We start from the raw sequence: 1,153,433 nt of genomic DNA, 5'->3' as shown, positions 1-1,153,433 counted from the left end.
TTTGCTGACAATAAGTTTATAAAATCTATACCACGAAACAATACAGGTAACAATACAACAAGAAGTTTGGACTTTCCCTCTCTCCAAAAATCTGCTTTCGTTATTTAAGGAATGACTGTGGCATGCTAATTGCAGCCTGAAGTTTTACTCAGTAACATCAATTCTTCGGCAAGAGTACCTTCGACAAGATGCGACATTGTCGCGAATAAAACAGGGACCCATATATACCACAAGATATCGTCTTTTTAGACCGTATTCTGCCATGGAACGATGCCACTGAAATACTGAAGAAGGTCTCCAACGGATGGATCGAAACGACGAGTACTGAAGAAGCTGGAAGAGGTGTATGACGGCCTGACAGCTCATTTCATTCTGCCATTATGCGAGCTCTGTTCGTCTTAGACATAGTTGATTGGTAACAAGCAGAAATGTCTACACTCTGCTCCTCACCATAATGAAAATTCGTGTGCTGTATCGTGAGTCAAACTGTTTGCACTCGGCATAGAAATCAGATAGGATGAGCACTAAGCTGCGGAAGCAAGCTAATTTATTTTAATACTCTACATTCAGACAACGAATTTAATGCACAAACTGAATAGGAGGTTGCCAGGATTGTATAATGAATTACCATAAGGGCCTTTTATCAGTAGTGGCATTCATAGTTAAGAGAATTTGTTGTCGTACTGCGGTTAGAGAACTGGAGTGGCGCTGTCCGTGGAATAAGGTAAATTACTCGTCTGGCCCCGCCATGTCGCTCGTCAATGATCTGCGCTGGAGCTGCTTTTGGGCGTACACAAATGCCGAAGTTTCACCACATGCCATATTTCATTAGCATAGGTACAAGGGTTCTGAATACATAAATAATGCCCGGCTGCGGCAGGCTGGCAGTAATCTATTCGCAGGTGACCGGCGGGTGCGCCGGCCGCACAAAGGACCAACTTGGGCCGCACAGTTAGTTGGGGCCAGTTAATGCGGCCCCGCGCAAACTGTTAGCCTCGAGTTTGCGCCTGCTGAATATACAACAGGGCAGCGCGCCTCGCCGCGCCGCGAGTCTGTCGCCCACGGTCGAGCGGCGCGGCGCGGCGCGGCGCTGCCGGGCCGGCCAATAGAAGGACGCACTCACACGGCGACTCGCGGCGGCGCCAGGTGCGCAGCGCTCGCGTGACCGGAAAGCACGGGCAGCTTCACGACCGTCAGTTATGTCGTATCAAGCGTTCGAGACAAACTGGAACAAACCACTAGCAAATTATCAAACAAGATAGTTTTTTAATAAGCTATACTATAAGAGCTACAGCTGTTTCAGATAGAACAGGGGCAAAAGACATCATATAAATCCCTCGGTTGGGAACCGCTGAAGTACTCTAACCCAAACCCCATTATTTACATTAATATATTATCGTCCTCCTCCTGTTTTCGTGCTCTTCTTCTTTTTATATCTGCTTCGGCTCGACTGCCCTCCCCGCCATTTTCTTTCCATCTTCACATTTCATCCACTAGTCAGAAAAATGAATACTAATGGAGCTACACTCTAGTTAGGCCACTGGTTCAGATCCCCGAAAAACAATCATAGTTTGCATTTTCTGCAAATTTCCTGCGTCACTTTGCAAGTTATTTCGTCAACAACATCATCGTGTATTTTCATCCTTAACTAGAGTCTTTAATAACAATGAAGTCGAAGGCACTACTTAAATTTTTGACCTGTGGTATTGGTCCATCTCTGAAGGATGGAGAATGTGACGAGATAACACTTTTACGATGAAGAGCCCAAACACGCCAATAATATACTCTTTTGAGATATTCATAAGCGACGAATGAAGCCATCCAATTTGTAATGTTCAACAGCTTGTCTCTGGAAACCTGACAGCTGTCTGTCAGCAAAATGGATGCGTTACTGAGCTACCTGTCGGATAAGAAGAAACAGGGAGTAATTTGTGGAGATTTTAGTGTAATTTTCTTAACAGATATGAAGAGGAGAAATGAACTAGAACTATGATTTCGGTGTTTCACTCTGATTTCAGTAGTCAATTTTCCAACTCGTGTGCAGGAAAACAGTAAGACATTGACTTATAACATTTTTGTATACAGTGTCCCACTCTAAAAACTACAGTATTGTGGAAATAAAAAGTTTGACACATTACAGACTGATGTAGGTTCGAAAGTGACAGTGAGGAATATTATTGAGCAAAGCATATATTTTTTAAAGAATAACCTAAATGGAATGGTCTAGAATGAGGTAAATTTATGAAGATATGCTAATGTAAAATTAGGTGTATTTCATAGTAAATTTGTGTCAAAGTTGGAAAATGGCTTTCCTGTTAAATTATCCAGAAGATCCATTATAAAAAGCAAGTATGACATGGATAACTAAGAGGACTAACATTACATGTAAGAGGAAGGGTGAAATTCATGTAAAGGCAAGAGTGAACCTAGATCTGACATTACTTACATACTACAAAAAAGCTGTAGTATTTTAAGAAAAGTAATTAATATCTCCAGAACTATATACGTCTTGATGGAAATAAATAACACAGATAGTAAGATTAAAACTATGGGAATTTGTCAAATAGGTGACAGGTCAGCCACTCACCGTACAAGAGTCAATAACATTTAAACTAAATAACAATGTTGTGACTGATAAGTGCGTAAGTTACAAGTAATTTTCATCTCACAAGTTACAAGTAATTTTTGCAGACAGTTTCTAAATATAGCAGCAAATATAGGACTAAATGCTTCAGTCGAAGAAGCAAGAGAATGTATTAAAAATGTCAGTCTACAAAACTTTAATGAACTAAAAGTAGCATCAACTTCCTTCACTCAAAGAAATACAACTATAAAAATTCGAAAGAACGGGAGTTCATGTGGGATTGATGGAATTTTGAACAGCTTAATAAATAATGTCTTTAGTAACATATACAGTGCATCACTGGCACAGAGAATTTTTCAAGAACAGTTAAAATACACAGTTGTTAAACTTCATAAGAAAGGTTATAACATAGACTTAAATCATTATTATTCAATTTTTCGTCCATTTTTCTTATTGGCTTTTTTTCCAAAATAATCGAGAAAGTAATATACTCAAGAGTAGTCGCACACTTAAGTGTAGAAAACTTAATTAGTATATCACAAGTCGGATTCCAGAAGAGTTGCTTGACTCAGAATACTATTTATACATCCACTCATTAAATAGTACAAGTCTTAAATAATAATATATTGCCAGGTGCTATTTTCTGTGATGCTACCAAACCATTCGTTTGTGTAGATCACGTTACTCTCATAGAAAAACTCAAGTTTTATGGAACTGATGTCTTTACACACAGCTGACTTGAATCGTTCTTAACAAGCAAAATGCAAATGGTTGTGCTTAATAATTCAGAATATGTGCAAAAGGTAGAAATCTATCGTGACTGGGAAAAGAAATTACAAAGGTTGTTCCACAGGATTAAATCCTGGGTATTCTTCTATTCTTTATAAAAGGTGAATCACTTAAAATTTCCGCCGAGAATATTGCAGAAATGGAAAGTGCTATTGATGTGAGGTTTCACTGAATGGATTGGTAACCAGGGACTGGTATTGTTAGCCAACCAACAGATTATACTAATAATTATAAAGATTATTTTCGTGCTAAGATACACTTTTTTTAAAATGAACAATGTCAATTGACATTATCAAATGAATATTACGGTAAATTAGAATGTCAACGGTTTTTGTTGGAAGATTCTAGTGCGAGTCGCTTAAGGGATATCGTATTTTGAAAAGTCTACACACCGACACGTATCCAGTACATATGGTAACATTCAATAAAGGACAATACATAATCATACAGTAGTCATGAGTACTTTGTCCGGTAGACACAACTAACCATGACAGGTGTTGTTCAAAATGACCCCCGGCAGCTGCAGTAGAAGCTTCCCGTCTGGCATGGCGTGACTGCTGCAAACGTGCTAGCATTTCAGCGGAGATATCCGAGCAGGCTGCAGGAATACGCTATTGTATATCATTGTGTGTAGTTGTCACGCCCTTGGAGACAGCGCATTTCAGATTTCCCCAAAAGGAAATGTATACAGGTGTCAAATCGGCCAAAGGACTGCCCAAGACAGAGGTGCCCTAGGTCCAATTCAACGACTTCGAAACAATTCTTGAAGACATTCTATAGTACTTCGGGCACTATGGGCTGGACAACCATTTTGTTGGTACCATAGGTTGCTCCTAATCTGCAATGCAATGTCTCTTAGTATCCGTTCAAGATGGTCTGCTAGGAAGCAGCGATAATTGTGGGTGTTCAGTGTTTCGCTTGTGAAAAGCAGGCCTAATTTCTGATGGTTCATTCCCCAACACTACACATTTACACTATATAGATCCTGACGAAGCCTAAATGGTTGTCAACAGACCAATATGTTTGTTTCGGCGGTTTAACTGATCATGTTCAGTACGTGAGGCTTTATCACTGAACAAGATGCATGATACATGTGGAGCATCCTATCTTAATGTTCATGTACACAAGCTAACACGATTCCTATAATCGTTTCCATGCAGTCCCTGATCGAGAAAGATGTGAATTTAAGTCTATTGAGAATATATAGGATAGTGGCATGACTTAGGCCACTTCCTCATGCGATTGGACGGGAACTAACGTGAGGAACATTTGTGACAGTAGTAAGAATATTAATTTCCCTTTTTTCTGTAGTCGATTTTTTACTTATGCTACGTTTTATAGGTGTTACATAACCACATTCACGTAACTGGTTGAAGACGTTGATAAATAATTGCCCAGAAGGTTAAAGTCATGCCGCTTACTCAGTGCAAGGTCGAACTGCATTATTCCTACTCTGTCCATACACCATGAGAATTTCGGTTTTTGTGCTCTGGTAAATCTCATCGTCAATTCACGACGCATACTGGGACTGTTACACAACAAAAGATTAGCAAGTCGTAACATATTCAAGAAACACACAAACATACCGTAAAAAAACATACCAACATCGTACCTATCAACTACGCAGGTTGAATGGCACAAACAAGTACCGGTGTGGAAACTTTTCACAATACGATATCTGTTAAAGACAGGCACTAGTTTCCTGCAACAGACACCACAGACTGTCTAAGTTACCCTACTTTTACTTTGTTCATGTAAAAAGGCACTGCTCAGTTTAACAAAGTGTATTTTGGTTCAAAAAATACACTTTCTAAATATTATTACAAACTGTTTATTGACTAATGATGTGAACCCCTGACTACCAAGCCATTCGGTGAAAACCGCACATCAATAGCACATTCCATTTCTACAATTTTTGCTGTCATATTTCAGCTGATTAACGCTGTATATGTTAATGATCCTCCAATCAACATTCAAAAGACAGACGAATACTGCTTTCAGTGTTATAATAAATCCATTACTGAGAAAGTAGTAGAAGAATGAATGATATTTACCAGATAATTATTAGGTGGTTCTCTGAAAACAGACCCTCCCTAAATTTTGATAAAGCACAATACATTCAGTTCTGTACAACAAATAGAGCCACTCCAACAACTGAAGTACACCATGACCACAAGTTAGTATGTACGGTAGAAGGCTCCAAATATTTTGGGTCTACATATACACTCCTGAAAATTGAAATAAGAACACCGTGAATTCATTGTCCCAGGAAGGGAAAACTTTATTGACACATTCCTGGGGTTAGATACATCACATGATCACAATGACAGAACCACAGGCACATAGACACAGGCAACAGAGCATGCACAATGTCGGCACTAGTACAGTGTATATCCACCTTTCGCAGCAATGCAGGCTGCTATTCTCCCATGGAGACGATCGTAGAGATGTTGGATGTAGTCCTGTGGAACGGCTTGCCATGCCATTTCCACCTGGCGCCTCAGTTGGACCAGCGTTCGTACTGGACGTGCAGACCGCGTGAGACGACGCTTCATCCAGTCCCAAACATGCTCAATGGGGGACAGATCCGGAGATCTTGCTGGCCAGGGTAGTTGACTTACACCTTCTAGAGCACGTTGGGTGGCACGGGATACATGCGGACGTGCATTGTCCTGTTGGAACAGCAAGTTCCCTTTCCGGTCTAGGAATGGTAGAACGATGGGTTCGATGACGGTTTGGATGTACCGTGCACTATTCAGTGTCCCCTCGACGATCACCAGAGGTGTACGGCCAGTGTAGGAGATCGCTCCCCACACCATGATGCCGGGTGTTGGCCCTGTGTGCCTCGGTCGTATGCAGTCCTGATTGTGGCGCTCACCTGCACGTTGCCAAACACGCATACGACCATCATTATCACCAAGGCAGAAGCGACTCTCATCGCTGAAGACGACGCGTCTCCATTCGTAGCCCAGCTTCATTGAGACGGTTGCGAATGGTCCTCGCCGATACCCTAGGAGCAACAGTGTCCCTAATTTGCTGGGAAGTGGCGGTGTGGTCCCCTACGGCACTGCGTAGGATCCTACGGTCTTGGCGAGCATCCGTGCGTCGCTGCGGTCCGGTCCCAGGTCGACGGGCACGTGCCCCTTCCGCCGACCACTGGCGACAACATCGATGTACTGTGGAGACCTCACGCCCCACGTGTTGAGCAATTCGGCGGTACGTCCACCCGGCCTCCCGCATGCCCACTATACGCCCTCGCTCAAAGTCCGTCAACTGCACATACGGTTCACGTCCACGCTGTCGTGGCATGCTACCAGTGTTAAAGACTGCGATGGAGCTCCGTATGCCACGGCAAACTGGCTGACACTGACGGCGGCGGTGCGCAAATGCTGCGCAGCTAGCGCCATTCGACGGCCAACACCGCGGTTCCTGGTGTGTCCACTGTGCCGTGCGTGTGATCATTGCTTGTACAGCCCTCTCGCAGTGTCCGGAGCAAGTATGGTGGGTCTGACACACCGGTGTCAATGTGTTCTTTTTTCCATTTCCAGGAGTGTATATGAAAATTTGAGGTGGTAGAGGAATATTACTAAGCTTCTCAAACAATTGAGTTAGATCACTTTGCTCTTCGTGTAACTGATTAATAGGAAACAAACATATCAGCCTTGCTCCATTTTTTGCATATTTCCACTCATTAATGTGTTACACAATAATTTTCTGGGGCAACTCACACTGACTGAAAAAAGCAACAAAATGAAAAATACGTGGTATTCACACATGTAGGTGCATCTTCCGGCAGATAGACACTTTACTGCGCTTTCACATCTCATATATTCACTTATATACTCTAGAGAAATTCGTCATAAATAATGCATTGCAATTTGAGAAGAACAGTGATATAGATACGTACAACACTAGTGGGAAAAAGACCATTAGTACCCACTGTTAAAACTGTCAGTGGTTCAGAAAGGAGCTAAGTTTGCAGCAACAACAATATTTGAACATTTACCAGAAACATAAAATGTCTCACAAGTAGCGAAGGAAGTTTTAAATCTAATTTCATATCTTTCTCCTGGTCAATTACACTGAGGAATTTCTGCTTAAAAACTGCTAGCCAGTAAAGAAAAAGTACGTAAATATAATAAAACAATAAGTGTAGCTATATGAGTATGAATAAAAATAGTGTGTTCATTAATGTTAACACTGATCATATACACATATCCTGTGAACTGACGAGTTCCACATCGTTTGGATAAAACAATCGTTGGAATGACCTGCGGAACATGTAACTAACTAACAAACTGACTATTCAAGTTCCCCTTCCTACTTTATTGATGGATTACTTAGTTGGGCCTTCTTGATATGAGCAAGAGGGAAATGTCTTGCATTGAGTCATTGTTTGGCACAAAGAGTTAAAACTGTCAAAAAATTTTGTTACTCCGCACGTCTCACAGAAGACAGGAGGATTCATCTAGGGGAGCATCATTGATCAGTTTTTATGCCAGTCACCTTTCCCTTTGCACATACATTCCCGTTTATACATAGCCAGTGTTCGGCGAAAATTGTATTGTGAACTGCTATCATTCTCTCCTTACCCCTCCATCCTTACATTTCCTCAGACCTCAAAAACCATTCCAAACTATTTGTGAATTGTGCGATGGAAAGAAATATTATATCCAACATAAGTTGATGAGGCATAAATGGGAGGAAATAGAATACCCTTTAGCTGTTGTTGGTAAGCACTTGCTTGGAATTCTGAGACTTGAATCTCTATGGTATACAGCCTCTTCGTATCTTCGGTCACTGGAATTCCTAGAACGTCTTTTTAATACTCTGGATCCAAACAAACAAATCAATCATAAAACGTATTGCTATTCTTCGAGTCTTCTTTACCAGCCATATGTGAACAAAGTTCAATATCTGTTTGCTTCATCGCTCGGAAAGAAAATATTGCCACAGGAAACGTAAGGTATGTTTAAGAATGGGACTAAGTCAGCAGCTTAATTGCACGCAAATCGCTAAATTCATATCTGGGACAAATTACCGGTAACAACAGTAAATAATAATTGTGTAATGGTTTCACAATGCTATGAAGTTTTTTATTACGTCGTCACTTTCTGTATACGAAAAGATCTTTGATAAAGAATTTCATAAAGCTACAGACGTTTGCTAGTCATCACAATGCAGAAATCGCAAAATAATTAAAGGATCACTTTTATGGAAACCCGCAGTTGTCTGTCATTGTGGCGGTTAACATCTAAATTTGGCTCAATGGTACCTACAACTTCCTACGTAATGGTGCTAAACCGTGATGTCCTGCAAAGTTATCCTCGGCTTCTGCGAAGCTTCAGGCAGCAAGGTATCGATGAAAGTGAAAAAGTGACACGTGCTCATTAGTTCATATGAGATGTAATGTGAGTTGATGACACCACCAAATTTCATCAAAATTCTGTACAAACCCATCGAGCACGCAGTACACGATGGAAATGTCGTCACACCATCTCTTACCCACATTTCAGCCCTTCTTTTGACGCTTCAATGATGAAAATAAGAACTGCGTCGCCCAGTATTGACGTCACGCGGTATTCTTGTGGCTGACCGGTAAAGACATTTCAGATACAACGCCGCTATGAGCTGATACGAAAAGTCCTTACGAGGAGGCATACAGGGCGTGAATGAAACTCCATTTTCTCGAGGAGGGGGGGGGGGGATTCCCGCACATTTGGCTCTCGAACACGGCAGTTTTCAGTGTGATGAGCCACTGGGGGACATTTTGACCACCTTTACTGACACACCTGGATGCCTCAAAAATGGTTCAAATGGCTCTGAGCACTATGGGACTTAACACCTGTGGTCATCAGTCTCCTAGAACTTAGAACTACTTAAACCTAACCAACCTAAGGACATCACACACATCCATGCCCGAGGCAGGATTCGAACCTGCGACCGTAGCGGTCACGCGGTTCCAGATTGAAGCGTCTAGAACTGCACGGCCACACCGTCCGGTCCCTGGATGCCTCAACCCTTATCTAGTCATCGTGGGCCAGCAGGCCCTTCGAGTGACATCGCAACACTTCGGAGCGCAGTGTGACCACCGTCTTTGCTCAGGTGAAATTACCGGGCACCGATCAAAGCCATCCAACGAAATTTGAACGCGATCCAAAACAGCAAAAGGTGCTCATCTTTTTCAGCCCTCCTGCTTCACGACGTCCTGTAGTGTCATTACACAGGGGTGCGCCACTGACACGTGCGTAAATAAAACAGCATGGGCTCTCTTTGGGTCAGGGCCATCCAAATGGTGGGTACTGTGCCAAAGTGCGGAAGTGTGGCACGGGTGGGCACATCTCAACCAGTGGGCGAAGCGCAACTGCGACATCTCTGACGCGACATGTATATCAAATGAGCAGCAGCTGATCCGTTTCCTTGTTTACGCGGGTCCAGTAGGACCAAAGCACACCCTGTTGTGCTTTCCTCTGGCGACTGAAGTCTTGCGTGAGAAGTACTGAGAAATGGCCAGTATGGCAAGAAAGCAGATAACGGGAGACCGTTGCTCACATTCGTTTAAACACGACTGAGAACTGCAATTATCCTTTACATCAGAAGACTAAAACTCAAAGTGTTTTCTATGCCACCGAATAATAGGCGGCCAGCGGAAGTTTACGGCTCAAAGACACTACAACTCTTTTCATAAAATCGAGTATAGCGTACTGAACAGAGAAGATCGGCGAGCCAAATTAAGAGCGCTTAAGAAAACGGAGGGACTTGCCAGCAGATTTTTAATGTAAATCGTAAAAATTGATTACTCTTGAACCGTTAGTTTCTTTTATTACGTTGGTATTAATTTTACTGTAGAACGTACTATTTCAGTTTTCCAGTCCGGCCTGCGCAGTACATCTGCACTACGAGCAAGTTTCCAAATCACATTTAGAGTAGCAAGATCCGCGAAACCGAATGGGAATTTGTGAAAGACTGTCTCACTGATGCTGCAAAACTTTTCCGTCCCAAGAACATTAGCAGCTTTCAAGTAATCGTCATTTCCAACCAAATAGCGACACATCGTATAAGTGTTATGGCCGGCGATGTTCAGAGGCAGTTAATAAATAAGACTAAGGACTTTAATGCTTCATCTGTTGCGTTGGATGAAGGAACACATCTTACAGATACGCTCAGGTAGTGAAGATACACATACGACGTGTCGATAACGCTCTACGTGTAGCAGATGACGTTTCGGACCAGTGCATCAGTGCATCAGTAAATAATGTCTACACAGAGAGGAAAAGGTAACCGACCCATACAATAAGCAGTGTGATTCAAGCAGGGCTCCTGAACATCGATGCACAAATACTGTGCAAACAGTTGCAGAGATTCAATTGAAAACTACATGCCAAAGACGTTGGAGCCCAAACAAACATTCAATTGGAATTTCTCATGATATTGATAAATTCTTCCGAAATTTTTACAGAGGCGCAAACCGTGTTCAGAAAGGATAGATTAAATAAAGTAGCTGGTGGTGTTCAAATGGTTCCAAGCACTATGGAACTTAACATACGAGGTCACCAGTCACCTAGACTTGGAACTACTTAAACCTAACTAACCTAAGGACGTCACACACATCCATGCCCGAGGCAGGATTCGAACCTGCGACCGTAGCAGCAGCGCTGTTCCGGACTGAAGTCATTAGAACCGCTTGACCACAGGGGCCGGCTGGTGGTGGTGTGTTTGTGTCTGTTGGTAGTAGTTTATCTTGTAGTGAGGTTGAAATAGATAGTTCCTGTTAACTACTATGGGTAGAGGATATACTCAAAAGCCATATCAAAATAATAAGTGGCTCTTTCTACCGACCCCCCGACTCACATGATATAATAGCTTAACGGTTCAAAGAAAACTTGAATCTCATTACAAATAAGTACCCCACTCACACAGTTACATTTGGTGGGGACTTCAATCTACCCTCGATTTGTTGGCAAAAATACATGTTCAAAGACAGAGGAAGACAGAAAACATCTTCCTAAATTGTACTAAAAGCTTTCTCTGAGAATTACTTTAAACAACTACACTTATGCGCATAAATTAATGGTAACTGCCGAATGTGACACATAACGTAGCACTACACGAAACTGGCGCTAACAGCATAGGCACATAGAAAACCCACACGACATAGATCTATAAGGCCACGGTGTCGGTGATAAGTTGAGGAACCCGTTCCGAAACACAGGTGCTACAAAACGCCACTTTTTCCTGCACATGTACTCCGACATCAATGTGGGATATTATCACCATGCACACGTACACAGGACTCCCAACGAGTTGGCATACTCTGGATCAGATGGTCGAGCAGCTGCTGGGGTATAGCCTCCCATTCTTGCACCAGAGCCTGATGTGCAGCGATACGTCGACCGAGAGCATCCCCGACGTGCTCGATGGGGTTTAAGTCTGGAGAACAGGCAGGCCACTCCATTCGCCTGATATATTCTGTTTCAAGGTACTCCTCCACCATGGCAGCTCGGTGGGGCCGGGCGTTATCATCCATCAGGAGGAAGGTGGGACTCACTGCACCCCTGAAGAGGCGGACATACTGGTGCAAAATGACGTCCCGATGCACCTACCTGTTACAGCTCTTCTGTCAAAGACATGCAGGGGTGTATGTGGACCAATTGTAATCCCACCCCACACCATCAAACCCTGACCTCCCTGCAGGTCCCTTTCTAGGACATTAAGGGGTTGTTATCTGGTTCCTGTATCACTCCACATGAAAGTCCGGTGAGTATAACTGTTCAAAGTATACCAGGACTTGTCCGTGAACATAACCTGGGACCACTGTTCCAACGACAATGTACTGTGTTCTTGACACCTGGCTTTACTGGCTCTCCTGTTTCCAGGGGTCAGTGAATTGCACCTTGCAGGTCTCCGGGCGAATAAACCATGTCTGTTCAGTCGTCTGTAGACTGTGTGTCTCGAGAAAACCGTTTCAGTGGCTGTGGTAAGGTCCCGAGCAAGGCTACTTTCAGTACTCCATGGCCGTCTGCGGGCACTGAGGGTGAGATATCGGTCTTCTTGTGGTCTTGTGCACTGTGGACGTCCCGTACTGTAGCTCCTGGACACCTTTCCTGTCCGCTGGAATCGTTGCCATAATCTTGAGATCATACTTTGTGGCACTTGAAGGGCCCATGCTAACTGGGGCTGTGTCTGACCAGCATCCAGTCGCCCAAGTATTCTTTGAGCCATTTTCAAAACACTGTCACCATTAGCACGTCTGAAAACGGCTGCACACCTACTCACTGCACCGTACTCTGTCATGCACCAACACACCTCTGCGTATGTGGACTGCTGCCATTGCCACCATACGACGACCGCAAGTCAAATGCACCGCATGGTCATATCGCGGCGTGATTTAAACCCGCAAACCACCCACCAGAGCGTTGTTTCAACATGTATCAGCATTGTTCTTAACTTTTGAATATGAGTGTAGTTCATGAGTCCACAAGAGTTGTAAGTGGTTGCGAAAACACACCTGACCTCTTAGCCACAAATAATCATAATCTAATAGGGAGCGTCATGACAGGGATTAGTGAACACAAGGTCATTGTAGCGAGGCTTAAAACCATTTCAACCAAAACCACTAAAAATAAACACAAAAGATATCTATTTAAAAAAAGCAGATATAAATTGTCTTAATGGCTTCCAGAGACTCAATTCCTTCCAAGCTAGTTATGTTAGTGTAGACCAGATGTGGCTCAAAGTCAAAGATACAATATCGATAGCAACAGATAGATTCATACCGCATATGTTAATAAGAGACGGTACTGATCTACCATGGTACACGAAACACGTCAGAACACTGTTGTAGAAGAAACGAAAAAAGCGTGCCAAATTCACTAGAACGTAAAATTCCCAAGAGTGGCTAAGTTTCATGGAAGATCAAAATTTAGTGCGGATGTCAATGTGAGATACTTTTGATAGTTTCCACAATGAAACATTGTCCCAAAATATGGTAGAAAACCCAAAGATATTCTGGTCGTATGTACACCAGGGGCAAAAAAACAGTCAATACTGCTACTGCGCCACAGCGATGGAAATGTTACCGACGATGGTGCCGCTAAAGTGGAGTTACTTAATACAGTTTTTCGTAATTCCTTCACGAAAGAAGACGAAGTAAATATTCCAAAATTTTAAACCACAACAGTTGTTAGCATGAGTGACATAAAAATATATATCTTTGGTGTTACGAAACAACTCAAATCACTTAAGAAAGGCAAGTCTTCCGGCCCAGAAGGTATACCAATCAGGTCCCTTTCAAAGTATGCAGGCACAATAGCGCTTTTCTTCGTAATCATATTCAACCGCTTACTTCACGAAAGGTCTGTTCCTAAAGACTGGAAAGTAGCATAGGTGACACCAATATTCAAGAAAGGACATAGGAGTAACCTATTGAATTACAGACCCAAATCACTGACCTCAATTTGCAGTAGGATTTTGGAGCATATACTGTACTGTAACGTTTAGAATCACCTTGAAGAAAATTCCTTATTGATACATAACCAACACGGTTTCAGAAAATATCGTTCTCGTGCAACACAGACGTCTCTTTATTGGCATGAAGTAATGAGTGCTGTCGACAAGGGATCTCAGATCGATTCCATGTTCCTAGATTTCCAGAAGGCTGTTGATACCGTTTCTCACAAGCAACTACTAATAAAATTGCATACATATTGACTATCGTCTCAGTTGTGTGACGGTATTCGTGATTTCCTCTCAGAGAGGTCACAGTTCGTAGTGATCGACGGTAAATCATCGAGTAGTAAAGAAGTGATATCTGGCGTTCCGCAAGGCAGTGTTCCTGATTTTCATAAATGATCTAGGGGATAATCTGAGCAGCCCCCTTAGATTGTTTGCACATGACGTTGTAATTTACCGTCTAGTAAAATCATCAAACGATCAATTACAATTACTAAATGATCAATAGAGAATTCCTGTGTGTGCGAAAAGTAGCATTTGGCACTGAACAAAGAAAAGTGCGAGATCATCCACATGGGTACTAAATGAAATCCGATAAATTTTAGGTATACGATAAATCGCACAAATCTAAGGGCCGTCAGTACTACTAAATACCTAGGAATTACAATTACGAGCAACTTAAACTGGAAAGAGCACATTGATAATATTGTGGGGAAGGTGAAACAAAGACTGCGTTTTGTTGGCAGAACACTTAGAAGATACGACAAACCCACTAAAGAGACAGCCAACATTACAGTTGTCCGTCCTCTGCTAGAATATTGCTGCGCGGCATGGGATCTTTACCAGGTAGGATTGACGGAGGACATCGAAAAAGTGCAAAGAAGGGCAGCTCGTTTCTTGTTATCACGCAATAGGGGTGAGTGTGTCTCTGATATGCTACGCGAGTTGGGGTGGCGGTCTCTGAACAAAGGCGGTTTTCTTTGCGGCGACATCTGTTTACGAAATTTCAATCACCAACTTTCTCTTCCGAATGCGAAAATATTTTGTTGACACCCACCTACGTAGGGAGAATTGATCATCATAATAAAATAAGAGAAATCAGAGCTCTAACGGAAAGATTTAGGTGTTACTTTTTCCCATTCGAGAGTGGAATGGTACAGAAGTAGTATAAAAATGGTTTGATGAACCCTCTGCCAGGCACTTAATTGTGAATTGCGGAGTAACCATGTAGATGTAGATGTAGTCACCTGAAGTATTTCCCGAGTTTCTGAAATGTCAATGTATTATAATGTGATCATGGGTAAGTCCTTCTACGTTTTGTCAGAGATTTAAGGTTGCGTTGTTTCCTAATAGTTTGTACGTGAAGGAATGGATTGGAATGATAGCAAATGAATTTTTCACATCCATATCAGAAGTGATCACGAGAAGTTTCCATGACATTAAGTAATACTCACACCACGTAACAAGAAAAACCGTATGATTGATCCTAAACAAAATTTGACATGTACTGACCACAAAAACGTCACATTCCTTTGCCTGATGGTACTATGATCTTGGAAACCGCTCCAAAGTAAAGCGCTTAGTTTAAGAGACGATGTTTTGGTAATCTAGCCGCTGGTGTTCATGTGGCTTGAGAGCATTGCCTGTAATTTCAGTTCAGCGTTAGCTGGAAAACAACATTAGCGGTCTTGTTCTCAAGGGAGAAGATACCGCCCACACTTGTTAGAACGACACCCAACAGAACAGAAAACACATTTCTCAGTGGGAGCGCCGGCGCTGTGCATTAAAAGTTGGCGGGGGCAAAAGCAGCTGTGGGCGCCGTTAGCAAGTTCCCTGCTGCAGAGGCGGGGCGAAACGCCTGGCGTGGGCGACCAGCCCGCGGCGCACACTGAGGCCAGCAGGAGCAAGGAGCGAAACCTGCATGGTGTCACCTGCAAGCACGTACTTTTCTCTACATGTCAGTCATCAGAACTAAAAAGATTCAAGTAAATGAAGCAGAGTAAGAAAAAGAAACGGAAAAGAAAACTTGATATTTCTAGTCTGTGTGTTGTGTATTTATGCAAATGGCATGGATGATGTTCAGAAATTCATTTCTAACTGCTAGGATAACATAATAAATTATTTTATGTTCAATTCCGTAGAGTATGTCGAAGTTATTGACACATAGAGTGTCTTTTACTCTCTTCTGTTCTTTGTCCTCTGTTTTCGTAGTCTTACATCTGAGCGCAGCTGACACGGTCATCATTTTACGCAAAAGATTTAACAAATTGACAGCAATGCACACAATGGATTCAATACCGTGCATCATAGACACAATATTAGAGTAGGATCAGAGCAGAAGTTTACCTGCTCTTTCATCAAAGAGGCATATCAAAGGCGATATATTATCGTGTTTTGTATGCATAGCAGTACAGCGATAGATGCGGCGAATAGCAACTGATGGTCTTCGAGCTGCCAAAAAATATGTGATGACATCCGTTTCTTTAAAAAATTTGCACAATGGGGACGCGACCGGGCGAATACGATATTGATGCTTACGTAAGTGACGTGGTTGATGTGAGGCGTCTTACAGTGTTCGTGAGTCTTTTTGAGCATTGATTTTTCTCTTGAGAGCAGTTAAAAATCAACACCGGGTTCACTTTGGCATAATATTGGTCCTTGGTTTTTGAGGTCTCTCTCTCTGACTGCTGATCTGATGTGTAAAAGATCTGTAGCTGGTAATTCCACGTCTGCCATTGTTCCGTCTCAGACGGTTGCTTTGACAAGTCTGTGTACCTTATCATTTCCAGGTATGCCAACGTAGTTGCTTTCCGTTGGAATTCTGTGGACCCTGTTTGGCACTGAAAACCTTCTCTTCGTACTATCCGGTACCGGATGTACTATTTTCTGTGCAGTTCTCTGTTGCGCAGTTATCGTCTCGGTCTTAGTCCTTCTTGCATCATCATTGCTTCTTTAGATATCTGATGCCTTTCATTGGTCTATGTAGCCAACATTAGTAAACGATATGGCGTCTGTTAGAGCTGCTGACTTGCAGAACAATTAGGCCTTTCGTTTACTGATTTCATGGCGTCCGCATGTATCAGGCGATTAGCTACACTTAACTCGGGGAACAGAATGCAATGATGATTCAAGTGGGACTAAGACCGAGTCGATAACGACGCAACAGAGAACTGCACAGAAAAATAGTACATCCGGTACCGGATAGTACGAAGAGAAGGTCATAGGACCGTTGCTATTCACAATATACATAAATGACCTGGTGGATGACATCGGTAGTTCACTGAGGCTTTTTGCAGATGATGCTGTGGTGTATCGAGAGGTTGTAACAATGGAAAATTGTACTGAAATGCAGGAGGATCTGCAGATTATTGACGCATGGTGCAGGGAATGGCAATTGAATCTCAACGTAGAGAAGTGTAGTGTGCTGCGAATACATAGAAAGATAGATCCCTTATCATTTAGCTACAAAATAGCAGGTCAGCAACTGGAAGCAGTTAATTCCATAAATTATCTGGAGTACGCATTAGGGGTGATTTAAAGTGGAATGATCATATAAAGTTGATCGTCAGTAAAGCAGATGCCAGACTCAGATTCATTGGAAGAATCCTAAGGAAACGCAATCCGAAAACAAAGGAAGTAGGTTACAGTACGCTTGTTCACCCACTGCTCGAATACTGCTCAGCAGTATGGGATCCGTACCAGATAGGGTTGATAGAAGAGATAGAGAAGATCCAACGGAGAGCAGCGCGCTTCGTTGCAGGATCACTTAGTAATCACGAAAGCGTTACGGAGATCCAGAATGAGATTTTCACTCTGCACCGGAGTGTGCGCTGATATGAAACTTCCTGGCAGATTAAAAACAGTTTTAATCTGCCAGGAAGTTTCATATCAGCGCACACTCCGCTGCAGAGTGAAAATCTCATTCTGGAAACATCCCCCAGGCTGTGGCTAAGCCATGTCTCCGCAATATCCTTTCTTTCAGGAGTGCTAGTTCTGCATGTTTCGCAGAAGAGCTTCTGTAAAGTTTGGAAGGTAGGAGACGGATACTGGCAGAAGTAAAGCTGTGAGTACCGGACGTGAGTCGTGCTTCGGTAGCTCAGTTGGTAGAGCACTTGCCCGCGAAAGGCAAAGGTCCCGAGTTCGAGTCTCGGTCGGGCACACAGTTTTAATCTGCCAGGAAGTTTCGTTACGGAGATGTTTAGCAAACTCAAGTGGCAGACTCCGCAAGAGAGGCGGTCTGCATTGCGGTGTAGCATACCTTCACCGAAGAGTCAAGCAGTATATATGTCCCTCCTACGAGTACCCCACGAAGAGACCATGAGAATAAAATCAGAGAGATTAGAGCCCACACAGAAGCATACCGACAATCCTTTCCAAGAACAATACGAGACTGGAATACAAGGCAGACCCGATAGAGGTACTAAGGGTACCCTCCGCCACACACCGTCAGGTGGCTTGCGGAGTATGGATGTAGATGTAGATGTAGATGCCCAGTGACGGAGTCTGAGCACGTCACGCAAGTTACTTTTCAGGCTGCTTGCCGGTGTGCATGATTTCTGTTGCCTTGCACTGATTTATTGTTCTTTGTGGGATATACTACGGACATTCGCTAGAAGAAAATGGATGCTGTTCTGAGCAGCAGACATAAAGGTAAGAGGTTTTTCACACACGTTAATGCTTCGCAGCCCAGAGTAGTCGAGATGTGGACGTAGCTTTTCATAGTTACTAGGGATACCGTACCGTAGGCATTTAAGGCAAGGCAGTACAGGTCTCGTGTACAGTTCAACGGAACAGTTCGTACAATGTATGTTTAAGAAACTTATGAAGGTTACAAGACACATTGGCCTCCGCTTTTCTCTCGCTTTCCTAATCTTTCTTAACCTTGGAATACTGGATGTTGAAACTGGATGATAGTCGGTATTCCTTTTTCTGATAATTCAGAAATTGTATATTTTATTCCTTGTTGTCTGGCAAGGGAAGCTACTAACTGCAAGACTCATGCGAAGCTTCGCGAGGTAGCCGCGCGGTCTCAGGCGTCTTGCCACGGTTCGTGCTGCTCCACTCGTCGGAGGTTCGGGTCCTTCCTCGGGCAAGGGTGTGTGTGTTGTCCTTAGCTTAAGTTAGTTAAATAGTGTGTGAGCTTAGGGACCGATGACCTTAGCAGTTTGGTCGTATAAGACCTTATAACAAATTTCAAATTTCCTCATGCGAAAAATCTTTTTGAGTCACAGAATTAGCAACTGCTGCGGGCTTTAAGTCGACAGTTACGGACTGATGTCGTAATTTTCATAACACTGTTACAGACGGGCGGACCCAGCACGTATATCGACCTATAGTCATCGGATGTAATCTATCGATGCTTCTCTCATTACGCACACTTTCAATGAACACAACGTAATGGTCAGTATCACACTTTTCAGAGAAATCTTCAGTAGCGCTTCCTACCTTCTGCTGAGGGTGTTGTTGATTTTAGAGTTAAATGTTGACGTTGCTGTGCTCGCTGCTTGTGGTGAACTGCCTCAGGACCATGTGGCACACGTGGAAGTTTATTGAGCAACTATGGATGCTCACTATATTGCTGTTTCATAGGTGGTCGGGTGACAGGCGTCTCTTTATTGTCGGCTAAGTTATCTTCACCGGTGGATTCGTCCATACGGTTTTCAGGAGGCGACGGGTAAAACAAATACCATTGGAAACACTTGGTGGTGCTACTGACAGGCTGTGCTAGTAGATCAGGACTTCCCCGCCTTTAACGACGTGGTCACCGTCCATCCAACACTCGTGAGAGGGCGAACACGCGAAAGCCATCAAGAAATGGAAAAATGTCTGAAAATTAGTTCAAACTTAAAGAGTGATCATCCCAAAACGGTCATTGCAATGCAATCCTACTTTGTATCCGATCATGTTAGCCTTCGGTTGAAGAATTATTTTCAGAATAGTTTTTTACTCTCCTGCTCTTCTATTGTCATCCGATTTGTCCTCTTGATCTTCACTTTTCGTCTCCAGCACAACATTTCAATATTTTCTGGGTATTTTTTTTTTACATTTCTCTCATTGTTCACTACTCTGCTCCGTACAGTGCAGTGCTTCAGATGTAACACTTCACCAGTTTTTTTTTTCCTTTTACAAAGAACGGATAAATGTAAAACTTAGTACTTTCTGTCAAGGAATAAAACTGTACAATAAAGTGCCCAAGGGGAGTAAAGAGTTTACTAAAACATTTATATCGGAAAATGTAGTTAGTAAACACGTGTTAAGCAGTACATTCTATACATTGAAGAATTATTTAAACATTACACATAAATAACAATTTGCAAGATGTAGCATCGGATACGGATTTTGGGAATTTTTAAGCTAAAAGGTGGCTCATTTCATCAGTCTGGCTGACATTAAGTGCGCGTACGTCTTTTCACTCAAAAAGTAGGCCTTGCTGTGGGTTAATTCATTCATTTCATATCGTTAATTTTATTAGTTCAGTATTTCAGTTGGCTGCAATATGGTATTGTAATACGAACATGATCTGGAACACCTCCCAACCAGGAAAAAGTAAATAAATATAAAACATCAAATTTTTCTTAGTAAATAGACACGGAATAGCTTCACCTCTTTTTCAAAAAGCAACATTACCCTGAGACGTTCTAATATAAAAGCAATGCTTCTAACACAAGCCTCCACGACAACTTAATCCACTCCTGATTAGTATCTATCTTTCAAAGAATGTCGGCATATAAATGTGACTTCTGCTAACGTTGGCATACAATTGCGACTTCTGCAACGCTCGTGACGTCTTTCAGCCGATAGTGCCAGAAATACTAATAACCCAACAGATATCATATGTTACGTGCTGATATCGATCATATGAGCCAAGAAAATTAGGTTTTGTTTACATTTTCTAGCTTATGAGCTCGTGAAAAAGAAGAAAATATAACTGCAGCATCCAAAACTAGTCTATTATTGTAGATAATGTACTTATAATGACTGCAGTAACTCAGCTGTTAACAGAATAAACTACACACAATACGATACAAAGTGGAAGGAAATGTTGTACAGAAATTGTTAAAACTATCTGCTCAGTGATTAATTTGGTAAGTATTTCAAAACACAACAGTGCCACTGAAAAATGTTCTTTTAAATTAAGAACCACGACGGTATCGTAGGCAAATAGATGGAGTGTAAGGATGAAAATTAGAACCTTTTTCACTTTTCAAGTTACTTCCTGATGTATTACTTACAGTCAGACTGTAGCCCAGATGTCCACTTACACTTACGACTTATCATATTGTAAACGATAATTTCCTGCCTTGTAATAATATTTCGAATTCTAACTCCGAAATTTGCTTGTACTTGTGGTAGTTCAATGCTTAGAATTACTGTTTCGCCGTTGTCACTCTTACATTCCTTGCTACTCATGATTACTAAAGGTAGGACATGGTTCTTAATAAGGTGTGTAACTGCCAAGGGCGGCAATTAATGTCTGCGATGTGCTTCCATACTGAACACGAGGTTCGTAAGAATTTCTTGTGGTGCGGCGCTCCATTCCTACTGGATGGTCATTTGTGCATGTGGATGTGCTGCTGTACGTCTTCTCAACGTATCACTTACGTGCTGGAGGAGCCGTAAGTCAGGGGGATGGGAAGGCCAGTCTATTCGCTGCATATCATCTCGTTCCAAGAACTCCTCCACCTGCACTGTTGAATGCGGTAGGGCATCGTCATCCAAAACACTGAAAATAGGTCCGATTGTTGCCCCGAAGAGATGCACATGGGTGGTGTATAGTATTACAGAAACCCCGTTCCAAAATTGTGAAGTTAGTATGGCCATGAAACGTTATGACACCCCGCCTCAAGACCTGGCCAATGTTCCAGGGTGCGTTAAATATTCCCACATCTCGTCACATTACCGTACGTCCAGCTTTGCCACAAAAACTCAGTACCAACATAGTGGCCAGAATGGGAGCATTTTGCAGATAACGCATTGCGTTTCGTGGTTATGATATACCGTAATAAAAACAAGTTGCAAGTTTAGTAATGTGTCCAAAGGATCATCATGAATCACGGTGACTACAGTATAATTATTTTCTTTGAATGAAAATGATTTTTCTGTTCGTCTCATTCCTTATTAATTTCAGTACTTTTTGTACTACTCCGTAACATCTCTTGCTAAGCATGGTCAAAGGTTGATCGAGCTAAGTTACCTGGCAGTGACATATTATGTGAATTTTACTTTCGTCATCAGATTTTGCCTCCTAGTCTATTTGTCATCCGACAAACTATCGCCTCGTGGTTTTCCTTTGTAAAATGTTTGTATTAAGACTTTAGGTCCTTTATCATTTGACATTGCTCTGCAGTTGCTTTGAAAAGCTTTCCCTTAACTGAAGAGCTATACCTGCACGTGGCTACTTCCGAGGAGAAGCATCTTCTTCTTCCTAACATTTTGAAAATTTCTAGGCTTCCTGATCTCGTCTGATGTGTGATACACATTTCTTGCTCCTAGTCCAACCCGTAGTTCATCTCCTGGCAGTGGCTGATAACTTTTTAGTGATGATAATAAAACTATCGGATCATGTTCTCTTTCTCCTTGCCAGTTCCCAACCATCCTCAATTCCCTCTGTCCTCCTTGAATCTGATCAGTTCCCTCCTTCCTTCCTCTAGCTGTGCCTGAAGTACATAGATTTTCCTTTCCTGCTGTATACTCTTCAGTTCCTAGGAAGAGCATATTCTGTTCTCTCAGTATTCTCCCCATTATATCCTTACTACATCCATCGCCAGTCAAAATATTTCCCATGATATTATAAACGCGTCCCTGTATTCACCATCCTACAACACTTTCCAAATTTCTTACTTATAATCAAATTCAAAACAAGAGTTAATTAGAAAGAATCTAAGTTCATCAAGGTTGTATATCGGGCTGCAAGTAAACAGAAAGGACACTAACGTGCTTCGCACTGTTGCTGTTGTTTTTGTACAGATTCAGCGAAATAACAACAGAAGCATGAATTAGTAGTTTCTTAATTTTGTGTGAACTATATTTTTAGTCAAGTTTTTTAAACAATTCGCGTCTATTCAATTATTATCTAACGCGAGATTTGTTGAGAAATACGATTTAAAAAAGGTTAATTGAACTTTTATGGCGAGAATGGATGTACGTGGAACTAGCAGCTGCCTTTTTTTTTAATAAATCTTATAGTATTAAAATAGAATTTTCGATGTTTATAACACGTAAAATTTCGGCCTACTTCGCGGGTATCGGCATTCCAAATAACACGAGTTGTTTTGAAGAACAATCGCTATAGGAACTCTAAATAAGCAACTGTATAACAAGAATAGAAATTACTTCAAGTATCTGAAACAAGGTAAATTAGACCTAAAGACTACTTTTAAATTACTACTTCTTGTGCACGACACATACCTTATATCTTACTCGGCAGTATTTCCGCATCAAAAATAACATTCACTTCCTAAATTCCTTACTACCCCTAGTACCATTATCGTGGGTCAAGTGTCAGAAGCACCAGAAGGAGGCGTCTATATTACCACTGCAGTGATGTTTATAAAGCAACAAATATACGTGGAGGTATGTGCAGGGACGCCCCCTAAAATTTCAATGCGCTTTAGAGTGAAACTTGCCCGTGTGCTTGGAGTAGTACGACGATACTCCCCGGTGGAGGCGCCTGTGTTCGCCGTTTACCCGGAGCAGAGGTCGCCGTCTCCTTTGGAACTCGACGTGCGGAGTTTTCTGGAACGCATCCCAGCCAAGATATATCCCTCCCCTCGTTTTGTTTTGCCACCCGAGCAAACTTTTTAAACGATATGCTGTGGGAAACGGCTGAAGTTGAGAAGCGGGTTACCCAACATCCGCCGCGGCGCACTTTTAAGGAAGATTAACTTATGCCTGGCATGCGCCGCGGCAGACAAGCCGCCAGCCGCCACGACCTGAAAAGTGGCGTGCAAACACGCACGCCAGCGCTCACGTCGCGCCAACTTTCGCGCATTTCTGCGACAGCGATACGTTTAACCGGAGGAAATGAATACGTGTCGAGTATTACAGTGACTTAGGGTCAGCCGCACAACGTATCCACTAAAGAAACTATAATACAGTCGCGCTATAAAACAATCGACCACAATGATGCACCTAACTGTAATGACACCGTAAATGTTGCCTGTACAACTAGCACTTTCACTTCCTGCTGTTACATTTTTCCTTCAGTGTATCGTGATATTTATCTTATATTTGTCATATTAACACAAATCTGCTATAATAAGTTTTGATTAATCGACATAATCACTGCGGTAACCTCTTTGAGTGCTCACTGAAGCAGTTTTATGTATTTGTTGAGTCAGTTTGTTTTCAACTAGTGGGAAACGTTCGCAGATGGCAAGCCATGAGGTCCTTCTTGTTTGAAAAGGTATTCACCAGTCTAGTCGAAGTTTTGTTTCGTATCCTACTGGATGCAAGCGCCGGAGTGGTGTTTAGAGAGAAGACTGCCTTTGTCTGCTGGATATCAATTGGGTGTGACCATTTCAATTTACTTTACCTTGGAGAAACTTAGTAAAAGCGGTGAGGTTATATTGGCATCCTTTGGTCACGATTACTTCCAGGGCAGAATTGTAACAGTGTACTAGTGCGTAGTAATACGGAAACTCACAGTTTGAATGAAAGCAAATGTGCTGAGGTTGCATCGTCATCGCTTCGTCACGCTTACTCCGTGAGCAGGAATGGCGCCGTGCACTAGTGCATAGCAATATGGAAATCCATAAGTTGCTCTCTCTTAGTTAAATGAGAGCTGCATATAACGTCGCACATCATCTATTCATTTCGTAGTGCGGTAAATTCATAGTTTTTACCCTATTTTGAAGTAAAAAATATTTGATTTTTCAAAACCGAGAGATGAAGAAATGATGTACCGATTACTTGTCGTGAATCTGAATCCATTTAGGTACGCATGGAAGCTTCTCAAATCACTTCGTTGTGTTATTTTACAATATAAATGCTTATCGCTCTGTTCTTTCCGGATTTATGTTAGCACATGCATTAACCAGTCTCTTCATTAAGGCGTTAAATCGTCCCACGATTCGTAGCAATTATTTTGTGATGTGTTATGGGTTTTCCTTACCACACGTTTATTTTCACATGCATCAACAACTACATATCTATTTACAAACATGTGAGATTACCAGTGAGGAGGGAGGTCGACCGGTGCAGTTTCACAGGCTACTGTTTACCAGATACCGGGCAAAGAGATCTCATACGCTAATATGATACATGAAAACAATATTCATAAATCAAGTTGTGGCAATGACAGTTTAAATGTCTTTTGTAATCCAAGGCAACAATTACAAATCTGTCGCACGGCTGCGTGCTATAGGTATGAATCTAACACTTGTTAAATTTTTGTTTACTTTTTAAAGAATCATTTCTCAAATAACGTTCAAATAGCAGCTATGAAACCACATTGTTTCCACATGCGGCATTCTATGATAATACCTGAGTCTGTGAGAACTTCTGTTAAGGAAATACGGAATGACTTATCCTTACAATGTTAAATTGAGCTAAAAGTTAGGAACCTTTTCTCATTTGTTATTTGGATAACACTCTTGTTTTTTCACAGAACGCAGAGATATGTTCTGCTTTTATGCTGAATTATTAATTTTGAAAAAAATAGTGTATAGTTTTTCAGATATTTTATTTTTTGTAAATGTTAAAAAAGTTATGCATTTTATCAAGTATTTTAAAATTTACATCCATTAATACAAAATAATTCCACATATCTTTTAATTCGGATATATTAGAAGGTCTTAAGGAACAACTACAGAAAATTTCATCTTTCTACTATAAATAGGCCCTAAGCAAATGTACCTTATACACAAAAAAAACTAAAGTTACGGGAAATTAGCTTCAAAGTTTTTACTTCAGTACAAGCCTGCTCCATAGCTCAGAATCGTCCAACAGCTTCCTCTTGATGGCTCTGCTATGCAGTCTAGCCATCTTCGAATATACTTTTATGGCATTATCTGAAGACCTGAGCCGTTCCTTGTCCAGACAAATCATAGCTGCGGCAGTACGTAGTCCTACACAGAGCCCCAACTTCTGCAGAACTTTGCACTTTGTTATATTGCCCTGATTGAATGATGAAACAGCATCATAAACGCCAAAGTGAAGTGTGTTTATACCCACAAACACAGTTTTAGGTAGTCTGTTCCATATCATATGGTTCACACACTCATTTGGATTTTGAGTCCGGCCATGAAGACATTTCTTTAGTAGACTAATATCTGCGAGGTCGCGGAATATTGGTTTTATTTCATCCATTATGGCAGGTGGCAGGTGATGAGGGTGATTGTATTGTTTTTAGTTACCTTGCTTCCGTTGTACTTGCACCAACTATCGTCTCCTTTTGGACATAGCCCATGTTGGGGATTCTCATTGTTTGAAGCTGTATGAAAAAACAGAGCCTAGATTGATCTTCTCATTAATTCTGCATCTGCTGTATTCTGTCTTATTGCTTGACCATAGCACTTCTGAATATGATCTATTGTAGCATCTGTCGGTCTATTTTTCTCATCTAAAGTTTTTCCATCGCTCAATTTCTTGCTTTTCATGCTAGCCTTGAGCCGTCGAAGTCCTGATCCCATCCTTTTCTGAACATGGCCAACACACTCCAGTTTGGAAATTTTCACATCGTTACCATATGATCTCAGTTCCTCAATTTCTTTGAAAGCCTTTGAGTAACCATCCCCAAGATAATTTATGTATCTAACGTTGTACCATTTTACTGAGCGTTGATAAATACTTCTTACACCAGCAACTTCCATACCACTACTTGACCCATAGTAATTTATCCATGCACTCCTCTTCATGTTTAGTTTTCATTTTCTCCTTGCATCTGCAATGCTTGGAAAGTATTGCCACATCAACTACCTTACCAGTGTCCACACTTGTAGCTGTTACTACACCATTCAGAGACGTGAGGCCTCTCTTCTGCCAGCTTCCATCAAAAGCTATGGACAAGTCTCTGCTATTATTATTTTCAACAACTGCTTCCTCAACAGCATCTTTCATGTTTTCCTGTGCCACATCTTCTACAGAAGAGCCTATTGCAATTATGTGTTTGTTAAATTTTGAAGGTGGAGGAGGGAGGTTCATCACACCATACAACATGACACCTGCAGCCCTGCCCTTTCCTATACACCGTAATCCATAAACCAGTGTAATGTTTATATCGTATAGTTTACCTTTTTCTGCAGTAACATGTCAGGAATTGAAGAAAGGAACACTGTGTTTGCAATAACTGCACATAAACTCTAATTCACAAGCAAGTCCTACATGTAAGTTTGTTTTCAATGAAACACCACATTTTCCACATAGTTTGCAGCACACATTGTTCTCCAAACCGTCTGATAATAAAGAGACGTTAATTACCTCATATTTTGTAGTCCCAGCATTTAGTTTCTTGTATTCGTCTTCAATTCCAGCTAGTTTTCTTCTTGAAGCACTTCTCGGTATAGTGGCAGCAGCATCACTCAATGTATCATTACCAGTGTTGAGTTTAGTCGCTGCTGGGACATCAGATACTGATGGAGATGAATCAGGCGAATTTTTAGTAAACTGCTTTCTTGCGCCAATGTACACGCTTTCTAAATACCTTCAGACTAGGTCTTGGCATGTTGAAGGAAAGAAAACTCAATGACTTCTCCACATACGACTTTCACAACAATGACATGAATGTACTCACAAAGGAAACAATACAAATGGTGCAGAATCTATTGTCAACTGTCTAACAGTGTAGCCAACAGAAAAGCTAACTCACTTGTGCTCAATTATATCTCTGGCAAGGCTCTCTATATCAGGTATATTTCGCGTCTCATATACAAGGTGCGGAACATCGGTGTCGAAATTATTTTAAACAATTATTTAAAATAATTCTATTCACGTCATCCAAATATTTTATACATTGTATTAAACGGAAGAGTCTAAATTTTTCGAAAATGCATTTACCCAAAAACCGATTTTTTTCATCGAAAAACTGATTCCGTATACCCTTAAACTATATGAGTCAAACAGCGCTTCCAAATTGGTTTCTGGGGCATAAGAACTGTACCTTTGCTTAGCTTGCAGGTTTCAGGACTCCATTACCATTACTTATGGTAGTAGTCATTGTTTTGTACCTAAACGCACGTCTTTAAAGTGGAAGGATGTGATTCTCAAATAGAAGGTAGTTTTCGACACAGTCCGTTTCTGGATCCGTAAATTACACGCAGAGAAAGTTCCACTCTGTAACTATGGAGTCTTTGCTATATTCCCATCTGCAACTCCTATTGTGCTCTAGGAAAAAATTGTTTCTTTTTTACGACTATGGAGAAATCAGGTGGTGCCAAGTATGGCAAAGAAAGTTAATTCGTCCATCCCGAAAAATCTAGTAGCTTATATAATATGTAAATACACCATGCTGTTGCGATTCAGATGCGGCGTCAGTTAAGTTACACACTTTAATTTTAGATGTAGCTAGATCGATGCGACGTCATGGTTGCAATTTAATAATGTGAGGGTGTATTTCGGCTCCATCACACTAGTGTAGATCGCCTTGAAACATGATCCCATTATACATTATGCTTTGCGAAAGAACAAGAATCGTAAGGAGATTATTTATGAACTAAACTGTAGCACGTATTCGATGACGTTTATGCTACTTCTGATGGTTTTTGTAGGAATATGGAAGCTAGCTTACTGGAAATGCGCAGGTTTTAACCTGATGAGTTTTAAGGGGACTAACGTTAGAAGTCTAACTGAACACGATTTACTCTCGTAAATTATTTTGCATAGTTGTTGGTAATGCTGGCAGTGTCTAGCTAACTGTAATAAACAGTAAGTAAGTGACTGAGGAAGATATACTCCAGAAGTTGCGAGCTTCAGGAGACAAAGTTCGTACTTTCTAACAAAGTTGCCTCAACAAAAAAAAAAAGGCCCTGTGAAACCAACTTCATACATCTCTACTACTCTAATCTAAACTAGCTTGTCTCGACAACAAGTAGCCGTACTGCAGGGGGAATCACTTTACAGGGATATCTGTGGATGGCTCTATGGTTCCTGAATGGGTGCAGCAACGTTTTCAGAAATAGCAGAGGAATAAGTCTGGATGACTGACTGGTATATTAAGGTTTATCGTCTTGTCGACAACTCGATCATTAGATGCGAAGAACGAGCTCTGATAGAACAGTCATGGAGAAGAACGTAACCGTCCTCGAAATGGCCTCACTGAAGCAATGAAAGAATGAAAACATGATTTAAGGATCGAGATTTGAGCTCGGCTCCACCAAAATTACCGTACGCAGAAAGTTCTGTCCACTTATCAGATATTTCGAAATCCAACTGGGAGACTTAATATTTACTTTTAAATATCACCAGATATGTGTGACAGTCATACTTAAACGTTATTCCACATACCGTTGGTTTATGATTAGTTATTCAAAAGGTTCTAATGTAATACGGAACGAGTAGTTGAAAATTGACTTTAAGATTAGAATTGAAATTTCCCGTCTTCGTTTACTTACTGAAGTTTACTTGAGTTCAATCATACAAAGAAATGTCTGCACGAAATTGTATATTACGCAGCAGTAAAGCAAAATCTCAGTGGTTGGGCTGTGATGGAAAGATCACAGGCAGTTTCCTTCCCCTCCCAGATGCAATCGTTCGCTGGAAATTGCAACTGAACAACTGTAGGAAAAGTTCCCCGTACTCTCTAAACTCTTACGGGCGTCTTTCTACACATATGTGATTTGATGGGTATCGCGCACTGTGAGTTCCACATGTGAAGTGTCTCAATTGCTAAAGAGGGATATGTACCGCAAAAGTTGAGGTGACAAGCTAGTGGGCCAGCTGATGAACATATGCTGCAGTCTATGTGTGTCACTGACAAAACTACGGCCAGATTCTTAAATAAGCGAAACGGTACGTTTACACTGAAATCGTGATGCTCTTTGTGCATAGGGATTTCCATCTTTCTGGGCTGTGTTGCTGGAACGCTTGTGAAGTTACTTCTACAGGTTTGAAATTCCTGTATGAAAAGGTATGTTTATAAAATAGAAAAAAAAGTTAGAAAAATGGAAGGTTGGAAATTCTTCATATGATTCAAACTATACTGGCGGAGAATGTGGCAAGTGAGATGTTGTTGTTCAATAAACATATTGATAAAAGTGCGTCGAAGTAAATATATTAATTAGTTCACGTGGAAGAAGTGAATTTAATAGTACAGAGAGATTAAAATGCTTTTCAACCAAATAAATTGAGTTTTGGTTCTAGTTTCAACACTCTTCTGAGGCGTCTCTTCGTGGTAGGGCAGTCTGCACTTGTATCTAATTCTACTTTTGCAACATGAACTTTTAACCCTCTTTCTTTATTCAAGCATTAGTCTTCCTGTTCTCATCTTAGCGTTAACTAATATGTTTTATTTTAGCTTTGTGACTGGCTGTCCTTCCTGTCGGTACATCATCAGTTAACCTTTTGACACCTGAATAAGTCTAACTTTAAAGAATAAAATCCAAAACATTTTTCTAACCCGTACTGAACTATTACAGAGAACAACAGATCAATCTAAGACGTTCTACATCTATTATGTGTAACTGGTTAGGTAGCACAACAGTAACAACAGGTATTTGAGAAACTGAACTCTTAGAACACTTAATTCAGTAAAGGATATTTATTTAGTATTTTAATGATACATTGATTGTATTTGCACAATGAAAAATGAAATATTGATTGGCGACTCCATGGAGTGTTCTGTGCACCACGACCAAAGAGTGGATAGAATTGGAAGGAGAATCAGCATTGGTCCTTAGTGACCATCCTCAGTGCTGTAATATACAATTAAAATTGGTAGGCACTGGTGTCAACAAGCTTAGAGCGATCACATAAACTCAGTCGCTCTAAGCTTGTTGATATCAGTGCCTACCAATTTTAATTGTATATTACAGCACTGAGGATGGTAACTAAGTGACCGAAAATCGATTTTGCGGATAATAAAAAAAAAAAAAAAATACGACCAATACTGATTCTCCATCCTAAAATGAAATAGGCATGCTGGAATTTACTATAAACGATTCTTCATCATCGTATCCGTTGGGTCTTTATCCCGCTTCAATGCAGGTTCGGCCGTGTTACTATGTATTTGGCAAAGTTAGTGGCAGACGGTGGCCCGATGCCCTTCCTGTCGCCACCATGAAACTCCCGGGATGGAATTAGTGCACCCCAGCGGTCTGCATCTAGTGTAAACCATGAAACCGTGTGAAAGTTTTCAAATGTCTGCGGGTCATGTAACTGATGTAGAACGTGGGGACCACCCTAGTATTCGCCTAGTGGGATTAGACAAACTGCCTAAAGACCACATCCAGGCTGGCTGGTATACCGGCCCTCATCGTTAATCCGCTGTGCAGATTCGATCCGGGCCGGCGCGCCTACCAGGGTCCAGGAAGCAGGGCATGTAGTGCTCTTTTTTATTTTATTTTCTTATGTAGTGTTCAGACCTCTTCCACTTCACACATTGGCCCCTATCACCCATACTACCCCCTAAAACCTATCTAACCTGAAAGCAAAAACAAAGCTAGTGCCGCGGCCACTTTCACCCTGAAGCTAACTAGGACGGTCGCGCGCCACCACTTCAGGCTCCGCCCACGAACAAAAATTAAATACGCCTCTGAACATTTTATTAAAAGATAAAAGAATAAAGGAAGGGTTACAATACTTTTTTATATTTTAATTGTTGCTCATTTTGTTCTTGTGTTTATTTGTAATTCCTTTTCTGTTCTTTCTCTTTTTCTGGGGTGTCAACAACAGCCATACGGCGGGATGTCATGGTCGTCTTCTCATTCAGCGAGGGTGAAATACCCTATAATTACCGTTGATGTCTCACATCAGACCATCATGTACAGTATCTCAGTCTCTTCTCACGCCGGCTGGAGTGGCCGTGCGGTTCTAGGCGCTACAGTCTGGAGCCGAGCGACCGGTACGATCGCAGTTTCGAATCCTGCCTGGGGCATGGATGTGAGTGATGTCCTTAGGTTAGTTAGGTTTAAGTAGTTCTAAGTTCTAGGCGACTGATGACCACAGAAGTTAAGTCGCATAGTGCTCAGAGCCATTTTCTCTTCTCACACTCGGAGCACCCCAATGGTCTGGAGGGCGCTTGAACAACGACCTCAAGTAATTCGCAAAGAGAAAACTGTACGACGCTCTGCGCCGTAAAATCGTATAGATACTCATTAAATAATGCCAGAAATCTAACAAACATGCAACTCTCTCATTAAAAAGTATGACAATGCCATATCCTTAGCCCACACTGCGGTGTTATGACGAGTAACAGGGAAGTTAGTGTCGTCGGGATGGATCAGTTCGATGGGCTCTACGGACCGAGGCGTCCGTCGCAGCAGCAATGCCAACATGCGCTGTGTGAGAAACCAGCAGTCGGCAGCCGTACCACAGACGAAGCGGTGCATGTCTGTGTCCACAGTGGCGCCTGTGAGGAAGAGAGGATTCTCAGGAAGATGTATCATGTGTAAACGTTGTCGGGTGGAGAATTTTTCAGTCGTTAAAACATACCACAGCGCCCCGACCGTGGTGGGAATGAAAGGCGAGTGTATGTTACCTCACACCCGCTTCCAGCCAACTGCCGGATGTCGGCGTTCAACCACATTAGCAGGCAGCGTCCGTTGAAGGTATTGATAGAACTCCTTGGTTCTAGGATCACATGTGATCGGCAAGACATCCAACAGACAACTCATTTCGACCAGATACGTGCGAAAGTGACACAGTGCTGGCGTGAGGGACTGAGGCACCACCTTCTGAATAAGTGAACCAGGGAGGGTGGCCTTATCCGAAATATGTAGTCGATGCATCGTCCGCAGGAAGAGAGCGTGCCCTGTTGTACACGTTTATCATTCCAATACCTCCTGCATTTGTGGGCTACGTTTGCGTCTCGTAACGGTTCTTGAGCACCCTACCCTCGCTGACGAAATGACCGAAGAGTGCCTGGAATTTTTTAGCTATATATTGTTTTCAGTGACACGACATGTAATAAACACTTATAAAAACATAAAGATAAAAATAAACTTAACATAACGTGGACAAAGGCTTGGTGATACAGCTTTTATTATTTGACAGGTCTAAGTTTTGACGGCACCTATGTGCATACATCCCTTGTCTATGTTTATTTATTATTATTGAATATACAATAATTATTAATATATATTAACAAGCTTTGCATTCTTACTACATAATTACTGAACTACATCATGCTACCTTTAAACAAATTAATCTAACATTCTGGCTACTTCACACAGTCATTGTTCCCCTCCCCGACTCATCAAATAGTGTCTGCGTCTGTTGGAAGCCATGAAATAGTGCGAACATTTTTAATGTCTTCGAATGGTGTAACTGAGGCGGAAGGTTGGAACGAGCCCAGTATTCACCTAGCAGGATGAGGTAAAACACCTAAAATCACAATCAGGCTGCCCGGCATCCCAGTCATCGTCGTTAAATCGTCGGGCGTATACATTCCGGGCCGGCGCGCCTTCTCGAGTACAGGAAGCAGCGCATTCAGCGGTCTTGGCTATCCTGGTAGGTTCTTTAAAAGATTATATATAATAAAATATAACAACATTCATAAAATTGTAAGAAAGTTTGGTCTCTAGTTTAGAGACAGATAAAAGTTACATTTACTACATATGAATACTTTGTGTACTTTACAGTTTTGTCATCTACATCTTTTCCTTTTATCTGTAACGTGAAGGCAGTGACCAGCACCATCAGTTTAGGTGGACTTACTAGGACACGTTTTGTTGAACCATGACGCCTTATTCACAGTAGCTATGCTGCCTGAAGGCCTATCTCTTTTAGCTTGTCATGTCTTTCCTCCAGCTTGCAAAAGTGCTCTGCTGTTCCGTATCTGAATTCTACTAGATAATTTTGTTTCTTACGGCCAATTTTTAAGCTGTGACACTTCTCTCAACTGCCGGTACACGAGCTTGGGACTCTTCCTTTGCATTTCGTTGACCATAAAACCTTGGAGTTCGATCGTTATAAATCAACATCTTCAGACTATTAGCATTTCTTCGGAATTTCCACTTTGCAATAAAAGGTAACTATTATGAGTGTTGATAATTGATATGAACTACTGGAAAGGTAAATAATCGATGCAGATGGTCACCGAAGTAACCTGGTGTTAGAGATCCATGGAAATATTTTCTTTCACATTACTTGGTATTAGTTCTTGGATACACAAAAGCCTTATGATGCGAATTTCACAGAAATAGTATTTTCGAATTCAATAAAACAATCAAAATGTGAAATACTTCATCTGACGGATACCGTAGAGTAAACAAGTAAGTTTAATTTGAACGTAACTCTATATTTACCTGTAATTTTCCAACAGTAACTACAATTTCTCTCTCTTTCTGTCTCCCTGTCTCGAGCGAACGCGAGCGCGTGAGTGTGTGTGTGTGTGTGTGTGTGTGTGTGTGTGTATGCCTGTGTGTGTGTGTGTGTGTGTGTGTGGTGAACAAAGGCGCCAACAGCAAATCATTCCAGAGGCATACAAAACGCAAAGGAGACTGCAGCAAATGACAGAGACATTTGTAGCTTGGTGTAATATCTGTACGAATCATTACGTGCACTCGAAGTGACTTATCTTTCTACTTATTGGCGTCGCTTTGGTATGACACGAATTCACGACATGTGGCAAAAACGAGCTGATTTTTGGGAGGAATGTTGTATGCGCCGTCCGTGAATCGTAACAACCTGTACTGTTAATTTTATCTGTTTCTGTATCGTATTGTTTGAGAAGGAAACTGTGGACTAGTCCATAATTTGCCTAAATGAGCGTGAGGTTACGCGTATGAACTCTACTGAGGCTGGTCGGCGTACTTTCTCGGTGATAAGTATTCTCCATCTGGGTTCGATCCGTGTCTAGCTCACCTCCTCTTTCCTCAACTAACGAGCTGCGCGGAGGCAAACGAGTAAGTAGCTCTAGTATACACTGCCGGAAAGAGGAAATAGTACACTCGGGAAAACGATGAAGATTTTCATCTTTGACGGCATTTGCTACCTAGGGAATAATTGATATACTGATAATGGTTTCAATGTCGTTCGCGAACAGATAGCGTAGTGGCTTAGTTACCAGAGCGTCATCTGTGTCTATCCTTTAACAGGGAATGCTCACAACCAGAACGCTCAGTTTGGTGCAAACGTGTGAAGCAAGCAGTAACCCATGCAATGGAGAAGCACTCGTCTTCCCTAGAGCCAACTGAGCGAGTTGAAAAGGCTCAACTTGTGTTTTTCCGAGTCTTGAGGAGTCTTGAGTTAGTCGTTTCGGAGAACTGCCACACAGGTTTGGCGTCCATCATAAGTTGTGCAACGATTATCATCAGTGGTAACGCGAATATTCCCACACTCACAGACAAGGTTCTGGACGACCAACCCGGCAGGGTCATCGTATTGTAAGGACAGAAGTGGCACATCTTACAGGTATCACAGCACAGACATAAGGACTTGTGAGCCCAGACGTGTCAACTCCAACTATCGCGAAACGGTTATTAGCAGTGAGACTACGATCACGCACATCTGTAGCTCGTCTGCCTCTCAGCCCGCAGAATCGAGATGCAGGACTCGACTGGTGCCATCGGTGGATCTCTTGGAAGATGGAGTAGTGCACTGTGGTCTTCCACGACAAATGTAGATTATGCCTGCATGCAAGTGCTGTCTCGATGACAGCACTCGTCCAAGACACAAGGGTCACATCCAAGGCCTTATGGTCTGGAGTGTGATGTGCTACAACTCTCCTTCATCGTTGGTGCATCTGGAGGGGAAGCTAACGAGCGCTCGGCACATCCATGTATGTTGCTAAACTCGTTGTTTTGTCGCTCTTGCAACAGGAATATGATGCATCGTTTCAACACGATAATTCTGACCCATACTATACATAACGGGCAGAAACTTTTCCGACTTGCATGGTTTCCGGCATGACTCCAAAGGAACATGTGTGGGAAAAGTGACTCCAGCGACTCGTGAGCAAACATCTGTCAGAGAACTACGTGAGTAGGTTAAGTAGGCATGGCATAATGTATCGAATAGCAGTATTTTCCATCTGTACGGTCGACTGGATGCCAGAGTCAGCATCGGCATTTTTGCCCGTGGAAGCTAAACCACGTAATAACATGTGCCAATACCTGGTACCTTAGAACCGCTTGTGCTACTAACCTGTAAGTATAATGATTTCATGTACTTCATATGCACTGTTACAGCAATGACTTTTTTTAATTGGAAAATTTTAAAAGTGTGTATTAATTTTTTCTGGCGGTTTATACGTAACGAATAGAGAGAACTAAATCCAACCAGTGCTTAACAGTATTAGTTAAAAACAGTCTTGGTTGCAATTTTTTTTTCAACGACGCGTTTCGCCTTATTTAGGCATCTTCAGGTTATCTTTTCAAAATGGACGCGAGAGACACTAGGACCTGCATACCGCGTTCGCGTTCACAGGAGTGAGTCTGCAGATCTTGGTATCTCTCGCGTCCATCTCGAACAGATAACCTGAAGATGCCTAAATAAGGCATACCGCGTCGTTGAAAAATAAAAAAAAACTAACATTGCAATCAAGACTGTTTTTAACCAATGCTGTTAAGCACTGGTTTGCTGTACGCCACATATGGATTGAGAGAATTTCCAGGAATGTACATCTACATCCATACTCCGCAAGCCACCTGACGGTGTGTGGCGGAGGGTACCCTGAGTACCTCTGTCGATCCTCCCTTCTATTCCAGTCTCGTATTGTTCGTGGAAAGAAGGATTGTCGGTATGCTTCTGTGTGGGCTCTAATCTCTCTGATTTTATCTTCATGGTCTTTTCGCGAGATATACGTAGGAGGGAGCAATATACTGCTTGACTCTTCGGTGAAGGTATGTTCTCGAAACTTTAACAAAAGCCCGTATCGAGCTACTGAGCGTCTCTCCTGCAGAATCTTCCTCTGGAGTTTATCTATCATCTCCGTAACGCTTTCGCGATTACTAAATGATCCTGTAACGAAGCACGCTGCTCTCTGTTGGATCTTCTCCATCTATTCTATCAACCCTATCTGGTACGGATCCCACACTGCTGAGCAGTATTCAAGCAGTAGGGGAACAAGCGTACTGTAACCTACTTCCTTTGTTTTCGGATTGCAGTTACATTTTCCGTGAGACACATGAGTGACAACTTTATGTTCGATAATGACAGAATATGGGTGGTGTTCCAGTACCAGAGAGCCACGGTAATAGTGACGATGTAACAAAGGGAAAATGGGTAAATGTTATAAACTGGCGTTCGTGATAGGGAGGGATTGGACTAGTGTATCCTGTGCAGCTGCGTTGACTATACTGCTGCAACAGTGTAACGTTTAGCATGTCTGTCTAGCAAGCAGGAGACCTGCGTTTGAGCTCTGGCCACAGTGAAAATTTTAATTCATTTCTTCAGCTTCTATCATTAAATGCAGAGAATGAAAGAAGTAACAATTTACCTGCAACAGTCGCAGACGTCAGTGAGCGAATAGCAGGTAGATATCCTTGACTTGCAGAAATAAAAGCTTCAAAACTTCCAAAATTAATTATTAAAACAGGCACTCTGGAAACTATTGGACTGGAAGAAATACGGGAAGAGCTCGGAGGAGTACGGGGATCGCCAGGTACATAAATTGATGAGTTAAAACGGGATATTCAGGAACAGCGCCGAGGTTAACAGAGCTGGTAGCACAGGGTGGGTTGCAGTGCAGGTTAATGCCGTTTGCTCGGCGAGCGTTAGTCCATAGAGCACAGCACGGTGCAGCGACAATGCGGTGGACCCGCTGATGGCGCGGTCGCTGGGGACGGCGGCGGCGGCGGCAGGGGGCCAAACACACTGCAATTAACGGTGCGCCGGCCCGCTAACGAGGCCTTCGAGTGCCGTTCAGCCATCAGACCGGCTGAAGAAGCACCGCCAATTGGGTGGCTGTTTGCGTTCTGTAGTTTCCATTACACGGCGCGAGAGCTGAGCCACGCGTGGCTCCCCACATGGACACTGTGCTGTGGTCACCTATCCACATATAGTGGCCCTATCCACTTCCTGGGTGTTTTCTTTACACCATAGAAAACTTACTGCTGAGAGTAATGAGTCAATACTTTTCTGTCAGAAGAATGGAAAATGAAATGGCGTAGCTACATTTAACGCGAAGAAGGACAGATGAAATTCAAACGTGTTTCTCGTTTCAACGAACCTGTTTGAATTATTCAACAACTAATAACTTGGAAAATAAAGGAAAGTGACGTGTGGACGCGGCAAAGCTTACATAGGTGAAACTGGAAGGACAGTAAGAGAAAGTATCAGAGCACGAACGACACACGTATACGCATTATAGGCTGTAGTGGAACATTAGAATTATACGTAGTTGAAATCTATATATTGGTCGCAATTGTTACCAACAAAGCAAATTTGTGGAAGGAATCTACGAGATGCTGTCGGGATTTCTACGAATAAATGCAATTTCAATAGACGGTATAAGACTGCAACTGCATTTACGTAGCTTGTACTATAAAATACCAAATCTGGTTTACGTACTATGCTCCAACAGAACAAGTAGTCCTGTCACGGAATAGCCACGTATAACACTACCGTCTGCTACTATTATACCATAACCTCAAAGCTCAAGGCAGTTCTTATAGTAAAATTATTCTTATTAAAGTAATTATAGCATGAAGAAGCAGAAAAGTGTTACCCTCTGAGAGGAATTTTGTTATATTGACGTGTTGTGCCTAACGAAGGTGGCTTATTGGAAGTGAAAGTCAGAATTACGTAAATATTCAAGCAGTAACAAATAGTATTTTACCTACCTACACTGTTTAAAGAATAAAGAAAACGGTCGCCAGCCTAATTAGGCAAGAGAATGATTAACATTCTTGTTTAAGAAAATAGTTATTAGTAACTTTAACGGACAAACACAACCTATATTTTACGATACGCGAGTGCAATGAACTCTGACACCTGCATATGTTCACCCTTAAGATTGGAAGCTGACAGAACAGGACAGACTATGTGCATAAATATGATAATGAAACACACTATTACTTTCAGGGCTTATTCAAACTGAGTGGTATAACATTACAATTAATATTCACTGCAGAATCATTAATTGGACATAGGTTCAGTATTATTGTTCAAATATTTTCCTAACTGACATAAATTTATAAATGTAGTTCACTGCAAAATTATGAGCTGATCACAGGTTAAGCCTCTCTCCAATTGAGTACTTTTCTATTTAGAATGAAAGTTAAATGGAATTCACTAACAGGTTACTTCTCACTGTCTTTTGAGTAAAGAAATTATTGTTTTCATAGATAGTGGTAAAGGATAACTTGTAGTTCTTATCACACTATTAATATTCGCTTTCAATACCCAAAAGAAACAAGTGCTTAGCAAGCATGAGTATATAACTTTCCACAACTGCAATTCACGACTTTTACTGCAGTGAGACACAATGTTGACAAATTTGCAAACAACTAACTCACATTTTAAAATTTACTACAAGAAGCACTATGATCATTAACTAAGCAAAACTTTATAAGCCTCAGTTTTAAGAACTTTCAATGTTTAAAATAAACAGCAAATTGTCTTTATTACCACAGCCATCTACTTTCAAGTAAATGATTAAATAGGTGACTCTGAGACTATAAAGAAAACTTTAAATTGGACTTTTTCGATCACTTGGACTGTTTCCATCACTGGGAGGCTTTCACAAGACTACATTTACTACCTCCCACAATTTCACTCAGTCCACAGTAAATCTGAATACTCTCTTCTCACCAAAGATCAAACAACATTATTTGATTAAGTATTAGTCTATGAGGCTTTCATTTTTTCCACAAACTAGGACACTCGGTAATCATAGTTCAAATGGAGAGGAACCTGAGAGGGGTTGTGACAGGGAAAAAATCAAGGTAGGCACATTAATTCAGTTATAAGTTACCTTATATTTGTGCACACTAAAACATCTAATGAGCTGATCTTTTACTGTACATTACTATAGCGATTCATTATAATGGTTGCGCAATGTGGGGGCAATTGCATGCTGGTGGGTGGAATATGCAGGTAGAATTGCTGGACTGTGTCATTTCTTGGTGGCGATGATAGATACCAGTTCCAGAATAGTTCCAGCTATTTATCCATCCATCCGAGGAATTGGAGAGCGGCAGGAAAAGCCTCTCTCGGAACCAGCGCAACATACAACTTTAACATGTGCAGGGCACAGTTTGGTTGCTCGTTCCAGACTGACTCTTGTTCCACCTTTTCTACCTAAGTCAACCACAACTTGTGCGTGCTACAAAGCTCTGTTCCCGAGGGGAACCACAAGACGTTTTACATACAATATAACGAAGAACCCTAAGTGAGGATCAGCAATTTACATAACAGTAATCTAACATATTAATTAAAACAGAACATTTTCACATATAGGTAGTTCTAAAAACAATTATTAAACAAATTCCAAATATATACAGTAAGTTTTGTCTCCCTCCAATTGGGACAAAGAATTTAAATGACAGATATACTACATTGCATAGAATCAAACCATGAGATCAAAGTTTTTACAGAGAAAGGAGTATACAATTTTGTGTTATCGATTCAAACAACATTTACAGAAGCTCAACGATATAACATTAAATGAAACAAAAGTGAAATAAATCAGTATAGTATTAGAGATATGGTGTCACAAGGGGACCGCTAAGGGCCTTAAACTTCGTGATTTCCCCTCATCATAGAAGTAAATACACAGCCAAGATGTGAGAGGAATACAAACAACGAGCAGAAAACCACTTCTGTAGCACGATAATAATATTTTGGCAGATATTTCCCATAGACTGCTCCGTCTGCTTCATTATCTATCCAACGCCAATGGATCGCTAATTACATGCCGAAAAATTTCAGTCAATAACCCCTGTTCTTCAGAGAAAGCATGGAAAAATAACTCTTCATAAAACATCACTACACTGATCTTTAACAGAGTTCAGCTGACAAGGAACAGGGGAAATTTCAGCAACAGTTCCTAGCAGAGGAGTCGAAATCCAGATTGTTCCAGAAAAACTTAAGGACGCTAAACACTTAGATCATTTTACTTTCAGCACTAAATTTTATCTTATCCTCACAAGAAAGTTCTCTTTCTTTCAAGAGGAGCAGAAGTAAAGTATTGGTACCACACTCTGCCATACTGAACAGTTGAGTCCGAGGACTCATAGATATCTTCTGAGGCAGCTAAAAAAGAAATAAAGATTAATTTGGTGCCTTTTAACAAGATAAATGTGTATCTTGATGCTCATAATATATCAAAACTCTTCTTGATATGGTAATTTTGTAGTGTAGCGGTAAGTGCTTAATAACTTTTAGTCTCGCGATAGAAAGAGAACTTCCTTGATCCTCTCTGGACCAATTTTAATTCCAGAGAAACTGCGCTATCAAATTAATCCTGTCACTCAATGCAGAAGCTGATATTATCGCAACTATGGACTTTGCATCCTAGATATTACAAGATCATGGTGTTAGCAATTAATAATAGCTTCTGCTAAACCGCCATTACATAGGTATGCAACAGACACGAAAGGGGAACCACACCTATAATCAAATAATTTGTTGCTTTGGATGCTACTGTATAATTTCATACTAATTTACAAATAAGGAGAAAAAAAGAAAACAAGTTTGAGAAGAGCATAGGTCCATTACTACCTCTCACTTAAACGACATAGAATATGTTATTTCATTAGTAGAATGAATATTTTACAGAGCCCCAAATTACAGTAGACACCAGTAGTGAATAGCGATAAATACGAATGCTGAAAATGGAATCAAGTACCGGAGAGAAAGCTCGTCTAGTCACAAGAATAAGAGATCTCTGCCTAAAGCTTGCGAAGACAAATTTTAAAAAAATACGAGGAATAGGGAATTGGTAACCGGTTGTCATATAACTCATGATATTTCATTGATGGTGGCAATAAATGGCCCGTACTCTCTAGAGCGTTGTGAATCAGAAACCGTTCCGATATCACTCCTACAATCTCCTGTCTTTCCAGAAAAGCATCATCTTGTGTCCAGTAGTATGCTAACATTAAATGACGTGCAAAGAACTTACATGGCCCGAGACTGAACTACCACGAACTGAATAGAAATTGCCCAAATTTGGCCAAATCAGAAGACATTAGCGACTGTCAAATCTGATAAGTTCTCCTAATATCTTTCTTCTGAAGGACAGTAGTAGGTAGGCCTCCATCGATCGTTTTTCGATGTCAACTCCAACTCCAGAATAGCTGGAGATAACACCCTGGTTTCATTGTATAGAGTGAGAGACGGTGAGTCTCATGTTAACAGGCATACAAAGATACGTCGAGCAGAAGCGGAAGTATACGCGTTAGGAGTTTCCCAGTCATTGTATTTAACGCAAATCAATCAGGTTACTCAATGCCACGGTCGTTTCGGGAGTGTCCTGCCGAGCCCAAAAATGCAAAGACATTTGACGTGAGCTGTCTGCAATCTTAGTCAACCACTTTCATATTTAAAAGTAAGTGGGTAAGTGTACAGAATCGCCGAAACCATTCTGTTAAGCTGGTGGTTCGACAACTGTCTCACGTATCGGCTCTTCCGAACTTGGGAATTGTGTGGATCATGGATTTTTTTTTTTTTTCGAAATTATGATGGTGTACTGTCAGTCTCATATGCTACACACGTAGGTGAACAGTCGATTTGTTGCCACTTCCCTCAATGATTTTGAAAATTCCGATGGAGCGTTGTATACCCCTTTTGCCTTACTTCACCTTAAGACATCCAAAGCTCTTTTAAATTCTAATACTGTGTCCCCTATCTCTCCCCTGTCGATTCCTCTTCCTTTCTATCACGTCGTCAGACAATTCCTAATCCTCATAGAATCCTTGACATACTCTTTCCTCTGCGTTTAACAGTGGAATTACAGTACATTTCACTCTCAATGTTGCCGCCCTTTCTTTGAATTTCAGCGAAAAATTGTTTTGACTTTTCAGTATGCTGAGTCAATTCTTCCTTCAACCATTTCTTTGTCGATTTCTTCACATTTTTCATGTAGCTGTTTCGAATTAGCTTTTCTTGAGTTCCTACTAATTTCATTCTTGTATTTTCCAATTTCTCTGAATGTTTTTGTGTTTCCTTCTTTCTTCGAGGAACTGAAGTATTATTCTTCTGTTACCCATGGTTTCTCCGACGTCGTCTTCCTTGTAGCTATGTTTTTGTTTCTGGTTCCAGTGATTGCCCTTATTAGAGACTTCCATTCCTCTTCAACCCAACTGCTTACTGAGCTACTTATTATAGCGGTATCCATAGCCTTAGATAACTTCAAATGTGTCCTTCACACCATAGTGCCTCTGTATCGCCTTCCTTTATGCATCGGATCTTCCCGAAACTCATCTTCAGTCGATGCCTCATCATTATTAAATTGTTATCTGAGTCTATATCTGATTCTGGATACGTCTTACAGACCAGTATCTGATCGCAATCTCTGACCGCCCATGATCGTCATCTGATAGCAATCTTCCCATATCTCCTGGCCTTGTCGAAATATACCTCCTCCTTTTGTGATTCTTGAACAGAATATTCGCTGTTACTATGTGAAATTTATTGCAGAGCTCAATTGTTCTTTCTCCTCTCTCATTCCTACCATTAAGGCAATATTTTCCCATAACCCTTAATTGGACTTCTTTGCCTAGCACCGCGTTCTAATCCCCCACGGTTGTCCCCCATGGCAGTTTGATTTTGGTTCCCCTTCACGTACTGAGTTCAATTTATTCATATTGTAAGGTTATCGTTAGATGGTTTCTTACTCTATGACTGAACACAACTGTGAAAGCGGTAATGAAATTGCTTAATATTGCAACTTTGTCACAGAAATACATGCTTTTACACAGTTTACAATGTGACAATATTAAGGGAGTTGTCAAAATGACGCATCAAGGCCTCTGAAAGTGAACTAATCCGAAACACGACCGTATTAAGTTGAACTTTCAGAAAGTTAAATAATCCTAATCGCAACAACATTAAATATTAACTAGAAGTTTCTTTACAAAATTATTCTCACGATTACGTTATGATGTTGGCCAGTGCTATGATAAATCATCCGATTCCAGTTCAAAGTTTGGTACTATTTTTAGGATGACAATCAATTCTACGGAGGATGGTTAGTATCGTGACAAGTCGAGCAAAAGATTACCCAAGGTCGCTCGAGTTTATAGTGGATGCAAACTGGTGAACCGAGAAGTTTACGTCTCTGCACACAGTATTTACTTTAGCTGTAATGCGTTGTCGTCTGCCTGACTGCTCTCGCCCACTGAAATTCCTATAAAATCTAATTACGCCTTTGCAGAATTTTCAAGCAGAAACTGTCCCTGTAGTTCTCGATACCCGAGAAAGCATGAACTCATCCCTGGTCTCAGACTATGGCGATATACACACGCATGGTGGGAGCAGCGTACATACTAGTGAAAGTGAAAGTGAAAGTATGTACAGACATATATTCAGGACCGAATTTAACCTAAACTTTCACAGGCTTCATACTGATACCTGCGTGATTTATGACAGGTTGAAAATGAAAATTGTACATGGTACGCCTGATGAAAAAGGGGTAGCTGAAGGTGAAAAAGAATTTCTTCTCTGGAAGGCAGAAGCAGGAAAAGAAACCAAAAGGAAATGCAAGGAATTAAAGGACGACAACCAAGTTGCAATATGCTCCGATCTTCAAAAAATGTTGCCGACACCACATGTTACGAACTCGATAGCCTACCATATGCAACAGTTGTCGACATATAACCTCAATATTCACAACTTAACCAGAGGTACTGTCCACATGTTTATGTAGCATGAAGGACCAGCAAGTAGGAGTTGCTGGGAGGTATCATCTTGCCTGCTGAAGTATGTCCAAAGTCTTCCTCACACTATGAAGCACATCTCAACCTTCAATGACAACTGTGGAGGCCAGATCAAGAGCCATCTAACAGTAAAATATTGGTGTTATATTGTTTCGAACACTCAAATGGAAACTGTTGACCACTGTTTCCTCGTTTCTGGACATTCATACGATGAATGTGATCAGGACTTCGGGATCATTGAACTTAAAAGAAAGAGGAACCAACGTGACATTTACATACCGGAAGACTGGATAAATCTGGCTGCCGCAGCAAGTCGAAAATTTGTTGTTACTAAAATGGCGGATGAAAAATTCATTGATCTTCAACCACTAAACTGGTACTGTAACAACACTGTTCCACGGTTACGAGGAATCCAGGTAATTCATTTTGAAAAGGCTAACCCAAATACCCTTTTTTAAAAGACAACATCAGCTGAAGGTATTCTACCTTACCAGAAACTGTCAATGAAAAAACAATGCCTGAACAACTTCCCAGTCTTCAATCCATTTCTGTGAAGCCAAAGCTAAAATGTGCAAAATATGAACACCTGATGGAACTTTAGCAATTTATGCCGCCGACACACCACCATATTTATAAACGTTTATCCCATGAAATAAAAACTGGTGAACCATTTGCATCTGCTACTCATATGGATGATGATGATGATGATGATGTCACTACGGACTTGGGCAACATCTATGGCAAAGATGATGACTTTGATACGTACATATTGATAAGTGTTAAACCCGAATATTTGTATTTTGTTAATCAATCAAAACACTAGTCATGCAATACTGCATTGTGTTGTAACAATAAATGTCTTTTATGTTGAGTATGTACTCTGAGCATTATCATTTTATTCTGTTGTAAGTGAGAGATACAGGGGTCTAAGTGTGTATTGTCCATTCTTTGTATCTATCAACTGTAATCCGGATGTTGTACTTGTTTACTTTCACTGGCAATAAAAGTTTAAGGACCCTACTATTCGTCTGAAATGTTCGAAATTGTGAAATTCTTATGTCGCCTCCTACGAAAACCGTTAAAATTTTACTTGCGTTTTCTCGAAACTATGATTTTATTATTTAACCTCTTGACCTCTGGTGTCCTCAGTTACAGACTCCTTCTGTTTTGCCAAAGTAGAAGGTTCATTGCCTCTGTCTACCAGTACACATTCGCTATGCGCATTCAAGGATCCAATTTTACGGACATCGCAATGTCCACTTCGTCGGAAGTAAAATATTTAGATTTAAACCTTGGGTCGAGTAATGTCCCAGCAGTCTGTGAAGAACGTCCTTTAACATAGTGGAAGTTCTTATTTAAACATTCATGAAGTGTATTTCTTATATTTGGTACTGTCTCACTTTCATCTCCGCATCGAACTTGTAATTTGCGGTTCAACAAAGATAACGGAGGTATTATTACAGAAGTACTCTGATGGGCCAAAACGTTGCGACCACCCACTTAAAAGCATGTTGGTCCAATTATGGAACGTATTTCAGCAGTGATTCTGCGTCGCATTGTTTCAACAAGTGCTTTATAGGTTTCCAGTGGTTTGTGACACCAAATGCCTACGCATAGGATACACGCTGCCCGTTATTTATTGGCGGTTTGTTTGTGGTAGCAGTTGGGTTTCATCGGATATACATAAGCCGAATTTGGTGGCCAAGACATCAATGCGAGTTCACTATCATGCTCCTTAAACCATTGCAGCACGATTGTGACACCTGCTGCAAGATGCCATCGCTATTGAGCAAGACATCAAGCATAAGGGGCTACAGACAGTCCCTAACAACTTTCACATAGTCCACAGATGTGACGGGCCTTCGATTACTACAGCAGGTCCCATGGAAGCCCAGGTGAATGTCCCCTTATCATAATACTGCTCCCTGCGGCCTGTGTCCGTGGCGTGCTGCATGTTTCGAGCAGCCGTCCCCCTAGATGACGGCCTATCTGAACCTGATCATTGACTTGGTTTAACAATAAACGGGATTCATCCGACCAGGAGAGATGATTCCACTTATCTGCAGCCCAATCTCAATGATCCCGCGCTCACTGTAATCATAATTGAAGATATTGTTGGGTCAGTATGGGAACATGTGGATGCCCTCTGCTGCGGAACACCATATTGAACACTGTGCGCTGACAAATGTACTCCAAAACACTTGTCCCTACGACAGCACTGTACTCTGTCGTCAATCCGCCACAGATTTCCGCCAATCCTTTTCTCGTGACAGTGGAAAAGCCTACGAACCCTAAGTTCTATGATGAGGTATGGACGTCCAGCTTCTTTTCATCTGCTCGCGGTTTCAGCATCCTTCAACTTCTTTCCATAAATGACCATGACAGTAGCATTCAAACAGCTGACCAGATTCGCCGTTTCCCAGATGCTTGCTGAAAGGCAATGGCCCCAAGCCATCTGTCACTCAAGTCGGCGGATTTCAGCATTTGTGCCGCTTATCGTAGCTACAACAGTTCCCCGCTCATCGCTGTTCATTTACTTCTGTTTATCGTGTCACGTGACCTCACTGTCACCAGGATGCATACAGTCTCGCAGTTGGCATTGGTCATAATACACTCCTGGAAATGGAAAAAAGAACACATTGACACCGGTGTGTCAGACCCACCATACTTGCTCCGGACACTGCGAGAGGGCTGTACAAACAATGATCACACGCAAGGCACAGCGGACACACCAGGAACCGCGGTGTTGGCCGTCGAATGGCGCTAGCTGCGCAGCATTTGTGCACCACCGCCGCCAGTGTCAGCCAGTTTGCCGTGGCATACGGAGCTCCATCGCAGTCTTTAACACTGGTAGCATGCCGCGACAGCGTGGACGTGAACCCTATGTGCAGTTGACGGACTTTGAGCGAGGGCGTATAGTGGGCATGCGGGAGGCCGGGTGGACGTACCGCCGAATTGCTCAACACGTGGGGCGTGAGGTCTCCACAGTACATCGATGTTGTCGCCAGTGGTCGGCGGAAGGTGCACGTGCCCGACGACCTGGGACCGGACCGCAGCGACGCACGGATGCACGCCAAGACCGTAGGATCCTCCGCAGTGCCGTAGGGGACCGCACCGCCACTTCCCAGCAAATTAGGGACACTGTTGCTCCTGGGGTATCGGCGAGGACCATTCGCAACCGTCTCCATGAAGCTGGGCTACGCTCCCGCACACCGTTAGGCCGTCTTCCGCTCACGCCCCAACATCGTGCAGCCCGCCTCCAGTGGTGTCGCGACAGGCGTGAATGGAGGGACGAATGGAGACGTGTCGTCTTCAGCGATGAGAGTCGCTTCTGCCTTGGTGCCAATGATGATCGTATGCGTGTTTGGCGCCGTGCAGGTGAGCGCCACAATCAGGACTGCTTACGACCGAGGCACACAGGGCCAACACCCGGCATCATGGTGTGGGGAGCGATCTCCTACACTGGCCGTACACCTCTGGTGATCGTCGAAGGGACACTGAATAGTGCACGGTACATCCAAACCGTCATCGAACCCATCGTTCTACCATTCCTAGACCGGCAAGGGAACTTGCTGTTCCAACAGGACAATGCACGTCCGCATGAATCCCGTGCCACCCAACGTGCTCTAGCAGGTGTAAGTCAACTACCCTGGCCAGCAAGATCTCCGGATCTGTCCCCCATTGAGCATTTTTGGGACTGGATGAAGCGTCGTCTCACGCGGTCTGCACGTTCAGCACGAACGCTGGTCCAACTGAGGCGCCAGGTGGAAATGGCATGGCAAGCCGTTCCACAGGACTACATCCAGCATCTCTACGATCGTCTCCATGGGAGAATAGCAGCCTGCATTGCTGCGAAAGGTGGATATACACTGTACTAGTGCCGACATTGTGCATGCTCTGTTGCCTGTGTCTATGTGCCTGTGGTTCTGTCAGTGTGATCATGTGATGTATCTGACCCCAGGAATGTGTCAATAAAGTTTCCCCTTCCTGAGACAATGAATTCACAGTGTTCTTATTTCAATTTCCAGGAGTGTATTTTGGTTCATCAGTGTACATGCTTCTCTGAGAAATAGGTCCAGTGTGGTTTCGTAGAATGATTTTGAGAAGTGTATGAGATGTTCCCTAATAATCTACTCATAACGAGAAAGTGTCGTAATTCAATCAGGTTCCACACTACACAAGTTTGCTGCCCTTTTTTCTTCCAAATGTCTTTGCAGCTTGAAGTATTTGTTGTTCTATCTCACATCGACGTCTTCTATGGTCAAATGGCTCTGAGCACTATGGGACTTATCGTCTGCGGTCATTAGTCCACTAGAACTTAGCACTACTTAAACCTAACTAACCTAAGAACATCACACACATCCTGCCTGAGGCAGGATTCGAACCTGTGACCGTAGCGGTCCGGCGGTTCCAGACTGTAGCGCCTAGAACCGCTCGACCACCTCAGACGTCTTCTATCAATGCATGTTTCGGCAGTCCACGTTTATTCTGCCAGTCTGTTAATTTACTGGAAGATTAGTTACTATGGTGGAAGTGGTCACGATTTTCATGCACTCTTTTATTTTTGCTTTGGTTTGTTCATTTCAGAACAGCGAATATTTTATCACAAGTGCAGCGTATGTGACACACAACGTAGAGACTCACTTACAGACTCACCGCGCAAACCATTGTTGATTCATTGTCACTTAATATCAGAAAAATCTTGCCACTTTCGCTCCATTATTTTATTCTCGTGGAACTTGCTATTTGCGTCGAATAATACGACAGGAAGTGGCAGGGCCATAATTACCAAGCATACAAAGCTTGTGTTAAATAATGTTTAATTTCTTGCACAATTTAAATAAAATAAAACAGATAAGTTTAAGAACCTCGTCGGAGCACAATAACATTTTTCACAAGCCCCTGAAGAAGTCTGCATAACAAATGCATAAAGCATTAAGAAAATTTCCGTGGGTGTAAATACCTTAACACAATCAAAACTTGGCAAACTCCAAACCCGCAAGACTATCCTGTAGGGTGACTTCTATTTTGCAATATAAATTCATACCGAGGTATAACACTAAGGCGTACCATAAGGCACACAAGTAACAATAAGTCAACTTCTAAAATTGCAACGCTCGACAATGAAGACACCATGCATACGAACTTCTTTCTAAGAAATAATACAGTTTATGCCAATATTGGTAGGCACTATTTTAATTACAACCCATTAAAAAATAGGGCCTCAGCATGTAAATACTTCCTGAGAATATACGCCCATGAAAGCCTCATTCATAAGAATTAAACTTCACAATCAGCGTAAAAGGTACAACTATGATACAAATGGCTGATAAGGGGATACATAAGTAATGAGGCGGAGCCCCCAGCAATCTGAGCGCACACTAATAACAGAGTGAACCAATTTTACAGGCTCAAATTCATATTTCGAGCTAAAGGTGCATCAACCAAAGCGGCGGAGGGACGAGCTACAAAGTTTAACGAAGTGACAGAGCCAGGAACATCGAGACAGAAGCCAGGAACATGGAGCCTGGTCTAGGGAAACACAGTTCCACTTTCAATGGCCGAGGCGTGAAGCCCCGGAGGCACGCCCTTCCGTACCGGACGAAATACACTGCGCTCCGTACAACTGTAACATAAATCAACTACAACAGCACACTTGCAAATGCACATTCCAACTACATAAAACAATAAAACATAACATTAAAACAGGAAGGATCGCCTTTTTTTTGACTCAGCACTTAACAATGCATTCCAAAACTGCAACATACGCGTAAATAAGATTGTTCCTTGAAACGTAATCGCAACAGCTGAGTATTACTTTAAACGGGCAAGAGTCCACCATAACCACACTGTCATGGAATCTGATGTAGTTGTGAGAGACTACATAATATTTCGGTACTCGTTAGTTGAGGTGCAAATTTTGGTACTTAGTCACCAAGGTTACAACTATTTTAGATTTTCCATCACTCAGTAACGAGGAGCTCACCGGGTTTCCTTACGTACAGAACTCCAGTAATATCACGCACAATGAGCGTGTGTACCAAGTAAAAGCCAGGCTCCCTAACGTGTTCTAACCGCAACCGACAAGCCACATATTAAAGCTGCTGCTTCGACGCTGCATAGCCGAACCCGAGATGAACAACTGACGCGCGGCCGGCCAAAGCGAAATCGATGGCAAAGATGACACTACCAAAAATAGGTACTGGCGCCAGCCGCTCGATGTATCATATCTGTTAACTTTTGTTCCATATGTTGACTAGTATGTTCTTGTTCTGAAACTGTTTCATCCAGTATAAGTTTCAAATTCAGGTGCTCAATGATGAGATGCCCTATAAAGCTCACGAATGAGCATGTTTTGCTTGAGCAGGTCAGTATGTCGATGGCGGCACTTAACCACTCGCATTTCGCAATCAGGTTCTTTATTTTGGCATTCACTTGGTCGTAAGTCCGCGGCATCAACAATGTAGTAAAGAATTTTTGAGATTTGAATAGATTTTTCTGAACAGCCTGTGGATAAGTAAAATTGAGTCATCTGCCAAAGATTACGGCAGCATATCAGTAAATGCTAAAACCATAATTGATTTGTCTATTCTTTTTGTGATTTTATGATCGTCTGCCCAGTGTGCACATTTAGTGGCCAAACTCAGGATGGGTGGCTGAATTAGACTGAGTTTCTTTATCCTTCTCGGTATGGGTACTCGAAAAACTATGGAATCCATCCACTTTTATTTGGTTTCATTTTTCAAATCGCCAAATTCAGACTGACGCTTTAAATCGTGTTTATATTCTGAGCCATGAAATTTTGATAAACATGCTCCTGTCCACTGATTTGGCTATTGTGTTCATGGCATCCCAACGTGCATTTCGGCCGTGGGTCCACGAAAGCTACTTTCGGCCAAGCCGAAGATTCGGCTGATTTCTCGCCGAAACAGAAACTGCGGCCGAAACCCAACTTTTTATCTGAAATCGGCTGGAGCCGAAACCAAAATTTCATTCTGTCCTTGCGTATTTTATGCTGTCCTTACTTATTTTATACATAATGGCCGTTGTTGATTGGGGGAGATTTGACAGCACTTTTCTGGGTAGCTTACTATTTAGATTCTGGGATCAGAGGCAAAGATCCGGGTTATAGTTCTTTCCCAATACAGCCGATCCGAAGGTGTGTTATGTGGTGTCACCGCCAGACACCACACTTGCTAGGTGGTAGCCTTTAAATCGGCCGCGGTCCGTTAGTATACGTCGGATCCGCGTGTCGCCACTATCAGTGATTGCAGACCGATCGCCGCCACACGGCAGGTCTAGAGATACCTCGTCCCAGTTGTACAGCCGACTTTGCTATCGATGTTTCACTGACTTCTACGCTCTCATTTTACGAGACGATAGTTAGCATAGCCTTCAGCTACGTTATTTGCTACGACCCAGCAAGGCGCCAGTATCCGTACTATTGATATTGTGAATCATGTACCATAGAGAGCGACGTTCTTCATTTAAAGATTAAAATTAAGTATTCCACCACCTACGTCCGTTTTTCTCAATTCTAATTCCCTTGCCATGTTCCAGACCTCACGCCAGCCTGAGTGAGCTAAAACGCGTGCATTTCGGCCTCCTTTAGTTATACGGGTGGGCTTTCCTGCCAACCACAACATTGGCGACGAGGCAAAACCGCGTTTTATCGATATTGCCCTGATTTACTTGTGTAATAGCTTCATCACTATCTCCAGATGTACTGTCCGAATTTTATCGCTTACAGAATCAGCAGACGCAGGCCTTACTGGATGCCCTTGGACAGCTAGCTCGTCCAGCGTCAACGTGCGATGCAAAACGATGCGGCAGCAGCCGCTTCACCGCTAACGCTACCACAACACGCTGTTGCACACACTTTTCGACCTTTTGATGCTGCACTGGAAAGCTGGACGGAGTGGTCACGCCAATTTGGCTGGCATCTCACCGCCTACAGAATTCAAGGTAACGAGCGGCATCCTTTTCTGTTATCGTTCGTAGGGGTGACCACGTACCGTGTGGTAGTCAAATTATTTCCCCGACGCGACGTAGCAACTCTGTCCTACGAAGAAATTTTGTCTACATTAGATGCATATTTCAAGGAATAAGTCAATTTAGTTGCGAGTGGGAGTGGGTTGCAACCTTGCAAGGCCTTACTAGGGATTGTGCTTTTGAGTGTCAATGTGGACTCCCTTATTCAGATACTACGGTACGTGATGCAATTGCATAGAACGTTTTTGATGTTCGTATAAGGGAACAGATTTTGAAGCTAGTAAATCCCTCCCTTCAACAAGTGATGGACATATTGGATCGGCAGGACACACTTGACTTTGCTCAGGAATCTTTTCACACTTCGCCAGCAGTGTGTCAGGTTGCACGGACCAGTAAACAGCCCTCGCGCCCGGCCGCGCCGCTGCTAGGAGGCTCTCAGCCACGTGTGCCGCGCAGGCCAGCAAATGCAGTGATTAAATCATGCCCGCGGTGTGCTACTAAACATTCGCGTGAGCATTGCCCGTCACGCCAAGCTATTTGCTTTTATTGTAATAAAAAAGGACATGTTCAGAGTGTTTGCCAGAAAAAGCTCCGAGTGGAAGATCAAAACCGTTCTAGGCCCTTTCCTTCGCGCCGGAATCGGAATCGAACCAAGGATACTCGGGCTCGCGAAACTTCGCCCATGGAAATTCATGTAGTTCATTCCACTCCGCGCAGTGCCACTCTCTCTAACAGTGACTGTGTTCGTCCCAAAAATAGTGTGCGTCGACATCGCCGGAACTCCCGTCAAGTCGGAAGTGATTATGTGCCAGTGTCAGTTCACATTGCACGAGACAGTCGCTCTTGTCGTCGGCAGGACAATAAACTTTTTGTAGACTTGGACATTAACGGCAAAGTGATACCATTCCAGCTCGATACAGGAGCTGCAGTTTCACTGATCAATCAAGATACTTACAAACTGCTGTACACACCTCCGTTGCGTGCCGCAAATTTTAAGTTAACTAGCTATTCCGGTAACGATATCCCTGTGTTAGGACAGTGTAGCCTTCTTGCAACATACAAAGGACAAACAAAACTTGTGTCATTTTACGTCCTTCGTTCTTCTTCTGCAGTGAACATGTTTGGTTTCGATTTATTTCAGTTGTTTAACTTGTGTATAGTAAATCAGGTCCTATCAGTGAAACAGACTGTGCCTTCAGACAGTGTTTCTCGTCTATGTGAAGAATTTGCAGACATTTTTGAACCGGGCCTCGGTTGCGCTAAGAACTATAAAGCACATTTGGAACTGAAAGTAAACGCGCAACCGAAATTTTTCAGAACGCGCAATGTTCCCCACGCATTGCGTGATGAGGGCGCAAAAACATTACACGATTTGGAATCACAAGGTGTAATTGAACGTGTGCAGGCTTCTCTCTGGGCATCACGCTTAGTAATTTTACCAAAACCTTCCGGAAAGTTGAGACTTTGTGTGGACTTCAAGGTAACAGTGAATCCACAACTAGTGATGGCAACTTTTCCTTTACCCCGCCCGGGTAAATATTTTTCGAAGTTGGACCTAGCAAACGCGTACTTGCAAATACCGGTGGACGAAGAATCCCAGCGCGTTTTGGTGGTTAACACGCATCTTGGTTTGTATCGAATCAAACGACTGCCATTCGGGTGCGCATCCGCCCCTGCATTGTTTCAGCAATGTCTACAAACTGTTTGTGCGTCGGTCTCTACTGCAGCAAATTACCTGGACGATATTGTGATCTCCGGAAAGACGGAAGAGGAACATCTGACCAATCTCAGAACATTATTTCAGGTCTTGCGACAAAATGGTCTTCGCTTGCGGAAGGACAAATGTGTGTTTTTTGCTCGGGACTTGCCATATTTACGACGTACTCAAGACCCAAGGCATACATCCCAGTCCAACGCACCTCCGTGCCATACAAGACTTGCCGTCGCCGCAAATTTGAAGCAGCTACAGAGTGTGCTGGGAAAAATCTACTACTATCATAAATATATTCCGCATGCCTCTTCCATTGCAGCTCCGCTTCATCGCTTACGCCATAAGGGTGTTCCGTTCGTCAGGACGACGGAATGCGAACGCGCCTTTCGCCAGTTGAAAGCCGGCCGCGGTGGTCTCGCTGTTATAGGCGCTCAGTCCGGAACCGCGCGACTGCTACGGTCGCAGGTTCGAAACCTGCCTCGGGCTTGGATGTGTGTGATCTCCTTAGGTTAGTTAGGTTTAATTAGTTCTAAGTTCTAGGCGACTATTGACCACAGATGTTAAGTCACATAGTGCTCAGAGCCATTTGAACTATTTGAGCCGGTTGAAATCGACGTTGCTTTCCGATACTTGCCTTACGCCATTCGATCCCCAGAAGCCTCTTTTGTTGATGGTGGATGCATCGGATTTCGTGATCGGTGCTGTGCTTGCGCACAAAGATGGATCGCACGATCGCCCTATTGCCTTTCCGTCCACATTGCTCTCGTCTGCGCAAAGAAATCATTCACAGGTCGAGAAAGAAGCATTGGCTCTCGTATTTGGTGTTACAAAGTTTCATGATTTCGTGTATGTTCGTCACTTTACCATAATCACAGACCACAAACCTTTGACATCGCTATTTCATCCGACCAAGCCGGACCTCCACGTACAGCGCAGAAATTCATTCGCTGGTCTATTTTCCTCTCGCAGTACCGCTACAATATCTTGTATCGATCCACTGCTAAGCACGGAAACGCCTATGCGTTGTCCCGCTTGCCTGTTGCTGAGGGTAGGGCATTCGATTCCTGCGAACTTGCTTGCATGTTCATTGATGCGGAAACCGATGACGTGGTCGAATCGTTTCCGATTTGATTTTCGTCGTGTAGCTGCAGCCACAGCTGCCGACCCTGTCCTTGCTCCCGTTCGGCGTTTTGTTGCTACACAATGGCCCTTGTCAAAGTCACGAATCGGGGACCTACTGGTTCGCAAATTTTTTGCTCACAAGGGGAGACTGTTTGTACGATGTGGTGTTTTGCTGTTGCGTTCTGATAATGATCAGTCCAGTGTCGTGGTACCACGTTCGTTATAGTCCTCTGTCTGTTAGCTTCTCCACCAAGGACATTGGGGTATAGTGAGAACGAAACAACTTGCTCGTCAGCACTGTACTTGGTTCGGAATCGATGCCGCGAGTACGAATATGTGCTCTTCTTGCATGGTGTGTGCCGAACAACAATCAGCGCCACCGCGGAAATTCTTTGCATGGCCAAAATCCACTTCCCCTTGGCAACGCTTACACATCGATTGTGCTGGTCCATTCTGGAATGCTCGGTGGTTGGTTGTGGTAGATTCATTCAGTAATTTTCCTTTAGTTGTCCGGATGCCTTCCACGACGTCCGTTTTTCTCAATTCTAATTCCCTTGCCATGTTTTAGACCTCACGCCAGCCTGCGTGAGCTAAAACGCGTGCATTTCGGCCTCCATTAGTTATACGGGTTGGCCCGCCTGCCAACCACAACATGTTACGTTTTCCGTCAAGTATGAAACAGGCTGTTTTCCACCACCCAGACTGTAAATGCGAGGACATTCTTGTAATTAATCTTGTGTTTCCACATTATATAACTACGGGTGCAATCTCCGATATAGAAAGCTAGACGGGGAAGCTAAGATTGTACCTCGGGACACCATGGGGCCAATGGGGGCTTCTAAATACTAGCCATTGAAGTATCTTGGAGTGTTATAGTAAACCGGTGAATTCCATTATCACCGTCGAAGGATAGTATTTGGGAAGATTCTATGCCACTGCGATTATAAGTAGCACAGCCGTATGCATGATGGTTTTCGTTACTTGGTATCTCATGAATTAAATTTCTGCCTCTGCATTAAAATCAGCCCCACTGTCTATGTAGGCCTGTATGCAGCAAGCATGTTGATGTTCCTCTCATGCAAAGTTCGAGACACAGTTTCGCATCTTGATCTGCTTAGTCCTTCAATGTTTAAGATGACAAATTCGAAGGCTAGGTGCTGTCAGGTTATGCTGACCTCTTTAGTATGGACTCTTCGTCTTGTGATAAAGAAATGTGTACATTTGACATGACATACTTCTGAATTGTGGTGAGATTGTTGTTTGCTTGTGCTGCCTATGCGTTATTGTGCTCCGAGGCACATCAGCTTTCTTTACGCGAGATACGTTTCAGTCTTATACATTACGGGCAATATTCGTTGTTTTTTGGAATTTATGCTTTTGTTAGAGGACGTGGGAATCAATAAGTAATCTCTGTTCAGTCATCCATGGTTGCAAGTTGCTTATGCCATTCCTTTTTTTTTATTGAATAATATTAGGAACGTTGCCTTTATGTCTTGAATGTTAGTATTCTGGTTGCTATGGCTTCATTTATTTATTGCCATTTTTTATTTGTAGTTCGTGGTTGCTGTTTCACTTTACATACTGTCATTTTGTCACTTACAGATAGTGAATGGAACTGTGGACGCTAGAAAAAGGAATGCCAAGTGAAGAAATGGGAACATTTTCGACATATTCTTCTGTATGAGTTCGTTAGAGGGCTGACAGGAACGGAGGAATACAGAAACATTTGCGGCATATATGGGGATAGTGCAAATGGACAGACACGGCAACGAAATGGTTTTCTCGTTTTAAGACATTAGTGGCTCTCCATGTTCAGGAAGACTTTCAGAGTTTGATCAAGATCGTTATCAATGGAGAGACGTCTAGAGACGTTAAAGTAACCTCTAGCGTGCCACAGGGGAGTGTTGTGGGACCATTGCTTTTCACAATATACATAAATGACCTAGTAGATAATGTCGAAAGTTCCATGCGGATTTTCACGGATGATGCTGTAGTATACAGAGAAGTTGCAGCATTAGAAAATTGTAGCGAAATGCAGGAAGATCTGCAGCGGATAGGCACTTGGTGCAGCGAGTGGCAACTGACCGTTAACATAGACTAATGTAATGTATTGCGAATACATAGAACGAAGGAGCCTTTATTGTATCATTATATGATAGCGGAAAAAAACACTGGTAGCAGTTACTTCTGTAAAATATCTGGGAGTTCGCTTGCGGAACGATATGAAGTGGAATGATCATATAAAACTAATTGTTGGTAAGGCGGGTACCAGGTTGAGATTCATTGTGAGAGTCCTTAGAAAATGTAGTCCATGAACAAAGGAGGTGGCTTACAAAACTCTCGTTCGACCTATGCTTGAGATCGGGTTGACAGAGGAGATAGAGGAGATCCAAAGAAGAACGGCGCGTTTCGTCACAGGGTTATTTGGTAACCGTGATAACGTTACGGAGATGTTTAACAAACTCAAGTGGCAGACTCTGCAAGAGAGGCGCTCTGCATCGCGGTGTAGCTTGCTCGCCAGGTTTCGAGAGGGTGCGTTTCTGGACGAGGTATCGAATATATTGCTTCCCCCTACTTATACCTCCCGTGGAGATCAAGAATGTAAAATTAGAGAGACTAGAGCGCCCACGGAGGCTTTCAGACAGTCGTTCTTCCCGCTAACCATACGCGACTGGAACAGAAAAGGGAGGTAATGACAGTGGCACGTAAAGTGCCCTCCGCCACACTTTCGTTCGGTGGCTTGCGGAGTATAAATGTAGGTGTAGATGTAAAACGCAATACCATACAACGGACGAAGTCACTGTACTCGAGAACTGACAAATATAACGCTATATGCAAATATGACCTGAAGATGTATGAAGGGTATGAAACCTGTTGTCATAGAGTGAAATCAGAATCAACAGCAATTGCGGATTTGGACTGTCACTCAGTTTAACACAGACTATTTCACCATCTCTGATTTCAAACTGTTCTATTGTCCTTCACATTATGGCATTATGTTCAAGTTTCTTAGCTGTTGTTGCGCGACCAATAAGGCTATTTGTACCTGCCAATATACTGCAAACTGATTCACTGATTCACGGAGTACGCACTCAATAGATGCTGTTCTCTGACAGTTCTCTAATGTTGCAGCATCACTGAAAAAAAATACTCTCAGGATTACTCATAAATCATTAAATTACTACCCATCGTTGCCTTATCTGAGGTGTATCTACGTTGTATTCGATCCCCAAACGACAAGCAGCGTAGAACTAAAAACGTTGCTAAAGATCGCTTTGAAACGGAAAATAACGTGGATTTTAATACACTCCATTCCTCTTTCACAGATTTGGTACCTTTAGTGTCTTACAAGTATTCGCGTGTGGCGTACTGGTAACTATCTCTTCCTTTTTACTCAGTTACCTGTTCGTAATACAGTCGAGTTGATCTGAAGTATTCCTGCAGTGAGTAATTGTAACTGATATGGAGAAAAGCCTTGCTTTTGCAAATCTGCAGTTTGTCGCTAATACACTTCAACTCGGATGGAAGCTTGCCGAAAAGGTGCGCTACCTGATCAAAAGTATCTGTACACTAATAGGGGATAATAATGCGGGTTGTGTCTACGCTTCACCTTTATAACGGTTTGAACTTTGCTGGGGACACTACCAGTGGGGTGTCTGACACTCTGTGGAGGACTGACAGCCCATTCTTTCTCAGGAGCCGAAGCTACAGGACGTAGATATGTTAGTCGCTGGAGTCTAGAGCGAAGTCGACGTTGTAACTCATTCCAAGGGCGTTACATTGGGCTTAGGTCAGGACTCTGGGCAGTCCAGTCCACTTAAGGAATGTTACTTTCCGCAAACCATTGCCTTACAGATTCTGCTCTATGTCAGCGAGCGCTGTCATGCTGATACTGTTCCGCTACTGTACGCAGTAAGTACACCATGCTGAGAAATCATATCCTCCCGCATTTAGCGTTTTATTAATTGCAGTAAATGGACCACACCCTAACCACTAAAAACTCCGCCATACTGTAACACCACGTCCTCCATACTACACTGCTGCCACCACATATAACAGAAGCTAACTTCTCCAGGTATTCGCCAAACCCAAACGTTCAAAGTCACTGAGCTCTCTCCACCTAGTCACTATGCTGTTAAAGCTTCTCTGCTAATACTTTCAACTTCACAACATGTGTTGTTAACAACAGTGGCGTCTTGCTGACACAGACCAACAACAACGACCAGGGAGACTGCTTAAGGCGATGCCACTCCACGGTAGCGCCCGCTCCCAATTCTGATAGACAGACAAAAAACATTATACAGAAATTGGACTGGAAAGTCATTCTTCACCCACCTTATTCATATGATTTTGCGCCTTCATATTTTCACTTTTACCGCTCTCTGTCGAGCAACCTTCAAGTAACTTTCTTCCCGGATGAAAATGTGCTCCGAACGTGGCTGGATGAGTTCTACACCTGAAAACCACGTGATTTCTATAGTCGCGGAATCGACAAGTTACCGCAGCCTTGGCAGACTGTTGTAAATAGTAAAGAAGAATAAAATATTATTGATGACTAACGTGTGTGTTTATTAGGTTTATGAAAAAACTCTACCAACTTATGCAACAACCAAATATTGTGGCAGTTGCGCAACAACCTAATATTATGGAAGTTAATGCGAAAATAAGCTGATTTTCCTTGTCTTTTGTAAATTACGTGGTCATGTAAGAGCAGCCGATCTCTTCAAGGGCACTCAAAAGTCTAGTATGAGATACTTTATTTATTTTTTGAATATAATAATATATATTCAGTATTCTCATAATATGGGATTCTTTCGAATTATAGGTATAGTTGAATGCTCTTATCTCCATTCAAATCTTAATTTGTTTTCAGTTGACAATGAACTAAATTTCACTTTTACTACCTTTGAAGTGAAGAGACAACTCATTGCCTTAGACAGTAACACCACTTCCTTACTTTAAAATGAAATTCTCTTCTCTCCAGGTAGGTTTCGTCGCAGTGGGACTTCAAGCCACGTAGTTTGAATAATGGAGGCCTCGATATCCTGCTATCAAACAAGTTCAGAACTACTCAGTTTATCAGGTCTTGTAGGACGCAGAGTGAAAAGACATTTGGAATCCATGAATTGCACCTATCAACTTATAAGATGCAGTTTACACACATATATACACTACCAAGAAAAAAATGCAGAACCGTCAAGGACTGTGTTCAGTGATGCTACGGTAGAACATGTGTGTACTGAGGAGCTCTACTGTTAGGAATTTATTTCTCAATTTCATTGGAAAACAAATGGTGCTCAGAAGGCCTATCTGTGCATTGTCTGTTTTGACTCTGCAGGCAGTAACTGTGCTGAATTTACAGGTGGACAGTGTTTGCTGCTGTCATTCTTTCGCACAACCACGCTCCATCGACCAGTACATACTTCCTTTGGACAGCTTCAGCCATTTAAATGGGGTCACTCTTTGGTCCTGCGGGAGGTTGATGGACGTATGCATGGATTTCGGCACATGTTGGGCATAATATATTTGTGGTGTGCGCTGCTTTCAATCGTAAACATTTCCATGCTTGTAGAATACGTTCTGGGCGTCAGAGTAGCGCAAAGACACAATGTGTGTGTGTGTTAAACTAATGTTCTGTCCTTTGTCAGCACTTAACCAAGTGTTCTGTTAAGTGGCTTTCCATGTCACATTCACACTATTATACCGCCTTTGATACCAAATTAAGTTATTAGTTATGTTCTCCTGCCATTCATTGGTAAGCTTCTCGAATTCCACATGCTTTTGAACACCATTTCTGGCGCACTCTCCCTTATCACCAACCCCCACTCTCTTAAACAATATCAACTGTATAAAAATTATGCAAATTTACCAGCTTTTCTGCACTTAACCTACTGCTCTGCTCCGTCACCCATCCACCCACACCATTCTCCTTAACTACTTTACTTCTAACACCACATTGATACAAAAATTTATGCAAATTAATTTTATCGATATCCTTCACATGTATGGGGTAGTTTTTTAATTCCCAGCATCGTATTGCTAAGGGAAATCGATGGAACATAGCTTAAACAAAAGATCGCTAGTAAAAAATCATATCGCCACCTGACGCCCGACGCCAACAACGCCAACTCCGCATACACTGACAGGAGTCGGAAAGCACCAGCATCCCCCGCAATTTGACGAACATTGGGGTGCGAGACACGGCTCTCACGCCAATGCTGCCAGCGATCAGCAGGTGAAAGCCTCGTTTATTTTAAGGTATACAGTTACAATCCTTTGGGTGTCATACTGACGTCACAGGTCTATGTAAGTAAGCCGCAAGTCTTGACGCGCTATAGAGATCCTTTGCAATGCTTCCCAGAATAGCACAGGATGCACTGCTCCTAGCGATCCGAACAGGACATGAGAGATGTATCTAGACCCACACGTGTTCACCCAGCCACCGTGCATACCTGCCAGTCCAGTGCTGGTCTAATTCCCGAGCGAGAGATGTCTCACTAGCTTCTCGCCATCTCGGGCGCAGCTAAAAGGTTCTCAGTGTTATACTGTTGCCAAAAGGCTATGTAAATAAGAGCCAAGTCTACCTCTTGGGAGTCGTAAAGCAGCGCAGAAATAGTTAACGGTCGCTATTTTAGGAGCTTTCGTGATGTCTCAGCTTGTCTGCACGAAAATTCTTGCCATAAAGAACCTATATATGAAAGTAGCCCAGAATAACGAGGAATGCCGTCCTCCTGATGGTGGTAACGAGGCACCCGTCCACCACATGTAACGCTTCCTGCTTACAACAAGCAATCCAAACGGTAACGTTCTCACTGCTATGTACAGATTCATATGTCCCAGGACAGAAAATGTATTGCGAATGAATGAAGCACTCTGATCGGCTGTTAATGAATTTACACGCGAAATTACTGACGCGTCCAGTGTGGAGGCTCTGTCCATCTTTTCCTTTCTTCATACGAGACTTTCAGCGGCAAAACTGTTTTGTGCAGATCGTCATATTGCACTGACAGTTAGGCCCTGCACAGGGTATGACTAGCACCAAAACAGTGATCACATACATGACTGCAATATGAGGAGTCAGTCGATATTTAATGCAGGGCCATCAGCTATTCTGCCACGTGACAGATGAGTTTAAATGTAGAGGTTGTCAATCACATTCGGACTGCAGTTTGGAAATGCTCCACAACGCCGCCAAACTCTTCCAATTTCCTTACGTTGTAACTATATTTCATGTAAAGTCATACAGTGTGTGTGGTGTGTTACGTAGCAACAGTTTCAACAAGATTTACACTGTACAACGTCTAGTTTTCTGCGAGAGGCAATGGGTTAGGACACGTTAATGTGAGTTTAGAACCTGACACAGACCTCGAAGTTGTGGTGGAAAAACAAAATGTATGGCAGTGTACAAAGTGTGATACAGTAAAAAAAAAAAAAAAAAAAAATCAATGTTTCAGGCAACGACACAGTGTCACAGGGAGCGTCTCTTGCGACTTACAGTATAGTATGTGGAATATGGTCATTCTCCTACAATACAGATGATGAAACTTTAAACTGATCTGCGCAGTGGATCAATACCTATGTATTTAATAGGATCGCCACATGTGCTCGGTGCTTGCATGCGTACGGTGTGTGTTTTCGGTATATGGGAGGAGAGAGATGCCGTAAAAATCTTATCGAGTTCTCTATAGGATGAAGTAGGGTGAGAGCTGATTTCTCAGGATGGGGTAGGATAAGGTTAGGATTGTGGATGGCGCCATAACAGTTACTCTCGGTTGCACAACGAATACGTAAACTTTGTTTAAAGGAGAGAAAATTCTAAAACAATCTCTTAAAGAAAACACAATTGACTGCACGACAGATGGAGGCCTTGTTATAAAAGAAGTGACATTACTCGGCTGAAGGCCACAAACAATTTCAAATAACAAACGACTGAAGGCCTGATTTAGGAGTAAGGATAACAATTCCACATAGCATACATATCAACAAATACCTTGCTTTTAAAACAATTTTGCTTTCCTTAAAAAACTTATTGTAACTTGACAGAAGGCATTATTATGAAAGAACTGAAATTATTGCTCGGCCGAAGGCCACACACAACTTCAACCAACAAATGGCTGAAGGACTGAAATAGAAGTCAGAAGAACAATTCCAAATAATACACATTTCAACAAATACTTTGCTTTTAAAACATATGTTTGCTTTAATAGAAACTTATTGTAACATCTCTGAAAGCCTTATTATAAGAGAAGTGAAATTATTACTCGAATGAAGGCCACGAAATATTTCAAATTACGAGCGGCTCAATTAGAAGTCAGGCCAGCCGATGTGGCTAAGTGGTTCTAGGCGCTTCAGTCCGGAACCGTGCTGCTGTTACGGTCGCAGGTTAGAATCCTGCCTCGGGCATGGATGTGTGTGACGTTCTTAGGTTACACTCCTGGAAATGGAAAAAAGAACACATTGACACCGGTGTGTCAGACCCACCATACTTGCTCCGGACACTGCGAGAGAGCTGTACAAGCAATGATCACACGCACGGCACAGCGGACACACCAGGAACCGCGGTGTTGGCCGTCGAATGGCGCTAGCTGCACAGCATTTGTGCACCGCCGCCGTCAGTGTCAGCCAGTTTGCCGTAGCATACGGAGCTCCATCCCAGTCTTTAACACTGGTAGCATGCCGCGACAGCGTGGACGTGAACCGTATGTGCAGTTGACGGACTTTGAGCGAGGGCGTATAGCGGGCATGCGGGAGGCCGGGTGGACGTACCGCCGAATTGCTCAACACGTGGGGCGTGAGGTCTCCACAGTACATCGATGTTGTCGCCAGTGGTCGGCGGAAGGTGCACGTGCCCGTCGACCTGGTACCGGACCGCAGCGACGCACGGATGCACGCCAAGACCGTAGGATCCTACGCAGTGCCATAGGGGACCGCATCGCCACTTCCCAGCAAATTAGGGACACTGTTGCTCCTGGGGTATCGGCGAGGACCATTCGCAACCGTCTCCATGAAGCTGGGCTACGGTCCCGCACACCGTTAGGCCGTCTTCCGCTCACGTCCCAACATCGTGCAGCCCGCCTCCAGTGGTGTCGCGACAGGCGTGACGTGTCGTCTTCAGCGATGAGAGTCGCTTCTGCCTTGGTGCCATTGATGGTCGTATGCCTGTTTGGCGCCGTGCAGGTGAGCGCCACAATCAGGACTGCATACGACCGAGGCACACAGGGCCAACACCCGGCATCATGGTGTGTGGAGCGATCTCCTACACTGGCCGTACACCTCTGGTGATCGTCGAGGGGACACTGAATAGTACACGGTACATCCAAACCGTCATCGAACCCATCGTTCTACCATTCCTAGACCGGCAAGGGAACTTGCTGTTCCAACAGTACAATGCACGTCCGCATGTATCCCGTGCCACCCAACGTGCTCTAGAAGGTGTAAGTCAACTACCCTGGCCAGCAAGATCTCCGGATCTGTCCCCCATTGAGCATGTTTGGGACTGGATGAAGCGTCGTCTCAAGCGGTCTGCACGTCCAGCACGAACGCTGGTCCAACTGAGGCGCCAGGTGGAAATGGCATGGCAAGCCGTTCCACAGGACTACATCCAGCATCTCTACGATCGTCTCCATGGGAGAATAGCAGCCTGCATTGCTGTGAAAGGTGGATATACACTGTACTAGTACCGACATTGTGCATGCTCTGTTGCCTGTGTCTATGAGCCTGTGGTTCTGTCAGTGTGATAATGTGATGTATCTGACCCAGGAATGTGCCAATAAAGTTTCCCCTTCCTGGGACAATGAATTCACGGTGTTCTTATTTCAATTTCCACGAGTGTATTTAGGTTTAAGTAGTTCTAAGTCTAGAGGACTGACGACCTCAGATGTTAAGTCCTATAGTTCTCAGAGCCATTTCAAGAATTTTTTTTAGAAGTCAGGAAAACAATTCCAAGTAGCACTTTCAAAATAAATACCTTGCTTTTAAAACAAACTTACTGTAACACGGCTGTAGGTCTTAAGACAAAAGTGAAATTATATCTCGGCTGAAGGCCACACCAACGATAACTAGAAAATTACAACATCACAATCCAAGGAATTAGGCCAAGCGGTTCTCAGCAAGTCTCCCAAGGGTCAGGCCGGGAAGGCAGCCAAGAGTTGTACTCACCAACAGGATAGAAACTGTAACTAGGTGCAGCTTAGGCGACGACCGACCGACTAACCAATCCACCTAACGTAAGATCACCGGTATAACGATGTAATATTTTTAGGCAAGGGTTACATCTTCAGAAAACACCCAAGGAAACACTAGAACCAAGCTAGACCACCAGAAAAAAATGTGCACGGTACAATAGAACAGGCTGTCGAACTACACGCCGTGTAGCACAGAATCAACACGACGAGGAAAGGTATGCTGCTGCTGGGCAGGTAACTTGGGCTTAGCAGCCACAAGGCAGAAAATACCGCTGATTGCACTGCACTTATAATAAAAATACTAAATTCGATAATGAATAACAAATAGAGAAAGACGGCTGCAATATTTCACCGCCTCGAAAAACTTCACTCGTTGCCGCCAGGCTCAGCGGCCCTGGGAGCAACAGCCCACCGACCAAAGGCGAGATCTCAGAATAGTCGAGGTTGCATTAATAGTTAACTCTTCACTCAACTTAAACGTCCAGTGTTCGGTGTGCAACGAAATCGTCGCTCTTGCAGCTACCCCTCCTCTATCCGGCAGTGGCAGCCCGCTGTGAGTGGCCCTGGCTTGCCTCGCGCCGCACGGACCTGCTCGCTGCTGCACCCCCAACCGATCTGAAGTCCGTTCGCAACTCCCCTCAAATCCAGTATGGAGACAGCATTAAAGTAACTGCTCTTTCAAAACCACAAGATACACACGGATCCGGGAAAACAATTCCACCAACCACTCACAATACTAAAACCAGTCGGCACAAACACAGAGAAGCCAGAAGCGGTCGGAACAACAAATGCACGTCGTCCGTTGCTACCACCGACCGAATGACTAACCAACGTTCGTCCCCACTCAAGTCAGGCACGGGGGAGATCCCAGTACAAATCGTCGACTCACAACTATTACCATGATGACACTTCCATTGGCGGACGGACACACACACACACACACACACACACACACGCACACACACGCGCGCGCGCGAGTGCGCGCAAGTGGAAGTTGCACTACTCGAATATCATGGTGCACTCAACTACAGCTCGCTGAATCCGGTCCTTGACGTAGTCGTTCACTCCTGCGACCACATTCTTCCATCGGACAGTACATGTGTGTCGCCAGCTGTCGGGTGAGTACTGGCTGTACGGACCTCACTGCTGCTCGGTCCGAACTCCACTCGCTCGACACATGACGACCCCGGAAATACTAGAGGCCGCTCCAAAGATGGTACCACAGCATGCGCTATCGATAAGCGCTGATGCTCCCACTCACGGAGCAAACGCAGTGGCTCCAGTGAACACACTAAGAAAATGAGACACCACTATCGCTATTACAAGGTGCCAAGCTATGAACGCCATCAACGCGAGCCGCGCACGGCTCATTAGTGTAGCTTCCATAGTTCGTAATTTTGGGTGCTGGGTGGTACTGGATAACGATGACAGAATGTTGGGGTGATAGACGTGAATGGGCCCTGAGACACGCGAACCTGCAGCAGACGTATGTAGTTTGGAGAAGCTGTACCATATAGTAGCAAAATCTTCGTTGTTCTCCCAGTTCCTATATCGTGTTTTTATACTACCTCGTGTTGTAGGAGCTGGCTTGGTTTCTCGCTGACCTTACAGATCATTAACCGCTGTCGGAGCTACGACTACATACTCCAGATCTTATCGAATGGTCAAAACACAGTCCTGCCACACTAACTCAACTTAGCCTGTTTCTACACCGGTTGAAGAATGTGGTAGATATTGCTTTCTCTGACTTCTACTCATTTCCGACTTAAATTGGAATTATCGCATGTTGCAGCGATGATAGTGCAGTGTATAAGTGTTAGTTGCAAGAAGCATAGGGACTACCTAAAACCACTTTGGAATTTTACTGTAGCAGGTAGTTTCGAGAAAGGTGACTCGTTTCAAGATTGAGGGTGCCAGAAATATGCCTCGCTTTTGGCTGTAATCATTAAAGGACTTCTCCATAGGATCCAACGCAGGTATGTGGTTCAATGAAAAGACCTGATTTCAAATCCCAGACAACATCTGTACCAGATAGTGTAACACTAGAGATTTGAAAAGCCTGTGTACATTTCTTACGACCTCAATCAGCACACCGTCTACTGTTTATGATCCTTCTCAATCAATCATCGCCTTTAACCCAGTTAATATATAACCAAAACTCTAACATGTCATTGAGACAGAATGCCTTAGAAAATCTGGAGAAATGTCTAGTGGCGGCATGAGCAAGCTACAAATACCGGTTTCATACCATGTTTCTTAGCCGAATCACTTTCTAAATTAAGTGATTTTATCATTAAAGTGCATCATAAGTGACTTGTAACTGCACTATATATCTGATAATATACACTACGGTGATCGCCGTCTATATTCAGTGTCACGGTGTTTGTCTGGAAAAACCACTTCATTCAGAGGTAATGCTGTACCTCGATTTATAAAGCCGCTATAGCGTTTAACAAGGATACTTCTGTACATCTGTAGAAGCAAGACCACTTGTCACACTAACATACAGTAGATATCATGATCACGTTTTTTAACCTCTGGTCGTTTGTAAGACAATTACTTCTCTCTTTCTAAGACAAAGTGGTACTACTCACAACAAAAACTCATGAGACATGTCCAGCCATTACTGATTTTGGGTCAGTATTATTTGGTCTCTCCAGCAGTCAGTTATTGGTGGAGTCTTATACTTAGTAGTAGGAGGTGCCTGAAAGGTTCATCTGGAGCATTAGGCTTATAAAGTATGTGTGTGTGTTCCAACATCTGCAAAGCAAATGACTATGTCCAGTCATAAGGATGGTATGAATTTGACATGGAGTACTGTGACAGCGACGGGAAGAATATGTCAAGTCATAAGAATAGTACAGTTATTTCTATTTCCAGAGCCACACCCGTCATCCGACACTTGATCATTGTATATTTAACAGTAAGCACAGTGATACGATATTTATGTTGCCTATTTCCTAACATGATTCTGTCTGGGAGTGCATGGAGCGCAGCCTGTGGCATGAATGATTCACGCAGGAGCAGTCCAAATGGGGAGGCCTGTTGGCGAGCTGGTTCATCCTCTAGAAAGCTGAATAGCAAACTGTTACTTAGTTTATGTTGGACGGTCTTTGTGATCATGTGGAAATTGGAGAAGATTCAATATGGACATGTTTCTGCGCTGGACCATTATTCCCTCCCATGTAAATTGTCTGGTTTACTGCTACCGCATATTTCCCTTATTTATTTGGTCGAAAGAACATCGACTGTGGTGTGCGCATCTAGCAGGTGAGAGATGGGCTGAAGTCATATTTGCTGGTTCTATAGAAATGAGAAACAGCTTAGTTGACTATGTGAATTGTAAGGTTATTTTGGGATCTGTTATATCGGTTACATCGGTATTCGTGAGTGGAAATATCAGTTTCCACCAGCTTTTTCGAGGTTTCATGTAAAGGTCTTCGTAGAGGAGAACAGTTTCTAGTTACTTAGTGGTTTTCAGCAAGCTCCACCTCCTTCGAAATTACACTGTGCAATCGATACTACTAAGCTAATGATATTCCTGTGTACCTGATATCGAGAATTGTAGAGAAAATGGTATAATATTCTGGCAAACAATGTGAAATTACATATGTTCTTCTAATCCCAGAGTCTGGAGGTGGGTGTAGAAAGGAAGCAGGTCGGAGCGAGAAACAGTAATGCCTTTATGACGTGGGGAAACGATCCCGACTTTGTACGACAGTTCAGAGACTGACTTTGGTCCATTGAGGGCGCTCTGCTCATGCATCGGGAACAGATGACTTGTGACTGGCCGACCTAATGGGAAATATCTACTGCTCCGAGGAGTATTTACTGTGCATGTGCTTACGCTGGGTGTCTTCGCGGTAGATGTACGAGTGTCTGATGGTTGATAGCTACATACATGATGCAAAACGGGTGAATTTTTGTGTCGCAGGGCATCAATTACGTGTTTATTACCTTGATATGGCAAGTGGAGATCGGTTTTGTGCTGAAATATTAGAACTTCCATACTCAGAGGCAGGGCAGTGTAATTGTGTATGATTCTTTCATATTTGACGATCTGTAGGCCACTTTTGCAAGGTTTAAGTGTCAGTCCAATAAGGTGATCTGTACAAAATAGTTTTCCCTGTGAATGTCTCATCTGCAGAAAGAAAAAGGTGGATAGTGCTTCCACACTGGCACCATCAGTAATTTGGAGGGGAAAAATCGGTAAGATCCGATCAGAATGCTCCATTCATTCGCAGACATCCTTTTTGCTGGGACATAGGAGCCTCAACACAGTGGAGAGATGGTTTGTATTTCAGAGATTTTTGTTGAAAGCTGGACTTAACGATTAACATGTGATGGATGGAGTGCCACGTTAGGACCATCAGGAGGAATTCATTCGGTGTTATTCTGGGCTATTTTCGTAAATAGGTTCTGTTAGGACAAGAATTTCCATGCAGACATGCTGAGACATCACGAAATCTCCTATAAAAGCTACCATTAATTATTTCTACAACACTTAACGATTTCCAGGAGGCTCTTATTTACGTAGCCATTTAATGTCAGTATAACATTGGGAACCTTTTAGCTGCGCCTTTGATGGTAAGTAGCTAGTCAGGCATCTATTGCTCGGTAATCTGACCTGCGCTGGACCAGCAGGTACGAGTGGTGGCTGGGTAGACATGTGCGTAGCTAGATGCATCTCCCGTGTCCCGTTAGCATCATTGAAACAAGGTATCCTGTCCAGTTCTGGGAAGCATTTCAAAAGATTTCTGTAGCACGTCCAGACTGGGCTCTTATTTACATAGACCTGTGACATCAGTTTATCACTTGAAGAATTCTAACTGTATACCTGAAAACAGATGCTAGTATCACCTGCTGGCTGCCAGCTGCAGTGGCATGAGTGCAGTATCGCCAATGTCGGTTGTCAGGATGTTTTTTTTTTTTTAGTAGCGATCTTTTGTTTAAACTATATCCCATCGATTTTCCCTACCAATAGGATGCCGGAAACTGTAAAAAAACTCCCCATAAATTTGAAGGATATCGATTTAATTAATTTGCATGATTTTTTTTTTACATAAACATAGTGTTAGTGGTACAATAGTTAAGGGGAAGTTTGGATGTGTAGCTAACATGGAGCAGCGCAGAAGGTTAAGTGTTGAACATTATGTAAATGTGCAATATTAATTTGCATAATATTCGTGTCAAATGCAGTACAATATTTTAAGGGGCTAGGGGTGGGTGACAAAGAAGAGTGCCCCAGAAATGACGTCCAAACCGTGTGAAATTAGAGAAGTGTACCAAAAATGGTGGGAGAACATAATTAATAACTTAATTTGGTATCAAATATTGTACAATACTTTGAAGGTAATATGGAAAGCCACTTAACAGAGCAAGTGCCAACAAAGGGCCAAACACAAGGTTAAGACACCCAGAGTGCATTGTCAAACATTAGATTATGCAACATATTTGCCTCATGTAATTTATTCTTACAAGACCTACATCTCACCAAACTGCTGAGAAGGATAAGCAAGAGATCTCCAACCTCTGATAACTCAATTGTTTATATAAAAAAAATATGCCCTTGAATTTCCTGTTAAGAGATCCTTCCTTTCCACAACAGAACCACCAGTTTCCATATATTCCATACATTGCCTCGAGTCCCATAAATTGTTTAAATAAACTATATTCCACACATTGTCTGAATTGTTTAAATAACATTGCCTCGAGTCCCATAAATTGTTTAAATAAACTATATTCCACACATTGTCTGAATTGTTTAAATAATATTCCATACACTGCAATGGAATTCTCTGAAAATGACCATTCAACTGACTCTTTTGCCCGAAAATTTCTAGGAACATGGGGCTTTATCAGAGAGGGATAGGTTAATTAATTGATCAGTTTAATTAAGTCGTCAAACTAATTGAAAAGCGTGAGAGTGTATATTCCAATAAGTCAGACCAAAACGTGTGCCTGTAGCAGCAAGGGAGAGAAGGGGGTGGTGGCTTTCTCTGAGAGGGGGGGGCAGAGGGGGGGGAGAACAATAGGTTTAGCAGAACAAAAGATTAATGCAGGAACCGTCTACAGAGCAGCTAGTGGTGGCTAGCATGAGCTATTTGCTGGCACTTTGGCATTATCTTGAATATACAACTTGAGACAAGATATCTATTCAATGCTCGAGGGTGCAATGATCCGCCATGGCAATATAATGGCTTGTATTGCGGCGCCACTGTCATCAATGAATGCACTGCTGGCGACAATGCTGGCCTCACTCATTGCGTGTGCTACATACTGGTAATGCCACAGTACCTGTGGTCTTTATTTGGGGTAGTTATAGAACTGCCCGGCATGTGTCGTGTCTCGAGTGGAAGATACCGGTGGTACAGGTGGATGTGGCAGCGGTAGATATAACAGCAAAAAAATTGCCAGCATATGATAGGAAATCATTTGGAGATTCCGAATTGACTGTGTTGATGAGCAGGTGCATGGGACATATCTCTGAATGGTATGATGACATGCCCTGTTTTCAGTTACCAGGTGGATCCCCTATTATTATGTTGTGCTAAGCAGCCAATGCAATGGTCATGTGACATGTCGTTTTCCATATTCCTAGTTATACAGGGTGGAGAGAAAGTAGTGGGGCAAAGCCGCCACAAGCGCGTTTTGTTAGTGCAGGTTGTCTACATCAGGGGCCAGTATGCCCTCAGGGACAAACCTATGGTTCTTCTTTGATTTACAGGTCATTGACCTATGGTTCTGCTAAGAGGATTCTTCCTTTCTCCACCCTGTATAAGAAGGAACATGGCAAACAACATTTCACATGGCCTACACAAATACCTTGTGTTCTTCTTAACCGTTTCTTAACTGGTCAGTCAAAACTAACTGATCAAATAAAACTGTAACAAAAGAAAACCAATAATGCAAAACATTGTCTTTACACTTCTGTTGCATTGGCTGCTTAACACAATGTAACGATATGGGATCCATCTCATAAATGAAAACAAGGCACATCATCATACCATTGAGAGATATGTCCCATGTGCCTGTTTATCAACACAGTCAAATATGAATCTCCATATGATTTCCTATATATCCCTATCTGACTGCCACTACATATATCGCTGCAACACCCATGATTAGCAACTATTCATCTACCTGTACCACTGATATCTTCCACTCACAACAGTACACATGTACTGTGGTATTACCAAACTCTAGCATGTGCAGTGAACGAGGCCAGACTCGTTGCTAAAAATGTGCTTATTGATGACAGCGACGCCACAATAGGAGGCATTATATTGCAGCCATGAGTCATGTGCCCTCCAGCATTGGATGGATATCCTGTTGCTAGCTGTATATTTAAGATACTGCTTGACTGCTAGCAAGCAGCCCACATTAGCCACATCTAACCGCTCTCTGAGCTGGCTGCATCCTGCCCAGCTAAGCCTCTGTATCTGCACTGCGCGAAGATCCTGCTGATCCAGTAGCCATTATGGAAGATGCACAAAAGAAGCCACACCAAGCTGTCAGATATCAACTTTGAAGCATTAACCTCACCTGGTGCTGGCGTTCCCAAGACTCTTTGTCCCAGGACAGTTATTCTTCTTAGACGAAGAGCACACACCGAGCGAGGTAGCGCAGTGGTTAGCACACTGGACTCGCATTCGGGAGGACGACGGTTCAATCCCGTCTCCGGCCATCCTGATTTAGGTTTTCCGTGATTTCCCTAAATCGTTTCAGGCAAATGCTGGGATGGTTCCTTTGAAAGGGCACGGCCGATTTCCTTCCCAATCCTTCCCTACACCGAGCTTGCGCTCCGTCTCTAATGACCTCGTTGTCGACGGGACGTTAAATACTAACCACTACCACGAAGAGCACTTGCTGTCATGACATGTGTGATGGTGGACCATGACTTTGTTATATTCTGGCCGGATCAGTAGCTTCTCTTTAGAATCAATCTTATGTTTGCTCCTTTTGTGCTGTGCTAATAAGGTATTTATTAAAGATTACCTGGAAATCATTAACATTTGCTTGTGCGCCTATCACTACAGCACATAAATCGTCCTGAAATATTTCTTTGCCCAATTCCCATTTAGTGTACTCTCTTCACCTTCTTCCTCTGACTCTTCACAGCCCCTCCTCATTCGCACTCCTCGTCCACTGTCCGTTTGTTCTTATTCCTTCTCATCGCCTGTCACAAAACTGCCTGCTGTGCATGTGCCTTGCTGGCATACAGTAATTAAGCAACAACTATCTTCATAGTTGAGCGCCATCGGTGGCTAATGTAATATTTCTTTGAAATCACTATTGTTCGTTGTAGGGAACAATTACCTGCATAGAGAATATCTTCCCTCTGATATACTCCTTGTGCGAACTTTCAAATATTCATATAAGGAAAGTATGTAAAGCCAGTCTCGAAACTGTTAAAGCACCTTAGTGGCTATACCAGAGTTACTTCCACCTTCTTATTTAGTATGTAACTTACCTGTATCCCATATTCTTGTTAAACAGCCGTAGATATCATATTAATACTCATATTTGTCTTTAGACACTGTACAAAACTGAACCAGAGACAGACGATTACATACAAGATACAGTAGCCCTTTGGCTACCTTTTAGATGAGATATTTCTCACTGATGGCTGGCCAGTTTTGTTTTACCAACGCCAGTGATGACCGAAGTGCGCTTGACCGTAAAGGTTGCCGTTACGGCTCCCAAACTAACCTTTCCGTGTCCTGTCGCATTCAGACTGCCGATATATGCACAACAAGTAGACGGGCTGCTTTTCCCGCTAAAATGTCGACCTGTACCGTACGGCCATCGCACAGGAGCTGGAGGGAGTTTAGCCTTCAAAAACGCTCGAGGTTGGACAACGGGTTGGGGGCTGGGGGCTGTCTCCGCCGCCGACTGAGAGGCTGCAATTAATGGCTTCTTGTTTCAGTCAGCGAATCCCTTTCTGGAGCGCAAATGAACGCACTTCTTACAAGGAGCATTATTCCAGTAATTACGGAATTCCGTAATCCGGTACCAAGGGAGAGGGCCTCCTTTAAACCCCAGGACGCCTCATGTGAAGAAGGTTTGAGGGGGAGAGAGGGGTTGGGGAGGGGTGGTACATTCAGGGAGGTGGAGGGGTGGCTCGTTACGGCGGCTGCACCGGAGCCCTGCCGTGATTATAGCGGATTTTCGCGCACAGGCAGCGGCCGTCCGCTCTTTGTGCGAAACGAGCCTTTGTCCCGCAGAGTACGGCGAATCACAGCCGTATTCTTGACCATTGTCGACGTCCAGGGATACATGCTTCGAAGCACATGTACAATGGCACTCCTTTGGGGACGGCTGTCGGCACATGTACCTGGAACGGCTGCAGCGCGTGAAAAGGGGTCACGGCTTTCTCTGTTAAGAGAATTTTCATTTTCCCTCAGGCGTTACTAACAAGGCTCAGGATGAAAATTTACGATATACTTCAAATAAAGTATTCCTCTCAGGTTTCTATAACTTATCTCAAGGTGCATCAGAGATTTATATTTCTATAAAAGTGTGAGTAGTTAATAAGTTTACCTAAAACTGTCGATAAAGGTAAAAAAGATATTTATTCACTTAACAGAAACTCGACGTATCCAAATTCTAAAGTCACTGGGAGGGAAACTGAAGTTTAATCCAACGAAAAACCGGGAAACAGGACTAAACCACAAAGGAAAAGAATACAAAGAAGATAATTTACGTTAATCCAAGGGTGCAGACTGTGAAAGAGCTAGACGTAGCAAATACTGGAGTCAAGATTTCCAATTTGAAATGGGTTAAAGAATAGCTCATAACGTCATGAACTATGATCTCAAGGTTCAGAAACATCCTCCAGTTTTTAAGTGCGTTTAGCAATGTACTAAATAAAAACAATGGAAAGACAAAGAAGTATTAGAAATTTTACTAATCTCATGTAGGAGACTGTGTTTTAATGGAACTTGTTAGATGTTTGCAACTTTTTGTCTTACGAGCAGTTACACGAGAGGTATAAGTGTAAAGTTCGTTCATCGGATGCTCTTAAGAAATTATGGCTACAGATAAAAGCACCAAAAAGCTATAACAATTCGTCAGACAGCAATACACAGTATGAATTAGATACTGAAATTTTCTTCGATAATCAACTACATGAGACACTTGTCTACGAAATGTTCATCATCAGATTATCTACAGCAGTGAAAGACGGACTTGTATGTTTCAACTGATGCAATACACAACAAGAGTCACAATTTCTATCGCAACAAGATTATTTACAAGCATGAAAACAGCACGCATCCTTTAGAGGCAAAAGGCTAGTCATACCATGACCAAGAATAGTGATAGTTCGATTCCAGTGCTTGTAGCACAAAAGTCATTACATAGTAAATGTAAGTTGAAGGCTAAAGAGTGAAACTGTGGCGAAATTCACAGCCTAATACGCTGATTTTTCTGTTGTCGATCTATTCGTTCTATAAACCATCCATACAATTTCGATTGCCGGCGTCGTCCGCACCCAAGAACGCAAACGTTATAAAATTAGAAAGTAAGCATGAATAGGTCTTTGCTGATTCTCTCTCAAAAGCAGGAATTTGTGGGGTGAAAACTTCGGGACCGTATGTAAAGTACATGAACTTGTTGCAGTGATAATAGCCATCTGAAACCAGTTTTAAATTAGAACAGTGTTCATATAAATTTTGTACACTCCCAGGAGCACTAAGACATCTGTTCCTGTGGCATATACTGCACTTTTATCCTGTCTAGTAACAATAGTGCTTCTATATTATTCATCACACACAAGTCTACTGTGTGTCAGACTATTGTCGAAATTTAAATTTAATTACGATAAATATGTATTCCTTTCCACTGCATCCATGTGGTTAAGCTTTTTCACTATTCTGTCTCCAACACTGTTTGCCAGCACTATTCACGAACACTACGGTTTACATTGTACAACCGCGCTCTAACAACGTCTGCTAACGACGACCTTCACATACCGACTGACTCATAAACTGTACGTAGCTTAAACGTAGCCAACAACGTATCTGTAAACGTGTGTCAGTGAGGGCGACATACTCTTCCACAGGCTTGATGGTCGATACCAATAACTCATGACGTGAAAGGATGAGTAAACACATATTTGAAAAGTACATCTTCCGTGAGGATGCTATCATTACAGCTGTGATTATTCACATTTCATGTTATAAAGAAAACGACCATGGACGATGTTGGGTTCTAACATTAGTTTTTGATGGTTCCTATGTACAAACTGTTGTTAACAGTTTCTTCAAACTACACTTCATATCAAGAAGAAATCGTTATGGGATTTAAATCTTTCGGTGGGTATTGAGCCGTGGCTGACTCGTGTTATGCTTTGCATTAAACCTTGGTCGCTATTCTGTGATTAGTCTCCCGCGGATATAGCGATTATGCTGCAATCCTCCCTCTCCGCGAGTGACAGCAGCAGCGTGTATCGATATTCACACCCTTGTGCTGTCTTTGGCCTCGCGCATTTAATTCTAGGCTGTGCCGTGTGGTCGATTGGCGTGGAGCAGCGAGGAAGTCTCCGTGGCGCGTGTCTGGCCGGGGGCGTCCACGCACGGTCGGATTGTGAGGGGCTGTTCCCATTGCTACGAGGTCCGTGGGTCACCGATCCTGGACACGAAAGTTGAGTCTTTACTTACTCTCATAGCCAGCTCCAACTTTTCACATTGTGTCGTTTGAATGTCGTTGTTGGCAGTTCGGACATTCCCGGGAGCAACAACGTGTGTTTTTAGGCGAAATTATAGCCACCCTCCTGTTGAGTTTAACTTAACTTGATTATTTCTGAATTGAAGTGCACCAGCGGAATCGTCTGCCTTGTGGCCGTTAACGTTCCTGTTAACTGTCCTAGCCGTTGACGTAAATTCAGACAGTGTATTTTCCTCGTCGTGTTGTGGACGTCCAGCACACCGTGAAGTTTGAGGGCTGAATGTGTAATTCATTGTAGGCGCCGATACCTTCTGCGTTGTTCCATTGAACTCCCTCTTGTGTGCTGGTCGGGTGGAGCGGAAGTTATCCTGTCGCCTGGCCCTTTGACTGTCTGTCGGTTGGGTTGCCGTTAGATTGAGAATTTTTGGGACGACTGCCTGTCTCACCTAAGCGAACGTTAGGGTTTGAATTCCAGGCCGACCTTCGGAAATGTCTGAGCGCCGTTTGATGTGCTGCCTTTTCTTACTCGTCCTTGTTGTTTCTTTATGTATGGCTTCTAGCCGATTTTAAATTAAAGTTGTTTTGCTCTTTAGGAGTGAAATTGTTTGTGCCTTCATACTGATTTAAAGAAATTTTAGGATAAGGCCTTCTGCCTGTTGAAATTCCTGTTTTGGTCCCTAAGATATCTGCCTTCAGCCGATTGTAAGTTAAGGTTGTTTAGCCCTTCAGGCGTGAGATTGAATGGCGCATTTAGTCTGGAATTAAGTTCTAAAATTATGTTTTCTGTACTCTTGTAACGTTTGTCAAATTAATAAACTAGTATGTTCGAGTGCAAGTTACAGCCACACATTTTGGCCCCTCTCCACAAGTTAAACTATCTGTCCTCTCCTGCGGGTATAGCAGGGGATCTCAGGTATGCATTTTTAAACATTACTGCTGTTTACCGACCAGACACTAACCCGAAAACATACCTGCAGAGTGCAACGTTCTTAGCGACAAAAATGCTACGGGCGTAAGTTCAGTCTTTTTCTTGCAGTACAAAAATAATAATCTTGAAGGTTTTAAATGTGATCCATTTATCGAAAAGAAACGAGAGGTGTAGAATGTGCTTCCACAAGCCGACCGTTAAGAGCTCTCCTCTTTCAAAACTAAATGGAAGAAATAAGTCACTAATTCACTTGAAAATCTGATGATATCGTGACTAATGACATTTTTCAGTGTGAATGTTCATTCATTATTTTTCTCCTAGAATAGCTCATCAATGATCTAAATAATACGAAATTGTTGGAGAAGTGACTGTGAAAGGAAAAGGTTCTCGGAGTGCTACTTACAACAGAAAGTTCCCTCTAAAGCTGTAACTCAGAGTGGTACAACTGAAATTGCACTGTTATGTGGAGCTTGTGTCGCAAATCATAAACTAGAATCTTCTCAGCTTGAAATAATAAGAAACACTCGGATGGGGTGGACGGCTAGAGACCGCACAAAACTGTGAGATTTCAAGCTGAAGTATATTTACAAGGAATAAAACGTTTAAGTGTTCTAACCCCGCAGCAAGACGGCGTATCATAGATTCCTAAGATTTTAGCATTTAATTCATCAATTCATCCTTCCATAAACGTTTGTACAATCCACTGGATTTGTATGTGGGAAAACATTGTTACCGACATCTTGCCTTTTTTCACAATTCACTTTACAAAAGTTTAGCAAAATCTCTTTTTTGCAGGTATAGAACTCGTTTTCTGGAAAGTGGAAAGAAAGCCTACCGATTCTATATTTGTACTCTAATTTTTCGGACTGGACTGACTTGCGTCTAGAAGTAACAAATACACAATATGGAAAATCACTTAAAATGAAAAATAAGATATTGTGATCACAACTACTTTGAGTTAAATAATTACAAACTCAATAAAATATGATTAAGTCTAGGGTATTGAATGCCCTAGTTGTCTTATGCCCATCGTGGTCAACACTTATCATTGTCGGCGTGGGAGGGACACCAACTTCATTTCAGTCAGATCACCGTGTTCTATGATACTTTGGTGTTTAAAGAAATTACATTTTACATTCACATTGATCTCAAGCAGTGTCTAAATTGTGTTATTAAAACTATCTCTTTTCTTTCTTCAGACTGTTGTCTCACTGTGGAATTTCATGGCTTGGTGTTACTTCACTAGAAATAGTCAACTAAAACAACTGAAAGACCTTCTTCTATCTTCAAGTTCGTTTCGTTCCAATTGCGGTGTGACTCGTCGGTGTGAAACGACGAGAAGATGAGCGTGTTTTGTCAGCAGATGACCCACCTGAAGAATGTAAGAACAAGTGGAGCGATCAAGTCGTAGTAAAGTGGAGAATGAGAAAGGTTTCATTAGGGAGAAACAGGATACATGATGTCTGTCATAATTTGGATGTCGGGAAGATATCATGTTGTATTTCTTGAGCCTTCCTCTTACAAAATTTACAAAGAGTGAAATTTGTATCTCACAAAACAATGTCGTCCGTTTCCGTCAACTATTAACGAGCTAACGAACGTTTCATTTTCTTCATCATGTGGGTATCAAAAGACCATTAACACAAATGATCCCGATGTGTCTGATTAATTTTTCTCTGGCAGCAGAAAGAGGAAATATATTGGCGTAGTATAGATCTGACTTTGGAATAGCTGTCGTTTTATATTTTTCAAGTAATGTAGCCAAAATTAATACTGACAGATCGAAAAAAGATTGAGACTTACTGTTAATTATCATCAAGTAATGCCTGAGTCATTTATTTCGGAACATACGTGAGTAATACGAACTTTCCAGTGAAAACTTCACATTGAATAAGAAAGTCGTAGAGTTAATTATCATGAAGTAGTAACTGAATCATTCACTGAGGAGCGTATGTAACACAGGTATGAAAACTTTTCGAACTAGTCATTTATGCAAAGACGAAGATGGAAACCATTCACTGAAATCGCTTTGTCAAATGAGGGGAAAATAGGGCACTGAATCTCTGTATTGGTTCTCTACTGTTCTGCGCATAGCAGTAACGGTGTCCCGTGCATGGCCGCGGTACACCATTGGTCACTACGATGGACAGCTTCGGATCACCAAGTGCCGCTTCCGCATTAACTACGGACTGCCTCAACTGCACCTCTGCCGTCTACAACAGTTTCACTCACGCCTACATCATTGTGGCGTGCTGGGTGATGTTGACAACATCATTTTCGGCCATCATTGCGACACGACCAGCATAAAGGCAACACTTACAACAAATGAAAAGTTACTGTGAAAACATACACATAACGCATTTGTGACTGAACATATTATGATTTAATCAATATGTTTACAGTTTTGAGGTATGTCACTGGGCTGAGTATGACTTTTATTTCCTAAAATGTTTCACTGCCTACAATTTTAAACATGACACGTATCGTTAACGATGTGAGCGAAGGCCATGATTTAAGGAAAAACAAAAGGAAATCGTTCACAGGTGAAATCATCATTTCTCTAAGCTACCAAGCCAGACGTCTTCGTTAACATGCCTCGTCATCTATCTCTTCTGATACTCAAGTTCAGATATGGAGTGAATGGGGGGTAATTCCTTACATGGGTGGCTCGTTAGATTTCGGATTATGAAGACCACTCGACTGAACATGCAGTTTTAACATTTCGCTCTATTTACAATCTCACGTTCCTGTGTCTCTCATTACTAGGTAATCGAAAAGGCCGTTTGCCTTTACCCGCGCTATACTTCATAAGGATTACAAAAACTTTCATTTCCCACTAACGTTCGTTGTCATTTACATCTAAAGTGCTGACATATACTGCCTGAGGACCCAAATTGCTTCCCGTTCACATAACCTCTAAATTACGACTGTACATACACTAGCAGTTGTGGTAATATTCGGAACCACGCCTTACTTAGGAATGCGAAATCTAGTAATGTTTGAATGGTGACGGTTCAATCCCGCGTCTGGCCATCCTGATTTGGGTTTTCTGTCATATCCCTGAACGCCCCAGACAAATGGCGGGATGGTTCCTTTGAAAGGGCACGGCCGACTTCCTTCCCCGTCCTCCCCTAATCCGACGAACTGATGAACTCGCTGTCTGGTCTCCTTCCGCAGACAACCGATCTAGTAATGTTTACCACCTTTTCACTGGAACGATCTATCCACTGGAATTTAAGGGTGGGAGTCGCGAGACGGTATTTCGTAATTATGTGTTTCGTAGTTCTATGAAATCTGTGATGCGCTTTTGGCTTGTAAAATGGGTGCAATAGGAATTGCACAGTTAAACGCAGAAGACCGAGTGGATACATTTCGATGTCTTCGAGAGGGATGAACAAGAAGACGTAGAAGTCGATTGGCAGATATATGGGATTCAGTGTTAGAGTTTAACAAGTCTTTGTAAGACTTGAAATCAGATCTGAATGAATTTGGAATATTATTTTGGGAAGTGGCAACCAATTGACTATTCAAGTTGGCGTGCAGAATCCATTAGACTAGAGACATATCTTCAGACTTTGAGAAGAGTACACACTATGGAAACCGGAAAGTATCAAGGGTAGATAAATGCGGACACTACACTACAGTCAGTTTCACAAGTCATCAATCAAAGCTTCTGACAGGAACAATATATAGAAGAATGGGAAAGGGAGCTGAGGATTTGCTACAGACGATGAGTATGGCTGAATGGAAGTTAAAGGCACCATAAAGACATTTCCGACTGTGTGTTCAATAAAGGGAGCAAGGCATAAGAAAACTTATAATTTGTCGACATCGAGAAAACGATCGCAACGTAAATGGTGTAAACGTTCAAACATCCTAGAACAATTGGAGTAAAATACAGGGAAGTTAGGTAATAGATCTTATGTACAAAAGACAAGAGGAAACTCAGAGAATGGAAGACCAACTACTACGTACTCGCATTGAAAAGGGTATAAGACAGGGATATAGTCTTTCGCCAGTACAATCTATACATCGAAGAAATAATGATCGAAATAAATTCAAGGCTCCACGGTAGAGTTAAAATTGAATGCATATGAGTGTCAACGATAAGATATGCTGAAAGTGTTACTGTCCACACTGAACGTGAAGAACAATTACCAGGACCTATTTCATCCAATGGCCAGTTTTACATTGATCAGCCAGAGAATTGTAACCACTGACCTGCTATCGATAAAAACCCGTCCGGTCCGGGCGGTAGCCGCGTCACCTGCTGAGGAATGGCTACTGGTGAGACACACGCACGGTGCATGAAGTATCGGTGAGCGTGCTGTCCGCGTGTGGTGTCTGGAAGGCGCGCGATCTATCTGAGTTAGACCGAGGGCAGATTGTGATGACTCGGCACGAGAATTTCGGAAACTGCGCTACTTGTCGGGTGTTTGAGGAGTGTACTGGTGAGAGTCTTCAACACGTGGCGAAATCAAAGTGAAACCACGTCCAGACGTCTTGGCATTGGGCAGCCATCCCTTATTACAGAAGTCGGATGTCGTAGGCTGGGCAGACTGGTAAAACGAGACGTTCGACGTTCTGTGGCGGAACTAACATCGTCCTTTAACGCTGGCGAGAGTACCAGTGCTTCTGAACACACAGTGCACCGAATACTCCTAACGATGGGCCTCCTGAGTCGATGACCCATGGGCGTGCCAATGTTAACACCACAACATCGGCAACTACGACTGAAATTGGAACGTGACCATCAGCACTGGACGCTAGCGCAATTGCAGGCGTGTGACGATTCCCGATACCTATTTCATCATGGCGATAGGAGGGCGCTAATCTGCCGTCTTCCAGGGGGGAACACACTTGACATCCATACTGCGGGACGGCGACCAGCTGGTGGCTGCTTCATTATGCATTGGGGAACATTCACATGGGCGGCCAGGGGTTCAGTGGAGCTCGTGCAGGGCACTATGACGGCCAAGAAGTATCGTATAGCAGCAGACCATGTAAATATCTTCATGACGATCATGCTTTCCACCTGCCACGGACGCCGAGCGGTTCTAGGCGCTTCAGTCTGGAACTGCGCGACTGCTACGGTCGCAGGTCCGAATCCTGCCTCGGGAATGGATGTGTGAGATGTCCTTAGGTTAGTCAGGTTTATGTAGTTCTAAGTTCTAGGGGCCTGATGACCTCACATGTTAAGTCCCGTAGTTCTCAGAGCAATTTGAACCATCATGTTTTCTGAGAGCAGTGACATTTTTCAACAAGATATTGCACCTCCTTTCTTGTCACATGGGTAGGTGTGTGATGCCGTCGTTCGAGGAAAACAGTTGCGAGATCCAATTGATGTGTTGACCCTTCAACTCGTCAGATCCCTACCCGATCGTTGACATCTGGCATGTAATTGCACGTGGCGTCAGAACTCATCGCCACTCTCCCAGGATTTTACGGGAATTAGGTGACTTGTGTGTGCGAATGTGGTGACAGCTCCATTCAGCGACCTACCAAAACCTCGTTGCTTCCATGTCATGATGCGTCGTTGTTTTTATCCGTGCCACTATGTGACCATACCGGCTATTATGTAGTTGGTCATGAAGTTCTGGCTCATCAGTGTATCATTAGAGAACACTGAGTGAGAATAAGAAAGACAAAAATAATGCGGTGTAGCTGAAAAGATATTGTCGGTATCATTTTCAAAATAGATGACCAAGAAGTCAAGCAATTATCCCATGTTTGATACAAAATGATATGATGGAGGAAGCAAAGAGGGAGAATTGTTGGCCGAAGGCAACCTACTAATTCATAGAAGAGGACAAATTTCTGTGAATGTACATCCGCGCAAAGCATTGTCTAAAAGTGAGTCACATACTTTGGAGAAGCTGAGGAGAGCAGAGTCATAGCGTTTGAGATGTGGTACTACAGATGGATGCTGAAAACAAAGTGGATTAATAAGAACTGAGGAGGTTCCCTGTAGGCGAAGAGAGAAATATGTGGAAGAACTGACAAGAAGAAGGCACATGTGTTAAGACATCAGGAACAAACATCCGTGATACTTGAGGCAGGATAAGAACTGTAGGAACCGAAAGACTACAATATATATCCAACAAATAAACTGTAGTGTCACTACCCAGTCTTTTAGAAAGTAATAAGTAGTAGTGAGAAAGCCACAGGCTGGTGGCAGCATGGTGGCAACTTGAGGATCATAATAATATGCACATTAGGGAATTGCGTGATGAGGCCAGCCGCAATCAGTGGGAAACTGCACCACGCATTGGTAATAACCTTAGCAGGAGGCTCGATGTCGCTGCACAGCGCCGCGTCTGTTGTCACTAGATGTCTGGTTTTAGTGAAACAGCTGGGCCTCGGAGCGACATAAATAAGTCTGCATTTTGAGGCAGAAGCGCTTCATTTTGGCGAAGACCACAAGCACCACCGATATTCCAGGGCCAAGGTGGACAGTGAGACGACTGAGCATTTGCAGCAGCTACTATTAGATCGAGACATAGCAGCAAGTGTCGCCGCCAACACTGAATTTCCCGCGGTGAGGGTGCCACAGCACTGCCAACTAGCCGTCTGCATCTGCTACTGCCAGCACTGAGTTCGTCGAAGAATTTAATGTCTCAGCACCAGCTACCGTCTGGCTTCTGCCAGAGGGCAGTGGGCAGAATCCCACGAAAGAGGTCTACACACACCACCTTGGTGAACACTTGCAAGGAGGAGGCTTGGTAGAAGTCTGATGACCCAGACCAAAAAAGAACGGATAACAGTTTTACGTGGTGCATGTGGGACATTTTTGACTGTCAGTAATCGATTATACCAGTTCTATGTTTGTCTGTATTCCACTGCATGTATGCTGCTCAACATACTGCTATATTGGGTCGTGATCGACAAACAGGAAGGGGTGACTTAATGGCAGTGCTGTGGACAGTTGCACAATCGGTTTTAACTAGGACGTGGTAGCGCTCTGTATGGCTGAACGTGAATGAAGAGTGGAGGCGTTGGCTCCATGACCACCGCTGGATTTTTTCAACTGCTCTGCCGTTCGCAGACGTGAGCCTGCTTGGGGAACTGTTCTGTGCTATGTAGTGGATTACTAAGTGGGACTTTCGTTAATGGGCAGCAGCTTTTCTCATAACTGATTTGTGAGCTACGAGACCCTGGTTGCTTTTGAGTCTAGCTGGTATTTGTGGTAGTTCCTCTAATTTGTTGTTGTCAGCCACTATATTGGGTTACATCTGACTTTGGCACAGGAAGGGGTGAATTATGCTTTCATTTACAAAATAGCAGTAAACGTCTGACAGCCAGCCAAATAGCATTTAAAACAAATTAAAAGAAATTCATAATTACGACTTCTTTTACTCAATAGATGAATTTCTAGGTACGAAGTAGTAACTGTTAAAAAAAAAGAAATTGTATCATGTAAACGAAATTTTAACTGACATTTTCCTCATCATTACGAAATGTCGTATTCATGATCTATAGAACAAGTATTAATGTAATGTAAAGTAATGCCAGTTTGTACTTTTCTACCAATCTGTGTCCTGCCAATGCTCTGGACACGTACTTTAAATTATTTTGGCATCACCATAGCAAGCTTTTATCATTGGGCTTTAGGCTCTTCGTGCAGCTATTAAGTATAGTTACTGATTTCATAAATTGATGTTCTTGACCTGTAATTGTCTGTTAACACTATCACAACCACAGCTTAGTACTTTTCGCTTCGCCGTGATAGGCATTTGTCATTGGGCATTAAGCGGCTTGTGCAGTTCCTCAGTGTAATGATTTCCTTGATGAGTTGGGTTCTTAACCTGCATTTGAAGTTAACGAGCAACGGCAATACAAAAATTAATAAATGTACTGTAACTGCCTTGTACTCTAAATTATTTTGATATTTTTTTTTTTTTTTGATTCACCAACATGGTGCAACCTTAATTTCTTTTTCCATTTTTTTTTAATTTTTATCTTGCACCAATTCATTTCAAGGACTGTATTTGCGGTTGTGGTGAGCTTTGGCCTTCCCGCCTTATTCATTAGTTATAAGTGTTTCTCTATTAAGTAGTGTATTTTATCTTTGTAGAGTTTGTAACTGTAAACCACACACAATCAGTTTTCTATCGCTTCAAGTTTGTTACGGACGTACGGGCTCCGTGGATTAATTTGCATTTAATTACGTAACAGAAGTTCTACAGGCTCGTAACACTTTTTATTTAGCTCCATTCGACAGAAAGCATAACCGAATGAAATCTCTGTTTTATGTTTGGCTACGTATGTTATCGTTTACTATGTTCGCTTACTTTCTCAGTTACTGGGTGGTTTATGTGAGCATTATTAAAATGCGTCCATATCAAGACAACGCTTACTCAGATGAATTCCAGAAATTCATCACACTGTTCTGAGCATAGCATTATATTATTTCTTCCTTCACCTGCTTTCCTGTCAGCCATCTTGCCGTCTGAGTACATGTGGTTTGCATCAACAATAGATACTGAAAAGTGTAACACAACCTAATATATCAAACGTCAATCGTTAATTATGATGTACCGAAAACAAGTAACTTCTTGTATTTTATTTCAAACTAATAATCGTTATCCCTTTACGTTAAAGTAATTTGTGCTACACTTGTTTCCAAATATATTCAGCAATAAACATTGGTTGGTCATTCATAGATCGAATGTTTAACACTATTAATGGTTCAGCTGCAATTTTACTTTTACGCGTTGTAAATAAGCAAGTTACGGAAGTATGTAGTTCTCAGTTTATGCTTCAATAAACTACTCTCGAAAGAGGATGAGAAAATCACTAGATGAAGCTTTGGAGATGACTGTATGAATGAAACCGCATCCAAAATCGTACAACAATGGCACAGTAGTCAGAACGTAAGTGTAAGGCTGAAACACATGCTGGTGAGATAAAGTGCATAGAGGTATTTACGACTGTTTTTTATCAAGGAACTAAATCCACAGTCTTCTTCAAGAAGGTTAGTGCAACCATGCAAAGTAAAAAACCCTGGATAATATCTTGCTGCCTTTACAAAGCATTGGACATATGAATGACTTAAGTCGTCATTAGTTACACCTGTCATAATTTGATTCCCGAAGAGTTCCTGTACGGTGTTCGATTTTAATTGTCCAGCAGTAGTTACTACAGAATATTTCCACTGTGCGGTATTTTGACGAAAACTTTAATTCATAGCAGTAAAACGACGGCACGCATATCCTATAGCAGCCAAGACTCGTGTTTGTGAGTCGTTACAGATTTCTCTGCACCTCTTCTGCCTCATGAGAGGTTAGTGCGGTCGTTTTTCAGTTAGGGGCTCTCGTCTGACACTGGGTACTGAGCTCTGCTGGTAAGACAGCCAAATTTTTCAGCCGGTAGCCTTCCGGAGTCCATTATTCCCGAGATTTCTCACGCAATTGCGTTTCACCCTTGAGTGAACTTGAAGAAGTTGAGGCATAACGACGACTTCTCTGTTAAAAATCTCCCATCGCCGCCTGCCTACACACCGCCCTCTGAAGATAATTAAAACTTCGCTAAAAATTTTCTGTTATTTTTGACGATGAAGAGTAAGGAGGGTATCTGAAGGGAAATGAAAAACACTGAAAGTAGCGAAGTAGCCCTCTGAGGGCACCAGCGCCGGTCAAAGTAAAAGTGAAAGAAACGTAATTAAACCCGTACCCTTATAAGCAGGCAGTTCTGCTACTGAGTAGCATTGTTTACAGCATCCAACCTTGGTTACAAGGTATCTTGAGTGTAAAAATAGAAAAATTCTGTCCCTTCTTGAAATTAATCTAAATTTATTTGAAGGCAATGATACTTTCTGATATCTATCTTTGTAACCGATACTCGAATTTTTTGCCACTAGAATACGCTTAAGCTAAATTATTGCGTCAGTGTACAGATTTATTTAACAACGGGAGCTGTTAATAAGTTATTGTATTTACCACCTTTATGCTTCGCTATCCAGTCGAAACTGAACCGTCGGAACCGTTCCAGCATTACATATTGTTAAACAGAAGTTTCAAGAATCGCTATCGCAAATTTTATATTCCGGCACTTGTGGTGCAAAACTATACACATTATGAAACATAGTTTATTATTGGTGTTTAAAAATATTTGTTTTACTCTTTTTTCTATAGAATTTGACTTCCGTGAATGTCAGCTGCTACCTGGCACAGGAGTTTTCCTATATTTCCTAGCGAAACTCAATGACCAGTGGCATAAGATATAACGAGTACGTACACTATTATTTGTGTATGAACATAATGTGTTGGAAACAAATACGAGCTGGAAGCGTGGATGACTTCAATTTGCGTGACAGTTTATAACTTCACCGTGAACAATAATCTACTTCTGTTTCGACAACTTGTATCGTTGATTGTTATTTCCAAATCCAATTAAAATTTTTATACCTATCAAGGTAGACGACTCCCTGGCCTTTCTCGCGTTCTCTTATATGGTTCATATGATCCTACATACAGCTCTGTAAAGTTGAGCGATTAATACATAAATTTTAGAGAAAAAATAATTGTAACTTCAAATCCACATTAATTTATACGACCACACAGGCGAACAGTTAGGATAACAAAGAGTCAAAAAATGAAGCAAAGGCACTCTCCTTCACCCATTCTTACTAACGTTTATTTTGACGGTGTATTTCAAAAATGAGAACCATTTGCCAACGCTACAGTAGTAATGCAGCAAAGTGGACTTACAGCTAGCAGTGCGCGCAGGGGTCGCACAAAAATAGGGAAACTCACGGAGAAATGCGAGCTTGGACACACACATACACACACACACACACACACATATATATATATATATATATATATATATATATATATATATATATATATATATATATATATATATATGCAGATGCAAGCAAACCATGCTGGTTACGCAGTTGTATTTGATCACGAATGACAACTCCGCAATGTCCTCAATAAGTTGCCGGTGTAAGTCGTGATCAGATTAGTGTTCTGTGTAGTTGTGAGAGCATTATGTCGAAGCTAAGTGAACTAGAATGTGATCAGATTGTTGGTGCTCTAATCATGGGTGCATCGTAACCTAGGCAGCCGAAGTGATTGATGTTTCAAGGGGAACCGGATCGAAAATGGTACCGAATACACGGAAAGCGGAAAAGACAACATCCGATAGGTTGAAACGCTGGCGAAAATGTCTTTTGAGTGATCGTGACAGACGGGAATTGATGAGGATTGTAAACAGTAATAAGGGGACAACAACTGCAAAAGCCACTACAGAGTTAATTGACGCACCATAAACAATGTCAGTACCAGAGCAGCACAAATGAAGAGTCATAAGCAGGGAATTTGAGTGCGATCTGGGATTCCAAAATCACTCATCAGTGATGAAAATGCCCGTAACGGGATAGCGTGATGGACTATATAGCTATGGACGAAAGTCTTTTCGCCGGATGAGCCTTATTCCATACTGTTTCCAACATCTGGCCGTGTTTACGTCCGAAGAATGAAACATGGTTGTGGTTCGGTGACAACCTGGGCTCCCACATCGTGGTATTCCATGGGGTCCTTGGTTATTGTGTAAGATCGCTTTCCTGCCAAGGTTTTCGTTACCATACTGATTCATCCGGTCAATCGGATTGGTACAATGTTCGGTCCACATTGGTCGTGCTGTGTTCCTACACGACAGAGTCCCTGTTCACACAGCTCATGAAGCTAAAGATTGGTTTCGGGAGATCCAATAGGAACTGTTTCATCTCTCATGGCCACCAAAGTCATAAAATTTTCCAATGTTATTGAGCTTTTGTGCTCTATTTTTTAGAGAAGGATGCGTCGTCGCTACCCTCACCCATTATGGCTACTCGAATTTGCCAATATTTTGCAGGAAGAAAGGCATATGATTCCTTTGGAAACTCCATAGGACCTCTATTTATTCTTTTCGATATGGCTGGAAGCTGAATTCCAACGGCTCTCCCTAGACTGTATTGGGCACCGTAAAGTGTTGTGTTTATAGAGTTCCCATATTTTTGTCCACTTCCTATATATCAGCTATAGAAAGTGCCAAATACACACATCGATAAACGTTTAGCATCACCCTTGTTCCCTGAAATCCTGAAGATAGACTATGACAGAGGATATTGTATCACAGACACAGTCACTTTGACTGTTCAGAATGACACTAAGCCCACCAACAGATGCAAACAAGCATGCATGAGCAGCGCATATTAGGCGGAGGGGGCCCGACAGCCGATCAGTTCCAGTCATTCCACCAGGAAGGAGATACACGGCTCGTGTTGTCTGTAGTTCACCCATGCCTAGACGGTCAATACCGCGGTTCTGCTAGGAAGGGCTCTCAGTAAGGGAAGTGTCCAGGCGCCTTGGACTGAACCAAAGCGATGTTGTTCAGACATAGAAGAGATACAGAGAGACAGGAACTCGTGATGACATGCATCGCTCAGGCCGTCCTAGTGGTACTACTGCAGTGGATGAGCGCTGCCTACGGTTTATGGCTCGGAGGAACCCCGACATCAACGCCACCATGTTAATAATATTTTTCGTCCATCCACAGGATGTCGTGTTACGACACAAACTGTGTGCAGAAGGCTGCATGATGCGCAACTCCATTCCCGGCTTCCATGTCAAGATCCGTCTTTGCAGCCACGACACAATGCAGCTCGGTACAGATTGACCCAACAACATGTCGGATGGACCGGTCACGACTGGCATCACGTTCTCTTCTCCGATGAGTGTCACATATGCCTTCAACCAGACAGTAGTCGAGAGACGTGTCTGGAGACAACCCGGTCATGGTGGACGCCTTAGACACACTGTCCAAGGTGGAGATGTCCAGCTGTTTTGGGGTGGCATTATGTGGAGCTGACGTACGCCGCTGGTGGTCATGTAAGGTGCTGTAACGACTGTACGATTCGTCAGTGCCATCATCCGATCGATAGTGCCATTATATCGGCAGCATATTGGCGAGGCATTCGTCTTCATGGACGACAATTCGATCCCCGGTTGTGCACATAGTGTGAATGACTTCTTTCAGGATAAAGACATCGCCCGAGTAGAGTGGCCATCATGTTCTCCAGACATGAACCCTATCGCACGTGCCTGGAGCAGATTCAAAAGTAGTGTTTATGGACGACGTCTGCCATCCCCGTGACGTTATTGTGAAAATTTACGTAATTAGTGCGACGATATAAAAACAATCCTAATAACGAAAATATTGACAAAAGCCATAAAGACGATGTGTTGTGATTATTGCAGTGAAATATTGTAAAATGATATAGAAAAAGAACAATGAAAATTACTATTAACACGAAAACCATGTATTTCAAGGATAGTATGTGAACAAATATAAAAATGAATATACAGTCCTCTAACGAGGAAGAAAGAGAGAAAGCTAACTACTCTTCATTTTGTTCTTGATTGTAGAAGGATGTCATTGACGATACGTGAAGAGAATTGTATGTGTTTGTTACTAATACTGTAAGAAAAAGCTTTCTTATGATAATAATTATTAATTCCATAAATGACTAAACTTGTGTTTTCCTTTTACTAGAGATAGAATCTCATACCACACTGCAAAGACAGGCAGAGCACTGGGCCCTTTAAGATTGTTGACATACCACACCATGAAAGTTATCTGTTGGGGACAACAGACCAAAAAAAAGGTCTGTCCCCACGATAATTTAAAACCATTTATAATAAATGTAGAGAAAGTGCTTGACATTCGGGGTGGGGGGGTGGGGGGCGGGGCTACTTGGCCAAAGTAATTAAGGGTGAAACTTTCATTGGTGTCTATACGATTATAGTGTATTTCATTTGTGTTTTCTACAGTTACTGTGTATCTCATTTGTGTTTTTACAATTACTGTGTATATGTGAAAATGTATGCAAGCGATAGCATAAGATGTACATATATCATTGACTACAGAGACAAAGCATTGTTTCTGGAAGAAATAATTTCATGGTGTAAGAGTTAACTGATAATGAAAAGAAGAAAGTCATCAGGACTAGAAGCTTTTTCTGGTAAATATAGTTAAGATACTTAATGAAAAAAAGACCTAAGAACAAATGAAGGTCAAATTTATTTCCTTAAATTTTGAAATTTCGGTTAAAGCGATTTTTTTTGGCAATTACTACTTTATGTTATTCGTAAATGTATCTTGAATATAAGTGTGAATAAGTGCACCTTGGGTGAATAAATATGTCATGCACCACAGGGGGGAACTTGTTACTAATCTGGATTACGTGATACTATTCCAAGATTGCACAGAATGCCATCTTGGGAACTTGTAAGAATTTGAAATAATGTTTCGTAACCGCGACCGTTCGGTTAGGGACTGGTAGCTGGTTGTACTGGGACTAATGCCCTTTTCACCATGAATAAATGACAAAACAAAAAATGAACAAGGGCTAAATCAGTAAATAATCTTGGCAGCAACATTGTAACCGATGGCTCGTCCGGATGGCTATTTAGCTGATACTTTTCCGAGACACTACGAAGGATGTTTATTATGTGTAACGTTGTGTTGACAATAAACAAGCTTCACTTGATTATTGTCTTTATTAAATATTACAGTTTTATTTTGTGAAAGACTCTTGTCTGTGGAATAGTGTATTTTGTAAAAGGATTGTTGCTATTTCAAACGACGCAGTAGCGATCTGAAAAACGAACAGTGTTATATAACCGTATTAAATGTTGTGGTTACCGTATATGACAATTTTCGGAAAAAGAAGTGCATCATCTGATGTGGTGGATCTGGATCAGTGATACAAATTAGTGCACGTTGCCATAGACGTCAGTGACGGTGTAGCCAACCACATCCTTTGTGTGTCAACACGGACTGGTGAAACAGATACAGGAAACATACATGGACACCCACCACAGTGCGTCTGTGCGAAATGTAACCACTTTCTTAAATTGTGCTGTGTGCAATATGGCGCAAGATTGCTGCACTTTTAAATAATTAACTTACGTGTAGACGAATAGAACTGTACGAACTAAATAAGTTCACAAACATACACGAACATTAAGTACACAATATAAAATGTGCTAGTAAAACTTCTTTCCAGATGTAGCGTGTATAAGTGTGGATTCTAATGTATGTATTCTAATGTATGTATTCTAATGTGTGTATGACAGTACTGCTGCGGACGAGTCGCGTCGTGAAAAGGGGGAGGGGGGGCTAACGCACAAACAACAGTGCAGCAGAGCGCGTGGGCGACTGCAGTGTCAACGCCACAGCAGCACGCTGTCTTCATCTCGCAGCGGACCAACGCAACAAATCGTCACCAACGAAAGAGACAGCCTTTTCGTCATGAAAAATAAATAATTACTTTATTGTTTCTACAATTTCAATTTCTATGATTGCAACTTAACAATTTTTTACATGTATTGTAAATGTAAAACGTTTCTGTGATAGGATTTTCACATACGGTATGTTACTTGTTAAAACAACTAAATTCATGGGAAATTAGAATATTTATCTTTGTATTAAAGCGAATTAGACGCTTGTTTCGTGCGTAGTCTGAGGCCCTGGGTAGTTTTTTTCCCGGGTTTTCGCACTCCCGGCTAATCCTGAATGGGGGTCTACATTTTTTTTCCTTTTTTTTTTTAACCCGTGGACTTTGTTATCTTCGTAACAGACTACACGCAAGTCAAGCAGGGGAGTAGGGAAGATAATTAAAGTAACTAGAGGGATTATACTTGTTACTTTGTACAACATATCCCTGTAAGATACTAATGCCTGATTAAGAGAGAAATGTAATAACACTAATTTTAAAATGAACTCTAGATCTAACAATGTGGGTAATCTTTGTAGTTTGCTAAGGGACAATTCACTACGTATAAAATAATTGTAATTCATACGTAATATAGAAAACAGCCTTCAAAGAATTTCAAATAGTTCTATGACATTATTTCAATGCGAACCTCAAAGAAATCTCAGAGTCTCTTCTCATTACCGGAACAATGAAGCTTGTCGGAGTTTAATGTGCGCGACATTTAACTTTACTGCATTTCATTACTAATACATTAAACACAAGCATGCCAGACTGTTTGAACTTGCAGTTGAAAAGAAATTAACATTACTCGCACAATAATGAAAACTTTCATGTAACTGTCAAGATTTTGGTACACTGTAACATAGCATTTCAGCTTCATGTTGCAGAGCGGCACGTCGCATCTGCAAACGACGAAAAGTACCTGTAACATAATATTGTCGCAGAAGAAACCGAGAAGAACAGTCGTCATAGTATAGTAGTTATAACACTAGATCGTTGCATGGAGGGCCGTGAGCTTAAAACTCACCTGAACTGAAACATTTTAATTTCTACCATAGGTTCGAGTGAGTACATTCTAGAAGAGTCCACAAATGGCAAGAATCATTTTACTGCAAAGTTCTGTACCTGTATATGCACTGTATGTGTTCTGGCTGGAGGCAGTTCGCTCCGCTCTCTCGTATGTGCAAATGCTGAATAAACCTTCGTTAAGTGAAGTTAGGGTTCGTCGTTCATCTACTTAAACCTTCGTCTACGTGACATTGTTGTGGTGGAACTTGTGATACTGAACATTGTCGACGACACAGTGGCTCCCGTCAGGCCACGACAGAGCCGCCATTTACGTGGCGAGAAACCCGAGTTCGTCATTCATCTACTTACACCTTCCTCTATGTGACATTGTTGTGGTGGAACTTGTGATACCGAACATTGTCGACGACACAGTGGCTCCCATCAGGCCACGACAGAGCCGCCGTTTACGTGGCGAGTAACCCGAGTTCGTCATTCATCTACTTACACCTTCCTCTATGTAACATTGTTGTGGTGGAACTTGTGATACCGAACATTGTCGGCGACACAATGGCTCCTGTCAGGCCACGACACAGCCGCCGTTTACGTCGCGAGAAACTCGAGTTCGAACCATATTAGATCGCAAGAGGACATTACAATGACAGTAACTGCTTGCCACCACATGAGATATTCTTTCGGGTTCTCTGGTGATGATGGTCAAGATCCAAACAAGGGGCTGAACATATATGAGCGTAGAACCAAATTTAACAACCTGGATGAACCGTGTGTTTGGCTATCGTATTTTTCTACTTCTAGGGCACTGCCAAGCAATGGTATGAGAACAAGGAGGAGATGTTTACAAGCTGGGAAGTATTCCAGGCGGAACGGCGCAAGTATTTCGGCGATACACGACGAGAGAAGTGCAAGGCTGAAGATAAATTGAAGTGCAGGGCACAGCGTCCAGGAGAAGCTACAGCATCCTACATTCAAGACGTCTTGGAGCCTTGTAAAAAAGTGGAATGGAGGAGGAATATAAGGTTGCACATCTAATGAAGGGTGTTGCTGAGGACATGTATCAAGCCCTACTGCTGAAGGAGGTTTCGAGAGCAGACGACTTCATAAAATGGTGCCAGTATATCCTGATAATGCATAAAAAAGAATTACACGCAAGAAATTTGAACCGCTTCCAAACGTCGTATCGATGTCTGTGATGGATGAAGAAACTGATTTCACAAGTGCTCTTCGTCAGATAGCGAGAGAGGAAGTTCAGAAGGCACTTGGATTGCACGGCGAGAAAAAAAAACCGAGACGCTTCATTAGGCCATAAGGGAGGAAGTGGAATAGACATTGAACCCAATCTCTCGTCCTTCATTTCCCTTTAAAACGGTGAAAAAGTCGAGATCCAGCAGAAGTTACGTTCCTACAACGCCGCATGAGGATCCTGTTCAGGCACCAAGGAAGAGTGATGTCAGGAAGACCCGGGTTAACCAACCAGTATGTTTCCATTGCGGACGACCGAGACATGTGGTCGGCTATTGTCGAGAAAGGCGGCGGATATTGGATGAAGCTCTCGCCGGAAGACAGCAGACCGATCTTAGCCCACACCAACTCCGGGATGACGAAAATGAACAAGAAGAGGTGGGTGCAGGACGACGTAGGTCACCAGTGCCGCAAGCTAGCCGCTGGAGAGGACGCTCCCCAACAAGCCAATCAAGGTCTCCATCGCCGTTTAGAAGCTCCAGCCGATCACCTAGCCCGCACAACCTGGTAAACTAAAGGGTGCGATCTTCCTTGGAGGTGAGGCCGTCGAAAAGAAAAATCCTCCGCTGTCGATCACTACAAAAATGATAGGAAACTACGTCGATATCCTCATGGATGGCTGAACACCCCAAGCTCTTGTGGGCTCCGCAGCATCATATTCAGCCATTTCGGAGAAGTACCGCAACCAGTTGCAGAAAACCGTATTCGTCAACAGCAAAACATGTCTGCTGAAGGTGGCTAATGGGAAATATGTAAAAATTGCAGGAAGGTGTGTCAGTCGTGTGGGTATAAGTGGCCATATACTGCCCTTGTATTTCATCGTCATGCAACATTGTAGACACGTCATTCTCAGATGGGCCTCTTCGAAAGATTCTGAAGCAATCATAGGTTGTGGTCTTTAAGATTAGGTTGGACGAGCTGAGATACTGTGGACGGGAAGACGCGCATCCGATTGTGTGGAGACGATGTGTGCTGGATGAAGTGATCATTCCTGCAGTCAGCGCTGAAAAGGTAGCTGTAATGTTTCATGCCATGCATCAACCCATGGATCTCGTAGTGGAATGGAAGAGAAGCATACCACTGAAGAATAACTTGGTCATCCCAGCCTCTGTCGTCTCGTTTAAGAACGGATTCGGTGAATTGTGGATAGTCAACTGTCTCCGAGAACCGCAGATCCTTCCAAGACGCATGTGCGTAGCAAACGCTGAGCCGTTAATTGCAGAACAGTTTAGCGTCATAGAAGCCTCCCATGCTGTGTGTGCGAAATTAGCACTACCACAACGAGACAAGATCTTCTAGCTTCACTATCACCAGATCTCACAAAGGAACAACACAAAAAGCTACTTGCCATTCTTCAAGAGTGCTCTGAATGCACAAATTAGATAAATCGACGGTGAAGCACTGGATTAACAATGGAGACCATCAACCAATAAGCCAGAGAGCGTACCGTGTATCAGCAAGGGAACGTCGAATAATTCGAGACGAGGTAGAGAAAATTATGAAGAATGACATCATTCAGCATTCGCAGAGCCCATGGTCATTACTAGTGGTTCTCATCAGGAAAAAGGATGGCTGTTGCCGCTTTTGTGTTGATTACAGGAAGCTTAATAAGTTAATTAAAAAGGACATTTATCCTCTTCCACGAATTGACGATACACTAGATTCTGTGAAGGGGGCTAAATTTTTCTCGACTATGTACATGTACTTGGGATACTGGCATATCGAAGTAGATGAGGCTGATCGTGAGAAAACTGCATTCATCACCCATGAGGGCCTGTATGATTTTAAGGTTAGGCCGTTTGTTTCGTGTAATGCACCAGCAACTTTTGAATGAATGATGGATAATATTCTAAGGCACCTCAAGTGGACGATGTGTCTTTCTTATTTATATGACATTATAGTGTTCTCAGAGACATTTGATAAACACTTTAAAAGACTGAGGGTCGTTCTTATATGTCTCCAACAAGCCGCACTGAAACTTAATCCAAGAAAGTGTCTCTTTGGAACAAATGAAATCAAAATACTTGGATACCTAGTGTCAAACGAAGGTGTGCCTTCACACCCAGAAAAGGTGAAAGCTATAACGGAATTTCGTATTTCCAACAGAATTAGAGATGTGAGAAGTTTCCACCGGTTTTGTTCTTATTACCGTCGCTTTATTAAAGGCTTTTGTATCAAAACCAGATCAACCCAAGAGTTGTTAAAGGCCAATGCTAAATTCATCTGGGGTGCTGCTCAACCAGATTCCTTCAGTGTGCTGCGAAAACTCTAATGACTGAACCTGCACTTGGTGTGTATGATAAGAGAGCACCTACAGAACTACACACAGATGCCAGTGGTGAATGGATCGGTGCTATTCTGGTGCAGATTTGGGATGGAAAAGAGAAGGTTATAGTCTATGCTTCTAGGACACTTACAAAAGCCAGGCCAGACTAAAGAGAGACAATGTCTCGCTGTGATCTGGGCCATGTGTAAATTTAGACAGTCTCTCTATGGAAGGCCATTTATTGTTGTTACAGACCATCATTCACTTTGCTGGTTGACAGGTCTTAAGGATCCAACAGGACGACTCGCCAGGTGGTCACTACGTCTTCAAGAGTATGACATTACCATAGTGTACAAAAGCGGAAGAAAACACGAAGATGCCGACTGTCTCTCAAGGAACCCTACGCAAAACCATCAAGACTGTGAAGAAGATAGTGACTCTCTCGCTGCACTCCAGGATCTCTCTGCTCAGCCGAAGAAGGACGCCAAGATATCTCAAATTATGTTTGCCTTAAATCGGTCAGAGGGTGTGAAAGGACAATTTAATGTGGTTAATCGATTACTTTGCAAGAAAATCTTTGATCCGTATGGAAAGAGGTGGCTACCAGTGATTCCTAAACACATGCGCTTAGATGTTCTACAGAAATTCCATGACACACCTGAGGCCGCACATCTAGTATTTATTAAGACATACGATAGGATCCGCAAGAGCTTTTTCTGGCCAGTTTTATTCAGAAGTGTCCATCACTATGTGTCACACTGTCGAGAGTGCCAGAGGAGAAAGGTAGTTCCTCAGAAACCACCTGGCCCACTCATATCAGTTCCACCAGCCGAAACGCCTTTCCAGCGTGTTGGGATTGACCTCCTCGGACGATTTCCAGTGGCAATAGATAGATTATTGTTTGCACTGATGATCTGATGCGTTAATCCATTACAAAAGCCGTGAAAACAGCCGAAGCATTTTCGGTAGCCAAATTCATCGTAGAAGGCATTGTATGACAACAGGGTGCCACAAGGTCGTTATTTATGGATCAGGAGGAAGTTTTTCAATCGAAAGTTGTGACAGAGATAAGCCGTCGTTGCAACATTACTCATCGTATGATAACTGCCTGCCATCTGCAAACTAACGGACTTACTGAACGCCTTAATAAGACCTTGGCCGACATGCAATCAGTGTTCGTCAATGTTGAGCAGAGCAACTATGATGAGGAGCTACCTCTCGTGACGTTTGCCTACAACACCGCCAAACAAGACACCACAGGATTTACGCCATTTTTCCTGGTGCATGGGCGTGAGGCGACGACGACAATGGACACTGTGTTTCCGTTACATCCTGATGACATGGGCGACGACGACATCGGCCAGATGTTAACCAGAGCTGAGGAAGTTCGGCAGTTAGCTCTGCTTCGCACGCTGCAGGCTCAAGATAACGATCACCAAATGTATGGTCAAATTTGTTTGAAATCTTATGGGACTTAACTGCTAAGGTCATCAGTCCCTAAACATACACACTACTTAACCTAAATTATCCTGAGGACAAACAAACAAGTAACATCAGACAACAGTCTTACAGCCTTATAAGGTCCACAGTAGCGCCTGAGGAGCTTCTCGGAGAGACCAACCTTCCAAACGGAGTGAAGATCCACTGATGTTACTTCTGAAGTTGAAGATTTCGATCCCGACAGAAGACGACGAAAGATCAGAGATACGCTCCACGTCCTTCGAAGGAGGCCCTATAAGGATCCTGCAACCCAGGGTAAATTCGAAGCTCCAGCTTCTGAATATTTTCTTGTTCCACAGTTTCTTGAATGAAATTCAACACGAACAAATTAACAGCTCTTTCCCGTGGAAGATGAGAGTGATGTCTGTCTCCCGCTACTACAACAGTTAATGTATAGAAAATACAGCATTCTAGGACATAGGGAGAACGCAGAAAGCGCGCTTACACAAACAGGACTCATACGTAGCACCATCGCCCAGCGCGGAAATAAGAAGTGCTCGACGCTCTCTCATCATGTGCCTTCCAAATCCACGAGTGCAACAGCATGGAATCAGAGCGACATTTCTTAAAGAGGACGTTAAAGGCCAATGACTATGATAGTTTGTCCACAGAAAGGGCTTCTGAATGGAATATCGATGATGCTAATACGGATCACGAGGAACCGCCTTTACACTCTATCCAGTTAATGCTGGTTTCTGAGGTCACTGACCGCAGAAGCACAATTCCTGGGAGAGATGTTATACAAACTACTTCAGTCGAAACAAAATAAAAGACGACTATGAAGCCCAAAATCTTTGGACAACAATATTTTTAATAAACAGTGCCCCTCTCTTACGGTGGCCGTTTCGCTTCTGTCTAGTGAAGGTGACCCACCAGTGGCAGCAGGAAGAGTTTTAACCAATAGCTCTTCTCCAACACAAAAAAAATCTCTTTTTATCGATCAATTTTTATGTCCCACCAGTAGCAGCTACAGACGTTTTACCCAATAATTCCACTTCTACAACATATACGCAGGAAATATCTCCCTTTATGAGGATGCGACCTTGATCTTGACAGTGTGCAGTCACTCATGGACATCACAAGATAATGAAGAAGATCCCAGAAAAAGGGTCGATCGTATGAAAGAAATTTCATGTGACCTTAACAACAGAGAACATTTTACCTTGTGCTTTTGCTAGAAGCCTCTTTCTATGAAAGTCTGATATCAGACGGCAGAGGTACATCGTTGTGGTCTCTTGGTTTTAAGATTATGGTTTACGAAGTGTTAACTTATTCGACGAACAGTGGAAGACAAAGTCACAATATTTCATTCCATGGTTTTCTAAATTCCCCGAATTCGAAATTAGCTCTTGGGTCTGAGGCACGCCAGACCAAGAGAAACGAAGTAATACACGTTAAAGTTGAACAGAGGGGGAATCTGCTACCCTTATAATCCGGAATATAAAGTTATTTCCGCGCAGGGAACTTTTTAACGCAGCACCAATTACGGAATCTTAATTAACGGCTCCAGCTGGTATAAAATATCAGCCGCCGCAATAACGATTCCGCGAGGTTGTAATTAACGGACATCTGAATAATAGAAGAAATAACTTAATTTGGTAGCGGCTGGAAATGAGATATTACGCCGCAGCCGTCTGTAGCACGGCAGCACTGGAGCAGGTCGCGCTTCAGTATCGCCATCAGTCATGGGTAACGGCGTGAGCGGGGCAGCGGGACGCGCCCTTGCAGCCTGCTGTGCTTGCAGTGCGCTGGACACAGATGTGGCCGCCTAGCGTGCTGTGCAGGGCAACACTGGTCACCACCGTCTGCGGCAGCGCCTGCCCCTGCCGCAGTCCAGCACGACCTGTTCCTCTCACTCAGGACACTGCTTCTTCGGTTAAGCCGCGATAAGACCCATTTCTCAAAACACTTGTATATTTGAAACACTCTTTCCTGTAAGGATATTGAAAGCACACGAATCGGACACGCAAACTAGTTTGAAAATTAAGAGAACCCAAACCACACGTTGTACGACAACTGTACATAACGGGTCATGACTTGAAAATAAATCGTTGAAATTAGAAAATACAGTACCTGATCGAAGCAATACCGAATGAACCATTACATGTCACTAGTGGTATACCTGGAAGTCTAAGACGAAGCTCATAGTGCTGTGTTGTAAGTAGAGAAGCAGCCACGACAGAATCGGTGGGTCCCGAGAGATCAGTGAATAAAAACGTGGGTTACGCACTGGATGACACGTGAGTACCACGTCTCATAGCCCTTCTACAGAGGCTTAGTCGACTATTGGTAATATGACCGGGATGTGGGAGCAACTGCAGCAAATCGAAAACCAGATCGACTCAGGTACTCACTAGGGTTGTTGATAAAATGTCAATATATCGATATTTCTCCATAACTAAATGGCTCTGAGCACTATGGGACTTTACGTCGGAGGTCATCAGTCCCATAGAACTTAGAACTAAACCTAACAACCTGCGACCGTAGCAGTCGCGCGGTTCCAGACTGTAGCGCCTAGAACCGCTCGGCCACCGCGACCGGCGACAACAAAATGGCAATATGGACTGGCGATACTTTCATTTTATGTTGTATTTTTTCTCAGTTTTCTATAAATATTTGAAGTCGTTCTTTTGAAATTGTAGTAGAACATAACTTCACTTTCATTGTGTTAAGAAGACTTACTATTTTTGAGCTTTCACCGCTTACTACTTTTTTCACTTTGACTGTGTGAAGCACGTATGTGTGGTGCAAACGAAAATGTAAGATCGCACTGGGGGATAGGGGCTGGGGTGGGATGGCTGTGGGCTGTGTGAATGAAATAAGATTTCCGATGTGAAGAAATAGCACACCAGTGGCGTTAAGAAAACAATTTTTAACGCACCTAATGCGCTATTTATTGACATCAGTGTTCTTCAAAAACAGTTGCTGAAAATGAACAACAATGTAAATGATAAGATTTGGCTTGATGGTGGGCGGAGACGTATGAGGGGAAATGCTGACCTAATAGGCGCTCGGTGCTACCAGTAAAAACTAAAACGCTTAGCTTCAAAATGTGAGTTTCACACTACAACTGCTAGGTCACTGGCGTTGGCAGAAATGGAAAAAAATATGTAAACAGACATAAAGTTTTCGAGCAAATATTATATGTGACGAAGACGAACGACGCACCTATCGGACACTTTTGATTACGCCACTTACATGCAGTTACAGTTGTTAACAACGTGGTTATCGTCAAGCTTGAACGTGCATCGTTTTTGTTTCAATTCTTGCTCTAAGGGTGATAGGCAGGTGTTAGCCTGTTGAACTACAGAATACCTAATAATAAATCAATACTTAAATATACAGCACTAAAACTGGGCGTATATTTACAATGTGCAGCCGATATTTCTGTAGGTCGGTACATTGATTGCTTTTCTTCGAAATATCGGTATGTAATATTTTTTGTCGATGTATCGAGTGCCAATGGTAATAGACTCTTAAATATCGATTAATCGGACGCCCGATAATTTGAAAAAATATCAATAGTCCTAGTACTAAAAGCAGGGTGCTGTCGAGCATTGCAGAAGGTGCTTGTGAAATATCGCATGAAATCAGCTGAAAGATTCTCTCCTGAGTTCGAAAGTCCCACCAGCATTCCATGTACAATAATGCATGTGCTGGGGAGTGAATAAAGCAGGGTACAGTGGCAGAGGAGGTCCTCATTAGTCGAACATTTCTGTAGTCACTGCTAAACGATCTCGGCGACGGTTTAGCTGAAAGAAGAGCGACGCCACTGGAGAGTGGATGACTCAAAGCAGCTTAAGTGAGGCAATGAAATGTTGGTAATAACGTTCCTGAAACGGACTGGCCTGGACCCAATGGAGCACCTTTGGGATGAGCTAGAGCGTAGACTTCGCTTCAGATTGCACCGACCAGCATCACTAACTTTTATTGTTGTGACACTTAACGAAGAATGATCTGCCATCCCGACACTTCTCTGAAAGTTTCCCAAACTGATTTCAAGCCGTCGTAAGGGCGAGGGTTGGTCTCAATCCATATTGAAGACCACTGTATACTTTTCATCACATAGTATATAATTTAACCAAAGATATTATATCTTTTATACTATCTCACGCTGATAGTCTTGATAAAATCAATGGTTACTCCAATATGTGGTGATAGTTAAGTCCAGAGAGCTTCGAGAGCTATGCGTAAGTACCATTGTTGTTGTTGTTGTTGTGGTCTTCAATTCTGAGATCGGTTTGATGCAGCTCTCCATGCTACTCTATCCTGTGCAAGCTTCTTCATCTCCCAGTACCTACTGCAACCTACATCCTTCTGAATCTGCTTGGTGTATTCATCTCTTGGTCTCCCTCTACGATTTATACCCTCCACGCTGCCCTCCAATACTAAATTGGTGATCCCTTGATGCCTCAGAACATGTCCTACCAACCGATCCCTTCTTCTGGTCAAGTTGTGCCACAAACTTCTCTTCTCCCCAATCCCATTCAATACTTCCTCATTAGTTATGTGATATACCCATCTAATTTTCAGCATTCTTCTGTAGCACCACATTTCGAAAGCTTCTATTCTCTTCTTGTCTAAACTATTTATCGTCCATGTTTCACTTCCATACATGGCTACACTCCATGCAAGTACTTTCAGAAACGACTTCCTGACACTTAAATCTATATTCGATGTTAATAAATTTCTTCAGAAACGCTTTCCTTCCCATTTTCAGTCTACATTTTATATCCTCTCTACTTCGACCATCATCAGTTACTTTTCGCCCCAAATAGCAAAACTCCTTTACTACTTTAAGTGTCTCATTTCCTAATCTAATACCCTCAAAATCAACCGACTTAATTCGACTGCACTCCATTATCCTCGTTTTTCTTTTGTTGATGTTCACCTTATATTCTCCTTTCAAGACACTATCCATTCCGTTTAACTGCTCTTCCAAGTCCTTTGCCGTCTCTGACAGAATTACAATGTCATTGGCGAACCTAAAAGTTTTTATTTCTTCTCCATGGATAGTCGCCAATAAACAATTTTGAGACGCTATTGGAAACTAATGTTTAATACACACACACAAACACACACACACACACACACACACACACACACACATAGTTTTAGAAGTCAGCGCAACTGAAAAAAATGGGGCTAGCATAGCCGTTCCCTCAATACTAAAGAGTGAGCAATGATCTATCTTGGCAGTAATCCAAAACTGAACAAGTATTAGCGTTCTGCGCATATCATCGAGCTTTCGTTGAGATTATCTCTCAAGTTTTGCAATCATTGACGTTAAATACATACAGTGACTAAAGCCTCACTACCAATACATAACCCTTGAATATTTTTCGTGTTACGTTATACAGCTGTACGCACACTATTTACAGTGGTTGGGTAAAAACATGGAAAAACTTGTGGAAATGCAGGCTTGAATATAAATGGAGACGACAGTAAACCCTGCAGCTCGAGCTGTAGTATTTGACCACGGGCGACACCTCTGCAATGTTTTCAATATGTTTCAAGTGTCAGTTATGGTAAGAACAGTGCTGTATGTAGTTATGAGTGCTTTATGTCGGAGCAAATATAATTTAAATGTGAGCGACTTGTTAGTGTTCGTATGGTGGCTATTTCCGAAACCAATGTAGTAGGAGCACTTGCTCTCTAAAGACACCATATCAAAGATTTATACAACAACGAAAGTTCAAAAATGGTTCAAATGGCTCTGAACACTATGGGACCCAACTGCTGTGGTCATCAGTCCCCTAGAACTTAGAACTACTTAAACCTTACTAACCTAAGGACATCACACACATCCATTCCCGATGCAGGATTCGAACCTGCGACCGTAGCAGTTGCACGGTTCCGGACTGCGCGCCTAGAACCGCGAGACCACCGCGCCCGGCAACAACAACGGAAGTTGAAAAACATCTTTCACCAATGATCGTGAGCGACAATCACTGAAAACTATGTGTCCACAGACGTAAATGTCGCACTCAGCGCCAAAAGAACACGACGAAAATTTCAGAATGAGCTGGACTTCAAAACTCTCGCACATTTTGGTTGATTAGGTACCCCTCTCCATACGGCTCGCATCTTCCAGCAGGAGGACAAATTGTCGCATCTCTCCTTGCCAACAGTCACCAGATTTCAGCACTACTGAGTCTTAGTGGTCTTCGTTGGAGAGAAGCGTGCGTGGTGCTATTCTCCTCCACCATCTTTACCTGAACTTGCCACTATTTTCCACGAACAGTGAGAGAAGATTTTCTTGGAAACCACAGAGAATCTGTTTTTATCCATTCCGAGACGACTAACTTCTGTTTCCAACGTTAACGTTTTCCCTACATTACATTAGGCATGTTGTGTTATTAGTGGTTCCACAGTTTTGTCCACCTCCTACAGCAAACAACGGCGAACTTTGTTGTCATCTGAAACCCGATAGTACCTAAGAAAGAACTTGATTTACGCTTTACCATAAAAATAAATGGAATGGCCTCACCCAGTTCTTTCATTACTGAAAATTCTCCACACCAGCACAGATCAATACCAGACAAAGGTAGTCTTCTTTCGAAGGTGGAACACAGAACATGACCGATCCAAATTCGGCACCATAAACTAGAAGAATGGCGAATACGCTAGCCCAGACTCTTGGCTTCTAACTCGCGGAGGCTTCCCATCATGCAAAGAAGCTGCTTACAGTGCTTATATCGATTAGTCGAAATAAGAATAGGAGATATGCGCAAATTACGGTATACATAAACATCAAAATCTAATCTACATCTACATTTATACTCCGCAAGCCACCCAACGGTGTGTGGCGGAGGGCACTTTACGTGCCACTGTCATTAACTCCCTTTTCTGTTCCAGTCGCGTATGGTTAGCGAGAAGAACGACTGTCTGAAGCCTCCGTGCGCGCTCGAATCTCTCTACATTCGTGATCTCCTAGGGAGGTATAAGTAGGGGGAAGCAATATATTCGATACCTCATCCAGAAATGCACCCTCTCGAAACCTGGTGAGCAAGCTACACCGCGATGCAGAGCGCCTCTCTTGCAGAGTCTGCCACTTGAATTTGTTAAACATCTCCGTAACGGTATCACGGTTACCAAATAACCCTGTGACTAAACGCGACGCTCTTCTTTGGATCTTCTCTATCTCTTCCGTCAACCCGATCTGGTACGGATCCCACACTGATGAGCAATACTCAAGTATAGGTCGAACGAGTGCTTTGTAAGCCACCTCCTTTGTTGATGGACTACATTTTCTAAGGACTCTCCCAATGAATCTCAACCTGGTACCCGTCTTACCAACAATTAATTTTATATGATCATTACACTTCAAATCGTTCCGCACGCATACTCCCAGATGTTTTACAGAAGTAACTGCTACCTGTGTTTGTTCCGCTATCATATAATCATACAATAAAGGATCCTTCTTTCTATGTATTTGCAATACATTACATTTGTCTACGTTAAGGGTCAGTTGTCACTCCCTGCACCAAGTGCCTATCCGCTGCAGATCTTCCTGCATTTCGCTACAATTTTCTAATGCCGCAACTGCTCTGTATACTACAGCATCATCCGCGAAAAGCCTCATGGAACTTCTGACACTATCTATTAGGTCACTTATATATATTGTGAAAAGTAATGGTCCCATAACACTCCCCTGTGGCACACCAGAAGTTACTTTAACGTCTGTAGACGTTTCTCCATTGATAACACCATGTTGTGTTCTGTTTGCTAAAAATTCTTCAATCCAGCCACACAGCTGGTCTGATATTCCGTAGGCTCTTACTTTGTTTATCAGGCGACAGTGCGGAACTGTATCGAACGCCTTTCGGAAGTCAAGGAAAATAGCACCTACCTGGGAGCTTGTATCTAATGTTTTCTGGGTCTCATGAATAAATAAAGCGAGTTGGGTCTCACACGATCGCTGTTTCCGTAATCCATGTTGATTCCTACAGTAGATTCCGGGTTTCCAAAAACGACATGATACTCGAGCAAAAAACATGTTCTAAAATTCTACAACAGATCGACGTTAGAGATATAGGTCTATAGTTTTGTTCATCTGCTCCACGACCCTTCTTGAAGACTGGGACTACCTGTTCTTCCTTGACGTAACGTTGCTCAATGGCGAGCGAATAAAAGTAAGAAAATCTGAGAGTTAGAGGACTTCGTTACGAGGCAGGATAACAGGAGGACATGTAGGAAGCGTGTGCAATGTCATTGTTAGTCGCCATATTGTATAATTTGTGTTTTTTGAGATTTGCAAGCGATATGTAATGGTAAATACGGCCATAGGCTATGTCGATCTGGAAATAGCGTTTGACATATCGAAGTGCTACAAGAGGTTGAAACTCTGTGAAAAACGGGAATAAGCTACGAAAAAGTCAGCTGACAGACTGGAAGACCAAGAACGAAGTGCTTGGATTAAAAACGGTGTAAAATATGCCTCCCATGACTTCCTGTGATGTTCTGGGCAGAATAGCTTCTCTGTTGAAGTTACGCGCTTAGCGGTGTCCTGGTCCGCTAGCGCCCTCTACTTAGGACGGAAGCGGCTCGCGAGGAAGTACTCGGTCGGCGGCAGCAACAGAGGGAAGACAGCGCACGGAGCACCACGAGTAGTCAGAGGGCGCTGTGTGTACTGCGAGGACGCACGGTGTCGACGTTCCGGCGCCTGGGTCTGGCGGCGAGCGAAACTGGAGTGCGGAAGCAATCTCCGGTCAATATAGGCTCTATTTTAAGAGTCGTGTCTATCTCGAATCCTGAGGAGAGCGCGGGAGTTTACCCTGGCGTGCATGTCAACAACGAGCTCGTGGACAAACTTGTATAGTGAGCCCTTTTGTGGTGGAACTTCTGGATATAACAGCTCCGTGCAGCCACATTGATTGTCGCTAGTAATTCCTTAAACCACTTGGGCGTGGGTCCAGAATACTTGGTACATGCAAGTCCATCTAACTGTGCTGTGCCCCTGGTTCCGTTGCAATGATATCGAATTAGAAGTGGCAGAAGTGAATCTGTCAGGACCGGGCGTCAGTCGTGCTTCGGTAGCTCAGATGGTAGAGCACTAGCCCGCGGAAGGCAAAGGTCCCGAGTTCGAGTCTCGGTCGGGCACAGAGTTTTAATTTGCCAGGAAGTTTGAAGTGTTGCCGATATTCAGTGATTCCCTTTTTTCATTATTAATATCAATATTATGAATTGAAGTTTATTCTCTGTATAAAACTTCATCCGTTGACTGAAATTGGATTCGCAAACTTCTTCCTTGTTGGCAACTATAATAGCTAATAATTTTGCGCCGTCAAACGGTGCTTTGGTATTTAAGGTTGTTTGCGGATTGGCTGAAATTCAAGTTTGTGTATAACTATTTAGATGATGTGGTGAACTATAGTGCGAATTTTCAGGAACACTGCGAACATCTTTGTCAAGTTTTCCGTCATCTCAGGGGAGCAGGTTTCGCCAGAAAACCTACTAAGGTGACACTAGCCCTTGGGCAGGATTACTCTTTGGGGCAAATTGTCTCTCAAAGGGGAGTCGAGGTGGACCAGAGCCGCACTAAAGCCATCAATCAGTTCCCTGTACCACGAGATAAGGAGGACATTGCCCAGTTAATCGGCATAGTAAATTTTCTCGTAAATTATTCGCAATATCGCTTAGTTGGCCGCACCACTTCATTACATAAGAAGGGCGAAAAATTAACCTGGGGAGAATCGCAGCAAGCCGCCCTTGAAGGGTTTTAACAGGCGTTAAGCACGGCACCTGTGTTACTGTAGGCACACCTAACTTCAATTTGCCCTTTCTGGTACACATGGACACATCCAACGTCGGGGGTGGCAGCAGTTCAGTTGCAAGAACAGAACGAGGCGAGACCGTCGGTAGGCTACGCGTATCGTGCATTTTCAGCAACTGAAGCTAAGTATTTAGTGTATGAGCTAGAAGCATTAGGCGTCTTGTTTTGATTCAGAGAGATTGAAATTTTATCTTGAGCATCGCAAATTCAGGCTTGAGACTGATAACCGAGCACTAAGCTGGGTTTTGGCTCCACCCCGCAAAGCTGGACGGATAGCCCGAAGGGCGGTTACGATGTCAGGCTTTCAGTTTGACGTTTGCCATATAAGAGGGGGACAGAATCAAATTGCTAATGCTTTCAGTCAGATGTTCCATGAGGCTGAGAGGGAACGCAGCGTGGAGTGCCAGGTGGACGTGGGTCATGAAATTCCTTCAGTACGTACCAATATCAAGGCAGAACAATGGCTGGACCCTGAATTAGAATCTGTTTGGGTCAAATTAGAGGCTGGTGAACAGATGCTCGGATATTCCTTGCACAAAGACTTCTTGTGTCATCAGGTGCGTAGAGATATGCGGCCTAACTTGTGCGTACCTAAGAGTTTAAAATCAGGATTGTTTAGTTATTTTTACCAGTCCTTGTGCGTGGTCATCTGGGATTTAATAATACCCGACACAAGGACGGACAATAATTGACCTGGAGAGGCATCGATAGGGATTTCCGCAGGATGGTTGCCCAGTGAGAGATGTGTGACCTAGGCGAGGGTTCCTTCAATCTAATATGGAGTTTGAACCGAAGGTCAAATTATACATCAATTACCTGGGACCCTAACCTTGCCCTCAAAGGGGGAACCGATTTGTGTTAGTAATTGTAGACGCTTTCACCAGGTTTGTCTGGCTCATTGCTAGTAATAGTACCATAGCAGCAACAAGTATCCACACTTTGGAGAAGACATTCGTTAGTTTTGGACCGCCCGAGGCATTGTTAAGAGATAATGCTTCCAAAGAGTTTCGAAATTTTTATTTTGATAGGGCATAAAACATGTCACCACAACGCCCTATTACTCACAACCCTGTTACGCCGAGAGGATCTTAAGGTGGCCCCGATTGCCTATCATATCAGGTGGCAGAGAAGATGGGATTTATCGCTTAAATGAGTGTCCTTCGCGTTCAAAATCGCAAATCACGAGGTGCGTAGGACGACTCCCACCATATAAATGTATTATTCCAGCCTGAACTCACCATTGGCCAGTTTGTGGACTCTCAATGAGTTGTTGCCAGAATAGTAGTCCTGAGGACATTAAGTGATCGTGGGAAACAGCCAAAAGGAGCATTAGAATAGCGCATCGCCGAGAAGGAGAAAGATGTAACAAAGGCAAGCGGGTGGAAAGAATGGAAGTTTGGGGACAGAATATTTTTGAAAAACTTCCAAAGCCAAGCTTAAGACAGCCTGTGGCTTGCAAAGAAGTTGTTACCCAGATTTGTGGGATCATATCTGATTTTGAAGAAGCCACCACCGGTGATCTTCCTACTAAGGAACGTAACATCAGGTAAATAAACCAACGCTCATCTCTTCCGGATTAAGGCAGCCGAGATGCTGTCACACAAGGGTTCCAGTCACGAGAATGGAAATTGCTCCCCTCCAGTTCCTCATTAAGGCAGTAGGTTGAGCCGTGACTTCCTGTGATGATCTAGGCAGTATGGTTTCTATGTCGAAGTTACGCGCTTAGCAGCGTCCTGGTTGGCTAGCGCCCTCTATTTAGGACGGACGGAACTTCAGCCGCTGATTTAAATTGGAATTGCAAACTTCTTCCTTGCTGGCAACAATAATAGTAATAATTTTGCGCCGTCAAACGGTGCTTTGGTATTTAAGGTTGTGTGCGGATTGTCTGGTCATTATCACCATGAGCTAGATGTCGTTTATAAATTTATAAAGTTTAATTTGACGTATCTGATAATTGTTTAATGAACTATTGCTTTAATAGTAACTGCGGTTGTCACACTGTAACGTTTGACATCTCTTCCTGCATTTGACGCTACCCAGTGCTTGGCTTTTGGTTTAGTATTACAGTGAACTGTGTATTAGTACAGGGTTTGTGTGTTCTGGAAGTCGTTACTAGTGTGTGCAGGCCAACCTGCCTGTTGTTGTCACTGGAGCTCCAGAGCACGGAATTCAGACGCCGGACCGTTGTAAACGCTAAACGTCGAGACTGTGCTGATTGCTGTGTAGCTCTTTCGTGCTACCATAACATCATATTGTCGAATGTTTTCTACAATACTTAATTCATGTATTTATGAGATATTGCTATTTGAGCATTTTTTGATATCCAATAGCTTTTACAAGTAGTTATTTTTTATATTCACAGCGCCTGGTGTTTCATTTAATGGCTCAACTAGTGAGCTGAGATCTGCAGTTATGTTAAAGTTATATTTGTGTAATTTTTTTATTAATTTAAAGTTGGGGCCGTAGGGTTGATTTTTAAAATATTTTTCAATTATTCTCGATGCTTTTATACAATTGAATAAATGCTAATTAATCATTGTGGTGTTACCACGCTGTTTTAATTAGCATGGTGAAAATAAATGTTTGTATCTTCAAATGGAGTCTACACTCTACTCCAGCAGCCCATGTGCCCTGCTTACCAGTCCTATACCTTGCCAATAGTCCTTCGCTTCTACTGTACAATCTATACACCGAAGAAGCAATGACGAAAATAATAGAAAGGTTTAAGAGTGGAATAAATATCCAGGGAGGAAGGTTATCGAGGATTCGCTGGTGGCATTGCTTTCAAAGTGAATGTGAAGGATTACAAGCCTTGGTGGAGAAAATGAACAGACTAATGAGTACAAAATGCGGATTGAGAGTGAACCGAATTAAGACACAGCTAATGACTTGTAGCAGACATGAGAACAGCGTCAAACGTTACATCCAAATTGGTGATCACGATGTACACACTGTCAAGGAATCCTGTTCCGTTGGACGCAAAATAACCCATTAAGGACTGAACAAGGACGACCTAAAAAACAGATTAGCACAGCAAAGAAGGCTCTCCTGGCCAAGAGAAGTCTGCAGATGACAGACGTAGACATTTTGTTGAGAAAGAAGTTTCTGAGAATGTCCATGGGGCACAGCACTCACAGAAGCATGATCATCTGGAAAACCGGTACTGAAAAAATAGAGAATTTGAGATATCGTGCTACAGATCACTGTTGAAAATCATGGGGAATTACTGGCAGAAGAATGAAACGGCAAAGAAAGGAACATGTGGGAAACAATGACAAGAAAGGACAGGGTGATAGGACATGAGTTACGTCAGGGAACTTCAGAGTGTTGAAATTCTAGGGGAAGGCAGAGATTTAAATACATCCAAAGAATAATTGAGGCTGCAGGGTGCAAGTGCTGCTCTGAGATTAAGAGGTTACTGCAGGAGGGATGTTAGTGACGGGCCGCATTAAATCAGAAGACTGATGGTAAAAAGAAAAAAGTTTGTGCTGGAGATCGGACAGGTATATCGCACAACTAATGGGGAGGAACTGAATCTCAATGCTGACGAAATAAATTGAAGGCATAATTTGAATAAAAGGCGGAATCGTTTGATAGGAAGGGTCAGTTTTAGAGAAGGGCCAGGGATTAATAAAATAAGCAAGTTTAATTGGTTCTGGATAGCAGCATGTTTTGAAAGATGAAGAGATAGACTTGTGTTGTGAGCTGCAACCAAGCAGCAGTCAGACTGACAACCACAACAAAAATACGTCACCAATAGAAGACGGTTTTCTATGCCACTATGGAGCGAGAAATTATAGCTCACACATTACTTCCCACCACTAATACTATCGCATTTGGAAATGATTAAAATGCGTGAACATTGAAGTCTTATACGTATTGTTCACCTATAATCATAATTCTTTAGAGTCATAAAGACTGAATACATTTCTAGTCAGAAATGTCTCATATGTAGAGATATTACGAGCGTTCAGTCAACCGAAGAAACAGAAATATAGGGGGGAAAAAGAATAATCGAATTCCGTTGACCTGTGTTGAGCATTCAAAACCGTGTACTGCGGTACCCAGCAGCCAGTCAGTCAAAATGATTTAAACTATTAATGGAATTGAGGTAAGAACGAATTCTTGGCTGTAGCAGGGGTTTTAGTGTAAATAGAATAACTATTAGTATCATTAGTATTAAAACAAATAAGTCATAAATGTAGAAGTAGATAGGTGTGTGCTCAACATTGTATTGGGAAGAAATATAGGTCGTGGGAATTCGGAAGAGGAACGATGTTGAGGGCAATGAATAGAAAATAGTTGACACAGGAGAGAAAGTAAGGTGTGTGTGTGTGTGTGTGTGTGTGTGTGTGTGTGTGTGTGTGTTTGTGTTTATAGCCTCTACCAGAACAAGGGACAAGGTAAAACGCAATTTCTTGGCCCTGAATGTGGGAACAGAGGGAAAAATTGTGATGGCTCTGAAAATATTACCGCTGCCTCATACACAGAACAAAACGCTCTATACTTCACCAACACATAATTATTATGCTGAATGATAAAAATGTTCTATTTCTATTCGATAGTATGATAATTTGGATTTTGTTCAAAAATTTCGATGGCTACAAACCATAAATCAAGCCATGATGAAAGTAACTTCATTATTCGAGCGCGGTAGATAATCGTAACACTGCTAAATAGCGATCTGGTGCACTCGTTATATTGTGGTACTAGCATCCGGGAAAAGCAGTATACAACGTCATTAGACTTTCGTGTCGGATGGATCTCCCAATACAACACATGTATTTTGAATCTAATGGAAAAGTACGTTACTGATTTGATTCGCATATCGTAAGACGAAATATTTCAACACTCCAAAATCAATGGCTTCCAACATGTGTGACCTGTGGGGGTTCGCAAAGCCTTGCTCAGGAGTTCGCGTTCGCAGGAGAAAGGAATTGCAGCATGGCTGCTATGGTGTAAATGTCACACGGAAGTGAGAAGGTTTTGTGAAAGTACCTTGCAAGTTCGCTCACGTTCAGATCTCGTACTTACTTGTAATTACGAATACCAATTTAATTTATACCTGTTGATGAGTTCAAATACGCAAATACTTAGAGCAGTGAAAAGCAACACGGTGTCTACCAATCTCTTGCCACTTCTGCGGAATGGAACTAGGGCTGCGAGAGTCACTACGTATTTGCCTAGGAGAGTTTATTAAAAGAACTTGTACATTTTATGCTCGCTCAGAGCGAAGCGTGAAGACAATAGTCACGTCCGTACTTGCTGACGTACTCGGATTACTAATTGTAGTGACCGAAAACGCGTGACTATGTCTCCGCTGACTCACTCCCACGCCATTACCACAGCAAAGAATATAATTCTAACCCTGCCCGCGGACCACTGTAACGTCTTTTCATATAGTATTTGATTTCACGATCAGTGTAGTATCAATACAAAGAAATTTAAATACGTTGCCTTTGAAATCGCTGACGTACATTTGTTATGGTTCTGGGGGTCGGCAGAATTTTTTACTTGGAAAGGGGTTGCGTGTTCAGAAAGGTTGAAAAACACTGCTCTAAATGACTAGAGATGATACAGAGACAGTGTAACAAAACTGCACATCTTATGACCTGTTTATCTTCACCGAACCTCTCAGATACAAACATTAAATGCATAAGACTGTAATCGCAGGCGTGTAAGGGTGGAAGAGACAGATATTAAATAACGACAGCGGAGTTTTTATCTTGCATTGTTTGATTCTAGCTAGTATCGGTCATGTTTCAAAGAATTGCCGTTATTATATGTACTTTAAAAGATATATAGTGCTGATAAATTCCCTACGACGCTGGTGCCTCGTTTAGCAGTTTATTATGAAACAAATAAATTGAAACACTTCCATCACTTATATACTGCACAACACGTGGGTTGCAATTCACTAGAGTGAACTGCAACGCAACGTTGATCTAGCAGTCCTCAGTTTCAACACATAACTTCGCTACGTAGTTTCACTCTTCTGGAGAACACGACAGGAGTAATCCAGTAATGTAATGGACTGTGTATATAACTTCAGGGATTTTCTGGAGATAAACGTGCGAGCGAGGCGGAATTCTTGTTCGGCCTTGTTTAGGGGTTTGCGTCCTGATTTATAGGACGCGGGCTAGTGGGAATGCGCTTGTCTACCAGAAAGATATGGCCCACTGCAAAAATGCCACCGACCTGCGATTAATCACTGGTGAAATTTGCGTAAAATGCGGATAACTGCTTCATTGTGAATTAGCGAACTAAAAGGATGCCTCATTTCTATTTGCACACGGGGAAATATATTACTGACACAAAGATAAATTAAACGCTAAATTATTTAAATTTATTACATACTGATGTTGGCGCTATTATATTTATTCAGTGCCGATTATATCCTTAATTGAAGTGTCGAAATAAGAGCACTTGACTGGCAGTTAATATCTCTGGGACGAACTACCTGCGAAGAGCACAGCGTAATATCCTGCATCAATTTACGTCTGTGTACTGGTTATTGATTAACGTGACGGTGAGGGAACACGTTATAAACTAGAAGTGTCGAAGAATTTCTGTTTTTCATTCTATTGCTGAGGGAATGATAACAGTTACCAAAGTTGAACAAAAATCTGCCGTTGCCATTCCCCCGGCAGGTATTTAAACATTGTTGATTGAGATAACTGTAAGAAACTAAGGCGAAAGCGCACATAGTGTATGAAAGATTTTCTTGTGAGTAAACAACAGTTTAGCACAAGCACGAAATTGTTGAATCTCAGAACAGCCAGTTATTTTTTAAAAGGCAGCGGTGTAGTGCTGTCGCGTTGATTTTGCTTTGTATCATAGTCACATAGTATCCTAAAACGGCAACCAATTGTCGTTTTATGTTGTATCACAAATATCGATTAGAAATAGGTTTATACTATGCTACTATGTGTCTGTGATTATGAACTACACTCCTGGAAATGGAAAAAAGAACACATTGACACCGGTGTGTCAGACCTACCATACTTGCTCCGGACACTGCGAGAGGGCTGTACAAGCAATGATCACACGCACGGCACAGCGGACACACCAGGAATCGCGGTGTTGACCGTAAGACCGTAGGATCCTACGCAGTGCCGTAAGGGACCGCACCGCCACTTCCCAGCAAATTAGGGACACTGTTGCTCCTGGGGTATCGGCGAGGACCATTCGCAACCGTCTCCATGAAGCTTGGCTACGGTCCCGCACACCGTTAGCCCGTCTTCCGCTCACGCCCCAACATCGTGCAGCCCGCCTCCAGTGGTGTCGCGACAGGCGTGAATGGAGGGACGAATGGAGACGTGTCGTCTTCAGCGATGAGAGTCGCTTCTGCCTTGGTGCCAATGATGGTCGTATGCGTGTTTGGCGCCGTGCAGGTGAGCGCCACAATCAGGACTGCATACGACCCAGGCACACAGGGCCAACACCCGGCATCATGGTGTGGGGAGGGATCTCCTACACTGGCCGTACACCTCTGGTGATCGTCGAGGGGACACTGAATAGTGCACGGCACATCCAAACCGTCATCGAACCCATCGTTCTACCATTCCTAGACCGGCAAGGGAACTTGCTGTTCCAACAGTACAATGCACGTCCGCATGTATCCCGTGCCACCCAACGTGGTCTAGAAGGTGTAAGTCAACTACCCTGGCCAGCAAGTTCTCCGGATCTATCCCCCATTGAGAATGTTTGGGACTGGATGAAGCGTCGTCTCACGTGGTCTGCACGTCCAGCACGAACGCTGGTCCAACTGAGGCGCCAGTGGAAATGGCATGGCAAGCCGTTCCACAGGACTACATCCAGCATCTGTACGATCGTCTCCATGGGAGAATAGCAGCCTGCATTGCTGCGAAAGGTGGATATACACTGTACTAGTGCCGACATTGTGCATGCTCTGTTGCGGTGTCTATGTGCCTGTGGTTCTGTCAGTGTGATCATGAGATGTATCTGACCCCAGGAATGTGTCAATAAAGTTTCCCCTTCCTGGGACAATGAATTCACGGTGTTCTTATTTCAATTTACAGGAGTGTATTTGTTTTTTGCTAGTTAAGGTGATTGATTTGTGAGTTTGATTTAAAATTTGCAATGTATATATATATATATATATATATATATATATATATATATATATATGATAAGTAAATGATATTTAAAAATGATGAAATTTTATGATATATGTATGTCCATATAGAAAAATTTGTATACTGGAAGCTGGCTCATGCTTAGGGAACTTGTATTGTGAAATATAAAAGCTATAGGGAAGCCCCTCTTCAACGGAAGTGGCTTGGCGCAATGTAAATGTGGTTTTGGCAGTCGAACATGGCGGTTCCTTGGTAGGAACGGTACGCAGTCAACGGTTAGCTGTTGCACGGTAAAAATCGATGGTGTCAAGTGAGGTATCTGGAAGTCGTTATGTATGGAAAGTAGCCTCGGATGTGGATTTGGCTGTTGCACAGTACTCTCGGTAATACGCTGTAACTCGATAAAATTCCGTCGACAAGAAGAAATTTTAAAGAGCATTTAACATCAAGAACTGTGAGTACAGTTAGCCGCCACGACGCTTGCGACAACTACACCGCCGCTGGTCCACCAACGTCAGGCACACAGATACGTATTATAGCATAGACCACTATGTGTGTGTGAGTGTTTTCAATAATAACCTAAGCGCTATAAAGGCGTGTTTTGAACCGTAACTTCATACTAATCATGAACCGAAGCAAGATCCCCTCCTAAGTGTGCAGAAAACAGTGTATCCTGTTTCTAACTAACTAGTGATTTATTTCTGTGTGTTAAATGTGCAAACATTTAGTCCCAGAGCGTGTATATTTTACTGTCTACAATACCTATTTCACAGGTGATGAAAAGGGTATATAAATTAAACTTACATGAAACGTTGATTGCTATCAAGAAGAATTAATTCTCGAGGTTAATGGAGCTCAGGTACGTGTTGGGTAATTTTCTTTAAAGGATGAAAGCATAAATTATTCCAAATCGGGCTTAGCACTAATTTTGGTTGAACTGAGCTTTTCTTCTGAAAGAATCATACAATTTGACTAGTGAGACAGTGTCAGTTTATGGGTCCCCAATTCATTCCTGTCATATTACAAAGATATTTAAAATATTATCACTACTAAACAATCTAAATTCATTTCCATAAATGAGAATATGAACAGTGTAATTGTAGTATTATTTAACTTTATTTTTGGTATTTGTGTGTGAGTTAAGTCAGAAATCTTTTCATGCCCAACCTAAGTTCAGTGTTCCCTGCAGTAACATATCAGTACTGAATCAAGTGATGATAGTAATCGTAACTGTTAATAATATAAGTGGAGTACTATTTGGCTTGCTATAATTACTGGTTTGTGCATTAATTGTTACTACTGCAAACCACAAATTAGGTCGTCCTGTATTCGTGTGTATCCAGTGTGCTATTCATAGGGAGTTTTAAAGAAAGTCACTACTACGAGCAATATTCAATTTCCTTGAACATAATGTTTCAAATTGATGATGATGAGTCCCATTCTTCTTTACAGAGCGCAGGGGAGCGACGGGGGAGACCCGCGCCGCCTTACTAGGCAAGGTCCTAGTGGAGGTGGTTTGTCATTGCCTTCCTCCTAGCGTAATTGGGATGAATGTTGATGATGAAGACGACACAATGACACCCAGTCATCCTGCATCCACGCAGGAAAAATCCATAACCCCGTGCTTGGGAAGCGAGAACGCTAACGCGAGACCACGAGCTGCGGGACCAAAGTTTCAAATTAATATGCCTAATTAGGCTGGCGGCCATTTTTTGTTTCATTCGTATGAACTTTTCTACTTTCATTACCCCCAGAGTAAAACCTGGTTTACTTTTTCTATTAATTGCATTGTATATCGAATTTATTATGCGATACTTTTATCCGTTAGACACACATACGATCAAAACATAAAAATCCTCCCAGAGGGTAACACTAGTTTGTGTTAGTGTTATGTCTTTCACCTTACGCACTCGCTGGTCCTAGGTTTACCCACTCTCCTGTCATCGATTCCGCCTTTCATGTTAGTAACTGCTAGGTTCTGGAGAGGTGAATACCATATACATAACATCTGAAGTTTAATCTTTTCGCTTACTGCAGTTATTTTACACTGATGTCGCAAACGTTATTGTGAATTATCAGTGGTATGTATTTGTAAAACTTGATAGTTCGTTCTGAATTACCAACAGAAAAACCGTATTAAAGCCAGCGATGTAATGATAGACAAAATGAGTATCTTAGTTAATCAACCTACTTTATGTACACTGTGGCACACTATCATTGCACAAAATTTCTACCTCTGCTGTGAATAACATGCGGAACTAATGCCTTGAAGACACTCCGATTATTACCTCTTGCCTGTAGCATAGTACCATTGCATAGAAATCTTTATTTTCTACGGACTTCAATGAGCATGGTGTGCACCTGTGTATATATATAACTATTCTGTCATATGAAAAGAATTCTTAGGTCCCGTGCAGAGTACACCATAAACTGGCATGTTGATAATATTCATAATTGTGTAAGACATTCAATCAATGGCTCTGAGCACTATGGGAGTTAACATCTGAGGTCATCAGCCCCATAGAACTTAGAACTACTTAAACCTATATAGCCTAAGGACTTCACACACATCCGTGCCCTAGGCAGGAATCAAACCTGCGACCGTAGCGGTCGCGTGGTTCCAGACTGAAGCGCCTAGAACCGCTCGGCCACTGCGGGTGGCGTTTAAGACTTTCCCGACGTAGTAAATGCTTCATCAGTTCATGGGCGTCAGGTCGGATAATTTTATGGAAGCTGCACACTATTTCGACGAGAAAACTGCTCGGCATCACGACGTACTTACTGACGTGTTGCTATTGCTTCTTCAGATGCTTACTGACATTTTGCACCACTGTCTTCCCCAATATATACGCTGACTCGCTAGACAAGCGCAGACGCCGAGGGTTGAGTGTATAACATCATCGTAGACGAATCATAGAGCACGGCGATATCCAGTGTTCCCTGCTGTACAAGCGGGTCACGGGGTTCTGATGCTCGAAGCGGGAAAAGTGCGGCCGCAAGCGGCAGCACAGTGCGCGCGTGGGCAGAGTGTGGGCGCCCAGTTTAGGTGTGCGGGCTTCGCTTCTCTCTCTATACTGAGTCGGATTCCTTCGTCTGCGGCCGAAGATGCCAGTGCTGGTTCTCATGCCTGTCTAAGTCGAAGTCCCTAGCCTCCATTGATCAATTCGTCATTTATATGAATTTCGACTCCTTCTTCAATGATGGAGTCGCTGCACTTGGAAGCGGACAAAAGGATCTTTGCCTCTCCGTAGTTCTTTCTGTGTCACTTGTCAAGACGGTCTTCAGCCACAGCAGACCTTTCTGGCTGACCAAGTCAGGTGTGAGTCTACGATCAGTACATCTATCCTTAACAGTGTGAGACGCTAGGCCAATGTATGATTTCCCACACTGGCACGGCTTTTTACATATCCCTGCCTCCTTAGACCTATGTTTAACAGAATCCAGCATAGTTTGCACTCGCTCTGGAGGACGGAAGACCCATTTTCATTGATGTTTCTCGGACAGCCTACCAATCGTACAAGATAACAATATATGGTAGAAAAACCATAAAACCTACCTTGTCATCTGTTTCTTCTAGCTGCTCTTGACTTTTGTGCGTGCAGGTTTAAATGCATTATGGATCTGTTTATCAGAGTACCCGTTACGTACAAACACAGAACGAAGATGGCTAAGCTCGGCTCAGGAGCTCCCTGCATTTCAGATAACTATAGCCGTATGGACGAGAGTCCGCAACACGCCACTGCGTTGAGTGAAGTTATGGCAGCTCGCACATCGCGGAAATGTGTCGGTTTGCGAAGGAACTGTTCCCTTTTGTGCCGACGACGACATCAAGAAATGGGAGGTATCAATTTTACACCACTTCTGTGTTTAGAATGTGATGTTAACATTTTACTACCCGTGGGCTTAGAAGAGAAGCCTGATGTTTTGCCAGATAATATGTTGGGGCTCCTACGTTGCTCACAATGGGGCGAAGAGGAACCCCTTGCTCATGGATCTTAGGCAGCCCATAAGATATTCAGGAAACTGTCTTGATGAAAGGGGCGCGGATGTTTTACGTTGTACTGCATCAGTTGGATTTTTCTGGAGACGACGATACGTTGAGACCTGTAGTATATCCGTCATCTTCCCGAAATAAAATAATGAAGGCAAAAGAACGGTAGTGATTTCCATGGTAGCAGGTAAAATAACGGTACTTTACAGACCTTTTTCTCCTTTAATTTAGTCATAGGGAACATTGTCGCTGTAAGGCTTATCCACCTTCCACGAAAGTTTTTCAAGCTCGGTGAGAAAACTAACTGCAGGTGATGCCATAACGGATGCAGAACAGAGTATGAGCATGCTGCAAATATCTGGTCAGAATTCATCATCACCACTTCAGCAGACTATGCATGGTTTTTCATGGATACAGATGTGGGTTTGCTTGTGGCACTTTTCGAGAAATTCCGAAGTCTGTGTATGGTCACATATTCTCTGGATCTCACGATTTATTACAAAGTACTTCGATTGTCTTGGGACGCTATGCTAAAAAAACGATACGCAGCATCGAATTATTGACCTATCGAGAAATGTTTCTTGTCTTTGAGCTAGGAATCCGAGGGGGACTTAAGCAATATGTCAATAGACACACCAAGGAAAATAACCCATGGATGGGTGACAGGTTCAGCACAACACTTGTTTCAAGTTACATCATGTACCAGAATGTAAATTATTTATACAGGCACGTCATGCTACAATCACTGCCAATTGCTGACTTTTGATCGAAGCTTGGAGACGAAAGAGTTTTCACCTTGTAATAGGTGGAAAAATCAAGGGGGTATGTCAACAAATTCTCATGTAGGGTATGTGGAGGAGGCAGAACGCCTATACACTATTAGTTTGCATGATACACACCCTGATTTGCTATGTGCGTATGGAGCATCTAGTTATGCAAGAAGGCTCCACCCCAACACTGATGAAGGACTGGGGATTACCGTAATCGGCAGCAGTATCTCAGTTTGGGGATGGTATGGGTTAGGATCACCAGGGCCATCTTTCAAGCAGTCCCCCTTGGGCGAAGGAGTGTATTAATTAGAATATGAGACAGAGCTCCATTATGTGTAACCTTGAGAAATATTTTCATGAAACAATGAATAATTCGATTTTTTTTTAAAAAAAAGTAGAATTTGAGAGAAAAACCCTTAATTTTCATTAGATCCGAATGGGATATGAGCTGGTTTGTAAGAAAATGAATCGCTAGACCAAATTTTAAATGGGTCACCATTTTCAGTGAGAACTTTTTTGCAGTGGAGATGGCGAAGACTGCACTGGAATTTTGATGCCTATTTATGTGGGGATGTGCACACTACACAAATACAAACTCCGCATGTACTGTTTTCATTATGAGTTTGGGAACACTCAATTTACAGATCCTAAGTTCCTTAAAATGTGTACAGATAATTTCTTCTATTGGGTGATGAACTGCAGTCTAAATGAAGTAATGAGGTACCATAGTAATGAATTCAACAAGTCATCATACACAGTCGATAATCCTTGTGGTATTGTTATGGCCTTGTGAAAGGCGAGGTGAATGAATTGTAGACTGTGGAGTTTGTAGGTCTGTGATCAAAAATATATGTGCATTTCTCAATGGAACGTGCCACCCAGAGGAGAGCTGAAGTTGTGGATTGTATTGCATTTGAGAGCCCTCTTTATCAAACAGTTTTTACAGTGCCTGTATGGCAGTGTTTACAGTGCTCCACTGAAGCTGCTGCATTATAGTACAGCAAACTATGACTGACAGGACACTAACTGTATATTGTACTGAGAGAAGGGGCATAGGGCATTGAAAGGACGATAAAATGTGTGTGTGTCTGTATGTGTTTGTGCGCTTTTTTACTGTAGAAGAAAGTTAAAAAACTTTAAAAAATTACTAAGCAAATGTTACTTACTCATACACAGTGCATATGTACTGTAAACAGACATGTGGATATATCTACATACCATGTGCATACGTAGATGGAATAGTTTTCTAAGTTCCACTTGCGACTCTCCATCCAAGACTGATTAGTTTTTAAGTGTACTTAGTTCACAGCCCACCAGAAATATTGCAAAATCTATGCTACACTGAATGTGGAATCTAACTGTAACAATACTCTTAGTGTAGGTTTATAAAAACTGTGAATATTCTAATCCAGTGCTACTGACAAAAAATGTAAAATGATAGTCAGCCATTGTTATTCTAGGATCTCATTTTCCCCTAGTTATTAGTAATAGCTTGTAAGTCAAAAGTATCTCTGCATTGAAACATCTTGATCAAATTTCATCTCAAGAAGTGGACTGTACCTCTGTAGCTGATCTGTATCTCAATAATTGTATTGTATTGCTAGGAGTGGAAAAAAAAGTGTCTGTGTGAACTGAATAAATGAAATAAAATAGTTGTCATAGGTATCTCTTTTGTTATTTCCAGAGAAGTACTATCTGTTATTGCACTGCACATACAGGGTGTTTCTGCAAGAGCATACAAAAATTGAATAGAATGTAGAGAACGTTCCACTGAGTGAGGTAGGGAACCTCAGGTCAGAGAAGCCAGAGTTAATAGAAAATGTGAATAAAACCACATTACTGTGTACCTTTTATTAACATTAGTTACGTTTAACTGAAATTGCCATCACTGACACAATGAATGTACCATTTGTACTCTAAATTACAAAATATGCTGAAACTGATGGTCATACCCCTCAGTGCAAGCATGACATAGGTGAACAGGATGTCGTCTGTCTGACCATTGCATCTCTGCAGTGAGTGTACTAATGTGTGCAACTTAGCTTACCACTTAGTAAGCAAATGGACCAAATTCAGAACTGTCTTCTCAAGCCCAAGGTTTCAGACAGACATTTTAAATAGTTATCACACTGGCCTCATAAGGCAGCGGATCGGATTAATAATCATTAGAAATGCCCATGTCAAGTACCTAGAATGGATGAATTAATAAAAGGAAAAGTTTGGGGTTTGATCTAGAAAGACAAAACACCTATTACCTTTTTTATTCTACATATAATTTATAAACTGATGCTTTCAGAGGTGAAGTGATAAACAACACTCATGCTCAATTACTTTTGATAATCAATAACCAAGTATTTAATTCTTAGACATATTGAAATTATTAAAATGGTTATCTCTACAAATGAAAGTTTTTTATCACAGGAAAGAATGAATACTAAAAATCCTCATCGGCTCATTTAAATATATGTTATCGTAGTTGGTCGACGCACCAAGTTGGTGGGAAGTAAATTTAATTTTTCAACCAATGGAAAAACTCATGTACTCAATGCAAGGGAAGGTTAGTATCCTACCTTTTGATATTCAATGGTCAGCACATACACAAGTAGGAGTGAGCAAAATATAGACTCAACGTTTACTGTGGCCTAACATGTGATGGTACCTTACCAAGCAGCATCTGCAACAATGTTGTCTCCATGCTGGATCTGAAACAGTAATTCCCTACTCTGGCCTTGAGAGAATTCACTCAGTCACAACTTTCCAGCGTTCCTTAGAACGTTAATTCTTCCCCAGTCGAAATAATGGCTATTGCACACTCGCTTTAGGTAGGAGCGACATGCACCATTTCTTTTGACCCCACTAAAATTCACACAGAATTCGCTTTGCAGAAAGCAAACTCTTAATGTCTTTGTGCGGTCTGCAGTGAGTTGAGAGAGAGCAGAGAGAGAGAGAGAGAGAGAGAGAGAGAGAGAGAGAGAGAGAGATAGATAGAGACAGTGAGAGAGGGAGCTTCTTAATTTTAGGTCTCAAATGCTTTTATATAATGAGGATCTCCCCACCAAGTCACGTCTGCGTCACCAAGTACGGCTTCAGCCAATCACTGTCTCGCCACGGTGAATAAACAATTTTATTTTTCTTTCTGCGTCACGGCCTATCCCTGTTAATGACATGCAGCCACTTACCCTCAGTCGCAGCCTTATTTACGCTAAAAGGAATATTGTATTGTTTGGGCCTTATCCCTTTCTGCACTGCCGCTAGCCATTCTCTTGCTAATGGAAGTGTGATGATATCATTAGCCACCTGCTCGTTTCATCTCCAAAATTCAATGTTTCATTCAACTGACAACATATTGGTACAGATTGTTTTGTTAGTTTTCGGGTATATGGGATTAACTGTAATTTCCTTTGTTGATGTAATATAATTATAATTTTCTGAGGATTCATACTGTATCATACTGTTGTTATGGTTAAATTTCATGTAAGGTTCGTTAAATCCAGATGCTTTACACATGTCGTCCCTTATCATTTGAAATAATTTATTCATTGTCCAGCTACTTGCCTACATTATGCTAGGCGAAGCCATTTTAAAATTCTATATTTTTTTAAACTAATTAATTGGAAATGTATTGCTTTATAAGGCATATTCTATTTAAATGATTTATATGTGGCTTTACAGGTAGTTATATGACTAACCTTAATTATTTGACTAATCTTACATAATTTTTCTCTAGTACTTGTGGTTAAATTCTATTAAAATGGTTCATCAACCCTTTAGGTTCTCTCATTACAATAACTTCACACATTGCACAATTCTCAGACATTCATGATAATGATGATTGTGAAAGATGAGTGAAGTTAAGAAAGCGTTCATTTCTCTTATATCTACTCTCAGCAATTAAATGCTACATCAGTATTGAAAATTATCGTCACAAACAGACAAGTGTGTACTTAAGTGAACATTACATATGTAAAATAGTCAATATTTTGTATATTTCTATACAAATCAACACAAAATTTATATTCATTGACATTACTTATTATTACAAACACATGTTTATAAAATATCTACAATACACAAATTCTTATTAACATTCATTTAGATTGGATGGACAATTACAAATTACCCATTAAATACAAAATATAAAATATGCTACATTTATGAACAGACTTTAACAATTTACAAATCAAATTATAAAATACAAATGAAACACACAAATTACCTTTTCTCAGTGGTACAGGTGTGACTGAATATTTACAGGTATATCCTCTCCTGGCTGAAGTGATTTTCTTTTGCTCTCTTTAAAATATGCCAATCAATTGGTCACATATATCAATTTCTTTCGTAACGCACTTTACATTTTGAAATTTGGACTGGGTTTGCTTCCCGATGTTGCTGTCTATCAGTGGTGGTTGAGGCTGCTAGTCAGTTATGTTGATTCTACCAAATCTCGCACTGGTTTAAGGTATAGAATTTATAAGGCGTGTTTTTTTAAGGAAGGTCCGTTTTGTTGTAGACGCTCGTAGATGGCATGCATCTACATCTAGATCTACATTTATACTCCACAAGCCACCCAACCGTTATTGGGGGGGGGGGGGGGGGGGCACTTTACATGCCACTGTCATTACCTCCCTTTCCTGTTCCAGTCACGTATGGTTTGCGGGAAGAACAACTGCTGGAAAGCCTTCGTGCACACTCGAATTTCTCTAATTTTGCATTCGTGATCTCCTCAGGAGGTATAAGTAGGGGGAAGCAATATATTCAATGCCTCATCCAGAAACGCACCTTTTCCAAACCTGTACAGCAAGTTACACTGCGATGCAGAGCGCCTCTCTTGCAGAGTCTGCCACTTGAGTTTGCTAAACATCTCCACAATGCCATCACACTTACCAAATAACCCTTTGACGCAACGCGCCGCTCTTCTATCGATCTTCTCTATCTCCTCTGTCAACCCGTCCTCGTACGGATCCTACACTGACGATCAATACTCAAGAACAGATTGAACGACTGTTTCGTAAGCCACGTCCTTTGTTGATGGTCTACATTTTTCTAAGGACTCTCCCAATGAAACTCAACCTTTAACCCCCTTACCAACTATTAATTTTATATGATCATTTCACTTCAAATCGTTCCATACGCATACTCCCAGATATTTTACATAAGTAACTGCTACCAGTGTTTGTTCCGCTATCATAAAATCATACAATAAAGGATCCTTCTTTCTATATACAGGTATTCGCAATACATTACATTTGTCACTCCCTGCACCAAGTGCCTATCCGCTGTAAATCTTCCTGAACTTCGCTGCAATTTTCTAATGCTGCAACTTCTAGTATACTGCAGCATCATCGGCGAAAAGCCACATGGAACTTCCGACAGTATCTACTAGGTCATTTATACATATTGTGAAAAGCAATGGTCGCATAACACTCCCCTGTGACACGCCAGAGGTTACTTTAACGTCTGTAGACATCTCTCCATTGAGAACAACATGCTGTGTTCTGTTTGCTAAAACCTCTTCATTCCAGCCACACAGCTGGTCTCATACCCCGTAGGCTCTTACTTTGTTATAAGGCGACAGTGCGGAACTGTATCGAACGCCTTCCGGAAGTCAAAAAAATGGCATCTACCTGGGAGCCTGTATCTAACATTTTCTGGGTCTCGTGAACAAATAAAACGAGTTGGGCTCGCACGATCGCTGTTTCCGGAATTCATTTTGATTCCTACAGAGTAGATTCTGGGTTTCCAGAAATGACATGATACCGCAACGAGCTTGTGCGTCGTGTACTGGCATGCCTCAGGAAAAGTTTTGATGAGTTTCAGCTCCTTAGCTAACCTGTGCGTTTCTGTTCCGTGGATTCAAAATGTTAAGACTATCAACTCGTCCGCCGCGTGTGATGTCCGCTCTTTAATACTCTTTTTGTCAGCAAGGATCCTGTCTCCAGGAGAAATTCATCGACAGGTGTGCGAAGTGTATGGTGATTCTGTTATCAGTGAAAGCAAAGTGCTTAAGTGGGTACGTGAATTCAAAGATGACTGTGACAACGTCCATGATGGAGACCGTTAAAGCAAGCATTCGTGAGAACAGGTGCTTCACAATAATAGGTGCCTCAAACGTATTTCCTGACATGTCGTGATCAGTGCCGTTCAACATTGTTTCTGAACACCTAAAGTTTAGGAAACTATGCTCCCTTTGGGTCTCGAAACTCCTAACAGAGGACCAAAAAAAAAGAAAGATTTGAGTGTGTGGTAGAGTTCTCGAATTGTTATCACGAAGAAGGTGACTGCTTCTTGAGTCAGATCGTAACTGGAGACGAAACATGGGTTTCACATATCACGCCCTAATCGAAGCAGCACAGCATGCAATGGAGACACACACACTCGCCTGTAAAGGAGAAGGAAAAACAGACCCTGTCTCAGCGCAAAATCATGTCATCGGTATTTGGGAAAGGCATGGGATCAACTTCATGCAACGATGAACCACTACCAATGCAGTAGCATAATGCCAAACCCTGAGAAAGCTATGCAGAACGATTCAAAACAAAAGACATGGTATGTTGACAATGAGAATTGTCCTTCTCCATGAAGCTGCAAGATTTAACACAGCAGATCAGACCCGCGATTTATTAGACAGTTTTGTCTGGGAAGGTGTACACCACCCACCCTACAGTCCTGGTGTTGGCCGAGCGATTACCATCTATTCCCCCACCTCAAACAACACCTCAGAGCAGCCAATTAAATTATATAACTGACACATTAAGTTACTTTTTTTGATAACGGTTCCTTTACTTCTTGAAAGGATTGATGATGTATTTGTTAGTTAATTAGTACATCATGAAAGTAATGTTTCCCTTATTTTTTTATTTCCTAACCTACTTTGATGATTTAAATGATTACTGTTATTGTATCTACGTATATTTGAATATTTACATGTGTCTAGCTTGTAATATCTGCCTCTTGAGATGTGCTGCTACCTGGAACATATCTGCATTCAATTTCTGTATTATCTGTGAGCCATTTGTATTTTAGTTTTCGTGGCTAATTGCCATATTACCGCTGCAAAAATTACCGTTCATTATAAGCCTTTAGGTGGCTTACGTGTTGTAGCCCTATATTATTTCTTGTACTTCAGTTCAACTTGTACTTGGGTCTCATCTGTAGAACAGCACGTCATTCTTCAGCAAATAATGCTGATGAATATCAACCGAGTTCTTGTCTTTCCACTCTTGTTTTACCCTTAACAAATATGGGTTTTTTTCTGTTTGTTTGAAATGTTTGAGAAGGCTGTTGTTATGTAGTTTTCAAAAAGATCTCCTCTTATATAATATATATCAAGTTGGTCTTCATCTGCACCGAACTTCATGTTACTTGGGGTTGCACCTAGTGGACACCAGGAAAGAAAACCTGCAAAGGTATTTTCCGGTCCTGGGACATGTTTTACACTGAAATCGTACTGTTGCAAGATTAAATCGTCCTTGCTAGCTTACCATATGTCAATTTCGCTGTGAGTAAAACCTGAAGAGCTTTATGATCCGTGTTTACAATAGTTTTCCTTCTAATGGAAAATATCTAAATTTTCGGATACCCCAGACTACCGCTAAAGCTTCCAGCACTGTAATGGACGGGTTACTCCTGTAACTGAAATATCAGATCTAAAGATGGTTCTGAATGAACCGAAACCGGTCATATAAATAAAAAAAATTGCAATCAAGACGGTTTTTAAGTAACATTATAAATGGAATAATTCCTCTCACTTTTTGATGAAACACGACTCGCAAACGCAATGGTCTTACGCGTTATCTGTCCATCTTGTTCGAATTGTTGAAATAATACTACACATAACACAGTCTTTGTACTGTCTGTTGCCATACAAATATCTGGCATAACATCTGGGTGTGACAGCATCGGTGCATCCGCTGACGCCTTTTTCAACATCTGAAATACTTGTTCTGCAGTATCATCCTATATGCATAGAGTATTTTCACCAGTTAAACTTCATTATCGGGGTGTAGCTAGAGTGTATATACAGATGAACCTTTTAAAAAACCTTACTAGTCGCAGAAAGCATGCCGGCGGCAGTGCCCGAGCGGTTCTAGGCGCTTCAGTCCGGAACCGCGGGACTGTTACAGCCGCAGGTTCGAATCCTGCGTCGAGTATGGATGTGTGTGGTGTCCTTAGGTTAGTTAGGTTTAAGTAGTTCTAAGTTCTAGAGGACTGATAACCTCAAATGTTAAGTCCCATAGTGCTCAGAGCCATTTGAACCATTTGAACCAGAAAGCATCTGAACGTCTTCCTATAATATGGTGTTACAAAATTTCTTATTGCCTCTAGTTTTTGTTGGTTTGGTTTTGTTCCCTGTGCACATAGGGCATGTCCTAGGAAGTCTATGTGCTCTGTTCAAAATTTTGATTTTTCCAAGTTTATCGTAACATCATGTTGTTTAAGTGTTTTCAGTAAGGTATCCAGAATTTCATTGTTTTCCCCACTATGACTCTGTTATGAGGATGTTATCCACATAACATGTCAATCGCTCCTGTAACTCCTTTGGTAGATTACTTCCTAGACCTCTAATATTAGCCGTGGATGAAATGATCAATCGGAGGAGATTCTTTTAAACCTGAAACACCTTCCAAAAGCAATAAATGCAGTATATCTCCGGCTTTCAGGAGGTAACACAATTTGCCAAAAGATATGTCATAAATATAGTGACGAGAATACTTTTACACTATGAAATTTTTTGAGCAAGTCTTCTAGTCTCTCTGGATGATCTCTTTCTGGAACTGTGATTGTGTTAACTTGTCTGGAATCTAACACCAAACGTATCATTCCATCCTTTGTTTCCACAACATGTAACGGGCTGTTATATGTTGATAGCACCTGTTCAATGATACAGTCTTGTAAACCTTATTTAATTCCAACAATACGGCATGTTCGTAACTCAGTGGGATGTTATATGGAGCTACTCTAGAAGGCTTAAGGACCTTAACCTGGAATCTGTACTGTAGACCTTTAATTGCTCCAGGTTTCAGTTAAAATACAATCGCATGCTTGCGTAATATTTCACCTAATTCCCACCTTTCCTGATCTTTTAACTACTCTAGACTTCATTTTTTTGATCTCTCTGTAAATGTCTTCAAGTATTCCCAAATCCATAGGAACTGGTTCTATCATCTATATATAATGCGGACTATTCTGACAAGCAATATTTCCATCTACTTGCATTTGTAACTGTGTATAATTTCCACACATTTCTTCATGTCTCAGGTTTTCCACGAATTTTAAGCTGCTTTCTTCTAATGTGACACTTCCTCTGCCCATATCCAACACAGCTTTATGCTGATTGAGGAAGTCAGCTCCGATAATCACATCCACTGACATCTTTGGTACTTCGACGAAATTCGTTTCTATTGCTTGACCCTAGAAGTCAAATGCAAGTCTTGTCTGCCTTGTGACTTTCGACGAACGTCCTATAATTGGTCCGTGTACTTTGAAATTTCGTTTTTTTAACACTAATAAGTCATTGTCACAACTGCAACGATTGAATAACGGCTCTGATATAGCCGTTAACTCACACCCACTGCCACGAGGGATAGCCGAGCGGTGTGAGGCGCTGCAGTCATAGACTGTGCGGCTGATCCCAGTGCAGGTTCGAGTCCTCCCTCGGACATGGGTGTGTGTGTTTGTCCTTAGGATAATTTACGTTAGGTAGAGTGTAAGCTTAGGATCTGATGACCTTAGCATTTAAGTCTCATAAGATTTCACACACAATGGAACATTTTTTTTCACTCCCACTATCATCTGTTGCGGTAATGACAGTATCCTTTACTGTTATACGAAGTATCGATCTTATGTCTGAAGTACTCTAGTCTTCGACTTCTTCCATTAATATCTCCCCAGTTACTTCGTAGTTTAACCGATGTACATGTGTTTGTTCTGTCACAACTAAATGTTTATGGGCATCCATAGTTGCATCATTTTTCATTAACATTCGATAGTCTTTATTGAGTGGAGAGTTTGGGGAGAGGTACTTACCTTTTTTAAATGGTCCAACATTAGTCTTGCTGCCTCAAGATCAGCTTCTAAAGTAACTAATCTGGATTCTAAATCCTCATTTTCCCACCTTGCTGCTTCCTTTATGTTTGTCTTCCCGTCACACATTTGTGTAATCGTGCTTAGTTTGGATTTCAGAACAGGGCAAGTATTGTTTAAGTGTGACAATACTTCCCTCTTAGATTCTGTGGAATCAGATTCCACGTTTAGTGTATCTGTACTCGTACCCTGATTCTACTTGTTATCATATTCATCTGCCACTGATATTCGAAGATTCAACTTTTCAGCTGTGCCGTCATTTATTACTACGCTCTTTCCTGTGTCTGGTGTGATGATTACATAGTCTCAGTAATACTGCCGTACTACGTCCTCGTATGTGCTAAAATTTCATACATTTGAATCTGATTTATCAGACTGTTTACGTACTTCATTATGTGGTTCGTTTTCGGATCCAGATGGGATATTTTCCCTGTCATTTTCCTCTTCATTAGCGACTTGTTCTTCCCGAGTTTGTTAGATTCCTGCAATCCACAATGCCTCAGACTCTTTCTGCCTTTCTCCAAAAGTTTTGTGGGAGGGTTTTAGTAGATCCTGTAGGGTGTCGAACTTTTGATCAAGTGTACTTAACCGCACCCCCTTTTTTTTGTATGACCTGTATTAGCCGTATTTTGTCGGTTAATATTATCGTCTTGATCAATCTCAGCGTCACAGGTTACAGTAGGATATGTATGATCCTACTGAAAATCACTTTTCGTCTGTGCAGAATCAAACATCTGCAACGTATACATTAATGCTTCGTCATAACCACTAATGGTTTATTACTAAGTAGTGCTGGGAGAAATCTATCTCGACAAAACACTTCAGTTGTGACTTTCTCCCTATTTGCAGTATCTGTGCGGAAAGCTTTGATGATCTTTCCGTCGTTCCTGTTCACAATTCCGACTCTTGTGCGACACACCGTAAGCTATTTATTTCTGCTGACTGCAGAAAGTATGTTATCTGCTTGAATTCCTGCAGTACCTAACGCCAGTCAATTTTCAGGCTTCCCAGGATTTGGTGGTCTTAGTTCAGCCACCATCTGTGGTTCGCTTCTCCAATAATTACCTGAAGTGTATTTGCCTGTGGCTGCGTTCTCGTACCCCCCCCCCCCCCCCTCCCCGCCCGAATCTGCTTACTCTCTGTGGAACTGGAGATCGGTGGTTAAAGTGAGTTCTCCAGTTTCCATTCCTGTTTTCGTCTATATTCAGCCTGTTCGAACCACTATTAAAGCCGTATTCATTACACCGTGTTCTAGTGTTTCCACACTTCTTCCTTTCCGTAATTATTCCCATTTAGTCCTAAATACAACCCAAGTACTGGCGTACCATCACTACCATTATTGTTATTCTCCTTACTATTACGTGTTCCTTCACAATTACTCCGTCCTAAATCACGACGTCTTTGAGCGTCGTTTTCGTACATGATTTCTACTTCTCTCAAAACACCTTTGAAAGCTTCTACATTGTCACCCCCTCGTCCTGTAAAGGCTTGTTGATATTTCACTAGTAGTTTTGTCTTGCGTATTTGAAAATTCTCCGTCGCTATATGAGTTATCTAACTAATGTTTCCTTTTAGCCATATTCTCAAAGAATTTGACTGCTGTTCCCTCACGCGAATTTTCGAATGAGAAATTTTTTATAATAGATTTTTTATTCGCATTTGAGCCTCAGAAGACCAATACCTTGTTATAAAGGCAGCCCTAAATGCACCATACGAATCTCAAGTTTCTGCTATCTTCTGCATAGGTTCAGCCACACTTCCCTCCCTATGTACGCAAATAAAATCTAACTTACGTTTAAGAGGCCAGTGTGGACAGTATTCCTACTTTAAATTGGTCAATAAATGTTTGTGGATGGAAAATATTTGCATTTTTCTTATAGTGCTGGTATTTCCGCACTGTAATAAAGTGGTTATCTTCAAAACCTCTGGCTTCCCTCTGTGATGCACCTGCTGCGTTTTGAAGAATGGAATTCTGTCCTTGGTTTGCTTCAAATCTACGCAAACGTGTCTAACTTGGTTCATTCTGTGACATTTGTGCCGTAGAATCACTTGCATTGCGCAATATGCGTGCATAACGCCCGCTGCCGGCTCTGTATCTTGACGTGTGAGCAATCCTGACTCGCTTGACGCCGTACTGTGATCCGCCGGTATTAGTCCTACAGGTTGTAGCGTTGCGTAATACGTCACTATGGTTTGATCAGCGTATGTCACGCTTTGTGCTTGACGTATTGAACCTTGATGCAAACAACGCTCTTGTATTCCATATTTATCTATTATTCTTTCTTCAACAAGTGGTCGCAATCCAAACTGTTACCTCCTGCCATACGCTGGCTTGGACTAATTTCCCGTTAGCGGTTTGCGGTTTCGGACTGACATCCACATGTGCCTTTTCGTCTAACGTCACACGTAATTTCGCGTACAATTTTGTCGTATTAACGAGAGTTGTTTGTTTTAAAGTACTGACAGCAATATATAGCGGCACTAAAGTGGATTCTGTCGTCGTCTGCGACTCCCCACTAACGCTTTCAACGTCACCACGACTTTCAATCGCACTCAAAACATCCGATCTCAGCCGTTGAAACTGGTGTTCGTTTTTCTCTTGTATTTTTAAAATACGAGCATCAAGTTTCTTTAATGATGCTTTTGTCGTTCTTTTATGAGACCTCGTGTAAGCAGTAACATGTTTCGCCTTCGTCGTCGCTTTGATGGAAAAAACTTCGACCTGTTGTTTAACCTTTTTGACACTTTGTTGCGTATCTTCACGCAACGTAACCATGTCTTTTTGGACAGTGTCAATGTCTGTTCTCAGTTCATTGTGCTCTGTAACGTGCGTTTGAAGCGTGATTTGCCGTACCTTAACTTCAGTCCGCATTTGATATACACTCCTGGAAATGGAAAAAAGAACACATTGACACCGGTGTGTCAGACCCACCATACTTGCTCCGGACACTGCGAGAGGGCTGTACAAGCAATGATCACACGCACGGCACAGCGGACACACCAGGAAACGCGGTGTTGGCCGTCGAATGGCGCTAGCTGCGCAGCATTTGTGCACCGCCGCCGTCAGTGTCAGCCAGTTTGCCGTGGCATACGGAGCTCCATCGTAGTCTTTAACACTGGTAGCATGTCGCGACAGCGTGGACGTGAACCGTATGTGCAGTTGACGGACTTCGAGCAAGGGCGTATAGTGGGCATGCGGGAGGCCGGGTGGACGTACCGCCGAATTGCTCAACACGTGGGGCGTGAGGTCTCCACAGTACATCGATGTTGTCGCCAGTGGTCGGCGGAAGGTGCACGTGCCCGTCGACCTGGGACCGGACCGCAGCGACGCACGGATGCACGCCAAGACCGTAGGATCCTACGCAGTGCCGTAGGGGACCGCACCGCCACTTCCCAGCAAATTAGAGACACTGTTGCTCCTGGGGTATCGGCGAGGACCATTCGCAACCGTCTCCATGAAGCTGGGCTACGGTCCCGCACACCGTTAGGCCGTCTTCCGCTCACGCCCCAACATCGTGCAGCCCGCCTCCAGTGGTGTCGCGACAGGCGTGAATGGAGGGACGAATGGAGACGTGTCGTCTTCAGCGATGAGAGTCGCTTCTGCCTTGGTGCCAATGATGGTCGTATGCGTGTTTGGCGCCGTGCAGGTGAGCGCCACAATCAGGACTGCATACGACCAAGGCACACAGGGCCAACACCCGGCATCATGGTGTGGGGAGCGATCTCCTACACTGGCCGTACACCTCTGGTGATCGTCGAGGGGACACTGAATAGTGCGCGGTACATCCAAACCGTCATCGAACCCATCGTTCTACCATTCCTAGACCGGCAAGGGAACTTGCTGTTCCAACAGTACAATGCACGTCCGCATGTATCCCGTGCCACCCAACGTGCTCTAGAAGGTGTAAGTCAACTACCCTGACCAGCAAGATCTCCGGATCTGTCCCCCATTGAGCATGTTTTGGACTGGATGAAGCGTCGTCTCACGCGGTCTGCACGTCCAGCACAAACGCTGGTCCAACTGAGGCGCCAGGTGGAAATGGCATGGCAAGCCGTTCCACAGGACTACATCCAGCATCTCTACAATCGTCTCCATGGGAGAATAGAAGCCTGCATTGCTGCGAAAGGTGGATATACACTGTACTAGTGCCGACATTGTGCATGCTGTGTTGCCTGTGTCTATGTGCCTGTGGTTCTGTCAGTGTGATCATGTGATGTATCTGACCCCAGGAATGTGTCAATAAAGTTTCCCCTTCCTGGGCCAATGAATTCACGGTGTTCTTATTTCAATTTCCAGGAGTGTAGTTGGCTTTGAATATTATCACGCGTTTTTTTGTATTTCTTTGTTAGTTTCTTTCAGCCCGTATGTTATGCGCCCTGCTAATTCAGTTTGCCCTTGTGTTATGCACCCTTCTATACGCTTTTTTGCTTCTTGAAACTATGTCATTTGATGTGTTATGCTCCCCTCTATACGATTTTCTGATTGCTAAGATTGTTGTAATAAGCGCTGCAACATTCCAAATATGTTCAATTGTCATCCACACTGGCGAATGCCAGTTACCATCTGATGAAACCGTTTCCTATCTCGTTTTTCGTTAACGGTTTCATTCACTTGCGAACATAGTGTCGGAGCACTACAAGCCTCACTGATTCAATATGATTACGTTTGGTTCAATATACTGTAAATCGCTGTCTACAGACTCAGTGTCTGATTCAGCAGCGCCGTTCTCATGTCCATTCTCTAGACCACGTTGAACACCATGTGTTGCATTTTCGGTCTCACTCAGTATTTCTACGTGTTCTGTCTCGTGTTGTTCACGCTGATTTACCTATTGCATGTCCTACTCGAACCTATCACGATTTTTCATAACTTCTCTTTGTCTTAATCGATTATCTTCTATCATTTCTGAGCGTTCCACTAAGCGCTGCTGCTGGTGAAGATTCCGAACCTGACTAAACGTTAACATCTGACCATAGGACATGATTCTGCCCAAACATACCATCCACTGCCCTATTATCAATATCTGAACCCGTTCCTAGTCTTTTATATACTCTTTTGTTTGATGGAGTTGAGTCAAAACTCAACATAATTCAATTCAGTGATGCGCCAGCAAATGAGAAATACATGAATTCAATTCTATCCTATACTTACTACACAGCTGAGTCACATTTACGTTTACATTGTTTTCTCCAATTTGCGTCAGATTATTGTTTAAGAGGATTATGTATTTTGTACCTATCCAAAACAATTGCTCAATCCATCAGAATGCTGTAATATCGCATCCTGGCAGTGTCGCCATTTTGTCATCCGTCCGACCTTTCTATCTGCAAAGTGAGTGTACTACTGTGTGCAAACCTACCTTACCACTTACCGCGCAAATGGAGAAACCTCTGAACTGCCCTCTAAAGCCCAGCATGTCAAAGGGACCTTCTAAATAAATATGACCCTGGCCCTGTAAGGCAGCTAATATTAGGTGCAGATCATAACAAATATCATTAGAAATGCTGCTATCAAGTACCTAGAATTCATAAATTAATAAAAGTGAAAATTTGGGGTCTATTTTAGAAAGACTAAAAAGCTATTCCCTTTTTTATTCTACATATAATTTATCAAATGTTGCTTTCAGGTGTCAAGTGATAAACAACAATCGTGTTCAATTACTTCTGATAATCAATAACAAAATATTTAATTCATAGACGTAGGGTGCAATTATGATTATTAAAATCGTTATCTCTACACACGAAAATTTTTTATCATAGGAAACAATGAATATTGAAAATCCTCTTCAGCTGATTTAAATCTACATTGTCGTAGCTGGTCAATGCACTGAGTTGGTGGTGAGTAAATTTACTCTTTGAACCAATGAAAAAACTCTCATGTACTCAGTGCAAGAGTAGGGGAGAATCCTAGTTTTTGATATTCAATGGTCAAAGCATACTCATGTTGGCATGAGCAAAATCTATACTCAACAATTATTGTTGGTTAATGCGCGATGGTACTTTACGTGGTGGCATTTTCAACCTCGTTGTATCCATGCTGGATCTGAAACGCTAATTGACTGAATTCACTCAGAAGCAGCTTTCCTGCGTTCTGTAGAACGATAATCTTTCCTTCGTTGAAATAATGGCTATTGCTCGCTTGCTATGGGTTGGATCGACGTGCACAGTTTCTTTGCCCGCAAAAATTCAACAGGAATATTTAACTACCACTTTTCTATCTGTCACCACGATATATGAAGCGTACTGTCTTCACTTCGTAGAAAGCAAACTCTCAATGCCTTTGCTTATTTGCACACACTTGGGGGAGGGAGGGAGAGAGAGAGAGAGAGAGAGAGAGAGAGAGAGAGAGAGGGCCTTAATCTTAGGTTTCAGAATGTTTTCATAAAATCAGAATCTCCCACCGTGTCGCATTTGTGTCGAAAAGTATGGTTTCAGCCAATCGCCGTCTAGCTAGGGCAAATAAACATTTTCATTGATCTTTTCTGTGTCATGAGGTACCCCTGTTAATGACGTGCAACCGCTTACCCTCGCTCCTGGCATTATGTACGCTATAAGGACTAATATATTGTTCTAGCCGTATCCTTTTATGGGCTGAAGCTCGCCATTCTCTTGCTAATGGGAGTTTTAAGATATCATTAGCCACCTGCTTGGTTCGTATCCAAAATGCGTTTCACTCTAACGTGTTTATTTAACGAAACCGTCCACATATTGATAGAGATCGTTTTGTCACATTTTGGTTACATGGAATGAAATGGAATTGCCTTTTGTTGATGTAGTGTAAGTATTTTTTTCTGAGGGTCTCATACTGTATCACACTGTAGTTATGGATAAAGTTCATGTAAGGTCTGTTAAATCTGGTTGCCTTACAAAGATTTTGGTACACCTGACAAATATCTCTGATGTGATCCTCATGCTGCCAGAACCCTCGTTTCTTCTTTACAATGTACATGTCTCCCGCATTTGTAGATGGAGGGAAATTGACAGTCGTTTTGGCAGATGATGTCTGTCCATAAATCGTTCCCTGTTCAGCCTTTCAGCTACGAGAGCCTAGCAAAGTATTTCCCCATAAACAAGGTTGACGCCACATTTCTACAAAACCATGCTGGTACTCTTCCATTGTTTTGTACTTTACATCTCCAAATGGCACTGAGTAATGAACAGGTCTCTCATTGATTAATATCACGTTCTGTCATGTGACAATGTAAATACAATACAACAGAGCCATCCTATGGACAAGTAAAATAAACATAATCTGTGTCTTGACTTGCTAGTAAACGGGCTCGTCCTCCTTGTTTCTCAGCAGAAAATATTTTAAGTGTAAATAAACAGTACATCATGTTTAAACATGTATGCATGTTGGTTGTAAATGAGTTGAGAAACAGTAATGCCAGACAAAGTGGTGGAAGACTTTGTTCTAATCACCTTAAGCTAGATTCTTCAATCCCAGGTTCCCTACCTCAAACTGTTCAGTGGAGCAATTTGCATGTCCAGCATGAAGGATGTACGTGACCCAAATGACATTAGTTTTTCTGAAGATGAATGCCATTAAGGACATAAATTTTAAGATAGAAGACAACAAAATACATAGAATGGTGGCTTGTGATTACACCTATGATGCAACATGAATTGGTTCAAATGGCTCTGAGCACTATGGGACTTAATTTCTGAGGTCATCAGTCCCCTAGAATTTAGGACTACTTAAACCTAACTAACCTAAGGACATCATACACAAGATGAATTGTTTTATGGGAGCAGGAGGCACAAGGCTATGTCTGCTTCCTAAAACTTGTTGCAAAATGTCTAAAATTATATCTCATGTTCTTTAAGGATAGCACAGACAAAGAATCTGGACGAAACTGTTTACTGTCAAAATGCGAACACCATTAAGAGAAATCAGACACGCATTGTGAAGTAAAAATTAATTTATTTTCGCATCCAACATAAATGTAACTCTACATTTTTATAAGCAGACACAGCAACGCTATTTTAACTTATCTTCTTACCCTATGGAGAACAGGTCGCTCAAAGAATTCCAGGCTTTGAATAGCAGAAAACTTGAGGACTCAATACATCCATGCCTTCTTCTTCTCCTTCACGTAGATGATGGAGTTTGTGTGGTCCAATAATCGAAGAGACGTAACCATGTTTTTATTGGATAGGTCAGAATCATTCCAGTTATTTTCATGGTAGAAACGTGTCAACTACTTTGCACTCTTCTATGTTTAGCACACTTCACATCTTGGAAAGCCCTTGGTGATGAAATTTTTGCTGAGAATGTCAATATTATTCTGGCATTTTCTGTGTACGCTATGTATACAACATCTTGAAGTATGAATTGTCTACGCTCCTCACCGTAGTAACCGAGAGCGTCTCCAATGGTGATTACACCCTGAGATACCATTGAGATGTGAAATGGTCTGGGTATAGCACAGCAGCTATTCATTTAAACAGCATATTGCACAACACTGATGAGTGGGTAATAGTTAATGAAATGGTCATGTCAGAACTGTAGGTTCAATTTCAATTCATACATCTATAGGCACAGATTAAATTATCTCATCCCTTTTTTAAGCAGTCTATTATGATGATTAGCGAAAGTTCCTTCAATTTTAGGCTCTGGCATTAGATGGACTTATTTGCTATATTCACTCTTCTACTGGTCTGAAATGCTAGTATGATGACCCTGGGCATTTCCACTTCAGCGGAGGTTTTAATGGATGATGTTTGTCTGTTATCAGTCGACAGCAAGAAATACTGGGGAACCTGTCATGAATGGAAAAATAACAGTATAAATACATCGACATTCAGAACTTCAAGGAGCTTCAAACGCTACTCACTAACTACTGTGATTGTGAGACATTTACCAAATTATTTTATTGATAGTCCCTAGAATAATTCAGTTTCTGTTGTTATCTGTTGCACTCCATACACAGATAGTTTAGCATTCATAACAATTCACTGCATGTCTCAAGTTAACCCATAACCAGTTTTAAAGGTATAAATGCAGTAAATATCGCGTACTTTTCGACTGTTCTTTCACCTGACTCGTCAATGAATCATCTGGTATTTTCTAAATAGTTCGGATCCGAGAAAGAAGTAGAGAATTTAATGAGTTCGTGTTATGCCTATATTGTGTGTATAGTTAATTTCGACCCCATTAAGTCCATATCGTCTCTCATGCACCAGGAACACCAAAGCATTATGTGTAAGGCTCCATCCCTATGTATCACTACTATCAACATTCGTAAATGCACCATCAAGATATATGAAACTCTTACACGGGAGGGTTGAAGCATCTTGTAGCAGGATGACAATCCTAATTTCATCGTTCATGTGGTTAATGCATAAAGTTTATGCGAGAAGTATTCCTGGCAAATAATGCGCTCATCGTTTTCCAGCGGGACAGTTATTTCACATGGCACCACTGCATGTCTTCACACCAACTGAAATGATAATTAAATGAAGACCATAAGCTGCTGACAAGTGTTGATATACATCTATGGGGCAGTTGAAAATGTGTGCCCTGACCGGGACTCGAACCTCGGATTTCCGGCTTTCATGGCAGACGCTCTATCCATCTGAGCCACTGAGGGCACATAGGATAGTGTGACTGCAGGGATTTATCTCTTGTACGCTCCCCGTGAGATGCACATTCCCAACTTAATGTCCACACACTACATTCGTAGTGTCCTGGCCAATTATACCCATTAGATGTCCGAAAGAACAGATACCTTCTTCATATAGCTGAGGCTAACTGGCCATTGACCTTCTTCTGTGCTGGGTGCACACACATTGCCCGAACTCTTAGGGGACTCTGTAAGATGGGCTGCCGCAAGTAATGATTGTAATGGGCAGGGACACTACGAAGGTAGTGTGTGGACATTAAGTTGGGACTGTGGGTCTCAGAGGGAGCCTGCAAGGGGTAAATCCCTGCAGTCACACTATCCTCTGTGCCCTTGGCGGCTCAGATGGATAGTGTGTCTACCATGTAAACAGCAGATTCCAGGTTCGAGTCCCGGTCAGGGCACAAAGTTTAAACTGTCCCCGTTGACGTATATCAACGCCTGTAGACAGCTTAGGGTCTTGATTTAATTATCATTTCATTCTAAGAGAGCTGCATGGTCACCGATGGTATCTGTTCTTTCCGACATGCCCGAAAGAACAGATATCTTCACATCAGACCTACTGATTTAAGATACTCATATTTCGCATGTGTTATCACCTTCCTGCTCTGTCATGAAGTGCCACTCTGTGCATTGTGCTCGGTGGTACCCTACCTTATGCCCATACTGTCCTCACTGATAACACATTTCGGCCCCTAATTGTTGAAGCTTGCAGCCAACACTTCTGGTTCGTCAAGTTATATGTTACTGATTCTGCTTCCAACATGTCCCAGCTGGTTTATGGCCAGCTGGTTGATCGCTTATGAGTCTCTGCAGGGACAGGGTCATTGATGGCTCCACTTTAGATGTAGCTGTACAATGACTTCCTCTCTGAAAAAATTTACACGTTGATTAACCTGGCCCACAACACACAGCTCCAGATAGTTCAGAGCTTGAACTGTTACAAGGAGGTAAACAGCAATATTAGCGGTTCTCTTTTAGCGTTATGACTCCTAGCAGTGATTAATTTTCTGTCTGCCGTACTTACATGTACTTGGCCACATTTCCGCAAACCCCTATTCCCGCGCGTATGCCCTGGTGAACAGGACCACAGTAAGGGGCGACACGCCTGACAATTGCAGCTGCCTTGAGGCACCCGCTGGGGCCTGGGGACTGGCTCTGGCTGGTTAAGTGAAGTGCTGGCAGCCGCAGGTGGCGCGCGTCTTCCGGTGAGCCACCCCACCACACCCCACCCCTGCGGCAGGCGCTAATTGTGCCCTCAATTATTAACGCACGCCTCCCCCTTGGGAGGCGATTGTGGCCGTCGCCACTCTGCGGGTACACGCACTTGCGGCACGCGGCCCCTGTGAGATTTAAAACGCCTCTCTCATGAATACTGTAACGTCGCAAACGGTGGGAATCGGAAATCACTTACTCATACGCGAAGCACAGTTTAGCTACAGCATGCGGCTCATGCAACTCAAGGTTCATAGAATGAGGACGCAAGTTCTCTCCTTGAATGTTAGTCAGAGGCTAGTAAGACACGCTCTCAGATTCCTTTACTGAAGGGATGGGTGGTGGCACCCGACATCATAGTCATCAGACAGATCCCTGTAACACACATGAGACGCATGACAGTAACTAGAAAAGATGGTCTCAATATAAATCATTGCTTTCAAGATGCAAACGGTTCACAGATATCAGCTGCGAGTGAGCATTGATTGTAATCAATGGAGAAAGTTAAAAAAAAAATCCCAGAGCAGGATTCGAACGCCAGTCTCCTGCTTATCACGCAGGTGCTCTCACAAATCAGCCATACGGACCTGGCGGTCATTGCAATTGCATGAAATAACCTAACAGACTTCTCATCACAACCAAATTCTTAGCCTGTCTACATAATACGAATATACCGCCCCTTGCCCATTGTCACATTTTGCCAATTTCCATAAGAGCTATAGCCTGGTGTACATCGGCACTGAAGAGATCACTATGGGTGTCGCCTTCATTATAAACATATGTGGCACCTGTTCTTCTGAACATGACACACACACACACACACACACACACACACACACACATACAAACACACACACAGACACAGAAGTCCGAAATTCCCATTACAAACTTCTGGAGCATCGAGAGGATAGTGAGTACATAACATTTTGAATATGAACCTATGTCTGGAAACGTATCATTTCCGTTCTACAACAATTTCAATGCAGATGATTATGTCATCCACACTCACGTGAGGAATATAACACTGCCTGCTTCCGTTATTACTTACGCATTTTCTTTATAACTTACACATTACGGTTTACATTAGTCGACAACAAAGGAACCCAGCATCTGCGTCACCAGCCGCAAAGTACTGATGCATTACAACAGCGGCTCGATGTGGAGACCACCAACGTTGTTACACACATTGTACCACCAAAGCATGTTCTGGTACTCTCTGTTCATAGCACCTGGTGTCTCTTCAATGTCTTGTGCAGTGGCCATAACTCATGTCAGCACATCTTCCACTATGTCTACAGGTGTCTCATACATTGGGCTCTTTCTGTGACCCAACAAGTAGTAGTCTACAGGGGTTAAATCCGGGGATCGTGGTGGCCATGCGGTTGGACCACCATGGCCAATCCATCTTTCACCATACCCTCTGTTGAGATGTCTCCAGACAGCCAGTGAAAAGTGAGGTGGTGCTGCATCATGCTGAAATCAAACATCCTGGTGGACATTCAATGACACAGCTTCGAAGAATGGGTCCAGTACCTGCCGTAGGAAGGCTAAGTATGTGGGAAACGTCGGCATTGGTGGAAGGAGGTTTGGTCTAATCACGTGACAGTCCAGAATACCTGCCCTAAAGTTAATTCCAAACCTGTCTTGAAATCCCTCTACATGTGTGGCATGAGAGTTTTCGTCCGGCCAGACATGGCTATTTCGAGCTTTCAGAGCACAATCTCTTCTGAACCTACATTCATCCGTGAAGAGAACTTGACGTGTAAACAGGGGTGCGTCGATGCAATGGTGCAGAAACCACGTCCAGAAGGCGACTTGTTATGGAAAGTGTGCTGGACCCAAGTGTTACGAATGTAATTGTTGCTTATGTACGATTTCCAAGAAGGTACTGTGACTAAAAGCCACTGCACGCGCAATTCTTCGCAAACTCGTCAACTTGCTATCTTCAATGCAACGCAGTACACTTTTTCAAATTCGGGAGTGTGGCGTCGCCGTGAAGCACCATAGTCCTGCCTCCTCACGGTGAAGGTACCTGTACCTCATAGCCGTTGTGTAACTGGGGCAAACAATTTGTGCGATGGAGTGTGATGGTGTGGAAAACGTTCGTGATACAGCCGACTAGCAGCTCTTCTTTTACCTCCAGCTTCACTACACACAAGAAGCATGTATGTGTATTCCGCAAAATTGTACTGCACCATGTTTCCTCTATCGGTGATGCACAGGTATTTTCTCGGTCTCACAGCAAAGCGGACAATAAGTGACATCTGGAGATCGTTTGATGTAGTACACGTCATCGTGTCTACTCTGTAGCATACAGGACAGGGAAATCTGAGAGGACCTAAGCAAACGTTGACGAGGTACAGATCTGCACTGAAACTGTCGTAGATCGGAAACATATACAGAAAATTACAGTAGAGATCAACATAAACATCATTTCATCATCTCTGCCCTTTTAACTGCTCATAAAAAACCACACATTTCATGTTGTACCACCAAGCTGCAAGACCTTCAGAGGTGGTGGTCCAGATTGCTGTACACACCAGTACGTCTAATACCTAGTACCACGTCCTCTTGCATTGATGCATGCCTCGGTTCATCGTGGCATACAATACACAAGTTCATCAAGGCACCGTTGGTTTAGATTGTCCCACTCCTCAATGACGATTCTGTGTAGATTCCTCAGAATGGTTCGTAGGTCATTTCATCCATAAAGACCCCTTTTCAATCATCCCAGGCATGCTCGACAGGGTTCATGTCTGGGAACATGCTGGCCACTCTAGTCAAGCAATGTCGTTATCCTGAAGAAAGTCATTCACAAGATGTGCACGATCGGGGCGTAAAACGTCGTCCATGAAGACGAATGCCTCGTCAGTATCCTTCCAATACACACTCCTGGAAATGGAAACAAGAACACATTGACACCGGTGTGTCAGACCCACCATACTTGCTCCGGACACTGCGAGAGGGCTGTACAAGCAATGATCACACGCACGGCACAGCGGACACACCAGGAACCGCGGTGTTGATCGTCTAATGGCGCTAGCTGCGCAGCATTTGTGCACCGCCGCCGTCAGTGTCAGCCAGTTTGCCGTGGCATACGGAGCTCCATCGCAGTCTTTAACACTGGTAGCATGCCGCGACAGCGTGGACGTGAACCGTATGTGCAGTTGACGGACTTTGAGCGAGGGCGTATAGTGGGCATGCGGGAGGCCGGGTGGACGTACCGCCGAATTGCTCAACACGTGGGGCGTGAGGTCTCCACAGTACATCGATGTTGTCGCCAGTGGTTGGCGGAAGGTGCACGTGCCCGTCGACCTGGGACCGGACCGCAGCGACGCACGGATCCACGCCAAGACCGTAGGATCCTACGCAGTGCCGTAGGGGACCGTACCGCCACTTCCCAGCAAATTAGGGACACTGTTGCTCCTGGGGTATCGGCGAGGACCATTCGCAACCGTCTCCATGAAGCTGGGCTACGGTCCCGTACACCGTTAGGCAGTCTTCCGCTCACGCCCCAACATCGTGCAGCCCGCCTCCAGTGGTGTCGCGACAGGCGTGAATGGAGGGACGAACGGAGACGTGTCGTCTTCAGCGATGAGAGTCGCTTCTGCCTTCATGCCAAAGATGGTCGTATGCGTGTTTGGCGCCGGGCAGGTGAGCGCCACAATCAGGACTGCATACGACCGAGGCACACAGGGCCAACCCCCAGGCATCATGGTGTGGGGAGCGATCTCCTACACTGGCCGTACACCTCTGGTGATCGTCAAGGGGACACTGAATAGTGCACGGTACATCCAAACCGTCATCGAACCCATCGTTCTACCATTCCTAGACCGGCAAGGGAACTTGCTGTTCCAACAGGACAATGCACGTCCGCATGTATCCCATGCCACCTAACGTGCTCTAGAAGGTGTAAGTCAACTACCCTGGCCAGCAAGATCTCCGGATCTGTCCCCCATTGAGCATGTTTGGGACTGGATGAAGCGTCGTCTCACGCGGTCTGCACGTCCAGCACGAACGCTGGTCCAACTGAGGCGCCATGGGAGAATAGCAGCCTGCATTGCTGCGAAAGGTGGATATACACTGTACTAGTGCCGACATTGTGCATGCTCTGTTGCGTGTGTCTATGTGCCTGTGGTTCTGTCAGTGTGATCATGTGATGTATCTGACCCCAGGAATGTGTCAATATAGTTCCCCTTCCTGGGCCAATGAATTCACGGTGTTCTTATTTCAATTTCCATGAGTGTAGTTGCACTATCGGTTGTGTGGATGGCATTCACGTATCGTACTGCTGTTACAGCGAATTTCATGCACACCAGTGTCGTGCGTCGGTCTCGCATAATGCCACCCCAAAGCACCACGGAACCTCCACCTTGCTGCACTCACTGGACAGTGACGATTGTCTCGTTGAAGTCATATGTGACACTCATCGGTGAAGAGAACTTGATGCCAATCCAGAGCGATCCAGTCCGCATGTTGTTGGGACCGTCTATACTGCATGGTGTCGTGACTGCACAGATGGACCTCGCCATGGACATCAGGAGTGAAGTTGAGCATCACGCAGCCTACAGCACACGGTTTGAGTCGTAACATAACGTCCTGTTTGGAACACAAAAAGCATTATTCAACATGAAGGCGGTCATCCACTGCACTAGTAGCCCTTGGGCGGCTTGAGCGAGGCACGTCATCGAGAGTGCTTCTCTGTATCTTCTCTACGTCCGAACATCATCACTTTGGTTCAGTCAGAGTCTCCTCGAGACTTCCCTTGTTTAGAGCCCTTCTTGGCACAAAGTAACATTGCGGATACGATTTAAACGCGTTATTGGCTATCTAGGCATGGTTGAAATGCAGACAACACGAGCTGTGTATCTCCTTCCTGGTAGAATGACTGGAACTGAACGGGTGTCGCACCCCCTCAATCTAATAGGCGCTGCTCATGCATGATTGTTTACGTCTCTGGGCGGGTATAGTGACATCCTTGTACAACAAAGTAATTGTGTCTGTGATACAATACCCACAGTCAAAGCCTGTGTTAAAGACTTCTGGGATCCACGGTGATGCAAAGCTTTTTTGGTGTGTATATATGTATATTGAGATGTGCCACATGTTTGCCTTCAGCCTGATAGCAGTAACGACGCCTTTTTTGCGTCCCATCCGCAGAGTACGCCACTTAGCGCTATGACACACCATGGTTCACGTGTGTCGAAGATCCACAGTTAGGTATAGATTTTTCAGACTCTGCACAACCCATTGCTTTCCCTCATGATGAAGTACACCTTGACTGCAAGGACACAGCAGGAATCAACCTTTTCATCACCAGTAACGTCGTATATAACAAAACGACATGCGATGTAGTGTATCACGATGTAGTGTCGAAATATGTCAGCGATCTCAAGTTCAAGCACCACTACAGATGCATTGGATTTTGCCCTCAGCCTGTTTCCGAACTTTCCTCTGAGGTGCCACCTCACGTTGCTGCTGCCTTACAACCATATGGAAAAGTGCTCTACCGTGTAGACGAAAAATGGAGAACCTAAAAAAAAAATTTCCAGTCCTTAACTGAGTGAGGAAAGTTGAGGCGGAATTAACTAAATATGTGCCATGTTTTATAGACTAGCAATAATGACGTATGATGGACAGTCAGGCTCGTCTTCCAGATGTATTCAAGACGGTCATGCGAGTTTGGCGTGTCTTCAACAATGCCTTATGCATCTCCCACTGGGTGATCAGTCACAGAATCTTGCGACAAAGACCTTCCCCTTCGCCTGACGAAGGGTGTATACTCTTTCCCGAGATGAAACACCAGGCACAAATATGATCAATGACGTGAGGGAGTCGGAGCGAAATCCATGCATCATTCGATAGCAGTAATTGCTGACCCAGCTTTGCATGCTACAAATGGCGAAGCTAAGATTGTATCGACCTCTGCTTTCTTTTTGGAGGGTGGTGCAACGACAAATTCCCATCAGGATCCCAGTTCTGAATCACATGTCCGTGAACAACACGTACTGCAGAAGCATAAAATGCAATGTTAGGCACCTTATGCCTGTCTCTTATGAACATCATCCATGGAAGATGGACCTCTGGCAGCCGCTGAGAGCAATGTGCGAGACAAGGCTATGCAACACGCTGTGGACCTAGACTACACTGCACCTACTCCTACTGACGTTTCCATCCCATGAGCTGACCTATGCAGCTGACCTCGTGCCAGAGTTACCTTAGACTCTGCAATATGCCATCACAGATGATACTTCCCCTCAACCATTGCCCTCAAATACATCATAGACCGATGAAACCAAATAGGCTGAATTGTCGATGGCTAATGATGACCGAGATGAGGGCGGACCCCTTGCTAAATGGCACAACTGCATCGTAGGAAGAGGTGGTTGCGCCACAGCCAATGGGTCACATTCATACCCGACTATATGCTGGCGACCTTTCACGGAGGAGATTGAATTCAGGTACAAACAGGGTGATTTTTTCCACTGTGTGTGAACTCTAGGGATTGATCGATGAGAGCACACAAAACAAAAGAGGTCTAATAAACTTATGTCCAAAAATATATGTTCTCTATGCTAGATACCATTTATTCAGTCATACATTGTTACAGGGACAGGAATCTAATATGTACTGTACCATGCAGCCACAATTCCAGTATGTCTTGAAAATGGTTTCCATGTGTCTCAACACATGCATGTATGCACTGTAGCATGGTCTGTCTCACATGTTCACATCGGTCTGGTGCATTCGAATAGTGTCAAAGGCAACATAAATACGCTACTCCAGTGTCTTCACATCTGGAATAGGCTCTGCATGCACATTAAGATGGGCCCACAAACACAAATTGCATGGTTTGAGAGCAGGTGAATGAGTGTGTCATGCAACTGGACCCCATCGTCTGATCCATTGTCCCAGGAAGACATGAATGAGATGTGTCTGGACGTTAATGGCGAAGTGGTCTGCAGCACCATGTGTAGCAGCCACACAATCCTTCGAATCTACAGTGGCACTTCTTCCAACAGGGGAAGTAAAGTCACCCTGAAGAAATGCCAATAGCTCACGTTTCTTGCGCAACATGGCCAGAAGACTGGTCCTAAAATATGGTCGCCAATTATTCCTATACGTATGTCCCGTCAATTTTTTCGTAATTTTATGTCAGCTACGCCAGCGCCATCATGACATCACTTCGAGTGATGTATTCTGAAACTAACAGCAAATATGGCAGTATAGTAGCCAACACCTAATGCAAATGCATTATTTTCCTCGTTGGACGGTATAGTACAGCACTGTAATCGAATACAGTTGCAGTGCATTGTTCTGTTTTCTGTATGTCTGTGTATCACGGATGGTTCAGGGAGGAACGCAAATTGGCTTAGTGTCTGCTGTCGACTTCACATGGTCACAAAGAAGGAAGGATGAGGTATTTCCCGAGAGACAGAAAGAGTGAATAGGATTACAGCTCGTCCGAGTGCGCGCCCTGACCGATGTCGTGCAGCCCGGCAAAACGCGCGTGTTATTTCTCCGATGTTCTGTCAGGTTTCATCAGTTGTGTGGTATTACATGCGCTCGACCATTAGCAGCAAGCCTCTGTCATCAGAGGACTTCCATCTCATGAGTGGTGATGATGATAATGATGATGATGATGATGATGATCAAATATGTGCATCCTGTTCCGGCACTTTCCTTTAAGCAAAGGAAGCTTTATGCGACATATTCCATTCTCCTTCTGCATCGTGAGCATAAAATTGAGCATTCAGTTTCATAGCTGGTGATTTTACATTAGCGACAGGCGTTTGTGAGGTACTGCAATCCACATGTATACTCGATTGACAGATGTCATATTTACGGAGATAGTGATGGTATGATGTGTTCTTTCACATGTCAAACACCACTGACATGCGTTTGTCTTTCCTTATAAGAGGCATTCACTGTTACTAAAGATCATTTTATAGGAATGATGCGAGCATAGTATAATTTCTGAACCGTGCTCGGATGTGAACAGTACGTGCTACATACCCTTGCAAAACTGCAATGTGCATGTATTACAAGGAACCGAAGATTTAAGGAAGTAGTATTTTCGTTTTACAGTTTGTCACTGTAGTTTATCGTAGAGAAACCTGCAAGGAGAATGTATGTCATGTGCTGGGAACATACTCCTTTCATTACAATATTAACAACGTTGCATTCCACACGACTAATAGGTCATAAACTGTTATAAATACAGAACCGTGTAGGAGTGCATTGTTTATGTTCTCTCTTACCAGTACCTTCTTGGTACTGATCGCAGACAGTAGAACAATACTTTAGAATTGATGGCGCAGCTGATTTACATAAAGTGCTTCAAACTCAATTCATCTGCAGCACCATCATACATAAAAACCTCTCAATTCTTGTTCTTAACTCCCTGCTTCTAAGTCACAACACTTTCATATCATACACCGATAAGGGTTGCTAATCTCGTCGACATGCGCGTATCTGGAGAAATCTTATGCACTACAGTACAGGGGATGACACTTTACACTGGTCTGTGCGGGCGACTGAGTATACTTAATGGTTGTTAGGACAAAGTTAGCGGAGCTTTTATAGTTTGTAGTTCTTTATTCTCTGTTGGAAGGTGCATGATAGAGGGTCATAAGAATTTATATTTCCAGAGCCACAGCCATCAAAAGGGGTACTTCCGATACTTCGCTCATTGTCGAATATCGTCAGATTGAGACTGAAATCGTAATATTTAATTGTACGCACAGTGACGAAATGTATGTGGCTCATTTATTAGTACGATCGTGCCTGGAGGGTGGGGCAAATAGTGGCAGTGGCCTGTAGCCAGAGATATTGACGTTTCCGCCTTAGGGTGGGAGCTGTCTGGCGTGGATGGCCCAGCTGGGATATAGGAATGTTGCTGGCATAACCTTGTCGCCCTTAGGTGGGTTAGTAACGAACTAATATTTAGTATGTGTTGGGCAGCGTTTTTCCTGGAAAATGCTAGGAAATTTGTTTGCTGTGGAAATTTGAGAAGATTCAAAATGGGAGTATGTTGCGCTGGATAGTTATTGCCATCCATGTAAATTGTCCAATTGACTGCTTCTACATATTTACCATGATTATTTGATTGGCAAAATATCGATTGTGTGTTGTGTGCATGTATATGGTGAAAGACAGCTGGCAGAGACGTTTGCTGGTGTTATAGACATGAGAAACACATAAGTTGGCATTGTAATTTCGATGGATGAGTTTGAATCTATTATATCGCTGACATCTGTATTCGCAAGTGGAACTATCTGTTTCCCAATGCTTTAGCGTATTCATATAAAGATCTTTATGGGCAAGTTTCTAGTTACTAGGTGGTTTGCAGCACATATCACCATGCTGCATCTACCTAGAGTTCCGGGTTTCTAGAGAAATAATTTCCACTCTTTATCTTCGGAATTATACTGTGCACGCGATCGGTAACATTTTGCGATGTGCTTGGTATCGTGAAATATCTCGTAAATGGTACGATGTTTTGATAAACCACGTGAAAATACATGTGTTGTTGTAATCCCATAATATAGAGATAGGTGTAGAAAGAAATCAAGCAAGTAAGTCAGGGTGAGAAACAGTAACGCCTTTGTGCTGATGCGAACCAGCGCAGACTTTGTACAACAGTTCAGAGAGTGATCACTGTCCGCTGAGGGTGATCTAGTCGTACATCGAGCCAGCATGTGTGCGGGGCAGTTGAGTCATGACCACTGGTCCTGCAAGATGACCGAGCGACCTCGTGGGAAATACCTAGAGATGCGAGGACTATATGTGGTGCATGAGTTTACGCTGTATGTCTTTGTGGTCCAGCGGTCCATAGCTACATCGAGGATGCAGAAGTGATGATTTCGTGTGGTGCAGGATAGGAATTATGTTTGCTACTACACCGATATGGTTTGTGGTGATATAGCCTGGGTGGAGATCGGCTTCACACTGAAAAATTCAAACTTTGCTCTACAGTAGCAATGCAGAGTAATTTAGGAAGTGTCTTTCCGTACTTCATGATCTGTAGACCACTTGTGCAGGGTTTAACTATCGGTGCAATATGATTGCTGTAGGTTTTTTTTCGATCTGTACAAAATAGTTTTGCGGCTGAAGGTCTCTTAATTTGTCTGCCTGCAGAAAAAAATGGCGGTGCTCCGATACTGACATCAGCAGCAGTTTAACAGGTAAATTCAGTAAGAACCAGTCAGAATACTCCATTATCAAGACATTCTTTATGTGGGATACAGGAGACTCTGCAGACTGGTTCGAACAAAATGGGGTAAGGTGTCTACTAAAAGTTCCATGACGTCTGAGAGTAACGTGATTTGTTTGTGCAAGTGCTCAGACACACATCCAAGCAGACCATCCTTCTCAGGCGTGACGCTGTCCCTCATCAGAAATTGTGGCTTTGGAGCATCTGCAGACCAGCAGCTGTATGACGCCGAGAATTCACCGAAAATTCCAGCCTTTTTCTCGTCTATCGGACAGTGCTTCGAATTCTGTTTGTGTAAGTGCTCTGATTACCCGTCTATACTTCGACGCCAGTGTGTGCTTGGAGAAGTGGGGAAAATAATCGTAATATATTCGGAGGAAAGGACAAAAAGGTTTTTGCTTGTGTAGCGTGTGTATTTCAAGACTGTGTACGTGTGGGCGATGTATAAGAAAGATTAAAAAAGTAAAATAATACCACCAATAATCACAAACAGCGATATGATATATATAAAACAAGAACATTCCTTTTATCTGTGTAATGAAAATGAACATGACCAGAGACTATTGTTTTATTGAAAGCTCTCCTGTTTTTGTTTCGTCTAAAGGTACGCCGACACTGTAGCGCTGGATAATATTTAATTTAAGTTTGGTCGTAATTTAGAAAAATATACTTATAATTGTTAGAATGTGAGTATTATTGACTTCGTTTTCACTTCACATGTGCGCAAACGTTAATTATAATTTACCATGTTTTTACAGAACTTTGTATTGCAGGGAGCTCATTTCCCCCTAGTAGGATTTAGTTGCCCATTACGCTGACTGTCTTGTTTAATTACAATTTCATGTCATAATATTAAATGTAAATCCGAGAGACTTCTAAATTTTGATCTTCCATTAATTTCCAAATTAAAAAGAGTAGTGATAGATTTCATTTACCAAAATTCATAACACTGAATGAGTTCAGTACGTTTCGTGTCGGTCGCTTAACGGTGAAGCAAAGCAAGCGCTGTATCATGTATAAGATACAGAGGCGAGCGAGTGCACGGGACTTACCCTAGTTCACTGCTAGTAGCGTCACGTCATCGTAACGCGCCTGCATATAGTATTGCACCACATTTAACATAAAAGTAAAAATTAAGATTTGTGTGTAAAACTTTGTTAAAGTATAGTTCTATGTAATAATGTTTCAGGTAACAAATCTTAATGTTATAAAATTAGTAGTTTACGTAAAATTCACGTTTTGAAAGAAAAATAGGAGGCGCTAAATAATGACGCTAGGAAGCCAAAATTTGGTGAGAAGGTGCAGTAAGAAGTCATTAATGAGTGGTGCTGGTTTCCAAAACCATAAAACTAAAATTGACTCCAGAATCCGCGTTTTTCGGAAAAATCAGAGGCGCGAAATAATAGAGCTACAATATTGAAAATTGGTAGGATGCTTCAGTTCACCCTAATAATAATAATGGAAATACCACAATCAGTTACCTCTTCTAGTTTTTTAGTAATTTAGTAAAAACTACTTTTGTGAGTAAAATGTACATAAGCATTATAGATTAAGTACTTTAAATTTTAATGATAAAACAAATTCTTTAAGACCAATGATCAGATAGGACAATTAACAAAGCTACACCAAGTTTTAGTCTTGTAGCATAATTAACAGCTGATACAAGTCTTGATAAAGCTATGGTTCAGAGGTAACAATCTACCGTTAGTTCCATTGTAAAAATTCTAGAGAGTAAAGTTTTAATTTTAGCGGGCTGAGATTTTCTACGTGCTTCTGTACTGCTCAGATGTATGTATACAAAAATTGAGAAGTTTGTAAAGCTATTATTAAATGTGATATTTAAGATTATGTGCCTGAGATAGCGATCATTTGGAGGCTGCAGGCATCTGCATAGGAACGGAAAGAACAGATGCTCTCTTGGCGGTACGCGCCGGAGCTATATAAAAAGAGCGGCAGAGGCAGTAGTAAGCTCACTCCGCATTAGACCAACGCCTAGTCCACGCGAGCTTAACGTCCGATCGGGCCTCGCCTCGGGTGACGTCATAGCGGGCTGTGACATGCGCGTACTTAGCAATGTAAATGGACATTGAAAATCGCGAGGACTGTACACCGTCCTGGATCGTTTAGACTTCGGTAACAAACTGTTATTGTGCCGTCCGTGTGAAGCATAATTCCGCGTGGCAAGTGGTGACTAACTCCACTTTTAAGGCGAGCATTAATCTTTTTTTTTAACATTATTGCGAACTATTAATAGAGCACCGTTAGTTAGAGTAATGAACTATTCGGGAGGAACTTGCTGTAGAAGTAGCCTCTGAACTATTAAACGATTGGCTGAATTAACAATATTTAATGTCTTTAGCATTTTCAGAAGTTTCGAGTAATTTGTGTGAGCCTTTAAGATAATAAAATCTTGTTTGGAACTTTAAATTTTATTGAAGCAGCCCTAATCCCGTGAAGAACTATGGATATTTTTCGTTTAGCTGGGCTGTACAGGAATGTGGCCGTGCAGACTGGGAACTAAGGTCAGTAAGTTTCCCTTCGCTTTCTGACTGGCCACCAAATTAGTTGCCAGGCTCGCGTGATTTAAGGTGGCAATGTTCAACTTTCATTCAACATTAAACAACGACTTCTTCGCCGTCCCACATATGTTGCATCGGCAATAGTCTGTTACGTGAAATGAACATTCAAACAACTCATTCGACAACTTCTTCGCCGCCCCACATATGGTGCTTATCGGCCGGGAAAACTGAATTAAAAGCAAATAAAAGTGCTCGATGTGTGAAAGCGATTGGTATAAATTAACGAACTCGGTAGGCAATAACAGGACACTGAATTGAACTAGTGTGGGAACAGTGTTACCAGTAAAGGCGGGTGTAGTGTATAAACAATAAGTGTCTACCGCTGTACGTTGGTTAGTGACGATGGTGAGGAAGGCGACGATGCTGGATCGCGGCTGCCGACGGCGCTGAGACTAAAGGAAGACGGTGCGTCATCGCGGAGCTGCGCTGATCTGCGAGACAGCTGCCGGCTGCGCCGAGCGGTCAACGGTGCCTTGCTGCCCCCCCCCCCCCCCCCCCTGGAGCTATTGCAGTAGGCGATTCCTGTGGCGGTACTCGACGCTACAGCTGCTGCTGCTGCCTTCAATACGTCGCGACGCGTCGCATCACGATTGCTGGTACACCGCAACGACATCATTCGTCGAAATCAAGCATTTAAGTTAAGTCAAAGACTTTTAAAATATTTATTAACTGCTGCTAACAAACTAAAAGATATGGAAAGTAGTGTACATTTCAGAAGAGAACCGGTCTCTGACCAAGAATCCTCAGGATCAGGAATTGAGTTTAATGAGGATGGTTCCATTAATCCCTCAAATATTGAACTAGAACGTAATTTGTCACCAGTAAATTATGACTTTAATTTAAATGAGAGTGCAGGGATGCAATCAATAAGTGAAATAGAAGTCAAAAGGGAGCCAGTAGAGTTGCTAACTTTGTCAGGTAGTGAAACTGAGCTCAATATATCTCCAGCTCAGTCAAGTCAAGAGATACAAAGTATCAAGGTAGAAGCTCCGGATTGGATGCAAATACTGTTTGCCAAACTCGAATCAAACCAAAATAAAATTGAGGCTAAAATTGAAAATAGTAATAAAGAACTAAAAGAAGAACTGCAATCAAAATGGAATAGTTTGAATTATAAGATAGATGCTATTCATCATGACATTCAAGTAAAAGTAGGGCAACAGTTAACTAAAATGCATAGTACTTTCAAATGTGAAATAGATCAAATTCAAAAAAATTATCAAGAGGCAGATGAACTTTTGGAAGTGAGGTTGTCCGAAAGATTGAGCAACGAGTCCAAACTTTGCTCTGACAAAGTTAAAGAGGTACAAATTAAAGTAGATACTTGTCAGAAAAACATTGAGAAAGTAAAAGAAACCTGTACCGAAATTCGTGATGCAGTGGAACAAAGATGTTCTGCCAGGATAGAAGCAGTAGAGTCACAAGTAGAGGAATTAAATACTAACATTGCTAACCTAGAAAATAGAGTAACCTCTGTTAATTCTGGTCATTCTACTGTACAGCATGTGACTTCAGTTAACACCGCTTTTATAGGGTGTCGACAGTTTTTGCGCTTTGATCCTGATAAGTACATTCACCCTCTTGAATTTTGGAATGACTTTGAGGATGTTCTCCCCAACACTTGGTCAGAAAGAGAAAAAATTTCATTTATAAGAAGTCATTTGTCAGGTGATGCTTTGCGATGGTCAGCGGATGTAATGATCAAATGTAAAACTTTATCTGAATTTAAGTCTGCATTTCTCAACGAATACTGGTCACATAACAAACAAAATGATGTGTTAAGGGAATTCTGGAGTGGTAAGAAGTTTTTCCCAGGGCGTGAATCAGTAAAGGATTTCGCTAGGAAGTGGGTTTCAAGACTGTCACATTTGACAGAAAAGATGAAGCCAGATATGATCATTATGGGTTTAGAAGGTAAGCTGCCGTGGTACTGGCAGAAGAGGATCATTTCCGCCCCTAGAGATAATATAGACAAATTTATTGAATATCTGGAAAGAGTGGAAAGAGTAGCTGCTGCTGAGGAGCAGGTGCAGCAGAATAACAAATCTTCTAACAATCACGTACAAAATAATGGAAACGTGAACGTTAGAAATATGGAAGTTAGGCACACCAAAACAAACTATCGAAACCAAAGCCGTGGCAGAGGAAGAGGGGGTAGATACTCACCACGCTTTCGTAACAACTACTATGACGAAAGTGGAGAAGTAAATACTATGCCATTAAGACAAGAAGGGAGTCATGATGCTACTATATCTAGTGGTGTCACAGATGAACACAACAGGCCGCGTGTGGGAAACTAAATCCCGTCTATGAGGAAACTGGCGCTCACCAGGCGGTAACAGTAACACAGCCAGTAACGGAAACACAGACAATCAGCCAACATACACTGACAGACAACATGGATGACGAAATAAATACAGATAATACCAGTGATGTGTTAAGCCACTCTCACAAAATAGTGGATAGTATTTTGGATACACTAGAAAAATGGGTCAAGGAAGAACAGGAACTCAAGGTAGATAATGGGGAAGAAATAGATAATGGGTTTGAGTCTGATGGGAATAATGATGAAGTAAAAGCTTACATCTTCGATGAAAATGGCAATCTAAAAGCTGAAGTAGAAGTAGCAGAAGTAGAATCAGTACTGCAAAACTTTAGAGAGGAGGAAATGATGAATGAAGGGGGTAGAAATAGTAACGAGGTGAAAGAATCTAGTAGCTGTGTAAACGTGCCACAAATGGTTGAAGGTGACGACATTCTTATGAACAGCAATATTGCGCAGGGACGCAGTTGCTCAGAGGTAGAGGATAGTTTGGCTGATGTGCAGCAAACAAAAGTAGAAAAAGTCGTCAGATGCTTCGATTTAAAGTTAGTGGACAGATTAGAGAAAGCAGCTAAGATTATAGAGCATGATGAGCCCCAGGATGTAAATGTAAATGTAATTGCAACTGATCAGAATTACTTTAGCTGGAAGAACATAGAACGAGATTTATTAGACGAGGTGTGTGAGCTGATGTTCAATCAGGAACCACATAATATCATTCCGAGTATGATTGACTTTCCAGTTCTAAGTCAGAGTACATTGGATGAGAAGAAAGCACAGGCCAGGGCAAATATACGCAAAAGAGCTTTAGATAGGAAAAAGAGTCATGATGCAAGGGCTTCCCCCACTAGTTTTAAAATTGGTGAGCTAGTGCTGGTCAAAACAAAAGAAAAATCAAAGAAAATTTCTGCAGAAACTAAAAAGTTTATGCATGTATATCATGGACCATTTAGAATAGTAAGTAAACCTCATGCAAATGCCTATCGTTTGGAATATCCAAAGAGTAAGAGAGAACTAGGTCTAAGAAATATTGTGGATCTAAAGGAATTTAAAATTAACAGTAATTAATTACTGTAGGGAGTCTGCCACTCTTTGGCGGATACACGGTTTGGCGTACCGTGCAGTCCCAGCTGGGTGAAACTTTATTTCCTTTTCAAGTTTCATTCCCTTCTTCTGGTCTATCATAACAGGTAAGAATCACATATGTCTTCATGTTGTATATATGCTATTAGGTTTTAAGTATTCTTAGTAAGGATCTACCTAGTGAATGGCAAAACAAAAGTCTGAGTACCAATAAGAGGCAAACATGGCTAAAATAAATAAATTAAAATATTTCATGTAATTGTAAAGGGTTAGAAACTATAACTAAGAGAGACACTTTGCAGTATACGAAGTACGGTATGAATATGAATAATCCATGAGATTATGCAGAAGGTAGTATGTTGCTAGAAATAAGGTTGTCTGAAGGAAAACAGCGTAAGAAGGTAATGCTCATAGAGGCAAGCAATGGCGTTTTAGAATTAAATAAATGGAGATGTGTGGAAGTGGTGTGAGGATCGCACCAAATATATAGAAACAGGACGTCAATAGGCTGACAAAAAGAAAAGGGAGAAAATGAATAAGGTGAAGAAGTGAAGTAAGTAAATTGAAGTAAATGATGTAGGATTAAAGAATAATTCCCTCACGTCTCGTGAAATGGTGAAAAACGCTAAATCTTGCTTGAGGCAAATAAATAGTTAAACAGACAACAGAAACACACAAATATTGGAAAATGCAGAAATTTGGAATCGGTATACTGAAAATAACTAATTTCTTTAGTAATTCATACAATAAAGCAAAGTGCTGGTCAGCAAATGACTTCTTTGATGAACTAATCCATACGATAATTAAGCCAGAGTACATTAAAACTAAAAGGTTACTCAATTTTCTAAGTTGAAGCAAGATCTTAATATATTAATTTGCTAAAAGAATTTTCACTATTTAGGAACCTAAAAGATTATTTATGAAAGAAGAAAGTAGGAGCTATTGTATCAGATACGACTTAGTGCTAAATGTCTTTCTGACAACTTCACAATTAGTAAAATAGTGCCAGAATATAAACTATAAAATGTACTTTGTCCTACCTTAGATATAAGTTGAAAACAGAAACTTAGACTGTATTGTCTGTTTCTCAGGGACATGCAGGCTGCATGAATGACTGACAACAAGCGGTAGGGAGATTGAAAGTAGAGACGCAAACCACAGTGAATACAATTTCCTCCCACAATTTTGTCAATCAGTGAAATTAAATGAGTGTTACAATAGGACACCCACCACAGTGCCGAGTATTATAGTAAAAGAAAAATGTGAGTGCGTTGCAGTGATAAAAGTCGTGTGTATTTTCTTTTTCAGGAAGAGACTGATTTTAAAGAAAAAAAAAATAACTATTTTGTAACCATTGAAAAATTTATATTTCCATGTAAATGTATGTAAATAATTTGTGAATGTCTTCTGTACTAGGTTTTCTATGTGTATATGAGTATGGTTATTTTGTGTATGTAGTAATAAGGAATTTCCTAAGAAGAAGCAACTTAAGTTGAAAGAGGTATACTAAAGTAATCCATCGCTTGTTTGTTCTTTTAGAAATTTAATTTTGTTCAAAAATAGATTTTCACGAAAATTAAAAAGGGGGTGATGAAGCAAAGCAAGCGCTGTATCATGTATAAGATACAGAGGCGAGCGAGTGCACGGGACTTACCCTAGTTCACTGCTAGTAGCGTCACGTCATCGTAACGCGCCTGCATATAGTATTGCACCACATTTAACATAAAAGTAAAAATTAAGATTTGTGTGTAAAACTTTGTTAAAGTATAGTTCTATGTAATAATGTTTCAGGTAACAAATCTTAATGTTATAAAATTAGTAGTTTACGTAAAATTCACGTTTTGAAAGAAAAATAGGAGGCGCTAAATAATGACGCTAGGAAGCCAAAATTTGGTGAGAAGGTGCAGTAAGAAGTCATTAATGAGTGGTGCTGGTTTCCAAAACCATAAAACTAAAATTGACTCCAGAATCCGCGTTTTTCGGAAAAATCAGAGGCGCGAAATAATAGAGCTACAATATTGAAAATTGGTAGGATGCTTCAGTTCACCCTAATAATAATAATGGAAATACCACAATCAGTTACCTCTTCTAGTTTTTTAGTAATTTAGTAAAAACTACTTTTGTGAGTAAAATGTACATAAGCATTATAGATTAAGTACTTTAAATTTTAATGATAAAACAAATTCTTTAAGACCAATGATCAGATAGGACAATTAACAAAGCTACACCAAGTTTTAGTCTTGTAGCATAATTAACAGCTGATACAAGTCTTGATAAAGCTATGGTTCAGAGGTAACAATCTACCGTTAGTTCCATTGTAAAAATTCTAGAGAGTAAAGTTTTAATTTTAGCGGGCTGAGATTTTCTACGTGCTTCTGTACTGCTCAGATGTATGTATACAAAAATTGAGAAGTTTGTAAAGCTATTATTAAATGTGATATTTAAGATTATGTGCCTGAGATAGCGATCATTTGGAGGCTGCAGGCATCTGCATAGGAACGGAAAGAACAGATGCTCTCTTGGCGGTACGCGCCGGAGCTATATAAAAAGAGCGGCAGAGGCAGTAGTAAGCTCACTCCGCATTAGACCAACGCCTAGTCCACGCGAGCTTAACGTCCGATCGCGCCTCGCCTCGGGTGACGTCATAGCGGGCTGTGACATGCGCGTACTTAGCAATGTAAACGGACATTGAAAATCGCGAGGACTGTACACCGTCCTGGATCGTTTAGACTTCGGTAACAAACTGTTATTGTGCCGTCCGTGTGAAGCATAATTCCGCGTGGCAAGTGGTGACTAACTCCACTTTTAAGGCGAGCATTAATCTTTTTTTTTAACATTATTGCGAACTATTAATAGAGCACCGTTAGTTAGAGTAATGAACTATTCGGGAGGAACTTGCTGTAGAAGTAGCCTCTGAACTATTAAACGATTGGCTGAATTAACAATATTTAATGTCTTTAGCATTTTCAGAAGTTTCGAGTAATTTGTGTGAGCCTTTAAGATAATAAAATCTTGTTTGGAACTTTAAATTTTATTGAAGCAGCCCTAATCCCGTGAAGAACTATGGATATTTTTCGTTTAGCTGGGCTGTACAGGAATGTGGCCGTGCAGACTGGGAACTAAGGTCAGTAAGTTTCCCTTCGCTTTCTGACTGGCCACCAAATTAGTTGCCAGGCTCGCGTGATTTAAGGTGGCAATGTTCAACTTTCATTCAACATTAAACAACGACTTCTTCGCCGTCCCACATATGTTGCATCGGCAATAGTCTGTTACGTGAAATGAACATTCAAACAACTCATTCGACAACTTCTTCGCCGCCCCACAACGGCCGATGAGATTCTCTCCAGTTTTACCCTCCAAATAATGAACAAGAAATATTGAAAATCATTCCATCCAATAAGCTCCGCAATATCTCCGTTAACCTCTGTGACATTTGGTACATGAATAACCAGTAGCCCCTGAGACCCTTATTAATAATTACAGTTTGCGTAAGACTACGCTAATTTTCTTTTCGAAATAGCAGCGCTCACACCAACCTATTGTTAGACGGTGGTGAGTCGCGTGTTGTGTTTAAAAAGTACGTACTTCGGGGCAGCCAATGTCCATACGAGTGTTTTCGGGGTATAAGTTGAAACTTAACGTTAAAAAGTAAGAGATCCTCGCTATGTCGTACACAGTGAAAAGCTACCTGTTAACGTTGTATGCAATGAAAATTATCACTTGGGGTTACTATATTAAAGTGATGATTTAATTAAGATGGCAAACAAGATTTAGTTCACTCACACAAAAAACAAAATAAACAAAGAGATATCTAATTAAACCTAAACAGATTATTTTCGAATATCGTAAACAGCTAACAGGTGGTTTAAGACCACAATGGACAAGGATCCTCGGTGGCAAAGGTGAGTGAAATACACTGGCCCTAAAAATGTGAATAACGCTCTCGGTGTTAATCTGATGATGAGCTGCCTCGGGCATGGATGTGTGTGATATCCTAAGGTTAGTTAGGTTTAAGTAGACCTAGGGGACTGGCAAACCTCAGCAGCTAAGTTCCATAGTGCTCAGAGCCAATCTGATGCTGAGCAGATTTCAGTCTACCTTAGGCTTTGTGGGCGCAGCTGAAAGCAAATGGCAATTGGGGTTTGTAACATAGGCAAGGCCGGAGCAGCAGTATTTTACCCTGTTTACTTCGCACAGCGATGTAATTTGCTGCTGGCGAGTCGTGTGTGGCAGTGGCGAGACGAAATGCGGCACCTGTGAGTCGATGGCGCCCACGAAAGAAATGAAAAATCCCTTGATCTAGCGATGAGGCAGACGGATCGCAGTTTACTCCCTACTAGAGCCCTAAAATCACGGAAGATTTCGCTGGTCGTACCAAAGACCAATTCAATTCACTTACGTGGCAGAGCGCACAAGGATGCTAAACGTCGAGACTGGTAAACCAAATCTAATAAGTGTGTCCTCGGCAAACGAGTAGTCCGAGACGTTTGAAGTCACAGTGTCTGTACAGTGAAAACTTCAACACAGGCTCTCCAGTCTAACTCCTCGCAATTTGAATCAGTCTTAGGACGGGTCACAAGTACCAACCACACCTGGCAGAGTTTCGACCAGAAATAGCTTCCAGACCGAAGTCCCCAGCCAGAGAGCCTCGCACACCGAAGACCCCAGCCAGAGTTCCTCGCATCTCTCGAGATAGAAACAATTATCGCTTTTCGGCACAGTATACAAACAACAACGCCTTCCATTTCGGCTTGAGCCAGCCACCACTCCTACACGCCAGCACAAACTCACGACGAACCGGCGCAAGAGTAAAGAGACCTGCGTCTCTGGAAAAATATATAAATAAATAAATAAACCACTAATTACTGCCCTTTTAAAATTCGCGGTGGGTGCAGATGTTTTTCCACGAAATCGCATCGCTTCCAACGGCAGCAAGCGAACAGATACAATTTTACAGATCTTTATCTTCATTGCCTGTGCCTTGGAGCAAGCTAGTCCTAGCTGTGTACTGTAATAAAGATTCTATCTCTAAACCTTTCCCAGACGCCAGCGTTTCCTTTACGACCAAGGCGACCGATGGAAGTAGGTCACCGGCCCATTTTCAGTTTTCTGCGAACACGAAAACTTCTAAATTTTTATTAGACGTAGCGCAGTCCACAATGCCCTGTTTACTACCCCAGTGTGTAGGTGCGTCCTTTCAGTCCGTCGCCCCCAGCCCAGCTTTCCGATGGCGCCGATGCAGGTAAAGCGAACATTGTCCTGCTGGAAACCTGTATCGACTAGGGGGTGATCTGTCGGCACCTTTGTGACTGTGGGACAGTCCGGGAAGGTCAACTAAGGGATTCCTCGCCGCCACTTGCACTCAACTTCAAACGTGCCATTTCTAAGAACCAATAACCATAAACATTCCTCATGCTTATACCTCCATCGACATCCGCTCAGGCTGTTAACCTCTGGGGTCTCGCACCAGTTGAGAAACGTTCAGAGAAAGTTAGAGTCTCGTAACAAATAAATACCCCACTCATACGGTTATAGTTGGTGGGGACTTCAACCTACCCTCGGTATGTTGGCATAAATACTTGTTCAAAACCGGTGGTAGGCAGAAAACGTCTTCCGAGATTGTCCTAAATGTTTTCTCCGAAAATTATTTCGAGCAGTTAGTCCACGAACCCACGCGAATTGTAAATGGTTGCGAAAACACACTTGACCTCTTAGCCACAAACAATCCAGAGCTGATAGAGAGCATCATGACTGATACAGGGATTAGTGATCACAAGGTCATTGTAGCTGGCTCAATACCATTTCTTCCAAATCCATCAGAAACAAACGCAAAATAATATTATTTAAAAAAGCGGATAAAGTGTCACTAGAAGCCTTCCTAAAAGACAGTTTCAATTCCTTCCGAACTGACTATGCGAATGTAGACGAGATGTGGCTCAAATTCAAAGATATAGTAGCAACAGCAATTGAGATATTCATACCTCATAAATTGGTAAGAGATGGAAAGGATCCCCCGTGGTACACAAAAAAGGTCCGAACGCTGTTGTAGAGGCAACGGAAAAAGCATGCGAAGTTCAGAAGAACGCGAAATCCCGAAGATGGGCTAAAATTTACAGACGAACGAAATTTGGCACGTACTTCGATGCAAGAAGCCTTTAATAGATTCCACAACGAAACATTATCTCGAAATTTGGTAGAAAATCCGAAGAAATTCTGGTCGTATGTAAAGTACACAAGCGGCAAGACGCAGTCAATACCTTCGCTGCGCAGTGCCGATGCTACTGTTACCGACGACTGTGCCGCTAAAGCGGAGTTATTGGACGCAGTTTTCCGAAATTCCTTTACCAGGGAAGACGAATGGAATATTCCAGAATTTGAAACCCGAACATCTGCTAGCATGAGTTTCTTAGAAGTAGATACCTTAGGGGTTGCGAAGCAACTCAAATCGCTTGATACGGGCAAGTCTTCAGGTCCAGATTGTATACCAATTAGGTTCCTTTCAGATTACGCTGATACTATAGCTCCCTACTTAGCACTCATATACCACCGATAGATCTGTACCTACAGACTGGAAAATTGCGCAGGTCGCACCAGTGTTCAAAAAGGGTAGTAGGAGTAATCCATTGAACTACAGACCTATATCTTTGACGTCGGGTTGCAGAAGGGTTTTGGAGCATATACTGTATTCAAACATTATGAATCACCTCGAAGGGAACGATCTATTGACACGTAATCAGCATGGCTTCAGAAAACATCGCTCTTGTGCAACGCAGCTAGCTCTTTAATCGCACGAAGTGATGGCCGCTATCGACAGGGGATCTCAAGTTGATTCCGTATTTCTAGATTTCCGGAAAGCTTTTGACACCGTTCCTCACAAGCGACTTCTAATCAGGCTGCGGAGCTATGGGGTATCGTCTCAGTTGTGCGACTGGATTCGTGATTTCCTGTCAGGAAGGTCGCAGTTCGTAGTAATAGACGGCAAATCATCGAGTAAAACTGAAGTGATATCAGGTGTTCCCCAGGGAAGCGTCCTGGGACCTCTGCTGTTCCTGATCTATATAAACCTGGGTGACAATCTGAGCAGTTCTCTTAGATTGTTCGCAGATGATGCTGATATTTTCCGTCTAGTAAGGTCATCCGAAGACCAGTATCAGTTGCAAAGCGATTTAGAAAAGATTGCTGTATGGTGTGGCAGGTGGCAGTTGACGCTAAATAACGAAAAGTGTGAGATGATCCACATGAGTTCCAAAAGAAATCCGTTGGAATTCAATTACTCGATAAATAGTACAATTCTCAAGGCTGCCAATTCAACTAAGTACCTGGGTGTTAAAATTACGAACAACTTCAGTTGGAAGTACCACATAGATAATATTGTCGGGAAGGCGAGCCAAAGGTTGCGTTTCATTGGCAGGACACTTAGAAGATGCAACAAGTCCACTAAAGAGACAGCTTACACTACACTCGTTCGTCCTCTGTTAGAATATTGCTGCGCGGTGTGGGATCCTTACCAGGTGGGATTGACGGAGGACATCGAAAGGGTGCAAAAAAGGGCAGCTCGTTTTGTATTATCACGTTATAGGGGAGAGAGTGTGGCAGATGTGATACACGAGTTGGGATGGAAGTCATTACAGCATAGACGTTTTTCGTCGCGGCGAGACCTTTTTACGAAATTTCAGTCACTAACTTTCTCTTCCGAATGCGAAAATATTTTGTTGAGCCCAACCTACATAGATAGGAATGATCATCAAAATAAAATAAGAGAAATCAGAGCTCGAACAGAAAGGTTTAGGTGTTCGTTTTTCCCGCTTTCTGTTCGGGAGTGGAATAGTAGAGAGATAGTATGATTGTGGTTCGATGAACCCTCTGCCAAGCACTTAAATGTGAATTGCAGAGTAGTCATGTAGATGTAGATGTAGATGTAGATGAACGACAATATTCATTTCAAATAAAATATTTAGGAAAAAGAGGTGAGAGATTAGCTTGTCCTTCAAACATTTATGAAAAATCGGTGAGAGAGAAACTTGTCCTCTCTGAAATTTAATTAAAAGTCTCATGATAGCCCACAATATTTAAAGCCATCCTAACCTAAATTATAAAATATAATTATAAAAATAATAATGTAGAATAATCCCATGATAAGTGCACACATCCACATAGAGTTATACCGTGATAACTCCAACAGCCGCAAACACCACAGGTGAGGTACGACTTCGAAATATTTTTTGCTCTCTCTCTGGTAGCACCCTCAAGCAAGCAAAAAATTCTAAATGTGATGAGCGTCCTGCTCAGAGATGCAGAGATATTTATTTCGACTTCCAAATATCATCATTTTTATGTGTAAAATCAGATATTGCCGCTGATATTGGGTTTTGGGATCTGTTTCCCACAAAATCATGTGAAGTGTCTCAGGGAGGTTTCACAAGTGTACAACGATCTTTCTTAGAGTCTATTTCGTGTGTGGCTACATACATCGCAAAATTGAGAGACGCTACTGCACAGCTACCTTTTTTTAGAATTGTATTTACAGACATAGTCAGATGGATTTAGTAACTCTTGAAGCTCCTGAAGCAGCTCGTACTGAAAGATAAGTGTATTTTTCCACAAAAGTGCGCGAAGCGTCTCGGTGACAGTTTCACAAGTGTGCGGCGATATTTTTAGAGTGAGTGTTTAAGTGTGGGGGCGTTGGTATTCCTCGGAATAAAATGAGTAACTGTTTATACTCTCACGTCATCTTCAAGTTATATATGTGAAAATATTCCACAACTCCAGGTGTAGTAACTGCTGAAGGAGTTCATTTTCAATGACAAAGGGTATCTGGGTGCCAAGGATGGGAAGAAGGAAGGCCACAGGAATTTCCAATGTAACAGGAAGTGGTTAGCAGCTACTGTGTGACCGTGCCACACGCTCGTGCGGTCCCTAGCTGTGCCATAAGCCAGCGCATTGCGAAGGTGCAGTTAAAACGCCTAGCTCCCGGAAGAGGTGTCAACATGATGTCCGTGAGTGAACACCACAACTTATTCATACTGCTGTCTTTTGGGCAATTAATACTTCCTTTGTAAGTATTGAGTTATCCCAGAAATTTTTCCGTAAGGCATTACTGAGTGTAAATATGCAATATATGTCAGCAGGAGGATCCGTTTCTTTCCAGTATCAGAGATTATACAAAGAGAAAAAGTAGCTGAACGTAAATGCTTCAGAAGATGAGTAATGTAGTTCTTTCAGCTCAAGTTTTTACCAATATACAAAAAAATTGGAGAACTCTAGTGTACTTACTGACTCTTGTCTATGTGCTACATCAATTGTTGATATTCATCTGTTGTACAGAACTAAATGTGTGTTTTCTTTTCCCAAATTTAGGGAGAATCCGTTCTCCGAAAATCAATTAATAATTATTCGCAAAATATCATTTAGTAACTCTTGCGTTGCTATTTCTCTAATGGAATTGTTAATAACACAAGTATCGTCGGCAAATAGTACCAATTTTGTTCATTGAATGTTAAGTGGAAGGTCATACTCATATGTAAGGAATATTAGTAGACCCAAAGAATACTCATTAACATAACGCTACCACTTGCCCAAAAATTAACATTTACGTTTGAAACATATAAAATGTCAATTGAAAATTATCACGAAAAGCCATTAAATTAACTTCCTGAATTAAATTTATTACATTTTCTCTGTAAACGCACAACGTACTTTTTTACTGACCCTCAGCTTTAAATATTTGCCGATCTCAGCACCAGCGTTGCCGCAAATTCGAAATTTTCCGAAGACCACGCCCATTTTGCTTTTGTATCATCGCGGCGATCATGATATCAGCAGCACCTTCTCTAACACTCATGTCTACGTCTCAGGCATATTGCGTGTTCATAGATCGTTAATACGGAGCGCGCTTTAGTGAGTTAGGTGTATTTCACAGTTTTAGTGTGTAGTAAATGGCATGGGCGACGTGTTGTTTCTATGGCTGTATGCGATATACAGCCGGTAGTTACATCTGCGAACGTCCGGTGTGTCGTAGCTAGTGGGGCCCTGGGCCGTTGCCACGCAAGAGCAGAGCGGGCTATAGCATTGTGAGGAGTGGGAGGAGAGGAGAGGAGAGGAGGGGAGAAGGCCCTGCGCCTCCTAATAACTGGCGGGCCGGCGGCTCGTAAACAGCGCGGCGCCCCCACCACTCTGCCACTGTGCACCTAATGGCAGCCTCCGGCACACCTGGGGCCTGCTGATCCCGCCACCTCCCTCCCCCGTTACCCACTCCCACCACCCCTCGCCCCCCACCAAGCCAGTACTAGAACACACCCACTGTCTCACCTATCTGCCGGCACACTTTTTCATTTCTTCCTCACTGGTTAATGGTGATAATGGATCGCTTCTGAGGTAATGTAAAGTGCAGAGTGAGCCCGATTTCTAACGTCGCCATTGCGTGAAATTATTGTTACTCCAACTGTGTTCTTGCTAAATTACATTACATTATAATTTTTAGAGTGGTTTTTGGGAGAACAACAGCAGTTATGCGTGTATAACTTTGCGCGAAGACAATGGCACTTTTGTGATTCTGTTTGTCCTTCATGATAACCATAAAGGAAACACGTTGCGCATTTGTGCTCCGTTAGTGGCAGCATTTGACATTCGTACAGCTTCAGCATTTGTAGAGTCATTAGTCTACTTAACGGTCATCGATTGGAATATCGTCTCCCACAACCAAAGATAGAAACAGAGTAGTTGGTAGGTAGACACTTGCAAGGACATTCTGTTCGATATAAATTTCAAACTTCAAACTGCCTCTGTTAATTTCTCTTCATAGAACGAACAGGCTGACTAGCTTAGTGGGACATGTTTCAAGAAGAGAAAACGAAGTGAGTAAAAAGAAAATGAAGGTTGTACAGCTTATTCGTGAATGTATTGTCAGGAACAGCTTCATTCTAAACGGCGTGCTGTTTTAATGTAGCTCAGTGTAATTGAGTGCAAAGTAATGTTCACCAAGTAACATCATATCACCTATTTTCTAATACAGCAATGGTATCTATAATCCAAAATATAGCTACAAAGATTCAATTAAATTGTCTTATAGCATGGTAGCATAATTTCAAAAGATTTCAGATCAGTCATGAAGAGAGTCATCTAGTATTTCCAAGATTTTGTATGTAAAATTAGATACTCATTAGTTAATTGCTCGCACTGTTCACAAATGCCATACACAAATTAGATGTGAATTCGAAGAGAGTCACAGTTATCTCAGCTGACGAGACTTGTCTTATTTTTGCAAACAACCTAATTATTTCATCATCCATCAACATTATATACTGTAAATAGCAGCGCGTTTGAACCTATAAGGTGTGAGGCAATTAAGAAAAGTCTCCCTAACGTGAACAGAACCAGTAAATACACACATCAAAAAAGCTTTGCATCACCTCAGGTCCGAGAGCTCCAGAACCTGTACAAAAAATTGAAATAGAGATCAACATAAACATCATTTCTGCCCTTTATATTGCTCATGAAAATCACACATTGCATGTTGTACCATCATACAGCGAGACCTTCCGAGGCGGTGGTCCAGATTTCTGTACACACCGGTATCTCTAATACCCAGTAGCACGTCCTCTTGCACTGACGTGTGCCCGTATTCGTTGTCACACACTATAAACAAGTTCATCAAGGCGCTATTGATCCAAATTGTCCCACTCCTCTACGGCGATTCGGCGTCGATCCCTCAGAGCGGTTGGTCGTCACGTCGTCCATAAACGGCCCCTTTCAACCCATGCCAGGCATGTTCAATAGGATTCATTTCTGGAGAACATGCTAGCCACTCTGGTCGAGCAACCCTGAAGGAAGTCATTCACAAGATGTGCACGATGGGGGCGGGAATTGTCGTTCATGAAGACCACTGCATCGCCAACATGCTGCCGATGTGGTTGCACTATCACTCGGAGGGTGGTGTTCAGATATCGTGCAGCCATTACGGCAAATTCCATGTCCTGCAGCAGTAAACATCGGCCACACATAAGGCCACCAGAAAACAGTGGGGAACCTCCATCTTTCCAGAATGAGATTTTCACTCTGCAGCGTAGTGTGTGCTGATATGAAACTACCTGGCAGATTAAAACTGTGTGCCCAACCGAGACTCGAACTCGGGACCTTTGCATTTCGCGGGCAAGTGCTCTACCAACTGAGCTACCGAAGCACGACTCACGCCCGGTAATCACAGCTTTACTTCTGCCAGTACCTCGTCTCCTACCTTCCAGCCTTTACAGAAGCTCTCCTGCGAACCTTGCAGAACTAGCACTCCTGAAAGAAAGGATATTGCGGAGACAAGGCTTAGCCCCAGCCTGGGAAATGTTTCCAGAATGAGATTTTCACTCTGCAGCGGAGTGTGCGCTGATATGAAACTTCCTGGCAGATTAAAACTGTGTGCCCGACCGAGACTCGAACTCGGGACGTTTGCCTTTCGTGGGCAACTGCTCTACCAACTGAGCCACCGAAGCACGACTCACGCCATGTCTCCGCAATATCCTTTCTTTCAGGAGTGCTAGTTCTGCAAGGATTGCAGGAGAGCTTCTGTAAAGTCTGGAAGGTAGGAGATGAGGTACTGGCAGAAGTAAAGCTGTGAGTACCAGGTGTGAGTCGTGCTTCGGTAGCTCAGTTGGTAGAGCACCTGCCCGCGAAAGGCAAAGGTCCCGAGTTCGAGTCTCGGTCGGGCACACAGTTTTAATCTGCCAGGAAGTTTCAACCTCCATCTTGCTGCACTCGCTGAACTGTGTTTCACATATTCAACGATTGTCCCGTTTAAGGTTAATGCGACATCGGTGAACAGAACGTGATGGCAATCCTGAGCGGTACATTCGGCATGTTGTTGGGCTCATCCATAACACGCTGCATGGTGTGGTTGCAAAGATGGACCTCGCCATGCACGTCAGGATTTAAGTTGCGCATCATGCAGCCTATTCCACACAGATTCAGCCGTAACATGACGTCCTGTGGCTGCACAAAAAGCATTATTCAACATGGTGGCGTTGCTGTCAGGGTTTCTCCGAGCCATAATCCTTTAGGTAGCTGTCATCCATTGCAGTAGTAGCCCTTGGGCGGCCTGAGCGAGGCCGTTCCTCTCACCCTGCACCTCCTCCATGTACGAACAACATAGCTTTGGTTCACTCCGAGACGTCTGGACACTTCACTTGTTGAGAGCCCTTCCTAGCACAAAGCAACAATGAGGACGCGATCGAATCGCGGTATTGACCGTCTAGGTATGGTTGAACTTCAGACAACTCGAGCCGTGTACCTCCTTTCTGGTGGAATGACTAACTGATCGGCTGTCGGACCCCCTCCGTCTAATATGCGCTGATCATGCATAGTTGTTTACGTCTTTGGGCGGGTTTAGTGACATCTCTGAACAATAAAGGGGACTGTGTCTGTGATACAATATCCACAGTTAACGTCTATCTTCAGGAGTTCTGGGAACCGGGGTGGTGCAAAACTTTTTTTCATGTGTGTACTAGCAAGACGCGGTTTTCGTCACGTTATAGGGGAAGACGTCAGAAATATTCAGACGTACAAAAAACATTTTTAAATTCATACTTGTTGAGTGGTCTTTTTAATAGGTAAATGTACTTCTTATGACACTTTAACATGCTTTCAAATATGATCTTAGCGGCATAGCATTTATGGATCTAGAGCGAACAGTAACATGGTCCAAGCTGCAAGTCTCTATCCTGATGTCAGGAATATATCGCTTGCACTACTGTACAAAATAGAATAAAAGAAAACCCATTTTATGCTTTCAGAAATCGTCGGTGTTTTCTGGCAGGTCACTCCTATTAATTTCCCTGCCATTTCGCAGCCCAGAGGTGTCAAGTCTAGTGAGCACGCAGGCCATTTTGTTTATCCCGAACTACCGAACCGACTATCTGCAAACGATCTAAGATGTGTAAATATCTGCGTGGAACTGGCAATATAGACGTGATGATGATACGGCATGGGTTACCTTAATTCAAGTGTAACCCTCTTTTAATTACCTCGGCAGGGTATCAGTTAGGAACTCTCGAGACTTGTAGCTCTGTAGAGACCCATCTGTAAAATATGGAGGAGTGATGTGACTCTTCAAAAGCCAGCACCACACGTGGACAGACCGAGGGTGTTGAGTGTCTCCTTCTCTCAGCTAGTGAGGAGTTTCGACTGACCAGTAGCCAAAAAACAAATATTGAGTTGCTCATAGATTGCATAGTTCATCAGTAACTAAAATCTTGAAAAGGACCGACGATATGAAGTGTCAATGCCAGGGAGCGGTACATGGAACAGCGTATGAAAATCACGAAGGGCTTTACAGTCTAGTACTCCTAAATGACTCTTATGACTGGTTTCACTCCCACAATCAAGTTGTCTCGAAGTGGCAAATGGACTTTGTGTCTATCAACGAAAAAGATTAGTTACATTTCCGTTCCGTTCCGTTCTTGTCCATTGGAAAATTTCTTAGCGTCTCCAGTTGCTTAACTGTGCTGCAGTATTTGCAATACTTTGTAATATTGCGGAGTTGGCACGATCAGGACATATTTCAACATATATCTTAACAGCTTGGTGACAGTTCTTTTTTCGTATGCCGTATAGCATGTGAAAGGCTTAATAGCTGTATTACAGTTTTGTCTGATCGCTACAACAGCGAAGTACAGACCGATGGGCTTCACGCTCACAGGTCAACAAGCCTATTGTACGTGACTTCTTTGTTTACTTACGATTGTCAAAGAAGAGAAGATATTCGTAAGGCCTGTTGTGATGGTGGGACAGTGTTTCCTAGCGCTTGTAATACTCTGGAAAGCCAAAGGAACTGGTACACTTGCCTAATATCGTGTAGGGCCCGCCACGAGCATGCTGAATTTCCACAACACGACTCGGCATGGACTCAACTAATGGCAGAAATAGTGCTGGAGGGATCTGCCACCATGAATTCTGCAGGGCTGTCCATGAGTCCGTAAGAGTACGAGGGGGTGGAGACCTCTTCTGAACAGTACGTCGGAAGGCATCCCAGATGTGCTCAATAATGTTCATGGGCGGGGCGTTTGGTGGCCAGAGGAATGTTTAAAGTCAGAAGAGTGTTCCTGGAGGCACTCTGTTGCAATTCTCGATGTGTGAAGTGTCGCATTGTCTTGCTGGAGTTTCCCAAGTCAGTCGGTCTTCACTATGGACATGAATGGATGCAGATCAGACACGATACTTACGTACGCGTCACCTATCAGAGTCGCACCTAGACGTATCAGGGGTCCCAAATAACTCTAACTGCACACGCCCCACACTCTTACAGAGCCTCCAACAGCTTGCACAGTATCTGCTGACATGCAGGGTCCTTCAATTCATGAGGTTGGCTCCACACCCGTACACGTCCATCCGCTCGATACAATTTGAAACGAGATTCGTCCGATCAGGTAACATGTTTCCAGTCAACAGTCCATTGTCGATGTTGACGGGCTCAAGTGGGGCGTAAAGCTTTCTATCGTGCAGTTGTCAAGGGTACACGAGTGGGTTTGCGGCTCAGAAAGCTCATATCGATGATGTTTCGTTGAATGTCTCGCACTCTGAGACTTGTTGATGACCCAGTACTGAGATCTGCAGCAATTAGCTGCAGGGTTGCATTTCTGTCACTTCGAAGGATTCTCTTCAATCGTTGTTAGTCCTGTTCTTGCAGGATATTTTCCCGGCCACAGCGATGACGGAGATTTGACGTTTTGCCGGATTCATGATATTCACGGTACACTATTGAAATGGTCGTACGGGAAAATCGTCATTTCACCGCTATCTCGAAGATGCTCTTCCCATCGCTCTTGCGCCGATTATAACACCACGTTCAAACTCACTTAAACCTTGATAACTCGCCATTGTAGCAGCGGAAACCGATTTAACAACTGCGCCAGACACATGTTGCCTTATATAGGCATTGCCGACCGCACCATACTCATGCCTATACCAGTGTCTTGGAAACTTCAGTTTTTATCGGCATGAGACCCTCAATTTGATGAATAGAACAGTCGACAGTCGATAAACGTGTAAACAATTTTGCTATATCAAGTCCCGTAGGATCCGAAGGTCTCACCCCAGCCTGTATTATGTGCCAGAACAAGCAACCGACTGGTTGTCGACCTACTTCCATACTGTTATATTAAAGTCAGACGTCTCCATTTATAAAGATGATTTTGGAAGACTGGAGGTGATAGGACATCGGTAGTTAACGCAAAGGACACAACTTGCAAAGTAATGGAATGCATCCCAGGAATAGCTTTTTTGGCGGTTGTGTATTGCCTTTCTGCCATGTAAACTGCGGCTGGTACGTCAAAGTTCAGAACTTTGTTAAAAACTTATTTTATTGGACAGATAAACATCATGAAGTGGCCAATGGTTCATAGTCACACCCACACACACACACACACACACACACACACACACACACACACACACACACACTCAGACAGAGAGAGAGAGACGTTTGCAGAACGCTCTGATAGTGTGGCACCTGTGGGAAAATTGATTTAGAAACAGCCAAGGAGTCACTGGACTGTGACACTCGTCAGTGGGTTCTTCACTTGAAGTTGCCAGTGTAGGGACATTGACGACGCAATTGATGAAACTTGGTTTCTGAGTGTCGTAACTGCTCTCGCCGGGAATCCAGCCCTGGCAGCCGGGCAAAAAGACGCACCAACGCCTCAACAAAGCCACCTGGAGATACTGTTAGCCGACTCCCGTCACGCTTTCGGCACAGCGACGCCGCCAGCGCCTGGACCACACGCAGGAGAATGAACTGCGCTGTAACACTGTAAGTTACGTCTGTGTCTGAGTAACCAAAAACCCTTGGTGGCTTTACTGAGAGTTTTATTAATAATTTGAATACTATTATTTTATTTCTTTGATGATGGTGATTTGTAAAATAGCTATAGCCATGTGTAGGGTGTGACACAGATGTGCACTATTTCGCCCCAACTGTTGAATCAATACAGCAAAGCAGCAATAAAGGAAAAAACAAAAAGTTCAATAATGCGGTTAAGAGTCACAGTGATGACATTGATATCCTCAACGGAAGTGATGGAGAACTGCGGGGCTGTTCAGTGCAGTTACCAACATAATGAGCAAAGAATGCGGATCGAGAGTAAACCGAAGAAAGTAATGGAGAGTAGAAGAAATGAGGTTACCCATAGACTTAAAATCAAAATTCGAGACCACCAAAATCGGCGAAGAAAGGAAGATATGGAGAACAATAGCAAGAAAACGGAAGAAGATCATAGGGCATGTGTTAAGGTAACTAGGTAAAGTATCCATGGTACTGGAGAGCGCTGTAGAGGATACGAGAAACTGCAAAGGAAGACTGACATTGGAATGTATCCAACAATGTGGGTGAATACAAGGGGTGCAGGTGCTACTCCGAGAGGAAGAGGTAGGCATAAGAGACGAAGACGGGCGATGTGAAGCTAGCGAACGAAAAGTAAAATAATTTTTTTTAAAGGAATAAATAAATATGTGAAATAGAATTCAATGTGTCAACTTGTCGTCATAAGAATAAAGCCTCCCGGCCATCAATAACAGACGGTCTATTCATTTCGTTTTTACTGGGCGCAAATCGTATTTCGTTATTGAATCCCATTGCTACACTGTCCAATACGGCTATCATCTCGTTGTTTGGACCTGGTTTCAGGCCGGAAGTATGCTGATCGTTTTGTTATGTACGAAGGAATATTGAAAAGTAAGGCCTCTGATTTTCTAATATGAAAACTTCTCAACCTGTGTATATGAAACAGACATATTGAAATAAACCCAAAGGCCCTTGACACAGACAACCATCAAATTTCAAGATATCTCAAGGAAAGCATCATAGTCTTACCTAAAAGGATACATAAGCAAATGCTTTATTTATTTTAAGTCATTCAGGAATGTGGTGTGCTATGATGTAATTCCGATGAAGTATTTTACAGGTGCTTGGTACCTGTGAGGAAGCCATTATAGCCAATGAATCACGGAGGCAATATGCAACAAACCTAGGAGCGTAGATTGTCTACGTAAAGGATTTAAACAATAATCTAATTGCTAAACGAATATCACGCAGCGAAACTGGGGCATTTCGCCTCAATGGTCACTCAGGTTCAGGTGCTGGCGAACATCAGCACATCCTTAAAAGTAAACTCGCTATCCGACGACTTTGCTGACTTTGCTAATTTACGTAAACCGACCTGCAACTACCATGTACCTCATCGGTACGGACTGTATGATGTGTGCTTACAGGAGGTCTCACTACGTTGAGGAAATTCATCAAGAGGATGACCCACACATTCCAAGGTTAATTGGAATTCGGGTCAAAGCTACTGCGCTTCCTTCGTTGATGTTCCTCCGATTTGTTCTTAACAATCATTTGATCGATGTTATGTCACTAACACACATTAATTCTACTAGAACTGTGAATTTTCTCAGGAATACGGTTACTGAATAAAGGGCAACAAGAAGTAGCGAGTGCTTACATATCAGTTCGAAACAAAATACTTAATGTCACATATATACCTGTAACACAGGTCAGTTTAGAATTTTCAGCAAAAGCACAAGTGCTCAGCAAGGTACAGTTTCATATATTGCAAATCTCATTTCGAAATGAGTGAAATGTAATGATTTATCACACTTTTCTAGGGAAATTCCGAGATGTTTCTTGATCTCGGATTTAGTCAAAAGTCTGCTGACTGTTTCGATGTGGCCACTAAGAATTCCTCTCCTGTGCCAACCTCTTCATCTCAGAGCAGAATTTGCAGCCTACGATCTCAATTATCTGCTGGATATAATACAGTCTCTAACTCTACGATTTTTGGCCTCTACGGCTCGCTCTAGTACCATGGAAGACATTCCATGAGGTCTTAACAAATGTCCTATGACCCAGGCCCTTTTCTGTGTCAATATTTTCCTCATATTTCTTTCCTGTCCGATTCTGCGCAGAACCTCCCCATCCCTTACCTTATCTGTTCACCTAATTTTCAACATTCGTCTGCAGCATTACATTTCAAAAGCTTCGATTCTCTTCTGCTCCGTTTCCACCACAGCCCATGTTTCACTAACATACAATGCTGTGATCCAAACGTACATTCTTAGAAATTTATTCATAAAATTCAGGCCTATGTATGATACCAGTGGTCATTTATTGAAAAGGTTTCCCCTTTTTCCAGTGCTTGTCTGCTTTTGATGTCCTTTTTCCTCCGTCCGTTATCGGTTATTTTGCTGCCCAGGTAGCAGAATTCCTTAACTTCATCTACTTGGCGATCGTTAATCATGGTTTCAAGCTACTTGCTGGTCTCATGCCTGCTACATTACCATACTTTCGTCTTCTTCCTATTTAATCTCAGTTCTTGTTACATACTCATCAGACTGTTCATTCCATTAGTTACAACGTATAACTCTTCTTCACTTTCACTCAGGATAGTTATGTCATCAGCGAATCGTATCATTCATATCCTTTTACCGTGAGTTTTAATCCCGTTCCGGAACCTTTCTATAATTTCGATCATTGCTTCTTCGATGTTTCTGAGAGAAATGGAATTTGTACTTGTGAAGCTTTAGTTCTTGATTTCTTCACAACGAGTCTAGTTTAGCCTGTCGGCATATGTGAACTCACAGAACGTTCCCACCTTATCGGACAATCCCCGTCAGTACCCTAACATAACACTGTCCACTGCCCAATGCCACGATCTGTGTGTGCATAGGAATACCGTTAACGTAGATCTAGCGCTTCTGCTCCATTCATCAAACAGGGAGACAAATGTAAGAGCTCTGCGTCAGCGGTAGTAGCAATAGTCTTTACAAGGCTCTGCTGTTGCTCTTCTAGATTTTAGGGATTAATATGAGTATACCTTAGTCTCCAATTGGCCCCTCAGGTAGAAATCGCAGGGAGACATATCAGAGAGTTGTAATGACAGGAGACCAGCTGTCTCTACTGATTGTCTCTCCCCACTGAATACTTCATGTACTCATGCGAACACATCGTTCATTCATGATAAGGTTGTCTTTCACGAAACTGTGAATGCCAACCATTCTGTCTGGAATGGGTTAAATCCATATGTGGAGCAACTCACAGAACAACTACCATGCGAATGTTTCCAGCATGAGAGAACTACAGTGCACACCACATTGACAAAATTGTAACGATTTCACGAGTTTTCCGCATAACTGCATGAAGTATTAGATGTGGAGAGACAATCGGTGCAGTCTCCTGTCCGTCTCGACTGCCTCATCTCTCTACAAGTGATTTTTACCTGAGAGGTTAATTAAAGACTCAGGTACACTCGCCGCTCGGGATTAGCCTAGTGGTCTGGGGCGCTGCAGTCATGAACTGTGCGGCTGATCCCGGCTGAGGTTCGAGTACTCTCTCGGGCATGGGGGCGTGTGTTCGTCCTTAGGTTAATTTAGGTTAAGTAGTGTGTAAGCTTAGGGACTGAAGACCTTAGCAGTTCAGTCCCATAATATTTCACACACATCTGAACATTCAGGTACACTCAAATGATCCTCATACACTGGAAGAGCAAAAGCAGAGCACTGTAAACACTTTTGCTACAATCCCTAAAATAGAGAGCTACTCGCTGTTTGATTAATCGAGCGCAGCGCTACTTCCACGTTAACTGTGGCCATTTCCACCAACTGCTTTCGTGGTCATTAACGAGGACTAATCCTGCTCAGTCATTATCCAGCCCACTTCCATACTGCTCATCCCGTAGGAAATATACGGTGATCTGATGCCACTTTCATATTTTAACTGATTGTATGTTTTCCCTCATCCCTGGGGCCTAGGAGTAGCGTCCTTGATTAGTATTCTAAATGCCCTCGGTGCCGGGTTCGAAACACGCCACCTCTTAAATTTCGATTAATGATCAATATTGGCAGCCAAAGACATCAGGCATAAGAGACATCAACAGCCATACCAAAGAGGGCCGCGTTGCGGACAGAGATTCAGGGCACTCTCTTGCTCTTGGGATGGAAAACTCTCCCTACAGGCGGAATAAACAGCCAAGATCAACGACAAAAATGCAGAGGGCAGTGAAAATCACACGACACTGTGGCCAGGATTCAGGTTACGACCATTGCTCACTCTGCCCTCCCACCCTACCCTCCATTCCTCCCCTCCATATAAAAAATTAAAGGAGGGTACCGCACCCCTCCCCAAATAAAAAGGGGTAGCATCTTTGATTAGTAGTCAATACATCCTAAGCCCTTAGTTCGAATCCAGTAATTGCTTAAATTTTGATTAATAATCAGCATTGATGGCTGAAGATTCCATCTCAAGAAGAGTTACCCTAATTCTCCCAATGGCTTTATAGAAAGAAAAGAGGAGCGCACAGAGGTTATCTGCACTCTTTTGTCCTTGTGCTGGGCTACTGTCGCTAAAGGCACAAGAATGACGTGAGGATGCAGAAGGCAAAAGGAGTCTCTCCCTTAAAGACACATATCTTGTCTCCACAGGACATATGGAATGTAAATGAAGAAGTGTCATGATGATCTCTCATTGGCAAAAGACTCTGCATTCAGATATCCAGGAGGGGACAACCAAGGGGCAGGTTACCGCGAGAAAAAGGTTGAATATCCAAAGAAAGGATTACTTTTTACAAGTTTGGCGTGGAATGTCCGAAGTTTGAACGTGGTATAGAGGCAAGAAAATTTGAAAAGGGAAATGCCAAGGCTGAGTCTAGATAGAGCATGGATCACAGGCGAATATGGGCTTGGGACAAAGAATAAGAGAGGAAAAAGACTCAGTTCTGACTGAGTTCTGAAATTTCAGCTAGTAAAGATTTCAGTTACATTACGTCATGGTCAGACAGACATACCGAAATCAGGTACTGAACTGTAAGGCTTACACAGGAGTATACACCGATTCAAATCACAAAGAAGTAGTCACGAAGAGTAGGCTGAAGTTTATGACGTTAATCAGGAAGAATCAATACACAAGGAAGTGGGACACGCTTAAAGTTCTCTAAGGCTATACACGCATATTAAAGAAATAGCTCAGTAGGCAGTTTAGCTGAAGAGGAATGCTCATCTCTAAAAAAGGCCATCACAGAAGTAGGAAACAATAAAATAGGTGCAAAGAAAGTAGCTGTGAGAAATCCATATACTTCAGTTGATCGATGAAAGAAAGTAGAATTTTTTTTTGAGAACTTGAGGAATGCAGAATTACAAGCCGCTAATGAATGAAATAAATAGCAAGTGCACGGAAGCTAAGACGAAATGGCTGCTTGAAAATGTGAATAAATCGAAAAAGAAAGGATTGTTTAAAGGACTGATTGAGTGTACAGGAAATTTAACACCACCTTCGCTGAAATTAAAAGCAATGGCGTCAACATTAATGCTGCAATGGGAATTCTGTTGTTAAATGCAGAGGATTGAGTGATAAATGGAAAGAGTGCGTCGAAGATCTCCATGAGAGGAACGATTTCTCTGATGTGATAGAAGATGAAATTGGAGTAGATTTAGAAGTGATAGGAGATCTATTCCCCCACCCCCATGAACCATGGACCTTGCCGTTGGTGGGGAGGGTTGCGTGCCTCAGCGATACAGATAGCCGTACCGTAGGTGCAACCACAACGGAGGGGTGTCTGTTGAGAGGCCAGACAAACACGTGGTTCCTGAAGAGGGGCAGCAGCCTTTTCAGTAGATGCAAGAGCAACAGTCTGGATGATTGACTGATCTGGCCTTGTAACAATAACCAAAACGGCCTGGCTGTGCTGGTACTGCGAACGGCTGAAGGCAAGGGGAAACTACGGCCGTAATTTTTCCCGAGGGCATGCAGCTTTACTGTATGATTAAATGATGATGGATTCCTCTTGGGTAAAATATTCCGGAGGTAAAATTGTCCCCCATTCGGATCTCCGGGCGGGGGCTACTCAAGAGGATGTCGTTATCAAGAGAAAGAAAACTGGTGTTCTACGGATCGGAGCGTGGAATGTCAAATCCCTGTATCGGCCAGGTAGGTTAGAAAATTTAAAAAGGGAAATGGATAGGTTAAAGTTAGATATAGTGGGAATCAGTGAAGTTCGGTGGCAGGAGGATCAAGACTTCTGGCCAGGTGACTACAGGGTTATAAACACAAAATCAAATACGGGTAATGCAGGAATAGGTTTAATAATGAGTAGGAAAATAGGAATGCGGGTAAGCTACTACAAGCGGCATAGTGAACGCATTATTATGACCAAGATAGATACGAAGCCCACACCTACTACAGTAGTATAAGTTTATATGCCAACTAGCTCTGCAGATGACAAAGAATTTGAAGAAATGTATATTAAAATGAAAGAAATTATTCAGATAGTGAAGGGAGACGAAAATTTAATAGTCATTGATGACTGGAATTCGGTAGTTGGAAAACGGAGAGAAGGAAACGTAGTAGGTGAATGAAAGAGGAAGTCGCCTGGTAGAATTTTTCACAGAGCACCACTTAATAATAGCTAACACTTGGTTCAAGAATCATAAAAGAAGGCTGTATACATGGAAGAACCTTTGAGATACTAAAAGGTATTAGATAGATTATATAATGGTAAGATAGAGATTTAGGAAGCAGGTTTTAAATTGTAAAACATTTCCAGGGTCTCTGACCACAATCTATTGGTTATGACCTGTAGATCAAAACTGAAGAAACTGCAAAAAGGTGGGAATTTAAGAAGATGGGACCTAGATAAACTGAAAGAACCAGAGGTTGTACAGAGTTTCAGGGAGAGAATAAGGGAACAATTGACAGGAATTGGAGAAAGAAATACAGTAGAAGAAGAATGGGTATCTTTGAGGGATGAAGTAGTGAAGGCAGCAGAGGATCAAGTAGGTAAAACGACGAGGGCTAGTAGAATCCTAGGGTAAAAGAAGAAATATTGAATTTAATTGATGAAACGAGAAAATATAAAAATGCAGTAAACGAAGCAGGCAAAAAGGAATACAAACGTCTCAAAAATGATATCGACAGGAAGTGCAAAATGGCTAAGCAGGGATGTCTAGAGGACAAATGTAAGGATGTAGAGGTTTATCTCACTAGGGGTAAGATAGATACTGCCTACAGGAAAATTAAAGAGACCTTTGGTGATAAAAGAACTACTTGTATGAACATCAAGAGCTCAGATGGGAACCCAGTTCTAAGCAAAGAAGGAAAAGCAGAAAGGTGGTAGGAGTATATAGAGGGTCTATACAAGGCGATGTACTTGAGGACAATATTATGTAAATAGAAGAGGATCTAGATGAAGATGAAATGGGAGATACGATACTGAGTGAAGAGTTTGACAGACCACTGAAAGACCTGAGTCAAAAGAAGGCCCCCGGAGTAGACAACATTCCATTGGAACTACTGACGGCCTTGGGAGAGCCAGTCCTGACAAAACTCTACCATCTGGTGAGCAAGATGTATGAAACAGGCGAAATAACCTCAGACTTCAAGAAGAATAAAATAATTCCGATCCCAAAGAAAGCAGGTGTTGACAGATGTGGAAATTTCCGAACTATCAGTTTAATAAGTCACAGCTGCAAAATACTAACGCGAATTCTTTACAGGCGAATGGAAAAACTAGTAGAAGCCGACCACGGGGAAGATCAGTTTGGATTCCGTAGAAATATTGGAACACGTGAGGCAATACTGACCCTTCGACTTATCTTAGAAGCTAGATTAAGGAAAGGCAAACCTACGGTTCTAGCATTTGTAGACTTAGAGAAAGCTTTTGACAATGTTGACTGGAATACTCTATTTGAAAATCTGAAGGTGGCAGGGGTAAAATACAGGGAGCGAAAAGCTATTTGCAATTTGTACAGAAACCAGATGGGAGTTATAAGAGTCGAGGGACATGAAAGGGAAGCAATTGTTGGGAAGGGAGTGAGACAGAGTTGGAGTCTGTCCCCGATGTTATTCAATCTGTATATTGAGCAAGCAGTGAAGGAAACAAAAGAAAAGTTCGGAGTAGGTATTAAAAATCCATGGAGAAGAAATAAAAACTTTGAGGTTCGAAAATGACATTGTAATTATGTCAGAGACAGCAAAGGACTTGGAAGAGCAGTTAAAGGGAATGGATATTGTCTTGAAAGGAGGATATAAGATGAACATCAACCAAATCAAAACGAGGATAATGCAATGTAGTCGAATTAAGTCGGGTGATGCTGAGGGAATTAGATTAGGAAATGAGACACTTAAGGTAGGAAAGGAGTTTTGCTATTTGGGGAGCAAAATAACTGATGATGGTCGAAGTAGCGAGGATATAAAATGTAGACTCGCAATGGCAAGGAAAGCGTTTCTGAAGAAGAGAAATTTGTTAACATCGAGTATAGATTTAAGTGTCAGGAAGTCATTTCTGAAAGTATTTGTATGGAGTGTAGCCATGTATGGAAGTGAAACGTGGGCGATAAATAGTTTGGACAAGAAGAGAATAGAAGCTTTCGAAATGTGGTGCTACAGAAGAATGCTGAAAATTAGATGGGTCGATCACATAACTAATGAGGAAGTGTTGAATAGGATTGGGGAGGAGAGAAGTTTGTGGCACAACTTGACAAGAAGAAGGGATCGGTTGGTAGGACATGTTCTGAGGCATCAAGGGATCACCAATTTAGTATTGGAGGGCAGCGTGGAGGGTAAAAATCGTAGAGGGAGACCAAGAGATGAATACACTAAGCAGATTCAGAAGGACATAGGTTGCAGTAGGTACTGGGAGATGAATGAGCTTGCATTGGATAGATTAGCATGGAGGGCTGTATCAAACCAGTCTCAGGACTGAAGACCACAACAACAAGGAGATCTAGTATTAGAATCAAAATGTAAGAGAGGCTAGGAGGTCTTAAGATCATATAAGGTATATGGGATGGATAATAATCCATCAGACTTTCTAAAATCATTGGAGGGAAGTGGTGGCGAAACAGCTATTCACGTTGGTGTGTAGAATGGCAACATACCATCTGACTTTCGAAAAAATATCATTCACACAATACCGAAAACTGCACTCGCTGACAAGTGTGACAATTGTATCACAAAAAGCCTAACAGCTCATCCATTAAAGTTACTTACAATAATAATATACAGAAGTATGGAAAAGAAAGTGGAGAATGTGTGAGATGACGATTAGTTTGGCTTTGGGAAAGGTAAAGGCACAAGGGAGATAATTCTGATGTTGCGCTTGATAATGGAAGCAAGACTAACGAAAAATGAAGACACGTTCATTGGATCAGTCGACCTGGAAAAAGTGTTTGTCAATTTGAAATGGTTCATGATGCTGGAATTTCTGGGAAAAATAGGAGTAAGCTGTAGGGAGAGACTGGTAATGTACAGCATGTACAAAGGCCAAGAGGGGATAATACGAATGGATGTACAAGAACGAAGTTCTCAGACTAAAAACAAGGTAAGACCAGGATATAATCTCTCGCACCTACTGTTCAGTCTGTATATCGAAGAAGTAACGATGAAAATAAAACTTGGGTTCAGGAGTAGAATTAAAATTCAATGATATGATCCGCTGATGACATTGCTATCCTGAGTATTGAATGTTTCTGTGGTATGTTCCTATGGGACCTAACTGGTGACGTCATAGGTTTCTAGGCTTACACACTACTTACTCTAACTTTAACTTACGCTAAGGACAACACACATACTCATGCTCGAGGGAGGAGTCGAGGCCGGCCGCTGTGGCCGAGTGGTTTTAGGCGCTTCAGCTGGAACCCCGTGACAGCTACGGTCGCAGGTTCGAATCCTACCTCGGGTATGGATGTTTGTGATTTCCTTAGGTTAGTTAATTTAGGTTTATGTTGTTCTAAGTCTAGGGGACTGATGACCTAAGATTTTAATACCTATAGTGCTCAGAGCCATCTGAACCATTTGTTGGAATCGAACCTCCGGTGGGGGAAGCTGCGTGAACCGTGGCAAGACGCTCCAGCCCGCTCGGGTACCCCGCACAGCAAAATGAAGAAGAATCATATGATGTGCTGAATGGATTGAACAGTCTGATGAGTACATAACATGAATTAAGAGTAAATTGAAGAAAGACGAAAGTAAAAACGAGTAGCATAAATGAGAACTAACATCAGGACTGATGGTCATGAAGCAGATGAAGGTAACGAATTCTAATACCTAGGCAGCAAAATAAACATTGATGGACACAGCAAGTAGGATATCAAAAGCAGACTAGCAGTGGCGATAAGAGGATTCTTGGCCAAGAGAAGTCTACTAGTATCAAATATGGATCTTAATTACAGGAAGAAACTTTTGAGAATGTATGTTTCGAACACAGCATTCTATGGTACTGAAACACGGACTGTGGAAAAAAAGAAGATAATCGAAGCATTTGAGATGTGGTGCCACAGAAGAATGTTGAAAATTAAGTAGACTGAACAGGTAACGTATGAGGAGGTACTGCGCAGAGTCAGAGAGGAAAGAAATACACGGAACACACTGACAAAGAGAAGGGACAGGATGATAAAACATTAGTTGCGACATCAGGGAACGACTTACACGATACTAAAGGCAGTCTCAGATGGCAAAAACTGCAAAGAAAGACAGAGATCGGAACACATTCAGCAAATAATTGAGGTAGTAGGTTGCAAGTGCCATTCCGAGATGAAGTGGTTGTCATAGGAGAGGAATTCGTGACAGGCCACATGAAATCAGTCATAAGACTGATGACAAAAAAAAATTAAAATAAGCGATTACTACACTTTTAACTATCTAGTTTCAACTGTTTCTCAAGGTCACCTGACTACCCACTCTCCCCATCATAATTACGTACACATGTATCATTGCACATAGGAAATATATTAGGATATTTTGTTGGTTAGTGAGTAGAACAAGCAAATATTCTAGTATAAAATCTTAATTAACTTCTGCATATAGATATGAAAACAGAAAATAGCTCTCTCCTTATTTTTCTTGGATGTAGTTTTAATAATGTCCAATTTAATTTTTTTCTTATAACTTAAATAGACTTCTGAATCAGCTGTTTCTTTATGCAGCCATTAATTTGACAAATACAGAGAAAGAATGTGTAAACTACCTCTTTTACTGTTTTAACAATTATCTTTGTTCCTTCCATCAGTTCTTCTAGATACGAGCCTACAGGCATTTCAATTTTTCGTCATACTTCCTCCATAACACTGTTGTTATAACACTCCACACCTTCCTGCGTGTAGGAAATTCGGAAGTGGTGGTCTTATGGTGTGGTCATGTTTTTCGTGGAGGGGGCTTGGACCCCTTGCTGTATTGTTTGGCACTATCGGACAGCAGGCCTACATTGATGTTTTTAGCACCTTCTTGCTTCCCACTGTTGAAGAGAAATTCCGAGATGGCGATTGTATCTTTCAACACGATCGAGCACTGTTCATGATGCACGCTATTTGGCGGTGTGGTTACATGACAATAACATCCCTGTAATGGAGTGGCCTGCACAGAATCCTGAGCTAAATCCTACAGAACACCTTCGGGATGTTTTGGATCACCGACTTCGTGGCAGGCCTCACCGACCGACATCCATACCTCTCCTCAGTGCAGCACTCCTTGAAGAATGGGTTGCCTTTCCCCAAGAAACCTTCCAGCACCTGACTGAACGTATGCATGCGAGAGTGGAAGCTGTAATCAAGGCTAAATGTGGGCCAACACCTCACTGAATTTTAGCATTACCGATGGAGGGCGTCGCGAACTTGTAAGTCATTTTCATCCAGGTGTCCGGATACTTTTGATCACATAGTTCAAGACGAAAAATTGGTAATACCCAAGTGCTTTTACATAGAAGAACTGCTGGAAGGAACAAAAATTTAGTTTACAGTGAAAAAATTAGATAAAAAATGGAATTCAAGAACATACGTTCTCTATCTTTGTCCAATTACTGGCAGGAGAAAAAAATAGCTCATTCAGATGTAGATTTAAGTTATAAGTTAAAAATTGGACATTATTAAACTACAATTGAAAAATATAAGGGAAGAGTTGTTTTATGTTTTTTGTTGTGTCTGTAAAAGTTATTAAAGATTTTGCACTAGAATATTTACTTGCCTTATTCGCTAATGTACCAAAAATCCTAATATACTTCTTAAATTTAATTGATATACAAACAAATTTGTAAAACATATAGGAGAAACGTTACTACTAAAAGTCTCAAAACGTTCTTGAACGATTTACCTGAATTTTTTACACATTTATTATGTGAAGTGACTCGTGTGCATGTATTTCGGATGGGTAAAGTGGGTAGTCAGGTGACCCTGAAAGGTTCTTGAAAGTACAGTAGCCCCTGACAAGCAAAAAAAAAAAAAGGGTCAGTTGCCTATGAGCACTATGGGACTTAACTTCTGAGGTCATCAGTTCCCTAGAACTTAGAATTACTCAAACATAACTAACCTAAGGATTACACACATCTATGCCCGAGGCAGGATTCGAACCTGCGTTAGTATCGCTCGCGCGGTTCCAGACTGTAGCGCCTAGAACTGCTCGGCCACTCCGGGCGGCCCTGACAACAGATAGAAGGTACTAACGAAAACTTCCTTAGTTCGCTGGCAGGTGGCTGTATTTGGTTGGAAAAGTGAAGGCATCGGCTAGCTTTAGAAAAATGCTCTTTGTTTATTCTGGAACAATCAGATAGCCTGATGCTTCTGACATCAGCTACATTCCTTGCATTACCTATTGTTGTTAGTTAGGGCACAGCTTTGGGAAGAAAATGCTAATCATGGAAACAAATGTACTGCTCGTGGTACATGCACACCGCCACCTGACTAGGGAATAATGTCTCACTTTACAATCATCTTCAGAATTATTTGTTACCGCCGGACGCTTGCCGCACTCACACCCTATGGCGCTGCTTGGAAGCAGAGGATGGGCCCAGTAATGGCACACGGCTGTTCGAGCGAGTTCCGTCACCGGCTAAGTACCGACCTACGACCGTGCTGCACGCCACCTGCAGCCCCTCTGATGTTTTTAATCTATTTCTTCCATGTATCCCCAATTGATAGTGTCTATCAAAATTCCTATTAATATTACATCTTCTAAATTGACAATTTGATTTTACAGTGAAAGTTAGAAATTCCTTTTAAAAATTCCTGCTAATAACGGAGGTGGGTTGGGAGAAGATGTAAAAATGGGGGAGGGGGCGGGGATCAAAGTGCCAGTTCAGGAAAACACATGATGTCATCTGAGAGTGGGGGCAATTAATTGATAAATATAATTAATTTGCACATCGGTTTGATATCAAACTAGCATGGAGCCACAGTAACCTACTGCTGCGGTAACAATGAATTGAATCTATTGACTGGAAAATTAAGTGCAGGTTATTCTCATTTTTAAAATGGACCGCCATGGCTGTTGTACATAATTACAGGACTATACCGTTGATGCCCACCTGTTGTAGAATTATGCAACACGTTTTATGCTCAATAATTGTGAGTTAGTGCAGAAAGAAAATTTTCATATAAATCAAGATGGAGTCCAAAACCAGAGTTCTTGAGAAAATCAGGTCTCTCCGTTCCTCTATGAGATCTATAGCGCTGTTAACAACGTTGCTCAGCTTTATGCCATGTTCCTCGACCGCGGAAAGGCATTTGACACCGTCCCGCACCGCCGTGTAGCGGAAAAGATACGAGTTTACCAAGTGCCGAACCAGATTTGCAACTGACTTCAAGACTTCCTAGCAGACTGAAGTGAACCTGTCCGTCTTAACAGAACAAAATCGACTCATGTAAAAGGTAGTTTCCGGAGTACCCCAAAGAATTATAATAGGACTTTTGACGTTTACGATGTGTACACATAATCTATTAGAACACGTGGGAAGCACTTTAAGAGCTTCGTCAGATGATGTGTTTGTCTATAACAAAATAGCATCCCAGAAGGCAGTATAGACCTACTGAGAACAGACGAACGGTGCAATCTATGGCAGTTCACCCTGAGTGTAAATAAATGTGACATATGCAGCATACATAGAAAAAGAAATCCACTACTGTGAAACTATCGTTGACAGATGGCTAGAAACAGTATCTACCGTAAAATATCTCAGAGAAACTATGTAGAGCAAGATCGAGTTTCATGACCACATAAAAGAAATAGTAGTAAAAGCAGATTCCAGAGTGAGATTTGTAGGGAGACTGTTAATGGAACAGGGAAGGAGAGATCAGCTAGCGGTGCCAGACGTATCCTCTATCATGCGCCGTCAAGTGGTTTGTGGAGTATTGATGTAGACATAGATACTATTAGTAGACCACAGCTTAACGAAAAAAAGAGTGCAGAAGAACGTGATGAGTAAATATACTCAGGTTCAAACGTGTAATCGAATATAAACTTAGCAAAGGTAAGCGAAAGACGGAATTCAAAATAAGAAAGAAGGCCATGACATCTAGGGTGAACTCAGCAACAAGTGCAATAAAATAATGATGAAAGCAATTCAAAATCAGACATCGCCTCTGCCTGATGTGAACAACAAAACTCAAAATCAAGATAAAAAACCTACCAAGGAGAAGTGGCGTGGTCGACTGGGCAAATTTACATACAAATGATCCTTTTTCATTACGCATTTATTTCTGAATACACGTATGACTCATAAGACAGATTTGTTTGAAAAAGTTTTGCTCTATTAACATCATGATAGATTCTTTTAACTGGTAAAAAACAGGCAGAAGATTTAACGTGCACAGTTGAAGTCAACCATCAGTCAAGAGGTATTAAAAAGTTAAGCATATTTAAACCTAAATTCAGTTAATATATAATAAGCTGAATATTTAGCACAATAATCAACACTTCCGTAAAATACCTTCTTAAATACAATTAATTTAATCTTTAAAAGGTCAAACTCTTAGAGGATATCAAATAATTTCAAAAATACCCGAAATGCATCCACATCTACACTGTGTCCTCCAGATAAACAAATATGACCCAATTCTGAGCACTCGTAAATATGGTGTACTGCGAAAGAGGATGATCAGAACTTCAATAAGCATTCAGTTTACTTATCCTAGTATTCGGTCAGTAATCAATCTCTAATATATCACAAAGAAGTTACTATTTAGACGGAAATCTAAAATTAAACTACTGTTGATATCATAAAGGGAAACCTTAATTTGTACTTATTATTGAGTTACACACGAGACGACCTGTAGGCTACAAAACTGTTGTCTCCTGTATGCGTTAACATTTAAGCTAGTAAGAATTTACTAGCTAAACTTCATTTAATGTGTTACCTTAAAGATTATTGTACAAAACATCTCTACTTAGAAGAATCAAGTTCCTTAAATAACCACTGCGCTCAAACGCCGTTAGTAAAACACAACAGCACGGCACTCGCAAACTCGTCAAGCACAAATGCACACGGGACTGTATGGGAGTATATGGTGGACTCGTGGGCCAGCTTCACTGTTGCCCTTTTCATTCTGACAGACATTTACTTTCCATTTCCGAGGTTGGTTCTCGGTTGTTATAATCCGTTCCGTAATTTATTGGGCAACCGTCAAATCCCCTTTATGTAACCAAGAACAAGTCGCACAACATCTTGCTGTAATGTCTACTAGGTTGACGTTGAGGAGCACCAGTAAATCATCGCTTGGAGCTACACCACAGGCAACTTCGATTCTCAGAATAATACCCCTCCGTTCACGTCTCTGAATGTGGTAGTTCTCATGTTACATAAATGACGGATTACGTTGTTTGGCGAATTTCTTTTCCTTACAAGGTGGGAAAATATCTATTTAACTCAATCGTGGCCATCGAGACATAAAATTTTTATGTTGAGGAGGCAAAACAACACTGAATGTGGTCTTGTCTTATCACATACCACAAAACAAGAAACTGTAGAGCCTTGTACCGTCGGAAGCAAGGATAAGGTGCTTTTCAGTGGCCAATATCCGCTTTCTATAGCGCAACAGGGATCTTTATTCATAAGGACAGAAAACTACTTATCTTTAAGCTAGTCCATGTGTTATGGTACAAGCTCGTCCGTAATAGACCGCGTTAGCCTCACTGCTGGTGAAGTGCAAGTCCTGCTATAAATACTACGTAGGCTGCAATGTATTGACATATGGCAACTAGAATAGTGACTGAGCCAGTAGCAGAGCTAGTAACTGAGCTAATGACAGACTGCGGCTCTGACTCTGTCTGCGACTGGGATGACTGAATGACTGGGCCCTCCCATATGCGGCGGCGATCTAAACTGCTTGCGGTCGAGAGAGCTTTGGTGGCTCTTTGCCTGTGAGTCTGTCGTTGGCCTCTCTCCTGATGCGCGCTTGATTCGAAACCTGTTATCGATCTTCTAGCAACCTCTTCGTCGACCTGTGTGTTGGCTATAGCTTACATCAGCCCATTATCAATCACTATCATGGCTACCGTTTATTGATGTGGACAAGGATAATGTTTAATTTAACTTGGACGTTAATCATGATGCCTAGTGTGGGACAACAGGTACAGTGCGAAGAGTCACTGAAAAGCAGTGATGTGTTATTGTAAGTACATCTTTATAGTTTTGCAGGTCAATGTCCGTGCAAATTATGCCAGGCAAATCCAAGAATTTAAGCTTAAGTTCGGATGAGATATCTTCGAATATGCGCCCTACAAGCCCGAATTGGCTCCAAGTAATTTCATTCTCTTCACGTAAACGGCATGACTCCCAAAGTCTTGAGATCAACAGCGGCTTTCATGTTACTGTCACGGGCTGGTCGCTAACCTGGGGGGCAGAAATTTATTCAGATGGAATTAAAGACTGGACAAGAAATAGTGAGGAAGACGCATGAAAAAGGCAGTATTGGACTCATCGAGGCCAGAGGATGTGGCCGCTACATGGCTCAAGCAAAGAATACACTATAATTTTCCGGGTATGAGTAAAAATGGCGTTGCTATAGTGATTTCGAAGAACCTCTGTAAAGCTGTGAAGGGCTATGAGCTCGTTTACGACAGAATAATCTCTATTAAAATGAAAGTTACTCCATGCAATACCGACATCATTCAGGTTTGTGCTCCCACAGCAGCTTCATCAGATATAGAAATAGATGAATTCTATGAGCTGCTAGAAAATACTATCAGAAAGATACCCAAAAAGTGAATACTAGTCATCCAACGTGACTTTAATGAAAATATGGGTGAGACTGTAGATGATGGACACATGGGATATGTGGTTGGGCTTCACGGTTTGGGAGTGAGAAATGAACGTGGGGAGCGGCAACAGAATTTTAAGTGAATAACCACTTACCTGTCTGTTATACCCTCTTTCAACATCATACAAGCCTCGATACAAATTGATTTCTTCAGGGGATAGGGTTAGCAATCAGGCTGATTTCATTCTGGTGAGACAACACTGGCGTACTTCAATTCTAGATTGCAATACCTATCCTGAATCAGACTGTGGCAGTGACCGTATCATGCTGTAAACGAAAATGAAGATGAAAGTGAAAGTGACCAAACAGATGTAAGGCAGATTCGTTTGACAAAGAAAATTAGTCTCAAAGATTTTCGACAAGGAATAAGACCCAAACTCCAAAACTTAACAGAGGAAAGAGTAGCTCCTAAAATGTGGAAAAAAATGAAAGAAATGATCAGTTCATCTCTCCCTGAGCAGGTTACTAAGACCCCTCAAGTGAAGAATCCCTGGATTTCGAACAATTCTCTACTACTCATCGAAGAAAGGAGCACACTAAAGAAAGCTAGCACACAAACCGTTCAAGATGAAGAAGCATACAAAGAACTTTGACGCAAAATACAGGGCAGCTGCCGAATTGACAAGACACAGTATCTCACCAGTATTTGTGATGACACAGAACAACATCAAACACAAGATGAAAAGTATGACCTACTCAAGAAGATAAACAGCTTCACGTGAGACTTCAAACCGCACACGTGGATGGTAGAAGATATAGATGTCACTATTATTAGTGACAAGCAATTATCAGTGGCTAGATGGAAACAACACAGTGAAACACTGTACTGCAAAGGAAGCAACATCTGAGAAGAGAACATACGTATGGAATAAAAAAAAAAGAACCTCATATTCTGTACAGCAAAATCGAAAATGGCATCAAGAATCTGAAAAACAGCAACTCCCCAGGTATAGATGGTGTTTCCAGAGAAATGCTGACTGCAATGAGAGAGGAATGCATGCATGCCCTACGTTTAATATGCAATAATGTGTGGAAAACGGGTGAATGGCCTGAAGACTGGACTACATCTATTCTAATTCCTTTGCACGAAAGAGAATCAGTTAGGGACTGCTCCAAATATAGGACCATATCATTAATAACACATGCTAGTAATGTCCTCCTGCATATAATAAATCAACGCCTAATAAATATTCTGCAGTATCATATTTTTGCAGAACAAGCGGGTTTCGTGTCGGGTATAGTTTCTCTAGAGGCAGTCTTGAGTTTAAAAGAGATCATTGAAAAATCGCCTCCCCCCCCCCCCCCCCATGAACCATAGACCTGGCCTTTGGAGGGGAGGCTTGTGTGCCTCAACGATACAGATAGCCTTACCGTAGGTGCAACCACAGCGGAGGGGTATCTGTTGAGAGGCCAGACAAGCGTGTGGTTCCTGAAGAGGGGCAGCAGCCTTTTCAGTAGTTGCGGGGCAACAGTCAGGATGATTGACTGATCTGGCCTTGTAACATTAAACAAAATGGCCTTGCTGTGCTGGTACTGCGAACGGCTGAAAGCAAGGGGAAACTACAGCCGTAATTTTTCTCGAGGGAATGCAGCTTTACTGTATGATTAAATGATGATGGATTCCTCTTGGGTAAAATATTCCGGAGGTAAAATAATCCCCCATTCGTATCTCCAGGCGGGGACTACTCAAGATGAAGTTGTTGTCAGGAGAAAGAAAACTGGCGTTCTACGAATCGCAGCGAGGAATGTCAGATCACTCAAACGGGCAGGTAGGTTAGAAAATTTCAACAGGGAAACGAATAGCTTAAAGTTAGATGTAGTGGGAGTGAGTGCGGTTCGCTGGCAGGAGGAGCAAGACTTTTGCTCCCGTGAATAGGAGTACGGGGAAGCTACTCCAAAAAGCATAGTGAACTCATTATTATGGCCAAGATAGACACTAAGCCTACTCCTACTACAGTAGTACAAGTTAATATGCCAATTAGCTCTGCAGATGACGAAGAAATTGATGAAATTTATAATGAGATAAAAGAAATTATTCAGGTAGTGAAGGGAGACGAAAATTTAAAAGTCATGGGTGACTGGAATACAGTAGTAGGAAAAGGGGTAGAAGGTAACATAGTAGTTGAATATGGATTCGGGCTAAGAAATGATAGCGGAAGCCGCCTGGTAGAATTTTGCTCAGAGCGTAACTTAATCATAGCTAACACTTGGTTTAAAAATCATGAAAGTAGTTTGTATACATGGAAGAACCCTGGAGATACTAAAAGGTATCATTTAGATAATATAACGATAAGACAGAGATTTAGGGACCAGGTTTTAAATTGTAAGACATTTCCAGGGGCAGATGTGGACTCTGACCACAATCTATTAGTTATGAACTGTAGATTAATACTGAAGAAACAGCAAAAAGGAGCGAATTTAAGGAGATAGGACCTGGATAAACTGAAAGAACCAAAGATTATACAGAGTTTCAGGAAGAGCATAAGGGAACAGTTGACAGGAATGAGGGAAAGAGATACAATAGAAGAAGAATGTGTAGCTTTGAGGGATAAATAGTGAAGGCAGCAGAGAATCAAATAGATAAAAAGGTGAGGGCTAGTAGAAACCCTTGGGTAACAGAAGAAATATTGAATTTAATTGATGAAAGGAGAGAATATAAAAATGCAGTAAATGAAGACTCAAAAATGATATCGACAGGAAGTGCAAAATGGCTAAGCAGGGATGGCTAGAGGACAATTGTAAGGATGTAGAGGCTTATCTCACTAGCGGTAAGATATATACTGCCTACAGGAAAACTAAAGAGAGCGTTGGAGAAAGGAGAACCACTTGCATGAATATCAAGGGCTTTGATGGAAACCCAGTTCTAAGCAAAGAAGGGAAAGAAGAAATGTGGAAGGAGTATATTGAGGGTCTATACAAGGCGATGTACTTAAGGACAATATTATGGAAATGGAAGAGGATGTACATGAAGATGAAATAGGAGATATGATACTATGTGAAGAGTTTGACAGAGCACTGAAAGACCTGAGTCGAAACAAGGCCCCCTGAGTAGACAACATTCCATTGGAACTAGTGACAGCCTTGGGAGGGCCAGTCCTGACAAAACTCTACCATCTGGTGAGCAAGATGTATTTGACAGGCTAAATACACTCAGAGTTCAAGAAGAATATAATAATTCCGATCACAAAGAAAGCAGGTATAGGCAGATGTGAAAATTACCGAACTATCAGTTTAATAAGTCACAGCTGCAAAATACTAACGCGAATTCTTTACATACAAATGGAAAAACTTATAGAATCCGATTTCGGGGAAGATCAGTTTTGATTCCGTAGAAATGTTGGAACACATGAGGCAATACTGACCCTACGACTTATCTTAGAAGAAAGATTAAGGAAAGGCAAACCTACGTTTCTAGCATTTGTAGACTTAGAGAAAGCTTTTGACAATGTTGATTGGAATACTCTCTTTCAAATTCTGGATGTGTCAGGAGTAAAAAACAGGGAGCGAAAGGCTATTTACAAGTTGTATAGAAACCAGATGGCAGTTATAAGAGTCGAGTGGTATGAAAGGGAAGCAATGGTAGGGAAGGGAGTGAGACAGGGTTGTAGCCTATCCCCGATGTTATTTAATCTGTATATTGAGCAAGCAATAAAGGAAACAAAAGAAAAATTCGGAGTAGGTATTAAAATCCATGGAGAAGAAATAATAACTTTGAGCTTCGTCGAAGATATTGTAATTCTGTCAGAGGCAGCAAAGGACTTGGAAGAGCAGATTAACGGAATGGACAGTGTCTTGAAAGGAGTGTATAAGATAAACTTCAACGAATGCAAAACGAGGATAATGGAATGTAGTCGAATTAAGTCGGGTGATGCGGAGGGAATTAGATTAGGAAATGAGACAGTTAAAGTAGTAAAGGAGTTTTGCTATTTGGGGAGCAAAATAACTGATGATGTTCGAAGTAGAGAGTAGAGACTGGCAATGGCAAAGAAAGCGTTTCTGGAGAAGAAAAATTTGTTAACATCGAGTATAGATTTAAATGTTTTAAGTCGTTTCTGAAAGTATTTGTATGGAGTGTGGCCATGTCTGGAATTGAAACGTGGAAGATAAATAGTTTAGAGAAGAAGAGAATAGAAGCTTTCGAAATGTGGTACTACAGAAGAATGCTGAAGATTAGATGGGTTTATAACATAACTAATGAGGAGGTATTGAATAGAATTGGGGAGAAGAGGAGCTTGTTGCACAACTTGATTAGAAGAAGGGGTCGGTTGGTAGGACATGGGCTGAGACATCGAGGGATCACCAATTTAGTATTGCATTGCAGCGTGGAGGGTAAAAATAGTAGAGGGAGACCAAGAGTTGAATACACTAAGCAGATTCAGAAGTATGTAGGCTGCAGTAGGTAATGGGAGATGAAGAAGCTTGCACAGGATATAGTAGCATGGAGAGCTGCATCAAACCAGTCTCAGGGCTGAAGATCACATCAACAACAATTGAAAAATGTATGAGATCTGTGACCCTGCCTACATCTGCTTCCTAGTTTAAAAAAAGGTCTTTCATTGTGTCATATTGGACTAGTTGTGGCATGTTCTCAACGAGTCTGGGGTTCCTAAGCACCTGGTATCGTTACTAAAACATCTTTATAATAGCCATACCGCAGCCATAAATGTAGATGGTGTATACTCAGAATTTTTCTATGTGGCAAATAGCGTCAGACAAGGTTGCATACTGTCACCTGAGCTGTACAGTCTATGCGGAGCGTGTAATCAGGAAAGCTCTGGATGGCTGGGACGGGGGATGGTGGGATTACAAATGGCGGCAGAAAATCAACAATTTACGCTTCGCAGATGATACTACACTAATATGAGGAAGTGAGGAAGAACTTAGTAATCTGTTCTCAAAATTGAAAGATATTAGTCTAAACCTTGGCCTAGAGATAAACAGGAAAAAAAAAGGTAGTGGTTATAAACCGCCAAGGCATCGATCGATACCAACTTACAGGACGCATAATGAATCTGGAGATAGTGAGTGATTATGTATATCTAGGCTCTCTGATCGATTGCACAGGAAAGTGTGATAAAGAGATATGACGATGAATCATTCTTGATCAAGATATAGCAGAATCGGGCAATATCAAAGACCACGAAAATGCGCGTGATGGAAGCATTGGTTTTTCCTGTGTTCCTATACGGATGCCAGACCTGGACCGTGAAAGGTGGCGATAAGAGTCGCTTTGATGCCTTCGAGATGTGGTGTTGGCGGAAGATGCTATGTGTACCGTGGACACAAAAACAAACGTATTTTTCAATAATAGAGGAACTTAAAATCACTAGAAGGTTATCCTCTTGTGTCAGCCGAAGATACCTTTAGTTCCTTGGGCACGTATTGAGAAGGAAAGGGATAATTTAGAGAAGACTATCATACAGGGAAAAATTGAGGGTAGAAGTTCACGTGGGAGAACAGCAAACACATAGTTGCATCAAGCGAAGAAGATTGCCTGCCTGCGTCTTCACATCATACTAAACAAGGCCGAAAATTGCTGTAGATGGAGACATCTGTCTTAAGTATCAAGTACGTAAGAATGAATGAGGAAATAGCCTCACGACATACAGCAATGAGTTAATAACTTGCTAATATGTGCGTGATGCTTTTCTTGCTTTAAACTAATGATCTTACGTATCATAATACACGTATTGACAAACGTATGTACTTTCAACATTCCTCATATACCACTGGACTGCTTTTAGTCAAACGTGATACACATGTTACCCACTGTCAACAAAGAATCGCTGTGGGAGTATGAACCACATGCATATCAAAGCGAGGGGGTGGAAGTGAAAAATCAGCGTACCCCACGACGCCTGGATACTCTTAATTAATTCATCCAATACTTGACAGTGATAGGATTTAGTGGCTTGTAACAAGCTTTACATATAATTCCGCACCATTACGACAACCACAGAATGGTAGAAGGAAAAACGTTTATCGCTTACGAAGTTCTTAATGTTCAATAAAACTCGTGCATGAAGCACGATGCTTTTAATTTATAATTTCTTTACCATTAACTGTTTCGTGACAAATATCGCAGATGGTATTGACATATACCACTGAATGTACTAGAAAATTTGTGTCATTGTATGACAAATAGTTCAGGAGATACGTCGCAAATATTGAATTGCGTGAAAATGAAATTGCCGGGTGGAATTCTCTGGACATATGGGTGAAATATGTGTATAGATACGTGTGAAACGTGTTAAATATATTTCACACGTGCATATGTGAGAAAATCTACCGGTAAAAAACTCGTCCTAGGCCCTTGGAACAACTTCAGCAAAATTTGGTACACATTCTAGTTGCTGTGAAGGCAGGAATCACCTCATATTAGTTACTTTGGTGGTTGGAACCACGTGTATCATGATGTGGTGGGTGTGCTAATGTGAAGGTTGAAAGGAAGAGGAGATGGACAGACAAAAGGGTGAAAGGAGAAGATGAACACCAAACGGATGGTGGACAGAGAGGAGGGAAATGGATAGAGGGCGGAATGAGAGAAAGGAAAGAAGAGGAGAAGGACACAGACTGGGAGTAGGAGGAAGAGACGGGCAGATGGCTGGGAAGGCGAAGATAGAGGTCGGAGAAGGCGACGGAGAGACGGGAGCGGAAGAGATGGATAGCGAGAGGGATCGAGGACATGGACTAACAGAAAATTCCAATGACAACATACCTAGGTAACAATTAGTATTAAGCTAGCAATGTTAATAATAATAATAATAATAAATGTTTACTTAGTGACGTAATTATTCGTAATTATATTAATATTCATAAGAGACGGAGAGAGTTTTGGAGTGTCGTGTTGAGTCTAGGCCCGTCTTTGCCCACCGTGAGCTAAAAAAGATACAGAACTCTGATTGATGACCATCAAATTTGTTGCTATGACATTGGATCGAAAAAAGAGATTTGCTGTAACTCTCTTATTGACGATAGTGTAACTATTATCCCTTGTAAATACTTGTTTTGGAAATAAAACTGCCTTTTCCTGCTACTAGTTACTTTATTTATCCCATATGCGTTTCGCCTTCTCATGATCGAGTGGGATCTATAACGATACGCTTTTATTAGATATAGAATATCAAACAGTTCACTTAGCGATTTTTTGTAAAAAAAAATAGTTACTTCCAATTTGCTGATCAGCATTACCTCACATCTGGTCTGGATGTCGCACTACCACTTTCATCACTGCCATATAATCACGTCTTTGTGTTCTCGCCTTCCACACACTTTTCTCCATGTTTCTCACTCCTTTTGTTGTGGACTATTGTTCTTTTGTCACTAGATACAACTATTTCGTGGTACACTTCTTTTCACAGCGTAAATATTGCTACTCCGTTACGTGTTTTATCTTCTTTGGTATGTTTACCTATTTTTTGCCAACCTAATGAAGTATATGTTCGTTACTAACTTCTATTTATGATATTTACACCGTATGTGTGTGTGTGTGTGAGCCGTTTTGGTTTTTCGTTTCAGTATTCTGTGGAGGGGTTTATGGATGAGTGAGTGTAAAGATGTTCGGTTCTATTATTAGTACATTGGACAGTATTATTAGATTAATTCTTTTGGCGAACGTTATTCTTATATTTTATATATTAGTGCAAATAATGAATTGCTTGACATGTGTACGTGGTCATTCAACAGGAGTTTCCCCTCAAACAAACTTTTTATCCCTTGCATTTATCTTTAGTTAAAGCTCTCGCACGCTACGAAGGTGGCAGTGCTCTCGCAGCCCGTTACAAAGCAGGGAAATTCAGAGCTCCGGATCGGTCCTGGAGGCAAAATGATCGCGTAATTTCCGAATGCTCAGCAAGGAGAACGCAGTGGGTTATAGAGCGAGGAGGCTTTAGGCAGCTCGGCCACGCAGCTGGAGCAAACAGCACAGTAGCTTCCAGCAGGCCGGTGCGCGCGGCACTTGTCGCTCCTTGTAAAGAACGGCGCGCGCTACGCGGCAGCGGACGCGGCGCGGCGTGTCTGAATGCGCCGACTGCCGCCGCCGCCGCCGCCGCCGGCGCCCATTAACACGTTAATTGAATCCCCGCGGCGCACCGCGCTCTGTGCGGGCCGCACTTTACGCGCCTGACGGAGGCGGGGCGGCCTTCCGCCCCCGACGCCCCCTTCTCGGTCTGCCCCCGGATTTCCGTCGGCGCGACGTATGGCCTGTAATTGCCCCAGCCAGCCGCTGTTCTGGCCGACCCAGACGCTCTATAGTTCCCGCGAGGCATCTGCAATCTCCGCCGTCCGTGTAAGCTGCTGTTTGTAATTGCTTTCAGCGCTCTGCCGTCTTGTTATTACGATTTGAATTTCACATACGGAACGAAACACAGGCTGCTGTAGGACACAGAATAAGCGCCCTATTATGTCTTGTGTTAGCAGTGAAGATGATGAAGAAATAGAGCAGGAAATCTACGTTTTTGAAGCTTGACAGCAAAAATTGCTGTCATATTTAGTAATTCGATGCAAGCAAATCTTGGGGACCAACAATAGTGAACAAGTTAATCTTGAGCAATTAAAGTGTGTCGAGGTACAGGGCTGAACTCAAGAAATGCAATACGTACTTACATCCTCAATATAATTAGTTGTATTATACAACATACGGAACAAAACACAGGCTGCTGGAGGACACATAATAAGCGCCCTATTATTTCTTGTGTTGGCAGTGAAGGTGATGAAGAAATAGAGCAGGCAACCTACGTTTTTGAAGCTTGACAGCAAAAATTGCTGTCATATTTAGAAATTCGATGCAAGCAAATCTTGGTGACCACCAATAGTGAACAAGTTAATCTTGAGCAGTTAAATTGTGTCGAGGTACAGGGCCGAACTCAAGAAATGCAATAGGTACTTACATTCTTAATATAATAAGTGGGCATGAGACTAGATACTTTTGTACACGCTACCTTATCCCTAGCAGTAACAACGCATTTTTCATTATGCGCATTACCAAGTGGGAAGGAGTACTTTATGATCAGCATAAAAAGTTGAAAGAAAAAATTGGGTTTCTGTTTGGTAATTTTTCACTGAAGCTGTTATTGTTTGAGATCTGCCTGTTTTCTATTTGGCAATACTACTTAACTGAAGCAGTTATCACGGAAGTCCTGGCAGTTCCCATTTAATTAAATTAAGGGCTATTTCATAATTTGGGTTAGCTGAAACTCTTATTAATTAAGGTCTACCTATTTTTATTGCCCTATCATTGAAATATGGTATCTTCAGTGAGACTGTATTGTAATTAACTGAATTACCAAAGGCCAACCTGTTTCAGAAGTATGTATGTCAATAATGTAGGTTCACGAGATGACATATGATCGCACACGGGTCTAACGTTTCGCCTTACATCCGATTATCCATAATTGTAGGTTTCAGATGGTAGTAGAGTGTGGTTGTGCTGTGTTGGTCGGAAGGGGACGGGGAGGGCGGAAGTGGACGACGGGGTGTTAGAATTGTCTTCCGTTTCTCTGGTCTTCTGTCACTTCCTGTGATCATTTTCTTAGTGCGAAGGATCCCTTACTGTCGGTCTTGCACTGTATTAATTTTCTCCGTTGTTCACAGCTACGGATCCAAGCGCTGTCCCAGAATCGGGCATCTAAACAAGGAGCACGTGCAGTATGAACTCAGAATTCGGAAGTTACGCACTAAGGGTAGTGTTCCAGAGCCGGCGGCCAGGTTGCGCACGGCTTTGCATTTCGGTGAGCACCAATGTTTCTCTCGGTAACACTGGTGCGGCGTTGGATGAGGTGTAACGAAACCTGTTAAACAGATACTAATGTCTAAGTAAGGTCCAATACCTGCAAATGACACTTACCAACATCAACGAACTGTCAGTAACGTGTACTATCGATGGCGAGGGGGGGGGGGGGGGGGGCGCTGAGGGGGCGGCGAGGGGAGGGGGATACTTCATGTTCACTGTAAGACGGAAATTAATGCTGCAAAACTCTTTTTATTAAGTTTTATTCACAGCAAACATTTAAAAGCAAGTTGAACCTGAAAATATCGAATGTGAGAGTCAGTTGAGAAACTGACGTCTAGCACTAAGACTTGAAACTTAAGTCCGTTGCTGGTAGCCGAGTGGTCAGCGCGACAGAATGTCGCCGGCGGGTTCGGAAATTTTCTCCACTAAGGGATTGGGTGTTGTGTTGTCCTAATCATTATAATTTCATCTCAATCGACGCGCAAGTCGCCGAAGTGGCGTCAAATCGGAAGACCCGGTGAACGGTCTACACGATGGGAGGCCCTAGTCACATCATATTTGCATTTGTTTTTACTTCAAACTATGACTAAAAGCATCTTGCATTAAAATGGTGCATGATGTTCGAAATACTTAGAAAAATAGGGTCATGCCATTGGGAGAGGCGGGTAATATACAACGTGTGCAAGAGCGTGCAGGGAATAACAAGAGTGGGCGACCAAGAACCAAGGGCTCGGATTAAAAATGGTGTAACACAGGTATGAACTCTTCCGCCACCACTGTTCAATCCGTACATCGAAGAAGCAATGATGGAAATAAAAAGTAGATCAAGGAGAGGAACTATTTTTCGAGGGTCACAGATCCTGTGAACGTGTCTTGATTTCTCTTCACCCATTTCGTCTATTATCAACTGCTACGTCAGGACTGCCCCTCTCGTACCTTTTATCTTTCCTAAAGCGAAACGAATCGTTTTCTAACACGTCCTCATCCTTCTTTTCCATTGTTCCGTATTTTATTGTTTTTGGCAACATGGATGCATGAGCTGTTGATTGTTTGATAATTGTGTCACTTGTCAGCGTTTGCAATCTTCGGAATTGTGTGGATGATATTATTCCTAGAGTCAGATGGTGTGTCGCCATACTTACACATTCTACACATTAACATGAAGAGTCTTATTGTTTCTACTTTTCACAGTGATTTTATAAATTCCCATGGAATGTCACTGTCCCTTCTCCCTTATTTCATCTTCAATCCTCAACACCTCTCTTAAATTCTGATTCTAATACTGGGTCCCGTCACTTTAGACGAACCTTCCCTCACAGATGCCTTCAGTGTACTCTTCCCACCGATTCGCTCTCTCTTCTGCATTCATGAGTGGAATTCCCGTAGCATTTTTAATGTTATCAGCCTTGTCCTTAATTTCACCGATTGTTAATCTGACTTCTATATGCTGATTCAGTCCTTCTGACAATCATTTCTTATCAGATTAACTCAAAGTTTTTGTGCAGCCAACGTCTTAGCTTCCTTGCACTTGCTATTCATTTCATTCCTCAGTGACTTGTATTTTCGTGTTCCTGAATTTCCCCTAAACGTTTTTTTACTTCCTTCTTTCATCGATCAACTGAAGTACTTCTGTTACCCATGATTTCTTCGATGCTACATTCTTTGAAACGGTGTTATTCTTTCTAACTTCTGTGACTGGCTTTCATAAAGATGTCCATGACTCTTAAACTGTACTGCCTACTGAGCTATTCCTTATTACCTTATCTATAGCATTAGAGAACTTCAATTGTATCTTGTCATTCCTTATTACTTCCGTATCACACTCCTTTGCGTATTGATCCTTCCTGAACAATCTCTTAAACTTTAGCCTACTCTTAGTCACTACTTCATTGTGATCTGAGTCTACATCTGATTCTTGGTACACCTTAGAATCGAGTGTCTGATTTCAGAATCTCTGTCAGATGATGATGAAATCCAACTGAAATCTTCCCGTATCTTTGCATTTTCCAAGTGACGGGGTTAAAGCCGAAGTGGTGTAAGTCACGTTTCTAAAATTGTTGACTTAAGTATTGCAATACGATTTTGAAATATAGATCTGTTAAATGGAAGAATGACGTAACTCACAGTTTTGCTCTTACCCCCATAGATGGCGTTAACAGTTTCACTTGTGAATGAAACGGCCGCTTTATTTACAGGCATTGCGGTGCAAGTCTGACTTACGCCATTATTCCTCTAATTGCTTCTAAGTTGTGCTTTCGTACTGTGTAGTTTACGTGTTTTGGTGCAGATGGATCCTCAGTTTGATGAAGACACAAGTAGTGAACCCAGTATATTGCAAAGTGCAGGATCTAGCGATTATGATCCTTCAGAGAATAAAATGTTTGGTTCTTCAGGTAAGTTTAACTCACGTAGTCTGTCGTTTAGCCAATTACGTTAGTAAAACAATATCATGTCTTTGAAGTTTAACAATGACTGGCCTATAAACGTAATTTCACTGAAAATAAAAGCAAACGTGGTGCTCGAGCTAAGCGATGTAGCATAATTTCAGCAAAATAATTCGTAAAAATAATATTAGTCTTGATACACAACCTCAAAACGTTGTAGCGTACGGAGCAGGAAAGAAAGAAAAAAAGAAATTTGTGTCAGGCATATGAAACTAAGGCTGGGAGAAAGATTCCTGAAAAGACATTCTCAAACATAAATTGTAACTCTGGATTAAAATGTATAGGTAAGGTATCAGAAGTGGCACACAGAAATTCATTTGAAATATTTTGGAATTTAGGTTCTTTTACCTGTCAGAATGCTTTTCTATGTGGGTTAATTAAGCAAATAAGTCCTCAACACCGGCGTCCTAGAGATGGGTCAAGATTGCCAAAGTCTACCAGCAATCAATTTTATATTCAAGTTGATGGAACTAAAGTACATTCCAAATATCAGATGGGTGGATGACCAGAGCTGTACAAAAGTAGAAAATGGGAGAGCAACCAGGATCGGACAAACGAGGAAGTGGGAACCCGGGAACAAAATCTCTGATGAAAGAATGGATATTGTCTAGAAGCATATTTCATCATTCCCCTCATACCAATCTTATTATACAAGAGCTCAAAATGCGAAGAGAAAACATTTATCCCCTGACCTTAATGTACGTCTTATGTATAACTTATACAGGGAATACTGCAAAGAGAAAAAAATCTTACCTATTCAAGAGCCCATTTATCGCAGGTGTTTCAGTCTTGACTTCAATTTGCACTTTCATGCTCCACGTAAAGATACCTATGTGAAGTGTGACAAGTTCAAAATGCAGATGTCCACTTTAGAAGACGCAAAAGAAAGAAAATACGTGGAAGTACAACACGATCTTCGAGAGGTGGAGGCTGCTAGAACATCCATGAAATTAGATAAAGAAAAGTCACAGAAAGATAAATTGTATTATGCCTTCACTTTTGACTTGCAGAAAGCTCTACCATTCCCGAACTGACTACTTCTGTGGCCTATTATAAAAGAAACATGTACCTATACAATCTTGGCTGTCATGAGCTGTCAACTGATATTAGCTTTATGTGCACATGGGATGAGACAATGGCCTGACGTGGGTTACGAGAAATAGGTTCTTGTGTTACAAAACATATTACTACAAGAGCTTCAAAACATGTTCTCAAGTATAGTGACACTTGCAAGGGGCAAAATAAGAATTTGAAATTTGCATTGTGTCTCATGAAAATTCTTCACACCAGTATTAACATCGACATTATGGACCATAAATTTATGGTTAGAGGCCACTCCTATCTCCCTAATGATTCAGATTTTGGATCTATAGAATCCTATGCAAGAGGTAAAACAGTTTATGTTCCTGCTGAATGGTACTCCATAATAGGAAAATCAAGAAGAAAGAAAGCTTTTGTTGTTACGCAAATGTCACGTGAGGACTTCAAGTCTACGAAGAATCTTGAAAAAGCTATTACAAGTAGAAAACAAAATGTCGCTAAAAAACCAGTGTCTTGGCTTAATATGCCGTGTATTCGTTTACTCAAGAACGAACCTTTTATGCTCCATTACAAGGACACTCTTAATGAGGGTTTTCCATTCTCCGCTCTATGTCTAAAGCCAGCCAAACCAGGAAGGCCAGTTTCACTTAGACGTATTGCTATGGAAAACCTATACCATGGACCAAGACCTGTAACCAAGGAAAAGAAAAGGGACATGCTAGATCTTCTACCACACATTCCACCCATCAACCATGCTTACTTCAAGGGACTTACAACAGCCGAAGCAACAGTAGATTATGCAGGCTCACTGGATGTTGTTGATACTGAACATGACTGAACATTGTCATAGCAAAGAAAGGATATTTCGTTGTACTGTTCTTAGTTATTTCTGAAATATATCATTTGTCATTAAATATTCGTTTTGGTTTTATTTAAATTTACTGCAAATACAAGATTGGTTAAAGGCAAAAAGGTGTAAGTCCTTCAGGCTCTTCAAAAGACAGATAATTTTATATTAAACCGTTTTTAATTATGAACACATTGAAATAATGACACCTTCCTGTGATGTAAAACACAAAAAGTGGTATTGATTTCTTGTGGATTTTATTATAAATCTTCTCACAAAACCTTCTGTTTCTCAAAATGCACGAAACATGATTTACACCACTTTGGCTTTAACCCCCTTAGTATACCTCTCCCTTTCTGGATTCTTGGAAAGAGATTTCACTATTACGAGCTGAAATATTTTACAGAACTCAATTAGTCTTCCTCCTCTCTGATTCCTTGTCCCAAGCCCATATTCTTCTGTAACCTTTACTTCTACTACCTCCCCTGGAACCATATTCTAGTACCCCAAGTCTGTCAGATATTCAACTAGCTTTATGTGCTCATAATCCTTATAATATCATTATATACTTTTTATATCGCTTTGTCTTCTGCTTACGACATCGGCATGTATACTTGCACTATCGCTGTCAGTGTTGGTTTGCTGTTGATTCTGATAAGAACAACCTTATCACTGAACGGTTCACAGTAACACATACTCTGCTCTACCTTCCAATTCATAACGAATCCCACTAACGCTGTACCATTTTCTGCTATTATTGATATTACCATATATTCGTCTGACCAGAAACCTTTGTCGTCTTTCCATTTCACTTCACTTACATCTACTGTATCGCAATTGAGGCTTAGCTTGACCTTTTCAGATCTCATAGCTTCCTTACCACGTTCAGGCTTTTTCAGTTACGGGCCACATTTCTTGGGGATACACGTAATGTCTCTTTAATGCGGTGGTTGCCATTGCCATCTGCATCCTCATACTGTTTATCATTGCTGATTCTTCCGCCTTTACAGGCAGTTTTCCTCCCCAAGGACGAATGACTCTCCTCCGCCCTCTTTGAAAGGGGCATTGGCAGTATAAGGGTGACTTCTTGTGCCAAAGTCTTTGATGCCAGCTACTGAGAAGCACATCTAAATTTTAAACAGGAAGAAACATTATCTAAAACTCTAGACAGGACTATGGCGCCGGTGGAAAGCCTAAACGGCAGACAGTTGTGCTCTTGAAGATCCCAGTTCGTAATAAAAGCTATCAGGGGTTTTGATTCTTCGGCTAATGGAATCTGCTAGTAGGAATTGTGGAGGTCGAGAGTTGTGAATGTCTTGGCATTCTTAAACCTGCCAAAACACGTACGCAGATCAGGGAATGGTATTGATTGCAGAACTACTGGGCTTACGCCATCCTGTCCCTTGAGTACTACAAATATGGAGAATGCATAGGCTGATGCAGAAGTTCCAATAACTCCCTCTCTCAGCATTTTGTCTATGCACAGCTTGAGCTGTTGGAAAGAGATGATACGATGAGTGTCGTACAGATATGTTATCAGTAAGCTCAATCTAGCCGTCCTCCCCTTTCACTGCATCCAAACGATCGGTCAGTACATCGCCAACCTCATTAAACAACTGGCGTAACTCCTGTACCTCTTCAGGTGATAGGTGATTAAAATCCTAACCATCCTTAACTCACTCCATCGTAAGCACTGTAGACTGATTCTAACCAGTGCTCACAAAACTTATAATGATGCAACCTTTCAAAGCCAAAAGAGAACTTGCTTCTCCTCCAATCGGGAATCAGACCACCATATCCGATAAAGTCCACGACCAAAATAACAGAAACTGACAAATTCCGAACAGCCTTCACCCAAATTTGCCATCTGAAATTTTCAGTCCGGACCTGAACCGTAACTTACCCCAACAACAGCATCTCCCTCAGATTAAGCTACTCTACACAACTCCCAGGCCAGCAAGCTGATGAAACGTACATAAAACAGCGTGCACCAAATGTAAATGCTCGTTAGTAAAGCTATAAGAACTGCCCGAATCAAAAAGTGCACGAACTGGTTCATCATTAAACCTCGCAAACACAGTCGGAACACTTGGAGTGGCTACTATCTTTCTACAAAACCTCGGAAGTCCATACCAGGCTTCCTTCCCATTTTGTCATTACTGGAGATAGTCTTCAGCAGTGGACAGCGAGGAGGTTTTCGCCAAGTGCCCTTTAGTCTGGCACCTGTAACACTGCAGATCAGAACATGATTTACTCACTGCCGCCACGCACTCGGGTTGCCTCCAAATTTTTGTCTCGCTCATAATTCGAGTGGCATCAGCTTGGCCAGAAGTTCCTCGATATTTCGCTAAAAGGGACTCTAGACCTATCACCGGCCACATCCCACCCAAGATTTCACCGACTATTTCGAGTTCCTGAAAATCTGAACACAAGACGGCATCCCCCCCCCCCCCCCCCTCGTCATAGTCCTGCACCTTAAGGTAATTTTTCTCCATCAACTGATGACGGGAATGGCACCGTTCATCTCAGCCCTTAACCATAGGACACAGTACCTGATATATTCCAATAACTCATCGTGATCCTGCACCCAAGGTAATTTTTCTCTATCAACTAATGTCTGGTTTGGCACCATTCGTCTCGTCCTTCAAGGTTTACTACAAGTGGCCCCTTAACCATAGGACACAGTATCTGATATACATAAAGTAAAAAAAAGGTTTTGCATTACCTTAGTTCTCAGAACTCCTAAATATAGACGTTGACTGTGAGTATTGTATCACAGACCTAGTCCATTTGACAGTTCAGAGATGTCTCTAAGCCCGTCCAAAGATGGAAACAACCATGCATGAACAGCAACTATTAGATGGGCGGGGGCCCGACAGCCGATCAGTTATAGTCATTCCACCACGAAGGAAGTACACAGTTCGTGTTGTCTGCCCAGACGGTCAATACCGCGGTTCGATCGTGTCCACATTGTTACTTTGTGCGAGGAAGAGCTCTCAACAAGGGAAGTGTCCAGGCGTTTCTGACTGCACCAAAGTGATGTTGTTCGGACATGTAGGAGATGCAGAGATACAGAAACTGTCGAGAACATGCCTCGCTCAGACCGCCCAAGGGCTACTAACACAGGGGATGACTGGTGCCTAAAGGATTATGGCTTTGGGAAATGCTGACAGCAACGCCACCATGCTGAATAATGCTTTTCGTGCAGCCATAGAAAGTCGTCTAGACTCAAACTGTGCACAGTAGGCTACATGATGCGCAACTTCACGTCCGATCTCCATGGCGAGGTCCATCTTTGCAACCACGACAACATGCAGCACAGTACAGATGGGCCAATAACATGCCGAATGGACCGCTCAGAATGGGCATCACGTTCTCTTCACCGATGAGAGTCGCATTTGCCTTCAACCAGACAATCGTCGGAGACTTGTTTGGAGGCAACCCAGTCAGGCTGTACACCTTAGACACACTGTCCAGAGAATGCAGCAAGGTGGAGGTTCCCTGCTGCTTTGGGGTGGCATTATGTGGGGCCGATGTTCGCCACTGGTGGTCGTGAAGGGCACTGTAATGGCTGTATGATACGTGAATGCCATTCTCCGACCGATAGTGCAACCATATTGACAATATATTGTCGATGTATTCGTCTTCATGGACGACAATTCGCGGCCCCATCGTTCACATCTTGTGAATGACCGCCTTCAGGATAACGACATTGCTCGAATAAAGTGGCGAGCATGTTCTCCAGACATGCCTGTGATAAATTAAAAACCGCTGTTGATGGACGACGTGGACCACAATTGAGGAGTGGGACAAAGTGGACCAACAGTGCCGCGATGAACTTGTGGATAGTATGCCCTGACGAATACAGGCACGCGTCAATGTAAGAGGACCTCTGAAGGTCTCGCTGTATGGTGGGAAAACAGCAATAAACGGCGGAAATGATATTTATGTTGATCTTTATACCAATTTTCTGTACAGCTTCCGGAACTCGCCGGAACTGAGGTGATGCAAGACTTTTTGATGTGTGTAGCTGCCCATCACTTAAGCCAAACATCTCCCCATGATCCTGGTATTCTAACAAAATGTACAGACACCCCTCCAATACTGACGAAATACTGCTCATGATACTCCCACTTGTCGCATCATTCCCTCTAGTGAGTTGATTAGTTCAGCCAACAATTGACAAAAGGGAACACAGAATTCCTCGCTAATATGGTAACTACCCCTCCCTCCCCCCCCCCCCCCTCTGTTAGCACAGCTACCCTGGCCTGGCTGTCACAGTATCACTATCACAATCACTTAGCCCCTGCATACTCGCAACTATTATCTTAACTGAGTCCTTCAACTGTTCGCAGAAAACATCAGCGGGCATGATACTGCGTAGATACTGAACTCTGTTAGCATAGTGCACCACATGTTCTCTGATTCTACTAACCTGCGAGCGTGTAGGCCCTCCAGGTTTAAGGAAGGACACTAACGCACGCTGAATGCTGGCAATGGCGCCACTCACCTGGGCCAGCTATTAAGTCCGGTGGGGTGAGAGGCCAATCGACTGCCTCTCTCAGTCACCGCGCTAACTAGGCCGCGGTCCCAGCAGCGTCAACACCCCTAGTAAACAACTCATAGGCAAGTTCCTCTCTCCGCATTCCATTGACACTGAGCACCTCCCTTGCAGACATGCTGAAACACAATGGCAACAGTAATGTCCGAAAGGGATTTCGACCAGCAAAATATCAGTCCAAAACTGGGAAGTACGATCTTTTAGCCATACTGAATGCAATTACCGTCGCCACCCACAATCCACCACAACCAAGCTCTGCTACCAATGATGCCACAATAGAGTTGTGCTACTAGGATTTACAGGCATACATAATGACATCCCAGTGCAACTTCATTGTTTGATAAAGTGTATTCGTATTCTTCATACATTCACCAAGCAGCATTACTTTCCAAGCATCGTGCAGATGGCTGTGCACAGTGTCCTCAACTGCATGATTACAGTTATGATACCTGTTAAACTCCTCCTTCTCCGGCACAGGCGTCTCATCCATTGAACTCATAGTATACGGTAAACAATTACATCTATCGTCTTGGGAAGCTCAGCACAGACTCAGCCATTTTTTCCTGGACTGCCTTCTTGGATTACGTTACAGGAAGGGAGTGAGAGGGGAGAGGTAACAGATCCCTCTGGTGGTGGTGTGAATTAGGTCAGTTGGACTCAGGGCTTCAAGGTGAACACACTGAATGGAGCTTGTGACGTAGTCATGGAGTGCTGGTGCTGGAATTTACAGGCAAACGTAGTGATATTCCAATGAACAAAGTTTTTATTACATACAGATATTTAAGCAGTAAACTCAATAGGTGAACCCCTCCCCCCCCCCCCCCCCCCAAGTTAACTTTACAAGAGAATCAATAAAACTAATCCATCACACTATGTTTTTCATTTCATTTTTTATCACAGCTTTTAAGAGCAATGAGCAGGGAAAATTTGAATTTAAACTTACATTCCCCTTTTACTCTTAGGAAACAACTAATATTAAAACAGCACACAATGAGCCAGTATGACGTAAACATACTTATAAATAGTCTAAACGACTGCCCAATTATACATAGAGTTCACCTTCCTGCATTGAGAATAAACAGTTTTAACAGGGCCAACAGATGATCTTTACATAGGGAACAAATCCTATTAACTAACATGGCAGATGGAAATCGCACACATCTCACTGGCAGTTTACAGGAAATCAGCATGACATAAGCGTACTCGAAATCAACCAAAAGAACTTTCAAATTATGTACTAGGTTCACCTTCCTGCATTTAATATAAACAATTTCAAAGCACACACAAATAATTTTTACATAAGGAACAAATCCCATTATCTAACATGGCAGACAGAATTTGCAGAGGTGTCGTTAGAAATCAACAAGAAATATTTAAATTTACGCATTGAGTTCAGTGTCCTGCATCCAGAATAAATAATATTAAAATGAGCACAAGTAAGTCTTACACAACAGGCAAGTCAATTACTATTTTGAATTGATACCTCACACATTAACATTACCCATATACAGCCCTCTTTCCAAAATGTGAACAACACCTTTCCAAAAACAATCAAACGAATATCAGGATACACAGCACTCCACATAATGTAATAAATACGGTGCTTGTCAAGGTAAAGACGCGCATCCTAAACCACTTTGCCACAATACAACTATCGCAATGTGCGCAAGAAATGAACCTCACTACAACCCAGTCACCGAATCGTGTGAGCTGCAAATGCTCTTCTACGAAGTGTATGGCCACACGAATCCACATTGCCTAATTATTGGAAACAGCCATCTTGACCAACATCACCTTTTTTTATGTGGTTGTTTAACGTCACTCAGAGTCCATAGTTTGGAGAATGGCGGACCCCTTCATAAAATTAATCATGTCCACTAGAATCAACAACAGCTTGGAGTCTACGTTCGGCCCTTACACTGCCTGTGGCACGGGCACCACCGATCCCGGAGTGCCCTCTCAGTCATTGCAGTCGCCGGAGGCTCCATCGGCAGGAATTCAAAGTGGCGGCCGCTGGCGCCGGAATAGAACCCTCACACAACTACTGTCTAGTGCTCGATCAATGACAACTCAAATTGTTCAGGAGAATTATATACCACAATGCATACCAAATAAAGACCTACATCTGTCCTGCAGAGACTGAGTCCTTTTCCCCATGACTGCCAGATTGGAAGGGGAGTGGGAGGGGGGAGGCTGGGAGTGGCAAGAAAAGGGGAGGGATGATGGGGAGAGAGTGGGGGAGGCGTGAGGGTAGGGGAGGAGGTTGCTGCTAGGTTAGTGTATTTAGCCCAATTGACCTATTTACCCGCCAAAATGTGAGCTTCCTGTCATGATGTCAGTGCGAAGTTGCCACGTCTATGCCGACATATGGGATCCGCTATCTTAAATAAAACTGGAAATAGTGCGGAGTGAGGCCGCACCAAATTTGTTCCTCTACTCATGAGCAGTTCTAGAGTGGAATGGTACAGGAACAGTGTGGATCTAGTTTGATGAATCCTCTGTCAGGCATTTAAGTCGGAAATGTTTAGGAGTCAAGGACTCATAGGTGTAGATCTAACACAAATATGCTCAAGAGTGTAAGTCACTGTGCATAAAAAGTTGTTTAATTTTTTCTGGTTTTCTGGTATTTATAACAAAAAAGGCAGAGATTTCACGACATGGGAAAGAAGGGTAGCTGACATAAATGACGCTTATGTATGATGCAGGTCAGACTCCCAACATAAAGGTCGAACCGGGCTCTCAGTAATGCATATGCCATCCTCGGACACTAATCAAGATGTAGCAAAAAAAAAAAAAAAAAAAAAAAAAAAAAAAAAAAAAAAAAAGGGATCTGAGCACTATGGGACTTAACATCTTATGTCATCAGTCCCCTAGAACTTAGAACTACTTAAACCTAACTAACCTAAGGACATCACACACATCCATGCCCGAGGCAGGACTCGAACCTGCGACCGTAGCAGTCCCGCAGTTACAAGATTTTGCACCTATTATTCATGCTGGTGACGAAACTGTTGATGATTCCTTGGAGGATATTGCCCCATTCTCAATTCAAGGCATTTTTCAATTCTTGCACGTTACGGGGATGGGGTGTTCGCTGAGACAAACGTCTGTGAAGAGCATTAGAGTCTAGCTCGAAATGGTTTAGGTTCCGGAATGTGTAGGACATACCGTACGTTCAATATCTCCATTTTCCATAAAGCTCGACACAACAGCGGTCCTTTGTGAGCGGGAGTCGTTGTACATAAACAGGAAGTCATGACCTCAGAAAATGTTCAAATGTGTGTGAATTCCATGTGACAAAACTGCTGAGGTTATCGGTCCCTAGACTTACACACTACTTAAACTAACGTATGGTAACAACAACATATACACACCCATTACCGAGGGAGGATTCGAACCTCCGGCGGCAGGGGCCGCACAATCCGTCATTGTAGGTCATGACCTAACACACCCCTAACCCGATGCACAATATCCAGAATAATCTACAACCAATAGCAATACCTCTCGCAACGATATGCAACAGTGTTCGTCCACTGTGGCAAAGCCTGCAGACACCATAACGCCTAGGCCTACGCCATAACGATGACATTCATCCACATTATGAAGCAGGTAGTGTGTTCCCCTCCTTCTCCACACTAACTGGTGTCGAGAGTCGCTTGCTACAGTGAAGGCGGTTCGTCGGAGAACATCACTGTGAGCAACTGTTGCTAATCCCAACCAACGTGTTCCCAACGCCAAAGAAAACTTCCTCGTCGATGGCTTGGCGGAAGCGGGTGCATTTCACAGGCTTCCGAGCATACAAAACAGCCTGGTTTATTCCCTGAGATATGGTTGTGTAGCCGTGTGGTTAGGAGTAAAATGTCGGTTCCTTTTCGCCACTGAGTCTGCGTGTGGATCGTCTTGCCGTTTGGTGGTCCATCTATGATAACCGACATAGCATTTCCAGCTTGAGCGCTCCTTTTCAATAATGAGATGACACTTTTGGACACATCCAATACTGCAGGAACTTTAGTGACACTTTGACCGGCTTTGAGGTTACCAACTACTCGTCCACGAATGTAAGTGCTCTCAGACATGTTTCCGTACCACACGGAATGTCGCACTGATCGGCTCCACAACCACCTTCGTCGTACACGGCTTTGCATGAACTGTCCGGAATGCATACACAGAGTTCATGCACAGGCTTAACTGCAGTCTTGTCCTCTACATTTCCTGTGACTATCATTTGTCGGATGTTCCGCAGTAGTTGTCGATAGTTCAGTAGCAATTGACAAGTGTTTCTTGGGAAATGTTAGTTCTATGTTCGCATTTGTCAAGCAGTGAGGTCAGTCTGTGAGAGACTGGTTAGAGCGGTAGAGGAATCACATACCTATTGGGTCGTTGGACGGCAGGGTGCGGAAAACGACGGCAACATCAGAACTGAGCGGGCAAGTTTGGCGCTTCCAAGCACGCCAAAGTTTTTATGACGGAACTTGATGGAATGGCTCTATATTTCGGCTCGAAAGAAGCGCGATGGTTGGAATAACGTTGCGCTAAAAGTCTCGATGATGTCGCCAACTACTTATACATCTATGTCTCAGCGAGAGGCAAATGCTACTAATACACCTCAGCGTCGGAAAAATATCATGACTGATTGTTACTCATCATTGCAGCCAACGGTCTCATGTGTGACTTCATTAGTTTGTAAGAGAACAGGACCAGTTAATGTTAATCTATATTAACATTATACTTAACTTTTGAGAATCATTTCCTAACCTAAATCGTATTCCAAAGCGAATTTTCACATATGATCTTTAAATGAACTGAGGATCAGTGACATGTTTCGAGGAACGATAAATATTTCAATAAATTTGGTAATAGTAATAATTGTTATTATGTAACTGAGTCCAGTGGTAAACGAAATACTGAATCTCTAACAATTTCTTCTGATGTTTTGGTAGATATTAGAAATTTTTTCTGCAATCCGGAAGCGGATATACTCTAAACAGATACTGCTCACTACGTGTTTCAAGAAACACCAAACTTTGACAAAAAACACCGGTTTACCCCTCGTTGCAAACAAAATGATTTTTGAAGAGCAATTTTACATGTCATTTCAATAGAACTGTTCTGGTTTTTACTTATACAATGTTCGGCTTCATTCATATATTAACGAGGACGACAAAACACGAAGAACAACAAGTACACCAGCAGCGACTCAGTGAAGTTTCCACATGGCTGTAGCAAATTTGTTGTTATAGAGTGATCTCGAGAAAATCTAAGAAGATGACTAACATAATGTTAGATTAGATTACATTAGTTTTTCGTTCCATAGATCCGTGCTGAGGAGATCCTCGTGGATGTGGAACATGTCAATTTTTTTAAATATAAAACCTGAAGTAACAAAGTCTAATCTAATCTAATCTCAACTCATCTAAATCTAATCAGGGAAAGCGGACATTGCCCTGCTGGAAACCTGTTTCGACTAGGGGGTGCCCTGTCAGCACCTTTGTGACCGTGGGTTAATCCAGGAAAGCCAACTAAGGGATGGCTCGCCGCCACTTGCATTCAAATTCAAACATGCTGTTTCTAAGAACCAATAACCGTAAACATTCCACATTTTTCTACCCCCATCAACGTCCCCTCAGGCTGTGAGACCTGAGTTTCTCACAGAGTGTACGGTGTTTCAATAACTTACGAGAACTCAGTCGGATGAAGTCGTCGACGACTGCCGATATTTCGGCAGGAGCAAATTCTACCATTTTCAATGTGTAACTGCAGCAAACACTGTGTGTGCAAGAAAATCAGGAAAAATAATACACACACACACGAAACCTGGTAGTCAAGGGAGGGCAGGATTCGGTTACGATTGAGGACTTGGCCGTAATCAGTTACTATTGGTTGCCTTTTACAGTTGCCCACAATTTATTTTAAACCAGTAATTCCAAACTCAACCATAAATAATAATACCATACGTTATTAATGAAGGAATAAACAACTGTGTAAATAATAGTGTTTTCTGTGAGTTACAATTCAGCCAATTTAGCCCATCACCATTAAATCAAGCCACTGTGATCTGTCCAGAAGGCCTTACAAGCCAGCAATGGTAATAAAATTAAGACTTTTTTAATAACACGTTGCGATTTACAACTTACAGTTATTAAAATATTAAAGGTAAGTGGCCACAGACACAGCAGAAGGCACCAGAGGCCAGGAATGGCAGTAAATGAGATTTTAAGGCTTACTGTTAAAATATAAATACCAAATTAGAATTTTAAGGCAAATCACCACAATCACGGCTGAAGGCCTTACACGCCAGGAAGGGAAAATATATAAAAAATTTAACAACCTGATGTAGAATAGAAAATAATATAGCAAAGGTTAATTAAAAAAACAAGCAACTGATAACCAAATGGGTGAAATAAGATGATGGTAAACTTTGTAGACACAACCCTTAACATCCACTGAACACTACACCGCTAGATGTATTCCAGATGGCGACCAGATCTATGATCTAGACATATATAACCTCTAATATTGGCATTACAAGATCTTGTAATAAATAATACAAAAATACAACACAAGGGCCAGTACATAAGTCACTTAAAGGGCACTGAGGCAGATTATACCCGCAGAAGGTGTGGAGTGGAGGAGCGTTACATTGAACTACTGACCATCAGACCTCCTTTTAGAACACACGTATCTTACAAGAATCAAGCGGCCAAAGCCGGTGCTCCAGGAATCGACCTCTGAGAAAGTCCGGCAACAAACACTCTCGCAAGCGATGTCATAGACAGCCAAGAGTTGCATTCACTTCACAAGGTGGTGACTCAGTCTAGTAGCAGTCTAACGAATGACTAATGATAATCTTGCTGAAGGTGCCTGACGTCCAATAAACCAAACGCAACGATGGAACAATACGCCAAAGTCGGAACCGACGGTCTGTACTAAGTTCCCAGAATACTGTGCTTAGAGTGCCTGGAAAGAGAAACGAATCACTACCACCAGAGTAGAAAAATCACCAACCGGCCTACAGTCAAGAAAGCTGTCAAAACCACACGCCTCACCGGACAGCAGAGGCAAGCGAGGGAACGTACACTGCTGTTACATACACTAACCCCCAGGGAAGGTAACTGGGGTGTTAGCGACCACGAGGCAAGAAAAATTACCGCTGGTTGAACTTAAAAAATTGTAACAAGTTGAACGCAGTAAACAGTAATAAGAAGTCGAGGAAAGCTGGTCAGATCCGCCTCCCCCAAGCACTCCACTCGCTGCTCTTCGGCTCAGTGACACTACAAGGAGAATCGCGAGAAATCACAATGGTGGATGTTTCTCTACTTGGATTGAAATGGCCTCTTCTTAAAGCTTGCTGGATCTGGTTTACGACGAGGTCGTGCACCCTCTTGACCACAGCCCTTCCGTCCGGCAGTCCGTGTGTGCCGCCAGCGGTCCTGGCGTGTTGTGGTGTTGTGGCACTGCGTGGACCTGGCTCCTCCTGAGACCCCAATCAAACTCGCCCACCCCCACGACCCGGAAAAACAACGACGCCGCCCCAGAGATAGGGCAACAGTTACTACCTATCGATAACCACCGCTGCTGTCACTAGCGGACAGTCAACGCTTGCGAAACTGAGTGGCGCCAGTCAACTCGAGAAGAAGACACATAACCGCAACCATGCCAACTAAACAATACCGTCTGGCCTCCAACAGAGGGCGGAAACCTACAAACAGCACGACCGCGAGCCGCAGCACGGCTCTCTCTCTCTCTCTCTCTCTCTCTCTCTCTCTCTCTCTCTCACACACACACACACACACACACACACACACACACACAAAGCACCATCTGTACTCATTAGATTAGTTACTAAGTTAATTTCAATTGCTTCCTTAGTAACACTATCCCAACGGCTGGAAGTGCTTACCACAATTTCTGTGTTGTTATATTCCATAGGACGACCGGTGCCAAAACGACGTTCATCAATGGCGGTCTTGCTTGGCTGTTACAAGCTTGTCTAATGCTTCTGCTCAGCTCATCATTCCTCCACAGTGCTGATAGTGTGACCAATATATGACATGCCACAACAGCAAGGAATACGGCAGACAACCGCCTGACGCAGACCAAGATCATTCCTTACGGAAGCTCAGACTATCAGCTGAGTTAATCTATCACCTTGCGCGAGAATGGTTATAGTGAAATACTGAAGAGACGTGCGTTGGGCTATCGACCAACGGTGCACCACATGGCACCAAAGTGTACGGCGTTTTTGCCTTAAGCAGGGAGCATTCGAACAGGCTCGGTAGAATTTTGCGCTAATTTTAGATGTGTTTTTCGACTAAGATCTAAGATATAAGACTAGGATCGTCTTTCATTCCGTAAGGCATAATCTTAGTCCGCTTAAGTACGTGTCTACCGTATTACCTACAGTTGCGACATGTCATATATTAGTCAAACCAGCAGGACTCTTGGGGACTGATGTACTGGGTGTAATAGTCACACCCATTTCCAACAACCGAGCAAATTCGTGCGGAGTTTCTGGGAAGCACTTCCAGCTATTGGGTTAGTGTTTTTTAGGAAGCAGTTGAAATTAAATTAGCAAATGGCTTTGTAAACAGAGATGGTGTTTTTCACTTAAATTCTGCAAGGAATCCTGTTTTCGCCGGCGGTTCTAAGCGCTTCAGTTTGGATACACGTGACCGCTACGGTCGAAGGTTCGAATCCTGCCTCGGGCATGGATGTGTGTGATGTCCTTAGGTTGGTTAGGTTTAAGTAGTTCTAAGTTCTAGGGGACTGATAACCTCAGCAGTTAAGTCCCATAGTGCTCAGAGCCATTTGAACCATTTTTTTTTAATCCTGCTTTCTCACTTGTCAAAAAAGCAATCACCCTCGAAAAGTTCTGACATTGGTTATCTTTGGTTTCTGATGGCGCTCTTGATTGTAGTATGTGTGTGTGTGTGTGTGTGTGTGTGTGTGTGTGTGTGTGTGTGTGTGTGTGATCGATCCGGGTTTCTCTTTCTAGCGCTATGCAGGGTCGCTGCTCGTGTACCGATTATAGCATGAGTTTTGCTGCCCCAAACGATACATATCATTGAACCGAATCTAGTAGTACAGATAGTTGTGAACGCTCTGAGAAGTGCATTTTGTTGGTGATGAGAAAAAGTTCGACGTTTTCTGTCATTGAACGCCACACAAACTGTGTACTCAGAACAGCTTACAAAATTGAAGAGCTAAATTGTAAATATTAGACGGAAAGCGATAGAAAATACTACTGGAGAGACGAGATACATGAGGCCTTTAGAATAATACTCAGCCGGAAGGACAAGAGGATATGCTTATGAAATCATACAAAGTAATGGATGCAGCGAGCACTGTGTAGTACATTGAAGGTTGAAATTACATGAGAAGACGAAAATATGAATCCAGACTTTGGTAACGACATTCCTGTGCCAAATTGCAGGTGTTGAGTGACAAACAAACATTCCGAAAAGGGACTCTTAGTGGCAAACGAACATTTACACTGCAGTGACAAAAGTTATGGGCCACTTCCGAGAACGGTTCCGGACCACCTTATTCCCAGTGCAGTGCTGCAACACAACCTGGCATAGACTCAACAAGTCGCTGGAAGTCCGCTGCTGCCTCTGTAGCCGCTCACAGTTTCGAAAGCGTTGCCAGTGGAAGATTCTGTGCAGGAAATGAACTCTCGATTATGTCCCATAGATGTTCGATGGGATTCATGTCGGGCGATCTGCGTTTCCAAGTCATTCCCTCGAATTTTCCAGAATGTTCTTCAAACAAGTGGTGAACAATGGTGGCCCGCTATGACATCATTGTTCGGGAACATAAAGTCGATGAATGGCTGCAAATGGTCTCGTCAGCCAGTCCCCATCATTATGGATCCACCACCAGCTTGCACAATGCCTTATTGACAATCTAGGTCCATGGCCTCGTGGGGTCTACCCCACACTCGAAACCTAACATTAGTTCTTACCAACTGAAGTTTTGGTTAATCTTATCAGGTCACGGTTTTCTAGTCACGTAGGGTCCAATCTAAATGGTCACCAGCCCAGGAGAGGCGCCGCAATTGATATCATGTTGTTACTAAAGGCACTTGCGTCGTTCGTCTGCTTGCTGTAGCCCATTACTGCCAAATTTCACAGTACTGTCCCAATGGATAAATCTGTCGTAGGTTCCACAGTGATCTGTGTGGTTATCTGAAGTAGTGTTGCTCTTCGCAAATGCCGCTGCTCTCGGTCGTTAAGTGAAGACCCCTGGCTGCTGCGTTGTCTCTCGTGAGAGGTAATACGTAAAATTTGGCATTCTCGGCACATTTTTGGCACTGTACATCTCGAAATGCAGAATTCCGCTAAGATTTCCGAAATCTAGCTCCACCTAACATTCCGTGCTCGAAGTCTGTTAATTCCCTCGTGCAGCCGTAATCACGTCGGAATCTTTTCGCATGAATCACCAAAGTATAAATGACAACTCCGCCAATGCAGCGCCCTCTTATACTTTGTGTACTACTGCCTTCTGTGTATGTACATATCGCTATGCCATTACTTTTGTCACCACAGTATAAAGCTGAGGTGAAAATACCGTCGATTACTGAAACATTAGACAGAACCCTGATTGTAGGATCAAATACATAAAATACTTCCGATAGTGATGGTTGTGTACACAAGGATGCGTTAGTATTAACAGACCAGAAAGATCACTGGTCCAACTGATTTGGAAAGGATCGATGCTTAAGTTCCCAAAAGGAACTATTTAAGAAAAGTAGTGTCCAATTAAGTACAATGGATTCAACGAAATTTTAAACGCAGAAAACGTGGTAGCGGATCATGCCAATGTACAAGTACAGCAGTGCCGATACTATTTCACTTACTTTCGCAAGGATTAACAACCCTTATTCGAAGGTCCAGGTACTGGTTTCGCAACGTTTCTTAAGTAAGGCTCATGCCGGACTAAGTCGTAGCACAGGCTTCTTCATTCTTGAACTGAAACAGCTTCCACCTGCTGGTTATCATTAAGCCATTACACGTGGAAATGTGTGACAGTAATGGGAAGGTTTGACTCCCTGTATGGCACACAGTTTTCATCTGCCAAGAATCACCAAACTTTTTAAGACCTATTCACCTTAATTATTTTCCGATTAATATCTTAAATCTCTCCAAGCCCATGAGAGTCTACTGGTAGGGATTCGTTCGTTGGGTGTGATGTTAATCTTGGCAACACTGTCGTTGCTTTTAGAGACGATTAGGCTTCAGTTCGTAGTCAGCCATAGCACGCACACACACACACCACACACACACACACACACACACACACACACACACACAGGCCTTAAAAATTATCTCACGAAGAAGATATTGTGCAACATATTTTTAGTGTCGAAGGTATGGTACAGGTATGTTAGCAAGAAAGCGTTGACAAAGATATATTTTCCTTCGTATCAGATACGTACTCACTTAAAGTTCTGAGCAAAGTGGATAGGGAAGAGGCTACTTTTTGGCACTTGGGGAGATAGGGACACATATGGAGGCAACGTAGGAGAACAACCCGAGGAGTTTTCTACTGAAGTTCTCCTGACCCAACGAATCGATGACAAGCAATTTATGGCCGTATGCAAAAGTCTAAGACGGTGATGAAGTGGTATACTTTCGTTGCGAGGTAACATATATCTCTTACGTCACAGGGTACGGCTCCTATGCCTTCAATTTGCTGAGCAGCAGACTGCAGTTATAGGGAGAGAACGTATGAAGTAATGTCTAAAGTGCATTATACTGAAATGCGTTGTGCAGTATATAGTGGTGACAGGTACTTTTCCAAGGAAAGATCTTGTTTAGGCATAAAGATTCTTGAGAAGAATATTATTGATGCACAAGCAGCTCGTTTTGAAAACTCGAGTGCCAGTAACAAACATATCAAACACTAACCTACACAAACTTAATGGTTTAAATTTTGTTACTACAAGTGCCTAAATTCACTGAATGACACCACATATATATATTGTGTAATGACATATACATATATATTATTACATTTGGTGTCATTCAGTGAATTTAGGCACTTTTAGTTAGAAAATTTACAAAAATTGATTGGTGTAGCCGAGTGATCGAGACAATGTATACATTCATGACGATCGTGGAAGATTCAATTTTCGTATGATTTGCATTAAATCTTTGCCAGCGTATGTCACTCATGATGAATGAGACTGACTGTATGTACGACGCGGTTGACAAGGAAGCTTTGTTGTATGTCGTGATGACCAAGGTCCAGTCATCTTAGCGTTCAACGTTATCAAGCCCTTAAAGAAACGTAAGTCAAGACGTTATTTGATTCACAATAGTTCAAATGAATGCACGATAATGGAAGACTCTCACTTTTTCATGATTGTCTGGGATTTTATACATTCCCGGGAAATTGTTCTCATCCCAAAGAAATCAATGCTTTTCGTGTTATATAACGTTTATTATAACACTAAATGTATTATTAAACTTGGTCTGTATTACCTGCATGATTATCTTGTTACGTCTTCTAATGAGCTCTTAGCGAAATCGATTTTAATATTTAGTAATTGAATTTAAATAAACTTAAAATTTAAATCGAATATTGCGATGTGCATTGTTGCAGTAAGGCATCTGATGTACTTAAATATTTTCAGTGCAAAGTTTGTTTAAAAATTTCCAAGGTGAATTTCCGCCCCACAGCTGAGTCTGCTCTAATCTGAAGCTCCCCGGCAGACTGAAACTGTATGACTTGTCCGAGAAAGGCAAAGGTCCTTCGATCGAGTCCCAGTCCCGTACAAAATGTTAAGCTTCCACGGCCTTCAGTTCCCGAAAATGTTTTCATCTCATTTATTTACTTACGACAATAATGCTGTCAACTACTCATCATTTTTGCTTTGTCATATCACAATTATTTGAAAAGTGCTTCATTTCTCATTGGCTGTCTTCCCGTGCATTATTGCACGCAGTTTAAACGGGATTAAATAATTCACTGACGTACTGAAAAGTAACAGAAACATCTAATCGGGCAATAAACCCATATCACATATTTTTGTAAGGAAGTACGTGGCAACGTTTGAGATAAGTGCTTTCCTGCCTCCCATATCACGACTACTTTTTTACAGAGCACTTATTTTGGTGTAATTAAAACTTACACAAACGTTATGCTATTCATTCGTCATCGGAAATGTGTTGGTGCGCATGATATCTGACGTCCATACTTTCAAGTTCTGAGTATTTGCAACACGACAGGTTACGTAAAACAAAGGAGAAATAATCTGCGTAATAGACAGACAGCAATAACGAAACTGATTAAGAAGTATACATCCTCTCAATTTTTATGGGAATTTTTAATTCTAAATCACCGTGCCTCCTTAGGTAAATCATTCTGTTATATCATAAACCTGTCTCCGAAGAAACTGTCCTATTTTCTCCCTTATGTGATATTTCACGGGTAAGTTTGTGATGGCTTGAGAAGCGTTAAATTGAATCAAGCTATATTCGGCAATAAGGGTCACAAATCGTTCAGGTGGAGGTAGTCTCTATAAATCGTAAAGTTTTAGGTGCATAACAGAGCACTCTTTTCCACTTTCTCTAATGTCTGACACAGGCGGATTCTTGAAATACGTTAACGGGTGATCTACGTCTCAACAAGAAATTACAGCCATTGGAACACTATTAATAATACGTACATGAAATTAGGCCGTGGGGGATGAATATGTGACTCACATCTTTTATACATGGAATCTGCCACTGATTCCCACAACTCCAGAACTAAAGGGCAAAGAAGTATCCTCGGTGCTTCAAGGGAATATACTGCTTTGATTGTAGAGTTTCACATAGATTTTTGCTTTAAGATTTCACTAGTAATCTGTTGTTGTCAGGGACATTTGCATATTAAGAGCACCTAAAGAATAGCACTTTGATTAATGACGGCTCAGAAGTTGTCATGCAAAGCATTGGTTTAATTCAGACATCAAATAAACTTTAGGCAGTCTTGTCAAATAAAGATACCTTCCGAAACTGTGTGTTTTGTGTGAAAGTAATTCTTGATGGTGTGTGGGAACCAGCCACAAACTAGTTTCTGAATGAAGTAACTTATATGAATTTGTAGCCGTTTGTTATACACCATCAACAAAACTTTTAACAGTTGTGTTCCAGTTTAGTATACCTGTTTTAGATGTATTTCAGAGATGACTTCATACACTTTGGTTTACACAGCGTATGACTGTCACTCTTTGTCCGGGAAGAAGAGTTACGTTGGTAAAGGAAATGATTTGAAAGGGAAGATCTGTAAACTCATACATCGCTGCCGGGCTAATAGGCTTGCAATTTCTAACTCATCATTGTGTGAATACTAATTATTACAGGCGCACCAATGTTATTCGCGCTTTAATCTCGGACTACGTAGTAATATAATAACTGCAGGCTGTAAATTTTTTTCTGTTAGTAGCGATCTGCATGAGATGTAAAAATTGATAATTATTCGCCAGAAAGCTGTTATTGTGCAAATCGTTACAAGTACTTAGAGCGTTCGTCAGCTGTGAAAATGTCATTATTACTCTTAAAGTAATCAAACACCACCTTTCCAAGTAATGCAGTTATCATTAACTAAGAATCACCAGTGATTACATAAGCAGTGCTCAAGGCAGGAGAGAATAGGCTAGACGAAGAAAACGAAAAACTCTCGAATCAAGTGATGAAAAACTTATAAAAATTCAGAAATATCATTTTACCGACTTTTTAATGGTGTTCACATGAAAAGGAGTCGATGTGTCGTTACACCGTCTCTTTTGAATGAAGCGAAGAATTTTCTATATAATTTACTTGGTGAAATAAAATGTTCCTTGCGCTGGTTGTAGTATCCATGCAGGATATGTCTTTCATATTTAAAGTCACTTTTATACTAGTAACACATTAGCTGCCCTCATTTCACTCAACGTTAAACTGTTCACCTAACATACAACAGAAAGCTAAAAAAATTATTTCGAATATTTATCTAGAAACGCAAAAAACAACGCATTTATTTGAGGTAAAATGTATTTCATTGATGGTGGATCGTGATGATGCTTATTGCAGGAGCGACGAATGACGGAAAGACCAAGGACCTGTCGTCAGAAGCAGGAAACTCCAGGAAAATTTTTCAGGACAGTAAGGTTAATACTTCCGTAACGATTTGCATAGATACCCAGTAAGTCATATTGACGCCCGGGATGTGTGATTTGCATAGAAAGGAGAGAGAAATGGACTGTTGTGGCTTGTGAGTAAATATACTGGATTTTTTGATTGAGGTAGATGTGAGAGTGTGAAACTAATAGCATCTGCCATAAACATTTGCGATCATCAACATATTTATATGCTACAGCTACTGCCAGTAACAATAGTAACAGTAGTAATAACAATGATAATAACAATGGCGTGCATAGCTTGTCTGGGATAGAATTGTTTTTGTCGAATTTTGTTATTTTGTACATAACTAAGTACAGTTTAAGAAGAGGATGAAATAATGTTTAAGCTTGCAGTACTCTCCATTTCGCATTTTTGTGTAATTGGGAATATTGGTGCCGTTTGTTCAGACAAATATACAAGAAGGTATTAGTTACAAAAATTTACTTCCGAAATGGAAATCAGACACTCTTAATTTGCATCTGTACAAAAACTTAACGCATGTAATACACTTTTCTTGTAAAAGGTTCGCGTGTACTCATATTTGTTTGATTTCGTCACTTTCTCAGTCAACAGATCTGCTTTGGGAGTCCCTAGTTCCTCTGCTGTTAACTTTTCAGGTAATTTTCTTTTCCGCTAGCACTTAAAACAGATTCAACAGATTTCATGTTGACGTTTCACAAGGAAGTCGATTCTTGCACAGCAAACAACCGATTCCCAACACAAACTGCCGTTTGTGGAAATGACTAAATTCAAGTAGTACTGCCTACCAACATGGTCACTTGACTAGAAAACAAATGAGGCGCTGAGAGTCATAAGGGCCAAAAGACATCATCGTCGATCTCACATTTTAGTCAATATCAGAGAAATCAGTGAGACAGCTTATCGCGAATGCTCATATATACAATGTAGGTCTGCAGCACTGACAGACGTGACCCAGCATAAGATCAACAGATGTTAGAAGCATGAATAAATAATACAGTCTCACAATCGACGATTGTGAGCTTTACGATTCCCAGCACCGCAAATGGATTATTGTACGATAAAATGTACAACTCAATATACTATACGCCACTCAGAATCCCACTAAGTAGTTTTTTTGTCGGTATAGCATACACTTACCTTTGATCTTATTTTAGTATATAGAGTGTGAATCAGCACAGCTACAGAGAAAATAGCAAATCACATGCTGTATAAAGTCGTAGATGACAAAGGTATCTTTATTCATCCATATAAAATTCTAGAACGTGGTCTCCATATCCAAGGCATCACCCACAGTTGCAATTAAATCGCCTCAACGGCCTGTTCATTGTTCACGACACTATGCTTCTAGTCACTAGTAACGCCTGGACTGCCTGAAACACTTGTGGATTTTTTTGTATGCACTTTTTAGCTGCGGCTTTTACTATAACATCAATTATTGACTCTTGGATGGAACAACATTCCGAGTGGACGACAAGAACTCACTTCAAGTTCACCTCACCACATTCCAGGTACGCCAGTGTACATTACTAACATTTACTGCAGTCTACTCCCGTTCTGGTTACACTGTTTGCTCTGCAAGTCCATTTTAGTGTTGGTCGCTTAAAAATCATTACTATTGTAATTTCCTCGAGCGCTTGCTCTATGACATTACATTCGTCTCTTTATTTGCTTTCGTTATATGACATAGCTCACTGCTATTATACGTGACAAAAGTCTCTGCTACTAATCTACAAATATACGCATACAAACACATACAAACATATTAATTCATAAGACAAACAAAATGATATTCTCTGCCATCGCTACATACATATTTACTTATTCCAACATTGCAGTGATATTCTGCATTCTAACCTCATTGGGAGCACAGTAATTATATTCACTTGTTCATTCATCAGCAGGTGGTTAACAAATTTTACGTAATTTCCGACTCAGTGGACAATTAGTTAAATCATTTAGGTAAATACTACTTCGATGACACATATTCCGTTATTACAAATCTTCACTATCTACTGTCATTTGAGGGTCTTTACTGGTCACGTCCTATACTTATGCTCCAGATATCATAGAATGCATATCACTATTTGCTCGTCAGACTTAAAATCACATGACACAAAACTTATTCTACAATGCAGACACAGCTCCCATTGACCCACATTCAGGTACACGACAGCAACATAAAATTCTTACATTATAGGTTAACGCATTTACATACTGTGTTAGCTGCATATGGCACATAGGTTTATAATATAATTTTTAATTTATAATTTCTCGTTACTAACACATAATACTTTCACATACGATATTCTAAGAATATACCACTTGGCCGGCTATCTGTGTTGCGTGAAAGTTCGTACGTATACTCGTTCACATATTATACAAAACACTTGCACACCTGGCAGATGGTCGTTAATTTTCGCCCCCTCTTAACCAAAAGATTTATGAGCAAACTGATTTTACTTACATTATAAACGTGTCGTGTCCATTAACACCGACGCCGTAATCAATACTTAACCTAACGTCGCCGTGGTCGTACTACGTAAGCGATCTCCTGTGACAAATAACGTGAACGTTTTCACGTAAGTGGGAGACTAGTCGTCTATATCCTAACTCCCCCTGCTACATCAATAACACTTGCGTATGGACTAAATATGCATTTTGATATTCTTGCAGCCAAGGCATTTCCTCTACAAAATCTGAAACTTAATGGGTCGTGGTAGTTTATGTTCCCAGTTTCTTAATATTAATAACTGTAACTTCAGCAGTCTCAGTACAAGAGCTTTCCTCATTTTACAGGTTCTGTCAAATATATGTGTTCAGTTGTTGGAAATACTTAAACTCATGACGAGGGTACAGACATTTTATTTTCCTCGTAGTCGGTAGCCAGTAGGTAATATAAACTAACAACATATTTAACGCTCTCACTCCATCCTATGGTCAACATCGGAGAGTTAAATGTAGCCGACACTGTTGTGTTGAACTAGGCACTACAGGACGACTCTCTTTTGTGACTTCGATAATATTCGTTGTGGCATCTTGACATTACGCCACGAGTGTCAACTTCACGATTTACTTCAGGATTCTGTTTTGGCTAAGGTTTATTGTTTCCATTAAAGCGTTTCTGCTTCTTCTGAGCGGAATACGCGTTTGAATTATATTGTACTGAACTGTGGTATCTTTTGAGCATTTTTAAACCACTAATTACACTAACTACGATTATTGCGAATACTCCACGGGCGTACGACACTACTTCGATAACCCGGATGGTGCCTATTTTGGGTCTTCCTCTTTCTCTTATAATACAGAGAGATAACATTTCATACCCACCAGCACCTGACATCTCAAAAGCCAGCGGCGAGCAACAAATCCTGAGATAACGTCAGCTGATTGGTCTTACTGTTGACGTGTCAGTGTTACCTGATTCATTCTATTTCCATTCCTATGATTATTTCCATTATTACTAGCCTTTGTGTCTTCATTTATTAAGTTAATAGAGTCTGCGTCAACAAAGCGAACTATACTACTGGTCACTATCTCCATCCAGTTGTGCTATCTGTGATATGTCATATCATCAGTTTCCCCTTTTAGAACGTTTAATTCCTTTCGCACTCAGTCAAGTTGACCACTGAATTTATCTTGAACGTGTTGTTGCGTTTCGACAGATGACGAGTCAACGTTTTCCTAACGAAACTAAGTTCGCACTGGACAGCTGGCATTGTGGTGCCTGTTCAGCTCATACCTCAGTGACAGCCTGCTCTATAACTATCGCACGCTCTGCTTCAAAATTTTTAGTATTTTGATTATCGATTTCTTTTTGAAACTTCATTTTTTACTTTCGGGTTCAACAGATAGATTTCCTACGCACGATATCACTTTTTTTCACGGTGACCTTCAGATTATTTTGCTTAGCTGAAAAGTGTCAAAACTTTCAGATAATTTTTTTATGTTTTCGAGAAAGAATTTAATGGTATACTCTAAACGTGATATTTCGGATTCCAGATAGAATCTTAACACCTCTGATATGTGGTTAGGCATTTCTGCTTTCAATTGTTTGGTCTGATTCTTAACTTTTTGACTTCGTCTACTCGTCGTTTCAAGGTAGAGTGAGTGGCAGCAGTAGCGCTTATCGATAGCTGTGGTACCATCTACATCTACATCTACATAATTATTCTGCAATCACATTTAAGTGCTTGGCAAAGGGTTCATCGAACCACAATCATATCATCTCCCTACCATTCCACTCCCGAACAGCGCACGGGAAAAACGAGCACCTAAATCTTTCTGTTCGAGCTCTGATTTCTCTTATTTTATTTTGATGATCATTCCTACCTATGTAGGTTGGGCTCAACAAAATATTTTCGCATTCGGAAGAGAAAGTTGGCTACTGAAATTTCGTAAATAGATCTCGCCGCGAAGAAAAACGTCTTTGCTTTAATGACTTCTATCCCAACTCGCGTATCATATCAGCCACACTCTGTCCCCTATTACGTGATAATACAAAAAGAGCTGCCCATTTTTGCACTCTTTCGATGTCCTCCGTCAATCACACCTGGTAAGGATCTCATACCGCGCATCAATATTCTAACAGAGGACGAACGAGTGTAGTGTAAGCTATCTCTTTAGTGGACTTGTTGCATCTTCTAAGTGTCCTGCCAATGAAACGCAACTTTTGGCTCGCCTTCCCCTCAATATTATCTATGTGGTCTTTCAAAATGAAATTGTTAGTAATTTTTACACCCAGGAATTTAGTTGAATGGACAGCCTTGAGAATTGTACTATTTATCGAATAATCGAATTCCAACGGATTTCTTTTGGAACTCATGTGGATCACCTCACACTCTTCGTTATTTAGCGTCAACTGCCACCTGCCACACCATACAGCAATCGTTTCTAAATCGCTTTGCAACTGATACTGGTCTTCGGATGACCTTACTAGACGGTAAATTACAGCATCATCTGCGAACAACCTAAGAGAACTGTTCAGATTGTCACCCAGGTCAAAAAAAAAAAGAATGGTTCAAATGGCTCTGAGCACTGTAGAACTTAACAGCTGTGGTCATCACTCCCCTAGAACTTAGAACTACTTAAACCTAACTAACCTAAAGACATCACACACATGCATGCCCGAGGCAGGATCCGAACCTGCGACAGTAGCAGTCGCACGGTTCCGGACTGCGCGCCTAGAACGCGAGACCACCGCGGCCGGCACACCCAGGTCATTTAAATAGATCAGGAACAGCAGAGGTCCCAGGACGCTTCCCTGGGGAACACCTGATATCACTTCAGTTTTACTCGATGATTTGCCGTCTACTACTACGAACTGCGACTTTCCTGATAGGAATTCACGAATCCAGTCGTACAACTGAGACGATACCCCATAGGCCCGCAGCTTGATTAGAAGTCGCTTTTGAGGAACGGTGTCAAAAGCTTTCCGGAAATCTAGAAATACGAAACCAACTTGAGATCCCCTGTCGATAGCGGCCATTACTTCGTGTGAATAAAGAGCTGGCTGCGTTGCCTAAGAACGATGTTTTCTGAAGCCATGCTGATTACGTATCAATAGATCGTTCCCTTCGAGGTGATTCATAATGTCTGAATTCAGTATATGCTCCAAAACCCCTTGTGCAAACCGACGTCAATGATAGGGGTCTGTAGTTCGATGGATTACTCCTACTACCTTTCTGAAACACTGGTGCGACCTGCGCATCTATACTACTGGGTATAGTTTGGAGCGGCCGCTAGTACTTCCGGATCGTCGCTTGTCGAGCGAGCGAGTTGAGATGGGACTGAGTATCAGTGAGGTCCGGACAGCCAGTACTCGCTCGACCGCTGGCGTCACACATACACTCTCCGACCCAAGGACGTGGTCGCGAGAGTGCACGACCACGTCCAGGACCGGATTCAGCGGGTTTTAGTTGAATGGCCCGTGATACTGGAGTGGTGTAACTTTCACTTATGTGTGTGTGTCCGCCTTTCAAAGTGACCTCATGGCAATAAGTTGTCAGTCGACGAATTATACTAGGATCTTTCCCGTGCGTGCCATTCGTGTGGACGACCGTTAGTTGGTCGTTCAGTCGTTCGTCGCAGCGGACAACGTGCATTTGGTCTTCCGACCGCTTCTGGTTTCTCAGTGTTTGTGCCGACTTATTCATCCGTGTTGTTTCACAGTGATTGCTTTTAGTATTGTAAGTTGTTGGTGGAATTGTTTTCAGGGATTCGTGTGTATCTTGTGGTTTTGAATGAGCAGGTATTTTAATGGTGTCTGCGTACTGGATTTAGTGGAAAGTTGCGAACGGACATCAGCTGGGTTGGGGTGCAGCAGCGAGCTGATCCGTGCAGCGAGAGGGCAAGCCGGGACCACTGGCGGCGTGCTGCCACTGCTAGATCGAGGAGGGGTAGCTGCGAGAGCGACGACTTTGTTGCACACCGAGCCCTGGACGTTTAAGTTGATAGAAGAGATAACTGCTAAAGCAACCTCGACTACTCTGACATCTCGCCTTTGGTCGGTGGGTTGTTACTCACAGGGCCGCTGAGCCTGGAGGCAACGAATGCAGTGTTTCGAGGCGTGAAATATTGCAGCCGTCTTTCTGTATTTGTTATTCATCATTGTATTTAGTATTAATCTTATTAGCGTAGTGCAACCAGTGGTATTTTCTGCTTTGTGGCCTCTAATGCCCCAGTTACCTGCCCAGGAGGCTAACCTACTTTTCCAGCAGTGTACCTTTCCTAGTCGTGTTGATGCTGTGTGATACGGCGTGTAGTTCGACGGCCTCTTGTTTTTACTGTGCGTATTTTTTGGGAGGTCTACCTTGGTTCTAGTGTTTCCTTCGTCCTTGTGTATTTTCTGAAGACGAAGTGCTGTCTACGTGACTATTACTCTCGACTGCCTGTCTCACCTTGTCTTATGTTTGAGTTACTTTCCCCGGCCTACCCTTGGAACCCTTGCTGAGAACGGCTTGTCCTGATTCCTTACATGGTGATGTTTGTATTAAGGATATTTGTAATTTTCTAATTATTGTTGGTATGGCCTTCAGCCGAGCAATAATTTCACTTCTTTGATGATAGGGCCTTTAGCCATGTTACAGTAAGTCTTTTTTTAAAAGCAAACTTGTTTCAAAAGCAAGGTAATTGTTGAGAGTTTTGCTATTTAGAATTGTTTTCCTGACTTATAAATCAGACCTTCGGCGGTTTGTTATTTGAAATTCTTTGTGGCCTTCAGCAGAGTAATAATTTCACTTCTTTTATAATAAGGCCTTCAGATGTGTTAGTTTGTTTCAAAACGAAGTATTTATCTTAATATGTGCTATTTGGAATTACTCTTCTGACTTCTAATTGAGGCATTCAGGCTCTTCTTGTCTGAGGTTATTGTTGGTGGCCGTCGACCCCAAAGTTGTGAAATTTTTTTTCCGGTGATAAGGTCTTCAGTCGCCATACAGTCATGGGTTTATTTGTTTTAAAAATTTAATTACTTCAAATAAAGTTTACGTATTTGTTGTGCAACCGAGAGTTGCTGATTACGGCGCCGTCCACAATCGTAGCCTCATCCTGCCGCATCCAGAGAAACCAGCTCTGAGTTACCCCCGCCGCTCGTTTACGTAGATGGCAAAATATGTCTTTCATAACAGATGCCGATCACACTGATAAAGGCACGGGATTATTTATGGGGCTACGCCATACTGTCGAATTTCTACACTATGTAGTTCTGATCATGAAAAATTCCAAGAACTTGTATCTAATTGTAAAAAAAAAGGAAATTGAGCTTAAAACAAAGGAAAGTTTTTTCTACTGAAGAGGATGTACTGAATTTAAAGGCACTGAGTGATTGTGTTGTGACAGTAAATATGCAACTCTTGTTGATCTCCTCCGAATGTTTAGTGCTCGCATGTGGCACAAAGAAGAAACAAAATTGTTGCAACGTTAACAACTCAAATATCAGGTCCTGCTTGCGATTTCACCAATAAACTCTCCCTCTCAGATCAAGACGAAGAGTTGCATTGGTAAAGGAAATTATCAGAGAATAAAGCGATGTATACTCATACTTCCCTGCCGGAATAATAGACTCGCCATTTCTAATTAGCTAATGCGTGAATATAAATTATTACAGGCGCACCAGTGTTATTACCGCTTGGGCATAGGAATTCGTAGTGAAGTAATAGCTGCTGACTCTGGAAAGTTTGCTGCCGTTATTAGCGATCTGCATGAGATGTAGAAGATGGCTGATAATCATTCGTCGGCTAGCCGGTATTCTGGGAAGTGTTACAAGCACTTACACGGTTCGTCAGCTTTGAAAAGAAGATTATGCATCTTAAAGAAACCAAACGAACACCATTTCCATTTAATGAAATTGTTATTAATTAACAACTACGAGTGCTTGAATAAGCAATGGCCAAGGCAGGAGAGTGTAGGCTAGCTGAAGTAGATGAAATAAGAACCTCTCAAAACAAGTGACAAACAACACAGAAAATTTCAGAAATAATAATTTGTTGATTTTTATTGCAGTTACTGATGGACATAGGAAAAGAAATCTATGTATCATTAGAAGTAATATTTCTCATCTCCATCGTAATTTATAAGCTAGCTCCTCGTGACCCCTAACAATACACATGCCTCTCATGATGTGGAACATCTCGGATAATAGGGTCTCCGGAGTGCATAAGATTCCTGGTTTGTACAGGTGCATATTACATTTGTGGAAACCTATACTGATGACTGCATCATAAAGGATCACGACCGACATTTAGTTAGTGATGACAGTATCGTATGCCACTTGAAGTAGATGGAAAAAGTTCATCGTCACTTGCTCTGGTTGGTACACCAAACAAAAGTGAATCGTTCCTATAAGCCCGCAATATTGAGTTCATGGAGTGACTGAAGCGTTAACGAGTTCGGGATTTAGAGAAGTCGGCTTAGCAGTAACACAGTTTGAAATCAGTAACCAGTCGACATCGGATCGCTGTCGGATACTTAAAATTTACAGCAATAGAATACAAAAAGCATATAAAAATTCTACGCTATCTTATCAAAAGTGTCTGGGCACTTACCATTGGTGAACATTCTTATAGGACGCGCCCACCCTTCGGCTTTACGACTGCTTGAATTCTGCTGGGAACGCTTTTAGTGAGGTGTGTGAATGACTATTGAGGAGTGGCAGCCCATTCTTCCTCGAGAGCCTAAACCAGTCAAGGTAGTGATGTTGGACGCTGAGGCTGCACCAAAGGTGTTCCACTTGTTTCAGGACCAGCCCATTTCTGAAATGATACTCTCCACAAAACAGTGTGTCACAAATGCTGCTACATGTAAGGCGCATTGATATGCTGCGACAAGCATTGTGATGCAACTATTCCTCGGTCGTATGCAGTGGACGGTGCCGTAAAACCCACCCAGAGTGGCCGAGCGGTGCTAGGCGCTACAGTCTGGAACCGCGCGACCGCTACGGTCGCAGGTTCGAATCCTGCCTAGGGCATGGATGTGTGTGACGTCCTTAGGTTAGTTAGGTTTAAGTAGTTCTAAGTTCTCGGGGACCGATGACCACAGCAGTTAAGTCCCATAGTGTTCAGAGCCATTTGAACTCCCCTTAGAAAAAACTTCCTCTTAGAAAAATTTCTAAATTACTGTGCTGGAAAACATCTTACGTTACTTGATTATTAAACAGCTGAGCAGAACTAAACGTACTCAGACATTTCTCTCTTTACTTATTCTGATCAACACTAAACTGACACACAATATTTTTAGCGCAACGCAATGTGACTTTCAATAATCCCTACAAAAGAAAGGCCCTGACTAACAATAACCTGTATCTTTCATGAATCACTTACCTCACAAAATCTTCATTATTCGAACTACTGCAATAAAGCGAGCGCCAATAATGCCAGCGAAAGAGGAGATTATAACTACTGAAGGCACTAACTACTGATAGGCATAGTTAGCAAATGAAAGATTTGGTTAGAGAACAATCAATATATTTACCTTAATAATATTCATATCAGTTCATGATAACCAGTATTGCAAATTTACTCTTTCTGATGGACACACGTCCAGATCGTCCGCTCTCAAAGTTCTGCCATCTCTCTCCCCTCATCCACCATTGCTGGCGGCTCACCTCCAGCTGCGCAACGCTACGCGCTGTTCACATCCAACTTCCCAACACTACAATAGCAAACATTCCAACAACGCAAACTCGCCACAAACTGCACACAGCACAGTCAGTGATTTTCATACAGAGCATTACGTGGCTTTACCAATACAAAAACCTAAACAGCCAATGTGTTCATATCTTTCCATCTTTCCACATTTAGCGTTGTCTTTTCGTGCATAACGGGACCACATACTAGCTGCGGAAAACACATCCATATGGTAACCTCATCTTCATGCTCCTTGCTGGTACTACATGTGAGGCAGGTGCCATCCTCTAGGCATTCGCCAAAACCGAACGCATCCGTCGGATTTCAAATCACTCGAGTTATCCACTGTCAAGTGACCACCTGAAGCGTCGCTTAGGAGTGATTATAAAAGTGTGTGTCTTGGGTAAAGGTGTGGCATGAGAGGAGCTGCACGATCTTTGTACCCCTATTCTGTTTAACTCTCTACGACAGTCACTGTGGTAGATGTGCAGCTGTTAGCACTTTGGAAGTCACGAGTGTTTCCTCACGGATTTATGCTATTTCTTTTTTGCAACTAGTCTCCCCAGAGCTCGACGGTCCCTGTCCTTCAATTCGTGGGGTCAGCCTTGTTTTAGTTTAGCTCTAGTTGCTCCGACGCGTTTCCACTTCACAATGACGTCACCAACAGTCGACTTATGCACCTTTAGAATCGTTGAAATTTCTCTTATTGATTTTTTACTCGGGGATGTCACAGAGTTCTTCTGGTGGCCCCATTTTGCTGTTACTGTTCTGTACTGACAGTAAATCCCCGTCTTATTTTATCCCTGCGGGCTCCCCTTCCCTGCCATCTCCTTGTCACATCCGCACTACATACGTGTGTGTGCGGATCTTTTCATCAAAGAGACTACAGTTTGTTGGAATAACACTAGATCCATCTGAGATGAATTTGAAACTGACGAGTCCACTTCAGTTAATCTGACATGTCATTAGCCCACGTGCGGCAGTTAGTGGTTAAAAATTCGATGACGTCGATTTGATCGACGCTTTGCGGATAAGGGGATAATGTCTGATTGCTTTAAAGAGGCGAAAGTTGTAAGGTAATTCTCAACATTATGTCCATTTTGTTTCTTTGTGTCCTTCTCTTTTGTTTTAGAATTTCTTATGGTATGACGTTGCCGTCTGTGTAATAGACATTCTGCTGGGACCCCAATGTTTGTACAGGTCGATTCTGTTCGGATGATTCGCTGGAAATTTTAGACATCGAAAAGAAGAACAGCACTTAATATTAAAATTCTCAGTATCTGACTGTTTGTTTTCTTTGTGCTAGTTTCTGAGCCTTACCTGTTATATTCTTCAAACTGATTCTTCAGCCTGTAGCTAGAGGCTTCACTATCTTTGGCAGTTATCACGTCGTCATCATTGAATAGTGTAGTTCTTCATCTTCTACTGATGTCCACATAAGGCTGCATTTATTTATTCATGTTGTCCATGCATTTTCCAGTTAAATTATAAGAATAGAAACGTCAGAGCGCAAACCCTTCCGTACCACTTTGCTAATTAATTCTGAATTCCTCTGACAGCACTTTACCCATTATCCTCGAACTCAATAAAAGTTATAACAGCATTAACGAAGGTTATCAAGACACCATTATTCTAGCGTTTGTTACTTTTCATTCATTCCGCTGTAATTAGGCGATTGTTTCGCTTGATTAGTTGTTGGACACTATGTGATTAGGTAGTGTAACGCCCCTACAGTTGAACCGGTGCGTCTGATGATTGTATAAAATTACAGACTTGCTGCCGTTTACGACTATTCGTAAAGGTAAATCTTTTTCTTATTTACCCACGCACCTTGCATGCCATTATAAACACTGAAGGACTTGTTTTTGGACCTCCCCCTGCTTGTCTACCGAAAACGTGCTGGAGCCGCTGCGTAACGTCATGCCAGGCGCACAATTAATTCCAGGTGACTCAGGATACCACAGAGCAGCAATGCGGTAAGGGTGCGCATTGGGTAACAGCTTCATAGCCCGTCGGCACAAGACTGTGCATTCGTAGGTTGAGCGTCCCGTGTTTCTCACGTCATAGCGTAGAAAAAGCACGCTGCGTAGTCATCCGAACGTGAAGGGCAACATGTAGCACGTCAGATATTCTGAACGTACGTTTGCACGCAGACCAGTCACGTGGAAGAACACTACCTACGTCAAATGACATCATCTCTCTTTATTAAACTGTCGTGAGACGCCATTTTGCCTTTTAATGGAAGTCCATATATGTATATGGCACCTGTAAATACTAGCAAATTGCGAATCTCTCGAAATACCGTCGTTTATTGTATGATTTGTTGCAATATTAGTGGTTAAAGAATTATTGTAACTTACACACTATGAAATATGCCGTTTCAAGGCAACGTAATATTGAGAGTTCATCAAAAACGCTTTGTTCTTGATACAATTTATTATAATTAATTGTTTATTAATAGCATATCTACGACTAAAGCTTTCAGGAAATAGTAAGATGCAAAGTGTGATAATTAACTATATATGATCTCTGTAACTTAATGAGTAGAGACTTAGACTGGTAATATAACGCATGAAGTTGTTGGCCCGTGTTACGCTGAATCCAAATAATTTTTTTTTATCCTTCACTTTTTCAAACGGGTTCTGATATTTACTTACCAGTTTACTAAATAAATGTTCTATAATTTTCGCTGTTTTCTAAATACAAGCGGCTCTTTCCGACAGTAAGACATTTTGCACTCTCTTTTTGTATTTAATGTGTTGCATAGATGATGCTACTGTATCGAAACAGTGGTCATTAAGGACCTTAGGTCTTTGCTAAAATGTGTGAAAAATTAAATAAATATTTTTCTTACGTATAGCACTATTGTAAATTTGTATCGCACTGGTTGTAATGGTCTTGACATTTTTGTACCATGTCCATCGATATTAAAGCTTTCATGTATGTACACTAACCAGTGGTCTTGCCGCGGTGGTAACACCTGTTCCCGTCAGATCACCGAAGTTAAGCGCTGTCGGAGTGGGCTAATACTTGGATGGGTGACCATCCTGTCTGCCTAGCTCCGTTGGCAACCGGACTGCACTCAGCACCTGTGAGTCAATTTGAGGAGCTACTTGACTGAGAAGCAGCGTCTCCGGTGTCGATAAGCTGACATGCGTCCGGGAGAGCGGTGTGCTGACCACGTGCCCCTTGATATTGGTATCCAGCGTCGTCTGTGGGCTGAGGATGACACTGCGGCTGGTCGGCAACGTTGGGCCTTCATGGTCTGTTCGGGAGGAGATTAGTTTAGTTTCTTTTATTTACGTATGCTGCAGACTGAACAGCAGGACCAGCATATGAGCAAGGGAGCAAATTTTCGTTTTGCTAGAGCCGTCGTATGAATTTTATAACGGTAGATTTCTAAAAACAGTGTGATATGCCAGTCACTTGCAGCCAACAACTGCCGCTGGAGCGCGCTGCAATCGCCTATGTCACGTTGGAAAAAAAAAAAAAGGCCACAGCTTGCTTGAGGGTTCATCACCATGTAGAACTCGGCACGCTGAGTGTTGATGTTTGGTTGCACGAAACGGGTGCCGACAGCTTCACAACGTATCATGCTGTATCATTTTGCGAAGCAAAGGCCAGAATCATGGATTTTAGTTCATATTCGAATTCTAATGAGAAAAGGGACATCCTGATCAGGTCGCCTAGCCAGTCTGATCGCTGTTTGAAATATTATATTTTATTTATAAATTTTCTTTCTTTTAATGGTCAAGTACAATTCATTGTGGTCTGCGTACCGAGCACTATTGTCTCTTCAGCAAACGTTGTTTGTTCCTATGCAATGTGATCTGTTCACAACATGTATATTATGCACCAGTTCTCGATACCAATAGTAAGCATGAGAGAGACATGTGTAGCCGCTTTCAGCTAACTCCTACCCGTTTTCGTGACCGCTATGACTGGCTGAGACTTTACAGACCAACATGTCCTAGGTCATTTGTATTATGAACAAGGAACAAACTGTCTTCTTGTTCACGAAAATGTATGCCACGTAATTCAGCAGCTACTAGAAGGTGCCAGTCCCCACCGGGTTCCTTCTGAACACCATCAGTACCGTTGTTCTTTTATCACACTTCAAAGCGGAAGTAACCATAAAAGAAAATCGGATATATGAGCATAAGATAAACTTTCGATGGACTTGGCTGGGCGTGAAGCAACCTTCCGCTAGTGTTTCCCTTTAGATTGCAATCAACAACCACAAGATCAATGAACGTGTGACAAGATCGATGAACGTGTGCGGAAATCTTTATGAAGGTTGTATTTGCCAAATACCAATATGAAGTGGAGGAAAACTAGTTCTGTTCGTGACGTAAGTCTTGGTTCAAACGCTTACAAAAGTAGCGTACGTCTACCAAAATTCCTCGGCAGCTAGAAAAAAGAAACAAACAAGAATTACGTCAGTAATTCTAGAAAATTTGTTATGGAATTTGCTGACGGTGTTCTTGAGTTGATCGTGAGGCCCAGTTTTTGTAGCTAGGTCAATGGAAGCATTGAGACGAAAAGCTGTCTTCTGAAGATTAATAACGAATTTTACACGGTCGAGTCATATTCACCTGACCACCGTCTATGTTCGACATCAAAAGCGACACGTGACAGTCCCAGCAGTTGAGGGTATATAAAGCGTGTCAAGGGGGACACGGAAAATCGTGTAGTCGGCGTAATGCGGACACAGCGATTTGTCTGACATTTAAAAGGGCATGACCATTGGGTTTTGGGCCAAGTGTAGAAGCATCTTCGAGACGGTTAAGTTTGTAAAGTGTTCGCGTGTCGTCGTAATTAAAATATACCGCACACTGCAAAATGGGGCTATCCAAAACCGGCGCCGAGGCAAATGTGATGCACCACTGGCCACAAATAATAAAGACGAACTACGGCTGCGGAGATGTGTAAGGGCGAAGAGACCTGCAACAGCTGACTCCCCTTATGAATCACGAGGCTGCGGGTAGGGCCTCCTCAGCGAACTTTACGACTTATTGGCTTCCACAGCAAGCTGTTGACTGCTGCTCATCGGCACGAAGGCTGGAATTTTCACGATAGTACTACAACTGGACTTCTACTGCACGGAGATAAATGGCCCTTTCAAATCCCCTAGCCACCAAACACCGCGGATGTTAACCCAATCGAGAATCTGTGGGACCATCTCGATCGTGCTGAATGCGCCGTAGGCCTTCAACTGAGAAACATGTCGCAGCTGGTCAGGACAGTTGGTGTCGGCGTGTCTGCACATCCCTGTCGTACCTTCCAGAACCTCACTGACTATCTGCACGACTCGCAGCGATCAGCGATGCAAAGGTGGTTATTCAGTCTTTTGACAGGTGATAACATTAATGTGATTGGACAATATAACTTCGTAAGAGTGAGTATTTTATGGCTTCAGTACTCTAGTACTCTAAAAGGCTATCACAGACGCTTCATTGGCAGGAACTATGTGAGTCACGCTTAGTATTTCGTGTCTCGAACACTGAGTAACACTGCTCTGTGCTGTTCTACCATACGCCTCAACTCGCGCTGTAGCTCAGAAACCTGCGCCTCGCCTACAGCGGTCATACGGACGGTCAGTGCCTCCCTGAACGTGCTACGTTACGAGTTTCTGATGTCGGAATGTGAAACACGTTCGTGACATTCTTTCGAAACGTGCACGGCTATGTCAAGCTTATCAGACAATCTGAACTTGGAAAAATTTCATATACGTTACATATACGGCTCTTCTCGTTTCAGTGCACTGAGAGTATCATGGTTGCCTTGGACACGATAAAAATTATCAATGTTGATAAAATCATTTACAGAAGGACAGTGGCTGTACAAAGACATTCCATTCGGATTACAAAAATGGATATATATTTCGAAAAGATAGAAATTACAGCACCAAGAACGAATTGTGCGACATACACGAAAGTTTGTAAGTGTGTTTCTACATTTGAAAGATGATGTCTATTAAAGTTTCGCGCCAGTCGCATTAGAACGGCGCTAGTGTAAAACACAGGTTTGCGTTTAATACACGTTTTAACGTCCATGGGTGTAAGTTACCTTTGAGGTTGATGCTGTGAGTTAATATTAGTCAAGTATGTATTTAAGATGACAAAGACATCATTGTCATCACCTATCTGAGTTGTTACTAGCTAGTGTAACAGGACTACGAGAAGCTGGATGTTCCTTCTGCGATACTGCAGAAATACTGGGCACGAATGCCCCCACTGTACAATGCTGGCTGTGATTGTCACGAAATTGTACGTTAGCAAGAAGATCGGGCTCCGAACGGGCATGTGGCACTACCGGGAGAGAAGACCATCGTGTTCGGTGTATGGCTTTGGCAACAGCAGCAGTTTGAGCGGCAGCTGGAACCACAGTGACACAACAAACTGTTACAAATCAATTACATCAAGAAGAGTTCCTAACTAGACGTCCTGTAGCGTGTATTTCACTGACTCCTAACCACCGCCATTTGCAAATTTAGTGGTGTCTAGCGAGAGCTGATTGGTGGGGATGGTGGATTGGTGTTGTATTTTTTGATGAAAGCTGATTCTGCCTCTGTGCCAGTGATGACCATATGTTGGTTAAGAGGAAGCAAGTTGAGGTTATGGTCTAGGGTGCGATTTCGTATGACAGCAGGAGCACTCTTGCGAATTATCCCATGCAGTTTGACTGCAATTTTGTACGTAAATCTGGTGATCTGAACTGTTGTGCTGATATTCATTGACAGTATTGTAGGGAATGTTTCCCAACAGGATAATGCTCGCTCACACAACGTTGTTGTAACCGAATATGCTCTACAGACGTCAACATGTTTCCTTGGCCTGCCCGATCACCATGTCTGTCACCAATCGGGCACATATGGGATATTATCGGACGACAACTCCAGTGTCATCTTTAAAGGGCATTAACTGACCCTGAACGGAGCAGCCAAGTGCTATAGGCGTGGAACTCCATCCCACAAACTTACATCCGGCACCTACACAACATAATGCATGCACGTTTGCATTCAGCATTCTGGGGGTTACATCGGTTATTAATATAACTGAAATTCACATTTGCGGTGGCTTACAGTACCGTAAGATCTTGTAATGTGGATCACTTACATATGATACGTAGACAAATGTTTTCCCGAAATTTCATATCTCTACATTAATTAGTTTTTGGTGCGGTGTTTTTGTTCCTTCAGTGTATATGTATGTTCCACATCTCCTCCTAAACCACTCGACCGATTTGAGCCAAACGTGGTACGTATATCACTTACTGTCTGGAATGAATTTCTGTATGAGAGAGAATTATAGTAACATTTTTGATTTCTAAATAGGGTCAACAAGTACACGAAATATTGAAATCAGATTTTTTTGCCTCTGGGTAGCAGTGAGAGAGTGACACTGCGACCGGTACTGGGTCCCGGGTTCCGAAGCTGACGCTAAAATGACGGGTTTTTCCTTGGCCAGAGTCGTAGGAGGTTAAGCTGTGCGAAGCTGTTCCTCCTCAACTCCTGGCTGGTTGGGTTGTTTTTCTTCTGGCTCTGGTTGGGCCTCTAGGTTATCTGGAACAAAGAATTAATGGACCTATGTCTCTGGCGGCTTCTTATTCTCCTTCTTCTTCTTCTTCTTCTTTTTCTTCTTGTTGTTTCCTGGCTGTACGAACTCTATTTTGGTCAGACGGGTGTAGCCCACTGGCGGCGAGTTCTGTTTGGTGTACAGAATGGCTTGTTCCGTGAGGTACATGCAGTCCGCATCGGTGAAGATCGGGTAGCAGTTTATTAGCTCTAGATCCGCACGCTAGTCGAGTTGCCTCCCATTGATCTTCTGGTTTAGGGGTTCACACCCCCAGTGGAATGAATAGGGTTTTTGTGGGAGGGGAGGTATATCGGTTGCCTTGAAGGGGCACGGATTTCCATGGTGGGGATAGCTGCCGTTGCGTAGGGAGTCTGCAATATTGGTGAGCACCTCCATCACACAATTCTTGTTTGAGAGGGGCAGGTACTCGAACGGCTCGTCTTCTTCTCCCTCGGTGTCCATGGGCGTCTCTTTCGCCGTCTGTGTATCTGCAGACGCATAAGGGGCGGCTGTGTCCAAGAGAGCCGTCTTCTTGCTGCCGGCGGGTGCCCCCGACTCCATGAACACCTCCGTAGCAACCTGTGTTGCCGCGACGGCCAGGCAGACGATCGTTTGCGTTTCCTCGTCTACCCCCATATTGGTGGCGATCGGCGCCTATTTAGGTGTGGTGCGAGATACGAGGTACAGGGCTACCCTCAGTTGTGTCACCTCGCGACGCATCCCGTCGAGTTCCCTCAGGGCCGCCGTCTCCTCCGCCACGTCGGATTTGAGCGCGGTGACGGCGTCATCGCTGGCTTCCCGCAACGTTTCACCGAACACGCCCTCGTCGTCTTTGTTGTGGTGCTGCCCGCTTCCCCTGCTAGAGTAGGAGGGCGGGCTGTCAACCTTGTCTTCTTGGGCCACCTCTTCATGTGTGGTGACCCCTTTCTGGCGGTTCCATGACTACAGATAGCCGCAGCTGAGCGAATTTTCTGCGTGAGCGCCGCCGCAATTTATGCACGCGCCCGCGGTGCCCCTTGGTTGTCGCAGCTGCATCTATCGTACTGTTTCCCGCACTTCACACACGCTACCGCGCTGTCGCAGCTCCTCGCTATGCGTCCCATCTTCTGACACTTATAGCACTGCACTTGTGCCACGGGCTTCCACTTCTTCTTCTTGTTGCCGCAACCGTTGCTCCCGACTGCCTTTAGCAGGAGCTCGACAGCGGTTGCAGTGTTGCCTTTCCTCCTTTCCTACGTCCGGACAACGCGATGGGCTAGTGGCGTAGGCGAGCGACGTAACGAAGTGGGCCGCAGCCAGTTCCGAGTTCTGGGATAGTCGCTTATAGAGTAACGCAATAAACACAGTGCTTGTATGTCGTATCTTTGACAGAATTTGCAACTTGTTTGTGGTTGTTTACTTAATTACAAGTCCGTGCGCATCGCCTTCAAATTCCAATTACAGAGAGCTGTGGCCACTTGTGCTTACATCATGGTACACTTACCGCATGAACTTGTGTTCATCAGCAAGCAGTAGACCACGTCAACAGATTGTGATTCCAGTCTCCATTGAGAAGATTTAAGTATTATTACACCGACATTGTACGGCAACTCCACACACCAGGTTTATCTAGTTGTCGCAAGTGAACGCACCCATAATGCCCCGTGTACATTAACAGCGACGCAAGGATATGCTTGGGTAGTGAACTGGAGCGTGGCTGGTGGGGGCAGTTATAACCAAGGAGTGTTCCGAAAGACAGTGCAGTGACTTTACCAACGTGCCAGTCCACACTACTGTAGTAACAGTGCAGGATGACATTTCTTAAGGCAGTGCAAGTGGGTGTTACTCCGGAACATATGAGGGTTATTCAATAAGTACTGCAATACATTTTCTATCGGCCAAAGCTTGAAAAAAAAAGGCCGAATTTTAACATAATCTTCAGATACGCGTCTAGGACGGAGGTGCGTTCCAAGAAGAGAGCTGTGATTGAGTTTCTTTAGGGAGAAACCAGAGCATCGCACATATTCATAGTCATTTACAGGATGTTTGCGGAGACCTGTCAGCGAACAAAAGCACTGTGATTTGTTAATCGAGGCGTTTGTCACCGTCGCAACAACGTCCCGCAAACCTGTCGAATCTCGAGCGTGCCGGCCGGCTGCACACAGCTCTGACTCCTGCAATGCCGGAACGTGCGTACACTCTCGATCGAGGTGATAGGCGGTTCAAAAAATCGTTCAAATGGCTCTGAGCGCTATGGGACTTAAGTGCTGAGGTCATCAGTTTCCTAGAACTGCTTCAACCTAACTGACCTAAGGACATCACACACATCCATCCCCGAGTTCGGATTCGAACCGGCGACCGTAGCGGTCGCGCGGTTCCAGACTGTAGCTCCTAGAACCGCTCAGCCACACCGGCCGGCGGTGATAGGTTGATCACAGCCGGTAAAGTCATGGCTGACGATCTTCTAGAACTCTAAGGGGATTCTCCTGTTTGATATCCTCCCTCAAGATGCTACGATCAACGATGGATTGTATTGTGTTACTGTCAGGATACTGAAGAAACCACTTCAATGTGTTCATCGCCACAAAAACTCCAACAAATTCTCCTTCTTTATGACAACGCAAGGCCTCACACAAGTCTGCGCACCCGAGATGAGCTCACAAATCTTTTTTCGATAATTCTTTCTCATCTTCCCTACAGCCCAGATCTCTCCATTTGTTTGGCCCAGTGAAGGATGCACTGCATGGGAAGCAGTACTTGGGTGACGGGGAGATTATTAATGCAGCAAGACGTTGATACTCCGACATCGACCAATAGAGTGCTAACATAAGGGCATAAGGCCCTCGTAACAAGCCAGCATAGAACTGTCACAATGAACTGAGATTATGTTCAAAAATAAGATATTTTAGCCAAGAGAGTGTGAGGTAATATGGTGTATAGGGGAATTCAGAATTAAAATCAACATTCGTTCAGAAAATCATTATTTCCCCAACACCCCTCGTAATTTTCAATGCATTACGATCTTACAGATGAACAGTAGCAGCTCCTGTAGTTTACCGCTAGGGTAAAAGTTGGCTGCGTTTTGTGTGTCGTAGAGTGAAAAAACTCTGCAGTCACGTCGCGTCGCAGTGATAATATTTGTTGGTTTGAGCTGCGCGAATAAATCCGGCGCTGCGAATGCAAAGCGCGTGCGCGTTTAAGTGAGGCGCGCGCCATAAAGCGCCCCCCGCGATGAACTAATTTACGGGTGCGCCGCCCCTGGCCGCTGTGCTGCCGGCGCTGCTGCTGCCTCCTGGCGGCGGGTTGCGGCGCCGCTGATTCACGGCGCGCCGCTGCGCCTGGCCTCCGGGCCGCAGCAACACCAGCCCCGAGTCGTAAAGCGTGAGCCCGTCACCTCACGCCACACTGAATCAGTTTTAATTTCGCTAATCCGGCGCCGGGCGGAGGCGAAAATACCGCCTGCAAAGGAAGCGGAACACATGTAGTAAGAGTTAATGCAGCACATGGTTGTGAGAACCGCATGCTCCATTACTCGTTCGCTGTAAGAACCTTTATATACCCCAACTGGTGCACGTATTTGCAGAAACAACTTTACCATATACAATAGTGAATTTTTGCGATAATCCTCTGGATCCTTCTCGCCTCCATATTCCAGTTACATATCATATTTGTTCTTAATATACTATTCAAAGATTTAATTTTTTATTTAGGGTAAGGTGGGGTAAATCCGACCGGGTGGGTAAAGTCGACCTCCTCCTATTTGTGAGAAACGGCAAAGCGAAGCGATTTCGCATTAGTGATACAATATAGAGCTTTCTAAATAGCGAGAATGCCACCTTGACAGCTTTGCCGTATTTCACATTTAGACACTCAAAAACCAACAAGAGTGTTTTCGATTGTTTAAATTTAATTTTTGTGCAAATGGCATCAATAGATTTAGCTTATTAAATAAAACGATCGCAAAAACACGGTTAGTGATCTTGTAGCGCATTTAGTAATCTATTCACTGAATGTATCGTTTTCTTTGGAAATTTCGTGTAAATTGTTTCTATGTGCGTTAAATGAAAAATGGCATGGTGGGGTAAAACCGACCGCATATTTTTTATGTTTTATTTGAATGGAATTATTTATTTATGGAAACAAAGTGAATATTTTTATTTTTAAGAAAATGGTACGAAATTACGAACGAAAAACGACAAAACGCAGTCAAAACTTTATTCGTCGAGCAGTTGCTGCAGTGCAAATGGCAATGTCTTTACGAGCTGTCATTCGTGATTTAAACATTCAGAGATCGACATTGCTGTTGCACCGCCGTCCAATGATATCATCTTTTTTTCAGATAAAATGTACATTTAGGTAACTTTCAGTACATTTAGTACTCTAAACATACATTTTGTTCATTTATGTAAAAACTATAATTGCGTATAATTATTTCCCAAGAAAACGTTCATTTAGAACTATTTCAGTGCAGAATCAGCCTACAAATAGCGGGTCGGATTTACCCCACCTTTTTTGCAAATGGAAAAAAATTGACGTTTCCTAAAATACGGACATCTCAAAAGCTATTGATGTTATAGCAAAAATATTTTACAAACAATTGCTCCTTTATATTACCTATAATTTAACGAATATAACGTTAAGATCCGACCTCGTTTTATAGCCACAATAAATTACTAGGTCGGATTTACCCCACCTTACACTATATATATAAAGTACAGTTAGTAGTTAACTTCCACTGCTGGTCATACCGTCCTTCAAGCAACGTTACAGTCAAATATACAGTTCCTGTATGTTCCCAACACTCTCTGTCGACCCCTATTGTGCCGAGCAAGGTGATGCAGTAGTTATCACAGTGGACTCGCTTTTGGGAGGATAAACAGTTCAAAACTGCATCCAGCCATAGTGAATTAGGCTTTCCGTGACTTCCCTAAATCGCTTCAGACAAATGCGTTGATTGTTCTTTTGAAAGGACAAGGCCGACTTCTCTAATCCAATGGGACCGTTAACCTCGCTGTTTGGTCCCCACCCCCGAATCAACGAACCAGCCTCTATTGTGTTTTCTTGGTACTGTCTTATCTCTTGAACTAGAAAAATTTACATCATGTACACCAAGTACTCACCTGCCTATGTATCTCGCTCTTATCATTTCGTTTCCATTGCACTCATAATTGTGTATTTCACAACTGTCTATTCTCTAACTCAAATATCTCTTACCACTCCTAGAACTTCCCAAGCAGAATGTCATGACCGTACAAAAGATAAATAATTTTATTTACGTATCGGATTAAAAAATGTTAATAATTTTCATTACATGTTAGATCATAGCTGAATGTGCACACAAATCTTCAGGCGCATACAACAGATATAGGATGAGATAATGAGTCCCGAGACAACTAAAAGCTGTTTGCTTCTCAGCACTGAGGATCATTCTTAATAGCTCGCCAAGGATACGAGGGTCTTGATCAGAAGCGCCTGTAGTAACCTCCGATGCGTGTAGCGGAGGAATTTCTAGTGGAAGTTAGAATGATAGCCAGACATCAAGACTATCGCACGTCTAAGGCAGATATCAAGGCCACTTTCCTAACAGGTGTTGTAGAGGGTCAAGTGTACCCAGAAGGAATGTAGAGAGGAATTGATGCTCAGAGGCGGGCAGTATAAAATATAGTTTCATTGAGTAATCCAAGCTGCTGGAGTGGCGTGACGGTCTGCGGCAGCACACACAAGGCAGCAGCCCCTTCAACCACAAGAAGGCGGTGACACACTCTGGTGACAACTCGACAACTGCGACCAAAGTGACAACTTTCAATGGAATAGCATTGAACAGAGACTGCCTGTCCCAATTTCAAAGAATTAAGGTCAGAGGAATTTCAATGGGTAGTAGGAACAGGTTACTGATTTGTACTTGTCTCTTGTGCTATATCGCAAGTGGACCTTGACTAATAATGAATTATTTCAAATTGTTGATGAGTTATGTTTAAACCCAAGAGGCCAATTGTTAGCACACCGTGTGACAGTGAAAGCACTCTGATAAAGTTCCCCGTAGTGATTATTGAAAGCACCTCACATTGTGTTAAAGAGTTTTAGTCTGATACTTAAATAAACAAATGTGCTGGTTAGAGCAATAAACGAATTGAATGAAAGTATAACGTGCTACTTTAGCAGATAAATCCCGCCATCTGCCGGCCGCGGTGGTCTAGCGGTTCTAGGCGCTCAGTCCGGAACCGCGCGATTGCTACGGTCGCAGGTTCGAATCCAGCCTGGGGCATGGATGTGTGTGATGTCCTTAGGTTAGTTAGGTTTAAGTAGTTCTAAGTCCTAGCGGACTGATGACCACTGATGTTGAGTCCCATAGTACTCAGAGCCAGTCCGCCATCTCCGCGAGAATTACTAACCTGTTGTAACCGAACACCCGTCCCAGTAAGGTAAGGACGGTTACTCCGTCTCCTCTACGCTTTGAAAGTGGACAAAGAACTAACTCATATTGTCGTTAACGTCCTTATTGGGCACCACAGACAGCGCTAAAGCCTAAAGGAAAACAAACCTCGTCTAGGTAAACTGTGACGCAACGCGACAGTGGTCTCTCCATATTTCGTTCAGAAATATATATTTAATCGTTTTCAGATTGTCGTGGGTCAAATCTGCCATTACACACTGTAAAAATTAAGTTTCTGATGATTTCAAAACTTCACTTGCAAAATTCCATTTGGTGGTAGTATGCTTACCCGTATCTTCTCTTTTTTCCTAAATCCTATTCCCATCTACACAGTCACTGTGTTCACCTCCAACAAATCCTAAGACTATCACCTGGTTCTTAGACTCGGTTGGTTCTCAGCTTCATTATTAGCTCGTAATTCATAGACTTTTATTTTTCCTGTGTTCACCACACAATACGGTAGCCGTATTGTAACCGATTTTCCAGCATTCTTTCAACCACTCTCTTAAGTTCTCTGTTTACTGCTGAATTTTATCCGTGCTACGGACAAATTACTGAATGCGATCCTCAAAACGCAGATGATACAGTTACGTTCCATTAACGAGTATAACTTATGTAATTTTCCAATTCAGGAATCTGAAAACGTTCCAGGTTTGCCAAGAAATTTGTTGATGGTATAGAAACTCCTTCTAAAATTTTTGTATCAGTTGCAAACTTCAAACGATCCTAATGAAAACAACAAAAGCAACAGCACTGACAGATGCGCGGGATTAGCCGAGCGGTCTAGGGCGCTGCCGCCATGGACTGGGCGGCTGGTCCCCGTGGAGGTTCGAGTCCTCCCTCGGGCATGAGTGTGTGTGTTTGTCGTTAGGATAATTTAGGTTAAGTAGTGTGTAAACTTAGGGACTGGTGACCTTAGCAGTTAAGTTGAACATTTTGAACAGCACTGACATACTTGTTTTTAGACACACCAACAACGTTATCGACGTTTGTACGTATTTTTATTTCAGATTCTGGTCTATAGGCATCTGAAGTTTGAAATCACATCTCATTCTGTATAATGTAATGAATGATTAATTATGACAAAAATTTATAACCTCAGAGGAACCAAGACATCTGCTTTCAATAGTACGCATGTACAAAGAGAAACAAGTGTTGAATCTCTGCCACATCTGCTATGCCTATGTTATTATTTAACTAAGAATGAGCTGTACATCTGCTTCCTTTCGGCAGTGTGGCGCCAGCGCTTCAGAAAATGAAGAGGGAAGCGATAAACATTGTGCCACAGATCGTACTACACCTTTAAGTAACCAGAGCGTATAATCTTTTTCTCAAAATACATAATGTGGAAACCACTCCTTATCTTGAGAGCAGCAGGTCTGCAGAGTAAACGCAGGCGAGGTTACGCGATCGTATGCCAAGTGACCTTCCTCAATTAAACTAGCAACACTTTATTTTGCAATCAGTTCGGCACACGAACGAGAGGTTCGATAGACGACAGTGACCTTAAAAACCATTCAATCGGGACTCTCTGCAACCTCTGTCAGCCGGTATAGTTCGCGCACGTAGGTGCAAGAATAGGATACTGGTCACGGAAGCTATTATGTCCTTCTTCGGGCGCAGTTCTGTAAAGTAGCTATCATAGACCACAAGGAAGCTGGGCGGCTGGAGAGGTTGAGGGGGTGGGGGAAGGGAGGTAATCTCCCAGCCAATACTTCAGCGGCGGTGGTCATCGCCGGAGAGACTCGGCAGGGATTTGCTGATATAAGTCCAGACGCGATCCCTCCTGAGCTCCGACTGCGCCGAACCGGCTGGCATTATTCCGCGCTACCGTACGCAAGTCATTTTTCTTTAATACCTTCATTTATATTCCGTTTATTCGTAGAAGTTATATCCGCGACCCCCTCCGTTCCCTCATCGCCTGCAGGCGATAAGCTGAAGGTCGAGAGGGAAACGGGGATGAGCGCAGAATATTTTGGTCCTCTGCTGCGGTGGCGCATCGTCCTGTTTAGCGAAAGCTGCCTGCTGTATTGAATTCCTCTATTCGCAGTTTGCGGATTTTAGTATTCTGCTCGAAAGCCCAATATCTAGTTTTCATTTGCCTGTTGCGTGAGCGGTAAGTGATATCCAACGGTAAATGGTTTCCACTTGAGGTCTTGGTTAAAATTCAGTATTGACAAATGACTGCAATAAGAACAACTGCAATAAATGTTTCCGACGATAACCACGTGCATGCGTACAGAAACGAATGCGTATGGTGAAAACAAATTATGATCATGTTTTCTACCTCCGTCTAATTAAATTTATTGTGTGCGTAATGACTGGTCAAGAGTATAGGTCTAGGTATTATTATTTCAAGTTTGTGCTTGTGTCGTATGAACTGAATAGCTGCAGCTGTTCGGTAACGTACTGCTCTAATATCCTATCTGGCAGAAATCCTCTCCCACAGGCCTTCTCCAGGTTTGAAAATTAGCTTAATGAGTATATTTCAAAACCTTTCTCATGTCGCAATAACATAAGCCGCTATTGGTCATATAACTGAATGTCCTCGGCAGCAATAAGAGTAAACCGGGAAACTCGAGACTCGAAGTGTGTGGTTATAAACATTCAGTTACTTTTATACAAATAGCTTCACAGCCAATAACTTTGTATAGACAGAGAATAGAACGGATTATATTAACCCCAAAAGCTGCACAGAATCTAAAAAATACATCTTGTACAGCCTTCAAAATATCACCATTGGACACAATAACCCAATACATGTAGTATGTTGTTAACTACAGCAGGCCGGGCAAACAAAAGTGCCCAGGACCGGTGGATACGATTGGACGTGAATGTATGCACATAAGCACACCCCGTGATGCGTCCGCCATCGGTCAGAGTACAATTCAGTGTGGGTGGGGCAATGCAAAGGGGACGATGGTACTCACAGTGGAACAGCGGGTCTTCGTTGTTGAAAGTTACGTGACAACAAAGTTCAGGAAAAGCTAGGTGCAGTTGTTTTCTGAGACGTTTAATGGTGTCAAAGAGCCAGCAAAAAGTGCCCTGCAAGGCTTAGCCCGAAAGTGGCATCAGACAGGATGTGTTCTGTTTAGAACAAGTGGAAAAACATTCCTAAGCATGCCCACAAACCAGAAAATGTGGCTGCAGTTCACCAGAAAATACTTCGGAGTCCTACCAAATCAGTTGAACGCCTGTCGCAAGAGACCAGCATATCACGTGGATCATGCACCTGTATCCCTACCGAGTGTCTGCTGTTCATGCATTAAAACCAGCAGATGCTTCTCAGCGCCCCCAGTTTTGTGAGCGGCTGTTCACTGATATAACAATGAATGGCTTCCAAACGGATTTGTTCTTTGTGTTACGAAGCCTGGTTTCACCTGAATGGTTATGTCAACTCACGGAACCACAAGTTCTGGGCAGAGGAGAATCCGCATAACTTCCACGAAACACCATTGCATGATCAGAAGGTTGGGGTTTGATGTGCAGTGTCTGCATGCCGCATTACTACGAGGGTTGCGCAGAAAGTAATGCACCCCATTTTTTCTTCAACAATTGTTTATTGAATATAATAAGAATTACAGACACGAAGGAATGGTGTTTTATCTATAAACCGTATTTTTCCGCGTAATCTCCATCGCGTTCTATGGCCATCCTCCAGTGGCGAAACAAGGGCGTGTATACCCTGTCGATACCAATCCAGCTGGCCGGAGTGGCCGAGCGGTTCTAAGCGTTACAGTCTGGAACCGCTAAGTTCGCAGGTTCGAATCCTGCCTCGGGCATGGATGTGTGTGATCGCCTTAGGTTAGTTAGGTTTAAGTAGGTCTATGTTCTAGGGCACTGATGACCTCAGGAGTTAAGTTCCATAGTGCTCAGAGCCATTTGAACCATTTGATTTGATGCCAACCCTTGACCTTATGCGGAGCCAGTGCTTCACTGTGTGAAATCACCTCCTCATTGCCCTCAAAATGTCTTCCACGAATGGCATCATTTCGTGGCCCAAACATGTGGAAGTCCTAGGGGGCTAGGTCACGTGTGTCAGCTGTGACAGCCGTGTATGGTCTCCCCGCCCGCTGCAATTCTGGAGCTCCGCCGAACCACCTTCTGATTACCTCAACCTCCGTACCCAGCGGCTAGCTACTTCTGTCGACGGCTGATGATCCATAGATTTGCACAAGGGTTTGCGAATATCACCCACACTTTCTTTCTCTAGTGAGAAATTCAATGTCGGCACGTTTCGTGTAACGTACATCACCTACTGACGCCATTTGAAACTGTTCTGTAGCTAAGCTATCCGACGGAAGTGACGGAAACCTGGCGCGCTCACTCAGAATACTTCAAATAACACATACGTAACATTTCACATTCGTAGCATGTTTCCCGATAAAAAATGCGGTACATTACTTTCTGGGCAACCCTCGTATTTCCATCTTCTATTATCAGACGCTGACTCCGGCAAGTTACGTTGCCATCATTTTGAAACCATTTGTGGCAGCATTTACGGACGAGGAAGAGAATTACGGTTACTTGCAACAGCGTGTAGCAATTGCCCGTACAGCCTGCCGAACCTTGGAGTTCATTTACACAATCTTCACGCCTGACGGCAGAGATCAGTCTGGTTGCGGCCCTAGTTGGCTAAACAGGTCACGTGTTCTGTCAATGTGCGATTACTTTGTGTGGGGACTACTCAAGTCTAAGGTGTATCGCAACAAACCTCGTATTCTTCACGAACTCAGAGGAACATTTCGGATGAGACTGCAACAATGCCAGCAGTCAAGCATCAATCCGCCTGCATCGAAGGACTGACCTGGACGAAAGTGCTAATAGATGAATCGTGGTCATTTTCAACACCTGCTGTAGTTACATGGGTACTGTATATCTTTCCTCTGCTCTGTTTCATTATACCTCAAACTCTGTTCTCTGGGCCACTTTTATTTGTCGCACACTGCACCTTCTCAAGGAGAACATTTCCTGACAGCATCAAAAAGGAAACAATTTCATAGTAATTTTTTAAATAATATTTGATAACGAAATAGCTTTCGTTTTCAAAGGCCATCGTGAGGTGACGGAAGCCGGTTACAGACCACATTATTGAGAAATACGGACAAACACCGACGGAATCTATAGCAACCATTGTTGTCAAACATCGCAAAACACCAACGGAATCTAGCCTCAACATCATTACGTGCTCATTATGTTCAGTGATTACCAAGTTATTCATCTCTCAACAACTGTTGTTAAATATCGCCCAACACCAACAGAACCTGCAACAACCATTGGTGTCAAACCCGCCAAACACCGACGGAAGTTAAAGTCAACATTATTTTGGACTCATCGCGTACATTGCACACATATATCCTTGCCTTGTGTTGGAAGTTTTAGTTTTTAAAACAACTGCGAGAACTTACATTGCAATGCAAACTTGATAGATAATAATCAAAATATCCACGGGTGTACTGCCGGTCTATAGTGTCCAACGGGCACAATATTTCGGCGATCAAACATGTCGCCATCATCAGGTGAACTGACGGACTGAGCTCCTGTGAACGTGCCGGCACGGAGATCCGTACGCTATGGCTGCTCAGGGGGAACTGGGTTCGGTCGAGCGAGCGACTCTTAACCTAAGGGACATCCTAAGTGCCCTGTGGTTTCACAGGCTAAACCCAATTGTTATTCCTGTTTATCCAAATTGTATTTGTGTCTCTGATGGCCTAACGTGTTGTGTGTGTCCTATGTGTCACATGAGTGTTGTGTGCGTGTGTAGTGTGTCTGAATTTGCTCCAACAGTGGTCGTGAGTGTTTCCACTGGCGATTACTGCCGAAGCATGTCGGGCCATCGTGTGGTCCCCCTCCTGTGCTCCTGGGTACCCAGGTTTGCTATTAACCTGTTGTCTGACTGGGACGACAGTTCATAGAACTGCCGCGCCAGCAGTTTGAAGCGATCCCTAATCATGGGGATCCCTGTGACGTCATGCAGGTCCCTGGTGGGGAAGTCCCGCGGGAGGTGCATGGCAAGGCGCAGGACCTTACCTTGTAGGCCTTGTAACCGCTTGATATGGCAGTCGGCGGCATTTCCCCACACTACGGCCGCGTATTCCAGCACTGGCCTGATCAGTGCTAGATATAGCGTAATGCCGCAGTGTGTGGGAAGCGTGGACTGTGGATTTAGTACAGGGTAGAGTTCGCGTAAGCGTCCTAAGACTCTGCCCCTAACCTCTGTGACATGTGGTCCCCATGTGAGGTGCCGGTCTAAAGTCACGCCCAGATACTTAACAGTGCGAGACCATGGGATGGGGCCTCCCATGATCTGCACTGGTTGAAGATCCCTTGGTATCCGGCGACGTGTAATAATAATTGCCTGGCTTTTTGTGGCGTTAAATTTCAGGCGCCATTTTGTTGCCCAAGCTCCCAATACGTCGCACGCCTCTTGTAGGCGACGACGAAGGATATTAACCTTGAGGCATCGTGCGTAGAGGGCGGTGTCGTCCGCATATAGTGCTAGCGACACTCTCTGCGTCCTAGGTACATCTGACGTGTACAGGGTGTACAACAGGGGGCCAAGGACGGATCCCTGTGGTACTCCCGCACGAACAGGCCTATTAGTGGATACTCCGTCACCGGCGCGGACACTAAAAGTGCGATTTTGCAGGTAGGATGCAATGAGTTTCACATGTGGCGTCGGTACCCCCAGTTCAAAAAGTTTGAATAGGAGGCCCTCATGCCACACGCTGTCAAAGGCCCTGGAGACGTCAAGGAGTATCGCCCCTGAATACTCCCGGCGCTCCAGGGCACCCATCGCATCTTCTACTAACCTCAAGAGCTGTTGCTGTGTACTATGCCCCTGCCGAAAACCGAACTGTTCGGGAGGCATGAGCAACTCGCGGTTTACATGAGCTAGAAGTCGTTGGGCATAAATCCTCTCAAAGACCTTTGACATTACTGGGAGGAGGCTAATAGGTTGGTAGTTTTGCGGCAGCCTTGCATCCTTCCCTGACTTTGGGATGGCTACCACCTCTGCATGTTTCCATACAGAGGGGTAGTCCCCAGTTCGCAGCACATGGTTGAATAGCTCGGTGAGCGGCTGGATAGCAGGAGGGGGGAGCTGCCGTAGCATAACTGCCTCCACTCTGTCACTGCCACCGGCTTTCCTGGTGTTTAGGGTTCGCAGTTGGTATTCAACCTCCTCCTCAGTGATAGCAGCTATCTCGTCCTCTGGAGCTGCCTCTGCTGCCAGGAATACAGGCAGACGCTCGTGCACGAGTTGTACATGTGCTGCGTCTATGATGTCCGCTACAGGCGTGAAGTTGGCTGCAAACGTGTCAGCCAGGGCGCTAGCCTTGGCGTCTGGTTCGCAGACCACCTCCCCACCAACTTGTAGCGGAGGTATACGCTGCCCTTTCCTGAGAAGCCTTTTTGTCGTCTGCCAGGCAGAGCCATCATCAAGGCGGAGCATGGCCACCCTCCCTGCCCACTCTCTATTGCGATGGTTTTCAACCGCCACTTTAATCTCGCGTCTGAGTTGGTTGAGGCGACGTTTAGTGGCGGCTTGCCTCGTGATTTGCCATTCTCTGAAAACCCTATTTTTGTGGCGTATGGCTTCCAGAATATCAGGAGGGAGCTGGCGCGAACATTCAGGCGGCCTGCGTGGTCCCCTCGGTGTTGCTGCGTCTACAGCTTGTAGCGCAACCTCAGCGAGCCGTCGTATCATCTCATCAGCTCCTACATCACGTGGGTGAGGAACGGTATCGAGATCGTCAAGTATACTTTCCCGATATCGCTCCCAATCCACCCTGCGAAGCTGTCTACGCCATTGTGGTGGCTCTGTTCCCTGGAGATCAATGTCAAAGATCACGGGGACATGATCCGACGATAGTGCGCACCGCGTAGTGGCAGTAATGAGGTGTCCGATACCCCTCACCACCGCCACATCGAGTACGTCAGCTAGGCCTCTGTTGTGGGGATAGATGGTTGGGTCGTAGGGGCCCACCACGATCCCATTGTGCTGCCGTACTACACGTAGTAGGCGTCGTCCACTGGTATTAGTGACTCTTGAATGCCACTCCGCGTGTTTCGCGTTTAAGTCTCCGGCGACAAAGAGTTTCCCACGAAGGTTCATCAGTGTCGCGAAGTCAGCGGGATTCAGGAGTCCCCTAGGCGGTCGGTAGGCTGCCACAAAAGTGATCTGACCCTCTGAGGTTTGTACTGCTACAGCAGTGGCCTCAATCGTAGCAAGCTGAGGCACTTGTACTAAATGGTGCTTGAGAGAGGTTTTGATATATACTGCAGTACCTCCCCCTGCCGTTAACCTATCTGTTCGGTAGCAAGTGTAGTTTGCTGCACGAACGTTGACTCCTGGCTTTAGGTGTGTTTCGCAGACGAGACAGATGTCTACTGCCTCGTCATACAGAAATTGGCGGAACTCACCAGCCTGTGTTCTTATGCCGTTTGCATTCCATGCGCAAACTGTCAAGCCATGAAGTGGTGTATTATTCATGGTTTTGCATGGAAACCTGTTGGTGGCCGGCTGCTAGAGCCGTCTGCACTGCAGCAATCAAGAGCTGCGGTAATTGCACGAGCATCTCCTTAACAGTTCTGAGAAGCGAGCAAAGCTCAGCTTGCAAATCTGCAGGAGTCTCCTGGCTTGCTGAGGTTGCAGATGCGATCGGCTGCTCTATCTGCCGTCCGCTCCCGTGGGCGGCTACAGCTGCCGGCTCCGTTTCGCTCTGCTGTGCTGCGTTCTGATTGGCTGGCGCGAGCCGCTCTCTCTCTGTTCTCTGCCGTCCGCGCCCGGAAACGACTTCCTTTTGCGACGGGGCGAGCGTCACTCACATCAGCCCGCTGGCCGACGTTTTCAACCTCGGCACGCGGGCGTGTTCTGATAGCCTCGCTAACCTGACGCGGTCGTGCCGATTTAGCCTGAGTGGCAGGTGCGGCAGCCTTTCCCCTCGCGATTTGGCTAAAACTGAGGCCAGGGGTCACCCGTTTGGCCGGAGCATTGTTGGCACGCTGTTTAGCGTCCGCCTTCTTAAACGTTGCACAGCCACGATAGCTGGCAACATGCTCCTGTTCACAGTTACAGCACTTAGGTTTCACGTCCTGTGTCTGTTTACAGTCACGGCTCTGATGCGGGCCTGCACATTTTACACACTTGGCCGGCATACTGCACCATCTCGCGACATGGTTTAGTCCTTGGCACTGGTAGCACTGTGCCCTTCTACCCCTGCCGCGAAATCGTTCCACAAGCACATTACGAATATTTGCAACTGTTGTCAGTTGAAATATTTTCCTATTTTCAGCATTATCCACTAGTATTACCTGGAATAGTGGCATCTGCTCGTTTGTTCCGGGCGTCTTCATGCGAGAGACAGCCCTGACACCATAACCTAATTCCTCTAACTCCTCTTTTAGGTGGTCCGGGTCCATTTTAAATGGGAGTCTGCGGAAAACCACCTTGAGCAGTTTCAGTGGCTCTGTAGAGTGAGTGTAGTTGGGCACGCCCATTTCCCCAAACACTTTCATGAGAGTCACATAGTCCTCTGTATCTTTGACAGTGACCTTATATGTGTCCCTGCCCGCAGTTTTAAGAATAAAGTTGCCCTGCACCCTACTTTTCAAGAGCTGTTGAAAGCTTTTGAAATCAGCCGTCCATCTGACGACGATGGGAGGAGGAGCACGGGTCTTTGGCCTAGCCGGTTGTTCGATACTCGCGTCTTCCGGTACATCCGTGACAGTGGCATACCTATTGGTTGTCTCTAACGGGGGAGCTCGTGTGAGCTCTGCTGCCCTGGCAGTGTGCTTCCTGCTCGGTACCTGGAAGCCGTCGTCGGTGGAGCAGCGGTCGCCAGTGGCGGCCTTGGTGCCCACCTGTGACGCCTTCTTCTTAGTGCGCGTCCTAGGCGCCTTGCCCTTCGAGGCGGCCGGTTTCTTTGCTGATGCCTCAGCTCTATCAGCAGCGGGGCGCTTCCTTGCGGTCGCGTCCGCATCCCGGCGGTGCGTGTGCGTGACTTCCTCCCGACCACTCGAGGTCACGTCCACGTCTACGTCCATGCTCGCTTGCCCACTGTCTGGTATGAGACCTTTCAGTAAGGCCAAGCTCTTCTCAGCCGCAGCCGCAGCAGCCTCGGTAGCACCGGTGCAGCTAGTAACCGCGTCATTTGCGTGCGAGACAGGTGTCTCGTCCGCGACGCAGCGTTCGCTCGCACCGGTGGTGCAGGGGGTGGGTACCACCGGAAAACAGCCAGGGTACGTCAGTGGCCCTCCCCTTACATCAAGAACTCGTGCCACTGTGTGCGGGAGCAAACCCCCGTCCACATCACACGTAGAGCTACGATGATCGCCTTCGGCGTGCGGAGCCGAGGCCCCGTCCGCCGACGATAACCTCCTAACATTCGGCATCGTAGCCACACTGGGTTCGGTCGCGGCGGCGGCCGATTTAAATACCCTCCGATCGCGGTGCGCTCCCTCCGCCGTCCGCGCCCCGCGCCACGGTCTCGCGGTGGAACAGATTGCGACGGCGTCTGACGGTGGCGTGTCAACGGCGCGCCACATCCGAGCAGGAGTACCGCAGGGGTCCGTGCTTGGCCCACTGCTGTACTCTCTGTACACCGCCGACGTGCCAAAGACGACGCCGAGGGTGCACCTGGCGCTCTACGCGGACGACACCGCCATCTACACTCGCAGCAAGGACGCGCAGCTAATGCGCCGCCGGCTGCAGCTCTCCTGCAACGAGATTGGAGCCTGGGCCACCAAATGGCGGCTCAAGTTCAACGCCGGGAAAAGCCAGGCGGTGATATTCACGCGCCGCCGCATTCCCGACGCGCTGCTGCAAGTGCGGATCATGGGAGGCCCCATCCCGTGGTCGCGCACAGGAAAATACCTCGGCGTCACCCTCGATCGACGCCTGACGTGGGGTCCACACATCCGGGAGCTGAGGGGCCGAGCGCTCGGCAGGTTGCGCCTGCTGTACCCGCTCCTCAACCCAACGACGACACTGCCCCCCCACTGCGGCCTCTCGCTGTACCTAGCACTCATCAGGCCAGTGCTGGAGTACGCGGCCGTGGTGTGGGGAAACGCGGCAGAAATGCACATCCAGACGCTGCAGCGTGTGCAGAATAAAGCCCTTCGGCTGGCTCTACACCTGCCGAGGGACTACGGCACACGCAGGCTGCACGACGCCGCTGGAGTCCAGATGTTGGAGCGCCGTTTCCGCGCGCTCGCTACACCATTTTATGAGTTGACGAGGACCTCCGAAAACCCGCTGGTCAGGGGGCTGGGAAACCAACCCCACTGGCGCCCAGCGACCAGATGGCCAGACCTGCTGCTGGAGTAATCCAAGCAGCAAGAGAAGAAAAATTACGAAGCGTGAAGACGTGAAGACGAACAAAACGTGAGGACCACAACGACAAATTGCGATCTCTGACGCAGGAACAGCAGGCCCTACTTAACCTGCCCAAAACGTGCAGTGAATGCACGAGATGTCACGCACGACGACGATTGCGACGGCGTCTGAGATGACGTCGGACACTATGGACCGGCAGTACACCCGTGGATATTTTGATTATCAAATACGCCTGGAGAAACTCAAGAATCACTTGATAGATAATGTTCAGTTACACTGCGAAGTTGTTCGGTCATTTCATACACCAGTAGTATTTTAATTTCATTTTGAATATTTACCACGAACTTTTCTCCTCATTTAGTGATTGACAATCAACATCTATCTACATATCTACGTGACTAACCTGCAACAATATACACCTAAGTGTCTCAATGGCACCCGCCCGGTAGTTTGTAAAATGAGGGAGGGTGGGGGGGGGTGGGGGGTTGGGGGTTAGTCGCAATAAAAAAGTTTCAAAACACGCGAATACATTATAATTTTTTCGTTTGCGTGAAAGCTAAAGGGGACTGCGCCGCTCTCTTGCCTGCGGGTATGGGTGCCCACGAAGTATCCGGCATAGGTTCCTTAGGACCACTTGCAGACTATTTCTCTACAGTTCCATTCTCCAACACCGTTTGGGAAAAATGAACATTTGAATCTTTGTCTACGAGCTCAGCTTTTTTTTTACGATGATCACTTCTCCCCATGCAGGTTCCCGGCAATGAAGCGTTTTCGTATTCAAAGGAGAAGGTTGTTGACTGAAATTTCATGAAACGATCTTGCCGCAACCCTGAATTGCTTATCATTGCCCTATTTTGCCATAATATTGAACGAGCTGCTTGGGACTTTCTCGATAACTTTCTTAAATTCTATCTCGTGAAGATCCGGTAGCGCTTTTGATTATTCCTTCTGTCAATAAAACGGAGACGTTGGTTTGCCATCCCCACAACATCTTCTCTATGATCGTTCGAATTGATGTTGTTGGTAATTGTAACTGTGACATATTTAGTTGAACTGACAGCCTTTAGATTTGTGTGGTTTATCGTGTAACCGAAATTGAACGGATTTCTTTTAGTGCTCATGCGGATGACCTCACGCGTTTCCTTACTTAGGGACAATTGCCACGTTTTGCACCCCACACATGTCGTGTTTAAATCATTTTGCAGTTGCTGTTGATCTTCTGCTGCCTTAACTAGACGGCAAATGACAACACCATCTGTAAGCAATACAAAAGTACTGCTGAGACTCTCTTCTAAATTGTTTATATGAATTAGCGGCAGTAGGGGGCTCCTATAATATTTCCTTGGGGAACGGCAAATACCACTTCACTTCTTTTTCCGCTAGTGGTTTTCCGTCGATTACGACGTACTGATGGGAAATAACGAATCCGGTCGCACAACTGAAGGGTTAGATACTCATTGGACACGCAATTTGGTTTCTACTTTCTTGTGAGGAACGATTTTAAAAGTCTTCTTGAAATCTAGAAGTATGGAATGAATTTGAGAGCCCCTGTCGATAGCACTCATTAAGTTACATCCGTTATGGTCACGAGCGCAGGAGAGGCGCGGCATGTGATGTCGTTTGCTGCCATAGCCCATTAACGCCTAATTTCGCCGAGTTGCCCTAACGGATACGTTCATCGTATGTCCTACTTTCATTCTACAGTTATTTGACGCAGTGTTACTTATCTGTTAGCCCTGGACGACGCCACTGCACTCCGTCGTTAAATGAAAGTCATCAGCCACACAGTTGTAAATGGTGAGAGGTAATAACTAAAATTTGATATTCTCGGGACACTCTTGAGATGTGTATTTCAGAATATTGAACTCCTTAACGATTTCCGAAATGTAATGTACCATGTGCGTAGTTCCAACTACCGCTTCGCTTTCAAAGAACCTTAATTCCCTCCGTGCGGCGATTATCACATCGGAAAACTTTTCACACAAATCACCTGAGTACAAATGACTGTTTCGTCAATGCACCGCCCTTTCATATTTTATGTAGGCGATACTACCGCTATCTGAATATGTACTTATCGTTATCCAATGACTTTCGTCACTTCATTATTCACGCATCAAAAAACGTTTTGCATCACCCCGGGTCTCAGAAATCCTGGAGATAGACGTTGCCTGTGGATACTGTATCACAGACATAGTCCCTTTGATATTTCAGAAGTGTCACTAAACCTGCCCAAAACTGTCAAGAATCATGCATGAGCAGCGTCTATTAGACGGAGGGGGTCCGAGAGCCGATCAGTTCCAGTCATTACACCAGGAAGGAGGTACACTGCTCGCTCTGTCTGTAGTTGAACCATGCCTAGACGGTCAATACCGAGGTTCAATCACGTCCGCAATGTTTCTTTGTGCCAGGAAGGGCTCTAAACAAGGGTAGTGTCCAGACGTCTCGGAGTGAACCAAAGGGACACGGGGGAGATACAGAGAGACAGAAACTGTCGATAACATACCTCGCTCAGGCCGCGGAGGGCTACTATTGCATTGGATATCCGCTACCTACGGATTATGGCTCGGAGGAACCCTGACAGCAACGCCACCATGTTGAATAATGCTTTTTGAGCAGCCACAGAACTTCGTGTTACGGCTCATACTGTGCTCAATAGGCTGCATGATGCGCAACTTCACTTCCGACGCCCTAGGCGAGGTCCATCTTTGCAACCACGACATCATGCAGCGCGATATACACGGGCCGAACAACATACCTAATGGACCGCTCAGGGTTGGCATCACGTTCTCTTCACCGATAAGTGCAGCATATGCGCTCAACCTGACAATCGTCGAGACGTGTTAGGAGGCAACTCGGTCAGGCTGAACGCCTTAGAGACACTGTCCAGCGAGTGCAGCAATGTGGAGGTTCCCTGATGTTCTGGGGTGGCATTATGTGTGGCCGACGTACGGCACGAGAAGTCATGGAAGGCAAAGTTAAGGCTGTGTGATACATGAATGCCATCTTCCGACCGATAGTGCAACCACATCAGCAGCATATTGCCGAGACAATCGTCTGCATGGACGCCACTTCGCTCCCCAATCGTACTCATCTTGTGAATGACTTCCTTGAGAATAATGACATCGCTGGACTAGAGTGGCCAGCATGTTCTCCAGACATGAACTCTATCGAACATGCCTGGAATAGATTGAAAAGGGCTGTTTTTGGACGACGTGACCCACCAAACACTCTCTGGGATCTACGCCGAATCACCCTATTGACGAATTTCTTGGACAGAAAGCCACGACGTTTACAGACATGCATCAATGCAAGAGGACGTGCTATTGGGTATTAGAGGTACCGATGTGTACAGCAGTCTGGACCACCGCCTGTGAAGGTCTCGCTGTATGGTGGTACAAACTGCAACGTGTGGTTTTCATGAGCAATAAAAAGGGCGGAAATGATGGTTATGTTGACCTCTATTCCAATTTTCTGTACAGGTTCAGGAACTCTCGGAACTGAGGTGATGCAGAACTTTTTGTTATGTTTGTAAATATGAAGTGTGACTAGAACATAAGCAAACTGCTTTATAGGCAGGTAGCAAGATCCTCAAAGTCAAAAGCCACGCTGCCGAGTCACGCCGCTGCCCGTTGAATAAATGCTTGTGTTTTCAAAGAACAATGGGTTAATGTGAAATTTTCAGTGGAACCTAGTCCGCCACTGAGGCCCATTCTGCCGGCCGTTGTGGCCGTGCGGTTCTTGGCGCAACAGTCTGGAACAGTGCGACCGCTACGGTCGCCGGTTCGAATTCTCTCTCGGGCATGGATGTGTGTGATGTCCTTAGGTTAGTTAGGTTTAAGTAGTTCTAAGTTCTGGGGGACTAATGATCTCAGATGTTAGGTCCCATAGTGCTTAGAGGCATTTCAACCATTTTTTGAGGCCCATTATTTGTTGAAATTACTGTGCTGAATGTCATGTGTTTACTCAAGTTTTTGAGTAGTTTAATCGGCTAAAAGCGATAAGAGATGGAATATAAGTCATACCGAGGGTGGAATTCAACCTCAACAACGTACGAAAATGTGATTTGCGTGCCTGAATGTCGAACTGTAAATACGTAATATTATCTTTAATTCCTATCTGTGCTCCGTGAACGAGTAAGTAGAAAGCGACCTGAGTTGTGAAAAAAGAAAGTTACAGATTCAGCATCAGGACAACGCCCCGGCGCATGCTGCATTCATTGTCAAGTAATTCTGGATAATCATGCGATCCCTGTATTGAGACATCTACTCTCCTCAATAGATCTTGAACCGTGTGACATTTTTTCTGTTCGTGGAACTGAATGCGTACTGAAAGATACGAGATTTGAGATAACTGAAGCAGTGAAGAAAAAGCGACAGAGACTTCAGAAACTGCTTCTAACAGTGGCAAATATGCATGGTGGGGTGTAAGAACAGAGGAGGGGATTATTTTGAAGAGGTTAGTATAAAACATGTGAAGCAATAGAAACAAAGAATGTTATTTCCCCAACACACCTAACCTTCTTATTTTCTAGCCAGCTGCAGTGATGTTAATAAAGTGCATCAAAAATGTTTTTAAACCCACGACATATATCCGTTTGGCACAACAGCTGTATTGAAAGTAACTATCCTTCACAAAGCACGTCCAAGTGGAACACAATAACATTTTGATTATATAGATAATTATCTCAGGGCCATTTGCCTAAGTAGCTACTGGTTACTATGCGCTCGAGTCTCCGTCAGGCAAACAGTTTTAATCTGCAAGGAAGTTTCATATCAGTGCAGACTCCGCGTGCCGAGTGAAAATTCCTTCTGGATACTAATTATCACATTGACACAGATGAAACACTGGAAGGCGTGCTTTAGTGTATTTGACAGCTTGTATCCTGGCTCCGAGTTACACGCAACGTAAGATCGCAGATCGTAATTGTTGCGTGTTCTTGGCTCCTGACCATAACGATGACGACGACGACGACGAGTACCCTTCTTGTGGAGGAGGAGGAGGAGGAGGAGGAGGAGGAGGACAACGTTATCGAGAAGGGTAGATGTCTCTTGTGGTTGGCCAACACCGTGTTACTAGAGGAGGGCGAAAGGCACGCGTTTTAGCTCACGCAGGCTGGCGTGAGGTCTGGAACAGGACAAGGAAATTAGAACTTAGAAAAACGGACGTAGCTGGTGGAATAGTTAACTTTAATCCAGTAATGATGAACGTCAGTCTTGACGGTACATGATTCACAATCTCAATAATAACTGATAATGGCGCCTTGCTAGGTCGTACCAAATGACGTAGCTGAAGGCTATGCTAAACTATCGTCTCGGCAAGTGAGAGCGTATTTTGTCAGTGAGCCATCGCCAGCAAAGTCGGTTGTACAACTGGGGCGAGTGCTAGGAAGTCTCTCTAGACCTGCCGTGTGGCGGCGCTCAGTCTGCAGTCACTGATAGTGGCGACACGCGGGTCCGACGTATACTACCGGACCGCGGCCGATTTATAAAGGTTACCACCTAGCAAGTGTGGTGTCTAGCTGTGACACCACAATGTACTTGTTGTAAAACAGCCTAATGTTCTGTGTAATAACTTAAATTAACGCAAGCGGTAAAAAATAACATGTAGCCAACATCAGAGTAATGTATAACAGCTCTAAGACTTATTATTTATGAAAGGTGATGCAGAAAAAGAGACAGAATTGACAGTTGTAACAGGAAGTACTTAAACTAAATTACACACAGTGAGATGACATAAGTCACGGGATAGCGATATGCAAATGTAGAGATGACATTAGTATCGCGTACACAAGGTATAAAAGGCCACGGCATTGGCCCAGATGTCATTTGTATTCAAGTTATCGATGCCGACGTGATTATGGCCGAACTACGTGAGTTAACAGACGTTGAAAGCGGAATGGTAGTTGGAGGTAGACACACGAGGCACTCCATTTCGGAAATCGTTAGAGAATTCAATATTCCGACACACACAGCGACAAGAGTGTGCCGAGAATACCAGATTTCAGGCTTTACCTATAACCACGGACAACGCAGGAACCGACGGTCTTCCCTTAACGACCGAGAGCAGCGATGTCGAAGTCGAGTTGTCAGTGCTAACAGACGAGCAACCCGGCCTGAAATAGGGGCGGAAAATTTGCGTGGTACGCACGACGAAAGTATTCGTTAGGACAGTGAGGCACATTTGGCGTTAATGAGATATGGCAGCAGACGGCGTACACGAGTGTCATTGCTAACAGCACGACGTTTCCTCTCCTGGGCTCGTGATCACATCGGTTGGACCTTGGACAACTGAAAAACCGTAGAGACGATTCCATATTTCCGTTAATAAGAGCTGTTCAACATTTTTGCAATTACGGACGGCTTTAGACACACCATGGCTCAATATTTTTGCAAGAGACTTAAAGCGACTTCTTGAGTCCATGCCACGTCGAGTTGTTGCACTACTCCTGGAAAAAGGAGATCCAACACGATGTTAGGAGGTATCCTATGACGATGGTCACCTTAGTATATGTCACCGATTTGAAGAGATTCTCTTATTTTAGGGAAAACATACACGTAATGAAACGGAAGAATATTTGGAGTACTTAGAGAACCACAATAAAATAAGTAAATAAAGGAAGACAAGGCAAAAGTGTCGGAAGAACTGAAAATATATGAGGACCGAATAAAGTTTAGTTAAGGGGAAGTACTGACCTGTGCTCGATCACTCAGTATTAGATCAGAACTGTGTGCGAAATGTTTACTGATTTCTCGTGCTTCCAAAACATTAATAGGCATTTGTTTGTAAGTGAAGGACAAGACAATGTGGCAAATATGGCGTTACAGTTCTGCAACCTTCAGCTGTGTCCATGTTCAGCCAATCTAGATGCAACGTCTCTCTCTAGAGACCATTATAAAACTTATCGCAGTTAGAAGGCCGGCCGCGGTGGTCTCGCGGTTCTAGGCGCTCAGTCCGGAACATGCGACTGCTACGGTCGCAGGTTCGAATCCTGCCTCGGGCATGGATGTGTGTGATGTCCTTAGGTTAGTTAGGTTTAAGTAGTTCTAAGTTCTAGGGGACTAATGACCACAGCAGTTGAGTCCCATAGTGCTCAGAGCCATTTGCGCAGTTAGAAGAAGTAATTTTACATATTTTTGATTAAATACTTATTTATTTAAGACATGTCTGCTGGCTGGTTTGATGCAGATAGGCTAGAATTCAACTGCTGAGTCATTCTCTTCGTCTCAGAGTATCATTTGCATTCAGCGATGTCAATGGATATTTGTACCACACTGTGGCTAGTAACTGGGTCTTGCCTTTGTTACTGAGAATGTACTGGGTTGTGGTGTCCATCACAGCTTACGGTTGGAATGTTTCAGCGTTTCACATATGTTTCAGTGTTTCAGATACGTTCTGTGACATTTGAATTACTTTAACAACGATTACATGTGCCCTGTGATTCCACCACAATCTCCATCTGCAATATATTTCGCCCATTGTTGTTCACCAATACTGTATGGTAGTTAACGTCAATAGTCTGATGATGGTCTTGTAGGATATCAACACCGCAGGACATACACAATTTTGACCTTTTGGTTCAAATGGCTCTGAGCACTATGGGACTTGAACATCAGAGGTCATCAGTTCCCTAGAACTTAGAGCTACTTCAACCTAACTGACCTAAGGACATCACAAACATCCATGCCCGAGGCAGGATTCAAACCTGCGACTGTAGCAATCGCGCGGTTCCAGACTAAAGCACCTAGAACCGTTCGGACACAGCGGCCTGACAACAATGAAAAATTCCCAGAACGCTTGCGCGGATGTCAATATAACTTTGTGTACGTACACACGATTGGTAAGTAAGTAAATGATTAGAGTTGCAATTTTCTGTGACAGGTAAACGATCATCAGGAAGCATCTGAGTGATTAGTGCTGTTACGAGAGCCGGCCACGAGCTCTTCTGCGGAAGGTTTTCTTTTTTATAGTGGGTTAGAAAGTGATGCATGTGGTTTCTGAAGTCCCATCAGACCTATAGCTGACAGCCGAAGTGCGTTTAAAATCAGAGGATTGAATGGACTCGAAATTATCCTTTACATCTACATTTCGCGGTGTTCACCACTAGACTGCGATGTGGCAGCAGTTGTTGGCCAAGGTTGGCATAATTGTTGCTGTGGATAAGTAATGGAGGGAATTACTGATGGCAACATTGACAGGACAAGCAGGGCCGGAGCCGAAGTCTGATAAAAATTTTTGTAGTAGGTCGGTTTTAAAGCACGTCACATATATGTACAGAATTTATAAAGGACGGATAGACTTTATACTATTTTTTTCTGAGAATCAATAACAGCTCAAGCGGAAGATAACTTTTCCAGAAATCCGCATCCTACAGCATTGTGTTGTTGTGTAGAAGGCTGAGTGGCGGCCAATTTTTGTGCTGCCTCGTGCACATATAAATAATAAAGAAACTACACTTTTGAAGAAAGCTATAAACGCCTAGATATCTTACGTAGAAATCGACAATTTTGCCCATTCTATGGGCTATGAGCTAGATAAAATTATGTGTATTAATGCTTAATAAAAAATATTGTCTTTCAGACGATTGACGCTTACGCACAATGTCCTGTAAAGTTACTCGACCGCTTTACTCGGAGGCTGGTGGGGGGGGGGGGGGGGGGGGGAAGGGCAGTAGAACATATCCTTCCTTGGAAAACCGAGATGCCTCTACCCACTGGGTTTGTATCCAGCAGTAACGGAGACGGGCTGTAGACGGAGGAATGAGTGGGGTCTGGGGTCTCAAGTTTCAGCACTGTACTACAAACGCTCACAGCTACCTTCAGTTTAGGTCGAAAAAAAAAAAAAAAAAAAACCGCCACAGGGCCCGAGGCAGTGTAATTTGCAGCGAACAGCGTGCTGGCCAAAGAAACGAAGAAAATCTGTGCTGCCTTATCTCAACTGCGGTCGCCCACACTGCGCTAGAACCGCCCATGGCGGCATCACAGACAATCATTTGTAAAACTCAGTAGGCTATTGAAAGAAAGATATTGATGTTTAATGCTCATTCTTTTTACTTAACAGAAAACAATGACTATATAAAAAAAAAACTTTTCTACGGACGTAGAACATTTACAAATCAAAATTGTTACTTGTTTTAATCCGTGTCCAACTTAAGAGTAAGTTCGTATACTGCGGTAGATGGCTTTGCGACCATATGCGTACTGTACCCGTGCTGCGATATAAACAAGAATATAAAAGTTAATTCATTGGTAATACTGATACATGCTCACCGAAGAGAAACTAGAGGCTCCTGTACGTAAATGGTTGCTTTTAACATGTACGAGTATATCCTTGATGAAAAGATTTCGGGTTTCCAGTCGGGTGGCAGTGTTAAAATACGGCGACATTTCTGAGTGTGTTGTTGATCACTCTAATCATCCTCATCTCCTTCCCCAGAAGTTGATGTTGAGTATGGCGCTCTTCTCGTGAAGAAGAGGGCTATGAAAAACACCTTCTTATAAACGTCTCTGTATTTTAACACTGACACCAGACTGAAAATTCGAGAGCGTTTTGTCTGTAGTATAAGACTGGAGAGTCTGCATTCGCACCGATATTTCCCGTTGAGAAACACATAATTTTTTTTCTAATTTCTTCTGTGAACCATAATCAAAAAATTTACCAGGACCATGGTTTGCTGACCTCTGAACTCCATGTGGGAAACAAGAAAAAGAGTACTGTACTTTTTGGTCTAATCTAGAAATCAGTGTATGAGAAATACACAGCACGAGAAAGGACAGAATAGTGGGGATGTGCTGAGGTATCCGGGAAAGATTATTCCTTACTGGAAGAGTCTGGTTAGGAGATATGTGGACAAGGTTAAGAATGTGTAAGCAGGAGGAGAGGGAAAGCAACAGTAATTCTGTTGAAGAACTTAAAACTTTAAGTAAATCAAATTCCTTAATAATACTTAACAAGCAGAGGTGGTTTCCCCCCTGAAGAGCACGTAGCATACGGTAAAGGATCTGCGCTTTCACGGTCCTCGAAACTACCTTCGGGAGTCTTAAGGGGAACAATTAACGGTTAATTATTTTCAGCCGGAAACAGTGACGCCGTTTATAACATTACTCGTGCATCGTTGAGGTGTTTTTAAAGTGATGGAAATAAGATAGCACAATTTCAGTACAAGGTGTCAGTGACTTTATACCCAGCATCGTCACGTTTCTTGCCGTAGTTACTAACGGAGGGAAATTAGCATCGTTAATGGCAGTGGCGGACGAGCAAAGCTGAACCAAACTATAAAAGAAGAATTTATTTGTAGTTACCAAGTCACAATAGCACAGCGCACATTTATCGAATTTATAAACGATAGGTCTATCACAATATTAGTCACTCTGATACGTGTATCGTTTATAAATTTGTATCATGAATGATTGTATCTCAAAAGTCCACTATACTTGATATTGCATTTCAGTGAAGGGACGGTAACTTACTCTGACTAGCATTGTTGAAATTATCTGAAAGATAAACTGTTAGCTGAGAGGTGTGTCAGCATACATTATTAAGTTTCGTAGTTCGATTCACGCTCCTTTAACGTAATTTAACGTAATCTTATCATTACCCTTTCCTTTACCCGTTTTGAGCTGCTGTGCTGGCTGCTGGTAATTTGATTAGACTCATAATACCACTGAATGTTAGGTGATACTTGAAATAATGCGCGCATTACAAAGACTTTATCATTCGCTGTTTAATATAAAAAAATATTTATGAAATGCGAGCTCGCTTGTCATTCTGCGTCTACTCGATACGACTACGCTTAAAAAGAGGGAGAGTAAAGTCTGACATTAGATCGAGTACAGCATGCCGAACGTGAGTGGACTCCAACAGATAGCATTTAAACGTAAAATGCGGCTGATGAAATGAAGATCTGATTCCTCTTAAGAAGACAAATAAATCCAAGGAGAGTTTCGGCCAGTATTGTTAAAGATAAAGTCAAATTCCAAATATGAGGAACTTGAACTTCTGTAGTGAAGATGATTAGAAGCTATTCTCAGTTTTCTCAGTTCCACATTTGTACTGAGACACTTCTTACAGCGGCACGGGTAGTGAAATAAATGAAAAATATTCATTTAGGTTTAAAAAAGTTGAGCTGTAGCCACATCAGATACAGGTATGCAGGTACATTTGGTGTTTGCATAGTTATTGCTAGGAATCTAATGTTTGTCTCTTCGTTTACAGTTTAGTTCCACATCTGGTATTGCCTATTCGAAAACGGTACATTGACTTATTTATCACATGAATGAGGATATATAAAACTACTCACATGCTTGACGGAAAACCATGAGTCGTGTTTACGTCAGCTGTCATTTTCTCCATTGTTACGTGTTACAGTGTAGTTCTTCCAATAATCCTGCGAGCTTATTGCCACAAGCAATGTCCTACAAATATGCACCCATTTCCCAGGAAAAATCTGAGTTGTATTTCTGAAATATAACATTACTTAAGGACAATTTCCTGTTAGTGGCAGTCATCGTTGTACCGTTATGTACTTGTGGAATAACTTTTTGGGAGGTGTAGGGAGGAGGGAGTGGTTGGGTCACTGCTGCTAGACGTAGTTGGTGATACACGAAGAGCTGAGACTTTCGCCGAAAGTTAAAAAATTGTTTAAGCTGCTTATGTTAGAAAGATAGTGTAATGAATTGCATTCGGTAATTTTGCTGTTGTGAATCTTATGGACGTAAAAATATACGCAACTGAGCAAACATTTTCAGCTTTCATAGCTCAACGAGAAATCATCGGTGACAACATCCGCATATGATGTTAAAGAAACGTTACGTACCGAACTTAATGACTGTTGTCAGTGACCTTATATCACTGTCCCGTGAACGATGTAATGGGCGTGTAATCAAGATAGATGTGTGCCAGAGACATGATTTGTTTTCTGCAAAGATTCTCTGCGTGCTGAAAGACATCTATTGAGAGGGGGAGGAGATTAGTGTTTAACGTCCCATCGACATCAAGGTCATTAGAGACGGAGAGTAAGCTTGTATTAGGGAAAGGTGGAGAATAAAATCAGTTGTGTCAAGGAACCATCCCGGCATTTGCCTAAAGCAGTTAAGGGAAATCACGGAAAACGTAAATCAGGATAGCCGGGCGCGGGTTTCTACCATCGTCCTTCCGAATGCGAGTCCAGTGTGCTAGCCACTGCGCCACCTCGCTCGGTATCTACTGAGAAGTCGTCTGTCTCTAGAGCAGGATTTCCGAAAAAGTTTTAGTTAATGGGCAAAGGCCATCGATGTACCCTGTGGGCAGCGAGCTCATCTGCTAACGGTAATTGTGGAACGAGTGATTTATCGTCTGGCATAAGTGGAGAGTAGCTAAAACGTTAACCACGACATACGGAATTTGCTCTGTGGTCCATTCATCCGTTAGAGTACAACCAATGGAAACCAGAATCACATGAAATTTCTTGGCAGTCATAAGAGAAGTGCCTAATACTGCCATGAAACTGTCCACCAGCAAAAGGGGGAGGAGTAGTTGAATATAGTTAATTACACTTGTCAGGAAATTAAAATATTTTTTATTTTTTTTCCATCTAGTTCCTAAGTGGGTAGGTTCACCTCGGAGAAGGAACAGAACTTTCTCTAGCACATAGTATTTCTGAGATACAAAATAGTACTGATTATGGGATGAAAGTTAGTAGAACCGTGGTCTGTTACACATAGCATAAAAATAATCCACACTTAAAAATTCAAAACAGTTACCAAACTATACAAAAAATTACATAAAACAGTAACCAAAATTATAAATACTAATGTATTACTAAGTTTAACATCAATTTATATGAAGAAATTGAATGGAGATGTTTTTCTTTGTAATATGTCTTTATGCTCTAGAGTGACTCCAACAGTTATAATAACTTCGGAAGACTCCAGCATCCTGATAACGGTTTTCCATGGTATGAATGTCTTGTTGCTAGCTTTCACACTCTTTATCGCTAACAGACTCAAGTTTTTGGAGAGACAAATCAAGATACGATTGTAAAAAGTGTGCTTTTAGTGACATTCCACATCTAATTTTTTCTATTTATCTAACGTTTCTGTCACTATAAATAAAAAGTCACTACATATAATAAGTTTATTTTTAGTGGCATTCCACATCTCGTTTTTTGTAGTTATCCAACATTTCTGTCGCTATAAAAATATAATTCTTTTCTTTCCTGCCGCCCTAAAGACCATGTACAATGGATACAAAAGAAGTCGATGCTTAACAGGGACCTCTACGCCGATAAACAGCTTGATTTCAGTGATCTTTGTATATCTTCCTTTCAGTGATGAACATCCCGTTCATCAACAGCCTTACCAAAATTCTCCAATTGGCCTAATGCAAGAGCGGACCATCCACTAATGAGCTTGATATTTCGTGTCTTCCAGGAGAAGGGAAGTGGATTCACATGTTTCCTTCTTGTCCACTGAAGGAGCTACAATAACAGATTTTTATTTCCAGACTGTGTTGGTAAAAAGTATAAAGAAAGAATCTAACAATATTTTGTGAAAATGAAAAATAAAAGAATTTATTAAATTTCCTGAGAACCTTAAGCGATAATACATTTCTAAGGGTTCTTTGAACCTGCATTCAAATGTACATGGGAACTGGTACACAATATACCAAACGAAAATTGTTGCTGACCAGTGCAGTTCATTCTATAGACAATGATTTCGTACAGGACAGCACAAAATATGAAACATGCAAAAATCATTTAAACATTTGTCGTCAATTCTCGACCGATATACTAAAGAGGTATATAAATTGCATCGTAATGAACACAATAGTTTCGCAATATAACGTGTAATATTTTTCTGTCTGTTAAGAACTGAAAGAAGACTGTGGGAATTTAGTTCTCCCTATTTTACAAACAACCGTATTTTTCACAAATGCACAAACTTGTTTCAGCATCTTCGTTGCATCATTAGTGGGTACTTTTATAGAACTAAGTTCTAGTAGATTGTCACCCTGTCACCCATACACGTTAGCGTAAGGAGGGTCCTATAGATCCCATCAGTTAAGAAAAATAAGGTAACAACGACAACAGACATATGTTTATGGGTCTAATTTCGTTGAAATAGTTGTTAATTAATACATTATTTGATTCTACATAACTGACTAAGAAGGTGTTGGAACATGCCTGGCTGTTTATAAAACTCTAGTGTTTCCATAGCAGACGGACATGAATTGTTGCAATGTAGCCAGCAGACACTGCTGTGCTAGAGCTGCAAAACTACGTGAATATGTTAAATATGAATGCAATTCTGTAACTGATAAATTTGAACAGACTGAATAAATCAGCCAATCCGTTGCAAACAAAATATTTATTTAGCTTATGTCTCAGTTATCTATACTTCTAAAAATATCTTCTTCAGAAGGATGTAACAAGGCCTATTCCTTCTGAAGAAGACATTATTAGAAATATGGAAACCTAGATCAAGGGCTAAATAAACCATTGTTTTACAAATTATTGGCTGATTTTTTCGACCTATTCAAAACCAAGTGATTAATTTTAACCGCTTTTTTAGTTGCGGTTGAGATTATTCAATATACAGGAAGTACATATGAGTAATAACACCACCAATCACAATTTTTTCTTGTTTATGAAGCACAAAATTCATTTCGGCCCATAAGGGTCCATCGTCAGAAGTAATTGTAATTAATGTAATAAAACCATTTGCACCTGATAAAGTGGACCCAAAATACGTAATGTGATTAAATAAAACATGATTAAATTGCAAGTGAATTTATTATTATTTATACTTCCTGCATATATATATATATATATATATATATATATATATATATATATATATATATATATATATATATATATGAAATAATGCGAATGTACATGACGCTATATGCAATAGAATTAGAACCATCAGTGGAATAAGTGATAACGATTGTTCAATATCACATGTAAATGTAGCCTGTTTCTTTTTTTTCCTCTCCTCTGACTTATATTTGAGTCGAGAGTGGAGATTCGTCCCAGAAAATTGTTGAGACCTCTGTGGACAGTCTAAAATGGTTGACAAGTCTCAAGGATCTAAGATACAAGTTCTGTGTTTATCCATCCATTATTCAGTCTTCCAAGATTCTGCACGAAACATGTAAGTAGTTGCTGAAACTTGACGAGAATTTGTTGATGCCTTTTGAAGATTCTAAACCAACAAGAAAATGAGTGAATGCGCCCCTAACAATATCTGGCATAGCTATACACATTACAGAAAGTTATTGTCCTTCTTTCATTCTAGATGAGAATTACTTCGGATACACTAATGTTCATGTTTCTTCCAGCAAGATAAAGACTGTAAATATACTTCCGAAAGTGAGCTCCTGTTCGTAATAAAAACATCATGATTTCTAAAACACTACTGTAGTACCAAGATACAGTGTTAGTACAAAGGTGTTGTACTTGAACAGAGAATACCCTATCTTGTTTTCAGGTTCTTATCATAAAATGATTGTTGTTTTTTAAGGAATTTATACCAGGAACAGACTATTGTCGATAAGTGATCGCGTATAATTAGTATTTGTTTTCTTTTCAACTTCGTCACCAATTTTACATCACACTATGAAGAGATTCGTGCGTGATAAGTCGCTAGCACAGTTTCCAGACAACATGAGGAATCATGTTCCTACGCTATTTGAAGAATAATTGAGGTCGCTGCAAGCGCAGATCGTGGTGGAGCCTTTCATGAGTACACGAGTGCTTGGGGTACCAGAAAACCCCCAAAACACAGACACTCTACAGTGTCTACAGTTCCTTCGAAATCGTGGAAGACGGGTTCGTAAAAAACATGCTTAACTAATTAAACTGTAGGCAGTATTTCGAGCTTCTGCTGCAGTTTCGGCTTCTTCAATATATTCTGAATCATAAAAACAGTAACTGCTATAGTTCCTTATTTTTTAAATCGTGACGGTAGTTAAGTGAAGAGGGCAATAGCAAACAGAGTATGACATACAATTATTTTGATGAGGCTTTAAAAGTTACAATAGCGTCGCCATGCTGAGTTTGGTTGATCTACGAGCCGAACATCCATTTGGTTTCAATAAATTATTTTCGGATCCAATCAGCTTCACGGAGACTTTGTGTAGTAATATTGCGAGAATCATTTTCACACGCTTAATAGCTTAAATTAAAGAGATGACGGACTGAACAGTGTAGTAACCGCAGTAAGCTAACCCATTTCAGGTTAGTGGAAAAAGCTGGCAGCCACGGACAAAACGATAATGTATTTCTGCGGTGGCTTCCTTTGAAAGGAAGCAATGAGACTCCACGCTTAATGACATCCGTTCAACTGACAGAACTGCAAACTACGCTACCACACAGTTCGGCTCTGATCTGGTGTTTGTGAATGTTTGTGTGCGTACATGTTTGGGGCAGTTGGCCACAGCTGCAATTATACGTTTAGTAAACAAACAGGACTGACAGTTTAATTAATTGGGACGTCAAAATACTCATCCTATTTCTGACCGCAAACTAACGTGAAGGACTCCTAATTATCACGTTAATCTCATACATTAATGTCAGGCAATGTGAGTGGCATCGTCTAAATTTTCATGAGGTTGTTCAAACGCTTGACCTAATATAGCTGACTTGTTTGGGCCAGACTGACTTGATGAGTGACGATGAAACCGCTAGTGAATTGCTGTGTCTACCGACGGGGAAACGTACGTTTCCGACTGATGTACTCATCATCAACGCCTCTACTTATTAATGCCCACCGGCATTCATCATCTGCCTTTGTTGCTGTTCTAATTGTCTGATGCGGTGGTGGATGCGAATGTCGTTCACTGTGCTGCAGTACTCATTTCAAACCATCGATACATTGTTGAGAAATCGTTTTTTAACGTTGATTTTTCTTTGCATTTAATACACACGGCATCCATCGATCTTCCCAAGTCCGTTTACTCAGGTTTTCTCTCATTTAAAACGTAATATGATCGTTTTTATGATACGTCTACGGCGTAAGCTGCATGACATTTTATCGCAGCTATGTGCCTATGTAGGATTCTTTATGAATAGGAAGGTAGGGCAGAGGGTGTGTTACTGTGATCAGTTTAGTGAGCGGGTTGTTCTAATCAGAATCGACAGCAGACCAACACCGACAACGATAGTTCAGGTATACATGCCGACGTCGCAAGCTGAAGATAAAGATAAAGTGTATGAGGATATTGCAAGGGTAATGCAGTATGTAAAGGGGGACGAAAATCTAATAGTGATGGGCGACTGGAATGCAGTTGTAGGGGAAGGAGTAGAAGAAAAGGTTACAGGAGGATATGGGCTTGGGACAAGGAATGAAAGAGGAGAAAGACTAATTGAGTTCTGTAACAAGTTCCAGCTAGTAGTAGCGAATACCCTATTCAAGAATCACAAAAGAAGGAGGTATACTTGGAAAAGGCCGGGAGATACGGCAAGATTTCAATTAGATTACATCATGGTTAGACAGAGATTCCGAAATCAGATATTGGATTTTAAGGCGTACCCAGGAGCAGATATAGACTCAGATAACAATATAGTAGTGATGAAGAGTAGGCCGAAGTTCAAGACATTAGTCAGGAAGAATCAATACGCTAAGAAGTGGGATACGGAAGTTCTAAGGAATGACGGGATACGTTTGAAGTTCTCTAACGCTATAGATACAGCAATAAGGAATAGCGCAGTAGGCAACACAGTTGAAGAGGAATGGACGTCTCTAAAAAGGGCCATCACAGAAGTTGGGAAGGAAAACATAGGTACAAAGAAGGTAGCTGCAAAGAAACCATGTGTAACAGTAGAAATACTTCAGTTGATTGACGAAAGGAGGAAGTACAAACATGTTCCGGGAATATCAGGAATACAGAAATACAAGTCGCTGAGGAATGAAATAAATAGGAAGTACAGGGAAGCTAAGACAAAATGGCTGCAGGAAAAATGTGAAGACATCGAAAAAGATATGATTGTCGGAAGGACAGACTCAGCATACAGGAAAGTCAAAACAACCATTGGTGACATTAAAAGCAACGGTGGTAACATTAAGAGTGCAACAGGAATTCCACTGTTGAATGCAGAGGAAAGAGCAGATAAGTGGAAAGAATACATTGAAAGCCTCTATGAGGGTGAAGATTTGTCAGATGTGATAGAAGAAGAAACAGGAGTCGATTTAGAAGAGATAGGGGATCCAGTATTAGAATCGCAATTTAAAAGAGCTTTGGAGGACTTACGGTCAAATAAGGCAGAAGTGATAGATAACATTCCATCAGAACTTCTAATATCATTAGGGGAAGTGGCAACAAAATGACTATTCACGTTGGTGTGTAGAATATATGAGTCTGGCGACACACCATCTGACTTTCGGAAAAGCATCATCCACACAATTCCGAAAACGGCAAGAGCTGACAAGTGCGAGAATTATCGCACAATCAGCTTCACAGCTCATGCATCGAAGGTGCTTACAAGAATAATATACAGAAGAATGGAAAAGAAAATTGAGAATGCGCTAGCTGACGATCAGTTTGGCTTTAGGAAAAGTAAAGGCACGAGAGAGGCAATTCTGACGTTACGGCTAATAATGGAAGCAAGGCTAAAGAAAAATCAAGACACGTTCATAGAATTTGTCGACCTGGAAAAAGCGTTCGACAATATAAAATGGTGCAAGCTGTACAAGATTCCGAAAAAAGTAGGGGTAAGCTTTAGGGATAGACGGGTCATATACAATATGTACAACAACCAAGAGGGAATAATAAGTGTGGACTATCAAGAACGAAGTGCTCGTATTAAGAAGGGAGTAAGACAATGCTGTAGCTTTTCGCCCCTACTCTTCAATTTGTACATCGAGGAAGCAATGATGGAAATAAAAGAAAGGTTCATGAGTGGAATTATAATATAAGGTGAAAGGATATCAATGATACGATTCGCTGATGACATTGCTATCCTGAGTGAAAGTGAAGAAGAATTAAATGATCTGCTGAACGGAATGAACAGTCTACTGAGTACACAGTATGGTTTGAGAGTAAACCGGAGAAAGACGAAGGTAATGAGAAGTAGTAGAAATGAGAAAAGCGAGAAACTTAACATCAGGATTGATGGTCACGAAGTCAATGAAGTTAAGGAATTCTGCTACCTAGGCAATAAAATAACCAATGACGGACGGAGCAAGGAGGACATCAAAAGCAGACTCGCTATGGCAAAAAAGGCATTTCTGGCCAAGAGAAGTCTACTAATATCAAATACCGGCCTTAATTTGAGGAAGAAATTTCTGAGGATGTACGTCTGGAGTACAGCATTGTATGGTAGTGAAACATGGACTGTGGGAATACCGGAGCAGAAGAGAATCGAAGCATTTGAGATGTGGTGCTATAGACGAATGTTGAAAATTAGGTGGACTGATAAGGTAAGGGATGAGGAGGTTCTACGCAGAATCGGAGAGGAAAGGAATATGTGGAAAACACTGATAAGGAGAAGGGACAGGATGATAGGACATCTGCTAAGGCATGAGGGAATGACTTCCATGGTACTAGAGAGAGCTGTAGAGGGCAAAAACTGTAGAGGAAGACAGAGATGGGAATACGTCAAGCAAATAATTGAGGACGTAGGTTGCAAGTGCTACTCTGCGATGAAGAGATTAGCACAGGAAAGGAATTCGTGGCGGGCCGCTTTAAACCAGTCAGTAGACTAATGACCAAAAACAAAAAAAAGTACCTCCTCTACGTTCCCACTTGTAGTTTTGAAACATCGTTCCCAAAAACCATCTTCCAGAAAAGTAACGTCATAGTTGAATCCTGATAATCATTCCTTAACACTGAAATTTAAGGCATTTACTGCGGTTGGGAAAATATTGTGTCAAATGAACCGCACCAACACTTCTGTCCATCAATGTGAACGCATCGCATATAACACAAGAAAAAAATTAGGTACACCCTCTTAGAAATTTCTAATTTACTCGAAATTTGTTGTTGCAATAGTACATATTGAGTTCATGAAATGATTACACGAATGCCGCAGTATCCATATTAGTACATACCTCCACGGGCGGCCATGCAGATGCCAACTCTGGCATCCAGTTGGCCGTACAGGTAGCGAATGCTGTCCTGGGATACGTTACGCCACGCGTGCTGCACCTCTAAACTTAGTTCTGTAAACTTAGTTATGTCTTGGACGAATATACTCTACAGACAGCGCTCACCGTGTCTACGTCGTACATGCAAATAATCATCAGTTGTATGCATGCAGAATCTTCTTTTACATTTGCAAGCCACGGCACGCCGTTCCATCTCCAAAATGGCGTCAGTGCTGTGGCATGAGTAGCAGACGGGCAAGAGGTGCGTGCCCGTAGTCGCACTTCTAATATAAGGTTCGTAACAGTTCGTGTTGACACGTCTGGGCTCACAAGACCTCTTATCTGTGCTGCAGCAGCTGAACAATCTGCCAGTGCTGCCCTTACAAAACTACGATCCTGGCGGGTATCTGTGCTGTGTGGAGGTCCAGAATGTCGTCTATAGATGTGAGAATGTTCTCTTGACTCTGCTACTAGCATCGTTATACAACTGACGCAGCACGTCCGAAAGGATAACCCAGCTTAAATTTGACCACTTTCATTTTCGCTCATTTGTCTGTAGGAAGCACGAGCGTGTCTCCTCGACATGATTTCCTGCTTGTTTCACGTGAACATTCTCTATTAAAGGGATAGATGGAGATCGCGCTGTGGTAGCTATGCGACTACGCTGCTGGCGGGCAACGTTGGAAGCCTTATCAGTACACCTACTATCCCGTAGGTGGCAGATCACCATATTGGATCAAAAAGCCGTCGTCTTTCTAGATGTTGTATTTTTCCAGCAGTGTTTTTGAAATAGTTCGGTAAGAAGTATGTGTCATTTCCGCAACAGATGTATTGATTGTTATGTTCCCACTGTGTTGATCTGTGTTTTTCTTTTTTTTTTTCACGCAAATCTGTTTTACTAGTCTTCTGCGTAACCTGAGCGCTAAGATACTCCTACTGAAAATCTGCTCTCCCAGTTGGGGCGTCACTGTCGTGGCTAGGGAAAAAAAATGCATGCCGAAAAGGATACTGAATATGTCTTGCGTCTTCTGCAGAGGGAACAACACGACTAGTATTTGAACGATGTGGAAAATGTGCATTTTAATTGATTTTCTTACATCTGGTTGAAGTGAGACGTAACATAGCCTCTCGTTTTGTTTCCTAGAATTTCTAATACTGTTCTTTACAAATTGTAGATCCTTTACTGCAATAAATTGGAACCAGACTGCAATATCGTCCAGGCTACAATCTATTTCGCCGAGTTGAGATGTTTATGGAGTAGTTTTAGACATTTACTAATGAGTAAATCCTGGTAGCGCATCCTACAGCATTTTCTGGCACCCGTTTGAAACTATGGGGTCATGCAATTAGTGTTGTCAATGATACGTGGATACTTTGCTATTAAAGGTACTATGTAACTATGGTACGCCCAGCAGTCAGAATAAGATACTGGCACGTTAATACTGAAATGATGTCTGCGACGCAGTTGACGTAATGAACGGACGACGTGTCACATTGCAACATGTACGCCAGAGCTCTATTTCGAGTCATGTTGCTCTCGAAATATTTTTCGCACCATATTTCCTTCGGTATAGAGTCCGTTATGCGCAATTACATCAGAGAGGTACGGGCCGTCGGTCCGGTAACTGCTGTTACGTAATACGAAACGGTTAATCACAGCAGGGCGTCACACAGTATTGGCTCACGGCGTCAGTCCCTGTGAAGCCTTCGTAATCCACTCTCCGGGAACCAAATTAGCGTAATTCTTTCATGAAGAGCGCTAAGCACTAACCCGACGCTGACGCTGCTAATTTCTGCCAGGCCTTAATTACATATAGGCAGCTATTTTGCGACTTTATAGAAGCGTTAAAAAGGCATTTCATTATTAAAATAATTGTGTTTCACATGCATGTGTCGGTATAAAATGCAGTGGAAGTCTTTTCAAATATCAGGAAGCTAAAATCGACGCGAAAATATTGTGAGTACGTGTTCAGCGAGCATTGGCGCTGTAATGTTCGGCCTCTTCCACGTACCTGTCCGTTCTCCAATTACAGGAGGAAGAACACTGTGGTACCTTCGCCTTTTTTCTAGCAGTAAAGGAATATTTATACTAAATATGAGTATAAAAACGTTCAATGCCAAAGAAAGCAACAGCGTGACGAATCTACTGTGGCGACAGGCATCAATAAATTTTGATAAATGGAAAATAATAGCCGAGAAGCTACAGTATGACTTTATGCAAAGACTACCTTAAATAGCCTTATTATCATCTGGCCAGCCTAGAAGAAAATCCTCTAGATTTAGAGACTCTACAACGCTGAGTAACTGAAGTTCTCCAAAGACATATGTCATAAGTTTTATTAAAAAAATTGCAGAATTCAGTCGTACTGGCTAGCTACAGCGAGCCATTCTCAGCACGTACTATCAATCAATCACTTTATAAAGCCAGTTATCTAAGTACCTACATGCAGAAATATAAGGTTTAAAAATTTAGCATATACAAGCGTACACTATGTGATCAAAACTATCCAGACATCCCAAAAACATAAGTTTTTCGTATTAGGTGCATTGTGGCCACCTACTGAAAGGTACTCCATATCAGCGATCTCAGTAGTCATTAGACATCAAGAGAGAGCAGAACGGGGGTTCGGCGGAAGTCACGGACTTCGAACGTGGTTAGGTGATTGGGTATCACTTGTCTCATACGTCTGTATGCGAGATTCTCACACTAATAAACATACCTAGGTCCACTGTTTACGATTTCATAGTGAAGTGGAAACGTGAAGGGACAAATACAGCACAAAAGCGTACACTCCGACTTCGTCTGTTGACTGTCAGAGAACGCCGACAGTCGAAGAGGGACGTAATGTGTAATAGGCAGACATTTATCCAGACCATCACATAGGAATTCCCAACTGCATCAGGATCCACTGAAAGTACTATGTCAGATAGGTGAGAGATGAGAAAACTTGGATCTCATGGTCGAGCGGCAAGTCATAAGTCGCACATCATGCCCATAAATGCCAAGCGACGCCTCGCTTGGTGTAAGGAGCGTAAACATTTGACGATTGAACAGTGTAGAAACATTGTGTGAAGTGATGAATCAGTGTAAACGATGTGGCGGTCCGATGGTAGGGTGTGGGTATGGCGAATTCCCGGTGTACACCTCCCAGCGTGTGTAACGTCAACAGTAAAATTCGGAGGCGGTGGTGGTATGGTGTGGTAGGGTTTTCCATGAAGAGGGCTCTCACCCTTTGTTGTTTTCCGTGGCAGTATCACCACACAGGCCTACATTGATGTTTTAAGCACCTTCTTGCTTCCCACTGTTCAAGAGCAATTCGGGGATGGCGATTGCATCGTTCAACACGATCGAGCACCTGTTCATAACGCACAGCCTGAGGCGGAGTGGTTACACGACAATAAGATCCCTGTAATAGAGAGTCCTGCACAGAGTCCTAACCTGAATCCTATAGAAGGCCTTTAGGATGTTTTGGAACGCCGACTTAGTGCCAACCCTCACCGACCGACATCCGTACCTCTCCTCAGTGCAGCACTCCATGTATAATGGGCTGCTATTCCCCGAGAGACCATCCAGCAACTGATTGAACGTGTGCCTGCGGGAGTGGAAGCTGTCATCAAGTTTAAGGGTGCGCCAAAACCATATTTATTTCCAGCATTACCGATGGAGGGCGCCACAAACTTAGTCATTTACAGCCAGGTGTCCGGATACTTTTGATCACATATTGTATTTAAAATTTCTGAAATCAGACTATTTGCAGATTTGTATTAATTCACAGACAATACAATTATCTTGTACAGTTTGTACAATCAATGGAGTCTGTAAACCTTATAGTAACCAGGTGCCCCCCTCTCCTTGACGACGGATGTATAGTGAGACAACCCTCACTGCGCGCAATCTTGTCTGGTAATTTGCCTCTCCTTCGATTTCCTGCCCTCTCCTCTGCGTTCTTAGCTTATGACGGGATATTACAAGGACCTGCTTCTGCAACATTTCTGTCAATATCACTACACATAAAATTTCCCTACCTCTAAACCTTTTGACTACTCAGCAGGAAGGTTTATTTATATTCTCATAATCTGACCTCGTACCTAGGAACTAAAATCCAAAAGTTGACGCACGCCATTAACGATCCGTTATAACTCTATTGTATTTCGAAAGGTAACGTGTGAAAGGCACTGCTAAATGCTGTAAGTAGCTTATTTGAAAGGGCGTCGATACAAACAATGTTTCGAAAGGAGAAATGCATCGTTAGGTTATTTTACGTCGAATTGAGAGTGATTCGTAATAATTGAAGGAGGGATCATTTGCGCAAACTAAAGTTTAGTAAGGGATCAACACAAATGCAACGAGGCCCGCGTTTCTGTGATCTGATTCTCGATGTTTTCTAATTTTGAATTTTGTACAGAAACAGAGGAACAGTTATTCGTCTACTTAGAATGCAAGTACCACTGCTGGAAGCCTTAAAACCTGTTAAGTTATTTGTTGGTTTAATCAAACTGATTCACTTCGTTAACCTCTTCGTGGTTAGTTAAATGTAATGCGGGTGTTTGGCTTATCATTAAAGTGATGGTTCAAATGGCTCTGAGCACTATGGGACTCAACATCTTAGGTCATCAGTCCCCTAGAACTTAGAACTACTTAAACCTAACTAACCTAAGGACATCACACAACACCCAGCCATCACGAGGCAGAGAAAATCCCTGACCCCGCCGGGAATCGAACCCGGGAACCCGGGCGTGGGAAACGAGAACGCTACCGCACGACCACGAGATGCGGGCCATTAATGTGAGTTCCTTCAAATTTCGCTAAGAGAAGTTGTAATTACGGCTCATTTTTCATTGGCGCTTCATGTCATCACTATCAGTCATTCGAGCTGCCTGCCCGGTTACCTTCCACCTTTGCATTGCGGTAGCTAAAAGCAAACAAGTGCCTTTCAACGTATTTTCATTCTTTTTGTGTAACTGCCGTTAAGAAATATTTCATTATGAATGAAGTTCAAGTTTTTAAGCTTTTGGATAGACATGCGCCATTAATCCGATAACTACTACCGGTGATATTTTCTCTCTCGTTTGCCTGTTTATCAATCCGTAATGTAGACTTTACCAAAGACATCATACTCTTCTTCAAAGTAAACACTGAAGAGCTGTAGCGGCCTTTGTCGAACATATTTATTTTAATAGTGTATTTTTTTAGTATTGTTGTTTCATTATAGTGATAAATAAGGCAATAAGAGTATCTGCGTTCTTTAAGTTTCAGTTGACAATGTACGTGTTTATTCATTAGTGTGTACCTACATCCATTAGTGTGTACCCACATAACCAGTCCTTCTCGAAGTACAAATCCATTTTCAATGCATTCTATAGTGTAACGATGCATATTTATGCTACATTAATAATGTTGTCTGGCTAGAAGTTTGTATTTCTTTTCTGTATACCGATAGCTCATACCTGATATCATAACACTCTGCTGTAACACTATCAGAGAATTCCCAGTCAACTGTCATCAGATATAACGTCAAATAAACGGTAATAATTATTGACATTTATATAGTTTTCTTGCCAAAAAAAACTTCATTCAAACTCCTGTAATCCAAGTAATCTGCTTCTTCAGTACCAGTTCAGAAGTCAGTCAGATGTGGAGGAAATGTATCAGGTTCCCTACACACAGAAAACTATGTAAACCTAAAACACATAGAACATACGATTTTATGTCTTGGGCAGCCACAACTTAGATACATAACAGCCGTTTTTTTAACAATTTTTATGTATCATTCTGTAATCTTTTTATATTACTAACGTCTTGTCATAGAAAGTTTTTGTGTGCTAATTTAATTTTATCTTAGCCGCTCTTACCGTCGACCCTATAATTCCACTCTACCTATTTGCTATGTTACTGACGGTATTTCTCCTGTTTAATTTATTTCGTAACGGCTCCAAAACGCCGTCTGGCCATTGGGAGAGCGTATATCTTTAATGCCTCAATGTCAAATTAGCTATGCGAAAATTTGTTCCCTTATCATTCCGGTTTAACTGCTTTACTTGATACAACTGTTATACTTGCTAATTCTCATACATTTCCTAAAATGTCATAGAAAGTTTGTAGAATACAATTAAATCATTTCGAAACCGATCGTGTATGATCCTGCAATGAAGGCACTATGAACAGCTAATGCGGCGACCAGAAGTTGTTTAAAAGATTATAATATATTTTTAATTCTTTATAATGTTTCCAAAATGCGTGGAATAACTATCCTGCTTTTTGTATGCACGCATGCTTACGTTAAGAAATACCAAACACTGGACAAATCGGTCATGAAAAATCGACTTTTGGTGTAGGTATATCGTAAGCTATGGGAAAGTCACATCAAATTCTCCGTTATACAGGGTAGTCAGAAATAGTCTGAAAAGCTTGTAAGGTTGGTCCAGGGGAGTTTTGCAGAGAACTCTTTCAGGAAAGAATTCAATACGTTGGACCATTTCAGAGATATTTAGCAATGAAACTGGCGCAAATTCAAACACCTCCAACCGCTAAAATGCTGTAACGCATAGACATCTGTGGGTACGTGAGTTACCACTCGTTCAGATGCTCATTACCAGTTAAATGTGGATGTTTCGGAAGTGATAAATTTAATAGGTGAGAGAGAGCTACGTTTTTTTTGGTTTGAGGAAACTAAACGAAAAACAAGTGTGTGGAAGACTGATTGAATTTCCGAGCTCGGCAAAGTGATTGACTAACCACATTGGTAAGCAACTCGTACACAGTGCGACCCATCGAATTTTTGGTAAACAGTTATTTGTCTCCTGAATTATACTTACATGCTTTACAGACGGCTTCTGACCACCCTGCGTATCTCGTCCATGAGTTGCAAATGCAAGTACCATTCGGTAGAGTTACTGGAATTCCATTTTCTCAAATGCATTTACAAATGGATTCGATGAATATGTTGCAGATTATGGAATGAAGGATAAGGCTGCAGAGCCTAGTTCTTTATTTCTTGTGCGCCTCCTTTCTTCTGGACTAGAACAAAGCATCTTTCCAGTTAAGAGGGATTGTCTCCCTCTTCTCATAATTTATATTTAATTTTTCTTGTCTCTCCTACATTACTTTTTGTCCAGCTTTATAGACTGATATTGGGACACCGTGATCTTATGATGACATTCGTTTCCTCGTACCTGCAATGATTCTGTTCAGTTCATCTGGCATTACATTAGGTGTGGAATTGTTTTCATTATTAACTAGCTGCGTTTGAGATTCTTCACATGAACTATAAAAACATCTAAAATATGTTTTAGTGAAGTTATTTATGATAGTTATCCTCATAACCTTCTCAAATCATGAACGATGATTCTGGACCATACCGCTGAGTTTACAATCCATACCAATCTTGTGGATACGAACCGGCCATGAATGTTTACTAGCTAACATGTACTTCTAATATTTGCACTATTTCCTCTTTTAAGTTACTGTGTCACATACCACATTATCTAATTAAACACGAATTCTACCCGACTAGAGTGTGATTTCCTTTTTACATTCTTACTGATTAAATTAGTTTTTCTCATAAAATACGCAGTCCTTCGTTTCACATGCTCTCGAGAATTTTGAGAATATTTTGGTTATTTCCGCATAATTCTACTATATTTCTACTATCGTTTACTCAAGCCTTCTGTTTAATAACTGTTTTGCCTCACATAGAACTCCATTATTTTGACTTCATCGTACCATTAATAGATTTTCCTGCTTGTTTCCTTACCTTTAAGTATTAGCTTTTTTCCGTGTAGGTCGTTGTCTTTCATAATTTCCGAGATTCTGAAATTTTTGCTTAATTTTGTCTGATGAAACCTATCTGTTAACAAACAAATTATAATTATTCACGTCTATAAAATGAAACTTCAAAGTTTATTAATCACTAGCTTTGTATCTATTTACACTGCAAAACTTATGGTGGTCGTAGATGAGCAAGATTCGATGTAGATTAACAGCGTCACCTCCAGTGTAATGAACATAACCTTCGATTAAATGCGGCCAATCGATGATTTATTTCTATATGATTTTGCTCCATCTAAATAAAATCTCCGCAAGCCATCATAAGTTGCATGGACGAATGTAACATGAATAATTACAAGTTATTCGCTTTCCTGTTCTTCCTGAAAATGGAACGAGGGAGAAACGAGTACCTATATGCGTCCATACGAGAGCTAATTCCTCTTATCACGTCTTCGCAGTCCTTACGTGTTATGTTCGTTGACTACAGTAGAATAGTTCTGCAATCAGCTCCAAATGTTAGTCCTCAAAATTTTCCCAGTAGTATTCTGAGAAAAGAACGTCGTCTTCCCTCCAGAGATTCGCATTTTATTTCACGAACCATCTCCGTAACATTCAAGTGTTGATCGAACTTACCGGTAACAGATCTAGCAACACACCTTTGAATTGCATCCCTATCTTTCTCTAATCCGACATGCCAGGTATGATTAACACTCGACTAGTACTCAAGAATGGGTCATACTGCCGTTCTACATGCAGCGAGGCTTATAGGTGAGTCACCCTTCCCTAAAGGTCTCTCAGAAAAACAAAACTCGAACATTCCTGCAACCGTTACTGCGTGCACATTCCAGGTCATTTCACTGATATGCCTTTCGTGACTGAATCGAGTAGCACAATACAATGCCGTATCCCAAAGTTCTGTTTTAACTTAATTTTCTATTTTTATGGCAAGCTCCTATTTATCGTACCAAATACAAGTTCTGCTATCCTGTACCCTCCTACAACCACTCAGATACAATAGTGTCCCGTATACTACAGTGCGACAGTGATACCACAGATGGCGACCCACCCTGTCAGATCATTTACGTATATAGAGAACAATAGCGGCCGAATCACGTCGCTGGAGCACTCATGGCGATATCTTTATCTCTGCTGAGCATTCGCCTTGGTTCTATTACTTAGCGAGTCTTCGAGACACTCGCATATCTGGGAATCTATTCCGTATTATCGGACGTACGTTAAGTTTGCAATGGGGCGCCGTGTCAAACGCTTTCCAGATGCCTATGAAAATGGGATCCGCCATTTTCCCTTTATGATTCGCAGAATATCACGTGAGGCAATGGCAAACTCAGTTTCGTAAAAGCGATCCTTTCTAAATTAGTGCTGTTTACCGGGAAGAAGCTTTTCTCTCTCAAGAATGTTGATTTATTCGAATCCGCACAGTTAGGTTTCTAAATGTTATGTTACGGTTAAATACTCATGCTAAAATTACATAGATGCCCGTTTTACTTATAAATTCCATACACTTGCAAAAAATTACTGTCCTAGACGAATGGCGATTTCCGAATAAGTATTATGAGCCCATTCTCATAGCATTGTATTACGTACGGAAGCTACAATAAGTGCCCATTTAGCAGTTATAATGAACATCGGAACTGTCAGATATTTTGGATATAACATTAGGTACTGCGAAAAGCTGTTCAGGCGTATCGTCTTTTTGGAAAAAAAATTCCTTGTAGTTGTATGAGTGGTAACAGATTGGGCTGGATGTTCGAAGATTACATTTAAGAGTGCATTCGGTGCATTTAAGTGTGCACACGAACGAAAAATTACGATTCATGTTAGTGTTTGATTTGACTGTCACCGACTGACAGTCATACTGCTTCCAGTTGCTGACCTGCTATTTTGTAGCTAAATGATAAGGGATCTATCTTTCTATGTATTCGTAGCACATTACACTTGTCTACATTGAGATTCAATTGCCACTCCCTGCACCATGCGTCAAATCGTTGCAGATCCTCCTGCATTTCAGTACAATTTTCTATTGTTACAACCTCGCTATATACTGCAGCATCATCCGTAAAAAGCCTCAGTGAGCTTCCGATGTTATCCACAAGGTCATTTATGTATATTGTGCATAGCAACGGTTCCATGACGCTCCCCTGCGGCACACCTGAAATCACTCTTACTTCGGATGACTTCTCTCCATTAAGAATGGCATGCTGCGTTCTGTTATCTAGAAACTCTTCAATCCAATCACACAGTTGGTCTGATAGTCCATATGCTCTTACTTCGTTCATTAAATGACTGTGGGGAACTGTATCGAACGCCTTGCGGAAGTCAAGAAACACGGCATCCACATGTGAACCCGTGTCTATGGCCCTCTGAGTCTCGTGGACGAATAGTGCGAGTGGGTTTCACACGATCGTCTTTTTCGAAACCCATGCTGATTCCTAGAGAGTAGATTTCTAGTCTCCAGAAAAGTCATTATACTCGAACATAATACGTGTTCCAAAATTGTACAACTGATCGACGTTATAGATATAGGTCTATAGTTCTGCACTCTGTCCGACATCCGTTCTTGAAAACAGGGATGACCTGTGCCCTTTTCCAATCCTTTGGAACGCTACGCTCTTCTAGCCCTTTCAGACCCGATACGCACAATTGTGTAGGTGCGGTTTATTTGCGTTGCAGCATCACATTATTCCGCTATGTAGTTGAGTCTCAAGTCACAGGAGTGTACAGGAATCGCTGTTTCGTATACAACTCGATTTATATCGATATCTCGTTACAGACGCGAGATATTGTGTCTTAATCTTTAGTAATTTTCAAGATGTCGGGTAAGAAGCATGTCTGTCGAGGTAAATGTTTATTGTACTATATTTACTGTGTTTTGACATTTGGAAAAATGTGTTTGAGATTTCGAAAGGCGTAAAGAAGTAAATAAAAATATGTCCGGCACAATTATTTGAATACTTTCATAAGTACAATGACTGTAACATCCACACAACAATTGTACATGCTGGGACTCTTTTCCCGGCATATGGTCGGCTTCGGTAAATGTTTGTGGTTACGATTCGGAACAGATTACGGAAAAGATAAGTCATTTTACTATTGTATTTAAGCATTATTTTACCAGTTCGTTTGTTTGTTTCGTTTTAGGGCTTACTGACTAGGAAATTCTAGCCATATTAGATGACTCTGAAGTGGAAGTCTTCAGTAGTGATGACGAATTCTTAGATACGACTTGGACACTTCCAACAATCAAACCTAGACTTGGAGAAAGCTCTGAATCTTCTGACGAGGAAAATTGTAACAATGTTTCTACAACAATACTACCAATTGCTCCAGAAGTTCAAGACAATTTTCCCAGTCAACACAGTAGAACGAATTCTAAAAAAAAAAAAAAAAAAACAATGGAAACACATCGTCGTTTGTCCACTTGGAGAAAAAGACCATCACCTCCAAAATTTTTTCGCACTCAGACGGTGAGGTAGGATAGGAAATTAAAACTCCAATGAGCTATTTCAGCGAGTACTACCCAGAAGATTTTTTTCAGTTAGCGTCTGACTGTACTAACAGTTATTACTTTTCGAAGAAAGGGAATTTGCTTCATACAAATCCTCAAGAGATAAAAAAGCTGTATGGCATGTATGTACTTATGGGATGCATTAGATATCCTTGTAGACGTATGTACTGGCAGAAGTCATTTCGTATGCCAGCTATTGCAGCTTGTATGCCTAGAGACAGGTTCTTCACTCTCAGAACAGCACTGCATGTTGTGACACTAACAACATTCCTCGTGAATCAGAAACTAATTGATTGTGGAAAGTACAACCTGGAATTAACGTTGTACGCAGTGCTTGTTTGAGACTTCCACGCCCCTCTGAAAATGATTATTCCATTAATGAGCAAATTGTACTATTTACTGGACGTTGCACATTGTCTCAGTATGTTCCAAACAAACTGCGCCCTTTGGGAATTAAAAACTTTGTTTTGGCAACAACGAAAGGTTTAGTACTTGATTTTGAATTTTATCAACGTAAATCAACTCCTCTGCCATCTGTAATACTTCGCCTTGCTCAGACATTATCTCAAGATATTTTCCAGCTGTACCATTATTGGAATAGTTACTTGAACTATGGCTGGAAGGAACAGGATTGTTTGTTAGTACACTTGTCATTCACTTTTATGGCACTAAAGTCTTCCTGTGCTCTTGGTTGCCCTGTTTCCCTTTCAGTAATATTCCAAATTGCTTTAATTTTATTATCAGAATTACTGATCTCAGACATGATACACATGCTTCTGGACTTTTAATAACTTTTCTTAGTACCGAACAATAGTGTTTATAATATTGAACAATATCGGGGTCAGTACTCCCTCTTGCTGTTAGATACAGTTCTCTTTTACGGTTGCAAGATTTTCTTATTCCTTTAGTTAGCCAGGGTTTTTTATATGTTTTCTTGGAATTACGTTTAACTATTTTCTTGGGAAAACAATTTTCAAAAACCCTTAAAAATGTATCGTGAAATAAGTTATATTTCAAGTTTGCATCGGGTTTCATACACACTTCATCCCAGTCTAGCTGCTTTAGGCTTTCCCTAAAGTTTGCAGTATTTATATTGCTTTGAAATTCTGATTTAATATACTGCATGGAGTTATGTCATGTATTGTAACTAGCTGTGCACAATGATCTGAAAGACCATTCTCAACAGGATAAGCATTTACATCCTTAAACTTATATTGGTCTATAAAAAAGTTATCTATCAATGTCTTGCTGTTCTTTGTTATCCGAGTAGGAAAATCAATGACGGAGCTCAAATTGAAAGAACTGAGTAATACTACAAGGTCATTCCTCCTATTACACTCTTTCAGGGTGAAATCATCACAAATGATAATTAGCTTTCCCCTGTGTGACAGATAGCACAACAAAGCATCCAAGTTTTCTAGAAATAGCTGGAAATTCCCTGAGAGGGACATACACTGTTAGAATTATGAAAGGTCCATCATTTAGTTTTAGTTCAGTGGCACATGCTTCCATATGCTGCTCTACACAAAATTTTGTAGTTTCTAAATTTGTTGCACTGTGGAAGCTTTTGACATATATGGCAACTCTTCCTCTCATCCTATTATCTCTACTTCCATGTGCAGCTAATTTGTACCCATTGATGCTAACCTTTTGCATATCAGTGACAATGTGATGCTCAGACAGGCATAGTATATCTATTATATTCTCAGTTTCTATATCTTCTAAACAAAGCAGAAGCTCATCAATTTTATTCTTCAATCGCGAAATATTATGATGAAATATACTAACATTATTTTTCATTTTACTTTTGTAAGTATCCTGAACTTTTTAAACATGTTTAGTACTCGCCTGGCTGAGTTTCCCACTGGACACTGATCTTACACTAAAAAATAGTTACCACCATGAGATGTAGTTCCTCCCCCCTTTAAATTTCCTGCTATCAGCCCAGCAAGTTTACCCTTCCTGTTCTTGTTGCGGTGTAGGCCATGTCTAGTATAGTCACACCTACAGAGAGTATCAACAGGAACCACACGAATGTGTGATCCTGCATCAGATCCAAGTAGCCGTTCCAACTCCAAATTAACTCTCCTGACAGAAGAGCTCAAATGAGGCCGGCCGTGGCGCTCCAGAACCCACACAAACCCAACACTGGTATGACTCGATGCTGATGCAATATTTGCCAGGTCACACTCTATGCTTTACCCCGGATCTCTGTCAATACTGTTGCCTGGCCCACCCACAGTAACCACGGTATCTTCCTTAGCAAAGCCTCTACATAGTGAACCTAAATCCTCTGTAACCTGCCCCAGGTTTGAAAAAACTTGTGACCTGGTATTCTGACACTAATTCATCCTGCAGAAGTTGGCCCACACCCCTAGCATGCGAACTACCTAGCAACAAGACTTTCTTTCTCTTTGCAGACTTCCCTACCTACTTATTCAATTAGCTGCTGAAAGCTTGTTGAGCCCTGTCTACATGTACTTCTGTAAGAGGCTCATCAGTTTCTGACTGAGGCAACAGGTCAAACCTATTTTGTACATTAATAACAAAGCTGTCAGAAGAATTTCTTGGCCTGTTCCTTATGCCTGTGGCCACTTCCCACCCCTGTTTACCCTTCTCCCCCCTTAACCTGCCCAGTTCTCGCCTAGCCTCATCTAACTCAGTCTGAAGGGCAGCAATTTTCCACTCCTGTTTCACAATCTTTCTATCTCTATTGCATAGCCTACAGAACCACTGATGAGTCTCGCTCATTTTCCCAATTCTACGCCACTGCAATCGCCACAATGAAAAAAGTTACTACATCCATCACACCAGACCCCGGAGCTAACGATTCTACGGCACGTCAGGCACATTACACTCATGGTACAAATCGATTTTAGTGACAGAACGACAATTAAGTTACCGGAAAACAATGAAAATACGTGTTCGAAAAATTAGGTCTACTCGCGACAATGTAAACAATGGTTCAGAAGTTTATTACTGGAAATTACTCTACAGATATAAAGGGGCAGAAAACGTATTTAGCACAGTAAACTGTCTGTAAATGCACTAAAAATTGCGGTATGAAGTTTAATCTCAAAGCTCAAAGGTTCGGCCTGGCCGCGATATGTAAACAAAACGAACTTTGCGTGATTACTGTGAAAATACGCGAGTAAGACTAAATCTTAAGGGTACAGTTGAAGAGCACTGCAATTAAAGTAATAAATTAGTTTAAAGTGTTAGAAACAGCTTATTACTACTTAAAAATTACTGATGTTGTACGGGAGCTGTGACTCAAACGTCCGTATAGCAGGCGCAGGGCTACCAACAACTGAGCGATTTTAATTGTTTTTCTATCCCTCTGTCATCTATTTCGATATCTACCATTTTTTCATCTGTGCGACAATCTAGAGAATGAACTACAGTGCGGTCTTCTTCTGTGAAACAGCTTTGGAAAAATATATTTACTATTTCATCCTTTAGTCGGTCATCCTCTGTTTCAGTACCCTTTTGTTCACAAAGTGTCTGGACATTTTGTTTTGATCCACCTATCGTTTTGACGTAAGATCAAAAATTTCTTAGCCTTTTCTGCCAAGGCAGTACAAAGAACTTTACTTTCGAATTCGTAGAACGCCTCTCGTATAATTTTATTCTTCGTGTATTTTTTGTTTGTCTGCAAGGCTTTTGCTATGTCTACGTTTTGCTGTGAAGTTCAGTTTGCTTCCGTAGCAGTTTTCTAAGTCAGTTGTTGTACCACAGTGGATCTTTTCCATCTCTTACGATGTTGTGTGGCACGTATTATACTAATGCATATTGTACGATGGTTCTGAAATATGTCCATGGACCCTCAACACTATCTGTATATAAGATAAAACTTTTGTGTTGAGTAACCAAGAGCTCTGAAATCTGCTTTTTGTCACTTTTGCTAAACAGAAAAATCTTCCTACTTTTTTTTTAATATTTCTACTTATAGCTGAAATCATCGATGCTGTTACCGCTTTATGATCGGTGATTCCCTGTTCTACCTCAACTGTTTCAAATAGTTCGGGTCTGTTTGTCACCAGAAGGTCTAATAGGCTATCTCCACGACTCGGTTCTCTGTTTAACTGCTCAAGATAGTTTTCAGATAACGTACTTAAAAAAATTTCGTTGGATTCTTTGTCCCTGCCACCCGTTATAAACGATTGAGTCTCCCAGCCTACATCTGATAAATTAAAACCTCCACCCAAAACTATAACCTGGTCGGAAAACCTATTCGAAATAATTTCCAAATTTTCCTTCACGTGTTCTGCCACAACAGCTGCTGAGCAAGGGGGCCTATAGAGAGATGAAAATTATCATGTTTGAGCCTGTTTAACCGTAACCTTCATCCAAATTATTTCACATTTCGGATCTCCGTAAATTTCCTTCTATACTATACAAAGCAAACCTTTAGAAGAATAAAGCTTCTTAAAATGACAGTAACACTCGTGAACAGAATGAGAAGAGCACTTTTGAATCCTATTTTATCACTGAAAATTTCTGTCACAGGCTCTTTCATACACAAGTGGCCATTAAACGTGCTACACCATGAAGAAATTCAGATGATAAACGGGTATTCATTGGACAGATATATTATACTATAACTGACATGTGATTACATTTTCAGCCAATTTGGGTGCATAGATCCTGAGAAAACAGTAACCAGGACAACCACTTCTCGTCGTAAGAACGGCCCTGATACGCCTGGGCATTGATTCAAACAGAGGTTGGAGGGCGTGTGCAGGTACAGCGGCCCATGCAGCTTCAATACGATACCACAGATCATCAAGAGTAGTGACTGGCGTATTGCGATTAGCCAGTTGCTCGGCCACTATTGACCAGACGTTTTCAATTGGTGAGTGATCTGGAGAATGTGCTGGCCAGGGCAGCAGTCGAACATTTTCTGTATGTAGAAAGGCCCGTACAGGACCTGCAATATGCGGTCGTGCATTATCCTGCTGAAATGTAAGGTTTTGCAGGGTTCGAATGAAGCGTAAGACCACGGGTCGTAACACATCTGAAATGTAACGTCCACTGTTCAAATTGCCGTCAATGCAAACAAAAGGTGACCGAGACGTGTAACCAGTGGGAACCCTTACCATCACGTCGGGTGATACGGCAGTATGGCGATGACGATTACACGCTTCCAATGTGCGTTCTCCGCGATGTCGCCAAACAAGGATGTGACCATCATGATGCTGTAAACAGAACCTGGATTCATCCGAAAAAATGACGTTTTGCCATTCGTGCACCCAGGTTCATTGTTGAGTAGATCATCGCAGGCGCTCCTGTCTGCGATGCAGCGTCAAGGGTAACCGCAGCCATGGTCTCCGAGCTGATAGTCCATTCTGTTGCAAACGTCGTCGAACTGTTCCAGATTGTTGTTGTCTTGCAAACGTCCCCATCTGTTGGTTCATGGATCGAGACGTGGCTGCATGATCCTTTACAGCCATAGGGATAAGATGCCTGTCATCTCAACTACTAGTGATACGAGGCCGATGGGATAGAGCACGGTGTTCCGTATTACCCTTCTGAACCCACTGATTCCATATTCTGATATTAGGCATTGGATCTCGACCAACACGAGCAGCAATGTCGCGATACGGTAAACCGTAATCGCGATAGACTTCATTCCGACCTTTATCAAAGTCGGAAACGTGATGGTACGCATTTCTCCTCCTTACACGAAGCATCACAACAAAGTTCCACCAGGCAACGCCGGTCAACTGCTGTTTGTGTATGTGAAATCGATTGGATACTTTCCTCATATTAGCTCGTTATAGGTGTCGCCACCTGCGTCAACCTTGTGAGAATACTCTGAAAAGATTATCATTTGCATGTCACAGCATCTTGTTCCTGTCGGTTAAATTTCGCGTCTGTAGCACGTTATCTTCGTGTTGTCCTAATTTTAATGGCCAGTAGTGTATTATTGAACGGTAACCTTTTTGAAGATTAGTTTTTTAAACCTGCAGGAAATATTATCAAGATATGTGCAATGCGATTACTTGGATAAACATCAGTGTTGTGCTGCTCCTTTCACATACATAAAGTTATTTATAAGTCGTACCGTTATGTGAAAGCTACATTACCTGCCTTTTACATATGTGCGTATTCTCTTCCAATCCTTCATGCTTAACATATTTCCATTTCGTCAAAGATGAACATGAAATTATTTATGTTTCTCATTCTGCGCAACAGATATGTATCTAAATGCATTTTTTATAACTCTGTTTTACCATCATATCGTTTTTCCGTTGTAAATATTATGAGCGCCGGAGCGGAAAATGTAATGTAAAGCACAAACGACTCAATTATTTTTCGAGCTGCATCTGTACTTTGTACGCCTCTCGCAGTCCGATTGCCCGTTATGCGCAGCAAAGTCTACATCAGCGTTGAATACAAGTTATTAGCTGAATTCAAGGTGAATAGTCGATATGCGAGCAACCATAATGAAATTCCCCGCCTACAGGTAGGTTTTCAGATTGCGCAGATTCGGTGTTTACTCTGGTTATTTAAAAGTGAGCATTCAGAAGCCAGAGTGCAAAGCTAGTTTATTGTAGTAAGGAGAGCGACTTACAACGCTGCGTTAGTAATAGCTGCTTTGTACTGTTATTTACTTTGGAGGATCTGACATAGCTGTGTCGCGATGTTTCTTTTCGTTTCCTTTTGTAAGCACATGGCTTAGACGTGTATACGTGAACTACTTTGACGCGCGTTTCGGGGCCAAGTTGTGGATGCTGCAGCTCTTGCGTGCAGCTGTGCTTCTCCGGCGGTAATATAGAGGCGGTCCGTAACGAGGCCGTTATTCCAGGCTCTTGCAGCAAGCGCGATGTGTATATAAAGCCAATTAGGCTGTTATCCCTGTGAAAATGTAAAACTTGCCTGTTACGGAATCCAATTACGCGAGCCAAGTTTCCCGAATGTTAGTGCGTGAGGGGCTTATTAAATTCGAGCACTTGGTCCATCAGGCGCAGCAGGACGCGCCTTTGGCTTACGGCGATGCTGAAGATGCTCGCGGAGCGGGGACCGCCTACGCGCATGTTGGGAGCCCATTGTCTGAGCGGCGTGTCGCTAAGCGTGCCGGGACCTGCCGACATCCCCACGACATCGGAACGCTGACAGCCGGGCAGAGGAAGTGGTCCGGGAGCGAGCTCGGTCACTCTGTTTCTTGATTTACTATACCAAAGAACACAGATCGACGCCGAACAAGTTCCAATTCTACGATGAGGCATTCTTGCTTAGTTTATCCAGTATATTATTAGTCTTTAGGCGTCACCGCATCACGGACCTACGTGAAAATGAACGACAAGCATGTATATAATTGCAGTAGCTTCACAAATAGCAGGAAGATGTAGGAGACTTTTTAACAATGAAATTTGAATGTTAAATTCATTTACGGAAAGACGTAACCGTCATTCGACTATATATGCTTTATTACACGATCCAGATTTCATCCTTAGGCCATTTTCAAGCATTACAACTTCAATAAACGTATACATAATTAAAGTGAGAGTAACAGAAAAGTTGGTAAACTATAATTAATGCATAGATTACATGATTTGTTTTCTCATTTGCAAGTCAAAAATCACTTGAGTTATATGGAACGCAAATCATAGTTAAAAAATATATATTCGTTTGTATGAGAACCACTTATGTTGTGCAGAGAGGATAGTAACCTTTAACGATGTTCAATTACCTGTATTATATTATGGCCGTCTATCGAACATGCTCTTGTGTAAGATGATTGTAATTCATAACCATGTTTGTAGATACTCATTTTTATTTCGGACCATGTATCAAATATTTAACGAACTCACCAATTTGTACATCTATGTCTCTTAAATACGTCCTGATCCTTAAATTCTCACAGTAAAGTTCGATCTCCATGTCATACAATGCAATCACTGGCATCTTGCACCTATTGCAAAAATAATATAACCAGCTTGTTAAATAAATAATTCCACTCCTGGATGCTTGAGATACCATCGATTAGATGTTGCAGACTGATATCTCTGTGACGATCTTTGACGTGCGTTTCACTTATGTTCGTTGGTCGCTCCTTAGACACATAAAAATGAACTGTAGGCGTATGATTTGGTCGTTCCACATTTTTCACATTCTTATCCTGTTAATATGCTATTAAGTCACCAACCAATTAACATATCATAAAAATGTTTTCACCTCTACTTACCCAACACCATTATTATTTAACCGACGATACACAGAGTGGTCCATTGATCGTGACCGGGCCAATTATCTCACGAAATAAGCATCAAAAGAAAAACCTAAAGGAGGAGCTTAAAGGAGGAAACCAGAGGGCGCTAAGGGTGACCGCTAGATGGCGCTGCTATAGATCAAACGGATATGAACTGCGATTTTTAAAATAGGAACCCCCATTTTTTATTACATTTTCGTGCAGTACGTAAAGAAATATGAATGTTTTAGCTGCACCACATTTTTCGTTTTCTGCTAGATGGCGTTGTAATAGTCACAAACATATGGCTCACAATTTTAGACGAACATTTGGTAACAGGTACGTTTTCTAAATTAAAATACAGAACGTAGGTGCAATTGAACATTTTATTTCGGTTGTTCAAGTTTGATACATGTACCTTTGTGAACTTATCATTTCTGAGAACGCATGCTGTTACAGCGTGATTACCTGTAACTACCACATTAATGAAATAAATGCTCAATATGATATCCGTCAACCTCAAAGCATGTGGCAATACCTGTAACGACATTCCTCTCAACAGCGAGTATTTCGCTTTCCGTAATGTTCGCGCATACATTGACAATGCGCTGACGCATGTTGTCAGGCGTGGTCGGTGGATCACGATAGCAAATATCCTTCAAGTTTCCCCACGGAGAGAAATCCGGGACGCCAGATCCGATGAAACCTGTCATGAAACATGCTATTCAATACCGCATCAACCACGCGCTCGCTACGTGCCTGACATCCATCATGTTGTAAGTAAATCGCCATTCTGTCATTCAGTGAAACATCTTGTAGTAACATCGGTAGAACAAACGTAAGAAATCAGCAACATTGCACCATTTAGATGGCCAACGATAAAATGGGGGCCAATTATCCTTCCTCCCATAATGCCGCACCATACATAAACCCACCAAGGTCGCAGATGTTCCACTTTTCGCAGCCATCGTGGATTTTCCGTTGCCCAATAGTGCATATTATGCCGGTTTACGTTACCGCTGTTGGTGAATGACGCTTCGTCGCTAAATAGAACGCGTGTAAAAAATCTGTCATCGTCCCGTAATTTCTCTTGTGCCCAGTGTCAGAACTGTACACACCGTTCAAACTCGTCGCCATGCAATTCCTCGTGCATAGAAATATGGTACGGGTGCAATCGATGTTGATGTAGCATTCTCAACACCGACGTTTTTTAGATTCCCGATTCTCGCGCAATTTGTCCGCTACTGATGTGCGGATTAGCCGCGAAGCAGCTAAGACACCTACTTGGGCATCATTATTTATTGCATGTCATGGTTGATGTTTCACATGAGGCTGAACACTTCCTGTTTCCTTAAATAACGTAACTATCCGGTGAACGGTCCGGACACTTGGATGATGTCGTCCAGGATACCGAGCAGCATACATAGCACACTCCCGTTGGGCATTTTGATCACAATAGCCATACATCAACACGATATCAACCTTTTCCCGCAATGGGTAAACGGTCCATTTTAACACGGGTAATGTATCACGAAGCAAATACCCTCCGCACTGGCGGAATGTTACGTGACACCACGTACTTATACGTTTTTGACTATTACAGCGCCATCTGTCTCAGAGGGAAAAAAGTGGTCTAACTAAAACATTCATATTTCTTTACGTACTACACGAATATGTAATAGAAATGGGGGTTCCTATTTTAAAAAAACGCAGTTGATATCCGTTTGATCTAAGGCAGCGCCATATAGCGGGTCAACCATAGCGCCATGTGGTTTCGCCCTTCAAGCTAGACAAGTTTCGTTCTTTGTAGTTTTTTCGTTTGATTCTTATTTCGTGAGATATTTGGCCCGTTCACGATCAATGGACCACCCTGTATATTTAACGGATGTGTCAGACGATTTTTGTCCAGGAACTTGTACATTAATTATGCTTTTACCCTACTTGCCTTATTGGTATTTTTATTGCGTATTCCTTTACTCACTAATGCCTGAAATTGGCCTAAGGTTGAAATCTAGATCATTTAATAAAGCACATCCTACAGCAAAATGCCTGTTATATATTTCTTTAAGTTATATATGAGTATGGCTATGACTATAACTATGGCTAAGAAAAAAATCATCAATAAAATTTACACTTTGTACTTCGTAATTGTCTCTTAGACAGTTTGTTTTGCTTCGACTATGTTGGTATCTAGTATTCCATACAGAGTGAAACCGAATATATTGACAAAATTTTAGAAATTCTTTACTGGTACTTTTTGCTGTTTTGGTACAAGGATCCTGTGGTCGCCGGTGGTTCGGTACAGAATTACTGCGTTACGTTTATTATCCAACTTGCTTTGTATTTATATTTTACAGAAAATATCTACGGCGCAAATATCGACAGCATGCGGTGTGCGTCATGTTAAGAAGCAAACATATTCTTTCAGTCACATTACTTGTCCGCTGAAGTCGTCCGAGTATCTGGCTCTCTGGCTGTTGTACGGTTCTCACTGAGCCGCAGCGAAGACGAACAACAGCTTTGGTTTTGCCGCAGTACCTTTGCAATCCCGGAGTCGGGTGGCTGGGTTGAATGAGCTGAGCAGGGTGGCAAAAATGGACTCATTATGGAGACACTCGAATAGTAGATTGTCAGTTTTCTGATAGTTCGTCTCAGAGAAAGTTGCCGTTAGTTTTTATGCCTAGTTTTTCACGATCTGTTGACCGAGTTTTAAGGGGGTGTGGAGAGTGGAGAAGGCAAGCTCTGCTTATTGAAGCACAACACGCTGACAGATGCGAAGAAATACCTGCGCTTTCCTAACGCATTTGTGACAGTACATATCCTATGTCATTTTTGTTGTGAGAAAATAAAACACCTACAGCAGTCCTTATGATTTTATTTTATTTTGTTGCAACCAGTGTCAACGCTTCAATGCGCCATCTTTAGGCTGATGTTGATATGAGCCCTATATATATATATATATATATATATATATATATATATATATATATATATATATATATATATATATATATATCAGTTGCCAGCATTACTGGATACGCAGCACTTCAACCATCAACTACCAACTGTTTTTGAATGTTTCTTTCAAGATTCGCACTGAATCCCACAAGGCTGACATCCAAACTTCCAGATGTCAGACACTCATATCGATATCTAACGATGTATACAGATAGAGTACCAACTAAAATACCGATTTTTTCTTTCTGTGTGTCAACGTCCAGTAGAACATGAACGGTAATTAAGAGTAACATCAGAGCGGAGGAGCACACAAAAGGCGTGTCGCTGAGCGATGGTTTTGTAGATCTTGCGTGGGTGATGTGGTAGTGCGTGAGGTCTTCTTTCGATAGGTACCACGTGAAACCTCACTGATGACAATCTTTTTTTAACTATCTGCGCGTGAAAATGACAATTGGGAGAACATTTTCATGACGTGTAGAAGGATTTTGGGCATTTTTTAGCAATGTTCTTGTGGCAGGCTGCTTTCGCTTCATTAGCTCAAAGCAGCAAACCTATTGAGTAATTTGTACAGATGGATGTGGTGTTATGTCGCATATGTGCGTCAGAACAGACACCACTCGTAATGAAGCAATTAGTCCATTTACGTTCACAGAACAAACATAACCAATCGGTTCGGTAGAATAAAGAAACAATTGCGTCACACGTGCAGAAGTATTAATAGTCCCACACAACACTTTCACGTGCAATACAGTAAAAAAATGTAAACAGCGTCAGAGCTTGAACCCTGGACCATTGGTACGACGTTATAGCAATTTATCAGTTTCCTCACCGAAGCTACACGTACTGATTATTCGCAGTTACGGTTTTTCTGTGCTCCGCAGTCCTGGTGTTACTTTAAATTAACGTTCAGCTGGAGGACAGCACACAGTATGAACTACGAAGGCTATCCACAAAGTACATTACGTTTTCGTTTGTGTCCGTTAGGGTCGGTGCTAGCGCGGCCATCTTGGTGTTATGGCGTTCCGCCGCTCAGTCGTCATCCTGCGGTGCTAGTCAGAGGTTCGTGCTGTACTCCGTTGAATTACTGTGACAGTTTGAAATATCAGCGTTAATTGAAAATGCCGGGAGGTGTGAAGTGCGTGCTGTAATAAGGTTCCTGACTGCAAAAAACTGTACACCGATAGAAATCTATCGGCAGCTTTGTGAAGTGTATGGGGACAACATAATCACTCAAGGTGGAGTGCATCAATGGGTCATAAGATTTAAAAATGGCTGAACTAACGTTCATGACGAAGAGCGAAGTGGAAGACCCAGCATACTGACTGCCGAAGTTATCGAAAAAGTCGATGCCGCAGTCCGTGAAAACAGTATTTTCACAATAACAGAACTCTCTGAGTTTTCCACAAATTTGACGACGTTTGTTGCACGAAATCATTACCGAAAAGCTTGGTTACACAAAGTTTGTGCAACATTGATACCAAAAATCTTGACAGTGATTCACAAAAATCAGCGAATGGCTGCAGCGTTAACGTTTTTGGTCACTTACGAGAAAGATGGCGACTCATTACTCGAGTTACTGGTGACGAAACATGGGTTAAGCATGTGAACTGCGAGACAAAATTGCAGTCAGTGCAGTGGGGGCACACAAATTCCCCCAAAAAACCCAAGAAATGCATGCAGACAATGTCGGCAAGGAAGGTGGTGATGATTGTCTTTTGGGACAGAAAAGGTGTGATTTTTGTGGATTTCCTGGAAACAGGCACTACAATAAACTCTCAAAGATATTGCCAAACTCTGCACAATCTCAGAACAGCAATACAAAACAAGCGCAGGGAAAACTTGGGCTCAAAGATCTTGCTGATTCACGACAACGCCCGGGCCCACACGGCAATTGCCACTCGTGAAGTTATAGTATCTTTTAAGTGGGAGTTGTTTCCTCATCGGCTGTACAGTCCCGATCTGGCACCGAGAGACTTCCACTTATTCCCAGCAATGAAGAAGTGGTTGGCTATGCAGCGTTTTGATGACGACGCACAGCTTCAAGAAGGAATTTTCAAGCTCGTCCATCTCTACGATAAGTGCCTTAATTTAAATGGAAACTATGTAGAAACGTAGTATTTAAGTGTGGCTTTCATCTGTATATAATAAAAAAATTCCAATACTTTATTTATTTTTAATTCCAAAACGTAATGTACTTTGGGGATAGCCCTCGTTAATCGGAATTTTGGTTGGTACTCTATCGCCATGCAATGTTTGGTACCGATCTGAGTGTCTGACATCTGGAGGTTTGGTTGTGAGCTTTTGTATTAACATCAAAAATATGCCTCATGAAGTAACGTTTTTTCAAACACATTTCTTAATATAAAAAGAAAATAGGTTGGTTTGTGGGGGTTAAAGGGACCAGACTGCCACGGTCATCGGTCCCTTTTTCCAAATACTAAAAACACCCACAGAGAATAAAAACGAGCAACAGACGATAAGACAGACGACACAGAACAAGAGAAACGTAGACAAAGACCAGACAAGACGAACTAAAATCACACAGTGTGACGGTTGTTGGCCGACCATACAAACAAAAAGGGAGAAGCCTACCACCGAGAAACACATGAAAAATCAGACAAATCGTAGGCCAGAGGCCAGAATCAACACAAAAACTCAAACATTTACATTAAGCGACAAAATTCCCCTGCCCGAATAAAACGCAGAACTATGTCCGCTATGGAAAAGTCGTCAGATAAAAGTGCAGAGAACGTATCAGGCAGCGCAAAAGTCTGCCTGAGCACAGTTAAAAGGGCGCACTCCAACAGAATATGGACCACCGTCAAGGACGCCCCACAACGACAAAGCGGGGGATCCTCACGACACAGTAAATAACTGTGCGTGAGTCGGGTGTGGCCAATGCGGAGCCGACAAAGGACGGTTGGCTCGCATGGATGACCGCCACACAGTATTCGTCTCCTTGATACGGCTGAGTTTGTTTGGCACGGGCAGGTTGCGCCAATCAGTGTCCCATAAATCGAAAACTTTGCGGCGTAATAGTGCCCGCAAATCAGTCGCCGGGAGGCCAATCTCCAGAGATGGTGCACTAGTGGCCTCTTTCGCCAGGCGGTCAACAGTTTCATTTCCGGGTATCCCAACATGGCCCGGGGTCCAAACGAAGACCACAGATCTGCCGCAACGGGCAAGAGTATGCAGGGACTCCTGGATAGCCATCACCAGACGAGAACGAGGGAAACACTGGTCGAGAGCTCGTAAACCGCTCAGGGAATCGCTACAGATAACGAAGGACTCACCTGAGCAGGAGCGGATATACTCTAGGGCACGAAAGATGGCGACCAGCTCAGCAGTGTAAACACTGCAGCCATCTGGCAAGGAGAGTTGTTCGGAATGGTCCCCTAGAGTTAGTGCATAACCGACAGGACCAGCAACCATCGAACCGTCGGTATAGACAACGCCAGAGCCCTGATATGTGGTCAGGATGGAGTAAAAGCGGCGTCGGAAGTCCACCGGAGGGACTGAGTCCATCGGGCCCTGTGCCAAGTCGAGCCGAAGGCAAGGGCGAGGCACACACCATGGGGGTGTATGCAAAGGGGCCCGGAAAGGAGGTGGTACAGGGAAACACCCAAGCCCGTAGAGAAGCTGTCTGACGCGTATGGCGATCGGACAACCTGACCGGGGCCGACGTTCTGGCAGACGGACGACTGACTGCGGGAACAGGACACGATAATTTGGATGCCCGGGCGAGCTAAAAACATGGGTAGAATAAGCAGCCAGTAATTGTTAGAGTCGTAACCGCAGAGGAGGGACACCTGCCTCCACAAGTATGCTGTCCACAGGGCTGGTCTGGAAGGCATCAGTGGCAAGGCGTATCCCGCTGTGGAGGATTGGGTCCAGCAGCCGCAACGCAGATGGGGATGCTGAGCCATAAGCCAGACTCCCATAGTCCAGACGAGACTGGATCAACGCCTGGTGTGGCTCAGGCATCGCAGAGCATTTAGATGCCGCCAACACGCCTGTTTCAGTGGACGAATATGAGGCAGCCAAGTCAACCGGGCATCAAAAACCACCCCCAAAAACCTATGTGATTCCACCACTGAAAGAAGCTCGCCGTCAAGATAAAGCCGCGGCTCCGGGTGAACAGTGCGTTGCCGGCAGAAATGCATAACGCAGGTCTTGGCTGCCGAAAACTGAAAACCATGCGCTACAGCCCAAGACTGCGCCTTGCGGATTGCGCCCTGTAGCTGACGTTCAGCATCTGCAATGCCAATAGAGCTGTAGTAAAGGCAGAAGTCGTCAGCATACAGAGAAGCGGAGACAGAATGTCCCACAGCCGCAGCGAGCCCGTTAATGGCTATTAAAAACAGACACTTAGAACAGAATCCTGTGGCACACCGTTCTCCTGGACTTGGGAGGAACTATATGAGGCCGCGACGTGCACGCGGAAGGTACGATACGACAGAAAATTGAGGATATAGATCGGCAGAGGGCCCCGAAGGCCCCATCTATGAAGCGTAGAAAGGATGTGATGACGCCATGTCGTATCATATGCCCTCCGCATATCGAAAAAGACAGCGACCAGATGCTGAGGGCGGGCAAAGGCAGTACGGATGGCCGACTCAAGGCTCACCAGATTGTCGGCGGCGGAGCCAGAAGGCCCCGAGACTCCAGTACCCAATTCAAGCGCCGGCTCACCATCCGTTCAAGCAACTTGCAAAGAACGTTGGTGAGGCTAATGGGACGGTAGCTGTCCACCTCCAAAGGGTTCTTCCCTGGTTTCAGAATGGGGACAACAAGACTTTCCCGCCATTGCGACGGAAACTCGCCCTCGACCCAAATGCGATTGTAAAGGTCGCGGAGGCCTCGCTGGCAGTCCACTGAAAGGTGTTTCAGCATCTGAGAGTTGATGCTATCTGGCCCAGGAGCGGTATCAGGACAAGCGGCGAGGTTACTTCGAAATTCCCACTCACTGAATGGAACATTGTACAATTCAGGATGGTGAGTGCGAAAAGAAAGACTCCGACGTTCTACCCGCTCCTTAATGGAGCGGAAGCCCAAGGGGTAGTTGGCAGAAGCGGAAGTCATAGCAAAGTGCTCTGCCAAGCGGTTTGCAATGACGTCGGAGTCAGTACAAACTGCTCCATTCAGTGAGAGCGCAGGGACACTGACAGGGGTCCGATAGCCATAGAGGCGGCGAATCTTGGCCCAGACCTGCGATGGGGTGACATGGATGCCAATGGTGGACACATACCGCTCCCAGCACTCCTGCTTGCGTTGGCGGATAATGCAGCGGGCTCGCGCACGCAGCTGTTTGAAGGCGATAAGGTGGTCGATTGAGGGATGTCGCTTGTGACGCTGGAGCGCCCGCCGGCGAGCTTTAATCGCTTCAGCGATCTCAGGCGACCACCAAGGCACAGTCCGCCGCCGAGGTGACCCAGAAGAACGGGGAATGGCAGATTCGGCGGCAGTAACGATGCCGGTGGTGACCGATTGAACCACTGCATCAATGGCGTCGTCAGAGAGAGGCTCAATCGCGGCAGTGGAGGAGAACAAGTCCCAGTCAGCCTGATTCAAAGCCCATCTGCCTGGGCGCCCAGAAGACTGACGCTGTGCCAGTGACAGAAAGATCGGAAAGCGGTCACTACCACACAGGTCGTCATGCACTCTCCATTGGCCAGACGGCAAGAGGCTAGGGCTACAGATGGAAAGGTCAATGGCGGAGTATGTGCCATGCGCCACACTGAAGTGTGTGAAGGCACCATCATTTAAGATCGAGAGATCGAGCTGCACCAATAAATGCTCAACGATGGCGCCTCGACCTGTTGCCACTGACCCACCCCACAGATGGTTATGGGCGTTAAAGTCGCCCAGTAACAGGAAAGTGGAGGCAATTGGGCTATCAGAGCAGCCAGGACATGCTGCGTGACATCACCATCCGGTGGAAGGTAAAGACTGCAGACGGTAACAGGCTGTGGCGTCCACACCTGAACAGCGACATCCTCTAAAGGTGTGTGGAGAGGTACAGACTCGCTGTGAAGAGAGTTCAGGACATAGATGCAGACGCCACCAGACACCCTTGCATAAGCCGCCCGGTTCTTATAATAACCCCGATAGCCACGGAGGGCGGGGGTTCGCATTGCTGGACACCAAGTTTCCTGCAAAGCAATGCAGAGGAAAGGGTGAAGGCTGATAAGTTGGCGGAGCTCAGCTAGATGGTGGAAGAAACCGCTGCAGTTCCACTGGAGGATGGTGTTGTCCATGGCTGAGAAAGGCTTGACGGGACTGGGAAGGGAGTTTACGCCACTGGGTCACCTGCTGCCTCCGATTTAGCACCTGTGATAGTGCTTTCCATGGCGTCTTATGGACCGGCGACATCGAGGTCCTCAGCGGACGCCAGAATCTCCACCGCATCCTCAGACGCAGAGCTGGAAGGTTGCGGTGGGATGGCTGCCACCGCGAGTTCCTTGGGCAGAGAGTTCTTGGGTTTCTCACGCCATCCCTTGGGTCGCACCGGCTGGGAGGGCTTCACCGATTCAGTCTACGGAACGGAGGAGGATCGTGAAGCCCTACGACCAGCTGATTGCGGGCACTTACGCCATTGTCGGTCGTCAGGCTTCTCGCTGGCGGAAACCTGGGAAGAGAGGGACCCAAGGGACCCCTTGCGAGCGTGAGAAGCCGAAGAATTTGGACACTTCTCCGGCTTAGAAGTGGGGTAGGACGTCCCCGACAGGTGAGATGCTGTTGCTCCTGAGGTAGGTGGCGCAGGAGCAACCTGGTGGGTAGAGCCCCCCAATGGCGAGGGGGCAGGAGGAGTTGTACTACTCGTCGATCCGGACACAATTGGAGAAACAGACGGGGCTAGCACAGGTGTTGTAGCAGTAGCGTAGGAAGATGTCATTCTCACAGGATGGAGTCGGTCGTATTTCCTCTTGGCCTCAGTATAGGTTAGTCGGTCCAGGATCTTGTATTCCATGATTTTACGCTCTTTCTGGAAAAATCGGCAGTCTGGCGAGCAAGGTGAATGGTGCTCCCCACAGTTGACACAGATGGGAGGCGGGGCACATGGAGTATTGGGATGTGATGGGCGTCCGCAATCTCGACATGTGAGGCTGGAAGTGCAGCGAGAAGACATATGGCCGAACTTCCAGCACTTAGAGCACCGCATCGGGGGAGGGATATAGGGCTTAACGTCACATCGGTAGACCATCACCTTGACTTTTTCCGGTAATGTATCCCCTTCGAAGGCCAAGATGAAGGCACCGGTAGCAATCTGATTTTCCTTCGGACCCCGATGAACGCGCCGGACGAAATGTACACCTCGGCGCTCTAAATTGGCGCGCAGCTCTTCATCAGACTGCAAAAGAAGATCCCTATGGTAAATAACTCCCTGGGCCATATTTAAACTCTTATGGGGTGTGATCGTAACGGCAACATCCCCCAACTTGTCACAAGCGAGTAACCGTCGTGACTGGGCAGAGAATGCCGTTTGTATCAGGACTGACCCAGAGCGCATTTTTGACAAGCCCTCCACCTCCCCAAACTTGTCCTCTAAATGCTCGACGAATAACTGAGGATTTGTGGAGAGAAGACTCCCCATCAACCCTTGTACAAAGTAAGAAGCGGGGCGAATAACTGCTACTGCCATCCTGAGTCGTACGTTCATCCCACGGTGTGGCCAGGGAGGGGAACGTTTTCGGATCGTATTTCTGAGCGTTAAAGTGAGCCCGAGAACGCTTAGAGACTGCTGGCGGCTGGCCACCAGCGAGAGACGATGTACCACACTTCATTGCGGGTCATCCGCCCTGATGCCACCTACTCCGACCAAGGGCCCTCACGACGGGCGCCTTCCAGCCACAGCAAGAGCCACCTGGCAGGATGGCTGTTGCCGGGAGTCCCGATACCCCAGGAGGATAGGCATCTACTCCTTGGCATACGTGGGGAGTTAAAGGCGCAGACATCAGTAGAGCGATCCCTGTGTTGTCAGGGGGCTACAACCAACAGTGTACATGGCGGCCCCACCACAACGGACTGGCTACCGTGCTGGATGTTAGGTAACATGTGGTCCATGGTCGCCGTCGGTGCAGAAAGAGACACTGCACAGTGCAAGGTGTTATCTGCACGCAGAAAAAGAGTCATGCCCAAGAGATGGAGAGCGGACAGGACTGCAGTTCAACGGTGTATAAGCTGGCGAAAGGTCTGATCGCAAGATCGACACAATGCACCAAGTAAGGCGCCCTTCCCCAATTGGCTCGCTCTTCGGAAAATTTTGAGAGATGGAGGTCAACCCCAACAGGGGACCATCATATAAGGACGAAAAGTTTGAGACTCCTTTTAGTCGCCTCTTACGACAGGCATGAATACCGTGGGCCTATTCTAACCCCCGAACCCGCAGGGGGCTAAAAAGAAAATAAGTTAAGTTTCAGACTCCTGCGACTTTGATTCAGTGGGGGAGATTCCGTTCTGCTTATGAACAGCATTCAATTTGTGATTGCCTTTAGTAGGTCGGTATTTTATTCACCCAATAGGATTTTCATTTTCTGTGCTTTTCAAACATTAAAGACCTATTATTTTGTGATTATGTGTAAGGCATCAAGTGTATATAATCGAATTGGCCTTTTTTAAAACTTGTTTTCATGAAGTACAGTAATAATTGTATTTCAAATGCAGATCTCATATCTTTATTTCGAATCCACACCTTTCATAAATTTAATTAAATGATGTATGGATTTCGTGAGATAGCAGAAGTGTGCGACCCTGAAGCGTAACACAGATGCTTTATGCAGAAACAATGAGACTAAGTAGTCTAGTAACTAATTCTCTCAGCCTTCTCAATCCAAAGCACTTGTTTTGTGCAGGTTTTCGTAAACAGAACCCCTCCTTCTATCAATAAATTAATGACAGGTCATAGAACGTAAGTCGCTTCGAGACCTTCGAGAGAGCAACTGCTAGTCATTCTGCTCACACGTTTAGCGATGCTGGGGCGTTAAAGATCGCCGGAAAATGTGTAGTAACGTCATATATGAAAGCTAACTTTTGAGTCGATGTCTTGCTAATCATACAAAAACTAAATGTTGTTAAGGACGATTCAATTAGGAATCAGCCAAGGAAAAATTAACCGTTATGTAGTACTAGAGCATTTCAGGTGTTTAACAAAATTTTCCATTGCGTTATTTAAGTATGAGTATCTAAAGAACAGTACCTGAGAATAATCAATTAGAACTATACTATGTTAGTTGCACCTTATGTATTTCTGAAGGAAGAGCAACCTTTTTGTAGGACTAACTATTAATTGTAGCGGTTGAGCAGACAAGTAACATCAGTTCATATATATAGACACGAAAAAACTGGCCAACTGTGCCCAGACCAAATAAAATAATGGGGATATTGCCTGCCTGCCTGGTTTACCTACTTTATCTTTTTTAAAACTTGATTTGTGTCATCTAAAAGTGAAGAATGGAATCAGCTGGATCATACGCTACTCCTGAATACTTGAATTATGGGATGCCAAGGATGTAAATTTACAGGTAATTTCCTTTTGTTCTCTTGTAAGGAAGTGCCATGCTTAATGACTGTGTAAAATTTGTTATAATAAGTGGCATGTTGGTACATTAATCTGTAAGGAAGATATTCTGGGTAATGTAACTTCAAGTAATCAGGCATGCTGTGAGCAATGATGATTAATTTGAATAATAAACTTTCTGTGAAACAGTGAGATATGTGTTGTGAAAATTAATCGGAGATAATTGTGAAAAGGAAGGATGTACTGAAGAAAAATAATTCTTTTTGTGCGAATGTACTGTTTGTTCTCTTAAGTGGGTAACACTTTTATAAAATTTTAATTTGCTATTCACATTCTAAAAGTGATTCACTGTGTATGTGATTATTTATTACAGGTATTGTGGAGTTAAATTAGAAAGGTGTGGAATAATGTGACGATAATTTTAAAGTTGTGGCACAGTGAAACGTTTTTCTTCTTAATGTAAATGTACAGTAACAGTTCTGTTTTCTTCGAAAAACCATGAGTAAGGATGAAAAGCGATTGCTACAGAAGTTCTTATTTTGCATAGAATAGTGTGCTGCTTTGTGAAAATTTGTTTAAATCCCACAAAACTTTATAGACGTAATATCAGTATTGTTGTGTGTTTTTGGGGAGTGATTTACGTGGCTTTGATTTGTTTTTTTATTCATGTACGTGAATGTGAAAGACGCAATTTTCAAAACTATTGTGTCAACTCATCGGCTATCAACCCAATGCGTAGAAATTTTCTGTGGCTTATGATATATGTGGTCAAGATTAGAAATTCTCCTGCTGAATAACAAAGCTATGCTTACAGCTTATATGAAATTTTCCTGCAGTTGTCTGCGTGACAGAATAGACCGCTGTACCGTTAATTGATTGATTCAGTTTTGTTGACTTGTGAAACAGATTTGAGAACTTCACCAGGGAATTCAGGGAATTTGTTTTAGAGTCTGGATGAGGGGGCCTGCGGACTGATGAACATCATGGTTATACTAAATTTTATCTCATTCATTTGTTTCTGTTTGAAATATTTTTTCTGGAACTTAGGTTTTGGTTCCTTGCATAGTGAATGCAGTAATAGATATGTATTGTAAGGAATTTGTGAGGCAACTGAGGTTATCAAGCCTGAGTGGACAACGCTTCTGATGAAGATTTAGCAGAGAATCCTTCCCTACTACCTTTTATGATGATGCTTTAGCCACATTTAAGGTTTTTATGTGTGACATGATTTCTACTGAAATCTCAGTTTCCATATTCTTGATAATGATGGGCTGGATTTTTGTGATTCTTATTTATTGGTTTTATACTTAAGTGGTCAGTGAATGATTGGTTAATGAATCCGAAGTCAATTTTTCATTTTACGCTATTATAGGCTTGGAGAATTTGTGTCTTTCTGTCTAAAGAGATCATCCCTTTTTTTTTAAAGTTGGTTTGTTCTTGGTAGCAGACTAAGACTAAAATCACAGCCAGGCAGAGAGGCAATAGGAAAATGGAGCAGAGAAGAGAAATGGGTCCCGAATTGTGGAACTTGCTGATTCTGATGTCTTAACAATAGCTACCACTCAGAGAAGGGATAATACAGAATGTAGTGATTCGGTCACTATGAGTACGAGAGAGTGCATCCCAAAAGGTGTAGTAAATGTAGGAGTGCAGGACATAAGTAATGTGGTTATGAATGAGAATGGAGCAAGTGTTTCTGACGGTGGTGGTGGTGGTGGTGGTGGTGCTCGTGATCTTTCAATGCATATTTCCTCAGTTCCTGTTGCAACTGACTATTGTGGGTCAGGTGATATTTCTACCACTTTCACAGGCAGCTCTATCAAACCAAACAGCTGGGTAGTACTTCAGCTGCTCCACTCATTGCACACCAACAATTCTTTAATTGGTTATTGTGATACTTAGCACTGTTACAGGCTGATACAAAATGAATTAATGATAGATTAGACGATAGAACAAGGGAGCTTGTAAATGTTGCGAAGGACAGAATGATAATGTAGGAACTAATGTTAAAGAACTGAAAGAGAATACAGATTGAACGAGGAAATAGATTGAAAGCATCGCATGAGAACAGCAAACAAGTGGCAATGCAGTACAGTTTCAGATAAATAGCCTAGAACAAAAATGCAACTCCTTTACGGAGATGAGACGGGAAAGTTTACTGACTTCGGTACGGAAAGAGGTATAAGTTATTACTTTGGCATTTCATTTCGGATGAATAGCCTAGAACAAAAATGCAACTGCGTTATGGAGATGAGACAGGAAAGTTTACTGACTTGCGTTCGTGAAAGAGGGAACAATTATTACTTTGGCATTTCTTCGATTTACTCTCAATCCATATTATATACTCTTTAGACTGTTCATTCCGATCAGCAGATCATCTAATTCTTCTTAACTTTCACTCAGGATAGCAAAGTCCTCAAAGAATCGTATCTTTGATATCCTTTCACCTTGAATTTTAATTCCACTCCTGATCCTTTCTTTTTTTCGTCATTGTTTCTTCTATTTATAGAATAAGCTGTAGGGGTATTATATCCTTGTTATTCCGAGCACATCGTTCTTGGTCTTCCACTCTTATTATCCCCTTTTTTACTCTAATACATATTATATATTACTCATTTCTCTCCGTATATCTTACCCTTATTTTTCTCAGAACTTCGAATATCTTGCTCCATTTAACATTGTCGAACGCTTTTTCCAGGTCGACAGATCCCATGAACTTTTTCAGTTTTGCTTCCACGTAACAGTTGCGTCTCTGGTGCCTTTACCTTTCTTGAAGGCAAACTGATTGTCATCATACACATCCTCATATTTCTCTTTCACTCTTCTGTGTATTATCCTAGTGAGCAACTTGGATACATGAGTGGTTAGGTTAATTGTGCGATATTTTTTGCACTTGTCAGCTCTTGCAGTCTTCGGAATTGTGTGGGTGATAGTTTTTCGAATGTCACATGATATATCGCCAACTCTACACACCAGCGTGAATAGTCGTTTTGTTTCCACTTCCTCCCAATGATTTTAGAAATTCTGATGGAATGACACATATCCCTTCCACTTTACTCCATCTTTAGTCTTTAGGCCCTATGTCAATCATCAATCAAATGAAGTATTTCTTCTGTTACCCATTTTTCTTTCCAACTGAGATTGTCCTTCTTAAAGATGTCCATTCCTATTAAACTTTACTGCCTATTGCGTTATTGTTTATAGCTGTATCTACAGCTTTAGAGAATTTCAAGCGTATGTTCTCATTCCTTGGTACTTCCATATCCCGCTTCTTTGCGTTTTAATTTTTCCTCACTAATCTTATAAGACTAGAAATTGTGTTATTACATCTTATATTTAATAACCAGATTACTAGTCTTATGAGATTAGTCACGAAGAATCAGTACGCAATGAACTGGGGTACAGATACTCCCTCTCAGGACACGAGAGGGGCAGAAGAAAATTTGTGCCGGGTGTGGGGTTTATTAAGGTGCTCCTCTATAGGAACAGAGCCACTAAGGGTGCAGAAATAGTTACAAAGGAAAGAAGTAACAAAGTGTGAGAGTGTTGGGGCAGAGAGCGGTTAAAGACGTGGGCCCAGAGGTCCACAGTATGAGATGTAACAGCAGCAGCAGCCATGGGCAGACGCCAACCGTTCCAGAGGCAACATGCGACAGCAACTGTGGGCAGAGGCTCATCGTTCCAGGGACAATCAGGGGCAGCAACCGTGGACAAAGGGCCACTGTTCTCAAGGAACAAGCGGCAGCGACAGTGGGCAGATGACCGCCATTCCTGAGGCATCAGTGGGAGCAACCGTGGACAGAGGCCCACCCTTCCCAAGGTACTAGCGGCAGCAACAGTGGGCAGAGACCTACTGTTCCCGATGCATCAGTGGCAGCGACCGTGGGAAGAGGCCCACTGTTCCCGAGAAACAAGTGGCAGCAATGGTGGGTAGAGGCCCACCGTTACCAAGGCATCAGCGGCAGCTACTGTGGGCACAGGCCCACTGTTCCCGAGGCATCAGCAGCAGTGGCCCAATGTTCCCGATGCATCAGCTGCAGCGACCGTGGGTAGAGGCCCACTGTTCCTGAGGAAACATGCTGCAGCGACTGTGGGCAGAGGCCCACCATTGCAGGGACTAGTGGCAGCAACCGTGGGCTAAGGCCCACTATCCTCAACGAACAAGTGGCAGCGACAGTGGGCAGAGGACCGCCATTCCTGAGGCATCAGCGGCAGCGACCGTGGACAGAGGCCCACCCTTCCCAAAGAAACAAAGAACAAGTGGCAGGAATGGTGGGTAGAGGCCCACCGTTCCCAAGGCATCAGTGGCAGCACTGTGGGCACAGGCCCACTGTATCTGAGGCAACAAGCGGCAGCAACGCTGGGGTTTACCTAGGTGCTCCTCTAAAGGAACAGAGCCACTCAGGGTAAGGAAGTAGATGTAAAGGAAAGAAGTAACAAAGAGTGAGAGGGTTGGGACAGAGAGCAGTTACAGACGTGGGCCCAGAGGTCCATGGTATGAGACGTAACAGCAGCAGCAGCCATGGGCAGAGGCCCACCGTTCGAGAGGCAACAAGTGACAGCAACTGTGGGCAGAGGCTCACCATTCCAGAGACACCAAGTGGCAGCAACCGTGGGCAAAGGCCCACTGTTCTCAAGGAACAAGTGGCAGCTACAGTGGGCAGAGGACCGCCATTCCTGAGGCATCAGCGGCAGCGACCGTCGTCAGAAGGCCAGTGTTCTCGAGGGAACAAGTGTCATCAACCGCGGGCAGAGTCCAACCGTTCCCGATGTAAAAACGGCAGCAAACGTGGGTGAGCGGGGCCCGCCACGAATTCCTTTCTTGTGCTAACCTCTTCATCTCAGAGTAGCACTTGCAACCTACGTCCTCAATTATTTTATGGATCTATTCCAATCTCTGTCTTCTTCTACATATTTTACCCTCTACAGCTCCCTCTAATACCATGGAAGTCATTCCCTCATGTCTTAGCAGATGTCCTATCATCCTGTACCTTATCCTTATCAGTGTTTTCCACATATTCCTTTCCTCTCCGATTCTGCATAGAACCTCCTCATTCCTTACCTTATCAGTCCACCTAATTTAAAACATTCGTCTATAGCACCACATCTCAAATGCTTCGATTCTCTTCTGTTCCGGTTTTCCTACAGTCCATGTTTCACTACCATACAATGCTGTACTCCAAACGTACAACCTCAGAAATTTCTTCCTCAAATTAAGGCCGGTATTTGATATTAGTAGACTTCTCTTGGCCAGAAATGCCTTTTTTGCCATAGCGAGTCTGCTTTTGATGTCCTCCTTGCTCCATCCGTCATTGTTTATTTTACTGCCTAGGTAGCAGAATTCCTTAACTTCACTGACTTCGTGACCATCAATCCTGATGTTAAGTTTCTCGCTTTTCTCATTTCTACTACTTCACATTACTTTCGTCTTTCTCCGAATTACTCTCAAACCATACTGTGTACTCATTAGACTGTTCATTTCGTTCAGCAGATCATTTAATAATTCTTTACTTTCATTCAGGATAGCAATGTCATCAGCGAATCGTATCATTGATATCCTTTCACCTTGTATTTTAATTCCACTCCTAAACCTTTCTTTTATTTGTATCATTGCTTGCTCGATGTACAGATTGACGAGAAGGGGCGAAAGGCTACAGCCTTGTCTTACACCCTTGTTAATACGAGCACTTCGTTGTTGATCGTCCACTCTTATTATTCCTTCTTGGTTGTTGTACATATTGTATAAGACCCGTCTCTCCCTATAGCTTACCCCTACTTTTTTCAGAATCTTGAACAGCTTGCACCATTTTATATTGTCGAACGCTTTTTCCAGGTCGACCAATCCTATGAACGTGTCTTGATTTTTCATTAGCCTTGCTTCCATTATTAGCCGTAACGTCAGAATTGCCTCTCGTGCCTTTACTTTTCCTAGAGCCAAAATAATCGTCACCTATCACATTCTCAATTTTCTTTTCCATTCTTCTGTATATTATTCTTGTAAGCAGCTTCGATGCATGAGCTGTTAAGCTGATTGTGCGATATTTCTCGCACTTGTCAGCTCTTGCCGTTTTCGGAATTGTGTGGATGATGCTATTCCGAAAGGCAGATGGTATGTCGCCAGACTCATATTCTACACACCAACGTGAATAGTCGTTTTGTTGCCACTTCCCCTAATGATTTTAGAAATTCTGATGGAATGTTATCTATCCCTTCTGCCTTACTTGACCGTAATTCCTCCAAAGCTCTTTCAAATTCCGATTCTAATACTGGATCCCCTATCTCTTCTAAATCGACTCCTGTCTTCTTCTATCACATCAGACAAATCATCACCCTCTCAGAGGCTTTCAATGTATTCTTTCTACCTATCTGCTCTCTCCTCTGCATTTAACAGTTTAATTCCCGTTGCACTCTTAATGTTACCACCGTTGCTTTTAATGTCACCAAAGCTTGTTTTGACTTTCCTGTATGCTGAGTCTGTCCTTCCGACAAGCATATCTTTTTCGATGTTTTCTCATTTTTCCTGCAGCCATTTTGTCTTAGCTTCCCTGCACTTCCTATTTATTTCATTCCTCAGCGACTTGTATTTCTGTATTCCTGATTTTCCCAGAACATGTTTGTACTTCCTCTTTTCATCAGTCAACTGAAGTATTTCTTCTGTTACCCATGTTTTCTTCGCAGCTACCTTCTTTGTACCTATGTTTTCCTTCCCAACTTCTGTGATGGCCCTTTTTAGAGACGTCCATTCCTCTTCAACTGTGCTGCCTACTGCGCTATTCCTTATTACTGTATCTATAACGTTAGAGAACTTCAAACGTATCTCGTCATTCCTTAGAATTTCCATATCCCACGTCTTTGCGTATTTATTCTTAATGACTAATGTCTTGAACTTCGGCCTACTCTTCATCACTACTATATTGTGATCTGAGTCTATATCTGCTCCTGGGTACGCCTTACAATCCAGTATCTGATTTCGGAATCTCTGTCTGACCATGATGTAATCTAATTGAAATCTTCCCGTATCTCCTGGCCTTTTCCAAGTATACCTCCTCCTCTTGTGATTTTTGAACAGGGTATTCGCTATTACTAGCTGAAACTTGTTACAGAACTCAATTAGTCTTTCCCCTCTTTCATACCTTGTCCCAAGCCCATATTGTCCTGTAACCTTTTCTTCTACTCCTTCCCCTACAACTGCACTCCAGTCGCCCATGACTATTAGATTTTCGTGCCCCTTTACATACTGCATAACCCTTTCAATATCCTCATACACTTTATCTGTTCATCTTCAGCTTGCGACGTCGGCATGTGTACCTGAACTATCGTTGTTGTTGTTGGTCTGCTGTCGATTCTGATTAGAACAACCCGGTCACTGAACTGTTCACAGTAACACACCCTCTGACCTACCTTCCTATTCATAACGAATCCTACACCTGTTATACCATTTTCTGCTGCTGTTGATATTACCCGATACTCATCTGATCAGAAATCCTTGTCTTCCTTCCACTTCACTTCACTGCACTGACCCCTACTATATCTAGATTGAGCCTTTGCATTTCCCTTTTCAGATTTTCTAGTTTCCCTACCACGTTCAAGCTTCTGACATTCCACGCCCCTAGTCGTAGAACATTATCCTTCCGTTGATTGTTGAATCTTTTTCTCATGGTAACCTCCCCCTTGGCAGTGCGCTCCTGGAGATCCGAATAGGGGACTATTCCGGAGTCTTTTGCCGATGGAGAGATCATCATGACACTTCTTCAACTACAGGCCACATGTCCTGTGGATACACGTTACGTGTCTTTAGTGTAGTGGTTTCCATTGCCTTCTGCATCCTCATGTCGTTGATCATTGCTTATTCTTCCGCCTTTAGGGGCAATTTTCCACCCCTAGGACAAGAGAGTGCCCTGTACCTCTATCCGCTCCTCCGCCCTCTTTGACAAGGCCGTTGGCAGAATGAGGCTGACTTCTTATGCCAGAAGTCTTTCGGCCGCCAATGCTAATTATTTATCAAAATTTAACCAGTGGCCGGAATCGAACCCGGAACCGAAAACGTTTTGATTAGGAATCTAAGACGCTACCCCTAGACCCCAGGTGCACACAGTTCGTAGCATAATAAAATAGTGGAAATGACTGCTTCCGCCGAAACAACCAATAACTGGGATAGTGATTGATTTTACTTGAGCAATAGTGAAGCATCTAAGTTAATACCGCGAAAGTCTGACGGAGATCGATAACAACTCTCCGAATTTTTAGACGGTTGTGATAACGCCTATGAACTGGTAGAACCTAATTCTAAGAGACAATTTCTTAAGTATATTATAGGACAAATAACGGGATCTGCCCATAGTAAGCTTATTGTAGCGGACCATACTGAAATCTGGTCGAAGTGAAAGAGATCCTCACCGAAAATTATGCTAACAAACGGTCGCTAGACTATTGCGCGTGCAAAACGTTTAATAGCCGCCACTGTAAGGATGAGAGTGTGGCTCAATGGGGAGCCCGGGTAGACTCCATGTAATTCCATTTTAGGGAGGCCATGCCACGATTGATGACTGGCGCAGAGACTCCAGGCAGTTGTGCCTTAATCGGAAAATTGGGTAGAGCAGTCTTTATATAAGGTTTATTTAGCGATGGGATAAAAACACTAGTATGGGCTCAGGGAGATAAAATAACACTGTCTGAAGTCATATCTTTGGCGTCAACTGAGGGAAGCGCCATTCAATCCGAGAAGGAAAAATAGCGGCATATAGGGTATACGAATCAGACAAGGAATAAAGGACATTACAATTGTGAAAAATTGGGACACGTAGCGGGAGAATGCCAGAGCCGTGTACAAGTACGTAAATTTAGTCAAACGAAACATGATCAATCATTACCAATGAGAGCTATGTTACCAGTGGAACGAATAGATGCTAGCAAATTCCACGGGAATGGGTCACGCGGAGAATGTCCACCGCCTGTACGGTGCTCGAATTGTCACCTGTCTAGACATCCCCCTCCGGCAATAGACCGAAACCGTTAACTTGCTTCACAAAAATATGGTTCAAATGGCTCTGAGCACTATGGTGCTTAACTTCTGAGGTCACCCGTCCCCTAGAACTTACTACTTAAACCTAACTAACCTAAGGACATCACATACATCCATGCCCAAGACAGAATTCGAGCCTGCGATCGTAGCGGACACGCGGTTCCAGACTGTAGCGCCTATAACCGCCCAGCCACCCCGGCTGGCTTGATTCACATGCCATCGTACAGGGCATTACGCCAACGATTGTAACGAACATCGTTGGGCAAATATACGGCAACAAAGGAAGGCGGGAAACGAACCGCGAACGTAATGCAGCAGTCCCATTACTTTGGGACAAGCAGGGCATGTACAGTAGACTTTATTGGAAAGAATGACTACATACTAATGATTAGCTGCGACAGAACAGAAAGAGGATAGTGCTATTAGTGGACAGCGGTGCTCACTTAACTTTAATTAAAGAGGAAGCATTAAAACAGAAGAGAATATACACCAGAAAAGCCGTCACGATAAGAACTATCACTCATGAAGAAATCACAACCGAATGAGAGATTAGGATAAGACTACAGACGGAAAAAGTTACGTAGTATTACCACAATCTCCATTTGGTAGGGACGCAAATGGATTTGCCATTCGAAGATTTTGCTAGGAAGGTATTTCCTAGAGAAATACCGAGCACTGCTAGATTACGCACTGAGGCGCTTTAAAGCGCGCGGTTAATGGCTTGCGTTAAAGGAGGCCACCGAAGAGACAGGGTTACTGAAGCCAACTCGTATAATAAACAGCCAGCGGACAAGTTATTCACAGTTACATCACAAGGCCAAACGGGAACAGCCCCGTTGGCGACCAAACAGGCACGGTAAAGGGAGGACGCCCGACGTAAACTTATCAAGGAACCGAGATGGAATCTCACAGCTAACGAAAGAATGTCACACGTTGAATGTAAAATTAGATACGGAACGCAAGAAATAGGAAGATACAAAACGGGAAAATGCTAGAATAAAAGAGGTAGACGGTTACTTGAAAACGTAAGTGTATCGCGTAGAGAATGAATTAAAATCTGCCAACAAGCAGATGGAAGAATTACAACGGAAGGTAGTTCGTCAGCAGAAACCAAGCGGATATAGTGCCACTAGAAGCCTTCCTAAAAGGCAACTTCCATTCCTTCCGAACTGACTATGCGAATGTAGACGAGATGTGGCTCAAATTCAAAGATATAGTAGCAACAGCAATTGAGATGTTCATACCTCATAAATTGGTAAGAGATGGAACGGATCCCCCGTGGTACACAAAAAAGGTCCGAACGCTGCTGCAGAGGCAACGGAAAAAGCATGCGAAGTTCAGAAGAACGCGAAATCCCGAAGATGGGCTAAAATTTACAGACGCGCGAAATTTGGCACGTACTTCGATGCGAGATGCCTTTAATAGGTTCCACAACGAAACATTGTCTCGAAATTTGGTAGAAAATCTGAAGAAATTCTGGTCGTATGTAAAGTACACAAGCGGCAAGACTCAGTCAATACCTTCGCTGCGCAGTGCCGATGATACTGTTATCGACGACTGTGCCGCTAAAGCGGAGTTATTGAACGCAGTTTTCCGAAATTCCTTCACCAGGGAAGACGAATGGAATATTCCAGAATTTGAAACACGAACATCTGCTAGCATGAGTTTCTTAGAAGTAGATACCTTAGGGGTTGCGAAGCAACTCAAATCGCTTGATACGAGCAAGTCTTCAGGTCCAGATTGTATACCTATTAGGTTCCTTTCAGATTACGCTGATACTATAACTCCCTACTTAGCACTCATATACAACCGCTCGCTCACCGATAGATCTGTACCTACAGATTGGAAAATTGCGCAGGTCGCACAAGTGTTCGAGAAGGGTAGTAGGAGTAATCCATTTAACTACAGACCTATATCATTGACGTCGGTTTGCAGTAGGGTTTTGGAGCATATACTGTATTCAAACATTATGAATCACCTCGAAGGGAACGATCTATTGACACGTAATCAGCATGGCTTCAGAAAACATCGCTCTTGTGCAACGCAGCTAGCTCTTTATTCGCACGAAGTAATGGCCGCTATCGACAGGGGATCTCAAGTTGATTCCGTATTTCTAGATTTCCGGAAAGCTTTTGACACCGTTCCTCACAAGCGACTTCTAATCAAGCTGCGGAGCTATGGGGTATCGTCTCAGTTGTGCGACTGGATTCGTGATTTCCTGTCAGGAAGGTCGCAGTTCGTAGTAATAGACGGCAAATCATCGAGTAAAACTGAAGTGATATCAGGTGTTCCCCAGGGAAGCGTCCTGGGACCTCTGCTGTTCCTGATCTATATAAATGACCTGGGTGACAATCTGAGCAGTTCTCTTAGATTGTTCGCAGATGATGCTGTAATTTACCGTCTAGTAAGGTCATCCGAAGACCAGTATCAGTTGCAAAGCGATTTAGAAAAGATTGCTGTATGGTGTGTCAGGTGGCAGTTGACGCTAAATAACGAAAAGTGTGACATGATCCACATGAGTTCAAAAAGAAATCCGTTGGAATTCGATTACTCGATAAATAGTACAATTCTCAAGGCTGTCAATTCAACTAAGTACCTGGGTGTTAAAATTACGAACAACTTCAGTTGGAAGTACCACATAGATAATATTGTCGGGAAGGCGAGCCAAAGGTTGCGTTTCATTGGCAGGACACTTAGAAGATGCAACAAGTCCACGAAAGAGACAGCTTACACTACACTCGTTCGTCCTCTGTTAGAATATTGCTGCGCGGTGTGGGATCCTTACCAGGTGGGATTGACGGAGGACATCGAAAGGGTGCAAAAAAGGGCAGCTCGTTTTGTATTATCACGTTATAGGGGAGAGAGTGTGGCAGATATGATACACGAGTTGGGATGGAAGTCATTACAGCATAGACGTTTTTCGTCGTGGCGAGACCTTTTTACGATATTTCAGTCACCAACTTTCTCTTCCGAATGCGAAAATATTTTGTTGAGCCCAACTGACATAGGTAGGAATGATCATCAAAATAAAATAAGAGAAATCAGAGCTCGAACAGAAAGGTTTAGGTGTTCGTTTTTCCCGCTCGCTGTTCGGGAGTGGAATAGTAGAGAGATAGTATGATTGTGGTTCGATGAACCCTCTGCCAAGCACTTAAATGTGAATTGCAGAGTAGTCATGTAGATGTAGAATTGAAGATTTAGGAATCAAAAGCCAAAAGGCCTTAGCCGAGAGAAATGGGTACTAACGGCTAGAAAAGGGCAACCAGTGTCACGTTAGAAATACGAGGAACAAGGCCAGCAGGGGCTAGCAGCAAATAAAATCACGATCATTGCCAGAGAAGAAAAAATCGTAAAAGTGCGAGTATCAAAAATAAGTGGTAAGGAATCAATAATTCGGAAACAGGGTGTAAGGCAGGTCGTGATTATCCTCGAAGCCATAGTAACGATCCGCGAGAGAACTTGTATTACCAGTATGGTAAACACTCGCGAAGAAGAGATAAACTTCGAGATACCGGATGTGTTTCCAGAGGAAATGCCACCTCCGTGTAGTTGCAGAATTAGACAAGCATCCACAAGAACAAAAAACGTAACTAAGTCAAGGCTCAGCATGTTAAGGAAAAATATGCGAACAACACATTTAGACAGCGGGGAAGAGCAGGCTCTCGAACGGATATGTGTTGCTTATAACCATTTACTTTACTTTCCGAGAGATGTGTTAAGTCATACGACAGTAGTAAAACATAGGATACCATTAACAGTGGAAGCAAAAGAAATAGTAATAAACCAAACACCGTATAAAATACCGCAGGTACAGCAAGAAGCATTACAAAAAGAAATAAATGAAATATTAGCTGATGGAATAATATTCCCCTCATTCCAGGCCCTGAAATTTTCCAATACTAGTATTGCCCAAGAAGCCAAATGCCAGTGGTCGGCAGAAATGGCGAATCGTAACAGATCATAGGAAATTGAATGACATTTCCTTAAATATGGTCTATCCCGTTCCCAGAATTGCCGAAATAAAAGACAGCTTGGGAAAAGCAAAGTATTTTTCCACGCTAGATCTAGCGATAGGATACTATGAAGTATCGATAGTTGAGGGAGATCGAGAAAAAACCGCCTTTAGCATGCCCACAGGCCATTATGAATACAATAAAATGGCCATGGGACCAAAAAACTGCGCCATAAACATTCAAGAGATTAATGAATACGGTATTCAGTGGAGTACAAGGCAACCGAGTTTTCATCTATCTTGATGATATAGTAGTGAGGGTGCATTGTTAGAAGAACATAATGCACACCTAGAAAAATATTTGAGCAGCTAAGACAAGGAAATTTGAAGTTACAAGTCAACAAATGTGAATTCCTAGGAAAGGAGGTAACTTTTCTGGAGCACATCCTAACAGATTCCGGACTACAACCAGATCCTACAAAGATAAAAGCCAGAAAGAATTACCCGGAACCCAAAACAAAAAAACAGTTAAAATCTTTTTTGGGACTCATTGGATATTACAAACGTTTTATAAAAATTTTTAGTAAGATTAAAGTGATCTATTAAAGAAGGATATTCCATACGAGTGTGGATACAGCCAAGAGGAGGCATTCCAGCAGTTAAAAGGAAAATTGCTTCGTCCACCGATATTACAGTACCCGGATATTGATAAAGAATTTATAATCACTACTGCTGTCGGAGCCTATCTAAGTCAAGGTCAAACAGGGAAGGATCTACCAGTAGCTTTCATCTAACGAGCGCTAAGTAGAGCAGAACGGAATTACAGCACAATAGAAAGAGAATTACTCGCGATTGTATGGGCTGTAAACTATTTGAGGCCATATGTATTTGGTAAACAATTTAAAATCGTGACTGACCAAAGCCTCTTGTATGGCTAGGCAGTATATCAGATCCATCAATCAGATTAATGAAGTTCCGGTTAAAACTAGAAGAATATGATTACCAAATATTATACAAAGAGGGAAAACACAATAAGGTGGCAGAGCGTTATCACGAATTAGGAGTGTAGGAGAAGGAAACACAGAGATAAAAGACGAAACCCCGCAAGAAGAGCAGATTACGACCAGAGACACATTAGAGGACAGCAAAGGCATTGAGGAAACAGTGCAAGTTGCACGGCCACCGAGTGACACGGAGATCACGGAGATCACTTTAAGCCAAGAAGAAAAATTGGATATCTTAAAACAAATGCAGGAGTTACCAATAGGGGAACATTAAGAAATGGGTCGAACACATGAACGAGTAAAACAATACCACAGTTGGCCTGGAATGAAGGCGAATACTGAAAAATTCATACGTTCTTCCTAAAGTGTGCAAAAAGAAAAGAAAATTACACAAGCAAAGACTAAACAGCCGTGGGCAATAACTCCGTCACCAGAGTTTAATTTCGATAATTTTGCCATTGCATAGTAGGGCCGATTACACAATCAAATTCAAGAAACCGATACATTCTGACATTTCAAGATTCCCAAATGAAGTCTGTCTTAGCAGAACCAATAGAACGACAAGACGCATATACAGTGGCACACAAATTAGTGGAAAGTTTAATTTTGATATTCGGTATACCAACATCCTTAATAAGCGACATAGGAAGTAACATTTTAGGTGAGGCAGTGAAAAGGTTATGCCAACTGTTAAAGACTCAGAGATTACAAACAACATGCTACCACCCTCGAACGAATGGGGCTCTAGAACGTACACAACGTATGCTAACAGAAATGCTATGAAATTTCATAGCTAAGATTCACACAGATTGGTATACTTGGCTACTATTTGCGACCTTCGTATTCAACACAACACTACATAGTACAACGGGATACTCACCGTTCGGATTATTTTTCGGAAGAAAATGCAACATTCCGGGAATACTGCAGAAAAAACTAGAAAGTGGTAAATGTTGAAATGTGTGTGAAATCTTATGGGACCTACTCCTAAGGTCATCAGTCCCTAAGCTCACACACTACTTAACCTAAATTATCCTAAGGACAAACACACACACCCATCCCCGATGGAGGACTCGAACCTCCACCGGGACCAGCCTCACAGTCCATGACTGCAGCGTCGAAATTGTTGTACAATGACTATGCAACAGAAGTGCGGCAAAGGATGCAGGCATTGTATGAAGAGGCCAGGGTTAACAGGCAGCGACGAAAAGAACAAAGCAAAGATCAATACGATAAGACACGAAAGCCAAAAGTGTTTAGAAAGCACGATCAAGTACTCTCATTTGACGAAAGTGTAACAAGAGGGAGGTCAAAGAAACCAGCATCATTTTTGAAACCCAAGATAGATGTTCAACAGGAACAACAGAGCGAATTGTTAAGGCTATCCAAAGTACAAGTTACCATAATAAGGACATCAATTATGAGGTGTAATCAAACCGTAAAGGCAATAACTATAAACGAAGAGACTATCGAGGATGGAATACGTCAAATGAACAAACATATAGAAGAGTTAGAGAATAACACGGATAAGAAAATACAGTTAGCGTTGATTTTGGTAACAATTACGGAACAATTGGTGAAGTTGACAACCAGGTTCAATGAATTAGAAAGGGAATACGATCTGTTTATATCGGCAATTGTGAACGCCCAGAAAGGTTTGTTGGAACCACACTTGATAAATTCCATTCTAGGAGTAAAATGTTTAGGGCTAATTAAAACTGAATTCAGAGACAAAAAGTTTCCGATCACACTCACTGAAAACCATGCGTTTCAGCTGTTACGCGTAATAGACCTAGATGTATTCTCAGCCGGCAATAGTTTAAGTTATGTCTCAAATGTTCCACTAGTGGATAGCAATGAGTTCCCTCTATATAAAATATGGTCTTTACCTGCAGTATATGATAATAGTAAGAGGTTATTTACTCATATCGCCCCGGAGAAAGAGTTTCTCATGATCGACAAAGCAGAAAGACAGTATGCACAAATGGTAGAAGAACAACTAAAACGTAAGACAATAGCCGAAAAGCACCAGATATGTAAGCAGAACTTTGTATTAATGTTAACGCAAGACCAGGAAAGGTGTGAAGCCAGGCTGCTTCAACCCGTTACAAAGATACCGAAAGATTGTAATCCAAAATATATCACATTGAGCTAAAGTATCTGGACGCAGATACGGGGAAACGAATGGCTATTAGTAGTCCCAAAAGAAGAAGGGTTGACGATCCTATGTAACGCCACTCTCAGATCTTATAATCAAAGGAACTGGAAAGTTAAGTTTTAAGAGTGAATGTAAGGACTATGGTGCATAGATAATGCTACAGTCCGAAAGAATAATTCGTACTAACACTGGTGAAAGGGATATAGTCCCACCTTCAAGTATGTTGATTGTGGTATCGTACACGATGAGAAGCGGAAAGTATCAGACTTATCAGTAATGTTGCGATTAGAGCATATGGTACGTCACTCGGACGAGTTAAAAGAAGCCGGACATAAGATAGAGGAGCTGCAGGATGAAATCGAGTATCAACAGCGAACCACCTGTTGAGGATGGTCAATGAGTACGTATTCCCTGTGTGGGTATACAGGCTCTGTAACACTATTTATAATCAGAATGAGATTTTTCACTCTGCAGCGAAGTGTGTGCTGATATGAAACTTCCTTGCAGATCAAAACTGTGTGCCCCACCGAGACTCGAACTCGGGACCTTTGCCTTTCGCGGGCAAATATTCTATCAACTGAGCTACCGAAGCACAACTCACGTCCGGTACTCACAGCTTTATTTCAGCTAGTTCCTCGACTCCTACCTTCCAAACTTTACAGAAGCTCTCCTGCAAACCTTGCAGAACTAGCACTCCTGAAAGAAAGGATATTGCGGAGACATGGCTAGCCACAGCCTGGGGGATGTTTCCAGAATGAGATTTTTCACTCTGCAGCAGAGTGTGCGCTGATATGAAACTGGCAGAAACTGGCAGATGTAAAGCTATGAATAGAGAGCGTGAGTCGTGCTTCGGTAGCTCAGTTGGTAGAGCACTTGCCTACGAAACGCAAAGGTCCCGAGTTCGAATCTCGGTCGGGCACACAGTTTTAATCTGCCAGGAAGTTACTATTTATAATTATTATTAGTTGTTGTTTATGTATATACTGTAAGTGCTATCGTAAGTGTGGGCAACAGCTGAGCACGCTGAGTGCAAGGTGTTGTGCAAAATTTGCATAACGAACACTGTTAATAGTAGGACACCAAAACACGTGCATCCGGAACTGAACCGGATGCAAAAGACGAATTAACCACTATGAGTTTCATAGACTCACCTAAAGCAAGGAGAGAGACACAGTAACCTAACCTGTCCATAATGTCAAGGGCTCACACCCACAAGGTGGAATCCCCAAGATGCGAACAGATAAAAGATAATGTTAACTGTAAAAATAAAAGGCAATATGTAAATGGAAAGAGTATGAAGGAAAAGGTGTGAAAGAAAAATTTAATGCTAATTGTGGTCTTATGTAAAAGTGATGAATCTAAAATTATATGAGTTTTATGTGTCTTATCAAGGTTAATGTATTAATATGTATTTCGATGAATATATATATTTTATATGAAGAAAGAGCTTATAAAATTTCACCTGGGGGAGGGAGGTGTTGCGAATCTCAAACAGCGACGAGTACAAATTAAATGTATTAGGAGTTATTCAGCGGAAGAGGCAGCTAGCCGTACATTCCGGTACCGAAGCATTCCGACAGTATTTGTCGGTGATAAGGGCCAGCGCCGACGAAGCGGTGCCAGGTGACAAATAATGTAACGTGACTAGATGGACGCTGTAGCCGAATGCATAACAGGGATCAACTTAGCTTTCTCATACCACATGATGAAAATATACCAAATACGTGGTCAGCTTCCAGGGAGGAGGTATCGAACATTCTAGGAGCTTTCTATGACTCCCGAAGATAGTATGAATAGGGGTTCAGCCGGGGGACCCTATAGATAGTCGATATCTGCTGAGTATAACGACGCAAGATCCGTGTCGTTCTACGGCAGAAGTGGGAACTTAGTACGATTCACTAGTCTTGGCTCCGCTAGAACCAGGGAGATTCCAGAGTAAGAGATTCAACTCACAGAACGTAGTGCAAGATAGTGCAAGTAGGGATTCTCAGTTATCGAACTATAAGGGCTCTCATGCATTCTACCCCGTAACCGTAATCACTCCTCACCGAGTTCCGTATCCTGCACCTTAGCATTAGCTTGCTCCTTCTAGCTGTCCCCGGTCAGAGTGGCAAAGCGGTTCTAGGTGCTACAGTCTGGAACCGCGCGACCGCTACGGTCACAGGTTCGAATCCTGCCTCGGGCATGGATGTGTGTGATGCCCTTAGGCTAGTTAGATTTAAGTAGTTCTAAGTTCTAGGGGATTGATGACCAAGGAAGTCCCATAGTGCTCAGAGCCATTTTTTCTAGCTGTCGGAGTTCCAGAAGCTGCCCGCACCTACTTCTACTCTTCGAGAAGATCCATTGAGGTAAGTCCCCTGAATCCAATTTGTGTCAATCTCCCTCTCGAGACCCGACAGTATTGCTCATACATAGGAAAAGTAATCCACTAGTGTACAGCTACGCTATTGATGACAAATAGCTGGAGACAGCGTCTGACTTAAAATATCTAGGCGTAACTATCCAAAGCGACCTAAAGTGGTATTATCATAATTATCCGGAGACATGGCTGAAAGCGACTTACAAGTTCGTGGTGCCTTCCATCGGTAACACTGGAATATGGTGTTGGCCAACTCTTAGCCTTGTTTACAGCTTCCACTGCCACAGGCATACGTTCAATCAGATGCTGGAAGGAAATGCAAGATTTCTCACCTTCTGCCTAACTGTCATAGTACTTGCAGAGGATGCTGATACAGTTAGGAATTCCTGTGTGATAATGTGGATAAATGTCTGCCTATTACACATTACGACCCTCTTCAACTGTCGGTGTTCTGTCAGTCAACAGACGAAGTCGGCCTGTGCGCTTTTGTGCTGTACGTGTCCCTTCACGTTTCCACATCACTATCACATCTGAAACAGTGGACCTAGGTCTGTTTAGGAGAGTGGCAATCTCCCGTACAAATGAATGACACAACTGATACCCAATCACCTGCACGTTGGAAGTCCGTGAGTTCTGCGGAGCACCCCATTCTGCTCTCTCACGATGTCTAATGTTTACTGAGGTCGCTGATACGGAGTACCGGGTAGTAGGTGGGAGTACAATGAGCCCGATATGAAAAACGTATATTTTTGGAACTGTTCAGATACTTTTGATCACATAGTGTAAGAGAGATAGAGGAAAGGAGACACCAGACTCAGATTCATTGGAAGAATCTTCAGGAAATGTAACTCATCCACGAAAGAAGTGACTTATAACGCGCTTGTTCGTCCGATTCTTGAGGATTGTTTATCTATCTGGGATCCCTGTCAGGTAGGACTCATAGCGGAGACAGAAGATCCAACGAAGAGCGGCTGTTTTCTTCACGGGATCGTTTAGCTGGCGAGAGTGCGTTACAATTGTGTTAAACAAACTCCACTGTTAAACGTTACAAGAGAGGGTTGTGTATCATGGAGAGATTTACTATTGAAATTTCTGAAAAGCACTTTTCAGAGGGAGTCAGACAACAAATTACTGCCCCCCCCCCCCCACACACACACACACAAACACACATACATTTCGCGTATTGACCACGAGGAAAAATTCGGGAAATTAGAGACGATACAGAAGCTTAATGACAATCATTCTTCCCACGCACTCGTCGCGAGTGGAACGGGGTTGGAGGGATCAGACAGTGGTACCGAAAGTATCCTCCGCCACATCCCATTAGGTGGCTTGCGGAGTATTATGTAGATGTAGATTTACACTTCCATCACATTCGGTATCAAAGTCACGTTCGTGATCACTCGCTGCCAGAACTTCAGCAAGCAAATTTCTGATTCTTTCAGGCTCTCTCTCTCTCTCTCTCTGAACCTAACAAAACAGTTTAACTAACAGAAGGTAACACTGCAATAGTATAGAAGTCCTTGAGAATTAACAATAACAAGACAACAATGGCTTACCATTCCATGGGATGAGGGTTGAGTAATATTTCTCACGTAGTTCTTGATATTGACAGTTTACTACAGGATGTCTCTTGTGTGGTCTATTTACGGGTACGTTTCTGATGCAATTAATCCGGATGATATGAATACTGTATGATGTAATGAAATGATGCTGCAAGATGATTTTGATTGCTTGTGGTTCTGATGATATAACATGTGGCCATGAGTGAATGCGTATAAATGTACGGAAATTCATTACTTGGTGCGAATGAAATGTGGGGAATGGAGTTATAGTATAGAAATGTTTGCTATTTTGTTACTCTGAATGGATGTTTGTTCAGCTGTTGAGTTGAAATTGTGGACAGACCTAAGAAAACTAAAGAATACAATCAAAGAAAGCAGGAAAAGAAAGAAAATGCTACATAAGAAAGTAAAACCTAAGCAAAGGGGAGACATAGCGACAAGAATGTCACAGGAAATTATTACTGGCTGGCCACTTACATAAAATATGGGCGAGCTTGTCACACAGTGAGCAAATTAAAACCCTCTCCCTAAAATCATTGTAAAAACATTTGACATGGCACAGAACTTTAAAACTTTAGCCACATTCGTCCGAGTGTTGCCTAAAAGGGATGGCAGGTCCGCTGGCAAGTCATCTGCGGCCCACTGGTCAGAAAATAAAACGCAATCCAATAAAACGTGGCGCACAGTGACCTGGACGTCGCAAGCACCACACATTGGAGGGTCCTCTCGCCGGAGCAGGTAGCCATGCGTCACAGGGCTGTGGCCTATTCGAAGCCGAGTGAGGAGAACCTCGTCCCGTCGATAGGGCTGAAAGGAAGTACACCACACACGCGTTGTGGGCTTTACTATACGGAGCTTATTGCCAGTCACTTCCAGCCACTCATCCTCCCACCGACGCATAACCCGTGAGCTCAACAGTGAGGTGAGTGCGTGCAAGGGGATAGCACACTGAGATACTTGTGGGGCGAGACGCGCCTCCTTGGCTGCGAGATCTGCCCTTTTATTCTCAGCAATGCCGACATGCCCCGGAACCGAGCAGAAAGCTACAACCTTCCCCAGTCGCTGTAGTCGGAGGAGGTCATCCTGGATGGTCTGGACAATTTTGTCTGCCGGATACAAACGCTGCAGTAAGTGAAGGGCACTGAGTGAATCGGAACAGACAAGAAATTTAGGAGAGGAAGAATGTCTCATGTGCTCCAGTGCCCGCAAGATCGCAGACAATTCTGCATCAATGACAGCGAAAGTCTGAGGCAGGCGGACCTTGAAGACACGACCTGGAAAAACAACTGAGCAACCAACAGAATCCCCTTGTTTCGACCCATCCATAAAAGCAGCTACATAGTCGTGGTGCTCAGATAAAATGGCAGAAAATGCTGCATAAAAAACGGTGGCAGGAGTGCAATCCCTCTTGTACTGCAATAAATCTAAAATCACTCCTGGCCTCTTCAGTAACCAGGGTGGCAGGCGGTTAAAACCCTGGATTTCGGGTTGTACCGACTCCACACCGAGGGACTCTAGTACACGTTGCACACGGATCCCAAACGGCAACGTATCCCGGGAACGGCGGGAAAAATGGCGGTCCAGAGGTGGATGGGCAACGAGATGGTGAGCAGGCGAGCTGGGAGCTGCAAGAAACTTACAAGCCTGGCGCACCAGCAGGAGCTGCCGCCGGATGGTAAGTGGCGATTCCCCAGCCTCAGCACAGAGGCTGTGTATGGGACTGGTCCGATAAGTACCCGTGGCCAGTCGAATCCCAGCATGGTGAACAGCGTCAAGGATCTGAAAATAAGAAGGCCTCACTGACCCATATACTGTGCACCCATAGTCCAACCGTGCACGCACGAAAGCTCGGTAAAACTGAAGGAGACACGCCCTGTCTGCTCCCCAAGACCTGTGGCTTAGGCGCTTGAGGATGTTCAGTGCCTTCAGGGTTCTGGCTTTCAAGTCACGTAAGTGTGGCAGCCATGACTACCTGGAGTCAAAAATGAGGCCCAGAAACCGCAATGTGTCTCTAAAATGTAGGAAAGTATCCCCCATATGCAAGGCAGGCAAAGTAAAAAGACGACGAGAACGATTAAAATGAACACAAAGACACTTATCGACAGAAAACCAAAAACCCGTCTTTGCAGCCCACTCCTCTAACCGCCGCACTGTTAGCTGCAACTGACGGCTCACGGTTGCAACACTGGAGGAGGATCAGAAAACAGCAAAGTCATCTACAAATAAGTAGCACTGTACTGGACTCCTCACTGTAGATGTTATACTGTTGATGGCTATGGCAAAGAGTGTAACGCTGAAAACACTGCCCTGGGGGACACCGTTCTCTTGCTCAAAGCGATCAGACAGTGTGTTACCAACGCGGGTTCGAAAAAACCGCTGAGACAGGAAAGACCGAATGAAAATCGGGGGGCGGCCACGAAAACCCCATTGATGCAGTTGTGCAAGAATACAGTGTCTCCAAGTAGTATTATATGCCTTACTAATATCAAAGAAGATACCAATACAGTGATGCTGACGGAGAAAAGCCTGCTGAATAGCCGTCTCTAGGAGGGTCAGGTTGTCGACCGTGGACCGAAATTTTCGGAATCCACACTGAAAGCGGCTAAGGAGCTGTCTGGTCTCTAACAGCCGGACCAGACGCCGGTTAACCATCCGTTCCAGGGTCTTTCCGACACAGCTTGTCAAGGAGATACTACGATAACTACTGAGACATGTGCGGTCCTTTCCTGGTTTGAGGAGAGGGATGAGGATTGCCTCCCGCCACGTGGTGGGGAACACTCCTGTCTGCCATATGAGATTAAAACATTGGAGGAGGATTTCCTTTGACGCGGCTGACAGATGTCGAAGCATGGAGTAGCGGATGCGGTCGTAACCTGGTGCACTGTCAGAAGTCTCACTAAGAGCCGATTCAAGTTCCCACATGGAGAAAGGGGAGTTGTACGCCTCAGAACTGTTCCTCCGAAAGTCCAAGTTCGCTCTTTCGACAGTCGCCCGGTAGCGACGAAACGCTGGATCCTGATTTGCAGTGGCAGTACTTTGTGCAAAATACTCTGCCAGCGTCTGAGCAATGGCTCTGGGTGACGTTTGGAGGCTGGTTCAGGACAGCAGCTATTGGTAAACGGCTATGTTTACCGGAAATCCTCCGGATGGCTTCCCATACTTTTGTGGAACAAGTGGAACGGTTGATGGAGTCCAGGAACGCCTGCCATGACCTTTTCTTGCTCTCTTTAATGACACGGCGTGCACTGGCTCTCGCGATTCGAAAGGCGGTAAGACTGACCGCTATTGGACGGCATTTAAATCGCGAAAAGCTGCACGCCTGTCCCTGATGGCTGAACGGCACTCTTCTGTCCACCAAGGCACAAGGCGCCGCTTAAGAGTGCCAGAAGACTGTGGTATGGACAGGTCAGCAGCATGATGGATCACAAGCGTGATCTGATCCACCCGTTCTTGGATGCTATTGTGGCGGTCAAAGACAGCCAACAGAGTGAACAGTGGCCAGTTAACCCTGCCAATTATCCACGATGGTGGCCGCTGCTACAGCAATACACCATCCAGGAGATGAATGCGGACAGGGAAGTGATCGCTGGGATGAAGATCGTCAATGACCTCCCAGTGAACAAAGTCGGTGAGGGTTGGAGAGCAGATAGGTCAATGGCTGAGAATGACCCTGTAGCAGGAGAGAAATGAGTCGGAGTACCTGTGTTGAGGATGCACAACACTTGAGATGTTAGGAGGCTCTCCAAAATTCGACCTCGAGCGCAAAGAGAAGTGGAGCCCCACAGGACATGATGGGCATTGAAGTCTCCCAGGAGGAGAAATGGGTGAGGGAGTTGGTCGATAAGATCTGTGAGAGCGTCTAAGGTCATTGCATCCAGAGGGGGTAAATAAAGGGAGCAAACGGTAAGCCTCTGAGGTGAATGAATTTCAACTGCAACTGCATGCAGGTCAGTATCCAGGGGGAGAGCAGAGCAGTGGTGGTCATTATTGACAAACACAGCGACTCCGCCTTTGGCCCTTTCTCCAGTCAGGTCATCTTTGCGATATGAAGTATAGTCCCTTAGTACAGGGGCATCAGATGGTTTTAAATGCGTTTCTTGTAAACACAAGCACAGGGGGCGTTGCCGTGCTAGGAGGAGCAGTTCCTCCACATGTGCACGAAATCCATTTATGTTCCACAGTATAATGGGAGCCATCTATCATGGTGGGAGTACCTTCATTCTCACTTTCTGTCGGGGAGGAGAGCCCACAACAGACGGAATCTCAGTTTTGGGGCGAGATGAGTGCCCCAGTCTGACATCAACCTCCATCGCCTCTGAAGAGGAGTCGAGAGAGAATGACATCCACATCAGCAGACTGTAGGATGTCGGTCTCCTTTAGCGGGCGAGTCTTCACCTTTGTCGATTTTCTGGCCTGAGGCGCCATTGGAGCCAAAACCTCAGAAGCAGTAGGGGGTGTAGCAGCGCTGGGCAGTGCACAAGACTGGACCCGGGAAGGGGCAGGAAGTTCCATGACGTCAGCTACCACGGCCTGGTCAGAAGGCCGGGGGGGGGGGGGGGGGGGGGGGGGGGGAAGCAGCAGGCGTCACAGGAACGGCAGCAGCACACGTACATTGACAAACGCAGGTGCTAGTGCTGACAGTAGCAACCTCCGTTTCTGTAGCGACATCGGTTTTCAACACTGGCTGTTTGAGAACGGAAGAAAAGGAAGCAGCGAACGTGGGCGGCTGCATGGACTTGTAAATTTTCTTCGCCTCACCTTACGAGAGGCGTTTGGAGTTTAAAGTTCCTGGATCTTCCGTTCCTCAAGGAAAACTCAGCAGTCCCTACTCCACACAGGGTGATCCCCAGAGCAGTCGACACACTTGGGAGGAGAGGAGCAACCAACTCTCTCATGGGCGGCTTTACCACAATTCGCGCAAGTGGCTTCCCCTCTACAGCCGAGAGTAGTGTGTCGAAAGTGTTGGCATTTAAAACACCGCATGGGGTTGTGGTAATAAGGCCGTACACTGAGACGGAGGAAACCGGCCTTCACATGCTCTGGCAATTTGGTGCTGTTAAATGTAAGGATAAACGAGTCAGTCTTTACGAGAGTACCATCCACCCTTTTCATAACGTGTTGCACGTCGACAATTCCTTCCCGGAACCATTCATCCTTCAGTTCGTCTTGGGGAATGTCAACGAGATCTCTGCAAGTCACAACACCCTTGCTGTAGTTCAAGGTGTTGTGAAATTCAGTCTCTATCGCAAACTCCCCAAGAAATTGTGCCTTCTGAAGGTTCTGGGCTTGCTGGAAGGTAGATGTTTCAACCAACAAAGTGCCATTTCGCAAGCGCTTTACAGATTTTAGAGTGCCAGCAATAACTTCTAAGCCCTTCTGGATATAAAATGCTGAAAGTTTTGCGAAACTCCAATCTTTTATTTTGATTACAAGAAACACATTCGGCGAAGCAGCAAGCGTTCTGTTACGACTACCTGAATCAGGAGTACTGGCTACACGAGTCCTCTTGTTAGATTGGGTGTTAAAACCTACCAGCGGCCCACCCTTTCCACTGGGAGGAGAAGAAGAAGAAAAGTTCGAGGGTTCCATCTCGGTCCCACGAGCAGCTAGGGAACTAAGAGTCCACCTAGACAGAGCCCCGCATGCCTAGGTAAGCCTTATACAACTGAAGTGCGGCAGGTTCCCCAGCCAGCTAACGACTGTTCCACCTCAACAGCCATGCATTTCATCGGCGCGCAGCACACCTTGAGATTGAGGGGTTGTTTATAGGGGATTATTCCATCCTCGCTATCCGGGCGGCCAAGCCAAGATCCCCACTCCCTGAGACACACAACATTCCACCGCTGCGCCGCACGGTGGTCGCTGAAGTATACCCAGAGCTTACGGTGACAGGGGACTGGCGGCGCTTACCAGTCCCCAGCTCAAGAACCCCGCGGTCGCCAAGCCCGTACCCAGCAAATGAATGCTGAGCCCCTGGGGGCATAAGGCACTCGTGAAGACAGACTATATTTTGCGGAATATCTTTCAAAAAATGAATGAATTAATGGATTTGGTGTATCCAGGGTTGATGAAATTAAATTTGTGTGCTCCAGGTTGTGAACCATTAGAAGTTATCAGGGAATGAACATTACTGAATCAGATTATGAGTTCACTTCTGCCCAGTAAAGGTTGATTATGTTTAATGATTGATGTCTCCAGACTGTGGTGATGAATGTGAATAGTGTGTGAAGTAGATGAGATGATCACTTTATTTGTGCCTGTTAGGAATACTGTGGATTTCAGATTATTCGAGATGAACTTTTGTAGTTAGTTTGCTTATGGAGTGGGCGCTGATAGTAGTTTTTTTGTGTTCTGAGTTTTGGATTTCTTCGGAGAATAATAGGGTTGTTAGATTTCTAAAGTGGTCATGTGATGTGTTTCATTGTGAGTCTTGGTTTACATTGGGTGAGTAGTCTGAAACATCGTGTAGTACTTTGTTCTGTTATTGTACTGTGTAGGAATTAACATAAAATATTTGGCTGGTGTCTAGAACACTTTAGCTTCTTTGTCAGTTGAGGATGGTTCTGATTATACTGGTACCTGAAACAGAGTGGGACCTTGCCACGATGTGTTAGAGTATTTTGCTAGTGTCAGAATAAAGGCAGCAGTGTGATTATGTAAGGAGGTGATTCCCAGGTGAGTGCTATTATTACCATGAGGATGAAGTAACCATTTCTCTTATGAACTGCTATAGGACTCAAAGCTTCTGGGCAACGAAGCTAAATGAGGTTTACATTTCATACTGAAGCCACAATACGTTGACTATGAGTAGATGTAGAAGAATGAAGAATGAAGAAGGATGAACTGTAGCAACTGCATAATTAGTGAACAATATTATGGATAGGTATAACAATAAGTTATTGAAACCAGGACCTGAGAACAACGACATTAGTAGTGCTGTTAACGCTTATGATTATATTCTCATCCCTGTGTTCGTGAGTGACCGTAATGTTTGGCCCAAGGTATGGAAGTCGTGGCAAACATGTGGTGAGCGCTAAATTAAATAACTTTGGACGATCATTTTTCTCCTAACTATTATTTATCAATTTGGTGCAGCTGAAGTTAGTGATCCAGCATGACAGTCTGTGTGTACGTATAATATTTGGGAAAGATTTGATGGCGAATATGTGTATGTGCTTCATGTTTAGATGGTAGTGTAGCATATTTTAAGTTATGAACAGCTCGGTTATCTCCGTGTTACACGTGTTTCCTGTTTATGATATGGAGTTTGAAGTTTTTCTTCCTCAGTGCGTGCTGTAGTTAGTGTATTCGGATACAGAATGATGACATTAATATTAATGGTCATATTAAGCAGGTTGTAAATCCTGGTCTGGAGACATGTGCCTCGTATGTAGATAAATATGGAAAAGACTCACCATGCATTAATAACGAAATACGGTTAATGCTGAGGACGCAGAGGCTGTTGCAACCTAGGTTTAAAACGGGAACAAACAAATGACGAGAAGCGAAGGTTAGCAGATATCAGTGAGCCTGTGGAAAGATCTTTGCACGAAGGCACAAAAACTACCACCGTCACACCATAGCAAAGATCTGGCAGATAACTCGAGAAAATTCTGGTCTTATGTAAAATCGATAAGCGGATCTAAGGCTTCCTTTCAGTCCCTTGTTGTCAAGCCTGGCGTGGCAGTTGAAGACAGCAAAACGAAAGCCGAAGTTTTAAATTTCACCTTCAAGAAATCGTTCACATAGGAGAAACGTGCAAACATACCGTCATTTGATCACCGGACAAACTCCCGTATTGACGACACATTAACAACTATTCCTGGCGAAAAGAAACAACTGAAAGATTTGAAATCAAATAAATCACTAGGGCGAGAAGGAGTCCCAATTAGACTTTACAGAGAGTACCCTGCGGCATTGGCTGCCATAAGGCAGCTAGATTGCATTTATCGTTAATATTTCGCCCAGAAAAAAAGTCCAAAGTGACTGGGAAAAATCGCAGGTGACTCCAATGTATAAGAGGGACAAAGCAACAGACCCACAAAACTACATACCAATATCCTTTGGTTTGCTGCAGAATCCTTGAACAAATTCTCAGTTCGAATATAATAAACTTCCTTGAGACTCAAAAGCGAATGTCCACGAATCAGCATGGTTTTAGAAAGCATCGTTCATGCGAAACTCACCTGGCGCTTTTCTCATTGCGAATTTGATACGGTACCCATTGCAGCCTGTTAACGAAGGAACGAGCATATGGAATAAGATATCTGAGTGGGTCGAAGACTTCAGAAGTGGTAAAACCCAGTATGCTGTCTTCGACGGTGACTGTTCACCATAGACAAGGGTATCGTCTAGAGTTCCTCAGTGAAATGTGATACGGCTGCTGCTGTTCTCTCTATACAAAAGGGATTTGGTGGCTGGCTGTTGGGCAGTTGTTTGCTGATGATGCTACGATACGGCAAAGCTTCGAAGTTGAGTGACTTAGGAAGATACAAGACGACTTAGACAATACTACCAATTGGTATGGTGAATGGCAGCTAGGTCTAAATAAAGAAAACTGTATGTTAGTGAGGACGTAGCAAAATGAAACCTATAGTGTTCGGATAGTGTATTACTAGTGCCCTGCTTGACACAGTGAGATCGTTTAAATATCAAGGTGTAACATTATGGTACGATATGAAAGGAAAGGGCAAGAACTGTTGTAGCGAAGGCGAAAGATCGACCTAAGTTTATTGGGACAATTTCACGAAAGAGTAGTTTACCCGTAAAAGATGCGACCGCATATAGAACGCTGGTGCGACCTATTCTTGAATACTGCTCGAGCTCGTGATCGTGCGGTAGCGTTCTCGCTTCCCGCGACCGGTTCCCGGGTTCGGTTCCCGGTGGGGTCAGGTATTTTCTCAGCCTCGTGATGACTGGGTGTTGTGTGATGTTAGGTTAGTTAGGTTTAAGTAGTTCTAAGTTCTAGGGGACTGATGACCTTAGATGTTAAGTTCCATAGTACTCAGAGCCATTTGAACAATTTGAACAAGTACTGCTCGAGTGTTTGGAAGCCTTACCAGGTGGGACTGAAGGAAGACCTCAAAGCAATTCAGAGACGGGGTGATAGGTTTGTTACCAGAAGGTTCGAACAACACGTAAATGTTACGGTACGGAGATGTTTCGGGAACAAAAATGGGAATCCCGGGAGGGAAGGCGACGTTCATTTCGAGAACCACTATAAAGAAACTTTAGAGAATAGGCACCTCAAGCTGACTGCTTGGCGAATCTGTTGCCGCCATCATACACTGCGCATAAGGACCACGAAGATAAGATATGAGAAATTAGGGCTCGTACGGAGGCATATGTCAGTCTATTTGCGAGTGTAACAGGAGAGGTAATGATTAGTAGTGGTACATGTACCCTCCAACATGCACCGTACGGTGGCTTACGGAGTATATGCGTAGGTGTAGATCTCTTCTGGATACGCATGGTCAATAAGAAGTAATTTCACGGCAATTTCTCTTAATACTATATATTTCTCTTAATATAGTTGTCTGTTATATTTCCATATTGGCCAACTTCTATAGATTCAGTTTATTGTACGGTGATTATACATGAACTATCTCTGCACGCACTGATAGACTTTCTCTGCAGCGTTTGCTACTGTAGTTCGTCTCTGCTGAAGTTCTTTGAGGTGTCAGCAGCCTACGGCAATGAGGGTTGAGTGTCCGTAAACGTAAGGCACCCTTTTGCAAGTTTCAGAGAACAAAGCCTGTGTCTTCTTCCTACTCTGTGAGGCTGTGGCGGAGTAAAGCTGTACTTCTTTACGTTTAGAAATGGTGTGCTGTTGAGAGTCGATGCTTATGTTCCATAATGAGAGAGACACACAGAAAGAGAGAGAGAGAGAGAGAGAGAGAGAGAGAGAGAGAGAGAGAAATATGGCAAGAGGTATGGGTTTGCAAGTGTGTGAAGCGCTTTATAAAATACGAATATCCTCGCATGTGGCTATTTGCATCAGAAGGTAACATTTTTCCACTACCTGGTTTATGGCGAGTCAAGTTGGCTTGTAGAGCTTTTCTTGGTCCGTCGCTGAATGCTGTGGCACAATGGCTTCTCTGATTACCTTCCAGTGGTGCAGATTCCGTTGCATTTAATACGGACTGCAGTTTAACAAATCGGTGTATCATATACCAAATAGGCTTTTCATCTTCCATGTTTTTTAAACATATGTTAAGGAACTAGTCTTGATGTTACTGTATCGAGAGCTTCATGTATATTACGTAACCATAACTGAATTGGTCGTTGTAAAATTTTCGTATTCTTGGCGTACAATAATAGTTATACAGTCATGCACTTCTCAAATACTTTTTTGATACTTGCATCTTTCATGAACGTAAATGAAGTACCAACTCCGCGGCCTCAGCTAGCGAGGCGAGCACACCTCTGTCGTTGCTCACTGCACTTACTGGGCCGTCGAGAGCTTGTGACGAGGTTTCCGTGCTGTGGGCGCCGCAGGAAGCAAATTATCGTGTGTTGTTTTCACAACGCCTGCAGATTGTCGTGTTCTGCGCCCCGCAGCATGCGAAAGAAGTACGCGTAGAGGAAACCTGCAGCTATGAATTGTCCTTCGGCTGTGCAACTCACTAAGTCTGCCGACCAAGCAATGAAGTCCCGAGAAGACGAGTCCGGCCTGTCTCCCCTTTGTACGTAAAGTGCAAAGGCGGGTGGACAGCGCTGTTCGACACCATTACGAATTGCGCTCGGAACTACATGGTCTACGAATCTGTCGATACAGACTCGCTGATCTGCGTCCGAGCTGCAAACGTGGCCGGCCACAGGGCGATCAAGGTCGCAGTGGCCGACCACATCGTCGACGCGCCGCCGGCGCGTGAGAAGGCACCTTCCGTAGGAAGGATGAAGACGACCAAGGCACTCCTCAGGGGGCTACCTTGGTGCTGTGACGAGGTAGCGGTCCGGGAAGGGCTGCTGAGAGCTGGCTTTGGTAATGCAACCGCAAGTTTGCACAACCGGGCCAACAAGAAGGGGGCGCCGCTCTATGCCGTGACCGTGCAAACGACCGACGGTGGGAGCGATATCTTCGGCTTGTGGAAGTTGCTGTGCTTCCCGGATACGACGTAGGCTCTCCCGACCGCCATGGACCCCCAGTCCCAGTGCTTAAGGTGCCAGGGGGAGGGCCGCGTTGCGAAGTATTGCCGCAACGCGGGGCGATGCGTCAAGTGCTTAGGCAAGCATGACAGCCACGCCTGCGACCGCGGCAGTAACGTTATGCCGACTTGTGCCCGGTGTGGCGGCCCGCAAGTCGCCAGCTTTCTCGAGCAGCAACCGTGCCGAAGCCGGCGAGGCGGCCGCACCGACGCAGCGAAAGAAGAGACGACGTCGGAATTGACGTAGGCCGCAGACAAGCCCGGCGCAACTGAGGGACAGCGCAGAAGCAGCTCCACCTGCCAGGAGTGGAGACGACCGCCGGAGACAGGCAGTCGGGATGCACCTTGCGCCCCCGAGAAGAACTGTGGCCTCGAACTCGGCGCCGCCGTGAAGGAGGCCATTGCAGTCCTCAAAGCCGCCATGGTGGCACAGAGGGCTGCCTTCGCAGCCGCCGTGGCTGCAGAGAAGAAAGAGGCCTTGAGGCAACTCTGTGCAGTCTTCGCCCAAGGCCTCAGTGCAGCAAAACCCGTGAACACTCCTGCGACCTCGCAGGAGGACGTTCGCGTGCCTGTCCCAGCGGCTGCCCCAGCAGCACCGCAGATGAAAGGTGCAAAGGCGACAGCCGCCGCCCCAGCGGCACCTGCGGCGACTCCAGGCGCCGCGGGGGTGGCCCCCGCAAAGGGCCGAGAAGACAAAAAGGCAGCCCTCATCGTAGAAGCGCACGCGAACGGCTTGCACATTCCGACGCTGACGGGTGCAGTTCACTGACCAAATGCAGCTGCTCGAGGCTCGTTTGCAGAAGGGCTGCGCCGTACAGTAGATGAGAACGCCGAACGGCGGCCGGCCGCCGTCTGTCTGCACCAGCCTGATGAAGGTGTGCCAAGTCACTGACGATAAGGCACAGCGGAAGGCGTAATAGCAACGCATGCGTTGCCGCGATGAATTCCTTGTTACAGGGACGAAGCCACTGCAGCGATTCAGGAGAATCCACACGAGCCCAGCCACAGCACCCGGACTGACACAGCAACATAGGCAACGATGCACTATACCTCACACTAACCTTACCTCACCTTGCATGCTCTGTCGCAGCTAGCAAGCCATCTCTGCCCTTACTACCCGTCCTACTCTCGCAGAGGTTTTTTTTCCTGGCGCTTGCCTTGGCACTTTTTTTCCTCTGGCCTTACAACCTCTACTCTTCGATCGTTTTCGACCACATCTATCTCCCGATGGACCATGTAAATGAGTAATCTTACCCAGATGCTTGGGTAACATCACAGCCCACACCCTGTGACTCCTGATTCAAAAACTAACATGTGACAGTAGAATTTTTGGTTTGCTCACCATGTTGGTGGGGGCGTGGGGGGCCCCATCCTTAAATATCCGTAAGGTAGCAGCTGTTCTTTAACGCATCATGTTAAGAACTGTCCCTGAAACGTCACGTTCAGTAACGGACGCGTGAGGGGCCGCGTAGTGCTAGAAACAAAGGCTGAGTCGCACGGTAATTAAACAATAAGAAATCGGGTGACACACTACTGCTACCCACATAATTTCCATATTAGTCTTATTTAGAACTATCTAAAGATTCATTCTTGACTTAAAGCATCTGAATAATTACAAAAACGAAAGAAACCTTGAAATGTCCATCGCCTGGTAATAGACAAACGGAAATCTGTAAATAGATTTCGGGACCGTCATTTTGAGAGAAATTACTAAATGGGTCAACGTGACGGCGACCATTAAAATGATTCTAGTTCAAGCCGAGCATCTTCTTGGTCTTGGGGTGCACACGAACAGGGAAAGGCCCACCCTCCGAACGGCCACGGCTGTGCCAGGTCACGAAAGCTCTGGTGAGAAAAGAAAACAGCCTGTTCTGTGTCCCAGCAGGTGGCACCTAGTCACTTGAAAACCCAGCCGGTTGTCACCGGAGCTACTCTTTTCAGCCGTAGACACACTGGTGGGAGATGCCTACCAGGTAGCAAAACTCTGAGTACCGCCGCTTCGGCCCACTCCTTGGAAGGTCCACCGGCTGCTGTCTCGCTTGTGACCGCGCTTTATCCACAGGTAAGCTGCACCATGCGACGGTGAAGTTTACCGGTACGTGACTTTGGCCACAGTTTCATAATGACGCCCAGATTCCATCGCCACTTACGTCGTATTGCACCTGCAAGTATTTCGCGATCCTACGGGAGAGCAACTGCGCCAACGGTAAGGTAAGCTTCACTAAATTCTGCCACCGCCTTCCCTTTTGTTGACGAAATATAGTTCTCATGATTCAGTATTCTCATTCCGAAGCGTTCTCAGTTAAACTTGTGTAGCTATAAGTGAATCGTATTTCTGTATATCATTCTGTAATTGTTTCTATATTAGTGGAGGCTGCATTCATTTACGTGTACATAGTTCTGTGCTAATTTCAGAAATATCTGTTTGTGCTATTTTCCAAATCTTTTATCTGTGTTGCGATTTCCATCACCTTCCCCCAAATAGGTAGTACAGCATGGGACTTCTTGGGCATTCCCTGGGTAATAAATCTTAAAAGTCTCCTCGGGTTAGCCGCAGGATCCTATAATTATTGAAGATGGTTTTAGGATACGGCAAACCCGAGCAGACTTTCAGGCAGGACAATACTATCTCACGTGTAAATCAAGACGTGCCTTTGTGCTAGTAAAATGTGGGAGCCTGAAGAACCATAATCGAGAGCAGTCAGATGACATTGCATTATTTTAGATGGGACTTATTCATTTTTATGGGAAGGACAATATTTATGTGGTACTTAAAGAGCACTAAATATTGAAGTTTAGAAGAAAATTAACGTTCGGCCATAAGCAGACGTCGTACCGTCTGTGCGAAACCATCAATTAAAATACCTGTCTTAAGGGTTAATAATTTTCCTAGAAAAGTGATAATTGTATAACAAGTCGACTAACTAAGTCATGTTATTAGTCAATAATGGGTAACTGGAGACTACAGTCTGTTGGAGTTCACATTCACCCCCATACATTAAAATGCTCTCGTTATAGAAGTATAGGGATGGAGGACGATGAGAGGGGTTTAAGCACCCTAATGTTTATTTTTAACTCTTTTCAGGTCTTCATCAGCCCAGTCCCATGGTCTACACACAAAAAATAAAATCTTCTGATATGATGGGAAATGATTTTCATAATGTCTTTTTTTTCGCTAAAATGATACGTTCATTCCGTTGGAAACTTCTTGAGAAGCGCCATAAGTGACGTGCGTTGAAAGGGAAATGATTTAAAGAACAACATCTCATTTTCGCGGGATTATTAAAGTTATCATAGTCATAATATACTAGTTATAACATTATTAATAACGTGTGCACACATCGTGAGAGAAGGTGCTGTCACTGGATTCACATTTGGGAGCAGCTAGTTTCTAATGTCCATGGTTAAATGGTGCGCCATCACAACGTTAATCGAGGGTGAAGAACTTTCTCAGTTTACCAAGGACGGGACAGTAAGTCGTCAAAGGATATTTTGGGAATTTAGTGTCAATCAGGAGGTACCATGTTATGGAAGAAGTTGAAATAAATACAGAGTTTCAAAAAAGGCTAAAGAATTCACAGAAAATCAAGGTTGGCTAATTTCATCCGAATGTTAGAAAACTGAGTAATAAGGCAGAAGAGCTTCTTGACTGATTTCAAAAATTAGGAACCTCTGGAACCTCCTGTGATAGCTGTGCTTCACATAACTACAGTGTTACAGCAGTTTAAGTATCTTATAATGTAGAACTAAGGTAAAAGGAATTGTTACGTACAATATGACTGAACAAAAAGTTCAAAAAGATTGAGGCAATGATAATTTATAGTGATGCAGGGGAAGGGTCTTTGATTGATAATCAACACTTCCTCGGTCCCAGTATCCAATCCCGCGATTGCTACAATTTGGAATAAAAATCATCCGGCCGATGGATTCCAGCATAAGAAGTCACCGTCATTCAGCCAACTGCATTGTCAAACAGACAGAAGGAGGAGCGGACAGAGGTTCAGGGTACACTCTGGCCCTTTCGAAGAATCAGCAATGATTAATAGCATGAAGATACAGAAAGCAGTAGAAACCATTGCATCTAAGACAAACGTATATCGACAATACATGCGCCCCGTAATTGAAAAAGGGTCATGATGGCAAAAGATTCCGGCCTAGTCCCTCATTCAGTTCTCCGGGAGGGAAATGCAGATGGGATGATTATCAAGAGAAAAAGACTGATTAACCAACGAATGAATAACGTTCTACGAGTGGGGAAGTATAATGTCAAAAGTTTTAACGTAGTAGTGAAGGTAGGAGATCTGAAAACGGAAATGATAAGGCTCAATATTCATGCACTGGGAGCCATCAAAGTGAAATAGAAACAAGAACAGCAAACAAACATCGAAAAAACTAATTCAGGTAAACACGCTGACGTCGCAAGCCTCCAATGAAGAGATAAAGAGAGTAGATGAGAATATTAAACAGAGAATTTCTTACGTACAGGGAGATGAACATCTAATAGTCAGGAGAAATTGGAATGCAGTTCTAAAGGAAGGAATGGAATAAAGGGTTAAGGGAGAATATTGACTTGCTACAAGAAATGAGAGAGGTGAACGATTAATTGAGCTCTGCAACAAATTTAAGCTGTAATAGCGAATACTCTGTTCAATAATCGCAAGAGGAACAGTTATACTTCGAAAAGGCCGGGAGGTACGAGAAGATTTCAGTTGCATTACATCATTTCCAGACAGAAATTCCGAAATATGAGGCTGAATTGTAAGGCGTACCAAGGATCAGACAGACAATCAGATCACAATTTGGTAGTGACGAAGAGTAGACTTAAATTTAAGAGACTAGACACGAAGAATCAATGCGTAAAGAATTGGGACATGAAAGTACTAAGGAATGAGGAGGTAAGCTTGAGGTTCTCTATGGCTATAGATACCGCGATAAGGAGTAGCTCAGTAAGCAGCTCAGTTGAAGAGGAATGGATGTGTCTAAAAATGTCAATCACGGAAGTTGTAAAGGAAAACAAAGAATGTAACGGTGAAGAAACCATGTACAAGAAAAGATATACATTAGTTGATCCATACGAGAGGTAAGTGCAGAAATTTTCAGGGAAAGTGCAGAAATTTTCAGGTAAACTGAAGAATATAGAAATGAAGGTCATTCAGGAGTTCAATAAATATGCTATCTTTACTGCTGAAGCACGAAACGCTCCCACCAACCACAAGGCCAATGATACATGTGGAGTGGGGGGGGGGGCAATGAAATAAATAGAAGCTGCCGAGAAAATAAGACGAAAAGGCACAATGAACATTCTGAAGATATCGAAAAAGATCTGACTGTAGGAAGAACAATCTGATCATATAGAGCAGTCAAATCATCATATAGAGCATTAAAAACAACCCTTGGTGGAATGAAAGATACTACATGAAAAGTGGAATGGAAATTCCATGTTAAATGCAGAGGTGAGAGTGAATAGATGGAAATAGTACATTGAAGGCCTTTGTAAGGGTGAAGACTTGTCTCACAACGTGATAGAAAAAGCAACAAAAGTCGATACCGAGGAGATAGGGGATCCAGTGTTACAATCAGAAATTAAAAGAAGACAACATAAAATGACGCAATTTCAGAGGTTTTACTGGTCTCATACAGATTTTATGCACACAGATGAAACGGCGCGTGGAAAATTTGTACTAGGTTTGGGAATCGAAAATTGGTGACCTGCTTACTAAGCAGGTGTGTTAGCCACTACGCTATCTTGGCACAGCAGTTCACACAACTGCACGAATTACCCTGGCACGCCTCCCACCTCAACCCAAATTTTCACAGTCACCGTTGTATAGTTTATATTCCCCCTTACACTCGATACTGATGTTCTGTTCCACAACTCCGCAAGTCTGTTTTTCTCTAATGGGTAATTTAAAGCAAACTGGGGCGTCAGTAAGAATTTAAATCGAGGAGGGAGAGATGCCAGGGTAATTGTGCGAACTTCTGAGCTAAGTTAGCTTGGTGGTTAGTGAACTTGCCCAGTATTCAGGAGACCTGGTTTTCATTCCCGGCCTTGGTCTCACTTTTCACTCCTCGTTTCAATTTATAGTCATGGGGCCTAAGGACTAAAGATTAAATATGGCGGAAGGGATAGATAACATTCCATCAGATTTTCTAGAATCATTGTGCAAAGTAGAAACGACGTGACTACTCACGTTGGTGTGTAGAATGTATGAGTCTGGCGATATACTATTTGGCTTTCGGAAAAACATCATCCACACAGTTCCGAAGACTGTAAGCCGACAAGTGTTAGAATTACTGCGCAATCTACATCTACATCTACATGACTACTCTGCAATTCACATTTAAGTGCTTGGCAGAGGGTTCATCGAACCACAATCATACTATCTCTCTACTATTCCACTCCCGAACAGCGTGCGGGAAAAACGAACACCTAAACCTTTCTGTTCGAGCTCTGATTTCTCTTATTTTATTTTGATGATCATTCCTACCTATGTAGGTTGGGCTCAACAAAATATTTTCACATTCGGAAGAGAAAGTTGGTGACTGAAATTACGTAAAAAGGTCTCGCCGCGACGAAAAACGTCTATGCTGTAATGACTTCCATCCCAACTCGTGTATCATATCTGCCACACTCTCTCCCCTATAACGCGATAATACAAAACGAGCTGCCCTTCTTTGCACCCTCTCGATGTCCTCCGTCAATCCCACCTGGTAAGGATCCCACACCGCGCAGCAATATTCTAACAGAGGACGAACGAGTGTAGTGTAAGCTGTCTCTTTAGTGGACTTGTTGCATCTTCTAAGTGTCCTGCCAATGAAACGCAACCTTTGGCTCGCCTTCCCGACAATATTATCTATGTGGTCCTTCCAACTGAAGTTGTTTGTAATTTTAACACCCAGGTACTTAGTTGAATTGACAGCCTTGAGAATTGTACTATTTATCGAGTAATCGAATTTCAACGGATTTCTTCTGGAACTCATGTGGATCATCTCACTTTTCGTTATTTAGCGTCAACTGCCACCTGACACACCATACAGCAATCTTTTCTAAATCGCTTTGCAGCTGATACTGGTCTTCGGATGACCTTACTAGACGGTAAATTACAGCATCATCTGCGAACCACCTAAGAGAACTGCTCAGATTGTCACCCAGGTCATTTATATAGATCAAGAACAGTAGAGGTCCCAGGACGCTTCCCTGGGGAACACCTGATATCACTTCAGTTTTACTCGATGATTTGCCGTCGAACTGCGACCTTCCTGACAGGAAATCACGAATCCAGTCGCACAACTGAGACGATACCCCATAGCTCCGCAGCTTGATTAGAAGTCGCTTGTGAGGAACGGTGTCAAAAGCTTTCCGGAAATCTAGAAATACGGAATCAACTTGAGATCCCCTGTCGATAGCGGCCATTACTTCGTGCGAATAAAGAGCTAGCTGCGTTGCACAAGAGCGATGTTTTCTGAAGCCATGCTGATTACGTGTCAATAGATCGTTCCCTTCGAGGTGATTCATAATGTTTGAATACAGTATATGCTCCAAAACCCTACTGCAAACCGACGTCAATGATATAGGTCTGTAGTTAAATGGATTACTCCTACTACCCTTCTTGAACACTGGTGCGACCTGCGCAATTTTCCAATCTGTAGGTACAGATCTATCGGTGAGCGAGCGGTTGTATATGAGTGCTAAGTAGGGAGCTATAGTATCAGCGTAATCTGAAAGGAACCTAATCGGTATACAATCTGGACCTGAAGACTTGCCCGTATCAAGCGATTTGAGTTGCTTCGCAACCCCTAAGGTATCTACTTCTAAGAAACTCATGCTAGCAGATGTTCGTGTTTCAAATTCTGGAATATTCCATTCGTCTTCCCTGGTGAAGGAATTTCGGAAAACTGCGTTCAATAACTCCGCTTTAGCGGCACAGTCGTCGATAACAGTACCATCGGCACTGCGCAGCGAAAGGTATTGACTGCGTCTTGCCGCTTATGTACTTTACATACGACCAGAATTTCTTCGGATTTTCTACCAAATTTCGAGACAATGTTTCGTCGTGGAACCTATTAAAGGCATCTCGCATCGAAGTACGTGCCAAATTTCGCGCGTCTGTAAATTTTAGCCCATCTTCGGGATTTCGCGTTCTTCTAAACTTCGCATGCTTTTTCCGTTGCCTCTGCAACAGCGTTCGGACCTTTTTTGTGTACCACGGGGGATCCGTTCCATCTCTTACCAATTTATGAGGTATGAATATCTCAATTGCTGTTGCTACTATATCTTTGAATTTGAGCCACATCTCGTCTACATTCGCATAGTCAGTTCGGAAGGAATGGAAATTGTCTTTTAGGAAGGCTTCTAGTGGCACTTTATCCGCTTTTTTAAATAAAATTATTTTGCGTTTGTTTCTGATGGATTTGGAAGAAATGGTATTGACCCTAGCTACAATGACCTTGTGATCACTAATCCCTGTATCAGTCATGATGCTCTCTTTCAGCTCTGGATTGTTTGTGGCCAAGAGGTCAAGTGTGTTTTCGCAACCATTTACAATTCGCGTGGGTTCGTGGACTAACTGCTCTAAATAATTTTCGGAGAATGCATTTAGGACAATCTCGGAAGACGTTTTGTGCTTACCACCGGTTTTGAACAAGTATTTTTGCCAACATACCGAGGGTAGGTTGAAGTCACCACCAACTATAACCATATGAGTGGGGTATTTATTTGTTACGAGACTCAAACTTTCTCTGAACTGTTCCGCAACTGTATCATCGGAGTCTGGGGGTCGGTAGAAGGAGCCAATTATTAACTTAATTCGGCTGTTAAGTATAGCCTCCACCCACACCAATTCGCACAGAGTATCTACTTCGACTTCACTACAAGATAAACCACTACTGACAGACACCAACACTCCACCACCAATTCTGCCTAATCTATCTTTCCTGAACACCGTCTGAGACTTCGTAAAAATTTCTGCAGAACTTATTTCAGGCTTTAGCCAGCTTTCTGTACCTATAACGATATCAGCTTCTGTGCTTTCTATTAGCGCTTGAAGCTCAGGGACTTTTCCAGCGCAACTACAACAGTTTACAACTATAATTCCGACTGTTCCTTGATCCAAGCACGTCCTGTAATTGCCAAGCACCCTTTGACATTGCAGCCCATCCCGCACTTTCCCGAGGCCTTCTAACCTAAAAAACCGCCCAGTCCACGCCACACAGCCTCCGCTACCCGTGTAGCCGCCAGCTGAGTGTAGTGAACTCCTGACCTATTCAGCGGAACCCGAAACCCCACCACCCTATGGCGCAAGTCAAGGAATCTGCAGCCAATACGGTCGCAAAACCGTCTGAGCCTCTGATTCAGACCCTCCACCCGGCTCTGCACCAAAGGTCCGCAGTCGGTTCTGTCAACGATGCTGCAGATGGTGAGCTCTGCCTTCATCTCGTAAGCAAGACCGGCAGCCTTCACCAAATCAGATAGCCGCTGGAATCCAGAGAGAATTTCCTCAACATAACTGATCAGGCATCCAAGTTGCTGACAAAAAATATACAAGAGAATCGAAAGGAGTATTGAGAATGTGTCAGATGACTATCACTTTGGCTTTAGGAAAGCTAAAGACAGCAAAGATGTAGTTTTGACGTTGCAGGTGATAATGAAAGCAAGACTTCAGCCAAATCAAGATACATTCATAGGGTTAGTCGAGCTGAAAAATTCATTCGACGACGGAGAATGGGGCAAGATGTTCGAAATTCTGAACAAATAAGAGTGAGCTGTAGAGAAAGACGGTTTATATAAGCCCACAATATATATGAAAGCCATGTGGGACCTGTAAGAGCGAAAGACCAAGAACAATTTTGTCGGACGAAATATAATGTACGACAGGGATGTAGTCTGCCGCCCTACTGTTCTGTTTATTAAGCGAAAAAGCAATGACGAAAATGTATACAAGGTTCAAGAATGGAATCAAAATTAAAGATCCAAGGATATCTATGACACGATTCGCTGATTACTTTGCGGCACTCAGTGAGGTGAAGAAGAATTACAGGTTCTGCTTAATGAAATGACAGTCTAATGAGTAGAAAATGTGGACTAGGAGTAAGTCAAAGAACTACAAAAGTAACGAGAAGTAGCAGAAATGAAAACAGCAACAGTGTTAAAATCAGGATTCGTGATCACGAAATAGAAGAATTTAATGAGTTTTGTTACATAGGTAGCAAAATAACCCCTGACGGATGAAGAAAGGAGGAGATAAAGTGTTATGGTTGGCAGGAGAGCCAACCGTATTGTTAAAGGAGGCCGATATGCACGCGTTTTAGCTCACGCAGGCTGGCGTGAGGTCTGGAACATGATAATGGAATTAGAAGTGAGAAAAATGGACGTATCTGGTTGAATACTTCCTTTTAATCCATTAATGACGAACGTCGCTCTTTATGGTACATGATTCACAATATCAATAGTACGGATACTGGTGCCTTGCTAGGTCGTAGCAAATAACGTAGCTGAAGGCTATGCTAACTATCGTCTCGGCAAATGAGAGCGTAATTTGTCAGTGAACCATCGCTAGCAAAGTCGGCTGTACAACTGGGGCGAGTGCTAGGAAGTCTCTCTAGACCTGCCGTGTGGCGGCGCTCGGTCTGCAGTCACTGATAGTGGCGACACGCGGGTCCGACGTATACTACCGGACCGCGGCCGATTTAAAGGCTACCACCTAGCAAGTGTGGTGTCTGGCGGTGACACCACATTCCTCCCCCGCAAATCGGCGTACGGTTGTGGAATAAGGCTTCCGCCCGCCGTGGGGAGTACCGCATGTTGACGTATGCGACGAGGTGGGGAGCCTAACAACAGGCGAGGCTGTCCCACCCGCACCCTGCCATTCGGACTGCTGGGAGCGAGCAAAAGCCTGAAAACCTCCTCCAGGGTGAACGCCAACATGCGGTGTATGCGCCCGTAGAGAGACAGGAGGGGCTGAAGGGTCGACCTCCATCGAGCCGGGGCACCCGACGGGCGAAGACGACACATGGTCCGGAGCGGGCAAGAGTTCCATGTCGGAGGACAACTGGTCACGGGAAGCGACCGGCGGCGCGTGAGCCAGGGAGGCGCCCGGCGGTTGCAGCGACGCGTCCACTGCGGGTGTCGCCGGCGGAAGAACAGGCGGCGGCGGCGGCGGCGGCGGCGGCGGCGGCGGCGCGTCGCCACGGGGCAGAATGGAAGGCTGCGTAGGTAACACCTGGGGCTGAGGAGAGCCAGTAGATGGGTCCCCGGGGCGCTGACCGGACGGCACCGTCGCTGAAAGCAGACGGCGAGCGGCAGATCCCGTGCGACGACAGAGGCGCAGCTGATTGAGATGCCGACGCACCTCACCAGAGGCCCCCAAAACCAGATACATAGCGCTTCCGCGGCAGCGAAGAATGCGCCCTTCGAGCAAACGCCGCGAACCTCGATAGTGCCGATAGTAGACAACGTCGCCTGGAGCGAAAGCAGGTTTCTGCCGCTACACAGGAACCTGATGCGGCGGATGTAGCAAAGACATCAATGTTGGATGAGGACGACCGTGGAGCAACTCAGCCGGCGAGCGACCATCTCGGGGCTGAGAGCGATACGAGGATAAAAAGAGCAATAACGCGTTCTCCCGAGAATGCGACTCTTTCAACTTCTACATATGTGACTTGAAAGTCCTGACCAATCGTTCAGCGGCACCGTTTGATTGTGGCGAAAACGGCGCGGACGTTAGATGTTGAATACCATTGGCCTTGCAGAATGACTGAAATTCTGCGGACATGAATTGTGGGCCATTGTCGGAAACAATAGTCTGTGGAAGACCTTCAATGCAAAAGATAACAAATAACGCTTGGATGGTGGCAGATGACCTCGTGGAAGACATCCGGACAACAAAAGGAAAATTACTGAATGAATCTACCACAACCAATCATCGAGCATTCCAGAATGGACCAGCAAAATCGACGTGTAGGCGTTGCCAAATGGAAGTGGCTTTTGGCCATGCAAAGAATTTCTGCGATGGTGCTGATTGTTGTTCGGCACACACCATGCAAGAAGAGCACATATTCGTAATCGCGGCATCGATTCCGAACCTAGTACAGTGCTGACGAGCAAGTTGTTTCGTTCTCACTATACCCCAATGTCCTTGGTGGAGAAGCTGTAAGACAGAGGACTGTAACGAACGTGATACCACGACCCTGGACTGATCATTATCAGAACGCAACAGCAAAACACCACGTCGGACAAGAATTCTCTACTTGTGAGCAAAAAATCGGCAACGGGTCACCGATCCGTGACTTTGACAAGGGCCATTGCGTAGCAACAAAACGCCGAACGGGAGCAAGGACAGGGTCGATAGCTGTGGCTGTAGCTACACGACGAAAATCAGTCGGAAACGATTCGACCACGTCATCGGTTTCCGCATCAATGAACATGCAAGCAAGCTCGGAGGAATCGAATGCCCTATCCTCAGCAACAGGCAAGCGGGACAACGCATCGGCGTTTCCGTGCTTAGCAGTGGACCGATACAAGATATCGTAGCGGTACTGCGAGAGGAAAATAGACCAGCGAATGAATTTCTGCGCTGTACGTGGATGTACAGGTTTGTTCGGATGAAACAGCGATGTCAATGGTTTGTGGTCTGTGATTATGGTAAATTGACGACCATATAAGAGATCATGAAATTTTGTAACACCAAATACGAGAGCCAATGCTTCTTTCTCGATCTGTGAATAATTTCTTTGAGCAGACGAGAGCAATTTGGACTCACAGGTAATAGGGCGATCGTACGATCCATCTTCGTGAGCAAGCACAGCACCGATCCCGAAATCAGAAGCATCCACCATCAACAAAAGGGGCTTCCGGGGATCGAATGGCGTAAGGCAAGTATTGGAAAGCAAAGCTGAGTTCAACTGCTGAAAGGCGCATTCGCATTCCGTCGTCCAGACGAACGGAACACCCTTACGTCGTAAGCGATGAAGCGGAGCTGAAATGGAAGAGGCATGCGGCACATATTTATTGTAATACGTAATTTTTCCCAGCACACTCTGCAGTTGCTTCAAATTCCGCGACGAAGGCAAGTCTTGTATCTCACGAAGGTGCGTTGGACTGGGATGTATGCCTTGGGCATAGAGTACATGTCCTAAGTATGGTAAGTCCCGAGCAAAAAACACACATTTGTCCTTCCGCAAGCGGAGACCATTTTGTCGCAATACCTGGAATAATGTTCTGAGACTGGCCAAATGTTCTTCTTCCGTCTTTCCAGAGATCACAATAACGTTGAGATAATTTGCTGCTGTAGGGACCGACGCACAAACAGTTTGCAGATATTGCTGAAACAATGCAGGGGCGGATGCACACCCGAATGGCAGTCGTTTGAATTGATACAACCCAAGATGCGTGTTAACCACCAAAACGCGCTGGGATTCCTTCGTCCACTGATATTTGCAAGTACGCATCTGCGAGGTCCAACTTTGAAAAATATTTACCCGGGCACAGTTTGTCAAAACGATCTTCCGGACGGGGTAAAGGAAAAGTTGCATTCATTAGTTGTGGAATCACTGTTGCCTTGAAGTCCACACAAAGTCTCAACTTTCCGGAAGGTTTTGGCAAAATGACTAAGGGTGATGCCCAGAGAGAAGCCTGCACACGTTCAATTACACCTTGTGATTCGAAATCGTGTAATGTTTTTACGACCTCATCACGCAATGCGTGGGGAACATTGCGTGCTCTGAAAAATTTCGGTTGCGCGTTTACTTTCAGTTCGAAATGTGCTTTATAGTTCTTAGCGCAACCGAGGCTCGGTGCAAAAATGACTGCAAATTCTTCACATAGACGAGAAACAGTGTCTGAAGCACTGTCTGGTTCACTGATAGGACCTGATTTACTATAGACAAGTTAAACAACTGAAATAAATCGAAACCAAACAAGTTGACTGCAGAAGAAGAACGAAGGACGTAAAATGACACAAGTTTTGTTTGTACTTTGTATGTTGCAAGAAGGCTGCACTGTCCTAACACAGGGATATCTTGACCGGAGTAGCTATTTAAAGTAACATTTGCGGCACGCTACGGAGGTGTGCCCAGCAGTTTGTAAGTGTCTCGACTGATCAGTGAAACTGCAGCTCCGGTATCGAGCTGGAATGGTATCACTTTGCCGTTAATGTACAAGTCTACAAAAAGTTTATTGTCCTGCTGACGACAAGAGCGACTGTCTCGTGCAACGTGAACTGACATTGGTACATAATCACGTGCAACCTGACGGGATTTCTTGCGATGTCGACGCACACTATTTTTGGGACGAACACAGTCTCTGTTAGAGAGAGTGGCACTGGGCGGAGTGGAATGAACTGCATGAATTTTCATGGACGAAGTTTCGCGAGCCTGAGTATCCTTGGTTCGATTCCGATTCCGGCGCGAAGCAAAGGGCCTGGAATGGTTTTGAGCTTCTGATCTGAGCTTCTTCTGGCAAACACTCTGAACTTGTCCTTTTTTATTACAATAAAAGCAAATAGCTTGGCGTGACGGGCAATTCTCACGCGAATGTTTAGTAGCACACCGCGGGCATGATTTGATCACTGAAATTGCGTGCCTGCGTGGCACACGTGGCTGAGGGCCTGGCACCAGCTGCGCGGCCGGGCGCGAGGACTGTTTACTGTTCCGTGCAGCTCGCCCGGCGGGCCGCTTAACCTGACACACTGCTGGCGAAGTTTCAAATGATTCCTGAGCAAAGTCAAGCGTGTCCTGCCGATCCAATATGTCCATCACTTGTTGAAGGGAGGGATGCACAGTTTCAAAATCTGTTCCCTTATACGAACATCAGAAACGTTCTGTGCAATTGCATCACGTACCACAGTATCTGAATAAGGGAGTCCACATTGACACTCAAAAGCAAAATCCCTCGTAAGGCCTTGCAAGGTTGCAACCCACTCCCGATTAGTCTGACCTGCCGTACGTTTTGTACGAAAGAAGGTATACCGTTTGGCAACTACATTGACTGATTCTTTGAAATATGCATCTAATGCAGACAAAATTTCTTCGTAGGACAGAGTTGCTACGTCGCGTCGGGGAAATAATTTGACTATCACACGGTATGTATTCACGCCGACCGATGACAACAAAAATGGCTGTTGCTCGTTACCTTGAATTTTGTAGGCGGCGAGATGGATATTGGGGTGACTACTCCGTCCAGCTTTCCAGTGCAGCATCAAAAGGTCGAAAAGCGTGTGCAACAGCGTGTTGTGGTTGCGTTAGCGGTGAAGCGGCTGCTGCCGCATCGTTTTGCATCGCTCGTTGACCCTGGACGAGCTGTCCAAGGGCGTCCAGTAAGGCCTGTGTCTGCTGATTCTGTAAGCGATAAAATTCGGACAGTACATCTGGAGATTGTGGAGAACACACTACACAAGTAAATCAGGGCAATATCGATACGAACGCGGTTTTGCCTCGTCGCCAATGCTGTGGTTGGCAGGAGAGCCAACCGTATGGTTAAAGGAGGCCGATATGCATGCGTTTTAGCTCACGCAGGCTGGCGTGAGGTCTGGAACATGACAAAGGAATTAGAATTGAGAAAAACGGACGTAGCTGGTGGAATACTTAACTTTAATCCATTAATGACGAACGTCGCTCTTTATGGTACATGATTCACAATATCAATAGTACGGATACTGGCGCCTTGCTAGGTCGTAGCAAATAACGTAGCTGAAGGCTATGCTAACTATCATATCGGCAAATGAGAGCGTATTTTGTCAGTGAACCATCGCTATCAAAGTCGGCTGTACAACTGGGGTGAGTGTTAGGAAGTCTCTCTAGACCTGCCGTGTGGCGGCGCTCGGTCTGCAATCACTGATAGTGGCGACACGCGGGTCCGACGTATACTACCGGACCGTGGCCGATTTAAAGGCTACCACCTAGCAAGTGTGGTGTCTGGCGGTGACACCACATAAAGTGCAACCTAGCACTGGAAAAAATAACATTGCTGACCAACAATAGTCTGCTAGTATCAAACGCAGGACCTAATTTGAGGAATAAATGTCTGAGAATGTACGGTTGGAGCCCAGCACTGTGTGGTAGTGTAAGACGCACTGTGGGATAAACGGAAAAGAAGAGGATCTAAGCATTTGAGTTACAGAAGAATGTTGAAAATTAGATGGACTGACGAGGTATGGAATTAGGAGGTGTTGTGCTTGATCTACTAGGGTAGAGGGAACTGTAGAGGCTAAAAACTATAGTCGAAAACAGAGACTGAAATACATCCAACAAATAACTTAGGAGATAGGTTCCAAGTGGTGCTGTAGCAGAGGAGAGAAGTTCGTGATGGCCCGCATCGAACCAGTCAGAAGAGTTCTCCCTCAAAAGAAAAGAAAAATGGTGATCCGAATACAGATGTGAGAGCTTGCAAATTAATTCCGAAAACTATTGATTTTTTATTGTTCTTGTAGCCTCTTGGAGAAATTTTGAACTGTTTACGAGGAAATAAGATTCCATGCTGTGCTGCGTGTCAGAAAGAGACAAGAGGTTGGTAATCTAAGGTGAGCTGAGTGTAGATTTCCTATAGGATGCTAGTATAAAAACGGTAAAGAAAACTTGTTTCAATCCTGCAATTCGATTTTATACGGACTGCGATCCTTTCAGCGACCCAAATGTAGACGATTAACGCAAGGAAGGTAGATTCAGGCAAGCAAGTGCATTAACAAATAGGATGGAAGGCAGTCCTAGGATACAAAAACTTATCAGTAGAGATGCAAGAAGGAAAAAAGAGCGTTAACTGCAAAGAAGTGCAGGCAAAATTTTAACTGCGGCATGGTTATTAAACGTTCCTTAGCAAGACGTTGTACCTGAGCACTACGATTGGGTCTGACACAGATTTAAGCAGCCGCCCGAAATACCCGGATGTAACTACTTTGATACATTAGTTACACGAGCAAGCTTACAAACACGATGAAATACAATTAGTATGGTGACTACGCTGCACAATACATTTAAAATTTATGAGTGACAATAAAATATTAGTTAGGTCACAAATTTACAAGACCAAGTCCTGGAACGCAGGGCGACATATTAGATGTAAATACTGCAGAACTTGAAACGAGGCAAATTACGCTTCTATAGCTTACAGTTTACCACAGTTCGAGCAGAGCTCACGAGTAAGTAATTGGTCATATACACCCAGCGGAACAACTGTCCAGTGACGTAACTATAGTCTAAGCTTAGAAGTCCATATAGGCAATACCAGAACAGACCAAGATTTCCACTGATTTGCAACAGACATAAATGCATGAATTTAAAACAAATCGCTCTCATGGAAACTTACATTCAAATGGCTCTAGGCACTATGGGACGTAACATCGGAGGTCATCAGTCTCCTACTACTTTGAACTACTTAAACCTAACTAACCTAAGGACATCACACACATCAATGCCCGAGGCAGGATTCGAACCTGCGACCCTAGCGGTCGCGTGGTTCCAGACTACCTGCGCTCCCAGAGGATCGGCTTCGGATTCCGCAAATACGACTTTAATGGACAGTCGGAAGGATCGAAAAACCAGTTTTGCCCGTCGGCCATCTTCCAACCAAGATACGCCACAATCACCGCGATAGTGACCAGTGCAAATCGCTGCCAGTGCCCACAGCCCGCAGAGCCATCTTCGGCGAGCAGCACTCCCAGTAGCTCACACTTCCTCGATAAAGCGGTCTTGCCTAGCTCGAAGCAGTCGCCACGTCGTGGCTAGAGTCGCGCACCGAGGCTCCGCGCCCCGCCCGCGACCATGGCCTTCACCGCCGCGCAAGCCGGTCAGCTGATCGACCCGCAGCAGGGCCCAGTGCGGCTTAGCTGCTCTTCAACTCGCTCGCTCGCCCGCCAACCATCACAATAGTGCGGGCGCGAAACGAAATCTCTGTGGTCCGTTTATAAGAAGTTTTTTGCTTCGCACGTTATTTACCAACAAAGTACTTCACCTCCGTTCTTATACTCTACTGGCCATTAAAATCGCTACACCACGAAAATGACGTGCTACAGACGCGAAATTTTACCAACAGGAAGAAGATGCTGTGATATGCAAATTATTAGATTTTCGGAGCATTCACACAAGATTGGCGCCGGTGGCCACACCTATAACGTGCTAACATGAGGAAAGTTTCCAACCGATTTCTCATACACAAACAGCAGTAGACCGGCGTTGCCTGGTGAAACGTTGTTGTGATGCCTCTTGTAAGGAGGAGAAATGCGTACCATCACGTTTCTCACTTTTATAAAGGTCGGATTGCAGCCTATCGCGATTGCGGTTTATCGTATCACGACATTGCTGCTCGCGTTTGTCGTGATCCAATGACTGTTAGCAGAATATGGAGTCGGTGGGTTCAGGAAGGTAATACGGTACACCATGCTGGATCCCAACGGCCACGTATCACTAGCAGTCGAGATGACAGGCATCTTATCCGCATGGCTGTAACGGATCGTGCACCCACGTCTCGATACCTGAGTCAACAGATGGGGACGTTTGTAAGACAACAACCATTTGCACGAACAGTTCAACGACGTTTGCAGCAGGATGGACTATCAGCTCGGAGACCATGCTGCGGTTACCCTTGACACTGCATCATAGACAGGAGCGCCTGCGATGGTGTACTCAACGACGAACCTGGGTGAACGAATGGCATAACGTCATTTTTTCGGATGAATCCAGGTTATGTTTACAGCATCGTGATGTTTGGCGACATCGCGTTGAACGCCCATTGAAAACGTGTATTCGTCATCGCCATACTGTCGTATCAGCCGGCGTGATGGTATGGGGTGCCATTAGTTACACATCTAGGTCACCTCTTGTTCGCACTGACGGCACATCGAACAGTGGACGTTACATTTCAGATGTGTTACGACCCGTGGCTCTACCCTTCATTCGATCCCTGCGAAACCCTACATTTCAGCAGGATACTGCACGACCGCATGTTGCAGGTCCTGTACGGGCTTTTCTGGATACAGAAAATGTTCGGCTGCTGAGCTGGCCAGCAAATTCTTCAGCTCTCTCACCAATTAAAATCGCCTAGTCAATCGTGGTCGAGCAACTGGCTCGTCACAATCCGCCAGTCACTACTCGTGATTAACTGTGGTATCGTGTTGAAGCTGCATGGGCTCCTGTACCTATACACTACATCCAAGCTCTGTTTGACTCAATGCCCAGACGTATCTAGGCCGATATTACGGCCAGAGGTTGTTGTTCTGGGTACTGATTTCTCAGGATCTATGCACCCAAATTGCGTGAAAATGTAATTGCATGCCAGTTCTAGTATAACATATTTATCCAATGAATACCCGTTTATCATCTGAATTTCTTCTTGGTGTAGCTATTTTAATGACCAGTAGTGTATTAAGATAACTTATAGCTGTAACACAACGGTCACACTACTAATTAGCGAAGTTTTTTAACACTAACCTATGAGTTTAAAAGTCTTTGTAGAGTAACACGGATGTAAGATGGTTATATCACAACAGAACTGTTGTCATATCGTATAACGATTGTCTTTCTGTCCATGTACACCCTTCACTAGGAAAATACTGGCTTCCGACTGTACCTTATTTGACAGATTTTTTTAAAACAAAATAACAGTTAAAATGTTTTACTTCACGGACCAAACACAAACCTGTGTAATGTGTAAGAGCGTATAAATTGTTCAGAAAAAGCCTTACAGTTTGGGATATCTGTCTAAATTCTAGTAAAATTGAATTCTTAACTACGTTTCACCATTTCATAGCAGAAACTCATCTTACCTCTGACGAAAATGTCGACAATAAAATTAAGGAACATTTGAAATGATTTGGGAAAATTTACAACTCTGTTTGCCTGCTGTATCTAGTAATAACAACTGAATTCGCAATCGGTTGGAAAATACAACAACATGAAGTGTAAACCAAAACGAGCAGCTACTCGAAACTTCCAGTGACTACATAACAGAAAATTAATCTTTGTCACTGATAATTTTCTGGTTACGCTTAAGGACGGCATTTCGAATGCTATCTAACACAGTGGTAACAAATTTACTATCTGACTGGTCCATATGCCTGAGCGAAAAGACTTTTTCTTCTTACACGTATATAAAAAGTAGATCCAGAAAGATACTTCACATGAAAAGTAATCTGAAACTTTCTTTACCTTCTGTGTTTCTCGATTACAAAGTTATGTCGCATGCAAAGCAGGCGTATCCTCCTCTATGAATTCCGAGGGAGGGTTGAGCCAATCAAGTCCGTAATGAAATAGACTGACAGAAAAGTGTAAAATACTTTAATATTGCATACCAGATCTGTGTTTTGTACAAAAGTTTCGTAAGTCATTTTGATGTGGTACACATGAAATCTAAAGTAGTTTCAGATCATTACGGTTATCAAATCATTTTCTCTGAATTCAATTACTTTCATGTTACAGTAAGTACAAAATGCTCAGATGGATGTCAATTCCTAAGGGACCAAACTGCTGAGGTCATCGGTCCCTAGACTTACGCACTACTTAAACTAACTTATGCTAAGAACAACAAACACACACACACACACAGACACACACACACACACACACACACACACACACACACATATGCTCGAGGGAGGAGCCGCGCAACCCGTGAAAAGGCGCCTCAAACCAAGTGCCCATTCCTCGCGGCCAGACTAAGTACATTTTTTGTGCTGCATCCTACCTTTTACGTTACACGTTATTTTTATTTGTAAAGGATCTTGAACACTCTGTTCCTAGTACATCAGACCTTCTTGATTCGTATTGGAGTTCAAACGATTCAGAAATTAATTCAGCCTGTGTGTGGCCAGTCAGTCCGCCTTCCCAGTGCTGCCTGTGTCCCGGTTGCACCGAGCCTTGTTGACACCGTGGCCCGGAGGGGTACCCCAACGTCCTGCGGGCCTCGACGTCGCATCGCGGCCCTAGCACTCCGTTGCTGGTGGTACACTTGAGCTCGGCTACCCGCGGTGCAGGCAACAGGACGGAACGGTCGGCCGCAGCCGGCATCGGGCGCGTAAACGCGGTGAGATGAATGGCTCTGCTCATAGCCGCCAGGCCAACTCCCCCTCGCTTAGCTTACTTTGCGTCCTTGGACCACCACCTAGTCGCATGGCGCGGCAACGAACCAAAGATATGCAGGACGACAAGAAACGAACCACCACGGCTAAGGTCTCAGTAATGACTTTCAAACATGACTCAATAGGACAGTGGGAATTTAATTCAGGATGTTATCTTGATTTGATCGATGGAAGAAGGAAGCACAAAAATCTTCTGGAAAACTCGGGAATACAGAAATACTAGTTGCTGAGGAATGAAACAAAACACGAAGTGTAGGGAAGCTAAGAAGAAATGGCGTAATAATAAATATAAAATAACTAGCGGAAAGACAGACTCAGCATACAGAAAAGTCAAAACAACCTTCGGTGACAATAAAAGCAGCGGTGGTAACATTAAGACTGCAAAGGGAATTCCACTGCAAAATGCAGAGGAGTGAGCGGAAAGGTGGAAAGAATACATACTAAGAATGATACTTCGCCACATTCTGCCAAACGCACGGCCAAAACAATAAAGGACTTTGGATTATAATTGCTGGAACAGCCGCTGTAAAGTCCACACCTGGTTCCAACTGATTTCCATGTGCCTGAAGGAAGTGCTCTGGTGAAGAAATTTTGCAACCGACGCAGATATCATTGATGGCGAGCAAAATTCGTTACTGATGTAACCAAAAGTCTTTTTTTCTGACGGAATCAAAGAACTTGTGAAATGTTGGATTAAGTGCGTTGAAGTGCAGGGATATTATGTAGAACAACAATATATGTTTCAGTTTTCTGTCATTAGAAAAAATCCCTTTGCTTTTTGACCGCCCACCGTATGTAATGCATCACTAACTCGACGCATTTTTCCGGAGACACTGAAATGTGCTATTATTAATCCAACCTTAAGAAAAATTGTAACAGACATGTCATATCGACCTCTCTCACTGCTGATATCATGTTCCAAAACTGTGTAAAGGTGATGCGCTTTGCACTAGTGTCGTACGTGAGCATCAATAATATCCCCAACAAATCGCATTTGGTTTTTAGAAGAGTTATCCTTCTGAGAATTCAGCGTACATGTTGACTGACCAAATTTTATAGGAATTAAATAATGAAATAGCACTGGTTGGTATTTTCTGCGACCTATGTACGGTGTTTCACTACGCGAATAACAATATTCGCATGGATGAACTGGGCTTTTATGTTACTGATGGTATAGTCGGTTAATGGATGTCATGTGTAACCAATAGGTACCGAAGCTGTACTGAGTAATTTAACTAGTGTAATAAGGGGACAATACTCTGAGTGGGGGAGAAATCACGTGTGAGGTTTCCCGAGGCTCCTTCTTAGGGTCACTGTTGTAGTCGTCTTCGGTCCAGTATACAGAAGCGGAATTAAATCTTTTCTTGGGTGACACTAGTAGTGTAATCAAGCTAAGCATAAATATAACAACAAAAGAAATGACAGAAAATGTCGCTAAAAGTATGTTTGTCTGGTCTTCTCTGAAAAATCTTGCTGTCAGTTTCAAATGACACCAATATTCGGTTCTGAACATGTAGGTGTACCATGCAAACGTTAAGTGTAGCACACGCTAAAGAACCAATACATAGAGAGGAAACATTTCAATTTAAAGAAAAAAAAAAGAAAACAACTTCTTAAACCCCCAAAACAACTTTGTTCAGGCTTATTTTCACTTACAAGCGAAGCAAATTTTGGGAGAGATGACCAGTAACTTGACGTATATTGCGTGTTTTCACTCATTAATGCCATATGGGATAATGTTTTGGGATAACTCATCTTTACGAAAGAAAGTCTCCAGTGTTCAAAAATGTGCTTTAAGAGTAATATGTGGTAGTTAACCACGACCCTCGCGTAGACATTTGTTTAAGGATTAGAAACGATTACTGGTTCACAATACATTTATTCCCTCATGAAGCTTGCAGTAAATAACCTAATGCAAGTAAAAAGGTACAAAGATGTACAGAATTACAACACTGAAAGAAAACATTTATATTCAGTACTCCACATGAAGGCTGTCTTTAGCACCGAAAGGGGTGTACAAGCTGCTACCAATATCTTTAATCACTTGCCCACTGACATAAAACGACTCATAAGGAGCTAATTAAAATTTGAGTGTAAATTGAAAAAGTGTCTCCTTGATAATCCATTCTATTTCATACAAAAATTCCTGTTACTGCAGTGTGTAAAAGGTGGTGGGCAGGAATTACTAACACGTATCTGTACACTAGCAAACAATTAAAAAAAAAGAAAAATAAGAAATGCTAAAATAGATACAAACTACGTGAAAATGGTCAATAGTAAATAATTTGTGGTGCGAATATAAAAGGACTCTTTCTACATCATTGCAGTTTATTTTGCAAATAATACTTGCAACATGAAGTTAAGCAAACTAATTATCTCACTGTCCATACAGGAATGACTATACAGGTAAATCACCTCTGATTTTCCTTTGTACAAGACCAACGAGCCAGGACTCGGATTTCAAAGCAAACTGTTCCCATCAAGCCTCTACTCACAAGATATCTCCTTGTTTGATGCAACGTTTTGTCTCATATCTTCAGCAAACGTTGTATATAATTGCAAAATTTCGTAGTCTTCAATACACTCACTTACAATTATCTCAATTGGGCAACAAGACGACGTAACCTCTCAATCATATTAGGTATATCATTTCGTATTATTTGTTGGACTAATGTGCACTGAAGAGCCAATGAAACTGGTACACATGCCTGATATCGTGTAAGGCCTCGCGAGCACGCAGAAGGGCCGCAACACGGCGTGGCGTGGACACTACTAATTCTGGAAGGAATCGACACAATGGATTCTGCAGGGCTGTCCATAAACCCGTAAGAGTACAAGGGGTGGTGATGTCTTCTGAACAGCACGTTGCAAGGCATCCCAAATATGCTCCATGATGTTCATGTCTAGGGAGTTTGTTGGCCAGCGGAAGTATTTAATCTCAGAAGGATGTTCCAGGAGCAATTGTGGACTTGTGGGGTGTTGCCTTGTCCTGCAGGAATTTCACAAGTCTGTCGGAATGCACAATGGACGTGAATGGATGCAGGTAGTCATACAGGATGCTTGCGTATCACCTATCAGACTCGAATATAGACGTATCAGAGGTCTTCTATCACTCCTACCGCTCACGCCCACACCGTTACAGAGCCTCCATAATATTGAACAGTCCCATGCTGACATGCCGGTCGAATGCTGTTTGTGTAGGAGAAATCGATAGGAAACTTTCCTCATGTCAGTACGTTGTGTGATTGCTCTTAAAAGATAATCATTTGCATATCACAACACCTTCTTCCTGTCGGTTAAATTTCGTTTTTTTTAAACGTGTTATCACATCACATCTACCTTTTTCCGATCGATTCAAATAATTATTTTGTAGTGCGTCGTCTTCTTGCCTTATGGTGTACATAGAGCACAAGATGTGAAGTCTTGCCTGTAAAGTTACAGAACTTGCATTTATGTTGGAATAGGTGTTATGCTGGTAGATGTAGATGTGATGCTGTAGCCAAGCGGTTCTACGCGCTTCAGTCCGAAACAGCGCTGCTGCTACAGTCACGGGTTCGAGTCCTGCCTCGGGCATGGATATGTGTGATGTCCTTGCACTACTGGCCATTAAAATTGTTAAACCACGAAGATGCCTGTTGAAACGTTGCTGTGATGCCTCGTGTAAGGAGGAGAAATGCGTACCACCACGTTTCCGACATTGATAAAGGTCGGATTGTAGCCTATCGTGATTGCGGTTTCTCTTATCGCCACATTTCTGCTCGCGTTGGTCGAGATCCAATGACTGTTAGCAGAATATGGAATCGGTGGGTTCAGGAGGGTAATACGAAACGCCGTGCTGGATTCCAACGGCCTCGTATTACTAGCAGTCGAGATGACAGGCATCTTACCCGCATGACTGTAACGGATTGTGCAGCCACGTCTCGATCCCTGAGTTAACAGATGGGGACGTTTGCAAGATAACAACCACTGCACGAACAGTTCGGCGACGTCTGCAGCAGCATGGACTAACAGCTCGGAGACCATGACTCCGGTTACCCTTGACGCAGCATCATAGGCAGGAACGCTTGCGATGGTGTACTCAACGACGAACCTGGGTGCTCGAATGGCAAAACGTCAGTTTTTCGGATGAACCTAGGTTCTGTTTACAGCATCATGACGGTCGCATCCGTGTTTGGTGACATCGCGGTGAACACACATAGGAAGCGTGTATTCGTCATCGCCTTACTGGCGTATCCTCCGGCGTGATGGTATGGGGTGCTACTGGTTACACATCTCGGTCACCTCTTGTTCGCATTGACGGCACTTTGAATATGTGTTACGACCCGTGGCTCTACCTTTCATTCTGTCCCTGCGAAACCCTATGTTTCAGCAGGATAATGCACGACCGCATGTTTCAGGTCCTGTACGGAGCTTTCTGGATACAGAAAATGTTCGACTGCTGCCCTGGCCAGCACATTCTCCAGATCTCTCACCAATTGAAAACGTCTGGGCAATGATGGCCGAGCAACGGGCTCGTTGCAATACGCCAGTCACTACTCTTAATGACCTGTGGCATGGTGTTGAAGCTGCATGGGCAGCTGTACCTGTACACGCCATCCAAGCTCTGTTTGACTCAATGCCCAGGCGTATCAAGGCCGTTATTACGGCTAGAGTTGGTTGTTCTGGGTACTGATTTCTCAAGATCTGTGCTCCCAAATTGCGTGAAAATTTAATAACATGTCAGTTCTTCTATAATATATTTGTCCGATGATTACTCGTTAATCATCTGCATTTCTTCTTGGTATAGCAATTTTAATGGCCAGTAGTGTAAAACGACACACCATGAAGGAAATTTTCGAATGAGAAGGAATTCGGTCGCTGGTCATCGGAGTGGAGTTCGAAGCAAGACTCATCACTGAAAATAGTTCCACTCCAGTCAACGATATTCCAGGCTAAAGATGTGTCTAGAGATGCCACGGGCAGTGGTAAGGTCCCAAATTGAATGTCGCCCCATCGTATGGTCCGAGAACTATGAGTGCTGCTCAGGTGTGCCATTTATTTTCACGGCAGACCACCTTCAGTAGTCAACCGCAGCACACTTACAGCACAGCTGTACATCAATGATATCCTAAACTCTGTTTTGTTGCCCTTCATGGCAAACGATCTTGGCCTATAACTGCAGAAAGATAATGCCCATCCGCACAGGCGAGAGACTCTACAGCTCCTCGGCTTGCTAGCCGAAACCTACTTTGGCCAGCAAGGTCGCGAGATCTCTTTCCAATCAAGAGCCTATGTATAATTAAGTGCAGGGGCCTCCACCCATCTTTGGATTCTGACGATGTAACTCGACAACTGGACAGAATTTGGCGCGATATGCCTCAGGGTGACATCCAGCAACTGAATGAAATACAAGAGGAAGAGTGGCTTGCATAAGAGTCAGAGATATAGCACCACGCTTTTGACTTGCTGAATTTGTGAAGCTCTTTCTGTTGAAGAAACCATCCACTATTTTTTTAAACGTGTTATCACATCACATCTACCTTCTTCCGATCGATTCAAATAATTATTTTGTAGTGCGTCGTCTTCTTGCCTTATGGTGTACATAGAGCACAAGATGTGAAGTCTTACCTGTAAAGTTACGGAACTTGCATTTATGTTGGAATAGGTGTCATGCTGGTAGATGTAGATGTCATGCTGTAGCCGAACGGTTCTAGGCGCTTCAGTCCGAAACAGTGCTGTTGCTACAGTCACGGGTTCGAGTCCTGCCTCGGGCATGGATGTGTGTGATGTCCTTAGGTTATTTAGGTTTAAGTAGTTCTGAGTCTAGAGGACTGAAGACCTCAGATGTTACGTCCCATAGTGCTTAGAGCCAATTGAATCAAATTTTATTAGATGTAATTGCACATTACTAAAAACGCGAAGCGTATGATGTCATGAAACATTTAATGAAATAATTACGTAGAACTGCATGATTTCTTCTGCTGTAACCGCAAGGACTAACGTTTCACAGCACAAGTCTGCACTTCTAGAAATGTAAATGTTCACGTGAATGATGACAGTAAGAACTAATGATGACAGTAAGGCTGTCAAATAAGGAAAATCTCCTGTGCACACTTTATGACTGGTAATAGCTTGACGTTGGTGAAATGCTGTGGAACAATTGCGGGACGGTACTTCATTTTACACACGAGTTCCTCGACGTAATCCCCTGAAGAATGCGGGCGCAGTGGAGGACGCTCTTCGTTGCGGAACTTCGCGGTCTGCCACCACAGGTCGCAGCGTGTCGTCGGGTCCGCCCTCTGCATATTCCGCCACGACGGTAAAAACTGTAGTTATGGCAGCAGAAACTTTCGCGTGGATTAATTCTTCAGTTACGTCGCGCAGCGGGAGGGAGAAGGAAGGAAAAAAGAAAAAGGAGTTACACACGCAGACTGGCTGGAGGTTTTTGGGTTGGGTCTAGGGTTGGGGTTGGGATCCCCCAGACGGGCGTGTCTCCAGGCCGAGGGGAAATTAAGGCGCCGGTGGCGACGCGAGGTGAGGCGAGGCAGAGCTACCGCAGAATTAATTAAGCTGACCCTGCCTGGCAGGACTTGGTGGGGGGGGGGGGGGGGGCAGGAGCCTGCCCGGCAACGCGGGGTGGCGGGCGCAGCCAGAGGTGTGCTAATGCCGGGGAAATTCATGGCGGCGCACAATAAACTCTCATCACGTCGCCGAATTCCCTACACGACAAACGGAGGGTTTTCTTCAAAGGAGCCGCGCTAGGAAATTCTATTCGCTTCGCCTCGAGTCGGTCCTCGGTGTCCTTCGCCCGCTCTACCTGATAGTCTGAGAACTGCTTTCTTCGCGAACAAAGCAGCGTTTCTATTATTTTACCATCACATCAGTGTAGCATAAAAGCAGGGTTATTACTTGACAAAACGAACCTTAAATGGCAAGATACAGTACTATCCTTATATGAACTCAACTCTTTGTTAAGAAGAATTGTATATCCAGAACAACGTACTGTTCTCAGGTATTACTGCCGTCAAATTAACTTGAAAAAAAAAAAATACTTAAAAATTTTTGCGTGTTTTAACGCAAATAATATTAGGTATGACTCCGAAAGCATTAATTTCAATTTATTGTAAGAAATTTTTTACACAAGCTTCTGATATACTTCATATTATATGCGTCTACTACACGGTAAGAAAATTTAACAATAATAAAGACATGAACCATCTTGGTGAATGAACTGGCTTCCGTACAAAGGTTCGGGATAGCGTCGAGCTGCTTGCAGGTTACACTCATGTCCAGCTGTTAAAGACACCGAACTTAACATAGGCAAAGGATGATGTGACACTATATATACTGCAACACAGAAGAAAAGACAAGTTATCAAACGGCTGTAATAGCTCCCAAAAGATACTGCACCATTGTGGAAGCAAAACAGATTAAAAAAATTTTACGACTAGTTTGTAAGATTGAAATTAAAAGGTAGCTGAAGCAGAACACAAATTCATGAACTGGCAGCTGGGGGTACTTCCGTAAGGTAGTCAAAGTTAAAAACTAATTACTTTCTAGCCTTGAAATTTATGCACTATTTCTCTGTGTAATAAGACTAGCGTGGAGAAAATGAACGTTAGAACACGACCAGGGTCATTAAAAGACCATGCAGGTCTGGACAAAGCCACAAGATTTTCCCAAAGACATGCTCACCAGTTTCAATTACACTGGCACAAACCCAACATGCAATGGACCATAGCATCCTCTTGGCAGCCACCGTGGATGAGCAGCCACATAACGTACGGCGCACCCAGCAGTGACTTGTGCAGAGAACTTCCATCTACTCGTCCCAACAATAGCTCCTCCCATATCCGGCAAGTGATACTGCTAGCCCGAAGTTGCTGTCCAGCACTGTCTCTATCCACCAACTGTCCCCCCCCCCCCCCCTACCCCCGGGATGTGGCCGACTCTCCCACTATTCGTTGGTGTGGTTTGTGCCAAGTACCTACTTTTATTGTCACTCCCCTGTTGTCCACACGACGAGTAGGTGAAATATGCTAGCAGCAAAGATATGTTTCTCTGATGGGCACCACAAGGCAGTAAAACCTCCCATAGAGGAACGTAAGTTGGTCACGTTCCTCTTTCTGACTCTTCCGGCGGGACACATCACTGCATCTACGTGGTTATCAATATATGTTTTTCCTTATCTGAGCTTGCATATGGAGGGTTGCATTGGACAAACTAAAAGTGTAATGACAAGAACACACTGACCGCGTGCCGCGGCGGCTTGCTGGTAAGCAGCTATTAATTTGTGTAGTAGTTGCCGTTGAACAGTGAATTTACTTTAAAAATCTTTTCTTAAAGAATTTACTTCATTTACTAGCGATTCATCAAGACCATTAACACATTTAATCACACTAGGTGAGCGTGGAAGTAGTTTCCGGGGAGTAACTGATGAAAATGAAGTTGCCTTTAACAAATGGGAACCTTATTCATAAAAACCTTTTCAAAAACAGATTTAAAATTTATAAGCAGAAAAGCACCCTCGAAATATCAAGTTACAATTTTATTTAGAGGCAGAAAGAACAATATTGACAGTATGAGACTTCGGGCTGAGAAGCTTGCCGCTCCCTTTCAACAGGGCCGTACTCATACGACCGCTCACAACAACCTCTGACGGACTACACTGGTGCAAATCTGCAACACACCAGATTACTTTAAACTAAAAATTTTAACAACTCACATAAACATATTAACTATGCACTCCGTATGAAGGATGTAAATGATACAAACACTCACAGTAAGAAATTATTTGCCACCGAAAGTGCAATTTTGTTTTTAAAAGGACTCTTACGGTGAAAGGGTGGCAACTTTATAAAAATTACTATTTAAATAAAAACTATGAAATTCAGACTTACATAAAATGTACAACATGCTCTGTATTACACATATACCGCCTCTCAAGATTATAGGCAAGATAAACACATATTTCAGGAATTCGGCCTTTACACCTTAATTCTATAAATTCGTTAACACAGAATCCGACAGAGGAAGCTATTGACGGATGGCAGATTGACAGGGGGATTACTGAACAACCCGAACCGCAGATTGCCTTAACCTTTCCCATCTCCACAATGGAAAAACGGGCCACCCTATTCACAATAACCACCTTCCCGCGGGTGGACAAACGGAGAAGAATGGTGGGACGACCCCAAAACATAGCCGCTGGTGACATCACCAAGAAAACCAGTAGAATTTAGCAAGTAAATGAAAGAACACATCTCGAATCACTTAGCTTCAAATAAACTGCGATTTCTGGTTAAGACCTGGTGCAGCACACCCGAACCGTCCGCTGCCAGCCGCTTCAACGGACGGAGGAAGGCGCGCCGATCTCCCGTCTCACGGCGTCGCAGCTCACCCCGGCCAGCCCGGTGTCGAGGTTTCATTCCTGTTGCTCTAGTGTCAACCGCGAAGCCACTACCCCTTTCTATGCGGCGCTGCCCACTGGACTCACGTGGCGATCTCACATTAGCCGACGCTCAAGACGGACAAGTCATCTCGTGTCTCAGTGCACCACCGACCAACCGACCGATCCAACCGCCAATGACCGTTGACCGAGCAACTTGAGCAGACTGTCGGCGTAACGCACAGACTTAGATGCAGGAAATCAGCCCCGACCGGGGGACCAATAGATAAGTTCTGTTACTGGCGGAGTGGCAAGACTCTAATTTTTTGGCTTAAAGTTTCACCCAAACGACAGACATACTCGCACTCCGGCGACAGACAGACACTAACTGCCGCACAAATGCGAACGAGAGACAGACCAGCAACTGGTGACGCGAGACTGATCTAGCCTCACTCCGACTGACCGACTGACCAGAATCGCCGATGCTGATAGACTGACCCCCTGCCGAGCTCATAGCGCCATTTAAATGTACGTGAACAGGCAACTTTTCCCCTTTCCCACCAGAGGGAGACATCAAAGCTGTGATTTACACAGCGGTGCCACCGCCAGAAACGGAGGGCGACTGCTTCACACTACGTGCTGCGGCGTGCTCTTAAAAAAAGCAAATTTTACAACGGCTCAGACGTTTAATAACGTGGGCGACCGGCCGTAGCTTTCGCCCGCGGTTGTCGACTTCGACAAACTTGCACAGGAAATAATACAAGTTATATCATTTCACGCCTGTCTTCTGCCACGATCACGCTGTAATGGATTTCGTAACAGAGAATCTTATTTTCGAAGTGGAAAATCGTCCAGCCATCAGTAATATGAAGCTGTACGAATACTGCAATAATTTTAAAGTACGAGGGTAATCCCAAAAGTAAGGTCTCCTATGTTTTATAAGTACAGAACTCTGTTTGTTTGGCAGTTGGTCACACTGTTATGAAGAGTGCTTCACGCGCTGTGTGTAAACATGCGCACTTCGCGCTGAGGGCCTCAGTCGTGGCTTGGCAGTCGTTGGGAATGGAGCTCCCGTTGGATGTTACCCCCAAGTGCAAATTGCGAGCAGTTATTCGGTTTTTGAACACAAAAGGCACTACGCCGATTGAAATCCACTGCCAGTTGACGGAAGCGTATGGTGAGTCGAGTATGGATGTCAAAAGTGTTTGTAGGTGGTGTAGAGAGTTTGCAGCTGGTCGGACCGAAATTCACGACGAACAAAGTAGCGGGAGACCGTCAGTTCGTGAGGAGACAGTGTTGAAGATTGAGCAAAGCATGCGTAAAGATCAGCAGATCACCCCGAATGATATCTGCACGTTGTTTCCTTAGGTTTCCAGAAGCACAGCTCACAGAATTTTAACGGAAATATTGAACTACCGGAAGGTGTGCGCAAGATGGATGCCACGCATGCTGACTGAGGACCTCATGCGGCAACGAACAGGACAACTTTCTGGACTCAGTTGTCACGGGTGACGAAATCTGGGCATACCACTATACACCTGAGACCAGGCAACAATCACGTAAGTGGTGACATCCGTATTCGCTAAAGCCGCGGAAATTCAATAAACACAGTCTGTCGGTAAAGTCATGACACATTTCTTCACCGCCTTACAGCCGAACAGGACAACTTTCTGGACTCAGTTGTCACGGGTGACGAAATCTGGGCATACCACTATACACCCGAGACCAGGCAACAATCACGTAAGTGGTGACATCCGTATTCGCTAAAGCCCCGGAAATTCAATAAACACAGTCTGTCGGTAAAGTCATGACACATTTCTTCACCGCCTTGCAGCCGAACAGGACAACTTCCTGGACTCAGTTGTCACGGGTGACGAAATCTGGGCATACCACTATACACCTGAGACAAGGCAACAATCACGTAAGTGGTGACATCCGTATTCGCTAAAGCCGCGGAAATTCAATAAACACAGTCTATTGGTAAAGTCATGACAACCATTTTTTGGGTTCGGAAAGGGGTATTGTTGGTCGCCTTTGTGAACACTGGGACCACAATTAACGCTGACAGGCAATGTGAGACTCTGAAAATACTCAAACGGCCAATTCTGAACCGGAGAAGAGGAATGTTGAGCAAGGGCGTACACATTCCCCATGACAACGCTCGCCCACACATCGCTCGGTAAACCGTTGCTCTCCTGCAACAGTTTCAGTGGAACATAATCACCCACCCACCCTATAATCCTGACTTGGCGCACAGTGACTATCACCTGTTTCCTAGCGATTCAGCTGCGACGACGAGGTGAAAGAAGAGGTCCATAACTTTCCGAACAGCATGGCGACGAGCTGGTATGACATGGGCGTACAAAAACTGCTACAGCGTCTACAAAATTGCATTGACATAAATGCTGAGTATGTCGAAAAATAGCTAAATGTTCAAGCTGTAAACTGATGGAAACCACTGTAGAAATAAACAGGTCTACGTTCTTATAAAATATAAGAGATCTTACTTTTGAGATAATACTCGTGTAAATTGGGGCGGAGGGGGTGGGGGAGCTTGAAGAGGGTACAGATTGTAGGTATTTTTGGAGACAAAGAATTGTCACTAGATAAAAGAAAAAGAAAAATCTAGGTAAGTTGATCAGTCTTAATCGAATCGATCTTGCCATTGTAGTGGATTGACATTTACAAAGAAATCTGCTAGTACATCTGTGTTGTAAATAAGTAAGTGGTTTCCTCTGTGGTCTGTCCCTTTTTCGAAATTCTCCAAATCTTCTTATGTCATTACTAATATTAGCTCAAAATTAACACCATAACTTTCATGAAAAAATTGTGAAGTATGTAATAAGCTTTAACAATGTTTTGTGCCAAGGTCGATATTCGCCATTTACCATCCAAAATGCCGAAAGTTCGTTCAATGTACATATGTGCTGTGCTGAGACGATAGTTAAATATTCTTTCCTTTTTACTTAAATTATTAACTGCATAGGTCTAAAACAGGTTGGTTAATTCTGGGGAGGGGACCAAACAGGGAGGTCATCGGTCCCATCGGATTACGGAAGGGAGTCGGCCGTGCCCTTTCAAAGAAACCAAGCCGAAATTTGCCTGAAGTGATTTAGGAAAATCACGGAAAAAGTGAGTCGGATGGGTCAGTCCAGTCCAGTGTGCTATCCAGTGCGCTATCTCACTCGGTCTCTAAAACATGCTCTGTCAGACTGAAAGCATCACCAACAATCATGAAATAAGGAATTTTGCCTGGAATACCTTATATATCCTCACCGTTAGGTATTCCCACATTTCCATCCATCAGTTGTTTGTAGAGAAACTACGTTATTCATACACCCCAATTTCAACACAAATTAATTTATGATTTCTGTCACAAAGTGCCATTAGAACTACAGAAAAAAATCTTTGTAATTGTAATGGAGGGATCCGGTGTTTCTTTGTTTTATTATACGGGTATGTTTCCGTCTCTCTACTATAAGATTAGGAAAACTTGCTCTGGATTCAAATTTTTCAGCTTTTTTTTTTTTTGGTCATCAGTCTACTGACTGGTTTGATGCGGCCCGCCACGAATTCCTTTCCTGTGCTAACCTCTTCATCTCACTTGCAACATACGTCCTCAATTATTTGCTTGACGTATTCCAATCTCTGTATTACTCTACAGTTTTTGCCCTCTACAGCTCCCTCTAGTACCACGGAAGTCATTCCCTCATTTCTTAGCAGATGTCCTATCATCCTGTCCCTTCTCCTTATCAGTGTTTTCCACATATTCCTTTCCTCTCCGATTGTGCGTAGAACCTCCTCATTCCTTACCTTATCAGTCCATCTAATTTTCAACATTCGTCTATAGCACTACATCTCAAATGCTTCGATTCTCTTCTGTTCCGGTTTTCCTACAGTCCATGTTTCACTACCATACAATGCTGTACTCAAGACGTACAACCTCAGAAATTTCTTCCTCAAATTAAGGCCGGTATTTGATATTAGTAGACTTCTCTTAGCCAGAAATGCCTTTTTTGCCATAGCTAGTCTGCTTTTGATGTCCTTCTTGCTCCGTCCGTCATTGGTTATTTTACTGCCTAGGTAGCAGAATTCCTTAACTTCATTGACTTAGTGACCATCAATCCTGATGTTACGTTTCTCGCTGTTCTCATTTCTACTACTTCTCATTACCTTCGTCTTTCTCCGATTTACTCTCAAACCATACTGTGTACTGATTAGACTATTCATTCCGTTCAGCAGATCATTTAATTCTTCTTCACTTTCACTCAGGATAGCAATGTCATCAGCGAATCGTATCATTGATATCCTTTCACCTTGTATTTTAATTCCACTCCTGAACCTTTCTTTTATTTCCAACATTGCTTCCTCGATGTACAGATTGAGGGTAGGGGCGAAAAGCTACAGCCTTGTCTTACTCCCTTCTTAATACGGGCACTTCGTTCTTGATTGTCCACTCTTATTATTCCCTCTTGGTTGTTGTACATATTGTATATGACCCGTCTCTCCCTATAGCTTACCCCTACTTTTTTCAGAATCTTGAACAGCTTGCACCATTTTATATTGTCGAACGCTTTTTCCAGGTCGACAAATCCTATGAACGTGTCTTGATTTTCCTTTAGCCTACCTTCCATTATTAGCCGTAACGTCAGAATTGCCTCTCTCGTGCCTTTACTTTTCCTAAAGCCAAACTGATCGTCACCTAGCGCATTCTCAATTTTCTTTTCCATTCTTCTGTATATTATTCTTGTAAGTAGCTTCGTTGCATGAGCTGTTAAGCTGATTGTGCGAAAATTCTCGCACTTATTAGCTCTTGCCGTCTTCGAAATTGCTTGGATGATGCTTTTCCGAAAGTCAGATGGTATGTCGCCAGGCTCATATATCCTACACGCCAACGTGAATAGTCGTTTTGTTGCCACTTCCCCTAATGATTTTAGAAATTCTGGTGGATTGTTATCTATCCCTTCTGCCTTATTTGACCGTATGTCCTCCAAAGCTCTTTTAAATTCCGATTCTAAGGCTGGATCCCCTATCTCTTCTAAATCGACTCCTGTTTCTTCTTCTATCGCATCAGACAAATCTTCACCCTCATAGAGGCTTTCAATGTATTCTTTCCACCTATCTGTTCTCTCCTCTGCATTTAACAGTGTAATTCCCGTTGCACTCTTAATGTTACCACCGTTGCTTTTAATGTCACCAAAGGTTGTTTTTTTGACTATCCTGTATGCTGAGTCTGTCCTTCCGACAATCATATCTTTTCCCATGTCTTCACATTTTTCCTGCAGCCATTTCGTCTTAGCTTCCCTGCACTTCCTATTTATTTCATTCGTCAGCGACTTGTATTTCTGTATTCCTGATTTTCCCGGAACATGTTTGTACTTCCTCCTTTCATCAATCAACTAAAGTATTTCTTCTGTGACCCATGGTTTCTTCGCAGCTACCTTCTTTGTACCTATGTTTTCCTTCCCAACTTTTCAGCTATGACTGGTCAAAATTGTTTCGTCGGTTGGCTCAGGTAGTCTGCTCTCATCTTCATCCATAACGCTCGATAAAATTGTTGCACAGTTTCACTGTCCGTAGTTCACCCCAACCGATAGGTGTTGTGAAAGTCACCAAAAGAGCATCCTAAAGCCAAGTACTGGTACGTAAATTATAAAATATCTGTCTTTTCAGAACTGTCACTGCAAAAGAAGTGGAAAAATCTGAGAGATAGTTCTGTGAAAGAATATCGGAAAGTCAGTAATTGTAAAAGTGGACCAGGTGCTCAAGCAAATCCACGTACATCTACTGCTAGCAGCTCGTGTTTCTTGGAGATGCTGTTGCTACAAATAATTTGGACGACAGTTTGAGTTCAACCAACGTACGACATGTGGACACAGAACTTTAACCTACTGAAGAACAACATCAGACATCATGTGCAAGTTACCAAGACCGCAAAAGACAAAGGCTAAAGGCACAGAAAATGAGAACATAGAAGTATAGCTTGTTGGGGTCCTGAAGGAATATCTAGCGAAAAACGACGAGGACAGTGGCCGCCACTTTCTGTTGTCATTGTAGAATGATTTTAATCAAAATCAGTATTATGATAGTGATAATAGATGATTCTCGTCAACAGAACCCACCCAGCACATCATAACTATTCACGGAATACAAGTTTTACAAATACTAGACAACCATCAACTAGCTGCACAAATTTATAAGAAAATGTAACGGAGGTAGGATCTCTAGCAACTTCATCTCATAGACCACTCCCATGCAAGTGACCATTATGCTCAGTTTAAGATGCGTAATAATGTAAACAATCAGTATTAAGTTTCAATGTAAATGTGTATGTCATTGACCTGTGTAGCTCATTATATATAAACTTACAAAACTTATGATATTAAACTATTTAAACAGAATAGTAATAATGGTTACCTGATTCTTACTACCAGGTTTTCTTCATGGTCTATACATGAGCGCAATTTTGTTGTCATTCTATTTATCGTTCCTCAAACTTTGTAAAGCAGTTCGTCGAAGGAAGATGTTGACAGCCGGCCGGGGTGGACGAGCGGTTCTAGGCGCTACGGTGTGGACCCGCGCAATCGCTAAAGTCGCAGGTTCGAATGCTGCCTCGGGCATGGATGTGTGTGACGTCGCTAGGTTAGTTAGGTTTAAGTAGTTCTAAGTTCTAGGGGACTAAGCAGTTTAATCCCATAGTGCTCAGAGCCATTTGAATCATTTTGTCTCCGAAGAATTCATCTACTTTACTCAGTATACTATACTGTAAAATGTGTTCATGTGCCATTTGAACCATTTTCTGAAGATGTTGACATTCTAGCGTAAGTAAAAATACCATCGACATAATTTTCTAACTGCTTGTAAAAGGCGACAGAATCAGAATTGATATTTGTTCTTTGCAGGAAAGGGTGCACCCAGTATATGTGTATTCTGCGTCTGTGACGTCTTTCCTTCTTCAAACGACTTACCGAGAGACAAATGACCACAGCACCTTCCAGAGTTGCGACTGCTCCTGACGGAGGCTCGAGTCCTCCCTCGGGGATGGATGTGTGTGTTTGTCCTTAAGATAATTTAGGTTAAGTAGTGTGTAAGGTTTGCGACTGATGACCTTAGCAGTTAAGTCCCGTAAGATATATAAATAAAAAAAAGAATAAAACCTTCCTCAGATATTGTTGCTTTTGTTTATTATTTCAAACAATCCGATCGCACCCAGTGAGAGAGCAAGAACTGCAACGGTACCCAGAGAACAGATGGACAGACCTGATTCACACACGCCGCAGCTTTCGGCGGTCCAGTGTGCTGCAGCTGCCAGTATCCTAGAACCGCGCGCCGCCCACTGTGGTGTTTGGTGGGCCACCGCGGGGGCGTGCGGCAAGCCAGTGCGTTGTTGCACTGACTCTTAGCAGTCTGGGTTTGTTGGTTCGCTATTTGGGAAGAGGCCTGCTTATCTCGTATCATCTGAAGTTGTCTTGTCATTGTAGAAGATGTGGGTTCTACATTGTTATTTTTAATAGTGAGCTTCAGTGTGGCTTTTGGGATTGCTGCTACAGTCATCGTATAATGTCTCAACCCCTTACTTGTAGAAAAAACTCGATTTGTTTGTCCAAGTGAAATACTGAAATACTAACATCTGCCAGTATAACAGTCATATTTGAGAGCCAGTCGAATGACATGAATCACTGCATCTCCAATAAAGTAAATACAAAAAAAGGTAAGGTCTGCGGAGCAGACCTAGGACCGGGTTATTGGTCTGAATACGGGTAGACTGGAACTTGTCTGAGACGGGTATGGAGCACAAATCATAGAAGTAAGTAGAATGGCCTTCACTGCGCACGATGTGTCATAGGCTTGCCCCTCTCGCAGGGCACTAACAATGATAAGGTGGTGCTGATTGCTCCACTCAACTCCGTGATTCAGGGGTCGTGAAGTTTAAAAGTCATCCGATTTGCCTCAAAAAATTGTTTTATGTATATGAAGAAAAGTTACACCTTCCTCTGTTCCCCAGTAAAACCTTCATCGTTAGCGTAAAAAATAAGAAGTACTGTTTTGACACGCACGTTCTTTGCTACGCAGTTTATTTAGTCGATTATGGGAAACTGTTCGAAAAGAAAATATTATTTTCGATCATCTTATAGCTGCATGTTCCAAGTTGATAAGGACCTTCTTTTCCTCTCGTTATGGCCCATAGTGATACTTAAAGGTGAGGTACGACACCGCGAGTATTTTCAAAAGTTTGCAGTGAAAAATACAGTTGCTTGCCAGTTTCTTTCGCGCGTTTTGCGCCAACAACTACTGCGTACGAAACGCAGCTAATAAACTGAAATAATTTTTAATGCTGGAAGGAGAGTTATATATCTCTCTCTTCATTCTCAAGAAAGAGGTATTTTGGAGACTGTCCGTGACCAGGTTAGCACCTACACACCACACGCGCAGCTATTGCCCCTGGTATGCAGAATGTGGAGCTGCGTCGCGTTTCCCTTCTCCGTATGCTGATGATACGAACCGAGCTGGAAACGAAAGAAGAACTTAATGAAATGAAAGTTATCAGCTCACGAAAGTTTTTGATCATGAAAGTTTTTTCAGTCTATGCGCGCTGGTTTCAGGACACAGCGTTACCTATATATATTAATATTGCATATGTTATTCCATGTAGTTGCTCAGTTACGTATAACCTGTACACTTTACAAATGCCGTTAAGGTGGGCACGCAGCGAAATGTTGACATGTTACGGTGTTGGAAGTTTCGAAAGGGTATATATGCGCTCAATCAAAATGGAACACCGTTGCTGAACTGTGCTTCTTATACGTGTAGCAAATAAAGCAAATTTTCTATTAATACATTCTTCTACGGGTAAACGATGGAAATCAGCAGTATAAAAACAATAGTCTTTATGGTCGAGCAATGCAGCTGTGCGTTTACGAGACCACGTTATATTCGCTTTTAACGTACGTGAAATGGTAGGAAATGAAAAAATGGGTAAAAATGTCATGTTTGTACCTAATAACAGAAGCTAACATGTAATATATTTGCCATTAATATATTTTTCTACAGAGAAGCGTATAATATTATAGTAAAATTGCTGCCTTACGATCTAATAACTGGAGCTGGGTACCATTCCACAGTGGTCAAAGAAATAGTGCACGCCATCCTACAGTTTCCTCTCTCTCAAATAGAATGTTCTATTTTTACTTTTTTTTAAAAAAAACGAAGCAATCGTTTCCGTTTTTCTTCTAAACGAAATTGAACTTTGTCATTTATAAATACTTTTCCATCTACGTGAACTCTTCGAGAAGGTGTATTTGTGCGAGGACTATATATTTTAGCAGACGCTAGGAATACGCAGAAATAGTAACGCGCCATAACGTGACTACAGGATGGGCAGCTACAGTATGTGCGTCCGTCGTGTTCTGTGGGACGCCTCCGGGCCCGTCCGTACGTAAACAAAGCTTAGTTCCATGTTCTGCCGCCGGTAACGGTAAAATGGGCAAGTTTTAATTAACTCCAAAACCAACATATGTAAAGCAAACTCGATAGACAGGCGAGATGAGGTAGTGGGTAAACAAGCAAACACAGGAAAATAGTATTATGTGGACACTACATCGTGGCAGTTTTAGGTGGGGTGTGTTTTGAACTGTGGTTGCGTAAGATACCGGTAGATGTCGGGGTTGAACTGCCAAAGGTAAAGAGCCTGTATACAGAGGGAGTGACCATAGGTGAAGTTGCCCGTGATTGGCTGATTAGCTTTGGCACAAAAATGGCGCCAAACGTCTCTCGCGCTTCCTATCTTCGCCGTGCTTTTGAGTTGAATTGAAGTTCAGAGGAGTTTTGGAAACGATTAAAATGTATTTGCATTATTGAGAGACGTGTTATGCATTGTGCATGCATGTTCGATTTAGTTGTATATCGTTTTAGTACGCAATTAGCGTTTGCGACCTTAAATACGAGTTGAAATAATGAAGCGTTTTGTGATGAAGTCGGTAGGCCTACATGTTTGAAGTAAACACGTTAGTAATTGTACAGTATTGTTTTTGACATCTGTAATTGTTCTGGAGACATTCGTAAACGATGCCTGATTGTGCTGCGTTTGGTTGTTCCAATAGAGGCGAAGGTGGATTTCGCATGTTAGCATTTCCACGCAATGAAGAAAGCCGAAAGCAGTGGGCAGTTGCAGTCAACAGGGCTGACATAAATCGAACAGGAGCCTTGTGGAAGCCGACCAAGTACTCTTATCTATGCGAAGTAAGTCGTTTTTCCTTTTCCTACATATAAAAAAACTTGCAATATACATAGCTAAATTTGAAAACAGGCCTGTAAATTGGCTGTGTGAAATAACATATTATTCTTATAAACAAAGACATTTAACTAATGATTTCGCCATATTGTCTTGTGCTTTTGATTCGGTGAGTGTGTACTCCACTACTCCACTAGGGCCACTCAAAAGTCCCGCCCGCAGTTTGGCAGAAAACTGGCCGCCGTATCGTCTGGTTGGCCACTCTCTCCCTATACAGGCTCTCTAGCAACTGGCAACGGCAGCAGAGAATAGCGCCTTAGCTCATATTAAATGCTTTGTGTACTCCAATTTGTTTGTTTCTTTTTTTTTCTTATTTTGAAATTAGTGGAAGGACTAATCCGGGTGCATAAAGGAATTAGAACACGACTCTCCCCACAAAATCTACATCTACATCTCCATCTACATCTACATCGATACTCTACAAGTCACATTTAAGTGCCTGGCAGAGGGTTCATCGAACCACCTTCACAATTCTCTATTATTCCAACCTCGTATAGCGCGTGGGAAGAATGAACACATACATATTTCAGTACGAGCTCTCATCTCCCTTATTTTATCTTGGTGATCATTCCTCCCTGTGTCAGTTAGTGTTAACAAAATATTTTCGCATTCGCAGGAGAAAGTTGGTGATTGGAATTTCATGAGAAGATTCCGTAGCAACGAAAAACGCCTTTCTTTTAATGAATCCCATCCCAAATCCTGTATCATTTCTGTGGCACTATCTCCCATATTTTGCGATAATACAAAAAGTGCTGCCTTTCTTTGAACTTTTTCGATGTAATCAGTCAGTCCTATCTGGTAAGGATCCCACACAGCGCAACAGTATTCTAAAAGCGGACAGACAAGTGTAGTGTAGGCAGTCTTCTTAGTAGGCCTGTTACATTTCCTAAGTGTCCTGCCAATAAAACGCAGTCTTTGGTTAGGCTTCCCCACAACATTTTCTGTGTGTTCCTTCCAATTTAAATTATTCGTAATTGTAATAGCTAGGTATTTAGTTGAATTTACGGCTTTTAGATTACACTGATTTATCATGTAACCGAATCTTAACGTGTTCCTTTTAGCACTCAAATGGATGACCTCACAATTTTCGTTATTTAAGGTCAACTGCTACTTTTCGCGCCAAATCTGATAATTCTCCTAAATTGTTTTGCAGTTTCTTTTGATCTTCTGATAACTTTATTAGTCGATAAACGACAGCGTCATCTGCATACAACAGAAGACGGCTCCTCAGATTGTCTCCCAAATCCTTTACATAGGTAAGTTACAGCAAAGGGCCTCTAGCAATACCTTGGGGAACGCCAGAAATCACTTCTGTTTTAGTCGATGAGTTTCCGTCAATTACAAGGAACTGTGACCTCACTGTCAGGAAATCACAAATTGTACTAAATGCTTTCTCTGGCAATTACTTTGAACAATTACTTCATGAGCCCACACGAATTGTAAATGATTGCGAAAACACACTTGACCGATTAGCCACAAATAATCTTGATCTAATAGAGAGCGTCATGACTGATACAGGGATAAGTGAAAACAATGTCATTGTAGCGATGCTCAAAACCTTATCAACCAAACCCACTAGAAATAAACGCAAAATATACACTCCGGGAAATGGAAAAAAGAACACATTGACACCGGTGTGTCAGACCCACCATACTTGCTCCGGACACTGCGAAAGGGCTGTACAAGCAATGATCACACGCACGGCACAGCGGACACACCAGGAACCGCGGTGTTGGCCGTCGAATGGCGCTAGCTGCGCAGCATTTGTGCACCTCCGCCGTCAGTGTCAGCCAGTTTGCCGTGGCATACGGAGCTCCATCGCAGTCTTTAACACTGGTAGCATGCCGCGACAGCGTGGACGTGAACCGTATGTGCAGTTGACGGACTTTGAGCGAGGGCGTATAGTGGGCATGCGGGAGGCCGGGTGGACGTACCGCCGAATTGCTCAACACGTGGGGCGTGAGGTCTCCACAGTACATCGATATTGTCGCCAGTGGTCGGCGGAAGGTGCACGTGCCCGTCGTCCTGGGAGCGGACCGCAGCGACGCACGGATGCACGCCAAGACCGTAGGATCCTACGCAGTGCCGTAGGGGACCGCACAGCCACTTCCCAGCAAATTAGGGACACTGTTGCTCCTGGGGTATCGGCGAGGACCATTCGCAACCGTCTCCATAAAGCTGGGCTGCGGTCCCGCACACCGTTAGGCCGTCTTCACCTCACGCCCAAACATCGTGCAGCCCGCCTCCAGTGGTGTCGCGACAGGCGTGAATGGAGGGACGAATGGAGACGTGTCGTCTTCAGCGATGAGAGTCGCTTCTGCCTTGGTGCCAATGATGGTCGTATGCGTGTTTGGCGCCGTGCAGGTGAGCGCCACAATCAGGACTGCATACGACCAAGGCACACAGGGCCAACACCCGGCATCATGGTGTGGGGAGCGATCTCCTACACTGGCCGTACACCTCTGGTGATCGTCGAGGGGACACTGAATAGTGCACGGTACATGCAAACCGTCATCGAACCCATCGTTCTACCATTCCTAGACCGGCAAGGGAACTCGCTGTTCCAACAGGACTATGCACGTCCGCATGTATCCCGTGCCACCCAACGTGCTCTAGAAGGTGTAAGTCAACTACCCTGGCCAGCAAGATCTCCGGATCTGTCCCACATTGTGCATGTTTGGGACTAGATGAAGCGTCGTCTCACGCGGTCTGCGAGTCCAGCACGAACGCTGGTCCAACTGAGGCGCCAGGTGGAAATGGCATGGCAAGCCGTTCCACAGGACTACATCCAGCATCTCTAAGATCGTCTCCATGAGAGAATAGCAGCCTGCATTGCTGCGAAAGGTGGATATACACTGTACTAGTGCCGACATTGTGCATGCTCTGTTGCCTGTGTCTATGTGCCTGTGGTTCTGTCAGTGTGATCATGTGATGTATCTGACCCCAGGAATGTGTCAATAAAGTTTCCCCTTCCTGGGACAATGAATTCACGGTGTTCTTATTTCAATTTCCAGGAGTGTATGTATTTAAAACAGCAGATAAAAATTCGCATGATGCCTTCCTAAGAGAGAGTCTATAGTCCTTCCAAGCTAACTATGTATGTGTAGATCAGTTATGGCTCAAATTCAAAGATTCAGTATCGACACAAATAGATAGATTCATACCGCATAAGTTAGTAAGAGACGGCACTGATCCACCATGGTACACAGAACGGGTCAGAACACTGTTGCAGAAGCAACGAAAAAGGCATCCCAAATTCAGGAGAACGCATAATCCCCAAGACTGGCTAAGTTTCACATAAGCTCAAAATTTATTTTGGATCTCAATGCGAGATGCTTTTAATAGTTTCCACAATGAAACAATGTCTCGAAATATGGCAGAGAACCAAAGAGATTCTGGTCGTATATAAAGTACGCCGGTGGAAAAAACAGTCAATACTCTCACTGAGCGATACTGTTGTAAATATTATCGATTATGGTGTTACTAAATCACTGTTACTAAATACAGTTTTCCGTAATTCCTTCACGAAAGAAGACGTAGTAAATATTCCATAATTCGAAACCAGAACAGCTGTTAGCATCAGTGACCTAAAAGTAGATATCTTAGGTGTTGCGAAACAACTCAAATCACTTAAGAAAGGCAAGTCTTCTGGTCCAGATGGTATACCACTCAGGTTCCTTTTAGAGTATGCACACACAGTAGCACCTTTCTTAGAAATAATATACAACCGATCACTTGACGAAAGGTCTGTCCCTAAAGACTGAAAAGTAGCACAGGTCACAACAATATTCAAGAAAGGAAATAGGAGGAACCCATTGAAAATACAGATCCATATCATTGACCTCAATTTCCAGTAGGAGTTTGGAGCATATACTGTGCTCGAACATTATGAATCACCTTCATGAAAATGACTTATTGACACATAATCAACACGGATTCAGAAAATATCGATCTTGTGCAACACAGCTAGTTCTTCACTCCTATGAAGTAATGGTTGCTGTCGACAAGGGATCTCAGATCGATTCCTTATTCCCAGATTTCCAGAAGGCTTTCGTACCGTTCCTCACCAGCGAATATTAATCAAATTGCTTGAATATGGAGTATCGTCTCAGTTGTGTGGCTAGATTCGAGATTTCCTCTGAGAAGTTCGTAGTGATACACGGTAAATCATCGAGTAGAACAGAAGTGCTATCTGGCGTTCCGCAAGGTAGTGTCATAGGCCCTCTGCTGTTCCTGATTTACATAAATGATGTAGGTGATAATCTGAGGAGGACACTTAGATTGTCTGCAGATGACGCTGTTATTTACCGTCCAGTAAAATCATCAGACGATCAATTCGAATTAAAGAATGATCTAGAGAGAATTTCTGTATGGCGCGAAAAATGGCAATTGGCACTAAACAAAGAAAAATCCGAGGTCATCCACATGGGTACTAAAAGAAATCCGATAAATTTTGGGTTTAGAATAAATCGCACAAATCTAAGGGCTGTCAATTCGACTAAATACCTAGGAATTACAATTACGATCAACTTAAATTGGAAAGGCAACATAGTTAATATTGTGGGGAAGGCGAAATAATGACTGCGCTTCGTTGGCAGAACGCTTAGAAGATGCGACAAACCCACTAAAGAGACAGCCTACATTCCACTTGTCCGTCCTCTGCTGGAATACTGTTTCCCCGTATGGGATCCTTACCAAGCAGGATGGACGGTGGACGGAGGCAACTCGTTTCGTGTTATCGCGTAATAGGGATGGGAGTGTTACTGATATGATAAGCGAGTTGGGGTGTCAGTCACTGAAACAAAGCCGGTTTTCTTTGCGGCGATATCTATTTACTATATTTCAATCACCAATTTTCTCTTCCAGATGTGAAAACATTTTGTTGACATCCATCAACGTAGGGAGAAATGATCATCGTAATAAAATAAGAGAAATCGGAGGTCGAACGGAAATATTTAAACGTTCCTTTTCCACGCGCCATTCGAGAGTCGAATGGCAGAGAAGTAGTATGAAAATGGTTCGATGAATTTTGGAGTAACCATGTAGATTTAGATGTAGACAAGAAAAGGAGTCAGCCACTCTTATGACCATCATGTCATTTCTGCATTCGTGGAAGTACAGAAAGCGGACGTGGGATGGCATCCCTTCCAATGGTCGGCGAGCTTATTCTCCAGCACCGCCCCCCCCCTCCCCCCCGCCCCCACCACCATCCCATGTACATTCTACGTTCATGCTTGTTTGCGGTCGCGACCGACTGCCACCTGCCACGATACACTCTCCGCATAATACAAAGATCGCTGCTGCGCTAGGCGCGGTGTGTACCGATGTGTCCGTGGTGGCCGTGCGGTTCTAGGCGCGGCAGTCCGGAACCGCGGGACTGGTACGGTCGCAGGTTCGAATCCTGCCTCCGGCATGGACGTGTGTGATGTCCTTATGTTAGTTAGGTTTAAGTAGTTCTACGTTTTAGGGGACTGATGACCTAAGATTTTAAGTCCCATAGTGCTCAGAGACATTTGAACCATTTTGTACCGATGTGTCGGTGGCGGGGGGGGGGGGGGGGGGGAGAGGGGGGGGAGGTGTTCGCGCACAAGCCATCCCTGCTTAGCCATTTTGCACTTCCTGTCGATCTCATTGTTAAGGCCTTTGTATTCCTTTTTGCCTGGTTCATTTTACCTACTTGATCCTCTGCTGCATTCACTATTTCGTGTCTCAAAGCTACCGATTCTTCTTCTACTGTATTTCTTTCCCCCTTTCCTGTCAATTGTACCCTTATGCTCTCCCTGAAACTCTGTACAACTTCTGGTTCTTTCAGTTTATCCAGGTCCATCTCCTTAAATTCCCAACTTTTTGCAGTTTCCTCAGTTTTAATCTGCAATTCATAACCAATAGATTGTGCTCAGAGTCCACATCTGCCCGTGGATGTGTCTTACAATTTAAAATCTGGTTCCTAAATCTCTTTCTTACCATTATGTAACCAATCAGAAATATTATAGTATCTCCAGGGTTGTTCCATGTATACAGCCTTCTTTCATGATTCTTGAAATAAATGTTAGCTATGATTAAGTTATGCTCTGTGCAAAATTCTACCAGGCGGCCCCCTCTTTCGTTTGTTAGCCCCAATCCATATTCACCTGCTACGTTCCCTTCTCTTCCTTTTCCTACTGTCGAATTCCAGTCACACATGACTATTAAAATTTCGTCTCCGTCACTACCTGAATAATTTCTTTTATCTCATCATACATTCTATCAATTTCTTCGTCATCTGCAGAACTAGTTGGTGTATAAACTTGTACTACTGTGGTCGGCGCGGACTTTGTCTCTATCTTGGCCACAATAACGTGTTCACTATCCTGGTAGCTTTCCCACACTCCTATTTTTTTTATTAATTATTAAACCTACTCCTGCATTACCCCTATTTGATTTTGTATTTATAACCCTGTATTCACCTGACAAATGTCTTGTTCCTCCTGCCACCGAACTTCACTAATTCCCACTATATCTAACTTTAACCTATCTATTTCCCTTTTTAAATTTTCTAACGTACCAGCCCGATTAAGGGATCTGACATTCCACTCTCTGATCCGAAGAACGCCAGTTTTCTTTCTACTGATAACGACGTCCACTTGAGCAGTCCCCGCTCGGAGATCCAAATAAGTGACCATTTTAGCTCCAAAATATTTTACCCAAGAGAACGCCATCATCATTTAACCAGTCAAGCTGCATGCCTTCGGGAAAAACTACGGCTGTAGTTTCCCCTTGCTTCCAGCCGTTTGCAGTACCACACAGCAAGACCGTTTTGGTTAGTGTTAGAGAGCCAGGTCAGTCAATCATCATCAGTATTTGCCCCTGCAAATACTGAAAAGGCTGCTGCCCCTCATCAGGAACCACATGTCTGTCTGGCCTCTCAACAGATGCCCCTCCGTTGTGGTTGCACCTACGGTACGGCTACCTGTATCGTTGAGGCATGCAAGGCTCCCTACCAACGGCATGGTCCATGGTTCATGGGGGGGGGGGGGGACTGCTATAAATAGCTACACCCTAATCAAAACTACTTGTTGTTTGATGTCTCCATGTGACGCTCTAAAGGTTTTTTTAAATCCATCAATGAAACTACAAGAAAATGAGAACTTTTGTCACAAACGTGCTTCGCTTTATATAACATATCATCAATGGTCTGGAATGAGAAAAAATAGAATTTGGCCTACTTCTTGGATCTAAAATAAGTACGTCACTAAAGATGTTGACTTTTCTAACGGCATGTTAAACCAAATTTTCGCTCACATCAGAAAATTTCGTCTGCTTCCAAATGTTTCAGTTATTTTCTCCTTTGGCACTACTGGCATTGACTTAACTCCGTACAGCTTTGCATTATCACACAATTCTTGCCGAGAAACACATGTGTGTCTTTGAAGGCTTCTGGCTAAACGTGTGCCCTTTTATGCGTGTTGTGTTCATGCTTAGCCGCTTGTCTTATTCACTCAATCTATTGATTTCTGTAATTCAGCACTTCCTCTTCATTTCAATAACATATTAAATAATTATGTACATAGTAACATAATTAAATTATGTAATACACTTGCGACACTTGAATGCATTGTCATTTATATTATTACCATTTGTATTCAATTAACATGTAAGCGACATGAAGGATAGTTTAGAGTAGAAGACATAAGTGTTGGGTGGGTACGTCGTGGGGGTTAAAGGGGACCTGACTAAACGTACTGAACAGTGAATAAATAGTCTCGGGAGTGAGACTGAGTCAATAATGAGTCAGATAAAAAGGGTAAGCAGGTAGAGGTGCAATTGAAGTGAGGATAGGAAAGAGGGAGAGAGAGAGAGAGAGAGAAGGGAGGGGGGTGAGTGGGAAGGAGGGGAGAGAGGAAAGGCTTTTTTTCCTCAGTAATTTGGTAAAATGTCTGTTTCCAACATTTATATGAGTATTAAGTTGCTCTTTATTATGTGGTAGTGCTACGTATATGTGGCAGGTTTCTCTAAAAGTAAGATGTCTTGTTTCATTGACTTTTATACCGCTCATATATCTTTCTGTTGTACTTAGAGTAACCACAGACATCGAACAATAAAGTAAGGGAACATTCTTTTTTTCATCGACATGTATGAAAGATAATTATAAACAACTTATTGTGGGAAAAATTGTACTTAGATGCAAAGACAGAAAAAGATAAACAGCAACTTTGGAAAGTTTCTAATTAATGATTAAAACGTAATTTTGCAACACTATTGATTTTAAGGATTTACTTGATAATTCAAAATGTTATTAAATGTTACATTTAGTCTATTTGGATTTTATAGCTGCAATAGCTAGGTCCCGCCCCCCTCCCCAATGAACCTTGGACCTTGTCGTTAGTGGGGAGGCTTGCGTGCCTCAACGATACAGATAGCCGTACCGTAGGTGCAACCACAACGGAGGGGTATCTGTTGAGAGGCCAGACAAACAAGTGGTTCCTGAAGAGGGGCGGTAGATGCAGGGGCGATAAACGGGATAAACAGGACCAGAGGTTTCAGAGAGTATCAGAGATCAAGTAGGTAAAAAGACGAGGGCTAATAGAAGTCCTTGGGTAACAGAAGAGATGCTGAATTTAATTGATGAAAGGAGAAAAAACAAAAATGCAGTATATGAAGCAGGTAAAAAGGAATACAATCGTCTCAAAAATGAGATCGACAGGAAGTGTAAAATAGCTAAGCACGGATGGCTAGAGAACAAATGTAAGATTGTATAGGAGTATATCACCAGGGGAAGGTAGATACTGCCTACAGGAAAATTAATGAGACCTATGGAGAAAAGAGAACCACTTGCATGAATATCAAGAGCTAAGATGGAAACCTAGTTCTAAGCAAAGAAGGAAAGCAGAAAGGTGGAAGGTGTATATAGAGGGTCTACACAAGGGTGATGTTCTTGAGGACAGTATTATGGAAACGGAAGAGGATGTAGATGAAGATGAAATGGGAGACATGGTACTGCGTCGAGAGTTTGACAGAGCACTGAAAGACCTTAGTCGAAACAAGGCCCTGGGAGTAGACAACATACCATTACAACTACTGACAGCCTTGGGAGAGCCACCCCTGACGAAACTGTACCATCTGCTGAGCAAGATGTATGAGACAGGCGAAGTACCCTTAGACTTCAAGAAGAATATAATAATGCCAATCCCAAAGAAATCAGGCTTTGACAGATGTGAAAATAACCGAACTATCGATTTGATAAGCCACGGCTGCAGAATACTTAGACGAATTCTTTACAGACAAATGTAAAACTGATAGAAGCAGACCTCGGGGAAGATCAAGTTGGATTCCGTAGAAATGTTGGAACACGGAGGTAATACTGACTCTACGAGGTATTTCAGAAGATAGATTAAGGAAAGGCAAACCTACGTTTCTAGCATTTGTAGACTTAGAGAAAGGTTTTGACAATGTTGAGTGGAATACTCTCTTTCAAATTCTGAAAGTGGCAGGGGTAAAATACAGAGAGCAAAAGGCAATTTACAACTTATACAGAAACCAGATGGCAGTTATATGAGTCAAGGGGCATGAAAGGGAAGCAGTGGTTTGTAAGGGTGTGAGACAGGGCTGTAGCCTATCCCCTATGTTATTCAATCTGTATATTGAGCAGTCAGTAAAGGTAAGAAAAGAAAGAATCGGAGTAAGAATTAAAATCCATGGTGAAGAAATTAAAACTTTGAGGTTCGCCGATGACATTGTAATTCTGTCAGAGACAGCAAAGGAGCTTTAAGAGAAGCTGAACGGAATTGAGAGTGTCTTGAAAGGATTATTTAAGATGAACATCAACAAAAGCAAAACGAAGATAATGGGATGTAGTCGAATTAAGTGGGTGATGCTGAGCGAGTTAGATTAGGAAATGAGACACTTAAAGTAGTAAAAGAGTTTTGCTGTTTGGGGAGCAAAATAACTGATGATGGTCGAAGAAGAGAGGATATAAAATGTAGACTCGCAATGGCTAGGAAAGCGTTTCTGAAGAAGAGAAATTTGTTAACATTGAGTATAGATTTAAGTGTCAGGAAAAGTCGTTTCTGGAAGTATTTGTTTTGAGTGTAGCAATGCATCGAAGTGAAGCGAGGACGATAAATAGTCTGGACAAAAAAATTGAAGGTTTCGAAATGTGGTGCCACAGAAGAATGCTGAAAATTAGATGGGTAGATCACATAACTAATGAGGAAGTTGTTGTTGTTGTTTTGTCTTCAGTCCTGAGACTGGTTTGATGCAGCTCTCCATGCTACTCTATCCTGTGCAATCTGCTTCATCTCCCAGTACCTACTGCAACCTACATCCTTCTGAATCTGCTTACTGTATTCATCTCTTGGTCTCCCTCTACAATTTTTACCCTCCACGCTGCCCTCCAATGCTAAATTTGTGATCCCTTGATGCCTCAAAACATGTCCTATCAACCGATCCCTTCTTCTAGTCAAGTTGTGCCACAAACTTCTCTTCTCCCCAATCCTATTCAATACCTCCTCATTAGTTACGTGATCTACCCATCTAATATTCAGCATTCTTCTGTAGCACCACATTTCGAAAGATTCTATTCTCTTCTTGTCCAAACTAGTTATCGTCCATGTTTCACTTCCATACATGGCTACACTCCAAACAAATACTTTCATAAACGACTTCCTGATACATAAATCTATATTCGATGTTAACAAATTTCTCTTCTTGAGAAACGCTTTCCTTGCCATTGCCAGTCTACATTTTATATCCTCTCTACTTCGACCATCATCAGTTATTTTACTTCCTAAATAGCAAAACTCCTTTACTACTTTATGTGTCTCATTTCCTAATCTAATTCCCTCAGCATCACCCGATTTAATTTGACTACATTCCATTATCCTCGTTTTGCTTTTGTTGATGTTCATCTTATATCCTCCTTTCAAGACACTGTCCATTCCGTTCAACTGCTCTTCCAAGTCCTTTGCCGTCTCTGACAGAATTACAATGTCATCGGCGAACCTCAAAGTTTTTATTTCTTCTCCATGAATTTTAATACCTACTCCAAATTTTTCTTTTGTTTCCTTTACTGCTTGCTCAATATACAGATTGAATAATAGCGGGGAGAGGTTACAACCCTGTCTCACTCCCTTCCCAACCACTGCTTCCCTTTCATGCCCCTGAACTCTTATAACTGCCATTTGGTTTCTATACAAATTGTAAATAGCCTTTCGCTCCCTATATTTTACCCCTGACAGGTTCAGAGTTTGAAAGAGAGTATTCCAGTCAACATTGTCAAAAGCTTTCTCTAAGTCTACAAATGCTAGACACGTAGCTTTGCCTTTCCTTAATCTAGCTTCTAAGATAAGTCGTAGGGTCAGTATTGCCTCACGTGTTCCAAAATTTCTACGGAATCCAAACTGATCTTCCCCTAGGTCGGCTTCTACAAGTTTTTCCATTCGTCTGTAAAGAATCGCGTTAGTATTTTGCAGCCGTGACTTATTAAACTGATAGTTCGGTAATTTTAAGATCTGCCAACACCTGCTTTCTTTGGGATTGGAATTATTATATTCTTCTTGAAGTCTGAGGGTATTTCGCCTGTCTCATACATATTACTCACCAGATGATAGAGTTTTGTCAGGACTGGCTCTCCCAAGGCCGACAGTAGTTCTAATGGAATGTTGTCTACTCCAGGGGCCTTGTTTCGACTCAGGTTCTCCAGTGCTCTGTCAAACTCTTCACGCAGTATCATATCTCCCATTTCATCTTCATCTACATCCTCTTCCATTTCCATAATATTGTCCTCAAGTACATCGCCCTTGTATAAACCTTCTATATACTCCTTCCACCTTTCTGCCTTCCCTTCTTTGCTTAGAACTGGATTGCCATCTGAACTCTTGATATTCATACACGTGGTTCTCTTCTCTCCAAAGGTCTCTTTAATTTTCCTGTAGGCAGTATCTATCTTACCCCTAGTGAGATGAGCTTCTACATCCTTACATTTGTCCTCTAGCCATCCCTGCTTAGCCATTTTGCACTTCCTGTCGATCTCATTTTTGAGATGTTTGTATTCCTTTTTGCCTGCTTCATTTACTGCATTTTTATATTTTCTCCTTTCATCAATTAAATTCAATATTTCTTCTGTTACCCAAGGATTTCTAGCAGCCCTCGTCTTTTTACCTACTTTATCCTCTGATGCCTTCACTACTTCATCCCTCAGAGCTACCCATTCTTCTTCTACTGTATTTCTTTCCCCCATTGCTGCCAATTGTTCCCTTATGCTCTCCTTGAAACTCTGTACAACCTCTGGTTCTTTCAGCTTATCCAGATCCCATGTCCTTAAATTCCCACCATTTTGCAGTTTCTTCAGTTTTAACCTACAGGTCATAACCAATAGATTGTGGTCAGAGTCCACATCTGCCCCTGGAAATGTCCTACAATTTAAAACCTGATTCCTAAATCTCTGTCTTACCATTATATAATCTATCTGATACCTTTTAGTATCTCCAGGATTCTTCCATGTATACAACCTTCTTTTATGATTCTTGAACCAAGTGTTAGCTATGATTAAGTTACGTTCTGTGCAAAATTCTACCAGACGGCTTCCTCTTTCATTTCTTAGCCCCAATCCATAATCACCTACTATGTTTCCTTCTCTCCCTTGTCCTACTGACGAATTCCAGTCACCCAAGACTATTAAATTTTCGTCTCCCTTCATTACCTGAATAATTTCTTTTATCTCATCATACATTTCATCAATTTCTTCATCATCTGCAGAACTAGTTGGCATATAAACTTGTACTACTGTAGTAGGTGTGGGCTTCGTATCTATCTTGGCCACAACAATGCGTTCACTATGCTGTTTGTAGTAGCTTACCAGCATTCTTATTTTCCTATTCATTATTAAACCTACTCCTGCATTACCCCTATTTGATTTTGTATTTATAACCCTGTATTCACCTGACCAAAAGTCTTGTTCCTCCTGCCACCGAACTTCACTAATTCCCACTATATCTAACTTTAACCTATCCATTTCCCTTTTTAAATTTTCTAACCTACCTGCCCGATTAAGGGATCTGACATTCCACGCTCCGATCCGTAGAATGCCAGTTTTCTTTCTCCTGATAACGACGTCCTCCTGAGTAGTCCCCGCCCGGAGATCCGAATGGGGGACTATTTTACCTCCGGAATATTTTACCCAAGAGGACGTCATCATCATTTAATCATACAGTAAAGCTGCATGTCCTCGGGATAAATTACGGCTGTAGTTTCCCCTTGCTTTCAGCCGTTCGCAGTACCAGCACAGCTAGGCCGTTTTGGTTAATGTTGCAAGGCCAGATCAGTCTATCATCCAGACTGTGGCCCCTGCAACTACTTAAAAGGCTGCTGCCCCTCTTCAGGAACCACATGTTTGTCTGGCCTCTCAACAGATACCCCTCCGTTGTGGTTGCACCTACGGTACGGCCATCTGTATCGCTGAGGCACGCAAGCCTCCCCACCAACGGCAAGGTCCATGGTTCATGGGGGGCAAAAGTATTGAACAAAATTGGGGAGAAGAGAAATTTGTGGCACAACTTGACTAGAAGAAAGACATATTCTGAAGCATCAAGGGACCACCAATTTAGTATCGGAGGGCAGCGCGGAGGGTAAAAATCGTAGATGGAGACCAAGAGATGAACGCACTTAACTGTTTCAGAAGGATGTAGGTTTCAGTAGGTACTGGGAGATAAAAAAGCTTGCACAGGAGAGATTAGCATGGAGAGCTGCATCAAACCAGTCTCTGGACTTAAGACCAGAATCACAACAAAATAGCTAGGTACAACATTCATAAGGACCATCACGTCATTCCTTGTAGACAGCATTTTATAACAAACTGAGTTCCCTAACCACTTTCTAAGCCATAATTACACCCATTAGACTTCATCTGTTAACAAAGTTTACCATGCATTAGACGAAAGTGACCAAGGAAAGAATTTTGTAAGTTCATGAACTGAGAAAATCGTCTCTGAAGCATGAAAAATGTTTTGCCGCATCTTAACATGATGTCTTTCAATTGAAACTGCTCATGTGAATAGTGCAGTCCTTGTTATTCATCTTTCCGTACTACATTTGTAATTTTCAGCCTCTTTCTTGCTCTCCGTTCTTCCTTAGTGGCATATTTAGATTTTTAATATTTTCTCTCGAGTTGTCTTCATTTTTCAAATGTATTATCGTCATTTTGCCCACAGGTATTTTTAGCCCTTCAATAACTTTTAATCTACAGTCCTATCCACAACTGTCAGTAATCACAGCAGATTGTCCCTATTTACACTATTCTTTTCCATAAAAGCCAGTCTTAGGAGATGCAGAGTTTTCAAGGGAATGACTCTTTATATTTTTGGATGAATCCAGCCACAGATCATTTTGGCAATTTTGGGTCACATAGACCGCTACATCTGTTTTTATTGCTTCTAGCACTTCCAATGTTATGTTTTTGGGTTCAGATATATCGAACGCTTTCTCATGCAGTGGTTTTCGACCTGAGTACCAAAGCCACAAGTCTATAATTTATCTTGATGCTTAATAAACCTTGTCCTAAGCAAATAGTGTGAAGAACTTCTCCCAAGCGCCCTTTTCTTTCCTCCAACCACTGTACTGTTTTAGAAATCTCCAATGCTTCAACATTTTTCACATGTAAATGTTGCTTTACAGCCAAAGCTTAACCCTAGAATAACAAGGTGGGGTAAAAAATTATCCCAGTCCATGTAATTTTTTATCCTGTGTTGGTACTACTGGCTTCTCGGACGGGAGTCATTGTTTGCGTTTCCATTCAGTATTGTTGTTTATGTTGAAGCAGCTATAATCTCGATCACTATTTAACAAGTACCTGGTGCACTGGGCGGGGCAACAGACGAAGCGTCTTCCGTGAAATTATGTGAACTCTTGTTTACCAATGACATGGTTTCACTAATAGTTACGTACACAAACCAAGGGCGAAATTCACATCACCGAAATGGTATACTGGAGATGCCAACCAAAATGAGTAGAGTAGAGCCGTAATGATTTTCATGTCGGTTGCACAGATACGTGGTCGGTAGTAACCGAGTTTCCATTTTTCCGAGGAGTCGTGACGAAAGCCGACTCGACTTTTTGATCAATTATCTAAGATTTGACGACCAACACATTAGATTGGAAAGAAGTACGCCAGACAAGTTCACTGCAATCCGTGATTTATGGTGTATCTTTGTCAAGCATGGTCTAGAACTATACACTCCCTCTGCTCTCCTAACCACAGACGAATCACTACTTAGCTTCCGAGGCAAATGCCCTTTCAATATTTATCTGCCAAGCGATCAGGGCTAATGTGGGCTAAAGATAATTTTATTATGTGACGCGAAGACGTATTACTTTTATGTGAGCATACCATATTTCGGGTTGGTCGATTGGTTGGCAGATTTGGAGGAAGATACGAAACAGCGAGGTCATATGTCTGATCGGATTAGGGAATAATGAGGAAGGAAATCGGTCGCGTCCTTTCAAAGAAACCATTCCGACATTTGCCTGAAGCGATTTAGGGAAATCACGGGAAACCTAAATTAGGATGAGCGGACGCGGGATTGTATCGCCTTCCGCCCGAATGCGAGTCCAGTGTGCTAACCACTGCGCCACCTCGTTCGGTCCCATATTTCAGAAAGGGACTAGGAATAAATGTGTTTTAATTCCAACTTGTGATACGACGAAATTATGTGAAACTATATATGGAACCAACTGGAATATCACGTTGGACAACTGGTTTGCTTCTTGTGAAGTAGCCGACAAACTGACCGACAAAAATTTCACAACGGTTGGCTCCTTACGCAGTAACATATGAGATATCACAGAGTCCCTGCTTCAAACCAAGACTAGGTCAGAAGAGATGTTGGAGTCACACGTTCCAAAGAAAAAGAAAAACGTTTTTTTGTTTTGTCAACTTTGGGTGAGATTGGTGAAACAGAAGAGAATGCATAGAAATGGAACATAATACTTTTTTACAATGATAACAAAGGGGGAGTCGATGAATTTGATTTACTGCGCCACAAGAAGACCATGGCACGAAACACCAGGCGCTGGCCAATGCGATACATGCGTCAGGAATAATCGTCTTATTCTTGTATAGGACGAATGGCGGCTCAACCAGCTGAAGTGATTTTCTCAAGTCATTGGCCTTTGGGTTGACTGAAATAGAAGTGAAAGGCATATTCACGAGAAAAAATTTACCCGAAGTCCAAAGGGCTTCGCATAACCATGGAACAAATTTTGACAGTGATATTCCAACATCAACAGCATAACAAGAAACGATCCCCCCCGCCGCCACCACCACCACCACCACCAAAAATAAAAAAATAAAAAAGTGGAGAATGCTTTCCTTGAGCTCGAAAAGAAGACCGGAAAAGTTCTTTTGAATGCTGTGTCTACTCGAAAAATATTTGTCGAAATTACCATTACAGTTTGGTTTCAAAATGATTAATATGTTAGAAATTTCATCAAATTTTGAAATTAATTAACAAAATTGTACTTCCTCTTACTTGAGGAACTATTTTTTGTAATTGTTAGCTTTATATTTTTTACGATTTTACATTTTATTTGTGATATTATGCTAAACACTTCCTTCAAATTTTCTTATGTCGTATGTTCTATTGTGTTTCGCAATGTTATAAAAAATTTTAATGGCATGCTATAGATAAGTGCAGTCTCATATTTCCATACATGACAACTACTATACAATAAAATAAATTGATATTATCATTATTATTTGCTTTTTCATATTGTAATATACTAACAATACGTTACAATAAACGTTACATATTGTTTCATTATTACTTTATATTAATCCAGAACCTTTTTCTTAACAGAAATAATTTAGAAAGACGTGGGGGAAATTTTATGTCTCGAGATTCGCACCTTGTTACACTAGGATTACGAGAACAGCTTGGCGTGCACTTCTCTGCTACACACACACACTGAAAGTAACTTTTTATTTCCTTAAACATTAAGACGTGACAGATCACAATTCCACTACTTGCTACAGATTCTGTAGGACCGAAATCGCTTCTCACTTACTCACCAGGAAGTGTTTGTGTGGTTATGATTATCATCGTTCCCCAGCAAATTACGAGTCCTATGTTTGTTTCCATATGCCCAACGTTCTGCAAGAAGCAATGTGCTTCGCTATTTCTAAATGAAAGACAGTCACCTCAGAAATCGCACTCAAACAGCTACAGAAAGTCGTCTGTACACACATTGACACAACGCTATTCAAAGAACAAATAGATCGAAGGCAAGCAACTAAAGTGCTAACATTGCTTAACAAGTACGAGAAACTTTCAGTCTAGTTCAGTGACATAGAAGAATGAAAAATACATGTCAAATTAACTGTATCATTCAGAAAGCTAGAAGTTCGAAGTAATCGACGAAGTGATCGTGGAATATTCGAAGGTTTCCTACAACTCCGTAAGCTGAAGAAACGAAGAATTTTTGGGACAAATTTTGAAAACTACTTTCTTTCAATCCTAGTAACTACACTCCTGGAAATGGAAAAAAGAACACATTGACACCGGTGTGTCAGACCCACCATACTTGCTCCGGACACTGCGAGAGGGCTGTACAAGCAATGATCACACGCACGGCACAGCGGACACACCAGGAACCGCGGTGTCGGCCGTCGAATGGCGCTAGCTGCGCAGCATTTGTGTACCGCCGCCGTCAGTGTCAGCCAGTTTGCCGTGGAATACGGAGCTCCATCGCAGTCTTTAACACTGGTAGCATGCCGCGACAGCGTAGACGTGAACCGTATGTGCAGTTGACGGACTTTGAGCGAGGGCGTATAGTGGGCATGCGGGAGGCCGGGTGGACGTACCGCCGAATTGCTCAACACGTGGGGCGTGAGGTCTCCACAGTACATCGATGTTGTCGCCAGTGGTCGGCGGAAGGTGCACACCGTTAGGCCGTCTTCCGCTCACGCCCCAACATCGTGCAGCCCGCCTCCAGTGGTGTCGCGACAGTCGTGAATGGAGGGACGAATGGAGACGTGTCGTCTTCAGCGATGAGAGTCGCTTCTGCCTTGGTGCCAATGATGGTCGTATGCGTGTTTGGCGCCGTGCAGGTGAGCGCCACAATCAGGACTGCATACGACCGAGGCACACGGGGCCAACACCCGGCATCATGGTGTGGGGAGCGATCTCCTACACTGGCCGTACACCTCTGGTGATCGTCGAGGGGACACTGAATAGTGCACGGTACACCCAAACCGTCATCGAACCCATCTTTCTACCATTCCTAGACCGGCAAGGGAACTTGCTGTTCCAACAGGACAATGCACGTCCGCATGTATCCCGTGCCACCCAACGTGCTCTAGAAGGTGTAAGTCAACTACCCTGGCCAGCAAGATCTCCGGATCTGTCCCCCATTGAGCATATTTGGGACTGGATGAAGCGTCGTCTCACGCGGTCTGCACTTCCAGCACGAGCGCTGGTCCAACTGAGGCGCCAGTTGGAAATGGCATGGCAAGCCGTTCCACAGGACTACATCCAGCATCTCTACGATCGCCTCCATGGGCGAGTAGCAGCCTGCATTGCTGCGAAAGGTGGATATACACTGTACTAGTGCCGACATTGTGCATGCTCTGTTGCCTGTGTCTATGTGCCTGTGGTTCTGTCAGTGTGATCATGTGATGTATCTGACCCCAGGAATGTGTCAATAAAGTTTCCCCTTCCTGGGACAATGAATTCACGGTGTTCTTATTTCTATTTCCAGGAGTGTATATTTACCCCGTTAGAGAGGTTTGACTTGTACTGTACTTCCCGGAATCAGTCAGAATGGGAGGAAGAATCGGAAATAAAATTCGTGAGTCAAATCAACAGCTTTTGTAACGATCTTTTTTTGAATATAGATAGCACAACAAATTCATTAATTTAGTGAGGATGTTTCTTACTCTAAAATGAAAAGTTTTTCGTGACAAACAGACATATTTTCTTCTTGTTACACAGATACTAATGGGAATAGCTAACATGTATTAACCCATATTCTACTTATCAATGAGCTCGTGTGAATCAAGTAGATAAGGAACAATTAGAACCTAAATCAGTTTTTTTACTACACATTATTAACATCAGTTTTAAGCGGTACGCTAACTTCCACTACCACAGTAGCTGAAGAGTAAATATAATTTTATGTGAATGTTCATATTTAAATTCGTCTATCTTTCTACACAAACTGGTTAGTTTGCGGGGAGACGTTTAGTTCGTGACTATACCGTTCATTATTAAAATATGTTAATTCAATAATCACGACAATTAACATTTATAATTTTTAAAGAATGGTATGAGACAGAGTTAACAGACAATTCATTCAGTCTGTTGAGAATTAGTATGCTAGCTTTCTCAGATAAAATTACTAAGAACAATATGAGGAGCGAAATTACTATAATGAAACTGACTGTGGTGGAAACTAGGCGAATACGGGCATGTCGCTGGTACAGACCGAACCGAAGAAACAGCACGTTAAATTCTACAAATATCAAACGAGAAGAAATTCGTTCTGCATGTCAGCTCTCACTTAGCTCACAATTTCTTGTACGACAATCTGAAACACAATATTGCTGTTTTGGTGGCAATTAAAGGACACGTGGCAGGTTCTGCCATGGAGTCTTATATACAGCACTGAATCTCTTATCTTCGGTAATAATATTCCCAGCAATTCGGCAGAGAAATGACTAAATGCAATGGCTTAAGGAAGTGATACATTCATTTAAACACTTCCGGATGAGTTTTGATCGATTAATGTTCCACGCGGCCTGTTCAAAAAACTATCGAGATTAAGGCATGAACGTACACATTAAAATCACACGAATCTTTATGGTAAAGATTTTAAAAGTTTCCGATTAGACCCTTATTTAAAATTAAATATAAGATAAAGCATAACTTTCTAAGTACCCTCACCTTTAAGTGCGCGCAGGGGCACTACCTCACAGACAAAAAATACCTTACGAATATGCCTTCTACACACGAAAATTGATTAATTTGAAAGATATGACTAAATAAAGTCTTGAAGCCTACTACCAAACTATTACAGTAAGCTTAACGAAAAAGCCACGTCACATTGACAGAAACAGCCACCAGTGAAGCTCCGATAGATCTGCAGATTTCGGCGGGCCACTTTTCGATGTTGGGAGAAGATAGCTGTAGCCGTAATGTATGATGCCAACTGCAAGTCAACGTGATTCCGAACAACGGAACATCTCTGGCATGTCCTGAGTTCTCTGTTAACTCTAAGATTACTAAACTACACCAAGAGTGGCGTAGCTTACTCGGGGTTGAGTAGAGTCTTTGGTTCCTGCGGAGCTTTTCTAACTAAATGATACATCGACACTCATATTCAGATAGGTCTGCTGTTTGGAAAGTTTGTTAAAAGGTATCTATGGATGATAAGTAAATGAATTACCAGGCTCATCGTTCTTGCAGAGGTTGCTCAAAACAGAAAAAGGGTGAGATTCAGTGTAACTCGTGACTTACAACTTGCTTTGAGATACCCGTCGCCAGATCATATGAAATAGAGCTTACAGTACCATTTCGGTACGATTTGTTTTACTTGGCCATTTCTGTTTTGGTTGCTCCGGATGGATACTCCTACACATAGGGTGCCCATAGTTAAATTTTCAGTTTCAAAACGCTGTAGAAAGAGAACAACTGCTAAGATTTATGTCAAATTTGAGCCTCTTATTTTTGAAGCAGGGAGAAATGTCATGCAACAAAAAAATTTAATGGACGTATAACTGATAGTTGGCGCCGTAAGGAGCGTAAAATTAGTCGGCTACAAATGACAGATTAATAGCAGTACTACGGCTATGGTTTGAACGTTACACAACTGCACTGTTGAATGTACATGACAGTTCAAGTTCGGCATTCAACAGCTGTGGTACTCTTAGGCAACGCAACCAATGGACATAACGGTTTTTACCCGCCCAGAGGCCAAAAACCGTACAAAAGGCAAAGTGATATCGGTTTTTAATTATCCTAGGGCCAAAAACCGCACAAAAAGCAAAATGAAGCCACCTTTTTATTGACCTGAGGCGAAAAACTGAATAAAAAACAAATAACAAATTGACATCGGTTTATGTCGTGAGGCTTATGCAGGCCATGGTCAGTATTATGTCCACCATTTTCTGCCACAGATTGAATTCGGGGAATGGCAAGTTCCACAACAGATTGGATGCGTTCCGCAGTGCGTGCCTTCAATGCAGCTACTTTTGTAATTGAAGTACTGAACACATCTTTCGGGCAACGATACAGCCAGAAATTATACGGATTAACATCAGGTGATCAGGACGGCCAGGCTGTGAGGAAATGACGGCTGATAATCTTAGTACTTCTAAAATTCCTCTGGTGTAGCCGTTTCACTGTCTGTGTAATATGCGAGGAGCAACATTTTGCACACAAATGATCCTACCCACACATCCGCGCTGCTGAAGCACTGAAATGACGCTGATGCGCAAAAGACTCTCATAACTTTTATCAGTGACGGCGCTGGTAATAGGTCCAAGAGGACTCGTCTTCTCGAAGAAGTACATCCCTAAGATAAATGATGCCGTACCCGAACCGCTCTGTCGCCTTTGCAGGGTGACTTGGTACTGTTGAAATGGATTTCGTCTGTCAGTAGAATGTTCCGCAGTCATCCATTGTCCTCTTCCGTGCGAGCAAGGAATTCCAGAACGGACGTTTTTCTTGCTATCTGGTCAGCAGGCAGCAACTCCTGAATAGGGTGATTTTTATGGATAGCATTGCAGGATGTTTGGTGGGATCTTATGCGTCGTGTTCGCGGGCTTTTCCTACGTTCGTGCAATTCCCGTTGCGCTGCTTGTGTGCACACCACCGCTCCACCCCTCCTGGAATGCTGTGGCCATATCTACGACAGTAATCAGATCAAGAGCTTCCCTCCCTCTGCAAGATTCCGAATCCGTCTTTTCGAATTTTGTATTTGTTTTCTCCCGACCCCTTGTCGACATCGGTCGAGTGGCTTGTGTGTCCGGAACCTCAGCAAGGCTACTAGCAGACTGTCACGGTGCTCGTAAAAGAGCTGTAGCAGCAGAGCGCTATCCTTTGTGGATACGTCATGTTGGGCGTTTTAAACGCAAACTGAGGAACAGACATGAGCGGCGCGTCTGTTTGTGTGCATATTCCGACGCTTACAGCGCAATCTATTGATCAAATTGTAGTTAATTTTCTATCTTTTATTTTTACTCCATGGCGTTACACCATGCATCGACAACATACTGCACAAATTTAGCATGAGTGACATAAAGCAAGAGTAACATAAAAGTAGAAACAACTCATATCACTTACGAAAGGCAAGTCTTCCTGTCCAGATGGTATACCAATCAGGTTCCTTTCAGAGTATGTAGACACAATAGCGATTTCTTAGCAATCGTATACAACCGCTCACTTGACAAAAGGGCTGTTCCTAAAGACTAGAAAACAACACAGGTCACATCAATATTCAAGAAGGGAAATAGAAGTATTGAATTACATACTCATATCAGTCACCTCAATTTGCAGTAGGATTTTGGAGCATATACTGCACGTGAACATTGTGAATCACCTTGTGGAAAATGACTTATTGATACATAACCAACACGGATTCAGAAAATATCGTTCTTGTGCAACACAGCTAGCTCTTTATTCCCATGAGGAAATGAGTGCAGTCGACAAGGGATCTCAGATCGAGTCCATATTCCTAGATTTACAGAAGGCTTTTGATACCGTTCCTCACAAGCAACTATTGATCAAATTGCGTGCATATGGAGTATCGACTCCGTTGTGTGACTGGATTCGTGATTTCCTCTCGGAGAGGCCACAGTTCCTAGTGATAGACGGTAAATCATCGAGTAGAACAGAAGTGATATCTGGCGTTCCGCAAGGTAGTGTCATAGGCCCTCTGCTGTACCTGATTTACATAAACGATCTAGGTGATAATTTGAGCACTCCCTTATATTGTTTTCATATGATGCTGTAATTTATCGTCTAGTAAAATCATCAGCCGATCAATTCCAATTACAAAATAATCTAGAGAGAATTTCTGTATGGTGAGAAAAGTGGCAATTGGCATTAAACAAAAAAAAAAAACTGTGAGATCGGCCACATTGGTACTAAAATAAATCCAATAAATTTTAGGTAAACGATAAATCGCGCAAATCTAAGGGCTGTCAATTCGACTAAATACCTAGGAATTACAATTACGACCTGTTTAAATTGGAAAGACCACATAGAAAATATTTTGGGGAAGGTGAAACATAGACTGCACTTCGTTGGCAGAACACCAAGAATATGCAACAAACTCACTAAAGAGACAGCCTACATTACACTTGTCCGTTTTGCTGGAATCATACTGCACTGTGTGGGATCGTTACCAGGTAGGAATGACGGAAGACATCGGAAAATTGCAAAGAAGGGCAGCTCGTTTCGTGCTATCGCGCAGTAGGGTTGAGAGTGTCACTGATGTGATACCCGGGTATGGGTGGCAGTCACTGAGACTAAGGCGGTTTTCTTTGCGGCGAGATCTATTTACGGAATTTCAATTACCAACTTTGTCTTCCGAATGCGATAATATTTTGTTGACATCCACCTACGTAGGCAGAAATGATCATCATAAGAAAATAAGAGAAATCAGAGCTCGAACGGAAATATTTAGGTGTTTTTTTATCCCACGCGCCATTCGAGAGTGGAATGGTAGAGAAGTAGTATGAAAATTATTCGATAAACCCTCTGGCAGAACTTAAATTTGAATTTCAGAGTAACCGTGTAGAACTTGACTTGATTTTGAGCAGTAGTTCTCTTTCTACAAAGTTTTGAAACTGAAACTTTAATTATGGACACCCCCTACTTCGCGATAGTTGCTATAGGTCATTTTTTGCCGGTAGTGTAATGAAACATCAGTCGAATTTTTTTCTCATTTAATTTCATTGTTTCAGCTAATTTACAGCCTACATTACTTATAACAGAAATACAAATAAAAATGTGTTACAACGCTGGGAAATTACAAAACTTAATCGTACATACAAAATCTAATACATAATGACATATCCGTTTAATGGAAATGAAAATAAGAAGCTAAACTGGAAAACTGGACATGATCTCCCCTATCCGGCTAATTTCTTGAGTGGCCCTGAGTAAAACTTCAAGGCTGCTCACACACCAGCAAATCCATCAGATTCTTGCACCTAACGTCCGTGACAAATGTTTCAAATGGCTCTAAACACTATGGGGCTTAACATCTGAGGTCATCAGTCCCCTAGACTTAGAACTAATCAAACCTAACTAACCTAAGGACATCACACATATCCATGCCCGAGGCAGGATTCGAATCTACGACCGTAGCAGCAGCACGGTTCTTGACTGAAGCGCCTAGAAACGCTCGGCCACACCGGCCGGTTCTGTTAGTGACAGTGATAGCATGTTTTGTAGAGATAATTCTACCCTCGCGGTGGAATTCCCGGCTAATTTCTATGGTACACTACAATTCTAAAGACACATTACACTTTTTGTATTATCTAAGTAAAGGAAACAAATGAAACACGTTAAAAGTACTATTACATCGGAAGCACTGCTGCTTAACACTTAAGTTAACGGTTAAACGTCATCCATTGTTCTTCCCGTGGGTATCCAAATCAACAGTCGCCATATGAGATGGTCATGACATTGCTTTCAGTCTGTTGCAAGTATAGCTTCACCGACCCCTTCGTCACTATCATCACCCACACTTTAAGTTTCATTGACGCTCACACAACATGTGTTATATGCTTATTTTACACATTTCCCTGGAACCTGTAGATGTTTCCATTTTACAGTTTAGTGGAAATGGTATCTCCCTCTTTGTTAACTATCTCCCACAACTGTGAGTGTGCGACAATTAGATTAAATATGTGTTCTTGTATCGTCTCTTGAACACGAAGTGGTCCCCCGAATCAACTGTTCCATTTTCACATACTTCTCCCAGTCGACGTTGCATTCTGAGTCAGTGCTGTGCATAAGGGGAGTTGTCAGTAACAAAATGAATCATTCTCGAATGGATGAAACAAGGCTTTTTCACAAGATTGGGAACGTGATGACGCCCAGTCGCTTTGCCAGGAATCGGTTCACTTGCACCTCACTTAGACATTTTTTTTGCGCATTCCATTGGTGTTTAACATCTGGACATGGCCCGGTTCTCCGTACTTAGTCGCAAGATAGCTAGAGGTAATAACAATTGAGAATAGGCCTAAAATCACCAGCGGCGACTCTGCTGATTCCAAATGTTTCGGCAAGCCTTATTAACACACTCTAGTGCCTCTTCCTCAACACACTCCTCCATCTAGCTTAGCTGACCTCGTGTGCACACACACTGGTTGCGAAGATAAGTACGGTGGCATGAGTGATGCGTCATCTAACCAGTAATTTTAATCAGGCTACAATCATATGTACTAGTCGAAATTAATAATTAGGAAAGACGTCGCATACAGAGCAGTAAATGTTGGCAATGATGCATAACGCCATTCATCGGACAATGTAAAATTACGTATTGGATATGTAACATAGGACTCAAAGCAACTTTGCGTCCCTGGCTGTGGCACCATCTCAAAGGGATCTACAAGATTAAGAGATGATTCTAATAATTCATCAAAAGACATCCACAGAGAATAATTTCCATCTAGCCATAAGACGTAGTCTCTTTTGTAGCTTTGTAGCTTTGCTTCATAAATATTCTGGTAGTTTAGTACCTTTCCTGTGAATATTTTGCAGAAATCTGATAAGAATTTGGAACACTCCTCTTGAGATTTGTTATGTGTCATCTTGTATACTTTTCTCTATTGTGAAAAGTGACGAAATACAGTACGCAGAAGTGCAGATATACTAAACATTTAAAGTCTTTTTGAGACTGTACATTGTTGCGTTAGAAGCTTGTGTCTCCATGCGTGTGACTGGCAACGCAAAAGCTGCTAGGCAGTGCATCAATTAATGTACTTCGCTTTAGACTTGAAAGTGTTCTTGTTTGAACTAATATCAGTTTCTACTAAAGGAGAACTCGCGTTATTCACTATAGTATTTGTCATCAGTGGTGTATGTGCAACAATGTCAGATTCGTTCAGCAGATGTCTGCACTGTATACAAGAAGTAAAAAATGGCTCTGAGCACTATGGGACTCAACTGCTGTGGTCATTAGTCCCCTAGAACTTAGAACTACTTAAACCTAACTAACCTAAGGACATCACACACATCCATGCCCGAGGCAGGATTCGAACCTGCGACCGTAGCAGTCGCACGGTTCCGGACTGCGCGCCTAGAACCGCGAGACCACCGCGGCCGGCCTACAAGAAGTAGAGTACCGTTTCTCCACAGACAGCGACATTAAGGCCGACACTTGGGTCGCAGCGTCAGTTGCTGCGAACACCACAAACCGTTTTCTGACAGCCGCCGGTACATACTGAAACGGAACTTGCTCTACCATTCCATATTTTTTTCATTAAATGTCCGATACAAGAGAATTAATAGTGAGAGTGCTTTTACTCGGCAGAAATAAATCAGTGTGCAACAAGCAGGAGAGAATCGACCAAACGGTGTCTATTTATTTTATGTCGGGTGTTGCATGTCTGCTTGCATCCTTTCCGTTGTGCGACCTGGGCTGTATGAATGGGAAATTATGTGAAGTAGCAGAAAGCTTTAGTCAGAGGTTGTAGCAGTGCATGAGTAGAATGGTTCTGTGCTAGTTTAGTTCAAAAAATGGTTCAAATGGCTCAGAGAACTATGGGACTTAACATCTATGCCATCAGTCCCCTAGAACGTAGAACTACTTAAACCTAACTAACCTGATGACTTCACACACATCCATGCCTGAGGCAGGATTCGAACCTGCGATCGTAACAGTCCCGCTAGTTTAGAACCAACCGCTAAACGCGAACAAGTTTGGCAAAGACAAAGTGTGCAAGTCAGGTCAGAGAGGTCGTGAAGGCATGAATATTGGCTCTGTCACGTTGGTGAACCACGTCCTCTACCACCGCTTTTGGAAGTGCAACGGTTAGGCGATGTGGCCTGCAGGTCACTGGTTCCAGGGTAGTGGCGTTGTGCAGACGATGAAGATTTACCTCTCGATTTTATTGTAATATTATCAAAGCTATTAGAATGTTTCAAATATGTTCGTTACGAAGGGCCAGTGTGGGATGACCATGGAACCCCCATAAGGGAGTTTACTTTCGTAATATGGCCAAATTGCAGTAAGAACTTTGCGTTGGCGCATTGGTCAGGCACGCACCATGGGTCTTAAGCTGACGGTCGTATTATTGCTCTGATAGTAACAGAAATTAACTCATTTAATGTACTTTAATATGGTATTTCTTTCACAGTGATATAGTTCTTTTTTATTTCTGATATGTTTTCTTTATGTACTTCGTTTCCCGCCCAGTGGTCGGTTGGAGCAAACGCAACAATAGTACAGTGCAGTTACGTTCCAAAAATGTACAGTAGCTTATCTACAGTTTCGTGTAGTTCAATTGAGAAACAGTAAATTTGTGCGGAGAAGAGCTACACTGACTCATGAGTGCGTGAGTATAAGATAGGGAAGAAACAATCTCTTGTGTCAGAATTTTTGAATTTCTGTTGCCTACCACAACTTGGCCATGTGTGTGAAGCTGCATCAAGGTGATAATTAGTAAATGTTTCCTTGGCCGCCTACGATAACTATTTGATTTTCTCATAAAGAGGTGCGTTACATAACACATATGGGTTAAACTCGTGTATCTATGAAAAGTTCAGATTTTAATGCCTATTGAAGGGTATGGAGGTTTGAAAAAGTTCCCGCCGTATGATAGTGAATGTTCTTGCGTCCCCAGTTCGGTAACGTGGTGTTGTTTCGGAACGCAGGATTAAACCAAAATTACCGGTGATAGTCAAGTGAACCACTTGTTACCCCTCTTCGGCACATGTATTAATGAGATTTGAAATATGTAGGTAGATACTCTTCCGCCCTGACCGAGTTCGCTTGTAGTGTCTTTTACTGAACTAGTTCTGCGTGACCTATAGTAATTAAATATAATATCAATACAAAGCATGGGATAAGGTATAGCTGTGTGCCTAATAAAATTCTCCCTTTCAATAATTACATGGTGAAAGTAAAGCCTGTTGACTAGAGAGACCATTTGTCATGATGCATAATATGAGAGCCCCTGCTGTGGCATAAGAATGTGCAGTAACTATTCCAATAGATACACAGCTAATTGTTCAAATACTATAGCAAGTTAATAAATATCAATCAATCTAGATCCTCTACTGATCATCTCCTCCATTTATCATTACCAGCATAAAGAATAGATGAATCTTTAAGTGCCCAAACCTCCCAAATAAAATGGGAAATAGGATTGATAAAATATCCCTTTGAGATGACTGGCAAACACCGAAAAAATATGCCATACCTCATTCGCATGTTGGGTCGACAAATGAAAATAAATGAAAGCTCTATGCTCCCTACTAAGCTCTGAACAGGTGCCTTCTGTAGTGGTTATAGAGATTTCTTCATTCATTGCCTTCAAATTTTTACCTGTAGGTTTAAACTATCGTCTATAAATTATTAACACCCCAGCAGCAACTTGCAAGGGCCTGTATGTTCTCGGAACACATCAACTTGTTGAACCACCTCTACAGAGGGTAACTTGCAGAAGCAACAGGACACGATAAGCGACTGTAAACATCCTATCCGGTCGAATTTTGTCAGTACCCTCAGGTAGGACGGTTGCGTTGCAATACCATCTCGTGGCTATCCTCCGGTGTGGTTGCAGATTATCAGTGAGAGACAAGACCGTCGTGAAATTCTATTTTCGGATGTCATCATATGCCTGCATTAAGTGCGATGCATGTATGTAGAAGTATATCAGAATGTCACAGAGATCAGTTCCCTAAAGAAACACTAAAGATTACAACATATTTTCAGCGCACCAACCACTTCAATGTTTTCCGTTTCTGCAACATTGGCAAAATAAACCGCAAAAGGAGAATACGCTCACTCAGCTTTATCGCGTCTTCTTTCCTCGCATGATAAACATATCTGCTTCACTTTTGCTACTGTATGACATGCTCCATTATCATAATGATACTACCTGTCACTGTCTCCGAAGAATTCATCTACTGGACGCAGTGTACTATATTGTAAAATATGTCCATATCCCTCAGCATTGCCGGCCGCGGTGGTCTCGCGGTTCTAGGACGCAGTCCGGAACCGTGCGCCTGCTACGGTCGCAGGTTAAAATCCTGCCTCGGGCATGGATGTGTGTGATGTCCTTAGGTTAGTTAGGTTTAAGTAGTTCTAAGTTCTAGGGGACTGATGACCACAGCAGTTGAGTCCCACAGTGCTCAGAGCCATTTGAGCCATCCCTCAGCATTTAGGGTTTAAGTTCAATAACGGGACCATATCCAAACCACGAAAACAACACTCGTAGCGTAACACCACTTCCACCGTGCCACCCTGCAGGCACTGCACATGACGGCAGGTAACGTACTCCAGGAATTCGTCAAACCCAAAACCTTCCTTCGGATTTACACAGGAAATGTGATTCAATTCACTCCTTTCTCTCGTCATCAATAGTGCAGTGGCGTCACTCCTTACACAGCCTTAGTCATCGCTTACTATTGACTACATAAAAGTGAGGAGCTGCTACGAGATTCTTGGTATCTCGCTACACGCCGTCATTATACCAGATGGATTAGTGGCATCATTTTGGAATTTTTACGAGCGCCCTCCCAAAATGATCGTTTCCTTTCCGTCAGTACATGAGTTATGCGTGGTCTCGGTTTAGCTGCTGTTGTTTCTCCGCGTTCTGACTTCACATTTGCATCTTCAACAGTCTAGTTAGGTAATCAGGGAAGGGTTGTTCCTGATGGACTTGTTAATCAGATGACATTCGATCAGTAGTACACGGACAATTCAGCGAGCTCTCCTGGTTGACAAATACCGGTGTTGCTGCTTCTTTGCTGAGACCATACGAGTAACACTCCCCTCGTCCTGCGGAGTGGCCTCTCGTGACAAATAGTGGTCAATTTCACACCACATGGATGTGTCAGGGCTCTTTTGATCGGGGTCTATGCATCCACTCCATCAATCTAAGTTCCTTTACTTTGGATACCTCAACCATAACGATATGGTTAGTAACGGACCTGTATTTACGTTCAGGCATTATTTATGCCTCCTTGTTGTTTTTGTTGTGGTCTACAGTCCAGAGGCTGGCTTGATGCAGCTCTCCATGCTACTCTATCCTGTGCAAGATTCTTCATATACCAGTACCTACTGCAACCTACATCCTTCTGAATCTGCTTAATGTATTCATCTCTTTGCCTCTCTCTATGATTTTTACCGTTCACGCTTCCCTCCAATGCTGAATTGGTGATCCCTTGATGCCTCAGAACATGTCCTACCAACCGATCCCTTCTTCTAGTCAAGTTGTGCCACAAATTTCTCTTCTCTCCAATTCTATTCAACACCTCCTCACTAGTTATGTGATCCAACCATCTAATCTTCAGTATTGTTCTGTGGCACCATATTTCGAAAGCTTCTATTCTTTTCTTGTCTAAACTATTTATCGTCCACGCTTCACCTCCACACCTCCATACATGACTACACTCTATGCAAATACTTTCAGAAACGACTTCCTGACACTTAAATCTATACTCGATGTTAACAAATTTCTCTTCTTCAGAAACGCTTTCCTTACCATTGCCAGTCTACATTTTATATCCTCTCTAATTCCACCATCATCAGTTACTTTGCTCCCCAAATAGCAAATCTCATTTACTACTTTAATCGTCTCATTTCCTAATATAATACTCGCAGCATCACCCGATTTAGTACGACGACATTCCATTATCCTCGTTTTGCTTTTGTTGATATTCACCTTATATACTCCTTTCAAGACACTATACATTCTGTTCAGCTGCTCTTCAAGGTCCTTTGCTGTCTCTGACAGAATTACAATGTCATCGGCAAACCTCAACGTTTTTATTTCTTCTCCATGGATTTTAATCCGAACTCCGAATTTCTTTTGTTTCCTTTACTGCTTGCTCAGTATACAGACTGAATAACATCGGGGAGAGGCTACAACACTGCCTCACTCCCTTCCCAACCGCTGCTCCCCTTTCACGCCCCTCGACTCTTATAACTGCCATCTGGTTTCTGTACAAATTGTAAATAGACTTTCGCTCCCTGTATTTTACCCCTGCCCCCCTGCCACCTTCAGAATTTGAAATAGGGTATTCCAGCCAACATTGTCAAAAGCTTTCTCTAAGTCTACAAATGCTAGAAACGTAGGTTTGCCTTTCCTTAATCTATCTTCTAAGATAAGTCGTAGGGTCAGTATTGCCTCACGTGTTCCAACATTTCTACGGATTCCAAACTAATCTTCCTCGCCTCGAGGTCGGCTTCTATCAATTTTTCCATTCGTCTCTAAAGAGTTGGCGTTAGTATTTTGCAGCCGTGGCTTATGAAACTGCTAGTTCGGTAATTTTCACATGTGTCAACACCTGCTTTCTCTGGGACAGGAATTATTATATTCTTCTTGAAGTCTTAGGGTATTTAACTTGACTCATATATGTTGCTCACTAGATGGTAGAGTTTTGTTTGGCCTGGCGCTCCCAAGCTGTCAGTAGTTCTAATGGAATTTTGTCTACTCCCAGGGCCTTGTTTCGACTTAGGTCTTTCAGTGCTATGTCAAACTCTTCACTATCGTTCTCCTATTTCATCTTCATGTATATTGTCTTCCATTTCCATAATATTGTCCTCAAGAACATTGTCCCTCTATATACTCATTCCACCTTTGCGCTTTCCCTTCTTTGCTTCCTTAGACGTTAGAAATGATTAACGTGGCTACATACATTCGACGCTCACGCCTGTTGTTCTTTGACAGTGAACCCGATCTCTTATGATCCAAAACAGATCTACATTAGTGGGTATTGTTGAAAGTAACTAAGAAGATTACAGGTCTAGAGATGGCTATACTTTGCCGACTACGGTAATAAAGTGTTACATTATTACTGAGGTAAGGGTTTATGTTTTCTTTGCAGGCTGTTACGGTTCACTAATGAGATATAGTGAAGTAACCGTGATTGATCAATGGCGGAAGCGTGATGTATAATTTTCGTTTAGTTTTTTGTTTGGATCGGAAATACCAACCTCTGTGCTCGGTTAATGCCACTTTTCAGTATGTACCCGATTGTCGTAAGAAGCGAATTAACACAATGGAACGATTTGCACATTTAATACGTTGAAGGAATGTACATTTTCAGTGCTGAAGAAGTCTCACCATCCGTTTCATATTCTCTAAGTAATTCCAGTCCTGTAGAGGTACTAATTGGACCGTATCCCAAATTAACTCGCTCCTCGCCACACTGCAGCCGAGGCCGATGCCTCTGATGGATTTATCGCAGGTGCTTCGTTCCATCGCAACAACGAGAACTGTCTCCGATAGCCGGCACAGCCGCGGCGCACGTCACGGCCCAAGACAAATGGACGGCCGCCACTCAGCCTGCCGGCTCGCCACGCGGCCTCGCGTGGAACGGCCCGGCGCTGGCAATCCTGACACCTTGTCCTACCCCGTTCACACCCTTCCACAGCTCTCGTGCCCACTGCGAAGAGAATTTTTAGCATTTTAAATCCTCAGTTACAGGAAGATATGTGTTACAACTAGGTACTGCTGCGTTCATAAACTTTGCGGAGATGGAAGGTGTTACACCATGACAAGCACGTCCGATATTTATCCTAATTTATAGAGAGATTCATCACATACCTGGCATTAAGTGATGTATCTTTCATTTGGGACTGATGTATATCATCGACGTCAGTGTGATGACTGACCATTAGCAACGCGAATACATTGTCGAATTTGTTTTAGTGGGGAATCAAAGTTCCAAATGATGTCTTGAGGAGTTTCTAGTCATGTCTGAAACGTATGCTTCTTGTGTTTATAAACATTTGTGGTTGGAGTTTTGTATTGTATCATAAACATGCTCTACATTTGACAAATAAGAGGTCCGGCAGTTCAGTCAAGAACCCGATACTCCACATATCGTTTGTGCTGTAAACGTTAGAGTTGGGTCCAGCGTTATCCTGCTGGAACATGCCATTAGGCGCTCCTGGTAAACAATTTTTACTAAATCCTGCGGTCACTCAGTCTACCTTTAACATTTACCGAACCAGTCTTCCTGTCATATCCATTAGCTCTCCTCAGAACGTTTCCATATCGTCCACGCACACAGACAGAAGCCATAGTCAGTACTGGACCCCGCAGAACACACTCAGTGTACCTGTTTACATCGTAAAGAAATCTGCAGTTTCGGCGGCAATCGACACATGGCAACTCAGTATCTGCTCCCGACGGCTCGCTGTAGCATCCTTTCCGTCCTTTGTTGTTGTGATCCATCAATTCGTCAGAGTCAGTACAACAGTCTTACTATATACTTGTGAACTAGTGCACAGGGGAGGATTCCCTTGCCATAATGTTCTCTTGAATTCTCCTTGGCACTATTCCGTCTACAGCCGTCGCTTGGACTGTACTCCGGTTTCCTTCACGCATACGAGTCAACCTTTCTCAAAGTTAGAAAGATGGCGATAAACAGCAGGTGCGCTTCCTCTTGCATATTCTGTGCTGAAATTTCCACCTGGAAAGTTCTAGCAGCTTAAGGCACATGCACCAGCCCTTATTTACTATTTGTATTAACTCCATTTCTCATCTGTACAGATGGCTCTTTTCTCTACTGAAAATAAGTTCGCAGAACGATGTTATTTCAACGAAAATATTCCACGTTTGTGAAAATGCTTCAATATCGGCATGACAAGGTTCGATCCAGATGTCCATGGTGTAACACTTTGCATTTTCGTCAGAGCGTGTCACTTCTCAAGAGTCATCTCTTTCCACCTATCCTTAGGCTCCGTTATTTGCTCCCTCTATTTGGACATGTCTATACAAAAGTCCCATAGTGCTCAGAGCCATTTTTTTCTAATGTAGGAATTATACGGCCAACCAGTTTGGAGGTAACTATTAGGTACATTGACCTAGGTTCCGACACCAACTAACGGTGTCTTCATCAGAATGAAATTTTGAGAAACTGTAAAATTATACGGTGAGAAAGCAATAGTCAGGATTTAGAGTAGCTATGCTCAAGTCAAAAATAAAATAAAATGCTTTCCAGCCTAGTCACGTACGACTAGCTAGGGATAACATCAGACACAGTTATTCTGACGTTATTCCTAGCTAGGCATACGAGAGACGGCTGAAACACATTTTATCTTATTTCTGACTGTAGCATAGCTGTTCTGAATTCTGACCATTGCTTTCTCGCAGTGTAATTTTACGGTTTCTCAACATTTCATTCGGATGAAGACACCCTCAGTAGGTGTCGAACTTTATGTCAGTGTACCTAACAGTTATTAGCAAGTGGTAGGCTTTATAATTGCTATGTTTGAAAATTTTGTTGAGAAACAGCCTTGTTTATAACCGTTCCAAACTTATTCATTTTATTTATATTTATTTTTAGAGTGCGATTATACCGTTCCTTTTGTTTGTTTCAGGCTTATTCATAAATCTCCCTGGAAGTTACAGTCTAAAACTACATCTCAAAGGTCTTCTTCCGTAATTTCGTCCCACAATATTCCTTTTTCTCTAGACCTGTATACTGCGAGAATTATGTATTGATGCTGGATTTTTCTCATCAGATTTAGAATGTATGCGTACTGTTTTCACTTTTTGAGTGTCGCCCTAACCGCCGTCTGCTTCACGTCTGCTGTGCAGCGAGCTACCTTAATTTAAGTATTAAGAGTATTTTTCTTACTGGTCACTTCTTCTTCGGTGTGTTTTTCCTTTTAGGAAGCTTTAATTGTCGAGTGCTATTAATAGAGTTCCATAGATTTCGTGTTTGTTTTGAATACAGTCAGAGTGAGAGTCCCTTTAGTGAACCATAGTGCCAGTAGTGTTAGTGTTTGTTTTCAATACAGGTCAGAGACAGGTAGTGCTATTTTCATTGTTTTCTACAAGAAGTAGTTAGCAATCACAGTTTAGTCAATAATCAGCCGCCTTTAGTGAATCAGCAGTCTAGTTAAAAGTTGACTAAGTCTCTTCAGTAAATTGATTCCTTAGGATGGATAGGATATGTGACTGCTGTGTACGGACGCAGGAGGAGCTGGCCACTCTTCGCGAAGAGGCTGAGCGTGTTGATGGCCGCGGTCAGCCGTCTTCAGGCTGCTGCCTCGGAGTGTAGCGGCAGTGGGGAGTCTGGTGCGTCGCAAGGTACACCCCAGGTGTTACATGCTTCACCCAGTGTCCCTGCTGTCGAGACATCTTCGCGGGTACTGGGCGCGGTTGGGCCACCCTCTCCCCAAGGGGAGTGGCGGTTTCAGCGGCGTTCGCGGCGCATGAGGCGGAGGGTCAATGTGGAGGCTGGCCGTGTAGCATCGCACGCTCTGCCTGTGAGTGGACATGTGGCTGCTCCTACAGCAAGGTCCGAGCAGGCACACGGGGGGAGGGGTTTATTAGTTATTGGGAGCTCCAACGTTAGGCGGGTGATGGAGCCCCTTAGAGAAATAGCGGAAAGGTCGGGGAAGAAGGCCAGTGTTCACTCTGTCTGCTTGCCGGGGGGTTTCATCCGAGATGTGGAGGAAGCCCTACCGGCGGTGATAGAGAGCACTGGGTGCACCCGACTGCAAATTGTTGCTCATGTCGGCACCAATGACTCCTGCCATCTGGGTTCAGAGGTCATCCATAGCTCGTACTGGCGGTTGGCGGAGTTGCTGAAGGCGGAAAGCCTCGCTCGCGGGGTGGAATCAGAGCTAACTACACTCCTGGAAATGGAAAAAAGAAGACATTGACACCGGTTTGTCAGACCCACCATACTTGCTCCGGACACTGCGAGAGGGCTGTACAAGCAATGATCACACACACGGCACAGCGGACACACCAGGAACCGCGGTGTTGGCCGTCGAATGGCGCTAGCTGCGCAGCATTTGTGCACCGCCGCCGTCAGTGTCAGCCAGTGTGCAGTGGCATACGGAGCTCCATCGCAGTCTTTAACACTGGTAGCATGCCGCAACAGCGTGGACGTGAACCGTATGTGCAGTTGACGGACTTTCAGCGAGGGCGTATAGTGGGCATGCGGGAGGCCGGGTGGACGTACCGCCGAATTGCTCAACACGTGGGGCGTAAGGTCTCCACAGTACATCGATGTGGTCGCCAGTGGTCGGCGGAAGGTGCACGTGCCCGTCGACCTGGGACCGGACCGAAGGGACGCACGGATGCACACCAAGACCGTAGGATCCTACGCAGTGCCGTAGGGGACCGCACCGCCACTTCCCAGCAAATTAGGGACACTGTTGCTCTTGGGGTATCGGCGACGACCATTCGCAAGCGTCTCCATGAAGCTGGGCTACGGTCCCGCACACCGTTAGGCCGTCTTCCGCTCACGCCCCAACATCGTGCAGCCCGCCTCCAGTGGTGTCGCGCCAGGCGTTAATGGAGGGACGAATGGAGACGTGTCGTCTTCAGCGATGAGAGTCGCTTCTGCCTTGGTGCCAATGATGGTCGTATGCGTGTTTGGCGCCGTGCAGGTGAGAGCCACAATTAGGACTGCATACGACCGAGGCACACAGGGCCAACACCCGGCATCATGGTGTGGGGAGCGATCTCCTACACTGGCCGTACACCTCTGGTGATCGTCGAGGGGACACTGAATAGTGCACGGTACATCCAAACCGTCATCGAACCCATCGTTCTAGCATTCCTAGACCGGCAAGGGAACGCGCTGTTCCAACAGGACAATGCACATCCGCATGTATCCCGTGCCACCCAACGTGCTCTAGAAGGTGTAAGTCAACTACCCTGGCCAGCAAGATCTCCGGATCTGTCCGCCATTGAGCATGTTTGGGACTGGATGAAGCGTCGTCTCACGCGGTCTGCACGTCCAGCACGAACGCTGGTCCAACTGAGGCGCCAGGTGGAAATGGCATAGCAAGCCGTTCCACAGGACTACATCCAGCATCTCTACGATCGTCTCCATGGGAGAATAGCAGCTTGCATTGTTGCGAAAGGTGGATATACACTGTACTAGTGCCGACATTGTGCATGCTCTGTTGCCTGTGTCTATGTGCCTGTGGTTCTGTCAGTGAGATCATGTGATGTATCTGACCCCAGGAATGTGTCAATAAAGTTTCCCCTTAATGGGACAATGAATTCACGGTGTTCTTATTTCAATTTCCAGGAGTGTATTTGTAGTATCGTTCCCAGAACCGATCGTGGTCCTCTGGTTTGGAGCCGAGTGGAAGGCTTAAACCAGAGGCTCAGACGATTCTGCGGAGACCAGGGGTGCAAATTTCTCAACTTCCGCTATCGGGTGGAGAAATGTAGGGTCCCCCTGAATAGGTCAGGCGTGCACTACACGCCGGAAGCCGCTACGAGGGTAGCGGAGTACGTGTGGAGTGCACATGGGGTTTTTTTAGGTTAGAGAATTCCCTCTCTAGACCCGACAAGACGCCTCCTGAGACGCGGCAAGGCAGTAGGCAAAATGCAACAGGGAATAACAATATTAATGTGCTAATAGTAAACTGCAGGAGCGTCTATAGGAAGGTCCCAGATCTGCTCTCATTAATAAACGGTCACATCGCCCATATAGTACTAGGGACATAAAGTTGGCTGAAACCACATGTAAACAGTAATGAAATCCTAAACTCACATTGGAATGTATACCGCAGAGACAGGCTGGACAGTGAAGGGGGAGGCGTGTTTATAGCGATAAGAAGTGCAATAGTATCGAAGGAAATTGACGGAGATTCGAATTTTGAAATGATTTGGGTGAAGGTTACGGTTAAAGCAGGCTCAGATATGGTAATTGGATGTCTCTATAGGCCCCCGGGCTCAGCAGCTGTTGTGGCTCACTACCTGAAGAATAATTTGGAAAATATTTCGAGTAGATTTCCCCACCATGTTATAGTTCTGGGTCGAGATTTTAATTTGCCGGGTATAAACTGGCAGACTCAAATGTTCATAACGGGTAGCAGGGACAAAGAATCCAGTGAAATATTTTTAAGTGCTTTATCTGAAAACTACCTTGAGCAGTTAAACAGAGAACCGACTCGTGGCGATAACATATTAGACCTTCTGGTGACAAACCGACCCGAACTATTTGAATCAGTTAATGCAGAACAGGGAATCAGCAATCATAAGGCGGTTACTGCATCGATGATTTCAGCCGTAAATAGAAATATTAAAAAAGGTAGGAAGATTTTTCTGTTTAGCAAAAGTGACAAAAAGCAGATTACAGAGTACCTGACGGCTCAACACAAAAGTTTTGTCTCAAGTACAGATAGTGTTGAGGATCAGTGGACAAAGTTCAAAACCATCGTACAATATGTGTTAGATGAGTATGTGCCAAGCAAGATCGTAAGAGATGGGAAAGAGCCACCGTAGTACAACAACCGAGTTAGAAAACTGCTGCGGAAGCAAAGCGAACTTCACAGCAAACATAAACATAGCCAAAGCCTTGCAGACAAGCGAAATGTAGTGTGAGGAGGGCTATGCGAGAGGCTTTCAATGAATTCGAAAGTAAAGTTCTATGTACTGACTTGGCAGAAAATCCTAAGAAATGTCAAAGCGGTAGGTGGATCAAAACAAAATGTCCAAACTCTCTGTGACCCAAATGGTACTGAAACAGATGATAACAGACTAAAGGCCGAAATACTAAATGTCTTCTTCCAAAGCTGTTTCACGGAGGAAGACTGCACTGTGCTTCCTTCTCTAGATTGTCGCACAGTTGACAAAATGGTTGATATCGAAATAGACGACAGAGGGATAGAGAAACAATTAAAATCGCTCAAAAGAGGAAAAGCCGCTGGTCCTGATGGGATACCAGTTCGATTTTACACAGAGTACGCGAAGGAACTTGCCCCCCCTTCTTGCAGCGGTGTACCGTAGGTCTCTAGAAGAGCGAAGCGTTCCAAAGGATTGGAAAAGGTCACAGGTCATTCCCGTTTTCAAGAAGGGACGTCGAACAGATGTGCAGAACTATAGACCTATATCTCTAACGTCCATCAGTTGTAGAATTTTGGAACACGTATTATGTTCGAGTACAATGTCTTTTCTGGAGACTAGAAATCTACTCTGTAAGAATCAGCATGGGTTTCGAAAAAGACGGTCGTGTGAAACCCAGCTCGCGCTTTTCGTCCACGAAACTCAGAGGGCCTTAGACAAGGTTACACAGGTAGATGCCGTGTTTCTTGACTTCCGCAAGGCGTTTGACACAGTTCCCCACAGTCGTTTAATGAACAAAGTAAGAGCATACTGACTATCAGATCAATTGTGTGATTGGATTGAGGAGTTCCTAGATAACAGAACGCAGCATGTTATTCTCAATGGAGAGAAGTCTTCCGAAGTAAGAGTGATTTCAGGTGTGCCGCAGGGGTGTGTCATAGGACCGTTGCTATTCACAATATACGTAAATGACCTGGTGGATGACATCGGAAGTTCACTGAGGCTTTTTGCAGATGATGCTGTGGTGTATCGAGAGGTTGCAACAATGGAAAATTGTACTGAAATGCAGGAGGATCTGCAGCGAACTGACGCATGGTGCACGGAATGGCAATTGAATCTCAATGTAGACAAGTGTAATAAATAAAAAGATAGGTCCCTTATCATTTAGCTACAAAATAGCAGGTCAGCAACTGGAAGCAGTTAATTCCATAAATTATCTGGGAGTACGCATTAGGAGTGATTTAAAATGGAATGATCATATAAAGTTGATCGTCGGTAAAGCAGATACCAGACTGAGATTCATTGGAAGAATCCTAAGGAAATGCAATCCGACAACAAAGGAAGTAGGTTACAATACGCTTGTTCGCCCACTGCTTGAATACTGCTCAGCACTGTGGGATCCGCACCAGATAGGGTTGATAGAAGAGATAGAGAAGATCCCACGGAGGGCAGCGCGCTTCGTTACAGGATCATTTAGTAATCGCGAAAGCGTTACGGAGATGATAGGTAAACTCCAGTGGAAGACTCTGCAGGAGAGACGCTCAGTAGCTCGGTACGGGCTTTTGTTAAAGTTTCGAGAACATACCTTCACCGAAGAGTCAAGCAGTATATTGCTCCCTCCTACGTATATCTCGCGAAGAGACCATGAGGATAAAATCAGAGAGATTAGAGCCCACACAGAAGCATACCGACAATCCTTCTTTCCACGTACAATACGAGACTGTAATAGAAGGGAGAACCGATAGAGGTACTCATGGTACCCATCGCCACACACCTACAGGTTGCTTGCGGAGTATGGCTGTAGATGCAGATGTTTTAAATCCGATCATTTATTTCACTTCACTTGCCTTATGTGAATTAACCAATCTGAATCTTCTGCCTTCACTGGAAACGCAGCCCTCAGCACTTCTTAGCTTCGTAATCTCCTCCATTACCCCGTACTTTGACCCAACACTCGTGTGTGCTCTTACTTTATTCAGTGCTCATATCTGCGAGTATCATGAGCTGTTGCAAACGTTACGTTTAATGGTTTGAGGAAGGTATGTTGTATTCTGCAGGATTCATTTTATGTAGGCTACCGCGAGTACCGAATAATTAGAATGAAAAATTCCTGATTTTCAAATCTGAATCGAAAGGCTTCCTTGAAGCACATTTGCTTCACAAGAGCTCGTACTAGCAGTGTAGACCCTTGTAATGTAACGTTTTAATGTTTATACGAAGTAGTATAAAACTGCTGCGTGCTTTAATCTGTATAGTCTTTACTTTTTGGGTGGGGGGGGGGCAATTTCCTATGAATTATGTAATGCTTAGTTTCATGACAAATTAAGTTCGGCTCACATCATACCACGGAAGTAGAAAAAAGGAATTCACTATTACAGATCTCACTGTTGGCGTATTTGAAGTAGCAGAACTTTTCTTGCATCTGTTCCCGTCTTGACACTATTATATTTCAGATACACCTAGACTAGAGCCCACAAGGGTGGTACTGTATAGCAATTTATGTCGTAAAAATATAACTGTATGGTATTGAAGATAGTCTAGTTCTGATTTTCTGCATACCAAGCTTATACAATTGGAAGTTACACTGCAGACCTTAGCAACGAAATTAAAGTGCCGAAACCTAGTTTGTTGTGAAGCTGTGCATTTGAGTAACGTGATATTATCTTGAAATTATTTCCATTTCATCTTTGTACACACTGTCGGCATTAATTATATGTGTAAATATTGTTGGGTAAACTATGAAAGTGTAAAGGTCTGATATTATTTAACAGCACTGCATTGGTGTATAAGTTTTAGTTTTAATGTCTTACAGCATTGATATAGCTTCAAAATTAATTAGTTTCTATTGAAACCATTTATCGGTGTTTTTACTTATATTGTTTATTGATTTCTTAGTTTATATTAATTGATGTTTGCTTGGTGTTTGCAGTGTTTTCTGCGGTCTATTTGTGTTCCAGTTTTCAGCGAGTTGGAGTGTGTGGGAAAGGCACAACGTTCTGCTTTGGTGCATAGAAGCTGTGACGTGTCGTCTAATGGGAAGTGACTCCCGGTTGGGCCCCGGCTTTCAGGTGTTCGTTTGGACGACTGGTCTGCTGATTCTGGCCTTTTAAATTAAGTCAGTTTTGCCCAGGGTAAAGTGGCGTCACTGCCCATTTGATAAACATTTCAAATATCTCACGTATTTTATCTAAAAAATAGTTAAATTTGCTTGCCAAGGAATTACATCAAGATTAACGTTTTGTGGTGATTGTGTTATAGCTAAAAAAAAATTATCTGAGCCACCCTTTTAAAATTACTGCAGATTTATTATTCATTAAGTAATAGTAATTTGCTGCTGCTTGAGAAGGAAGCTATTGATCTTTTTGGATATTATTTTTAAGATGGCCACATGTTGATTGTATGTTAGCTCTTTTATAAGTGTGGTCTTGAATAAATTGTTAATTTATTGATCTACCAGTTATTGTGTTTAAGGAGTGACTTTACAGGGGCCTTGACCTTCCATGTTAATCCCGACTCCCTAAGTCACAGATATAACTATTTTCTCCTTTTCAGAAGTGTTTACGTGCGATGGCTAGTCTGCATATCCTATTTTCTCTACTTCGGCCATAATCAGTTTTGTGCTTCCCAACTACAAAAGATCGACTACTACTTTCAGCGCCTCATTTCTTAATGTAATTCCCTTAGCATCATCTGATTTACTTCTACTGCATTCCATTAGCTTCGTTTTACTTTTGTTGAAGTTCATCTTGTAATCCCTCTTTAAGACACTACCCATTCCGCTGAACTCCTTATCCAAGTCCTTTGCCGTCTCTTGAAGAATTACAATGTTACTGGTAGAAGTTTTAAATTCTTCTCTCTGCACCTCAAACTTCAGACAGGAACATAGGTCGATAGTACAAAATTAGAAAAATTCTGTCAGAAAGACCTGATTTTTCATTCATCACATTGCTTCATAGACTTATCATTTTTTTTTAATTTTCTACCTGTTTAGGGTAATATTTTTGTTCTGTAGTGTGTAACAGCAAATTGAGTATTATTAAGTTTTATTTATTCAAACTTAGGTATGGTCTTCATAAAATGTTGCAATACTAGTCTTCAGTAATAATGCAGCACAGTATTTGTGTAATAACCAACAAAAATGTCTGGTATACCACCTTGTTTTCCTTGTATATTGTCAGTAATTATTTCGTTTTCATCTTCCAATATATTGCCACAATCTACATCGGCATCACCATCATCATCACTGCTCTTACTTACTACCAGCGTGTTACGATACTTTTTTTCTCTGATCATTTTCTCCAACGTTGCTAATTATAAAATCAGAACCAGAAGTTTTGTAATCATTTTCCACCACCGATTTACCACTGCTCTTCTGCAACATATCTGAAAGTTTCTTCTCAAAATTGGCGTCACTGCAGAGTATTCTCTCACTCCTTGTGTATTTTGTAGACATCCGAGCACACTCTGAATCATTATTCATCATGGCAACTCCTAAAACATACGAAAAACATATTACAAAACGAAAAGAATAATAGAAAAAAAGAAATAACGCCTAACATGAAACATTCGGTCTGACAGACCAAGCCTTATTCTACGTAATACCAAAGACTCCGTAGGACAGACCTGCATGGTTTATTACATTAATGCAACCAGACAACGAGAAGCAACAAACAGAACTGCAAGATTTCTCCTTCATAAATGATTTGCAGTGAGAAAATACCGCGAGGTGATAGATGCTGAGAGAACAGCGTTGCCGCAGAACACGTTTAAAAAAAACTGAAGGTCTCTGTGACTGATGCTTCGGTTTAGAGGTTGAATCCTTTCCAAACAGCACCTTTGCTTCCTCCATAGTTCGCTCACTAGGCGGATTAAATAATATTGTGAACAGACCATGGTGTGTCTCGCTCCTTTCTAAATGCGGCTCGCTTCATGACCTTCGACTTTGATTACGGTAGTCTGTTTTCTGTACAAGCTGTAAATAATGGTGTAGTCGTGAAGAATGTGTTCAGCATATCGAAACAGATGCGCCATTTTGTGCGTTTTTGTACCATTTAACGATCATCTTTGAGCAATATGCATATAGACATGTGCTTTTGGACAAGAAACGGTGTCAGTTTAAATATTTTAGCGATGACAAACGTTTATAATGTATTGAGTTTTATCCACTTGACATTTTGTGCAAGAGGTCAACGTAAAATAAACATGGTTTATTTCAAATAAAGTGGTGAAGGCCTGAAGATGACAGATAAGACTCTTAAAACCGGTTGTCTTGAATAAAAAATATTTTGTTCGGTCTTGGCTTTTGGATGATTTGTAAAAATTAAAACAGTTCACCCTTCAGTATTCTCATAATGGGAAATTCTGACAATCAGTCGTTCCTGTATTTAATTCTAGTTACCCTGAAAATTTCACCGTGTAGCTATAATCAACATTGTCGAAAGCATCTTCCGAAAGCTTCTTCCAAATCTACAAACGCTCTAAACGTACGTTTGCCTTATCTTTTCCCAAACCCTAGTATAAGACGTAGAATAATTTTTGCCCCACATATTCATACACTTCTCTGGAACCGAAACTAATCTTCTCTGAGGTCGATATCTACCAATTTTTTAAATTTTCTGTACATAATATGTATAATATTTTGCCGCGATGATTTAATTAACTGATTGTTCGTTAGATTTACACATGTCAGCACCTTCAGCAAATGCGAATTATTACAGTGTTCCTGAAGTCTGACAGTGTTTCTTCTGTCTCAAAATACAGGGTGATTACAGTTAAAATGAGACTTTCACGCCGCTGAAGAAATTACACAACTAGTGAGAATAACATAAAATTGAAACGGAACATTATCGAAGAAGGGGGAAAACATATGGCAGAAGAAAAATAAATAGTAGCAAAATGCAGCAATAGATGGCGCTGTAAGCATCATAATTTAATAGTGGTTGACTTCAAATGACAAATGAATCAGACAACAAAGCCTAAGGTGTACGTTTGACGTTAAAGAAACTGTACTACTCAGTGTGCTTGGATGTACAGGTGTGATACTGTCCGTTACGTACACCTATCCACCACGACAAGTTCATAGCACATCAGTTCGGAAAAATCGGTTTTTAATTATCCAGAGGGCAAATACCACATAAAACGCATCACACACATCGGTTTTTAAATGTCCCGAGGCCAAAAGTAGCGTAAAAAGCATCAATCTTATTGATATTTAATTGTTCTAAGGCCAAGAACCACATAAAAAGCATCAATCACATAGGTTTTTAATTGTCCTGAGGCCAAAAACCGCATAAACAGCCTCAATCTACATCAAATCGGATTATCCATTTCCGTGTGACTGGCGCAAAACATGTTCAATATGCTGTCCACCGTTTTCTGCAACAAGCTGAAGTCGAGAAACAGCATGTTCCACTACTGATCGAAGTGTTTTGGGGGTCAAGTTCAGAATGTGTTGCACAATGCATGCCTTCAATGCAGGTAAGTTCGTAGTCGGAACACTGAAAACAACATATTTCAGACATCCCCGCAACCATAAGTCACACGGATTAAGATCAGGTGATCGGGACGAACAGACTGTAGGAAATGGCGGCTGATAATTCTAGCACTTTCGAAATGCCGCATCAGCGGCTGCTTAGCTGGATTTGCAATGTGCAGAGGTGCACCATCTTCTATAAAAATGATCCCATCCACACATCCACGCCGTTGGAGAGCTGAAATGACGTGGTTGCGCAAGAGAGACTCATAGCACTTACAAATGATGGTACAGGTAGCACCAGTCTCTTCGAAAAGATATGGCCCTATAATAAATGATGCTATAGACCCGCAACACACAGTAATCTTTTCAGGATGAAGGGGTTGCACTCGTTGATTTGCGTGTGGATTGTCCGTTGCCCATATTCGACACTTCTGTGATTTGATATATCCTGTCAGATGGCAGTGGACTTCGTCTGTCCACAATATCTTCCACAGTCAATCATTGTCCACTTCCATGCGAGCAAGAAAATCTATAGTACAGATCTCTCTTGCAAGCAGGCCAACAGGAAGCAACTCGCACACATGGGTAATTTTGAATGGATAGAAGAGAAGGATGTTTCGTAGGATTTTACGCACTGTCGTAAACTTCAATGGGTCGTGCGTATGACAGGTGTTTTCATTTACGTATTCTGACGCATACAGCGCCATCTGTTGACCAATTTTCACATTACTTTGTTTCTTCTGTTATACGTTTTCCCCCTTCTCCGATAAATTTCCGTTGCAATTTTACGTCAGTTTTAATCAGAGGTGTTATTTCTACAGCGTTTTGAAAGTTCAACTTTAATTATAATCGCCCTGTATACAAAAAAAGTTAAGATTTTTAAAGTTAATTTTACAATTTATAAGACATTTTCATTATACATAAAACTACAAATAGCACTCAAAAAATTCAAACTGTGCAACACCATGGTGGCCCGACTACACGATTAATTAAAGTAACTTGCGGCGGCACTCTGTCCCTCACTAGATCACAACTGTGGGCGATCTCACAACAGGACTTGAATATAAGTTCAACAGACTTTAAATAAAAACCCTGAGATGCATGCATCTCCAATAGTTATTCTGCTCTCATGTAGAATAGATACAGTGAAGCTGTCCAATGGCTATCCACGTGTAAAACCGAAGCAACAGCAGTAATTTGCTAATTGGGCACTAGCGTGTTCTACGTTAGTACGTTAAGTACTTAAATAAACTACCGGGCGCCTAAGACACAAAGAATTTTATAAAGAAAATAAGAACTTTGTGCTCAGTTATCCAAAGACTTTTATCGCACTTTCGCAAAGGCCTTCGTAGTAATGGAAATACTGAGTCACTTACTTCCTAATCCAGCAACATCTCCATCATGGGCGATACCGAAAGAGTAACAACAAACTACTGAACTTGATGATGGAACGGGTGGTCCACAAAATAGCGAGTGACCTGCCAACATTTAAGCCTCATGGGATGACGGGAATGCAGCTGAAGCAGAGGGAAGACGCGTCCCTGCCTGGACGAGGAGAACAGCAACAGCTCAGCTGCCACCGACGAGAGACTGATAACATATACCATACAACAAACAGCCAAACAAGTCTGATAAAAAGTAACATACACAGTAATACTTAAACGGACAATTGAAAATTCGGCCCTAAAATCTTCCATATGAGAGCTGCCCGCTGATAACAAAACCAGTTATAATTCCCAGAAACAACACGAAGCAATGTACAAGGTCATTAAGAAGAATAAGTGTGTAACAATTCCAATAAGATTTAAAATATCAAGCTATACTTTTGCAGGAGCCTCTTAGGGGTAATAGGCACTGTAGTTGGGATTCACACCAGACGGTAGATGGCCGATAAACTGTACAATAATAACCGAAGGGCTGCTCTACACGGAGTAAGGGAGTGTGCAAATACCGGTTGACCAAAACGTCAGTATAAATTTGAAAATTGAATAAACCACGGAATAATGTAGATAGAGAGGTACAAATTGACACACATGCTTGGAATGGCATGCGGGGTATACTAGAACCAAAAAAATACAAACGTTCAAAAAATGTTCACATGGCTCTTCATCTGATCAGAATAGCAATAATTAGCATAACAAAGTAAGACAAAGCAAAGATTATGTTCTTTACGGGAAATGCTCAATATGTCTACCATCATTCCTCAACAATAGCTGTAGTGGAGGAATAATGTTGTGAACAGCACTGTAAAGCATGACCGGAGTTATGGTGAGGCATTGGCGTCAGATGTTGACTTTCAGCATCCCTAGAGATGTCGGTTGTTCATGACACACTTGCCACTTCAGGTAACTCCAAAGCCAATAATCGCATCGACTGAGGTCTGGCACCTGGGAGGCCAATTATGACGAAAGTGGCGGCTGAGCACATGATCATCACCTACGGTGCACGCAAGAGATCTTTCTCGTGTCTAGCATTTTTTTTTTTGTTCTAATAAAACCCCATGACATTCCAAGCACGTATGTCAATTTTTACCTCTCTATCTACACTATTCCGTGTTCATTAAGTTTTCAAATTTATACTGACTTTTTGATCACCCGGTACATGCATGCACACACACATGACCCACATGTGCGTATCTTCAGGCTGAGTGCGCACAACTTTAGTTACAGGCCAAATCCAGTGACTCGCCCCAGGGAAGGCATGAGTTCTACAACAAACATTACAATCAGTAGCACAAAATACTCAATAATAACAAACCATGATTTCAAGTACAAGATAGTAGCAAAATAGTAGCTTCGAGCATATGGAAACCTCCACATTGCGACACACAGCCCCAAAGGAGCCACCGGGGAGAATAAAGAAGCTGGATTCCTGCCAGTGAAATAACAGTGTTTAAGTACAGTAGTTACTAAACAGTCTTCATAGATAATTTCGAAAAAATGGAAAGGAGAACAACAGCTCGTGGCTGCTAACTAGTTGTTCATTACATCCCGGCGTATTTAGCACACCACAGTTGACTAATGCACGTCGTAAACTGGTTGCACGTGAAGAAAGCCGCCTCTTGTCCACTGAACTCGCCAAAAGTAAACGTCAACGCTGTACGAAATGGCGGAGTTAACTCTCTGCAGTCGCCAGGATGCCGAGTAGCCACGCACATCCGTCCAGCTCCGTATCCGACACACCACTCGCCGCAGAGGACCAGAGTCGATGGCAAGCGCGATCAAGTAGCGCACAGTGTTAGATTTGTTAACATCGGATTCGACAACAAACCAACGATCGGAACGATAATTCAGGCATACATACTAATGCCGCAACAGCAAATGAAGAGGCAGAAATAATACATGAGAATATTGAACAGGTAATTCAGCTTGTAAAGGACGATGGAAACGTACTAGTCATGGGGGACTCGACAGCTGCTAGAGGGGAACGAATAGAAGAAAGGAATACAGTGAAGATTCACACTAGGAATGAGAGGCGAGGTTGGTTAACAGAGTTCTACAATATATTTCAAATGGTAACTCTGAGTACTCCGTTCATGGATCACAATAGGAGGTATACCTGGGAAGTCCCACAGACATGGGAAGATTCCAGCTGGACTGCATCATGATCGGAAAGAGATTCCGAAAGCAGATAATGGATTGTGTATCATAGACAGGAGCAGATATAGTCTCAGATTTAGCAATGATGAAGTCTAGACTGAGGTTCAAGGGAATCGATCAAAAGAATGAGTGGGGACAGTAGTGTGATACTGAAATACTGAGGAATGACGAGATGCATTTAGAGTACGCTAAAGATGCGGGTACTGTGATAAAAAACAAAAGAGTGGACTGTTAAATTGTAAAGTAGTTGACATTACTAACAAAAACACCCACAGACACACATAGTTACAAGCAAGATAAATGCAAGGAAACGTTGGGTAACAGATGAAGTACTTCATATGGTCTATGAAATAAGAAGGTATAAAAATTTTCAGAGAAAGTCAGCATTACACTGATACAAATCCCTTAGGAATTAAATAAAAAGCAAATGCTGGACAGCCAAGGGGAAAAGTCTGCAGGGAAGATGTGAATATCATCGCTAGAAATAATTCAGCATATAGAAAAATCAAATGAAAATTCTGTGAAATTAAAAGCAAGGGTGGTAACATTATGAGTACATTGGAAATTCAACAATAACACAGAAGCGAGAGCGGATAGGCGGAGAGAGTAAATTAAATACATTTAGGAGGGGGAGGACTTGTCTGATGAAGGGTTAGAAGAAGAAATTGGTGTCGATGTGGATGACTTGACAGATCAGGCCAGATTTAAAAGAGCTCTGGAAGACTTCATATCAAATAAGGCGGAACGGCTAGATAATTTTCCGTCGGAATTTCTGAAACCATTGAAGGAAATGGAATCGGAAGAATATTTAAATTATTGTGTACAATGTATGAGTCAGTCAACGTACCAACAGACTTTCGTAGTCATATCATTCACACAATTCCTAAGATAAAAAGGGCATTTAAGTGCCCATTTTCAAGAGCCGACAAATGTGAGAATTATCTATCAGTCAGCTTAACACATCATGTATCCTAGCTTCTGAAAAGAATAATATCTAGAAGAATGGAAAAGAAAGCTGAGGAGCTCTTAGATGGCGATCAGTTCGGTTTCAGAAAACGTATACGCAATAGAGAGGCACCTCTGACGTCGATCCTGATAACAGAGGCGTGACTGAAGGAAAATCAGGACACGTTCATAGCATTCTTCGACTTACAAAAAGCGTTCGACGTTTGAAATTATAAGAACAGCAGCAAGCTAGAGGAAAAGATGGGTAATATACAATATGAACTAGAACGAAGAGGGAAGAATAATACTGAAAAACCAAGAAAGAAGATTCGGATTAGAAAGAGTGTAGGAAAGTGATGTAGTCTTTCGCCTCTGCTGTGCACTCTATAGTCTGAGGAATCAATGACGGGAAGAAAGGTTTCAGAGAGGTATTAAACTAAAAAGGAAACGATGTCAATGATAAGATTCGCTGATGACATTTCTATCGTCAGTGAATTTGAAGTGTAAAATTCATATATCTGCTGTCTGTTCTTCCGGGCACGTTCGAAGGAACAGACCTATTTTGTTCCAGCAGCCAGTATGAATCAAGACACAAAGGAATTAATGAATCAATGCCCACTAACTGCTACCGCTTTTAATTAATTACTGGCTTAAGTCTAATATTTGAGGGTAATCCGAAAAAAAGATGGAGGTAATGAGATGTAACAGAAATAACAACAGCGAAAAACTAAATATTAAAACTGGCGAACTCAAAGCAGACGAAGTTAAGGAATTCTGCTACCCTGGAAGCAAAATTGCAAATGACGGACGAAGAAACGAGGACATAAAAAGTAGACTGGCACAGGAAAAGGGGGCATTCGTGACCAAGTGAAGTCTACTGGTGCCAAATACAGGCGTTAATTTCAGGAACAAGATTCATAAATTTTATGTTTTCGAGACGTTGTCTAGTAGTAAAACATGGACAGTGGGGAATTAAAATGAGACGAGACTCAAAATACGGTGCAGTGCTACCAAAGTAGTTTAAAAATGTGTTTACTGATAACTTATGACGAAATTTTTCGCAGAATCAGTGAAGGAAGGAACGTATGGACAGCACTGAGAAGAAGACGGTAGAATGTGTCAGGACGTGTTTTACAGTATTAGAGAATAACCTACATGATACTAGGGGGAGACATAGAGGGTAAAAACTGCAGATGAAGATAGAGCTAGGAATACATCTGACAAATAATGATCTAGGATGCAAGTGCTTGTCTGAGGTCAAACGGTTGGCACAAGAGAGGAAATGAGGCGGGCAGAATCAAACTACTCAGAAGACTGAAGACTCACAAAAAAAAGCAACAATGATGGTCAGGAAGGACCTAACACGACTATGCGAGTATATGTTGGTTCAATTTCTCATTTCGAACAGCCACACACGGTTCAGGTTTACACCATCTATTCTCATCCGTTGAGATGGTGAACCTCAGCGAAATTCGTGGAGCTAGAAGAGGGAAAGTATGGCTGATATCAATAGGCGGGGAAAGGCACAGAGTATTGACTGCAGAGGAACTTCGGCTGTCAGAGAAAATGTTACAGTACACCCGATGCGTGTGATTCAGGTTGACACGGGCACATCCAATGTTCAGTTGTACCTAGGCAAAATGGGCGGTCGGGGTTACCCGCGCGATATTCTTGAGACTCAACCTCCTTAAAAATAATGGGTCAAATGGCTCTGAGCACTATGGGACTTAACGTCTGAGGTAATCAGTCCCAAGAATTTAGAGCAACTTAAACCTAACTAACCTAAGGACATCACACACGTCCATGCCCGAAGCAGGATTCGAACCTGCAACCGTAGCGGTCGAGCGGTTCCCAACTTGTAGCGCCTAGAACCGCTCGGCCACTCTAGCCGGCCTCAACCTCCTTCCAAAAAACAGGTGTACACTGGATCTACTTTGTGTACAACGCCGCAGTGGCGGTAGAAAATTGCTACGAGCAGGGGAGACACATGTGGTCGACGCGATTGTAACTGCATGGCTGTGGCTCTTAATTAAAGTTGTGGTATGCGAAATAACAGCACCAACATTTCACTTATCAGCCACTGTTACTAAAATTATCGGATTAAACATAATGCAACTACTGTTGAACAGGCCGGAGAAACCGCTATAAATGCTCCCAATTCAAAATTTAATCTGACTAAGCAATATCTTGAAATCGCACCTAATGCTCTTCCAAAGCCAGCTCATACCCACACAAGGAGGTCCTATTTCAACAGAACAAATGCAGTGCCATGTACAGCAGTACCGGGAAAAACAACGTCTCGCCATATTAGCCACCACCAATCTGTGTCTCACCCTATCTACCGCCGCGGTAGTGACGACCCGAATGGAATGAATTACCGATCGAGCACGAGCTATTGAGAATGTGGATGAAAATGAGAAACTGTTGTGGGGATGTACATAATAATACGAGAAATGGTAGGAAATATTTATAGTATGTAAGATGTTGTAAAACACTGAGGAGATACACATGGGGCTCATTGAGAGATGCGTGAAATAGTAAGCGATTCTTGGAGAAATACTATGCAGGTATGTCTAGTATAAGGTGGCAATAGCAGCTGCAAGTTTTGTTGTAAGATTTTATGAGGGAATCTGTGCCTGTTGAAAATGAGTGCGATAAATGTTACCTTCTACTTGTAGAGGAAAACCTAGGGTAATTAGGGGACATACATAAACGTAGAAAGCGAGGGGTGAAACCTCCGAGTTCATTCCAGGCTTTGGACCAACAATAGGAAAATTGTAAGAATCTGGTAACGTTGTCCTTGTCTGCAGAGTTCTATTGCCGACCAGAGGCTCGGGTCCGCGTCTTCCAAGGGAGACAAGTATTGGAGCACCGCCACTATTTTTTGGGCGTACGGCAGAAAGTAGCAGCTCGCCCTGGCACTTTTTAATTTAAGTGTGGTAGGGAACGATTGGTATCACGTTTTCTGTTCGAGTTTGCTAATGTAGATACTTCGATGAAGCTAATAAAACTGCTGACCTGGACTCAGGGTACTATGGGTCTAACGTTGTTATCTTGGCTCAGAGAATGAAATCAATAGCTCTAGACTCAACTAAATAACCGATAATAAATGAATACGTTTACGGCTACTCAGCACGCTTTAAATATTTCTAAGCCTTCAAACGAAGCCTAACTGCCTGAAATGCTAAGTTTTATAGCTACGAGATTGGCAATTAAGAAATAAAAACATGCAATGGTGATGGAACTGCTTAACACAGCGGCGTGTAGAAACATTAAAATAGATAATAAGAATGTTGTTATTGTATTAGGTGAAAATGAAATAAAAACATTTCACAAAAGGGGAAACGACAAGGTAGTAATCACTTAATATCAGGGAAAGGAGCGAAAGGGCAGGAAAACAGGAATCACTGTGTGGAATAAAATAAGTTATATCTGTTATTGGGTGAGAGTCGAAGAAAAGAATATTCGAATTATAATAAAGTGGAAATCAATGTGGGACAACAAAGCTACACCAAACGTTGATTGTACTGAAAAAATCTGATATTCTTTAAAGGTTGTAGAGAAAGATAATCCTATTAGAATAAAGTTGAAAGGTAACTGGAACAACATGGCTACACTAAAGTATGATAGCACTATAAAATGTAACTAAACATGAAATACGTAAAATAGCTGCAGCTCTTTTCACAATTTCATGGAAGTACAAAATACACCACAGAGGAACTCTTGTTAGAATATCCATCACTTCTAAAAAATGTGATAAAATGTTACGGGTAATAATATTAAGAGAGTAACACTACACGTAATTAGCAGTAATGGGCTTTAATGCTGCTGTTGCCTTAATTCTTCTATTTTTATCATCCGAAACAAAAAGCTGTAAAATGCACGTTGAAATCATGAACAATACGATGGGAGTAGGACGATAATGCGAATTAACGCAGGAGCAAGCGGATTTACTACTGATCGTTCTCGCATCGAGGACATTTTCATATCTGGCCAAATAACTGGAAGCTACCGTGTTTTCAGTACGGAAACATGATCGCTGTTTACAAATAATGGTGGTGAATACCTGTTTTTGCGATCAGAGATACAGCGCAAAATCGCTATTCCAGTAATTCTGCGCTAATATAAGATAGAGGTTTTTGCAAGTACGGTACTGCTGCGTGTTGCTCGCGGCGGTCGTCAAATCTTTCACCGTCTAGAACATGGGGTATTTACGTGGTTACGAAACTTTGCAAATGATTTTTTGAAAGTTCGCGTAAGTTAAGTACTACAATATTACAAACGGTTTAAGTTGCTCAAAATCTCGCCTAAGTACCAACCTTCTGCATCACAGCACACACACACACACACACACACACACACACACACACACACACACACACACAAACGATCGAACGCTCGCGCGCGCTGCTTCGTACAAGACACCGAAGCAGTTTTTCTTAAGATACTATCTGTTTATGGAGAGGCAGTGGCTGTATTGCTACAGCTACCAACCTGCATGTGACTGAGCATGAAAATAGGTGATATCTGTGTGTAGGAAAAATTTATAACTGTCAAAAGATTTGTAGCTCAATCTATTATCAGAATTTGGTTGAGAAATAATAACATCTACCTGTGGTATTGGGGGGGCTATATTCGTCTTTCTGGTACCCCTATCGGTGAGGCATCATATGATTTCAAACTATGTGTAACGACAATGAATATCGCATCTTACACTATCAAGTTTGTCAAATCCAAAAAGCGTCTGTTTGCTACTTCTCCCAGACCATGCAAAAGTTGGAACTGAGAAATATTTAAAACGAAAAACGCAGTAGGCAGACATCAAATAGGAATTGCAAACTGCATCAGGATCCACTGCAACTGCTATGACAGTTAGGCGTGAGGTGAGAAAACGTCGATTTTATGCGCGAGCGGCTGCTTATAAACCACACATCACACCGCTAAAAACAAAACGACCGCTCGCTTATTGTAAGGAGCGTCGCCAGATGAACAATCGAAAAACAATGTGTGGAGTAACGAATCACGGTACACAATGTAGCGATCCGATGGCAGGGTGTGGATATGGCGAATGCCCAGTGAACCGCATCTGCCAGTGTGTGTAGTGCCAACAGTAAAATTTGGAGGCGGTGGTGAACGGTGTGGCCATGTTTATCGTTGAGGGAACTTGCACCCCTTGTTCACTCCTTGTTGTTTTACGTGGCACAATCACAGCACAGGCCAACATGGATCTTTCAAGCACCTTCTTGCTTCCTACTGTTGCAGAGCAGTTCGGGGTTGGAGATTGCATCTTTCAACATGATCGAGCACATGTTTACAATGCACGGCCTATGGCGGAGTGATTACACGACAATAACATCCCTTTAATGGACTGGCCTGCACAAGGTCCTGACCTAAATCCTATAGAACACATTTGGGATGTTTTGGAACGCCGACTTCGTGCCAGGTATCACCGACCGACGTTGATACCTCTCCTCACTGGAGCACTCCGTGAAGAATGGGCTGCCATTTCCCAAGATACATTCCAGCACCTGACTCAACGCATGCCTTCGAGAGTGGAAGCTGTCATCAAGTCTAAGGGTGGGCCAACACGATATTGAATTCCAGCATTACCGATGGAGAACCCCACGAACTTGTAAGTAATTTTCAGCCAAGTGTCTGGATACTTTTGATCACATGGTGTACATGGAAGAGGAGCGTCTTCCCTTTAAGATACTAAAATTACTGTTGGTACGACAATTCTTCACAGAAACAGAACTTGCCTAAAATTATTTCTAATTTATTACAGTCGCACATGCTATGAAAGTTGTGTAGATCATCAAATTTTCTGTAGTTGGTGTTACTAGTTCCTATGACTATTTTTGAAACTATTCAACGCTGCAGTAGGTTTCTTATTTGTAATCTGCATTCACTATATTCTTAGTAAGATTTACGTACAAAATACAGAAAAGTTCTGACATCATCGAAATCAAAAGTAATTGGCATCTTTATACTGTGTTGCTATTCAACAGTAAATTGTCTTTGTTTTGAACTATCGCTCAATGGAAAATTTTAGTAGAAGCATGGTTATATTTTTTTTATTTATTTAGCGATAAGAGATACATCTTTGTCACTCTGTATCTGACAAGAAACCTATACTACACAGTTCAGCGTACATTCATTTGTCTTGAAATGAGCCTTCATTTGACATTCACTTGGCTTATCTCGCACATCATGCACTTGTAGTTATGTCTGCGGTTCTGTACCGCCCATTAGGCAGCCATGTTCAGAGTCGCAGACGCAGAGGAACCGGTTGCGCGTTTCCGACGCACGTCGTCCTTGTCCTGCCCTGCTGCCCTTAGTGGGCGGCTCTGTCAGCAGCTAGGTATGGGCAGGCACGTGACGCCAACCCGCCGAGCAAAGCCGCCTGTTCGCTTCTGCCGCCTAAGCGCAGGCCTGTCAAACATATGAAGGCCTGTCACCCCCCCCCCCCCCCCCTCCCTTACCCACTGGCGGGAGTGCTCGCGTGCTTGCTATCACTCCGTGCTCAGTTCGTTCTGCTGTCAATAAACGATAAGACTCAAAGAACAACGTGGTAGCAGTTCCGCATTCTACACATACACTCCTGGAAATTGAAATAAGAACACTTTATTGACACATTCCTGGGGTCAGATACATCACATGATCACACTGACAGAACCACAGGCACATAGACACAGGCAACAGAGCATGCACAATGTCGGCACTAGTACAGTGTATATCCACCTTTCGCAGCAATGCAGGCTGCTATTCTCTCATGGAGACGATCTTAGAGATGCTGGATGTAGTCCTGTGGAACGGCTTGCCATGCCATTTCCACCTGGCGCCTCAGTTGGACCAGCGTTCGTGCTGGACGTGCAGACCGCGTGAGACGTCGCTTCATCCAGTCCCAAACATGCTCAATGGGGGACAGATCCGGAGATCTTGCTGGCCAGGGTAGTTGACTTACACCTTCTAGAGCACGTTGGATGGCACGGGATACATGCGGACGTGCATTGTCCTGTTGGAACAGCAAGTTCCCTTGCCGGTCTAGGAATGGTAGAACGATGGGTTCGATGACGGTTTGGATGTACCGTGCACTATTCAGTGTCCCCTCGACGATCACCAGAGGTGTACTGCCAGTGTAGGAGATCGCTCCCCACACCACGATGCCGGGTGTTGGCCGTGTGTGCCTCGGTCGTATGCAGTCCTGATTGTGGCGCTCACGTGCACGGCGCCAAACACGCATACGACCATCATTGGCACCAAGGCAGAAGCGACTCTCGTCGCTGAAGACGACACGTCTCCATTCGTCCCTCCAATCACGCCTGTCGCGACACCACTGGAGGCGGGATGCACGATGTTGGGGCGTGAGCGGAAGACGGCCTAACGGTGTGCGGGATCGTAGCCCAGCTTCATGGAGACGGTTGCGAATGGTCCTCGCCGATACCCCAGGAGCAACAGTGTCCCTAATTTGCTGGGAAGTGGCGGTGCGGTCCCCTACGGCACTGCTTAGGATCCTACGGTCTTGGCGTGCATCCGTGCGTCCCTTCGGTCCGGTCCCAGGTCGACGGGCACGTGCACCTTCCGCCGACCACTGGCGACAACATCGATGTACTGTGGAGACCTCACGCACCACGTGTTGAGCAATTCGGCGGTACGTCCACCGGGCCTCCCGCATGCCCACTATACGCCCTCGCTCAAAGTCCGTCAACTGCACATACGGTTCAGGTCCACGCTGTCGCGGCATGCTACCAGTGTTAAAGACTGCGATGGAGCTCCGTATGCCACGGCAAACTGGCTGACACTGATGGCGGCGGTGCACAAATGCTGCGCAGCTAGCGCCACTCGACGGCCAACACCGCGGTTCCTGGTGTGTCCGCATAATCTTATAATACAGTCGCAATCCTCAAACAACGTCCATATAAGATGGATAAATTTAAATTCTACACATATGTTCCTCGATACCCTTCTTGTATCTTCTTGCTTTTATAAATTACATGCTAAAATGATACGTTACATACAAATGCTGGTACAAATAAGCATATTTGTATTCCACATCATCGTTCTATTCTTACCTTCCTGTCGCTGGCATGCAGTTGCCAAACACCGACTCTGAGCCTACTCATAAACGTATCTCACCACAAACAGAATGCTGCCTTTGTAATACCACCCAGTCTCTAACTCTTTTGTAATACTAAGAAAAATTGTAAAAAGCTGAAATGATTAGTAATTATTTTTTCACATCTAAGATAATTCAAATTACAAACATAAAAAAATACTTTTGCATCACTTCGGCCCATGAGTTCCAAAACCTGTACAGAAAATTTGAATAGAGATCAACATAATCATCATTTCCGCCCTTTTTATTGCTCGTGGATACCACAGATTGCATGTTGTACCACATACAGCGAGGCTTTCAGAGGTGGTGTTCCAGATTGCTGTACACACCGCTACCTCTAATACCCAGTAGCAGGTCCTCTTGCATTGAGGCATGCCTGTATTCGTCGTGGCATACTATCCATTAGTTCATCAAGGCACTGTTGGTCCAGATTGTCGCACTCCTCAACGGACATTCTGCGTAGATCTCTCTGATTGCTTGGTGAGTCACGTAGCCCATAAACAGCCCTTTAAAATCCATACTAGGCGTGTTCGATAGGGTTCATGTCTGGAGAACGTGCTGGCCACTCTTGTCGAGTGATGTTGTTATCCTGAAGGAAGTCATTCACAAAATCTGCACGATGGGGCGCAAATTGTCGTCCATGAAGACGAATGCCTCGCCAATATGGTGCCGATATTCTTTCACTGTCGGTCGCGGGATGGCATTTACGTGTCGTCCAGCCGTTACGACGCCTTCCATGACCACCAGCGGCGTATGACGGCACCAAATAATGCCACCTCAAAGCAGCAGGAACCCTCCTCCTTGCTGCACTGGCAGGACAGTGTGTCTGCCGGCCAGAGTGGCCGAGAGCTTCTAGGCGCTTCAGTCTGTAAACGCGCCACCGCTACGGTCTCAGGTTCGAATCCTTCCTCGGTCATGGATGTGTGAGATGTCCTTAGGTTAGTTAGATTTAAATAGTTCTGAGTTCTAGGAGACTAATGACCTCAGATGTTAATTCCCATAGTGCTCAAAGCCATCTGAACAATATGTCTGAGGCGTTCAGCCTGACCAGGTTGCTTCCAAACACGTCCCCGACAATTGTCTGGCTAAAGGCATATGCGATGCCACACGCGTCGGAGAAGAGAACGTGATGCCAATCCTGAGTTGTCCATTCGGCATGTTTCGGGTCCATCTGGACGCACGAAGTGGCCGCCCGGTTGAAGGTTCCATGTCACGGACTGCGCGGCTCCTCTCACCTGGGGTTCGAGTCCTACTACAGGCGTGGGTGAGTGTGTTGTTTTTAGCATAAGAGTTTAAGTAGTGTGAATGTCTAGGGACGGAGGACCTTAGCAGTTAGGTCCCTTAGGAATTCACAAACATTTGAACACTTCGATTTGTGCCCATCTGTACCGCGCTGCAAGGTTTCGTGGTTGCAACGATAGACTTCGCCATGGACGTCGGGAGTGAAGTTGCACATCGTGCAGCCTATTGCGCACAGTTTGAGTCGTAACACGACGTCCTGTGGCTGCAAGAAAAGCTTTATTCAACATGATGGCATTGTTGACACAGTTCCTCCGAGCCATTTTCCGTAAGTAGCGGTCATCCACTGCAGTAGTAGCCCTAGGGCTGCCTCAGCGAGGCATGTTATCGACAGTTCCGGTCTCTCTGTCTCTCCTCCATGTCCGAACAACATCGCTTTGGTTCACTTCGGGACACCTGGACACTTCCCTTGTTGAGAGCCCTTTCTGGCACAAAGTAACCATTCTGACGCGATCAAACCGCGGTATTGACAGTCTAGGCATGATAGAACTACAGGCAAACGAGCCGTATACCACCTTCCTCGTGGAAAGACTGGAACTGATCGGTTGTCGGACCCCCCTCCGTCTAATGGGGGCTGCTCATGCTTGGTTGTTTACAAACTTGCATGGGTTTAGTGGCATCTCTGAACAGTCTTATGAACTGTGTCTGTGATACGATATCCACTGCCAGTGTCTATCTTCAGGAGTTCTGTTGTGATGCAAAACTTTTTTTTTCTTGATGTGTTATAATAATGACTTTTGTAAAGTTTAAGGCATCTGCTCTGACTGGATCCAGTATTACTAAGAATTACACTAAGTTAATGATTTCGAGGATTTATGTTAAGAATAGTCACGAGAATAAACAAATAGTTCAAACGGCTCTGAGCACTATGGGACTTAACATCTGAGGTCATCAGTCCCCTAGAACTTAGAACTACTTAAACCTAACTAACATAAGGACATCACACACATCCATGCCCGAGGCAGGATTCAAACTTGCGACCGTACCAGTCCCGCCTTTCCGGACTGCAGTGCATAGAACCGCACGGCCACCGCGGCCGGCGAGAATAAACAGCTAACAATAGTGTATCATTCACACCTCCTCTTAAGCACCCACATAACAATAATAATTACTGTGTCAGCACGCTTAACTGAAAGCTTTCTTCCGGAGTATCATCACAGCAATATGTGTCCTTAAAGACGAAAGAAGCAGTCTGAGCTCCCGCATATACCAAGAAACACTTATTAGCAATATTTTAAACGTGGCTGCGTTTCTACAACCACTCATGCAAGCGTTTCAGTTGAATCGAAATAACAACCAACTAGTTCCCAAATGCAGGTTGATTAATCGTTGAACATGGTCTCGACAATTTTAAAACTTTTTGTCCTTCAGAGGATATTTAATCTATCAACGAATATTTCGAAATTGTGTGTGTAAAAATTTCCTTTTAATTTTGATTATTGTTATGATACCACCTCTGTTCCACAGAATGTCGTAATATTTGTTAATACGTTTAATACCCTCTGTTCAAAAAACTGTTCAAACCATGGTCAAAGTTTAATGAACTTGTATTTTAAGTATGGTTGGCTGTTATTTCCAATCCATTGAAGCACTAAATATTAAACTAATTCTGATTCAGTGGTACACAACAGAGGAATAACCAGCAGCGTATGAAATGGAAACGTCCGTCGTTTCGAACTGTTAACTGAATACGGATCCACAGTCTTGGAAAGTGCTCACGTTGTAGCGCAGAATATAAACAATAAGCTATATAACAAATTGTGAAACAAGTATGCTTTGTGTCTCATGTGTTAATCACCTCTATGTTGAATAATGAACAGACAAGTATACTTTTAAATTACACTGTTAGAAATGAACAATTAGTTGCACTTCCTTTTTAGGTCGGTTCTCTGAATGTTAACCGGATCTAAATTTATTTTTCATTTTAGGGAGAAAAAGTTATATTATAAAAGCAGCTACGGTACCAGTTTTTTCCTGTTCTTTCTCTTTGAATCACAGTTCGTCGTCCTCCTACGAGAATACCGCAATAATGTGCATTAGTTTTCGGAAATACACTAAACAATTTCTGAATCGGTGTCAAAGAAACAATGGACTGAAATTTTTGTTGCTAACTGAAAATGTGTGGCATTCGTGACACGTTAAGAATAAGGGAGTTTCTCTTTCATGTATAATATTTCGCTGTACGTAGGTATTACATAGCTGACAAGTCTCAAACTTCCGGCGAAGTTACACACGTACTAGGCGACTTTCGAATCAAATACACTCCTGGAAATTGAAATAAGAACACCGTGAATTCACTGTCCCATTAAGGGGAAACTTTATTGACACATTCCTGGGGTCAGATACATCACATGATCACACTGACAGAACCACAGGCACATAGACACAGGGAACAGAGCATGCACAATGTCGGCACTAGTACAGTGTATAATATTTCGCTGTACGTAGGTATTACATAGCTGACAAGTCTCAAACTTCCGGCGAAGTTACACACGTACTAGGCGACTTTCGAATCAAATACACTCCTGGAAATTGAAATAAGCAGCAGCAATGCAAGCTGCTATTCTCCCATGGAGACGAACGTAGAGATGCTGGATGTAGTCCTGTGTACGGCTAGTGTAGGAGATCGCTCCCCACACCATGATGCCGAGTGTTGGCCCTGTGTGCCTCGGTCGTATGCAGTCCTGATTGTGGCGCTCACCTGCACGGCGCCAAACACGCATACGACCACCATTGGCACCAAGGCAGAAGCGACTCTCATCGCTGAAGACGACACGTCTCCATTCGTCCCTCCATTCACGCCTGTCGCGACACCACTGGAGGCGGGCTGCACGATGTTGGGGCGTGAGCGGAAGACGGCCTAACGGTGTGCCGGACCGTAGCCCAGCTTCATGGAGACGGTTGCGAATGGTCCTCGCCGATCCCCGAGGAGCAACAGTGTCCCTAATTTGCTGGGAAGTGGCGGTGCGGTCCCATACGGCACTGCGTAGGATCCTACGGTCTTGGCGTGCATCCGTGCGTCGCTGCGGTCCGGTCCCAGGTCGACGGGCAAGTGCACCTTCCGCCGACCACTGGCGACAACATCGATGTGCTGTGGAGACCTAACGCCCCACGTGTTGAGCAATTCGGCGGTACGTCGAGCCGGCCTCCCGCATGCCCATTATACGCCCTCGCTCAAAGTCCGTCAACTGCACATACGGTTCACGTCCACGCTGTCGCGGCATGCTACCAGTGTTAAAGGCTGCGATGGTGCTCCGTATGCCACGGCAAACTGGCTGACACTGATGGCGGGGGTGCACAAATGCTGCGCAGCTAGCGCCATTCGACGGCCAACACCGCGGTTCCTGGTGTGTCCGCTGTGCCGTGCGTGTGATCATTGCTTGTACAGCCCTCTCGCAGTGTCCGGAGCAAGTATGGTGGGTCTGACACACCGGTGTCAATGTGTTCTTTTTTCCATTTCCAGGAGTGTAGATTAGCTCTTGCAATTGTAGTTTTGAGGTATTGGCTAGGCAGTATACATTAAATCGCAGATTCTCAGGCCACCCACACTAATATAGCTCAGGCTTAACGTTTTTAAAGTCAGTCTCTATCTTCTTAACAAATATGAAAACTTATCAACATACCTCTTCGCACCAATTCTGTGTGCTTGCTGTACGATAGGCTTCAACAAAACTCTACAGTAGTCTGTTGGATTAGGATAGACTGTCATCCTTGCGCAATGAACGGTTCCCATTTCACTTTTGTATAAAGTACGTTCCGAAAGTTCTGTCACATTTCATATGTGACTAAAAAAGTTACCACTTAAAGAAGAAAATTTTAATATTTACAGTAACATTGTGTGACCTGCAAAACAAACAAACAAACAAAATATGATCACGCATGCATTTTCAAACTTTGTCTTCAATTGACAAACAAATTTTACACATTTTAACGCAAGAATTCAACCTTAAGATCTAATACTACCGAATCGATGTTATTTATAACCATCAGCGATCTCTGTCGGTCATCAGTGGGTCAGGCGTACACCAGCTCTCCCTGGCCGATCAGGCTGACAAGGAGGCCTGGAGAGAGCAGGATGTGGTCCAGTGTCCTATTCCCTTGCAGTCAGTCATCGCTGCACTCCACAGGAAGTGCATGGAGTTGTGGGAGGACGAATGGCTGGCGGTGACGGCCAATAAACTGCGGTTGATAAAGTCAACCACTCGGCCGTGGCGTTCATTCTGCCGGTTGCTCAGGCGGGAGGAGGTGGCCCTCACACGTCTTCGGATCGGGCACTGTCCTCTCACACATAGCTTTTCATTACGGCGGGAGGATCCTCCGTTTTGTGATGTTTGTGGTGTGCACATCTCTGTCCGGCACATTTTAACAGACTGCATTTTATACCGTGATGCACGGGCAGAAGCACAAGTTGATGGGGATCTGCCTTCTGTTTTAGCTAATGATGATACGTATGTGTCTAGGGTTTTTAAGTTTTGTGATGTGTCTGGACTCTGGCCTAAACTTTTAGGCTGGAGGTTTTAGTGTATTGCAGAGTGGCTGACTCCTCCCCTTTTTTCCTTGTGGTCAGCCACCCACTTCCATCTGCTACATGGTTTTTTACTCCCTCTATCATTTTCTTCCGGTGTTGTCCATGTTTTACTGCTGACGCTCTGCTTCATCCCACGCTTTGGTGTGGGTGAGCACATGTTTTTCAACGATTGTTAACCATGTTTTCCGTTTCGTTTTATATTCCTGTTCTGGGATTTTTCTTGACACCCGTCTCACTATGTTACTGAACGGGCGCTGAAGGCCTTGCTGTCGTGCGCCCAAAACCCCTCTACTACTACTACTACTACTACAACTACTACTACTCTCCCTGTTCGTTCTTGAGATCTACAGAACCACAATGGGCACCCAAGCTGATGCCCTATTCTCTGATTTCAGGAAGGCGTTCTACAGAGTTTCGCACTACCATTAGTGGAATCGGGCCGCAACTGCACGTACGAGTTGAACATCGGTCTTAGAGGAACAAAATCGACCGGTGTAAAAATATTTTCACAAGTACTCAAAGTAAATGAGGTACACAAGCGTCTTCTAACCAAACTACGCGTCTATGGAATTTTGCCACAGTTGTGAGACTGGATTCGTGGTTTCCCGTCAGAAAAGTCACAGTTCGAAGAAATAGACAGGAAGTCATCGAGTAATGCAGAAGTAATATCCGGCGTTCCCCAAGGAAGCGTTACAGGTCCTCTATGGTTCCTGATATATATTCACGACATAGGAGATAATCTGAGCAGCCCTCTTAAATTGTTTGCAGATGATGCTGTCATTTACCGCCTTGTAAACTCATCAGACGACCAAACGAATTGCAAAATGATTTAGATATGATATCTATATGATGCGAAAAGTGGCAATTAACCCTGAATAAAGAAAAGTATGAAGTTATTACATGAATACAAAAAGAAGTCCGCTAAATTTCGATTTCGCGATAATTCACAGAAATGTTGAGGCCGTAAATTCAACTAAGTACTTAAGGATTACAATTGCAAATAATCTAAACTGGAACGATCACATAGATAATGTTGTGGGTAGAGCAAACCAAAGACTGCGATTCATTGACAGAATACTTAGAAGATGAAACAGATCTAATAAAGAGGTTGCTTACACCACGCATGTCCGCCCTATTCTGGAGTAATGCTGTGTGGTGTTGAATCAGCGTCAGTTGGGACTGAAGGATGACATTGGAAAAGATCAAAGAAGGGCGGCTCGTTTTGTTCTATCACGAAATAGGGGAAATTGTGCTACAGACATGATACGTGGAGTGGCAATCATTAAAAAAAAGCGTTTTCGTTGCTACGGGATCTTCTCATGAAATTTAAATGATCAGTTTTCTCCTCCGATTGCGAAAACATTCTGTTGGCTCCCACCTACATAGGGAGAAAAAATAAGAGAGTCAGGGCCCGTACAGAAAAATTTAAGTGCTCGTTTTTCCCCGGGCGCCGTTCAAGAGTGGAATGGTAGAGAGACAGCTTGATGGTGGTTCATTGAACCTCTGCCAGGGACTTTGTTGTGAATAGGAGAGTAATTCACGTATATGTAGACGTAGATGTGGACGTACATGAAGCGGATCAGCATTTTTAAATAAATGGTTGTTGCGAACTTGACCGTTTCATTAACTGATAATTAATAATATATCGCTGTCAGTTCTCCAAACCATATTTTCTAAAGTTATGTTTATACCATGATTGTCTTTGGTGGTGTACTGGGTAAGAGATGGACTGTGTAATATTGTATTGCACTAGTAACGAGTAGTTTATCCTATTAACGTTCTTTTTAAAATATTCGAAAATTATATACATTGATTTTTGAGCTTTTTGTGTATGACAGCGTATTTCGTAGTAAATAGGCTAGAATTTCAAGAAAAGTAATTTGGTCATTTCATAACAACCCAGACCGCATTTTTGGAGTATCTGATTTGAATTCAAGGCCCTTGGACACGGACATCGCAATGCGATGAGCTGAAACGATCATTTTCTATCTCATACCACTGGTACTATTATTATTTTCACGTCATTGCAATAATTTATATGTGGTTCACAGATAATACTCTGTGCTAATAATTCTTCCTCATCATTCATTATCAATAACAGCTCAACAGCAGTGTTTGTTTTAGAACCGGAAAGAATTAATAACATAAAATATGAAAGAGTAACCGTTCAGGGAAACCTAAAGAGACCACATAAAATAAATTGTAGTGAAAGCAGATGTTAGTCTGAGATGCACAGGAAAATCTTAAGAAACTGAACATTCATGGAAGACGTGCCTTACAAAACACATGTTCATTTCCTGGGTATCGCTCACCAGTTTGGAGTCATTATCAGGTTGGATTAACATAATAGAGGAGGTCGAACGAGACGCTGCTCTTTTCGTCAAGTGATCATTTAGTCGGCGCCATACCGTTATGGATTTTCTTAGCAAACTTCACATACTAAAGGTGTACATCAAGGAGAAATTTACTATTGTAATTTTGAGAGTGAAGGCTCCAGGAATACTCGGGAAACATATTAGTTCCTCCCATCTACGTCTCTCAAAATAACCGCTGGACAAAATTACAGAAATTACAATAAACGGACCGAGCGAGGGGGCTCAGCGGTTAACACACAGGATCCGCATTCCCGAGGACGATGGTTGAGACACGCGTCTGGCCATCCTGATGTAGGTTTTCCGTCATTTTCCTAAATCGCTTCAGACAAATGTTTCCTTTGAAAGGGCAGGACCGATTTCCTTCCCCATGCTTCTCTAATGCGACGGGGCAGATTACCCCGCTGTTTGTCCCTTCCGCCAGATCAACCAACCAGTCAACAGTTAACGCAGAGATTTACCAACAATCATTCTTTCTACTCACCATTGATCAATGGACAAGTAATGCGAGGAACATATGTGGGTACTAAATGTAGAACGTGGAATTAGAATTACCCTCCACCACACACTGGAATTTGTTTTTCGGAGTATAGATGTAGAAATATCTTACGAGCCAATACTGTCTCTTCAGCTCATGTAATTACTCTCCCTTGGAAAAGTTTTTTGGGCAGGAATCCAATTTTTAAATGATGGCAAATCTCAGTGATGTATGTACCTCTTCGTGTCTATTTTTCTGTAGAATCACATCAGCTAACTATAAATGCATTTTGCCGTTATTTATCAGTGATGTTAGATGGGAACGGATATTCGTTTGGGTCTCTGTGGAACGATGTTTATGCAGTGAAGGAAAATGCTTGTCTGAGAGTGGATACACAATAAATACAGCTCTCTCAATATGTTCAGGAACACATCAGTCTTCCTTCATTAATAGTAACACTTGCCTGCAAAACAGTAGATTCGGTAACCAATGTACGACTGTGATGCAGAGAACATAGCAACAAACGTCAAGTAAATAACTGATCGACTTGTTCTAGTGAAGAGGAAATTTTCTGTTGATGTGAAACAGTACGTATATTCCAAATAATTAAAAGCCAATTTGCAAATTGTTATGAGAAAACATAAAACTGGAATGAAAGTCAAACCGACTCCGCGTAATGCGCAATACGTAAGTGAAATTAAAATAGTACGATTTTATTACAATCGCATACCTATCATTTACGGAGGAAAATGGTAACTTATTGCAGTCGACAGATATCGTTATCTCAAAAACCCCTTGGTTTTTAGCAGTAGCTCTGCCACTTATTCGTGATATTTCATTGTCTGTTCGCATGGTCAATATTTCCATACAAAATATATAGATCGCTGACATTGTATTACATCTAATATCAGTTTCTGACTACCTAGTCTTGTTGCTTCAAGAACAATATGATAAAAAATTTGAGGTCATTATCTACATTTCTTAAAGTGAAAATCCATATGTCATACTTTGTCATCACAGGAGTTATTCTGCACCCACGAATATATTTTAAGTTACTGATGAACATCAGGTGTACAGTGTCTGGAAAAAGACTGCAAATATCAATATCTATATTGGGAATATTGCCTGTGAGCTAGTTGGCAGTTCTAGGAAAGATGATAATAGAGAGTCTTACAAACAAAAGTGGTCCTGTTAAAAATGAATGAATGAAAGCAACCTAAAATTGTAAGCGCAGTGTTGAATTATGTAAACAGAGAATTAGCCAACAATATTCATGAATATGAGGATGGTTGTGCACCGTCAAAATGTTTCATGTGATAGAATAAATTCTAAAACTTATGTTTGCTTCAGCGACTGTACAACATGCAATATGAAGTATAATGAAACTGCCGTGTTGCAATTCTGGAGCTTATAGTTATGTTTTGTATATACACCAGGAAGCCTTTAATAACATTAATCAGTCTCTAACGTTAGTATTTAAAAATTTAATCAAAATTTTCTGTGTAAGTGGCATAGTTTTATTGAAGTAACAAAGACCCAAAACTTGTCAGTTCAGTTCTACCAGCTTAGTGCAGCAAGGAAAGGATACCCCTTTGCGGCACTACCGTCATCAGAAGAAGCAGGAGGAGGAATATGCTTGACGTTAGCAATGTACGTAACATTTTCATGCTCTGATATTAGAACTCAATAAGACTGACTTTAATTGATAGGTATGTTGAATTTCGATTAATTTAACAGCAAACATTAATCATGTTGACTGTAGATGTGTTTTGTCAACGTTGCCATGATTAATGAACATAAATTATACATGCAAAATTAATCTTAATTTACGTAGACTACAGTGAAAATTAACATTACTTTCGATATTCTGTCAAGCTATTCATGTTGACACTAAGAAACTGGAATCTCACCTAGGGTGATTATATATATATATATATATATATATATATATATATATATATATATATAGCAGTTGCAGTTGTACCTGAACCGCGCACCTTAAGAGCAGTGGCCGCATTTGACACTATCGCGCTCATTATCATCCAAATAAAACTGTCATGATCTACACCGTGAGATGTCCTGGTCGAAGGCGTTTCACGTGCTGAGCAAAGACTTCTAGCGACAAGTACGAGTTTGAAAAGACACGGGCGTAACAGAGAAGACCAGCAAGAGGTGGGGTTATGGACGAGTTTGTCTTAACTGCAGTAAACCACGATCCTTTGGTCAGCTGCCAAGAGGTTGCAGCAGTCACTGGAAACAGCTTTATATCTGTGTGATTAGTAGTATATGGGCACAAGTTTCACACGTACCACCTTTTACTGACACTGGAGATGCATTCGAAAGATTTCAATCGGGTACAGAATTTCTGTGAGTAGAATGTGAATAATTTCACTCTAGATGCCTTACAAAGTAGTATGTTCTCTTACAAATCCACGTTGAGAAATTATTATGCAATGAGTAATCATAATACTACTTATATGCATTACTAGACCACAGAAAATCTAGGTACGTACGTCGATCGTCGAAGAAGCTGGTCCATTAATGTGTGGCGTGGAATCCTTGTACATTACATCATCAGTCCTCATTACTTCTCAGGTACTTTGAGCCAGCTTTGCCGGCCGGGATGGCTCAGTGGTTCTAGGCGCTACAGTCTGGAACCGCGGGACCGCTACGGTTGCAGGTTCGAATCCTGCCTCGGTCATGGATGTGTGTAATGCCCTTAGGTTAGTTAGGTTTAAGTAGTTCTGAGTTCTAGGGGACTGATGACCTCAGAAGTTAAGTCCCATAGTGCTCAGAGCCTCTTGAACCATTTTTTGTAACCAGCTTTCATGCCGATGGTTTAGGTGGTCTCTCTGAAATTGGTAGTCTAGACTTTCGAGCCCATATGTAGATGCAACACCATGGTCACCCATCTATTCTGTGCCTACTGTTAGGCAAGAAGTGCTTAAAGGATATCCTCACAAACCTTTTATCCACTGTTTATATGCGCTGCCTCCGAAACGGCCCGCAAGGTCTCTAAATTTAACACTAGTAATTTTCTTTTTTTTCGTGTATCTAAAGAATAGTGTCCACAAGTCGTTCTGGAGCCGTGTTTATGTCGCCGAATCCTCAACTCAAAATGATTTCCAATTGCACATCGACGAAGCCTGTCTCTTTGTGACACCAGCGACTTTACATCTCGTGTCAAGGTAGCAAGTTGGCGAAGTGTGTTGTACTTTCTGGCTAATGGGCACTGAAATGAACTAACAGCCACCAGAATATCCACGTGAGCACAATCAGTTACGAGTATGTGCAACATGTTGGATCCACCCCTGAAATTTTGAACATTTCTAACTCCTTAACGATAACTGACAAACATTTCATTCGAATTTATTTGTTAGCAGTTTGTTTAAATACGCCAGCTATGTGACAGAAAAATTAATGTTCTGTTGAAATAGCTATTAATTTTTTTTAATAACTCTCTGGAAAGCAAGCGATTCTCAAAATCAGCACAAAGAGTAAAGTTTCGTTTTAACTAGCTAAATAAATATTCCTTTCACTTATTAATTTATACGTTACAGAGAAAAAACTTTATCTGTAACACGTCTTATGTTTACGTTGCTTCCGCATCATATCATTTGAAGTATTTATTTCTCGTTTTCCACTAATTTAAGCTGACTTATTCCAAATGGACAAACAACATCGAAAAATTTCAAGTACCTCATCAATTACGCCAGGATATTATATAAAATTAGTGCTTCATTAACCGCTCCTGGCCATCGACAGCCATTTTCGCTCTAAAAAGTAATTAAGTCTTGGAACCACTTAACAGAACTCATTTAAATCAACGACCATATTGAAGTGGTGGAGCTCCTGGTACAATCTGTATCCGTATAAAAGGATGAAATTAGTTATTATAATAATTTAGTATTCATTTCAATATTAAGTACAACGTCAAACGTCCGATATCTTTCAGAACGGCTTACAAACTTCCTTATTAAAGATCGTTCTTAAAAGTAACCTTGGTTCTCTACTTTCTGAGTGGGTAGGGTATGCGAGCAGGGTGCGCATTTAGACTTTTCTACATAAGAACTGTGTATTATCGTTTCCATTAAAAATAAATAAATAGTTTGATGATGCAAGGACACACTGTTCTGCAACAATTTTCAACCTAATAAATACCTCATACATGCTTGTACTAATCCTGACACAGTATTCGACACGTTTGGAAGCTTGGGAATGAGAATCCACCGAAATTGCATCTCAAGTAATAAATGAACAGGCAGTCTTAAACGATTATTATCACGTTCTCACAGAAACAGGAATAACATGATGCTTCTCTTACACTTTTCTTATGTCGTACCTGATGTGTGGGCGTCATTTTCCGAAACACGTCAAGCAAGAAACAGATCGGCGAAAATCGTGACTGACATACGCTGGCGAAAAAAAGCTCAGCACTAACAAATAACTAATGGATAGGATAGTAATGAAATTTCGGTAATATATTTGTCTAGGTGATATATGTAAGGTTTCAAAATTGCAAGATCATAGGTCAGTGGCTTAAGCCATTGCAAATGTAAAATTCTGGTTCATTAATAGCCCGTATAGTCCCCAGAATATTGAATGGGAAATGTAGACGCATTGTTTTGTACAGGTGGCGAATGTCGGTTCTTGGAATAGAGTTTCTTGCCTGCTCCACTTGGTCAATACAGGATGTACTAACGCTGGTTTTGAATAACGCTGGAGTTGTCATCTGACGATGTCCCATAAGTGCTCGATTGGAGAGAGATCTGGAGAACGAGCAAGCTAATGTAGCATGTCCAAACTGTAGAGTATGTTGGGTTACAAGAGTGATATGTGCACGAGAGTTATACTGTAGGAGAACATCCCCTCGAATGCTGTTCGTGAATGACAGCACAACAGGTCGAATCATCAGAAAAAAATACAAATTTGTTGTGAGGGTGTCTGGGATGATCCAGAGAATTCTCCTGCTCTTATACCAAATCACACCCTACACCATAACTCCATGTGTGGGTCAAGAAAAGCTGGTTGCAGGCCCTCAACTGGTATTCTTCTAACCAACAAACGGCGATCACTATCACTGGCACCGAGAAAGAATCAGCTTTCGTCAGAAAACAGAACAGACTTCCAGTCTGCCCTGTAGCGAACTCTCGCTTCACACCACTATGTTGCAGATGGTCGCGGTTTGGGGTAGGCGAAATGCATGCTACAGCGCTTCTGTTTCGGAGCTGCCCTTGAAGTAACCGATTTGTAACAGTTCGTTTTGTCACTGATGTGCCATCTGCTGCTCAAATTCTTGCTGCAGTTGCAGTACGACGCGCCAGAGCCCTCCACCAAACATGATGGTCTTTCCTCTCAGGAGTCCCACGCGGCCGCCCGCAACCCGAACTTCTTGCGACCATTCCAGCAGTCATTTACGGTTATTACATTTCTGCCAAGCCTCTTTGCAATACCGTAGAAGGAAAATCCTTCCTCCCGTAGCCCTATTACACAACGTTGATAAAATTCAGTGAGGTGTTGATAATGGTGTCTTTATCGTCATTAAGGCGCTATTGACAAAACATCATATCACAACGTTCAATCTCAAATGTAACCAACGCTCACGACCATTACAGCGTGTGTTTAAAGCAAACTTGATTTGCTGCTTCATAGTGTTTCTACTAGCACCACACTTATGCGACTAGTGCGAAAATTTAATAGATGTCATCTTTAAGATGTAGAAATAGGTACATGTAGAAATATGCATACCAATTTTCATTTATGTCGCACAATTCCTTCTTGGTGTTGTGATTTTTTTTTTCTTCGTCAGACCAGTTATTTCGTAACCGAACCCATTGTACTTAATCTTGCATAAATTTGCCGCTAGCTCGATTTAAATGTGTATAAAACATATGTTGAACAAAACGGTATACCCTAAATATGATGTACAGCTTGAGCTGTGCCGTAATAGTGATGTCACAAGCCCGCTTTGCAACAGAAGCTTCTTCTGTTACAGAGAGGGACCGTTTGGTTTGCAGCAACAACGAAGATCAGCATCAAATGTGTGTCACATGAAATACAACTGTATTTTCGCTTTAAATCATTGTATGATGGCAAAACTGAATGGAAGTCGTATATGTCTTAAGCCACAAATTCATCCACACAGTTTTGTTTATGCTGGAAGTTAAGACAACTAACATTCATTATATATGGTTCTTCTTTCTTTTTCTTTATGTGAGAGATACCGAAAGAAGCTGTGGATCTCCATGTCTGGAAAGGACATCAACAGAGATGGTAGTTGTTTATCTGGGTATCCATTATCGTAATCAGACGGAGGTTCCAAAAATGAATATACGGAAATCTCAGTACTGTTTTGTCGGGTCTCGAATGTAAAAGAAGGAAAGAGTCATGTATGCTATTCACGACCTCTAATTACTTTTATGCCATCCCCCTTAAGAATGGTTCAAATGGCTCTAAGCACTATGAGGCTTAATATCTAAGTCATCAGTCCCCTAGACTTAAAACTACTTGAACCTAATTAACCTGAGGACATGACACACTTCGGTATACTGAAATGTAATTACATTGCTAATCTGTCTACTAGAAGATGTCAAAGCGATTTTTTCTGGTAAAGGCTTTTTAACGATGAGGCATCGCACTATTGATTAGAGCGTACTTCTACGGCCAACGCCGTTTGAGACAGGCATTTGTCAATGGCCGAAAACTAGTGGCTCGTCCCTTAAGTAAAATTATTGACTTCTATATTTTCAGCAAACTAGAAGTGAAACCTTATCTTCCACACGTTGTTTCCTTAATTCCAGTTATCTATTTCCCACCTGGCAACGGGCCATAATGGACTATCGTTTATGGTGTTTCAGCTTCCGCACTCTAGATGACTCTGGAAGCGTTTATGAATTATTTGTCTGTGTGAAATTTTATGAGTGAGTAAATCAGACATCTGCAGTGGCTTCACGCAAAGGCAAACAAAGATTTTCTTTGGTTTCTACGTCCCAGCACGGTTCTTGGATGTTGATTTATTCTCCTTGAGGACATGACTCTTGGTCCGAGGACGACGAAGTGCCCTCGACCTCGGCCCACTTGTGTGGCCTGTTAAGGGCCGGGGGTCGATGGAGTCTGCCTGCCTCTTAATTTTCACGTCGCAAGGAGCCTCTGAAAATCTTCCAGAGTAAAACTTGAAGCTCTAGTTTAGGAATTCCACTGAAAGTATAACGCCCGCTTAAATGAAGGTTCTTCAGTGGAGTCAGTTGTATTGTTACTAACTGTTTTGTCTGGAAAAAGAGTTCGATTCTAATAAATGGTGTTAGGGATTATATGTAAGTGGATGATGCTCTTCCGGAGACAACCTCACCTGTTAATTGAATTCTGAGAAGCACTGAAATAAACCGTATCCGTGCAGCAAAACGAAGTTAGGTTTCTGAAATGAACAGTGTCCCTAAATGGATTCCACCACAGTTTGCATCCATCGTTAATATGCACTGGCTCCATAATGTGACGTTATCTATGAATTAAAAAAAAAGAATGTACAAAGTATTTCCGAAAACCTCGACCCCCGCAGGTCTCTGTTTACGAACGCAATGTTTCAGTTAAGTTGAAAGTAATGTGTAAAAACTTCAACGTATTCGTAAGTGTCAAGTGGGCATCTGAGATATTTTTAAAACTTATTTTGCCATCGAAATTTGTAAATGTAGGTGCAGGGCAACACAACTACATGAAACTTTATTTAATAACAGAGAAGTGGAGCTCAAGTTACTGGATTTAATATCAAGACTTGTTTTCGTCAAACAATTAGCCTGCGAGAGAGCAAGCAGTTTTCAACGAAATTTACATATGCTGCCATCTCGAACATTTGGGTATCGGCCTCTTATTTGCGTCTTTCTTGAACGATGTTTCAAATGAGTGACTTGCAGTATTCTTCGAGTGCTGCCTGCTACTGATTTCAGTTTGTAACGAATCCGTTATTTACGCATATGTTTTGCCAGGTGCTGCGTCTATCGTCCGCTCCGAGTCAGGCTATGTCCGTGGTATGCGCCGACCAGTAAAAGCGGCTATAGTGATTCCTTCATAAAGTTCCAAACGACGTGCGAGTACTTTGTGTCTACTGTCCATTGTTGATCTTCCTGTGTTAAGTTCTGAATGATAACCAAGTCGTGTTAGACACTTTCTTTCGCCTATCGTCATTTACGTCCTATGATCTAGGACGTTCCATTATGGCGGCGTGACGTGTCAGGCGTTCTGTCTGAGGTCCGTGCCCTCTAGGAACGGCTGCAGTGCTATTTTCAGGCCGCAAGTGTTCATATTGTTCCTCGGGACTCGGTAGAACGTCCTCAGGTATTGGGCCTGTTGTCGGCGGTATCATTTCCCGTGCGTCCTTTGTTACATGTAGCGGGCAGTTTTCTCTAACTCCATCGACATATCTGTGTCTCCCGGGGTCTTGATATTGCCTCCGTTGCGTCTTCAGAAAGTCGACTGCCAAGTTCCAGGCAGAGCTCCTCTGGAAATGTGTGTCATAGTTAATGAATTTCTCCATGACAAGAATTCCATAAATTCTTTGATAACGCTTTCCTAGTACATCGAAGCTAGTGCCAGAGGGTCCCAAAGAGGAATTAAAGTCACTTCTGCATCAATGACTGACAGGCAAGACATTGAGGCATTAACCGTTCGAACTAAGCAGTATAACGTTACCTCTGTGTACAAACCCCTAGAATCAGATTATGTCTTCACTGAGCTGGCCAATTTCAGTTACCAAGACTTTAATTTTGTATTGGACGATTTCAACTGTCAGAGCACTACATGGGGCTATACAGAAATTAACAGCAGCGGACTGGAACCAGAGACCTGGGCTGAGGTACACGATCTATTGCTCATAAATGACCCGAAACTGCCAAGCTCCTTTAATAGTGGCAGATGGAAGAAAGTGTACAATCGCGATAACATCTTTGTTAGCAAGTAATTTGCTGGCCAATGTGAAAAACTGACTGGGGAGCCAATTCCCCATACGCAGCATCGGCCCGTAATTTGCACGGTCAGTGCAGTTGTTAAGCGTGAACAAGTCCCTTTCAAAAGGAGATTCAATTTTAAAAAGGCCAATTGGAAGAAATTTAGAGAGCTCATTGATGTAGAAATAACAAAAATCCCCCCACAACCTGAGATGTACGACTCCTTTGTCAAACTCGTTCAGAAGGTGTTTAGGAAAACAATACCGCGAGGTTGCAGAACACAGTATATTAGGGGAGTGTCTGAGGACGCCAAACCACTACTGGAAAGATCCCAGAAGCTCTTCGATAACGACCCATTTGATGATGAGACACTTCTAGCAGGCGATGAACTCACGTCAGTCATAGCTGATAACCGCAAAGCCAAATGGTGTTACCTCGTGGAGAACTAGGACATGAAAGTGAACAGTAGGCGGGCTTGGAAACTGTTAAAGAACCTTAAGGGTGACGCCACAAAGTCAAATGATAAATTTACTAACGTCACGGTAGACCAAGTCGCTACTACACTCCTTACGAATAGCAAAACTCACGGCAGAAAGTACCAGGAACCATTAGCACGTGATCCGGCAGACGAAAATCATCACCTCAGGGCACAATTTTCAATGTCTGATCTTACTGCAGCCATTTGCAGCTTAAAGATTAACAGAGCTCCTGGTATCGATGAACTTAGAGTCGAGCAAATTAAAAACTTTGGCAGTAATACCCTAGAGTGGCTGCTAGATTTGATAAACGCATGTCTAGATAGGCTCCATATTCCAAAGATGTGGAGGAAAGCCCGAGTGGTGGCCCTTCTGAAACCAGGAAAGGTCTCTGATGATCGAAAAACTTCCAACCTGTGTCTCTTTTATGCCATTGTTTTAAGATCTTGCTACGACTGACGCAAAGTCGCCTAGCAAGTGTCTTGGAACAACAGATCATCCCACAGCAGGCAGGTTTCCGTCCAGGCAAATCGTTCTGAGGTCAAGTCTTGAACCTGACCCCACATATCGAGGATGGGTTTGAGAGGAAAGAGATCACGGGTGTGGCATTCATAGACCTTTCAGCTGCATATGATTCTGTAAACCATCGGAGGCTCCTTAGGAAAGTATACAATGTCACAAGATATTACCATTTAACATAACTGATAAGTACTTTCCTGCATAATAGGAGATTTTTTGTGTCTCCAGGGGAAGAAGAGCAGGTGGAGAAATCAGAGGAATGGCCTACCTCAGGGAAACGTCCTCGGCCCAGCTCTGTATAACGTATATACAAATGACCAACCAGTGCCAAACATCACGAGCCAATTTATGTATGCCGATGACACTGCAGTTGCAGCCCAAGGTAACAATTTTATGGATGTAGAGGAGAAAATAACCAGTACCTTGGAAGCTCTCTCCCAGTATTATGAGGCAAACCACATAAGACCGAACCCTTCCAAGACGCAGGTATGTGCATTCCATTTAAGAAACAGGGAGGCAAATCGTGAATTAAATGTAATATGGAGAGGTGAGCGCCTCGAGCATTGTAAAACGCCCAAATATCTTGGTGTCACATTGGATCGCTCACTGACCTATAAACATCATTGCAATGCCACAAGGGGAAAAGACTCAACTAGAAACAACATCATCAGGAAACTAACCAGCGAATCCTGGGGTGCAAACCCAAAAGTCCTGAGAACTTCAGGCCTTGCGCTCAGTGTGTCAGCCGCGGAATACGCCGCTCCACTATGGTCTGCATCAACACACGCGAGAAAAGTTGATGTCGCGGTGAATGAAATGGCACGGAATGTTACCGGATGCTTGAGGCCATCCCCAGTGCACAAGATGTAATTAATCATGGGGATTGCACCGCCCAACATACGACGTGACATCGCTGACGAACACGAAAAAGCCAAGCAAGAAAAGGACATGCGTCACCCTTTATATGGACACCAGCCTGCTGACCGACGGCTTTGTTCGAGGAAGAGTTTCCAGTCACGTACCCGAGCCCTGGAAGGGTCGGCTGCAGATAATCGTTTGAAAAGGTGGGAAATCAACCTGAGAAACTCCCACAAACATGCAAAAGAAGAACTGGCGCCTGGTGGAGACCTACCATACACAGTCTGGAGAACCCTAAACCGTATGAGGGTAGAAGTGCTAAAGTGCAAGACAAACCTGCAGCAATGGGGTTTCCTAAAAGAGAATGAGAACACTCTCTGTCTGTGTGGTTCTGTCCAGGATCCTCAACACCTGATTATCTGTCCATATTTAGACCAGCCCTGCACAGTGAATGACTTATGGGAGGCAAATGACAAGGCAAAATTGGCTGCTGATTTTTGCAAGTCTGAAGTCTAGTTACGGACACCAAGACTCTAATACAAACATCAATATACTGGGACACCGTTATCAAAGAATTTATTGAGATACTGCTAACGGTGAGTCTCATTAACTGTGACCCTGGTTTTCAGATGAACTCTGCCTGGAACGCAGACTCGACCTTCTGAAGACGGAACGGAGGCAACATCAAGACCCCAGGGGACACAAGTATGAAGATGGAGTTAGACAAAACTGCCCAGTACATGTGACAAAGGACGCACACGAGATGGTACCTCAGACAACAGATGCAATACCTGAGGACGTTCTGCAGAGTCTCGATCTGTAATCTGAACACCTGCGGCCTGAAAATAGTACTGCAGCCGCTCCTACAAGCAAGGACCTCGGACAGAACGTCTGACACGGCACGCCACCGTAGCAGAATGTCGTCGACCACAGGCAGCTTAAATGACGACATCGGAAGAAAAAATTTCTAGCACGACTTGTACGTTATTCAGAAATTCATACAACAAGACTAACAACGGATAATATCCACAAAGTACTCGCACAGCGTTCGGAACTGCCACGGATACAAGGAAGCACTACAGTCGGTGCTGTTGATCGGCGCATACCATGCACAGAGCGCCTGATGCGGCGCAAACTGTGCACGCAGCACCTAGCACAACATACGCACAAATACTGGATTCGTAACACATCGATACGAGGTTTAACCGTGTGTGTTTGGAATGCCAATGTCTTTCGGACACAGGACGATGAATTGCGCTAGTTTCTTACAGAAGAAGCAATAGATATATGCTTGATAAATGAAACACATCTCAAGCCCGGAGTACACCTGCGGTCTTATAACTGCCCCTGCTACCGTACTGATAGCGAAACAGCGGTAGGCGGTTCTGCCGTCTATGTCAAAATTAAATAGAGACACCATGTAGTTCAGGTTCCTCAGCTTGAATTGTCGGGTCCTTTGACCCACATATTTATCGATACCGTGTCAGCTCTGATGTCCTAGACACTGCCGTCTTAAAAGGTTGCCTACCAGACATGCATCCATTAGTTGTGCTCTTTCGTCGCGTCGTGTACCTGCTATCTTTGACCTTGACCTGGACTGAAATTCACCATTGAATGACCAACGAGAGTTAAGGGACGTCGACTAGGATCACTTTAAAGTGCAGTTGATCGACACCCTTCCTTTTACCCCTAACTCTGACGAATCCTGCGTGGAGGAGGCGCTCACAGTATTCACGCTTTTCACACTGCTAGCCGTTGTTGTTGGCACTTCCCAGCAAACCACAACATTAGCGAGATTTCTCCAGACAGCTTCCCCCAAACATCTTGGAACTGCTCACGAAGAAGAACCGTATATTTCGCTAATAGCAGTTGACATTACAATCAGCGAAGAAGCGGTGATTATATCGCCTTCGTCGTGAAATAAAAGTCGCTGTCAACCAGCAACTAAATCGGGACTAAGAGGGCAAAATAGCCAACCTCCGAATTGATGTTAACAGCACATGGCGCATCACCAAACAGCAAAACAGAAAAAGCTGCGTATTCCGGTGCTACAAGTTGGGCGTGAGATTACGTGTGAGGCAAATGCCTTGGTTGACGCGTCCGTGGAGAATTTCGCGCCTGTCGATGACGTAGTTGCTGACAACCACATAAGATAAGTGGAAGAGCATTTACCGGTTTTCTTGGGAAATCGCGATCACGACGACTTCACTGACGCAAAAACTCAGGATGAAGCGCTGCTCCAGCACTCCAACCTCAATCCCCTCAAAGCGGTTTGTGTTGATCATATCGGAAGCACCATTATCCAGCAAATTAAGCAACACGCAGTCCGTACTCTCACCGGTATCTTTAACGTAATACGAACTGGCAGATTGTCCTATGCGTGGAAACAGGCAGTAGTTGCTACCATTCTTAAACCCGGTAAAAATGCAAGACTCGCGCGCAATTATAGGCCGATAATCCTACTGCCAACCCTTTCTAAGGTTTGCGAAAGACTTTACGCCAGACGGCTGTGCAGACACGTGAAGGACGAGCGTCAACTTCCGGATGAGCAGTTCAGTTTTCGAACGGGCACTCAGACAAACAATAGCTTATTTAGATTTTTTTTTCAATTCAACAAACTTTACCAACAGCCATACACTTTCAGATGTTTTATTTTATTTTCAAAGCAACCAATTGGTTAGTTGAGGAGGCAATGGGAGCACTCGACCGTAGAGAGTAGCTTGGGGCGATGCCTCTTGACGTTTCCAAGGAATCTGACAGCGTGTGGCATAACGGCCTCCTGTAAATGCTTCTTGTATTGCGACTGCCAGTGTGCCAGTGTCACACGCCCGTCTGCTCAAATCCTACCTAAGTGGCTGTACTTCTAGATTCGAGCGGACGGATTCAGATCCACAGCAAGACGGATCAGGGCGAGAGTGCTGCTGGGATCTGTTCTCGACCCCTAATGTACACTCTACATACGTCCGACAAGCCGAAAACTTCCACAGTCGAGCTAGCACTTTTTGCTCTTTGAGCGCAGTCTCAGTGCTCACATTACGAGACGTAGTCAGCACGAATGTTGCGGTAACCTTGCATCTTGGGCGACCAAATGACGAACCAAGGTAAATGCAGTCAAAAGCCAAGCCCTGGTCATCACCAGGAAAAAGCTTCCTGCGTATTTAATAGCGCTCGTATCATGGGACGCCTAATCCTTTGGTCATGAACCGGGAAATTCCCTCGGAGTGATCCTAGGTCAGAACACGACATTACGTCCGCGAAGTGATGGGGAAAGCGTTGGGTCGCCTACGCACGCTTTATGCAACAACGACATTGTCCACCCGATGTTAGGCCAGTTACAGAATACGCTTCTCTGTTGTGGGGCATTGCTGCTCACATCTACATTGAAAAATTCAAAAAGTGCAGAGCAAATCTCTCCGTCCTACTCTGCACTTACCCACACGCTTCCCCACCAGGGAGCTTCGCATGCAGACTGGCGCTCCTTTGTTATAGGACCACAGACTGCTCGCCAATTCTATGAAGAGGAGCAGAAGTCCGAAAATCCGCTAATAGCTAATATGGGCAACCAGATGTGCTGGTGCCCGATCACACGCATGAATAAAGCACGCTACAACAGCAGACATTTAAAGTGTACGAAAGTAGCAGTTAAGTAGGCAAGGCATTATGAGTGCCAGAAGTACGGAAGGACCGAGATCCAGAGATTTTCAAAAGTCAGGTTGTTACTGAAATCAATATATCAGACAACACCTGAAGAAGACTGCGAGTCACACAGATGAAATATGGTGCAAGAAAGACGAAAATAGCCGGCAGAAATCCGATTGTTCAACATGACAACACATTGCTGGGTAAGCCAGAATTAAAGTATGGATGTGCTATACGACTGCAGAACAAATGACTCAGATTTTAAAAAATGGTTCAAATGACTGTGAGCCCTATGGGACTCAACATCTGTGGTCATAAGTCCCCTAGAACTTAAAACAAGTTAAACCTAATTAACCTAAGGACATCACACACATCCATGCCCGAGGCAGGATTCGAACCTGCGACCGTAGCAGTCGCGCGTTACTGGACTGAGTGCCTAAAACCGCTCGGCCACAGGGGCCGGCTGACTCAGATTAAAATATTGGCCCTGAATATTGATAATCTCTATATTTAGCCTTGCAAAGAATCACTGTACCAGAACTGTTACTGTAATTATAGGACAAATCAACATAAAAATTGTCCCATCCGGTTTTCTGATAAAACTGCTTGTACGTAAGTTCACAAGGTTACACTTTACTGAAATATTTCGTTGGTATTAAACACTAGATCTCATACAGATATTTTCAGAAAAACGCTTTGATAATCCCTGTGCCTTATAATACACATGATCTGTGATGACAATTAAATTTATTGGCATACCTGTGCCCTAGGAACAATCGTCTGTTCTGCAACCTGCTTCTATTAAGAATAGTGATGTGACTCTCAAAATTGAAATTTCATTTGCGACACTTGCAATGTGCAGTGTATTTGGCATCTTACCAATTTTCATTAATACTTCTCAGTACACAACTCACAATGTGCAATGCGAGTGTGCAAATAGTCGTGAAAGTAAATGAAAATAGAGAATTAATCTAAACGACTGATAAAAGACGACAATGATTCCAATTTGAACTATGCTTATTAAGCCATGACAACAAAACATCTTTTCATAAAGTTCAAATTGTTTGCCGTTTTCATTCTGGCACATAATATTGTAATATAAACCGTTTCTTAAGCTACAAGAATCCGACATTTCTATTGTACATCTTTGAACATTTTCCAAGCACGTTTCTAGCCCTACTAATGACCATAACGAAATGTAATGGACCTGAACGTATCAAGAATAATAATTGATACCAATCGATGGAAATACTGGGGGAAGCTACACAGGAAACAGTCTAGTAATCGAGTAAGTGCAATGGTGTGAAACAATTCACGTCCATGATCTGCAAAAGGATTCTTTAACTGCTGTACCTGAAAACGATTGTACTTCAATTTCTGTGTTCGTAGTGTGTAAGTGCAAATGTTTTGAAGAAGACCCGCTGTAATCGCAGTGTGACGATTAAGACACCAGATATCGTACCACGCAGACTATATTTATCAAATGAAAACAAATGCAGCTCAACCTAGAATCAAACCCTGATCTTCCTGCATGCTAACCCGAAACGCTATCCATTGCACCAAGTGCACGGCACTGCTGTCAGACACTAGACAGTGGTAGTTACCGTACATTATACACAGGATTAATTTAAAAGGTTGTTTTATCTGTCTTCCACTAGTGTACTCTCGTCAGCATCTTTCCTCAAAGCACATTACTACGAAATCGCTTTTAAAATAGCGCTGCCTCCACTACACGAAAAGTCAGCTTCCATTGTTTTTGAACAAAGTACATTTCCAGACCTTTCATATGTTTTTCATAATGTGGGGCCACAGTCATAATATATTTCCTTAAAGTCGTTAACACTGTAAATAAACAAGAGTCTAATGGCGGTACTTACTTTAAGAAACATTTACAGACCGTCCAACACACAATGATGCTGCTAGTCTCTGACTTATTTTCTGTCCAACATTTCTGGTCTCGAATGTATACTTACGAAGAGTATGATGATATAGATATTACAGAGATTGACTACATGCATCAAATTCTCAGCTTCATTCACATTTCAGTTGAAACCTTCCTGAAAATCATCATGATAAGAAAGACCGCACCCTTTCATTGTGAAGTAAATTCCCTCTAAATATCGTACGAATTTCTGTTGTAAACGCAATGTAAATATCCTCGCTGCGCACATTCACTTAGGAACTTATTTTCCGCCTTACCTTCAACTCTCTGGAGTTATGGTCGTCCAGTCTGTACCTGGTGAGATGGTCTGTTGGTCTTCCATCATGTTGTATCTTTCAGACTCGCTGATACGTAAGATTGCTAACTGCTGCATAGCTGATGCAAGTGGAAATAAATTTTAAATCTCTTGGTAGAGACGGAAGACGCAGTACCACAAATGCATTTATCTTAGACAACATTTTTTAAACACAAGAAACGTAGAAAAATTAAACTTACTGATAAAGGCAGGAAGACACTCAAGGAAAATATACCTCTAACAAGAAGAACAGTGTTGATGGTATGTCTCTATAAGACTATGTCAACGAAGGTGGCCCGACAGCTACTTCCTTATCAAAATACACTCCTGGAAATGGAAAAAAGAACACATTGACACCGGTGTGTCAGACCCACCACACTTGCTCCAGACACTGCGAGAGGGCTGTACAATCAACGATCACACGCACGGCACAGCGGACACACCAGGAACCGCGGCGTTGGCCGTCTAATGGGGCTAGCTGCGCAGCATTTGTGCACCGCCGCCGTCAGTGTCAGCCAGTTTGCCGTGGCATACGGAGCTCCATCGCAGTCTTTAACACTGGTAGCATGCCGCGACAGCGTAGACGTGAACCGTATGTGCAGTTGACGGACTTTGAGCGAGGGCGTATAGTGGGCATGCGGGAGGCCGGGTAGACGTACCGCCGAATTTCTCAACACGTGGGGCGTGAGGTCTCCACAGTACATCGATGTTGTCGCCAGTGGTCGGCGGAAGGTGCACGTGCCCGTCGACCTGGGACCAGACCGCAGCAACGCACGGATGCACGCCAAGACCGTAGGATCCTACACAGTGCCGTAGGGGACCGCACCGCCACTTCCCAGCAAATTAGGGACATTGTTGCTCCTGGGGTATCGGCGAGGACAATTCGCAACCGTCTCCATGAAGCAGGGCTACGGTCCCGCACACCGTTAGGCCGTCTTCCGCTCACGCCCCAACATCGTGCAGCCCGCCTCCAGTGGTGTCGCGACAGGCGTGAATGGAGGGACGAATGGAGACGTGTCGTCTTCAGCGATGAGAGTCGCTTCTGCCTTGGTGCCAATGATGGTCGTATGCGTGTTTGGCGCCGTGCAGGTGAGCGCCACAATCAGGACTGCATACGACCGAGGCACACAGGGCCAACACCCGGCATCATGGTGTGGGGAGAGATCTCCTGCACTGGCAGTACACCTCTGGTGATCGTCGAGGGGACATTGAATAGTGCACGGTACATCCAAACCGTCATCGAACCCATCGTTTTACCATTCCTAGACCGGCAAGGGAACTTGCTGTTCCAACAGGACAATGCACGTCCGCATGTATCCCGTGCCCCCCAACGTGCTCTAGAAGGTGTAAGTCAACTACCCTGGCCAGCAAGATCTCCGGATCTGTCCCCCATTGAGCATGTTTGGGACTGGATGAAGCGTCGTCCCACGCGGTCTGTACGTCCAGCACGAACGCTGGTCCAACTGAGGCGCCAGGTGGAAATGGCATGGCAAGCCGTTCCACAGGACTACATCCAGCATCTCTACTATCGTCTCCATGGGAGAATAGCAGCCTGCATTGCTGCGAAAGGTGGATATACACTGTACTAGTGCCGACATTGTGCATGCTCTGTTGCCTGTGTCTATGTGCCTGTGGTTCTGTCCAATGTGGTCATGTGATGTATCTGACCCCAGGAATGTGTCAATAAAGTTTCCCCTTCCTGGGACAATGAATTCACTGTGTTCTTATTTCAATTTCCAGGAGTGTATAAATGTAGAAAGGGGGTTTCAAACGCGGAAACAACGCACGTTCTCGGCTTACGACCTGCCGATATTTCAGACTAATGTCTACTTTACAGCGTTTATAACGTAAATATGCCAATTGAAGCCATTTATCAAGTTTCACTTCGTGAAGTTGTGGGGCAGCTGTAAGTCGCATACAACTTTCTTTTATTTAGTCTGACGAAAAAAAGGCGATACGTCACAATATAATAAATGTAGGTGCCAGATGTCAGGCATGGAGTTCCACAACATTGGCTCATAAAGGGAGAGTTACTCTGATTGTAGATGATGCCGGAGTTGTCGTCCTATAATGTAAAATTTGTGCTCGAATGGAGACAGATCTGGTGAACGACCAGGCTATGGTAGCATGTCGACACATTGCACAGCATGTCGCGTTACAAGAGCGGCATATGGACATCGGTCATACTTCTGGAAAATATGGCCTGAAATGCTGTTAATGAATGGTAGTACAGCAGGTCGAATCACCTGACTGACGTGGAAGTTTGCATTCCAGATGCGTGGAACGACCACGAGAGTGGTCCTGCTATCATTCGAAGTCACACCACAGGACATAATTGAAGGTGCAGGCCCAGTATGTCAGCAACCAGACAGGTTGGTTGCAGTCCCTCAAATGGTCTGCTTCTGACAACACAAGGCCATCACTGGCACTATGTTGTTTGATAAAATTCATACAAACGTGATTGGATTAGTGACACAAGCATTTTCTGCATATGCCAAAACTTCAGGATGATGAAACCTACACTTAGACTGTTACTAGTTATCGAGACATGTTTCACGAGCTTAGTAACCGCTCTAATAATCATCTGTCTGTCTTACTTTTGGTTTTCTGAGCTAGTTGCTACTTACGCCATAGTGGACCCCCACCTCTTGCTAGGCTAGAGAGGTGGTTGGGCTGCTGCATTAAGGTCTCGTGTCCCACCTGACCAGTTAAGCACATCCACCTACACTTACTTCCAGGAACATACACAAATACTATAATCACGTACCTAGCAGCTTTAACCAAAGACAGCACGAACTTCACGAGACACTGCGAGTACTCATCTGCCATCCTGATCCGCCATTGCTCAACCGCTCCCCACGACTTGAGGAAATTGGTCGGAGTTGTGTTAAAGATTAGAACAACTAGCTTTAATCCAGTTCCACAGTACTTTCTGCTTGTAAAAAATCGAGCTATAAGATTTTTGTGCCTATATTTGAGAATATATTGAATGCAAGCTTTCGACCTCCAAAACCCTCGGGATAACCTTTTGAGGCCAAACAACCACGAAATTTGACACCTTTCTCAGATTTTCGCAAATTACTCGAAAACAATGCATTCTACTGAAATTGTTATGAGCACCAAAAACAAAGAGCATTAAATTGTGTGACGAATGAATTTCTTAAACGTCAAAACCGGTGGAGCTGTCTCACCGCAATCAGTTGTCGACGTTTGGTCATTTTTAACAACTTGACTGAAAAGTCGGATCCAATGCGTTTAACTCAAAAAAGGCTACTTCAAATAAAAATGTCAAGTTATCAAAGTCGTAGAGCATGAAATTTCTTGTCACAAAAGGAACTAGTTTTACAGCTTTAGGCACTATCAAGCGTTCAAGCTTGTTTGCACTGGAAAGCCAAAGTAATAAAATATCTTAAACGTTAAAGTTATTGAATGAAACGAAATTTCCAGTAGAAAGATGACTCTCTAATGAACACATGTGTTTTCTATATATATCTTTTTAATTTTCGTCATTGATGTGGTTTTTTTATTCATTTTCACACATGCTTTAATTGATAAGAGAGGGGTTGCCAAAATGAAAACGAAGTACATAGTTATGTCCAATACGTATCTATGTATATGTAATAAAAATTTGTATAAATTAACGAATAGAATGGCACGAGAATATTAAGAAAACATAACTTAAATATCAGAGATTGAATTGTATCAAATTTCAATTCCATCGACGTCGTTTGGAGACTGCGGTAGGACCTGATCCAGAATTCGATCTTCAGGACCCATTGCACCTTCAATAACTTCCTCATCCTGACAAATGCCTTCGATCTCTTCCTCATCCTGGTAAAGCTTAGTTTCTGAGACGTTCTCGCAAGAAAAGCAACAACAGTGTTTGCACGGTGAGGAGCAATACAGTAAGATTTGCAACATCAACATGCTGTAGTGCATCCTGTTTTGCATGAGCAAGAAACCATCTTCAGGAACGTGTGTAGTGCCGTATCATTGGCCGTCGTCACGGGAAACAAGACTGGTAAGTTTTTCTTCGGGCCTCACCCCCATGTATCAGTTATAATCTCCAGCCAATATTGCACTTGATTATATCAATGAGTGCCACCTTGTCGCGTCCGATGTTGGCAATAGCATTTGATATTTGAAAGTTTTTCTCGGGGTGGTCTTCACAAAAAGCTCATATCTAAATTCGTCCAATCTCGAGCATCGGCAATTCCCGCATCCGATCTTCAGGACCCACTACACCTTCAATAACTTCCTCATCCTGACAAATGCCTTCGATCTCTTCCTCATCCTGGTAAAGCTTAGTTTCTGAGACGTTCTCGCAAGAAAAGCATCAACAGTGTTTGCACGTTGAGGAGCAGTTCTGTAAGAATGGGTAGCACGTTATATATGAACGAAGTGACTGTCGGTAATTTGTGGATTCTTCCATGAATCCATTCCACTCTGGTATGTTCTTGGATTTCTTCCACTTTCCATAAAGCCACGGAATCTCATATCCCGAGCGCGATACCCTCAATAACTCACGGTCGTCGAAACTGAAATCCTTTATAACAATACTGTTTAAGACTAAATCATTTGCTCTTTGATAGGTGAGATACACCAACTGTAGATAAATATGCAGAAGATGAATGCCTTCTTTCCAATTCAACGTTCTTGTCAGAGTCCATAGCTACATAGGGAGTGAATGCTACGATTCCTCTCATGGATTCGAAAGTACCCAACCCGTCAGTCGTGCAGATTGACCAGACTCTTTTGAACATGAGTGTACTAAGACCAATGAAGAGTGAAATTACAGCTGACCGGAGCCTAAGTACAGAAATAACTGCATGTGAAAAGCAACACACTTTTTACCATTTGTCTACAGTTCTTCGGTGGTTTTCCAAAATCAAAGACGTAAAGAAATTAAGCAATGATACACGGATCACTGATTGCACATCTGAGAAGAAATCATCGGTTGGGACGTATTTTGACGTATCATATACCTATATGCGCCTGTCCTCTCGAAGTGCCGGGTGATCATAAAGTCAGTATAAATTTGAAATCTTAAGAAACCACGTAATAATGTTGATAGAGAAGTATAGGCACACATGCTTGGAAAGACATGGGGTTTTATTAGACCCAAAAAATAAATAAAAATAAAAATAAACGAAGTATTGCTAGACGCGTGAAAGATCTCTTGCGCCCGTCGTTTGGAGATGGTCGAGTGCTCAGCCACCACTTTCGTCACGCTTGGCCTCCCAGGTCCCCAGACCTCAGTCCGTGCGATTATTGGCTTTGGGGTTACCTGAAGTCGCAAGTGTATCGTGATCGACAAACATCTCTAGGGATACTGAAATACAACATCCGACGCCAATGCCTCACCGTAACTCCGGACATGCTTTACAGTGCTGTTCGCAACATTATTCCTCGACTACAGCTATTGTTGAGGAATGATAGTGGACATATTGAGCATTTCCTGTAAAGAACATCATCTTTGCTTTGTCTTACTTTGTTATGCTAATTGTTGCTACTCTGATCAGATAAAGCGCCATCTTTCGGACATTGTTTGAACTTTTGTATTTTTTTTTTATTTTATTTTTTTTTTTTTTTTTTTGCTTCTAATAAAGCCCCAAGTCATTCCAAGCAAGTGTGTCAATTTGTACCTCTCTCTCCACATTATTCCTTGATTTATTCAGTTTTCAAATTTATACTGACTTTTTGATCACCCGGTATACCTGCAGCAGTGCGTACAATTCTCAAATGTTTTTCTCTTGGATATTACTAGACAGTATTTTATAGTCCCTACTTTTGAAATACACTACTGAGCTCTTTTTATGTCTGTCAACAATCATCATTTCTTCACCATACTTCCGGAAGAGTTGGGTTTTTATGGTCCATGTGTGTGCCTCCCTGCAATCCCACATTTTCTTCTTTAACTCCTGCAAAGTAAACTGACATCCTTCTGATTTTTCTATGTAGGTAGGAATCACTTCCATTGCTTAATCTATCTTCATGGATCCAGGGGCTACTTGTGTTTCTCCACTACTGACGGTCCGTTGAAAATCCCCCTGATAAAACATTCCATCACGAGTACGTTCCAATACTTTGCGAGCCTTTCAGCTATCCCAATAAAATTGTTTCTTAATTCACATTTCATCCCTTCATGAACAATGCTTCACTTTGAATAGGGATGTCTTTTACGTTTTTCCCAATTAGCATAAATATCCTCGACATTATAAAAGCAGTGTTTATTAAAATCAAATACCTTCTTTTATCATCGAATATTCGACGTTTACGGTACAGGGCCTCTTGTCAAAGACGATTTTGTCAGTCTTGAGGCATTAGAATTGTTCTGACAAGCTTCAGCCAGAACAGTTAATAACTTGCGATTTTCCTATCCTTACTGGATTGTAGTAGCGTTTGCAGTACTTTCTGTTTTGCTTTAACCACATAGCCATCTGCCAAATGGTCGTAGCATATAAAACACACCTCTGTACAGTAAGGAGCACTCATTTTAAAGGTACTGACCGCACAACGAAAGTATATTCAAACGAGGAAATGAGAATTTTAAAAGACACAAGGAGTTTTGAGTACATCCCTCGCACAACACAGGAAGATTGGGCACGGGTAACAATGCAAACAATAACAAAGGAACAGAGGGGATGACGGCCGCGGCTGTTTACGTTATGTCGAGAGGAAGATCAACAGATACCCTTACATCCGAAGTTGGAACAGAGTTACGTCTTCCTATTGGAAATTTCATTTCACTGAATAGCTTTGACGTAAAAAAAGCAACAAAATCGAATTATTTTGGCTTTCAAGTGTATGAATGCTCAACCTCTAAAACTTAAAAATTAGATGCTTCGGTAACACGAAATTTCGTGCTCTACAACTTTGATAACTCGACATCTTACATTCAGAGTAACTGTTTTTGAGTTACAGGCTTTGGGGCCAACGTTATAACCCAGTTCGTAAGAATTACCGAAACATGACGACTGATTGCGGCCAAACGGACAGACGCAAAATTTGAAGCTCTTTCTTTTTGATAATGGTTACATTTTCAGTAGGATGGATAATTTTCGAGTAATAGGCGAAAATCTTAAAAACTGGCAAAAAATTCGTGTTTCTTTATGGTCATAAAAATTGTCCCTAGAGTTTAGAAGAACGAGAACTTGGGTTGAACATACGCACAACTATGGACACAAGATAAAAAATGAAATTTCTTACCTCATCTTTTGCAATCAAAGGGCTTTTCTTGTGGAACCGTTACTGGACTATTCGAGGTCGCCCACAATGTGCTCAGGACTGAAACACGATGTACTGTGAAGCGATAAAGGCATTCAAATGACCTTGGATTGTTCGCCAAATCATTTGGGAGCAATGGTATAATGCATTGACTTGCTGAGATTACAGGTCACCTGCAGGTTTTTGAGGTGATGTGGATTTCTGGTGCCTCTTGTGTGCAGGATGACCCGGTATCCATAGCATCTGCGGTAACTAGAGGCAACTCACAGCAGCACCGCTGAAACGCTAATCGAGTAGGCGCGGTATTGCGAAAACCCAACGACGCCCTAGAAATCCACTCCTGCCGATTCACTGAGAGCGACACAGGTACGTCTGAACTACAACGCCCATCACTTTCTCCCTAGAATGTGCCGCCATGATGTACTTCAGCTATGAAGCCTCCACCGCAATTACCAACTCAAATCACAGATGTAAGATAGCCTGGCTCCAACCCGGCAGGGATGTGTCCAACAGCGTTTGATAATAAATGAAGTATGTGCCAGTAAAACCGCAAAATTTAAATTGTGCATCTTATAGTTTCCATCTGCTGGAACTGCTTGAAGCAGTTCAGTTTTCATCTACTGGTAGTACGGTTAGTGAAAATAAATCGCTTTTACAGTCTAAGAATGTGTTGTCACAGTCGAAATGGATTTACAAATAAATGGAAAGTTCCATGAAGCCATTTCGCAAAGCGCGCACAATTTACTGTCTACAAAACGTAACAGAATGATGAAAAATTCGAAAAGAAATTTGAAAGTTTAAGGAAAGGTGCTAAGATACCGAAACTGCTGAAAATGTATTTAGTAAATGAGAGAGATCGCTATCGATTATAAGGACGAAACATTTCGAGGAGTGGCATGCAGATAATTTTGTCGGATCTGAGTAATGACAATCCTAGCATAATATTCCAGGAGGCAATGTGTGGACAACGAGCCGCTGTATGGGAGGATGGAGCAGCTGACCCTTGGTTTTGTAGAATGCAGCACGAAGAGAATTCTTAGTGAATAGCGTAAATTATTTCTAAGGTTATTGCAACGTAGTGATATTTTTTGATATCAATTGAAGGGTGTAGACCATAAATTAGTTTCATCAAAATGACTTCCCCTGTCATAATATGTGGAAATCTCGCTCATTAACGCATAAGAAATTTCTGTTTCGTATTGTCCCAAGACGTGCACCGCTGAAAAGTCTACCACTATCTTCTTATATGACACCATTGTGACAATTCTCTACATGATTACATGTTATTTTACATACGTATCGCAATGTATATTGACCAGATTAAAATAAAGAACAGTATTTAATTTTTCCAGATACCGATAACAGATCTGTTTTATTCGAATATTAAATTCTACATTATTATTGCGACACTCTTTATATCAGCCATCTTATTACACAAGTTACGCTCTCGAGGCGCGGCTGCGATCAAATGGAACGTAGGGAGAAAAAGATGCACATTTCGAACAGTGGGTTCTTGATGACTGAGGTCAATGGAAGACACATAGGGATCACATATCTTCTTATTTATACAGTCTGCATTGTGAATTCGTTTGTGAAATAGCTTCATCTCTTGGCTGAACGCTGCCTTGTTGTGAAGCAGGATGAATGTGATTATTTCCTTTTCCACCTACTATAATAAGTAGTGCTAACCTCTACGCATCACTCTAGACAACAGATTCCCTTCTTTCGAGCACTCAATAATTATGTCAGTGACACTTGGCTTGAGGACAGATGCACTTGTGAAATTGTGGGTGACGCGAGCATTAGCGAGCTCCGACTAATATGGCCACTCTCTGGGCATTACTCTCCTTTATGAAAACGATAAACGCTAATTTGTTTTACAATCCATTGACAACAGTAATAACTATCAACCACAGGGTTTCGTTCATTGCAGTTAGCTGGCCTAGTGAAATCATCCGAATTGAGGTACACACAGACCACGTAGCCTCCTGAAAACCTTGCTGCTGTCACAACATCAAAGATAGAGCGTTTCATGCGTCGAGCGATTCCAACCTCAGTACGGTCACGAAAATCATGCTCTCAGTTGTAGGGACGACGCTCAAAGCAAAGTCAGGTGACATCACTTCTGTCGGCAAGCTACTCCATTAACTCTGGAAATTAAGACAGCTTTCTCATCAAATGTTAATAATACCTAGTTCAGTTACCTGTGGCACTACAAAAGCAAATGAAAATAACGGTTACTTACTAAGCTCTTTCGAATGAAAAACATACTTTGACATGAAAATGGAACACATATTTTTGATACTTGAGGATGACAAGTGCGTAAAAGGACTTTCTTGGTTCCTTGAACATGGCCGCAAGACGTATATTTGTCACTAACTTGCCTGTTAAAATCATGTTCGCTATTCTGACTTCCACTAAGAGACAGGTAAAAGTCTATGCAGGTGAACGACTAACCCGGTGCACAACTCATGGTGCACAGTCTCAGTGACGGGGTGTCTATTCAAATGCTCCCAAAGCCAACAAAAGTTTGGCTTTATGCATTTCATATAACTGTTGTCCTACTTTAAAAATTAAAATGCAGTCGTCATTTAGTCATCAAGAGGTATAATCTTAAGTTAAAGATTCAACGCAATAAGTAGGTATTACAATTAGAAACTGTTAGTTTGTCTTGAGGCAGTATAAAAAACTGCGTGCAGATTATTCAGATTATATTCATCTATTATTTCAAATTGAGAGTACTTAGCACTTCCAAAAAAACCTAAGGCATAATTTCAAACCCTTAAGAAACTTTTTCTCGCTGACACTCTCCACAAAACGATAGTTCCAAAAAAATCTATCACTCGCTACATTTTCGCCGATTATGCAGTAGAATTTCACCATGAGGCGTACATATTAATACGTGATTTTCCTTTCACTAACAAGTCTACTTGTAACATATTTTGTAAACAATGTCAACATACATGTGCAGAATTGTATTAATGTACGTCAAACAATTTGGGAAATATGACGTTATTAACAGTATGAAGACTGAAAAATTATAATCTCCTGGAAATGGAAAAAAGAACACATTGACACCGGTGTGTCAGACCCACCATACATGCTCCGGACACTGCGAGAGGGCTGTACAAGCAATGATCACACGCACAGCACAGCGGACACACCAGGAACCGCGGTGTTGGCCGTCGAATGGCGCTAGCTGCGCAGCATTTGTGCACTGACGCCGTCAGTGTCAGCCAGTTTGCTGTGGCATACGGAGCTCCATCGCAGTCTTTAACACTGGTAGCATGCCGCGACAGCGTGGACGTGAACCGTCTGTGTAGTTGACGGACTTTGAGTGAGGGCGTATAGTGGGCATGCGGGAGGCCGGGTGGACGTACCGCCGAATTGCTCAACACGTGGGGCGTGAGGTCTCCACAGTACATCGATGTTGTCGCCAGTGGTCGGCGGCAGGTGCACTTGCCCGTCGACCTGGGACCGGACCGCAGCGACGCACGGATGCACGCCAAGACCGTAGGATCCTACGCAGTGCCGTAGGGGACCGCACCGCCACTTCCCAGCAAATTAGGGACACTGTTGCTCCTGGGGTATCGGCGAGGACCATTCGCAACCGTCTCCATGAAGCTGGGCTACGGTCCCGCACACCGTTAGGCCGTCTTCCGCTCACGCCCCAACATTGTGCAGCCCGCCTCCAGTGGTGTCGCGACAGGCGTGAATGGAGAGACGAATGGAGACGTGTCGTCTTCAGCGATGAGAGTCGCTTCTGCCTTGGTGCCAAAGATGGTCATATGCGTGTTTGGCGCCGTGCAGGTGAGCGCCACAATCAGGACTGCATACGACCAAGGCACACAGGGCCAACACCCGGCATCATGGTGTGGGGAGCGATCTCCTACACTGGCCGTACACCTCTGGTGATCGTCGAGGGGACACTGAATAGTGACGGTACATCCAAACCGTCATCGAACCCATCGTTCTACCATTCCTAGACCGGCAAGGGAACTTGCTGTTCCAACAGGACAATGCACGTCCGCATGTATCCCATGCCACCCAACGTGCTCTAGAAGGTGTAAGTCAACTACCCTGGCCAGCATGATCTCTGGATCTGTCCCCCGTTGAGCATGTTTGGGACTGGATGAAGCGTCGTCTCACGCGTTCTGCACGTCCAGCACGAACGCTGGTCCAACTGAGGTGCCAGGTGGAAATGGCATGGCAAGCCCTCCCACAGAACTACATCCAGCATCTCTACTATCGTCTCCATGGGAGAATAGCAGCCTGCATTGCTGCGAAAGGTGGATATACACTGTACTAGTGCCGACATTGTGCATGCTCTGTTGCCTGTGATTATGTGCCTGTGGTTCTGTCAGTGTGATCATGTGATGTATCTGACCCCAGGAATGTGTCAACAAAGTTTCCCCTCCCTGGGACAATGAATTCACGGTGTTCTTATTTCAATTTCCAAGTGTCTAACTTCCTTAAAACGGAGATAAAGTTACCTACCCTCTCGTCATCCAGTGTTTGATAATAAGGACCCTTAGTTACTACCAACAAACTTTAATTTCCAATTTTTTATAAAGTTTTCTCGCCACTTAGCGTGAAATATTTCACACGTTAACTTATTTTTATAGCAGATATACGGTTAAAGCTATTTTATATATAGAGAGAGAGGGAATGGGGAGTTACTGCTAATTTATGGGGGGGGGGGGGGTTACTGGTAATTTAGTACATATGTTATCAGGTATGAAAACTGTAAAAACCATGAAACAGTCCCTGGAATGGATATGACTTCTGAGGACGTGCGGCATACAGTGACAGCAATGGGTACGCACAGAAATAGCAAATACTTATGCTGGAACCGACTGTTACATTCACAAGTTTGGCTCGACGTTAGAACACTGGTACAGGTTTGTAAATGTCTGGGAAGAGGATTTCATAGCATTTGCTTCGGCAGTACTAGTGGAATCCAGACCATTGCGTCGCCACAAATTGTCCAGAAACCTAGAGGGAATTAACCGCTGTAAGAGACTTCTAAAAAATGTGTGATTGATTTCTGTTATCTATCTGATTGGTTTGGACTATGCGTAATGGGTGGCTTAATAGTACACACCAGAGTTGAAGCTTCCTTATGTGTACACTGTACTACCCACTTTCGTTCCTATTGTGAATGTTCGTAGGAATTAGGCGACATGTTTGGGAAAAATGGAAATAGTCGGTTGTCCTGAGTAAGAGGGGTTCTTGACATGAGAAAATTGTTAAAATTCCCTTGCAACAAAAACTATTGCTTGGAATACATACTGAAATTAAAAAGACTATGAATATCTCACAATTTCTGCCTCTATTCAGACAACATCAACTCTTTGTACACTTGCTATAAAGCAGGTATGGGTAAACAAGGGGCCACGGGTTCTTTTGCGGGCAGCAAAGATGGTGAGAATTGTCATGTAACAATTTAGACCTTTCCTGACTTACAAAGTTATATAATACTTGCAGCCATTGTAAAAAGTGCGGCCCTCCGTTAAGCTCTGGTTCCACAGAGTGGCCCTCGAGCCTAACCTATTGCGTACCCCTGCTCCAAAGGAATTGTACCCAAAGACCAAGTCTTTACCCAAAGACGTTGACTAACGATCACCGTTCAATCAACATAAAACGAAACTGCCAGTAATAAGAGAGCCCACATCAGCGACACAACACGCAGATGTTCCTAGCCAAACATGTAGGATTCCAACATCTGTGCTCCAACTCTGCTCAGCCCCTTGCTGGTTACTCTCTTACCCTGCCTCTGCTCATACTTCTACCGGCTTCCTACTCTAACAGTTACAGACAAGCAGACATTTCGGAGTGCTCTGCTTCCGAGTTTCATTTAGTTTTTCCTTTGCTCCCCCCAGCTGCTGACGTAGCGTCTTGTCGAATGGACGTTACCATCTCAATGGCTCAAGTTGTACATTATTCCTAGGAGACCGAGTCGTAGGAGGGAGGCATTTTTCATTAAAGCTCGTCTTAGGCCTGCTATAGGCTCTTCATGAAGTACAGGTGTCCTTCGAGAAACTCTCACTCTTTATCCCTCTCTTACCCTCGCTCCTTGTCTGCATTTACATCAGTCTTGTTTTCGCTATATTCTATACGCGACGGTCGCCACCCATTCACCTCTGGTAGCCATATTCCCCAACGTTTTTAGGGGTCTACGACATTTTATCCAACCACCCTACAAGGTCTGACTGTTGTCGCTCTTAGGCGATCAGTATCTGTTGCCTCGTAACATTCACTTTGAATCTTTCGAACTCACAAGACTTGGCCGTTTCTTCCGGGTCCTGAATCACACCGCCCGTGTACTCGGCATGACTCTTCACAGTGGAATCAATTTTAAACCTTCATTCACTTTTATAATATGTTGTTTACATTTACATATCGCAGAGGTTGAAACTACAGCTTCAGTTGTAAGGTTCTCTTTATTTTTCAGTATTTAAAACACGACAGGCCCATCGTTAGATGTTATACTGAAAATAAACAAGGTTTATAGTTTTTGTCCTTAAAAGTAAAATAAAAGAATTGCATTCATACTTTACCTTTTCCTCTGGAATGAAACAATTACATTTAAATGTTGTAAACTGGGATAGTTTCATTTGCCCGTAATATTTCTCTCTACAATGAAACAATTTCATTTATACTGTTATAAACCGGTTTAATTGCACATATACTTTACATTTTCCTTTTGATAAGCTTGAATGAAACAATTATGTCTACCGTCTATTTCTGGAGTACTCTGAGTCGTCTTGTTAATGTGAACTTATTATCTATATTACTACTTCCTCAGGAGTGCTGTTAAGGGGTCTTCGTACTACTTCAGCAGTTATTCTTGTTTAAATAATTCCACATAATTCTAAAACATTCTAGTCTTCAACAACAGGTCAATATAAATGGCATAATTAATGTTATGCTCATATACGTAGTGATGGAATAATGTGTCAAATATTTACAATGTATCATCTTTTCTTGCTGTTCTGTGATCACCTTATGTAAATCCGTTGAGTGATTTCCTGCCACCTTTGGTTTATGTCATTGCGTGGCCACATTTTCAAATGATAACTCTGAAGTTAGCGAACAATTGTTCGTATTTTCCTTATTTATTATGCAACAATCAGTTTCTAATTTTATTTGTGTGATTACATCCTTTTTAGTTGTGTTGGTGCATATTACTCGATTTGTCTGTATGAAAGCTCTTGTTCCATATCTCCTACATTTACAGTAAAACCTCATTTTTTCTTAAGGCCTCTTAGTACTACACCCTTAGGGTCTTGCCTCCCACGTAATACTGTCAGATCTCCCTCCCAAAAACTACTCATAACTGCTCATTGTCATTTAAATGTGTCCATATACTTTGCTGTAAACTACAATTCTCTTTTCACAATAACCTGTCATTACAGTCAATGGCTGAAGTTTTGCTTCACACTGTTCCTGGTCGAAGGTTGACAAGCGTGCAAATGTTTGTCAGCACATTTTTCTGTTCTTACTTAATTCTTTAAAATCTAGTTGTTCTGTTGATAGTCTCGTGTACTGTCGTTTTGCATCGTCTATTATAAAGACTCCTCTTCTCGCTAATTGAAAATACTGAATGAAAATACATTTCTCTATCGAAAGAGGAATTTCTTGCGGTAAAGGGAACATTCGGTATAAAGTAAAAATCTTATTATCTATTAAGGAGGCATTTATCAGGTATCATGATATGCTTTTCACTATACATCTACATCGATTAACTTTAATAAGAGGTACCCTGATGATTCGGCCAGAAGAACAGGGAACTTTAAAGATTTCAGTTTATCTATTTTCACACTTGGGTTTATTATTCGGGCTGCTATGTGCCTTTCTTTGCATTAACTACTGCATTTATCATTTGTTCATACTCTGATTCTGTATCTCAAAGTACATCTGCTAGTTTCAGTACTTGTTCACATATGGTTACAAACGTTGCGACTCTTTTAAGTCATATTTATACCTCTTTAACACACGAGGTAACAAATCTTTGTAGACTTTCCAGCCTAAATTTTAACGTGTCTTCGTTTTCTTTTATCGCACTTACTATTCTGTTTTCTGCTGATAATGTGGATCTTACGACTGCCACTTATTCCTTAGCTGAGCCCAAAAGGTCTTTGGAGCTCTTCTCCATTTCGTCTTTGTTGTTTCCCTTTAATATTTAGCATCAACTTCATCTAGCATACCAAATAGTATTTTACTTGCCTTACTGATGATGATAAACAAGCATCTGTTCATTCGTCTCTCATGCCTAGTCAACTGTTGTACTAATGTTGTATTTCTGTCACCTGTTGGTTTAGCAAGTGACCCTCTATTAAACCTCCATTAAGGTCGTTTACAGGGTCTCGACATCTCTGTACTACTACTTTGCTGTATAGTCTGAAAAAGTTATGTTTTAGCTTCTAAATTTAAAAATGTCAGAGTCTTCCATGTGGTACTGTATATTTCTACACCTGCTATATTATAATCTATTTTTGAAACATCATAATAAGTTGAAAACGTTTTTGAATAATCTATTGCTGTGACAGTTACTGGTACTACAATGCGTACGGCGAGAGAAGAGCTCCGACAGTTGACGCACATGCTTCACACATCCACGACGGCCAATCAGATCGTGAGGTCTTGTTTACGTTTCTGTGGCAACATCGCAGTGTTTCCATAGTGCTGGGCTACCGCTGCTGGCTCGCTCCCCGTTCGTATCGAATACCGGCGACGGTGTTCCCAGCTGTCAGAGCTCTTCTCTCGGCGTATGGAGTATACTAGTAGTAGAAACAGTAATAGTGTTGTTCCATGCTGTGTCATACCTGCAATAAGAGGTACTGTTTCAGTCTGTTTGCCTGTACCTTCATTTCTTTGTTCTCTCTTTAAATTTATGACTGCATTTGGCCTGTCTATTCTGACCATACGGTCCTCGCCACTGTGACTCTAATTTACTATATCTAACAGCTTCATCATATAGGAACGCCTTATCACAAACTTAAAATTCTTTTGGATTTTTTCGTTTATCGCATGTTCCTTGTTTGCTTTTTTGTGTTGCATTACTGATTGTCTTGATAAACTCTGTACTTCTTGTGAGGTAGATTTCAATCTTTTTGTATATGATTCATGTTCATAACTTACCTGTGCTGATTCTCGTTCCAATGCAGCAGTTCAAAATATGTGCACCCTGTAGACCCACTTGTCCCATGTACTTTGATGTCCTGCGAAAAAATGTAAATACTCTATCACTGGGTGGTGACTTCTGTCTAGTGCACCGCTTGACTCTGAATGGTAGGCCATTGTGTGTATCTTGTTAATACCCAACAATTTACAATCTCTCTTAAAAAGACCGCTTAAATAATTTTACCTTTGCGTAGTTGGATACATTGACAGAATTTCATACCTTAAAACGATGTTCTCTACGAAGGTTAATGTTTGTGAGTCATGTCGTTCTATTGGAATAGCTAACTTAAACTTACTTTAATTGTCTTGGAAAATCAGCATGTGTCTTTTATCTGTAATTGTTGCATTAGGACCTAAAACGTCCATTGAACACTTTATGGATATAAATTCTACCGTGTCTGTTATTTCCAACTGCATTTTTGTCTTTGCCTATGGAAACGTATTCTTTTGGCGCGACGTATGGGTTTTTCTATACTGCGATTCATTTCTTTCTATTGCTTATACTGCTTTAGCCTTCCAAACGTTCTGACACGGCCTCTACCTTGCTAATGGATTATTATGGATTTATTTCAGTATTCGTTGCCTAGGACCAATCTCGCTTCGTGTTACATCTGCCATTGCGTCTACTAATGTGTCCTCATGACTTTTTATTTCAGCGCTTGCTTGGATTTGTCACACAGACATCTGATTACCCCTTTTCTTTCCATCCATCTGTTCCATGTCAGTATAGATAGATGCACTGAACTGTCTGCAGTGCTAATGAGCCTACCTGGATTGTAGGATACTTCATAGTCAGAGTTTTCGAGTTTAAATGTTCAGTTCAGGAGTCTCGAACTAGGAAATTTTACACTCAATATCCATGTTAATGGCCGGCCGCTGGTGGCCGAGCGGTTCTGGGGCTACAGTCTGGAACCGCGCGACCGCTACGGTCCCAGGTTCGAATCGTGCCTCGGGCATGGATGTGTGTGTTGTCCTTAGGTTAGTTAGGTTTAAGTAGTTCTAAGTTCTAGGGGACTTATGACCTCAGCAGTTGAGTCCCATAGTGCTAAGGGCCATTTGAACCATGTTAATGATTCAAATGGCTCTAAGCACTATGGGACTTAACATCTGAGGCCATTATTCCCCTAGACTAAGAACTACTAAAAACTAACTAACCTAAGGACATCACACACATCCATGCACGAGGCAGGATTCGAACCTGCGACCGTAGCAGCAGTGCGGTTCTGGACTGAAGCGCCTAGAACGCCCGGCCACAACGGCCGGCTCCATGTTAACGGCTTATGGTCTGTTACCACTGTAAACAATCATCCATATACATACAGTTGGGATTGCTTTACTGAAAATACTGTAACCAATTATTCTTTATCTGTGGTACTTGAATGGACAAGTCTTCGCCAACTGTCTTGCCCTGGGACAGCACCTGGCCTAAAGCTGCATTGCTCATATGTGTCATCACCATGACTGGCTTTGGATTAACCAATTTCTGCTTTTTCCTTGAAAGCATTGTTTTGGATTTCACAGCATTTGTATTGTACACTTTCTTCAGCAATTCACTGAGTGGCTTCGCAATTTAGTTAGCATTTTTGGTAGTACCCAATTAGGCTTAGAAACGATTGCAATTCCTTTGTTGTTTTGTGCTGAGGGATGAATTTCACCTTTACCACTTTTGCCACGTCCGGTGAGATTCCGTTGTCCATAATTCAAGAACCCAAGAAGATCCCTTCTTTTCTTGAGGACTCATACCTATTTGGTTGCAAAATTAAGCCGTGCCGTCGCAAACAATCAGAAATTAAACGTAGCTCCAGAAGGGTCTTTCCACAACACGGTATATCGTCTAGGTACACAAAACATTTAATTCCATTAAGACCTGCCAAAACTGAGTTCATTAACAGGAGAAAACAACCTGAGGCTCCTTTCAGTCTCAACGGCATTCGTCTGTTATTAGTTTGAGCAGAGCGCTCTCTATCTTTCTAGTTCCTATTTGGTAGTATTCGACTGCAAGGTCAAGCATTGACAGGTACTTTTCTTGCCCTAGTTAGTACAAGATTTATGGGGTATTTGGTAGCTGAAATGCATCGTCTTCGGATTTGTCATTTTATTACCTTTAGTACACTAAGATCCCCCACATTGCTTTGTCGTCTCCTTTCTTTGCGACTAACAATAAAGGTGCATATCACCCATTCTTGTCTTCGACTATTATGTCATCTTTCAGCATTTGTTATATGTGTGCCACGCGGTGTGTTTGTAGGGTATGAGGCGTCATATAACGGATTTCGCGGTGCCTCCCACCGGAGGTTCAAGTCTTCCCTCGGGCAAACATCTGTGTCTTGTTCTTAGCAGGAGTTAGTTTAAATAGTGTGCAAACCTAGGGACTGATGTCCTGAGCAGTTTGGGCACTTAGGAATTCACAAACATTTATTGTTTTATGTGCTGTTTCAAAACCTCTCTCTGTGCTTTGGGTGTTCCATATGGTCTATAGTTTATCACTTATCCTGCATATGATAGTGCCATCGGGATCCTGCGTCAATCGATGCATTATGGAGGCTGTATGTGACAGTCTGTCACCTGGTACATCTAATACATGCACATATTCAGTGGAGACATCAACTAATGTGTTGATTTCTTCTGAATTTATGTGATCCACTCTAAGTTGTTTTCACTGAATGCTACCAGGATTTCCTTCTTCCCTACGGTTTTCTGGTGCCACGCCTCAGCTGAAGCCATTCCGCTACATCGATTCTAGCCGTATAATTTATATAAATATTTCTTTTCTTTAGCAACCATAGCTGCACTCCCGTATCTGTTAATTGCTTTAATTTACTATTTAACTCCTCACAGGTTAACACAAGCACTTCCTGTGGCGTAGTCTGTTACCCTAACTATCGGCTACTTTTACGTGAGAATGCCCGACTGTGCAGCTTTGTTACCCCTTAGTTGCCTATGCTTCCCTTCCCTTTTAGGCATTGATACTCTACCCTTTCTCCATGCAGGCCAAGGCCCTTCATTACATTTGTTAGCTTAGTGCCTCGTTAGTTTACACTTGAAACTCAGCATGGAGCATGGTGCAGGTTACACTCTGGACATCCATTCACACAGTAAACGTAGTCCGTTGACCTGTTTATAATATCCTTCTTAACATGGTGTGATCTCTTTCCATCAGCCAGCCGGTGTGACCGTGCGGTTCTAGGCGCTTCAGTCTGGAACCGCGTGACCACTACGATCGCAGGTTCAAACCCTGCCTCGGGCATGGATGTGTGTGATGTCCTCAAGTTAGTTAGGTTTAAGTAGTTCTAAGTTCTAGGGGACTGATGACCACAGATGTTTGATCCCATAGTGCTCAGAGGAATTTGAACCATTTTTTTTATATCCATCACTTTTCTGACCACGCCGCATTCCCGTTTATGACAACCACAGCACAAATTTGGAAACTGTTTTGTGGTCGTAGTACGAAATTTTTCTTGCTCCTTGTTTCTCCTACACTTACTTCCTGTAGTCTTTAGTAAACCACACGCAAAATATCTTAATTCTCCACTTCTCTGCGCGATTTCATCGCATCATTGTTAGGCTCAATCTTTCTCTCATTGATAGTAGGGCATTTACTTTCTGTAATGCTAATTCCAACGCTGCAAATAATCCAATTTATCACCGCAATTCATGAATGTCGTTTTTGTTCGGTCGTTCCTCGGTCTTACACAAAACATGCTCTTCCTAAAGAGTCTACTAGCTCCATGGCACCTTTCCTGTTCTTTCTACTTACGATCCCGTTTACGGTTCCCGAAAGCGTCACTGCATTTCGCCTATCTTACTTGCCCATGATGAGATTGGTACGCTGCGGTCATGTGTTTCATGAAATATATTGGAAGCGTAGCCGTCTGTCGTCCTCTTACTCCTGCAATTGTCTGTTGAAACATGTTTTATCTCTTCCCACCTGTGCTTTTCTCTTTAACTAATTTAAACAATATCTAACACTCCTCTGGACTCACTAGTTCAAACACGGAATGTAAATGTTCGATAAATTCCCTTAGCTACCTCATGTTGGCATCTAAAGGTTTCGCTGTAACACACAATGCTTCTTCATCAGTTACTCTCCTGTTTCCCAATGATGAACTTGATTCCCTAGGAAGAGGGGGGAGGGGAATTTTTTAAATTTAAAAGACTTACCAATTACGGTTACGATGGTAAAAGTTTGGTAGAACAAATACCGACGATCAGTTCGCGCGCTCTGTGACGCGTCGGCAACGCTTCGTCAGCCATAGGCTGGACTCGCGTATCGTGCTTGCGGAGGAAACGGACTTGCACCAGCCCTCTGGATGAGGACACGGCATTACACCTGCCATCAGGATGAGGACACGGCTTTACACCTACCATCTGGGTGAGGACACATACGCCTACAATCTGGATGAGCACACGGCCTTACACCTGCCGTCTGGATGAGGACACAGCCATACACCTGCCATCTGGATGAGGACACGGCCTTACGCCTGCCGTCTGGATTAGGACACGGCATAACACCTGCCACCAGGATGAAGACGCGGCCTTACGCCTGCCGTCTAGATGAGGACACGGCTTTACACCTGCCATCAGGATGAGGACACAGCCTTACACCTGCCCTCTGGATGAGGACACTGCCTTACGCCTGCTGTCTGGATGAGGACACGGCCTTACGCCTGCCATCTGGATTAGGACACAGCCACACGTCTGCTGTCTGGATGAGGAAATGGCATTACACCTGCCATCTCGATGAGGACATGGCCTTACGCCTGCCATCTGGATGAGGACACGGCCTTACGCCAGCCATGTGGATGAGGCCACGGCCTTACACCTGCAATCTGGATGAGGACACGGGCTTACCTGCCATTTGGATTAAGCCACGGCTTTACTCCTGCCGTCTGGATGAGGACATGGCTTTACGCCTGTCATCTGGATGAGAACACGGCATTATGCCTACCATCTGGATGAGAACACGGCCTTACACCTGCCATCAGGATGAGGACCCAGACTTACGCCAGCCGTCTGGATGAGGACATGACCTTACACATGCCATCTGGATGAGGACACAGACTTATGCCTGCCATCTGGATGAGGACATGGCCTTACACCTGCCATCTCGATGAGGACATGGGCTTACGCTTGCTATCTGGACGAGGACATGGCCTTACACCTGCCATCACAATGAGGACATAGGATTACACCTTCCATCTGGATGAGGACACGGATTTACACTTACCATCTGGATGTGGTCACAGCCTTATGCCTGCTATCTGGATGAGGACATGGCCTTACAAATGCCCTCAGGATGAGCACACGGACTTACACCTGCCGTCTGCATTAGGACACGGTCTTACACGTACCATCTGGATGAGGACACGGCCTTAAACCTGCCATCAGGATGAGGACACTGCCTTACACCTGCCATCTGAATGATTACACCGCCTTACACCTGCCACCATCAGGATGAGGACACGCCTTATGCTTGCCATCTGGATGAGGACATAGACTTACACCTTCCATCAGGATGAGGACACTGCCTTGCACCAGCCATCAGGATTAGGATATGGCCTTACCCCTGCCATCTGGATGAGGCCACGGCCTTATGATTGCCATCTGGATGAGGACACGGCTTTACACCTGCCACCTGGATGAGGACATTGCCTTAAACATGATACCTTGATAAGGACGTGGCCTTATCCCAGCATCTGGATGAGTACACGGCCTTACGCCTGCCACCTAGATGAGGACACGGCCTTACACCTGCCATCTGGATGTTGACATGGCCTTTTACCTGCCATCAGGATGAGGACACGGTCTTACACCTGCCATGAGGGTGAGGTTACGGCCTGACGCCTGCCGTCTGGATGAGAACATGGCCTTACACCTGCCATTTGGATGAGGAAACGGCCTTACACCTGCCATTTGGATGAGGACACAGCCTTACACCTGCCATCTGGATGAGGACACTGCTTTATGCCTGCTGTCTGGATGAGGACATGGCATTACACCTGCCATCTGGATGAGGACACCGCCTTATGCCTGCTGTCTGGATGAAGACACGGCCTTACACCTGCCATCTGGATGAGGAAACGGCCTTACACCTGCCAAATGGATGAGGACACAGCCTTATACCTGCCATCTGGATGAGGACACGAACTTATGCCTCCCGTCTGGATGAGGGCACGAACTTACACCTGCCATCTGGATGAGGACATGGCCTTACACCTGCCTTCAGGATGAGGACACGGCCTTACGCCTGCCGTCTGGATGAGGACATGGCCTTTTACCTGCCATCTGGATGAGGACACAGCTTTATGCCTGCTGTCTGGATGAGGACATGGCATTACACCTGCCATCTGGATGAGGACACAGCCTTATGCCTGCTGTCTGGATGAAGACACGGCCTTATACCTGCCATCTGGATGAGGAAACGTCCTTACACCTGCCATCTGGATGAGGACACAGCCTTACACCGGCCATCTGGATGAGGACACGAACTTATGCCTCCCGTCTGGATGAGGGCACGAACTTACACCTGCCATCTGGATGAAGACATGGCCTTACACCTGCCTTCAAGATGAGGACACGGCCTTACGCCTGCCACCTGGATGAGAACATGGACTTACACCTGCCATGAGGATGAGGACACGGCCTTACGCCAGCCATGTGGATGAGGACACGGCCTTACATCTGCAATCTGGATGAGGACACGGGCTTACAACTGCCATCTGAATTAAGCCACGGCCTTACTCCAGCCATCTGGATGAGGACAGGGCCAACACCTGCCATCTGGATGAGGACACGGGCTTACACCTGCCATCAGGAGGAGGACTCGGGCTTACGCCTGCCGTCTGGATGAGGATATGGCTTTACGCCTGCCATCTGGATGAGGACACGGCATTATGCCTACCGTCTGGATTAGAACACGGCCTTACACCTGCCATATGGATGAGGACCCAGACTTACGCCTGCCGTCTGGATGACGACATGACCTTACACATGCCATCTGGATGATGACACAGACTTACGCCTGCCATCTGGATGAGGACACGGCCTTCAACCTGCCATCTGGATGAGAACACTGCCTTACACCTGCCATCTGAATGGGGTCACCGCCTTACACCTGCCACCATCAGGATGAGGACACGGCCTTATGCTTGCCATCTGGATGAGGACATGGACTTACACCTTCCATCCGGATGAGGACACCGCCTTACACCTGCCATCAGGATTAGGATATGGCCCTACCCCTGCCATCTGGATGAGGACATGGCCTTATGCCTGCCATCTGGATGAGGACACGGCTTTACACCTGCCATCTGGATGAGGACGCGGCCTTACGCATGCCATCTGGATGACGATATGGCCTTACACCTGACATCTGGATGAGGACATGGCCCTACAAGTGCCATCAGAATGAGTATATGGCCTTATGTCTGCCATCTGTATGAGGACATGGCCTTATGCGTGCCATCTGGATGAGGACACGGCTTTACACCTGCCCTCTGGATGAGGACATGGCCTTACACCTGCATCAGGGTGAGGTTACGGCCTGACGTCTGCCGTCTGGATGAGGACACGGCCTTACACCTGCCATCTGGATGAGGAAACGGCCTTACACCTGCCATCTGGATTAGGACACAGCCTTACACCTGCCATCTGGATGAGGACACAGCTTTATGCCTGCTGTCTGGATGAGGACATGGCATTACACCTGCCATCTGGATGAGGACACATTCTTATGCTTGCTGTCTGGATGAAGACACGGCCTTACACCTGCCATCTGGATGAGGAAACGTCCTTACACCTGCCATCTGGATGAGGACACAGCCTTACACCTGCCATCTGGATGAGGACACGAACTTATGCCTCCCGTCTGGATGAGGGCACGAACTTACACCTGCCATCTGGATGAAGACATGGCCTTACACCTGCCTTCAAGATGAGGACACGGCCTTACGCCTGTTGTCTGGATGAGGACATGTCCTTTTACCTTCCATCTGGATTAGGACACGGTCTTACACCTGCCATCTGGATGAGGATATGGCCTTACACCTGCCTTCAGGATGAGGACACGGCCTTACGCCTGCCGTCTGGATGAGGACACGTTCTTACACCTGCCACCTGGATAAGGACGCTGCCTTACGTCTGCCATCTGGATGACGACATGTCCTTACACCTGCCATCTCGATGAGGACATGGCCCTACACGTGCCATCATAATGAGTATATGGCCTTATGTCTGCCATCTGGATGAGGACATGGCCTTATGCCTGCCATCTGGATGAGGACACGGCTTTACACCTGCCCTCTGGATGAGGACATGGCCTTACACCTGCATCAGTATGAGGACATGGCCTGGAATGGCGTCTCTTGCAGCCACTACCGGACGCCCTGTGTCTGGCTCACGGAGTCTTGGCAAGTAATGCACCTTTATCCCTCGTGGTTTTTTGTCATGCTGCCGTTGCCATACGTTGCCCTGCACTCTGCTTGGACTCCGTTTCGAACTCTATTGCTGTGGGACGGATTTTTACTTGACTGAAAGTTGCAAATCACCACAACTTCCTTCTGTGTGCCACAATCACTATACCAGTCTCACTCACTAAACCTTCTTTTTAAACATTCATTTACACACACGTCTGGAACCATATGAGCTTTTTCTGTTGTATCTCAAAGGTGAATTTTGCATGGGACTGGGAGACAGGTATCGGGAAGAAGGGTAATAGTGAGATGGAGCCTTGACCTGACTATATTGATAATATTCCCTTATTACAAGAAGCTTCGGAATAAGCACTGAAATCGCAAAAATTAATGAGTGTTTTACAACCTTTGACTTCATTCAAATAGCAGTATCAGCTCCTGACATACTTGCTTTAGAGGAATCGTAACCGCGAAAAGTTGAACTGTTTCACAGAGACAAGAACGGACACTATTCGACCTACTTAAAAATAAACACGCAGAAGTCCCTACCTAAACAACTAGGGTTCTATCAAGTGCGCAGCAACTGCTGCACTGCTGCAGTTAACTCTGCTTGGCTCTGCCTGGTTACTCTCTTCGGTTACACCTGCTAATACCAACTTCATACCCCAACTGCAACAGATCTCTCAGCGTCCTACTTCCGTATTTTATACAGTGTTCACCTTCGACCCCATTGGGTCCTGGCGTGGTGTGTCGTCGATGGGCTTCATTGGCTACAATTGTGCATTGGTCTTTGAAGGCTGAATGGATAGAGGGAGGCATATGTTGTTAAATCATGTCTTGGGCCTAATATAGGTTTTTTATGGCATTTAGGTGCTCCTCCCCATGACTCTAACCCTACCTTACCCTCTTTCCTTGCCTACAGGTATATCGCTACAGCTTTTAATGCTTCGCTATACACTATGGGCTTCGTCCTGGCGCCTATGATCATTATTTCACCCAGTGCATTTAGGAATATCTGACATTGTACAACAAGCTCCATCGAATGTCTGGATATTGTCACGTTTTGGGGAGTAGTATGGAAATTGCTCGCGCTGTTAGCACCGAATTTGTTTGTGATGGATGGTGACGGCTCGAGGCATCGAGTTAAAGGTTCGTATATATGGGGTTTCTTTATACACAGGCATCCAGGGATCCACCGAATTTTTTAGTAATTTACACGTTGTCAGATAACATTATGAGCAAAGCGATAGCGTGGTGGTGGCTTGTCCGTTATTGCCTGTTGTGACGAAGCTATAGGTCGTACACATTGAAGCAAAGACACTAGAAGCCGTGAGGTGTTAACGAAAGTTTTTCTATTGTAGGTGGACACAAGTTAGTGGTGTGGACGTGTGGAACGAAATATGTTGAAAAGTTCCTCTGACAATTAAATGCTATCCACTGCAATATAAACCCCACGATGGAACTTTAAAAGGATAGCAGGCAACCTATTTTTGTCGTTTTGGATTGGAGAAAATCCGACGGGTTCCTGGGTTACAAAGTACATAGGAAACCCACGCATACTCTTGCCTATTCGACTCGAGGCTTCACCATGTACCGCAAACAATGCCACTGCTGAGGTCTCTTGTACGCATAGGTCAGAAACATTCATATACGAAGAGCAGCTCCGAAAAGTTGCACGCACGAGAACTGATCTAGATGAATGGATATTCAGCTTGTTAAACTGAGAAGGCGGTTTAGTCAACGTCAAGAACGCCTGAGAAAGAGCTTCAGACTGAAAAAGAGAGAGAAGCGTTAAACTACCTTATACCTGTACAGATCTGGAAAAAGCTGTAGACAGCTACAAAAACATGACATCTCCCGCCAGCTAATAAAAATATCTTAACTGTAATGTTAAATAATATTTACACCTCTAAAAACATCATGTGTTCCGCATTCCATGCGACGTGGCATGTCTTGTCTGGGCCAAACTATCAGAGCAGTCGAGGCGAGATGCAAGTAACATCAGTGACACAACCATATAAAACAATCAAGTAGATCAATAGCCGCCGAGCAATGCCTCTAATATAATCATGAGGAGACCAATGTCATGACGCAAACGCAAGTTACTGCGACAGCGTAATTTCGGAGGCAATCAAAATAATGATACGGGAAACCCAAATAAATAGAGTTGATGGCTGCGCATTTTCGCCATAAATAAATCACTCTGAACACTATGGCACTTAACATCTGAGTTCATTAGTCCCCTAGAACTTACAATTACTTAAAACTAACTAACCTAAGGACAGATGAAGGATTCGAACCTGCGACAGTAGTGGTCGCGTGGTTCCGGACTGAAGCGCCAAGAACCGCTCGGCCACAGCGGCCGACCGTCATAAATAATCCTTCACAATATAAGGAGGATAGAGGTCTTCATATCTACAAAATTAGGAGAAAAATATGACGTTTACTATTCATTACTAAAGCCGACTTCGACTCAGAATGGAGTCCAATATGCACCAACAAAAAATCTTCATCATTTCGATAAATACATGAATGTGTTACAGGTAGGCTGCTACTGCAATTTTTAAATCTTTTCTGAAGTCATTTATTTCTCACAAGTCCTTCTGTTCTATACAAGAATTTTTATATTAAAGCAGATAATGTGTGCAAATACAACTAGTCTTAAGAGTAGTTTCTTAAGCAGGACTGAAAAATACTATGATCATTAAATAAGGCCCGTAAGTAGCCAAGCAATGAAACTAATCATCAAGTAAACTGACACATTACATGCGTTTAAATACGGACCAATAACAACCGTTTCATGAACCGTACATTAATGACACATCTTGTGTGCTAGAGTAGGCTTAGAGGAGACACCTCCGCTTGAAGTCAGGATAGCTACTGAGAACATGCGAAACGTCTTCGGCGCTAGTGAAACGTTATGAGATTTCAATCATTTATCCACAATGTTCGCAAATCGTCGTTCTTCCTCATCAGCCTCGACACAGATGCATGTTGGTTTTTAGATGCGAACCGTTGAATTAACTCCGCCGCAGCACGCCAAAAAGAAGATGTTAGCGACCAAGGCGCCGCGACACAGGTGCAGCCGTTTCCCAGAGTAAAGTGATTTCGGGATGGCTGCTGTAGTGCACTCTGTCCCACTCCGAAATCTACGATGACTCTCTCCGATAATCCACTACGTATGTGGTGTCGGTAGTCGTGTGTTCGGTTGATCTTCTCCTTACCCCTAGTAGGTGTTAGCATCCGAATGTGCCTGAGTATTAAACAGGAACGTGGACTTTAAGAGGCCTTCTTGCTGACTTCCGCGCCGAAGTCCAATAAAGGCAGCATTCTGCGTTATGTGCTGTTGGAAGACAGTTCCTCCTTCGGTGGATGGTAGGCGGCGAGCAGCATTAAATTCAGTAAGTGAAGGCCATCGTCTTAAGTACGTCTTCAGCTATTTGACAGGCTGTGCTGATGCATCTAGGACATACAAACATCAAGAAAAATTTTGCATGACCCTGGTCCCCGAAATCCTGAAGATAGACGTTGACTCTGGATATTGTATCACATACACAGTCCTTTTGACTGTTCAGAGATGTCACTAAATCCGCCTAAACACTACAATGCATGAACAGCGTCAATTAAACGGAGGGGGTTCAATAGCCGATCAGTTCGTCATTTCACTAAGAAGGAGGTACACGGCTCATGTTGTCGGTAGTTCAAGAATGCCTATACGACCAGTACTGTGGTTCGATCGCTTTCGCATTGTTCCTTTGTGGCAGGAAGGGCTATCAACAAAGGAAGTGTACAGGCGTCTAGCAGTGAACCAAAACGATGTTGTTCAGACATGGAGGAGATACAGAGAGACAGGCTCTGTTGATGACATTCCTCGTTCAGGTAACCCAAGTACTACTACTGCAGTGGATGACCGCTACCTACGGATTATGGCTCGGAGGAAACCTGACAGTAGCGCCACCATGTTGAATAACGCTTTCCTTTCAACCACAGCATGTCGTATTACGACTCAAACTGTGTCACAATAGGCTGCATTGCCGCGCGGGATTAGCCGAGTGGTCAGGGGCGCTGGAGTCATGGACAGAGCGGCTGATCCCGGCGGAGGTTCGAGTCCTCCCTCGGGCATGGGTGTGTGTGTGTTTGTCCTTAGGATAACTTAGGTTAAGTAGTGTGTAAGCTTGGGGACTGATGAGCTTAGCAGCTAAGTCCCAAGAGATTTCACATACATTTGAACATTTTTTAGGCTGCGTTATCCGCAACACCACTCCCTATCTCCTTGGCGAGGTCCATCTTTGCAAACACGAAACCATACAGCGCGGTACAGATGGGTCCAACATGCCGAATGGACCGCTCAAGATTGGCATCACGTTCTCTTCACCGATGTGTGTCGCATACGCCTTCAACCAGAAAATTGTAAGAGACATGTCTGGAGGCAACCCGGCCAGGCTGAACGCCTTAGACACACTGTTCATGGAGTGTAGCAAGGTGGAGATTCCCTACTGTTACGGGTTGGCGTTATGCGGGGACAACATACGCCGCCAGTGGTCATGGAAGGCGCAGTAACGGCTGTACGATAAATGAATGCCATCATCCGACGGATAGTGCAACCATATCGCCAGCATACTGGCGAGGCATTCGTCTTCATGGACGAGAATTCGCGTCCCCACCGTGCGAATCTTGTGAATGACTTCCTTGATGATAATGACATCGCTCGACTAGAGTGGCCAGCATGTTCTCCAGACATGAACCCTATCGAACATGCCTGGGATAGATTGAAAAGAGGTGTTTATGGACGGCTTGACCCACCAACCACTCTGAGGGATGTACGCCGAATTGCCGTTGAGGAGTGGGGCAGTCTGGCCCAACAGTGCCTTCACGAACTTATGGGTAGTATGCCACGGCGAACACAGGCATGCTTCAGTGCAAGAGAACGTGCTAATGGATATTAGGGGTACTGGTGTGTAGCAATCTGGACTACCACCTTTGAAGGTCTATCTGTATGATTGTACAACATGCAATGTGTGGTTCTCATGATCAATAAAAAAGGCGGATCAGTCTGGAACCGCGCGACCACTACATTCGCAGGTTCGAATCCTGCCTCGGGCATGGATGTGTGTGATGTCCTTAGGTTACTTAAGTACTTCTAAGTTCTAGGGGACTGATGTCCTCAGATGTTAAGTCCCATAGTGCTCAGAACCATTTGAACCATTTGAACCAAAAAGGGTGGAAATGATGTTTATGTTGATCTAAATTCCAATTTTCTGTTCAGGTTCCGGAACTCTCGGAACCGAGGTTATGCAAAACTTTTTCGATGTGTGTATAATCAATACAGTATAGTAATCATGGAATCGTGTGCTATTACTGAGAACGCATCGGGATCAATGATCAACTCATGACGAGATCTGGACAGGCGCATGGGGTTAGCGTGAGGCCACGACCCAAACTCGTCCAGCAATGACCACATGTGCCCTCCTAATCCTGTTGTATTCTCTTAACTATCTGTTAACAGTTTTGTCAGTTCCTCGCTGTATGCTCTTGAGAAAGAGATAGAGTTCCTTGCAATATGTATAAGAGCTAAAGATTATGCTTGTCTCGCTTTCTTTAATTTTCTTTCGGAGTGTCTTTGCTGCTGAATGCTTATCCTCACTCTGCAGACAGTCCCGTAACATGCCGTGGACTTGACCCACTTGCGTCATCCTGTCTTGCTTACTGCTTCCACCTCTGTTTCTGGGTTGACTTATATTTTCTTGTGGAAATGTGAATGAGTCTTAATATTATTTTCTGATCGATACCTCTTCACTACTCTGTACCGTAACCATCCTTGTAGTGCAGACTTCAAGACGCACTTGACATTTAATAATCAGTCCCTGGAGTGGGAATGAGTCCGTCTGTTCATTTATTTGGCTTATATGAGTGCTTTTCATTACCCGTGTATCCTCTACATGACTATGAATGAGTAAGAGTATGCAGTAGTGGATGAAGTTTCCTCAATCAGAGTTAGCAAACATCGCGAGTATCCCTTTTTAACTTAGTCTTATGGAGAGATATAGCAGAGAACGAAAGCAGTGGATACTGCAAAAGATAAAGATTGTGTCCGCATGTTATTGGTGGGTTGATGCTATGGGGTAACAGACTCTCTCACCTCCACCTGTTCGAAAGTGGAACCGTATCGGTCATGTGCAGTGTTCGACACTCATTAGGTGAAATGGTAAGTCTACAGACGTGCTTTCCTTTTCGGCTGCAGGCCATTGAGTGTGATAGTGTGGTTTGCAGAAATGCTTCATCAATTCTGTTTCAGCTTCGTCATGGTACAGAAACCTTTCATCATGCTTTTTCCCGATTTTTGTTACTTAATTTCGTGAATTTAGTGTCCTTTGTCGGGGGTATACTACGCTCAGCTCTGAGCAAGTACCATGTGTTTCCCGAGTTCCGAGCTCCATGACTACCCTGCGTTCCGATTTTTTATCATTTATTATATCAACTATCGTGTAGGAATGTTGTGTTAAATTCAGTGTAATTTGACTAGTAAATTTTGGTCCCATTTCTTCGGCCTTGTTTATTTAGACTACCACAGGTTTCGGATTTTATTGTTTTCAGTAAACTTTGGCATGTATATTGTAGTGCATGATATTCTGTCCTTAATATCTAAAGCAATGGAGAATTAATAATCGTCGAAAGTTCTTCAATTTTAACCACATACCTGCAACTACTCATCTTTGAACTCTCTTAATTTTTTGCTTGCCTCGAAGAGATCAATAGCATTAAGCGATACCCGCTCTCATCTTGTTTGAATGTGCGTGAATGTAAATGATCCTTCTCCCATGGTCTGTAAGTTTGATGCCAGGAATACGAGGCTGATACCAGTTATAATGATTGATGAATTATCATTGTTGCACCTTGATCTGTGATAATAAATATGCCTTCTTATTTAAGACCTATGAATTGGAATCATAAGCTAGATTACGTGCCCTCGTATGCGGCTTGAAATGTTGTTTTACAAATGTATTTTAATATGATTTCGGTGGGAATTCTATGTTTAATCTGAATAAACCGTCATCATTCATCATAAAAGAATCTTACTATGTTGATAAATGATTTTTCTACCACGAATTCCGCTTCATATCAGACCCCTATGCACCTGCCTGCGAAAGAGAACGAAATTGGAATACCAGGGTGCGTTGAAAATTATTGTAATAGGCGGAGTAGGAGAGGTGCTATTAGACAAAGACTAGTGAAACCTCTCTGTCACCTTCTGCTACTTGTTCGTATGGATCGTAACTATCCGTTGCCCTAAATCGTCATTGATTTGATTTTCTTGATGGGCTGCACTCAAGTAAGTTAATCACTGTAAAATTCAAGCGTGATTCACAATGAATTAAAACATGCCCGTCTTTACTTTGTGTCACTACTGAGGATTTCCTTTTGTTGTAGGCATTACAATTTAATAACGTACTGCCCACTTTTAAAAGGATCAATAGCATATGTACATAACCAACTAATTTAAAGTACACTCACACTGAACTTCCTGAAACGGAACAGAACCCGAATTCAAAACATCCCTTAATGCATTTCAAATGATGCCGTTCATGAAGATCGACGAGGGAACGAAGCAGAACGGGCGAAATACAGTTCCACCGTCAAGATTTGTGGAGAATAAATCTACGACGATGACGTCCCACTGGGAAAGTGACGTCATGTGCTAACATCGGAAGTTAAAATACTGTCTCACTGTCACTCATTATATAATAGCGGACTTTTCCTTTTCGCATATGTGCTCGCCCACAAAAGAGATGAAGTAGCGGAGATCGAAATGATTTAGATTTTGTTACTGTTAAATATTGATAATTTGATATATGTTGCTCGATATTTTTCGTGTTCATTCAGTTCCCCGCAACGTGGTAAATTTATGGTACGACCTTTACGGGAAACATGCCTTATGAATTTAGCTTACGTCTTTAATAAACTGAGCTATCATTGTTTGTCTCATAATGCTGGCAATATATTCCGATAGTTTTTTAAGGCGATCGGGGTTGCACAAAATCTCAGTGTCATCGTTCATTATCGGATTGAGCAACGAGACGTGTTGACCATGCGCCTCGTGTGAGCACAGCTTGAGACTGTGACGATCCAGTCTTTCGTGAAGGTCCGTTGATGTTCCGTGTGCAGAATCCTTAGTCCATATGAATGTGCGGAAAAATAGAAATCAAGATATGTGTTATGTATGAATGAAACAATAATTGAAAATCAACAACAAAAATATACTTTATTGTCAACATATAAAATTACAAAATCTCTTGTCTCTTTGGTTGTAGGAGCAACAATAATAATGCTTTTTTCTGTAATATTCTTGACATTGTGGGTCGTGACTTCACAGTATTAATCGTTCACCTGAGATTAACTTGTTTTCAAATACCTCGGTCAGAAGTTCGTCCTTCAAAAACTAGTTTTTTTTTCGTAGTGTTTCAGTTAATGGGAGCACAAGAGTAATGGTTGCTTACCTTCGCAAAACTTCTTGTTGTATTCATCTAGGGTCCACTGTAAAGAAACTCACAACCTCTTGAAAAGCCCTAGTAATCTGTTCTTAGAGCACCGAAAAATATTCCACTTTCAAATCTGAAAATGATTTGATGAGCAGACATAATACGTCTTTTTCTCCGAATATGACGAAAAAATCGATTTTAATATAACAGTAATAAACACCGTTTTCAGTTCAAATAAACAATGCAGTCGTATTTTTAACAGTCGTTGGAGTGTTTAAATTTTTTCCCTTATTGGAAGACGTATTCCGGGGTTTTATGTGTTACTCTGTAACGTGGGGAACTGTACGTCCATAAATAATACGATATCGAGCTCTTCATGATTGAGTCCCGGACAGTATTCTTCTACGTCACCACATATCGAATGACGAAGATCCACTACTCGACCACTCGCCGTGTAGCTGCTTTTCAAACGAAACCTGCGGAAAGACAAAAAATTTCGATAAAGCCACAGAAAATTACACTTACATTCAAAAACTTTTTAATTACAACGAAAAAATAATCGTTTTGACACACATTAGAACCAAATAGTTATTTTAGATTTTGTTCAGTATAACATTAGAAACATTATACTTTCAAGATATGAAATGCATGCGTTTTTCCGTTCAGTAGGTTTTGGAGTTACGGTTTGATATAATTCCAAGGCCGAATACAAAGAGTCTTAATTAAATTGGAAGATGCTTTTATCTTTAAACAATAAAGTATTACTTACTAAATGCTGAACCAATTTCTGTTAATTTCAAAGTGAAGAGGGAGACAGAAATTAGTTTTTATCTGTAGACACGGGAGGTTTTTTGAATAACTTTTTGATTTGGCTCCTCTCAACTCGTAGTTATTAAGTTGCGTTAGATAGGACTTTTTGTATGAATGGTTACGCCATGAGCGCAGCTACAGTTCTACTGTGGGTTGGTTAGGAGCAGCTAGGTAGTAGTAAAATAACAGGCCTATGGTGTTCCATCTGCACTCACATTTAAGAGACACCTATGTGTCTGTTAACTGTGAAAGCACAAAATTTCCGGGACAGTAAACAGTTTCATTGTTGAGGCGGAGTCTTTGAATACGATCCTGTAGTACCACCAGGTGTTGCTTTTGTCAGTCGTTTGAATCTGCCGACTCACGACGTTCGTGTTACGTACCATGTGTCCACTGCTATGGCCACGGCCCTGTGCTGTCAGCTCACACAAACGGAAGACTAATGTGAGGCTCAAATTTTCATCTTCAGATTTACTATCCGTGAGATTTAAATTACTTTCATAAATTATACCATCAAAATATAAAGCACATGCTAGTGGTATGTAGATATAGTACAAACATTAAAGTATCTGGACGCCTGTCAGTGGATGTCTGTGTCCACTCTTCGATTTTTTGAAGTTTTGATCCCTAGGGACAATGTGAGTGAGGTTTCTGAAAGTCTGTGGAGGAATGGCAATGCATTCTTCCTTAAGAGCGGGAACCAGAGGAGGTAGTGATATAGGACGCTGGGGCCTGGAGCAAAGTGGACGCACTAACTCATCCCAAAAGGTGTCCCATTGTATTCAGGCCAGACCTGACAGTCCATTTCGGGAATGTTATTGTTCATAGATATGTGAGTCATAGACGCAGCTTTGTGCACGGTCATGCTACTAGAATCATGGCCTCCGAACGTTTCCTCTGCTGCGCGCAGTGCACAGTTCTATGCACTGTGTTTATATCCATATGCATTTATTGTTTTCTTAAGCACAAAGAGGCCACTTTCTATCAAGGAAAATCATCCTCATACAGTAACACCACCTTCCGGACTACTCTCTTGGCCCTACACCTAATGGCAGGTAATGTTCTCCAGGCATTCGTCAGATACAAATCCTTCCACCGAATTGCCACAGGGTGTAGCATGGTTCATCCCAGCATGTCACTCGCTTCCAGTCGTCCACTGTGCAGTGGTATCTCTCTATATACTACAACGTGTGTTGCGTAGCACTGAATACAGAAATGTATGGATCATGAGGAGCTTCTGAACCATTTTAGCTCCTCACTCAGTCACTGAGCTTTCTGAATTGCCGGTAATACTGTGGAACTGATAAGTGCTTCCTTCCGCTAGATCAAGTGTGACTTTTTACCACCGACCTGCGCTAGGCTGTCTCCGTCCGTCAGTACATTTGGCGTGCCTCGTCTTAGCTGTGGCTTTTCCTTCAGGTCTACACTTCGCAACGACATTGCTAATAGTCGACTTGTGCAGCTTTAGAAGGGGTGAAAGGACCGTGATCGATTTTAGGCCCAGGTGACACATAGTGGCTAGGCCACACTGGAGGTCACTGACCTCTCCTGACCAACGTATTCTACTGTTACTGCTTCTCTGCTGATGTGAAATGTCTAGGTATGAGATGGTGGCATTTGATATTGTATCTTTGACTCAGGTCTCCTTAAGCCCGCTGATAGAAAGGTGAAGTACGTAGGTTTGAATGCCGATGCCGGGTTTCCTGTATTAACTGACAAGAATTAAGTATGTCAACCATCTCAGGCGGTACTTGAAAATATTCAAACTGAGAAAGACACAGTTGGTCATGTCTCTGCAGGAGGCCTAATGATTGCCTGAAAAGACGATATATGTCCTTTTGTTCTTACTCAGTTATCCAGGGGTTTTCTTCCGTATAAGGTCTATAGGTGGGTGGAAATAGCTTACATTTTCTTTCTCTTTCTTTTTCTACTTCACAAACTGGACATGTAGATAGGGTAATTCATTATCATTTTAACAAGCAGTACGTAGGCCAAACCTGACTAAAGTGTACGTTTATAATTATAACGTGTCACTTATACGTTTTGCTGATATTTCGCAGTGCAGCCATAGATGTTGTTATTCTGCTGCTGCCACTTAATAAATGTCTATTCAGCAGTAAATCCATACATATTACAAAAATGTATGTGTGTGTGTGTGTGTGTGTGTGTGTGTGTGTGTGTGTGTGTGTGTGTGTGTGATCCACTTCTCCTCCTAAACCACTGGACCAATTCTAAATAAACTTGTACACATCCATTACTGTCAGACAACAACCGCTATGGAAGTAAGAACCATCTACCTGTCATACATCAGGAGACATGACGTCATAAACATGAGTGAAGGACTGCCGCATTATGCAAGGCATTTAAACATATTACTCCTGCAATACTAACTGTACTCACTGTAAATTTGAAAACCAGTATACACATATGCCACTAAATGCACACATAAAAGTACACTACGGTACCACAGGAGATGTGACGTCATTAACACCGAATACATGAAAAAAAAGTCTCATCGTGCATGAAATTTTAATACAAGTACATTAATTCTTTACCATTAAGACACTCCTTCGGTCGAGTCAGATTATGGAAATATCTGACATCTGGCAGCGCTTTTGACAACTTTCAACTGCAGAGTGCAAACGACTGTAGGCGGAAGCGATAGCCTTCAAGAGAGCTATGAAGAGGTATGGCCATAGATGTTTACAACGTACCAGCTGCTCCCAGCGCAAAGAAGCTGTTCTGCACCAAATTCATTATCTGGATACTATACTGATACGTTTCTACACCCTATGCATATTCCATTGTAGTACTGTTTCATAATTTCAATGCATTTTCAGGAATAGATGGTAATGAAATTTTTAAATACTTCATTACACATACAGTTCTTTTTTGTTTTCGTTTCTCACAGAAAATTCGTGAAACGAATACCTGGGAAATGTCGGATTTGTCAGTTAGTAATACATATACAGCGTATCGCATGTCTGGACAGAACAGTGGTGTGGGCATATGCACTGCCACGGGTTTTAGGCACACCGGTCAGATGTAAATTATTAGTAAGGAGACGGGAAACATGTAATCTCGTGTCGTCATCTACACAATGTTTTCCATCAACCTACCAAACTGGTTTATTCCCTACACTGAAAACCACTGTTATATTAGGTTGGGTTATATTATAATTGGCCAACGGCCTTGCCGCTGTTGTGACACCGCTTCCATTCAGATCACCGAAGTTAAGCGCTGTCGGGTTGGGCTAGAACTTGGATGGGTGACCATGTGGTCTGCGAAACGGTGTTGGCAAACGAGGTGCACTCAGCCCTTGTGAGGGAAACTGAGGAGCTACTTCACTGAGAGAGCGTTACTGGAACGTTTTTGTTTCCATTACCATTTTTGCCCATGTTATTGTTCGCTGTTAATTGCAATGTGCGTGTTAAGAAAATCATGGAACAGATTCGAATGAAAATATTCTGGTAAATGAGAATAAGGATTGGTTGACCAATATGGAGGGACTAATGTGATATAGCACCAGTTTGCCTGGAAGGCCTTAATGCTCCAGGGAATAAACTAAAATAACTTGCAGGGAAGCTGCTGTTGTCGTCTTCAGTCCAAAGACATGTCTGACACAGCCCTTCAAACTAGTGTATCCTTTCCAGGACTCTGCATCTTAAAATAACTACTGCAACCTAAATCCATTTGAACTTGCCTACTGTATTCATCCCTCTACAATTTTTAGCCCACAAACTTGCCTCCAGCACCAAACTGACCATTTCTTCATGCTTCTGGATAAACCCTGTCAGTCGATTTCTTCCTTTAGTCAAGTTATTCCACAAATTTATATTTACTTGACGTAATTCAATATCTCCTCATTAGTTACTAGACCAATACTATCCTTCAGCATTCGTCTGTAGTACCGTAAATGAAAAGACTCTCTTCGCTTCCTGCGTTAACTGTTTCGCTGCAGGACAAGGCAACACTCCAAACAAATACTTTAAGAAAAAGACTTTCTAATACCTACATTTACGTTATATATCAGCAAATTTTCTTTCCCAGAGACATTTTGTTTTTTACTACAGCAAGTCTGCATTTGATAAATTCTCTACTTCTGCTGAAATATCACCTACTACTTTTATTGTATCCTTCACCATCCCCTGATTAAATTATGCTAAATTCCATTTCCTTTGTTTCACTTTAATTGATGTTTATCTTACGACCTATTCTTCAGACACTCTTCATTCTCATCTACTACTCATTCCACTCCTATGCGGGCTCTGATAAATTACAAAGGCATCATTAAACCACAAAGTTTTATTTCTTCACGTTGAAGATCAATCGGTTCCAAAATATCTTCTTGCTACACCTTATCACTTGCTCGCTGTAGAGACTGAGTAACATTGGAGAATGCTAAAACACTATCTCACATTCTCCACTACTGTTCCCTTTTCATATCCTCCGATTCTTACAAACAGTCTAGTTTCCGGACAAACTGTACCATAAAAAGCAGAGTTTCAAAAAGTTAATTCCAGTAGACATCATCATAATCGTTCCCTAAACATACAAGAGTAATAAGCTCTCCCTAACTAAAACAGATCTTCCCCAGTGTCGGCTTCTACCAGTTTTCCCAACGCTCTGTAAATAATTCGTGTCAATATTTTGCAAGAAAGACTAATGGAACTGATACTTCAGTACTATTCACACCTGAGAGCACCTGCCTTCTTAGGAACTCAAATTATATCATTCTTATTGCAATCTGAGGGTATTTTGCCTGTTTCCTGTTTCTCACACTCGCCGTGGAATAGTTTTATGTCCACACTTAATCAGGGTAGAGACAAACGATCTGGAAAGTCTACTAATGCTTAAAATTCAGCCCAAAATTAATAGTCAGTGAATGTCACACAATTGCGATCTAAGATATTAAACGATTTTGTCGACAAAATGTTTTTGCTTCACGGAGTAGTTTCGACATGGATGGCTCTTCCAAGGACCTCAAGAATCCTGAGGGAATGTCTTCTACCCCAGGGCCGTTGTTTCGATTTACGTCTTTCAGTACTCACTCATAATCATTTCGCAGCATCTTACTTCCCAGATCACCTCCGTATACTTCGTCTTTCCTTTTTATAATATTACCTTCACGTTCACTTCCCTTGCATAGCCTTTGTTATATTCCTTCCAATATTAAGCTCTCCCTTCTTTCCTTTGCCATCTGAGCTCCTGACATTCATAGAGGTGTTTCTCTTTAATAAACAGTTACTTTCCCTTTCCTATAGCTGCATCTACAGGGTTACAATTGTTGAAGTACATGGAATAAAATGGTCATAACTTCCGCACGTTTAGCGTTAGAACGTTCAAACTGCACGGTTGGCCGCGGGGCATAATGGGAATTAGTATCCGCATGCATGGTTTTGTTTAGCGACGAAGCCCACTTTCAATGGAATGTTTTCGTCATAAAGCAAAATTGGCGCATTTAGGGGACGGAGAATCCGTATTTCGGGATCCAGAAGTCTCTTCGCCCTCAGCAGGTGACGGTGTTGTATGGAATGTTCAGTCACAGAATAATCTGTGCGATACTCCTTGATAATACGCTGACTACCGAACGGTACGTGTAGGTTTTAGTAGATGATTTTCTCCCCATTATCTAAAGTGACCCTGATTTCGACAAGATGTGTTTGACGCAAGACGGAGCGTGTCAGTGTAAGAATGTGTTTGATGTCCTGGAGGAGCACTTTGGAGACCGCATTCTGGCTCTGGGGTACCCAGAGGCCACTAGCGTGGGCCTCGATTGGTCACCATAGTCTCCGGATCCGAACATCTGCGACTCCTTTCTGTGGGGCTGTATTAAAGACAGCAGTAACCCCAATACCACTACTGAGCTGAAAATCGTCATTCAAGAGATCATTGACGGCATCGGTGTTGCGACACTTCAGTGTCTCATGGAGAATTGCGCTATTTGTCTGCGCCACATCATCGTCAATGATGGCAGGCATGTCTAACATGTCATAACCTAAATACAAATACCTGCAGTGACGTTAACGTGTCGAATAAAGTGTGTGCGTGCCATAGTTTGGAACTAATTTACTTTTTTTCATATAGTTCAATCTTTCTCACCCTGTTTTTCTTCTCTAGTTGTGCATTCTTCTAAGTCCTTACGTTTCTCATCTAGCCTTTCCTGTATTGCCAGTTTGCACTTCCAATCAGTCTCATTTTTTACATGCTTGTGTTCCCTTTTATGTGTTTCATTTACTGCATTTTTATGCTATCTCCAATGTTCAATAAGACTAAAGGATTCCTACTGGGCTATACATTTTAACCCATTTGATTCTGTGCTGTCTCCGTTATTTCATCTCTCATGGCTACCCGTTCGCCTTCTATTACGTTCCTCGTCCTTCTCTCAGTCAATCGTTGCCCAAGGTCTACTTCTAAAGTGTCGCGATTGTTTCAGACTGCCTAGGTTCTATGTCCTTAATTCCCTAACTTACTGCAGGTTCTTTAGTTTTTATCTGCAGCTCCTAAACAATAAATTACATTCAGTCTTCACCTCTACCCCTGAAAATGTTTTGCAGTTTTAAAAGTGATTTAAAAATGTTTGTCCCTCTAGTGTGTAATCTGTCTGAAACCTTCGTGTGTCTTCAGGACCCTTCCACGATTTTTTAACCAATTGTTAGCGATGATTCAATTATGCTGTGTTGCAGAATCTACCAGGCTACTTCCTGTTTCTTTACTTTCCGATAGTTACTGTTCCTCCTCTTCATGGCTTCCTTCTCTTTCTTTCATATTTTCTAGCCGCTTCTCTTTCATTTTTTTTACCCTAGTTCGGTTCTCTACTAGTTTCCTTTCTCTTCCTTTCATATTATCACATTCCAGTCACTTATCGAAACTAAATTGTCGTCTCCGTAACTGCCTGTGTAATTTTCTTTGTCTCAGTATATCTTCTTGGAAAGCTAAAGAGTCCTAAAGAAAAGCTAAAACCAGTTATGGTAATGTTAAACGACGTGTACAACGAGGCGGAGATATTCCCCGATTTTAGGGAGACAGATGTAAAAGAATTGGAAATTCGTGGTAGGTTTAATGGGCCCAAATTGCTGAGGTCATCGGTCCCTAGGATTACACACTACTTAATCTAACTTAAACTAACTTACGCTAAGGACAACACATACACCGATACCCAAGGCAGGACTCTAAACTCCGGCGGAGGTAGCCACGCGAACCGTGGCAAGGCGCCCCGACCGCACGGCTACCCTGCGCGGTAAGACAGATGTGAAAATCGTCCAAAGACCAGAATTGGAAAGAAAAGTAAACAGTATAGAACATTCTTCCTCTTGTCTCATCCTGAAAAATGTTCAGTATTCCGTTTAAAAGGGATCATGGGATACGATAGGCAACTTATATTTTGGGATTAATAATATGAAAACTAATGAGAATTAACGCAATAATATAGATTACCTCCAAAGACATGCAAAAATTGATAACAGGTTGTCAGAATTGTTCAGAGACTTGGAGACTATGGGAATTGACTGCAGAAGAAAAGAATATTATCCTGCATCTTAACACGAATCAAATGCTGTCACTGGGAAGAAAGGAATATAGTCTAAGACACCAGTATCAAATGGAGTGAAGCATGGATGGAGCTTGGCTCCACGATTATTTAATTTGTACGTAGAAAATGTAATGAAAGAAATATGATAAACCAGCAGCTACGGGAGAGTGCCTCAGAACGAATTATTTTGTAAATGATGTCATGTTGGGCAGGAATAATGAAAAGGAACACAAACCATTTCGCCTACTATATGAACTAATAGAAAAGTGCAAGATGAGGGTGACCTTTAAGGTGAAAATCTGACGCAAGTGACTTCAACATGGATGACATAAATACATCGGATGTGAAAGTTAGAATTTTCCAGGAAAAAAAATTCAGTTATCGGGAAATGAACCGCAGGGAAGAACCGGATTCGTTGGCGTAAGAGGCTACTTAGCCCACACTTTCTGTACCCTGCCATCGAGTTCCTAGAGTTCTGTCATCGTTCTAATGGGAGATGTACCGATATGTAGATGAGCACCATCCACCGTAACCTTAGTCTGCTTCGAAACGCCACGAAGGAAGGACCCCTGTTTCTTCGTGTTTCTGACTAGGAGTAAATAATTTAATCTTTCTTTGTCGTGAACCTGTAGGTATAATTGAGGCCCTACTGATGGCGGTTTTCGAAAGAGTGGTTAATTGTGGTTGCGTGCATTTATCATAATCCATAGTGTCTGTTGTTTGGGATTTCGTGGCAGCAGTACTGAATTTTGTATCCCCGTGTGTCTAACTGAAGTATTTAGGAAAGACGTCATTTGTCGTAGCTATGACAAATCGCCTCACAGCTGATCCAACAAACCCTTCCATTATGTTTATTAAAAACAAACAATCTCTGCAAAAAATGAGTGCATACATATCACCCCAGAAGAAATTCAACCTTTGACCAAAGCGGGGCCGCCATAGAAATCCAGGTGTGTCAAAGAAAGAACAATTAGTGCCATTCTAACAGACAGTCACGTCAAAGATAGAATCGCGGATGAAAGGCCCAATGAAAAGAAAAGGGCATATGCAGCCAAGAAGAGCGACATGGCGAAGATTGATAAGTTGCATGAAATCTCACAGAAAACATGGATATGAATTTTCTTCTACGTATTCTGATGACATGTTATTAGACATTAGGTACGTCGAAAGTAACAATATTTTGGCCTCCTTAATGGTAGTTCAGAGGCTGGAGAACCTCTAAGTTGCAAGGAGCTTTCACTTTCAATCTCCAAAAGAAGATGGTGTGGGTTCTCATTCGGCAGTTCCCTAAAATCCTGGGGAACATCTGATAAATGCCAACAGGATGTATCGAATAAGACCAGCAATGAATATCTTATACTCTCAACGACCTCATTATCACCCAGAATACTAATGGTGGCTTGGTTTTGATGAAGTACTATCGATGGCAACGAGATTCGCATGTCCATTTAGGTCAAAAAGGGGAAATTCTTGAGGTGGCCAGACGATAATGATTGAGTTCCATAGGACCACAGTAAAACTGTATGCAAATTGAATCCTGTGAATAAACAAACATACAATTGCTACACTCCTGGTTTGTTAAAATCATGGAGGTAACTGTTTTTGAATAATTATATGCAGGTATAACAGAACATATTTTTTGTTGAAGAATCTATTGTTTGTTTGTTCATGTAAGCTCATGCTGTTGTTCATACATTTAAGTAGAATTTTTTGATGAAGTATCATTTCTTCATGAGGAATTTATTTTCTTAGGAATTTTGTTCTTTCAAAAGGAAGTTACCTGAAGTTTTGATAAAATCAAATGTAATTCTTAGGAAATTTCTATATTCCGCCAGAGTATCCCTATTCACATCAGGTTACGTCAACTCATCACCAGGGGTTATGCACATTTGCAGGATTTTAGGTAAAGTGATTTTGGGTTGACCTAGACATGTATTTAATTAATGGGCCCTACATGATTTTGTAGTCAAAAAGTTTAGTTTCCACCACATTCACCTGAATCTCTGCAAGTATTCCATAAAAAGATAAACAATTCGGAAACCAATGCCAACTAGCTCGATGTACCCTGAGGACATCAAACAGTGTCACCTTGGTTATAAGGAAACACTTAAAGAGCTATATCTGGAGAGTATGCACGTGCGAAGCAGAAACTGCGGGAAGTGGCGAAGGCGTCAAAGGACACAGTGCAACCCTTTGAGATCTTGATGGTGGAGGACACAGATGGAGATAACTTACACTGACACCGTCTCGAAGATGCTCACTGACGTGGACGAGCAGCTACACAACATTAATCTTAGTTTATTACTCAGACTAAGGAAATGTTGGAGGCAAGAATACAAACGGGAAAATCGAGACTCAAATTCAAGGATGAAACTAACCCTGCCAAAAGATAAGGGAGCATCAAGTGAGTGGAGTCAATAAGGGAGAACGTACGAGGGAGTCCACTAACTCTCGAGTTGAGGAGTAAAGAAATTATAGCAAATTTGGAAGTGATGAGTGCTACACAACTGGTAACTTCCGTATCGACTCGTAAAATTTCAGGCGGAATACACAAAATGCAAACAGAACAACGACCTTGCCACCTTATGTAAATACCCATTTCACAGCAACAGTGGTCAGATGGAACGCTCCTTCCCTCATTTACTTCATTTCGAGAAAGAACAGGAATCCGTATGTCAGCCCTCTGCGACAGCACCTATTATCGTTCTTGGTAGGCACTGTAAGACTTCAGGGGTGTTATTTTTATTTTGTCAAGACCGCAGCGGATTCATCATTCGATGAAATTTAATTGAGAATCCTCGTTTGCTAAAGTGCGCTGATGTGTCAACTCTTGCTCACTGCCTGCGATATCAAATAATCATGACGCAAGCTGCCTTAGCACGACGTCATTGTGCCCCGTGCTGCTGCTGGGTGTACTCCGTTGTATACGCAACACACATGATCCCCTTTCCATGAAGGAAGCTTGAAGGCCATGGTAGGTTACATTGTTCCCACCTTCGTACAGTATGCATGAAGTATGGCATCGATGGACACAAGTAGTGTACATCGCAGGAAACAATCGCGGCACAGTTATCCTGTGCGTGAGGCAAGGTATTCAGTAGCAGAAACACGGCAGGACGCTCCAGGTTGTTTCACGTCGGCAGCCCCGACGCCACGCAGGGCGTTCCATTTATCTTGACCATATCAAATAACTTTTCGTCTATAAGAAAAAAATCATCAAGCAAATATTGTTTAGTTAGCCGGTACATATTTGCCTATACGACTGCCTTTCTTGTAAATTTGTTTGTTACGAAGATATGAAGAGGAGTACGTCTCTCTAAAAGGCAGACTATATTTTTTTCCGTAATGCATGTCCTCTCGTCAAGATCTGCTGAAAATCACAAATCAAGTCTAAGTCAGTTTTGCGTTACTGGGTTTACAACTTTGCTTCCTCCGTTTCGCAATATATGGCAGTAGCGCCAAATGGCGATGCAGATGCTTGGGCGTAAGTGTCATGCAACAAGCTTATGCATTTGTAAATATAACGCTATAAAATATTAGTCTATTTGTGATTGCCTTATAAAGTTGTTCTCGACTGAATAGGTCGACTGACGGGTTCGATTCTCTTATGTGGGAACTTCTAATCTTGTGCTTTAAAATAAATAAATATTCAGCCGAGGTTCATAAAACGCTGGGTAAGGTCAGTGGTGAGGCACCAATTAGTGAAATAGTAGGAACAGAATCGTTTCAGTGCTTCGAGATCGGTAATTTTGACGTCGACGACCGGAATGGTGGCGGGAGTGTGAAGTATTCCGAAACTGCTGGACCCCACAGAAGCAATCGCGACAGATCGTTATCGAAAGCATTTGATGCGTTTGAGAAGAAAACTAAAATACAAGCGACCACAATTCAGTGATAGGCAGGAAAAGGTGATATTGCAGTGAAGACATACTTGGAAAAGTATACTCCAGACATTGCTCACTCTTGCAACCACCATTTTTGACCAATGGCCTACTGCATGGCTAACCGGAATCTCTGGTCGTATGAACAAATGCCAAATTCAATTATTTGTGGATCACCTGAGCAGTTGCTCAGTTCTTCCGCGTAGGATTCGTATGCTGACAAAACGATGGGAGAAAGTAGTGACCAGTAATGGTCAGTACTATGAATCTTAAATTTTTCCTCACAATTGAGATTCCGAAGCGAAGTTATAGACCTACTACGTTTCTAGCAACGACGTGTTTGCGTGATTGGTACAGTGTGATATGTGACTGTACAGGTCTGGAAGGGAGAAAGTGAATTACTGAAGAAAGAGTGCAACTTAATAAAAAAAAGGAAACCGGAGTGATGTTCATATCTTTGTAGTGATAAAAGTTAAAAGAAAGGCAGTCATGGTGATTACTTACTCCTGCTAGCTGAATAATATTTTCCTGATACAGTTCTTTTTTGCTTGTAGAGAAAAAATCCTTTTGTTTGTCCAAGATAAATGGGACAATTTATAGTCGTGTATCGCGTACAGACTGGAACTTCACTATGTTCATTAACTTGGGAAAATACTATGAAACAGTGTGCCTCGCGTTGTCATCTGCATCTTTCCGTCAGGATAGATACAATATCAGCTCTCTTCCGCAAAAGCGGAAATTCACAGCGAATACAACGTGTTCAAAGTGCTCACAGCCGGCTTGATGGAAGACGGATGATTTCTAATGGTTCTCGGTGAATTTAGCAGCTGTAGCCGCACTTGTTACTGTCTTCCGTAGAGGGGCTCGTCATGTCTTTCGATAGGCTTGTATTTGGTACCTATGTTGTGCTCTGTAACCTGCGATGTTACTCTAAATATATATAGGTACACTGCATATCGTAGCTCTGTAGAATTATGCAACATATCGAACATCAATTACTAGGTAGCTTGATTCGGTAAGAGTGATGACAATGTGTGTCGGCCATAAAAGCTAAAACCTTTTATTTTAACCGTACGTTTAGTCCTCCACGACTGAATTTATATTGATGACTACACATTACAGCGAACGACTCAACATAACAGTTTATCCCCAGTGGCCTGAAAGGGATAAAAATTCTGCCATGTTTTGTGTTTGTAATCTGTTTATCAACTTCAATTAATGAAAATGCTAATGTCATTTTAGTTTAGTAGCAGAAATCATGCTTCCATTCAGAGTGCGACAGTCTTGGAATATTACGGGAGAACTATGTATCTTATAGAAGAATGCGGTCTTACATGATAATAAATGAGTAGAAACCCAGTTCACTACACCAAGAGACAAACGTTTTCAGTGACAGTACACGTGACATACTTACTTACACATGGCCACAAATGGTTATGAACGCCTCATCTAATGGTCTGTGCCAGTCGCACTTGCCGGAACTCTGCGTAACAGCCTTTTACTCACAACGTATAAAGCCTTATTCCAATTGCAGATACTTTAGTGAGAACGGGCAATGTATCAAAAATTGTGGCACAATACCACTTTGGTTGTTGGCCCTCAGAATATATTCAGTTGCATTTGGAAATCTCAAAACGATAGTGTTAAGCATCTTACACATACTTTTAAATAACAATAAGCAGAATTTGAACTTTTGAAACGAATATTTCTAACAGAACTTTAATTTTCACCTATATAAACGCTATATTTGGAACTCTTCATCCACTAGCACAACGGAATGAATGGTTCTTGTTGTGTGCATCATATTTGCTGTTACGCTGAAAGAGCAGCTGTGACATACTCGTAAAATGACAGTCCATTTTCTAGTTCAAACCTCCGCATTAGCCTCTCTCAAAATTTGGAAAGCTAGCTTGAATTGTCGTTAGGTTAAAAATTGGCTCTGAGCACTTCTGAGGTCATCAGTCCCCTAGAAATTAAAACTACTTAAACCTAACTAACCTAAGGACCTCACACACATCCATGCCCGAGGCAGGATTCGAACCTGCGACCGTAGCGGTCACCCGGTTCCAGACTGTAGCACCTAGAACCGCTCGGCCATCCCGACCGGCATTGTCGTTAGGGCTTACGCATTTCATATGGGTAACTTTTTTTTTACAAAAAATGAACCCTGTATAAAATACGTAAGCCTTAAAGACAGTTAAAGCTGTCTTTCCCAAATCTCAAGTATTCTGAGAGTGTAGCGATCTTCACCAAATCGCATAGCTTAACAACATTACAACATATACTACGACCGAAATCTTGTGACAGGTCTTTTTATTGCGTTGTATGGGAGTGGTTCTGGGGATGTGAGATGGGCGAAAGGATCCTGCTTTCCACATGAGAGTACAGCTTCTACACAATGTCCTTAGTTATTTGTTGGAAATAGACCAAGGTGTCTTCTCATTTCTTACCCTCTGCGGTTCCCTCCAGCACCTTGCAAGTTAATTTCTGATGTCTTAATCGATGTTTCGTCATCCTGTCTATTCTCCTATTCAGTGTTTAGCACGTATTCATATCCTCGCCGGTTCTGCAGAGAGCTTCATAATTTTATCTTACCAGTCCAATGAATTTGAACTGTAATGAAGCTGATACGTTGTGTCCATCCTGGTCTCCACGTATGGTGGTCATATTAGATGCCCCATTCATAATATTTCAGCATACACAGAAAATAGAGCCACAACAGAGTAAATGCGCAGGAGAACTACATTTTTCGGACTTGGAGGAAACGATTATTGTGCGCACGAAGCAGGAGCCAAAAAGTAACCTATCGATGGCACGTTGAAGTGCTGTAGAGCACAGTACTCTGTAGTAAGTCATACAGGGGCAACAGCAGTAAAAGTCTCATTCAGAGTAAGTGTTGGTGTGCACTTCTGCTGACACTAGACGTCACATAGTCTTCATCCAACAGTGTTTAGTGCTGTATGGTTGATCATCACTTTCCTGTGAATGTACTCTTGAATGAAGTTTGTTTCATCAGACACAGAATACAGAGCTGGCGCTATACATCGTTGACGTACGCTATGGCTGTAAAAAGGTGCGTTTGCGTCAGTCGGTTGTTTGGATTTAACGCAGTACCACGTGTCGACACTGAAGACATGGAAGATTGGCAGAAGGGATCTATCCTGTTTGACTTGCCTTCTACCGCACGTTAATAAAGTATCCCCACTTATTGCTGTATCAACGTGGCCTGTCGACCGTGTGTATGGTGTAGTACTGGCAGCCTGTAACATAGCGGAAGAACAGTGGGCTTAGAAAAATCCTAGCTTGCAGCGACCAGAAACGATTATAGCACTTGCCAGTGACAATAGGTTTGATTCTGTCACTTAATTACGTCCATCTCAGCCCGTTTATTAGTGAGCATTGAGATGCAAACTTTGTTCAGTACACATTTGGAGTCGGGTACTGTACAAAAGGCAGTTTCCCACAGTAGCATACAAAGCTGCAAATCTTCAGGTATCAGTGGACCAGACAGTAGAGAAACTGAACGTTAGGTAACGCGAGGCGTTCAGTGTGATAGGGCGAGTAGCGATTCCACTTTACAAATCATGCAAGAGGTTTAGTTCACTGGTGCCCCAATGAGGCGTTTTAGCCGCTGTGTGTAGAGGGTGTCGGTACCGACGGAGTTGGTTCTCCAATTTTTCATACCATCTACTGGGCACAATCGTTCAGAATGCCGTGATCATGAACCAGGAAATTCATTTGTACAATGGCAATTTCCGCCCACGCGCTGCTGTTGCTCATTCTGGTTAGATGGAAAAGAAAGAAAACAGAGCGCATATATATGTATGCATGTATGTATTTACGGGAATCCGTTGTAAGTACTAATCTCCTTCTCCCGCCACGTCTCTGTCCATCCCTTCGTCCCCATCTTTTTTTTTTAATCTTCTCATTCTTCTCGCCTGTCTCTCTCTGTCCATCCTCTTCTCCCCCATCTCTTTTTCCATCTTCCCCTCCCCCTTTCCTCTATCTCCTCCTGCTCCTTTCTCCCCACCTTCTCTATCAGTCTATCACCTCCTCTTACTTTCTTTGTCCATCCTCTTCTCTCTCTAACTTTCTTCTTGGAAGCAACATATTCACTGAGGTGACAAAAGTCATGGGATAGCAATATGCACGTTATCATAAGATGGCAGTATCGCGTACACAAGGTATATAAGGGCAGTGCATTGGTACATCTGCCATTTGTACTCAGGTAATACATGTCAAAACGTGTCCGAGATGATTACGGCTGCACGACGCCAATTAACCGACTTTAAATGCGAACAGGACGTTCCATTTCGGAAATCGTTAACGAATTAATATTGAGAGATCCACAGGGTTAAGAGTGTGCCGGGAATATCAAATTTCAGGCATTACCTCTTATCACGAACAAAGCAGTCTCAGACTGCCTTGATTTAACGACCGAGAGCAGCGGTGTTTGCGTAGAGGTGTCAGTGCTAAGAGATAGGCAACAGTGCGAGAAATAAAAGCAGAAATCAACGTGGGGCGTACGACGAAGTTATATATTAGGATTGTGCTGGGAAATTCGGCGTTAATGGACTGTGGCTGTAGACGACCGACGCGAATGCCTTTGCTAACAGCACGACATCGCCTGCAGCGTCTTTTCTGGGAACGTGATCATATCGGTGGGATTCTAGCCAACTGGAAAGCTGTGGCCTCGTCAGATGAACGAGCGATTTCAGTTGGTAAGAGCTGATGGTACGGTCCCAGTATGGCGCACACCCCATGAAGGCATGGAACCAAGTTGTAAATAGGGCACTGTTCAAGCAGCGGGTGGTTCCAGCGATTTGGGCTGTGTTCACAAGGAATGGACTGCGTCCTCTGGTCCAACGTGACCGATAATTGACTGGAAATGGTTATACTTGGTTAGTTAGAGACCATTTGCTTCCATTTATGTACTTCATGTTCAGAAAAAACGATGGAATTTTCATGGTGACAATGCGCCATAACACGGGGTAACAATGTTGAACAACATTGTAGAGAATTCGAGTAAATTATCTCACTACCCAACAAAAGTTTGTGGGACACAATTGAGAGGTCAGGTTGTGCATAATATCTGCACCGCAACACTTCCGCAATTATGATGGCTATAGAGGCAGCGTGGTTCAATACTTCTACAGGGGATTCCAACGACTTGCTTAATCCATGACACTCTGAGTTAATGCACTACGCCGCGCAGGAGGTTTGCCACGATGTCAGGGGGTATCCAATGACTTTTGTCCCCTCAGTGTATGTGTCCAAACATTTATTAAAGCAAAGTGTAGAAAACTGAAGTAAATCGATACAGTACTTCTTTGGAATGTATGGCAACAATGCTCCCCATTTATAAAATACAAATATATTAATATATAACGAATATTAAAATATACAGTCTATGTCCATCTGAATGTTTATGAGAGTACAGCGGAAAATGTTCAGTGAAACGGTAAAGAATTTTTCGAGAGATTTGGTAATAACGTTTCCCCTTTATACAGTATTTAATTGTCTACATATTATTTATGTTAAAAATAGGTATTCAAAATATGTGCGTATTCGAATGCAACGTTTTGTTACAACCACAAACTAACCGATGAAAGGATTCCGCAGATACTTGATTATGAATGAACGCACATTTATATTTTTATTTGTACAGATTCTTGGTGAGCAAATATTACTTTTTTCAGTGTCATCATAGTGAGTGTACTGTTCAGTCTGTCAAGGTGATACCAGCCATGTACAGAGGGCTGCCCTTTGACGAACATTCACGCACTATATTGCACGTCAACTGGATAAATAAATCAATAGATCTTAATTCCGCAGAAGACGGCCGGTTCTATTTGGAGCAGCGATAGAATCATTGTACTCAGCATCCACGCCGTTTATTATTTCTGCTGGAGCTAAAGATCAGCGAGCGCGTAGGACATATGTGAAGAAACGTGCGGGGTCTTATCTTTCGCAGAATGAGACCATTGTCTAGGCGTTGTTAGACGACATTTATTTGGCTATTGTTCTTATTTCTAGTGTTTTATGTGACTTCATCACTAGTCAGTATATTCTTTACTGCTTTCTCCTAGCTACGCAGCCGGCCGCTGTGGTCTCTCGGTTCTAGGCGCGCAGTCCGGAACCGTGCTCCTGCTACGGTCGCAGGTTCGAATCCTGCCTCGGGCATGGATGTGTGTGATGTCCTTAGGTTAGTTAGGTTTAAGTAGTTCAAAGTTGTAGGGGACTGCTGACCACAGCAGTTGAGTCCCATAGTGCTCAGAGCCATTTGAACCATTTCAACCTAGCTATGCAACGGTATACACTACACTCTTGAGAAACATACCCTCACTTTGTTTGAATACATCCTACTTCATATTTGGACACGTATGTATTTTCAACATAGAACCCCTAACCATTTCACTGGTTCATCGTAAACAAGAGCGTCAGACATTCCCTAACCGTAAGAAAGAAGACATGACAACATTTATTTTCTATTAATTACATCGTGCATAAGACACCTTGGACAATACCGGCGGTGGTTCGAAATGGTGTTGCAGATCTTTTGGTGACAAATACATGCTGTATTAAAAGCTGGCTAACGAGACTTAGAACATTTATTGTGACTCCAATATTCACCTCTATTTATGGAAATAAATACTGTTACAACTTTTAGAAACTATTATAATTTTTTGCTCCAGGAAACATCGACCTAATAGTATTATAATTATTAACTAATCGTAGTGATTATGGCATATAAGTTGTTACTTTTTATTTGTGGATGACCGGTTTCGATTTACTACAGAGATCATCATCGGATCTACATTCGTTGGTGGTAGCAAAAAGCTCTAACGTAGAACTGGCTTGTCCTTGCTGGCGTTGGGAAAACTGCACAACGCCAGCAATGACTTGTTTATTAAATAATTATAACTGCTACTGTTACTAATGTCTGTTTGAACTTTTGTACTCGTAAGCAGAACTACATAAAATTGCAAAACACCTAACTTTTTCTTATAGATTTCGACTAACTGTTTCACGAATAATATTTCTCCTGTCCATTTTCATAAATTTTCCATTCTCTCTCATGTGAGAGGAACTGTATCATCGTGGAGACACGTTGTTGAACACGTCTGGCAGCAAATATCGTAACGAATGAGAGGCTGGCGTTTCCGTGTAATGTACCATCATAATGTTTTCGGAAAAATAAACGGAATATACTTACATTCCGTTATATGGGATTCTTCCACCTAATTTTATCATATCTGATGTTTAAAATACCAAGACGAATATAACTATAAAGAATGTTTTACAGTTGCACACCCTCACTTGAAGAAATGTTGGATAATTGTAGTTTAACGTCCTGTAGCACAGTGCGAAGTAAGCCGGGAATGTCCAAATGTGTTCGAAGCTCATTTCAGCGCCTTGCTGAAGATTGCTGAAGCTTCCTCACGCATCTTGTCATATAAAATGTCGTATACTACACACACAATGTAGGAGATGGTAAGTGTTATGAACAGCAACTTACACTATCTCAGAGTAGCATATATATCAGTCCTTAATTATATTTTTGGCTGGTTGGGTCATTTGGGGGAGGGAACCAAACTGTGAGGTCATTGGTCCCATAAGATTACGGGAAGATGTGACAGGAAGTCGACAGCGTCCTTTCGAAGGAACCATCCCGGCATTTGCCTGAAGCGATTTAGGGAAATCATGGAAAATTTAAATCTGGTTGGCCGGAAGCAATTTTGAACCTTTGTGATCCCGAATGGGAGTCCAGTGTGGTAACCACTGCGCCACCTCACTCGGTTTATCAGTATGGCCAGTCTCTGTCTTCCCCTACAGTTTATACCGTCTACCACTCTCTGAAGCACTACGCAAGTTATCCCCTGACGCCTTAACACATTTTCCATCATTCTCTCCCTTTTTCTTATCAGTATGCACCACATATTTCTTTCCACGCTAATTCTGCGGAGAAGCTCATCGTTTCTTATTTTATTACTCTACCCAATTTTCTGCATCATTCTATGGCACCACATCTGAATCGCTTCGATTTTCTTCTTTTCTGCGTTGTCTGCGGACCATTATTCACTTCCATTCAATGTCATGCTGCAGACGGGCACTCATAGATTTTGTTTCTGACATTTACGTCATTGTTAGAAACTAGTAGACCCATTTTGGCCCGGAATTCCTTCTTTGTCTACACTACTCAGTTATCTATGTCCTATTTGGTGATGATGGCTAGTGTTTAACGTCTCGTCGACAACGAGGTCATTAGAGACGGAGCGCAAGCTCGGGTTAGGGAAGGATTGGAAAGGAAATCGGCCGCGCCCTTTCATAGGAACCACCCCGGCATTTGCCTGAAACGATTTAGGGAAATCACGGGAAACCTAAATCAGGATGGCCGGAGACGGGATTGAACCTTCGTGATCCCGAATGGGAGTCCAGTGTGCTAACCACTCCGCCACCTGGCTCGGTATTTGCTTGGTCTGCCATCCGTTATACTGGTTCCCAGACAGTAGAACATCTTTATTTCATCTACTTCGTGGTCTCCAGTTTTGAAGTTAAGTTTATCAATTATCTCATTTCTGCTACTCCTCGTTAATTACTTTTGATTAGGTTTACTCTCAATCCATATTCTGTGCTCAGTAAACTGCTTTTTCCATACGACACGTACCGGAATTTTACTTAGCTGCCTCTGCGGATACCAACGGAATCAGCTAATCGTATCATTGACATAAATCCAACCTGAATATTAATCACACTCCTTAATCTACCTTTCATAAACGTAATTGCTTTTTAAATATATACAATTAAATAAAATGTGTATACAGATATTATTTCGTAACTACATTTTTCAAGGTTCTAATTAGACATTAAGACCCTGTGTGTGACGGTATTATAATTTTTAAAACTAAACTTTCTACCGTTCATGTATTGCCAGTTTCAATACTGAATGTATTTACGTCGCAGTGAATTAGTAATTTTTCGTGTTGAAAACTACAGCTTCCATTTATATCATCTTACATGTGAAAATGATTGCTCTGAGTAAAATGCTTTATTTCTTGCGTTTCTTTTTGGTTAAAATCTAACCAAGAATTACTTTAGGAATAAATGATTCAGTAATGGAAAGTGATACAGTGGCTGCATATTTGCGTCCCACCCCCAACTGTTAAGTGGCAGGGTATCGAACGCTTAAGTAAAGCTGCCGCACCCTCCGCCACCCTGTCCACCGTTTAGTGCAGTGCTGTGTCAGCGCGCTTCAGTTGCATAATTTAGCAGTCCTCTCAGGCGACTCTTGCAGACACTCCCGGCACTAGTGCATCATGGAGGCCAACGTTAGCTTTACACAGGGTACTCGGTTCCAGCTCTGAATAAAATGTGCCTACGGCCTTTGACAGTTTGTTTGCACGGTTTTTCAAAAATACATCAACTTTACCCGCCTTCAGTAATGGCTCTGAATTTGTGCAGCTCTGAGAGTTTCGACAAGTGCCTTACATTCAATGTCGTAACATCGTCATGTGGCAAATGGAAGCATATATTTTCTGCAGTACGACCTAATAACTTTGGCATCGCAGTTGACCCGTATAAATATTTACGTACATACTCTAACTGCTACCTTCATTTTAATTTTGTTAGGTATTTTACGCTATGCACACGTGTCAAAGTTAGTCGACAAATACCAATCTATATAGGATATGTACTTGGTTACTGATACGTCACAAGTTAAAGGATTGTCAGTAGTCGCTTAGGATAATCCAAAACCAGTCCTCAACTCTCCTCGTCCACCTGCGAAGAGGGTTAAGATTTCTACGACTCGACTGTTCACAAGAAAACATCACCATATAGCTAATTTCTACATACAGAATGTACTGGATATGTGCAGAATAATAGCAAAACACAGTATGTATATCGAATTAAATCATATCTACATTTCTTGGTGCCTCGTCGTTTGCATATTAGAGCTGCGAAAGTAATGTACACTTGTTGATTGTGTATGATCCGGTATTATTACTTTCTGTATCAGAGGTAAGAGGTGAGTTATTGGAAGTAGAGAAAGGAATGTGTTACGAAGTCGCCAAAGATGTATCTCAACCTTTTAAACAGTCATCCTAATAGCATATCTGCTTCACGGGTTGCATGCCACGGAAGGTTTGTACGTAAATATAAGCTTTCGACGCCTTCCGCCGTCATCATTGTCGGGAGTTATCCAAAGGCAGTGTGGTACATTCTTTAGTTGGCCGACTTATGTCATGGTAACGTCAGGATGTGACAGAATTTCCACATGCTACCAGAAGTTACGTCGATACATGTCATGTAAGGACTTTGGTAGCGATATTGGTTCCGTTAGATGACGGGTTACTCGCTTTGTTCCTCTGTTGCCATTCATCATCAGGTTCACGTTTCCTCACACCACTAACTGTGTGTTTGCTAACCCTTTTAAAGTCGTTGTTGCACTTTATAGATCTCAGCGGTTTCGTACTGAACACAAATCTCACGCTGTTAATAATCCATGAAGCATTTATTAAAAAATGTAGCCGTTAAGAAGTACTTTAACAAGTTATTTTGACTTTCTTTCTACTTTAATGTTATTTATTACCACCTTAAAACAGTAGAGCTGGATATCTGGTTATTATTTTGATTCATCAATCTTCCGGCTAGTCTGATGAGCCCCGGAAATATTTCGTCTTCTGCGCTTACCTCTTCATCTCAGTCTACCTCTTACATCCTACGTACTCGATTATTTGCTGGATACACAGGGTGAGTCACTAACTACTGCCACCGACAGTAACTCCGAAAGTGTGATAGGAGCTAAAGGGTTGTTTGACAAAAGTTGCATGGGAGTACACGGGCCATAATATGACGTTGGCTTTTTGTTCCGAGATGGGGTCGCGTTAGAGATATGAAGGTCAACTTTTTTTAAATGGGATGCTGTAGTTTGGTAAATATTTTCTGATAGCGGTTATCGAGGTGAATCCCATGAAGTGTAACAGTAAGGTCTGGGAAGGTCACAAAGATGGCATTGACGTGCATTTACAGAAGGTATTCGAGGTGATGAGCGTTGGTATCAATCCAGTACTGCAATCTTATCATGGCTTAAGTGGTATTCATTGTAACATCGACACTTTCGAAACGCATGCTCTGACAATTCTCTCTCGCATATCTTGCAAATCGTAAATATTCGCCGAATACGGCGTGTCCATCTAACGTGCCATTGACAAGTAAACATCAATCGACGGTTTCGCAATACGACACTAATGGGACGTAAGACTAGTATCGTCGAATCAAGCGAATGTTAAAGATGTATTCCTTCGATTGAAAAATCGATATGCTTCCCATTTACGGAGAATGCCAACGAAATTCAGTGAGAGCTCAAAGGTATCCTCAACATACTCATTTACACATCGTACATTTAAATATGTGTATGACAGATTGAGAACAACTGGATCTTGAAAGCATCGGTAACATATCCGACAAAGGAAAGTTACTAACGACGAAACAGAAATTGGTACACTTGCCAGTGTGGTTCGAGATGCTTGTGTTAGTTCGCGTCAAATCGCAAGGGAATCTGGCAAGAACCAGAGTAGTGATCGCCATAAGTGCCATCCTTATCCTATCAGCCTCCACCAAGAATTAACTGGTACGGATTATTTGCATTGCATTGAATACTGCCGATGGGCTCAACATAAGAGTAATGACATATTTATTAATTTGATTCTATTTACTGACGAGGCTACATCCACGAACCATGAAATGTTAATTTGCATAACATACATAATTGGACAACTGAAAATCGATACTGGCTGCGGAAATTAGCACACTAAAACTCGTGTTAGGTGAATGTATGGTGTGGGATTCTGGAGGAATTGTAGGCTTCTATTTCATCAAAGGAAATCTTATTGCTAGGAAGTACACCACATTCCTGTTACAAACATTAGGTCTCTTATTGGAAGAAATACCGTTAGGAACAAAGAACAGAATTCGGTATCAACACGATGGGTGTCCAGCACATTTTTTGCTGATGGATGAAAGGAGTTGTAGAGACAATTCCCAAATCGTTGGATTGGACGCGGAGGAGATGTGTCTTGGCCAGCTCGCTCGCCAGACTTGAGGCCTTTGGATTTTTTCTTGTGGGGATTCGTAAGAGACATTTTTTAAAAGACGTTCCAACTACACTTGAAGATATGCGAGAGAGAACTGTCAGAGCACGTGTTTCGATAAGTGCCGATGTGGTAAAGAATACCACTCTGTCCTTGAAAAGAAGATTGCAGCATTGCACTGATACCAATGGTCATCACTTCGAACTCCTTTTGTAAATGACGTTTCTTGCCACCTTTGTGATCTTCAAAGACCTTACTGTTACACATCATTGGATTCGTCTTGATAGCGGCTATCAGAATATAAGTACTTACTTTTAGGTCACATTAAAAAAGCAAAGTTGACCTTAATATCTCTGACGAGACCCCATATAGTAACAAAAAACCAACGTCATATTATGCCCCCCGTTGACCCATGCAACTTTTGTTACACAGTCTCTTCAGCTCCTATCATACTTTCGGAGCTTTTCTTGGTGTCAATAGTTAGTGGCTCATCCGGTATTTTGATCACTGCCTACGTCGAATGATTTTATCTTCTAAATTTCCATCTAGTTACATGGAGATTATTCCCTTCTGATGCTTTAACACGTGTCCCAGTATCTTGTCCACTCTTCTTGTCAGTCCTTCCATATATTCTTTTCGTCGTCGATTATGCGGAGAACCTCTTCGCTCTCTACCTTGCCAGTCACCAAGTTTTCAGTATTCTTCTGTAGCATAACACTCCAGACATTTCAATTCTCTACTGTTCCAATTTTCCCAAGGTCCATGTTTCATTGCTATACAATGCTATTCTCCAAATGTACATTCTCAGAGATTTCTTCCTCAAATTAAGGCTTCTTTGATACTCGTAACCTTCACTTCGCCAAGAATGTCTTCTTTACCAAAGCTATTATGCTTCTTATATTCTCGTTGCTCCGTCCACCGTCGGTTAATTTGGTGCATAGATCGGGGAATTTCTTAACTTCGTCTACTACGTGATCCAGAATTCTGATAGTAATTCTTTCGCTGCTGCTACTTCTCATTTCTTTCGTCTTACTTCGATTTATTCTCAGTCCATGTTCTGTACTCATTAGACTGTTCACTCCATTCTACAGATCCTGTAATTATTCTTCATTTTCGCTCAGGATAGCAATGTCATTAGTGAATCTTATCACTGATATCCTTTCACCTCGAATTTTAATCCCACTCTTGACGCTTCCTCTTATTTCCGTCATTGCTTGTTCGACGTATACGTTGAGCTGTTGGGGCGAAAGATCACATCCCTGTCTTACATACTTTTTAATTCGAGTCCTTCGCTTTCGGCCTTCCACTCTTATTGTTCACTCTTGATCCTTGTGCATTCTCGCAATAGATTAGCAGTATTCTCCACAGAATTTCAAATATCTTGCAGCATTTGACAGTGCCGAGGGCTTTTTCTAGGTCTACAACTCCTATGAAAGTGTTTTGAATTTCCTCAGCCTTCCTTCCACAATCAACCGCAACGTCAGAACTGCCTTCCACAATCAAGCTGATGGTCGTTTAATTTTCTTCTCCATTTTTCTGTACATTATTCCTGTCAGCAATTGGATGCGTGAGCTGTTAAGATGATGGTGCCGTAATTCTAAGACTTGTCGGCTGTTGCTATCTTCAGAATAGACTGGATGACATTTTTCGGAATGTCTGACGGTATTACGCCAGTCTCATACACTGTACACTGGAACATTAATAGTAGTTTTCTTGTCACTTCCTTCAATGGTTTTTGAAATTCTATTGGAACATTATCTATCCCTCCAGCCTTCTATGATCTTAAGTCTTATAAAGCTCTTTTAAATTCTGATTCTAGTAGTACTGGATCACCTATCTCTCCTCTACAGGAGACTCCTGTTTGTTATTCTATCACATCTTCAGATAAGTCGCACCCCCCCATCCTAACGCACATGGAGACCATCAGTGTAATCTTTCTACCTGTCCGCCCTGTCCTCTGCATTTAAGAGTGAAATTTCTATTGCACACTTAATGGTACCGTCCATGATTATAATTTCACCGGGGGTTGTTTTGAATTTCCTATATGCTGATCAGTCTTTTCGACAAGCGTTTTGTTTTCGATTCATTGACATTTTTCACACAGCCATTTTGACGTAGGTTCCACTCATTTCCTATTTATTTCATACCTAAGTGAGTTGTATTTCTGCCGTCCTCAATTTCACAGAGTATTTCCTTCTTTTGTCAATCTGCTTAAGTGTGTATTGTGTTAGCCATGTTTTCTTCGCAATTACCTTACTTGTACTTACGTTTTTATTCCCAACTTCTGTTGCTGCCCTTTTCAGAAATGTCCATTATCCTCAACCGAAATGTCTATTGAGATACCCGCTATCGCAGTATCTATAGCCCCAGAGGACTTGAAACTTATCTCTTGATTCTTTACTCCTCCCGTATCACCGTGATGTAGTTCCCGGTCTAGGCGCCTTGTCACGGTTCGGCGGTTCCCCACGTAGGAGGTTCGAATCCTCTCTCAGGTATGGGTGTGTGTGTTGCCCTTAGCGTAAGTTAGACTAAGTTGTCTAATTAGTGTGTACGCCTAGGGACCGATGACCTCAGGAGTTTGGTCCCATAGAACCTTCCCTCAAAAATTTCCTTCCGTATCGCACTTCTTTGAGTATTCATACTTTCTCACAAGGCTGTTAAACTTCAGCCTATTCTTCACCATTACTAAGTTGCTACCTGAATCTCTTTCTGATGCTGGGTACGCCTTACAATCCTGTAATTGATTCCGTAATCTCTGCCTGACCATGATGTAATCTAACTGGAATCTTGCGGTATCTACCGACCTTTTGTTATTTATTTCTCCTCCTCTTATGATTCTTGAACAGATTATACGATTTTACTAGCTGAAGTTTATTGCAGAACGCAGTTAGTCTTTTTCCCATTTCGTCTCTGCTACCTAGCTCATAATCCCCGGCAACCCTTTGCTCTAATCCTTCCTCTAAAACCGCCTTCCAGTCCCCCATTATTATTAGATTTTCATCGCCCTTCAATTTAATTGTATTTGTGAACCGTTGTTGTCAATGTTGGTTTTCCTATCGATTCTGATGAGAAGAACTCTGTAAGTGAACTGCTCACAGTAACTAACTCCCTGCCCTGTCTTCCTACTCATAACGAAATCTTCTCTCGTTAAAACATTTTCTGTTGCCGTTGACTTTACCCCATACTCGTCGTCTAACCAGAAGACCTTGTCGTCTTTCCATTTCACTCACTGATCCCCACTATATCTAGATTAAGCCTTAAAATATTGTTTTTGAGATTCTGCATATTCAGCAGCACGTTTAAACTTTTGACATTCTACATCCCGTCTCGTAGAACGTTATCGTTTCGTTGGTTATCCAGTCTTTTACTAATGGTCACGTCGCTCTTTATACGCGTCTCCCGGAGATCCGAATTGGGGACTATTCCGGAATCTTCTGCCACTGGAGAGATGATCATGACATTTTTTCAGTTACAGGCCGGATGTACTGTGGATGTGTCTTTAACGCAGTGGTTTCCATTGCCTTCCTCATCCTCATGATATTGATCACGGCTAATCCTTCCATCTATTAGGGGCAGTTCCCGACCCCAAAGACAAGAGAGGCGTTGAACCTCTAACCATCTTTACGCCCCCTTTGACAAGGCCAATGGCAGAATGAGAGTGAGTTCTTATGCCGGAAGCTTTCGGCCAGCATTCTGATGAGTTTAGTTCAAAATTTAAGCAATGGCGAGGTTCAAACCCATAATCAAGGATGTTTTAATTACTACTGAGCGACACTACCTCTAGACCGCGGGGATTATTATTGATGATAGTGTAGACGTCTATTCTATAGAATAAGTTCTTTTGAATACCGATGAAATAGACACATACTTAATAAAGACCATAAATATCTAACATTTAGCATTTAATTTGAATAAAATCCCGTTTGGTGTTAAATCACTTTGTCACGAAAATTTAAACAAGAATATAACAAGTATATTCAGTATTTGTGGCGGTATCCTTCATAACTACTAAAGGAAAGCTGCAACGTCCGTTTTATGCTGTAGCTTTTTATTATGATGTGCCCTTTCCCCCGAAGGAATTTTATTCGCAATAACGATGTAGAAACCTAGATTGTTATATCAGTTCGCATTTGGACTGACGACAGGTATATTCAAGAAAGGGAATTTTCAAAATTCATCGCTAACTCAAGAAAACTCACTTAAAATATATTGACTGCACCTATTGATAGCAGGACTCTACTTTCAAACTGGAATGGAGCGCTAATACAACTAATAGGTACATCTCGTTCTTAATGAAGGTGTAGTCCGAGGAGTGGTCAATATTAGGAACACGAAAGGAACGATTATTTAAAAAGAATGTGTGCAGTAAACATGGGCTCTAAAATGCACACCCTAAGAAAACACTGGTTGTAAGATCCACACTTTTAGAGATATGAGCAGTTGATCGGTAAGAGAGATGTTTTTCACAGGAGCGAAAATGAAAAAGCCCTCATAGCTCTTAAGGTAGGCATTTTAGGGCTATGTTTTACTTGACATATTTTCCTTCGAATGATGTTTCCTCTCAAAACCATGAATATTGAACATTGCTCTTGGGACATCCTGTATACTGAGTATTTCTGTTAAGAGGCGTAAACCTCCTCTAAGTAAAAAGCGGATAGCTCAAGTACACATTACAAGGCCCCGTTCTTTTAGCGAGCTCTTCAGCTGCGCGAGCTGAAGCTGTCCCAAATGGGAATTCGCAGATTCTACAATACATTTTCTCTACAGCCAGTCGCCACCTCCAGGAAACTTTTGTTGAAACTATAGAATTGGAGCTATTATTAATTTTTAAGTGGTCCCAGAAAAAAATGGTGACGTAGCGAGTGTCTGTATATCTGCTGAAATGGTAAGGGAGTAGACACCTTGACTTGTGCGAGATGAAAGTGCTACCCTACGCCCCTGTTGTAGTTAGCTGCCAGATGCTTTTTCATACAATGCAACACCAAAGACAAAGTTCAGTACGACAGTGTTGAGACATTTGAATAATGACTCCGTTATTGATTTCTTACGGATCTAGCCTGAAAGACATTATCCTTATTCTTGGAGGAAAGCTATCATGATGAAGCTAGTTAGTTAATTAGTTGAAAGTTCATCGGACATGGTGTTATCAATTACTTGTGAGTGCATTTTCCCTGCTGAATGTCATGTACAAACTTGAAGTTTCAATGGGCTGCATGCCATCAATAATTATGTTTAGGACACTAGAAGCACGTCTTGTCATTAATTGTACCTCTAGTACTCATTTCTGTAGAAAAACTTACATTTGACATTTAAAATATGTAACTTTCCTCTGGAAAATGAACCTCAATGTAGACAAGTGTAATGTGCTGCGAATACATAGGAAGATCCTTTATCATTTAGCTACAACATAGCAGGTCAGCAACTGGAAGCAATTAATTCCATAAATTATCTGGGAGTAGGCATTAGGCTTGATTTAAAATGAAATGACCACATAAAATTAATCGTCGGTAAAACAGATGCCAGACTGAGATTCATTGGAAGAATCGTAAGGAAATGCAGTCCGAAAACAAAGGAAGTATGTTACAGTACACTTGTTCGTCCACTGCTTCAGTATTGCTCACCAGTGTGGGATCCGTACCAGATAGGGTTGATAGAAGAGATAGAGAAAATACAACGTAGAGCAGCGCTTTTCTGTACAGGATCATTTAGTAATATCGAAAGCGTTACGGAGATGATAGATAAACTCCAGTGGAAGACTCTGCAAGAGAGACGCTCAATAGCTCGGTACGGGATTTTGTTAAAGTTTCGAGAACATAACTTCACCGAGGAGTCAAGCAGTAGATTGCTCCCTCCTATGTATATCTCGCGAAGAGACCATGAGGATAAAATCAGAGAGATTAGAGTCCACACGGAAGCATACCGACAATCCTTCTTTCCACGAACAATATGAGACTGGAATAGAAGGGAGAACAGATAGAGGTACTCATGGTGCCCTCCGCCACACACTGTCAGGTGGCTTGGGAAGTATGGATGCAGATGTAGATGTAGATGTAAGTGATGTTGGTTTACACTTATGCACTTGCATTCCTGTACACTGTGTGACCTTCTGACAGCAGGCTGCATTACAGTGCCGGCAACCCTTGACCTGCGTTTCATGGCAGGAAGCGCAGCGCCATTGCTATCCTTTAAAGTCTACTATCTCAGAATGTATGGCGTTTAGAACAGGAGACAAAGTGTGTCATCACTAATTGCACTTCCAGTTTTTATTTCTATAGAAAAAACATACGCCTGCCATTTAAAAAACACCTAACTTTGAATAGAAAGTGGTGTTACTTGATTTTGATGAATTACATATTGCTGCCCATTGTGTGAACTCGTGACATGGATGCATCCCTGGCCAACTGCAGTTTTCTCATTTTGTTGCTTTTCGGAAATATATGAGCTGGAAGACTTAAATGGAGCACCCTGTAATGTATACGTAAAGTATTCACAGTTGTGAATATGAACAGCCATCAGGTGTATAAGAGAATGATGATAGTGAAAATTTGTGGCGCAACGTGACCCGGACTCGTGCTGCCGCTTTACGTGAACCCTCACCTTAACCGCTTCCGCAACAGTGCACGATCCATAGTCAGACCCAAACGTCTGTGCACCGTCGTTCCTGAATCACAACCTTTACTCAGATGTTCAAATGTGCGTGAATTCCTTTGGGACCAAACAGGTCATTGTTCCCTAGACTTACACGCTACTTCAGCTAACTTAAGCTAAGAACAACACACACACACACACCCATGCAAGAAGGAGGGCTCGAAACTCCGGCGGTAGGGGCCGCGCAGTCCGTGACCTGGCGCCTCAAACCGCGGGCCACTCCGCTCGGCTCACAACCTGTACTCATACACACAGTATGTAATTCCCGTTAGGGCAGGACATTTTGACTGAAAGTCGTTGGCGGTATCGGCGGATATATACGATACTGCAGTACCCATATTGTTGAGAAAACAATGCAGTGTTCCTTCGGACATGCAAGCATATGCGAAGGAACGGCGGTGCGGCGGCTACAGCTTTTATTAAATACATTATATCCATTCGCAGTGGCGAATGCTAACCACCATAAGCTAAGTACGGGCCTGACGACAGTGAAAATGTGTGCCTCACCAGTACTCGAACCCGTGTCGGGGTCACTTGTTGTAGATAACTGTGATCCAAATAGAATCCATCCCGGTGATTGAAAGGAAGCACGAGGTCTCCTAACAAAAGCGTTGGGTCAAGAGAAGGCTGTCCTATAGAGATCTACGCCACAGCTTTCGGTAGGTGCTGATGTAGAGGGCAACCTCCCTGCCGTAGACGTGGAGGAGTCCGAGCCTCCTCTGTCCTTGGATACGGTGAGAAGTTGTATCTAATTTCTTTCTGATGAGAAAGGAACCGTAAGCCTCCATAATACTATGGGCCAATTGGTCCATAAAGGATAGAGACTGTGCGATGTTTGGAAGCCGCGATGCTGAGTACACATTGATATAATGTGCCTGACGTACGGTATTGAGGGACAGGAAGCTTTGATCCACAATGCTGGCTCGTATCTGTTCCAACAAGCGTCTCTGTTCAATGTTATCGTGCCCCGGATGTCTACTGTGAGGTCCAGTCCTAGGCAACGTGGTGCGATGATGATGTTTGGTTTGTGGGGCAATCAAGTGCGCGGTCATCAGCGTCCGTGCTAAGTCCCAGTTTTTACAGAGTCAACGATCTGTTGTTGTTTTGTCTACTGACTAACTGACTGGTTTGATGCGGCCCGCCACGAATTCCTTTCCTGTGCTATCCTCTTCATCTCAGAGTAGCACTTGCAACCTACGTCCTCAATTATTTGCTTGACGTATTCCAATCTCTGTCTTCCTCTACAGTTTTTGCCCTCTACAGCTCCCTCTAGTACCATGGAAGTCATTCCCTCATGTCTTAGCAGATGTCCTATCATCCTGTCCCTTCTCCTTATCAGTGTTTTCCACATATTCCTTTCCTCTCCGATCCTGCGTAGAACCTCCTCATTCCTTACCTTATCAGTCCACCTAATTTTCAACATTCGTCTATAGCACCACATCTCAAATTCTTCGATTCTCTTCTGTTCCGGTTTTCCCACAGTCCATGTTTCACTACCATACAATGCTGTACTCCAGACGTACATCCTCAGAAATTTCTTCCTCAAATTAAGGCCGATATTTGATAGTAGTAGACTTCTCTTGGCCAGAAATGCCTTTTTTGCCATAGCGAGTCTGCTTTTGATGTCCTCCTTGCTCCGTCCGTCATTGGTTATTTTACTGCCTAAGTAACAGAATTCCTTAACCTCATTGACTTCGTGACCATCAATCCTGATGTTAAGTTTCTCGCCGTTCTCATTTCTACTACTTCTCTATGCCTTTATCTTTCTCCGATTTAGTCTCAAACCATACTGTGTACTCATTAGACTGTTCATTCCGTTCAGCAGATAATTTAATTCTTCTTCACTTTCACTCAGGATAGCAATGTCATCAGCGAATCGTATCATTGATATCCTTTCACCTTGTATTTTAATTCCAGTCCTAAACCTTTCTTTTATTTCCATCATTGCTTCCTCGATGTACAAATTGAAGAGTAGGGGGGAAAGGCTACAGCCTTGTCTTACTCCCTTCTTAATACGAGCACTTCGTTCTTGATAGTCCACTCTTATTATTCCTTCTTGGTTGTTGTACATATTGTATATGACCCGTCTCTCCCTATAGACTACCCCTAATTTTTTCAGAATCTTGAACAGCTTGCACCATTTTATATTGTCGAACGCTTTTTTCAGGTCGACAAATCCTATGAACGTGTCTTTATTTTTCTTTAGCCTTGCTTCCATTATTATCCGTAACGTCAGAATTGCATCTCTCGTGCCTTTACTTTTCCTAAAGCCAAACTGATCGTCACCTAGCGCATTCTCAATTTTCTTTTCCATTCTTCTGTATATTATTCTTGTAAGCAGCTTCGATGCATGAGCTGTTAAGCTGATTGTGCGATAATTCTCGCACGTGAATAGTCGTTTTGTTGCCACTTCCCCTAATGACTCTAGAAATTCTGATGGAATGTTATCGATCCCTTCTGCCTTATTTGACCGTAAGTCCTCCAAAGCTCTTTTAAATTCCGATTCTAATTCTGGATCCCCTATCTCTTCTAAATCGACTCCTGTTTCTTCTGCTATCACATCAGACAAATCTTCACCCTCAAAGAGGCTTTCAATGTATTCTTTCCACCTATCTGCTCTCTCCTCTGCATTTAACAGTGGAATTCCCGTTGCACTCTTAATGTTACCACCGTTGCTTTTAACGTCACCAAAGGTTGTTTTGCCTTTCCTGTACGCTGAGTCTGTCCTTCCGACAATCATATCTTTTTCGATGACTTCACATTTTTCCTGCAGCCATATCCTCTTAGCTTCCCTGCACTTCCTATTTATTTCATTCCTCAGCGACTTGTATTTCTGTATTCCTGATTTTACCGGAACATGTTTGTACTTCCTCTCATCAATCAACTCAACTATTTCTTCTGTTACCCATGGTTTCTTCGCAGCTACCTTCTTTGTACCTATGTTTTCCTTCCTAACTTCCGTGATGGCCCTTTTTAGAGACGTCCATTCCTCTTCAACTGTGTTGCATACTGCGCTATTCCTTATTGCTGTATCTATAGCGCTAGAGAACTTCAAACGAATCTCGTTATTCCTTAGAACTTCCGTATCCCACTTCTTAGCGTATTGATTCTTCCTGACTAATGTCTTGAACTTCAGCCTACTCTTCATCACTACTATATTGTGATCTGAGTCTATACCTGCTCCTGGGTACGCCTTACAATCCAGTATCTGATTTCGAAATCTCTGTCTTACCATGATGGAATCTAATTGAAATCTTCTCGTGTCTCCCGGCCTTTTCCAAGTATACCTCCTCCTCTTGTGATTCTTGAACAGGGTATTCGCTATTACTAGCTGAAACTTGTTACAGAACTCAATTAGTCTTTCTCCTCTTTCATTCCTTGTCCCAAGCCCATATTCTACTGTAACCTTTTCTTCTACTCCTTCCCCTACAACTGCATTCCTGTCGCCCATGACTATTAGATTTTCGTCCCCCTTTACATTCTGCATTACCCTTTCAATATCCTCATACACTTTCTCTATCTGTTCATCTTCACCTTGCTACGTCGGCATGTATACCTGAACTATCGTTGTCGGTATTGGTCTGCTGTCGATTCTGATTAGAATAACCCGGTCACTGAACTGTTCACAGTAACACACCCTATGCCCTACCTCCCTATTCATAACGAATCCTACACCTGTTATACCATTTTCTGCTGCTGTTGATATTACCCGATACTCATCTCACCAGAAATCCTTGTCTTCCTTCCACTTCACTTCACTGACCCCTACTATATCTAGACTGAGCCTTTGCATTTCCCTTTTCAGATTTTCTAGTTTCCCTACCACGTTCAAGCTTCTGACATTCCACGCCCCGACTCGTAGAACATTATCATTTCGTTGATTACTCAATCTTTTTCTAATGGTAACCTCTGCCTTGGCAGTCCCCTCCCAGAGATCCGAATGGGGGACTATTCCGGAATCGTTTGCCAATGGAGAGATCATCATGACACTTCTTCAACTACAGGCCACATGTCCTGTGGATACACGTTACGTATCTTTAATCCAGTGGATTCCATTGCCTTCTGCATCCTCATGTCGTTGATCATTGCTGATTCTTCCGCCTTTAGGGGCAATTTCCCACCCCTAGGACAAGAGAGTGCCCTGAACCTCTATCCGCTCCTCCGCCCTCTTTGACAAGGCCGTTGGCAGAATGAGGCTGACTTCTTATGCCGGAAGTCTTCGGCCGCCAACGCTGATTATTTATCAAAATTTAGGCAGTGGCGGGGATCGAACCCGGGACCGAAGCGGTTTTGATTACAAATCGAAGACGGTACCCCCTTTTTTTAGATCTTTTTTTCCATTTTTTCCCACTTTTTTTAAATTACTTAACCACTTTTTTGTTTTATTTAATTCTTTTTTTTACTTTTTTTACATTAGTTAACCCTTTTATAAAATGGAACTAAAAAAAGAACCAAGTGCCACCGCCACTTTTCATCCTAAAAAAAGAAAAAAAATCTGTTCCACTTCAGGCGTTGGCTCCTGACTAAACCTACCCCAGAGAGCTGCCTATCTACCAGGGTAAATATAGGAAATCAAGGTTAGGGCTATCCTTACAAACAAAACAAAATCTTTTTTTTCTGAATTTTATTTTTATTTTTATTGTTGTTATGTTATTATTTTTTTGTTTTTGTTTAGTTTTGTTGTGTCATTGATCAGAGGCCTTCTGTGCCCCGCTGGTAATATGTTGAGTCACGTCTTCTCGAAATTGATGTGTTCTGTTCAATTGTTCAGAAATGTTCATTGGTTCAAACAGGAAACGTTCTTCTCTCTTGGCTTAACACATTCCAGCTGCGAGGCGGGTCGTGGAAAGCACTCCCAAGGAAGTTCGAGAAAAATTGTCTGTATTTTGGGTGACGGACAACGACATAATGACGGTCATTGAAGTATGTCCAAAAATCGAGTACAGAGTCTACAGTTTGTCCAAATAGGTAGTGAATGGCATGTCCGCGAATCCAATTCACAGCATTGGTCTTTGTCCGAGGAAAATATTCACGATCCGGAAATAATAATGAAAGGGGAGTAATCCGATCCGGAATGTCCCGCGTTAGAAAAGCGACAATAAGACGAATCAAGTGCCAAACCTCCTCCGCCGGTCCGCAAACAAACCGATGTTCATCATTGTCTGGGACTCCACACGTGGAACAGAGAGGTCATTGGGCGAGGTGGATACGATGAAGGCGAGATTGATTGATTTGCTTACCATTGACAGTTAGGTACCAGACAGATTGAACATTCGTGTCAAGGTAACGGGCGAAAACCGCGCGCCATACATGACGCCAGACTACCTGGGGGAACTTTTGTTCAATCGGGTTAGGTGGACGACCTAATTGGAGGACATTGTATACTGCCTTTGTCTTGAGTAAAAGCTGTCTTGGTAAGGTGAGGCGTAGATAACTGAGTTCAAGAAAGAAGTATCGTATATAATGTAATTGGACCGGAACGTCCGAGATCATCACTGGGGCTGACAGTGAGACCGGCGTATATGCCGTGAGGAGGAGACCAGTGAGGCTCGTTGGGCATCGTGTCCATACCGTCATCTGGGAGCTGACAAATAGGGCGCGAGCTCTATCTGGCACGTGAAACAGAACTATCCCACCTCGTTCACGGGGAGGAGTAAGGGTTGCATAGTTAACTTTGAACAACAGCCCAGAGCTGACGAAAGGTGCCATCGCTGCCTACATGCGACGTGCCACAGTAAGAGGGAAAGGTAGAACTTGTGCTACTTGGGGAATTCGGAATGCCATATATATATTGACATATCGAGCTCGTTGGAGAATATCTAGGGATCGAAGGCGATGGTCCATAAGACCTGCTCTGATCATTAAAAGGAGGCGTCTGCAGTTGATGGCGGCTGAACGCCGGAGATCAGATGAAAAGTCTATTCCTAAACAGCGAATGGTATCAACGGTAGTGAGAGGTGTAATACACTCCACAGGGAGTCCCGTGCCAATGAACATAACTTGTGACTTACGTACGTTTAAAGAGCTACCCGACGCCTCACCATAAGTCGCTGCCCACGTCACAACAGTTCGAACCTCGTCGGCATTACGTAAACAGATGACTACATCGTCAGCATAGGCCGTGCAACAGAATCGGTATCGATCTATGGACAACCCTACCAAACGTTGTCGGAGCCCACATAGCAAGGATTCCAAGGAAAAGGCGTACAAAATCGCTGATAGAGGGCAACCTTGACGTACGGATCGACCTATTTTTATCGGAGGAGTGAGTCTGCCATTGTACATAATCCTGGAAGAGGCACCCCGCAGAAGGCGCATCACTACCGTGATAACGGCAACTGGGAAACCCATATGGTGGAGAACGGCCGTAAGGAACGAATGGTCAACCCTATCAAAAGCTTGACTAAAGTCCAAAGACGCAAGTGCACCAGAGAGGCGTTGTGCCTGGGTAACGGCGATCATATCCCTGTAGCGGCATAAAGCCGTGCGGATATTATTATCCCCTCCCAGAGGTGCTTGGTCTGGCGACATAACATATCGGGCAATGGTTTTAAGTCGTGCCGCCAAAAGGCGAGTGAAGAATTTCATATCACTGTTAAGGATGGTGAGGGGCCGATAATCACTGATATTGTTGCCACCATGCGGTTTCCTTCCATGAAAGAGTCCGGCACAGGTACTTCCGGAGACATCAGTTCCCGACGTATGGAGGTGAAGGTGGACTCTAACAAATCACGGAAGGTGCGATAAAATTCGAGGGGAAGACCGTCGGGTCCTGGGGAGCGATTGATGGTTCCTGCTCGGATCGCATCGCGGACTTCATCATCAATCACCTCTGACACCAAGTCAATCGCCGCATCTCCTGGGAGACCACCGAAGTTGAGCTGTGAGACTTCCTCGATCAACTCTGGGGAATGTGGAATTGCGGCGTAGAGCTGCTGGTAGTGGGCGTGAAGCACATTCCCTACTGCAGATTGGGTTACGTAGCGACGCCCATCTTGGTCTGTTAGGATGGGAATAAATTTTCGGCGACGATGTTGGCGCTCTTGGATGATATGGTACATAGATGGATGTTCATGAGGCATGCGATCAGCAGTACGAGATCGTACTATCGCTCCTTCCAAGTGCCTTCGCATGAGATTGGAGATTTGGGCCTTAGCATGGTTTATCCTTGTATGGCGCTCAGGGGAGGCTGGCATCGTGGAGCATTCTCGTAGGATCCTGTAGTAAAAGTCCATAGTGCTCTTCCTCCAGGCGACAACATCTTTGCCATATCGGATCAAAGTTTTTCGAAGAGCAGGTTTTGCACACTGGATCCACCAGGATATGGTAGACGGATACGTGGGACGGCGTCTTTTACATGTGATCCAAGTGTCTTCTATTAGAAGTCGACAGTCAGGTGAATTAAGAAGTGCCGTGTTCAGTTTCCATAAACCACGTCCGTGCCATACTGCCTGTCTTGTGAGAACAACGTCACAGAAGTAAGCCTCATGATCTGAGAAAGGAACAGGCCAGATTTCAGCCTGTCGTGTGTGTTGAATTAGGGATCGCGAGCTGTAGATGCGATCCAGTCGGCTAGAGGAGTGCGCAGTGTGGTACGTAAAGCCCAAACGATCACCGTGGACATGTCTCCACGTGTCGACAAATAGTAGCCGCGTCACGACTGTTTCCAGAGCTGCGCATGGTGAGTGACGCGGCAATTGATCCTGAGGTCGCTGGGTGCAGTTGAAGTCTCCACCCATGACCCAGTCATCGTGTGGTCCCATAAAAAGGGGTGTAACTTCATCTGCGAAGAAGGCATTCCGTTCACGACGGTAGCTGGAGCCCGACGGCGCATAAATGTTGACGATGCGTACACCAAAGAGAGTAAGGGCCATACCTCTGCCGTTGGGGAGGTATAGGACATCTTCGGCAGGAAGACCTTCTCGTAAGATGATGGCAACACCACTACCGGTGTCCGAAGCGGGAGAAAGATGCGCCGTGAAGCCATGTGGTGGTGAAAAATCGGCGACATGCACTTCCTGAAAAAGCGCAATATCAATGTCCGCATCATAAATCATATCGCGGAGCAGCGCGAGTTTGTGGGGCGCACGAATGGTCGCGAGGTTAATCGTTGCGACACGATAATGCTGGTGTTGGAGTCCCACAGGCACAGGTGGGGCTGCTTCTTCAGGAGCGAGAGGTCGTCGATCTTGCCGGTCCGCTGAAGAGGTTGCTACTGTGGAGAGCTAGCGGGCGCGGGCGCAACCGATGGGAGCGCCCCATCATCAGCACCGTCCACCCCAGTCCCTTCGATCTCCACGTCGTCTGCCCAGGAGACTGATACTGCGGTAGGGTACCGACTGTTTACATCATCCGTGTGGAGAGGAGACGTAGTTTTCGACTCAGCATATAGACTTTCTTCAACGTCGACCTGTGGGGGCGACGGCTCCACTAAGGAGAGATGATCGTTGCCAGTGGTCGCCTGTGGCGGGTCGTTCGCATCAGACTTTTGGACATCATAGAGCGGTTTGTCGTCCATCTTCGGTTCTGCATCTCTGGCATCCATCCGTAGAATGGATTCATCAGGGGGTGTACGGCTACGTTTCTTTCTCTTTCGTGTCGACCCTTGTTTTCGAACAGGTTGTTCCGAGTCTGATTACGGGTGGCCTTCGTCTGACTTCGGACCAGTCTGAAGGAAAGCAGAAGTAGGTACCACTCCCGGATCAACGTCCATCTCAGCAGCATTTTCAGTCACAGTGCTGCGAAGATGTGGAAGGTCAGGATCTGGCGTCTGTGGCACCTCAGAAGGAATCTCAGTAGCGGTTGCATCTGCCTGATCAGACGACGTCAACAGAGCAGGAAGACCCTGTGTAGAGGTGCTAACTTCCTGGGCAACCTTGGCATATGTGACAGGGATCTGAGTGATCACCGCTGGGGACGCTTCCTCGCCGACCGGCGTTTGGATCAGGCGGCGTCGCATGCAGGCGGATCTGACGTGGCCTTCTTGTCCACAACCCGCATATGTTCGGGGTTGGCCGTCGTACATGACAATGGCTCGCACACCGCCAATTGTCAGGTATGATGGTATATGTTTTTTCAGTTCAATTTTTACCTGACGCACACCATTAAGGACATGGTAGGTCGTGAAAGTTTCCCATTTTTCCTCTACGTAACCGATGACGCTACCGTATGGTTGTAACGCAGAGACAACTACGTCCTTCGGCACTTCAAATGGTAGTTCAAACACCCTAATCGTGCGTTGACCGTACTCTGCGAGTTCAAGTGTTACTGCTCCGACGTGACCATCAGAGTATTTGAACTTAAGTCCATTGGTATGGCGGCGAATAACATCTTCACACACTTCGGTGTTTGTCATTTTAATATGAACGACACTACTCGTGATCGAAAAATGGATTCCGATAACGTGGTTAGGATCTAAACGAACTTATTCACGTAGGAACGTTTCAACTTCATGTGCACGAGGTCGCGCATGTTCAGCTGGGAAGGAAACTTTAAGGGTCGCACGGCGGTAAGCGCTCGACATGTTGTTCACGGTGGACGGACACAAGCCTGAAAGCTACGACGCGGAAGTAAACAAACCTGCAGCGGAGCACGGGGCCGGCGCGCGGGGCCGTCCGCACGCTGCCACGGCTGAGAGCCGACAAGACGGTACCCCTAGACCACAGATCCTTTTTTACGCAATCAATCTAGCCACTGTCACGAATGATGATGATGATGATGATGATGAAATGATGAGGACAAAACAAGCATCCAGTCCCCAGGCAGAGAAAATCTCCAACCCGGCCTGGGATCGAGCCTGGGACCCCGTGATCCAGAGGCAGCAACTCTAACCATTAGACGACGAGCAGCGAGCGTGTGTCGGTAAGCCGAAAGGGATAAACGCATTCTCATGACGTACTTGATCCCACAGGCAGTGCGACCGATTTTTCGATACTGAGTTTACTTTCCGATGACGATCCATATGCTGCAATCCAGAATATGGCTTACGTCATGTCATTGGCTTCACGGACGACGAACAGCACATCATCAGCGTACATGCTGCGTTTGTAAACTCCACCGCCAAGTCGGAGTCCTGTTAATCGTTTGCGCAGGTCACACAGCAGAGGTTCCAAAGACAAACCATAAAGCACCTGTGTAAATGACAGCCCTGCCTCAAAATGGTTCAAATGGCTCTGAGCACTATGGGACTCAACTGCTGTGGTCATTAGTCCCCTAGAACTTAGAACTACTTAAACCTAACTAACCTAAGGACATCACACACATCCATGCCCGAGGCAGGATTCGAACCTGCGACCGTAGCAGTCACACGGTTCCGGACTGCGCGCCTAGAACCGCGAGACCACCGCGGCCGGCAGCCCTGCCTCATTGAACTGTTGAGTTGGAGTATTCCTGTCAGGCAGCCATCGACGAGTACCGGTGCCGGCGTCCCATGTAGGAGGGCATGACCATATCTATGAAAGCATCAGTATACCGCTTATTGCACAATCCAGTGATGCCAGTGTTGATGGGAGGTGCTGCGTACGTGCTATGCAGATTAAGTCCCTGTATCGACACACAGCAGATCTGATAATGCATTGACCTCCTAGGGAGGTTTCGTCTTTGGAGACATGCCGAATTGAATCTCGGTTTCCTGGTAGTGGTGTGAAAATTTTCAAGTCACTATTAAGCATCATCAAATGTAGTAAGCTCGTGTCCGATACCACCTTAAGGTATGTGTATTGGCAATATCAGACCTTCTAGGAAAGTTTAAGGTTGGCGCATGTTGGGGGACAGTGATTCGCTACAAATCTCAGTCTAACACGGTATCAAGAGCAGTTTTGAAGTCCATAAATCTCCAATTAGGGCCCTTCACGTCCTAGCTGCCCCCTTACAGATAGTGTCACGAGCATATTCTGTCACGTCCTGCAATAAGACAATTGCCACATCTGATGTAACTATACCAAGGCGTAATCTGAAAATGGCGGTTACTGTCACAAGATCTACTGTCACAGGATCTACTGTCACAGGATCCTCTGGCACGTTGAGTAGCGATTAATGCCCTTGGAAGACTCTGACAATGCCTCGTTGCACCTTGATGGGTTGGGAGGTATCCACCGCCACTGTTGTGGGCTACTGTCACTCCAAGTTAACGTGGTTAATCTAAGGTTATTTCTGAGGTACCCCATCACGAGCTTGCATCCTTGTAATAGAAACTGCTGAAGGTTCATCAGGGCGATGATTTTCACTTTAACTCGATGATGAGCATCTGACCATCTGGTGAGGGCTGGATAGTGGAAAACTCGTGTAGTACAGCGTAATAAAAGTTAACAGTGTGTTGTCTCCACGTTGCTGCATCCTTACCGAATGCCATCAGTGACTGTCAGAGAGCAGGCTTGGCACATTTGATCCATCATGTTAATGCTAACCCGAAGAGAGGATGGCGAGCGAGAGCATGGTGCAAGGTGGTCGCCACTGCGTTCCTACTTACCTGTGAGACGAGGCGGTGAGCGTTCATCCGCCAGGGGAGTGGAATCTTCTAGTGCAAAGGAAATGGAGGGCAGTAGCACAGTAGTTGGTGAAAGCTGTAGGCCACTCTTTCGCTCAATTTATCGCCGTCTTTTGGGTACGTGTGATGCGAAACACTTGCATCATTCTTGACGAACTGCTGGCAAGGTGAATTACAATGTGTAGATCACCACATGTCGACCAGTTGAAGGTTGGTATAAGGATCTCAAGTTCCAGACAAGGTGAATGATTGCATCAGTTAGTCGGTAGGCACCTGCATACAATTGAAGTCGGCACCATCACCATGTCATAGAGTCGATTCTGGCAAAGCTGCACTACACCGTATGTGAAGGAATGCGATCATTGTCTCTGTCGTCCGGAATCAGAAGGAGTGTAGTTATTCTCAAGCTGGACAGCATTAACGATAATGGCCGTGCGCCTGGCATTCGGGAGGTGTCATAGGTAGGTGGCCATCAAGCTCTTACAGAGAAGGATGGTAATGCCACTGTCTGTGGGGGACGTGTCAGAGGTACTAGCCATATATACAAAGTAATGAGGGAATTTTGCTAAATGGACTTCTCGTAAAAAGACTACGTCGACATCTGCTGCAGTGAGCATTTGCCACAGCAAGGACAGTTTATCTCATGTCCTGATTGCATAGTTGTTAAAAGTGGCTAGACGGAAAGCCTGTTGTTTAAATCCGTGTGGCGAAGGCGTCGTAATGGCAGACACTTGATAGAGAGAGCCCAGAACATCACAGCCCAGAACCCCATTTAACGATGTTGATGGTTGTAGGTGGTACACAAAATGCCATGACCTTCCACCTTCCCAATCGCCACATCATCGGCGGCCTCAACTTCATCAGCCCAGCGGACGAGAGCTTGTGTTGGTCCGAGCGATAGCTCGCTATTCTCTTCATCACAGACTGCTGTGTCATTGGTCTACACAGCAGGATAGTCATCTTGTCCGTCTGACGCTGGTGTCTGGCTGCGAAATCGTGTGGTACCATAGTCATGACCGAGTTGGGGAACTGGTCGCCTACTGTTGTCGCCTGGCGTATATTCCAAATCACCATCAGTATCGCCGTCTTCTTCCACGCAAGACATATGAAGAAGGCGTTGATCAGAAGGAGCATGTCTCTATTTCTTTTGGTGTCGAAGTGATTGTTGTTTACACATGTGGCGTCTATGGTATACTGATGTGACATGGGTGTACTATTGACCCCTTGTTATCTGTAAGGCCAATGTAGGCACAACTCTACCATCCACGTCCATCTTCTCCTGAGGTACAGCCATAGGTGCCTGGTGTTTTGTGATGATAGTAAATGTCATCAAGGTAGTCGAAAACTTCTGGCGTCGTGGAGTCCTGCCATCCAGAGGCTATTTTTTCCTTCAGCACATCTCCAGTTTCACCATCCACCAAAGGTGGTGTGGGAGGCCTGACACTGTGCGTCGGAAGTATACTGATCTCTGTGGATACAACAACATCCCGTATTGGAGCCCTCGTAAGACGACGTTGAAGTCATGCCATCCTAACATGGCATTCCTGTCTACAGTCATAAAACGTAAGAGATTGGTGGTCATACACGATGATGGCACAAGACTCACCTACATTCGGCTATGATGAGACATGTTTTGAGAGGTCGATTTTCGCTTCACATACTCTGTTGTAGATTCTGTATGTTTCGAAACCTTGCAATTTTCTCACCATATGAGTGATCACAATGCAATACAGTCTAAACATCTTCCGTCATCTCAAAAGGAAGCTCATAGAGTCGTAGCATCTGTGGACCATGGTCTGTATGGTCGAAGTATTTGGACTTAAGAGCATCGGCGTACTTAGTGACCATGTCAGTGCACAATGCCAGAGATGTCGTCTTACCATAAACAATGCTGGCTGTGGAATAAAGCTGAATGCCCACAATGAGCGAAGTATCCAGTCTTAGCTGATCTGCTAGTTACTGCTTAATTTCGTAAGGAAGTGTTTGGGCGTGGTCATGTTGAAAAATGAACTTCATCTTGTCATGCCTGGAGGAACGGGAAATATCGCGGTAAACATAAGAACAAAACTATACCATGAATGACAAGGAAGGAAACACAAACTACTCACGCTTGTCCCTAATGACGGGACGCAGTCAACGTCCTCGCCCCTCTGCTGCTAAAGTACATGGAATTTCGCTGTCCGTCCACGACCCGCTGCCCGACCCAAACTTCCATATATCGTCGATCCACCGTGGTATCCTGTACTCGTAGAAACATGGTATAATTCCTGTGCAGGGTAGGACATTTTAATAGACAGTCGCTTCCCGGCATCGGCGAATAAATACGATGTTGCAGTCCCTGAGTAGTTAAGAGGAACTATGCAATATTCCTTGGGAAACGCATGCATTGGACTGTCCTTAGGGACACAGTCGATGAAATTTCGAGCGTGTATTGTGTCTGGTGAGCTTATTTACTATAATCATAGTCAGAGTTTCGGAAGTGGAGGAGTTCGTAAGACGATTATTATTTTGACACTGCGCACTGCATCTAGTAGGAGTAATAATTTACCTAAGCGTATCCCGACTGGGAATGTGATGAATGTCGTCTCGAGTTCCTAGCGGCGCAAATAAGATACTCACCGTAAGCTCTAGTTCAGTCGCAGTATTTGAACGCCGTTGCGGTTGAAGAGGTCGTGTCTGGTGAGAGGAGTCCTCAGGCTGGCTACGACGCCGGCACGGCGCGCCCTGTACCACCGCGGTCAGGCTGCGCGCCCAGACACAGATCGAGGCGCGGGGGCGGGCGGTGGGCACCGGCGCATCCTGGCGGTGCACCCGCGCACTCAGCGGGCCGCCGACAGCCGCGCCTGGCTCGCCTGCGCGCAAACGAATTCACATTACCAACACACGCTACCTGCCACATGTGTCAATTACTGCTTAACTCACGCTCTCTGCCTCTCCTTTCGCGGTGTGCACTTAAGAAGGATGGTGGTGGGGTGACGTAGTGTGACATGAGTCAGTGCACAACGCAACACTGCACCAATAGCGCCATCCTATCTCGTGTAACGGTACGGTGCACTTTGGCGTACGCATAACACATTTAAAGTTGATTTTCTTGTTGGCTTATGTGTGGTGAAGGTACTGTGGGGCTATAATTAAAGTGGAGGTACTCACGGAGGTCCAGTGTGGCCTGTAATTAACGTGTGGCAGCGAACTCGGTAGATATGATAATGCGTTAATGCAGAACCGATTTAAGATAGGAGAAAGTAGTTCCAGTTTTGAGTAACAGGTGCAAATCTGGCGCTGCAAATTGTTTGTACGACGGTATGAGATCCACCCTGTCACTTGACAAACCATAGGGTGAGTCAACAGTGCGACTGATGAGAAAAGAGACCGTGCGCTTTTAGTGGAATTGTTTTACGTGAAAAGCAGGAATTGGAGTGCTGTACTGAGTATCGCCGACTGAAAGGTCTCAGCAGAGGCCCAATGTCATTAATGGTTTAAATAAGGTGATAATGAAATTCCAAGAAATGTGTGAAATTAGTGTAGCATTTGAAAGGGGCGGCGTTCTACCAGGTGGAAGTTACCGACGTGGTTGCTGATGCAGTAACTGTGCATGCAGCACATTCCCGGGTACTGTTAGCGCTCGTGCAGTGTCACTAGAATCCTCCATCAACAGTATGGAAAGTTTTGCGGTACATATTACACGGCTACCCATACAATAACCAGACGGTGCAGTAATAGAAACATCACGACCCGCAGCAATGTTCCGAATTTGCTGCTTCGTTGTTGGCACGGGTCGAAGTGGATGATATGTGAACGGGCAATATTCTGTAGAGTGACGAGGCAAACTTTTACACTAAAAGCTGCAGTGAATACACAGAACTGCAGAATTCGAGGTACATATAAACCGCTTGTGGTGCACGAAGAGCCATTGTACTCTCCATATTTGACTGTGTGCTGTGGTTTCACAAGCACTTCTATTCTCGATCCGTTCTTCTATGAAGACAACACACCCAGAGGGTCTGCCAGGTACATCGACACCTGCACGTTATCGAGACCTCCATGTCCAGTATGTCATTCCTGCTTTGAAAGAGCCCACCTATGTGGAAACCACTGTTTTCTTGTAAGGTAGGGCAACACATCACGTCATTCGCCTAGTGAAATATGTGCTTAGTGGAAGCTTCCAAGAATGTGTTTTCTCCAGAGGTTTTCCTGATGCGTGGCGTGGATTGTCATCTGATCTAAATCCAGGTGACTTTTGGCTCTGTAGATATCTAAAACTGACGCGTTTACCAGGGACTAGTTTGATCTCTACCTGGTCTGAAGACTAGAGTATGGCAACACGTTACTTATATTCCACCGTAACTGTTACAAGCTAGTGTTGATAATGACATTTTACGGATGAAATATCTCGTCATCGTCACACTGAACACACTGTGTAAGCGGCAGTTAGTAATAAAATCCAAGTTATGCCTTTCTCACTTGTATGATTTTTTTCTGCCCACGTCCCGTTCCTAATAGATCACATTGGGAAACATTTCTATACGCCTTTTTTGCATTCACGACGCCAGATATTCACCTGATGGCCAAAATGGGAAGTATTATTTTTGCCCAGCATATCTACATCTACATCTACATCTACATCCATATCCGCAAGCCACCTGACGGTGTGTGGCGGAGGGTACCATGAGTACCTCTATCGGTTCTCCCTTCTATTCCAGTCTCGTATTGTACGTGGAAAAAGGATTGTCGGTATGCTTCTGTGTGGGCTCTAATCTCTCTGACTTTATCCTCATGGTCTCTTCGCGAGATATACGTAGGAGGGAGCAATATACTGCTTGACTCTTCGGTGAAGGTATGTTCTCGAAACTTTAACAAAAGCCCTTACCGAGCTACTGAGCGTCTCTCCTGCAGAGTCTTCCACTGGAGTTTATCTATCATCTCCGTAACGCTTTCGCAATTACTAAATGATCCTGTAACGAAGCGCGCTGCTCTCCGTTGGATCTTCTCTATCTCTTCTATCAACCCTACCTGGTGCGGATCCCACACTGCTGAGCAGTATTCAAGCATTGGGCGAACAAGCGTACTGTAACCTACTTCCTTTGTTGTCGGATTGCATTTCCTTAGGATTCTTCCAATGAATCTCAGTCTGGCATCTGCTTTACCGACGATCAACTTTATATGATCATTCCATTTTAAATCACTCCTAATGCGTACTCCCAGATAATTTATGGAATTAACTGCTTCCAGTTGCTAACCTGCTATTTTATAGCTAAATGATAAGGGACCTATCTTTCTATGTATTCGCATCACATTACACTTGTCTACATTGAGATTCAATTGCCATTCCGTGCACCGTGCGTCAATTGGCTGCAGATCCTCCTGCATTTCAGTACAATTTTCCATTGTTGCAACCTCTCGATACACCACAGCATCATCTGCAAAAAGCCTCAGTGAACTTCGGATGTCATCCACCAGGTCATTCATGTATATTGTGAATAGCAACGGTCCTATGACACTCCCCTGCGGCACACCTGATTCACTCTTACTTCGGAAGACTTCTCTCCATTGAGAATGACATGCTGCGTTCTGTTATCTAGGAACTCCTCTAACCAATCACACAATTGATCTGATAGTCCGTATGCTCTTACTTTGTTCATTAAACGACTATGGGGAACTGTGTCAAACGCCTTGCGGAAGTCAAGAAAAACGGTATCTACCTGTGAACCCGTGTCTAAGGCTCTCTGAGTCTCGTGGACGAATAGCGCGAGCTGGGTTTCACACGACCGTCTTTTTCGAAACCCATGCTGATTCCTACAGAGTAGATTTCTAGTCTCCAGAAAAGACATTATACTCGAACATAATACGTGTTCCAAAATTCTACAATTGATGGACGTTAGAGATATAGGTCTATAGTTCTGCACATCTGTTCGACGTCCCTTCTTGAAAACGGGGATGACCTGTGCCCTTTTCCAATCCTTTGGAACACTTCGCTCTTCTAGAGACCTACGGTACACCGCTGCAAGAAGGGGGGCAAGTTCCTTCGCGTACTCTGTGTAAAATCGAACTGGTATTCCATCAGGACCAGCGGCCTTTCCTCTTTTGAGCGATTTTAATTGTTTCTGTATCCCTCTGTCGTCTACTTCGATATCTACCATTTTGTCAACTGTGCGACAATCTAGAGAAGGAAGCACAGTGCAGTCTTCCTCTGTGAAACAGCTTTGGAAGAAGACATTTAATAATTCGGCCTTTAGTCTGTCATCCTCTGTTTCAGTACCATTTTGGTCAGAGCGTGTCTGGACATTTTGTTTTGATCCACCTACCGCTTTGACATAGGACCAAAATTTCTTAGGATTTTCTGCCAAGTCAGTACATAGAACTTTACTTTCGAATTCATTGAAAGCCTCTCGCATAGCCCTCCTCACACTGCATTTCGCTTGGCGTAATTTTTGTTTGTCTGCAAGGCTTTGGCTATGTTTATGTTTGCTGTGAAGTTCCCTTTGCTTCCGCAGCAGTTTTCTAACTCGGTTTTCCTCATAAACGTATCAGAATCTGAACTAATCTAGACGTGGTCTTGCCGCCAATGATGCCTTAGGATTATTCGACTGTTCTGAGAGCACTATTGTGACACTGTAAAGTATGCTCCGACAGAACACGTCATGCACCCGCCTTCTTATTTGCACATTACCAAAGCAACAACAGTACTTTTGTATCTACAGTGTCCGTCTCAACATGGTCATCACTCGGTATTACTTCTGGTCTTTCATAAATAACACAGGCTAACGATGAAATTACTTTCTTTTATTGAACTTAGCTTATTCCCACGTTTTTTAGTATTCTGAATCATAATGTCAAAAGAAAGTCATATAACATAACACTTTTTAAAAATTAACCCAGTATATTAAAAAAGCATTACTTTGCAAGTACAAAGATCTTTAGTTTTCTTCATTACCTTTACTGATTTCAGATCAAAAGAATATCTCAGACAATGTGCAGAAGAAGCAGCAAAATAGAGCCTTTACTTTTCCGGTATTAACAAACATTTTGTCAGGTTGAGAGGTACATAAACAGGGTAAAATACTGTAAGAAAATTTTATATTGAACCACAGATGGTCAAATGCAGTATCAGTGTTTAGTAGCGTCGATGCTCAACAGCGATCGCTGGGTCAATTTGTTATGGATAATGTGTTAGAGTAACTTTACATAGAGAAATGTATTGAGAACTCTCAAGTATAAAGACGTGTTATATCTGATGTACTGGATACGTACTTACTCGCTACGGGTAGTAATGGTTTTTTATTTGCAAGATACCATACTGGAAATAATTAAGGTAAAGAAAGTTGATTTGTTATTAAATGCAACGCTCATATTCATAAGCCAGAATTGAAACAGTGTAAACCCTCATATCTAATGATTTTGTAAAGCTGATTGTTAATGTATAATCATTTTATTGTGCGTTAATTGTGAGCATTATTTATTTTCAAAAAGTCAAAATACTAGTTTTAAAGTTAGTGCCACATTGTTACTTACCACAAATCAATACCAGTTCCTAGACCCATGTCGTTTTCGATTAACTACGAGTATTTAGCTCAAGAAGTTATTGTCTCAGTCATATTCGAATTTAATTAAAATATATGCTTAGCAACAGCCTCGCTCATTAGCTGTATGTGAACTACACAATGTAAAGTGCTGACAGAGAGCAGTGCGAAGAGTGTTAGCATTGCGAAGATAAAGATGATAAATTTTGTTATTTGAGGAAGAGTATTCATTAAGCACAGGGCCCATCATTTTGAACTCGATCAAGTTTTTTTTATTACCAGGGACAATTACAAATCAATAGTGTTGCATCAGATTCAGGTTTTGTGTTACGTATATTCACGCAGTTTTGATTTGGTTTTAAGTTATTGACAGTTAACATTCTCGCAGTCATAAAAGTTCAGTACAGACATAAAATACACGTCCACTCTCGTATTTCTGTGTAAATGTATATGTCCCGCTATCATCAGCTGTAACATTGCAAACGCCTATGTTGCAAGGTGTCATATGTTTCTGTAGCTTGTGTCAGAACATATTTTGTAATAGTATAGTTGAAGTCGCAATTACAATAACATATTGGCTAAGAAAAGTACCTACCCTTCATGTTTATAACTCCAATGAAATGGGATCTAATTTAACGATCATTGCAGGAAGATTTCTTATCTACCAGAAGGGAAATTGGGAGACAAGGTTATGTAACACACCCGACATTCTGTAAACTGTTCGATTACAACTTCGAATCAAAAGTTACTGTGAGTGAGTCAGACACGTGTGTGTATTTCGTTGATTTCCTTGTTAGGACCTAAGGTAACAAGGAATGGCCCCGGTACGCTTCTGTTTTAGTCAACATGCTGAAAAGCTTAAGAAGTAAGACAGTTTGATAAGCCGTAACCGACACTGTTTCAACAGACATGTTGACTTTTCCGTGAAATATTTGTCAGTCAGTGAGGAACAAGGTGAGTGGTTTCGTCAAGGCATCGATTTGAGGAAAGACTTTTCAGGCCTCCACAAATAGCCACGAATGTGATGGGACATTACTGGTGGTAACTCCAGCGAAAAGTACATAGGGCAGTTCATATACGTAGAACGTATAACAAATGCTCTAAGGATCAATCGACCTCAATCCCGTCTAGCATAATAAATGTTTTATCTACTATGTGTTTCTCCTAAGAGTCGTCAGTCAGTGCAGTCGCTGCCAGGATACTGGCTGCTCCTCGTGTTTTGCAGCCCCTGTTAATACACAGTGATAAAACAAAATCTCACTCGATTAATCTGGGACGATTGGACTTTCGAATGGGCTCTTAAAATTCCGCTTTAAAAATTATTTTGTTTGTAGCGGGAAATAAACCGACGCTTTCCATCGACACTGGTCACCGAATGAAAGACGTGCAGAGCAGTATTTGTTTGGCTGACTCCACACACTCTAGAAACGACATTGCAAATGTTTGTTGAAATACAGTCCTGTAAATGGAAAAAAGAACACATTGACACCGGTGTGTCAGACCCACCATACTTGCTCCGGACACTGCGAGAGGGCTGTACAAGCAATGATCACACGCACGGCACAGCGGACACACCAGGAACCGCGGTGTTGGCCGTCGAATGGCGCTAGCTGCGCAGCATTTGTGCACCGCCGCCGTCAGTGTCAGCCAGTTTGCCATGGCATACGGAGCTCCATCGCAGTCTTTAACACTGGTAGCATGCCGCGACAGCGTGGACGTGAACCGTATGTGCAGTTGACGGACTTTGAGCGAGGGTGTATAGTGGGCATTCGGGAGGCCGGGTGGACGTAGAGGCCGGGTGGACGTACCGCCGAATTACTCAACACGTGGGGCGTGAGGTCTCCACAGTACATCGATGTTGTCGCCAGTGGTCGGCGGAAGGTGCACGTGCCCGTCGACCTGGGACCGGACCGCAGCGACGCACGGATGCACGCCAAGACCGTAGGATCCTACGCAGTGCCGTAGGGGACCGCACCGCCACTTCCCAGCAAATTAGGGACACTGTTGCTCCTGGGGTATCGGCGAGGACCATTCGCAACCGTCTCCATGAAGCTGGGCTACGGTCCCGCACACCGTTAGGCCGTCTTCCGCTCACGCCCCAACATCGTGCAGCCCGCCTCCAGTGGTGTCGCGACAGGCGTGAATGGAGGGAGGATTGGAGACGTGTCGTCTTCAGCGATGAGAGTCGATTCTGCCTTAGTGCCAATCATTGGCGCCGTGCAGGTGAGCGCCACAATCAGGACTGCATACGACCGAGGCACACAGGGCCAACACCCGGCATCATGGTGTGGGGAGCGATCTCCTACACTGGCCGTACACCGCTGGTGATCGTCGAGGGGACGCTGAATAGTTCACGGTACATCCAAACCGTCATCGAACCCATCATTCTACCATTCCTAGACCGGCAAGGGAACTTGCTGTTCCAACAGGACAATGCACGTCCGCATGTATCCCGTGCCACCCAACGTGCTATAGAAGGTGTAAGTCAACTACCCTGGCCAGCAAGATCTCCGGATCTGTCCCCCATTGAGCATGTTTGGGACTGGATGAAGTGTCGTCTCACGCGGTCTGCACGTCCAGCACGAACGCTGGTCCAACTGAGGCGCCAGGTGGAAATGGCATGGCAAGCCGTTCCACAGGACTGCATCCAGCATCTCTACGATCGTCTCCATGGGAGAATAGCAGCCTGCATTGCTGCGGAAGGTGGATATACACTGTACTAGTGCCGACATTTTGCATGCTCTGTTGCCTGTGTCTATGTGCCTGTGGTTCTGTCAGTGTGATCATGTGATGTATCTGACCCCAGGAATGTGTCAATAAAGTTTCCCCTTCCTGGGACAATAAATTCACGGTGTTCTTATTTCAATTTCCAGGTGTGTACTAGAGAAAATGTACCTGACGACTGGTAGAAGGGACACCCCGTATACTTCAATAAAACCTTTGTTCAACTTAAGAAAAAAATATTTCCCTGCTATAGTTTGGTAATTGTCTACCCTTTAGCGACGTCTCATCGCGATGAAACTGTAGGCTATACAAGAAGCTACGGTCCGATATTGATTCAATGCCCAAAGAGAACGACGCTATTAAGCTGTTTCCTCATAAAAAATGAAAACGTATTTGTCCCGTAACCTGTGTTAATTTTTCACTGCAAACTCCTCAAATGAAACATGTGAATCACTAATTCTGAAGCTTTTGCTTAAAATTCAACTTCAAGTGCTCTGTTACTGCTTCCGAAATATCTTGTTGCGTTTGTCGGATAGTTCACTGTAACATGATTAAAATGTAAATCATTAGAGTGTCAGTAGGTTTCCACAATATGTTATCCCAGCAAACGAGATTTATATTTCAAGTCCTTTTTACTATAATGTTTTTGAAATATGTATAGCGATAGATACAGGATGGTACAATTTTCCTTTATAAATAACTCTATATAGCAGAGACACACAGTGAGCTTTAAAGTTTGAGGCACATTTTTTCCTTCCCGTTACTTCCACATCTGCATGGCAGATTAGTTGACTTACAAATAGTATATTCCACTCATGATCCACTGTCTGATATTTCTTGGGTTCGTTCTCGTAGTTTTACAGTTTTCAGAATCGTCTTCTTAGAACAAATTTTCATAATTTCTGAATGGAAATAATCGATTTGGCGTACCAGTTATACGAGTGATGCTCAGAAAGTAATGCACCGGATTTTCTTTTTCAGTCGTAAACGTTAGACATGTATTATTTGAAGTCTCCTGAGTGAGCGCGTAAAGTTTCCGTCACTTCTGACAGATAGCGTACCTGCAGGACAGTTCAAAATGGCGTCTGTAGGTGACGTACGTTAGAAGCAACGTGCCGTCATTGAATTCACAAACGCTTGTGCAAAGTCTATGGAGCATTTGCTGTCGACAGAAGTACAGTTAGTTGCTGGCCACGGAGAGTGGGGTCATCAGAAGGCGGTTTGGCGGAGCTCCACGATTTGCAGCGGTGAGGGAGGCCATTAACGGCTTTTGCAGCAAACTAAAGTTGTCATTCGCGAGGACAAACGCGTTACAACTCGGAAGTTGGAACTGCATCTGTTATTCAGCAAGGGAAGAGTGCATGCAATTATCCGCACTCTTGGATATTCAAGAGTGTATCCAACATGGGTCCCGCAGTGTCTAACGGTAGATCACAAATCGAACAGAAACATTTGTCGTGATTTGTTTGTACGTTGTGAAGCTGAGGGTGAGGCCTTATTGTCCCTTATTGTGACAGGTGATGAAACCTGGGTTCACCATTTTGAGCCCGAAACAAAACGACAGTCGATGAAATGGGGCCGTTCCCACCCGCCAAAGAAGAAAAAATTCAAAGCAACTACTTCCGCCGGTAAGGTCATGATCAGCGGGTTCTGGGACTATGAAGGTGCGATTCTCATTGATGTGATGTCAAGAGGCTGTCCCAATAATTCAGAAGCATATGTCAACTAATTAACAGAATTCTAGACGCGCTTCCAGTGTCTTCGGCGCCATAACAACCCAGGGGATGTTTTACTACAACATGATAACGCTCGGCCCCACACAAGTCTGGGACAGCTGAACACATCGCAAAACAGGGCTGGACAGTATTACCCTATCCACCCTACAGCCCTGACTTAAGCCCCTTGGACTTCCACTTGTTTGGGTCACTAAAGGATGCCATTCGTGGAAGACATTTTGAGGATGATGAGGAGGTGATTCACACAGTGAAGCACTGGTCCTGCCACCAGGACAACGACTAATACCGACGAGACATACACGGCCTCGTTTCACGCTGGAGGAAGGCAATAGAACGGGATACAGATAATGTGTACAAATAGGGTGTGTAGATAAAACACCATTCTTGTAATGTGTCTAATTCTCATTATGTTCAATAAAGATGTGTTGAAGAGAAAATTGCAGGAGAGCTCAGAACTGACAATTGTGTAGAGCTCATGGTCACTCAACATTCTTAATAATGTTTAATTGGAGGTGTAACAAATTGATGCAGAATTGTTTAATCCCTCTAAACGTAACGGTAGAATCTGTACTGATTTGACAGTCAAGTTGTTTTCGTTTTACAATGACGGTTGATTTGCAGACCCAAAGTAACTGTAAAAATCAAAATTTTTCTCTCTAGATGCAGTTAACTATTGAGGTATCTAGTTTTTTCACTCTGATTCTTGCTGCATACCATTAATTAGCTCCACTTCACCATTTTATTGGAAACTGTCACGCACTTTGTAACATGGTAAATTTGTCTTTTATTTTTTATTTCTTTATTTTCACTTTGGGTTACAAAGACCATACAGTCAACAACAGTTATAAAATGCCAAAAAAATATAACCGCAAAAAATCTTAATAGCACAAAATTACGAAGTTAGCATATAAACACATTCTTAAAGTAAAATAAAAGCGCAATTATACAAACAGTAGACAGCCGACAACGGTGATGACAATGGCACTGGAGTAAAATTAAAGAGCACTATACAGCAACATTGTGAGAGACATACATATGCTCTTACAGATAAGAGAAAACACTAAATGGCAAACACCGGACATCACCCAATCAGTACAACAATAGCTGAAGAACGAATTGCAAATAACATTTACAATAATGTGAGTATTATAGCGTACAGACACATGTACTTAAAATAATAGAAAAACCCAAGATGACAAACGCAGTACAACCAACGGTATGTACAAAAGCGCCAGTAGAACAGTGACATAAAATGCACAAGAGAGCAATAACTGAAATGTAATGTGCAAGTAGATGTCCATGAACAACACAAAACACAAAATTACGTACCAGATTACGAAGCGGCAGATACCATTTGAAAATGAAGACCTCGCCAACTCATAGATTCAATTTAGATGACGGTGGCTTTCAAATACTCTGTGAGCAAGTTACATTTACCAGAACGGTGGAGTAAAACAGTAGCACTAGTAACTAGGGGGTAACCTCACTCAGTCCATTTCTTATACAAATCAGATTGTGAAGCGGTGTACATGAACATGTCAATATGATGCGGTAAAAATCCGCTACTGCCCTTGCGTCCTCACAGCAGCTTCGAGGCGTTATAATCATCAACCGTTACAGGTACACGGGTTGACACCCGTGTCCCAGCCTCATGCATGGGATGAAGTCACGTGCCGTCTACGAAGCTGCACCGAGGCGAACAGTGGTCATCTCTGGTGTGACGTCACGTGTGCTAGACTGCTGCTGAAATTGCTCGTCAATATTTTACAACGTTTTAGTCTACAGTTACTTATTTCGAAGTTTATTTGTGTTAATATTTGCTGTAAAAGTAAATTATTAGTGGATTTCCATTAATTACAGTCTTTTTTCCTGTGTTATTGACTGGAGTGGTCTGTTATTCGTGATTGTGCTTACGTCGATCGTCCAAGCCCCATGCATCCGTATGGTGTTTACATTTTGCGGCGTGCGGTTGCAGCTGTTAAGGTAAGTACTGACAAAGTTACCTGTGCACTGTTATACACTTACAGCACTGTTATACAGTTACTAAATTTAATAGCTTTCAGTGGTGTTTCGTCCTGTTTGTGGCGATATAGCGATTTAATAACTTTTGGAAACGTTCGCCCGCAGTGTTTTTTTTACAGTTTTCTGTGCGTTGAAGCCGTTTAGTAAATTTCGTGCTTTGTTTTTCAGCTGACGTTTCTTATTGTTTCTAGTGAAATATTTCATTAAAATTTTAATTCAATGTATTAACTTCGTTGGTGTTCCAGTGGTCTCTTAAATTTTCCTCTCCTGGGAATGCAGAATTTGTAGTAGAAATAAGTTGACACAGGAGCAGGAGCGTAAGATATGTGACCTTCAAGTGCAATTACTACACGCAAAGGAGGAACTAGATAGATTGAGGAGGGTGAAGGGGTCTGGCAATGGGAACTGGCAGTTGGCAATAAGGCAGCTAGGAGGTGGAAGTATTCAGACAGTTATGCTTGGCGTGTATCCATTCGATCTGACCAACTGTTAGAGTTCAGTGAAGAGGAGCCTATTATAGCTGTAGGTGTAGGGAACATGCATCAGTCCTCAGAACTTAAGAGGCCTAGGTCAGTTGCAAAGTCTAACAGAAAGAAGAAGTTTCTGCTGCTAGGTAGTTCGCACGATAGAGGTGTGGGCAAGCAGTTGCAGGAAGTGTTGGGAAGTGAGTACCAGGTCACCAACATTGTGAAGTCTAGTGCAAGGTTGGCTCAGGTGACTAACGGCATAGTGGAGTTATGTAGGGATTTTACAAAGGAAAATCAGGTACTGATAGTGAGTGGAGCAAGGAACAGTCTTGATAGGCACAATAGGGACGGGGAATATGATGCAGGTGGTGACCTGGTAAAGATAGCTACTCAAACTAGTGGCACTAATGTGCATTTCATGCAACTGTTGCGGCGTCATGGCCGGCTTCATCTTAATGCGGCTGTTAGGGGCGTGAACATGGGGCTGGAGAAGCCACAGATGGCAAGGGGCATGGGTTACATTTCAGTGGTGCCAGTTGAGTCCATCAGTAGATCGGATTTCACTAGGCATGGTCTGCACCTCAATAGGTATGGAAGGGGAGGCTGGCAAAGCTTATAGGTAACACTGTAGTGGGTGGTGGTGGGATCACTTGTGGAAAAATTCCTGCAGTACTTCGTGTTAGAGCTGCACCTCTATTAGACTAAAGTCAGCTGATAGGTACAACTTCTTACAGGATGACACTCTAACTAAGGACTTTGCACATTACATAAAAATATAAGAGGTATTAGAAATAAAGTTAGTGAACTGCTTATACATTATGTGATCAAAAGTATCCAGACTCCTGGCTGGAAACGACTTACAACTTCGTGGCGCCGTCCATCGGTAATGCTGGAATCCAATATGGCGTTGGCCCACCCTTAGCCTTGATGACAGCTTCCACACTCGCATGCATACATTCAGTTACGTGCAGGAAGGTTTCTTAGGGAATGGCAGCCCATTCTTTACAAAGTACTGTACTGAGGAGAGGTATAGATGTAGGTTGGTGAGGCCTGGCACGAAGTCGGCGTTCCAAAAGATCCCAGAGGTGTTCTATAGGATTCAGGTCAGGACTCTGTGCAGGTCAGGGATGTTATTGTCGCGTAACCACTCCGCCACAGGCTGTGCATTATGAATAGGTGCTCGATCGTGTTGAAAGATGCAATCGCCATCCCCGAACTTCTCTTCAACAGTTCGAAGCAAGGAAGTGCTTAAAACATCAGTGTAAGCCTGTGCTGCCATAGTGACACACAAAACAACAAGGGGTGCAAGATCCCTCCACGGAAAACGCGACCACACCATAAGATCATTACAAACAGATCAGTGCTTAAAATGTTATTAGGAACCCAAAGGGTATGTGGTATGCAAATAGAATAGCTAATTCACAGGATAAAATTAAAACCATGTGGTCAGTTGTGAAGGAAGCGTCTGGTCAGCAGCACAAGGTCGGTGATATAAAGTCAGTTTATAGTAAATATATATATATGATACTAATAAACCAGATAAATAGTCAGTATTTAACAATCATTGCTGGTGAATTAAATAAAAATTTAATTTTTGGAGGGAATTATATAACTTTCTTGGCAAACACTTTCCCAAGATGGATGCCTGAAATATTCTCCGGTGATACAAAGGGGAGATTGAGTCAATAACTAAATCACTGAAGACTAAGATCTCTCATGGATATGATGGAGGGCCTAGCAAAATATTAAAGCCCTGTGCTGCAGATGTTAGCCCTGTATTTAGCCATATTTGTAAGTTTCCCTTTAGGAATGGTCAGTTTCCTGAACGATTGAATCCCTCTGTAGTAGTGCCAATTTATGAAAATGGAGAAAGGGATAATGTAGACAATTTTAAACTTATTTCTATGCCATCATTGTTTGATAAAGTTATTGAAAAGGCTGTGTATGTAAGGATAGTTGATCATTTTATATCACATAATTTGCTATCAAATGTACAGTTCGGCTTCAGAAGTCGTTTAACAACTGAAAATGCTAAATTCTCTTTTGTCTGTGAGGTACTGAGTGGCTTAAACAAAATGTTTCGAACGCTGAGCATATTTTATGACTTAACTAAGGCATTCGATTGTTTTGATCACAAAATATTGCTCCAGAAGTTGGACCATTGCGGAATACGCGGAGTAGCTCACAATTGGTTCACCTCTTACTTTAGCAAAAATACAGAAAAAATTTATATTTCACGAGTTGAGAATGGCTGTGATGTGGGGTCTGATTGGGTACAGACATAGTTTTACTATTCGAACGGTCTCTGAAGTGAGTGATCGTTCGACACGAAAATTAGTCTACCTTGCTCATTTTCATTCGCTTATGTCGTATGGTATTATATTTTGGGGCAACTCTTATCACTCTAAATGGATTTTTTTGGCTCAGAAACTGGCACTTCGGGCAATAAGTGGTGTAAGTTTATAAACCTCTTATCGACCCCTGTTCACGAATCTGGGTATTTTGACATTGGACTCTTAATATACATATTCTTTACTGTCATTTTATGTTAACAGTATCAGCTTCTTCCCAAGAATAAGCAGCTTTCATTCAGTTGTTACTCAGCAGAAATCAAACCTGAATTTGGATCGGACTTCCTTAACTCTTGTGCAGGAAGCTGTGAAGTATACTGCTGCATCCATTTTCAATAAGCTACCACTAGAATTCAAAAATCTTTGCAGTAATCCACGCGCTTTCAAATCGAAACTGAAGAGTTTCTTCATGGGTCACTACTTCTGTTCTGCCGAGGATTTCCTTGAAAAATTAACCTGATTCTTGTTGTATTGTTGACTGCGTTTACTTAAACTTACGGCTTGTCTTTTCGGGTTCATAAACATTTTATTTTATGTTATTACTTTATGTTGTAATTTCATGTACTGACACGTTCCATGACCTTGGAGATTTGCCCCTAAATTTGGTCCTAAGGAACTTGACGTGTAAGTAAATAAACAAATATGAAGAGATATTCAGTTTTATGGCCGCCAGTTGGCTTCTTTTACATTTCTGAGTGACATGCCATTCACAGATCCCAGTGTGATACGCAGTTTTCCGCATCGTCGATGTGAGATCCGCATAAGGAATCGGCATTGGGCGCAACTGGTCTTCCATAATACATTCAGATATCGACGATCGGCTAAGGAGAAAAGTATCAGACAACTTCTGCCCTCTTGCAGTCGGCAGCTCGTGATCTCCCGGTAGCGTCCTCACTTCCCTAGCACGGGGTCACTGGTTCGATTCCCGGAGGGGTAAGGGATTTTCACCTGACCCTGACCTGACCCTAACTAGGTGTTGTTGTGTCGTCTTCATCATTATCATTCATCCCCATTAGGGTTACAGGAAAACAACAGAAAACAATTAGACTCCGAGGACAAGAAGAATCAGTATGTAATAATTGACATCGAGCTTGGTCAAAATTGATTGCGTTAAAATGCCGTAGACAGTGCTCCCACAATCTAAGACAGAAAGATCAAAACCTTGTACAGAGTCAAGGCTGAAATCGGTTTCGCTCCCAATCAAAGTGAGACAAGCATGCACGAGATATTCACAACGTTATCTACCATGTCGATTAGGTACGCAATATATTGCGTCCACACGAGTTTGTTGTCGAAGTAGGTACCCAGGAACTTACCATGTGCCCGAACAAGAAATGTGCACGGGCCAAGATCAATAACGTGATAAATATACTTTGGAAGAGTGGGAATGTATGTTATACAGCGAATAGTCACTATGCAAGGTTTTAAGGGTATAGATATAGATAACTTGGATAACAAGTTCTTTAATATGTATCTCCTTCAGTGTGTTGTGTTTTCTCTAAGGGAGTAACATAGTCAAATATTTTGACTGGTATTTCTCAGTTATAACTGATATACGCACCTTGTGGTTCATGTTCCCTCAAAATGATACAATGACTGCCGTCAGAGCGGACGTTATAATTTAAAGGAATATCGAACCCGTTCCTCCCCTGATATGCTTCTTCTTCCATCAACTCTTTTCGTCATAGTAACACGTTCCTAGTACCAAGCTATTCTAACCTCAGCGTCTATACGTTATAATCTCAATAATGTTGCGTGTTGAAAATATTTTTCCCTTCGTTCCTCACTGTCTCTGCAATTTAAGTTATCTTTGTCGAATGTTACTACATTCTGTGTACTACATCAAGCGAGTAACGCTCCTGCAACTATATGTGACTGGAGGAGCTGTTTTCTGCTGACGTCCCCTTACGCTCGGCCGCAAGGCGTAAAAACACCCATGAGTCCTCGCCAACAAAGGCATGTTTAATGTTGTGAGCAGTGCATCGAGCGGACGAACGTCGAAAGAACTGTCTAGATTTAAAGGCCACCATCACATTCAACATTTGTAACGACGTATGCTGGGGGAAGGCAGGAACCCGTCTGTAGTGCCCTCCTCGTCCATTGCTACTTAGTGGATTAGTTTTCGTGAAACTTGGCACAGCATAAAGACGCTGTTCAGTGTCAAAAGCAGGTTGCGAACTAGTACATCAAAATACATTTTTCCATCGTAAAACGATCAGTTATGCCTCTTTTTCATAAATTAAGACGTATTCAAAAATGTATATACTGTTTCTTTAGCGCCTGAGTCGCACTTTTTTTTCCACACGACTGATTTCGACCACAGGTGATTAACTTCAATTCCATATAGTAGGAAGTACACATCAGAATGCAGTATTATTACCCAACCACGTAGATCTGAAGGCTATCACATGCAGCCGAAACTACTCATATTCTAAAATAAATTTCAGTTGAGACGGAAAAGAAACGATGTATAAATTCTTAACTTTCAGCACAGTGGCTGCATTCCCACGCGACAAATATTGTTGTTGCAGTGAAAATTGCGGGACCATACAGCCTCTCATAGTATATTATAGCGTATTTGAGTGGTAATTGTTGTAATGATCGTGCCGATACTCAGTTTTCATGTAATCGAATCTATATATTAACTAACATACGTTGAAATGTAGCGCCCCTGATGAGTGAACTTTTGTTGTCTTGCGGTCGTGAACTTAGGATATGAATTAACGGCGTCATTGAGATACCTACATTTCCACGGGAAATAACAGTTGGTGCTACTTAAAATAAAAACTCATTACTTTCTTATTTATCTTAATCTCATACATAATGGCGAGTATTCGTTCCTAAAGTGCCTGTGGTTCAAATGGCTCTGAGCACTATGGGGCTAAGGTCATCAGTCCCCTAGAACTTAGAACTACTTAAACCTAACTAACCTAAGGACAGCACACAACACCCAGTCATCACGAGGAAGAGAAAATCCTTGACCCCGCCGGGAATCGAACCCGGGAACCCGGACGTGGGAAGCGAGAACGCTACCGCACGACCACGAGATGTGGACTAAGTGCCTATGGATCTGGTCATGGCATTGACTGCTACCCTCAATAATTACAGTAAAAATATCTATTGTTACCTTCCTCAAGGCGTATATGACGCACTACATTGGAACGCTCTCACGTTAAATGTCTGTTGAAAACATGCGAGGGTATTTTTGTAGCAGAGGAACTTGTGTAGGCAGGAGACCGTATCCAAGATTGTCGCCCAACTGCAAATGGAGGGTTTTATTCCTGTATCCTGATTAGTAACTTGAGAGAGACTTATTGAAAACGTTTTCCCTGGGTAGCGTCTGTTGCAATCTTCCGGTAAAGTGTTGGCAAGATCGTCGTAGCATGGAACGGAATGTGAAGCTACAGAATTTTTAATTAAACGTTAAAATAGTCATTGACAATGCGTGTGTGTGTGTTCGCCGAATAATAGTATAAATGATACATTTAATGTTAATGTAGAAACTAAAAGGAATCGTGCGTACTGTGGACTTGTATCCGCATATCTCTGCTATATCGTAAGCACTGAACCAAGAAGATTGCAGTTGTGCTCGCGAATATGCGATCCGAAGACTATAGTGCTTCGACTGTGAAAGTGAGTCAGACTCACGTTTAAAAACAGTATATGAACAGCGCAGCCCTGAGAAAAAAATATTTCAGAACAGAGCTACGTTAATTGGTGCAATAGCTCGCTTTCTTTTCCTCCGTGATGTACTATGTGCTATTTTGAAATATGGCAGCATATTTACAGTGACAGTGCCACGTAAAATGGCGTAGTTAGTGCAGGAGCTTCAGGTGGGTGCTACAGGCCAAGGTCATAAAACATAAACACTCCTAGCAGCATTAATCCATTCGGGTTGCTTACACAATTTGTACCAAAGATACATAAAAACACGAATATAGACATCTGTGATTTTTAATGAAACACCAACTGCCTCACTGCAAGTTTCTGAAGGTCACTAGATTACAAATTCCAGGTTCGTTTTAGCACTAATATCACTCAAAGCAAAAGAGTCATACAGAATAAATTTCTTTTGTTTCCGTCTATGATCAAGAAGTTGCTAGACTCTTAGGCTATGGGTTTCGGTCAGCAGTGACCATCTTCAGATATGCTTTAAAACCTGTCCTAATTCAACGAAGCCATAGTCAAAAGATACACACAAAATTATCATAGTATCGTAGTACATATTTAAAATATGTCATATACTATGCCATAGTATCAGTGACATTGTGCCCTAGTATACACCAATATGTGCCACGATGTTATGCTAAAATTTTGTGTATGTGTTCACTATGGCTTCATTACGTTAGAATATGTTTTAAAAGAAATTTGAAGATCATCATCGCTGACCGAAACCGGTAGTCTAAGGACCTAACAATTTTATGATCATAGACGGAAGTAAAAGAAATTTCTTCTATTCTTTCTGGATCACTGTTCTATTAGCGACCATATCGCGCCTTGTAAAAAAAAATTAAAAAAAAGACGTGTAATGCGAGACTGTTCTGTTACAAGTCATAAAATATATACCCATTTCATGGAAAAGTCTACGCTTTGCATTCTCTCTACGTCCGCACATTGAAAGCTGAACATCCAATTCGTACTAGGCGTTGAATGATACGTATTGTTTGTATAAATCGCCGTTCCATCTATTTTTGTTTACTCCTAACATTCCTCGCAATTATATGTAGTTATGGTTACGTTTAGTTATACTTAAGGAACTGTGTGTAACACGTAATCGTCTTGAACTTGTGCTTTTAATATCTTAAGTAAATGATCTCAGGCACTCTAGATTTCTCAGGAGTGCGCAGACTTGCTGAAAATGCATACTCCACGGCAAAACAGTTGCCCAAATTCAGAGATGATGGTTTTCACTCGATAATTAAATAATCACTAGATGTATGGAAGACATTTTGGATAACTCAGAACATAAATACCTTTTATTTTATTCTTCGGTTATTAATTGTGTATCAACGACCATTTAAATCATTATCAATGGAGATATGTAACAAATTCTGTCTCAGACCCTTACCTGCTGATCGTGTGATATCCTCCAGGTGTTGGTCAAACAGTGGTTCTGGTAAGACGTCATAGCGGGAGACATGTCCCTCAGCGGAACACACTCACTGTCTTCTTGAGGTTCTGCAATGAAATGCACGTCGTGATTTAGAGACGAAGCACGTACCCTTCCTTTCAAAGGAATGAATGCGATAGATTATAAGAATATTTGTGGCAGGTCCTTTATGTAAACAGAAAGAATCTTAAATCCATTCTCTTAGCGAAACCTTGATTACACAGCAATCGACCACTAATTGCATCATCGTCAGATATGTTCCCCCACGAAACACTGGCAAATAAATAAATTAATGCAACTTGAATTATCAAGTAACACATGGTTTTCATTTGAGTGACGCTGGAAGAAGTTTCCTGCACAGTCGTTGGAACTGAAAAGAAGGAGAATTTGTGAACTATCTCGTAAACGACGATGGCCTGCGGGAGCCCCTGGTTTCCAATACGGACGTGAAACGCTTGTTTCGATATAGTGAGTATACTAATTGCTTGTCCGTGTTTATCGGAATTACTACGTTTTTCTTATTTCAAAACCAAAAAAGTTTTTAAACATCTGCCTTTACGCGCCATATGTGCATCAGTGTTAGAATCTGTAGCATAACATGAAAGATAATCTTCTAAGGTTACTGTTAGTATACTTTTTCTTCATTATTATTTTATTCCCCTCGCCCCACATGGGCTTGGGATGGGCTGCCAGCAAGCAGGGCGGAATTCCAGGAAGGTGACCAGGATAAGTTCGTCATACAACCAGCGACACACTCAGTGTGACACACTTTGGAAAGGCGCTGAGTTCCCCTCTCTCACGCTCTGATACGTTTGCCTTGAGTGGCAAGTGGAAAGCCTTGTGCGACTTACAGAGAGCGGTGAACTGGTACACACGCAACAGAAGCGTAGCCACTGTTTAGTATCACGTAGGATGCATTTGCACACCGCGTCATTAATAATGTTAACATAGACCGTGCTGCTCACGGTCGACAAATGTATGCCGATAATATCGGTCGCTGGGATCTTCACTTCCTCTCGCAGAAAATTCTCTACCTCAAGTGCTCTGGGTCGGGCATAATCGGCGCAGCAAGTAAATCGGAGTGTAGATTTACGGTAACGGTTCGCCATGTATCGCACTCGGTAAGCCGGCACTTAAGCATCGTCCGTTAGAATGTGAACAAGGCGAGCTCGCGCTCCGCACACTGAAAACACGGACGCGTCCGTCTGTTGCCCTGCCAAAGGCAGACTGCTCATTAAGCTATACCGACCATAAATGATTATCGATCATTCTTTGCATCTTACCGAGAATGCGTTTTCGATGAAACTTCGGCATTTCGTTACTTTGAACCGGCACACATCAGTAACATGTCAGTTGTAATAAAATAAGACGTTTGCCAACAATTTATTGCAATAAATCGAAAATTAACTACGAGATTTTCAGGGATCCTTAATTATCTGGTGTATAGAAACGGCATGTATTCTTGTAGGTTTCAACTGAAACCCAAAATGGTGTCTGTCGACACTGTACTGAAGGGAGATGGCATCAACTGACTTACTTGGCTTTCTTCCACCTCATTGGTCTACGTTCAAATGTGCGTTCAGAACAGCTGAAATGCTATTTTCAGCCCTCCACGTTCGGTAAGACTCTCCAAGGTGCTTATTCCAAGCTATGACGTCAGACGCTCAGCACGCTTAACGTACGGATACAAACGGCCGGTGTGCCGATGGCTTTACCCGATGAACTTGGCTGTGTTGTGAGGCCTCAGATGAAAGACTCCTGCACTCCACGACTTACCGTACGACGTCCCACTACCTAATTTCCAATCTTCATATAAAAACTTCGATGCCCCCTTCCATTCTACAGATAAGTTCAGAGTTTCTGATAGCATAGTCCCGATTGGCTGAGTTCACGATTCCTGCCTGCCTGCCTTATACAGAGAGTGTTTCTCCCTTCCCTTTATTCTCTCCTCTTGGTTTTCATCGACAACGAACAATGCAGAGAAGGAGACACAGTTTCAGACATATCCTGTCCTAAACAGTGTCCGATAGGTCACCACTGATCTCCTAAGCCGGTCCCCTACTACTTACAGGTCAGCGGGTGCTGTGCAATAATTATGTATGACGGCCAGCCTGGGACCTGTTCTGGATGCGGCAAAGAAGGCCACCTTGGATCCGAATGGCTACAATGTCGTATTACGTAACTTACAGTTGTCGAAGGGTCTTCCTCGTCGCAACCTACGGTGCTATCGATGACCTATGCCACTGCTCTTGCTTCTCCTACCGCTTCACAACGCCACCCGGACAGCACAAACGACGCCTCAAACAATCCCGAACATACCCCGACCGAGAGCGCCTCGCACGGCCCGCCGCCTCCGCCGGCCACAGACCCCGCTCCGATGGCGCCGACGCGACCGGCCGCTGACCCAACCAGCGGCAACACGATGCATACCGACTCGCTCATCGTCCGCACGACGGCCTTCCTGCCAGACCGATGCGACTCCCTTACGTCGCCGGACGCGGAAGTTCGCATAAGGAAACATCGTTCTGCGAAACGTCATAAGAGAAGGCGCCGCACCGTTTGCAGTAAAGAGGAGACGTTGCAGGTCGAGGACGACGCCGCCGTCGGCCAGCACGAAAACCCCACATCAGCTAATGCCGCGGAGCCGTTGTGAGCGTGGAGACACCCAACGGTGTTCCTGCACCCGTCTCCCCAACGCCCCATCTTGACGCTGAACTGGACGTAGCACAGCCGAACTACACCACGAACCACTACATCATCTTCTGAAGACCAAATGGACGATACACTTGTGCCCACCTCCACGGCGTAGCAGTCGAGAGCAGAACCCTGCGCCGTCGGGGCCAATCCACTAATCACACTCTCCCCAGAATCCCCTGGATATAGGAGGTATGCATAAAACTTCAGTATGATTTTCTCGAAAACTAGCGGCCGTCGCGTGAATACACCTGAGTGTATCAGGCTCTGTCCCGCACTACCTTACAACTGTTTCGCTAAAATGAACAAGCATATGACTGTCGTAATCGTATGGATGGTTTTGCATAGCTTAGTGGATGATTTGAAAATTAGCTTTGGGCACGAAACTAGCGGTCAATATGGAAAATTAATATGGCAACTAATCACGTGACTAAGACTCCACCTGTTGTGTCAAGGAAGCCCGAGAACATTTTTTGCTTAAGGAAATTTAGTGCAGTTTCTCTGTGAACGTGCGTCATATAAACTGAAAAGCCAAAGAAACTGGCACACCTGCCTAATATCGTATAGTGTCCAATCAACCATGCAGAAGTGGCGCAACACGACATGGCATGGACTCGACTACTGTCTGAAGCAGTGCTGGAGGGAACTAGTGCTATGAATCCTGTGCGGCTGTGCATAAATCCGTAAGAGTACGAAGGGATGGAGATCTATTCCGAACAACACGTTCCAAGGCATCCAAGATATGTTTAATAATGTTCATGTCTGAGGAGTTCCGTGGCCAGCGGAAGTGTTTAAACTCACAAGAGTGTTCCTGGACCCACTCTGTAGCATTTCTGAGCGTGTGGGGTGTAGCATTGTCCTCCTGGAATTGTCCTAGTCCTTCAGTATGCATAATGGACATGAAAGGCCGCAGGTGATCAGACAGGATGCTTACGTATGTGTAACGTGCCAGACGGGTAGCTAGACATATCAGGGGTTCCACGTCACTCCAACTGCAAACGCCCCGCGCCATCAAAGAGCCTCCACTAGCTTGCACAGTCCCCTGCTGACATGTGAGGTCCATGGATTCATGAGGTTGTCTCCCTACCCGTACACATTCATCCACTTGTTACAGTTTGAAGTGACTCTCCTCCGACCAGGCAATATATTTCGAGACGTCAACAGACAAATGTCGCTGTTTACGGGCCCAGGTGAGGCGTACTGCTTTGTAGCTCTGTGTCGAGCTCTCATAAAGGGTACACGATTGCGCCTTCGTCTTCGAAAGCGCATATCGACAATGTTTCGTTGAATGGTTCGCATACTGACACTTGTTCATAGCCAAGTGCTGAAATTTGCGGAAGGGTTGCACTTCTGTCGCGTTGAACGATTCTCTTCAGTTATCGTTGGTCCTGTTCTTGCAGGATTTTTTACGGCTGGAGCCATGTCGGAGATCTGATATTTTACCGGATTCCTGATATTCACCGTACGCTCGTGATATGGTCGTAGGGCAAAATCCCTACCTCTGAGGTGCTGTGTCCCATCGCTCGTGCTCCGGCAATAGCCCACGTTCAGACTCAGTTCAATCTTGATAACCTGCCATTGTAGAAGAAGAAACCGATCTGATAACTGCCCCAGACACGTTTTTTACAACGGCGTTGACGATGTCTGCGACGTATTTTGCCTGTTTACATATTTCTGTAATTGAATACCCATACGTGTACCAGTTTCTTTGGAGCTTCAGTGTGTAACACAGTAAATAAGAAGTTGTCAGCAAAGCGGAGAAGAGTGTACACATACAGTGGCTTCCGACGAGTGGGTTTAGTGTGGAGTGTGTTGGAGACTGACCGAACTTGTCCGGGATGAGGTCGGGGTCGACGTCGTCGGCCTGGCCGGGCGCCTTGTCGGGGCCCGCAGCCGCGCCGCCGCCCCCGGAGCGCGCGTGCGCCCCCAGCGCCCCCGCCGCCGCCGACGCCGCCCCCGCCAGCGCCGGCTTGTCGCTGGAGACGCGCCTGGCCAGCCCGCGCCGCACCACCAGCAGTAGCACGGCCGCCAGCAGCACCAGCACCGCCCCCGACAGCCCCAGCAGCGGCGCCAGCGACAGCGCGTCCGCGGCCGCTGCCATCACACGGGCCGAACGCTCACTCTGTCTCGCTGCTTGGCAGGACGCATTTCAGCTCATTATGTACAACAGACACTTGTCTTCGTAACCTGACGTCAGCACTGTGAAATGTGGACTGACAAATCTTGATTCACTGATCTGTCTCTAAGGGAGACACATGAAGATTTAAAACAAACGTGATGTATTTCGTTCTACAGTTTAAGTTGAGAAATGTTAAGTGGCCGCTGTGTTGGAGATTCCTCATGTATGAGCCCAGAGTGGACAAAATCTTCTAGAAATATTAACCTTCCAAACTATCGGTGTAAATGCTACCATCAATACCCATGAGTATATAAATCTTATCGCCCAATCCTAACCTATTTCAAAGTAGCATTCGTTCCTCTAGGGTTTCATCATCTCTCCATATCCTCCAACGGAATGTATTCCACCCCTTTCGGTAGCCGACTAGTTTCTCCTCTTCGTAACCTACATAAAACTCATGTAACTTATACAATACTCACACTTCCTCTGACAGTTATGACACATACTCCTCTCCAAAACGATGAGACCAAAAATCCTTGAGTCTGAGACACTTGGCTCAACCTTAAATACACATTCCATTTATATATCTCCAAACGCTCAACGTTATTTTCCAAAATAATATCAGTCGATGCACACGTGTACTATTTGACTTGTCTTTTACTACACTTCTGGCCATTAAAATTGCTACACTACGAAGAAGATGCTGTGATTTGCAAATGATTAGCTTTTCAGAACATTCACACGAGGTTGGCCCCGGTGGCTACACATACAGCATGCTGACATGAACAAAGTTACCAAGCGATTTCTCATACACAACAAGCAGTTGACTGGCGTTGCCTGGTAAAACGTTGTTGTGGTGCATCATGTAAGGAGGAGAAATGCGTACCATCACTTTTTTTTTCGACTTTGATAAAGGTCGGATTGTAGCCTATCGTGATTGCGGTTTATCGTATCGTGACATTGATGCTCGCGTTCGTCGACATCCAATGACTGTTAGCAGAATATGGAATCGGTGGGTTCAGGAGGTTAATACGGAACGCCGTGCTGGATCCAAACGGCCTCGTATCACTAGCAGTCGAGAGGACAGGAATCTTATCCGCATGGCTGTAACAGATCGTGCAGCCGCGTCTCGAAACCTGCGTCAACACATGGGGACGTTTGCAAGACAACAACCATCTGCACGAACTGTTCGACGACGTTTGCAGCAGCATGGACTATCAGCTCGGAGACCATGGCTGCGGTTACCCTAGACGCTGCATCACAGACAGGAGCGTCTGCGATGGTGTACTGAACGACGAACCTGGGTGCACGAATGGGAAAACGTCAGTTTTTCGACTGTAACCAGGCTCTGTTTATAGCATCATGATGGTCGCATCCATGTTTGGCGACATCGCGGAGAACGCACATTGGAAGCGTGTCTTCATAATCGCGATACTGGCGTATCATCCGGCGTAATCGTATGGGATCCCATTGGTTACACGTCTCGGTCACCTCTTGTTCGCATTGACGGCACTTTGAACAGTGGACGTTACATTTCAGATGTATTTCCACCCGTGGCTCTACCCTTCATTCGATCCGTGCGATATCTTACATTTCAGTAGGATAATGCACGACCGCATGTTGCAGGTGGGGAGCTGTATCAATATAGGCCATCCAAGGTTTGTTTGACTCAATGCCCAGGCATATAAAGATATAAAGGCTGTTATTACGGTCAGAGGTGGTTGTTCTAGGTACCGATTTCTCAGGATCTATGCATCCAAATTACGTGAAAATGTAATCACATGTCAATTCTAGTATAATATATTTGTCCAATCAATACCCATTTATCATCTGCATTTCTTATTGGTGTAACAATTTTAATGGCCAGTAGTGTACTTTCCTTCTTCAGATGCGAGTATCCTCAGATCTTCATTGTACTGGTACCAGCTCGTTGGAAGTATAAACCACCACTCAGGAAATTATCAAAACAGCAATTTGAGCTAACGATGATGTCAAGTGATGCTTTAAACCTCTAACGTATCGTCACCAGGGCAACGAATCTCTGACGATACTGTCTAGAGCGAAACTAGTCAAAATTTAAAGAAAAAAGCGATTTATATGCACACTGACTACAACGATCGCTGCGTCAACTGTAGGTGGTGCCTGCTTTTGCCAATTAATTTAAATCGCCTTCTTCACCAAGATCACGAACTCACGTCTGTAATATACCCTTCCTTTCAACCATATTCTACCCATCCCATCCCAAATGAAAGTACACCATCCTTGCACATTTGGTAACCTATTCATCTCCTAACACTTGCATCGCATCTTCCCCAACAATACCAACAACAATCGTACTTCCTTTTCCATTTTACACTCCCCCCAATGCTACCCACATACCAGTTCCTACCCACAGCTGTCAATAACCGTTATTATACCATGCCTGTACAAAAGAGATTGTACTATCATTAACAAAAGTACTCGAATGGCCTGAATTGCTTTCCCCCTGAAGTTTATGCAACGCACATAACGTAACTCTTTTGCAGGTCCTCCGATTTCTTTTGCGTCGAGATGACTGGGTGTTTGTGTTGTCCTCATCATTTCATCATCATTCAAGAAAATGGCGAAATTGGGCTGATCAAAGTTTGGAAATTTGTTCGGGTGCTGATAACCGCGCAGTTGAGCACCCCACAAACCAAAAATCGTCCTCATCATCAGATTTGTTTTTAGTACAGTCGTCTGACCATTCAAATTGCTACACAGCAAAAAAAGTTAGCATCACCTCGGCTCCGAGAGTTCCGGAAAATTGGAATAGAGATCCACATTATCATCATTTCCGCCCTTTTTATTGCTCATGGAAACACCCCACCCATTGCATGTTGTACCACCATACAGCGAGACCTTCAGAGGTGGTGGTCAAGATAGCTATACACACCTGTACCTATAATATCCAGTAGCATGTATTATTTCAGTAATGGATGCCTGTAGTCGTAGTGGCATACTATCCACAAGTTCATCAAGGCATTGTTGGCCCAGATTGTCCCACTCCTCAACGGCGATTCATCGTAGATTCCACAGAGTAGCGGGTGGGGCGCGTCGTCCATAAACAGCATTTTTCAATCTATCCCCAGCCATACTCGACAGGTTTCATGTCTGGAGAACATGCTCGCCACTCTAGTAGAGCTATGTCGTTATCCTGCAAGAAGTCATTCACAAGATGTCGATTATGGGGGCACGAAGTGTCGTCCATGAAGACGAATGAAGCGCCAATATGCTGCCGATATTGTTGTCCTATCGTTCTGAGGATGGTATTCACGTTTCGAACAGCCATTACGCCACTTTCCATGACCATCAGAGGAATACGTCGGCCCCACATAAGGCCACCCGGGAACAGCAGGAACCTCCATCTTGCTGCACTCGCTGGACAGTGTGTCGAAGGCGTTCAACCTGACCGGGTTGCCTCCAAACACGTCTCCAGTGATTGTCTGGTTGAAGGAATATCCGACACTTATCGGTGAACAGAACGTGATGCCAATCCTGAGCGGTCCATTCGTCATGTTGCTGGAACCATCTGTACCTCGCTGCATGGTGTCGTGGTTGCAAAGATGGACCTCGCCATGGACGTCGGGAGTGAAGTGGCGCATCATGCAGACTAATGCGCATAGTTTGAGTCGTAACACGAAATCCTGTGGCTGCACGAAAACCATCATTCAATATGGTGTCGTTGTTCTCGTAGTTTCTCCGAACCATAATCCGTAGGTAGCGGTCATCCACTGCAGTAGCAGCCCTTGGGCGGCATAAGCGAGGCATGTCATTGACAGTTCTGTATCTCCTCCATGTCTGAACAACATCTCTTTCGTTCACTCCAACACGCCTGGTCACTTTCCTGGTTGCAAGCCCTTCCCGGCACAAAGTAACAATGCGGACGCGATCGAACCGCGGTATTGACTGTCCAGGCATGATAGAACTGGTATGTTGGGGCTTATGGGCGCTCAACATCGAGGTCATCAGCGCCCATGATAGAACTACAGACAACACGAGCCGTGTACGTCCTTCCTGGCGGAATGACTGGAACTGATCGGCTATTGGACCCCCTCCATCTAATAGGCGCTGCTCATGCATGGTTGTTTCTTTCTTTGGCCAGGTTTAGTAAAATCTCTGAACAGACAAAGGGATTGTGTCTGTGATATAACATCCAGAGCCAACGTCTTTCTTCAGGAGTTCTGGGAACCGGAACGATGCAAAACTTTTTTGCTGTGTGTAGTTGGATTTATAAAAAAATAGTGGCTCATAGAAGATGGTCTGTGTTAAGAACAGCATTCCATGGGTGTGTTCATCCCAGATGGTATCTGTTTTAACAAAAGAGGCGATTTGTGGTGCCAACATACCTAAAGTGGGCAAGAAAACTACAGCCAGTATTGCTAATGTACGTGAAAGCCCCTCTACACAACGCTTATTACACAGGTAAATCAATCCAAGAGCTTGGCTGAAAAGTAATTCCTATCGAACTTCTTCTGATCTAGTGCCATCAAATATTTATCTTCAGCGCTTCTTACGGAGCAACTATCAACGATAAAAATGTACTTTTCGTATTCGAAAATGTACTTTAAGCATGAACTGACGACATCTTTATTTGCAAACCAGTATAATTCTATAGGTGTGGACGTCAAAAACTGCTCTGGGTCTGCTAAATCTGAAATGCAGTTTAGCAAGTTACTCTTGTGACAACAGTTTAATTTAATAAAGCAAATACTATCTGTAAGACGAGCCTGCCTGAAAGATCACTAATTGGCATGATATTATACACTTTTCCGCTTAATGTGGCCTGTATCTAGTAAAATCCTGTGTCCCAACTAACAAAAATTTCGAGATCACCAGGAAAATGCATTTATCTCGCAGGAAGAATGGATAAAAGAGAAACTCATTTAATAAATTATTCAGTTGCACATATAATCAGTGGAACCGCTTGTTCACAAAAACACTGTGAGTCGATATAAACACGAAATGTAAGTTTTAACAAGGACGCACAGTCACAGTTCTTACATTTTTCAAATTTATGTCTGGTGGGTACTTACTCGAAATCGTGAAGAGGCTTAAGATGGTGAAGTTAAGATTTTCTTAATGATTTTCGACAAGAAAGTTCATAGCTCGGCAATAGAAGACGTAAAATGCAGGCCATTTTTTTACGCGTCTACAACAGTGAAGAGTTTCTCGCAAGTCTGCAATCAGTTCTGAATTATCAGTTGATACAACACTGCCATTGAACTTTCGCAAGGCAGGGAACTCAACTTACAGAGCAGTTCACTCATCCTGCGTGATGTCAGAAGATTAAATGAAATTAAAATTAAGATCCACGAGTGCGTTATATTTAGCCATACGTACAGTACTATTTAACTCCTAATAGTCTGTTTTGACAGTTTCGCTATGTTAATTCTTAAATGAAGTTGGAAATAGCCTACAGGCTGCTCTAGTATGAAAAATCAGGTACTAACTGTAAAGCAAACGTCGCCGACTGCGAAGTGCTACATAGAAACTGCACACTACACTCTGCTTGATGGATCTCTTCCAGATATTTTGATTCCCCTCCATCTCGTCATATGCATTTCGCTTTCACTGACAAATTAGTATCAGCCATTATACTGTGATCACCAGGAGTGTATGATACTTTCGTTATTCTTAGCAATGCAGAGTGAATGGCTGTTTTCCACATATTCCTTTCCGATTCTGCGTAGAACCTCCTCACCTTCTAGAGCACATTGGGTGGCACGGGATACATGCGGACGTGCATTGTCCTGTTGGAACAGCAAGTTCCCTTGCCGGTCTAGGAATGAAAGAACGCTGGGTTCTATGAGGGTGAAGATTTGTCTGATGTGATAGAAGAAGAAACAGGAGTCGATTTAGAAGACATAGGGGATCCAGTATTAGAATCGGAATTTAAAAAAGCTTTGGAGGACTTACGGTCAAAGGGATAGATAACATTCCATCAGAACTTCTAAAATCATTAGGGGAAGTGGCAACAAAACGACTATTCACGTTCGTGTGCAGAATACACTCCTGGAAATGGAAAAAAGAACACATTGACACCGGTGTGTCAGGCCCACCATACTTGCTCCGGACACTGCGAGAGGGCTGTACAAGCAATGATCACACGCACGGCACAGCGGACACATCAGGAACCGCGGTGTTGGCCGTCGAATGGCGCTAGCTGCGCAGCATTTGTGCACCGCCGCCGTCAGTGTCAGCCAGTTTGCCGTGGCATACGGAGCTCCATCGCAGTCTTTAACACTGGTAGCATGCCGCGACAGCGTGGACGTGAACTGTATGTGCAGTTGACGGACATTGAGCGAGGGCGTATAGTGGGCATGCAGGAGGCCGGTTGGACGTACCGCCGAATTGCTCAACACGTAGGGCGTGAGGTCTCCACAGTACATCGATGCATCAGGACTGCATACGACCGAGGCACACACGGCCAACACCCGGCATCATGGTGTGGGGAGCGATCTCCTACACTGGCCGTACACCTCTGGTGATAGTCGAGGGGACACTGAATAGTGCACGGTACATCCAAACCGTCATCGAACCCATCGTTCTACCATTCCTAGACCGGCAAGGGAACTTAATGTTCCAACAGGACAATGCACGTCCGCATGTATCCCGTGCCACTCAACGTGCTCTAGAAGGTGTAAGTCAACTACCCTGGCCAGCAAGATCTCCGGATCTGTCCCCCATTGAGCATGTTTGGGACTGGATGAAGCGTCGTCTCACGCGGTCTGCACGTCCAGCACGAACGCTGGTCCAACTGAGGCGCCAGGTGGAAATGGCATGGCAAGCCGTTCCACAGGACTACATCCAGCATCTCTACGATCGTCTCCATGGGAGAATAGCAGCCTGCATTGCTGCGAAAGGTGGATATACACTGTACTAGTGCCGACATTGTGCATGCTCTGTTGCCTGTGTCTATGTGCCTGTGGTTCTGTCAGTGTGATCATGTGATGTATCTGACCCCAGGAATGTGTCAATAAAGTTTCCCCTTCCTGGGACAATGAATTCACCGTGTTCGTATTTCAATTTTCAAGAGTGTATATCTAGACTGAGCGTTTGCATTTCTCTTTTCAGATTTTCTAGTTTCCCTACCACGTTCAAGCTTCTTACATTCGACGCCCCGACTCGCAGAACATTATCCTTTCGTTGATAATTCAATCTTTTTCTCATGGTAACCTCCCCCTTGGCAGTCCCCTCCCAGAGATCCGAATGGAGGACTATTCTGGAATCTTTTGCCAATGGAGAGACCATTATGACACTTCTTCGACTACGGGCCACATGTCCTGTGGATACACGTTACGTGTCTTTAATGCAGCTGTTTCCATTGCCTTCTGCATCCTCATGTCGTTGATCATTGCTGATTCTTCCACCTTTAGGGGCAATTACCCACCCCTAGGACACAAGGGTGCCCTTAACCTCTATCCGCTCCTCCGCCCTCTTTGACCAGGCCGTTGGCAGAATGAGGCTGACTTCTTATGTCGGAAGTCTTCGGCCGCCAATGCTGATTATTTATCAAAATTTAGGCAGTGGCGGGGATCGAACCCGTGACTGAAGGCGTTTTGATTATGAATCAAAGACGCTACCCATTTTTTTTGTTTTTATTGATCGTTGTGATTGGTCGTTGCGGACGTCGTAAGACGTACGTTGAAGTTCGTTGTTGATCGATTAGCTCAGTTTTTTTATTACAGAGGGCTGCTAACCCTCTGACCGAACACGCTGAGCTACCGTGCCAGCTTCCGTAGACCACGGGGTGACTGAGGTTTAGGGCCGTCTAAGTAACTACTCCTGCTCCATAACTATGACGCTTGGGTTACAGTCGGTCAGTCTGTGCATTAATCCTGCCCATGCTTCAGATCAGAGTCATTGGGCTGTACTTCAGATACTCCGGCTGCCAGTGTACTGGTAGCAGCAGGCGTTGCCGCGTATTCGACAGACGAGCTACCCCACTCCAAGTCAGTATGGCACATCGGCAGAGCGATTGTGTGCTCCCTGCGATTAATTTAATGGAGAATTAGCAATATCGCAGAATACGTTTGGCAACTACATGGCCTTCGATTTACTCCCTGAGTAGTACAGAAATATCCTGCTATATCCACCTGATATTACGTTGTCATTTACGACAAATCATTTGAATGATTCTCTCTTACACGTGCACAATTCAAATGATTACGTGTGGCAGTGAATAGTTTGTTAAATGGATTTATCTTTTATCTAAAAATGGTTCAAATGACTCTAGTAACTAGGGGGCTTAATATCTGAGGTCATCAGTCCCCTGGACTTAGAACTACTTAAACCTAACTAACCTACGGACATCAGACACATCCATGCCCGAGGCAGGACTCGAACCTGCGACCGGAGCAGCAGCGTGGTTCTGGACTGAAGTACCTCGAACCGCTCGGTCACAGCGGTCGCTTTTACCTACCCTCACTGCGAGATCAACATTTTGGTAGTAATCACGGAGAGTTTATACGGTAGGACAATGGACTTCAAGTACAGTAGGACCACATCGCGCTCAAAAGAGCATTAAATCTTGCTATGTGTGATGTTTCGGGCAGGCTCGTGTGTCGTCAAATTAGAGTTTTATCCTGTGACGATCAATTGTAATTCTTTGGTATTGGGGTAGAACATACTTTTTATTGAGTTTCTCGTTGGTTTATTGATTATGACACAAAAACATTGATCATCAACAACATTTCCCCTTCCTCCCCTCCACTCACTACCTGAAGCAGCAGACTGACGATGATCAGACAGTTGTTAGTGTGGTCGACGTCTAGCCTCTGCGATTATTCTGCTTCTCATTTATGAGTAGACAATAAAAGCATACATCTTCACAGAATCACAGGTGAATAACAACGCTTTTAGCAGAAATTTCCGCATCCTGCAGTGTCGCCATTTCTTGGACCTGGCTGTTGTGTGATTTTATTTCAGTGATCGCAAAGTCAAGTCAAAAGCATGAATTGGACAGCTAAGGCAGCCAATGAATATCGATGTGGAGAACAATAAAATACACGCAACGAACATATTGTAAACAGCTTCCAAGGAAAAATAAATCTCTTTCAACGTGGCGCGTCATACTTTAATACACTGTCAGGCTGAACACATATGCACGATGGCGATCGACTGGAATGGTTCCAGCTACATATGTATAAGGTGTGGGTTGGACCCAAACACCTGACGATCATTTTTAACGAGGGCAAGCACCCATCTTCGTCTGTGGTAACGCAAGTTGAATTGTATAAGGTTACAACAGGGTTCCAGATCGCAGTAATCATGTTGTCGCTTCGCTACGTACTTGATTAGAGGCATTGTAGGTTGGGCCTTGAAAAAGGCGGAAGTCATGCTAGATAGAAACTCTGTCACCTGTTCTCTTTCTTACACGAGAAATCTTCTTTACATTAAGAATATAATCGTAATGCAAGGTCACAGAAACATTCAAATTTGTCTGTTGATATTCATATGCGTGTTGTAAATTAGTTTTAGGAACTTTACCATGCTTAAGGCGCCAAGCAGAGCTGCTGCCCACATTAGAGATTTTACACATCCGTTACTCTCGCGTACCCCGTCCGTGTGTGGCTGAATGTATTCTCAAAGCACAAATACGTCTCGCTCTTCTCACATGGCGTTACCCAGAGATTATTCGCTCGCTTTAATGAACACGTCTTAATTACGCCTGCAGAGTGATTCTTTCCTCTTTTCAGCCGTATATCAACTGCGATACAATGCAAAGGTATCTGCAGAACGTACGTGTATTCCCGCGTCCGCAGCTCGTGGTCGTGCGGTAGCGTTCTCGCTTCCCACGACCGGGTTCCCGGGTTCGATTCCCGGCGGGAGCAGGGATTTTCTTTGCCTCGTGATGGCTGGGTGTTGTGTGCTGTCCTTAGGTTGGTTAGGTTTAAGTAGTTCTAAGTTCCAGGGGACTGATAAAACAGATGTTAGGTCCCATAGTGCTCAAAGCCATTTGAACTATTTTTTTTTTATTTTGTATTCCCGTCTCGAGGACTCTTACGCTATTGTTTGTATTTCCTCCACATAATATTAGTTGGTTGTAATCCATATGGCCAATATGTGGCTGTGTGTGCATTTTTGCAGGTGGACATGGTTCCGTGGTTTCTTTGACTCATCAGTCTTCTAATTGTTTTTATGCGGCACAGCACGAGTTCCTCTCCTGTGCCAACCTTTCTAGCTCAGAGTAGCGCTTGCAACCTACGTCCTCAATAAGTTGCTGAATGTAATCCAGTCTCTGTCTTCCTCTACAATTTTTACCCTATACATCTCCCTCTAGCACCATGGAAGTTATTGTCTTATGTATTAGCAGACGTCCTATCACCTTGTCCCTTCTTCTCGTCAGTGTTTTCCATACACTCCTTTCCTCGCCGATTCTGCGGAGAAACTCCTCCTCCCTTCCCTTATCAGTCGGCCAAATTTTCAACATTCGTCTGTAGCACTAAATCTCAAATGCTTCGATTATACCGATTTTTCTGCAGTCAGTGTTTCACTGTCATTCATTGTTAGTCTCCAAACGTATATTCTCAAAAATTACTTCCTCAAATTAGGCCTATCTTTGATACTGGTAGGCTAGGAGGCATGCCTTTTTCCCAGTGATAGTTTGCTTTTTATATCCTCCTTTCTCCGTCCATCATGGGTTATTTTGCTGCCTAGATAGCACAATTCTTTGACTTTGTGTAATTGCTGTTCTCAATTTGGATGTTAAATTTCTCGCTATTCTCATTTCCGCTATTTCGTATTACTTTCGCTTTTCTTCGACTTACTCGCAGTGCAGTTCTGTCTCATTAGGCTGCGCATTCCAGTCAACACATCCTGTAATTCTTCTTCACTATCTCTGAGGATAGCAATGTCATCACCGAATCTTATCATTGATATCGTTTCGCACTGAATTTTAATGCCAATCTGGAACGTTCATTTTACTGCGTCATTGCTTCTTCGATGTGTAGATTGAAACTGAGCGAGGTGGCGCAGTGGTTAGACACTGGACATACATTCGGGAGGACGACGGTTCAATCCCGGGTCATGCCATCCTGATTAAGGTTTTCCGTGATTTCCCTAAATCAATCCAGGCGAATGCCGGAATGGTTCCTCTGAAAAGGCAAGGCCGACTTACTTCCCCATCCTTCCCTAATCAGATGAGATCGATGACCTCGCTGTCTGGTCTCCTTCCCCGAAACCAACCAACAACTGTAGATTGAACTCTAGGGTCGAAACACTACATAAGTGTCTTAAATCCATTTTAATCCGAGCAGTTCATTCTTGGTCCTCCAGTCTTATGTGCCCTCTTGGTTCTCATGCACAGTGTATATCAACCGTCTTTCCCGATAGCTTATCCCTATTTTCTTAGGATTTCGAACATCTTGCATCATTTTACATTGTAGAATGCATTTACCACATGGCAAATCCAATGAAAGTATGTAGAGCGTTGTCCTTCAGAGCTATGTCTGTTTAAACATTCGTGTTTAGCTTCAGGTATAAGGAGTGCGGCTTTAACGACACAGCCAAGGACCTTCTGATCGCACAGTGGGAGATGTTTCAGCAAACCGTGCTGGACCGCCTAATCTGCAGAAAGGAGAGACTATCTACCTCTGGTATACCCATGCTATGGTTGTCGTTAATGTAACGAAATTTTACCTCTTGTACAAAACGATTTTAGGAACAACTAGTGTTAACAGATTTATTTAGTCGTATGGTGATTTGATACAATATACAGTTGATACAAGGCAAGTGATTTTATACAATATACATATAAGACAAGATTAAGTCCGTGTTTTTCAAGCAATTAATTGAGCTGGGTGTGAGAATGAACAATTTATCGGTAATTCCAGGGTATGAATGAAGTGGACATCGTTGGACTAAATGTTCAGTTCTTTGTTCTTCTTGATGACATTCATACATTGGTGAACTGATCCAGTCTCATTTGTACGTGAAGTAGCTACAACAACCTTTGCCAGTCCTTAACCTGTTGAGGCGACACCAGAGGTTCCTCGGTAGGTCAAAACCTTTTGGCTTCTTTGTGGGGCCAAAGTGATGGGCTCTTTTTGTAAGACTTGATGGTCTTCTTGATTGCAATCGTTGCTGTGGCGGATGACAGAATTCCTGGTGCAGTGGTACAGAGGGTGATGAAGATATTTTCTTGGCGTCCCTCAGTAGAGCTTAACAGATAATACGCAGACATAAATATTTTATTCCCTTCCAATTAAAACTTCCTGGTTGTGTGATAAGGTTCCACTGTAGCACGGAATAACTCTCGAGCTGTAGTTGGAAATGATCTTAACTACCACGCTGGAGGGCAGTAGGAAGCAATACAGCACACTAGTTGGGTGTAGTCTATCTTATTGCTACCCTGATCGCCCATGTGCATTAGTAGTTTCAGTGTAACTACTAAGACCAATGCTGTAGCTGCCTATCCAGTTACTCCCTGTTCAGCAGTGTTTATTTTTGGTAACTTTTAACCGGTCTCCATAGAGTAGTTCTTAGCGTTACTTCGTAATATTAGTACACACTGGTATCACAAACGTATATGAACGAATGGGTTTAGTGGAGGACGCAAGTTAAAGGTCTTTGGAGTGTAAAAATACTAATGGAATGGGAAAAGCTACTTGACGTCGCTATCAACCGATAGTATTTTGCTGGATTACGCTGAATGGAGTACATATATGTTTGAAATTCAGTCAGGATTACGGTTTTCAGTGATGCTCCTGAGGGACAAGGAAGAATGCTTCGTCGTATATGTTACAGTACTTAAGGGGGGTAGGACGTCAAACCTACCCCCTTAAGGTGTCCATCACAAAACCTGCTCTGCTAGCGGTAAACTGGAGACGTAATGAAAGCTTAAAATTATCTGAATGATAGTCGTGTAGTTTGTTGTTTGTCCACCAAATATGCAACGAAAAATCTGTTACGTCAGTTTATCATAAAGATTATGGGGTTAACGAGAACGGCGGAAGTAACTCACCCACGTGCCTCTCGGCGTCACGGAGCGTGATTTCTTCGATTAACACAGGAGGACTGCGGCCTTTGGCGTTGACGGCAAAGATGGCAACCCAGTAGCTGATGTCGGGCTGCAGCTCGGTGAGCGTGAAGGCCGGAGTCTCGGACGTCAGGTTGTAGCGAATCCCTCCGCCAGAGTGCAGCACCAACGCGAAGTGCTGCGGGAGGCCCCCGTCGAAGCCCGGCTGACACACCACCTCGACCGAGGACGACGTCTGGTTCCACAGCGAGCAGTTCCGCGCCGGGAAGGGCTTCCCTGTAGAGAGCGCGCAGATGAGCAGCCGCCTCCGGTATGACAACTCAAAACGCCACATCCCTAAACCTGCTCTGGAAGTTTTTATACAGGAAGAGTACAAAGAAGTAGATTCAGTGTCAAAATTCTACGTGTGCCGAGACACTATAAGTATTTTTTAATGTTGAAAATTGTCATATTCTGACGTCGCCAGAGAGCGGGAAGACGGTACATTACTGCCGTAGGTGTAGGCAGCGCATGCACAACACGGCTGGCACTTGTCCTTGGCTGACGGAATATAGATAACAAGATAACACAGCGCAACGCCAACGTAGTTTAAAAAGCAAATTCCAGTTTCTATTTATAGTTTCCCTGACACATTTATTCACAGTTGCAATTCGTTCAAATTTGGACCTCGTTTAAAATCCATATTAATTAGCATTTACGTTTGTGATATTGTGAACTGTTGGCAACAGAAATAAAACTGAATAAATTTTCTTCGTATTAGTTTCGTACATATGCTTGCTAATAGCATCTAAATTTATGCAGATTCCAGACTTTAACGGTAACATGAAATACAAAATGGTTCAAATGGCTCTCAGCACTATGGGACTTGACTTCTGACGTCATCAGTCCCCCAGAACTTAGAACTAGTTAAACCTAACTAACATAAGGACATCACACACATCCACGCCTGAGGCAGGATTCGAGCCTGCGACCGTAGCGGTCGCGCGGTTCCAAACTGTAGCGCCTAGAACCGCAAGGCCACCCCGGCCGGCAATGTGAAATACAGTTAACGTTTCTAACCTTGTAAAGATGAAATATGAACAACATGGTATCCAAACGAAATCAGCTACTTCTCCTTGAGACCTACATATGTGTTATTTATTAGTTGATTTCTTGGGCATTCATTCCAATGATATAGACATTTCGTTAGAAATTGTGGAGACATTGAAGAAGCAGGAAATAATTCTGACGATTAGGTGATTTATGTTTCGAACGATGATCGTTGTGCTACTTAAAGTCCCAAACAAAAGTATAATACCTTCGTAGACCAAACGAAACATGCTCAGTACCAGCTTTCACTTCTATGAAGCGAAGAAAGTGAGAACGGTTAAAGTTAAGCAGTGTGCAAAACCGGTTTCGTCTCGTAAAATCTGGAAAATCTGAACATGAATTGCTTAAATGGAACAAAGATTGGCACAAGGTACAAAACACGTGCCAAAATAAAACTAGCAAAAGTGTGAAAGAAAAATCATTAGAAAATTTAGCACTACTCGTAAGACTCAGTGCACTATTGCCGAGAAAAATCTACGAGACACGTCACTCTCAACTACAAGCCAGATGAGCATTATTAACGTATACCCTTCTTCGACCGCGTAGACAGATTCAGAAAATTATACAGAAAAAGAAGTCGAAAAACTACGAAATTTACTTCAAGTAAATGTCTAGAGGAGATGTTATGAATAGATAATACCATACAGAAATTTGCATCTGTCTTGAAGACAATGCATCTTGTTAAACCTTAAAATACTGTGTATAAAGACAGCCAGCCAGGTTTTGTGCAAGAACATCGTGCAAACCGCACTGTATCACTTCGGGCAAAGAACAAAGAAAAGGGTCAGTCCTGCAGTCGATGATTAAGAAAAGGATTGTTTAGTTGCGAGAATCTTGTATTGGATGTAGTAAAAGCTGGAAAAACGAGATGGAATAATTACGAATATTAAATCCGAAACGTCTATTCACTTCATACATAAAATAATTTATTGTTCTTCTTGGTCTCTTGGTCTGGACATGACGAAACATCTATCTTTAGGAGGATGACGAAAAGACTTTTAATGTCATGTTATTCAACCTCTCGATAAAGAAAATTCCTGTTTCCTTCATACAATACTATATTTAACATTTTTGTAGCGATATGAACTGTTTCATTGTTAATAAAATGTGGATTATTAAAAAAATTTCATAAGAGTTGTGCTAGTGGAATTGTTACAAAGTATTTGCTGTCAACAACTTAAAATCCTGGTTGACCCAAGTTGTCTGTTATGTAACATCATACATTGCCTTGCTCTTTTCACTTGTGCTAGCCATTTGTATAACAATCACACCTGCAACATTTTCGACATCGGTATGAACTGTAAGTTATTCAAAAATTAATGGATTCAGACATTTTTGGTATGGTTTAACTACTTAAAATTTTAACTTTGGACTTCGCGCTAAGCGGTGGTACGTTCTCTTGTCGTTGCTGCGTCTGCTTGTTCGCTGAATCGTGCGATAAGCAGCATGGACTGTACAAACTACAGTTATAAAGGATTCCAAGAACAGCAAAAATGAGTAACTTTAACATTTAAAAATATATTACTTGCAGCAGGTCTTATGACATAAAATTTTAACAGTGCCTTTCTCTTGGTGTTTCCTTCCCGTGTAAAAAGTTTCATTGTATCTTTGAACACGTCGGACTGGACCCTTACCTTCTCAGAGACTTACGGCTGTGTCTCGTAAACAATTTTTGCTTAATGCGTCGCGCTTCAGGTGTAGCTGCCATAACTATTCAAGTTTGTTCTTCCATAACAGGATTAATATAAAACTCAAGATGTCTCATGCCGAAAATTTTCAATTGATTAAGTATCTTTTGTTTCTTAGAAGCCCCTCAATATCTCAATTAAATAAAGAAAAACATTCGTACCGCAGATCACATGATCGTTGCCTCTCAAAACGTTTGACGCAGTTTTAGATCAACAATTATTTATAGACTTCAGAAAAAAGATGTGATTCGAAACCGGCTTATCTTCTGCAACATTTAATTCGGATATTTTACTGTGTTAGAACTCATTTTTTTTAACGTACGTGAACCAATGAAGAAGGTTCGTGAATATGAAGAACAAAAGCTGTTCAATGACGTGAAGAAACTCCATACTGGGTAGGGAAAATGTAGATGGAACAATTAAAATTTTAAAAAATGAAGAAAATCATGTCCAAGTACGAAAAGAAACAAGGTAGCCGTATGGCCTACTGTCGAAATATACATATTTTCAACTGAATGCTTAATATCGACTTAAGGCCAAGAAAAATGAAAGAAATGCGAGACCACTGGTAGGTTGTAGAGGAATTACCAACATCCTCCTAACCACTAAATTATAGAAAGAAACTGGGAAATAATGGTATTATTAGGCGCTGAGAAAAAAAGATAACTGAACAAGTTCCTCTATTCAACGAAAGTTTTTCACCAGTGTAAAATACTGGTTCTCACGAGATCGTATACGTTCAACAAATCACTGTATATAAATAAATAGTATTCTGTCATTCCTATGGCGTGATCGGTGGAGCTCGATATCCTAAAACCACTTTTCTTCAGCTATTATGCGAAATTACTTGTTAATGAAACCACCTTTGCTGGAGTCTTTCTCTATCTTTTATCCCTTGGGACTTACAGTCTCTATCCTTGAAGGGAGTCTGTCACTCTCAATTATGTCTCGGTGTTCGTTTCACTTTCTTCTGTTACCTAAATTTGCACCCTTTAGGCTAAAAATATTTAGTTCTTGCCTAATATCTTTATTTTTCAGTCTGCCTTCTAATGTGTAACCTTTAGCTCGTCTCAGGATTTTTTTTTTTTTTTGTGCCTGAATATGGTTTTCATACTTTTGCTAATCAGCCAGGTTTCACTTCAACAGAGCAGTGTAGGGATTACAACAGTTTTCTAGAATTTAATTTTAGTACCTTTCCTAGTTTTGTTTTCAATGTTACGTTCATTGTTCCACTTACCTGGCTAAATTTACGAAGCTAAAATTAATATATCTTCTCTGTAGACGTATGTCACCGCACATCATAGGTGTATGAAGTAGTTTAGTTGCTGTAAAAATCCTCTGATCTACCTCTATTTTAGTTCTAATTTGTACTTTCCAAACGAAGCCTATTGTCTTTGATTTTGCTGTTGAGATCTGCACGTCAGATTTCGCACTTATTTGTTTCGTTAGGTAAACTCTTTTCTGATTGTCCTTTTCTTTGCCTGCTAGAATCACTGCATCGTTATCCTATAGTAAGTTATTTAAAAAAGTCCTCCTTTATTTTTCGAATTTTGTTTTTCATGTATGCATTATTTCATGTATGTAATTTTGAAGGAAGGAACAAAGAAGATTGGGTTTAACGGTCCGTCAACATTGAAGTCATTAGAGATGGAGCACAAGCTCGGATTCTGTCACGAATAGGGAAGGCAATAGACCGTGCCCTTTCAAAGGAACAATACCGGCATTTGACTGGTGCAATTTAGGGGAACCACGGAAACAAAGTGACGATTATTGAAATCTATGAAATAAAACCGTCATAGCTTCTGAACGGTTTTCATGAGGACTTTCAAACTGTACAGTTGGACGTGGGGAATGATGGGAATTGGTATATGAATGTGGTTTGGTTTAGTGATGAAGCTCACTTTTACTTGGATGAGTTCCTCATTAAGCAACATTGATGCATTTGGGGGACTGAGAATCCTCATTTTGCGATCGAGAAATCTCTTCGCTCTCAACGGGTCGCTGTGTGGGGTACAAAGTCCAGACACGGAATAATTGATGCGGTGTTCCTTGATGCCACGGTGACAATCGACCGGTACTTGAAGGTTTTGGAAGATGATTTCATCCCCATTATCTGAAGTGACCCTGATTTCGACAAGATGTCGTTCATGCAAGATGGAGCTCGACCCTATCTAAGCAGGAGAGTGTTTGATGTCCTGGAGAAGAGGTTTAGGAACCACATTCTGGCTCTGGGGTAACCAGAGGCCACTGGCATGAGCCTCGATTGGCCGCCATATTCTCCGGATCTGAAGACATGCGACCTCTTTTCATGAGGCTATATTAAAAACAAAGTGTTCAGCAATAAACCAAAAACTAATGATGAGCTGAAAACATTCATTAAAAAGCCTGTCGATGGCATCGATGTTTAGACACTGCAGTGGGTCATGCAAAATTTCGCTATTCATTTGCGCCACATCATGCCAATGATGGCAGACATTTCGAACATGTCATAACCTTCATTCTAATATCTATAGTGACGCTTGCACATTTAATAAAGTGTGTGGACGCCGTAGTTTGTAACTAATTTGCGTGTTTTTCTTATAGTTCTATAACTGTCTCTGTAATTCTGGATGACCGGACGCGGGTATAAAACTTAGTCCTCCAGTGTGATAACCATAGCGGTACCTCGCTCTGTGTATTTAATTTTGAACAAGGTGTTGAGAAGCAGCCTTGTCTTACTCCACTGTTTGTCAGTGTCTCATTAGTCACTTTTCCGTTGAGATCTAGAGTAATAGACGTGTTCTCATATAAACATTTTATCACATTTACTGTTCAGTTATCAGCAGTGAAGAAAATATATTTAATCAGTATATGCCAAAACGTTAAATGGGAGACAGTAATTTGAATATAAAACGAGATTTAAGGACCATTCAGTAGTTGTATAGAAATATTTGTGCAACCTAGAGATATATAGAGGAAGATGTCATAATATCTCAGCTATCATCAAAGAGTATAAAGTACAATACATTTTGATGACAAGTAACTGGCAGCTCCGCATTAGATATTCTTCTTCGACTTTTATGCCAGGAACTATAGCACTCCGATTCATCAGAATCCTTAATAAAGTTGAAAGATAATTACCTCGTTCGTCTTTTATCCCATTTGTGAGTAATATATCTTATGCGTAAATGGGAAACATGAGAAACTACAGTGTAGTGGACGTGAGGAAGCACTGTCGTTAAGAGTTTCTGGCACGCGACTCAGTGGTGTGAAAGGAAGGGAGGGGCACGGGAGCGTCACAGCGTGGGGCCTCACCTGCGGTGACGACCTGGAAGACGCAGGGCGCCGCTTGCGTGCCGACCTCGTTGTCGGCCCAGCAGGAGAGCGAGCCGTAGTCGAGGTCGGACTGCACCGTGTAGCGCAGCACCGACACCTCGCCCGCGCTGGAGAACCGCTCCGGAGACACCTCCATCGTCTCCCCCGAGTTGTTGAACTTCCAGCGGAAGGCGCGCGCCGGCGGGTCGGCGTCCACGTGGCACGAGATGTCCAGCGTCTCGGATCGCGACGCGCCCACCACCACGATCCGCTCGTGACGGCATCGCGGCGCGTCTGAGGCACATCGCATCTACACTGTAATGCTCCGTGATAGGGCAGGTCGCCTGCCTGAATTGGGTACGCAATCCTTCTAATCCCACTCCTACAGACGAAAAGGACGATAACGAAGAAAACTACGTGAGTCTTAGTCTGGTGCATTGTAACGTTCCCAGGCAGCACACACAATATTAATAAAATGAAATGACATTTAATTGTACTATGTACGCCGCTATGATGCAATTCGAATGTACTATAATTGTTTAACAAAAAATGTTATTTAATTTTGTGTAAAGGACGTTGGTTATTATTGTAATATTTTCTGTAATAATCTTCTCGATGTATTCACGACTGTAATATTTCTATACTCATAATGTAATTACGAAATATGTTAATATCTGCGATGAAAAAATGTAAAATATATCCACAAATGAAAATAATGTTGTAAGATTACAAAGAGATATTCAAAATCAGCAGTAGTATAAAAATCGCTACATAATGTGTATTCTTTGTCGTCTTTCTCTAGAGCTGAGAGAGAGAGGAACCAGTGACGTAGTATTATATGAATGAGTAGACTTCGTTTGTCTGTATCTATCTTTAGCCGCCATTAGAGGAGAAATTAAAAAGGTGTGTTATTTCAATTATTGTTATGGTCTAAATACATTATAATTTATCAAAATTGTGTATTACTAATGTAAATTAGCTTGCCCATGTCATCTATAGTATTTCTTTAAAGAATTTTCAGCACTTTTAGCGATTATCGTTGGTGTTGCTCGGTTGTGCCGCGACCGAACGATTTGCAGCGGCGGCACATTTAAAAAATTGTCCGCTATAATATCAACAAAACCCGTAAATCGGGAGCAGGTAAAATTAGCAGTGAATTAGGAAATATTTTTCTTTTACAGCGATCCTGAGGCTGACTGAATTTATTACTGGTTTTACATTTTTGCATTCATAGGCGGATAATTAGCGTTGAAGTTGTTAATCTGTTGGCTCTTTCCATTACTAAAGCAAATAACTTAAACGTATAGTTAAGTGTGTTTTGTCAATGATAATTAAACGTTCTGGTCGGCTTGGCAATATTTAACCATTTTATGCTAACAGAGACAGTCCTGTGTTCCATAGCTAACGCCGGGAAAGAATACAGTAAATATTTAAAAACCCACTGCATCTAGAAAATGTGTGCCAAGGCCGAAATACGTAAAAAATTAATTTAAATAAGTTTCAAATAAATGTTATTAATCAGTTAGTTTGAATTTATCAGCATGAGAGGGTTGCTAAGGTTCACGTAATTTTAAATGTGCTTCATTCTGTCTAAATGAATTTTTATTACCAAACGTAAATAAGGGGTTCTACAACAAAGTTCGTACTGAAAGAGTAAATAACATAAATATTTAAAGACATTTCTCCCCCATTTTCATTTTCATATCTTCCCCATTTTCATTTTTTACATAATAAAAGTATTTCTTTTAATTTTTTTTCATCAAAACATGCATTCGGATTAGATTACATTACAACCGCTTGCGTCTTTATATTGATAGTTAGTCTCATTTCTCCCTGTCCTGGAAGATCAAGAGCTCTTCGTCCCTTGAAATTAACCAAGAAAAATTGCTCAGATACTCAAAAAAGGTAGACGCCACACCGGCTCCATTTGGTGCGTGCAAAATTACAGTGAGTGAAGTGAAATCAACATATACAATTATTTTGAAACATCAGATATGTGAGTTTTCATGCAACTTTCGTTTATTTTAAAAAGGTGGAAATATTCGTCGCACATTTTCGGATTCCAATTGTAGCTTCACGTCTGCTTGTTAGAGATGCTCTGCAGTTTCTTATTTCTATTTATAATATGGGATTCTCCGCATAACTATCAACATACACTACTGGCCATTAAAATTGCTCCACCAAGAAGAAATGCAGATCATAAACGGGTATTCATTGGACAAATATATTATACTACAACTTACATAAGATTACATTTTCACGCAATTTGGGTGCATAGATTCTGAGAAATCAGTGCCCAAAACCACCACCTCTGGCTGTAATAAGGGCATTGATACGCCTGGGCATTGAGTCAAACAGAGCTTGGATGGCTTGTACAGGTACTGCTGCCTATGCATCATCAACACGAGACCACAGTCCATCAAAAGTAGTGACTGGCATATTGTGACGAGCCAGTTGATCAGCCACCATTGACCAGGGTTTCCAATTGGTGAGAGATCTGGAGAATGTACTGGCCAGGGCAGCAGTCGAACATTTTCTGTATCCAGAATGGCCCGTACAGGACCTGTAACAGGCGGTCGTGCCTTATCCTGCTGAAATGTAGGGTTTCGCAGGGACCGAATGGAGGGTAGAGCCACGGGTCGTAACACAGCTGAAATGTAACGTCCACTGTTCAAAGTGCCGTCAATGCGAACAAGAGGTGACCGAAACGACTAACCAATGGGACCCCATACCATCACGCCGGGTGATACGCCAGTATGGCGATGACGAATACACGCTTCCAATGTGCGTTCACCGAGATGTCGCCAAACACGGATGCGACCATCATGTTGCTGTAAACAGAACCTGGATACATCCTAAAAATGACGTTTTGCCATTCGTGCACCCAGGTTCGTCGTAGGGTACACCATCGTAGGCGCTCCTGTCTGTCATGCACCGTGAAGGGTAACTGCAGCCATGGTCTCCGAGCTGATAGTCCGTGCTGCTGCAAACGTCGACGAACTGTTCGTGCAGATGGTTGTTGTCTTACAAACGTTCGCATCTTTTGACTCAGGAATCGAGACGTGGCTGCACGATCCGTTACAGCCATGTGGATAAGATGCCTGTCATCTCGACTGCTAGTGATACGAGGCCGTTGGGATCCAGCACGGCGTTCCGTATTACCCTCCTGAACCCACCGATTCCATATTCTGCTAACAGTCATTGGGTCTCGAGCAACACGAGCAGCAATGTGGCGATACGATAAACCACAATCGCGATAGACCACAATCCGACGTTTATCAGAGTCGAAAATGTGATGGTACGCATTTCTCCTCCTTACACGAGGCATCACAACAATGTCTCACCAGGCAACGCCAGTCAACTGCTGTTTGTGTATGCGAAATCGGTTGGAAACGTTCCCCATGTCAGCACGTTATAGGTGTCAACACCGACGCCAACCTTATGTGAATGCTCTTAAAAGCTAATCATTTGCATATCATAGCATCTTCTTCCTTTCGATTAAATTTCGCGTCTGTAGCACGTCATCTTTGTGGTGTAGCAATTTTAATGGCCGGTAGTGTATTTCTTTCGAGCTATTAATATATCGTGTCAGCATTCATTATAATGCAAGTGGAAGCGGAATTGGGAGGAAGGAAAAGGAAAGAGAAGGAACTAGTGAAATCTGCTGCATTGAAATCTTATGTGGAATCAGTGGCGACGAGTGAAGATGTTAGCTGGACCGTGACTCGAACCCGGAATCTTCTGCTTCGTGGGCAGTTCTGTTAACCACTACACCACCCGGACATAGTGTTTATCGCAAATGCTCAGACTATCTCGGGACGCTCCCTCGCCGACCCACACTCCCAATTAGTGCTACCTATCCGGAGTACTCCTACAGCTCCTCCATGCTCATTAATTTTAGATTCCCGCCAGAAGTCGAATATATATGTTCAACCGCACTGATGCGTGTTGGTTTCATCGCTCAATGAGGTGAACCAATTACATCAATGCGTGGTGTCTGCTCTTTCGGACATGTGTCAGGCAAGCTTTTGTCCAACATTCACACAATAAATGCAATATTACAAGGTCTCTGCGCAGCCGCATAGCGAATTCTGTCAGTCAATTTAATAATTACTACCTTCAAAGTACAGACTTAACTGTAGCATCACATTAAACCTTTGTCAGTGCCGCATTAGTTAGGTAGCAAGAGATAGCATATGCTACGGGCCCGAGCCTTAGGGAGGGGGGGTGAAAAGGTGAACTATCCACAATTTAGATAAGTTTAGAACATTCTGACTACTGATTAATAATGTTCCTGGCTTCACGATGACGTACAGTGTAATCGGTGTGTCGGAGCTAACCTCCATGGCCAAAAATAGCTTCTTAGCGACATTTAGTTCATGCAACAACCCCCCCCCCCCCCCGCCCCTCCTCTTGCCCACGTGGAGTGTCTGTGCGGTTAGAGGTGCCATGTCACGGATGCGCGGCCCCTCCCGTCTGAGGTTCGAGTCGTCCTTCGGGCATGGGTGTGTGTGTTCTTCTTAGCATAAGTAAGTTTAAGTAGTGTATAAGTCTAGGGATCGATGACCTCAGCACTTTTGACCTCAGAAGTTCACAGGCATTACATTAACAAACCACCTGCATGCAACCAACGCCACACAGCACAACAAGTGGAAATATAGAAAGACGGAAGTGTAGACGTCGGCAACACCGATTCGAAAACGGCAGTCGACACAAGCTCCGAGGGGTACAGACGTCTAACGATCAGTGCTTGGAGGCCAATAGTCAGTTAATTTTACAACGTAGAAGTTTATTAACTCAACGACATCGATTTTATATAGTAATTCCAAAGCTGCTGACTGAAAAGAGGAAACCACTGAAGAATAAGGTAAGGTTCTTGTTTGTTCATATAAAACAGGTTCTTGTTTGTTCATATAAAACAATAAAAAAGTATGCTGGTTCTCGGCATGTAACTGTGAAGGAATGAGCTGTTTGTGTTTGATATCATCATAAAACACTGTAGTTTTTATTTCGATGATTTCGAATACAGTAGACACAAATAATCGTTCAAAATTTGTTCGCCCTTAGTACTGGTATATACACTGCTGGAAATTGAAATAAGAACACCGTGAATTCATTGTCCCAGGAATGGGAAACTTTATTGACACATTCCTGGGATCAGATACATCACATGATCACACTGACAGAACCACAGGCACATAGACAAAGGCAATAGAGCATGCACAATGTCGGCAATAGTACAGTGTATATCCAACTTTCGCAGCAATGCAGGCTGCTATTCTCCCATGGAGACGATCGTAGAGATGCTGGATGTAGTCCTGTGGAACGGCTTGCCATGCCATTTCCACCTGGCTCCTCAGTTGGACCAGCGTTCGTGCTGGACGTGCAGACCGCGTGAGACGACGCTTCATCCAGTCCCAAACATGCTCAATGGGGGACAGATCCGGAATTCTTGCTGGCCAGGGTACTTGACTTACACCTTCTAGAGCACGTTGGGTGGCACGGGATACATGCGGACGTGCATTGTCCTGTTGGAACATTAAGTTCCCTTGCCGGTCTAGGAATGGTAGAACGATGGGTTCGATGACGGTTTGGATGTACCGTGCACTATTCAGTGTCCCCTCGACGATCACCAGAGGTGTACGGCTAGTGTATGAGATCGCTCCCCACACCATGATGCCGGGTATTGGCCCTGTGTGCCTCGGTCGTATGCAGTCCTGATTGTGGCGCTCACCTGCACGGCGCCAAACACGCATACGACCATCATTGGCACCAAGGCAGAAGCGACTCTCATCGCTGAAGACGACACGTCTCCATTCGTCCCTCCATTCACGCCTGTCGCGACACCACTGGAGGCGGGCTGCACGATGTTGGGGCGTGAGCGGAAGACGGCCTAACGGTGTGCGTGACCGTAGCCCAGCTTCATGGAGACGGTTGCGAATGGTCCTCGCCGATACCCCAGGAGCAACAGTGTCCCTAATTTGCTGGGAAGTGGCGGTGCGGTCCCCTACGGCACTGCGTAGGATCCTACGGTCTTAGCGTGCATCCGTGCGTCGCTGCGGTCCGGTCCCAGGTCGACGGGCACGTGCACCTTCCGCCGACCACTGGCGACAACATCGATGTACTGTGGAGACCTCACGCCCCACGTGTTGAGCAATTCGGCGGTACGTCCACCCGGCCTCCCGCATGCCCACTATACGCCCTCGCTCAAAGTCCGTCAACTGCACATACGGTTCACGTCTACGCTGTCGCAGCATGCTACCAGTGTTAAAGACTGCGATGGAGCTCCGTATGCCACGGCAAACTGGCTGACACTGACGGCGGCGGTGCACAAATGCTGCGCAGCTAGCGCCATTCGACGGCCAACACCGCGGTTCCTGGTGTGTCCGCTGTGCCGTTTGTACAGCCCTCTCGCAGTGGTCGGAGCTAGTATGTTGGGTCTGACACACCGGTTTCAATGTGTTCTTTTTTCCATTTCCAGGAGTGTACTTGAGTTTTTAACGCCACATAGGAACGTCATCGACTTGAAGCCATATTCTAAAAATGAAAACAGAACGCTGGTGAAATAGTGACCTAGTAAGTAATAGGTAATTAGTAGGGAGAGTTCTAAGTGACTCGCAGAGGTATCTGTTGGATTTGTCATCACCCTGACAATGGCTGACATTGTCCCCACAGCAACTTGTGTACAATGTGTACTAATACGAGGCATGCATATGGTGTCGATTTGCGAAGCAGTCCGCTCTATGAAGATCACAAATCATCGATATAATAGGGTGTAGAGAGAAGGGTAGAGACACACGTAACGGACACCTGGAGGGTGTAGGAGACAGTCTCTCCCTGGGGGTTATATAAGTGAGACATGAAGTGAGGTCCGTACAGTGGATACTCATACGTAATGGACAGGTGGAGGCTGTTCGGCTGCTGGTCATAGTCTCCCTTCGGAAATGTCAGAAGGAATTTGTAGAGACGAGACTGAAACTTGATATGCAACTGGAAGCTCTTGGAGGCTGTCCCTCCAGGGAGTTTCATAAGCTAGACATGAAGGGAAATGTTTCAAATAGCTCTGACCACTATGCTACTTAACATCTGAGGTCATCAGTCCCCTAGAATTTAGAACTACTTAAACCTAACTAACCTAAGGACATCACACACATCCATGCCCGAGGCAGGATTCGAACCTGCGACCGTAGCAGTCGCGCCATTCAGAACCGTTCGGCCACCGCGGCCTGCGAGACATGCAGTGAGGTGCGTACAATGAATACTCACACTTTACGCGCAGCAGCAAGCTATTGGAGGCGGTCTCCCCCTGGGCGTTGGCCGCGACGCACACGTAGCGTCCGGCGCTGTGCCTGGTGACCTGCTGGAGAGCCAGGCTCTGGTTGCTGTGGATGACGCGCGGAGACGCGTTCTGTGGCAGCACCTCGTCCTGCGGCAGCGTAAAAGCGCTGCTCAGCTACTAAACAGTACTCTAGAACTGGTATATGATAAGTGAGTCTCTCTTTAGTACCGCTAGCTTCAAGAAAATAAGTATCAGTTACTCTGATGCCCTTGCACACTAATAAATTGCCCAGGAAAAGTCGTACATTCTATACTTGGTTTCATGGAAGTAACTGACATGGTTGGTCTTACAAGGAGAACACTGGAAGTGCCAAAACCAGATTTCCCAGAATTCTCGCTCAGTGGATGAGGGGACAAGATAAGTGAAAACTTGTCTGGGTTTATCCGTAGATATTCGACAGTTTCTGCGAAAACAAAGGGCAAAGTTTTCGAGATAATTTATGTTCCGTTTAGAGAGTAACCAGTATAGCCGTAGCGGTAGTCCAGTGACTAGCGTCGTGTCTTAACTCCTTAGCACCCCATGTCCGTAACCCGAGTATTACTTTATTTTTATTTTTCGTTTATCTACCCATGCCGGAGAACATTACTGCACGAATGTTTCCCGAAGTGTATGGAATAACGTTGTCCTTACTGACCTATTAATTGTATGTCCGATGAAGAAATTAAACTATGCCGTCAGTAGCGTAACTAACAGTCTGGTCAACTAGGCCGAAGAGGCCTTGGCAGAGGAGCCAGAGAATGTGTGTCACACAGCATAGGCCGAGGTGGAGGAGGAGGGGAGGGGGGCGGGGGGTGAGGCCTCTGAGGCACAGCGAAGCCTCCTTCCCTGGTGGAGACTGGTGGAGAGTCCCATTATCCAGAACTACATTTGCTGCTCCCTTAATGCGACCAGGAAAATCAGAAATTACTGGCAAGCTACGTAAGAGGAAAGCTGGACTGAAACCCTTGTGACGAAATGGAAAAAGAAAGAGGACAAGGCCTCTGGTGTAGGGAATATGTAAACTTAATAACATGGAACGTTAGAGGGATATCCACAAAAGAAGGGGAATTAAAATGTAATAGAAAACCAAAATAAAACATAAGGTGCCAGTGATCCTGTAAATAATACCCAAAATATATACTGCGGTGGAACAATGCATATGAGTGCAAACCGGACTTGATATAATAATTAATAAAAAAAGTAGGAACGCAGTGGTAAACTAGAAACTGATAAACAAACGGATATTCAGTATCAGATGTAAGTTCTCTAGAAGCTATTTACCCTGTACAACAGTATCAGCAGTGTGTGCCCCAGAATAAGAGTGAAATAAGTAAATTGATAAGTGGAAATCAAAACTACCCCTTCCTGAAAATAGTTTAAAACATTATGTCGGAAACCAAAACCCAGTTTTTCGGAGAAAACCAAGACTAGTTTCATTTTGGTTCGTCGTACACCGATATTAGAAGCAGCGTGTACGGAAGACTGTGCTTAGCAGGGAAGTGAGCTGGTGACTGTAACATTACGCAACCAGAAGGTGCGAGTGGCTCATTGAATAAGACAAAACTACGCCATATTCTGATATGACCGATGCAGAGGTGGCAAAGGAGGGTGGATTTCTTCTGGGAGGAACGTAAGAAGCGCCTTGCAACAGTAGCTTCCTGGATAGTTTGCAGATTATTAGGGGAAACAATAGTCCAACAGATAATATTTTGAGTGATGAGAGATCTTAATTGCAATGGCAAATCCGCAGCTAAGACCATCAAAGGGGATTTTAAGTGAGTAATCGCTTTTTTCCCGAATGAGTTTTTCACTCTGCAGCGGAGAGTGCGCTGATATGAAACTTCCTGTAGTTTGGAAGGTAGGAGAAGAGGTACTGGCAGAAGTAAAGATGTGAGTACCGGGCGTGAGTCGCGCTTCGGTAGCTCAGTTGGTAGAGCACTTGCCCGCGAAAGGCAAAGGTCCCGAGTTCGAGTCTCGGTCGGGCACACAGTTTTAATCTGCCAGGAAGTTTCAATCGCTTTTTTAGCCGAACGGTCTTTCCCTGGGATACCCACATCACTTGGGACCCAGGGGATGACAACTGAGCAAGCACTACGAGTAAGGTCAGGGGAATGTCATGAATAGACGAGAGTAATATTGACCAATAGTCTAGAGACAGTTCACTTAGTCACTATAAATTAAAAGAAGGACGTAGGAAATCTGTTTAGCAAAACGTGGAGCTCTAATAATGGTATCAACACAGCCGTCAAATCACTACAGGGTCCCAGCAACAAATATTGTTCCTGATCTGCGGGAGTCGTAAAAGTGTATCCACGTCTTATCCACCGTTTTAGCGCCGTCAGTATAGATGACGGTAGCATTGTGATAGTCCTGAAGAAGTGAGATGGATAGTGCCGAAAAGTCATGAGCGTGACTGATACTTTAGGTCATAGAAACCTTAGGTTCTTGCAACAGATTCGTTCTAATTTGTGGTATGGGCAGTAATGAAGGAGAGGGAGGAGGGTTGCGGGGGAACCCATTCTAAAGTGGTTAAGCAGACGTTTTGGCAGAGGACCTAGAGGAGCTTTCCAGCTTGTAATCCCAACCGACGGTGAGTATCAAGTCTCGATGCTTATTTTATTTTAAAAAAAACTAATTTATTAAGTGCGATGATGAGGAAACTGTCGTATGGTGATTCGATACGTCAGCATGAGCTGTTATCGATGGAACTGACGAGGTTAGATCCCCATTTAAGCATAGGGACTGTCTATACACCTAGACTTGGTGATGCCAGTTGTCAGTCTTACTCCACAGTGGTAGACCAGGTCCAATAGTTTCAATGCCGATTGTGCCGCTCACCCATAAACGCGACACTGATAGAACAGTCGGGTGAATGAGGATCAAGGAAATACCGAGTAGCGTAATGTGATTCGCAACTCAATTGGTGTTGCCTGGAAAGCAAATATAGCTAAGGTTTCATACGCAGGTAGTCATTTGGTGACGAAAATGGGGGAGCCATGTCAACTGTTTACCAGACTCTTCATCAAGCATCAAGGTCTGTGTGCTTGGTACCAAGTAGTGACCTCTGTCGGGATGGACTGTGGCACGGCGACAGATATGTATGACTCACGTTTTGGGGGGAAATAATTGGAAGCCATGAGAAAGGGTCCAAGCGGCGGCCTTGGGATTGCTCCGTGGAGCTGGCATTCAGACAAAGCTACAGATTGGAAACCATATTAAATGAAACAATACTCAATATACAAAACGGGGTTGACCATTAGTCCGATGGAGGTTACTAGTTCATTTATGACAAGAGGAAGAGTATACATCCGCGTGCGATACGATTCTGTTGATCCATGGGGAACTAATCAGTGCGCCAGCTGCAACCCGAAACAACAGATGGGATAAAAACTGACAAACAAAATGCGGTATGGAGACTGGAAAGCCATAGTCAAATATGACGGTGGGAAGCAGTGTGGCATGCCTCATATATGACACTGACGCGGAGCAATAGCCTATCAGATTGCTGTTTCCAACCTTATCAGATGCTTGGTTGTGGATCGTACCCCCCTCCCCCGGCGCCACCACTTAAACGATACTTTTTATGAGGATATAAGGTCACGTGGCTTGAGAACACACAGCACAGCCGTCAGCTACCATCCTTTTAGTTAGTTTGCAGAGTACGTTGCTGAAGCTAAGAAGTCGGTTACTGTCGCTCCACGTTGCGTTATGGCGTGGTTTAAGGATTGAGGTGATGCTGTTGTCTCTATAATGGCTAGGGTAAAGATCTTCTAGTCAAATACGGTTGAAGTACCTAAGTAGATGAAGTCTGTCAGGTAACATTCGGATGCTGGATCATCTGATTATGAATCAAACAGGGGTTGGGGGCACATCGTCTGACGAGTCAAAAGCCTGAACAATTCCCACATACTGAAAGAGTCACAGTTCTGCGTAGCAGGGCGAAAAGGTTATAGCGATGTCTTCAGCCCACCTTTTATGCATTCCAGAAGTAGCCATGTAAGAAGAGAACTCCAGCGCTCTCTCAGAATCGGTCGTGAGGTGTTCAGAAAAACCTATACATCACCAGAAGTACTACTATGAAGGAGGAAAAAGTCGTACTCCCAGCATTTCTTCTTACCGTCTTTCATTAGACTGCGAGCCTCTGCATGGTCCACTTAAAACTGACGAGTGTGGTCTCTGAAGGGAGTTGCTTGGAATGTTACAGTAGCCTTCGGCGCTCCTGAGCAGCTATTGCAATTTGTTTAATACATGGCACTGACGGTAGAAAGGCAGCACGGCTGATCACGTCGGAAACACTTCCTACAATCTCTTCGATGAGATCTGACACAGAGGCTACGGATATGTTGGCAGAGGTATACAGGTGCATGTTAGTTCTTCAAAGAGCCCATCATGATAAGTGGTCTGTTTGGCAGTTCCAAGGAAGTGACAGGATCACTGGAAAGTTGTCATTGTCACAAAACTGTTCATGTAACGTCCATTTAGAGGGACCACAATTTTGGAGGAAGACAGTATCAAGTCTGTAACGGAAAGGGTGCTATGGGTGGCACTTTAGTAGAGCAGAGAGATCAAGATGGGAAATAAATGGTCAATCAGAAGGCCCCTACAAGACGACGTGGTATTTCCTGCGGGAGATAGAGGGAATTTAGATCTCCAACTTGTAGAGAACCTCATGAGAAGTTGTTGGATTAAGGTGGCCATCTCAACGTCAGTAATTGCCCTGCTTAGCTAAAGTCGTTTCCACTAGCGTTGTCACTGCTTCCATTGTGCTATGTAGGAAAAGCCACTCACTGACGATATCTGCACGAAACAAGGTACACATCCCTCGATATTCACTTTCAGGGACAGTATCGTTCCAGCAGAATCTCTAAGAACTGGAAAATGGGCATGAATGAAACGTGTGCCTTGGAGAACAGCATAGGCCGCAAAACAGGAAAATAAAGTTATTATGGTTCTGATATATTCCATTTTCTTGTCACATTAAGGGCGTCGGGGTTAGTCGTGAAGGATACAAAAGAATTGGTCGTACATTTGAGTTACTGCCTGTCACTTTCCGGAGTCGAACAACATCAAGAAACGGAAGTTCAGAATCCGACTCCTGCAGGTTACTAGAGTAGCCTTCAATCTAAATTGCTTATCTTTCTGTTTCACTACTTTAGGCGATCGGGACTCTTGAGAACGCTTACCTGTTATAGACGTAAGAACGAAATAGAAGTAAGTACATCCGGGAACAATAGTTCATAGGTCTTTCGGCCAATGGCCAGTGTCGAGTCACTTCTATGTAGATTGCTGGGGATAGGGTGTCCGAAAGGGTAAGCACAGGAGGGGAATACTACTTCTCTGGTCAGCTACTGGCTGTTGACATCTACAAAGATGACGCTGTGGGAAGCAAAAGTAGGAAAGATCTACTCCCTCCCAACAGTCACATTTTCTTGCAAAACAGCTGGAGGTCCCCTTCATGGGAGTAAATACGCGAGGTATAACCGGCGAACTGCCCACAGTCGCGGCAACGGTCGCCAAATGGATTCAGCATGTATACGATCGAATTTTTTCCGCGCATTAAAATGAGACAGGCAATTGGCAACCTTCAGTAGCTTTATTTAGCTTTCTTTCAGGGGGGTAGTACATTTTGGGTATCATGAAGGGTGCTCGTTTCTGGAAGTGACAAAAATAGTAGGATACTGGGGGTGCCGGTGCAATTTCGATATCAAGTTGATATACAAATTAATTAAATTGGTCAATTAATTATCGCTACCAACCACGCCCACTCCACCCACCGATTATGTCATGTGCTTTTCTCTGCCAGCGCTTGGGTCCCTGCAACCTCCCCTTCCCCAGCCCTCGCCCTCCCTTTACACTGCATACCCTACTAGGGAAAATTTCGATTTTTTGCCGGAATTTCGAACTTTGGTTGGAGTTTCTTTGTAGCAGGTCTGTGCTGACATCCCACGCTCCATGGCTTGAAATTAAAAGTAGCAGTACCCTTCCTGGGACGTAAACCAAGGTCCTCCTGCACGGAAGGCCCCAGTGCACACCTCTAACACGATTATACAACCGGAATCGCTTGGTAGTGATGGGAAATTAAAAATGGTAAAGCCCTTTCCAGGACTCGAAACCTGGTCCTTTGAACAGAAAGGCCAGGTGCATCCCCCAACACATGGAAACTGCCTAGATGCAGGAAGGGAAGGTTAGGTTAGTGCGCCCTATTTATTTAGTTTGGGAAATCGAAGCAATGATAGATCATAATTACGTAACTAATCATACACATCAGTCCTAATTACACAACTGTATGCATCCATCGCAGGTGCACTCAAACTCAACACTTCACCTATGAACTGGCAGGAAAAGGCTCTGGTATCACGTATGATCTTTATTTTTTTTGCTCTGCTGGGAAATATATTCAAGTAAAGAGATGCTGGTATTCGACAGAGAGGATTTTAATAAATGCTTTACCTTTAAGCATACAGCTCAGGACAGTATCTATCACTGTTTGATCGCAAGTTCACTGCTGGTACCTGTTTGACAAACACCCTGCAGTCCAGTTAATCGAAGCCAATAGATGCTACCACAACTGATGAAAATAAAAATGCTCCATGCTGTAATTACACTTCGGAACTATCGTGATAAAACCACACCTCATAATGAACGGGTCGTAATGTAACACATGTTCTGGGGAAAATTGTCATCCCAAGAGCCTACAGAGAGGGTGGTGGTTCAATGTGCATTCTCCTCAATGGGCGCTCATGAACTAATCAACTTCGAGACAGTTTCAACCCCCCTCCCTCCCCTCATCCTTACCTCCTTCTCCCCCTCTCCTCACTGTACATAGGTCCTGTTCCATCTTGTCGCTGGTGGTCCACAAAGACATCCCTCTGGTGGCATTGACATACTGTCTCCAGTGAGGGAAGATCAGTCACAGATATAGAAAAGGTAAGAGGAGACCGCTGCTTGCAATATATTAAACGTATTTCTCCAAATGAAATTCTGGAGAACGCTCCAGTTCGGTTTATCAAACGGTCAGCCGCTACCGCCGCGCCCTTGCTTTGCGGACTACACCCTTAGGCGTGGCATGAGTGTACCGCAGTCATTAACCACCTTGAGGAGACGGTCCTTCACCAACACAAAAGCACGTATAGTCAAATAAACCGTAAGAGATAAATACAAGCCCACTTAAAGTGGAACTTGTTCGTCTAAAATATAGCGACATAGCTCGACCTCAGCACGCTGCCCCCTTGGTTAGGATGCAGAGGCTTCGTCGGTGACCTCACACACAATCTATGTATGCCTGCAATCCCCCCAATAGGAGTGTCGTTCTGTGGTGGAGAATGCTTTCAGTTAATGTCAATTCACCTCTTATACTCTAGCATCTGTTAAAAAGGAAAACACAATCACGACGATAATAGATGTCCTCTTTCCAAGAAAACAGGAGGAGACCATTTTCTTTTACTTTTATGAGCAAGGTCCGCATAGTTTTTACGTTCGACTGCACGGTACATTTAGAGTCTCATTATTTTGCAACATCCAACGAAGTGCATCACCGCAGACTACATCCAGAAGTCAGGCTATACAGCCCCTACACACGTCGACCCGGCGTAATATTGAGACAAAAAGCTTCCAGTATATTGCTGTGAAAATTACCAATCACACGGAATGTCCTCGTTATTTCCAAACTGCCTTCGAAGTAAAGATAATGCGATAACTTACACTCCGAAGAAAAAACATCTACATTAACAAATTTCTTTCACCTTCATGGACAAATTACACGACCTGAGAGAGTGTCTTGAGTTCAAAACAGTGTCTGTTAATAAACTGTAATGTACTTGTGTGTTCAGATACGTGAAATAACATTCGAGAAGAGAATCTTTCATGCGCTGGCTCACACGTCAGAAAAAATCTCAATCATTTTACGTGCGACAACAACATGCTACAATTCAAGTAGACTTTGGCAAGTCCTAATACCAGAGTGAAGCTTTACCACAACTGCATTCACGAAACAAATTGTGAGAGTCTCTCTTGTAATAGAACCTCCTATAAGGTTTTACCACGTCTCTAACTTTCTCCCATGACACCGAAACCGATTACCGACTGCATGCTTACATTTGACATTTTTGCTCCATAACTCCCCTCTACCGACATGCCTATGAACTTTCTATCACACACTAGACCACTGTGTTCCAGTTTTGTAAGCTTTTTGATCATCATAGCCTGTTTCACGCAATCTACTCACATGGTAGGCGGAATAAAACACTATCACTTCTATGTTCCACAACGAGCTATAAGTCAGGTGGTGTCTAATTTATAATTGGAGGTTATGAAATATAAAATAACAATGGTCTTGCGGTAGCATGTATGTTTTCAACATGAAATCGTGACGATAATAACAAGAACTGTCGTGATTCTACGAGAATGGATAGATCCGATTTCCATTACTTGTACGAGGAAAATCGGTGACGTTTTGAGAGAGAGAACTATCTGCATCCAAACGTTAACCAGTTAAACCACTCCCTATAATAGAACGTCCTATAAGATTTCACCTTGTCTCTCTCTTCCGATGTATCGAAAAATCAATACGTCTGCACGTTCACATCGATCACATTACATATACACATATCACCCCGTGGAGCAAATGGCCAGTGCTCGAAGTCGCTTGCACAGATCTGCGTAAAGTTTTGTCGAGTGTACAGGAGGAAGACCATATCCAGCAGACTTCAATCGCAAGAGAGAGATTCTGTATTTGTCCTTCTTAAGCAGTTTAATACAACGATATTTCGGCTATAACGCATCCAATCAGGATACACCTACAGTTTGGTACACTGCAACTCACTTTGTTTTTCCACCATGGCTTCGAGGTCTGTGTCACGTGTTAAAACGGTATTAACACGTTTCCATCCCTTGGCTCTCGCAGAAAGCTGAGTATCGCATGGTGTAAATTTCGCAGCACCCACAACACACTGGTCGGTATGAATAAAACACAGAATCGATGTTCCTCATTGACAAAAATGTGCAAGACATATGGAAACTGGAAGAGTTTGTGGCATTTTAGAGCGTTTGCAGCTATAGAAGGTTACCAACTATACAGGTAAGCTCATCTTCCACAGTGATGGAGTAGCCGATGTCTTGGTATTTCGATTCGAGAAGCATTCAAATTGCTCTAAGCACTATCGGATTTAACATCAGACGTCATCAGTCCCCTAGACTTAGAACTACGTACATCTAAATAACCTAAGGACGTCACACACATCCATGTCCGAAGCAGGATTCGAACCTGCAACCGCAGCAGACGCGTGGTTCCGGACTCAAGTGCCTAGAACCGCACGACCACAGCGGCCGGCTCGATAAGCAGTCTATCCTTATTTTGCAGTCGTATACCAGATTAACGCCCAGTTGTCGACCACCGCCGGAAGATGCCCTTCACAATGCGCGCGAGGTAGTAGAAATAAGAAGAGGTAGTGTTATCTTATTCGTGAAACGAAAAGAATAAAAGCATGTGCGGGACATCGCAGCATATGGAAATAGGACGAGTCTGTAGCATTGAGGAACGCTTCCAATCAACTGTCTGAAGACGATGAACTCTTGTCATCTCATGCTCCATAGTGACAAGTAGCACATATCTAATGTCCCGCCAAGGTTCCCTCCATCTCAACCAACCAACCGAGCGGGACAGGGCACTGGTCAGTACACTGGACTCACATTTGGGAGGATGACGGTTCAAACCCGTGTACGGCCATCACGATTTAGGTTTTCCGTGATTTGCATAAATCGTTTCAGACAAATGCCGGGATGGTTGCATTGAAATGGCACGGCCGATTTCCTTCCCAATACTTCACTAATTCAAGCTCGTGCGCCGTCTTTAATGACCTCGTTGTCGACGGGACGTTAAACACTAATCTCCTCCTCCTTCCATCTCAACCAAGCTGTCTGAGTCAGTCATTTTGCGGTAATAAACTGTGTACTAACGGATGGACAGGAAGTGAAAGACACTTTTTATATGGGATGATGTACCGTAATACACACTGCAGTATACAGCGCGATCAACTTTAGTACGTTTATCAATTGTTCCGTAATTTCAACGCCAGCCAATGACACAACAGCGTGCTTCATCGCTAAATCACTAAAGCTAAATCGCTAAATCACGCCTCCACTAATTAGCAAGTACCATATACCAAATCGGAAGTGCAGCTAGATGACTGTGCAGTACATCCATTTAACCATATACATATCAGTTGTCCCACTGGTTTCAACGCCAGCCAGTGACACAGAAGAATGCTTCCCAACAGGTATATCAACGGTAAATCACCAACCTCACTATTTTGCAACTACTACATAGTAGAATGCGAATTCATGGTCCTATACCGACGTAATTAGGTTATCTATATAATTATAGCGCCTCGACCATAGTAAAGGAATGATGATTACGACTGGCCATCTTTCCCTGTATGGATGGGCGTCACAGGGTATTCTCTCATTCGTAGGATTAAGTCGGAGACTGACAGATCCCTCCTACACACTCCTTGAACAATCGTCCCTGCAGCACCAATTTTAGCAACAGCAGTCATCCGAAAGCTCAAGAGCTCTCCAGATGCGTGCATGTCGAGGAGGGTAGAACCTCTAGTCGATGTGTAGTAGGCATGAGTGCGTTGCAGTGATATAACACACTGTTCAGAAGAAATATATGGCTTATACATTACATATACAAGTTTATATGACTACTAGCTCTGCAGATGACGAAGAAATTGAAGAAATGTATGATGAGATAAAAGACATTATTCAGGTAGTGAAGGGAGACGAAAATTTAATAGTCATGGGTGACTGGAATTCGAGAGTAAGAAAAGGGAGATAAGGAAACATAGTAGGTGAATATGGATTGGTGGTAAGAAATGAAAGAGGAAGCCGTCTGGTAGAATTTTCCTCAGAGCATAACTTAATCACAGCTAACACTTGGTTCAAGAATCATAAAAGAAGGTTGTACACATGGAAGAATCCTGGAGATACTAAAAGGTATCAGATAGATTATATAATGGTAAGACAGAGATTTCGGAACCAGGTTTTAAATTGTAAGACATTTCCAGGGGGAGATGTGGACTCTGACCACAATCGATTGGTTATGAACTGTAGATTAAAACTGAAGAAATGACAAAAAGGTAGGAATTTAAGGAGATGGGATCTTGATAAACTGATTAAACCAGAGGCTGTGCATAGTTTCAGGGAGAGCATAAGGGAACAACTGACAGAAATGGGCGAAAGAAATACAGTAGAAGAAGAATGGGTAGCTTTGAGGGATGAAGTAGTAAAGGCAGCAGAGGATCCAGTAGGTAAAAAGACGAGGGCTAGTAGAAATCCTTGGGTAACACAAGAAATATTGAATTTAATTGATGAAAGGAGAAAATATAAAAATGCAGTAAATGAAACAGGCAGAAAGGAATACAAACGTCTCAAAAATGAGATCGACAGGAAGTGCAAAATGGCTAAGCAGGCATGGCTGTAGGACAAATGTAATGATGTAGAGGCTTATCTCACTAGGGGTAAGATAGATACTGCCTGCAGAAAATTTAAGAGACCTTTGGAGAAAAGAGAGCCACTTGCATGAATATCAAGAGCTCAGGTGGAAACCCAGTTCCAAGCAAAGAAGGGAAAGCGAAAATATGGAAGGAGTATGTAGAGGGTCTATACGAGGGCGATTTTATGGAAATAGAAGAGGATGTAGATGAAGATGAAATGGGAGATACGATACTGCGTGAAAAGTTTGACAGAGCACTGAAAGACCTGAGTCGAAACAAGGCCCCGGGAGTATACAAAATTCCATTACAACTACTGACGGCCTTGGGAGAGCCAGTCCTGACAAATCTCTACCACCTGGTGAGCACGATGTGTGAGACAGGCGAAATACCCTTAGATTTCAAGAAGAATATAATAATTCCAATCCCAAAGAAAGCAGGTGTTGACGGATGTGAAAATTACCGAACTATCAGTGTAATAAGTCACGGCTGCAAAATACTAACGCGAATTCCTTACCGACGAATGTAGAAACTAGTAGAAGCCGAACTTTGGGAACGATCAGTTTGGATTCCGTAGTAATACTGGAACACGGAAATATGGACAGTAAATAGTTTGGACAAGAAGAGAATAGAAGCTTTCGACATGTGGTGCTACAGAAGAATGTTGAAGATTGGGTGGGTATGTCACGTAACTAATGAGGAGCTATTGAATAGGATTGGGGAGAAGAGAAGTTTGTGGCACAACTTGACTAGAAGAAGGGACCGGTTGGTAGGACATGTCCTGAGGCATCAAGGGATCACAGCGTGGAGGGTAAAAATCGTAGAGGGAGAACAAGAGGTGAATACACTAAGCAGATTTAGAAGGATGTATGTTGCAGTGGGTACCGGGAGATGAAGGAGCTTGCACAGGATAGAGTAGCATGGTGAGCTGCATCAAACCAGTCTCAGGACTGAAGACCACAACAACAACAACATTACAGAGATCCAGACGGATGGTATTTGAAGTACACTCCTGGAAATTGAAATAAGAACACCATGAATTCATTGTCCCAGTAAGAGGAAACTTTATTGACACATTCCTGGGGTCAGATACATCACATGATCACACTGACAGAACCACAGGCACATAGACACAGGCAACAGAGCATGCACAATGTCGGCACTAGTACAGTGTATATCCACCTTTCGCAGCAATGCAGGCTGCTATTCTCCCATGGAGACGATCGTAGAGATGCTGGATGTAGTCCTGTGGAACAGCTTGCCATGCCATTTCCACCTGGCGCCTCAGTTGGACCAGCGTTCGTGCTGGACGTGCAGACCGCGTGAGACGACGCTTCATCCAGTCCCAAACATGCTCAATGGGGGACAGATCCGGAGATCTTGCTGGCCAGGGTAGTTGACTTACACCTTCTAGAGCACGTTGGGTGGCACGGGATACAAGCGAACGTGCATTGACCTGTTGGAACAGCAAGTTCCCTTGCCGGTCTAGGAATGGTAGAACGATGGGTTCGATGACGGTTTGGATGTACCGTGCACTATTCAGTGTCCCCTCGACGATCACCAGAGGTGTACGGCCAGTGTAGGAGATCGCTCCCCACACCATGATGCCGGGTGTTGGCCGTGTGTGCCTCGGTCGTATGCAGTCCTGCACGGCGCCAAACACGCATACGACCATCATTGGCACCAAGGCAGAAGCGACTCTCATCGCTGAAGATGACACGTCTCCATTCGTCCCTCAATTCACGCCTGTCGCGACACCACTGGAGGCGGGCTGCACGATGTTGGGGCGTGAGCGGAAGACGGCCTAACGGTGTGCGGGACCGTAGCCCAGCTTCATGGAGACGGTTGCGAATGGTCCTCGCCGATATCCCAGGAGCAACAGTGTCCCTAATTTACTGGGAAGTGGCGGTGCGGTCCACTACGGCACTGCGTAGGATCCTACGGTCTTGGCGTGCATCCGTGCGTCGCTGCGGTCCGGTCCCAGGTCGACGGGCACGTGCACCTTCCGCCGACCACTGGCGACAACATCGATGTACTGTGGAGACCTCACGCCCCACGTGTTGAGCAATTCGGCGGTACGTCCACCCGGCCTCCCGCATGCCCACTATACGCCCTCGCTCAAAGTCCGTCAGCTGCACATACGGTTCACGTCCACGCTGTCGCGGCATGCTACCAGTGTTAAAGACTGCGATGGAGCTCGGTATGCCACGGCAAACTGGCTGACACTGACGGCGGCGGTGCACAAATGCTGCGTAGCTAGCGCCATTCGACGGCCAACACCGCGGTTCCCGGTGGGTTCGCTGTGCTGTGCGTGTGATCATTGCTTGTACAGCCCTCACGCAGTGTCCGGAGCAAGTATGGTGGGTCTGACACACCGGTGTCAATGTGTTCTTTTTTCCATTTCCAGGAGTGTATTTTACGCAAATCAACCTCGCTGTCAAACATGAAGCATTACTCCACTGTCTAGGAAAGAAACAGGAAGGTACCAGCATGAGAAAATGATCGTAAAGCTTAAGTACATACTCCTTCGGTTACATGGTTCAACACCTAAAAATCCTACACTATGTGATAAAAAGTATCCGGACACCTGGCTGAAAATGACTTTAAAACTTCGTGGCACCCTCCATCGGTAATGGTGGAATTCAGTATGGTGTTGGCCCACACTTAGCCTTGATGACAGCTTCCACTCTCGCAGGCACACGTTCAATCAGGTGCTGTAAGGTTTGTTGGGGAATGGAATCCTGTTCTTCACGAAGTGCTGCACTGAGGAGAGGTATGATTGTCGGTCGTTGAGGCCTGGCACGAAGTCGGTGTTCCAAAACATCCCAAAGGTGTTCTATGGGATTCATGTCAGGACTCTGTGCAGGCCATTCCATTAAAGGGATGTTATTGTCGTGCAACCACTCCGCCACAGGCCGTGCATTATGAACAGGTGCTCGATCGTGTTCAAAGACGCAATCGCCATCCATGAATTAATTTTCAACAGTGGGAAGCAAGAAGGTATTTAAAACACTGCACTGTGATAGTGTCACGAAAAACAACAAGGGGTCGAACCCCCCTCCATGAAAAACACGACCACATCATAACACCACCGCCTCCGAATTTTACTGTTGGCACTACACACTCTGGCAGACGTCGTTCACCGGGCATTCGCCTTACCCACGCCCTGCCATCCTGCCATCGGATGTGTACCGTGATTCATCACAACGTTTTTCCACGGTTCAATCGTTCAACGTTTACACTCCTTATACCAATCCATGCATCGTTTGACATTTACCGGCATGATGTGTTGCTTATGAGCAGCCGCTCTACTGTGAAACACCAAGTTTTCTTACGTCCCGACTAACTGTCACAGTACTTGCCGTGGACCCTGGTGCAGTTTTGAAATCCTGTGTGATGGTCTGGATAGATCACTGCCTATTCGTTAGTTGATAGTGTGTCAGCAGCACTTAGCATTCTGGACGTGAGAGTTTTCTTCCTTGTACCTACATAGTGTGCATCCCATGCAATTTAATTTATAGATGAAGAATTAAAAATTTATGGATTACAACCGCAACCGTCCGCCACTGACGTCTCTACACACATACAACTATGCATGCCTATTACCAAGCGTGAAGTCTCGATTTCTACAGCTTATACGCTATTTTCGACAGTTCTACAGACCCGCAAAGAGCGAAAAACTCGTCGCAAAAAGATTCTGTAGGAGATGTAAGCACATTTAATTTCATCCAGCTAAAGAGTTATATTACCAATATTTCCTTTTTGTGGAAGGAAAACATCTACTATCTTCGCGATTGTGTTTTCGTTTCAAATAGTCGCTTTATTATAAGAGATGCATTGACGTTAAATAAAAGCGTTCTCCATCACATAATATCAGGCCTATTGGAGGCATTGCAGGCATGCTTATGCTTTGTGTGTGATCGCTGATGAAGCCCACTGTGCCCTGACCATGTGGCGACATGTGTCGCTATCTTTTAGACGAACAAGGTGCACTTGTGGCGGCCTTCCATTTTTCTCCTAAGCTTTAGTGAACTATACATGCTTTTGTGGTGACGAAGGACAATCGGCTGACGGCGGTCAGCAACCGCAGCAAGTTCACGCAACGGTGTAAGGGCGGTAGATCACATAGCAGGGCGCGGTGGCAGCACCAAGTCAATTGAAAATGCGAACTGGAGCATTCTCCAGGATTTCGTTGTTGCTCTAGAGGGGTCCAGTCTGTCTGAGAGATATATTTAACTGATTGATAACAGCATTCTCTTCTTACCTTTTGTCTATCTGTGTCTGATTTCTACAGACTGGAGACAGTATGTTATTGCCACCAGAAGGATCTCTCTCTGGATCATCAATGGGAAGGTAAAACAGGCCTCTATCCCTGCCTACAATGATGAGAAGGAGGAAGGGATGGATGAGGGATGGAAGGGGTTTAAGGCTGCCTACAAGTTGATTAGTTCATGAACGCCCACCGAGAAGAATGTACGTTCAACTACCGCCGCCTCTACAGTATTTTGGGACAATGATTTTCCTCATTGCATTATGACCGGTTTGTTGGGAGTGCTGGTATTTTCACGACAATTAGAATGATGATGCATTTTTTTCCATCAGCTGTGGTAGCAATTAGCTGGAATGCAGGATGATTGCCTTGCGGGCATCAGTAGCAAACGCTTATGTCAAACAGCTATAGACACTGTCCTCAGCTGTAAGCTTACAGGTGATACACATACTAAAGTCCTCTCTGTCTGACACCAGCAGCTCGTCAGTTGAATATATTTCCCACCAAAAACCAGAGTTTGAGTGTGTCTCCAAGGGGGCAAACAATTGTGTAATTAGGACTGACCTATATGATTACATAATTAGGACCGATCTTTACTTCAGTTTCCAACCAAAATAAATAAAGTACACTGACTGAACCTTTCTTTCCTGAATCTTGGAAGCTTAAGATCAAAAACAGTTGAGAGGACCGAAAATCACTTAACCAAAATAGTAGGTGAAAATAATGGAACAATGTTGGAAAAGCCATGGTCAGTGTCCTACCAGGAAACTCGGCTGTCAGAAGGGAATCTGTCCAAGTGACTTGGTGAGAGAATTGGTGTAGTCACAGAATAAGATCGCAGCACTAGAAAGGAAGAAGTATTGCGATGGCTTCGGCCGCATGCTCTTCACACACGAACCTATAAACGAGTTCTGCGCCCCCTTGGAGTGGACAATGTAAAAAATTACCCATAAGAATTAATTCTGCGTCTCGATAGTGCTGTCTAATTCTGGACTAGACATGTGACTACTTAAATATCTGCGCTATATGTTGTAGGTACTATGGTGACGCATTATGTAGGTACTACGGTGAACTGAAGTGCCGTTATCATACTCTGCGTTGTGCTATTGCGTAAACTTACGTTGTGCAGCCACGTGAGCTTCTTCCACGGAGGGTTGGCCTTGACGTGGCACTCGAAGTAAACATCGTCACCCTCCTTGATGTTATCAGCTCTTAGCGTCGGTCCCAGCCGCAGCGTCACTATGGGCGCGACTGGAAAAATTGGAAATGTGTGGTAAGATGTTATGGGACCAAACTGCCGAAGTCATCGGTCCCTAAGCTTACACACTACTTAATCTAACTTAAACTAACTTATGCTAAGGAGAACATGCACACCCATACCCGAAGGAGGACTCGAACCTCCGGCGGGGGAAGCTGCGCGGACCGTGACAAGGCGCCCTGACCGCGCGGCTACACCGCGCGGTCGCTACTGCATAACAGATGTAGTTCATTATAAATTTGCGTTATATGTGTAAAAATGCCAATATGTAATTCCTGAATAAAATTTAAATTATACGATCATAAATGTGTTGCATTGTTATTTAATGTAGAATTAAGTTAATAGAAAGCAGCTCCGTTATATGGGGTGTACGATAATTACTAGCGAAAACTGACATGAGTGAAAGTATAGGGTAACAGAAACAAAGAAGTTCGAGAAGCCATCGGTCCTCAAATTAAACAACTGCAATATAATTGTGAATACGTGGTTAAAAACCACTAATGACTTCAGTATGAAACATTGTCCCGATTAATGCTAACGTATGGGAAATTAAAAGGTGGTAGGTCGCCACGCGGGAGTGTTAGCAGAGAAGCAACGAGCTAGCTTAGCGGGGGCCTTAAGACGAAAAGTACTTTCAAAGACACATAGCAGGGCGACTGTGGAAAAACGAAGGCTATCATACGGAAAAGGCATTCCACTCAGTTAAGTTCCTTGTTAGGGTGACTGTTTCCCTAGAGACCAGAAAACCTCTGTAAAGTTTATTTAATTGCACACTTGCTGTCTAGACAGTGATCTATGCTGTACGCATGAAACCAACAATAACTTGGTTTTCAGTGGATGTATGAAGAAACTAAAAGGAGTATCTTACAGACATTTGAGCAAGAGTAATTCAAACAATCAAATCATTCTCTGTCTTATTCATTTTAGAAGTTGCGACTGTTAATCTCAATTGAGTTGTGAAGAAGATTGTAAAATCATAATCACTGAAGCATTTACAAACACTGTTAGTACAATAGTAACCATCCTTTATTTTTAAAAACATAGTTGGAGAAAGTCATCAATCACACTGTAATATTTCAAATAAATTATAAAACAATTCAGATGGCAACCACATGTTTATTTAAAGGTGGCTGGGTAGATCATCAAATGACCGTTTTCAGACCTTCAACTTTAATATAATGCAGGATATAAATTCGAAGGATACATAAAAGGAACATAAAATTAGCTGTAAAATTACAAAACGTAGCTATACCCATACCAATGAACAATGGCTGTGCGTGGCGCAGGAGTCACCGAATGACGATAATTAACTGCTATCATTGATTAAGATCAACAAATAAACAATAACATAACAGAAAAAGCAGTAATGACATACTTTTTTTCCTCTTATTGTCTAGCTTTTTATTGTCATACAGTTGTGGACACGCAGTTATGTACTTGTTATTTGTTATTTTTAACAAATAAGTAGCAAACGTTGCAATGTAACAATGCCTTACTCTTATCAGACAGAATACAGTGAAGAACAAATGGAACATAATGTTTTGTATTTTTAGAATAATTTTGGTGGAAGTTATATGAACATTATTTGGACGGAATGAGAAATAATGGATTTAAGACGTCTTGGATGAGAATTAGCTATGTTATATTTTACATCAAAATACTCAGCGCATTAGCGCTCATATAATTAAAACAAAATTTAATCGCTCTGTTGGTTCCACAGCTGTGAAGTACCCGTAATTTGTAGTCACTGCCGTAGCTGATGACTGTGTCGGCTAGGACTGGACCAGTGGAAGTAGCAACGAATGAGAAGCGAGCGCGCTGATACGTTATGGATTACGATACGTAGTGGGAGCTATATTTAGGATGCGGTGAAGACAAGTCTCGCATTTAGTCACGACGAAGGGAGGACTTGCATATGGGATGTGCGAGAGCGAAGACGTATTTCGAATGGCATAGGTGTGTGCACAGTTACACAGAAATACCGAAAATGAAACTTAGTTACGGACAGAAAAATTAAGCCATGTCGGTGACAAAGTGCATAGCAACTTAGTAATGAGCTATAAATAGAAAGTGTAATAACATGGTAGTGATGCCATTGCCGCCTACCGATAGCAACTATTAGCCGCCGAACCTAGTTACTTATTCGCGGCAAAATTTATATTTGATTAAAAAACAATTAGAGTTCAAATTTAGCTCCTGGACGACGTGCAAAAACTATTCCAAATCACTGGAACTGTAATTCAATAATTTTACACTGTTCATATTCTGCAAGAATCTCTATACACTATAAGCTCTTTTGATACTTCTTTGCATAAGTTCATTATCATATCTAGAATAACAGAGGTATGGGCCAAGATCTCATAAAAACCACTGGTACATTAAGTTAAATCTCCTCAGGCTAAGAAGTAAGCAGTAGTTTAGTGTGTTAAGTCCCAAAACCATAATTTTTTCCACTAAGTCCCTTATCAAAACTGGGCTCCAATTTGGCCCATAGTCTATAGCTAGGGATAGCGATAAATGCACCAGGAACACAACATGTTCCCCTGTTCACTATGAAGTGAAGCGTAGAGCACTCTCATGGATAAGGGTAAAGTGCTGGAGCAGTGATTTGTACAGATTTGTCAAGATTTTACAGACAATCTAGAGGTGCTTCAAATAATTTTTAACTCACTGCAGACCGTGTAGAGTATAGCATGCAATCTCCGAGGACACCACGTAGAACGTCTACTTTAACAGGTGAAAATGTACTGTAACAAGTAATCTGCATTATGTGTATTGTCAAGGCAGTTCACAGGAGACTTGATCGAAAAGTTTAGATACATTTGTCCTAAGACAGGGCCGGCGACAGCCTGCCGAACTCCACGCGTCCGCGGTGTGCGGGCCGCATGCGGGCCAATCTCCGGCCTCTCTCGGCTTTGCTGGGTCTCTCTCGGCAGTTCCACGAACAGGGCAGCATTTCATTGAACATTTCGATGTTGCGTTTTCATGTGTCAGCGCTGTTTACCAATCGCTATTCTGTCGTATTACGAAGAACGTTCACAGATCCAGTGGCTCTTGGCACAAAAAGAGGCAGTCTATCTATCTATCGTCACAAGCCTTTGACAATGACAGTTTTTATTATTATTGTGGTGAATGCGTGATTAAAAAACACCAAATAAATATTCCAGACTTTGTGGAAAAGGTTTATCTATCATACTTTGGATGTAATCTTGGTAATAAAGATAAATTTTGGGTGCAGGATAAGGTACGTTATGTGTGTGTTGGAAATCTGAGAAAATGGTCCAAAAACGAGAAAAAAACCTTTAGATTTGCTGTTCCTATGATAAGAAGGGAGCCAAGTTATCATTTCTATGATTGTTACTTTTGCAGTCTTTATTTTACTGGTCATAACTTGAAAAACAAGAAGGTCATAAGCTATCCTAACCTTCCGTCCGCCATCTGACCAGTAGGTCATGGTGTACATTTGACGATTCCTGAACCACCAGATGATTTAAATTGTATTTCAACAGAAGTATTTTCTGATGTACTATGTGATTTATATGAACTATATGATGATGAATTACATTGTAATACAGAAAGTATAGAGCCCAAATTGTTTACTCAGACCGAGCTTCACGATTTGGTTAGGGATCTGGGCTTAACGAAAGAAAAAGCTGAACTGCTTGACTATAGATTAAAGTAAAAGAACTTACTGGCAGTTGGAACCAGCATATACATGTATAGAAAGAGAGAGCAGCAATTTTCTAAGACTTTTCAACAAGAAGGTGATTTCGTGTGCTTTTCAGACATTCCCAATCTGATGAATAAATTTGGTATTGAATACAAAGAGGAAGACTGGAGTTTGTTTATTGATTCATCCAAAACTATTTTAAAGGGTGTTTCATTAAACAATGGTAATACGTATGCATCTATACCTGTTGGACATTCTGTACATATGAAAGAAAGCTATGAAAACATAAAAATAGTAGTGAATAAAAAAGGCTATTCTGCTCATGGTCGGATGATATGTAGCCATCTAACAGTAAGAAGCATGCTCCTAGGTCAGCAAGGTGGCTTTACCTAATTTCCGTGTCTCTTGTGAGAATGGGACAGTAGGGCTAGGGAGCAACGATGGTACAGAACCAACTGGTCTGTGATGGAATCTTTAAAACCTGGTGAGAAGAACATTCTACGCAAAATCTTGTATATACAAAAAACGTATTCCTTCCACCTCTACATATAAAGTTAGGCCTAATGAAACAGTTTGTAAAGGATTTGCCTAAAGATGTACCCTGTTTTAAGTATCTCTGCCAAACGTTTCCACACGTTTCAGAAGTCAAATTAAAAGAAGGCGTCTTTGCCGGGCCTGACATTAGAAAATTGATGTTTGATGTTAACTCTGAATCCACAATTACCTTAAATGAGAAAGAAGCAGCGATATCATTTAAGGAAATCGTTACAATGTTCTTAGGACATGAAAAAGACCCACAGTATGTATCTATTATAGCTACAATGTTAAAGAAGTTTAATACTATAGGACGTTTAATGAGCCTAAAAGTCCACATCTTGAACAATCACCTTGATTACTTCCCGGACAATATGGGAGATTTTAGTGACGATCAACGAGAGCTATTAAAGTGATGTAAAAACGCTACCAAGGCCGCTGGAACACCAACATGACGGGGGACTGCTGTTGGTCACTTAACCGAGAAGTTCACCAAGAGACTCATCATAGAAAACGCTACACAAGAAGCTTCAAGGAAAAAAAAGAAAGAGAAAATACAAACCAATTCCAGCTGACAAGTGAAGCCTCTATTAGCACATGTCATTGTTTTAAGTAGCTTACTGTAAATAAAAACCATGTTTATCTTGTAACAAAGTGCTTCATTAATTTCCCCGTTGATTGCTTAGCATAGGATTTTTGTACTACATAACAAGAATCATATTGCGTAAAAACTATGGGTCATACAAAAAAGGAAAACTAAGTCTACATTTGCATTCAGCTCATAAAAATCTACACAGGTCAATTATCAAAGCAAAAAAAGTTAAAAAAAATTTCGTTGGCCTGTGTAATTAAACAATATTGAAAATTTGTTACATTTGTGACATCTATTGTTGGGAAATGTAAAATATAAAAGGTAGTCGTATGCAATGCGACATTATTGCCATTTAATGACGACACGTTCGCAGTTTCGCCCTCTCCCCGCTCCAAGCACTCTGGCAGTGTACCGTGGCAGTGGGGGAAGTGTGGGTGGCGAGGCTGAGCGGTAGACTGTCGTGCCAGGGCATGGCCTACGAGGCGAAATGTTGGCCGACTCGGAACTAGGACAGTAATTCTACATCTACGTCTACATATAAACTCCGCAAGCTAGAGCATGAAGCCTGGCGGACCATATCTTGTACCATTAATAGTCAGTTTCTCTCCCGTTCCATTCAGAAAGAGAGCGTAGGAGAAACGACTGGTATATGCCTCCATATGACCCCTAATCTCTCTAATCTTATATTTAAGGCCATTACGCGAAATGTATGTTGCCGGCAGTAGAATAGTTCTAAAGTCAGCCTCAAATGCCGCTCTAAATTTTCTCAATAACACTCCTCGAAAAGAATCTTGCCCTTTGAGTTCACAAAGCTTCTATGTAATTTTTGCGAGCTGTTCGAAACTAACAGCAGGAGATCTAGGAGTCCATCTCTGAAATGCTTCGATGTCTTCCTCTAATCCGACTTGACGTGGATCCCAACAATGAGCATCCTATACGTGGTCTCCATTACAGATGGACCACACCTCCCAAAATTCTCTCAACAAACCGAAGGCGACCATTCACCTTACCAACTGAAATCTATACATGCTCATTCTAATTCATACTACTTTGAAACGGTACACCTAGCTATTTAATCAATGTGACCGTGTCAAGCAGCACACTATTAATTCTCTACTCGAACATCACAAGATTTTTTCTTCCTACTCATCTGCATTAATTTTTCTGTGATTAATCACACCAAATAGAATTCATCTTGTATCCTCTCGTGGACAAATCGCGCTGTAAACTTAGATCTTGTATAGCATTGTTTATGAGCCTCATAAAGCTGTGGATTTCATTCTCATATTGTAGTCGTGTGATACTAGCCAGCACGATCAGCAATATTGTGGTATCATAAATTGCGTCATGGTACGTCGGGATCGTAACTTGTGTTCTGATTAGTGCTGCTAGACACATCTCCTTCTCACAAATGAACCCATGGTCTTCAGCGCCGACTCTTGAATAAGAAATCACGCTGTGGTAATCTCTCGTCATTTACAGAATGTAGAAGGTTCATTCCCACTTAATTTCGCGCTTACACTGAAATGAAAATTATGCGTAAACAGGTTGTTTGGGAATGCCTGTTATGAAGTTCTAGCACGTGTAGAGAGAAGTGAGTACATCTGCAAGGGTTACAGTCCAGAAGTTTAACTGATCTACTTCTGCTTGAGGAATTGAACTAGGCATGACGAAGTACAGTTACTAGATAACCATTCGAAAGGAAATATACATTGATCACCTAAGCACATTGTTTTTATTAACACTTACACATTATGTTTTCACATTATTCCAAAACAGGAAGGAACTCAACAAGCTATATGTAAAGAACAGTGCTGATGCAGAACAACAGCGGTTCGATGTGTCGATCACCAAAGTTGTGATGTCTCTTCAATTTGTAGTGCAGCGGGCGTAAATCGTGCCAGCAGATCTTCTTCTTTCTCTACAAGAGTCTCGTAAAACAAACTTTGTGTACGACGATAAATGACATCAAGTGACCGTCTGACGTAGTGCGTGTCATCCTGTCTACCGTACGGCACACCAGGACAAGCAACTGCGATAGTTTCCTCTTTGTCTCAGGAGACGTGGACGCGCTATACATTTGATCAGAAAGCGTCGTAGAACAGAAATGTCACGTTTACGGACATAGGTTTCTGTTCACTATTGTAATTACCCAATTCCCCCCTCCACCGTTCAATTCCTAGAAGTATGCAATGGGAATTTCCGAACATCCTGTGTTTAAGCATGTTGTATACTACTTGCCTGTTCGACGCGCATTCCACACTGTCTCCATAAAGTTGCATGTTTGATGGACAATCCGTATTTATGTAATCCATCACTGAATAAATATTATTGATGTAATTAATTTTTTATTCACACAACGACTTCATTGTTGTCTTCGGTTAACTCTGTAGATTTTCCCGCTGCAGCTGTCTCAATCACAATGTCCGTTCTTCTTTTCAATATATTCCACATGTTCTTCCTCTCACCGATTCTGCCAAGAACCTCCACATTTCTTATCAGTCCACCTAATTTTTAATATCGTTCTATAACACAACACCTCTAACGCTTCGTATCTCTTCTTTCCCGGTTTTCTGATGGTCCAAGATTTTTTTTCCATTCAGTGCTTTGCTCTTGACCTACATTCTCAAAAATTTACCTCAAATGAATGCGACTGTTTGATGTTAGGAGACCTCTTTTGGCCAGTAGTGTCCTGTTTTCCCTTGCTAGTGTTATTTAATGTCCTCTTTCCTTCGTTAGCCACGGGGACAGATGAAAATTTATCCTCGACCGGGACTCGAACCCTGGATGGCCTGCTTACATGGCAGACGCTCTATCCATCAGGGCCACCGAAGACACAGAGGATAGCACGACTGCAGGGATTTATCTCTGGTACGCCTCCCTCGGTGGCTCAGATGGATAGAGCGTCTGTCATGTAAGCAGGAGATCCCGGGTTCGAGTACCGATCGGCGCACACATTTTCATCTGTCCGCGTTGACGTATGTCAACGCCTGTAAGCAGCTAAGGGTGTTCATTTCATTGTACTTTACAATTTTCGTGTTACTCGACGAAATACTTCAGACAGTTATTTAAGTTTATCAGTGCCTGGCGTCTTATGAAATGATCTCTTTAAATTTTTTTATTAACACTGAAATTAATGTTGCTGTGACTACTGTCAAACCTTAAAGCTTTCTCTAGTGTCAAGCCTTGTCAGATGAGCCTGGACTTTTTTTTTTTTTTTACGAAGCCGTCTTTAACTAAGCGATGGGCTTAGACTATTGTATATTATTCAGTGTCGTTGAATTTAATTATGGATATTTTTACCAATACACTTGTCTCACCTGTTTCTCTTTTGGTTAAAATTTTCATTTGATGATGCAGCTAGCAAAAGTTTATAAGATTCTGAGTTCTGTTTCCCTTTACATTTTTTAAATTCAGTAACGTAACAGATGTAAACAATTTTGAATTTCAAGTAGAAGATTCTACCGTTTACGAGAAATAATCCAAGCAATTGTAGTACATCTACATCTACATGATTACTCTGATATTCACAATAAAGTGCCTGGCAGAGGGTTCAATGAACCACCTCCAAGCTGTCTCTCTACCGTTGCACTCTCGAACGGTGAGCGGGAAAACAAATAATTACATTTTTCTGTGCGAACCCTGATTTCTCTTATTTTATCGTGATGATCATTTCTTCCTATGTAGGTGGGTGCCAAAAGAATATTTTCGCAATCGGAGGTGAAAACTGGTGATTAAAATTTCATGAGAAGATCCCGTCGCAACGAAAAACTCCTTTGTTTTAATGATTGCCACTCCAATTCACGTATCATGTCTGTGGCACTATCTCCGCTACTTCGCGATAATACAAAACGAGCCGTCCTTATTTGTATTTTTTCGATGTCATCCATCAGTCCCACCGGATGCAGATCACACACCGCACAGCAATACTCCAGAAGAGGGCAGAGAAGCGAGTTGTAATATGTCTCTTTAGTAGTCCTGTTGCCCCTTCCAAGTGTTCTGCCAATGAATTGCAGTCTTTTATCTATTGATCGTTCCAATTTAGGTTATTTGTAATTGTAATCCCAAAGTATTTAGTTGAATGTACAGCCTTCAGATTTGTGTGACTTACCGTATAATCGAAATTAAGCTGATTTCTTTTAGTTCTCATGTGAATAACTTCACACTTTTCTTTATTCAGGGTAAACTGCCACTTTTAGCACCATACGTACATCTTATCTAAATCATTTTTCAAATCGTTTTGGTCATCTGATGACTTTACAAGACGGCAAATAACACCATCGTCTGCAAACAATCTAAGACGGGTACTACGATTGTCTCCTATCTCGTTAATATAGATAGGAACAATAGAGGGCGTATAACACTTCCTTGGGGAACGCCGGATATTAATTCTGGTTTACTCGATGACTTTCCGTCTGTGACCTTTCTGACAGGAAATCACGAATCCGGTCGCTCAACTGAGGCGATATTCCATAGGCACGCAGTTCGGTTAGAAGACTATTGTGGGGAACGGTGCCAAAAGCCTTCTGGAAATCTGAAAATGTGGAATCACTTTGACATCCCCTATCGTTAGCACCCATTACTTCATGAGTATAAAGAGCTAGTTGTATTTCGAAAGAACGATATTTTCTGAATCCTTGCTGACTATGTGTCAATAAATCGTTTTCTTCGTGGTACTTCATAAAGTTCGAATACAGGGTTTCAAAACCCCACTGCAAATCGACATTAGTGATATGTAATTCAATGGATTACTCCTACTTCCCTTTTTCGGTATTGGTGTGACTTGAGTAGTTTTCTAATCTTTAAGTCCGGATCTTTCTGTGAGCGAGCGGTTGTATATAGTTGCAAAATATGGAGCTATTGTAACAGCATACTCTGAGAGGAACCTGACTGGTATAGAGTCTGGACCAGAAGCCTTGCCTTTATTATATGATTTAAGCTGCGTTGTGACACCGAGGATATCTACTTCTTTGGAATTCAGGAATAGTTACCTCGGCTTCTTTGGTGAAGGAGTTTCGAAAATCCGTGTTTAATAACCCTGCCTTAACGCTGTCATCAGTGATTTCACCATTGTTATCACGTAGTGATGGTATTGACTGAATCTTGACAATGATGTGCTGTATCTATGACCAAAATCTCTTTGGGTTTTCTGCCAGATTTCGAGACAGAGTTTCGTTATGGAAATTATTAAAAGCAACTCACATTGAAGTACGCGCTATATTTCAGATTTCGGTAAAACTTAGCCAGTCTTGGGGATTTTGCTTTCTTTCAAATTTGTCATGCTTTTGTCGCTGCTTCTGCAACAGCGATCTGACCCGATTTGTGTACCAAGGAGATCAGAATCATCACTTATTAATTTATGTGATATATGTCGCTCAATTGCTGTCGATACTATCTCTATGAAATCATTCCACAACTTTTCTGGGCTTACATGAACAGATTGGAAAGAGTGAAGACTGTCTCTTAAAACGACGTTAAGAGCATTTTTATCAGCTTTTCTAAACAGGTACTTTGCGTTTAATTTTGATGGTTGTAGGTGTTACGGCATTTAGCCTAGCAGCAACTGCCTTGTGGTCGCTAATCACTGTATTCGTCACGATTCTCACTATTTGTCCTGGATTATTTGTTTCTAAGAGGTTAATTATACTTTCGCTAACATTTACGCTTCGAGTGGACTCATGAACTAATTGTTCAAAATAATTTTCTGAGAAAGCATTCAGTACAATTACGGATGGCCTTTTATGCCTGCCCCCGGCTTTAAACGTATAATTATTCCATCACATCGAGGGTAGACTGAAGTCACCATCGACCATAAATGTTTGAGTGGGGTACCTATTTGAAATGGGATTCAAGTTTCCTTTGAACTGTTCAGGAACTATATTTTCTGAGTCGAGGGTCGGTAAAATGATCCAATTAATAGTTTAGTCCGCCAGTCAAGTATAACCTCTACCGAATGCCACGTAAGGGGCCTCCCGGCCAATGACGCCAAACGCTCATTTCCATTTACCTCTACCCATACTATTTCACAGGAACGATCTACTTCAATTTCACTACAAGGCAAACTACTTCTGACAGCAATGAATACTCCACCACCAACTGCATTTAATCTGGACTTTATGAACCCTATTACCGGCTTTAGCCAGATTTCTGCACCTTTAACTATTTGAGCTTCCGTGTTTTCTGTTAGGGCTTGAAGATCTGGTTCTTTCCAAACACAGCTACATTTTACAACTACAATACCTATCGTTTCTGCAACGAACTTATTGTGTTTTACCTGCCCCTTTGAGACGGACGCCCTTTCTGTGGTTCGCAGAAACCCTCTAACCTAAAAAAAAAAACGCCCAGTCCCTTCCACGCAGCATCTTTTACCCGTGTAGCCGCCTCCTGTCGGTAGTGGACTCCTGATCCAGCAAGCGGAACCCGGAAACCCACCATCCTATGCCGCAAGTCAAGGAATTTGAAGTCTACAAGCTCACGGAACCGCCTGAGCTTCTGATTCAGGCCCTCCAAAGGACCACAGTCGTTTCTATCGACGATACTTCAGTTGGTGAGCTCCGCCTTAATCTCGCAAGCAAGCCACCGGACACTACAGAGAATCTCCTCCGATCCAAAGCGACCCACGTCATTGGTACCGACATTAGCCACCACCTGCAGTTGGCTGCACCCTGTACTCTTCATGGCATCTGGAAGCACCCTTTCCACATCTGGAATGACTGCCCTCCAGTATGCACACAGACGACACACTGGCTTACTTCCCCTCCTAGGCAGCCACGTTCTTAAGGGGTCCCATTACGCGTCTAACGTTGGAGCTCACAACAGCCAGAAAACCCACATTCTGGGAATGCCCAGACCTTGCAAGCCGCGCAGCAGTAATAGGGTGGACGACTGCATCCGGCTCAGAGACATCATCAGCCACAGATAACGCCCGAAACCTGTTCGTCAAACGATCTGCGCATCGGAAAGTTTTTCGCTGACTGCCCGACTTCGGAATGATCTCCCAGTCGACCACAGGTGAGGGCTCAACATCAGGGCCAGCAGTACCCAGGGCGACCACAGCAGTGGACCTATCAGGGGACACATGGGATGTGCTCGAAGTCTCTAGCATCCGTGCGTCTGACCCCCCACAGTGATGCCCCTTGCCAGCAACCTCAGTCTGTGTGATGGAAGCCAATGCCGCCTGGAGCTGTGAGCGAAGGGTCGCCAACTCAGTTCGCAACTGTACACAGCAGTCACAGTCCCTATCCAACACTTAGGTCGCTCCTGTTTGAAGCTCATAAAAATATGTAACAAACGGTGTAATCGGGTTATTAGCAGCAGGAATTCGAAGTGCTCTCTCACTAACGGTCGAAACGGCACTGAGCTACACTAACCAAAACAAACAAATGCCTATACATACGAGGGTAGGTAACAACGGTGGTACTGTAAGCTACGCTGTTTTTAAAAATAAAGCCTGTGCCTAGTAAGAACTCGAACACGAAATAAATTACAAAAATAATCTAGTAACTACACAGGTATCTGTTAATAAGTCGCTCCTGTTGGAAGCTCGTAAAACTATGTAACAAACGAACGGTGTACTCGCCTTATTAGTAGCAGGAACACGAGGTGCTCTGTCTCTGGCAGTCTATCTGACACTTGAGATTTTCTTGCAGTAATTCGTCATTGATTATATTAAATCGTGTGTTGCATTTCGTTAAAATGTAAATTATGCTGTTGTTGTCACTCCTTTGCTCCTGCTAATCCACCCCACGGCCGAGTGTGCCGAATCATAATGCAGTTTGTTAAAGCCGTGCTATATGTTGTCAGTAAGAGCGTACCAAATAGGTTGACAGATACACTGAAGGTCAAAAGAAAGTGTTATAGGCATGTGTCTTCAAATACAGAGATATGTAAACTGACAGAATACGGCGCTGCGGTCGGCAATGCCAGCATAAGACAGGAGTCTGGTGCAATTTTTTGATCGGTTACTGCTGCTACAATGGCAGGTTATCAAGATGTGAGTTCAAAAGTGGTGTTATAGTCTGCGCTCTAGTGATGGGACACAGCGGCTCAGAGGTAGCTATGAAGTGGGGATTATCCCGTACGAACATTTCAGGAGTGTACACTGAATATCACGAATCCGGTAAAACATGAAATCTACGACATCGCTGCGGCAGGAAGAAAGATCTTGCAAGAACGGGATCAACGTCGACTCAAGAAAATCATTCAACGTGACAAAGAGCAACCCTTCCGCAAACTGATGCAGATTTCAATGCTGGGTCATCAACAAGTGTCAGCGAGCGAGAGAACCATTCAATGAAACATCATCGAAACGGGCTTTTGGCGCCGAATGCCCACTCGTGCGTCCATGATGACTGCACGGCAGAAAGCTGTACACCTCTCCTGGTCCCTCTCCTGGTCACAGGAGAGCCGTGTCAAGAACACATTACTTGGTCATTGGAACAGTGGTCCCAGGTTATGTTCACGGACGAGTCCAGGTATAGTCTGAATAGGGACTCTCACCGGGTTTTCAGCTGGCGTGAACCAGGAACCAGATACCAACAGCTTAATGTCACTGAAAGGGACCAGTATGGAGGTCATGGTTTGATGGTGTGGGGTGGGATTATGACTGGTGCACGTACACAACTGCATGTCTTTGACAGACGAACTGTATAAGGTCATGTGTATCTGAACGTCATTTTGCACCAATACGTCGGCTTTTTCAGGGGTGCAGTGGGCCCCACCTTCCTCCTGATGGATGATAATGCGTGGACCCACCGAGCTGCTATCCTGGAGGAGTACCTTAAAACAGAAGATATCAGGCGAATGGAGTGGCCTGCCTGTCCTCCAGACCTAAATGCCATCGAGCACGTCTGGAATGCTCTCGGTCGACGTATCGGTGCACTTTTCAAACCCCAGCGACACTTCAGGAACTCCGACAGGCACTGATGGAAGAATGGGAGGATATACCAGGGCAGCTACTCGACCACCTGATCCAGAGTATGCCAACCCGCTGTGCGACCTGTGTACGTGTGCATGGTGATCATATCCCATACTGATGTCGAGGTACATGTGCAGGAAACAGTAGCGTTTTGTAGCACATGTGTTTCGGGACGGTTTTCTAAAATTATCACCAATACTGTGGACTTACAGATCTGTGTCGTGTGTGTTCCCTATGTGCCTATGCTGTTACTGCCAGTTTTGTATAGTGCCACGTTGTGTGGCACCACATTCTGCAATTATCCTTGCCGGCCGGAGTGGCCGAGCAGTTCTAGGCGCTACATTTTGGAGCCGAGCGAACGCTACGGTCGCAGGTTCGAATCCTGCCTCGGGCATGGATGTGTGTGATGTCCTTAGGTTAGCTAGGTTTAAGTAGTTCTAAGTTCTAGGGGACTGATGACCTTAGAAGTTAAGTCCCCTAGTGCTCAGAGCCATTTGAACCATTTTTTGCAATTATCCTTAATTTATGAACGTGAGAGTACTTCAGTATCTTGAGGGTTCCTTTATGATATGTTACCCTTTCTCCGCAATATCAGTGATTTACGATGGCTCTCCGTCATTTCAACCCCTCTACCGCATTGGGGTCCAGGACAGATATCCTATTGTTTCTCTCAAGGTCAAGATAATAGCCTCAAAGACACCAAAGGTCAAGATGGGTGCTAGAAATGGCTGTCTTCATAAATTGTGGTATCACCGAACCCAACCATGATGGCGACCCAAGATGGAAATCTATATGACGTCAAACAATTAAGGAATAAAGCCCTGGGATGTTCCCCCGCTTATTTGGCGTGTTTTAAAAAGCTGAATATTGCATTTGAATGTTTTAGTGCAATGCAGAATATCTCACATTTTAAGGAGTGTGTGTAACTGTCTTAGTTGTCCGAGCACCAAAGACCAGCAGCTAACTGCCGGTATATCTACCCCTCACCGCATTATATTCCCCTTGCAACTAGCTGCGATCTCCCTTTGGCTAATTTCCGGAGTGTGTCCAAAAGCCTCCCAGCCCTGGACTACACATGCTGAATATCATGTACATTTTCTAGCCCCTGTACGCTGGTGCCCTGTCTGAAGTTCGCCTTGACTTGTTATAGTGACTTGCACCTCAACCCATTACGTCTGTTTTGATTCTGAAAGTTCATAAAGACACACAGTCATAGTGGCTCTGAGCACTCTGCGACTTAACTTCTGAGGTCATCAGTCGCCTAGAATTTAGAACTAGTTAAACCTAAGTAACCTAAGGGCATGACACACATGCATGCCCGTGGCAGGATTCGAACCCGAGACCGTAGCGTTCGCTCGGCTCCAGACTGTAGCGCCTAGAACCGCACGGCCACTCCGGCCAGCACACAGTCATAGTATCTCTGTCGTTAACGCAACTGATTCTTCAAGAGAGGTTTATACAAATAGACTAGTACCAGTATTATCCTTCCCGAAACTCGCTAAGTTATAATGACTGCGTATTTTATACTCAAAGCAGATACAATATAGCTACACATCTTTTGATTTTAGATTGGTTCAAATGGCTCTGTGCACTATGGGACTTAACATCTATGGTCATCAGTCCCCCAGAACTTAGAACTACTTAAACCTAACTAACCTAAGGACATCACACAACACCCAGCCATCACGAGGCACAGAAAATCCCTGACCCCGCCGGGATTCGAACCCGGGAATCTGGGCGCGGGAAGCGAGAACGCTACCGCACGACCACGAGCTGCGGGTTTTTAGAATTATATACACTGCTGGAAATGATGTTTATTGGCAGCAGCCGAAAAAGCATTGTCCCAGTCACGTAAGAACTCTGTAAGTGTGAACAGCTTCAAATGTGCAGCAGCACCAACAAAAGTCGTCATGTAAGTATTTGTGACACAGATGATGATGATAACATAATGTAGTTGTAAATACATGTAACTCATTAACGATATGTTTTCTTTCGGGTGAGGCAAAGCCATTACAACCACCAAGGTAATACGCTTTCATACGAAAGTGACATTATCCTTGGCTGGGTGGATTCGACTATGTGATATTACAATGTAAATTGTTACCGTGGTCAGCAGAGGTGCTCGAAACTCCTTGAGTCTAATTAGGTAGTCATACAGTTTCTGCACGGTCTTCACGAATGTTTAAATTTTTCAATGGCAGAGAGTGTAATCATCTGCAACAAGAAATATTTTAAAGTTTAATGTGCGATAGTCACACAATCCAGCATACTCTCGACAAATACCTAAGCTATCAGTTATATGTGTACAGATGCTTCGACAAAGTATGGACCAGTTTGATGGAGTTAGCATGTCAAATTCTGCATTTGTTGCAAAAACCTATTGCTCAACTCTATGACACACGTTGTCCATCAGTACTTAGTGACGTGTATGACACCACCATGAAAGTTGTAGGCACTGAATTACATTCTTATTTAATCATGTTGGAGGAGGAGGTGGGGATTAGTGTTTAACGTCCCGTCGAAAACGAGGCCTTTAGAGACGGTGCAGAAGCTCGAGTAAGGGATGGATTCGGAAGGAAATCGGTCATGCCTTTTCAAAGTAACCATTCCGGCAATTGCCTGAAGTGATTTGAGGAACTACTGGAAAACCCAAATCAGGATGACCAGACGAGGGTTTGAACAATCGTCATTCCGAATACAAGTCCAGTGTTTTAAGCATGTTAATATTTTCAGTTATATTTAAAAGGTTGTAAATAAAAAAATATGTAAGAGCAAAATGTATGTAATTTTTTTCTCTATAATATAGTTTTATCCTAATGTAAACACATAGTCACCATATATCTCAGTGGATAAGGACTTCTTGGTAACAACAGACTGGTCCTGCAGTAATATCCGAAACCATAGGAAGAAGAATAAGAAAAAGAAGAGTGGAACATTCGATCCCAACTATGTTTTTTGCGGCAAGCAGAGTGTATAAGATAATTGCTAACCCAACCCGATGGGATTACTTCAAGCAGATATCAGCTATTACAGGAGATATTATCCAGCATCCACACTGTAACACTTTTATGTGAGTGGGAAACATTTATCCCCGTTATTCTTAATAAATATGATTTGCAGATATATATATATATATATATATATATATATATATATATATATATATATATATATATATATATATATATATATATAACCTTAAACATAAACGATATACTGCTACACCACCTCTGCTACTTGCAAAAAATAAAGTCATGATAGCTCATCCGCAGTGGGAAAGGATAGTAATGACGCCACTCCGTTGCATATAAACCTCGGTTTAAGAGTCAATTAACCTATTTAATGAGTAATAATGGCTGCGAATCGTTATATTTTTTTGAATGAAAACTGATATGACAGGTTGATGCGCAAGTGTGTTGTAACACGACATAGTGAGCTACAGAGTGGCATGGTGGTATACAGGGGCTAGAAACTAGAAAACGTATGTAATATTCATTGTCTATGATCGAGGCAGAAAGGCTCTTGGGTATGTTCTGAAAGTTCAGGCAAGGCGAGGCTACAGGCAGCCACAAGGCGTAGATAAGGCAGCGAGGGGTAGATAAGGAGGCAGCCGTCTGCTAGTTCTTGGCACTTGGCCGCCTAAGATTACTACACATGAACGTGTTTAAAGATGCACTGTGTGTCCTGCAGCACCATATGTACTGTTTCAAAAATAATTATATACTCACATGTCCTGCAACGTTTTGAACTGTACTGAAATGTTTAAATATGTAGACCATGCAATTTCCAGTCGTCGTGACATAGGTAAACAACTTGGATCGCCACTTCGGTCACAATCTTCACTATACAGACGTATACGACAGTTTATTGTTGCAGCCAACTTGGCCTGTGACGTCATTTAGGTGGCCATCATCGTCTTGAGTGAACCAATATGGCAACTGTCCCTGAACAGTGTTAAGGGAATTGGGAAAGGGGTAGGGGATGGCTTGAGGAAAAAGTAATGGAGATAACAAATTATCCCAACTACCACAGCTATCTGATTGGGGACAATGGCAGGGAAATAAGTTTTCCTAAAGATTTCAGCTATCTGACACTGGGAATTGGGGCCATAAATCACTGATAAAGGGTATGGAATGATTACAGGTCATACATTTTCCCCTGATGCCACTGACATAAGCAGTCTAAACAACGCTAGAATCAGCAAAAGGCCATAATTCTGAGACGTTCTCAAATTCGTTTTCCATTCCATTGTACATAAGACTGGGCAACAACTTGCATGCATGAACTTATAGGCTGATTGTGCGATATTTCTCGCACTTATCTCCCCTTGCTACCTTCGGGACTGTGTATAATTTCTAACGGTGTACGGCCAGACTCATAGACTCGGGAAAACATACCGAAGAGTCATCTGGTTGCCACTGCCCCAATGACTTTAGAAATTCCGATGGAATTTGATCAGTGCTTTCTGCTTTATTGGTTTTGCAAGTTTCTATAGAATTCTAGTTCTACTATACGATCCCCTGTATCTTCTCCTTTGACTTCCGATTTTTCTTCTATCACTTTATCCAACAGTTCCTTCTTTTCGTGAGGTCTTCAGTGTACTCTTTCCACCAATCCGCTCTCTACTTTTTGATTGACATTCGAATTCTTCATGCAATGTAAATGTTGACGTCTTTGTTTTTAATGTCACATAGGACACTTAAGATCTTTTCACGTGCTATACCAGTTCCTGCTACGCCCATTTATGTATATTTGTGTATATTGAACCTGTTTCAGTGACTCTGAAAGGTTCCAAAATCCATTAACTTCAACGGACGCTGACCAGTTCAACTCCCATGTGGCTTTGTTATCCACCTAGTCCACCTAGATGTGTATGATTACTGCGACGGATGTATTTGACATTGGTTGCACACTGTCCCTAGCAACATTTTGTTACCCACGAAGGTATTCATATAGTAGCTTACATAATATGGCAAAATGGTATGTTGGTTGCCTAGCTATGATGTAACACGGTTCCTTTCTACATGCAGTCACGAGAATTCGACAACTCTTACTAAATGTCAAATAGAGATTCTTACGAATGTCTAAGAGCGATACTGCAATATGTGCAGACAGTTAAAATAGTCTTGACCACATCGTAGCCCAGTCAAAGAAAATAGTGAGTTTTAAAGCGTCAAATTAACATTATCAAAACAAAATTAGTGGTTATCAGCAAGAAAGATATATCACACTGTCATATAAACAATAAGGTAAACTTATTGAATATGTAAACAAATACACATGTACGGAAACTAACATTAACAACAGGTATGATAAGTCCACATCTTCACCTACATCTATATTTACATCCATACTCTGCAAACGACTGTGAAGTGCATACCCGGGGGTATTTAACACTGTATTAGTTATTAGGGCTTTCCCGTTCCTTTAGGTGTTTAAGTAGGTCTGTGCGAGTTGTAATTAGTTTAATCTCGTTTCCTTCGGGGGCGAGACGTAAGGGGTTTTGTACAGTAGAACATTCCTATAATTTGTTGTTGTCTTCAGTCCTGAGACTGGTTTGATGCAGCTCTCCATGCTACTCTATCCTGTGCAAGCTGCTTCATCTCCCAGTACCTACTGCAACCTACATCCTTCTGAATCTGCTTAGTGTACTCATCTCTCGGTCTCCCTCTGCGATTTTTACCCTCCACGCTGCCCTCCAATGCTAAATTTTTGATCCCTTGATGCCTCAAAACATGTCCTACCAACCGATCCCTTCTTCTAGTCAAGTTGTGCCACAAACTTCTCTTCTCCCCAATCCTATTCAATACCTCCTCATTAGTTACGTGATCTATCCACCTTATCTTCAGTATTCTTCTGTAGCACCACATTTCGAAAGCTTCTATTCTCTTCTTGTCCAAACTAGTTATCGTCCATGTTTCACTTCCATACATGGCTACACTCCAAACAAATACTTTCAGAAACGACTTCCTGATTCATAAATCTATATTCGATGTTAACAAATTTCTCTTCTTCAGAAACGCTTTCCTTGCCATTGCCAGTCTACATTTTATATCCTCTCTACTTCGACCATCATCAGTTATTTTACTTCCTAAATAGCAAAACTCCTTTACTACTTTAAGTGTCTCATTTCCTAATCTAATTCCCTCAGCATCACTCGATTTAATTTGACTACATTCCATTATCCTCGTTTTGCTTTAGTTAATGTTCATCTTATATCCTCCTTTCAAGACACTGTCCAGTCCGTTCAACTGCTCTTCCAAGTCCTTTGCCGTCTCTGACAGAATTACAATGTCATCGGCGAACCTCAAAGTTTTTACTTCGTCTCCATGAATTTTAATACCTACTCCAAATTTTTCTTTTGTTTCCTTTACTGCTTGCTCAATATACAGATTGAATAACATCGGGGAGAGGCTACAACCCTGTCTCACTCCTTTCCCAACCACTGCTTCCCTTTCATGCCCCTCGACATTTATGACTGCCATCTGGTTTCTGTACAAATTATAAATAGCCTTTCGCTCCCTGTATTTTACTCCTGCCACCTTTAGAATTTGAAAAAGAGTATTCCAGTCAACATTGTCAAAAGCTTTCTCTAAGTCTACAAATGCTAGAAACGTACGTTTGCCTTTTCTTAATCTTTCTTCTAAGATAAGTCGTAAGGTCAGTATTGCCTCACGTGTTCCAACATTTCGACGGAATCCAAACTGATCCTCCCCGAGGTCTGCATCTACCAGTTTTTCCATTCGTCTGTAAAGAATTCGCGTTAGTATTTTGCAGCCGTGGCTTATTAAACTGATAGTTCGGTAATTTTCACATCTGTCAGCACCTGCTTTCTTTGGGATTGGAATTATTATATTCTTCTTGAAGTCTGAGGGTATTTCGCCTGTCTCATACATCTTGCTCACCAGCTGGTAGAGTTTTGTCATGACTGGCTCTCCCAAGGCCGTCAGTAGTTCTAATGGAATGTTGTCTACTCCGGGGGCCTTGTTTCGACTCAGGTCTTTCAGTGCTCTGTCAAACTCTTCACGCAGTATCGTATCTCCCATTTCGTCTTCATCTACATCCTCTTCTATTTCCATAATATTGTCCTCAAGTACATCGCCCTTGTATAAACCTTCTATATACTCCTTCCACCTTTCTGCCTTCCCTTCTTTGCTTAGAACTGGGCTGCCATCTGACCTCTTGATATTCATACACGTGGTTCTCTTCTCTCCAAAGGTCTCTTTAATTTTCCTGTAGGCAGTATCTATCTTACCCCTAGTGAGATAAGCTTCTACATCCTTACATTTGTCCTCTAGCCATCCCTGTTTAGCCATTTTGCACTTCCTGTCGATCTCATTTTTGAGACGTTTGTATTCCTTTTTGCCTGCTTCATTTACTGCATTTTTATATTTTCTCCTTTCATCAATTAAATTCAATAATTCTTCTGTTACCGAAGGATTTCTAGCAGCCCTCGTCTTTGTACCTACTTTATCCTCTGCTGCCTTCACTACTACATCCCTCAGAGCTACCCATTCTTCTTCTACTGTATTTCTTTCCCCTATTCCTGTCAGTTGTTCCCTTATGCTCTCTCTGAAACTCTGTACAACCTCTGGTTCTTTCAGTTTATCCAGGTCCCATCTCCTTAATTTCCCACATTTTTGCAGTTTCTTTAGTTTTAATCTACAGGTCATAACCAATAGATTGTGGTCAGAGTCCTCATCTGCCCCTGGAAATGTCTTACAACTTAAAACCTGGTTCCTAAATCTCTGTCTCACCATTATATAATCTATCTGATACCTTTTAGTATCTCCAGGGTTCTTGCACTTATACAACCTTCTTTCATGATTCTTAAACCAAGTGTTAGCTATGATTAAGTTGTGCTCTGTGCAAAATTCTACTAGGCGGCTTCCTCTTTCATTTCTTAGCCCCAATCCATATTCACCTACTATGTTTCCCTCTCTCCCTTTTCCTACACTCGAATTCCAGTCACCAATTACTATTAAATTTTCGTCTCTCTTCACTATCTGAATAATTTCTTTTATTTCATCGTACATTTCTTCAATTTCTTCATCATCTGCAGAGCTAGTTGGCATATAAACTTGTACTACTGTAGTAGGTGTGGGCTTCGTATCTATCTTGGCCACAATAATGCGTTCACTATGCTGTTTGTAGTAGCTTACCCGCATTCCTATTTTCCTATTCATTATTAAACCTACTCCTGCATTACCCCTATTTGATTTTGTGTTTATAATCCTGTATTCACCTGACCAGAAGTCTTGTTCCTCCTGCCACCGAACTTCACTAATTCCCACTATATCTAACTTTAACCTATCCATTTCCCTTTTTAAATTTTCTAACCTACCTGCCCGATTAAGGGATCTGACATTCCACGCTCCGATCCGTAGAACGCCAGTTTTCTTTCTCCTGATAACGACATCCTCCTGAGTAGTCCCCGCCCGGAGATCCGAATGGGGGACTATTTTACCTCCGGAATATTTTACCCAAGAGGATGCCATCATCATTTAATCATACAGTAAAGCTGCATGTCCTCGGGAAAAATTACGGCTGTAGTTTCGCCTTGCTTTCAGCCGTTCGCAGTACCAGCACAGCGAGGCCGTTTTGGTTAATGTTGCAAGGCCAGATCAGTCAATCATCCAGACTGTTGCCCCTGCAACTACTGAAAAGGCTGCTGCCCCTCTTCAGGAACCACACGTTTGTCTGGCCTCTCAACAGATACCCCTCCGTTGTGGTTGCACCTACGGTACGGCCATCTGTATCGCTGGGGCACGCAAGCCTCCCCACCAACGGCAAGGTCTATGGTTCATGGGGGGAAGGCATTCCTATAAGGGACAGCCAAATGAAACGAAGCAGAACAAAACAGTAAGTTTATTACTTTTTACAAAATAATAGCCGTAACAGTTAATATATTTATCTCATTGTGAAAAAAGGTGGTCAATGCCTTCATGTAAAAACGTTTGCGGTTCTCTACGGGAAAATGATTGAAACAAGGCGTGCTACGGTCGCAGGTTCGAATCCTGCCTCGGGCATGGATGTGTGTGATGTCCTTAGGTTAGTTAGGTTTAATTAGTTCTAAGTTCTAGGGGACTGATGACCACAGATGTTAAGTCCCATAGTGCTCAGAGCCATTTGAACCATTTTTGAAACCAGGCGTGCACCTATTCTTTCGAAACAAGTAGACAACCACGAATGTCTTTCTTTAGGGCACAAAAAATATGGACATCGCATGGAGGCTGTGTAAGGGTTTCCCAGCGAAACTTCTGCAGCTTCATCGAAACAACAGGCACGCCTGGACTGGGAAAGTCTTGATGAGATTTTTCTTTTATGGCAAGGGTCGGCTACTGGTTGACTTTCTCGAACACGGCGACACAGTGGACGTACGTGGACACTTTGCAAAACCTGAAGCGCACTGTCAAGTCCAATCGCAGGCGACATCATTCTGTTACAGGATAGTGGTCACTCACATCATGCCAAAGTTGTCTCGATAACGCTGCAGAAGTATCTCTTGGAAGCCCTTAAAAATCCCCCATGCAGTCTAAATCTCTTCAGATACGGTGTCCATATTTTTGGAACCCTGAAGAAAGATTTGGCCATCGATTTGTTTCGGGCGTAGAGGTGCACCCTTGGGTGGAACAAGAGTTCTGCAGCCAACAGCAAACGTTTTTCCATGAAGGCACTGGCCGTCTCATATGACAGTGGAATGACTTTAGAAACATTTATGACGATTACTTTTGAAATATTAAACAATGTACACCAACTTAGTTCTCTTCATCTACCTCGATTTCATTAAACTGCTCCTTATAGATTTATGATTTGGAATTGTTCTTGACAGTTACCAAGTAGGCTTTGACGGAATAGTGTACGTCCATCTGCAAGCGATTGCGTATTCAATTCGTTCAGCATATCCATGACGCTCTCCCACTGGTCAACCAAAAGTGTGACCATTTTTGCGTCTCTTCTTTCTACACATTCAGTGTTCCCCGTTAGCCCTATTCGGCGCAGGTCCCAAACAGTTGAGCAATATTCTTAGATGAGTCGCATGAGTGTTTTGTAAGGAATTCCCTTTGCAAATTGATTACGTTTCCCTAGTATTCTGGCAACAGCCTTACCATGACAAGGACTACGTTTTCGTTCAATTTTATATTTTCACAAATTGTTACATGCAGGTATTTGTATGAATTGACTGACCTCAAAAGTGATTTATTTTCTTTGTAGACATAGGAAATTAGGATTTTTAGTTTTGCGAAGTGCAAAATTTTACATTACTGAAAATTTAAAGGAAGCTTCTATTTTTCACCACATATAAGTCAACTTGAAGTATTTACTTTCAGAACTGCTCGGTCAGCGCGACAATCGGCTATTAGTACTATCTGTAACTAGGCCTACTTTGAGAGCCTAATGTGAAACGAGGTGCCGCCGTCAGGTACTCACAGACGACGGAGAGCGTCCAGGTGGCGTCGAGGTGGCTGCCCGGGATGGAAGGGTTCTCGGCGCGGCACGTCACACTGCGGCCGTCGTCGTCGGTGCCGGGCACGAAGCTCAGCTCGCTCAGCGTCGCGTTCTCTCGCGTCTCCTCCTGTGGCATTAATGTCCACAAGTGGGCTTCTTGATTGCGTCGCTCAGAACATCACTGTTTGTAAGCTCACAAATGTGCATCATTGACTACTGGATTAAGGTGATATTTGTACCTGCACGTCAACCTTACTCCAGCTGATATTTATACATAATCTGATAGAAAGTAACTGGACCCATTAGTGGAGATTATTGTGGAGTTCATCAACCTTTGACCTATACAACAGCTTCAACTCTGCTGGGGAAACATTCAGTTCGATGTCTCGATGTCTGTAAAGGAAGGGAAGCCCATTTTACGTCAAGAGCCGAAAGTAGATAAGGTAATGATAGTGCTGTGGGCTAGAGTGAACTCGACGTTCTAACTAATCCAAAACGTGTTCGAAGGGATTCAGGACTCTGTGGATGCCAGTCCATTCTAGAAATATTACTTCCCACAGACCATTGCCTCAAAGATGTCGTTTTATGACAGCGTGCGTTGTCGTGTTGACACTGTCAGCGTCTCCGAACTGTTCCCTCTACTACAGACAGTACGAAATGCAGTAAAGCGCGTTCATATCCTCGAGCATAAAGCATTTCCGTTACGCTCAATACGAGGACCACACCATAACCATGAAATATACCACTATATCGCAAACCCACCTTCTCTGTACTTTGCTGCTGGCATTACACAAGATGGCAGGTAACGTTGTCCATGCATTCGCTAAACTGAAATTTTTTCCGTCGGTTTACCGAAGGGTATATAGCGTGATTCATCACTACAAATCATTCGTTTTGAATCATACGCTGTCCAGCGTCTTTGCTCTTTACGTCATCTCAAGCATCGCCTAGTACTGGCAAGAGAGTTGTGTAGCTTATATAGAACTCCTCCACCATTGTACTCTCTTACCTTTAACTTCCTACTCACAATCAGTGTGATAGATGCTACTCTGGTAACACTTCGGAGCTCACAAGCAATTCCCCCACTGATTTCATACGATTTTGCGAGTAGACCCACCCCAACCAATTGTCGACGGTCCCTGTCTGTCAGTATATGAGGTGTTCCTGGCCTCGATATAGCTGTGGTATGTGTTTCCACTTGGCAGTCGCATCACAGACAATCGACGTGAACTGCTTTAGAAGGCTCGAGGTGGCCTTGATGTATTTGTCGCCCAGGTGCCGTCATACGACTAGACCTCGTTCGATGGCACTGGGCTCGCCTGATCGATCCATCCTGCTGTCTCTGCGTTTCCACCGGCGGTATAATAACCCCGCCTTCTTCAACGCTATCGCGGTAAGTACTGCACTGCGCTAGCGTGTCCGGATACTTTTCCTCATCTACATCTAAATCAGCATGTTTACTCTGCGATTCTCACTTAAGTGCCCGACAGAGGGTTCATCGAACCATTTTCATACCACTTCTCTACCATTCCACTCGAATGGCGTGTGGGAAAAAGGAACACCTAAATCTTTCCGTCACAACTCTGATTTCTCTTATTTTATTATGATGATCATTCTCCCTAAGTAGGTGGAATACTTTCGCATTCGGAAGAGAAAGTTGGCGATTGAAATTTAGTAAACAGATCTCGCCGCGAAGAAAACCTCCTTTTCTTCAGTGGCTGCCACCGCAACTCGCATATCTTATCAGTGGCACTCTCACTCCTATAGTGAGATAACACAAAACGAGCTGCCCTTCTTTGCACTTTTTCAATGTCGCCTGTCAATCCTACCAGGTAATGATACCACACCGCGCAGCAGTATTCCAGCAGAGGACGGACAAGTGTAATGTAGGCTGTCCCTGTAGTGGGCTTGTCGCATCTTCTAAGTGTTCCGCCAACAAAGCGCAGTCTTTGTTTCGCCTTCTACATCTACATGACTACTCTGCAATTCACATTTAAGTGCTTGGCAGAGGGTTCATCGAACCACAATCATACTATCTCTCTACTATTCCACTCCCGAACAGCGAGCGGGAAAAACGAACACCTGAACCTTTCTGTTCGAGCTCTGATTTCTCTTATTTTATTTTGATGATCATTCCTACCTATGTAGGTTGGGCTCAACAAAATATTTTCGCATTCGGAAGAGAAAGTTGGTGAGTGAAATTTCGTAAAAAGGTCTCGCCGCGACGAAAAACGTCTATGCTGTAATGACTTCCATCCCAACTCGTGTATCATATCTGCCACACTCTCTCCCCTATAACGCGATAATACAAAACGAGCTGCCCTTCTTTGCACCCTCTCGATGTCCTCCGTCAATCCCACCTGGTAAGGATCCCACACCGCGCAGCAATATTCTAACAGAGGACGAACGAGTGTAGTGTAAGCTGTCTCTTTAGTGGACTTGTTGCATCTTCTAAGTGTCCTGCCAATGAAACGCAACCTTTGGCTCGCCTTCCCGACAATATTATCTATGTGGTCCTTCCAACTGAAGTTGTTTGTAATTTTAACACCCAGGTACTTAGTTGAATTGACAGCCTTGAGAATTGTACTATTTATCGAGTAATCGAATTCCAACGGATTTCTTTTGGAACTCATGTGGATCATCTCACACTTTTCGTTATTTAGCGTCAACTGCCACCTGACACACCATACAGCAATCTTTTCTAAATCGCTTTGCAGCTGATACTGGTCTTCGGATGACCTTACTAGACGGTAAATTACAGCATCATCTGCGAACAACCTAAGAGAACTGCTCAGATTGTCACCCAGGTCATTTATATAGATCAGGAACAGTAGAGGTCCCAGGACGCTTCCCTGGGGAACACCTGATATCACTTCAGTTTTACTCGATGATTTGCCGTCTATTACTACGAACTGCGACCTTCCTGACAGGAAATCACGAATCCAGTCGCACAACTGAGACGATACCCCATAGCTCCGCAGCTTGATTAGAAGTCGCTTGTGAGGAACGGTGTCAAAAGCTTTCCGGAAATCTAGAAATACGGAATCAACTTGAGATCCCCTGTCGATAGCGGCCATTACTTCGTGCGAATAAAGAGCTAGCTGCGTTGCACAAGAGCGATGTTTTCTGAAGCCATGCTGATTACGTGTCAATAGATCGTTCCCTTCGAGGTGATTCATAATGTTTGAATACAGTATATGCTCCAAAACCCTACTGCAAACCGACGTCAATGATATAGGTCTGTAGTTAAATGGATTACTCCTACTACCCTTCTTGAACACTGGTGCGACCTGCGCAATTTTCCAATCTGTAGGTACAGATCTATCGGTGAGCGAGCGGTTGTATATGAGTGCTAAGTAGGGAGCTATAGTATCAGCGTAATCTGAAAGGAACCTAATCGGTATACAATCTGGACCTGAAGACTTGCCCGTATCAAGCGATTTGAGTTGCTTCGCAACCCCTAAGGTATCTACTTCTAAGAAACTCATGCTAGCAGATGTTCGTGTTTCAAATTCTGGAATATTCCATTCGTCTTCCCTGGTGAAGGAATTTCGGAAAACTGCGTTCAATAACTCCGCTTTAGCGGCGCAGTCGTCGATAACAGTACCATCGGCACTGCGCAGCAAAGGTATTGACTGCGTCTTGCCGCTTGTGTACTTTACATACGACCAGAATTTCTTCGGATTTTCTACCAAATTTCGAGACAATGTTTCGTTGTGGAACCTATTAAAGGCATCTCGCATCGAAGTACGTGCCAAATTTCGCGCGTCTGTAAATTTTAGCCCATCTTCAGGATTTCGCGTTCTTCTGAACTTCGCATGCTTTTTCCGTTGCCTCTGCAACAGCGTTCGGACCTTTTTTGTGTACCACGGGGGATCCGTTCCATCTCTTACCAATTTATGAGGTATGAATATCTCAATTGCTGTTGCTACTATATCTTTGAATTTGAGCCACATCTCGTCTACATTCGCATAGTCAGTTCGGAAGGAATGGAAATTGTCTTTTAGGAAGGCTTCTAGTGGTACTTTATCCGCTTTTTTAAATAAAATTATTTTGCGTTTGTTTCTGATGGATTTGGAAGAAATGGTATTGAGCCTAGCTACAATGACCTTGTGATCACTAATCCCTGTATCAGTCATGATGCTCTCTATCAGCTCTGGATTGTTTGTGGCCAAGAGGTCAAGTGTGTTTTCGCAACCATTTACAATTCGCGTGGGTTCGTGGACTAACTGCTCGAAATAATTTTCGGAGAATGCATTTAGGACAATCTCGGAAGACGTTTTGTGCCTACCACCGGTTTTGAACAAGTATTTTTGCCAACATACCGAGGGTAGGTTGAAGTCCCCACCAACTATAACCGTATGAGTGGGGTATTTATTTGTTACGAGACTCAAACTTTCTCTGAACTGTTCCGCAACTGTATCATCGGAGTCTGGGGGTCGGTAGAAGGAGCCAATTATTAACTTAATTCGGCTGTTAAGTATAACCTCCACCCACACCAATTCGCACAGAGTATCTACTTCGACTTCACTACAAGATAAACCACTACTGACAGACACCAACACTCCACCACCAATTCTGCCTAATCTATCTTTCCTGAACACCGTCTGAGACTTCGTAAAAATTTCTGCAGAACTTATTTCAGGCTTTAGCCAGCTTTCTGTACCTATAACGATATCCGCTTCTGTGCTTTCTATTAGCGCTTGAAGCTCAGGGACTTTTCCAGCGCAACTACAACAGTTTACAACTATAATTCCGACTGTTCCTTGATCCAAGCACGTCCTGTAATTGCCAAGCACCCTTTGACATTGCAGCCCATCCCGCACTTTCCCGAGGCCTTCTAACCTAAAAAACCGCCCAGTCCACGCCACACAGCCTCCGCTACCCGTGTAGCCGCCAGCTGAGTGTAGTGAACTCCTGACCTATTCAGCGGAACCCGAAACCCCACCACCCTATGGCGCAAGTCAAGGAATCTGCAGCCAATACGGTCGCAAAACCGTCTGAGCCTCTGATTCAGACCCTCCACCCGGCTCTGCACCAAAGGTCCGCAGTCGGTTCTGTCAACGATGCTGCAGATGGTGAGCTCTGCCTTCATCTCGTAAGCAAGACCGGCAGCCTTCACCAAATCAGATAGCCGCTGGAATCCAGAGAGAATTTCCTCAGATCCAAAGCGACACACGTCATTAGTGCCGACATGTGCCACCACCTGCAGCTGGCTGCACCCTGTGCTCTTCATGGCATCCGGAAGGACCCTTTCCACATCAGGAATGACTCCGCCCGGAATGCACACGGAGTGCACACTGGATTTCTTCCCCTCCTTAGCCGCCATATCCCTAAGGGGCCCCATTACGCGCCTAACATTGGAGCTCCCAACTACCAGTAAGCCCAACCTCTGCGATTGCCCGGACCTTGAAGGCTGAGAATGATCCTCTGAAACAGGGCAGGCAGCTGCATCTGGCTCAGCCAGAGACAGTGCCTGAAACCGGTTTGTCAGACGCACCGGGGAGGCTTTCTGGTCAGCTTCCGGGGACGCCTTTCGCTGCCTGCCACGCCTTGGAACGACCTCCCAATCAACCACAGGCGAGGGCTCAGCCCCACTGCGGGCAGCAACCGGGGCAACCACAGCGGCAGACCGATCTGGGGACAGACGGGATGAGGTTGACATCCCCGTGATACCCGAGTCCGGCTCCCCACAGTGGTGCCCATTGGCAACAGCCTCAAGCTGCGCGACCGAAGTCAGCGCCGATTGCAGCTGTGAGCGAAGGGATGCCAAGTCAGCCCTCATCCGAACACAGCAATCGCAGTCCCTGTCCATTCTAATCGATGTTTAACAACAGTTACTGAAACACGAGTCGGTGCCTAGATAACGCAAGCGGAACACGCAAAGAATGTATCAACTAACCTGTACAAATGCCTAACGACTGCGCTACAATCTGCTGAATTTACGATTACAGTAACTAAAACTCGAAATTGCACCTCCTATACGAAACTCACACGCAATTTAAATAAGAATCTACGAAGTAAACACTAAAGCGCGATGCTACAACTGTCAAATACTATAATACGCCCGAAATATATGAATTAAACAATGCAAGTACCCAAAAACACGCAAAGAAATTAATTAAACTATGTAACAAATAAGTAAGCTAGGGTTATACGGCTTGCTGCTGCAGCTGCTTATCCAACGGCGGCAGGGAGCACAATGACTGTGACCAACCGACACTGGCTGTTCACAACAAAAACAGAAGACAGACGACTACGCGAATTTGCACTATTCAGGTACTAAGGCGCGATGCTACAACCCTCAAATACTATAATACGCCCGAAATATACGAATTAAACAATGCAAGTACCCAAAAACACGCAAAGAAATTAAACTATGTAACAAATAAGAAGCTAGGGTTATACGGCTTGCTGCTGCAGCTGCTTATCCAACGGCGGCAGGGAGCACACTGACTGGCCAACCGACTCTGGCCGTTCACAACAAAAACAGAAGACAGACGACTACGCGAATTTGCACTATTCAGGTACTAAGGCGCGATGCTACAACCCTCAAATACTATAATACGCCCTAAATATACGAATTAAACAATGCAAGTACCCAAAAACACGCAAAGAAATTAAACTATGTAACAAATAAGTAAGCTAGGGTTATACGGCTTGCTGCTGCAGCTGCTTATCCAACGGCGGCAGGGAGCACACTGACTGGCCAACCGACTCTGGCCGTTCACAACAAAAACAGAAGACAGACGACTACGCGAATTTGCACTATTCAGGTACTAAGGCGCGATGCTACAACCCTCAAATACTATAATACGCCCGAAATATACGAATTAAACAATGCAAGTACCCAAAAACACGCAAAGAAATTCCCCACAATATTATCTATATGGTCTTTCCAATTTAAGTTGCTCCTAATTGTAATTCCTAGGTATTTTGTCGAATTGACAGCCCTTAGATTTGTGCGCTTTGTCGTATACCCAACATTTATCGGATTCCTTTTAGCACCCATGTGGATGACCTCGTGATTTTCTTTCTTTAGTGCTAATTGCCACTTTTCGCACCATACAGAAATTCTCTCTAGATCATTTTGTTATTGTAAATGATCATCTGATGATTTTTACTTGACGGTAAATTGCAGTGTCATCTGCAAACAATCTAAGAGGGCTGCTCAGATTATTACCTAGATCATTTATATAAATCAGGGACAGCAGAGCGTCTATGACACTACCTTGCGGAAGAAGGTAGTGCGGCACAAGATAGTGTATTTATTTGAACTGTGCCAAAAGGGGGCTACCGTTTATGGAAACACTATAGGAGAGAAAACTAAGACTCCGTTAATTGTTTTTGGATGAAAACTACACATTCAAAGCTCACTGAACGCTCACTCCAGATTGAATCTGTGTAGCTGATGCGAACTCTAACACGGGCGTACATCACTAAAAGACAGATTTCCTTTCATTGTGCCACTCACACAGCCTTGTAAATTGACAAAGAAACTTCAGTTTCTTGGAAATTCTCCTATTTCGCCACGCAGAAGGGCAGTAATGTCTGAACTAATTATAACCTTAATTTACTGACATTGTACGAATTAATTTGACTACTCATAGCTATGAAATTTTGATCACTAAACAAAGATATGTATTCCACTGCATCTTTGACGATTAGACAAAATCTCTCTCGTTAATACTATTACAAAATTATTTAAAAAGAATATATTAATTACATTCCGTAGACACACAATGAATTTTAATGACTCACAGTACATACAGGTCAGTCTAACGTGTTCTATGATCATTCTGAAGTGTACAAAGAGATCCACTGCAACGGCCCACTTAGAGCTGGTACCCACCCCGAAGTAGTAGTCGAGTTGCTGATGGGGATTATGTAACACACCGACCCTACTCGGAGATTGTAGACGGCGCACACATCTTTTGGTAAAGCGAATGGATAAAAAATTTCTACGTAAATCATTTCAGTTTCCGGAAGATTCTGTTTGCTGCTATTAAAAACCGTACTGAAAGATACGTAGAAAAGTTACATTCACGAACAGTTGACAAACTATTCGATTATTTTGCACGGGAAGAAAACTTAAGGGAGACCCGGGGTAGAAACAGACAAAAATTCCGATTTTTCTTCATTTCATGAATCATATGATACAGTATCCTCCACCCATGAACCTTGTCGCTGGTGGGGAGGCTTGCGTGCCTCAACGATACAGAAAGCCATACCGCAGGTGCAACCACAACGGAGGGGTATCTGTTGAGAGGCCAGACAAACGTTTGGTTCCTGAAGGGGATGGAGCCTTTTCAGTATTTGCAGGGGCAACAGTCTGGATGATTGACTCATCTGGCCTTGCAACACTAACCCAAAATGGTTCAAATGGCTCTGAGCACTATGGGACTCAACTGCTGTGGTCATTAGTCCCCTAGAACTTAGACCTACTTAAACCTAACTAACCTAAGGACATCACACGCATCCATGCCCAAGGCAGGATTCGAACCTGCGACCGTAGCAGTCGCACGGTTCCGGACTGCGTGCCTAGAACCGCGAGACCACCGCGGCCGGCCAACACTAACCCAAACGGCTTTGCTGTTGTGGTACTGCGAACGGCTGAAAGCAAGGGGAAATTATAGCCGTAATTTTTCCCGAGGGCATGAAGCTTCACTGTATGGTTAAATGATGATAGCGTCCTCTTGGGTAAAATATTCCGGAGGTAAAATAGTCCCACATTCGGATCTCCGGGCGAGGCTACTCGAGAGGACTTCGTCATCAGGAGAAAGAAAACTGGCATTCTACGGATCGGAGCGTGGAATGTCAGATCCCTTAATCGAACAGGTAGGTTAGAAAATTTAAAAATGGAAATGGATAGTTTGAAGTTAGATATAGTGGGAATTAGTGAAGTTCGGTGGCAGGAGGAACAAGACTTTTGGGCAGGAAAAAGCAGGGTTATAAATACAAAGTAAAATAGGGGTAATACCGGCGTACGTTTAATAATGAATAAAAAATTGGAATGAGGGTAAGCTACTACAAAGAGATTAGTGAACGCATTATTGTGGCCAAGATAGACACGAATCCCATGCCTACTACAGTAGTACAAGTTTATATTCCAACTAGCTCTGCAGATGACGAATAAATTGAAGTAATGTATGGCGAAATAAAAGAAATTATTCGCATAGTGAAGGGAGACGAAAGTTTAATAGTCTTGGGTGACTGGAATTCGGTAGTAGGAAAAGGGAGAGAAGGAAAGATAGTAGGTGAATATGGATTGGGGGTAAGAAATGAAAGAGGAAGCCGTCTGGTAGAATTTAGCACAAAGCGTAACTTAATCATAGCTAACACTTGGTTCAAGAATCATAAAAGAAGGTTGTATACGTGGAAGAAGCCTGGAGATACCGACAGGTTTCAGACAGATTATATAATGGTAAGACAGAGATTTAGGAACCAGGTATTAAACTGTAAGACATTTCCTGGGGCAAATGTGGACTATGACCACAGAAATACAGTAGAAGAAGAATGGGTAACTTTGAGGGATGAAGTAGTGAAGGCAGCAGAGGATCAAGTAGGTAAAAAGACAAGGGCTAGTAGAAATCCTTGGGTAACAGAAGAAATATTGAATTTAATTAATGAAACTAGAAAATATAAAAATGCAGTAAATGAAGCAGGCAAAAAGGAATACAAACTTCTCAAAAATGATGTCGCCTGGAAATGCAAAATGGCTAAGCAGGCATGGCTACAGGATAAATGTAAGGATGTAGAGGCTTATCTCACTAGGGGTAAGATAGATACAGCCTATAGGAAAATTAAAGAGACATTTGGAGAAAAGAAAGCCAGTTGTATGAATATCAGGAGCTCAGATGGAAACCCAGTTCTAAGCAAAGAGGGGAAAGCAGAAAGGTGGAAGGAGTACATAGAGGGTCTATACAAGGGCGATGTACTTGAGGACAATATTATGGAAATGGAATAGGATGTAGATAAAGATGAAATGGGAGATACGATACTGCGTGAACAGTTTGACAGAGCACTGAAAGACCTGAGTCGAAACAAGGCCCCGGGAGTAGACAACATCCCAATAGAACTGCTGACGGCCTTGGGAGAGTTAGTCATGACAAAACTCCACCATCTGGTGAGCAAGATGTATGAGACAGGCGAAATACCCTCAGACTTCAAGAAGAATATAATAATTCCAATCCCAAAGAAAGCAGGTATCTACAGATATGAAAATTCCTGAACTATCAGTTTAATAAGTCACAGCTGCAAAATACTAACACGAATTATTTACAGACGAATGGAAAAAACTGGTAGAAGCCGACCTTGGGGAAGATCAGTTTGGATTCCGTAGAAATGTTGGAACACGTGAAGCAATACTGACCTTACGACGTATCTTAGAAGAAAGATTAAGGAAGGGCAAACCTACGTTCCTAGCATTTGTAGACTTACAGAAAGCTTTTGACAATGTTGACTGGAATACTCTCTTTCAAATTCTAAAGGTGGCAGGAGTAAAATACAGGGAGCGAAAGGCTATTTACAATTTGTACAGAAACCAGATGGCAGTTATAAGAGTCGAGGGGCATGGAAAGGGAGAAGTGGTTGGGAAGGGAGTGAGACAGGATTGTAGCCTCTCCCCGATGCTATTCAATCTGTATATCGAGCAAGCAGTAAAGGAAACAAAAGAAAAATTTGGAGTAGCTATTTAAGTCCAGGGAGAAGAAATAAAAACTTTGAGGTTCGCCGATGACGTTGTAATTCTGTCAGAGACAGCAAAGGACTTGGAAGAGCAGCTGATCAGAATGGACAGTGTCTTGAAAGGAGGGTATAAGATGGACAGCAACAAAAGCAAAACGAGGATAACGGAATGTAGTAGACTTAAGTCGGGTGATGCTGAGGGAATTAGATTAGGAAATGAGACACTTAAAGCAGTAAAGGAGTTTTGCTATTTGGGGAGCAAAATAACTGATGATGGTCGAAGTAGAGAGGATATAAAATGTAGACTGGCAATGGCAAGGAAAGCGCTTCTGAAGAAGAGAAATTTGTTAACATCGAGTATAAATTTAAATGTCAGGAAGTCGTTTCTGAAAGTATTTGTATGGTGTGTAGCCATGTATGGAAGTGAAACATGGACGATAAATAGTTTGGAAAGGAAGAGAATAGAAGCTTTTGAAATGTGGTGCTACAGAAGACTGTTGAAGATTAGGTGGGTAGATCACGTAACTAATAAGGAGGTATTGAATAGGATTGGGGAGAAGAGAAGTTTGTGGCACTACTTGACTAGAAGAAGGGATCAGTTGGTAGGACTTGTCCTGAGGAATCAAGGGATCACAAATTTAGCATTGGAGGGCAGCTTGGAAGGTAAAAATCGTAGAGGGAGACAAATAGATGAATACACTAAGCATATTCGGAAGGATGTAGGTGGCAGTAGGTACTGGGATATGAAGGAGCTTGCACTCGATAGATTAGCATAGACAGTTGCATCAAACCAGTCTCAGGACTGAAGATCACAACAACAACAGCATGATACTTTATATATTTGGGTGAAAAATTTTGCTGTTGGTTGGATCTTCGTTTCCTTATGCAGTTGTATTCTCAGTTTACCTCATCAAAAATTGCATTAACCTAATTGGCGGGTCTTACGACCGAGGCTGTTGTCCTTAACAGTGTGTTGCTATCATCGTTTTATAATGGTAAGCTTATTGTGCATTGTGATTTATTCTGGATGAACCTTCGTTCTAGGATTTTTGCCTATCGCAGCAAACAGTGAATGTAAGTGCATTCAAATAAATAATGACAAATTGAAGATGAACCTTTAAGATGCGTTGCAAAGGTAGCAGATCGTACTGCAAATATATGGTACGTGTATTTCAGTACAAGTTATTTAGCCACGTAACTAACACTAATTCCGTGCGAATGCGTCCCAGTGCTTCTAATAAGAATGATGAAATCAGTGGTTGAGAACAGCTCACTGTAGAAAATGACACAGAATCTGCTATAATTGTAAAATTTATTATACTGATCCATTTTGTAGGTGAAATAATGAATTCATCTTTCGCTGTGGCGTATTACCACCGTATTGTATCGGCAAAGAAATAGACGCACCATGTATGTACTATCCATCTGTGTATCTGCTGGGATGAAAACACTAAAATTAAGGTCCAGTGATAAATTATATTTATTACGTGAAGCAAACACGGAGTTCCGGGTAGTATACAGTGAAAGGTCGGAGAAGAAACAACAGGAGTATAAGCTCACTGAAACTGCAGCAGGCAATAAAATCATACCGGCTAGAAGAAGGAGAAGAATGATGTTACTTGGTAACGCTTTTGATGAAGATGACCCGTAGTAAGGAACAAGACGTTTTAATCATGTAATTACAAAAATAAGAAATTTCACGTGAAAATATTAAATGCTTTTTTCTGTTTGGACATTTCCACTGGAAATGTCCTATTTTCTCATAAAGTACAGGCAGTATTATTCAGAAGCTCTCACAGGTTCCTTTACAACCATTTACACAGTCACTCATTCATATCTATTCAGCATTATTTATTTTATGAAAATTTACGTTGTCAAAATTTTAAGGAAGGTAGAATCATTTAGTAATGTCCAATGAAACCTTTCGGATTAATCCAAAACTTTCTCTTATATTGCAGTAAAAGAATCACAGAACAGTTGAAAAATATGTTGGATGTACCAAGTCATTGTTTTTTTTTTTTTTTTTTGGTCTTTGAGATAATGGGTCTAGAACTTTATTGAACACGAACGAGGCAGATCACCGTGTCTCCTACATGAAACTCTATTGAACTGCCCGTTTAATTTTTGGTATCTCATATCCGGGATGTCATACTATTACGCTCGACAAAGAGGTTGGAGATTGTCCTTTTCTCTGGATCACTAGGAATGCGAACTAAGTGCCCGATTGGAGAAGGTCTCTTAGCTATACGTACCTGTTACCAGATAAATACATCCATGGTTTTATCTCTTTTATATCCTGTAGACAAAAACGGCAGAGTTGTTTTTCAATGTTTCTAAACTTTGATTACGCAAGTAACCGATTGCTTATTATGTTTCTGTTGTAAATCGTAAACCACAAATCACACATGGTAATTACTTAATTTTGCACTAGCTTCATCACACAATACTATTTTCAGGCAACGAAGTGAAAAAAGTGAAACGGAGAAGATTACATGCCTTGCTGCAGATGTACTAGCGTATATGTCAACAATACAAACACTGAACACATTGGCAGCTGGTATAACGAAAGCGATGGCAATCTGAATTATGTTTATGTGATATTTCAACTATTGTTTTTTATTGTTTTGGTCTTCAATCAGAAGACTGGTTTGATGCAGCTGTCCATGCTATTCTATCCTGTGCATGTCTCATCATCTCTGAATAGCTAATGCAACTGGCATCCTTCTAAATCTGGTTATTGTATTCATCTCTTGGTCTCCCTCTACAATTTTTATCGTCTGCATTTCTCTTCAATACTACACTGATGATCTCTTGATGTCTCAGAATGTGTCCTGTCAACCGATCCAATTTTTCTAGTCATATCGTATCTCCCCTTTCTTTTCCACCCAGTTCTTCAGCACCTTCTAATTATTTACGTTATTTACCTAATAATCTTCTGCAGTCCTGTGTAGCATCACATTTCAAAAGCTGCTATTCTCTTTTTGTCTGAACTGCTTATTTTTCACATTTACTTCCATACATAACTACGATACATGGAAGAACTCACAGAAATGACTTCAGTTAAATCTATATTCCATGTTAACAAATTTCTCCTCTCAAGAAATGCTTTCCTTGCAAATCCCAGTCTACATTTTATATCTTCTCTACTTCGGCCGTCATCATTTGTTTTGCTACAGAAACAGCAAAACCTATCTACTACCTTAGTGTTTAATTTCCTAACCTAAGTGCCTCAGCATCACCTGATTTAGATTACATTCCATTTCTGTGTTTTCCTTTTGTTGATATTCATCTTTAGCCTCCTTTCCACGCCTTTCCATTCCATTCAGCTCCTCCTCAAAGTTCTTTGCTGTCTCTGACAGAAACATGTCATTGCCAAACCTCAAAGATTTTATTTCTTCTTCCTCAATTTCAATTAGTACTCCAAATTTTCTTTTGTTTCCTTTATTGCTTGCTCAATGTTCAGATCGATTAAGACAGACTAAAACCTCATCTCACTCTCTTTCCTGTCATGGCCCCCGTCCCCTCCACCCCGTGCATGATTCTTACAACTGGCGCCTGCATGTTGTAAATAATTCTAAACAGTCTTGCGTTCCCCTATTTTCCCCTACCACCGTAAAAATTTGAACATTGAAAAAATCTTTCTCTAAGTCTATGAATAATATAAACATAGGTTTAACTTTCCTTAACCTATCTTCTAAGATGAGTCGTAAGGTCAGTACTGATTACTTCGCCTGTTCCTAGACTTCTCCGGTATCCAAACTGATATTCCCCAAGGTCAGCATCTGCTAGTTTTTGCACTCTCCCGTAAAGAATTTGTGTTAGTATTTTGTATCGATGTCTTACTATACTGTAAGTTTGACTATATTCATATCTGTCAGCACCTAATTACCTTGGAATTGGAATTATTATATTCTTCTTGATGTGCAAGTGTATTTCACCTATCTCATACGTCTTGTGGTGAGGTGGAAGAGTTTAGTTACGGCCGGGTAAGGATGTCAATAGTTTTGATGAAATATCGCCTACTCCCGGGGCCTTGTTTCGACTTAGGTCTTTCAGTGCTCTGCCAAATTCTTCTTACAGTGTTATATCTCCCATCTCAAGTCTATCTACGTCCTCCGCTATTTTTATAACACTGCCTTCAAGTTCATCTCCCTTCTACAGACCTTCTACATACTACGTCCACCTTTCAGCTTTCCCTCCTTGTTATTCAAAAAGCTGCTTCTCTTTCCTCCGAAGGCCTCTTTAATTTTCCTGTAGGTGACATCTATCATTCCCCTAGTGGTATATGTATCTAAATCCTTACATTAGTCCTCTAGCGCTTCCTGCTTAGTTTGTGTTACCTTCCGCCTGCTTCATTTGCTGCATATTTATATTGCCCCCTCTCATCAGTTAAATTCAGTATCATCCGTGTTATACAAGGACATCTACTAAGCTTTGTCTCTTCATTTATTTGACTCTGTGCTTTCTTTTTTATTTCATATCTTAAAGCTACCAGTTCGTCTTCTAATGTGTTGTTTTCTACTGTACTCATCAAGTGAAGGGCTTATTTCAATAGTGGTACAATCGCTTTACCTCCACTTTGCTGCCTATAATGTTTCTGAAATTAATGATCCAAACAACCAGAAAGAAAGGTTCATCTCTAGCAAGAAGCGATATGCTTGAATATTTCTGGTATCTCAACTGAAGATTTTTCAGGACTCTGTATCTCAAAATGAACGAAAATGGATTGATACCACTACTGAAATTAGCCCTCCAACTGTTCTCTTGTTGAAATGCTTAGAACCACTACTTCTTTCAACTTATCCAGCTCCCATCTCCATAATTTCCATCGTTTTGGCAATTTCTTAACTTTTAATCAGCAGTTCATAGCCAATAATCTGTGGTCAGAGTCAACATCTGCCACTAGAAATGTCTTGCAATTTAAAATTAGGTTCCGAAATCTTTGTCTTGCCATTGTATAATAAATGTGAAACCTTCTAGTTTATCCATGTCCCTTACATGGATACAACCTCCTTTCACGACTGTTGAAACAAGTGTTAACGATGAATGAACTATGCCCTGTGGAGAATTCTACGTGAGGGCTTCTCCTTTCATTCTTTTCCACAAGTCCACATTCACCTGCTATTTTTACTTCTTTTCCTTTCCCTGCTATAGAATTCGAATCTTACACCATAATCAAATTTTCGTCTGGCATAACTATTCGAATCATTTCTTATATCGCGTCAGACATTTCTTCAAACTATTCATCATCTTCGTTGCCAGTTGGCATATAAACTCTTTCCACTGAGCTGGGAATGGGTTTAATGTATATTTTGGCTACGGTAATGCCTTCACTATTTTGTTGAGAGCAGGTAACTCACATTCATATTTGCTTACACATTATTAAACCTACTCTTGCAATACCCCTATGTGATTTTGTATTAATAAACCTGTAATCACCTGACCAGACATCCTGTTCTTTCTGTGCTGAACTTCAGTAAATCCAACAATATCTAGCTTCAACCTATCCATTTCCCTTTTTGAATTTTCTAACGTGCGTACCCGACTAAGGGACCTAATATTCAACGCTATAATCCGTAGAACGCCAGTTTTGTTTCTCCTCATGACAACATGCTCCCTGTCCACAGATCGAAATGCGGGACTTTTTTTCCTGCGGAATATTTTACCCAAGCGGATGCTATCATTATTTAACCATACAGTAGAGCAGCATTCCCTCGGGAAAAATTACTGTTGTAATTTCCCCATATTTTTCGCAGTACCAGCAAAGCAAGGCAGTTTTGATTGATGTTACAACGCTAGATCAGTCAATCATCTAGACTGTTTCCCCTGAAACTGCTGAAAAGCATCCAGCCCTTCTTCATGAACCTTACGGTTGTTTGGCGTCTCGAGGGATATCCCTCCTCTGTGTTTGCCGCTACAGTATGACTCCCTAGATTGCGGAGGCACACAAGGCACCCTCCACCAATGGAAATATCCGTGGTTTGATGCAGGGGGGCGGGTTCCACAATAGAATGTATAATAAAACAGCTTCGGTTTTATTTGCGTTTTGCTCTAGTGAAAATTACATTTATAAGCGAAACATATCAACCCCGCCGTAAAAATAACAGAAGGAACATAATTTCTATTGTTTGCTCTTAATCACTGCCATCATCGTCCTAATCAAAAGTTAAGCTTTACCTCTTACTACGATCCACTGATCAAACTTTCTGGTCATTGCTTCAAATTTATTGTCTTTCAGTTGTGTGTTACACGTTTCGTTTGGGAAGCGATAGTCTTCCATTTGTGAACTTTTCGATTCAAAATTTACCCATAGTATTCAAACCAGTCACTGACGGCAAACATATTCAGTTCTTCTTCTGTGTTATTATTTAATATCCGCTCAGGTCTTTATTCGTAAACTCTTTTGAAAAAAGCTTCGTTTCTGTCATCAGCGAAGTCCTTTTATTCTTGACTTTTCTCACTAAATGTCTTCAACGAAAAGCTGCGGCAACTGTTTTATTTTAATTTTCTTCAGTATACTTTTAAAGTAGGTGACCGATTATACTAGTCAATGTTTGTTCGTTTTTAAAACGTTTTCCTTTTCCTGTATTTCAACAGTTTTATGGTAACATCGAGTAACATCACATCCGAGATATTTAAAATATATTACGAATTCAGCCTTAATATTGACTAATGTCATCTTTATATCGTAATATCTTCTTTCCATTATTTTCTTGTTTTTCATAGTCGTTATATATAGCGTTGACGAGAGCAGATTAAATGATTATCATTTATTATTTTCAGAACAGTTACTATGTACTATGAGTGGCGTTCAAAAGAAAAAGTGCGAAACAAAACTGTGAATATAACTGAAGTCTTAACTCAAAAGGAATCAGCAAAGACCAGAGGACAACTGTCTCGCTGTTTCCGAACCGAATGATTCCCTATTCCCAGAACGTCTGTGGCTGTGTCAGGAGCAAGTCCTCCGTTGTGTCCTTCAGTTCGTTGTCCGAATTGGAGCGCTTGATTTAGAGATTTTAGTGGGTCAGACAGCGTGGGACGTGTCTGGGCTGTAGACCGAATGCTAAAGCTGCTCCCACCTGAAGTTGGCTATCACACTTTGTGTGGTCATCAAGACGTGTGGGCGCGCGTTACAGTGGAGCACAATCACTACTTCCGCGAGCAACCCAGGCCGTTTGCTCCTGATGGGCTTTCGTAGGATGAGTGTCTCATAGCACGTGATGTTAATGGTTTTTCTGTGCTCGCGGGCTTTAATGAGTATCAGATCTCAAACGTCGAAAAAGACGGCAGGAATCACCTGCCCGCTGAGGGCACTACTTTAAATTTTTTAAGGAAAGAAGACAACACTACTTTTGCGTCCCTAGATGTCCCAGTACCTTATCTCAACGAGGCACATAGAGTTTTAAAGCGTTTGGGTTATTATAACGTGTAGTTCATTTTGATTCGATCACTCCTCATATTAGTTAGCTAAGCTAGGCGTGACTGAGTACGGGTTGTTGCTCGATACCTTCAAATGCTTGATTCTTGCATTAACACTGATAATTACTAAAACAATTTCGAAAATAACAGTAGTTGGGTGGTATGCGTTATAACATCAGCAGCACCACTTGTCAACATCAATAGTCTTTTAAATTCCGACATTCTGCTAAAGATTTTATGTATATCTCTCATTACAAACACGCCATAATTCTGCAATATACACTATCAGAAGCCAAGGTACAGTCTATGGACGGTAAGTAAATTTATACAATATATTGTTATAGTTTTCTTTGTTGCTATTGGGGGTTGCGCTCCAGTTGTTTTGTTGGAGCTCTCCACGATAGTCCATCACGTGCGAACCTCTTTAACTCTGTTTAACTACTGCTATTTACATCTAATGTTATCTTCTTACTGTAGTCAAGCTTCAGTTTCTGTGCACAGTTTTTACCCTCTCACTTCCCTCCATTACGAAAAAATGACTCTTAGATGGTTCAGATGTGTCCAGTCAGCTTGTCTCTTTTTTAGTCCATTTCTACAGTAACGCTTTGCTATTCTCCATTTTGTTCCAATCGTCCTCATTTGTTATCTGGTCTACTCATCAAATTTTCAACATTCCCCTGCAACACGCTGTTTCTACAGCTTCTGACCTCTTCTTTCCTGAAATACTTATTGTCCAAGTTTCGCTTCCGCGTAGGGCTAAAGACACATAAATACCTCTGTACAACTCAGATTTCGATGTTAATAATTTTTCCTATTGAAATGCTTTCCACGCCTTGCCAATCTGCATTCGATGTTCTATCGGCTTTCGAGCATTTCTGTTTCTTCCGTCCTTATGAAACGAGTAACAAATTTTAGTGTCTGATTTGCTAATCTACTTTCCTCAGTATCTCCTGATTTGAGTCAACTGTACTCTGTTATCCAGTGTGCTCTTTTACGAATCACATCGGTAAATGTTCCTTCGAAGTTCTTGTTCAAGCTTAGTTGCAACTCTAACTATGAATCCTATTGTTATTACCTGTGTTTACATCTTAGAGAAATAACTGAATAATCTTTCGCGCCATCATAATCAGCATTGTTCATTTTTCCCTTTTTTAAGAATGACAGACCATAATCTATATTTAATTCTTATGTATTGTTATTGTTTTCTCCATGTTTATTGCCAGATGGGAAACTAGTTGTAACTTACCGCATTTTTTGATCTATGGTCTCTAACAGTATGCTGCAACACTTGGTCTGCCTGCGATTTAGGCTCTGATAGCTTTTGGCTTGTATTACACTCCATAGGTTACGATCAGTAACAAGCGATACCAGCACAACAACAACTCTTTGTTTACAACCAAAAGACTAATATTACATATAAATTTCAGTAAGTCATACACTGATGCGCAGAAGAAACTGGTTTAAGCATGCGTATTCAAATAGAAAGATATGTAAATAAACAGAATACGGCACTACGGTCGGCAAATGCCTACATAAGACAAATTCAGGCTGAGTTGTTAGATTGGTTACAATGGCAGGTTATCTGAGTTTGAACGTGGTACTTTGCGCGGCGGACGAGCGATGGGACACAGAATCTTCGAGGTAGCGATGAAGTTGGGATTTTCCGGAAAGACCATTGCACGAGTTTACTGTGAAAACCCGGAATCTGGTAAAACATTAAATCTCCGACATCACTGCGGCCGGAAAGAGATCGTGCAAGAACAAGACCTACGATGAATAAGAGAATCATTCAACGTCACAGAAGTACAACCCTTCCCCAATTGACTGCAGATTTCAATGCTTGGCCTTCAACAAGTGTCAGCGTGAGAACCATTCAACGAAACATTATTGATATGGGCTTCCGGAACCGAAGGCCAACTCGTGTACCCTTAATGACTACACGATGAAAATCTTTACGCCTCCTCTGGGCCCGTCAACAATGACACTGGACTGTAGATGACTGTCAACATGTTGCCTGGTCGGAAGAGTCTCGTTTCAAATTGTGTCGAGTAGATGGGCGTGAACGGGTATGGAGACAACCTCATGAATCCATGGAACCTGCTTGTCAGCAGCGGACTGTTCAAGCTGGTGGTGGCTCTAATTGTGGGGGGCGTGTGCAGTTGGAGTGATATGGACCCCTGATGCGTCTAGATACGACTCTGACAGGTCAGACATACCTAAACATTCTGTCTGATCACCGGTATCCATTGACGTCCATTGTGCATTATGATGCACTTGGGCACAGGACAATGCGACATACCACATGTCCATAATTGCTACAGAGTGGCTCCAGGAACACTCTTGTGAGTTTAAACACTTCCGCTGGCCTCCAAACTCCCCAGACGTGAACAATATTGAGCCTTGCAACCTGCTGTTCAGAAGAGATCGTCACACCCACGTACTCTTACAGATTCATGGACAGCCTGCAGAATTCATAGTGTCAGTTCCCTCAGACACTACTTCAGACAGTAGTTGAGTCCATGTCACGTCGTATTGTGACACTTCTGTGTGCTCGCTGGGACCTACACGATACTAGACAGATATTCCAGTTTATTTTGCTCTTCAGTGAATATCAGATATCGGTATTACAAAATCAGAGATATAAATGTCTTTAAGTAAATCAGTTCCCAACATCCGACAAGTTTATTATTGTTTTCAACTCACAGTTTCAAAGCGTCCTGAATTAACCTACACTCCCACCTGCAACTGTACTCAGCCCGTGTGACCTATTTGTTGTTCAGTGGTTCACAAGTGTATCTACGAAACGACTGATTGGACGTAAGTGGAGAATACACACAGACACTGTACCTTGATCTTGCGCAGCTGGCGCCGGCCCTTGTACCAGGTGATGACGGCGGGCGGCCGCGATCCGGCGGCCTCGCAGCTCACGTGGTAGCGGCGGCCCGCCTCCAGCGCGCCCTGCGGCTGGCTCAGCCACACTTCCAGCGGCGGCACTACGCAACCCAACACACCACTGTGCGTACCGTCCTACACAGCACTCTAGTTTTCAACTCAATCTACGTTACATATAATTAAGAAATGAACTTTGGTAACGAGAGTGCTGCGTCTGTCTCTACCAGCTATTAACACACACTGCACGAGGAAAATAGATAAAATTACTAAGTGGCAATCGTAACATTTAACACGGAAGTATTCTGAGATTATAATACTTTGAGACATATCTGCATTTGGTACTAACCAAAAATCAGGTATCCTTTGCCATGAATTTCTTTACGTTTCTGTAATTTATAACTACACTCCTGCAAATGGAAAAAACAACACATTGACACCGGTGTGTCAGACCCACCATACTTGCTCCGGACACTGCGAGAGGGCTGTACAAGCAATGATCACACGCACGGCACAGCGGACACTCCAGGAACCGCGGTGTTGACCGTCGAATGGCGCTAGCTGCGTAGCATTTGTGCACCGCCGCCGTCAGTGTCAGCCAGTTTGCCGTGGCATACGGAGCTCCATCGCAGTCTTTAACACTGGTAGCATGCCGCGACAGCGTGGACGTGAACCGTATGTGCAGTTGACGGACTTTGAGCGAGGGCGTATAGTGGGCATGCGGGAGGCCGGGTGGACGTACCGCCGAAATGCTCAACACGTGGGGCGTGAGGTCTCCACAGTACATCGATGTTGTCGCCAGTGGTCGGCGGAAGGTGCACGTGCCCGTCGACCTAGGACCGGACCGCAGCGACGCACGGATGCACGCCAAGACCGTAGGATCCTACGCAGTGCCGTAGGGGACCGCACCGCCACTTCCTAGCAAATTAGGGACACTGTTGCTCCTGGGGTATCGGCGAGGACCATTCGCAACCGTCTCCATGAAGCTAGGCTACGGTCCCGCACACCGTTAGGCCGTCTTTCGCTCACGCCACGACATCGTGCAGTCCACCTCCAGTGGTGTCGCGACAGGCGTGAATGGAGGGACGAATGGAGACGTGTCGTCTTCAGCGATGAGAGTCGCTTCTGCCTTGGTGCCAATGATGGTCGTATGCGTGTTTGGCGCCGTGCAGGTGAGCGCCACAATCAGGACTGCATACGACCGAGGCACACAGGGCCAACACCCGGCATCATGGTGTGGGGAGCGATCTCCTACACTGGCCGTACACCTCTGGTGATCGTCGAGGGGACACTGAATAGTGCACGGTATATCCAAACCGTCATCGAACCCAGCGTTCTACCATTCCTAGACCGGTAAGGGAACTTGCTGTTCCAACAGGACAATGCATGTCCGAATGTATCCCGTGCCACCCAACGTGCTCTAGAAGGTGTAAGTCAACTACCCTGGCCAGCAAGATCTCCGGATCTGTCCCCCATTGAGCATGTTTGGGACTGGATGAAGCGTCGTCTCACGGGGTCTGCACGTCCACCACGAACGCTGGTCCAACTGAGGAGCCAGCTGGAAATGTCATGGCAAGCCGTTCCACAGGACTACATCCAGCATCTCTACGATCGTCTCCATGGGAGAATAGCAGCCTGCATTGTTGCGAAAGGTGGATATACACTGTACTAGTGCCGACATTGTGCATGCTCTGTTGCCTGTGTCTATGTGCCTGTGGTTCTGTCAGTGTGATCATGTGATGTATCTGACCCCAGGAATGTGTCAATAAAGTTTCCCCTTCCTGGGACAATGAATTCACGTTGTTCTTATTTCAATTTCCAGGACTGTAGTTCAAATTATACCAAATGTAACTTTTCTTACATTTAAGAACGTTGCGCCATTAATTTATAACAAAGAAGAGGAAGATCAATTTTTATAACAAAAATTTACGGAATCCTAGTGGATAGTGAAACATTATTTAACTCCTATAAGAGCACAACTAAAAGAGCACAAGTATTCCCTAACATGTCAGCAATTACATTGTTTCGGAAGGTTGTCTCGACATTCACGAGACTACCTTGAACTTTATATCAAAACAATAACTCTAACTACCCTTAAGTATTTAGTTATAGACAACCTAAAATATTTTAATTCCGGAATAATTTCGTAAAAATCATAAGTAATTCAAGGCAGGGGAACCATATTTTATTGAATATCGTATGGAGGATTTGCATGACCTTTGAGCTCTGTTTAGTAGATTGCGCTTTAATATAAACAGACTCCAGCGCAATTAATTTCCTATATTTGCCAATGAAACTACTTTATTAAACTGTTTTTAGGGAAATATTGTTTCATTATATAATAAAACGACAGTAGAAACGATACCCTTGCAATTAGTACCTTGTTACAAAACAGGCATTTGCGATTACAGGAGCACGGTCAACAGAAAACTGAAGTTGCCTCCGTCTGGAGATGCACTCTTATGTCAAATATGTATTAACAGGACAATACGTAAAAACCCACTGGCAGTGTCAAAATCATAACTATCAAGGTCGTGTGGTATGAAACACATCAAATAAAATTTATGAAACATGATAACTTCATACATAGCGTTCGCTTTCTATAAATATTTTTTTCCATATAGGCAGAATTCTTGAGACTTATGAAACCTGTAAGAGTTTCCTAACAGTAAAACAGTAGAGCAGACACTTTCACACGTAAGTAAGAAAATTACGAATAAACTTGAAGCTGAAACACGTCAACAGCAAATTTACTTCACACAGACAAGGAGGAGCTTTCACATTAGGTATAATGGATAACAGTAAGTATTTTTACGTTAAAACTGAAAATTCATAAGTAAAACTCATCATCAAGAAAGATTCTGTGTAACAGAAGTAACTCACGCTTACCATTCTTCACATCGAATTTATACATTTACAAGTTTTCTGAATTTGTGAATATGCTGAGAGGTGGTATCGAACTGAAAGAACGGAAACTACGTACGTAACAGTTGTTTAAGAGAAGAGCGTTTCTCTTGCAAATTTCGCTACAATTTTGTTCCACCTTCCTCACTCCCTATTTGATTGATTAATGAGAAATTGTATAAACCAAAAGAATTCCCACTGAGTCGCCATGAGGATTAATTTGGCGCATCAAGTATTTGCGATTATGTGAGACATTGCAGTTGAATGTATGATGGACAAGACTCTTACATCAGCCATTCTCAGGATGTCCGACACATCGGACACAGTGTGTCCGACGTCACCAAGGCCCCCGTGCTGAATGTGTAACGTGAATAACTCGATCTGGTTAAGACTGTCGGTAGCAGACATTTACTGTTGGCAGTGTGTTCAAGACAGAACTGGCTACCTAACACTGGAAATTGAATCAGCAGACAGGTTAGACACTCGCTAATTCACGGCTGAAACGCCACGCAGAAATATGCGGTGACGCACAGAATCTGTCACTCAATTAAACAGGTCTGTCCATCATATGTTTTTCGTAACAGAGATGTTACTGACACAGATACTACTGTCTTGAGCACTACATCTGAACGGTAGTCATTTCCTGTCTCCAGTGCCCAAGTAGTTCAGTCTTACTCGCTCCCATGCAGGTGAGCTCTCACCGATTTTTACTTAAAAGGCGCATAGCACCTTCCATGGGGCTAAGGAGACATGGAGGGCACCTAGGTCATAATGCACTGCAAGGTGTAGAGGTAGCACATCGAGCCTGCCTACACCGCAACTTAATGGCCCATGCACATCTACAATCAGTTCCACATGTAGTGTACGCCATAATATTAAATGTAACGTTCGCAGCGACATCTCTGGCAGTGGTCTCGAATCTATACTCAATGCGCTTTTGCACAGTGAACAGATAAATTGTGTGGGAGTTAAATATTTTGTTTTGTCGGTTGCTGTTTTCGCTATGTGCACTCCTTTACAGCCAATTTAAAGGCTGAGAAAATGTGCAATATTTATCAAAAATGTCTTCTGACGATCTTTATGAAGCTATTTAATGCGAACGAGGCAAACTGGATGCTTTAAGAAGATAATGATGCGAAAAATCGCAGACGTCTTGCTACAGTGTGGAAATATGACTATGGGGTGTCCACGATGGATTGGCCTGCAATATCTCCGATTGCAAATCCGATCCGAAATGTTTGGTAGTATATTAAGATGAAGCTTAAAGGAAATCCGATTTATACTTTGAAGCACCTGTCATATAAAGTAAGGACAATATAGTGATCGTTACCGACAGAACGGGCAGAAAATCTTGTGAGGATCTTGTGACAAGCATGCCAAAATGATGCCAAGCTATAATCGATAATGGTGGCAAATGGATTAACTACTAGATAACTGTGCCATTAGTAATAACTTGTATTTTCATGGAAACATGCACTTACAATAGTGTACAAACAGATAACGGCGTACACTTTCTTGTGGAACTGACTGTATGTGAGCTGTGCATGTATATGGGTGTCGCGGTGGTGGGTGTGTCTTTAGGTGTCGGTCATGGCCGGCAACCACTACCAAGCTGTACGAAGTTTATTCGTCCTCTTTATCGCACACCAGTCGAGTGAGCAGAAGGTGTTTCAGTAAGCAGTGCTCTAGTCGTCGGTTGGGTGACGAAGCATACCGGGAAAAGCTACAGCACAAGTTGTAATATGTAGTTTGTTTCAACAGTGAAAGAAAAATCTGAAGAGCCCTCTTCTCCTTTCTTCTATTACTTTACTCTAAATTGCAAACTTTTTAACACCCTGCGTCTCCTTTAATTAATTTAGTTCTCTTCGTGACTCATTGTAATTAATTTGATTGTTTACGAAACAAAAGTCGAGGACGTCTCCTTTTGATGGCAGCTTGCAAATTCCTCAAGAGATTACAGTGCCCGTCTGCATTCACTGTGTGTGTTGGGAGGGAAGTAGTGAACGCGAATAAATTACTCATACTCCCAAAAGATGATTGTTGTAACTTTCCATACCTAATGTGTGACCTTCGGGTCTTTTTAGACCCTTTTGCCACGTGTCTTCCATGACCTGACGTTTTGTCTCAGGAGTCGAATAATGGACCCAGGATCTTCCTCAGTGACAAGCCGTTTGGACAATATATCTCACTCTCTCTGATGTTTTAGCAGAAACATTCCGGCCAAATCCATCAGTTGCTGCTTGTGGACATCACGCAGAATACATGACACCCTTCCTTGCACCGGCTTTACTATAATGAAGAGAGTCTCTCAGGGCCTTTGCAATCGATGAGCGTCTAATAGCAGGCTAGGAGGTAGCAGCATTACGGAAATGTCAGTAGTAACGCGAGGCTCTTTCTCGACAATGTTGTGAACTTCAGTGATGGCATCATCACCTGTCTTTGTAGTCGGCCTCTGTGGGCGCTGTTCATCATCACACCTTGGCCTCCTTCCACAAACTGTACACACCAACGTCGAACCATTTTAATGGTAGTACAGCCTTCCCCACAGACAGAGGTTAACTCCTAATGGATCTCGACAGTGGATAATTAATTCCAGAGCGCTGCTCAGAAGTGGTAACTCCATGTTAGCTGTCACCGTATTAACAAGATGCTGTCCGCCCACGGTAGCTGAGTAGTCAGCGCGACAGGCTGTCAATTCTAAGGGCCCGGGTTCGATTCCTGGCTGGGTCGGAGATTTTCTCCGCTCACGGTCTGGATGTTGTGTTGTCCTAATCATCATCATTTCATCCCCAACGCTGTGGCATCAAATCGAATGATTTGCACCAGGTGAACGGTCTACCCAACGGGAGGCCCTCGTCACACGACGTTGTTATTGTAGCAAGATGCTGTGGTATGTGTCGTATGATGATATGAGCATCATGTCGAATCGCCATCCATCAAATGCCACGGCCAAAATTTATTTTGAACAAATGTTTAAGGTTCATTTTGGACTATATTCAAGCCTAAAGAGCTTGCAAATTTCTCGCCATTCATGTGTGTTTAATAAACGGAAGTCTTCTGTAGACGAGATACACCTCCTAAATCTGTTCAAGGGATGGTTAATGATACACATGTGGCTACATGTGCACGTGACGTCGTACGAAAATATGAGCGATGAAAGTTTTATGGACCTTTTTCAGACATTAGTCGAAGCTGGAGCGACTTAGGGAAAATGCAGTCCACAAGTGTGTCACGAGACAAAGCAGAAAATGTTAAATGGTTAAGGTATATAATTGTGCCTGAGGAATAGCTTATTCACAGTCTAGACACATTAATATGACCACCTGTCAAAAGCCTGAATAACCATCTTTTGGAGCATATAAGTGAAGGAAAACAGGGATGTGATACCGTGCCGACTTAAGTTCCGTGGCCAGCAGCTCTAGGTTTCTTTGTTGATAATCCATGGCACGAACAGCCCTAAACATATGGTCCCACAGTATCTTGATTAGGTTTAAATCCAGGGAGTTTGGTTTCAGGAGGAGTATGGTAAAAGCAAACCGGTGCTCTTCGAACCACTCACGTCACCGGAATCTGTGTCACATGTAGCATCGTCCTGCTCGTACATGTCATCGTGCGAGAAAAAAACATACTGTATGTAGGGGTGGACATGGTCCACAAGGGTAGATATATACATGTGTTGATCCGCTGTGCATATTAGAATAACGAGATCACGAAGAGAATGTTACAAAAACATTCTCAAGATCATAACTCTCCCTCCTCCAGCCTAGACCCTTACGACTATTGTTGCAAGTTCATATATAACAACGGCAGTCTGTCCGATCAGAAATAAACATGATTCGTCTGAAAAGACCACCTGTCACCACTCAGTGGGTGTCCAGTTATAGTACTAGCGTGTAAATTCTAGTCTGAATAGCAGTCATCAAGCTTGCATGAAACAGGCGCCTGCTGCAGAAGCCCATATGCAGCAACGGTCGCTGGACTGTCACTGAGAAAATACACTGTTGGTAGCCCCTTCGTTCATCTGGGCGGTAAGTTGCTTAACTGGTATAAACCTTGCCATCTATGGCCAGTCGGTGCAACACAGTTGCCTCGGGGGCGGCTTTGGATAGCGATGTTTTGCCATGCAAGGCATACATTAACGACTTCAGCTCGGAAACAATTCACACACTTAGTCGTTTCAGATATTTATTCTGGCAGGAAAAGTCAATAATCATGCCCTTTTGGTGTTCAAATAAATCGCTTCCTTTCTGCATTACGGCTACGACAGCACTGTTTCTCCCCTTCCCCCCATCACCCGACACACATTGTATACCCTCCACCGGCAGTCCTGCAATCCGCCGTATGTGACGGCTACTGCACGTTGACGTCGAACATAGTCTGTGGTCACATTAATGTGATTAGACCGTGTATAAGAGGAGATAAATCCTTAGCAGTTCCAGATATGAGGACATCTAGTGCAAAAAATACCCGTTATCTAACATGCATTGTCCCCATTTTCTTGAGTGGACACTCACGTCCATGTTTCGTTTTCGACCGAGTCTCCAGATGAGTCTAAAACGGGCTATATACGAAGAGAATTGTTAAGACGATATGTGCCCCCAATGCACGAGACAGTTTTGAAAGACATACGTTTTACAAATTAATCAATTATCAACGTTATCGCTGTACTTTGTGGTTATTTATAATTGAGTTTTTACTCCCATGTGCTCAATACAGAGCTACGAAATAGTTCTAATGCGTTTTATATATCCGTAAGTTGTCCGCGAGTTCAAGCTCTTTTGACAGCGGTGAAATAACTTCTTGATTTGTCCCTTTTCGATCTATCGATCTTCGACTTCGTAGACACTCTTTGGACAGAATGACGTCACGAGAGGGTGTTCTCAGCAACATGGAGGCGCTACTTAAGCTGTGCGCAAGCCCGTAGTGGGAGGACAAAGCCATTGCAGCCGACTGGACGGCGTGCTCTCGAGGCTGATGTGCGAGGGCCGGCTGAGACGACGGGTATCTTCCGTGGGCCAACGCGGCCCCAACCGGTATCAGAATTAAATTGCCAGTTGTGCTTTAACTGTTACAGACAAATTACTTGTCGTCTTAATTTTAAAATTTTTAGTTGCAATTGTCAGTTTGTCAAGGGCTGACTGTCGGAAATGAGGAGGTTGTCTGAAGAGTGAGAAGGAAGGGAATGTTTGGAAATACTTACAACAAGAACGGACAGGATGTTAAGACATCAGGGAATAACTTCCATGGTACAGGAGGGAGCTATAGAGGGTATAAGCTGTGGAGGAATACAGATAGTTGAACACATCTAGAAAATAATTGAGGACATAGTTTGCTAGAGCTTATCTGAAATCAAGAGGTTGACACAGGAGAGATATTCGTGGCGGCTTTATCAAACAAGTCAGGAGATTGATGACTAAAAAAAATTTAATACTTAGAAATGTATCTCAGTTTATTCACACTGGTCTCGATACATTTTGTTATATATATTGCCATTAACCGATCTTGACTGTAATGAGTTTTTATGAGAACTTAAATCCAGTATCTTCTTATGAATGCAACACGTAAAGTTCTCATCAAACAGTTATTGTGGTCATTTACAATTTATCTATCAAATACTGTCAAGATATGTGTGAATCAAAGAGTGCATAAATAGATCACTAGCACCATTTTTTCAAAGTCAAATTTCTTTAAAAATGCCTCGCAAGGAGAGATGTGAAGAGTGCGAAGGACTTATTGAAATGAAATATACAATGGTGTACATAACACTCCCAGGTATCAGATCCGCAAGCCTTCAAAGTAGACCCACACCGGCGACCAATCGACGAAATAGAAGTTCATGTGATGCTCTAACGTCTTACAAGTAACAGAATTGGGACATTGTTGGCGTATTATGGTGGTGGACAAGGTTGTGAGTTCGTCTCTCCTCATGTGCTTCGAGTGGTTTTATTATTAAATATTTTTTGAAATGACTTACACCACCATTTTTTATTCAGTTAATTGGCTGAAAAGCTTTCTTTGTCCCCAATCCTTTGTGGTGTGATTTACGTCAGTACACTGATTTCTTTTTTAGCATCACTTTTATTCCTATCACTCAGTTTTCGGTTGCAATCTCTTTAGGTGGTATTTTAAATTTTTTATTAATTTTTAAAATAATTTAACTCTTGAAAGTGCAAAAATAACGGTTAAAAACAAGAGGTGAAATTAACTGTTCACATTTACTCTGAAATGTTGGCAATCATGTATTTTTCATTGCGAGCTGTACATTTCGTTGGATGCTAATTGGTATATAACATTTGAAACATAAATTGTATTTGCCTTTTGAACAGAATGACAGATGAAAGATTTAAACGATAACAAGGATTATAAATCAAGTGAAATTCGAGCAAAATGAGGAGCAGCATATAGAAGTAATGTCTGTAATAACATGGAAAAAATAAAATGATAAAAGAAGTGAAATGTAACTGAAGTTAATAAAAAGAAAATTACATGGATGTAGTTTCCATGTAAAGGAAAAATGAGGGGAAGAAAAACTGAGAGCAAATAAAAAAGGAAATATGATGGTGAGAACGACGTTGCTAAGGATTAGAAATTAAAAAACATAATTTAAACTTAGGTGAATAAAAATAATGATCATAGCCATTTCGAGAACCATTTAATAAAAAGTAGCTTTAAAGAGCCTGACAGGATTCGAATTCACAAACTTTCGCACGTATGGAATGCATCTTTATCACAATACCACGCCCCCTTATTTGTATCTATCTACTAGAAGATAATACGAAATTCATGTTCGATGACTAGCTCAAACGAGGGCACTCTTTGACGAATGGCTTCAGGATGCGGAACCTGGGACACTAACCTAACCACCGGGCGATTTCGAAAAGTCGGTTCCAACCTCGGGGACCTCTCCGTGTCAGTGAGAGGAAATGACGGTAGGACGCGCATGCCAGACAGCGATGTTTGCAGCGGCGCGCGTAGCGCGGGGTGCCTACTTTCCGGGGTCCGCGACACAGCCCGGCCTGTTCTGTAGACAGCAGTGGGCTGAGAAAGTCCAGAACAACGGGCTGCCAGGTGGCCGCGTGCACTAAGCCGGTACGTCAGGAAAGCCCGTGAGCCCGGAGACCTTTGAGGCGGGCCTCTGTGCGCTGCTCTTGTACACGGTTCGTCATTTGCCATCATGGTAGACTCTTTACCGGCTTATATGTCCTTACTATAATTGTTTTCTTTGTGACACACTCTCATAATCCTAACGCATTACCGCCCATATTTATAATACATGTACTGCGAGGAACACCACGACCACGGATGAATTACATACAGTACGTCTGCTGAACTTCATAGCATCCAGGCTTCCCTAGTCTCTTACTTCATCGGAATTTCCGACACACCCAGCAGGTTCTCTAGAAAACAGTAAACCATAGTATATGAGACGCTGTTCATTGGCATTTTTTTCCTATCCAGAAGCTATTTCCGGGTGTTTGTATGTTGAAATTATGTAAAGCATTTTACAGGCAAATAGTAGAATACACGTTTCTTCAGTAATAAAATGAAACAAATACAGTCGACTTTTTGATGGATGGAAATACAAAAAAATAAAAGTGATCTCCTCCAGACTACGCGGTGCCGACGGGTGGTCGTGTCGTCCTCAGCCACATGGCGTCTTTTAGATGCGGTACGAAGTGTCACAGCGTCACCATACAGCTCTCCCGGTTGTTGATGGCTTTCCAGACCTTGGAGGCACTATTTCTTAATCAAGTAGCGCCTCATTTGGCGCAGCTTGACTGAGTGTACTCTGCGTCCGTCTTCTCACCAACAAAAAATCTCTAGCTGTACTCAGAGTTGAGTCGGAGCCCCACCACACAACAATCAGACATGCTGAACACTCAGATACGGAGGTGGGCAGAGTATAAACTGGCCATTCGTAAAAATATTCAGCCTACAGTAGTCACAACTGATCCAATGAAATTTCAGTTTCAATAATAGTTGGAATAAAGTCTCTTACGACGTTATTGTCAAACATGAGGTTCACAATTTGCCTTTTTTTCATAATGTTACGAACCTTTCACGGAAGGTTTGTGAAACAAAGACAGTTCAAGTTGCCAAATTATGAGACTGTCTTTTCTCGGTAAATTGTAAGATATTAACATCAAAATTATTCGCTCCAAAAGAAATGGTTGCACTTCCATTACTAAAGAACCATTGTGTGCTGTGTGCTAGAGCCCGACTAGATATTTGTTTTTCTCTGTGTGCATTAGATGTGGTATGTTTGTACTAAATCGCCAACGTAGTGCCCGTGGACGAGCTGTTTCCTGTACGTTAGCATCCTCTTGAAACCACTGTTGCGAACGTTTTCACACTAGCAAAGCCGGGAACACTTCACAACTGACAAATGTGTGTGCATGGGTGCCCGTAAAAATTTATGATACAGGGTGTAAGTTCCTAAAAGCGTCATTATGTTGTACCTCATTGGTTCAGTTTGACAAAGTGTCGTACCAAAATGATAAATTTGGTAAGAGGTACACAAAGCTTACTCTATCTTAAGCGTTCGATACTCATTCAGTAACTATTTTTAGAAGGTTATACCATACCTTAAAGGCATGCAAATTCCATTGGTATGTAACGGAAGACCATCTTTTTATGTTGTTAAACCGAATATGGGTGCGTGTAAGATCCGAAAACATCTACCGAGCTGGTCGATAGAACCAGCTCTTAACAGTCTAGGATTAATAGAAAATGAACCTCGTATCCCTGGTTTGGCAAGTTGTTGTGTAAGAATGGGAACACGGCTGCGGAACTAATACCTCTGTGACTGTATGTTGCACTGGATTGACCCCATATCGCTTACGAACCATGTATGTGATTTCAAAAGATGCAAACTCCTGTCGACCTTGGTATTTCACCAACTTTTCCTATCTTCCAGTGCAAAAATTGGTATTTCTTCGGTAATTTGATCCACACCTACAGTTTACCTACAGATAGAATGATGGTGTTCGAAATTGTGTAATCCCTCTACCGTGTACAGATGAATGAGTTTGAAGACTGAACTGGTCAAAAGGAAACCTATTGTTGAGATGAAAATGTGCAGTGGCCGATGGAGCCTTTATTGTGGGATCTGGGAACGGATGTCGGGCATGTATACGAGTACTTCAGCAGTTTTTGCACCGTGCTCGGTGTCGGAACTATCCCTTTCTGCTACACGTTAAGAGCGGTACCAGGAAGCGAGACAGAAATCGGGTACCCCACTCAGACAATGTTCTATAAAATGTCCTGCAGGCGCTGCGACGTCCGCATTCTGGCGACACTAATCGTGGCCCCTACATCAGAACCATACGTGAAGGCAGGCAGGATAAATGTTGGGTTGATGCGGAGCTTGGTATGCAGGTTAAGTTCCCAACGGCGGAAGAGTGGGTGCAAAGACCTGGTCAGCTTTTGCCCCTTGTTGGCGACATACTCTGCATGACAGTGGAAGAGCAACTTGTGGTCCATCTGGACTCCGAGATAGGTGGTTGTCAGGGACCAGGGCACCTGCAAGCGTGCAGTAGAAATATTGCGGCGGAGGGCTGGGCGCCGTTTGGTGAAATCGACTGTTGTAGTTTTGGCGGCATTGAGAGCTGTTTTGTTTGTCCGGCACCAGGTGATGATGGCGTCCACCTGTCGCTGGAGGCGGGCGACGGCGTCGTCAGTAATGCGGCCAATGGTATATAGTGCTGTGCTAGGTGGCACTTCGGGATGACTGGTATATCATTCACACAGGTATTAAAAAGTATTGGAGATAACATCGAACCTTGTAGAGCGCCTGCCGACAATTGGCGAATGCCGGAACGCATTCCCCGTTGAGCGACTAGGAAAGTCCAAACCGCGCATTTAGTCATCCACAATATTGACATAAATATCCGGTATAGGGGTCTGTGTCAGCATCTTGTGTACTAGGTTGTCTTGCAGATCTTGTCGTAGGCGTTCTGCAAGTCCAGAAAACGGCAGCTGTCGAAGAAGACTTTGCTGAAGTGTTCAGTGATCCGTAGGTCCTGAAGTTCAGCAGACAGGTGCGACGTGAATAAAAACGGTTCAGGTCGGATCGTTCCAGCCGCCACAAGAGATTGGGAAAGTCGATGGAGGATCACCGACCCTAGGACCTTCGCCACAGTGTTTAGGAGGCTGATGGTCTTGTTGTTGATGGGGACCGTAGTGTCCTTTAACCGCTTGTGGATCGCAGTCAGCTTGGCCTGTTTCTACTTGTGGTGGGGGGGGGGGGGGGGGAGGTCGGAAGACCAGACGTGAGACATCAGTTTAAAATCTTGTTGAACAAGATAAGAGGCGTGCGGGAAAGGTGACAAAAATGTTCATTTAAATCCAGGGGCTGACCGGCCACGTTTCCGTCGAAGGATACGTTGAATTTCTGACATGGACGTAAGGAGAGGGGCAGACTGGAGTGGGTGGTTTCGGAAAGCAGCAGTAAGTGTCAGGACTTCATGTTCGTCCTGTAGTTCGTCCTTGGAAAGGTTCTGGACAAGGGGGCGGTTTTTGGCCTCGACCGCATCTGCCAGAGTTTCCACAATTTGAGGGGTATCATACGAGAAACCCGCTGCAGTGCGAATAGGATTGGCAGTCGCCGGCATAGAGCGCCGCGGGGTGCGAAGACAACCCAGTCAGCCTTATGGTGAATGAAGAAAGCAGACATCCTCTCCTTCCATTGATCGGACCTCCGGTGGAAGAATTCGCTCTGGAGACGTCTTATCTGGCCTTTGCCACAAAGATCGCGAAACTGCTTCCACCACCGTCGGCAGCGATTCTTGTGCACCGTCAGCTCCCGTAACAGGTTAGGAATGTCGTCCAAGGAGGTTAAATACGGAGGCGCAGTGAATGAATGGCGAAATATTTGTGTAGTGCTTTCAATTCCCTATTCTTATACTGCGAGAGAAAAAACGAAGCCGCATTTCTTCAGAGCACAGTAAATTGCTGCTTTTTTTATGTGTGTCCCAATTTTTCTAGAGCAGCTGAAAAAAATTTGAAATAAATGGGTTATAATCTTTTTGAAGTTTCGGCAACAATGTTTTCCTTTTATGTCTTAAGCACTGACAATGAGGCAGCAAAATGGGTCTGGCGTGCAAAACAACGCATTTGTAATGAAGCGCCACATGTTCATCGATTGTCACAGCGTATGGGCAGACAGTGAAGCTGAGAACACTCGCACAGCAATTCTTCATGAATAGTAGCTCTACATTAATGCGAGCAGCCACATCTAATTGTGTAGTGGTAGTGTCAATTATCATTTTCAGTTGTTGGAGAGTATTCTGACAGACACACATCCAGACGACATATCTCTGTAGAAATGAAAGAAGTGTCGTACATCAAAAGCATTCTGCTCATGCAGGTTAATGGCTTCTGAGCGGCTATGGATCGCGTGTGATGATCACTCTTGCACGCCTTATACTAGTGACAATAACATAAAACATCAAAATAATAATAAATATCATCCAGCCATCCATATAGGACAGAATGTGAATTTCACTCTAAAAAGTGTGCCAGGTGACTCCAGGCTAATTGTAAATGAAATTTTTTAAAATATACATTGCTGTTAGTGTTTAGCGGCATACTTTTCAAGCTAGGCTATAATAATGCGTTATCTACATCTGTCAGTTAGTTATGAATACGAAAGTGTACATGGTTCCACGTACATAGACGAAGTAACCTTAGTAGATCAGAAGAGCAAACTAAAAGACTAGGAAGAAGCGTTATCTCTCTAATGAAGAATGGTAGAGACGTCTGAATTATAATTTACAGAAATATGAAATAAAAAGGAATTTCTAAAAAATAAAAAAGTAAGTAGAAAATGTGACAGTCACCCACATGACAATGTTTACAGTAACTCGAACATTCCTCAGACAAGCACATACAAGTGGGGTAACGTAGAATAGTATAGCAACAATGGCTCGGATTAATTTGCAGCACGAACTCGATCTCCCACAGCAGCAGGAACAGATTCAGTAATGTAAGCTGATAGTTGTTTAATTAAATTCATTTTATTTTACGTTGATTATAATTGCATTTGTAACACCCTACTTTATTTCCACATCGTATATTATCAATAGTTACTGTCAGCATAGTTTATTGATGTGGACAGGATATGATTTATGAGAGGAGTAGGAAGCCAAAGATCATATAGATATATATAACTGGAAACGTGTTCCAAGTGAGGTACACTCACTTTAGGTGGAGGTTAAAGAGTTTAGACTCTTATCGCAGTAACAGTACTATGCATCTGGTCCAGCAACAAGACGGACGCATGGAACATTACGCAGAACTGCCACTATCGGTATCTCTTGTAAGGCATGCAGGCCTTACTACTTACATACTACCTCCACGGCGACAATTTTGTCACTGATTCGTCGCACAGGCCACTATGGTACTAGTATTTCTGTCATCCATTAGTTTCACAGGTGAGGCTATCTTTACTAGGGGAAGTACCATCACATTCTCGAATCTGTCTATGGGTTGTGGGGAATTCCCGTCGTAAGGCGGCAGCGAAACATCATCATACGTTCATCCTCAGTATGTAGGCAGGCATTATTGACAACTGCCTCGTGAGACCACTCATTCTTCCACAAAGTCTTCCAAAGTCAAGACATGTCTGCTCTTCCTGAAAGTGACCATCTCTTCCCTGCCGGACTTCAGATGGTACAAAGGGTAATGCAGCTTCTATACGACGATGATCCATCTCACAGCTCCCTTGAGTTTTGAACCAAAACACTAGTACAGACAGAACATTCATACTTGTCTGGTATTTTCTGATGTGTGCTTTTAATAACTGGAATCTATACTCTCACAGATATTATATTTCCAGCCTGAAGTTGGTATACTTTGCTTGGAAATTATTTCTGGGTGTATGACCCACTACCACCTACTATAACAGATATCTTAGTAATGACAAGTGCTTTATCTGAGCCCAGAAATTGGAACCAGTGAAGCTACTACCAGAAAAGTACATTTCCACAGTTCCCACTTATTACCGACCTATTTTCATTCTTCCTGCACTGTCCAGAGCCCTGGAACATATATTCCACAACTGGCTAGTAAACTCTAACTACAAACAACCTACTAGACGAATATTAATCAAGATTCCGTAAACATCGCAACACAGCTTCTCCCTTAATAAAGATAACAGACGACGTGAACCTTCCCTTGGATGCGTAAGAGGTGACTATCATGTGCCTCTTAGACTTCAGCAAATCCTCTGGTATTGTCGACTTCGACATTTATATTTGCCAATATCAGCAGCCTACATTTCTCGCCCAGTGTGGTGGAATGGTTTCATTCGTACCTGATTTCTTGCCACCAAACCGTCATATGTGGCACCTTAAAGTCACAGTGGAGGCAGTTAGTGTCAGTTGTCCCTCAGGGTTTGGTATTAGTTCCTATACTCTTTTCACTGTGTATCAAAGACGTGTCACTAATTTCATCCTACTGGAAATACCACATGAAAGGTGATGACCTCTAGCGGCATGTAAGTGTGAAACAAATAACCCAGAAGAAAGATATCGAGATTATCAACACTGGACTGTGTGCACTATCAAAACGTGAGTAAGATATAGGTTTACAACTGAACCCATCGAAAACCCAAACATTCCTATTTGGTCATTCTAAGCTCATTAGCCTTAAATAGGAAACCATATCATCTTTGAACCTAAATGGGAAAAATAACAACCTCTCTCCTCTAGCAAAGAATCTAGGACTAATAATGAATGAAAATCTAAATTTGACTAAATACTTAACTACAATGTGCAAGAAGGCATCAGTATGTTTCAATTCCTTACGAAATTAAAAAATACTCTTCCCTAAAGAACCTTGTACAAACACTTATATTTATCATTATTGATTACGGCTATGTTATCCTGCAAGGCCTAGCTCAGGAAAGCTGACAGGGGCTGGAACAGGTTACGAATGCCTGTGTTTGTTATGTGTGAGGCGTTAGAATCATTGATCACATTTCACCACCGTACTCACAGATATCCTGGCTACACGCAGACAAGCCCGATATTTCCATACCCTCTAATTTCCCTGGTCTCTTATCGTACACTGTTCCTCATATTTCTCCTCGACCTTAACGCCCTTGTCTGAACAACACTCATGCTCATCAGAGAAAACTCCTTTCTGACCCTTTCCATGGCTCATCCACTTTCTCAGATTTCTTCTCAGTAGCAGAAACTCGACTGTATAATAGCCTCCATCATTATACTAGATAACTGAGTAAGATCTCCAGCTACAGAAGAGAGTTAATGACATATTTACTAAAGCAGCAATTATGATTTCCATTGCCCCTCTATGCACTCGTCACCCTTACATATCCTTCCTTCGTACCAGATCTTCCTCAGTTCCTTGTATTTTTGGTTGGTGCAGTATCCTCAGATTTCAGTTGCCTGGAACTTGTTATATCAGAAAGCATCTAGTTTGTACACCTATAATTTTTTTCATATTTGTCACTATCAATGATGTTTTTATTCTCATTATTATTATTACACTACTTGACATTAAAACTGCTACACGACGAATACGACGTGCTAAAGACGCGAAATTTAACCAACTGAAAGTAGCTGCTGTGATATGCAAATGATTAGGTTTTCAGAGCATTCACACAAGGTTGGTGCCGGTGGCGACACCTGCAGCGTGCTGACATCAGGAAAGTTTCCAACCGATTTATCATACACAAACAGCAGTTGACCGGTGTTTCCTGGTGAAACATTGTTGTGATGCCTTGTGTAAGGAGCAGAAATGCATACCATCACGTTTCCGTATTTCTAGATTTCCGGAAAGCTTTTGACACCGTTCCTCATAAGCGACTTCTAATCAATCTGCGGAGCTATGGGGTATCGTCTCAGTTGTGAGACTGGATTCGTGATTTCCTATCAGGAAGGTCGCAGTTCGTAGTAATAGACGGCAAATCATCGAGTAAAACTGAAGTGATATCAGGTGTTCCCCAGGGAAGCGTCCTGGGACCTCTACTGTTCCTGATCTATATATATGAGCTGGGTGACAATCTGAGCAGTTCTCTTAGACTGTTCGCAGATGATGCTGTAATTTACCGTCTAGTAAAGTCATCCGAAGACCAGTATCAGTTGCAAAGCGATTTAGAAAAGATTGCTGTATGGTGTGTCAGGTGGCAGTTGACGCTAAACAACGAAAAGTGTGAGATGATCCACATGAGTTCCAAAAGAAATCCGTTGGAATTCGATTACTCGATAAATAGTACAATTCTCAAGGCTGTCAATTCAACTAAGTACCTGGGTGTTAAAATTACGAACAACTTCAGTTGGAAGGACCACATAGATAATATTGTGGGGAAGGCGAGCCAAAGGTTGCGTTTCATTGGCAGGACACTTAGAAGATGCAACAAGTCCACTAAAGAGACAGCTTACACTACACTCGTTCGTCCTCTGTTAGAATATTGCTGCGCGGTGTGGGATCCTTACCAGGTGGGATTGACGGAGGACATCGAAAGGGTGCAAAAAAGGGCAGCTCGTTTTGTATTATCACGTTATAGGGGAGAGAGTGTGGCAGATATGATACACGAGTTGGGATGGAAGTCATTAAAGCATAGACGTTTTTCGTCGCGGCGAGACCTTTTTACGAAATTTCAGTCACCAACTTTCTCTTCCGAATGCGAAAATATTTTGTTCAGCCCAAACTACATAGGTAGGAATGATCATCAAAATAAAATAAGAGAAATCAGAGCTCGAACAGAAAGGTTTAGGTGTTCGTTTTTCCCGCTCGCTGTTCGGGAGTGGAATAGTAGAGAGATAGTATGATTGTGGTTCGATGAACCCTCTGCCAAGCACTTAAATGTGAATTGCAGAGTAGTCATGTAGATGTAGATAAAGGTCAGATGGTAGCCTATAGCGGTAGCGGTTTATGGTAACGCGACACTGCTGCCCGCGTTGGTTCAAATGGCTCTGAGCACTATGGGACTTAACATCTATGGTCACCAGTCCCCTAGAACATAGAACTACTTAAACCAAACTAACCTTACGAAGTCACACAACACCCAGTCTTCACAAGGCAGAGAAAATACCTGACCCCGCCGGGAATCGAACCCGGAAACCCGAGCGCGGGAAGCGAGAATGCTACCGCACCACCACGAGCTGTGCCCACGTTGGTCGAGATCCAATGACTGTTAGCAGAATACGGAATCGGTGTGTTCAGAACGGTAATATGGAATGCCGTGCTGGATCCCAACGGCATCGTATCACTAGCAGTCGAAATGACAGCCGTCTTATCCGCATCGCTTTTTCGGATGGTGCAGCCACGTCTCGATCCTTGAGTCAACAGATGGAGGCGTTTGCAAGACAACAACCATCTGCACGAACAGTTCGACGACGTTTGCAGCAGCATGGACTATCAGCTCGGAGACTATGGCTGCGGTTACCTTTGACGCTGCATCACAGACAGGATCGCATGCGATGGTGTACTCAACGACGACCCTGCGTGCACGAATGGGAAAACGTCATTTTTTCGGATGTATCCGGGTTCTGTTTACAGCATCATGATGGTCGCATCCGTGTTTGACGACATCGCTGTGAACGCACATTTGAAGCGTGTATTCGTCATCGCCGTACTGGCGTATCACCCGGCGTGATGGTATGGGGTGCCATTGGTTACACGTCTCGGACGCCTCTTGTTCGCATTGACGGCAGTTTGAACAGTGGACGTTACATTTCAGATGTGTTAAGACCTGTGGCTCTACCCTTCATTCGATCCCTGCGAAACCCTACATTTCATCAGCATAATCCACGACCGCATGTTGCAGGTCCGGCACGGGCCTTTGTGGATACAGAAAATGTTCCACTACTGCCCTGGCCAGCACATTCTTTAGATCTCTCACCAATTGAAAACGTTAGGTCAATAGTGGCCGAGCAACTGGCTCGTCACAATACGCCAGTCACTACTCTTGATGATCTGTGGTATCGTGTTGCAGCGGCATGGGCAGCTGTACCTGTACACGTCATCCAAGTTCTGTTTGCCTCAACGCCCAGGCGTATCAAGACCGTTATTACGGGGAGAGGTGGTTGTTCTGGATTTCTCAGGATCTATGCACCCAAATTGCATGAAAATGAAATCACATGTCAGTTGTAGTATAGTATATTTGTCCTGTGCACACCCGTTTATCATCTGTATTTCTTCTTGATATAGCAATTTTAATGTCCAGTAGTGTATTATCACTATATGTGGTTGCTGCAACAGAAGTATAAATACTGACCATATTAAATTTATTAGTTGATAGTATTATTTATAAAAATTGTCGCTAAAGACACTCAAATCATTTAAATAAATAAATAAAATAAACACCTAAATATGTGCATTTGATCTTTGTCCTTAACCATTCTGTTCAGAATTTCTCGAGAAAAGCTCATAAATGTGTGACAAAGAAGTCAATAGAATTGAATCGAATACGGCTTTTCTATTCGAATTTTGGTTTCCAATAACGATGAAGGTAGATTGCATGAAATTAATTCTGTGAATCACTTGTAGATGGTTTATCGAAAATCACTACGCTTTATTGCACGTGACTGAGATAACGTGTGAGGGGGCGAGACTGCGACACGCGTGCCGTAAGGCCCTGCTGGGGAGACGCGGCGCCGTGACTCCCCGCCGTTAGCGTCCGCCTGGACGCACGCGTTAGCAGCGATCGCAGCGCGCCTCAGGATTACAGGCCACAGCGCCGGCCGCATTTTCATATTACGACTCATTCCGCGCCACGCTACGCCACGCCGTCACTCGTATACCTCCTTAATGGCGGCCGGCCCTCTGACGTGCCGCGGCAGCGGCCTCAAGGCTATTGATTTAGAAGAATAAATCTGGCGAACTGTAAAATACTGCAAGGCAGCACGCCACCGCTGTAAAGGGAAACATTTGCAAAAGGGCTCCCATGTATTCTGTAGAGTTTTATCAGATAAGGTACAAGCATTACCGAGTCCCTTGCGAGACGGCTCCAGTTTACCTCGTAATGTCCACGTTCTCAGCGAAAAACGTCCGTGTCCTCGCGTAATAGCTCAGAGGTATAAAGGAAACTATATGCGTTGTGCTATATAGGGGTTAGCAAAATTACAACCAGAACCACATCTCCAGTGATGTGTAATGATAATATGTTAATTTAACAGCTCTGACAAGGTTTGTGCTCACTAATGTCGTAGGAAGAGCAGGCAGTTAATCCTCATTGGTAAAAGGGACGATTTATAAATCTCATCTTCGGACCTGCTTTTAGCAGTCGAGATCATACGAAACACTTAAGTACATAAAGGCATTCAAAATATAATACGTCCTTCATCACCAAGGAAGATAAAGTCGATTTTTTCAGGTCAATTTAATGTACTAGAGATTTGGCAGTGAGGAATATTTCACGAGTTCGGTCAGATTGCACCTTCGCAGTGTCTATAACAACCCTCTTACAAAGATCTATTGTATTAAGATTGTGTAACACTATGTTTTCACGACTGATGACTGTGCAGTGCTAGAAATATGGTATACACAGTACGCATTAGTCTCGGCTACTGAGTCACGACCAAAGATCATTTTATGGGATCTCTCGTAGATAAACTTTGTTTTCATCTTTATCATTAATACAGCCACAAATTTACACATTGCTTGCTCTAAAGAGGACAGTTTGGACTTGATTAACATGTCTAGTACGGAGTATCGCAAAGTTCTGTTAATATCGTTTTCCCTAGTAGTAATGACGACGTGAACTTGGTGTTAGCATTTACTGTTACGCCTTTATGCTGTTTCATTTGAAGGCAGTAATACGTTTTCAATACGTATCTAGCTTTGTGTTGGACCAAAAATGGGAAGTTGAAAATGAAATCTGCTGGCCCTTAGGCTGCATCGTGATCTTCTTCGACCCTCTGAAAATCGGTGGAACACCTTTCCAGATATCATACAGTAGTTAAGATATTCTCGAGAGAAGCTCGATTAAAATCTCAAACTGATTCAGGTTTTCAGTAGTTTACCCAAAACAACTGAAGAGGGGTTATATCTGAAACAGGGCGATACTGATGTCCTCGGGAATCGTTTTCTAATCCAAAATGGTGCTCTGTGTGGCGTCAATACTACAATACGTGTTAGAGTTTTGCATATGCATGCAAACCGCAAGCTGCGGTCCCTGACAAAGAGCTACAGCAGCCTCGGACAAACCGAGTTGTGACGTCACCGTATGCAGTGGAATGTGTATTATAAGCGGTGAGGATCAAAATTTTTCCGTTTACATAAAGGCTTCCAAAATATAACCATTCCGAAAATTTGTGGTGTAAGGACCCTTGGCGTTGGTAACGTATATTTGGTAGCTTAATGTTGGCTCCGCAATGGAATTCTTGCACCTACGAATGATACAAAATACCCTGCCATTGACACACCTACACTTAGGGATTTCCATAAAACGAAGTATCGTGCTGAAGTTTTATTTCACATCAGCTTAGCAAATAAAACAAATTATTCCTTTCGGGATGCTACTAAAACGTATCACATCTTGGATACCGTAAACGAGTTATACTCAGAAAATATAAAGATTGCAAAAATTTTATTTCTATGAAGTACACAATGTCAGATTCCACCCTAAATGTAATTTCAAAATTGACATGATATATGTTTGACGTTCTTTAGACGGCTCTCCCTTTTATTAGACGGACACCAAGTTGGTTTGCACTGGTTAGCGGTGAGAAACAGATGACTGACAGCCTGACTGGCACTTTCAGAAATAGCTCAGTGAGCAGCAAATGGGGCTACAAACGTTTACTGGACATGAGTGTATCTGTACCTGTCGAACCGAACTGTGCCTATCATCTATTGAGATACAAGCAGTAGTTACACTGGATCGATGATCTGCTCGTTGGGAAGTCGGCCGCTGCGTAGTCGATTTCGGTGGCGCACCCGTAATTCTCTGTCTACACAGTGGACACAATATGCTCTTCGCAAACTCCAAGGACTGAAATTACCTCGTCACAAGACAGAACACTAGATAAAATTTAACCACGAACGGAATTTAGCTCAAATATTCTTCCGCAAAGAAGTACTTCAATGTGCATCGGACTCCACACAGAGCTATAGAATCGTCACTCACGTAAAAAGACTAAGCGACTTTCTTTACAGATAATCGGGTTCAGGCGCTCGACGTGGTGAAATCTCAAAATGTAATAGTCAGATTCTAAGCTATAGGTCTCGCCAGCGAAGTGTGTAGGTCGATCATCGGATACAAGCTCCTTCGTTCTGTTCTCGCAAGGATCTGCGTCTCCATGCCGTACGCTGGCGCATCCTGGACACGGGACGTCAATGTCTGCGCTCAGGTGACAAAGCCCAGCCACCGTCACAGATACACTACCTCCTACTATGTAGATCATGAATCTCCCAGTCAATCGCAGGAAGCTCATACTTCTTTCAGACGATTTTCTGGAAGTTTCCATTTCCCCTCCTCAATCCTTAGCACTCCTCCAATCAAGCACCCGTCTCTGGTTTTCGGTGGGTATCGTGTCGCAGCCCTTCCTGTGGGAAGATTCCTCAGAAATCATATGGCGACCATCGTTTGATCGTCTGTGACTTCGTTCATTTATTCACATGAAGAGGACGTCTCTTCGCATGGTTCCACTCACGACGCTATTCTGCACTTTTCCTTTTGGTCCAACAGAGTGCAGCCTCCTGCTCGCACTACCGGTGTGTGCAGCCTGTAGCGTAGTAAACCGCCGTCTCCTCTCTGTCAGGGTAATAAACATCCGCCCTTGCAGAACACATGGGCTCCCCTCCAGCCTATCTTTATCCGATTGTAGCTTCTGTGGTATGCGCTGCCCACGTCACCATTTCTGCCAGCGCACAACTCTAATAAACTCCAAACAGACAGTACTACAGAAAATATTAGTACTTGGTGGTAGCTAATACCAGCCAATAAAATTATTAATAATCTTATATTGCATGGTAAAGAGTGATCTAACATAAATCGAAAAGAGTTTAGAGACTATTAAATGCATAGTGACAAAATCGTGCCGTCTTACAGTTGCCTCATTTAATATGCTAAGATCTTTCTGTTCAATTGGGCTACCACAAGCGCATGCGAAAATTAAAACGAATAGCAATGAATGAAATACCATAAATAAAACAGTGCAATGCAATATCCAATAACACTATATTAATGAGTGCTAATGAACTCTCCTTTTAATCCATACATAAAGATCGATAATCAGTGACAATCGGTTTTCGAACTCTGAACGTAGGAACAAGTTTGTGAACCTTTAGTTGCGTCTGTGCGGAAATAATATCAGATGATGAATATTGTCCATTTCCGTTTTAGAAGCTGTAAAATTTCCATTGTCACTCATCTCTGACATGAACATCAACTGTTTTTGTTGCCTGATTTTTCTTTCATGTAACAGTTCACATACCCCAAATCCTAATGTTCGGAAGCACATGCTAACACTATGTTAACACTATGGACTATAGATGAAAAACACTTGCGTGAAGTTTAGCTTTTCTAAATTTGAATACTGCCACTTGGTGGTGGTATCCGTCCCTGAAGACAGGTTTTCTGCTTCATAGGACTCACGGGATTCCCTGCTCTTTGTGAAAGAAGGTCGAAGATTTGAGTTTGAGATGCTAGAACTGGAAATACACGAAGTTTAGTTGACAGCCTTATGGCAGTGCTTTCTTTGTTCTCTTTATTACCATTAATCCCGATAGTAGGCACTTTCGACATAAACGGTAATGAACCCAATTGCAGAATTCACATCAGTACAATAAGATGTGACATCACGTGCGTAAAAGTGATAAAGGCTGTAGAGAACTGGCATCATGTGAATGAATCTTTTACAGATCTTTTCTTCCTCGGGGACGAACGTATTTCTAATAAAAGATAAATTTTGTGTTTCCATTTTGATATCATAAGATTGTAAATCCTGCATGGTAAGAAACGAAATATACATCGTTCCCATTTTTCTGAGATTTTTTTTTTCCATATACTTCTATGACGGAGCGAGGTGGTGCTGTGGTTAGAAACAGGACTCATAGTTAATAAGACGATGGATCCAGAACCTGTGGCCCATCCAGATTTCGGTTTTCTTATTAGCTTAAACTAAAAGCCGAGATAGTTCGTTTCAAAAAGACACGACTCTTCTTCCATAATCCCAACTTGTAGTCCCGACGTTAAGCTATAACTTTTCTTTTCATGTTTCTATACTTCCACGGTACTTACTTCCAATCCATCTTCCTTCTAAGGATTTAAGAGATATTTGAAATCTTATCAGTTATATGTGAATGAGTAAAATATATTTCTATTATAAGTTTTTGGCAACATAGGGCAGAAATTAAGCTAGTTTGAAAATTTTACTCATCCGATTGCTCTTCAAATTCAGAACGACTTAGCTGCATGCAAAGTGGTAAGTGGTTCCTTAAGAGAATTTTCATATTCTGTGTCCTGCGACCCATCTGCACTGTGATCTAATTTGAAGAAGCACAGCAATAATTACATTACAACGTTTTTAAGGCAAGATAGAATCTTCAGAGTAATGTTTGGAGCTAAACAGCCAGTGTTAACAACAATCTTCACTTATTCTTCTTCAAAATGCTTTTCATGATCGTAGTTTTAGTTGAACAGTTCGTGGGTCTTACACATTCTCGTATGAGTAATAATTAAAACTGGAAAACTGTCCTCATCAGTCCATAGTAAGAAATACCACTGTAACACAAAGTATTATAATTTTAGACTTGCCTTAAAACTTAATGTGTTCAGATTACCTAGTCTGAAAAATAGTTTAAATGACCATTTCGCCTTCCGTGAATTACAGTTTTTAGCTCTAAAAGGGTAAAGACATTTCAAAGTTAAATGGACTAGTTAATTTCTAATAAAATTGGAAATAATATTTTGTAGTTTATTAAAATCGCGCTGTGGAAGTGACTAATCGTCTACTTCAATCCCACTCATATTCACTAACGATCTTAATAGCTAACCTAGGATAAGCCTTCGATACTAACAAATTGTCTTGTTATTCTGTGTGATGCTGGGTTCTCTGAGCCACAGTTATTCCTAACACTCGTGTACGACATAGTAACAGCGCGAGCTTCAATCTATATAACTGGCGCTGTTAGTCGCGGATGATAATCTCTGTTGCAAGAGAAGTGCGGGCTCGAATTTGTACCAGAAAGAAAGGATGATTTAGATGATGTTCGTAATTATTCCAAACATATCGAATAGTAACAAAAATATTAGAAATAAAGTTATTTTACTAAATAATTTAGATAGCAGTTGTAGAAGTGGGTAGTATTTTTTTCCAAATCTGCCGAAATTAGCAGTTAACATCTCCCTCTACTACTATTTGTTCACAAGGAGCCACTAGCCTTCTATAGCTCCACATTTAGTCTCCACGTATTTTGGCATTGTGACAAGTTGAACTGCAGGCTTGCAGAATCTGAATGTAATTCCAACGTTCACTAAGAATGCTGTGTAATTTACAGGCAGCGAAATGTCAACCTCTGGTAGTGAGAATAAATTAAATCTTTTTGAGTAAAGCGCACCGCTTGTGCTATGGATGGGAGCAATTACGGCAAGTAGTTATGTAGAACAGTCTGGTATTCTTATAGGAGCTGCATAATACGCGATGACACTATCGACAGACACATTTTTAAATCATCAAGGTCTCTTTGACTATCTTGGTGGAAAAGTTTCATGTGGTGATTGGCAGAACTCGCAACTTAGGTATTGTATTAGAATACAAACGGAACATTTGACATACCAGTATTATACATTCTGCACATTAGAGAACGAGGATGGATCAAGTGACGTACCTAGTCCATAATTTAATAAGTACAGCGAAAGCACTCAGTGATACGTATTCAGTATGAACAACGGCTGCTCTTTTTCCCTGTTTAATGTCTCAGCTTTCATCCAGTGACAAGATCACCTAAGCGATTATTACAATTGTACCAGCGGTTTTATTCTTCTCATCTTATAAGCAACATGCACTGATATTATACTGATCTTCCAGAGAAACCTGTCAGAGTATACGAGGTGGCATTTTTCATACTTCTCAAACAGTATGACAGTGGACTCCTAAGGATTGTTAAATAATTGAGATTGATTAGGCAGTAATGTCTGCAGACAAAAATGGAAACTGCTCTTCCGTTAAATATAAAAACAGTCAATCGCTCCGATGAAGAGCCGAGTATTATTGTGCAACATCTTTTAAATAAATTAAAATTTTACATTTCGGTTTCTAAATATAACTGCAATATTTCATTAATTTACTGTGACCTCCACAGTTTCGATTCACGACGGCTTAAGTAGTTTTTGGAATCATTTGAAAAGAACGCCTTTTTCTTTCTGAGAGGTGGATTATACCATATTTTAACATTTCGGGCAGTACTGAATGTAATAATTATCATAGTAGCTTACATTCCATCATGATATGAATAAGATTTCTGAGTGTTACGAATACTGACAATTTTCCTTAAATGAAATGTAAAACTTCTAGTTCGACTATACTCAAAAATTTATCTCATGACTAAAATACCAGTGAGTCATAAAGGTAACCAATTAACTCACACAAAAGTTTATTAGGATGTGAGATAGAATGATCATACTCAGTGGTAAGTAAATCAAGTGGCAGTCTTGGTCTCATTGGTTCGGTATTGGAATAATACAGTTCACGAAGGAGATAGCTTTTAAAACTATGGTAGGGCCCACCCTAGAGTGTTACTCAAGTATGTGCGACCCAACGGGATGACAAGAGATACTAAATGTACAGAAAGAAGGACACCACGAACGAACGTCGTCAGGTTTGACGCTTGAGATAATACCACGAAAATATCGCAGAACTTGAAGTCACGGACTACCTCCCCTAAAGCTATTTACAGTTTTAAAAACAACAAATAATAAAGGAACTAGAAGTACACTAACACTTCATACGCGACATTCTCGTACAGATTGTGAAGATAATATTATACACGGATTCATTTAAGAAGTCCTTCATGCCTTACTGTGTGTGCTAATAGAATGGAAGAAACCTAATAACTGGTACAATGTAAAGTACTCTCCTTCAGTAATTTGAAGAGGCTATGGCGATAGGTACAGAAGCGGCAATATGTTTCGGCAAAGCGATCACTGCTACAGATACCTTGCAAGAGGGACACTTTGCATCATATTTTCCATAACGTTGTCATGCAGCTAGCGCATTTTTATCTGAAGTGCTCGCGCCTCTGGAATATGAGCAGTACTCACGCAGCAGGTCGAGCTGCAGCGCCGCCTCGCGCGGCTCGGTGAGCCGCGTGTTGTCGGCGCGGCAGGCGAACACGGCGCCCAGGTGGCGGCGCGCCACGCCTCGGAACGACACGCGGTTCTCGATGACGTCACCCACGTTCTGCTCCACGTCCGCGTCCAGCACCTCTCCGTCCAGCAGCCAGCGCACGCGCGGCTCCGGCTTGCCTGCGTCACACACTACCTTTAGCGTCGCTCTGAGGCGCTACAGCAGCTTACACAGAGAGCCATTTTCCGTTACCTGTTCCGTCTCTGCACAAGACAGTCGCATGCAATGTTAATAAATTTCTGTCGTATGGCAATTTTAGTACTCTGGCATTAAAATGTATTTTATCACAACTGGACATACTTGTCAAAGGGAGTTACCCGAAATTGTTATTTGTATAAAACGGATTCATTATCTGTATGTGTGTTACCAGTTTTTTATAATTTCAAACTGAAGGGTTTCGGCCAATGTCACCCATCTTCAGACACTTTAAACAATATATATATTTTTAAAGAGCGTCGTTTTGACCTAATACACAAAGCCTCAGCGTGGTGCTACTTGCGCCCTGATATTTACATTCCTCCCTTCATGATTGATTCACGGAGAACAGAAGACATATTCTTAAAACATTTTTAAAATTAGTGTCCCTTCAGAAAATATGTTTATCAGTATAGTAAACGGTCTATAATGATTTGTGTTTAGTATTCCGTGATTTATATATGTATATTATGTAGAAATTACGTTTTTAAATCCGTTAATACGTGGAGAAGTGTAAAACCCTACAGGTTTAGTATTTGCCAGTGAAGCTGATAGTTATTTTAGCACTCATTACTCTGTAACTACGAGAAATAGTTTGTTATAGAACGTTTGTACTGTAATACGACAGAAACTTTTTTCGATCCCTTACATTTCAGACATATGATTAAAACCAATTTGTCATTTATTTTCATATTTTCTCGCAGTACTGAACCTGGATGACAGTGCCCATAACCGGGCATTCTGAAATAATAAAAACAGCGATCGATAGAGTGAAAAGGTTGGATTTACAATGTATTTCCTCACTGTTTCCTAGACACACAAATTTAAAATAAATTCACAGAAGTGACATAAAACTCATATGAAACTATAAAATTACGCTCGTAATTATGCTTTCGTGGGCATCGCAGTACTTTGAGCAATAAGTCGGAAGATGCTAAAATTATCGTTATTGTAAAATATATTCTGTGATTTTGAGACTGTAACGTGCCTCAAGTATCAAACTTTACACGAAGGACATACTGTGTCTCAAAAGTCTGACAAGCATCCACTAAAAATTTTATTGAAGAGTGTCTCGACTTCTCAACAGTAAGTATAGTTCATTAATACAAGAAAAATACATATTTTTACGTTTTTAATAGCAATGTGTTGTTGCATCCACCTGAAATTACATCTTTCTTCTGATTAAATGCAAGGTACTGAAGGAATATTTCTGAAAAAGATTTTCATTCCCATATGAAGAACGTCAGGTTGAGACTTACACTTAAAATTCTAAAACTGAAATAATAAAATATTCATAATAACTGGAAAAACCATGCTGGATTGCAACAAAAAGAACCAACAAAAAATTCCGCAATAATACTTCTCAGAATGTAGAAATTGACTGCCAATTTAAAAAAAAAAAAAACGCTAATTCATCTTTGATGCACTCTGCAACACTAGTTTGTCCAAAAAACTTTACAGCTGATCATGATAATGGACACAGAGCATTGTTTTCATGACTTCTATTATTTCAAGTTAACTTGCATAAATTAAGTTGGACGAAGTGTGTTTTTAAAACGGCATTTTGTGGGCGAGTCTGTTCAATTGTAGCCCAGGTCAAGCAGTCAATCAGGGTAATATCAGTGACTTCCCGAAGGTATTCCCAGATTGGCCGTTAGCATCTATTTTTAACAGCCTTCAATTGACCTCTGAAATTTCGTTTGACACAATATTGTGCAATCATGAGAACTATTACTTTTCCTCTAGGTCAGCAACGTTGATGCTGCGGTATTAGATTCTCAGTGGTCTCAAGAAATGCCCACAGATTCAACGAGAGGGCAGGTCACCCCTCTAACTCACCCTCCACCCTTCTAAATACCTGTAAACTCCTTGAACATTTTTCAAATTAACTCTAAATTGAAACTCAACTTCAGTATGACTGTTTTCTGTTGATAGTATAACTCGAATAAAAACACATTCGTTTCTTTCAATATGTGCATATTTATAAGGTATACTGATTCCTGAAAGGATCCCAATGGATTTTTGAGGATTCTAAGAATTCATGCCAGTGCGCCACGTAGCTAAGACATTTATTCAGTTTCCGGATACGCAAACCAGATAAGCAACGTGCCTTACTTACCTCTTACAGCTGACGCCAATGACAAGAAATCACAAAAAGTGAACGCTTGCCTCTACAGTTACGAGGAATGATTGAGCACTATTATCAAGATACGCAATTTACAGAAATGAATTCATCAAATAGTTCGTTTTGCAACCTGCACCACAGAAGTAACGAGCTGCCCTTATTGGTGCGCCATCACAGTTTTCTTTATCTTAAATGTCTTTGTGACTAATGCCCTTTTGGCGTATTTATTATTTTATAAATGACATATAAGTACTGCCAGTATTTCACGATGATTCCGTACTTATACTCTATCATACGATTTTAGTCATAATTCTGTAACCATGTTATAAAATGTAGACCATTATTTGATTTAAGTTCTGAGGAAGACACTCCTGACAGTGTTGAAACCCTGTTATTCATTAAAAATAGAGACTGAGGGCTGTTTTCCTTTCAGTTGTTCTTCAACTAAGTCCGCCTATAGCAACAAACGATAAAATAGAAATACAAAGTAGAAACACGTATGCATGAGATAGAAGGTGACATGAAAAATCTCTTACGCATAGAGGGTGACAATTATTGAGCAATATGAAAAAACGCTAATTAGTTACAAACTACGGTGTGCACATACTTTATTCAAGATGTAAACGTCACTAGATACACTCGGATGTAGGTTATGACATGTTCGATGTGCCAGCTATCATTGGCGATGATATGGCGCCCTCCAGTATCAAAATTCTGCATGACCCGCTGCGGTGTCGGAACATCGATGCTGTTATTGAACGCCGACTGGCTGTTTTCAGCACAGCAGTTGTTTAGGGGTTATTACTGTACACGTTGTCTTTAATATAGCTCCGCAAAGAGGAGTTGCATTTGTTCAGATCCGGAGAATATGGCAGTCAATCGAGGTACCCCTGAACCAGAATTAGGTCGCTCATCTTGTCGAAATCAGGGCCACTTTGGATAATGGGGGTGAAATCAACTTCCAAAACCCTCGCGTACCGTTTGGTAGTCACCGTGTCATGGAGTAATTTCGCACTGATTACTCCGAGACTGGACATTCCACACCACACAGTCGCCCGTTGAGGGCGAAGAGACTTCTTGATCGCGAAATGCGGTTTCTTAGCCCTCCAAATGCGCCAATTTTGTATAATGACGAACCCATCCAAACAAAAGTGAGCTTCGTCGCTTAACCAAACCATACTAATTCGCAGCATGCCCCGCAGCCAACCACGCAGCTTTAACGTACTAACGCAAATCGTCCAGAAGTTATGACGATTTTATTTCATATTGTTCAATAATTGACTCCCTGTAAGTTTCCAATATATTTAGGCTTCGGTAGTTTTATTTAAAGCGAAGGAACCTAAGCAACCAACATCACCAAAAGTATAGGACGTAAGAAAATTATATCAGTAGACGTTGAAAATGTACTCAAACAGAAACTGATGGTGGAAACCTGGGACTGGAAACATCGTTCACCTAATCGCAAGCACTTTTGTGATGAGTGAGGAGACGTTCGGCAGTGTTTAACATCCAGACTGCTGCCAAGTCCACTGTACCGAACTCTTCAGGACACCCTGAAAATGCCATCTAGTTTGTCGGTAACTGGACAATCGTAAGAGAGACTTGGAACATAAACAATTCATTTTCAAATATACTTAGTTGTCTAGGTATATGGTCTCCTGATGCAGAGTTAAGGCCCACAGTTAGAGGATCGTGGCCCGAAATGTTGATATCGAGAGGAAAATGTAATGCAACTTGTTATGTTGAACCAACATCTGCTTTTGCCTCAGTCTGATTCCTTTTTATTTTTTCGGTGATATGAAGATTAAAGGGGTTGAAATGGCGCAGGCTTTACTTGGATTTTACTTGTGGTTTAATTGTTTCATAAATGGTGGCGGGTAGGCACGTATTGATTCTCCAGGATTTTGTGGACGAGATTACGATGAAACATAAATTAGTAACCCGTTTCACGTTGTTGTCTACTGAATTGAATGAACGAAGATTCTGCTAATATATTTTCAAATGCTTCAATCAACCTGAGAAGCATAGCTTCCTACTGACATATGCTTCCGTATGTTCAAACTGCATATTCCACAACGTTTCTGATAGTTAAATAGCGGCAGTAAGCTGTGTGTACAATGTTACAACCTCACAGCGGACAGTGGTATTTTAGAGGGCATGTTTATAACTAGAGTTCTTATATAAACAATCCTGATGGAAGAATGTCCGCAACTGAGCATTATAGCAGATGTTGAAAATACCGCTTCAGTTGTAAATTACTTTATTTTTACATGACCGGTTTCGGACTGTTATAAGCCCATTCTCAGGTGTCGTTAGCTGTGCCGTGATCCCCAAGCGCTGCGTGTACCAGGCTCGGAGTGCTGCCAATGAGCGCAGAACAGTGAGTGACTCCACACCTTCCCAAGGTTTGCTGGATGATGGAATGCCGTGTTTCTTGAATAGAGATCAAAAGTAGTTCAAAAACTATTTTTAGAGCTTGAACTGACCTTAGAAGAAATAATCCAACCTATTTTGTGTGTCGTAGTTTTTGCAGGACATTTACCCGTAATGTTATGTGTGAAAAAATTGCTGTAGAAGCAGCGGGAGGATACAGGTGGCCCTACATAAAATTATTAGATCTATTTTGTCGGGATAGTTATATTTAATTCGTCTGTTGAGACAAATGATTCATCTTCCTGGCTATATCGTAAAGGATAAATATTATATATCGCACATGGGTTGATATCTAATGCAAGAAGATGTTGCAAGTTGATATGTGATTGGACGAAGTTATCTATGTATATAAACCATGTATCCGACATACGTTAATTAATCGCAATCTGAATTTTGAATTAGGAATCCAATGACTACAAAATGGAACAAAACAGTCACTTCTGTTTATTATGCTAAAGTTATTGGCGAAACAGTTGGTGAACAATGGAGATATTAAAATAACAAAACGTTGACCCATGTGACACAGGAGCTCGGAGAGAGATTCTAATAATTGTTCATGTGAAAATAAAGTCAGTTATGAAGATGCACCGTGATTGTTATGACGTTCATCGAAAAGACGGATAGTACTACAGAAACAAACAGGTTACAGTTGCGGCTAGACTTGAAAGCAGACCGATCAATGAATCTAAAAGGAAGTCTTCAAAATGAACGTTGAAGTAATCGAAACACTGTTACATGTCTTAATTTTACCTACACATTGTCTCACGGTTTGGATTCGATCTCATTACAGCAAACTGCAGACGGGGCTGAAGTGGCTACAGAATCGGTCATTGGCAGCAGCAGTGAGCCTCGCCAGTGAGGAAGGCAACATCGGCCAAAAATTTCTCGAAGTCTAATGACACAGTGTCTCAGGTGGTGCAGCAAGCTAGTGGAAGTTATGTCTGGTGATAAGGACTTCCTAAGATCATGACACTATCGAAGATCCAGTAAATTCTGATCGAATGTTTACTAAAAGGTAACCCTCAATGTCCAAGTTTTGCGTCCCTTCCTGTATTCAGATTGGCTGGCCTCCAGTTTTCGAGCACTGACTGGTAAAAATGCTGCTTGGGATAAGGAAGTCCCCTTTCCTGGGGTATCCTCTAGCCTGTTTACCAGTAACGTGCATTCTGACATTTAAGACATTTTCTTTCCGTGTTCCTCTGTGACCAACTACATGGGTCCTCATCGGCACAATTATGCATCTCTGCCTTCTAGTCTATTTATTGTAGCCAATCTGTACGATTATTATGTCGTGTAAACATTTTTTTCCCCTTGTGCAGCCAAACACCCGGTGGCGTCTCTCACTTTCAAAGGACCAAAACTGAGTGTTCCCATTGCCTTTTATAGATATTTATATGTGGTGTCAGATACTTTCCAGAAAAAAATTCAGCTTTCTATTTTTGTGCACAATAGTAGTTTCTGCTGAAAAACATCCCTCCTCCTTCCTCTCCTTGGGTTGTTAAGCGGTCATGTGAAATCCAGTGTGTGTCAGACCACTATACCCTAGGTGCCACAGTGCGGCATTGCAAAAGGCTGTCTTGTGTACTATTGACAACTGACCTGGGCGGCTCCGGGCGTGTCCTTTCGCAAAATGGCTCCGATGGTAGTAGCTTGCCTTACTCTCCGGGCAGTCCGAGTGTTTCTACATCGTCTCAAATCTTCTTTCAACGTCCCTTCATTTATATAAGACATTCTAGTACGAGTAAAAGAATAAATGAATAATGTTACATTAATCAGTTACCGATAAAAACTTGTGTCCTTATATAGCACATTCCTCAGTGTAGACTAAATATTATAATCAAATTGGTTTTTAGATATAATTTGAAACACTGTACTGGACTATTTTCGGAAAAACGGTTGTGTAACACTGGTTCATCCATCTAATACCTACTGTAAAGCTACTGATGACTGCAACCGCTGGTCCCGGTGGAGGTTCGAGTCCTCCCTCGGGAATGGGTGCGTGTGTTTGTCCTTAGGATAATTTAGGTTAAGTAGTGTGTAAGCTTAAGGACTGATGACATTAGCAGTTAAGTCCCATAAGATTTCACACACATTTGAACGTTTTTGTTGCCTTCGAGTCCCCCTTTGGGCATGGGTGCGTGTGTTTGTCCTTAGGATAATTTAGGTTAAGTAGTGTGTAAGCTTAGGGACTGATGACATTAGCAGTTAAGTCCCATAAGATTTCACACACATTTGAACATTTTTGTTGCATTCAAGCCGCTTTTAATTCAATGAATAGGTACAAAGCCACATTTGGGTATAAACTTTTTAGTAAATTACTTTGTAATAAACATTGTATTTCAGTAACAGGTTGAGAATTTGATACTTGCTAGTTTGGTTTATCTGAGACATATAAATGAACCAATGGGCTGTTTGGTCATTGTTTGGTTTCATGCATAAGGGTAATGTCGTTAACTCCTTTTGAGCAGATCTCTTTGCCTCAGAGTAGCACTTGTAGGAAATGTCGTCCTTGATTATAAACTTAATATATTCTGTCTCCCAATTAGACTTCTATTCCTTTCTTTGGCTCCCTCAAGTTAAGTGGAAGTCTGTCTGCTCTTCTGCAAAGGTCTTATCTTGCGAATTCTATGCAAATCCCAACTCTCATCTTATCAGTCGACTTAATTTTCAGCATTCGTCTGTGATACTGCTTCTCAAACGCCATGATTCTTATCTTTTCTGATTTTTCCCACAATCTGTAATTCATCTTAATACAGAACTTTATTACAAACGTAAATTTTCCGAAATTCCATCCCCCAATTAATATATCTTTACACTAACTGTACAAAAAGGAAGGAATGTTAATCTTCAGTGTAACTTCTTACAGCCGCAAGAGTGGCCGTTCGGTTCTAGGCGCTGCAGTCTGAAACCGCGAGACCACTACGGTCGCAGGTTCGAATCCTGCCTCGGGCATGGATGTGTGTAATGCCCTTAGGTTAGCTAGGTTTCACTAGTTCTAAGTTCTAGGGGACTAATGACCTCAGAAGTTGAGTCCCATAGCGCTCAGAGTCATTTGAACCATTTTTTTTAACTTCTTACATACACAAACCACTGGCGGGCACGTAAACCATTTAGTGATTCCATTATCTAGGGCTTGCAGGATGGCCACCAGAGTGCATTAGCTGTTTTGGTGTTCAGAGTTGTTATCACATCTGATAAGGCATAGAAGAGGGGTGAACACCATCGTCTTGAATCATTACTGTGAAGGACACAGAAATGCTGGGTACTGATGTCAGACAGCATTATCAGCACTTGTTGTCTCCATTTCTCTGGTGGTCGGATCGCCTAGTATTCAGATGTCACAGTGGCCTGATGTTGGACTGCATAGGAGCGTGAGGGCAGACATACACTCCTGGAAATGGAAAAAAGAACACATTGACACCGGTGTGTCAGACCCACCATACTTGCTCCGGACACTGCGAGAGGGCTGTACAAGCAATGATCACACGCACGGCACAGCGGACACACCAGGTACCGCGGTGTTGGCCGTCGAATGGCGCTAACTGCGCAGCATTTGTGCACCGCCGCCGTCAGTGTCAGCCAGTTTTCCGTGGCATACGGAGCTCCATCGCAGTCTTTAACACTGGTAGCATGCCGCGACAGCGTGAACGTGAACCGTATGTGCAGTTGACGGACTTTGAGCGAGGGCGTATAGTGAGCATACGGGAGGCCGGGTGGACGTACCGCCAAATTGCTCAACAAGTGGGGCGTGAGGTCTCCACAGTACATCGATGTTGTCGCCAGTGGTCGGCGGAAGGTGCACGTGCCCGTCGACCTGGGACCGGACCGCAGCGACGCACGGATGCACGCCAAGACCGTAGGATCCTACGCAGTGCCGTAGGGGACCGCACCGCCACTTCCCAGCAAATTAGGGACACTGTTGCTCCTGGGGTATAGCCGAGGACCATTCGCAACCGTCTCCATGAAGCTGGGCTACGGTCCCGCACACCGTTAGGCCGTCTTCCGCTCACGCCCCAACATCGTGCAGCCCGCCTCCAGTGGTGTCGCGACAGGCGTGAATGGAGGGACGAATGGAGACGTGTCGCCTTCAGCGATGAGAGTCGCTTCTGCCTTGGTGCCAATGATGGTCGTATGCGTGTTTGGCGCCGTGCAGGTGAGCGCCACAATCAGGACTGCATACGACCGAGGCACACAGGGCCAACACCCGGCATCATGGTGTGAGGAGCGATCTCCTACACTGGCCGTACACCTCTGGTGATCGTGGAGGGGACACTGAATAGTGCACGGTACATCCAAACCGGCATAGAACCCATCGTTCTACCATTCCTAGACCGGCAAGGGAACTTGCTGTTCCAACAGGACAATGCATGTCCTCATGTATCCCGTGCCACCCAACGTGCTCTTGAAGGTGTAAGTCCACTACCCTGGCCAGGAAGATCTCCGGATCTGTCCACCATTGAGCATGTTTGGGACTGGATGAAGCGTCGTCACACGCGGTCTGCACGTCCACCACGAACGCTGGTCCAACTGAGGCGCCAGGTGGAAATGGCATGGCAAGCCGTTCCATAGGACTACATCCAGCATCTCTACGATCGTCTCCATGGGAGAATAGTAGCCTGCATTGCTGCGAAAGGTGGATATACACTGTACTAGTGCCGACATTGTGCATGCTCTGTTGCCTGTGTCTATGTGCCTGTGGTTCTGTCAGTGTGATCATGTGATGTATCTGACCCCAGGAATGTGTCAATAAAGTTTCCCCTTCCTGGGACAATGAATTCACGGTGTTCTTATTTCAATTTCCAGGAGTGTAGTTGTTGCCGGGGTTCTGGTCACAATATGTGACCACTACAAGGAAGGATCGTCCTGTGGTGAACCAAAAACTTCGTACCCTCCCCCCCCCCCCCCCCCCCCCATTATCTACGCCAGTTATCCGACAACAAGCAACGGATTCCGTGGAACATTCAGTGTCATTTCGCATTGGTCGGAGACTGTCAGCAACTGGACTAGGCAATTATCTTCCCATCCGCAGGCTGGCTTTAACACAACCACAGAAGCATCTGTGTTTGGAGTGGCGTCCTTGAATGAGACTGCGATGACTTTTCGTAGGTGAATCACAGATGTGCACTTTAATGAATCACCATTGCCGGCGAGTGTTGCGGCGACCTGGGAAGATGTCTCTCTCCCGGCGTAATGGTGTTGGGAGCCATCGGGTATGACTTTAATTCATGGGTGGTTGTGAATGAGGGAACTCTTATGGCAGAACGCTAACTCACTGACATTTTCTGCCACATGTGTTACATCTCATGTGACAGTAACGTAGTGCCATTTTTGAACTGTACGTTGCTCATCCACTCATGGCACGTGTCTCTACGAACTCTGTGTGGTACTGATATAGACGTGTGACTATCAAATGTCTCCAGGTGTGTCCCCCATAGAATATGTGTGAGACCAGCTTGGACGTCAACTACGTCACTGTGCCAGTATCCAGGATTTGAAGCACCATTTATAACATTTGTGGGCCAGGTGGTCTCAGGAGAGGATACTGCGGCTGTATGACACACATCAAAACCGAATCAGTGTATGTCTACATGTCAAAGTGGGTGTAACGCCATGCGGATGAATGGGTTCAAAAATGGCTCTGAACACTATGGGACTCAACATCTTAGGTCATAAGTCCCATAGAACCTAGAACTACTTAAACCTAACTAACCTAAGGACATCACACACACCCATGCCCGAGGCAGGATTCGAACCTGCGATCGTAGCAGTCCCGCGGTTCCGGACTGCAGCGCCAGAACCGCAAGGCCACCGCGGTTGTGAAGCAGTGTATTTGGAACGTTTCGATCCTTGGTTTGTTATTTTAAGTTACCAGCAACAAGAAGATGCTGTGCGGAAGTGCGCTGCCCTTCGCTTTTCGACATCATGGGGAGTCAAAACGTCGTCAGCAGACTGGCATAGACACATTTGTGTATTCACTCCGTCGCTTGAACTTTGTGAAATTAATTATTCGCATCATAAACCATAAACATAGCTGTTATTTTACGAATATATCTGTTGTAAGAAGTGTATTTCCTTGAAGCAAATGATATTTTACAGGAAACGACTCTGTGATATCAGTATCAGTAAGTCGCTACTGGAAACCTACATTCTTCTACACTGTATGAGGTGACGTCCTTTCGAGGAATACCTGAATCCTCACATGTCATATCTACAAATGCACCTGTAATGTGAACAGTTCGAATTTCCTATGACATCCTGCGACCTACATTTCGGTCCCTCCGTATTGTATCTGACCTTTTTTTTTTTTCGTGATGAATGGAACGCAACCACATCATCAAAGAAGATTACGAGACAAATGTTGCAGTATCAGTTGAAATGCGTGTTCAGATCAATACCAGGTTAACTTCGTTGATGAAGAATACCTACATGAAACCACTAACATACTCTTGGCACGGGCCCTAAGCTACGAAAGAGGTTCTAATTTCAGTCATAAAGTCTTATCTACAGGTTTCGTGACTCTCACTCATGGCTGTACGTGCAATTTAGCTATTATCTCGGTGCTTCAGTTCATCAATATGGCAGTTAAGTCGCTATAACGATCTAATTATCAAACAGAGAACTGATAATTGCATACATTTGTTCTCATCGGCAAGTTTGTTACGGTTGCCAGCCGTTGAGATTTATCGTGCAAAGCAGTCGTAAGGCATTGAGTCTCGGAAGAACAAGTTATGGCCTCGTTAAAAGGCAAATCGTAATTCCACAGTGATACCAATAGGAGAAAAGAGCATCTTGGAAACTGCGAAAATTTGTACGCCGTTCACGATAAAAGAGACTTCTCTCAGGAATACTCGTAGACGATGTTATCGATGTGATGGCGTAATTAGTGGCACTTCTAGTGCCAACCAGGTAATCCAAAGATTCACCATTTCGAATTTAGGCATCTGTTTCTCTATATGACGCAATTCATTACGTAATGGAAAAGGTTATTAGTTGTTACATTGTCGTTCTACGAACTCTTAATGTAGCTGGGAACTTTATTGTTAATGACATGTATAGTTTATTGGAAGCAACGTGAAAAATCTACATCTACATCTACATCCATACTCCGCAAGCCACCCGACGGCGTGTGGCGGAGGTTCTACCATCTATTCCAGTCTCGTATTGTTCGTGGAAAGAAGGATTGTCGGTATGCTTCTGTGTGGGCTCTAACCTCTCTGATTTTATCCTCATGGTCTATTCGCGAGATGTACGTAGGAGGGAGCAATATACTGCTTGACTCTTCGGTGAAGCTATGTTTTCGAAACTTTAACAAAAGCCCGTACCGAGCTACTGAGCGTCTCTCCTGCAGAGTCTTCCACTGGAGTTTATCTATCATCTCAGTAACGCTTTCGCGATTACTAAATGATGCTGTAACGAAGCGCGCTGCTCTCCGTTGGATCTTCTCTGTCTCTTCTATCAACCCTATCTGGTACGGATCCCACACTGTTGAGCAGTATTCAAGCAGTGGGCGAACAAGCGTACTGTAACCTACTTCCTTTGTTCTCGGATTGCATTTCCATAGGATTCTTCCAATGAATCTCAGTCTGGCATCTGCTTTACCGACGATCAACTTTATATGATCATTCCATTTTAAATCACTCCTAATGCGTACTCCCAGATAATTTATGGAATTAACTGCTTCCAGTTGCTGACCTGCTATTTTGTAGCTAAATGATACGGGATCTATCTTTCTATGTATTCACAGCACATTACGCTTGTCTACATTGAGATTCAATTGCCATTCCCTGCACCATGCGTCAATTCGCAGCGGATTATCCTGCATTTCAGTTCAATTTTTCATTGTTGCAACCTCTCGATACACCACAGCATCATCTGCAAAAAGCCTCAGTGAACTTCCGATGTCATCCACCAGGTCATTTATGTATACTGTGAATAGCAACGGTCCTATGACACTCCCCTGCGGCACACCTGAAATTACTCTTACTTCGGAAGACTTCTCTCCATTGAGAATGACATGCTGCGTTCTGTTATCTAGGAACTCCTCAATCCAATCGCACAATTGGTCTGATAGTCCGTATGCTCTTACCTTGTTCATTAAACGACTGTGGGGAACTGTGTCAAACGCCTTGCGGAAGTCAATAAACATGGCATCTACCTGTGAACCCGTGTCTATGGCCCTCTGAGTCTCGTGGACGAATAGCGCGAGCTGGGTTTCACACGACCGTCTTTTTCGAAACCCATTCTGATTTCTAGTCTCCAGAAAAGTCATTATACTCGAACATAATACGTGTTCAAAATTCTACAACTGATCGACGTTAGAGATATAGGTCTATAGTTCTGCACACCTGTTAAACGCCCCTTCTTGAAAACGGGGATGACGTGTGCCCTTTTCCAATCCTTTGGAACGCTTCGCTCTTCTAGAGACCTACGGTACACCGCTGCAAGAAGGGGGGCAATTTCCTTCGCGTACTCTTGTGTAAAATCGAACTGGTATCCCATCAGGTCCAGCGGCCTTTCCTCTTTTGAGCGATTTTAATTGTTTCTCTATCCCTCTGTCGTCTATTTCGATATCTAACATTCTGTCATCTGTTCGACAATCTATAGAAGGAACTACAGTGCAATCTTCCTCTGTGAAACAGCTTTGGAAGAAGACATTTAGTATTCCGGCCTTTAGTCTGTCATCCTCTGTTTCAATACCATTTTGGTCACAGAGTATCTGCACATTTTGTTTTGATCCACCTACCGCTTTGACATAGGATCAAAATTTCTTAGGATTTTCTGCCAAGTCAGTACATAGAACTTTACTTTCGAATTCATTGAACGCCTCTCGCATAGCCTTCCTCACACTATATTTCGCTTCGCGTAATTTTTGTTTGTCTGCAAGGCTTTGGCTATGTTTATGTTTGCTGTGAAGTTCCCTTTGCTTCCGCAGCAGTTTTCTAACTAGGTTGTTGTACCACGGTGGCTCTTTTCCATCACTTACAATCTTGCTCTCCAGCGCTGTACAAACGGACTGAACAGGCGCAAAGAATAATTTAAAATGAAACAATCCACTGTCGTATACAGGCAGTGCTATGACTGTGTGTATTGCATTAAAAAACTGCAATACCTTAGACAAACGCAACAATTTTGGTGTTACGTGTACGTTCGTGAATCTCTAGTGATAGAAACACATTATGTGATGGTGGACGCAAACATAAAACGCGCTTCTCGTGAAAGGCCATAGATGATGATAAGGGAAGGAAGGTCTGTCTAGACCACTAATACTTCTGTTGAAACACAGTGTAATAGTATGGAATTTACTTCGTTCTTTATACTGAAGAACATTTCTTCAAAGCCTAAGCGACCATTGATATATCTATCCACTTGGCTGATAATCGCCGATTGTCTCTTGTCATTACTTCTGGAAACACTGTGAAAGGTTCAGAATTTATGAACTTTGGCAGACACTAACCATATAACTATATTTCTGTACTGAATATAGCTGAGTCTCGCGTCACACATGAATCTTATACAAAGCGCTGGCAGTAATGGAGTCAGGTTGTGGTCCCTGCACCAGTATTAAACAATCAGACGTGCGAAAGGTTATCGACAAGGTACGAGACTAGCTCTGTAACTTCGCCATGTTCCTGAAGCTGAAGATCGATTTCAAAGTTTTACCGTTCTGCCACCACTGCGTGGTTCTAGCACGAATCGCAGATTTTGCTTGCCACGTTTCGAAAAGAAGACTCTAGGTGACATTTCAGCAGTGACAGAAACGCTGGGAGCCCGAAGTATTTGTAAAAGGTGACTATTTTGAGGATAATAAATATTTGATCGTAGATACGTAAGAAAGTACCTTCTTGTAAATAGCTTGGAAACTTTTTGACACCCCCACGTATCTGTACATTATCACACCATCGTCCGTGGAATGTTGGCCATCCTTCATCTTCACTACTCGAAATCTTTGCATGTAAGGTTGCGTCCCAACATGCAAACAAATCATGGTATCGATAAGTTTTTCTGAAACTGCTTAATTACTGCAACAGAACAGAATTACCGTGAAAAAAAAGATTATCATCGCTTAGTCAGCGACGACTCAACAGTAGACAATACTTCACACGCCACGCGTTAAAATGACAGAAAATCGAAGACCGTATGAGAAAAATTTTTATACCCCCTTTTTAAACTTCTGGCGTTTATGAAGCTCTCTAAGTATCTGATGTAGATGCAGATACATTCATTATAATTAAACATTATTCAGCTGCATTAAACTTAAGTACAGTGTAAGTGTAAGGGGTAGCCTATATTGGTCGGGAGCAGTAATGGCCAGTGCCGGTGATTAACCATGCTTATTAATAGCTGATGATCTGAAACCATTTCTTATTCCATTGAACTCAAATTAATATTTAATAATCAAATTAATTAACTTAGAAATATATGTGACAGCAAAATGCGGACACTGACGCAGTATGCCCAACTACACACGTTAAAAAACAGAGATCACAATACTGTAATTAGGAAAGAAAGCTGAGAGCTGAAAGGAAGTAGAGCTTACCCAGTGCCACATGAAAGTTATTAAACCCGGACATCGAAGTACTGGAATGCGAATGCACACTGTTAAGTGGTAAGTTACTTCAGAATGGAAAGCAACTCCTGCTTGTAGTGCCGTGTATTTGCCAAGTGAAAAGTTTACAAACTCTGACAGGCAGTGAAAATTATACTGCGGCACAGCTCAACGCAGCACACAGCTTCCCAGTAAACCAGCAAACGATGGACTCCATAATGATGACTCCCAGAGCAGCAGGCAACACACACATGACGCGTTCTATTCGGAGATTGTGTTTCTAACGGAAGTGAATCACTGAACAGGATATGCTGTCGAACTAAATACCTCTTGTCTGTGACAGGCTGGACATAGTATTTCTGTGAGAAGAGATTTAGCACTGCTAACGCCTCCAGAAAATGTGTCAGCCTCAGTAAGCTGAATGGTACCTAGCCGTTCAAAAAAGTACAGATGAATCTAACATAAGTGTATACACTCCTGGAAATTGAAATAAGAACACCTTGAATACATTGTCCCAGGAAGGGGAAACTTTATTGACACATTCCGTATACATCACATGATCACTCTGACAGAACCACAGGCACATAGACACAGACAACAGAGCATGCACAATGGCGGCACTAGTACAGAGTATATCCATATTTCGCAGCAATGCAGGCTGCTGTTCTCCCATGGAGACGATCGTAGAGATGCTGGATGTAGTCCTGTGGAACGGCTTGCCATGCCATTTCCACCTGGCGCCTCAGTTGGACCAGCGTTCGTGCTGGACGTGCAGACTGCGTGAGACGACGCTTCATCCAGTCCCAAACATGCTCAATGGGGGCCAGATCAGGAGATCTTGCTGGCCAGGGTAGTTGACTTACACCTTCTAGAGCACGTTGGGTGGCAGAGGTTACATGTGGACGTACATTGTCCTGTTGGAACAGCAAGTTCTTTTGCCGGTCTAGGAATGGTAGAACAATGGGTTCGATGACGGTTTGGATGTACCGTGCACTATTCAGTGTCCCCTCGACGATCACCAGAGGTGTACGGCCAGTGTAGGAGATCGCTCCCCACACCATGATGCCGGGTGTTGGCCCTGTGTGCCTCGGTCGTATGCAGTCCTGATTGTGGCGCTCACCTGCACGGCACCAAACACGCATACGACCATCATTGGCACCAAGGCAGAAGCGACTCTCATCGTTGAAGACGACACGTCTCCATTCGTCCCTCCATTCACGCCTGTCGCGACACCACTGGAGGCGGGCTGCACGATGTTGGGGCGTGAGCGGAAGACGGCCTAACGGTGTGCGGGACCGTAGCCCAGCTTCATGGAGACGGTTGCGAATGGTCCTCGCCGATACCCCAGGAGCAACAGTGTCCCTAATTTGCTGGGAAGTGGCGGTGCGGTCCCCTACGGCACTGCGTAGGATCCTACGGTTTTGGCGTGCATCCGTGCGTCGCTGCGGTCCGGTTCCAGGTCGACGGGTACGTGCACCTTCCGCTGACCACTGGCGACAACATTGATGTACTGTGGAGACCTCACGCACCACGTGTTGAGCAATTCGGCTGTACGTCCACCCGGCCTCCCGCATGCCCACTATACGCCCTCGCTCAAAGTCCGTCAACTGCACATACGGTTCACGTCTACGCTGTCGCGGCATGCTACCAGTGTTAAAGACTGCGATGGAGCTCCGTATGCCATGGCAAACTGGCTGACACTGACGGCGGCGGTGCACAAATGCTGCGCAGCTATCGCCATTCGACGGCCAACACCGCGGTTCCTGGTGTGTCCGCTGTGCCGTGCGTGTGATCATTGCTTGTACAGCCCTCTCGCAGTGTCCGGGGCAAGTATGGTGGGTCTGACACACCGGTGTCAATGTGTTCTTTTTTCCATTTCCAGGAGTGTAGTATTGGCAGCTAAAACCACTCCATGAACTCTCCTTTACTGAAGCTATTGTTTATCTCTATCTTTGTAGACATTACCATTCATTTGAACGATTGTACACAGATTCATTTGTCACTCTAAAATTATGAATTTTCTATCACCATTAAGTACTTAAAACTGTATATGCTTTACTAAGTGATATTATTTTGCTTTATTGAGCTGCATTTTTAGACAACCTTCTATAATCTTACACAAGTAGCTCATTTCGAGCTCTATAGTAGAAATTCAGTAATAGCTGCGATCTTACGAATGCATAATGTTAGAGATATCTGCAAGGCTACTCTCAGTTTGGTACTCCACGTTGTGCCATTGCCTTTACCACGAGGGTTCCTAAGACATTATGGACAGTAAAAGCTACAAAAGGAAAATGTCGAGTGAGAGATAGATATTAACAGTACTGTCGAAGTCCTTGATGTCTCAGCAGTTTGAGTGCAATGAAAGTAAATATCAGAATATTTGGAAGCAACAAGAACATATAGCTGTGTTACAACCTCATGAGTACATGGTAAGATGTGACAAAGATTGACATGTACGGTTTGGGTCAGAGGTATTACTCACGCCGTAGCGTGCAGACAAACACAGGCAAGTGTGTCGTTGAGTTTGTTACATCTAAGATAGACAGCAGGCCTTCTACAGAGTTCGGAGATGGTACCGCACACCGTGCCAGTGCCGGAATGTGCAGCGTCGCCTCCCGGTTGCGCAAACTGTCGGACATAGCGCTCCTATTCACGCTACAGCTAAGTGATCGCCAGGTGCGTGAACTGCGCCTCTGGCACTGAACAAAGCTGACTGCTCCCTCAAGCCCGACTCGTGGACCCCCTGTTGGGCGACGAAGGGAAACAGCCGACCGCCTGTACATGTCTGTTCCGCCGCAACTATTAGTGAATTTCTGTTTTAGGTATAGTTATAATGTATCAAAGGCTTACACTTTCCAAAGATACATAAATGGTTATGCGGACACCTTTTATTTGTTTCACTATCAGTGTCACACGTTGATTCATTTCATATTTCCTCTTTGCTACATAACTCTACGAAAAAAGTCGAATTCGGGGCGATCTGTAATGAGTGGTTCCTCTGTGGCTATTTCACCCCTCTCTCCACCGCCTCAAACGCATCAACAATAAAACTAAAACCCCATCGCATGAGCGACATCGCCTGCCGGCCGCTTAGGGAGCGCAGTCAGCAGCATTTCAGTTAGCCTGACGACCGCGAACTTCTTCGTCTACGGAAAGGCTAACGCCGTCAGTTTCCGGTAACCGGAAACTCTATGCGTTCTGACTCTGCAGGTAACAGCGATGCAGAATACTTTCCTACTCAATCACCACGTAACAGCTGTTTCACTCGCCCTTAAGAGGGCCCTTAGCATTAGATGGAAGCGTTACAGTTTCAGAGATGTAGACACATACAAACAAATGGGGCTCTTGACTTGTCCTTTCTCTTCTTACATTGTTTTTGGATATCCAGGAAACGACGTGAAATCAGATTGTTTTACAGTATGGACTGGTGCTTCTCAAAATAGTGTTCTAAATGTGTCCCCTTCTTTCATCAACTCGTGATAGCATTATCCTGTCGAGTTGTGTTTACTTATGAATGATTTTTCAGTCTAGATGTTCCGGTTCAGGCTTCCAGTTCCGCGAGAAGTACTCTTGTAAGCCAGCTACCGATTACACTGTTCGACATGGGTTCTATTTCTGATATTAAAGTATATGCTTCTAGACCATTATACCGTGTCAAATTCAAATATGTAAACAAAATATCGTTTTTAGGGATACTTTTTATGTAATATCTATATACACTCCTGGAAATTGAAATAAGAACACTGTGAATTCACTGTCCCAGGAAGGGGAAACTTTATTGACACATTCCTGGGGTCAGATACATCACATGATCACACTGACAGAGCCATAGGCACATAGACACAGGCAACAGCGCATGCACAATGTCGGCACTAGTACAGTGTATACCCACCTTTCGCAGCAATGCATGCTGATATTCTCCCATGGAGACGATCGTAGAGATGCTGGACGTAGCCCTTTGGAACGGCTTGCCATGCCATTTCCACCTGGCGCCTCAGTTGGACCAGCGTTCGTGCTGTACGTGCAGACCGCGTGAGACGACGCTTCATTCAGTCCCAAACATGCTCAATGGGGAACAGATCCGGAGATCTTGCTGGCCAGGGTAGTTGACTTGCACCTTCTAGAGCACGTTGGGTGGCACGGGATACATGCGGACGTGCATTGTCCTGTTGGAACAGCAAGTTCCCTTGCCGGTCTAGGAATGGTAGAACGATGGGTTCGATGACGGTTTGGATGTACCGTGCACTATTCAGTGTACCCTCGACGATCACCAGTGTAGGAGATCGCTCCCCAAACCATGATGCCGGGTGTTGGCCCCGTGTGCCTCGGTCGTATGCAGTCATGATTGTGGCGCTCACCTGCACGGCGCCAAACATGCATACGACCATCATTGGCACCAAGGCAGAAGCGACTCTCATCGCTGAAGACGACACGTCTCCATTCGTCCCTCCATTCACGCCTGTCGCGACACCACTGGAGGCGGGCTGCACGATGTTGGGGCGTGAGCGGAAGACGGCCTAACGGTGTGCGGGACCGTAGCCCAGCTTCATGGAGACGGTTGCGAATGGTCCTCGCCGATACCCCAGGAGCAACAGCGTCCCTAATTTGCTGGGAAGTGGCGGTGCGGTCCCCTATGGCACTGCGTAGGATCCTACGGTATTGGCGTGCATCCGTGCGTCGCTGCGGTCCGGTCCTAGGTCGATGGGCACGTGCACCTTCCGCCGACCACTGGCGACAACATCGATGTACTGTGGAGACCTCACGCCCCACGTGTTGAGCAATTCGGCGGTACGTCCACCCGGCCTCCCGCATGCCCACTATACGCCCTCGCTCAATGTCCGTCAACTGCACATACGGTTCACGTCCACGCTGTCGCGGAATGCTACCAGTGTTAAAGACTGCGATGGAGCTCCGTATGCCACGGGAAACTGACTGACACTGACGGCGGCGGTGCACAAATGCTGCGCAGCTAGCGCCATTCGACGGCCAACACCGCGGTTTCTGTTGTGTCCGCTGTGCCGTGCGTGTGATCATTGCTTGTACAGCCCTCTCGCAGTGTTCGGAGCAAGTATGGTGGGCCTGACACACCGGTGTCAATGTGTTCTTTATTCTATTTCCAGGAGTGTATATGTATATTCACAATTCATGGCAAACACAGAGACGTTATAGAGAAAAACGGGTATGTTGTCGCATCCAGTAGTGCTAGAACGTGATAATTTCTTGTGCAACTCCAGGTGGGAAGAATCAGACATCACTAGGTTATCCACTGCCAGGCCTATGTCATTAAGACCACCTGAAACATCCCATTAACTCGAACGGCGACAGCCGGTCGCTGCGTCGGCATTATAGCTTCACGCCTCCTAGGGGCAGATGCATCGAGTTTACAACAGTGGTGTTAGCCGCAAATTGTGTCTGTCTTAACAAATTGGCTGACAGGTAAGCGTCTTTCATATTTCCGAGCACGGCAAAACTGATTGAGCCTGGCGCTGAAGGTAAAACGACTGCTTGTTTTTACACATCAGCGTTTCTCTAGTTCCCTACTATTAATTTAATACAGGTGTATTAACAGAGTGGTATTTTTAAATTTGCAGAAATGCCACGTCGTCGTGAATGTCGATATAAGCTGGACAACTTCTTCTACATCTGTGGGAGGTTCACTTTTGCCAGAAATAGGAAGAAAATTTCTTCAGTCATAAAGAAAGCATACAAACATTACTTTGGGGTAGAGGTAGGAGACCAAGATAAAGAATGGGCACCACATTTATCTTGTTCTACATGTTACTGCAAACTAATTCAGTGGTGGAAAGGTAAAGAGAATGTGGAGTTGTTTGCTGTTCCCATGGTGTGGAGGGAGCCTAAGGACCATGTTACTGATTGTTATTTCTGTCTAACTAAAATTCAGGGTTTTACAAACAAAAAGTCGAAGAGGCACATTGCTTACCCAGATATGCCTTCAGCGAGAATGCCAATGCAGCATTCCGACAACCTTCCAGTACCTTCAAGAGCTCGAGGTCAAATTCTAAGTGACAATGAAATAAGTAGTACTGAAGAAATCACAGATGATGATTCTTTTATATCACTTTTCAAGTGATTCATAGCCACATTTGTTAACACAGGCAGATTTAAATGATTTAGTATGTGATATAGAACTAAGTGAACAAAAGGAGCAGCTGCTTGGTTCGAGATTACAAGAGTGTAATCTCCTGCACCAAAGTACTAAAATCAGTGTGTTCAGGCACAGAGAACATGCCTTTATTTCTAATTTTTCAACTGACGAAGTACTGACATTTTGCAATGACGTTGCTGGCCTGATGAAAGTGCTGAACTTCACTTATATTACACAGGAGTGGAGATTTTTCATAGATGCATCGAAAACAAGTCTGAAGGGTGTTTTGCTCCATAACGGAAACAAAATACGCGCTGTTCCAGTAGCTTACGCTAGTTTGACAAAAGAGAATTACGAATTCGTACAAAGGATGCTAAATTCATTAAAATACAATGAACACAAATGGAAAATATGTGCAGATTTCAAGGTAATTGCTATGGTACTGGGAATGCAACAAGGGTACACAAAGTATGCTTGTTTTCTTTGCCGAGTGAGATAGTCGGGCCGAATTTCTGACTACGTGAAAAAGAAATGGCCCATTCGAAGATGGAAAGTTGGCGAAAAGAATGTACAACGTGAGAAAGTCTGGTAGCTCCTTAATGTATACTACTTCCACCGCTTCACAACAAACTTGGCCTGGTCAAACAATTCGTGAAGGCCATGGATCCAACAGGCTGTGGGTTTGCATATCTAGCTACCAAATTCCCCCGTCTTTCAGCCGCAAAAATAAAGGAAGGTGTATTTGTGGGCCCACAAATCATGGAGCTGCAGAAAGATGGAAATTTTGAAGCATGTTTAACTGATAAAGAAAAAACCGCATGGAACTGTTTCAAGATGATGTTGGAAAACTTCCTCGAAAGAAGAAGAGCTACTAACTACAAAGCAATGGTGAAGGATATGATCAAAGCATATCAGGATTTGGGGTGCATTATGTCTTTGAAGGTACATATGATGGACTCTCACCTGGACTGCTTCACAGAGAGGTGTAGTGACGTATCGGATGAACGTGGGGAAAGATTCCAAAAAGACATTTCTACCATAGAAAGGCGCTATGAAGGGAGGTGAGTACCTTCTATGTTGGCAGATTATTGCTGGAATATCATTCGAGAGAAGAAAGATTCACAATAGAAGAGAAAAAAGTGATGGCTCATTGTTTGTCAATTTTTTATAATTTCTTATGTCGACTAAATGCCTCAAAGTGTATACACAAAGGTTATTGTGTTATATGTTAGATCCCACCCTCCATTAATGTGATGAACTTGTTGTTGTTGTTGTTGTCTTCAGTCCTGAGACTGGTTTGATGCAGCTCTCCATGCTACTCTATCCTGTGCAAGCTGCTTCACCTCCCAGTACCTACTGCAACCTACATCCTTCTGAATCTGCTTAGTGTACTCATCTCTCGGTCTCCCTCTACGATTTTTACCCTCCACGCTGCCCTCCAATGCTAAGTTTGTGATCCCTTGATGCCTCAAAACATGTCCTACCAACCGATCCCTTCTTCTAGTCAAGTTGTGCCACAAACTTCTCTTCTCCCCAATCCTATTCAATACCTCCTCATTAGTTACGTGATCTATCCACCTTATCTTCAGTATTCTTCTGTAGCACCACATTTCGAAAGCTTCTATTCTCTTCTTGTCCAAACTAGTTATCGTCCATGTTTCACTTCCATACATGGCTACACTCCAAACAAATACTTTCAGAAACGACTTTCTGATACATAAATCTGTATTCGATGTTAACAAATTTCTCTTCTTCAGAAACGCTTTCCTTGCCATTGCCAGTCTACATTTTATATCCTCTCTACTTCGACCATCATCAGTTATTTTACTTCCTAAATAGCAAAACTCCTTTACTACTTTAAGTGTCTCATTTCCTAATCTAATTCCCTCAGCATCACCCGATTTAATTTGACTACATTCCATTATCCTCGTTTTGCTTTTGTTAATGTTCATCTTATATCCTCCTTTCAAGACACTGTCCATTCCGTTCAACTGCTCTTCCAAGTCCTTTGCCGTCTCTGACAGAATTACAATGTCATCGGCGAACCTCAAAGTTTTTACTTCGTCTCCATGAATTTTAATACCTACTCCAAATTTTTCTTTTGTTTCCTTTACTGCTTGCTCAATATACAGATTGAATAACATCGGGGAGAGGCTACAACCCTGTCTCACTCCTTTCCCAACCACTGCTTCCCTTTCATGCCCCTCGACTCTTATTACTGCCATCTGGTTTCTGTACAAATTATAAATAGCCTTTCGCTCCCTGTATTTTACCCCTGCCACCTTTAGAATTTGAAAAAGAGTATTCCAGTCAACATTGTCAAAAGCTTTCTCTAAGTCTACAAATGCTAGAAACGTAGGTTTGCCTTTTCTTAACTTATAACATCATAAAGATGTGCATTTGTTTGTCGAATTTCACGTCACGTTTGCTGCACCATTTCATAAACAATCACTGACCGAAAAAAAAACAAAAACAGTTTTCAATTCAGCATTCAAAATACAACTAGGATCACAATATTTTTATCAGAAATAGAAAAAAAGTTTTTTTTAGAACAGTGTTATCAATAGGGCACTAAAAACAGTTTTTAGTTACCGCCATAAATATCTAAATACGTAGTTTTCCCTAGTTCTTGTTTCCTTCTCAGTTTTTCGTAACGTAATTTGACGGATTCCATCGTAAAATTTAAAGAATCTGTGAGGTATGTGGACACAGAATTTAAGATCAAATCCGTATGTAGCTGCTTCCCCTGGAGAACTTGAGAAGTCTAGCCCTGAATTCTCTTTATGTTTCAAAATGCATTGTGTACCGAGACTGGACGGCAGACGAGTTGGGCTACCCCCATCTTGTAGAACGGTCTCAGGCTGGTTATCAATGTACGGGTTCAAACTTCCTCTAAAATTAAAACTGTGTGCCGGACTGAGACACAATCTCGGGAACTTTCCCTTTCGCGGGAAAATGCTCTGCCAACTGAGCTATCCAAGCACGACTCACGACCCGTCTTCACAGTTTTAATTCTTCCAGTACCTCGTATACTACCTTGCAAACTTCACAGAAACTCTCCTGCAAACCTTGCAGAACTAGCACTCCTGGAAGAAAGGATACAGCGAAGACATGGCTTTGCCATAGCCTGGGGGATATTTCCAGAATCAAATTATTACAAGTGCACTTTCCCGCAAAAGGCAGAAGTCCCAAATTCGAGTCTCGGTCCGGCACACAATTTTAATCTGCCCGGAAGTTTCACATCATTGCACAAACCGCTGCAGAGTGAAAATTTCATTCTGGAATGTACGGGTTTCTGATCAACCAGGCCATCACAATTTAAGATATTGAAGAGAGGCCACCAAGAGGGAATTGCCCTGGAAAGAGGGAACAACTGAATTCCCAGCCTCTGTAACGGAGCTGGAGAGCTCCCGCTTCGTATCAGACCCCAACAACTGATTGTGTGACAAGGATACAAAATGTACTTCGTAAGCAAGACGCTCGCCTAGCCATGAACTAACATTTCAATAAGCGCCAACTGTGACCGGTCAAACAGTTTTCATACCACACGATGTCTCGCTTAGCAACTGATCAGTAACTCATTTAGAGTCAACGACGCCATTTGGCATCCGCGCAAAGACTTCTATTTTAAAACCAGGTGTAGCGAATATTAATTTTTCTCCCAAATTCCCCAGAAAACTGCTATCTTGGATTTTTAAGATGTCTAAATTTGAACTACATTCTGCTACGATATAGCAGTACCTTGTGTTTATAAAAAGGATGCAATATTACTTCGAGGATGCATGCATGCCCGAAAGAACAGGCACTGTAGTGACTGCAGCCGTTGCACACTTATTCGCAGCTGCGATTACGAATAAACATCACCTGCACAAGGGAATGACGACAAGGGAAATTTCTGCAAGTCAGGATTTAAGTCCTAATTTCTTGCTTTATGCGAGCGGTCGCGTTAACCGTTAATGGCTATCTTCGCAAGACTCACCGGCATATCCAAACTACCGTATTTCTTGTTTCCTGCGTACACCTCATGTTTGTCCGTATTCGCAATTGCGAATACATTTCATAAATTTCATACAGTTGAAGTCGGTACAGTGCCCGTTTCTTTGGAATCCATGCCTGTCCGAAGGAACTTTGCTTCGTACTTGTTAACAACTGTGCCACTACAAAATCGTATTTATCCACAGACACCGGGCAGCGATTTTCAATTAAAATGTCGTCATATGTACGGCATTTACATAATGGATGTAGGTGTACAAATTGTGAGGCAGGAACGATGGCGTACTAGTACAAATTATGAGGCAGAAACGACGACATATGGAAGGTGGGGCCTGGTCGTTAGCTGTGCACAGATAGCCAAGAGAGGTTAAGGGAACGGCTCGCGTAAGGCGGGAAATCCAGGTTCATGAACCAGTCCAGCAAAAGTTTTGATTGAAGTCTTTCTCTTGTACAGATGATGGTTGTTTGTACACTGGGAGGAGACTACCGCGGCTATTCAGTAATTTCCCTGCTCGCACAATCAGGATCAGCCTACCGGATATACAGTACTTACAATGTACTATCCTGTGTCCCACGCGATTATAAAATTGCTGATATGACTGACAGGCGGACAAGAGAAATTTTTTCTCATCTGCTCCGATTTCCTAAGTGCTCTACACTCCTTTCAACAAGGTAGAAGAAATTATAATGAATGTAGCGAACAGGATTCTCTTGTTGTAAAAGAATGGAAAGGAGATTGTGTTCACCTGTGCGACGCAATCGACGGGAAGACATCTGAGGTCGCTGCCTAGAAAGCCTGAGGACCGATTCGACTATGCGCGCCTATGGGTGATTTTCGTAATCGCTGAAAACTCGCTGATCAGTCGGAAGCTCACCCGTCAGTCGGAGGAAGAAAGAGTACAGGTGAGTGACCGTGCGCGCCACTGCAATTGGCCCTCGGCGCTTTATCGACCCCGCTTTGGTCGTGAGCTTATCTCTAGCGGAGCTGTGGCGCCTGCTGAGGCAGGAAAGCCGTTCGGAGAGTGCGTTTAACACTTGAGTACGCTTGAGCAGGGGAATAGCCGTTCTTACAGAGTGAGAAAAGCGTTAACGCCACGAGAACGCCTGTTCACACCCGGTATCGGTGGGCAGTGTGCCACTCTACTGCAGAAGGTTGAATACTGCAATTGGTGGCAACCTTTGGGAGGAGGAGCTGTTGGTAAACGAAGCAGCTATGTCCCGTGCTACATGTACCTGAGATATCAGGAAGGTTAGGATTCATTATTTTGCTAACGGACTAACCACTTCATTTTCGGTGAAACATTTTGTATTATGGCCAATAGTATGAAAGTGCTGACTTTTGGTCGTTTCTTGAATTTTTGTTGATTCAATGGGGCCTAAAAGTACTTTTTGAACTAACTTATCAGTGCTGAATTTCTATTCAGTTGGTAATTCTGCTATACCTTATTCGTATTTGCTCGCGGTCGTGTGTCTTGAGTGAACTTTGTGCCTAGTCATAAGGTAGTTTTGGGTACCTCCTTTGTATCTCTGAATGAGACAGCGAGCGACTAAGTATTTCTCTCCGAGTTATGTACTGCTTTTGCACATGATTCTACTGTACCTTGTGTCAGTAGCTTGCTTAAAGTTGTTTATGGCCGTTTGTTTTGAGTGAATGATTTTGCAAGTCACACGGCAGTGGAAACTCCGTTGTTCTGCTGAGTGCCCGGAGTTGAAAAGTGAGCGGCTGTGTACCTGCGTTTTCCTAGTTTATTAAATAGCTTTGCATCTGTGTTGCAGATGGTTCACTGTAAGATTGGCAGAAAGCTCACGTCTGTGTGAGGTCTCAGTGTTCTTATCAAACGACGCGACTCACTCATTTTACTACCAATAAATTTTGAGGAAATGTCTTGAGTAAGGACAACTGCAGAGGACTTGGTTTTTTCTGTTTGAAATAATATTGTTGAGTTTTTCGTGTATTAGCTGGGCATTCGAGACTTGGGGTTTTTTTACTTAATATTTGGCTCGGGTAAATTTATATTGTAGGTTGTGATTTGCCGTCATTTTATTTGATTTTCTTTAGGTTTAAGTTTCTTCAGCTCTATGTGTAATGATGCAACAAGGTTGGAGGCTTCTTGGGGCTTGAACGCTTGTTAGTGAAGCTGAGGCATTTGGCCCTGAATGAACCGTTCACAACAGGAAGAACACACCCGTACCAAAAGAACGTATATTCTGTTCTCTGTTCAAGTCGTTTAGAGAGTTTACTTTTTGTTACTCTTGTGGTTACTGTTTCGGAACAGGGCTTGCTGTGTAGAGATTAGCATGTCAATGTGCATGGATATTGATTTGCAGCTTTTACCTTAAACGACTGGACCTAAAACTAGCCCTCTTCGGAGCTTTAACGACACCATGTTGACCGTTTGTTTCTTGCTTTGGAACACGGTACAGTTCCGTTATTAGAAGGCTGTTTAGTTTACCTTGGATTTTTGTGTGTTTATAGACTGACGTATAGTTTTTGGTTTTCGTCCTTTGGATGTTGTTTTATGCGCCGTCTCACTGCTACCTATTTATCTTGGAGTCGGGTATTAATTGTCTGTGAATTTTCTTGTCTCTGATATCCCGGCCCATGTGGCCGTTCGAAAGACGCTTTCTGCGTAGAATTAACAGGGATTCCTTATAAGTACCTTGGCGCATGATAACTCAGCCACGAATTTTGTAAGCTCGAGACCCCTGCTGGTCATATATTTACTTTAAAGATTGTCTTACTGAAATTCTTGTTACGCGCCCTGGCGCCAGCATCAAATATGGAAAGTTGTTATTTGTTCTTACAGATTACTTCTTAAGCTGTCACCAAATTGACGTAACTGTTACTGCACACCGTGTTGGTTATACTAAGAATTGTTGCTTTACGTTTCTGATAACGAATATTTAGGACTCGTGTTGCCGCCCTTGAGCCCACAGAAGGCGCTACACTTTGTTATTGGATTTTGTAGTGTAATTATTACTTGGTTGTTGCTACATCGTCGTGAATAAATGTCATCGTTGTTACTGTAGTGCGGATTCACAATTTCAATGTTTATATTTTTAAAAAAGATTGATGAAGTGTAAACACCCGGTAAAGTTAAACTGACATTTACTTTGGTTGCTTCTTGCATTGGATAAAAATCTGTGATCTGAAGTTAGTGGACGTCAGGAATATTTTCTTTTTTAAAATTGTTAATAAATTTATTTTTAACCGTACATTGTGTTTATTTCGGTACCAGCACCTACCCGCTCAAAATTTTGCTCACTACCACCACGTGGGTATTAAGGTTTCTGCTGTCTTCGTCTTTCGAGAATGTATATGCTTTATGTTGAAGCTATCATGGTTTACTTTTATTCGCTGTAATCTCACAAGCAATTTTAGGTAGGGAGATGTAGACAAGGGTTATTACCTACTAATCAAATTAGGAACAGTGCCTACCTGCATTAATGGAGATTTTTGCTCTGAAATATTCGTATTTTCTGTATATACGCTATCCATCTTACAATGAAGTATCAGCAGTCGACTGTTGTTGTTGTGGTCTTCAGTCCTGAGACTGGTTTGATGCAGCTCTCCGTGCTACTCTATCCTGTGCAAGCTTCTTCATCTCCCAGTATTTACTGCAACCTACATCCTTCCGACTCTGCTTAATGTATCCATCTCTTGGTCTCCCTCGATGATTTTTACTCTCCACGCTACCCTCCAATGCTAAATTTGTAATCCCTTGATGCCTCAAAACATGTCTTACCAAACTTTGTGCCACAAACTCCTCTTCTCCCCAATTCTATTCAATACCTCCTCATTAGTTATGTGATCTACCCATCTAATCTTCAACATTCTTCTGTAGCACCACATTTCGAAAGCTTCTATTCTCTTCTTGTCCTAACTATTTATCATCCATGTTTCACTTCCATACATGGCTACACTCCATACAAATACTTTCAGAAACGACTTCCTGACACTTATCTCTATACTCGATGTTAACAAACTTCTCTTCTTCAGAAACGATTTCCTTGCCGTTGCCAGTCTACATTTTATATCCTCTTTACTTCGACCATCATCAGTTATTTTACTTCCTAAATGGCAAAACTCTTTTACTGCTTTAAAGGTCTCATTTCCTAATCTAATTCCCTTAGCATCACTCAATTTAATTTGACTACATTCTATTATCCTCGTTTTGCTTTTGTTGATGTTCATCTTATATCCTCCTTTCAGGACACTGTTCATTCTGTTCAACTGCTCTTCCAAGTCCTTTGCTGTCTCTGACAGAATTACAATGTCATCGGCGAAACTCAAAGTTTTTATTTCTTCTCCATGAATTTTAGTACCTACTCCAAATTTTTCTTTTGCTTCCTTTACTGCTTGCTCAATATACAGATTGAATAAAAACGGGGAGAGGCTACAACCCTGTCTCACACCCTTCCCAACCACTGCTTCCCTTTCATGCCCCTCGGCTCTTATAACTGCCATCTGATTTCTATACAAATTGCAATTAGCCTTACGCTCCATGTATTTTACCCCCGCCACCTTCAGAATTTGAAAGAGAGTATTCCAGTTAACACTGTAAAAAGCTTTCTGTAAGTCTACAAATACTAGAAACGTAGGTTTGCCTTTTCTTAGCCTTTCTTCTAATATAAGTCGTAAGGTTAGTATTGTCTCACGTGTTCCAGCATTTCTGCGGAGTCCAAACTGATCTTCCCCAAGGTCCGCTTCTACCAGTTTTTCCATTCGTCTGTAAAGAATTCGCGCTAGTATTTTGCAGCTGTGACTTATTAAACTGATAGTTCGGTAATGTTCACATCTGTCAACACCTGCTTTCTTTGTGATTGGAATTATTATATTTTTCTTGAAGCCTGAGGGTATTTCGCCTGTCTCATACATCTTGCTCACCAGATGGTGGAGTTTTGTCATGACTGGCTCTCCCAAGGCCGTCAGCAGTTCTATTGGAACGTTGTCTACTCCCGGGGCCTTGTTTCGACTCAGGTCTTTCAGTGTTCTGTCAAACTCTTCAAGCAGTATCTTATCTCCCATTTCGTCTTCATCTACATCCTCTTCAATTTCCATAATATTGTCCCCAAGTACATCGCCCTTGTATAGACCCTCTATATACTCCTTCCACCTTTCTGCTTTCCCTTCTTTGCTAAGAACTGGGTTTCCACCTGAGATCTTGATATTCATACAAGTGGTTCTTTTTTCTCCAAAGGTCTCTTTAATTTTCCTGTAGGCAATATCTATCTTACCTCTAGTGAGATAAGCCTCTACATCCTTACATTCGTCCTCTAGCCACCCCTGCTTCGCAATTTTGCACTTGCTGTCGATCTCATTTTTGAGACCTTTCTATTCCTTTTTGCCTGCTTCATTTACTGCATTTTTATATTTTCTCCTTTCATCAATTACATTCAATATTTCTTCTGTTACCCAAGGATTTCTGTTAGCCCTCGTCTTTTTACCTACTTGATCTTTTGCTGCCTTCAATACTTCATCCCTCAGAGCTACTCATTCTTCTTCTACTGTATTTCTTTCCCCCATTCCTGTCAGTTGTTCCCTTATGCTCTCCCTGAAACCCTCTACAATCTCTGGTTCTTTCAGTTTATCCAGGTCCCATCTTCTTAAATCAGCACCTTTTTGTAGTTTCTTCAGTTTTAATCTACAGTTCATAACAAACAGATTGTGGTCAGAGTCCACATTTGCCCCTGGAAATGTCTTACAATTTAATACCTGGTTCCTAAATCACTGTCTTACCATTATATAATCTATCTGAAACCTGTCAGTATCTCCAGGCTTCTTCCATGTATACAACCTCCTTTTATGATTCTTGAACCAAGTATTAGCTATGATTAAGTTATGCTCTGTGCAATATTGTACCAGGCGGCTTCCTCTTTCATTTCTTCCCCCCACTACATATTCACCTACTATGTTTCCTTCTCTCCCATTTCCTACTGACGAATTCCAGTCACCCATGACTATTAAATTTTCGTCTCCCTTCAATACCTGAATAATTTCTTTTATCTCGTCATACATTTCCTCAATTTTTTCATCAAATGCAGAGCTAGTTGGCATATAAACTTGTACTACAGTAGTAGGCGTGGGCTTTGTGTCTATCTTGGCCACAATAATGCGTTCACTAAGCTGTTTGTAGTAGCTTAACCTCACTGATAGTTTTTTATTCATTATTAAACCTACTCCTGCATTAGCCCTATTTGATTTTGTATTTATAACCCTGTATTCACGTGACCGAAAGTCTTGTTCCTCCTGCCACCGAACTTCACTAATTCCCACTATATCTAACTTTAACCTATCCATTACCCTTTTTAAATTTTCTAACCTACCTGCCCGATTAAGGGATCTGACATTTCACGCTCCGATCCGTAGAAAGACAGTTTTCTTTCTCCTGATAACGACGTCCTCTTGAGTATTCCCCGCCCGGAGATCTGGATGGGGGACTATTTTACCTCCGGAATATTTTACTCAAGAGGACGCCATCATCATTTAATCATACAGTAAAGCTGCATGCCCTCGGGAAAAATTGCGGCTGTAGTTTCCCCTTGCTTTCAGCCGTTCGCAGTACCAGCACAGCAAGGCCGTTTTGGTTAATGTTAGAAGGCCAGATCAGTCAATCATCCAGACTGTTGCCCCTGCAATTACTGAAAATGCTGCTACCCCTCTTCAGGAACCACATGTTTGTCTGGCCTCTGAACAGATACCCCTCCGTTGTGGTTGCACCTACGGTACGGCCATCTGTATCGCTGAGGCACGCAAGCCTCCCCACCAACGGCAAGGTCCATGGTTCATAGGCGGGAGGGGGGGGGGGGGGGGACGAGCAGTCGACTGAGATACGTAAGCACAACTCGGCTAACATAAAATGTAGATTTCTTTGCCTTGGCTTGTACCTTTTCCATTACGTAGTTAAAATATCGCAAGGGCACACAACATTCTTATCTTTATTATGTTAATTGAAGGTCGAGAGGAGAACAAAAGAAAGGGAAGGAATTCACGACGTCTCCGAAAGAACAGACACCATGCTTTCATACATTTTCTGATCTTTCAGTCAAGCAGTTCCCTAGTGTCTAGTTACTATTGACAACTCCTTCGATTCATTAAAGCTGACAGAGTCAACAGTGACGTCCACATACTGAAACACAGTATTAGACTTAGTGCAGTGTAAAATGTATACATCAAGAACTTCTGCAGCGATAGTGAAACTAGAACCAGCGGAATTGTCTGTTACTGATTTGGTGGCGAAACGTAGAATTTGTACACTCAATGGTTAAGTGAGTAAGTGACTGTGAATTCGAAGGATGGACAGTCAATCATAGTAAGATGCTAGATTTTTTTTGTTTATTATTGTTTTCTTCAGCTGTGGCTATGGTTTGGTAACGTGAAAAATGTCAACTTACATCACTGTTTCAAATACATACGCGAAATAGATCACCAAACTGCTAGCGGCACAATTTAGTTCATACTTCGAAGGCACCGAAGAATCTGCAAACTCATATAAGATTACGATTTATGACCAGTTCAATTTTTTCGGCTTATGTGTGTGTGTCTGTGTGTGTGTGTGTGTGTGTGTGTGTGTGTGTGTGTGTAGCACCGTGAGAGAGTAATCAAGAGAAGAAGATATCAAACTATACTCAGTACCACTTTCTACGATAGAGGATTAGTATTCGCCTTTTTCGCTGCTGGTAGCTTCAATTCCATTGTTTTCTTTGCTCGTCTCGGGGTCGTAGTGATACACACTAACTTCATCCATTTGCCTGACTACTTTTTGCTCTATTTGAATAGATATGAACCGCTAAAAATATGCAAGATGTTGAAAATTGATTCGTCACTGATTTTATTTCACTACTTCACAATGCTGGTGTCTAGATATTAAAGAACCGGACCCTTCAGCTTTCACGAGTTTCCCAGTGTTTCGTAACAAGACGGTCTGCCATTTCTTTCCGCGTCATTCAGATATTTTTGATCATACTGGAAAGGTCTGTGCCACCTAACGGCCCGGAGATTTACCGACGGTGGAGTTTCCCTACACTTTTGAAAGTGTCTATAATACCGTCACACTTCCGACCAACAAGTTTGGTACCGTGTTATTTATGACCCGATGTCATTCATTATCCGAGCCTCCTCCACTGTTGCGGCTTCCTTTGATTCACGATACAGAGATGTACCGTCAGTTCTGCTGTTATTATTAAAAAACGTTCGGAAGAGCCACGGGTAACATTCTTCAGGTTTGCACCGTGGCAATACCTTCTAACATACAGGCCTCCGTAACAATACCAGTAGTCTGTGCGGCCTCAGATCCAGTAGGCTGTAAGTGGGCGAACAGATTTTGCTACAACTAGCACCACTGGTGGTCAGATCTAGGTTTAATGGCCGCACCAACATTGGAACTAAGGCTAGAGATGGAAAACGCAGATCGATTCATTTAATATATGAAACACTGCAAGTCAAATTAGCGCCAGTTACAAAGAAATATGCCGTAAAATATCTCCATGGATTTATCTTTATAATCAATTTAGAAGAAAGTGTTCATTATGGCTAAACCTCCAAGTAAACAAAAACTCTAAACTGCGTAGATTCAAATTGTACTATTTGATCTTGACATTTAATCCGTCGAAATTACGTATGTGTTTAATTCGGAAGTATTGATTAATTGTTCAAAATGGTGTAAAACGTTGTGTGGCAAGTTGTAAATTAAATTGCGAACATTTCTAACGTTATTAGCGGTGTTTTCATTCCTTAAAATAACTGAAATGGACACCTACAATACACTGTGGAAATTTCCAGGGTACATAGGTCTTAGAGTTCAGTCAAATTGTCTCACGGTACGTGTGCATTAATTTAGAGAACATGACCGACTTTTCAAATGTTTAAGTTAACATGCTTATTATTTGTTCCTTAACAACGTGATTTCGGTTAATCGAAGGCATTCTCTAGCAGAGCAAGTACATTGTATACACTTTTCAATTACTGGCAAACTCTGATTTACATACTCAGGCATATTTTTGGTTTTCTCTCTTAAAATATTGAACTTTGTTCTTAAGATAACAGACACAAAACGCAGTTTGCAGAAGTACATAGCAGCGTCATTTCCTTTGGAAATCGTTATATGTTGCTGACAACAAGCTGTCTCATTATTTCAAGGTCTGCGAGCTTAATTTGACTAAGGACCTAATTTTCAGACTTACTGATTGTTTCGACAGTTCAACGGAAAACAAGTATTCTGTGCCACTTCGGAAACCACGCCATTAACCAGGAACCATTGCCGAAATAACAGAAACCACACACACACACACAATATACGTAAACATAGGGAGACACAGCTAATGATCCTTTGAGTGCCGATACACAAAAACGCCCAAACTCATAGGGGTATCAGTTGTCGCTACTAGTGAGAGTAATTGGTAAGGGAACTACATCAGTAGTTTGTCGACAAGTTAGGAATGTGGGTGAGTCAAAAACCATTTCCAGTTGGCCGAGGCGGTTAAGGTGACAGTTCGCGAGAAACGGAGAAATGCTGGTTAAAAACGAAGTCCGGAACAAATTTACAACTTTCCCCATTGACTTATTTCCGTGCACACTAACAGCTGGTGTTATTCCTTTGATTAAAGGCTTCAGGATCACCGATGGTGTCTGTGCTTTCGGACGTATCCCTATATATATAGGGTGAAGCGAAACTCACGCACTTTGGCTCCGGAGTGCGAATCCCCACACGCTAGCGATAAAAATATGTCTGTCACAAAATTTCTTCCGGCGAGTACATCGAGCAGAAAAAGGACGTTAAAGAGAGGCAATCTGGCAACATTGTAACGACATGTAGGGTAACTACCTCTATTAGCACATAGTTATTGCGCTAAATTATTGGTGCAGTGGATACAGTTTTGGGTTAGCGTGCAGGTGGTCGAGGGTTCGATCCTGGGTTGTTGAGAACTTTTCTTTTATTTGCTAATTTCATTCTGACCTTTCGTACTGTAATATATACAGCTTCTTAGGCCACATTTTGTAACGGTGATCATAACAAATACGTCTTTAGACATTGAAGAAATGGACAGTTGAAACAAATGACCTGTCACAGGACAGAATAACTACAAAAACAATATTGATTTCTAGATGCTAAAGATGATAGAACGGTACTTTTCCTTTATACGACATGTAATATGAGCACTAAAATGTCATACATTAGCAATCAGTGACATATTATTGACTGCAAGGCCTTCACACCAGAATACGTTGTAATTAGAACAACAGATGCTCAAAACGACCTCCCTGCACGTCTAAACATTGCGCAACCCGCTGGTTCATACAGCACTGAACTCTTCGCAGTAAAGCTTCATCCACAGTAACAAGAGTAGCATTAACACGTGCTACCAATTCTTTCACATTGGTCGGCGGAGTAGAATACACCTGCTCCTTGAGGTGTCCCCACAGGAATAAATCCAGGGATTTAGGTCAAGTGAACACAGTGGACATACAACTGGACCTCCGCGTCTAAGCCATTTGCCTGGAAATGTTTTGTCCAAATGCTGTCGCACATTAATTCCAGAGTGTGGAGATGCAATATCATGTTGGAACCGTATCCTCTTCGTAACATGTAGTGGAACATCTTCCAGCACATCAGGCAGATAGTTTGAGGGGACTGCATGGTACCTTAGTGCAATCAACCGGTGAGGCAACATGTAGGGGCCCAAACACCTGTCGCCAAATATTCCCGCCCAGATGTTGATACCAAAGCGAACTTGATATCCACAGTCATGGTGGGCGCTGTGCATATTGAAGACACCCTCACGAGTGAATGCTGCTTCCTATGACCAGAATTTGAAACACGAACATCTGCTAGCATGAGTTTCTTAGAAGTAGATACCTTAGGGGTTGCGAAGCAACTCAAATCGCTTGATACGGGCAAGTCTTCAGGTCCAGATTGTATACCGATTAGGTTCCTTTCAGATTACGCTGATACTATAGCTCCCTACTTAGCACTCATATACAACCGCTCGCTCACCGATAGATCTGTACCTACAGATTGGAAAATTGCGCAGGTCGCACCAGTGTTCAAGAAGGGTAATAGGAGTAATCCATTTAACTACAGACCTATATCATTGACGTCGGTTTGCAGTAGGGTTTTGGAGCATATACTGTATTCAAACATTATGAACCACCTCGAAGGGAACGATCTATTGACACGTAATCAGCATGGCTTCAGAAAACATCGCTCTTGTGCAACGCAGCTAGCTCTTTATTCGCACGAAGTAATGGCCGCTATCGACAGGGGATCTCAAGTTGATTCCGTATTTCTAGATTTCCGGAAAGCTTTTGACACCGTTCCTCACAAGCGACTTCTAATCAAGCTGTGGAGCTATGGGGTATCGTCTCAATTGTGCGACTGGATTCGTGATTTCCTGTCAGGAAGGTCGCAGTTCGTAGTAACAGACGGCAAATCATCGAGTAAAACTGAAGTGATATCAGATGTTCCCCAGGGAAGCGTCCTGGGACCTCTACTGTTCCTGATCTATATAAATGACCTGGGTGACAATCTGAGCAGTTCTCTTAGGTTGTTCGCAGATGATGCTGTAATTTACCGTCTAGTAAGGTCATCCGAAGACCAGTATCAGCTGCAAAGCGATTTAGAAAAGATTGCTGTATGGTGTGTCAGGTGGCAGTTGACGCTAAATAACGAAAAGTGTGAGATGATCCACATGAGTTCCAAAAGAAATCCGTTGGAATTCGATTACTCGATAAATAGTACAATTCTCAAGGCTGTCATTTCAACTAAGTACCTGGGTGTTAAAATTACGAACAACTTCAGTTGGAAAGACCACATAGATAATATTGTCAGGAAGGCGAGCCAAAGGTTGCGATTCATTGGCAGGACACTTAGAAGATGCAACAAGTCCACTAAAGAGACAGCTTACACTACACTCGTTCGTCCTCTGTTAGAATATTGCTGCGCGGTGTGGGATCCTTACCAGGTGGGATTGACGGAGGACATCGAAAGGGTGCAAAAAAGGGCAGCTCGTTTTGTATTATCGCGTTATAGGGGAGAGAGTGTGGCAGATATGATACACGAGTTGGGATGGAAGTCATTACAGCAAAGACGTTTTTCGTCGCGGCGAGATCTTTTTACGAAATTTCTCTTCCGAATGCGAAAATATTTTGTTGAGCCGAACCTACATAGGTAGGAATGATCATCAAAATAAAATAAGAGAAATTAGAGCTCGAACAGAAAGGTTTAGGTGTTCGTTTTTCCCGCTCGCTGTTCGGGAGTGGAATAGTAGAGAGATAGTATGATTGTGGTTCGATGAACCCTCTGCCAAGCACTTAAATGTGAATTGCAGAGTAGTCATGTAGATGTAGATGTACTACGGTGTTCACGAAGTCATCGTTGGCTACCTGTTGTTGTTGGAACCATTCACACAATTGGGTCCGCTGTTGGCGACTGCAGGATGGAGGTGTTGCGTGAAACCATAGTAATAGGGCTGCAACCCATGCTCGTGCAACACGTTAATGACCATGCCTTGTGGTACAGTCTGGAACTGCTCGACCACTACGGTCATAGGTTCGAATCCTGCTTCGGGCATGGATGTGCGTGATGTCCTTAGGTTAGCTAGATTTAAGTAGTTCTAAGTTATAGGGGACTGATGACCTCAGAAGTTAAGTATCATAGTGCTCAGAGCCATTTGAACCATTTGAACCATGCCTTGCGAGACACGCAGCCGCCTTGCTACGCTACATGTATCTCACTGAGGTTCTTGGTGTATGATCTCCAGAATAGCTTCCTCAGTAGCTGGAGTACGGCGAGTCCATGGGCGCCCACTGTCATATGATGGTGGAAGGAGAGAACCTGACTAACGGAGGCGCAGCTCCAGACGACAAAACACATTTTTATCTGGATGGTGTCGACAAGGATATCAAGCAGCATATTTACGAGCGGCAACACCAGCCTAATTACCAGATGCACCAAGGACCAGAAGAATATCAAGACAGTCATCGTTTGCGTATGTCATGCGTTTGCCGCACTCGTTTAGAAGTTTACAATGAGAAAATTCGATAGGTGTACGCATGTATATTGGAGTCTGTCATGGGCGCATTACTCCACTCACAACTATTACCTGTCTGGCGGACAGCGCAAACAGTATATAACCGCAATCAATCCTGCGCACTGTTCCACCTAAAGCGCATTATTCCTCTGACAGATATTGCTATGTATGATTCACCCGAACAGCGCTAATAGTGAAGCGTTCGTTTTCGAATTACACTGTTTCCCTAACGGTAATATGCGTGATCTTTCCACAATCCCATCAATAGAATAACAACAACAATAATAGTAATAATAATAATAATAATGCATCAAAATGCATACTAAACAGCATCCGATAACCAGACTCAATGTTGAAAGACATAATTAGTGGGACCATGGTGATAACACATAAACATAATTTGGACATTATTCGTAATGCACGTTGCTAGTCCTACTGGTAACGTAAGGCCCTAACGAAATGTAATGGACCTGAACGAGGCAAGAATAATAGTTGGTATCAATCTTTGGGACCATTGGAGGAGGGTACAAAGAAAACTGGTTTTGCATCTGGTAGATGAAGTTTTGCAAATAAATTCACTTACACGAATTGGAAAGGACTCCTTTCCAAGCTGACCAATCCTCAATTTCCACGACTGTAGTATGTAAGTGCAGATGTTTTGTAGAAGACCCGCTAAAATAGCTGTTGACGATTAAGATGCCAGATACCATACCAACTGGGCTACATTTACCAAATAAAAACACATACCTCAACCCAGGATTGAACCAACGACCTCCTTCATGATAGCCCAAAACTCTATTCATTGCACCAACTGTACAGCATGGCTTTTACCTGCAGACAGAGGTAGTTACCATACATGTGGTTACAGTTTTGCCAGATTGCCACTCTTTAACGTCCTTTTTCTGCCGGATGTATTCGCTGGACGAAATTTTGCGACAGACATTTTTGTATCGCTGGCATGTGGGGAGTCGCGCTGCGAAGCCAAAGTGCACGAATTTCGCAAGCATAAATGGTGAAGGACTCTAATCTAAAAACAAAACAAAAATTAAGGTAGTCTGTGATGTTAGTGACAGCAATTCAATTAACAGATGGACAATATCATTCTTTGCTTCTCCTACTCACTTGGCAACTGTTTACAAGCACCCTTCCGATAACGCTCAACCTTTCTTCTTTTATGTTTTAGAGTCTCTTCACATTTAAAATTTACCAGATACGGTTGGACTAATGAAAGAGATCCTCATAAGATAACAATGTACCCCGGTTTGGGACAATTTCAGAAGATACACAACTGGTTATGACCAGGTTCTCTTCCGTTAGAGAGCTACGTGACATAGAATGTATAAAAAAATTAATGGTAACGTTAATTTAAAACCTGTTTTTGCTCGGAACCTGGAGCAACAAAAGTCAAATGTGTGCTTAATGTTTTCAGTGAAATGACTGTCCAAGGGTTTCAATCCTCGGGTGAACATCATCATATTCAAAGTTTTAAGACCACTGATAAGTGTCTTTAAATTAATTTTTACATGATGAAACACTGTAAATATTAGCTCATCTGGAAGAGGTATCCATTTCAACGGTGTGTTGCAGAAACCACTCGCCAGCACATGATGACAATACTGGAAATTTAGAAAGATTTTTATCATGGTCGATGTATCTAAACACTTTTGTGATAGTACGTTTGAATTATCCAGTGCCACACAGTTGGCCATGTCGCATACTACTCACGCTCTTTTAGAAGTGACCAAGTGCTGCACTTAGTTGAATTATAAGTATCTATTGCAAGTTCAGGTTCAGACAGGTGATGTATGAGAAATATTAGGAAAATATCAAAGAATGGCAGGATCTCAATATTTGATGTCTGGTATCGCTGAAAATTTCATCATCTGGTCTTACTGAAGTTGGTACGGATTTTCATTTTTTCTGAAAGTAATTTTGTAGATGCTACCTTACTACCACAACCAAACTTTTACAGAATATATCAAAGAATGGCAGGATCTCAATATCTGATGTCTGGTATCCCTGAAAATTTCATCATCTGGTCTTATTGAAGTTGGTACGGATTTACATTTTTTCTGAAAGTGATTTTGTAGGTGCTACCTTACTACCACAACAAAACTTTTACAGAATATGTATTTCAGCGAGGTACAACTTTTGTTCAGGAATACTTGTCTGTTTCAACTGACTTGTCGTAGTGCTGTGCCAGAGCTGTTGTTAAAAACTGTGGTATGAAACATGCAAAAAATATTTTGTGCTAGATAAAACATTATCAGTAACAAAAATGATTGCGGCTATGAACTTACAAGAAAAGTGGACAGAAGTGGATTGTATTATCCTAATAATGAGGTCACTAATGCCGTTATTTTTACTTATCTACTCGTCGAGAACTTCGTGTCTAGGTACATGAAGATTCTTTTATGAGATTCTCGTCGCAGAGAAAGGTTAGTCATTGTAATTAAAAGGGAAGACTGCTTCCTCAGAAAGCATTTTCATAGTGAAGGAGATTACAAACATGACAAAATTATTCAGTGTGTAATAAAAGTATCATGTAATAAGTTTCTCAATAATTAACTTAAAAAAATAACGGCAATATCAAAAGACAGGTGACAAGTTAACAAACATTTACATGTGTCATTCTCCTCTCATTCCTACTTTTCGCTACTTGAAGTATGTAATGGCATTGTTTACGCTGAGTTTAATTACTAATAGCCCTATATTCAATTTACGATGATTTCATTCCATTAACAGTAATGTGCTGGTACATATTTCACACAAACAGATAAAGCAGTCAAGCTTATAAAATCCCTCAGTTTGGTTTGTACGTTAAAAATTGGTTTCATGGTCAGGGCAAAAGTGTCTCCAGCATTCATGCCATCTACAGTGAACCACTTACGCCCAGTGAATAACATATTTTTGCGAAAGAATTAAACTTACCATCATAAAAAACATTTCGTAATCCTCTCTACATCTACATTTACATCTACATCCATACTCTGCAAGCCACCTGACGGTGTGTGGTGGAGGGTACCTCAAGAACCTCAATCGGTTCTCCCTTCTATTCCAGTCTCGTATTGTTCGTAGGAAGAAGGATTGTCGGTATGCCTCTGTGTGGGCTCAAATCTCTCTGATTTTATCCTAATGGTCTCTTCGCGAGATATACGTAGGAGGAAGCAATATAAAGCTTGACTCCTCGGTGAAGGTATGTTCTCGAAACTTCAACAAAAGCCCGTACCGAGCTACTGAGAGTCTTTCGTGCAGATTCTTCCACTGGAGTTTACCTACCATCTCCGTAACGCTTTCGCGATTTCTAAATGATCCTGTAACGAAGCACGCTGCTCTCCCATGGATCTTCTCTATCTCTTCTATCAACCCTACCTGGTACGGATCCCACACTGCTGAGCAGTATTCAAGCAGTGGGCGAAAAAGCGTACTGTAACCTACTTCCTTTGTTTTCGGATTGCATTTCCTTAGGATTCTTCCAATGAATCTCAGTCTGGCATCTGCTTTACCGACGATCGACTTTATATGATCATTCCATTGTAAATCACTCATTTGTTCCTCTTATCCTAAATGGAACAAATATTAACTTCTCTCCCTCAGCAAAGAGTTTGGGAGTAATAATAGATGAAAATCTAAATTGGACAGAGCACGTAAGTGCAGTGTGCAAAAAAGCATCAGCATCCCTTCATGTCCTACAAAAATATAAAAAACTCTTCCGTTTCGATCTGAAAAAGAAATTAGTACAAACGCTTATACTCCCAATCATTGACTACAACGATATTATCCTACAAGGCCTCTCTCAGGAAAATTCCCGACGTCTAGAACTGGTCATGAATGCCTGCGTCCGATATATCTGTGACGTTCGACTTTTTGATCACATTTCACCAGCATATGCAAAATTGTCCTGGCTGCGTGCAGACAAACGCAGAGATTTCCATACACTCTGTCTCATCTACTGCCTTATAAATGTAAACTGTCCCCCATATCTCTCCTCGTCCCTAACGCTCATGTCGGAACAACATGACAGAAACACACGTTCCCATTATAATAAAATCCTCTCCGTTCCATTGCATCGCTCAGTCACCTTCTCCAAGTCCTTTACAGTAGCGGGAGCCCGACTCTGGAATAACCTCCCTCGTTATGTTAGAGAACTTAAAAACATGTCCAGCTTCAAAAAACAGTTAATGACGTATCTACTTAAGCAACAGTAATGCCTTCCTCTGTACATGAATGCACTTCACCTCATTACTTCCCTCTTTCCCCCTCCTTTAATCTCCATTCCCCAAAACACGCTAAACTAGTAAACATCTACTTTACACACCAAGATATTATGTACATGTGCACAAACCTTCATTACTATTGCCAATCCTTCTCATGTTAGTCATTATTATTTGATTTTTTTACTGTTATTATTATTGCTTATTATTGCGTTTATCATAATCTGTATGTATAGCACCTGTTGTAAAAATACTGCCGCATTTACTTTATTAGGTCTTAGTCAATACTCTTTATTCATATTGTCACTAGAGTAAGCTCATTTCCTCATTTAAACTATGGTCATGATGTAACTCTGATGTGTGAAATGCTGCATGTGTGGAGCACTGGTCCGATGTAAGAGAGGGCCTGATGGCCCTAATCTGATCAGGTTAAATAAATAAATAACGCGTAATCCAAGATAATTTATGGAATTAACTGCTTCCAGTTGCTGACCTGCTATATTGTAGCTAAATGATATGGGATCTTCACTTCTATGTATTCGCAGCACATTACACTTGTCTACATTGAGATTCAATTGCCATTCCCTGCACCATGCGTCAATTCGCTGCAGATACTCCTGCATTTCAGTACAATTTTCCATTGTTACAACCTCTCGATATACTACAGCATCATCCGCAAAAAGCCTCAGTGAACTTCCGATGTCATCCACAAGGTCATTTATGTACATTACGAATAGCAACGGTGCTACGACGCTCCCCTGCGGCAAACCTAAAATCGCTCTTACTTCGGAAGACTTCTCTCCATTGAGAATGACATGCTGCGTTCTGTTATCTAGGAACTCTTCAATCCAATCACACAATTGATCTGATACTCCATATGCTCTTACTTTGTTCATTAAACGACTGTGGGGAACTGTATCGAACGCCTTGTTTTGAGGAAGTCAAGAAACACGACATCTACCTGGGAACCCGTGTCTATGGCCCTCTCAGTCTCGTGGACGAATAGCGCGAGCTGGGTTTCACACGACCGTCTTTTTCGAAACCCATTCTGATTCCTACAGAGTAGATTTCTAGTCTCCAGAAAAGCCATTATGCTCGAACATAATACGTGTTCCAAAATTCTACAACTGATCGACGTTAGAGATATAGGTCTATAGTTCTGCACATCTGTTCGGCGTCCCTTCTTGAAAACTGGGATGAAGTGTGTCATTTTCCAATCCTTTGGAACGCTACCCTCTTCTAGAGACCTACGGCACACCGCTGCAAGAAGGGGGGCACGTTCCTTCGCGTACTCTGTGTAAAATCGAACTGGTATCCAATCATGTCCAGCGGCCTTTCCTCTTTTGAGCGATTTTAATTGTTTCTCCATCGCTTTGTCGTCTAGTTCGATGTCTATCATTTTGTCATCTGTGCGACAATCTAGAGAAGGAACTACAGTGCAGTGTTCCTCTGTGAAAAAGTTTTGGAAAAAGACATTTAGTATTTCGGTGTTTAGTCTGGCATCTTCTGTCTCAGTACCATTTTGGTCACAGAGCGTGTCGACTTTTTGTTTTGATCCACCTACCGCTTTGACATAAGACCAAAATTTCTTAGGGTTTTCAGCCAAGTCAGTACATATAACTTTACATTCGAATTCATTAAACGCCTCTCGCATAGCACTCCTCACACTACATTTCGCTGCGCGTAATTTTTGTTTCTCTGCAAGGCTTTGGCTATGTTTATGTTTGTTGTGAAGTCCCCTTTGCATCCACAGAAGATTTATAACTCGGTTGTTGTACCACGGTGGCTTTTTTCCATCTCTTACGATCTTACTTGGCACATACTCATCTTACATATATTGGACGTTGGTTTTGAACTTTCTCCACTGATCCTCAACACTATCTGTACTTGAGACAAAACTTTTGCGTTGAGCCATCAGGTACTCTGGAATCTGCTTTTGGTCACTTCTACCTTTTTTTTTAATGTTTCTATTTACGGCTGAAGTCACCGATGCAGTAACCGCTTTATGATAGCTGATTCCCTGTTCTGCGTTAACTGTTTCTAATAGTTCGGGTCTGTTTGTCACCAGAAGGTCTAATATGTTATCGCCACGAGTCGGTTCTCTGTTTAACTGCTCAAGGTAGTTTTCAGACAAAGCACTTAAAAAAATTTCAATGGATTCTTTGTCCCTGACATCCGTTATGAACGTTTGAGGCTCCCAGTCTATAGCCGGCAAATTAAAATCTCCACCCAGAACAATAACATGTTGCGGAAATCTACTCGAAATATTTTCTAAATTACCCTTCAGATGCTCAGCCACAACAGCTGCTAAGTCAGGGGGCCTATAGAGACATCCAATTACCATGTCTGAGCCTGCTTTAACCGTGACCTTCACCCAAATTATTTCACATTCCGGATCTCCGTCAATTTCATTCGATACTATTGCACTTCTTATCGCTATAAACACGCCTCCCCCTTCACTCTCTAGTCTGTCACTGCCGTATACATTCCAATCTGAGTTTAGAGTGTCATTACTGTTTACATCTGGTTTCAGCCAACTTCCTGTCCCTAGTACTATGTGGGCATTGTGACCGTTTATTAATGTGAGCAGTTCTGGGACCTTTCTGTAGACGCTCCTGCAGTTTAATATTAGCACATTCATATTGTTATTTCCTGTTGTATTTTGCCAACTCCTACCTTGCCGTGTCTCAGGAGGCGTCTTGTCGGGCCTAGGGAGGGAATTCTCTAACCTAAAAAACCCACATTTGCACTCCACACGTACTCCGCTACCCTTGTAGCCACTACCTGCATGTAGTGCATGCCTGACCTATTCAGGGGGACCCAACATTTCTTCACCCGATAGCGTAGGTCGAGAAATTTGCACCCAAGATCTCCGCAGAATCGTCTGAGCCTCTGGTTGAAGCCTTCCACTCAGCTCCAAACCAGAGGACGGCGATCGGTTCTGGGAACGATACTACATATAGTTAGCTGAGATTCCACACCGCGAGCGAGGCTTTCCGCCTTCACCAATTCCGCCAACCGCCTGTATGAATTGAGGATGACCTCTGAACCCAGACGGCAGGAGTCATTGGTGCCGACATGAGCAACAATTTGCAGTCGGGTGCACCCAGTGCTCTCTATCGCCGCCGGCAGGGCCTCCTCCACATCTTGGATGAGACCCCCGGCAAGCAGACAGAGTGAACACTGGCCTTCTTCCCCGACCTTTCCGCTATTTCCCTAAGTGGTTCCATGACCCGCCTAACGCTGGAGCTCCCAATCACTAATAAACTCCTCCCCCCGTGTGCCTGATCGGATCTTGCTGAAGGAGCGGCCACATGTCCACTCATAGGCAGTGAGGGCGATGCCACACGGCCAACCTCCACATTGACCCTCCGCCTCGTGCGCCGCGAACGCCGCTGAACCCGCCACTCCCCTTGTGGAGAGGGTGGCCTAACCGCGCCCGGTACCCGCAAAGATGTCACGACATCAGAGACAGTGGGCGAAGCATCTAACACCTGGGGTGTACCTTGCGACGCACCGGACTCCCCACTGCCGCAGCACTCCGAGGCAGTAGTCTGAAGACGGTTGACCGCGGCCATCAACACGTTCAGCCTTTCGCGAACAGTGGCCAGCTCCTCCTGCGTCCGTACACAGCAGTCACACATCCTATCCATCCTAAAAAATCAGTTTACTGTAGAGAGTTAATGGACTTTTTTAACTAGACTGCGAATTCACTAAATGCGGCTGATAGTTGACTTAACTGTGGTTACGGGACACTTCTTGCAGAAAACAATTAAAATTGCACTACCTGTATCTGTACTGTATTCAAAACAAACACTAGCACTACTGGCACTATGGTTGACTAAAGGGACTCTCTCTGACTGTATTCAAAACAAACACGAAATCTATGGAACACTATTACTAGCACTTGACAATTAAAGCTTCCTAAAAACAAAAACACACGAAAGAAGAAGTGACAAGTAAGAAAAATACTTAAATTAACGTAGCTCGCTCCACAGGAGACATGACACAGACGGCAGTTACGACGACACTGACACTACTGGCACTATGGCTGACTAAAGGGACTCTCTCTGACTGTATTCAAAACAAACACGAAATCTATGGAACACTATCACTAGCACTCGACAATTAAAGCTTCCTAAAAGCAAACACACACTGCTAGGTGTTACTGTAAGTATCTTTTTCACAGTATTTCTGTTAGTATAATTTAATGGTTGTGATAAAATTAGGCTTCTGTAGTAACGTTTATCTTAAAAAGCAGTCAGATTTTGCTGATGATTTTAAACATAATGGAAAGAAAACCAGTGTGTGACGTTTTGTGCACAATAGCATACGGGGCGGCGCAATTTATAAATGACAATATTATAGATAGTACCGATTTAAGTACTAACATTTTGCTAACTAACCTTGACGAAAGAAGTACAAGAGACATGGCTCTTGAGCAGATGATGGCTTACACTGATAGCCTAGTGTCGATGACGTAATAGTTACGCTGTCAGGCACGTCTATAAGAAGTTGTCGACCGTCATAGTTCCTTCCAGAGCCTGTCACCCATGTTGCGGCTTTCTTTGACCGCCGAAAAGCCACAGCTAAAGAATTTGTGGTCGGTAACACCACCCTGACGTCACGCGCCGCAAAGTCCGCGGTTAGAAAGTCCATGGCACCGACGTAACGACCACCGTATCAACAACTGTGCATTGTTAATGTGGTGGACTTCTTCAAACATAGAAAACAAATTCAAAATGATACCCCACTTATTTCCTGCGAGCTGTGGTGAATGTAGTGTGGCGTAATAGATAGTGTCACTGGCTGGCGTGAGTACATCATTCCCACGGTCCGTACGTTCAGGACACCATTGGATTGCAAGCCAGCAGTAAGTCACCTGCACATCAGGCAATCACGAATATTCTCTGTAGATGTTGGCAGGTCCCGACGAAATGGCTAAGCCGGTTTGGCCTCATCACGAAACACAAATGGTTCACAGCCCAGTAGTGGTCACTTGAAGATGCGCAAGACATCTGATAATAGATGTCACAACAACGGAGAAATTCATCAAGTGGTGCCACTGCATCGAACAAGTGTATGAGATAATAATCTGATAAAAGAAATATGACCGCCTGCCGAAAGTGGTCCCTACGGCATTTGTGGCGGGCCGCATCGTCTCTCTCATATGCCAGATAGTGATAGACGATATACAGCACTCTACGGTAAAGTCGACCCGATACGTCAGGAAGTAATAGAGAACACCGAAAAAGAGGTGTGTTGGTCGTTAATACCAGTGTGAGCCACCAGGCGAAAGCGCCAGGAACAACAGACTCGGCCAAGTGGAGCTCGTACCGCAGCCATCAAACATCAACCCTTCGCACCGTAGAACAACGGAGATTAGGAGGAGACAGGGCGACACGCTGATGTTTTTCTACTGAGGACTAGAAATGTAGAATTACCAGACGCTACCGTGGGCTGTAATAAGTAAGCGTATACTACGGCAGTTTTCCAGTAGCACTGGTCAGTTGAGATCGTACCTGCCTTATCTGTATGTTACGTGCATAGAATACCCGACTGGCATTACATCATAGCAATCGCTTTGTTTATTTGTGTGCTCAGTGTGTTGTTATGTTTCCCTAGCAACGGGAAGCTTCGAAACACCTAGAAAGTGAGTGAAGATATATAAAAATCCGCAATCCTACGGAACATATTTTTTCTACATCGTTATCCTCCTGTTTCTCATATAAAAATAGTATTTACAGGAAAACTGAAATTGCCGATTTTAATTCTGGTTTTATTTGAGAAGTGTTCTTTGTAACGAAAACTTAGGGGTATTGTAGTAGAGATAAAACAATACAGATTTCTCATACAACGCCAGAAGACGCAATGACCTCACAAGAAGTAAAATAAAAATAAGCAAAACAAAAAATATCAAACATTGCTTCAATACTTCGTTGAACTTGTATAAAAAACGGTTTTATAATTCACGAACAACTTTCACATTTATCATTAATACCAGGGAACTTAAGCCATTGGTCATGATGAAGACCGTTCTATTGAGTACACAATAACGACAATAATTATATATTACCTATGTTTGTGCATGTAAACCGTACTCGCTTCAAAAGTAATTCCTTTGGTTATATAAAAGGGCTGAACTTACGAAAACAAACAATTTTTATTAATTGCAAAATTCAATTTATTCTCTAAGAGGATATAAAGTACACAATGGTCTAACAATGAATGGTGTGCGGCCCTAATCGTGTGCAAAACAAACAACCAAACAAACAAAAAGCAAAGAAAGTCGTCAGCCCTCACATCCTCTCTTACACATTCATTTTTGTTTCTTTCTCTACCAATACCACCGGTAATAGTACAATTTACTACGTCATTTATATATTGTTCTAAAACTATTGAACCGTCGTTTTGGTACAGGGCAACTCTATCCTTGAAACGATGTAGCTACTGAAGATAAAGAAGGCGAGTTTTCGACGAATACTACGTAGCCAAACCTCATCCATCACAACAGCTTTATTCACGCCAGTCAACTGCAAACTATTATTGTCGACCTGTGGGACGAAGTCCGCCGTAGTTTAGACTTGAATGTGGAAACGAAGTGACATTATTAACGGACTATGAAATTGTGTTTTAGGCCTTCTAGTGGCGTACTTTTGGACGGTGGCGGTGCGATTTCAGTAAGTGTCGGTACTGCAAACGTTTGCCTCAAGAGAAGAAAATGAGAGCAAATGTGTACTTTATTAAGATTATGAACCGCCAACGGCTGTATTTTGGAATGAGAATAGAAGTTCGTGCCGGAGCGGGTCTCGAAACCGGATTTCCGGCTTTCGAGCACTTGCATTAACTGTTCCTGCTATCTGTGCACGAATCAAGACTATACCCAAACTTCCTTAGTTCGTGACCCATCTTTCACAACCTGTGCTCGTACATTACGTATATATCCGTCTAGGAAGAGCATATTTATGTATAGTCGAGGGCCTGGTATTGTCCAGTAAATACAAAATAGCGTTGCCTGGGTTTTATTAAGTTCTGTGGAATGTTCCTTTGGACATTAATGCATGCAGTACCAGGCACTCCATTCTCAATAATTATGTCCTCCCTGGATGAGGATATACGTAATTTACGTGTGCAGGTTGTTCACACATGGGTGACGATACGTGGAAGTATACAGGGCGTTCGGAAATTTATGTTACAAACTCCTACCACTTGTAGAGGGTAGTGAGTAAATAATATGTTGAACAGGAGGCCATGTCTGGAAACGTACCGTTTCCTTGGTACAACTATTTGTAAACATGTTAGTAATGTCATCACTTTTGCAATTAATTTATTAGGTGTGCCCCAGTACAACACTTGCTTTCCAGTTCCACTCATTAATAACCAAAGAAAAAACAAAGAATTAATCAGTTTTTACAAACACTGTTCAACGCGATGCAGTACGTCTCCTTCCAATTCGGGTACGCCACGTGTCCTTGGAGCACCACAGTCACTCCTGATTACGGTGAAGGTATCCGTTCCCCGAAGTCGTTGCGCAATTCTGGCGAAAGTGTATGGGATGTAAGCGGGCGTTGTGAATAACGACCTTGATAAAAGCGACGAGCACTTGTTCCATTACGCGAGCTTCACCACACACAAGGAACATGTCGGTATTTTTTGCGAACGTGTACTCAGCCATAATGAAATTTTCACTCTGCAGCGGAATGTGTGCTGATATGAAACTTCCTGGCAGATTAAAACTGTGTGCCGGACCGAGACTCGAACTCGGTACCTTAGCCTGTTGCGGGCAAGTGCTCTACCAACTGAGCTACCCAAGCACGACTCAAGCTGTGAGGACGGGGTGTGAGTCGTGTTTGGGTAGCTCAGTTGGTAGAGCACTAGGCTACGAAAGGCAAAGGTCCCGAGTTCGAGTCTCGGTCCGGCACACAGTTTTAATCTGCCAGGAAGTTTTGTACTCAGCCATGTTGCTCGTGAATGAGGATCGAACCACGTCATGGAGGTAGAACAGACATCAAATGACATCAGCATCCCTACCATGACTACCTGTTACATACGTATCTAGCAAGCATATTTTGAAATGGCTATAGAGGGTAAAAGGTACATTTCTGGACATGAGTTCCTATTCAAAATATTAAGTTGAGTAGATTCTACAAGTTCTAGAAATCTTTAACGGGAATTTCCGAACAGCCTGTGGGTCTAGTCGTGATTTGAGCATGGATAGGCGACTGATCGATTGAACCTCGAAATTAGAGTTCGAGTCCCAGTCCAGTACAAATTCCCTTTGTCGTCATTCCAACATACAGCCGAATACATATCCTGTATGTCTGTACGGCTGTTGTTGCTGCACGGCCTGTTGCTTCGGACACGCATTTACTTCCCTGGAATCGCGTTGAAAGTCCAAAACCGAAAGAGTGTAAATCTGCGGCACTCCTAGTGCCACGATGGACCTCTTCCAAGCCGTTGGAGGTGAGCGGAGCTCATGCGGCGAAGCTATTCCAAACTAAAACAAAGCGGCACCCGGACGTCGTATAGCAGCCAGCGGGCAGCGGCGCCGAGCGTGCGTGCCGGCGGCCGGTATCTGAGGCGCGCCTTATCAGCCCGGAGCTCAGGCCGCCTCAAAGGCCACGCCGGCTCGCCCCGCCCACCCCCACCCCAAGGCCTCTCCTCCCCCTCCCTCTCCCCCTCTCCATCTACCGCACCCCTTCTGCCACCCGCCACCGGTTTTTATAGGCGCCCGCTGGCCGCCCGGCGGCGCAGGATTTATCTGCGCGAAGCGCGCGTCGGGCTATATATCTGCCGGCCTTACGTGACGCGCCAAACACCCCGCGCCGCGCTGGATGCAGGATGACGCCCGAGCCAGTTTGCTGCGCGCGCCGAGGCGACGGCTGTCGTGATCCACTATGCGCCCTGGAATTATGTTAGTGCCCCTGTGTCAGACTGTTTTCTGTTTTCGTATTTGTTATTTCGACACTCTTGCAGTCCCCCAAATCTTTCGTGGCACTACAGTAATATCGTATGACAATGTTGTGAGAAAGTCTCCACCGAATGCCATAACGTATTGCCGAAAGATTTCCTTAATTGCCGCCCTCTGGAAATTTTAATATATGTTGTATATTGCCGAAACTTTGATACTGTAGACTATGGCCTAAAAATACGTGATATCAGTGCACTGGTATGTTTGTTACGTAGTTTTCGCTGAAACAGTCCTCCTTCCTAGCGTGAATGGGTAGTGTGTACAATCTTTGGCCATCGTATCACGAGTAATTATCGCAGTACTTTTGCTGCATGTGTCTATACGAGAAATGTGTTGTATCAGAATAGTTCGGATAACAATAACGTACGATCAGAGGCTCAGTATCGTCACTCAGTATCGTCACACAGGTGGACGTCGCAGCAAAAGTCTTTGAGTCGAATACCTAGAATCTTGGACCAGTTTCTGGCGACAATATCAGTTGAAAATTACCACAGAAGTGGTAACGAAAGGAAAACAACACGCGTACAATACTTATGTCTGCATATAACAGCGGACAGAAATCCTCAACACAATGTTCCACGTCTACGGCAACAGTTCCACACAGCTGCAGGTGTCAACACGAACGATACGAATAGGCTCCATCAGCAGGGATTGCGGGCCAGAGAACGTCAACGATCTTGCTCAAAAGCTAGTTCGGAGAAGCGATCGTGTCTTTCGGGATTAGGCAACAGTGGGAGATACCGCTCATTTGTGATGAGACGCGTACCAGTCTTCTCACTGACAATACTGATATTCATGCGTCAAAACAATGAAGATAACGTTTACTCTGTAAATGAATCACAGACTGCCAGCCTTATCGAAGCAGTTCAGTCACTTGATACTGGAGGCCGGCACATAGCCAACTCCACTCGAAGGGCATCAAAGGCGCTGGTGAGCTTCATATCCCCATCAATCACCATTAGCATTTTTGATATTTCAGTTGATGTTGGTCAGTGCCTTCTGCCTGGCGGCTAGTTTCATGTCGTAAGTCACGTTGCATTATATTAGACACAACCACGTTGAAACACACGTGGTGAACCATCAGCAGCTAAACTCACGTGTTGCTGACGAGGTAACCCTACCGAACCGTCCGTCTACAATTTGGCTCTCCAATAGGGAGGTTTGGAGGTGGTCCAATGTGGGTGGAGGCGGCATCCGTTCTCTTCTGCTGGCAGCTTCCTACCCAATTAGACACTCTCCTCTCCTGCTCTCATTCAGTTTCAGCAGCTTCTCTAGACCTGCCTTCAACCACTTTTTACTGAAATAAACCATCATGTCTATTATAAAATGTTTAACTTCATCATCTCAATAGGTGCCTACTGCTTCATCATACGCGCTAATCCTAACACATTAACATCTGGCGTCAAAATGGCTATGAGCACTATGGTCTGAGGTCATCAGTTCCCTAGAACTTACAACTACTTAAACCTAAGTAACCGAAGGACATAACACACATCCATGCCCGAGGCACGATTCGAACCTGCGAGCGTAGCAGTCGCCCGGTTTCGGACTGAAGCACCCAGAACCACTCCGCCACCGAGGCTGGCAATATCTAGTGCCAGAAGCGGGATCACCCACCGTTGGCCCCATCTAATGGACCTACTTCTACTTCTACATGACTACTCTGCAATACACATTTAAGTGCTTGGCAGAGGGTTCATCGAACCACAATCATACTATCTCTCTACCATTCCACTCTCTAACAAAGCGCGGGAAAAACGAACACCTAAACCTTTCTGTTCGAGCTCTTATTTCTCGTATTTTATTTTGATGATCATTCCTACCTATGTAGGCTGGGCTCAACAAAATATTTTCGCATTCGGAAGAGAAAGTTGCTGACTGAAATTTCGTAAAAAGATCTCGCCGCGACGAAAAACGTCTTTGCTGTAATGACTTCCATCCCAATTCGCGTATCATATCAGCCACACTCTCTGCCCTATTACGTGATAATACAAAACGAGCTGCCATTTTTTGCACGCTTTCGATGTCCTCCGGCAATCCCACCTGGTAAGGATCCCACACCGCGCAGCAATATTCTAACAGAGAACGAACGAGTGTAGTGTAAGCTGTCTCTTTAGTGGACTTGTTGCATCTTCTAAGTGTCCTGCCAATGAAACGCAACCTTTGGCTCGCCTTCCCCACAATATTATCTATGTGGTCTTTCCAACTGAAGTTGTTCGTAATTTTAACACCCAGGTACTTAGTTGAATTGACAGCCTTGAGAATTGTACTATTTATCGAGTAATCGAATTCCAACGGATTTCTTTTGGAACTCATGTGGATCACCTCACACTTTTCGTTATTTAGCGTCAACTGCCACCTGCCACACCATACAGCAATCTTTTCTAAATCGCTTTGCAACTGATACTGGTCTTCGGATGACCTTACTAGACGGTAAATTACAGCATCATCTGCGAACAACCTAACAGAACTGCTCAGATTGTCACCCAGGTCATTTATACAGATCAGGAGCAGCAGAGGTCCCAGGAGGCTTCCCTGGGGAACACCTGATATCACTTCAGTTTTACTCGATGATTTGCCTAATTGAAGTTTAGCATGCCATACCCAATCAAGGTGCTTGAGGCGCCAGATGCGTTGCGGAATAGCAAGAGACGCATTCGTAGTTCGCCACGCAGCCTTCCGCCGTTTCGGTGTTCTCTCCTAACAGCTGCTGCAGCGAACGCCAGGTCACTTGTATGACCAGGCGCCTCATTGCGCATCACAGCCAGCTACTACCCCTGCCGTTCCCAGACAGTCTTGTGGTACGCCACGCCGCGGGTAGCCATCTTCCACACTGCTCCGATGCAGCACGGTGGCTTGTTCCGGCTACGCGCCGCCATGCAGGAAACGCGCATGTTCTCGCCGACTAGCTGGGGCACATCGTACAGCCGTCGACATCGCCGACATCATATTCGCCGCTGTTTCCTGCCTTCGTCGTCCAATGGGATACAGCCGTAGACGACCCACCACTGCCACAACTACAGCTTCTGTAAGTTCATCGATAAATGTTTCTTCGCCGCCGCCTTCTTGCTGCCAGCTACACCGTGATCTTGTCGAGTGTAGTTCCTTTCTTGTGCTCTAATTGTAAAGTTTTCGGTGAGCACTAAGTTTCCTAATATTGTAACGATGCCTCAAACCCGTAACACCGCTACTGGCGAGGTGAACTCTGTATCTACATGAAAACCAGACCTAGTAGCTGTCCTTCAAACAGAAGTCGATAAGTTAATGTTGATAAAGATAGAACTGACAGAAGACTGCCAAAAATTGGCTCAAACCCAGTCTGCTGATCTAAGTGCATCAGAAAAACATTCAACTGAGCCACAAATGATGGCTGCAAGCACCTTAATTAGCAAAGTACCCCAGCCATCCATTGTAACTTTGGATAACAGTTTCCCTGCAGTAAATTTCATTCAGACGTTTTCCGGGATACCTGATGAACAAATAAATTCCTTTCTATAAGCTGTCCGAGATGTAGGCCGCGCTTGTGCTTAGCCAAACGTTTTCCTATTAAATGTACTCCACCTTAAATTGTCACGTGACGCAAGTACATATAACGAAGCAGTTCATACCCTTAGGGACGCCATCTCTTATGCCATATTAGAGGCTGGGTTGAAAGAGAGGTAATCGGACAGGTGTGACACCAGATATTACAGGAACAAGTTGTCCACCCTCCGCCAGAAGAAAGTGGGGCATATAGAGAGATTTGCTGACCGAATCCATGCTGTCACTTGCCGCACTTACACGCTGGATACGGATTCCGCCCATGACGAGGTGTTAATTGAGTAGGTATAAGCCCGCTCGAATGACGTATTTGACTTATTTGTACGTGGAATCGACCCGTATGTTGGAAGAGTGGTAAAAACAGTACACCTGTCTCGCTGCATGATGGCACACGATTTGTGAGAATGCGAGAGGAGGTAGGACATTTTAGTGCCTCTTCGGTGCGTCAGAACGAACAAGTACGTCCAATTTTTAAATATGAGCAGGTATGACAACACTGCCGAAAGGCAGCTGAAGCTGAGGCTCAGTGCCACACACCTCATTGTTCTCGGTGTGGAACCATAGAGCACATGAATACAATCTGCCCACAGAACCCGGGAAACTGGAGCCCCTAGCACAATCAGCAGAGGGAACAAGTCACCAATAATTCACCACGACCCAAAAATCAGCCGGTGAACGGACAGTGGGCAAGTCACTCTGCCCGACTGCGCCCACTGTAAAATTCACTGACCCAGTCCGCTACGGTGTTAAATGAGGCGACTAATATCGTCGTGAATGGCAAAGATCGAGGAAAAATTGTAAGAGTGCTTATCGACACTGGAGCGAAAACCAAGGTACTATTCGTTGAATATGGAGATAGACGAGTGTTAAAACCACCCCTTGGCACATTAGCGGCCTGAGCGAAGAAATGATCATACCCACTGCGTATTGCCTAGTTAAATTGAAAATCGGAGCCAGCCACTACCCTTTTGACATGGATGCAATCCGAAAATGAAGCCGTGATTTTCACGTCATTCTGGGAAATGGTTTCCTCAACCACTATCAGAGTGTAGTAGATTGCAGGATGCAAACTGTCCGTCTCAGCGAGGAAACCCACCGTTTCAGCGGTGTCCACGCCATTCCGCCGTAAGGTGCTTGTGAAACGGGACCGCTTCCACAAGTGCCTTTCGCGTAACCGTGGGCACTACGGACATCTACCTTAGTTAGAATCAGCGGGGCACGAGACGCATTCTCTGGCTTTGGGTCAAATCCCGCGAACTGCCGGGAACAACCGTATTGGTGGACCATCTCCATCAAAACGATGTCCCCGGCAGATTACAGGTATATGTTAAACGTGGATTAACGACAGCGGAAGTGCAGGGAAAGAAATTTTATGTTCCCGTCTGTTTGGACAATTTCAGAAATCACTAGCGCCACCATTATAGCTAGCGGCCACGATATTGAAGAAAATCACCCTGTACAAGAAAAGTTAAAACCTAACCGAAAACAACAGCTTCCGGAAAGCAGCATATGTCATATTGCTCTCGTGCTCAGAGACAAACTTAAAGATAAGTTAGCTCATCTGCCTGTAGCTGACCTAAACAAATTGTACTCCGTCTTGGAATAACACTCTTGGTTATTCGAGGAAAGGCGTTATTTGCAGGCTACTGACCTTGTTTACCATGAAATTTCCGCCGGAGATGCAAGGCCCATTGCGCAGAAACTATGTAGACATACGAATCACCTCCAGCCTGTTGCAGGGGAAACTATCCAACAGCAGCTAGAGGCACGGGTAATACGACCCTCCACCAGCCCCTGGTCGTCTCTAATCGTCGTCGTCCCAAAGAAATCAATCAATGAAGAGAAGACCTACCATCTTTGCGGCGATATGAGAGCAGTAAATAAGGTAATCACTTCTGATACGTACCCTCTCCCAAATCTCGACGAAACACAGGACAGGCTAGGAAATTGCAAATACTTCACTACACTTGATATGAAGAGTGGGTATCACCAAATACAGATTGCACCAACGGACAGGCCATAAACTGCGTTTGTAGTTCCCTCCGGTCTATATGAATTTTTGAGAATGCCATTAGGGCTGCGCAGCGTGCCAGCCACCTTCCAACGCTTTGATGACTTACTTGTAAGAATACTGAAACCTACAATGTGCCTAGTTTATCTAGATGATACCATTGACGTTTCCAGAACCATAGATGAACATGTTACTAGGGTAAGAAATGTTTTGTCTAGATTAAGAAGTGCCAGTTTAAGCATGAAAATAGAAAGATGGTCCTTTGCTGAGAGTCAAGTATAGTATCTAGGGCACATTGTTAGTGCTGATGTGGTAAAGCCAGATACCCACGTAATTGAAGCACTTAGAATATTCCCTTCCCCTAAAAATTTAAAAGAACTGCAAAACTTTATGGGACTCAGAAATCATTCTAGGTGTTTTGTAAAGGACTATAACACAGTAGCCAAACTACTTACCCACCTGCTGAAAAAAGACGTCCCCTGTCAATGGACCCCTGAGTGTGAAGCTGCAGTGCAGCTTATCACAGAAGTTCTGACTAGTTCCCCCTTATTGATCTATTCTGATTAAAAAAAAAAAAAACAGGCATTCTCTCCTGTGACGCCTCCGATTTTGCAGTGGGGGCTATTCTGAATCAAATTAATGATGGTGAGGAAAGACGAATTACACCCTACCAGCTGAATCAGGCGTAAATTAATTACAGTTCTATGGAGAAATTGTTTCTGGCATTAATCTTTGGAGTAAACTATTTTAAATGCTATCTTTATGGGAGAAAGTTTACACTAGTAACAGATCATGCAGCACTTTAGTGGCTATTAAGCTTAAAAGATACTAGCAGTTGTCTCACCAGCTGGGCCCTGATGTTGAGTGAGTATGATTACCAAGTGCAACACAAACCTGGAAAATTGCACCAGAATGCTGACACCCTTAGCAGAAAAGTGAGAGTAGCTCAAAGAGACGATGTGTTAATTTACAAATTAAAAGACTCACAGGAGAATTATGCAAAATGTTGCCAGTATCACTCCCATCCGGATTTTGTTACAGAATATGGAATTCTATACAGCAAGACCCCCACACCCCCTGGGTTACCGTAAAGTAATACCTAAAGACCTACAATCCTGAAATATTGCCCAGTGCCATGACACAATTCAAACTTACCATAGTGGACGAAGAGCCACAAACGCTCGCATTGCCACGAAGTATTGGTGGGACAAAAGATGGCAATATGTTGCTAAGTATATAAGAAAACGGCCTACCTTGCGTCCAAATAACACCAGCCCCATAAATTAAAATTCCCTTGCCATCTCTTCCTGAGGCATCGAAAGCCTTTCAGTTTGTGGCTTTGGACGTAGTCGGGACGCTTCCCGTAAGTCCATAACGAAGTAAATATATTCTATCCTTTCTTGTTCACTGTTCCCGATACCATATTTTGGTACCCATCACTGACATGTCACCTGAAACAGTAGCACGAGATTTTTTGGATCATCTTGTCCTTTTCGGAAGCCCTGAAGCCATTATAACAGATCAAGAAACCAATTTTATGTCCTCCTTATTTGTCCAAGTTGGCAAATCGTTGAGAATTAGAAAATGGAGAACCATACATTTTCATCCCCCAAGCAAATGGCCGTATTGAGTATGTCTATCGCACTGTGAAACAAATGCTTTCCTATTACATCAATTCAGCCCACAAGGACTCGCAAAGATACATTCCGTTTGTGGCAAGTGTGTACAAGAGCTGTTTCCATGAAGCCACTGAACATACCCCTTTGAGATAGCTTTTGGCCACCCTATGGAATCTCTCTTTGAGCTCGATAAATTACCTCTCGGAATCGACCACACAGCCATTAAGGGGCTAGCTCGCCACCTTAAGGACAATTGGAAAAAGGAGCAAGGGAAAAACCGCAAAGCAACCAGGAAACAGATGGAAAGAAGTAACAAAAATGCCCTTCTCCCCCCCCCTACAAAAATAATGATTTAGTTTTGCTAAAAAATCCTAGTATAAAGTAAGGAAGAGTTAAGAAACTTACCCCTCTGTATGACGGACCATATTCAATCATTCGGCTCTCTTTCTCTGTTAGTGCAGAATTACAACCTCCTGACTGCGAATTGGTCGTCCATTTTGATAGACTGAAACCCTATTCAGGAGCTATGACTGTCCCACTGCCTTCTGAGACAAGTGGCAGACCTTCAGCAGGTGCTCCCCCCCCCCCCCCCCCCTTGTGAAGCGGAGGAAAAGGGAAGTTCCACGAACCCCAGCTCACCCTAGATACACTCTGAGATGTAAACACTCATATGGCCCTAGATCCAGGGAATAAGCACGAAGGTACTTCTTCTTAGGAGATTCCCAGTTATATCAACAAAAAAAAAAAAAAAAAAAAAAAGAGAGAGAGAGAGAGAGAAAGAAAAAGAAGGTGGGAGGGACAAGGCTTATCAACCACATTGTTACTTTTCTTTGCAAATGAACATTCTACCTATATAATATCTATTTTATGCGCCCATGCTATGATAAATGTCACCTTAGCCTCCCTCTCTGAAAGAGGTTATTAGAGCTTTACACACCCAGCCAGTTCTGCAATGCTAGCCTAGCTTAGTTTCTCCCTAGTGGTCGGGCAACAGCTCTGTTTTCAATACCAATATATTTAATTCTAAATAAAAGTATCATATGGAGAAGTTATGGATCAGTATCAGGATATTGTATGAAGTAATGAATGCATTAAGTCTCTATCTTTTCATTCCAAAGACTTTCGCCCTGACGTGGCACCATGTTGCAATACGTAATTTTCCCACTTGAATACCCACAGTGATAATTAATAAAATGCAGTTCCAACTGAGAAATTTGCTCCCAACAAAGATACATAACTTGTCGCTTTGACACCAAAAGAAATGTTTGATACCTCAATGATTATTCTTGAACTGCTTCCGCATGGCCCACACACAGCAGTGACACTCTAAATTCCCCCTACCGTCTTTCACAGACGCCCGTTCTTTTTCGGGTTAACTCAGAAGTACAGCCACTTGGCGGTACTGCGAAGTTTTAAACACGAACACTCCGCCTGCCAGAATCGGGTGAACCCATCAACAAGGAGTTGCAAGTGCAGCGGCCGTAATGTGAAGGGCGGAGGCACTTCATACACCTGGCACTGCTGTGATCTCCCCACCACTCCCCACCCCGCACCGTCCCACAAGTCCGTGCCAGCTGTCGCCACCTGATTTCCCCCGCCTTTCCCCACTCTCCATATACTGTCCATGTTGTGTTGGCAGAAGAGCAAACATCGTGTTACTAGTGGAGGTCGGAATGCACGCGTTTTAGCTCACGCAGGCTGGCGTGAGGGAAGAGCTATACTGACGTGAGGTCTGGAACATGACAAGGAATGAGAATTCAGAAAGCGGACGTAATTACTTTGATACTTAACTTTAATCCATTAATGATAAACGTCGCTCTTGACGGTACATGATTCACAATATTATCTATTCAGAATACATACTTGAAGAATATGGCGCCTTGCTAGGTCGTAGCAAATAACGTAACTGTAGGCTATGTTAAACTGTCGTCCCTGAAATGAGAGCGTATGTAGACAGTGAACCATCGGTAGCAAAGTCGGCTGTACAACTGGGGCGAGTGCTAGGGAGTCTCTCTAGACTAGAGCAATCAATGATAGTGGCGACACGCGGATCTGACGTATACATTCATCCCCACCAACAAGAGGATCATCAAACAGAGAAATTTAAAAATTAATACTGCGAATTGAATATTACATAGCTATTCACTATACCCTGCACCTCTAACATAAGACTTATGAAAATCGTCTATCGAATTGTCCCTTTATACTCCTAATAGCTTTACAGGTATTAGGCGAGAGCACACGACCCAAGAGAACCAGGCTTCGAGCCTTGGCCACAGCCAACAAGAAAAAAATAATTACAGGTAAGTCCGTCCCGTCTCTACAACATGATGCTCCACCAGAACACTAAAACAACAGTAAACGGTGCCGGACCTTCCCCATTGAAAACACCATATACCAGAACGCTCAGTATTATGGGCATTTTGTATGATAAGAGGTGCTGAGCAATGTCCGACCCACAATGTGATGCCAGTTGCTAGATGATTAATATTTGATACCCAATAACTTGTATTTTTTCTCCCCTTATAATTTTGATTACGTTTAAGCAATTCACATCCATTTTGCTGCGCAGCAAAGCCCTTTCTACACGCTAAATGTTACACCATGTATGTATTTTGATAATTTATGCCATTTGTTTTGTACAATATGGAATTGTATTTTATATTTATGACCCAATATGTAAAGGCCCACCAGTGCCCTGGATTCTAGATATGTTGCACTACAGCAGTACGCCCATTGAGTAGGATCCCCCTTCAGTCGTGATACACGATTTTGTGAGTTAGCGATTCCGGAATCTTATTATGCACCATGTTAGTTCCCAGAGTCAGACTGATATGTTTAGAAGAAAGGAAGAATCCGAGTTATCTAAAATACTCAATAGAGAAGAGTCGAATGCGTTCCTGAAGTTGAGAAGTGCGCTACGCTCTCGCTGCAAAGCAGTAAGCGAAATAGATTTTGTGATAAGATAAAACTAAATAAGTTTCACCCAAGTAAGTGAAGAATTGTAGTTCGCACCTCATGTGCGTTCTGCACATTTAAGTGTTCACCCAGATGAACACAAGTTTCATCGTTGTTCACCCTACTTTTTATGAAGTAATTCAGTGATGAAGTGATGGTGTTACAAGCAAGCACGGGAAACGGCATTGCTACAATTTGGATACAGTGTTCCCCGTGTGTTTAGCAAGTGGGAGACACCCGTTTGTTTATTCAAACAAATACACCCATGACGTAATAAGATTGAAGCATCCACTGAAATAAGCACTAGATTATTGACGATTAGGACCCATGACGTGACGTCATCACCATAGTGTAGTAATGTGTTATCTTGTTGGAAATATAGTTGGAAAAAGACTTCCACCCTAATGAATAAAAGTTTTTACTGTACAGCGTCGCAGTAATACACACATCCATTTTTTTGTAGCTCACCCTGTTACTTCATGGATTTTGGGAATATTATAGTAGTTAACGCCCACAAGACAAAATCGCCCCTATGGAGACAGCACTGTTCCTCACTCGCCCATGTATTGCACTGGGTTACCAGCATTACTATGAGTCGTTCGTCTATTCGCTCCAATCTCAACCATTACTTTGTACATCAATCCACCAGGGTCGTGTGCCTTACACGGTGCAGTTAGCGCCCACAGAGTGCCCAGCTGATTGGGTTATTCCTCCAGTTTTCGCTTTCATACATTGATGGCCTACCTATCGCTTTCATTTGTTTCATTGACACGTCACGACGAGGCTCACCTTCGTCTGCGCCCTGGTTGGTAGCCAATGCTGCTCCCCCCAGGGGGAGGGCGAAGGAAAAACCTCACGTAAAGTTATGTTTTATATTTTATTTTTCTTTTCGTACCCTCTTTTGATCGATTTATTTAGTGATAAGATGAATGCAGCCACTCTTGCCTCCTCAGGTCTGCCTTTCTGTACAGCGGAGAAACTGCCTGCTTCCCTCTTCCTTTTTCCTGGCGTGAGGTTTAAACAGAGGTGCTTTTGCACCCAACAACACAAACGTACATTCACACACTATTAGCCTCGAATGTTTGACACTGTCCTCCCACACTAACACTTCTTACTGTTGAGGCTATGAGACTTTCATAGTCCCGGGCCGCAAGAGGACCCACCTCCAAACCAGCTGGTCCACATTATGTGGTAAACCCGCAAAATCCTTGTCATCAGTAAGAACCGCTGGACTCATTTGAGCGCTCCATGCAAAGCTGCCAACATGGGAAGTACTACATGCGTTCAACGCTTACCCTTCGCACTCATAAAATAGCTTGCGAGGTCGTGTTGTTTCCCACTGAGCAAGCGACCCCCTCTGCAGCCATCTGGTTGTACCAATAACTGGACTCCAGTTCGTTGCTATCTGCAACAGTATTTCATACACCGTACCCTGCCCAGTAACAGCCACCATCGTGTGTTACGAGAACTTCAGAGCACCCCAGCTCTACCGTGTGCTACTCAATGGTAGCGGTTTATTATTTAATAGCTCTCACTGCGATATCACTACCCCCACCGAGGAAGTGTTTGCACACTTACCTTACGCCCATAACGTGCGACTCGTCGCTCTTCTCATGTGGTATTTTCCAGAGCAGCCTGACAACTTGCCATATCTCCACAGTCACTCACATTCCCAGCTGATCAAATCTTTAACCAACCTGGTAAACAAAGTCAGGGCAGATCGTGCTAGACAGTGCCACTGCGCATCTCACGAATTGGCACAACCACTAGTATCTCATTCCTATAGTCATTCTCAGTTCTGTATGTACTCCTCTAATAATTATCCTTATCGGTTTATTGCTATGAGTAGCTTTTAGAAAAGGACTTTTCGCGCGACTTCGGTCGCCCCTCCCTGCTGTCCCTGAACAGCGGCCTCCTAGAGAATATCACGCTTAAGTTATTGTAATGGGAACAGGAATGTTTCTTGTTGCCCCATACTATAGTAGACCTGTAGAAAATTGCCATTGTCTGAGTGCGATGTGAGTAGAAAAGGAATAATAAATAAATATAATACGTCCAAAAAGGTATAAGCAACAAAGTGAATCACTGTATGCATGTGAAGTAATGCAAAACTGTTAATTCCCTTCCTCCCCTTGTGATTTGTGCTTCGCCCCTTCCTGAACTCCCAATTTATACGCAATGTCGGAAGTTGCAGTGCGCCACAGGCCGCCGCTGCCCGCCGCAGCCATCGACCTTCTCCGCTGCCAGCGCCAACAGCTGATCACCGCACCTTGCGCTGCCACATGCAGCGCCTCACAACATCACCGCACCATCCGCCGTGGTCCAAATTATGACGCAAGACATTAATACAAAAAATATTGTCATTCTTTGGATACTTTTCCTAAGCAAAAATGCAAATTAAAAAAAAATTACTGCCAACAATTGAAGAGCACAAGGCAAAAATGATGGTAGCCAATTTTTTTTCCCATTTTCAGGTTAGGACAGGAGTTTGTAGCTCAAATACGGCCGAATTTTTAGGGAGGTGTACACGGCAAGAATGCTGGCAGTTGCGAAGTTATTTGCCATTTCATTTTTGTTGTGCACGGTAAAACTGATGAATGTCATCTGTGTTCACGGCACATATGATAGAGTCATTTCATAAGGTTGGTAAAACCTGCTTGACCAGAAGTTCAACGTGCTGTCTTCAATTTTTTATTTACTTTGTGTTTGTGGTTAGAAAGTTGCCAAAGTTCATAGCTTGTGTTCTTGGTAGTTCAAATGGCTCTAAGCACTATGGGACTTCGCATCTGAAGTCATCAGTCCCCTAGACATAAAACTACTTAAACGTAACTAACCTAAGGACATCACACACATCCATGCCCGAGGCAGGATTCTAACCAGCGACCGTAGCAAAAAATGGTTCAAATGGCTCTGAGTACAATGGGACTCAACTGCTGTGGTCATCAGTCCCCTAGAACTTAGAACTAATTAAACCTAACTAACCTAAGGACATCAGACACATCCATGCTCGAGGCAGGATTCGAACCTGCGACCGTAGCAGCAGCGCGGCTCCGGACTGGAGCGCCTAGAACCGCACGACCACCGCGGCCGGCGCGACCGTAGCAGAACCTCGTAGGCCACATAACATCACTGGAGCAACTGCAGAAAAAGATGGAAGAAGTAATCGTGGGAGACAATCGCAGGTATACGTGCAGCAGATTATAAATGACTGGTTACGTTATGTATGACAGAATGAAGAGAGAGGCATACAGATGATGAAACGGCGTAGTGCTGCAAACCAGCTCCACAGCTGAACACTAAAAAAGAACAAAAAACGATTGCAAACTTTCTGGAGAGTTAATGATCTGTTAGACAGCTTCAAGAACGTGGAATATAGAATGTCGCTTCAAATACACCTTTTACATCCCAGTTCTCATTACTTTCTATAAAATTTGCGTGTTGTAAGAAATCAGCAATTCGAAAGATTTCACCAAATACGATGGATCACCGTTACCATGGTCAGTGGAATCCTCAATGACGGGCGACTAGTGATGAAACGAAAACAAAAGAAAAGCGTTGTTGTGACATTTTCCGAATGACAAAGACGAAAATAATTAAAAATATGTTGTGAGCTAATTTACACCTTCTACTGACATCATATCCATATATACGCATATTAAATAGTATTGAGTTCCAGAGTTTTGAATATGCATTTCTTCTTTGTTTTAACTGTGTTAATGTACGTCATAACTGGTTTTTATTCTGCTGTGCATATTAGAAAATGTGATACGATAGATAGAAATTGATTTTACTAATGAATTCAACATCCCAAATTTAATTAAATACACCCATTTACGAACTAGATGGAGAAAACGGTTAGAATTTGTTGACTAGTGAATTGTTCATAGAGAAATGGAGAACAGCAGAAGATTAATGACGTTATGGTAGGTAAAACTGAAATTTCTTATCGTGAGAGTTTTCCAGTGAACTGAAAACAAAGCAAAAAACAAACCTACCAGAAAACAAATATGCATTGCAGCAAGTGTTTCTATGTAGTATAAGACTAAGCAAAGAACAAAGCTACTAGTAGTTGCTCTACATTACTTAAGGCAATGCACAATATTCGATGATAACGAGAAGGGAAACGCCCCCTGTGGGGAGGCGTCACTCACCCCCGACGACGCGGCAGTTGAGGGTGATGTCGTCGCCCTCCAGCAGCGGGCCCAGCGTCTTGTTGAGCCGCCGCCCCCACCGATCCAGGATCACCGGAGTCTCTGGCAGCACTGCAACACCGGCTGTCTGAGTACACACGTGGGCCGAGTAATGGGCTGCATTTTGTACTAACAACTACGACTCCCAGAGGACGAGTTATTAATCAGTGGAAAGCTAAATGTCCACGGTTCTCTTTGGGGGATAATGAACAGGCCACTGATGTCACACTTCCTCCGTATGTCTTACAAATTACATATGATACTAAAAGACTAGCAGAGTGAGACAGGAAAATGTACATTGTCCCGTGTGAGGTCGGTTTCTTTGAGGAGCACTACAAAAACCATACTGATTACCTGCTCGCATCGACAATCATATCTGTTAGAATTCATGTTTCAATAGTAAATCAACAAAACACTAAAGAATTATGTGCTCTTTGGTTTTCTTGAAGTAATTTTTCATGAATTTCTCTCCTGTGCCAACCTTTTCATCTCAAAGTAGCAACAGCAACCTAAGTTCTCAATTACTTGTTTTATGTATTTCAATCTTTGTCCTTCTCCACAATTTGCAACCTCTGCAGCTTCCTCTAGGGCCATGGACGTTATTCCCTGATGTAATATTTGTCCAATTATCCAGTCTCTTCTTCGTGTACGTGTCTATCATATATTCCTTTGCTCGTAGATTCTATGGAAAAACTTCACATTCCTAACTTTATTACTCAACCTAATTCTTCAACATTCGTTTGTAGCACCACATTTCCAATGCTCCGATTCCCTTCAGCTCCGGTTCTCCCACAGTCCAAGTGTGTTACCAATGACGGATTCCAACATGAATTTTAAAATTTTTTTCCTCAAATTGAGATATATGTCTGATATTAGTAAACTAGTCTTGCCCAGTAATGTCCTCTGTGCCAGTGCTAGACTGCTTGTTCTGTCCATCATGCATTATTTTTCTGCCTTCATCTACTTCGTGATCCTGATTCTAATGTTAAATTTCTCGCTGTTCTCGTTGCTACTACTTTCGTTTTACTTCGATTTGCTCCCAATCCAGGCTCTGTACTCTCTGTACTCTTAGGATTCTCATTGCGTTCAACAAATCTTGCAGTCCTTCTTTACTTTCACTGTAGATAGCAGTGTCGTCGGCCAATCGTATCACTGATATCCTATCACCTTGAATTTTAATTTCACTTTTGAACCTTTACATCTCTCATTGCTTTTCTGGAGCGAAAGGCTGTATCATTGACTTGCATCTTTCTAATCCGAGGACTTCGCACTTTGTTTCTGGTCTTCCTGACTTATTGATCCATCTTCGTTCATGTACATATTGCACATTACTCATCTTTTCATATGTAGTACCTTATTCTTCTCACATTTTCGAACATGATGGACCATTTTACACTGACGAACAGTTTTTCCAGATCGATAAATGCCATAAACTATCCGACTTTTCTTCAGTCTTGCTTTCATTGGCCCCTTAACCTTTCCTAAAGCCAAACTGTTAGTCATCGAACAGATTCTCAGTTTTCTTTTCCATTCTTCTGTATATTATTCTTGTCAATTTTATCCTCTTCAAAATAGCCCCCCATTAGAATCCATGCAATTATGCCAGTGCTTATTCCAGTTTTCACAACACTATTGGAACTCGTTCCTTGTGACAGCTATCAACTCCATTGGCGGTGAGTTTTTAATCTCATTTGCGTTTCTAAAAGAAGGGTTCTTTTAGGTTTCTCTTTAATTCTGGAACATATAGAGTTCTTACGGATTCATTGTAACACTTTTTTTTTACTCAACACAAGTGGTGTTGTAAATAACACTCCTTAACAGTCCTTATTGGTCACTGAAACTCATGGAATAATATGCTGTTAAAATACAAGGGAATGGTGAGTATAAAGTGCACGTTTAATTACACTTGTTCGACCTTTATCCGATCTTGGCAATTCATAATGCTTCGAAAGGGACAATTAAGCCGAAAATTCAACATTGTGTCTGTAAAGATGTTTCAGTAGTTCTACTTTGTTTTCATCATTTATTGACTTCTGAGAAACTTACTTTGCCGTTGATTTTGTTCTAAAGTCAACAGTTTTGTAATGTATTGTGATGTCACATATTTCATACAAACTAAATTCCAAAAAATCAGAGGGTTAGCTAACTGATGCAACAGAATTATCGGAAACGTCTCTGACTATGATTCAGTTATCGTCTGTAATTACTTCTTCCACTTTTCGCAAGATATGAACGGTTGATGATGTGCTGGAGCGTCCAGGGCACTCGTAAGCCTCGACGTTTTCCTGGCCTTCTTTCAACGCTTATTTCATTCGCAACCTTCTTTTTTCTCATAGCAAACTCACCAAAACAATATTTAACAGTTCTAATACTTTGATCGACAATTCAATTCAAACCTACTGTTTTAAAAAGCAGGTGATCACCGTTATTACCAAAGCCATGTAACTCTTTTGACATATGGTAACAGAATAATTATTTGATATGGCTAAGACTGTTGAGATGCTTCTCAGTCATGGATACCAACAAAACAAGAATGAGATCGCACGAATCGAACCAATAGAACACGTGAAATTACCTAGCGATGAAGTATCTCCTTTAACGTTTGAGACGAGCTGAACTGTTTATGGACTGGGAGTTCGGAGTGCAATGGGCACTTAAATTATTAGAGCCCATCTCAAAAATCGCCTTCAGGACTCGGCATGATGATCATGTTCATACCTTAAAACTACCATACTGTTGTTCCTGAAATGCTGCTATACTTGTACCAAAGAGGCAAAAGATATTGGGAAATGTTAGAGCTTGAAGGTTTCAATCAGTTGCCCAGGCATGGGAAGACAGCGCTGTTGTGAGCGCAAGCCTGTCTACACGTGGACATTCATCTTAGAGTACCCATCCGGCGCAAAATAGTGAATGTTCATAGCAGATTACACTACGTTAAAGATCATAAGTAAATCGTCGCATCCACATCTTTGTCTAACACTGGGTGTCTGTTTACAAGCTCGCCGCCGCTGACTCAAATATGTCAACCGTCGTAATCGGACTGCGCAAAGCGTCCAGCCCCCGGCCGATGCGCATAATCTTGTGTTTTTCAGGCTGATCATACTACCCGCCGTTACTCCGTACTTAGTAAGAAGTGCAACCACCCCACGTAGATCGTTCTCCGACCGGACCAATATGATCAAGTCGTCGGCATATGCAGACACGTGAAGGAACTCCCACGGAGTCTAACGCCTTTAAGAGTCCGTATTAGAGTCTGCATCAATAGTTCTTGCGTTACTTCAAACAGCATCATCGACAATGAACACCCTTGTCTAACTAAATTGCAAACAGGAATCGTTCCTACCTCCCTGCCATTGACTCTCACCATCGAAGGAACGCCGCAAAGGAGGCGCATAACGACAGTAACAAAATCATGAGGTATCGTCATGCGTCGCATGGTCGAGTCAAGGAAATCATGGTTGATCCTGTAAAAGGCACAATCAAAATCCACTGATACGAACGCTTACCGCTTGCGACAAGTTTCCGTCAGGGAAATGATGTCATGGCATTCGCCTAGGGTAGAACGGATGTTGCTCCGAATCCCTATACAAGCTTGGTCGGGTGGTAATTTCTTGGATATTACAGTCTTTTGCCTTGCCGCCAACATTCACGCCAGGATCTTATAGTCAGTATTGAGCATTGTGAGCGGTCGAAATGGATGGGCGCTGACACTCACTGCCGATTTTGGTATTGGTATAAGCAGTTCCGCCATGAATTGCGACGGAACGGCCGTGTCAGGGCTCAATAACTCATTATGCATCAAAACAAATTGGAACATAATTAAATCCGCAAATTCTGGATAAAATTCGAGTGCCAACTTATCTGGCCTTCGTGAATGCCCTCCGTATGTCATCTTCCGTTAGGGGTTCCAATAAAGCATCAGCATTCGGATCATCTACCCCCATTTCATATGTCGCAAAATTTCTTCTCCTATCCGATTGTCTGTCGGAGTCCCAGTGAAAAGGAGGCAGTAATGATCCGAAAACCCAGCATCAATGTCCTCCTGTGACGTCAAGGGCTGACCAACACCTTCATGGAGCACTGCGATCAAGGATAGGCGATTACGCACATGTCCCTTGGACACATAATGCATGCTAATACGTTTTCCATCTACACTGTCCAAGCACCGAGTACGTATCGAAAGTCCCTCCAATCGACGTCTCGTGTTCGATAAAATGCACGCCTGAATACAATGGACTTCCGCTCTACGCTCGGGTGATGCGGCCGTGGAGGACAGGTCACGGAGCACCATGGTGTAATAATCAAGTGTATCTCGGAGCCACTTTGCTTTTTCCTTGCTACACGTTATGAGAGCTCTTCGTGTCGCCGGTTTTGGATATTGCAGCCACCGTGAAAGAACAGTACGGTGCACCGGCAGACGGTGAGCGCATGCGTGCCATGTTTCTTCGATCCGCTGTCGACATTCGGTATCCACCTGTAAGGATAAATTAAGTTTCCACGAACTACGGCTACCATGGGAGGGTTAACGTGCATAAATATGCAAGGTGATCCGTAAAAGCTGTGGGGCAATGTTCAGCAGGCAACATGTGATCTCTTATCCGTCAGAAACACAAATCCGATCCAGCCTGTTAGCCGAGTGGCTGGTAAAAAACGTGCAGCCCATGGATCTCTTACATTGTAGAAACCTCAGGGCATATTAGTACAATAACTCGGGAATAAAGGCATTAAACACGAGATGTCCCTGAAGAAGTGTGTGCAGTGACTACTGAGTAACCAAATTCATCATTCATCAAATTGACTAAGATCGCTTCCTTCTACCACTTAGTCTGGTTGGTCGAGTTCAGGTTCGAAAAGGAGCATAACAAACTATTGACTCATACATATAATTACATCGCATTTGGAAATCATTACAGAGGGCGAAACGTTAGTAAAAAATGCAATAGAATGATACATCGGATAGCACTAAGTGATTTCTCTTAGAATCACCACTTCTTCCCTGTTCTGCAAGACCTATCTTCAATAGACTATCACAGTAACTATCAACTTTATGTTTTGAGGAATTGCTTACACTGTTCTACAAAGAAAAATTTTCTACTGTAGAGATAAGTGTTTCGAAAGCATTTTTGCATGGTAAATTCTAAACATAAAACAGAAATTCCTCATCACGCAAAGTTTATTAGTTATATGAAAATAGCACAGTCCTGGCAATGGCGTTCCATCAAATGTGTTGGCAGGATATTATGATGTCTTACTCACAGTACTCTACCTATCATTAGATGCTCTGCAGTCCGTTGTGTGGTTCGAGTCGTGCTGTAGGCTAGGTTAGGCGTCGTCGTGTTTGTGTGCCGTATTGTACAGTACTGTCAACCCTGGGTACGTACCACTGTGTTTTACCTTCTTCCATACGCGGATTCACTTATGTTTTTACTGTTATTGCGCCGTTTACACGTACAAAAGGTGTAGTACATTTACATTTTCTCTCGTCCACCACTTCTTAGCAATGGAAGGTACCGATTGACCTCGGAGGACTGACAGTGGAAGGCCTCTCACTGTCCGCACACCTGACTTAGAGGAGGCTGTCCTATGTCTGATTGAAGAACCCCTTGAACCAGTGTGCAGCGATTAGCAGCAACAAAAGGCCTGTCTCACTTCCTTATTTGGAGGATACATCATGAACAACTGGTGTATCCATATCATCGACAGGGCGTTCAGGCCCTGAGGCCATTGGATCATCAAGGCAGAAAGAGCTTCTGTAAATGGCTGTTCCAGAACTGTGCCGCAGGTCCACTGCTCACACAGTAGATTTTATTTATCGATGAGGCAGGGTTCACAAGATATGGTGTTGTGAATTTCCACAAGCAGCAAGTATGGGCAGATGTAAATCCCCAAGCAGATCGGGAAAAAGGGCATCAACACCGATTCTCAGACCACGTATTGGCAGGGGTACTTGGTGATAGTTAATAGGGCGACACATGCTTCCACAAAGATTAACTGAGGCGAATTATCTGGATTTTCTCATTAATGTATTTCTTACCTTGCTCGAGGTTGTATCATTCCAGCAACGAATACAAATGTGGTTCATGCATGACGGCGCACCAGCACACATTCGTCAGAATGTGTTCGAATATAAGCCGATTCAGGACTGCTGGACTAGTGAGGGGTCTACATCTTGCCCTGCTTATTCCCAGACCTCAGTGCCGTAGGCTTTTGGTTATGGGTGCATTTGAAGGAATTGCTCTATGCCATGCCAATTAAAGACGTGCGGAAACTGTAGTGTCCCGTGTTCAATGAGTGCCAGCAGGTACAACAACAACCGGGTATACTTCAAAGGGTTATATCTTTGTGATTATCATGAGTACATAATTGGTAACACTGTTCCTAAACCTCTGCAACATTTTGTAATGTATAAGTTGTTGTTAAGAGATTAAGAACTGAGTTAGCATTACACCAATTAAAATATTTTATCTGCCATGTGAGTGTAAATTTCTCTGTCCACAGCAATGAATCTATTAATCTGGTTGGTGTTTATAAAATTGGCTGAAAGGAATTTTTTCCTCTTTTCTACAGAAAATCATTCCACTACTGAAGTAATACCAGACAGCTTAAAACTTTGCAGAATTCAGTTTGTAAGGTTACAGAGTCTACGTTTTCTTCCTTCTTAACATAAATGAAATGGCCCGTCACCTTTTGTACTTAAGGAACATATTAGTGTTAATTTTACCATATTTTATTCAGACAGTATTTTTCTTTCTAGAAAATGTGTCGTTGCCGAGTGTGTCGGAATAATCCAGACTCTTAATTATGTCTGCAAAGAGTATTTATTTGAAAGGTATGGGAATAATATTTGAACCGTCATAAAGAAGGCTTACGAGCATTACTTTAGAACTGAAATTGGAGATCAGAACTAGGACTGGACATTACATAATTTCTGTGCGAGTTGTTACATAAAACTGACATGTTGGTGAAAGGATAATGATTCAAAATTGGTTGCAGGACCCGTACCTTGGAGGGAGCAAAAAGACATGTAACAGACTGTTACTTTGGTCTCTCAAATGCGACAGGCTTTGCAAGCAGATAGTGGAAGAGACACGTAGTTTACTCAAATTTGCTTTCTGCAATCGGACCAGTGCCAAATTCTGACAGCGATCCAGTGCCTTCAAGACCTTCAAGACCACACACTGTTTGGACGCAGATAATGAAGAGGAAAGAGTTGATCAAGACTTGCCATCTTCTTCTGAAAAAAGCGATCAAACTCATCAGCAAATAAATGCTAGAGATCCGTGTTTCTTAACTCAGGTATACCTTAATTTTCCAGTTTGTGGTTTGAGCATAAGAAAAACGTAGACAGAACTGCTAGGCTCTAGGTTAAAAGAATGCAATTTCTATGACGGGATATAAATGTAGCTTCACATATCAATAGAGAAAGCACTCTCCTCCCTATATTCTAAACGATGGGAAATTGACGTTCTATAGTAATGCACGTGACGTAACGAAAGCTCTGGACTTTAAATACAATACAGAGGGCCGGATACCCGTTATGCTTATCTCCAGAACTAATTTAAAAGCAGCTTGACTCCACAATGGGAACGTAACTTCTTCCATACCAGTTGCCTATGCTACCTTGGCGAGACAAATGGAATTTTGAAATACTCGCTCACCTGCTTGTAATACAATGAACGGAAAGGGAAAATATGTCGACCTCCAATTATGGCCACGATATAAGGTATCCAGCAAGGCTATACCAAAAATAGGTGTTTCGTATGTAAGTTAGGTAATAGAGACAGAGATTGCTATTATATATAAAAAATATTTTAACTAAGAGAAAAAAACATTTATGAATATGGAACTATAGCTAGTGAATATGTGCTAGTCCCTTCACTTCCCATCAAGCTAGGCTTAATGAAGGAATTTGTTAAGGCAATGGGTAAAAGTGGAAGAGGATTGTGTACCTCTCAAATAGATCCTTGTCTTACACCAGCGAAGATAAAAAACGATATATTTGTTGGCCTCCAGATTAGACAAATTCAGTGAGACCAAAATTCTGAAGAAATGCTGACGATAGAATAAAAACAAACATTGGTATTTCAAGGAGGAAGAGTGTGTATCTACAAAGAATAAGTAAATTAAATACTTCTTGTGCACCAGAAATTGGTATGCAAAACGTCCCTCAAAGTGCATTCTATGCATTCTCATTTGGATCACTTACCAGAAATCTGCTTCGACGTGTTCGATGAACATGGAGGAAGATTCCATATGGCTAGATCGATGCAGCGACGTTTCTGATGCACATGGAGAAATGTTTCATATGGTCATCATGACCTTAGAATGGTATGAAGGAAATTGATACATACCACACTGGCTGATTATTACTGGAATATATTTTGAGACTACAAGGATATTAACAATAAAAGGAAGAAATAAAAATATAAATGATATAATATCTGTGGTATAATTATGGGAAGGTATACATTTTTTGATTACGTATTTATTTTTTTAAGCTCTATGTACAATGGTGGATGTGTTGAGTAGTTCGTTTGTTGGTTGAAATTTCTCAAAAACGTTTAGAAAAACTAGAATTAACTGTTTTTGTAATACAGAAAAAAATTATTGAAGTTAAAATCGCAATTACGCAAAGACTGTACCTGATCGAAAATATCTGGAAACATATTTTAATTCAGCTCATGGTTTACCATAATGATCACAACTAATATCCCAAGAAAAACGAAAACACTAGCAAACTCGGCGTATATTTATACAAAAGAAAAGAATAACCGGGATTAATGGTAATAAGTATAGAATTTCCCTAATGAAGAGTGCTCAGTGACCACTGACTAATTTAATTCGTCACTCATCAAATTAACCAAGATCACGTCCTTCTATCACTCAGTCTGGATGTTCGATCTTCTTTGAGTTCGAAAAGTAGCATAAAAGGCTACTGCCGTTTTCAAATGATTATAACAAACTATTGACTCATACATATAATTACATCCCATTTGAAAATCATTACAGATGGTAACCAGTTAGTAATAGAGGTAATACAAAGACACATCTGTTAACACTAAGTGATATGTCTACACCAATACTTTCCGTGTATTGTATGACTTACCTTCAATGGAGATTCACAGTAACTATTAGCTTAGTTGACGAACTACATCATACATCAGAAATTGTTTATTAGTAGACCTCACCAGTATCTTACAGTATTTACGTTTCTTGTATCTCAGCAACGGCTCAGCTCACATGTTCGCTTATTCCTTACAGTACTGAATAATTCAGAAATCCTTATTACCTACGATTATTTCTTTGTATATGATAAAAACTTTGAATAATTTGGGTGAAAATATTTTGTATATTTGAGCCAAATTTCAGGTCGATAGATGTGTGAAATACAAAAGATACTCCTCCAGATTTATAGAGAATTAGTGCTTCAGAGTTTGGTTCTCACCATCAGAAGTTCCTAACATTGACCACTTCCATCTCTTTGGCCTTACTATTATTTACTGTGTCTGATATCTTATTGGCACACTACTTTGCCTTCTGACTACATTAATTGCTGAATATTGTTTGCTTAATGGATTCTTCAGTAGTTTGAATTTCAAATACCTAACCTAAATTGCACCGTTCCTACATAAAAAACAGTCAGCAGGGTAGTCAAGTTATGATACACATTTATTTTTTCCAATATCATTCACTATCTTCTAATTTGTAATTAGATCTACCCACATAATTTTTGCGTTTTTTCTATAGCGCTATTAGCTTCTACGTTCTTCTTGTTTGAACTGGTTACCGTGCAAGTTTCACTTCCGTACATGGCTACTCTTAACCAGAAATTAAATGTTTACATATCCCTGTTTGGCAGAAATGGTTTTCTTGCTATTGACAGCCTGCATTTTATATGCTCTCTGCTTCAACCATTATGCGTTGTTTTATTTCCAAAATAAAAAAATCTCAGCAACTACTTTAAGTGTCTCATTCACTAAGCTAATACCCTCAGCATCACGTGATTTAATTCTACTAAACATTCCATTACCCTTCTTGTCGATGTTCATATTGTCTGGTCTTTTAAAGATACTACCCATTCCCTTCAACCGCTCTTCCAAATCCTTTTCTGTCTTTGACGGAACTCCAATGCCTGGCAAACCTGAAGCTTCTATTCCTCCTCAACGAAATTTAATTCATTTTACAAAGTTCTCCTTGCTTTCGGTTCTAACTAGCTGCCTGTACGGACTGAGGAACACTGGGTACAGGCTACAACCCTGTCTCATTCCCTACTCAACTACCGCTTGCCTTTCACGTCCTTCGACTGTGGATCACAAGCACAACCAAATGGATAAAGAAGACTGTAAACCAGCAGGCACTAAAGGCGAGGCCGGCTGTGTGTGAGTGCTCACCGATGACGGTGAGGTTGTATCTGGCGGACCTGGTGGGCGCGTTGCGGAAGTCGACGCGGCAGCGGTAGACGCCCTCGTCGCGCAGAGTCACCGGCTCGAGCACCAACTGCGCAGGGTCGGACACGGTGCGGAAGTAGGCGCGAGAGCCGAACACTTCGGGCGCCGACCAGTGCGCCGCCTGGCTCAGCGGCTTCCCGCGAACGTCGAAGCTGCAACCCGCAACACAACATATCTCTGACGGTCCATGGCTCAGCGGGCGCCTCTCTGCAGGCGCTGGTACACTCGCTAACACTACAACACTGTGAAAAACTGTAACTCTTAGCAAGAATGGCCCCAATACAACCAGATTGTACCATAAATCAGTGATTAAAATTTTATTTAGGTAATAAACGAGTAGATCTAACAGCGTTTACAGTTGTTCATTAGAAACAAATTTCTTCAGAACTTTGTAAAAAGGAAACCCATTTCAGCACTGACAGTTTCCTCATTAATTTTAATGATTTTATTGCAAAGAAAGACCAAAGCTGCAAAACATGCAGAATATAATTCACCTCAAATATCTGCAGGATGCAATTTTCTAGACACTAGTCACGTCTTAGATGGAAAAAAAGTTTTTTTTTTATTTGCTGTTATTCTTTGAAGGTTTAAACTTGTGTAACAGTACAAATGTACTCAATGTCTTAAATCCCGCAATGTACAAGATAAGACTTCTTAGCATGTACGTTATCTGTACTTGAGATACACAAAACAATTTAAAAAATTAAAATTCACTTTTGACGACTATTTCTTTACTTTTAACCTTCAGCAGACAGAGTAATCACTTCAGTTAATGTAGGGATAAATCATTGTGCGGAGTGCGTCATTTTATTTAAGTGATTTTACTAGCAAGATGCGAGCATCCCCATCTGTACATTTCTTTAATGGCAAAAAATTACAGGTTTAAGGTATAGCTAACTCCTCTATCAACACAAAGTCGTGTGACATGGATTTTGGTCGGATTCGTTTCGTCACAAAACTTTAAGAATTTTATTTAATAGTACCAGTCGGAACTGCTACGTAAAAGGAATAACTAAACCATATTCGCCTTTCAAATGCATTGTGATATGTACAAAAATCACTGACTGAAGATTTGTGATCTTTACTTTATATCTTACGAATGTGAATGGTTCCAGGAATAGTCACTATGGATAAAATTAACGTCGGTATTACACTAGGATCAAAGAAGACATGTGAAACAAACGTGTAACACTGAACGCATGACACTGTATAACTTTTCGAGGTCAAAGACTGCAGTTGTAGCCTTTTAGTGAGGACTAACCGGGTAGAATCCTCGGTTCTGGCTCATATTTGATATACTGCTAAGACAATGGTACTCAAATGTAAGCAGTTTGATCTCAGATATTACTGAAACAAAAATGACTGTCGATAGTACCACATAACAACATCACTCCAGACAACAATTAAGTTCTAAAAACTGACATTCAGTGAGACCGGTGTAACTGAAAGGAAGAAAGTAATAACTTGGTGAAAGAAACCTCCACATAGAAGTGTGGGCTATTACAAACCGGATTTGACTTCATTTGGGAAATGTAACACGTAACACATTTATCAAATGGTATACGGGATTGAAAATGTATTTACAATTATGTCAACAGTTAATCTCTTGGAGCCATATGTAGTAATGTAATGCTCTATTGATGTGCTTACGATCTGACCACATAACTGGAACATATGACAGCTCTTTGTGTGTTAGTTATTAATCATCATGTGCTGTGAAAATTCGAAAAGTCACTTGTACATTAGTAAAGACAGGTGAAACTACTGAAAATGATTCGTTCTTAAATTAACTACAAACAACTATTAGTTTGGCAAAGCACAGAGTTATTTCAACTTAAATATTTATAGTTCACAGTGAATGCATGGGACATTTTGATACTTGTAGTTGGGCTATACATGATACAGAAGTAGCCCAGTGACAATGAGAACTCCTCCGCTTCACAACTTTATTATAGTAACGTATGTGTCAATGAATCCTAATCGTTGTGGAGAACGGGCGAGGGTGGCACGCTGTATTTCGCATGGCACGAGTTTATCACATCGCTGTGTTAAATAACCACGTGGACAACAACTGTCCACATCAGTAAGCTTGAAGCTAAGACAAATCTCCCATGGGGATCACGTATATAGAGTAATGGATTTAAGGAACATCTTTAACAATATATTCAGTTTATATTTGGTCATTCTAGAATCAAGTTCCGTTTTTAAGAAATCGGTTAATATTTTTTTTATTTCGTTGTAAAACTTTGTATTTGTAGTGAAACTGATATAGCTGAAGAGCTTGTCAAAATAAATAATAACCATTGATTTTGTCGATGTGCCTATCGTGAGAATTATAATCATCTCTCACATATATTTGAAGACATTCTTTGAATTACGATAAATGTGAAAACCGGAAAAGCCATCGTTTATTTTACATAAAATATCTCATTGAGATCCATTTACAAAACAGTATTTTGGTGATTCATTGGTGGGAATGAGGTATAAAGTGAATGTAGATGAAAGATATGTAACATTTAGATTACCTTAAAGTATCCTTTACATGTGTGAACGTTGAAAAATTTTAATTCCACCTGAAACTGCTGCTGCACAAACTAACAGTTCATTCACTTTGCTTGAGTAACTCATTAAATTTCATAGTTACCTGTCTGAACAAGGGAGAAAACCACATTCCACGGCGACCAGTTGCAGCTGCAGCCCTTTCCAAAAGCTAATTACTGGTAAGCTTTTTGTGCATTTTAGTCGGTTATTAAATTTAGTAGTTTTAACTGGTGTTTCTGTGGAATAACTGCTGCAGAAACTTTTAGAAACTTCCGCTGTATTGATAAAGTTGTTTGTGTATTGGCGTCAGTTACTGAATTCAGCATTCAACCAGTTTTTCTTGCTGTTTCCTGTTGAAACAGCTTTCACTCACTTGGACGATATAGTTGTTCGTGCTCTGTGGTTAGTTATTAAATATTGTAGTTTTCAGTCGGTGTTTGTTCCTGTTTTTGTTACAATACTGGTAAGGAGACTATTGGAATCTTTCACTTTCTCTGCTTGATATCTTTTTGAGCACATAGTCAGTAATTATATTTAGTTTTTTCCAGCCAGGATTGCATGCCATTTTCAGTTAAATAGATATAGTGAAAACTTTGGCAAACGTTCGCTGAATGTGTTCAGTTTCGTTGGTGTATCAGTGGACACTTGAATTTTTTTAGTCAAGTTAATATGTGAAATTTTTGAGTAATTATTACTTGTTGTGGATTAATACTGTTAATAATAGTAGTCACTTTCTTTGTAGATAGTGTAATTTGAGATTACTGTAATCTGTCTATTGTAGTAACAGAACTTAGAAAACATAGAGGTTTACTTTTTATCAGTAATGTAAAATAGTTTACCACGAGTGAGAAGTGTGGGCTATGTCGTAGGTTTTTGAGTATTGGTTTACAGTGTGAATTTTGTGCGAAGTACTTTTATTTAGGGGGAATGTAGTGGGGAAGCCATTGGGCATCGTACTGAGATCCTCTCCAGGAGTTTCAGGATATGTGGCAAGAATAAGTTAACAGCAGCAGTACTGTAATAGGTGGTGTTACAAAACGTAAATGTAGAATTTAGATCGGATGAGCAGGGAGAAGGAGGCTGGGAAATGGGAACTCGTGGTTGGCAAGAAGGATGCTAGGAGGAGGAGATATTCAGTTAGTTGCACTTTGCTTGTTACCAGTAGAGTTGAGCAACTATCAGAGTTCAGTGGAGAGGAAGCTCTTGTAGCTGCAGGTGTAGGGAAAATGCATCAGAACTCTATAGTTAGCTAGCCTAGTTCAGATGCAAATTATTACTGAAAAAAGAATGTTCTCTTACGTAGTTTTCATGGAAGTCGTAGGAAGTATTGGGGAGTAAGAACAAGGTCACCAGTATTGTGAAGCCTAGCGCAGGATTGGCTCAGGTGACAATTAACATAGGTTAGTGTAGGGAAGCAGCCTACTAATGCCTTATAAAATTCACATCAGTCTTTCCATTGTGTTCCAGCCAGTCCGCTGTAACCAGCTCTGACGTCATAAATGTTGCGCAATACTTTAAAAATCAAGTAAATAACCTGAAACGTTCTAGCATGTCAGGAGTAATACAAAATCATTATGTGTTGAATATCAGTTCAATAACTTTAACCATTTTCGAAATTTGGACGTTTTTCTGTAAAAATCGTTGGCGCAACAGAAAAGAGCTAGAAACTTAAAAATTTATATTCAGATTCCTTTTGCATAATAATTTAGTAGAAACAGTATTCTGGATCTCAGAAATTAAAATTTTTGTTGAAATTCATGATTTTCTGGTTTTTGTCTCAGAAATTAAGGAAGAAAGATACATTAAGTAGGCGAATAAATAAAGCTAGGATGTTTAAATTTACGTAGAAGGAAGATCCGCTATAATCACAAAAATGTGAGAAGTTTCAACAGAATAACTATAAAACTATAGCTACAGCGTATCTCCAAAGAGCAAGTTCAGAGCTCGTCTACTTCGTGTAGTGTAATTAAATTAATTCTCTCGTCCAAAATATTTGACTTAGCCACGTCAGATTTTTATTATGATTACTTACTTGTGTGCTGATTGCACAATTAAACTGAAAGATTCATCGGCATCAGCAAAGGAAGCAATGATTTATTCGATAACTTATAGTGGTGCATTACTAGCCCAGCGGCTAGTCGGGAGAGCAGATTTGATCAGGCGTTCCCTTAGCCGTCTGCACCGCGGCTTTATATGTAAGAACACTGCGCGAGAAAAGGTAGGCCCCAGTTCTCTCCATACGCTGATATGTGCCAGGAGTCGTTGATATAAACAGCCTCGGATGCAGTAATAAGCTACTCGGGATATGCATAGCCATGAAATCGTTTTCGAGTGAAGTGTTCATTTTTGGATGACGTTAAGGATCTATCTTTAGTTTGCGTATGTCGTATTTTCACGTGGCGCCGCAGGACCGACATTCCACCATTATTACAAGGTGCACTCAAGTTCTAAGGCCTCCGATTTTGTTTCTCCGGACTGGAAAGAGATAGAAACATGCGCATTGTTTTAAAATGAGGCCGCGGTCATTGTCAATACGTCCCAGAGATGGCAGCACCGTACGACAGATGGAATTTTACCGCCAGCGGCGAGAATGAGAACTGTTTTAAATACTTAAAATGGCGACGTTTTCCATACTTGAACAGCGTGCAATCATTCGTTTTATGAATTTGCGTGGTGTGAAACCAATTGAAATTCATCGACAGTTGTGACAACAAACCGAAACAATCTCGGGCTCACACAAGCCGGTCTGACGACATGATCGAGAAACTGGAGAGATTTGTTTTGTGGGATCGCTGAATAACTGTTGAACAGATCGCCTCCAGAGTTGGCAGTTCTGTGGTTTCTGTGCACACAATCCTCCATGACGACCTGGAAATCCAGGTGGGTGCCACGAATGCTGACGGACGACCACATGGCTGCCTGTGCGGCATGTTGCCAGGCAATGTTGACGTGCAACGACAGCATGAATGGGACTTTATTTTAGTCTGTTGTGACAATGGATGAGACGTGGATGACATTTTTAAATCCAGAAACAAAGCGAAAGTCAGCTCAGTGGAAGCACCGCCACCAAAAAATTTTGGGTAACCGCCAGTGCTGAAATAATGATGGTGTCCATGTTCTGGGACAGCGAGGGCGTGATCCTTACCATTGCGTTCCAAAGGGCACTATGGTAACAGGTGCATCCTAAGAAAATGTTTTGAAGAACAAATTCCTTCCCGCACTGCGTCAAAAACGTCCGGGAAGGGCTGCGCGTGTGCTGTTTCACCAAGGCAACGCACCCACACATCGAGCTAACGTTACGCAACAGTTTCTTCATGATAACAACTTTGAAGCGATTCCTGATGCTCCCTACTCATCTGACATTGCTCCTAGCGACTTTTGGCTTTATCCAACAATGAAAGACACTCTCTGTGGCCGCACATTCACCAGCAGTGCTGCTATTACCTCAGGGATTTTCCAGTGGTCAAAACAGGCTCCTAAAGAAGCCTTCGCCGCTGCCATGGAATCATGGCGTCAGCGTTCTGAAAAATGTGTACGTGTGCAGGGCGATTACGTCGAGAAGTAACGCCAGTTTCATCGATTTTGGGTGAGTAGTTAATTACAAAAAAAAAAAAAAAAATCGGAGGCCTTAGAACTTGAATGCACCTTGTAGTGTGGCGTTTGATGAACATTATCATCAAATTATGCCGAGCATTCACTTAAACATTTAATTTGAACAGTTATAGTGGCATCAGCGCATTAGACACTGAACTGCTCTGGTAGTTGGAATGTGCTGATTCTTTTTGGTCTGTGACTTTCAGAATATAGACAGAGAGTGGTTTTTGATTATGAATCCTAGATAATCTCCTAATTCCTCAGAGCTATAAGCTGTAGCTATAAATGTGTTTATCAGATGAAGTGCGCACTAGGATTTCTAATTACAGGCTTGACGTTTTGCTTATCACTTTCTGGTTGCCAATATTGTAGTTAGAGAGCCAGTGTTGAGAACGGCAAAGAACAGCATTAAATGAGTAATAGGAACATTTAACAACTATACTACCTGTCGCCCCACAGTAGTTCTGTAGGAATTTTACAAAGAGAATCAGGTAGTCATTGTGGGTGGAACTGGGCAAAGTTTTCTTATGGATGACCTGAAATGAGAACCACTCAGAATGATGTCAAAAATACGCATTTCGTGTAAGTACTTCAGCGTCATGATCAGTTGCGTGGTTATACAGCTGCGAGGCGTGTTAACATAAGACTTGAGTTGGTACTATGGTTGGAAGAGATGGTTCACATTACTGTCGTGTTGGATGAGTCTGTCTGCAGGGTAGGTTTCATAGACATGGCCTGCACCTCAGCAGTTATGGGAAAGGGAGGTTGAGAAATCTTGTAGATGCCACCGTAGGGGAGTTGGGGGGGGGGGGGGGGCGGGGGAAATCACTCATGGGAAAATAATTCATGTATTAGTTGGTGTTAGAGCTAAACCTGTTTTAAACTGAAGTCATCTGGTAGATATTCCTGTTTAAAGGAAAGTTCTTTAACAAAGGAATGACTTTCGACAAAGGTTTAGTATTCAAATAATGAAGGAATTCGCATAATTCATTAAAATATATAATATATCATAGATGAAGTTAATGAAGAGAGATAAATTTATTGGAATACAAAAGCAATTCTTAAATAATGAGATAATTCAGAGGTTCCCTTTACAAGGATAAAGGTTAACAGGCTATTTCTATAGGTGTTCCTTGAAGTGTGAGTGTACTGATTTTTCAAAGCACTGTACTGAACAGGTATTTGAATGTTGTGGGAACATGGATGAATTTAGTGAAACTAAACTTCTAATTGTTGTTATTTATAGGTCCACTGACTGATTTCAGAACATTCCTGCTCAAGCGAGTGTGTGTGTGTGTGTGTGTGTGTGTGTGTGTGTGTGTGTTGGGGCTTATGGGCGCTCAGCATCGAGGTCATCAGGGCCCTCAAGCGAGAGAGGGTTCACTTTAAGTACAAAAAAATTGCTGTATGTGGTTACTTGAGTATTAATATTGTGTAAATGAGTGTGTGAAAAAGAGGATGCTGGCAGATATATTTAATTCATATCATCCGATGCAAACTGTATTCTTTCCAACGAGAGTACAGGAGAACTGCAGTACGACCGTACACAACATTTTCATTCTCCATTATTAGAGGGGCATTTTGTTAGCAAAAAGGTGAAAGTCTTTTCAGACCATGATGAACAAATTTCATCGCTAAATGATTTGTGTCCTCAGTCTTCTTCTTTTTCTTTAGTGTTTGTCCCACCTGGCGTCATTGTCCGTGAGTGATTCGCTCTCTCCATTTTGTTCGGTCGCTGCCCATGTCTGGATGGTGATTTACAGCATTTGAAAATTGATTTCTATTAGAACTTTCAAAACGGGGTACTAACACTAACACACAGTCTGGATAGCTAAGAAAGGAAAGAATATCACGTAGAACGAAGAGGTTATTATGTCAGGATAAAATTAAAATCATATGGGTAGTTGTGAAGTAAGTGGCCAACATCACCTTGTTGAGGATATAAAGTCAATTTATAGTGTTTCAGTTGGACACGTGATCAGTATTTAATAATCACTTTCTGAATATAGCAGTTGAACTGAAGAGAATCTTAGTCCCTACAGAGCATCATAGATGTCTTAGAAAATAGCTTTCCAAGACTGTTAACTGTAATACTTCTCCATGATACTGACAAGGGAGATCTTGAGTCAATATGTTAGTCCCGCACTTAGCCATCTCTGTAACGTTTGCATCCGGAATGGTCAGTTTCCTGATAGATTAGAGGACTCAGACGTGAAGACATTTTGTAAGAAAAAAGAAAAGGGTATTATAGACAATGCTATTTCTATTTATATGCCACCGGTTTTTGTTAAAGATACTGAAAAACCTGTTCATAACAGGGTTTATCGACATGGGAATTGGGCGTTCTCATCATTTCATCATCATTTGGGCATTGGCGAGACTGGAAATTGTAAAGGTTGGGAATTGTAAAGGTTGGGAATTTGTATGGGCGCTGGTAACCACGTCGTTGAGCACCCCACAAACCAAACTCATCATCAGTCATCATCATACAAGGGTACCTGGTCGTTTCAGCTCACATAGCTTACAGCCATATGTACAGTTTGGTTTCAGAAGTGGATCAGAAACTGAAAATACTATATTCTCTTTTTCTTTTGAGGCTCTGGACGAATTACATAGAATGTTCAGAGTGCTAAGTGTCTTCTTAGATTTAACTAAGTTGTTTGACTGTGTTGATCGCCAAATATTACTCCAGAAGTTGGACCATTATGGAATAAGTGGAGTATCTCGTAACTGTCTCACTTCTTACATTCAGAACAGACAGCAGAAGGTCATTCTCCGCAATACTCATAATGGCTACGATGTGCAGTCCCAATGGGGTACAATTAAGTGGGGGAGGTGGGCAAGAGGTGCCATAGGGGCCGGTGCTTGGGCCGCAGCTGTTTCTCATTTATATAAATGATCTGCCTCCTTGTATTGCAGCTCATTGTCAAATTATTCTGTTTGCTGATGACACCAACTTGGTAATGAAGAACGCTGTATTCAATGTTGACACAGTATCAAAAAACGCAATTCAAGACATAAGTTCATGGCTTGTAGAAAAAAATTGATGCTAGATCACAGCAAGACTATGTTTTCACTGTTTATAACATACAAATCAACAAAAACTGAAAGTTTCATTACAGAGATCGAATATATGATTAGTGAAATGAACTGTTAAAATTCCTAGGTGTTCACGTAGACAGGAGGCTATCGTGGGGAGGTCATGGTCAGGGTATTGTTCAAAAATTAATGATTCTTTATGTACCACTAGGACAGTACGTAAGGGTGAAGTCAACACGAAAAATATTCTTTTTTGCTATTTTCATTCGCTTATGACGCACGGTTTTCTTTTTTTGGGATACGTCTACTGATTCAAAAAGGGTATTTTTGACTGAGAAACGGGCGTTTCGAGCACCATTTGGCGCAAGTTCTTGAACCTCTTATGGACCCCGGTTCAGTAGTCCCTCAAATTCTGAAATTGGCCTCTGAATACATACATCCTTCAATGTCGTTTGTTGTCAACAATTTCAGCTTATACCCAACAGTTATCAGCTTTCACTTCAGTTGATACTAGGCTGAAATCCATCTCCCAGTCTTGTGTAGCAAGGCGTTTAGTATTCTACTTCAGCCGTTTTCAATAAGCTACCCCAAGAATTCCAAAGTCTTAGCAGCATTTCTTTCAAGTCTAAACTGAAGGGTTTCCTTATGACTCACTCCTTGTAGGCTGTTGAAAAATTAAATAATTAAGCTAATTCCTGTGTTACGTTGCTTACTTATTAAGTTTATTCAGAGTTATGGCTTGTCGTTTGAACATAGGATATTATACGTTTTATTTTATCTGTTATTACTGTCGTGTTGTAATTTTACGTACTGACTCGTTCCATGACCAAGGAGGCTTCGTCCTACGATACATGATACGTATAAAAATAGAAATAAAATAAAATACAAAGTATTATGATTTAGTTTGGTAGTGATTACAGAAAGGAATCTTCCTTTCTTACCATATTCTTCCTCAAATTAGGGGAACCTGCAACTATTCATCTCATTAATTATGTACAGCCAAAACCATTAAATATGAGAAGAGGTGGAGATAGGACAGCTCACGGTCGATACTTACTATTTGTTCTCGGCTCTTAATACACCACAAAGTCACCCGTTTCACCAAACCCGGTAGAAAACTTTATCGTTTTTGAAAGAAAGGTATCTCACAAAAGATATAGCTCCAAAAAGACATGGCTGGATGTGAATGTAACTTCGGACCCGTACATATTATCGGCTAGTGTGTAAATAAATACAGCTGCAGTGCTTTGTGACAGAGTGATCACCAGAGTGCATTAAAGTTTTTCATGTTTAATGATCTTAAAAGGACTCTTGGTGCATACAAGCGGCTTGAAACGCGTCCAATATTAAGTAATCACTTTAAAGGAGGCGGAGATGGTGCGAACTCGTCTGAGAGCAAGTTATAAGCAAGTCATTGTGTGTATCCATTTTGCTAGCTGGTCGAATCGAGCAATGTCCATATTTCCGGGGTATTAGGATGTGACAGTGGCCTGATGTTGGAATCCATGGTACGTGAGGCCAGGCATAATCACAGTGAAGGTTCCGGTAGACGAAGACCGAGCAACACAAAGGAGGATCGCCATAGTGCCCATAAAGCACATCTACCCATTGTCATCTGTGCCTACCCTCCCAGGACAAGTAATCGATTCCCTTAAACACTCTGTGTCATGACCTAAAATTGGTCAGACACTAGCAGAACCAAGATTAGGAAAATACCATCCCTTGCGTTGGCTATCGTTAACGTCACAACACAAACGGCTGCATATGGTGCCGTGCCGGGACCAGGAAGCATGGACTGCTGGTCAATGACGTCGCATTACGTTCACGACGTATCGCGTTTCTGCTCTATCACAGATATCTATTGTTTGGCGAGTAAGATGCGACTGGGGCAGACGTCATATACGTCCAGTTGTTTGGAGAAATACAGTGGTGTTACCGCCGTGTCTCGGTGCGGGGAGCCATCGGTTATCACTTCGGGTAACACTTGATAGTGACTGAGGGACCCGTGGCTGACCAACGGCATGTCACGGGCATCCTGCGTCCTAATGTGTTACCTCTCATGCGACATTGTCGCTTTGCTATGTTTATACTGATTAATGCTTGTACACTCACAGCACGTGTCACCATGAGTTTTCTGCGTGATGCTGACATACTCCCGTTAGCAATGTCCCCTGGTTTGTCTCAAACAGAGTTATAATGGGACCAGCTCGCACGACAACTCTCTCCTGTTGCCATTATAAGGGATATCAGGGATCAGTTACAGCATATGAGAGGCAGCTTGCCTCAAGAAAGAATACAACGCCTCAATTCCAAATCGAATCAGTGTATGCTTAGGTGCAACATCAAAATGACAAGTTGGGATGTACTGCCTAGTTCTTTGTTAAACTAACTGGATTTTGTAATCACTACAATAACATCACATACCCTTCCAATCCGTGAAGTTTCATTTCGCTTCCTCCTCCTCTAATGCTTTATTTAAGTTATTTTTCTCAAGAAAAATATTTCTGATTCTGTATTACATTCTGTTTTATCAAAACGCAAGAGATTACTGATTCGCCTGTGTTTTCAATCCTACCAATCGTTTTAATTGGTTGGAAAATCTCTCACGTCATGTGATCCTTTTCGCAATACCAGGTCATTCTCAACGTGAGATTGAGTTTCTCCAATATCTTGTCCCATGATTCACGTGAATTGGCGCAGACCTATAGACAATAATGTTTTAGTGTGGGCTTTCTGACTACTGAGCGAGTAGTGCTAGAGTTAAGATATTGGATTCATATTTATAAGGATCAGTGTTCAAATACAAGATCTAAGTTCGGCTTAGTTTCCGTATAAGGCTCACACAAATGCCATGACGAATTTTTTCTAAGCATAACGATAAATTTCCTTTCTCTACACATTTAAATGTTAAACTTGGCCTCTAACGACCCAGCCATCCTCAAGAGATAGTCCCTAATCCTTCCTGCAATGTACGTCAGCTTCACTATGGTCAAACAAGTCTCCCATTAAGGTTCGTAGAACGAACCGTAATTTTTATTAATAAGAGCGTTTTGGCCGAATTAAGTCATTTTCAGACTGAAATACGGATAGGAGTAAAGTTATCATGGGCGTCAAACGTTGTAGCTAGACGTTTTCTGAACCACCCACACTAGCGACATATCTCCTTATTCTACTTGGTGATTCTGTATTCACAATTTTTAATCCACAAGAAGATTTATGTGATTGGTAATCAATTTCAAGATGGGATCTAAGGAATCTAAAAACTATTGAGTAATATTTTACTGAATATATTCATTGCGTCTCTCAAGTAGTAAGTATTCTTCCCGTTTGTACGGTTAAGAAAATAGGTAAAATGTCATCCTGAATAATATATCTCTCTTCCAGTAGAGGGTGTCAACAAATGTTACGTGCAGAACGCAAAGGCCTAATACACGTGGCTCCAAATTATAGTGAAAATCGATATTGTGACAATTGTGTTGCAAAACCATGTGCATACATTGCTATTTTCACAATGTCGCCAGCTTAGACAGTAAACAACGTTGGTTCTGCTGTAACTATAATGTACGCAGAATACCGTGGCCGGTAGATGCACAGACGATAGGGCACGCATGGAGAGTGTGGTGGAGGTGGTGTCTGCTGACAGCTGGTGTAGGGGAAATGCCAAGCGCTGGATGGGAGGTGCCGTTCTAAACAGAAGCCTACAATCAAATTTTTTTGTAAATATTATGTCGGGCTCCTTCACGCACACACTTGCATGGTGACCATTCAAAAAGATCAGTCACCTCTCCTTTGGTTAGTATGTAAAAAGAATTTCACCGAAAACGTGGCTATTTTTTTCACCTTGCTTGTGAACCATTTGTATCTTTCAGACAAGTGTGACGAGTGTGGAATTTTGAGTAAAATCTACATATTTCTCTAGTTTCTATGTTAAAATGGCCTTCTTTTTTCAAACCTTGGCGGAGTTTACGCTATCTCACCTCACTATCATGTTGTGCAGACGCAATTGCGAGAGAATTTTGAAACAATGGTTTATTAAGTTTATTTAGTGAGGATCTGAGGAAAAGTGAGGTCAGCATCTCAGGAAAAAACACGTCCTCGGTACAACATAAGCATGTAATGATTTCACTTAGGTTGTTCCAAAACCCATTGAATTTCTCGTTTTACCAGCTATCCACGGCCCTTAAAAATTATAACTTTCCGTCGTAAAAGTCTGTAGTTAGTGGAATAACACGGTGGATAATGAAGTTTTTAATAATAACCGAACGCCAAAATACTCTCCTTGTTAAGTGCTATTATTTACCAAAATCTCATTTGTACATCCGAAATAGTTTATGAAATGCTAGGAATGTTGTGGGTATTTCACTCTGGCTTTATCGCTGGCGCGGTGCGATCACAGATGAGTGCTACAAGTCAGATCAGTTTTCTCAATATTGGTGACTGTCAGAGACCTCTACCCAAGTCTAAAGAAAAACTCAATATGTTAGCAAAATTTCATACGCAGCAACAGTTATATAATATGCGCCAAAGGTAACATCATTGCGAACTCTGTTTTTCACTGCAAACTTTTTAGAATTTCGCGCAATATCTTACTTTTACGTAAATATCACAATAACTATGACCATTAACGAAATAACGGGTGTATGATAATGAGCCTAACATATAAAGCTACAAGGAAAACAAAAATGATTTTTTTACCTAATTGTTTCTGTAAATCGTTTGAGAAGGATTGCAGGATGTGTCCGTCGATTCTGTTATCGCCGACCAGCTGAGTAGTGGGAAACGCTCGTCAGCCTCCTGTTCTGAACGAACGAATGAACTCTCACAGTGCTTTGGGCGAAAACTGGTCACTGCGCTTCGGCTACCGTGTCCTGTGCCACCTACACACGGTATTCCTACTTATTTGTTTGAAATGTTGACAATAATCGTCATAAGCTGTATTCGCATTTTTTAGTAGAAGTCTTTGTTTTAGTGTGCTCAGCGCGCTCAAAATACCGTACTCTGTGGGTTTTCGTTCATTTGACTTTTAATACTGATTAACAATTCAACTGATAGTTTAATGTCAACGAACAACCACCGTTTCCGACCATAAATAACGTTAAAAGTATTATTAATGTGATTTACAATCTACGCTGAATAAGCTGATTCGCACGTATAGTCACTACCTTGTTATTGTGTTTCAGTTGATGCATTAGGCACATCGTTCTATTCAGTCATGGAATGCCAAAATCATATGGTTCCTCATTCGCAGCTGATCATCACATATGCTAAATTAGCATGTTGTATCGCTTCCTAACAACTGAGTCATTTCGTTGTATGCATCCTGCATACTTCAGACAAGAAAAATATTTTACATGCCATAACTGTAGGCTTTTTTCCTTCAATGTGCTCAATAACTACATTTTCTGAAATAAAATTATTCTTAGACTTTCATCATTTGACCATGTTTGTGCATTTGTTTAGTGTTTCTGACCCCTGTTCTAAGACATGGAGCTATGTATACAGAGGTTGGACAAAAAATTTGGAAACATCACGACAAAAGTATGCTTGAACATAAATGCTGATTAATACACAAAGGAAATGCAGACATTGACTCCAGATGGGCATTGGTTAATATTAATGGGGAAGGTTGAAAATCTGTGCTGGACTGATATCCTGCTTATTAGGCAGACGCCCTGACCACTGTGCTGGACTGATATCCTGCTTATTAGGGAGACGCCCTGACCACCTAGCTGTCCGGACACAGTGGCCATTGCACCTCCGCGGACTACCCTAGCACGCTTCCCGTAAGACCCAAATTGTCAACATATTCACACACTCTTAAAGTAGGGCCCCTTGATCGTTATCATTGCTGATCGTGACAGTTTACTGATTCTAGTAGGCGTTCGGGCCTGGCGTGCCTCTGCCCTGTATGTGGTTTGTGCCCTTTCGGGCAAGCACGTTCTCCAGATGTGTCGCTCAAAGCAAACAGCTGGTCATGGGCTGGCGATAGACTGGCGATGTACTGCCGCGCCACCATTCAGTAGCCACTAACACTGGTGATCTCTGGTGTAGAGTTGTAACAGCATGGAATGACGTACCACTGTCTGTCAGCCAATCTTCAGCTTTCAAGGTTTAATTTCCTCGCATAACATGAGGTAGAAACTAGGTAGTTATTAAATGATTATTGCTTTATGACCATAAGTAAACACTTGTGAACGAAAAGTTGTTATTTTCGCTTCCAAAATTAGAAAGAAAGTTAAATTTATTCCTGGGATGATGATATTCTTTTTTTTCTTTTGCATGACGCAACACTTCCGTTATGATAGAAAATCTACAGAACGTGCGCAGATCATGAAGCTCATGGACATACCTAGACAGAAAAAAATCGCTACACCAAAAAGTAAATAATGTATAGTAATGAAATTTCGGGAATTTATTGATGCAGGTAACATTTTTAAGCGATTAACAATGCCAGATTACGGGATACTTTAAGCGTGAGGTAAGTCACAGCAAACGTGAAATGTCGGTACATTTATAGCCGGTGCAGCCGCCAGAATGTTGAATGCAAGTATTCAGACGTGCGTGCATTATGTTGTACAGATGTCGGGTGTCAGTTTGTAGGATGGGATTCGCAGCCTGTTGTAGGTTGATCGGTCAATACAACGACGACGAATGTCAGTTGTAGATGACGTTGTACTTGCCGTGTCCTCTATTGGAGACAGAACTGGTGGCCGAGCATGGCAATTCAACACGTAGACACTCCGTAGAGCATGCTTGGTACAAATGCGCTATTTAGGCTAGCGTTATCATGTTGGAAAGCACCCCCATGGAATGCTGCTCATCAGTGGCAGCGCAACAAGTCGAATCAACAGACTGACGAACAAATTTACAGTCGGGGTGCGCGGAATAATCACAAGAGTGATTCTGCTGTCATACCAAATCGCACCCCACATCTTAACACCAGGTGTAGGTTCAGAGTTTCTAGCACGCAACAGTTTGGTTGCAGGTCCTAAAAAGGCCCTCTTCTAACCAACACACTGCCATCACTGGCACCGAGGCAGAACACGCTTCCATCGGAAAACTCAACATACCTCCACTCTGCCCTCCAGTGAACTATAACTTCACACAATTGAAGTCGCAAATGGCGGTGGTTTGGAGTCAGCGGAATGCACGCTACAGATTGTCCGTCCTTGAAGTTACCGATTTGTAAAATTTCTTTTTGTCAATGTGGTGTCAACTACTGCTCTAATTGCTGCTGCAGATTCAGTACGATGCGCCAGAGCCATATATCGATGTCGATGGTCTTCTCTCTTGGTGGTGGCACGGGCCGTCCACAGCCCGATCATCTTGCGACCGTTCATTCTCGTGACCATCGCTGTCGGCAGTCATGTACAGCGGCTATATTCCTGCCATGTGTTTCTGCAAATAACGCAGAAGGAACATCCAGCTTCTCGTAGCTCTATCATACGGCCTCAGAGAGGCACAGATAATGGCGTCTTTGTCGCCTAAAAGGCACCACTCTCATGTGACTGGCGTGCATTTTTTTTTCCTCCAGTATATTTATAAAAACGCCGTCAACTAATCCTAAACAATGTTATTTCTATGCAACCAAGTAAGCTTCAAACATATAAAGCATCAAGCTAATCCATGATGTTTGTATAAAGACGTAGCATACACAATATCAATGTTCCGCAGCAATATTTATTCATTTGCAGATTTAGTCATATTATTGTGACCACCGCCTACGTTCGACAACATACAATACCTTCTCACAAAAAGCAGATGGCAGGACGATCGTTGGAGGTTGTATGAAGCCTGTCGGAGGGGTGTGAACACTGTAGTCGACGTAATGCCGAAACGGATCGGTTTATCTGGCGTCAAAAAGGAAATGATCTTTGATTTTCTGGCCAATGATAGAGGCATTCCCGAAACAGCTAAGTTTGAAAACAGGTCGCGTTCTACCGTGGTTAAATTATATTTTGCACGGCAAAATGGCACTATCCGGAAGTTGCGCCAAGGCTGCTGTTGTACACTACTGGTCATATATGACACGACTCAACGACGACTGCGGGGATATGTAGGGGCGAAACTTGGGCTGCTGAAAGGCCAGAGGGCTACAGACAGTGTCTCCTCAACGACCGTTCAGTGAACGTTGCTGCCTTTAGGCACAGCAGGCGCCTGGTTCATGCAGCCATGCTGACTGATGCTCATCGGCGACGAAGGCTGAAATTTTCAAGTCGGTACTGCTACTGGACGTCCACTGACTGGCTACAGGATGCCTTTTTTGCTGACTCACGTTTTCCGTTGGCAGACGCTCACTGCCGTGTACGGTGTGAAACGTTCGAAAGCAAACACCCCGCAACAGTCATCGGAAGTGTCAAGGCCGGAGGGCGTTGCTGAGCGAACCCGCCGTTCTGGAGGGCACCCTTAACCAACACAAGTATGCACACCCTAAATTCAGTTTGCTTTTCTCGGTAGGATTGTGTGTACCAGTAGGGCAATACAACTTGCCACACCTCTCGTGGTGTACGTGCGTGGCTTTAAAAGCGTCAGGACGAGCTTACTAACTCCCCTGGTCACCGAACTCCCCGGATTTAAACCCAGTCGACAATTACGATACCACCTCGAATGGGCAGTTGGCGCCATGGGCCCTCAACCCAGAAACATAGCTTAGCTGACTATGGCAGTACAGTCGGTAAGGCTCAACTCCCTGTCGGAACCCTCCAGAGCCCCATAAACAGTCTTCCTGCACCTCTCGCAGATTTCCGCGGTGAAAAAGATGGTCATTCATGCTTTTAACAGTTTTCGTATTAATGTGATTGTACGGTGTAATAGTTCGATGCGACTCGGCCTTCAGCGGCTTCCTAGACCACCGCCAGGTAATGTAAATGTATTCCAGTAAAACGATGTACCATTGTATGACACGTATATGATGACTTCTCCTAAGAACCAGACTTTTCATTGTATAACAAACAGATGTTGTAATGAATCACGGATATACAGCAGTGTTTTCTCGTGCAGCTAGATTTCCTACAACAGTCACTATTCAACATCATAATATCTACTATACTCGAAATTGCAGCTTCCATATCTGTGCCGCTAATGGTTTACATGAAAGTAGTCACTGTTCGTACAAGCTAACGAGGATAACCAAATGATGTTGAACCAAATGATGTTGAACCAACCTCCCATGAAAATTTTAATAGGCGTGCTCATCACGCAACAGATATAAAATTATAATCCACAAGTTATTAACAATACACACTAAGAAACACGATATGAATGTTGCCGATCTGTCACATGCCAAGTATGTCCGATATACAATATGCCATAGAAATTTCGGGTCCTTCCTTCGCTTCGTCGATATAAGGCTTGTTCATTTCTGCTACTCGCCACTGCCCTGCTGAAATGGAAATGTAGTGAAGGAGGCTCAGTAACTTGGGATTCTAAATCCCCCTGTCCCACCAGGTAGCCGTATACATTACAGACAGCAGACGAAGGCTCCTCAAACCATTAGATCTGGCGTTGGTCCAAAATGCTGCTGAACAGTACTGACTATCACACTGAAATCATCACAGTAGCATCTTACAATAACGACTAAAGGGAACCTTACCGCAAGTCAACAATTTATCTTTCCTCATGTCAGTGACGTGCTTCACGCTAGCAATGCAGTTTCAGGCGTTTGGAAACACGTTGATAAACTGAATAGTGTATGATCAGATCATTTCAGGAGATACTGAATTGATGACAAAGACCAACTTGTAGCATTGCCTCATACTTGAAACAAAAGTCTAAATGAATGTGTACAGTAACGGCTACCTGCTCACTCGTCGATGCGCTATATTGTATTCTGCTCAACACTCTGTCATTACTGCCCATTACTAGCTAAAACGTCACGGTAGGACATATCCAATTTAGTATACCGAATTGTGCCACACTTACACTGACTCAAATGTTGATATTCCAACGTTCAACGTAGACGAATCTGGTTTCAAGATTTCTGGTCATTTGATTGCTGTTGACTAATAGTAATAATCAAACATTTTGCTTGCCAGAGAAAGATAGTTGATGGGTGTACATTTACACGATACCGCTTCAGGTTTTCGTGGTTTATTGATGGCACACTGTTTTACACATATTTTTTGTTTGTGTATTACTGGGATGAAAACGCAAAGGCTAACTTTAAATAAGTATAACAGTATATGTGTGAACAGTACACCTTCTATCTGGTTTCAGTTTCAGTGGAGGTCTGAGTTTGATGTCAGGCTAGCATTATTTTTCATTATAGTACAGATTGTCGCTCGTTATTTGGAGAAATACAGCTTGCTACAATGAATTATAAAACCGAAGTGGCTCGTTTCCGTCTCATGTTGTCCTAGTTAATATGGAACTGTGTAATTAACTGTTGCAAAAACTGGGTTGCCAAGATGTTTTATTACTGATTACGAAACTGATACGTAGAAACAGGTTTCACAGTTCGTCACCGATATTATACGATCCTTATATTTGCAATTTACATCTACCCTTTAAAGATAAAAAGTTTCTAAATAAGAGTTATAAAGTGATGCAGAAAACATAAAGGTACAGCTAAAGAATGTTGCAGCCAATGCAAGACGCTTGTCGGCAGTTTCAAATGAAACTTCATACCGCTTAGCACCCCGCTGTCGATCGTGAATGTCTGAGACAAATATATCTCATTCGACAATAGTCCTACCGCCACATTCTAAAAATAGATGTTTAGGGCAACAAATCAGTCAAAAATGTAATGTATCGGGTTTATAAAAGAAAGGGCTAGAATTAAGGAACTATAAGCTTTCGTATCTTGCGTTTCATCTTTTTGTTGTGTCTCCACACTTTCTTCCACGTAGTCGATACATATTCTCTAACTTTTGTCTGAATTTAGATGAGAAGTGTAAGAGTAGAACAGTCATTTAAAAGTATTAAGAAAGCTAACTGTAGCTCAGACGTTGGATTCTGGCTTTAGTTGTTCTTACAATGTTTCACTGCCAATACTTCGGCGATTTTGTTGCTTCCTTCTCTCTCCCATTTTGTTTTTCATCAGATATGAACGACATCGCGGAAAACAGAGTGCACCAGTATTTAAGTGCGTCGTATGATTGTTTTTGAAATGGCTATCGATCGTACTGTATTTATGGGGACATACCACACTTGAGCTGATATATCTGAAACAACAGTATCTTATCTCCAGCACCATCGTAATTAGATTAAAGGTAATTAATTTGGCGCATAAAGCTCCAGTCAAAACATTCAGTGAAACAGGCAACTCAGTGCGGAAAACCAAGAGGAAATTGGAAATTCATGGTAAGTTCTAAGAGACCAAAATACGGAGGTCATCGGTCTCTAAGCTAACACACTACTTAATCTAATTTAACGCTAAGCATAACAGACACATCCATGCCCGAGGGAGGATTCGAATCAACGACAGAGGGAGCTGCACGTGCCGCGACAAGGCTCCCCTGACTACGCGACTACACCGCGCAGCTAAAAACAAAGGGAGAACCACTCAATGTTCACTTGTTTCTCGAGCTTCACAAAGCATATGTGGTGCGCTATCAGGGGTTAACGGCAGGTTGCTAGAGTAAATCTCAACCCAACTTGTAGTAATCAGATACAGACGGTTCCCTATGACTCATTGTCTGTGAGTTCTGACCAGACTTCAACTATTGTAAGTCGTCTGTACGTCAAAGTTAGTTGAATAATTCTAATATCTTCTCATGGTGTAATCCGTCTGGCAGAACCCGCACTTACTCTACTTGCCATGTTGATGGCCTTAGACCATCTGGGGACCAGTCCTTTCGCAGTCGTTGTACCACATCCTTAAATACCGTACTCTCATGCGAGACAAACCGTTAGCATCAAATCAGAATTACGTTCATTACAGGATAACAAAATTTTGAGGCCTACGATGTCATTCATCAATTTTAGCCCTCAATTTCATTCGTGGCTTTTTGTGTGTTACGCAGGTGACGAGATATGCGACATGGATAATAACGATGCCGCGATTAGCGGTATTGTTCTTACTTTTCACTGGTAGCAATTTTAATTAATTCAGAAGTTCGTCATTTTCTTGAATTTGGGGTTTTCCGCTGTAAGGGAGTCGTTTCTTGCTCTGTTTAAACCGTGCTTGGCACATTAATACTCCAGAGAAATTGTTCAAATGGCTCTGCGCACTATGCAACTTAACTTCTTAGGTCATCAGAACTTAGAACTAATTAAACCTAACTAACTTAAGGACATCACACACATCCATGCCCGAGGCAGGATTAGAACCTGCGACCGTAGCGGTCGCTAGGCTCCTGACTGTAGCACCTAGAACCGCATGACCACTCCGGCCTGCTACTCCAGAGAGGCGTCAGCTAAGACTTTAATAATATTGTGTTCTAACTAGCCTGCCGGAAACTGTACAAATGAGCAGTCTGCCATTTTGTTCGAAATCTGTGGTGTTCCGTAACCATATTAGCAAATAGTTGTCTTCATGCCGGCCAGAGCACAACTGCCATCAAAGAGCGCCCCTATGCCTAGTACAAGTCATTCTCCAGCGCATATTGTGCTATCCTGCAGGTGCCATCATTAGGCAATTCAGCTGAATTCCACAGTCATCGGAAGGGTCCATAAAAGATTGTTAGTTGTTGGAGACACAGTTACTGATTTTTTGTGCTCGGAAGATGCAATAAACAGATCACCAAGATTCGTAATTATGGTAGGACCCCATCCATTGACGCATCCATGCTGCCGCTAAGGTAATTTCCAATGTTGTATTGCATGTGGCATCATTAGTACCTCTGTCATTCGGCTTCAGTTATGTATTTCATTTCATATGATGAAATGAAAGGCATAGCTGAAAAGGAATACATATATCTCTTGGGCGTTGTTTACCGGTCCAGTGACAATTTTTTCCACCATTTCATCCCTTTTTTACTCAGATCGATCTGTGAACTTGACTGTCAATGTGAATGTACACACTTACTTGAGTTTTTGTCCGATTCTTAGCTAAGTGGAGTTGTGCTATCCCCTTCTACCCTAATCTATCCACAGTAATTGTAAACATAACGTCAAATAACACCAGTAGTACTAGACAAATTCCTTCCTTCAGCCACTTATAGGTCAAGGAGTAGGGCAAGGAGTGCTGGTTCCCTAGGTAGAGAGCTAGGGAAGCGATATCACCTTCTTTTCAGCTGTTTGTTCGATCTTTCGATTTGCCGCAGCCATGTCCCTTATGCCAATTATTTTGCCTCCTTAGAATTCCAAAAAATGGCAGTCAGCGCGACCACACGCACTCAATCTGTGATGTGATCTCCGGTAAAGTTAGAAAGTGTCAGTAACCATCATGTACTCTCAACATGCTTTGTCTGTAGGAATGTCGGTTTTCCTGTGCGGGCAGGCCACGGTGGCCGTGCGGTTCTGGCGCTGCAGTCCGGAACCGCGGGGGTGCTACGGTCGCAGGTTCGAATCCTGCAATGGGCACGGGTGTGTGTGATGTCTTTAGAATAGTTGGGTTTAAGTAGTACTAAGTTCTAGGGGCTTATGACCTAAGATGTTGAGTCCCATAGTGCTCAGAGCCATTTTTTTTCCTGTGCGGAAAATACTCTCGCATTAAGATTAAATATACGTCAAAGAAATCAATAGAAATTAAAACACCCTTGAGTTAGTTTCTTAGCGTTCGATCAGAGTTTTCCATTTCCGTCAGTGTTTTTCACAGTTTGTACGTTAATTGCAGCAAAATTTTGCTTCTTCTGTTGCAGACAGGTGCTACATTCTATGAGGTTGTCTACATAGATGTAGAAGACAAATCGTAGCAGAAAACCACTATACTAACATGAAACACATTAATGGGGCAGAGGGAAAAATGGTGAAAGCGGTCCTAATGCACACTGACCGGCCAAAACATAATGACCACTTGCTTAATAGCGAATTGGTCCACATTTGGAAGGCAATACAGCAACGGTTGTGCGTTGCATAATTCGGCAAGTTCTCGAAGTATGTAGCACTAAATGTCTTCTCATAAGTCAGTCAACTCATGTAAATTACAACAGAGCACAATGGCGTTGTGATTAGTACACTGAACTCGCATTCGGGAAGGGGGGAGATGGCGAATGCAAAGGGGTACACGAGATCAAATCTGCCCCCGCCCATCCAGATTTAGGTTTTCCGTGATTTCCTTTAATCAATTTTGGCAAATGTAGCGATGGTTGCTTTGAAAGGGTATAGCCGGTTCCCCTCCCCATACTTTCCTAATCTGAACTTTTGCTCCATCTGTAATGATCGCGCTGTCGAAGGGACATTAAACTGTAGCCTTCTTCCCTTTCTTTTGTAAATTATGGACCGATAGTTGTCGGTTGCAGTACTGGATCCCGATGGCGTCCCGGATGTTTTGCATCGGGATCAGATCAAACAAGTCTGATGGTTAAGACATCAACGTGTGTCACCCTCATGCTCCTTAAACCACTGTAGCACGACACTGCCCTGGTCACACGTTCTGTTACTCTGCTAAAAAATGTCACTGCCGTGTGGGATGATATCAAGCATGAAGGGATGCAGGTAGTCTACAGCAATGTATAGGCAATCCACAATGTCATGACACCCCAGGAGCATATCCCCCACTGGGTAACACAGTCCCAGCCAGCCTGCGCCCATGCTTCGAGAAGCCGTTTCCCGGGATCGTGGTCTATGCAGACACGACCATTATCGTTCTGTTGTAAGAAACGCAATTCATCCACTGCGCAGTGTCGAGGATCCTGAGCACACTAGACTAGCAATTGTCGATGCAGTTTGACCAAAACGGAGACACGTAGGTTTTACCTGTAGCGGTAACCAAATTTGCAAGTGCGTTTCACGGTGTGTTCTGGAACACTTGTGCCTGCTTCACCATAGTACTCCGTCGTCAGACCTGCACAAATGGCCACCTTTCCTGCCTTACAGAGCCGGCAAGCTCTGACATCCATGTTCTGACAAGCACCCCGTCGCCTGCTTGTAGTTTCCGCGTCGTTGAACCTCCTTTTGTGGATAATCTCGACAGCAGTACACGAGCACACGGACAGTTTCGCCGTTTCCGAGATCCTCGTTCGCAGTCGTAGAGACATTACAATTCGTGCTTTCTCTAAGTCGATTACGTCAGTGAATTCCTCTAGTTGCAGTCCTTATCGTGGCTAGAATGGTTCCCCATTTTTATCTGCTCTGATTCCTTAGTGCATCAGGTGCCCACAACCGCAGCGTACGGCTTTCCGTTTCTCGGTGGGCACTTACCATAATGTCACGGTTCGTGAGTGAATGTTTTAAAATAATCTTTTATATAGAGTAAAGTGTGTTTTTGTTAGTTATAGTTTGTATCTTATTTTGTTCTGCTTTAATTCTACCTTGCTCCTTCTTATTTGCCAATGTATTAATTTTATCCAGCTCTAGTACATTCCACTGAGCGAGTGTGACGCTATGGTTAGCACACTATACTCGCTTTTGGGAGAACGACGATTCAAATTCGGCTCCGGCAATGCAGATTTAGGGTTGCGTGATTTCCCTAAACCGGCCCAGGAAAATGCCGGGATGTTTCTTTTAAAAGGGCACGACGAAATCCCTTCACTATCTTTCAAACAAATCGAACTTTAGGTCCGTCTCAATTAGCCTCGATGCCGACGAGAACATAAACACCAACCTTCCGTGTTTCCTTCCTTCCTTTTACTACACTCCAGTGTAAGTACCACACACCACTGGCATTGACTAGGATTTCTACTTTGACAGCAGTAGTGATTAGGACGATCGTGCAGGAACTGTGACACCACTTCCAGTGTGCATTACGTAGCGCCATATGAGGTAGTCTGGCTCCACGGCCTGGAGATCCTGCATCTACAATGCCTCATACGGGCTACTCGAACTCATCAGCTTAACATCAGAGAAACACTGGTCTAAATGTTGCAAGGAGCGTTTCCTGCGTCTTGCACGGAGATGTGTAGTAGTATGGCGAATTTCACCCAGTCAGTCATGAAATAAACTGTGATTATAATCCAGTAGTCGCTAGATATCTGGAATTTAATTGCTCATGGACACAGTCGGACAACGAGAACATGAGGAAATGAAACATTCTGTCGTCTCGTCCGAATGAGGATAATTGGAGCGTACTAACTAAGTTAAAGAGACGAATGGGTGTACTGTGCCTTGTTGAAAACCATATGAAGAGAATCGTCTTAACAGATTGAAGGAAACGATGAATCACCTCAATCACAGTAGCTAGCCTGGGCATTATAAACCTGCGGCTCGGTGGAATAGGTCGAGGGCCATCTGACAGATGTCTGATTCAGAAAGTATTTGATTTGACGATAAAGTTATAAAAAGGGTGGTTGCTACTCACCATATAGCGGAGATGCTGAGTCACAGATAGGCACAACAAAAAGACACTGGAAATGAGCTTTCAACCACCAAAGCCTTCGTCGTGGATAACACATTCACACACACACACACACACACACACACACACACACACACACACACACACACACATTTACACGGAAACGTGACTCACACACGCGTGGGGCTGTCTCTGGCTGCCGGAGCCAAACGGCTCGCAAGACGAGGGCTGATTTCCTTTGTCTTTTTGTTGTGACTACCTGCGACTCAGCATCTCCGCTGTATAGTGAGTAGCAACTATAGTTTTCGTTATAGTGTAACGGTCCATCCTAGATTTTCCATTGTTGATTTGATGGCAAAATGTTTAGAGGGTATCATTGCAAAACGTGCTCATTTAGTCCATTATTGACGATGATTGTGCATTTTTATTGCTCTACAGTTTTATTCGATTCATTCTTATATATATTGCCCTAACATGGACTAAATTATATTCGATAATTTCTTCACATTCGAGGCTCACAGCCATAGTGTATTGTGTAAATGATGGAACCGTCTTAACATTGAAACATTCGTCTTGCGTATGTTTGGCAACATGCCTGTCCTCACACAGCAAGTAACAAATCTTTTTAACTGACATACACACACCATCAGCACCATACATTTGCAAATCGCATAAGGCCGAGACGGGATAGTAATGTAAATTATATGCCGGGTGCATTAACGGAATTAAGCTGACTGACTACGCGGATAAATTCTAGTGTTAGATTCCACTCTTCGGCTTGGAGCAATGGCGTCATACCTAAGGCAAAGACGCCAGGTATGGGCAATCTATGTAACCAACGGATCATACATACGTATATAGCTTGCGATAAAATTATAATCACATTGCAAATAGTTGTTTACTTAGGCATGAATTATAAGGAAACTAGCTGAAAATAACAAAAATGATTAAGATCCAAAATGGCTCTGAGCACTATGGGACTAAACATCTCAGGTCATAAGTCCCCTATAACTTAGAACTACTTAAACCTAACTAAACTAAGGACATCACACACATCCATGCCCGAGGCAGGATTAGAACCTGCGGCCGTAGCGGGCGCGTGGTTCCTGACTGAAGCCCCTAGAACCGCTCGGCCACCAGCGCGAAAATATTTAAGAACAAGAATTTTTTAAAAAAATGAAATATCATAAGTGTTAGTCTCGTAATTTACGAGAGCAGAAAAACACAGAGAACCTTTAAATTGAATTACAGTAAAGTGCATGGTGAAGTCTTACTATTGTAAAGTAGGTTAATTTTATTATTAATTATTGAATCTAACTGGATGAGAGTAGGAAAGTTAGGGTTTTGAGGTGGAAGTAACAGAAAGACGAGAAAATGAAATGAATGGCAACAAATACGAAACAGTAGCAGAAATAACAAAAACTGGAAACGGTAACTAGAATTGACCTTCTATTCTAGTAACCGATTACAGTGTTACTAGTTTTTTTGCAAGCTCATAAATCGTATTAGTCAGTATTTTGGTTCACACATCAGCTGAAAATACGACCTAATTGAAATCAAATCGCTCTGGGTCATCAGTCCCCTAGAACTTAGAACTACTTAAACCTAACTAACCTAAGGACATGAAACACGCGGCAGGATTCAAACCTGCGACCGTAGCGGTCGCGCGGTTCCAGACTGTAGCACCTAGAACCGTTCTACGATCTAATTAACGAGTCATCAAATTTCTGGAATCGGTAACATGAATTCACGTCTATAGGAGATCAGTTCTATATACCGATTCAACTTTTAGATGCTTCATTATTTTGGACGTTTTTGCAGTAACTGTGTGGACAATTTTTTTGTAGGATTTCTAGATTTCTTATTGATGTGAGAACTACAATGAAACTGTAACAAATACTGCAGATATAGCATCCAGTTTCTTTTCTTTTTTTCATAGTAGCGAATTGAGCAATGCCAGACCTAGAAATCCAGTAACACTTTAGTCCACAAACTTGTTCTTAAAACGGTCTAAATAACAAGCAGTCAAATGATTGGAATTGGTATCTAGAATTAACATATGCTGGCTCTAAAATAGTCATTTTTTCGCAGAAGTTCAGAGGCAATTACAAATGCAGAATCCCATTAAATTAGAGTCCATACGCCTGCCGGAATAACGGGCTACATTAAGTACTATGGAAAGGTTGGAATCGGTAACTATAACTGATCTATATTGCTTAATTCTAGTCATCGATTCCAATATTTATTAGGCCCTAGTTCTTGTAAAGTTTCGTTACTTGTTAACTAGTCCCACTACATTTCATAATTATTATTAAAAATTAACTTTGTTTCACAATGTTATGACTTCATCATGCGCTATACTTAATGAATTTAAAGGTTTTCTGTGCATCTCTTACTCGTATAAATGACGATAATAATTTATTTGAGACATGTGTACTTCTCTTTTTCTGTTCTTATTTATTTTCCTTACCTTCAGTTCTTTTCGATATAATTTGTGGCTAAGTAATTAATCATATGAATTGTGGTTGGAATTTTCTGGTACGCTAAATTCACTAGTTTACGGAAATGATCAACTGCTTTCAAAGATTGCCTCAACCATAGTGTGATATTATTGCTGAGAGCCGATGAGTGGAATCGGACACTAGAATAGACCCAACTACGATAGTTAAAATGGTTTCATCAATTACATTACATTTATTTCTGAAAACTCGATGATAGACTGCATTTTCCGCTAACTGTATACTGCGCTCCGTGAATCTCCCATAGAGGCAGAACTTAGCGTCGCCTGCGTGCTCACCTGTAGAGCGGGATGCCCTCGTCGTCACGGAACCAGAAGACCATGTAGACCCTGTCGTGGCCGGGAGGCGTCACGTTGCATGGCAACGCCACGCTGCGGCCCTCCACGGCCTGCACCTCCACCGCAGGAACTGCAACACACACGCACAAACCAAGCTGTTATGTCAAGTCTGGTGACCCAGGAAACCGCACTGTCTCGCGCCTGTGTCACGCTCGTGGCCACTCCATTCTTCGGCCTTCCAAAGTTCACTGCAAGAGATCCAGGACTGAAACACACACAAACAAAGCTGTTAGAACGTCGTCTCTCGTCTATATCCACACAAAACAGCTATCATAACAAATCTCTTCGTTATTTAAGCCTAGGCCTACATTTTACCATGAGTCGACAGCGGTACGTAGCAGCTATCCATGATGTGTGCCTCAACTACATGAACTCCCACATTAACATGTGAACCAAAATGTTACAGAATCATATCTCTTGTGTGCGCACACTCTAAACAACTTATTTCAGAAATGTACTTCTTAATGCTTTAATCATACCGTGAGCTTCAAAAATACTTTTAAAACTCTGGGGACATACTCCTTACACCAAAACAAGAAATAAAGTTCATATATGCTCTAAAATCTTTCTCTTCAGACTTATCAATGAAGGTTGACATTCAATGGTGTTCCGTGTACAAACCAGCAACCTTACTTATCTATGCACCAGTTTGACTCATTGCACCCTACATGGCGGTTGCCTACCTGCGAGACTTTATTATATTAACCATTCATCAGTCTTCAACGTGCCCATCATGCCCATGTACCACAGGTAGTGCTTCTACTGAAACTGGTCTGCCCAAACGTGACGGGAATTTCATTTGCGAGCACGCAGCCACGATTTTTATGAATAGCCACGCGAATGATAATGCACACGAAGCTGCACACCGCAACAAACGCGTTTCCATACCAAATATAAACGAGTCAGAATCCTCAGACAGAATCCTCAGTAGTATAGACAACTGATCGAGGAAGACTACATGTTGTTCTTACACCTGACCAGGAAGAGTATGTTCTACGGGCTATCGGAGAGGAGCCAGGTATCAGCGCAATACAAGTGGCCCTGGCATGTGGTACATCGCCAAATTCAGCATCGACGATGCTTCACGAGCAGCTCATACATCCGTATCGTCTTCAAAGTGTGCAGGGCCTCATACCTGCCAATCACTCTTCATGGAAGACCCTTTGCCGATGGTTTGTTGCAGAAACTGCCAGTCCGTTGTTTGTCACTAAGCCTTTTTTTACGGGCAAGGCAAACTGTGGTACATATGGTATAACAAATTTCCACAACCAGCACTTATGGGTCAACCACAATCGTCATGCTACAGTACAATCTAAACGTCAGCATCAGTTTATGAGTAATGTGTGGGTTGGAACTAGAGGTGACAGAGTGGTACGGACGTACGTTCACTCAGCACGTCTTGCAGGTGCTGTTTACAAGGTCTTTATTCACAACGCCCAACAAGACTTACTGGAAGTTCCCCTACAAATAAGAAGAAACCTGTGGTTTATGCATGATGGAGCTCTGTTACATTTTATACGGTGTTCTTGTGCGATGACTTTTATCTACCACGACAAATGCATATGTAGAGGAGTGTCAGTTCCATGCCCTTCGCTTTCCCCCAACTTCATTCAAAGGGATTATTATCTCCGGAGGCAACTTAAAAAATTTCTGTGTATCTTACAAACTGGATGCCAAAATTCCTCCAACAAGTGTCATAGAAGCCTGGAAAACAATTACAAACTGTAAAGGAGTGTTTAGAAGTATGAGACAGCCCATGATTCGACAAATGCATGCGTATTTACAAACAAGAAAAGGACATTTCGAGCATTTATTATAATTCTAAACATTCATTAACAACTCGAAAACGAAATACTTTCGTACATACGTTTGCCTGACCTGTTTTACTTGTTTCAGTGTAAGAAACTTCTTCCCAAAGTTTCCGGAAGTATTTTATAAATCCCACTACATTAAAATATTTTTTTTATTTAGAGGAACATTTCTTGCTATTAGTAGTTTATATTTTATTTACTTCTGTTCTCTAAGTTATTTTGCTGCTCTGCTCAAACAGCAAAACTCGCCTCCTCTTTTTTCTATTTCATATCCCGAATACTTTCCCTCAGCAAGTGTTAATTGAACTGGACTGTATTCGATTATTTGTTTTACTTTAACTAATATTTATCCTATATACTTTTCATTTTACACTATACAATACAAACTTTTAACTTTCTATGTCCCCAACTTTCTCTGACAGAACTCAAATATCACCCGAAGCTTTAAACCTTTTATTTCTTTCCCCACGCCATGAAATTCTTTCCCCATTTTCACCTTTGCCTTCTATTCCCTTGGCCTATATGCAGGTTCAATAACGTGGGGTCAGATCATAGTCCCCTCTCAGTTCCTTCTCAACCACTGCCATCTTTTTACATCCGTCGGCTGTTAAAATGCAATCTCGTTTCTGTACAAGATGCAGATAAATTTCTTGTTTTTGTCTTCTATTTTTCAATAGACTAGTGTCATCTATCCCTGAAAGTGTTGCGAATGTTAGTTCAGCGCATTTTCTAACATACGTCGAAAAATAAATCTTCAGAACCGACGCTAATTAATTGTGAGCAACTTCCTTCTTTGGAATCAGGATCACTGCTTTTTTATTGACGTCCAAAAGTATTTTGACCTCTCATGCATCGCGCATAGTAGTTGGATAATTTGCTTGGTTCTCTGAAGGATTTTAATAATTCTAAGGAAACGAATACTCTTCTCGCCTTTATAACTTCAGTGTTTTGCCAAATTGTTTTCGTAGTGTGGGTCCCTCATCATATTTTCGTCCATTATCCCTTCCCCTTCCATCACGTTTTCAAGTTTACTTCCTCTATACAGTTGTTCATAATATATCTTCTATATTTTCCGCTTCCTTGCTTATTACTGGCTTGCAAAATGAGCTCTTAACATTTTTACACCTGCAAAAATGAGATTTTCACTGTGCAGCCGAGTGTGCGCTGATATGAAACTTCCTGGCAGATTAAAACTGTGTGTCGGAGTTAGAGACGAACTCGGGACCTTTGCCTTTCGCAGGCAAGTGCTCTGACAACTGAGCTACACAGCCGGCCGATGTGGCCGAGACGTTCTAGGTGCTTCAGTCGCTACGGTCAATGGTTCGAATCCTGCCTCGGGCATGGATTTGTGTGATGTCCTTAGGTTAGTTAGGTTTAAGTAGTTCTAAGTTTTAGGGGACTGATGACCTCAGATGCTGTGTCACATAGTGCTCAGAGCCATTTTAATCAATTTGAGCTACCCAGGCACGACTCGCGACCCGTCCTCACAGCTTCAGTTCTGCCAGTAACTCGTCTTCTACCTTCCAAACATCGCAGAAGAGCTTCTATGAAGTTCTGAAGGTAGGAGACGATGTACTGGCACAATTGAAGCTGTGGGGACGGGTCGTGAGTCATGTTTCGGTAGTCTGTTGGCAGTCCGCTGTTATCAGCGATGGGGCAAGGACGTCGTGTCTGAATCCCGCCTGTTTGCTTACCCCGCACGCGAGTGTTTCCTGTTTACCTTCCGCCGCGGCGAGTGTAACTCGTACGTCTCCCAGTAGTACCATGGCACACTGGTACCGCAAGTCCACAATTAAGATCACGTTGCGAGCGGACTACGCAAGACCTCGACCACTTGAAATTGAACATTTCATCCGAAAAGACATCACTGGAGTTCACTCTTCCATAACAAACAGTGTCGTATGCATAAAACTGATCAATGGAGAGGCGTGCACTGATGTTATATGCAGACACACTCATGAACTTAAATGTAAGCATCCTGATGGCCACGTAGGAACAGTAGCAATCGACCACGCTGAATAAGGTCTTCGCACTGTGAGGGTCTTCGATCTGCCATTTGAAGTCCCGCCAGATGTTGTGATGGCAACTTTCACACCATACGGCAACGTGCTCAGCCACCTGGCTGAAAAGTGGAAAACGTTTGAGACATGCCCTGTCTTACACGGAGTGCGACAAATTAAGATTGCACTGATGTCCTATCTAGTAACTGGAGGCTGCAGAGCGACTGTGATGTACGAAGGACAACCTCGTACTTGCGCCGGCTGTAGCCAAGAAGGTCATCTCCGATTGGCCTGTAATCAACGCCGACTGATTCAGACATCAGTTGGTGAAGTTCCATCCCCAGTGACAGATACTTCACTCCTTATAACGATGCAACAGCCGCAAACGCAACAGCTGTTCCTGCCCAGGATCGGACCACCATATTGCAGTCAATGGTCGATGATAGTGTGGCGGACACCATATCTTCCTCCACGACGTCATCGGCAGAATTACCCCAAGACGGTGATTAATTGTGCCATCAAGACGAGCCTAAAGAGAAGATGGAAGCAGAAACAAAAATTGTCCCGACCTCTGCCTTCCTACCAATGGAGACCACATCAGACGGTTTCCGCCCGCACTCTGGCACAGAACAACATGTTCGAAAACAACGGTCCCTGCGAAACCGCGAGCGCTGTAACGACAGCAGTAACCAATTGCTACATCTGATTCTTGGGCGGATGATGTCGAGGATGAGCCACAGCACCCCGAGGATGCCGAGGGTAGCGATGCTCCCTCGGCTGTACCCACCTCCGACCAGCCAAAGTGACTACGGCTGTATCGTCATCCTCTGTGGGTCCGCCCTGCCGCACACACCTAGCCTCCTAAGCAACCCAGTTGTCGACCTGGCCGACCAAACATACCTTCTAGCAACGATTAACATCAATAACATGCCCGACACAACCTAGCCATGCTACAGGATATGCTCAGTGCTGCAGACATCGACATTGCGCCCCTTCAAGAGGTGTATGCCGAAGACTACAAGGGACCCTATGGTTACAAGACTTGGGTCTCACATGCACCGGCCAATAGCAGTGGTGTGGCGATCTTCCTCCGCCAAGGTATACCCGCAAAAGACGTCTAGTATCTCCCTGACGCCAGAGGCACAGCTCTTACTATCCAAGGAGTCAAACTTATTATCATCTATGCGCCGTCGGTATCTGGTCTTTTACGCTCATACAGTCACGCCCCTCTTTCTGGGCCGTCATGACGCCTTGATATTAGGAGGGCACTTCAACTTTAGCTAAGCTCCTAAGGATCAGTGACCACACCATTCTACCTGCACAGAACTTGCGACAGTTACAAATAAACTTCAAACAGTGTACTCGTGGGAACATGTTTGTGGCGATCGTCCTGGATTTACGCACTACATCTGCCATTCCTCCAGCCGCATCGACCGGATTTATGTCTCCCGCTCCCTAGCCGCGGGGACGAGAGCCGCCGAAGTTTGGCCCACAACGTTTTCTGACCACGAGGATTACATCTGCGCCATTACCCTCGATGGCTAGATGGTATGGCACACCCGTGGTCCTTGGAAAATGAACGTCGCCCACCTAGCCTCTTAGGAATGTCGGCGCCTTAAACAGAACACGTGGAATTCCTGTAGTCGCCGGCGTGGCACCTACCTGTCTACTCCGTCGTGGTGGTTACTCTGAGCATCAGTCCCCCGGAAGACCCTGATATGCTACGGCATGCTACGGCATGGAAGAGATATACCACTGACTTTTACTACAGCATCTTAAGGGAATGTGCAACACTGCCGTACCCACCTGCAAGGCAGGTGTCAGTGAACCGTACCAAGGCACATATAATCAGTTTTACACGTTTCCACTTTGAGGGTGCGATCGTAAGAGGGCGCCAGGAGGAACCGTCCCTGTACCATGTCATTGCAGAACGACGGCGCCGACGCAGGACACTGATACAAGCTATCACGACGGAAGCCGGACGAAGCCTTGATACCCAGCGCGATATAGGAAACGCCCTTCGTGCTCTTTACACTAGACTGTACTCGGAACACCGACATCCCCCAGAGGTGATCGCCGACGTCTCTTAACTCACTTAGGGCACGATCTCTTTGACAGCGGCAGCGAATTTGTCTGCAGATGTAACGGATGAGGAACTCATTGAAACAATACAGGCAAGGGCTGCTCATAAGTCTCCGGGACCTGATGGCCTTCCTCTGGAATTTTATTGGACACGTCACCAATTTCTGACACCAGCATAGACTGGTATTTGCCGGGTGTTATGTCTTCCACGGCGCAGATCTCTGGGGCGTTCCTAGTAGGACTGATTGTGCCCATAGACAAACCGCGAGGCGATTCCAGGGTTAGTTATGATCGCCCCTTCACCTTACTCAACAGTGACATGAAGATTTTCACCCGGCTTCTGCAAGCACGCCTAAATCGTTCGGTCTGTTGTTTGTGTCGCAGGACCAGGCGTTGTAAGGAGGTGAACACAATATTCGCATTGCACTGTGCCGATGTCGAGATATGATCGCGCTAGCAAACTCTCACCGAATGCCAGGAGTGTTGGCCTCTCTCGACTTTAGCCAGGCCTTTGACAGAGTCGACCATACATTTTTGATGGCGGTCCTGCGACACATAGGGTATCCGGAGATTATAGTTGAGGTAGTGATGCGTGTTCTACGCGGCGCGACGTCCAAGGTGTCATATAATGGCCGTCTCGCGCCGCCGATACAGATCGAACGGCAATATTGTGCGCCCTTCCCTTGGAACCACCACTATGTGGCCTCCGACAACGTCAAACTGGGATGTCCATTGGTGGACACACATTTTGCTGCACTGCCTATGATGAAGATGTGGTACTCCTTCTTCGCAGTAATGACGATGTTCGTACAGGTGGTGACCTACATCGCGGCATCGGGGAGCAATCCCTATGTCCACAAATCGAACGCCCTGTCTATAGGCAGATGTCTATCCGACGAAAGCGTCGGACTGCTACAAATCAGTGACACAGTCCGCTGTCTTGGGGTTGATTTCACACCTGACAGGAAGCGCTCGACAGGCCTTAACTACAAGCATTTATTGAATCAGATCAGAGCAGTAATAGGTGACGAACGTCTTAAATCTAGACCTCGTGCAACCGACGCGATATGCTAACTTCTATCTGGCATTACTCATCCTCCGTTTTGCACAAATACTCCCGATACCACCTACTCTGGCCCACCGCATGTTGGCGGTTTTGGGATCCTTTCTTAGTAAGGGCATGTTATTTAAGATTTGTTACGAGTCCCTAACCCTCCCAAGGAGCACACAGGGTTTAGGTCTTTGTCATGTTCAGAACTGAGCGAAGGCCCTGTTCGTCATCGGTCACCTGCACCTGTGGCGACGAAGCCCGATGTGCCTCCAAGTCTATTACTGGAGGCCTTACGACCCACCTCACTCACACCTGGCCGGCCGCTGTGACCGAGCTGTTCTAGGGGCTTCAGTCTGGAACCGAGTAACCACTAAGGTCGCAGATTCGCATCTTGCTTCGGGCATGGATGTGTGTGATGTCCTTAGGTTAGTCAGGTTTAAGCAGTTCTAAGTTCTGAGGGACTGATGACCTCAGAGGTTAAGTCCCATAGTGCTCAGAGCCATTTGAACCATTTTGTGCTATCGTCAAGAACCCTAAGTACAGAAACATTTTTTCTAATTTTCTTTGGAGCGCGTTCCATAACCCACCTAGCAGGGCTGTATTATGCATGACAAGAGAAGATAACTTTCGAACCTTTTTCCAGTTTCTTTTTTAATGAGATTGAACAAACAACGGAAACAATAAAGCGAGACGGCAGTCATAGAAAAATCTTCAGCGGGCCGTAGCATGGAGCATCCTTACGTCGTACCTACTTTTATTATTGTCATTATGTAGCCGAAGAGAAACGGCATTCCTTTATCTAGTTGTTTGAAAAAAAGTGGTAGTGGTGTTGGACTACAAAGCGAGATGTTCATGTTCAAAACTCCTTTGCGCCACTTATTTCTTCACAAAAGAAAGAAAAAAATAATAATATTAAAAAAGGGGGTAGCGTCTAAAAAAAATAAATTGGTAGAGCACTGTCCAGCGAAAGGCAAAAGTCTTGAGTTCGAATCTCGGTCAGGGACACAGTTTTAATCTGCCAGGGAGTTTCCCTATATCTTGCACCTATGTTTCTCGTAAGAATGCATATTTATAATGCGTGCATTACTCCATACATCTACATTTACATATATTCTCAGCTAACTACCATACAGCGGTTGGGAAGATTATGATGTACCAGCATGAGACATTCCATTTCGTGTTCCACTCGCTAATTCAGTGAGGGAAACACAGCTGTCTGTATGCCTCCGTACGAGCCCCAATTTCTCTGTATCTCCTTGAGCCTTAAGCGAAATGTACCTATGCGGCAGCAAAATCGTTCTGCGGTCGGCTTCAAATGCTGGTTCTCTAAACTGATGACAGTGTTTCTCGAGAACAACATAGCCATCCCTCTAGGTATTCTCACATGAGTTTCTTAAGCTCACCGTAATAGTTAATAAATCTACCGGTAATAAATTTAACGGCTCGCCTCTGGATCGTTTCGAAGTATGCCGTCTCAGTATGTCGTGGGAAATCTGCAAAGCGGTTTACATTGTTCCTTTATTCCCATCGTTATACTTTGTTAACATTCCATACTCAGTAGCGCCATTTGCGATCTTGTATCTAATTTTACTCTCTACGATATGGCTAGGAAACGTGCTTATTGTGAGCTGACACAAGAGGAATTGGCTGCTGTCCGTAAGCAGCTGGAAGCAGTGTTGGTTACGTCGACATGCTGCCTGCAAATGTTCAAAGATCCGGTGGAATCGGGGCTCTGGGGACAAGACCTGCGTCACTTTTGGGGGCCTTTGGAATCCCCCTGGTGACCTGGATGTCACTGCATCTTCTGATTCGAAACATCTGAACCATTCAGACAGTGGACAGAAGGCGAAAGAGGGAGCAGGTGGCTACGCTGCCCCTCTTACCATTAGCAGTAGGTACGAGGGACTACCTAGCCTTTATGATAACTCTGAGCCAGCACGAGATGCCTCTCCTGAAAGGCCAGCGGCCGATTTTCCTGCCCAGTCTCGACTTGGGCACAGATAAACAAATACATAAACAAAGAAAATTTCACTTGAGAATCAGTAATACTGTACCACCTTCTTCCTATCGATCTCCTCTGAGAAACCGGTACTCCAGATGGCCTTTTGGCAAGTATTCCGGTCTCAACGAATGTCCCAAGCAATTCTGATGAAAAGGGTGAAAACTATCACCGTGTTTACTCCTTGAAACGATACATCCATTCAAAACGAAATCAAGAAAGGGTCCTGTGCCTTAGATGTAAAAGGTCGGCATACGAAAACTGTACCAGAGGAAAAACATTATTTTGGTGTGTACGAAATGCTAGCACAGTACTGAAGAGTAGGTCTGTAACTAACATTCAGTCTTCTACGTAGGCCATATTGTGCTAATGTATGGAATTTCACCGAAAGGTTTGTTTAATGTCACGAAAATTGTTGTTTTGCTATGGTAATTGGCGTAGGTAAGTTTGTAGTTTTGCTTACTGCCAGCAAAACATATCTTGAAATAAACTTCCTGTCAGCTTAAAACTGTGTACCGGACCGAGACTCGAACTCGGGACCTTTGCCTTTCACTGGCAAGTGTTGTGAGGACGTCGTGAGTCGTGCTTGGGTAGCTCAGTTGGTAGAGCACTTGCGCTAGAAAGGCCAAGGTCTAAAGTCCGAGTCTCGGTCCGGCAGACAGTTTTAATATGCCAGGAAATTCCATATCAGTGTACACTCCGCTGCAGAGTGGAAATCTCATTATGGATATCTTGAAAAGTATAGTGTTCTGTTTAATCATTATACTGTTCTATGATACACATAAACGTCTTTCCATAGGTGCGTAGCTTTCCCCATATCCGAGGCATGTTTACATACTCGACGTGAACCTACATAAATATATTTTGCTAAATGTAAGGTTAAGATAGGAGTACAAATACCAAGTTCCGCTTAAATAACCACGTCTCAAGAAAAAACAATTTTATATGCGATAAATACAACAAATGAAAATGATATACGCGTTAATATGCCCCGGTCTCCCCTACGCATAGAGATTTCACAGATGTGACCGTGTGAAGCACCACACTTTTAGTGTTGTATTCGAACTGTACGAGTTTCTTCATTTGTGTGGCCATAGTGTCCGTAGTTGCTTTACAATTGTTGAGGGTATTTTTGTTCTGTCGTTGCAATTATAAAAATGCGTGATTTTTTTCACCAGACGCTTGCGAAACGTGTCTGATGAAAACAATCAAGCATTTTTGTAGTTGCTACGACAGAACAAAAATACCCTCAAAAATTGACCAGTTTGATTTTCCTACTTATCAGCATTAACTTACATTTTTCTACATTTAGCGCTAGCTACTATTCTTCACACCAACTAGAATTTTAGTCTAAATCATTTTGTATCCTCCTAAAGTCACTCGTGGACGACACCTTCTCGTACACCACAGCACCATCGGCAAACAGTCACCGGTCGCTGCTTACCCTCATCGCTAGACGATTTATGCATATACAAAATAACAATTCCCTGGGCACTCCTGACGATACCGTTGTCTTTGAACATTCCCCGTCGGGGACGACTTACTGGGTTCCGTTACTTAAAATGTCTTCGAGCCGTTCACAAACCTGGGAACCTATTCCGTATGCCCGTACCTCCTCTAATAGCATGCAGTGGAACACTGTCAAATGATGTGGAATCTGCCTGTTGCAGGATATCGTGTGAGAAAAGAGGAAGCTGAGGTTCTTGTGGATGAAGGTTTCTAAAACCATTCCGATTTGTGGACGCAATCCATTCAGATTCAAGAAAATCTATGACATTTGAACTGGTAGTACGTTCAAGAATTCTGCAGCAAACCGATGTTAAGAATGTTGGTTTGTAATTTTGCGAGTCCGTTCCTTTACGCTTCTTACAACAGGTGTCACCAGGACTTTTCTCCAGTCACTTGAGACTTCGAGCTGGTCGAGAGATTGAAGAAAACTGCAAGCTAAATAAACAACCAGTGCCGTAGAGCATTTTTATAAAACCGAATTTGGGTTCCATCAGATCCTGGGAATTGATTTCTTTTCAACTCTTTTAATTGTTTCCTTACTCCAGGGATTCCTACTACTGTGTCCTATATTAGGAAGTCTGTGCGATGGTCAAAGGACGATATATTCGTATGATTCTCCTGCGTGAACATCCTTTTTAACAAGAAACCTAAAATTTCAGCTTTCGTCTTGCTGTCTGCTACCAACACATCAGACTGGTCAATGAATGACTGGATGGAAGCCTTAGACCACTTAGCGGTCTTAATTAGAACCAAAATTTTCTTTGGATCTTGGCAAGATCTATTGCTAAGTGGTAGTTATAAACTTCGTGCATCGGTCTTATTAGAAACGCACGCAACTCTACTAATTTCAAGCCTGTCGTTATTTCTGTGCTCTTTTGAAACGTGGGTGCAATAGCCTCTGCTTCCGCAGTATTTCCCTAATTTCGTTTTTAAACCACAGTGGGTCTCTTCTGCGCACAATCAAATTACTAGACACATACTTCTCCACAGCACGATTTACAATCCATTTAAACTTTACGCATAATTCCTCTACGTCCGTCATACTGAAACTATATAATGTCAGTTTGTAAACAAAGTGGGATGCTAACAATAACTTATTTTCTGTATCTATAAAAATAATTTCCTGGCGTTCTTCATTGATTTATTAACTTCAGTAATCACAGTCGGTATGACATGTAGATCACTAATCTCTGTCTTTATACTGACGCCGTCCACATGATCTGACCTGTTTGTAGCTACAAGGTCTAAATTATTTCTTCTGCTTGTAGGCTGTCGAACTAGCTGCTCAAGACAGTTTTTGGAAAAAAGTATTCAAAAGTACCTGTCAAGACGGTATGTACCCTCTGTAGTGAATGCATTGCCATCCCGAGTCTATACTATGTAGATGACAGTCTCCTCCAACTAATAATGATTGATCTGGTCATTTTCGCGCTTCTGACCATATAATTGGTTCGAATCACGCTAAAACTGTCACTGCGGAGTTGGATGACCCGTAAAAGCATCCAAGAATTAACTTGATTTCATCTAGACCTGTTCTACGAGGCCATATAACTTCACTGTAACACTCAAATTCGACGTCAGCAGAGACAAAATTTTTGCCACGTGCAATGAACGTGCCCGCTCCTATGGCACTTAATCTGTATTTCCGACATACGTCCCAAGACCTAAAAAACATTAATACTTCGACATTTTACTGCTAAAAGATTGCCAGTCCAAGTGTCTTCTCTCTGAATAATTTCTGATTTCGCTATCTCCTCTAGGCAATACTTTCTTCCCACTGCGTATCTTCAATTTAATTTAAGATACGTCTTACTCTAAGACTTCTACTGGTCCCCTCGTATTTTTCCTGTTAGTTTGTCTCTGCTGACTTCAGTTTACCAATCGTATTTTCTATTGAATTACTTGTTTCTGTTTCATTCAGACATTGCCTGTTGCTCCTTGATCCTTACAATTTATCCAGGTCCCATCATCTTAATTTTGTACCTTTCAGTATTTCCATCTACTTTGATATGTATTCAGTAACTAATAAATCACTGTCATAGACCATGTCTTTACATGGAAATTTATACCTTCTATTAAATAATACACCTGTAACGTTGCAGTGTCTCCATATACCTTTCACATCATAACTAACATTTCCTTTGAGCAGCAGTCTACCAGACTGCGTCTTTTTTCATTGTTCTCCGGCAGTCAATGTCTCTGAACAGTTTCTTATATCTAATGAATTATTAGTAATAAATATTGCATAGTTGAACAATGTTTCGTAATATAACAGGATTATATTTTTCATCAAACAGTTTTTCAACAGCTGTTTTAAAATGTTACCATTTTTACTTTCGTGGGAAGATAAATCAATAGATTCGTCACGAGTGCTGTTTCTGAATTGCATTATCACCACGTCTCCGGCTTTTGACACGTTGTATACAGAGCTAAAGAAAGGATTGCCTGCGATCACTCTGAATAACTTTGTGAATAAAACGTTATTTCTTTATTTCGATGTTTTAGCTTTATCAGATACCATCACGTATCAGAAATTCAGAACTTGCAAAACAGTATACATTGTCAAAATTAAAAATTTTGCTATATCCAGACGTAATCAATTATTGGCTTTCGGAATGTAAGTTGTTACATTACCTTTCTCACAACGCTGCTGCCTTTGCTCATTTTCTACGTGAGGCAAAAGGAAAACGGAAAGAGCACATATATTGCACGAAATTATGTTTAATGTACGCAACATAAGGCAGCTTCCCCTATGAATTATTTCATTAGAGAATTTGTAAGATAGCGAGTTCGCTGTAATTAATTCATCACCAGAAGTATTTTTCTGTCGTTATTTTAGTCGACACAACGCGTCACGTCAAATAGTTTGAGAAGCACTACTTATGTACGTAATAGTCAACGAGTGTGGACTTTTTTACGTTTCTATTTTATCGGAATTCTATTTCTTTTGGCTAGACTTCCTGTGTATCTACCTATCTGATTGACTACCTGATTTCTTTCGTCAATGTGTCATCCGGTCTTGAAGCATGAGATATTGTTACTCGAAGTGTGCAAACTGCATACATTTTAATTTGTAGAGAGCACAATTCATACAGTCTCTATGATCAATCTACGTGCAGGTAATTTGTCATGTATATATTTTATTAGTCCCCATCCTTCAGTCTAATACAACGAAATTTGATAACATTTGTAACAACCCTTCTAGTATCGATGCCTAGTTTCGGCTACATCAATATTGTAAAATAGCTCGGAAATAATATATTTCTGCACCTACAATAAAAAAACACATTTTGAAACTTTGTTGAACTACATCCAAGAAATTTAGAACAGGTTGCTCCCTAATGTGCACAGTCCTTCATTAATAAGAATTTTATGATTCAAGAGTACATATTTATAACCTCCGTAATAAACAAATGTGGTGTAAAAAATGACGTAAGTTACAAACTTAATAAGATTTGTGATCTTTAATACTACCGTCACTAACCGATATGTGAGAAATGAAACTTTTCAGTTAGTTTAGGAGACGAACAAATCGGGATGTTTTATATATGTACAAGTGAACGCTTCGTAAAATTACAGGGAATATTTTAAGGACGCAATTTGCAAAAGGCACATACTTCTTATCAAAGAATGAACGCAGTATAAGAACATTAAATCTTCGTCTTTCACCTATATAATGACCAACAAATCCTTTTTTGTCTCCAGAGAAACGAGCCACCTCCATTCACAGCAAATGTATTTTCCGAGATGGTATGTGTTCTGAATTCTGGGATAAAAACCTTAATTCGATATCAAAGTTCGAAATCGTCATTTACGTTTCTTTCTAAATTATAAACGCTGTGTTCTTTACAGGGCACCGTTGCCAGTGTATACCTCGAGAAAAAAAGAGGAAAAATGATAGTATATCGTGTGTGTATAATCTTAAACATCGCACAGATTGCTCAATCGTAAAGTAGTGCAACCTACTTTTTTAGCGCGGTTTTCAGAGAATCATGCTCTGTCACATAAAGTTAATTTATACTCTTGAGCCACTGTCATTTGTGAATGTTTATATGTGTACAATATCAACATTTCAAGCTTGTGAATGAAAATCACTTCGTAAAATCTGCTCCTAATGCAAAGTTATTCGATTTAAAAATTTAATTCACTCTCATGGGCAATCATTTAGACTGTAAATTACTCTCGTGAATAGCGAGCTAGTATAATTAGTGGAGCATAAATTGTGTTCTATGATAAATGATTGTAATAAATTAATCCGAACAACTTGAAATTATGGATTTAGTTATTAGACCAGTGGTACTCTGCCACAGTCGAGAGCACCATGTTGAGTACAGATAGAATATTCTATGCGATATGCAAATTTGCCAGGATTTCCCTGTAATTTGTGCTTTCAGTGATGACTGCGTGTAACTGAGGCCGTTTCCGTGACACAGATGAAGCTGTGAAACTTGCTGAAGCCATGTAACGAGACGAGGAGAGCATTTGCCGCTATCAGGTACATCAGTGCGACAGATTCTACGTGTAAATGACAGATTGACGTAAGTGTAAAAACACACCATTTTTCTTCAGTATAACCTTCTGTCCAAGGAAAGAATCACAATTAGAACGTAGTTTTTCTGTGTGGCTTCTTCGATAAAAGCTACATGCATTTTTTTGCATGTGAGATTTGTATGAAATCTCAAGCTCTGCACGACTTAATCTGTCGTCGCCGTCAAGTGTTACCTACAAGCTTTGCAGCTCTTTATTAGGTTGGCCATGCGCTCACGGGACTCCCATATGCTACCAAAAAATACGTAGATGCCTTTGATGGAACAACATTTGTAGGGGTGTTGATTTCGTTAGCTGATGTACAATTCAGATTATTTTTCTGTAGCCTGTCAGTGCCCAGTCCCAAGCAACACAATGGGCAGCATCCATAACCCAACTAGGTGGGGCAGTGGTTAGCATACTGGAGTCGCATTTGGGAGGACGATGGTTCAAACTCGCGTCCGGCCATCCTGATTTTGTGTTCTCCGTTATTTCCATAAATTTCTTTAGGTAAATGCCGGGATGGTTTCTGTGACAAGGCACGGCGATTTCCTTCCCCATCCTTCCCTAATCCGAGTTGGTGCTCTGTCTCTAATGACCTCGTTGTCGACGGGACATTAAACATAATCTCATCCTCCTCATCTTCTCTCCGCATTAAAGTTGTTGTTCGATATGCCGATCTTAACGGCTTCGTTGTTGGTCTAAGAGGCCTCACACAAACTCAGTATTTCCTAAAAAGATAGAGTAGTGAAAATGTACAAGTTAGTGTCTGTGCGTGTGTTTGTTTCATCAAATTATTAGGAAGGTAAAAGTTAAGGAGATGAACTGCTAAACGATCTCGTCACTGAATTTTTTTCCATCTAATAGCATCATGTACATAGCGATGAAATACTTAGGCTACTTCAGAGATGTACAATTTATACAACATGTACAAGGAGTCGTTTAAGATGCAATGATAGGCAATATGCCAAATAAAATGTTTGAGTTACAACGTTCAAAATAATGTAAACACCATGTATTTGAATACAGCGCAAGCGGGTTTGAATTTATAGCGACAGGGCATTCAATTAGATGCCCTAAACTTACTGACTTATTCTCCAGACATAAAATGTTGCTGGATGTACTTGAATCTTACAGCTATACCATATTTTCCTACCAAAATTCAAAGAAATAGCAGCATGATGATACACAGTACCATCATAGGCCGTTTCCTAGTTGATGGTCAGCATGTGAGATCAATAGTAATGAAGTGCCACATACTGTTGCACAGACAGTAGCACTGAATAAAATCAGGCTAGAGTCATGTGCGAAAATAGTAGGAAATATCCCAAAACCTTTACAATGCAGAAAACTTTAATTGCGTAATACCTTTCTTCAAACCGTTATCACTTTTTGATACGTCTTCCCATTAAAATTTTGCGGGTAGATATGCAGCACGGATAAGCAACCATTGTGAATAAATAGTGGAGCACCATGTAGGAGAAAATGGTAGTTATATCATAATATGAAAGACAGTCTGACCCCCATTACAGAAGTTCACTATAGACATCGAGGTGTTGAAGAATATCAGCAGCCTAAAATAAGGCACTAAACCAAGAATAGAACTCTCTCATAAAAACATTGGAACTAAATGGTCAGTTGCGACGTAGGTATTAAGGTAGAATTTACTTACTCAAGATATTAAACCTCTTCTGTGAGAAAATGTTAGTGGTCAGTCAGAGGTGCGCAAAATATTTAATAATCACATCCTATCTATAGTCAGCGTATTAAACCGAAATTTTATTAGAACAGGTAAAAACTGTTAAAAACGTGTCCCAAGACAACTGTCACATGGAGCTTCAGGAAACAAGTAAAGAAGAAAATGAATCAGCTACTGAATCATTAAAGAATAAAGTTACTTTTGGTATGATGAGATATCAAACAGGATGATCACGTCGGGGGGTTCCCACATAGACTGAAATGTTCGTTAGTGAAACAACTTCATAAAAACGGGGACGGAGATCACGTACACAGTTAACAGCCCGTTTCTTTGCATCCAATTTTTCCTAAAGTTATTGAGAAAGTAGTGTACAAGAGGGCAGTAGCACATCTCAGTATTCATTATTTGTGGTCGGACAAGCAGTTTGGCTTGACGAAAGGAGTTTTCTTTCGTGTATGAGCCAATAGCAGTGTTACGCGCTAGGTTGAGGAGGGTAGGGTTTCTTTATGGTGTAGGCCATGCAGTATATCTGCGTAAACTGGAAAATTATGGGATTATGGAAGAATTTCAACGACGATTAATATTTGGAAATATGAAAGCAGATGTTCTGCTTTCATTGCTTTCTTGATAATGTCAACGATCTGCTAAACATGACAGCTGACTCAATTTCTTTTCCTCTTTGCAGATGGTAAGTGTTATGAAATACAGGCATCTTGAAGTGTATTATCTACGGTTGTCAGTAAGTTCAGCAGATAACTTCCACAGAGGAGATTGACACTTAATTGAAACAAAGCTTAGTGCATATAGTTTTTGACGCGGAGTTCTTATAACAGCGTACTTTTTTCGTACCAACGTTGCTTAACACTGTACACGGCAGTTTTAAATTCTTAGGACTGAGATAAGATGGAAAGCTCACGAGGAAGGCCCTCGTGACACTGAGAAAACGTAAAACCCTCAATAACAGAACAAATTGCTGAGTGAACCAGCAAACTTATCATATGGAATTACATCATCAAGTTTGAGCACCAGGCCTTCCGTGCACCGTAGTCTGCAGTAGCCTTTACCTGTAGCCAATTTTGGGCCTCCCTTAGCTATGACTATGATTCATCTCTAAAGTCACCCTATCTAACAATAATTATTTTATTAATGATAACTAGTATGCGAATAAGAGTTCTCTTCTCCAATAATTTATATTCCTTATGGTATTCAAGGGAATCCTATACCATTCTTCCTGCAGAGTGGCAAGTTCAAGCAGTGATTATGGAGGTAGCTAGCGATTACGTACCACTCTCTCTACCGCAAAACCTCAGGGATACTGATATCTGACAACGTTGGTGGCCAGCGGAGGTGCGGCAGTTCATTCTCAAGCTCAAAAGACCAGTCCTGGGCGATGAGAGCTCTACGAACAGGAGACCTGTCGTCTTGGAACACAGCACCACCACTGGAGAACAAGTATTGTACAATGGTAGAAGCCAGATCAGCCAAAATTGGCGCATAAACCTTCGCAGTAATGAGGCTTTGCGGAGTAACCTTAGGACATACAGAATACCACCATATGCTTGCCCAAATCATCACCGAAATCCCGCGATGTTTCGCTCTTAGAACACAAACTCGACCAGAAGCTGGAAACAGTAAGAAACAAAACTCATTCGAGGTGTGGTGCTGCCGGGTTCGTGAGTGCGACATTCAGTTCTGCAGTGACTTTTGGAGCTTTCGTCCTATTATTTTTCGTCACAACGCTCTTGAATCACCGACTGTCACGACCACTCAACAAACATTTTAGTTCGCTTTGCGACTCAGAGGATGATAAGTTTTTGCTGCTTTCCCTGTATGCCGTCTAATCTTAGATACGATGCTCCTTGGAGCACCAAACACTTCGCTCCTTTGGTTACGGAAACATCCACCACCATCCATGGCCAACAATTTGCCCATGTTCGAACTCACTGAGCTGCGGCATAATGCACTCACTTCACAGAGCACTGTTTTGAACATGACTGACACCTGCAACCTATTGAGGACAATTTACAGGTGCCCTTCGTTACCAAATATTGCAGCGCAACGTTCAGGCTTGGCTAGAAACTGCATATACGTTCAACTATTCATTTCACATTTTTCTCCAAACCCGTGCAGACCGATTGTTACTAATATCAGTTCCTTCTTTTCCTGAGTTCAAAACTGCGATTAAGAATACACAGCTACACATAAAAAGATGGTGTGGCTGCAGTTGGTCACTTATGGCCAACCACGCAGTAGACTAACCTTATTCCGCTAGAGATTTTACAACGTTTTTGTGAGATATACTAATACTGCAATGCTCATCTCGCAAAAGCTACCATGAAACCACTTAAGTGCAAAATCCATGCAATTTCCAAACTTATTTTCTACCTTTAACATATTTAAGCCGACTCCCAATATTTCTCTTGTGTACAATTAAGATCACGTGCGGCAGACATATCAGTCTCGAAAACTTAGGTCAAAGATCTCGCACAGATTTTGAACGCTTTTTTTCACGTTGACTGTATCAAAACTCGTGCGCATACAATGTTATACTATGTTTTTTTGTATATTTTGAACAGCGAAAAATTTATTTTGCAGTGCTGAAGCTCTTCAGAGAACCCAAAAATTGGAAGAAAACGTACAGTTAAATTTATAATATAACAATGTGTTGATAGCAATGTCATTTCCTTTTGTGTGTTACTTCGACAGCTTCATTCGATCCACCTGCGGGTTGAGAGTTCACTGCGTTATGCAAGCTATCCAGTTAAACAGTTGACTGGAGGTTTCTGAAAATAGCCTCTCGCTTCCGCGCGGCAGCCGGCAGAGGCGCAGGCAGTCACGAGTGTCTCACTAGCGTAGCGATGAGGTTTGCCTCCGTCGTGCAACTGTGCATTACTTCGCTCACTATCCAGTCCGGGTTTGGTAAAACTTGTGTTAGCAGTGTATTTCGTGAGTGTAAGTGACTAACTACACTGTCGCAGAGGGATCACTTGTGCCTTTACTTCGCGAATTAGATGACAAAACATTTTCTAGCTAGTTTTACTAAAAGACGTACTCTTCCAAAGGTAAGCGACTCATACCACACTTCGACATTAGAACAAATCAGAGAATTTTGCCCCTCTTCTTATAAAAAGTACGCTTGCAGGTTGCTTTGTGACAAATAAACTACGTCGATACAAAATGGTTCTAATGACTCTGAGCACTCGTACCTGCTGAGGTCACCAGTCCCCTAGAACTTAGAACTACTTAAACATAACTGACCAAAGGACATAACACACATCCATGCCCGAGGCAGGAGTCGAACCTGCAACCGTAGCGGTCGCGCGGTTCCAGACTGTAGCGCCTAGAACCGCTCGGCCACACATGCCGGCCTATGTCGATACACATGCATTTAGTTTGGTGACTCTCGAATCGAAAAAGAATGGACGTTAGCTTCTTTCGGGATATGTGTGACAAGAAAACGACTATCCACGTAAGCGTGTAGAATGTATGAGTCTGGCGACATACCATCCGACTTTCGGAAAAGCATCATCCACACAATTCCGAAAACGGCTTGCTAGTGCGAGAATTATCGCACACTCAATGTAACAGTTGATGTATCCAAGTTGCTTACAAGAATAATGTATAGAAGAATGGAAAAGAAGATTGAGGATGTGTTAGATGAGGATCAGTTTTGCTTTAGGCAAGGTAAAGGCACGAGAGAGGCAATTCTAACATTGCGGTTAATAATGGAAGCAAGACTAAACAATAATCAAGATACGGTCATAGGATTTGTCGACCTGGAAAAAGCGTTCGACAATGTAAAGTGGTGCAAGATGTTCGAAATTCTGAAAAAGTTGAGGCAAGATATAGGGAGAGACGGGTAATATACAATATGTACAGCAACCAAGAGGGAATAATATGAATGGACGACCTAGAACGAAGTGCTCGTATTAAAACGGGCGTAAGACAAGGATGTAGACTTTCGCCTCTACTGTTCAATCTGCACATCCAGATAGCAACGATGGAAATAAAAGAAAGGTTCAGGAGTGGAATTCAAACTCAAGGTGATGGGTATTAATGATACGATTCGATGATGACATTGCTATCCTGAATGAAAGTGAAGAAGAATTACCTGATCTGCTGAACAGAATGAACAGTCTAATGAGTACAGAGTAAGAACTGAGAGTAAATCGTACGAAGACAACAGTAATGAGAGGTAACAGAAATGAAAACAGCAAGAAACTTAACATCAGGACTGATGAAGTTAAGGAATTCATCTACGTAGGCAGTAACATAACCAATGACGGACGGAGCAAGGAGGACATCAAAAACCGACTAGCAATGGCAAGAAGGGCATTCTTGGCCAACAGAAGTCTACCAATATCAAATATCGGCCTTAATTTGAGGAAGAAATTTCTGACAATGTACGTCTGGAGGACAGCATTATATGGTAGTGAAACATAGACTGTGGGAAAACCGGAACAGAAGAGAATCGAGGCATTTGAGACGTGGAGCTACAGATGAATGTTGAAAATTATGTGGACTGATAAGATAAGGAATGAGGAGGTTGTGCGCAGAATCGGAGAGGAAAGGAATATGTGGAAATCACTGACAAGGACAAGGGGCAGGATTATAGTACATCTATTAAGACATCATGGAATAAGTTCCATGGTACCAGAGGGATCTGTAGAGGACAAAAACTGTAGAGGAAGACGGAGATGAAGAGGTTAGCACAGGAGAGGAAATCGGGGGGGGGGGCATCAAACCAGTCAGAAGACAAATGACCAAAAAAAATCTAGTCATGTGCATTGTATGATGGGAGTTATGTAGTCATTCCATCACGCCCTCAAAATAATTTCTAAGTTAAAAACATGTTTTGTTTGTCTATTTTATTGACTGAAATGGGTTCGTAATTGATATCAGTTGATATTACATCCAGACAATATGTGGTGGAAGCTCTTTGTCGGGTCTATTGTTATAGTGAATTCTGGCTCCATCTGTTGCATTGCAGATGTCAACACAAAGCAGTCGATCTACGAGGAAGTACAAGAGACAGAGCAGCTGTATTCACAATCACTCACGACAGGAAATCACTCACTATAGAAAATAAATGACCAAACTTTATATGACATAGTGACGTAAGTTAATCTCTGATGATATAGGCTGAAGCCGTGAATTAAAATTTGTATCATAGCTGGGATTCGAATCTATTTCTCCAGCTTACTGATTCGACTTAGAGGAAGAGCATTGGGCTGAGGCATGAGATGAAGTTTGTGTTGGGAAAGGAGACGTTCTAGGGTAATCAGTGCAATTTTGGGAGCTGCAGTGCCAGTGTGACGTAATGGCTAGCGCAAGTGCCTAGTAAGCAAGAGACCTGGGTTCGAATCCCGGCGCTGGTACTAATTTCATTTCCCTGCTTCAACCTACACCATTATTGTAGATAAAGGCGAGATTCAGTATGCGTCAGAAACATGAAATGTATATGATTGAAGTATATTAATATTGTGCTTGAACATACCCTGAATTTGGTGCAAATTTACTTTAAAACGCGACGACTACTTTCGCCGATAGAATATCATTATAAATGATATCGAAGAGCAAATGATCCTACCTACTCGCTAATAAGCGGACAGAAAGCCAGAAATCGGTAGATAAGTACCAGAGAGTACAAAGTCTTTTAAGGAAACTGTATAACGGAAACAAGGCATGCAGTGTTAGGGTATCATTTATTCAAGAAATTGAGAAACGTGCTGGAAGCATTATAGAAAGTTGCAGTGGCCCAAGTGAAAGAGTGACACAAGCTACTATGGAACTTAAATGTTGCCAGGAAGCCAACTGCTTCTTTTCTCTTAACCTCGCTGAAGTTTAGTGGCAACGATATGAGGGGAATGTTTCATTTATTCAGGTTTACAGTCTACTTTTCGTCGTTCAGACAGGAAGCAGCTAACGTTGATGAGGAGTACACTGAAGAATTTACTACGCAAAGCAAGGTAGATTACGCTTTGATGTGCCGTCCAAAAACAGAATCGTAACAAAAAGACAAATTTTAGATGACTGTTAAAATATCTATTCTGCTAAAAATTTACAGAGAGTACAGCATTTCTGTAAAGAAAAAGCTATGCAATGGAAAAAATTCCATGTGATTTTGATATAGAGAAGGTATGAAGCTGCACTTGGGCTCTAGTGCATCCAGAGAGGTACGTAAATTTCCTTAAGTTGAGTTTCTAAACAACACTTCTCTTCAAATTCATGTCTTTATGATTCCAGACAACGTGCAGGAGGGAACTGTGTAAAGATCCCATGTAAAAAAGTGTTTGGGTACACCATTACCTCATATTGCCAAAACAGTGAAAAAGATAATCAATAATCATCTTATTATAATCTTCAGTAAAGTAAGAAAATTATTAGATGATGCAGAACCTTACAATGCCAATTATGAGTATGGTATGAAACTGTGGACTTTGCTGGAATACATTAGAGGATATTTTTATGGATCACATCATACAAAGAAATGTGCATAGAATTGGTGACAACAGTCATAAATCCGTGACAAAGACGTCTTACTTTTCTGTCTTCATAAGGTGCCCCGTAAAAATACATTCTCGTGATTGGCATATTGTCTTGTAGAGTAACTGGAATATACTCATCTTGCATTCCAAGTACAGAGAGAAAAAGGTGAGGAAACTACATTGAAAACATATTCTCTCTCAGAAACCGTGTTTAACTGAGTAACATGTAAAGTCTTTTTGGTTTTTCAAACTTATGTTCCTAATTCACTAAATCCATAAAATAGGTGGCTGAATAAATTAACCACAGAAATTGTTTGTTGCGGTTCCCAAATCTATGTGGGATTGTTTCTTTTCACATGTACGGTTTTAGTGATAAGGACTAACTTTTCATTTGTTGGATAGATAACTGCTTTCTCTTTATTTCTTTCTGTTGTACAACATTACAAGCATGTGAACCATAAAAGAAAAGGCAGAATAAAAATTATCAGCACCAGACACTGAATCCATACATACTTGTATTTTAAAAATGTGTGTGTTCCACATCTCCTCCTAAACCAACGTACCGACTTCAACCGTACATGGTACACATATTCCTTACTGTCAGGAGACAGTCGTTTGTGGGTTAAGAAACGGCTAACTATCGTAGTTCAGAAGATATGACATCCTAAACAATGAGATGCTTGAGAAACTTTCACATTGTGCAACACGTTTAAGTTTATTTCCTGTTCCATTCTAAATATATTCGCAATACATTTTGTAGACAGGATCCACATATGCCGCTCAGTGTACCAATTAAATTACATGTTTATGGGACATGTAAATCAGGAGATGTAGTGTCATAAACACTGAGATGGTTGAGAAACTACCGAATCATGCATGACGTTTAAATTTGTTACTTGTCTACTACAAACCCTGTTTGCAACATATTTCGCTCGCAACATCCACACACGCCGCTGAATGTAGCTATACACACATATAGTTGTAAGACACACAATCGAAGAGATACGACATCTTAATCACAGACGTATATGTAAAACGTCGCATCATGCATGATGTTCTACTACATCTATTCTTTACTGCTATGACACTGCTGCACTTAAGTCACCTTAGGAAAATGCCTGACACCTGCCAGCGATTTTGACACCTTTCAATTACGGAGGTGTAAACGATAGTCCCCTAATAGAACTATGGAGAGGCGTTGCCATGGAGACATTTACAAAATAGCGTTGTAGACACACGAAGTAGCTGCGCCTAGCGTACAGAAGCCGTCTGGATCAAGTTTCTTAATTTGGATACTGTACTTACAGATATGTGCATTATGCGTATTTCTTTGTAAGACTGTTTTATAATTGGAGAGGTTTTTTCACGAAAACATGGTAATGAAATTTTTTCGGTAATTCAATAGGAACACTGCTCATTTTTGTTTTTTGGTTTCGAATAGAAATTGTCAAAATGAATACCCGGGCAATGCTGGGTTTATCAGTCAGTAGGAAAATAAAGCCAGCCGTAGTGACCGAGCGGTTCTAGGCAATACAGTCTGGAACCGCGCGACCGTTACGGTCGCAGGCTCGAATCCTGTCTCGGGCATGGATGTTTGTGACGTCCTTAGGTTAGTTAGGTTTAAGTAGTTCTAAGTTGAAGGGACTGATGATCTCAGAATTTAAGTCCCATAGTGCTCAGAGCCATTTGAACTATATGAAAATTATCGGAAAGGAGAGAACCCTTTACACAAGCAGAAAAATATGAAACAGTTCCTTCATCGTAAGAGAAACGTGGCAAGAATTAAATCATTTCAATTAAAGCCAAAAAAGTGTACTCCACAAAAAGGTAAACTAGAAACATTAAACAAAAAAAATTAAAGACACCAAGTTAACAACCATCACTATAAAACGGATATTTTTAAATTCTTTAAACTGTGAATTATTTAATCTTAACGTGTAATTAACAAATCCTTAAAAAATTACCGGACCAACAAAACTGGGGCAGCTGTTAAGAAAAACTGTTCCTAAGCTTCTGATTTAGACGCTGCAAACAAACCAACAATGTTAATCTGAGGGCCTCGTCGACCGTTACTACGCCCGCAAATCCTCTTCAGCTGCAGACCGGTGACGTTAAGCCGTTAGTCCAAGGCGGACCAAGGACGTGGGTCTGCTGGAACAGCTCGGGCATCTAATTTGGTATCCGGATAACAGAGCTGCGCCGTAATCGCACGGCTGCTCGCGTCTTCATTAGGGGGCGTGGCCAGCGCTGGTAATTTGACGGCAGCCGAGATGTATCGCCGTCTCTCATTTCGCGTAATGGCCTTCCGGAGCGCTTCCTCCACTAATTGGTCAGGGCGCAGATCTAGGCTGCTGCAGTCAGGAGAGAGGCTGGCGGGGTTGTATCTGATGCTGCACCGTCCTGGAATCGTAAACTCGGACTGGTCACTCCGTCTACTCTCCCTCTCGTGTATTGTAGAAGTTGACCCACGCTCGTTGTTTCTGTTACAGCCTAAGTTATCTCACTCATTTCCTTGGTACCAAGTTTGTTCCTTACCGATAATATCCATTCACTCTGAAATTAATCAACGGACTAGAAGACTCGTGAAATGTACACTTATGTAAGTTCATCGGATGAAGTACTAACCACCCACAGAAGAGAGCACACTGTCGGGTTTACAATGCTGTGGATGGTGTAAAACTAGGACCAAGTGGTGGTGTGACCCACCACCGCTAGCAAAGGTCATTGCAAAGAAGGGAAATACGTGAGAGGTGTTCAATGAGTAAAGCTTCACCTTTTTCTTCTGAAAGAACGTTGGTTTTATTCATGAAGATATTCCAGATCGTTTCCGTATTTCTGGATTATGGAGTATCGTCCCTGATATGCAACTGGATTTGTGACTTCATGTCAGAGAGCTCACAGTTCGTAGTAACTGACGGAAACATATCAAGTAAAACAGAAGTGATTTTTGGCGTTCCCCAAGGCAGTGTTATAGGCCCTTTGCTGTTACTTATCTTTATAAATGATTTAGGAGACAATCTGAGCAGCTGCCTTAGGTTGTTTGCAGATGACGCTGTCGTTTAGCGACTAATAAAGTCATCAGAAGATCAAAAAATTGGCAGTTGATCCTAAATAATGAAAAGCGTGAGGTCATCCATATGAGTGCTAAAAGGAATTCACTAAACTTCAGTTACACGATAAATCAGACAAATCTAAAGGACGTAAGTTCAACTAAATACCTAGGAATTACAATTATGAACAACTTAAATTGAAGGAACATACAGAAAATGTTCTGGGGAAGGCGAAACTAAGACAGAATTTTATTGGCAGAATACTTAGAAAATGTGACAGATCTACAAAGGTGACAGCCTAAACTTCGCTTGTCCTTCCTCTTTTAGAGTACTGCTGCGCTGTGTGGGATCCTTACCAGATAGGACTGACAGAGTGCATCGAAAGAAGGGCAGCACGTTTTGTATTATCGCGAAGTATTGGAGAGAGTGTCACTGAAATGATAAGATTTGGGCTGGACATAATTAAAAGAAAGGCGTTTTTCGTTGCGATGGAATCTTCTCACGAAATTCCAATCACCAACTTTCTGCTCCGAATGTGAAAATATTTTGCTGTCACCTATCTACATAGGGAGAAATGATACCACGATAAAACAACGGAAATCAGAGTTCGTACGGAAGGGTACACGTGTTCGTTCTTTCCGCGCGGTATACGATATTGGAATAATAGAAAATTGTGAAGGTGATTCGATGAACCTTCTGCCAGGCACTTTTGGCTATAAAAGCCTGTTTTTCAACATAATCACCGTTCAACGCGAGGGCCTTGCATCTCGTTACTAATGGGGGCTGTATCAGGGATGACGTATATCACTGAAACAGTGTTCCGTTATATCGGTGTTTTTCATTGCCAGTTTAACTGAAAATAACCGGTTTCTGAAATAACGAGTTTTCGATTTTTTATTCCCATTATTTCTTTTTATACTCGTACATGCAGATACTGAACTGAGGCTGAAAAGTTTTGATTCCCTTTGTTTCAAGAGACATAAAATCTAAATAGCAAACGAAATAGGTAAAGAAAAAGGAAAGTAAGTCGGTCCACTGTTCCACCATTCTCTGCTTTTCACAAAAAGTGATAAGTGGTAGAATATTACAAAACGTAACTAGTGTTCCCATACTGATTCTAATTTTTTCAAACTCTGCTCAAAAATCATGTTGCGATTGAGGACCATAACACCGTTTGGGCATTAGGAACAGTGAGTGATGAAGGGTGAAACTTGAAGCTGAAGACCTATTCTTTCTAATTTGTCCGTTTTCATGGGCTACAAGCATAAAAAAGGCGTATTACGTAGACACAGGCTACAGGTCGTCTGCTTCCGACTTTTATCGTAAACTGTCAATAAATGAAGCTGCAAGTTTTCTCTTTATATGATGTCGGAGGTTTGTTGTAGCTCGTCCCGTTCTTAATATCTTAAAGGAAATGGATCATTGTACGTCATTGGTTCCTCACTTCTGTAAACACTTCCAGACTAGAGATGGTGACATTCTGCAACACAACCAATGTGCGACTGGACAAGTCTCACACTGTATCCAATGACCCACGTCACATGGTAATAGGTTCATTACTGTCCCAGCAATGCTGCATCAATTCTTATGGCATGATAATCATCTTGAGGTTGAAGTTCTTTTGTCTGTGTTTGTTTGCTTTGACAACCCAGTTGGTTTTTTTTGGGGGGGTGGGGGGGGGGGGGAGCATCCGCCTTAAGCAAAACACAATTTTGTTTTTTGTCCCAGACTTGTTCCACTGCAGTTGCACCAGCATCGGTGGGTTTATAATTTTATGGCTGTTAAACACAAGGAATGTTCTTTACTGTTTTTATACATATAAATATTAGTTTTTAAACAGTAATTACAGCTTTTTGAAGAGCACATAGAATTATGTGTTCATATCTTCTTACCAAATGGTGTGGTTCTCCTGCTGTATTACGTTTCTACAGTGTCTGTTTTCCTTTACAGTTTGTTATCTGCTACCATTTAAGACTTTATGTAGGCAAAATATTTACGCGAAAATTAAGATTTCTAGACTTTTATAGCTATGCCTGAAATGAATGAACTTTATGTGAAACGTTTTGTGTGGGTGTGTTTGTGTGTACCGCTACACTAGTCGAGGTCACAACCCAAGTCTTGTAGCATCAATAACCTACCCATCACCCACGTACTGGTCCACGTAGAGAGCATCCTTCATTAGATCACACAGATGGAAGTCGAAAGGTCCTAAATCCTGTCTGTAGGGTGGATGAGGAGGAAAAGTCCATTGAAGTTTTGTTAGACCCTCATGTGAGTGTAGACGTGTGTGAGGCCTTGCATTGTCGTGTAGAAGGACAAGTTCGTAACGAATTCTTGTGGCGACTAATATGCTGAATTCTTTTATTTAATTTACTGAGGGTAGCACAGCTCTGTGCGGCCGGCCGGCACGCGAGAGGACGGACAGGTTTGTGCGACCTTGTTGCGATGATGACAGACTCCTCACACAACGACTCTCTGCGCTTTCCTTCGTTAACAGGTGTCCGTAGACATTCTGCAAGCTCCTATGAATATCTGGGATGATATGCTTTTTCGCCAGGAGAACCTCGATGAGAGCGCTCTGCTTCAGAGGCACCTGCATTTCAGACGCCACACCCTCATGAAGTGGGACTATTACAAGACATCAGATAAAAAATCACTGGAAAAATGATTGATGTAAATGTTACTGAGCGTTCGACAACCGATTAAACGAAATTCAACAAGGCTCCACACTCCGATGAGGTCCCTTTCAAATTCATTACTGAATATACAGTTGGGTTAGTCCCCTTGCCGTAAAGCAAAAGTCAGCCTTTTCTATAAGCAGGATGGAAGAAACAATCCATGGAACTACTTTCCAGTATTATTGATATCCAACGTACAACACATTACAAGCTCAAACATAATATGTCTTGAAAACAGGAATGTAGCAACAAACATGAATTTCGACACAAAACCCAATTCATTACTTTTCTCACATAACATCCTGGAATCCATGTGTGAAGGTGACCAGGAAGATATAAAGTGGCCCCAGTGGGGTTTACCAAACAAAATATGCCATTTGATTGAAGATTTGTTTGAAGGACTAACGCTAAATGCTATCTACTAAGCATAGTCAGCAAAAGATATGGACGTGACTGGTTAGTGCACAGGGACTCTTGCAGTTCATATGTAATGATCAAACAGACAATATGAATGGGAACCATAGAGTGCGGAAGTGATATTGTTATCAGTAATTACGTGCTATCGCAAAATCAGTGTACAAATATTGAGTCAGAACGTGATGCGGTTTCAAAGTTTTAAATATGTTGCCAACTAGCTATTAATGAAAATCTGTGCTCTACACAAAACACAAACACGTTGCGTCCTATGAACAGATCAGCAGGTTGCAAATGTAATAATAAGCACTGTTGGGTGTACATTTTGTGTGGATACGAAGTGAAATACTCTTTTGGGCACAGTCCTTGATGAAGTAATTGGCATACTTCGGGTAATTGAAAAGAGAATGGTAAACCACAGTCAGTCTATGACTGAGATTACTTACAAACCTGATATACGATTCATGACAGAACAATGTCCAAGTGTATGGAACGCTTACCAGTTAGGATTAACGGAGATATTGAACGCATAAACAACTACACTAGCCGGCCGGAGTGGCTGAGCGGTTCAAGGAGCTACAGTATCGAACCGCGCGGCCGCTACGGTCGCAGGTTCGAATTCTGCCACGGGCATGGATGCGTGTGATGTCCTTAGGTTAGTAGGTTTAATTAGTTCTAAGTTCTAGGGGACAGATGACATCAGTAGTTAAGTCCCATAGTGCTCAGAGCCATTTGAGCCAAACGCCACCAGTGAGCGTTAGGTAAAGCTGAAAAAACAAAACTTCATGCGTTTCAAACAGACGCCAACTCTCATGTGAACGCCTGCTTGTAATGTTTCAAGAACCAGTGAACACCTAATTATAAAATTTCAGGACAAGTAATGAGGTATAAAGTCATGCAGTACACCTCTCATAGAGAGTCAAAATAAAATTATACCATGCACAAGGAGTCAGTTAAGCAGCCGTTCTTCCTGGGAAGACACCCTGATACGTGCTAATTCCCTCTATGAGACTTAACTTCTGAGGTCATCAGTCCCCTAGGAATTAGAACTACTTAAACATAACTAACCAAAGGACATAACACACATCCATGCCCGAGGCAGGATTCGAACCTCCGACCGTAGCGGTCGCTCGGTTCAAGACTGTAGTGCCTAGAACTGCTCGGCCACCCCGCCCGGCGCAGATGTTAGGAGTAAATTCATATTTAGAGGTACATAACCTGACCAGAAAGCTATTGTTGCCCTTAGATGGTCACATAAGTCGCTTTGTAGTTCTGTAGATGGTGTGCAAATGATAGTTGGTTTTCACGTGACCCCCAACACTGACACAAGGGGAGGACTTGAAATGGTGTGTATTCATATTACTCGACCACAATATTATTGCACCTTGGAGTGAGAGCGCTTCGGTCGACTTATAACATGTTTTTATCGTGATATTTCACGAGGATGCGCTGAACCTCTTGTATATTGACAACAGTCTTGAAATCATTTCCTCAGCCACCACTGTTAATTTTTACTATATAAAGTCAGAGCGTGTTTCCGATCATGGCCACGGGAGGCCAAGTAGTATCGTGGGGGGGGGGGGGGGGCAGTAAACGCCAGTCTGTTCTATGCAGACAGTACAGCAAAGTAGGCCCCTCCCTGCCGCCGTTGGATAAGCAGCTGCAGCAGCAAGTCGTATAACCCTAGCTTACATATTTGTTAGATAGTTTAATTAATTTCTTTGCGTGTTTTTGGGTATTTGCATTGTTTAATTCATATATTTCGGGCGTATTATAGTATTTGAGGGTTGTAGCATCACGCCTTAGTACCTGAATAGTGCAAATTCGCATAGTCGTCTGTCTTCTGTTTTTGTTGTGAACGGCCAGTGTCGGTTGACCAGTCAGTGTGCTCCCTGCCGCCGTTGGATAAGCAGCTGCAGCAGCAAGTCGTATAACCCTAGCTTACTTATTTGTTAGATAGTTTAATTAATTTCTTTGCGTGTTTTTGGGTACTTGCATTGTTTAATTCATATATTTCGGGCGTATTATAGTATTTGACAGTTGTAGCATCGCGCTTTAGTGTTTACTTCGTAGATTCTTATTTAAATTGCGTGTGAGTTTCGTATAGGAGGTGCAATTTCGAGTTTTAGTTACTGTAATCGTAAATTCAGCAGATTGTCGCGCAGTCGTTAGGCATTTGTACAGGTTAGTTGATACATTCTTTGCGTGTTCCGCTTGCGTTATCTAGGCACGGACTCGTGTTTCGGTAACTGTTGTTAAACATCGATTAGAATGGACAGGGACTGCGATTGCTGTGTTCGGATGAGGGCTGACTTGGCATCCCTTCGCTCACAGCTGCAATCGGCGCTGACTTCGGTCGCGCAGCTTGAGGCTGTTGCCAATGGGCACCACTGTGGGGAGCCGGACTCGGGTATCACGGGGATGTCAACCTCGTCCTGTCTGTCCGCAGATCGGTCCGCCGCTGTGGTTGCCCCGGTTGCTGCCCGCAGTGGGGCTGAGCCCTCGCCTGTGGTTGATTGGGAGGTCGTTCAAAGGCGTGGCAGGCAGCGAAAGGCGTCCCCGGAGGCTGATCAGAAAGCCTCCCCGGTGCGTCTGACAAACCGGTTTCAGGCACTGTCTCTGGCTGAGCCAGATGCAGCCGCCTGCCCTGTTTCAGAGGATCATTCTCAGCCTTCAAGGTCCGGGCAAGCCCAGAGGGTGGGCTTACTGGTAGTTGGGAGCTCCAATGTTAGGCGCGTAATGGGGCCCCTTAGGGATACGGCGGCTAAGGAGGGGAAGAAATCCAGTGTGCACTCTGTGTGCATTCCGGGAGGAGTCATTCCTGATGTGGAAAGGTTCCTTCCGGATGCCATGAAGAGCACAGGGTGCAGCCAGCTGCAGGTGGTGGCACATGTCGGCACTAATGACGTGTGTCGCTTTGGATCTGAGGAAATTCTCTCTGGATTCCAGCGGCTATCTGATTTGGTGAAGGCTGCCGGTCTTGCTTACGAGATGAAGGCAGAGCTCACCATCTGCAGCATCGTTGACAGAACCGACTGCGGACCTTTGGTGCAGAGCCGGGTGGAGGGTCTGAATCAGAGGCTCAGACGGTTTTGCGACCATATTGGCTGCAGATTCCTAGACTTGCGCCATAGGGTGGTGGGGTTTCCGGTTCCGCTGAATAGGTCAGGAGTTCACTACACTCAGCTGGCGGCTACACGGGTAGCGGAGGCTGTGTGGCGTGGACTGGGCGGTTTTTTAGGTTAGAAGGCCTCGGGAAAGTGCGGGATGGGCTGCAATGTCAAAGGGTGCTTGGCAATTACAGGACGTGCTTGGATCAAGGAACAGTCGGAATTTTAGTTGTAAATTGTTGTAGTTGCGCTGGAAAAGTCCCTGAGCTTCAAGCGCTAATAGAAAGCACAGAAGCTGATATCGTTATAGGTACAGAAAGCTGGCTAAAGACTGAAATAAGTTCTGCAGAAATTTTTACGAAGTCTCAGACGGTGTTCAGGAAAGATAGATTAGGCAGAATTTGTGGTGGCGTGTTTGTGTCTGTCATTAGTGGTTTATCTTGTAGTGAAGTCGAAGTAGATACTCCGTGCAAATTGGTGTGGGTGGAGGTTATACTTAACAACCGAATTAAGTTAATAATTGGCTCCTTCTACCGACCCCCAGACTCCGATGATACAGTTGCGTAACAGTTCAGAGAAAGTTTGAGTCTCGTAACAAATAAATACCCCACTCATACGGTTATAGTTGGTGGGGACTTCAACCTACCCTCGGTATGTTGGCAAAAATACTTGTTCAAAACCGGTGGTAGGCAGAAAACGTCTTCCGAGATTGTCCTAAATGCATTCTCCGAAAATTATTTCGAGCAGTTTGTCCACGAACCCACGCGAATTGTAAATGGTTGCGAAAACACACTTGACCTCTTGGCCACAAACAATCCAGAGCTGATAGAGAGCATCATGACTGATACAGGGATTAGTGATCACAAGGTCATTGTAGCTAGGCTCAATACCATTTCTTCCAAATCCATCAGAAACAAACGCAAAATAATTTTATTTAAAAAAGCGGATAAAGTGCCATTAGAAGCCTTCCTAAAAGACAATTTCCATTCCTTCCGAACTGACTATGCGAATGTAGACGAGATGTGGCTCAAATTAAAAGATATAGTAGCAACAGCAATTGAGATATTCAAAAAAAAAAAATTGGTAAGAGATGGAACGGATCCCCCGTGGTACACAAAAAAGGTCCGAACGCTGTTGCAGAGGCAACGGAAAAAGCATGCGAAGTTCAGAAGAACGCGAAATCCTGAAGATGGGCTAAAATTTACAGACGCCCGAAATTTGGCACGTACTTCGATGCGAGATGCCTTTAATAGGTTCCACAACGAAACATTGTCTAGAAATTTGGTAGAAAATCCGAAGAAATTCTGGTCGTATGTAAAGTACACAAGCGGCAAGACGCAGTCAATACCTTCGCTGCGCAGTGCCGATGGTACTGTTATCGACGACTGTGCCGCTAAAGCGCAGTTACTGAACGCAGTTTTCCGAAATTCCTTCACCAGGGAGGACGAATGGAATATTCCAGAATTTGAAACACGAACATCTGCTAGCATGAGTTTCTTAGAAGTAGATACCTTAGGGGTTTGCGAAGCAACTCAAATCGCTTGATATGGGCAAGTCTTCAGGTCCAGATTGTATACCGATTAGGTTCCTTTCAGATTACGCTGATACTATAGCTCCCTACTTAGCACTCATATACAACCGCTCGCTCACCGATAGATCTGTACCTACAGATTGGAAAATTGCGCAGGTCGCACCAGTGTTCAAGAAGGGTAGTAGGAGTAATCCAATTAACTATAGACCTATATCATTAACGTCGGTTTGCAGTACTATATACTGTATTCAAACATTATGAATCACCTCGAAGGGAACGATCTATTGACACGTTATCAGCATGGCTTCAGAAAACATCGCTCTTGTGCAAGGCCGCTAGCTCTTTATTCGCACGAAGTAATGGCCGCTATCGACAGGGGATCTCAAGTTGATTCCGTATTTCTAGATTTCCGGAAAGCTTTTGACATCGTTCCTCGCAAGCGACTTCTAATCAAGCTGCGGAGCTATGGGGTATCGTCTCAGTTGTGCGACTGGATTCGTGATTTCCTGTCAGGAAGGTCGCAGTTCGTAGTAATAGACGGTAAATCATCGAGTAAAACTGAAGTGATATCAGGTGTTCCCCAGGGAAGCGTCCTGGGACCTCTACTGTTCCTGATCTATATAAATGACCTGGGTGACAATCTGAGCAGTTCTCTTAGGTTGTTCGCAGATGATGCTGTAATTTACCGTCTAGTAAGGTCATCCGAAGACCAGTATCAGCTGCAAAGCGATTTAGAAAAGATTGCTGTATGGTGTGTCAGGTGGCAGTTGACGCTAACTAACGAAAAGTGTGAGATGATCTACATGAGTTCCAAAAGAAATCCGTTGGAATTCGATTACTCGATAAATAGTACAATTCTCAAGGCTGTCAATTCAACTAAGTACCTGGGTGTTAAAATTACGAACAACTTCAGTTGGAAGGACCACATAGATAATATTCTCGGGAAGGCGAGCCAAAAGTTGCGTTTCATTGGCAGGACACTTAGAAGGTGCAACAAGTCCACTAAAGAGACAGCTTACACTACACTCGTTCGTCCTCTGTTACAATATTGCTGCGCGGTGTGGGATCCTTACCAGGTGGGATTGACGGAGGACATCGAGAGGGTGCAAAGAAGGGCAGCTCGTTTTGTATTATCGCGTTATAGGGGAGAGAGTGTGGCAGATATGATACACGAGTTGGGATGGAAGTCATTACAGCATAGACGTTTTTCGTCGCGGCGAGACCTTTTTACGAAATTTCAGTCACCAACTTTCTCTTCCGAATGCGAAAATATTTTGTTGAGCCCAACCTACATAGGTAGGAATGATCATCAAAATAAAATAAGAGAAATCAGAGCTCGAACAGAAAGGTTTACGTGTTTGTTTTTCCCGCTCGCTGTTCGGGAGTGGAATAGTAGAGAGATAGTATGATTGTGGTTCGATGAACCCTCTGCCAAGCACTTAAATGTGAATTGCGAGTAGTCATGTAGATGTAGATGTAGATGTAGATGTAGATGGAGAGAAGAGGAAACGGTAGGGAGGAGTTATCGTGTTTGGACATGTAGTAAAGAGCAAGCAGTAAAGGAAACAAAAGAAATATTCGGAGTAGGAATTAAAATCCATGGAGAAGAAATAAAAAATTGAGGTTCACCGATGACATTGTAATTCGGTCACAGACAGTAAAGGACTTGAAGAGCAGTTAAACGGAATGGACAGTGTTTTAAAAGGAGGATATAAGATGAACATCAACTAAAGAAAAATGAGGATCATGGATTGTAGTCGAATTAAGTCATGTGATTCTGAGGGAATTTGATTAGAAAATGAGACGCTTAAAGAAGTAAATGAGTTTTGCTATTTGGGGAGCTGAATAACTGATGATGGTCGAAGTAGAGAGGATATAAAACGTAGACTCGCAATGGCCAGGAAAGCGTTTCTGAAAATGATTAATTTGAGTATAGATTTAAGTGTCAGGAAGTCGTTTCTGAAAGTATTTGTATGGAGTGTAGCCATGTATGGAAGTGAAACATGGACTATAAATAGTTTGGACAGAATGTGAATAAAAGCTTTCGAAATGTGGTGCTGCAGAAGAATGCTGAAGATTAGATGTGTAGATGAAGAGGTATTGAATAGAATAGGGGAGAAGAGGGGTTTGTGACACAACTTGACAAGAAGAAGGACCGGTTGGTAGGGCATGTTCTGAGGCATCAAGGGATCACAAATTTAGCATTGGAGGGCAGCGTGGAGGGTAAAAATCGTAGAGGGAGACCAAGAGGTGAATACATAAAGCAGATTCACAAAGATGTAGGTGGCAGTAAGTACGGGGAGATGAAGAAGCTTGCACAGGATAGAGTAGCATGGAGAGCAGCATCAAACCAGTCTCAGGACTGAAGAGCACAACAACAACAACAACAGACAAATAATACTTACTTGCTCGAAGCCCAAACGGTTCCTTTCTTACTAGAATTGTATTTTATTGATGTAGCATGACATGGGCAACTCTTTGGCTAACTTATGTTATATTCGGCAAATAAATTTAAGGAATACCATTATTTTTATCTTATTATTTATTAATGTAATCGTGTATTATAAAAAAGTTTAAACAAATAAATAGTTAAGGGAATATAAATCAGAAGATAGCGTAATATTACAATATTTGCTACACGGCACAGATTTAGAAGATGTGACAGAGTTCACTTTAAATTTTCTAGTGATCCTTAGTGCTTACGGAATTCGTTCGCTACTATTATTTATTTATGGGTCTGTTACTGTATTAACAGTGTTCTCACCCAACGTTTCATAAGTGATTTCTGTACATTTTTCTTACCTGTTACCACTTTACACGTATTTACTTCCGTCCATTAGGACTGTAATATCCTCCAGTAGCACCAGATCCCAAATTCCGCCATATTCTCGTCTCCACGTATCGTTATAATTTGGTTTTGTACAAACAGTGTTCTTTGATTCAAACAGCATTCATGTGTTATGATGTCTCTCAGGTCTCCAGAATCTTTAATAAAGATCATTAAAATACAGCACTCCCAGATTAAAATTTATTTTCTATAGAATCTTTATCTCATCACGTAACGAAAACATATATGTTGCTGGCGAAACAGTGACACAGTGGTACGACAGAATATGTCACATAATTTAATTAAACGGGGTATGACTCTTATCAACATTGAAAATAATGCTGGCGATACGATAAATAACTCCATATCAGCAGCATAACGATTCTCCTAAAAATATTCGTTTCTGGGTAGCGAGTCTCTCCCAGCGTAGTTAAGTACAGCAACAGTATGACTTATGAACAGACTGCCATTGAGTGAAAATGGTTGTGACAACACGTGTTGTCTTGGACGCATCAGTGCGAAGTCATGTATCGCATAACAATCAAAGTACTTGTCAGATTCAGTGATTGGAATTCATGTACAGGTGATTGAGAGAGAACATATCATTAGCCCTCAAATTGTTGTTGTAGCGTCATTCACCCAGTTCGTTACCAATGATGCCCTGCAACTACTGCTTTTGTAATGGACAAATCGAGTTACCATATAAGGTTCATCAAAACGTCTACTCATAAATGAGACATTTCAAAGGGTGATTTTGCAGGTGAGAATCTTATACCGACAAACAATAAGTTACAGTAAATAGACAGTCTGACAACACAGCTGAAAAGACATCAAACAGATAACATTTCCTTCATGAGCATTTATTACACGCTTCTGATATACAGTGTACAAATTTCACAGAAAAATGATGCACCCAGAAAAGTTAACGTGACATACGGACGGCTGTGGGACAGGAAATTTATTACTGGTCTGACAGACCATTGACATTTGTCCTGTTCGTTGATGAGAATGTACACTTTGGAGCCTAGAGCTAGTTACGATAGCGAATGTTGCGTGAGTGAGTCTGTATTTGCCATGAAAAGTAACCAACCTCTGTCGCAGTCCGCTTCAGCAAAAGCTGTAACCTTCAGTATTGACCTCTTTCGAAACGGCGATGACTTTTCTCAGTGTGTGTACCCTGCGAATTGACGCTTCGAAGAACACAGCACGGTATTTGGCGCAGCTCATTCCCCATTCCCTCACACACACTTTGTTTCAACCTCTCACCCCTCCCTCCCCGCCATCGTGAATCGCTCTCTCCACCCTCGCCCGCCTCCCCCCACCCCCCGGCCAACTCACCACCAGATCACGAAATGTGAATCCCACTGAGCACTTCTGGGACTTCATGCAGAACTTGGTCACGCTATTCAACGAGTGCCTCCACATCGACCTCTGAATGACACCCGGTCTGTTACTACCTCCTGGAAGTTTTTTATTTAGAAATATGTCTGTAAAACCAGTCTGCGAGGAAATGCGGTAGTTTTTATTTCTAATGTTTTCTCGAACTGCTGATACTTAATCTACAGATATATATTAGCATGACGGTCCTCATTTTTGTTTAATATGTCTAAGAATAACTTATCATTAACGATTTGATTTATCTCATCTTTGAAACTGACCACATGACGTATCCACTGAAATTTCTTCGAACATAAAAGAAGTGCGTCTGTCCACACAAACAGCTTTTCTTTCAGTAACAGCTTGTCGTACAGTTACAGAGACGGAAATTATTCACAAGGAATATATTAATATTTCAGTCATCGTCTCTATGAGTATTTTAGTTAAGATATGAGTCGTACGTATCGCTAAAGACGTTTAATTCGTTGAGACAACTTTTACCATTACAGCTTGTGATTTGTGCAGCGTGACATGTTTTGCGTATTGTTTAAAGTATTTAAGTAATGTAGTAATGGCTACAGTCATATCAAGCATCTAATAATCTGTAGATGAAGAACTCCATGGTTTTTATGTTACAAACAAACCGTGTATATTGATTTAAGCATAACCCTCTCTAGGGAGCAAATATTTTAAAGTGTTTGACGGCACTGTGTCTATATAATTTTTTATGCTGTGAAAGAATTGCTTGACGATTTCGAAATATGTACATTCATTACTTTGTAAAATATTCCTTTTATCTCTAAGGCATCCTTGTTAGCTAAGAGGAAAAAATCACACTTGTCTAACTCTGCAGTTCGAAGAAGAAAGTGAACGTCGTTGTGTTTAAATATTATTCAGAGGAAACTAAATATTTGAAAACATCATAAATTTCCGGTTTGTATGTTTCCAGAGATACATTTTTGAGTCGTTAGCCTGAATAGTTCCTCGATCCCTTTCCACACAAACTGATGATATTCTTAGATTAAATGTTTGGTTTGCGTCGTTCAAGTCTCTTTTTGCCGTGCGACACGATGTTCTATTAAATGTGTGATATTGTGTATCATTTGATTTTGCGGCAAGATGAAAATTTTTAATACCTTTGATACTCTTTCATGGACTGTATTTCAACGCCTACATTTTGTTCTCTCTTTTACAATAGTAATGTGAGTTTTTTAGTCATCGCTGGAAAAGGTACACAATTAAACTGGATACACAGTTATGAAAATAATTTGTTGTTCTGGCATATGAAATTCTCCTCGGTCGTTGAATATCAATTGCAGGCAAAAAAATACTGGACTGAGAAATTAAACTCTGCCATGAAAATATTGAAGACCTGTTTGAAAATAATTGAAATGCGTATGCAGATATTGGAATGCAAAACATGAAATTTAAATTTCATACGCATTCTGCGTGACGGTGGTCACATTGGCATAAATTCTCGTTTGCAGACGCGATAAAACACTGCACCAAAGCAAAAGGCAATTTTCTCGTAATATTAATTAATCTCTGTCGCTGTGCGCTTGGCCTCATCCCCATATCGCGTAAATGAAACTCAAAACTCATGTAGCAGCTCATATCGTACTGGGGAATTTCTGTCTCCACACTCGTTATTTGTACATTGTGCACAAAAAAAAGAAAAAGTCAAGGAAACTGTGTCTGGAAAGCTGTCACAAAGACATAAAATTTTATGGTTCAACAATGGCATTATTACATTAAAAAGTACAAGCGACAGAAAAACTTTCACTGCCCGTTCTCCTTCGTGTTGTGACTTGATTTTAAGAGATCAATGGTAAATGTAATTCTTACTCTGCTTGTTACGAGACAGATAATTACATACACTGCTCTCGTTATCCCCATAAGATTCGATATGTCTGCTCTGCAATATGTGAATCAATCGTGCAAGAGTTGTGTTCACCAAAATTACTGTATGTCACTATATTATCAGATATTTTCATCAGCTACAACACATATGAATTATAGTCTTGGACTTCCATCTTTGGCAGCGGCTCGGGTTTTAACGACTTCTGTATGCCTCAGTATGAGCCCTAATTTCTCGTATCTTCGTGTCCTTACAAGCAATGTATCTTTGAGGCGATAGACTCGTTTGGCACCCAGCTTCAAATTCCGGTTTTCTACATCTTCTCAATAGTGTTCCTCGACAAGAACGTCGCCTTCCCTCCAGGGATTCTCATTTCAGTTCTCGAATCATCTCTGCAGCACTAACGGGTTGTTAGAAGCTACCGGAAGCAAATCTAGGGGCACCCTCTGATAGCTTCGACGTCTTTATTCCATCCGACCTGGTACAGAGCCCAAATACTGAGACACCACTCGAGAATAAGTTGCCCCAGTGTCCTATATGCGATCTCTTTTACAGGTGAATCACTCTTTCCGCAGATTCCCAATAAACCGAAGTCCCTCATTTGCCTTCCCTAACACAATTCTCACATGCTGATTACATTTCATGCTGCTATGCAAAGTTACGCCCTTGTATTGAAACGACTTGACTGTGTCATGAAGGACACTAGCAATATTGTACCCGAAATGTTTGTTTCTCTTACTCATCCGCACCACCTTACATTTTTCACATTTAGAGCTAGCTGTCGATCACCACACCAATTAAAAATTGTGTCCTAGTCGTCTTGCATCTTCCTGCAGTCAAGTAAATTCGACACCATACCACTGCAGATTCCTGCCCACCCCGTCCGGCAAATCATTTCTATGTGTAGAGAACAACAGCGCTTCTATTCCATTTCCCTGTGACGTTCCTGACTGCAACCCTTGTCACTGATGAACACTCTCCGTCGACGACAATGTACTGTGTTCTATCACTAAAGAAGTCTTGGAGGCACTCACACATCTGTGAACTCATTGCAGATGCTCGTACCATCGTTAACAACCTGCAGTCGGCCACCGTGTCAAATGCTTTCCGGAAGTCTAGAAATATGGAGTCTACCTGTAGTCCTTCATCCAAAATTCGGAGTATACCTTGTGAAAAAGGGCAAAATGAATTTCACAAGAGCAATGTTTTCTGAAATTGTGCTTATTCGTGCACGTAAGCTTCTCTGTCTGAAGAAAGCTTAATATATTCGAACTTAGAATATGTTGAAACTGCCAACTGAAGTTAGCGATATTGGGCTGTAATTCACCGGTTCATTCCTTTTCCCTCCTTATACAGGATGTTACAAAAAGGTATGGCCAAACTTTCAGGAAACATTCCTCACACACAAATAAAGAAATGATGTTATGTGGACATGTGTCCGTAAACGCTTGATTTCCATGTTAGAGCTGATTTTAGTTTCGTCAGTATGTACTGTACTTCCTCGATTCACCGCCAGTTGGCGCAATTGAAGGAAGGTAATGTTGACTTTGGTGCTTGTGTTGACAAGCGTCTCATTGCTCTACAGTACTAGCATCAAGCACATTAGTACGTAGCATCAACAGGTTAGTGTTCATCACGAATGTGGTTTTGTAGTCAGTGCAATGTTTACAAATGCGGAGTCGGCAGATGCCCATTTGATGTATGGATTAGCACGGGGCCATAGCCGTGGCGCGGTACGTTTGTATCGAGAAAAATTTGCAGAACGAAGGTGTCCCGACAGGAAGACGTTCGAAGCAATTGATCGGCGTCTTAGGGAGCACAGAACATTCCTGCCTATGACTCGCGACTGGGGAAAACCTAGAACGACGAGGACACCTGCAATGGACTAGGCAATTCTTCGTGCAGTTGACGATAACCCGAAAGTCAGCTGCTGTACAAGGTAACGTCGACCACAACACCGTATGGAGAGTGCTACAAGAGAAACAATGGTTGCCGTACCATGTACAGCGTCTGCAGTCACTATCAGCACCTGATATGCCTCCACGGGTACACTTCTGCGAATGGTTCATCCAACAATGTGTCACCCACCTTACCAGGTGGGATTGACGGAGGACATCGAAAGGGTGCCAAAAAGGGCAGCTCGTTTTGTATTATCACGTAATAGGGGAGAGAGTGTGGCAGATATGATACGCGAGTTGGGATGGAAGTCATTACAGCAAAGACGTTTTTCGAGGCGGCGAGATCTTTTTACGAAATTTCAGTCACCATCTTTCTCTTCCGAATGCGAAAATATTTTGTTGAGCCCAACCTACATAGGTAGGAATGATCATCAAAATAAAATAAGAGAAATCAGAGGTCAAACAGAAAGGTTTAGGTGTTCGTTTTTCCCGCGCGCTGTTAGGGAGTGGAATGGTGGAGAGATAGTATGATTGTGGTTCGATGAACCCTCTGCCAAGCACTTAAATGTGAATTGCAGAGTAGTCATGTAGATGTAGATGTAGATGAATCCTCATTTCAGTGCAAATGTTCTCTTTACGGATGAGGCTTCGTACCAACGTGATCAAATGGTAAATTTTCACAATTAACATTCGTGGTCTGACGAGAATCCGCACGCAAATGTGCAATCACGTCATCAACACAGATTTTCTGTGACCGTTTGGGTGACCGTTTGGTGATGTCTTGATTGGGCCCCATGTTCTTCCACCTACGCTCAATGGAGCACGTTATCATGATTTCATACGGGATATCTGTGCTGCTAGAACATGTGCCTTTACAAGTACGACACAAATGTGGTTCATGCACGATGGAGCTCCTGCACATTTCAGACGAAGTGTTCGTACGCTTCTCAACAACAGATTCGGTGACCGATGGATTGGCAGAGGCGGACCAATTCCATGGCCTCCACGCTATACTGACCTCAATCCTCTTGACTTTCATTCATGGGGGCATTTGAAAGTTCTTGTCTACACAACCCCGGTACCAAATGTAGAGACTCTTCGTGCTTGTATTGTGGACGGCTGTGATACAATACGCCATTCTCCAGGGCTGCATCAGCACATCAGAGATTCCATGCGACGGAGGGTGGATGCATGTATCCTCGCTAACGGAGAACATTTTGAACATTTCGTGTAACAAATTGTTTGAAGTCACGCTGGTACGTTCTGTTGCTGTGTGTTTCCATGCCATAATTAATGTGATTTGAAGAGAACTAATAAAATGTGCTCTAACATGGAAAGTAAGCGTTTCCGGGCACATGTCCACATAACATATTTTCTTTCATTGTGTGTGAGGAATGTTTCCTGAAGGTTTGGCCGTACATTTTTGTTACACCCTGTATATTGGTGTCATTTGCGCTTTTTTACAGTCACTTCGGACTTTGTGCTGGGCGAGAGATCCACAGTAAATGAAAGCTAGGTAAGGGACTGGTGCCATAGAGTAAATTGTGTAAAACCTAATTTGATTCCATGCGGACCTGCTGATTTATTTTCTTTCAGTTCTTTCAGTTGTGTGTCCATGCAAAGTTGATACTATTCCGTTCATACGGGAGTTTGTACGATGGTCACACGACGTTATGTTTGCACAATTCTCCTGTGCGAACGATTTCTTGAACAAAAAACTTAAAACTTCGGCTTTCGTTTTGCTATCTTCACCTGCCACATCGGACTGGTCAACAAAGGACTGAGTGGAAGCCTTATTCTAAAAAAGTTAGTTCGTGATACTACAGATGGAACAGGGCTCCCGTCCCACACCAAGGTAGTGTACCGTGTGGATACCGACGTTGAGTGGGAGGTGGAAAGGCGAACACAGTTTGTATCGGTACTCAACCGTTGATAGATTCCTGATCTGTGGTAAACGGACAAGTATTTACACAGCTTTAGACTATTTAAGGAAAAAGAGCTCTTTACCCAGGCATACTACAAAATAAAGACCTGAACCATGTTATTGTGAGAAGATCACTCTGACACAAAGACCTAGTTAGCAGAGTAAATGTGTAAGGAGCTACAGGTGCGCTACTCACGGAACAGATTAAGATCCGTAAAAGTGAGATAACTCTTTAACACAGGATAAGACCATAACAAAGAGAAAGTCATACTACTGCCTCTCTGAAAAGTAATCGAATGACAGGACATTATACACAGCAACTCTATCTCGTTAATTAATGAGTGCTGAAATTTATATTAAGAATAAAACAGTGCATTCAAGAAATCAATTGAATGATTACGAGCATATGCACTACTGAAAACCGAGCGCCATGGCAGCATAAGATAAGCTGTAAGAATAGGAAACACGTGAATGAAGTCCATTATTGATTAGACAAAGGCAAAAAGATATGAACAACTTTTAGGAGGATAAAGCCTAGCTTTTTGTGTTAAGTGAGTAAATATTGTTTAATTGTGACATCCACGCTTAAAATCAGGCTACGTAACTTATGCAAAGTTACAAGTTTATTTAATGTCATGTATAAAGAGTACCCACATGTTAGGGTAAAATAAAGTTAAATGGCTTTAACAGTAATAGGAACGATTGCAGAATAGGTAGGGAAGAAGGAAGAAGCAGACCTACATTATGAAGAACTTCAGAAATATATAAATAAAACAAACAACAAAGGGGACATGTAATCTCAGTGGGAGATTTAATAGCTACAATTGAACAACTGCCAATTCTTAATTTAATAATTACTATTGGAGTAGATTCTATGAATCAGAATGAAGAAAAACTAAAGGAATCCATAGCATTTGACGAACTGTAGGCAACAGACGTCTTCACTGAGGAGAAATACACTCACAAATTTACATGGTCTATAGGAGGTTATCGTTAATTAGTAGATTATCGAATAGGCAAATAAATGATAGGCCCCAAGAATGACAGACATTGAAGTATACGAAGTAGAAATATAAATATAAACTACTACTTTGTAAAATCAAAATTCCAACTATGGTCAAGAAAGAAAAAGCAGTCAATAAAAATAAAGGTGAAAACAGTTTAAACTGAAGATTTAACGGACATCCGTGGCAAGAATAGAGCTTAACGAATCTGTACCAGGATACACTTACGTGACTGTTCAATGGCGATATTAAAGTAGAATGGTCTAATACTAAAAACGCTGTAAAACAGACAGCAAGTGATATGCTACTTGAATAATATATAACTAAGCGGAAAAGAGTTTTAAAATTTGGAACTAAAAGATATAAAACTCCATAAAGTATAAACAGAAAGCATATAAGTAATACTTACAGAGGAAAGCTAAGAGTGGAAAAGAAATGAAGCAGAAGCTATAGTAAGATCAGAATGTACTTCGTCGTGGGATGCTTTTATTAGCACAGTCGAACGTAATACTCATTGGGAGAAAAGAAATGGCATATGAATTAATTAAATATCTCGACAAGGAAAAAGATGTACTGTAAATCAAAATGAAATACAAGCATCTGACTAGGATATAGATTATAAAGTACTATGGAAGAATCTCTCAATCAAAGAAGCTTATAATAAGGAACAACTGAAAAGAGTCGATTATACAGATCTCACGGAACTGAAGTTTAAAAAAAATGAAAAATCGAAAACCACCAGGTCTAGACGGAATAAATACCGGACTGATTAAACACAGAGGAATTCTCTTAGACGTAACAGTGCTACTCGAAAGATGCAATATACCTAATTACAGGGGTACATGTATTCTGAACATTTCTAACAAAACCTACAGCAAAATAACGAATGAAAGGCTGCGAAACATTTGGGATGTAATTTTAACGGAGGAACAAGAAGGTTTTTCGAAAGGGAAGATCATACGTGCACGCTGTTAATGCACATAACAGGTAATACAAAAGGGACGAGATTTGAGTCCGGTAACAAACCAAGTATTTATGGATTGGCAAGAAGCATCTGACAGAATGCAAAGAAACAGGCTAAAGCAATAATGCAAAACAAGAGGGATAACTGAATATTTGTACAAGTCACAGAAAACCTATGTGTATGAAAACCAGAGTTAGAACTGACACGGATAAAGAGATAACCTCTTAAACATAAAAAAGCCAAGAAGTGAAACAAGGGTGTACCTTGTCGCTAGTATTATTCAGTATCTATATACGTGACAATGTCATAGAATGAAAGGGAAAGAAGATAGTCCACCATCAGGCATAAATAATGAGAGGAATAAAAACGTTAACTCGCTGTTATTCGCGGATGATCAACTTATGATACACGATAGCGAAGACAAATTACAAATGGATTTACAGAAACTAAATGAGATAAGAACAAACTGTCATGTGACTATAACTATAAATAAAGCTAAAACCATTGAGGTTTTAGTTATTGGCCCAGTACAGGTAGAAATACCCCTCAAACGTAAATGGCTCAAATGGCTCTGAGCACTATGGGACTTAACTTCTGAGGTCATCAGTCCCCTAGAACTTGGAACTACTTAAACCTAACTACCCTAAGGACATCACATACATCCATGCCCCAGGCAGAATTCGATTCTGCGACCGTAGCGGTCGCGCGGTTCCAGACTGTAGCGCCTAGAACCGCTAGGCCACCGGGGCCGGCGCTCAAAAATAAACCGACAGAACAAGTATCGCACTTCAGTTAGGAAGTGGCACATATTTATCAGGGTATATGTTACACAAAGAGGAGAACACGTAAGGGCAAAACACGCAAAGAGAAAAGGCTGAAATTTTATGAAGTCATGAAAGTTCCCACTTTATTATAAGCGGCGGATAACTGAACGCTGAAAAATGAAAATTTACAGCAACTAGGATCATCAGAAAGGACGTTTCTCAGAGTTGTGAAAAGACGCACTAGGCAAGACAGTGCTGGAAGCCAGGTAACCAGGAGACAATTAATGATGCAATCAATAACCTAAAAAGTAGCCTAATACAATGACAAATGTGGAGAACATGATCCTCGAACATTTCATAGCGCCACAAAGTGTTCCTAGACTAGAAATGGACCATAAACCGGGCAGCAAGAAAAGCGTGGAAATACCGAGGATGAGATGTTGAGAACGAAACAGGCCCTAGGCCTAATCATGGAGTGGCAGGCGAAGAAGAAGTTTTAATCTGAAGGATATGAAACAATACCGAATTTCTATCAGATGTACGTTACTATACACGAGGTGTACATAAAGTTCGGGAACACTTTCAATTATTTATTGCAAAAGAACCAAACACTGTACTGATATCATACATGTATCATTTCGGAAAAAAAAACGGGAAGTGTTTTTTTCATGTATGCCGCCACAGCGTAGTTTGGTAGTTTGCCGATATTCAACGCTTCTCGCAAACATGGCGAGTTCAGGTATGGAGAGGGCTTTCTGTGTGTTGGAATTTGACAAATACAAGTGTGCTACTGCTGTTCTATATTTCCTGTGGGGACACGTTAAAGATATGGTGTATGTACCGCCTCTACCGCTTGATGTAGCAGAGTTCCGGGAGAGAATACGGGAAGCGACAGCCACAGTCGACTACGCAATGCTGGGACGGGTATGGCAAGAATTCGATTACCGTATTGACGTCTTCCGAGTATCTCATGGTCCGCATATCGAATGTTTGTAAAGAAAACTTCTAGAGTTTCTCTTCAAAATGCAATATGTATGACACCTATACAATGGTTCTTGTGCAATAAACAATTGCAAGTGTTCCCGGACTCTATGTACACCCAGTATAATAGTAATAATTCTGTTTCAGTTTAAAAGAAATAGTGGATGTAGCACTACTCTTTAGGGGCAGAAAAATTTCACGGAAACGATAACGCGAAAAAAACGTGAAATTATCGCTTTTTTTAGCGAAATAGCTGGAAATCGACGACTTTTACGACATATGGCGTAATTTGTAATATAGCATTATACAAAAATGTAATAAAAATGACAGAAATTTACTAATATTCCTAACTGATAGTTACTGAATGTTGAAACTGCATTTTGTCTTCTAATCTTCTAAAGGATGGGTCTTCATATATCATCTTAAAATGAAGTTCACTTCCTACCTAGCGAACTTTGATCTGACAACATAAAAAGGAAAGAAATAAGTAAACACACAGCCGAATTTGGCAAAAAAAATACAACCGAAATTAGCAAAAAAAATGCCATCGTATTTGACAAGAAAACATAACTAAATCTGGCAGAAAAACTGAAACTTTAAGAAAACATCCACACCGAATTTAGCACAAAAACCAAAACCGAATTTGTCAAAACAACACCGATTTTGACTAAAACAACAAGGATTTTTGAGACAAATACAGATTTCGACAAGAAACACGGTATTTGGCAAAAAACACCAAATTTTCCAGAAAATAAGATAATATTTGCCAAAATACAAAACCGAATTGGATAAAAAATAACACCGAATTTGGCAAACAATCACTCCGAATTTATTTATGAAATAAAACAAATTTTTCCTTTCCTTAGTATACTGGGCGAATTATTGTTTTATGCGAATCCGATATGAACAAATTGCTTAGCATAATTAAAAATGGGAATATGAAGAAGCCTACTATATTTTTAAGAGGTTTGGGAGCCTTGATAAATGTAGCTTAAAATGTGGTATTGAGTGGCATTAAACTTCATTTTCATAAACGTTTTCTCTTCTGCCGATCAATGTTAAACTTATATTTTACTATTTATACCAAGCATCGTCCTTCTCCAATGAATTTTGCACTTCATCGCAATGCATTACACAAGATGCTTCACCATCTTTTATCATTTGTCCTACTGAAGGGATCCCAATTTTTGTCATTAGCAAGGCACCTTTAAACTTTCCGGTACCTTTTGTTACCCTATGATCCCTTATTATTAATCTTTAAAGCTTGTAGCGTAGTGAAATTTCCAATGCTCGTTGATTTTATTGTTTTTCTGACAGTTACCTTCACGACCAACATTTCTTCTTCAGTATACACATATTAAATAACAGTGATGGTAAGCTAAATCAAGTACTGATATGGCGTCAAGTGTAACTTCTCTAAAAAGACAAAGAAAATACAGACATAAGAATACACAATAATCATAGGGAGGCGCAAATAAAAGCGGCCAGGAGAACAGAGTTCCAAGGTACAGTGAAACACAGTACTGGAAAATAAGTACAGTACTAACCTAAGTATAGCAGATGTTGAAACTGATCACCATTCATCTCTTTGCACTTTTTGGTCCTGTCAGCAAGTTGTTGAAGACGGATCGAAGCTGGACTGCTGGAATTGCTGCAGTCTCATCTGAAATGAGTTCTTCCGCGGTTCATGAAGACTATGAGGGTTGTTGCAATACTCGTTAGACTTGAGTGCTCCCCACACAAGGAAATCGAGCACCGACGAATCAAGTATCCTTAGCTTCCGGCTTGGTTCGCGACCAGTCTTACCTCTGCTAGCAACTCTGTCAGACGTGAAGACTGTCTAAATGTGATCCAAGGTTCGGCCGCTTGTAGGAAAAGATGCTCCATCCTCTTCGAAGTAACTGTAGCTCCTCTCCTCTTCCGTTAGTGCTGCCACAAAATCCCGTTCAATCTTATCGAATCGTGCGGACTATTTTTAATTGCTCCCATCTAGTATATACTACATAATAAAAGAGCATTTCTCTCAATAACTAACTGAGGAAGCCCCAACCAAGTGCAAAGTAATCTAATAGTTGCTTTACCGTTTGTATTACAAATGGTACAGGATATACACATTCTCATATAATGAAATAAATTGACGGTACATTACTGTTTCTGTTCTAGAAAGAAGATAATGTCTGAACGGTTGACTAAGGAGAAAAGAAAACCTTAAATGTTGATTCTCGATACTGCAATAGCTCAAGAAGAAAGAGAAGAGAAGAGAAAACAACATAAACGCCTCGTAAATATAATTGTTATGATTTGGAAACGAGGTTGAACCTCTAAACATACCTCGTACTTAAAATTCGAGTAAGGTGTATGTACTTTGTTAATAGCACTGTTTATTAAAATGACTTAACTTTCGAAAAAATGTTCGCGATGTGACAGTTAACAATGAGTAATCTGCTGATGCATGAAGAGCTAAATTTTCCGTCGACATCTGTAGCCTTACAGCCAGGATGGGTGAATAATCAATTACGTCGATCTTAGCACATTGGGGCTGATATCATCCTCTTGCAAATGTGTATCCTTTTACGTTATTTATTTTTGCCGAGGAATCCGTCTTCCGCTTTGCCCTGGAACACAATTCAAGAGATAGTTGCGAAGCGGAAAGAGAGATACGATACGCGCTAAGATACAGAAAAACTTTCTTAAGGGTTTACAAAATCAGTTAAAAAGACTCAACGAAATGTGTTGGCACTCGACTACGTATTCCCATTATGCTGTTAAGCAATTCTTCGCTCTCGCCTTTTATAACTCCCTTTGCGAGGCCACTGAAGCCCCAAACACAGAAAACGGCATGGCCAACTGAAGGTTGTCCCACGAGAGGTCTGTAAGGTAGAGTCGCTACGCGGCACGTTTATGTGTGTGTGTGTGTGTGTGTATCTGTGTGTGTGTGTGTGTGTGTGTGTGTGTGTGTGCGTGTGCGGCAAGGTCGCTGGCAGTAGTATGGGTTGGGGTTGGGGGGGGGGGGGGGTGGTCGGCAGTGGTAATTATGGCGCTGAATGGCGCAATCTCCGGCGGCGCGCCTTTCAGCGGTCTCGGCTATTCGCGCCCTCCTCCGTGTTTGCTCTGTCGCGTCCGTCGCGCGGCTTCCCTCAAGGGCCTGTACAATGCAGCAGACACACACCCTCGTGGTGAAAGTACCCACACTTCCGCCATGCATGTACCTAGCTGTATGGTCCTAGCTCCGCTGCGGTGTGAAGGGGTGGGACACTAGCCAGCTGATAACTCCGTGTCTCCGTGGGCACGCTGAAACCAGCCAAGTCCGCCCTTGTGAACGCCGTGAATGGTGCTGAGGGCAACACTGACTCACTATTCTGCGAACTCTCTGCGACCCCTAGTGGCTCTGAAGCACACATACAGAAGAATGTAACGCTTTCTCTATGCAACAGTGTTCTAAAAAACGTCTCTCCCTGAAACAGCGACACTTTCTATATACAATAGTTTTCTAATGAATGTCCCTCCCTAAAACAATTGAGTGAAATTAGTATTACGCATTCATAAAACATTCATAACGCATTTTGCCATTGACGTTGTGAAAGGTCAAATAATTACATATTATTAAATACTAAACGTAATTAGCCTACTTCCTAACGTAAGTAAGTTTGCAGAAAATATATTGCATATATTGTGTAAACTGCCATAGGCCCTAAAATAGTGTTCCCAAACAGAAAATTATGTATTTGCGCAAGTTTCCGGTCATTGTTTCTGTTGTGTTAACCAGTGCCGACTCAATGTGTTTTTCATTGAAACTAATTAATCAGTCACACTACAAGTTGACTGACTTACTATTATTAGCAGTCACTACATTATGGTTCGTCTGCAACAGTTTCTCTTAGGTTAAAGCAATTCAGCTATAATACGAAAAGTCACGAGACTGTATTTTTATAATTTACTTTGGATCATTTTAGAGCCACAGTTCTATAATAAAACCGAAGTACGATATCGTGTATGCTGTTCAGTGTTGTCGTTTCTTATTATGTTATGGTACCAAGAATGGACGGAAGAATCAGTTCACATCGCAGTTCTAAAGTGGACTACGTGCTGAGGTGCTTCATATAACGATAATTTATAATCAACAAAGTACTTCATTCTGTGTCAATAGATACGTATATATTTATATATACGCTTTTCCGTATTTCACACGCTCATTAGCTCTGCTACTTATGAGCCTAACGTTAATAGTTTGTATTTTTACTTCTTTACTGATGTATTAGGAGTATTCTAACTATTAAATTTCATGACTGACTTAACGTAGTTAATAGCAGATAGTTCAGTACAAGCAACTGTCATCTGAAATTTGGAGGCGACATTGAATACCTTTCAAATATTTACTTACGTATATAAGCAACAAATATTGGTATAAAACTTGTTATGAGTCGCCTAAATAAATTTATATATTAATGTGAACCTGATGTATACAGTTTAGTATCATCTTATCGAACGGGAGTATGTACATATATACTTCGTTTTCAAAAGGAAAAACATCTGAAATATCATGCCATGGAAGATGTTTTATTCGCATGAAGACAAAGATATGGGTCTGGAGAATGTTGCTGGTGTCTCCGAACTCAAAGAATAATTAAAACTCGATGGTGGTAGATGCAGTAACACAAGCATATGTATCTACTGGAGTGTACAGTGTGGGGCAAATAAAAGTGGCCACGAGAGCAAAGTTCCAGGGTACAAAAAAACACAGCAGAGGAGAGGAAATACAGTACTAACCTGACTATAGAAGATGTTGAAAGTGACCATCATTCATTCACCTCTTGGCTCGTCCGAAATGTTCTGCTGCCAAGGCAATGAGGGTTGTTTCGTTACGCTTTAGACTTGAGAGATCCCTAGCAGGTGAGCTGGGTGACTAGCTAGAGTCGGTACCAGACCGACTGTTAACAACTGTCAGGCGTGAAGAGTGTGTAAATGTGCTCCAAGGACAGGCCGGCGGTATAGGCAGTTGCTCCATCCTGTGTGCTCATCACGGTGGCGTGGGTATATTCCTACATTCTTGTCCAACCGGATCCCCTTTTCCGGGCCACTTTAATTTGCCCCACCCTGTAGAAGTCTCGTACAAGCAACCGCTGCAGTAAACGTGATAACCGACTACGGTTCGTTTCCAAGGATCAAATTGCCTGTGTTTTACTGAAGACGATCTACTTGTGAGTGGTTATAATTAACTGCGATAAGATCAGTACTTCATTGCTATAAAAAACGGAGTCACGAAATTGGCTAGCTCCGCTACAAAAGCTAAATTCAGGAGGAAACAATCTACTAATCTAAAAACCTCTATTTATTTAGTTAGTTAGGAGCATATAAATAACAAATTTAATAATATTTCCACTTTTATAGCAGTACATTTTCAACCGTTGTTTTAATTCAAATCTGGATGAGTTTAATTTTCTTGTAGATTTGTTCATTCCCACTTCAGAAACCATTTCAATGATTGTTCTTTAATGTATGAAGTAATCCCTTGGGATCTGTAAATTCAACAGCAGGTAACTGATTTGTCTAGAGTAGCATAAGTATAAGTGACGGCACGACCAGCAAGAGAAGATCAAGCAGAAAAGTTGCGAAGTTTATCTGCTATTTGATAATTTTAATTTGTGGTGTAATGGATTAAGAAACATCCTCATAGAATGCTGTGCTATTGTTATGTACACATTTTAAGTTGGAGCCATATAGATGCCTCTTGGAATTTCATAATGCATCAATTTGACGTTTACATTACATCAACATCATCGCATTTTCATTTGATGGTAACGGCAGTTAGAAGACCTCTACAGCTCTGAAGTTACCTGGAAATGTAATACACTGGTGTTCAAGAGAAGCAACTTTCACATCGCGGGATTGACATCTAGATTCGCGTTTACCATTGTTCATAACAAACGACTTTTTATAGGTGTTGGTCAAAACAGCCCCTTAGAAAATTACACAGTCGATTACCCTGCCTATTCGTATTTAATAGTACAGTTTTTAAATACATTTTTATCGCCTTCATTAAAATGTTTGTTACTTCGTTCGTCCAATGACCGTGGTTGAAGAAGTTCGTTGACTCTACTGCCGTTCGAAATTCATTATGCCTACGCTTTCTGCCCTATGAATTAACTGTCGTCAGTGTCATATAATATGATGGTACCTCTAATATATTTCGAGTACACCACATTTGATTAGATGAATAACTCGTCCCAGGGACCAAAAATGAGATCCCAGAATGTGAAATATGTAAAAAAATAGAAAAGAATATCACACATACAACAAAGAAATGAGATGCTACTTTTCGTTCGACAGGTACTAACTGAAATGAGATGAACGAACATGGAAGAAATGAAATGTTTTAAGCTACTATAGAACTCACCTCAAGCACATAAATACATATATACTGAAATGGATACAATAGTTTTGAGTGCAACTGCAGCGTCGTATCATCGAAAAATAGAGTTTACAGTGCTTAGGTAGAGTATACAGATCTTACTGCAACACTACCGAAGTGTAGAAGTCAGATGTCACATGCAGTTCAGTTTACATAACGTATACGCCCATAAGTATATAATGTCCCCTAAACCCCAATCAACCATAAGTATATAATGAATTGATCTCCCAAGACTTTCTTCGGTTTTTTGTCTTCTTTGATATTTATGGTGACCAAAATAAGTTATTACTACTCTTTAACTCTTCGCACGGCGTTATAATTTACGCCCCTGGTGAATGACAACATATTGCAGTTGCTGAACAGGATGAAATTGGTTTTGTCCGAGTTTATGACCAATAAGTTATCCATAAATTAGTAATATGTGTGAACGCTTGCCCTGGTGATTCTGTTTTTTCATATTCATTAATATACTGAATAAACATGGAAGTAAACATAAATCTCGTGTGTAAGCATTTACAAAACGCTGTAAGGCGCATAACGAGTGATAGGTGGACACTGAACTATTTTTCTACACTCCTGGAAATTGAAATAAGAACACCATGAATTCATTGTCCCAGGAAGGGGAAATTTTATTGACACATTCCTGGGGTCAGATACATCACATGATCACACTGACAGAACCACAGGCACATAGACACAGGCAACAGAGCATGCACAATGTCGGCACTAGTAAAGTGTATATCCACCTTTCGAAGCAATGCAGGCTGCTATTCTCCCATGGAGACGATCGTAGAGATACTGGATGTAGTCCTGTGGAACGGCCTGCCATGCCATTTCCACCTGGCGCCTCAGTTGGACCAGCGTTCGTGCTGGACGTGCAGACCGCGTGAGACGACGCTACATCCAGTCCCAAACATGGTCAATGGTGGACAGATCCGGAGACCTTGCTGGCCAGGGTAGATGACTTACACCTTCTAGAGCACGTTGGGTGGCACGGGATACATGCGGACGTGCATTGTCCTGTTGGAACAGCAAGTTCCCTTGCCGGTCTAGGAATGGTAGAACGATGGGTTCGATGAGGGTTTGGATGTACCGTGCACTGTTCAGTGTCCCCTCGACGATCACCAGAGGTGTACGGCCAGTGTAGGAGATCGCTCCCCACACCATGGTGCCGGGTGTTGGCCCTGTGTGCCTCGGTCGTATGCAGTCCTGATTGTGGCGCTCACCTGCACGGCGCCAAACACGCATACGACCATCATTGGCACCAACGCAGAAGCGACTCTCATCGCTGAAGACGACACGTCTCCATTCGTCCCTCCATTCACGCCTGTCGCGACACCACTGGAGGCGGGCTGCACGATGTTTGGGCGTGAGCGGAAGACGGTCTAACGGTGTGCGGGACCGTAGCCCAGCTTCATGGAGACGGTTGCGAATGGTCCTCGCCGATACCCCAGGAGCAACAGTGTCCCTAATTTGCTGGGAAGGGGCGGTGCGGTCCCCTACGGCACTGCGTAGGATCCTACGGTCTTGGCGTGCATTCGTGGGTCGCTGCGGTCCAGTCCCAGGTCGACGGGCACGTGCACCTTCCGCCGACCACTGGCGAAAACATCGATGTACTGTGGAGACCTCACGCCCCACGTGCTGAGCAATTCGGCGGTACGTCCACCTGGCCTCCCGCATGCCCACCATACGCCCTCGCTCATAGTCCGTCAACTGCACATACGGTTCACGTCCACGCTGTCGCGGCATGCTACCAGTGTTAAAGACTGCGATGGAGCTCCGTATACCACGGCAAACTAGCTGACACCGACGGCCGCGGTGCACAAATGCTGCGCAGCTAGCGCCATTCGACGGCCAACACCGCGGTTCCTGGTGTGTCCGCTGTGCCGTGCGTGTGATCTTTGCTTGTACAGCCCTCTCGCAGTGTCCGGAGCAGGTATGGTGGGTCTAACACACCGGTGTTAATGTGTTCTTTTTTTCCATTTCCAGGAGTGTATTTGCAACTTTCCAGACTCGTCGGTGGATATAATGTGAAGTACAAATTAATGTCTCCGTATACCCAAAATATGATTCTGAAAAGCTGTTATTGCTTTTCAGCTTGAAAAGAAATGGTCTTTCTTTGTTCACTTTCTAACTATTGAGCTGCATTATACAGGGTGTTTCGGCACAGGAGAGGCATAGTACGCCTTTATGTTGAAAAATCACATGACACTGCATGTTCAAAAACGCCTTCCTGACCCACTAGTGGGGGCACAAGACACAAGAAAGGAAGGACACGAACAGGGTGAGTCTTCACGATTATTGAGCTTTATACGGGAGAAACTAAAAAATAAGAGCAGAAACAAGCAACGATTGTCATCAAGGAAGGTGATCGAAACTACGACCGTGGATCGTGAAGCAGGTCTCACGTCTCTGGCGCAGGGTAAATCTGAAAACTGGAAAATACCGGGGTGTCCCATACTTTCCCAACACCTGCCATCATTGGTGCAGAAAGTTCCTCAGCTCTGTTAACAGGGATTTCGTACTCCAGTGTCATGACGTACTCCCAGAGAAAGTGTTGACAACATGTGCAGTAACGAGTGGTTCGAAGTACCGCGTTCAGCACACATTAGAACAGGGTGCTAAGCAACAGATGACTCCTGTATGTTGTCATGTTGGCCCAATGACAGCCTCCGTTACTATTCCGGAGGGCACGGGATCATCGAGAATGGATCTTGAACCGATGGAAATATGTCATCTGATCGGATGAATTACACCAGGTCTATAGCCGTGTTTTGATTAGCAGTCATCCATTCGAATTGCAGCTTCACGTATACATTGCCCCCACGCACGCAGATCGATGTGGTAACTATTGTGCTAAGGAGCGCTTCAGAGGGACCTCTGATAGTAATCGAATTCACGGACTACGTGAACATAGCTGCAGGTCACCTACATCCCTTCAGGGTTTATGTTCTCACCCAAGGCGATGATTTCTTCCGGAGCAGAGCAACTGTCCGTTCAGAAGGTCGGAATCTTGCTAAGGTGGTTTGAAAAGCATAGCTTACTCCCTTTGATGTCCTCACCAACAATTTTACCTGATCTCTACCCGAGTGAAGGTTTGTGGGATGCTACAGGGCGCCAGCCCCCTGCCACCGGTGCGTCATTTACGTGAACTGCGTGACCAATACGTAGACACCTGGTGCCACATACCTCCAGAAACCTACTAAAGATCCTTCGCATCCATGCCCCGTAGAATCGCTGCCACATTGCGTTCCAAAATGCTATTAAGCAGGCGGCCATAATGTTATGTCAAAGGTGACAAAAATCATGGAATAGCGATAATCACATATACAGACGGCGCTAGTATCGCATACACTCGGTATAATAAGGCAGTGCATTGGCGGGGCTGGCATTTGTACTGAAGAGACTCATGTGAAAAGGTTTACGACGTGCCTATTGCCGCACGACGAGAATTAACATATTTTGAACGAGATATGGTAGTTGGAGCTAGACACACGGGACATTCCGTTTGGAAAATCTTTCCGGAATTCACAGTGTCAAGTATCAAATTTCAGGCATTATCCCTTACCAAGTAATAACGCAGTGCACGACGGCCTTTACCAAATGACCGAGAGCAGCGGCGTTTGCGTAGAGTTTTCAGTGCTAACAAGAAGAACACTGCGTTAAACAATAGCGGAAATCGATGCGGGAGGTACGGCGAACGTATCTGTTAGGATAGTGCGGTGACATTTGACGGTAATGAGCTATGGCAACAGACTACCGACGCTGGCGCCTTTGCTAACACCACGTCATCGCCTGCAGCACCTCTCCTGGGCTCGTGACCACGTCGGTTGGGCCATAGACGACTGGGAAACTGTAGAATGAGAGGATGAGTTACGATTTAAGTTGGTAAGAGCTAATGGCAGGGTTCGAATGAGACATAGACCCCACGCAACCTTGGATCTAATTTGTGAACAAGGCAATGCGCAACCTGGTAGGGGCTCCGTAATTGGTTTATTGTGTTTACATAGAATGATAGGGGTCCTCTGGTCCAACTGAACGGACCATTGTTTGCAAATGGCTATGTTCGGCTACTTGGAGACCATTTGCAGCCAATCATGCACTTCATCATCCATTACATCTACATCTACATCTACATGACTACTCTGCAATTCACATTTAAGTGCTTGGCAAAGGGTTCATCGAACCACAATCATACTATCTCTCTACTATTCCACTCCCGAACAGCGAGCGGGAAAAACGAACACCTAAACCTTTCTGTTCGAGCTCTGATTTCTCTTATTTTATTTTGATGATCATTCCTACCTATGTAGGTTGGGCTCAACAAAATATTTTCGCATTCGGAAGAGAAAGTTGGTGACTGAAATTTCGTAAAAAGGTCTCGCCGCGACGAAAAACGTCTATGCCGTAATGACTTCCATCCCAACTCGTGTACCATATCTGCCACACTCTCTCCCCTATAACGCGATAATACAAAACGAGCTGCCCTTTTTTTGCACCCTTTCGATGTCCTCCGTCAATCCCACCTGGTAAGGATCCCATACCGCGCAGCAATATTCTAACAGAGGACGAACGAGTGTAGTGTAAGCTGTCTCTTTAGTGGACTTGTTGCATCTTCTAAGTGTCCTGCCAATGAAACGCAACCTTTGGCTCGCCTTCCCGACAATATTATCTATGTGGTCCTTCCAACTGAAGTTGTTCGTCTTCGGATGACCTTACTAGACGGTAAATTACAGCATCATCTGCGAACAGTCTAAGAGAACTGCTCAGATTGTCACCCAGGTCATTTATATAGATCAGGAACAATAGAGGTCCCAGGACGCTTCCCTGGGGAACACCTGATATCACTTCACTTTTACTCGATGATTTGCCGTCTATTACTACGAACTGCGACCTTCCTGACAGGAAATCACGAATCCAGTCGCACAACTGAGACGATACCCCATAGCTCCGCAGCTTGATTAGAAGTCGCTTGTAGGAACGGTGTCAAAAGCTTTCCGGAAATCTAGAAATACGGAATCAACTTGAGATCCCCTGTCGATAGCGGCCATTACTTCGGATCTGTTTGATGGTTTTGGAGTGTGGTGTTTGTACGTGAAGTTTTTAAGACTGAGTTGTATTGTATGGAGTCCAGTAATTTCGACATAATTTGAATTTTTATGTGGTACAGTTTACCATGTCACCGGACCATGATTATTCTTTCTTCGTTTGAAGTGCATTCTGGACAATGCGGGCGAATGATTTGACCACACAGATCGTCCAACATGAAACTAATCGAATATTTATGGAACAAGAGATGAGATCCTGCACAAAACCCTGCACCAGCAGCACTTTCGCAATATTATAAAGGACTTTAGAAGCAACAAGGCCCAGTATTTTTGCAAAGGATATCCAACGACTTGTTGAGTCAACGTTACTTGTGTTACCGACACAATGATATGAAGTACCGCATGACTTCTGTAATCTCATTGTATTACAAAGCCTAGTGCTCTTACAAAACTTTATCTCCTAGAGATATAGTTATGAGTAAAGCGAAGATTCAAGATTGACATTAAGTGTATATTAACCATCCTTATTTTGAAACATGGTTGAGATCGAATTGTGATGCCTCGGTAGACTGAATCGTAGCTAACCTTTGTGAAGCACATCGAGGGAGCAACTGTGATAGTGCGATTTTGTAGACGAAACAACTTCGGATCTGTTTGATGGTTTTGGAGTGTGGTGTTTGTACGTGATGTTTTTCAGACTGAGTTGTATTGTATGGAGTCCAATAATTTCGACAGAATTTGAAAGTTGTTTGTTTCAGTCTTTAGAGCCTACGTGCTTTTTGAATTTTAACATAATCACTTCATTATTTTCCACTCTGCTTGAACTGACACACTAAAAGGACTTTAATGAGCTATTGTTTTAGAAATTTGATAGGTTCGGCCGTGGTGGACAAACTTCACTAATTGCGTCATACATCCAAGTAAGGTAGTGACGTAAGGCACTGTCCTTCGGGTTATATCGATCTGGCCTCTCATCTACCAAGTGGGCTATTAAATACGAATTACATGTTAATTATGGTTTTTCTAGAAAAAAACTGTGTATTAACAAAGATCGTGTACCATCAACCATCATTTCACTATGAACCTACAGTCAGACAGATGTAAGTTATTCAAACAGGTGCAGCGACTTGGAGGCTGGAGTTCATATAACTGTGCCACTACTGTGGCAGGCAAGCTGTTTAATGGATCAGTCGATTAAACGTGTCTTTCAAAGAAAACTACACTGATAATTAATCCTCTTTGGAAACATTGTAAGAAGTCTATTTTCTTGTTTGGTTCTGCTTTGTCATTTTAATGGTCAGCTTTTGTTGCTGAGCAGTTTTGCATGTAAGGCGTGAGCAGTTTTGCTATGTTAATGCTTAGATATGTCGTCAATGAGTAGGCGTTTCCTCTGCTTCTTCTTTTCATGATCTGTGTGTTGGAACGATGCCGTGAAGTGAGAATATGTTAAATACATAGTATAAAGTACGTCACAACTTTTACAGAATCCTTATCTACATAATCTATGTATTTGCACGTTAAAAAGTGTTCTTTGAACAAACATACTAGTTTGAAATTGCAGACAGGTACAAACGTTGCGCTCAATTGTACTGTTATTTATCTGCATTGCAGTTTAGTATGGTTACATGTTTCGGAAAAAAATGTTCCGCCGTCCAAGAAGAAAATAGTATATCTTAACATCTGATCCGTGGATGGCATCGGTAGTGACACGTGCTAACATGTATGCAGCAGGATTAAGAATGCCAGCCAACTGTAAACACTGGAACAGAGAATATAGCATGCCGCGTATGAAATATCATAAATTAGCCAAATCGTTTTTATGTATCTTGTTCGCGTCGTTGCAGTCGTTAGACGTGTTGAGCCTCAAATATTGTGGGATGTTCTAGAAGCCGAGATATATTACGGTCCGCAACGGACGTCCGTCTATAGTAAATGTCGTTTACTCCTTACTTTATTTGTGAATTACCCAGTACGTAGTAAGAGGGTAACAATCGCACACTGGCAGCAGAGCTGTGTGGTACAGAAAACGTTTAAACTTCTTCGACGGTGACACTCCTAGTGCTGGATGACTTCTCTGGTAGTAGTATCGTGTTCTCCATACTAATTGGGTCGTTGATTTTTAGCGGTAATCGCCACTCGGCCGGCACATGTGGCCGAGAGGTTCTAGGCGCTACAGTCCGGAACCACGCGACTGCTACGGTCGCAGGTTCGAATCGTGCCTCGGGCAAGGATGTGTGTGATGTCCTTAGGTTAGTTAGGTTTAAGTAGTTCTAAGTTCTAGGGAACTGATGACCTCAGAGCCATCGCCACTCGGACAGCCGTACGTAGTACACACAAACCGAATACGGTCGAGTTATTGCCTTGATCATATTACTGTAACAACTGCACTTGTGCGCTACTGTCACTTTTAACACTCGTCTACAACATAAATGTGGGAAAACTCTTTTCAAAATTACATTAAAAATGTGTCCAAATAACCCGTTCCCTGTAAATTCCACTAAAGAAGAAAATGTCAATAACAACAAAACAAAATTACGTATGCACTTGTTTTATATGTTACTGAGTTTGAAGCCAACTGCACAGACAACTTCGTGGCACTCCTATGCTTCCGAAGACTACACAAACTGAAGCAGTAACTATGTTACATGTAGCATCTTCTTTGTGTCACACAGAAGTCACGGGTCATATTGCGGTATGCTACGCTACACTGCAACTCATGCTGAACACATTGAGCATCTCTCTGATGTGGGCACTACATGTACTTCAGCGATGTATGATGCAACTCATTAGTGTCGCATCATGTGAGATATGAAGATACGATCATGCGGGCATTTTCTCTGATGGTGGTACTACGAGCTACCCTGTACATAGTTTCCCTTCTTCACATTTTTATCTGTGAAAATACCAATACGTATAACAGTCCTGCACTGACAGACTTGGGTGGCACTGATGAAGTTGTCGTGTCTTGGAATAGGGCAGACGTCAACCCTTATACCACCAACATATAAAATCGCACATTATTTAAATATCCGAAGCTGTTGCCTTTTGGAAAAGGGCACACGCCAACACGTATGGCATCAATACTCAAAATTCCACAGTGTTGAAATAGTTTAAATGCCTCTTTCTACCAGTGTAGAACAATAGTTCCCTATTTGCTAGTAATTTATCTGACTGACTTAAAAACTTCTCGTGCGATGACTGATTTTATCAGTAACATTATCATTAATTTTCTTTGCGATAGCTATATCTATCACGTCAAATACAGGCACTAAAAAAGGATACTCATTATCAACTTGTAAAACAATGTAACATATGGATATACTGCTTGTAAACATTAAGATACATTATCGAGTGCAGTGCAGTAATTGGTTTTGTTACGTACTGTGTTCACTGCGCAGAGAGGCCACAATACCAGAGATACGGGTTACAAGGAACCATTCGGCTATTAATTTGAATAATTAATACTGAAAACGTACCCTGTATATGACGGTCCTGAATAGTTAAGGATGGATATCAACGCTCAGTGGAATGCACAGTACATTACCTCTGTCCCTTACTCGAAAAGAGGTGAAACTTACCTCAAATGAGTAATGATTCTAAAATGTGTAATGACCTCAACCACTGATATATAGTAAATGGCAAATAACTACATGAAGAAATAAACATTTAATTGGTACAAAATACACTGCGCAACAGAATTAAAGTGTCACATTTTCGAAGGCCCGTAATTCTCTCCCACGGCGACGAAGATGTTTGAGATTTGGCTCAAAGGTGCATACATAAACGCGAAGTCACGCTGTGACGTGGGATAATGACTTCACATAGGCGCCAAATATCACTACAATTATGCAAACGTCACCGTGAGAGTTCCACACTATGGGAAGGTCGTCACAGCCCCTCTTATCGAAGTTTCTCCATTTCTGTGGACGCCTCTGCGATGGAGATCAAAACCGCGATGCATAGCGTTGAAATCACAAGGTATTTTCATGAATGACAAACACACCGCCTGTCAGAATCGATTCGAAAAGGCCTCAGGGGTTAACGTTAAAGGCGTCAAGGAAACGATTCCCTTCCTTGGGGCGTTGATTCCCATACATTTAGCGGTCGACAACGGCAGTTGGCATTGCTATGAGCAACCTATGACAGTGCTGATAACCTCAGTAATTGTGGGGCTGCATACTTGTTTAATGTGACCACATCCCTTCGAAGTGCTGCGCGACCGCAGTTCTTCGTCTCGTTACAGGTTGGAGGCGCTGTGCTGTATCCTCTTCTTAAATCTGGTCTTTCTTTCCTTGATTGATATTCATTGTATTTTCTCCATTATTCACGATCGTTTGATTAACGTCTTCTACGAGGACGGGGCTGATGGGTTTATACATTGTTTCCTTCCTGTCTCTTTTCACTTGAAATAAACTTACAGCATCTGTCTCATTTTGTGAAATAACCTTTCTTCAATTTTTTTTCATTTTGCATTACTTTGGCTCCAGTTATTTCCACTGTAAAACCGCCATCACAACGCTTCTTTCTTCGAACCAGGAATAAAATTACTCTGGTGGCTTGCATTAGTATATTAGCGTAATAAGTGACAGATTACATGATTCATGTGTTGAACTATACATCAATATAGTGAAATCTTCAAGTGATTTTCAGTTTTTCTTTCTTGTTAGTTATTGTGCTATTTTGAATCTAAAACGATGAAATATACAGTCTGCCCAAGATAGATTTCTAGTTTGTTGTCTGCATAGTGTTATAGGTTCCACTTACTTTTTTATCGAATTGTCACTGTAGTCCCACACATCTAGTCGAAAACTTTTGCGTATTGTTCTGATTCGTTATAGTAAATACAGTTTAGTATGAAAGAGAATTTATTTCCTTTTCCTTTCTTTGTCAGCAATTTATACTAAATTAGAAATTCATTTTAAACATTTTCACCATACATCGCTGAGGGCCCATGTTGTTAGCGCACACGAACGATCTTTATCAGTCAAATGAGTCCACTTTATCATTGAGTAAATATTATATGGAACTGTAATATCGCCGGTCTTTATCATGTAACCGAAGCCTAATACTATATGGACAGGATACATTACGCTCAATTGACATTATCGGAAGGTCATTAGTCTAACAACTTCAAACGCTGTCGGAGAATGCTTATCGTTACCGTTAAGTCCAACATATAACTCGAAGTAGCAATACCTTCTTTCAGAACACAAATTACATGGTAATACCTTAAAACATACGGAATATTACTATGTAGCAATCATCCCTCTAGTTTCATGTCTTGTGGATTAACCCTAGACTCCCGTATTTGGAACAAATAACGCCCTCATTGTAAGGATAGTAAAAACCAATTGATATGCATAAAGACAATTATTTACTTATACAAATTTAGCTGTGAGTATCATGTAATATTTTGCAGCAAGTATTCGTAGGTACTATTAATACAACGTCAGTTGTTCATGTGAAATAGCATGTATAATATGATGCACTTATCCTGCAAAGGAGGTTCAAATATATGCACACTTTACTGCAGAGTGACAATTCATTCTGGAATCGTCAGTTTAGTAATTGGTGTGTGTGTGTGTGTGTGTGTGTGTGTGTGTGTGTGTGTGTGTGTGTGTGTGTGTGTGTGTGTGTGTGTGTGTGTAGGAGTGGGGGGGGGGGGGGAGGAATTGTAGAGGTAAAATATGGGTTGAATTCCGCAAGTGGGTCCAAATGGGTGTAGGCTGTAACAGTCATTCTGAGACGAAGAGGACAGCGCAAGCTAGACTGTCATGTAGTGCTTGAAACTCGTTTATTTAAATGTGTGTGTCTGTACTTAAATTTCTAAATGTCAACACTCTCCCACAATATTCTAGCGCAACGCAATCTGACTGCTCAAAAAAAAATGATAAGCGGAGTTAAAATAATTAACTCAAAAGAATGGCCTTGACTAAAAAGAAATCCTAACAAAAACCAATACATTTTGCCTCGTGATGACTGGGTGTTGGGTGATGTCCTTAGGTTAGTTAGGCTTAAGTAGTTCTAAGTTCTAAGGGACTGATGACCATAGATGTTAAGTCCCATAATGCTCAGAGCCATTTGAACATATACATTTCGCTAAGCACTTACCTCACAAAAATCTTCATTACGTGAACTACTGCAATACACCAAGCGTCAATACTGCCAGCTAAATAAAATATTCTATTAAAGCCACTAACTACTAATAGGGATGGGGTTAGCAAAGGAAAGATATTGTTGCAAACTCTGGCTCCGGCGGAGGTTCGAGTCTTCCCCCGGGAACGGATGTGTGTGTTCGTCTCTAGGATAATTTAGGCTAAGTAGTGTGTCAGCTTAGGGACTGATGGCCTTAGCAGTTAAGTCCCATAAGATTTCACAAACATTTGAACATTTTTTGTTGCCAACCAAATAATGTATTCTTTTAACCTTAATAATGTGACATCCAGTTCAGACACGAATATAAATCGTCATTGACATCTAGTACAAAGGTTTATAATCATGAATAATGTTCAATCTCCAAGTCGAACATGTACATATCGTTAGCCTACGCTAACACTTCAGACCTCTACCCTCCGTCAATGCCTGTTCAGCTCCAACTGCCCAGCAGTACTTCCATAACTGCTGACGACTAACTTCCATCTGCCCAACACTACTGGCGATTAACTTCCAACAACGAGTCCAACGAGAGAAGTAGCAGTCAAAGATTATCTTACAGAAAGTTCGAATTCACAGGGAAAATTCCTAAAAAGACTCATGTATGATTCAGTGGAGGATTCCTTGATGCAAGAAGGAGAAGAACAGAACGAACCCTCTCAAATTCAACCAATTGTGAAGGTCATGGTAAAGCATATCCTAGTCAATATTGTAATTGATAGCGGAAGTGAACTGACAGCGATATCAGAAAATTTATTCATGCAGTGTAATGCCAATGAGGAATTGCCAGTTCTGAAAACACGTAAGATTAAAGTAAGAGGTCCTATTACAAACAATGCTGCGGAAGTTACGATACTAACATGGTTAACCCATTCGTGCCAAGGTCAAAAGATCGAAGCCAACTTCGTGATTAAACCAAAACTAACTGTAGATTTGATTATAGGTGCAGATTTTTTAAATGAGAGACGAGCGATAATAGATATGAGAAATGTAGCGTAACATTTGGGAATGTCACACTTCTCTTTGAGCAAAAGCTAAAATTAGAAGAAATACCAGTTATAAACAAACAAAAAAGAATGACGCGAGATAAAGAGGATGATGAATTAGAATGGTATGCATAAAAGGGGGAATCGTCTCAACTCATGTTAGAAGTCTATAAAGAAGTCAACGAAAAATTGCAAGAAGTTCAAGGTATTTCCGAACACAGTAAAGGAGAATTAGAGGGTATTTTATGAGATAAAGCAGGGGTATTTTTACCTAAGACTGGGAGTATTCAGCACTTTCAGTACAAGGTTGAAGTAAAACAGCACAAACCATTTAGAGTGCCACCCTATACAATCCCATTAAGCCACAGGAATAAAGTACTCCAGTAGATATCTAAAATGTTAGATGACGATATTACTGAACCAGCCACCTGAACATATAACAGCCTGCTCCATATTGTACAAAAACGAGATGGGAGCATCAGGTTAGTGCTTGATTCCAGACAGATCAACACAATCATAATCACTGAGACAGATCGCAAAGAAAAATTAGAGGAATTGATACAAAACTACCACGGTGCTAAGATATTTTCATCACTTGATTTATGTAGTAGTTTCTGGCAAATAGAGTTGGCCCCAGAATGTAGAAAATTTACAGCATTTACCTTATTCGATATATGTTAACAGTTTAAACGATTGCCATTTGGTTTAAACATATCATCAGCAGCGTTTATTAGGGGATTTAATATTATACTCAGTCCTGAAATTTTACAAAAAATTACTTGTTATGTTGATGATGTGATTATAGCAGAACCCTCTTGGAAACATCACAACGACACATTAAATCAGTTTTTACAGATCATGAAAGAGCATAGGGTCACAGTAAATATAAAAAATCCAAATTTGGAAGGCGAGAGGTCATATTTCTAGGACACTTAATTTCCGAGAAAGCTGTAATGCCCGACCCAGGAAAACTAATGGCAATCAAAGAATTCTGTACTCGAAATAATAAGAAATTTCTCACAGGATTTCTAGGTCTCACCGGATTCTATAAAAAATTTACTTGGATCGACTCTCTCGCAACACCAAGTCTATGTGCATTGACTGGAAAAAACACGCCATGGGTATGGGATCAACATGCCAATGAAGAATTTTTAAAAGTAAAAAAACGCAGTAACAACAGTAGCGATTTTAGCACAGCCTGATCTAACACAAAATGTTTGTATGGCGACTGATAGAGCGAAAACCGGTTTAGGAGTTGTTTTATTCCAAGAATACGAACAGGCAGGGCTAAGATCATATAGAACAATTGCGATTCCCAGTCGGGTACTCACAAAAAACGAGAAAAAATATTCAGTCATGGAGCTGGAAGCATTGGCCATTCTATGGGGCTTCCAACGTTTTCGATGCTTCCTATTCGGAAGAAAAACAAAAGTATATTCTAATCACAAAGCATTAGAATTGTATGGGGCTTCCAACGTTTTCGATGCTTCCTATTCGGAAGAAAAACTAAAGTATATACTGATCACAAAGCATTAGAATTTCTGTTATCCGCCAAACTAACTCATGGGAGGTTAGCCAGGTGGATGTTAATACTACAAGAATTTGACTTCACTATTACACACATACCAGGACCAGCGACTGTATTAGCAGATGCTTTATCACGATGTCCACAGGGTGCATCCAATAACATAGGTTTGGAAGCATCAGGAAACCAGTTTACAATGTACTCTATGAAACCTTTCGAAAACTACATTACGGCAGCATTGAAAAACATAGGCAAAGAACAGGACAAGGATCCTAAAATACTAGTAATCAAACACAAGTGGAGAAGTAAGGATTTTCCAGACATTCGACAGCAGTATCTTGTAAAAATCAATGTTTTGTATTTTAGACGAAATGTTGCAACGAATGAATGGTTAATTTATGTCCCAGATGAACTAATTAGTAAGTATATATGGTATACACAGTTAAGTAATGGCCCCTTTGGACCAAAGAAATGCTTTTAAAAAATATAACAAACAAGCCATATTCCTAATATGGAAAGACGAATTAGATCAGTATTAGTCAAATGTAAAAAATGTATGAGTGCTAAACACGTCACTTTCCAAACCAAACCACCGATGTTTCCAAAAATCCCTAAAAGATTAAACAAATAGCTGCAACAGATTTTCAAGGCCCCTCCCACGAACAAAAAATGGATATATTTTCATATGTGTCGTTTTGGAACTTACTTCTAAATATGTTACCTTGACACCATTAAAACGGGCAACAGGTCTTACTACAAGTAAAGCATTTAGACAAGATTTTCTCAGACAAGTAGGGCCAGTGGAACGAATAATTTCGGATAATGGCCCACAATACAAATCAGTGCAATGGCAGACCACGTTAAAACAACACAAAATGAAACCCATCTACATATCTAAGTACAAACCTAGCGTAAATCCAGCAGAACGATCTATGAAGGACATAGGCACATTATGCCGATTATATGCAAGCAAAAGACACAACACTTGGGATTTTCAAGAAGTAATAAATGAAACGCCACATAGCACATACACCTCCAGTTACTGTACTTAAAATTATAGAACTCCCAAACATAACCAGAGAAAATGTTAGATTTCCTATTGTAGCACGTAGACAGCACAAACAAGTCATAGCAACAGCACTCTCCAACATCAGAAAGGCAGCCATTAAAAGAAAAGAAAGAGGAGATAGAACAGCAATTAAAAGAACATTCTCAGTAGGCCAGAAAATATTTGTAAAAACACACACTAGCTCCAGCAAACAAAACAAAAATACATAAGTTTTACGCTGCATACAAATGACCTGTCATAATTAGCTGAATTGCTCATGATAATGCTGTGGAATTAATGAACCCAAAAACAGGCAAAACCTTATGACTTCACCATATGAGCCATATCAAAAAATTTGAAGATTAATTTTATTATCGGTAAATAATCAGTACAATATTTTAAGAGTATGTTGCAGATAGGATCGTCAGGAGAAAGAAGAATGAAGAGATAGGAATGTGGGAAACAGAAAGTAGTTTCAATAATAACACCAATAGTAACTTAGATTAAGTTGAAGGGATAAAGCGTAGATAGTCTAACAGCATAAAATACTAAAATGCTATCCACTACGACACTACACAAAAATAAAAAACGAATTTGAGTACTCTTGAGTAGACGTTAAGACTTAAGATATCTTAGAATGATAACACAGAAAGGGCGCCGAAATTTCTAAAGCTTTTTAAGAAGGCGTAAAACAATGTAGATACTAGACATGATTATAAGTAAAACTGTTTGTAAGAACCATTGTAAAAACACCACCAAAAACCAGATGCAACGACCCACAAGTTTCAATGCTAGAAGTATCAAGAAAGAAAAGGATGAAATTAGCAAGACACGATTCCTACAAGGTAGAAGTGTCGAGAGAAGGGAAAGGACAGCGAGACCAACAGAGGGCCCCTCTTGCAGCTCGAGTGGGCTGTATATCTGCCATGCGGAACCACAGAGTGCCGGAGCTCTGCACAGATGCGATGGGACGCCGAACGCCAGAAGGATCTCCGAGCGCCCCAACGGAGCGAGCAAAAAACCGCCTGACGAGAAGACTGCTTGGGCAAGCCACCACTGGCAAAAAATATGTGTAAAAGTCACACTACTGCTATTAAACAGCATGCTGATGCACGAAAGTGAAGAAAACTTCCACAAAGTAAAAATGACACACCCAAACAATTTATCAAACTGTTACTAGGAGGAGAACTTCAAAGCAACTAGTTATCAATAAATATTTCCGTATCCTGCCCAGAGAAGAACCAAGAAACAAGTAAGAAGGAGAGACAAAGCAGGAAGAACAGAAGTTGAAGATTCACAAAATTGAGACCAAGAAAGAAGATGGGTAAAGAATAGTCGACATACCTTCCCAAATCCCTATCCTATTGTAAACTAGTCATCTGCGAAGTATTACAACGAAGAACGACCGCTTTCAGCGACACACAACGATGACTTTCATGCATAGAAAGCCAGTAAACCACGAGATTCTGCACTCACAGCTCCATTCCATTATGGGACCTCTACAACAGCAACACACATTTGGAAAGCCAACAAGGAACGACGAACGAAGCTGTACATCAAATACTTGCCCACGTCCATCTCGCTCAAGTCCATCACCTTCATGCAAAATCATTTGCCAACCTCATGCTTAAACATTCATAGGATTGTGTGAATGTGTGAAATCAAATTATGTGATGTAGGAATTGTGCAAAACAAATGTGTGAAAAACTAAATAAGTTAATCAGACCAAACAGCTGATAAACTACAAAATAACACTCATTGACTATGGACTTAAGTAAAAAATAGCCTATCGATAAAAATAAGTGATTAGTTGTGAAATGGGCAGTATATAAAGAATAAAAGTAAGGCATAACAAACACTAAAACAATATGCCACTTATTTTCTCCTCATAAAAATAAAGGAATAACTATATTTTCCTTATTTTTTCCTTATATAAACAAAGAATAAAAAATTATCTTGTTGGGTGTTTTCCCTTTTTTTTAAATTTGTACCATTTGTTAGGATAATATCTCAATACTTGTGTATGCATATTTCTTTGTCAAAGCATTTCCTGGAAATAAATCTTATTTGTTAGTGTAACAATGTTGAAATGAGTCTCTAGAAACAAAAACATTTTACTTGTACATGATATTTAGAAAATGTGTTAGGAATACATTTTACTTAATTACTACATTTATAAAAACAATATTTCTAAGAAAACTTTCAATAACAAACTTCTTAAAAAACAAACTTCACAATTAAATAAGAAAGAAAGTAATTAAAAATTAATAATAGCATAAAAATATTCTTCTCTCATCATTTTTAATTATAATGAGGAAGAATATAAAAATATAAATTAGTAATACAAACTAGCATAAAACAGAATAACGTGGCTGAACAGTACGCAACAAAATTTAGATAAATTCGACAATTTTTGACTAACTTAGACAACGATTCAATTATTGCCTAAATTCAGTGCAAAAATTAAGTTCGAAAGGTGGTGATATGTAAGGTGTCAGGCAAATCCAACACCTTCCATGAAAAACCCTGACATGATAAGCTAATCCAGTAGTATGTCACATAGCTCCGAATAAAACGCGACATTAAATTAACCAAAGTAATACGAGTAACGAGTGAGCAAATGGAATACCACAGACTAATATAAGAATGCCTAAATACATGTCATACCCTCCCACTGTGAGACAGACGCAGTTCCGAGGGGGGAAACGAGAACAGAAGCCGAGAGCAGAACCGTGTTAAGCTAGAAGGCCCTATGATAAGGGACGAACTGGAGACCCATGTCGCCAGCTAACCACTAGGACAATCCCAGCCGCAAGTTTTAGCGTGAGACTTTTTCGCGTCTCTGTTAGGTTGCAAACTTTAAAAACATTGCCCCACCACGAAAAGTATAATGTTTCTCATTGGATAGACAGAATTTTTGTAGGCGGAGCTTAAGGTTAACATTGAGACCTTGATTGGTCAGATGAAAACAAAACCAGATAGTTTTTTTTTAAACCAACTTTGGTAAATTGTAGTAAGTAGAAGTTAGGAAGAGGATTGCTTCGGAGATGGTGAGGTGAGCGGAGCTGTGCTGCCCACAGTCCCCCCTGACAAACACCGACAAGGTAATGAATGCACGCGATGCCGCATAACAGCGCATCAAGCTTCACTCAGAACTGCAGAAGTCTCATCTGTTACACACCATTTTTGCGTAATACTAGTGTCGATCATCAATTAAAGCTCATGGTGTTCACATTTGCCACTTGAAGTAAAAATCTGGAATTTGATGATTTTTCTGTTATTTAGTTATTTAGAAGCCACATGAGCCACTGTAATTCACGACAAGTTAGATAAGTAATTAAAGATAATTGAGGGTCACTGGAGACCATTTTGATAGTTTTCTCTCTTGTGAAACTTAATTTAAGCCTAGATTATAAATGTGATATGTCATAGGTCATCCTTCGATCCATTGTAGAACTTGGAAACCCACTCAGGGAATATTCATTCTCATTTTTGTTGAAAGCAGTTGGTTTTTACCATCTTGTATTAAAACATTTCCTTTTATCAATAGTGCTATTTATAAACAATGTTTTGTGAGTAGAATAAAATTTCCAATGGTAAACTTAACTGCTTTTTCGACGTTATTTTACCAGCTAACTAAAAATAGGAAAGCCTTGAACCCCTACCACTAAATTTAGTTAGTATTAAGGTTCTTTTACATAGAGTGAAGTGGAGCTGACGCTGAATTCATTAAGTATCTGGTTATATCAACGCTAGTCTCAATGAACTCTTCTGAATTCTACATGTCATTTGTGGTCTGTCGTCTCCTTATCAGCAACAGGTCCTAGGTTCAAACTAGTCGATTCCCTATGTAAGTAGGCTGTTTACGTTTTCTTATTGGTAACGCCACGTAGCGCTCGGTATGAAAAATCACTGGCTGTGCTGTGTGCAGTCTGTGTTTAGTTTGCATTGTTGTCTGCCATTGTAGTGTTGGGCAGCGGCAGCTGGATGCTAACAGCGTGTAGCGTTGCGCAGTTGGAGGTGAGCCGCCAGCAGTGGTGGACGTGGGGAGAGAGATGGTGGAGATTTGAAATTTGTAAGAATTGGTGTCATGAACTGATATATATATATATATATATATATATATATATATATATATATATATATATATATATATATATATATATATAATGACTATTAAGGTAAATACATTGTTTGTTCTCTATTAAAATCATTCATTTGCTAACTGTGCCTCTGTAGTTAGTGACTTCCGTAGTTTGAATCTTTTAGTTAGCTGGCGGTAGTGGCGCTCGCTGTATTGCAGTAGTTCGAGTAACGAAGATTTTTGTGAGGTAAGTGATTTGTTAAACATATAGGTTAACGTTAGTCAGGGCCATTCTTTTGTAGGGATTATTGAAAGTCAGATTGCGTTGCGCTAAAAACTATTGTGTGTCAGTTTACGCACAGTCTTGTATAATTTTTCAAAGGGGACGTTTCATATAGTCCAGTCGTGTATAAATTCTTCAAAGGGGACGTTTCAAATGTCGACCCTTAGCCACGGATACCTCACTGGAATCTTCAGATTTTTTCTTGTAGTTTGTGTAATTAATATAGATTTTTTTTATTGCTAGCGCGTAATCATAGAGGGAATTTCCTTTGTAGTTGTAGTCTTTCATTGTTGTACAGTACAACAGTTGTGGCATGCATGTAGAGTTGCACCAAGTATTTCGCAGCTGCGCTTGCAATTAACTAGATATTATTTTCAGTGCTATGTTAATGTGTTCTCTTATTTTTGCTCTTCAAATTGTGCTTTTCTGTGTTATCGTGTGAAATATTGTGACAATAATGGCGTGTGAAAAACGTAATACTAGGCTACAAAGTAAACTGAGAAATGACAGTGAAGACGAAGGCAATGTGTTAGCGCCACCATGTAATGAATTCACAAATGTTCAAAGTAGTAATTTGGTAATAGTGCATAGGGAAATGGAGCGGGCTGCAAATAATGGTGTAGGAAGTGAAACAGTTAGTGAACAGGGAAGCATTATCGATCGATTGGTCGGCAACAGCTCGCGTCAGGAATCCGATATGACAGGACACAATCTTGCAAATACTGTAAATTCAGGTTTTGCGTCCTCACCGTTTTCTCAAATAAGCCGAGACACATTTTCTGCTTGTCAAACTGTGAATGTTGCCGGTGCAAATGCACTGCCGAAAAGCATAGATGATCAGATTCCAGACACTAATACATTATTATTGCAATTAATGCAACAAATGAAACAAAACCAGAGACAAACACAGCAACAGTTAGACACTATGGAACAAAATCAGAGACAAACACAACAAAAGCTTCAAAAGTTAGACACAATGGAACAAAATCAGAGACAAACACAGCAACAGTTGGACACAATGGAACATAATCTTCAGAAGTTAGACACCACACTTGAACCAACACATGAAGATTTAACTACTGAGTTACATAACATTGAATCGAAATGTCAAAAAATCTGTACTGACGTAAAAACACAAATTTGTGAGCATTTTCAACCTATTTTTTCGCAGCATGAAAACTCATTACAGAATCACGAAGCAGCCATAAAAGAATTGCAAACTGTTGTTCGTGAAAATCACGACACCTTGCAAGCTAAAATGGACTCAGTTGCATCCACCGATTCGGTTACGCAACTTGCAAGAACTCAGGAAAACTTAAAGGACACAGTAGATTCGATTTCAACACAAATGGACACTCTGAAACTTGGTTCAGAAAAACACACTGAGGAAATGTGTTCACTATCGGAGAAAGTAGCCGAACTTTCGGATCACTTCACTAATTTATCTACGAAGGTAGATGATAATTTGAATGAGACAAAACCGGTAGTCTTTAATGACACAGAAGAGGGCGAAAAAATTAGGAAATTCAAACAAAGTCTGAATCAAATTAGTACGCAACACCAAAGAGAAATCCGGTAAGTACAAGATCAGCTGACACATATAATACAACAATTACGTATTTCAGAGGACACTCGCGCTCCAATACGGGAAGAGGGACATAGAAATACGGAACAGCCACAAAATAATAACACAGGGCATTTCGGAAATCATGAAAGTAATTGGCAAGGTGCACCGAATTTTGAGATGGAACCGCCGATACGACGTAACAATGACCGATATGCTACCCGCCGACACGATGATTTTGACTATAAGCTGTTCATTACTGCACGTAAATTCAAAACATTTAAGAATTCTGGCAACGACATTCATCCACAAGCGTGGCTCCATCAATTCTCTCATTGTTTTCCTCCCAACTGGTCATTAGAACACAGATTAGAATTTCTGTGTGGCTACAGAGAATGAACCAGCTGTAAGAATGCGATCGATCATTCACGATTGCCACAGTGAAGGAGAATTTTACCATGCCTTCCTCTCAGCATATTGGTCCCAAGCCACACAAGACCGAGTAAAACATGGCATCATGATGATGAAACATTTCGAACTATCTGAATTTTCCAGTCCTATGAAATATTTTGAAGACATGTTGCATAAGAATCAGTATCTTTCTAACCCATACTGCCCCTCAGAACTCATCCGCATGTGCTTAATCAAATTGCCTGAACATTTACGGCATATTATTTTGGCAGGGCGTTGCAAAGACGACACTGAAGCTTTTCAGCGACTCTTACAAGAACTGGAAATTGACACTGACAATCGAGGAACGCGAAAACAAAAGCACAACAATTACAGGTCATATCCGTCGCAATTCCGCGATGAAAGAAATAATAACTGGACACGACAAGGCTATTCTTACAATGCAAATCGTGAACAAAACAGACACCACCCATATGACTACCACTGGCAGAGTAATAGTTACAGAGGAAGATCGCATTTCCGTAGTAATGAATATCACAGAGACAATCAGAGAAACAGACAATATGGAAACCAAAATAATTATTATCAAGGGAGACGGAATAATTTCAGACGCAAGGGTCCACCGTGCAGTGGTAATTCAGGGAGAAATTCTCCACCACTTAACCGACAAGAAAGAATCTACAGGAACTACCGACATGACGACAGACGATATAATCATAACGACAGACCGGAATTTCGTCAGAACTGGCGGGATTCAAATAGAGCTGGGCCCTCTCGGCAAGGTGAATTTGTAGAAGTTAGGTCTCCTAATCCCAATAACGACGCACGCCAACAAAGAGATAGCAGACAATGACTCGCACCGCAGGCAGCCACGTGCGCCTGCTGGCTCAGAGAAAAATAACATAGGCGCTAACCTTGAGAAAAACTCCAATATTCTTTACCGACGTATTCCACATGATAATTGCCTTGAAGTTGAAACTTTGCGTACTAGGAAGAGTAAAGGTTTACACCACATTTCACTCGTAAAACCGTTTACTGAAATATAATCTGCTTTTTAACTTTGTCTTTGCCATAAAATTTTTCACTTCACGTTATTAGTATGCTTTGTCAGACTTAGAAACTGTTAACATGCAACAATGTTTTGAAGTTCACTATCCAGTCTAGAACCTGGAGGAACATTTTTAAACAGAAGTTACGAATGCATTGTTATAGTGAACAGACGTCACAGTGTTATTGTGCGTGTACATTCTTGCTTGTTAGTTGCACGATTACGTAACGACCATAAGGCTCACATACTTAGAACAGTTACCAGTACTGCTAATGAGATTTTAATGCAACATTTTGGTTTACTTGAAAATACATTCTGGATTTAAAGTACTTTCTGTGAGATACCAGATGATACAGTGGTTAGTTTATGTGACAGCTACACGATTTTATCACGACGCTACTAATGAGTGACAATTTACAATGTTGCTTTTGCAGTTTATCTGTTTTATATCTGCACAGTTTTTCTGAATTTTTCTGGAAAGTAAAACATGTTTTAGTAGTAACGTTTGTGGTATAGCTACAATGAGACAGCCTTTTCTGTAGCACAACAATACGTTAGAGTACAGTACTTACTTCATCACAGCAATAAGCGTAGTAATACGATATCTATACGCAAAGCATTTCACTTTTATTTATCATGAGGTAAGTACATTGACTTCTGCAGAACATAGCTTTCGGAGGACAATAACTACGACACTTCCACAGAGATTGTCTTACAGCAAGACGCACATTTAGCGCTACAGGACACACATTAAACTATTTATTTTTCAACATATTTGAATTACAAAGAAAGTTTTCCGTGATACATTTCATTCCATTGCTGTAATCTGTAACACCTGAGGATATAATTACATTAATCCTCAGGGGGGTACACGCCTACTTTGTGTACCATGTGTGTGGCAAGCACAAGGACCCCAAGCTAATATGGTATTTGCTTATACAACTTTACACATCGGTGCCGTATTTCTCTAACACATTAATTACACAGCTATCTGATTATTTAACTGGGAGAGACAAACATTCATTTTACTACATCAGTGACACATGTTTACGTAATTACACTGTTGGATAACTTCACACTTACGAAATTGTATTTTGTCTGTACTTTGTGAACTGTTCACATGTTTTCGGAACCATTGTGATACTATGAGAGCTTTGAATGACATATTTGGTATGGGATCATGATTTTTAAAGTACGTTTGAGGTAGATGACGCTTTTGACATGAGCAGAGAATTTTTTTAGGTTTTGAAATTACTGGAGGAGGCTACGACGATTTTGAGAATGTGACTGAGGTGTTATGATGTTATTATTACGATGACGATGTGTATTATGCTGTTGTGGCATGTTTATGATCAATAAGGTGATGATATATGAGGAATTTTATTATGCTACTTATTTGTTATGATGAAATATTGAAGAAGTGTGGACGAATATGTATATGTGTAATAAGGTAAGGAATAATGAGTAGTGGTTAGGGACTCTGGTTTGTGAAAAAGGTGGTTGGAAACCAAGAATCGTACTTTAAGAGATGAAATGTATGTAAATGCGTGAATGTACCACAATGCCGCCGAAAATTTTTTGGACACTGTTATATTTACAGGATTTTGTTTCTACAGATTTGTAACGCAAGTTCTTGACCTGTGAAATTTTTTATATGAGACTGCCACTGTAGCGGAAACTGGTGTCGTAAATATTTGGGTAAGACAGTTAAGAGACCACCTGCGCGTAATGCGTCGTGGGCACCCAGCTGCGCGACAGGCGCCTGGAAAAAAAAGCCATTAGTGTGTGCCTGTCAGAGGCACAGGTGGAGAAAAAAAAATAGGCCATTATCCTCGCTATTGACATTCCTTTGTAGAAAGCATCGTAAATACGACACCCTCAAACTTTAAAACATGATTACACTGTAGAGTTCTTAATTTATGATATTTACTGAAATGAAATCATGAGAAACGTTTCATGTCTATTGTCTTGCTAGCTGGAAGATTATTTACTGCATTATGAAATACCTTATGGCTAGCGAATGACGTTTCACGCCTTGCTTTGCCTATTTTGTTTAATATCTAGTTTCTTGTTGCAACGCAGCATTGTTTAAATTAAAATTTAATACATGTACTAATATAACTACTTTCTGTCTACAGACCCAGTAAAGAATCATTTTATGATGTACTTCCTTAGAAAAGAAAGCACAAATAGACATTTCCCTTCACAGGACTTACAAAAATAATTTTTTTACGATTTGGTAACTTATCTGCTAGCTTATGTTCTAGTGATGCATCACTCTAGTGTTAAGGTGTGACATAGGTATTACACATTTTTACTGTAATATTTTTTCTGCTTCAGCTTTGTCATGTTTAGGTATAAGTTATTACATTTATTGCTGCTTGCTTTGCTTACTTGCATTTTTTTTGTCATTGCTGTTTGTATTAATTGTTTTGTGCTGCTGCTGCTGCTGCCTTGTCCCTTAGTTAAGCATCTGAGCTCAGTAGATTTAAGTTAGCTTAAGAGGGGGTAGACTATATAAGAAACTAACTATGATGAATTGGAAGAAAAGCATTGAGAAGCTTTAAGAAAATGGTTTGGCCAAAAAAGTAGTGTACAGTGGAGAAAAACTATTTTTGAAAGAGGATGTGAACAGAATACATAAAGCAGGTTTAGATAGGACTTTTTGGAAATAATGATGAACTAAGGGAGATCTCTATGCAAAATACTGCATTAAAACAAACCCTGTCCTTTCCTTTCGTATTATTCCTCTATGTGTTTATGTACCCTTGTATATTTGTCTTTTTCCTGTCTTTATGTGTTTAGCTAATAAGATTTATGTTGTAGAATTTTTCAAATACTACGTTATTTTCTTTGTAAATATGTTAAGACATTATTTACTCTGTTTGTTTTAATGCTCATGTGTGAAGTTGATGTTTCAAAAGTTATTCTGATCTTTTATGTATGTACTTATGTCATAATTTTTGTAACACTGATGTATTTGCTATTTCGATTCTTTTGTAAAGCCTGTAATACTGCAAATGTTATCTGTATTGTTATGTTCTTTAAAGTTGTATTTCTTACCTTTGTTATTGTATTCTTATGTTATAAAATTGTAATTGACACCAGTTCATCAAATTAAGTAACTTGTAAATTACATTTCACTGCACACGTTTCTGTTGGTCATAGTATATGGACAATATGTGAGAAGTAGGGACTGATAGTGTTTGCACGTGTGTTAATAATTCGGTAAGGGACTGGATAACTGCATTGCAGGTTCTAAGGACATTTCAAAAACAATTTTTGTGAGTGCACAAGTGGTGGTTATGGATTTGCTATATTATCCGCAAGACTCTTCAATGGTGATTGTGCGCCTGCACAGTCAAACAGATGGCTGCTGGCCATCTCTACAAGGACTACAGTGGGTCTACACCTTTGATGACCCACCAATACCATTATTTCTACAAGGACTGCAGTGGGTCTGCACCTCTGGTGGCCCACCAATAGTAATCTCTACCAGGAATACAGTGGGTCTGCTCTGTGATGACCTACCTACCGATAGTCTTCAACCTCGACTGACTCTGCTGTGGCCCATTACCTGGCTGCATGTCAAGAGTCAGCACTGCCTTTCTGTTGGAAGGACAACACTTCCTCAAGACTGCATGAAAATCCACTACTTCCGTGTGCATTTTCTTTTACTGCTCAGACTTTGAGAAAAACACTGCAATTTTACTTTGATGAATGATCAGGACTGTCTTTATGGACTGTGAGAAATTTTAGCTTTTGACCAACATTGTATCGATAAGTGTGTGCATTTCATTTCTTTGTTATTGTAATTATGAAAAAAATTTTCAAACCTGTATTGGCCACTGCCCAAAACAATTTGTAAATTTTTTTGTGGGGAGCATGGGGGCTATGTAAGTAGGCTGTTTACGTTTTCTTATTGGTAACGCCACGTAGCGCTCGGTATGATAAATCACTGGCTGTGCTGTGCGCAGTCTGTGTTTAGTTTGCATTGTTGTCTGCCATTGTAGTGTTGGGCAGCGGCAGCTGGATGCTAACAGCGCGTAGCGTTGCACAGTTGGAGGTGAGCCGCCAGCAGTGGTGGACGTGGGGAGAGAGATGGTGGAGATTTGAAATTTGTAAGAATTGGTGATATTATGACCCTTAAGGTAAATGCATTGTGTGTTCTCTATTAAAATCTTTCATTTGCTAACTGTGCCTCTGTAGTTAGTGACTTCCGTAGTTTGAATCTTTTAGTTAGCTGGCGGTAGTGGCGCTCGCTGTATTGCAGTAGTTCGAGTATCGAAGATTTTTGTGAGGTAAGTGATTTGTGAAACATATAGGTTAACGTTAGTCAGGGCCACTCTTTTGTAGGGATTATTGAAAGTCAGATTGCGTTGCGCTAAAAACTATTGTGTGTCAGTTTAAGCACAGTCTTGTATAATTTTTCAAAGGGGACGTTCCACCTAAAAAACATGCTCAGAGTGTCGTTGTGCGAAAGTGGTAGGGAGACCCAATATAGAACGAACAGACACCACGCAGAATGTTAGAAACGTAATGCTCTGTTCTCCTGTTTCCCCACTTATTTCCCTTTTTCTACCTCTTGGACTTTCCCATTCACCCATCTCCATCTGGTATCATTGCCCCCCTACTCCCCTAACTTCACCATGCTTATTTTCTCTAGATATTACATGGTCATCTATATCTATCAGGAGCACATCTAGTTTCATACATGCCACGTCTTAAAGTGTATTTTTAAAAAATGTTAGTACTTATGTATTATGTGGTTGTAAGATCTTCCTAGTTTTGAAAACAAATTTATTTGATATTTATAACATTTATTGAGTTGATATTGATATTTTTAGCTGGTCCTATCCCCGTTGCCGCAACGTAGGTACCTACTGGTCTTCTTTTAAGTCATTAAACCCCTTAGTTCATGTTGTTTCTCGTAGGCTAACACGCCTGATGAACGTCTTCGGAGAAACACTTTTACACAGATTTTCCATACAATTTGTAGGTAATTGTATTTGAACATCCCAACATTCTTTGTTCTCATTTAATTATTCAAGCTTTCGGCAACAGATAACCGGATTTTCGGTTGCTCCAGTGCATCATGTGCGCAAGATCGAGCCCTCTGACGGCTAGCTTCTTAATTTGGCTGGTTCAGTATTTCATAGCCCATGGTAGCATCACGTGTTCCGGGGATAAGTATGATCTGGTATTGTACTATGTATTTTATTTGTATCTCCTTTTCCGCTAAAGGGCCACTTGTTTTATGCTATTGTGCTACTTCGCAGCAACCTCCCCTCTGTTCTTTAAATTAGCCGCTCAATAAATCTTCATTTGTTTTTATGTTTCTTCATGTTACCAGAGGCTCCACCGATCATTTTGTATTTGTTGGATTCCTACATGATTTTGATTGGACTTGGATCTCTACGACAAGATGATTTTGTTTCATTAACTTGGTCGCGTCAGTAAAACTTTATAAATTTTACATGCTTGTAAAAATTATTTAAATTTATTTTTGAAATTGGTAGGTATTTTAGAGTCTATTTCATGAGTCGGGTTCAAATGGTTCAAATGGCTGTAAGCACCATGGGACTTAACATCTGAAGTCATCAGTCCCCTAGACTTAGAACTACTTAAACCTAACCAACCTAAGGCCATCACACACATCCATGCCCGAGGCAGGATTGAACCTAAGACTGAAGCAGTAGCGTTGTTCCGGACTGAAGCGCCTAGAACCGCTTGGCCACAGAGGCCGGTTTATGATTCGGGGACCTTCCCGTAGGTGGGGTGGCTTGCGTGTCTCAGTGATACCGATAGCCGTACCGTAGGTACAACAGTGGTGGAGGACTTATGGAAAAAAACGTAAATTACTAACGGTCTAAGACGTGCAGACACTTTATTCAGGCTGTAAACGTCACTACAGATATTTGGATTTAAGTTGTGACATGGTTAATACGCATGGCATCATTGGTGATGACATGGCACGGACGAATAATGAAATTCTGCGTAACCCGCTGAAGTGTCGGAACATCGATGCTTTCGATGGCCTCTCTAGTGCCTGTTTTCAGCTCAGCAATGCTTTTAGGGTTATGGCTGGATACCTTGTCTTTTATGTAGCCTGAATAATATGGCGGCCAATCCAGGACCATGACAGTGGCCTCTGGGTACCCCAGAGCCAGAATGCGATCCTCAAGGTGCTCCTTCAGCATATCAAACACTGTCCCTCTTTGATGCGTTCGAGCTGAAACTTGCATGAACCACTTCTTGTTCAAATCAGGGTCACGTTCGATAATGGGGATGAAAGTATCTTCCAAAGCCTTCACGTCCTGTTTAGTAGTCACCATGCCATCGAGGAGTGTCGCACGACTGGACATGCACATCATACAGTCACCCGTTGAGGGTAAAGAAACTTTTCGAACGCGGAACGTGGATTCTCAGTCCCAAAAATGTGCTAATTTTGCTTCCTGGCGAACCCATCCAAATATAAGTGGGTTTCGTCTCTAAACCAAACCATACAGCGCACACTAATTCCCATCACGCTCCGTGGCCAACTGTGCAGTTTGAACGTCCTAATGGAAAGCGTTCAGATCTTATAACGATTTTATTTCATATAGTTCAATAATTTTCGCCTTGTATGTTGAAATGCCAGACAAACGGATTGTTCCTGAAAAGGAGCAGCAACCTTCTCAATAGTGAAAGGGCCAAAAGCCTGGCTTTGTAACATGAACCAAAGTGGCCTTCCAGGTGACACTGAGGATGGCTGCGAGCAAAGGAGAAACTACAGCCGTAACTCTTGCCAAGGGCATTCCACTCTACCGTATGGCTAAATGATGATGGCATCCTCGTCTGTAAAATATTGGGGAGGGGGGGTCAAAACAGTCCTCCAGTTCGATCCCCTAGTGCAGACTATTCAGGAGGATGTCATCAAGAGAAAAATAAACTGGTGCTCTACAGGCAGGAGCCCAGAATGCCAGAATGGTAGATCCCTTAATCACGCATGTCGGCTAGAATATTCAAAAATGGAAATCGGTAGGCTCAAGGAAGATTTAGTGGGATTTAGTGAAGGAACAGGACTTCTGGTCAGGTGAATGCAGCGTTGAAACACAAAATTAAATATCGGTAATGCAGGCGTATGTTTAATAATGAGTAAGAAAATAGGAATGGTAAGCAACTATGAACAGCATAGTGAACGCATTATCATAACCAATATAGATAGAAAGCCAACACCCACAGCAGTAGTAAAAGGTTATATGCCAATTAGCTCCCAAATGATGATGAGATTGAAGTACTTTTCCATACAATATAGGAAATTGTTTATATAGTTAAGGAAAACGAAAATGTAATTGCAACAAGAAATCGATAACAGGAAAAGGTAGGAAAGGAAAAATTGTAGATGAATAGGGACTGGGCGAAAGGAATGAGAGTGGTAGCGCCTGGTATAATTTTACACAGAGCACAATTTAATCGTGGCTAGCATTTTGTTTAAAAGTGAAAGAAGGTTGTATACGTGGAAGATACCAGGAGACACCGGAAGGTTTCAGAAGAATTATAAAATGGTAAGACAGGGATTTCGGAATCACTTGTAAGACACTTAAAAGGACTGTAGACTCTGACCATACTTTGTTGGTTAAGAGGTGTACATTAAAACTGAAGAAATAGCAAAGAATGTGGGAAATCAAAGAGAAGTGATGTGAATAAGTTGATGGAACCAGAAGTGTTGAGTCTTTCAGAGGTAGCTTTAGGTGACCATCGTCTAGAGCGGAAGAAAGGAATGCAGTAGAAGAAAAAGGCTGACAGATGAAATGATGAAGGCAGCAGAGGACCAAATAGGCAAAAGAACAAGGCTCAGTAGAAATCTTTCGATAATGCATGAGATGTTGAATTTAGCTGATGAAAGGAAAAAACAAAAAATGCAACAAAAAAGTAAGCGAAAGGGAATACAAAAATCAAAAAAGTAGATTATCAGGATGTGCAAACTTGCTAAACAGCAGTGTCTAGAGGACAAATGTAAAGATTTAGAAGCATACTTTACTAGCGAAAAAACAGATAACACCTTGGAGAAAAGTGAAGCAGCTGTATGCTTATCAAGAGGTCAGATGGAAAACCAGTCCTAAGCAAAGAAGGAAAAGCTGGAAGGTGGAAGCAGTATATAGAGCGTATATATAAAAGAGAGGAATTGGAAGACGATATTATAAAAATTGAAGAGGATGTAGATGAAGATGAGAGGGGAGATATGATACTGCAAGAAGAATTTGACAGAGCACTGAAAGATGTAGGTCGGAAGAAGCCCAGCGGTAGACGACATGCCGTCAGAACTACTGATAGCCTTGGATGAGCCAGCCATGAAAAATATCTTGCAAGTGCTGTGCAAGATGTAACAGACATGCGAAATACTCTCAGAATTCAAGAAAGAATGAAATAATTCCAAATTCCAAGAAAGCAGATGCTTACAGGTGTGAATATTATCGTACCATCAGTTTAATATGTCATGACTGCAACATATTAACACGAACTAGTAGAAGTTGACCTCGGCGAAAATCAGTTTGTATTACTGAGACATGCAGGAACACACGAAGCAATACTGAGCAGACGACATATCTTAAATGATAGGTTAAGAAAAGGTGAAGCCACGTTTCTAGCTTTTGTAGACGTAGAGAATGATTTTGACAATGCCAACTGGAATATTCTCTTTGAGATTGTGAATGTAAGAGGCGAAAAATACAGAAAGCAAAAGGCTATTTACAACTTGTACAGAAGCCAAACGGCAGTTACAATGGTCGAGGGGTATGTAAACGAATCAATGGTTGAGGAGCGAGAGAGACGTGGTTCTAGCCTGTCCCCTATGCTGTACATTCAGCACTGAGTAAGTAGTAAAGGTAGGAATTAAAATTCATGGAGAGAAAATGAAAACCTCGGGATTCGATGACACTGCAATTCTGTCAGAGGTAGCAAAGGACTTGGAAGCGCAGCTGAATGAAATGGAAAATGTCTTCAGAAGAGTATATAAGGCGAACATTAACAAAAGAACAACAAAAATAACGAAAACTGGTCGAATTAATTCAGGTTATACTGTGGAAATTAGATTGGGAAAGAAAACAAAGAAGTACATGAGTTGTGTTGTTTGGGCATAAAATAACTGATGATAGCCGAAATACAGAGGATATAAAATGTAGAGTGGCACTGGCAAGAAGAGCGTTTCTGAAGAAGAGAAATTTATGTATATTTGGTTTCTGTTCCTTCGCACATTTCCAAAAGAACAGACACTGTTTTTGATTCAGCAGCCTATATGAATTAAGACCCAAAAAAATTACAGACATTGACTGTAAGCGATCATTGATTGAAATCAACGGACAGTGTTGATAATTTGTGCAGGACCGCAGGTCGAGCCCGCGTCCTCTGCTTATTGGGCAGATGCTCTGACCACTGAATCATCTGTACACAGTGGTCACTGCAAATGCGCGGACTATCCTAGAACGCAGTCAGACAAAAATACTCATCCACTCGCTACTAACGAAGTACCCCTTGCCGGTAGCCGTCATTATTGGCAGCAGTTCACCGAATCCCATAAAAGTTCGAGCATGGTGTGTATCTGCACTGAAGAGATCATTGGCAATTTAGCCTTTATTATACATATTTGTTTCTTCTGCTTCTTTCGGACGTGTCAGAAAGAACAGACATATATATACACCGAAGAGACAAAGAAACTTGGTGCTGTTTTTGTAAGGTCTTTTTCCGGCTGCAGTGATGTGGGATATTTGATGTTTTACCGGATTCCTGATATTCACGGTAGACACGTGAAATGGTCGTACGGGAAAATCCCCACTTCATCGGTACCTTGGAGTTTCTGTGACCCGTTGCTCTTGCGCCCACTATAGCACCACGTTCAAACTCACTTAAATCTTAATAACCTGCCATTGTAGCAGTAGTAATGGATCTAATAACGGTGTCAGGCACTTGTCTTATATAGGCGTTGCCGACCGCAGCGCCGTATTCTGCCTGTTTACATATCTCTGTATTTGGTTACGCATGCCCATACCAGTTTCTTTGGCGCTTCAGTGCATAAAACGATTGATGCGAACTGCCCAGATGTTTCTCTTGAACGATTACATATAACGGGTCCAAGAAATTCTTAGATCCTTCATGAGACATTCAAGAAGAGAAATTAAGGTCCTGGGAAGAAGTACAGGACTAAATCCTCATGAAGAATGAGGAGAAAAAGAATTTATTTATATTTTTTGAATCAAAGTTTTTCATAAGACGTGAAGTTTGGTGTTTTAAAACACTTTAACCTCTAGTGGAAGCAGGATCTACATTTCCTTATGAAGATGAGGGATTTCACGCATAGTTTACTGCAACATAATTGTTTATCCATTATTAAGAGGAAGATAAATTTTCTTTGAAAATTGCTTAAGAAGAAGCATTTATGTTCTTTATGTCAACAAGAATCAATCAAAATTTAATTAAAGAACTAAAAAAACCATAACCAAATAATACTCTTATGCAAAAAATGAACATCAAACACTACTGAATAGAAAAGTCTGGGGGAGGGGGGGGGGATGCTACTCCAATGAGTGCAACTTTGGCCTGCACATGAACGGTCTAGAAGGGAGGATGGAGGTACGAATAATAATAATAGTAATAAAGTAGTCAGAACATCTGCGCAGTAAGCAGAAGATCCGGGTTTGAATTCCAGCATGGCACAAATTCTCACCTTTCTCTATTTTTTACAATCAGTGTCAGCTCGCAGCCAGTTTCTGTTATTCCTTTGCGTCTTGTGAACAGAAACCTGTTCACGTGGAATATAGATTTAAGTGTTACAATGTATTTTCTGAAAGTGCTTGTATGGAATGTAGCGGTGTATGGAAGTGAAACATGGACGATAAACAGTTCACACAAGAAGGAAACAGAAGCTTTTTAAATGTGATGCAACAGAAGGGTGTTGAAGACTGCATGGTTAAATTACATTAACGAGGCGGTACTGAATATAATTGGGGAGGAATGATATTTCTGCCACAACCTGACAAGAAGGGATCGGTTGATAAGACACATTGCGAGACATCAAGGGATCACCAGTTTAGTATTGTACAGAAGTGTCGGGGGGTAAAAGTTGAAGAGGCAAACCAAAAGATGACTACAGTAAGCATCTTCAGAAGTTTTTAAGTTATGGTAACTATTTGGAGACGTAGAGGCTTACACAGTATAGTGTAGCAAGGTGAGCAATATCAACGTAGTCTTCGAACTGAAGACCATAGTTTCACGATTCACTATTATGCAAATGTCACCTGAGCATGTGGTTTTCTGTGCCATGAAACCGGTTGTGATCTGATAACAAAAAGGTTAAATGCACATGAAGTGGCTGTCTAATCTCCAACATGTTTGGATTAAACTGTTCGGTTTTTGCTCAGGTTTTCGAAGAGTAAAATCTCATAGACAGCAATGAATGCTGGCTAAAGCCGTAAGCAAGTAAAACTCATGTTCCTGCGAAGAATTACGTTTTAATGTAGGGAGGGGTAGAATTAAGTTGCAGGTGGCGATTTTGTTGCTGGTAGAAGCAGTTTATGTCGTAATCAGACTGAAGGAAATAGTTGTTTTGAGTTAGTGTACCCAAAGTACAGCTACATAGTCAATAACTGGTTCTTTTACCGTCTCCGTCTCAGAGTATATAATTGCTAAAATGGTTAAGGATATTTTGGGCCTAATTTCGAGTTGGTACCAAAAAATGTTTCAAATGGCTCTGAGCATATCTGAGGTCATCAGTCCCTAGAACATAGTACTACTTAAACCTAACTAACCTAAGGATGTCACACACATCTGTGCCCGAGGCAGGATTCGAACTTGCAATCGTAGCGGTCGCACGGTTCAATTCCGAAGCGCCTAGAACCGCTCGGACAGACCATTCGGCAGTTGGTATCCTGATCATAGAATTTTTATAGAGGGCACAGATGAATGTACTCTCGATATGTTGGTGATAGTACACGTTTAAAGTCGGTAGCAGATATAAAATGTCGCCCGAAATTGTACTAAATATTTTCTCCGAAAATTTACATTAATTTCAAAGGTCTAATGACTATGATAACATACTACTCATTTAACAACAAAAAGTCACAGACAAATAGTGACAGTAAGGATACAAGAATTAGTGGCCACATGTTCGCGCAGCGAGAGAGAAAATGTAAAAAGCAGATCTTCGAAACATATATACAAAACGTACCTGCATACAAATTCTGATAAAAATTTAGTTGACTTACTCCTTAGGGATTGTCTCCATTGTTTCTGTACTTTGTAAACTCGGTAAAACGTGGGTCAGATTCTAAGAAGTAATCTTGATTGCAAATAAGAGTTTTTTTTCTTTTTACGAAGTAAGTCAATAACGTACGGAGCTGATCCTCCATGGTACCAGAACATGTCGGGACACAGTTGCAGAAGTAACAAAACAAGTATGCCAGATTTAAAAGAACGTAAAATCTCAGACTGAGGTTTGTTTATACTGGAAACTAAGTGCGGATTTGAAACCGAGGTGCACAATTAATGTCTGTCTCTACTACATCTGGCAGAATATCCAAAGATGTTTCGGTGCAATGTTAAGTACGCTAATGGTAAACCACAACCAATATCTTCACTGAGTTGTTACACCGCTAATGTTACCGACGACATCTCCACTGAAGTGGAGTTTCCGTAATTATTTCACTACGTAGGATTCAGTATTCGAACCACAAACAGCTGCTTATATTAGCTACCCATGCTGTAGCGAAGGAACGTAAGTCGCTTAGTAATGGATAATGAGCCGGTCCTTATTATACACCAACTAGATCCCTTTCGGAGTGTTCAGATTAAACAACTCTTATTTAGCGATCTTTTACGACCGCTAGGTAGACTAAATATAGATAGATACACAGGAGGTTTGCAGAGGACACACCGATACACAAGAAAAAAAAAGCAGAAATAATCCGCAGAATTACAGACCCACGCCATTGAGACCTATATGTAGCACTATTTTTAAACGCCGATACATAAAATGTGTTTAAACATTACGAAATACCTCGAAAGAAAACGAGTAACTGATAACAACCAGCACACACTGAGAACATATCGTTCCATTATACCATACTTTGAAGTATTTTCTTGTTCTACTGGTGTATAACGCTCTAGAATGATTGCTCACAAGTCTGTGTGTGCGGTGTAGTTATTCTGATCTTATGTTCATGGGTCCCAAAGGAGCGATACGTAAAACCAATATAATCTTCCTTCTTTCAATAATGATTTACGATACTTTGCAAATACACTTTCCCCTACTTTAATGCGCCATCCAGAATAGTTTTTTCAATCTCAGAGTGACACTCTGTCGTGCTTCAAACCGGTGACCATTTGTGATTCCTTTATTGCTGTAGGTTCAGGTACTGACTAAAATCTCTTCGGCAGTTTTTTAGGATGGCACAGACGAGTATTTTCGAGCAAATCCCTATGTACACTCTCATTTTCACCGTATCCTACCGAACCGAAATCAACCTCTCGCTTTACCTACGACTCCACCTAAGTGGTCAATCCATTTCATATCCCTGCAGACTGTTACATCTACCTTTTTGTATAAATCAACTGATTTCAGTTGCAGTTTACTGCTATTAAAGTTACAAGACACTATGTTTGCGTATCAGCGCAATCAAAGGAATGTAATTTCTTGACGTTTAACTACTATAAAGAAACCTTCTGCGTGAGGCAAACCATTTCTACATTACGACTCCGTGCAAAGCGAAACAAACTTATTCTCACCAGCAATGCTGTGATTTTCTTTCTACAAGCGTCCAGATAACATGAAAAGATAAGGAATTCTTGGGTAGGCGCAGAAATATTCTCGCCCTAAGTTGAAAAGTTTCGCTTGCGGAGGAAACAATATTAACTTGTTCTAGGAAGGCTGAGACGCGATAAGGACTGTAATAAACGGTGCCCGTAATTACCGAAAATTTCCCTTCTTATCTCTTGGTGGCAGCATTTACGCCTCGCTAGAGACTGCTTAGAAACTAAATTAGAACGCATTAATTCCATAATTTGAAATGCAACGAATGCAAATAATCAACTTATGTCACAATTTATTAAGTATATGCATGTCATCAATGAAAAGTATGTACAATATACTTCGCTTAACGTAACATTAGGCCCTACATGGAAGCAGATAGTTAGGTATTTCAGAGTGTAAATTCTTTCTTTCACCAATACTGCGGGACACTGGTATTCCGATTAAACATTACATTCACATTTTCAACTGCTATGTCAGCGAATTATGCAATTCGCATAAAAGTTTGTCAAACATGCATGACAACTGCAAATTTTCGGTTGTCTGTAGAATAGATTAATAATGCAAACCCAACTCACCGTCGACATTTCTCAAGAGCCATTCGTCGACTATTTGCGTAAAATACATGGATTTGAGCTATCGACCTTCAAGTTCTCTAACACATAAACTTGTTTTTATTAAATGCAAGATCAGTAGGTAAATAAATTTTTTGTGATACATCGAGTCCTGGAATTCATGATAACAGCAGGAACTCCATAACATAATTGCAGCTGTGACTTTTATTGAATTCGGGTTGCCATTATTGTTCAGGAATGATCTCCGTCGTTCAAAATGCCATAAACAAAAAAGATACAACACCAAACGGAATCTGACAACTTACTGCGCAGCGAACCAGGCCCTAGATGAAATACCTATAGAAGAAATGTTGTTATTAATAGCTGTGCTAAACTGTGTGAATTTTTTCATGAATGGAATAATTTTCTGAGCTGATAACGAGCATCAAAACGGATACACGGATAAGTGAACACATAATTGTTGTAGCAAGATTGGATGTTGCAATCACCAAAACGTCCAAAAATAACGAAAAACAGCCACACAAAAAATCGGATAAAACTTCACTTGACGCCTTCCTGAGAGACTATCTCCACTCCTTCCAAATTAACAATGTGCGTATAAAGCACATGTGGCTTGAGTTTAAAGAAAAAGTGTCGTCAGCAATTGACAGATTTATACCACATAAATTAGGAAACGACGAAGCTGATCCTCCCTGGTAAACAAATCGGGTCAGAACGATGTTGCAGAAACAATGAAAAAAATATGCCAACTTTTAACTGATGGAATATCTCCAAGAGCGGCAATCTTTAAGAGAAGTTCAATATTTAGTGCTGACTTCAATGCAAGATGCTCCTTCACTACAGAAGACTAATTAAATATTCCAGAATTCGAAACAAGAACAGCTACCAGCACGAGTAATGTAGAAGTAGACATCCTCGAAATATTGAAGCAACTTAAATCACTTAACAAAAGCAAGTCTTCAGGTTCCGTATTTCCAGTTTTTCAGAAGGATTTCGACTCTGTACCACACAAGCGACTTGTAGTGAAATTGTGTGCTCATGGAATATTGCTTCAGTTACGTAACCGGATTCGTGATTTCATGTCAGAGAGGTCACAGTTCGTAGTACTTGACGAAAATTTATCGTGTGAAACTGAAGTGATTTCTGCTATCCCCAATTCGCAGCTCGTGGTCTAGTGGCTAGCGTTACAGCCTCTGGATCGCGGGATCTCGGGTTCGATTCCCGGCCGGCTTGGAGACTTTCTCTGTCATCATTCGTGCCAGTGGATAGATTGGACTGTGTAAAAATTTGGACTTTGTATGGGCGATAATTACATGCAGTTGAGCTTCCCACATACCAGACATCATCATCTGGTATTCCCCAAAGAAGTGTTATAGCTCCTTTGATGTTTCTCACCTACGTAAACGATATAGGAGATAATCGGGCAGCAGTCTCAGGTTGTTTGCAGATGATGCTGTCGTTTATCGAGTAGGAAAGTCATCAGAAGGTCAAAACAAATACCAAAACGATTTATAAAACATGTCTGTAAGGTGCAAAAATAGGAAATTGACCTTAAATAACGAAACGTGTAAGGTTATCCAAATGAGTGCTAAAAGGAGTCCGTTAAAGTTCGGTCATACAATAAATCTGTCAAATCTAAGGACCGTAAACTCAGTAATTACAATTACGAACAATTTAAATTCTAAGGAACACTCAGAAAATGTTGTGTGGAAGGCTAACCAAAGACTGCTTTTTATTGGAAGGATACTTAGAAAATGTAACAGAGCTACTAAAGAAAGTACTTACGCTACACTTGTCTGTCTCTATTAGAATGCTGGTGCTTGGTTTGGGATCCTTACCAGACAGAACTGACGGGAGACATCGAGAAACTTCAAAGAAATAATACAGAATTTTGGGTCGATATTAAAACAAAGAGGTGTTTCGTTTAGTTGCGGTGGAATCGTCCTACGAAATTTAAGTCACCGCTTCCGAAAATAGTTGGTTGACGCATACCTACAAAGGGAGAAACAATCACCAAAATAAAATAAGGGAAATAACAGCTCGCACGGAAACATATAGGTTTTCGCTTTTTCCACGTGCTGTACAAGATAGCACATCCCGCCTGGTACACGCAGCGCTCGGCGACCACAGCACAGCTACGACACCTGAGGAAGGGCTTATAACAGTCCGAATCCGGTCGTGTGAAAATGATTTACAACTGAAGTGGTATTTTCAACCTGTGCTATAATGCTCAGTTCCCGGCGTTCTTCCAACACGATTGTTTGGAATAATAGAATTGTTGTGATGGCGGTTCGATAAGCCCTCTGTCAGGCACTCAAATGTGATTTGAAGAGTAACCATTATATGTACAGGTAGATTTCTGTATTCATGTTCGTTCTATTATTCCGCTTAAAGGTCCGTTTGATTTCCGTGAATTACGTGAAATGATTATCACAGTCATGGTAACATTCAATTATGTCATTTATCCCCGTTTTCTGTCTGTAATCTGAATGTAGGATTGGCATATTATTTTAGGTTATGCTGCTATGATTGATGTTTATTTCATCTCATCGGCTGAACCAAACAATTTTGTCCTTCGGTAAGGAGTTCTCTTTCTGTGCACAGATGAGTTAAAATTGCGTTATGGTGGCCAGAAATTTATAGCACTTCGCTCGAAAAAATCAGGGATAAATATTGAAATCCAAATGCTACACATGTTTTTAACTGTGTCACACGCAACCAAGGTAGATATGTGTGCCACACCGAGACTCGAACTCGGGACGTTTGCCTTTCGCGGGCAAGTGCTCTACTATGACAGGAAGTTTCATATTAGCGCACACTCTGCTCGCTCTAGAGTGAAAATTTCAAACATCCCGCAGTCTGAGGCTAAGCCATGTCTCCGCAATTTCCTTTCTTCCAAGAGTGCTAGTGCTGGAAGTTTCGCAGGAGAGCTACTATGAAGTTTGGAAGATAGGAGACGAGGTACTGGCAGAAGTAAAGCTGTGAGGACGGGGCGTGAGTCATGCTTGGGTAGCTCAGCCGGTAGAGCACTTGTCCGCGAAAGACAAAGATCCCGAGTTCGAGTCTCGGTCTGGCACACAGTTTTAATCTGCCAGGAAGTTTCAAGGTAGGTATTTGGCGGCGTAGTAAAGAAAAAAGTCCTAATGGCTCTGAGTGCTATGGGACTTAGTATCTGAGATCATCAGTCCCCTAGAACGTAGACCTAACTAACCTAAGGAAATCACACACATCCATGCGCGAGGCAGGATTCGAACCTGGGACCGTAGCGGTCATGCGGTTCCAGACTGAAGCGCCTACAAGCTCTCGGTCACACCGGCCGGCGACGGCGTAGTCTCCTTTTCACATGCAGGAAAAAGAAATAATGCCACACTTGGCGATCGGCATGCTTGACTGCATTAAAAACAGAAGCGGAAGTGCTATCTCTCCTTTACCGCACCAAATCCAAAATCACTGTGGGCCTCTCCAGTAACCAGGGGGGCAAATGGTTAAAACCCTGTATTTTGGATCGTGCTGGCTCCACACCGACTGAGTCTAGCACGCGCTGCATGCGGATTCCAAATGGCATTGTGGCCCCTGGATTGTTGCACTTCCACTCATTCCTGTACTGCTATTGGGCCATTCTCAGCCATCGACCTCTCTTTCTGCTTTCCCAGCCTGGCAGACTCTGTTCAGAGGGAGGTTACTGATGATCTTCATTCCAAGAACCGCTTCCCAATCCATGTCCCCCTACTGCATGGAGCACCAGCTGCACAGAAGCCACCTAAATGGATGGTCAGCAGGGCTAACTGGTTGCTTTTTAGCCAGCTGGCGACAACGTCTAAGAATGGATGGACCACATCAGATGAGTGATCCATCATGCCACTGCCCCATCCATTACGAAGTCATCAGGTCATCTTAGGAGGCGACTTGCACCTTGGTGGACAGATGAGAGCAGTTCAGTCATCGTGGTCACCTCGCGAGACGTCATGAGGCTCTCCGACCTCGAGGGCAAGTAGATGTCGAGCCCCACTAGACATTATGGGCGCTGAAGTTTCCCAGGAGGGGAAATGGGCGGGTAGTTGTTCCACAATGAGTATGAGAGCCTCAGAAGCTACCGCATCTAGTGGAGGTAAATACAGCAAGCAAACGGTAATATTCTGTCTTATATGAAATTCAGCTCCAGCTGCTTGCAGATCAGGAGCCATGGGAAAGCAGAGGAATGGTGCGCATTATGGATGAACACGGCCACACCTTCCTTGGCTCTTCCCCCGACTGGTCATACCTGCGGTATAGTGTATACTCTGTAGCACACAGACGTACGTCTGCAGTTTTAAATTGAGTTTCTTGTATACCACTGCAGTACTCTAGCTATTTTAATGATGATGGTTTACTCTTTCTTTCCCCTTCTCGATCCGCTGTGGGGGTGATATGGCAACAGACCAGGGGGAGGGGGTGTGGGGATGGGGAGGTCACTCGACGAACTCACTGATACCCATGGGCTAACTTTGACGTCCATACCAGTGATGGTACTATCTTCGTCAGCGCCATCAGACAACAGCAAGGTAGCATGGTCCAGTGGATTCAGAGCGGATCGCTTCAGCCGTTAGGCTTTCGTCTCCACCTTGGGTTCTGGGGACGTTGGTATGGCTCATGGAATGTCTGCTGTGAGAGTTTGCTGGCTACGCTGACGTTATGTTCGGCAATATTCAATGCTTCAGCAATAGGAACGTTCAGCGGTGGCTGAAAACTACATTTATAGTCGCAGGTAGATGTGCTCATCATGGTCTGGGTGCTAACACTGACCTTCCGGACAGACTGCAACAACGCTGAGACGAAATACTTGACGAATACTGGGTGTTGAGTGGGCTTAAATTCCTTTTTTGCATCAGAGTACGAGGTACGTTGGGTGACTTTAATTGCATGAAACGTCTGTTCTTTAGCGTTTATACGGCAAATTATGCACTGAACTAAATGGTCCTGGGAGCAGTGCACTGGAATCCCTGTACGTGTGCCACACGCATGTAGCCCGATCATTACAACTTATACTGTCATGACGAAGCGTTGGCATTGGATTTAGAACGTATGGTCTTACCTTAAGGCGAAGCAATCCTATTGCAATATAGTACGGCATCTCTGGAAGACTGAATATTAGAACAGGCAGCACACCTTGAGACTGAGAGATTTTTATAGATTTTTGTACCTCGTGATCTGGTCGGCCTAGCGAAGATGCCCATTCACTGAGACACACAACGCCGCGCGGTGTTCGTTGAAGCATGGCCAGAGCTTATGGTGATGGAGAACTGGTGGTGCTTTCGCGTCTCCAGCTCAGGAAACTCGGGATCGCCAAGCCCTTACCCGGGAAACGAATGCTGAGCCCCTAAGGGCTGGAGCATCAAGGCCACAGCCACTATGGAGCTGTGGCTTGAATCACCGTCAGGTTACTTTTTTATTTTGTAGACGGCCGGTCCCTAGTATAGAAAAGGAAAAGGAAACAGAGCGAAAAATATATATTTGGTGTGAACGCGTGAAAGCGACTCATTGGCGAATCAGCATACCCATTTCACTCAAATAAAAATCTCTATTGTTTGAAAATAAAAGACGACGTTCTTTATAAAATATGTCTTGAAAACGAAAATAAGTCCTCATTTTTTACATAAATTGTTTGACAGGTGGTAGTCATAACCTGCTTCTTTCTGTACTAAACAATTACGGACACGGAGCGAGGTGGCGCAGTGGTTATCACACTGGACTCAAATTCGGGAGGACGACGGTTCGAACCCGCGTCCGCAGGTCCTCATTTGGGATTCTAGTGATTTCGCTAAATCGTTTCAGGCAAATGCTGGGGTGGTTCCTTTGAATGTGCACGGCCCATTTCATTTCCCATTCTTCCCTAATCTGATGGGACCGATGACCACGCTGTCCAGTCCCCTTCCCCAAACCAACCAACCAACGAGTAACGGACGACTTCACGCATTCCGTTGTATCTCGTGTTCGATTCATGTCCGGATGTGATAGTGGATCCTCTTCACTGTCCCGCTCTTTTCATGTTCATAGTTATCAAATGTAGTTCGTTCAGTCTCCTACCCGGTACATTGCAACTGGGTGGAGGATAAAGCAAGACACTGCCTAAAAAGTATGTGTAATATGTTCCATATTTTGGATTTTGCCAAATCAGTGTGGCGCTCTTGTAATAAGGCGCAAAAGTCTAGCACATTCTTACGGCCCTCTCGGGAAACGTAAAGTACAGGCTGACCAGAACCCTAGTCTCTGCATTGGTCTTTGTGCGGGAAAGGTATCTCATATTCTAGAGAAGTAGTGCCTATTTTTCAACAGTTTGGGACACCACCTGAAGGAGGAAAGCGATCATTTTATGGACAACACATCTCATCGCCGCCGAAGGCCAGGATTTCAGACTATGTTTATGCGTGTCTGTGACATTTCACTGCGGGTAGAGCCGCTTATCCGCCATATGAATTGTATGTAACCTGGAACGTGTTACATATTTCCCACTTATAAGCTGATACCACAGTGCGTGTGTCTCCGTATCAGTGTAGAGATGACGCACTGTACGCCATTCCACTGCCGCCGGCCACTGCGCTACTGTTTGGAACCGCGAGACCGCTACGGTCGCAGGTTCGAATCCTGCCTCGGGCATGTGTGTGTGTGTGATGTCTTTAAGTTAGTTAGGTTTAAGTAGTTCTAAGACCTACGTGACTGATGACCTAAGAAGTTAAGTCGCATAGTGCTCGGAGCCATTTTTGAGCCATTTCACTGCCCGTGTGAGTGTTGGTTGTACCTCTGTGCAGCATCACTCGGCCGTCCTCGAGCCAGTCAGGTGAAGTTGTCGTCCGGTAGTTGGCAGTTCCATCTGAACAAAAAATACTTGTACGTCTGCAAGCGACGGAGAGATGCCACTCACACTTGCCTGGTATCATGTCCATGTCTTCATTGCCGCGATTAGATAGATCACCACTTCTAGTTCGCGGACGTAGAATAGCCTAAGGGCTCCGCCTACTGGGTAGGGTGGGGGTTTCATATCCAAATTTAAGAAACAGCTTACAAAGTACCTTAACGCCGCCAGGATTCGGCGACCAACGCTACTTGCATTGGAAGGACTTGGAATAGGTGGGCGATGCGAGAAGCTAGACAAGTGTTCGCAATGGTGATCTGTCAAATTATGGTGGGTCAAATGCCTCTGAGCGCTAGGGGACAACGTCTTAGGTCATCAGTTCCCTAGAACTTAGAAATATTTAAACCTAACTAACCTAGGGACATCATACACATACATCCGGAGGCAGGATTAGAACCTGCGACCATAGCGGTTACGCGATTCCAGAATGAAGCGCCTAGAACCGCTCGGCCACACAGGCCGGCTCTGTCGGATTATGTCTAGTGGCCTTAACCTGTGACTTAGAACACTCGCACAAACTGACTATCCGGCCGCTGGGGCCGAGCGGTTCTAGACGCTTCAGTCTGGAAACGCACTGCTGCTACGGTCGCAGGTTCGAATCCTTCCTAGGGCATGAATGTGTGTGATAGGTCAGTTAGGTTAAGTAGTTCTAAGTCTAGGGGACTGATGATCTCAGATGTTAAGTCCCATAATGCTTAGAGCCATTTGAACAAATCGACTGGAGAAACCGACTGCGTCTCCGAATGGCAAATGTCGTTGGTGGAGATGGTTCCCAAGCCTATCGTCTCATCTATCGTTCGTTATGGTGCCACACTTACCGTTGGGAGTCGTCTCTCTTCATCGCTCCCGACTTTGCCACATTGATGCGACTACCGGTAGCCATTACAAAAATTAATCCAATAGAAAGTCAATCTAGCCCCGTCGACTGACAGTTCGAAAAACGCTATGTTATTCACCTATGTTCTGCTTTATCGCCATACTTGGGAGTCGGCTCCGGCATCCGGCAGAGCAATGGCTCGAGAGCAATGGCATGAAATATCTTCGACACCCCTGTCTAACCGATCACGAGAAGGGGAAGGGCGTCCACCACGCTTGATGATCACTTTGGAGGAGGCGGAGTAGTCGCATCTCGGCAGTGACAGAACTCTGTGGAAACCTCACGTCTGTCATCACTTCCACAAGATAGAGGTTCCTCACACTGTCAACGGCGCTGTTAAGAGCTATTGACACCAGTCCATCCCTAAGACGACGTGTTGTTGCCAGTGCCATCACTTTGCGTTAGTCGCTGGGTGCAGTTAGTGTATTGTTATCTCCTCCTGTCTGGGTTTGGTCGAGTGAAATCACTTCGCGCAGTACGCATTCGAAACGTGCTGAAAGTACCTTGGTGCAGATGTTGATGTTGTAGTTGCAGATACGAAGGGTCAATGGCCGAAAGACCTTTATGCCAGTGCCGCCGGACAGCTTGTGTTCATGGACAATCATTCTTTCCAGGAAGCCGGGTGAGTGGCACGTTGTGGGACATCAAATCGCAGTACTTGGAAGTCCATCGCGAAATAATGAGACCTTTAAATGTCCGATAAAATTCTAATGGGTTGTTCTATGCTCCCCCAAGTGCTTCCATTACGTTAACACTCGCTCAGTTGTCGGGTTCGAAGCACGCGGATAGCATCCGTGGGACACCATGGATGGCTGTCTCGACGTGTTCCACTTCGTCATAGACGTGGCTGTATTGTTGCGCAAATGCGTTGGCAGTTTGCTTTTGCGATATCCTACGGCGACTATACGGCAGTATTAAGGCTCTGTGGATACGTTGTTTTTCTCTGATAAAGTGATACGTACACAGCTATTCTCCACGAACTCGTTCAAAGCCCTTGCGCGGACTGCAGCTCCCTCCAGATGACATCGCATTATGAAAAGTATTTGGGTCTGCGCCCGTTGTATGCCAGCACTCCGATCTTGTGAAGGCGCTTCTACAGAAAGTTATCGGAGCTTCGCGAAATAAAAATCCATCGTGTGGCGCCTCCACATCATTTGCTCCCTTTTGTATGCAGTCAAGGATCGGCGCAAAACAGGCTTAAAGCATTCCAGCCACCATCGTAGCGCCGCCGGATATGTCAGGGGCCGTGCCAAGTGTCTTCGATTAAGCGTCGGCACTCACATTCGCTGAGGTTTGCTGTATTCAATTTCCAAGCGAAGCGACTCCTCCACACCCGCTGATGACGTAGGAAGAACATGCGTATTTGCGCTCTGTGATCTGAGAAGTCGACGAGCAGTTAACCCGTATTGAGGATGGCAAATTAGAGTCTACATGAAACGTAAGTCCAGTCGAGGCGATTTGCAGACTGATTTGTAGCTGTCGCCAAGTATCGTCTCCCACGTATCGGTTAGGTTCATGCCCTATACCAGTTGCTGCAGCTCCTGCATAAATTATGACGTGGATATCGATCTTTTGTTACGAGCACGTAGCTGAAGTCGCCTCCCGCCATTCCGTCGGCTACTCCGTCTCGCGTAGAAGTACCGCTGTTCCGCTGCCACCGTCTGTAGGGGATGTAATGTGTGTATCGTACCCCTATCGATAGGGAAAGCTCTCGACAACGCACTTCGTGCAAAAGGATGTACCATGTCCTATAGTAATTGCAACTTGACCGGTACTCTCAATGTATTAAAATTAACGGAACCTGTTCGATATGCCCACCGCTGCTAACTCAGTATGTTAAGTGCACATGAACGCTAATGTTAACTTGTGTGGCGTTGCCTGGTGACTTCGTGTCCACTCGACGGTCTGCATCTTCTGCATGCCTGTGGATCAGTATCACGTTCATCGGCCAAGATCCCTTGCTGAATGTCTATCTCTCGGCTTATTTCTCCCACCGGGCAGATCAAAGGCAATGGCGTTGCTGAGATGGACAGGCCAGAGCATCTCCATCTGGTAGCTCCGCACTCAGCCCTTGTCTCGTGTGATTCGCTTTATACTGCTGTGAGAGAGCAAGAACCTTCAGTTGCGCAATGGGATTCACCGTGTCGTCGTTGTAAGCAAAACCGTCTGCAGCGGAATTCGTTAATTACGGCGAATCGGAGATCGTTGTTACGCGTGTGCGCCTCGGTGTCAGAGTGCAGAAGTGACACCCGGAGTTCAGAGACTAAATAGGCTGTCGGCGCTACAATGAGATGAATTTCCATTCCTCCTGCCGATCTCTCCCCATAATTCAACGACTTCGCGCCTGCCGGAGTGTAAATCGATCTTCTGGGGTGGCGATCTCTGCTGCGGGAGGTTGCCACGTGCTGTCAGGAAGGTGGAACCGGTCATTTTTCGGAATGGCGTCCCTCTTGAGAGCGTCAACATACATTAGTGTCAGTGGCGTCGTCTTGCACGTAGTCACAAGTTGGCCAGTTGGAATTTGCACAATCCTCCACTGCATGCATTCTGAATAAACGGGGACTCCCTTCCTACATTCAGAGCGTCTTTTCGGTTGTTCGTCGTAGATGACTACTGCTCTGCCTCCTCTGATGAACAAGTAGGAGGTTACATTTTCTGGGAGTTCTATTCAGACCTGTCTAACCCCATTGAGAACGGGGGAGATCGTGAAATTCGACCATTTTTCCTTCGTATCGCTAAGCACTCTTCCACTCTTCCACTGACCAAGTCAGACGGAACCATTAAGAGAAGTTAGAAGGTGCTTACGCTTCGTAACTCCGACATGTCCGTCACAGTGACCAAGTTTGAGACCTTATTTTGTATCCTGAAAATTTTTTTACACACAGCACCACTAATTAGTATTACCTTGACGACATTTGTCACTATATGGAAAGACGTATTACAGAAAGTTCAATGTAATCAATTTTAATTTCATATCGAAGGAACCATTCAATTTCAAAGGCGTTAAATCGCACATATTCATTTGAAAACCAAATCTTGTGAGTCGAATTTCAGTATCTACACTACTGGCCATTAAAATTGCTACACAGTGAAGATGACGAGCTACAGACGTGAAATTTAATCGACAGGAAGAAGATGCTGTTATATGCTTTTCAGAGCATTGGCGCCGGTGGCGACACCTACAACGTGCTGACATGTGGAAAGTTTCCAACCGATTTCTGATACACAAGCAGCAGTTGATCAGCGTTGCCTGGTGAAACATTGTTGTGATGCCTCGTGTAAGGAGGAGAAATGCTTACTACGTCTCGATCCCTGAGTCAACAGATGGGGACGTTTGCAAGACAACAACCATCTGCACGAACAGTTCGACGACGTTTGCAGCAGCATGGACTATCAGTTCGGAGACCATGGCTGCGGTTACCCTTGAGGCTGCATCACAGACAGGAGCGCCTGCGATGGTGTACTCAGCGACGAACCTGCGTGTACGAGTGGCAAAACGTCATTTTTTTTGGATGAATCCAGGTTCTGTTTACACCATCATGATGGTCGCATCCGTGTTTGGCGACATCGCGGTGAACGCACATTGGAAGCGTGTATTCGTCATCGCCATACTGGCGTTATCACCCGGCGTGATGGTATGGGGTGCCATTGGTTACACGTATCGGTCACCTCTTGTTCGCATTGACGGCACTTTGAACAGTGGACGACACGTTTCAGATGTGTTACGATCCGTGGCTCTACCCTTCACTCGATCCCTGCGAAACCCTACATTTCAGCTGGATAATGTACGATCGCAAATTGCAAGTCCTGTACGGGCCTTTCTGGACACAGAAAATGTTCGACTGCTAACCTGGCCAGCACATTCTCCAGATCTCACACCAACTGATAACGTCTGGTCAATGGTGGCCGAGGAACTGGCTCGTTACAGTACGCCAGTCACTACTCTTGATGAACTGTGGCATCGTGTTGAATCTGCATGGGCAGCTGTACCTGTACGCGCCATCCAAGGTCTGTTTCACTCAAGGCGTATCAAGGCCGTTTTTACGGCCGCAGGTGGTTGTTCTGGGTACTGATTTCTCAGGCTGTATGCACCCACATTGCGTGGAGATGTAATCACAGGTCAGTTCTAGTATAATACATCTGTCCAATGAATACCCGTTAATCATCTGCACTTCTTCTTGGTGTAGCAGTTTGAATGGCCAGTAGTGTATGTACCATTCTATATGAATTGCATAAAAACTTACCATTTCGCTGGATAGGTAAACAACAGTGCGTGCGTGTGCGAACTTCCGAGTCTAGGACGTAAACAGAAGCCCGTTCCCCAGCATCGTCGAAGGCAGGCTGACAGAGCTAGTGGAACACGTCCGGCACAGCGCAGAGTTAATGTTGACTGTTCTTTGCCGCACGGCTAGAAGTATAGCGTTGCCAGAGTCACGTTTTTTAAAATCGCATTTGTATTAATACTATTCGTTGGACTAGGTTTTGCGAAACACATTTTTGTCTTGAATTAGGATCAGGAATGATAGACCGTCATCTTTATTTTTTTTTTTTTTTTTGTTCTGCCTGTATATCTACCTTCTGTAATTCTGCTGCTGCACGTATACGACTTTCCACCAATGACTGCCAGCTTATGTCTAGTTTCATGTCCATACCCTTCAAAAGTCGGCATACATAGTAACTAGTCGCCATACGTACATTTACCAGGGACAATACAAAATGTAATGGGAAACATAGTTTTCTACAAGGTAGGACAGAATATTCCAGTTATAATCAGTCCTTACAAGTGCAAATGTGTGGATTTTAGGCACCCATAATATTATGGTTTACTGACTGTTTACATCTTGGTTTCTTACACGGAAACAATATTCTGCTAATGTGTATTATGTGTATATATAATATTATGTCTATATGTGAAAAATGAGAACTTGAACTGCAGTTGAGAGTGAACGCTAAAATTCCAGTAACTCCATGGCTACGTTACATTAATGGATGTCAAGGGCATATCATTTCATACTGGAGCATACCTAGTATCGCCATGTGGTAATAGCATCAACCTTTAGGATGAGAACTATTTTCTCCATAAGGTTTCGGAAAAGCTGTCGAATGAAATCGACCTCTTGCGAAAACACTGTGACTGAAAACAAGGCACCTGTCTTCGAGATGAGATTAACAGCTGGAGGCAGCTGGTGGGATTACTAACATTATACAAAGAAATGGCACACTTGCGCAGGCACGTAAGGCATGGCCGGATAACTGCCATGTATCTAGTTCAACGTCACTTTTCGAATATTACTCTACCTGAGACGAGCAGGTGCATGAATACGGTTTTATTACGCATGTGGCACTCGTCCTCTATCGTATTTCAGGCCTGGGGATCAATATTCAGTAGATGAAATGATTAAATTAATCTTGAAATTTAAGCTAAATGCAAGAGCTGTACTTGTTTTCCATTTATCATTCAGCAGGTGACCTCTTTTTTCACTAAACCTTTATCAGGATATCGGTATCACGAAAGTAAAAACATTAGAAAAAGTATTCCCACGTCAACTGATATACGAACGCAGTGAAAGTAGTAGTATCACAGCTGTGAAATGTGATCATCACAACATCATCCTTACAGTGGAACCACAACATCGCCAATAGTCGCAAGTAAAATGTCACAAATAATTGCAACTGTTCGACAGCATATTGACAGCATTAGCAGAATATCGCTTCAGTGTAAGTCATAAAAGTATCTTCGTACGTGCTTGTTTGACATGGTAAGAAATATATGTACTTATTATTGTTATTGGTATTATTATCACTGTCATTATAATCCAGAAATCAGTGACCAACACTAAAACCAAAGTGAATCCCAGATGAGAGATGTTTGGTGCCTTTTAAATACACCAGGAGTGGCCTCTGCTCTTGAGCTGTGTTTTAGGAAATATTATCCGAGAATGCGGGGACAAATGAACAATTCTGGGGTAAGGTTAGGCTACAAATAAATGAGTCTTACAATCCACAGTGAAGCCTTGGCGGAATATCTACTGACATCACATATATGGCAGTAAAACAGCTTCACCAAGTGAGAAACAGGCAGCGAAGGCAGCGCTTGAAATCTCCTCTGAATAGACGTACGGTATGGCAAACATAAAAAAGTACAAAGAGAACTCGAGGTCGGACTGGGAAAAATTAAACAGTCAGCTAGTTTAAATACTTAGGTGAATGGATACAGCCTAATGTATCAAATACCTTGGTTAACGTATCAAAGAAAATAAGCACCCATAGTCATGTTGATCTTTGCCAAGCAACATAGACAACGTTCTTAATACGGATAGCTGCAAAAATATTAGAAATATAGATAAATGATTATTAGTTTTAAGTTTAATTTGTGCAAATTGGTGTCTCAAACGTCTTTGGAACAACTGGAGGCAGCGGCTGGCATCGCTCCCACCAGGGGCTGCAGCTCTACGCAGATACCTACTGCGGCTGATTCTGCTCGCACTTGGTGAGTCTGCACACTATTGTAGCTTGTAGCTGTACTTTCAGGTTTCTACTGAGGTTAAGAGAGAGATGAGAGTCGGAACCTGTAAGAGTCGATACGGTGATGATTACATTTGATAGAAATTCCGCAAAACAGATCTCTTTTGGCGTGGAAACTTTTCTAGACGAAGTAGCGCAACTGAGTTCTGAAGATATTGTTGGAGTCCACATGTCAGTTGTGTTCAGTGTCGTATTTTTTAAGCTCGAAACAGCTGATTTGTGCAATAAGGTGGATGAATCCTGTGGGGAACACTGAAGTTCGAGCATAGTGATGGAAATAATTTGTTACTTGATAGTCACCAATGCCGGTTTCGGTATTAGTGTAGTCAGAACTTTCGAATTAGTCTTTCAAGTGTCAGCCAATAAAATAAATGCAGTAGTATTCACGTAAGAGGAAGTCGTAAATAATATTACGGTGCGATGGCCCAGTTCCCACACGTTCCAAGTTTTGAACGGTGTTCAACAACTTAACATTGATCTACAGGCGTACATCCCATCCTACATAAACATGTGCGGATACCGATCCTTAGTTTCAAATGACGAACAGCCTCAATATGCCACTTGCTGGATACGCGTGGCCCAGTTGTCTTCAGGCGAGGCCTCACGGGCTGAAACCGTTACTACTGTGGCCCAGACGTACGCGGCAGCCCTTAATGCACTGAGACACGCGATTGCTGTCAGCTAAACGACAGTGCAAGGACGTAAGTCGAAACAGTGCACCTGAAATGGACAAAACCCCCACAGATTTATTAAGACGTTTGGTGTAAACAACAAAGTCAAACTGACCCATATGGTATGTAGGATCCAAGAGAGGGGTTAAATGCTCTACGGTGTCATGAAGAATGCAATAATTCCAATACCAAAATAACAAATTAGGATACTCGCTAGCCATCAACTTAATACGTCTCGGTTTCAAAATACTGTCACGAATTATCAACAGCTGTTAACGTTCGTCGAGCTCGTAACGCCTCGTCCGTTCACGCCGTCGCCATCATGGTATGATGTCTGAATATAGTCAGGAACTGAGCGAAACTGCTTAAAAAAGAAAATGAAGATTACCTTCGGTCGAGACTGTTTGTATTCATTTTAAAGTACTAGGAAGAACCGTTGATCTTGTAACATTAAAGGACATATTGGGACATATTGAAGTATTCGATACTGTAGACTTTTAGGGGATGTCGATACAGATATGGAAAATGTAAAGCGAAACTTTGGTGATGTTTAAATATTGTACTGTGTCAATATTAGGACATTTTGCACAGAAAGAACAAAAATAGAATTAATGTAAATATATATTAGTTTTAGTAACCTATTTTCATTCAATTTTGTAATTATATTTCATTTTGTAAAAGAAAGACTCACTGTTTGCTGTAGCTCTGATTAATTGTATAAATTATCAGTTTTGAGCTAAATTATTTCGTATAATATGGACAAGATACTTTTAAAAACTCACCAGCTAAAGAGAAAGTCTGTAAATGAACGTTTAATGCACACTTCTGGAACTTTCTATGGAGAAATTCTATATTATGATCGCAAAAATACGAAAACTTGTGAAAACTGTTTCATAACCTAATTTCGAAAGACGATTTGTATCAAGAAATATTGCTAAAAAGATTTATTTACGTTTTGAAACACGATTTAAATCATTTTACATATAAATAGTTGTTCTAAATCACTCAAGAAATATCCAGAATCAAATGTCAAGATATTTCTGGAAACATCGGTACAAATCTGGTGAAGGTTATCCAGAAGCTGGTAGAAAAATGTTATAAAATCTATTTGGAAATTATGCTTGTAAGAATTTATATGTACTGATCCTTTTACTTACTTTAATCTGTACTAAAATTCTGTAATGTATAATTTAGTTTTAAGTCGTGAATTGCTATCGTATTGTAAACAAACCATTGTCAAAGACTCTCATTGTTTGGAAAGATATTAATACACCTAGGAGTTGTCAGTTGCCAGTTCGGATATGCAGTGCGGTTCGCTCTGAGAGTCAGTTCTTGAGTCTGTGAGGTCTGTCAGTTCTGTTTTGTAAATAAACGTCTGTAATGAAGAATTACTTGTTGTCAATATGAACTCAAGACCTTTTGCACGAAGCAGACACCTCCTAATGCAACGTTTTAATTTGGTTGAGGAAGCTGGGATCGCTATAAGTGCAAACAAATTGAAGTGGAACGTTTTAATTTGGTGTTGAGGAGCTGAAACGTTATAATCTCCACGAGAAATGTCCTCATAAATAATTATTTAATATGCGCACCGATGAGCCAAGACATTATGACCATCTGCTTAATAGCTTGTTTGTCCGTCTTTGGAATGAAAACATCTTATTCGGCGCATCAGGGATCCGACAGTATGTTAGTAGGTTTGTGGAGGTACGCGGCATTAGATGTCAACGCACAGATCTTCGCGTAAATACTGGGCCTCTTATTTGCGTACGTGGTGGGCGCACGATAGCGACCTATATGGGTTCAGTAGGATTTACATCAGGTGAATTTTGATGCCGAGACATAAAAGTGAAATCGCTATAATGCTCCTCAAACAACTGTAGAAATGTTCTGGCTCAAACTGTTACACTGCTGAAAGGTGACATCGCCTGTGGGGAAGAGGTCAAGCATTAAGTGATGCAGGTGCTGTCACCGTGTCTTCGATTACTACCACAGGTCCAAGCAAGCACAGGAGAATGTCTCTGACAGCAAAATACTGTTCCGACTAATCTACGTCAATGGAACTCTGCACGTTTCAAGCCGCCTTTCACCTCCCTGACGGCGTTTGTGGAGGCGACCATCGACCTAGCGTAGCTCAAATGTGATTCTCATGAATAGCCGACACGATCCCATTGATCGACGAGCGAATGCCTGGCAGAGGGTCCATCGAACCACCTTCACAATAATTATCTGTTATTCACTCTTGAGCAGCGCGCGGAAAAAACGAAAACCTATAGCTTTCCGTGAGAGCTCTGATATCCCTTATTTTATTATGACGATCATGTCTCCCTATGTAAGTCGGCGTCAACAAACTATTTTCGCATTCGGAGGAGAAAGTTGGTGAATGAAATTTCTTGAAAAGATTCCGCCGCAACTAAAAACTCCTTTATATTAAAAATGAAGAAATTCCTACAGCTGTATTTGAGGTGTCGATCTTATTTTGGCAACTACTTTCAACGTTGTAACAACGTCATCTTCAGGCTCATACACTTGTTGACGTCAACTGCGTGCGGTTGATACTAGAAGTGAGTGGTGAGATACGGACGTGCTCCGTGTCGAAGGTGGGTAGTAACTCGTTACCACCTTCGACACGGAGCACGGTGGTTAGTAACTCGTTACCACCTTCGACACGGAGCACATCCGTATCTCACCATTCACTTCTAGTATCAGCCGAACGCAGTTGACGTCAACAAGTGTATGGGCCTGAAGATGACGTTGTTACAACGTTGAAACTAGTTGCCAAAATAAGATCGACACCTTAAATACAGCTGGAGGAATTTCTTCATTTTTAATATAAATTTATACCAGCTTACATTCCACTCTCCTCCACTATGGATGTACGAAGAAAAACGCCTTTGTTTTAATTTGCGCGGATCAACATGTGAACACTTAGGTGTGATGTGCTGCGAAGCTTCACGTTCAACAATCTACGATGAACGGTGTGCTCAAAACACTTGTGCGTATGCCAGCTTTGTGCTATTGCGAGCAGAGACGCCAGAGATCATCATCTATCCTACTTTACAGAGCAGACGCCTCCGAACCTCAAACTCTCTGAAGAGCCGCGGAGGTCTAACGATATAGCAACTAATAGGAGTTTCACTGTCTTTCTGTCTCTTACCGTAGATCCGGCTGCGGTGGCCGTGCGGTACTGGCGCTGCAGTTCGGAACCGCGGGACTGCTACGGTCGCAGGTTCGAATCCTGCCTCTGGCATGGGTGTGTGTGATTTCCTTAGGTTAGTTAGGTTTAAGTAGTTCTAAGTTCTAGGGGACTTATGACCTAACATGTTGAGTCCCATAGTGCTCAGAGCCATTTGAACCATTTTTTTTCTTACCGTAGATGCTCACGACCGTAGATCGTGAACATTCGACCAGCTTCGCTGTTTTCGAGATTGTCCTTCACAGGTTCTGTCTAATAGTAATCTGTCTTTCGACAAAGTCCCTTATCTCATTGGATTTCCCTATTTGTAGCCCGTATTTTGGCAATGGAGGTGCCCTATTCTTGTCTGCTCCGCTTATATACATTTGTTACCGCGTCACGTGACCGCAACGCCACTAGGTGGCATCCAACGTCGCGTTCAAAAATGTGAAAGCTGCTAACGTTTAAATTCTGCACGAGAAGGGGATGAAGGTTACATGTACCCACAAGTAGTAGTTAGGGTCTGTTTACAGAAGTCGACAGTATAACTCACCAGTGTTTTGTGTTGAAACACGTTCTGTCGAAACTGGGAGTGAAAGTATCTAATAGCATCTAGCTTCATATTGTATGAGATACCTAGTACTATTTGTAAGTGAATTGCGAATCGGATTGGGAGCAATGGAGTCTGCAAAAGTCGAGCATGCAGTGCGAATTATTGTGATTTGTCTCAGTCATTTTCTATATCAGCAGTGAAGGTGGCTAATTATAGTGTATGTTGCTGCAATCTATGTGAACGGGGCCGCTTTATAATGCCAAATACAGTTGTAGGCACAAACACTGATGACGTTAGCCAGCACTGTTTAACACCCGCCAACATGTGAGAACGACATACGATTTCGTACAGAAAAGTGTTTTTGAGTATTTTGAAAGATATTTATTCTTTTACGTGATGCTGGAAAGTAATTTTGTCATTAAATGTGTGTTTACTGGACGTTTGTGCACGTGTTCCCATTCACGCTACCATCTCATGTGTCTTACACTCCCAGGTTCATAATTTATTATTTCTGAAGAAATTCGTTCTGGAGTTGAGTGTTACTTCATAATAAATTTTACTGCTGAATCATACTAAATCTAAATCAGTGTAATGGGTTGTTCTCTTTATTTCATTCTTGCTACTTATTTAAAGCATGTAGTTACTAAAACTACACTATTTTTCACAAAAATGCTATAATTCCACGTTCCACGCAGGAAAAGTCTGGACATCTATTGTAGTTACTCTTCGCGTTCAAGGTTTCTTCCCCTGGAAGAATAAATAACCGACAGCTACAGGGCATAAGTTTTCACTGTACATGGGATGCTGACATGATGTTTTAAGCAGTGAACCACCCACTACCACACCTTTTTCTAAATTCCTGTATAAAATGGGAACTAATAAGCGTCAAATAAGAATTTCGGGCCTATTTTAGTCAACAGGTGACCATCAGTAATCGTTATTTTCTAATTTACGTGTGTCTTGGACTTGCAGCAACTTTTCCATTCCACTCTGACAAGAGCGTTGGAAGAATGATAGCAACTCCTCACTCTTGAAGTCATCGGTCATCTACGGAAGTGGCTGCGATCAACCCTATCTCAGAAGCCTTAAATTAACGGTCAAAAATGCTAATCATAAAATAAGCTCCTACTTCTTCCATATTTGTGACCAAACCTACATTGCTCGTATGCGGGAGTAGATATTAAGGCACAGTGAACAATAAAAATAAGAGAGTTGGAGCGTTGTGATGATAAAAATATAAAAGTGGATGCTAGGAATTGAGTGAATAGGTAGGGGAAATGAGATGGCTCTTTGCATTGCCAGAAATAGTAGTTAGAAGGAAGAACAGGTTGATAGGACGTATGTCTATAATGTTTGATCGCGTTACGGTGAAATGGGTCTCCCCCCCCCCCCCCCCCTTTCACTTCCCTCAGGGAGAAGTAATAAAAGCACTGTCGTTGCTAATATTTGTCTAGTTGTCATCAATGTCACGCCTACACTACATGCAGGGCTGGTTTAAGGTCCAAGCGAAAGAAACTTGGGTGGCCAATTTAGGAATGTCGTTAGAGGCTCTCAAGTGCAAAATTTGTACACAAGATGTATCAGAATTAAGGGCGAAAATCGATTTCCACGCTCACTCCAATTAATTTTATTTTTAAATATCTTACCAAGAGCACAGTTAATGTATGAGGGACGGAAGGAGTGCGAAGGGTGACAAATGACATGTCAGTTGTGTCTGAAATCTCTTCTAACTGACTGTGCCGACATCACAAATAACGAAGTGAAAACCATTACTAAAAGTGTCAATATTACCATCAAATCAGATACTGCAAGGCAAGTATGCTTTGATTGACTTGCAATTCACCTTCTGACATTGACTGCAGAAAATTATTTGCATCGCATTGTGGAATAAACTACCAAAACAAACGTACCAGGACAAAGCTGAATGCGAGAACAATGGGCTATAGCTGTATTTAATATTTGACCTGCGTTTTTACTATTGTTGCGAAATTACGTTTTTATTTAATATCTTATCAATCAAAGAAAACCAAGTCTCATCCTGTGATAGGCACAAAACGTGTGGACAGATGATATTTTTTCACCACAAGAATGATTAAAGAATGAAGAACTGAGAAATTCAAGAAGTATTAGCGGAAGATGGACAGGAAATATGTACATCTGCCACAAGTAAAACATTTAACGTGTACTGTTGAAGAATGAGAGTCTACTTTGAACTGTATTAGCCTATAAAATTAACTTGTGAAAGTAGATTAAACGTAGCTAAACACTTGGCTCCAAACAGCATAAGAATATCAGTTAAAGCTAAGAGGACACTGTACGTTAGTGGCACCAGAGTTTATTACGAAATTCTAAGAAAAGTCTTCGAGGTATCGAAGTGTATGGATTTTTTAAAACAAGTAAGCTCCTCCAGCAGCAAGATATGAACTAATTAGAACTCAGTAAAAAGGACACAGGAAAGACGAATCGAATGTTGAGAAATTTATTTGCGAGTAGTTAATCAGTTGAACAAGAAGAGACCCCCGTGCTACAAACACATTTAATTACTCTTTTTCTTTTAGCAGCGGAGATTTTTAGACATTAATTAGTGTGCAACCAACATTTTGTAAGAAAACCTGTTATGAACTAGTTTTATGAAACTTTACTATAGCTTACAAATTCAAAATTAGGTGTTAATGTTATCAGTTTCGTTAAAAATAACTGTTTGCCTTAGTTCCGACGAAATAGATGCTACACAATTGAACTGTGTAATGTACTTACATATATAGTGTATATTTTTTTTATAAAGTTATAATCAAAGACTTGTAGCAAAGTTACTTTGTAATGCTTTCCCAGGACTGCCGTACAGCAGAATTTGTGAGCACTTACAAGAGAGAAGTAAAACTAATAAAGAAATTGTAACTTCCATACTCTGTAAGGGTATTCTTTCCCACGTAATATAAGTCAAGAAGGTAGCGTCATTTCCTGGGACAATAGGCAGACGCTGAAATGCATGTCAAACAATTCGGTTAGAGTATAATCACACATCAGAAACATTAGCAGAAGTTTTTATGCATACACAATATTACTAAGACAGTAATAAGGTAATTGTTTATCCACAGGCGTTGACATTCCTAGCAATATTGAAATCTTAGTGTTCTTAGCAGTAAGATGTAATTGTGTTCCAAACTAGATTCAAGTGCCCACATGTGGCACACGAAGCAGTCAAAACACCTATTAACATTGGCCTAAGAGAATTTCCACGCTAAACCATTCTGGGATCCCTACCGGGGATACGGTGTACCTATGACATTTTTGTAATAAAAGATATTTCATTTTACGTCCTCTAGAGACTCTAACATGTTGTGTAAGTAGTTTTTTAGGTTCTATGTCTTACAGGGTGTCCCATTATCTTGACACCCCTTATTAACTTTTTGTTCAAAGCAAAATAAAAAGTTTTTCAAGCAAATTTTGTTTAGCGGCCACATGGACATTACGCTGCAAGATTACCACTCTTGTAACTTTATTAGTTACGAAGATGTGGACAGCAGTATGTCTTTCTTAAAGAATAACCTTTATTTTCTATTCGATGACCCACTTCCTCTCCTAGATCCATTCTAAATCCTATCACAGTGTATTATTCACGTAGACAATAATTTCTGGTAAACACAATACACAACTGACTTTGCCTCGCCTGTACTGCCACGTAGTGCAGCTTCTAGGGGTAACGTAGCTCGTACACCTGCCGGACTTAACAATAAACAAATGGAAACACAAGGAAAATCACGCCAGTCATTCAGTTCTACGTTTATGGTTGAAGGACTGTGTGAAAATACCAAAGAAAAGGTGACAGGCACGCTACTCATCCACAGAGAATGTAAAGTTGTAAAAACAGTAATGACGATTATGTATTCTTACTTAAAATATGGCGTGCACACTGTTACAAAGTATCTGGTATACGGACATTCGTATGTAATGGGGAACTGGCCAATAAATGGCAGGACAGGGAGAACCACCTGTATAAAATGAGGCGGTGAATATTGCGTCGACGGTAGAGAAGCAGTAATGGCGGAATAGGTCAGTCAAGAGAGCTTAATTAGTTCGAAAGTGGGCTAACCATTGGGTACCACCTGAGTTGCAAATCCATTTCAGTCCTTCAAAAGTTACCCCAAGTCTGTTGTTGTTTATGCGACTGTGAAGCAGAAACGCGAAGGAACAAACCGAGACAAGGCATAACTCCGGCACTAACGGACAGGAACTGTCGCATCAAATCAGTGGAAGGAAGCACTTGTGAGATCCATATTGCTACCAACAGCACAGTGAACATTCGTAGGCAATTAATGGTACAAGGGTCGTGGAGCTCTTCTTAATGCACACATTTCTGTAGCAAGTGCTAAGGGACGCTCGAGGTGGTGTAAAGAAGACGACATTAGACAGTGGATGACTGGAAATAAGTGATTTCGTGTGATGCTTCATGCTATAACATGTGGCAATCCACTGGATGTGTTTGGCTTTAACAAATCCCTACAGAACTTTGCCTACTAACATTTGTAGTACCAACAGTCACGTTCGGAAGAGGTCATTTTACAGTATGTGCGTGTTCTTCTTCGTTATGGTGTGGTAACCTTACTGATATTCGGAAAATGCTAAATGTGGAAGGCTATGAACACACTTTATTTCAGTGTGTATTGCGGCCGGCCGGAGTGGCCGTGCGGTTCTAGGCGCTGCAGTCTGGAGCGGCCGCTACGGTCGCAGGTTCGAATCCTGCCTCGAGCATGGATGTGTGTGATGTCCTTAGGTTAGTTAGGTTTAATTAGTTAAGACTTCTAGGTGACTGATTACCTCAGAAGTTAAATCGCATAGTGCTCAGAGCCCTTTGAAACATTTGTGTATTGCGTGCAGTAGAGGAACAGTTAAGAGGCGATGAAAGCTTGTATTGCATGACAATGCACTTTGTCACAAAGCAGAATATGTGAAGCAATGGCTTTTGGTCAGTAACATTTCTTAAACCCGTCCGGACTGCCCAGGCTTCCGACCTGAACCGAATGGAATACCGTGGGGATGAGTCGGAATATCGACGTCATTCCAGAAACTAGCGACTAATATCTCTACCGTCTCTGATTTCGGCTGTTGAGGACGAGTGGCTGCCATTCCTCAGGAGACATTGAGACAGCTCAGTGAAAGTGTCCATTCAGATTTCAAGCCGCCATAAGGGCGAAGACACTTTCCATATCAATCTGCACTAACAGGTGTGATGATAAGTTTGAACAAATAGTGTATGCTGTACAGTAATGCAATTCATTCAGCGATATGTTGTGTACAATAGAGACAGTCGTTGATTACTCGTAAACACTCCATTACTTAATTTTCTTGTGGTTCCTCACAAGCGACTTCTAATCAAGCTGCGGGCCTATGGGGTATCGTCTCAGTTGTGCGACTGGATTCGTGATTTCCTGTCAGGAAGGTCGCAGTTCGTAGCAACAGACGGCAAATCATCGAGTAAAACTGAAGTGATATCAGGTGTTCCCCAGGGAAGGGTCCTGGGACCTCTGCTGTTCCTGATCTGTATAAATGACCTGGGTGACAATCTGAGCACTTCTCTTAGGTTGTTCGCAGATGATGCTGTAATTTACCGTCTAGTAAGGTCATCCGAAGATCAGTATCAGTTGCAAAGCGATTTAGAAAAGATTTCTGTATGGTGTGGCAGGTGGCAGTTGACGCTAAATAACGAAAAGTGTAAGGTGATCCACATGAGTTCCAAAAGAAATCCGTTGGAATTTGATTACTTGATAAATAGTACAATTCTCAAGGCTGTCAACTCAACTAAGTACCTGGGTGTTAAAATTACGAACAACTTCAGTTGGAAGGACCACATAGATAATATTGTGGGGAAGGCGAGCCAAAGGTTACGTTTCCTTGGCAGGACACTTAGAAGATGCAACAAGTCCACTAAAGAGACAGCTTACACTACACTCGTTCGTCCTCTGTTAGAATATTGCTGCGCAGTGTGGGATCCTTACCAGGTGGGATTGACGGAGGACATCGAAAGGGTGCGAAAAAGGGCAGCTCGTTTTGTATTATCACGTAATAGGGTAGAGAGTGTGGCAGATATGATACGCGAATTGGGATGGAAGTCATTACAGCAAAGACGTTTCTCGTCGCGGTGAGATCTTTTTACGAAATTTCAGTCACCAAGTTTCTCTTCCGAATGAGAAAATATTTTATTGAGCCCAAACTACATAGGTGGGAATGATCATCAAAATAAAACAAGAGAAATCAGAACTCGAGCAGAAAGGTTTAGGTGTTCGTTTTTCCCGCACGCTCTTAGGGAGTGTAATAGTAGAGAGATAGTATGATTGTGGTTCGATGAACCCTCTGCCAAGCACTTAAATGTGAATTTCAGAGTAGTCATGTAGATGTAGATGTAGATGGTTGAAGTTAGGAATAATGCTGCCCACATAAACCCTACAGAGAGCGATATCTTGTCAAGAACTCAATATCCCGACGGATGTTTTCTCACCTAGTTGTGACGCCTCGGGAGACAGTAATCGCAGTCGTTGTAGAATTTGTTTGGAGAAAGCCGCCGAAGTTACTGTTTTAATGAAGCCATGTTTACGTGAATAAGTACTGAGGAGAGAATGTGGACTAATTACGAAAAGTTATAAAAAGTCACGCTTCTAATTATCACAACGGAATAATTTGAATATCAAATTTTTATTCAGTTCTGTCTAAAAACAAGAAGGAAATTGCTTGTTTCGGTTTTATAATGGACGGTTTCATAATAGACGGTTTGTTTAATGAAAACACCGTAATTCTGACTCAGTCATCAAGAATTTTCGTTATATAATATGTTTATAGACGCTTACAACATCATCATATTGTTAAAGACATAGCTAGTTTTTCTTTTAGAAAGCAAAGATGATTTCTTGCAGCAGCTTGTGACATGCTATAAGATTAGATGCGACCTACAGTGTTAATAATTGTTTAAACACATCGTTTTCTGACATTTTCGACATTGTTCTCTTATATACTAAACCTTCCAATTTCTACTTGTTTTTTATGCTGCACTGTCAGTGTGGCTTTGAATACTACAATTAGCACAGAGTTTAGCATTTACTGCGGGTTCAAGCTTTTCATCTGTTTTATCACACAGGCTTCCACAAAGCCAAGCAGATAAGTTAGAGCAGTCACCGAGCCCAGTGTAAGTTCTCCCTCACGGAGAATCAAACTCAAACAAAGACTGCCTTCCTTTCTGACACCGGCCTCCAGTATAAACGCGAACGTAGGGCCACGTTGTGTTAATAAAGACCATCTATCAGTTTTGCATCTGCCACAGCAAAGAGTTTCAGAAAAGTAAATAATTTTCTTTTGTTGCAATTAAATTATCAGAACGCTGCAGCAGCCAATATTGTGTTATTATTAGGATACTGTTATGACAACATTAATGTTTATACTTCAGGCAGTGTTAACCAAGGTAAATTAAGTAAAACGACAGAAAAATTACATTAGGTCCTATCACGTTAACACCAAGAAAAAAAGTGACAGAGTACAGTTTCATATATAATAAGGACAGTGTTAAATTTTGTAAACGACATATTTAACACTGTGGGCCCCAAGCAAGAAAAGTTTTGAAATATTTTACATTACTCGTATTTTTCATCGACCTGATACTAAAAAAACTGATCTTTTTAAATTAGTTGTCTACAGCCTTCCATTTCGTACCTGTATATCTGTTCACATAAATACAACGTTAAAAAATGAATACATTACTTTGGTTTTGGTAGGAAAAATTATTTATTACACTGTCATTATTTTACATTTCGAATTTTCAGGAGCGTGTATTGCAAAGTGTCATTGACGTCGAGTGTTATTCCTACCACCCAAATTATGAAACATTCCTTCATACCTACCATAAACTTCTACATTAATCGAATTAGGCGGATGTGGTCCTCTCCCACTTTTGAAATATTCTTTTCATATAACCGTAACGAAACTGTGTGCGAACCGTGACTAATCAGACTCTGTTAACACTGTTACTTATCGTTTGGCACCTAAATTTATTGTACATATGTTTGAAAACTAAGTCAAAAACGGTCTTTCTCTGACGTCAGTCGACACTTTAACTAGGAAAATAGGTGAGGAGGTACAGATGTCTCACAAGAACGAAATAGGTCCTTGTTTTCATGTCAACGTAGGATTTTCAAAGTCTTTCGTAGATGGTTTTATAATGTCTTGCAAAATAGAAATTGTGTGCAAACTATCAGAAGTACACACGGGCGTAGTAATCTTTGAAAACAACTCCAAAGACGTATAAGAAATCACAGTTAGTTACGGCAGACAGTCTTAGAACGGATATGATGACGATTTAATCTCATGTTTCTGGACCCGAAGCTTGTTCCAAATATACACACACATCGTCTCATCTGATAACTCACAGAATGCTATGTGCTGTAGCAGCTTTCTTCGAGTTCCGAAAGCTTTTCACTATGTGATAGTATTAGACAGATAATAGGATATTAATAATCAGCGTTAAATACTTCGTATTAACAGAGTGTGACTCAAGTTGCCCAAAAACATTGAAAGGGCTGTATCGGAAAGATAATGAATCAGAAAGTGTTCCAGTACGCCACTCACATTGGCAATCCTCTGTTATAACTGCCATTTAAAAGAGACACTAATCTGTTGCCGATGAGATTTCAGGATTCATTACGTGTATAGATTTTATGTCTAACATTGGTATGAATTAGAAGCATGATGCTGAAATGAACAGACTAAAATACCGATTCTATAACTGACAAACCTGTAAATGTAAGATCTTATCATTCAAACAATAATGTTGTTTGGATGCTTCTCAAGAGTTGTACAAAATTAAGCTGTATTCTGAAGACCGACTTGGTAGAGTCTTGTGTTTCGTTTCTTCCGCAGTCTAGCATTATTAAACAAAATGTAACTCAAGTAACATAATGGCATATCTTATGTACCTGATTTGTTCAAATGGTTCAAATGGCTCTGAGCATTATGGGCCTTTACATCTCAGGTCATCAGTCCCGTAAAACTTAGAACTACTCAAACCTAACTAACCTAAGCACATCACACACATCCATGCCCGAGGCAGGATTCGAACCTGCGACCGTAGCAGCCACGCGGTTCCGGACTGAAGCTCCTAGAACCGCACGGCCACCGCGGCCGGCACCTGATTTGTACAAGGGAGAAAACTACTTGCCTATGTCCCTATACAATTCAACGTATGACCTTAAGTGACACGAAAGATGTTACTATATCAAACGATAGCAGATCACAACCTCACACATGAATCTATTTTGCAATAAGAAAATTTCGATGGGATGCAGTCACTGACAATGATTGTAACAGTGAAGTGTGTTTTTGGGAGTAGTTCCTACTCACCTTTACCGGTAAACGCAAAGAGAGCGAGTTGTAACTAATGTCTTCATAATGTCTGAAAAGAGACTTGTGACTTTAAATAATTGAGATAATATTACTTATCACTCCATTAAGAATACAGGGGATTGTATAGAAGACTCTGCTACAGAAACACAAGTGATAAGAATAGTTGCATAAGAGATACTTTCCGCTTGATGACCACAGAGCCCTCGTAAATAGCACGATATCTACAAACATTACACAGCGGAAAGCTTTTGAAAGCCGTGTAAACACGAGGGATATCACAGATTACGATATATGTAGCCTCGATTAGTTTAAAAATCTGAAATTTGGTATTGGATGTGATCGCTTGTACGATTAAGGAGTGCGAGAGTGGTAATCAGTAAGGAGTAGCAGTAAAATATTAAGAGAATAAATTACATGAATCCCAAGTGCCAAGTGAAAGTAACATAGCCACAATATATGCACAGGCTGTGCAGGAGCAGGGACAGAAACTACGGACATTCAAAGAGTTCGATAACTTGGTGGAAGCATTCTCCTGTTGCTGATTGTAATGGCATACGCGAAGTTATCAACTGCAAAGAATTACCGTCAAATTTTCAATGCCTTTCGTCCTTTGTGCAGGAATAACGTAGAAAATTAGTGCAAGAAGACATCAAATAACACCTTGGAGAGGAGAACATAGGATTTTCTGATATTTTCAGTAATTCTCGGATTAGATCAGTGTTCGCTATATGGCTGGAATTGAAGTTCTTGTTTTCAATGAAGCACCTACATGGTGTATACTGATTTATATCCACTGGGGTAGGGTGAACGAGTTTATTGTGAACGTTTTGAGGAGACTGTCTTAAGTCATTTGTGTAATTTATCTCTTATCAGCGGAAAATTTCCAGGCTGGTTAAAATATGCTGAAGTTAAGCCTCTGTACAAGAAGGGGCATAAAGAGGTACGGTCAAACTACCAACCAGTTTCACTCTTGCTGGCTTTTTCAAAAGTATTTGAAAAGGTTGTGTTCAAGCGTCTTCTTAGGCATCTGACTGCAAACAAATTATTGACCAAGTCACAGTTCGAATTCTTTAAGAATTCCAATACAGACAAAGCTATTTACACGTACAGTCAGAATGTACTAAATTCAATACATAACAAATTAGAGGCTACTGGTATTCTCTGTCATCTGTCAACGGCCTTTGACTGTGTGAATCACAACAATCCTTCAAGTAAATAATAATATTATTGTGTCATCGGCAGTGCTGCGAAATGATTCCTGTCTTACCTAACTGACAGGACACAAAAGGTGTAGCTGCGACAAACTTGTGCAATAAGGTATCAGTCTTCATCTGATTGCGAATTAATTACATTTGGTGTTCCTCAACGTTCCATCTGCGGTCTCTTGCTTTTTCTGGTATGCATTAATTACCCCTTGTCTCTTATGTTTTGTTTGCAGATGATACAAACATTGCAATAAGTAGTAACTCAAATACAGATTTAGAAATCGCTGCTGATAAAATTTTCACGGACATTAATTAATGCTTTCAAGCTAACTAACTGCCATGCAGTTCAGAACCTGTAAGGAATTTCCTACCAACACGTGTACAACTTAAGCAGATCGAAGACGCTGACAGTGCCAAATTTCTGGGATTAGAACTCGACAGTAAATTCAGTTGGGGAGGGTACATCGTTGAATTTCTGAAGCTCATAAACCAATCTACATTTGCAGTGAGAATGATTGCCCCATTTGAATATTTTCATTCTACTATGTCGTATGGGATCGTATTCTAGTGTATCCGTCAAAGCGAGCAAAAGTTATTAGCACGCAAAAGCGTGTAATAAGACTCACCTGTGGAGCAAACTGAAGAACATCATTTAGAAACTTGTTCGAGGAACTTTGTGTCCTAACCACTGCCTCTCAGCATATTTATTCCTTAATGAAATTTATTTAAGTAATATATCTCTGTTTCCAACCAATAGCTCAATACGTAGTATCAATACTAGGATTAAGAGCAATCTACATAAAGGAAGCCACTTACCTTGGTCCAAAAAGGAGTCCAATATTCAGGGACACACATTTTCAATACATTGCCAGGAGCCGTTAAAAACTTAATTTTCGATAAAGCACAGTTTAAACAGAGTTTGGAAGACTTTCCTTAGGCATCAGCTTCTACTCTATAGATGGGTATATTAACAGGGACTGTTAGACCAGCTTAAGTAAAAACGTGTGTTAGATATCAGTTCTTACAGTACATAGTCACAACAGTCAAGTTAGTACCTTGTGGATGACAAATTTATCAAAAGTGCAAAGCTATGTTTCTTTCTGACGGTGCATTATATGGGTAAATATTAGCAGTTCATGTTTACTGTAATGTAAATTGGACAATCTCCAATCAAATGATCAGGTTAGTGAATATCATATTCAAGTGTTTTGTGTTTTTTATGTTATTCTTTCTGACTTTTCCACACCCACGAGAATCATCTAACTCTTTTTCTTGGGGGGGGGGGGGGGGGGGGCGGTCAGTGGAACGAAATCTGAGTGTAAACTAATCTAAAATCTAATCTAAAGATGGTATGATGCTACTGACCATAAATGATTTACGGAAACTGCAGGACATTTAAGTCATGTTGACACACGGGAACGCGAGTCAAGAATCTGTCGACTGATTTCTCCAGTTGTCGTTCACATCGTCTTCCCTGTCTTCTACTGAGTTTATTTGGATTGTCAGTAAATCTGATAAAATGTAATGAAGGAATAATATTCTGTTGGGAACCTTTTCATAGTGAAATATAGATAAGTCATCCGACGTGTCACCGGATAATTGTGACTGACGTTAAATACATTTAGTAATCCTCAAGAGGCATTATTATGGATTTCGACAATGAACTATAGAATTAAAAAGGCACTGGCTACGCGAATAATTGATTACGATGTGATAACAGTACAGAAATACTTTATATAGAAGGCATGTCAATGATGGATATTCTTTTTGCTTCTAGTTCATATGAGACGGAAGAGTGTAAGATGATGTAATGTTTTGAAGACAGATATCGGTAGTAATAGTGGTGACGATATTTAATCGACCAGTGCATGGAATTATACGTCACCAGTATTAAAGTATGCGTACACGCCGTTTTTCATGACACCTTGCGTAACAGTCGTTACACAACATGCTGTGAGTAAATGGATCAATTCTTCGAAGCCTCTTTTATTCTAGGCAGATTTAAATTTCTTGAAATAACATAAAGATACAGTGTGGAGCAAATAAAAATGGCCCGGAGGAGTGGCAGCTCTAATAGAAGAAGAAGAAACGTATGGTTAATTCCAACAGGACGGAGCAATTGCCAGGTTGTATTGTATTGTATTGTATGTTAACCGGAGGCCTAGAAACGACGGAGAGGCTCCATCCCCGCCTCAGCCCCAGTGTTCCACGACGACTACCGCAGTCCACTTCACCCCTCCGCCACCCCACACACAACCTCTCTTTCATGGTTATTGTGCGGTTCTGCCCTGTTGGACGCCACCAGGGAACGTCTCACTCCAGACGAGTGTAACCCCTATGTTTACGTGGTAGAGTAGTGGTGGTGTACACGTACGTGGAGAAGTTGGTTGAGCAGCAATCGCTGACATAGTGTAGCTGAGGCGGAATAAGAGGAACCAGCCCGCATTCGCCGAGACCGATGGAAAACCGCCTAAAAACCATCCACAGACTGGCCAACTCACCGGAACTCGACGTAAGTACACCGGGTTGATTCGTACCGGGGACCAGGCGCTCCTTCCCAATCCCGAAAGTTGTGCGTTAGACCGCACGGCTAAACGGGCGGGATTACTGTCAGGTTAGTCCTCTGCTGTATTTCTTTGTACCCTAGAGCTCCGTTCTGCGAGCCAGTTTTATTTGCCCCACGGTGCGCAATGGTTGAGTTGATATTTTAGAACTGTAGGTATGTAGGTAGTCCATTATAATTACCCGGGCTGTTATGACTGACAGTCAGTAGCGAACCAGTGGGTGGGTTTGGACCTTCCAACGAGCTACGGACCCATTTGAAGATGTCTCCCGCAGTCGGCGACAAAACGTTCGGAATCGACACAGAATTCATCAACCGACCACGGCATAACAGCCCAGATAATTATAATGGACATGATATTTACGGCCGTGAAAGTCTACATTTTAGTATGTAGGTAGTACAGACAATGCATTGTAGTTAAGAATTCATTACGTACATAAGATAGTCATACATTTACAAACGACAGAGAAACGACATGTAACACTGACTACAGGTATTTCATAGAGATCACCTGGAGAGTGAAGACAGAGAAGTTGTATCTGCTATTAATAAGTTTAATATTGGTGCTCAGGCACTCTGACTTTCGTCTTCCATCGTTTAGGTACATAAATCGAGATCGATGCTACAATGCTTTGTTTTAAAAGGTCGCGGTCGGTTTCTCTTGCCGTCGTTCTCTACTTCGAATACGTGCTCCGTTTTCCACGCACCGAAATACCGGAGGTGTTAAATCACAGGACAGAATAGTAAAAATAGATGCCTGGATAAGAATTTATCTCATCGTCTCCAGCAGAGGTGTAAATTACTTGCTATCTCCCTGTCAAAGCATGTCAGTTTCGTAACTACACTCCTGGAAATGGAAAAAAGAACACATTGACACCGGTGTGACAGACCCACCATACTTGCTCCGGACACTGCGAGAGGGCTGTACAAGCAATGATCACACGCACGGCACAGCGGACACACCAGGAACCGCGGTGTTGGCCGTCGAATGGCGAATGGCAGCCGTAAGTGTCAGCCAGTTTGCCGTAGCATACGGAACTCCATCGCAGTCTTTAACACTGGTAGCATGCCGCGACAGCGTGGACGTGAACCGTATGTGCAGTTGACGGACTTTGAGCGAGGGCGTATAGTGGGCATGCGGGAGGCCGGGTGGACGTACCGCCGAATTGCTCAACACGTGGGGCGTGAGGTCTCCACAGTACATCGATGTTGTCGCCAGTGGTCGGCGGAAGGTGCACGTGCCCGTCGACCTGGCACCGGACCGCAGCGACGCACGAATGCACGCCAAGACCGTAGGATACTACGCAGTGCCGTAGGCGACCGCACCGCCGCTTCCCAGCAAATTAGGGACACTGTTTCTCCTGGGGTATCGGCGAGGACCATTCGCAACCGTCTCCATGAAGCTGGGCTACGGTCCCGCACACCGTTAGGCCGTCTTCCGCTCACTCCCCAACATCGTGCAGCCCGCCTCCAGTGGTATCGCGACAGGCGTGAGCGGAGGGACGAATGGAGACGTGTCGTCTTCAGCGATGAGAGTCGCTTCTGCCTTGGTGCCAAAGATGGTCGTATGCGTGTTTGGCGCCGTGCAGGTGAGCGCCACAATCATGACTGCATACGACCGAGGCACACAGGGCCAACACCCGGCATCATGGTGTGGGGAGCGATCTCCTACACTGGCCGTACACCTCTGGTGATCGTCGAGGGGACACTGAATAGTGCACGGTACATCCAAACCGTCATCGAACCCATAGTTGTACAATTCCTAGACCGGCAAGGGAACTTGCTGTTCCAACAGGACAATGCACGTCCGCATGTATCCCGTGCCACCCAACGTGCTCTAGAAGGTGTAAGTCAACTACCCTGGCCAGCAAGATCTCCGGATCTGTCCCCCATTGAGCATGTTTGGGACTGGATGAAGCGTCGTCTCACGCGGTCTGCACGTCCAGCACGAACGCTGGTCCAACTGAGGCGCCAGGTGGAAATGGCATGTCAAGACGTTCCACAGGACTACATCCAGCATCTCTACGATCGTCTCCATGGGAGAATAGCAGCCTGCATTGCTGCGAAAGGTGGATATACGCTGTACCAGTGCCGACATTGTGCATGCTCTGTTGGCTGTGTCTATGTGCCTGTGGTTCTGTCAATGTGATCATGTGAAGTATCTGACCCCAGGAATGTGTCAATTAAGTTTCCCCTTCCTGGGACAATGAATTCACGGTGTTCTTATTTCAATTTCCAGGAGTGTATTATATTCTGATCTTTAATTCTGTCGCTTTAAAGTTTCCTCGACTGGTAAAGCGAGATCTGTACGGGAATCAATATTTTGAGTATTGCATGACTAGGGGTGAAAATGTAATCTGCACAATAAATCACTTAAGTCTCCTGAAAATATTTCATCCGCTCTGGCAATTTCTTCAATGGTTATTTCATTACGGAAGCATTTTCTTACCGTCGTCTGTTGCGTGCGTAGCTCCAGTTACACGGTCGTAACAGCACGAAGGGGAAGGGGAAAAGGCTATTAGGTTTTACTCAACCACGCCGTGAACTACCCGCAAGACGTGCGTCTCATATCTGTTACACTGCAGCTGTGTTTTATGCACGATTTCAATGCACACTTTATGGATAATAGTGTTTCAATCTCACCGCCGCCTTCGTGTGCTCCCTCAGTTAGAGTGACACGGCCGCACAAGAGCCGGCCAGCCGGGCGCCGTTAAATTTTACTGGCCGCGTCGCGAATCGCCGTCACGGGTTGCGTGCGCGCCGCGGGCAGACTTTCGTGTCGGGCCGGCGGGTCAGTTCGCGTGACGGCCGAGGCAGCGGTCTCCCTGCGCCCCGCCTCCAGATCGTTGTCCCGGCGAGCCGAATATCGCGTCTCCTAATAGAACGACGCCGACGCCGACGCCGACGCCGCGCACGGGGGGGAAGCGCCCCCTCTTGACGCTTTTCTTTTCCGCCCGCGGCTGCCAGCAGGGTATGCAAGAAACCATTAGCGGCGGATCTGGCCGCTGCGCGGGGTGCGGTGCGGTACGGGATGAGATGCTATCGCCGCCGGCGCCGCCGCAGATTATGGGAAATAAAACGCCGCGGCGGCCTCTGACGTCAGCGAATTACGGCGTAAGGAGCGGGCGGGGCAGCCGGGGGGCGGGCTGTGTTATTTGGCGGGAGATTTATCCGGGCCGCGGCGGTATTTCCAGCTCGGCCCGGGCCGAGACACGGGCGGCCCCTCCCACGGTAGTGCGGTGGAGGGAAAAGCCCGCCGCCGCCGCAAGGGCACTGTCTGGCGCCTTTCACCGTCTGCCCGAGAAGCGGGCGTACTTCCTCCTTCTCTGTGATCTTTGTGGTTGCTAACATGGAAATAACAAACTTCAGGTTTCAAGATGATACATAATGAGAGAAAAAATAAAATAATTATTTAAAGAAAATAATAGTTAATACAGGGTGTTACAAAAAGGTACGGCCAAACTTCCAGGAAACATTCCTCACACACAAATAAAGAAAAGATGTTATGTGGACATGTGTCCGGAAACGGGTAATTTCCATGTTATAGCTCATTTTAGTTTCGTCGGGTCCGCAGCTCGTGGTCGTGCGGTAGCGTTCTCGGTTCCCACGCCCGGGTTCCCGTGTTCGGTTCCCGGCGGGGTCAGGGATTTTCTCTGCCTAGTGATAAGTGGGTATTGTGTGCTGTCCTTAGGTTAGTTAGGTTTAAGTAGTTCTAAGTTCTAGGGGACTGATGACCATAGATGTTACGTCCCACAGTGCTCAGAGCCATTTGAACCATTTAGTTTCGTTAGTATGTACTGAACTTACATATGTACAGTATGTACTTGTAAATTTTCACAATCAACATGTCGGGGCTGACGAGAATCCGCACGCAATTATGCAATCACGTCATCAACACAGATTTTCTGTGAACGTTTGGGAAGGCATTGATGATGATGTCTTGATTGGGCCCCATGTTCTTCCACCTACGCTCAATGGAGCACGTTATCATGATTTCATACGGGATACTCTACCTGTGCTGCTAGAACATGTTCCTTTACAAGTAATACACAACATGTGGCTCATGAACGATGGAGCTCCTGCACATTTCAGTCCAAATGTTCGTGCGCTTCTCAACAACAGATTCGGTGAGCGATGGATTGGTAGAGGCGGACCAATTCCATGGCCTCCACGCTCTCCTGACCTCAACCCTCTTGACTTTCATTTATGGGGGAATTTGAAAGCTCTTGTCTACGCAACCCCGGTACTAAATGTAGAGACTCTTCGTGCTCGTATTGTGGACGGCTGTAGTACAAGACGCCATTCTCCAGGGCTGCATCAGCGCATCAGGGATTGCATGAGACGGAGGGTGCATGTATCCTCGCTAACGGAGGACATTTTGAACATTTCCTGTAACAAAGTGTTTCAAGTCACGCTGGTACGTGCTGTTGCTGTGTGTTTCCATTCCATGTTTAATATCATTTGAAGGGACGTAATGAAATGAGCTCTAACATGGAAAGTAAGTGTTTCCGGACACATGTCCACATAACATATTCTCTTTCTTTGTGTGTGAGGAATTGTTTCCTGAAAGTTTGGCCGTACCTTTTTCTAACAACCTGTATAACACTTTTTAAATCGAATTAGGTCTCAAATAATTTCTCCAACCTTCTTGCAAATTGTAGAATGAGATTTTCACTCCTAAACACACACAAATAAACCTGAAAATATGTGCGGGTTAATTTTTAATAGCTTCGACAGTACTTGTAAGAATTGTAATGGAAAACGTGGAGCACATGCTGCACATAACTGATGTATAAGTACTTCACATCCTAGCCATTGTTTGACCCATGCGCCACACATTTTTCATTATTGTCATAATACACAAGCACAAATTTTCTGCGTACAGGATGGTCCATTAATCGCGACCAGGCAAAATACCTCACGAAATAAGCGTTAAACGGGAAAAACTACAAAAACGAAACTTGTCTAGTTTGAAGGGGGAAACCATATGGCCCAATGGTCGGTCCGCTAGATGGAGCTACGATAGGTCAATCGGATATCAGCTGCGTTTTTTGTTTCTTTTTTTGTTTTTTTTACGTAGGAACCCCCATTTTTATTACATATTTGTGTAGTACGTAAAGAAATATGAATGTTTTTGTGGGACCACTTTTTTCGCTTTGTAAAAGACATAACGTAGGTACGTTTGAACATTTTAATTCGGTAGTTCCAATGTGATACATTTACCTTTGTGAACTTATCATTTCTGAGAACGCATGATGTTACAGCGTGATTACCTATAAATACCACATTAATGCAATAAATGCTCAAAATGATGTCCGCCAACCTCAATGCATTAGGCAATACCTGTAACGATATTCCTCTCAACAGCAAGTCAGGCGTTGTCGGTGGATCACGACAGCAAATATCCTTCAACTTACCCCACAGAAAAATATCCGGGGACGTCAGATCAGATGAACGTGTGGACAATGGTATGGTGCCTCGACGGCCAATCAACCTGTCATGAAATATGCTATTCAATACCGCTTCAACCGCACGTGAGCTATGTGCCGGACATCCATCATGTTGGAAGTACATCGCCATTCTGTCATGCAGTGAAACATCTTGTAGTAACATCGGTAAAACGTTCGTAGGAAATCAGTATACATTGCACCATTTAGATTGCCATCGATAAAATGGGGACCAATTATCCTTCTTCCCACAATGCCGCACCATACATTAACCCGCCAAGGTTGCTATGTTCCACTTGTCGAAGCCATCGTGGATTTTCCGTTGCCTAATAGTGCATATTATGCCGGCTTTCGTTACTGCTGTTGTTGAATGACGCTTCGTCGCTAAGTAGAACGCGTGCAAAATATCTGTCATCGTCCCGTAATTTCTCTTGTGCTTGTGCCCAGTGGCAGAACTGTACACGACGTTCTGAGTCGTCACCATGCAATTCCTGGTGCATAAAAATATGGTACGGGAGCAATAGATGTTGACGTAGCATTCTCAACACCGACGTTTTGAGATTCCCGATTCTCGCGCAGTTTGTCTGATACTGATGTGCGGATTATCCGCGACGCCAGCTAAAACACCTACTTGCATTTTCTGCAGGTCGTGGTTGACGTTTCACATGTGGCTGAACACTTCCTGTCTCCTTAAATAACGTAACTATCCGGCGAACGGTCCGGACACTTAGATGATGTCGTCCAGGATACCGAGCAGCATACATAGCACACGCCCGTTGAACATTTTGATCACAATAGTCACACATCAACATGATATCGATGTTTTCCGCAATTGGTAAACGGTCCATTTTAACGCGGGTAATGTATGACGAAGCAAATACCGTCGGCCCAGGCGGACTGTTACGTGATACTACGTACTTATACGTTAGTGACCATTACAGCGCAATCTATGACAAAGCGAAAAAGGTGGTCCAACTAAAACATTCATACTTCTTTACGCACTACACGAATATGTAATAAAAATGGGGGTTCCTATTTTTAAAAAAACGCAGTTGATATCTGTTTGACCTATGGCAGCGCCATCTAGCGGGCCAACCATAGCACCATCTGGTTTCCCCTTCAAGCTAGACTAGTTTCGCTCTTTGTAGTATTTTCGTTTGATGCTTATTTCGTGAGATATTTATCCCGGTCACTATCAGTGGACCAAACTGTATGCTTACGAATACGTATGGGGCTACCAGAATTTATATCATACGTTTTAGTCTGAGTTAGAAGCATGCCGAAACTAAAATCTGTTTTTAATCAGATAATTATTTATTTCCTGCTTTTCACACTAGTATTCACTCACTAGCTTTTTACATGTGCTGTGGTTCCATCCAGGTATGCTACTGTCACATATATTGCACACATCTTCTACTCACCTTTTGTCGACCACACGTGGTAGCCGCGTGGTCTTAGGCGCCTTGCCACAGTTCGCGCCCCTCGCCCCGTCGAGGATACGAGTCCTCCCTCGGGCATGTGCGTTTGGTTCTTTGCGTAAGTTAGTGTCAGTTAGATTGCGTAGTGCGTGAGACTAAGGACTGATGACCTTCGCAGTTTGGTCCCATAGGAACTTACCACAAATTTCAAAGTTTTCACATTCTCTCTGTCCATCTCCTATTTCGCTCTGTCTCCTACTGCCAGGCCACGACCATCAGCATTCACACCACCTGATACTACGTATGCAACACTCTAGTCCTACAGGACAGCCGAGATGTCATGTGTTACCGGCCAGTTTCGCCTCCATCCTCAGCCACACCAAACAGACCGACAAAAAAGCGAGTTAATAAAGCACTGTGAGGTATGTTTAAAATTTCGGATCTCTTTCACATCGGATAGTTAGCTCAAAATCAATAGTAAAATTTATACTAAACAGACAGAAAAGAAAGCAACCTAATAAAAATGTGTGTCAAAGCTGTCGATAATTTTTCAATTAGCAATCAAAATGAATCTTATATCATTTTAATTGTTGTTGAGTTTTAATGATATTCAGTTCTAGACGCTAGTCTATCCCGTGCAAGCCTCTTTATCTCTGCATAACTTGTGACTAACCGCTCATACCTGCGTCCATGCACGTTTATCTCACAGTATCAAGGCGAGGGTTATGTGAAGTATGTTCATGACAGAGTTCAGCTAAAAGAGCATTTACTGATCTTTTTGACAAACGTTCTAGTAGAATAACACGCCGACACGTAATAATTCGAATCTCTGGGTCTCTGTGGATGAGAGTACCTGGTCTTTGTAGCGTGTGCGTTGTCAGTCGTTTAACAATATCACTCTGAGAATGGAGCGTCCGGAGACAATCTGTGTTCAATTAAAGATTTAAAAATAAATAAATAAATAAAAACTGCAAAATGAATGTCATTTCTTTACGCATGTATGCATTGTTCCAGGACAATACAAGACTTTTACTGTATTCGAGAGACCTACATGGATTTAGTCCACTGTAACACAGAATTTCTTTAATCGTAAAATTTTTGCGTAACGAAGAGCTTCACATCATAGACAGTCAGATGTATCATCAGGACAACAAATACACTTCTGCCTCCCCTGGGCCTGGCTGGCATATCAAAACCGACCGACCACCACGTCATCATCTCCCATTGGCGTCATTGTATGCGGAGGGGCGTAGTGGCAGCGTTCTCCCTGCCGTTGTCAGTTTTCGTGGCCTGAAGCCGCTGCCAGTCCTTTCACTGGCTCCTCAGATCGCATACCACCAACGGAGACCCCTGGCAGTACTGGGAAAAGAAACCGGGTCGTCCCCATGGCAGGCAGTCGTACTGACCACAAGGCGGACGGGGCCATAAACGCAAAGTTAATAAAATACCGCCTGTGTATTGTTTACAATTTGAGTATGAGACACGTATTGATGGACTTTACACTTGAGCCATAATTTTAATAATACACAAGTGTTCACAAACGGGTGTCTAGAACAAATAGCAGTTAGACACAAGTGTCCAGCAAGACCCCTTGCGAATAAGAGGAACGTCTCGAGGTACTGAAACTTAGATCCTTAGTCAAGACCTTTACCACCACACTTCTCTCCACTATCAGCAAGCTATCCGTTGTTGCTTCAAGATGCGTTCTCGTTTAGTGAAGTTGTGCCATAATTTTTTCTCCCAGATCTATTCAGTACCTCCTCATTAGTTACACGATCTACCCATTCTTCTATACCATCATTCTGCTAAATTTTCTGTTTTGTTCGTCGGCCGTTGTGTGCGAGCTGTTCTAGGCGCGCAGTCCGGAACCGCGAGACTGCTACGGTCGCAGGTTCGAATCCTGCCTCGGGCATGGATGTGTGTGATGTCCTTAGGTTAGTTAGGTTTACGTAGTTCTAAGTTCTACGGGACCGATGACCTCAGACGTTAAGTCCCATAGTGTTCAGAGCCATTTTAACCATTTTTTCTTCTTTTCTGAAATGTTGCGCTTCTACAAAAGGCAGACAAATGCCTTCCAAAAAGGCTTCCCAGCAGTAAAACCTACGATAAGTGCTAATAGCTTCATAAAGTCTTTTCATCCAATTGCCAGTCTTCATTTCATATCCTCTGTGCTTCGTTCATCGACAGGAAACTTTCATTATCATCTCAAATACATGCAGTTACATTAATAACTTAATAATTGATCGCAGGTCGTATCAGCAGTCTTGGCATTCATTGGAATCACCGAGTAGTATGACGGAAGAGGTGCTAGAGCCGAGTAACGCATCTCAGCAGGGTGGTAAATGCCGGCTGGGCTTTTTAATGTATTTGTTTTCTTATTTATTTGTTATTTTTTATTTTTTGTGTTATTAATTTATTTGTGTACGTTTTTGGACCTATATTCAACACGTTACACTGCTGTGGCGCGTCATTCTCTTTGTATGCCAAGACGGCGTACATTCACCTGCAAACAAACAAAAATTTATTTACATAATATTATTCCTTGTGGTACGTAATTACCCCTTGAATTTCTTACTTAAGACTTTAGAAAATTCGAATCCGGTTGTAATGAGAGGTAAGATAAGCCACATCTCATATAACGAATGAATGAAAGCCCTTATTTGAAATTCAGCTTAATCAGAGAAGTTATCGGTATCGAAAGCGTGCTCCATAGTTTTATATCAAGTTGACCCTCAGCTTGTTGTTCAACGTTTCGCTGTTGTTCGCCCTGAGATCGATCCCAAATATCCTTGGTTTGCCAGGAAGAATTATTAATCTCACATGGAATTATTAATATGACACGTTAACTTTGCCAGCTGTCCGACCTTACTGAAGGTGTACGAGGGCACCGACGGAATTGAGGTCACTCCAATGTTCAGATAAACGGCTAAGCACTCCACGCAAGAAATGAAAAACACTCATTCGCTAAATAAATGTATCTTGCAGACTGAAACCGTATCCGGACCGACACTCGAAGACGCTACCTCTGCCTTTCGCGGGCAAGTGCTCTACCAACTGAGCTATCCAAGCACAGCCCACAACCCGTCCTCACGGCTTCAGTTCTCCTAGTACCTCGTCTAATACATTCTGCTCAGTTTTAGTCTTCCAGAAAGTTTCATATCAGTGCACACTCCGATGCACAGTGAAAATCTCATTCTGGAAACATCGCTCCAGGCTGTAGCTAAGCCATGTTTCCACAATATCCTTTCTTCCATGATTGTTAGTTCTGAAAGGTTCGCAGAAGAGCTTCTGTGATGTGTGGAAGGTAGGAGACGAGGTACTGGCACAATTGAAGCTGAGAGGACGGGCTGCGAGCCGTGCTTGAATATTTCAGTTGGTCGAGCCCTTGCCCGAGAAAGGCAAAGGTCCCGAGTTTGAGTCTCGGTCCGGCATACAGTTTTAGTCTGTCAGGAAGTTTCATATCAACACACTCCCCTGCAGAGTGAAAATCTAATTCGGAAAATAATTTTCGTGTCTTGGAAAGTCGACAAATAAATGTTCCTGTCATATAGATGGAGGCATAAACGATGGCGGTCAAATTTAGGCTAGTTCTGCGCACCTACGTCACGCAATCTCCGACAGCCAATAGGACTTCAGCAATGTTCTCAGCAGACTGCTGTAACGTCGTACCCAATGCAGGCATTAAACGTGATCGTATCGAGCTATTTAATGAATTTTTATTCGATACGTAGAAAATTGTCACGGGTGATAGTGGTAGGAAGCGACAGTTTTTCCACAAGAAAGTGAGAGATAATTTGCAGAATACACGCTTCTATCAACCGCAAAGCACGTGCCGCAGCTGTTTCTTGCAATCGGCAACAAAGTAATCACCATCCGTTTCTCGACCTGTCTTTCATGGATCGGAGTTTCAGACCAGCTTCAGTGAGTGAAATAATATTTCCTGACAGTGAAATCTGAGTCTTGGTACAACATCTTGAACTCTGCGAAGATAACGCACTGAAAGATTTGGATAAAAGGAGAGCTGCCATTCTGGAGAAATGTTGGAGTTCGGAGTATCCACTAGTATAGTAAAGGAAATTAAGATCACTGGTTTCATTCATCACACTCTACAAGTGGAAACGTAAATTTTCGACTAATGTGCACTGGCCGAAGCCAAACAGAATAGAAGTGAGAGTGTTGGAAATACCCAGCAACAACATGACCCTTGATGTCCTGTTTTAGTAAAAAAAAAATCTACACAGTATTTAACTTTTACTTGTTTTAAGGTCAAAACAATTTACATTGGCCACTTCACAAAGAGGAGTTCTTCCCTTTTGAGTCTAAAGTTTAGATTCTGTTTTTCAGATGCTAGCTGCCTTCTCAGGTGTTTCTGAGGTAATGGTGTAAGATGGGGGCACTGTTTTGGCTGCCTCCGTAGCTGAGTGGTCAGCGCGGCGGACTGCCATGGACTGGCCTAGATTCTATCCCCGGCCCGTTCGGAGATTTAATTCGCTCCGGGACTGCGTGCTCTGTTGTCCTCGTCATCATTTCATTATCATCATCGACGCGCAGGTTACCGAAGTGATGTCAGATAAAAGGATTACAGCAGGCGGCAGAATGCCACAGATGGGGCATCCCGCCCGGAAACGACATACGACCATTCCATTTCAACTACCATCGTCACGTGTGCCTTTCATAGCACTATTAGCTCGCAGCCTACATCTTCCTTACAATTAACACGTGTCTGATTATTGAACATCCTCCATATCATTTGCTACCTTCAGCAGTTGACATTTCGTGCCACCTAGAAGGGCAGTAATAAAACGACAACCAGATCATCCTTGAGAACGAAGTCTTTGACGTAAACAAATCCCACAACAAAGAATAAATTGAATACCACTTAAGATGATAGAGGATGTCATTTTCACAATTTTTAGAGGTATTAGCCAATAAGCACATTATTTTGCCTGTAATGTATGTAAAATATAAGTATTTATTGGAAAGTCTGACAAAAGTTAACAGGACGAAATGCACATGGATTAAAATAGGGCATAGTGGAAAGATACTTATTAGCGGAATTCAAATTTTTTTTGCAGTCGGAGGGAAATATTAATCTCTGCCTTGGCGCAGCACTACGTACTGGGTATTAAGGTGCCAAAAGATGGAAAGAAGAGGGGAGTAAGGAAAGGTGTTCGCTATGACGAAAATAGCATACTATTCTGCATAATCATTTTGTATTAAAATTTCCTGAACTAAAACACAAATTGGTTTTTTACTGAAGAACCGATTTAGACATCTAAATTCAATTTGAAATGGTGATACACCACAAGGCATCATTTAAACAAATAACAATAACTGTTCTGTGGCGATTACGATCTAGTATTTGGCTGATGACCACTTGAAAAAGTATTACGGTATGAGTGCTGATTGCGGTCTTAAATAAATATTATTCGGATGGAACAGTACCAAAAAAACAGTGATTCTCATATAAATGCAGGTTACTACTTGATTGTTGTTGCTCGTTATTTGCTTATTTCCATGTCGGTATTCGGTATTCTCATCTGTTAGGCCACCGGCATCCTACAAACGAAATAAAAATTCTTTATTCAGTGTTCTTCATTTGTAATTACGCAGTGTGGACTTCCTGACTGTAAACTCTTCATCTACAGATGCTGCTTTCGGATCTGTGCTGCTCGTTGTCATGTGATGGGAAATCGACGTTCCAGAAACTATGTCACTCCTTGATATTCTCCGCTAATATTAAGAGCAGATAATCCAATTGCCGGCACACTATTATTTACAAATTTATTTTGTCATTAAACTGTTCCACTGCGGATCTTTCGGTATCACATCGTATTTGGTGATAACTGTGCGTACTGTGGCAACCCATAAATTATTTTTAATTTTATGTATGCGGTTACGAAGTATTAGTAATCCTTGACACAACATTATTACATAGGTCGTAACAGCAACACTTTGTGCCATTATTATGACTATCGCTTTAATATAGTTATTGTCTGTTAATAAATGTATGTATTTTTGACCTAATTATAGAAGTGAATACTTTTTTCTGCAGTGTATGTATGAAAAACCGTTGACCCTGATTCAGATTCATCCATAGAGATCTATAGTTTGGGCAAAAAGAACTGTGTGTAGTTGGCGACTACCGTGACAAAAAAAACGCGTAAGGGCACGTAGTGGACGCACCAACAGAGGGGCTGCCTATATGGCGCTCGCCGGCCCTTAGACTGTCGACACCTTGGAGAGGAAGCGAGGTTAAATTATCTGGCAATAAGCCTCGAATGGACGCATAACCAGCTTACTGCATCGTGGAATGTTCGTGTAATGCTCTATTGAGTTCGGCTTTGGAAGGCAGAATTTTATTAGAGAAATTTACATGCTGAAGCACGCCTCCACAATGGTAGGCAGCCCCATCACCGCCGTAGCTCAATGTATCGTACCCCGCGGCGACCGGGGACCTACGTAAAATGCCTACTGACCAACCTGAAATGAAATCTAGGACGGAAATGATGTATGAATGCCTAGGTATTCACAATGATTTCTCCAAATACTGTATTCACTTACTTATTCGCTTTAAATTTGCTGCCTCGAATTAAACGTGTATCCTCGCATTGTTGGCCAGAGGTAGTTATTTCTTGCCTTGGTAGCCATATAATTTTATATAGTCTAGACGTTTTTAATCCATTACATCCATTTACAATAAATAAACAAACACCGTCTGCATCAGGCCTTTTACTACCGACTAGCGGATTCAGTCTTCGCTGCAGGTCTGACGCCGCGAAGTGTAGTTGATAACGTGTGGCACTAGACCTGCAGCGCAAACTGAATCCGGTAGTCGGTAGCAAAAGAAATGGTCCAGATGGTGTTTATTTATTATAACAACATAGGTCACGGTTTCATACGACAGTGGGACGATTATACAATCAATAGATTTCGTGGCGTTTATGGCGCTCCGCACCTCAGTAGGTAAAAATGGAATCATTATAGGATAAATTTGTTGTCCGTCTAACCGTTAAAAACCCATTCTTTCAGGAAAGTGTACACGTATGTTGTTCAAATTTATGTTACACACTGAGGTCCGTGATCCCTTAACGGTGATAGATACTGAAACTTCCAAGGCAATTCAATCAAAAAATACTGCCATATAGGTGACATATCGTAATACTCGCAAACTCACTCATCAAAACCTGTGTCATGCTTTTCGAAAATACAGAACCAAGAGATTAGGAAAGATGAATGGTTTCACAAAAAAAAGCAAAAAATCCAAAAACCTTTAATTTCTGATGAGCTCATACAAAAAATATTTCTTTTGTCATCTGTTGCCCGATGTCAAAAGTTATATTAAAACAATTAGTAGTCTCCATTCAGGTTGGGTGGGTCGCAACGGCAAAAGTCAAACATCAGGGAATATGATCATGTGCTGGAATGTATCCTTCATCATATGAGACTAGTCCGCGAAAGTTTGTTTATCATACAACCTGAAACGCCGTAAATAGAACGCCGTAACTACGTGCAATAATCGCTCGTAGATAACTGATGATGGCAAATTCCGAAACGTATAATATGAGCAATAAAGCCATTTCTTACCTGATGTTTAATTTTTCAAGTGCATCACAGTCAACATGAATGGAGAATTACTGATTATCATGATAATTAGCGCCTGTCCCCTGCATGATTGTATGTTACATTTATGTTATTGAAGAATATCCTAGAAAACACTCTGGAAAAACCTTGGAATTCATGGAGCCGATATTTTTGCAATATGTTACATTTATGTTATTGAAATACATTCTCGAAAAAATTCTGGGAAAACCTTGGAATTTCTGAAACCGATATTTTACCAGTATCAAAATCGATAGCAGTCAAAAATGATCCACAGTCCACGACTGCAGCCCCTTGGACCACTCGGGTTACGGGAGAATGTGGAAGGAAATTCGGCCGTGTCCCTTCAAAGGAACGATTTCGGAATTTGCCTTAAGTTAATTAGGAAAATCAAGGAGAATCTAAATTTGAATGACCACCTGCGGTTTGAACGGTTATTCTCCAGAATAAGAGTCCAGGTTCTTTGTTCCATACAACAAATTCACGATTACCCTTATGATACGGAAAGTGTAAACAGACCAAACAAATAAGTTGACAAACAGTTTTATGGCAGCATATTTCACCCTTTTCTCCGTCAAAGATTCATTAAATGGTAATACAGATCACTTTTCCTTTTAGTGTTTACTTGTGAATGTCTCCGCTACTCTCAAACATAGATGGAGACTTGATAGCAGATTTCATGAGTATCCAAATGTAGCCTTAGGCTTATGAAGACACTTGCAAGATTTGCGTGTGTTAACTTCACACTCAATTACAATTACTTTCCTTTGTGCAATGAAGACTTTCTGTCTGAGTCAGGGGTTACCCCAGCATATCTTTCCACAAGACAAAAAGGAAGAAAATATGCAAAATGCATTAATTAACTGATTTATCCATAGGCGAATTTCAAAGTTTCAGCGTGTCTACTACGTCGTTTTCCAGTTTACGATTACATCAATATGCCCACCTAAGAGCTTGCAATTTTCTATGTTGTTTATTATTTCTTGTCGTTGGTATTAGGATAACAGAAGGTGTCTAAAGTTAGTCCATTTGTGCAAAACCATTCAAGAGATTTCACATAAAATATCTTTTCCATTTTCTCTCTTGGTATTTCTTTGCTCGGCTCCACAACAACATTTGTGTCGTGTGGAGACTGCACAAAGTCTGCCTCCTGACTGAAATTAGGTGGCAGATAACATGAAGTAATAATAGTAGTGGGGCAACGATCGAGCCCTGTGGGATTCGCATTGTAGTTTCTGCCCTTGCAGATGATGATGTGTCCTTGCTTGAATCGTCCCAATAGTCTGGAGTAACTTTCTCCAGTCTGTTTCTTAAATAAGAAGTAATCCAGGCATTTGCTCAACTACACATTCCATTATGCGCGCTAACCATTGCTCTTCCTCCCTTGATTTACAATGATGGAGCAAAGGCCTTTCTAGCAATGACCTGAAATAATTTTAAAAATGTAGCAAGCGGAAATTAAGTTTGTCAGACAGTTGGACGGTTGGTTGTCTGTATATATATGGTCCAGAATTGTACTTGATACTCTAGATTATTGCTGTTCAGAATTGTGTTAAGACATCATATAGTATACACTACATGAAGTCATATGCACTTCGTATAGTACGATACTTGCTGAACCTCACGCACTTACAGTGTCATACGACGTGATGAAATTTTAGGACCGTAAATGATGCAGGCACTTGAGAAACGTTTTACAGTCGAAATTTTGGAAAGCAAATAATAGAATATTTTTATCCGTCCTCTTGCAGGTGATGAAATACTATCATTTCCAATGCAATTTCTGCATTCGTCAAACAATATGTTTCTGTTATTCAAGCAGCTGTAATTGAGATGGCCTTAACTGAGGGACTTGCCTACATTTATAAGTTAGGTTGCGAAACAATTCAGAAACGTGACTGATAAGAATGATACATTCACTATTTTTAAAAAAAGTGAAAGCCCAAGATAGTAATCTAAAGGAGATTAAGAATTATCGTTCATGGGATTTAGCCTTTTTTACCACTTTGCGGGCAATGTACAATTCGAAACTACGGGATGAAGAAATCGGTAAATATCTCATTTCGGGATAGTTCTTCATCACGTCTGTACTCCGTTAGTACCATATTTAAAGATGATGTTTACCACTGGGGGGGACTAATGATTTATCATTGGGTGACGATTGATTGATTTGGGGGAGAACTTTAACATGTTTCCTGAAGGCCCGAATTTTAACAAAAAACTTTTTGCATCGGTTTTCTTTTTAAAGGAAGAGCTCAAGCCACTGCATTTTACGTCAGTGGCATGCCAGCCTTTTGCCTAGCGACTTTCTGTAGTGATCTACACGTAGAGAAGGCTGTTTCCCGTATTTTACAAACAAGACGAGGAAACTAAGTAGGAATAATAGTAGTTAAATGTGGAAGAACGTATCTTCGGAGTTTGAGATGGGTGATGGGCAGCGTTGTACCCGTGTGACTTGTATAGTGAGGAAGCAACTTGCGAATAACATGGTATACATTTTTGGCATGAGTATGAGACTGTTAGAGGAACAATAAAGGGCGATATCTGACACAATGAACACAATCGTTCTCGTTGAAAGCTTGCTGAACCTGGGGTAGCGAAGTGAATTTAACGGAACTTTTAATGCCCAAATACTGATTAACTACAAAAACAACCATGAGGAGAACGGTGCAATGTAACAAATAGACAACATCCTTATTGTTTCACTCCGTAACTGAATAAGATGTCGTTGAATGTGAAGGCATTCTGGTAAATAGCAAAGAAGACTGAACAACATGACCGAATCTCAAGCACACTGGTGCTGGTGAATTTCTTCACCATTATCGATTTGGGGAATATGTTTCTGGGACAGGAACACAGTAGGTACTGAACTGCGGTTCAGGACATAATCAGCGAAGATGAAAGAGCAGGCATGTGATATGTAATGATGGAGACGTGATGGAAGTGGACCGATAAAGAACGAAAAAAGAGGTACCTGAACCAATAATACAGGAAGAACGTTCACGAAAATCTTTCTCAAAAAAAATAATAAAATTTTCAACTTTGCTCCTCTAGTAGATACGATGTGACAAAAAGGAGGGAAAGACAAAAATTAGAAGAAATATATTTAGACAGAATATTGGGCAGACTGTCTATTTTGACACATGTTAATATAATGAAGAAATAGACGGAGGGTGATATAAATCCACCAGAAACATTTGCAATTAAAATAAATACATAAACAAGTAAAACTGTTACAGGTAAAGAAAAATAATTTTCAAGGAATAACAAATTGGAGCTTTTACTTAAATGTACGCCGTATTTCGGGTTCGAAATGCATTGTGTTTCCTAATAAAGATCACGAGCGTTGTTAAAAGTGGATAATTTTACTTTATAGTTTACGAATGTAACACAATCAAGGCTCGTCTATTGATAAAATTAAGCAAATTTCATTACGTCGAGACATGAAGAACCGTCTTTGACAACCTAATTAAAAGGCGAAGAGGGAACAATTAAGTCTAATCTAGCAAACAAAGAAGATCCATTGTTAAAGCGCACAGAATTCCTAAGCCCCGATCTATTAAGTATGTACCACGCAGAGTGGCACATTACGTAAAATATGCATCGTAGATTAAAGATACTGTTCGAAGAAATTAGCGGAAACCAAGACTGCTGCACTCTAACCATATAGGAGAAGGTAGGAAAACAGAGAAACGTAATGAAAACTTTTGCACCTCATTTCCACAAGTTATATCTTGGAGAAATTTCGATCAGAATATCCTAGTAATTTATGACAGTACGTAAGCATGAAGAGGCCCCAACGAAACAGCAACTATCTCGTTGATCAGTACAGTGTTGAATCTGCAGACAGCAAACACTGAACCGAAATATAAATTGCGGATTTATTTCTTGCAACAGATATTTAAGTAAGCGGCCCCAGATCTGAAAACTGGGACTAGCCGAGATGAACAAGACACAACAGGCTGACGGAGTCCCTATTAATATTTACATTGCATGCGCTACTGAATTGGCCTCTTTCGTAGAATATGACTAAAGTATGTAGACAATACCGCCCAATGAGCAGAACGACGCTATTATAAAACAGTGTAAGTCACACCTATTCACACATTAAGAGGGAGATTCACAGAATTTTATCTGCCTCGTGATGGCTGGGTCTTGTGTGATGTCCTTAGGTTAGTTAGGTTTAAGTAGTTCTAAGTTCTAGGGGACTGATGACCATAGATGTTAAGTCCCATAGTGCTCAGAGCCATTTGAGCCATTTGATTCACAGAATTAGAAACCACTATCTCTGACGTTCAACCATCGTAGCGATCTAAGATCCAATATTATTATGCCATTATGATCCGGGAGGAAATCAAGGTTCTCAATTATTTCTTGGTTGGTTGCGAATGAAGGGGCTAAACAACCAAATCATCAATCCCTCGGTTGAGAAATATTTCATTTGAAGTAAGTGATGTCAGCCAGGAATTTCCTTGTATTATGAAAGTATGCAGGAGTGGTGATATCGAGGTCTTGAAAATAATAGTGATGAAAGTATAAGGAAATAATTTGAAGAAAAGTAGATCCATCGGTCTGGTTCCTATGTCTGAACATACGAGGGATCATATGTTGCGAGAGAAACCTCACCCGTGACCAACGCTACGCCAACTGAATTAAGGGTGAAGATAGTTACACAGAAAAGAATGCGTTCTAGCCGGTAGATTAGTAACAGTGAAAGTGTGATGGCTATAAAAGAAACATGTATCAGTTGGGTCTACAATAATAAAACAGAGTGACAGCAATAATTAGATCGGTAAGTGGTTGGGGCCAGGTAAGTTTCTCCCACGCTCTGCTACAACAGGCACCATCCCAACCATAGCCATCCCACCCGTTAGGGCCGAAGTATGAAAGAGGGAACAGCACTCACTATTCATCAGAGAAGAGAAAACAGAAAATAGGGTATGGAAGAAACCGGAAGTACCGTTATCTAAAACCAATTTAAACGGAGTAAACGCGGGATGAACAAAGAAGCTACCAAAGAAGATTGGGTTAATAGTTCCCACATTCAGAATGTGGCAGGAGACATCCTTGTTCTAAGCAAATTGCCCCTAACGCCAAGTAGATTAAAACATCTCTGAGAACAGAAACTAGTTCCAAGGAGGAAGCTGAGCCCGTTTCGTCCGCCAATATTAGCAAAGAATCCGTGAGACCATCTGTAGCATGAAGGGCCATTAGGAGGTGGCGTCCAATATTATGTGAGCTACTGCCTACAAGGCTCCGCATCATAACATGGAGGTGGCTCATTCCATAAGGTAAATTTATGAGTTTATCTTGTATGAGGGATGCGGAAGCGATACAGGACCGTGAAATGCTTCCGAGAGTAACGAAATGAGGAATGCAATGCTGCAGCCGTGGTCGTGATACTGTGGAGTTTATTAGAGAGGGCAATAGCACACCAGATGTCGATGTTCGCGTGAGGAGAGGTGTTATTTGCCCCCACAAATACGCACCTAAAATCGTTATAGTGAAAGTTGGGTGACGACTAGCTTCTCTAGAGAAACAGTCGGCCAGTTCATTCCCAGGGATACAATATGGCTTGAGATCGGGAAAACGACAACTGAGTAGGGAGTACGACAAAGGTCTGACATCGGTCAGAGAGAAAGTCATAAACAGTATCCGTTCTGAGGGTGATAAGAGTTTGTTCAAATGTGTGTGAAATCTTATTGGATTTAACTGCTAAGGTCATCATTCCCTAAGCTTACTCACTACTTAACATAAATTATCCTAAGGACAAACACCACACACCCATGCCCAAGTGAGGACTCGAACCTCCGCCGGAACCAGCGGCACAGTCCGTGACTGCAGCGCCTAGGTGATAAGAGTAACATCAATCTGTAGGATTGGGACTGAGATTTGAGTCACTACAAATTAAAACCCGGGCGAGATGATAAATAAAAGGTATGGCTCTATTAAATGTTAGCCGGTGGGAAGTGTAAAATCATACTCCATCGTATGCTTTGCTTTAACGCTGTCATTACGGTCAGTATGAATGGCGATAACACCCTGATGTTACTAAAGGAGTGAGTGGATTAGAAGAAGAAAACGAAAACTTCCGGTCCTTGACGTAGATCGGTCGTAATTCACAATGTTGCTATAAACCAGTGGCGTGGGAGGCGGGGGGAGTGGTTGCGGGAAAATATGGTGAGTAAATTCTAAGATCTAGTGCATTCCTGTTCGTAGTGCTACTCGAGAGTGATGTCAGAGGGCGAGAAAGAATTCCAATAAGTTTGATTATTAGAAAATTGTTAGATGGTGATTACCTTAATGAAGCGAGAGTTGATATCGTCCGAACTGATCAGGGAAGGTCCCAGCTTCGGCAAGAGACTGCCTATGGGTCTGGCCAGGAGGGCTCCAGTGGCCGGTAGTATTCCAGTAAGATTGTCCATCTACTCTGCTTCTCAGAGGTAATCAGCATGAGATCATGAAGCTAATCGTATTAAATTCAAAATAGTTCAAATGGCTCTAAGCTCTATGGGACTTGACATCTGAGGTCATCAGTCCCCTACACTTAGAACTACTTAAACCTAACTACCCTAAGGATATAACACACGTCCATGCCCGAGGCAGGATTCGAGCCTGCGACGGTAGCAGCACCGCGGTTCGGGACTGAAGCGCGTAGAGCCGCTCGGCCTTAACGACCGGCTAATCATATTAGATGCATGACATCTCGACAGAAGATGGTGCATTCCAAAAGACGTTAAAATTACCACTTTGTCGACATGCAATCGTATAAAACAGTCATATGGAGTGTTCTGGTGGATATCTGTTGAAGCCTCACAAAATTTTGAATAATAGTTGCAAGAGAGTGCGGTTGCCACAAACACGAAAGTAACACTGGGTCTGCCTCTACGAAGCGTAACGGGACCGATAATGTTCACATACGAGTAAAATATGTCAGTATAAATAAAAACAGCAAAACGTAAACAGATCGCTTGATGAAACTCTGGAATCTATCGAAGCGGTTAAAAATTTTAGGGCAAAAGAAGAAGTGACGTGAATTTATTAGTAAGAAAGTGACTTGAATCCTTAGATTACTGGAAGAGTACTGGGTAAGTACAGTGGTGCGCTCAGTTCTATAAAATTGCCCGGCACTTGCAGGCTTCGACAAGGTATAACAGAAGACGTCGAAATAAGTCAAAGTGGTGTTTTAGGATATTAGCTGGTACATGTTACCCACACGAAGGGATCAAAGGGTACTTGAATAGAAATCCTTGAAAGAAAAGCGAAGTTTTCCTCAAGAAAGTAATAATGGAGAAATTTAGAGTGCCTGCATGTGAGGAGAAACGTGCGACACTTTCGTTGCGTTCATTGAATATCGTATAGGGATCAATAACAGACAATCCTGTGCGTAATGAGGTACATAGTAATTATTTTATGTCTGAATGTACTGTATGGGACTGAAAATCGCTAATATATATGGAAAACATCGTCCTCCCTCTCCATTTCATCGCGCCGGAATGAACCTACAGTGGCATTCCGAGTATGAACGGTGAACGTTCGATCAGAAGAGGCAGTGACTCGTAATACTGCCGTATGCCAGCAGCGTCCCAGACGAACCCAGCGGCGCAGCTGTTGTTAGCGAGCGACAGCCCAGTGGCGGCCATTACCTCAGAGCGATCGATACGGTTCGCAGTAGCAAACACACTTGTGCTGCACAAAGGGGGCAGCGACAGAGAAATCCATCGCCAGTCAGCAGGAAGCGGGCCTCGCCACGCGCCACTTACACCGCCAGCTCAAGCCGGTGCAAAGGCAGGGCCGAGGGCGAGGGCGCCGTGAGTGCCAAGTGAGCGCCCGACCCACTGGCGCCAGTGGCTGAGCCACGGCTCTCCCAATGAGGCATTGTATAACATCGCAGCGATGTTTTTTGAGAACCCGGTTCCGTTGCGCATGCAGCCACCTTGACATAGTTGCTCTTTAAATTATTTCAGGCTTTTTAGAGTATCACTACCTGAAGTCGACAAATGTTTTCTTTTTCACTTTCATTAACACGGAAGAATGAACTGTATCTAGATGGGTCAAGAGCTATATTTAATATCTTAAATGATGTAAGCATTACTAACCGAACTGAGGATTACATGCAGGAGGGTTGGGTTGTTTGTTGGAAGAGACCAAACTGGGAGGTCATCGGTCCCATCGGATCAGGGAAGGACGGGGAAGGATGTCGGCCGTGCCCTTTCAGAGGAACTATCCCTGCATTTGCCTGGAGTGATTTAGGGAAATCACGGAAAACCTAAATCAGGATGGGCGGACACGGGATTGAACCATCGTCCTCCCGAATGCGAGTCCAGTGTGCTAACCACTGCTCCACCTCGCTCGGTACATGTAGGAGTTCTATTTTTAATCTGTGTGGACTAGCCTGGACAGTCCGGGTTTTTTAGTGCGGGCTGATTTCGCAAAATAACCGGTATTTGGGAATTTTATGACTGGCAAGGTATTTCATTTTAATAATTTGAGACATATATGCCCAACATCGCGTTTTTAAACATTCTTTCATGTCCTTGTCTCTCTGTCTTTGAGCAACGGCTGACGTTGATGGGTAGGCATGGCTTCCGGTTCACTTACGTCAATCATTTGCCAACAGAACCATTGCTTTATGTTGTTTTTGTATGTCACGTAAGTCGTCAACATGTATTTGATCAATTAGTCTCTATTAGTTTTTGTCTCATTGTTTACTAATCGGCTCTGAAAGAGCGTGCTTGATGTTAACCTATAACGGGAATACAAATTTTAGAAATTGTACAATGACAGTGTTAGTAAAAGTATTCTCTTGCACACATAGCAAAGTGTGATGCTGCAGAACATCTGAAAATGTCTAAACATAGCAGTGCTGTTATGCAACTGTATCACCGAACATAAGACACATCGCTAAAACAAAAGACAGGAATTGTGACGTGGAGTGTGCTACTATCTAGACACAAACTCAGTTTCAAAACGTCAGAATGTAAATCTACGAGGGCTTTCCAGATAGTCTTGGTCTACTGGAGCGGCGGGCGAGGCTACAGCCGCCATCTTGATGCCATAAAATTCCGGCACTCAGTACGCATCCATTGATGGTAGCGTGGGGTCTGTATCTCTGCTAATTCACTTTCTGTGATGAGTTAAAATGTGCGCTGCACATGAAAATCCTGCCACTTGTGAGGTGCGTTCTGTGATTGGCTTTTGGCTGCAACGAATTAAAAACTAATTAAAATTTATCGCGACCTTTGTGATGTGTACGGAAAAGGAATTACGAGTAAAAGCTGACTGAGGCAGTGGTGTATTGATTTTAAAAATGGCTGCACCAATGTTCTCGATGAGGACCGCAGTCTTGTCCGACGAACTGGTGATAAAAATGAACGACAAAATTTGTGAAAACCGTCGTTTAATGATTACGGAACTTTCGCAACATTTCCACCAAATTTCACGGAGTTTGGTGCATGTAATAGTGACGGAGAAGCATTATCACCACAGATTTTGTGCTAGTGGGGTTCCCAAAATCCTAATGGAAGGCCACTAAAAACAGAATGGCTGGAGCACTGATCTTCCTCGAAGATTTAGAGAAAAAGGATAGCGAAGTTATTCTTCATATCGCAGATGCGGAAGAGACTTACATGAATCATGCCAATTATGAAGCAAGTAGGCAGCCGATGGAATGGGGACACACGAATTCTCCCAAGAAACAAAGGAAGTGTTTTCAAAAGCTGTCATTACGAAAGATCTTGAGTAACATGTTTTGGAACTCTAAGGGAGTGATTGTCGTTGATATACTTCAACGTGGCACAACAGTTAACTCAGAGAGGTATTGTCAAACACTGGCAAAGTTACGACAGGCGGTACAAATATGCGTTGTGGAAAATGTAGGGCAAGAGTTTTGTTTTCTCACGGTAAAGCAAGTCAACATATGGCCAATCGTATCCTAGTGCTCCTTCGGGGTTTTGGGTGGGAGGTGTGTGATCATCCACCATATAGACAGGATGAGGTGCTGAGCGACAGCCACCACTCCCCATCAATGAAGACGTGGCTCGCTACACAGCACTTCGATACCGTAGTCGAACTGCATGCGGGTGTAAGTAAATGTTGGTTACGGCAGGCGTAGATTTCTACAGAGACGATCTTGAAAAACTTGTGCCACGTTATAAATGTCTCAATATTGTTAATTTATTACTTTCTGGACAGCTCTCGCAAAACGGATAAAAATTTATATGACCCAAAATTTTCATCTGTTAGAACCAAACCCGATGCAGTTGTTGTTACTGTTATTTCACCATTTACTTTTGATAACGTGTTGAGTTCTTTGGAAAACATTAATTATTTAACAATAACAATGTTTAGCTGAAACAGATTTGAAGTAAAACTTGTTCTGGCTTTTATAAGGTAGTTCGGTACATAGGAAGGAAACTGAGTTAAACTTTTAAATTTCTATCAACTGACAGGAGAAAATGCTCAAATTTTGACTTAGTATCTTTTGCAGTGTATGAAAAAAATATAAACATGAAGAAATGTTAGTTGGTTTATTATGCTGCTGGTAACACTAAGAGTAATTTTGGTAGTGTTAAGAAATAGAGGAATGAAAATTTATTCATAAAAGTTCAGAATGGCTTTAGTAGATTTGCTTTAGGAAGTAGACGTTCAGCGCACGTTGTACAAAAAACAATTCCTGAAAAAAATCATAGCTAACGCAAATTACAATTTGAATTAATGGAGTTAAATATTTCAGGAAACTTTTAAGACCTATAAGTTATTTCAAAAATAAGTCCTGCTTTGGACGCAAAAAATACCCTATACTAAGGACTTTCATGAATGACAGGACAACGTTTGTGAATGATTCCAACATATAATCACATGTGATGATTCCAACTGAAACATAGTTGTGAGTTTTATCGGTCAGTAAGGAGAGCTGCATCTGATAGACACTTCATTACTACACATAAACACAAATTTTTAATAAATGACATTCTGTTTGTGGATGAAAGTGGTTGAGTTCGTTCTTATTTTAGGCACAGTCACGGCTTATGATCGCGATCATTATTAGTCCCGCTTGTACACTGGCCGCCTTCAGAAACTATACGACACAGGCGAAAATTGTAGAACTAAGCAGCCTCCACATGCGGCGCTATGAATTCTCATACTACGTTTTTGTATGAAAACGCTACAGTCTGCATTGGCGGATCCAATTCAAAGATTAGTTCGAGGTAAACGCAGCGGAAAGGTATGCTACGGATTCGAAGCAAAGCAGATGTCCGTAAACTACAGGAACAGAACGTCACTTGTCCATGGAGGTAACCAAACTCTGTGCCAGCACTCAAGTTCAGACTCTTGAGTCCACCATGCCCATATCTAATGTGTTTCTATCACTTCACGAAGCTGTCACCTTTCACTTAAGGATTTGCTGCTGTTTATTGTTATAGTAACGTTGGGCCCCGCTGAAAGATGAAATTCACAATGCTATGTCATTACCTGGATTCTTGTAATTTCTGCAGTCTGCGCGAAGCTAAATTTGGCGTTGGCTCGATGGCACGTATATCGCGATTTAAAAGGTCCAATTATCCTCTACTGTCCTTTAGGCACCGCTTATTGTACATATCAGAAGAGGTAGCATGATTTGCACATTTTCTAACTCTTCTCGCCGTACAGAATTGCAATGTAATATTCGTTTGCCAAATATTATTTTTTTAAATGTTTTGTATGGTTTTTCTTTTATATCAGATTGCACAGCTGTGTAATTCAGACTATACACAAACTACAACAGCTATGTTGAGAACTTGTTAAGTATATGAACTCTACAAAATTGTTAAGTCATTCGTGATAACTTTTTTACGAACTGTCTGTTGGTTTCTGTCTCGGATTCTCCGGCAGACGTTCGTCTGATGATTTTTCGGACGTTTCGCAAGCACAAGTCGTTGGCATTGTCAACGTTTCATCCTCCATTGTTGGTGGTGGACAGGAGGCGAATCTGTTAACTGGTAATTAGAATAGCACTTTGGTACTGCTTTAGAATGGACCGAGAGGTGAAACATATAGCCATGGACGAGAAGCTAAACAAGAGGAACATTAAATATAATATCGTTTGGACTAAGGAACACTATGTTTATCATTACACTAATATACATGTCGCTAAAACCAAATCACAGCAACAAAGAACTTACGAACACATATAAAAAGATATATGACCCCAACTCTCTCAACTTTTTTGCGTTAGAGATAATGTATTACAAGAAAAATAAAGGAAGACAGAACAAGGAAATAACCCGAACAATTTTTGTTTTATTTGGTTTATTATTCTATGAGCTATCAGCATGTAGTTTGTATACGACTGCAATGATGTTTTTCGGAGTTACGCAAAACAGTGCCAGGGTGGAAGCACACAGACACATTCCAACTAACGTGCCGCTGTATTCGCCATCAAAGCTCATCTCGTTATTGAAGGTAACTTCAGTAGAGGGACAGCCTTGTACATAAAGAATCAAGCTACTGTACGGAATCGTAGGCTTGAAATGAAATTTAAGTAGAAAAATAACGATACATACAGCTAGTGATATTGTCATACTTGGTTCGCAAGAATAGTTTCTTTTTGAGCGGTCTTCGGCTTATCAGATGTTAATAACTGCTGACAGCTTTCAATATTGCGCTGTGCAAACGATATGATCATTGGAGGATTTAGTTGTTGAACGCGTTGACAAACGCAGTTTTTGAAGGACAAATCATAACGCTCCCCGTTAAATACGGACGGGTGAAATGAATTTTTGGAAATAGTAAGTTGTGTTGAAGCGATAACGAAGGTGATATTGCAACCTTGATGGTTCTAAGCGTTGATTAAAGATGCCCAAGTAAAATAAAGCGAAATTTTCGAGAATATAAGAATTATGGTAGTTACGTAAAAATTCGTGATAGAGAAGTTATAGAGGCGACTTAATAAGAGGGAAACACAGCTTGCTTGTTTGTCTTCGCATGTGACCTTGGCAACATGCAGTCGATGGTGTTGCCTGATGACACGTCTTGTCTGAACATGATTTTCACAGCAATCGAGGCGTGTGGTGTCGCTTTGCTCTCTCTTCACACCGCCTTCTTTTTCCGACACTCTTTTTGCAGGTTCTCATATCTGATTATCCGTTTCCTTCGTCTAATTTGATGAGGATACTTTGGTATTTTCATACACTGCCCTCAGAGCAAAGCATTGTTGTCAACGCCTGCATGGAGGGACCCGCTCCTCGTGTCATTCCTGCTATCATCAATGAATGTAGATCTGATGATGATCTCATATAAGATTGAAACCTAAAAAATAAAAGTAACAACCTAAATGCGGTCACAATTGTGTTTCTTTAATAAATTAAATAATTTTTATCACTTCTCTCATACGTCTTTTTACGACATTCCTGAGTAATTCTTCTACTCCTTCACCAATTCTTTTTTTAGCTTGTTGCTGCACTATTTGCAGTTATCCTTATTTCTAGCGTCTTAATTCTTTTTTATTTTCTTTCACCACGAACATCCCACTTGTATCAAAACCATTCTCTCATCAGAAAACACAACTTAGCGAAGACAGATAAGCTTTTTAAGACATTGAAACCTGCACATAGAGTGGAGGGTATTCCCAAATAAACGTTCTGTACCATCACGTGGGATGTCAGGTTATAGCGCTATACTTAAGTGAAGGCGACCGCAATACGAGTAAAGTTCTAGACAGGGCAGGATATGTACTAAGAGCTAGTGATAGAATGTTTAAGTGACTCAAGGAACCGTAAGGGTTTGAAGACCAGTGTTAAGATGCCAGAGAAAAAAGAGAGATAATTGGAATTCATAATTGGAGGAGCTAGTCACTAATTCAGTAATTTTCTGCAGAAGGCCAAGGCTCTAAAAGGACTGTTGCAATGTAATAAACCTTTGGTTGTTAAGTGATAAATTCATATTATGTGCACCATATGCAAATAAAATGTAGGAAGGTATCGTACGGTAACCAATGAAGGAAAACTATACAGAAATTCCTCTTGATTGCCTTATGTCATGGACGAAATCAATGTCGTTAGCGAAACTTGTTACTGATATTTCTTTCTCTTACTCTTTCATTTTGGTAGTAACCTCTTCTTTCTTTTTTGTGTTACCGATCGACGCACTTTCCTCGAATTCTGAAAGAGTGTAAACCACATATCGGCCATCCACATTTACATATTTTGTGATTTACATAAAATCACTTCATTCGATATCCTAGCTGGGATGGTTGATCTGAGAAGAGTACGATCGATAGGTCTCTGGTCTTACTCATTTTTCTCTGACCGAATCTCGCGTTCCATGATTAATGACGTCACCGGTGAGAATACGTTTTAACCCATTCCTTCAACTTTACGTGTTCCTACTTTTAGTTTCCCATCCCTGCAAGGCTCTTTATTCAGACTTCGGAACACATTTAATAACTAAAATTTGTTTCGTAAAGCTTCTTTGCTTTAATCAGTGTGAAAGCAAAAGACTATTCGGATATTTTGCCTTTCCTAAATATGGCGGACATACAAGTAAAAGCTGCAACTTCAGCTGCCAGACTGGTTGACAGTATCCCCTGCTTTCCTCTCAGAATTGTACTTGACACGGGTGACACAGGCACATATGTGCACATACAGATACGCTCACGCATCCAGAAACTCCAATTCGCGTACAGCAGACACACATGAGCTTCGATGTCGAAAGACACTAACATCAACATTAGTTAATTAGAACTTCACATTCTCCAGGTAACTGTACTGTTTCAGGGATAATACAACATATATTGTCAGATGTTCAATAACGTTACGTAAACAGAACAGGCGAACTCTGTACTGCCTACAAATGCCGACAATACTTGCAGCGGCTGGTTGGTTTTAGTTTATTGGGATTTAATCAACGTAAGTGAAGTATTACGTCATGTTGTTGTGGAAGTACCGTCACTCAAATTAAATTACCAGTAAATTTTAGGCTTCAAGGACCACGCAGTAGCTTGACAAAAAGTTCAGTTCAGAAAAGCTGTTTCGTAGAAGATAAGCAAGGTCGCTATCTTTCGTTTAGTGAGTGTATTTTGACGGAGCGGTCGGTAAAGTAACGGGTGAATCGCATTCTTTCTGTTTATCGACTGTTATCCTTTACCTCTTTCCCCTCATAACATGGCGTTGTCGGATCCTCGGATCTCAGTGCGTGATGTATCGCACGAAGCCGTAGTAAAATTACTTGTTAAGTAGTGAAGAACTGACAGTCTAACATTTAAGGTGCACCTCAGGAAACACTGTAGCTTCGACGCTACTACTGAATAAAAATAGATTCATTTGGGTTTATGACACCTAGGAGAGCAAACCGGACCTCTCTGACCTTTATGAAACAAGAAAATCATTTCGGATCTTGGTGGCTATGGTTACTGGATTTCCAGTAAATTACAAGGGAATGTGGAGTGTGAGAGAGAGTACGGCCAACGCTAGATCAGATGACAAATAAACGTTTGTTATACACCTGCTCTACTACTGCACAAAACAGAATGCGTACATTGTGATTTAAAATACATATTCTACACGGACCCTTATATACGCACATGGGAAAATATTAACAACATTCCTTTATATAATCGTCAGCACAGGCACCTACCATAGGATTGCGGTACTAGTCCAAGGATTTGTTGAGGAATGAATAATTATGTACTGCATTTCAATGATCACTCACACAGCAGGGAACTATGGGAATTCCTACACACTGTACAGGTACAGGTAAGATTACTAACCGCATTAAATTACAGATGAAAGAAATCGAAATCTATGATATCCAACAAATAAAGGATTAATTTTGATAAAAGTGAATATAAGAAAGCACTGTATTATACTTGGAAACAAAGTTAGTACCATGCAATCGGTGAAGATGATTGAAGTCAGGACTCGAGCTCAGAGGCAACCAGTGAAAATACAAACACGTCTCATGTGAATGTTAGTATACATATAGGGGTCCATTTCATGCAGTTAATGTAGCAGAATCCAATAGGAATGATCCCTAAATGCAAATATAGAATTCGGCTACATCTTTTGGTCGGTACCGCAAAGAACCAGTGCAATCTGGAACATACGAGAAATGTCATTTACATTACTCAGTAGGCGAAGGCGGTACTCTGTGCACTAGTACGCATTAATTCTTAGGGACGGCTGAGTACGTTGAACTTAATCGAAATGTACATACTGAGATTGATCCGGACTACGACGTTGAAGGTAAAAATTAGAGAGATTCGAACTCAAAGGCACTCTTACTAGGTGGTGTCCTTTTCATAAAGCATTTGCAACGGAAACAACAAAATGAGGAAATGACAGTGGTACACAGATCACCCTCCTTCTCACACCAGACAAGATATTTCAATTGGGACTATTACTTCACTTCCAATCTTCCACTGCACACATTACATTATGTGATCAAAGGTATCCGGACACGTGGCTGAAAATAACTTACAAGTTAGTGGCGCCTTCCATCGGTAATGCTGGAATTCAATATGGTGTTGGCCAATCCTTAGCCTCGATGACAGCTTCTACTCTCGCAGCCATACGTCCGCTCAGGTGCTGGAAGGTTTCTTCGGAAATGACAGCCCATTCATCACGGAGTGCTGCACTCGGTCGGTGAGGCCTGGCACGAAGTCGGCGTTCCGAAACATCCCTATGGTGTTCTGTAGAATTCGGGTCAGGACTCTGTGCAGGCCATTCCATTACAGGTATGTTATTGTCGTGTAACCACTGCGCCACAGACAGTGCACTATGAACAGGTGCTCGATAGTGTTAAAAGATGCAATCGCCATCTCGGAGTTGCTCTTCAACAGTGGGTAGCAAGAAGGTTCTTAAAACATCAATGTAGGCCTGTGGTGTGATAGTGCCACGCAAAACAATACGGGATGCAAGCTCCCTCAATGAAAAATACGACCACACCATGACACCAGCGCCTCCGAAATTTACTGTTGGCACTACACACACTGGCAGATGACGTTCATCGGGCATTCGCCATACCCATACCCTGCCACCGGATGGCCCATTGTGTACCGTGATTCTTCACTCCACACAACGTTTTTCCACAGTTCAATGGCTCCTTACACCGGCCGGCCGGAGTGGCCGTGCGGTTCTGGCGCTACAGTCTGGAGCCGAGCGACCGCTACGGTCGCAGGTTCGAATCCTGCCTCGGGCATGGATGTGTGTGATGTCATTAGGTAAGTTAGGTTTAATTAGTTCTGAGTTCTAGGCGACAGATGACCTCAGAAGTTAAGTCGCATAGTGCTCAGAGCCATTTGAACCATTTTTTTTGGCTCCTTACACCAAGCGAGATGTCGTTTGGCATTTACCGGTGTGGCATGTGGCTTATGAGCAGCGGCTCGACCATGAAATCCATGTTTTCCCACCTCCCACGTAACTGCCAAAGTACTTATTAAGACTTATTAAGTTTAAAATTCCTGTGTGATGGTCTGGATACATGTCTGCCTATTACACATTATGATCCTCTTCTACATCTACATCTGCATCTACATCAATACTCCGCAAGCCACCTGACGGTGTGTGGCGGAGGGTACCTTGAGTACCTTTATCGGTTCTCCCTTCTGTTCCAGTCTCGTATTGTTCGTGGAAAGAAAGTATGTCGGTATTCCTATGTGTGGGCTCTAATCTCTCTGGTTATATATCCTCATGGTCGCTTCGCGAGATATACGTAGGAGGGAGGAATATACTGCTTGACTCCTCGGTGAAGGTATGTTCTCGAAACTTCAACAATAGCCCGTTCCGAGCTACTGAGCGTCTCTCTTGCAGAGTCTTCCACTGGTGTTTATCTATCATCTCCGTAACGTTTTTGTAGTTACTAAATGATCCTGTAACGAAGGGCGCTGCTCTCCGTTCGATCTTCTATCAACCCTATCTGGTATGGATCCCACACCGGTGAGCACTATTCAAAAAGTGGGCGATCAAGTGTACTGTAATCTACGTCCTTTGTTTTCTCACTGCATTTACTTAGGATCCTTCCAATGGATATCAGTCTGCCATCTGCTTTACAAACGATTAACTTTATATGGTCATCCCATTTTAAATCACTCCTAATGCCTACTACCAAATAATTTATGGAATTAACTGCTTCCAGTAGCTGACCTGCTGTATTGTAGCTAAATGATAAAGGATCTTTCTTTTTATGTATTCGCAGCACATTACTCTTGTCTACATTGAGATTCAATTGCCATTCCCTGCACCATGCGTCAATTCGTTGCCGATTCTTCTGCATTTCAGTAAAATTGTCCATTGTTATAACATCTCGATATACTACAGCATCATCCTCAAAAAGCCTCAATGAACTTCCGATGTTATCCACAAAGTCATTTATGTATACTGTGAATAGTAACAATCCTACGACACTCCCCTGCGGCACACCTGAAATCACTCTTACTTCGAAAAACTTCTCTCCATTCAAAATGACAAGCTGTGTTCTGTTATCTAGGAACTCTTCTATCCAGTCACACAATTGGTCTGATAGTCCATATGTTCTTACTTCGTTCATTAAATGACTGTGGGGAACTGTGTCAAACGCCTTGCGGAAGTCAAGAAACACGGCATCTACCTGAGCGGTCTCTGTCACCCACAGGCGAGGTCCGCCTATACGCTTTTGTGCTGTACGTGTCCTTCACGTTTCCACTTCACTATCACATCGGAAACAATGGACTAGGGATGTTTTGGAGTGTGGAAATCTCGTGTACTGTGGTGTGCGTACTGTAAGACCTTAGGTACACACACCATCAGATTATTTGACTTGTTGCACTAATGAAGTAGGCGAGTGTCAGCAATATGTCTCGTGGTCTTATCATGGCGTGTTTATCTTTTGCTGTTAGGTCAGACGCAAGAAATGCCACTTGCACGCTTAGAGTAGCAGATTGACGGTGAACAACTTTAAACAGAACTTGATTAATTATCACACACTTTTATTAATATAATAACAAGCATAGACACTACGTAACTTGATTCTGGATGCTGTTTACAATTGACAATCTGAAGTTCCTTTGGTCTTGGTACGTTAATCTTATTGTCATATATCTCTGATACTTGACAAAGTGTCTATATATTTCTCTTCATGACTATGTGCGGGAATATGATAATCTTATTAGGCACAGACTGAAACTTGACTACAGACCGGTACAGACTAATGTAGACTGGTACAGAAAGGTGCAGATAAATGCAGACTCATACAGACTAATGCAGACTGACTAATCGGAGGTTTGTACACTCCTTATAATACCTCGCGCGTTCAGGTATCACTGCGCGAGTGTGATGCGCGAGGAGGAAAGGTTCTACGTTAGCAGCACTCTCACTGGCTGCGTTACATATTAATACGCGGATCGGCAAAAGCAGAATTTGGTCCATCTCTAAGGCAGCGCCATCTCTTAGTGCGGAGACGGACGAGCGCTGCGCCTGCGCTGTTGTGCTTAGCGGGGCGCGCTCTAGTGGGAAAGTTGTGTATGCGCTGACTACGCGGATCTATCTACACAACACGTACACAAGTATGACACAAGTGACACCTAATCACCTGACCACGTTCGAAGTAAATGAGTTCCGCAGAGCGCCCTACTCGGGTCTCTTACGCTGTCTAATGACTACTAAGGTCGCTGATACTGAATACCTGGCAGTAGGTGGCAGCACAATGAACCTAATATAAGAAACGTATGTTTTTGGGGTTCTTGATACCTTTTGATCACATAGTGTACTTCCGTTATACACAAATTTTACTGGAATGAAGAAATGTAATCTTCACCACAAAGAGTACTGACTGTCAAACCGATAGAAGCGTATAGGTTCCCTCATCGCAATCCCTAGTTTAAACTACACCGAGCATTCTGGATCTACATCGAACCATATGCCGGAGAACACAGATATACACGAATTGATGGCTGCAACGAGAGTGTCTTAGAAAACCAGCCCACCCACAGCCGCAGGCACTGGGGCCTGTCGTTTTTCTATGGGGGAGCGAAGCTCGTTACATGGAAGTAGGCAACAGAATGAACCAAAAAATGGCTAAGCACTGAGTCTGCAGCGCATTACGTTGCTGGATATCTATGGAAAGAACCCCTAGACGTTGGTACCACTATACACTGAAGAAGCAAAACCTCCCTATTCATACAGATCCACAAATCACAGACATTATTCAAGACCTGGAAGGGTGAAAGCAAATAAATTGAAATAAATTTTCAGTATACCACCTTTTGTCTCGGACTAAATGGTATAAAATAATTTCTCCTACTCCATACACATAAAACCGAAAACTTATGATTGTGATTTTTCATAGCTATGAAAATACTCGTAAGATTTAAAGCAGTGCAGTAGAAAATAGTAAGGACGTGAACTATTCATGTATCAGTTAGTAATTATTGTAATCGGAAGGAGGTGTCAGTTATGTATTCCATGCACCACATTTTTTCATTTTAAATCGTACGAGCTTTCAAAAATCAACAATGTCAATTTTCAGTACTTCATGTAGGGGCTAAGAAACTGTATGGGGCTAGGAAATAATATTTTGTATTTCTCATGCCGATTTAAAAACGTGTTGTATTAAAAATTAATTTTATTTCGTTTTAGGTTGATGTGCTAAAATTTTTGAATTGACTTCAAACATTTCGATGAGTAAGAAACAGAGGCATCTGATAAATTTCAATTTCATTTCACTATCCCCTCTGTTGAGTCAACCAAGATTTGCTTACTGCTACGAATACTAACGTAAAGACCTTGCAGGTATAAATTAGAAAAATTGGAGCTCAAACAGGGTCTTACTGGGAGTCGTTCTTTTCACAAGCCTTTCACAACTGGAACTGAAACATGGGGAAATGGCAATGGTTTACGGATCACCCTCTTCGTCACGCCAGACGTGAAACTGGAATCGACACCACTTCTTCAAATGGTTCAAATGGCTCTAGCACTATGCGACTTAACTTCTGAGGTCATCAGTCGCCTAGAACTTAGAACTAATTGAACCTAACTAACCTAAGGACATCACACACATCCATGCCAGAGGCAGGATTCGAACCTGCGGCCGTAGCGGTCGCTCGGTTCCAGGCTGTAGCGTCTAGAACCGCAGGGCCACCACTTCTTCATTTCAAGACTTTCCGCTGCACACATCTGAAATTTGTACATAGCTTTATTACGCAAATAGAAATCGTAAACTTCATTAAATTCAAAAATAAGTTTATCTTTGTCCACTGTGCTTGTTTTAGGAACTTACAGTAAAAATGTTGTGCGTTATTGAACACTAAGTGTTGCAAAATTGAATTCCAATACTGTACAGTTGTCAGGACAAGTACACTCCTGCTTTGAAGAAGATCTTTGTTTGTATCAGTGGGCCATTCTTTCTTTCAACATACTATTCTCATTTCAGTGTTTAGGAGACTGTAATTTAATGATTTCTATTTTCAATCTTCGGTCCATTAAGGCACTTCTCAATTCAATAAACTTTACCAACAGCCGTATACTTCAGGTTATTTTGTTTTATTTCGAAAACAACCATTTTCGGCAATTCATTTTGCCATCTTCAGGCCCCACACGCTCTTTTACAGTCAACGAGTTTATCGTATAGCGCCAAAAAACTGGATACCTTGAATCCCAGTCCTTGTGCAACTGATTCAGTCGGAAGTGTGATACCAACTGAGACCACCGACAATCCACGAACGTGGTCAAAGATTTACCTCATTTTATTGCGATGGTAGTTTCTCCCGGAGTAGGGGTAGACATCAACAAACTATTTCCAATTTCGGAGTTGTAAGTTAGTGATTCAAATGACAAGCATAGTATAGGCAGTCTCCTTAGTAGATCTGTGGCATGTTTAAATTTTCTGCCAATAAAACACAGTCTCTGGTCCGTCTTCCCAAAATATTTTCTCTGTGTTTCATCCAGTTTATGTTTTTGATAAGAGTAGAGCTTATGTACTTAGTAGTAGTTACGGTCTTAAGATTTGATTGAGCTATCGTGTAACCGAAGTTTAACAAACTTCTTTCGGCACACATTGGGATGTCCTCACACTTTTCATTATTTAGGCTCAAGTGCCAATTTTTGCACCATACATATACCTTATCTAAATAGTTTTGCAACTGATTTTGATCTTCTGATGACTTTACTTGACAATAAACGACAGAATCGTCTGCCAACAACCTAATACGGCTGCTCAGTTTGTCTCCTAAACTGTTTATACATATAACAGCAGAGGGCCTAAAACACCACCTTCGGGAACGCCAGAAATCATTTCTGTTTTACGGGAAGACTTTCCGTCAATTACTATGAACAAGCCACATATCTCAGACGATATTCCATAAGCGTGTAATTTGATTAGAAGCCGCTTTTGAGGTAAGGTGTCAAACGTCTTCTGGAAATCTAGGAATACGGAGTCAATTTGAAATTAATGGTCGATAGCATTCAACTCCTCGTGCGAGTAAAGAGCTAGTTCTGCTTACATGAACTTCTTTTTTCTTTCTAAATCAGTTCTGACTATGTGTCACTAGACCGTTCTCTTAAAGGTAATTCACACAGTTCGAACGTAATATATGTTCCAAAATCCTGCTGCATATCGACGTTAATGACACGGACCGGTAATTAAGTGAATTACTTCGATTATCTTTCTTCAGTATTGATGTGACCAATATAGCTTTCCTATCTTTGGATACGGATCTTTCGTCGATCGAGCGATTGTTTGTGACTTTTAAGAAAAAGATATTATATCAGCTATTCTAAAAGGAACCTAGCTGGTCCGGAAGACTTTATTTCAAAATAATTAGAAATAAAATCATAATAATAAATATAATTCCCACCACCAAAACTTGATATTCAAGCAACCGAGTTATTTAAGGCTTATTCACTGATCCGAGTATTTCTACTTCTAAGCTAATCATGCTGGTAGCTGTTCTCGGTTCTAATTCTGGAACATTTACTTCCTCTTCTTTGGTGAAGGAATTTCGGAAATTTGTATTTAGCAACTATGATTTAGCAGAACCGTCATCTACAGTATTTCAGTTGCTATCTGACACTGAATATTTCTTGCCGCTAACATACTTTACACACGACCAGAATCTTTTTGTATTTTCTGCCAGGTTTCGAGACAATGATTCGTTCTCGGAACTTATAAGCATCTGGCATTGAAGTCCGCGCAAAATTTCGGCCTTCTGCAAAAGACTGAGAATTTGGCGTTCGTTTAAATTTTGCATACTTTTTTCGATGATTCCGCAACAGTGCTAGCACCTGTTTTGTGTACCATGGGGGATTAGCTGCGTCTTTTGTCAATTTATTTAGTATAAATCTATGAATTGATGTCGATACTGTTTCTATGAATTCAAGCGACATGTCGCCTACACTTACATTAATATAGGGGAGAGATGGTCTTCCAGCAAGGTGCCAAGCGAATTTTCCTGAGCCTTTTTCAGTGGATATTTTTCGTTAATTTTGGCGCATTTGGGAGTTACGGTATTCAGTCTCGCTACGACAATCCTGTGTTCGCTAATTCCTGTATCCGTTTTTACGCTCGTTATTATCTGAGAGTTATTTGTTATTAAGAGGTAAAGCGTGCTTTTGCAACGGTTTACTATCCGAGTGGGTTCACGAACTTACGGCTCGAAAAAGCTTTCAGCGCTTAGCACAATTTGAGATGATGTTTTATGCTTACCTCCGGATTTTAACGTGTACTTTAGCAAACATGCCGACGTTACATTGAAGTCACCACTAACTATAATTCTGCGAGTCGGATAAGTGTTTGAAATCAGATTCAAGTTGTCTTTCAACCTTTCAGTAACCGTATCATCTGAGTTGGGACCTTGGTAAAAAGATCAGATTATTATTTTATTCTGATTACCATGAATTACTTCTGCCCCTACTAACTCATAGGAACAATCTACTTCAATTTCCTACAAGATAAACTACTTCTAATAGCAAGAAACACGCAACCGCCAACTGAATTTCGCCTAGTCCTTCGCAAAAATTTCAACTGAACTTACACCGATCAGCCATGACTTTATAACCATTACCCTACCGTCGATATAATCTCGTCCATGCATAGGAGCACCACCTGGCAAGGAACGACTGCTATTCAGACACAAGTATGGGTCATGTAGGGTCAGAGAGCGGGCTGCCCGTGTGTGGAATGCGATGGAATAGGATCTATCTGAGTTTGACCGAGGGAGGATTATGATGGTCCGGAGGCTCGGCACGAGCATTTCGGAAACTGCACGAGTTGTCGAGTGTTCGAGGAGTGTTATGGTGAGTGTCTTCAACACATGGGGAAACCAAGTTGAAACCACGACCAGGCGCCGTGGAGTTGCGCGGGCACCACTCGTTCAGATCCCAGACGACGTGGACTGTACAGACTGGCGACAAACTTTAGCTGACCTAACATTAGACATAAAGGCAGGGAAAAGTACAAATGTTTCTAAACTAACAGCGCACTCAACTCTCCTAACGATGGGCCTCCGGAGTTGACGACCCATTCATGTGGCACAATTAACGCCACGACGTAGGCAACTATAATTGAAATGGGAGCCTGACCATCAGCACCAGACGTTGGTGCAGTGGCAGAGCGTTGCGTGGTCTGATGAATCTCAATTCCTTCTTGATCATGCCGATGCGAGGGCGCGTATCCGTCTTTAACGCTTGTAATGCGGAACGTTTACAAGCAAGCGGCGGCTCCATTGTGCTCTGGGTAACACTCATATGGGCATCCATAGCTCCAGTGGAGCTCATGTAAGGCACTTTGACGACCAACGAGTAGCTTACGCTGGTTGTAGAACACTTACACCCCTTCATGACGACCATGTTTCCCTGCAGCCAGGGCATTTTTCAACTAGATAATGCACCACATTACAAGGCCAGGAGTGCGCTGGAGTGGTTCGAGAAGCAAAGTGATAAGTTCCAATTAATTTTCTGGCCTCCTAACTTGCCAGATATGAACCCGATCGAATACATCTCAGATTTAATTGATCGTGGCGTCAGAGCTCATCACCTTCGTCACCGGAATTCACAGGAATTAGGGGACTTGTGTGTGCAGATGTGATACCAACTCCCTCCAGTGATCCTACCAGGACCTCATTTCTTCCATGCCACACGTGCCACCTCTGTGATTCGAACCAAAGGGAACATACCGGCTGTTAGGTTGGTGGTCATAATGTTCTTTTGACCATAATGCAATGCTGCTGGAACAACAAGAGATAATTTTTACTTCCTCGACCTTTCTGCTAGATATACGTATAAAGAGGAAAAATATTGACATATTCGAATAAGGAGGGACTGAAATAAATCGGAAGTTCACCAAATGACTCTTTTTCAATTTCATCAAAAATTTTGAAATCCATTGAAAAATTGCACACACTCAAGGCTAAATCGGAGGAATTAATTATTTAATTCAAAATAAAGTTTTACTACATCATATTTTTAAATAAGATTAAGAGGCTTACAATAAGTTCTCTTCGTCCCATACAGGTTCCTAACCCTGTACAGATGGTTCTAAAAATTTGTTATTGTGAATGTGTAATGGCTGTAAAAATACATGTAAGACTTGTAAAGAAAAACTTTGGGTACATGCAGTACGTAACTGATACAAGAATAATTAACTTTCTATTATCTGTGTCATGCACGGAGTGTTTTTCATTAAAAATCTTATAATTATTTTCACAGCTATTAAAAATTCACAATCTCAAGTTACCAGAAATTTTTGTGTGGGATTGGGAATCTGAATGGGGCTAGAAGAAATTATTTTGTACTTTATAGTAGTATATATATAAATTAAATTAAAATTTTTATATAAATAATCATTAACCTGTACCAGTGCGAATTTTGATTTCTAAATTAGGTATGATACGATTATTATTATACTGTACATGTAATATAAAGTATGTATCATGACAGGTTGAATGAATTAACTCACAATGTTGTACAATTGTATGCAATGCTCTTACCGACTAAGGCATGCAGTCACAGGTTTACAAGACTACATGAGCTATAGCCCATGCACGTCGCGTGAGATTTTCATGTTCTCTTCTCCAGCTCTCTACACACCGTCGTCGATTGTTTCGCAAATGTTGCTTGCATTAGCTTATTATTTCTTCAGTGCCTAATTATTACATGCTTGTCTGTTTGTTGTATCTGGTCGTAACGGGCAACACATCGTCCGTAATTGGTGAGCAGTCTGTACTCGGGGCCGGTTTTGCCGTGCGCCACCCTATATTATTTCTTTGTGATCAGCCACAAAAGGCTATAGTTGGCTAAACGAGAGGTTCTGTAGACTCACAGAAATTACTTCTTAAAGTGTGTAAGAATTCTGTACTGAATAAAAACTCTATACTGCAGGGGGAGGCAAGTGCCTCCTCTTGGTGCCCTCCATCCTTCTTTCGCCTGCACTACTAGTTTTCAGTTTTTCATAAGAACCATATACCAAGCACAAATGAACGGTGAACGAGTAGAAGTGAACATTTCCCAAAAAAGAATGATCAGCAGTGAACTAGTTCCCAAGGATGAACGAGTTTGCCCATCTCTAGTTCTGTCGGCAGAATGCTCTCTACAATAGCTTTATAACTGTGCCCCGCTGAATATGAAATTATTTGTCTGTGTTGGAGCACTGTTATAAATTCTTGTTGCAATGCCTTTCCCGGCAGTGCTCCGGTAATGGGGCCATCTGCTACAGAGGTGGAGCAAACTCCTAGCACTCCGTCATCGGCAAAACTTGAGTTCAATTTCTGGTTCTGTGATGCGAGCTGTATTAAATATGAAGTTGGTATGAGTAGATACCACATTACGATTTTAGCTTAAGAATACCTGTTCTGCCTTGTCACATATAATCTGCATCCGTCGTACTTGAACCTTAACAAAGAAACGAATATCGATTATCTGAGGAAGAAAGTCTTGGCGGGTAAATCTAACTCTTCAGATTATCTTGTTATTTTGTGTGTGAGTGTGGGTGCGTGCTTAAGTACGAGAGTGGGAGCGAGAGAAATAGAGAGAAAGAGAGACAGGGAGAGAGAGAGAAGGAGACATAGAGGGGGAGAAATTGTGTGTGTGCCAGAGAGAGTTAGATGGATAGAAAGGGATGGAGGAGAGAGAGCGAAATTAGCAGGGGACCAAGCAACAGAGACGTTTACAGGAGAGAGGAAGAATAGAAGGAATGAAAGGAAATGCAGGAACAAGTGTTGGACGGGAATGACGTAGTGTATCTGCGCTGTCGGCGGCAGGTGGGTGTGCCGTCGCTTTCGGCCGGGCCCCGGCGGCGGCGGTGGCGGCGCGGTGGCGGGTAACAAATAGCCCCGGGCAGCAGCTCGTTAGCTTGTTACAGTCCTGAGGAGCGCGCGGCGGCGCGGCGCAGTGATACACTGCCGGCGCCGCGGCCCTTATCAGCGTCAGGAGGGGAGTTTGCTCAAGGAGGGGGCGGGGGAAGGAGAGATGAGGAGGAGAGAGGAGCCGCAGCGAGCCCTGGACAGAGTTGGGGGGGAAGGGGAGGGGAGGGAGACATAACTCAGCGGCGCGCAGATAGGCGGCCCGCGCCGTCGTTAATAAACACGTTGGCCAGCGGTAACGGCCGCCAGGCACGCGATGCGCTCAACAGCCATGTCCCTCTACATGTAGCACACGTGTCCACTTACCGCTGCGTCTCTCCGCTGAGGGAAAAAGCTCAATTTTCGCGGCTTTGCGTGGAAAGTCAATTTTTTTAAGGCTGAAGGTAAATTAACTTTTCGAATGTTCCCTGCTAGATCTACGAACATTGTCCATCGTTTTTCCAGTCGGTAAAAGCGGTCACTGTAATGGGTTTATGTGGTGTGCTGACGCGTTAGCGTGGTTTCATGATGGGAAAGAGGAGAGGGTGCCATATAGCCAGCCCGTCTCCTGTGGCTCCAACGGAACCTCCGATATCAACGTCCCCATGAACACCAATAGCGTCACATGCCTTCACTTAGTGATACACTGCAGAGAGATCTTAAAATTAAGCCAGGAGATTTGCACAAAGTGTAGTAATCCAGAAACTTACGCCATCATTCTTCCTCTCCTCTGCCGTTAAGAAAAAATGGCCAACAACATGTGGTGTACCTAGGCGGTAGCCCATCCATTGGCAACGGCTGACTTTACTGAACTTCAGTGATCTGACGATAGCCGATGTATTCAGCGAGGCAACCTTTATGGTTGTTTCTCAGTCAGTAGTTGCCAAATGTAGAGTGCTTCCACTCAAAAGTGTTTCCTAGCGGCTACACTCATTAGATGTGCTATTATTTGGATGGATATGTGATGAATGTTTACAGTAAAATAGGGTAGCTAAGAATCTTAAGGTTAATGAAGGACACAAATTTGTTACACTACAATAATACATTACTGGTTCCCCTCGTTGTCTAGGGGTAATCGAAAGTTACTAGGTTCCCAGTTCTATCCCCTCCACTAATTAAATTTAGAATACAAACACAGGCCAACAATGGAAAACCCCTATTGCCGCAAATACCTTATTCTTATGTTGTTTAGGGAGGGAAGTCCAAATATGGTACTTAAAAAAACTGTGTCACCGACCATTTCTTCACATTTTACAATTAAATTTATAAAATTAAGTGATGTTTTAAAGAATTTCACAGCTTTTATATAGTCAAAATAATTTGAAAGTGAGGTGTAATGAGTGTAGGTGACGTTGATAGCATTGCTGAAAAACATTTGCTGGCAAAAAAGGTCGATTCTATTTTTCTGTTAACAGATGGTGTTTTGTTACTGTCAACCGAGCCTCACTTTCCCGTTTCCTGTACATGTGCACAGTAGAATGTCTAATCGTGGTTGTAAAACCTCTTCTGACAACTTTTGTTACATTCTGATGAATCTGTGATCAAAAACACCAAAGAAACATCACATACTTCGTGGAAAAGTTTATCTATCATACTTTGGATCTAAACTTGGTGATCAAGATAAATCTTGGTGCCACATAAGGTATGTTATGTGTGTGTTGAAGACCTGAAAAAATGGACCAAAAAAGGAGAAAAAATCCTTTGGATTAGCTGTTCCTATGATATGGAGGTTGCCAAGAAATCATTCCGATTATTGCTACTTTTGCAGTGTTGATATTACTGGTCATAATTTGAAAAATAAGAAGGTAATAAGCTACCCCAACATTCTCTCCGCCATCTGATCAGTAGGGCATGGTGTAGATTTTCTGGTTCCTGAACTACCACATGATTTAAATTCTGTTCCAACAGAAGTATTTTCTGGTGTACAATGCGATTTAGATGAACCAGATGATGATGATTTCCATTGTAATACAGAAAGTCTAGAGCCCAAATTGTTTACTCAACGGAGCTTTACGATTTGGTTAGGGATCTGGGCTTAACGAAAGAAAAAGCTGAATTTTTTGGCTCTGGATTAAAAGGAAAGAACCTTTTGGCAGTTAGAACCAGCATACACATGTATAGAAAGAGATAGCAGAAGTTTTCCAAGTTTTTCCAACAAGAAGGTGATTTAGTGTACCGCTCAGACATTCCTGGACAAATGAATGACGCTGATGGAGGCTGTTTATTGATCCATACAAAACTAGTGAAGGAAAAACGCTACCATCGTAAAAAAAAAGCTACTCAAGACGCTTCAAAGAAAAAACGAGAAAGAAAATACAAAACAATTCCAGGTGACAAGTGAATCCTCTATTAATACATGTCATTTTCATTAAGTAGCTTACTGTAAATACAAACCATACTTATGTTGAAACAATGCGTTTCATTAATTTCCCCGTTTACCTTATACTATAGGACTTTTATACTATATAGTAAAAAGCATATTGCTCGAAAATTATGGGTGATACAAAGAAAACTAAGGCTAGATTTGGGTTCCGCACATAAAAATCTGTAAAGATCAGCTATCAAATTAAAGAAAAAGGTTTAAAAAAAATTCGTTGGCGTGTGAAATCATCAGTAATGGCGGACGAAGACTTCCAGCATAATTAATCACCCTCATTCAGCTAACAGCTCTGTCAAAGAGGTCGGAGGAGCGAGGTGTGAAACTACCCCTAAAGTCGGAGGTATCAGAAATGATCAACACCATGAGTATGCAGAAGGCAATAGACACCTCTGAGTTAAAGACACATTCTCTATACAAATGACATGTCGCCTGCAACTGGAAAAGTGTCCTGATGACCTCTCCATTGACAAAAGATTCCGCTATAGTCCCCCGTTGGGATCCGAGGGAGGGGATTGCCAAGGAAGAGGTGACCATGAGAAAAAGAGTGAATAACCAAAAATGACAACGTTCTGCGAGTCGGGGCGTGGATTGTCCGAAGTTTGAGCATGGTAGGGAATTAGAAAATCTGAGAAGAGAAATGCTAACGCTCAATCTAGGTTTAGTGGGAGTTAATGAAGTGAAATGGAAAACAAGGATTTCCGGTCACACGAGTGTGGAGTAACATCAACAACATCAGAAAATGTTTAAAAAGGCGAAGGGTTCGTTATGAATAGCCAGGTAGCACATAGAGTTAGTTACTGTGTACAGCTCAGCGATAGGGCTCTTCTCATCAGAATCGACTGCAGACCAACACTGACAAAAATACTTCAGATACACATGCCGACACTGAACGAGTAATTCAGATGAAAATGTAATAGCCATGGGGGATTGGAATGCGGTTGTAGGGGAAGGAGGAGAAGAAGAGATTACAGGTAAATGTGTGGTTAGCGGCAAAAAACGAAAGGAGAAAGACTAATTGAGTTCTGAACTAAATATGAGTTAGTAATAGTGAATACTCTGTACAAGAATCACAAGAATAGTGGATATCCTTGGAAACGCCCGGGCGTATGGGAAGATTTGACTTAGATTACATCATGGCCAGGCAGAGATTCGGAAATCAGGTATTGGATTTTAAGGCGTATCCAGGAGAGATATATACTCAAATCACAATATATTAGTGATGAAAAGTAAGCTGAAGTTTAAGAGACTAGTCAGAAGAATAGGTGCTCAAAGAAGTGGAATGCGGAATAGGGTGTGAAGGGAAACGCTTGAGGTTCTCTGAGGCTGTACATATTGCGATATTGAGTAGCTTAGAAGGCAGTACAGTTTCAGAAGAAGGGACATATCTATGTAGGGCAATCACAGAACTGTAAGTGCAAGGAAGACAACTCAAATAAATCACGAGTAACAGATGAAATACTTCACCTCATCGACGAAAGAAGGAAGTACGTAAAAAAATGTTGAGGCTAATTCAGGAATACTGAAACACAAGTAACTTGGTAACGAAGTAAATAGGAAGTGCAGGTAAGGTAAGACAAGATGGTCTCATGTTAACTGTGGAGACACCGAAAAATAAATGATTATCGGAAGGACGGATTCAGAATATAGGAAAGTCAAAACAACCTTTGGTTTAGTTAAAAGCAAGTGTGGTAACATTACGACTTCGATGATAATTTCACTGTTAAATGTAGAGGGGAGAGTGGAACTGTGGAAAGAATAAATTAACTGCCTCTTAGTGGAGGAGGACTTATCCGATGAGTTGACAGAAGAAGATAAGGAATGGACATGGAAGAGCTAGGGTATTCAGTATTAGAATCACAATTGAAAAGACCTTCGGAAGTATTAAGATTAAATAAGGCAGAAGGGGTGGATAACATTCCATCGGTACTTCTAAAATCGTTTGGGAAGTGGCAACAGAACGACTGTTGACTTTGGAATGTTCAGGGTAACAGACTGGCGATCAGACTCTTGGAAAATTGCAAAAAATTGCGAAGATAGAGAAAGCCGGGAAGTCTGAGAATTACCGCACAATCAGCTTAGCAGCACAAGCATCCATGCTGCTGACAAGAATAATATACAGAAGAATGGAAAAGAAAATTTAGGATATGTTATATGACGATGAGTTCGGCTTTAGGAAAGGTAAAGGTATCGGAGATAGCTCTAACGTCGCAATTAACGAAAAATCAAGGTAAGTTCATTGGATTCGTCGAACTGAAAAAAGCATTTGGCAATTTTAAATGGTGAAATATGTTCGAAATGCTGAGAAAATTTTGGACCAGCTATTAGGACGTACAAGAAACAAGAGGGAACAAAATAAGTGGAAAACCAAGAACGAAGTACTCGGATTGAAAAAAAAGGGGTAAGATAGTGATTCAGTCTTTCGTCATTGCTGCTCAGTCTGTACATCGAAGAATCAACGAGGAAAATAAAAGCATGTTTCAAGAGTAGAATTAAAATTCAGGACGGAACGATATGAATGGTAAGATTCGCTGATGACATTGCCATTCTGAGTGAAAGTGAATAAAAATTTCAGGTTATATAGAGTAGTTTAATACGAGTATGTACAGAATATGGATTGAGAATTAATCGAGGAAAGAGCAAGGTAAAGAGAAGTAGCAGAAATGAGAACAATGAGAAACTGAACATCACAATTGGGGATTACGAGGTAAGGAATTCTGCTACCTAGGAAGCAAAATAACATTTGACAGACGACGCAAGGAGGACATAAAATGCAGAATAACATAGGAAAAAAGGCCATTTCTGCCCAGAGAAGACTGCTAGTATCAAACACAGGTGTTAATGTGGGGAAGAAATGTCTATGAATGTAAGTTTAGAGTACAGTGTTGCATGGCAGTGAGACATGTAGTGTAGCGAAAGCAGAACTGAAGAATACCAAAACCTTTGAGTTGTGGTGCTGCAGAAGAATGTTAAAAATTCGGTGGATTGCTAAGGTAAGGAATGAGGATATTCTCCGCAGAGTCAGTAGACTGACAAGAAGAAGGGACAGGGATAGGAGATCCGCTACAGCATCAGGGAATAACTTTCACGTACTAGAAGGAGCTGTTGAGGGTGAAAGCTGTAGAGGGAGACAGAGATTGAAATACATTCAACAAATAATTGAGGACTTAAGGTGCAGTTGCTACTCTGAGCTGAAACGGATGGCACAGGAGGGGAATTCGTGGTGGGCCGCACTATACAAGCCGAAAACTGATGACTCAAGAAAACTATGCTACTACGAGTGCCAGGATAGTTTGGATTGGTTGTCTCATTTTCGACTGGAGAGAGAATGAGCCACTTACCAATCAATAATATACATACAATTAGTTTTTTACAGGAATCATGTGTATGTGGGTTACAATGAAGAAGCAGGTAATGTCTTCAGATATTTTATTATTTGATTCATAGTAGCTGCACGATAAAAATGGTGTTTATTCTTTCGGACATATAGGAAAGAACATACAGAACGTATATAATAATAGCAGTGATGGGGAATGATGCGTGCAATGAAGATGCATGCCAAGCTCTAACTGTTACTGCAATCGGCGAGATGTTGCCAGTAATGAGGTTAATGAGCAGGGCCCTACATCAGCAGTGGGTGGCATAATTTGCCAAATTGCGTCTGACGGGATACGTGATAGGGTGGTGTGTGTGGGTGTCGCGACTTCTGTATCCAGATGGCGTAGCAGCCAGTGTATCTACCTAGTAAGCAGGAGACACAGGTTCGAAACCCAGTCTGACATAAATTTTCAGCTAACCGCATTGATGTAAATCAATGGTGACTGGCAGACAATGTCTGATATGTTTTATGTTTTTTAATACTGAAGCTGATCACACAACATGCAATAAATAATATCGCAAATCTTACGCCCTAGACAGCCATCTATATGGCTTGTAGTGACTGAGAGGTGTTAGGCGAAGAGTAATGACTACCTTGTCTGCAGTGACTCTGAGGTTTTAGGCGAAGAGAGTAATGACTTCCTAGGAAGGCTGAGTGAGAAGCCAGGACTAGCTTGGCATTGATTATCTTGCGTCAGTAGGTACAGCCTCAAGCTCTTGACTCCTTCAAGACAAAAAGCAACAGTCCATTAATTCCTTCCGGGGGTGGCAGCCCTGGTAAGAAGGTGCCCTCCGATAACCCCACATGATCGGCGTCTTGTTTACACTAGTTTAAGCAGAGCGTGGAAGTGACCTTGTGGGAAACGACTTGGAATTGACGCGACTCATAGATTTTGTCACAGACAGACGAAGAAGAAGCTATGAATCGCCATGTCACAGATTATATGAAATCACTACCTCGCCGCAAGAAACGCTATTTGTCCAAGCGAAAGAGGAAATCTAAAACATCAATGTATTCGAAAGTGAAGCGGGAAGATAGGGAGGAAATATAAAATCTCAATATCTTTTAAAGTGAAGCGGGGAGATAAGGGACGAGGCGGTCCTGAGGTCTAGTGAAGCGAGAAATTGGAGTAACTTAGCATCATGTGGAAACGAAAGATTCTGGGACGTCTGACCTCGTACACTATATCATGGTGTCTACACTGAAGAGCCAAAGAAAGGGTACACGAGTGGGCCTTCGGCTCCGAAAGCCCATATCGATGGAGTTTCGTTCAATGGTTCTCTTGTTGACATTTGTTCATGGCCCAGCGCTGACTTCTGCAGCAATTTGCGAAAGGGTTGCAGTTCTTTCACGTTGAACGATTCTCTCCAGTCGTCGTTGCTCCCGTTCCTGCAGAATCTTTTTCCGGAAGCAGCGATGTCGGAGATTTGATGTTTTACCGGATTCCTGACATTCATGGTACACTCGCGAAATGGTCATATGGGAAAATCCTCTCTTCATCGCAACCTCGGAAATGGTAAGTCCCATCGATCGTGCGTCGCTGTAACAACGCGTTGAAACTCACTTTAATGTTGATGACAAGCCGGTGTGGCAGCAGTAAGCGATCTATCAACTGGGCCAGACACTTGTTGTCCGATACAGGCGTTGGCGACCATAGCGCCGTATTCTGCCTCCTTACATATCTCTGTATTTGTATACGCATACCTATATGTTTCTTTTGCGTTTCAGTGCACATCAAGAACAGTGGGCAGCTCCGAAGCTGTGAATGTGAGGTGGTGAGAGAGGAACAAACACACCAGTGGATGCGTAATATGTGGTAAGCACACACAGGAACAGCAGACCACTTCATGCTTTCCTAGTAGCATGTGAGCTGGTTGGCTCCCGCCTCCAAACATAACGATGACGCGTCTTTACGCAACGCTTACGTCGCCGTCTCACTATATGGCAGTGGAGTCGACCTATGAAGCTGCCGAAACGCAGTACGCAGACTTCGTCATCTATGGCGGATGAAGGTGTTAGTCTTGTGGGACGGCACAGTGTCACCTTAGACGAAAGCTTGGTGACATAATTTGTATTACGTGTTCCCCGTGTCATCTAAAAGTGCAGCCTCGATTATGTGAAGGTCAACAGACGCATAAAATACAGCTTGCGTCATTTGCCTATTTGTATTCCGCCATACTGCTTGTGGATTTTCATGGTATGAAAACAGGAAGAATGCAAACCAATGAAAGATAAGCTTGACAGTTTCGTACGCAAACACTTGTCAGCTTCTGGTATTAATCTGCGTCACTGACGAACTTTAATACTTTGTTGGTGTTAAGAAGTGTTTTGTGTCCACTTGTACACTACGAGTGGTTCATTGCGTTGTCGGATGTGTGTGTATGTCTGTGAAATCTTATGGAACTTAACTACTAAGGTCATCAGTCCCTGACGGCCGCGGTGGTCTCGCGGTTCTAGGCGCGCAGTCCGGAACCGTGCGACTGCTACGGTCGCAGGTTCGAATCCTGCCTCGGCCATGGATGTGTGTGATGTCCTTAGGTTAGTTAGGTTTAAGTAGTTCTAAGTTCCAGGGGACTGATGACCACAGCAGTTGAGTCCCATAGTGCTCAGAGCCATTTGAACCATCATCAGTCCCTAAGCTTACACACTACTTAACCTAAATTATCCTAAGGACAGACACACACACCCATGCCCGAGGGAGGACTCGAACCTCCGCCGGGACCAGCCGCACAGTCCAGGACTACAGCGCCTTAGAGCGCTCGGTTAATCCCTGCCTTGTCAGACTGTTCTACATTCTCTTCAGTATTTAATTTTGGCTGAGTGCCGTTAAGCTTTTTGATTACTTATTTTCGAGGATATTAGCGCAGTTTATTTAAATAATGTATATTTAGGCACCTTTATCCTTGCTTAATGTTTTACTTTCAATTGTTTCCAAAAGGAGATATATTTTTAAAGTTTTACTCTCGTTTAAGGTCAGTAATCAATTTTTTAGAAGGAGATTTTCCTTTTTTCAGTTTTATTTCGCTCTAGGTCACTTTGAAATCATATTTTGCAAGTTTCTTTTATTCCACTATTTTTAGCAAGTATTGGTAAAACCTTGTTTATTGAAGCCGTTGTAGAGGATTAAATTCTAAGATCTTCTCAAACACCGTTATATATTTTTCAAATTACGTTACCCGAAATGTTTCAGTGTCTTTTACCAAGGGGTTCTTGTGTAAAATGTTCCTTTGCTTTAGAGTTTACAAGCTTTTAATTGCGTCTTCTGTTTTAAGGTATTTGTTTTTGTTCCTCTTATGTGTGTTTGAATCACTGAAGGATGTGATCCCCTCTGTATGATAATTAATAACTGTTTGAGAAGTGAACATGTTTGGAATGACACATATGGTGGTTACTCTCTAAAGCATGTTGCAAAATGTTGAACCCACAAAGGAATTGTTATATACTCGTAATTTACTGTTTATACTGTGCTTGTTTTAAACACATACTGTTCGTCATTTTTGGTCCCCTTTGTTGTTGTTACTCAAATTTTTACGCTGGACGGTTTCCTCGGAGTAACTTGACAGAATAAAATTATTAAATGAAATACTTTGTTATTTCTTACTGCGCGCGCTTGGTACCTTCCATTACCGAACTGAGTATATTATGTTGAGGTAACTTTAGAAAGCTCAGCTTGTACCGCAGTCGTAAGAGCTGTGAGACTCTCCCAGTTTAAAAGTATTGTCAGGCCATCACTTCACGAGCAGTTATATTTTCAATTAGCGTCACATTCTGTACCTGTGACATGTGAGAATAAACTCGTCAGAGAAATCGGTTTTTCCGTTAGTAATAGAAAACCCTGCAAGTCGACTCATCTGTATTTCTTTTCATTCAGACATGTTACAACAACTAGTTAACTTACTGATCAATTTCAGGGAAGTGTACTCAATATTGTGGGTGTTAAAATAAGTTGTACTTCACATGCTATAAGTTTTCATTGCTAAAGGACGGTCTTGTGCTGTCAGTTTTTGTACTGCAGCGCCACCTGCGTCCATCTGCTTCTATATCTGCCGTTTCGCTCCTGAAGGGATGTTGGAAACGTCAAGCATAATTGATTCCTTTTGACCTGACTCTGAAGTCTGTTAACAAATTCCATGACACACAGAGACTAACCACCCAGGACATCAATTGTGGTGCTTTCCTCTGAATTTTCTCTGCCTGCCCCACCGATGGACTGCACCTAGATATTTATTAAACGATTTAACAGAAAGAGCTGATGCTGGAAAGATACACAGAGGAAAAGGAAGGTGAAAGAAGGAGCTATAAAAATCAGGAGAACAAAATTGTTCAGCATTGTACTCGTAAGTCACTGAACTATGAATAGAATAAAATATTCGCTTCAGTTGCCAGTATTTTTTGTTTATTGCACAGTCACTTTCAAGATCTAAAGCTTCATCTTCAGGTGCCGTCAAAAGTTTAAAAACAAAAATGAAAAACAGAAATGTGTGGCGGTCGAATCGGTCTGTGATGGAGGTCATTGCTAGATCGAACAAACGCAAGGGCATCTAGGGAGAGCGTCCTCACATTCCGCCTCAGCAGGCTCCGAAGCCGGTCGTGCGAAACAGAAATTAGTGGCACCTGAATTCTTTTACCATGTTCCTCATTTTCTAATGTTTACCTGATCAAATACCTTGAAATAAATTGAAATTACAAGGAAGATACAGCGAAATGGCTGTAGGAAAAGTGTTTAGAGACTGGAACGGAAGTGTTTGCCAGGCGGTAACATGCAATATTTAGACATGTAAATAAGGCATCCGGTTAAACGTAGAGGAGGAACGAATAGGCCAACGGACCACATTGAGGACCTCTACGAGGGTGAAGGCATCGTAGAAGAAAAATCGAGTGCCTTTTTTTAGGACGTAGTCGATCTGGAATTAGATTCAGAGTTCAAAAGAGCTTTGGAAGAATCAAAATCTTAACATTACAAGACATACGTAAGATCCCTTCTTAATTCCTAAAATCAATGGAGGAAACGTATAATCTAACGATTATGCAAGTTACTATTGCAAAACCTAGTTACACACCATTTTTTTATTCCCCGCTGAAACATTAATTTCAGATATAAAGCTCAAAAAATATTAATCTCAAACAGTTTTTGAGAGATAGGAGAAGGATTTGATAAGAAAGTATTTCATTAAAAACTTAAAGAAGGCCGGCCGGTGTGGCCGTCCGTTCTGGGCGCTGCAGTCTGAAACCGAGCGACCGCTACGGTCGCATTTTCGAATCCTGCCTCGGTCGTGAATGTGTATGATGTCCTTAGGTTCGTTAGGTTTAATTAGTTCTACGTTCTAGGCGACTGATGACCTCAGAAGTTAAGTCGCATAGTGCTCAGAGCCATTTGAACCATTTTGAAATTAATGAAGAGCCGTTTCATGTAATCGGAAAAGAACGTGCAGGTTACAGAACAATCGTTTAAGAGCCACGGAGTACACCACAGATTTCTGTTACTTTGCAGCAACCAGAAAATTTGGACTATGTGTTTGTCTGCGAATGCTTTCTGTCCGTTCTACCGTGACAGATGTACATATGCGGCAGAGCTGTTGAGTCCTTTGAAGAAAGACAGGAAGTTATTATTACGAGGCGCATTGCCTGTGATGTTTGTTCTCATCAATCCGTCGTTTCTTTTACGAAATGACTGACGTTAAACTGAAATGATATATTCTACGTCAGTTTCGCAGTTTTTTTAATTGCTGCGTCAAGCTGAGACAATTATTCGCTATTTGTTTCGCAATTTGTCATTCGTAGATTATTAACGGCGCCCGCAGCAGCGAAACGTTATTGAAATGTGTCAGATGCGTGTTCTAGGGCTGGAGTTATGTTTCGTATACTGGTAAAGCTCTCTTTATAACTTCCCGCTCAGGATTTAATATATTTAATAACCCTTTTTTTTTAAGAAGGAATGGGAGACCCCAACATGGGTAGAACCTGTGATGCTGGATAAGTACCATGGGACCTTCGGACGCATATTATTTAATCAATGTCTAGAGGGGCAGATGTTAGAAAATTTGATAAGGAAAGAAGAAGCCCACAGCGTAATGAGCGAGATAAGTGAAGAACAGAGACTGACAGATGTCTCACGCTATGGAGAGCCGGAGGAAGTAACAACTGTAGAGACAGAAACGAAGATAGGAATGTATTCAGAAATTAATCAAGCACACTGTGTTTAAATGCAACTCTGCGACTGACGGCGAAAAATGTGCGGCTGGTCCCGGCGGAGGTTCGAGTCCTCCCTCGGGCATGGGTGTGTGTATTTGTCCTTAGGATACTTTAGGTTAAGTAGCGTGTAAGCTTAGGGACTGATGACCTTAGCAGTCAAGTCCCATACAATTTCACACACAATTGAGCGGTGAAAAAGGACGTCTTTCGTAGACGGTCTATAGTTTTTCTGGATTTTACAGTTTTCTTTCCCCTCGAGTATATTTCGTTGCTACACCTTAAATCACTCCATACAGAAACTCCTGAACGATCCTCGCACGCGTGTCTACCCGTACAGAGAAGCCGCAACGTTAGAAAATCGCAAATAAATGCAAGAGCGCCTGCAGAGCATCGTCCCTAGTTGCAGTGACTGGCGGTTGATTCTCAGCATAGACACATTTATCGTAATGTGAATAAATGAGCAGGAGCAGGAGAACCACAATTCCAGGACATTCACTAGAAGGAGTCACATCCACAAAACATTGCATATAACCAGATATACTTTTTAACAGGAGATACAAGGGGTTAAAAATCGAGCTCTGACTTTTCTGTGTGGGAAGTTTGTAATCACTTCCAAATATAAAATTTCTACATTTCTTTGGCCGCCTTTCCGTCAACCTATATGCTTGACATAACTGAAACGCAGCAAGTTCGTAGCTGTGTGCGACAAATGTGTGTGGATACTTGAGGTACCAAATCCAATCTTGAAGGTAATAGTTAGTGCATAGTGGCCGATTGTCAAGTGGAAGTACACAATTTGCTTAATATTCCATCAAATAAAAGTATTTTTGCTGGTATATCTTCACGCTTTCCATATCAGTTCTGAGTTACTTCCCCCGTTTTCAAATTATCGTAGAGGCTTCAAGTGTAGTGGTACTGCATCCAGAAAGAAAGATCTTTTCAGGGACTCGCAGAACTACAAATATTATGTTGCAGATTAAGTATGTCTCTATATTTAATGTTCCCCGACAATTATGATGACATCTTATAAGTGGCAGAGCAGACCCGGACAGGACCTACCAAGGGTGGTTTGCAGTATCAATACGTACACTATGTGATCAAAAGTATCCCGACACCTGGCTGAAAATAACTTATGGTTCGTGGCGCCCTCCATTGGTAATGCTGGAATTTAGTATGGTGTTGGCCCTCCCTAGTCTTGATGACAGCTCCCACTCTCGCAGGCATACGTTAAATCTGTTGCTGGAAGGTTTCTTATGGAATGGCAGGCCATTCTTCACGGAGTGCTTCACTGAGGAGAGGTATCGACGTTGGCCTGTGAGGCCTGGCTCGACGTTGGCGCTCCAAAACATCCCAAACGTGTTAGGATTCAGGTCAGGACTCTGTGCAGGACAGTCCATTACAGGGATGTTATTTTCGTGTAAGCACTACGCCACAGACCGTGCATTTTGAAAAGGTGTTCGATGGTGCTGAAGGATGCAAAGATCGTCGAAATGCTCTTCAACAGAAGAAAGCAAGATGGTGCTTAAAACATCAATGTAGGCCTGTGCTGCGATAGTGCCAATAAAAACAACATAGGTTTCCAGCCCCCTCCATGAAAAACACGACCACGCTATAACACCACCGCCTCCGAATTTTATTGTTGTCACTACACACGCTGGCAGATGATGTTCACCGGGCATTCGCAATACCCGCACCCCGCCATCGGATCGCCGCATTGTGTACCGTCATTCGTCACTTCACACAACGTTTTTACACTGTTCAATCATCCAATGCTTACGCTCCTTACACTAAGAAAAGTGTCGTTTGGCATTTATCGGTGTGATGCGTGGCTTATGAGCAGCCGCATGACCATGAAATCCAAGTTTCCTCACCTCCCGTCTAACTCTCGCAGTACTTTCAGTGGATTCCGATGAAGTTTGGAATTCCTGTGTGATTTTCAGGATAGAAGTCTCCCTATTATACATTACAACCCTCTAAAACTGTCGGCGGTCTCTGTAAATCAAAAGACGATATCGACCTGTACGCTTCTGTGTTTTACGTGTCTTTTCACGTTTCCACTTCACTATAACATCGGAAAGAGTGGATCTAGGGCGGTTTAGGAGTGTGGAAACCAGACGTATGACACAAGTGGCACCCAATCACTTGACAGCGTTCGAAGTCCTTGAGTTCCGCGGAGCGCCCCATTCTGCTCTCTCAACATGTCTAATGATAACTGAGATCGTTGATATGGAGTACCTGGCAGTAGATGGCAGTACAACGTACCTCATATGAGAAACGTAAGTTTTTGGGGATGTCCGGATACTTGTGATCACATAGTGTATCTTATGTATCCTAGACATACGCTTGCCTACTGAACGGTGCTTTAGTAAAGCTGGAGAGCTGCCAACTACATACCGCAGCAAAGTTAATCCAGAAGGCATGCGTGATCTATTGCTGATCCACGGTAACTATAAATATCCTTCTTTCTCAAACAAATACAAAAGTGAAAAGTTGCAGCTGCAAATATACAATATTCTTGAAAAAGGACACTTATGTGCTGAATTTCATGGGTAATATTCATGTAATGTATTCATAGTTTCCCATTACTGACAGGAAAAATACAGCTTCTGATTAGAAGCGAGTTGTATCTTTTTCTCTGTTACTGCGCTGACATATCAAATTATTTTCCCACGCAGCTCTATGAACTGTGTCATATAAGTGCTGATGGAAGCGTTGCATTTGTGTGTGTGTGTGTATGTGTGTGTGTGTGTGTGTGTGAGAGAGAGAGAGAGAGAGAGAGAGAGAGAGAGAGAGAGAGAGAGAGAGAGAGAGAGAGAGAAGGGGAGAGAGAGAAAGAGAGAGAGAGAGAGAGAGAGAGAGAGAGAGAGAAAGGGAGAGAGAGTGAGAGAGAGAGAGAGAGAGAGAGAGAGATAAAGACAGAAAGAGAGAGAGAGGGAATGGGAGAGATGGGAAGAAGGAGAGGGACGTTGGATTTGGAATTACGGCCATGCGTGGGGAGAAGCAGCAGAGACAGACCATGCATGGTCATTTTCATATCCAGAGTTGGGACAAGAGACATGGAGCGACTACCTGATACAACGGGGTCGATGTGGGACCAGACTTGAGCGGCTCGTCACCCGTTTAGCTGACGAGTCGTAACCAGTCCTACGTAGATCGTTGGCACACCCTAGGGCAAATGGCCTGAATATTTCCTTGAACAATTACACAGACATATTCCTTATTATCAATCACAAGAAAATCGTCAGCTTTACCCATCAATCGCTTCCATGAACTTCTGTTGCTGCTTTGAAATCTTCATTCATTTCTGTACAATCCGTCCTACATGTGAGACAGCAGACATCTTAAACAATATCATACATTCTTTCTAAGAACGGCTGTTGATACCTTCCTCTTTTTACTTTATGCACTGTGTGACTTTACATGTAACAAATTAGTGACCTCCATAAGTAACAGCTCATTTGTTTTGAATCCTGAATGTCCCTACCCGGTTTGGAAAACATTTTGTGGAGGATTATGAGTGTAAGTGTGTTTGAGGTAATTATGATTTTCATGATCAGTCTTAGTGCTGAAACTAATGTATGTTTTGAAGTTGAACTGATCGTTGTACAGAGCTTCTTCATGTAAGCTTATAATCTATCTGCTCCTTCTTTATTATTTGCCAAAGATTTTATTTACATCCTGTAAATTAACAACCTAACTTTTGTAATAATTTTTAATTTTCATTTACGCGTCCTTTTCTTTCCCAGTTTCCATCGCATTTATAATGTCATTACATGCTTCACTCCTACAACTGTGTTTTTATTCTTTCCTGTTCATAGTTACGTGTTAGTCCATGAGTTGTATCTACAGCTTATTTCTGTTTTCGTGCTGAAGGTGGCCCTTTAAGAAGTAATTATTGCCTTCTTGATAACAGTGGGTCTTCAGCTAAATCGACCAGTATCCATTGTCTGAACCTAGTAGCAGCGGCGTCCAGTTACTTCATCTCTTTGTTTTGTGAGTTACCTATATTATTCTTCAGTCGATGTTTCTTATTCTTTTGAATATTGACTTAGATACTTTCTAGGTTACGAAACCATTTTACATCAATCCTATTGTACAATATTTGGCTTCTATGTCATTCTGCTGATTACATCAGTCCTATGTTATACATTTTATGGCCTCTTTACATTCTTGTGTTGTGACCAATGAAGTAATTTTTCACATAAAACTTCAGATTCTATCTCAACACACCCTTATTTCGCATATATGTTTGAATATTTTATTTCATAGTTTCCATTATTTTTCCCATTTTCAAATGAATGATTGCTTCTGTGGCTCATGGTAAACAAAGTTCTGTTTTAGAGGTCACAATTTATGGTTTCATCATGTTACTCATATACTGTTTCAAGATTCTCGTAACCAGCTAACAATGTAAAGTCACACAATATGTCGCAATAACTCACTCTGTCAGATATGTTTCTATTCAAAACAATACCAAGACCTGTAAGTCGATCCTTTGATTCTATTGTTGTTAGAATATAGATCCCCTATCCAATGAGTTGTAAAATAAGTGAATATATGAGATAAATATATTAGATTGACCTTTCTTGTAAAACAGTTATGCTGCACCATTCTTGATCGCGCAGTGCATTTTTTCTAGTGGTGTGTAAAGTAGGAAACAATAACTAACGACACTGTATGGTATACTGAAAGATTTCACTACTGGATACTAACAGAAGGCTTTTAATACTTTTCAAGGTTGTCATGTAACTTTCGCACACGTGGATAAAAGACCTTGTAAAATTCGTATTGTCGTAATGGGGAAAATGTGTCGTTTTCCACACAAAATAATGACAAACTAGATCTTTCAAAGTGGAGGAATTCAGCCAAGTTCTTTGATGATTCAAATGGCTCTGAGCACTATACGACTTAATACCTGAGGTCATCAGTTCGCTAGAACTGGAACTACTTAAACCTAAGTAACCTAGGGACATCACGCACATCCATGCCCGAGGCAGGATTCGAACCTGCGACCGTAACAGTCGCGTGGTTCCGGACTGCAGAGCCCAGAACGCACGGCCACTCCGACCGGCATTCTTTAAGTTTTTAATGAAATACTTTCTTATCAAATCCTTCTCCTATCACTCAAAAACTGTTTGAAATTAATATTTTTTGAGCTTTATATCTGAAATTAATGTTTCAGCGTGGAATAAAAAATGGTTTGTAACTAGGTTTTGCAATAGTAACCTGCATAATCGTTAAATTTGTAAGTAAGCTGTTTAGGTTTTTTTATTGGTAACGCCGCCGCCACGTAGCGCTCTATATAAAAATCACTGGCTGTGCCGTGCGCAGTCTGTGTTTCGTCTGCATTGTTGTCTACCATTGTAGTGTTGGGCAGCGGCAGCTGGATGCTAACAGCGCGTAGCGTTGCGCAGTTGGAGGTGAGCCGCCAGCAGTGGTGGACGTGGGGAGAGAGATGACGGAGTTTTGTAATTTGTAAGACTGGATGTCATGAACTATCATATATATTATGACTATTAAGGTAAATACATTGTCTGTTCTGTATTAAAATCTTTCATTTGCTAACTATACCTATCAGTAGTTAGTGCCTTCAGTAGTTTGAATCTTTTATTTAGCTGGCAGTAGTGGCGCTCGCTGTATTGCAGTAGCTTGAGTAACGAAGATTTTTGTGAGGTAAGTGATTTGTGAAACGTATAGGTTAATGTTAGTCAGGGCCATTCTTTCATAGGGATTTTATTCTGAACTAACAGTCTTGTAATAATTGTTTTAAGGGGACGTTTCATATGTCGACCCTTAGCCGAGGATACCTCACTGGAATCTTCTGATTTTTTCCTTGTAGTTTGTGTAATTAGTGTAGCTTTTGTTTATTGCTAGCGCGTAATCTTAGAGTGAATTTCCTTTGTAGTTGTAGTCTTTCATTGTTGTACAGTACAACAGTTGTGGCATGCATGTAGAGTTGCACCAAGTATTTCGCAGCTGCGCTTGCAATTAACTAGATATTATTTTCAGTGCTATGTTAATGTGTTCTCTTATTTTTGCTCTTCAAATTGTGCTTTTCTGTGTTATCGTGTGAAATATTGTGACAATAATGGCGTGTGAAAAACGTAATACTAGGCTACAAAGTAAACTGAGAAATGACAGTGAAGACGGAAGCAATGTGTTAGCGCCACCATGTAATGAATTCACAAATGTTCAAAGCAGTAATTTGGTAATAGTGCATAGGGAAATGGAGCGGGCTGCAAATAATGGTGTAGGAAGTGAAACAGTTAGTGAACAGGGAAGCATTATCGATCGATTGGTCGGCAACAGCTCGCGTCAGGAATCCGATATGACAGGACACAATCTTGCAAATACTGTACATTCAGGTTTTGCGTCCTCACCGTTTTCTCAAATAAGCCGAGACACATATTCTGCTTGTCAAACTGTGAATGTTGCCGGTGCAAATGCACTGCCGAAAATCATAGATGATCAGATTCCAGACACTAATACATTATTATTGCAATTAATGCAACAAATGAAACAAAACCAGAGACAAACACAGCAACAGTTAGACACAATGGAACAAAATCTTCAAAAGTTAGACACAATGGAACAAAATCTTCAAAAGTTAGACACAACGCTTGAACAAAATCAGAAACAAATGGGACAGAATCTTCAAAAGTTAGACACAATGGAACATAATCTTCAAAAGTTAGACGCAATGGAACAAAATCAGAGACAAACACAGGAAAAGCTTCAAAAGTTAGACACCACACTTGAACAAACACGTGAAGATTTAACTAATGAGTTACATAACATCGAATCGAAATGTCAAAAAGTCTGTAATGACGTAAAAACACAAATTTGTGAGCATTTCCAACCTATTTTTTCGCGGCATGAAAATGCATTACAGAATCACGAAGCAGCCATAAAAGAACTGCAAACTATTGTTCATGAAAATCATGAGACCTTGCAAGCAAAAACTCAAGCGAACTTAAAGGACACAGTAGATACTCTGAAAATTGGTTCAGAAAGACACACAGAGGAAATAATTTCACTGTCGGATAAAGTAGCCGAACTTTCAGATCAGTTCACTAACTTATCTACGAAGGTAGATGATGATCTGAATGACACAAAACCTGTAGCCTTCACTGACACTGAAGAGTATGAACAAATTAGGAAATTCAAACAGAATCAAAATCAAATCAACACACAGTACAAAAGAGAAATGCGGGAAGTACAAGATCAGTTGGCTCAAGTAATACAAGAATTACATATTTCAGAGGACACTCGCGCCCGAGTATGGGAAGAGGGACATAGCAATACAGAACAACCACAAAATAATAACACAGGGCATTTCGGAAATCATGAAAGTAATTGGCAAAGTACACCGAATTTTGAGATGGAACCGCCGAAACGACGTAACAATGACCGATATGCGACCCGCCGACAGGATGGTTTTGACTATAAGCTGTTCATTACTACACGTAAATTCAAAACATTTAAGAATTCTGGCAACGACATTCATCCAAAAGCGTGGCTCCATCAATTCTCTCATTGTTTTCCTCCCAACTGGTCACTAGAGCACAGATTAGAATTTATGTGTGGCTATTTAGAGAATGAACCAGCTGTAAGAATGCGATCGGTCATTCACGATTGCCACAGTGAAGGAGAATTTTACCATGCCTTCCTCTCAGCATATTGGTCCCAAGCCACACAAGACCGAGTAAAATATGGCATCATGATGATGAAACATTTCGAACAATCTGAATTTTCCAGTCTTGTGAAATATTTTGAAGACATGTTGCACAAGAATCAGTACCTGTCAAACCCATACAGCCCGTCAGAACTCATCCGCATTTGCTTAATCAAATTGCCTGAACATTTACGGCATATTATTTTGGCAGGCCGTTGCAAAGACGACATTGAAGCTTTTCAGGGACTCTTACAAGAATTAGAAATTGACACTGACAATCGCGGAACGCGAAAACAGGAACACAACAATTACAGGTCACATCCGTCGCAATTCCGCGATGAAAGAAATAATAACTGGACACGACAAGGCTATTCTCACAATACAAATCGTGACCAAAACAGACACCACCCGTATGACAACCGTTGGCAGAGTAGTAATAATTACAGGGAAAGGTCACCTCTCCGCGGTAATGACTATCACAGAGACAATCAGAGAAACAGACAATATGGGAACCAAAATAATTACTATCAAGGGAGACAGAATAACTTTAGACGCAACGGTCCAGCGCGCATTTACGATTCAGAGAGAAATTCTCCACCACGTGACCGACAAGAAAGAAACTATGGAATCTACCGACATGACGACAGACGATATGATCGTAACGACAGACCTGAATTGCAGCAGAACTGGCGGGAATCAAACAGAGCAGGGCCCTCTCGACAAGGTGAATTTGTAGAAGTTAGGTCTCCAAATCCCAATAACGACGCGCGCCAACAAAGACACAATAGGCAATGACTCATACCGCTGGCAGCTTCAAAACGTACTTATGAAACTGACGACGCAGCTGCCGTAGCTAGTAATTACGTTAAAATGGAAGACATTAGGGACATATTACTCCAGGAACACGACGTAAAACATAACAACATTGCATTCCTGTGATTCACATTACTGTAAATGACGTAAAATTTACGGCAGTACTTGACTCAGGCAGTCCCATTTCAGTAATCAGTGAAACAGCTTTTAGCAAATGCAATAAATCGAACGATTGCCCCACACTTCCGTTACGCAAGATTAAATTACAAGTAGCAGTCATTGGAAAAAGTGTAGATGTACGCCGCCAACAAACCAACTTAGAATTCTTTTGTCAGAGCCACAGCTTCTCTATGAACTTTCTTATTGTTCCATTGTTGTCGACGGAAATTATACTGGGAGTAGACTTTTTGAATGAATACAAAGCAATCTTAAACTTTCACGATGCTGAAATAAGTTAAGAGAAAGAAGGTAAGTCAATAGCTTTGAAATTTGAAGATTGGCTCTCAAACCATGACGAGGAAATTAATCGGCTTTACCTTCTGTTAGATAACAGTTCGGAATTTTCTACGGAACTAGACACTAACAGTCGCTCTGCAAGTACTGACAGGGATGATATCGACGGCACATTTGAAACTAATGAGTTAGTTCAGAATAAAATTCAAACAATTGAGAATTGTAATGACACTGATAGGCAGGACCTTTTTCAGATTTTACAACCACATTCCACAGTTTTTACTCACAAAACAGGAACAATCAAGGGATTTCAATACAAATTTCGTGTTCGTGAGCATACTAAATTTTGTGTTAGACCATACGTAATTCCAGCACATTATAGGGACCATGTTAGAACAGAAATACAATCTATGCTTGACGACGGCATTATTGAGCCTGCAGTAAGCTCATACAACAATCCATTACATGTTGTTGAGAAGAAAAATGGATCGATCAGGCTTGTCTTAGATTCGAGACAAATCAATACTATCATTATTCCTGAAACAGACAGGCCGCAAACGTTGGAAGAACTTCTTCAAAATTTTAATGGTGTAAAAGTGTTGTCTTCCATTGATCTCAGATCCAGCTTTTATCAGATCGAACTTCATCCAGAATGTAGAAAATATACAGCTTTCCTTTGTTTCGGCGTTTGTTATCAGTTTCGGAAACTTCCTTTTGGTTTGAACATTTCCTCGGCAGCATTCATTCGCGGGCTAAATTCCATATTACCTGAGCTCTTAAAACGTCACATCACCTTATATGTGGACGATATTCTGATAGCAGAAGCCTCATGGGAAAAACATAATCGCATCCTCAACAGCGTGTTACATATTTTTGCAGAATCTGGAATTACAGTTAACTTGGAAAAGTCTGAATTCGGTAGGACAAAAGTGAAGTTTTTGGGACATATTATTTCTTCTGAAGGCATCCAGCCGGATCCTGAAAAGTTAGAAGCAATCAGAGCCATTCCAGTTCCATCCACAAAAAAACAAGTCCGCAGTTTTCTAGGTCTCGTAAATTTTTACAGTCGTTTTCTGAATATGAAAATTCTAGTTACACCAAAACTTTGTTCTCTCACTGGAAAAAATACTATTTGGAACTGGGACGAACAAGCAAAGTTGGAATTCAATTCTTTGAAAGAATCGTTACTTAACGCGCCAATACTAGCTCATCCAGATCTCTCACAAGATTTTTGCCTTAGCACAGATTCTTCTAAAGTCGGTCTTGGTGCCCATTTATTTCAAGAAGCCACAGAAAATGACATTACTGTTCAGAAAACCATTGCTTTTGCTAGCCGAGTGTTAACAAAATCTGAAAAAAATTATTCCGTTACTGAATTAGAAGCTTTAGCTGTCGTTTGGGCATTTAACAAATTCCGTTTCTTTCTTTATGGTAAGCACGTAAAAGTATACAGTGACCATCGTGCATTACAAATTCTTATGTCTTCAAAATTAAATCATGACAGGTTAAAACGTTGGGCATTGTTTCTGCAAGAATTCCACTTCACAATAGTCTACATTCCCGGCAAGGAGAACATTGTTGCGGACGCACTGTCACGCGCACCGGCTGGGCTTGAGAAAAGTAACACAGAAAGCAACCTCGAGAGAAATTTCAGTATTCTTTACATCCAGAAAGTCGCCTTTGAAAACTTCATCACCACATCTTTAAAGGACATTGCTCATGAACAAGACAAAGATCCGATTTGGAAAGAAATCAAAAGTAAATGGCATGAAAAGACACACACACAGATTCGGCATTATTATCTGGTTAGAAACAACATACTGTTCAAACGATGCACTGTTGATGACAAGCTATGGGTACTTTGCATTCCAGACGATTTTGTTAATAAGCTCATTTGGTACATTCATTTCAGCTATGCACATTTTGGTCCACGAAAATGTTATCATATTCTTCGAACGACTTGTTATTTTAACAATATGGAAAAGAGAATTCGAAGAGTCTTGTCTATTTGTAAACTTTGTCAAAAGGCGAAACCATCTACTGTCACTCATCGTGCTCCATTGTTTCCTATCATTCCTTCTAAATTAAAAGAATTTGCTGCTGTTGATCTCTTGGGACCGCTTGTCAGAACATCTAATGGATTTTCGTACGTTCTAGTCGCTGTTGAACTTACTTCAAAATTTGTTTCTTTCACTCCGTTACGTAAAGCCACTGGACGGTCTGTATCCAACGCCTTTGTTAGAAATTTCTTATGTGAAGTTGGACACGTTAGTAAAGTAATTTCAGATAACGGACCGCAATTCAGATCTGCTGTTTGGTCACGCATGCTTCGTAACCATAAAATCAAATCTGTTTTTATTTCATTGTACTCACCACATTGTAAGCCGTCTGGACGGATTATGAAAGAAATCAATAAGCTTTGCAGACTTTATTGTCACAGAAAGCATCAGCATTGGGACAGATATTTACACTTATTTCAAAACGTGCTGAATGAAATGCCTCATGACTCCACTGCTTTACCACCTGTTCTTGTACTGAAGAATAAAGAACCACCAAACAGAATCAGAGAGCTTGTACCTTTTCCGAATACACGTAAACTTCGACACAAAGACATAATTGATTTGGCTATTAAAAATATAAATTCTGCTGCAGACAAAAGGAAAAAATTACACGGTAAAGCAAATGCAAAGAAATTATATATTGGTCAGAAAGTTCTCATTAAAGCTCATCCATTGTCACATAAGAAGAAACACTTGAGTCACAAATTCTTTCTAGTTTACAATGGACCTTACAGAATCCAACGTATACCACATGATAATTGCGTTGAAGTTAAAACTCTGCGTACTAGGAAGAGTAAAGGTTTACACCACATTTCACATGTAAAACCGTTTATTGAAAGATAATCTGCTTTTTAACTTTGTCTTTGCCATAAAACATTTCACTTCACATTTCTAGTATGCTTTGTCACACTGAGAAACTGTTAACATGCAACAATGTTTGAAGTTTACTATCCAGTCTAGAACCTACGGAACATATTTAAACAGAAATTACGAATGCATTGTTATAGTGAACAGACGTCACAGTGTTATTGTGCGTGTACATTCTTGCTTGTTAGTTGCACGATTACGTAACGACAATAAGGTTCACATACTTAGAACATTTACCAGTATTGCTAATGGGATTTTAATGCAACATTTTGGTTTACTTGAAAATACATTCTGGATTTAAAGTACTTTCTGTGAGATACCAGATGATACAGTGGTTAGTTTATGTGACAGCTACACGATTTTATCACGACGCTACTAATGAGTGACAATTTACAACGTTGCTTTTGCAGTTTATCTGTTTTATATCTGCACAGTTTTTCTGAATTTTTCTGGAAATTAAAACATGTTTTAGTAGTAACGTTTGTGGTATAGCTACAATGAGACAGCCTTTTCTGTAGCACAACAATACGTACAGTACAGTACTTACTTCATCACGGCAATAAGCGTAATAACTAAGATATCTATACGCAAAGCATTTCAATTTCGTTTATCATGAGGTAAGTACATTGACTTCTGCAGAACTTAGCTATCGGAGGACGATAACTACGACACTTCCACAGAGATTGTCTTACAGCAAGACGCACATTTAGCGCTACAGGACACGCATTAAACTATTTATTTTTCAACTTATTTGAATTACAAAGAAAGTTTTCCGTGATACATTTCATTCCATTGCTGTAATCTATAACACCTGAGGATATAATTACATTAATCCTCAGGGGGGGTACACGCTTACTTTGTGTACCATGTGTTTGGCAAGCACAAGGAGCCCTAGCTAATATGGTATTTACTTATACAAATTTACACATCGGTACCATATTTCTCTAACACATAAATTACACAGCTATCTGATAATTTCACTGAGAGACAAACTTTTTTTTACTACATCAGTGACAGATGTTTACGTAATTACACAGTTGGATAACTTCACACTTACGAAATTGTATTTTGTCTGTACTGTGTGAACCCTTCATATTTTTTTCGGAACCATTGTGATGCTATGAGAGCTTTGACTGATGTATTTGGTATGGGATCATGATTTTTAAAGTACGTTTGAGGCAGATGACACTTTTGACATGAGCAGAGAATTTTTTTTAGGTTTTGAAATTATTGGAGGAAGCTACGGCGATTTTGAGAATTTGAGGTGTTATGATGTTATTATTACGACGACGATGTGAATTATGCTGCTGAGGTATGTTTAAGCTGATGCTATATGAGTTATTTGATTATGCTACGTATCTGTTATGATGAAAAATTGAAGAAGTGTCTACGAATATGTATATGTCTAATAAGGTAAGGAATAATGAGTAGTGGTTAGGGACTCTGGTTTGTGAAAAAGGATGTTGGAAACCAAGAATCGTACTTTAAGAGTTATGAAATGTATGTAAATGCTTGAATGTATTACAATGCCGACTAACATTTTTCGGACACTGTTATATCAATAGGATTTTGTTTCTACAGGTGAATAACGCAAATTCTTGACCTGTGAAATTATTTATATGAGACTGCCACTGTAGCGGAAACTGCTGTCGTAAATATTTCGTTAAGAAAGTTAAGTGACCACCTGCACGTAATGCGTCGTGGGCACCCAGCTGCGTGACAACCACCTGACAAAAGAAAGCCATTAGTGTGTGCCTTTCAGAGGCACAGGTAAAAAAAAGGCCATTATCTTCTCTATTGACATTCCTTTGTAGAAAGCACCGCAAATAGGACACGCTCATTACTGAGAAAGATACTTACATCTGACATACTGATTATAACAAACGTCTTTCTACGAGAGTTGAGAGAATTCTACTAACTTATGAAATGTCACATGACAATTGAATGATATTTTTATGCTTTGTCCATAGTTGCTTATTTCATTTGATATCTGTTTTCCAGCTGTGTTGCATCATTGATTTTATAAAATAAAAGTAAATGCATTTGCTAATGTGAAAACTTTCTGTCAACAGATCTATTAAATAATAATTTTATGATCCACATTCTTCAAAAAAAAAAAAAGTAGCACTTGGAAAGGAAAAAACAATAAAAAGGGACTAGTAACAGGAACTGCATACATAATTTTCTTTTCAAGTATTTGGTAATTTATTTAATAGAATAAGTTGTGGGACACCACTTTAATTACATAGACGTTAAGATGTGATTATAATTTTCCCTTATCTGCATTGTTGTCTTTAGCATAATATTTTTTCTGCTTCAGCTTTGTCATGTTTAGATATAAATTATTACATTTATTGCTGCTCGCTATGCTTACTTGCATTCTTTTTTGTCATTGCTGTTTGTATTAATTGTTTTGTCCCTTAGTTTAGTATCTGAGCTCAGTAGATTTAAGTTAGCTTAAGAGGTGGTAGACTATATAAGAAACTAACTATGATGAATTGGAAGAAAAGCATTGAGAAGCTATAAGGAAATGGTTTGGCCAAAAAAGTAGTGTACAGTGGAGAAAAACTATTTTTGAAAGAGGATGTGAACAGAATACAGAAATCAGGTTTAGATAGGACTTTTTGGGAATAATGATGTACTAAGGGAGATCTCTATGCAAAATACTGCATTAAAACAAACCCTGTCCTTTCCTTTCGTATTATCCCTCTATGTGTTTATGTACCCTTGTGTATTTGTCTTTTTCCTGTCTTTATGTGTTTAGCTAATAAGATTTATGTTGTAGAATTTTTCAAATACAATGTTATTTTCTTTGTAAATATGTTCACACATTATTTATTGTGTTTTGTTTTAATGCTCATGTGTGAAGTTGATGTTTCAAAAGTTATTCTGATCTTTTATGTATGTACTTATGTCATAATTTTTGCAACACTGATGAATTTATTATTTCGATTCTTTTGTAAAGCCTGTACTACTGCAAATGTTCTCTGTATTGTTATGTTCTTTAAAGATGTATTTTGTACCTTTGTTATTGCATTCTTATGTTATAAAAATTGTAACTGACACCAGTTCATCAAATTAAGTAACTTGTAAATTACATTTCACTGCACACGTTTCTGTTGGTCATAGTATATGGAAAATATGTGAGAAGTAGGGACTGATAGTGTTTGCACATGTGTTAATAATTCAGTAAGGGACTGGATAACAGCATTGCTGGTTCTAAGGACATTTCAAACAAATTCTTTGTGATTGGACAAGTGGTGGTTTATGGACTTGCTATATTTTCCACAAGACTCTTCGAGGGTGATTGTGCGCCTACACAGTCAAACAGATGGCTGCTGGCCATCTGTACAAGGACTACAGTGGGTCTACACCTTTGGTGACCCACCGGTACCATTATTTCTACAAGGACTGCAATGGGTCTGCACCTCTGGTGGCCCACCAATACCGTAATTTCTACCAGGACTACAAGGGGTCTACTCTGTGTTGACCTACCTACCAATATTCTTCAAAACTTCGACTGACTCTGCTGTGGGTTCGCTCTGTTGTGGCCCATTACCTGTCTGCATGTCAAGAATCAGCACTGTCTTTGCGTTGGAAGGACAACGCTACTTCTTCAAGACTGCATGGAAATCCACTACTTCCAAGTGCAATTCCTTTTATTGCTCAGACTTTGAAAAAAACACTGCAATTTTACTGTGATGAATGATCAGGACTGTCTTTATGGACTGTGAGAAAATTTTAGCTTTTGACCAACATTGTATCGATAAGTGTGAGCATTTCATTTCTTTGTTATTGTAATTATGAAAAAATTTTTCGAATCTGTATTGGCCACTGCCCAAAACAATTTGTAAATTTTTTTGTGGGGAGCATGGGGGCTATGTAAGTAAGCTGTTTAGGTTTTTTTATTGGTAACGCCGCCACCACGTAGCGCTCTGTATAAAAATCACTGGCTGTGCCGTGCGCAGTCTGTGTTTCGTCTGCATTGTTGTCTGCCATTGTAGTGTTGGGCAGCGGCAGCTGGATGCTAACAGCGCGTAGTGTTGCGCAGTTGGAGGTGAGCCGCCAGCAGTGGTGGGGAGAGAGATGACGGAGTTTTGTAATTTGTAAGACTGGATGTCATGAACTATCATATATATTATGACTATTAAGGTAAATACATTGTCTGTTCTGCATTAAAATCTTTCATTTGCTAACTATACCTATCAGTAGTTAGTGCCTTCAGTAGTTTGAATCTTTTATTTAGCTGGCAGTAGTGGCGCTCGCTGTATTGCAGTAGCTTGAGTAACGAAGATTTTTGTGAGGTAAGTGATTTGTGAAACGTATAGGTTAATGTTAGTCAGGGCCATTCTTTCGTAGGGATTTGTGGAAGTCAGATTGCGTTGCGCTAAAACTATTGTGTTTCAGTTTAAGCACAGTCTTGTAATAATTGTTTTAAGCGGACGTTTAAAATTATACGTTTCCCCCATTGACTATAGGAATTAAGAAGGGGTCATACCTATTGTAGTGTTAAGATTTTGATTCCTCCAAAGCTCTTTTGAACTCTAAATCTAATTCCAGGTCGACTACATCCTGAAGAAAGGCACTGGGCCACAACGGCCGGCCCAGGTTCTTTGAAACTTCATTGTTCACGCAGTAGAGTTTTACGAGATTGTGTTGATTTGTAGAGGAGTAGTCTGATCAACAGACATCTGTCAGCTGCCCCGAAAAATGTATACCCAATGTAACAGTGTGGAAAATATTGTCAGAGAATCAATTACACCCTTGTTATAAACAAATGCACAGGCTGTGGTGTTAAATGATTTTTATTGCAGAATTAAGTCATGTTTTACAGGGCAGTACAACACTTTCCATTCTTTAAGCATGAGGGCTCCTTCAACCGTGATAGTGTTTTTAATTGCCGCAGTAAACATTTCTGAAGTAACGAACGTCCACACGCTACACGCAGTTCATATGAACAGCAAAAAATCTCTGCCAACATATGGTTAAAATTTTACAAGACAAAAAACACCACTTCGTGTGCTGCTATATCGATTCATTTGTATACTTCTCTCGATTTCCGCGACCTGCATGGTGTTCATTCGAGGTGCACTGTCAGATTCTAACTCTTTTAGTGAAAAATTACTTTATTGATCACAACACAATAATCTATATAGGTAGTAGAGTGTATAAGATTTGACTACTGTAATAATATAGGAAGGCGTCGAAACCCAATATTGTATAACAGTAGACATCCGCTTCCATAGCATGCGGTCTCGTGCTCTCGTGCGACTCCAGTTCTATGGATTTACATAGACTTATGTGACCCCTCTCCCCCCCCCTCCCCGCCCCATGAACTAAGGACCTTGTCCATGGTAGGGAGGCCTGCGACACTGAGCGATACAGATAGCCGTACCTTAGATGCAACTGCAACAGAGGTTATCTATTGAGAGGTCAGACAAACGGGTGGCTTCTGGAGAGAAGTAGCAGCCTTTTTAGAAGTGGCCGGGGCAGAAGTCGGCGTGATTGACTGACCTAGCCTTGTAATATCAAACAAAACGGCCTTGCTGCGTTGGTGCTGCGAACTGCTGAAAGCGAGGGGAAACTACAGCTGTATTTTTTACCGAGGGCATGCAGCTCTACTGTATGGTTAAATACTGATGGCATCCTCTTGTGTAAATATTCCGGACGAAAACCAGTCCCTTCGTATCTCCGGTTGGGGATTACTCAGGAGGATGTCGTACTCAGGAGAAACAAAACTGGCGTTCTAAGAATCGGAGCGTGAAATGTCGGGTAAGTCAGTAAGAAAATTTAAAAACGAAATGGTTAGGTTAAAATTAGATATAGTGGGAGATAGTGAAATTCGGAGGCATGAGGAAACGAACTTCTGGTCAGGTGAATGCAGGACTATAAATACAAAACCAAGTAGGGGTAATGCAAGATTAGATTTCATAATGAATAAAATAATAAAGACGTGGATAAGCTAGTACGAACAGCAAAGCGAACGCATTATTGTAGCCAAGACAGACACAAAGCTCTCATCCACCTCAGTATCACAAGTCTAAATGCCAACTAGCTCTACAGATGCTGAAGAAATTGAAGAAATGTATGACGAGATAAAAGAAGTTATTCAGACAGCTAAGGGAGACGAAAGTTTAATAGTCATTGTGGACTGGAATTCGATAGGAGGAAAATGAGAACAAAGAAAAATAGTAGGTGAGTATGGACTGGGGGCAATGAATGAAAGAGGAAGCCGCTTGGTAGAATTTTCCAAATCTTACCTAGCACTCGGTTTAAGAACAATGAAAGAAGGTTGTATATGTGGAAGAGGCCTGGAAACTCCAGAAGGTTGCAGACTGATTAAATAATGGTAAGACAGAGATTTCGGAACTAGATTTTAAATTATAAGACGTCCCGAGAGGCAGATGTGGACTCTGACAATAATGTATTGGTTATGAATTGTAGATAAAAACTGAAAGAATCTGCAAAAAGTTAGGAACTTAAGAAGATGGGACCTAGATCAACTGAAGAAACCAGGGGTTATACAGAGTTTCAGATGAAGCATTAGGAAGATTGACAAGAACAGGGGAAAGGAACACAGAAGAAGAGGAAATTGTAGTTTGAGATATGAAATACTGAAGGCAGCAGCAAACCAAGTAAATTAAAAGACGAGGGCTAGTAAGAATCTTCGGCTAACACAAGAGACATTTACTTTAACTGATGAAAGGAGAAAATATAAAAATCCAGTAAATGAAGCAGGCGATAGATTAAGCAAGAATGGCTAGAGGATAAATTTAGAAGCATATCTCACTGGGAGAAAGATGGATGCTGACTGCGGGAATATTAAAAAGACTATTGGAGAAAAGAGTACCACCTGTACGAATATCAATGGGTCAAATGGAAAATCAAACCGACGCAAAGAGGTGAAAGCAGAAAGGTGGTAGGAGACTATAGAAGTACTTGATAGCAATATTATGGAAATGGGAGAGTACGTAAATGAAGATGAGATGGCAGATATGATACTTCGTAAAGAATTTGACAGAACACTTAAAGACCTAACTCTAAACAAGGCCCTGGGAGTGGACAATATTCTGTTAAAAGTACTGATAGCTTCGGGAGAGTCACGCATGACAACATTCTTCCATCTAGTGTGCAAGATGAATGAAACATGAGAAATATCCTCAGACTTAAAAAGAATGTAATAACTCGAGTTCCAAAGAAAGTCGGTGCTGACAGGTGTGAAAGTTACCTAAATATTAGGTTAATAAGTCAAGGCTGCAAAATACTGACACGAATTCTTCACAGAACAATGGAAAACTGGTAGAAGGTCAGTTTTAAATTTCGGAGAGAGGTAGGAACACGCGAGTCAATACTGAGCTTATGACTTCTCCTAGAATAAAGGGTAAGGAAACGCAAACCCATGTTTATAGCTTTTGTTGACTTAGAGAAAGCTTTTGACAGTGTTGGCTGGAATACTCTCTTTCAAATTCTAAAGGTGGGTGGGGTGAAATACAGGTAGCGAAAGGCTATTTACAATTTGTACCGAAACCAAATGGCAGTTACAAGAGTCGAGGAGCGTGAAAGGGAAGAGCTTGTTGAGAAGGCAAGGGAGAGGTTTGTAGCCTATGCCCCATGTTTTTCAATCTGTCTACTGATCAGGCAGTAAAACTAACAAAAGGAAAATTTAGAGTAGAAATAAAGTCCAGGGAGAAGAAATAAAAACCTTGAGGTTTGCCGATGACATTGTAATTCTGACCACTGCTACGGTCGCAGGTTCGAATCCTGCCTCGGGCACGGATGTGTGTGATGTCCTTAGGTTAGTTAGGTTTAAGTAGTTCTAAGTTCTAGGGGACTAATGACCACAGCAGTTGAGTCCCATAGCGCTCAGAGCCATTTTTTTTTTTTTTTTTTTTGTAATTCTGTCAGAAACAGCAAAGGACTTGAAGAGCTGTTGAATGGGAAACATAGTGTCTTGAATGAAAATCGGCAAAAGCGAAACGAGGATAAACGAATGTAGTCGAATAAGATCAGGTGATGCTGAAGGAGTTAGACTAGGAAAAGAGATATTTAAAGCAGTAAATGAGTTTTGCTATTTGGGTAGCAAGGTAACTGATGATAGTCGAAACAGAGAGGATACAAAATTTAGACTGGCAATGGCAAGAACAACGTTTCTGAACAAAATAAAATTTTTTAACATCGAGTACACATTCAAATTTCAGGAAGTCTTTTCTGATAATATTTCTATGGCTTCTAACCATGTGTGAAAATGAAACGTGGACGATGAACAGTTTAGACAAGAAGGAAATAGAAGCTTTTGAAATGTAATGCTACGGAAGAATGCTGAAGATTAGGTGGGTAGTACACGTAACTAGTGGGGAGGTACTGAGAGTGGAGAGAAAAAACGTTTGTTGTACAATGTGCCTAGAAGAAAAGATAGGTTGGTAGAACACATTCTGAGACATCAAAGGATCACCAGTCTAGTGCTGGAGGGAAGATGGGGAGCAAATATCGTAGAGGGAAACCAAGAGCTGAATGCAGTAAGCAAATTCAGAAGGATGTAAGTTGTAGTAGTTACTCGAAGCTTAGGAGGCTTCCATAGGTTGGAGCAGCATGTAGAGCTGCATCAAATCACTTTTCGGACTGAAGACCACAACAACAGCACATGAAATCCCATTAAAAACTAAACAACCTCATTATGCAGCAGACATCACAGTCATTCGAAACGAAGTGATGAAATTTTGTTCTTCGTTATGTTGCATAATTTCTCACTGAAATTATCTCTCGCTCAGAGCCTTCATTACGTTTTTGCTATTAGCTGCAGTTTATTAATCTGAGTCGAAAATTTGCAAAACTCCGCGTTCTGACCCAGACAGACCAATCTGGACTGACTGACAGCAGTGTCATCTTCTACCAGCGGTGTCATTTAGAAACCGTTTGGAGGGTAATGTGGTTAGTACTCCACTCTCTCACTAGTAGCTCTGAGCCACTATATCTCAGTGGAAAAGCTTCTCAGGCTGAGTGCACCGCGTTCCAGTCCTTCCACGAAGGGATAATCCCTTGCAGAACCAGGAATAGAACTCGAGTCCTCCTCGTAGCAACCGCTCACTAATCTACAGAGACTGAGACTGTTCTCAGTTAAGTATTAAATATTCACTATCGACCATCAGTTTATTTTCATATAGTTCCCTACTTAGGTTTCTCTGTCATATGTGTGATTTATCGCTAAATATTTCGAGACACAAAATAATGCTTAATACTGCATCAACAACTACAGCGGAGTACGTGCTATGATTTTATAGCGTATTACGCACCAGGAAACGCGTCATTACAGACTAAGATTGCTTTGCTTTGCAGGGAACAGTATGTACATACCATTTACAGATCGTGAATAATAACGTCCCTCAGAGAGTTGCCATACCTTTCTGCTTTGATACCACACTGTCGAAATAATTCCCTGTTAATGGCGAGCGCTGTCGTTTAATTACGGTTGTGACACCAGGCAGTTAGCAGTCGCCCAGTCCAAACGTCTGCCGGGACGCGTGAGCTAGCAGGCAGCCAATTAAATTCACGCGACCCGCCTCGCTAAGACACGCGAGGTATCTGGCTCTACCATGCCTTTGTGCCGATATGCCATCTTTCTACGACCGCATTACTGTCGGCAGTGCTATCATATTTACACACGATAGAGTGGCATCAAACTTTCTGTGTCAGGATGATCAAGAAGAATGAAGTAGGGTTATAAAATATCGTCTCTATTTCCGGGATCATTTGATGAACGAGGAGGCACCATAGCGATGCAGTGGGAGTGAAGCAATCGGGTGTTCATTTTTGGGTGTACTGTTCTGGCATTTCCTGCAATACTCTTGGAAAACCATAAAAATATACGCTACTGGACATTAAAATTGCTACACCGCGAAGATGACGTGCTACAGACGCGAAATTTAACCAACAGGAAGAAGATGCTGTGATATACAAATGATGAGCTTTTCAGAACATTCACAAAAGGTTGGCGCCGGTGGTGACGCGTACAACGTGATGACATGAGGAAAGTTTGCAACCGATATCTCATACACAAACAGTGGTTGACCGGAGATGCCTGGTGAAACGTTGTGATGCTTCGTGTAAGGAGGAAAAATGTGTACCATCACCTTTCGCGATTGCGGTTTATCGTATCGCGACATTGCTGCTCGCGTTGGTAGAGATCCAGTGACTGTTAGCACAATATGGAATGGGGGGGTTCAGGAGGGTAATACGGAACGCCCCGCTGGATCCCAACGGTCTCGTATCACTAGCAGTCGAATGACAGGCATCTTATCCGCATGGCTGTAATGGATCCTGCAGCCACGTCTCGAACCCTGAGTCAACAGATGGGGACGTTTGCAAGACAACCATCTGTACGAACAGTTCGACGACTTTTGCAGCAGCATCGACTCTCAGCTCGGTTACCCTTGACGCTCCATCACAGAGAGCATCGCCTGTGATGATGTACTCAGGGACGAACCTGGGTGCACGAATGGCAAAACGTCATTTTTTTATGAATCCATCCGTGTTTGGCGACATCGCGGTGAACGCACATTGGAAACATTATTTGTCATCGCCATACGGGCGGATCACCCAGCGTGATGGAATGGGGTGCCATTGGTTATACGGCTCGGTCACCTCTTGTTCGCCTTTACGGCACTTTGAACATTGGACGTTAGATTTCTACCCTTCATACGATACCTGCGAAACTGTACATTTCAGCAGGATAATGCACGACCGCATGTTGCAGGTCCTCTACTGGCCTTCCTGGATACAGTAAAAGTTCGACTGCTACCCTGGCCAGGACATTCTCCAGATCTCTCACCAATTCAAAACTTATGGTCAATGGCGGCCAAGCAATTGTCTCGTCACAATACGCCAGTCACTTCTCTTGATGAACTGTGGTATAGTTGAAGTTGCATGGGCAGCTTTACCTCTGGACGCCATCCAAGCTCTGTTTGACTCAATGCCCAGGCGTATCAAGGTCGTTATTACTGCCAGAGGTGGTTGGTCGGGTACTGATTTCTCAGAATCTATGCACCCAAATTGTGTGAAAATGTAACCACATGTAAGTTCTAGTACAATATATTTGTCCAATGAATACCTGTATATCGTCTGCATTTCTTCTTGGTGTAGAAATTTTAATGGCCAGTAGTGTAAATATGAAACTTCCTACTACCTGAAACGATTCCATTGGCTTAAATTCTCGGACTTTAAATAATTACCTTTAAAATTTGATACATTAATGCATGCTCTAATGAGGCATGGTGTGATGATGATCTACATACACCCTGTGGTCAAAGGTATCCGGACACATAGCTGCAAATGACTTACAAGTTCGTGGCATCGTCCATCGGTAATGCTGGAATTCAGTATGGTGTTTGCTCATCCTTAGCCTTGATGACAGCTTCCACTCTCGCACACCACGTTCACTTAGGTGCTGGAAGGTTTCTTGGGGAATGGCAGACCATTCTTCACGGTGTGCTGCGCTGAAGAGTGGTATCGATGGCGGTCGGTGGGGCCTGGCACGAAGTCGGCGTTTCAAAACATTCTACAAGTGTTCTATAGCATTTAAGTCACGACTCTGTGCAAGCCTGTCCATTAGAGGGATCTCATTACCGTGTAACCACTACGCCACTGACCATGCATTATGAACAGGTGTTCGAACGTGTTGAAAGATGCGAAGATCCCCAAACTGCTCTTCAACAGTGGGAAGCAAGAAAGTGCTTAAAACATCAATGTAGGCTTGTGCTGTGATAGTGCCAAGCAAATCAACAAGGGTTGCAAGCCCCCCTTCGTGAAAAACCCAACCGCATATAACACAACTGCCTCCAAATTTTACTACACGTGCTGGCAGATAACGTTCACCGGGAATTCTCCATACCCACATCCTGCTATCAGATCGCCACATTATGTACAGTGACTCGTCATTCCACACAACGTTTTTCCACTGTTCAGTCGACCAATGCTTACGCTCCTTACACCAAGCGAAGGGTCGTTTGGCAATTACCGGCATGATGTGTGGCTTACGAGCAGCCGCTCGACCATGAAATCCGAGAGTTCTCACCTTCCGCCTAACTGTCATAGTACTTACAGTGGATCCTAATGCAGTTTGGAATTCCTGTGTGGTGGTCTGGATGGATGTCTGCCTATTACACATTACGACCCTCTTCAACTGTCAGTTGTCCCTGGCTGTCAACAGACGAGGTTGGGCGGTACGCTTATGTGATGTACATGTCCCTTCACGTTTCCACTTCACTATCACATCGGATACAGTGGACCTAGGGGGGAAATCTCGCATACGGAAGTATGGCAGAAATGACACCCAATCACATGACCAGGTTCGATGTCCGTGAGTTCCGCGGAGCGCCCCATTCTGCTCCCTCACGGTGTCTAATGACTACTGAGGTCTCTGATATAGCGTACCTGGCAGTAGGTGGCAGTACAGTGCACCTAAGATGGAAAGCATTCGTTTTTGGAGGAGTGTCCGGGTTCTTTCAATGACATAGTGAATGATCGAAACCGATTACCACTGACAGATGATTTTTATTTTCTTTCACTGAAAAGAAGATTGTCGTGACATTGTTTGAAACTGGCGAAAATGTACTGATCTCCATCTTGCACGCCAAATACTGAAGTCAACCAAAGAATTCAAAGCAAAATCTAATTGGAAATCGCTAAAATCTCAAGCATTGTTGATGATATCAGTGTAAAAAAAAAAACAGCTTATCTTTTGCTAGATCATACACAGAGAATCAGGGACCAAGTAATTTCAAAATCAACCAAGAATCTTCCAAACTTCCCGTCACATCCGAATTGCTTGAGGAGATAAGCAGTGTGTCTTACGATCATCACGAAGACCGGGAGTGTGGGTGGTGTGGTTTCACCACCTAAACGCTTCTCTACAATAATCACCTCGTAATCACGACGTAAAGAGCATAAATCATGCCTACTTCGAGCGTATGGGTGAAAGTGTGTAACGATTACCGGAGTGATCTCCTGATATTCCTCGGGATTTTAGTATACCGGGAAGTGTTTACTCCAGGAGTTCGTCTGTAGGCTAATGGCAAAAAAAGTTTTAACCGAAATATAGCACTTAACTTCAAATATTCAATTTCATAGGTAATTTCTACACTCAGAACTTCCAAGAGAGTCGCAAGAAATCTTTTATTTCACTTTCTAAAAGACAAAGCCCAAAAATTCCTGGAACCTTCCTCCAGGAGCTTCAGAAATAGCACAACTAGTGCGTTCTTTAGAACTGGTATGAAACTCACATGTTCTTCAGAATATAAAAACAAATTGATTAGTAGTGTTGATAACTCCTCAAAAAATTGCAAATGTTTGTAACGTATCTCACATATATGTAGTACATTCTCCATAACGAGATTTCGCTTGTGAGGTGGAAAATCTTTGGAGGCATAAAGCTCATAATGGAACATCACGCCAGATTCCATGTAACTCGTAAAATTGATGAAGTTCTAAATTCCTGTCTAAGCAGTCACATACGGTCGCTTTCAGCGCCATAATAAGCCAGCAGACAATGTAACTACAGATATATACCTTTTTAACAATTGTGATAGTTTCCTCAGCCCCACTCTAAAACGGAAACGCTTCAGGTTTTAGATGCGTGAGGACATAGCTTAGGCGTGTCATCGATTAGTTCTCAATATGAGAGAGATGTACATATAGGCCCCCTAATGATGTATTCCGTTATTTTATTCTGTGGCAGCATCTAGTGACTACTAAATGGTAAAGATACCATTTCTTCTATAGACTGCTTTCATTTCATCTGCAGCATTACGTTAAGACAACATAGACTGCCGGTGACAAATGTCGTAGGATACCTCTTAATATCGTGTCGGACCTCCATTAGCCTGCCGTAGTGCAGCGACTAGACGTGACATGGACTCAACAAGTAACCTGCAGAAGGCTGAGCAATACTGCCTCTATAGTCGTTCAAAACTGCGAAAGTGTTGCATGTGCAGGATTTTGTGCACAAGCTGACCTCTCGAGTATATCTCATATATGTTCGATGGCATACATGTCGGGCGATCTGGGTGGTCAAATCGTTTGCTCGAAGTGTCCAGAACGTTCCCCAAACGAATTGCAAAAATTGTGGCGCAGTGACATGACACACTGTCCTCCATAAATATGAGGTTCATGAAAGGCTGCGAATAGTCTCCAAGACACGAGCATGGCCATTTCCAGTCAGTGATCGATTCAGTTGGACCAGAGCACCCAGATGGTTCGATGTAAACACAGCCTACACCATTGTGGGGCCACCATCAACTACCAAAGAGCCTTGCTGAAAACTTTAATCAATACTTTCGTGGGGTCTGCGCCACACTCGAACCCTACCATCAGCTCTTACCACCTGAAATCGGGATTCATCTGAGCTGGCCACGGTTTCCCAGTTGTCTAGGACCCAACCGCTATGGTCACGAGCCCAGTAGAGACGCTGATGGTGACGTCGTGCCCGCCTAGGTCGTCTGCTTCCATACTCCATTAACGCCAGATTTAGCCGCACTGTCCCATAGGGTTCGTTCGTCGTACGTCCCACATTGGTTTCTGCTGTTATTTCACGCAGCGTTGCTTGTCTGTTAACACTGACCCACTACACAAACACCGCTGCTGTCAACTTTCAAGTGAAGGCCTTTGTCAACTGCGTTGTCCTTGGTGAGAGATAATGCCTGAAATATCAGCGTCTCTACTGGGCTCGTGACCATAGCGGTTGGGTCCTAGACGACTGGGAAACCGTGGCCAGCTCAGATGAATCCCGATTTCAGGTGGTAAGAGCTGATGGTAGGGTTCGAGTGTGTATTATGGATAGGATGTGTGGCTGCTGTGTACGGACGCAGGAGGAGCTGGCCACTCTTCGCGAACAGCTGAGCGTGTTGATGGCCGCGGTCAGCCGTCTTCAGGCTGCTGCCTCGTAGTGTAGCGGCAGTGGGGAGTCTGGTGCATCGCAAGGTACACCCCAGGTGTTACATGCTTCACCCACTGTCCCTTCTGTCGAGACATCTTCGCGGGTACCGGGCGCGGTTGGGCCACCCTCTCCCCAAGGGGAGTGGCGGGTTCAGTGGCGTTCGCGGCGCACGAGGCGGAGGGTCAATGTGGAGGCTGGCCGTGTGGCATCGCCCGCTCTGCCTGTGAGTGGACATGTCGCTGCTCCTTGAGCAAGGTCCGAGCAGGCACATGGGGGGAGGGGTTTATTAGTTATTGGGAGCTCCAACGTTATGCGGGTGATGGAGCCCCTTAGGGAAATAGCGGAAAGGTCGGGGAAGAAGGCCAGTGTTCACTCTGTCTGCTTGCCGGGGGGTCTCATCCGAGATGTGGAGGAGGCCCTACCGGCGGCGATAGAGAGCACTGGGTGCACCCGACTGCAAATTGTTGCTCATGTCGGCACCAATGACTCCTGCCGTCTGGGTTCAGAGGTCATCCTCAGTTCGTACAGGCGGTTGGCGGAGTTGGTGAAGGCGGAAAGCCTCGCTCGGGGTGGAATCAGAGCTAACTATTTGTAGTATCGTTCCCAGAACCGATCGCGGTCCTCTGGTTTGGAGCCGAGTGGAAGGCTTAAACCAGGGGCTCAGACGATTCTGCGGAGAGCTGGGGTGCAAATTTCTCGACCTCCGCTATCGGGTGGAGAAATGTAGGGTCCCCCTGAATAGGTCAGGCGTGCACTACACGCCGGAAGCGGCTACGAGGGTAGCGGAGTACGTGTGGAGTGCACATGGGGTTTTTTTAGGTTAGAGAATTCCCTCCCTAGGCCCGACAAGACGCCTCCTGAGACGCGGCAAGGCAGGAGTAGGCAAAATGCAACAAGGAATAACAATATTAATGTGCTTATAGTAAACTGCAGGAGCGTCTATAGAAAGGTCCCAGAACTGCTCTCATTAATAAACGGTCACAACGCACATATAGTACTAGGAACAGAAAGTTGGCTGAAACCAGACGTAAACAGTAATGAAATCCTAAACTCGGATTGGAATGTATACCGCAGAGATAGGCTGGACAGTGAAGGGGGAGGCGTGTTTATAGCGATAAGAAGTGCAATAGTATCGAAGGAAATTGACGGAGATTCGAATTGTGAAATGATTTGGGTGAAGGTCACGGTTAAAGAAGGCTCAGACATGGTAATTGGATGTCTCTATAGGCCACCGGGCTCAGCAGCTGTTGTGGCTCAGCAGCTGAAGAATAATTTGGAAAATATTTCGAGTAGATTTCCCCAACATGTTATAGTTCTGGGTGGAGATTTTAATTTGCCGAATATAAACTTGGAGACTCAAATGTTCATAACGGGTGGCAGGGACAAAGAATCCAATGAAATATTTTTAAGTGCTTTATCTGAAAACTACCCTGAGCAGTTAAACAGAGAACCGACTCGTGGCGATAACATATTACACCTTCTGGTGACAAACAGACCCGAACTATTTGAATCAGTTAATGCAGAACAGGGAATCAGCGATCATAAAGCGGTTACTGCATCGATGATTTCAGCCGTAAATAGAAATATTAAAAAAGGTAGGAAGATTTTTCTGTTTAGCAAAAGTGACAAAAAGCAGATTTCAGAGTACTTGGTGGCTCAACACAAAAGTTTTGTCTCAAGTACAGACAGTGTTTACGATCAGTGGACCAAGTTCAAAACCATGGTACAATATGCGTTAGATGAGTATGTACCAAGCAAGATCGTAAGAGATGGGAAAGAGCCACCGTGGTACAACAACCGAGTTAGAAAACTGCTGCGGAAGCAAAGGGAACTTCACAGCAAACATAAACATAGCCAAAGCCTTGCAGACAAACAAAAATTACGCGAAGCGAAATGCAGTGTGAGGATGGCTATGCGAGAGGCTTTCAATGAATTCGAAAGTAAAGTTCTGTGTACTGACTTGGCAGAAAATCGTAAGAAATTTTGGTCCTATGTCAAAGCGGTAGGTGGATCAAAACAAAATGTCCAGACACTCTGTGACCAAAATGGTACTGAAACAGAGGATGACAGACTAAAGGCCGAATTACTAAATGTCTTCTTCCAAAGCTGTTTCACAGAGGAAGACTGCACTGTGCTTCCTTCTCTAGATTGTCGCACAGTTGACAAAATGGTAGATATCGAAGTAGACGACAGAGGGATAGAGAAACAATTAAAATCGCTCAAAAGAGGAAAGGCCGCTGGTTCTGATGGAATACCAGTTCGATTTTACACAGAGTACGCGAAGGAACTTGCCCCCCTTCTTGCAGCGGTGTACCGTAGGTCTCTAGAAGAGCGAAGCGTTCCAAAGGATTGGAAAAGGGCACAGGTCATCCCCGTTTTCAAGAAGGGACGTCGAACAGATGTGTAGAACTATAGACCTATATCTCTAACGTCGATCAGTTGTAGAATTTTGGAACACGTATTATGTTCGAGTATAATGTCTTTTCTGGAGACTAGAAATCTACTCTGTAGGAATCAGCATGGGTTTTGAAAAAGACGGTCGTGTGAAACCCAGCTCGCGCTATTCGTCCACGAGACTCAGAGGACCTTAGACACGGGTTCACAGGTAGATGCCGTGTTTCTTGACTTCCGCAAGGCGTTTGACACAGTTCCCCACAGTCGTTTAATGAACAAAGTAAGAGCATACGGACTATCAGATCAATTGTGTGATTGGATTGAGGAGTTCCTAGATAACAGAACGCAGCATGTCATTCTCAATGGAGAAAAGTCTTGCGAAGTAAGAGTGATTTCAGGTGTGCCGCAGGGGAGTGTCATAGGACCGTTGCTGTTCACAATATGCATAAATGACCTGGTGGATGACATCGGAAGTTCACTGAGGCTTTTTGCAGATGATGCTGTGGTGCATCGAGAGGTTGCAACAATGGAAAATTGTACTGAAATGCAGGAGGATCTGCAGCGAATTGACGCATGGTGCACGGAATGGCAATTGAATCTCAATGTAGACAAGTGTAATGTGATGCGAATACATAGAAAGATAGGTCCCTTATCATTTAGCTACAAAATAGCAGGTCAGCAACTGGAAGCAGTTAATTCCATAAATTATCTGGGAGTACTCACTAGGAGTGATTTAAAATGGAATGATCATATAAAGTTGATCGTCGGTAAAGCAGATGCCAGACTGAGATTCATTGGAAGAATCCTAAGGAAATGCAATCCGACAACAAAGGAAGTAGGTTACAGTACGCTTGTTCGCCCAATGCTTGAATACTGCTCAGCAGGGTAGCATCCGCACCAGGTAGGGTTGATAGACGAGATAGAGAAGATCCAACGGAGAGCAGCGCGCTTCGTTACAGGATCATTTAGTAATTGTGAAAGCGTTACGGAGATCATAGATAAACTCCAGTGGAAGACTCTGCAGGAGATACGCTCAGTAGCTCGGTACGGGCTTTTGTTAAAGTTTCGAGACCATACCTTCACCGAAGAGTCAAGCAGTATATTGCTCCCTCCTATGTATATCTCGCGAAGAGACCATGAGGATAAAATCAGAGAGATTAGAGCCCACACAGAAGCATACCGACAATCCTTCTTTCCACGTACAATACGAGACTGGAATAGAAGGAAGAACCGATAGAGGTACTCAGGGTACCCTCCGCCACACACCGTCAGGTGGCCTGCGGAGTATGGATGTAGATGTAGATGTAGAATATGTCATTCTCGACACACTTTTTACGCTGTCGGTCTCGTAATATTCAATTTCCTAACGATTTTCGGAATGGAATGTTCCATGTTTCTAGATCCAGCTGCCATTATGCGTTGAAAGACGGTTAATTTCCGTCGTGCAGCCATAATCAAGTCAGAAACCTTTTCACTTGAATCGTTTAAGTAGAAATGACAGCTCGACAGAACACTACCTTGTATATGCGATACTGCAGCCATTTGTATATGTGTCTACCGGTATACCATGACTTTTGTCACCTCAGTGTAAATATTGTGAAATGTCTCAAAAATATCGATCTCCAACTTCTTTACGTCAGATTTAAAGCTATTGTATAAATTTTAGTATATGTGGCTTTTCGTAATAATTTGTACTTCTTCGTCTTCCCCTCCCCCCAATTCCATCCCCGCAACCTATCATCCCGTATCTACGCCACTGATGGCAGCTCTCTTAAAATGGAACAAATGGAACGTAATCCTTTTAACAAAGAAACATTATATAATATTATCTGATTAACAGCTTGGTGACGCACATCTTGACCACGTCAAATGCGGAGATTTATGGGTGATACCAGAAAGCTTTATAACGTAGGACGAACACGTAAATTCATTATTAGCGAAGGTGACTCTGAGACATATGTTTGCTTGTTGACTGCGCTCTCGGAAAATGCAATAAATCTGTAAAGAAACTGCTTACATGACATAATGTGATCAACTGCATTGTTCCACTGGTTGGAATCCTCATGAAGCAGGCATAAGAGCCCACACGGAAGCGCAACAGTAATGCTCGGCGAAATTCAATGTAAAATCCGTTCAAAAATAAAAAGGAAATTTAGAGATCGTGTATTTGAATTAGACCATTATGGCACGAAGTTCGAATGTTTCTAACAGCGTTCATAAGAGGTTAGAGGAAATACATAGGCATATAGACTGTTTTCCTTCACTCAGTACGTGTATGGTGCAGGACCGGAAATCGATGATGTCGATACGCTGTACCGTCTGTCATACACACTGCTCGTACACTGACTTGCAAAGTATTTATGTAGATGTAGACTGAGTAATCTGAATGTCTCCTGTAGACGCTGTATAACCAAGTCGTTTCGAGCCGATTCCATAGCATCCAACTTTAAACAAAACCTAAACTATAGCAACATAAACGACAACGTAATCCTTGTTCCTCAGAATATTTGTCTTTGCGGCTATAAGTTATTGAAGCTATAGAGATATGGTGTTCCAGAGGGATATAGAAATCTGAATGAACAGTTAATAAGAGAAACATTAATTAAAAGAATTATAGAACATGTTTGAAGGTATTATGCATGAGTAAGATGATAGCATTTAAATTCAAAATTTCCAATATTGTCCAATGAGCCGTCAACAGTTCCTGTCTATTAAGGTGTGCTCTGACACAGAAACTCGTATCAGTTACTTACTCGGTCATTTGGTCTTCGAATTTGTAAGAAGGAAATGTTTGTTCGTTATGAAGGTAACTAAGCGCTCTAGACGGTTATATCAAATACATGTGGAGTCAATACTAAGGCCCTCTTGCTATAATATCGCCATGAGAAGCACGAATACTCGTTTTTGTAAGCACTCGCCTACACGCTTTATGAAGCACAGAGATCAATACAGCGTATTGGATTACATTCTGATACCGAGTAGCTATACTTTTCCACTTGTAATACCTGTCGTCGGAATACTCATTACGAACCTATTTCAGCCATAGATAATGAAGTTACTAATGATCGACCATCTAGGTGCCAGACAGGCGATGCAGCCTCGACTATATAGCACAGCTGGCATTTCCTGCAGCCTTTTCCACATATGCAGAAAGTTACGCGTGTTCACCTGTTAGGGTGTTTTACCGTCATTCACACACAAATAAGTGTTTCTCTAGAATCACATACAATTTAGCATTCGAAAATTGTCATGGCCAGTGCCTCCTTTAGGAATCGATCAAACCATACTGTTTAGAATTATATACTGCTCCCAGAAACGGGGATTTCATGCGAAATGATTTCAGCGCAGTGGACTTGACCAGAACCGATTTAAATAACACATAGGACTTGGAGATCGAAATAGGTCGCAAGGTGCCGTGCCTGTACTAGTGATGATAACCGAATAGCGTTATATATATTTTACAAAACGTATTGCTGTGGTAGCTAAAATTAACTGTTTCAAATTGTGATGGAGATCAACTAAAAACGGCAAAGATGTCAGCATGTTTGATTTATTACTAAACATCAAATTTAATCGGCAAAAAGAACCATCAAAATGAATCCATTCTCTCATAAAATGAGTTTTCAGGGCATGAACAAACAATAGTCAATTTCGTCATCCCGCGGAATTTGTACCTCATCTCCTGCGTTTTATTCTGGATGTGACATTACCACTATATTTTTGTTTCCCGTTTTAGTGCGGATTCTTTAATCTATGTAAACAGGATAGGCTTGTACGGTGGCGATCTTCTCTCAGGAGGTGGGGAAGTTTTTCATCACCACTATTTGCTTACGACACGCTTGAACCCTTAACGCTGTTCGAAAGTTTTAAGATACTTGATGGGACAAATCCTTCCCTCTTCTTTTCCTTTCAATAACATTAACATCACAAACAAGCAAATCCTCAGAACATAGCTCCCAGCATCACAGAGTGTGTTAGAAGCGCCCGAACACCGAACTGATGATAGCGGAATAAGAAAAGACGTTGGTTGGCAACAGTTCATTAGCGAAAATTATGAATGAGTAAAAGTGCTTCCCGGACATTTGGGAGCGAAGATAACAGAATGACTGGAGAAACTTGGTGCTAGCCCATGCATGCACGTTAAATTTTCTGTAAACCTGGACAATTTAAAGCATATCTTTTTTCCATATTAAGGTTTATTTATAGGAAATTTGAATCACATCAAAACTAATCATATTTCCAGGATCGTCATTAGCAATCTATCAAACGTATCGGTAGTGATGATTAACATTCTTCTATGTGTTGTACCGCGTCTTGCCCAAAATACTTTAATCGTAAACTATATGGTTTTATAGTCTACAACTAAGGTTTTTTATTCAATGAGGCGGTACAACACCGAGAAGAAAATTAACTATCATGACACCTGCCAGACAAGCCTGTGTAAGTCTGTATTTGGAGGTTCTAGATAACTGAAAACTGCGCATTTATCACTATCATGTATGGGATAAGAAAACGCACATTTGCCTAGATATCGAGAAAATAAATTTTTTTGATTGTTGCTTATGTGCCCATAAGCTAAACGCTTTACAACGAAACCGGACCTGTCATATCGGCCACGGCATCTGGCTGGGGAGCTGAGAACCTGCGTTCGGTTTCTAAATGTAATCTTTATTTTTATTTGTATTTTTAACATTTCTAAATTGACATAAATAGGAGGGTTAGTAAGGTGAATTATAACAAGGTATAATAACATAGTAGACAGGTACATTTCTGAAACGACTTGGATTATTTAAGAATTAAAATTTTAAGCCTCATTTTATGAAAAATTTTCCGAATAAGAGTCCTGCGAAGACGAAAATTTGGTGCATGATGTCGCATAATGGAGAAAAATGAACCCTTGTCGCAGTTGCTAGTATAAATAAAATAATGCATTTGTACACTGCTCAATAGATTCCATCACAGTGCCAGGAAAATTATTGCATGAAGTTTTCCTGTACTTATAAGGAACTAATAATTAACTTGCCCCTTGGCTGTAGAGGAAGTCAATCGTTAAACCACTTCGTTAAAAAAATGTGTATGTAATATACTCAAAATCCGGTAAAATGTGAAATTAAATTTAATAAATGTGTTTTTCCACATTAAGAAATCATACTTCACTGGTGAGAAGTTTAGCCTGTTATTGGATACCTTGGGTGGACAAACTAATACTGTCACGTAAGATGGCATGTTTATAGACGGTAAACCGACTTGCGCGGTAGAAGTAATACCACTAAAATTTACATCTGAGTGCCAGCCTTGTGAAGTTTATTTTTATCGCCAGGTTAAAATCCTTGTTTAGAGGCTTCTAAATTGTTTTCACGCTATATTATTGTATGCGTAGTATGCATCAAAATTAACTCAAGAAAAAATTTAACTGTAAACAAAGTATGTTTCCCGACTAATCTTCGAAAGGAACGACGTGACTGCTAGATGATTGCGTTCAAAAGATGTTCTTTTGCCACGAGTATATTTGCTTCGAATGATTTCATATGACACCATTCATCTAGGTGTTCGAAAGAAATGCAGGATATATAATAGACTGGGATAGGTTTAAATTTTGAATAGAGATATTTATTAGTGTACCTTATTATACTACTTATTTACTTACCTTATTAAACCTACTATTTCTGTCAACTTCTAAACGGAGAAAAATACAAATGAAAAGGATTGCATATGGGAACTGAACAAAGTTCCGCTGGTCCCCAGGCAAATACCTTGGGTGCTGGGATAGTAGCGCTTTCGTTGTACAGCATTTACGTTATGAGTACATAAGAGGAAATTAAAAGCGTTTCTTTTCTCGATTTCTAGGAAAAAATGCGGTTGCGGATGCCATATATAACGAAGAAAAATGCTTTGATTTTATCGTACCTTTCAATTTTGAGTAGTTTGTGAATCATGAAATTTTAGGAGTGTTTCTCAAGAACTAGGGGGGGGGGGGGGGGGAGGGGGGATGTGTTGAGCTAAAATGGCTTTGTGTCTTTCAGATTTAGGTTGCACTAGAGGAAGGCGAGGGTGTTGAGCTAAATTGTCTTGGGGATTTTCAGTTTTAGATTGTATACAAGCAATCTGCAAAATATGAGCCGAATCGGCTCGGCCATTATATTCCATTCTCCATACGCTCTGGCAGTATTTAAAGAATCACGAGTGTTTCGTTCCCCTGATTTCATGCTATTTTATTATAATACCTTCCGCAATGTTGGAGAGTGGGGGAGTACATGAGGGATGCAGTGTCTTGATTTAGTTGTGATGGTTCCTTCGCGTTTATAGTCCATAATGGTTTCACACCTAATCGACTTGGGCAGTTTGGAGGAGTTGAAATGTCCCTGATGGTTTTTGTTTTTTTACTCAGATGAAATCCAGTGACAAGTACACGTTCGAAACGCTAAGCTCTTTTTTATCGAGCCGTTCTGCTGTTACTGCCGTCTCTGCTGACAACACAGTACTCTCGTCTGCAGGTCGTGACATCTACTGATCAACTCCGTATTACGTAGGGCTGCCCGGCTACTTTTCATAAGACAGTACACAAACAGTGACCGGAAAATTGAAAGCTAGCATTAGTAACATTATTCGAGATTGAGTGAGGTAATAGCAATTAGTTTAATTTCTCATCATGAGAGTGGATCCCATCTTGTCACTATAATGAAAATTAGCGTGCTGCTATGTTAACGTACATTGAGTGAACTTTATTGTACATCTGTAGGTATTTTATCTCTTTGATGTTTCGTAGGTGGCCAAGAGGAAACATGGACGAAGTTGACACAGATTCGTACAACAAACCTACTAACAATCACGCTCAGACTGAGTGGTGTATTAGTCCCATGACTGATAACATGGCGTGTGGATGCGATTGCTTTACATAGCAATGACGAGCAAGCTAGATTGTTACACTATGTGAACAACTCTGACTAAGAGCAATAACGGCAGAGTTTAGTCACAGGGTTTTATAGCAGAGTTATTCTGTTAGAGGAACCAACACAAAATGGCGCATGGTTCAGATATAACGTAGATGGCCATCTCCATTTTGTTTTGGCTCTTTGGCGGTGCGCTATGGTAATGGACAGGGGTGAGATTTCAGTATACTGCAAGACTGTGGAGACATACTTGAAAATACAGAAAAAATAATTGCATTGCTTTATTTTCTCTAGGTGATAGCTAAAGCTGTGTGGCTATGCAGCCCAGCATTACACAAAAACGTACATAATAAGTTGTTTGCGTACTTTCAAATACAGAAGGTTTAAGGGAATTTTGACGATCTACACAAAATGTCGAAAGTTTGCCAACGATTGACGACTGTTTGTGGTTGTTGTTTGAGAGAACACAGTTTAATGTGACTTTGAGGGTGTTGCCTTTAAGGATATTTTACTCGCGAGTGAGCACTTTGGCCTGGTTGCCTACGACGCGCGGCACCCACGCACACGTGTTTACCGGCAGAGACGTGTAGCGCGGCGCCGCCTACATGTCAGGGGCTTCGCTGCCCTCACCGGCCAAGAGGCGCTGTTTAATTACGCAGCCCGACAGCGGTCGCGTGGGCGCGAGGTGCCAGCCGCACGTCAACTCCGGGGTCAGTGAAGCCCTTGGCGGCTTCCTAAACGAGCTAAGGTGGCTTACTTCGTGCTCTTCACATAGCCCTATAAATAGAGGTAATGGGCACCGGATGGAGGTAGTGATATAGATATACGTACAGAGGTCTGATGACTTTGTCTGTGAGTGTTATTACTACCGCTATTATCGCTGCACTCAGATATAGTCCTCATACATCTAAAAAATTTGTAAACCACTAAACTCTCAATTATTCGACATGGGCTTTGTTATTTACCTAATCATATCAAAATCAGGAACATGTAAGTTCTCCGTGAATTAATGTGAAAGTTCAGTGATCAGGAACACAAACTTTTTTTGTTTATTTGGCCTTTGAGTGTGTATTCAGTTTAGCCATCGGCAACACATAGTGACAATGTACACATAATTGAATAAACAAATACAGAAATGCATATTTACAAGAATAAAAAGCTTAACTGTTACAATTTTGTATATAATGTTTTAAAAATTGAATTTAATTGCATTGGAAAATAATTAAAATATCTTCATCAGCAAGACATATTTATAATTTACGTACACCATTAAAACCTACAGATTGCAACCAGTACTCTTGATGAAGTTAACTATCACTTTATAAAGACAAACGTCTTTAGTACACAAAAGAGAAGAAGCTGATTGAGGAAGATGGTAGCCCATACTCAGCAATGTCTTCAGAAAGACGAACCGTTCACTGTCAAATTTGGGGCACATAAATAAGATGTGGTTGACATCAGCTTCCGACTCAGGATCACACTCACATGCTGGTGAACTGTAAACGTTGATCCGATGTAGATGCTGTGGGAAAGAGGCATGATGAAAGCGGAGTCTTATGATGGTAGAAATTGTGGATCGGCCCAGATGTGTCCCCATGAACCACGGCTGTGAACGTGGTAGGACTGCGTAATAACCGCGTTTTGTCTGTTTAGAAACGTTCCACATTTCTTGCCATTGTTGTCTTGCGTGATCCTTGACTTCACGTAAGTAGTCTGTATAAGGAAGGTGCAGATCCAGGACGGTGCTTAAGGTTGCGGCTTGTTTGGCTAATACATCAACTTCATCATTATAGAGGATACCACAGTGGGAAGGTACCCACAACAAATGGATCGTCCGGCCCGTGCGTGTGCTGCGAATATATTCAGGTATCACATCCAAGATATAACCGTTGGTTGTTTTGTTCCATCGACTGTACTGAATGTTTTTAAGAACACTTTGCTAGTCAGATACCATCAATATCTTGGGGAACGAAGTGCTAGAGAGAAAGTTAAGTGCTTCCTAAACTGCCACAGTCTCCGCCGTAAAAATAGAAGTGCTCGTAGGCAGTTTGAAGGTTTTGCGGATCTGTATCTGAGGGCAGAAAAAAGCGCATCCTTTGCACTCTTATTGCGGAATTTTGGAGCCATCGGTATATACACAGAGGAAACCGGGCCATCGTGCTTGAAAGGAGCGATTGAAGCCAACGTTGACATTAGTACTGTCCAGCCAGGTCGTACTTAAATAATTGACTGTGATCTGGGAGCAGAGCGTTTGAAGATCATATTCAAAAACAGGTAGATGCGCTGAACGCCCTATAGAATGTATGACAGGTGACCAAGTGTCAAAGCTGGCACAAACGGCTGGCACTTTATTCCTTCTATTGGATGCAATCCGCAGTCTATAAATGCTGTCTCTACTTTGATAGACGGAACTGTCCATAATGGCCATGCCTTGAATGTAGAATTTGTTCGCTAACATTTGACGCCAAATGCTCTCCCCTGCTTCTATTAAAAGGGCGTTGGTGGGCGTCGGTCGCAAGGCTCCAGAACAGGCTCTATATTGGAGAGTATCTAATTTGGAGAGATGAATCTTTGACGCAGTGTGGTAGAATTGACAGCCATAGTCTAATCGAGATCGAATTAATCCTCGGTACATGGTGAGTAAAACACTCTGGTGCGCTCCCCACCAGACACGAGTGAGTGATCTGATTACATTTAAACCATCTTCACACTTGGTAACGGTGGATCGAATGTGGGGCGTCCAGCTTAACCGAGAGTCAAAAATCATCCCCAGAAAACGAACGTGAGATTTTATTTGGAAGGTGTAGTTGCCACAGGTAATGTGTTCTTCAGTGAGAGCTGTCGTCTACTTGGAGGAGGGAACGACTGCTGATTTCTCAGCCAAGATCTCCAGTGGATATGAGGTCTTTCTTCATCCAGTACTGATTAAAAATGATCAAGAGAAAGCCTTTCGCTTCTATAGGCAGGTGTGCAAGCATAGAGTAGTGTATATTATCAATGCCAGGGCAACTGTCACTCGATACTTTAATAGCTTCGCTGAGTTCTTCTTTAGAGAAAGGACGAAGGAGAACATGATAGCGGTCTTCTTCAGCAGGGAACCGATGGTTTAAAAATGGCACCGTGGGAGGAGCGATTTTATCTATGAATTCCTCTAATCAGGCCGTGGTAGCAGAGGGTGGGGGGGGGGAGGAAGACTGTCTTCTTGTTCTAAAAGCTTTTATTTTATGCCAGATGCTTGCCATACTGGTTTCATTATTTAGGGACAGGCAAAATTGTTTCCAACTGTCCGTCATGGTTTTTTCAGGAATTTGTTAACTCGCGCATTCACTTTTTGCACAGCCAAGAACTTGTCCAATGAAGGATTCTGACGATAGGTTTTCAAGGCGAGTCGTCGCTTCGTAATTTCCCGAGAGCATTCAGAATTCCACCAAGGAGGAGAACGGTGCTTCATTACTGTAAACTCTTTTTTCTTAGGGATGCTGATGCCAGCTGCGACGTTCATAGCATTGAGTAAAACTGGGTATGCATCTTCGTCCCGTCCGTCACGTCTCGTATTTGCGAGTGCCCGCCGAACCGTTTCCTTGATTTTCCACGTACTATTAGAGTAGCAGATGTGCGTAGTATCGACGTGGATGTTAATGTGAAACTCTATTGAGAGATGATCGGATCCCATTGAATCCTTTTTAACTCACCAATTTGATATTTCAGTAAAGCAGGGGATGCAAAAAGTTACATCAACTGCGGAGGGTCTACTGAGAGTTGAATGTATCATACTAGGAGAGCCATCGTTGAGTATCACTAGGTTATTATCTTTGATAACGCTTATCAAGGTCCTGCCGTTCCCGTCTGTCACGTCTCCTCCCCACGCTACATGGTGGGCATTCACGTGTCCAGCTACGATAAAGGGAGGACGAAGCTGACTTATTAATTGTCTCCAGTCATCTTCCACGACACTGTAGTGGGCTCAAAAATGGCTCTGAGCACTGTGGGACTCAACTGCTGTGGTCATAAGTCCCCTAGAACTTAGAACTACTTAAACCTAACTAACCTAAGGACATCACACACATCCATGCCCGATGCAGGATTCGAACCTGCGACCGTAGCAGTCGCACGGTTCCGGACTGCGCGCCTAGAACCGCGAGACCACCGCGGCCGGCCTGTGGTGGGGAGCGTTACACAACGAGACAACTTTAAAGGTTTTGAGGGCAGTTAGAATCTCCACAGCAACTAATTCAAGGTTGGTGACAGGTACGTGTAACAGGCGGAAGCGAAGTTTTTCCCAGTATAGCTACGCCGCCCCACCCATCGAGACGGTCTTCCCTTACTATAGATTGAAATATGCCAGTAACGAGGTGCCGGATATCGGAATTGTTCATATCACTATTTTTTCTCATGTTTTGCATGACAATATAAATCACATTTATTATCTTATCTATAAGATCAGCATGACCTTGCGGCTTTCGTTGATTCGGCGCTTGTGTGGTGGTTAATCTGTAGCAGCAGGCTGGTATGGATTTTGGCTGATAGGAGTGCATGAATGTTGCATGGGATATAACAGGTTGCGGTACCGAGACCACTCATGAACGTTACTTTGGTTGCTTACTCGCGACTGCCGCTGGGGAGGCCGGTAAGCGAGGTGTGTCTGCTGGGGCACATTTGCACACTGAGGTGCGTCCCCACTTCCGCGTTGTTGACTGTGCATGCTTGCGGTGGACAGCGGCGGGAAGAGTTGTGGGTTTTGAAAGTCCGGAGAGGTCAAATTTGTTGGAACAGGAATGATCGGGCCGGCAAGTGATGTTGTTGAACCCCGGTGACGGATGCATAGGTTGGCATACGAGCAATTGACAGCGCATCCCTGAAGTCAATCTTGTTGAACGTAGCTAATTCTACAACTCGTCTCCGTATATGGTAGTCCGGGCAGTAACGGTCCGTGGATGCGTGTTGTCCCCCGTAATGAGCGCAAATAGTGATAGGTGAGACACAGGATTCAGCATTATGTGTACCACTACATTTAATGCATCTCATCTGAGATCGACATTGTTTGCTGATGTGCCCGTAACAAAGACTATTAAAGCACTGCCTGACAGTTGGTACATAAAGGTCTACGGGACATCTCGTTCCCTGAATAGACACGGCTTCCGGTAAGGTTTGAGAATCGAAGGTTAACAAACAGGTCTGCAATTTAACGATTTGGTCTTTACCATATCTCTTCGTAAACCTCCGAACGCCTACAACAGGGAAGGGAAATTGTACGACTTCCAAAATCTCCGATTCTTCAAGGTTGGTGTCTACTTTTCTGATTACTCCCAGCTTATAGACAACAAAGAAAGAAATGTAAGCTTCTATATTTTTCGACTTTAATACTTCACTCGAAACTAGGAAATTAGCCTTGTCTGGGGTTTTCAGTTCCACCTTAACTTTTGTTTCTCCTGCTGAAGAGGTGTTAAGTATAGAATTCTTCACTTCTGGCAAGGAAGTATGCAATAATTTCCGTAGTGCCATAGGGTGCAAGCGGGCTAAGTTTTTGTCCAAACATTCCATGTAAACTACGAATGGTCCCCAATCTGTACGTTTGTAAAAGTTGAGAGACCTCTGAATAGGTGCAGGTCCCACAGTAGGGGTGTTAGTTGCAGCATGTTGTTTAGGAGTGAGCCCAGAAGCAGTTGCGACAGGGGGGTCAGCTATATTTGAAACGTCAGTTACAGGTAAGCGTTGATGAGAGTCTTTTGGAATTTATTAAATCCAGACTGACCTCACATTGTCGCTTGTTTCTCGTAGCGGAGAAGCGGGAGGAATCCTGTTCCGATAAATCCATACGCTCTTCTGCCGGCTGTATTCCAGATTCTCCCCAAACAACTGCTAACGAGTGGCTGATCGCAGCCGTCGTGTTGTCCAATGTAGTTCCTGGAGGACCTGGTAAGGGTGCTGCATCTGGATATAGCCGCTAGGCAGGTGGTGGTTGTTGATGTTGTCCCATAGGGGCGTCGAAGTCACCACCCCCTTCTCCATACACCCCACCATACATTGCGGGGCTTGCCGTCACCGATAGTAATTTCAGGTGTTAATGTGCCTAACAGAAAACCGTACCAAACGAAAGCTGTTACGCGCGTGCACTAGTAGGTAAACACAAACATCACACGGAAGAGCGACCGCGTAGCACGTGTTAACATTTCCGCGTCTGCTAGCGAACTGAACACTAACATTTTCATTTATTATTATTCATGTATGGGCCCAATTGGACTACGCGAGGTACAATCAGTCTGTCGGTTTTGATGTTTCGCCTTCTAAACTCTTTCTCTCATCTGACCACGGTGTTCCAGTCTATTTTCTCATTTCCCTCTTACCACCTTTCCAAAAAAATATTCAAATGTGTGTGAAATCTAGGGTCATCAGCCCCTAAGCTTACACACTGCTTAACCTAAATTATCCTAAGAACAAACACACACATCCATGCCCGAGGGAGGACTAGAACATCCGCTGGGACCACCGTAGTTAAACATGTAACCCACAAAACTCTGAAATAGCAGTGTGAATGGATGTTTAAACAATGGAACTTATCAACGTTTATCTACGTTTTTGTTCTATTCCTGCATCTGAATGTATCATTACTTATCTTGCCCTTTTACGTTGCCTAATACACTGCTGGCCATAAAAAATCAGACCGTAAGGGAAGCATACAACAAACTCAAATTTGGCATTTCGATAAGTAACTGAATAATACTTCAGGGTAACGACGCAAAGAAGATCGAAATTTTAAAGTAACGCTACCTATGCTCTGTGTGGCTTGAGGGCGGAGGACCTGTTCAAAGTCTTCATGATCGAATCTTCCAACAAAATATTGCTAGACCATTTATTCCTCGTGGTGTCCCCATCTATTTGTGTGCAGAAAATGTTCAACTGTTGTCCTGGTCAGTGCCCTGACACCCAAGGAAAACATTTGGTCATTGCTTGCCGACATACATGCTGTCAACCACTGTTGCTACTGAACTGTAGCACAGAGTTGAAACTGCTTGTAATGAAGAGTTTTTTATTGTATTTATTAATTTTTTGTAGTCACTAACCTTCTTACCCGTTTTACATTGCCCGCCACATATTACTTTCTGTACTCAAGTCTTCACCTCTCGGCAGCCGTTACGCTCTACGACCTCTGTTGCTTGTTGGACATATTTCAGACTCTGTCTCCAGTTTTTACACTTTATGGTTCTTCTAGTATCAGGGATCTTATTCCATGGTGTCTTAACACATGTCTTATCATGCTGTTCCTTCTTCTAGTCAGTGTTTCCCATATGTTTCTTACCGCTTCATTCCTTACTTTATCAGTCCAACCGATTCTCAACGTTCATCTCTAGCATCACATCTCAAACGCTTCGAATCTCCTCTGTTCCAGTATTACCGTAATCCATAAATAACAACCATAAAATACTGTACTCCAAACGTACATACTTCGAAATTTCTCATGTCAGTGAACTTCTCTTGATTGGGAACGCCCGCTTTGCCTGTACAGGTCTGCTTTTTTATGTCCTCCCTGCTTCGTCCTTCATGAGCTACTTTCCTTCCTAGGTAGCAGAACTTCCTAACTACGCCTCATTCGTGATCATCAGTTTTTATTTGATGTTGCTATTCTCATTTCTGCTACTTATCGTTATTATTATCTGTTTACAAGTTATTCTCAGTCCATATTCTTTACTACTACGTTCAACATATCTTGTAATTCATCTTCATCTCTACTGAGAATAGCAATGTCACCATCGAATTTTATCATTGATACCTTTTCCCTATCAATTTTATTCCCATTTTTGAACCTTCATTTTACTTCCATCATTGCTTCTTCGATGTACGAGGGCGTGCCTCCGAATTTGTTACGCGGAATTTTTTTACAGCTTTTTAAATAAAACAGAAGCTATTAATATTCTCCATCTTTTTCCTTCATGAATATTTCTCAACATAGCGACGCTGGTGACTAACACATTTATTCCAGCGAGAGATCAGTTAGTTGATACCACCACTGTCTGAATGTTTGGATTTATTGATGCAGTCACATCCTCACCTCTGCTTGTACCGCTTCATCACTATCTAAGTGAAGCCATCGATGGTATCCTTTGGTTTGGGAACAGATGAAAAGCGAATGAGGCCGCGTCGGAACTGTATGGAGGATGATTGATGACAGTGAAACCGAAACGCCGGGTTGCTGCAGAAGTCGCAGCTCTCTTGTGCTGCACGGCATTGTCACGGTGAAGGAGAGGATGTTCCATGCGTCGACGATCTCTTTCTGCGGTTAGAAACTCGATTACAGCAAGCTGTTTCTCATGCAGCGGCATAAGTACGCTACGCTCTGCCGTTTCATACGCTACAATTCGGAGACCTCTAACGGCAGAGCGTTCCAACTTGCCTCAGCGAAGTGGAAAAATCGACCGAGCGCATGACATGTACTTCCTCAACCGATATTGTAAACACAATAAAATAATTGGAGGGATTATTTTTCAGCACGCCTTCGTATAAACTGAACAATAGGTGTTAAAGGCTGTATCCATGTCCCAGATCTATTAAACTGGTCTTGGTCTTGCAATATTACTGTTTTCTATAAGTTTTGTAGCATCTTTCTCTATCGTTTACTTCAATTTTTCTCAAAGTTTTGAACGTCCTTGACCTTTTCACATTGTCGAACGATTTTTTTAATTCGACGTGTCCGATGAACGTGTGTTTATTTTTTTTTTTTCACTCTTTCTTTCGTTATCAAGGGCAACGGGAAAGCTGTGGCTGTCTCTCTCATCAAACCTCATTTCGGTTGGAAGCCCAGCAACGATACACCATTGATGCTGCGAAACGTGGGAGCTGCACATACTAAATTTATCGCCGTTGTACGCAAAAATCATCCACAGACATAAACCTTTATCCTTCCTACTACAGCGCAAGCAAATAATAAGTGACATTTCGTTATTTTCTATCGTTAATTACATCTCAGTTGTATGACTGCAGTATAATTTCGTTGCCTAAACGTGTTAATGATTTCCTGGCGCATTAATTATTGTCGTAAGAGTCCAGTGAAATATCAAAATGATGGGGTCAGTTGGAAAGCCATTCAATTACATATCATGTTCATCTTTGTTTGCTCTATGTTCCAATACAGCGTACGTCAAAAGTATCGATATATTTAGATGTAACAGTGATGACACACGTATTGCAGGTAAGCGTGCAGTAAGTAGGCGTAACATTAAGAAATAAATAGTCAAGGAAAGTATATCGTCAACACGATGCTATCAAGACAACTTTTGTTTCAAGGCCAGTTACAATTTCTGTCTGACTTCATTCGTGCTATATCGATTGTCCTCTACGCCAGTGTTCATCATCTCGTACCTGATCCTGAATGTTTTAATATATGTGTCACCAAATTTAGCTTCGTATTCCGAATAATTTACGTTAGACTTTACTTATTGTCATCGTGCCAGTCACCTAGCCAGTGTAAGGAGCATCGTGAACTTTTATTGTTATGATAAAATTTTGGTTCAATTAAACTTTCGTCTGCAATGTTTGAATGTAATTTCGATTTGGCCTAAGCGCCATGTAGGATCGTCACTTCAGCTGAAGCTGTTTGTTCGAATAAAGCACACTGTCAAACGAGTCACTATACACAGCATACGAACAGAAAATAAGGAATGTGGATAGGAATCAGGTGTTGACTGCTGGCCTTGCCCTGCCACCTTCACTCCCTATGAGACACTTTCCCTTGCCCGGATTAGGGGTAGCTATAACATACACCATCTCCTCAATCTCCTTATTTTTCGGACTTCCTTCTATACCAAGACTATATCTTTCCACGAGGTCCTTCAGTGGCGTATAGCCTCTTTTTCCGACTCTAGAGTGCATAAATGTATTCCATGTACAAGATATGCTAAACAGAACGTAAAAAACTCTTTCGTATAACCAAAACTCCCTTCAGATGTGCACACCCCGATCTACACTCCTGGAAATGGAAAAAAGAACACATTGACACCGGTGTGTCAGACCTACCATACTTGCTCCGGGCACTGCGAGAGGGCTGTATAAGCAATGATCACACGCACGGCACAGCGGACACACCAGGAACCGCGGTGTTGGCTGTCGAATGGCGCTAGCTGCGCAGCATTTGTGCACCGCCGCCGTCAGTGTCAGCCAGTTTGCCGTGGCATACGGAGCTCCATCGCAGTATTTAACACTGGTGGCATGCCGCGACAGCGTGGACGTGAACCGTATATGCAGTTGACGGACTTTGAGCGAGGGCGTATAGTGGGAATGCGGGAGGCCGGGTGGACGTACCGCCGAATTGCTCAACACGTGGGGCGTGAGGTCTCCACAGTACATCGATGTTGTCGCCAGTGGTCGGCGGAAGGTGCACGTGCCCCTCGACCTGGGACCGGACCGCAGCGACGCACGGATGCACGCCAAGACTGTAGATCCTACGCAGTGCCGTAGGGGACCGCACCGCCACTTACCAGCAAATTAGGGACACTGTCGCTCCTGGGGTATCAGCGAGGACCATTCGCAACCGTCTCCATGAAGCTGGGCTACGGTCCCACACACCGTTAGGCCGTCTTCCGCTCACGCCCCAACATCGTGCAGCCCGCCTCCAGTGGTGTCGCGACAGGCGTGAATGGAGGGACGAATGGAGACGTGTCGTCTTCAGCGATGAGAGTCGCTTCTGCCTTGGTGCCAATGATGGTCGTATGCGTGTTTGACGCCGTGCAGGTGAGCGCCACAATCAGGACTGCATACGACCGAGGAACACAGGGCCAACACCCGGCATCATGGTGTGGGGAGCGATCTCCTACACTGGCCGTACACCTCTGGTGATCGTCGAGGGGACACTGAATAGTGCACGGTACATCCAAACCGTCATCGAACCCATCGTTCTACCATTCCTAGACCGGCAAGAGAACTTGCTGTTCCAACAGGACAATGCACGTCCGCATGTATCCCGTGCCACCCAACGTGCTGTAGAAGGTGTAAGTCAACTACCCTGGCCAGCAAGATCTCCGGATCTGTCCCCCATTGAGCATGTTTGGGACTGGATGAAGCATCGTCTCACGCGGTCTGCACGTCCAGCACGAACGCTGGTCCAACTGAGGCGCCAGGTGGAAATGGTATGGCAAGCCGTTCCACAGAACTACATCCAGCATCTCTACGATCGTGTCCATGGGAGAATAGCAGCCTGCATTGCTGCGAAAGGTGTATATACACTGTACTAGTGCCGACATTGTGCATGCTCTGTTGCCTGTGTCTATGTGCCTGTGGTTCTGTCAGTGTGATCATGTGATGTATCTGCCCCCAGAAATGTGTCAATAAAATTTCCCCTTCCTGGGACAATGAATTCATGGTGTTCTTATTTCAATTTCCAGGAGTGTATCTTAGCCAGGACCCACTCACACAGGCCCGCGAAACTTCTAGGATTGCATTCCCACATCACAGTTTACTTGACACTAGACGACATTTGAAATGATTCTAGTTGCTTCTTCTATAGTATTCCGCGTTCTGATTCTCCCTTGGATAGAACGCTCTCTACCAGCGTAGTTTCAGAAGGTGTTTACTGAATGTTGGTTAAGGATACGTACTACGGGATTTACTTTTTCAAGTAATCGTAGCCTCTTTGTGGGTAGTATTTTATGGATGACCGCTAATTAAGAAGCAAAATGAAGACAAAAGGACATTAACGAAAAAGAAGGCGAAGGACTACACCTATAACGAATGAGGCGATAGTGGAAAAAAGTTTAGCTAAATGCAGGTTGCAGAGGAAGTGCAGCTGAGTCAGATAAGTCCACAGGACTTCATTAGCCACCTAGTCAATGTGGACGAGTGCTGAGCTTACCAGTGTGAAGCCGAGACAGGCGGGCAAAGCACTCGTACCAGTGAAGAGAGGTGTATTAACTACAACCGAAAGAGGCGAAGACCCAACTGTCGTCGACCAAGGTGACCTTCAGCATTTATAAGGTGTTGCAGCGGTGTGGTGCTAACGGAATATGCTCATATTGCTCAAACCTTCACACGGGCATACTCCTGAGAACTACTGACGAGGCTGAAGGAGACTGATGTATCGAATCATCGCTGGAAACTATCTTACGGGGGTGTTATCTGCTACACAACAACGAATAAGATCATGTTGCTTTTAAAATTTCCTCGTCCCAGTATTCTCCTGACATGGAAGTTCTTCCTCTTGCATAGGCACTTCTAAAATGACGAAGAGGTGGAGCGATTTCTCAAAGATTGAAATACAGACATCTGTACCAAATCATTAATCCTTTGGAAGAAAAAAGTATCGCACCTCAAATTAAAACTCTGAGTGTGATGTTAGTGGAAATAACAGATAAAGGACTCGTACCTAAGTCAAACATGCTGTTGGCTTTTATTCAAAACTCAAATACGTGGAGAGATAAAAGAATAGAATAAACATTCAACTGCATTACTTACAAACGAGTAGAAGATGTTTGTCATATAACATTCCATCGGTGTCTGTGTCATTGGAGACGGAGCACAAGGTCGGAATGGGTCGTGTCTTTTTTTGTTTAAGGGATTATGTATGTAAAATTGGTCCAAAATGTTTAAATTTTTGCATCAGGCAGTTGAAACATTTCTTCAATTTTCAGAGTTCATTCGTGCTATAGTGATATAAGAGCCATCCATCTTGAAACAATGTGCACTGACAAGCCCCTTTTGTACACAATTCTGTCTTTGTTTGCAATATTTTATTATTTTCTGCCTTCAGAGAAGACATCAGTAGAGTAAAGAAGGCTGTGAGAGCACTTAAGATGCGATTAATTACGATTAAAGAAATTAAGATTATGGAAATGCACATGTGGTGTAACACAAAACCCGAACTGAAGATTTAACATGTCGTATTGAACAGAAGCCCAAAGACCACATTTCTTTTCACCTACTATTGTTAAAATTTGCTGTTATGACGCCTGGAGTTCAATGATAGCAGCACTCGAATAGTCAGGACCCTTATGAGACTATTATTTAATGTACATTGCTTAACTGAAAACCTACTGAAGAAGACTGATGTTCGTATTCCATGTTCTGAGATTTCTGTGAAGGATATTGTCAAAAGGGCACATCCGAAGGGTCACACTATAAGAAAAGAGCTACAGGAAGTCCTAAACAAACAAATGTATGGGTATGGCCAGAGTTAAGATACTCGTTTCTGGCTTGGAAGCTAATAAAACCTATTTACTATTTACTATTTATTGTACACATAAATTGAAACAATTTTGCGAGTATTCTAAGACTGATATTAAAAAGCCGGCATGCAGATTTGCCTATCTAATTACTAATGAAAAGCAACCACATGTTGAAGGTGTAGAAACCTTTTAGAAAATGTCCCTCGCGTGGTAGTAAGTGTTCCGAAAGTATCCGGGAACGTCATGACGAAATTACTTGACAAAAATAATTTAAGAAAGGATACAGATTATAGTCAATAACGTAATGGCAAAATGTGTAAAAGTTGGTTAAATTATCTGTCAAACAGTAATAATTATATTAGTGTAATTTCTTGTACGTCAGCCCTTAGGCGTATGAGGGAATCTGTATGATCAAAGAGGAATTTGAACCAAGGTCCTCCCGAGTACGAACCCGGTATCTTAAGCACTCCACCACTTCACTCCACGTGGAATTAAGGTGTACTGACAACTATAAAATGGTGTTAAACCTTCAATGTCGATGCATTGAGCTCTGACGTTCACTCAGTGAAAACTCACATCGAAAATTTTGTTACAGAAAATGAAAGAGTGGGAAAAAAAGAGAATAATAATTGGCACGGCAAGCGGTCCGCTCTGCACAGTTAAACTAATATTTATTTTCGAGAGCAAACGCCTGCAGTGTCAGTCTGCACCCTTCTGTGCTCTTCCGGCCAATTCCTATTTGTCACGAAACGTCATTTCTGGGCACTTCCGCCAAGGCAAGTGTTTTTGCCCGTCTCGGATGCCGAGAAGCAGGCGCAATACACGTCGGCGATCATTTTGCTGGTTACCTCGTAACATCGCGAGACAAATGGAGAAGTTGGGAAAATTTATTGCTTTTAATATGCGCCACTGGCTCCTGTGAACAACGTGCTTTCATATATCATGCACTACGCGAACCTAAGCAACGAGTTGGTAGCATGCGCACGCTAGCTGCTTGGCCCAGACTGATCTCAGAATTTATATCGCCATTACGGCCGACGGTAAACCGCTTGTAAGACGGATGTGCTGTAAGTTCAAGCGCGATTTTCTTGTCCTATCGAAATTCAAAATGCGACGGGTGAGTAAAAAGGAAGCTACTGGTGCTGCAAAAGTCAGTGACACTTTCCTAACAAGCAGCGTATCACTAAGAGAGTTTTGAAATACACAGTATATACAGTAAATTACTACACTAATCAAAATTGCTTTTCATAATTAGCTGTGATTAATGTAATCTGTTACTGTGCTCCAGTTACCACATGTACAAGATTAATTCTACACAATTAAAAGTACAGTACCTCATCAGTAACACATCCACTTATCTGCCATGAAGGACATCAGACACTGCATGTCGCAAAATGTGAACAGAAGATTCTGCACTACCATCAGGCACATTCCACCTGATTTTCCTTTTTAACTGCGGTGCACTTAGTATGTATCAGTTTTCCACATGTGCTGGTTAAAAAAATAACGAAGCGCTTTGTGCCATTTTTGCATTTTATTTTCCTTAGTTTTCGTTGAGGAACTCACTCGAAATAATTCTCCATTTCTTGCAAGGTTTCTCTGTCTATAATTCAGTTGGCAGTTCCTCAAGACTGAAAGCGAATGAGATGAACATCTTAGTAATAAGGGTGCATTTTCTCTTAATGTGAATAAGACATTCGCTTTATGTTTTATAAAGACGTAAAAATTCTCAGAAAATCAAAAAAAATCAAATGTAACCAGAGGTTACGCTGCTGAATACGGGTTGACAGTAAGCTCAAATGAAGAAATTTTGCTTGTGTTTGAACTCTGAGAAAGTAAAGTACATACTTCACAAAAAATTGATCTGTAACCGGACTTCCAACGCTATCTGTAACAGGTGAAAAATGATCGTAAAACCGAATGTTACCAGCACAATGGAGATCTGGAAAATTAGACGGAATTCGCGATTCACTCGATGCAAAATAGCACCATGAAATTTACATTACAGTTTTACAATACTTGTTCATCTGCAGGTGACACAAGTGTACATCAGGGTCATATCTAGCATTCACACTGCGCGCACAGATTTCCAATATTAGCGACAGCAGTGGAGCGAGAATAAAAGAAACGAAAGGAAGGGAAAAAAAAGGCGATGACTTCGGCAGTGAATGGTCAGTAATTATCGGACGCGTAAAATTGTAACGGCAAAGAGTCGAAACACAGCTGAACACACTCAAAGAGAACCTGAATAATTAAACTCCGTGTGTTTAAAAGCTTTAGAGATACCGGTGAGACACGTAATAAAAGCCAACGGGAATGCAGTCCTTTAAATTATTCTTGGTTTCATTTCACGAGCCACCACGATATAGACTCCAGTCGTGCTATCTACTACTACGGAGGTACGAATAAGAGCTTTACCAATGAAGGAAGCAAAGATTTAGCATGTGTGTGTGTGTGTGTGTGTGTGTGTGTGTGTGTGTGTGTGTCTGTGTATGTGTGTGTGTGGTGTGGGTGTGCGTGCGTTTGTGTGTCTGTGTGAGTTAGAGATTGGGTACGTTGTCTGATTTTTCGCCCCTGCCTTTTAAAAATAGATAACGGTTTGCAAGTCAGAGCTGATATTTTTACTTTAGATGGGAAAAGAAAAATGAGCTTCGGTGTTTACGTTCAGAGATCATAAGAAACAGTAATAATTTCCCTAATATGCAATGGAAACTAGTGCTGAATATTTCTGAGGTTTATTCTTGCTTGGCACAGCTAGGGGTGGCAATGACAAACAACCAGAGATTTGGCAGTGTTTAAATGTGTATTTTCCTAGGAATTAACTTTCCATTTAATGTGATCATACAACCAATTCTGTTGTTAATTTTACAAGAATGAGTTCATAAAAACTTTCACAAAGTTTCTATACTCGTATGTCCGTTTATGATAATATGATACACCATGATGGATATTAAATGTATTAAAACAGACTTCTAGGGCCACTTGTTAGGCTGTGTAGCTTCTTACGACGTCTATTTCGCTTCCTACTTCTGGTGTCGTGTGATGACAGATAGACATCGTTTTAGAACTACAAGTCTGAAATAATGTATGTATAAAGATATTCACGTCTTTCTTTATTTTATTATATCCTCTTCCTGCTATTCCCCTCAATTTCACTAATCACTGCGTCCTTGATACGGAAACATCCTCAAGCAATGTAAATGCGCAGTAATGTTAGTTCATATACCTTAGCTGTATTTGTTAGAACACTATGACTGTGCTGTTTCGCGTCGATGCGGTAGGTCGCTATCAGCAACAAGTACCTATTAGAAAAGTGTACACGTACGTATGTACTAGTACATGAAGAATGTCTAAAGTTCTTCACCTTCTGGCAGAAAATTTAGCTGACAAAGTCCTTACTAGACACCCATTGTAGAGTACAAAGTATTTCATTCCAAAATGAGTGTAAGTATTGCTTAATTTAAGAATATCGAGATTTTTATACCCTATTCCACTTATAGATGAATAACGTTAACTGCTGAAACAGGTTTTATGTGCTCCATGTCAGAATTTTGGCTGTGCTATGTGACCTTATTGACATTATACACGATTACTGAATTTGATATTTTCGTATCTCAGGCGAAACTGGATAGCCATTTCCGGGTATTGGGTACGTCAGCAGGCCCCAGGTGGAATCCACCATGCAGATTAACGAAGATAGCTGGATGTGTGTTTTAGGCAGTTCTCCACTTCTGACTAGGTGAATGCTGGGCTTATACGGACCTCCCACTTCAGTTACAAGACTTGCAAACAGTTTCAACGCGTGTTCACTGGACGAAGACAGGTTGGGTAATTAAAATTCGTTCCCAGGGAGATGGGGTGGAGACAGGAAGCGCATCCAGTCACCCTCAATCACTAACACTGCTAAATACAGATTATCACTGAGACCAAATGACTTCACGGTATGAAGTCACGACAAAGAAGAAAGATATTGGACTACCAATAATTTAATAGTTCTAGATGTGTATAATTTTATTTTTACAGTGACTGATTCCCCTACTATATCTCTTTATAAAGGTCATAAGGCTTTTTAAATCTACATCTATAATCCGTAAGTTACTTTAGAGCGTGTGGCGGAGGATAATTTGTGCAGCAGTGCCGCTTCATTCTTTTCCTGTCCCAGTTGCGTATGGTTCGCAGGATGAATGATTTCTGGTAAGCCTCTGTGTGGTCTCGAATCTCTGTAATTTTATCTTCATGGTCTTTTAGCAAAATATACGTCGTTGACTCTTCTAGGAATGTATGCTCTCGAAACTTTAACGGTAGACCACAACGTGATGCAGAACGCCCTCTTGCAGCGTGTCTTCTGTCAGTCCTATATGGTATGGATATCACACTGACGAGGAATATTCAAGTGTTGGGCGAACGAATTTCGAGTTTTTGAAAGCTACTTCCTGTGTTGAAGGACTATGAGTATGCTGGAGGTTATTACAATGAATTTCAATCTGGCATTCTGGATCACCTTGATTTCAGTACAACAAAATCGCTAACGACATCGTCTTCTAAGTGACGTTAAATATAACTTTCCTTCCTTTCCAGTACAACATTTATTCTGCCAGAAAACATACCCCACCCAAACTAAATATGATGCAGAGTCAGTGTCGTCATTCGTACGATGAAGTTTGAACACGCTCTCTCCTCTACATCGGGATCAACCTTAGGAACACCAGCTGCTGCACATCAGCCTGGGTGAAGCTCACGTAAATATGATTCATGTACTTCCATTTCTTCTCTTACATTACTTTTCTGTCAATTAGTTCCGCAACATATAGTCTGGTCAGACATCTTTCTATATGTAGATGACATCAACCAGTCAAAATCTCCCTAAACTTCTCATCTGTTAGCAAATCTCGTGAAATTTTTTTGCGTCGAATTAGGCTATGTTTAAATTTACTGATATCACTGCCATTGGTTGCTATTTCCTTGGCGAAAGCTCTTATCACTAACGCCTCTCGGCTCATTGAAATAGTTGTCAATCGTTCGACTGGCGGAATATCTGAAGGAGCGTGCAGTCCACGCTCTTGTATGTATAGAATGGTTGGAGTTTCGTGTGACCTAACTGAAGAGCGCCAAAGAAACAATTATAGGCGAGCGTATTCAAATACTGAGGTAAGGAAACAGGCGTAATGCGGCGCTGCGGTCGGATCGGTTAATGCTGCTACAATGGCAGGTTATTTAGATTTAAGTGAACTTGAAAGTGGTGTTATAGTCGGTACACGAGCGATGAGACACGGAATATCCGAGTAGCAATGAAGTGGGGATTTTCCCTTGCGAGCATTTCACGAGCGTACCGTGAATATCAAGGATCCGGTAAAACATCAACTCTTCGACATCGCTGTGACGGGAAAAAAATCCTAAAAGAACAGGAAGACTGAAGAGAAATCTTTCTTCAAATTGCTGCAGGTTTCAATACTGGACCTTCAACAAGCGCCAGCGTGCAGACCATTCAACGAAATAACGTCAATACGGTGTTTCGGAGCCAAAGGCTCACTCGTGTACCCTTGATGACTGCACAACACAAAGCTTTTCGCCTCACCTGGACCTTTCAACATCGACATTAGACTGCTGATGAATGGAAACGTGATGCCTGGTCGAACGAGTCTCGTTCAAGTTGTATGGAGGTAATGTACGCGTACGAGTATGGAAACAACCTCATGAATCCATGGACCTTCGTGTCAGCAGGGGATTGTTGGAACTGGTGGAGGCTCTGTAATGGCGTAGTGCGTGTGCAGTTGGAGTGATATGGAACCCCTGATACGTCTACATACGACTCTGACAGGTGACACGTACATAAGCATCCTATCAGATCACCTGCATCCATTCATATCAATTGTGCGTTCCAACGGACTTCGGCAATTCCAGCAGTACAATGTGACACCCCACAAGTGCAGAATTTCTCCCTCCCGGAACACTCTTCTGAGTTTAAACGGCAGGAGTGCTACACAAGGCTCCCCAGACAAGAATGTTATTACATTATTGAGTATATCTCGGATGTCTTGCAATTTACAGTTGAGATCTCCCAACTCCCTGTACTCTTACGGATTTATGGAGAGTCCTGTGGGATTCATGGTGTCAGTTTCCCCCAACATTACTTCGGACATTAGTCGAATCCATGCCACGTTGTGTTGCAGCACTTCTGCGTGCTCATGGGGACCCTACACGATATCAGACAGGTGTGTCAGTTTCTTTGGCTTTTCAGTGTAGTATAGTATGTTTTACTTCACGGAAACTGATTTTAACTTTGATTTAATGTAAGTTGTATCTCACTGATTTATTCATATATATAGACTAATTCCCAGATTCAGCCTATTTATAAATGAATCTAAGGCAATCTGTAAGTAAGTGTGTTGTGATTCGTGTAAATTCAAATATGAGTTCTTCGCAATAACTGTGAATAGAAAGTACTATGACATATTTGAGGTTGAATTTTATCTTTGTAAATTTTATCGAAGAGGGAGCAGGCTGACAGCTGGAATCGAAGAAAGACGGACAGAGAGAATGTGACAGTTTGAAAGCGGAGAAGTGAATTGTGTTTTGTGGAAGAGAAATTGTTTCTTCTGCGATAATACTCTTGTGGTATCGTGTGAAGAGTGGCGCTGAAGTATTAAGAGAGCGAGAAGTAGGAATGAAGACGTCGCGAGAGGTTCATCATGATATCAAGGTTATAATAATTCACTGAATATTACGACGTAAATTAGATCTATTGAACGTTTTAACAGCGAAAAGGGTTCGACGAGAGAGATGAGGAGAAGGTTGAACTAATCTTTACGGACGGAGAAGATTCATGAAGAAACTCAAAGCGCAAGATGAAGAAGAATGAATAGATCAAGTCAGTGGAAGAACAACAATTGTGCATATTTTCGTATTGGAAGTGTGAGCTTGCGGAACAACAGCAGACAATGGACAGTCATGTACTTTAAGTGAGAGAAGTGAAGAGTTCGTGAACTACAATGTTGTAGTGGACGGAATGAACAAAAAGTAACAATTACGTGAACTTTTGTGCTTGAGAAGACGAACTGGGAATGGTGTTGCAGGTCAGATTTATTTTTTCTGAGGGCCCAGCACTGACTACCTTGGAACCGAAAATGTTGAAATAAATTAACACTGGCATCCACTGTTGCGATTCAAAGTGTGTGATTTTGAAATAACCTAAACACTCTCATCTGAAGTGATTCCATACACTTCAGTGACCGTGCTACCGTGTGGGGTTCGGCATTTATTTGCCGGGCCGGCGTAAGGCTCCAAACTCAGCATACCAAGAGGGCTCAGATAGTCATTCCTCCTGATTCCGTCAATAATAAAAGAACGCATGCAGTATCGTAGACTGTGTTTCTTATAGTTAAGAGATCTCCACCCCCCACCTCCGCCCGTACTCTTACGGATTTATGGAAAGCGCTGCAGGATTCATGGTGTCAGTACCCTCCAGCATTACGTCAGACATTAGTCGAGTCCATGTCACCTCTTCTGTGTGCTCGCGGGGGCCCTACACGATATTAGACAGGTGTATCAGTTTTGAAAAAGTTTCAACATTTTACGTACAGAAAGGCTTAGAAGGCATTGCTGTTACCTTAGAATCTGTTAAGCCCTTGCCCAGTGGGACTCCTCAAGAACCTTCAAAAAGCTCATTGCCTCGGAGAGTATGCGATAGAAACTGAATTGCGCAACATTTTGAACTACAGAAAAGGTGTTGTGACTTGCAGCGATCTAGTTGACATTCCCTGAGAAGAAGTGAAAGCCGAATAGTCCCGGGAAGGCATTGTCGACGTGCGAAACATTGTGAAATTTGTGGATGGCTATCTTATCAAATCACACTCTTTTTCATTATTTTTAACAGCATCAAACTACCAGAGCATGTCAAGGCAGGTTTCCTACATCTTATTACCCAAATCCGATGAGGTGATTTAAATGCCAGCACTTGGGTGTAAAGGAGAAGCTAATTGTGAGAAATGTGATAAAGCCGCTCATGACAGAGTTGGTTGCTCTGGGGATCACCATGTGTGCAGCAGGGACTGCAGTTTTCCTTGAGGAACGGAAGAACCAGGTGATCGGAGTGACAAAGTGCATCCCATATGGTAAAACCAAGAACTTATACAAGTGCATGCAACTACTCACATTCGTTTCCTCTTTTTCTCTTTTTCTTCCATTCTGAAAGGGCCACTCCTGAAAACTGATGTCGCTGCACAAATGGAGGTTGCTACTGTCAGCACTAGTACCTGCGTTTGTCAATGCACTTGCGCTGCTGCAGTTCCTATGAAGCCTACCCCTTCCCCCACAACTTCAGAAAAGGCCGTGGTTGCTGATATCGTGGAGATTCCTGCCTCTCCACAGGTCAAATCTTGTGCACCGCCACTACCCCTTCTGAGGTGTGGGCTCCCAAGCCGCCTTTGACCAAAAAATGGAAGTCGAAGGAGTAGAATCGCTCACTGAAGGGGCAGGAGGTACACACTGCGATGATGTCAAAGTCACCCTATCCGACGTCTCTGTCGAATGTTCTTCAGAGGCAATGGAGCAATCATCTAGGCCAAACAGTGAGCCTCCACTCATTGTGGGCTCCCCACCCTGGCAGAAAGTCAGGATGAAGGTACTACCGCCATGACAGATGGCTCCGATTATATAGTCGAACATGAATGGTTTAAGGACTCATGTGGAGGAACTGAAATTCCTACCATGGCAACGCTTCCTGTGATTGTGTTTACAGGAAACACATTTAAAAGCATCTGATACCCTGGTACTATGGGGCTTTAAGCTACATCGCACGGATGACCTGACAGGGAAAGGGCCTAAGGAGGGTTCTCTGTGTATCCCCTGGATACTGATCTGCAAGCAGTTGCTGTTGAAATTCATGCATGTCGGATGATTACAGTTTACTCTCTTTATTTAGCTCCGCTGAATACAGTGGAGTCTGAGGCTCTTACATATCTCATGGAACTTCACCTATTTCTCCCCCTGGGCAACTTCAATGCCTATCACGTCCTGTGGAACTCGACCTCTACTTACCCTCAGGGTCGAGTTTTAGAGAGCCTAATAAGAGCTGTGTGTCCTGAACACTGCTACTCCAAGTCATTTCTATGCTGATACTGGGTCATTTTCGGCCATCGACCTATCTCTTTGCTCTCCAGCCCTCTCTGACACTGTTCCCTGGAAAGTCATTGACGAACTTCATTCCAGTGACCACATCCCAGTCCGCATTCACCTACTGCACTAAGGTGGTTTCTGGAACTGAAGCCCCAACAAGGATCATTGGCAGGGCTAACTGGGAGCTGTTCAGGCGGTTGGCTGTCTTTGAACACCGTGACAGCGTCCAGGAATTGATGGAGCACATCATGCATGTTTCCATCATGCCACTGACCTTTCCTTACTAAAGTCTTTCGGTACTTGTAGAAGGCGAACTGTACCTTGGGGGACAGAAGAGAACCATTCAGCCATCTGGTACAGGTATGCGACTCGTCGACTGTTTAAATGCCGCCCGACAGCGGATAACCTCACAACCTTTCTTATCGGAAGAGCCAAGGCCCTCTGCGTCATAAAAGACAGCAAGAAACGGTCATGGCGAGAGCCCCGGACTCCACCAATAGTTCCACTTGTTTTACAAAAATATGGGAAGCCATCCGGAGGATAGAGGACAGCCGGCCGCTGTGACCGAGCGGTTCTAGTCACTTCAGTCCGGAACCGCGTGACCTCTACGGTGGCAGGTTAGAATCCTGCCACGGGCATCGATGTGTGTGATGTCCTTAGGTTAGTTAGTTTTAAGTAGTTCTAAGTTCTAGGGGACTTATGACCACAGCAGTTGAGTCCCATAGTGCTTAGAGCCATTTGAACCATTTGATATAGAATATCTGGTAAACACAATCGTTTATCGATATCAGCAGCGCTGAAACAGGATGCGACGGGTCAGGCTCTTATCGCGCAGTTTCCTTTCCCTGAAAGAATATCCACCTACCTCGTTTCTTAGGTAGTTGCTGCACTCGCCTCTCCTGATAGCAGTTACTGGAAAAATTGCAGAAAAGCAGTGTTGAAGAAACTGCAATTTAATAGCCGCTCACCGGAGGCCGCGATACATGTTTGCTGAAATACAATCTATGAGCAATCTTCCTAAATAAATTGAGTTATTGGAATGGTAGTAATTGTTTACTCAAACGAGAACGCGAAGTTGGTAATTCTATTTAAGCTCTTTATTGTCTTTAAGCCTGATCATCAGCCCGCTAATCTACGTTTGAAGAAAGTTCAGTTCACAATTCTATCCACACTCAAACCCCGCCAGAATTAGCTTTCAAAATTACGGAATTTACTTAACTGCAACACAGACGATTTTCTAACATACACGTTTGCAGTCGATGTTCAATAATAGTTCGTTTTTTAACGTTAATGCTCGCCATAAGCACTTAGTAAAAGTTTACGAAGTACCGCCACGCTTTTAATTATTAAAGTTACTCGCGTCTTTCGCGGAACGAAAAGTCACAACTCGCTCAAACTCACACTACGCGTTACTGGACTCTTCCAGTCTCAAATCGCACAGTACCGAACCGATGAAGCCGTTTTATGACTTCATTTTACACATTATTCGCGAGGACACATCAAGCATGTCTCTTCTCGATCACAGTTCCTTCGCGACTCCCCATCCACTCGCGACTCACTCTCCTAGTCTGCTAACCGTCCTCGCATCTCATTGGCTCACACATCACACAGCCAATCAGAATTAACTCTTTGGGTGCGCCTCGCGCCAAAATCTAGCACGCACCAGTCATGACTTCTGAATCATTTACGTCATGATTTCTTGTTACACAAAATTTACTGTATAATTTAACAAACCGAAAGGAAAACTAGACTTTACTTTATTTCCAGAAATTATTTAAATACTCGCGAACGTTCTGGCTGCTTGTACAATACCATACACTCTTGGACATCCGACATTCACTAAGATGGGGAACCACTGGCGACTCTGTTCCCACGGTTACATCGTCTGAACACTTGCGAGTTCCAACCTAGATTTTATACACTTGCAAAGAATGGCGAATGTCCCTCTTTCATTCACTCAGGCACACTCATTCACTCTCACCTACTCATATAAAATAACTGTTCACAAAAATTCAAAACATTTATGGTTTTAACAAAGTTATAGGTGAATTTCTAAAAGTAAAATTCTCAAAATAAATACAAAAGCACGGAAGGTGATTTTGTTTCATAGTTGGATGGTCACTGAAGGTGATCTATACATAATGGTATTTATTTAGACTCGAAAATTGTAGAAATTTGCGTTTTCTGTAAGATTTTTCTAATTTCCAAAATATGCAGGTTTCAAAGCTCAAATTTGGATGACTTATTTTTATTCATAACAGAAACTAGTATATTAACTTTTAATTTCCTCAGGTTCCTCAGTTAGAAGTTATTAAAGATGAAAGTTCCACGTTATACACGCGGCTAGTTAGCGCACAGGTCTTACATTCTCACGGTACAGACATGCCATATGGTCGTGACGTCAGACGAACGGACACCGGTAATCTGCCCGCTGCAGCACATATGCTAATCTGATGGCTACTTTACAGTCTGTCTACATTTCACAGTAAATATTTGATAGAAAACTGTGCGCTCGCACTAGTTGCGACGCCACAAGGAGTGTCTCTAAACAACGCCAGGAGATTTCGCCCAGATGCTGGCCGAACATTTTGCCAATATTACAGCCGATCCTAACTAGGACTCGGCATTTAGTCGCTTCCATCGAGGGGGGCAAGTAATACTTTAGATCCAACTGTTCTGAGGCCTACAACTCACCTTTCTCAATGTGTGAGCTCGAATTGGCAATGTCTGAGACTCATGAAACTTACTGCACCCGGTCACAACAAAATCGGGTACTGTATACTTCGCCATTTGCCAGCGGCGTCAAAGGAAATCGTCCTCAAATGTTTTCATATTATGTGGCAGTCATGCGACATCCCGAAATCTTGGAGGGAGGTGGTTCTGATATCTCTCCTGAAACCAGGAGTGGTGCCATAAAGAGCTGTATAGGAAAGACCCTGTTGCGAACGGTTAAACGTAGTCTGGTCTGGTTGTTAGCGACCAGACAGCTCCTTACCCTCAGTGTGACTTCCGGAGATTTCGGTCCACAGTCAACAACCTGACTGTGCCAGAGGCGGCTATTCAGTAATCTGAACAGCTCCCAGTCGTACCTGCAATCAACTCGTATGAGATGGATCGACGGAACACTTGGCTGCAACCTCTGATGCTTCGAAAGTGATGATGGCGTTGGCGATGATGATGAAGGTATTCGAATGAAAAGTTTCCCTGTACGGAAGTGGAACGTGGAGGATAGATAGTTCAAACAAGAAGAGAATAGAAGATTTGAAATTGTGGTTCTACAGAATTATGCTGAAGATTACACGGGTAGATCATATAACTAATGAACAGTTGTTGACTCGAACTGGAGATCAAACAATTATGTGAGGAACATTACTAAGAAACCCAACAATCAGACTTGACAATACCACCATACAACGAAAACGTACGACACGATACCTCGTAGCATATGTTAGACTACCACAACAGATTATACGAACCTACCATATAGCTTTGTTTGAGTCCATTCTGAGCTTTGCAGCCAGCACATGGGCCCATCGTGTCTGCCTCACGTCATACAAAACCACTGCACAACGCGGAGAGAGAAGCAATCCTTTCACATTATCAGGAGCGTTTGGGACAACATCTACAGAGATATTATGCTTCGTCTTGGGTGTGTATCCAGTAGACATTACAGTACGTTTCAGAGGTGCAGCATACTGGACGAAAAAGGGAAGAAAGGATAAAGTAGAGGAAATTACAGGGACACAAATAGCTGACAAAAAGCAACTTAATGAATGGCGAAATGATACTTGGCAGACTGAACTGGACGCAACAGAAAAGGACGCAGAGTACACACATTCTTCCCGAACATCCGAGAACGAATGAACATCACTGTATGGATACGCTTCTTCATATCAGTCAGACATATGATACCACTTTGAGACACTGCATTCTCGCACAGTCGCATCAGTGGGGCATTTGTAGCCAGCTTCTCGTCTTCATACAGTCTTTCCTGACTCACCGATTCTTTGGGGTCCGCATTGGAGCCTCACGGTAAGATCCATTTAAGCACGAGAGTTGTGTCCCCCCAGGTAATTTTTTTTAAGTGTCATTTTCTTTTGCCATATCCCTTAACAGTAACAATTCTACGGTAAGGGGTCCTGCACAGTGCTCCTTATTTGTGCATGATTTTGCCGGTTTCTGATTCTCCTCCAGTGTTACAACAGCGAGCCGCCAGATGCAAATTACAATGCGGCCGTTAGAGAAGTGTGCTACAAAGACGGGGTTCCAGTTTTATGCAGCTAAGTGTGTGTATGTGTGTGTGTGTGTGTGTGTGTGTGTGTGTGTGCGTGCGTGCGTATGTGTGTGTGTGTGTGTGTGTGTGTGTGTGTGTATGTATATATGTGTGTGTGTGTGTGTGCGTGCGTATGTGTGTGTGTGTGTGTGTGTGTGTGTGTGTGTGTGTGTGTGTGTCTTGATTTTAATCGTTCTTGTTATATTTTTAATTTACCTGCCTTGTATATGGGGGACACTGTCCTTCATTACAGAGACTCCAGTGAGGTTTCTGGGCCAAGACTCCAGATTGAGAGATCTGAAAGCCAGAACCCTGAAGGCACTAAACGTCATCAAGTTCCTTAGCCATAGGTCTTGGGGAGCAGACAGGGCGCGTCTGCTCCAGTTTTTTAGGGCTTTCATGCGTTCGCGGCTAACGCGTATGTTTTATTTGTCAGCGACGCCCTCTTATTTGCGGACCATTGATGCTGTCCACCATCAGGGGATTCGGCTGACCAAGGGTACTTATCGGACCAGTCCCGTACCCAACCCCTGTGCTGAGGTGGCGGAACCACCACTTACCAACCGGCGCCAGCCCCTCATGGTGCGTCAGGCGTGAAAGTTCATCGCAGCTCTGACTTCACGCACACATCATACTGTCGCTCGTCCACCTTTGGAGCGCCTTTTTCCCACCTTCCACGAGCCACGATGCCATTTGGGATCCACATGCAGGGTGCGCTGGAGTCACTCAGCGTAGAGCCAGTACTACCCCAAATCCATCGTTTTAACCGCCTGCCGCACTGGTTATTGGAGAGGCTTAGAGTGATTTTCGATATGGTGTGGTACACGAGAGATAGCACTCCTGCTACCGTTTTTAATTAGATATTTTTTTTAGTTTTTATCTGAGCACCACGGCTCTGTCGCTATTTTTCGCATTGTTCAAACGAGCGGGATCATATTTGTTGCTCATTTGTTTTCCTGGATCGTGAACTCAAGGTCCGAGTGCCACAAGCCTTTACTGTCTTTGATGGTGAATTGTATGCAATTTTGCTGGCAGTGCAGCAGATGAAACGTCCTTCAAATGCAAAATTTCTTGTTTGTTCCTATTCTCTGAGTGCCCTTCTCTCTTTGAAACGTTTGTGCCCAGCCGATAAAGTCATCCAGAATATCCAGAACACCCTCCTGCAACTACAGCGACTGTAGAAGGAGGTTTCTTTCTGCTGGGTCTCTGGGCACATTGGAATTGCGAGGAACGAAAGGGCTGGTCAAGCAGCCAAGGAGGCGTGTCGTGACCCTCAAGTATTGAAGTGTGCTATCTCCTTGCAGGCTATCAACTCATTGTTGAGGTACAAAATCATGTGTCGATGGGAAGGTGAGTGGCTGAAAGTGACCGAAAACAAGCTCCGTGTCGTAAAGTCCACAACTCGGCCGTCGAGTACTTCCTTCCAGCCACGTCGACGGGACGATGTCCTTCTTCGCGCAGGTCACAGTCCTATGACGCATTGATTCTTACTCCGGCGGGAGGATCCTCCAAAGTGTGGTGCTTGTGGCATCCAGATCACGGTCCGCCACATTTTATTGGACGGAATTTTACTTTCCGGTCAGCGTATTGTGGCAGATTTTCCGACGGGTCTGCCCTCTATTTTAAGCAATATTCAGACAAATGTGTTTCAAGTTTTAATGTTATGTGAAATGTTCGACATTATTATCAAGATTTTAAGTAGTGGCTTCTTAAAGTGTCAACTAGGTGACGGGTTCAGCCAAGTTTTTCGTAAGTGGTCAGCTAGTCACATTTCCGTGTACTTTTCTTTTAGCTCTTCTGTTTTGTCTCCTTCGTGGTTTAGTTTATTGATTAGCTATCTTCCGTCCTAACTGGTTTTAGTGCATATGAAAGTACATGTGAGACAGAGCGACTACGTGGTGATTTCGGGTGCAAGAGTGTAGCACAACTTTCGTTCATCTCCACATTAGTTTGTTTTAATAAGTGTAAGGCCGCTGATTAGCAGTTAAGCTCTCATAAGATCCAAACACACGCACACACACGATCACCATGTTATGTTTTGAAGCAGCTAACAGGACAATAATTCTTTTAGCTATCTGTGCTTGAATTGACGACATATCTTCATATTTTCTGATGCCTGTTCCTGTGAAAATATCTGCCACGACACAGGGGAGTGGAATTACTTAAAACCTCTGGAACAGTCACTTTCGCAACAAAACAGCCAAGTGTGTGTTTGTGAACTTAATAATGCGATATTCAGGATATTTCGATGCAGTCAATGGCAAATAACACCAGAACTATACTAATTAAGTCAAAATTCTGAGGAAAGTACTTTCAGTAATGTAGGAAAAGGTACATTGTTGAGCATTACAGCGCTAGTTATGTTATTGGTCAGCCAGTGAAATTGAATTCCTGTAAAAATTCAAGTAGGTAAACTTCTTGTTCGTGAAAGAGGCGCTCTAAACCTCAGGATATAATGTCACAAAGGTTTCGCTCGAGAGTGATACTACATTAATATACTAATGAAAGAATGCATTTGCATATACATAATTGCGTGCACATCAAAACCAAAATGTTGCAGTTACTTCACATACAGTTTGAATTCGAAATACGAATAATTACACTTCTGTTATTTTGTAATTACTCAACAGATTAATTAATACATCGAAAGCTTGCTCAAAAAATATTTGCACTAATAGCACCTATATGTAAAGTCAACTTTAATTCAACTGGACCTTACCTCAATGATTTCGATACTTACCATTTTTGTATTCTATAATTTTATCTTTCTATGAATTAGTGAGTGTATGAGAACACGCAAGCGGATGCTTGACACATTGCAACAAATGAACACAGACTGCGGATTTGTTGTGTCAGAACAGTACAAAGCGTGGAGACTTTCATTTCAGCTTCAGTTGAGAATTTAAAGTAAGGCATTTAAGAACAGTGTTACTTGGAACCATAATAACAATTTCATTTAGCAACTGTTACAGGACGCTGTTATTGTCATAAAAACATAACAGTTTACATCAGCTCAACAATGTTTGGAAACGATGTCCTGATCAAGCTGAAGATTTCATTAATAAAAAATACACAGCAGCAGAAAATAATGTAGACAGAATTGAACAGCAACTACAAAAGATTTCATCGTACGTGGAGTACAAAAATTTTGAATGGTACTGTGGAAAGGCTAAATTTGTGAATTTATTGTGGAGAAGAGGAGAGATTGTTCACACAATAAATTTTGTGCAATGTTTACGAAAGAATATATCACCATATCAGAGTGAAACAGAAAAAATAGCAACACCAAGAAAGAGAAGTGCAAAATAATCGAAAAGTGGTTGGCGTGTTTCTACATCTGAAAGATGATGTCTGTTAGAATTTCGTGCCGGTCGCATAAGAGTCCAACCACTATGAGGATACACATCAGTTCTGCTTTGAATATACACTGCAACTGACGTGAACTTGGTTACCTCTGATACTGGACGCCGTTAGTTGATGATAGTCGGGAACACCTTTAAGGCAACGAAACGAGGTAGTGTAATAGGGCTATGAGTGGGCGGATGTACCTTCTATGATACTGCAGAAGTACTTAGTAGGCATGTAGCTGCTGTACATATTACTAGCAACGGTGGTCACGAGAAAGTACAGTAGCAAGAAGATGAGACTCTAGGAGCCCATGTGGCACTTTCATGAGGCAATACCATCGTGTTCGGCCTGTGGATCTGGTGCAGTGTATTGGATCTACAGCAGCAATATGAGCAGCAGTTGGCACCACTGTGACACAGTAATGTCTTACAGATCGGTTACCTCAAGGAGAACTTCGAACAGCCTCCCTGTAATTGGCACTTCACTGACCCCAAAATACTTCTACTCCTCTCTTCTGTGGTGCCAAGTGACAGCTCAAAGGACAGCAGGACCGAGGTCTCTTTCGTTTTCTAATCCACGTTGGTTCTATTTCGGTGCCAGTGATGGCAGTGATTTCGATAGAATGAAGCCCGTTGAGGGCCTACAACAACCTATCTGCTTGCTAGACACACTGCACCTACACCTGGAGCTATGGTATGGTGTGTAAAGTCGTATGACAGCAGAAGTACTATTGCGTTTATCCCACGCAATGATTGCTAGTTTGCACGTCAGTCTGGTACCTGCTTTGTTGCCATTCAAGAACAGCATTCCAGGGGGTTTCTCTAACAGGATAATGCTCTCCGGCATACCGCTGTTGTAATCCAGCATGCTGTTCAGTGAGTCGACTTATTGCCTTGGCCTCTTAGATTAACAGATCTGTCTCCAGTCGAGCACATACAGAACATTGTCGAAGGAAAGCTCCAGCGTCATTCAGAACTACCACTACTCGTCCCTGTGCTGAAAGGCCAAGTGCAACAGGCATGGAACTTCATCCCACAAACTGATATCAGCCACCTGTACGACACAAGTCGGTTTTCATGCTTGCATTCAACATTCTGGTGGTTACACTGGTTATGAATGTACCAATATTCCTTGTTTGCAGTGTTTTATCTCGCGCCTTCATTAATCCGTTATCTTGCGGTATTAACTAGAAAAATGTGTTCCCGAAAATTCATTGCCTTACATAAATTTTTTTGAGTGTTGCGATTTTTTGCCGTCAATGTAGATGCGGAATATAGCATTATGACATGAGGTAACTATGGCCATACGACACCTGAAATCAACATTAAACGTGGGTGTTAATAGCGAGAAGCTTATTCGGAAGATTTAGTTGGAGGCACTTCAAACCAATGCAATGAAAGAATTTTATGTAGAGCCGGAGTAAAGTGGAAGCAGTGTTTCATCTTATTATCAGGAGATGCTGAACGAGGTAGGTCACACAAATATGTCTTTTGTGATTAATTAAAGCTTTCAGAAGCACAATCTGAATTTAACAACGGATGACGAAGATGTATGAAGGCGATAACAGAAGATCGAATAACAGAAAGAATTTCAGAACAATATATTGGAGAATAAATTATTAGCAGAATACCACAGAAAGTGAGGGCGAGCATGTATGAAAGTCCGGACAAGCAACTGAAACTTAGAGAAGGATGAGAAGGAAGTACAACTGTTATGAGTCAGTCGGAAGACAATATCAGTATAAAAACTACAGACATTATTCCGAAAACAATTCGGAAAATTCTAGATCATCTACATCAAGACACGGAGCAATGGACGAAGGGAGTAATAAATACACAAACACAAGTGAAGTCACGCGCAATGAAGTCGAGGTCAGCGCAAGTCGTGAGAGGTGCAGTATCGAAGCTGGCAGTAGATGAGTGGAGAAGCCGGTAAGGGAAGCGACAGCGACGAAGGCCAGATGTCACGTGCAATAGAGAGGTTTGTGGAACAGACTTTAAAGAGAGCAGTGAATCCACAATAGGAAGCAACGTCACACACAGCGACGAGACAAGAGAATTTTATAGAGTTTTGCGGTGGTACGGACTCACGGCATGCTAGGTAACTGGCCAGGGCGGACTTCGGTGCAGTTCAGCAAAGCTGTGCTATCGCTCGCGGTTCGTGGGCAAGGCTGTTGACTATATTGCTTATTTGTCTTTCATAATGAGCGAAGTAAAGTATAAATGAAACAGCAGTTTGTGGGTTTACTCCTTAACCAAACGGTACATTAATTATTTGCCTCACCTTTGAAGTAACTATATTAGCTGTGACACACTCACATTTTCGTTAGTGATTGTTTCATACTATAGCACAAAAAGTTTTCTATCAAACACTGCACTTTACTACTGTTGATACTTTTCAAAAGACATATACACAAAACCACATACACAGGAACCACACACACAGGCGCACACACACACACACACACACACACACGCAAACACACACACACACACACACACACACACACACACACACACACACATAGAGAGAGAGAGAGAGAGAGAGAGAGAGAGAGAGAGAGAGAGAGAGACTGAAGAGTCCATGGCAAAACCTGAAATGAATATGTTCACTCACACACAAATTAACACTAGAATTTTCTGTTTTGTTGCCAAGATTATTCAAAATGGCTCTGAGCACTATGGACTTAACATTTGAGATCATCAGTCCCATAGAACGTAGAACTACTTAAACCTAACTAACCTAAGGACATCACACACATCCATGCCCGAGGCAGGATTCGAACCTGTGACCGTAGCGGTCGCGCAGTTCTAGACTATAGCGCCTAGAACTGCTTGGCCACTCCGGCCGGCTAAGGATCTTTAGTGTAAGCAATTCTGTTCAATAAAATCTGGCTGCAAGATTATTCAGACTGCAACGTTTATGAGGGAAAATTGGAAGAGATTGACTCAAGAAAATATGGCACGGATACATTAAGCTAGTGAAAATTGTATTACAATATTCAAGAAATATTATGGCATTTACTTATTTGTTTACCGAAAATTTCATAAACATGTCCCATGTTATTCTCAGTTCTTTCAACTGCCTGCCACTTCGTTTGCTCGTGACCGTGTCATTGAAATTCTTGGTCATATAAGTTTTCATTACATAGGATGAGTCGAAATTGGTGATTTGTTATATGATCCTCATTAGTCTCTGGCATTTGCAGGTATCACTTAAATGGCCCTCAACAAGGTCAGAGTCATCCAGATTTAGATTACACATTTTGTGGAAAACAGAAATTGAAAGAAAACTATCAATTTAACTCCCTGAAAAAACATCCCACATACCTTTCAATATGAAACGAGCAGGAGTAGTTACCGCAACATCATTCTCAGTGGGAACTGTCAAACTTTTAATGGTCATGTCTATTATAAGGTAATCTGGGATGGACAGTTCAACTTCCATATCAGATTGTACCCAAGAAGTGCAAATCTCAAACATTTTAAGAGAAAGTTGCTATTTCACATCATAGCCAGAAACATACACCAGTATAGGCAGGATATCCGATATCTTTGATATTTCAAAATTTTCCCTTAACACCACAGAATTTTTGTCAACGTCAGTACATTCATTATATGTTCCAGTAGGATGAAGCTAAGTTCATAGGATTATTTTTTTATTCAAAGAATTAAGCAGCATCATACCTTTGAATTTAAACTTTTTTTCATTGTCATAGCTTACATTGTAATTTGGGCCCAATGAGTGGCAGTAACAACTTAATCTACCTCCAAGATTGTTGTCGTAAAACTTACCCAGCTATAGCTACAGGAGTATTACTTTTAAATTACTTCAATTAATATGTAATCTTTTTTGTAATGTTCAGATACATATGGAATCAAGACAATAACTGCACCAAGTGTGTAGATGAAAGACTAAAACGTCCGACGACTTCACGACTGGGTGGGCTAGGACCAGACTGCTTCCAATTATTTCAGCCGTAATAACATTTCCCTTAAAAAAAATCGCTTGGTAAGGAAGTATTTAGACTAATAGGCTGCCTGTAGTGATTGCTGAATATTTTAGCTTCATGTGTACCTTTAACATTCATGGCATCCAACCCTCACAAGTGAGTTAAATGGAAGATTCTGTATGTTTAGACTCTGAGAAGTCTCTAAAAGCATTATTGTTCTTTCATCAGAAACGTTGAGTACTAGATTAATATGCTGTTTTGAATATTGGAAGAGAATAGGGCCGTAAATAACAGTAAACGACTGTGTTTTAGTAACGATCCATTTCATTAAAACAATCGCAAATATTCAAAAGCTGCAGTAACTGTTATATCATAACCGTTAAAATCAAGAAAATTCAACAGTCTCTTAGATTCATCAGTTCATTTATCATGGATAGATTTCAATATATATACAGTGCCAAATTTTGGAATAACCTTCTCCTACTCGTAACAGGACGTGCAATACAAGGCTGCAACCTAGAGAATAATCATTTAGACATCTTATATGAAGTGATTTGACACTTTTATGTCATCTAATTATCTTCCGAAGTAGCTGCTAGGAGAAGTTTATTTATTTATTTTCATCTTTCAGTACTTGAACTGATACAGACAGCCATATAATTAGCTTCCCCGTCCAAGTGAAAACACGTGCCACGCCAGATATCATTGATAAACTTTTGCTGCCGCTATTGTTACAGTCTCACGTGAAAGAGTTTACATCCCTGGAGAATCCATTCTCATATTAAAACAGGTGAGTATGTGTAGGTGAAATTAATGAAACATATGTGGGCAAAATTAATACACCGCCACTGACAGTATTTCGATGCAGTTAGTGCTAAGCACACCACAATTGTATTAGCTATACCAGAATTCAATGATAAAACTAAATATTTTGAGCTCTGTACGAAAAGCTTTAAAACCTGTGAGCAGGTACAATAAAGCGAAAGTCAAGTTTTTACTCACAGCCGGTTACACTGTATCCTTGTATGAACTCAGGTATCTAAACTTCAGTCATTGAAACAGGAACACTAACTCATTCTTAATTTGTTACCTTAATAACACAACTTTGTTTAAGGTTTGATAGATAGTGATACTACATTAATATAGTAATGGAAGACTACACCTGATACATATGTAATTGTGTAATAGAAAAACTCATGTTGTGACTCACAGGTTTTTTCGCGTAAAGTCTGAGTTCAAAATACGATTAATGGTGCTCAGGATATTTGATGAAGATTCAGCAGATTCATAAGACAGCAAGGACTTACAGGACTTTCCTCATCAACACCAATACGTGAAAATTTTTACTTGAAACTAAAAGCAAACCATCTCACTAGTCTGAGTACTCAAATTATCATATTTTATAATTGTGTCTTTGCATTCGGCTTTGTGTATGGATGGGTGACTGTGAGAGAACATGTATTCGCTTTATTTATAGATGAAGGCGTGAGCACAATTGTAGGTTCGGAGTGAGCATTAGCTGATTTCCTGGTTGTTCTGATAAAATAGTAGCTATTGTAAACACAGTCATTTGAGTTTTACAAAAGAATTACTGTCAAGCAGCTAATAACGATATTAACGGACATCATAATTACTTTTGAGGAACGAATTTATTTTTGTTTTTATCTTGGGTGCGTATCTCGGATCAGGTAATTCGTGATGCTGTAACATCTCAGAGGCAAATAACGGTTCATTGTCTATAGAGGTGTAAAAATAGAAATTCTCTTCTGAGCTCACAGCGGAATACATGGACATGTCGCATACTCCCATGAGACTGCCGTATCAGTATTCGACAAAGCTTGAAAAGGGCATCGTCGTGGGTGTGCATTTGTAATGCTGGGCCAATAGTCCAACACACAGATTAGTGGGGCATTCGAATGTGACAGTGGCCCGATGTTGGACTGCGTGGGAACGTGGGGGCAGGGGTACTCGTTGTCAAGGTTCCAATTTACCACGTCTGACCAACACAAGGAACGCTTCTCACCTCCTTTTCATCAGCACTTGCCATCAGAGATCCAATGACGGACTCCCTGCAGCATTCTGTATCAACCCCGCACCATTGGTAGAATACTAGCAGTAGCCGACCTAGGGAATTATCGTCCAATGGGTATGTTGCCGTTAACACGACGACACAGACGGCTATATCTGGTGTGGGGCAGTAACCGGGAAACACGGACTGCCGATGAATGGCGTCGCTTCATGTTCAGAAACGTATCGCCCTTTCACACTATCCCGCCGTCTAGTTTTGCGGCGATTTGGCGTAGGTTCCAATTCTTCCATTGTTTTGGAGAGGTGCGACATGTTATTCGTGGCCTCCTGATGTGGGAAGCCATCGGGTATGGATGGCAGTAGAATGAAGGCTTTCACGATCGGATGACATAGCTGATGGTAAACCTTTCGAGATGTGAGGTCGTGGTCCCAGAAACTCTTCTGTTCCTCAGGTTTCGTCCACGACTGGATTGGACAGCCTCAGAGGCTCTCCTCTGCCGAGTCTTGCCGACTGACTGGTCGGATGTCCGAGAGCGACATAAATACTATAGGACGGAGCGTGGTCCAAACTTAACTATCGATTGTCGTCTTGTCAAAGATGAAACTGTCTAGCGATTCTGCAGTGCTACTGTCCATATGAGATAAGTTTCATTGCCTTTTGTTTCCTATTAAAATTTTCCTGATGCTTGAAAATTTCAATGGCTTCTCTACATAGTCGTGGATAATAATTTGACGCTGTAGATAAAATTTCTGTTTCAGAAAACCTCACTGTCGACCTGTGGTGTATCCAAAATTCCGTGCACGTGTGGTAGAGTTCATATTGGAACTACCAAGAGGAGAGTAAATATACGGCTAAAAAAAGCACAAAAGTGTGAAAAAAAGAGAGATGAGATGTGGCAGAGCATGCCATTCAGTCAGGAAGCCACGAAGTGAAATTTTCTGGAACAGAAATTTTATCTACAACGTCAAATTACTGTCCACGAATATGTAGAGAAGGTATTGCAATTTATAAGCATAAGGACAATTTTAATAGTAAGGAGGAGGACACAATGAAACTTAGCGACATATGGACAGTAGCTCTGCAGATTCGCTAGACAGTTTCATCTTTGACAACACGACAATTGATAGTTAAACATTATCTCTGACAAGGATTATCTCTGCTCATCATGTGTTACTTTGACCACTCCCCCTTTCCTACAGTATTTAGTCGCTCTCGGACATCTGACTAGTCAGTCGGCAAGACAGCGGAGGAGCGCCTCTGAGGACATCCAGCGCAGACCTGGACGAAACGTGAGGAACAGAAGAGTTTTTGGGACTACGACCTCACATCCCGAGAGATTTACCAGCAGCTATGACTGATAGTGTTTGACGGAACCATCGACAGCACTTCAATATGTCACGAATATCCTACGTCGTCATACTCTCTCGTACGGCAGTATTGTGGTGACATTTATCAATAGGACAATATCTGTCCTCCCACGGTACATGTCTGTCTGAGCGGGCGGTGTGACCTTAGGTACATCGGTGGCCAGCAATACTCCCAGGACTGTCCGCGATGGAACATGTCTCGCACCAGCTCAGAAATCAACTACTTCCCAAGACAAAGCTCAGAATATAAAGGACCTGTTACAGTACTTGGGGTTCACCATGCCTCAGGAGAGGAGAGAACGGTTTTATGACTCCGTTTCCAACCAAATAAGACCATGAATTCAGGCCAGGGGAGCTGAAACGATATGATAATTAGGTTCATACTGCCAAGATCTTTCTAAATTTGATTTGATTGTGCAATCATTGAAATAACGTCAAATAACTTGCCAAATTGATAAGTTTCATTTTGTTTCCTCCTCCCCTTTGAAATTTCAGCGTACTTTGATTGCAGGATGCAAAAAAATTTAACAGTTTGCATTCCCATCATGACCGCATGTGATTCAGATTTATAGAACATATTTCTCATTCCTGTTATGCATCAGAATTAACTGCAATGCTTAGCTTACGTATGACAATTCACTTTCATCCTCCGCTTTTAAATATAGCTGTAATAATGAAACTCATATACAAACACCGCAGCGTCAAAGTTCAAAAGTTGCTGTGCTTCGCGAGTGAGGTATGTCGTAGTTCATATACATTTTTGGAATTTCAGTAACAATTTCTTCAAGTAACGAAATTTTCTTTCGATCCAGTGCAATTCCAGAAGAAATAAAGCATCCAGTTAACAAAACTTTGCAGACACACTATTTTGCAGGAACATCCTGAATACTGTTGTTCTTTAAATCTGTTCATAAGACATCATGTCTTTCTTTCTTATTTCTAATATTCTTTCGATGTGCTAGCAGCCATTTTTATGATCTCTTTCTTCATGAGCATACATTTATATGCGGAAATGCAAACATTTCAGAAGTTATCCCTAAAATAGATAGATGTAACAAGTTTGCTGTGGCGGCCGTTTTTCGGAGAAGCTGTATACGAATTGCAGTAGATTACAAGAAAGTCGTCTTTGGACTGAAGATATCTTTTTTTTTATTTTAACTATGAATGCAGACACCTCTCACCTTTTTAACAACGCAACTTAAGTGGGTGTTCTGGAAAATAACATAATTTTTTTCATTGACATATGTATGTTACAGGCTTAAAAACAGTCATTGAATCTTAATCTAATGAAATTGGAATGGTACTTGTTGTACAGCATCTGATTCCCAAATTCCTTATTTCAAAACTATGCAGCCTTCCCTCATGTATAATACCGGCTTTTTGTGTAGACCCTGTACTTTTATAATACAACACTTTGATCCCCATTCTCGCTGTCTAGTCTCATTAGCTTTTGTGATTGTTGGCAGCTTCTCGGCTTTTCTTTTCATTTGATTTCCGTCGAACTGTATGTTCGTTGTAAATTTCTCTCTCTCTCTCTCTCTCTCTCTCTCTCTCTGTGTGTGTGTGTGTATGTGGGTGTCTGTATGCGCGCGAGCATGACCGCGCGCTGGCGCGCGTGCTTTATTCGGGGAGGGATTGGCGCGTTGCAGTTGCAGTACGTGTGTGGCTATCCAGATAACTTTTTTTTTTAGACCCTGCTTAGGTGGGAAATGAGATTTGTGTTCAGCTGTTAAGATATTTTTCAATTATATACTCAATCTGTGTAAACAATGAATAGTTACATTCAGTTAGTCATTTAAACAGCAGTTTTTTTCTGCCTTTGTATTCTGTATGTGACAATTTTCTTGCAAAGTTAGTCTTCCGTTGTTCATTCTGTTTTCATGTCTTTCTCTCTTGTAGTTGGCTTGTGATTCATTTCACTTAAACATTCTACGACTGTTGAGTGGCTTGCCCCATTTTTCCAGGCTGTGATACGTTCTTTGCAATGGATGTCGAATGTTCTGATGATTTGTCGTACGAACTTTTCCACCACATGCCTCGCATAGTACTTGATATATTTTTATCGTCTGGTACATGCTGTCTTTTGCTATTTTTGTAATGTGCGTTTCTAGTGAATTGTCTGTTCAAATCGGTATTTATGCCTTATTTCTTGAAAATATTTGTTATAACATTTCTGAGTCTGTATTTGTATTTTTTTATGTGCCAGCCTAAATCTTGTTTCTCTAGTATAAAAAAATAAATTGTACAAAATGATTTTTTTCTTGTAAATTGCTGTTACTTATACCTGTTTAGTTTAATTTTCTACTGACATTAGATATTCACAAATTTCTCATGCACAAAAACACATTTTTGCCTCTAGCATTAACAAAAGACTGAGCGCACATTGTTGTACATATCGCACGAAGGAAAACATAATATTTTGAAGATTTATAAGCGCAAATATGTTTAAAAGTTAAAACAAAAATTTCTGTTCATTTTTATTCCTCAAGCACGAAACCACCACTAACAAATATTCCGAAAAGTAACTTCGTCAGCAGGGGTTTAATACTACATGATGATAACCTACTACCTCACCAAAGTGTGATAACGGTATCATTTGGATACGGTACGTAGACGCACGTGATCAACACCACGCTCTTCTTTGTGTTGTTTGTCAGCTTTACGAATTTCGATCCGATACTTCTCATTCAAATAAACCTAAGAAGAGTAACAATCATAGGAACGAAGCACATCAACTGGAACTCAGTTTCCTTATACTCTCTTATTTTCTGTGCCTAACGGTTACCGTCAAGAAGTTTATACAGCATCTTTGTTAAAGCAGAAAATTGTATCGTCTCTTAGTAGTCAATTTCCTCAAGAAAATTTTTATTATTGAGAAATAATAAAAGTTAATCCAATATCTGGAAAAGAAATAAGGTCTGCAACGAAAGTCACGTGTCTGCAATCAGTAAGCGTAGCAATGTTTTGAACAAACCGCGCATTGCTTCCGCGATGTCTTCTTTAGATCACAACTTACCAAACAGAGAACTTCCTCATATTTTCTACAGATCAGCTACAGATCTATTATGCCACCGTCGGGTGGCTTGCGGAGTATGGATGTAGATGCAGATGTAGAATGTCGAGAAGTTATTCACTAAAGCTGGATCCCACAATGTACGTAAACTTTATTAATGATAGCTAAATATTCTTTAAACTAAAATGAATCACCTATCCGAATGAAATAAATCGACATAGACATGAAACAAACTGACACTAAGATCAAACAACTCCAAGAGAGCTTTTAATCATGATACACATCTGATGATAGTGGCATTTCTACGCTTTCACTGTTACCTATGAACAGAGTCCTCCAACCACGGCACTTTAGAGAAATTGTAAAGAAATGTAGATGGGTCCTGTATGTGTATGTAATTGTGTAAATTTCCTTAAAACGTTTCTTGAAATACGCTACTTTACTTCAAATTCACAGGACCCAAATTTAGCCTCAGACATGTGGCAGTGGTACAATATGCTAGTTGGACTCGTGATTCGAGTTAAAAAGGCAACAGATACCAGTAGATGATGATGGAATAACACTTGCAGTATATCTCTCCACAACCAAATACTCGTCAATGATAAATAAATACCATAATACTACTAAAAGAAAGAAAAATTTGTTACTGATTGCTGAACATTTTAAGAGTACTTCTATTTACACTGACAAATATTATTGCCAACCAACGTAAAGCTTAGACCAAAACTTAGACCAAAATAATTACTAATTTATTTCTAAAAGAAGTTACAGCTTGATGCACTATTTTCAAATAAGTGGGATATATGAGCAGTGAAAGATAGAATTACTTACAAGCAATAGAAAGATGAATGGGCTTATGACGAACTTAGTTTGGGATATCGGCAGTGATGGTGGAAGGTAGGAAGGAAGATTACCGAATAAAGTTTCATTAGGAACAACGTCAAGGAATACAGAGTACCTGTATGATGGAGGAAGGACATGACTATTATATTGATCAAATAATCGCTCAAATATTCTCATGGACAGTTGGGGGATAAAAAAGAACAATTTAAATGTAAGTTGTCTGACACGAATATTAACATTGCACCGACAGAATCTTGTCCTTGATGATAAGCTACTTTTCTCAGAACTGTTGAAGAAGGAAACTAAATCACTGCACTTATGGAGAGCATTTCTCTCTTAGTAATTGAATACTTTTGTAATACGCACTTCTTTGCTAAAAAACGAATAAACGGTCCAACGGTCATATTATCTCTAGTGAAGAACCTATTGCTAACTTGATGATTGAATTCTTCTTCGGTTAAAAGCCGAGTCAATGCGACGCCTTCTCGGGTTATAACCCGAGAAGTCTAAATTCGCTTATTGCAAACTTTCGGTAACTGGTTAGTGATCTTTACAATAATTTTAAAGGTAAAAGGAAAACAAAAACTACGCAACGAAAGTATTCAAAGAACCATATTTTGCACGTGACCTACACATCAATAAACTAAATATCTCACTGTGCTACGGCATGCTTCAGTAACAAGTACACTTCTCAAAACGACCTTCCATAAATAAACTTCTATCGAACACATCACTGCACTTAGTATAAAACGCAAGGACATCCAAAACAGCTGGAGCAATCTGTTAAAATTTTATCGTCGACTGCTAAGTTTCGATAGATTATCGAGGACGGTACTCTGCAGAATTTCTTAATGTGTATCATTTATTTTTCCGTTCAGAAACTAAACGTCCACTTCTACACTAGTCACATGTGAGAAAAAGTTTCTGAAACAGCTGGTGTAAAGTTTGAACAGCGTACGGCATTAATACTTTTTACGTCAATCACTCATTCTACTGTCCACTGCATACCAGAAATTAGATCCACAAAAGTCCATACATCTTTTTCTGTGCCTCCTTTTATAAAGACTATCCGGTGTCCAAAGAATTTTCTTATATTTGTATAACTTGTAAAATAATTACCTTCAGAAATAAGCATTACAAGAACATTTGTGTGTTTTATAGTACGTAAGAGGCAAGCCAGTTTCCTCTTTCACAAGCTGGGACATAGTCGCGAATACACACAATGATCCAGATACTGTCAAATGTTTTTTATTCCAGTCTTTGATAACAGTATAAAGTCCTTCGACTATGACCGGTTTCAGTCAGTAAAGACCGTCTTCAGATCTCTTCTACAGCATGTCCTGGTGTAGAACAGATCTGAAGAAAATAGCACCACGTAAAAATAACATGTTTAGAAAGAGAAATTGAGAAACTGTAAAAATGAATAGTGTCGTGACTATAGGTTATAGACGAATTAAAAAATGGTTCAAATGGCTCTGAGAACTGTGGTACTTGACGTCTGAGGTCATCTTTCCCCTAGACTTAGAACTACTTAAACCTAACAAATCTAAGGACATCACACACATCTATGCCCGAGGCAGGATTCGAACCTGCGACCGTAGCAGCAGCGTGGTTCCTGACTGAAGCGCCTACAACCGATCGACCACAGCGGTCGGCTTATAGATGAATATGAAAGAAAGTAGAAAAAGAGTAATGGAAAGTAAACGAATTAAATCAGGCAATACCAACAGAATTAGATTATGGAATGAGACGCTAAAAGCAATGTTGGTAATTGGCTGTGTGGACATACAAATAACTGACGATAGTCAAAATTTAATCCATTAAAGTGCAGACTGACAGTACTAAGAAAAACATTTCCGAAACAATGAAAATTGTTAACAGTGAATAGAAATTTCGGTTTAAGAAGCATTTGGTGAAGGCATTTGATTAGAGAGCAGCCTTGTACGGAACTGAAACGCAATTTATACAAAATGAAAATTTCTTGAAATGTGGTGCTGCAGCAGAACGGTGTAAATTATATGGGTAGATCTAATAACTAACGAGGATGTACTGAACTGAAGTGGGGAACAAATAAATTTGTATCGTAAATTGACTATAAGAAGGGATCGGTTGATAAGACACGTCCTGAGACATCAGCGAGTCCTGAATTTGTTATTGAAAGGAGTGGTAGCAGGGTTAAAAATTGTGCTGTTAGAACTAGGTTTGAATTCAGGAATCAGGCTCAGATGAATGTAGGTTCCTGTAGTTATGCAGAGACGAAAATGCCTCAATAGCAGGGACTACATGCATACCGCCGTATTCTGAGATGGCAAAAACAACACACTGGGTCATTATAGACAAAGACATCAGTTAATTGCCTCATAAAATGTTCTGCTATTGTTATTACACAGTGCCGTGACATGTTAAGCACATACAACTACAGTGTTTGCTTGCGACACTTTCTAGAGTTATCCCTTTTTATCATTCAGTTGTACACCGTCCGCCAAAGTTGTCCTGAGAATGATTTTATTCCTGCCTCTTAAACGACGTCAGCGAAGTAGCTATGGTGGCAGCTTGAACTAACAACTGTAAACATGAGAGATAAAGGCAGTGTTAGGAAACTGACAAGTGACTATAGTGTGTCTACGCTGAATCAACTGTTCAGTGTTCAGTACATTCTCCAGAACGATTAGAAGAGAAAAATGTGTACAACCAAAATCGGTCCTACACATCTGACAAGGTCGGATAATATGCAAATGTGACGCGCGAGTTGAACAATATCCCAAAGAAGGACTTTTTCTAACAGTTTCGCATGGTTGTATGAACTTTCTGTACATTGTTCGCAAGTAGGGGGAGAATTTGCACAACATCTGAAGCATTAAAACCACCATCTTAATGTTTCTGTGTTTTCTGTCACTCGAGCCTCGTGACCTTTTGGAGTGACGGGTCTACGTATATTATCTGTTAAATATTTAACATATTAATTCGGCGTCAGAGCTACTTCCTTAATCTCAAACGTTTTGTGCAATAAGTGTATTCATATGCTACGTTGAACTTCTTAGCTTCAATCCTCTAGTTCCTATTATCAGCTATGAAAGCCTTTTACATTTGCTACTTTCGACTGTCGAAAATGTAAATAATAATCAGATCTCTACAATGGACGTCACTGAACAAAGGAACCTAATTTTTGAAACTGATGAACCACTTCAATCTTGCTGGAGATATTTGCATAATAATTCTGAATGATCAAAGTCATTTGCGCGTATCATCGAGCATAAAAACAAACACTTCCAAAAGAAGAATTGTGAAGCTAAAATTACCTATACGAATTTGTCGTTTTAAGCCTACTGTTGTCTGGCTGAAATTTTATTTAACGTAAAAAAATTTATTTGCAGAATTATCTTCGGTTACGTAGTGACATCAGCATATAATAGCCTTCTACATAAGGTAGTAAATCACATTTATAATTTGAATGATGATTTCATAGTTGAGGTAACACTGGAAAGTAAATACGAAAAGAGGAAATAATCCGGAAAGGTGATAAACTGAAGAATATATATTTAAAAAAAATTAAATCTACTCTCAGTTATATCAATCAAAGTACGACCATTGAAGCATATGGTCGGAATTATTCGCAACCAGGGGTTTTGAACATAGTTAGGAAACCTTTATAGCATATGTGAACTCTTATGTCATAATTTACGAATAATCGTTTTATCTTTGGTATCTCCAACGAGCTAGCTGTAGGTGTGAAACATCTAAGTAAGTCAATTACAGGGTTGCTATGAATAAAAACAACTGATATCTCTTTCGTGGAAAGTGAACAAAAATTGAGCTAAACGATTGATCCTACTGAAACTCCCGTTTCAAATGTCCGTCTTTCCTGTATTTTAGCAGCCCTGCATTTAACATAACAGCTCACGAATGTAGTTTTGCACTGAAAAACTATCTGACAGCAAGATTCTCTGTCAGCCCCCCACGCTTCATCAAGTATAGTTGGACTGGATTACGTCGTATTGCCTGCCGAAAGGTCTAATTCGAAGTTGGACATCGAATATTTTAGGTCTATGTCCAAACAACTGACTCAGTAGGAATTACGGTCAATGCAAAGTCCGTTACTCATAACACCTACACTAAACATCGTCTAAAAGTGAAGCACGATCAAATTTGAAGCTTAGTTTGACTATTTCCACGCAAGTATGATAGGTCTGAAAGTGTCCGCTATGTTTTAAATGTAGAATTTAGGACTAATTTAAGAGCACAGTTTTTTATTTTATTTCACGAGGAAAACGATAAAGAATATGTTAATATATGGTAAAAGTTAACTGTTCAAATGTGCCTAGTGATTCAACAGTAAAAGGTCTACAGGTCTCCATTATATGTGATTCATCCATGTTTTTTACACTGTTTATTCAGTTCTCAATTATACACTCCCTTCTGACTGTTACAGACTAGTGAAATATTTTAGATACTGAATTTTGGTAAATTAAATTTAAGTAATGTTTACATACTTATTCTTCGAGTTATACAATTTTCTCGGTGTGTAAAATACTTGAGACTGAATTCAGCAGTGAACAGATGATATAAGAAAATATTAAACGCCGAAGTAAATCAGATCTGAAATTATTGTTGCTGTGGTGGTCTTCAGTTCAGCGACTGATTTGATGCAGCCTTCCATGCTACTCTGTCCTGTGGAAGTTTCTTCATCTCCAAATAACTACTACAACCAACATCCTACTGAATCTTTTTAGTGTATTCATCTATTGGACTTCCTCTACAATTTTTACCCTCCACACTGCCCTCCAATACTAAATTGGTGATCTCTCGATGCCTCAGAACATGTCCTACCAACCGATCTCTTCTTCTAGTCAAGTTGTGCCATAAATTCCTCTTCTCCCCAATTCTATTCAGTAATTACTCATTTGTGATCTACCCATGCAACTGGAATTTATGGACATGAAATTATGAGCTTTTTGAATGCTGAAAAGTTACTTTAGTAATGCCACACTCTGGGAAACAATTTTAAAGTTCAGCGGTTTCGATGTTTTGAAATTTTATAAGGGGTTGTTAGGAGCCCACATTATTAAATATTCTGATAAGATTGTAATGTTGAGCCGTAGGTGAGAAAACTATATGTAAGGCAAACAATGTAATCAGATGCTACAGATGACCAAGTAAGTAAACTATCTTATGGTTGACGTCAGCGCCTAAGACAGCCAGATATACTTGACTGCGACCGAAAGCCTCCAAATTTATGAAGATGAAAGCTTCTGAGTGAAAGATACAAAGTAAAGAAAAGTTCTATGCTAATGACGGCTGCTACAAAAATTCACTTATTTGACAGTACTGAATGTCCATCCGCTAAGTCGCGGGAAATCGTAAGTCCATGAAATAAACAGTACAGTCGGACCACTGAAATTAAGTGCAAAGGTATAATAGGTAATTCAGCAGCACTCATTCATTCGTTCATTGACGTGTCCGGTCAGCATTTCCAGAAGGTAGCAACTCCGATGTTGTTTCCCTTGATCAGGTCCTGTGTTGTGCAGGGTCGTTCAGGTTGAGGACAAATCAGAAGATGGGCACTCGCAAGATGTATCCCCATCGTGGAAGAATGCCCCATTTTTGCATGCTGGTCTTGCAAAGAGGAACGCCCACCCTAAGACGACTGAGCGATCAACGCAGAAGTAGTAAATCAGCAGCAAATGTAACTGCACACACTCGTTTAGTTTTAATTAATTTGCACCCAGTAGAGCTTATGGAGTCGTAAATCAAAATAACGAATGAAACAGTAGGGGTGAGTTATGAAGATATTACCACCAAGGATTGCTTAAGAGGTATATTCTATTATATAATGTTTTGGTACTACTCAATATGTTCAAAAAGAAATTTTTGCCTCAGAAAAAGGCATTCGGAACTATTTACAGAATCAGTCTATGGACTACTGGTAGACCGTTATTCAAGCGGTCCCTGATGCAAACGATGTGCTTCGGCTGAGTAGAAAAACTGCTGCATCCACTCAGTGTGCGTTAGAAAGGAAAACGATTTTCACTTCAATAAAACTTCCTCAACAGTTAGGAAGAAAAGTGTGCCCATTTCTATAGGTTTCATTCTTAATAAGCTTCCATCAAATCTGTAAAATATGATAAAAGTGCAATTATCCAACGCTTCGTGTCTCACGTTAATTTCATTCAATACAACATGTGCTAGATGTAATTTGGGCCATAAGACTTCGAGTCACACATATAAAAAATTAAAAAGTGATTCTCATAATTTTTTCTTTCTAAATCGGACTAGCAACGTATTTCATCACAACCACTCTCGAATGCTACAACACGGAACATGTATTACCAGTTCCGGTTCAAGGAGCTTCCACACTGAAGATGAAGTGACAATTCAAACTCATTTGACCCTCTGAATTGGAGCAAAACACTGAAGATGAAGTGACAATTCAAACTCATTTGACCCTATGAATGGAAGCAAACCGCGTTTCATATTGTATCATTCTCAAATAATGTACATGATCTGCATCGAAACATACAATTAAGTGTTCCTTTCATGTGTTCTAGACGGGAAAGACGGACGGAAATGGGAAATAAATCCCAAGATTTACATTTTGAATCGGTTACGTTCAGAAACAGAAGAAAAGGTAGTATTAGCCATAGCCAGAGCTGTGTCTCCAGAAAAAGCGTCAGCACATTTTGCTTTTGAGGTTACAAACAGCTTCGCAGAGAATGGGTTAATTTTTGTGTTAGAAATTACTGAAACTGTGGTGTTGTAGCACAAAGAATTTGCTTCATTAGATTAATGAACTAAGCGCTGCACTGAACACTGTGACTTACTTGTGACGTTTTTGATATTCCTGTGGCGGACGTGCCTGAGGGGGTGTGGCTGGCTGTGGCCGGCGGCGCACACGGCGGCGAGAAGGAAGGCCAGGGCGAAGGTGAGCGGCAGCGCTCTGCTTGCCGCCTCCACCACGCACGACAAGCAGCCTCCGGGCACCCGACGATGACGCGCCGCCAGCGTTCGAAACGTTCCGGCGTGAGCTTGCGGCTGCATCGTACTGACGGATGGCTAACTACTGCGTTTACAACCGCGTAGACACTCAGAAAGGACACGGTGAATGATTCATCTCGTGTCAGACTTCTGCTTACTCAATAATACATGCCGCGCGTGTTAAAACGCACCCGTGTTAAGACAGTATCTGCATTCCCTTTTAAAATAAAGTAATTACGAAAATTTTTGGAAGAACTTAACGCAAGTCGCAAAATAAAATAAAAAGTTTTTACACCGAGCTGTTCGTATGTGACTCAGAGAAACCATTGAATATCCTGACCCTTGTCGTTAGATATTCACTCCTTTGAAGAAAGTGAACCGTACTACTATCTAAGAAAGTAATAGCTTAGGAGAAACATTAAATGCTAACCACTGCAGTTCAACTGGGTGTAGTGTACTTACTTACAATAAAAGAAATAAGATTCATCGACTTTCAACGAACGAACAAACGTGATCCAATTTCGTGTCGAGTATTTCAAATGCATTCCATATTTCCATGTAGGCAGCAATTTGCGATGCTTGAAGAAGACAGCGAGGAAATTTAAAATAACTTCTTAATACGATCGGAGGTACGTCATTAGAACCGCCTATTAAGACCGATAATAGTAATGGAAAATTCTGTCGCCTACTTTCGTCATATGTTATCCAACATCATATAGTTCACCAGACGTCTCCAAAGTAGTAATAATTAACGAAAGCACAGTATGCCAACCCCTCTGTTCCTAGACTGTAAGAATTACCGAAAAGAACTCTTTCGGATGTAGAGATGTTACTGTCGTGGGGATATGGGATGATACAGGACTCGTCACATCGCAGGTCACGTAACGAATTTAAGTCCGGTAAATGGGCTGCCACTGTCCACAAAAACAGCAGTGTTCGGAAAAATAAACTGAATCCTTTTGTCACAGAGGAGCGGTAGCTGTGCAGCTCGGAGCACTCCGTGACGAAAGTGCGAGCTGTAACTCGGAGCCGTCGGCGGTCGCGGGCCGACGAGTGCTGAGGCGGCAGCGGCAGCGGCGGTCTTACCCGGTTGGCGGTCGCGCCGCAACTGAGCGCGAGGCAGCGGGGCAGCGAGCTTCCGCTGGGCCGCCGCCGCCCGCGCTGGCGCCGCGCCAAGGTGGCGCAAAGTGGATGCGGCGGCGGCGGCAGCGGCGGCGGCAACCTAACCTCTGTAAGGCGACAGCCACCAGCCTCAGCACACCGGCCCCCAGCACACGGGTGCTTCATGTCCTACGAGGACTTTCAATAAATAATGCAACACTTTTAATCTGAAAGCAGCTACGTTACATTCAGAATTCCAATACACCATACTATTCATTACTCTTTCTGCTACAAATGCCTATAATCTCCAATCAATGTGACGCTCTTATGCCATGCCACCAGGAGGGTTTTCATGCCTGCTTGGTTCCACTCTACTGGTCGTCCTCGGAGCCAACATCTTGCTGCATCGATAACACCCTCCACACGCCCACGTCCACTGTGGAATGCATTCTTCATTAGGCCAAACACATGGATGCTCTTTACACCTTTGAGTACCCCAACTGGTGTAACGTACTAACGGCAGAGACATCCAGTTGTGCAGCGAATTGTTGGATTGGGATCCGTCGATCACTTTGGAGGAGAGTGTCCGCACGTTCCGCTGCAGGTTTTCGGGACTTGGTAGCAATGATAACAAACGCCTCTAGAAACGACTCACTGTTCACTGACAAGTCTCGGTAGACATTCTGCTAGCGCTCGTACGACACTCTAGTTTACCACAAAAGAAGCAGAATGATAGCTCACTGCTTGGAACGAACCTCCTTTTATAGACGTTGTTTTCGGACCAGGTATACCGCCGCCATCCATCGGAACTTCAAGAAACTATAGGAACTGAAACGGGAATATTCTACATGTCCAACAACAGATCCTGTAGTTTTCATCCAGTACAAGAAGACAATAAAATGTGCTGTGTTACTGACTGAATGCACCGTTTCACGCAGACCGAACTACACTACTGGCCCTTAAAATCGGTACACAAAGAAGATGACTTGCTACACAAGCAAAATTTAACCGACAGTAAAAAGGGTGAGATATGCAAATGATTAGCTTTTCAGAGCATTCACATAAGGTTGGCGCCGGTGGCGACACCTACAATGGGCTGACATGAGGAAAGTTACCAACGGATTTCTCATACACAAACACAGGTGACCGGCGTTACCTGGTGAAACGTTGTTGTGATGCCTCGTGTAAGGAGGAGAAATGCGTACCATCACGTTTCCGGCTTTGATAAAGGTCGGACTGTAGCCTTTCCCGATTACGGTTTATCGTATCGCGACATTGCTGCTCGCGTTGGTCGAGTCCAATGACTGTTAACAGAATATGGATTCAATGGGTTCAGGAGGGTATACGGATCCCAATGGCCTCGTATCACCAGCAGTCGAGATGACGGGCATCTTATCCGCATGGCTGCAACGGATCGTGCGGCCACGTCTCGATCCCTCAGTCAACAGATGGGGACGTTTGCAAGACAACAACCGTCTGCACGAACACATGTATGTGTTACGACAGCAAAAGGAACCTGTGACCACTGAAGGCAGTGTCACAAGTTCCTCCAAAAATCGTAACACACCACACACACAAATGTAATACTTACTATTGTAAATCTACCCGATGATGGAGGTTTAAACCTTCGAAACGCGTCGTGGAAATAAATAAAACGGTGACTGGTAACAGTGAACTTGTTGTTTCATTTAATGTCAGTAACAGTCACGGTAAAGCCTAACCTAAAAATGTTCGCATTTAAAGACACGCAACGAATTTACCGTCACGCTAGCTCCACCATCTCCCCAGATTATTTTCCTTGTACCCTTAGATATAGTATCCCGCGAGTTAACCCTAATGGACCTTGTACGCAGTTTAGGTGGTCCACCCGATGTCTGGACGGTTCTTGCGACAGTAATGCTTTTTTTGGCCGCAAAACCTAGGCGAAATGGTGTTCCGTCCAGTTCTACTGTACGCGTGATGCGCAACCAGGAAATCCAAAATGGTTCAAATGGCTCTGAGCACTATGCGACTCAACTGCTGTGGTCATCAGTCCCCTAGAACTTAGAACTACTTAAACCCAACTAACCTAAGGACATCACACACATCCATGCCAGAGGCAGGATTCGAACCTGCGACCGTAGCGGTCGCATGGTTCCGGACTGCGCGCCTAGAACCGCGAGAACCACCGCGGGCGGCGCAACAACTAGGAAATCCAATCCGAGTATGACATCATAGCTGCTGCAAACAACTGGAAGAACTTCTACCTTCACCTGGAAGTTCCTCATTTCCACTCAGAAGTTCAACACCGCTGATCCGAGTGACTTCACCTGTCCCCCACCCACGCCACTTAACGCCCAGCGTGGTGGTTTTAGTTCTACTTTACCGACTACATATCTAATCACCACGGATACCCCTCACCAAGCCGGTCAGAAAAACGTCTGCCACAGATTATGCACTAGCATTAATCCTTACCGGGGGGTGTTGCACAGTGGACACACCTTATCCTGCCCCCTTTAACTGAAGGGGGTGAGGCCCACCTTGCCGTGTCCTATCATGTTTCTGCCAGGACCCATTGCAATTACGCTCCATATGACCCGAGCGTCTGCATTTCTTGTACTGCACTTCCTTGCAATCGCGTCTAATGTTCCCATCCTACCACATCATTTTATTGTTGTATTAAACACTGCTTTCCAGTGCCGCATCTTTGTTACTGCTTCAACATCCTCTAAAGCAACAGCGATTTCAACTGCCTCATTAAGAGTCTTAGGGAATTCCATCCTAATCTTGCGGGAGGTTTCGGGTTGTATTCCCCATAAAAATGCATTTAGTGCCCTCTGCTCACCTTATTGCAGAATGGCTTCATTAACCCTATCGGAATCCGTTATCTCATAGGTATTAACATTAATTTTTCGAATTCGATGTACAAAAGCTTCTATTGATTCCCCATGCCTTTGATACATTCTATTCAGTTGTTCCCGATATCTTTTCAGCAACCCTTTATTGAATACTTCAAATGTCCGAGCATGCCTTCATTCTTCATGGCATGTAACGTACGGTCTGGCATCCCTAGTTACTTTCAACTTAGCTACATGCAAATGTGTTTCTGCACCCCAATTTCCCAAATTAGTGGCCGTGCTAAAGTTCTCAAAAAAAATCATAATATCCTCCCCAGCTTTTCCCGAGAAAGGGGTGACCAAAGACGTAGCGTTAGTTTCAATAATTACTGCATTAAGAGGAAACCGTTCTTTGCTTGCTTCTTTAGGTCGAGCAAGCTCTATCTCTAATTCCGACACTCGCTCAATTAGCTGCTGAATAGCCACCTCGGGTGACACAGACTGCTCCATACCTACCAGCTATCGAATCGAGACAACAATTACCCCAGAAAGGAGAACAGGAAGGGAAGACGGACTATACTACAGGTTCAGACAAACCACCAAACGAAAAATTGGCACTTACTTGTCATGTTGCAGGAGTTGCTGATCCATTGTTGCCCTTCTCAGGTGCCACATATCCTCGTCGATTACCAGCCACAATTTCCTCCAAATCCAGGAAGCAGACCTCTCACCAATTGTAACAGGAGTGTGTGATACGCAACTTGCCTGACTGATACCACTTGTAATAGGATGACCGGTGTGGGTGCCGTGGTTGGGATTGCAGGCCATGGCTGGGTAGAAGAAGGTGGCTGTTTTTAGCAATCTTCCTCTTTATTCAGGTTCTTCCAATAAATTTTCCGGTAGTTCTGCCCTATCACTCGTGTCGTGGTGAGACGAGCTGATGCACGCAGTCCTGGGAACGCGACGCGACGTTCGGTCAGCGGCTGCGCAGGCGGTAGGAGGTTAGCGGCACGAGGCCTGGCCCAGCTCGCCTGCCTCCTGCAGACGCTGTGCTCGTGATGACGCCGGGAGTCGCTGGTGCAGCAGCGGGCAACGCCTGCCGCCGGCCGGTCCTCGGGGACAGTGTCACTGGTGACGACCACGTGACAGCGACCGAACGCCCAATCGGTCGAACCTAATGCCGACGCACACGTCCGATGCCCTTAAATAGTGCAGACCGCTGCTGAATCCGCTGTTTATGCGGAGGCGTGTTTATTAGAAGGTTCTCGGTGAATTGGCTAATGCAACCGCCCCACACGGCCCGCGCCAGCGTAATTCTGCTAATGCTGCGTTCTGATGACTGCCGCCCATGTACACACATACCGAAGCTCGTTGAAAAACTAACTGCATAACGCGCTGGCCAGCCTTTGTCCACCATCTGCCGTAAGGCTGACGTGTCGCGCACTGATACACAGTACATCATAATTTCGCACCATATTTTCTATAAATAGCCCCTTGTCCTCTACAGTACAGATCCCACCTCTCTCCATGTAGTTTCATGTGTTTGGACCTCTAAGCCATTTGATGACGTCGATTTACAATGGACGACGAAGTGTGTGACTGGGTCCAGGCCAGAATCTGGAATCGACCAGCTAATGTCGCAACTGGATAAATGTGCCAAAAGTTTTGGCGACTATTTTTGAGCATGTGTACTGTGTATAATTACATCTTTGAGTTAGCAAAATCGTTACCGTTACTTTACACTAGTGACCGGGTTTCATTTGAATGTTTGTCCATAATGGCAACTGCGAATATAGGTAAATCAGGGCAGTCGCCATCCAGGGTCTCAGACTTACAGGCCACGTACTTAGCACCTGGCTAGTGATCATTTCCGAAGTTAGCGTCCAGCAAGTGCTCATTCTCGACTTCGCTCTAGCAGTATTACTTACGTACAGAGCACCGCACCGGTGCTTTCTCTGTGACCTTAGTCTCCGACCAGTGCCCACGACACTTAGCGCCATTCTGACCTCACTGTGATCCACAATTATTTTCTATCTATTTTGTTACTCTTGTTACTTTACTCTTTTCCAAATTAGACGTTCTTTGCTCAGTTAACTTTTATACCGTAAATATTATTTTCCTGTGTCGCGGAATGCGACATTTCAGGTAGTTAGATGGATCATGGTGGCAGAAGAAGGAGAGAAGCGGTAATGGAATGAGCAATGCTTTGATTCTCAAAAGAAAACTGAATCTTTCCCATCAAAAATCTTATGTTACCTCCAGCGTGATAAAGTCATATCATCCCTGCGTGAAAGTCACGACAGACTTTAACTAAAACCTCTCCTTTCTATCTTAGTTACTCTGGGGGTGAAAAACGCCTTTGGATGCGGAACTCCAAAGGAGAGAACTGTTGGATTGTTCGAATCCTTTTAGAAATTCCTTTTGAAAACTCCTGCCCACAGCCTGTTAAAACAGACAGTTATTTACTTGAGAAATAAATGCTGGACTGGAAAGAGACAGGAAAACGCAAGTCCTGTGCTGTCCTCGAATTGTATGTTCAAATCCAACTGCCATCTCCTCCCGTGAAAGATGTTGTCGAAAAGAAGGAAATGTGAAGTGTGATATAGACAGACAGACACCGGGTGGTAAGCCTCGTACTAATTGGACGCTTCAGAACATAAAGAGTTTGGCACTTTTCCTTTCGAAGCGGAAGAAACACTCGCGGTTGAATGGGGATGTCGAACGAGAGAGCTAGGCACAGTCGTGCTCAAAAGTATCCGAACGACCTGAATTGCATTTCGCTTGACTCGCATGCAACCCACATAACGCAGCTCTCTAGCAGGTCCTCTAATGGCTCCTCGGTACAGTCGTTTGACTATTGAAAATGGCTCCAACAAGTCACCACTAGAAAACACTGCTCTGTATCGCAATAACTCAAAATGTTAAGTACCAAGGTACTACATATAACAGGGAACACCCTATCAGAGATAAGACTGTCCTGAAGGCTTGTAAGCTCACGTTTATTACAATAAATGATATACCTGAAATGTTACCACTGTCATTATTATTACGTCAGATAGCTAACGCACGTAGTAAGTTCGTCGTATTCAAGATTTCCTGTTCCAACTAACATACCGTACTTATTATTTCACACAAAATGACATAAAAAATTTAAGTTATTCACGAGCAGCGAGTTGAAAATCTGTATGAACTTCAAATGAGGCGACGAAACGTCTCGTTCTGTATATGGATTCAAACCCAGGTCATACAGACTAAGCAAAGATTTCGTGAGTGACGGAAACCAATAGACATTCCTGACTAGACATACAGAGAGTCATGTACCTCTATTTTAGACAGCATCAGTTAACAAATTTCAACCTTAAATTACATAACATACACATTTTCAATGGACGCGAACTACCCAGCACCTATTATCCCTGCTAACGAACTAACGAGATGTTAAATATGGCTTCTTCTTACTTGAAATGCCGTGAGGTAAAGCTTTGTGTTAGACAGGGATTCGAATCCAGAAGCTAATCGGATTGTCATCGAAGCACAGTCAACTGTGACATATCGGATTTTCTCGGCAGTAGCTAGATGATTATACTGAGATGATGAGAAGAAACATTAATTTTTTCCTTTCCAGGACTCCAACGTGGAACCTATCGCTGTTATATTCTAGAGAAAACGAACGTCAAATATGGGTTTGCTACACCAGCAGCGATATGTGAGCATCTTTGAACTAGAAATATTATGATGAAGAGTTCAGTGCTGACTGAGAATCGAACCCCACACTTATCGTTGTTGACTGCACACAAAGAGACGGGAGCTACCTAATTTTTATCCACCAGCAGCTCGGAATAACTTCCTTGAACTTACTGTGATCTCGTAAATAGTTCTTTGTCTCACTGGGAGTCAAAAATGTCAAATATCGTTAATGTTGACAATGAATAAAAATACATTAAAACACAAAATTAGTATCCACCAGCAGTTAGATGTTCTGATGCTAGAGCATTATATTGCATAGTGAATACTTTAGTGCCGGGCCCGGATTAGAACCCATTACGCGCAATATGTGGAGATGTTGAGGAATCTGCAGTTTTGAACAAACAACAAATTGTAGTCGGTCTGTATTGTCACAAAGGGACCAAATTCCGCGTTAAGGGCTGTCTGAGTTGCATTCCCAGTTCAGAACAAATTTTATCGACGTACAGCACGTCAAATAAAAGATGAAATAGTTGTCCTGTGACATTACATAGCGTTTGCTTCGTCACTAGAAATAAATAACTAGTATAACAAATATTACTGCCGATAGAGATTCTACATGTCGCAACTCCTGACTTTATTGTGGTTCAACCTAACGGCTACTTGGTAGAGAAGGAATATCATGTTTAACGTGAATTTCAGACCACAATGTCATTACACCATCTTCACTTGGCATAGCCAGAGGAGAAAAGAGTCCATCTCTTTTTATCAAAAATCATCAGCAGAAGTTGGAATCGAACCCAGACCATAAGTATAGTAACCTACCATCTATCCAACAGACCACCAAATCCCTTTCTCCGTGAATCCTTTTTTTCTAACAAAACAATGTTGCACCACACTGGGTGAGAATTCTGACACACAGGCTCCTGTAGTGGTTTGCGGCATGTTCAGTACAATCATTTACTTCGTTGACCAAATCACCATGAACTAGCTATCTTGGATACCCAGTACATACATTCGACTCTCTTTTGTAATCACCGAAATAAAATCATGTAACTGCCATCTACACAGAACTGCCAACAGTGTAGAGTGCAGAAATTTAAATAGGAGGTATTCCTTTCCTTTTGAGCTACTGTGTTTGTTAAAAACGTCGTGCAGTGCAAGAGACAAGCTGTAATCGCCCGTCTCTGACTAGTCTACATCCGGCCATATGCATTATCTCTCAGTACTGTGAAATGCGGAAGTTCGGGAGAAATTGTTGTTGACTTCTGAAGGTGTTGTAGCTATGTGTCAGCTAGCAGTGTAACGGTAAGCACAGCGCACTCTAGATAAGATGTTGCGAGTTCGAGTACATTCACTACTATAAGTTTTAAAACGCGATTCTGTTGTCTGCTCAAGTTATCAATCTAATGGAACTTTGAACGTAATTCCCTTCACTTCTAAACCCTAAATGGTCACATGCGGAAAAAGGGCTAACTTCTGCGACATTTTGTTCTTTTCACGCTTAATAGATGGCCAGGATGGGTGGTTGGTTTGTGGGATTGAAGGGACCATACTAGATGGCCAGGCAGCAGATGCATCTCTAAACTGTTGTATTATGTATGGGGGAGTGCCTCATTGCAAAATACGTCAGAAAAGTAGCTGTCGTTGGTAGTGGCATTTTATTCTTCAGCAAACCTTGTTTGACAGCTTTAACTCAGAACAAGTTTTCTAAATGCATGTAATCTATAAACCGCATGTGTACTGTCAGGCTGTTATAGATAACATCAGAGAATTCGTCTGTATCATTGATGATTAATTTCTCTCTCACGTTTACTATTGTTTTAACAATACTAAAAAAGTTGCCAAAATTGTGCACTGTATTATAAAATTTGAAATAAAACGAGCCAGATAACCTTACGAAGAAAGTCTGTTTCAATAAAACTGAGTATCTGTAAAAAAAAAAGCGTGCCTCTATCGGCACGAATTAGTAAAATACTACTCACTTATATTTCGATTGGGTCTGTGTTTGATTAGTATGCTGTGTCATACTCAAGTGGTATGCAAATGTGACATTTCATCAATAAAGTCACGTATTCCTAGAAACCCCAAATTTTCTTGTAAGCAGCGGAAAGAGGCGTTACCTGTTGTGCAGCATTGTAAGTTTTTCACCATTGCACTATAAGTCGAAAGTATTTTCTGGCGACATTCTTATCGATGTTTCATCTGACTGTTTGTAGCTCTTTCGCAGAAGGAATAAAAACGTTAAGTCAGCAAGGCTGGAACCACAAATCATAACAAACGCTTGCCACAGGTCAGCACGTTACCACAGAGCTAATGGAGAAGCATATGTCTAGGCTTCCACTTATGAGGCCAATAGTGGCTATAATTCGTAAACCATTATTTAAGGGACGCGATTAGTTGCGATTTCCAAGTTCAATGACTTTCCTGGGCTGAAGACCATACATTTACAATATTTTTTACACCTCAACCGGAAATAACTCAGATTATTCAATGGAAATAACAGGAAAAATCAAGTTAACTTTGAAGCTTAATTCCGTGCACACCAGGAAGTAACTCGTCGATCACAGAGTTGCCAAACATACCTTGCCTTGCTGCCAAATCCCAGTTACATTACCAGCAGGAAGAAGATGAACCGATGTGATCCTAGAGCGGGCTGAGAAGTGACCATAGGTGGCGTGTCAAAGATGCGGCTGCTACGGCCTGGAATACATAATCCGTCTGATTCACATTTATGTAACTAGGTTTAGGGACTGGAGCGTAGTTACAAATAATACTCAGAACTGACTGCAAACTAAGCATCATAAGTCAGCAACTGTCACGGTTTTTTTTTTTATATTTCTTTTGTAAGTGTACTCAAAGCTAAGCAACCCATTGATGGACGTTTCCGTGCCTCGCCGATAGTCGAGCACAACAAACAAATAAGAAAAAGAACTTGTGTGTGTGTGTTGGAGAGAGAGAGAGAGAGAGAGAGAAAATAAAAAGGAATGAGAGAGGGAGAGTAAAAAAATTGTCGTAAATAAATTGAATGATGATATGAAAACAATTCCTTCATTAAAATGACGCGTTTCTCCTCATTACGAAATGTATTCGGGATCTATGGGACAAATATTAATCTAATCTAATCTAATCTAGTGATATCATATTGCTGACAAGCCATGAAGAAGCCTGAAGTAGCGAAATTTTCGCCAGTATCAGTAACCAAATCTAAACTTGAAAATAAAAGACGACAGTTTTTGTAATAAACTGTGACTCCTATCAAGACCCTTTCTTCTCTTTTAACTAACCCCGAGTGATGTCATATACCTCCATTCAGAAGCAACAAAGAGTGCATGGATTAAAAGATGAAGTACATGATGTGAAATTTTGTGATGGAGGTACGAACCCAACACGTAATCGAAATGCTAACTAAGTAAAATCAAATGTTCCTTATCGGTTTTTCTTACCAGCTGCTAGGTGTCTGAAACTAAAGTAAGGATACACATTTCACAGAAGGAACAGCGAGCCAGAGACAATGGGTAAGAAGACGTGGGTAGAGATAAGAAGGAGGAGTAGGAGCGCTAATAGAAGATGGAATTAACAAATGTCCGAGAATTGAGTACTTAATAAAGAATTTATCATGGCATCCTAGGCATCAGGCGCCGACGGCTCCACGCACAACTCATTCGCCGCGCGGTTTGCATTGAAATCAGCCTCAACAGTGTAGCACTCCGTCTTCAGGCCAAGAGTGGCCTATCGGGACCATCCGACCGTCGTTTCATCCTCAGAGGTGGATGCGGAGAGGAGGGGCTTAAGGTCAGCACACCACTCTCCCGGTCGTTATGATGGTATTCTTGACCGAAGCCGCTACTATTCGGTCGAGTAGCTCCTCAATTGGCATTACGAGGCTGAGTGCAAACTTAAAAACGGCAACAGCGCACGGCGGCTGGATAGTCACCCATCAACTTCGGTGATCTCGCGGAACCGGTGTATCCACTGCGGCAAGGCCGTTGCCCCCAACAGTGTAGACGACATGGATACTCCATGGCCTTATCAGCAGAGGGCATCAACAACACTCCGGCCAGTTCGACAGGCTACGTACACGGTATCGGTAGAGGTCGCTGGTAAACAGCACCTCTTCATGCATCTCCCCTGTCGCGAGTCAAAAAATTGGGCCGCACGTATATGTGCGTAAGGCATCTATTTAGGCCGAAGCACGACCTCTGGAGAGCAACTCTGTCGCAGCCAGAAACCTGAAGTTATCAACTACACTACACCAAAGAACTAGGCACTGGACTTCTGAATACCACGCAGCCTGCTCCACTGGAACTCTAAGTGATCTGTGACCTGCTCGTTGAGACTTGGTATAATTGTCGTATTGTTCCTCTACCTGACAAGATAGTGTTCGAGAGGAAGTTTCTATCTAGATGTTTCATTACTGTTGGATCTCAATACTTCATCAGCAAAAGTACATCAGAAGGATTGTTGAATGTTAATTCTTCTCGCCTGAAGCTTGAATCTGGAATTTGATTTTAAGTCTGAGGTAAAAAACTGATTTTTCTGTTTTAACCTAAAGTTTTAGGACTTCAAGACTCTGCTCTTTAAAGAGCAACTTCTGAAACTTAAAGCTCATAGGACCTCCTGTTGTAACATAAATATCTTACGAGTCTAATATTGTGTTCACTGAAGCGGTTGTGATTCTTTCAAGTATCACGTGTCTTATTTATTTACTTTTTGGTTCACGAATCCTAAGTGTCTCCGTTATTTGCGAACCGTGCTTTATTTTGAACCACTTAGTGAAGAACTAGCATCCATTTTGTTTCGATTATTTGTGAATCATCCATTCTTTTGTTTCACTGTAGAGTATACCTCTGTGGAAATATTCGGTTGTTTAGTTGCGTCCGGCGAACACATCAGAATTGTTTTATATTCATCGCTGGTTTGTTAACCGCTTCCGCACACGTCACGCACGTCTGTCAAACAACCTATGAACGACAGCAGTCCTAGGAAGACTCAGGCACATACTGACAAGTAATATCAGTTTTAGGTTTCACTCGGTATCTCCGCAGCTATTTCCGGCTCACTACATTTCGGAGCCGAACGGTGAAAGAGATACTTCCGACCGTCACTTAATGCATTTTGGAGCCCTTATTTACTCAAAATAATTTTTTGTTCTGGTCCATACCGCCACCTCAAGAAAAGTTGTAGATGGACTTCTGGCTCACCCTCTGTATTAATGTCTCAAAAATGGTTCAAATGGCTCTGAGAACTTTGGAACTTAACATCTGAGGTCATCAGTCCCCTGGAACTTAGAACTACTTAAACCTAACTAACCTATGGACTTCACACACATCTATGCCCAAGGCAGAATTCGAACCTGCGACCGTAGCGGTCGTGTGGTTCCAGACTGAAGCAATTAATGTCTCCTTCTACAGCTCAAAACCTATTTTTCTGAGAATTTCGTAAGTTATGTACCATTCAATGCCGTCGAACACCTTTTCTAGATCGACAAATCATATAAAGGGTTTTCCTTTATCTTACATTTTGCTTTCATTATCAAGCGGCATGCCGTCCCTCTAGTTCGTTTCCATTCATAAAGCCAAAGTGATTGTCATATAACGAAATCTAAAGTTTCTTTTCCAGAACTGTCTATTATTTTTATGAGCAACTTGAATGCAGGAGCAGTTAAGCTGATTCTATGAATTTCCCGCATTTATCTCACCCTGCTATCTTCAGGAATCTGTAAAAGAATGTTTGACGGTATATCGCCAGCGTCATTGATTCAATACACCAACTTCAATAGCTGTTTCACTGCATTTTCTACTAACGATTTTATAAATCTGAAGTAATCAACCACTTCGCCTTATTTGACGATAAGTCTTTCAAAGAAATGTCAAACCCGGATGTTTGTTCCCCAAGGTCTTCCAAAGAGATTTCCATTTCATCTTTAATCAGATTGGCAGACACTTTTTCGTAGGGGCCTTCACTAATTTTTTCCGATTATATGATCTCTCTTCTGGATTTCAGAGGAATTATGCATACAAAGTGACAATCAATATGTTAATACAGTCGTCCGTAAATTAAAATAGTGCTCAAATAGCAATCAAAACCTAGTATCCAAGTGTATATGTTATCGTACCACTGCTACTAGCAGAGCTGAGGCATCTTCTAAATAAATCGTCCATTCTGTGTGTAAATGAGTACAGTACAGTTTGTAGATGAGTAATTTACAGCACCAAATGAAACCAGCCTTGTATGCAGACACTTCCTTTCTTTGGTGTCCTCATCAAACAATAGTTCCGTTGTAGTGTTAACTTGTCAAAATTGGGTGTTATCGTTGCGTTGAAATCAATCAACAGTTGTCAAGGAAGAGAGAAAAGAAGATTAGTAATTAACGTCCCATTGACAACGAGGTCATTATAGGCAAAGCACAGACTCTGATTGACGAAAGGTGAAGAAGAACGTTGTCCGTATCCGTTTCAAAGGAATTACTCCGGCATTTTCCTTCAGGCCTTTAGGGAAACAGTGGAGAAACTAAATCTGGATGACTAGATAGTAATTTAAATCGTCTTCTTCAAAATTATGAGTAAAAAAATCGTTCAAATGGCTCTGAGCACTATGGGACTTAACTTATGAGGTCATCAGTCCCGTAGAACTATTTAAACATAACAAAGACATCACACACATCCATGCCCAAGGCAGGATTCGAACCTGCGACCGTAGCGGTCGCGCGTTTCCAGACTGTAGCGCCTAAAACCCCTGGGCAACTCCGGTAGGTTATGAGTTAAAAGCCTTAGCTAATACTCCATCTCGTTCTCTACAGTAAAATGATTAAAATACAATGTCATGGTTCCACCTCAGATGTTACTTACTTAACAACTGTTTAGTTTATTACGGTTCGGCCTCAGATGACATATTCAACTGCTATACATGTAGACAACATACAACTAGAAACTTCCTGGCAGATTAAAACAGTGTGCCGGAGCTAGATTCGAACTCGGGACCTTTGCCTTTCGTGGGCAAATGGTCTACCAACTGAGGTACCGAAGGATGACTCGCGACGCGTCCCTACAGCTTTAATCTCGTCAGTACCTTGTCTCCTACCTTCCAAACTTGCCGGCGAAAGGCAAAAGTCCTGAGTTCGTGTCTCGGTCCAGCAGACAGTTTTAATCTGCCCGGAAGTTTCATATCAGCTCACGTCTGCTGAAGAGTGAAAATTTCATTCTAGAAACGTCCCCCAGGCTGTGCCTAAGCCATGTCCGCAATATCCTTTCTTCCAGGAGTGCTAGATCTGTAAGGTTCGCAGGAGAGCTTCTGTAATGTTTGGAAGGTAGGAGACGAGGTACTGGCGGAATTAAAGTAGTGGGAACGGGTCGTGAGTCGTACTTGGGTAGCTCAGTTGGTAGAGCACTTGCCCGCGAAGGGCAAAGGTCCCGAGTTCGAGTCTCGGTCCGGCACACAGTTTTAATCTGGCAGTAAGTTTCATATCCACGCACACTCCGCTGCAGAGTGAAAATTTCATTCTGGAACATACAGCTCGATAATAGCCTGGAAAGCCGAAATTGTCCAATCGCGCGTAGCTTAATAAAATGAACTCAAATTAAGCAACAGCTAAAGAAGAACCATGACACAGTCCTTTAACAAATTCACGGCTGTGAATCCGTACATCAAGAAACTAATCTACAATAAAGCGAGTGAAGTAGCGTACTGAAATAAATTACAGCCTCAGTGAAACTGGGACTAGCTTTGTTGATGTTGGATGGCTGTGATACTTTCTGTGATCATCATGTATCATAATGCTATCAGTGATCGATCAAAGAACAGCAATGGCACTGTTGTGGCATGTGGGCTCTTATCGATATTGCACGTAATTGTGCTCTTTGGCTGTTACCCAGCAGCGGCTCCACGCATGGCGTTTGACAGGGCTTTTAATCGCATAACAGGTTTCAAAAAAATGGCTCTGAGCGTTATGGGACTCAACATCTGAGGTCATCAGTCCCCTAGAACTTAGAACTACTTAAATCTAGTGAACCTAAGGACGACACACACATCCATACCCAGGGCAGGATTCGAACCTGCGACCGTAGCTGTCGTTCGCTTCTATGCTGAAGCGCCGAGAACCGCTCGACCACTCCGGCCGGCTGTACCAGGTTTTGGAGCATGACTTGGTCTGGCAGAAAAGAAGGAAAGTTCTGTCTGGGAACAGGAGCGTGGAGTCCGTTCCGAATAGCCAAGCAGATTGGGCACCTACACAGCAGTGTATGGACGAGAGCATGACGCCAATGCGGATCCCATCCGAGAGTGCAGACAGGGGACGAAATGGGTGGCTGCCTATCGGCCAGAGGGTTCGTCGGCTCGTGATGCATCTTCAAAGACTGGTGTACTTGTTACCACTTGGAACAGTACCTGTTCAATCAAAATTAAAAAATAAAAAGAAAACAGAACTTGCTGGACACATTTCAGAACATTTCCTGTTGCTGTGCACTCGTGGTGCGAAGCCGATTTTAAAATTCGTATAGCCCAGTCTGGTTTAGTGCTTCTTGGCTGAACTTTACTCTGCAGTCAGTTCTTCACTCGGTGTTGGTTGATGACACCCGGAGACTTGAAAAAATTTGACTGTCTGTTGTTTGATGTCAAACAGCTTCTGCTCATTAATTTTTTCCTGTTATGTCAGGTTGGAATTAAACGTTTTTTACACCAGGTATGAACCGCCCATTTACTCCTGTGAAAACTGGGATGTGTGCAGAGAACCGATTTGAGTGATGCAGCTGGTTTGATGCTACTTAATGAGTTCGTCCAGTTTTCAATTTTTTATTGTGTGAGTATTATAACTTGTTGTCGATGCTGTGCATTTTCCTTGATTCTGTTTGATTACGGTTCTATCATCAGCTCTGTTTGTTGCAAGTTTCATCCTAGCTACACGCATTATATTTGTACCAGGTTTTAAAGGACATGTTGTTGTTAGTTTTGTTATTGAAGAGATACATCTCTTGGTGTTAGATACATAAACTATTCCTTTAACTTACACTTATTCATGGGCTTTCAAATATTTAGTAGTATTTTGGAACGCTATTTAAAATATTTCTGGGCGCAGACGATACGGTGTGTAATAGTAAAAAAATGTATTGAACTGCTCTGTTTTAGAATTTTTTATTTTATATTTGTTAAATTTAGTCTACTTACATATTTTAAAAGTACCAGTGACTGAGCTATCTGGCTATTGTTCTGCAGAATGGTGTGTCCACTGCCATGAACGGGTACTTTGTGTAAGTCCTGCCGTCATTTGGTTGATTTTAAGAGAAAGCTGACTGGACACATTCTAGCGTTTATAATTGCACTGTGATCTTTTCGACAACCATTTATACCTTATTACTTAATTCACACAGTGCTGGATTATTTTAAAGAAAGTGTTATTGTGCAAATGATGTTTATCTGATAGTCTATTTCTATCACTCCCCAAGCACCATTTCACTGGCCATTTGAGTGGTAGCAAAGTGTGGTTCTCCGTGGTCTGAGAAAACTAACAATTTCACTTAAACATAGGTTGTGATCTTTGTCCTTTTTACAAAAGGAACATAATAACTCAGTTTAATATTTGGAGGTAAAGTCAATTGTTGTTTTGTATCTTTAGGTGTACTCATGTGCACTATGAAACCAAGAGCTGTCGTGGGGGATAACGTTTTTAAAGAAGGAGCAGTTACAGTACGAGCTCAAGCTACGTGACCTATCAGGTGCGGGAGATATCACTGGGTGCATGGCTGTTGGGGAAGTGGAGTGTCCATTGCAACTCACAGTGGGGAATGTAGGCGACGTATCACCAAGTCTGTTTATACCGCCTCTCTCTCGAGCGTAGTGAGAAATATTCTAAGCCTTGGCTGTAGTAATCTCTCCCATGTGGTGATATATCATGTACAAGTGCAGATTGGCCACTCGCTTAACCATATTCAAGACTTGAAAGTAATTGATCCTCAGAAGGACGTTTGTGTCCGAGGGACATGCATAAATATTTATTTCGTTAGATTGACAATACTGTTTGCATTTTTGGCAGGAATTCCCTTGTAGCTTCATAAAATTTCTTTGTCAGTCTTGTAGTGTGAGTCATTGTTGATGATCCCGGTTGCACGTGACGTAATAATTGCTTTCTCAAATATCAAGGTGTCTATGAAACACATATTTACAGTTTTGATGTGTGTCTATTATACTTGTATTCCGAAAAGTCATACTTCTTTTTCCGGTGCATGTAACGAGATGCAGTTATTTGCCTTTTCTTTTAGTCAGCTGCAAGGTCTAGTATCTTTGTAAAAAATTATACAGGTGACAAGATTGGAGCAGCTTACATTTATGTCACAAAAAAGAAAACAAACCAAAGGTTTGACAGTGGATGACCCTAGTTTTAAAGAAAAGCTTGCTAGGATATATAGAAAAGTAAATGGAGAGCAAATGGATGATTTATTTTCGAACGATTACGATTGTGATTCTTGATTTCTTCCTAAAAAAGCAATACCACTGAATAAGGCTCTGTTGCTCTTTCTGCACAGGTGTCCAAACAAATATCGATATTTCATAATTCAGTTCCTCTCATTTAGGAAGAAAAGTTTAGGTTTTGGTAGGAATCAAAAGAACCACCAAAGGCAAGTTGAATCTTTCGTAATAACGTAGTGTGGGGTATAGAGGGTATAACAACAGCTGCTAAGATCGGGTGATAGTCATAATATAGAAGCTCTTTGGTCTTTGGCACTTCATGACGAATTTATAGAAATAATAGTGAAATGGATAGACGTTAAAGTGGAACAGTAGACAAAGATGACTGAATTACAGTAGCAAAGTGACCGTAAATCTACTGATCTGTTTGAAATAAAAGCGCTTATGGCGCTTTGCATGCTAACTTCCACCTGTAAGCCTGGGGAGAAGATACGCTATCACTGTTTTCTGTTGTTTTTATTGGAAGGCCTGTATTTAGGGCCGCAATGTCAGTAAAGAGGCTCCCAATCCTGTTACGTTGTTCCCGATTTGAAGACCCTCAAAAGAGGAACACGTGGAAAAAAGAAAAACAACCAGCACCAATTTCGGAAATATTTTCCAGTTTCATCAGTAATTGTGAAAAAATATATTCCCTTGGAGTATATACTTCGTCGTACAATTTCATGACGGATTGACTTCAAAATGTATTTGCGCAAAAATCCCAACAAATATGGAATCATTAAGAGATGCCCGCACATCACATTTATACAATGCCTACATGTATGTAGAGTCAGGGGGGAATGCCCAATGCCTACGTGTAGGGCGAGTATTCAAAACATTTTCAGAAGCAGTAAACGACCATTCTACATCAACTGAGATAAGTGGACAATATTTGAATTTGGCTGCTATGCTGGCACTTACTGTATCTGCTAAAATTTCATCCGTTCTATTAATAAAACCACCAATTTGGCACAAGGGTTCACCGCCTGGGCTATTGTTATAAATGCTTTCAAATTTATCTTTAAGTTTTCTTGGTAATACCTCCGGCAATGAAGAGTTCACTTGAATAATTTTATTCATTAACTGAATAGTTTCATTCAACGCCAAACCTTGAGTTTCAAGCTTTTAATACTTGCAGGTTTATGGGAAAAGTTAGTACTAATCACAGTAATGCGTTTCTTAGAGCCGGCAAACTGCCAAAGCCTCTGCACTATCGAAGTCGTTTGCTGCCCCTCTAATGGCCTCGAAATGTTCATTGTAAAACAACACAGCTCCGACCCACGTACTCCAACGAGTTACCACTTGTCCAGGAGGTAAAGGCACATTTGGTAATTTTTCGTTGTAGGTGTTGATTCGAGCCTTTAGAAACACTTTCTTTGTGGGTGCTATCATTTCATTTACATTTACACACGTGGAAAGTACTTCCTCCATGAGAAAACCACGTGACATGAATCAAATCGGGATAAAATCGGCGGGCATTTCCTGCTTTGATCATATAGGGATCAGCATCTGTTATAAACACAAACACCCTTTCATCTGCAGAAGATTCTGAAAATATTTTTCTGACAACCTCATTCACATATTTGGCGAAAGTACAATGATTTATTTTTTCAAGTTCTTTGCAGGCTGCCAGTTCCTGTTCCTCTTCTGTAATTGTTTCATTAGCCACTGGCCTCGGTTAGCGATTGCACGCATTTCTAGGTCGAGGTCAATGGGTGAAACATCAAAACAAAAAAGAGCTTGACACCGCCAGTCTAAATTTTTAAAATATTGTGAACACAAAGCGAAAATATGCACCGTTTTTAGTTAAAAATAGAAGAAGGTCTTTTACCGTGGAACATCTTATACTTGCCAATGAACTGAGCTTCTTTAACATCTTGACAGTTTTACCCGTCTTGAAATTGGACTTATTTTCTAATTGTACGTAACTGCTAAGGCTTTTGTGGCCACGTATTAACGAACCCCTGTTAGCCTCTGTATTGGGCTCTTCGGCCAACGTTCTTTTGATGATTTTTCTGATGTTTCGCCAGCGCGAGTGGCTGGCCTTGTCAAATCTTCACCCTGGTGGTAGACGTCTGCCGACTGTATGTACCTGGCGCGCCGATGTCGGAGTGTTTTCCCTAGTCATTGTCGGTGCAGCTCTCCCCTTGCTACGTGAAACTGTCGTTCGCTGCAGCACGGGAAATTTCATCATCAAGGTGAAAGGATACTGAATGTCCGTGCTGCAGAGAACGACCGTTGCAGCAGACAGCAAGGTGGAAACCGCACCGGTAACGAGCACGTAAAATTCTTGGACGTTGGCCCGCCAGGAATATATCCCATGCCCGCGAGGTCGACTCACCGCCAGCAGTTCGGGGTGAAGCCTTGACAATGCTAGCCAACGAACAGCCAGAAACCCAGAACAATTGTCCAACAAACAAAATAGGCAATTTTTCAGCATCTAACAGCCCTTATTTCAGAATTTACTTAACTTATAAGATGTTTTAGATGACACTTCTCCTGACTTTGTTTCACATACTGATGATGGTTGTGAATAAGGGGTGTTCCATAAGTAATAATCATGTTGTTTCCTGAAAGGAAGTACGTCCTATTCGGGATTCCAATACACCATAGAATTCTCCACTCCTATTTTTCATCATAGTCTCCGTTCAGTGCGACGGCCTAGCGTCACCTTCCAGCGTGAATCTATAAGCCCAGAAGGTACCAGTCTATTGCTCGACAGCGGAGCCAACGTTTTCCTGCATCAGTAACCCTCAATCATCAACCGTGGAGTGCATCCTTCGTTTCGCCAAAGGAATGGAATTGGGGGGTGTGCGAGATTTGGGCTATAGAGTAGATGAAGAGCTCTCCAGTGAGGTTTTGTGAACTCCTCTCGGGAGCGCACACTTGTGTGAGGCCTTATGTTGTCATGGAATATGAGAGGTTCGTTTTTATTTTTGTGGCGACGAACGCTGAAGTCGTTTCTGCAGTTTTATGAGGGTAGCACAGTACTCTTCCGAGTTGACCGTTGCACCGTGAGAGAGGACTTCTCACAGAGAAACATCTACTTTGCCATGGCTAGTCCGTAAACAAGATTTAAGTGCCTGGCAGAGGGTTCATCGAACCACATTCACAATTCTCCGTTATTCCAATCTCGTATAGAGCGCGGAAAGAACGAATACCTCCGATTTCCCTTATTTTATCATGCTGATCATTTCTCCCTAGGTCAGTGTCAAAAAATACTTTCGCATTCTGCGGAGAAAGTTGGTGATTGGGATTTCGTGAGATGAATCCACCGCAATCAAAAAAGCCTTTATTTTAATTATGTCCACCCCAAATCCTGTATCATGTCAGAAACACTCTCACCCCTATAGGAGACGTGCTACCCACCTTTGAAATTTTTCGATATACTCCGTCAACCCTATCTTGTAAGGGTCCCTCGGAGCAGTATCCTAAAAGCGAACGGACAAGCATATTGTAGGCAGTCTCCTTAGTAAATCTGTTACATTTTCTAAGTGGCCTGCCAATAAAACGAAGCCATTGGTTAGCCTTCCCCACGCAATTTTCTTTGTGTTCCTTCCAGTTTAAGTTGTTCATAATTGTAATTCCTTCTTACTTAGTTGAAGTTACGGCTTTTATATTTGAACCGAAGTTTAACGTATTTCTTTTACCAGTTATGTGGATGACTTAACCCTTTTCGTTATTTAGGGTCAATTGTCAATTTTTGTACCATAGAGATATCTTTTCTAAATCTTTTGTAATTTTATTTTGATCTTCTGATGTCTTTATTAAGCAAGTGAACGAGAGCATTATCTGCAAACAACGTGAGACGGCTGCTCATATTGTCTCCCAAATCGTTTATATAGATAAGGAACAGCGGAACAGCAAAGGGCCAATAGCACTACCTTGTGGAACCCCACAAATCACTTCTGTTTTATTCGATGACTTTCCGTCATTTACTACGAACTACGACCTCTCTGACAGGAAATCACGTATCCAGTCACATAGCTGGAACGATATTTAATAAGCACGCAATTTCACTACATACCTATTTGTGTTACAGTGTCAAAAGCCTTCCGCAAATCCAGAAATTACGGAATCAATCTGAAATCCCTTGTCAATAGCACTCAAAACTTCAAGCGAAAATATATCTAGTTGGGCTTCACCAGAACAATGTTTTGTAAATCCATGTTCACTGTGTGTGAATAGACCGTTATCTTCGAAGTAGTTCATAATGTTCCAAGACAATATATGTTCCAACGTCCTGCTGCAAAACGACGTTACTGAGATGTACCTGTAAGTAGAGGATTACTCCTACTACCTTTCTTCAGTATTGGTGTGACCTGTGCAACTTTCCAGTCTTTGGATACGGATCTTTCGTTGAGTGAACGGTTATATATAATTATTAATTATGGAGCTATTGCAACAGCATACTCTGAAAAGAACCTAATTGGTATACAGTATGGACCAAAAGACTTGTAGTTACTAACTTATTTAAGTTGCTTCTCTACTCCGAGGAAATCTACGATAGCTGAGTGGTGAGCATGACGGATTGCCGTCCTACGGGCTCGGGTTCGATTCCCGGCTGGGTCGGGGATTGTCTCCATTTAGGGACTGGGTGTTGTGTTGTCTTCATCACAATTTCATCCCCGTCCGGAGAGCAGTTTGCCCAATGTGGCGTCCAATGTAATAAGACCTGCATCAAGACGGCCGGACCTGCCTCCCGGCCAACGACGTCAGACGCTCATTTCCATTTTTACTTTTGCGTTACTCATGTTAGCAGCTGTTCTTGACTCGAATTCTGGAATATTTACTTCGTATTCTTTTGTGGTGTCATATCGGAAGGCTGTATTAAGTAACTCTGCTTTGGCAGCTCAGTCCTCGATAGTATATCCGTTGCTATTGTTAAGAGAAGGCGTTGATTCTGTCTTGCCGCTAGCATACTTAACATGCGACCAGAATCTCTTTGGATTTTCTAGCAGGTTTCGAAACTGATTAATAGCTGCTTCTTGAACAATTGAAAAAAATTTTAAAGAATAATTGAAAGAAATTTGAAGGTACACAAATCTTGGTTGAATTTTAACAGGCACTAATATCAACCGACCTTCTAAGTCAATACATTTAATAACAACATTCACCATTTAAATTTACGCACTTCATCTCGTTATCTCCATTGTGCAAAGAGCTGGTTATTACAACGCTGTTACCGGATAGCCCCTCCACTGCTCACGCAAATTCCTCTTGTTGGCTTCGATCCTCGCCATGCAGGGTTCTCGGCGCTGGTGAAATGATGAACAGAGTTATTTATATAAATATCTATGTATATACTTGGTCTCCCTAATACTTTTTACAACATTTTTTAAAGTACAGTTGGAACACACATTTTTGAACAAAACTGGCACAGCAGAACTCGTCATATGTCCGCCCGCTGCCACTTATAGAGGCAAACATGTGACGACACAGAAACTGATCAATTGAAGAGCGTATTTCTCCTCTTTGAAAACATTATCTTTACCATAAAATAACTTTTACTTAAGCGTTAGCTTTAAGAACGAAGGGAAAAAATAATATGATCCATTACAATTACCCCTCCCTTCTCCCCCCCCCCCCTCCCCGCCACTGTAAACTGACGTCATACGGAGGTACACAGTGTCTGAGCTTATTTCTCCCTTTGATGGTTGATAACCCTGACCGGTATGGGCATAGCCTTCATTTTCGGCCATTAGAGTTATCTCATATCCTTCCTTTAAGACATACATATATAAGTTTTCCTACATAACAAAGTTCTTGCAGTAATCACATAATCCTTTTCTTGGCAGTCAGAATCTGCACAGTGTTTATCTAGGAAAGCATGTGCGCTCAGCTCGACGTGTGTTACCGTCCTAATTAGCACTCACATGTTCAATACGAGACCCAGAGTGTCCTTGTCGTACGTTTACAGTGGCTTTAACTGCTCAGATTCGTGAAGCTCGTGTTCAGCGACATGACCCTTTGTGAAATCGTCGACGAGGTAATAACTGGTTTCCCTGCCAGGGCCCCGAGGAATTTATTTCTCCTCGTTGTTCTCACTTATTCAGTGGGGACACCACCGTACATCCGACATCCGTCGACAAGGTAAATTTCTTGCCTTTACAACGTTGTGCAGCACAGAAAATTCATGTTTTTACGACGTTGTCGAGCACAGAAAATTTTTAATAGACCAAATATTGCCGTCTTTAGTTTATCACACGCACACCCATGTATATCATACGCACACTTAACACTTTGCAGCCAGATTACGTATATTTTTGCACTTTGTTTTTGAGCGTCTTTTATAAAGTTGCATCACATAAAATTTCTGTAGCGTCCTTTACACATACCATACACATAAGGTAAAAAATACAAATATAACTGCAAAAACAAATTTATCCTATCCATTTGCTCACATGCTGGTATCGTCACTTACATACATTATATTCTGCTTGTCGTTTTGCTTTAGTATATTTTGTTAAATTACAATTTCGTTAAATTGACCGGTTCCAATTATATGAGTACACTTTTTATTCTCTTTTGGTTTTACATTCTTTGCATAACATTCATACAATAATAGAATTAGTTTCCTTTCATGACATAATTTGAAATACATTTCATTTCTATTCACAGTGACTTCTTGTAGGAGCATATCTATCAATTCCAAATAATTAAAGAAGTAAACAATAGTCGCTACAACAGACACTACGCGCTGCTCAAATAATTACATGACCTAGGCTCTATAGCATTCTCCAGGAAGGATCTCCACATTACATGGTTGAGGAAATTTCACGGAAATGCATTTATATGCTCAGATACGTCTCATTACTGGTCTTAACTGTGTTCCTAAGAACAAATTAATTTGTTGTTTATAAACAAAACTCAAATCTGACGATATCAATCGTATTTAATACTTATTCAGTGCTTAAAAGTGCAGCTCAGTATTTACTTGTATTGTTCATTGTATAAACGATAACCATTTCATGTGCTGAGGTATACAGAGTTGTATCATCAATACGATATGTTATGTACAATGAGCATGAAACAGTGTTTTCATAAATAACAAACAGGCATAAAAATTTCAATGTAATTCATGTGTTTGACGCTTTCAGTAGTTTGGTTTCGAACCCTCGATTAAGGTAGCACTCAATGTTAGTTCAGCATCGTGATAATCACATTCATACATATCCTCAACTTGTTGTTGTTGTGGTCTTCAGTCCTGAGACTGGTTTGATGCAGCTCTCCATGCTACTCTATCCTGTGCAAGCTTCTTCATCTCCCAGTACCTAATGCAAAATACATCCTTCTGAATCTGTTTAGTGTATTCATCTCTTGGTCTCAATCAACGACTTTTACCCTCCACGATGCCCTACAATAGTAAATTGGTGGTCCCTCGATGTCTCAGAACATGTCCTACCAACCGATCCCTTCTTCTAGTCACGTTGTGCCACAAGCTCCTCTTCTCCCGAATTCCACTCAGTACCTCCTCATTAGTTATGTGATCAACCCATCTAATCTTCAGCATTCTTCTGTAGCACCACATTTCGAAAGCTTCTATTCTCTTCTTGTCTAAGCTATTTATCGTCCATGTTTCACTTCCATACATGGCTACACTCCATACAAATACTTTGAGAAACGACTTCTTGACACTTAAATCAATACTCGATGTTAACAAACGTCTCTTCTTAATAAACGATATCCTTGTCATTGCCAGTTTACATTTTATATCCTCTCTACGTCGACCGTCATCAGTTGTTTTGCTCCCCAAATAGCAAAACTCCTTTACTACTTTAAGTGTCTCATTTCCTAACCTAATTCCCTCAGCATCACCCGACTTAATTCGACTACATTCCATTATCCTCGTTTTGCTTTTGTTGATGTTCATCTTATATCCTCCTTTCAAGACACTGTCCATTCCGTTCAACTGCTCTTCCAAGTCCTTTACTGTCTCTGACAGAATTACAATGTCATCGGCGAACCTCAAGGTTTTTATTTCTTCTCCACAGATTTTAATACCTACTCCGAACTTTTCTATTGTTTCCTTTATTGCTTGCTCAATATACAGATTGAATAACATCGGGGACAGGCTACAACTCTGTCTCACTCCCTTCCCAACCACTGCTTCCCTTTCATACCCCTCGACTCTTATAACTGACATCTGGTTTCTGTACAAATTGTAAATAGCCTTTCGCTCTCTGTATTTTACCCCTGTCACCTTCAGAATTTGAAAGAGAGTATTCCAATCAACATTGTCCAAAGCTTTCTCTAAGTCTACAAAAGCTAGAAACGTAGGTTTGCCCTTCCTTAATCTTTCTTCTAAGATAAATCGTAGGGTCAGTATTGCCTCACGTGTTCCAACTTTTCTACAGAATCCAAAATGATCTTCCCTGAGGTCGGCTTCCAACAGTTTTTTCATTAGTCTGTAAAGAATTCACGTTAGTATTTGGCAGCTGTGACTTATTAAACTGATAGTTCAGTAATTTTCACATCTGTCAACACCTGCTTTCTTTGGGATTGGAATTATTATATTCTTTTTGAAGTCTGAGGTTATTTCGCCTGTCTCATAAATCTTGCTCACCAGATGGTAGAGTTTTGTCAGGACTGGCTCTCCCAAGGCCGTCAGTAGTTCCAATGGAATGTTGTCTACTCCCGGGGCCTTGTTTCGACTCAAGTCTTTCAGTGCTCTGTCAAACTCTTCACGCAATATCGTATCTCCCATTTCATCTTCATCTACATCCGCTTCCATTTCCATAATGTTGTCCCCAAGTACATCGCCCTTGTATAGACCCTCTATATACTCCTTCCACCTTTCTGCTTTCTCTTCTTTGCTAAGAACTGGGTTTCCACCTGAGCTCTTGATATTCATACAAGTGGTTCTTTTTTCTCCAAAGGTCTCTTTAATTATCCTGTAGGCAATACCTATCTTACCCCTAGTGAGATAAGCCTCTAGGGTTTCTACTAGCCCTCGTCTTTTTACCTATTTGATCCACAGCTGCTTTCACTATTTCATCCCTCAAAGCTACCCATTCTTCGTCTACTGTATTTCTTTCCCACATTCCTGTCAATTGTTCCATTATGCTCTCCCTGAAACTCTGTACAATCTCTGGTTCTTTCCGTTTATCCAGGTCCCATCTCGTTAAATTCCCACTTTTTTGCAGTTTCTTCAATTTTAATCTACAGTTCATAACCAATAGATTGTGGTCAAAGTCCACATCTGACCTGGAAATGTCTTACAATTTAAAACCTGGTTCCTAAATCTCTGTCTTACCATTATATAATCTATCTGATACCATTTAGTATCTCCAGGATTCTTCCATGTATACAACCTTCTTTTATTATTCTTAAACCAAGTATTAGCTATGATTAAGTTATGCTCTGCACAAAATTCTACCAGGCGGCTTCCTCTTTCATTTCTTAGTCCCAATCCATATTCACCTACTATGTTTCCTTCTCTCTCTTTTCCTACTGATGAATTCTAGTCACCCATGACTATTAAATTTTCGTCTCCCTTCACTATCTGAATAATTTCTTTTATCTCATCATACATTTCATAAATTTCTTCATCTGCAGAGCTAGTTGGCATATAAACTTGTACTACTGTAGCAGGTGTGGGCTTCGTGTTATCTTGGCCACAATAATGCGTTCACTATGCTGTTTGTAGTAGCTTACCCGTACACCTATTTTTTTATTCATTATTAAACCCGCTCCTGCATTACCCCTATTTGATTTTCTATTTATGACCCTGTATTCATCTGACCAAAACTCTTGTTCCTCCTGCCACCTCACTTCACTAATTCCCACTATATCTAATTTTAACCTATCCATTTCCCTTTTTAAATTTTCTAACCTACCTGCCCGATTAAGGGATCTGACATTCCACGCTCCGATCCGTAGAACGCCAGTTTTCTTTCTCCTGATAACAACGTCTTCTTGAGTAGTGCCCGCCCGGTGATCCGAATGGGGGACTATTTTACCTCCGGAATATTTTACCCAAGAGGACGCCATCATCATTTAATCATACAGTGAAGCTGCATGCCCTCGGGAAAAATTACAGCTGTAGTTTCCCCTTGCTTTCAGCAGTTCGCAGTACCAGAACAGCAAGGCCACTTTGGTTAGTGTTACAAGACCAGATCAGTCAATCATCCAGACGTTTGTCTGGCTTCTCAACAGATACACTTCCGTTGTGGTTGCACCTACGGTACGGCTATCTGTATCGTTGAGGCATGCATGCCTCCCTACCGACGGCAAGGTCCATGGTTCATGGGGGGGGGGGGGCGATCCTCAATTTATAACCAAATTTATCGTATCCAACACTCTACAAGCATTTATCTTTCTTCAGTTTAAGACGTGTTGATGCATCGTTCCCTGGAAGAAAGGAAAACTTAATACTAACTTAAAACTAGATCTTCAAAGATAAGCGTGTAGTGGCTCGATGGCTAGTAAAACCTTTTTCATATATTCGACCATGTATTCATTCACTTCAGTGGGCAGCCATGCTGTCACAAAACCTATTTAATGTCATGTGTGAGTCAATACTTACTTTATAAACCTGAAACATAAAGTGTCTTATATGCGGGGTGCGATGTCTTAATCAGTTTGCCCCTTGTATTGTACTGGCTTGTTTACCTACAGCAAGACTTTTCAGGTCCTTGAAATATAATTAGTGGGTGTACTTTCACTGTTTAAATTTGTAAATATTGTTCAAATATAGAAATAATGTATATAGTAGCGTAACTTCAGTAAAAATCTTGTAGTATAGCTTCTCTTTCCTGTGTATATCATCCAGAAGCTTATCTTCGTTTGCGTGTATTGTGCAGATAGTCGTAGTTGTGGTATAGACTCTGCCTTACTTTTCTATGTCCCTGTTTCTGCAATACCCTTTACTAATGCTAGTGCAGGCTGTAGCTCATTGCGATTGTCTGTTCTAACTGCTCATACAGTCCCAGCAGTGTTTGCCTAGCGCGCTTGTGATTGCGGTTTGTTGACTTAGCTCGCTGCCCATTGCGCATTCGCTGCGTCGCTCTGATACCACTATCGTCGCGGTGAGTTGTGTATTGCATTGCGCGCCACCGTATGTACTTTCAAAATGGTTCAAATGGCTCTGAGCACTATGTGACTGAACATCGGAGGTCATCAGTCCCTAGACTTAGAGCTACTTAATCCTAGCTAACCTAAGGACATCACACACATCCATGCCCGAAGCAGGATTCGAACCTGCGACCGTAGCAGTTGCGCGGTTCCGGACTGAAGCGGCTAGAACCGCTCGGCCACTGCGGCCGGAACGTATGTACGTTTCACAAGTTTGTGTATTTGCTTACAACTACGCCATGCATAAAATGAAGCGTTGTACTTAGGGTATCGTCATCTGTAGACACATAAAGTAAAATTCTTCCTTGTTACGTCCACTCATATTATCGTTTACATATTTGACATATAAGAAAAAAAAAGAAAAAAAATTTCCTCATCAACTAACAACATAAATTCTGAAATGTAATTTTCCAGCATCCTGCATCTAATATTATTATACACATATACAACGTAGAGGATATATCTGCCACGATCGTATCTGATAAAACAAGTGTTGATCAAGCTAGTGACCTCACTCTCCTCCAAGGTCAGAGGACCGGGGCCTACCGCGACCGGTTCAAGTTTTCCGGCGGGGCAGTGGCATTGGTCTCTGGGTTAGTGTAACTTCGACTGTATGTACTGTTGATGTTTAATTACGCCAAGTAGAATCGTTGGGGGCTCTCGACTGAAACTCTCTTTGCCTCTGGCCGTTATTCGGCAGATGTGCTTTATTTTGCTGGGTGAATCTCGCTGTCTGTTGGTTATTCGGCTGTCTGGTATTGTTTTGTCTTTGCGAAGCGATGAGTATGTACGTATTTTACACTCTGGCCATTCGCTGCTTTCCGTTGTAGTTGTTTTTGCTTTCTTGGCCATTTCTTTTGTATACGCCTTTGAATTTACAGCTTTCTCCATTGCCATTGTGATTATCGTTAATATAGGTCTGTGTGGGATAAGGCTGCCATCCGTATTGTAATACGAACCCGTTGTTCATTTGTTGGTCCGTAAATGTCTGTGGAGCTATCTGCATATAAACAAGTTTACGTTTCACTGCTCTCTCACCGAGCGAGGTGGCGCAGTGGTTAGACACTGGACTCGCATTCGGGAGGACGACGGTTCAATCCCGCGTCCGGCCATCCTGATTTAGGTTTTCCGTGATTTCCCTAAATCACTCAAGGCGAATGCCGGGATGGTTCCTCTGAAAGGGCACGGCCGAATTCCTTCCCCATCATTCCCTAATCCGATGAGACCGATGACCACGCTGTCTGGTCTCCTTCCCCAAACAACCAACCAACCACTGCTCTCTCTTTGTATGTCAAATCTATTTACTCCAGTACATATAGAAAGCATTCTATGTCGCGTTCCGGAATGGTAATGAGTTTTTCCGTAATGTGGGCAGGAAGACGGCTCTTTAAAATTTTCAGCACGTCTATTTGAGATACGGGGTTTGTACAGTATCTGGTTTTATTCAAATATTTTTCAAAATAGCCCATTAAGCTTCGGTGTTTGCTATTGAACGGAGCTGGGTTGAATACTTCATGTCTGAACCTCTCCTGTATGGCTTCAGACCAATATTTATCAAGAAAGGCTCTGTCAAAACTGTTCATAGCAGTGGCAACGTTCCACCTTCTTCGTAGCCCATAGAAGAATGACACCCTGTGTGTCCAACAACAAATCTAATTTTCTGGGCTCCAGTCCAGGTACGAGGTAAAACATTTCTAAATATCTTGATAAAGACCACGGGTTGTGTTATTTTCCCTACAGATGTAAATATCAGATATTGTCGATGCCTAAGTAATTCCTCATCTACTATTAATGTTGACAAACACGCCGCGCTGTCAGCGACGGAAGTGTTTATCTTCGCTTGTGGCGTAGAGCATGGCATCTGCGCTTACTCGACAGTTACAGCTGCCGGCAAGTGTTGCAGCATTCTGCAGCCTTCGCTGCTTTCCTTCGACGAGCTAACCCCGTATTGTGGGTGACCAGGGGAGGTATCTAACTTCTCCAAACGCATGGGTTTGTTTCCGTTTAAATGTTGTTTTGAAATGTCAGTAGATTTTTCAATACTGCCTCGTAATCTTTCCTCTGCTTACTTCTAACCTGAATCTGTTTTAGGTGGAAGTCGACTTTCTTTCTCCTTTAGAGCTTCTTCTATAGTATCTACATAATTTTTGCACTCTGACACTACCTATTCAGCAAGGGTGCTGCCCTTATACAGCATCCCAGCTTCAAATTTTTCAGTTAACTACTTTACATCTGCACATATCTTGTCTCTTTTTCTTTCGGCAAATTTTGGCTTTAAACGTAATTGGTCTACTCTTAGACTTAAGTTTCGTACTTCTGTAGGTAAGTTTTTGCATATGTCGTGCACCTGGCTGACTGCATTCGCCACATTTTTTGCCGAAGCATCCACGAGGGATTGCGTCTCCTGAATTTGAGAATATGCTTCACTAAGGTTTTGTAACTCTCCTGAAAGTTGTTCCTGTTTATCGTCTACCGATGATACTTTTCCTGTTAACGTATTTATATTGCGGGACAAGTCGGTAATTATTTCTAGTTTCAGTTGTTTGCCAACTTCCCGGATAGTGCGTCCGATAATTCAGTGCGTATAGTCTTCCTCACCTCACTGAACTGTTGACTAAGGTTATTCGTGATATTGTTAAATTCCTGGTTTTGGTGCGTGAACCGTTGTCCGATACCCTGAAGTTGCTGTGTTTCCTGAAATTCCTGTTGTTTTCTAAACAGTTGTGTTCCACTAACCTGATATTCGTGTTGCTCTGTAAGCTGTTGTGATATTAGTTGCATTAGTTGTGTCAAATTTTGGGTGTCACTGGCATTTACATTGCTTTTACGAATTGTTTCCTGTCTTTGCGTTCCCGACGTTATGAGCAAACAGTCAGAAGAAGTTTCGTTGTCCCGCGCTTCAGTTTCGCTATATGAAGCAGTGTTTCCCGATGAGAAATGAGAAACTGTCTCATCGAGCGTGGCCGGCCGGAGTGGCCGTGCGGTTCTAGACGCTACAGTCTGGAGCCGAGTGACCGCTTTGGTCGCAGGTTCGAATCCTGCCTCGGGCATAGATGTATGTTTTGTCCTTGGATTATTTAGGCTTAATTAGTTCTAAGTTCTTGGCGACTGATGTCCTCAGAAGTTAAGTCGCAAAGTGCTCAGAGCCATTTGAACCATTTGAACCTCATCGAGCGTCGTAGACGTGATATAACTTTTGATGGGGGACGCAAGCCTCGTTGTTTTGGTAGTCATCAGCCAGTTCACGAGTTGGCGCGTTACTTTAAACTGATGCCAAGCTTGTGTTTCCGACATCTTGTCTTACTGCATTTTGTTATGAGTTTTCAACAATGGCCGTTACCTTTCATTCCATTCTTAATAGTATTAAACAAAATTATAAAAAAAGTTTTCCAAAGTGAGATTTTGCCTCTATCGATACATTTCAATTCACTAATGAACCTGATTATTCTTTGATACAGCCTTGTAGAATTTGATGAGTTATGTTGCACTTAAATGTTGACTTCGAACAAATTTTTGACTTTTCTTTACAAATGCGCTTTCCGTAAAGGATATTAATTGGAAGGAAAAGAGATTATCCTCTGTGAGAAAGACGGTGCCAAGCGCGGCTATATAAGCATACAGCGGAGCACCTTCCTACCTTGACCGCTGAAATCAGCATTCCCAGTGCGTCTCGTTTGTAAACAGAATTTAATTTTAATTTGTTCCTTCAAGTTTTTATTGGCTCCAATCTTACGGACATAGAACAAATACAACAAAAGTCTCATTAGTTTTTTGTAACGAAAAAATGGATCATTTATCTCAAAAAAAACTATAGCTCAAACATTGAAAGGTCTCTTAATATTCCTCTCGCAGCCGTTCTGTCATGGTCACCATTGAATAGGACGGCAATGTAACAGAACCTCATTAGTAATTGCTGCTTGAATAAATGAAAGACCTTCTATGTCAATACACTTAAGATCAACACTCACCATTTAAATTTACGTACTACTACTCGTTATCTCCATTGTGCTTAGAGCTGGTTATGACAATGTTGTTACCGGATTGCCTTTCCGCTACTCACGCAGTTTCCTTTCGTCTGCTTCGAACATCTTGATGCAGTATACTCAGCGCGGGTGAAATGATGAACAGACGGGGTTATTAATATAAATATCTGTATAAAAACTTACTCTCCTAAATAACTTCTATAACACTTTTTTGAAGTTTTGTTGCGTCTGTCACTTGATCGAGTTTCACTAGACATGGCCTGCACCTCAATAGGTATGGGAGGCTTGTAAATCTTACAGGTGTCAGTGTAGTGGGTGGTGGTGGGATCACTCATGGAAAAATTCCTGTAGTAGTTGTTGTTAGAGCTGCACTTTTTTTTTAGATTGAAGTCAGCTGATAGGTATATCTGCTTATAGAAAGCCTCTCTAACTAAGGGCTCACCTTCAGATGACGTCGTGTTTCCAAGTACAGAAGGAATTAGCATATTTCATCAAAATATAAGAGATATTAGAGATAAAGTTAGTGAACTGATTATAGACGTTGACTCTGAAATTATTGGTATGTCGGAGCACCACTTAAATTATTGGGAATTTCAGATTCTCCCTTTACCAAGATACAGATTAGCTGGTTGTTTTTCAAAGAATTCCTTGCGGGATGGGGTTAGTGGCTATGTACGTAAAAAACAGTATTCCATTTGAGTCCATAGATGTAACGCGGCACTGCATTGAACAGATATTTGAATGTTGTGCAGGGGCAGTTTAATTTAGTGGAAGTAAACTTCTCATTGTTGTGTTTTATAGGTCCCCTAACTCCAACTTCAGAGCATTTCTGCTCAAGCTGGAAAGGGTTCTTCATTCACTTTATATGAAGTACCAGAAATTAGTTATATGTGGTGACTTCAATATGAATTTTGTATGTGATGGTAAAAGAAAAAGGATGTTGGTAGATCTCCTAAATTCATCTGATCTGATGCAAACTGTGTATTTGGGGATAGATATGGTGCAGGTGAACATTAGAACAGCCATAGACAAATTTTTTATACATTCTTCATTACGGCCGTGCTGTTCTAAGCGCTTTACTTTGGAACCGCGCGACCGCTACGGTCGCAGGTTCGAATCCTGCCTCGGGCATGGATGTGTGTGATGTCCTTAGGTTAGATAGGTTTTAGTAATTCTAAGTTCTAAGGGGCTGATGACCTCAGAAGTTAAGTCCCATAGTGCTCAGAGCCATTTGAACCATTCTTCATTACGAGATGGGCATTCCGTTAGTAAAAGAATGAATGGCCTTTCAGACCATGTTGCACTAATTTTAACACTAGAAGAGTTAATCCAACAGCAATAGAGTGTTTTTGAACCTTGTCGAGGAACAAGAGTGGCAGAATATTTTAAAGCCGATAACGTAAATGATAAATACACTCCTGGAAATGAAAAAAAAAACAAATTGACACCGGTGTGTCAGACCCACCATACTTGCTCCGGACACTGCGAGAGGGCTGTACAAGCAATGATCACACGCACGGCACAGCGGACACACCAGGAACCGCGGTGTTGGCCGTCGAATGGCGCTATCTGCGCAGCATTTGTGCACCGCCGCCGTCAGTGTCAGCCAGTTTGCCGTGGCATACGGAGCTCCATCGCAGTCTTTAACACTGGTAGCATGCCGCGACAGCGTGGACGTCAACCGTATGTGCAGTGACGAACTTTGGGCGAGGGCGTATAGTGGGCATGCGGGAGGCCGGGTGGACGTACCGCCGAATTGCTCAACACGTGGGGCGTGAGGTCTCCACAGTACATCGATGTTGTCGCCAGTGGTCGGCGGAAGGTGCACGTGCCCGTCGACCTGGGACCGGACCGCAGCGACGTACGGATGCACGCCAAGACCGTAGGATCCTACGCAGTGCCGTAGGGGACTGCACCGCCACTTCCCAGCAAATTAGGGACACTGTTGCTCCTGGGGTATCGACGAGGACCATTCGCAACCGTCTCCATGAAGCTGGACTACGGTCCCGCACACCGTTAGGCCGTCTTCCGCTCACGCCCCAACATCGTGCAGCCCGCCTCCAGTGGTGTCGCGACAGGCGTGAATGGAGGGACGAATGGAGACGTGTCGTCTTCAGCGATGAGAATCGCTTCTGCCTTGGTGCCAATGATGGTCGTATGCGTGTTTGGCGCCGTGCGGGTGAGCGCCACAATCAGGACCGCATACGACCGAGGCACACAGGGCCAACACCCGGCATCACTGTGTGGGGAGCGATCTCCTACACTGGCCGTACACCTCTGGTGATCGTCGAGGGGACACTGAATAGCGCACGGTACATCCAAATCGTTATCGAACCCATCGTTCTACCATTCCTAGACCGGCAAGGGAACTTGCTGTTCCAACAGGACAATGCACGTCCGCATGTATCCCGTGCCACCCAACGTGCTCTAGAAGGTGTAAGTCAACTACCCTGGCCAGCAAGATCTCCGGATCTGTCCCCCATTGAGCATGTTTGGGACTGGATGAAGCGTCGTCTCACGCGGTCTGCACGTCCAGCACGAACGCTGGTCCAACTGAGGCGCCAGGTGGAAATGGCATGGCAAGCCGTTCCACAGGACTACATCCAGCATCTCTACGATCGTCTCCATGGGAGAATAGCAGCCTGCATTGCTGCGAAAGGTGGATATACACTGTACTAGTGCCGACATTGTGCATGCTCTGTTGCCTGTGTCTATGTGCCTGTGGTTCTGTCAGTTTGGTCATGTGATGTATCTGACCCCAGGAATGTGTCAATAAAGTTTCCCCTTCCTGGGACAATGAAGTCACGGTGTTCTTATTTCAATTTCCAGGAGTGTATAATGTTTTCCCTAACACATTTCTCATGCTTGAGAGTTGCTTTCTATTAGATAGTTCTGAACATGGTACAAGCAGTAATAGGCAGCCCGGATGGCTGACTAGTGGGATAAGGATTTCATGTAGAGCAAAGTGGCAATTACACCAAAATGTTAGAATAGTCTCAATCAAGCTACAGTAGCCCATTACATACAGTATTTTAAGGTGCTTAAAATTTTATTAGTGAGGCAAAGAGTATGTGGTAAGCAAATAGACTAGCTAATTAACAGGATAAAATTAAAACCATATGGTCAGCAGTAAAAGGTCGACGATATAAAATCAGTTCGTAGTAAAAATATTTCTGTTACTGATAAATCAGATATGTGCACAGTATTTAACAATCAATTCCGGATCATTGCTGGTGAATTAAATAAAAGTTTAGTTTCTAAAAGAAATCATATAACTTTTTTGGCAAATGCCTTTCCTAGATTGGTGTCTGAAATACACATATGTGATACTGACAAGGGGGAGATTGAGTCAATAATTAAAAAACTGAAGGCTAAGGACTCTCATGGCTATGATGGAGTGCCTAGCAGAATATTACAGTACTGTGCTGTGCTTGTTAGCCCTGCATTTAGCCATATTTGTAATTTTTACTTTAGGAATGGTCAGTTTCCTGAACGATTAAAGCACTCGTAGTAAGGCCGTTTTATAAAAAGGGAGAAAGGGATAATGTAGATAAGCTTAGACCTATTTCTGTGCTATCAGTGTTTGCTAAAGTTATCGAAAAGCTGTGTATGTAAGGATAACTGATCATTTTATATTACACGATTTGCTGTCAAATGTGCAGTTCGGCTTTAAAAGTCGTTTACAGCTGAAAATGCTACATTCTCGTTTCTCTGTGAGGAACTGGATGGGTTATACGAAAGGTTCCGAATACTAGGCATTTTTTTGGATTTAACTAAGGCGTTTGATTGTGTTGATAAACAAAATATTGCTCCAGAAGCTGGAACAATTCAGAATATGGGAAGTAGCTCACAATTAGTTCACCTCTTACTTTAGCAACAGACAGGCAACTTGTCATTACTCACGATGTTGAGAATGGCTGTGATTTGGGGTGTGACTGGGGTGCGGTCAAGAGCAGGGTGCCCCAGGGATCAGTGTTGTGGTCAGTCCTGTTCATTATTTATATAAATGGTAGGCACTCTAGTATTAGCAGTTTCTCTAAATTATTTCCGTTGCTGATGACACTGGCTTGGTAGTAAAGTGTGTTGTGTGCTCGATTTCAAATAGTGCAGTTCATGGACTAAGTTCATGGCTTGCAGAAAATAAACTAATGCTAAATCTCAGTAAGACACAGTTTTTACAGTTTCTAACACACAATTCAGCAAAACCTGACGTTTAAATTTCAACGAATCGGCAGATGTTTAGTGAAACCGAACAGTTCAAATATCTAGGTATTCAGGTAGAAAGCAAACCGTCGTGGAAAGCCCACGTTCAGGCTCATGTTCAGAGATTTAATGCTGCCATTTTTACTATTCGAACGTTATGTTAAGCAAGTGCTCAATCGAAATGAAAATTAGTTTACTTTGCTTATTTTAATTCGCTTATAGCGTACGGTATTATATTTTGGGGTAACTATTCCCATTCTAAAAGGATATTTTATCTCAGAAACGGGTTGTTCGGGCAATAAGTGGTGTAAGTTCCTGGAACTCTTGTCGACCACTGTTCACGAGTCTGGGTATTTTGAAATTGGCCTCAGCATATATATATATATATATATATATATATATATATATATATATATATATATATATATATATATATATATATATATAAACTACGTTCATTTCTCGTTAACAATATTAGCATATTTCCAAGAATAAGCAGCTTTGATTCTTTCGGCGGAAATCGTACCTGAATTTGGATTGGACTTCCGTAACTCTAGTGCAGAAAGGTTTACAGTATACTTCTGCATCCATTTTCAGTATGCTACCATTAGAATTCAAAAATCTTGGCAGTAATCCATGCACTTTCAAATCGAAACTGAAGAGTTTTCTCATGGGTCACTACTTCGCTTCCGTGAAAAATTTAGTTCATTCTTGTTGCATTGTTGATTGCGTTTACTTAAAAGTATGGATTGACTTTTTTCGGGTTCATAAAAAATTGTTTTTATCTGTTATAACTTTTATGTTGCAATTTCATGTACTCACACATTCCATGACCTTCGAAATATGCTCCTCAATTTAGTTCTACGGAACTTGAGACGTAAATAAAATAAAAGAATAATACACATTTTTGTTCAATACTGGCACAGCGGAACTCGTGATACATCGAGCAAAGAGAAAACAAAAAGATCCATTACACTGTTTCACATGGAAATGAAGTCCCAAGCTTCTTGACAGACCGTACGGGAACAATGCGGGAGACCCGCACCGCCTTATTAGACAAGGTCCTAATGGAAGTCGTTTGTCGTTGCCTTCCTCCGACAGTAATGGGGATGAAGTGTGATGATGAAGACGACATAACAACATCCCGTTATCTCGGGGCAGGTGAAAATCCCTGATCCCGTCGGTAATCGTACCCGGAACCTCGGTCCCTGGAAGCTAGAAGCCTACCGCGAGACCACGAGCTGCAGACATTGTTTCACATGAACAATGTTTCCTAAATCCATGCTGACTGTGTGTCAATAGACCGTTTTCTTTGCGGTAATTCATAATTTTCGTACACAATATATGTTACAAAATCCTACTACATATCGAAATTAATGATATGGCCTGTAATTTAGTGGATTTTATTTCTTGAATTTTGGCGTGACTTGTGCAGCTTTCCGGTCTTTGGATATGGATCTTTAGTGGAGAGAACGGTTATATATGATTGTTATGTATGACACTATTGCATCAGCATACTCTGAAAGAAACCTAATTGGTAAACATTTACTTGTTTGTATAAAGTATTTTGAGTTGCTTCACTACTCCGAGGAGATCTACTTCTGCGTTAATCATGTGAGCAACTGTTCTTGATTCGTATTCTGGAATATTTACTTCCTCCTCTTTTATGGAGCCATTTCAGTAGTCTATTAGTAACTCTGCTCTGACATCATTGTCTTCGATAATATCTCCATTGCTATTGCGCAGAGAAGCTATCGATTGTGTCTTGTCGGTAGGATACTTCACATACGACCAGAATCTCTCTGGATTTTCTGCCAGGTTTCGAGACAAAGTTTCGATGTGGAGACTATCGCAAGCATCTCGGATTGAAGTCCGCTCTACATTTCGAGCGTCTGTAAAAGATCGCCAATCTTGGAGATCTTGCATCTGTTTAAATTTGACATGTTTGTTTCGTTGTTTCTGCAACAGTGTTCTTACACATTTTGGGAACCAGAGAGGACGAGTTCCGTCATTTGTTAATGTATTTGGTATAAATCTCTCAATTTCTGCCGATACTATTTCTTTGAATTCAGACCGCATCTGGTCTACACATATATTGTTAATTTGGAAGGAGTCGAGATTGTCTGTCAAGAAGACGTCTAGCGAATATTTATCTGCTTTTTCGAATAGGTATATTTTTCGTTTATTTTAGGATTTTGGGGTTACTATAGTCAACCTCGCTACGACAACCCTGTGCTGTGCTCACTAATCCCTGTATCCGTCTTGATGCTCGTTATTAACTCAATAACTCAATGATTATTTGTTGCTAAGAGGTCAAGTGTGTTTTCACAGCCGTTTACTATTCGCGTGGGCTCATGAACTAAAAGCTCGAAATAATTTTCAGGGAATGCGTTTTGCACAATTTCGGATGATGTTTTATCCGTACCTTCGGATTTAAACATTTACTTTCGCCAACGTATCCAGGGTAAAATGAAGTCACCACCAACTATAATCGTATGAGTCGGGTACGTGTTTGAAATCAAAGCCCCTTCAGAATCTCAGAATACCGTCATGATGACCTCGCGACTCCATGGACTGCCGTTTTGTTACCGTTTTGAAGGGATAAAAATCAAGTTTCAATGGCTGCTGCAACGTGCGATAAAAAATTGTCGTGATCAGCCTCGCAACCAGCAAGCAATTCTGCACACGTTATCCTCCGTTGCTCGTAATGACCTTCGGCAGCGAAGAACCCGGCGGGCATACATCTGTGGATACCCCCAGCTGATGGACGAGTTAGTCAGCGCTGCCAACAGGCACATCCAGCTGCGCAGCGAGGTGTTTGATTGTGACCCATCGATCACCTGTGATGAGAGTGTCCGCAACTTCTAACACTGTATGGGTCACAGCTGTATGCTCCCCGCCGGGACGTGGGAGAACGGAGAGGTTTGGCGACCAAGTTGTGGTGATGACAGACGCCTCGCTCAACAATTCAGGGTGCTTTTGTTCAATGTCCGATCTTCGTAAACATTGTACAAACGCCCACGAATATCTGTGATGCTCTGGTGCCGGCTGCTGTGTCTGAGGTTTTCTAGGCGCTTCAGTCCAGAACCGCGCTGCTGCTACGGTCGCTGGTTCAAATCCTGCCTTGGGTATGGAAGTGTGCGATGTCCTTAGGTTAGTTAGTCTTAAGCAGTTCTAAGTTGTAGGGGACTGATGACCTCAGATGTTAGGTCTCATAGTGCTTAGATCCATATGAACCAATTTATTTCTCTCAGTGACTGTTCTACGCATAGCACGCACCTCCATTAGAGACGCCATTTTGAAGCTAACGAAACGCAGCCACCAATTGGAACTACTTGAATCTATAAGGGTTAAAGTATTAACGATTGGCAGAGAAAAATTTGTTGCATTATTTATTTAACGCACTTCGTAATGTGACATACACAGTTTTATCAAGATTTTCTCGATTGCAGCAATTTTAAATTTCAGTTGAATGGTAGTTCCTATGTACATGATCATGTCGAACTTTTGTTACAGAGCTGGCTAGAAGCGAAAGTGTGAAACGTGTACCAAGTGAAAACATTTTTCACAATTATGTCAACTGAGGGTGGAGGTATCAGAAAGGAAAGGAAAGGAACTATCGATGTCAGCTGCATCGGGACTTTATGCGGAATCAGTGACGGCGAGTGGAAATGTATGCCGTACCAGGATTCGAACGTGGGATTTCCTGGTTGCAAAGCACTCGAGCTAACTACTTGCGCCATCCGGACACAGTGTTTATCGCACTTGTGCGGACTACCTGAGCATGCCTCTTAGCTGACTTACATTTCCACCTTGCGCTATCTATCCGCAGTCCGCGTCCATGTCCTCCATGCTCGCTGCTTTGAGTCCGCAATGAATTTAGTGTATTCGTTCCCTATAGAGGCGAATCTGATATATGAATATGTGGTGACATCTCCGAAAGAAGTGACACCACGTATTCATCCTGGCACGTAAAATATTCAGCTGATCCGAGAAATATTTCAGATACCGTAGGTCTCCTATTTCCAAATATGTTAAGAGAGTAAACGACAATACTCGGTTCGGTATTACCAAGGTAAATGTAACATTTTCCATCCAGTGCTCTGCGCTTGAAGACTAACAGTTAATAATAATCATTGTGCAAGTGAGAAGTGCTAACCCGAGGAAATGCGAGACGGTCCTTTGTCGATGTGGCAATAGTGGAGTTTGCGTCCACGTCACATTGTGACAATTTCAGGCACGAGGAACTTGCTGTTACGTGACCGCACTCCATTCCACTGCTGCTTACATTACTAAGACCGACCGAACTTCTGCTTTCTCCTCGAAACTTCCTCAAGCTACCAAATCATAACACCATAATGGAGTTAGATTGTAGTTCTCATCACCGCGTCTGTGGGAGGGCAGAAGTGGCGAAACACGTCGTGTACAACGCTCAGCGAGAACATTATGAAAACTTGAACAAGTGATGTAGACAACAGTAAGAGAATATAAAATCAATTATTTTACAAAATTTCGGTTACTTAAATTTTAGATTCTTGTCACTTTCTGAGAAAATGAATTCAAAGCACGGTATTGAATGTTTCGCACTAATCATTCTTGTGCTGTTACAATTCCTCAGTCTGCAATAGCACCCATTTGATTTTATACCCCATTCTTCTGTGTACCTTCATGCAGGAGATTCCAAATTCCGTAACGTCATGGTTTCTTGTATTACGTTATCGTATTCTTATGCCCTTTTATGTATTATATTGAAACTTGTGTAATACAAAGCCAATAAACCTACAACAATATGAACGTTAGTACGCATGTTTGTGGAGTGAAGGAGTTAAATGGTTCAAGTGGCTCTGAGCACTATGGGCCTTTACATCTCAGGTCATCAGTCCCCTAGAACTTAGAATTACTTAAACCTAACTAACCTAAGGACATGACACACATCCATGCCGGAGGCAGGATTCGAACCTGCGACCGTAGCGGTCTCGCGGTTCCAGACTGAAGCGCCTAGAACCACTCGGCCACCAGCGGCCGGCGAAAGTGTTATTCTGGAGACAGTTCCACTGATCGAGCCGAGCCATGGTGTGACTGCTGTCTACGGTTTAATGCAAGTAAAACTTCTGTTTACGAAATGTAAAGATACGGGATCCAGTTTGTTTCTGAAATACAATTTTACTCTTTCAAGAACTTTGAAGGCTGTGTAATGCTTTCAGTTGTGTGCAATGCTCAATATCTGAAAATCTTCTTCAGGTGCGCCCATTGTACTTCTAGACCAATAATCACTCAATCGTTAAAAATTCTAAAACTCATAACTTCTTTTTCCTGTATATATATGCTCCATTATTTCTTGAAATTCAATTGAATTTTCCCATAGTAAATGCTACACCCTTCCTCAAAAAGACACCTATATAACACCTGTTGAAGTTACTACAGTCAGACCTACATTTAATGACCGCTCTACTGCCTTAATGGAGATATTTGCTAAGTTCGTTTCGGTGCTAAATATAAAGATAGACTTTTTATACACTGGAACCACAAGTCAGGAATTAGTTATAATGAATTTCGGAATTCTTGGTAAAGATGTTTAGTACGATACAAATTCATTTCATTCCATCATTGTCTCACTCAAGGAACGACCAGTAACCGCCAAAGTAACTCCTTCTATGTCATTTACATAGGAGATCAGAATACGCTTATGCTCTCTCAGGTCAACATTTTCATATAGCATTACGAGAGACCAATCGAATTATCCAAACCAGATTCGTAATGCCAATATAATCCTTCAATGCAGATACTAGAGAGCGTACTTAACTGAATGACTGTCCACGTATTTACCAAATCCGCTTATCCTGCGCTGAAATATCAATTATTTGTTTAAATATCATGTCAGCAGTTTGCTCTTTATCCAACTTCCATTGTTCTTGTTAATTCGAGCTTCACTCGGCTGCTTTGGGAAGAAAGTGATTGTGTTTTAGAGAGCAGTCTGATCGTGAAATTTATTTCCTATAGGCGTTGGAACATTATTGTTAAATTTTTTGAACACTGTCGTTATTCTTTTCTTTAGGTGGCCCCCATGATTTCCCTTCTTGGGTACAGGACTACGTTTGTCCTTTACCTACATCTACATTTTTCACTTTTTGCTAACATCATTCAAAACGTCTGTGTTCCCTTTCACGCTCTTAATTTGCTCTACTTACAATTTATCTCTCTTCATGAATTAAATTCGGTGTCCGCTATGTTTACCTACTTCTTTATTACCCTATCTGATTGATTCTCCGCTGTCTTCGTTCTTGCCCTTCAGATAGACGAAGGGTAATATCTTTTGCCTCTCATGACGACAAAGCTAAATGAAATTATGGAAGTTATTCGTTGCAAAATAAGACTAGTAAAAGGGATGCGATTTACCAGACTGAGAACAGTAGAAGGAAATATTTCGGAAGGTTCAAATAGTTCAAATGACTCTGAGTACTATGGGGCTTAACATCTGTGGTCATCAGTCCCCTAGAACTTAGAACTACTTAAACCTAACCAAACTAAGGACATCACACACATACATGACAGAGGCAGGATTCGAACCTGCGACCGTAGCATTCACGCGGTTCCAGACTGAAGCGCCTAGAACCGCACGGCCAACGGGCTGGCATTTAGGAAGGCTTTTCCATTCTGTTTAACCACCATGTAGTTGCAAGAAACGCCATACTTCTTTTCTGGTCACAGTTTAAGAGGGCGGGTGGAGCCCTTTCTACCTTTCGTCTTTCAGTGTTCGATCTGTTTGAAATATGACCATGGCAAAACAGTGCTAAGTGTTTTATCGTGCAGGAACTCAATATATGGACTTCCAGTACGCATTTACCGCGGAGATCATCAGAAGGTCACAAAGAAGATATGACTGGAAATATACATGAGGAGAAGTCTGTCTACACTCCGTTATGATTGTATTAGAAGCTAAGGACTCGACACTAACGTTGCTGAAAGAAACTATCCCATTCTCGCCACACTTTCTTCCCCCCCCCCCCCCCCCCCCTCCCATTGCACCCTGCAAATAATACCTGATCCGTTGTCAGTCACAGTGTCGTGTCCGTTGTGTTCACAGAACAAGCTAACGTGTCATCTTTAGTCTTAATAGATGTAATGCTGGCCGTACCCACTAGGCCGCAACAGGTAAGCCGAGGTTATTCATTTACTAAACCTGGAAAGATCTGGACCATCAGGCCGGCCCTCTCTTACATCGAATAAACCATTCTACATAAGTTGCTTTACATATACACTGCTGGAAAAAATAGTATCCCTGGAAAGACGACGTCGATTTTGATCCGATGGTGTGAACCAACGCGGGTAGTGACTTAGCTACCAATGCGCCGTCTATTCTTTAATAGGCAATTATCACAGCCAGAAGGTTCAGTGTGGTCCAGACGTATGAAGCAAGTAGGCAACCATGCTACGAAGACTCACTCGTGCTTCCTTCAGCCAAATGAACTAATTTTTAAGGGGTCATATTGTGGCCTTCTGATTGGCAGGATTGTCCTTTCCGAAATTGCTACACAAGTTCGACGTGCCGCATCAGTTGTCCAACGATGCTGGCATTACTGATCTCGTGTTTTCACACCCGTAGACGAGATTGTGCACGTACACGCTGGTCAGACGCCCGCCATGATCGTCATCATGGCAGATCGTACAACTATCACAGCACAAATAACGGGGCATGAGAGCCCAGGCGTGTGAACACGAGCTGTTGTGAACCGTCTATTAGCAGTGGGATTAGGGGCACACACTACTGTAGCCCGTTTTCCATTCACGCCACAGCATCGACGTGCATGGCTAGACTGTTGTAATCAGAGGATCACTTGGCAGAAGGCGAAAGCAGATTCTGCTTGCAGACAAGTGCGAGTACTATGTAGATCTAGTGAGTGCTGTCTCGTAGAGTGCGTTCCTCCGACACACATGGCCCCATCCCACGCTTCACGATCTGTGATGCGATAAGCTACACTTGTTATTCACCGTTGGTGATTTTGGTGGAGACGCTAAGCAGCGCTCGATACGTGCAGAATGTTGTTCGACCTGTTCTTTTGCCATTCTTCCGAGGGAAAGCTGATGTTCCAAAGGGACAATGCTCGTCCACACTTAACCGTGAAACTCAATGTTCTCTGCAAGACATGCAGCGACTTTCCGGCCACTTCCCCTTGTCTGCAATGGTGCACGTGTTGGATGTGATTGGACGACATGTGATTCGTGCAACCCGTCAACCAGCATCTCTTGTGGTGTGACTACACTTCTGATGTGACTCGTGTGCCTGTGAGACTTGCGAGTCAGACGAGTAATGTGGATGGAGGTAGGCTCCGAGGACAGTCCGTGAGATCGATTCGCGAGCCGCCCGGGCCTGTGATTTGCCTGAGTCCTCCTATTGTCGTCTCTCTGCACTCGTCCAGTTCGATCTTGCTCTTTTTTTCCTTCCTTTTCTCTATTTTCGACATCGGTTTTTCATTTGAAATGGAGTCGATTGACGATTTGTTATTACAAATATTTATGAACAATACCCTGTGTTGCGGGATACCACACAGTCTCATTACAAAACAAAATTTAAAAGAAGTGAAGCATGGGATTCCATCGCGAGTGAACTCTGCGTGAATGTGCCTGAATTTAAAAAAAAAATACTTATTAGCCACGTATAGGAAAGTTCGCCGAAGGACAATTGAGCTTGCGATGTCTGGCGCTGGGGTTTAGGAACTGAGCGCTCCAAACCGGTTCGCTCTACAAATGTCAGCTGTGGAAGTCAATCAACGCAGAAGGGTGCAAAAAACATTATTTTAGGAAAATAAATGAAGTCCTGTTAACAAATTTTGTGTGGTTTAGAACCTTTTGGGCTATTTCACGGCTTCTTATCTTTTGTTTTTCTCAGCTCATATTTCAGTCCTTCTTCATCTGTTATTCTTAATTTCTCTGTCTTATTCTATGATACAGTATTAACTTGCCGTTACAATCTCCAAGCTGCCAGTAATAGTTGCAGATACTTCAGGAAGATTGTTCGATATCACATGCTTGTAGATTTTAAATAAGAAAGCTGAGGCTGGAGTAAGGAATCACCAGTTGCTGGGTATCTGAGCTTCAGCGAAAACCGCCCAGTAACTGGTATAGCTTTCCGATATATGCTGGCAGCCATTACTATCTTCGATCCAACCGAATTTATCAAATATTCAAAATCGTATGTGTAAATTCGGCAAAATTCCTCGAGATGTATATCTTCAGCGTCCAAGTCATCCATCAAATCACTCAAACTATAACTTTTTCCGCTTCTGAAAACTGTGGACATCCACTACCTGCGTTCTCTAAGGTACTTTTTGCATCTTCTTCTCTCTTGTTTCTAAGCTGAAAGGCGTATTACAAGGAAGCTGGCTCTTGATGTAACCACTACTTCCTTTTTTTTACGTTAGGTAGCTCGCTCTGATCACAACTGCGATTACGGAGCGGAGGGTCACAAATCAAACCCTTACAAGCAACTGGGGTAGTGCGAACAACGATATAAGGAGCACGAGCGCCAACTAGACAAGTTAGGCGAGTCCCCTGACAGACGGGTCTGGCAAGTACACGTGGTGTGGACGCATCTTCACAGAACTGCGTCAACAGATCGAGCAGGAGTGGCGTAGCGGATCCCAGGACAGTATTCATGGTCTGTACGATCGGCTGGATGCCACAGACAGCGCCTTCATTGCCGCCAGTATGGGCGTTTCAGCATGGGACCTCAAAACTGCCTACACTACTGATCTCTAAGTGTAGTCATTTCACGTACTTCATATTCACTGTTGCAACAATAGGTCCTGAATGCATTGCAAACCTCTATTTCGGTAGCCACACATTAAGAAAATTAAAAATCGCAATGAAGGACACACACTCAAACACAGTTTATAATGGTACATGGGAGGTACAATAATAATTAGATATTGTGGTAAGGTAGGATTTTAATTTTGAGTGCTAGAAGCAATGGGCATCGGAGAAAGGGTGGAGTACGAAGGGAAACAAGAAAGTGACAACACACGGATAATGAACGCAAGGGGAAAAGGTGGCGTGACTCACAGAGAAAGGAAATGCGAAAGAAATATAACTATGAGGAGGCAGAAGCACTGACTTCAGTATTTTACAGAGGGAAAGTTGACCATATGTATGGTTAGTGAAAACGGTTCTCATTAAAAGCAGCCGGCCATTGAAGTGTGCGCTGAGTGCAGGGCATCTTCTTCCAGAGGCTGACAGAAGCGATAACGCAGGAGTCGGCAAATGTTTTTATTTTAAACGGGCTTAGCAACGATACCAGGTAAGTGAGACCTTGCGTTTCTATTATGACGACCTGAAGCGTTTAGTCTGTGATGCGAGGTACTTGGATGCTTGTGCACTGAGGAGCTGGTGAAGTAGTCTCGTAAATTGTCTGCCTGCATCCAACCTAACTGAAAGTATGAAGCTCCGAAGCACTGACATGGTCATCATAAAAGAACGATGCAGATATAACCCACAAAGTCCTCCATGCATAGTTTAACCGTCTCGTGTTTCCAATACTCGTCCCATTACACCACAGTAGTAGAGGTTTAGTAGAAAGAGTGACTGCGCGAAACTTTTTCAGGGTATAGAGACAAGCGGAAATCTTCCCCCATAAGACCGTAGTATTTTCTGCTCAACTGAGACGCTCATTCTAAGTTACACGTAAGTTATTCGCCGTTTTCTGATTTTGTCTTGGAAAATCGTCATGTAGAGCAGGAGGCAATTGTTGGTCGAATTTTTTAATTGTTCAACTCTGATGTCATGCTAAGATTGACTTTTTGCATTTTGTTTAAGTCCCAGTTTTATCACCCAAATTTCTGACCATCGTTCATCTGGACGTCGCAGTGTTTATAATAGAACATTGTGACCACGTACCTAATAGTCTGTATGTCCACCTTTGGCACGGCTAACAGCGGCGACCCATCGCGACATGGAAACAATGAGGCCTTGGTAGGTCGCTGGAGATATTTGGCACACACAAGTCATCTAATTCTCGTGAATTCCGGGGAGTGGATCGATAGCTCTTACGCCATGTTCAGTGACCTCCCAGGTGCGTTCGATCGGGATCAGATTTGATGGGTTGGGGCCAGAACATCAATTAGAACTAAATGATAATTAAGTCAAGACCCTAAGGTGGTGCCAAGCGTTGATATACATAAATGGGGGCTGTTGAAAATGTGTTCCCCGCCCGAGACTCGAACCCAGGATCTCCTGCTTACATGGCAGACGATCTATCCGTCTGAGGTACCGACGACGCAGAGGGTAGTGCGACTGCAGGGGTTTATCCCTTGCACGGTCCCCTTGAGACCCATATTCCTAACTTAATGTCCACACACTACATTAATACTACCCCTGCCCATTACACTCATTACTCGCTGCAGACAAACTTAACGAGTCCCTTAAGAGGTTGGGTAATGCGTGTGCATCCAGCACAGAAGAAGGTCAATGGCCGGTTTGCCTTAACTATATGAAGATGGTATCTGTTCTTTCGGGTATGTCCGAAAGAACAGATACCATCTTCGTATCAATAACAAGTTGCTACTGTGTTCCTCGAACCACTCTATCACACATCTGGCCATGTGATACGACGCGTTATCCTGCTGAACAATGTATGCGTGGTTTGCAAGTAGTGTTGTTACACTTGGCTGTCATGGTTCCTTGCACGATCTCCATTGGTTCCAAGAATGCACACGTGATTGCTCCGACAGCATAATGGAGCCACCGCCTGTTTGTCTCAGTCCCGTATTACAGCTGTCAAAGAGCTGTTCCCCTGGAAGACGTCGGATTCGCTTCCTCCAGTCGTCCTGATGGCGAAGGTATGGCGATTCATCAGACCACGCCACGTTCTGCTACTGCGCCAAAGTTCAGTGCCGATGATTACGTGCCCATTTCAGTCTTAGTTGCCGATATCGTGTTGTTAATACTGGCATGGGCCGTCGGCGGCGGAGGCCCCTCGTTAGGAGTGTTCGGCGTGCTTTGTGTTCAGACACACTTGTCGTCTGCCCAGCAATAAAATCTGGTCTTAGTTCCGCCACACTTCGCCGCCTGTCCTGTTTTACCAGTCTTCCAATTTACGGCGTCTGACATGTGTAATGAGGGGTGGCCGCCCAACCCCACGAATTCTGGACGATATTGAAGACACTCACCTTCGACCCGACACAATCTGCCCTCGATCAAACTCATATCGATCCCACGCCTTGCCCATTCTATACACCGAGAGTACTCTCACTGGTTCTACACGCACCGTGCGTGCGTCTGACTAGCTGATCAGCTTATACCTTCAGGTGCAGAGCTTAGGTTGTCGGTATACGAATGATATTTACATAACGGCAGATCCCACGAAATACCATTGACATACAAAGAAAACAAAAGCGGGCACAAAAATAACCACTGTGAAGCTCTTGAGAGAACATGTTTCGTGGACCTCTCTTAATTTCCACAGAAAACACATGACAGTCTGTTTTTCAAGTATCTCTCAAATCATTTCAGCGCACTGTCTGAGAAATCCCACTGTTGCATTTTTCACTGCTGCACACGGCGTATTACAGGTCATCAGTTGCCTTAATTTGTACTGTATTTGTGCTAAGGTTACAAAAGCCGAGACTGTACTTGTCACCCAAGACGAATTCAAGCTAATATTCAGTAATTCAGTCATAAACAATATATTCCAGGGCTTTGGAAACAGCAGGAATTATTCTGATTGGTCAATCATAACAAGGCGACTATATGTTTTCGATTTTGGGGGGTATATCGGACAACGCTTCTTTTCCATGCAGTGGGTTGCATTGCATCGCTACAGAAAAATAAAACAGGTCCTGTAAAACTGGTATTAAACTGTCGATGACATTCTTCATTATGCTGAGCTATACTGTCGTTGTCTATCACGACAGAAGAAATTACCATTATTGATTTTCTTATCGTATTTATTGTTACGTCTTTTAAGTAGAAAGTGTCATGCTCAGTTACGTAGGTAGGCAACGGTTCTTTGCCACATGATGACTGCCTTGTGCGGAGAAAAACACATTCAGTTCTTCAGCTGTGACCTGGAAAGCAGTTAATGATTTTGCCTTTCTGACACTCAAGCTAAAGACATTCTTCCACTGAGTCGCTGAGTTTGGCAATACGATTGCTTTGATTCATCGTGCTTGTTGGATTTCGGTACTATTTGTCACGTCTGTGTTTCCGATTTGCCCCGAAACGTATCCCTATTGTTCATAATGAGGCAATAAACAATCAGTTGCGAGAAAGTAATTTAATTCGTTTATTGATTTTGGACACTTTGTACCCCTCTTCAGAAGGTTATACCTATCGCATTATTAGCGAGTGTCAATAATAATATGCATAGAGCAAAATGCGATGGCCATGTGATTGGTAGTGTCTGTACGAAACTAGGATCGATCTGGTCGCCATAATAAAATAAAAAATTGCCCTTGGGAGAAGAGCAGATGAAGAGGATATGTGTGGTTTCAGCCACTTTTCGCACAGGAGGATTGCGTGACTTTGGTGAGAGGGGATGCTTAGTCCTTTGTCATATGCAGATGCGGATTGGATACTAAACTGCGCTACTAACAGCTCCTACGCATTCCGCTATGCGGCTTGCTTGCCGTTGTCTGACAGGTACGCTCTTGTGTTGACGTCTGCCTGCTGTGAACGGCACTTACAACATTTCCGGGAAGCGACATACCTCACGGGTAACCAGTATTTTACACTCTATTAAATATTGCTCACTGAACTGAAGTAGAGACGATCGCAAAGTTAATAGTTCTGAGATTACAGGAATATTGAAAATAGGGGGTAAGTAATGGTTGTGCTGGGATATGACCGATATAGTGACAGCTGTAAACAATTCTATACAGTTGGTTGGTTGGTTGAGGATTAAAGAGACCAAACTGCATAGGTCATCGGTCCCATGAAATACATTTCAAGGTTGAATGAAAGAGGGGGACAATTTATACGGCTGATGTTACCATTCGAGACAAATAAATTTACCAACAATAAAATTAGCATAGAAAGCTACACAAACAAAACTGATGGTAATTACTGGTATTGGCAGTTTAAACCAAGAAGACGAGCGAATAATGCAACCACGGAACAGAGTAAGAACCACAGAGCTACTATTACAAACAGATGGGGAATTTGCAGCAAGAGGAAAAAATGTTAGTGTCAGCATATACTGAAATTAACTAGCAGCTACAGTTAAGGGTAATACAGTAAGAATAATAAGCGAAGGCAAAGCTATAAAGATAATTACAGAGTTAATAAAAGTAGAAGATGAGTTTTAGAATATAAGAAAAGCTGGTCTACATTAGCACTGAACCAAGGCAAGCAATGTTAACATGACACTTCGGCTTTTGTTGATTAGCAATGGAAAGTAAGACTCCCGCAATCTGCCGACCGTGGCTATGTGGCTGTTTACCAACGAGGACAGAGCTATTGTCGTCTCAGTACTACCCGACCATGACAGTACTGCACTTTGACCCCCGTGGCCGTTCTGGGAAACAAGCGATGACGTTACAGTAAACAATTCCTCTGATGACTCAAGAAAAATGTATTGCATTGAGAATGATTTCGAGACAGTTTTGCACAATATCAAGTGGTTCAGCTCTCCTCCTAGAACATCACGATAAAAACTCCTCGTAAACCAACAGGAGGGCCCGCGCACCAGATTACGGTATTATTTTGGTCGACTAATACCATCAAATGCTCTTCCCAGCAACATCGAAGAATAGTTCCTAAGCAGTATATTATGCGTTATAATGACTATTCTCAGACGTATGTGAAACACAGCACAATGACCGAAGAAAATCTCATTTTTATGTGCTAGTTTTAATTCCAATTAATTGTAAATGGTACACAGCTCATTTACGGCTGCGCCATGCATAATATATAAGGAATAATAAAGACAGCTTACTTTAATTTACATAAAGGCAGCATATTCTATTAGTGCAATTACATATTATTAGAGAACCAGGCTGGCCTCCATGGCCGGATTCTACATCGTAGACGCCCGGAGAGAGAGAGAGAGAGAGAGAGAGAGAGAGAGAGAGAAATGTATGCCGAAGGTCAATGCTTTCAATTAAACATGGATTCCGTAAGGAAAGGAGAGAAAATATTGTCTCTGCGTGTCCTGATACAAACGTCAACAGGTTCCTGTTCTCTCAGACACTGGAAACAGACCTAATATATGTTTAAAGAGCAGCATATTATAATTATTACCATGCATTGAACACATTGCTACACAGATTTAAAAAGGGAGTACTTGATTAGACACCATTATCACCAATATCTGGGAGACAGCACTGGGAAGGCATCTGCAAAGATACTTGATGAAAGCGCATCTGCAAAGATACTTGATGAAAGCGACTTAATGATACTCAAAGACGGAAATAAATGCTAGACAGCCAATCAAACCATTGTAGTAGCGCAGTCTGCTTCCCATCTCCATCAATGGGTGCTGTTTTCACATGGGAAGTAGAATGAGTCACTACGCTCTGTCTATTTACTAATAATCTTTCCACCCTGCCAGATCTATTAACAAACCATTATTTGTTTCAGTGGAAAGTTATATCTGACACACACTGCCTGACAAAGAAATAAAGAACCAGAAGACATGGTCGGGTTCCGTGTAACTTTTACACGTGCACAACGTTGGCTGTAATGTGAATAACTGGAGCTGCAGTTCTCTGTGACAGGTACAACGACCGCCAGAGTGCACTGCTGTCGTTCGTGTTTAGTGTAGTTACCGAACCTGGCAGGGTACACACGGTTATTCGACTACCCCTATCAATGATTTTTTTATGCAACGCCGCGAGGAGTGGTCGCGCGGTTGGAGGTGCCATGTCACGACCCGCGCAGCCCTCCCGCAGAAGGTTAGAGTTCTCCTTGGGCATTAATATGTGTGTGTGTGTGTGTGTGTGTGTGTTGTGTGGTCCTTAGCGCAAGTTAGTTTAAGTAGTGCGTAAGTTCAAATGGTTCAAATGGCTCTGAGCACTAAGGGACTCAACTGCTGTGGTCATCAGTCACCTAGAACTAAGAACTACTTAAACCTAACTAAGGACAATACACACATCCATGCCCGAGGCAGGATTCGAACCTGCGACCGTAGCAGTCGCACGGTTCCGGACAGCGCGCCTAGAACCGCGAGACCACCGCAGCCGGCAGTGCGTAAGTCTAGGGAACGAGGACCTAACCAGTTTGGCCTCTTAGGAATTCACACACATTTGAACATCTTTTATGCAACCCGCAATGCTATACCTAGCCTTCAAAAACCATGCACGAGTTTTACATACTCCCTCGCTTGGACGCGCAAAGTCCTACAGAAAAAAATGAACTGGACCTTTTCTGTAGAAAATTTAATGTAGTTTAATTTTGTACTGCGATACATTTTCGCTGGAGGCCACAGATTTCGAGTTACTCAAGAAAACCATGCAAATGTGACCTTCCAACGCACCTCCACCCAGGCCCTTCCACCCTGCCACCCCCTTCCACGGTTAGGATTTCCAGTATGTTGTTCCTGGCAATCCCTCCTACCACTGTACAAAAATTTGCGACTACAGGAATTATTTTTCACATTCGACGCTGGTCTTCATGACTGGCCTTATTACGCCACAGGCTTATTAAAACGCTTACAAGTTGTCAAACGGACATTTCTGTAACTATACATAACAATTTTGTGAATTTTGATAGCATAAAATAAACAATTAAATCTTTGTATTCTATTGTGCTTTTAAAGGTAAGTTTTTTGATCGAACTGTTAACGTAATTAGTTTCAGTGTAACGTTTACAGAAATCGTTTTTCTTTCATTATCCTCACTGGCACTTTTAAATTAATAGCGTTAGTAAAATAGCCGATCGAGCGAGCAAGGTGGAGCAGTGGTTATCACACTGGACTCGCCGTCGGGAGGACGACTGTTGAAACCCACGTCCAGACATTCTGATTTAGGTTCCCTAAATAAGTTCAGGCAAATGTCGGGATCATTCTTTTGAAAGTGCACGGACGACTTCCCTCCCTATCCGTCCCTAATCCTGTGGGATCGATGACCCCCGCTGATTGGTCCCCTCCACCAAATCAGCCAACCAAATTAGCCGCCTATACTTTTGGTGTAATAGACCAATTAAAAGGGCAAAGAAAGGGCGAATATCGGTAATAGATCGTGTAGTCGTAAGTTTTTGTTATTGGTAGGAGGGAGTGCCACGAACAACATAGAAAAATTCCTTAATGTGAGACATAAGTGTGGTGATGGAGGAGTGTTTGAACATTACTTTTGAACGTTTTCCTTTAATACCTTGAAAACCGTGCCCTCCAAGGAGACGTAGCTCAGTACAAAATTTAACTATGTTAAATTTCCTACAAAGACGCCCTGTTCTTCTTTTCTGTACGACTAATAGTTTTCGCGTAGCGAGCAACAGAATATGAAATTCTTTCACGTGGTTTTGAAGTCCAGGTATAACATTGCAGGTTGCATAAAACGACATCCGTAGGAGCAACTTAATACCCAGTGTAAGGGTTGTGAACAGCGCCAGGTGTGTTGTGGTCATTGCGAACGATACTGAGGTGCTGCGCAGCACGTGACACAGTTCGAAAAGGGCCTCGTTGTGGCTCTCCGTCTGGCTGGCTAGTCGAATCGCGCAGTAAGCAGGTATGTGGGGCTTCAGGATATGACAGTGGCCCGACGTAGGACTGCATGGGAAAGTGCTGGCAGGCACACTCATCGTCAAGATTCCAATTCTGTGTTAGCTGTATGTTAAATCTATCGTTGTGAAGTACGCAACACAGACAGGAGAAACCAGAGTTGTAGCATCTCTGATGAACAGATTCGAGTAATGCCTACGTAACACACTAAAGACCGGGTGTGACACATGACGTGGCGACTGTTACGCCAAGTAGAGATCTTTGCAACAGCGGCCATTCATCTCCTGGAGACGAAAGTTTATAAAGGCGATTTTTGCTTTAACAGCTAAGGGAATTTTCAGTGCTGCGCGACGTAGATTTAGACGGTGATGGTGTGAACCCACGTTGATCTTGCGTGTAGGGAAAGCATTTCTGTTGTAATATACTGCATTGATTTTATTTTATTTTCTCTGTTTATTTCACGAGTGATAAATCCACCCATTTTATTGATGGCCTGCGTAACGAGGGTGTTCACCGAAAATTTCAACACCTCGTATAACGTTTACGTAGGCTGTATCAACTAGTAGCATCATTACATGTTTTTGTAACTTCCTGTCAAGCATTATCTGCGAGTGTATTAAAACACTATTCTTACCACAGTATTTCAATGATAATGTACTCTGTTAATAATTTACGTCTCCAATGCAGGTGGACTTCCCTTTATAGACCTTATATAACGTTGCGTTACATGTCCACTTTTACGTCAGTGACTTAGTACAGGTAGACGTCATTATTGGCAAGTAGAATAAAATAATAATTGGATCTTTTATCGACCTCCCAACTCAGATGATATAATAACTGAAAATTTCAAAGAAAACTGGAACCTAATGCAAGCACGAACCCCACCTCATACAATTATACACTCCTGGAAATTGAAATAAGAACACCGTGAATTCATTGTCCCAGGAAGGCGAAACTTTATTGACACATTCCTGGGGTCTGATACATCACATGATCACACTGACAGAACCACAGGCACTTAGACACAGGCCACAGAGCATGCACAATGTCGGCACTAGTACAGTGTATATCCACCTTTCGCAGCAATGCAGGCTGCTATTCTCCCATGGAGACGATTGTAGAGATGCTGGATGTAGTCTTGTGGAACGGCTTGCCATGCTATTTCCACCTGGCGCCTCAGTTGGACCAGCGTTCGTGCTGGACGTGCAGACTGCGTGAGACGACGCTTCATCCAGTCCCAAACATGCTCAATGGGGGACAGATACGGAGATCTTGCTGGCCAGGGTAGTTGACTTACACCTTCTAGAGCACGTTAGGTGGCACGGGATACATGCGGACGTGCATTGTCCTGTTGGAACAGCAAGTTCCCTTGCCGGTCTAGGAATGGTAGAACGATGGGTACGATGACGGTTTGGATGTACCGTGCACTATTCAGTGTCCCCTCGACGATCACCAGAGGTGTACGGCCAGTGTACGAGATCGCTCCCCACACCATGATGCTGGGTGTTGGCCCTGTGTGCCTCGGTCGTATGCAGTCCTGATTGTGGCGCTCACCTGCACGGCGCCAAACACGCATACGACCATCATTGGCACCAAGGCAGAAGCGACTCTCATCGCTGAAGACGACACGTCTCCATTCGTCCCTCCATTCACGCCTGTCGCGACACCACTGGAGGCGGGCTGCACGATGTTGGGGCGTGAGCGGAAGACGTCCTAACGGTGTGCGGGACCGTAGACCAGCTTCATGGAGACGGTTGCGAATGGTCCTCGCCGATACCCCAGGAGCAACAGTGTCCCTAATCTGCTGGGAAGTGGCGGTGCGGTCCCCTACGGCACTGCGTAAGATCCTACGGTCTTGGCGTGCATCCGTGCGTCGCTGCGGTCCGGTCCCAGGTCGACGGGCACGTGCACCTTCCGCCGACCACTGGCGACAACATCGATGTACTGTGGAGACCTCACGCCCCACGTGTTGAGCAATTCGGCGGTACGTCCACCCGGCCTCCCGCATGCCTAATATACGCCCTCGCTCAAAGTCCGTCAACTTCACATACGGTTCACGTCCACGCTGTCGCGGCATGCTACCAGTGTTAAAGACTGCGATGGAGCTCCGTATGCCACGGCAAACTGGCTGACACTGACGGCGGCGGTGCAGAAATGCTGCGCAGCTAGCGCCATTCGACGGCCAACACCGCGGTTCCTGTTGTGTCCGCTGTGCCGTGCGTGTGATCATTGCTTGTACAGCCCTCTCGCAGTGTCCGGAGAAGTATGGTGGGTCTGACACACCGGTGTCAATGTGTTCTTCTTTCCATTTCCAGGAGTGTAGTTGGTGGTGACTTCAAATTACTCTCAACATGTTGGCGGAAACACGCTTTTAAATCCGTAAGTATACATAAAACATAATCCGAAATTCTGCTAAACGCATTATCTTAAAAATTATTTCGAACAGTTAGTTCATGAGCCCAACTCGGACAGCAAACGTCTGTGAAAACCCACGACCTCTTAGGAACAAATAATCGTGAGTGAACAACTAGCATCAAACGGATACAGGGATTAGTGACCACAGTGTTGTCGTAGTGGAACTGAATACTGTAACTGCAAACCATCCAAAAAGTAACGAAAAATAAACTTATTCATAAAATAAGATAAAAATTCAATTGTCAGCTTCTTAAGAGACAATCTCCACTCAAAAATGGTTCAAATGGATCTGAGCACTATGGGACTCAACATCTGTGGTCATAAGTTCCCTAGAACTTAGAACTACTTAAACCTAACTAACCTAAGGACATCACACACATCCATGCCCGTGGCAGGATTCGAACCTGCGACCGTAGCAGTCGCGCGGTTCCTGACTGAGCGCCTAGAACCGCTAGACCACCGCGGCCTGCATTCTCCACTCCTTCCAAATCGATAACTGAAGTGCAGACCAGATGTGGCTTTAATTCAGAGAAATAGCATCGACAGAAATTGAGAGGTTTATACCAAATAAATTAACAAACGACGGAGCTGATCGCCATTGGTACATAAAACAGGTCACAACACTGTTTCAAAAACGTCGAAAGCATGCCAAACTAAAAAGGGACGTAAAATTCACAAGATTGGTGACCTTTTACAGAACCTCGAAATTTTAGCGTTGATTTCAACGCGCGATGCTTATAGGTTTCCACAACGAAAATTTGTCTCCAACCGTTGCAAAAAATCGTGAGTGATTCTGGCCCCGTGTTAAGTATGCTAGCAGAAAGACACAATGCCTTCTCTGCGCGATAACAATGAAGATAGTATCGATGACAATGCGGCTACCGCAGAGCTACTAAACACAGCCTTCCGAAATGTCTTCACAACAGAAGACGAAGTAAATATTCCAGAATCTGAATCAAGAACAGCTGCGAACGTGAGTAACTCGGGATTTGATATCCTCTGAGTAGTGAAGCAACTTAAATAACTTAATAAAACCAAGTCTTCCGCTTCAGACTGTATACGAATTACGTTCCATTCAGACTATGCTGATGCACGAGGTGCATCATTTACAACCACTCGCTAGGCGAAACATACGTAGCCAAAGGCTGGAGAGTGGCACAGGTCATACCAATATTCAAGAAAGGCAATAGCAGAAATCCACTACATTACAGGCCCATATCATTAACGGAGATATGCAACAGGATTTTGGAACGTATATTGTGTTCTGACATTATGACCTTATCTAAGAGGACGGTCTATTGACGATGTCAACACAGATTTGGAAGCTATCGTTCTTTTGAAATACAACTAGCCCTTTACTAATACAAAGTGTTGAGTGGTATTGACGTTTCAAATTGTTACTGATTTCTAGATTTCCGTAGTGCTTTTGACACTGTACCCCACAAGCGGCTTGTAATCAACTTGCGTGTTATGGGATATCGTCTCAGTTATGCGATTGGATTCGTTATATCCTGTCAGAGAATTAATGGTAACTAACGGAAAATCATCGAGTAATACAGAAGTGACTCGTGTCGTTCACAAAAGTGGAGTCATAGACCTTCCGCCGTTATTTATTATATAAACGATTAAGGAGACAATCTTAGGTTGTTTACGGATGATGCAGTCGTTCATTGCCTAGTAAAGACATTAGAAAATCAAATCAAACTGAAAAAAAGATTTAGGAAGCATATCTGTACGGTGGGAAAATGGTAAATTGATTCAAAATCATGAATAATTTGAGGTCACCCACGTGAGTGCTAAAATTAATCTTTTAAACTTCGGTTATAAGATAAATCAATCTAATCTAAGTGCTTAAATTCAACTAAATACCAGGGAATTACAATTAAGAACAACTTAAATTGGGCCGCGCGGGATTATCCGAGCGGTATAAGGCGCTGCAGTCATGGACTGTGCGGCTGGTCCCGGCGGAGGTTCGAGTCCTCCCTCGGGCATGGGTGTGTGTGTTGTCCTTAGGATAATTTAGGTTAAGTAGTGTTGGAATAAACACAATGAAAATGTTGTGAGGAAGGAAAAATAAAGGCTGCGGTTTACTGGCAGAACACTTAAAAGATGCAATATATCGACTAATGAGCCTGCGTAAACTACGCTTGTCCGTTCTCTTTTGGATTACTGCTGCGCGCTGAGGAATCCGTACCTGTTAAGACTAATGGAGCACATCGAGAAAGTTCAAAGAAGAGAAGCGCGTCATTTATTATCAAAAAAATTGGAAAGAGAGTGTCACGGACATGAACCGGGATTTGGAGTGGATGTCATTAAAACAAAAACGTTTCTTGTTGCGGTAGGATCGCCTACGAAATTTCGGTCATCAACTTTCTCCTCCGAGAGTGGAATAATAGAGAATTATTGTGAAGTTGGTGGATGAACCCTTTGCCAGGCGCTTAAATGTGATTGGCAGAATATCCATGTAGATGTAGAAGAAAGCTACTAACTAAAAATAGTAAACTAAAACAAATTTCGTTCCGGTTTGAGTAATTTTCTGGAGATTTATTTCAGGTTTCTTCAGTTACTGCTTAATATGCATATAATAATACGTTAAGCGAACGTTCTACCAACATGTCTCACCCTAGAAACTGTGTAGCTATGTCTTCTGATAACTAACAATTTTCAGCCCTACGAAGTACAGTAAGTCGATTAGGACAAGAGACTACATACGGTGCACTTCCTTCATACAGAATAAAGTAAGATCTCTTCACAAGCTACACAACTGGCTTAAAGTTAGCAGTCAGTTGAGTTTTTGTTTCTGATACATATTCCTATACGTTTCCATGTTGTTTAGATTGCAGTCAAGTGTGCACTGCACAGATGATACCTAAAAGGAACAATTGTGTTGCAATTCGTTCTTTGGCGCTACTAACGCTATCCACACTGCACTCACGTGAGCACTACACTGATGATTGGTATAAGGGCAAAACTTGTTATATTCGTATTTGTCTATTTCTTTAAAAAATAGAACACTTTCATTTGGATTATCCTAACTGGGTACTTTAATAAATAATAAACGCAGATTATGAACAAGGTTTCAAAATTCTATTGAAAGTGTAGGAGCAGAAGATCTTGGTCAATAAGCCTATAGAGTTAAGGATGTAGCAGAAATTGATCTCGATTCGTCCAGAAAAATTGACAGAGTTGAAGGAAGTGGACGCGGCGACAGCTTGAGCGAAAGATAGCTAGTTGTTGACTTTTCTGCATTAATTTTTTGATGATAACAAAGTTCTATTGTGAAGCAAACACTTAAGTTAAGGGTTCAGATTCATCCCAGGTTTATAACACTTCGAGAGATTGTAGGCGCATGAAACAAATTGACCTTCAGTTCTAACATTATTACCGCAAATGGAGCCTTTTACTTCATGATACTGCACTTCGAAAAATACTTCCAAACTAGGGATGTTACCACTCTGCAACATCAAAAGAGTATAGTTTGTAGTTTAAGTCTAGTGCACTGTGATGTGTGTGGCTGGCTCTAGGAAAAAGTAAATGAAACATTGCTTTTAGCTGAGTGGAAAAGCAAAGTACAGAACGCTTTGTTCTATGATTTTAGCATCAACTTTCCAAAGTTAAACTAATGAAAGAAATTATCAGTACAGCCACAGACCTATCTCATTGCAAAACCAGTAAGAATGTTCAAATGTGTGTGAAATCTTATGGGACTTAACTGTTAAGGTCATCAGTCCCTAAGCTTACACCTTACTTATCCTAAATTATCCTAAGGACAAACACACACACACACATGGCCTAGGAAAGACTCGAACCTCCGCCGCGACGAGCCGCACAGTCCATGACTGCAGCGCTTAAACCGCTCGGCTAATCCCGCGCGGAAAAACAAGTAAGAGAAGAAGCCTCTTTATAACAATTCGGATCTGATAGTATATTATTACTCTCTTCGGGACTTTTTACTGTGTTTTAGACGTTGGTAGTACTCATTGAAATCCTTGCTTCCTTCTGCATATTCAAAATACACTATCCAGTCACATTAATGTGACCAACAGTTCAAAGCCTGTAAAACTACCTTTTGCAATGCGAAACGCTGGGAGAGTTACAGATAGAGTGTCAATGAGATTCTGCAAGGTAGCGACTCCGGGATGTGGAGCTAATCCGACTCCAGTGCCTTGGGTGAGGACCCAAGGCGCGAACAGCCCTATCTCGATAGTCCCACGGATTCTCTATTCGGTTTAAATCCGAGGAGTTTGGTGCCACTGAAGGTACGCTAAACACATCCCCGTGCTCTTAAAAGTACACGCGTACACGGCGAACTTTATGACACGCTGCGTTGTTCTGCTGCCAGATGCCATTCTGCTGGGAAAATACTAACTTCGTGGAATGATGGAAATGATCCAAAAAAATGGTTCAAATGGCTCTGAGCATTATGCGACTTAACATCTGTGGTCATCAGTCGCCTAGAACTTAGAACTACTTAAACCTAACTAACCTGAGGACATCACACACATCCATGCCCGAGGCAGGATTCGAACCTGTGACCGTAGCAGTCGCGCGGTTCCGGACTGAGCGCCTAGAACCGCGAGACCACCGCGGACGGCTTAAATGATCCCCATGGAGAGATGCATACTTGTGTCGAATTGGTTATGTCTTCCAGACTCGAACCTCCGCCGCGACGAGCCGCACAGTCCATGACTGAGATTACGCAGGGAATGCCACGAAAACTTTCTTAATACGATTACGCCCCTCCTATGGCCTGGACCCGTCCGACAATTGTAGCAGGATGTTTATTAAAAGATGTTTCAGGTCTGATGGAGCAAAACACGTGATTCATCTAAAACGACCATCTGTAACCACGCTGTGGATGTTCAGCTGCGGTACTGGTGTGAAAATTCCAGCCTTTGTTGCCGACGAACGGCAGTGAGCTAAGATGCATGAGAAAGGCGCCTGCTCCGGAGTTGCATAGGCAGCAACGTTCGCTGAACGGTCGATTTGGTAGCTACTTCTTGGTTCGTCTGGGTGGTCAGATGCTCAAAGGTGACACATATGTTCGTCCGTACACATCTCCGCAGCAATCGTTTACTCGTGTCACCTACGGCCCGTGATACACCGCAGTTGCCTCAGCGCCAGTTTTGGATAGCGCCATTTTGCTATTTTGCTGTGCACGACATACTTTAAGCACGGCGGCACGTGAACCTTTGACAATCTTAACCGTTTCGAAACGATTTGTACCTTTGGGCCCCTACCGATACGCTATATATACGGGGTGGTCAAAAAGTGTTTGCGCAGTGCCGGATAATTGTTAGTAGCACGTGCCGTACGCCGCAGTGAATATACCGAAAAGAAACCCATTGAAATACAAGTTATTACTTTATAGAATATTCATTTTTACTTACAAATTTTCACATTAAATGTTGAAAGTATCCCCCTGTTGTTTAATACACAATTCAATTCGTCTAATCATGTTTCCAAACACAAGCTGTAACATTTCTTCTGCAACAGAAGCAGTGAAAGTGGATATTGCAGTTTTCCATTCATCGATGGATTTTGGACGGTTTTTATAGACATTTGCTTTCGCTGCACCCTAGAAGAGAAAGTCAGGTGGTGTTAGGTCAGCCGATCGTGAAGGCCAAAGTCCCTGTGACATTATGCGATCACCAAAAACATCAGCAAGCAGTCACATTGAAACGCGACCTGTATGCGTGGTTGCACCATCTTATTGGAAATAACCGTTCAGTATTTCAATTGACACAATGCCTCTTATGAATGAGTACCGAATATCACAGCAGTAATCGTTGTGTGTTTATTGTTTTGTTGAAAATATGGGACCCACAATCCGACGTCTAGAAATTGCAATCCAAACCCCTATTTTTACAGAATGGAGTGGTCCCTCATGAATGCACAATGGATTTGCAGTACTCCACATACGAGAAACTTGCGAGTTCAGGTACCCGCATAAATGAAACCACGCTTCACCAGTCAAAAACGTTTCATTAAGAATGTCCCTTCCATTTTGTTGAACCATTGACAATACTGCAATCTCTTGCCACTATCACTGTTTTTCAGTTCTCGCACGACTGTCACATTGTATGGGAATAGTTCTAATTTTTTCCGTACAGCTGTGTGGGCCGTTCCAACACTAACATCGATTTCCTGAGCGAGTTTTATTACTGACGTTTTCGGACTCATGGACATTTTATCGGAAATATCGAGAAGTTTATCATCAGACAAAACGCTAGGACGACCAGTTCTCGGTGCACTTGTCACTGAACCCGTACTTCGAAATTTGTTAATCAAACCTCGCACAGTATCGCGATGTGCGAGTGTTTTCTCCAAGAAAGCTGAATTAAGTGTCTGACGAACTGAAACTGTGTATTTGCCGCCAGCTTTGAACGCTTTTTCGACTAAAAGCACACGTTCTTCAATGGTTAGCATTTTACCAGTGACAAAAACGAAACAAACGGACAAAGGAACTAAAGTTAAACGGTCATGTCAACACGTAACGACACACACAAACGATACTACTGACGCTGGCTGAGATGAATATATATATCTATACGTGGTTTACGTAAACTATGCACGTTTTACAAACACATAAAATTCGTGATTAATTTCACATATCAAAGAAGTTTAAATCGAGATTATTCAATTTAACAAACGATTACGATTGTAAAAAGGGATTGATTTAGCCGAAGTTTCGCTAATAACACACGAACACACGAGAGTAGTAGGACAATGGATACAGGATGCAAATAAAACTCGGAGAAATATTGAGCTATAGCAAGAAAAATAAGTGCATATGTACAGAGACAATAGTACACTTGTATTCACAATAGAAAAGGAAACATTCTAACACAAGCCAAGCATTCGTGGTAAGTCACACCTCCACATCTCGAAACTCCAGTGGAACAAAGCAAGTTCTTGAATAAATTAAAAGTTGGTTACAGTTCTACCATTCCCTACTCTGAATAAATCATGGAACGTGATTCCAGAAATTAAGCTGCAAAAGAAAATGGTTTAATACTTCAGTTAGGCTGAATACTTACAGAACCTCGTTACGATACTGTGTTACCACTCCTGCGCTTAGCCGGCGTTGTTCTCTCACCAAATCCCGCCAGCAGAGTTCCGGTGCACGTTTACTGACCAGGTGAGCGGAAGTGACTAAAGGAGTCACTTCCGCCACCAAACTAACAGCAGTCGAATGACACACAGAGAGGACAAACCTCTTCGCCTTGGTGAAGTTTTTCAGCGTTGGTAACACCGTCACTACGGTATACGAAAAACGCCACACTACTAACGATTTTCGAGATACAAAGCAGACGCACACGTTCACTCACTCTTTCATGCAAGGGAAAGGAATCAAGGAATCAACATTAATCGTTAAAATAAATTATGGTACTAGTCTCGCGTGTTCGTGTGTCGTTAGTGAGCCTTCCGCTCGATCATTCCCTGTTTCCAATCGTAATCATTTGTTATATTGGATAATCTGAATTTAAACTTCTTTGATGTGTGAAATTAATCTAGAATTTTATGTGTTTGCAAAACCTGTAAAACATGCATAATTTACGTAAACGACATGTGGCCACCAACAGACCGCGTCCTCAGCATCGGTACTTTATATATATATATATATATATATATATATATATATATATATATATATATATATATATATATATATATATAATACTGGCGCTGGGACAACTGTGGTACATCGCGGGCCACAGATGACTGTGGTAAACAACCGATTGATATCTTGGTTTTCTTCTCGGTTATTATTAAAAAATAAAAAATACCTTTTACAATTAAGACCCCCACAAAAACCGAAAAATACTGGTATTTTAAAGCTGAAATAGCGCGGTATTGTTTTCAATCGATCAATTTCTCAATTCCATAATGCAGGTACCAAAGTGTAGTTCCTCTCCTCCTCAATGAACAGTAAATAGATTTTACATCACCTTACAGCTGATTCTTTGAACGTAGCTGGTAATGAATCTAAGGAAGGCTCACATAATTTCTTGTAGGAGAGGATAATAATACATAAACTAATTCGAGAAGGCTACCTCCCAAAAGCATTCATTATGTCATGTTGCACAATATACCACAAAAAGAGAAACTCACTTTGCGTTATTTTAAACACATCTAGGGAAGTCTCCAAATGGGATGTGGTCCTGTAGACCTACTGTAGTACAGTCACATTCTAAGAAGGTATTACAGTAAATAAAAGAACAATATGATAGAATCATGGTGCGAACATAATGCCTGTCACATATTATACACAGAGGTTTTCATAGACGATTCGTAACCATCGAAACACCAGGAACATTTATTACACATCTTCGTCTCTGCCTGAGCAACAAATTTTCTCATAACGGTGCATACGGAAGATGAGAACGCCAAAGACACAATTGAGCAATGGATATTTGTTAAGAAAATCCTAATGTCTGACCTTACTTTTATTGCGAGGAGAAATAAGCTTCTCAGACAGAAAAATCTGTATGAAGGTAACAACACTATGGGTCCAGAAAGTATTGGTAACGGACTCTTACAAGGATGTATTGTGTAAGCAATTCTGTTCAATAAAATCTCCCCGAATTTCATGACACGTCAATTCAGATGAATCTTTCGAGGTTATCAGGAGCAAGAGCTACTGACTGCCAGATCTGACACCATATTCCGCTCATATAGCCCCGCCGAAGTGACGCATACGCTGAGTGGTGAGTTGAGCAGCTCCTGGCAGCACCAGCCCGACGTGTGACCGAGCCGTACAAACATGAGGCATCCGTCTTTGCCTCCTCTCAATCTCCAGTTCTCTTCCCCTCACTAAGCGAGAAACTCATATCTCGGATAAAATTGTTGCAGTTTATTCTAATCTCAATCGCCTCTTTTAAAACGGAGTCTCTGGTAAGGGTGCAACAGCCACATTATTTGAAATTGTATGTTGCGTACTTTCTTGAGGCTATGTTCGGCCACTGCTAAATAATAATAATAATCCCGCGTGGGTCGGCAGGCAGGTGCAAGTCCATAGCCCTGAGGTTTGTAGGATTTCAGACACAGTATTTAACACTAGACCACCAGACTCATCCGTAGTACTCCTGAAGCTCCCTTTCCCTAATGTGTTTTAGATACTCAAAACAACTCTCAGCAACAATGCGAATCCTTTGATGTACGTAAATGCTGCCGCCCTGGCATAGGCAAACACTCGAGACACTAGCTCCGTCGTGTTTAATGTGGCGCAATGTTTTCGCATAACCCTAATATTAATCCGTACCTCCACAACACGAGTCTCATTTTGGTCTTCGTCGACCCCATCATATGATTGTACTGCAGGTGGTTTGGCGTCTTCAACAGAAACATCTGTGGCTTCCGAAGATGTTGATAATTTATTCCTTGCTGTGACTATTTTCTCAGAACCCGAGTCTCAAATACTATACTTCGGACTGAAGAAGATCGTCCTTAGAAATCATATTTCTTCTGGGTAAACCTGTATTCTTGTTGACTGAAAATTATTTCTACTCAACTTTCCCTTCAAGTGGGTTGGTTTCCTGTACACTGAACGGTAGTGCCTGCTTTCCGTTCAACTAAAACAACCGACAATGGGAGCATGCCGTAGCTCTCCATTTCGACAGTAAGTTTAATCTTAGAATGAACAGCATTTTTGTACAGTGTCGTGCAGTTTCAACGTGACATTATATCAAAAAGGCATCGTACACGTATTGTGGGGCGCAAGGCGGGAGAAACGTAGCAGATTTCCTAGCGTGAGTTTCAAATTTCAGTATTGGTAAGTGACCATGGAGGTGGTGGGCTTTTCATACCGACTATAAAAAAACGTGGAAGATTTAACTCAATACTACAGGTTATTTATAAATGAATATCGGCGATTTAACGCTTTATAATATTTATTACATTAAACCTACAGTTATAAATTATATGTCAAATGAAAGATCAACTCAAACAGTTGTGTCTGGCACCAGTGCGCATGTGCAGCGAACTATGTTTGCGCCCTTACTTCAGTTACTTCACTGTACCCAAACGCTGTATAGGCCGCAAGAGGCCCAGTGACAGGGCTTGCTTTGCATGACCTCCACGTTCACCCGACCTGACGCCCTGCGATTTTTTCCTTTGGGGCTTCATCAAGGATCGTGTGTACTTGCCTTCGCTACCAGCAGACCTCCCTCAATTAAGACACCGTATTGAAGCAGATGTTGCTACAACGTTTGGGAAGAACTAGATGTGTGCTGTGTGACAAATTTGTGCTCTTACTGAACATTTATAAGGTTTTTGGTAAAACTATTAGAGTTGCTCTTTCATTTGACATATCATTTATAAGTCTAAGTTTAATATTATAAATATTACAGAGCGTTAAAACCCCATCATTCATTCATAAAAACCCTGTCTTATACATGCTGGTCAGGCCAATGGATATAAAACGAGAAAGATGTGTAGATTGTTGCATTATACTTGTTGCCAAGAACTACACGAAAACTATCCAAAGAAAAAAATTTAATGCTCACATATCGTATGGCAGATTCTATGGCTAGATAGTTGCAACAACACGGGCCAACAACCCCAGCTGATCAGCACAGCTTTCGGCATACCTGCTGCTTCCCAACTGCGACCCAGTTTTTCCGGGCGCTGACCATCGTTCAGGAAATGGCAACGTTGTTGAGATACGAGGCAGCGCTCGCCTTCCTTTTCCGCAAGACGTTCGTCACACGGAGGAATACGTCAGGGATATTCCTGTTAGACAGCCCTAGAGACCACCCATTTGGATTGGAAGGGATTGTTTGGGCGAAGAGACCGAACAGCGAGGTCATCGGTCTCATCGGATTAGGGAAGGATGGGGAACGAAGTCGTCCGTACCCTTTCAAAGGAACCATACCAGCATTTGCCTGAAGCGATTTAGGGAAATCATGGAAAACCTAAATCAGGTTCGCCGGACGTGGGACTGAACCATCGTCCTCCCGAATACGAGTCCAGTGTGCTGCCACTTCGCCACCTCGCTCGGTTAGAGACGAACCAGTCATGATTCGCACAGCTGGGTGATTTTGTACTGCCCGACCAGAGATAATCTCTGCCGTGAATGCCGTACTGATGACGCAGACACCAACACTGACGACATGCCTCGTATGCTGACTGTTGTTTGACTTAAAGGCAGCTCTGCAACTCTACGCTGTCAGGCTGCTGCCATCGCCTCATATTCCGAAGCACGCATAGACGTCCACACAGCTCCATGTCCCTGAGGTCGTCTGTTGCTCAGCTGTAGCCAACGGTCTTGGTTTCATTTCCTGTCTCAACTATCGCATCATTGGGACACCGGACGACCATGGCAGAGGACATCGCTTGGATGCTGCACCAAGACGAGCCTAGCGCTGTGACCACCTCCGCAGCATCAGCATCTTGTATGATGATATTCACAAAGTAAAAACGCTGCTTTCTATAAGTGTGCGTAAACCGCACAGCCTCTTGAAGTACCTACCGTACTGACACTGGGTTATTATGGGACAACGCAAAACCACGCCATGGCTGAGGATGCCCACAAGTTTTTTATCGACGGTAATAGAAGAATAAAGGACTGACATGTTTCCCTGTTGTTTTGCATTAGCCGTCCACTACGGACTCCTGTCCCCTCCGCCAGCACACGAACGCAGGACGCAATGCGCCCTGAAAAAAGATGTCTCCCATCAGCCAACAGTGGTCACTGAACTTCCATCCCGCTACCTTCTGGTGACAGAAGTGGGATGGCGTGGATGGAGTGTGCAGTGGTGATTCATCTTCCGCGACAACCTTTCCAAGTGGCAGTTTGGCTTCCAATTTTCCGTCGTGGGATTCTCTACATTATTAGTATTGACTTCTTTCTACATTTCTCCTAACGTCGGGATTTGCTGCTTTTGTAGTTCCCAATAATGATCCAAGGCCTGAATAGTGAACTCCTGTGACATGTCTCCAGTGCCACTTATCTGGACACTCCACTTCACATACCAAGTCGTACGCTTTAGGATGCTTAGATGCTGCTAGTGCACCTGCTAGCGTCGAGAGTACACCTGGCTCATGTCTGGCAAACCTTCAGCTCTACGGGAGAGCTTAGGAATAGTCCAAAATAGCTACGGGAGTTTACTTATAATTAAAAAATTTATGATAGTGTGAGTAATGCAAAAAAGTTAAAGTATGTGGTTAGCTAACATAGAAGATGAACCTTTAGGCAAGATTTCTATTAAGTGGAATGTGTACTTTTGTAGTATGAATCGTAAAAGCTTAGTTATTTGAATGTAGTAGTCAACAATAATATTTTACTGTGCGAAGGTTTTAATATTTCATAAAGCGTGTGCTAAGAAATGGGATAATCTGGTGGTATGTCGACCACCAAGGCAACAGCAAACTGCTGCCAGATTTAAGGTAGGTGCAAGGCAAGATAGATGCAAAGAATTTTGTAAAAGCGCTGACAAATCAGAAAATAGTCCAATTATCATAGTTGTATCGGGCTGTTAAGATACAGTGTCTTTGCATCACGCGGTACTGAAGCAAACCAGTAAAGGGCCGATATACCAAACGGATGCAAGGCAAGTCATTTGCCATGTATCTCGCGATACAGTGGAGAGGTCAGCAGAAATATCGCTTACAATAACCGTCAAAGGTATATATTTGCCATTACGGGAGGACGAATCGACTATTTATAAATATTATGAGGTATCAAAGGTACACTATAGGAGCAGGAAGATTGCTAAGAAAGTAACTGTGATCCAGGACGTACGTCAATGATATTTATGATATCTCGCGGCATTTCATATTGGACTAGTATCTTGGGTAAGTTGTAACAGTGAACAGAAATATTAAGTTCCTTATGATGTATTGAGGATTTCTTACATGATGCTATTATTATAATTATGATTTAGGGTTACGATTATGTTTTATTATGAAAGATGAAGTAGTGTGAAGATGAAGTACACGTTACGGATTGTTATGAAGATGTGATGGGTTGTGTTGATTCAACCATAGAAAAATGGAGTCACTCGCGATCTATATGCCTGGTATTTCTATCATGGAAATGCTACCACTGATATAGTACATAGTTTTTTTATTTGTTATGTCATAGTTGTAAGACAACACCCTAGTGTGCACATCGTTAAGTTCGTAGTGAAGGGCAAGTGGCTGGTTTAATTTTGAGTGGTGGAAAGCGCACATAATATTGTTTGTGTAGGATAACGCTGGGCATCGCCCAACGACATCTATGAGAATTTTAATTGTAATACGTTTTCTTTTTTTAAAAAAGGTGTCAGAGCTATGCGGTTTACATATCATGACTTTATGAAAATGTGTGAGATTCGGATCTTAGTATGTTTTGAATTTATGTGAAAGCTTACTATTAGTTGTTGATAGGAGTCGGCAAGTACAAAGCTACTACTCGTATTAGGAATACTTTTGGTAGAATGTGGACTCGTTTTAGAAGAGACGCTTAATCCCGCAGGACTGCCTACGACTGTGCATAAGTAGAAACATCAACTGTTGTATATCATGGGCATTAGTTCTCGCCCTGAGTTATTGAAATGGGGAAGCAAGTAGTGAATATAACTATCCTATCACTCTCAGCCAAGTTCCATGTCGACCATCTGTGATGCTTTTCAAACTATATCACGGTCCAAATATTAAATTGTGCAATGGTTACATAACGGTAATAAGTTTCGAAAGTACAATGACGAATTGCACTTCCCAGAGAAATTCATTGTGCATATAAAATCTGATTGGGAATTGACTTGAAATCTACATCTTTCGGGCGAACATTTGGTGGATTTGCGAGTACTTGCAATGGAAAACGTCTCAAAGGCAGCTCTGTTAAAATCTGTGCATTTATTGCGATGATTGATAACCCACACAACAAATAATCTAACGTCAGGGAAACAACAAAATTAGTATAGTACCTCGTTTGTAGGTGCCGGGCTTAATAGAAATTACAAGGGAACACAAGCGAGGATAATCCCAAAGGCAATTACGTAAAAGCCGGTAATTTATGCTAAAAGGACAAAACAATCCTGCACGGATAGTAAAATATACATACACATACCATAGCAAAAAATGGTTCAAATAGCTCTGAGCACTATGGGACTTAACAGCTATGATCATCAGTCCCCTAGAACTTAGAACTACTTAAACCTAACTAACCTAAGGACATCACACAACACCCAGCCATCACGAGGCAGAGAAAATCCTTGGCCCCGCCAGGAATCGAACCCGGGAACCCGGGCGTGGGAAGCGAGAACGCTACCGCACGACCACGAGATGCGGGCATACCAGAGCAACACAAAACATTTTTCACCACTGTTGAATCACACCGGAGCAAAAGATTATGCTACGAAGGGTCTTAAGCTGAAGTGAAATTTCTCCTACCTAATTCAATAAATTCCGCAATTCCCATGATATTTGAAAATGGTTATATAAACTGGAAATCATTCTGCATTGAGTTATTTATCCAACTCATCAATAAGGACAATGCACGTGGTTTCTTCACGTTGTGCACAAGTGGCAGTCGAACCGCGCAAAAATCATCACTCCAGTAATGAAGGATCTAAATACAAATTTAGCGACAGAAGCACACAGCTCCCTTCAAGATAACGAGTAAATTATTAAAATCTACATTTCTGACGAAGCGGACGCAAATTTTAATAGGTTGTGCATAAGGTTTATTCTCGAAATCATTGTCTTACTACAAGAAAACAAGTTTATATCAGCAATGTAGTGGAACATCATTGCAGATGGCACATTGTCCTTCTTGACATGAGAAAATGGAGTAATCTAATTCATTCACCACTCACGAAAACTGAACAAAAGAAATTCCACGTTTCGGAGCGATGAACGCTACCGATCGGTTTATCGAATAAATGAAACAATGTCCTAACCATAATGTCTGTCTTCACTAAATGAAACACGAGGGTGTAGGCAAACATGCTCTGAAGATCATCATGCTTACCAGGCCAGCATCTGGACAAAGAGTGAAAATCCTGAGGTGGCGGCCAGTGGCTGTTTTCCAAAGGGGTGGCCTGGATACCTCCTGGAGTTGTAAGAGCAGGAAGTATTCCCATGTGAAGAGAATCAAACTTTCTCAGCCATTCAAAAAGACCTGCCAGTTGTGGTTAGCATGAAGAAATATTTATTGATCTCATTCCACCGTTACGGAGAGAAACCAGTAACATTGTTTTGACTCGAAAATATGTACTTTCAGAAACATCTTTGGTGATGGTCACCATTGTTGGCCCTACACTACCAGACAACACAAGAGAACCTCTGTTTCCCTCACCGAAAGATTTGAACACCTACAGCCAAACATTCATATTTGCAGAGATTTCTCTGGGATATGAGGTGGATGCTAGGAAAACGTTGGTGGCTGCACTAAATAAATTGTCGCAGCATACGTATTCTCATCCCAATAGATTACAACACACGAAAACAGTATTTGCAGCACATGCACTAAACTTCCAAACAAATCTCTAAAATAAAGAAAATAAAAAAATATCGCCGAAATTGATTGTTTTGAGCGTTTAGAATGACATTTATCGGAATTTTTGTCAGCTTGTCTTAAGCTACACATGGGGGGGGGGGGGGAGGGGGGGGACTCCAAATACCAATGAAAATAAAAATAACGTTAACAAGAAAGGTTGATCTTCAAACTGAGACTGAAAAATCACACAAAAGAAAACGACGGTGGGTACTTGCTAACAAATACGATAATATATACACATACGATAATATATACACATCCATTCCTCGAATAGCAATAACACAAATTAGAATCCCATTAGGTAGTTACATGACACATAAACCTACATTAATCAGTGATGAAACACAAAATTTACAGGTTTATCACCGCGTCTCTCTGTTAATGACTGGGAAGCGTGTAAATAAAATCAAACACAAGTGTATACATCTGTGTGTTTATAGTAAATTAATATTATGTAGCTGCATTCGAACAATTAAATAATTAAATGCTAACTTCATATCTCGATCTACAGGTATATATATGGTATATATACTCTAGATGTAAATATTAGTCGAGAAATAGGGCTATACTCCACAAACACAGCGACGCAACAAACATAAAACCAAGGGGAACTGATACATCATAAAAACATGGTCAGACTATAATATAATAAATACCTTCATATACAGGAGGAAATAAATAGGATACGTAGCGACAGGTAATGAGCATCGTCAAACAAAGTTACTATATGTTATAAGATCAGGGACTCATAAAAAATTTAAAAATTTCGTACATAAATCTTGATACAAGAGCTTATTGACAGCATTAAGAAGTCCACAATATACGACATAAAAACACAACTAGGCAATGATTTTGGTTGAGTCTTGGCATATTTAATTTGCTCGTCCTACTGCACTTCTAATACTTGAGGGTAAAGAGGTAAATAATAGTATGCACCACCGCATCAGGGGGCCATTCTTTCAAAGATTCTTGTCGAACAACACTATGTACAAACGGTGGCACTGAAGAACGAGACCTGATTTTAGTCCATCTGGTTCAGCTTCACCTATGGAATTTCCATCTCCTGTTTTCCTCGTGTTCTATTAAGCGTAAACGCTACGTCTCTTTCAAGTTTTGGGCTACATACATGACAAGCTGTTCACATCATATTGCAGCTACAATGATCAGCAAAGTTTATGGTTCCTTGTGCTGCGTAGACAATATGTCATAACTGTTAAAGTAAATGACAATGCTGTGACTGTTAATCCAACTGCAAGTACGTTGAATCATCACTTCCCAAGTTTATCACAGAAGGTAAGAATAAATGGTTCTGTTGAAATATCAAAAGAACGTACTAAAAATGTAATTCCACAAAACTTTAAGCGATTACAAGTAGCACTGAAATTAATAGGTCCATAAAAAGTAAAGTTGTAACACAATTATGAAAATTTATTGTAACTTAACAAGCAATGTCCTTTTAATATCTGTAATGCGCACCGTCATAGGTAATTTGTCCAGACTGGTTAAAATATGCAATTGTTACACGTCTTTACACAAAAGGTCACAAGAAACACTTAAATAATTATCGTTCAGTTTCCATACTGACGCCTTTTTTCTAAATGTTCAAAAAAGGTAGTGTTCTCAACAGCAGTTTCATATTTCAATAGAAACAACTTAGGTAGAATATCACAGTTTGGATTCCACAAGGCGTACGCAACTGAGAATGCTATTTATGCGTTCACCCAACAACTATTAAATGTCTTAAATAAGTAAGTGTCACCATTGGTATTGTTTGTGACCTTTCCAAGGTATTTGATTACGAAGATCGCATTACACTCTTAGTAGAACTTCAACTTCATGGAACTGGTGGCTATGTACGCAGCTGATTTGAATCATACTTAACAAGCAGAATGCAAAAATTTGTGCTGAGTAAATCAGAAAATTTTGGAAACGGAGAAAATTCTAGTCACTCGGGACAAATCACAAAGGACTCCTACAGAGTTCAGTTCGGGTACATTCCTGTTCCTTATATGTGTGAATGACCTTACAAATAATTTTCAACAATTAGAACTGGTACTTTCTGCAATGTATCCTAGTGTAACAATAAATCGCATTAGAGTGAAAGCAACAGAAGAGAATCTTAATGGTGTTTCACCAAAAATTATTAAATGCATGACTCCAATGGCAGCCATACACCAGGCGACACTTCCTATTACTTTCACTTTCCTAAAGATAAGTCATGTATATCGTAAAAACAGTTATTTCAGTAAAACTTACGCATTAAATACGTGCATTAGTGCATTTTTAAGCTTGTTGTTAAAGGTGTACTTTCCTTTGCATATTTGCACAGAAAACGCGAAATTATCGTAATGTCGGATGTACTCGTATATTTCTGTAAGTTTTGGCACAGTTGACTTAGAGAATCCCGTTCAGTTGTTCTGCTTGTGTTTTTTTTTTAACCTTTCAGACTAATCGTTTCTTTACATACAGTTTACGTGGAGTTACATTCTGTTGCGTCTAACTTAATTAACAGATGCTGAAACTAAGAGAGTGCTAATTTCTTACCCGAAACGCTGACCTTTAGCCCAAATTTTTTCGTCTCATAAATAACGAAAACTCGTGTACCGTAAAGTGTGTTAAGTGATTTAATTCTGTTTTCAAGCGTGTAATATCTGTTGCAAAGCATGGTAGCTGTGGATGTTGCCCTGCGGTAGTCAAAGAAGAAGTGTTATGTTTATTGGGTTGAAATTTTACGAGGATGATTGTAGTGGGGAACTGAATGGGAAACTTAACGAGGTTCGCCCATTGAACTGTAGCCTCTGCAAAAATAGATAAGAGAATCGTTGAGCAGGAGGAAGGTTATGTGCCCTTCAGATTGAATTAGATCACGCGAAATTTGAAATAGACAGATTGAAGGAGGAAAAGGATCATGGGAACTAAATAAAGATAACAAGCAATGGCTGAAAGGGTGGCAGCTCTTTAACTTCATCTTCATTTGAGATAGCCCCAATTTTATACCCCCTTGGAGATCGAACATAAATGTGCATGCAAACTGGAGGTTGTGGATACATTGTCTATTCAGGTGAATCAATTATACGGTCGTTTGGAAACTCTCGAGAGTGGGGGGTGTGAACGGGGACTGCGGACAGGTGGCGTTAGATGGGAATGGGAGTCGGCCTGGGAGGATGTCGAGACAGTAGCACATTTGCGATAAACACTGTGTGAGGATGGAGCAACGGTTAACACAACTGAGATTGCGTCTGCGAGTCCCACCAGGACACACAATTTCACTGGTCTTCGCTGATTCTGCACAAAGTACCATGCAGTACCTTTTTTTAGTTCCTTGTAGTCCGTCCCTTTCTCCACCTTCAATACACGTAATACGCAGTTCTGATTTTAAAAAATCAACAATTTATGTAGCTCATGAACAAAAGGCATTAAATACCGTAGAATCGTACAGACTGCAGAGTATGCATACTGGCGAAAATCTGAAGTGGAAGAATCCTATTACTGTCGTTCTGAAAGAATTAAGTTCAGCTGCTTTTTCTCTTCGTACAATTGCTATTCTTGGAGACAAACAAATCAACCACTTGACATATTTTGCGTGTTACTACACGGCAATGTTTCAAGGAATAATTTTCTGGGCTAATTTATCACTTATAATGTATTGAAGCCCTCTAGGTACCACTTAAAGGAGTTTTGCATTTTAATTGCGCTTTCACAATATATACACTCACTGTTGCTATTCCTCATAAATAATGCATCACAATTTGAGAAGAATATTGATATCCACACCAATACTCACTATTTCCATTAAAACTGTAAGTGGTTCAGAAACGTGTTCTACATCTACGTCAGTAGTCCAAAGGCCACCTCATGGTGTGTCACCGGGGGCTACTCCTGGTACCACTAACTGATCCTCTTGTTTTTGTTTCATTCGCGAATGGTGTGTGGGAAGAATGATTGTCGGTAAGCCTCCGTGTTAGCTGTAATTTCGGGAATTTTTTCGTTATTTCGCGAGACATATACACTCTTGGAAATGGAAAAAAACACATTGACACCGGGGTGTCACACCCACCATACTGGCTCCGGACACTGCGAGAGGGCTGTACAAGCAATGATCACACGCACGGCACAGCGGACACACCAGGAACCGCGGTGTTGGCCGTCGAATGGCGCTAGCTGCGCAGCATTTGTGCACCGCCGCCGTCAATGTCAGCCAGTTTGCCGTGGCATACGGAGCTCCATCGCAGTCTTTAACACTGGTAGCATGCCGCGACAGCGTGGACCTGAACCGTATGTGCAGTTGACGGACTTTGAGCGAGGGCGTATGGAGGGCATGCGAGAGGCCGGGTGGACGTACCGCCGAATTGCTCAATACGTGGGGCGTGAGGTCTCCACAGTACATCGATGTTGTCGCCAGTGGTCGGCGGAAGGTGCACGTGCCCGTCGACCTGGGACCGGACCGCAGCGACGCACGGATGCACGCCTAGACCGCAGGATCCTACGCAGTGCCGTAGGGGACCGCACCGCCACTTCCCAGCAAATTAGGGACACTGTTGCTCCTGGGGTATCGGCGAGGACCATTCGCAACCGTCTCCATGAATCTGGGCTACGGTCCCGCACACCGTTAGTCCGTCTTCCGCTCACGCCCCAACATCGTGCAGCCCGCCTCCAGTGGTGTCGCGACAGGCGTGAATGGAGGGACGAATGGAGACGTGTCGTCTTCAGCGATGAGAGTCGCTTCTGCCTTGGTGCCAATGATGGTCGTATGCGTGTTTGGCGCCATGCAGGTGAGCGCCACAATCAGGACTGCATACGACCGAGGCACACAGGGCCAACACCCGGCATCATGGTGTGGGGAGCGATCTCCTACGCTGGCCGTACACCTCTGGTGATCGTCGAGGGGACACTGAATAGTGCACGGTACATCCAAACCGTCATCGAACCCATCGTTCTACCATTCCGACCGGCTAGGGAACTTGCTGTTCCAACAGGACAATGCACGTCCGCATGTATCCCGTGCCACCCAACGTGCTCTAGAAGGTGTAAGTCAACTACCCTGGCCAGCAAGATCTCCGGATCTGTCCCCCATTGAGCATGTTTGGGACTGGATGAAGCGTCGTCTCACGCGGTCTGCACGTCCAGCACGAACGCTGGTCCAACTGAAGCGCCAGGTGGAAATGGCATGGCAAGCCGTTCCACAGGACTACATCCAGCATCTCTACGATCGTCTCCATGGGAGAATAGCAGCCTGCATTGCTGCAAAAGGTGGTTACACACTGTACTAGTGCCGACATTGTGCATGCTCTGTTGCCTGTGTCTATGTGCCTGTGGTTCTGTCAGTGTGATCATGTGATGTATCTGACCCCAGGAATGTGTCAATAAAGTTTCCCCTTCCTGGGACAATGAATTCACTGTGTTCCTATTTCAATTTCCAGGAGTGTATTTGAGGAAGTAATACGTAGTCCGAATCTTCCCGGAAGGTATTATCTTTAAATTGTAATCGTAAACCTCCTCGTGACGCACTACGTCTCTCTTTTGGTGCGTGCCACTGCAGTTTGTTGAGCATCCCCGTAACGTTCTCGAACCGCTAAACGAGCGCGTGGCGAAATGCACCGCTCTCCGTTTCATCTTCTCTACCTCTTCTATCATTCTTGCCCTGTAAGTTTCCCACTCTGATGAATAGTAATCGGTCGAACAAACACGTACTAAGCCATTTCATTAGCAGATGAATTACAATTCCTTAATAGTCTTCCTAACAATTTCAGTTTGGCATCTGCTTTTCCTGCTATTGGTGTGATGAGATCATTCCAAATTACGTCACTCGGGATACATATTTTGCGGTGGTTACTATTTCCAGCAATTTGTCGCGTCATATTCGAACAGCTTAAAGAGATACCGACACTGTAAACAGTAAAGGTCCTATCACATGTTATTGGGCTACCTAAGATATTACCTTCACATGTGTTGATTTTGTTCCGTTAGAAACTACGTGTTAAATTCTATTTTTAAGGAAATCTGAAATTTTGTACAGACGCTCGGTAACCTCGAATTTTTTTCGCTAAACGGTAATCTAGGACACTGTTTAATTTTTTATATGGATATGATGTCTAGAACGAAATTAGAATTACATTAATACCTTCACCTGCTAACGGGCGTTGATATATATCAACAGGGACAGGTAAAAATGTGTGCCCTGATCGGAACTCGAACCCGGGATCTCCTGCTTATATGGAAGACGCTCTATCCAACTGGTGGGAACTTCAAGACTTCCCTCATCTTATCGGCAGGCAACTGGTTCCTTAGCACAGGCGTAAGTGCCATGCTTGCTAACTCATGGGAAATATCAGGGAGCACATACCGGAAACAATACAGAAATATGGTCCCAGTTTTAATGCTGTCGACTGCAATACAATTGACACATTTTTACCTTGTTTCTATATCAGCCTCGCTGCTGGGGTGCAAATTGGGTGATGCTGAAAAATTCAAATTGATTAATTTCTTTCTGTTGCAACAGTCCTTGCCAGCTCTGTGAAAGTAGTTGTTATCCAATATCCAAAACAACTTTTCACATTTTCCTCGCAACATTCATGTTGTGGCCAGGAAAAGCTTTGTAACAGATCTCGTCTGTAGCATTGTGATATGCAGTGAATGTTACGAACTGCTACAAGCACACATTGAAATCCTCTCTGTGTCTGGCTTAATAGCACAAACACGTCTGTGGATGCGAGTTCTGGCGGCCTGATGGACACTGTGGGAAATACTGGAGTGCAGTGAGACATCATAGATGACTTAGCCAATGGCACACAGGGCAGACAAGTGAGATGTACTTCTCTTATTTGATTCTCCGTACTGTGAAGTTTATAGAATCCCTCAGTCCATTTAACATTTACGTGGTTCTAAATGTGCATAACAGGCATACACAGCGCCCAGTTACTATCACATGAACTGGTTGATCTAGACAGACTCCATTACCCAATTCGTAACACTGCTCAATATTCGTCTGCTCTCTACCTTGGAGAGTGAGGCCTTTACCGTGCCCCTGCACGATGGCTGCAAGACTCAAACCAACAGATGTTTCCTACTTGACTGCCCTAATTTGGCCACCTTATGGCGAAATCTTAAACTCGTTGACATGCTACCTTTGGTGTTAGTCGATGGCACCAAAGGGGCTTCCCTGGTTTACATTTTACCGCTGAAGGTAGTTTTTGCTCTTCTCGGCGATATAGGACACATTAACCTCATTGGCCACTCGCGGATTTGGAGGGTGTCCCAGTGACAGCTCCGACCCAGAGGGTCCATGGCTGCGTGTCTCAATGGTGTGGCCGGGCTGCTGCTCGTCCCCCATTTTAATTCTTTTACATGTGTCATTGTTTAACCATCTACTAGTCGTTGTTGTCTTTCCTGCGGTTTTTTTCAATATATTCATCTCGCTAGTTTTCTTGTGGTAATGGAGGATGTGGAAGGACGGGTCACAGGCAAAGGGTTCAAATGGCTCTGAGCGCTATGGGACTCAACTGCTGTGGTCATCAGTCCCCTAGAACTTAGAACTACTTAAACCTAACTAACCTAAGGACATCACACACATCCATGCCCGAGGTAGGATTCGAACCTGCGACCGTAGCAGTCGCACGGTTCCGGACTGCGCGCCTAGAACCGCGAGACCACCGCGGCCGGCCAGGCAGAGGGTGTCTCTCCCAGTGCATAATGTGTTGCAGGAGTCTCAAGCTGCTTTTTGGTAGGAGCAACTCTCCCAAACCCTTCTACGCCTCACTCACTGCTACTTGCTTCTATCTCGTGGTTTTCTTTATTCTTGGATAAAATAGTGTTTGTAGGGCTTTTTCTTTTGTGGCCTTCGTATCTCGGGACTATTCCTGATTTGACACGCAAAGCACTGAGGGAGTCTGGTCTCTTTAAACCCATCAATCCATCTAGCCACACAAGAAACCCAGAAATCATCCCAATACGAAAATATGGACCGTACTTACGATAGTGGAGTGAGTAGTAAGTTTGTAAATTTCTGGATTGACATTGGTAACATACTTTGTTGACTGTGTCAAAGATGCTGTTTCTAACCTGTCGGTGGTTGCTGTTCGCAAATATGGTGTAAGAAAGTGAAACAAAATACTGTGTAATTAAAGAAGTAGGATGGCGATATTTAATTAATAACATCGCCGTAGCGAAACGGCTGTACAGCTCCTGTAGAAGATGCGCAGACATCGCTACGTCAGCTCTCGTCAGGCAGAGAGCGAACCCCTCATTTGTCGAGCTGGCGATACGGCGCGGCAGGACTGCTGGCGGCATGCACAGTGCTCAGTGCTCAGGCCGCAGTCGGCGGCCGCGCCATCCACAGCGGCGATCGCCGGCAGCGATACTCGGCGCCACACGGAACGCCGCCCACCCCACGTCACGCCCCACTCTCCCGTGTCCTTCAGAGCGGCGCGCCACCCCTGCGAGGCCGGCCCGGCCCCGCCACGCGCGCCTTTTGATATCTTGCAATAAAGGCGGCCACGCCACACCACGCGTAGCGCGGCGTCGACTTTCTGCGCCACCGACATCGATTTCGTAACGCGGAGCAGCTTGCGCTCTGTTTCGCGTTCGTTCCCCGCTTCGCAGCGGCCACTCGCTGCTACACCAGACCTTTCCCACTCCCTCCCTCCTCCGTACTCCCTCCCTCCTGCATCGTAGCGACCCGGGGAAAAAAAGAACAAGACGCAGAAAACTGGAGAAAGTTACGGCAGGAAGGAGAGTGGAAGCAGCCGAACAAAAACAAGCCAGCTGTTGCGAAAAACTTGCCGCCTCGGTGGAACAATGGTAGCCATCTTCCTCTCGCCTGGTCATAGTCAGGATGCATCCCTTAGCTGGTTACCGATGCAGACGACTGCCCATGTATTACAGATTGGCTGTTTACCGTCCAGAAGACACAACGATTCCTTTAAAAAAAGGCCTGTGTCAAGCACTGCTCATAAACGTCCACGTTTTTGCTAAACGGAATAAAGAAAAAGTTAAACACGAAATAATAATTCTGAATTTAAATCAAGGGTGCCTTAACAACGCATTGGTAACACGATCATTTGATACAGAGAAGGAGGTCAACCCGATAACTATGTGCAACATGGTCTCCTCTTAACAGCCGAGCGATGTAGTCCTGTGGATAGGGCACTGGATTTGCGTGCGGGAGACCGTGGTTCAAACTCCATCGCAAAACAGAATTTAGCTGTTACACGATTTCCCTAAACCTAATTTTTGAAGGCAACTGACATCGCACGCGGGGTACAGGCTACGCTGTCTATTTGTAGCATCGTGCTTGGAGCAGAGCGGAAGTTATAAACCAGAGGCTAAGATGATTCTACGACAGCATCGGATGCGTAATTCTCGACCCCCGCTAAAGCATACAGAAATGTAGGGTTCACCTTGATAGTTGAGGCGTGCACTGTGAGCAAGAAGTGGCTGCTAGGGTAGCGGAGTACGTGTGATATGCAGTTGGGGCTTTTTTGGGTTAGAGAAACCTCGCTTATGATCAAAGACTATTTGTCTGATAAATTATCCGTAATGCCTCAGAGATAGAAAAAGTTAACGTGGTTTTACTAAACTGCTGGATCATCCTAGGAAAGGTCCCAGAATTACTATCGCTTACTGAAGGTTATAATGCACAGATATTATTACGAACAGAAATTTGGTTGAAACCAGACGTTGATGACAACGAAATAGTAAGCTCAGATTGTAATAAACTAAGTATTGAGAAAACAGTCTTAATCGCGTTTTAAATAAATAAAAACCGCGATTAAGACTGTTTTTGTTTTTAATACTGGGTCAGTTTATAGCAATTGCTGTTTCTCCACAACTATGTTGTCCAAACATCTCAGATTGGAATATTTATCGCAAGGATAGGTCAGTCGCCAGTGGTGGCGACATGTTTATTGCAGTAAGGAATTCGATAAAATAGTGCGAATTTATAATGGATTCCTATTTTGAATTAATGTAAGCGAAGTTAAGAATGAAATATCTCTCAAAAATGGTAATCGGATTCTTCTATAGACCACCTCAGTCAGGAGTTCTAGTGGTAGAGACCTTAAGGCAGAACTTGCCGCTTGTCTTCAGCGAGTTGGCGCTGTGGTTAGCACACTGGACTAAAATTCGAGAAGACAACGGTTGAAACCCTCGTCCAGCCAACCTGATTTAGATTTTCTGTGATTTCTCTAAGACGATTAAGGAAAATTCCAGGATGGCTCCTTTGAAAGGGCAGAGCCGATTTCCTTCCCCATGCATCCTTATTCCGATGGAACCGATGATCTAGCTGTTTGATCCCCTTCCCTAAATCAACCAACCAACCAACCGTTAAAAATTTTCCTGATTATGCCGTTGTAACAGGGAGTGACTTCAATTTTCAAGGAATAGATTGTGAGTGCATTGCTATCAAAACTGGTGCCAGAGACATGGATTCGTTTGACACTGTTCTTGATACCATTCTCAAAAATTGTTTTGAACAAGTAGTTAGAGACCCAACTCGTGAGGTTAACGTCTTAGATCTCTTAACAGACGTTAACTTACAAAATCACTTAACGTAGAGGAAGGTATCAGTCACCATAAAGCTGTGATTGCATCAATGGCAAACGGTCTGACAAAGAATGTTAAGAACGGTAAGTAAATATTTTTGCTTAGCAAAAGTGACAAGCTACAAATTTCGGAGTATCTGAGCACTCAGCATCAAATATTCTGCGATGAGGAACGAGATGTGGAAAAGAAATCGAAAAAATTCAAAGGAATTGTGCAATATGCGTTAGACAAGTATGTCCCGAGTAAGCTCTTAAGGTACGGCAAAGACCCACCATGGTTTAATAGCCGTGTTGGAAGACAGCTAAGTAAACAAAGAGCACTTCTTATACAATGCATTTTAACCACCAGCTCTTTATTGTCCCATTACTCATCTGTTGGTTTCGGTTATTAACCATCATCCAGGATGCAGGTTACTACAGATTTGTTAAAAACATTCCATGTTATATTGAAAATGAACCATATCGAAATTATCCACAACTGTATAATCAATTTGTCTTAAAATACTGACAGTCATATTTTATGACAAACAAACAGACATCAAAGAAGATGGTTAAAAACCGAAACCGGTAAATGACTAATGCGACAATAAGTAACTGATGGTTAAAATGCATTTTATGAAATGCTTTTAAACCTCACCTCATGGAAGCGTTACAAGGAGAACTTCATCTTAGACTCCAGAGAAGTAAAAATCTAGCTGACAAACAAAAGCTGAGTGAAGCGAAAATGAGCGTAAAGACAGCAATGAGAGAATCGTTCATTGACTTTGAAGTAAAACATTGTCAACCGATCTGAATAAAAACCGTAGGAGGATTTGGTCATTTGTAAAATCAGTAAGTTGGTCAAAACCGTCTGTTGATACACTCAGTGACCAAACTGGCACTAAACGGAAGATAACAGAGGGTAGACCGAAATAATGAATTCGCTCTTCCGAAACTGTTTCACCGTGGAAGATCGTAACATGATTCCTTCTTTCAATCGTCGTACGAACGTCGTAATGGCAGATGGAGAGAATCGACCGCGGAATAGAAAAACAACAAAAATCGCTTAGTAGTGGAAAGTCGTCAGGACGACATGAGATACCTGTAAGAATCTGTGAAAGAGAAAGCACTGGCTCCCTTTCTAGCAGTAATTTGTCGTAGATCGCTTGAACAACTAAGGGTACCTAGGGGTCTCGAAGAAATCGCAGGTCATTCCCGTTATTAAGAAACGCCGTTGGGCAGATGGACACAATTATAGTCCTATATCGTTGACGTCAATCTATTGTAAAAATATGAAATATATTTTACGCTCAGATTTATGATGTTCTTGGAAGGAAAATCTCCTCTATAAAAATCAACATGGACTCCTCAAACAGAGTACTTGCAGAACTCAGCTAACTCTGTTACTCCATGAGATCCCCAGAGCCATAGACAATGGCGCTCAGGTTGATGGTGCGCTCGATGACTGCAGGAGGGCATTTGACACCACCCCGCACTGTCATTTAGTGAGAAAAAAGCTTATCGAGTAACGGAGTAGGTTTACGACTAGATTCAAGGACTTCCTCGCAGACAGAACTAAACACATCGCTCTTAAGAGCACAAAAATATAATTTCTGGACTGCCCTAAGGAAGAGAGATAGGATCGTTAGTGTTTCAATGTATAATAATAATGTAGAAGAAAGCTTCGGATGCCCCCTAAGGTTGCTCCCAGATGATGCGGTTGTCAGTAACACAGGAGCTACACCAGAAGATAGCAACGACTAGTAGAATGACCTCCAGAGACTTGACGAATGGCGCAGGCTCTGGCAGTTGACCCCAAATGTAAACAAATGTAACATAATGCGCGTACATAGGAAAATAGCCACTAATGTATAGCTACATTATTAATAACAAACCCCGCTGGGAACAGCACCTGCCGCAAAATATTTAGGAATAACCATTCACAGCGAGCCTAAGTGGAATGACCACATAAAAAAATAGTGGGAAAAGCAGATACCAGACTCAGATTCACAGGAAGAATCTTAAGGAAACGTAACTCATCCACGAGGGAAGTGGCTTATAAGGCGCATGTTCGACCGATTCTTGAGTACTGTTCACCAGTCTGGGATCCCTACCAGGTAGGGCTGATAGAAGAGATAGAGAAGATCGAAGAGCGGCACGTTTCATCACGGGTGGTTTAGTCGGCACGAGAGCGTTACAGAGACGGTCAACTAACTCAAGAAACTCGTTATTGACTGTCAGACACAAATGTTATTTTGCTTTCCTTTAGAGAACATTCCTTTGCGTAATACTGTTTAAGGAAACTAGGCCAAACATTCATCTGTATGACTACACTCGCGTAGGGTGTCTTAACCATTACGCTATCTCCTAGGCGATATGTTACTCACATACAATGAACGTTATATAGCATGACAGATAGAATGACGCCTTGGAACTCAAACAGAAGATAGTACGATGCAAGACTCACTGTACGCCCTACGAATTTCAATACTAAATATCTCCGTGATCGGAGGATGCTAAACGAACCCGTGACGTAGCGCGCCTTTATTAATTGGACCTATTTTACGAATACAACCAGCAGTGTCTCAGACAGACGTGGTAAGTGTGACAGAACATCTACTGTTTTGTACCACCAAATACTTACAAAATAGTGTTAAATTGGAAAAACTTGATCAGTTGATGAATGAGATGGAAGAACATGTCAGGGTTTGTTCTAATAAACCATGATTATTCTAAATGCATTTACGTTTTCCAACTGTAGCTTCTCATAAATCAACCACCCATCATTTGTGACTGATCACATTTAGCATCCTGCTAGGAAGAGAAGTGCTCTAAAGAGTAATATACTGTATCATACTAAATTACACAAAAATTACAGCCTCAAAACAATAAGAAAGTGAAATATAGACACAGAAGTAATTCATTCATATTTTAACCATATTTAAATATAGTTACGTATAATAGGAAATCTATTATACGAGATCCGCCGTAAGAATGGCTGTAATCAAAGTTCTACGCATATCTTATAAGGAGGTTGACCAATCCAGTACTAACACGCCACCACTTCTTCTTCTGTAGTGGTCAATCCAAGGATAGTTTTGCAACAGCTACAATGGCACCTTGTCTCCATTCTGTGCGTCTTTCAGCTTTTCCCTTCATTTTTATAGGTGTTACATCCCACATCTTTCACGATTTGATCCATGTACCTCAGTCGTGGTCTTCCTCTTGGTTTTTTTCCCTCGACATATCCCTCTATGATTGTGTTCAGGAGTCCTTTATGTCTTAATAGATAGCCTGTAAATTGCACTCTTCTTTTAACAATGAAACTCCAGAAGCTTCTCTTCTCACCTGCTCTTTCCAGAACCACTTCGTTTGTGACCTTGTCGATACATTTTATTTTGAGCATATGTCTATAGCACCACATTTCAAAAGAATTTAGCTTCTGGTCTTCCTCTGTCCCGAGAGTCCATGTTTCACACCCATAGCATGCCACACTGCACACATATGATTTTAAAAATCTTTTCATGATTTCAAGGCTGATGCTCTTAGATATTAAGATGTTTTTCTTCTTGTTAAAAGCAGCGTTTGTTTGAGCAATTCTACTTCTCACTTCTGCCTTGTTCCACCACATCTACAACTACATTGTGAAGCTGTATAATACCTTCGTATCATCAAAGTTCGGCATTACTCGAGCCTTTACTGTCCCCTTTGGGTCTCATTTACCTGAACTGGTAACCAGTTTTTAAGCTAAACAAACATATTTTACTCCGTTTTACTGTCGACTATTAATTTAAATTATATAATAAAATTTGTTATTATTTGCGGGATTTTTCTAATTCTAAATAACGCCTACGTAATCTACAGTCAATTTATACACTTCCTGTCACACGATTTGTATTATACTTTAAGGCAGATATTTATAAGTTTTGTTATCAACATTCTTACAGTAAACATCTGTGCCTACTGTGAATTCATTGTCACGGTTTTCCTCTAAGCCTGAGGTACATTGATCTAGTCCGTTGTTGTTACGTGTGCCTTGGTGTTCTGCTGTCAGTGGCACGTCATCATCCTGTGGTGAAGAGACCACTGGAAGCATCGATGGTTGTATGTCATTAGCAGGACTGGCTGCTGTTTCTCTTGCAATGGCAAGAGCTGTTTATTAGTCCTGAAATTCTGATGTTCGAAAAGGTGACCAACGGTACTAAATCTCCACTTATCAAACGAGTGTCTTTTCTACTGCTCTTGTCTATTTGCACCAGTAAGTACAGATTAGTCATATGTTATACTCATTCGGTTCCTAGCCCGGTTCCGGTGCTAATGAGTACTTCTATATTTGGTGTTATAAGGATATTTTTACTCCTTAATTGACCCCGGCTTCGCGAATTTCCAAAGCTGAGCGCGCTTTCTCTGGCGTGTATCTAGCCTTTATCGTCAACAATGCCCAAGCGCCACTTTTTTTTTTCAAAATTTTTTAACGTCATAACGGTACACAAGTACATCTTAGTGGAATATAAACAATATAATCAGTTTATTAATTGTTGTACACATTGCATCACATTTCAGACTTGAGTATGGATAGTTGTGGAAATGCACCTTTTTGTTTATTTCATTGGACTCTGCGCCTGCAAAATGTCATCAATTTTTAAAATATATTTATTGGCGATGTACTGTCAGAATTGCGGATATCTGTTAAAACTTTCCCAATCTTTGTTTTAGTCGATTTCAGTAAGTTACTTTCTTTAATTACATAATCGTAAGTTTTAAGTAATTTGCGAACTTTTCCTTTTCATTTTTTGTTTTTGTTTTTCTTAGAGACACAGCCAGAAATCTTCATGCTTTTATTTTCTTCCAAAATGTAGTGTACTGTAAGTCCTTTGGTCCAGTTCATAGCCCTACGTTTTGTGATTGGGTACGGAACATCGTCTGAGTTTAGAAAACCTGCTTGTGTAATGCATTTGGGAGCTCTTCTTTTTATGCTCTCTCGCTTCTGCCTAACAACTTGCTAAATTTCAGTTACTTTTTTACACACAAATCTGTGTTCTTCGCTGCTAGTTAAATTCTAAGACGTGCACTGTAAAGTCTTGAGTTGGTCGATACTTTTCCGTTAACTGCTTTATATCAGCTTGCCTTACCATTTGATAGTAGATTCCAGAACTGATTTTTTCCGATAGCTTTCCAATCATAGGCTGGACGTTTTAATTCCACTGCATTTTTACTTTTCTTTCTATCTGTTTAGGATACGTTTCCTTTGTTCCTCGTCTTCTTCTTCTCCGGAAAGCTTATATGTAAATAACTGAATACGATTAAATATTGTTTAAGACGATGAAATCTGGTTGGGACATGTTGCTCGTTTATTGGCGAGTTCGCACTGACTGGAGTAATTTCGTTGAGCAAGAGAGCTGTTAAGCTGTTGAATGTTATTTTCAATAATTTGTACATTGTGTATACAAATAATATTTATGCTAATACCCAAGGGTTTCATTCAACTGTTTTCTGCATGGGGAGTTAGAGTGTCAAACACAATTTCCTATGTGTTTTCATGAATTAAAAATTGACCTAAGGCCGAAAACGTTCTCCCATCAGTGTCTCGAGGGGAATGGGTATAATATGTACCACCCACTTATATAGGAAGGTTATGGCAACGGGAGGTGTTCTGAAACATTCTGGCGATGGAGTTACGGAGTCTCAGAACAGACATTGGGGGACGTCAGACAAACGTTTCTCAGAAGCCCACGTAAATCAATTCGTCAAGCGTCCAGGCAACTTGATGTACCTCGATCAAAATGGCATCGTGCAGTTCACCAGCGTCTTCGTATCTGTGCTCACAAAGTGCAAATTCTGCAACATCTGACGCAGAAAGACAAACCACGCTAACAGCAATTTGCTGCAGATATGCTGCGGCGTATTGATATGGATCCCAGCTTTCTGGAAAGATATTTACACTCAGATAATGCAACTTTTCATCTATCAGGAAGGGTTAATAGGCATTTGGGGTTCGCAAAATCAGCACATTGTCATTTATATGGTGAGTCATAAATGAGGAAAAATTTGTCGTGCAAATTGTCACACACTGAGTTACAAACATAAATTCTTCAGTTGAAACTTCCTGGCTAAGAGGCCGTGGTCGATATATAAACTTTCCACCTAACGTTTCGTCTCCATCTGCGGAATACATCTTTTGAGGTCGTCCGGCTACTGACCTACGGTCGATGATCTCTACGAGGAGGAAATGTGAGTTTTGGTTCAGTGACTGGAGGGACTGCGCAAGAAGAAAGCACAGCAACTGTGTAGGCTTACTTTCCTGCTACGCTGCCGGGACACCGCGACAGTGCCGAAGTTTCTGAAGGCGAGGAGAATGTTTCACTCTGCGCAAGCGAACCGTATTGACAACTGCATGGAACTAGCGATTCACCAGACGCGGCGATTACAAGCGGCAAATAGCGGTAATTTGTCATATCTCCATTCATACCGGGTGATCAAAAAGTCAGTATAAATTTGAAAACTTAATAAACCACGGAATAATGTAGATAGAGAGGTAAAAATTGACACACATGCTTGGAATGAATGGGGTTTTATTAGAACAAAAAAATACAAAGTATTGGTAGACGCATGAAAGATCTCTTGCGCGCGTCGTTTGGTGATGATTGTGTGATCAGTCGCCACTTTCGTCATGCTTGGCCTCCCAAATTCCCAGACCTCAGCCCGTGCGATTATTGGCTTTGGGGTTACCTGAAGTCCCAAGTGCATCGACACCTCTAGGGATGCTGTAAGAAGACATCCGACGCCAATGCCTCACCATAGCTCTGGACATGCTTTAAAGTTATTCCTCGACAACAACTATTGTTGAAGAATGATGGTGGACATATTGAGCACTTCCTGTAAAGAACATCATCTTTGCTTTGTCGTACTTTGTTATGCTAATTATTGCTATTCTGATCAGATGAAGCGCCATCTGTCGGACATTGTTTGAACGTTTGTATTTTTTAGGTTCTAATAAAACCCCATGTCATTCCAAACATGTGTGTCAATTTGTACCTCTCTATCTACTTTATTCCGTGTTTTATTCAGTTTTCAAATTTGTACTAATTTTTTGATCATCCGGTATATCAGCAACATACTGCAGTGTTATGACAGGAATAAGGTGGACTGTCTGACGTTCAGGACCATGGAGTTCAGTCCAGAAGTGGCAACTAATAGGCAGATGAGGGAATTCTATGGCCTACAGCAAGGTAGAAGTGAAACATCAGTTTCTGGCAACTCTCAAACTGTGATTGACATGTCTGGGAGATAATTAACAAAAGAGGAACATTCAGTTCTATCAAAAGGAAGCAACTTTGCAGTCTCGCCACTAAAGGTTCCCACGGAGGTCATTATAGCGAATGTGAAGGCAGCAACCAGTTTGTTATCAACGCATTCCGCGGATGAAATTAGGAAATAGCCACAATATTACGCCACGCGAAACCACCGACCAGCAATTTATCTCAAGCGGAAAGGAGGGCACTGAGGGAGATCAATGCGGATACGAGCATTATTGTAGATGCAGCTGATAATGGAAAAGCTACGGTTTTGCTGAACACCGAAAATTATCACAAGGAGATAAGTGACTTTTTGAATCCCACTACGTATAAAAAGCTTCAGAAGGATCCTACAACCAAAATTTTGAATAATACCAGTCAACTGGTAAACAATCTTATGTTTCTAAAAAAAAAAAAAAAGGGCAGTAGCCGGATGACCTCAGAAGACGTCTCACGAAGACAGAGACGAAACGTTACGTGGAAATTTTATGCATCGACCACGGCCTCTCAGCCCGGAAGTTTCAACTGAAGGGAACATCGGCCGTGAAAGCCTACATTGTATGATTAAACGTAAATTCGTTTACCGCGTGTTCCTATGTCAGTAAATGACAATGGAATTGAATGGCAAATATCTGGAAATGTGTGCTTTTGGGTGTTACTGTGCGCCGACACTGACCAAGGGGACAAATCTGCAACTGGGCACAACAGGCGCGTGTTGTATGTAGTCTAACCGCTCACGGGAAGGCGAGGCATGCGGCGTCAAGCGACGATCTCCGTGACACTGCGAGCAATGATAGTGCCCGCATCTATCTCGTACCGGGCACGGTGGCCGGAATTATGTATCATGGCTAGTTGTCATAGGGAAAGGAACGTGAGGAGGGGCTGCACCACTGTACATGCATGTTTTATAATTCGGTTTTTCGTCCCAGAATTAGTTTTAAGAAACGAGTACATAGATGCAGAATACAAAATACAACTACACAGGTATGTGGCAGTTACTACAAACGAATTCAATACAGCTGTCACATCGAAACTAACATAGAAACACATGATCAAAACTGCAGTGGCGGTTTATAAGTACTGTTCGAAATGACGGCCACAATGTGTGTGGCAAAGTTGGACCCTTCGCAGGAAGGATTGCTGAACACGATCCAACATGTCTGTATCTGAAACTTCCTGGCAGATTAAAACTGTGTACCCGACCGAGACTCGAACTCGACACCTTTGCCTTTCGCGGGCAAGTGCTCTACCATTTGAGCTACCGAAGCACGACTGACGCCCGGTAGATACTGGCAGATACTGGCCGAAGTACAGCTGTGAGTACCGGGCGTGAGTCGTGCTTCGGTAGTTTTAGGAATAGGTAGTGTATCTGGTGCTGTCTTGTCGTGGTTTTGTCTTGACTGTACACGTTTTAATATGTGATTCTCTTTGACTGTGACATCGTGTACACATATTTCCAGATAAATCGTACGTAGTGCTACAGGAGTATGCTAATTCTTACTTTCTCTTATTACAACAACACGGCGATGAAGCTTCAATTCTGTTATTATACTCTAGTCACTTATAAGAATACAGATTAAAAATCAACACCTCACTTCAAGATGACACGGATCGTTTAAATTTAATTTAAGCAGTTTATAGTCGCTGCATGGGATACTAATGAACTGCTTATTACACACACTACAAAACGGACTGCATCGACTTAATCGTCTAGCATGCTGCACTGATACAGGTTTTTAAGTATAGGTTTGCAAAGTTTACAGTTTTTATGAGTTATCAAAATGGTTGATTTAGGTCAAAGTTTACTCCCGACCAGAGATTAGAACTGTCTGCAGCACTGAAATTTTCCATTAACTCTTAAATGTCGATATCGATACTGTAACTTCTGCAAGTATTCACATTGAAATGCAGTTAATTTCATGTTTTACTTTTCACTTGATAATTCCATTTAACGTCAAATATCACCAGTCTTAGGTTACAATCAGTTAAGGATTTGTTTCTCTCTCTCTCGTTAAAAAAATGCAGGGCGCTGATAGTATATGTTTGGATGATGAAAATTACGCTGACTTGCCGCACATACACTTTTTAAAATAACTTCTTGTATTTTCAGTACTTCGCTTTACACAGCACCTTATGTTAACAGTCGCAACAGCAATAATAACGTAAATTGGAACTGGAATCGGAACAGTAATCCGAATAGTAATGAGCTAGAAACGATTGTTACGAGCGTATATAGGGAAAAGAAGCTACGGTATTACAGCTATATTCTTAATTATTTTACTTCCTTTTAGTTAAAACTGTTATTTAAATATTTCACCTCATTCTAAGTAAAAATTATTACGAAAGAAAAAATTACTGAAATATTTACCTACCTTTGAAGGAAATGCGAGAGTGGTTACAGCAGGTGACCATGTTTGATGATGTGCCCAGACTGTTTACCATGGATCACTACTACAACTGTTTACGAACAGAATTTGTAGTTTCTTCCTCCCGCATGCGAGAATCAACAGAGGTCACAGCCGCGACATCATCATCACAAACTACTCCATCAGCAATATCTTACTGTTCTAATAGCATCAACAGTGGTTTGATTCTGTTATTCGAAGCAGTAGGTTCTCTTATAGTCGTCGTTGGGAAACGTTTGTTATTTTCCTTCATTACATAATGATTCTGATCCAGTAAATCAACTGTTTCGCCCTTGTAATAATTGATTACACACTATGACATAAAATTAATACCTGGTACTTTTATTTGTTTGGTCGCTTGCATAATTGCAGCTAAGTATTGCGAAATACTCGAAATATCCATGTTAAGTTCTTCGATGTAGTCAATAACTGCATGCGTCTAAATATTGCCTGCCTCTCGAGGAATGCAAAAATATCGTCTAATAGCATCAACAGTGGCTTGATTCTGTTATTCGAAGCAGTAGGTTCTCTTATAGCCGTCATTGGGAAACGTTTGTTATTTTCCTTCATTACATAATGATTCTGATCCAGTAAATCAACTGTTTCGCCCTTGTACTAATTGATTACACACTATGACATAAAATTAATACCTAGTACTTTTATTTGTTTGGTCGCTTGCATAATTGCAGCTAAGTATTGCGAAATACTCGAAATATTCATGTTAAGTTCTACGATGTAGTCAATAACTGCATGCGTCTAAATATTGCCTGCCTGTCGAGGAATGCAAAAATATCGTCTGAGCGCCGCTGTATTTAAAAGCAGTGGCTGGCCTCTGTGACGTAGCAGCTTAAAATACCGCACCTGTGTGACGATACTCGTTCCCGTCAGATAACGCACCCCGCACTGGTCACAGTCTGCGGGCAATATCGATGCCACAACTGGTCTTCCTTTGAAGCGGTAAGAGAGCCGTATTGGCGTATCGATTCTCGGTTGGACATGACAGGAGCCAACCTGCGTAACACGATCACGTGTGGTGGGCGGCGCAGGCGGCGGCGCAACGCGGCCTGCCGAACAAAAGCCAAGGATTTGGTAGTCTCTTCGCGTGGCACGCCACACTGACGAACGGCGCCATATTGCCTCCACATATCAGCGTCGCTTAAACGCAGGTCCAGTGCAGTGATTCATTACGCAGTTGATTGATAACGTAGCAGATCTGAGGACAAGGAACCCTTTATATGTTTATTATGGCCGTCTGTTTTTCGTATTGGACTGTGCTACTCACTTCGTGGAATGATTATAAAGTTCTACTTTGTTCTGTTAACTGTGGCTAGAGGTTTCACTATAGGCATTGAAAACATAACAAAAATTACTTCATAACCAACCCGTTGTTCTATAAATAATCAGATGAATTACACATGCAACAGTCAGCCCTTCACCTACGATACGAGTGAATAGGCTTATGAAGAAAAATGTTGCTTTTGATACTACAGCGTAATGTCCGATAATATCTCCGCGAAGTATATGGTTGTCTCTGCGAATATCTGACTGAGAAGGAAAGCACGATATCAAGCACAGCCTGAGCACACAACGAACATAACGTTGTGTGATTAGATATTATATGCTCACGATATATAACAAATAATATTTTCAGTATTATTGTTATTAAAGGGCTAGACAATCTATTGTTAGCTGAGGAAATAATCACGACCACATCATAAAATAAATCATAAAATAAATTGTGTATGTGTTTGCGTGAAGAATTTATTAAGGAATCTGTAAACAGTTGCAGTAAGTATGTTAGGCGACTAGTTTCGAGCCAACTGGTAATACTAAACACCTTTTTCCAAAGCTGTTTCACAGAGGAAGACCGCACTGTAGTTACTTCTCTAAATCCTCGCACGAACGAAAAAATGGCTGACATCGAAATAAGTGTCCAAGCAATAGAAAAGCAACTGGAATCACTCAACAGAGGAGACTCCACTGGACCTGAAGGGATACCAATTCGTTTCTGCACATAGTACGCGAAGGAACTTGCCTCCCTTCTAACAGCCGTGTACCGCAAGTCTCTAGAGGAACGGAAGGTTCCAAATGATTGGAAAAGAGCACAGGTAGTCCCAGTATTCAAGAAGGGTCGTCGAGCAGATGCGTAAAACTATAGACCTATATCTCTTACGTCGATCTGTTGTAGAATTTTAGAACATGTTTGTTGCTCGAGTATCATGTGGTTTTTGGAAACCCAGAATCTACTCTGTAGGAATCAACATGAATTCCTGAAACAGCGATCGTGTGAGACCCAACTCGCTTTATTTTTTCATGAGACCCAGAAAATATTAGATGCAGGCTCCCAGGTAGAGGCTATTTTCCTTGACTTCCAGAAGGCGTTCGATACAGTTCCGCACTGTCGCCTGATAAACAAAGTAAGAGCCTACGAAATATCAGACCAGCTGTGTGGCTGGAGTGAAGAGTTTTTAGCAAACAGACCACAGCATGTTGTTATCAATGGAGAGACGTCTATAGACGTTTAAGTAACTTCTGGCGTGCCACAGGGGACTGTTATAGGACCATTGCTTTTCACATTATATATAAATGACTTAGTAGATAGTGTCGGAAGTTTCATGCGGCTTTTCGCGGATGATGCTGTAGTATACAGAGAAGTTGCAGCATTAGAAAATTGTAACGAAATGCAGGACGATCTGCAGCGGATAGGCACTTGTTGCAGGGAGTGGCAACTGACCCTTAACATAGACAAATGTAATGCATTGCGAATACATAGAAAGGAGGATCCTTTATTGTATGATTATATGACAGCGGAACAAACACTGGTAGCAGTTACTTATGTAAAATATCTGGGAGTATGCGTATGGAACGATTTGAAGTGGAATGATCATATAAAATTTATTGTTGGTAAGGCGGGTACCAGGTTGAGATTCATTGGGAGAATCCTTAGAAAATGTAGTCCATCAACAAAAGAGGTGGCTTACAAAACACTCGTTCGACCTATAGTTGAGTATTGCTCATCAGTGTGGGATCCGTACCAGATCGGGTTGACGGAGGAGATAGAGAAGATCCAAAGAAGAGCGGCGCGTTTCGTCTCAGGGTTATTTGGTAACCATAATAGCGTTACAGAGATGTTTAGCAAACTCAAGTGGCATACTCTGCAAGAGAGGCGCTCTGCATCGCGGTGTAGCTTGCTCGCCAGGTTTCAAGAGGGTGCGTTTCTGGATGAGGTACCGAATATACTGCTTCCCCCTACTTTTACCTCCCGAGGAGATCACGAATGTAAAATTAGAGAGATTCGAGCGCGCACGGAGGCTTTCAGACAGTCGTTCTTCCCGCGAACCATACGCGACTGGAACAGAAAAGGGAGGTAATGACAATGGCACACACACCGTTGGGTGGCTTGCTGAGTATGAATGTAGATGTAGATGTAGAACTGGTTCTTTTTCAAGCCTGATCTACTTTGGCTGCATTCAAAGAACCTGATCGTAATAGATAACACCAAAATGGCAACACAGGTTTTATACAATCTTCGCAGAATGACTGTCACAATCTGCATATGCCTCCTGGTAAGTGAAGACTCTCTCAGAGGCACATGTGTATTGTAACAGTCATTCTACGATCATTGTATAAAACATGTGTTGCCATTTGGTGTTTGTTATTAAGATGAGGCACTTTCAATGGAGCCTCAGTAGGCTAGGCTTCAAAATGAGCCACCTCAACTGAAAACTAGTCACGAAACTCATGTACTGCAGGTGTTGACAGATCCGTTAGTAAAAGATTCACTAAAGATTTTAAAAGTTGCTTGTTCCGTGTCAGCAGAATGTTCAAACTGAAAAAAAAAACAATGTGTTTACGTTGACGATCGAGTCAAATACACTGCCGGACAAAAAAAGTGAAGAAGCTAGAAGAGGAGGAGAAAACGATATCTATCTTCAGAGTTTGAGACGACATGTTATGTTAATTTCAGTGATTACAAACTCGAGTCAAATTTACCAAGAACTTAACTCTCTGAGTCCACTTTACTGTATGATGTTGAATCCATCTGGCCTCTGTATGCGGATTGATTCGGTTGAGAAAAGAGTCACAAAGGGGTTGTACGCTCTCCTGAAGGAAGCACAACTAATCTAACGGGTTCATGATATCCTCGATACTGGTACTCTGACGCAGTTGACGCCTGAACTGACCCCACACACGCTCTGCAGGGGACACACCTGGGTATTTGCTGGTCACGGGAGAACCTGAACATCACGCACAGAGTATGCAGATATACGTATCATGTATGGGCGAGGATTGTCCAGTTTAAATAAACGGCACTACGATAAGGTGGCTTGAGGGGTGACACGTGAGTACGCAGGGCGTCCGTGGCGCACCGTTGTGCCGTCAGAGCTACCTCAGACACGACCAGTCGTGACCTGGAGTCACACACGATGCTGGCAACAGCATGACGCCCTCAGGTATCTCTGCTTTGCCCAGCGAACACAATGAAAGAGGGGAAGTCTCCCAGGTCACCGCAGTACTCACCGATGATGGTCATCCAAGGCAGCGCAGTACTGCGGTTAGTTGCGGAAAACAATGTGGAACCTCTAATCAGCTTTGCTTGCTTGCAGGTCACGACACCTGTATTGATGTCTTAATGGCAGCCTATGCATGAATTTAAAATTTGAACGTTTGTGGAAGTCATTATCCAAAGACGTTGAAACTGTAGGCGAGTGGTACGGACGAAAAGCCGAAAGGCAGTACCATGATACAAAAACTAGTGATTTATACTACACCTACTTTACCATCTCACAAAACGGTAATCTTTTAAAAGAAGGCACATACAACCAAGAGGTCGTTTTTATAACGATGTTTTACATCGGATTTTTCCTTTACATTTCACCAGTGTTCAGTGCTCCCTCCATTCATGGCAGCCTTTCAGTCGAGAGATTCGTCCCACAGTTTTGCAAGTATGCCTGGAGTCAGTGGATACAGTGCTGTTGCTATGTGGAACCACAGCTCAACAGTTGTTGCAGCGGAAGGCGCACAAACATACCGTAAGATCAAGCGGGAGGCCAATAAAACATGTACGCTGGTGAAAACGGATCTATTGCTGAAACAACTCACTGTTAAGGAACACTCTTAGATGAAGATGCTACTGGAGTGGTGCTCTGTCCTGCTGAAAAATGAAGCGTCTCCCGTTGCTGTGTAATCATCGTCTCGACGCACACTGAGGAGTAAACAGTCGAACGAGCGAGACAGTACAGGCAACTACATGAACCACGAACTAACTGCTTTATATTTTGATTCCTCTTGAAGGAACAGATACACTTTAGCATAAGAATGACGAACTCTTTCTCGTTTTTGTTACCCACTGTGATACCAGCGCGCCAAGGGACCAGCGTGATACAGTTCCGAATACGATATCGGATGTGTGAGCTTATCGTTGATATTGATTTGTGACACTTTTTACGATAGGGAGCAAGTGCCATGAAAATCGATAATAACTAAAAAAGGCACAACAGTTGTCTTTCTTTTGTTTAGGAAGGGTCTTTGGAGGTACAAAACGGTGCATAACAGGAAAGTTTATTTATGATTCTCTTGTAACGTTCAGATTTTACTGATGAATATCGTTTTTCTTTAAGAACAGATAATTGCTAGTAGAAGACCTGACATTGTGCAGAAAGGCATACCACATCCATTCAACAACGCTTTCTTCGTACATCCATAGTTGAAATGGAGGACAGTGAGACATCAGCTGGTACAATTTATATTAAAAATTAAGACATTCCTCCAGCTGTATTTAAGATGTCGATTTTATTTTGACAACTAGTTTAAGCGTCGTAACAACGTCATCTTCAGGCCCATACACCTGTTGACGCCAACAGCGAGCGGCTGACACTAGAAGTGTATGGCCTGAAGATGACGTTGTTACAACGTTGAAATTAGTTGTCAAAATAAAATCGACACCATAAATACAGCTGGAGGAATTTCTTCATTTTTAATATAGACGCTAACTTTTGTTCACTGCAGGTCTACTTAAATAAGTGAATATGGAACGTTGGAAACTTCCATGGAACGTAATAACTGCATTATTTTACGTACTAAAAAAAGCGACCACATCTGTATCTGAAGGGGAAACCACATAGAGGCGATAGTAAAACGTCAAAGTAAATAAGACTGTTTCTGACACGGAAGAAACCAATTTCACAATTCTTGCCAAATCCAAGCCACAATCCAATCGCTTAAGCAATTACATTTGCATAAAAGGTCGTGTATTAGAAAGTCTAGGTAATTGCAAGAATGGGGAAATCAGTAGACTGCATAAAAAATTAATGTCTATGAAAGGGCATATCACAATAAGAAGAGACAGCAACACAAACGCGTGCGTCTCATGTATGAAATATGTGTTTATATTTCTCTGCTTCAGCTGTGTAAGCTGCAAACACCTGCTCGAAAGTATTTCTTTATCAATAAGCTGTAGGTTATGTCAATGAACGAGTGAGATTCGGATTTTTATACGTATTTTTCTTGATAATTAATGTCTCTTGGTAATTTACAAACGTATGGAACGCAAAAATACAGTAACAACACCGACAGCAAATAATAGCAACACCAGGAAATAATAAACGTAGGGTATAGAAATTTTGGCAATGCA

The 1,153,433-nt window shown here is 42.5% G+C and overlaps 1 protein-coding gene, 1 long non-coding RNA gene, 1 other non-coding gene and 1 pseudogene across 3 annotated transcripts; 2 read left to right on the top strand and 2 right to left on the bottom strand.

Annotated features, from left to right (window-relative positions):
• The first annotated feature begins 318,327 nt into the window (after window positions 1-318,327).
• Window positions 318,328-331,203, top strand: LOC126363735 (uncharacterized; annotated as a pseudogene).
• Window positions 331,204-331,661: 458 nt separating this feature from the next.
• Window positions 331,662-331,736, top strand: Trnar-acg (transfer RNA arginine (anticodon ACG)). Its single transcript has one exon. It is a non-coding gene; the product is annotated as a tRNA-Arg (tRNA).
• A 170,903-nt stretch (window positions 331,737-502,639) lies between these two features.
• LOC126299405 (uncharacterized) lies at window positions 502,640-571,841 on the bottom strand. Its single transcript, XR_007552799.1, has 4 exons — window positions 571,766-571,841; window positions 567,206-567,315; window positions 547,940-548,172; window positions 502,640-503,349 (listed from the first exon to the last, which is right to left on the bottom strand). It is a non-coding gene; the product is annotated as an uncharacterized LOC126299405 (long non-coding RNA).
• Window positions 571,842-571,862: 21 nt separating this feature from the next.
• On the bottom strand, window positions 571,863-1,054,815 carry LOC126363580 (nephrin-like; the record flags this gene model as incomplete). Its single annotated transcript, XM_050007978.1, has 12 exons — window positions 1,053,580-1,054,815; window positions 793,537-793,666; window positions 765,173-765,381; window positions 754,743-754,853; window positions 688,764-688,967; window positions 660,584-660,729; window positions 639,614-639,758; window positions 615,332-615,462; window positions 598,398-598,557; window positions 591,132-591,425; window positions 585,046-585,336; window positions 571,863-572,035 (listed from the first exon to the last, which is right to left on the bottom strand). Coding segments are annotated over exons 1-12 (2,211 nt in total), but the record flags the coding sequence as incomplete, so codon positions are not given.
• Window positions 1,054,816-1,153,433: the final 98,618 nt, after the last annotated feature.

The sequence above is a fragment of the Schistocerca gregaria genome, chromosome 1, assembly GCF_023897955.1.
Source record: "Schistocerca gregaria isolate iqSchGreg1 chromosome 1, iqSchGreg1.2, whole genome shotgun sequence".
NCBI lineage: Eukaryota > Metazoa > Arthropoda > Insecta > Orthoptera > Acrididae > Schistocerca > Schistocerca gregaria.
The sequence above is the reverse complement of the archived record's forward strand: the minus strand, read 5'-3'. Positions and strand labels throughout refer to the sequence as shown.